Here is a 1,119,640-nt window from a genome sequence, read left to right as displayed (position 1 = left end):
TGTAGATTGAAATGTATTTTTAGCTCCCCAGAATAACCTTTTTAGTGCTGCCACAACAGCAAAATTATCTGGGAAACCAAGAATTAGTAAAAATACATAAATAAGTATATGCTAGTACAAGGTAAAATTAAAGCTAATATTACTTTTGTTTTAAAGAAACTTTATTTCTTTACCACTCCTACCGAGGCTGATAACTGGCTGACCAAGAGACGGAAGGTGAAGCGCTAGACTCTGGCAAAGATAACTACATCTTCTGTTTTTACTCAATTTTTTCAAACTAATTCTGAATGATTACTTGAATTCCAGTTTTCCCCAACCCATTTACTTTGACTAGGAAGGACAGACTTTACTCCCAAACTATTTAGGCAGGATATACAGTCCGTGCAGTAATGGCTTTGATGCAATTGTATAGATTCCTCTAATGTGTGTGCTACAAGCACGGGACCTTTGTTACTTGATGGCTCTGATTCATGAGTTTAGGTTCAATTTCTTTCTTTTACGGCTCCAGTTGAGCCTGACCTGTTTGATGTTGTATATGTCTTTTACATCGATGATTGATAAATACACAATATTTGAATTACGGTATTTTAAATTACTATAGTGACATTTTTTAACATAATGTTTATGGGCCATGTAGGTCCCTGGCCTGAAATCCCCACCTCCTTCAAAAGCAGACACATCGAGCTGAACTCCCTTCAGTTGTTTTATAATGGCTAAGATACGTTTCTTATCATGGAATGTAAGGGGCTTGGGAACAACCTGGAAAAGGGTTCAAATCTTGTCTTTCCTCTGTAAATATAACTCCTAAGTGGTGTGTCTTCAGGAGACCCACCTCATCCCAAGCACAAGTAGTCTCTTGCTGAAGCCCTGGGTATAGGGACCCCTACATTTGTACCACACATCATACTCTAGGGGAGTTTCATTGCTTGTGCATAAATCCTTCAGGTGGGAGGAAATATCTAAACGGTCTGAAACCGAAGGCTGCTATATATTCATTTATGCATAACTTGAAGGTTCACCCATTGAAATCCTAGCTATATACAATTCCCTTACGGCTAATCTGGAAGTCTTAAAAGAGGCTGCTATATTCGCAGCCACATATCCCTCTGCTCCAACATTCAGTTTATAGGACTTTAACTTGTTAACAAACCCTCAAAAAGATAAACTGTTAGGCAACATTATGCGAGATGGTGCTCAAGGGCCTTCGCATTTACAGGCTTTTGGGGGTGGGTTGATGTGGTTGGACCTCTAGAGGGTGCGAAACGGTCATTCTAGAATGTTCTCTTGTCATACCTTCCCTAGAAACACATTGTCTAGATTTGACTATGTCATTGGAAGTGAGGAGACATTTCAGTTGGTGTCCTACCTGGAATATCTACCTGAGGACATTTCAGATCATTCCCCAGACAATCCTTTTTTGAGCTTGACAATCAGACTGGGAGTCCGCAAGCCCATATAGCTAACTGTAATACTGCCTCTCCTCTGGTCCTTCGGGTTAGTGATCTTGGGGGGAGAGTGGTGTCCGATTCTTGTGAGATTCTGTCTCGGTTTTCTGACTTCTACTAGGATCTGTACTCAACTCGGGTCTCCTGGTCCAGATGGACTTCCTCTGGAAGTCTATCTAATATATTTAGACCAACTGGCAAAGTATATAATTCCTCACTGAAACTAGGCTTTCTACCAGAATCTTTTTAAGTTGCGAATATTGTGGTAATACTAAAACCAGATAAATATCAAAAGACTGACTGTCACTTCCAAACAGAAAAATAAATGTGAATAGGTGCAAGCTAAGAGAGCCACTTCCATATGTAACTAACAATTTAAAGCTGCACTCTGCAATGCTATAGTATGCAAACATGGAACGTATGAAATTGGAATTGCATTTCTGCTCTAGAAAAAAAGCCAAAATGAAGATATTTAGTGCAGAAATTGGCCAATTCATGTATGCCTAATAGCCATCGACAAGGCGACCTTCTCTGCTGGGAACCTAACCTAATATGATACTTCTCCTGGGCTGATAGCTTTCAATTATATGGGTAGGTAGGACCTAGATGTGATAAAAACTGCCATAGGCTGATGGGTGGAGTGCTCGGTCAGATAGCATGTGTATACAAATATCAAAAGACTGACCGTCACTTCCAAACAGAAAAATAAATGTGAACAGGTGCAAGCTAAGAGAGCCACTTCCATATGTAACTAACAAATTAAAGCTGAACTCTGTAACACTATAGTATGCAAACAGAATATATAAAATTGCAGTGCTGCTTTAGAAAAAAAGCCAAAATGAAGGTACTTGGCGCATAAATTGGCCAATTCATTTGTGCCCAACAGCCATCGTCAATGTAACCTTGATACTATTAGTATGCTAGTATGTAATCCAAATAGTAACTTAATTTGGAAAACAAGCAACATTTACAATCTTTTCAATGAAGATGTTGAATTTATTAAAAATAATTGTATCAGTAATTTGGAAAGAGATGTCAAACAAACTTTTATTTAAGAGCAATGGTTGAAAAGTCTCACTGATATGTATTGTGGTAGGTCAACTCATTAAGCTTCTTAAAGAGGAAGACACAGGAACCGTTTCTATTTAAAGTGTGGCTGGTTTATTGAAATCCTCATAAACTACGTCACCAGAAAACATAAATACAGCCTTTGTCCGGCAGAAGGTAAAACATAAAGTAACAAGTCCATACAATAGTGCTGGTTAGCCTACATGGCTTAGAGTCCAGCTTCCATGTCCTTTAGCAAAGGACATTCAATCCAGGAGACCCTCAATCTCCATATGTCCAGCATGTGTGAAACAAAGAGCTCCCAATTTACCCAGTGAATCCCACCCAGGGGTGGAGATATGGTGAGCAGTCATTCATCTGCTCCTAATCAGCCGGTCATAACCGATTAGCCCCAATATGCACTAATGCATTACTTCAAGCTTATCACCCAACTATTAGGTATCTAACAGCCACCTTATAGTACTCAGCAAATACGGTATTTGTACTATGCTACATGAATCGCATTATAAGCTACTTACGTAGTGATTTCTTACCCCTAGTAGGCTTTCTAAAACCTATACAAATTGCTCTCCTCTTTGTTAGAGGGAATGCGGTATGAAGGGAGATATTTTACACATTTTTTGGAGCTGTCTCAAGTTAACAGTCCTTTAGGACAATATTACTTCCCTAATAAATCTGATTATTCATTTAAAGGGAACATGTCATGTCCTTTTTAGCATGTAATCTATCTACAGTGTGTTAGTGATGCAAAGTGCATCACTAACATGTTTTTTTCATTAAATACGGCGGTCTAATCATGTGCAAAAAGCACTTTATATAGTTATATCGTAACATACTCGTTTAGTAATAGGGGTGTGCTTCATTTCATTCAGTCACGCTTGTCGCCACCCACACAATTTGAATGACGTTCCCGGGGTTGCTCCGTCACACAAATACGCTTTGAAAAATCCTGTGCTTGCGCAGTGGCGATCTGGGAGCAGCGCATGCTCCATGACGAGCGGCTATTTTTAAATAGGTGTCCTCGCTAATTAAAGCCTTCTACAGTGGCCACAAAACCTTTTTCACATTTGTACTGCTTCCTCTAGACAACCCCCATGCTGTTTTTCTACGTTTTCTGTGTACTTCTGGCTGAAGCCGCTCTCTTTGACTACAATATGAAGCTGAAGCATATCTAGTTTTGTACTATCTAATCCAGCTATTTTGTAGTCTGCTACTACTTCTCTTGTTTCGAATAAAGCCAGCTTTTTTTCTCAAGCACATCCGGCCCTGAGGTTACAGGAAATATGAAATTCTCAGATCTGGAGCAACATGTGACCATCATGGAGATCGTGGAGTCAACAGAACATATCAATAGTACCTTTATTACTAAACTTCGTTTTCCAGCATGGAAAAGGTAGGGCTTGATTTTTGCATAATAATCATAGGTTTTCTTTAAAAGGAATGTGTCACCCCCCTGGGCAATATCAGATCTCTACTATGGGCTGTAGGGGTTTGTACTCACTGAGCCGCGTTGGAGGTAGGCACAGGTTCACACAGTGATGCAGTCCGTGGGTTCAAACAAACTGGTGGTTTATTTAGTGTCCATACACCAGTGAGGAAACAAAAGTAACGGCCTTTACATGGCACAAAAAGGAATAACAGAACAAAGCTCAAAATAACAAGTCCATAGGAGGCTGGAGGATCTTCTTCTCCTGGTCCTGGGGGTCAAAGGAAGTTGTAGTGGACATCTCTGTATCTGTGAAGGACTTCTCTGGAGCTGGAGGGGAGATTTTCCTCACGCTGTGAAGTCTCATAGTCTGGCACAGCTGTGTTGCGGCCGTCGGGACTGTGAAGCTGTAGCTCCTTTTTTTGTCCAGAATTGGCCATTTTTAATCACAGAACCTCCTAAGAGGATTCGAATAAGTCCAAAGTGATTAAGGAAGGTCTTCAGTCGCTTTTTAGTTCATTAGGATCTTCTGAAAAGGCATTAATTACGATTTCCAGGCTTCAGCTCTGCAGAGCTCAGGGAAACACAACCATCTTGGTGTGCGTCCAAGCCATGCCCCCCAGCCTCCTATCAAACCACCGGCGGCTGTTACTAAGGAGGAAAATCCCCCTCGGCAACCGTTGATGATCCAGATAACAGGTCCCGACTCCGCAAGATCCGTCTCCCCCTCGACATCAGCGATGTCATCCAAAGTCCCCACAAATCCCCGGGATCCAAAGGGGAAGACCCCTCAACATCCTTCAAAACCACTACTAGCTGTCAGGAGGAAGGAGACCCAGCAGAAGGATATAGCAGAGCTGACCGCTACAGGAACAGGAGGGTCCGCAGTAAGTAAACTACCGCTACCTCAGCGCAACAACTGACGCGCCCCTGGGCCTGCTGTGTCGCGCAGCGTCTCGCGCACGGGGGCTTACCCGGAACCGGATCAGATGAGGGTTGTAGTCTCCGAGTGGCGGGGACCCGGTCCGTGCCCAGGGGGTCAGACTCAGTGTGTGGCAGTCTTGATAGATGTTATTTGAGTGTCGACTACGCCACCCGTTGACTTGCAGCTATGGAGCTGCCGCTGCAGGGCAGACCGCTGAGGCCGGTGTAGAATTGTGCAGCGTGATAGTATAACCCCCAACGGGAGGGGTATGGCCTCAGGGCAGCCGACGTGGAAGATGGGGGTAGCAGGAACCACTCAGAGACGGTGCGGTGTAATTCAGGGTCTTTACTGGTAACAACGATAGACCCTCCCGGAGTACTTGCTAGCGAACGGGGCCTGGTCAGTCCTTGAGCAGATGGGATCTCCCCTGGCCAGGCGGAGTTGTAGGCCTCCCAAACTGACTGTACTCTTCTGGCTACCTTGCTAGAAGCGGATATAAGTAGCCCACGTCCCTGAGTGTACCGTGTGGTGCTCACCCGTATGGCCGGTGACTCGGGGCCTTCTATTGGCTTCCGCTCCACGATGGCGGTGCTGGTCCCACACGTGTGACCGTGCCTTTGGGTTTCTGGGCCTGAGGACCTGAAATCCCCTGCCGGTCGGCTTCTGCTGCTGGGTAAGAGTTAGTCCCCACAGCCTCGGACGCCGGGTCCGGTAAGAAAGCTTCTCAGTCAGGGCGAGCTCTGCAGCTGCCAGCCCCTGACTCGTAGTAGTATTGCTCCCACTGAGCTCCAGCTGTTTCTTCCTATGACTGTCTCTTGTCTCTACTCTCCTAGACTCCTCACCCTGCTTCAGCCCCGGGTTTATATAGGGGAAGTTCTTCCCCTCCCAAGACTGGGCAGGAGGTGTGGCATGCACAGGATCCCTGACCAAAGGACCTCCCACCTGCTCTCAGACGTAATATCTCTATCACTGTGGCAACCAGACCCCTGGGGTGTCACATTCCCCCCTAGTGAAATTTAGTACTCCGGGACTAAACATATTTTTAGAAAAACATAACAAGGTATAACAATAACAATACAATAAGAAAAACACATAAGATGGTTACGGCGTGTCCGCAACCGGGTGCAGTCTTTGAAGAAAAGCAAGGTGTCCATTTCACCAAAACAGGGAGACGTAACCAGGTAGGGGGTCTGTCCTACCCCGAGTCCTTAACAGTCTTTAGTCCGTCCTGGGTTACGCTCCAACTATGTACACAGGATTCCCGGTAAATCCACCAAGGACTCCTACAAATAACTAGAAACACAAAATTATACACAAGCAACAATACACAGGTAAACATAAATAAAACAATTTATACACTTCAAATCCTCCACCATGCGGGTAACTGGCCTCTAGTGGCCCTAGTGGACCTACGGAGCTGACTGCCTAGCCCTGAACTACAGGGTGTAGGAGCTGTCAAGGATAAACTGGGCAGCTGTCTACCGGCTCTTTGGCTCACTAGGGATATGGCAGGCTCACTGCAAGCAGAGGGTTGATACTCCTGGTCTGCGGGTGTGGGGTCTTCTGCCTCCTGGACCGGCTGTTCTTCCAGCTCTACCTGTTGCTCCATAGGTGCTTGGGATGCTGGTTGGAGGAAGGTGAGTACGGGTACCACAACTGCACCATTGACTTGAGTCCAAGACCGAGGGAAGTCCCCGAGCACAGTACTAACCATATCTTCCCTTTCCTCTACGGGTCGATGGTCTTCTTGTTCCTCTTCAGGGTTCCTCAGTTGTTCGGGACACTTCTTCAGGTGGTCCCGGGATACAATAGCTGTGGTTTCCCCTCCGTCTTTACTGATGGTACAAACCTTCGGGTTCTCGTGGCTTGAGGGCAGTACGGTGTACGGGTCCTTTTCCCACTGGTCGTCCAACTTGTGGAGCCGTCTCTTCCTCTTCAAGACCTGCTCTCCGGGTACCAGGGGAACAGCGGGAGCATACTGGTTGTAAGTTTTCTCTTGTCTTTCCCTAGCCTGACAGAGACTTCGCTCCACGCTCTCCTGTACTCTCCGGTACTGCTGCTGCCTCTCCGTGTCCCAGTCTGTTTCTGGTGAAGTGTCCTCGGGTGTCAGGACTCCCATTTCCAGGTCAACAGGTAACTTACCAGGTCTTGCCCTCATTAGGTAAGCCGGGGTACAGTTGGTGGAACCTACCGGGATGTGGTTGTATAGGTCCACCAGATCGGGCAACTTCTCAGGCCACAGACTGCGTTCTTCCAGGGGCAACATTTTTAAAAGATCCATTACCACCTGGTTCATTTTCTCACAAAGTCCATTAGTTTGCGGATGGTAGGGTGTCGTCCTTATCTTCCGGCAGCCATACAGATTGCAGAATTCCTGGAAGACCTCCGCTTCAAAGGCAGGTCCCTGGTCCGTCAGCACTTGGTCCGGGTACCCGTGTGGACGGCAAAAGTGCTGCTGGAAGGCTCTAGCTGCTGTTTGAGCCGTTAAGTCCTTGACGGGGATGACAACCAAGAACCGGGAGTAATGATCCACGATGGTTAACGCGTAGACGTAGCCACTTCTGCTTGGGGTCAGTTTTACATGATCCAAGGCTACCAGTTCCAACGGTTGCCGGGTGACGATGGACTGCAGGGGAGTCTTCTGGCTGGCACGGTCCTTCCTTCTCAGGTTGCACGGGCCACAGTCTCTGCACCACTTCTCAATGGTTCCCCTCATGCCTACCCAGTGGAATCGCTCGCGCAGCAGGAACTCCAGCTTCTTCCACCCGAAGTGTCCAGCTCCATCGTGGTATGCCTCCATCACCATGGCTGCGTCTCTTCGTGGCACCACTACTTGCCAGAGTAGTTCATGCGTCCGGGAGTTAACCATTCTGCGGCACAACTTCCCCTTGTAAAGGAACAGTCGACTCTTCTCTGCCCATAGTTGTTTGGCTTCCTCCGGAGCGTCTGGTTCAAGGCAAGCCTCCGGGCGAGTCAGCATCTCCTTCACCAGTCGGACGGCAGGGTCGCTGTCTTGCGTTTCCGCCCAGTTGTAGTGAGGTAAGGGGTTCAACGTAGCAGCCTGCTTACTCCTTACCCGGTGGGAATACTGGATAGTCCCATGACGGTGGAACGCAGGGAGTTCAACTTCTTCCAGTCCCTCCGGATCTTCTCCTTCGTCCGGCAGGTTGGGCATCCTGGACAGGGCATCCGCGTTGGTATTGGAGCGTCCGGCCCGGTATTTGATTGTGAACTCGTAGTTGGACAGACGGGCCATCCACCTCTGCTCCAGGGCACCGAGTCTTGCCGTGTCCAGGTGTGTCAACGGGTTGTTATCCGTGTACACGGTGAACCGGGAAGAAGCGAGGTAATGCTTAAAGCGCTCGGTGACTGCCCATACTACGGCCAGGAACTCTAGCTTAAATGAGCTGTAATTCTCGGGGTTCCTTTCGGTGGGTCGCAGTTTTCGGCTGGCGTAGGCGATTACTCGTTCCTTCCCCTGCTGGATCTGGGACAGTACGGCTCCTAGCCCGATGTTACTGGCGTCGGTGTAGAGGATAAAGGGCTGGCTATAATCCGGGTACGCCAGGATTTCGTCCCCCGTGAGGGCCATCTTCAGCTGGCGGAAGGACTCTTCTTCCAACTCCTCCCATTTGAAGGGCGGCTTCTGGTTCTTGGCCTTCCGGGACTGGCCTATCAGGAGGTCCTGCATAGGTGCTGCCTTTTTGGTGAAACCGGGAATAAACCTTCGGTAGTAGCCTACCAACCCGAGGAACTGCCGCACTTCTTTTACGCTGGAGGGGCTTGGCCATTCCTTAATTGCGGTGATCTTATCAGGGTCGGGAGCCACTCCGTCAGCGCTCACCACGTGTCCCAGGTACTGCACCTTTGGTTTCAGGAGGTGACACTTGGAGGGTTTCACCTTTAGGCCGTAACTCGCCAGAGCTTCGAACACTTCCGCCAGGTGTTTCAGGTGGTCCTCATACGTCTTGGAATATACGATGACATCGTCCAGGTACAACAAGACCGTCTCGAAGTTTCTGTGGCCCAGACAACACTCCATTAGTCGTTGGAAGGTTCCTGGTGCGTTGCAGAGTCCGAACGGCATGCAGGTGAACTCGCTAAGTCCCATCGGGGTGGTGAATGCGGTCTTCTCCCGGTCCGCCTCTGCTACAGGAACCTGCCAGTACCCGCTAGTGAGATCCAAGGTAGAGAAGAAGTTAGCAGATCTTAAAGCAGCCAATGACTCCTCTATCCTTGGTAAGGGGTACGCATCCTTGTGTGTGATACGGTTGATTTTCCGGTAATCTACACACATCCTCATGGTGTTGTCTTTTTTTCTGACTAAGACTAGTGGAGCTGCCCAGGGGCTACAGCTATCCCTGATCACCCCAGTCTCCTTCATGTCTCTAAGCATCCCCTTGACGTGTTGGTAGTGGGCAGGGGGTACGGGTCGATACCTCTCTTTTATAGGAAGATGGTCTCCCGTGGGGATGTGGTGTTCTACCCCCTTGACTCGCCCGAAGTCTAACGGGTGTTTACTGAACACTCTCTCGTACTCCTGAACCACCCGATAGACTCCTTGTTTCTGGTGTGAGGGAGTGGAGTCAGTACCCAGATGTAGTTGCTGACACCAGTCCTCCATGTTTTTCTTAGAGCCGTTACCTTCCTCCGGGTGAGATGGAGGCAAGGGTTCCACAGATTGTATAGAATTTTGGTTAATGGTATATAATTTGGCTAGCGTGGCATACCGGGGCAGGTACACTTCCCTCTCCCCGATATTTATTATGCGAACGGGCACCCTCCCATGGCGTACATCAACCACCCCCCGTGCTGTCAAAATGGTGGGCCTACTGTCTGAGTAAACTGGTTCTACCATTGCCTGGTAATCCCTACCTCTCAGACCAATAGCTGCCCGGCACCAAATCATCATTTCACTTTTTGGGGGCATGGCAATAGGAAAAGGGTCACACATTCTTACGCTACCAATCTCACCGCCGGAGAGTTCCACCTGTTGCCGTCGCATCAGTGCCCGGATCTCTTTCTGGAGCACCCGCTGCTCGCCGGAGCTGGCGTTCTTGGCAACCTGCTGTAAAAGGAAAATCACCTCTGCAAGACAATTTTCAATTACATTAGTTCCTAGAGTTATTTTTGGGTGACTCTCATGTTTGTCAATATCTACAATGATCAGTCCCTGTGCTGCCAGTTCGACTCTACCGATTTTGATGGTCACCTCTTTAAATCCGATCTGTGGCACGGGCTGGCCATTGCTGGCGATGATACTCAAGTCGTCGTCAGGGTAGCGGGTAATATCCGAGTCATTCCAGTACTGCTTAAAGAGCACGTACGGGATGGTGGTGACCTGCGACCCGGTGTCCAGTAGGGCACTCATGGGAATGCCATCCAGTACCACCGGCAAGACTGGACGCCCTCCCACATATCTGTCGCGCCAGTTCGATGGGCCTGGTGATCTTTTTCCTGGGGGTTGGCCCTCTACCCCAGGTTGTGCCCGTTTAAAGAACAGTACCTTGCCATATGTCCGGGTTGATTGCAGCGGCGGCAGATGGGTCGTCCGTCCTCGCTGTATCGGTCACTGGGTCTTCCTCTGGCCGGTGGGGTCCTCCTTGGTCGACGCCACGGGATGTCCTCCGGTCCGGATGCCAGCTGGATCTTCCCTGGGGTGGAAACCTGTAAAGACTGCACAGTTCGGGTTAGCGCAGCAACGCTCTTAGCTAGCTCTTGGACCTGATGGTGTAGGTCTGGAGCCGGGTCATTGTCCAAAGCCTGCGCATCAGCTCCCACAGGCCCTGCCGACAAGGGCGCCGCCTCCTGGTGGTAAGTAATAGCTGGGCGCCTGTGGGTCATAACGCCACCCGGTGCCGGTTCTCGGAGCACCCGGATGGCTCTGTCCTTGAACTGTGCAAAGCCCAGATGGGGATCCTGTAAGGCCATCGCCCGCAACTGGGTTCGGTGGGCATTACAATACAGTCCCTCTATAAATTGTTCAGTCAACAGCCTGTCCTCGTTTCCCACTCCATCAGGGTCGGTCTGCTTAATGGCCCTCAGGGCCTCTTGTAGGTTTAGTGCATAGTCCCTTATACTCTCATGCGCTCGCTGCTTGCACCCGTAGAATCTAAGCTTAATCTCGGCTGAGGTGCGGGTATCAAAGGTATCCTTCAGCCGGGTTAGTATCCCTGCGACAGTCTTCCTCCCAGGTGGCCAGGATTTTACTTCCCTTTTAGCTGCCCCGGTTAGTTGGGCCACCAGGATGCTCACTTTTTGCTCTTCTGTGAGGGGGTACACCTGGAAGAGGCTATCCAGCTTTTCTCTAAAGTCATGCAGGGTATGTGACTCCCCTGAGTACTGGGGTAGCCAAGCTGCTCCCGGGATATAGGGCATGGTGAAGGGCATAACTGCAGCAGCGGTGGCGCTGGCGGGGGTTGAGGCAGTGAAGCTCTCCTCCGTATACGACATCTTCCTCCCCCCTAGTGGACCGTGGCCTACCTTGTGATGATCCTGTTCCGTAGGCCGCGGCTCCGCAGTAGATCGTCAGGGTTGAGGACCTTCCGTCGCGCTCCGGTGACGTCGGCGTCTGCTGGGCTCCTTCCAGGACCTTACGCAACGTCCGGACGTGAGGCGGGGCTTCAGTTCTCGCGCGCTTTCGAAGTCCACGCCCCTCTTCTTCCCGCGCGGCGTCCTCAAGATGGCGTCCAATGGCGGGAAAACTCCACGGATGGCGGGAAGAAGGCCGAAGATGGCGCCGGATGGCGGGAAAACTTCGCGGATGGCGGGAAGAAGGCAGAAGATGGCGCCGGATGGCGGGAAACGTAACCACTGGTAAGTTTGAACAGTCTTTGCTTTCCAGGCACGCAGTACCCGGTGGTTGCGGGCACGAAATCCTGCCGACTACGCCAAAGTTGACGCGCCCCTGGGTCTGCTGTGTCGCGCAGCGTCTCGCGCACGGGGGCTTACCCGGAACCGGATCAGATGAGGGTTGTAGTCTCCGAGTGGCGGGGACCCGGTCCGTGCCCAGGGGGTCAGACTCAGTGTGTGGCAGTCTTGATAGATGTTATTTGAGTGTCGACTACGCCACCCGTTGACTTGCAGCTATGGAGCTGCCGCTGCAGGGCAGACCGCTGAGGCCGGTGTAGAATTGTGCAGCGTGATAGTATAACCCCCAACGGGAGGGGTATGGCCTCAGGGCAGCCGACGTGGAAGATGGGGGTAGCAGGAACCACTCAGAGACGGTGCGGTGTAATTCAGGGTCTTTACTGGTAACAACGATAGACCCTCCCGGAGTACTTGCTAGCGAACGGGGCCTGGTCAGTCCTTGAGCAGATGGGATCTCCCCTGGCCAGGCGGAGTTGTAGGCCTCCCAAACTGACTGTACTCTTCTGGCTACCTTGCTAGAAGCGGATATAAGTAGCCCACGTCCCTGAGTGTACCGTGTGGTGCTCACCCGTATGGCCGGTGACTCGGGGCCTTCTATTGGCTTCCGCTCCACGATGGCGGTGCTGGTCCCACACGTGTGACCGTGCCTTTGGGTTTCTGGGCCTGAGGACCTGAAATCCCCTGCCGGTCGGCTTCTGCTGCTGGGTAAGAGTTAGTTCCCACAGCCTCGGACGCCGGGTCCGGTAAGAAAGCTTCTCAGTCAGGGCGAGCTCTGCAGCTGCCAGCCCCTGACTCGTAGTAGTATTGCTCCCACTGAGCTCCAGCTGTTTCTTCCTATGACTGTCTCTTGTCTCTACTCTCCTAGACTCCTCACCCTGCTTCAGCCCCGGGTTTATATAGGGGAAGTTCTTCCCCTCCCAAGACTGGGCAGGAGGTGTGGCATGCACAGGATCCCTGACCAAAGGACCTCCCACCTGCTCTCAGAAGTAATATCTCTATCACTGTGGCAACCAGACCCCTGGGGTGTCACACAACCCACGTCCCCACTCTGAGGTGAACTCTTGTGCGACCTTTAAAATTCCAGGCAAAGACCCCATACAGTCAGGGGACATCTCCCCTGGCCCTAAAGTTTCCTCCCAAACATGTACACTGTTAAGGGATATAGATGCCTGCGCATCCCAGATGTGCAACACATTAAACTCAGCTATGCCGGCAATTCCCATTGAACAGCTGCGCAATGCTCAAACAGCTGACTTTGCTGCTGCTTTTAAGGGGGATACCTCTCCTATATTAAAGGAACCTTCAAATATGGGGAAAACCTCTAAAGAGAAATCTTTTAACATAACTCAACCTTCTCCTGTACAAAATAAGGAGTTGTCAACCTCTTCGAAAGCTCACAAAGAGCTTTCATTTAAGGAGGAGTTAAAAAACAAGGCAACTGATGAGGGAATATCTCCCTTTATGGACCATAATTTATCCTATATGTCTGATAACAGAAGTACTGGTAATAAAAGGAAGGACTGGGCTGATAACAATAATAATAAATATGCTTCTCTTCATTTTACTGATGCTGAGGAGGAGTTGGAAGATTCATCCCCTAATATGACACCATATAAACAAAAACCCAGGTTGGATATTCAGACTCCACCTACTGCATCCCATGCAAACCCTCCTGCACAAGGTGCAACTATGGATTTTTCAAATATCCATACAGAGAAACCTCCAATTACTCTATCCCCATCTGAGTTATATATTTGCAACTTCTTCAAATCCACGATATCACAAATGGATGCCAAGTTAAACAAAAGATTTGATGCCCTACAAAATTCTATAACAGAAATAAATCATAAAGTGGAAATTGCAGAAAAAAAGGGTGGATGACATCTTTTCTAGGCAGACAAATCTAGAAGAAACAAACTCTCTTTTAAAGATGGAAATTAAAATATTAAAAACTAAGATCACCGACCAGGAGGATAGGAATAGGAGGAAAAACCTAAAATTCAGGGGTATTCCTGAACACATACCACCTGCTGACTTGTCTTCATATATTAAAAGCATTCTCCAAAAGGTTCTCCCTTCTATTCCTAATCTAGAATTAATGCTAGACAGAACTCATAGGATTCAAAAACCTAAATCTCTTCCCAAAGACATACCAAGGGACACTGTCACCAGGTTCCATTTCTACGAAACAAAGGAACATCTTCTTGGATATTTAAAGGTCCATAAATCCCTTCCAGCTCCATATGATTCACTAAAGATCTTCCCCGATTTCTCCAAAGAGACTTTGAACCTCAGAAAGTCGTTTGCAGTCATAACTACTATTCTAAGGTGGAATAACATTCCCTATAAATGGGGTTTCCCAGTAAAGTTACTTATTTTCTTCAATGGAACAACACATATAATCAGAGACCCCATGGAAGGCTGGGTCTTTCTGAAGGAAAATAATTTTGCTGGGGTTGAAGAGGTTCCCACCTAATTTTTTTCTCTCATACTTTTTTGGATCATTATAAGGAACGCCACTCTCATATTCATATATACTTATGGTATTATACTGATTTAATTTTTTTTCTTTTCTGATAGGTACTGTTATAAATATTCCTTGTAAAATTCCGGGTTTCCTTTGCAGATCTTTGCCGAACTTTTTTCCTCTCTTTTTAGGACAGGTTTTTGAGATATTTATTCCCATCCTTTCTTCTCAGTTTATCTGAGGATTATTATTGGCTGAGTATTTTTTTAGCATGTCCTTTTTCTCTACATGTTTGTACAATTTCTTGCATGTTTTTATTATGCAATGTTGTAACTTGGTTTTTCTTAAGTTCTCTGTAAGTATACAATTTATTAAGAAGCGCCTGACTACTGTTTTAATTGTCTTTATTTGTTACTATGGCTATAAAAATATTTTATATATAATATAATATATTTAAATGTCAAAGGTCTCAACAATCCCATTAAAAGGTTTTCTGCATGGAAAGAAGCTTAATTGTCCAATGCTGATATTATAGCATTCCAGGAAACAAAATTTGCAGATAAAAATCCTCCAAATTTTGCCCATAAGTCTTTCCCACACTCTTATAGATCATCCTCATCTGCTAAAAAAGCTGGAGTCCTTACCACCATTCGAGACTCAATATCTTTCCAACTTATCAATGAAATTATAGATACCAACGGACGTTTTCATATTTTAATTTGTGAACTAGAATCGGTGACATACACACTGGTTAATATACAGTACAGACCAAAAGTTTGGACACACCTTCTCATTTGAAGATTTTTCTGTATTTGCATGACTCTGAAAATTGTACATTCACACTGAAGGCATCAAAACTATGAATTAACACATGTGGAATTATATACTTAACAAAAAAGTGTGAAACAACTGAAAATATGTCTTATATTCTAGGTTCTTCAAAGTAGCCACCTTTTGCTTTGATGACTGCTTTGCACACTCTTGGCATTCTCTTGATGAGCTTCAAGAGGTAGTCACCGGAAATGGTTTTCACTTCACAGGTGTGCCCTGTCAGGTTTAATAAGTGGGATTTCTTGCCTTATAAATGGGGTTGGGACCATCAGTTGTGTTGTACAGAAGTCTGGTGGATACACAGCTGATAGTCCTACTGGATAGACTGTTAGAATTTGTATTATGGCAAGAAAAAAGCAGCTAAGTAAAGAAAATCGAGTGGCCATCATTACTTTAAGAAATGAAGGTCAGTCAGTACCGAAAAATAGGGCAACTTTGAAAGTCTCCCCAAGTGCAGTTGCAAAAACCATCAAGCGATACAAAGAAACTGGCTCACATGAGGACCGCCCCAGGAAAGGAAGACCAAGAGTCACCTCTGCTTCTGAGGATAAGTTTATCGGAGTCACCAGCCTCAGAAATCGCAGGTTAACAGCAGTTCAGATTAGAGACCAGGTCAATGCCACACTGAATTCTAGCAGCAGACACATCTCGTCAACAACTGTTAGGAGGAGACTTCGTGCAGCAGGCCTTCATGGTAAAATAGCTGCTAGGAAACCACTGCTAAGGACAGGCAACAAGCAGAAGAGACTTGTTTGAGCTAAAGAACACAAGGAATGGACATTAGACCAGTGGAAATCTGTGCTTTGGTCTGATGAGTCCAAATTTGAGATCTTTGGTTCCAACCACCGTGTCTTTGTGCGACGCAGAAAAGGTGAACGGATGGACTCTACATGCCTCGTTCCCACCGTGAAGCATGGAGGAGGAGGTGTGATGTTGTGGTGGTGCTTTGCTGGTGATACTGTTGGGGATTTATTCAAAATTGAAGGCATACTGAACCAGCATGGCTACGACAGCATCTTGCAGCGGAATGCTATTCCATCCGGTTTGTGTTTAGTTGGACCATCATTTATTTTTCAACAGGACAATAACCCCAAACACTCCTCCAGTCTGTGTAAGGGCTATTTGACCAAGAAGGAGAGTGATGGGGTGCTACGCCAGATGACCTGGCCTCCACAGTCACCAGACCTGAACCCAATCGAGATGGTTTGGGGTGAGTTGGACTGCAGAGTGGAGGCAAAAGGGCCAACAAGTGCTAAGCATCTCTGGGAACTCCTTCAAGATTGTTGGAAGACCATTTCCGGTGACTACCTCTTGAAGCTCATCAAGAGAATGCCAAGAGTGTGCAAAGCAGTCATCAAAGCAAAAGGTGGCTACTTTGAAGAACCTTGAATATAAGACATATTTTCAGTTGTTTAACACATTTTTTGTTAAGTATATAATTCCACATGTGTTAATTCATAGTTTTGATGCCTTCAGTGTGAATGTACAATTTTCATAGTCAAGAAAATACAGAAAAATCTTTAAATGAGAAGGTGTGTCTTAACTTTTGGTCTGTACTGTATATGCTCCCAACAAGGGGCAAATTTCTTTCCTTAATAGATTAATGAAAAAAGTGAATAAGTTTAAAAAGGTATATTAATCATGATGGGAGATTTTAATGCCATCTCTGACAGCAGTATTGACACTACAGCCTCTTCCAGAAGACCTAGGATCACATTAAAAAATTGGATATTTGGGGAACAGCTTTTCGATGTGTTTAGATGCTTAAATGCCTCATCAAGGGAATTCACCTTCTACTCTAATCTTCACAAAACATCTTCAAGAATAGATTTGATTCTCACAGATATTTCCTTTATTCATAAATTTTCAGAGGCCTTAATAGGTAATATAACCTGGTCAGATCATGCCCCAGTTTCCTGTAAAATAAAAACGTCAATTTCCAAAAACAGCTTCAGGGAATGGAAGGGCAACTCCTTTATTTTAAACTGTCCACTATACAGGAAAAAAATTGAAGAGGCCATTGAAATTTACTTTAAAGAAAATTCCCTACCTGACACCTCTCCTTTTTGTTTATGGAATGCTCACAAGGTTGTTTTTCGTGGTCTGCTTATACAATTTAATGCAATACACCAAAAGGAAAAAATTCTAGAAGTTTCTAGGAAAATCAATGATGAGGAAATAAGACAACTGTAGCGCCGGCGTCCCTGCCCTCTGCTAGGCAGGGACGCTGTTCCCCTCACCCCTCTGCTCCGAGCCCGGCGTCCTCCTCCCGCTCTGCTGGCAGCGCGCGCTCCTTCCCGGCCACTGTGCTTAGGGCGCTCTTAAAGGGGCCGCGCGCGCCGTCCTAAGGAGTCCCCGGCCAATGGCCGGAGGACTTCACCATATATAAGGCACCTCCTCCAAAATGGAGGTGCCTGAGCAATGTTGTTGCACTGTTCACTACTCTGCTTCAGCCCTCAGGTCCCGTTGCCAGTTACCTGCCAGAAACCTGCCAGTTTGCTGTCTGTTTCCTGCCTGACATTCCTCCTACCTGCTTGCTAGCCTGAGGTCCGACGGTCTGCCTTCCCACCCCTGTCAGTCTGTCTATGGACCAGCTTGCCCGCTCACCTGGGAGCGCTCATCTGCTACCTGTCTGTTAGCCTACCTGGAGGCTCCGCCGTCACATGCTGTGACCACCTGCTTATCCAGAGACTCTCGCCTGCTCACCTGGGAGCACTCATCTGCATCCGCCTGTTAGCCTACCTGGAGGCTCCGCCGTCACATGCTGTGACCACCTGCTTTTCCAGAGACTCTCGCCTGCTCACCTGGGAGCACTCATCTGTCATCCGCCTGCTAGCCTACCTGGAGGCTCAGCCGTCACAGGTCGTACCTACCCTATACCCAGAGACTGTCCCGGTCACTTGCTGTGACCTCCTGCCCATTCACCCAGAGACTGCCCCGGTCACTTGCTGTGACCTCCTGCCCGTTTACCCAGAGACTGTCCCGGTCACTTGCCGTGACCACCTGCCCATTTACCCAGAGACTGTCCCGGTCACCTGCTGTGACTACCTGCCCGTCTTCCCTGGTCACCCGCTTCCTTACAAGGACCGCCCCCTTGTATAGTAGCTCAGAGGTTCCGCCTCCCAGACCCGTTACAGTTTGCTCGGTCCATGGAACCCGGTGGTACCCAAGCTCCCTCGCTCTCGGACCTATGTCATGAACTGTCCCGTCAGAGGTCCCAACAGGAGTCCATCCTGGGTGACCTGCGGAATGTCAACTCACGCCTGGACACTCTGACTGCTCCACCAGCAACCACCGCTAGAGTCATGACTCGCAACCCGGCAGCGCCGCTGACCACCAATACCATGGTATCCTGCTCCGGACCCGGGCTTTCTGCACCTCCTCGCTTCGGAGGCGACTCCGCTCAGGCTCGGGGCTTCATAAACCAGTGCACCCTGCACTTTGAACTCCTGTCCCACCAGTTTAATTCCGACCGGGCCAAAGTAGCCTTCATCATGTCCCATCTCACGGGGGAGGCACTGGCTTGGCTGAATCCTCTATGGGAGAGAGGAGACCCCCTGGTGTCCGACTTGCCTACCTTTCTCACGGCTTTCCGGAAAGTCTTCGACGAACCTGGACGGAAGACCTCATCCACATCGTCTCTGCTACGCCTCCGTCAGGGAAGTCTCACCGTGGGCCAATATGCCATACGGTTCCGTACCCTTGCCTCGGAGCTGGCCTGGGATAACGACGCTCTGGTATCTGTCTTCTGGGAGGGTCTGTCCGGCCGTATTAAAGATGAACTCGCCGGTCGGGACATTCCTACCACTCTCGATCATTTAATAACTCTTGCCACCCGGATTGACCTACGGTTCCAGGAGCGTGCCAAAGAGGTCACCCGTGAGAGGAGGTTTCCACGTCTAGCTCCTTCCTTCCAGAAACCCGTCACTCCCTCCGTTTCTCCCCAGGTACACCCTCCTGAGCCTATGCAGGTCGACCAGACCAAGATGGTCAAAACCCGTCAGGACTTACGCCGTGCCGAGGGGAGCTGCTTCTACTGTGGCAGTAAGGAGCACCGGATCCGTACCTGCCCGGAGAGGTCGGGAAACGCCTGTGTCTAGGTTCGCTCAGAGAGGTCTACCTAGACAAGAATAAATCCTATCCATCTCTGCTGCTGTCAGTCTCAATCGTCTGCGGGGAGAACCGTTATTTCGAACTAGCCCAACTTGACTCTGGAGCAGCCGGGAATCTTATTTCACAGTCCCTGGTAGAGAAATACCGCATCCCCACCAAACCTCTGGCTGTACCCTTGTCTGTTGCTGCCGTGGATGGGGGCCTCTTACCACGTCCCATCCAACTCATCACCGAATCCATTACTCTACAGGTGGGAATGCTGCATTCTGAGAGTATCTCCTTTCATGTTCTGCCTGGACTCTCTCACGCCCTCTTGCTAGGCCTACCTTGGCTCCAGAGACATGCACCCGTGCTTGACTGGCAGACCGGAGAAGTCCTTCGCTGGGGACAGGACTGTCATAAGTCTTGTCTGGTTCCCGTCCATCCTGTCCGTCCTTCTCCTACCCCAGCTAATCTACCTGGACTTCCGATTCCTTATTGGTCATATGCTGATGTCTTTAATAAAAAGGAGGCAGAGACACTACCCCCTCATAGACCATACGACTGCCCTATCGACCTGTTACCCGGTACTACTCCTCCCCGTGGGCGTATTTACCCATTGTCCGCTGCTGAGACCCGGTCTATGTCCGAGTATATTGAGGAGAATCTGGCCCGGGGATTTATCCGGAAATCTACCTCCCCGGCGGGAGCAGGCTTCTTCTTTGTTAAAAAGAAGGACGGCTCTCTCCGTCCCTGGATAGACTATAGAGGCCTAAACCAGATCACGGTGAAGAATAAGTACCCCCTTCCGCTCATTCCGGAATTATTTGATCGTCTGAGGGGGGCTAGAATCTTCACCAAACTGGACCTTCGTGGGGCGTACAACCTGGTCCGTATCCGTCAGGGGGATGAATGGAAGACGGCATTCAACACCCGGGACGGCCACTACGAATATCTGGTAATGCCCTTCGGTCTCTGTAACGCTCCCGCCGTCTTTCAAGAGTTGGTCAATGACATCTTCCGGGACCTTCTCTACTCCTGCGTGGTGGTGTACCTGGACGACATCTTGGTCTTCTCTCCGGATCTCCAGACTCACCGGAGGGATGTTCGTCAGGTCCTGCTCAGGCTCAGGCAGAACCACCTCTTCGCTAAATATGAGAAGTGCCTCTTTGAGCAGACCTCGCTTCCGTTTTTGGGCTACATAATTTCTCAGACCGGCCTACGAATGGATCCTGAGAAACTGTCTGCCATCGAGAAGTGGCCTCGACCGGAGGGGTTGAAGGCCATTCAGCGGTTCCTGGGCTTCGCCAACTACTACCGCTTCTTCATACCGCACTTCTCTTCCCGGACTGCCCCAATTTCCCTGCTCACCCGTAAGGGCACTAATCCCAGAGAGTGGCCGCCCGAAGCAGAGGAGGCCTTTCTTTCCTTAAAACAGGCCTTCTTTTCCGCCCCGGTGCTGCATCGCCCTGATGGCAACAAGCAGTTCTTCCTGGAGGTTGACGCCTCCTCCTCTGGAGCCGGAGCGGTACTTACCCAAAAATCGTCTTCCGGGAGAATGGTAACTTGTGGCTTCTTCTCCAAACTCTTCTCCTCTTCTGAGCGCAACTATTCCATAGGAGATCGAGAGTTATTGGCCATCAAGCTGGCATTGGAGGAGTGGCGTTACCTGCTCGAAGGGGCTCTTCACCCGGTAATAATTTACACTGACCACAAGAACTTGGCTTACCTCCAGCATGCTCAGAGACTTAACCCGCGCCAAGCCCGGTGGTCCTTGTTTTTTGCTCGCTTTGATTTTGTTCTTCATTTTCGCCCGGCTGGCAAAAACATCAAGGCGGACGCCTTATCCCGATCCTTTATTGTATCTGATCTCGAGGAAGAACCGAAACACATCATCGATCCCGCCAGAGTAATGCAGGTGGCTCCCGTGAGTCTAAATCGTCTCCCTCCCGGTAAGACGTTCGTATCAGTACCTGATCGGGAGAAGATCCTACACTGGGGTCACTCGTCTAAACTAGCTGGCCACGCCGGTCAGAAAAAGACCCTCCAGCTTATTACCCGGCACTACTGGTGGCCTACCCTGCACAAGGACGTAATAGACTTTGTTTCTGCCTGTGTGTCCTGCGCCCGCAACAAGGTTCCGAGACATCTGCCAGCCGGTCGCCTCCTTCCGCTCCCAGTACCTGCTGCCCCCTGGCAGCATATAGCAATGGACTTTATAACTGATCTCCCCGTCTCTGCCGGTTGTACGGTCATTTGGGTGGTCGCTGACCGCTTTTCCAAGATGGCTCATTTCGTTCCCCTGCCAGGCCTCCCGTCTGCACCCGAGCTGGCTAAAGACTTTATCCGCCACATCTTCCGTCTTCATGGACTGCCCCTCCACATAGTGTCGGATCGTGGGGTACAGTTCACCTCACGCTTCTGGAGAGCCACTTGTAAACTGCTAGATGTCACCCTGGACTTCTCCTCCGCTTACCACCCACAGTCTAATGGTCAAGTGGAGCGGATCAATCAGAACCTGACCAGTTACCTCCGGCACTTCGTTAATGCCCACCATTCAGACTGGGTGGATCTCCTGCCATGGGCCGAATTTTCTTACAACAATCACGAGAGCGAATCTTCCTCCAAATCCCCGTTTTTTGTTGTCTTCGGTCAGCATCCTCGGATCCCATTTCCCGTCTCCACCTCGGTGGACAATCCGGCTGCGGAATCTCTTGTTAACAAATTTTCCTCCATATGGGAGAGCACCCGGTCCGCACTCCTTCTGTCATCCGAGCGTATGAAAAGACATGCTGACAAAAAACGTCTGGATCCTCCTCAATTCCGTCCAGGGGATAAGGTCTGGCTCTCGTCCAAGTATGTCCGGCTCAAGATTCCTTCCTATAAGTTAGGGCCTCGGTTCATCGGTCCTCTGGAGGTCATCAGTCAGATCAACCCGGTGGCCTATAAATTGAAACTCCCGGCCAACTTGCGGATCCCTAACTCCTTCCATGTATCTCTCCTCAAACCTGTGGTACTTAACTATTTTTCCAAGTCTACAGGTACGCCTCCTGCTCCGGTTTCCGCTGAAAACGAATTTGAGGTAGAGAACATTCTGGCCACCAAAAGGGTAAGAGGGAAGACCTTTTTTCTAGTAGATTGGAAGGGGTTTGGTCCTGAAGAGAGAACGTGGGAGCCCCGGGAGAACATCCATGCCCCTCTCATCCTAGCTAAATTTCTCTCTGGCCTAAAAAAGGGGGGCCTAAAGGGGGGGGTACTGTAGCGCCGGCGTCCCTGCCCTCTGCTAGGCAGGGACGCTGTTCCCCTCACCCCTCTGCTCCGAGCCCGGCGTCCTCCTCCCGCTCTGCTGGCAGCGCGCGCTCCTTCCTGGCCACTGTGCCTCCCTCTTAAAGGGGCCGCGCGCGCCGTCCTAAGGAGTCCCCGGCCAATGGCCGGAGGACTTCACCATATATAAGGCACCTCCTCCAAAATGGAGGTGCCCGAGCAATGTTGTTGCACTGTTCACTACTCTGCTTCAGCCCTCAGGTCCCGTTGCCAGTTACCTGCCAGAAACCTGCCAGTTTGCTGTCTGTTTCCTGCCTGACATTCCTCCTACCTGCTTGCTAGCCTGAGGTCCGACGGTCTGCCTTCCTACCCCTGTCAGTCTGTCTATGGACCAGCTTGCCCGCTCACCTGGGAGCGCTCATCTGCTACCTGTCTGTTAGCCTACCTGGAGGCTCCGCCGTCACATGCTGTGACCACCTGCTTATCCAGAGACTCTCGCCTGCTCACCTGGGAGCACTCATCTGCATCCGCCTGTTAGCCTACCTGGAGGCTCCGCCGTCACATGCTGTGACCACCTGCTTTTCCAGAGACTCTCGCCTGCTCACCTGGGAGCACTCATCTGTCATCCGCCTGCTAGCCTACCTGGAGGCTCAGCCGTCACAGGTCGTACCTACCCTATACCCAGAGACTGTCCCGGTCACTTGCTGTGACCTCCTGCCCGTTCACCCAGAGACTGCCCCGGTCAATTGCTGTGACCTCCTGCCCGTTTACCCCGAGACTTTCCCGGTCACTTGCCGTGACCACCTGCCCGTTTACCCAGAGACTGTCCCGGTCACCTGCTGTGACTACCTGCTCGTCTTCCCTGGTCACCACCCGCTTCCTTACAAGGACCGCCCCCTTGTATAGTAGCTCAGAGGTTCCGCCTCCCAGACCCGTTACAACAACAAAACAACCCGTCATGTTACACTCACTCTACTCTCTTGAAATTAAGAACAGAATTTAAAGCCCTTCTTATCAAGGATTATGATAAAATAATAAAAATCTCTAGAATGAATTACTATTATTCATTCAACAAAATGTCAAAGTTGATGGCGAATAGAGTGAGGGAGCACCGTATTAAATCTAGAGTGAAGGTTATTAGAACTACAGAGGCCACAGTTTATCATCCTCGGTGTATTGCAAATCAGTTTCAAAAATGTTATTCCACACTCTATAATCTGAAAGATGACCCATATACTCCACAACCCAACAATGATGACATCAATAAATTTCTCTCTTCCGTAAACTTACCTCATCTTGACCCTAAACCATCCAACTCTCTAAATTCACCATTTAATGAGGAGTAAATTGCTTTCACAATTTCTAAATTAAAAGATAATAAGGCCCCAGGTCCAGATGGATACCCAAATGAATACTACAACATTTTTAAACATCATTTAATATCACCACTGTTATCTTTCTTCAATTCTGCCGCTAACTCAAGTTCTTTTCCAAAGGAATCTTTGCATGCTAATATTATTGTTATCCCCAAACAAGATAGTAACCGTGAGCTAATACAAAATTACAGACCCATTTCCCTCCTAAACTGTGATGTCAAAATATACGCTAAATTAATCTCCGAAAGGCTAAAAGACATTATCCCTACATTAATACATTCTGACCAAGTCGGCTTTGTTAAAAAAAGAAAGACCTCAGATGGGACAAGGAGGATTATAAATATTTTGTCTATCATAGAAAATAAGAAAATCCCATCTATCCTTCTATCACTAGATGCGGAAAAAGCTTTCGATCGAATTAATTGGAACTTTATGATTGCTACTTTAAAAAAAATTGGATTTGAAGGTCATATTCTAAATTCCATATTAGCTTTATATTCTTCTCCCCCAGCAAAAGTCATTGTTAACAACCATTATTCTTCCCCTTTTACTTTATCTAATGGAACCCGTCAGGGCTGCCCCCTTTCCCCATTATTATTTATTTTACTAATGGAGCCCTTTGTTGAATCAATCCGGTCTAATCATTACATTAAAGGCATTCCATCAGGCATGAGGCAACACAAACTAGGACTCTTTGCAGATGACATCCTTATTTCCATTGCAGATCCTATAAACTCCCTTAGAGAGATTTCTGTGTTAATCAATAGGTTTTCTTTAGTTTCCCATTATAAAATGAAAAAAAGTCTAAAATTCTTAGCTTCTACTTGGATAAGGATTTACGGAATGATATAAAAGGTGAATTCCCTTACTCTTGGGAAGATTCTAACATCACTTTTTTGGGCATTAAAATCACAAACCCTTTAAGGAAGATTGTGGAAGTAAATTTTGAAGAAATCATTAAAGAAATTCAATCTATCCTTGATAAATATGATAAAGTAAATACTTCTTGGCTAGGTAGAATAACCATTTATAAAATGATGATCCTCCCAAAATTGCTATATGTGCTTAGATCCGTTCCTCTTTCTGCTCCTGCTACCTTGATTCAGAAATTCCATAAACAATTATCAAAATATATTTGGCAAAACAAACCTCCTAGAATCTCAAAAGCTCTTCTGTTCAAGAGTAGGAGCAATGGAGGCATAGCCCTTCCAAATATCCAAGCATATTATGAGGCAAACATCATCTTACAGAGTCGAAACTGGTTTCAAACCAATAATAAACCAAACTGGGTCTTTTTGGAAGAGGAATTATATGGAAACTCACCTTTATCATCCATTATTATGTTACACCTACTTGATCCTTCTCTTCCATTACCAGAACAGCCAACACTATTCTCAACAATTCTACATTGGAAAAAACTATATAAGTTGGTATCAGATAATTTGTCCGTATTTCCCCCTGAGAAAGTACCCATCACTGTTTTTCACACGATTTTTCCAAAGTTTCCATTTGGATAAAACTAGGGATTAGTAATTGTTCCTTCCTGCTATCGGGTCCCAATAAAGACTCCATCGTAAACTTCCAAGCTTTAAAAACTTCTTATGGTCTTCCAGATGAGGAACTTTTCAACCTACTGTATCTTAGAAAATATATAAAAAAAATTCTCACTACCTTTAGCTCTCCCAAGAGCTATTATTACATTGTTAGAAAACCCCTCATCTGACTTAATTTGGAACATGAAAAATCTTTACATGTTCTTTAACTCAGATCTCGAGTTTAAAAAACCTAAATCGATTATAAAATGGGAAACAGATCTAAATAAAACATTTTCTTCTTATAATTGGCAACAAGCTTTTAAACTCATGTACAAATTTAACGTTAATGCAAATATACATGAGAACTACTTTAAAATACTCTCTCATTGGCATCTCACTCCTGTCAGGCTTAAAGAAGCCTTCCCAGCCTTGTCTGATCTGTGTTGGAGAGATTGTGGGCAAACTGGTAGTATTATACATATTTTTTGGTCTTGTCCGAAAATAAGACCTTTATGGGAAGAGATCAATATTCTACTATATAAAATAGGGAAAAGGAAGATACTTATCTCTCCTTATCTTTGTCTTCTCTCCTTGAAACTGATTCCATTCCTAGGGAAATTAGATTTATTTCTCTCCATATTTTTGCAGTAGCTAAACTGCTCATTGGAACCAAATGGAAATCTCCTGTTATCCCTACCATTAATGATATAATTGATAGAGTGTCAACACATAACACTTTTGAACTAACCTTTGCCCTAAAAAACAATACTCTTCCAAAATATGAAGCCAGATGGTCTCTATGGAACCTACTCTTTCCTTTAAATGTAGATTACATTTCTTATGATAAATCCTGTTAAAACTGTTAGCCATTTGTTGTTTATGTTTTATATATATATATATATATATATATACATATATGTATGTGTGCATGTGTATGTATGTATATGTGTATGTAATAATATATATATATATTTATTTTTTTCTAAAACATGAAATGTGTTTTAGATTTACTATAATGTACATTGTTTTATTTGTGCTAAGCACTTCTCAGATAAGTACTTTGTTCTATCCCTCCTTTCATTCCTTCTCCCTTCCCAGTTTATTCTTTCCTCATTTAACCTCTACCCCTATTGTTTCTCCTCTTTTCCATCCCACTTTCCTTTTTCTATTTTCCTTCCCTTCCCTACCCTTTTTCCTCTCCCCTCCCTTCCTCTTTTTTCCTTCCTCTTCTCCTCTCCCTTTCGTTACCTTTCCATTAGTTTAGATAGGTTAAGGTATAGCTTGTTTTTCTCATTTCCTAGCTAATATTATTCCCTTGTTTGATTTTCTTCATTATTCTTATGTATTTTATCCCTTTTTGTTTTTATTCCCCATTATGTAAAATTTCCCTTAATAAAAATCATTGAAACAAAATAACAAGTCCATGCAGCACGACCTCAGCCGTTTAAACAAAGTGCTTTTCTCTGCCTCCTGCAGAGTCTAAGGCTATGTACCCACGATGCAGAAATGCTCCGGATTTTTCCTGAGCGTTTCTGCATCTCCCTGGCAGAAAAAACGCATGCGGATTTTACGTGCATTTTTTCCTGCCAGGGACAAGCGGAAGTGAAGCGTTTTTGCATGCATTTCCGCATGCAGGTTGACAAGCGATTTTAGCATCATTTGGAAAGTGCTTGACAACTTGGCCACACTATATAAATCCATGCAACCAGCATGGATTTATATAGTGTGACCGTAAAAGAATGGTAAAAAATAAATATTATACTTGCCTTCTGAAGGCGCCCAGTGTCCTTATCCGATCAATCTTGGCTTGTCGGCAGCTCGCAGTGGACTAAAAGGACCTGCCATGACATCATTTAGTCATGTGACGGGTCAAGCAACCGCCGACGTCAGCGGTCGCGTGACCCGTCACGTGACTAAATGACGTCATGGCAGGTCCTTTTTAGACCATCGCGAGCTGCCGGCAAGCCAGGACGCATCGCTATGGAGACGGGGGCCATCAGAAGGTGAGTATAATGTATATTTTTTATTTCATTATTTTTTTTACAGGTACTATGGTACCCGGGTCTGGAGGAGAGTCTCCTGTCCTCCACACCCGGGTACCATCCGCACATTGAACTGCAGATGCAGTGATGCGGCTGTCATGCGGTCTAATGCAAGTCAATGGCGGCGAAAACGCCGCGATTCTGCAAAATAATTGGTAGTGCTGCAGATTTTTCGGCAATGATAATCCGCAGCGGAAATTTCCGCAGCATGTGCACAGCACATGCGGATTATCATTGGGGAACATGGCAGACATTCTACCAAGCATTTTTTAAGCATTTCTGCAGCGGAATTGTGCTGGAGCCTGCTTCTCCGGGTCCTACATCACCGAAGCTTGGCACTTCGGAGACACATACAGTCATATGAAAAAGTTTGGGCACCCCTATTAATCTTAAGCTTAATGTTTTATAAAAATTGGTGTTTTTGCAACAGCTATTTCAGTTTGATATATGTAATAACTGTTGGACACAGTAATGTTTCTGCCGTGAAATGAGGTTTATTGTACTAACAGAAAATGTGCAATCTGCATTCAAACAAAATTTGACAGGTGCATAAGTATGGGCACCTCACCAGAAAAGTGACATTAATATTTAGTAGATCCTCCTTTTGCAAAAATAACAGCCTCTAGTCGCTTCCTGTAGCTTTTAATGAGTTCCTGGATCCTAGATGAAGGTATTTTTGACCACTCCTCTTTACAAAACAATTCCAGTTCAGTTAAGTTTGATGGTCGCTGAGCATGGACAGCCCTCTTCAAATGATCCTACAGATGTTCAATGATATTCAGGTCTGGGGACTGGGATGGCCATTCCAGAACATTGCAATTGTTCCTCTGCATAAATGCCTGAATAGATTTGGAGCGGTGTTTTGGATCATTGTCTTGCTGAAAGATCCATCCACTGCGTAACTTCAACTTTATCACTGATTCTTGAACACTATTGTCAAGAATCTGCTGATACTGAGTGGAATCCATGCGTCCCTCAACTTTAACAAGATTCCCAGTGCTAGCATTGACCACACAACCCCAAAGCATGATGGAACCTCCACCAAATTTTACTGTGGGTAGCAAGTGTTTTTCTTGGAGTGCTGTGTTTTTTTTGCCACCATGCATAACGCCTTTTTGTATGACCAAAAAACTCAGTCTTGGTTTCATCTGTCCACAGGACCTTCTTCCAAAAAGAAATTGGCTTCTCCAAATGTGCTTTTGCATACCTCAGCGGACTCTGTTTGTGGCATGCTTGCAGAAACGGCTTCTTTCGCATCACTCTCCCATACAGCTTCTCCTTGTGCAAAGTGCGTTGTATAGTTGACCGATGCACAGTGACACCATCTGCAGCAAGTTGATGCTGCAGCTCTCTGGAGGTGGTCTGAGGATTGTCCTTGACTGATCTCACCATTCTTCTTCTCTGCCTTTCTGATGTTTTTCTTGGCCTGCCACTTCTGGCCTTAACAAGAACTGTCACTGTGTTCTTCCATTTCCTTACTATGTTTCTCACAGTGGAAACTGACAGGTTAAATCTCTGAGCCAGCTTTTTGTATCCTTCCCCTGAACAACTATGTTGAATAATCTTTGTTTTCAGATCATTTGACAGTTTTTTTGAGGAGCCCATGATGCCACTCTACAGAGGAAATTCAAACAGGAGAACAACTTGCAAAGTGGCCACTTTAAGTAGCTTTTCTCATGATTGCATACACCTGGCTATGAAGTTCAAAGCTTAATGAGGTTACAAAACCAAAAAAAGTGCTTTAGCAAGTCAGTAAAAAGTAGGTAGGAGTATTTAAAACAAGAAAATGATAAGGGTGCCCATACTTATGCACCTGTCAAATTTTGTTTGAATGCAGATTGCACATTTTCTGATAGTACAATAAACCTCATTTCAAGGCAGAAACATTACTGTGTCCAACAGTTATTACATATATCAAACTGAAATAGCTGTTGCAAAAACACCAATTTTTATAAAACATTAAGCTTAAGATTAATAGGGGTGCCCAAACTTTTTCATATGACTGTACCTCCCGTCCACGACCTGTCCGGCAGCCACCTTACATATCCCCCCCCCTGCCCAAAGCCGGGGGGCTTGTCACCTTCTGTTACCATACAATAAACCCTTGACAAGGCATCAGCATTCCCATGTTGTTTCCCAGGCCTATACTCTACCCAGAAACTAAAATCTTGTAGAGCCTGGAACCACCTAGTCACTCTGGCATTGTTCCCCTTCTGTTCTCGCATCTACCTCAGTGGGGCATGGTATGACACTAACCTGAACCTTCTACCTAACAGGTAATACCTCAGAGTGTCTAATGCCCACTTAATGGCCAAACATTCTTTTTCTACAATGGAGTAGTTCTTCTCACAAATGGAGAGCTTCCGACTGAGGTATATAACAGGGTGTTCTTCTCCGTTAATCTCCTGGGACAAGACTGCTCCCAGCCCGACATCTGATGCATCGGTCTGGACCACAAACTCCTTGGAAAAGTTGGGCGCCACCAACACAGGCTCTTTACAGAGGAACAGTTTCAATTTTTGGAAGGCCGCTTCTGCTTCCGGGGACCACTTGGCCATAGCTGACTTCGTCCCTTTCAGAAGATTTGCTATCAGGGCAAAGTTAGGGACAAATCTTCGATAGTAGCCCACAATGCCTAGAAACGCCCTGACCTGTTTCTTCGAGAAGGGCTATGGCCAGTTCAAGATTGCCTCGACCTTATTTATTTGTGGTTTTATTTCCCCTCTACCAACACGTACCCTAGTGTAATGCACACGCCCGGGCTGAGCGGCGTGTGCGTGTGATTCCACTGGACCGTGCCGGAGAGTGAATGCCTGGAGGGGCGTAACTAGGTATTCACCCGATCCGACCAGGGTCGCACGACGGCATACGACGCCAGTGCACCAAGGAGGAACCGAGCAGAGGGACCAGGTGCTACTCCAGGACAGACCCCGGACACGGCTGTTGACCCACACAGGGGAATACAGGAACAGACAGGTTAGGCTGGCACACAGACTGGTGGGTATAGGCAGGCACGACTGGTAAGCAGGCAGGCGGGTATGCAGGCAGGGGGGTACAGGCAAGCATGGCTAGAGTGCAGACAGGAAGGCACTAGCAGGTAGGAACACAGGCGGGATAGGACCCAGTACACACTGGGACTCAGGAACAGAACCACAGATGTGGCGGACAAACACAGCAGAGTAAGGCCGCCCAGAGTGGTGAGCGAGAGCAGGGCAAGACGAGACCGCCTAGAGCGGTGAGCGAGAGTAGAGCAGGACGAGGCCGCCTGGAGCGGTGAGCAAGAGTAGAGCAGGACGAGGCCGCCTGGAGCGGTGAGCAAGAGTAGAGCAGGACGAGGCTGCCTGGAGCGGTAAGCAAGAGTAGAGCAGGACGAGGCCGCCTGGAGCGGTAAGCAAGAGTAGAGCAGGACGAGGCCGCCTCGAGCGGTGAGCAAGAGTAGAGCAGGACGAGGCCGCCTGGAGCGGTGAGCAAGAGTAGAGCAGGACGAGGCCGCCTGGAGCGGTGAGCAAGAGTAGAGCAGGACGAGGCCGCCTGGAGCGGTGAGCAAGAGTACAGCAGGACGAGGCCGCCTGGAGCGGTGAGCAAGAGTAGAGCAGGACGAGGCCGCCTGGAGCGGCGAGCAAAGGGTCAGAGCAGAGCGAGACTGCCGGAGCAGCGAGCAAAGGGTCAGAGCGGAGCGAGACTGCCGGAGCAGCGAGCAAAGGGTCAGAGCGGAGCGAGACTGCCGGAGCAGCGAGCAAAGGGTCAGAGCGGAGCGAGACTGCCGGAGCAGCGAGCAAAGGGTCAGAGCGGAGCGAGGCTGCCGGAGCAGCGAGCAAAGGGTCAGAGCGGAGCGAGGCTGCCGGAGCAGCGAGCAAAGGGTCAGAGCGGAGCGAGACTGCCGGAGCAGCGAGCAAAGGGTCAGAGCGGAGCGAGACTGCCGGAGCAGTGAGCAAAGGCAGAGCAGGCTAGAACCGCCGGAGCGGTGAGCAAGGCAGAGCAGGGGGGACAGGGCTCTGTACACACGGAACAGGCAGGAAGGGAAAGGCAGAACCAGATACCCACAGGGTACTTACAGTGAAGTAGCGAGTGGACCACAAACTCACAAACGGAAGTACAGAGACAACGAGCAGGAGTTAGGTACGAGTTCAGACTCTGCAGAAAAAGGAAAGGTACGGACATAGAGAAACTCAGGAAACAGGCTAGAAGAGTATTCAGACAAGAACAGACACAGTAGCAAGATACAGGAGCGGGTCTAGGTATGCAGCCCCTAGAAGGCGGGAGGAACAGGCTAGGAGCGTGTTCAGACAGGACAGACAAGATACAGGAGCGGGTCTAGATATGCAGCCCCTAGAAGGCAGGAGGAACAGGCAAGGAGCGTATTCAGACAGGACAGACAAGATACAGGAGCGGGTCTAGGTATGCAGCCCCTAGAAGGCGGGAGGAACAGGCTAGGAGCGTGTTCAGACAGGACAGACAAGATACGGGAGCGGGTCTAGGTATGCGGCCCCTAGAAGGCGGAACGAACAGGCAAGGAGCGTGTTCAGACAGGACTGGAAATACAGCCTACAAGAAAGGCAAGCAAGCAAACACAGAAAGGGACCTGGCACATTCAGACTGAAAGAGCACACTGAATGAAACACAATGCTCAGGCATGGGTTAATTGGAGCAGCTGGTTTAAATACCAGGTGACAGACAGCAATAGGCTGAGGATGCACAAGGGGTGGGCCTGCAGCAGGTACAAAAAGCAGGAAGTGATCGGGCGCCGCCCTTAAGCAGCAGAAGCAGAAGCAAACAGACAGCATGGAGGGAAGCCATAGAGACATTCTGGATTGGAGATCAAGTGTGCGCTCTTGCACAGTGGGAGATGGACCACTATGCAAGGACGCCGCCAGGTATGTTACACCTAGGTACTTGGCTTCCTCCATCCCCATGACACATTTCTTTGGGTTGATAGTAAAGCCCGCCTTCCTTAGGGCATCAAGTATGGCTTGAACTTTGTCCAGATGACTTTCCCAGTCCTGGCTGAATATGACGATGTCATCTAGGTGGGCCGCTGCATACTTTTTGTGGGGTGCTAAGATCCGGTCCATGGCTGTCTGGAAGGTGGCCTGAGCTCCCTGCAACCCAAACGGCATCCTGACATATTGGTAACATCCATCTGGCGTCGAGAAGGCTGTCTTCTCCTTATAGTCGTTGCAAAACCGCCATTCCCCATCTGGTTTCAGCACTAAGACTATAGGACTGGACCATCCACTTTTGGACTCTTCAATGACTCCCAGGTTAAGTGACTCGCCCCCTTGCCCGTGGGGTACTCGAAACCGGGCCTTCTGGTGTACGGTGCCGATGGGGGTAGTAGTGGCAACCCGGTCCCGTGGCTCAGGGTGGTCAGACCAATATGGTGGCAGTCTATTTATCAGTGTTTTGAATGTCCGACTACGCCACCCGTGGATTGCGGTCAGGGATAACCACCGCTGCTAGACAGACCTCTGAGGCTGGTGTTGGTGTGTAGCACAGGGGTAGGATAACTCCCCACGGGAAGAGTGTAGCCTCAGGGCAGTGTAGGTGGATGCTGGAGGTGATAGTGCAGGCCGCAATAGCAAGAATTCAGAGTCCACTTCAAACAGTCCAGGGTCTTTATTGTAGGAATTATTAATGACCCAACAGTAGTACCAGTTAGGAATGGGCCTGGGTGTCTGAGAGCATTTGGGCGAGCCCCACTGGTCAGGGTGAGTGTGTAGGCCTCTACCGTTCTCTCTATGCTCTTTCTGACTATCCCCCTCTTCGTGGTGAAATAGCCCAAGTCCCTGAGCTGGCCGTGCACTTCTCGCCTGTATGGCTTGCGACTCGGGCCTTGTGTACCTTTTGCTTTCTCTTTGCTGTACTGGTCCCTCTGTGTGGCGGAGCCTCCAGGCTTCTCAGGCCAAGGGACCAAGCAATGTGAACTGAGGTCTAAGATGGTAGACATGCAAGAAATAGGAGCATGTTCACACTAGCAAAAAGAAGCAAAACCTACAAAAGACAGAAAATATATCTCATACCCTACCATCATTATATATAAATGTAAAGCAAAGTTGCATAATAAATATAGGGTACTTAGTGAACTATTTTTGATCAAAAAAAGTATACAAGCCGTCCCACCAGCGGCAAGGTGACCCTAAATTGGGACGGTACCTATACTGTCTATATTAAAAACCTTACTGTATATCAAAGTTGAAGCAATGCATATAAAAGGGTAGACAAATAGGACCGGGTCCCAACTCCAGACCACCTAGGCCCGTGGTAAGCTACATATACACTAATCAGCTCAACAAAGGGGATGCCACACCCTTAAATTGCACAGAATGCAAACAAGACAAAAAACCAAGCAATGTGAACTGAGGTCTAAGATGGTAGACATGCAAGAAATAGGAGCATGTTCACACTAGCAAAAAGAAGCAAAACCTACAAAAGACAGAAAATATATCTCATACCCTACCATCATTATATATAAATGTAAAGCAAAGTTGCATAATAAATATAGGGTACTTAGTGAACTATTTTTGATCAAAAAAAGTATACAAGCCGTCCCACCAGCGGCAAGGTGACCCTAAATTGGGACGGTACCTATACTGTCTATATTAAAAACCTTACTGTATATCAAAGTTGAAGCAATGCATATAAAAGGGTAGACAAATAGGACCGGGTCCCAACTCCAGACCACCTAGGCCCGTGGTAAGCTACATATACACTAATCAGCTCAACAAAGGGGATGCCACACCCTTAAATTGCACAGAATGCAAACAAGACAAAAAACCAAGCAATGTGAACTGAGGTCTAAGATGGTAGACATGCAAGAAATAGGAGCATGTTCACACTAGCAAAAAGAAGCAAAACCTACAAAAGACAGAAAATATATCTCATACCCTACCATCATTATATATAAATGTAAAGCAAAGTTGCATAATAAATATAGGGTACTTAGTGAACTATTTTTGATCAAAAAAAGTATACAAGCCGTCCCACCAGCGGCAAGGTGACCCTAAATTGGGACGGTACCTATACTGTCTATATTAAAAACCTTACTGTATATCAAAGTTGAAGCAATGCATATAAAAGGGTAGACAAATAGGACCGGGTCCCAACTCCAGACCACCTAGGCCCGTGGTAAGCTACATATACACTAATCAGCTCAACAAAGGGGATGCCACACCCTTAAATTGCACAGAGTGCAAACAAGACAAAAAAACAAGCAATGTGAACTGAGGTCTAAGATGGTAGACATGCAAGAAATAGGAGCATGTTCACACTAGCAAAAAGAAGCAAAACCTACAAAAGACAGAAAATATATCTCATACCCTACCATCATTATATATAAATGTAAAGCAAAGTTGCATAATAAATATAGGGTACTTAGTGAACTATTTTTGATCAAAAAAAGTATACAAGCCGTCCCACCAGCGGCAAGGTGACCCTAAATTGGGACGGTACCTATACTGTCTATATTAAAAACCTTACTGTATATCAAAGTTGAAGCAATGCATATAAAAGGGTAGACAAATAGGACCGGGTCCCAACTCCAGACCACCTAGGCCCGTGGTAAGCTACATATACACTAATCAGCTCAACAAAGGGGATGCCACACCCTTAAATTGCACAGAATGCAAACAAGACAAAAAAACAAGCAATGTGAACTGAGGTCTAAGATGGTAGACATGCAAGAAATAGGAGCATGTTCACACTAGCAAAAAGAAGCAAAACCTACAAAAGACAGAAAATATATCTCATACCCTACCATCATTATATATAAATGTAAAGCAAAGTTGCATAATAAATATAGGGTACTTAGTGAACTATTTTTGATCAAAAAAAGTATACAAGCCGTCCCACCAGCGGCAAGGTGACCCTAAATTGGGACGGTACCTATACTGTCTATATTAAAAACCTTACTGTATATCAAAGTTGAAGCAATGCATATAAAAGGGTAGACAAATAGGACCGGGTCCCAACTCCAACTACTTTTGCATTCTGTGCAATTTAAGGGTGTGACAGTAAGGTTTTTAATATAGACAGTATAGGTACCGTCCCAATTTAGGGTCACCTTGCCGCTGGTGGGACGGCTTGTATACTTTTTTTGATCAAAAATAGTTCACTAAGTACCCTATATTTATTATGCAACTTTGCTTTACATTTATATATAATGATGGTAGGGTATGAGATATATTTTCTGTCTTTTGTAGGTTTTGCTTCTTTTTGCTAGTGTGAACATGCTCCTATTTCTTGCATGTCTACCATCTTAGACCTCAGTTCACATTGCTTGGTTTTTTGTCTTGTTTGCATTCTGTGCAATTTAAGGGTGTGGCATCCCCTTTGTTGAGCTGATTAGTGTATATGTAGCTTACCACGGGCCTAGGTGGTCTGGAGTTGGGACCCGGTCCTATTTGTCTACCCTTTTATATGCATTGCTTCAACTTTGATATACAGTAAGGTTTTTAATATAGACAGTATAGGTACCGTCCCAATTTAGGGTCACCTTGCCGCTGGTGGGACGGCTTGTATACTTTTTTTGATCAAAAATAGTTCACTAAGTACCCTATATTTATTATGCAACTTTGCTTTACATTTATATATAATGATGGTAGGGTATGAGATATATTTTCTGTCTTCTCAGGCCAAGGGACCTGAAATCCCTCGCGGGTTGGTTCTCTGCTGCTGGGCTTGATAACCCGGGCAGCCTTAGACCCCAATGTCCGGTTAGATTCGTTCTCTCAGCCAGGACCGGCTCTCGTCGCCTCTGTCCCTGGCTTGCAGTTTCTCCTCTGCCCCACGGATTCCTCAGCTGCTGCTGACCTGTCCCTTCCTCTGAGAACCCTTCTGGTCACTTCAGAAGTGGGTTCTGGTCTCTCTAACCCTGCCCCAGTTCCAGCTTTTATAGGGGCAGCCAGCTCCCCCTACTGGCCTGGGACAGGAGGTGCTGCATGCTAATGGTCCCTAACCAGGGAACCTCCCTCCTGCTCTCAGACACAGCCTTTAATATTTGTGGCATCCAGACCTAGGGTGACACATAAGCATCCGCCTCACTTCTTTTGAGATCACCTCTCTGTGGGCCTCGGGGATCCGGTATGGTTTTAGATTGACGCGAACATGAGGCTCTGTGAGAACCTCATGCTCTGTGACCTGAGTGAGTCCTGGCAACTCCGAAAACAGGTCTTTATTTCGCTGTAGCAACTCTTTGCACTGTTGCTTTTGGGCACGTGACAGTGACTCTGCCACCTTGACCTCTTTCACATCAGCCTCAGCCAGTAAACAGGGAGCTTCCACGGGCTCTCTATCTTGCCATGGCTTAATCAAGTTAACATGGTAAATTTGGTAGGGCTTCCTCTTCCCCGGTTGGTGGATTTTATAGTTGACTTCCCCCACTTTCTCTACCACCTCATAGGGGCCCTGCCACTTGGCCATGAACTTGCTCTCCACTGTGGGTACCAGCACAAGCACTCAATCTCCTGGGTTGAACGATCTCACCCTGGCCGACCTATTATACACCCTGGACTGTGCCTCTTATGCCTTGAGGAGGTGCTCCCTCACAATGGGCATCACGTGGGCAATCCTCTATTGCATCTGGGCAACGTGCTCCACCATGCTCCTATAGGGAGTGGTCTCAGCTTCCCAGGACTCTTTCGCCACATTCAGGAGTCCTCGAGGGTGTCGTCCATAGAGTAGTTCAAACGGGGAGAAACCTGTGGAAGCTTGGCGAACTTCCCTAATGGCAAACAACAGATAGGGAAGCAGACAGTCCCAGTCTCGGCCATCCTTTTCCACTGCTTTCCTCAACATTGCTTTCAAGGTTTTGTTAAACCTCTCGACCAGTCCGTCCGTCTGGGGATGGTACACGGAGGTTGTCTTGCACAATTCCCTCATGGCCTTCGACATAAATGGAGTTCCTTGGTCTGTTAGGATCTCCTTAGGCAAACCCGTTCTTGAAAACATGTGGACTAGCTCCCGGGCTATACACCTGGCGGAGGAGTTTCGTAGTGGTACGGCCTCCGGATACCGTGTAGCATAATCTAATAGCACCAGGATATACTGATGCCCTCGGGCGGACTTGACCAGAGGCCCCACTAGATCCATTGCTATGTATTCAAATGGAACCTCGATGACGGGTAGGGGCACTAGGGGACTGCGGAAGTGGGCCACTGGGGAGGTTATCTGTCATGTGGGGCAGGAACGACAATAACTCTTTATTTCTCTATAGCAACCTGGCCAGTAGAATCTCTGGAGAATCCATTCCTGAGTCTTGTCTGCACCCAGGTGACCACCCAACACATGAGAATGAGCCATGTCTAACACCCTGCATCTATAGGGCCCTGGCATCAGCAACTGTTCTATTACCTCACCCCTTGGCTTGGTCACTCTGTACAGCAAATCCCCATTCACAGCAAAATGAGGGAACCGAGTGTCAGCCCCCGGTTCCTGAGGCACCCCATTTAACACAGTAACATTTTCAAAGACCCCTTTCAGAGTTAAATCCCTGAGTTGGGCAGTTCCAAAGTTTCCCTCAGACACCTCCAGCTCAGGGATATTGGCCTCAGCGGATGTTGCCTCATCCTCATCGCCCACAAACACACGCATGGGAAACTCATCTACCATGTTCTGCAGGTAAGTTTCCTTAGGGGCGATCTGGCTGTCGTCCGAGCAACCCGGTGTCCCCGCTTTCCCCCACATTTCCCAGAATAATGCGAAGTCACGTCCAATTATTATGGGATGCAATAGGTCCTTAATGACTGCCACTTCATGAGATATGGTGCCACAGTCCGTGTTTACATCCACCTGGGCCACAGGATAGTTCTTAGTGTCCCCATGGATACACCGGAAACCCACCACCTTCCGAGGAACAAGTCGATGAGGGAGTGTGACCCTTATCAGGGTCACCAAACTTCCTGAGGCCAATAGTCCAGAGACTTGTACCCCGTTTACCGACACTGAGCATGCCTGAGGGCCCTTGCCATGTTGAGGAACTGCGCTGCAGGCGGGGTAGGCAAAATAGGAGCAACGCAGTCCATTGGCTCAGAGTTTATGGGACACCGGGTGGGAATATGGCCAGGGGTATGACATCTCCAGCACACTATATTATGGGGTGGGACCTTGGGCAGCAACTCAGACCCCTCCTGAACTCTGGGACGCCCCCCAGGTGTTGCTTTAGCTCCCTTCTTTTGGGTGTCCGCCACCTTTTGGGAACCCCATTATTGAGAGGCTATGACCCCTTGTTTTCCCAAAGGACTCTCAACCGCCTGGTATCTTTCCACCAAACCCACCAAGTCATCGGCATTATGGGGATCTCCCTGGGCAACCCAGGATTTCACCGACTTCGGGAGAGAGTGTATAAACCTGTCTATAACGACCTTCTCCACCATCTGTGCTGGGGAGGAAGATTCAGTTTGCAACCACTTTTGGACCAGGTGTAGGAGGTCGAACATCTGGGACAGGGGAGGTTTGTCACTGCAATAGGCCCAGTGGTGCACCCGTTGCGCCCTGACAGTCAGAGTCACTCCCAAGCCTGCCAAAATCTCAGTTTTCAACTTAGCATACTCTTTTGCGTCCTGTAAGGCCAAGTCATAATAGGCCTTCTGCGGCTCGCCTGTCAAATATGGCACCAGTACCTCCACTCACTGCTCTGCCACCCTCTCAAAGACTGTCAAAAATGCCTCAACGTCATCATCCGGGGTCATCTTTTGTAACGCTCTTCTTACCGTCTTCCTGACGTGTGAGTCATCACCTGGATCTGAGGATGTGGTGGTCGTCCTGCCACGGATCTGCTCTGCCAAGATTTCTATTTGTCTTTGCTGCTGTTGGATCTGCTGCATCAGAAGTTTATTTGTTTCCTGCTGCTGCATGCTCTGCTGGCTCTGCAGGTACTGCTGCTGGTGCTGCGCTTGTTGCGCCTGCTGTGCCTGCAACAGATGTTTAAGCAGGTCCTCCATTTTGTCCGGCGACACTTGCTGGCTTATGGCCGACTTCACCCAGGGCATATACGTCTTCTTGTAGCAGTCACACTGCCGCTTGGGATCTGTGCCCGTGCTTCTAGCACCAATTGTAGGGGTTTGTACTCACTGAGCCACGTTGGAGGTAGGCACAGGTTCACACAGTGATGCAGTCCACGGATTCAAACAAACTGGTGGTTTATTTAGTGTTCATACACCAGTGAGGAAACAAAAGTAACGGCCTTTTCCTGGCACAAAAAGGAATAACAGAACAAAGCTCAAAATAACAAGTCCATGCAGCACGACCTCATCCATTTAAACAAAGTTCTTTTCTCTGCCTCCTGCAGAGTCTAAGAAGCACATGCAAGGTGTGCTCACCTTGCCCAACACACACAGACAGACTGAGACAGGCGCAGCTGTCTTAAATCAGCCTTCCAAGACCTGGACTGGAGGTAAGTGAGCAGCTGTTCCTGCCAGCTCTTTCAGCTACTCGTAAAACCCGGCCCTGTAATCCAGGCCCATTAAATTCCTCTATGCACTATGTGTGCTGGAGCCTGCTTCTCCGGGTCCTACATAACCGAAGCTTGGCACTTCAGGGACACATACCTCCCATCCACGACCTGCCCGGCAGCCACCTTACAGGGCATACAAGTGATAGAAAAGTAAATCTATAGATACCTGTATGGCCCATAGCAGAGGTCTGATTGCAGAGAAATCTGGTTTTATAAAGTCTGTTTTCCAGAGGCTTGGCGTCCAGGGGACGCCAAGCAAACTCCTCCTATCTGCTTACTATTCCCCTAAATCGCCGCCTCTGTGCTAAATTACCATATTCCCTCCCTCCCCTGCATGTCACAGGGCCCTGTGACAGGCCCTGTGACTGCCCTGCTCTGCCTCCCCTCCAGCGCATGCGCAAAGCGCCGCTCCCATGGAGCGCGCTTTGTTTCCCTCTGGCCCCTTTTGGCTGTGTACTGCACTGCAGCCTTGTATTGTGCAAGCGACGATGAGTCACTGAGACTTCAGCTCCGCAGGCAGTACGCAGCCAAACGGGGCCAGAGAAAAAGAAAGTGCGCTCCATGGGAGCGGTGCTTTGCGCATGTGCGGGAGGGGGGGCAGAGCAGGGCACGTCACAGGGCCCTGTCACTTGCAGGGGAGGGGCATCTTGCAGTAATGTGCCCATCCTGGTCCCCATCTTGTAGTAATGTGCCCTTTCCTGGTCCCCATCTTGTAGTAGTGTGCCCATCCTGGTCCCCATCTTGTAGTAATGTGCCCATCCTGGTCCCCATCTTGTAGTAATGACACATCCTGGTCTCCATCTTGTAGTAAAGTGCCCATCCTGGTCCCCATCTTGTAGTAATGACTCATCCTGGTCCCTATCTTATAGTAATGTGCCCATCCTGGTCCCCATCTTGTAGTAATGTGCCCATCCTGATCCCCATCTTGGAATAATGACTCATCCTGGTACCCATCTTGTAGTAATGTGCCCATCCTGGTCACCATCTTGTAGTAATGTGTCAACCCTGGTCCTCATCTTGAAGTACTGTGCCCATACTAGTCCCCATCTTGTAGTAATGTGCCCATACGGGTCCCCATCTTGTAGTAATGTGCCCTTCCTGGTCCCCATCTTGTAGTAATGTGCCCTTCCTGGTATCCATCTTGTAGTAATGTGCCCATCCTGGTCCCCATCTTGTAGTAATGTGCCCATCCTGGTCCCCATCTTGTAGTAATGTGCCCATCCTGGTCCCCATCTTGTAGTAATGTGCCCATCCTGGTCCCTATCTTGTAGTAATGTGACCATCCTGGTCCCCATCTTGTACTAATGGCTCATCCTGGTCTCCATCTTGTAGTAATGTGCCCATCCTGGTCCCCATCTTGTAGTAGTGTGCCCATCCTGGACCCCATCTTTTAGTAATGTGTCCTTCCTGGTCCCCATCTTGTAGTAGTGGCTCATCCTGGTACCCATCTTGTAGTAATGTGCCCATCCTGCTCCCCATCTTGCAGTAATGTGCCCATCCCGGTCTCCATCTTGTAGTAATGTTCCCCATCCTGGTACTCATCTTGTAGTAATGTGCCCCATCTTGGTTCCCCATCTTGTAGTAATGTTCCCCATCCTGGTCTTTATCCTGTAGTCATGTGCCCCATCCTGGTCCCCATCTTGTAGTAGGGTGCCCATCCTGATCCCCATCTTGTAGTAATGTGCCCATCCTGGTCCCCATCTTGTAGTAATGTGCCCATCCTAGTCCCCATCTTGTAGTAGTGTGCCCATCCTGGTCATCTTGTAGTAATGTGCCCATCTTGGTCCCCTTCTTGTAGTAATGTGCCCATCCTGGTCCCCATCTTGTAGTAGTGTGCCCATCCTGGTCTCCATCTGGCAGTAATGTGCCCATCCTGGTCCCCATCTTGTAGTAGTGTGCCCATACTGGTCCCCATATTTTTGTAATGTGCCCATCCTGTTTCCCATCTTGTAGTAATGTGCCCATCCTGGTCCCCATTTTGTAGTAATGTGCCCATCCTGGTTCCCATCTTGTAGTAATGGCTCATCCTGGTCCCCACCTTGTAGTAATGTGCCCATCCTGTTCCCCATCTTGTAGTAGTGTGCCCATCCTGGTTCCCATCTTGTAGTAATGTGCCCTTCCTGGTCCCCATCTTGTAGTAATGTGCCCATCCTGGTCCCCATCTTGTAGTAATGGCTCATCCTTGTACCCATCTTGTAGTAATGTGCCCATCCTAGTCCCCATCTTGTAGTAATGTGCCCATCCTGGTCCCCATCTTGTAGTAATGGCTTATCCTGGTACTCATCTTGTAGTAATGTGTCCATCCTGGTCCCCATCTTGTAGTAATGTTCTCCATCTTGGTCCCCATCTTGTAGTAATGGCTCATCCTGGTCTCCATCTTGTAGTAATGTGCCCATCCTGGTCCCCATCTTGTAGTAGTGTGCCCATCCTGGACCCCATCTTTTAGTAATGTGCCCTTCCTGGTCCCCATCTTGTAGTAATGGCTCATCTTGGTACCCATCTTGTAGTAATGTGCCCATCCTGCTCCCCATCTTGTAGTAATGTGCCCATCCCGGTCCCCATCCTGTAGTAATGTTCCCCATCCTGGTCCTCATCTTGTAGTAATGTGCCCCATCCTGGTTCCCCATCTTGTAGTAGTGTGCCCATCCTGATCCCCATCTTGTAGTAATGTGCCCATCCTGGTCCCCATCTTGTAGTAATGTGCCCATCCTGGTCCCCATCTTGTAGTAATGTGCCCCATCCTGGTCCTCATCCTGTAGTCATGTGCCCCATCCTGGTCCCCATTTTGTAGTAGTGTGCCCATTCTGATCCCCATCTTGTAGTAATGTGCCCATCCTGGTCATCTTGTAGTAATATGCCCATCTTGGTCCCCATCTTGTAGTAATGTGCCCATCCTGGTCCCCATCTTGTAGTAGTGTGCCTATCCTGGTCCCCATCTTATAGTAATGTGCCCATCTTGGTCCCCATCTTGTAGTAATGTGACCATCCTGATCCCCATCTTGTAGTAGTGTGCCCATCCTGGTTCCCATCTTGTAATAATGTGCCCATCCTGGTCCCCATCTTGTAGTAATGTGCCCATCCTGGTCTCCATCTTGTAGTAATGGCTCATCCTTGTACCCATCTTGTAGTAGTGTGCCCATCCTGATCCCCATCTTGTAGTAATGGCTCATCCTGGTACCCATATTGTAGTAATGTGCCCATCCTGGTCCCCATTTTGTAGTAATGTGCCCATCCTGGTCCCCATCTTGTAGTAATGGCTCATCCTGGTCCCCACCTTGTAGTAATGTGACCATCCTGATCCCCATCTTGTAGTAGTGTGCCCATCCTGGTTCCCATCTTGTAATAATGTGCCCATCCTGGTCCACATCTTGTAGTAATGTGCCCATCCTGGTCCATCTTGTAGTAATGGCTCATCCTTGTACCCATCTTGTAGTAATGTGCCCATCCCGGTCCCCATCTTGTAGTAATGGCTTATCCTGGTACTCATCTTGTAGTAATGTGCCCATCCTAGTCCCCATCTTGTAGTAATGTGCCCATCCTTGTTCGTATATTGTAATAATGTCCTCCATCTTGGTCCGTATCTTGCAGTAATGTGCCCATCCTGGTCCCCATCTTGTAGTAATGTTCTCCATCTTGGTCCCCATCTTGTAGTAATGTGTCCATACTGGTCCCCATCTTGTAGTAATGTGCCCTTCCCAGTCCCCATCTTGTAGTAATGTGCCCATTCTGGTCCTCATCTTGTAGTAATGTGCCCATCCTGGTTCCCATCTTGTAGTAATTTGCTCATCCCGGTCCTCATCTTGTAGTAATGGCCCATCCTGATCCCCATCTTGTAGTAGTGTGCCCATCCTGGTTCCCATCTTGTAATAATGTGCCCATCCTGGTCCCCATCTTGTAGTAATGTGCCCATCCTGGTCTCCATCTTGTAGTAATGGCTCATCCTTGTACCCATCTTGTAGTAGTGTGCCCATCCTGATCCCCATCTTGTAGTAATGGCTCATCCTGGTACCCATATTGTAGTAATGTGCCCATCCTGGTCCCCATTTTGTAGTAATGTGCCCATCCTGGTCCCCATCTTGTAGTAATGGCTCATCCTGGTCCCCACCTTGTAGTAATGTGACCATCCTGATCCCCATCTTGTAGTAGTGTGCCCATCCTGGTTCCCATCTTGTAATAATGTGCCCATCCTGGTCCACATCTTGTAGTAATGTGCCCATCCTGGTCCATCTTGTAGTAATGGCTCATCCTTGTACCCATCTTGTAGTAATGTGCCCATCCCGGTCCCCATCTTGTAGTAATGGCTTATCCTGGTACTCATCTTGTAGTAATGTGCCCATCCTAGTCCCCATCTTGTAGTAATGTGCCCATCCTTGTTCGTATATTGTAATAATGTCCTCCATCTTGGTCCGTATCTTGCAGTAATGTGCCCATCCTGGTCCCCATCTTGTAGTAATGTTCTCCATCTTGGTCCCCATCTTGTAGTAATGTGTCCATACTGGTCCCCATCTTGTAGTAATGTGCCCTTCCCAGTCCCCATCTTGTAGTAATGTGCCCATTCTGGTCCTCATCTTGTAGTAATGTGCCCATCCTGGTTCCCATCTTGTAGTAATTTGCTCATCCCGGTCCTCATCTTGTAGTAATGGCCCATCCTGGTCCCCATCTTGTAGTAATGTGCCCATCCTGGTCCTCATCTTGTAGTAATGGCCTATCCTGGTCCCAATCTTGTAGTAATGGCCTATCCTGGTCCCAATCTTGTAGTAATGGCCCATCTTGGTCCCCATCTTGTAGTAATGTGTCTATCCTGGTCCCCATCTTGTAGTAATGTTCCCATCCTGGTTCCCATCTTGTAGTAATGTGCCCATGGTGGTCCCTAACTTGGAGAACATTCAACTAAAAAGAATCACTGACTTCTGCGGCCCTCAGGACCAGGCTGAAATCATTACGGGGGCTCCAGTGCCTGCGGATCGCATTAAGCAGCCTCAGGGGCTGCATGCGGCCCTCAGGCTGCGTGTTTGAGACCCCTGCTCTAGACAATCCCTTCAAATGGCTCTGACTGGGTTTATATAATGCAGGAAAGGACAGCTCCTTCAGAAAGAAAATGCTAATTTGACTTGTGCTCTCACTGCCTGTAATGTATTGGGATTATTTGTGTGTAAACAGTGTAATCTCCTGTTTCTTAAATGTAACTTTACAAATAATCAGCTATTGTTATAAATCTTATTGCAGGCGGTGAGGAGAAAATCCCACATGCACATCCCCTTCAGTCAGGGCCAATAGACTCCAGTATAATGACTCCATCATTTGTGGCTGGGTAGATGGATGTGTAAGTGTGTAGTAAGCATTAGTGTGTACTGAAGAGTAAAAAAGTTATAACTCTGTAAGGAAAACGTGGAGAAGAAACATCCTGCAAAACAGACATCATGCTCTTCCCTATATATTCTGCTTCTGAAGGATAATACCTATGTAATATAACATCTGGTGAAGCATTATATGATTGTGATTCCATATAAAATAATAAAAAAACATAGAAAAGCAGTGGGTGAACTCTGGGATACATAGTGGTGTCAACAAATACATATTTGTGAGGAATATAAATGAAGTAAATAAAACAAAACAGCAGCAGACACAGCGCATGGACAGACAAGACACCATTTCTGGGAAAATTATTTCTAATCCTAAACAACCTCTTTAATCCTTGTGAGTGTGACGTTATACACTTTGATCATTAAAGCACTCCTCCTCCTCCTCCCATCAAGTTTTTATCCTATTAATATATTGCAGTCATCATATTATTCAGCACTGTGTACTTACAATTGCTCATTTTGCCTTTCTACCCAATTCATTCTTCTCTTTTCTCTGCTCTATGTAGAAACAAGAAGTCTCTTGTCCCTCCATGACTCATCCCCTTCTTCAACTCCTAACCTAGCTGCTCTATCCTCCCCCTGCCAAGGACTTTTACTGTGACTCATGACTCATACAGGGAAAATTGACCTCCTGTTTATACATAGAGCGTAGAAGGATTCAGCTCGTCAGTTTTTAATCACGTGATGTCATAGACCTAATAAAAAACAGTAAAATGATCTGGGTTGAAGGGCAAAATGTGCAATTGTAAGTGTATAGTGCTATATAATATGATGACTGCAATATATTAGAAGGATAAAACTTTGATGGGAGGAGGAGGAGGAGGAGGAGGAGTGCTTCTTTAAATTATCATCACAAAAAAGGTTGTCTAATATTTTAGAAAACAATTTTCATAAGTATAAATATAGAGTTCAGGCCTAAAAATAGGAGTAGCAAAGTGACCCCCCAGAATTAAATTAATACAAGAGATTGTTTCATATTTTTTTTAGATTCTGTTAGAAATCCTTTTATTTGTTTGAAAAACTTTAGACAAGGAATTAATGTATTAAATGTAGTCTCTCTTGAGTTATTTGAGTAATTCGCTTTCCATCACAGATTCTGGTTGTTTTGTCTGTAAGAAATGCACAGTTTGCAGCTCTATTAGGAGAAGGAGGATATGGCTGATAGACACTCAAGGATTCTGAACAGCAGAGAGGCGACGGCTGGGCCAGAGAGGTAGATATGAGTGTCCTCCGCATATAGGTGATACTGGAAGCAATGGGACTTTATGAGTTGTCACAGGCCAAGAGTATAGATGGAGAAGAGTAGGGGTCCTAGGACAGAGCCTTGAGGGACTCCAACAGAGAGAGGGCAGGATGAGGAGGTAGTATAGGATTGGGAGTGTGAGGAGATCCAGGATAGGGCAAGGTCTTTGATGTCAAAGGAGGAGAGGATCTGTAGTAGGAGGCAGTGATCAAGTGTGTCGAAGGCAAAGGGCAGGTCTAGAAGGAGGAGTACAGAGAATTGTCTGTTAGCTTCAGCTGTAAGTCGTTAGCAATTTTGGTCAGGGGAGTTTCAGTGGAATGATAGGGACAGAAACCAGATTGTAGTTTGTCGAAGAGCAAGTTAGATGAGAGATGGGAGAAAAGTTCAGCATGGACATGCTGCTCAAGGAGATATGCACATATGCCCCCAACCTGACCTGCAAGAGCTTTTATTATACTCACCTTCGGGGCGGTCCGAGGGACATTGCTGGCCTTGGTCCACCGCCTCCCATCTTCTTTCGATGCCGTCCTCCTAATTGCTTCGTTTGGATGTCGCGTCCCTACATCATCCACACAGTCTCCATCCCAACGCACTCCTGCGCAGGCGTACTTCTCTACCCTGACGAAGGCAGAGCAAATTACTGCAGTGCGCAGGCGCCGGGAAAGGTCAAAGAGCCCCGGCACATCCGCACTGCAGGACTTTATTAAAAAAAATATATTGTAATTTTTTACATTTTAAAAATTACAAAAAGGAAAGTGGGCCAATCCAAAAGTTTAGGCACCCTGCATGGTTAGTACCTAGTAGCACCCCCTTTTGCACAGCTTGTAAACGCTTTTTGCAGTCAGACAAGAGTCTTTCAATTCTTGATTTTCATCCATTCTTCCTTGGAAATTTTTTCCAGTTCTGTGAGGTTCCTGGGTCATCTTGCATGCACTACTATTCTGAGGTCTGGCCACAGATTTTCAATGATGTTCAGATCAGGGGGCTGTGAGGACCATTGTAAAACCTTCAGCTTGCGCCTTTTGAGGTAGTCTATTGTGGATTTTGATTTGTGTTTAGGATCATTATCCATTGGTAGAAGGCTTCCTCTTTTCAACTTCAGCTTTTTTACAGATGGTGTGATGTTTGCAACAATAATTTTTGAAATTTCATTGAAACCATTCTTCCCTCTACCCATGCAATGTTCCTTGTCCCATCAAAGCAACACAACCCCAAAGCATGATTGTTCCTCCCCCATGATTAACGGTTGGTGAGATGTTCTTTTCCTGAAATTCTTTACCCTTTTCACTCCACACATACTTTTGATCATTTTGGCCAAAGAGTTATTATTATTATTTACTTTAAAAATGCCATTTATTCCATGGTGCTTTACATGTGAAAAGCGGGTATACATAGCAAAAACAATTACAATAATCTTGAACAATACAAGTCAGCGACTGGTAAAGAAGGAGAGAGGACCTTTCCCGCGAGGGCTCATAATCTACAAGGGATGGATGAATGTACAGTAGGTGAGGGTAGAGCTGGTCGTGCAGCGGTGTGGTGGAGCGGTGGTTACTGCAGGTTGTAGGCTTGTCGGAAAAGGTAGGTCTTCAGGTTCCTTTTGAATGTTTCCACGGTAGGCAAGAGTCTGATGTGTTGGGGTAGAGAGTTCCAGAGTAGGGGAGATGCACAGGAGAAATCTTGTATGCGATTGTGGGAAGAGTAGATAAGAGGGGAGTAGAGAAGGAGATCTTGTGATGATCGTAGGTTGCGTGTAGGTAAGTATTGGGAGACAAGGTCACAGATGTATGGGGAGACAGGTTGTGGGAGGCTTTGTATGCCAGGGTTAGGGTCTTGAACTTGAGCCTCTGGGCAATGGGGAGCCAATGAAGGGATTGACAGAGGGGAGGGGCCAGGGAATAGCAGGGGGACAGGTGGATTAGTCGGGCAGCAGAGTTTAGGATAGATTGGAGGGGCGCGAGAGTGTTAGAAGGGAGGTTGCAGTAGTCGAGGAGAGAGATGATGAGGGCATGCACTAGTGTTTTTTCAGAGTCTTTGCTGAGGAATGAGCGGATCTGGGAGATATTTTGGAGTTGGAGTCAGCAGGAAGTGGAGAGGGTTTGGATATGATGTTTTAAGGAGAGATCAGAGTTAAGGGTTACTCCGAGGGGCTGGGAAGAGTGGGCAGTCATTAACTTTGATAGATTGGTCAGATAGGGGGGTTGAGTGAGGTGGGGGAAAGATGATGAATTCAGTTTTATCCATGTTAAGTTTTAGAAATCTAGCTGAGAAGAAGGATGAAATAGTGGACAGACATTGTGGGATTCCGGTTAGTAGGGAGGAGATATTGGGTCCAGAGAGGTAGATCTGTGTGTCATCAGCATAGAGGTGATACTGAAAGAGTTCTATTTTAACCTCATCGATCCTCAGGACTTGTTTCCAAAATGCATCAAGCTTGTTTACATATTCTTTTTCATACTTCAGAAGCTGAAATTTATGATGAGGAAGCAGGAGAGGTTTTCTTCTGATTACTCTTTCATATTTTTGCCGGTGTCTCTGAACAGTATAACAATGTACCACAACTGTAGAGTCTGCTAAATCTTTCTGAAGGTCTTTTGCAGTCAAGTAGGGGTTCTGATTTGCCTCTCTAGGAATCCTATGAGCAGCTCTCACTGAAATTTAGCTTGGTCTTCCAGACCTTATCTTGACCTCCACTGTTCCTGTTAGCTGTCATTTCTTAATTACATTTCGAACTGAGGAAAGAACAACTTGAAAAGGATTTGCTGTCTTCTTATAGCCTTCCCATGCTTTGTGGGTGTTATGCACGCGAGTGGTGCACGTGGTTCCACTTACCCACTGTGCCACGGAGCCAGGTTTACCTAGGAGGAGTGTAGCTAAGCAACAACCAGGTGTTCACTGAAGCTCCTGATGGTGGAGTCAGGGTTGGCTGCAGGTAGCCACCAGGTACCACTCCTAGGCAGTTCCCGGTACTGCAGCTGCTGACCCCAAGAGTCAGGTTCACAGACACGGTTAAGGACTTGGACCCTGTTCAGACTACAAAGTTCTGGATCTTCTGGCAGAAAGGTTACTGACACAGAAATACAAGACTGATTCAGATACCGCTGGAGCGGCTTAAGGATACAGGTGCCACTGTTGCGGATTCAGTGTTTGGAGACTAGTTGTAGCAGTCCATAGACACAGAAATACACGTATAGGTACTGGCCACACTCTGACCAGGGAACGAGATTCAGGCACTGGCCGCACACAGACCAGGGACTTTGGGTTCAGGACTGGCTGCACTAGGACCAGGGACTTCGGATTCAGGATTCTGGCCTCTGGACCCTGGCCACATTGAGACCAGAGAACCTCACATCTTCACTGGTAGAACATCACACTACCTAATGACAGCATGTGTTGCTTGGTACCTCCCTATTGGGGAGAGTGCCTTTTAAACAAGATGCCTCCCAGCCATCTTGCAGGTGAACTATTACACTAAATGCATGCCAGCTATTGACTGGGAGCATTTAACAATATGTACACGCGCTGCCCTTTTAAGAGCAGGGGAGCGTGCCCTCGCGCGGACTTCAGCTGGAGACAGGGAGCACACCGGGGCCCAATTTCCATCACCTGGCCTTTCCTAATAATGATAGTGAACAAGCCATAACCCTAACAGGCTAATTAAGGTCTGAAATCTTGGTCAAAATAATCTGAGTACACAAATCTCCAAAAGTGCCCAAAGTTTTGCATCAGCCCATTTTCCATTTTGAAATTTTCAAAATGTAAAAAATTACAATATATATTTTTTTGCCTAAAATACAAAGTAAATATGTCATCTTCAACTTTATCCCTTTTAGAGGTCATTTCATCTTCAACTTGATTAACTGTTCACAATAACGGTAATTTTAACCAGGGGTGCCCAATCTTTTACATGCCACTGTACGGACTAAGCCCAATATAAAGTTTTTTACTTGTACCTATATGACTTTTCATCTCTATCTGCCCCTCTGTGCATCCAGCTTCACATGGCTGAATGGGTGGTACTCGTCTTATACTTCTGAAAGTACATTTTCCAGCAGCACCTGGCTTCTCTTCAGTGCTGCAGACCCCTCCATCTCCTTACCCGTCTCGCCCCACCACTCTGAGTTATAATTAAGCTAATCTAAGTGTAGAATTCACTTTATGTTTCTGTGCACTCTCTGCTACTGTACAGTACCCTGCCGGAATGATTTTCTGCCATTAATATCACCATAACTTACTGTGTGGTTTTACATCATTGTTAGCTGGTTTCTAACACAGCTCAAGTCGCCTGCAATCCTCCACAATGGAGCTTTTAATAACTAGGCAGTGCAGAGCTTCACATCAATATTACTTTGTCTGGGACTTTGATAAATCTGGCAAATTCCTCAGAATTTAGGGACCTTTCATAAAACTAAATAAGCAAGATCGTATAACACAATTACCAGATCATGTCCACTGAAATTTAGGTCCCTATTTCCTGTTTATTTTAACCATCTGATTTCTTTAGACTTATTAAGTTCTTAAAAGTTCAGTTTTATTATTATCTAATTTACATTCAGTAGTGTGGTAAATCGGGTTTTAGTTCGGAATAATAATATAATAATATTAATAATACAATATTACAATTAAAGGCACTGCAGCAGCCAGTCAATAGCCATAGCAGTGCCCAACACGTTACTAAACCAGATGCAACAGGAAGTGCAAAACCGGGTGAGGGATATGTAGACATGACAGGAGATTGGTTGCGTAACAATTATTTTTATTATTTTAGAACAGTCTCAGTTTTAGATTTATTTTTATGTAAGCAGGTGGTTTAAAATGTAAACTGCACACATTAAATAGATCTCAGTGATTTGCTGCAGCAGTGATACGCACTGTCAATGTGATGTCACCCCCGGAAGCATCAGCTGAGAGCCAGCACTGGCCCTGGGGAGTGGGAGGAACTGCCCTGTTAATTATTTTACGTACAATGGCTTGCAAAATATTCACCCCCTTGGCTTTTTACCTATTTTGCTACATTACAACCTGTGTACAAATATTTTTGTAATCCGATTTGTGTGTGATGCATCAGCGCTAAATAGTCTAAATTGGCGAAGTGAGAAAAATATAGGCATAAATTAAATTTATGTGATCTAATAACTAAAAATTGGCATGTGCATATGTATTCACCCTTATTGCGATGAAGCCCCTAAGAATTTCTGGTGCAAGCAATTACTTTCATAAGTCCCATGCTTAGTGACAGCAAATCCACCTGTGTACAATCTAAGTGTCACCTATCTGTCAGTAAATACGCTTTAGCTTTTCTGAAAGGCCACAGAGGCAGCAACACCGTTAACAAGAGGCACCACCAACCAAACAACACCAAGAAGAACAAGGAGATCTCCAAACAAGTCAGGGACAAAGTTGTTGAGAAGTCAGGGTTGGGTTATACAAAATTATCCCAATCTCTGATGATCCCTCAGAGCACAATCAAATCCATTATCATCCAATGGAAAAAGCATGGTACCACAACAAACCTGCCAAGAGAGGGCGCCCACCAAATTTAGGGCAAGGAGGGCATTAATCGGAGAGGCAGCACAGAGACCAAAGTTAACCCTGAAGGAGCTGCAGAGACTGGAGTATCTGTCCATACAACCACAATAAGCTGTACACTCCATAGAAGTGGCCTTTATGGAACAGAGGACAGAAAAAAGTCTTTACTTACGCACAATAATTTTAAGGCTCTTTTTGAGTTTGCCAAAAGACATGTGGGAGACTCCCCAAATGTATGAAGGAAGGTGCTGTGGCCAGAGTCCAAAATTTAACTTTTTGGCCATCCAGGTAAAAGCTATGTCTGGCGCCAAACCAATACAGCTCATCACCCCAAGAACACCATGCCCACAGTGAAACATGGTGGTGGTAGCATCATGCTGTGGGGATGTTTTTCAGCAGCAGGGACAGGGAAAATAGGCCGAGTTGAGGGGAAAATGGATGCTCCGAAATACAGGCATATTCTTGAGCAAAACCTGTTTCAGTCTGTCAGTGATTTGAAACTGGGACGGAGGTTCAAGACAGTGACCCAAAGCATACTGCTAAAGCAACACTCGAGTGGTTTAAGGGGAAACTTGTAAATGTTCTGGAGTGGTCTAGTCACGGCTCAGACCTTAATCCAGTTGAGAATCTGTGGTCAGAATTGATGATTGCTGTTCACTAGAGGAAACCATGTAACTTGAAGGAGTGGGAGCAGTTTTGTCTTGAGGTATGGGCAAAAATCCAAGTGGCAAGATGTGGAAAGCTCATAGAGACTTATCCAAAGTGACTTGTAGCTGTAATTGCCGCAAAGGGAGGCTCTACAAAGTACTGACTTTAGGGGGGTGAATAGTTATGTACACTGAAGTTTTCAGTTATTTTGTTCTATTTGTTGTTTGATTCACAATAAAAAGAAAATCAAATGTTCAGCTGTACAGCTGTAGGAATGTTCTTTACATGAACTGATGCAAACCCTCAAAAAAACAGTGAAATTCCAGGTTGTGAGGTAACAAAACACGAAAAATACCATGAGGGGTGTGAATACTTTCGCAAGCTACTGTATATATGAGCATTTGGGGTCTAATTTCCTTAAAGTTGAAAACCCCTTTAAGCTGATGTTAAAATGTGTAGGTTCAGGTTATCTGATCTAGAAAACCTCGTCCCTTGAGAATAAAGAGGCTTTACAGGATTTTAATATAAATGGCCTTTCATTTAGAACAATCAATCAGCATACAATCAGTGGGGTCTTTATCTGGGAACCCCGACAAAACAATTGTTTAATAAGATTGTTGAATACAGGACAGGAGAGCTCCTCTAGAAAGTAATTTTGATGTGACGGGGAGGGGGGGTCCTCACGGCCTGTAATGTACCGGGATACTTTGTGTGTAAAGTCTGTAATCTGTTAAGTGTTTCCTGTGTGTAACTTTAATAATAATCACCTAATCATTACCAGTCTAATTATATGAAAATCCCCTGTGTGCATTCCCTTTAGTCAGGGCCAATAGGCTCCAGTATAATCACTCCATCACTTGTTGCCAGGTAGATGGATGTGTAAATATGTAGCAAGAGATGTTTGGTGGAGTGTAAAAATGTATAACTCTGTAAAGAAAATGTAGAAAAGTAAGTAGCATCATTATGTGGAACAGACACCCGCCATATGGTGTCTTCATACAACTCTTTATTCTCCCCTAGTGCACTGCTCCTATGGAATAATAGCCAAGAAAAAAACAAAATGAGCATACAACCTGTAGTAAGTAAATGAATAAATAGTAATAGTACATGTAAATAACATAAGATACTTAGATAATGTTATTTTGATCAAAAAAGCATAAAAGCCATCCCACCACGACAAGGTGCACCCACTGGGACAGTCCTATCCTGTCTCTAGAATAGTACTATACAGCTTCCCATGAGCAGGTGCCTGAACAGTCGGGCCACGGCCTGGCTCTGCCCTTATCTACATTGAGGTCGGCTGACGCAAGGTGAGGTTTTAACACCAGAGATAGGATAGGACCATCCTGATTGTGTACACATTGTCACAGTGGGATGACTTTTATACTTTTTTGATCAAAATACTGTTAACTAAGTAACCTATGCTATTTATATGTACTATTACTATTTACTTACTACAAGGTATATGCTCATTCTGCTGTTTCTATTCAGCAAATCAACCCTGAATTGCTTCTCACACTGAACAATCTGTGCGCACTTTGTGCTGTTGGTGCAGCATAAATGTTCCTCAAGTCCTACTTGGCTTTATCACAAAAAAACAGGGACTGATTATCCATTAGGTCATTACATTGAACACAATTTTAGCAGACAACATTTTGTGACTACAAGTTTATTTTTAATATTTATTTACAGTAAGTTATATAGCACCAGCATATTCCACAGCGTTTTACAGAGGTTATCACCATTCACATCAATCATTGTCCCCAGTGGCTCTGGTGGGTGTTGGACCTGTTGGAGTAAACCACAGCTGCAGGCTTATGTTGGAAGGACTGTGTGGAACAGACAGCAGATGGCGCTGTTGCTAGATATTGTTCATACTGTACTGTGTAATCTCTGGTGGGTGTCAGTTGTGTTCCTGTAGGCCTCCATGTTGTGATGATGAAGATAATGGTTGTTTTATCTCCTAAGTGGTGTTAGAGTTCCTGCCCTCATCCTCTGTCTGAGCTCTGAATACACTGCTGAAAGCTGAAATCTGCAACATGATCTCCACTGATCAGAAATGGGTGCCTTACTTTAGTCCTGTATGATATTACTTCAGTCCATAAACACTTCCTCCAGCCATAACTCATCTCTGCATAATTTACAGTCCTATATCTCCGTTTGGATATGGCGTCAGTAAAGCATGTTCGCACACAGCGGCTCCATTCACTGTCTATGGGACTGCAGGAGATATCGGAGTGTTGTCCTATAAAGGGCTTTGACTTAACCGGCACTGCACATGCTCGACTGACACTCCATACAAACAGGCTATACAGGATAGGATATAAATGTCTGATCGGAGGGAGTGCAACTGCTTGGACTCCAATAGGTGGTAAGTAGGGTCTTTTGATTGATAGGGGTACTGATTATGTGAGAACTCTATTGCTTAAATATTTAATCTCATTTTGGGTCAAGTGTATACAAAAATTCAGAAGGGAGCACAAACTTTCTCGAAACATACTCAAAATGTTTAGTAGTTGATTTCCACTTGTAATCTTTCCTGACATTGCTCCACACTCTGTATTACTTGTGCCTCTACCTAGCAGTAAATTACGGCTGCGGAAGAAATATTCCCATTGGTTGTAGCCTCGTTATCTAGCTGGTAATGCAAATGCTGGATTTATTTCTGGAACTTGATACTTGTTTCTCCGCCAGGGACTTTCTGTCTCAAGAATCACCTTCCTGATAGAAAACCACAGCCAAACACTTTTAGCTTTCAGTTCTATATTACAGAGAAGCACAAACAGAAGTGGTGATTGTACTAATCACAGCGGCGTCTATGAAGATAACACGATATCACCGCTATTGTATAAGTTACAAGCTTATTAATAATCATAATCTTTATGTCTATAGTGCCAAAATATTCCGCAGCACTTTACAATTCATAGGCGAAAAGTACAGATAATATAAGACACTACATAGCAATATTCCACACATACCTAAGGAGATGTCACCCCTCTTTCAATACTAAAGGGAAGAGGGGTGACACAAACGGTAAAAAACTGCTTGTCCAGCCATCATTATAAATAGGGGGATTCAACTAAAGCTGCATGAAACGGTTATCCGCCATTATCTACAGTGCCTTGAAAAAATATTCATACTCCGTGAACTTTTCCTCATTTTTGCACATTACATCCACAAATTTACATGTACTTTATTGGGATTTTTGTGATATACAAAAATAAAGTAGCACATATTTGTGAAGTGTAAAGTAAATGATACACGGTCCTCTAATTAATTTTTTAAAACCATAAATATGAAAATTGTGACATACATTTGTATTCTGTCGCCTGTAGTCTGATGCCCCTAAATAAAATCCTGAGTGATCAATCACCTCCAGAAGTCACATAATTAGCACATTGTGTCCACCTCTGTGTAATTTATTCTCAGTATATCTGCAGCTATTTTGTGAAGGCCTCAGTGGTTTGTTTGAGAACATTAGGGATCAAACAGCATCATGAAAACCAAGGAGCCCACCAGACAGGTCAGGGATAAAGTTGTAGAGAAGAGTAAAGCAGGGTTAGGTTATAAAAAAAAAATAGCCCAAGCTCTGAACATCTCACAGAGCATTGGTAAATCCATCATCCAAAGGTGGAAAGAGTATGGTACAACTGCAAACCTATCAAGACATGGCCATCCACCTAACCTGACACCCCAAGCATGGAGAGTACTAATTAGAGAAGCAGCCAAGAAGCCCATGGTCACTGGAGGAGCTGCAGAGATCCACAGCTCAGGGAGATGAATCTGCCCACAGGACAACTATTAGTCGTATTCTGCACATATCTGGCCTTTATCACCCTAAATTACGATAGCAAATACTGCACTTCTGGGTATACTTCGGTGCACAAGTAGGACCCCAATCCTTTAGACAGTATGAGAAAGACTTGGCACTCGCTTCTTCAAACAAACTAGATTATTTTATTGTTCATAGAAATTCCAGATTTAATAAAGATGTTTCAGTCAGTCAGACCTTCATCAGTCATCTGGAAGGTGATTACACTGCAGCAGGCAGCGCTGTGTCTGCGGTACCCACCACTCAGATATGTGGCGCTCAGACATGTGTAATCATCTTCCAGATGACTGATGAAGGTCTGACTGACCGAAACGTCTTTATTTTATCACTCTGAAAACATCACGCCCACTGTCACACTTGGTGGTGGCAACATCCTTCTGTGGGGAGACTTTTCTTCAGCAGAGACAAAGAAGCTGGTCAGAGTTGATGGGAAGATGGATGGAGCTAAATACTGGAGGAAAACCTGCTAGAGGCTGCAAAAGAGTTGAAAACTGGGGCATAGGTTCACCTTCCAGCAGAACAATGACCCTAAACATCCTGCCAGCGCTACTACAATGAAGGGTATAGATCAGAGCATATTCATGTGTGAGAACGGCCCAGTCACAGGGAAGACATGAAAACTGCTGATCACAGACGTCGTCGTCCAATCTCACTGCGTGAGAGCGAGTGTGCAAAGGATAACGGGCAAAAACGTCACCTCTAAGCTGGTAGACACAGACCCCAAAACACTTGTAGCTTTAATTGCAGGGAAACGTGGTCCTACAAAGTATTGACTCAGGGGGCTGAATACAAATGCACCTCACAATTTTCAGATTTATATTTTTAAAGTAATTAGAAAACCTCGTATCATTTTCTTTACATTTCACAAATACTTGCTACTTTGTGTTGGCATCAGATAAAATCCCAATAAAATACATTTAAGTTTGTTGGTGCAACGTGAAAAAATGTGGAAACATTCACGGGGTACGAGAACTTTTTTAAGGCACTGTATTTTTATTTCAAGATCTATTGATTGAAATGTACTTTGATCTTAGGACAACCACTTTAAAGTCTAATGGAAACCGTAAAAAAATGGATGAAACAGAAGACAGAAGACAGACCGTGTACTTTAGGTTTGTATCCACGTTTCAACGGATAGAAAATATGCTCCAAAAGTTTATAACTTCTACTGTTATTATAAACGTATGTGAAAAGAAGGGTACAAAATGGAGGCAAAAACAGAAGACTCATAAGAGAAAAGAGGTTTGTCCTTTATGGATACAAAGATAGACACAGATGTGTGAGTGCAGCCTAATCAGTGGCAACAAAAAGACGTCCATTCACTATTGCGTTTGTGCTTTTTTGGAAGATAAAATGTTTGTTTTTCTTTTGTCTGCCATTATGATTGTGGTTTTGGTTATTAAAATGTTTTAGCCTAATTTATCATTTAAGACTTCAGTAACCCAGTGGAGTAGAAAATTTGTCTTTTTTTTTTTTTTTTTTTGCAGTTGAAGACTAATGTACGTCACTTAAAGCTTATTGAAAGGATTGTGTAACGTTTTATTCTATAAAGGTGCAAAAGAGGCAAAATATAAACATCTTTGAATTTGCTCCAATTCATAAAACATTGTGTACTATTAGGATCAACTTGTCACAAAATCTGTCATCGCAAGAAGAAATACAAAACAGAAAAATTCTTAAAACCTGCCAATTGTGAATTGGGGCCAAAATGTTTGAAAGCAAGGACTATTTGCTTTCTCCTTTTATTTATCAGGCTGTTTGCAGCTGGTTTGTGATAAGGGAGGGAAGATGGAAGTTCTCCAAATATCTCACCACTTTGTGCTGTATACATTTTAAGGTTATATTCACACACATTTTTTGTCAGCGTTAGATTATTTTTTCTAAAAAAAAAATTTTTTTTTTAATTAAGAAAAGCAACACTGTGTGTGGCCAAGAGACTTGGTGCACCCTGGGTGTGGCCAAGAGGCTCAATGCACCATCCCACCCACTGATTTTGCATGTCCCTCCTCCCCCACTGGTGATTGACAGCCGAAGCTTGCCTGAGCTTTCTCTGCAAACAGCGCTCACTCCAGACAAGCCAGTGCTGTCGATCATCAGTGAAGGAGGCGGGGACATTCAAAACCAGTGGTTGGAACAGTGCACTGAGCATCTTGGCCACACCCAGGGTCCACTGAGCTTCTTGGTCACACCCTGGGTGCACTGAGCTTCTTGGTCACACCCAGGGTCCACTGAGCTTCTTGGTCACACCCAGGGTCCACTGAGCTTCTTGGTCACACCCAGGGTCCACTGAGCTTCTTGGTCACACCCAGGGTCCACTTAGCTGTTTGATTAAGCTTCATTTTTTGCATAATTGAGGCAGCGATAAAAATGCAATTTTATGTCCTCTATAAGGCTGCGTGCTTAGCACTTTTACTGTCAGTTTGCGCTGACACACGCCTTTTGATGTGTAAAGATTTGGGTTTTTATTTGCTAAGAACATTGTCGAGTTACAAAACAGAACAGAAACCAGACAAGTCCTGAGTGCGGGAGGCGGATGCTCAAAATCCCAGGGGTTTTCACAGATCTTGTTACAACATAACAAGGAACATGAAAACCTCCAGCCAATCACAGCCCATAGATCCTCAGCGTCATCTGTTGCTGGAAGACGTTCTTTCCCTTCTGAACATATTGTGCAACAGTAATGTATCTGTGGCAGTAAGTGCACAGCGCCACCAACAGGTGAAGAGTAGAGCGGCACCAAAAAGGGCGTCCACAATACAAGTACCTATAGATGAATATTACTGTATAACTGGGTCAAGTTTTCTCCCAAAAGTCCCCAAGTTACAAAATCCAAGCTGCTGTTTTCAGAAGTCAGAAAACAAATCACACAGTGATTAATAACCACAACTGGTTTACTCTTCATTGTTTCCAGACTCATTGTGTTGTACTGCCACCTGGTGGTTGATAACCCTTATTACAGGGAGCTGCAAGGATATTTTTGAGAGTTTGATATTGATAACTGATCCCTATGACAGAACATATATGAAATTAATAGGGTTACAACTGTATTTAATCAGTTGATCCTGTGACTGTGGTGCCCCCTCATTCCTCATTTATTAACAGAGACAGCGCCGTACACTGTATAGTGGCTGTGCCCGGTACTGCAGCTTATTCTTATTTGACCTTGTATATAACCTAATTTTTCTTTTATAGTGAATGTGCAGTTTAGAAATAAGTGAATCCAGCTGGACACAATCTTCATTGGCCATGACGGTTTGCATTGCTCACATTATACTACAAGCGTCGTTTATTGCTTCCACGCTGCACAGTTTGTTCACACATCACCAGTCGTTGGCTTCACACCCGCCCAGGTTTCGTCTTTCACTGTCAGGCATTTTCTTCTTCAGCAATTTCCAGCATAACGCTAGAATATAACGAGACTTGCAGATCAGTGAGGGTCTGACCACCAAGACCCCCAACAAATGTGCGACCGGCCCAGTACCTGGCTCCTCCATGGATGGCGCAGATATGCTGACACCTGAACCATCCTACATCTGATTATGTCCTCACACAACATCAAACCAACCACATTATAATCACAATTCCATTTTATAGAAAAATACAAATATCAAGAAATGATCAAACATAACAATAAGTGATCATCAATGTATTAAAGCAGTGTAGAGGAGCAGAATAAATGGGGGCATAATGGAAACATGGGGGGTAGAATGGAGAGACATTGTGGAAGAATGGAGACATTGGGGTCAGGATGGAGACATTGGGGGCAAAATAGAGACATGGGGGGCAGAATGGAGACATGGGAGGCAGAATTCAAAGATGGGAGGCAGAATGGAGACATGGTGGGCAGAATGCAAACATGGGGGGCAGAATGCAAAAATGGAGGGCAGAATGCAAACATGGGTGGCAGAATGGAGACATGGTGGGCAGAATGCAAACATGGGGGGCAGAATGGCGACAATGGGGGGAGAATGGAGACAAATGTAGACATGGGGACAGGATGAAGGCAAATGGGGCAAGATGGAGAAAATGGGGCAGAATGGAAACAAATGGAGACAGTGGGGCAGAATGGAGACAAATGGTGACGATGGGGGCAGAATGGAGACAAATTGAGACAATGTGGGCAGAATGGATACATTGGCAGAAGAATGGAGATATTCGGGTCAGAATGGAGACATGGGGCAGAATGGAGACATTGGGGGCAGGATGGAGACATTGGGGTAGAATGGATACAGGAGGGGCAGAATTAAACATTGGGAGCAGAATGGGACATGGGGGCAGAATGGAGAAATGGGGACAGGATGGAGACATTGGGGGCAGCATGGAGACATTGGGGGCGGAATGGAGACATGGGGACAGAATGGATACGGGGGGGCAGAATTAAACATTGGGGGCAGAATGGACACATTGGGGCAGAATGGGACATGGGGGCAGAATGGAGAAATGGGGACAGGATGGAGACATTGGGTGCAGGATGGAGACATTGGGGGCAGGATGGAGACATTGGGGGCAGGATGGAGACATTGGGGGCAGGATGGAGACAAATGGAGACATGGGGCAGAATGGAGACAAATTGAGACATGGGGGCAGGATGGAGACAACGGGGGCAGAATGGATACATTAGGGGCAGGATGTGGGACATTATCACTGTAGGGGCTAATTGATGGACATTGAGGGGGTCCTGCTACTGTGCAGGGCGGCACTATGTCGCTTTTTTTGCTTCATCTGATGTAGTGTAGAAGTTGGGGAAAAATTGGGGAATGTGCTCTGTAAGCTGCTCTAGATAACTGTGTTATTTTCTGCAGAGACGAGTCCTGACTGGAAGCAGTGATGGCGGTCTGTGCTAGATGAACAAGAAAAGCGAAGATGAAGGACTTCATCTAGAGATGTCACCGGTGAGTCAGTGTGTTACCTGTACACTGACACTATACACTGTATACTATGTACAGAGCTCCTGTGTATAATGTCACTTATGGTAATATTAGTATTGTGTTTTTTTTATTAATGATCAGTATTGTATTATTCAGTCACTATGTGGTGGTAATATGCGGTCTGGTCATGGTGTGACGGTATTGGTTCCTTGTATGTGGTATTATTTGGTCACCATGTGGTGATATGTGGTCCAGTCATGGTTTAATGGTATTTGTTCCTTGTATGTGGTATTATTCAGTCACTGTGTGGTGGTAATATGTGATCTGGTCACGGTGTGATGTTATTTGTCCCTTGTATGTGGTATTATTTAGTCACTATGTGGTGGCAATATGTGGTCCAGCCAAGGTGTGGCGGTATTTGTTCCTTGTTTGTGGTATTATTCGGTCATTATGTGGTGGTAATATGTGGTCTGGTCATGCTGTGGTGGTATTTGTTCTTTGTATGTGGTATTATTCGGTCTCTATGTGGTGGTAATATGTGGTCTGGCCATGGTGTTGCAGTATTTGTCCCTTGTATGTGGTATTATTGGTCATTTTAAAAAATGTATGTGACGCATTCCCTTCAATGAAAATAAATCAAAATATACCTAAAAAGAGTATTGGGTATTATAAGAAATGTTTAATAGGTTAGAGTAGAGTCTCTTTGTCCTGGTGGCGGCTTAAAAAATCTTTTGGCCAAAACAAAAGCTGATGGCTATGTATGTGATATGGTGTTCGATGTGGACTGTTAATGTGTGCTTGATGAGGACGGGGTGCAGAAAATAGAGTTTTTCCAAGAGTGGGCGGTGGGACTGTAGAAGGTGCGAGGGATGGAAGCGGAGCTGGGGTGGAGGCGGAACTGAGGTGGAGCTTTACACATTCTTAAGGGAGCTCAAAAATGTTGCCAGTATGGGGCCCCAAAATTTCTGGTGGCAGCCCTGACGTCTACAAACAGGACAAGTGCAAGGAGCATTGTCTCTGCTGTCTCTAAGGCTGAGTTCACACAAGTGTATAACAAAATTGTCTGATTTTCCTCCAGATCTTTGTTGTCATCTGTCTTTATACATCAGTAGTTGTTAACGTTTACAAGACCAAGTACAGTTTCCTATGTTAATGAATTGCAATGTATCTACAAAAATCAGAATATATGTATGATCCATATGGGATCAGATTTTTTTTCGCACCCATAGACCTAAAATAGGCGAGTCTTATCCAACATATGAAGAATAGTACATGCTGCCATTTTTTTCATGCAGAAATTCCCTACACATTGGTAAAAGGCATGAGATGGACGTTAGATAACTTGTCCTTTTGTGCATTAAGAACAGATCAGTTAGAAGCGGATTGTTCAATTAAGGGCACAGTCAGACGGCCATATTACTCGTGCGAATATCGCATGGCAATCCTCAGACTGACTCGAGTGCGAGAGCTGCATAGAAATACATGCTGTCACACTCAGGTCAGGAGAGCCGATGGCCAGGCGGAGGATTGTGATGCGATATTGTGATTACTCCTTGCGTGAGTAATACGGCCAACTGACTGCGCCCTAAAACAGGTATAATTCTGCTTATTGCAGGAAAAAGCCTGAAAATAAAAAAAATCAAGATTAGAAAACCTTACAAATCATATTTATAGGGTAGATATAAAATGACTTAGTGAAAACTCCACTTCAAACCTAAAAATACAACTGCTGCACATTGGTACATGAGGTCTTATTTCTTGCGAGATGAACGGTAGTTTTTATTGGTACCATTTTGAGGTACTCAGTATTCAAGGAGAAGCAAAATTTTCTTTGTTGAATTGGAAATTCTGGTGGATTGAAATCTTTTTTTAAATTGTTAAAAAAAATTAAACTGATTCTTACATTTTTTTAGCCCCTGTAGGTGAAACTCTGTGGGAGGATGATGTTCCTATTATCATGATCAGTATATTAAAAGTAGAAAAGGCAGAAAGTTTATGATAGGTGCACAAGAGAGAATTGGTGCCTCCGTATATGATTCAGCAGGCAATATTTAAAAAGCCCCAGTTCTGCCTCCTCTGAAGAATATGGATTTAAAGGGAACCTGTCAGCAGGATTTTGTGAAGTAAACTACAGACATTGTCATGTTGGGGCTGTTGCACTGATTAATATGATACCTGAGGTGAAGAAATCCATCTTGTGGTTCTTGTGTAATCAGTGTTTGCAGTTTTGAGTTAACCCCTTAATAACATCTGACGTACTAATACGCGTCTGTGCCCTGGGACTTAAGACCCAGACCCGTATTAGTACGTCATGGCGATCGCGCGCGCACACAGGCTGTGCGGGCGCGATCGCCGCCGGGTGTCGGCTGATTGTCACAGCTGACACCCGGTACTATGTGCAGGGAGCGGTCCTGCACCGCTCCCAGCACATTAACCCCCGCTATGCTATGATCGAAGTCGATCGAAATCGATCGCGGCATTGTGGGGGCAAGGGGAGGTGATCGGCGATACTCACCTCCTCTTCCGGCTTCCAGCGCAGTCTGCAAAGGCTTCCCGGGTGTTGCCATGACGACCCGATGTCGTCATGACAACATCCGGGTCACCAGAGAGCAGGAAGATTGCTTGGACATGCGCAGTGCATCTCCAAGCAATCTTCACACTGTGCACTTCTGACAGCCTTCATGGCATAGGGATGGTGCTCCATTCCTGTGCCATGCAGGCGATCAGAAAAAAAAAAGTGAAAGTCCCAGAGTGGGACAAAGTAATAAAGTGTATAAACTGTGTGAAAGTGGAAAAAAAAAAAAAATGTGCAAAAATATTATAAAAAATAAAAAAAATAATACACCAAAAATAAAAATATAATGTACCCATCAATAAATATTATTATAAAAAAAATAAAAAAAAACCAATAAAAGTACACATATTTGGTATCGCCGCGTCCGGAACAACCTGACCTATAAAACTGTCCCGCTAGTTAACCCCTTCAGTGAACACGGTAAAAAAAAAAAAAAAACGAAGCAAAAAACAATGCTTTATCACCATACCGCCAAACAAAAAGTGGAATAACACGCGATCAAAAAGACATATATAAATAAAAATGATACCGCTGAAAACGTCATCTCGTCCCGCAAAAAACAAGCCGCCATACAGCCCCATCAGCCGAAAAATAAAAAAGTTATAGCTCTCAGAATAAAGCGATGCTAAAAAATATTTTTTTCTATAAAATAGCTTTTATTGTGTATAAGCGCCAAAACATAGAAAAATGATACAAATGTGGTACCGCTGTAAACGTACTGACCCGAAGAATAAAGCTACCTCATCAATTTTACCACACGCGGAACAGAATAAAATAAAAAAAAAAAAACAATTCCTGAATTGTTGGTTTTTGTTTATTCTGCCTCCCAAAAATCGGAATAGAAAGCGATCAAAAAATGTCACGTGCCTGAAAATGGCACCAATAACAACGTCAAGTCATCCCGCAAAAAACGAGCCGTCACATGACTGTCTGCCAAAATCTGGAAAAATTATAGCTCTCAAAATATGGCGATGCAAAAACTAGATTTTACAAAAAATGCGTCTTTTAGTGTGTGACAGCTGTCAGTCATAAAAACCCCATATGATTCTGGCATTGCTGTAATCACACCGACCCGAAGAATAAAGTCGTCTAATCACTTATACCGCACAAGGAACGGCGTCAAAAATAAACTCTTGGGTTAGGATTGGGCTAGGGTTAGGGCTGGGTTTGGGGCTAGGGTTGTGCTGGGGCTAGGGTTGTGCTGGGGCTAGGGTTGTGCTGGGGCTAGGGTTGTGCTAGGGCTAGGGTTGTGCTAGGGCTAGGGTTGTGCTAGGGCTAGGGTTGTGCTAGGGTTAGGGCTGGGTTTGGGATTTTTTTCAAAAGTAAGAAAAAAAGATGACGATATGGCGACTAGTGTTGAGAGCAAGTGCTCGCTACTTGAGTTTGCATCGGGTGCTCTGGTATGCATTGAGTATCGTGGGTATTTGAGTGACATGCTCGAGTCTCTGCCCCATATGCTTCGCGGCCAAAAAACTTTACGGGGATTGCCTGCCATGCACGAGCGATCCCCGCATGTTTTTTTTTGGGTGTCTAATAACCGTGAAACATGCGGAGCAGGGACTCGAGCATGTCACTCAAGCACACGCTGTACATGGTGCATACCTGAGTACCCGATGCAAACTCAAGTAGCGAGCACTTGCGCTCAAGAATAATGACAACTTATTCAATATGATGACCTAATGTAAACAAATTCTGTGCCGTACCTCTGGGTTCAAAATGTTCACTATACACCTTAATAAAATCCTTGAGGGGTATAGTTTCCAAAATGGGGACACTTGTGGGGGAGCTCCACTGTTTAGGCACATCACGGGCTCTCCAAACGCGACATGGTGTCCGCTAACAAATTGAATGGAAAATCGGCTCAAATTGTTAGCGGACGCCATGTTGCGTTTGGAGAGCCCCTGTGTGCCCAAACATTGGAGCTCCCCCACAAGTGACCCCATTTTGGAAACTAGACCCCCCAAGGCACCTATCTAGATGCATAGTGAGCACTTGGAACCCCCAGGTGCTTCACAAATTGATTCGTAAAAATGAAAAAGTGAAAAAAAAAACACTTTTTCATTTTTATGAATCAATTTGTGAAGCACCTGGGGTTCCAAGTGCTCACTATGAATCTAGATAGGTGCCTTGGGGGGTCTAGTTTCCAAAATGGGGTCACTTGTGGGGGAGCTCCAATGTTTTGGCACGCAGGGACTCTCTAAATGCAACATGGTATCCGCTAACAAATTGAATGGAAAATCGGCTCAAATTGTTAGCGGACACCACATTGCGTTTGGAGAGCCCCTCTGTGCCCAAACTTTGGAGCTCCCCCACAAGTGACCCCATTTTGGAAACTAGACCCCCCAAGGCACCTTTCTAGATGCATAGTGAGCACTTGGAACCCCCAGGTGCTTCACAAATTGATTCGTAATAATGAAAAAGTGAAAAAAAAAAACACTTTTTCATTTTTATGAATCAATTTGTGAAGCACCTGGGGGTTGCAACTGCTCACTATGCATCTATAAAGGTGCCTTGGGGGGTCTAGTTTCCAAAATGGGGTCACTTGTGGGGGAGCTCCAATGTTTGGGCACACAGGGGCTCTCTAAACGCAACATGGTGTCCGCTAATTATTCAAGCAAATTTTACAATCAAAAAGTCAAATGTCGCTCCTTCCCTTCCGAGCCCTACAGTGCGCCCAAACAGTGTTTTTTCCCCAAATATTGGGTATCTGCGTGCCCAGGGGAAATTGCACAACAAATTTTGCGGTCCATTTTTTCTTGTTACCCCTGTGAAAATAAAAAAAATTGGGTCTAAAGTAACATTTTTGTGAAAAAAGTTAAATGTTCATTTTTTTCTTCCACATTCAAAAAATTCCTGTGAAGCACCTGAAGGGTTAATAAAGTTCTTGAATGTGGTTTTGAGCACCTTGAGGGGTGCAGTTTTTAGAATGGTGTCACTTTTGGGTATTTTCTGTCATAAAGACCTCTCAAAGTGACTTCAAATGTGATATGGTCCCTAAAAAAATGGTTTTGTAAATTTTGTTGGAAAAATGAGAAATCGCTGGTCAACTTTTAACCCTTATAGCTCCCTAACAAAAAAAAATTTTGGTTCCAAAATTGTGCTGATGTAAAGTAGACATGTGGGAAATGTTATTTATTAACTCTTTTGTGTGACATATCGCTCTGATTTCAGGGCTTAAAAATTCAAATTTTGAAAATTGCAAAATTTTCAAAATTTTCGCCAAATTTCCATTTTTTTCACAAATAAACGCAAGTGATATCGAAGAAATTTTACTACAATCATGAAGTACAATATGTCACAAAAAACAGTCTCAGAATCAGGGGGATCCGTTGAAGCGTTCCAGAGTAATTACCTCATAAAGTGACAGTGGTCAGAATTGTAAAAATTGGCCCGGTCATTAACGTGCAAACCACCCGCGGGGCTTAAGGGGTTAATGATATGCCCATGCTCCGGGGCAGGTCTACAGGCTGGGTCTTATCCTGGTGCTCTAGGTGAGATCAGCAAGAAAAGACCCCTGTCTACAGGCTGCCCCGGAGCACAAGTATATTGTATACTCTATATATTGTATAAGTATATTCCTCATCATAGAGACAGCCACAGAGATAGACAGTCTCTCTCTTATACATTGACCACTCATACGTACACAGCCCCCTCCAGAGACCCTGCCACAGCAGCACAGAGTATGTCAGCGACCCATGTCTGAGACAGACAGACAAAGAGAGACAGACAGAAAGAAAGATACACAGAGTGAAACAGACAGATGATCTGGCCTAGAGCACCAAGGAAAGACCCGGCCTACAGTCCCGCCCCGGAGCACGGGCATATCATTAACTGAAAACAAGAACCACAGGACGGATTTCTTCACCTCAGGTATATTAATTGGTGTAACAGCCCCAACATGACACTGCCTGTAGTTTACTTAGTAAGATCCTGCTGACAGGTTTGGATTGTTCCCATCTTCATGGATCAGTAATGTTGGATAATGATTTAAAAATACAAGCACTTTTGTAGCTTGTGGACGTAAAACTTGCACAATGTTCGCAAATATGTTTCTATTGAGTTTGTAATCTTTATTTTGAAGATGGAGCATGATGTTACCTCCTAATCCCGGCCAGCTTCAGTGCAGTGCTGACAAGCTAGACATCAGCAGTGGTCGGTCTCCTAGGCAACAAGCTAGAAATAAAAGTATCAATATCTCAAGAAGTGCTGGAAATGTTAAAAGTCAGTAAATTGGAAATGTTCTTACGAGCTTAATCCGACAGTATTTATCTATGAATATGAGATTATCCCTTTAATGTTTTGATAGCTTTCTTGGATTAATAATACTGGCTAAGGGTAAGAAATATCTGATAATAATATCTGTTGTTATTAGCCTGGAATGAAGGAGGCCGCCTCTTCCCACCTTCTAGGTAGGATGTTATTCACATTTGTATTGATGTCACTTATAATAATAACCTTTTTATTTATATAGCACCAACATATTTCGCAGCGCTTTACAATTTACATACATTATCAGCACTGTCCCCATTGGGGCTCACAATCTAACTTGCCTATCAGTCTTTGGAGTGTGGGAGGAAACCCATGCAAACTCCTTGCAGATGTCGTCCTTGGTGGGATTTTAACCCAGGGCCTCAGTGCTGCAAGGCTGCAGTGCTAACCACTGAGCCACCGTTATTCACAATATTAATACTTGTATGTTGTTCTGTATGATATATTACATTTCACCACAATGTCGGCTTCTGAGTGTTCTTACAGAGGCATTTAGGTGACAGGGTCCATACAGACGTATCTTGATTCCGCACATACTGAGATGTGCAGCGGAGTCACCATATTTATGTGTCTCTGTGTGGCCACCCAGTGGTTCTGATGTGTATTGCAGTCTTGTGAAAGTTTTTCTACAATTTTGAGATATGTTTTGAATTTGTGTCGTGAGCGATTAAAGTCTTTAATCAAAAAAGTAAAGTTTGTGTGAATTTATTCATTCGCCACAACAGTGATCTTAGGCAGCTGCACAGGAGCAAGAGAACTGTCTCCTATCTGCCAGCATCTGTGGCTCCTCTTTGAATAGTCGACTTGGGGGGACATTCTATGCATAGGCAGATTATAATGAGGGCAATCTGGGCTACCGCCCGGTGCCCAAGGTTCAGGGGGGGGGGGGCCCATGAATTGCCCCCATTATAATTTGCAATCCTATGAGTTGTTTTGGTCACTGCTGCGGGCCTGCGGCCGCAGGCGCCTTCGATGATGCTGAGCCCACCCTGCCACATGACGTCAGGCAGAGCGGACCCAGCATACACAGCGCAGGCGGCCAGGCGCGTCTATTTAACAGTTAGGTGCCCACTCACTTCACGCAGCCGCTCCTAGCCGGCCGCTGCGGCCGCATGTTGTCACAATCGCGCGCAGATGCTGGACCTGCCCCGCCTCATGACGTCAGGCAGAGCGGGAATGGCCCCGGGTACCGTCTGGAGCACAGTGTCGGGGGTAAGGGAGCGAGGTGAGTATGTGTTGTGTTTATTTTTTTAATTAAATATATCCAGCTATGGGGCTCATACTGTATATATCCAGCTATGGGGGCTCACACTGTATATAACCAGCTATGGAGGGCTCATACTGTATATATCCAGCTATGGGGGGCTCATACTGTATATAACAAGCTATGGGGGGCTCATACTGTATATAACCAGCTATTGGGGGCTCATACTGTATATAACCAGCTATGGGGGACTCATACTGTACATATCCAGCTCTGGGGGCTCATACTGTATATAACCAGCTACAGGGGGCTCATACTGTATATATCCAGCTATGGGGGCTCATACTGTACATCACCAGCTATGAGGGGCTCATACTGTATATAACCAGCTATGGGGCCGCATACTGTATATAACCAGCTATGGGGGTGCATACTGTATATAACCAGCTATGGGGCCGCATACTGTATATAACCAGCTATGGGGGTGCATACTGTATATAACAAGCTGTAGGGGGCTCATACTGTATATATCCAGCTATGAGGGGCTCTTACTGTATGTAACAAGCTATAGGGCGCTCATACTGTATATGACCAGCTATGGGGGCTCATACTGTATATAACCAGCTATGGGGGACTCACACTGTATATAACCAGCTATGGGGGCTCATAATGTATATAACCAGCTATGTGGGCTCATACTGTTTATAACCAGCTATGGGGGCTCACAGTGTATACAACCAGCTATGGGGGGCTTATACTGTATATAAACAGCTATGTGGGCTAATTCTGTATATAACCAGCCATTGGGGGCTCATACTGTACACAACCAGCTATGGGGCTCATACTGTATATAATCAGCTATGGGGGGCTCATACTGTATATAACCAGCTATGGGGGCACATACTGCATATAACCAGCTATGGGGGGCTCATACTGTATATAACCAGCTATAGGGGGCTCATACTGTATATATCCAGCTATGGGGGGCTTATACTGTATATAAACAGCTATGTGGGCTAATTCTGTATATAACCAGCCATTGGGGGCTCATACTGTACACAACCAGCTATGGGGCTCATACTGTATATAATCAGCTATGGGGGGCTCATACTGTATATAACCAGCTATGGGGGCACATACTGCATATAACCAGCTATGGGGGGCTCATACTGTATATAACCAGCTATAGGGGGCTCATACTGTATATATCCAGCTATGGGGGGCTTATACTGTATATAAACAGCTATGTGGGCTAATTCTGTATATAACCAGCCATTGGGGGCTCATACTGTACACAACCAGCTATGGGGCTCATACTGTATATAATCAGCTATGGGGGGCTCATACTGTATATAACCAGCTATGGGGGCACATACTGCATATAACCAGCTATGGGGGGCTCATACTGTTTATAACCAGCTATGGGGGCTCACAGTGTATACAACCAGCTATGGGGGGCTTATACTGTATATAAACAGCTATGTGGGCTAATTCTGTATATAACCAGCCATTGGGGGCTCATACTGTACACAACCAGCTATGGGGCTCATACTGTATATAATCAGCTATGGGGGGCTCATACTGTATATAACCAGCTATGGGGGCACATACTGCATATAACCAGCTATGGGGGGCTCATACTGTATATAACCAGCTATAGGGGGCTCATACTGTATATATCCAGCTATGGGGGCTTACACTGTATATAACCAGCTATGGGGGCTCATAATGTATATATCCAGCTATGGGGGCTCACACTGTATATAACCAGCTATGGGGGGATCATACTGTATATATCCAGCTATGGGGGCTCATACTGTATATAACAAGCTATGGGGGGCTCATACTGTATATAACCAGCTATGGGGTCTCATACTGTATATAACCAGCTATGGGGGCTCATACTGTATATATACAGCTATAGGGGCTCATACTGTATATAATAATCTGTAGGCGGCTCATACTGTATATATCCAGCTATGAGGGGCTCATACTGTATTTAACCAGCTATAGGGGGCTCATACTGTATATGACCAGCTATGGGGGCTCATACTGTATATAACCAGCTATGGGGGGCTCATACTGTATATAACCAGCTATGGGGGCTCATAATGTATATAACCATCTATGTGGGCTCATACTGTTTATAACCAGCTATGGGGGCTAACAGTGTATATAACCAGCTATGGGGGGTTTATACTGTATATAGCCAGCTATGGGGGATAATTCTGTATATAACCAGCCATTGGGGGCTCATACTGTACATAACCAGCTATAGGGGCTCATACTGTATATAACCAGCTATGGGGGGGCTCATACTGTATATAACCAGCTATGGGGGCGCATACTGTATATAGCCAGCTATGGGGGCTCACACTGTATATAACCAGCTATGGATGCTCATACTGTATATAATCAGCTATGAGGGCTCACACTGTATATAAAAAGCTATGGGCTGCTCATACTGTATATAAACAGCTATAGGGGCTCATACTGTATATAACCAGCTATGAGGGCTCACAGTGTATATAATGAGCTATGGGGGGCGTATACTGTATATAACCAGCTATGGGGGCTCATACTATATATAACCAGCCATAGGGGGCTCATACTGTACATAACCAGCTATGGGGGCTCATACTGTATATAACCAGCTATGGGAGGCTCATACTGTATATAACCAGCTATGGGGGCGCATACTGTATATAACCAGCTATGGGGCTCACACTGTATATAATCAGCTATGGGGGTGCATACTGTATATAACCAGCTATGGGAGCTCATATTGTATATAACCAGCTATGGGGGTTCATACTGTATATAACCCACTAGGGGGGCTCATACTGTATATATCCATCTATGGGGGTTCATACTGTATATATCCAGCTATGGGGACTCATACTGTATATAACCAGCTATGGGGGGCTCATACTGTATATAACAAGCTATAGGGGCTCATACTGTATATAACCACCTATGGGGGGGGCTCCTACTGTATATAACCAGCTATAGGGGCCTCATACTGTATATAACAAGCTATGGGGGGCTCATACTGTATATAACCAGCTATGGGGGGCTCATACTGTATATAACAAGCTATAGGGGGCTCATACTGTATATAACCAGCTATGGGGGGCTCATACTGTATATAACCAGCTATAGGGGGCTCATACCGTACATAACAAACTATGGGGGGCTCATACTGTTTAAAACCAGTTATGGGGGGTTCATACTGTATATAACCAGCTATAGGGGGCTCATACTGTATATAACCAGCTATGGGGGCTCACACTGTATATAACCAGCTGGGGGCTCACACTGTATATAACCAGCTGGGGGCTCACACTGTATGTAACAAGCTATGGGGGCTCAAACTGTATATATTCAGCTATGGGGGGCTCATACTGTATATATCCAGCTATGGGGGGCTCATACTGTATATAACCAGCTATGGGGGACTCATACTATATATAACCAGCTATAGGGGGCTCATACTGTATATACAGTAACAAGCTATGGTTGGCTCATACTGTTTATAACCAGCTATGGGGGGCTCAAACTGTATATAACCAGCTATAGGGGCTCATACTGTATATAACCAGCTATGGGGGCTCACACTGTATATAACCAGCTATGGGGGCTCATACTGTATATATCCAGCTATGGGGGCTCATACTGTATATAACCAGCTATAGGGGCTCATACTGTACTTAACCAGCTATGGGGGGCTCATACTGTATATAACCAGCTATGGGGGCTCACACTGTATATAACCAGCTATTGGGGTTCATACTGTATATAACCAGCTATAGGGGCTCACATTGTATATAACAAGCTATGGGGGGCTCATACTGTATATAACGAGCTATGGGGGCTCACACTGTATATAACGAGCTATGGGGGTGCACACTGTACATAACCAGCTATGGCGGCTCACACTGTATGTAACCAGCAATGGGGGCTCATACTGTATGTAACCAGCCATGGGGGGCTCATACTGTATATAACCAGCTATAGGGGCTCACACTGTATATAACAAGGTATGGGGGGCTCATACTCTTTATAACCAGCTATGGGGGGCTCATACTGTATATAACCAGCTATGGGGACTCACACTGTATATAACCAGCTATGGGGGCTCACACTGTATGTAACCAGCTATGGGGCTCATACTGTATATATCCAGCTATGGGGGGATCATACTGTATATATCCAGCTATGGGGGCTCATACTGTATATAACCAGCCATGGTGGCTCACACTGTATATATCCAGCTATGGGGGGCTCATACTGTATATAACAAGCTATAGGGGGCTCATACTATACATAACCAGCTATGGGGGGCTCATACTGTATATAACAAGCTATAGGGGGCTCATACTATACATGACCAGCTATGGGGGGCTCATACTGTATATAACAAGCTATAGGGGGCTCATACTGTATATAACCAGCTATGGGGGGCTCATACTGTATATAACCAGGTATAGGGGACTCATACTGTATATAACAAGCTATGGGGGCTCATACTGTTTACAACCAGCTATGGGGGGTTCATACTGTATATAACCAGCTATAGTGGGCTCATACTGTATATAACCAGCTATAGGGGCTCATACTGTACTTAACCAGCTATGGGGGGCTCATACTGTATATAACCAGCTATGGGGGCTCACACTGTATATAACCAGCTATTGGGGTTCATACTGTATATAACCAGCTATAGGGGCTCACATTGTATATAACAAGCTATGGGGGGCTCATACTGTATATAACGAGCTATGGGGGCTCACACTGTATATAACGAGCTATGGGGGTGCACACTGTACATAACCAGCTATGGGGGCTCACACTGTATGTAACCAGCAATGGGGGCTCATACTGTATGTAACCAGCCATGGGGGGCTCATACTGTATATAACCAGCTATAGGGGCTCACACTGTATATAACAAGCTATGGGGGGCTCATACTCTTTATAACCAGCTATGGGGGGCTCATACTGTATATAACCAGCTATGGGGACTCACACTGTATATAACCAGCTATGGGGGCTCACACTGTATGTAACCAGCTATGGGGCTCATACTGTATATATCCAGCTATGGGGGGATCATACTGTATATATCCAGCTATGGGGGCTCATACTGTATATAACCAGCCATGGTGGCTCACACTGTATATATCCAGCTATGGGGGGCTCATACTGTATATAACAAGCTATAGGGGGCTCATACTATACATAACCAGCTATGGGGGGCTCATACTGTATATAACAAGCTATAGGGGGCTCATACTATACATGACCAGCTATGGGGGGCTCATACTGTATATAACAAGCTATAGGGGGCTCATACTGTATATAACCAGCTATGGGGGGCTCATACTGTATATAACCAGGTATAGGGGACTCATACTGTATATAACAAGCTATGGGGGCTCATACTGTTTACAACCAGCTATGGGGGGTTCATACTGTATATAACCAGCTATAGTGGGCTCATACTGTATATAACCAGCTATGGGGGCTCACACTGTATATAACCAGCTGAGGGCTCACACTGTATGTAACCAGCTATGGGGGCTCATACTGTATATATCCAGCTATGGGGGGCTCATACTGTATATATCCAGCTTTGGGGGCTCATACTGTATATAACCAGCCATGGTGGCTCATACTGTATATATCCAGCTATAGGGGGCTCATACTTTATATAACAAGCTATGGGGGGCTCATGCTGTATATAACCAGCTATGGGGGGCTCATACTGTATATAACAAGCTATAGGGGGCTCATACTGTATATAACCAGCTATGGGGGGCTCATACTGTCTATAACCAGGTATAGGGGACTCATACTGTATATAACAAGCTATGGGGGGCTCATACTGTTTACAACCAGCTATGGGGGGTTCATAATGTATTTAACCAGCTATAGTGGGCTCATACTGTATATAACCAGCTATGGGGGCTCACACTGTATATAACCAGCTGAGGGCTCACACTGTATGTAACCAGCTATGGGGGCTCATACTGTATATATCCAGCTATGGGGGGCTCATATTGTATATATCCAGCTTTGGGGGCTCATACTGTATATAACCAGCCATGGTGGCTCATACTGTATATAACCAGCTATGGGGGGCTCATACTGTATATAACAAGCTATAGGGGGCTCACACTGTATATAACCAGCTATGGGGGGCTCATACTGTATATAACAAGCTATAGGTGGCTCATACTATATATAACCAGCTATGGGGGGCTCATACTGTATATAACCAGCTATAGGGGGCTCATACTGTATATAACAAGCTATGGGGGGGCTCATACTATTTATAACCAGCTATGGGGGGCTCAAACTGTATATAACCAGCTATGGGGGCTCACACTGTATATGACCAGCTATGGGGACTCACACTGTATGTAACCAGCTATGGGGGCTCACACTGTATATAACCAGCTATTGGGGCTCATACTGTATATAACCAGCTATAGGGGATCACATTGTATATAACAAGCTATGGGGGGCTCACACTGTATATAACGAGTTATGGGGGCTCACACTGTACTTAACCAGCTATGGGGGTTCATACTGTGTGTAACCAGCAATGGGGGCTCATCTGTCTATATAATTGTCTTATCCCGTCTGTCTGTCTTTCTGTCTGTCTGTCCTGGAAATCCTGGGTCGCTGATTGGTCCGGCCGCGGCCAATCAGCGACGCGGCATTTCAGAAAAACATGGCGGCCGTTAGCGGCTCATGTGAGGCACGGAGGTCAGCGGCGATGCAGCCAGGAGATGCAGCCGGCTGCTCGCAGCATAAGTCCCCCGACCGCAGGCGCCGCTGACCTACATGCGGCTATCGTCGGGAGATCAGCGGCTACGGCCGCTTATCTCCCGAGGACAAGTGTGATGCCCCTCCCCTCCCCTCCTCTCCTCTCCCCTGTCCTCTCCTCCCGTCCCTCCCCCCGCTCGATCCGGCATCATACTTACCCCTCCCCTCCTCTCCCCTCTCCTCTCCTCCCGTCCCTCCCCCCGCTCGATCAGGACCCCGGCGTCATACTTACCCCTCCCCGTGCCTGCGCAGCAGCTCCTGTGTCTTCCGCTGCAGCTCTGTGACGTCTCAGGTCAGAGGGCGGGGTGACGTCTTTACACCGCGCTCTCTCCTGACCGATCACAGCGCACAGCGTGAAGATGCCGGTTACGCTGGAGTCCAGAGAAGCAGCTGAGAAAGGAGGTGAGTATTGGATTTTTTTTTTTTTGTATGGGGCCATAGGGGACATGCAAGGGGCACTATGGGGGGATGGGACATCCTGCATGGGGTATTATATGGGGGGAGAGGTGACATCCTACATGGGGCATTATATTGGGGCAGAGGTGACATCCTACATGGGGCATTATATGGGGGGAGAGGTGACATCCTGCATGGGGTATTATATAGGGGGATGTGACAGCCTGCATGGGGCATTATATGGGGGGAGAGGTGACATCCTACATGGGGCATTATATGGGGGGAGAGGTGACATCCTACATGGGCCATTATATGGGGGGAGAGGTGACATCCTGCATGGGGCATTATATGGGGGGAGAGGTGACATCCTACATGGGGCATTATATGGGGGGAGAGGTGACATCCTACATGGGGCATTATATGGGGGAGAGGTGACATCCTGCATGGGGCATTATATGGGGGGAGAGGTGACATCCTACATGGGGCATTATATGGCGGAGAGGCATTCTTCATGGCGCATTATATGGGGGAGAGGTGACATCCTACATGAGGTATTATATAGGGGGGATGTGACATCCTGCATGGGGGACTATAGTGGGTTGTGACTTCCTGCATGGGGCATCATATAGGGGGGATGTGACATCCTGCATGGGGTATTATATACGGGGGATGTGACATCCTGCATGGGGTATTATATACGGGGAATGTGACTTCCTGCATGGGGCATTATAAAGGAGGGTCGGGAGACATATGCTAGAATACCCGATGCTTTAGAATCGGGCCACCATCTAGTACTGTATATATCCAGCTCACACTGTATATAACAACTATGGGGGGCTCATACTGTTTACAACCAGGTATGGGGGGCTCATACTGTATATAACCAGCTATGGGGGCTCACACTGTATATAACCAGCTATGGGGGCTCATACTGTATATAACCCAGCTATGGGGCTCAAACTGTATATAACCAGCTATAGGGGCTCATACTGTATATAACCAGCTATGGGGACTCACACTGTATGTAACCAGCTATGGGGGCTGATACTGTATATATCCAGCTATGGGAGGTCATATTGTATATAACCAGCTATAGGGGCTCATACTGTATATAACCAGCTATGGGGGACTCATACTGTATATAACCAGCTATGGGGGCTCACACTGTATATAACCTGCTATTGGGGCTCATACAGTATATAACCAGCTATAGGGGCTCACATTGTATATAACAAGCTGGGGGGGGGGGCTCATACTGTATATAACGAGCTATGGGGGCTCACACTGTATATAATGAGCTATGGGGGCTCAAACTGTACATAACCAGCTATGGGGGCTCATACTGTATGTAACCAGCAATGGGGGCTCATACTGTATATATAGTAACATAGTAACATAGTTTGTAAAGCCGAATAAAGACTTGCGTCCATCAAGTTCGACCTTTTAGTTCTGTAATTGCTAAAGTTGATCCAGAGGAGGGCAAAAACCCCAAATGATTTGGCCAATCTTCACCTGAGGAAAAATTCCCTCCCAACTCTGAAACCAGCAGTCAGAATAAATCCCTGTATCAACTTACTATTTCATTCTATTTTTAAGTATATGCTGAAATCTGCCTGGTATCTAGAAATGCATCCAGTCCCCGCTTGAACTGGTTTAGTGAATCCGACATTACCGTCTCCTCACTCAGTGAATTCCATATTCTCACTGCTCTTACCGTAAAGAACCCCTTCCTATGCTGGTGCTGAAACCTTTTCTCTTCCAGTCTTAGTGAATGCCCTCTTGTTACCGTAATATCCCTCCTTTTGAACAAATCCCTGGCAAGGTCTCTATACTGTCCCCTAACATATTTGTACACATTTATTATGTCCCCCCTCAGCCTTCTCTTTTCCAGGCTGAATAGTCCTAGTTTTGCCAACCTCTCTGGGTATTGCAGTCCCTCCATTCCCTTTATTAATTTTGTTGCCCTCCTTTGTACCTTTTCAAGCTCATTTATATCCTTTCTATATATTGGGGCCCATAACTGAGCACAGTATTCCAAGTGTGGTCTGACCAGTGCTTTGTACAGTGGAAGAACAATGTTCTCATCCTTTGCAGCTATACCTCTTCTGATACATCCCATTACCCTGTTTGCCCTTACAGCAGCGGCCTGACTTTGGGCACTCCAATTTAGTTTGCTATCAATTAAGATGCCCAAGTCCTTCTCCATCTCTGAATGCCCCAATGATTTCCCATTCAGTGAGTACTGGTGACTTCCATTTTTCCTTCCCATATGTATGACCTTACATTTCTCCTCATTAAACCTCATTTGCCAGTTAATGCTCCACCTACCCAGCTTATCCAAATCCCTCTTTAGGTCTGCACTGTCCTCTTTTGTATTAATTGTTTTACATAACTTTGTGTCATCTGCAAATATTGATATTTTACTATTTAACCCGTTGACTATGTCATTGATAAAGATATTAAATAACATTGGGCCTAGTACAGACCCCTGTGGTACCCCACTAGTGACGCTTACCCAATCTGAGTATATTCCATTTATAACCACCCTCTGCCTTCTATCCTTTAGCCAGTTAGCTACCCACTTGCAGATATTTTCCCCCAGCCCCATCATTCTCATTTTGTATACCAACCTATTATGTGGCACGCTATCGAACGCTTTTGAGAAGTCGAGATACACGACATCCACTGGTTCCCCCTGATCTAATCGAGAGCTAACCTCCTCGTAGAAGTCAATCAGGTTAGTTTGGCAGGAGCGATTCCTCATGAATCCATGTTGGTTCGGGGTTAATAGATTATTAGCATCAAGATGCTCCATAATTGCCTCATTAATAAAGCCTTCAAAAATTTTGCCCACAACGGACGTCAGACTCACCGGACGATAGTTTCCGGCGTCACTTTTCGCTCCCTTTTTGAATATTGGCACTACATTCGCCTGTCGCCAATCAAGTGGTACAGACCCAGTCTCAACAGAGTCCTTAAATATAAGATATAACGGTCTGTCTATCACATGACTTAGTTCCCTTAGTACCCGTGGGTGTATGCCATCAGGTCCTGGTGATTTGTTTATTTTAATGTTACTGAGGCGTTTCTGTACCCCAGCTTGGGTTAGATTTGTCATACTTAGTGGAGGATTAAGCTTGTCACTTCTCATTTCGCCTGTTAGTTCTTTTTCCTTTGTGAAAGTTGACGAAAAAAATGTATTTAATAGATTAGCTTTATCCTCATCTTTCTCTATGATTTTGCCTTCATCAATTTTTATCGGTCCAATATTATCCGATTTGATCTTTTTACTATTTATATACGTAAAGAACAGTTTGGGATTTGATCTATTTTCCCTAGCAATACGTCTCTCTGTTTCCTCCTTCGCTATTTTTATTTGTTTTTTACAGGTTCTCGTTTTTTCCTTGTAACACATTAGTGCCTTCTTACTGTTTTCCTGTTTTAATCTCTTGAATGCCTCTTTTTTTGCTATTTAACGCCCCTTTTACGTTCTTATTCAACCATATTGGTTTCCTCTTATTTCTGGCCCTTTTATTCCCATACGGTATATACCTCTCGCACTGAGTATTCAGAATTCTTTTGAAGGTTTCCCATTTACTATTCGTATTTCCTTGATTAAGAACTTTGTCCCAGTCTATAAGTTGAAGGCTTTCTTTCAGCTGATCAAACTTCGCCCTCCTAAAGTTTAATGTTTTAGTTGTTCCCTTATTGATAACCCTACTGAAGGGCATTTTGAAATTGATAATATTATGATCGCTATTACCTAGGTGCCCCCCTATCTGTACCTCAGTTATTCTATCAGGCCTATTAGTCAATATTAAGTCCAACACGGCCTTCCCTCTCATTGGTTCCTGCACTAGTTGGGAGAGATAATTATCCTTGATATTTGTCAAGAACCTTTTTCCTTTCTGAGATCTACAGGTTTCTGTTTCCCAGTCAATATCCGGGTAGTTGAAATCCCCCATTACAATCACTTCATTATGTTTTGCTACTTTGTCTATTTGTCCTAATAGCAGTTTCTCATTCTCCTCTGTTATATTGGGTGGCTTATAGCAGACCCCCAGTAATATTTTATTATTATTTTTTGTTCCCTCTATCTCTACCCACATGGACTCGACCCCCTCTTCTCCCTCTCCTATATCTTCCCTTAGTCTGGGCTTTAGACATGACTTTACATATAAGCAGACTCCTCCGCCCTTCCCTTGTTTCCGGTCCCTTCTAAATAAACTATAATCTAATAAATTTACCGCCCAGTCGTAGCTATCGTCTAGCCAAGTGTTATACCTACGATGTCATACCTCTCCTCCGATATAAGCGCCCGCAGCTCATCCGCCTTATTGGTCAGGCTTCTTGCGTTGGTCAGCATGCAAGATACAATTTTGGGGTTATTTAGCATCCTACTCTTCTCTAATGATCTACCTGTGCTATCCCCTCCCCCCTCTCCACCCTCATTATATTCACTTCTCCCCTTCCCCCTTGCTTGCCTCACATCCCACCTATTTCCTTGGTTTCCCCCCCCCGTCTCTAGTTTAAATACTCCTCCAACCAATTAGCCATTTTCTTCCCCAGCACGGCTGCACCCTCCCCATTGAGGTGCAGCCCGTCCCTACGGTAGAGCCTGTAGCCGACCGCGAAGTCGGCCCAGTTCTCCATGAACCCAAACCCTTCTGCCTTACACCAACTCTTTAGCCACTTATTCACCTCCCTAACCTCCCGTTGGCGCTCCTGTGTGGCTCGCGGGATTGGTAGTATTTCTGAGAAAACTACCTTGGAGGTCCTTGCCCTAAGCTTCCTACCTAGATCCCTGAAATCAGTTTCAAGGACCCTCCATCTACCACTCACTTTGTCATTGGTGCCAATGTGGACCATGACCGCTGGGTCTTCGCCAGCCCCTCCCAGTAACCTGTCAACCCGATCCGCGATGTGCCGGACTCGAGCGCCAGGGAGGCAGCACAACGTTCGGCGATCCCGGTCTTTGTGACAGATTGCCCTGTCTGTCCCCCTAATAATAGAGTCACCCACTACCAGGACCTGTCTAGCCTGCCCTACACTTCCCCCCTCCCCCTCATTACTGGAGCATACACTCCCCCGGCGGTCAGAGGATCTGTCGTGCTCCAATAATGCCAGTTCTGAACCAGCCTTCCTATACTTCTTCCCTCTATCCCTTCTAACTGTTACCCAGCTCCCTGCCTGTTCAGCCTGCACTTCCCCACTATGCTCCACCCCCAGTGTTGACCCATTGAGTGTCTGCTCGGTGAGCAGCAAACTCCGTTCCATGTTGTCGATGCTCCTCAGTACCGCTATCTGAGCTCTTAGATCCAGGATTTGGGCTTCCAAGTGCACGATATGCTCACATCTCTCGCAGCAGTATGGATCCTTGAGCGGTAGCTCAGGGAATGCATACATTGCGCAAGATGTACACTACACGGCTCCGGCCAACATGGACGTCATTCTAAATATGGGGATACAGTCAGTATATATGTACAAGTACAAAACACAATTATTTATATATAGGTGTATGGACGGGGATCAATTAGGGATGTGCAAGTGTATCGATTAGATATCGGCGCGGGATCAGTTAAGTATGGACGGGGGATCAATTAAGTATCAAGTATGGACGGGGAAATCAGCTGAGTGGATTAATTAAGTATGGACGGTGTGTCAATTAACTATGGACTGGGATCAATAAGTATGGACTGGGGAAATAATTAATTGTGGTAATTAATTGTGGACTGGGGAATCAATCAATTAATTATGGACAGGGGTTAATTAAATATGGTGGGGGATAAGGCAAATAGATAGGTATGGACGGTGGGTCAATTAACTAAGGACTGGGGATCAATAAGTATCAATAATATCAATAAATATGGACTGGGGAAATAATAAATTGTGGACTGGGGAATCAATCAATTAATTATGGACAGGGGTTAAATATGGTGGGGGATAAGGCAAATAGATAGGGACTGGGGATGAGTAAAAGTGGACAAGGGGGATCAATCGATTATGGGCTGGGGGGGGTCAATCAGTTAAATGTGGTCAGGGGGATCACTTTAATATGGACTGGGGGTGGTCGGGGATCAATTAAATGAGGACGGGGGGGTAAATTTAATGTGGCCAGAGGGATCAGTTAAATATGGACGGGGGGTGTTCAGGGGAATCAATTTAAATATGGACGGGGGGTGATCAATTAAATATGGACGGGGGGTGATCAATTAAATATGGACTAGGGAATACAATACAATTACAATAAATATGGACTGGGGAATACAATACAATTACAATACAGATACAAATACAATACAGTACAGTACACACTTGGGTTCAGTAGGGCCGCTTATCGCGGCCTCCTGCCCCTCACTCACCTCCTCTAGGGACGCTGCACGCTATCACAGCGCGCTCATCCCTCCGGTCGCCTCTTACCGGTTCTCCTGATCATCTCCTGGTCACCACCACCTGGCACCCTCCGCCGGCCGGCACTGCACGCTGTCACAGCGCTCTCTTGCGCTCGTCCCTCCGGTCGCCTCCTACCGGTCCTCCCGGTCCGCTCGGTCACCTCCGCCTGGCTCTCCTCCCTTCCCAGGAGCTCTCTCCAAACACAGCACAACTCTTGCAGCACACGGCAGGCTCCGCCTCCACCACTTCCTGTCATATCCAATCATGGGGGGCTCAAACTGTATATAACCAGCTACAGGGGATCATACTGTATATAACCAGCTATGGGGGCTCATACTGTAAATAACCAGCTATAGGGGATCATACTGTATATAACCAGCTATGGAGGCTCCTACTGTATATAACCAGCTATAGGGGATCATACTGTATATAACCAGCTATGGAGGCTCCTACTGTATATAACCAGCTATAGGGGCTCAGACTGTATATAACCAGATATAGAGGCTCACACTGTATATAACCAACTATGAGGGGCTCATACTGTATATAACCAGCTCTAGGGGGCTCACACTGTATATAACTAGCTATGGGGGGCTCAAACTGTATATAACCAGCTATGGGGGCTCATACTGTATATAACCAGCTATAGGGGGGGATCATACTGTATATAACCAGCTATAGGGGATCATACTGTATGTAAACAGCTATGGAGGCTCATACTGTATATAACCAGCTATGAGGGGCTCATACTGTATATAACCAGCTATAGGGGGCTCATACTGTATATAACCAGCTATGGGGGCTCATACTGTATATAACCAGCTATGGGGGGCTCATACTGTATATAACCAGCTATTAGGGCTCATACTGTATATAACCAACTATAGGGGCTCACACTGTATATAACTAGCTATGGGGGCTCATACTGTATATAACCAGCTATGGGGGCTCATACTGTATATGACCAGCCATAGGGGGCTTATACTGTATATAACCAGCTATAAGGTCTCACACTGTATATAACCAGCTATGGGGGGCTCATACTGTATCTAACCAGCTATTGGGGCTCATACTGTATATAACCAGCTATAGGGGGCTTATACTGTATATAGCCATCTATAGGGGCTCACACTGTATATAACCAGCTATGGGGGCTCATACTGTATATAACCAGCTATGGGCGCTCATACTGTATATAACCAGCTATGGGGGCTCACACTATATATAAACAGCTATGAGGGCTCACACTGTATATAACCAGCTGTGGGGGCTCAAACTGTATATAACCAGCTGTGGGCACTCATACTGTATATAAACAGCTGTGGGGGCTCATATTGTATATAACCAGCTATGGGGGGCTCATTCTGTATATAACAATCTATATTGGGCTCACACTGTATATAACCCGCTATGGGGGCTCAGACTGTATATAATCAGCTATGGGGGCACACACTGTATATAATCAGCTATAGGGGGCTCATACTGTATATAACCAGCTATTGGGGCTCATACTGTATATAACCAGCTATGGGGGCTCATACTGTATATAACCCAGCTATGGGGGGCTTATACTGTATATAACCAGCTATGAGGGCTCATACTGTATTTAACCAGCTATGGGGGCTCATACTGTATATAACCCAGCTATGGGGGGCTCATACTGTATATAACCAGCTATGCGGGCTCATACTGTATTTAACCAGCTATGGGGGGCTCATACTGTATATAACCAGCTATGGGGGCTCACACTGTATATGACCAGCTATGGGGGCACACACTGTATATAATCAGGTATAGGGGGCTCATACTGTATATAACCAGCTATTGGGGCTCATACTGTATATAACCAGCTATGGGGGCTCATACTGTATATAACCCAACTATGGGGGGCTCATACTGTATATAACCTGCTATTGGGGCTCATACTGTATATAACCAGCTATGGGGGCTCATACTGTATATAACCCAGCTATGGGGGGCTCATACTGTATATAACCAGCTATGAGGGCTCATACTCTATATAACCCAGCTATGGGGGGCTCACACTATGTAACCAGCTATGGGAGCTCATACTGTATATAACTTTCTATGGGGGGTTCATACTGAATATAAGGGATGTCAGCATACTTAATTCTGCTCTATGTTTAGTCATACAATTAATGTAAACAAATAATTATAATTAATATATTAATATTAATATTGAGCAGAATTAATTTTAGCCTATTGATGCGGCCTCCACAACAGTCATGGTCTCTCATGTGGCTCCTTGGGAAAATTGATTTCCCACTCCTGCTCTATTTTGTATAACGCTATGTTATGTAAAATGCTGTATACAAGGGAAAAATTTGCGCTATCTAATTTTTTTCCCATCTACAGATATACCCCAAATCACCTGTCACATGACCTATCACATGATTTATCAAAAGGGATCATGTGACATGTCACGTGACACATCAGGTACCTGGGGGGGGGGGGCTGCCTTCTAGACTGCCTGGGGCCCTGACTACTCTTAATTCACCCCTGATTCTATGTGCATCATGTCATAAATATGATTTTGCGCCAGGCCAGCTAATTGAAAGAGGAGCTCCAGACGCCGGCATCTGTGCAAAGGTCATTGCACAGGAGGGGGAGGAGGTGAGTTGTGACATCACCTATTGTGAATGGTGGATCCTGTGTTATGTACTGTATATAATGGTGTTATCAGTCATTGTACCGGAGGAGGTGAGCTGTGACTTGGATCTTGTATTACCTATTGTATGTAGATGTGATTTCCCATGTAAATGGAGCAAATATATCAGCCTCAGTTACAAGGGAAAAAAGATGGAAATAAAAATATGTAAATATTGAAATGCTCTCCTTCCTCACCTGAAGGGTCTTTTATGAACTTATGGGGGCCACAATGTATGGAATAAATGAAAAATAAAATGAAAAAATAAAAAAATAAAAATTGTGTCAGATACATAAAGGTAAATGATACAGATTGGGGAACAAATTGTTAAATGTAATTTAGTGGTCCTTTGTGGTCATAAAAAATACAATAAGTGGAAAAACTGACAATTATTTCCCTTATTTAAAAATATGTAAAAAGTCCATATATCAAAAAAACAGGCAAAAATTATGTCACCAATCAAGAATATTTGTTTACAGCTCTTTAACCCCTTTAAAGCCCAGGATTTACTTATACGTATCTGCGCCCTGGGACATAAGAGCCAGGTACGTATTAGTACACCCTGTTGATTTCGCCTGCACACAGGCTGTGCGAGCGCGAATGCCGCCAGGTGTCAGCTGATTGTCACAGCTGACATCCAGTCTCGCACCGCTCCCGGCACATTAACTCACCTCTCCTGCCGGCGTCCAACGCGGTCTGCCGCGGCTTCCCGGATGTTACCATGACGACCCGATATCGTCATGATAACATCCGGTCACCAGACAGCAGGAAGATACTTTGGTCATGCACAGTGCATGATCAAAGTATCTTCTGCATCTGCAGCGCTGACAAAGTATAAAAGTAAAAAAAGTGTTAAAAAATGAAAAATAAATAAATAAAAAGCTAAGCAAAAAACAATGCTTTATCATCATGCCGCCGGACAAAAAATGGAATAACACACGATCGAAAAGACGAATATAAATAAAAGTGGTACCGCTGAAAACGTCATCTTGTCCCGCAAAAAACAAGCCGCCATACAGCTCCATCAGCCGAAAAATAAAAAAGTTACAGCTCTCAGAATAAAGCAATGCAAAAAAATTTTTTTTTCTATAAAATAGCTTTTATTGTGTAAAAGCGCCAAAACATAGAACGATATAAATGTGGTACCGCTGTAAACGTACTGACCCGAAGAATAAAACTGCTTTATCAATTTTACCACACGTGCAACAGCAAGAAAAAAACAAACAAAAAAAACAATTCCTAAATTGTTGGTTTTTGTTTATTCTGCCTCCCAAAAATCGGAATAGAAAGCGATCAAAAAATGTCACGTGTCTGAAAATGGTACCAATCAAAACGTCAACTTGTCCCGTAAAAACAAGTCCTTACATGACTCTGTCGGCCAAAATATGGAAAAATTATAGCTCTCAAAATATGGCGATGCAAAAACTAGATTTTACAAAAAAATGTGTCCTTTTAGTGTGTGACAGCTGTCAAGTCATAAAAACCCGATATGATTCTGGTATCGCTGTAATCGCACCGACCCGAAGAATAAAGTCGTCTAATCACTTATACCTCATGAGAAACGGCATAAAAAATAAAGTCTAGGGTTAGGGTTAGGGTTGTGCTAGGGTTAGGGTTGAGGTTAGGGTTAGGGTTGGGCTAGGGTTAGGGTTGGGCTAGGGTTAGGGTTGGGCTAGGGTTGAGGTTAGGGTTAGGGTTGGGCTACGGTTAGGGTTGGGGTTGGAGTTAGGGTTGGGGTTGGAGTTAGGGTTGGGCTAGGGTTAGGGTTGGGCTAGGGTTGGGGCTGGGGCTAGGGTTAGGGTTGGGGTTGTATTAGGGTTGGGATTTTTTTCAAAAGTAAAAAAAGAAAAGATGATGATATGGTGACTAGTGTCTCCGCCCCATATGCTCCGCAGCCAAAAAAAACTCACGGGGATTGCCTGCCATGCACGAGCGATCCACGCATGTTTTTTTTTGGGGTGTCTAATAACCGTGAAACATGCGGGTGGGGACTCGAGCATGTCACTCGAGCATGCGCGATACATGGTGCATACCTGAGTACCCGATGCAAACTCAAGTAGCGAGCACTTGCGCTCAAGACTAATGACAACTTATTCAATATGATGACCTAATGTTATCAAATTCTATGTCGTACCTCTGGCTTCAAAATGTTCACTATACCCCTTTATAAAATCCTTGAGGGGTGTAGTTTCCAAAATGGGGTCACTTGTGGGGGGTTTCCACTATTTAGGCACATCAGGGGCTCTCTAAATGCGACTATAGTCCGCTCTCAATTCCAGCCAATTTTGCATGCAAAAAGTCACACAGTGCTCCTTCCCTTCTGAACCCTGCCATGCGCCCAAACACTGTATTTTCCCACATATGGGGTATTGACGTACTCAGGAGAAATTGCACAAAAGTTTTTGGGGTCCATTTTCTCCTCTTACCCTTGTGAAAATAAAAAAATTAGAGCTAAAACATCATTTTTGTGGAAAAAGTTAGATTTTTTTATTTTCACGGCTCCATGTTATAAACTTCTGTAAAGCACTTGGCGGTTCATGGTGTTCACCACACATCTAGATAAGTTCCCTGAGGGGTCTAGTTTCCAAAGTGGTGTCACTTGTGAGGGGTTTCCACTGTTTAGGCACATCAGGGGCTCTCCAAACGCAACATGGCGTCCGCTAATTATTCAGGCAAATTTTACATTCAAAAAGTCAAATGGTGTTCCTTCCCTTCCGAGCCCTGCCGTGCGTCCAAAAAGTGGTTTTCCGCCACATATGGGGTATCTTCTTACTCAAGAGAAATTGCACAACAAATTGCATGGAGCAATTACTCCAGTCACCCTCATGAAAATGCAAAATTGGGAGGCTGAAAAACATTTTTGTTGCAAAAATGTGAAAATTTTATTTTACGGCTCAATGTTCTAAACTTCTGTGAAGCACCTAGGGGTTCAAGGTGCTCACCACACATCTAGATAAGTTCCCTGAGGGGTCTAGTTTCCAAAATGGTGTCACTTGTGGGGGGTTTCCACTGTTTAGGCACATCAGGGGCTCTACAAACGCAACATGGCGTCTGCTAATTATTCAAGCAAATTTTACAATCAAAAAGTCAAATGGCGCTCCTTCTCTTCCGAACCCTGCTGTTCGCCCAAACAGTGGTTTTCCCCCACATATGGGGTATCTGCTTACTCAAGAGAAATTGCACAACAAATTGCATGGTGCAATTTCTCCTGTTACCTGTAGCATCGGCGTCCCTGCCTTTGGCTAAGCAGGGACGCCGTCCCTCTCACCTCCGCACTCCTCACGTGGGTCCCTCCGGCGCTCCTGTCTCTGTCGGCGCAGCGGCGTCCCTGCCTCACGTCAGACAGGGACACCGTCTCTCTCGCCCCCCGGCTCCTGGCGCGGCTTCTCCCTGCGCTCCGTTCCCTGCTGTGGCCGGCGCGCGTTCCTCCTCCAGCAGAGTGGAGGTGCCCGAGCAACAGATGTCGCACTGTGTCTTTACCTCTGCTTCAGCCCTCAGGTCCCTTCGCTAGCCTGACTAGTCCAGCCTGTTTCCTGCCTGTCACCTGTCTGCTACCTGGAAGCACCTGCCAGCACTCGCTGAGTCTATCCTCCTGCTTACCTGGAAGCGCCTGTCAGCACCTGCTGTGTTTATCTACCAGCTTATCCGGAAGCGCCCGCCAGCACCTGCCGCGGCTATCCACCTGCTTACCCGGAAGCACCAGCCAGTACCTGCCGTGTCTATCTGCCCGCTGGGTTGAAGGCACCTGCCGATTACCCAGAGACTGTCCCCGTCACTTGCCGTGACCACCTGCCTGCTAACCCAGAGACTGTCCCCGTCACTTGCCGTGACCACCTGCCTGTCTACCCAGAGACTGTCCCCGTCACTTGCCGTGACCACCTGCCTGCTTTCCCAGAGACTGTCCCCGTCACTTGTTGTGACTACCTGCTTGCCTCCCCTGGGAGTCATCCGCTTCCTTACAAGGACTTCCCCTTTGTATTGCAGCTCAGAGGCTCCACCTCCCGGACCCGTTACAGTTTGCTCGGGCCATGGAACCTGGTGGCACCCAAGCTCCCTTGCTCTCGGACCTATGCCATGAACTATCCCATCAGAGGTCCCAACAGGAGTCCATCCTCAGCCACCTGCATAATGTTAACTCCCGCCTGGACAAGCTGACTGCCTCATCGGGACCTGCTTCCAGTCACACGACTCCTACCCCGGCAGCGTCGCTGCCCATCAATACCATGGCATCCCTTCCCGGTCCCCGCCTATCCGCCCCGCCTCGTTTTGGCGGAGACCCCGGCCAGGCACGAGGCTTCATTAACCAGTGCACCCTGCACTTCGAACTTTTGGCACACCAATTCACCTCCGACCGGGCCAAAGGGGCCTTCATCATGTCCCATCTCACTGGGGAGGCACTGTCTTAGCTAAATCCCCTATGGGAGAGAGGAGACCCCCTGGTGTCCAACCTGCCAGCCTTTCTCACGGCTTTCCGGAAAGTCTTTGACGAACCAGGACGAAAGACCTCATCTGCCTCCTCTCTGCTATGCCTCCGCCAAGGGAGTCTCTCTGTGGGCCAATATGCCATAAGGTTCCGTACCCTTGCTTCCGAGCTTGCCTGGGATAATGAGGGCCTGGTGTCCATCTTCTGGGAAGGCCTATCCGGCCGGATTAAAGATGAACTCTCCGGTCGGGACATTCCTACCTCCCTGGATGACTTAGTAACACTTGCCACCCGGATTGACATCCGGTTCCAGGAGCGTACCAAAGAGGTCACCCGTGAGAGGAGGTTTCCCCGCCTTGCTCCCACTTTCCAGAAACCCGTCTCTTCCTCTGTAACTCCCCGGGCGCACTCGCCAGAGCCCATGCAGGTCGACCAGACCAAGATGGTCAAAACCCGTCAAGAGTCACGCCGTGCCGAGGGGAGCTGTTTCTACTGTGGCAGCAAGGAGCACCGTATCCGTTCCTGCCCGGAGAGGCCGGGAAACGCCAGTGTCTAGGATCGCTCGGAGAGGTCGTTCTAGACAAAAGTAAACCCACTCCATCTCTGATGCTGTCGGTCTCTATCATCTGCGGGGAGAACCGCTACTTTGGACTAGCTCAACTTGATTCTGGAGCTGCCGGAAACCTCATTTCCCAGTCCCTGGTAGAGAAATACCGCATTCCCACTAAACCGTTGGCTGAACCCTTATCTGTCGCCTGCGTGGATGGAGAGCTCTTACCTCTAACCATCCAACTCATCACCGAACCCATAACTCTGCAGGTGGGAATGTTGCACTCTGAGAGGATCTTCTTCCATGTTTTACCTGGACTCTCTCACGCCCTTTTGTTAGGCCTTCCTTGGCTCCAGAGACATGCACCTGTGCTGAACTGGCAGACCGGAGAGGTCCTTCGCTGGGGGCAGGACTGTCATAAGACTTGTTTAGTGCCTGTTCGTCCTGCTCGTCCTTCTCCTACTCCAGCCAGCCAATCTACCTGGCCTACCGGTTCCTTATTGGTCTTATGCTGATGTTTTCAACAAGAAAGAAGCAGAGACATTACCTCCCCATAGACCACACAATTGCCCAATCGACCTGGTACCCGGCGCTACTCCACCCCGTGGGCGTAATTACCCGTTGTCCGCTGCCGAGACCCGGGCCATGTCTGAATATATCGAGGAAAATCTGGCCCGGGGATTTATCCGGAAATCTACCTCCCCGGCGGGAGCAGGCTTCTTCTTCGTTAAAAAGAAGGATGGCTCTCTCCGTCCCTGTATAGACTACAGAGGTCTTAACCAGATCACGGTGAAGAATAAATACTCCCTTCCGCTCATTCCTGAATTATTTGACCGTCTGAGGGGTGCCAGAATCTTCACCAAGCTAGATCTCCGTGGGGCGTATAACCTGGTCCGTATCCGTCCGGGGGATTAATGGAAGACGGCATTCAACACCCGGGATGGCCACTATGAATACCTCGTAATGCCCTTCGGCCTCTGTAATGCTCCCGCCGTCTTTCAGGAGTTGGTCAATGACATCTTCCGTGATCTTCTCTACTCCTGCGTGGTGGTGTACCTGGACGACATTTTGATCTTCTCTCCGGATCTTCCCACACACCGGAGGGACGTTCGTTAGGTCCTGCTCAGGCTCAGGTAGAACCACCTCTACGCAAAATTTGAGAAGTGTCTCTTTGAGCAGTCCTCACTTCCATTTCTGGGCTACGTCATCTCCCAGACCGGCCTACGAATGGATCCTGAGAAACTTTCTGCCATCCTGAAGTGGCCCCAACTGGAGGGGTTGAAGGCTATTCAGCGGTTCCTGGGCTTCGCCAATTACTACCACCTCTTCATTCCGCACTTCTCTTCCCGGACTGCCCCTATCTCCGCGCTCACCCGTAAGGGCGCTAATCCCAAAGAATGGCCGCCCGAGGCTGAAGAGGCCTTCCTTTCTTTGAAACAAGCTTTCTCCTCCGCCTCTGTGCTGCACCGTCTGGACTGCAACAAACAATTCTTCTTAGAAGTAGATGCTTCCTCCTCCGGAGCCGGAGCGGTGCTCACCCAAAAGTCGCCATCCGGGAGAATGGTAACCTGCGGCTTCTTCTCCAAACTCTTCTCCTCGTCTGAGCACAATTATTCTATAGGAGACCGAGAATTGTTAGTCGTTAAATTGGCACTGGAGGAGTGGGGTTACTTGCTCGAGGGGGCTCTTCACCCGGTAATAATTTATACGGACCACAAAAACTTGGCTTGCCTCCAGAGTGCCCAAAGACTTAACCCGCGCCAGGCCCGGTGGTCCTTGTTCTTCGGCCGCTTTGATTTCATTCTTCATTTCCGCCCGGCAGACAAAAATATCAAAGCCGATGCCTTGTCCCGATCCTTTCTGTTCTCCGATCTAAAGGAGGAGCCTAAGCACATCATCGACCCCGCCAAGGTAATGCAAGTGGCTCCCTTGGATCTGAATCGTCTTCCACCTGGTAAGACGTTCGTGACAGTACCTGATCGTGAGAAGGTTCTGCACTGGGGACATTCGTCTAAGCTAGCCGGCCATGCTGGCCAAAGGAAGACCCTCCAGCTTATCGCCCGGCATTACTGGTGGCCTACCCTGCGCAAGGAGGTAATAGACTTTGTCTCGGCCTGTGCGTCCTGCGCCCGCAACAAGGTTCCTAGACATCTGCCAGCCAGCCGCCTTCAACCTCTTCCCTTACCTACTGCCCCGTGGCAGCATTAGCCATGGACTTTATAACGGATCTCCCTGTCTCTGCTTGTTGTGCGGTCATTTGGGTGGTCGCTGATCGCTTCTCTAAAATGGCGCACTTCATTCCCCTGCCGGGTCTTCCGTCTGCATCTGAGTTGGCTAAGGACTTTATTCATCATATTTTGTAAATTTTGTTGGAAAAAATTAGAAATCGCTGGTCAACTTTTAACCCTTATAGCTCCCTAATAAAAAAAAAAATTGGTTTCAAAAATTATGTTGATGTAAAGTAGACATGTGGTAAATGTTATTTATTAACTCTTTTGTGTGACATATCTCTCTGATTTAAGGGCATAAAAATTCAAATTTTGAAAATTGCAAAAATTTTTAAATTTTCGCCTAATTTCCTTTTTTTTTCACAAATAAACACAAGTGTTATCGAAGAAATTTTACCACTATCATGAAGTACAATATGTCACGAAAAAACATTCTCAGAATCAGGGGGATCCGTTGAAGCGTTCCAGAGTTATTACCTCATAAAGTGACAGTGGTCAGAATTGTAAAAATTGGCCTGGTCATTAACGTGCAAACCACCCTCGGGGGTAAAGGGGTTAATCTGTATTCTTGAAAGAAAAATGAAAACGTGCCTCATCAGGAACGGGGGTGTAAATGGCTTGGTCTTATACTGATTAACAGAAAAGTACCAGAATTTTTTTAACCACCTGACATAATCAACATGTTTTTTTCACAGTGAATGTTCTTCAAGTATTGTTGTATATATTTATTATTGCTTTTCTCTTCATGTATTGTAGCACCTACAAGTATTTGTATTAGTTTCTAAGTTCAGTTTATATGTAGTAATCATTTTTTGGTGAATAAATTCACGTTCTCTTCACTATTACTGTCTATAGTGCTGCCTCAGCTCTTCTTTACTGGTAATAATCATTGATTTGTAAGCGATGGTGACAGTTATTGCCCTGAATAAATGCACAAATTCATCATCCATCATTTGTGGATGAGCTCGCCTACATAAAGAAAACATTGGTATCTATGACTGGTGTTACAACATGGCTGCTTGTATAGAATAATTCTGATTCTGGTAATAATTTAAATTAATCATAATTCTCATCTGCAGTTTAAAAAATTGTCATGTGTAACCAAACCCTCGGGCCGGGTACTGACAACCTCATACTCTATTTTCTCTCTGTGACAAGCTGTCCATATTGGTAGACACAGCATGGGTTTACTATGGATGCCACAACCTATCTCAGAACTATTTTGTCTAAAACAATCTATATCCCCCTGATGATGCTTTGTGATACGAGGTGTTCTTTATTTAAAGGGGTGGTCTTGTGTTCCTATGATCAGGAGCGCATCGCTCCTCTCCCCCCTGGCTTGCTGCTTTTGGGGGCGTAGTGCTCCTGATCATAAGTTTGGACCAGCATTGGTGGAGGAGAGGGACACTGGTATTATTTGTCTGTAAAGGTTAAACTGAACCGGAAGGTCTTGAGCGCTGATATAAATGTGTCCCTGGATGATATTGTAAGGGTGTGTCAGAGACTGTCGTGTTCTCTCTCCTGAAGGCAACAATGGTGTAATGCGAATACTGTCATGCGTTTTTACTGCGTTTTATTGTGACATGTGAAATGTGTAGCAATGCATAGTGTTTTTAGGTAATGGTGCCTCTGTGTCAGTACTGTAAAGGTAATGCCTAGTGTGAGTAATATACACTGCAGCACGAGAATAGGGTAAGCGTAGGATAGGACATAGTTTAGAGTTTAGGACATAGAGCAGATTAGACAGTGATATGCATTGTAAGGGTAATATGCTTAGTGCATACTCATAGAAGATAGTGACTGTAGTTAAGTAGGTGAAAGGTTAAGTTTGCCCAGCAACAGATTGCTGGAGCAGACAGAGTAAAGAGAGTGTTAATGATTGATCTAGCACACAGTGGGAGGGGTTAGGGACAATAAAAAGGGGAATCACTTCCTGGTTTAGTTACAGTGAGTGTGAGGTTTGTGTCAAGTCCTAGTTCAAGGTGCAGTGGGCGGGAAGCACAGTGAGAAAAAAACGTTCTGGCGGTATGAGGTCATAAAAAACTCCCAGCGGACATTCCTGCAACATCCGGAGCTCAAGGCTCAAGTCGGGGGCTATGGAGAGCACCGACAAACCTTCTGTACAGTGGCAGATGGACGTGGAACCGCAGGAGGGAAATAAAGTGGATCTCGGGAATACTGTGGTGCCAGATGGGGGATCCCTAGGGCTAATGTGGCACCCCAGACTACAACCCCCAGCATCTACAAGGCCCGACTCTGGGTATCCCCACGGCTCAGGGGGCGCGTCAACTTTGGCGTAGTCGGCAGGATAGCGTGCCCGCTACCACCGGGTACTGTGCGCCTTCACAGACTGTGTCGCATACCGTGGTGAAGATTTCCCGCCATTTGTCGCCGTTTTCCCGCCATTGTCGGCCATTTTCGAGTCGCCGTGCAGGAAGAAGAGGGGCGTGATCGCTGGAAACGCGCGAAGTCCAAAGCCCCACCCCACGCATGGACGCAGTGCCAGGTCCTGGAAGGAGCCACAGTGAACACTGACGACAGACGCGTGCGACGCCAGGTCCTCGACAGAGACCATCACCTGCGGAACTGCAGCCTACGGAAGAAAAGAGAAGGAAGGTAGGCCACGGTTCACTAGGGGGGAGGAAGACGCCCGATATGGAGGGAACTTCAACCACCGGCGCGGCCGCTGCCGCGGTAATGCCACTCTCCATGCCATATATACCAGGGGCGGCGTGGTTGACCCAGTACTCAGGAGAGTCGCACACCCTGAGTGACTTCAAGGAGAGACTAAGCAGTTTATTTAAAGTATACCCCCTGTCCGAGGAGCAGAAAGTGAGCATTCTCATAGGCCAGTTGATTGGTGCAGCCCAGGGAGAAGTAAAATCCTGGTCAGCCAGAGAAAAGGGGACTGTAAAAGAGATACTGGCCCGCCTAAAGGACACTTTTGACACCCTCACTACGGCAGAGATAAAGATGAAGTTTTATGGGTGCAAACAACGGGCACAGGACAGTGTACGGGACTATGCTTTAAACCTGCAGGAGGCGCTGAGGGCCATCAAACAGGTAGACCCTGACAGTGGGCCTGATGAAAACAGACTGTTAACCGAACAATTTATTGAGGGTTTACTGTCCAGCGCCCACTGAACCCAGCTGCGCATAATGGCTCAGCAAAACCCTGACTTGGACTTTGCTCAGTTTAAGGACAGGGCCATCCGGGTGCTATGAGAACCAGCACCAGGTGGCGCTACAGCTCACCGGCGCCCAGCTATCACCTACCACCAGGAGGTGGCACCCTTTTCCCCAGAGCCTGTAGGAGCTGATGCACAGACTCTGCGCAATGCTCCGTCTGCAGACCTGCACCATCAGGTCCAAGAGTTAACTAAAAGTGTAGCCGTGCTAACCAAAACTGTGCAGTCCTTGCTGGTGTATCCCAAAGGAAAGATCCAGCTGGCTTCCAGTCCGGAGGACGTCCTGTGGCGCCGACAGAAGATGATTCCACCATCCAGAGGGAGGAACAGCGACCGCTATGACCAGGACAGACAACCCATCTTACACCCCTGCCACCAGCCAGGACATTATGCAAGGTACTGTCATTTAAACGAGCAAAACCTGGGGCAGAGGGCCAACCCCCAGGCGTAAGACCACCAGGCCCATCAAGCCTGCGAGACAAATATGTGGGAGGACGACCAGTCCTGCGTATCGTGCTGGACGGCTTTCCAATGAGCGCGTTGCTGGACACTGGGTCCCAGGTGACCACCATCCCCTACATTCTTTTCAAACAGTACTGGACTGATTCGGACATTACCCGCCGTCCAGATGAACATTTAAGTATTTATGCTAGTAATGTTCAACCCGTACCTCAGGTGGGGTACAAAGAAGTGACCATAAAGGTGGGCAAAGTCGAACTGCCAGCACAAGGACTGATTATTGTCGACATTGATCGCCGAGAAAGTCATCCCATGATAACCTTAGGCACTAATGTCATTGAAAATTGTCTTGCAGAAATAATTGTCTTGTTACAGCAGGTTGTGGAAACCGCCAGTTCCAGCCAGCAGCGGGTTTTACAAAGAGAGATCAGAGCCCTGATGAAAAGACAACAGGTAGAACTGTCTGGTGGTGAAATTGGCAGTGTCAGGATAAGTGACCCATTCCCTATTGCCATGCCCCCAGGAAGTGAACTGTTGATATGGTGCCGGGCAGCAATCTGTCTCAGGGGTAGAGATTACCAGGCCCTGGTAGAGCCCGTCTACTCCGACAGTAGGCCCACCATTTTGACAGCCAGGGGGGTGGTTGATGTTGACCATGGGAGAGTGCCAGTCCGCGTCCTGAACATTGGGGAAAAAGAAGTCCATTTGCCCCAGTATGACACCCTGGCCAAACTATTCACCGTCAGCCACAATTCTATAAAGACAGTGGAACCCTTGCCTCCATCCAAACAGGCGGAGGATAATGGCTCCAAGGGACAGATGGAGGACTGGTGTCAGAAGCTGCATGTGGGCACTGACTCCACCCCTCAACACCAAAAACAAGGAGTATACCGGGTGGTCCAAGAGTATGAAAGGGTCTTCAGTAAATACCCACTCGACTTCGGGCAGGTAAAGGGGGTTCAACACCATATCCCCACGGGAGACCATCCACCCATTAAAGAGCGGTACCGGCCTGTACCCCCTGCACACTACCAAAATGCCAAAAGGATGTTACGAGAGATGAAGGAGGCTGGGGTGATAAGAGACAGTTGTAGCCCCTGGGCAGCTCCATTAGTTCTTGTAAAGAAAAAGGATGGCACAATGAGAATGTGTGTAGACTACAGGCAAATTAACTGCATAACACATAAAGATGCATACCCGCTACCCAGGATAGAGGAGTCACTAGCTGCGTTAAAATCTGCTAATTATTTCTCTACTTAGGATCTTACTAGTGGGTATTGGCAGGTTCCTGTAGCAGAGGCGGATAAGGAAAAGATCGCATTCACCACCCTGATGGGTCTCAGCGAGTTCAACTGCATGCCATTCGGGCTCTGCAACGCCCCAGGAACCTTCCAGCGGTTGATGGAGTGCTGTCTTGGGCATAAGAATTTCGAGACAGTCCTGCTGTACCTGGATGACGTCAGTATACTCCAAGACATATGAGGATCATCTGAAGCACCTGGCGGAAGTGTTTGAAGCCCTGGCTGACTTTGGCCTGAAGGTGAAGCCGTCTAAGTGCCACCTGCTGAAGCCCAAAGTACAGTACTTAGGACATGTGGTAAGCGCTGACAGTGTAGCACCAGACCCCGATAAGATCACCGTAATCAAGGACTGGCCGAGACCTTCCACCATCAAAGAAGTGCGGCAGTTCCTCGGGTTGGTAGGCTACTACCGAAGGTTTATACCAGGCTTCACCAAGATGGCGGCACCCAAACAGGACCTCCTGATAGGCCAGTCCAGGAAGGCCAAGAACGAGAAACCACCATTCAAATGGGACAAGCTGGAAGATGAGTCCTTCACCAGGTTGAAGATGGCCCTAACAGGAGATGAGGTCCTGGCCTACCCTGATTATGGCCAACCCTTCATCCTTCACACAGACGCAAGTAACGTGGGACTGGGAGCGGTGCTGTCCCAGATCCAGTAAGGCAGAGAAATGGTGATAGCCTACGCCAGCAGGAAGCTCCGGCCCACAGAAAGAAACCCAGAAAACTACAGCTCCTTCAAGTTGGAGTTCCTTGCCATCGTCTGGGCTGTGACGGAGCGCTTCAAACATTATCTCGCCTCTTCCAAATTCACTGTGTACACGGATAATAACCCGCTGACACACCTGGACACTGCAAAACTTGGTGCCCTGGAACAAAGATGGATAGCCCGACTGTCTAATTATGAATTCACCATCAAGTACCGGGCTGGGCACAAGAATGCAAACGCAGATGCGCTGTCCACAATGCCTAACTTGCCAGACGGGGGAGAAGACCCAGAGGAGCTGGAAGAGATAGAAATCCCCACGTTCCACCGCCATGGGATAAAGCAGTGCTCCCATTGTGTGAAGAACAGGTGCTCTGCCAACAGAGAAGCCACATTCAATCCATTGCCCCACCATGGATGGGCAGAAACACAAGACAGTGACCCGGCTGTTCGCCTAGTCAAAGAGTTGCTGACACAAGCTGACTCATACCCTGATTCAGATGCTCCAGAAGAGACCAAACAGCTGTGGAAAGAAAAGAGCAAGCTGTTCATCTATGAAGGGAAGCTGTGTCGAAGAACTGTCAACTCCTGGACACATGAGCAGGTCTGGCAGGTGGTAGTCCCGAGGCAAGACGCGTCTATGGTCCAGGAAGCGTACCACGATGGAGCGGGACATTTTGGATGGAAGAAGCTGGAAGTCCTGCTACGTGAACGGTTCTATTGGGTTGGCATGAGGAAAGCAGTCGAGAATTCGGACCATGCAACCTGAGAAGAAAAGACCGTGACAGCCAGGGGGCCCCCTGCAGCCCATCACAAAGCAGCCACTCGAACTGGTAGCCCTGGACCATGTGAAGCTATCCCCGAGCAGGTCAGGCTATGTCTACGCTCTCACCATCGTAGACCACTACTCCAGGTTCCTGGTAGTAGTGCCAGTCAAGGACCAAACGGCTCAGACAGCAGCCAGAGCTTTCCAACGGCACTTCTGCCGCCCGCATGGTTACCCAGAACGTGTGCCAACTGACCAAGGTCCGGCCTTTGAAGCAGAAGTATTCCAGGAATTCTGCAACCTGTACGGCTGCAAGAAGATCAGGACAACACCTTATCACCGCCAGACCAACGGGATGTGTGAAAAGATGAATCAGGTGGTGATAGACCTACTGAAGACGTGGACCCTGGAGGAATGCAGCCTGTGGCCAGAAAAGTTGCCAGACCTGGTGGATCTCTATAACCACATCCCAGTGAATTCCACCAACTGCATACCAGCTTACCTGATGCGAGCGAGACCTGGTAAGCTGCCCATCGATCTGGATATGGGAGTTCTGACACCAGAGGACGCCTCACCAGATGCGGATTGGGATACTGAGCGGCAACAGCAATACCTTAAGGTACAGGAGAGTGTTGAAAGAAGTCTGTCCCAAGCAAGAGAAAGGCAAGAGAGGACTTACAATCAACATGCACCTGCTGCCCCCTTGTCACCTGGAAAGCAAGTCCTAAAGAGAAAAAGGCGGCTCCATAAATTGGATGACCAGTGGGAAAAAGAGCAGTACACCATTCTACCATCAAGTCATGATAATACCAAGGTGTACCTCATAAGTAAGGATGGAGGAGAAACGACAGCAACAGTTTCCAGAGACCACCTGAAGAAATGTCCCGAGCAGCTACAGCACGCTGAAGAAGGCCAAGATATCCCTCAACCCGCAGAGGAAGTGGAAGAAATGGTCAGCACAGTACTCAGAGAATTTCCCCGGTCATGGACGCAAGTGAATAATGCCATTGTTGTACCAGTCCTTACATTTCTCCAACCAGCCCCTCAGGCAGCTGTAGAAGTCCCAGTAGAGTTGGAAGAACCATTGGCCCCGGAGACAGAAGATTCCTCATCAGCAGACCAGGAGAATCTACCCTCTGCTAGTAGCGAGCCTGTCGTACCCACGGTGAGCCAAAGGATCCGTAGGAAGCTGCCCAACCTACCAAAGACACCTCCAAACACCTGTAGTGAGGTGAACATTGAGCCCACCACACCAGGGGTAAATACAGGGGACCAAGGTAGAACACAGATAGACAGTGTGTTACGCAGATCTACCAGAAGCACCAGAGGTCAAATCCCTGCTCGCTGGAGAATTTAAATGTAACTATAACTGTAATGTTGAAATCTTTTATGTGTGCATTGAATTTGTTTTTCCAGTTACCCGACAGGTTTCAAAGACTTTCAGGTTATGGACAGTGAATAACCAAAAACTTTGCCTGTAAATAGTTGCACCAATAAAGTGCCCCTTTGTGCCAGACCACAGAACAAAAACCCGTGGAGGTGGCTGAAGATGTGGTCCAACTTCCGGATCATCAATGCCCTGTAGCCACCCCAGGGTCTCCGTGGAGGGTTTGGGACGGGTCCCTCAAGAAATGCACCTTGTTGGGTGAAATGAACACCTGGTTACGGATGATACCGTGACCTAAAAAAAGACAGTAATGCCTGTAAATATGTTCATGTATTGTATATTGTTATCTGTTACATTTTTGCAAAATATGCTCAGTCCCGGAGTACTGAAATTTACTAGGGGGGAATGTGGCACCCCAGAGGGTCTGGTTCCCACAGTGGTAGTAATAACATGTCTGGGAGCAAAACAGGAGTTTCCTGGTCAGGGAACACACTACATGCAACACCTCCTGCCCCAGGCCAGAAAGGGGAGGACCCTGCCCTATATAACTGGATCTGGAGGCGGGGTTAGTCAGTCTGAGTCTAGAAGTCAGTGTGAGGAGTCAAGGAGGACACAGGAGTAAGAAGCCAGGGACTGGAGCTGGGCATAGCTCGTCCTGGGCAGCATACAGAGGACCGGACACCGGAGTCCGAGGCTGTGAGGATTGCATACCCAGCAGCACATACCGCAAGGCAGGAGATTGCAGGTCTCCTGGCCTACAGAAGCCCAGAGGCTCAGCCACACGGAAGGACCCGTACCGCCACAGAGGAGCGAGGAATACTCAAGGTCCGAGTCGCCAGCCATACGGGTGAGCAGCACGTTACACTCAGGGACATGGGCTACAACACGACTATAAGCGGGATAGCCAAAGAGTACAGTCAGAACGGCAGGCCTACAACTCCACCTGGCCAGGGGGACTCTAGGATTGCTCCCAGACTGACCAGGCCCTCATCACTAGCCAGTACTCCCGTTGGGGCCCATATAATTGCCAACAGTAAAGACCCTGGGACTGCACTGCAAAGACTCCGTGTTGTCATTACTGATACCTTGCACTACTACCACCATCATCCCTACACGCTGCCCTGAAGCTACACTCTTCCTGTGGGGAGTTACATCACCTTGCTGCACATATCACCAGCTTCAGTGGACTGCTCCGCAGCGGCGGTTCCCAATAACTGCATTCCACAGGTGGCGTAGTCGGACTATACATAAACTACCCTGGTTTGACCTCCCTGGGTCACGGACCGAGTTGCCGCCACGGTGACTACAACCCCCAGCATCTACAAGGCCCGGCTCCGGGTATCCCCACGGCTCAGGGGGCGCGTCACTAACAGGACCTGTTACAGTAGGGACAGCTGAATGTAAGGAAATTATTGAAATGTATTGTGTTGATGGAACAGGAAGGGTGCTGTGCCCGATACTGCGTGTTTAACCCCTTAAGCCCCGCGGGTGGTTTGCACGTTAATGACCGGGCCAATTTTTACAATTCTGACCACTGTCACTTTATGAGGTAATTACTCTGGAACGCTTCAACGGATCCCCCTGATTCTGAGATTGTTTTTTCGTGACATATTGTACTTCATGATTGTGGAAAAATTTCTTCGATATCACTTGCGTTTATTTGTGAAAAAAACGGAAATTTGGCGAAAATTTTGAAAATTTAGCGATTTTCAAAATTTGAATTTTTAAGCCCTGAAATCAGAGCGATATGTCACACAAAAGAGTTAATAAATAACATTTCCCACATGTCTACTTTACATCAGCACAATTTTGGAACCAAAATTCTTTTTTGTTAGGGAGCTATAAGGGTTAAAAGTTGACCAGCGATTTCTCATTTTTCCAACAAAATTTATAAAACCATTTTTTTAGGGACCACATCACATTTGAAGTCACTTGGAGAGGTCTTTATGACAGAAAATACCCAAAAGTGACACCATTCTAAAAACTGCACCCCTCAAGGTGCTCAAAACCACATTCAAGAACTTTATTAACCCTTCAGGTGCTTCACAGGAATTTTTTGAATGTGGAAGAAAAAAATGAACATTTAACTTTTTTCACAAAAATGTTACTTTAGACCCAATTTTTTTTATTTTCACAGGGGTAACAAGAAAAATGGACCCCAAAATTTGTTGTGCAATTTCCCCTGGGCACGCAGATACCCAATATTTGGGGAAGAAACACTGTTTGGGCGCACGGCAGGGCTCAGAAGGGAAGGAGCGCCATTTGACTTTTTGATTGTAAAATTTGCTTGAATAATTAGCGGACGCCATGTTGTGTTTGGAGAGCCCCTGTGTGCCCAAACTTTGGAGCTCCCCCACAAGTGACCCCATTTTGGAAACTAGACCCCCCAAGGCACCTTTCTAGATGCATAGTGAGCACTTGGAACCCCCAGGTGCTTCACAAATTGATTCGTAAAAATGAAAAAGTGAAAAAAAAAACACTTTTTCATTTTTACGAATCAATTTGTGAAGCACCTAGGGGTTCCAAGTGCTCACTATGCATCTAGATAGGTGCCTTGGGGGGTCTAGTTTCCAAAATGGGGTCACTTGTGGGGGAGCTCCAATGTTTGGGCACACAGGGACTCTCTAAATGCAACATGGTATCCGCTAACAAATTGAATGGAAAATCGGCTCAAATTGTTAGCGGACACCACATTGCGTTTGGAGAGCCCCTCTGTGCCCAAACTTTGGAGCTCCGCCACAAGTGACCCCATTTTGGAAACTAGACCCCCCAAGGCACCTTTATAGATGCATAGTGAGCACTTGGAACCCCCAGGTGCTTCACAAATTGATTCGTAAAAATGAAAAAGTGAAAAAAAAAACACTTTTTCATTTTTACGAATCAATTTGTGAAGCACCTAGGGGTTCCAAGTGCTCACTATGCATCTAGATAGGTGCCTTGGGGGGTCTAGTTTCCAAAATGGGGTCACTTGTGGGGGAGCTCCAATGTTTGGACACACAGGGACTCTCTAAATGCAACATGGTATCCGCTAACAAATTGAATGGAAAATCGGCTCAAATTGTTAGCGGACACCACATTGCGTTTGGAGAGCCCCTCTGTGCCCAAACTTTGGAGCTCCCCCACAAGTGACCCCATTTTGGAAACTAAACCCCCCAAGGCACCTTTATAGATGCATAGTGAGCACTTGGAACCCCCAGGTGCTTCACAAATTGATTCGTAAAAATGAAAAAGTGAAAAAAAAAACACTTTTTCATTTTTACGAATCAATTTGTGAAACACCTGGGGGTTCTAAGTGCTCACTATGCATCTAGAAAGGTGCCTTGGGGGGTCTAGTTTCCAAAATGGGGTCACTTGTGGGGGAGCTCCAAAGTTTGGGCACAGAGGGGCTCTCCAAACCCAATGTGGTGTCCGCTAACAATTTGAGCCGATTTTCCATTCAATTTGTTAGCGGATACCATGTTGCATTTGGAGAGTCCCTGTGTGCAAAAACATTGGAGCTCCCCCACAAGTGACCCCATTTTGGAAACTAGACTCCCCCAAGGCACCTTTCTAGATGCATAGTGAGCACTTGGAACCCCCAGGTGCTTCACAAATTGATTCATAAAAATGAAAAAGTGTTTTTTTTTTCACTTTTTCATTTTTACGAATCAATTTGTGAAGCACCTGGGGGTTCCAAGTGCTTACTATGCATCTAGATAGGTGCCTTGGGGTTTCTAGTTTCCAAAATGGGGTCACTTGTGGGGTAGCTCCAATGTTTGGGCACACAGGGGCTCTCCAAACGCAACATGGCGTCCGCTAACAATTTGAGCCGATTTTCCATTCAATTTGTTAGCGGACACCATGTCGCGTTTGGAGAGCCCGTGATGTGCCTAAACAGTGGAGCTCCCCCACAAGTGTCCCCATTTTGGAAACTATACCCCTCAAGAATTTTATTAAGGTGTATAGTGAACATTTTGAACCCAGAGGTACGGCACAGAATTTGTTTACATTAGGTCATAATATTGAATAAGTTGTCATTATTTTTGAGCGCAAGTGCTCGCTACTTGAGTTTGCATCGGGTACTCACGTATGCACCATGTACAGCGTGTGCTTGAGTGACATGCTCGAGTCCCTGCTCCGCATGTTTCACGGTTATTAGACACCCAAAAAAAAACATGCGTGGATCGCTCGTGCATGGCAGGCAATCCCCGTAAAGTTTTTTGGCCGCGAAGCATATGGGGCAGAGACTCGAGCATGTCACTCAAATACCCACGATACTCAATGCATACCAGAGCACCCGATGCAAACTCAAGTAACGAGCACTTGCTCTCAACACTAGTCACCATATCGTCATCTTTTTTTCTTACTTTTGAAAAAAATCCCAACCCCAGCCCTAGCCCTAGCACAACCCTAGCCCTAGCACAACCCTAGCCCTAGCACAATCCTAGCCCTAGCACAACCCTAGCCCCAGCACAACCCTAGCCCCAGCACAACCCTAGCCCCAGCACAACCCTAGCCCCAGCACAACCCTAGCCCTAGCACAACCCTAGCCCCAAACCCAGCCCTAACCCTAGCCCAATCCTAACCCAACAGTTTATTTTTGACGCCGTTTATTGTGCGGTATAAGTGATTAGACGACTTTATTCTTCAGGTCGGTGTGATTACAGCAATGCCAGAATCATATGGGGTTTTTATGACTGACAGCTGTCACACACTAAAAGACGCATTTTTTGTAAAATCTAGTTTTTGCATCGCCATATTTTGAGAGCTATAATTTTTCCAGATTTTGGCAGACAGTCATGTGACGGCTCGTTTTTTGCGGGATGACTTGACGTTGTTATTGGTGCCATTTTCAGGCACGTGACATTTTTTCATCGCTTTCTATTCCGATTTTTGGGAGGCAGAATAAACAAAAACCAACAATTCAGGAATTGTTTTTTTTATTTTTTTTTTATTCTGTTCCGCGTGTGGTAAAATTGATGAGGTAGCTTTATTCTTCGGGTCAGTACGTTTACAGCGGTACCACATTTGTATCATTTTTGTATGTTTTGGCGCTTATACACAATAAAAGCTATTTTATAGAAAAAAATATTTTTTAGCATTGCTTTATTCTGAGAGCTATAACTTTTTTATTTTTCGGCTGATGGAGCTGTATGGCGGCTTGTTTTTTGCGGGACGAGATGACGTTTTCAGCGGTATCATTTTTATTTATATGCGTCTTTTTGATCGCGTGTTATTCCACTTTTTGTTTGGCGGTATGGTGATAAAGCATTGTTTTTTGCTTCGTTTTTTTTTTTTTTTTTTTTTTTTTACCATGTTCACTGAAGGGGTTAACTAGTGGGACAGTTTTATAGGTCAGGTTGTTCCGGACGCGGCGATACCAAATATGTGTACTTTTATTGTTTTTTTTTTATTTTTTTTATAATAATATTTATTGATGGGTACATTATATTTTTATTTTTGGTGTATTATTTTTTTAATTTTTTTATAATATTTTTGCACATTTTTTTTTTTTTTCCACTTTCAGACAGTTTGTACACTTTATTACTTTGTCCCACTCTGGGACTTTCACTTTTTTTTTTCTGATCGCCTGCATGGCACAGGAATGGAGCACCATCCCTATGCCATGAAGGCTGTCAGAAGTGCACAGTGTGAAGATTGCTTGGAGATGCACTGCGCATGTCCAAGCAATCTTCCTGCTCTCTGGTGACCCGGATGTTGTCATGACGACATCGGGTCGTCATGGCAACACCCGGGAACCCGCTGCAGACTGCGCTGGAAGCCGGAAGAGGAGGTGAGTATCGCCGATCACCTCCCCTTGCCCCCGCAATGCCGCGATCGATTTCGATCGACTTCGATCGCAGCATAGCGGGGGTTAATGTGCTGGGAGCGGTGCAGGACCGCTCCCTGCACATAGTACCGGGTGTCAGCTGTGACAATCAGCTGACACCCGGCGGCGATCGCGCCCGCACAGCCTGTGTGCGCGCGCGATCGCGATGACGTACTAATACGGGTCTGGGTCTTAAGTCCCAGGGCACAGACGCGTATTAGTACGTCAGATGTTGTTAAGGGGTTAAGACTGATGTACTTGAACTGTCCAGTAAAGTTGAACTTGCTAAAACGAACCAGTTGTCTCTTGATGTGTGCGGCTGTTCAAGGAACTATGGACGTGGTGACAACGAAGGCTTCCGGCCTGCAAGTGAGTACAATGCAATGTAGACAGCACAACACTCATGGCAGGGTTGGGGAACTTGAGGCCCGCGGGGACCTTTTATCTGGACCCTGGGCAGATTCCCAGGGACCACATGGCTTGCGCCGGCAGCTGTATTTTGCCGGCCACAGGCCCAATAATTTCTACTTGCTCTGTGAGCACGAGCATGCAGTGTTCACTACTGAACCCTGAGGCGCGTGCAATGAAAGATTACAAGGAAGTCTGCCGATCACTGACAGCACCACCCACTAGACTCATTTGCATACAGACACAAAGGATTTCAATTAATAAAATGCAAGTTTTACTGAAACTTTTCCCACATAAATGTCTATCACTCTGATAATCTCCTGTTGCTCTGCAACATCCCACCTGCAGATCAGACACCACGTTCAGAACGACAGGTTCCTTTTAAGATATCATTGTCATTAGTGTCCAATGCCGCAGATGTAAGAGTATTAGGAGGGTGCAGTCTCTTGCTATGAACAGATCATTTAGTTCTCGTGTGAGAATTGATCCAGTGCTGGACTGGAAAGGGTGATAAATGTAATCACCGGTATCTAGCTGGATAGTAATGTCTTTTTTTTTACTTTCCCCAGGAAGAGAAGGTGAGAGGCAGATCTGTAGCTGCTCACAGCATCTGGGTCTTAAAGGCTTGATGATGGCTTCTTCCAGTAGATCGGAGAAGATCCCACAGAGAACAGATAACTATAATCCTGATTTCCGGAAGCAGCAGGTCAGGACGCCCCAGCAGTGATGTAGAGCCGGGGTGCCGGGCGCATGTTGTTCTGTGGAGACACTGGAGGACGGTTCTGAGCTCTGCATCATCTTTCAGATCAAACTTCGACCATAGAGTTGAGGTTAGATTTGGCCATTGATGACATTTTTTTGTGTTTTTCTGTGGAATAATGGGTAAATCTTTCCGATCGTTGTGAAGACACATTATTAGGTTTTATAGTGCGTCTGGCCGATAATCATTAAGTAATCAATGATACAATCAAAACTAACGACCCGTAAATGAGAGCAGAGAAGCATTTACATTGAGGAGAATCGCGTAAGAAATCGCTGAATAGCCATCACTCAATCGTCACAACTAACGAGTTCATATTGACACTAGAATATCGCCTGTTGATTTCTTGCATTGTCGCTCCTCCTATTCTGATGTCAGATCAACAAACGAGCGAATAATCGCCATTTACAATTGCGCTGTCAATGAAGGATGAATGAGAATTTTTTCGTTACCCTAAACTAATTCATGCACAGAGAGGGAACGTCTTTGGACACATTGTTCAGTCACTATACCCATTCACATTATACAATTATTGCAAACGATGTGTTGTTAACGTTCCAATATTAACAATATAAAATATAATGTAAAAATATGGTCCTAGCACAGAACGCAATGCACGGACCGGCAGCCGGACTCCTGACCCAAATGTGACAGCCTCATCAGCAAATATGAGACTACCAAGCTCAGGTCAGGAGACCGGCAACCAAGCCAGGACAAACAGGGGCTCCATGTATTTTCGGTGATATATTTGTTGCACCAGGAAGCAAGGACATCAAAAGCAGAAAACACAGACCTGCTATATTGCGGCACTAGATAATTAGAGTCTGAAAAGGTGTCTGTTTAGGCCTTGAAACTGAGGTTGTAAGCGCTGAAAGTCGGCCACTTCTGATAGACTGCAGTGGTGGCCGGTAACCTAGACAACAAACCGTAAACTATACAATTAAAAATCCTCACATTATTGAGAACTGAGAAGATTTTTAATAAGAGGTAAAATGCCGAGTTTCTTTTTACAAACACTTTACAATTTTATTCATTTTAGAAGATCAAAATAACAATTTATCAGTGATTGTTTATCGGTTATTGAACTTCGGTGTCTGAGATGAGTACCTCCATGTAGAACGTCTTTGTCCCAACTTTTATCTCTGTAGATTTAATTCAAGGGTTGCAATGAACAGAATAAGGCCACAGCCCCACTATCAGTATTTGGTCAGTATTCGGTCAGTATTTTTTCTCAGGAGTGGGAGCCAAAACCAGGAGTGGGTGATAAATGCAGAATTGGTGACTTGTTTCTATTCTACCTTTTCTCTGATTGTTCCTCACCTGGTTTTGGCTCCAACTCCTGAGAAAACATACTGACCGAATACTGACCAAATACTGATAGTGGGGCCGGGGCCTAAATCTTACAATACGGCTTGGGAGAGGAAGCAGCTTCCATCACACTCCCCCGACCTCCTGACTATTGCCAAAGTTTGTATTAGATAAAATGCCAAGGAGAAGAATCTAAGACATTGCAGGTGCTCAGTTATTGAGCTCAGGGAATATATGTGTCCGGGGTGTTGTGGGACTGGATGGTCGTTCTGTGTATTTTATGGCACTGCTCAGATATTGTGCATATACTGAACATAGGGCCCCGATCACACAGCACTTGTCTAAAGGGGGTCCCGTGCCATACACTGCTCAGTGAGCGTGGACATAACCATTCACTGCTAGATAGAATAGTGAAGTATCCTAATAGAGGTACTATACAGAGGGGTACAGTAAAAAAAAAGTTACACTGTAGTATATGTCCACTTACATTAGGAGACTAAATATTAATATAAAATATCAAAGAATCGTTCATCATGGAAGTTCATAAAGTAAAAATGACTGAAGAAAGAGCAAAACTATTTGAATATTTGCTGTTCCCTGCCCGTCATGACAGAAAACTGCCACAAGAGGGCAGAGGAGGATAAATGTAAGGAGGGAACGGATCCTCGGGAAGGACTCCGACACTTCAGGCCCGATTTATCATTTGCGTTTTTTTTTAAGTCACTTTTATCTTGTGGTATTTGCTATTTTTTTGGGCCAAATTCATCAAAATGGCACACACAGTTCATGAATTTTGCACAAAATGTCAACAATGTTGTTTTTTTTCTGTCTAACCATCTTTGTGACTATTTAGAGCAATAAGTCGCATGTTTTTCAGAATGTCATAAAAATTGCTCAAAATTGTCTAGTGTACATGAAATCACGCAGGGGATGGGGGGACTGCAGAACATTTGGGACAAATTTTACAAAATAATCAGGAGAAAACAACATCTGGAAACCCTATAACCGGTCCGCAGTGGAGAACTGAATATAGAAACAGGTGAACTGATAAACTAGACTTCAAAAGAGACTCAAAAGAAAAGATGAATCGGTGCAAAGAGAAAAAAAAGCGAAACACTAAAAGCTCGACAAAAACAGGCACAAATGTAATAATGATTTGGCTCAAAATGTCGGGGTTTTTTATAGTATGGGGGGGATCCTTAAACAGGAGAATTGCTACTCTGGAGGAGCCGCACTTTGCAGTGTCGGGGGCTGCAGGACTTTACTCGCTCATCGTGCCTATGATCAAGGACACAGAATCAGTATCTACCACAGAGATGAGACCCGGGAGGGATATGATCACTTTATAAGAATGTTAGATGCAAAACAATAAGAAGAGTGACAGTGTGTATGGGGGATGGGTGACAGTGTGTATGGGGGATGGGTGACAGTGTGTATGGGGGATGGGTGACAGTGTGTATGGGGGATGGGTGACAGTGTGTATGGGGGATGGGTGACAGTGTGTATGGGGGATGGGTGACAGTGTGTATGGGGGATGGGTGACAGTGTGTTTGGGGGATGGGTGACAGTGTGTATGGGGGATGGGTGACAGTGTGTATGGGGAATGGGTGACAGTGTGTATGGGGATGGGTGACAGTGTGTTTGGGGGATGGGTGACAGTGTGTATGGGGGATGGGTGACAGTGTGTATGGGGGATGGGTGACAGTGTGTATGGGGGATGGGTGACAGTGTGTATGGGGAATGGGTGACAGTGTGTATGGGGGATGGGTGACAGTGTGTATGGGGGATGGGTGACAGTGTGTATGGGGAATGGGTGACAGTGTGTATGGGGAATGGGTGACAGTGTGTTTGGGGGATGGGTGACAGTGTGTATGGGGGATGGGTGACAGTGTGTATGGGGGATGGGTGACAGTGTGTATGGGGGATGGGTGACAGTGTGTATGGGGGATGGGTGACAGTGTGTATGGGGGATGGGTGACAGTGTGTATGGGGAATGGGTGACAGTGTGTTTGGGGGATGGGTGACAGTGTGTATGGGGGATGGGTGACAGTGTGTATGGGGGATGGGTGACAGTGTGTATGGGGAATGGGTGACAGTGTGTTTGGGGGATGGGTGACAGTGTGTATGGGGGATGGGTGACAGTGTGTATGGGGGATGGGTGACAGTGTGTATGGGGGATGGGTGACAGTGTGTATGGGGGATGGGTGACAGTGTGTATGGGGGATGGGTGACAGTGTGTATGGGGGATGGGTGACAGTGTGTATGGGGAATGGGTGACAGTGTGTATGGGGAATGGGTGACAGTGTGTATGGGGAATGGGTGACAGTGTGTTTGGGGGATGGGTGACAGTGTGTATGGGGGATGGGTGACAGTGTGTATGGGGGATGGGTGACAGTGTGTTTGGGGGATGGGTGACAGTGTGTATGGGGGATGGGTGACAGTGTGTATGGGGAATGGGTGACAGTGTGTATGGGGAATGGGTGACAGTGTGTATGGGGATGGGTGACAGTGTGTATGGGGGATGGGTGACAGTGTGTATGGGGGATGGGTGACAGTGTGTATGGGGAATGGGTGACAGTGTGTATGGGGGATGGGTGACAGTGTGTATGGGGGATGGGTGACAGTGTACATGGGGAGGGGTGACAGTGTTTATGGGGGAGGGGTGTCATTATCTTTGGGGGAGGGGTGACAGTGTACATGATGTCCCGGCACGTCTAACACTCACTTCTCTCTGACGTCTTCATCGCTCCGTAGCTCCTCCTCGTGGAGGGGGGGGGGGTGTATCTCTTCTCAGTGCTTAAATTAAATTATATTATTCACACTTCTCCTACTCAAACTCACCCCTCCATGTTCTCAGGCAGCAGCTTTACCACAGCCCATAATGACATAGATAGGACAATTTGGTAATCTTGAGATGTATTCCCGGCAGTGACCCCATAAGCAGATTATACATGTACATTGTATACAGCAGTGTATTTCTTTGTACTTATATACTGAGGTGAAGAAAAAGTCAGATTGTATAAAAATAATAAAAAGAAATTATAAAAATGTAAATTTCTCTATTTTGTGAGTCTCGTCAGGTCTCTAGCCCACAACCTCCAACATTACAGGCAGGAGCTAAAGCCACAGGCTCTGGTGATGTCACTGGGAGAATTTTGTATACTTGATCTGTATTGTAGGATCTGACTCGACAGGAAGATTACATAGAGATACATCTATTTAATCCTATATAGGGCTAACACAAGTCGTACATATTGGATTTAAAAATAAATCTATATAGGGCTAATGATAGCAGTACACCTATATACAGTCATATGAAAAAGTTTGGGCACCCCTATTAATCTTAAGCTTAATGTTTTATAAAAATTGGTGTTTTTGCAACAGCTATTTCAGTTTGATATATGTAATAACTGTTGGACACAGTAATGTTTCTGCCTTGAAATGAGGTTTATTGTGCTAACAGAAAATGTGCAATCTGCATTCAAACAAAATTTGACCGGTGCATAAGTATGGGCACCCTTATCATTTTCTTGTTTTAAATACTCCTGCCTACTTTTTACTGACTTACTAAAGCACTTTTTTTGGTTTTGTAACCTCATTGAGCTTTGAACTTTATAGCCAGGTGTATGCAATCATGAGAAAAGCTACTTAAAGTGGCCACTTGCAAGTTGTTCTCCTGTTTGAATCTCCTCTGAAGAGTGGCATCATGGGCTCCTCAAAACAACTGTCAAATGATCTGAAAACAAAGATTATTCAACATAGTTGTTCAGGGGAAGGATACAAAAAGCTGTCTCAGAGATTTAACCTGTCAGTTTCCACTGTGAGGAACATAGTAAGGAAATGGAAGAACATAGGGACAGTTCTTGTTAAGGCCAGAAGTGTCAGGACAAGAAAAACATCAGAAAGGCAGAGAAGAAGAATGGTGAGATCTGTCAAGGACAATCCTCAGACCACCTCCAGAGAGCTGCAGCATCAACTTGCTGCAGATGGTGTCACTGTGCATCGGTCAACTATACAACGCACTTTGCACAAGGAGAAGCTGTATGGGAGAGTGATGCGAAAGAAGCCGTTTCTGCAAGTACGCACAAACAGAGTCGGCTGAGGTATGCAAAAGCACATTTGAAGAAGCCTATTTCTTTTTGGAAGAAGGTCCTGTGGACTGATGAAACCAAGATTGAGTTGTTTGGTCATACAAAAAGGCGTTATGCATGGTGGCAAAAAAACACAGCATTCCAAGAAAAACACTTGCTACCCACAGTAAAATTTGGTGGAGGCTCCATCATGCTTTGGGGCTGTGTGGTCAATGCCGGCACTGGGAATCTTGTTAAAGTTGAGGGACGCATGGATTCCACTCAGTATCAGCAGATTCTTGGCAATGTTCAAGAATCAGTGATAAAGTTGAAGTTACGCAATGGATGGATCTTTCAGCAAGACAATGATCCAAAACACCGCTCCAAATCTACTCAGGCATTCATGCAGAGGAACAATTACAATGTTCTGGAATGGCCATCCCAGTCCCCAGACCTGAATATCATTGAACATCTGTGGGATCATTTGAAGAGGCTGTCCATGCTCGGCCACCATCAAACTTAACTGAACTGGAATTGTTTTGTAAAGAGGAATGGTCAAAAATACCTTCATCCAGGATCCAGGAACTCATTAAAAGCTACAGGAAGCGACTAGAGGCTGTTATTTTTGCAAAAGGAGGATCTACTAAATATTAATGTCACTTTTCTGGTGAGGTGCCCATACTTATGCACCTGTCAAATTTTCTTTGAATGCAGATTGCACATTTTCTGTTAGTACAATAAACCTCATTTCAAGGCAGAAACATTACTGTATCCAACAGTTATTACATATATCAAACTGAAATAGCTGTTGCAAAAACACCAATTTTTATTAAACATTAAGCTTAAGATTAATAGGGGTGCCCAAACTTTTTCATATGACTGTAGAAGAATCTCTACATAAATATAATGAATGTACTTAAACCATAGTAAGGATAGATGGGTTCAGCGCAAACAACATGGAGAGCATACAGAAAAATTGCACCAATGAACCAGGAAGTTGAAAAGTAATAAAGACAACCTTTATTAAATCGTTTGATAAAAAATACAAAGCATCAAAGACTAGGGTGATGAGATAAGAGTGGCCAATATATGACACCGTAAAAGGACAAGGGAACAGTTATATACACTGCTCAAAAAAATAAAGGGAACACTTAAACAACAGAATATAACTCCAAGTAAGTCAAACTTCTGTGAAATCAAACTGTCCACTTAGGAAGCAACACAGATTGACAATCAATTTCACATGCTGTTGTGCAAATGGAATAGACAATAGATGGGAATTATTGGCAATTATCAAGACACACTCAATAAAGGAGTGGTTCTGCAGTTGGGGACCACAGACCACATCTTAGTACCAATGCTTTCTGGCTGATGTTTTGGTCACTTTTGAATGTTGGTTGCGCTTTCACACTCGTGGTAGCATGAGACGGACTCTACAATCCACAGAAGTTGCTCAGGTAGTGCAGCTCATCCAGGATGGCACATCATTGCGAGCTGTGGCAAGAAGGTTTGCTGTGTGTGTCAGCTTAGTGTCCAGAGGCTGGAGGCGCTACCAGGAGACAGGCCAGTACACCAGGAGACGTGAAGGGGGCCGTAGGAGGGAAACAACCCAGCAGCAGGACCTCTACCTCCGCCATTGTGCAAGGAGGAACAGGAGGAGAACTACCAGAGCCCTGCAAAATAACCTCCAGCAGGCCACAAATGTGCATGTGTCTGCACAAACGGTTAGAAACCGACTCCATGAGGGTGGTATGAGGGCCCGACATCCACAGATGGGGGTTGTGCTCACAGCCCAACACCGTGCAGGACGCTTGGCATTTGGCACAGAACACCAGGATTGGCAAAGTCGCCACTGGCGCCCTGTGCTCTTCACAGATGAAAGCAGGTTCACACTGAGCACATGTGATAGACGTGACAGAGTCTGGAGACGCCGTGGAGAGCGATCTGCTGCCTGCAACATCCTTCAGCATGACCGGTTTGGCAGTGGGTCAGTAATGGTGTGGGGTGGCATTTCTTTGGAGGGCCGCACAGCCCTCCATGTGCTCGCCAGAGGTAGCCTGACTGCCATTAGGTACCGAGATGAGATCCTCAGACCCCTTGTGAGACAATATGGTGGTGCGGTTGGCCCTGGGTTCCTCCTAATGCAGGACAATGCCAGACCTCATGTGGCTGGAGTGTGTCAGCAGTTCCTGCAAGATGAAGGCATTGAAGCTGTGGACTGACCCACCTGTTCCCCAGACCTGAATCCAATTGAGCACATCTGGGACATCATGTCTTGCTCCATCCACCAACGTCACGTTGCACCACAAGCTGTCCAGGAGTTGGCGGATGCTTTAGTCCAGGTCTGGGAGGAGATCCCACAGGAGACCATCCGCAACCTCATCAGGAGCATGCCCAGGCGTTGTAGGGAGGTCATACAGGCACGTGGAGGCCACACACAATACTGAAACTCATCAGGAGCATGCCCAGGTGTTGTAGGGAGGTCATACAGGGACGTGAAGGCCACACACAATACTGAGCCTCGTCAGGAGCATGCCCAGGCGTTGTAGGGAGGTCATACAGGCATGTGGAGGCCACACACAATACTGAGACTCATCAGGAGCATGCCCAGGTGTTGTAGGGAGGTCATACAGGCACGTGGAGGCCACATACAATACTCAGCCTCATCAGGAGCATGCCCAGGCATTGTAGGGAGGTCATACAGGCACGTGGAGGCCACACACAATACTGAAACTCATCAGGAGCATGCCCAGGTGTTGTAGGGAGGTCATACAGGGACGTGAAGGCCACACACAATACTGAGCCTCGTCAGGAGCATGCCCAGGCGTTGTAGGGAGGTCATACAGGCATGTGGAGGCCACACACAATACTGAGACTCATCAGGAGCATGCCCAGGTGTTGTAGGGAGGTCATACAGGCACGTGGAGGCCACACAAAATACTCAGCCTCATCAGGAGCATGCCCAGGCATTGTAGGGAGGTCATACAGGAACGTGGAGGCCACACACAATACTCAGCCTCATTTTGACTTGTTTTAAGGACATTACATCAAAGTTGGATCAGCCTGTAGTGTGTTTTTCCACTTTAATTTTGGGGGTGACTCCAAATCCAGGCCTCCATTGGTTAATAAATTTGATTTCCATTGATGATTTTTGTGTGATTTTGTTGTCAGCACATTCAACTTTGTACAGAACAAAGTATTCAATGAGAATATTTCATTCATTCAGATCTACGATGTGTTAAATATTTGAGTGTCCCCTTTATTTTTTTGAGCAGTGTATATACAGTGTAGTATGCAGGAAAGATATATACTAATATAAATAAATCAGGGCATGGGCATGTGGCTACAAGAACAAATAAATCACACCGAAGTTGTATGTAGTTTTAGTCATATAACCTTAGAACGGCCACAAGCCAGTGTCCTGGTTGAAAAGTATAATCATAAAACACATAAATCCTGCAGAAACGTATATTGTATATGGGTTTAAAAAGAGGTTATCTAAGTCTAATACTGTGGTGGCATCATTTTTGGGCTCCTTTTGTCTTTTATTTTTTCATGTTTTTAATTATTTATTTCAGTCTATTTACAAAATGAGCCGCATCAAATGAGTTGATCAAACTGCCTACTTATGAGATATCTTCTTGCTGGTTCCCATGTATGAAGACTGAATTTTTGGAGTCTGAACCATTGACACCTTTTCCCTACAGGCTACTTATCCCTTACTATGTTCATTCCTGTGATTGATATACCCTTCATAACTCACTTTTGATCAATCCCTTCGAGCATATTTCTATATAATTAATCTATTATTCTTCCATCGTCTGTGCCCAGTAACATTAAATATGGTCGGATTGTATATTTTGGACCATCTGCCCTTTACCTGACCATGCTTATTACACTATATATAGTTTATCTATACTAGGAAACTTGGTGGCTGTATTTTTCTGAGTGTAACATCTGTTCCCACAAGTTTTACTAAGCCTTTCTTCACGATCTGTCCTTGGACTGTTCATTTACACTCACACTTCAGCACATTCGTTTTCTCAGTACTCACTATTACCATTAGTACTTTATCTTGGTTCTTTATGTACAGGCACATCTCCATGCAAAATAACACTTTAGTATCCATATCTCTGCAAATATACCTTTGTATAATTTTTTACAGTGTTCTTACGCAACCCTCTGAACCATTTGTGGTTCTGTTTATATATGTTGCATTTTTGCACTTTAATTACATTGATACCTGTTTACAAAGCATGACACTACTTCATCAGGAACACACTCATCATGATACCATCAATCTTCCTTTTTTTTTTTACACCTCCTCTCAACATGACACGTTGTGTGTATAAATATATATATTTACAGTACAGACCAAAAGTTTGGACACACCTTCTCCTTTAAAGATTTTTCTGTATTTTCATGACTATGAAAATTGTACATTCACACTGAAGGCATCAAAACTATGAATTAACACATGTGGAATTATATACTTAACAAAAAAGTGTGAAACAACTGAAAATATGTCTTATATTCTAGGTTCTTCAAAGTAGCCACCTTTTGCTTTGATGACTGCTTTGCACACTCTTGGCATTCTCTTGATGAGCTTCAAGAGGTAGTCACCGGAAATGGTCTTCCAACAATCTTGAAGGAGTTCCCAGAGATGCTTAGCACTTGTTGGCTCTTTTGCCTTCACTCTGCGGTCCAGCTCACCCCAAACCATCTCGATTGGGTTCAGGTCTGGTGACTGTGGAGGCCAGGTCATCTGGCGTAGCACCCCATCACTCTCCTTCTTGGTCAAATAACCCTTACACAGCCTGGAGGTGTGTTTGGGGTCATTGTCCTGTTGAAAAATAAATGATGGTCCAACTGAACACAAACCGGATGGAATAGCATGCCGCTGCAAGATGCTGTGGTAGCCATGCTGGTTCAGTATGCCTTCAATTTTGAATAAATCCCCAACAGTGTCACCAGCAAAGCACCCCCACACCATCACACCTCCTCCTCCATGCTTCACAGTGGGAACCAGGCATGTAGAGTCCATCCGTTCACCTTTTCTGCGTCACACAAAGACACGGTGGTTGGAACCAAAGATCTCAAATTTGGACTCATCAGACCAAAGCACAGATTTCCACTGGTCTAATGTCCATTCCTTGTGTTCTTTAGCCCAAACAAGTCTCTTCTGCTTGTTGCCTGTCCTTAGCAGTGGTTTCCTAGCAGCTATTTTACCATGAAGGCCTGCTGCACAAAGTCTCCTCTTAACTGTTGTTGAAGAGATGTGTCTGCTGCTAGAACTCTGTGTGGCATTGACCTGGTCTCTAATCTGAGCTGCTGTTAACCTGCGATTTCTGAGGCTGGTGACTCGGATAAACTTATCCTTAGAAGCAGAGGTGACTCTTGGTCTTCCTTTCCTGGGACGGTCCTCATGTGAGCCAGTTTCTTTGTAGCGCTCAATGGTTTTTCCAACTGCACTTGGGGACACTTTCAAAGTTTTCCCAATTTTTCACACTGACTGACCTTCATTTCTTAAAGTAATGATGGACACTCCTTTTTCTTTACTTAGCTGCTTTTTTCTTGCCATAATGCAAATTCTAACAGTCTATTCAGTAGGACTATCAGCTGTGTATCCACCAGACTTCTGCACAACACAATTGATGGTCCCAACCCCATTTATAAGGCAAGAAATCCCACTTATTAAACCTGACAGGGCACACCTGTGAAGTGAAAACCATTTCCGGTGACTACCTCTTGAAGCTCATGAAGAGAATGCCAAGAGTGTGCAAAGCAGTCATCAAAGCAAAAGGTGGCTACTTTGAAGAACCTAGAATATAAGACATATTTTCAGTTGTTTCACACTTTTTTGTTAAGTATATAATTCCACATGTGTAAATTCATAGTTTTGATGCCTTCAGTGTGAATGTACAATTTTCATAGTCATGAAAATACAGAAAAATCTTTAAATGAGGTGTGTCCAAACTTTTGGTCTGTACTGTATATATATATATATATATATATATATATATATATATATATATATATATATATATCCATGCAAAAATGGAGGCAGCACACAGAATAGAATGAAGTGACAAGGTTTAATAGCCCGTATGGCAACGTTTCGGTCCAAAACTGTGGACCTTTCTCAAGCTTGAGAAAGGTCCACAGTTTTGGACCGAAACGTTACCATATGGGCTATTAAACCTTGTCACTTCATTCTATTCTGTGTGCTGCCTCCATTTTTGCATGGATATCTAAAGGACTGGTATGTACCTGGGAGGCTTTTTCTGCACCAAAAACATTATTTTTGTGCTGTTTCCTGTTTTTTTTATTTATATATGTATTTATATATGATATTTAAGACGCATGGTATTATATTATTTCTATGTCTAAAACTGTGCAAACACTATTATTATAAATCTATTGTATTTGCATAATTCTTGATATGTAGAGAAGTCTGATATACCAGATATTTAATACTGTATTATTCTAATTTTGCACACTGTGTAACCATTTGATTGCACATTCACGTGTATGTTTGCCCTTTTAGTTTTTGTTATCTTTCTGTGTACCGGATAGATGTTTGGGATACAAATTCTCAATGGTGACAATCTCAGCTCATTACCCGTCTCCAGCCACTGGGTTGCTAGTGCACATGCACGCTGGGGCGCCGATGCTTGGCACCGCTGACGGCGTCTTACCTCGGTGATGGGGTGGTCACGTGACAGCGACCTCGCTCACGTTATCACATCGATGCTGCGATTTGCAGGCGTCACTCTCCTCCTGATGACGCCCTCGGTGATGCCGAATTCCAGCATGCGTCAGCGCTGCATGCTCCAAAAAAAGCACTAAAACTTTTTTTTTCAATCTTCTATGTGGAGCCTAAAAAAATGCATGTAAAAAACTACAGTTACTTTATTAAGTCCAGAATCAAAGTTTTTCTGTACTATAAAAAGCACAATAAAAACGAGACTTCACATCTGCACCAAAAACGCATCAAATAAGGGAGGAAAGTCAGAAAAAAATGCAGCACCAATCAGAGAAGATTGTTATTGTGGTGTTTGGTGCGGATCCTGCAGAAAACAAAAAACACAGTATTTCTGCAGCGTGTGAACACGGCCTTACAGACACAAAAAGTCGGATGTCGTATAGTGAAGCTACATGCAGATGAGAAAGTTCTGGCAGCTCCGACTGTGAATGAAGGAACAAAAAATAATCCACAACGAGATGAGCAGGACGCACAGATGACGTTGCACCAGCCCTGGCTAACCAAAAGCCGCATCAGGGACACCAGAAGGTAAGAGATTCCCAGCCTCCTGTCCAGTCACCCAGTAGCACTGATCTGCACACTGGATCACAGTCCCTGAATCCATCCGCTCATCTCTAGTGCCAACTGTCCCAGATACAGCGGACAGTCCTGGATTTGAGTCTGCACCAGGAACGGACTGGGACTGAAATTTAGCCCTGGCATTTGAAAGCACACAGGCCCATGCAGTCCCCGTCCCCAAGCACCAGATGAGGATATATTACTAATATTACCCTGCCTGGAGGAAATCAAGATGGTCCACCCAACAGCCCCTTATATACTATGATGGTTCAACCCGCAGCACCCTATATATTATGATGGTCCCCCACAGCCCCTCAAAAATAAAAAAAATCCTTATACTCACCTAATCTAGACTCCTCTTCCTCCTCAGCGTCTGTCTCCTCTTCTATCTATTCTCACATTGGACGCTGGTGATGCGATGTGATGTCACTGCACAGCCGACGTCCCCTGCTTGGTAATGACCTCCGGCAGGCCGCAAACAGAGAGGGAGCCCACGACCTGCCGGGTAAATGATGGAGACAGCGGCTTTGTGCACCATCACAACTGTTAATAGTATTGGCATCTCGAGGATGCCGATACTGTTAACTGCATAGCAGACAAGGCGGCTCACAACCAGACAGGCCCTTCTGGCATTTGCCAGAATTTCTGGATGGTCAGTCCGGCCCTGGTCTGCACTCTGCAGTCCTGGGCATCTGCTGAATTTTCCTCACTGCCACTGCCACTGTGACAACTCCTCCTGCCAGGGGAGAAATAAATGGTAAATGGGTATGGATTGGGGGAAGGCCAGGGGCATGGCCAAAATTTACCGCTGCAGGATCTGTTCCTCTTTCTCCTCTTCAAAAGTTAAGAGGTATAGAGTACATGGGGAGAGATGACAGTGTGTATGGGGGAGGTGTGGATGATGAGCCCCATTCATTGTATAAATCTATAAAGTCCCCTAATACATACTAGAAAACAGTTGGCCGCATCCTCCGCTACAAATGCAGCATTTACGCTTCATGTGAACACAGCCTAAATGTCTTAGCAAATGCGATTTCTTGAAAGCTCCTGCTCTCGGTGCTGCTATACTGTGGGCTTTTTTTTTATCTATAGGTTTCTACTTGGAGCCTGATAAAAACCCAAGGAAAAAAAATCGCTATTGCATTTTTAAGTGCAGAATCAAAGCTTTTCTCTAGTATAAAAAAAAGCTTTAAAACCGCGGCTTCACATCTGCACAAAAAAATGCATTGAGTATGGGTGAAAACGCATAAATCAAATGCAGCAAACATGAAATAATCAGAGAAGATTGGTATTTTGTTGTGTGGTGAGGAAACTTGCAGAAAACGTGCATAAAAAAACCCACAGAATTTACACTATGTGTGAACAAGGCGTCAGCATTACATTTTTGTTACATTTTTTTTCGGTTTAATGGAGAAAAAAATCATTCACGCCATTGTTTATGTCATTTACCAATCACCATAAATAACCTGATTGCTGTGTTGTGCGAGTTGTTACAATTACAGGGAAATATGTCTATGTTGTTTGCTAGTTTGTGATGTTTATTTATTTTTAAAAGCACATTAAAAATAACATTTTTGTAATTGTTTTCCATTACTTTTTAGTAATTTTATAGGAAGAAAACAATCTGAATTTTATTTTATCCCTAGAATACAGAGAAATAGAAATGTACTGCTATGTACAGATGTATCTCTTTGGGCTTATACCCATCATCATAAAAACAAAAAGGTCCGATATTGTTCCTAAAAAGTGGGACGAGTGTCATACAAGTGTTAACCGATTTTCATGCTGGTATAATGTGATGTTTCTCACCTAGCATCAGAATGACATCCGATTGACATGTGAATCGAATTTCAATGCGATAGATAGATAGATAATAGATATATAGATAGATGATAGCTAATAGATAGATAGACAGATAGATTGATAATAGATACATAGATAGAAATAGATAGATAGATAGATAGATAGAAATATGTGAGTGTGTAGCTTACTGTACATATAATTTAGCACAAAATATTTACATTTCTGAAAAAAAATGGCGTGGGATCCCCCTAAATTTTATTAACCAGCAGAGGGAAAGTGGACAGTTGGGGCTGATGTTTATAGTCTGGGAAGAGGGTAATACCTATGTCACTTCCTAGGCTATTAATATCAGCTCATAGCTGTATACCTAGCCTTCACTGGTTATTAAAATGGGGGACCCCAAAAAAAATGATGTGGGGCCCTCTATAATTCATAACCAGCAAAGGTTAGGCAGACATCTGTGTGGTGATATTAATAGGCTAGGAAGGGGCCATGGATATTGGCCACCTCCCAGACTAAAATCATCAGCTCTCAGCCACCGCAGAAAAAGTGCATCTATAAGATGTGCCAATTCTGGTGCTTAGCTTCAGCTAAAAAAAAAAAAAAAAAAGGTGAGCGGGGTTCATACCGAATGAACTCCGCTCACCTGAATGACGTCTGCGCAAGCGCCGTGGGAAAGTTCATTGGGTATGAATTCAGCTCAACTTTATCACGTCACCACGAGGCACTGAGCTGCACAAGCACCCGCAGCTCAGTGACTCTGCTGCCTGACATGCTGATCGCTCGCATCATGCCAGTGTTCAGCATGCCAGTAGATGTAGCAGAGCTAGACGCGTCTATGGACAAATGTGTTATTATCTTCACGTCGAGGACAGGTGAGGATTATGTTGCTTTATTATGTTATTTTTTTTAACAGGTGACATGGGCTTCAATGGATTGGTGAGTAAAAATGAGTATAAGGGTTTTTGGTAAATTTAGATTCAATAAAGGAGTCTGTGTCATTATTTAAAATAAAGGACTTTATTCTGCATTTTTCTTTTTTACAATTTGACTATGGGGTTAGTAATGGGGGAGTCTTATAGACACCTCTCCAGTATTAACCCCTGGGCTTAATGTCAGCTGACATTACAAAGCTGACTTCAACTGTAACTCTATTACCCCACTTACAACCAAAACAGTGCAAGTGGAAAGAGCGGAGGCTAAGTGCCAGAATAGGCCCCTTCCTAGCCTATTAATATCAGCCCGCAGATATCTGCCTAGCCTTTGCTGGTTATTAATTGTAGGGGGGCCACACGTCATTTTTTGGGGGGGTTCCCCATTTTAATAACCAGTAAAGGCTAAGTATACAACTGTGAGCTGATATTAATAGCCTGGGAAGCTCCATGAGTATTACCCATCAGCCCAAGCTGTCTGCTTTCCCTCTGCTGGTTATTAAAATTTTGGGGGATCCCATGCCATTTTTTTAAGAAAATAATTTTTTTTGTTCTAAAATACATATACAGTAAGCTACACATGCAAAGTGTGACGCTGAGTCACTTTTCACGGCCAGGCCGTGAGACGGGATAGTTAAGGAGTCCGAAGTCAAAGCCAAGAGGGTACGTCATAAACAGAGGGAAGAGGCAAAGGCGTAGTCAGGTAACGTTCCGTAGATCAAAATACCAGGAGGAAAGCAGATCAGAGCAGAAGGGGTTAAACAGACAGATGATCAGAACAAGGTCAGGCAACAGAAGATCAATAAACAGAACTCAAGGCACTGAGCACAAACTTCACACTAGCTGAATGTACGTCTGGCAGAGATCTGGGGGAAACAGCTCAATTAAGTAGCCAGGCATTCAACTGGGATAATGAACACCTGAAGATAGCCAGTGCCTCCCAGTCTCCGATTGGACAGCCGAGCTGTCAATCACTACACTGACAGCTATTGCATGCCCCTGTACCAGATTGGATGGTCGAGCTGTCAATCACAGTACTGACAGCTCCAGCACGCCCCTGTACAAGATTGGACGACTGAGCTGTCAGTAACTGCATCCCAGACACAGTGAGGGGTGGAACCGTGACAGTACCCCCTCTTCTAAGGGGGGCCATCGGACCGCCAGGCTTCCCAGGAAACTTTAGATGGAAGGCCTTGACTAACCGATCGGCCTTCACATCTCGAGCAGGGACCCATGATCTCTCCTCTGGTCCATATCCCCTCCAGTGGATGAGGTATTGGAGGGAATTTCGGACCCTATGAGAATCCACCACTCTCTGAACCTCATAATCTAAGCCACCGTCAACTGAAACTGGAGGAGGCAGGGATGAGGGAGACAATACTAAGGGAACAAACTCCTTTAATAAGAATTTATAAAAGACGTTAGGGATGCGAAGGGATGGAGGAAGCTTTAATCTGAATGCCACTGGATTGACTACCACAAGGATCTCATAATGACCAATAAACTTTGGACCCAACTTTGCTGACAGCACTAGTTTAATGTTCCTGGATGACAACGAAACCTTATCCCCAATCTTAAAAACAGAGCCAACCAAACGTCTTCTATTGGCCTTCAGTTTTTGGCGAGTCTGAGCAGTCCCAATATTCTTTTGAACCTCCTTCCAAACATCCCCAAGTCTGTGTACGGTGACCTCCACCCCAGGACATTCAGAACAATCCTAGAAATTTCACCAAAATGGGGATGAAACCCATAAATACAGAAAAACTGAGAGGTTCCAGTAGACTGATTAACTCGACTGTTAAAGGCAAACTCAGCGAGAGGTAAAAACGAAGACCAGTCCTCCTGCTGAGCTGCCACAAAACACCTTAAAATTTGTTCCCAAGATTGATTTGTCGTCTCAGTCTGACCGTTGGTCTCAGGGTAGTAGGCAGATGAAAATGACAAGTCTATCCCGGAGTTTACTACAAAAAGCTCTCCTATATCGAACACAATGTTAAGAGGGATACCATGTAACCTTACAATATGGGAAATAACCTGGAGAGTGTCTCTGCATTAGGTAATCCTGACAAGGGAACAAAATGAGCTTGTTTGCTGAATCGGTCCACTTCCACCCAGATAGCAGTTTTCCCATCAAACAGGCAAATCCGTGATGAAATCCATGGACAAATGAGTCCATAGTCTTTCTGGAATTGGCAATGAAGCCAATTCGCCGGCCGGCCGGCTATGACTGACTTTAGCGCGTGCACAGACTTCACAAGTAGATACAAAATCTTTGATATCATTAAGCATGGATGGCCACCAAAAGAGTCTGGCAATGGCTTTCCGTGTAGCAGTAACCCCAGGATGACCACTGACCACTCAAGACGGAATCATTAAATTCCTGTAACTCAAGCAATTTTAGGTACACAAGAACGAATAATTTAGACCCAGGAGTAGCGGGAGCAGCCAATGACTGGGCATTACGGATCTCTTCCTCCAATTTTGAGGTTACCATAGAAACTACAATACCCTGAGGAATAATGGAGGATGGAGGTTCTGGAGGAGAAACTGGATCGAGACTACGAGATAATGCGTCAGCTTTCACATTTTAGACCCTGGTCTGAATGTTATCGAAAAATTAAACTTTAAGAAAAACAAGGACCATCTGGCTTGTCTAGGAGTTAACCTTTTAGCTGACTCAATATAGGCTAGATTCTTGTGATCAGTGACCACAGTAACTGGATGAACCGCACCCTCCAAAAAATGCCTCCATTCCTCAAACGCTAATTTTACAGCAAGTAACTTGCAATTCCAAATAATTTCTTTCGCCGGCGAAAATTTCTTAGACAAAAAAGCACACGGACGCCAGTTAGTCTGAGTTTTGGGCCCGTGCGACAAAACCGCCCTTATTCCGACCTCCGAAGCATCCACCTCTACAATGAATGGTTCTTGGAGATCCGGTTGGATCAGAATGGGGGCAGACATGAAATACTCTTTTAATTTTTCGAAAGCCTTGATAGCACTTGGCGACCATATCTTGAGATTTGCCCACTTACGTGTAAGGTCAGTAAGAGGTTTAGCAATCTGAGAAAACCCCTTGATAAATTTCCTATAATAGTTAGTGAATCCCACCCAGAAAACGCTGTAAAGTCTTAAGATCACGAGGCTGAACCCAGTCAATTATGGCCTGTACCTTCCCAGGGTCCATCTTAAACCCTTCTGGAGACAAGATGAACCACAAGAACGAAATTTTCTGAACAGAAAAAAACACATATCTCCAATTTAGCAAAGAAAGAGATCTCTCTTAACCTTTGTAACACAACCCGGACATGTTCCTGGTGAGAGTCCAAATCTGGTGAGAAAATCATTCACATAAATTACAACATATCTTCCAATGCAATCAGAGAAAATATCATTCATAAAATTTTGAAACACAGCAGGTGCTTTGGATAACCCAAAAGGCATGACAAGGTTTTCAAACAGACCTTCAGATGTTAAAAACGCAGTTTTCCACTCATCACCCTCCCAGATGCGTATCAAATTGTTAGCCCCTCTAAGATCAAGTTTATAGAACACCCTGCCCCCAGAAGCTGATTATATAGGTGGGGGATGAGTGGAAGTGGGTATTTATTTTTAACCGTCATTTTGTTTAGTTCCCGGAAATTGAGGCAAGGACAGAGACCCCCATCTTTCTTTTTTACGAAGAAAAAAAACGGCAGCTACTGGAGAGGAGGAAGGACGGATATGACCCTTCCTTAAACTTTCAATAACATAGTCTTTCACGGCGGCCCATTCAGGCCCGGACAAATTGTAAAGGCGAACTTTAGGCAGTTTGGCACAAGGAATAAGCTCAATAGCACAGTCATAAGGACAATGGGGAGGTAGCATCTCCGCCTCTTTTTCGGAGAACAGATCGCCGAATTCCTTCAGGTACCCCGGCAGACTCTTCAGACTAGCGGAGCATATTTGTACAGTTTTTAGACATTTCTTGCAACAATTTTGGCCCCATTTAATAATCTCCCTCTGACACCAATCAATGACCAGGATTGTGAATCTGCAACTATGGAAGCCCCAGTAACAACAACCCAGCAAGTAAATTATCCAACATAAAACATGAGAAGGATTCAGAGTGGAGAGCTCCTACTTGAAGTGTGAAATCCACCGTAACCTTCTTGACCAAATTCCTGGATAATGGTGTTTTGTCAAGGGCAAAGACTTGCAAGGGTCTTTCTAAACTAACGGTCCCTAACCCTAACTTCAGAACCAGTCCGGAATCAATAAAGTTAGCAGCAGACCCACAGTTGATGAATGCCTATGTTGATAACACCTGGTTCACGAAGTTATCAGTACATTAGAGGAGGAAGAAAAAGGTACCCGGGAGTCTGGGTGACCTCCTCAGCCGTCACCCAGACTCAGACGTTCTCCTGATGATTTGGTAGCCTGAGGATGAGTAGGGCAATCCTTGAGAAAATGTCCAGAGAGACCACAGTACAGACAGAGTCCGGGATCTTGTCTGCGTCTTCTCTCCACAACGCCAAGACTGGCTACTCTGATCTCCAATGGTTCCACCTCCGATAAATGGCCTTGCTCCAGGGAAATATAACGGGCAGACTGTTGTTCATCATGTCTCTTATGGATTCTATGGTCCATTTGTATGGCTTGGTTCATGGCCTCTGCCAGAGAACAAGGAGCGTCATGGAGGACCAGGGCATCCTTAAGGGTTTCAGAAAGGCCTTTGCGGAACAGGCACCTGAGAGCTGCATTGTTCCACAGAACTGTAGTGGACCACTGCTGGAACTCAGTACAGTAGTCCTCAGCTGTGAGACCCCCTAGTGCCAGGTTTGTGATCTTAACCTCAGCGACCTGGATCATGTCAGGTTCGTCATATATCAGTCCTAAACTGTCAAAGAAGGTATCAACAGAAAACCGTTCTGGGGCAAGGGGGGATAAGGAATATGCCCAGGTCTGAGGACCCCCGCGCAGTAGGGACATGATTACTCCTACCCGCTGGAACTCCTTCCCTGATGACCGGGGGCGCAGGGTAAAGAATAACCTACAGCTCTCCCTGAAGACCCTATCTCTCTCCAGAAAATTTATCAGGGAGGTCTATTACAGGTTCTGGAGAGACCAACTGTACATCAGTGGGTACTGACGCCACAGCGACTGCCGGCAGTGAAGGGCTATCGGAGGTTTTCATTATATTAGTTATCTGACCCTGCAGCTGACATTGTGATGACTCCAGACTCTGGCATTCCTTAGCCAGATCCTGAGTCATCAGCTTCAAATTCGCCATCTGGTCAAAGAGCGTGTGAACAGTTTCCATACAGGCGAAAAAGAAAAACGTATGTGTCCTGTCCTGACAATAAAGCCAGGCTATTAAAATACATGTTTATGTTCATTACACATTCTTATGTATTGAACTTTGTTTGTTTGGTAACAGCACCATCTGCTGACCATTTAATGTAAACGTTTTAGTTTCAGTTTGCAATGTATTTTGGGAGTTTCTGAGGCATTCTGGGAATATTACAATGCATTGTGGACTTGATATTATGACACTGCAGAAATACCAGCAGCCATTTCCTGCATTCTCTTGAAGAGGTATCAGACCACTCATCTCCTGTCTTATGCTCCTCAAACAGCCTGTCCCAAGCATAGTTGGTAAGTTACTATCTATGTGCTAGTATGCAGTGCAAGAGGTACAATGCACATTAGAAGTATGTTGATGTATTAAATAGGTGTCATCAGTTTGTATTACCTCATGTTACACTGTATTGCAGATTACCTGTATCTGTGTATTGTACAGTATATGTTCTGAATACCTTGTTATTACATCCTATAGTTTCACCCTTTCCTGTCAAATCTACAATCAATAAAAGAAGGTTATAAGTTCACAGCCTCTCTTTTTCTTAAAGAAGACAGGGGGTTTAGCTATATATCTCACTGCACACTGTGCTATCATGTGAGGACAGAATAGTGAAACAACTGCTAAGAATAAGCTCAGATGATCTGACTATATGAAGCCCGCCATTATCCACGTGGAGCCCGCAACGGATATCGCAGCTGTCTACTAATGGTCACATCATGTCTGAAGGACGAGCATCCTCTACCAAGACGAGATCACGAGTTGGTTCCTCAAAGGCATCATCCGTCAGCAATGCAGCCGCCATCACCCGCGCAAAAGCAGAAGCAGCGAAAGCACGAGCCGCCTTTGCTGAGGAAGAGATCCAACTGAAACTACAGCGAGCATCCCTGGAGGCAGAAAGAGCACGCCAACAAGCTTCCCTGGAGGCAGAGCGAGCATCCCTGGATGCAGAAAGAGCACGCCAACAAGCTTCCCTGGAGGCAGAACGAGCATCCCTGGATGCAGAAAGAGCACGCCAACAAGCTTCCCTGGAGGCAGAACGAGCATTCCTGGATGCACAAAGAGCAATAGAAAAGGCACGGTTAGAAGCAACGTTAGAGAGGCTTGCTATCGAGAAAGAAACAGCAGCAGCCATAGCAGAAGCTGAAGCGTTAGAGGATGTTTTGACAGCGAACACAGTGGACGCAGCAGTGTATTAGGTCCACAGCAAGACCCTCACGATTCATTGCAGCGCACTTGAGAGTACGTCCAGCAACATTCCAAAGCAGATGGCCACACAGACCTAAAGCCGGAGGGAGTACATTTTGTCAACAAGACAAGCCAGCCCGATTATCCGGACCGCAAGAAAGCCAGCTATCAGTTGCCCTGCCATGGACAAGAGAGTATGACGCGCCCCCTGGGCCATATTCTTTAGGGGAATACCCGGAGCCGGATCAGATGGGGGTTGTAGTCTCCGAGTGGCTGTGACCCGGTCCGTGCCCAGGGTGTCAAGCTCAGAGTAAGTGGCAGTCCTACAGATGTTATAAAGTTCTTTATGTCGACTACGCCACCCGTTGTATTGCGGTCACTACGGCCGCCGCTGCAGCAAGGTCCGCTGAGGCTGATGGTGTTGGTGCAGCTTTTGATAGTATAACCCCCAACGGGTGGGGTATAGCCTCAGGGGGTCAGGTGCAGAGGATGGGGGTTGTGGTGGTGCAGCATAGATGGTAATTAAAGACAGAGTCGGGTTGTGCAGTTTAGGGTATTTACTTACTGCTGATGTTCCGGTCACTCCAGCTTCAAGTGACCACCCGAGCCGTGCTGCGTCCACCAGGTCCTGGATTCAGCCAACCCCCAAGCAAGTCCGGAGCGTGACCCTGAGCCCTCCTTCCTGTCCTGTCTTCTGGCCGTCCCCACCAGGGATCCACCTAGGTCCAGCTCCCTCGGGCCTTCTGTTGGGAAACCCTTGGCCTTGGGTTCCCTGACCCTACACGTGGTTTGCCTTCAGGGTGGATGTGGTGGGTGGCCGTGGCAGATCCTGCCCACGGCCTCCGGTCTCTGGCTGAGGTGTGCTTGAGCCCCCACCAGTTTGGGATCCGGTACCCTTTTGCCAACTCTTCACCCTAGGTTCGTATATGGGTTCTCAGAGTTCCTGCTTGTTTTCTCTGGGTCCTTCTGACTCTCCTCTCTCACTCTCTCTGGGCCTGGGGCTGCTCTGCTCCTCTTCCTCTGCAAAGACTGACTGACTGACCCTGATCTTTGATGGTGCCCACCTTAAATACTCCCTCTATGTGTGAGCTCAGGTGACCAGCACCCAATGAGCTCCTATCTTTACCCAGGCTGCTCCCCCTATCTGCCCCTACACTACTTGGGATGTACCACCCCCCTCCCACTCCAGCCAGGAACAGACTCGGTCGTACCTGCACATTTCTAAGTGGGAGTACCGTTGGTCTGCTCCTCGGAAATGGGATGTGTGTAGTGCATGCAGCCTACCGAGCTCAGGTCCACACTCCATCCTTACCCGGGAGTGGAATATCACACCTCTGGGTTGAGGTGCAATACCCCTGTAGCAGCCGAATCCTCAGGGTGCTACAAGTACATATAGGGGTAAGACTGAATACAATAATCTTTCTCCAGAGCAGAGGATCCAGAATCGGCCCCAACTTAGAGAGACTCCTTTTTCCTCAGAAAGGTACTACACCAGTTAGACTAAACCAGAGACGTCTAACAGGTATGACCGCACAGCACACATGCACTCTGACAACACACCAACTGGTATCAACGCCAACCGATCTACAATAGACTTTGCCAAGTTCCTTGCTCGACGTGAGTTGGTCACTAAGGGACTTGTAAAGTTCAGTGATCGCGCTGAAAATTACAGAGCGTGGCGAGCCTCCTTCCAAAACGCCATCAGAGACATAGGTCTATCAAGTAGCGAAGAAATGGATCTCCTGGTAAAATGGCTAGGAAGTGAGTCTGCCGAACACGCAAAGAGAATCAGAGACATTGACGTAAATTGTCCAGATGTCGGACTCAAAAGAATTTGGAATAGACTTGATGAATGCTACGGCTCCGTAGAGGTTATAGAAAGTGCCTTGTTTAAGAGAGTAGAAGACTTTCCTAAAATAGCTAGCAAGGACTATTCAAAGCTTAGAGAGTTAACTGACTTGCTAATGGAGTTGTATGTAGCAAAAAACACAAGGGGATCTTATGGGGTTGACATTTATTGACACTGCTAGAGGTATGAACCCCATAGTTCAAAAGCTCCCATACAACTTGCAAGACAAATGGCTTATGCATGGTTCTAGGTATTGTAATGCAGCAACTTGCTGGCATTACGGTAATGGTCTAGGATGTGTTTTACCTGACCATATACCTTCCCCCTCAGGTGACTGGTCACATGACTGTGACATCACACAGGTCCTGTATGCACAGTAAAGGTCTGTACACATGACTGGGACAGCACAGAGGACCTATACACACAGCTGAGCTGATCACATGACTGTGACATCAGCAAGCTCCTGTCACTATGTGTGTGTGTGCACGGGTTGCATATATAAACCCTGCTTGATGGGTGTCCAGTGTGTTCGGTGTGAGGCGTGAGGCCTGTGCTCCGTGTGTGTGGGACACCGTTTGTGAGAGGCCTAGTGAGGCCAAGAGTGAAGCCTGGCAGCCTGAAAGGCCGAGCCTGGATCCTGTGCGTGGATGTCAGTGGCCTTTGAGGGAGAGCCGGCTTGGTGAAGAACCCTGAAAGGCGCAGGCTGGATGTCAAGTGTGGAAGACATATCAGTAGCCTACGAGGGGACGACGGCTAGAGACCCCCACCTGGGAAAGCCGCAAAGCCACAGTGGTGGCGGAATAAACAGACTGTAGCAGCCAAAACCCGCTAAAGGTAAAAACGCTGCGTTATATGAACATTTATGTTGTTGCCTAGCCGAGGGCTATAACGGGAGCCAAGTGGACGTATCTGTCGCTGGAAAGGCTCCCGAATTGTGATGTGTGTAATATGCCGGTCTGCCACTTGAGAAGCTCCCGGAGATGATAGGTGTAAACATGCCGGGTGTATACTAAGATGGACTGTGTGATTAGCGGTTTATGACGAAATAAACTGCATTGTGAAATATCAGAAGGACATTGCTTATGTGCCTTAATTGACCCGGTGCAGCGAGTATCCCCCATTATGATGACTAGCGCTGCCTTACATATGGTGGAGAATGCGGGCAACGGCAGCCCGGTTGCTAGCGGCAACGACAACCCGGTTGCTAGGGGCAACGGCACAGGACGACGAGTGTGGATAAAGCATCTTGCTGCAACTCGGCGGGGTTGCGAAGATTGTCGTCGCACTCAAATCCGGTTGTTTGCTGCAACTCGGCGGGGTTGCGAAGATTGCCGTCGCACTCAAACCTGGTTTGCTGTGGCTCGGCGGGACTCACAAAATTAAAAGCATCTGGCTGCAACTCGGCGGGGTTGCGAAGATTATCGTCGCACTCAAACCTGGTTTGCGGTGGCTCTGCGGGGCCACGAATATTTTTTCCAGGAGAGCGGTGAAGTTCTAGTGTGAACAGCGTACCGCGATGGCTGTGAGTAAAGCAGCAGATCTGTCTGGAGCTATTGAGCGGTTGAAGGGCCGGTTGGGACCGGAGCAGGTATTTGGGCAACTTTTACTGGACATGGTGCAGGAACCACAGGAGCTGTGGGCACCATATGGAATGGCGGCAGTGGACCATTCTATGGACTCTCCGGGGGCGCCAGTGTTGTCCCAGAGTGCCCGGGGAGGTGGTAAGAGATGTTGTGAACTGAGTCCTAAGACTACTGCTGATTTTTTGTGTAAAAATTACCCTGCCGGTGTGGTTGTTAAAAAGGGGGGGGGGGAGTCTAAAAAAGGGGCGGATTTTCACAAGAGTGTGGACTGCAGAAAACTGGAAATTGTTACTGGTTGTGGGTTGGTACCTCCTAAAAATGACAAGGTGACCGTTGATAACGGGGTAACTCCAGTAGAAGGGGTTGACGTCAAAGTGGGAGGTGACCTGTTAGTCCACAACACCATGGGGAGTGACACAGACCCCGTAGCTGACTGTGACACTACGAAAGTAAAAAGTGAGTTCGGTCAGGAGGGGCTAGACGAGGGGAGAGAGTCCCCCTCTCGTCGTCGACGGCGCAAGGGCCACAAAAAGGTTGCTCCGGTAGTACTCCCTGAAAATGAAAATAAAGAGAATATAGTACTGTGTGCCTATGCTTCAAGTGTGGATCCTCCTTTAGAGGTAGAAGAGGAGATGACGTTGCCAGTAGCAACCTCCGGTACGGTACTGAGACTGACGGGTCAGGATCCGACAGCCCTGAAAGGGGAGGCGGCCAGTCATGACCAAGAGCTGGAGCCTATCAGGCCGCAGTGTCAGATTGACGTGCAGCAGTTATGTGAAAACCTGGGGAACGTGTCCTCAGACCAGCTGAACCTGGAGTCGGAGCAGCAGAAGATATACCAGGTTATGAGGAACTGGCAGCGAGACATGGAGGGAAGCAACGCGGAAATTAACCATTGGAAGGAAATGTTCTATGGAATTAAGGAGGACCGCCGCAAAATCAAGGAGGAGGTTTTTCAATTACAGATTGACAAAGCGGTGTGTGAAGATGAGTTATGCGAGGTGAAAGATCGCTTCTCCCTGGTACAGTTAGAGCTGTCTGCCCTCAAAGAGGCGCTGCAGCATGAAGTTGCTGGGCGTGAACAAAACCTAGAACGATTGCGCGAACAGTTCAACCAGGAGCTGTGTGACTCCAAGAAGGAGTGTGATGAATAGTTCGGTATGGAACTGCAACAACTTAAGAGAGATTATGAGGATCTCCTCAAGGTAAAAGAAAAACTAGAGGAGGATAAGGCGGGTGCAGAGCAAGTGCGCCAAGTGGGTGAGACCACTCTGCAAGAGACCCGTGAGGAGAATGATGATCTCCGTGGAAAGACCCTAAGTCTGGAAGCTCAGGTGAAGGAGCTACAGATGTCCTGTGAAACTCTCCAGAGGGCGGAGACGTGCCTTAAAGAAACAGTCAGCAAGATGGAAGCTGAGCGGAATAAGATGGAAGAGTCCATCGGAGAAGCCACAGACCAGGGCCAGGAGTTGGCCGCTGGTGAGGGGAGGTATGAAGCAGATACCTCCTCGAGTGATGCGAGCTTGGATGATTCGGTGGAAGTAAGAGCCGAGATCAGGGAGCTCAAGGAATTGCTTCAGGCCCATTTGAAGCAAGAGAGGTCTGAGAGAACTCTACTGTTAAAAGAGCAGTTGAAGCAGGAAGAGCTTCAGAGACAGGCCGCTGAGAGGCGAGTGACGGAACTAGAGGAAGAGGTTTCCGGGCTCAAAAGTCGCCTGACAAAGTATCACTCGGTGAACGAGGCCTTCTTGGAGAAGGAAAAGGGCAAACACGTTGTACTCACTCCCTTATACCATGAGAAGGTGGACCTGAGGAGAGCTAAGAGCATGGTAACAGAAGATAAATATGAAGTGGAAGTGGTCAAGACGAAAATTCGTGAATTTGTAGCTGTGAGTCAGCTCAGGGTAAGCATACAGGGGGAAGAAGCTGAAAGTCAGTTGTCCCTGAACCCTGAGCTGGTTGATCGTCTGGAAACTACTGGTGAGCCCGAAACGTCTTGGTACAAATGCCTCATAGATGTACCCAAGGATTTGAGGGAAGAATGCACCCGTGAGTCCGTGCATGAAGAGTTTAAGAAGGCTGTGGGAGCCTGTAAGGTGTACTTGACCTCCGAAGCTAAACAGCTGGTGGTTCTGTCCATGACCGATGTCACAGTGAAGAGGGTGGCGATCCTAAGTGATATGCATTGGCGATGTATTCGCACGAAGCGGTTTCTCCGGTTGAAGACGGAACAAGCCGTTAGACAACTGGAGCTGATGAGGAAAGCTCACAGTATGCGTGAAGAGGTCATCCGGGTGCCTCATGTTCTGGTGAGAAAGCTCATTGGGAGAAGCGGTCGAGCCATGCAGATGATGGTCAAGAAGTCTGGTGTGGTGAAAGTAAGCAGTCTACGTGATCATCAGGACTGGATACCAGACGAAGACGGCATGGTGTCCTTCTCCGCTGTAGGAACAGAAGAAAGCCTAGAATATATACGCATGCTGATTGAGTACCGAGTGACCTACCTGCAAGAGGTAGAACAATTAAATATCGCTAGACTGCGAGTAGATAGACAGCATCATCTGAGCAGCAGAAGATGGAAGCCGTCTGGAAATAGTGAGACCCGACAGAGAAAGGGCCCCCTAAATAACAGAACAGCTACAGCTGGAGTTAGGGACCTTTCAACATGTCCTGAGAGTAGAGGGCGTGGGTTTAGAGGTAGTGAGACCTCCAGTAACTCAGGTTTGACCAGCCCATACAAACGACCCCATAGAAGACCGGACAGTACGGAGTCGAACCGGACCTTAGATACCAGGGCATGTGAGTCACACCGCTGTATGACTGAGCGCTGGGAGCGGGGGAGACCTGACAAGGTTACGACCCGGAAAGGTGACCTGACGAAATCAGTGACAGTGACAAATGGTAGGTCCCTAAGGAATGGGCTAATGTCATTGACTAATATTCCAGGGGCTGAACAGCGCAATTGACAAGTACATGGTCTCGGTATGAGCTGTGGGATATGAGGTGATTGTGTATATTATGTGTTCAACCCCACAAGTTTGAACAGAGGGGGGGGATATGTAATGCAGCGACTTGCTGGCATTACGGTAATGGTCTAGGATGTGTTTTACCTGACCATATACCTTCCCCCTCAGGTGACTGGTCACATGACTGTGACATCACACAGGTCCTGTATGCACAGTAAAGGTCTGTACACATGACTGGGACAGCACACAGGACCTATACACACAGCTGACTGATCACATGACTGTGACATCAGCAAGGTCCTGTCACTATGTGTGTGTGTGCACGGGTTGCATATATAAACCCTGCTTGATGGGTGTTCGGTGTGAGGCGTGAGGCCTGTGCTCCGTGTGTGTGGGACACCGTTTGTGAGAGGCCTAGTGAGGCCGAGAGTGAAGCCTGGCAGCCTGAAAGGCCGAGCCTGGATCCTGTGCGTGGATGTCAGTGGCCTTTGAAGGAGAGCCAGCTTGGTGAAGAACCCTGAAAGGCGCAGGCTGGATGTCAAGTGTGGAAGACATACCAGTAGCCTACGAGGGGACGACGGCTAGAGACCCCCACCTGGGAAAGCCGCAAAGCCACAGTGGTGGCGGAATAAACGGACTGTAGCAGCCAAAACTCGCTAAAGGTAAAAACGTTGCGTTATATGGACATTTATGTTGTTGCCTAGCCGAGGGCTATAACGGGAGCCAAGTGGACGTATCTGTCGCTGGAAAGGCTCCCGAATTGTGATGTGTGTAATATGCCGGTCTGCCACTTGAGAAGCTCCCGGAGGTGATAGGTGTAAACATGCCGGGCGTATACTAAGATGTGTGATTAGCGGTTTATGACGAAATAATAAACTGCATTGTGAAATATCGGAAGGACATTGCTTATGTGCCTTAATTGACCCGGTGCAGCGAGTATCCCCCATTATGATGACTAGCGCAGCCTTACAGTATAAACAAATTAACAATGTACCATTTCCTCCATTCGATGTGTTTGTAGATTTTGTCTCTGAACAAGCAAGAATTAGGAATGATCCTAGCTTTGATTTCACGCTGTCATGTGCCGGTACCTCTGTAAGTAAACCTCGTAGAGCAACTATAGAGGTCCACAAAACTAACGTTTCCTCCACAGGTTCTGTTCACAAAGAGTTCAGTTCCCGTCAAGGAGAAGATAAATCCAAGGACCCAAGCAGACAGTGTCCCCTACACAAGAAGCCACATTCCTTACTTAAGTGCAGAGCTTTCAGAGAAAAGCCATTGGAAGAACGGAAGGCCTTCCTGAAGGAGAACCACATCTGCTACAAATGCTGTTCTTCAACATCCCACTTCGCCAGGGACTGTGAGGTTAGTGCAAAGTGTGTTGAATGTGACAGCACTGGACATAACACAGCTCTACACCCTGGACCACCAACGGGGACTCTGCCCCAAGTCCAAGAGCATAGCGGGGAGCTAAAGGAAACGAATACCGATGCTCCAGCAATTACTTCTAAGTGTACAGAAGTTTGCGGAAACCTTAAAGGAGGCAAGTCCTGCTCTAAAATTTCCTTAGTGAGAGTTTACCCAGCAAACAGAAAAGACAAAGCCGTCAAAGTATACGTGATTTTAGACGATCAGAGTAACAAGTCGTTAGCAAAGTCTGCCTTCTTTGATAGCTTTAACGTCAGAGGACCCAGTGCCCCCTACTCTCTGAAGACTTGTGCCGGTATTGTAGAGACAGCTGGTAGAAGAGCAACAGGTTACGTAGTCGAGTCTTTAGATGGCAAAATGTGTCTGCCCTTGCCAACCATACTGGAATGTAATCAGATTCCCGACAACAGGTCTGAAATACCTACGCCTCAAGTAGCATCGCATCATCCTCATCTGAAGCGTATAGAACGCCTAATCCCCAACCTTGATTCAGAGGCTCAGGTAGTCTTACTCCTTGGGAGAGATATCCTACAAATCCACGAGGTTAGACAGCAGATCAATGGCCCTCACAACGCTCCATATGCCCAGAGACTTGACCTAGGATGGGTCATCGTAGGAGAAGTCTGTTTAAGAGGTGCACACAAACCAACAAAGATCAACAGCATGGTTACTAGTACTCTTGAGAATGGACGTCCATCTCTCCTTCAACCGTGTGAAAATCACTTCTTCATAAAAGAACTACCGCAAGGCACTTCAGCACCTAGTATCCTAGCAAGTCGTGCCTATAATGATTGCATTTGGGATGGCGACCAAGATCACCTTGGGTGTACAGTCTTCTGCAAAACGAAAGAAGACAATCGTACAGCAATGTCGTTTGAAGATAGACTGTTCCTAGAGATGATGGAGCAAGGAATGGTGCAGGACGAAAATAAGTGCTGGATTGCACCCCTACCCTTCAAGCCTCGAAGACAACGCATGCCTAACAACAGAGAACAAGTTTATAAACGATTTATCTCCCTCAAGCACAGCTTCCGTAATAAACCAGAGATGAAGGACCATTTCTTTACTTTCATGGCAGAAGTCTCGGCCATCATAAATGCCAGACCATTAACTCCGATGTCCAATGATCCTGATGACCAAACTCTTCTTACCCCAGTCATGTTGCTTACCCAAAAGACCGAACCTAATTGCTCTCGACCCGGAGAATTTAATGTTAAAGACCGTTACAAGAGTCAATGGAGACAAGTACAGAATCTCTCCAACGCCTTTTGGAACAAGTGGAGGAAACAGTACCTTCCCACTCTGCCACCGAGGAGAAAGTGGCAAACCAGCAAGCCTAACCTCCAGCCCGGCGATGTAGTACTAATGAAGGACTGCCAGTCTCGAAGAAACGAATGGCCGTTAGGTCTCATTACCCAAACGTTCCCGAGTAAAGACGGAGTTGTACGTAAAGTTGAACTTAAAACAGGGAAACAAGGTGAGGCAAAATTGTTCCTCAGGCCAGTAGGTGAACTCGTCCTCTTGTTCTCGTCTGATAAACTCAATAGTGACGTCGGTTGACGTCAAGCGGGGAGTGTCCTATCCTGACAATAAAGCCAGGCTATTAAAATACATGTTTATGTTCATTACACATTCTTATGTATTGAACTTTGTTTGCTTGGTAACAGCACCATCTGCTGACCATTTAATGTAAACGTTTTAGTTTCAGTTTGCAATGTATTTTGGGAGTTTCTGAGGCATTCTGGGAATATTACAATGCATTGTGGACTTGATATTATGACACTGCAGAAATACCAGCAGCCATTTCCTGCATTCTCTTGAAGAGGTATCAGACCACTCATCTCCTGTCTTATGCTCCTCAAACAGCCTGTCCTAAGCATAGTTGGTAAGTTACTATCTAGGTGCTAGTATGCAGTGCAAGAGGTACAATGCACATTAGAAGTATCTTGATGTATTAAATAGGTGTCATCAGTTTGTATTACCTCATGTTACACTGTATTGCAGATTACCTGTATCTGTGTATTGTACAGTATATGTTCTGAATACCTTGTTATTACATCCTATAGTTTCACCCTTTCCTGTCAAATCTACAATCAATAAAAGAAGGTTACAAGTTCACAGCCTCTCTTTTTCTTAAAGAAGACAGGGGGTTTAGCTATATATCTCACTGCACACTGTGCTATCGTGTGAGGACAGAATAGTATGGGCCAGACGTAATGTGACGCTGAGTCACTTTTCACTGCCAGGCCATGAGATGGGATAGTCAGGGAGTCCGAAGTCAAAGCCAGGAGGGTGCGTCATAAGCAGAGGGAAGAGGCAAAGGCGTAGTCAGGTAACGTTCCGTAGATCAGAATACCAGGAGGAAAGCAGATCAGAGCAGAAGGGGTTAAACAGACGGATGGTTGGTCCAAGGTCAGGCAACAGAAGATCAATAAACAAAACTCAAGGCACAGAGAACAAACCACACACACTAGCTGTATGTACGTCTGGCAGAGATCTGGGGGAAACAACTCAGTTAAGTAGCCTGGCATTCAACTGGGATAATGAACACCTGAAGATAGCCAGTGCGTCCAGTCTCCAATTGGACAGCTGAGCTGTTAATCACCACGCTGACAGCTATTGCACGCCCCCGTACCAGATTGGACGGTCGAGCTGTCAATCTCAGCTGATTAACCCCTCATTCCTTTGTGTGCTGGAACATTATTCATGTTTAATTACTGGAGCTAACAATATCAGTGCTACATATCTCCCCTCCAGTACTTTGCCAGTGACTTTGTCACAATATATATATATATATATATATATATATATATATATATATATATATATATATATATATATATATATGTGATGAAGAATATTTCCTTGGAAAACTGTGTGTAAATGACAGAGAAGTCCTATATGTAAAAACTCATGTTAAAATTGCATTGAATCGAACGGCACACGCATGGTCTGAGTGCCGTCCGATTTTTTAATCGCACCCATTGACTTGCGTTGGCGAGTCTCGTCCGATATACGTGGCCACTTGCACCATGCAGCAATTTTTTTCTCAGTCCGATTTCAGCTGAGGAAAAAAAATCGCAGATGAGCTGTAACTCATAGAATAACATTGGTCAGAGTGCAATCTGATTTTTTTATCGGATTGCACTCGTCCATTTTTCTCACAGATGAGTATGAGCCCTTTGTACCAGTACATTGTGCCTGTAAAATAGAAGCATACATTGCACATTCAAGTGACAACTTTTTACACCTTTCTCCTTGTGGTAAACACATGAATGCTCAGACAAGTGGAGTGTGCATGTGTATGGGGTGTAAGGCAAGATAGTTGTCAGCCACAAGTGTCCATCCGGCCATTATACAGTAGTGTTCAACATAATAACAGAGTGTTCAAAAACACAACTTAAGCACAAAATCTTTCTACTCGTTTTTACTTCCATGCATTGGGAACATTGCACACTGTTTTCTAATTCCAGACATTAAGAGAAATATATATAATTTTTAACTACTTTACAGAAAATAACAAGAAATGAATATTGGGCTGTTCTAAATAATAGCAGTGCCTGCATTTGTCTTTACAAACTCACAATATGTTCTCTCTTTTTTTTGAGGATTTAGCATTCCTGTGAATCACTAACCTAACATTTAGTTATAACCACAGATTTTTAGAACTGATTCACATCTATGTTGCATAGAGTCAACCAACTTCTGGCACCTGTCACCTGTTATTCCAGCCCAGGATGCTTCGCTACATTTCATAATTTTTTGGAATTTGTTGGCTTTGCCTCAGAAACGGCATTTTTGATGTCACCCCACAAGTTTTCTATCGAATTAAGGTCTGTGGATTGGCATTGCCGCTCCATAACCTCAATTTTTTTGGACTGGAACCTAGATTTTGCTTGTTTACTGGTGTGTTTAGGGTCGTTGTCTTGTTGAAACACCCATTTCAAGGACATATCCTCTTCAGCGTAAGGCAACATGATCTCTTCAAGTATTTTAATATATGCAAACTGGTCCATGATCCCTGGTATGCGGTAAATAGGTCCAGCACCATAGTAAGAGAAACACTCCCATATCATGATGCTTGCACCACCATGCTTCACTGTCTTCAGAGTGTACTGTGGCTTGAATGCAGAGTTTGGAGGCCGTCTGACGAACTGTCTGTGGCCCTTGGACCCAAAAAGAACAATTTTACTTCCATCAGTCCACAAAATGTTTCTCCGTCTCTCTTTAGGCCAGTTGATGTGTTCTTTGGCAATTTGTTTCTGCTTCAGTACATGATTTTTTTTTAACAGTGGGACTTTGCGGGGACGTCTTGCTCAGAGGTTAGCTTCACACAGGCGTCTTCTAACTGTCACAGTACTCACAGGTAACTTGAGACTGTCTGTGATCATCCTGGAGCTGATCATTGGCTGAGCCTTTGCCATTCTGGCTATTCTTCAATCTATTTGAATGGTAGTCTTCCGTTTTCTTCCACGTCTCCCTGGTTTTGCTTTCCATTTTAAGCATTGGAGATAATTTAGCTGAACAGCCTATCATTGTCTGCACTTCTTTATAAGTTTTACCCTCTTTAACCCCTTAACAACATTTGACGTACTAATACGCGTCTGTGCCCTGGGACTTAAGAGCCAGACCCGTATTAGTACGTCATGGTGATCGTGCGCGCACACAGGCTGTGCGGGCGTGATCGCCGCCGGGTGTCAGCTGATTGTCACAGCTGACAACCGATACTATGTGCAGGGAGCGGTCCTGACCGCTCCCAGCACATTAACCCCCGCGATGCTGCGATCGAAGTCGATCGCAGCATTGCGGGGGCAAGGGGAGGTGATCGCAGATACTCACCTCCTCTTCCGGCTTCCAGCGCTGTCTGACGCGGCTTCCCGGGTGTTGCCATGACGACCCGATGTCGTCATGACAACATCCGGGTCACCAGACAGCAGGAAGATTGTTTGGACATGCGCAGTGCATCTCCAAACAATCCTCTCCCTGTCCAGCGCTGACAGCCTGCATGGCACAGGGATGGTGCTGCATTCCTGTGCCATGCAGGCGATCAGAGAAAAAAAAGTGAAAGTCCCATAGTGGGACAAAGTAATAAAGTATATAAACTTTCATAAAGTGAAAAAAAAAAAAAATTGTAAAACTATTAAAAAAAAAATAAAAAAATAATCCACCAAAAATAAAAATATAATGTACCCATCAATAAATATTATTATAAAAAAAAACAAAAAACAAACAATAAAAGTACACATATTTGGTATCGCCGCATCCGGAACAACCTGACCTATAAAACTGTCCTGCTAGTTAACCCCTTCAGTGAACACGGTAAAAAAAAAAAAAAAAAAAAACGAAGCAAAAAACAATGCTTTATCACCATACCGCCAAACAAAAAATGGAATAACACGCGATCAAATAGACGAATATAAATAAAATTGGTACCGCTGAAAACGTCATCTCGTCCCGCAAAAAACAAGCCGACATACAGCTCCATCAGCCGAAAAATAAAAAAGTTATAGCTCTCAGAATAAAGCTATGCTAAAAAATATTTTTTTCTATAAAATTGCTTTTATTATGCAAAAGTGCAAAACATAGAAAAGCGATATAAATGTGGTACCGCTGTAAACGTACTGACCCGAAGAATAAAGCTACCTTATCAATTTTACCACACGCGGAACAGAATAAAAAAAACCAATTCCTGAATTGTTGGTTTTTGTTTATTCTGCCTCCAAAAAATCGGAATAGAAAGCGATCAAAAAATGTCATGTGCCCGAAAATGGTACCAATAACAACGTCAACTCATCCCGCAAAAAACGAGCCGTCACATGGCTGTCTGCCAAAATCTGGAAAAATTATAGCTCTCAAAATACGGCGATGCAAAAACTAGATTTTACAAAAAATGCGTCTTTTAGTGTGTGAAGCTGTCAATCGTAAAAACCCCATATGATTCTGGCATCGCTGAAATCACACCGACCCGAAGAATAAAGTCGTCTAATCACTTATACCGCACGAGGAACGGCGTCAAAAATAAACTCTCGGGTTAGGGTTGGGCTAGGGTTAGGGCTGGGTTTGGGGTTAGGGTTGTGCTAGGGTTAGGTTTGTGCTAGGGTTAGGGTTGTGCTACGGTTAGGGCTGGGTTTGGGGTTAGGGTTGTGCTAGGGTTAGGGCTGGGGTTGGGATTTTTTTCAAAAGTAAGAAAAAAAGATGACGATATGGCGACTAGTGTTGAGCGCAAGTGCTCGCTACTTGAGTTTGCATCGGGTGCTCTGGTATGCATTGAGTATCGTGGGTATTTGAGTGACATGCTCGAGTCTCCACCCCATATGCTTCGCGGCCAAAAAAACTTTACGGGGATTGCCTGCCATGCACGAGCGATCCCCGCATGTTTTTTTTGGGGTGTCTAATAACCGTGAAACATGCGGAGCAGGGACTCGAGCATGTCACTCGAGCACACGCTGTACATGGTGCATACCTGAGTACCCGATGCAAACTCAAGTAGCGAGCACTTGCGCTCAAGACTAATGACAACTTATTCAATATGATGACCTAATGTAATCAAATTCTGTGTCGTACCTCTGGGTTCAAAATGTTCACTATACACCGTAATAAAATCCTTGAGGGTTATAGTTTCCAAAATGGGGTCACTTGTGGGGGAGCTCCACTGTTTAGGCACATCACGGGCTCTCCAAACGCGACATGGTGTCCGCTAACAAATTGAATGGAAAATCGTCTCAAATTGTTAGCGGACGCCATGTTGCGTTTGGAGAGCCCCTGCGTGCCCAAACATTGGAGCTCCCCCACAAGTGACCCCATTTTGGAAACTAGACCCCCAAGGCACCTATCTAGTTGCATAGTGAGCACTTGGAACCCCTAGGTGCTTCACAAATTGATTCGTAAAAATGAAAAAGTGAAAAAAAAAACACTTTTTCATTTTTACGAATCAATTTGTGAAGCACCTGGGGGTTCCAAGTGCTCACTATGCATCTAGATAGGTGCCTTTGGGGGTCTAGTTTCCAAAATGGGGTCACTTGTGGGGGAGCTCCAAAGTTTGGGCACACAGGGGCTCTCCAAAGGCAACATGGCGTCCGCTAATTATTCAAGCAAATTTAACAATCAAAAAGTCAAATGGCGCTCCTTCCCTTCCAAGCCCTGCCGTGCGCCCAAACAGTGTTTTTTCCCCACATATTGGGTATCTGCGTGCCCAGGGGAAATTGCACAACAAATTTTGGGGTCCATTTTTTCTTTTTACCCCTGTGAAAATAAAAAAAATTGGGTCTAAAGTAACATTTTTGTGAAAAAAGTTAAATGTTCATTTTTTTTCTTTCACATTCCAAAAATTCCTGTGAAGCACCTGAAGGGTTAATAAAGTTCTTGAATGTGGTTTTGAGCACCTTCAGGGGTGCAGTTTTTAGAATGGTGTCACTTTTGGGTATTTTCTGTCATAAAGACCTCTCAAAGTGACTTCAAATGTGATGTGGTCCCTAAAAAAATGGTTTTGTAAATTTTGTTGGAAAAATGAGAAATCGCTGGTCAACTTTTAACCCTTATAGCTCCCTAACAAAAAAAAATTTTGGTTCCAAAATTGTGCTGATGTAAAGTAGACATGTGGGAAATGTTATTTATTAACTCTTTTGTGTGACATATCTCTCTGATTTAAGGGCATAAAAATTCAAATTTTCAAAATTGCAAAATTTTCAAAATTTTTGCCAAATTTCTGTTTTTTTCACAAATAAATGCAAGTGATATCGAAGAAATTTTACCACAATCATGAAGTACAATATGTCACGAAAAAACAATGTCAGAATCAGGGGGATCCGTTGAAGCGTTCCAGAGTAATTACCTCATAAAGTGACAGTGGTCAGAATTGTAAAAATTGGCCTGGTCATTAACGTGCAAACCACCCTCGGGGGTTAAGGGGTTAATCACCTTTTTAATTAAAGTACGCTGTTCTTCTGAACAATGTCTCAAACGACCCATATTTCTCAGGCTTTCAAGGAGAAATGCAAGTACAACATGTGCTGGCTTCAACCTTAAATAAGGGCCCCTGATTCACACCTGTTTCTTTACAGAATCATTCACCTCACTAATTGACCTCCACACTGCTATTATTTTGAACACATGCCTTTTAAATTAATTATTCAACTACACAGACTCAAAAACCTGCAGATCATGAATGCGGAGTCTGGGGGTTTTCTCAGAATCTACTGCACCAACTGGTAAATTGTTTGACATGTAATATAATTTATGCCAAAAACAGTGAATAATCTGGTTAGTCATATTGGACTGTTAGTATTTTGAACACTACTGTACAAGTGTATGTAAACTTTTGTGTATATTTACATGGGTTTGGTTTGGGGCGCAATTTTCTTTGCCATGGCGAAAACTTTACATCGCTGTACGTAAATAGAGCAGGTTTTGGCACAACTATGATAACTGTAGCAGAGAGCCACCTCAAAAATGACTCAAAATCTTCCATAATAAATACCAATCCGGGTGTGGAGGTCATTGTGGGAAGTTGGCAGCGGGTCTCATTTTCAACTGTATGTGTGTCATTAGGATGCTGATACAGTTGATATAATGGTGGAGCAGCGAGCCGTCAGCCCCTGCTCCACCAGGTTCAGCACAGAAGGAGCACAGTTACAACGTTCCATCGCGACTGCTGCGCCAACCACACACAGCACAGAGCGGAGATCTCCCCCACTTTTTGTGGGAATAACGCTGATTTTTTTTTCTAGCGGGATGAAGTGGAAGGGAACCATACTGGGGGGAATAGGGGCACTCTGGGGACATCAGTGTGTGCAGGGGGCATCTTTATGGCGTCATACTGTGTGTAATGGGCAAGCCCAGACTGTGGGACTGAAATGCAAGATGTCCAGTCCGGCCCTGGTATTGGGGCAGTGTGGGGATGTCACACCATGTGGCGGCCATAAAAGGGTATCAAACCGTGTGGGAACACTAAAGGGCTCTACTACGGTCGCTATTTCAGTACGGGAACATAAAAATGACTAGACGAGCGTGGCTACCTGTAACAAAAAAAAACTGCTGGATTGCGCACAGAAATATGTGTCCGTCTTTCCATGTTGTGAGGTTTGTATAATAGTGCATAAATTCAATATAATATTACATACAGTAAAGCAACTGAAAGATTGTCACATACCCCGCACAACTCCCCACATACTATGACAGTGTAGACAGGACATCAGGGCATGCTGGGTGTTGTAGTTTCTCAAAATCTACAGACATAGGGTGTAGAAAACTACCTGACTGTCATTTAGCTGCTGCGCGACTATTAACCCCTTCTGAACATGGGATATGCATGTTCGTCTAATTCTGGGTGCTAGTGAATGGAGCTATAATAAACCCCCTCAGCTGTACGGAATAAAACATTAGAAAACTATATAAAGCTGCAAAATAAAGTCACCCTGTAATTTTTAATGCACAATGAATGTTAAAAAATTAACCCAAGTAACATTGGTGCAATTGAGTTTTTTTTTTTCCCATTCCACCCAACAAAGAGGTTTTTTCCTATGATTTTTAATACACTCAATGATAAATTAATAGTGTCATTGAAAACTACAACCCGTCCTGCAAAAAAACAAGCCTTCATATGCCTATGACGGTAAAATAAAATAAAATAAGAAAAAAACTAAAAAGAAAAAAAGTTCTTGGAAAACAGGGATGAAAAAAATGATAAAAAAAAATATGTCTGTGGCAGAATGGATTAATACAAACATCTGTAAGTTCACAGATGTCACGAGTGGAGAACGGAGTCATTTACAAAAAGTGTGGAAGTTTCTCAACATTGGAATGGAAAGTTTCTCACTGCATAAAATACAAGTGTTGACGATAGGTGTATTACCCCAAGTCACCACTAGAGGGCAGAACTGCCTTTCATTGTGCCTTTCTCCTACCTGCACTGCTGGGTAGGACAGAATAGCTGGGAAATAGAAAACAGGGACGTAGTATAACGGTTAATGACGGTAATGGTCAAGTGTAAAATGGTGAAGTGTAAAACTGTGGTGTGCGGCTTTTATTAAAATAGAATTTATTAATAATATTTCCTACACTGAAGTATAAACACCGGCGCTGATAAATCCGCCTCATTGGTAATAAAATCAAAAAAGATTACAGAGGAATCATAGCCGAGTCCAGCGCTCCCTCCACTCCACTGCTGAGCAATAATATACAGTGGGTACAGAAAGTATTCAGACCCCTTTACATTTTTCACTCTTTGTTTCATTGCAGCCATTTGGTAAATTCTAAAAAGTTCATTTTTTTTCTCATTAAAGTACACTCTGCACCCCATCTTGGCTGAAAAAAAACAGAAATGTAGAAATTTTTGCAAATTTATTAAAAAAGAAAAACTGAAATATCACATGGTAATAAGTATTCAGACCCTTTGCTCAGACACTCATATTTAAGTCACATGCTGTCCATTTCCTTGTGATCCTCCTTGAGATGGTTCTACTCCTTCATTGGAGTCCAGCTGTGTTTAATTAAACTGATAGGACTTGATTTGGAAAGGCACACACCTGTCTATATAAGACCTGACAGCTCACAGTGCATGTCAGACCAAATGAGAATCATGAGCTCAAAGGAACTGCCCAAGGAGCTCAGAGACAGAATTGTGGCAAGGAACAGATCTGGCCAAGGTTACAAAAGAATTTCTGCATTACTCAAGGCTCCTAAGAGCACAATGACCTTCATAATCCTTAAATGGAAGAAGTTTGGGACCACCAGACGTCTTCCTAGACCTGGCTGTCCAGCCAAATTGAGCAATCGTGGGAGAAGAGCCTTGATGAGAGAGGTAAAGAAGAACCCCAAGATCACTGTGGCTGAGCTCCAGAGATACAGTAGGGAGATGGGAGAAAGTTCCACAAAGTCAACTATCACTGCAGCCCTCCACCAGTCGGGCCTTTATGGCAGAGTGGCACAACGGAAGCCTCTCCTCAGTGCAAGACCTATGAAAGCCCGCATAGAGTTTGCTCAAAAACACATGAAGGACTCCCAGACTATGAGAAATAAGATACTCTGGTCTGATGAGATGAAGATAGAACTTTTTGGTGATAATTCTAAGCGGTATGTGTGGAAAAAAACAGGCACTGCTCATCACCTGCCCAATACAATCCCAACAGTGAAACATGGTGGTGGCAGCATCATGCTATGGGGGTGTTTTTCAGCTGCAGGGACAGGACGACTGGTTGCAATTAAAGGAAACATGAATGCAGCCAAGTACAGAGATATCCTGGATGAAAACCTCTTCCAGAGTGCTCTGGACCTCAGGCTTGGCTGAAGGTTCACCTTCCAACAAGACAATGACCCTAAGCACACAGCTAAAATAACAAAGGAGTGGCTTCAGCACAACTCTGTGACCATTCTTGACTGGTCCAGCCAGAGCCCTGACCTAAACCCAATTGAGCATCTCTGGAGAGACCTGAAAATGGCTGTCCACCAACGTTCACCATCCAACCTGACGGAACTGGAGAGGATCTGCAAGGAAGAATGGCAGAGGATCCCCAAATCCAGGTGTGAAAAACTTGTTGCATCATTCCCAAGAAGACTCATGGCTGTACTAGCTCAAAAGGGGGCTTGTACTCAATACTGAGCAAAGGGTCTGAATACTTATGACCATGTGATATTTCAGTTTTTCTTTAATAAATTTGCAAAAATTTCTACATTTCTGTTTTTTTTCCAGTCAAGATGGGGTGTAGAGTATACATTAATGAGAAAAAAATGAACTTTTTAGAATTTACCAAATGGCTGCAATGAAACAAAGAGTGAAAAATTTAAAGGGGTCTGAATACTTTCCGTATCCTCTGTATGTGCAGCAGCCTCTCAATCATTGCTATAAAAGGCAGAGAAAGTAAGAGGAGAGCAGTGAGGGGAAGAGAAAACGGAGCAATGATGGGAGGGAGAAGGCGGAGTAGTGAGGGAGGGAGAAGGCAGAGAAGTCAGCGGGAGAAAAGGCGGAGCAGTGAGGAGGTGGGAGATGGCGGAGCAGTGAGGAGGTGGGAGATGGCGGAGCAGTGAGGAGGTGGGAGATGGCGGAGCAGTGAGGGGGTGGGATAAGGCGGTGGAGCAGTGAGGGAGAAAGCAGAGGGGGTGGGAGAAGACGAATCAGTGAGGGGAGGGAGAAGATGGAGCAGTAAGGAGAAAACGGTATTGAGGGGTGGGAGAAAACGGCAGTGAGTAAAAAAAAATAGGGAGGAGCAGTGAGGGAGTGAGAAAGCTGAGCAGAGAGGGGGCGGAGCAGAGAGGAGGGAGTTGGAGCAGGCAAAGCAGTGAGGGAGGAAGTTGACCAGTGAGGGGAGAAGGTGGGGAATTCTGTGGGAAGTAGGACAGGGGTAGGTGGAGCAGTAAGGGACATGAGAAGGTGGGGAAGTGAGAGCCGAAGGCGGAGCAATGAAGGATGAAAGAAGTTTCATCAGTGAGATGAGAAAAGGCCAGGCAGTGAGGGGTGCGCCTGCTCTGCCAGAAGTATTACTTCTATTCCTACAAAACGGATACATACGGTATCAGCAGCACATCCTGTTTATATGGGTTGAAGTACTGCCGATAATCATTTTTATGGTGGCATAAATGATCCAATGAATTGGTATTTGTCTCGTTATTTAGCTGAACGGCTGCATTTCTGCATACTTACACCACGAACCATTGCTTGAGAACAAGTGTACTTATTTGCTTGTCATCTGGTGTAGAGGCCAGAAATTCTGCTCATCTTTAAGATTCAAGAGGTGTTGTACAAACTCAGGTTCTTGCTTCAAACATGAATTTGGATACATTTTTTACCTAGCAGTAAACTGAGGAAAAATACTGACCAAACACTGATAGTGGGGCCGTGGCCTTAGGCCAAGTTCCCACGATGTGAGCATTGAGTTTTTGATGTTGCAGATTTTCTGCACCTAGTAGGCTACACTCCCACGATGAGTTGTTGGTATTTTACGCTGCATATTTTAGAAAAAAAAAAAATGCAAGTGACCTATTTTATTTAAAAGGTGCAGAAAATCTTTAATATCAAAAAACATCAAACACATCTTAGGAACAGCCTTACGTTGAGTTCTGTGTATTTTTATCGCTGCAGTTTGTCTCCTTTTGCTATGTCATCTTTAAATTAAGCTGGTTTTTGATAATTCCTGGGATTTTTGCTTTGCCAAATCAAATAGGGCAAGCAAATCGCATGTATTAAAAGGGTTGTCTGAGACTTGACGGCCCATCCTTGGGAAGGTCACCAAAGTCTGATCGATAGGGGTGTAACACCCGGTACCCTCGCCAAACAGCTGTTCTTGTGCGGCTACTTAATGGCGGTTTTGGCCGTCAGCTCGCTCATCTATATAGTGGCCGCGTCCGACACATCATCTTCCTATTCAAATCAATATTGATTTCTTACATTTTTATCTACCGGCTTCAATGCTTTCAATACCCGAAACCTAAATCTTGCTATAATTTGACAATAGGTATAGTCAAGAAAATTGCCAGTTCTCACCCTCTATTACTATGCAAAGTTTTTTTTTTCTTAAGCTTCATTCATTATACTAGACTATTCACAAACAAATATTATGGTCTGTACTATTATCTACCTAAGGGCGCAGTCAGGCGGCCATGTAACTCGCGCTGGACTGGCCGTCTGCTCTCCGGACTTGATGTATTTCTACGCAGCTCTTGCGCTCCAGTCGGGAGAGCAGACGCTCAGTCTGAGGATTGCGATTCAATCCTTGTAGGAGTTATATGGCCGTCTGACTGCGCTCTAAATATATCTGTGCCAGGAGGTGTTATCCAAGTCATAACTTTAAATTTAAGATTTTTTTTTTTTTTTTTTTACAAGTGTACATATATTTACCTCATACTTATTCTTTTGTTTTAACATCTGAAGATCCAATTGCAAGACGGAAACACTTATTTTTGGATTGCGGATTAAGACAATGAACTGCAGATATTCTCTTCTTAGTGCAAAGTACTTTGTCAATGTTTATAAAGTGGGACCCTATATGAGCACCATCTCCATACGAGGGCCGGATATCTATAACCTACTAAAACTTTTCACACAGTCAAGTGCGGATTACAGGAGTTATGTCCATTTCTGCAGCATTGCGGATTACAGGAGTTATGTCCATTTCTGCAGTTTTTTTTTTTTTCCTGCAGATTTTTCACATCTAATGTGAGAAAAATCTGTGCATAAAACTCCACGTACCCACAAGAGAAATGGACACGTGGATTTCAAGCACACAACGCGTCAGTTTATATGGAGGAAAAAAAAAAATAATCAGTGACCATGAGATTTCTAGGAATCCCATTCCCTCTGCTGGAGCTGTAAGGCTCCACACATGTTCAGTGTTTGCAGCAGATTCTTATGCAACAAAAATGTTGGCAGGAAGTGTGTAAAATATGCACATTTTTTTGCTTCAGTTTATTTTCTCATTTATTAGAAGAGAAAAAAAAATATATGAAAAATCCTGTAAAAAGGGCAAAAATGCAGGTAAACGAGCCCCAAAGGCGCAGTATAAACGAGCATCAAACTCATCGCGGGAATGTAAACATTTTCCAGACACACTGACATACAGGGGATGTGTATATATACATATAGATTCAGTTATTTTGGTGCCAACCATGTCTAAATGGTTTTATATTAAGTTTATGGTGCCGATTAGGAATAGGACTTTGGTTTTGCCAGATCGCCTCTAGTTTGAGATGTATTTGTTAGTTACAGTAGAATTCGGGCTTCAAAAAGTCACTTACAGCATCGTAAGCCAACAAGTTGAAATATAAAATTATATGGGATATTACCCAAGACAGAGTTAAGACAGATCAAAAGCTATTGCATCTGTTATATACAAGTTGCATTGGGGGAAAGCATTATTCTCATGGCTGAATTAACGAGCGCATGATACAATGGAGTGAAGACGACGCTGTAATTGGAAGTATATTTTTTTTTCTTTATTTCCATGTTTCCAAACTAAAAGGGCTTGAACAGGTACAAGAGAGACAAATAGTAAAGACGTCATACAGAGCGACAAACAAAACAGTCAAAAAGGAAGAAAATAAAAAAAAAAAAAAACATTTGCTTCCAGGTAAAAAATAAAGTCACCCTTTACATTGAGAAACATGCCGCTTGTGCAACTTGTAATATATATATATTTAGATATATACAGAGCTTATAAAATCTTACATCTACACCGGCTCCTGTATCAACAGGAGCCCTCTGTAATTATTTTACATTATAAAACAAAAAAAAAAGAAAACTTCTTTCCTTCTTAAAATAAATACAAAAAGAGAAAAAAAAAAACAACACAAACAAGAAAGGCTATACAAGACTTCTGTAGGGGTCTGGAAACAAGTCGCCAATGTCCAGAGGCAGAACTCGCCATCACCTAATACGCTGCATGCATCGGAGGGCCGAGGGGACATTAGTAGAAAAATCTTATCCAGGTGCCTTAAGCATGTAAGACATTGTGAAGGCCGATGTTCAGGACCCTTGGCAGCCCCCTTTACTGAAACTCCTCAGACGCACATTAGTAATACTCCTTCCACTGAAGTAAACACTCTGGAGCCGCCTCGCTCTTATGCACCAAAACAAAAACTGAATACTAGAACAATCCGAATAACGCTGGGAAAAAACAAAGGCTACTAGAGGCGCTCTTAAAATTGTCCCCTCGCCAGGGTCCTCCGCCCTCCCTCCAGGCGTCTGTGCGTTCACTTGTAAACAGAATAAAATAAGGACACTCAGCAATTCTACCCCGTGCCAACCCTCAATAATGCTCTATGCCCACACAAGTCTGATACCAAGGGTGATGCCTCATGCTCCAGGATTCTTCCCAGCTGTGTTATGTGCATCACATGACATGGGAAAGAAAGGCAGGGAAGCCAACATCCAAAGGCCGCAGTTTGTTTATCACCCAAAAAGGGGGTCAAGTCTGGTTCACAAGGACTCTGTTCCTGCAGATCCTTCAGAAAACCATGTACAAAGCATAAACCCAGCCCTCCTGCCGCTGTGGGGGAAGGTGCAGTCACGTCCCAGCCCTCACCCGGAGTCAGAGTCACTGGTATCGGAGGAGCTGGAGGTGGAGCTGCTGCTACTGTCCGAGTCCGAGCTGGAGCTGGAAGCACTGAGGCGGGAGACTGACACCGGCTGCGCAGATTCCACCTTTTCATGGACTGTAGGAGGAGAAAAAAAAAAAATGTTTTAATGCGACATAACCTATGAGAACTGTACTCACAAAGCAGGAATAACCTACATACAGCCACATCCCAAACTCAAATCAGCCCCCGATCAGAGGCAGCGGGCACACACCTTTCTTGGGTGGCTTTTTGGTGGAGTTTAGTTGCCCGCTGACATCCTGTAGTCTTTTCTCCAGCTCCCTCTTCTTCTCCAGAGCGATCTCTTCTTTTGTTTTCCCCACTGGCTTTTTCAGTGCTGCAGAGAGCACAGAGTTAGGGGGAGCTGAGGAGAGCACAAACAAGGACAATCATTATAAAAAGAGAATGGATGTGGCCCTAAAAATACAACTGAGGAGGCACCGAGGCACTACCAGAAGATTATTAGAGTGCCCCCATTGCCTGGCCTCCTCAGAATACTAAAAGGCTTCCCAACCCCTCACACAGCAAGCCGAACACCGTACCATATGCCTAGGGAATGTTAAAATATGTAATCAGGGGACCACTACATCATAGCCCCCCTCATCCCCAGGACAGGTGGAGCGGACACTCACTGTACGGCTTTCTTGGCTTCTTTCTCAGACACGACATCACATATCTCTCGAGCTCCCGGAGCGTCGAAGGCTTTAACGTCTCAAAGTCTATTTCAATTTCCTCCGGGTTGGAGTCTCGCAGCGAGGGCTCCCGGGACTGGATGATGTGCACTACACGACCCAACTTCTCTCCAGGTAGTTTATTGATATCCAAACTAAGCTGCCGCTTCTCATCATAGGTCATGGGCTTGCTTTCCTCCTCTTCCTCAGAGTCGTACATGACTGGGGGAGGGGGAGGCAGTGATTTTGATGACTTTTTAGAGCTCCTGAAGAAATAAAAAAATTTTTTTTAGATGAATATACATGAGCACTATTAGAGGCGAAACTTTTAACTTGCATTATGACTCACTAACACTTACTTAGACAGTATGGGGGCTGCGCCACTTGAGCTCATGTTCCCGCCAGACGCAGATTTCTTAGACTTTTTATTCTGTGATGTTCGCGTCTTGCCACATCTCCATTCATCATCATCTTTCACTTTCTTCTTCTCAGATTTCTTCTTTTTCTTTTTTTCCTTCTTTTCTCTCTTCTTCTTCGGCTTAGAAATTGGGCCCTGTGAGAGCGCAGCCAGCTGCTCATGGACGGCACGGAGCTGAAAACGGGAGTCACAACATTGTTACAAGAGAACTATCCTGCACCTTCTTGTCTGGTTCTTTAACATGGAAAGCTTAGTTTTAAGTGCACCCCCCCCCCCCCAACACATTAACGTCAGCCGAACCTGACAATATCGACAGGCTTGGTTGTTAATACATAGGGAAATAAGAATCCAGTATGTCAGATTTTGGGCAGGCCATCCCTTTGTTCTCCCTGATAAGAGAAATCCGGAGAAGTCCGTGTTCTCCAAGCCGCTGCCAGGAGTGTTTGGCTGAAAGCTGTACAAGGTGTATGAAAAGGTGGGGCTATAGGAACCGGCGCATCACTTTTAAAAGTGGCGATACATAAAGCGAACTACAACATTGTAATGTTGACATAGACACAACTGAGGTGCAATACCAGGCACGACCACTAGAGAAACAATGGCGCTGCATCTGGTAAAATGATGAGGCGACACTCACCCAGAATAAATGCTCAGAGGACACCAACCAATTATTTAAGGCCTAAAGGAAGGGAATCTTATTTCTGTCAATGGCCATTTGGTTATTTATACCATCCTTCAGGGGCCGTACAAATTGCGCCCCAACTCTGCCCACAAAGTACGCCCTGACGCTGGCACTGGTGTCAGGACGTAATCTTCCATTGCCCGCGCCTCAGCATCCAGTAGTGCGCACTCACAGAGCAAGAAATTAATGTGCCAGCAGCCATCAAAATACATCTACTGGCTCAAGCACTGCGGCCCCCGGGGGCCGGATAAAAGGCCCACGGCCCTGAGGTTTCACACGCAATGATCGGCCATCGATTTTAAAGAATCAGTTGGCCCTTTCAATACACCCATTTGTCAGTAATGAAGAGATGCCCAGAATGTGCGCCTACTCCCGGCGTACCTGCTCCTGCAGTTCTGCCAGCCGGTTCGCCCTCTCTTCCTCCGAGTCGTCAGAGCTCTCGCTGTCATCGGAGCTGTCGCTGCTGCTCTCGCTGGAAGAATCCGATGAAGACTTGGAGTCGGAGGGGGGCAGCTGCGTGGACGCGGTGGGGGGAGTAACGACGATCGGCTCGTCCGGCATCTTAGCGTAACTGAATTCAAACACGTCCTGGAGGGGAGATTAAGCGGATGAGATGTGTGCACCCCCAGAAGACCCCACTAATAAGTTACATGACCGCTCTGCCATTCTGACCTGTAACTTCCTGGCCATGGCCACCACATCGTGGTCCGGGGGATTGTATTTGTAGCAGTTTGAGAACATGAGCCTGACATCCGCTGCAAACTCCTGAGCATCGTGAAATTCTCGGTTTTCCATTTTCTTCTGTTTAAAGAAAAACATTAGAAAAGACCATTATAACCACAACACGAGCAGCAAGTAGTATTTGTTCCATCAGAGTCATAGGACGGCCTGGAACAAGCATTTACTATCATGTCGGTCCCTCCACCCACCTTGATAGTGCTGAGGTCCATGGGATATTTAATGATTTCGTGGTAATCGTGCAGTCCCAGAGAGGAGGCATCCACGGGTTTGTAGAAGGGCCAGGCATAGGCGGCGTGCTTCTTGGAGAGCAGCTCTTTCAGGATGCCGTTGCAGTACTTCAGCTGCTCGGATAGCTTGCCTTTCTTAGACGTCTGATGCTGCTGGGAGTCCGGCAGGTCCTTCCGGGGCGGCTTGATGGGCCGGCCGCTCTCCCTTCGGGTAGGGATCTTAGCAGGTTTGTTATCCGATGGAGTTAGAGGGGAGGAATCTCCGCTGGTGGCAATGATAGCGGTGGTGGTGGGAGTTGTAGTGTCGGCTTTTCTCTTCACTCCTTTCTTCTAGGGAAAGAAAACATTAGCTACGGCACAGACACGCTCTGCAAAGATTATGGTGCCACTTTCTAGCCACAGTTTTACCTTAGACGTTTGTTGTGTGGACGCAGGAACGACTGGCAGCAACGTCTGAGCGGAGGACAAGGATTTCAGCAGAGGATTAGACAGGACTCCGGGATGTGGCAAGTTAATGATTGTGGTGGGCACTTCGGGAGAACTTGGGTACAATGTAGACTGAGACATGGAGGAGACTGCTGGCACTTGTTGTGCACTCGTGATTCCACCTGTAACAACTGATAGAATGTCAGTATTACATCACATGCGTCATGTGGGCGGGTCATCAAGAAATATAGGATGAAGGTGGCAATCATTTACCTGGTGGCTTGGTGCTGGGTGGCTTCACATGCTTGCTCTTAGTAGTGGTATTGGGAATCTCCTGCTCCTCTTGGGGCATCTGCGCCACTTTCTGCAGGAACATCTTCTCCAGGCTTTGGGCCATCAGTACAATATCGTCTGTGGGCTGCAAGTCATCATAGATTATAATCAGTAAGGAAATAACTATAATACACTACAGAGGCCATATAAAAGATGACCACCTTGTCATGTGCCTAAAAGACCATATGGAAATCATAAGTGGCATTTGGGTGTAGTGGAGTCCTTGCCCATTTGTGTCCCTTACCCACCAATAAGTCAGAACAAAGTCACTATATAGAAGTGGATCCGATTGAGACTCCACACGTCCTTGCATTACAGAGATGGCCAATCTAATGATCTGTCACCATGTAATACTATATTTGCCACGCTAAGAAATGACTAACTGGCTGTGGGTTCCCTTGGCAAAATCAGTTTACCGGAAGAATGGCCGGGGCTATCAGCCAACAGCCAGGGCTCATTTCTGACAACACAGCCCCTGTCAAGGCCACACATACCTTGTTGTAGATGTAGCAGTTGGTGAACATGGTGTTGAAGTCCTGCATACACTCCAGTGCGCTCCAGTAGTAGTTGTTCTCCAGGCGCCTCTTGATGGTACCCATGTCCATAGGCTGCTTGATGATTTTGTGATAGTCCTGTAAACATCAGCCAACAACAGACATAAATGGTAGCGAGTGCCGACATCAGATCCAACACAACAAGGCATAAAGTAAAACCCTAAACTAACTGTTTAAAGATTTCACAACACTGGCAATAGGCAGCTATACTGCAGCAATAAAAGAAAAGCCAAGTCCTAAACTGACGAACCCCCGAGGACGACGGCCCACTGCAGACAACACGCCTGGTGACAGCTCTGGGATATTTTGAGGACTGCACTTACAGGACTGTCACATACCAGTTACACGCAGTCTGTGTGACCTTCAGTACCGCTGCCATACAGTCACCGACACTCAGCGCTGAGATTTACCCAAATGGAGTAAACCAGGTGGCGGTATTCATCATAACGATGGCCGCACAAGCGTCAATGCTTATCTCAAACGCATCGATAAGGATTCGGGTAAGACACAATCTTGCCAAACATTGGAGAGTGGCAAGCTGGCGATGTGGTGCAGGGAGAATAGGACTAAAAGCTAAATAATAGGACACCTACCAGATTAATGTACCGTCATACTTCTAATCCAAGACATCTCAGTATGTGTGGCTTTTAATACTGTCACAGTTGGGGTCCTGTACAAATTCATGGATGGGCAGATCTGCAAAATGTATCAATTGGAAATTTGCATTTCACAAAGTAAAAAAAGTCAACCAAATCACAAAATATCGGGTTGTGGCGAGAGTCAAAACCTCCGTACCATTGTAGGGATGAACAGGAAGGAGCTGGAGTGCAGGGTGGGAGAAGATGGGAGTTATTGTTCCTGACAGATGTTCACCCTTACATGTAAGGGTCCCCGAGTCCCACCAGAGCTGTCACCAGGTCAAGTCCACAAATCATCTCATATTGCCAGGGACACAGTAATATAATGCCAGGATCCCATTATAAACAGAGGCTGACCTGACTGCACCCTCAAAAATCTGCCGCCCTGCGCAGGACAACCAAGGAAAAAAAAAAACGTACCGGTAATCCGAGCTTCACCGCGTCCACAGGCTGGCGGAAAGGCCATGAAAACTGGTGCTTCCACAGAGACTTCACGACGGCTCTGTGCAGGTACTGTAGCTGGTTGGTGGAGCGGCCCGGCTTCTTGGCGTTGCTGACTTCTGGAGGTGGTGGATTTACTTGCGGGCTGTGACTAAAGACTCCAGACGTCATGTTGGGGCCCTCAAAGTCCTCATACAGAAGGGATGGCTTGCGGATACGCTTTCCTGGTGTTCCCTCCGCTGACTGACCCATTATAGCATGATTTATATCGAGGGGAGGCCTGCGGACAGCAGAAAGGCTCCAGTAAGAAATCATTATTATGAGGCCGACCTACGGTCATTGAGAAAGCCAAAGTGAAAGCAAAGGAAAATAAAAAGCATCTGACTTTACACTGGGTCAATACGGTAATACTGCAGCTTCCTCTGGTATATAATAGACACTGCCCTGAAAAATATGACAAGACATGGCAGCCTTGGTGTGATTCTCCTTGGACTCACATTAGTCCCCAGGCAGTGAGGATTCTCTCATGATATAGTGATATTTGGTGCTTGACATGGGAATATTCCATCTCCAGGATCATATCCCAATATGTAGTAGGTGTAATAATATTAGCAAATATCTCAAATTAGAAACAAAGTTTAGTTTTTTTTATTTGCCATGTCTCTTTCCTCATGTGCAGCCATTGCAGGACCTTAGGTATCTACTGTTACGACCACTAGCAACTAGCCATCAGTCACTATATCAGTGGACGTAACTATGTATACCTAAGGTCCTGCAATGCCTGCACATATGGAAAGAGATATAGCAAATTGAAAAAATTAAACTACATTTCTAATTGGAGATATTTGCTAATATTATTATGCCTACTATATTATTGGGATAGGATCCTGGAGATGGGAATACCCCTTTAAAGATTAGACCCATGGTATGTTATGGGAAAGGCTACATTTGCCAGATAGTATTAATGAGAAGTACTGTTTGTTCTATGATGAAACTTTGTTATATTGTAGAATCTTCAATATAATAAGCTTTTTTATATATAAAAATAAATAATAGCTGAATTATTCACTACAGGAGGAAGGATTTCCCCCCTAGTTACATAACACCTCTCCTGCCACACACTGGTCAGTGGGGGGGCAGCACCATACAAAACTGTAAATAGAGGCCACAGTAGGAGCCCCCATGAGGAACAAACCGATGTGATCTGTTAACTCTAAAAAATGTTTAAAAAAAACAAAAACCAAATCAAACAAGTAGCCTCTCGCTCAACAGGTAAGTAACCCCTTTGTAAAGAGGAGGTACAGGCAGACACTAGCACAGGACTCTCCCCCCCCCCCCCTCGGCAGCACTTCCTGGGTGCACGTGTGATCCTCTGACCTCACCGCATACAAGTCATCACACAACAGAGCAGACATTGTGCCCGGAAACCCCGGGTGTAGCCACCCAGGAACCGCCCCAACACAAACCACGCCGGGTGTAAACATTAGGGGGTCACCTAAGGTGGGGGACCTGACAGTCCCAATCACATGAGCCCAGACACCGGTATAAGTAATGTACTAAATGTATACAAAGCAGGCACAAAACATAACAGCCAGAGCTGCACTACAGCCAGCAGCCGGGACCCGAGCCCAGGAGGTCACCGAGGAGTCCGCAGAAACCATGGAGACCCCCAGCAACATCGTATCCACAGCCGATCACCGCTGCGCCAGTCAGACCCGATAATCACCGCTGCCGGCATCACTCCCTGGGCCCGGGCAGCAGCCGCCGGGAGCCCCCGTTGTCGGGATCCGCCGCGTCCCCTCCCCTGGGACACAAAAGTCTAGGCAGCCGGAAGAAAATGGCGGCGCCGCAGAGTGAGGAGGGCGCAGGCGAGAAATCCTCCCGAAAACATCAGCACAAACCGTTCCGGACCAACAATACACAGCGAGAATCACTACGGAGATGCCGGCCGGGAGGCCACTGCAAAGACTGCGGAGACCGGAGGCAACGGACACGGCCGATGGCTCCGGATTGTGTCGGTGCGGATAGGAGACGCCATCTCTATGGAAGCAAGGCCCGGGGAGGGGGGCTACTGCAGGAACCCGGGGATTTCTAGGAAAATACGGTTTTAATGTAATAATATCGGTTATCTCTGGTACAACACAGCTCCATCCGGCACTTGTACCTTTTAAACGCTGGATTGAGGGCTGCCTCCATGCGGATGGATGGGGATTGTGAAGCCGCCCGCTCTCCGGCTGAGGGCGTAGCGATCTCTTTGGCTCAAACCACTTCAGGTTTTTCACCCTTCCAGCTCCAACTCTCCGCTTCAGCGAAATGGCGCCTCGAAGGCTGAGGCCGGTCTTATATAAATATAGAGGCAGTCCTTGATTGGTTGAATATGGACAGCCCCTTTGATACTTCCAACGCTTCCATTGGCCGGCCTGCCCATCTATTAACATGTTCCACGCCCACTGCGGTGTAATCATCTTCCTATTGGTTAGCAGGACTCACCGTAGCTTGGCTGCCCCTAGTGGTTGCCTTGAGCACGACTACTGCAGCAGCAAAAGAGGACGCGCCCTTCTCATCGTAGGACTCCAGGACGAGTGACTCAGCGCCGCTTCCACGTCACCCAAGAAAACCTCCTCTCTGATTGGCTGGAGCCAGGCAGAACTCAGCGGCTCGGCTTCACACGATTGGCTGTTACTAGGCAGCAGAGCTCAGACGGGGCGGGGCTCCCATATCACGCGACGTGGCCGTTGTTTTCTCCTTCTGGCAGCTTGAAGGAGACGCCGCCATCTTGTTGCGCAGTTGTAATGTTCTTCACCAGACAAAGGAGAAGCCGCCATTTTGTCGCACAATTCGCTCTCCGTACTGGTGCTATAAAGCCATTTCCATCGCGTCACGCATCATATTTCGCAGCTTCCTGACGAGAAGTTCGTACTGCGACTCTAAATCTGTGAAAGAACCAGCAGAACACACACAAGCTTACAAAAAGGCACCAAAAAGGCGAAAAATACACATTTTACCACAGGAAACAATAGAAATACTCTTACCCTAACTAGAAATGGGTCCATTTACGTCAAGTCTCCCTCAGGCTCCACACAACGAACTCGGCGGCTTTTCAGCACAACCAAAGGTTTTGGGCAAAAATAACCAAGATGTCCGGATAAAGCGACCTCCGCTTGTCAGAATGAGCCGGTCTCCGACACTTTCGTCCGCCGGAATCTCGCCCCCCGTCCCCGCAGGCACACGCCGCCCCCGCCTGCTTAGATCCGCCGCCATTTTGTTGTCAGGAGCTGAGGCAGCGACGCTGTGCCTGTCCGTCCTCCTCCTCGCGCTCTCCTCTCCCCCTGCAGCAGCAGCCGCTGCTCTCCCGCAGCTCCTGGGACGCCCCGGCCCCCGGATGCTGCATCCCTTCCGCCACCTACTGGCGGCGCTGCATTATTATTTCCTCCCCCTTCTCTCTCCTCCACACCTCCCTCTCCTCGTCTGATAATATTGTGCATAGTCATTGCTCTAAGATGGCGGCCGCTCGTTGTTCTAGTCAGCTTCCCAGACGGAAGACGGGAAAAAAAAAGAAGAAAAAAAGGCATATGGCGGGAAAGGGAGGATAAGATAACCCACCACATCCATAGCCCTCACACACTGCGTGGTGAGAACTGCTGGTAAACGTGTGGGGAATAGGAGCAGAGAGTCTGACAGGAAAAAGCCAGCCAATGTGGTGTGGGGGGTCTCCTCACACACCCCTCCTGCAGCTGGGACCGAGCACACAACATGTGGAGACCCTCAGTGACAAATGTGGGGTGTGGAGACCCCTCAGTGACTTGCAGCAGCCCCCCCCCCCCCTGGTCACCACATGATGCAATATACAGAAATTTCATGGTGTGAATTAGTGGATTTTCATCGTCTGCTCCCTCAGAGAGTTGCGTCTCGCTTGCCTCAGACGGCTGCTACGTCCTCTGGAGCGAGTCACCCTGCTCTCCACAGATCACCATGGCAGTGTACACAGCATAACGTGGGTTCACAGCCATACGCTCATGTGGAGACCCCTCAGTGACTTGTAGCAGCCCCCCCTGGTCACCACATGATGCAATATTCAGAAATTTCATGGTGTGAATTAGTGGATTTTCATCGTCTGCTCCCTCAGAGAGTTGCGTCATGCTTGCCTCAGACGGCTGCTAACGTCCTCTGGAGCGAGTCACCCTGCTCTCCACAGATCACCATCACAGTATATAACGTGGGTTCACAGCAACACTCTCACAGATTACGCTCCGTACACGATCGGTGGTCGTTTACGTAACATGTAAATTGCTCTTTGTCCGAAAACCCTTCACCTTACTGTCCCGGTGCGTTCTCTACTGGCGAGGAGTCAGCAGACGAAAAAGTCTCCGACTGCGCCCTGATCGTGTTCACATTGGTCAGCGATCGGGAACAATCGTTTGGGCGATGCCTAATTGCCAATACAAGTAATCAGAACGACAGCAGCACCTTTGGATTGGTATTTCGCGCCTCCTTTACAACTTATCGTATCTACTAATCGATACCGGATTGTTTTATTTTGTGTTATTTTTATGTCTGTGATTATGTGAAACAGGGACCTGATAGATTTTTTTGTGAAAGTGTTGTTTTTACATGTGAGAAATACCAGGCGGGTCTCCACAGAAGATGCTCCAGGGAGTGTTCTGCTGGTCAGAGGGGTAGCAAGTTGATTTGTGTTTTTATTTAGGCCGATTTATGAGTTTTACCACTTTTTTTGTTGATATTTTACATATTAGTAATCAGAACAATTACGACATATTTTGATATTACCCATGTGTCCCCGAAAATAAGACAAGGTCCTATATTATTTTTTGCTCCGAAAGATGGGTTAAGGCTTATTTTTAGGGGATGTTTTTTTTTTTCATCAACTACAATCCACATTTATTCTTGAGCAAAAAAAAATCAACATTTATTCAAATATAATCATGTCATCACACACCTGTGTGTATATATATATATATATATATATATACACACACGTACACTGCTCAAAAAATAAAGGGAACACTTAAACAACAGGGTGTAACAACAAGTCGATCACACTTCTGTGAAATCAGCCAGTCCAGTTATGAAGCAACACTGATTGTGAATCAATTTTTCCTGCTGTTGTGCAAATGGAACAGACAACAGGTAGACCTGATAGGCAATTAGCAAGATACCCCCTATATACACCGTGCAGGGCGATTAGCATTTACTAGACAACACTAAGATTGGCAGATTCGACATTGGTACCCTGTGCTCTTCACATGTTAGAGCAGGTTCACATTGAGCACGTGACATACTCTAGAGACGACATGGAGAACGTTCTGCTGCCTGCAACACCCTCCAGCATGACCAGTTTGGCAGTGGGTCAGTAATGATGTGGGGAGGCATTTCTTTGGAGGGCCGCACAGCCCTCCAAGTGCTAGCCAGAGGTACCCTGACAGCCATTAAGGTACCGGAATGAGATCCTCAGACCCATTGTGAGATCATATGCAGGTGCAGTGGGTCCTGGGTTCCTTCTGATGCATGACAATTCTAGGCCTCATGTGGCTGAAGTGTGTCAGCAGTTCCTGCATGATGAAAGTATTGATGCTATGGACTGGCCTGCCAGTCCCCCAGACCTGAATCCAATCGAGCGCATCTGGGACATTGTGTCTCTGTCACGCAAGGTGTGGGAAAGACTAAGTGCAACACGAAGGGAAGAGGGGGAGGAAGTCTAAACACTAGGGAGAGTGGAGACCCCCAGGCAGATCTAATATCACCCTGCCTACCCTACCATCCCTATATAGGTTCCACACCTATCGCCGAGCAGGACACTAAGTCCTGGATGTCCTTAGCGCTTGGCCCTAGCTAGGGAGGGGGACGGGTGAGCACTGGTAGGCCCCACTACAAACTAAAGGCAACAAGATAGACAAACAAAGGGGATAAACTTATCTTGAGCAGACACCAAAGGAATAACGCCAACTGTCCTCCAAGGGCACCAGAGAAGAAGCTAGCCGACAGGCTAGTTCTCCAGGCATGCAAAAAGATACATAGAAGTATCACCGGCGATTCCCTGGAGCAAACAGTGTTTTGAACTCCCAGGCAAGGGTGTGTGAATCAGCTGCAGGAGGGAGGTTGCCGCTGGGTCTTAAAGGAAGAAAGATTAAGAAGACATCTGTAATACCAAGCGCAGTGACCTTCTACAGCTAGATCCAAAGCGACTGTCTATTACACCTGACACACCCGTGACAGTCTTGTTCCATCCACCAACGCCACGTTGCACCACAGACTGTCCAGGAGTTGTCTGATGCTTTAATCCAGGTCTGGAAGGAGAACCCTCAGAAGAACATCCACAGCTTCATCAGGACCATGCCCAGGCATTGTGGGGAGGTCATACAGGCACGTGGAGGCTACACACAATACTCAGCCTCATCAGGAGCATGCCCAGGCATTGTGGGGAGGTCATACAGGCACGTGGAGGCTACACACACACTACTGAGCATCATTCCCTTGTTTTGAGGCATTTCCACTGAAGTTGGATCAGCCTGTAATTTGATTTTCCACTTTGATTTTGAGTATCATTCCAAATCCAGGCCTCCATGGGATATTAATTTTGATTTACATTGATCATTTTTATGTTTTATTCTTCTCAACACATTCCACTATGTAATGAATAAAGATTTGCAACTGGAATATTTCAGTGATATGTAGGATGTGGTATTTTAGTGTTCCTTTTATTTTTTTGAGCAGTGTATACACACACACTGCACATGCATACACATGTATATACAGTACATACACACTGTACATACCAGTATGTCTCCTTTTCAGTTCCTGTAGACTCCTGTGGTTAAAGGACCTCTGGTCCCATGCCTGCTTAGGTGGTTCGCTAAACCTAACACCTCATCTGGCCAAATAGCCTCTAATTATAAATTCATCCATGTCGCCCTAGACCAGGGGTCTCAAACACGCGGCCTGCGGGCCGCATGCGGCCCCTGAGGCTGCTTTATGCGGCCCGCAGGCACAGACCCCTTGACGATCCCGACCTGGTCCAGGAGGAGCCGGAGACAGCAGCGCTGCATTGCCGCACAGAGACTGTTTCCCAGCACTGCATTTCCAATGCCAGCCGCCGGCCAATCAGAGGCCAGCAGCTGATATCTGCGTGTCGGCGCAGCGAGTATGACGTCATTGCCATATGCAGATGTCAGCTGCTGGCCTCTGATTGGCCGGCGGCTGGCATTGGAAATGCTGTGCTGGGAGACTGTCTCTGTGCGGCAATGCAGCGCTGCTGTCGGCGGCTCCTCCTGGACCAGGTCGGGATCGTCAAGGGGTCTGACTCTGTGGTGCCTGCCACATCTGCAGGAAGGCCGCCGAGGGAACGGAGGACAGGTGAGAATCATCTTTTTTTTTTTTTTTTATGTGTGTGAAGAACAGCACAGGGGGCACATAGCCACAAGAGGGGACCTGGATGGGGCACATAGCCACAGGATGGGGACCTGGATGGGTCACATAGCCACAAGATGGGGACCTGGATGGGGCACATAGCCACAAGATGGGGACCTGGATGGGGCACATAGCCACAGGATGGGGACCTGGATGGGGCACATAGCCACAAGAGGGGACCTGGATGGGGCACATAGCCACAAGATGGGGACCTGGATGGGGCACATAGCCACAAGATGGGGACCTGGATGGGGCACATAGCCACAAGATGGGGACCTGGATGGGGCACATAGCCACAAGATGGGGACCTGGATGGGGCACATAGCCACAAGATGGGGACCGGGATGGGGCACATAGCCACAAGATGGGGACCGGGATGGGGCACATAGCCACAGGATGGGGACCTGGATGGGGCACATAGCCATAAGATGGGGATCTGGATGGGGCACATAGCCACAAGATGGGGACCGGGATGGGGCACATAGCCACAGGATGGGGACCTGGATGGGGCACATAGCCACAAGATGGGGACCTGGATGAGGCACACAGCCACAGGATGGGGACCTGGATGGGGCACATTAGTACAAGATGGGGACTTGGATGGGGAACATTACTACAAGATGTTTGCCATTATTACTATATGATGCTAATTGTAAGACAATATTACTGAATGTGGCCAATTGGGGTAAACAAAATTGTAAAAATCAAAAAAATAAAAATAAAGCATGAAAAAATATTGGGCACTAAAAATGCTGTTTTATATGTAAACTAAAGTAAACACAAAAAAGTGCACGTTTATTATCGCCACATCCATAACGACCCAAGCCATAAAAAAATAAACACGGAAAAAATGTTCAAAAGGTGTATACAAAAAAAAATGGTATCACTAAAAATGTCACATTGAACAAAGAATGCGGCCCCCCAAATTCAAATTTTTTCCATGTGCGGCCCATATACCCAGCCGAGTTTGAGACCCCTGCCCTAGACTATGAGAAATCTCAACTTTCACTAACAAAATGGCAGATCGATGATCCCGTCTTATCATACAGCACAATTTTGAAAGCCCTGGACCAAGCCCACAAATTTCTTCCTTTTCTTCCCACAACCCAGCAACACCGCGGGGACCCCAGCGGGGGGTCACGTGCTGCCTATGAGCGGTCACCGATAGCGCCGCTCACAAGCAGAAACAACACCAGGAGATAATTAGAAAGAAGCTTCTATTTATCATTATAACACATTGGCATATTTTTAAAACTACTGGACAATCCCTTTAAGCAGTCTTAACCTCAGAATCAAAATGTTGGTTGCCCCTAAGAGAGTGGGGACACTGGTCAATTGACCAGTGTGCCGCCCCCAAACGCCAGTCCTGACTGTACTAGGGCTTACATTTCAAGCATACGCCAAATAATAACTCAAATACTTTGACTCTTTTTTTTGTGATACATTTGACTTGAAAATAGGAAATACTTTTACAGGGGCAGGCTAGAAACAGAAATTCAGACTATTTTGTTTGTGCTTTTTTATTATATTTATTTTGTTCACTAACATATTAATAATTTTTTGGGGGCAGATTTTCCCTGTAATTGGTGCTGGTACATTAGCCCTAGTTACAGGAAAAATTTAGCCTCTAGCCTGTATAGCAGAGGTGACTGGGTCTCATAGGACCCAACAGCTCCTGTGCCTCTCACTACAGCCAGAGATCACATGATCACTGGGTCCGGAGGAGGAAGCACTGTCAGTGCTTCCTAATCTGTATATCCTAGTGCTGGTTCAGAAATGGTCATTTATATTTTTATTTCGTAAGTTAAAAGTACACATTAAAATAAGCAACTTTGTCTTTTTATTGAACTCTGCTTCTTTTTCCCCTGATCTTTCACACTCAATACATAGGTAAAATATGTCTTCAATGAATACAGATTTTACTGAGATAGGTGACGACAGTTGGTGCTTATAAGATTCTGTGGAAGGAGGCGGAGCTATAGACAGATATTGACATTCTGCAGTAAGTTCTCCTGAAATGACAGTAACACTTAAAAAACACCTGTGAATAAAACAAGCCACAAAAAAACACTGAAAACTAAGCATGAAGGAGATTTTGTTTACATACCCTGTGCTATGACTGTTGCAGCCAATCACTAGCCTCAGTAGTCGCATACAGTACTTACTGATATTAGCGACTGGCATGGAATTGCAGACTCTATATAGTATAATGCACCCCCATAGGCAGACTCTATATAGAATAATGCACCCCCATAGCCAGAATTTATATAGTATACTTCACCCCCCTATAGGCAGAGTCTATAGTATAATGCACCCCCATAGGCAGACTCTATATAGTATAATGCACCCTCATAGGCAGATTCTATATAGTATGATGCACCCCCATAGGCAGAGTATAGCAGGGGTCTCAAACACGCGGCCCCTCCGGCTGCTTCTTGCGGCCCGCAGGCACATAGACCCCATAACGATCGCGGCGCTCTCCAGCAGCCGCCGCCATCAGTGCCGTAGTGCAGTGTATTGCTGCGCAGAGACCGGCTCTCTGCACAGCTATACCAGTGTCAGCCGCCGGCCTATCAGAGGCCAGCAGCTGACCTCTTCGTCCCAGCGCAGCGGCGTATGAAGTCACTGCCATGCGCAGAGGTCAGCTGCTGGCCTCTGATAGGCTGGCGATTGACACTGGTATAGCTGTGCAGAGAGTCGGTCTCTGCGCAGCAATACACTGCACTACGGCACTGATGGCGGCGGCTGCTGGAGAGAGCCGCGATGGTTACGGGGTCTGTGCCTGCGGGCCACAGGTGCAGAAAGGACGCAGAGGACAGGTGAGAATAATCTTTTTTTTTTCTGTCATGTCTATGTGAAATACCTGCGGAGGGAACCTGTGCACAGTATATGGGGGGACCTGTGCACAGTATATGGGGGGGGGGAATCTGTGCACAGTATATGGGGGGGGAGGGAAACTGTGCACAGTATATGGGGGGGAGGGAACCTGTGCACAGTATATGGGGGGAGGGAACCTGTGCACAGTATATGGGGGGGAGGGAACCTGTGCACAGTATATGGGGGGGGGGGGAACCTGTGCACAGTATATGGGGGGGGGGGAACCTGTGCACAGTATATGGGGGGGAGGGAATCTGTGCACAGTATATGGTGGGGTGACCTGTGCACAGTATATGGGGGGGTGACCTGTGCACAGTATATGGTGGGGTGACCTGTGCACAGTATATGGGGGAGTGACCTGTGCACAGTATATGGGGGGTGACCTGTGCGCAGTATATGGGGGGGTGACCTGTGCGCAGTATATGGGGGGGTGACCTGTGCGCAGTATATGGGGGGGTGACCTGTGCGCAGTATATGGGGGGGTGACCTGTGCGCAGTATATGGGGGGGGTGACCTGTGCGCAGTATGGGGGGGGGACCTGGATGGGGGACGTGTCTGCAATATGGAGACCTGGATGCGGGACGTGTCTGCAATATGGGGACCTGGATGGGGGACATGTCTGCAATATGGGGACCTGTTCAAAAGGTGTATAGAAAAAAAAATGGTATCACTAAAAATGTCACTTTGTCCTGCAAATAATGCGGCCCCCCAAATTAAATGTTTTTCCATGTGCGGCCCATATACCCAGCTGAATTTGAGACCCCTGGTCTATAGTATGATGCACCCCCATAGGAAGAGTCTATAATATAATGCACCCCCATAGGCGGAGTCTATAGTATAATGCACCCCCATAGGCAGAGTCTATATAGTATGATGCACCCCCATAAGAAAAAAATACTAAATACAATACTCATCTGTCCTCCTCATTCCCTCGCGCTGCTCCGAGCACCCGCACACCTCAGAATAGTGGGAGCAAAGTGATGATGTCATTTCACCTGGTCAGTGTCTGGGTCAGTGCCGTCAGACGCAGAGGGGGACTGATAGGATTGATCTTGCGGTGACAGGTGGGGGGCCCAATGCTGGCACCGGAGGGCCCCCCTCAACCTTCTGCTCAAAGGCCCCATAGCGGCCACCTGGCAGTGCAGGGACACTGAACCTCCCTGCTCTGCCACAGAGTGTTACACTAGCTTAGCTCTGGTTGGGCCCCTGATAGCGCATCGCCCGGGGCCACCGCTCCCCTCTGCCCCCCCCTGTAGCTACGCTTCTACAAACCACGCTCCAAAAACTCTCAGTGGGATTGCTCAGCAATTTTTGAAATGCCCATACAAGTAAATGAAACGCTGAGTTACTGAAGAAAGAACTGAACCCAGTGCTCAATCGTTATGACACCTATATCGCTTTTCTATTCCTCTTCTAAGTGAAGTTTTTCTTCAAGTGTTGAAACCGTGATAATTCTAAAATAAAGGCATTACACCAGAGGTTTCTCTTTGGAAATCATATTACATAAAATGCCATTATTTATTGTAAAATCTGAACATGTTTTTCTGTGAACCAAATATGTCAAGACTGTACGAACTGATAAAATGATTTGAAATTCAAAGAAAAATTTTCCTTTTTGCAGTTCTTGGAAAATGTTATTATCTTTTTCTTGTTATGCAATAACACGCACCTCTGCAGACTCCCACAGGCTAAAATCTTCCATCCACCCAGGATATTTCACTTGTTGTCCATTTACTTTGAAATACAATTAAGCATATTACACTTACCACAAATCTCTCCTCATTAATGCACTGTCCTACTTCTCATCCCTCATCTGTGCCACCCTAATCATGCTCTCCATTTTGCCAAAGATCTAAAGCCGACCCTACACATTAGAATTATGTCAGCCAAACTTGCGGATATTGACGGTTTCGAACGGTGGTCTAATGTGTAGGGGGGTGCCAGCTAAATGATGGTCTGGAGTGATGTCAATCGCATTGTTCTCCCTGAAATAAGCCACCGGCCAACGTGTCAGCCAGTGGCTTTCTCATGGAGAACACAGGAGCGCTCAGCCAAACTACAAATATCATGCCTTCTGACCGAGCACTCCTCCCATCAGCCTAAGGCGGTTTTAAATAGAGCTTGATCCTACCTGCTCATATGATTGGAGGCCTTTAGCCTGGGAGAGGCATCATGTTAGGTTTAGGGTCCCAACAAAGAGGTTTGCCTTGTCGCTGGCTATTGGGCTCACATGAATTGGCCAATTTGTGCACTAAATACCTTCATTATTTAATGTGTTTTCTACAGCAGTAAAGTAGTACCAATTTCATATATTCAGTGTTTACATATTATATCACTTCAGAGTGCAGCTCTAATCTGTTAGTTATATAGAGTGGTTCTCTTATCTTGCACCTGTTCACACTTGTCTTTTTCTGTTTGGAAGTGCCGGTCAGTTTTTTGATATATGTCTAAATGTAGCATTAGTCTGATTTAAAACACATATCGCGTTTCCCTGAAAATAAGACAGAGTCTTACATTATTTTTTTGCTCCAAAAAATGGGTAAGGGCTTTATTCTCGGGGAATGTCTTATATTTTTTCCATGAACAACAATTCAAAGAGTGGGGGCCCTGAGAAAATTCCCAGTTTTCGCCTGTCTCCTCTTCAGTTCCTCTAGACCCCCCATCCCCCACAGTTAAAGGACCTTTGGTGACATCATGGTTACATACATGACCGGGATGTCACAAAAGGTCTTTAAGCAGTCTCAACATTGGAAGAAAATCGCTGGGGGCCCCTTAGAGAGTCCCGTCCCCCCCAGTTTTCCCTCTCTTTCCCCTTCCAATGATGGCCCTGACTGTTACTAGGGCTTATTTCTGGAGTAGGGCTTATATTTCATGCATACTCCAAAAATCCTGTAAAATTATGGTAGGGTTTATTTTTGGGGGAGGTCTCATTTTCGGGGAAGCACAGTAGTCATTCTAAGCTCCAATGCAGGTCTGGTGGATTACACGAGAGGACAAACATTTTCTGCAACAACAGACACATTTAATCGAAGATACCTTCACAGGAAATAATTATTTTGTGGATCCGTATTAGCCAGAAAAATCGTTCTAAGTACTTTTATCCACAAAAGAAGACTGGTAATAGATGAACAGAGACACAAGTGTCCTAAAAGAGAAGCCCCCTGGATTACAACAGAGGGGGGATATCAGGGTTCCTCTTGTGGTTACGTACAGCATTAGACTATCTGTATGTAACACCTACAGGTATCGTCTGGCACCCACAAGAGGTTCCTAAGGAACATTGCTGCTGATCTCTAATCCATATTTCACAGAGACAACAGACTAAAATAAATATTCACAAATATACCAATTCTCTCATCCAAACAACCACAAAACTTAAGTAATCTCCTCGCCAGAAGTACACTCTGGTCACCATCAGAGATGGGCACATTCCCCCGTAAAAATGCAGGACCTGTACCCACATATTACCAACAAACACTCTGCATATCAAACAAAAAAAAAAAGAATAGAACATTTTGGATGTCTTTTCATATACTGTACATCTTCCAAAGTGGTGTACATAATACAGTGCATGATGTGCCCTGAAGAAACATATTTCGGCGACTTAAAACAAAAACATAAAAAAGAATGAAACTACAGAGGAACACGATAAGTAATAAGCTGGACAAGCCTTTGGGAAAACACCAAAGGACCAGGACACAGTATGACAGATTTAAAAGTCTTATGGTCTGTTTACATGGACCAATCGGTGGTCTAGCCTGTTTACACCAGCAGACCAAAGTGAACAATGCACACTGAGCCTACTTTAATAGATCACTCAGTGAACATAGGCTGCCATGATTCTCGGCGGTGTAAGACCTATATACACGAGATGATGCGCTGCGCAAAAGATCATTTCACCTGATGAACGAGTCATTTGTTTATTTATCGGTGTTCAGCAACCTGTATACACTGAAAAACAATTGTAAAAAGAGCGTTTTTAAGAACACTCATTCAAGGTTATCTGTCAGTGCAAATGCAACGTTCATACTGAAAAGTCATTTTTAGAAGAAGAGAGAAAAATATGGGAATTAAAGCCAATAAAGATGTACCAGTACTTGACAAAAGGAGTCAATCTAACACCTGGATTTTTGACTCACTACATGGACACACTTCGCACTCTCACCAGCCTGACTGCAAATCACTCCTAAAGCCGGACATTGATGTCCGCCATTTGGTCAAAAGCCATCTCAGCCGACTCTCCCATACACAGGAGCTCCCATTTGGCCAAGAGCTGTTGTGTTCTCTATGAGAAAGCCACTGGCTGATAAGTTGGTCGGTGACTTATCTCCGGGAGAACGATGCTATCAGCAGTCCGAAATTAGACATGTGCGATTGACCATCAGTCGGCTAGAGCTCCCAATACACTTTAGACCATTGGCCTAGCCCATCGATATCAGTAGGTTCAGCCAACATTATTTTAATATCTTTCATATCTTCAAAAAAGCTTACAGCTTGCAATGACCCCGCTGTCACTTCACCAGCACCAAAGCTGCCACAACCCCCCCAACCTACTGTCTCCTTCCCCATCATCCTGTACACTGTAAGCCCACATGGGCAGGGCCCTCTCCCCTCTGTACTAGTCTGTCATATTTATTTTGTTCATTGTAAATTAATTTATATTTGTATTTTGTATGTAACCTCTTTCCTCACGTACAACACAATGGAATCTAAGGTGCTCTAAAAAGAAATAATAATGATGTGTATTGGGGCCTTTAGTCATTGCCGGTACTACCTCTCCATTTCTAGCAAAAAGCACAATTTTATTATGTTGGCTTTTCTTTAGGGAGCATCATCCCATTCACAAGTGACTTGTAACATATTGTTAATATTGTCTTGATTCAGACAATCATTTGTAAACTTTCCAAATAAAGGGGCCTCAGTGCTCCCAAAACTTGCAAATATAATTTTTATGGTTATCCAATAAAGGTATCTCTCCTAAAATAATATTGTCTTTGTTTTGCATAAAATTTTTTTACACTGAAGATACAAGATACAATTGATAAGAATGTGCATTGTTTATCTTGTAATCATTATCTGTTCACAAAAATAAAAAAGAGGGGAATATTCAGCTCACCTGATGAAAAAAATTTGAACTCTCAAGATGTACACAGACACCGGATCTGGAAGGATAATGCAACACATATGGAAAAGCAAAAATCTTGTCCAGCATTCAATCTCCAAATTTGCATATAAAAAAGAGCTTTAACATTAGAGCTTTAGCATTAGAAAGATAATGTACAAAAGACACACAAGTTTACAAACGGCATCCTAAGAAAAATCATACGTGTTTCGAACTTGAATATATATATATGGTTCTTAGTCGTGGCCATGGGTTGGTACTATTCATCTATCTTTTAGCCCTTATTTGAATGGGATTGTGGCTCTATAAACATGGTCTCTACTAAGTGGTCTATGTGGGCAGTTTAATGATTAGTAGAATGCTGTACATGACAAAAAACTATAGTCTAAGGGCACCTGTATGCTGATCATACGTACATATGCTGGCTGATTGTTGGCTGATTGTTGGCTGAATGTTGAACAGACGTCCATAGATAACTGCTCGCAGATGGTATATACTGTATATGACGTCACCTTTCCCTTTTATGCCACATAACATTGTTCAACCAAATCTGTTTTGTGCGTTTTCCTTATACAGCAGTATTTGATGAATGCACTGATGTTTGATCACCGCTCAATGTCATTGACCCCTGCGCGAATACGTGTTTGCCAGCTGTACTGTTAGATGCTGATAGGTTTGATGGACAGGCCAAGAAGTACTGTTTGACACTTAGATCATGTGTTGCATGAAGCATGTCAGAGATCACAGTACTCTTCTCTGGTTTTGAGATGCACTATTTTGTTTCCAAGAACACCCAATGTTATCCCTAGTTTGGGGGCTTAGTTTTGTATCACATCATCAGAAGGGAGATTTTAGAGGGTTAATCCTGAGAACCCTGATTGTATTGTGGGTGGATGTGGCCAGTAGCATAATAGTCTCATTGAAGTTGCGAGATTGTGTCTCATGAAATAATCTTCCAGATGAGCCGAATCTTAAGGTCTCTTTACACGAGCAGATAATTTGTTTCAATGATGAACAATGTAACTCACGATTAAGAAACATTGTCAGGGAAGTGTGTATAGGATGAGGATCGTGAATGCATGAATTCATAAAGTATTATACAAACATATCGATTGATACTGTACGAAGAAAATGTAATCAAATTATCGAAGCAAAACATTTTTCAATAAACACAACTGTGCACTCGTTCCAATGCTCCAACTGCTACTGAACTATTTATCTCCTTAGAACAGATCATTCCCATTTAGGACTTGAATTCCCACTCCTCGTTTTCGACGATCGAATGGTTGAATGAGCGAACGATCTCCATGTACATTACACATTTTTCGAAAGTTGAGCAAGATTTTTTCCGCTCGCCTAAACGATTTCATGCACAATGAACGAGAGTCTTTGGACACATCATTAAATCACTCAACCAATTCACATTACACTATTACCATGAAGGATGGGTCTTAGCCTTTACAATCTGCTGGATTTTCAGCCTGTGTATATACAGCTTTTGAAAAACACGTAGGAAAAAGCACTGTAATAGGTGCAAGTTAAGTAGTCTAGGTTTGTAGGTTTTTCTTTTTTTTTTAATTATGTCGGTAACCTTCTCTCATGCAAATTTTTTATTTATCCAACAATTTATATGGAATTTATATTGAATTAAAAATAACCAGGAATGTAATAAATATACCAAAGGGACAATGAGGAGATAGAAAGGAGAGGTAGGAAGAAACTATACCATGAGGCGGACAGGAGGCATTCATGTATGTGAGCCATGTGATATGAATGTATTCTTTATTTTTTTTTACTAATTTTAACACTGTATAGTAAAAGGTACTAAAACTGTATTTTCTAATTTGATTTCCTGATTACTTTTCTTATTTTAACAAGTTTATGGCAAACAGATAGACATTTCTAATTGGCTTATAGGGGAAAGAGATCAGTTGGGGTTTGGGAGTTGTCTACATCATCCATTGTAAGTAGTATAATCCTCCGTTATTTGCCTTCAGCTGTATATTAGAGGTGGCACTTCCATTCACATCTTATCTCCAATGTTAATAAGATGTCTGCTGAGAGTTTGTGTATTGTGGGGACTCAGTGACCAATTTGAAAACCGAAAGCAAATATAACAGCAGAGGATAAGACTGAAAAAGTGATAAACCCCCATTTTCATGAATGGAAATCCACTGACAATGGAAAAGCATCTACTTTCTCAGTTAGGTTTTGAATACAATTGATAGTAAGAATATTTTAGCTGATGTTTTACATGATCGGAAGACTAACTACAATGTTTTATTATAAGATGTTTATTCACTGTCTATATAAAATCAGGACTATAAAAAGGAAACAGATTAAATACTAGAATTGTACATAAACTTGGGTTATGTATATTTTTATGGTTTAAGAATCAATATTTCTTACCTTTACTGTAAATGTGAGTGAGAACTGTTTTATTGACGTTTTATAGGTGTTTAGAATTGTCAAGTGCGTAAAGTCTATCCCCATAGCTGTGTGAGGGCTTGTGAGAGTTGAACTTTTGAATGACACCATTAATTTTATCATATGATGTACTGGAAAGTCATGAAAAAAATTCCAAGTGTGGCAAAGTAACAAAAAAAAGCACAATTCAGCAATTGTTGTTTTTTTTTCAGCATTAATTTTACCTTAAAACTGATATGTCAGTATGATTCTCCATGTCAGTATGATTATGCAGATACCAAACATGCATAATTTTTGTTTTATTTAAGTGGTGAAAAATAAATTAGAAATTTGTAAAGAAATGTTTTTTTGCTTTTGGCGTCATTGTCCAAGAACCATAACATTTTAGTTTTTTGAGATGTGGAGCTTCATGAGGGCTTGTTTTTTGTGCTGAGCCAACGTTTTTATAGATATCATTTTGGGGTGGACATAATGTTTTGATCGCCTGTTATTACATTTTTTGTGTTGTTGCGACGGCATAAAAACCACAATTCTTGCGTTTTGATTTTTTTTCTCGTTACGCCGTTCACCTATCAGATTAATTTATTTTACATTTTGATAGATTGGACTTTTACGAATATAGCGATACCAAATATGTGTATTTTTTTTTATTTCTTAATTTTTAATGGGGAAATAGAGGGTTATTTAAATGTATATATATATATATATATATATATATATATATATATATTTTACTTATCACTGTATTTGTTAGTCCCCTTAGGGGACTTTCACATTCGATCATCTGATTGATTGTACTATAATCAGCAGTACTGTAGCACTACTGTGTATATCGAAAATCACGTTCACTTATGAACATCAGATAAATGCTGGCTTTCAAAGAGAACGGTCATGACAAGCATGGGGGTCTTCAGCAGACCCCCAGCTTACACGGCAACTCTTCAGAGTCCTGGGATTATGTTGCTGGAGCACCAAAGAGTTGTTAGAACAGCGCACCCCCCTACCGGCGCACTGTTAATGTCGCTGTCACATACTAACATCGGCTCTGCTCCACCCATGGCTGTTAGAAGCAGGTGATGGCTGAATATTACAGCCATCATCTGCCAAGAAAGATGAGGGCTTGGCTTGCCAACCCGCATCATAGGCAGGGAGGTGACATATGATGGACATAGTGCGTCATATGTTGTTAAGGGGTTAATCTATAGCTGCAATGCAAATAGTATTGTAACTCCAAGCAATCTCTTTGGATCGGGGAAGTGATCAGCCTTTTAGTCTTTTTAAGAATCCTTTTATTGGGAAATTAAATAGTGTCTCAAAATCTTGTGGCCATTGACCATCGCAGTGGGTGAAGTTTCAGCCTCATCGTATGATCTCGCCCTAAATTGCCCATAACGAGCTAATGTAATTACAATGTTATGTTGCAGCTATCATGAGGGTTTCATATGATTGATCGTTCATGCAATTTTTCTTGCAATCCTCTATCATTATTGCAGTCAGCACATCCCCTGTGTATATGAGGGGGGTTTACTACCCATCAGGGGCAGACCTACCGCCCGTGCAGCCCGTTCATTGAACTGGGGCCCCAAGTGAGAGGGGGCCCCTCCAGCCTCCAGCAGGGCCGCCATCAGGGCATGACTGTCCTGACCGCAGTATGGGCATATGCCGGAGCCCTGAGCAGGGGGGGCCCTCACTGTCAGGCACCCCGCGCGCTATGGGACCCGTGAGCGGAGGAGAGCGGTGTCAGCGCCCTTTCCCCCCGCTTGCTCAGGGCCCCGGCACCCGGCACAATACTTTCCTCTCCCCGTGCCTCCGCAGCAGCTCCTGCATCCTCCGCGGCTGCTGCACTGTGACGTCTCAAGTCAGAGGGTGCGGTGACTTCTTTACACCAGGCTCTCTCCTGAGCAGTCACAGCGCAGAGCGGGATGAGGCCGGCGACGCTGGAGTCCGGAGCTGAGCAGCAGGTGAGACGTGAGGTGAGTATTTGATTTTTTTTTTATTGTATGGAGGCCTGTGGCAGTATAAGGGAGAGGGGTGAGGTGGGGGTGTGTGACATCCTGCATGGGGCATTATATGGGGTGGTTGTGTGACATCCTGCATGGGGCATTATAAGGGAGGGCTGTGTGTGACATCCTGCATGGGGCATTATAAGGGAGGGGGGTGAGGTGGGGGTTTGTGACATCCTGCATGGGGCATTACAAGGGGGGGTGGTGACATCCTGCATGGGGCATTATAAGGGAGGGGGTGTATGACATCCTGCATGGGGCATTATAAGGGAGGGGGTGTGTGTGACATCCTGCATGGGGCATTATAAGGGAGGGGGATGTGTGACATCCTGCATGGGGCATTATAAGGGGGGGTTGACATCCTGCATGGGGCATTATAAGGGAGGCGGGTGTGTGACATCCTGCATGGGGCATTATAAGGGTGGGGGGGGTGTGTGACATCCTGCATGGGGCATTATAAGGGAGGGGGTGTGTGACATCCTGCATGGGGCATTATAAGGGAGGGGGTGTGTGACATCCTGCATGGGGCATTATAAGGAAGGGGGGGTCATCCTGCATGGGGCATTATAAGGGGGTCTGACATCCTATATGGGGGGAACAGCCTGCGTGGGGCATTATGTGGAGGGAACAGCCTGCATGGGGCATTATGTGTGGGGGACAGCCTGCATGGAGCATTATATGGGGGCCAATATTCTGTATGGAGCGTTATATGGGGGCCACTATCCTGTATAGAGCGTTATATGGGGGCCAGTATTCCGCATGGAGCGTTATATGGGGGCCAGTATCCTGTATGGAGTGTTATATGGGGGCCAGTATTCCGTATGGAGCGTTATATGGGGGCCAGTATTCTGTATGGAGCATTTTATGGGGGCCAATATCCTGTATGGAGTGTTATATGGGGGCCAGTATTCCGTATGGAGCGTTATATGGGGGCCAGTATTCTGTATGGAGCATTTTATGGGGGCCAATATCCTGTATGGAGCGTTATATGGGGACCAGTATCCTGTATGGAGCATTTTATGAGGGCCAGTATTCTGTATGGAGCATTTTATGGGGGCCAGTCTCCTGTATGGAGCATTTTATGGGGGCCAGTATACTGTGTGGAGCGATTCGCTGGTTTCTGAGCTATTGTGGAAATTACAATAGATATCACTCATGTAATGTAAGAAGTGAAATATTTGGCATTGTACTATATATATATATTTCTCTTCGGTATCTGTGCATCATGAATCGTGGTATGTGTTAAAGGGGCCCACTGAGACTCTTTCGCCCGGGGCCCACAAAAACCTAGAGCCGGCCCTGAGCCCCCGGCCCCATGCTGAGCGCTAAGCGCCGGGACATCTCAGCGCTGCTCTCCTCTGTGCAGCAGTGCTGCTCGGCAGCGCCTTCATGATTCCCCTGACTTCTGGTCATGTGACTGCACCATCACATGGCCGGAAGTCAGGAGAACCTGGTGGCAGCGACGTGGACGAGCGCCAGGATTCTGCAGGGATCGCATGGGGGTAAGTATAACAAGTTTAATTTTTTTTAAATACAATTAATTAACTAGGAGTGGGGGAATCAGAGATGCACGGGGGGGGGGGGTGAGAGATGCACGGGGGGGATGAGATGCACATGGGGGGGATGAGAGATGCACGGGGGGATGAGATGCACTGGGGGGATGAGATGCACAGGGGGGGAGAGATGCACGGGGGGGTGAGAGCTGCACGGGGGGGGTGAGAGCTGCACATGGGGGGGATGAGAGCTGCACATGGAGGGATGACATGGAGGGTTTACATAACTTTGTTGCCCTATGAAGGGGGAGGGGCAAAAAAAATTCTTGCACAGGGGCCCACTACAGTCTGTGTCCGCCCCTGCTACCCATGAATGATTTTTTACTACCCATAAATGATAATTTTTTATGTAAGCATAAAAAATGGGATCAACAACATGTGAGAGTTTTATAACTTGCCACTGATCGCTTTACAACCAATTTACAAACAATCCTTTTGGCAATCATTTCCTTGTCCAAAGGGCCTTTACAATCAGATGAGACACAAACAACAACTGGCTATTTCATTACTGTTCAGCAATTCTTTTTAAAGGGAAACTTGTACCTAATTTGCATTTCAAGAGATAAGGCTGAACCTTTTGTCATTTAGCATTGTCATAATATTTAGAGAAGAGCGAATAACAAACAGATGTGTTACAATAGCTGGATCTAAACCCATGAGCTTTCGCTGTAGGAAAAAAGACCTAACATCCAAATCTTATACACTAATCGTCAAAGCAACATTTACAAAATGAAACATGAGATCTCAAGCCAAAAGCTGCACTGAAACGCTGACGTTATGACTGTACGACTGAAATATTAATGATCCTGAGTGCGCTGATCTGAGCATGTGAGACATTTCAGATCTTCTGCTCAAAGATCATTCTTGAATCAGTTTCTTTGGCCGCATCACTGATTACATCCTACTGGCTTTCAGTTAACAAAAATAGTGATTATGTCATTAAACTGATTCAGTTACACCTCAGTCGTCTTCCAGTCACTGCAGCAGTATCTTTCCTGTAAAACATCACATCAATGCTCTCCCCACATATCTTGTCTGTATGTAGCCTCATGTCAACTGTTCTGTATTTACACATCTGAAATACATACTGTATATATGGCGATATCATCTGTATTTTTGCTGATCATTGGTTGGCTATTGATGGCTAAACATTGTGTATTCATTTGCAAGTGTACAAGGAACTTTGTCTCTTCCTCTGGAAAATTTGCAAATGAATGTGATGTTTAAGTTGTAAAGTAGAATGAAAAGCATCAACACTTTTGTCTTAGGTCCACGGTATCATGATGTACAGTACCACCCAGGTCAAGAAAGGAAATGTGACTATACCCCACCCCAAGGTTTACTCACTGTCCAAAACTCATCATCAGAGCGGTAAAAGCTGCAGCGCCCCCAGTTGACCACATATTCTACAAACAAGTGTTTTTGCTCTTTTGTTGGGGTGATTGCTGGCCCGTTTAGATGGCTTGAAAGTCTGGAATGAACATTCCTAAGAATGCTGATTCCCCAATTATCAGTTGGTCAAAAACCAATATTATTCGGAGGCTTAACTTGGTTGTCCCCAGTCTTAAAGCTCTGTAATAGGACCCCCACATAACATGTGCTAATTAACTATCAGGCCGGTCATACACATTTGGGGTTCCTGTCCCTCGCCTCCAGACAACATCACAGGTTACTATTTATGCTTTATTCATTATACGCAGCCATCTATATCTTGGCCATTAGATGGCGTTTAACCTTTTGTCGGTGATTGATTAATTTACTTTTTTTGGCACTTGCATACTTACCTTCTATATTTGCCATAGTGACTGAATCATTCATTCCCTGTGTCTAACATTGACATGTTTACTCATGGCACATACTGTACATTTGTCCCTATTGGCAGTGATGGATTCATTTACTTTTTTACACTTGCATACTTACCCATATACAGCGAGGAAAAGAAGTATTTGATACACTGCAGATTTTGTAAGTTTTCTCACCTGCAAAGAATGGAGAGGCATATAATTTTTATCGTAGGTACACTTCACCTGTGAGAGACAGAATGTAAAAAAAAATCAATAAAATCACATTGTATAATTTTTACATAATTAATTTGCATTTTATTGCATGAAATAAGTATTTCATACAATAGAAAAGCAGAATTTTATATTTGGTACAGAAACCTTTGTTTTGCAATTACAGAGGTCGGATGTTTCCTGTAGTTCTTGACCAGGTTTGCACACTCTGCAGCTGGGATTTTGGCCCCCTCCTCCATACAGATCTTCTCCAGATCTTTCAGGTTTCGGGGCTGTCACTGGGCAACATTGAGTTTCAGCTCCCTCCAAAGATTTTCTATTGGATTCAGGTCTGGAGACTGGCTAGGCCACTCCAGGAACTTGAAATGCTTCTTACGGAGCCACTCCTTAGTTGCCCTGGCTCTGTGTTTTAAGTCTTTGTCATGCTGGAAGACCCAGCCACGACCCATCTTCAATGCTATTAATGAGGGAAGGAGGTTGTTGGCCAAAATCTTGCAATATATGACCTCATCCATCCTCTCTTCAATACGGTGCAGTCATCCTGTCCCCTTTGCAGAAAAGCACCCCCAAAGTATGATGTTTCCCCCACCATGTTTCACAGTTGGGACAGTGTTCTTGGGGTTATACTCATCTTTCCAAACATGGCGAGTGAAGTTGATACCAAAAAGTTCTATTTTAGTCTTATCTGACCATATGACCTTCTCCCATGCCTCCTCTGGATCATCCAGATGGTCATTGGCAAACTTCACAGGGCCTGGACAAGTGCTGGCGTGAGCAGGGGGACCTTGCGTGCCCTGCATGATTTTAATCCATGATGGCGTATTGTGTTACTAAAGCTACGGCCCCAGTATCAGTATTTGGTCAGTATTTTTTCTCAGGAGTGGGAGCCAAAAACAGGAGTGGGTGATAAATGCAGAATTTGTGCACTTTTTTCTACTATACCTTTTCTCTGATTGTTCCTCACCTGGTTTTGGCTCCCACTCCTGAGAAAAAATACTGACCAAATACTGATAGTGGGGCCATGGCCTAACGGTAATGTCTGAGACTGTGGTCCCAGCTCTCTTCAGGTTATTGACCAGGTACTCCCGTGTAGTTCTGGGCTGATTACTGACCTTTCTCAGAATCATCCTTACCCCACGAGGCGAGATCTTGCATGGATCCTCAGACTGAGGAAGATTGACAGTCATCTTGTGTTTCTTCCATTTTCTAATAATTGTGCCAACAGTTGTTGCTTTCTCACCAAGCTGCTTGACTATTGTCCTGTAACCCATCCCAGCCTTGTGCAGGTGTACAATTTTGTCCCTGGTGTCCTTAGACAGCTCTTTGGTCTTGACCATGGTGTAGAGGTTGGAGTGTGATTGAGTGTGTGGACAGGTGTCTGTTATGCAGGTAATGAGTTCAAACAGGTGCAATTAATACAGGTAATGAGTGCAGAGCAGGAGGGTTTCTTAAAGAAAAGCTAACAGGTCTTTGAAAGCCAGAAATCTTGCTGGTTGGTAGGTGATCAAATATTTATTTCATACAATAAAATACCAATTAATTATGTAAAAATCATACAATGTGATTTTCTAGATTTTTTTTAGATTCTGTCTCTCACAGGTGAAGTGTACCCATGATAAAAATTACAGACCTCACATTCTTTGTAGGTAGGAAAACTTGCAAAATCGGCAGTGTATCAAATACTTATTTTCCCCACTGTATATGCCATAGTGACTGAATCATTCACTTCTCTTATCTTGTATTTACACACTTTTTCCTGGTATACACATTGGTCTTTATGAAATATTTCTTTTTGACCTCATTATTTACAGTCTATGCACTTGCACTTTATGATATCTGTGGACTAATATATTGTCTGACCAATGGATATACCGTATTTTTCGGACTATAACACGCACTTTTTTCCTCCAAAATTTTGGAGGAAAGTGAGGGGTGCTTCTTATAGTCCGAACATATGTTCGGCTGTGGGTAGTGGTGGGGCTGGGGGGGAGCGGCAGCGGGGTATGAGCGGGGCACAGGTGGCAGCAGCCGTCTGCTGCAGCCTACACTGTCCCCGCTGCTAAAGAGAATGAATATTCAGTGCTCCCCACGCCCATGGATGTGGGAACACTGAATATTCATGGGTTGTAGTGAATATCCATGGTCTTTAATAGCGGGCAAACTGACCTACAGTGTGCCAGCTATTGAAGAGAGTGAATGGTCACTGCTCCCCACACACACAGTCCCGGCGCGGGGAGCAGTGACTATTCTGGCACAGCACTTCACTGTGTGAGGGCACATGGCAGGAACGCCATGCGCGACTCACACAGTAAGAGTGTCGGCAGCAGAGCAGGACGTAGCGCTGGAGGACAGAGGAGGTGAGTATAATTGTTTATTTTTTGTGGGCCGCATGATGGGGCCATGCATACCAGGATGGGGGCTCAACGGGTGCCATGCATATCAGGATGGAGGGATGCCAAGCATACCAGGATGGGGGAATCAAGGGGTGACATGCATACCAGGATCAGGGGGAATTAAGGGGTGCCATGCATACCAGGATCAGGGGGTGCCAAGCATACTAGGATCAAGTGGTGCCAAGCATACCAGGATGGGAGAATCAAGGGGTGCCATGCATATCTGGATCAAGGGGTGCCATGCATACCACGATGGGGGAATCAAGGGGTGCCATGCATACCAGGATGGGGTAATCAAGGGGTGCCATGCATACCTGGATCAAGGGGTGCCATGCATACCAGGATGGGGGAATCAAGGGGTGCCATGCATACCAGGATGGGGTAATCAAGGAGTGCCATGCATACCAGGATCAAGGGGTGCCATGCATACCAGTATGGGGGAATCAAGGGGTACCATGCATACCAGGATCAAGGGGTGCCATGCATACCAGAATGGGGGAATCAAGGTGTGCCGTGCATACCAGGATCAAGGGGTGCCATGTATACCAGGATCAAGGGGTGCCATGCATACCAAGATGGGAGATCAAGGGGTGCCATGCATACCAGGATGGGAGATCAAGGGTTGAAATGCATACCAGGATGGGGGATTGGGGTCCCATGCACACCAGGATGTTGATGAGGGCCACGTACACCAGGAAGGAGGGGCCATGCATACCAGGATGGAGGATATTAACAGAATTGGGGGACATTACCTCAATACAGGTATCAGCAGCAGACCCCCTCCCCCATAACAGGGCATCATGACCACATTTTTTGCTTAAATTTTTTTTCTATTTTCCTCCTCTAAAACCTAGGTGCGTCTTATGGTCCGGTGCGTCTTATAGTCCAAAAAATACGGTACTTTATCGCTGTGAATTAGATCATTTTTCAGTCCTGTTTGGACTTGCATATGCACTTGCACTTTAAAAATAGATTTTTATATGCCCTATATATATATATTGATTATACCTGTACATGTTATGATGATGAGTTTTGTGTATCATATTTGGAGGGCAGGGAATCTCTGTTTTCTAGTCTCCCTTTTTTATTGGTTTTAACTAATTAAGAAAGTACGGTATATGTTATTTGAACTTTACGTGGGTATTTTGCTTCTAATTTATTTTGGATGTCTCGTAATTTTGGAAGCACCATTATCTGAGGGCCATATTTTGGTTTAGTCCATACACCTAAGATGACTGTCAGCCAAACAATATTTTGGCCGATTACTCATTCGACAGCCACTTCAGCAAAGCCGATGACTGACACGTTGGCAGGCGGCTTATCTCAGGGAGAACAATGCAATCGTCATCTCTCCTGATCGCCCCCATACACATTAGACTGTCAGGGGGTCTAAAGTGTCTTATGTAGAATGGTGGATGCGGACCTCCTACCCCAAGTCCATGAAGTTGGCGATATAGTAGACTTCTTACTTTTTCTAGACTTTTTACAGTTGCCAAGGAAAAAAAAGAAAGGAAAGGAAAAACATGATTAGCACAACTTTATAACCAGTTCTTAATCTTAAATTGCCATATATTTATTATAAACTGTATTTAAGATGAAACATATCATACATTTATTAGACATTAATATTAATAGATCTCGTGTCCCCTGACAGAAGATTAGTTAACGGTTGAGGGACAGTAACTCATTAACAAGGGATTGAATGGTAAGGGATGACACACTCCGGACTTTGCCAAATGTCTCTTCATTTAAAATGAAAAAAACATTTGAACGAATACGAGGTTAAAAGACATGTTAGCACAGTTAGAATGTAGATGGATGACGCTTCTGGGTACCATGGTACCAGCTGGCCTTAATGAACAATTAAGTTTTGTTCCTTTTTTGTAATCAATGTTGTCCCTGGATTTGGATTTTAATCTGTGTGTTTTCTGTTTTTTAGTTTGTTCTAAATTTTCTGATGACTCTTGACCGTTTACTGTGAATGTCCTTTCCACCAGTACGAGTGACCATCTATGAACTTGATCCTCTTCTAATATTGGATTCTCCATTCATCCCTGAAATGGCCCAAAAGGGTGACACTGGGGGTCACTATATAATTCTTGGTGCTTTATCTGTTAGAACCCTCCTGTTTGTTTTTTCCATCTTGTGTTTTGCGGTCACGTGACCATCTGCCTTTATATTCCAGCTCCGCCCTTTTGGCTGTGCTGGACTTCAGTGTTGTTTGACTGTTTTGCTAGCCAGGTGTTTCTGTGCCTTTCTCTGTCAGTTCGCTTGGTCCTTCTGGGACATCAAGTACCTTTTTGTCAGTTTATCTTTTTGTGTTCTGCAACAACTTCTCTGTTCAGGAGGTGCCCCATTTTTGTTCCAATCCTTAGTTCTTTTAGGGACCCCTCCCCTTTATGCTTTAGGTCTTCGTTCAGACTAGCCGAGGACTAAGGCGGTTCTGTTCGCAAGGAACAGGCAGCCGGCTACATCGTAGGGATTCAGTTTAGTCTTATTGTAGGGACAGCCTTCCCCTTTCTTTCCTTAGTACTTGTTGCAGATCATAACATTATCACTGCCATAGCATATTGATATTAGCTTGTATTCTATCACATGCTAATATTGTGATTTCATATACAGTACAGACCAAAAGTTTGGACACACCTTTTCATTTAAAGATTTTTCTGTATTTTCATAACTTTGAAAATTGTACATTCACACTGAAGGCATCAAAACTATGAATTAACACATGTGGAATTATATACTTAACAAAAAAGTGTGAAACAACTGAAAATATGTCTTATATTCTAGGTTCTTCAAAGCAGCCACCTTTTGCTTTGATGACTGCTTTGCACACTCTTTTCATTCTCTTGATGAGCTTCAAGAGGTTGTCACCAGAAATGGTTTTCACTTCACAGGTGTGCCCTGTCAGGTTTAATAAGTGGGATTTCTTGCCTTATAAATGGGGTTGGGACCATCAGTTGTGTTGTGCAGAAGTCTGGTGGATACACAGCTGATAGTCCTACTGAATAGACTGTTAGAATTTGTATTATGGCAAGAAAAAAGCAGCTAAGTAAAGAAAAACGAGTGGCCATCATTACTTTAAGAAATGAAGGTCAGTCACTCCGAAAAATTGGGAAAACTTTGAAAGTGTCCCCAAGTGCAGTTGCAAAAACCATCAAGCGCTACAAAGAAACTGGCTCACAAGAGGATCACCCCAGGAAAGGAAGACCAAGAGTCACCTCTGCTTCTGAGGATAAGTTTATCTGAGTCACCAGCCTCAGAAATCGCAGGTTAACAGCAGCTCAGATTAGAGACCAGGTCAATGCCACACAGAGTTCTAGCAGCAGACACATCTCTACAACAACTGTTAAGAGGAGACTTGACTTTGTGCAGCAGGCTTTCATGGTAAAATAGCTGCTAGGAAACCACTGCTAAGGACAGGCAAAAAGCAGAAGAGACAAGTTTGGGCTAAAGAACACAAGGAATGGACATTAGACCAGTGGAAATCTGTGCTTTGGTCTGATGAGTCCAAATTTGAGATCTTTGGTTCCAACCACCGTGTCTTTGTGCGACGCAGAAAAGGTGAACGGATGGACTCTACATGCCTGGTTCCCACCGTGAAGCATGGAGGAGGAGGTGTGATGGTGTGGGGGTGCTTTTCTGGTGACACTGTTGGGGATTTATTCAAAATTGAAGGCATACTGAACCAGCATGGCAACCACAGCATCTTGGCATGCTATTCCATCCGGTTTGCGTTTAGTTGGACCATCATTTATTTATCAACAGGACAATGACCCCAAACACACCTCCAGGCTGTGTAAGGGCTATTTGACCAAGGAGGAGAGTGATGGGGTGCTACGCCAGATGACTTGGCCTCCACAGTCACCAGACCTGAACCCAATCGAGATGGTTTGGGGTGAGCTGGACCGCAGAGTGAAGGCAAAAGGGCCAACAAGGGCTAAGCATCTCTGGGAACTCCTTCAAGATTGTTGGAAAACCATTTCCGGTGACTATCTCTTGAAGCTCATCAAGAGAACGCCAAGAGTGTGCAAAGCAGTCATCAAAGCCAAAGGTTGCTACTTTGAAGAACCTAGAATATAATACATATTTTCAGTTGTTTCACACTTTTTTGTTAAGTATATAATTCCACATGTGTTAATTCATAGTTTTGATGCCTTCAGTGTGAATGTACAATTTTCATAGTTATGAAAATACAGAAAAATCTTTAAATGAGAAGGTGTGTCCAAACTTTTGGTCTGTACTGTATATGTATATTGATACTGAAATATCTTCTGCTTTTTTCATTCAGTATGCTGGGTATGGGGGGAACCCAGCGTATAACGACATGAAAAGGGAAGGGTGCCCTGCAAGTAGGGAAAGGGGGAGTGGTGACTCCTAAATAGCTCAAACAACAAACCCTGACTCCCCTATGGACCATATATAGGTTCTGCACTAGTAATGAGTGAGCATGCTCGCTACTGCTCGGTGCTCGCCCGAGCATCTGACTGCTCGAGGTGCTCGGCGCTCGCCGAGTATTTCCGGGGTTGCTCGGGTCCCCTCCCTGCATGTTTGGCGCTCTTTACAGAGGCAATGAACATGCAGGGATTGTCTGCCACTCACTGTAATGACGCAGCCATGTTGGTTGTGGCATTACAGTGATTGGCTGGCCGCACAACGTCATCAGGTCTATATCAGACCTGGCGCCGCCATGCCCATCACAGTCACTCCGGAATCAGGCAGTGTAGGAAGAGGTGCTGCTGAGCTAGGGAGAGATTTGCTTGTTTCTAGTTAGTGTAGGTATAGCAAACTATATTAGAGACATATATCCATCTCAACTAACAGTCCTTCTGAGGACTAATCCATCTGCAGAGATATCAGGCATGCAGTGTATATAGGCAAGCAGGCTGTGTACATAACAGACTGCAGTGCATCTAGCACAAGAGGCTCCATTCCAGTTTTGTCTGCTGCTGCTGCTTTTAGATATTTCTAGAAATAGGCCCAGGTCTCAGGGGCCAGGAATAATTTTTTTGGGATCTTAATCCTCATTATTTGCTTAAAAAGCAATCCAGAGAACACAGTTTTTCTGCGCAATTTGCTTGTTGACACTGCAGAATACAGCCAGGTCCTTTCCATATTACAGCGCTAAAAATCCAGCTTTTTAAAACTGTGGTTTATCTGTCACACTGATCACATATAATTGCGCTGAAAATGCTGCCATTTCTGGCCTCCATTAAAAAAAATTTCAGTGTGTCAGTGAAGCTATTGACACCAGTTTTCTGTTCAAAATGGTTACCTACAGGCCAGGTATTTAAAACTGTGGTTTGTCCGTCACATGGATCACATATACGTTTTCAGAAACTACTGCCATTTCTGGCCTCCATTAATAATTTGTTTCAGTGTGTCAGTGAAGCTATTGACACCAGTTTGCTGTTCAAAATAGTTACCTACAGGCCAGGTATTTAAAACTGTGGTTTGTCCGTCACACGGATCACATATAAGTTCGCTCCAAATTCAGTCATTTGTAGTGAGCATAGAAGATATTGTCTTCCATTTAAAATGGGCAAGCATGTGGCAAGGGACGGGGAACTGGACGTGATGGTGACTGTGTATGCAGAGGCCGTGGGCAAGCTGAAATTGTGCCACAACAAACACCCACATCTTCTCGCTCAACCTTCCTGTCCCAATTAATAGGGGACCACAGAACACCACTATTGAACACAGAGCAGTGTGAAAACGTTATTGCTTGGATAACAGATAATGCGTCCAGTCACTTTGCCACCACCACGTCTTCCACACGGTCAAGTCTCAGTAGCAGTGAGACTGGACCCCATATTCCTCACCCTGAACCTCCTTCTTCCCACCATGCTGAGTGCCCAGAGACAACTGATCCCACACTTGGACACTCTGAAGAGCTGTTCACTTTTCCATTTATAGATTCGGGCCTCTCGCCCGGTCCACTTGAAGCGGGGCAAGAGGAGATCGCATGTAGCGATGCCCAAATATTTGAGCAGCCACGGTCACACGAAGGTGACGGTGGGAAAGTGTCACAAGAGGTGGACGATGATGAGACACAATTGCCAGAAAGTCAGGAGGAGGACCAGAGTGCGGAAGTGAAAGACGAGGTGGTGGATGATATAGTAAATGACCCAACCGAGCAGGAGGACATGCAGAGCAAGGAGAGCAGCATACAGGGCGAGAGAGGCAGAGCACCCCAACAGGCAGGAAGAAGCAGTGTGGTGACCGCAGACAGAAGGCAGGCAACCGCTCCCCGTAACACCAACACGAAGGAAGTTGCCAGTACAACTGTTAGGTCTTCCCGAGTCTGGTTGTTTTTTAAAGACTCTGCTGATAACCCCAAAAAGGCCATTTGCACCACCTGCCAGGCCAGCATCAGCAGGGGTGGCAAAACGACCAGCCTGACCACCATCAGCATGATCAGGCACATGGCAGCAAAGCACCCGAATTTGGGGGCCGAACCCCAGGGTCCAGGAACAGTGTCTGCGGGTGGCACCACTGCTTCTTCCGCTGTTTTGCATGCAAGCCAATTCCCTGTCCATGGTGCATCCGAAGATGCCTCCTGCCCTGCATCTGTCAATGCACACTCTCAAGTAGCAGCATCAGAAAGCATGTCCACGTCCCAGCGCAGCGTTCAATTGTCCATACCCCAGTCCTTGGAACGCAAGCGCAAATATGCAGCCAACGCACCACAGGCCACACTACTAAATTCCCACATTTCGCGACTGCTTGCGCTCGAAATGTTGCCTTTTAGGCTCGTGGAGACGGAAGCATTCCGCAACCTGATGGCGGCGGCCGTTCCTCGGTACTCGGTCCCCAGCCGCCACTATTTCTCCCAGTGTGCCGTCCCCACATTACACAAGCACGTGTCCCAAAACATTAGCCGTGCCCTCAACAACGTAGTTACCGGGAAAGTCCACCTAACCACGGACACATGGATGAGTGCTTGTGGGCAGGGATGGTACATCTTGCTGACGGCACACTGGGTTAACATAGTTGAAGCTGGGACCCAGTCGGACCTTGGGACGGAATACGTCCTCCCGACGCCAAGGATCGCAGGTCAATCAGGGTCCCCCCACAGTCTACAGCTCCTGCACCTCATCCGCCTCATCTCATCCCAACGTGGATTGGGTGACAATGAGGAGGAGGAGGAGGAAGAACAGGAGCTAGTTTCATGCGCTATAGACGGTACTACCTGCACAACAGTCATACCGTCTGTTCAGCGTGGATGGCCTGAGGACAAAGAGGAGGAGGAGGAGGAGAACATGGTCACTCGTCCTCTTGGTGAGGACACGGAAGTCTTGATTGTTATCAGTCTGGCACGCATGGCTGGGTTTATGTTATGCTACCATTCCCATGACCCTCGCATTCTCAAAATTTTGGGTGACAGTCATTACTGGTTGGTGACACTTGTAGACCCACACTACAAGGAAAACTTTATATCTCTTATTCCTGAGGCGAACAGGTCTGCAAAAATGGGGCAGTACTAGAAGGCCATTGGTGTGGAACTATTAAAAAAATTCCCATCTGAAAACGCTGGTGGCAGAGGTCACAGTTCGTTGGATAACCAAGGACAACAGACGAGAGAGACACAACTCCAATCCAGCAGAGGCAGGGGAACACTGTCAAAGTTCTGGGTGAATTTTCTCAGCCCCTCCCATCGCACAGGCCCTGCGGCGCGGGGTACTCTCACAAGGAGTGCAAAGTTTGGGAACATGCTGAGGGAGTACCTTGCCAACCGTACCAACGTCCTCCGTGATTCCTCTGTGCATTATAATTATTGGGTATCCAAGCTGGATACGTGGAATGAACTGGCTCTCTATGCCTTGGAGGTCCTGGGCTGCCCTGCCGCTAGCGTTTTATCAGAGCGGGTTTTTAGTGCCTCTGGTGGAATTATAACTGATAAGCTCATCCGCCTGTCAACTGAAAATGCTGACAGGCTGACTCTTCTAAAAATGAAAAAGGGCTGAATTGGGCCAGACTTCTCAACACCACTGAATGATAGCAGCGTAACATAAACTCAAATCCAATGTCTTTTTTTGGGAGTTGTATTCCAATGCACCGTTTCACACCCACACATGGGTATACGTTTCCTGATTTTGGCTATTTTCTCTTGTCCTCCTCCTCCTCCTCCTCCTCCTCCACCACCATATCACTAGGGTGACCGTGGTCCGTGATGCAACACCCACATAATTTTTTTAAAGGGTGTTTATGATGCCCGTAAAAAAAAAAATTTTTATACAGTATGTTCATGTATACCCCCCAGGGGTAAATGTTTGTCAGCCCATACACTTAGTGCATGGGCATTACCAGTATAGGAGACCCGCTCCTTTCTAATGTGAACATTTTTTTATGAGGCCCTCTGCGTCTCTTCCAAGGGGCATTGGAGTACCTCCCAATTTTTTTTCAACCCTTGCATTCACTGCATAGGCCAACACTATGGAAGACCCACTTCCTAATAATGGGAACATTTTTTCATGAGGCACTCTACGCCTCTTCCAAGGGGCATTGGAGTTCCTTTAAATTTTTGGCAGCGGTTGCTTCACTGCATAAGCAAACAGTATGGGAGACCCTCTCCTTTCTAATGGGAATTTGTCGTTACTGTGGCCCTGCTCTATGTGTCTTTAAATTGTTAGTGGGGTTTTTCCTACATTTTGTCAGACGTTGGACTCACTGCATATCATATAACTGTATAGCAGACCCTCTCCTTTCTAATGGGAACATGTCGTACTCGTTACTGAGGCCCTGCTCTGTGTCTTTAAATTCTTATTGGGGTTTTTCCTAAATTTTGTCAGCCGTTGGACTCACTGCATACCCTATAACTGTATAGTAGACCCTCTCCTTTCTAATGGGAACATGTCGTACTCGTTACTGTGGCCCTGCTCTATGTGTGTTAGAACCCTCCTGTTTGTTTTTTCCATCTTGTGTTTTGCCGTCACGTGACCACCTGCCTTTATATTCCTGCTCCGCCCTTTTGGCTGTGCTGGACTTCAGTGTTGTTTGACTGTGTTTCTAGCCAGGTGCTTCTGTGCCTATCTCTGTCAGTTCGCTTGGTCCTTCGGGGACCTCTAGTACCTTTTTCTCTGTTTTCTTTTTGTGTTCTGCAACAACTGCTCTGTTTAGGAGGTGTCCCATTTTTGTTCCAGTCCTTAGTTCTTTTAGAGACCCCTCCTCTTATGCTATAGGTCTTCGTTCAGCCTAGCCGAGGACTAAGGCGAGTCTGTTTGCTAGGAACAGGCAGCCCGCTACATCGTATTGATTCAGCTTAGTCTTACTGTAGGGACAGCTTTCCCCTATCTTTCCTTAGTACATGTTACAGATCACAACAATGTGTCTTTAAATTCTTAGTGGGGCTTTTCCTAAATTTTGCCAGCCGTTGGACTCACTGCATACCGTATAACTGTATAGCAGACCCTCTCCTTTCTAATGGGAACATGTCGTACTCGTTACTGTGGCCCTGCTCTATGTGTCTTTAAATTGTTAGTGGGTTTTTTCCTAAATTGTGTCAGCCATTGGACTCACTGCATAACCTATAACTGTATAGCACACCCGCTCCTTTGCAATGGAAACATGTCATTACTGTAGCCCTGCTCTATGTGTTTTTAAATTGTTAGTGGGGTTTTTCCTAAATTTTGTCAGCCCTTGCAGTCACAGCATGAGCATACCACTATAGGAGACCCGCTCTTTTATAATGTGAACATTTTTTTTTACAGAGACCCTCCTCTATGTCTCTTCAAAGGGGTACTGGGTTGCGGATGAATTTTTGGCAGCCCTTGCAGTCACTGCATACACAATAACAGTATAGGAGACTCATTCGTTAATAATGGGAACAACAAAGCATAGCCGGCTGATGGCTCTCTAACAATAGCAAGGGCCGACTGCTGGCCTTTTAAGAATAGTAAGGGCCGCCTGATGGCCATATAAAAATAGGCTTTGTGACTTTCAGAGTCCCTCCATCAAAAATGAAACAGGATGGGTCTAATGATGTGTAACACACCACATGGCCAGATAAGGTTGTAAAATGTTAAAATGACATTTCCCGGTGAATGCATTTGTCTTAAAAAATAACTTAAAAAAACAGTAGGATCTTTCTTTAGTATAAAAAACAAGAGCCGCCAATGTAACTTCAATGTAATCACATTGGTCAGCTCCTGCACCTCCTCCTCCATCTCCAAAATGACCACATCAGTCACAAACTGAAAGAACTGCAGCACTGCCTTGGCCAAGTGGCAACAGGCTGTGCTGAAGATAACATGCTTAATTCTTAGGTGACAAAGCGCCCAGCGCTGCAGAGTTGTTGAAAGCTGTAACACAGCAGTCTGATCTGTGGCTCTCACCGCTGAACATACAGCCAGGCATGGTCGTGTGTGACAATGGGCGGAACCTGGTGATGGAGAAATGACAGCCAGAGTAGATACGGTTTCCCTCTACGCCTATCCTTTCACCGAGCTAAAGAATATGGCTGTGGTGAAATACAACTCCCACTGAGAAGCAGTTTCAGATTGAAAAACATTGGTGCCATCAGAGGATTTGATTCTGAGGGCTCACCTTTCTCCCCTGCTCAAGAGACCCACAACAGCTGCAAAGTTAGCGCTATCATGACCTCTCCTGATGGAGAAGCCAGAGCACACCAGAGGATTCTCTGGTGGGACCGTCCAACCCTGCCGAGAAGCAGTCCTGGCTAAGAAAAGTGTGTGGGAAGGTTCCCGGACACTCTATGGCTGCTTTTTTACTGAGGTGTAAACCCACGCAAACACGGGGAGAACATACAAAATCCTTGCAGATGTTGTCCTTGGTGGGATTTGAACCCAGGATCCCAGCGCTGCAAGGCTTCAGTGCTAACCACTGATCCAACTTGCTGCCGTTCACCCTCTGATATCTAACAGGCTGGAGAAACTTGCACCTATTGCCACTCTATCTTCAGCTCCTTTGTGAGAAACTAATGTATTTGGGCAGCCACTTAGTCTACCAAATAAAATTCCTGAGAAGGAAATTGGGGATGGCTTCGCTACTGGTACTGAGGGCAGTGCTAATACAATGGCGTTGTACCATAGTTTACTGGAAATATTCCAGGCTGGTAGGAGGCAAGCCGATTCCCACAGAAAAGTACCAGCAGTATTGTTCAGGGACAAGCGTTTGTAGAAGGCGGAGACAATACTGGGAGAAATAGTGGCGGCTGGGGACCGAGTATGGACACCCGGCCGCCGCCATAAGGTTGTGGACAGCTTCCACCTCCACGAGCCTAAAAGGCCACATTTCAAGTGAAAGCAGCTGCCCAGAAATCTGTCCGTTTAGTTTTGCGGCCTGTGGGTGGGTGGGTGGTTGGCTGCATACTTGCGCTGGCATTCCAAGTAACAGAAAACTAAGCAGATGGTGGCCTCTATCATCATCAAGACCTCACCTCGGCACTATGAACTCTCCTGATGGAGAAGCCAGGGCCCGCCGGAGGAGTCTCCGGTTCTCTGGTGGACCTGTCCAACCCTGCCGAGAAGCAGCCCTGGCTAAGAAAAGTGTGTGGATAGGTTCCTGGACACTCTATGGCTGCTTTTTTAATGTGGATTGGACATGTTCAGGCTCGGACTGGCCCACCAGGGAAATCGGTGAATCCTCCGGTGGGCCCTGCCCCTGCTTCTGGTCAACACTGACAAGCATGGAAATCCCCTCCTATCCTAGCACATAATGCACTGTTTAGATAATCTGTGTCTACATCAGCAGACTGGCTCCTCCCCTTGCAGTGCTGGTGCTATGGATTAGAGTCAGACTGACTGCTTTGCAAAAGAAGTGACACCTCTCCTGCACAGATTTCAATAAACTCACCTCTTCTGCCACTGTAGAATCAGATTAGCTGAGCAGCTCATAGCTGTGCTAGGGACATTTCCCCTGCAGGGAGATCAAGCTGACCAGCTCCCATCAGTCGCCTGTGATGCTTTCACTGGAGCCGATGGGTCACCATTAAAGTTGAGCGAGTATGTTCTGTCCGAGTATGCTCGGGCCGAGCTCCGAGTATTTACAGCTGCTCGGTGATATGGTTAAATCGCTCCCGTGTGCATGATTTGCAACTGTTTGACAGCTTTATTACATGTGAGGAATGTGGAAGAAATAGACATTCCTCCCATGTAATAAAGCTGTCAAACAGCTATAAATACTCGGAGCTCGGCCCGAGCATACTCGGCTAAGTGGTTGATAGAACATACTCGCTCAACACTAGTCACCATAGCTGCCCCTCTGCTTGGCAGAGCATGCTGTGGCAGTCTGCACACCCTCACTCCTGGCTGGCACCTCAGAGTAGGAGCTTGTGCCGAGATGGTGCTGTGTCACTGTAACCATGCGACCGCTGCCCCGACCTTCTCCCTCTTCTACTGCTAATGGTGACATCTAGAAGACTTCTGTGAGCTGTTAAACTGGTAGGAAAAACAATGCTGCAACTTCAGCATCGTGTAGGAAAAGCAGTTTACATTTTTTTGTAGAATTGTGGAAATTCTATGTATAATAGAATAGTGGCTCTAGATACATCGATTGTGGGGAAGGTTGTTTATATGCTATGTGTTAGGGTATGTGCACACGATGCAGAAATGAAGCAGAAAATTTCTGCATCATTTCTGCATCTCCCTGGCAGAAAAAACGCATGCAGATTGTGCATGCGTTTTTCCTGCAGAATACATGCAGATCCACATGCAGATTCACATGCGTTTCCGCATGCAGATTGACAAGCGCTTTCCAGGCGATTTTAGCATCACCTGGAAAGTGCTTGACAACTAGGTCACACTGTATAAATCCATGCAAACAGCATGGATTTATATAGTGTGACCCGAGAGAGTGTATATACTTACCTCTGATGGCCCGCGCTGTCCTGCTTACACTCCGTTCTCCAGGCTGCCGGCAACTTTGAATTGAAAGACCTGCCGACGTCAGCGTCACGTGACCCATCACATGACTCTGACGTCACCGCAGGTCCTACAACTCACTGCAAGTGGCGGGAACAAAGCAGGAGCGCTGCGCGGGCCGACAGATGGTAAGTATATATATATTTTTTATTTTATTCTTGTTTTTACAGCTTTTTTAATGGTACCTGGGTGTGGATGAGACTCTCCTCTCATCTACACCCGGGTGCCATCCGCATATTAGAACGCGCCAATAACGCAAGTACAAATGCTGTCTTGCGGAATTGGCGCGTTCTAATGCAAGTCAATGGCGGCGAAAACGCCGCGTTTCCGCAAAATTAAATGACATGCTGCGGATTTTTGAGCGCAGCGTTTACGCTGCGGAAAAATCCGCATCATGGGCACAGCACATGCGGATTTCAATTGGGGAACATTGCTGACCTTCTACCATGCGTTTTTCATGCGTTTCCGCAACTGCAAAAACGCCGCGGAAACGCATGAAATACGCATCTTGTGAACTCAGCCTTAGAGAGGGTCATTTGGCTATACTTGCTACATTATGTGTGGGGAAAGGGGGGACTTGGCTGTGCATACTACACTGCTCAAAAAGATAAAGGGAACACTCAAATAACACAGACTAGATCTGAATGAATGAAATATTCTCATTGAATACTTTGTTCTGTACAAAGTTGAATGTGCTGACAACAAAATCACACAAAAATCATCAATGGAAATCACATTTATTAACCAATGGAGGCCTGGATTTGTAGTCACCCCCAAAATTAAAGTGGAAAAACACACTACAGGCTGATCCAACTTTGATATAATGTCCTTAAAACAAGTCAAAATGAGGCTCAGTATTGTATGTGGCCTCCACGTGCCTGTATGACCTCCCTACAACGCCTGGGCATGCTCCTAATGAGGCTGAGTATTGTGTGTGGCCTCCACGTGCCTGTATGACCTCCCTACAACGCCTGGGCATGCTCCTGATGAGGCTGAGTATTGTGTGTGGCCTCCACCTGCCTGTATGACCTCCCTACAACGCCTGGGCATGCTCCTGATGAGGTTGCGGATGGTCTCCTGTGGGATCTCCTCCCAGACCTGGACTAAAGCATCCGCCAACTCCTGGACAGTCTGTGGTGCAACGTGACATTGGTGGATCGAGCGAGACATGATGTCCCAGATGTGCTCAATCGGATTCATGTCTGGGGAACGGGCGGGCCAGTCCATAGCTTCAATGCCTTCATCTTGCAGGAACTGCTGACACACTCCAGCCACATGAGGTCTGGCATTGTCCTGCATTAGAAGAAACCCAGGGCAACCGCACCAGCATATGGTCTCACAAGGGGTCTGAGGATCTCATCTCGGTACCTAATGGCAGTCAGGCTACCTCTGGCGAGCACATGGAGGGCTGTGCGGCCCTCCAAAGAAATGCCACCCCACACCATCACTGACCCACTGCCAAACCGGTCATGCTGAAGGATGTTGCAGGCAGCAGATCACTCTCCACGGCGTCTCCAGACTCTGTCACGTCTGTCACATGTGCTCAGTGTGAACCTGCTTTTATCTGTGAAGAGCACAGTGCACCAGTGGCGACTTTACCAATCCTGGTGTTCTCTGGCAAATGCCAAGCGTCCTGCACTGTGTTGGGCTGTGATTACAACCCCCATCTGTGGACGTCGGGCCCTCATACCACCCTCATGGAGTCGGTTTCTAACCATTTGTGCAGACACATGCACATTTGTGGCCTGCTGGAGGTCATTTTGCAGGGCTCTGGCCGTGCTCCTCCTGTTCCTCCTTGCACAAAGGCGGAGGTAGCGGTCCTGCTGCTGGGTTGTGGCCCTCCTACGGCCCCCTCCATGTCTCTTGGTGTACTGGCCCGTCTCCTGGTAGCACCTCCAGCCTCTGGACACTACGCTGACAGACACAGCAAACCTTCTTGCCACAGTTCGCATTGATGTGCCATCCTGGATGAGCTGCACTACCTGAGCAACTTCTGTGGGTTGTAGAGTCCGTCTCATTCTACCACGAGTGTGAAAGCACAACCAACATTCAAAAGTGACGAAAACATCAGCCAGAAAGCATTGGTACTGAGATGTGGTCTGTGGTCCCCACCTGCAGAACCACTCCTTTATTAAGGGTGTCTTGATAATTGCTAATAATTTCCATCTAGTGTCTATTCCATTTGCACAACAGCTTGTGAAATTGATTGTCAATCAGTGTTGCTTCCTAAGTGGACAGTTTGATTTCACAGAAGTTTGATTTACTTGGAGTTATATTCTGTTGTTTAAGTGTTCCCTTTATTTTTTTGAGCAGTGTATGTGTGGGGAAGAGGGGACTTGGCTGTGCATACTATGTGTGGGGGAGGGGGACTTGGCTGTGCATACTATGTGTGGGGGAGGGGGGACTTGGCTGTGCATACTATGTGTGGGGGAGGGGGACTTGGCTATATGTGGTTCAGGGGTATCCTATATTGATTTTTTTGGGAGCAGCTTTATTGTAAATATATGCTACATGTACTGTATGCAATGTGTAGGGAGGAGGAATACTTTATAAACCATAAAAGTAAATATGTATGTTCAGGACGGGGCTTTGCTGTAATTGTTATGTATAGGGTGAGGGCTGCTCTTTTATTATATCATTTTTGTGGGGTAGAGGTCTCAGTTTGACATCTGTTATTTAAATCCATGTTCCATCCATGTTTTTTTTATGCACAGAATATGTACCCTACTTAGACTGTGGGGCCGTCCATATGTCCGTATATTTTTTTTTTGCATGAAGTAAAATCTCACACTCCGACCAAACAGTGATAAAAATCTGATCCAGCACTCTGATGCAAATCATTTTAATTTATTTATTTATTTTTTATATACCCGGAAAAAAACAGACGTCTACATGAAGCCAAGTGTGTTCAAATGTAGCAGAATTTCTGTGGAGAATTTAAATAGCAAATCAGCAAGAATCCAAAAGAAAATCCACAACAAAAAGTCTGCATTAAATTGCATGATTTTTGGTGAGGATCTTTCTGGTAACTCACTATGGAAGAGAGCCGTGTGTAAAATAAAGAACTTATATAATCTTCTCCCCTGGCACATTTGTGTCTCTTTGTAGTCTGAAAGTAAAAAGAAATTGTATACTTACATGACCCCTGTAGTTTCCCAGAACTGCTAACCATGTGTCCCACTGGTGTTCTCACTTCCTTGTATGGCCTGAAGGTCACCTGACCGCTGCAGTCAGTCAGTAGCCACATATGTGATAAAATCGTCACCACTGCGGCAACTGCACTTCCAGGCTGGGGCGGGGAGTAAGCCGGCATCCCAGCATGGAGGGAGAAGGGGACACCATGCAGGGGTGCCCGACATAGCGCTACACTTGTAGTGGTGGATGTAAGGTGAAAAATGTGCCACCTTCATTAAGAGGCACACTGTTTTAAATGTTGTATGCTGCGTATGTCTCAATGTACATGACATTTGGGTATAAACAGGTACAATTGATATGTAAATTAACAGTCAGGTGGGCCGTGTGGGATCAATTCCCCCTGTGGGCCCTAGGCACCCCAGTCCGACACTGGACGTGCTTATGCATGTTATTTCTCAAATTTGCAAATCAGGCCATTGCCCAACTCTGTAGTCTAGAAATTAAACGCGCAAAGAAAGATGTTTGTGTGTCGAAGCACCACCGACAAGTGCGAGCTGATGTTGGACGGGCTGCCATTGCTTCTGCAACAAGCTGCATTAGAGGACTTGCTGGGAGAAATGACACCCGGAGTAGATACGGTTTCCCTCTATGCAAGTCCTTTCACTGAGCTAAAGAATATGGCTTTGGTGAAATACAACTCTAACTGAGAAGCAGTGTCAGACTGAAAAACATTTGGCCCACCAGAGGATTTGATTCTGAGGGCCCACCTTTCACCCCCCGCTGAAGAGCCCCATAGCAGCTGCAAAGTTTGCTCCTATCATGAACTCTCCTGATGGAGAAGCCAGGGCCCACCAGAGGGTTCTCTGGTGGGCCTGTCCAACCCTGCTGAGAAGCAGTCCTGGCTAAGAAAAGTGTGTGGGAAGGTTCCCGGACACTCTATGGCTGCATTATTAAAGTGGACTGGCTCCGTACCATCCCTGACCACATTCACTTGACCACATGTTTGTGGTTAGGCGGTCCTTCCCAGTAAGTGCACTGGGGAGGGCATGGGTAATGTTGTGGGACCAGTGCTTGTAGAAGGCGGAGACGATACCGGGAGAAATAGTGGCGGCTGTGGACCAAGTATGGACACCCGGCCGCCGCCGGCATGAGGTTGTGAAAAGCTTCCACCTCCACGAGCCTAAAAGGCCACATTTCAAGGGAAAGCAGCTTTAGAGGACTTCCTGGGAGAAATGACAGCTGGGTAGATATGGTTTCCCAAGTCCTTTCACCAAGCTAAAGAATATGGCTGTGGTGAAATACAACTCTCAGCAAAAAAAGCTGTGGACTGGCTCCGTACCATCCCTGGCCACATTCACTTGACCATGTGTTTTGTGGTTAGGCGGTCCTTCCCAGTAAGTTCACTGGGGAGGGCACGGGTAATGTTGTAGGACCCGTGCTTGTGGAAGGCGGAGACGATACCTGGAGAAATAGTGGCGGCTGGGGACAGAGTATGGATACCCGGTCGCCGCCACCATAAGATTGTGCCAGCTTCCGCCTCCACGAGCCTAAAAGGCCACATTTCAAGTGCAAGCAGCTGTCAAAATTTTGGCAGTATAGTATTGCTGCCTGTGAGTGGGTGGGTGGCTGCCTGCATTGGGGTAGGGATAACTGCACGTTGCACTGGGACAAGAACGTGGATGGTGATTGTTGCAAGTCTGCAACGACAGGTGCATGGCGGGAGACATCTTCGCATACGCCAAGGATCACTTATGATTGGCACACTTTTAGGCAGTGACCTGGGAGTCAGAGATGCTTCCAGGGGTCTTCCCCGTGCTGTTCCCATGTCTTTTCAGTACTGAATGCATGTGTCACACAGCACATGGCCAGATAAAGTTGTAAAATGTTAAAATGACATTTCCTGGTGAATGCATTTGTCTTGGTTGAAAGCAATGCAAAAGTGCAAAAACGCATCAAAAACACTACGTGTGAACATAGCCCAAGGTGTGGAGGAGTATTTTTGGTTTTGGCTATTTATTTTGCCTTTTATACAAGTCATTACCCTGGAAAGGATGTTCCTTAACATATTTCCCAGGAAAATCCATTTTCGTTTCGTTTTTGTATGTTTTATTGTGAGTCTGTAAATGTGGCGTAACACTCTGACAACGTTGTTGACAGCAGTGACCTGGGAGTCATAAATGCTTCCAGGGGTCTTCCCCATGCTGTTCCCATGTCATTTGAGCACTGTTCCCATCAATTTGGACAATTTTTAGGCCCTCTGCAGACTGCCGGGGGGAGTCGCCTGAAAAATGCTCGAGTTTCCCTTAGACTTACATTGGGGTCGTTACTCGGGTCAAGCACCCGAGTATTCTAGTTTGCTCGAACCGAGCATCACCTATCGCCGAGCAGGAATCCTGGCCCTAGCTGATCCTAAAGCTAGGCCCTAGGTAGGGAGGGGGATGGGTGAGCACTAGTCAGCCCCACTGCAAACTAAAGTACGCACAAGGGAAACAAACAAGGGAATACACTTAGCTTCAAGATGACACTGGACAAAACACGGCGACAATCCACAAAGGAACTCCAAGAAAATTCTAGCCAACTACTAGAATTCCAGGCCCGAATAGATCAGAACATTTTATCACCAGCAACTCTCTGGAGAAACTGAGTGTATTTAAGGATACAGCAAGGGTGTGGTAATTAGCAGCAGAAGGGGAGGATCACCGCTGGGTCCTAAAGGTATAATCCCCAAGCAAGGTGAGGATCACCGCTGGGTCCTAGAGAGAGAGGGATCATGAAAGGATCAGGAAGATGTTTGCAAGACTAAATGCAGCTGGACCCCGTATGACTGTCTGTCAAACCTGACACATCCGTGACAACTATATAGTTATGAATTGATATATGCTTTTTTATACTTTTCTTTGCACTTGGCACTTTCACTTTATATGGCAGCATTAGATGTGGACGCAATGTGAGACACAATGTTGCACTGGTCACTTTAAAGTTTATATTTGCATTTTTGTCAGTAACGCATTAGCACATACACAATACTGTTCACTTTAGTGTTTAGATTTGTATTTTTGCCAGAAATGCATTAGCGTATACCCACTATATATTTTCCCTTCTCTCTGCCCACTTTCAAGATGGATTTTGGCTAGTGCACATGCTTGTGACGTAATATGCACTGGAACATTGCCGTCGGCGCCCTTATTGACGCAAGCGGGTCATTGACATCACAGGAGATTTCCTCGTGACCCGCTCATCGTTTGGATTGCCGGAAGTGATGTAATCCCTGGCATACACAGCACCACACATGTGCCACTAATTGTGCCAAAGAGACGTACACTCGTGGTAGTGATTACAAAAAGTCAGTCCTGACACACAGTACATTACAGGAAGCACACGCGAAACGCGCATCCGGGCTACAGGCACAGTGTCCCAAATGGGAGATATGGTTACGAGATGATTACCGGTATATCTTGTTGATGAGGTTAGCATTTGTAAATCTGCATGCAGTTTCATATGTATTACCTTCCTGATGATTTTTATATGGGACCATAACAGTGGCTGCCATAAATGGACTGGATACTTTATGATCTTTACTAAATGGTGGCCCGATTCTAACGCATCGGGTATTCTAGAATAGGTATGCAGCCGACCGGACGCAAGCAACAGAGCGGTGTTTACATTTGGCGCCAAAATCACTGATTTGGTCGAGGCCGGCAACCGCGACCAATCAGCGAAGCGGTGTTAAAATGTGGCGCCTATATCGCAGATTGGTCAAGGCCGGCGGTCGCGACTAATCAGCAGAGCGGGGTTTAAATTTGGCGCCAATAATGCTGATTGGTCGCGGCCAGCGAACGCGACCCATCAGCAGAGCGGGGTTTAAATTTGGCAGCAATAATGCTGATTGTTTGCGGCCGGCGGTCGCGACCAATCAGCAGAGCGGTATTTAAATTTGGCGCCAATAATGGTGATTGGTCACGGCCACGACCAATCAGCAGAGCGTTGTTTAAAATTGGCGCCAATCTCGCTGATTGGTCGCGGTCGGCTGTCATCCGCGACCAATCAGCAGAGCGTTGTTTAAATTTGGCGCCAATCTCGCTGATTGGTCGCGGACGCCAGACGCAACCAATCAGCACAGCAGTGTTTAAATGTGGCGGCAAGATCGGTGATTGGTCGCGGCCGCTATTTAAATGTGGCGCCCAAATCGGTGATTGGTCGCGGGCAGCGGCCACGACAAATCAGCAGAGCGGTGTTTAACTTTAGCGCCAAGATCACTGATTGGTCGCGGACGGAGATCGCGACCAATCAGCGAATCGTATTGGTGAGTACCGGGGAGCGAAATCGTATTGGTGAGGACCGGGGAGCGCCGCTGCCTGTGCGGATACTTCCGCTGCGAGAAGCCGGGACATGAGCGACTGCTCGCAGCAGAAGTATCCCGACCCGCAGCGCCGCTCCCCGGTCCTCCCTTGACACGCTAGTCGCTGATGTCCCCACAGTATCTGCATGGTGTTACAAAGGTCCGGGCATTTGTGTTAAAAATCGCTGATTGGTCGCTGGCGCTGCCCGCGACCAATCACCGATTTGGGCGCCAAATTTAAATATCGGCCGCGACCAATCACCGATTTTGGCGCCACATTTAAATAGCGTCCGCGACCAATCAGTACAGCGGTGTTTAAATGTGGAGCCAAGATCGGTGATTGGTCGCAGCCGATATTTAAATTTGGCGCCCAAATCGGTGATTGGTCGCGGGCAGCGTCCGCGACCAATCAGCACAGTAGTGTTTAACTTTTGCGGCAAGATCAGAGATTGGTCGCGGGCCAAGACTGCGACCAATCACCGATTTGGGCGCAACATTTAAATAGCGTCCGCGACCAATCAGCACAGCGGTGTTTAAATGTGGCGCCAAGATCGGTGATTGGTCCCGGCCGATATTTAAATGTGGCGGCCAAATCGGTGATTGGTCGCGGGCAGCGCCAGCGACCAATCAGCGATTTTTAACACAAATGTCCGGACCTTTGTAATACCATGCGGATACTGTGGGGACATCAGCGGCTAGGGTGTCAAGGGAGGATCGGGGAGCGGCGCTGCGGGTCAGGATACTTCTGCTGCGAGCGCCCGCTCATGTCCCGGGTTCTCGCAGCGGAAGTATCCGCACAGGCAGCGGCGCTGACATCCATGCGCCTATGGTGTGAAGGGAGGACCGGGGAGCGGCGCTGACATCCAATTAGTCGCGGCCGCTATTTAAATGTGCCACACAAATCGGTGATTGGTCGCGGTCTTGGCCCGCAACCAATCACTGATCTTGCCGCAAAAGTTAAACACTACTGTGCTGATTGGTCGCGGGCAGCGTCCGCGACCAATCACCGATTTGGGCGCCAAATTTAAATATGGGCCGCGACCAATCACCGATCTTGGCTCCACATTTAAACACCGCTGTGCTGATTGGTCGCGGACGCTATTTAAATGTGGCGCCAAAATCGGTGATTGGTCGCGCCCGGCGTCGACGACCAATCAGCACAGCGGTGTTTAAATGTGGAGCTAAGATCGGTGATTGGTCGCAGCCGATATTTAAATGTGGCGCCCAAATCGGTGATTGGTTGCGGGCAGCATCCGCGACCAATCAGCACAGCGATGTTTAACTTTTGCGGTAAGATCAGTGATTGGTTGGGTCTGAAGACCGCGACCAATCATCGAATCGTCTTGGTGAGGACCGGGGAGCGGCGCTGTCTGTACGGGTACTTCCGCTGCGAGAACCCGGGACATGAGCGGGCGCTCGCAGCAGAAGTATCCCGACCCGCAGCGCCGCTCCCCGGTCCTCCCTTCCGCATGGAGGTCAGCGACGCCGGCGGTCCTTCCGCTGCTACCGGTCGGGAGATGAGCGCCTCGCAACGCTCATCTCCCGGCTGCATCTCCGTCCCGCAGATGGGTTCGGCGGTCGAGGTCCTTCTGCTGGTACCGGCCGGGAGATGAGCTCCTCGCGCCGGTCATCTCCCGGCTGCATCGCCGCTGAGCTCCGTCCCGCAGATGAGCTGCTAACGGCCGCCATCTTTTTTCAGAAATCCCGCGGCGCTGATTGGCCGCTGCCGGACCAATGAGCGACGCGGGATTTCCAGGACAGACAGACAGACGGGATAAGACGATTATATATATATAGATTGTTTAGATCAGATAGATTATCTGCATGAACTTTATGCTATGACACTTTAATGTAAATTAAGCACTGGCACTTTATTCTATCTCACTACATGCAATTTGATCTACTCTTCTCTCCATATTATTTATGTGTGGACTACATACCATAAATACCTGAGCCTGATTTTTTATATGTAAAATTATATGCCATATTTTTGTAATTACTGATAAACTTGTGAAATATATATTGGTGGACTTTTGACCCCATTATTTTGTAGGAAATTCCATGTTGGGAGTGTCCATGTTGCTTATTTAAGTAGGCCTTTTTGAGGGATATTGCTTTTTTATACTTTATAAATATAATAAGTTTTCTGTTCAGATGATATTGTTTCTAAGATTAAAATACATCCTGGAATGCAAGATGGTTAGTTACAATATAGGCACCAAAAATCAAGTAGCAAATAAACTGAAGCATATTTTCTAACATGTGGTTGATGGATGGTTGGGACATTAGAAACTTTGACCATTGAGGAACATCGGTGTTATCGTTATCAGATGCGGGATGATATCTTGTACCTTATTCGGGGGAAAACTATTAATGATGTATTTATAAATTATAGATATAAAGAGCAGAGTTTGCAGATATTAAGAAGAACTGAGTGATTCGTATCTCATGTTGTTATAGAGATGGATGTACGTGATTGTGGTGTGATCTCAGAGAATTCGTTTTTAGGACGTCGGGATGAGGTTATCTAGGAGGACTATGGTGTAGATGCAGGGGGGTGGTCGTCTGACGGGGTTGCACAGCAGTGTTATCAGTTTGGTTGGTTGAGTACAAAGATATAGAGCAAATAATTTTTTTCATTCATTTTTGTGGCGTCCTGAAAAGTCAGGCGTCGCAAATGTCTGTGAACTCTGGTGTGAGGAGCCAGCTCTTCAGCCATTTTACACACACATGTAATTAGTGTAAGGGCTATTGTGAAGTCTGCTGGGTAGCAGCCCCTGCAGGAGAACTAGCGAGCTCCGGAGAAGCAACCCTGCGCTCCTGGGATTGAGCAGTGCTGGAGATCAGGGAGGCCAGCCCGTGCCTTTGCTGTGGTCGTTGTCGGGACTCCAGCAAAATCTGTGCAGCGCACGTGACATAGTGTCCTGCGCGGGTCAGGAAGATCCCAACTGCCAGATGACGTCAGTGAGGGATCAGACAAGGGATGTCTATGGAGGATCCTTAGTTGTCAGGGGTGGGAAGAGAGCTGAGGTGCTTTCCTGTAAGCCTGAGGAGCCATGGAGGCCAAGGTCCAGGCTGAGAGGAGAAGTTTTAGTGTACGAATAGTGCTATATGCAGCGGGAGTAAGGAGAGCCGCTACACATTGCCAGAGAAGAGTTGGGGTCATTATACCATGAGGGGCTGTTGGCTCAACGTAATGCAAAACTGTGGAGAGCTGTAATCATCATCATCACCAACTGCTCCAGTAAAAGCGAGTGTTTTCCTGTTGCACCTGAGGTCTGGACATTGCTTATTGAGACAGGCTGATCCTGCATCCCTTCCACAACTTTCCCCTCTTTATTATGCTGAGGACGGCCTGTCGGCCGGCGAGACCACTCTAACAGTTGGCCGCCATTACGCCCCGGCTCGGTGGGGGCCGACCCAGATATTTTTGTGTTGGGTTGCTATGGAGACAAATGTACGCAATGAGACTATGGAGGCTAGCAGTGGTCTAAAATAATGAAATCTAAGTCTCATGTAGAAGACATTTAGGCATGATGAAGTTTTATGATATTTGGTGGTGGGAAAACCAGATTTTTATTTGGGTAAAAGTTATGTCTGTACGGACTGGAAGTTTTTTTGTTAACCATATGGGTGATCCAGTACGTGCATATTGATAACCTATCCATTAGACAGGTAGGATAGGACGGACGCCCCCACCGACCACCTGATAGCAGCTTTGGCAATGTACGCCATACATTGTTTCGTGGCTGAGTCCTGGAAATGGAGTGTATCTCCCATTAAAATGAATAGGAGACATCAGCAGTACGTGGTGTCGGTCATTACACAAAGTACGGGGCTGCAGTCTTACGTCGCCACGTACTCTGCTTACATCGGTGGGGGGCCTGGTGTCGGACCCACTGATCTCATATTGATGACCTATCTCAAAAATGTGTCGGCCATATGTAAGTCCTGGACAACCCCTTTATTATTAGTCAGAATGTCTAATACTTGGTTGTAGGCTGGAGTAATGATTACTTGCATAGTGTATCTAAAACTTTCTTTGTAGGAAGTTAAAGTGACAATTTTTTGAGCAATATATGTGGAACGTCCTTCTTAGAGTAACTTGTATATATTGGGGTCATAATGTTATGGTAGTTGTATTGTGATTAATTAGGGTTACAAACAGCACCTCTCGCTCTGGAGGACCCGTCCTGTCATGCGGTGCACAGTCAGCCCACAGGCACTGTGTAATTCTTAGTTTCTCCTGTGGCGGTGCTGCAGTAATAATTAACACTTGCTGACCGGTTTTCACAGAGATTGCAGCTGCTCACTAGATTCTTATTCATATAACCAATCTGAAAATCATACAAATTTTCATCCTGAAAAAAAATTGTGCATTTTGGCATCAGTTTTGTACACATTTTTCATTCATATTCATGTCACTTTAAGTTCAGGCATCCTTATTATGTCTGTCGTATAAGATTCTTTTTTTATGGTTTGTTTTATATAAAAAAAAATACTCTATTGTCCTACCTAATTGATTATTTTAAAATGTGTTCTTCCAATTTTAATATTTTCCATTTGAATGGAGCGATTGACTATAATAAGTTCGGTTTCCAGTCTGATTGGAAGATTTTGCTTATACGGACTAAATACAGATGGGAAAATCGTTTGTGAGAATAAGTCCTAAGGGGGCACTTTGTGATTTGCTTAGTGGTAAAAGACTATTCTATCCAGTAGGGTTTGTTCCTAGCAGAGTTCCCCTTTAATATCTATAAATGACTTTAGATGCCTGTGTACAAAAATACTGATTTTTAAAATCACAATAAAAAATTTTTACCCAAATTTCCGCAATTATTTTCAAATGTAACTCTCCAGTATCAATGTATTGTGTGTTAGCGACATCACCAGCATCATATTATATTTCTTTGCTGCATTTGCCAAGTTTTCCAGGCAGCCAGTCGAGGGTTACATGTTTTTTTTTTTCATTCTAGGCTTAACCATAACTCAAGAGGGAGTAAATGTACTGGAATATTTTATTATTTCCCTCTAGATGCGCAGTCAGAGCTGTTTTCCAGGAGAGGGCAGCACTTCCAAAGGCCAGGAGAGGAGAGATGATCGAGTATATAGAAAGTGAGAACAAGGCAAAGCAAGAAATTTACATTTTTTTTTACTTGATGGTTCTTGTCTTATATTTACCATAGCAGAAAAACTGAAGTGCAACATCATCAGTCCATCATCACCCAAACATGATTGTGACCTTACGTAACTGGCAAAATCCTTGTATAGAACAATTAAAGACGGTAACTCAAGAGGTGGTTTTATAAAATAAAATTAAACAGTCCATCTAATTAGAGAATATGAGGACTGGACCCTGCAACGCCAGCTGTGATGAGAAGACCACCCGAAGCAACTCCATATAAAACTCTTATTCTCTTTGACGAAATTTAAAAAAAACATATAGCAATGCTGAACTCTGGAGAATGTATCCCACCCTGGATACTTAAAGGGCTTATCCTAGATTTTTTAATTTTATTTTACTATGTGCCTAAAAACTAACAGGGAGGTCGATGCCGACAGAGGCAACTACCTGCCTGTTGTACCCGTCGCCGGCTCGGAGACGTCACTGACCGCTGCTGCCTGCAATTCTGCTGCTTCATGTCAACAGAGCAGCTCTTCTCATTCCGACTGCTCTGTCGAAGGGATGTGACTGCTGGCATCATGCTGATTGACATCTGGCTCCCCGCAGTTAGTCTGTGGGGAGCCAGCTATCAATCAGTATTAAATCAGCAGGCACTCCCCATCAGCAGAGCGGAAAATAAGCCGCTGCTCTGTCCACGTGACATCAGCGGGAGCTGCTGAATCGCCAGCAGTTGTGATCTGTGACGGTCCGTGCTGGCAGGGATTGGCACTGGGCACAACTACTTGCCTGTTAGGCTGCGTGCACACGATGCGTTTTTCATGCGTTTATGCTGCGGAATTTCCGCCGCGGAAACGCATCAAAAACGCATGGTAATCCGCACCCCATAGTCCCCAATTGCATTCCGCAATGTCAATGCACATACTGCGGATTTTTCCGCAGCGTTTCTGCAGCGCTCATAAATCCGCAGCATGTCCATTAATTTTGCGGAAGCGCCGCCATTGACTTGCATTGAGACGCATAGAATCCGTGTCTGTACATTTGTACATGCGGATTATATGCATTTATGTGCGGATGGTACCCAGTTCTGGAGGAGAGAAGACTCTCATCCAGACCTGTGTACCATTGTACCTGTAAAAAAAGAATAAAATAAAAAATAAAGTTTATACTCACCTGTCCAACGGCTTCTCTCAGCATGCCGGCAGCGCTGAAGGACCTTCGGTGATGTCACAGTCATGTGACCGCAGGCCCTTCACCGCTGTGTCTCGCAATATGCCGGCAGCCGGGAACCAGACAGGAACGAGCGCGGCAGCCACGCCGGGGCATCGGGGGTGAGTATAGCTTTATTTTAAGCATTGTTTTACGGTCACACTATATAAATCCATGCTGTTTGCATGGATTTATACAGTGTGACCTAGTTGTCAAGCACTTTCCAAGTGATGCTAATCGCCTGGAAAGCGCTTGTCAATCTGCATGCGGAAACGCATGTGAATCCGCATGTATTCTGCAGGAAAAACGCATGCACAATCTGCATGTACAATCTGCATGCGTTTTTTCTTCCAGGGAGATGCAGAAATGCTGCAGAAATTTTCTGCTTCATTTCTGCATCGTGGGCACATAGCCTTAGTGCTTAGGCACATTGTAAAAAAAAAAAGTCCCGGATATCTCCTTTAACTGCTGCTATTTTTTTTTTTAAATATCTTCTTTGAGGAATGCTGCACCTCATAGGTGGCACTGGAGTTTCTGTCCCTTTCCTCTCTGAAAAAAGCTACTTACCTATCTATATGGCAGTGACTATTGAAAGGAATCTGTCAAGATTCCCCCCTGTTAGCACCACGCCGGATTCCCACTCTGACAGGCATGGTCTCTGGTGTGTCACTTCACTCACCCTCGCTGCGGCCAACATCCCCCCCCCCCCCCCGTGCTCTGCCTGCTTCCAGCCATGTCCTTAGGGCACGCGCGTGCGTGCTCATGCTCTCTTAAAGGGCCAGCGCGCACTTGCTATTACATCCCCAGCCAATGGCTGTGGGGCATTACATATATATTGCTTCCTTCCCACTGGGGAGGTGCCTGAGCAACCTTCCTGTTCTGCAGTCTATGTTGTTAAGGTTGCGTTACAGTCCTAGCTACCAACTCAGCCTGCTGCACTCTGGTGCAAACCCTGCCTGCTGCACTCCATTGCAAACCCTGCCTGCTGCACTCCATTGCAAACCCAGCCTGCTGCACCCTGGTGCAAACCCAACCTGCTGCACCTTGGTGCAAACCCAACCTGCTGCACTCCGGTGCAAACCCAGCCTGCTGCACTCCGGTGCAAACCCTGCCTGCTACACTCCGGTGCAAACCCTGCCTACTGAACTCCGGTGCAAACCCAGCCTGCTGCACTCTGGTGCAAACCCAGACTGCTGCACTCTAGTGCAAACCCAGACTGCTGCACTCTGGTGCAAACCCAGACTGCTGCACTCTGGTGCAAACCCAGACTGCTGCACTCTGGTGCAAACCCAGACTGCTGCACTCTGGTGCAAACCCAGACTGCTGCACTCCGGTGCAAACCCAGCCTGCTGCACTCTGGTGCAAACCCAGCCTGCTGCACTCCGGTGCAAACCCAGCCTGCTGCACTCCGGTGCAAACCCAGCCTGCTGCACTCCGGTGCAAACCCTGCCTGCTGCACTCCGGTGCAAACCCTGCCTGCTGCACTCCGGTGCAAACCCAGCCTGCTGCACTCCGGTGCAAACCCAGCCTGCTGCACTCCGGTGCAAACCCAGCCTGCTGCACTCCGGTGCAAACCCAGCCTGCTGCACTCCGGTGCAAACCCAGCCTGCTGCACTCCGGTGCAAACCCAGCCTGCTGCACTCCGGTGCAAACCCAGCCTGCTGCACTCCGGTGCAAACCCAGCCTGCTGCACTCCGGTGCAAACCCTGCCTGCTGCACTCCGGTGCAAACCCAGCCTGCTGCACTCCGGTGCAAACCCTGCCTGCTGCACTCCGGTGCAAACCCAGCCTGCTGCACTCCGGTGCAAACCCAGCCTGCTGCACTCTGGTGCAAACCCTGCCTGCTGCACTCTGGTGCAAACCCTGCCTGCTGCACTCTGGTGCAAACCCTGCCTGCTGCAATCTTGTGCAAACCCTGCCTGCTGCACTCTAGTGCAAACCCAGCCTGCTGCACTCTGGTGCAAACCCTGCCTGCTGCACTCCGGTGCAAACCCTGCCTGCTGCACTCTGGTGCAAACCCTGCCTGCTGCACTCTGGTGCAAACCCTGCCTGCTGCACTCCGGTGCAAACCCTGCCTGCTGCACTCCGGTGCAAACCCTGCCTGCTGCACTCCGGTGCAAACCCAGCCTGCTGCACTCCGGTGCAAACCCAGCCTGCTGCACTCCGGTGCAAACCCAGCCTGCTGCACTCCGGTGCAAACCCTGCCTGCTGCACTCCGGTGCAAACCCAGCCTGCTGCACTCCGGTGCAAACCCAGCCTGCTGCACTCCGGTGCAAACCCAGCCTGCTGCACTCCGGTGCAAACCCAGCCTGCTGCACTCCGGTGCAAACCCAGCCTGCTGCACTCTGGTGCAAACCCTGCCTTCTGCACTCTGGTGCAAACCCAGCCTGCTGCACTCTGGTGCAAACCCTGCCTGCTGCAATCTGGTGCAAACCCTGCCTTCTGCACTCTGGTGCAAACCCAGCCTGCTGCAGTCTTGTGCAAACTCTGCCTGCTGCACTCTGGTGCAAACCCAGCCTGCTGCACTCCGGTACAAACCCTGCCTGCTGCACCATCCAGTCTGTCCTACTGGGTCCAGCTGCTACGCGTCCATTGGTCTGTCCTGGAGTGGCACCTGGCGTTCATCGGGAGCCAAGTCTAACCTCACCATCAGAGGCTCTACTGAACAGACTGGTGCTCTCTTAGTTACGCCTCTCCAGGCTTTCCGCGGTCCGTGGCACAGTGGTTCCACAAAACACGTCCGTGACACCCCCCAAAACTGTTTACATGGCTAGGTAGCTCTCTGAAAGATACTGTCATCTCCATGTTTACTTGAACAATCAGACTGAAACATAACATCTGTTTTAATTCATATGCAAACAAGGCAGTGGGAGTGTCAGAGCACTTCCCAAGTCTCTGCCTACCCGGCTCTGTTCCCCGCTCAGCCCCACCTTCCCCTGATTGACTGGCAGCTCACTGGTTGGCAACAGATTGTATAAGTAAAGGTGTGGATGACGTTATCCTTCAGATGACAACGTGACCATATAAACATTTTTTTAGGTGTAGTCACAGATTCCCTTTAAGCTGCTCTTCCCCCGGTATATGGAAACCAAACCTCCTGGAATAACTCATGGAGGTAACGATTAAACTAAAGAAATGTATGTTCATGAGAACAAACAGGAAGAGGATTATTGTGACTTGGAAATCACCGAGCAAAAGTCCTGGGATTCCCCTAGAGGTGAATGTATGTGCGATACTATCCAGCTATTATTATTATTATGTATTACTATAGCACCATTTATTCCATAGCGCTTTACATGTGAAAAGGGGTCACCGACTGGTGACAGAGGACCCTGCCTGTGAGGGCTCACTGTCTATCTATCTATTATCTATCTATCTATCCCTCTATCTATTATCTATCTATTATCTATCTATCATCTATCTATATCTATTATCTATTATCTATCTATCATCTATCTATATCTATTATCTATCTATTTGTTATCTATCTATTTGTTATCTATCTATTATCTATCTATCTGTCATCTATCTATCTATCTATCCATCTATCATCTATCTATCTATCTATCTATCATCTATCTATTATCTATCTATTATCTATCTATCTATCTATCTATCTATCTATCTATCTATCTATCTATCTATCTATCTATCTATCTATCGTGCTGCAGTAATGGAGTCATAGTGAGTTTCTTGCTCACATTCCCCCCAGTATGGTCACTTTTGGTCACTTTGGTCACTTTTCCACACTGTGGTCGTGCAGAGATCGCCGTCATGTGTCTTCATTGCATACATTGTGGTGCAGTAGAAATGCCTTTTGTACAATACTTTCCACTAATTCTGAGTTACATTAGGCTCACAATGTACGGCTCTATGAGTCTCCTCTATAGCAGGGTTCCCCAACTCCAGTCCTCAAGGCCCACCAACAGGTCATGTTTTCAGGATTTCCTTAGTATTGCACAGGTGATGGAATTATTGCCTGTGCAGGTGATGCAATTATCACCTGTGAAATACTAAGGAAATCCTGAAAACATGACCTGTTGGTGGGCCTTGAGGACTGGAGTTGGGGAACCCTGGTCTATAGCGTCAGAGCACTTCCCAAGTCTCGGCCAGCCTGGCTCTATTCCCTCCTCTCCGGACCCTTTACCTCTGTGTGACCCTACACCTACACTCACACACACCCGTCATCTCCTTTCTCTTACGTAACGAGTAAGACAGGAAGCAATTAGTGTAGAAATATAACATAAAGATAAAAGAAGGTATAAATCCATAGATTTCCAGCAAATCACAATCAGTGATCACAGACAGGACGAGGCTGAGCGAGGAGTCTACCCGGCAACATGTGACGAGCCGCAGCGGAGCTCAGGCATTGGCCGTGTGTGACTGTGGAGGATGATGGGCGTGCTGAGTGCGGTGCAGGAGACGGGGACACTGTGAGCCGGAGGGGCTGCTAGTGATATAGATAGAGAAGTGCCGGACTCCATGCCCATCACAGACAGCGTCCTCCCGCGCAGCAGCACATGACGTAGAGGACGCCCGGCCGCCATCACATCTCTATTATTATTATTATTATTATTATTATTATTAGCTGCTCTGGATCTGTGCACAGGAATGGACGCTCTCCCGATTCTCACACGACTGGTTCTGGGCTGTGGAGTTACCTACGACGCAGCTGGTTAGACGCTGCACTGGTCATAGAGGAGCTCACTGACTAAGGCGCCTTATACCATCCTCACTCCGAACTAGCAGACTGGGCATGCCGCAGCTCCGGCCGTGCCGGGACAGTCTCCGCACCTTGGTGCTAGTGCTCCCCCTGCTGGCCACACTGGGGCTTTGTGGTAAGTGACAATGCTCCTTCCATGGATAGAATGAAAGTAGCAGGTGAATTATTGGAGATAAATTAATAACTCACCGTATACAGAAATGTATTTTTATATAAAATTTTGCGTCCGTTTTTCATCTGTAGGACGGTCACAATTACTGCAGGACGGCTAGAAACAAATAGATGAATTAGTTTTGTTCGCGACTGTGAACGATATTATTAACGTTGTATTCCCGTAGCCACAGGTGATGCCGTAAATGTCTGATAGATGCGGATCCCACTTCTCTCTCGCTCGCTTGGCAATACAAGTGAATGGAGAATTCCTTTTAGCTTCCTATTTTCGGCACTATGGAGGTATTCAGAGCAATTGATATATAATATTAATTAATATATAATGCAATCTGAGATACCTCTTCAGCCGAGGCCTGATGTCTCATCTACTTTTATGGGTGAAATTGCTAAATGCATGTAAAAACAAGCAACTTTGCCATTTATTTCTTATTAAAAAATCCTCTCCTCTCAAGAAATAAAAGGGATTTTTTTATTTCTACAGTGTGCCGCTCATTGCCAATGTTACTGGCCATCACTTCAGTCCATCAGTGGTGGTCAGTCTCGTAGACTCTTGGCTATGGAGCTTGTAAGTGCTGCTCTGAAGCTGGCTGGATATTTTAATCAAGTCATCTTCAGCTCCCCTTCTCTCCTTCAATGCTGCAGTGGAAAGCTGCATTTGCTTGCAGCATTGGAGGGGACACAGTTTGGTCCAGCAGCCTGCCGGTGGCTGCTGGACCAAACTGTCAATCATCAGGAGCGCTCCACCCACCCAGGAAGCCGGCAGGCAGAGGAGCCAAGTGCTAATGATGATAGAAGATGAGGATAACCCTTTAACTCCTGCTCAGAGTGCCGCTCAAAAGTCCGTGCCGCATCTTTTTCTGGTAGACAGCTGCCACAGCCATGACTACGTGATGCCTCTTCGCCGGTTTTTCCACGTTGTGCCGTAGTTATCATACAACACTTGTCTTTTCTTACTTATGAGCCTGTCATGGCTAAACTGTAAAATATTTGAATACAAGGATGCATGAACATTTTAGGAGCCACTTAGGCCCGGCCATTCATTTTATTGGCCAGATCATGGAAAACAATCGAAAAGGTTAGGTGCCAACAACTTATTTCTAGACATCTTGGGTGCTAAATCATTATTGTAATATTTATATATACAGCTCTGGCAAAAATTAAGAGACCACTGCACAGTTTTCTAAAAATCCCCATCTCTACCTGTCTGACAGCCATTCCTTTCCAGTGTCAGTTGAATTACAACCAAAGTCCACCTCATTCTACTTAATGTGCTTCTGATTAGGTGATCACCTGAACCAAATCTTATGTAAGGAGGGGAAGTATAAAAAACACTGCTGTGCTCTTCACAATCCTCTTGCAATAGGACAAGCTGGATGGCAAAACAAGTGCTAGGAATAGCCCAAAAGTAATTTGAATGAAAAAATAACTTTTAACCATGCCAAAGGAGTTGAAAAGAAAAGTCTTGAGTGAGGAAAAGAAGAGCTCAATTCTGGCTTTACTAGCAGAGGGATACAGTGAGTGTCATTTTGCCTCCATCCTTAAAATTTCGAAGACAGCAGTACATTACAACAAGGTCAAGCAGCAGACATAGGGGACAACAAAGCTACAGACCGACAGAGGGCTAAAGCGACTCTCCACTGACCGGGATGACCGTCATCTTATTCGAATGTCACTCAGCAACCGCAGGATGACATCAAGTGACCTACAAAAGGAATGGCAAATGGCAGCTGGGTGAAGTGCAAGAACAGTTGGTAACAGGCTCCTAGAGGCCTCAAGTCATGTAAAGCTAAAAAAAAGCCTTTCATCAATGAGAAGCAAAGGAGAGCCAGGCTGAAGTTTGCCAAAGACCATAAGGATTGGACCATAGAGGAATGGAGTAAGGTAATCTTCTCTGATGAGTCTAATTTTCAGCTTTGCCCAAAACCTGGTCGTCTAATGGTTAGACGGAGACCTGGAGAGGCATACAAGCCACAGTGTCTTGCACCCACTGTGAAATTTGGTGGAGGATCGGTGATGATCTGGGGATGCTTCAGCAAGGCTGGAATTGGGCAGGTTAATCTTTGTGAGGGACGTATGAATCAAGCCGCATACAAGGTTATCCTTGAAAAACACTTGCCTCCTTCTGCTCAGGCAATGTTCCCCAACTCTGAGGACTGGTTATTCCATCAGGACAATGCCCCATGCCACACAGCTAGGTCAAGCAATGTGTGGATGAAGGAGCACCACATCAAGACCCTGTCATGGCCGCCCAATCTCCAGACCTGAACCCCATTGAAAACCTCTGGAGTGTAATCAAGAGGAAGATGGATCGTCACAAGCCATCAAACAAAGAAGAACTGCTTACATTTTTGTGGCAGGAGTGGCATAAGGTCACCCAAAAGCAGTGTGAAAGACTGGTGGAAAGCAGCCAAGACACATGAAAGCGGTGATTAAAAGTCATGGTTATTGCACCAAATATTGATTTCTGAACTCTTCCTGAGTTAAAACCTGAGTATTGTTGTTTCTAAATGAATAAGAACTTGTTTTCTTTGCATTATTTGAGGTCTGAAAGCACGGTTTCTTTTTTATTATTTTGATGATTTCTCATTTGCTGCAAATAAATACAACATTTTTCGCTTTGAATTTCGGAGACATTGTCAGTAGCTTATAGAATAAAACAACAATGTACATTTTACTCAAAAATATACCTAGAAAGAGAAAAATCAGAGAAAATGAAATTTTTGCAGTGGTCTCTTCATTTTTTTGCCAGAGCTGTATATATTGTATGATAAATGTTCTGTTTGATGTGTTTTTTTGTACTTTATTTTAGTTCTCGCCATCTCTTTTCACTCCCATTTTTATATTGTCATTTTCAGATGATGATCATTATTTAAGCCAAGTGTTGTTCTGTCAGCCCAGCGAGCCATCGTTGGGTCTCCTGAAGATGTTTGATGGAGATCAGATGTTCAGTTACAACTTTGAGAATAACTCCATCTCTCCTTGGATCAAAGACTTTGACAAATGGCGTGACCAGGCTTTCCCCAACCCATCAAATATATCCTTCCATGCGAAGCTATGTGACCGATTTAGGCAAAACTTGACCGAGGCCCTTATAGACATCACTCCTGAAGCCAGAGGTTAGATATGAAAGGGGTCTTGCACATTTACAAACGCAGAACAATTGTTAAAGGAGACAGTTTACTGGGATCCATAGGGGGATTTCTTACATTTAAGGGACCACAATGTCTTCTGACATTCAACTGGAACTCAATTGTTTCATGATTTTCTTTGAAAATCTTAAATGTACCTTTGTTTGAAGTTTGTCTAAAATTCCTTTGACTTTTATGTAAAAAATAAGCAAATGAGTACTGTTTTTCTATCATTTTATATATAAAAGGTTATAGTTTGGGTTAGGCATAAAAAATGTAAAAAAAAACTGTACTCACCCCCCAGACCAGTGTCGATCCTCCTCACGGGCTTCTCGGTCCCCCATCGCTCTCCTAGCATAGACAACGTCACATGGCGGTTGCAGCCAGTCAGCGGCTTCTGATGGGTTGCAGCCTTCACAATTCTGCCCAATAGAACTGAGTAGAGAGTTTTTTATTTTTAAATCCTGACACTGGAGCCATTCACACTAAGTATTAAAGTAGAGAAAATTCCCAAATCATCGATAAGCTAGTCCCGATCCTGAGTTAACACCTGTATTATACTCCAGAGCAGCAATCACAGCAAACTTCAGGGAAGAGATCATCTGACATCCGCTACTTGTTCAGTGTCTGCAGGGTGTATTCTCTGCTAGAAAAAAAAAGCAGTCTCTGTATATAAAATAGAGAAGAAACTGAAGTTTAAGGGATTTGAGAAATGATTCAGCGTAAGGAAGTCTTTGTAACCAAAGGATTGTATGTGTTCTTCCATCTAGATTACACCATGTATTATCTATTCTCCTTCTTTTAGGTGGTACACTTGTGAACGTTTTTCCCGCACATCCTCTCCGATTTGGCAGGCAGAACACATTGATCTGTGCCATTGATGACGTCTATCCTCCGGCTCTCACCATTACCTGGAGGAAAAATTCTAAAAACCTAAAGACCACATCATTAAGCTCCAATAAATATTTTGTGATGAATGACCTGTCCTTTCAGGCGTTCTCCTACCTCAATGTCACTCCCTACCAGGGTGACATCTTCTCATGTGAAGTGCAAGTGTCAGGAGACAATGCTACTATTATAGCTTTCTGGGGTAAGTACCTTGATGTCACGCGGGAACGAATTCTAACCTGAAATGATTTTTTTTTATAGACAGAAGGATGCAGCCATGTTCTAGATTGACTTAGTTAATTGCCTGATAGATCGACAGTGTTCAAGTGACATTGAAGTGGTTGTCTGATTGAATATTTTTATGTCTCTGGGAAGCATAAAATACAAAGGAAGCAGTATTTATCCCCACTGATCCATTGCCACTTCAGTCCTGATGCTCTTTGGGTCACCCGCTGGTTTCTGCTTCCTGGTCACATCTCAACACCCATGAAACACCATCTAGCCATTCACTGGTCTAAGTAGTGACCTACCACAGACAGTGAATGAAGAAGCAGAGACCAGAGGGGGACCTGAGGTTGTAATCATTGATCACAGAGATGACCCACCTCAAGAGGTAGTTCACTGACCACAGAGATGACCCACCGCAGCCAGTGATTGAAGAAGCAGAGACCAGCACGGAGATGAGGAGGTAATAACTGGCCACCACGGTGACTCGCATTAGGAGGTAGTCACTGACCACAGAGATGACCCACCGCAGCCAGTGATTGAAGAAGCAAAGACCAGCAGGGAGATGAGGAGGTAATAACTGGCCACCATGGTGACTCGCATTAGGAGGTAGTCACTGACCACAGAGATGATCCGCCTCAGCCAGTGATTGAAGAAGCAGAGACCAGCAGGGAGATGAGGAGGTAATAACTAGCCACCATGGTGACTCGCATTAGGAGGTAGTCACTGACCACAGAGATGATCCACCTCAGCCAGTGATTAAAGAAGCTGAGACCAGAGGGGGACCTGAGGTTGTAATCATTGATCACAGAGATGACCCAGCTCAAGAGGTAGTCACTGACCACAGAGATGACCCACCGCAGCCAGTGATTGAAGAAGCAGAGACCAGCAGGGAGATGAGGAGGTAATAACTGGCCACCACGGTGACTCGCATTAGGAGGTAGTCACTGACCACAGAGATGATCCGCCTCAGCCAGTGATTGAAGAAGCTGAGACCAGCAGGGAGATGAGGAGGTAATAACTGGCCACCACGGTAACTCGCATTAGGAGGTAGTCACTGAACACAGAGATGATCCGCCTCAGCCAGTGATTGAAGAAGCTGAGAACAGCGGGGAGATGAGGAGGTAATATCTGGCCACCACAGTGACTCTCTTCACCAGTGATTGAGGAATCAGAGATTAGAGGGCAACCTAATTAGCTGATCACAGAGGTGACCCGCCTTATCCAGCGATTAAAATTTCAGGGACCAGCAGAGAACCCAATTAGTCGATCACTGGTCACAGTGGAGCCCCATTTCAGCCTATGATTGAAGAGGCCGAGTCCAGCAAGGGAGCCCAATGATCATCAGTAATTTAGCGCTACTAATGCCCCTGATAGGAGGTTTCTCCTGTAAGATGTCGGAGATATCCAGATATACTTAACAGTTGGTGGGGATTAGTGGCGCTAACTACCCTGCATGCTGATCAGCAGTATTTTTTACCCATTTATAGTACGGTACCCTTGAATGGGGTCTTGAAAATGTCATCCACACATAGGTAAAATTCAAGAGTCAAAATACTAGTAGGGTGTGGATTTTCAGATCCAGTCCAGGAAGCTTCGGTTGCAAAAATTTCGGGGAACGTCACTGCAGGTTTTGCCTCTTTTGAATATGAGTGACGTCTGCGCTGTGTGAGGAATGAAATCTTCTCCCAGTGAATAATATACCCTATACACAACAGAAAATGTGCCGAAAAACCTTCTCGACACTTTTTTTGTAATGATTTTCAGCAAAGAAAAATCTACTCAAATTGTGAAAATAATTATAATTGGGTTACTCTTGCAGTATACGGGGAGCGGGTGAGAATTCTGATCATTCTTTGTGGAATTGTCGTTTAGGCTATTCTCTAGTGTTTGTATGAAAACAAATTTCTTTTAACGCATCTTAACACAATTGATTAGCTCTGCTCTTGTTGGTAATCATCAGGCTGGATTCTCATGAATGTATTACTTGATATCTGTAACCTTCCATTATGCTTTGTCCTCATCCTTTCTTCACAGCTGTGATTTGCAATGAAGCAGTAAAACGCAGAGTATTCATATCACCCGAGACCAAGCAGCGTTGAATGATCAGTCGAGAAACGAATGTGATCGGAGGAAAATTAGTTATAACTTGTCCATACTGACAGTTACTACAGACTTAGGAAGATAATGGTTCTGCTGCATTAATAAAAAGCGGTGTAAATTTACCAAACGTCAGAAATATTCAGGATATAGTGTAAATCAGTGATAAAAAGATGTCACTTTATTGCCCTAGTGCATTGTGGTGATTAGGGTGGGATTAGGGTGGGATAAAACTGTCAGTCAATAGATTTGGCTTTAATATCGTAGTGATGGCTGCACTGTGGTGACTGAGTCGAGATAAGAATGTTCAGACGTGATGCACTACTTCACAGAATGGCCTCACCTTTCTTTTTCTAATTACTAATTAGAAGAAAGTTGTAACCTTGCAAGAAGAAGTGAAGAAAGCAAGTTAAGAGCGTATATTACTTAAAGAGGATCTGTCACTTCCTCAAACAAAAGAGTTAATGCCTTGCAAAAATCCCTGAGCTCCTCTGATTCTGCTGCTCTTTTCCATTTTTCACTGCGTTGCTTCATTCCATAGATATTCACAATTGTTGCTTCAGAGCGCAGCATGTGAAATCTCTGCTTGTAATTCAACTGGGCGTTTCTTCAGAGTTTTCTCTGGGAACATGCGCTTTCACCTCTCTCTAACAGATGATACCGATAATAGCCGATCTAGCAGTCTGTCAGATGCTGCCGAGCAATGATTGGCAGCTTCTGAGAGGCAGGGGTGACAGTGCACACTCCCAGAGAAGACTCTGAAATCTCACTTGTACTACAAGCAGAGATTTCACATGCTGCTCTCCAAAGCAACAAATGTGAAAATCTCTGCAATGGAGCGACGCAACGCGAAACGGAAAATAGCAGCAGAATCAGAGGAGTTCAGGGATTTTTACAAGGTCTTTTACTCAAACATTTGCAGCCAGTGACAGGTCCTCTTTAAATAGAAGAACAGTGACTGCTAGACACCTTTAGCACTGCTTTTCTCCCAGAAGAAAATGCATGATCAATATAACCAATAGTTTTCCCTTCTGTGAACTATTGAATCACCAATGTATCTAATTTTATAAAGGCACCATATACCAATAAATATCAAGAAAAAGTTTTATCTTTTTGGGGACCTTGATAATTTGATAAGTTCTGCTTTCTGTGTTTCTAGTTCCCCAACCTCAGGCTTCTTTCATATATTCACTACATAGATGTTAAAAATAAAATGTAAGGACACAGATGGCGACCACATGTCCGTCCTTCTTGTCTTTCAGTTCCTAAGTATCCAGTCCCTTCTGATCTGCTGGAGAATGTCCTGTGCGGTTTTGCTTTCGTCCTCGGCATCATCTTCCTCCTTGTGGGTTTCGTGTTCTTCTATTTAGCTAAGAAGTTGCACAACATTGGTAAGCTGGGGGCTTCTTGCTTTGTTAATTGCAGTCCGTAACTTTTACTTGTCCCCATGTGATGGTTGTAATCACTCGCATTTCTTCAAGGGTCATTTTACTGGTTTTTCATCAACAAACATTGTACTAAAGCAGGGATTGTGTGAATTTGGTGCCGATGCTGTAGTTTGGCGCATAGGCAGTAAGATTGCAAAAGTTGCAAAACATTAGAAATTAAATTAAAAAAAAACTGCATTCATCACATCTTAACTAGAATCATGGGTGCAGTTTTCATGGCAGTTTTTGGTGCAGTTTTAGTGTAATTTTTTTAAGCCTAAGCAAGAAAGAGATTTAAAAGAAATAGGAAATGTATAAGGAAGGACATGAAAGTCTCCTCTCTGGAACACTTCTGGCTTTCGTTACAAAAGAAAATTACACAGCTCAGATTGCATAGAAAACAGAATGCCTATTTCTTGCTTAAAGGGAATATGTCAGCAGATTTCTGCTATGTAATCCGAGAGCAGCATGATACAGGGGCTGAGACTCTGACCAGCTGTTTGTTGTTGTTGTTTCGATAAAATCAGTGTTTTATCAGCAGGAGATTATCACTTGAGGACTAGTTGTCTCATGCTATGTAGTCCTCCTGCTCTGTATGACCCTGCCCCCACCACTGATTGGCAGCTTTCTGCCTATGCACAGGGTACACAGTCAGCTGCCAATCAGTGATGTTGGCCTCACAGTGACTGACAGCAGTTCAGCATTAGGGCCGGCTGTCAGTCAGGGCCAGGGATCGCACTTACAGTCGCCGCTCTTTATACACAGAGCGGTGACTGAAACCGGGACACTGCCAGGGGGGGATAAAGTTCATTTCCTCCTGGCAGGGTGGGTCTAAGTGCCGGAGCCGGGCAGCTCCACAATGCTATTAACCTGCAGATTCATGGCGTTTTTCAGGTGACAGTTTCCCTTTAATCTCAGCTTTTTGACAAATTTTTATTGCTCCTATTTTCAGCGTTAATAAGTTGCAAACATTGTCACACTGTTTTTGATGAAGAAGTTCAGACTGATTTTGTTCCGTTCTTACCCCTTCTAAAAAATGAATGGGAAAGTGGCTCTGAAAATAGATGAAAGACAGATTTATGAATTGTGACTTTTTTCAAAAAGTTTCATTTTCTACTATTAGTAGGTACAGTAAAACTTGGAGAAACAGCTGAGACAGAAGTGTAATATCCAAGATGATTTGTCAAACGTCCTGCGATAATTTTATAAACTTTGCAGCAGAACCACAAGTAAAACTTGAAGTCAAAGATCCTTCATGATAAACTTCTCCTCTATGTTTCTGTGGTCAAACCTGAAGCCCCTGATCTTCCCGTCTTGTTTTACTCCACATCGTCTGCCCATCCTCATCACCTGCAGACAGTATCAGAGGGGGCTGCAGCATATAACTAGGGTTGAACAAATAAAATTACCAGAATTAGAAATGTAACGAGTTCACTCAGCTTAGATTTTGTGTTTCGGTCTTTATACGTATAACACTGTAGGTTTCCTTTGTTTTCTATGATTTTTTTTGTTCTCATGAAAAAACTATTGATCAGTTATAATTAAGTTTTTCTTGCTTTGTTCCCTTCAGACTGAATTTTTCATTACCTCGGAAGTTCCTAATCCTAACGAGACCGCAGTGCCTTGACTTCTCTGGACCAAACGTTCCTCATCACGTGCCTTGATCCCCAGACCTTATGTGATTATCTACCTTATCATTCTCTATGGCGGTGACGTTATTTAGCAAAATGTCACTGGAAGCCCTCATGAAAGTATCTGAGAAGTGATATATCCACATCTACCATTCATCATGTCAGATAATGGTGGAGCCGTTCATGTCATGGACAGAGGACTACTTCAGTTTTGATGGATTAATTATCCAAATCTGAATGGAAAACCAATTTTTTATGGGGCGGTTTCGAGAAAAAATCCCTCTTTATGCAGCTTCTTGACCCAAAGCCAAATCTAATTCCAGCAGAAAGTAGATGTCCAAATTTTATATTTCTTATTTCAGTATTTATACTTGGAAAAAACTGTAAGGATGAAAGTGTAAATATGACGCTCTTTAAGACTGGTTATTATGTATCAATGCTGATGTGGGATGATTGCTTTACATGCAGGGAATCTGAATGCAGTGATTCTTATGTGCACTTTTTAATAAATGTTCACGACTGCCTCTGACTGTTTTCTTTAGTCTCTGAAGTCAATACTATAAAGCTTATTGAATCCCACAATGACCAAGCGCCATAAATTTACGACACTCGATCCTAGGCTTTAACCCGCCCTCCATTGTAAATTTACAGTGTAGGGTTAAAGCTCCTATTTCTGCAATCCAGCAGGAGCCATCAGACACAGCAGGGGGATGTTCTCCTCTGTAACTGGGGCTATTATAGACTCCCCAGTTACATTGGACAAAAATGAGTGATGATAAAAAATTATGGTCCTAAGAGATATCCTGATAGATCATAAAATATCTCTTAGGACCATAATATATATACATATATATTATGTATTATATATATTATTATTATATATATATTATATATATACACAGTTGGAACCAGAAGTACAGGATGGGCCATTTATATGGATACACCTAAATTAAATGAGAATAGTTGGTGATATCAACTTCCTGTTTGTGGCACATTAGTACATGGGAGGGGGAAAACTTTTCCAGATGGGTGGTGACCATGGCGGCCATTTTGAAGTCGGCTATTTTGGATCCAACTTTATTTTTTTCAATGGGAAGAGGGTCATGTGACACATCAAACTGATTGAGAATTTCATAAGAAAAACAATGGTGTGCTTGGTTTTAACGTAACTGTATTCTTTCATGCGTTTTTTACAAGTTTATGACCGCTTATAAAATGTGTTCAAAATGCTGTCCATTGTATTGGATTGTCAATGCAACCCTCTTCTCCCACTCTTGACACACTGATAGCAACACCGCAGAAGAAATGCCAGCACAGGCTTCCAGTATCCGTTGTTTCAGATGCTGCACATCTCGTATCTTGATGGAATAGTGGAGCAGTGGCCATTGTAGCCAATGAGATGCCATCCTTATGTTCTCTGGTAGATGAAAAAGTCATGTGACAAGGCCCTTTAAAGAGTCAGACATTGACTTACGGTGTAGCTGCATCCAATAGGTGGCACTAGAGAGACAGCTTTCTTCTTCCTGGAGGATAACTAATTTGCATACTCTTTTCCAGAGAGCAATGCACTACCTATAAGTCTCCCTATAGTGATCGGTGGTCTCTTTAAGAAGAAGTGGGACCCCCTTCACTGAAAAAGATATACTAACACTTCAATAATAGACTTTTATGATCTAATGGTTATATTTCGTATAACAGGAATAAACAGCGAGCGACAATAAATTATAACATTTTTGTGTATGGTGTTTACTGCTCTTTGCCTACGATTCCGACCACCTCTGCAGTCTACCAGCAGTGGTCAGTCTCCTAGTTAGGGATTACAGTTTGTATACACACCTGTATCCAGCCAGATTCAGTGTCTTTGCGCTCGCCCCATGTGTCCATCCAGGTCCCCATGTGTCCAGCCTGCCCCCCCTCACCCCCATGTATCCATCCAGGTCCCCATGTGTCCAGCCTGCCCCCCTCAACCCCATGTGTCCATCCAGGTCCCCATGTGTCCAGCCTGACCCCCCTCAACCCCATGTGTCCATCCAGGTCCCCATGTGTCCAGCCTGCCCCCCCTCACCCCCATGTATCCATCCAGGTCCCCATGTGTCCAGCTTGACCCCCTCAACCCCATGTGTCCATCCAGGTCCCCATGTGTCCAGCCTGCCCCCCATATATGCATGATGGCCAATGCTGGGAACACTCACCCAGGAAAACTTGGATATTGCACTTGACTTGAAGCTGAAGCAGGGAGAGCTGTAGGCCTGCAGCCTTGTGTCCAGGGTGATGGTGAGAGATCAGAGTGCAGGTCACCACATACTCAGCCCAGGAGCCGGCGTTAAAAGGCCAAGAGAGCAGGAGAGAAGAGGGTGGTGGGCGGTGCCGGTGTGGTGTCACATACCCGGACGGGCGCCGGTGTTACAAGGGAGCAGGAGCCGGGACTGGAGAGCAGAGCGCGGCGTTGGCGTATCAGAAGCCAGCCGGGGAGCAGGGAGAGCAGAGCGCGACGTCGGCGTGTCACCTGACACCACACCACTGCCAGCCACCAGCAGGACAGCAGAGCACAGTGTGTGTCACCGCCCACCTAGAACACGTCCTCCTGTCATGTGAATATGCGCGTCACCCGCTGTCACTACTGAATAGTATGTGCGCCGAGCACGACGCTACTTTTGCTTCGGCTGCTCTTTTAATGGGCCCCCGCTACCAATTCTCTCACTCTCTCATCGGGGCCCACCGGGAATTTCTCCGCTATCCCGCCAGGCCAGTCCAGTCCGACCATGCCTGTAAGCACTGCACATGTTCTGCTGTCCAGCAGCGGTGGTCGTCTCCGAGGCAACGAGCTATAAACAAAAGAAAAGTGTTAATATCTCAAGAACGGCTGAAAATTTTAATATGCAGTAACTTGTAAAACTGCCTGGATTTATAACTACTACCCGACAATATCCATCTATGAAGATGGGGACTAACCTTTTAATTATGCCTATTTTCTGAAATCCCTAGCCAATAAGTAAATTCTTTATACTACTGAATCATTAGGAGGAAGTTGTAGACAAGGTCCAACAACACAGATGAAGTGGGTGGAAGCATGTTAATAACAAGTGAGCTAAACCCACATTCTTCTAAGTAAAGGGAAGTCTGCAAACTTTACGGGGATTTCCATTACAAACTGTCATAAAAATAGATCAATTGCAGACATGAACTTACTGAAAAATAAATAAATATAATTAGAACGATATAAGAATGCAAAATTTTTTTTTTTTTTTTATAATTATCAACCCTGCAATATTCCAATCTGAGGGGGAGTGACCCTGATTCACAGTGAAACATGACGCATAGGATGGCCGGCTCAAGTCTTTAAGTTGTGTTGTTACCCCTTGTCCCTTTTCCAGCACTGAGCGATGCCTCACTTCTCCCCTTCGGCCTGTTCTGTCTTTTCGCCTGCAGGACGGTTGCTTCGGGAACCTGATGCACATCTATGACGTCACCTATTTGGTTCATTTAAACCCCACTTAGGCTGCGGGTGATTTTTTTTTCTGTCTTCAGTTGAATCAATGAGCAAATTACGTACTGACAATGCTTTAAGAATTATGTGTATGTCCCATAATGAAAAAAAGTTGTTGGCAATGGACTTGCACTCTAAATAGTTCCAGGTTATTAGGGGTGTACCCCACGGGTCACCTTATATATAATTAGTATAGAAGATGGGATTATGTATACTTTTGCAAATAATCTGTCAAATGGAGTCAAACAAGTATTCATTTGCCATCCGTATTATAGATACGCCCGAGAGGGAATGTAATATTTTTTAGTCCTTTTTTTTCTTCCGATAGATGTAAACATATATATATATACCCTGCAGATATATAACATTGTTTGCCTACGTCTGCCATTTTTCTCTAACTTCCATTACAAAAAAATTATTTCCAGTTTTTCAGTACAATCAAAAAATTATCCAGACATAACCCCTTAATGTATACTGCCCCATAGGCAGAAAAAAATAGCAAAAAGAAATCTAGGAAAGACATAAAAAAAAAAAAAGAAGTCATATTTCATTTTTTTTTTCACACACGTCTTTTTTCTGCTTTGTGTTTTCTTTTCATACAGAAATTATAACAAAATGTATTGAAAAAAAAAAAAACACCAACTCTGAGAATGGTGACATGGAAATCTGTGCACGTAAGAGTGATCCGCTCTTCACTGGGGGTTTGAAAAAAAAAAATTTAGAATAAGTGTTAAAATATAGATAAAGATAAGAGATAAAAGAAAAAAAATGAATGCATTTAGATCAAAATGGATACGAGAGAAATCTGACCGGCTGCAAAAGGGTGCAGTACTTAAAGGAAACCTATCATATCCCCAAATACTATTAACCTGCAGATATGGAGATAATCTGCAAGTTAATAGAGTTCTAAAGCTGTGCAGTTTCTGCACTGAAAGCCCAGCTACCGGGAGGAAATTAACTTTATTCCTCCCGGCAGCCTCCGGCTTTCAGTCGTAGAGGCGCAGTCGGCATGACTTTAGTCACCACTCAGTACTTAGTGAGCGACTGTAACCGCGCCCGGCACTGACTGACAGCCAGCTCAACACTGATGCACTGCAGAGCCGGCTGTTAGTCAGTGGCAGGGTGTAATAACAGCCACCGCTCACTATGTACTCAGTGGTGCCTTAAGCTGCACCTTTATGACTGAAAGCTGGAGGTTTCCGGGATGAATAAAGTTCATTTCCTCCTGGTAGCCGGGCTTTCAGTGTGGCGGCCGCACATCTTTAGGCTACTTTCCCACAATGAGGTTTTGGTAAGTTTTTGATGTTGCAGATTTTCTGCATCATTTCTGCACCCATTAAGTAAAATAGATTACTTGCATTTTTTTCAAAAATACTCGCCAAAAACTCACTGTGGGTACAAAGCCTTAGGCCGGCGTCACACCAGCGTATCGCATCCGATGCGAGAGCTAATGACCCTCGGCTCCTGCTCTGCTGCGAGCGGTTAGCAGAGTGTCATGCTTCTGTGCTGCGATTCTCTCTCACCAAGAGGATCGCAGCACAGCTGCGGAGGGGATGGAGAAAGTAATTTCTCCATCTCCTCCATGACCTGACTCGCCGTATATCGGACTGCACTGAGCTGACATCCGAGTGCAGTCCGATGTTTCAGTCGCACCCATAGACTTGTATGGGTGCGATTGAATCGAGTCTCACTGCAAATCGCAGCATGCTGCCGAATCGGCATGAGAAAATAATCGCTGATCGGAGCAGCCCCATAGAATAACACTGGGCCGAGTTCTATGCGATGTTTTATCACATAGCACTCGGCCATCTTATACGGTAGTGTGACGCCGGCCTTAAAGTCAAAATTGTGGCTCACAGCCATGGGGCGGCTGCACATGCCTAAACCAAAGAATGTTGCACATCAGTAAAATATAAACAATCATTTAGTTTTTCAAGGACCATTTAGTCTCACAAGACTGAGTGACGTCTTATCTGTCAGTGACATCTTATCTAGAACACAGCATCTTGTAGAACAATCCCAGAATATCTTCAGGCCTCGCTTTGTTTTTTTTTTTTAGCTGAAATTAGCAAAACCTGGTTTTATAAAGCTGGTATATACTTGGCATATAACAGGTAATATAACATATTGGCTACTTGTAGATGATAATAGCTGTATTCATTATCTTCTTTATCAATGGTATGTTTGGAAAAAAAAGTAACGGACCCACAAAATGCACCAAAAGTTAAAAAGAAAGCCCCACAAAAAAGCATTGTATCCACTTCATATTTTCCTATTACATTACATACATCTAGCTGTTTATTTCTGCATAAAAAGATCACAGAACACGCCATAAAAATACACTCAACACACACATTGTTTGAGATTGTGGAAAAAAACATTGTGAATTTTATGCATTTTTAAAAAATATAATTTTTTTCCTGTAGAAAAGCGTATGAAAAAATGCTAAACCCATTGAATTTTGCCATTAAAAGCATCAAGGCTTTTTCTAACCCTGCGTCCTATCCCTGCATCACCTTTTGCAGGTCTGGGGACCCTCTCTATCCGGGTGAGTCTGGTGCAACATGATTTTTGGGAGTATACAACCCACCTGGGAGTGATTCCTAATTATTTCAACTACATGTCCCTCTCCCTGTCTTAATTTTAGCACCATGTCCTGACCCTCGGGGTGAACCTTCTGTTTAGACCTATTTATATGCAATATGAGGGATTATATGTCTGCTTGTCCTATCTATATGTCATTGTTACTAAAGTGATGTACTGTCTTTTAATATTTATACAATAAAGTTTTTCTATGCCATTCTACTCAGCTGTTCTCCCCATTTTCTATGTATTGTTTTGAGTAGGCTATGTGGTAACGGGGTCCAATCTTTTGTGGAGACCCCTTACCCACATGATTTATTATGCGGGTCGTAATCTGTTTATTAAAATGCACAATTGCAACAAAAATTGACACAAAAAAATGTATAAACAGCCAATAGAAATGTTACAAGTAGCAATATAAGTTTATGTAAATGTTATTCTTTCATCCCATTGTTTTCCACGTGTTTTGCGCCCGGTCAGACCTGAATAAATCGGGACGGTACTTCCTTATTGCCTGCGGTCGCAGATTCCTCCGCTTCTCACTTAGTTTCACTCTGACTTCTCGATCAGAAAGTACCGAGCGTCCAGGAATAAGCTGCTTCCCAGTTACAGCTGATGTCATCGCACTTCTCATTTTCTACTGGCCACAAACTACACAACAGACTTCTGTGCTACAGATTTTTACCTATTACTGGCAGATCCAACCAAGCTGCCGAGATGAAAGGGTCGTTAGCGGGGCTGCTGCTGGTATATAGCGCCATATCCCTCCCTGCAACAGGTATACGGCGCCGCGTGCTGCACAGATCCGCACTGTCGCTGCATTGTATCTCTTATATCTGCTTTCTTGATAACATACTATGTGACTTGCTTTGTTACATAGTTAAATGTTACAACTTTATTATCAATATTATTATAGGTACTGTAAATATTTATGCACCGCCTTCTGCACACCGGTGCCCCCTATAGGACACTGTAGCGTGAACATTAATGACAATTCTACAATTTTTAGTATTTGTGAAAATTTCCTTTCATTTATATTGTTACTATGAGATGGTTATATGGAGTTTTATGTTGATGTCTATTGTTTTTTTGCAGGTTACGTCATGCAGGAGATTTCACTCTGCAGCTGCGGAGATGATGAGAAAGGAAATGTTACATTTCAGTATGTTTTTGCATTCAATCACCAGTATATACTGGGATATGATAGCGATGCAAATATGTTTTTGCCTTATCAATCCATCGAGGAAATGAAGGCCGTGGTGAGAAAGTTTACTACAGAATTCAACACTAATCCTGACATGTTAAATTATGTGAAAAATGAGGAGAAAAGGTGCAAAAACGAAATAAAGACATTCTGGAGCGAAACAGTGGAAAGACGCGGTGAGTACAGACATCCACCAAGAATCCATACGAGAATATAACTACTATAATACTGCCCCCTATGTACAAGAATATAACTACTATAATACTGCTCCCTATGTACAAGAATATAACTACTATAATACTGCCCCCTATGTACAAGAATATAACTACTATAATACTGCCCCCTATGTACAAGAATATAACTACTATAATACTGCCTCCTATGTACAAGAATATAACTACTATAATACTGCTCCTATGTACAAGAATATAACTACTATAATACTGCCCCCTATGTACAAGAATATAACTACTATAATACTGCCCCCTATGTACAAGAATATAACTACTATAATACTGCCTCCTATGTACAAGAATATAACTACTATAATACTGCTCCTATGTACAAGAATATAACTACTATAATAATACTGCCCCCTATGTACAAGAATATAACTACTATAATACTGCCCCTATATACAAGAATATAACTACTATAATACTGCTCCCTATGTACAAGAATATAACTACTGTAATACTGTTCCTATGTACAAGAATATAACTACTATAATACTGCCCCCACATACAAGAATATAACTACTATAATACTGCCCCCTATGTACAAGAATATAACTACTATAATACTGCTCCAATGTACAAGAATATAACTACTATAATACTGACCCCTATGTACAAGAATATAACTACTATAATACTGCCCCTATGTACAAGAATATAACTACTATAATACTGCTCCCTATGTACAAGAATATAACTACTATAATACTGTTCCTATGTACAAGAATATAACTACTATAATACTGCCCCCACATACAAGAATATAACTACTATAATACTGCCCCCTATGTACAAGAATATAACTACTATAATACTGCTCCAATGTACAAGAATATAACTACTATAATACTGCCCCCTATGTACAAGAATATAACTACTATAATACTGCCCCTATGTACAAGAATATAACTACTATAATACTGCTCCCTATGTACAAGAATATAACTACTATAATACTGTTCCTATGTACAAGAATATAACTACTATAATACTGCCCCCACATACAAGAATATAACTACTATAATACTGCCCCCTATGTACAAGAATATAACTACTATAATACTGCTCCAATGTACAAGAATATAACTACTATAATACTGCTTCCTATGTATAAGAATATAACTACTATAATACTGCTCCTATGTACAAGAATATAACTACTATAATACTGCCCCCTATTTACAAGAATATAACTACTATAATACTGCCCCTATATACAAGAATATAACTACAATAATACTGCCCCTATGTACAACAATATAACTACTATAATACTGCTCCTATGTACAGGAATATAACTACTATAATACTGCCCCTATGTACAAGAATATTACTACTATAATACTGCTCCTATGTACAAGAATATAACTACTATAATACTGCCCCCTATATACAAGAATATAATTACTATAATACTGCTCATATGTACTAGAATATATCTACTATAATACCTCCCCCTATGTACAAGAATATAACTACTATAATACTGCTACTCTGATACTGCCCCCTATGTACAAGAATATAACTACTATAATGCTGCCCCCTATGTACAAGAATATAACTACTATAATGCTGCCCCTATGTTCAAGAATATAACTACTATAATTCTGCAACCTATATACAAGAATATAACTACTATAATACTGCCCGTATGTGCAAGAATGTAACTACTATAATACTGCCCCTATGTGCAAGAATATAACTACTATAATTCTGCCCCTATGTGCAAGAATATAACTACTATAATTCTGCATCCTATATACAAGAATATGACTACTATAATACTGCCCCTATGTACAATAATACAACTGTTAGAATCTGTGTCTTTTTGACCCTCCGCCATTTTGTTGTGGTTTTCTGGCTGCTGGTCTTTTTCCCCTAGTGTTTGGTGTGTCTTGGTCAGGTGATTGTATCACCCTTTATTATCCAGCACCTGCCTCCTAGTCCTTGCTGGACAACAGTGTTTATCTATCAGTGTTCTGGCCAGTGTTTTTGTGTTTAGTTTTGTGCAGTTCTGGGATCTTCTAGTTCTGCCTGCTGAGATTCCTTTTAGTCCTTTTCATTTCTGCAGCTTCCTCTTTTCCTGCTAGGAGGTCACCTGTTTGTTTTCCTATCCCTTAGATCTTTCAGGGTTTCCTTCCCCATTCCTTTAGGTCTTCTATTGAGTTTAGACTAGGAAACGTCGGTGGGTCTATTCACCAGGAATAGGTTGCCCACTCCATCGTAGGGCTACAGACTAGACCTAGTGCAGGGACAGCTTTCCTTTTCTTGTCCTAGTCCTTAGTTGCAGTATCGTGATAATAACTACTATAATACTGTGCCTATGTACAGGTATATAACTGCAATAATACTGCCCCCTATGTACAAGAATATAACTACTATAATACTGCCCCTATGTACAAGAATATAACTACTATAATACTGCTCCTATGTACAAGAATATAACTGCTATAATACTGCCCCTATGTACAAGAATATACCCACTATAATACTGCTCCTATGTACAAGAATATAACTACTGTAATACTGCTCCTATGTATAAGAATATAACTACTATAATGCTGCCCCTATGTACAAGAATATAACTACTATAATACTGCTCCCTATGTACAAGAATATAACTACTATAATACTGCTCCTATGTACAAGAATATAACTACTACAATACTGCACCCTATGTACAAGAATATAACTACTATAATACTGCCCCTATGTACAAGAATATAACTACTATAATACTGCTCCCTATGTACAAGAATATAACTACTATAATACTGTTCCTATGTACAAGAATATAACTACAATAATACTGCCCCCACATACAAGAATACAGTCATATGAAAAAGTTTGGGCACCCCTATTAATCTTAAGCTTAATGTTTTATAAAAATTGGTGTTTTTGCAACAGCTATTTCAGTTTGATATATGTAATAACTGTTGGACGCAGTAATGTTTCTGCCTTGAAATGAGGTTTATTGTGCTAACAGAAAATGTGCAATCTGCATTCAAACAAAATTTAACCGGTGCATAAGTATGGGCACCCTTATCATTTTCTTGTTTTAAATACTCCTGCCTACTTTTTACTGACTTACTAAAGCACTTTTTTTGGTTTTGTAACCTCATTGAGCTTTGAACTTTATAGCCAGGTGTATGCAATCATGAGAAAAGCTACTTAAAGTGGCCACTTGCAAGTTGTTCTCCTGTTTGAATCTCCTCTGAAGAGTGGCATCATGGGCTCCTCAAAACAACTGTCAAATGATCTGAAAACAAAGATTATTCAACATAGTTGTTCAGGGGAAGGATACAAAAAGCTGTCTCAGAGATTTAACCTGTCAGTTTCCACTGTGAGGAACATAGTAAGGAAATGGAAGAACATAGGGACAGTTCTTGTTAAGGCCAGAAGTGTCAGGACAGGAAAAACATCAGAAAGGCAGAGAAGAAGAATGGTGAGATCAGTCAAGGACAATCCTCAGACCACCTCCAGAGAGCTGCAGCATCAACTTGATGCAGATGGTGTCACTGTGCATCGGTCAACTATACAACGCACTTTGCACAAGGAGAAGCTGTATGGGAGAGTGATGCGAAAGAAGCCGTTTCTGCAAGTACGCACAAACAGAGTCGGCTGAGGTATGCAAAAGCACATTTGAAGAAGCCTATTTCTTTTTGGAAGAAGGTCCTGTGGACTGATGAAACCAAGATTGAGTTGTTTGGTCATACAAAAAGGCATTATGCATGGTGGCAAAAAAACACAGCATTCCAAGAAAAACACTTGCTACCCACAGTAAAATTTGGTGGAGGTTCCATCATGCTTTGGGGCTGTGTGGTCAATGCCGGCACTGGGAATTTTGTTAAAGTTGAGGGACGCATGGATTCCACTCAGTATCAGCAGATTCTTGGCAATAGTGTTCAAGAATCAGTGATAAAGTTGAAGTTACGCAGTGGATGGATCTTTCAGCAAGACAATGATCCAAAACACCGCTCCAAATCTACTCAGGCATTCATGCAGAGGAACAATTACAATGTTCTGGAATGGCCATCCCAGTCCCCAGACCTGAATATCATTGAACATCTGTGGGATCATTTGAAGAGGCTGTCCATGCTCGGCGACCATCAAACTTAACTGAACTGGAATTGTTTTGTAAAGAGGAATGGTCAAAAATACCTTCATCCAGGATCCAGGAACTCATTAAAAGCTACAGGAAGCGACTAGAGGCTGTTATTTTTGCAAAAGGAGGATCTACTAAATATTAATGTCACTTTTCTGGTGAGGTGCCCATACTTATGCACCTGTCAAATTTTGTTTGAATGCAGATTGCACATTTTCTGTTAGTACAATAAACCTCATTTCAAGGCAGAAACATTACTGTATCCAACAGTTATTACATATATCAAACTGAAATAGCTGTTGCAAAAACACCAATTTTTATAAAACATTAAGCTTAAGATTAATAGGGGTGCCCAAACTTTTTCATATGACTGTATAACTACTATAATACTGCCCCCTATGTACAAGAATATAACTACTATAATACTGCTCCAATGTACAAGAATATAACTACTATAATACTGCCCCCTATGTACAAGAATATAACTACTATAATACTGCCCCTATGTACAAGAATATAACTACTATAATACTGCTAGCTATGTACAAGAATATAACTACTATAATACTGTTCCTATGTACAAGAATATAACTACTATAATACTGCTCCAATGTACAAGAATATAACTACTATAATACTGCCCCCTATGTACAAGAATATAACTACTATAATACTGCCCCTATGTACAAGAATATAACTACTATAATACTGCTAGCTATGTACAAGAATATAACTACTATAATACTGTTCCTATGTACAAGAATATAACTACTATAATACTGCCCCCACATACAAGAATATAACTACTATAATACTGCCCCCTATGTACAAGAATATAACTACTATAATACTGCTCCAATGTACAAGAATATAACTACTATAATACTGCCCCCTATGTACAAGAATATAACTACTTTAATACTGCCCCTATGTACAAGAATATAACTACTATAATACTGCTCCCTATGTACAAGAATATAACTACTATAATACTGTTCCTATGTACAAGAATATAACTACTATAATACTGCCCCCACATACAAGAATATAACTACTAGAATACTGCCCCCTATGTACAAGAATATAACTACTATAATACTGCTCCAATGTACAAGAATATAACTACTATAATACTGCTTCCTATGTACAAGAATATAACTACTATAATACTGCTCCTATGTACAAGAATATAACTACTATAATACTGCCCCCTATTTACAAGAATATAACTACTATAATACTGCCCCTATATACAAGAATATAACTACAATAATACTGCCCCTATATACAAGAATTTAACTACAATAATACTGCCCCTATGTACAACAATATAACTACTATAATACTACTCCTATGTACAGGAATATAACTACTATAATACTGCCCCTATGTACAAGAATATTACTACTATAATACTGCTCCTATGTACAAGAATATAACTACTATAATACTGCCCCCTATATACAAGAATATAATTACTATAATACTGCTCATATGTACTAGAATATAACTACTATAATACCTCCCCCTATGTACAAGAATATAACTACTATAATACTGCTACTCTGATACTGCCCCCTATGTACAAGAATATAACTACTATAATGCTGCCCCTATGTTCAAGAATATAACTACTATAATTCTGCAACCTATATACAAGAATATAACTACTATAATACTGCCCGTATGTGCAAGAATGTAACTACTATAATACTGCCCCTATGTGCAAGAATATAACTACTATAATTCTGCCCCTATGTACAATAATACTGTTAGAACCTTGCTCTTAGGTTTTTTCTATTGCTGGTCACATGACCTTGTTGGCCTATTTAGTCCTGCTCCGCCCTTCTGGCTTTGCTGGACTTCATTGTATTACTACTCTTTAGCTAGCCTGTGCTCAGTATCTTACTCTGTTAGTTTGCTTGGTCTTCGGACCTCTGTGTTCTATATTATTTGTTTGTTCGTCTTTCTGCTACTATTTCTGTTAGGAGGTGTCCATTTTGCTTCCAGTCCCTAGTACTTGTAGGAATTCCTTCCCCACATCTATAGGTCTCCGTACAGACTAGCTGAGGACTTTAGCAGGTCTGATCGCAGGATCAGGTCCCCTGTTACATCGTAGGGATCAAGCTGAGTTCTATCGTAGGGACAGATCTCTCTTTCCTTAGCTCTGGTAGCAGAACATAACAGTAAGTCCAGCCCGCAAATTCTCTAAGGAAAGATTTTTCTGTTCCATCATGGTGTCGGTTCAGGATTTGGCTCAACGCCTGCTGGGACTCTCTCTGGAGGTGGCCGAGCTCCATCAGCACGTGAGTAACTGTTCTGGAGCGCATTTCTTGGAGCCGAAGGTACGTTTGCCTGATTTATATTTTGGTGAACACCAAGAATTTTTTTCATTTAAAAATGCTTGCTTATTGTATTTTCGTTTGAGACCCAGGTCCTCTGGGGATGAATCCCAGCGCATAGGGTTCATAATGTCACTTTTGCGCAAAGAACCTCAGGAGTGGGCCTTTTCTTTACAACCTAGTGATTCATGCTTTAGATCAGTGGATAGTTTTTTTCTGCTTTGGGGCTATTATATGATGATCCTGACCGTGTCTCATCAGCTGAGACTGAGTTGAGACGTTTGAGACAGGGATCAGGTAATGTGGAAAAATATTGTACTCATTTCCGTCGGTGGTCTACTCAAATAGGGTGGAACGATTCTGCTCTGAAGAGTCTGTTTCTTGCAGGGCTTAGTGAGAGGGTTAAAGATCTGCTAATTGCTTATCCCACACCTGAAGATTTGCAAAAGGCTATGCAATTAGCTATACGGGTGGATAGGAGACTACGTGCAAGGGTTAATGAGAGTAAATGCTCTGTAATGTCAGTTTCTGGTCATGAGAATGTGTGCACTAACAGTGAAGAGCCGATGGAGATTGGAGCGATGGCACCTCGCTCTCAAGAAAAAGACCGCAGATTTTCTGAAGGCTTGTGTTTCTATTGCGGAAATTCTGGTCATTTTATTAAGAGCTGTGTGCTTCGTATGAAGAAAGAAAAAAAAATGGTCAGTCATGCCCGTATTGCCTGTTTCAATTCTAAGGGAGTATTCCTATCTGCCACTACTGCTGCTCAGGATGAGTTAATTGAATTTCGGGTATTTGTGGATTGTGGATCTACTCTGAATGTGATTGATGGGGGATTCTTGGAAAAACTTAGATTAGAACCTAAAACTTTGTCATCCCCTATTGCTGTGGTTTCTGTCGATGGCTCTCCCTTGAAGAATGTTACTCTCAAGGTCTGTGAATTTCCCCTCACTATTAATGGTGTTCACCATGAGAATTTGGATTTGGTAGTTTTGAATAACTTGCCTTCTCCAGTAATATTGGGATTGCCCTGGTTAAAATTGCACAATCCTGTACTGGATTGGTCTACCAATGAAATTAAATCCTGGAGCCATAAATGTTATGACAAGTGTTGTAACGGGCGTATTGCAGCTGTGGATAGGGGGGAATTGCCTGTTCCTATTCAGGATTTTTGGAGAGTTTTTTCTGAGAAGGAATCGCAGGTTTTGCCTCCTCATAGAGACTATGATTGTACTATTGAATTTGTCCCTGGAGCGACTCTTCCTAAAAGTCGTTTATTTAACCTTACTATTCCTGAGAGAAAGGCTTTGGAGGAATACACACAGACAAGCTTGGCCGCCGGTCACATTAGGCCTTCTAAGTCTCCTGTGGCGGTTGGATTTTTTTTTGTAAAAAAAAAAGACGGCGGTTTACGTCCTTGTCTGGATTTTCGTGAGATTAACAAAATTACTGTACGCAATCCTTACCCACTGCCATTGATTCCTGATCTGTTTAACCAGTTAGTGGGGGCCAAGTGGTTCTCTAAAATTGACCTTCGGGGGGCATACAATTTGTTGCGCATGAAGGTTGTGACGAATGGAAGACTGCTTTTAACACTCCTGTGGGTCATTTTGAGAATCTGGTTATGCCTTTTGGTCTTACCAATGCTCCTGCATTTTTTCAGAATCTTATTAATGACATCCTTAGACCTTTAATCGGCAAAAATGTGGTTGTGTATTTGGATGACATTTTGATTTATTCGCCGGATCTGGAGTCTCATTGGCGGAGCGTGCGTGAGGTATTACAGTTATTAATTGACAATTCGCTTTTTGCTAAGCTGGAGAAATTTGAGTTCGCTGTACAGAGAATTAGTTTTTTGGGCTACATTATCTCCAGCGAAGGTTTTGAGATGGACCCGGTGAAAGTTCAAGCTGTGCAGGAATGGCCTAGGCCTATTGGTTTGAAATCGATACAGAGGTTTTTGGGTTTCGCCAATTATTATAGAAAATTCATTAAAAATTTTTCTATTATTGTCAAACCTCTGACCGATCTCACCAGGAAAGGTGCTGATGCGGTTCAGTGGACTACTGAGGCCATTGAAGCCTTTGTGTATCTCAAGGAGAGGTTCAGCTCTGCTCCCATCCTTATACAGCCTGATGTGTCTAAACCATTTTTGGTTGAAGTTGATGCTTCCTCTGTGGGGGTTGGCGCAGTATTGTCTCAGGATAACGGGGATGGAATACATCCCTGTGCCTTTTTTTCAAAAAAATTTTCGGAGACTGAACGGAATTACGATATTGGTAATCGGGAATTATTGGCTATTAAACTCGCATTTGAACACTGGCGCCACCTCTTGGAAGGTGCTGAATTTCCCATTCAGGTTTTTACAGATCATAAAAATCTGATATATCTTGATGCTGCCAAGCGCCTGAATGCCCGTCAGGCTAGGTGGGCACTGTTTTTCTCGCGGTTTAATTTTTCCGTTACTTACATCCCAGGTACTAAGAATGTTAAGGCGGATGCCTTGTCTCGCAGTTTTTCTCCCATAGTCGGTGCTGAGGAGGAGGAGAGCATTTTACAAGAAGGTGTTGTGATAGCTGCTTTGGACTCCGTTTTGGAAGATGAGATTCTTAAAGCACAGGAGAATGCCCCATCTAACACTCCCCATGGGAGGTTGTTTGTGCCTGGGACCTTTAGGAGAGATTTGTTTGTTGAGTGTCACGAATCTCGGTTGGCAGGTCATCCTGGAATCTCTGAGACCAAGAGACTGGTGGGTCGCAGTTTTTGGTGGCCTGGATGGCAGAAGGAAGTCATTAAGTGGGTGCGCCAATGTACTGTGTGTGCAAGATCCAAGTCTTCGCATGCTTCTTCTGCGGGGTTGCTTTGCCCTCTGGAGGTTCCCAGTGCTCCTTGGACACATTTGGCTATGGATTTTATAACTGACCTCCCCCCCTCTGAGGGTTTCACTGTCATCTGGGTGGTCGTGGACCGTTTTAGCAAGATGTGTCACTTGGTTCCCTTCGTCAAACTGCCCTGCGCTAAGACTCTCGCTAAGGCCTTTGTCAAGGAAATTGTCAGACTTCATGGCGTTCCTACTGACATTGTTTCTGATAGGGGACCTCAGTTCGTGGCTCGTTTTTGGCGTGCCTTTTGTGACAGGTTGGGAGTTCATTTGTCGTTCTCATCCGGATATCATCCTGAATCTAATGGCCAGACAGAAAGGAAAAACCAGGATGTTGAGCAGTTCTTGCGTTGTTTTGTGGCAGACAATCAAGAGGGGTGGTCTGAGTTTCTGCCACTTGCTGAATTTGCTCTGAACAATCATACATCTTCTTCTGCTGGTTGTTCGCCTTTTTTTTGTTGTTCTGGGAGACATCCGTCGTTTGGGTCATTCTCCAAGTTGGTATCTGCCGTGCCTGAGGAGGAGAATTTTTCCGGCGATTTAGAGAGAGTTTGGACGGATGTGCGTGGTAATCTTCTGGAGGCTAACAGAAAATCTAAAGACCACTTTGATAGGAAACGACAGGAGGTTTTGTTCGCTGTTGGTGATATGGTTTGGTTGTCCTCTAGGAATCTGCGGTTGAGGATTCCTTCTAAGAAATTGGGTCCCAAGTTTGTAGGGCCCTTTAAGGTGCTTCAGGTTGTCAACCAATCTGCTGTTAGGTTGGAGGTTCCTACCTCCTGGAGAATTAATCCGGTGTTTCATGTCTCTCTGTTAAAAAAAGCTGTTGTGTCGGATGGTGACGCCACTGTCTCTGTTCCTCCGGTGGTGGAGGACGGGGAATATGAAATTTCTCGCATCCTTAATTCTAGACGGTATAGAGGTAGTTTGCAGTATCTCGTGGCCTGGAAAGGTTTCGGACCCGAGGATAACTCATGGGTGAGGTCGGATGATGTTTCCGCGTCCAGACTTATCAGAGCGTTTCACAGGAGGTTTCCTGATAAGCCTGGGCCTAGGGGATCCGGAGGATCCTCTTAGAAGGGGGGGTACTGTTAGAACCTTGCTCTTAGTTTTTTTCTATTGCTGGTCACATGACCTTGTTGGCCTATTTAGTCCTGCTCCGCCCTTCTGGCTTTGCTGGACTTCATTGTATTACTACTCTTTAGCTAGCCTGTGCTCAGTATCTTACTCTGTTAGTTTGCTTGGTATTCGGACCTCTGTGTTCTATATTATTTGTTTGTTCGTCTTTCTGCTACTATTTCTGTTAGGAGGTGTCCATTTTGCTTCCAGTCCCTAGTACTTGTAGGGATTCCTTCCCCACATCTATAGGTCTCCGTACAGACTAGCTGAGGACTTTAGCAGGTCTGATCGCAGGATCAGGTTCCCTGTTACACCGTAGGGATCAAGCTGAGTTCTATCGTAGGGACAGATCTCCTCTCTTTCCTTAGCTCTGGTAGCAGAACATAACAAATACAACTGTTAGAATCTGTGTCTTTTTGACCCTCCGCCATTTTGTTGTGGTTTTCTGGCTGCTGGTCTTTTTCCCCTAGTGTTTGGTGTGTCTTGGTCAGGTGATTGTATCACCCTTTATTATCCAGCACCTGCCTCCTAGTCCTTGCTGGACAACAGTGTTTATCTATCAGTGTTCTGGCCAGTGTTTTTGTGTTTAGTTTTGTGCAGTTCTGGGATCTTCTAGTTCTGCCTGCTGAGATTCCTTTTAGTCCTTTTCGTTTCTGCAGCTTCCTCTTTTCCTGCTAGGAGGTCACCTGTTTGTTTTCCTATCCCTTAGATCTTTCAGGGTTTCCTTCCCCATTCCTTTAGGTCTTCTATTGAGTTTAGACTAGGAAACGTCGGTGGGTCTATTCACCAGGAATAGGTTGCCCACTCCATCGTAGGGCTACAGACTAGACCTAGTGCAGGGACAGCTTTCCCTTTCTTGTCCTAGTCCTTAGTTGCAGTATCGTGACAATAACTACTATAATACTGTGCCTATGTACAGGTATATAACTACAATAATACTGCCCCCTATGTACAAGAATATAACTACTATAATACTGCCCCTATGTACAAGAATATACCCACTATAATACTGCTCCTATGTACAAGAATATAACTACTGTAATACTGCTCCTATGTATAAGAATATAACTACTATAATGCTGCCCCTATGTACAAGAATATAACTACTATAATACTGCTCCTATGTACAAGAATATAACTACTATAATACTGCCCCCTATGTACAAGAATATAACTACTATAATACTGCCTCCTATGTACAAGAATATAACTACTATAATACTGCCCCCTATGTACAAGAATATAACTACTATAATACTGCTCCTATGTACAAGAATATAACTACTATAATACTGCCCCCTATGTACAAGAATATAACTACTATAATACTGCTCCTATGTACAAGAATGTAACTACTATAATACTGCCCCCTATGTACAAGAATATAACTACTATAATACTGCTATAATTGTCATATGTCACTGCAGGTCCTTCCTTCCTTCCAGCTTTTGTGTGATATCTCTGCCTTTATGTCTCTGCAGTGAGACCATCTATGGAGGTATTTGCTCCTGAAGGGAATGACGACAATCTCCCTCTACTAATCTGCTTTGTTTGGGGCTTTTACCCTGAAAACATTAATGTTTCCTGGATTAAAAATAATAAGACTGTGGTTAAGACTGAAAATCAGGCGGTGCAAACCGGGGAATGGACCTACCAGCTTGTATCCCAACTGGATCTGAGGGACTCTCTTCCTGAAGATAATTACACTTGTAAGGTGGAACATCAAAGCCTACGTGAGCCCATAAGGAAAACTTGGAGTAAGTATGAGACAAACATCTCGGCGCCACCGGGAGCTCAATGCTGCATCGTCCAGACCTTCTTCTAGTCTATTTTTGTGTTTTCATCCCATCTTCCTCATGTGGGAAACATGCAGGATCTACTGCTGGATTTTTCTGCATTAACATCTTACCTTAATATCCCATTTATAACATCTGATGGAAAACTTGAAGGTCCGAGCAATTTTCCAAGAGAAATAGAGAAGAAAAATGGGGGAAATTTACTAAGCAAAATTCCAGAATTGCACCAAAAAATGTCACATGTGCTCTAAATATGTATATTATTTCTATACTTTTTAGATTTGAGAAGTGTTTAGAAATGGGGACGAGGCTGAAGCCAGTCAATAAAATGTGCCCAGTTAAGGCGCCCCCTTATTTTGGTGCAAACTATTGGTGTAGAAATGGCAGGAAAAATGAGACGTAAGGAAGAGAAAGTGTCCGACAAGTCTAGAAAAATTAAGCGCAGTCATCACGTCTCACTGGGATAGATTTAGGCAGCTATTATTGTTTTTTCCTCTTCTTCTTAGTAGAGCCGTAGCTTTTTGATTTTTTAGTCTAGAAGCCGTATGAGGGCTTATTTTTTTGTGGGGCGAGTTGTAGTTTTGAATGACTCCATTCATTTTACCAGATAATGTCATGAACAATAAGGATAGAAATTCCATGTGGGGTGAAATGGTGAAATCCTCCACCCTCCCACCCGTAGTTCTGCCATTATTTGGGGGCTTTATTATGCGGTAACATGACTCTCTAACATGATCCTTGAGGTCAGTAGGATTGTGGCAATACCAAATTTTGTCTTTTCACTTATAGTATGTGTCGCAATACCATAATACTGTGGTATATAGTAAAAATCACAGTCTAGTATGAAGCTTCTGTGGCTTAGCTCCATAGGAGAACCAAGATGGCAGCAATGGGGACCTTCAGCAGGTACCAACTAGTGCCCAGCGATCACGTTGCGGTTGCGAGGTGCCATCGGGAGCCTCATGAGTTTTTTTTTCGCAGACCAGATCTGAGCGAGAATAATTGTAGTACTCCCTTTCCTTATGTCGGGTGATTCACCTATTGAAGTCTGTGGGTGCGCAAAAGAAATGTATCCCATACGGATTATCGGTGTAGCTTCTGTTTTTTAACAGATATACGACAATTTTTAACAGAGGTAACTGTACTTGTTCTGGTAAATGTTCATAACTGAGGATGTAAAAATTTGCTGTGATACAGATCACATACAGAACACCAGACGGGGGGATATTGTCAGGTTTTGTATTGATGAAAATCGGATAATTTTTTATACACTCGTGAAGGGGGGAGGCACAGGGCCGGTAACAACACGCTGTGGGCAGGAACTGAGTTCTCTTCGCCCTGTGTCCGCTCTTCTATAAAGGACTGAGAGTGGAGTGTGTAGTTTGACGATGGATTTTCTTTACTCACTGTTATATTGTCCATGGGACTGAAACCGGCTTCAAACAAGACAGGAGATCTTAGATCCGGATTAACAGACTCACTTTTACTGTGCAATTCGTCTACACATGGCTGCTGCATACAGATTAAGACAGTCTTTAGTTAGTGAAGTACCCTTGGTTATGTGCCCTTCCAGTGTTCATCCTGTCCTGAGACCCAACATCATCCACTTCTTCTGCAACCCAATGTAGAATCTCCTAATGAGGGATACAAAGGTCTGCTTCTCAGTACCTCTTGTAGGCTTTAAGCCCAGGACTGTGCGTCCAGATCGAGCATCAAATGTGTCCTCATTCTGTTTAGAAAACTTGCGCTGGTAAAACACTTTCTTCTCCACTGTATCTGCTTGCTGGAACCTGTCTCCCTGTCCGTTCTGCCTTCCTTCTCTACTCTACTCTCTCTTGTAAAGGACCTGCACCAGTCCTGTGTAAAAGGGTCAATGACCCAGAACTCGGGTGTCCGTGTCATGGACTCACACCCTGACTAACTGCCTGCAACCCGAATATTCTTTTCTATATAAACTACTCTAACCCTTCCCCATTAGTGAGCTCATCCAGAGTTAACTGTCTAATGTCTAAGCAATATAATGTAAACTACATCCCTTACCTATTGTATGGTTCCCCTAGTGGACAGACCTCCCGCATTCCCAGGGACGGCCTTAGGCAGAGCCTATAGGAGAACCGGCATACAATAACGGCCATAGGGATAAAACACAGCAAAACTTTATCACACAACTTATAGAGTACACAACGCACACATTCAACATATTATTTAACTCTGTCAGCCCAATTGTTGCCACGGCGTCTTCATCAGCCCGCCACCCTCCTTCACTTGTGTGAACCCGAACCCGGCTTTAAAGACAGATGGCAGCTGTGTAACACAGCCGTCACCCACAGAGTATGGAGTGGGCTCAGCTCCTGACCTCAAAGCACTATTTGCTCAGGGATTAAAATCGGGTTCCCAGCCAATGAAAATTATTCTTAAAAGGGCTCAGCCTGTAATATATGTGAGGACCCTGCGGGATCTTTTGTTCGGCCTCAGTTCTTTGCTCTATCTTGTATTTTTTTCTCTATTTTCTCTTATTTTATGGTAATAATATGTTAATCGTAGTGATGTTATATGAATGTGTACAGAATCCTGATCATTCTGTGGATCTTTACGTCTTCAGGATCTTGTAAGGCCTCATTCAGACGTCTGTGATTTTTCTCATACGCAAAAAATAATGGTCTGACTTTCATCAGAGTTTTTGCCATCAGTGTTTCCTCATTGTCCGTTCATCAGGCCTTTTCCTCTGTCTCTGGAGCAGATCGAGGCCTTTTCCTCTGTCTCTGGAGCAGATCGAGGCCTTTTCCTCTGTCTCTGGAGCAGATCGAGGCCTTTTCCTCTGTCTCTGGAGCAGATCGAGGCCTTTTCCTCTGTCTCTGGAGCAGATTGAGGCCTTTTCCTCTGTCTCTGGGGCAGATTGAGGCCTTTTCCTCTGTCTCTGGAGCAGATCGAGGCCTTTTCCTCTGTCTCTGGAGCAGATCGAGGCCTTTTCCTCTGTCTCTGGAGCAGATCGAGGCCTCTTCCTCTGTCTCTGGAGCAGATCGAGGCCTTTTCCTCTGTCTCTGGAGCAGATCGAGGCCTTTTCCTCTGTCTCTGGAGCAGATTGAGGCCTTTTCTTCCGTTTCTGGAGCAGATCGAGGCCTTTTCCTCTGTCTCTGGAGCAGATCGAGGCCTCTTCCTCTGTCTCTGGAGCAGAGCGAGGCCTTTTCCTCTGTTTCTGGAGCAGATCGAGGCCTTTTCCTCTGTTTCTGGAGCAGATCGAGGCCTTTTCCTCTGTCTCTGGAGCAGATTGAGGCCTTTTCCTCTGTCTCTGGAGCAGATCGAGGCCTTTTCCTCTGTCTCTGGAGGAGATCGAGGCCTCTTCCTCTGTCTCTGGAGCAGATCGAGGCCTCTTCCTCTGTCTCTGGAGCAGATCGAGGCCTTTTCCTCTGTCTCTGGGGCAGATCGAGGCCTTTTCCTCTGTCTCTGGAGCAGAGTGAGGCCTTTTCCTCTGTCTCTGGAGCAGAGTGAGGCCTTTTCCTCTGTCTCTGGAGCAGAGTGAGGCCTTTTCCTCTGTCTCTGGAGCAGAGTGAGGCCTTTTCCTCTGTCTCTGGAGCAGAGTGAGGCCTTTTCCTCTGTCTCTGGAGCAGAGTGAGGCCTTTTCCTCTGTCTCTGGAGCAGAGTGAGGCCTTTTCCTCTGTCTCTGGAGCAGATTGAGGCCTTTTCCTCTGTCTCTGGAGCAGATCGAGGCCTTTTCCTCTGTCTCTGGAGCAGATTGAGGCCTTTTCCTCTGTCTCTGGAGCAGATTGAGGCCTTTTCCTCTGTTTCTGGAGCAGATTGAGGCCTTTTCCTCTGTCTCTGGAGCAGATTGAGGCCTTTTCCTCTGTCTCTGGAGCAGATTGAGGCCTTTTCCTCTGTCTCTGGAGCAGATCGAGGCCTTTTCCTCAGTCTCTGGAGCAGATTGAGGCCTTTTCCTCTGTCTCTGGAGCAGATCGAGGCCTTTTCCTCTGTCTCTGGAGCAGATTGAGGCCTTTTCCTCTGTCTCTGGAGCAGATCGAGGCCTTTTCCTCTGTCTCTGGAGGAGATCGAGGCCTTTTCCTCTGTCTCTGGAGTACAGCGAGGCCTTTTCCTCTGTCTCTGGAGCAGATCGAGGCCTTTTCCTCTGTCTCTGGAGCAGATCGAGGCCTTTTCCTCTGTCTCTGGAGCAGATCGAGGCCTTTTCCTCTGTCTCTGGAGCAGATCGAGGCCTTTTCCTCTGTCTCTGGAGTACAGCGAGGCCTTTTCCTCTGTCTCTGAAGCAGATCGAGGCCTTTTCTCCCGCGTCTCTCACTCCTTGTTTCTTATCATACAGAAGCCGGTTTGACCTCCATTCAGATCATTAAGATCAGCGTTTCCTCTGTGATCTTTGCGCTGGGACTGATCGCCGTGATATCAGGATTTCTGTGGTGGAAGAACGCCAAGAGGAGCGGTAAGAGCATAAGAACACGGACAAGGAAATTATTAAAGCGGATTCCTGATTTCCCGACTGAAGTTTTCTGTAACTAAAACAGACTTGTCCTCTCTCACCCTCCCTGGGTCCACCACTGAGTCTCCGCCGCTGCTGCCAGGGTCTTTTACTGTCTGCAGCGCTAATGTCGCATCCACCGTGCAGCAGCCAATCAACGAGGTCGGCGGGTCTGAGCTGCTTATGCCGTCTACTTGGCCACAGAAGCTGAGCTCAGTGATTGTCTGCAGCGCTGTTCATGTGCATCCAAGTAAAGGAGAACAGGAGCAGCAGTGGAGATTCAGCACCGGACCTGGGGAGGGTGAGTAAGGCAAAGTTTGTTAATTTTACAACAACTTGAAAACAGAAAAGCCCTTTGGCTATTGTCTCATAAAGTGACTGTCCTCCGATTACATCGTCATTTGTGGGGTAAACAAGCGATTGGGTGTAAAAGTTGGACATTCATTCACTGTGACCCGTAAAGAAGCATCTGTACAAGTCTCTAAGGTATATAAAAAAATCACCGACACATGAAAAAAAAATGTTATCAGCCGGGGGATGATTTTACAATCTGCTCAAGAATTTCCATGAAGGAGAAGTTGATCCGGCTCACAGGACATCAAGGTAAGGAAAATGTGAAATTTATTCGGTCCAGAATTAAAATAATTTAATGTGGGTACAAATGTACATAGTATCCAACCATCCAGAGGTGGTGGGATGGGGGAACAGGGGATAAAGCGCTAGTTTACGAGACGCATTTCGAACAACACATGTTCTTGGACTTGGTATATAGATGTTCACTGGGAGAGAGGAAGAAGGCTTCCTATATACCCAGGTAATCAATGGCGTAGATGGCCGGTGTTCTGTTTGAAAAAGAGAACTCTAAGCAAAAGTGACGTACAGATCGCACCAAAACAACTGCAAACACGTGATTAGACATATGTAAGAGCAATATTTTTTTAAAAACAAAACTATAACAGATCAATTAAATTGAATTAATAGTGTAACATAATTTATTTTCTTAAATTGAGACCTGAGGGAACTCTGGGGTTTATAATAAATATCCAATATGCCTCTCTATTGCGAAGCTGGCAATCGAATATCCCCTAGATTATACAAATCACATGCTACTAATACTAAGAAAAACTGACCATCTGTAATTGACTATCTATGATATTCTAATTTAGTGAGATGCACCTGTATATACCAAGTCTAAGAACATGTGTTGTTCGAAACGCGTCTCGTAAACTAGCGCTTTATCCCCTGTTCCCCCTTCCCATCACCTCTGGATTGTTGCATACTATGTACTTTGTACCCACATGAAATGATTTTAATTCTGGACCGAATAAATTTCCCATTTTACTTGATGTCCAGTGAGCCGGATCAGCTTCTCCTTCATCGTTGTACTGAAGGGCCGGCAGAGCGCTGATCCCGAGCCCCTGGACTGCGGAGGGTGAGCTGGTTTCCTTTTTTCTATTACCAAGAATTTCTGTAGAGTTGTCAGCGCTGGACGCTGCCTGAGTATACTGAGGACGTGTTCACACGTGGCGTTATGGCATCGTATTTTTCTGCACCAAAAAATTGATTATTGGCAGGAAAGACTCTGCATACAATAAGGGCATTTTTAATTTTCGCTGAGTTTTTATTTGCTTTTTTCACATTCATTTGAATGTGTGAAAAACACCATAAAAGCGATAAAAGAATCAACACTGCAGATATGAAAAAATAAAAGCTTTAATGGTTAAAATACGCTGAAAGGAAAGCAGCGTGTGCAGGAGAGTTCAGAAAACTCATTCACTTTGCTGGTGCTTTAAAACGCTGCGTATTTTATGCAGCAAATACTCTGCAATTACTGCACATGTTTATACACAAACTGCAGGTAAAATATAATCACAGATCCAGTATTGAGAAAAACCATGGCGACACCTGCTGGAAATCTATAAGAATTACATCTTAGGGGTTTTTGGTTTTTTTTTCAACCAAATATTGTAATCTTACGGCACATGGTCACAACAGGTGAATGTCACAGCAGATCTCTGACAGCGGCAATTAAATAGCGTGATTTCCGGTGCGTGAAGACATAAGGGAATCAATGGGTTGTAATGGCAGCTAAGTTCCTGTTGAAGGCCCCCTCCTTGATTCTACTGATTCGCCTGTGGGTAGACTCCATAGCAGTACGTCATTTTCTTCATACATTGCAATATCTTGGTATATTGTAGTGTATAGTAAAAGCGATCAAACAATCGCAAGTTCAAGTCAGGGACTAAAAAATATATATTTTTAAAAATATAAAACAAATTTATTTCCCATTTAGAAATAAATAAAAAAAATAAAAAAAACTTATTTGGGTATCACGTCCAATCAATCAAGACATAAAATTATTTTAATCATATGTTAATCACCAAAAAAAAGCAAGAAAACAAAGATTGAACGCCAAAATGGTGTCTCAGAAAATATCGACAGTTTTTATTTTTACAAATTTTTGAATTTGTTTGACTCTTAAAAGCTCTGACTCACAGGACAGCAGGACTCCTAATCTCTGACACACAGGACAGCAGGACTCCTAATCTCTGACACACAGGACAGCAGGACTCCTAAGCTCTGACACACAGGACAGTAGGACTCCTAAGCTCTGACACACAGGACAGCAGGACTCCTAAGCTCTGACTCACAGGACAGCAGGACTCCTAAGCTCTGACACACAGGACAGCAGGACTCCTAAGCTCTGACACACAGGACAGCAGGACTCCTAAGCTCTGACACACAGGACAGCAGGACTCCTAAGCTCTGACACACAGGACAGCAGGACTCCTAAGCTCTGACTCACAGGACAGCAGGACTCCTAAGCTCTGACACACAGGACAGCAGGACTCCTAAGCTCTGACTCACAGGACAGCAGGACTCCTAAGCTCTGACACACAGGACAGCAGGACTCCTAAGCTCTGACACACAGGACAGCAGGACTCCTAAGCTCTGACACACAGGACAGCAGGACTCCTAAGCTCTGACTCACAGGACAGCAGGACTCCTAAGCTCTGACACACAGGACAGCAGGACTCCTAAGCTCTGACTCACAGGACAGCAGGACTCCTAAGCTCTGACACACAGGACAGCAGGACTCCTAAACTCTGACACACAGGACAGCAGGACTCCTAAGCTCTGACTCACAGGACAGCAGGACTCCTAAGCTCTGACACACAGGACAGAAGGACTCCTAAGCTCTGACACATAGGACAGCAGGACTCCTAAGCTCTGACAAACAGGACAGCAGGACTCCTAAGCTCTGACACACAGGACAGCAGGACTCCTAAGCTCTGACACACAGGACAGCAGGACTCCTAAGCTCTGACACACAGGACAGCAGGACTCCTAAGCTCTGACACACAGGACAGCAGGACTCCTAAGCTCTGACTCACAGGACAGCAGGACTCCTAGGCTCTGACACACAGGACAGCAGGACTCCTGAGCTCTGACTCACAGGACAGCAGGACTCCTAAGCTCTGACTCACAGGACAGCAGGACTCCTAAGCTCTGACACACAGGACAGCAGGACTCCTAAGCTCTGACTCACAGGACAGCAGGACTCCTAAGCTCTGACACACAGGACAGCAGGACTTCTAAACTCTGACAAACAGGACAGCAGGACTCCTAAGCTCTGACACACAGGACAGCAGGACTCCTAAGCTCTGACACACAGGACAGCAGGACTCCTAAGCTCTGACACACAGGACAGCAGGACTCCTAAGCTCTGACACACAGGACAGCAGGACTCCTAAGCTCTGACACACAGGACAGCAGGACTCCTAAGCTCTGACACACAGGACAGCAGGACTCCTAAGCTCTGACACACAGGACAGCAGGACTCCTAAGCTCTGACTCACAGGACAGCAGGACTCCTAAGCTCTGACACACAGGACAGCAGGACTCCTAAGCTCTGACACACAGGACAGCAGGACTCCTAAGCTCTGACTCACAGGACAGAAGGACTCCTAAGCTCTGACACATAGGACAGCAGGACTCCTAAGCTCTGACAAACAGGACAGCAGGACTCCTAAGCTCTGACACACAGGACAGCAGGACTCCTAAGCTCTGACACACAGGACAGCAGGACTCCTAAGCTCTGACACACAGGACAGCAGGACTCCTAAGCTCTGACACACAGGACAGCAGGACTCCTAAGCTCTGACTCACAGGACAGCAGGACTCCTAGGCTCTGACACACAGGACAGCAGGACTCCTGAGCTCTGACTCACAGGACAGCAGGACTCCTAAGCTCTGACTCACAGGACAGCAGGACTCCTAAGCTCTGACACACAGGACAGCAGGATTCCTAAGCTCTGACTCACAGGACAGCAGGACTCCTAAGCTCTGACACACAGGACAGCAGGACTCCTAAACTCTGACAAACAGGACAGCAGGACTCCTAAGCTCTGACACACAGGACAGCAGGACTCCTAAGCTCTGTCTCACAGGACAGCAGGACTCCTAAGCTCTGACAAACAGGACAGCAGGACTCCTAAGCTCTGACACACAGGACAGCAGGACTCCTAAGCTCTGACACACAGGACAGCACTACTCCTAAGCTCTAACTCACAGGACAGCAGGACTGTTAAGCTCTGACTCACAGGACAGCAGGACTCCTAAGCTCTGACAAACAGGACAGCAGGACTCCTAAGCTCTGACTCACAGGACAGCAGGACTCCTAAGCTCTGACACACAGGACAGCAGGACTCCTAAGCTCTGACACACAGGACAGCAGGACTCCTAAGCTCTGACTCACAGGACAGCAGGACTCCTAAGCTCTGACACACAGGACAGCAGGACTCCTAAACTCTGACAAATAGGACAGCAGGACTCCTAAGCTCTGACACACAGGACAGCAGGACTCCTAAGCTCTGTCTCACAGGACAGCAGGACTCCTAAGCTTTGACACACAGGACAGCAGGACTCCTAAGCTCTGTCTCACAGGACAGTAGGACTTCTAAGCTTTGACACACAGGACAGCAGGACTCCTAAGCTCTGACTCACAGGACAGCAGGACTCCTAAGCTCTGACACACAGGACAGCAGGACTCCTAAGCTCTGACACACAGGACAGCAGGACTCCTAAGCTCTGACACACAGGACAGCAGGACTCCTAAACTCTGACAAACAGGACAGCAGGACTCCTAAGCTCTGACACACAGGACAGCAGTACTCCTAAGCTCTGTCTCACAGGACAGCAGGACTCCTAAGCTTTGACACACAGGACAGCAGGACTCCTAAGCTCTGTCTCACAGGACAGCAGGACTCCTAAGCTTTGACACACAGGACAGCAGGACTCCTAAGCTCTGTCTCACAGGACAGCAGGACTCCTAAGCTCTGACACACAGGACAGCAGGACTCCTAAGCTCTGACACACAGGACAGCAGGACTCCTAAGCTCTGACACTGAGGACAGCAGGACTCCTAAGCTCTGACAAACAGGACAGCAGGACTCCTAAGCTCTGACTCACAGGACAGCAGGACTCCTAAGCTCTGACACACAGGACAGCAGGACTCCTAAACTCTGATAAACAGGACAGCAGGACTCCTAAGCTCTGACACACAGGACAGCAGGACTCCTAAGCTCTGTCTCACAGGACAGCAGGACTCCTAAGCTTTGACACACAGGACAGCAGGACTCCTAAGCTCTGTCTCACAGGACAGCAGGACTCCTAAGCTTTGACACACAGGACAGCAGGACTCCTAAGCTCTGACTCACAGGACAGCAGGACTCCTAAGCTCTGACACACAGGACAGCAGGACTCCTAAGCTCTGACACACAGGACAGCTGGACTCCTAAGCTCTGACTCACAGGACAGTAGGACTCCTAAGCTCTGACACACAGGACAGCAGGACTCCTAAGCTCTGACACACAGGACAACAGGACTCCTAAGCTCTGACACACAGGACAGCAGGACTCCTAAGCTCTGACTCACAGGACAGCAGGACTCCTAAGCTCTGACAAACAGGACAGCAGGACTCCTAAGCTCTGACACACAGGACAGCAGGACTCCTAAGCTCTGACACACAGGACAGCAGGACTCCTAAGCTCTGACACACAGGACAGCAGGACTCCTAAGCTCTGACTCACAGGACAGCAGGACTCCTAGGCTCTGACACACAGGACAGCAGGACTCCTAAGCTCTGACACACAGGACAGCAGGACTCCTAAGCTCTGTCTCACAGGACAGCAGGACTCCTAAGCTTTGACACACAGGACAGCAGGACTCCTAAGCTCTAACTCACAGGACAGCAGGACTCTTAAGCTCTGACTCACAGGACAGCAGGACTCCTAAGCTCTGACAAACAGGACAGCAGGACTCCTAAGCTCTGACTCACAGGACAGCAGGACTCCTAAGCTCTGACACACAGGACAGCAGGACTCCTAAACTCTGATAAACAGGACAGCAGGACTCCTAAGCTCTGACACACAGGACAGCAGGACTCCTAAGCTCTGTCTCACAGGACAGCAGGACTCCTAAGCTTTGACACACAGGACAGCAGGACTCCTAAGCTCTGTCTCACAGGACAGCAGGACTCCTAAGCTTTGACACACAGGACAGCAGGACTCCTAAGCTCTGACTCACAGGACAGCAGGACTCCTAAGCTCTGACACACAGGACAGCAGGACTCCTAAGCTCTGACACACAGGACAGCAGGACTCCTAAGCTCTGACACTGAGGACAGCAGGACTCCTAAGCTCTGACAAACAGGACAGCAGGACTCCTAAGCTCTGACTCACAGGACAGCAGGACTCCTAAGCTCTGACACACAGGACAGCAGGACTCCTAAACTCTGATAAACAGGACAGCAGGACTCCTAAGCTCTGACACACAGGACAGCAGGACTCCTAAGCTCTGTCTCACAGGACAGCAGGACTCCTAAGCTTTGACACACAGGACAGCAGGACTCCTAAGCTCTGTCTCACAGGACAGCAGGACTCCTAAGCTTTGACACACAGGACAGCAGGACTCCTAAGCTCTGACTCACAGGACAGCAGGACTCCTAAGCTCTGACACACAGGACAGCAGGACTCCTAAGCTCTGACACACAGGACAGCTGGACTCCTAAGCTCTGACTCACAGGACAGTAGGACTCCTAAGCTCTGACACACAGGACAGCAGGACTCCTAAGCTCTGACACACAGGACAACAGGACTCCTAAGCTCTGACACACAGGACAGCAGGACTCCTAAGCTCTGACTCACAGGACAGCAGGACTCCTAAGCTCTGACAAACAGGACAGCAGGACTCCTAAGCTCTGACACACAGGACAGCAGGACTCCTAAGCTCTGACACACAGGACAGCAGGACTCCTAAGCTCTGACACACAGGACAGCAGGACTCCTAAGCTCTGACTCACAGGACAGCAGGACTCCTAGGCTCTGACACACAGGACAGCAGGACTCCTAAGCTCTGACACACAGGACAGCAGGACTCCTAAGCTCTGTCTCACAGGACAGCAGGACTCCTAAGCTTTGACACACAGGACAGCAGGACTCCTAAGCTCTAACTCACAGGACAGCAGGACTCTTAAGCTCTGACTCACAGGACAGCAGGACTCCTAAGCTCTGACAAACAGGACAGCAGGACTCCTAAGCTCTGACTCACAGGACAGCAGGACTCCTAAGCTCTGACACACAGGACAGCAGGACTCCTAAACTCTGACAAACAGGACAGCAGGACTCCTAAGCTCTGACACACAGGACAGCAGGACTCCTAAGCTCTGTCTCACAGGACAGCAGGACTCCTAAGCTTTGACACACAGGACAGCAGGACTCCTAAGCTCTGTCTCACAGGACAGCAGGACTTCTAAGCTTTGACACACAGGACAGCAGGACTCCTAAGCTCTGACTCACAGGACAGCAGGACTCCTAAGCTCTGACACACAGGACAGCAGGACTCCTAAGCTCTGACACACAGGACAGCAGGACTCCTAAGCTCTGACACACAGGACAGCAGGACTCCTAAACTCTGACAAACAGGACAGCAGGACTCCTAAGCTCTGACACACAGGACAGCAGGACTCCTAAGCTCTGACACACAGGACAGCAGGACTCCTAAACTCTGACAAACAGGACAGCAGGACTCCTAAGCTCTGACACACAGGACAGCAGTACTCCTAAGCTCTGTCTCACAGGACAGCAGGACTCCTAAGCTTTGACACACAGGACAGCAGGACTCCTAAGCTCTGTCTCACAGGACAGCAGGACTCCTAAGCTTTGACACACATGACAGCAGGACTCCTAAGCTCTGACTCACAGGACAGCAGGACTCCTAAGCTCTGACACACAGGACAGCAGGACTCCTAAGCTCTGACACACAGGACAGCAGGACTCCTAAGCTCTGACACTCAGGACAGCAGGACTCCTAAGCTCTGACAAACAGGACAGCAGGACTCCTAAGCTCTGACTCACAGGACAGCAGGACTCCTAAGCTCTGACACACAGGACAGCAGGACTCCTAAACTCTGACAAACAGGACAGCAGGACTCCTAATCTCTGACAAACAGGACAGCAGGACTCCTAAGCTCTGTCTCACAGGACAGCAGGACTCCTAAGCTTTGACACACAGGACAGCAGGACTCCTAAACTCTGACAAACAGGACAGCAGGACTCCTAAACTCTGACAAACAGGACAGCAGGACTCCTAAGCTCTGACACACAGGACAGCAGGACTCCTAAGCTCTGTCTCACAGGACAGCAGGACTCCTAAGCTTTGACACACAGGACAGCAGGACTCCTAAGCTCTGTCTCACAGGACAGCAGGACTCCTAAGCTTTGACACACAGGACAGCAGGACTCCTAAGCTCTGACTCACAGGACAGCAGGACTCCTAAGCTCTGACACACAGGACAGCAGGACTCCTAAGCTCTGACTCACAGGACAGCAGGACTCCTAAGCTCTGACACACAGGACAGCAGAACTCCTAAGCTCTGACTCACAGGACAGCAGGACTCCTATGCACCTGGTATTGGCACCATATTTCGCTATCAGACATATTTGTTGTTGAAGTATCGTACTGTCATCTCCGCCAGCGCCATTTATTTTATCCCTGTCTCATTTGTATTGTCTGTACTAACCCCTCTTGTTGTAGTCCTCACAGTGGATGTTCTGTTCCTGTCTTGTAGATGACTGTCACTTCTTACCCACCATTGTCCGTACTTGGCGTCACATATTTGCACCATGTTTGCCTTTCTTATTAATTTCCTTAAGCAGAGAGGGGTCCATCACTAACGACAGCGCATCGTCATTACTGTCCTGTCAATCACAGTCACTCGTGGATGAAGAGCGGGATCTTGGAGAAGACAGTGAGACAGATTCTATGGATGGGCAACTTATAGTAGGGTCTGGGCTTCTGGCCCCCTTTCACCAGGGGTGTGCACTGAGTGATGTAACAAATCTGGATGATGATGATGATGGTGATATCCGCCGCTGCCCTGATTAACTTTGTAATGAAGCCCAAGATAATCCTCTCCTGTACATTGTCCGGAGAGCTTCATTATGCAGCGGACCTGTTATAGATGACTGCAGGGGGTTGTCTCATGGCGAGGCAGAGGGATATTTTCACTTTCATCTGTCAAATTATGCCATAGTTTAATCAAGTTAGATCAATAGGAGTCTGATTGCCGGACCCCTGTGATCTATAGAGCCAGGGTGTTTGTGATGGGCTTGTGCTAATATATATTAGTCAGTTTGAGAAAGCAAAGCTACAGTGTAAAGCATGGGAGCACCTAGCCTCAGGATAAACTTCAGTCTCTGTTAGCCACACTGACTGACAGGGGTCTAAGCTTAAAGGCTCATTCCCATCTTTATAAATGGCTATTGTTGGATGGTGCAGGTAAAAACAAGCAGTTTTGCAATTTACTGCTTATTAAAATTTTATAGCAATTAAATATATTTTATAGCTTATTAAATTAATAAGCAATTCTCAAGAATGGCTAAAATTTTTAACCATTCTTGAGATATTAACACTTTACTTTTGCTTTATTTGCAGCTCATTGCCATGAAAACCGACCGCCACTGCTAGACAGTAGAACATGCGCAGTGCTTACAAGCTCTTTTCTATTGAGTTATACAGTTATATCCACTGCTCTGAAACTGTCTTGGATCGCTGAAGCGCTGAAACCTCCTAATACCAAACATCTTTGGTGAAGTGCTTACAAGCTAGAAAACAGCGGTGGTCGGTCTCTTAGTCAACGAGCTGAAAAATAACAGAAAATTGTTCATATCTCAAGAACGACTACAAATTTTAATAAGCAGTAAACTGCAAAAGTGCTTCTCCTTACAAGTTCTGACCCTCTTGTGCTTGGTCTCCCCTCCATGTTCTACAGACGTCATTTTGTCACATCCATGTCACCTCATCAGTGTTTTGTCTCTTCTGTTTGCCTTTTCCTGTATTTCTCACAATGTCTATTTATCCACCGTCTATAAATATATCACATATTTCTGTGTCTTGTGTGTTTGTCGTCTTCATCCATCTTTTCATAACTGTTGAGGTTCTTCAGAACTTGTGCTGCTTCCTACGTAGAAGAGAAGGACCTCAGCTCTTTCACATAACGGATTCCGGGCCTCGTAGTCTGTACTCGGTCCGGGCCTCGTAGTCTGTACTCGGTCCGGGCCTCGTAGTCTGTACTCGGTTCGGGCCTCGTAGTCTGGACCCGGTCCGGGCCTCGTAGTCTGTACTCGGTTCGGGCCTCGTAGTCTGTACTCGGTTCGGGCCTCGTAATCTGTACTCGGTTCGGGCCTCGTAATCTGTACTCGGTCCGGACCTCAGATTCTGGACTCGGTCCGGGCCTCGTAGTCTGGACTCGGTTCGGGCCTCGTAGTCTGTACTCGGTCCGGGCCTCGTAGTCTGTACTCGTTTCGGGCCTCGTAGTCTGGACTCGGTCCGGACCTCAGATTCTGGACTCGGTCCGGGCCTCGTAGTCTGGACTTTGTCCGGGCTTCGTAGTCTGTACTCGGTTCGGGCCTCGTAGTCTGTACTCGGTCCGGACCTCAGATTCTGGACTTGGTCTGGGCCTCGTAGTCTGGACTCGGTCCGGGCCTCGTAGTCTGGACTCGGTCCGGGCCTCGTAGTCTGGACTCGGTCCGGGCCTCGTAGTCTGGACTCGGTCCGGGCTTCGTAGTCTGGACTCGGTCCGGGCCTCGTAGTCTGGACTCGGTCCGGGCCTCGTAGTCTGGACTCGGTCCGGGCTTCGTAGTCTGGACTCGGACCGGACCTCGTAGTCTTTACTCGGACCGGGACGCACGGATGTGACGGATCTGAGTGCGGCTTAAGATGCTGAGTGCACTAGTTAGAAAGAAGCCAAAAATGACAAAAAGTACATAAAGCTCAAGACGTCTTCTGTGTGAGCTTCAGCCCTGTAAGGTACAAAACAATCTAGATGTCACTGGCCATAGTGGTGGCCTCACCCAGGATGGTGGAGCGCCCGGCTGGTTTTTATGTCTTAGCTGGGCACTACTGAAGACAAAGATTTTCATTTTGGGCACCGGTCTGACATCTTTAGCTGGACAGAAGGATCCTGCATGCAACATTTCTTGTTCTGGCCCCAAACTAAATAACTGATACAATTGAAAATCATGGGATCAGTCAGGACATCAATTTCTCTTTAGTATTTTATTACCACAACGGAAGGAAAAAAATGGATGTCTGAATATATGAGAAAGAGGCCGAACCAACCAGTCAGTGTAAGGCCATGTTCACACGTTCAGTATTTGGTCAGTATTTTACATCAGTATTATCAGTATTTGTAAGCCAAAATCAGGAGTAGAACAATCAAACTAAGGCCGTTTCACACGTCCGTATACCGGTACCGGAGATATCCGTGTCCTGTGTGCCCGAGTGTGTCACACGTGTAGCAACCGTGTGCCGCATCAGGATCACACGGACCAGTGCCGGGAAATCAGCGCTACAGTTAACGCTGTTCCCAAGTGCCGGGTGCTGCCTTCATCATGGTTCCCTGGCAGTTCTGTGATCAGCATCAGCAGGGACATTGATGAGGGTAGTAGTAGTCTGCTCCCGGTGTCCACCTGTGTAAAAATAATAATAATAATTTATAATAATAATAATTTTTATTTATATAGCACCAACATATTCCGCAGCACTTTACAATTAAGCGGGGACATGTACAGACAATAAATTCAATACAAGTTTAGAAAGTTTAAACAGTTACATCAGGAGTGAGGACTGAATAATATTTAGGAGGGAACAGGGGAAAGTTAGTTTACTGAGTAGTAGAGGTGGTAGACTTGTTTAAAGAGATGGGTTTTTAAAGCACGCTTGAAGACATGGGGGCTAGGCATCAGTCGGGTCATCTGGGGTAGAGCATTCCAGAGAATTGGTGCAGCACGAGAGAAGTCTTGGAGACGGAGGTGCGAGGTTCGGATTATGGGGAATGTTAGTCTTAGGTCATTTGTAGAATGGAGGGCACGTGTAGGACAATAGACTGAGATGAGAGAGGAGATATAAGGTGGTGCAGAACTGTGGAGAGCTTTGTGGGTGAGAGCAATGAGTTTATATTGGACCCTGTAGCAAATGGGTAACCAGTGTAATGACTGGCACAAGATGGAGGCATCGATGAAGCGGCTGGACAGAAATACGACCCTCGCTGCCGCATTCAGGATGGATTGGAGAGGAGAAAGTTTGGTAAGAAGGAGTCCGATCAGAAGAGAGTTGCAGTAGTCCAGACGAGAGTGAATAAGAGCGATAGTAAGAGTTTTAGCACTTTCCAAGGTGAGAAAAAGTCGGATTCTGGAGATGTTTTTAAGATGCAGGTGACAAGAGTGGGTGAGTGATCGGATATAGGGAGTAAAGGAAAGGTTAGTGTTGAATATAATCTCAAAGCAGCGGGCGTGCTGCTGGGAGTTATGGTTGAACCCTCCAAGGTAATTTCGATGTTAGGTAGAGTTAGGTTAGTATAGGGGAGAAATACAAGAAGTTGAGTTTTGGAGAGATTCAGTTTAAGATAGAGGGTGGACATGATGTTAGAAACAGCAGACAAACAATCCTTGGTATTTTGTATTAGGGTAGGGGTGATGTCAGGGGAAGAGGTATATAATTGGATGTCATCAGCATAGAGATGATACTGGAACCCAAATCTGCTGATTGTTTGTCCAATAGGGGCAGTGTATAGAGAGAAGAGGAGGGGGCCTAGGACTGAGCTCTGCGGAACCCCGATAGTAAGGGGATGAGGAGGGGAAGAGGAGCCGGCAAAAGATACAGTGAAGGAGCGGTCAGAGAGGTAGGAGGAGAACCAGGAGAGAACGGTGTCCTTGAGGCCTATAGAGCGGAGCATAGTGCGGAGGATCTGGTGATCCACAGTTTCAAATGCGGCAGAGAGATCCAGGAGAATCAGCAGTGATCAGTGACCTTTGTATTTAGCTGTTAATAGATCATTAGAGACTTTAGTGAGGGCAGTTTCAGTGGAGTGTAAGGAGCGGAAACCAGATTGTAGAGGGTCGAGGAGAGAGTTATCTGACAGATAGCAGATTAGACGGGAGTGGACCAAGCGTTCCAGGAGTTTAGAGATGAATGGCAGATTAGAGAAGAATAAAATAATAAAATCAATATACTCACCTGTCCGGAGATGTCCCACGCTGTAACCATGCGACCGCTGAAGCCGAGGAGCCGGGAAGAATAAGCTGCCCTCAGTGAGTGACAGGACACCGCTCCTGAGCTGCTGCTCCGGTGCGGCTCATTCTCCCCGGCTCCTCAGCTTCAGCGGTCGCATGTATTACAGCGGGGGGCATCTCTGGACAGGTGAGTATATTAATTTTATTATTTTATTCTTATTTTTACACAGGTGGACACCGGGAGCAGACTACCACTACCCTCATCATTGTCCCTGCTGGTGCTGATCGCAGTGCCGGCAGGGAACCATGATGAGGGCAGCGTTCAGCATCCGGCGCTTGGGAACAGAGCTAACTGTACACTGATTCCCAGGCGCCGGTACATGTCATATGACTGGCATCTGTGTGCGGTACGTGTTTAATCGGACCCATAGACTTGAATGGGTCCGTGTGAACCGTGCTGTAATCCAAAAACGGACATGTCAGCATGTGGAGCACACGAACACGCAGTCCGTGAAAACACACTGACATGTGTGCAGATGAATGGGTCTGCGTGTGTCAGTGTCTCCGGTACGTGTGGAAACCGTCACCACTCGTACCGGAGATACTGACATGTGAAAGAGCCCTAAAAGTATAATAGAAACACGTCAAAACTTCTGTATTTATCAACCACTCCTGTTTTTTTCTTACAAATACTGATGTAAAATACTGACAAAATACTGAATGGGTGAATGTGGCCTTAGTAGATGGAAGTGTGTGACATGTCTAGACGGGAGCACCCAATTATCACATATGTGTCCCTGTGATAAATACGGCACGGCTTCTTCCGGCATTATGAGTCCCGGGACTCTCACAGATCCCTACAATCATGCGCTCTCGAGAAATCTGCTTACAATAATTGGGGCTGAGTAACATTACCTGCAGAGTCCGGTTGTGGTGGTGAAAATATAATAAGGGGCCGGTGTCCCTTTCCCTTTATCTTTAAGGTCACAGCAATAGAAAGTTATGGAGATCCCAGCAATATGTCAATTATTTTCTGAAAAAAAGAGCAAGAGAGCTTTAACTATTGGGCAAAGTTCACATCCAGTATTTTGAAAGCAGAAAAATCAGAAAAGTTTTTCCCAAGGAATGCACGTCACTAAGCGTGTGTTTTTTTTCATTGCTTTAGGGACATTTTTTTCCTGACACAGTTTCGAAGAGTTTTTTTCAGTGCTTTTTTAACATTTTTTTTACAGCCTTTTGACTTAACAATGTCATGTTTGGAGAGCATTACACGAGGAATATGTCAGAGAAGTGGCATGTAATTTCTTTTTTTCTGCAGCGAGTTTTTCAAAACCTTGTTAGATAAAAAAAGAGCCAAATCCTCAATGTATAAACAGCAAAGTGGATTTCATGTTGAATCATATAGTAAGAATATTCAAAGAGCATTTAAAGTTTTGTCTTACAAACACTTTGGAGCAGATCTGCTTCAAAATCCTCGTTCAAAAAACTGTTGGTGAACTTAGTGTTAGATAAATCCTCGACAATATCCATCATCAAACACGCAGCGCTGCGCTTACAGAGTATTGCTGGGTGCAAACTCCAATAGAAGACACGAGGAAGACATAGAGTAGAGTAGGGAATGGAAAAAAGTGTGAAAATAGTGTTGTCGCTGTAACATACCTTGTGGCGTTCTTGCATAGTGTACTATCCCCCACTATGCAAGATCGCAAACTTGATCATCAGTCCAGTCTGCTAGCCATGCCTCCATGCTGTCTGTTTGTCTCTGTTCTGGCTGCTTAGGGCGGAGCCCGATTACTTCCTGCTTCTTGTAGCTGCTGTGGGCACACCCCTGATGCGTCCTCAGCCTATTGCTGTCCATCTTTGGATATTTAAACCAGCTCCACTCTGGAGCTGATGCCTGAGCATCTCGTTCCTTCAAAGGGCTTCTGGCTGCTGAAGTGCCAGGTCCTGTGTGAATTATCTCCTAGCCTGTTGTCTGTCCGCCTTCCTGGAGGCTGTATTTCCAGGCCAGTCTGAACACGCTCCTAGCCTGTTCATTCCGCCTTCTAGGTGCCGCATACCTAGATCTGTTATCTGTGTTTTCTTGCCTGTCTGTCCGCCTTCCTGGAGGCTGTATTTCCAGGCCAGTCTGAACACGCTCCTAGCCTGTTCGTCCCGCTCCAGGCAGTCTCGCTCTGTTCTGCCTTTGCTCACCGCTCCAGGCGGTCTCGCTCTGCTCTGCCTTTGCTCACCGCTCCAGGCGGTCTCTCTCTGCTCTGCCTTGGCTCACCGCTCCAGGCGGTCTCGCTCTGCTCTGCCTTTGCTCACCCCTCCAGGCGGTCTCGCTCTGCTCTGCCTTTGCTCACTGCTCCAGGCGGTCTCGCTCTGCTCTGCCTTTGCTCACCGCTCCAGGCGGTCTTGCTCTGCTCTGCCTTTGCTCACCGCTCCAGGCGGTCTCGCTCTGCTCTGCCTTTGCTCACCGCTCCAGGAGGTCTCGCTCTGCCTTTGCTCACCGCTTCAGGCGGTCTCGCTCTGCTCTGCCTTTGCTCACCGCTCCAGGCGGTCTCGCTCTGCTCTGCCTTTGCTTACCGCTCCAGGTGGTCTCGCTCTGCTTTGCTCTCGCTCACCACTCCGGCGGTCTCGCCCTGCTCTGCTCTCGCTCACCGCTCCGGCGGCCTCGCTCTGCTCTGCTTGTCTACCGCATCTGCTGTTCTGTTCCTGAGTCCCAGTCTGTATTGGACCTTATCCCATCTGTGCTCCAACCTGCTAGTGCCTCCCTGTCTGCACTCCAGCCGTGCTTGCCAGTACCCCCTGCCTGCATACTAGTCGTGCTTACCAGTGCCCGCCTGCCTGCATACCAGTCATGCCTGCCTATACCCACCAGTCAGTGTGCCAGCCGAACCTGCCTGTTCCTGTATTGCCCGGTGTGGGTCAACAGCCGTGTCCGGGGTCTGACTTGGAGTAGCACCTGGCCCCTCTGCTCGGTTCCTCCCTGGTGCACAGGCGTCGTTAGCCGTCGTGCGACCTTGGTCAGATTGGGCGGATACTTAGTTACGCCCCTCCAGGCACTCTCCGGTTCATGGTCCAGTGGGATCACTAAACACGCACACGCCAGTCAGTCCGGGCGTGTGCATAACAGTCGCTTTGTTATCTTCAGGTGGAGACAAAGTAGAGGGGAAATTAGAAAATAGGAAGGGTGAGAAACTTTTTACAAGTAGAGAGAGCAATCCAGAAAAATGGGGCAGCTCAAGAGAAATCCTGTATACTGTATGTAAAAAGGTAGGGGAAAAAAGAAGCAGAGAGGAAGGTTAGGAGAATATCTGTGAATAGTGGTGGAGATGTAGATCAGGGAAGATTCAGGGAAGAGGAACTGAAGGTAAAACATTTGATTCATACTGTAAATGGATAAAAATTCAGTGGAGAGATGAGGAAAAGGGACAACTACTGGAGAGTAGTGGGGGGATAGTGAGTCCAGTGGCATTATCAACTAGGAGAATCTTTAACAATTCATTTTCATTGGATGAGCATTTTATTATTATTATTACATTTACATATTGTGTTGGGTGATACAATAGCCACTGACTGGTGATCTGGATAATCTATGTGATATTAATATGCTGTTTTCAGCGGGATCTTTTCTTGTTTCTCCTTCTGTAGGTTACACTCCAATCCCAGGATACAATGAAGCAAACTGAGGCTCCAGGAGGTAAATGAAAAACTCAATTATTTTATACATCTATTAGTATATTTAGAAGGGCCGTGATTCTGACTTTAGATAGAAACTTTGTGGCCTTGGCACAAACTAAGTTCCTATAGACAGTTTCTTTTGCATTATCGCTCATGGCGTCCTTCTCTCCTCGCCCTTATAACTAATCGCTAAAAGAGGAAATATAAATAATTATCTGACATAGTTTTCTGATACGATACATCCTTGCTGTTATTAAAAAAATATTGAGGAATAAGCTTCCCCAGTGATCGCCTTGTTCCTTCAGTTTCAGGTCTACAGGAATTTCAGCTATAACAGGTCTCCGTTGTACGGACCCGGGCGACTGGCAACACAGATCCCTACAAATCTATCTGGGATGGAAAGAAGATCCATCGGGTTCATTGAATCTGGACTTTTCTGTGACATCAGATGACTCACATGTGGAAATTGATTTTAAGCGTCAGCAGTTTGCCAGATATTTTCTCTTACATTTCATTTTCATCAAGTTTTTTTCACTGTTTTATTGTTTATGATAAAAGGAGACAGTTTGGATTATGGACGATCTCTGCACTGAACACTCCGCAGTCACAGAGCGATATTTCTATCCGATATTTTTATCGCTCTGGATAAGAAACTCTTAGGACCTGTCACCGGATGGTTTCGGAGACCCCTTTTGCACCATTAAAGGCACCGGTATCTTCGGGACAATTTTATGTTATTTTTATATTTTTCAGAATCAATAAAAAAAACGCACAGTGGACATAAATTTGTAATTTGTCTCTGTAATGTGTGTACTTTATGGCTGGTGTGATATTAAACAACATCTGTAATTCTATCCTTGAAGAAAATGCATTTTGGAAATTGGAGGCTGTTGAAATTGTCCCCAAGATGTCGCTCCAACTTGCATATAAAAACGCTCAGTGCATTGCGAGAGAAAAATCGCATCACACTCGCATCAATGTTATTCAATGAGTCAGGGCTCATCTGCGGGTTTTTTCTCAGCTCTAATAAGAATGAGGAAAAATTGCAGCATGGTGCATATGGCCACGTATATAGGATGGGACTTGCCAGTGCAAGGCTATGGGTGCGAGAAAAAAATCGGACGGCACATGGACCATGAGTGTGCCACCCTATTTTTACGCACACATCTCAAAGGAAATCCGAGATTTCATCAGCTAAGTACAATAAAATCACAGCCAGAACCATCAGAATAGATAGATACAGTACAGACCAAAAGTTTGGACACACCTTCTCATTTAAAGATTTTTCTGTATTTTCATGAGTAAGAAAATTGTACATTCACACTGAAGGCATCAAAACTATGAATTAACACATGTGGAATTATATACTTAACAAAAAAGTGTGAAACAACTGAAAATATGTCTTATATTCTAGGTTCTTCAAAGTAGCCACCTTTTGCTTTGATAAAAATATATCTCATACCCTACCATCATTATATATAAATGTAAAGCAAAGTTGCATATTAAATATAGGGTACTTAGTGAACTATTTTTGATCAAAAAAAGTATACAAGCCGTCCCACCAGCTAGTTAGTATATATGTAGCTTACCACGGGCCTAGGTGGTCTGAAGTTGGGACCCGGTCCTATTTGTCTACCCTTTTATATGCATTACTTCAACTTTGATATACAGTAAGATTTTTAATATAGACAGTGTAGGTACCGTCCCAATTTAGGTTCACCTTGCCGCTGGTGGGACTGCTTGTATAATTTTTTTGATCAAAAATAGTTCACTAAGTACCCTATATTTAATATGCAACTTTGCTTTACATTTATATATAATGATGGTAGGGTATGAGATATATTTTTGTCTTTTATAGGTTTTGCTTCTTTTTGCTAGTGTGAACATGCTCCTATTTCTTGCATGTGTACCATCTTAGACCTCAGTTCACATTGCTTGGTTTTTTACCTTTTGCTTTGATGACTGCTTTGCACACTCTTGACATTCTCTTGATGAGCTTCAAGAGGTAGTCACCGGAAATGGTCTTCCAACAATCTTGAAGGAGTTCCCAGAGATGCTTAGCACTTGTTGGCCCTTTTGCTTTCACTCTGGTGTCCAGCTCACCCCAAACCATCTCGATTGGGTTCAGGTCTGGTGACTGTGGAGGCCAGGTCATCTGGCGTAGCACCCCATCACTCTCCTTCTTGGTCAAATAGCCCTTACACAGCCTGGAGGTGTGTTTGGGGTCATTGTCCTGTTGAAAAATAAATGATGGTCCAACTAAACGCAAACCGGATGGAATAGCATGCCGCTGCAAGATGCTGTGGTAGCCATGCTGGTTCAGTATGCCTTCAATTTTGAATAAATCCCCAACAGTGTCACCAGCAAAGCAACCCCACACCATCACACCTCCTCCTCCATGCTTCACGGTGGGAACCAGGCATGTAGAGTCCATCTGTTCACCTTTTCTGCGTCGCACAAAAACACGGTGGTTGGAACCAAAGATCTCAAATTTGGACTCATCAGACCAAAGCACAGATTTCCACTGGTCTAATGTCCATTCCTTGTGTTCTTTAGCCCAAACAAGTCTCTTCTGCTTGTTGCCTGTCCTTAGCAGTGGTTTCCTAGCAGCTATTTTACCATGAAGGCCTGCTGCACAAAGTCTCCTCTTAACAGTTGTTGTAGAGATGTGTCTGCTGCTAGAACTCTGTGTGGCATTGACCTGGTCTCTAATCTGAGCTGCTGTTAACCTGCGATTTCTGAGGCTGGTGACTCGGATAAACTTATCCTCAGAAGCAGAGGTGACTCTTGGTCTTCCTTTCCTGGGGCAGTTCTCATGTGAGCCAGTTTCTTTGTAGCACTTGATGGTTTTTGCAACTGCACTAGGGGACGCTTTCAAAGTTTGCCCAATTTTTCGGACTGACTGACCTTCATTTCTTAAAGTAATGATGGCCACTCGTTTTTCTTTACTTAGCTGCTTTTTTCTTGCCATAATACAAATTCTAACAGTCTATTCAGTAGGACTATCAGCTGTGTATCCACCAGACTTCTGCACAACACAATTGATGGTCCCAACCCCATTTATAAGGCAAGAAATCCCACTTATTAAACCTGACAGGGCACACCTGTGAAGTGAAAACCATTTCCGGTGACTACCTCTTGAAGCTCATCAAGAGAATGCCAAGAGTGTGCAAAGCAGTCATCAAAGCAAAAGGTGGCTACTTTGAAGAACCTAGAATATAAGACATATTTTCAGTTGTTTCACACTTTTTTGTTAAGTATATAATTCCACATGTGTTAATTCAGAGTTTTGATGCCTTCAGTGTTAATGTACAATTTTCAAAGTCATGAAAATACAGAAAAATCTTTAAATGAGAAGGTGTGTCCAAACTTTTGGTCTGTACTGTATATAGAATAGATAGATAGATGTGCTGTAGCTATTTAATGTCACAAGTTCCCTACATGTAATAAACTAGCACCCTTTAGTGTGGCACTAAAGGGTGTTTAGCCTTGTTTAATCTAATAAATAAATCATTAAAAAAATGAAGTGGGGGTCCACCCTATTTTTGATATCCAGCCAAGGTAAAGTAGGCAGTTTCAGGCTTATATTATTAGGCTGGGAAGGTCCTTGGTTATTGGGCCTTTCCCAGCCTACAATTTGGCGCATCACACACTTTGCCCTGGTGCGGGGGCAATCGGGGAATTGGTATTTGGGGTTGATGGCAAAAATCCCAGCTGCCATCAACTCCTGGGTTTAGTAATTGAGAGGTGTCTATCAGACACCCCCAATACTAACCCGTTAATAAAAAATAAAAACACACACAGAAAAAAAAACACTTTATTTGAATAAAGACTCCCCCACACTATCCCTCGTTCATCACTTTATTGAAAAAAATAAAAAAAAAAACCTTGCCGGTCTTCAGTAATCCACCGAATTCTAAGTAGTCCAGAAAAGGAACCTGAAAGACATAAAAAAAACAGAAATAAAAACAAGAGACAGTCCCTTGTTTACCAGTTTATTGCCCTAAATGTTCCCACAAAGCTCCATCATAGTCCATGTTCCTCGATTCTGTCTTATCAATAAAGTGACGGCTATTCACAGGCGCTGGGTACTGACGTCAACGCTCATCATTATCTGGGAGTCAAAGATGCACCCAGGCATCTTCCCCATGCTGTTCCCATTCAATTTTAGCGGTTTTCCTGCACCTCCTCAGCCCTCCTGTTAGGGTCTTCCAGAAAATTGGTCAAGTTTTTCATTGACGTACATTATACTTGGCATTTGAGTCCGACCGTCCGACTAGCTCAATACGAGTACCGTGCACTCGAGCAGTTTAGTGCTCAATTGTCAGTAATAAACACCTCTCCATTACTAACACCAGGGCTTGATTCCAGATGTGATTTTTGACAAATCAAAGCTGATAACCCCAACTATCCTTAATCCTACTGCCACGGCACCAGGACAATTGGAAAGAGCCAGGCAAAGCACCAGAATTGGTGCATCTAATGTACTGCGTCACTTCTGGGGCGGCTGCAGGCTGGTATTTTTAGGCTAGGAAGCGCCCAATAACCAGGAACCTTCCCAGCCTGATAATATCAGCTCACAGCTATCTGCTTTACCTTTGCTGGTTATCAAAAATAAGGAGGGCCCCACGTCATTTTTAAAATTATTTATTAGGTTAAACAAGGCTATACACCCTTTAGTGCCACATGAATTGCATTAAAGGGCGCGAGTTTATTATATGTAGGAGGATTTTGGAATTATATATCTACAATATAGCTGTCTATTCTATTTATCTGTTCTGAGGGGTCTGGCTTTGAATATGCCGTACTTGGCTGATGAAATTTCCTGGTTCCTTTTGAGATGTGTGCGAGAAAAAAAAGGACGGCATATGCATGGTCCGTGTGCCATTCATTTTTTTTTTCTTGTACCCATTAACTTGCATCGGAGAGTCTTCTCCTATACACGCGGCCATACGCAGCATGCTGCAATTTTTTCCTCAGCCCAAATACAGTTGAGGAAGAACTTGCAGATGAGCACTGCCTCATTGAATAACGTTGGTGCGAGTGCAATGCGATTTTCTTTCTCGCATTTCACTCGTACAATTTATATGCAATTGGGAGCGAGGCCATGAGGGTCACTTTGATTTCCAGATGATAAAGTACCGAGCGTCCAGGAATAAGCTGCTTCCCAGTTACAGCTGATGTCATCGCACTTCTGATTTTCAACTGGCCACAAACTACACAACAAACTTCTGTTTTGGGGATTCTAAGCCAACACTGGCAGATCCAACCAAGCTGCCGAGATGAAAGGGTCGTTAGCGGGGCTGCTGCTGGTATATAGCGCCATATCCCTCCCTGCAACAGGTATACGGCGCCGCGTGCTGCACAGATCCGCACTGTCGCTGCATTGTATCTCTTATAGCTACTTTCTTGGTAACATAATATGTGACTTGCTTTGTTACATAGTTAAATGTTACGACTTTATTATCAATATTATTATAGATACTGTAAATATTGATGCATCGTCTTCTGCACACCGGTGCCCCCTATAGGACACTGTAGCGTGAACATTAATGATAATTCTACAATTTTTAGTATTTGTGAATATTTCCTTTCATTTAGATTGCTACTATGAGATGGTTATATGGAGTTTTATGTTGGTGTCTATTGTTTTTTGCAGGTTACGTCATGCAGGAGATTTCACTCTGCAGCTGCGGAGATGATGAGAAAGGAAATGTTACATTTCAATATGTTTTTGCATTCAATCACCAGTATATACTGGGATATAACAGCAGTGAAAATATGTTTTTGCCTTATCAATCCATTGAGGAAATGAAGGCGGTAGTGAGAAAGTTTACTACAGAATTCAACACTAATCCTGACATGTTAAATTATGTGAAAAATGAGGAGAAAAGGTGCAAAAACGAAATAAAGACATTCTGGAGCGAAACAGTGGAAAGACGCGGTGAGTACAGACATCCACCAAGAATCCATACAAGAATATAACTACTATAATACTGCCCCCTATGTACAAGAATATAACTACTATAATACTGCTCCTATAAACAAGAATATAACTACTATAATACTGCTCCTATGTACAAGACTATAACTACTATAATACTGCTCCTATGTACAAGACTATAACTACTATAATACTGCTCCCTATGTACAGGAATATAACTACTATAATACTGCCCCCTATGTGCAAGAATATAACTACTGTAATACTGCTCCTATGTACAAGACTATAACTACTATAATACTGCCCCCTATGTATAAGACTATAACTACTATAATACTGCTCCTATGTACAAGAATATAACTACTATAATACTGCATCCTATGTACAAGAATATAACTACTATAATACTGCCCCCTATGTACAAGAATATAACTACTATAATACTGCTCCTATGTTACAAGAATATAACTACTATAATACTGCCCCTATGTACAAGAATATAACTACTATAATACTGCTCCTTATGTACAAGAATATAACTACTATAATACTGCCCCCTATGTACAATAATATAACTATTATAATACTGCCCCCTATGTACAAGAATATAACTACTATAATACTGGCCCTATGTACAAGGATATAACTACTATAATACTGCCCCCTATGTACAAGAATATAACTACTATAATACTGCCCCTATATACAAGAATATAACTACTATAATACTGCCCCCTATGTACAAGAATATAACTACTATAATACTGCCCCCTATATACAAGAATATAACTACTATAATACTGCCCTCTATGTAGAAGCTTATAGCTACTATAATACTGCTCCTATGTACAAGAATATAACTGCTATAATACTGCTCCTCTGTACAGGAATATATCTACTATAATACTGCTCCTATGTACAAGAATATAACTACTATAATACTGCTCCTATGTACAAGAAATATAACTGCTATAATACTGCTCCTCTGTACAGGAACATATCTACTTTAATACTGCCCCCTATGTACAAGAATATAACTACTATAATACTGTCCCTATGTACAAGAATATAACTACTATAATACTGCTCCTATGTACAAGAATATAGCTACTATAATACTGCCCCTATGTACAAGAATATAACTGCTATAATACTGCTCCTCTGTACAAGAATATAACTACTATAATACTGCCACTATGTACAAGACTATAACTACTATAATACTGCTCCTATGTACAAGAAAATAACTACTATAATACTGCTCCCTATGTACAGGAATATAACTACTATAATACTGCCCCCTATGTGCAAGAATATAACTACTATAATACTGCTCCTATGTACAAGACTATAACTACTATAATACTGCTCCTATGTACAAGACTATAACTACTATAATACTGCCCCCTATGTACAAGAATATAACTATTATAATACTGCTCCTATGTACAAGAATATAACTACTATAATACTGCCTCCTATGTACAAGAATATAACTACTATAATACTGCCCCCTATGTACAAGAATATAACTACTATAATACTGCTCCTATGTTACAAGAATATAACTACTATAATACTGCCCCTATGTACAAGAATATAACTACTATAATACTGCTCCTTATGTACAAGAATATAACTACTATAATACTGCCCCCTATGTACAAGAATATAACTACTATAATACTGCTCCTATGTACAAGAATATAACTACTATAATACTGGCCCTATGTACAAGCTTATAGCTACTATAATACTGCTCCTATGTACAAGAATATAACTGCTATAATACTGCTCCTCTGTACAGGAATATATCTACTATAATACTGCTCCTATGTACAAGAATATAACTACTATAATACTGCTACTATGTACAAGAAATATAACTGCTATAATACTGCTCCTCTGTACAGGAACATATCTACTTTAATACTGCCCCCTATGTACAAGAATATAACTACTATAATACTGTCCCTATGTACAAGAATATAACTACTATAATACTGCTCCTATGTACAAGAATATAGCTACTATAATACTGCCCCTATGTACAAGAATATAACTGCTATAATACTGCTCCTCTGTACAAGAATTTAACTACTATAATACTGCCACTATGTACAAGAATATAACTACTCTAATACTGCTCCTATGTACAAGAACATATCTACTATAATACTGCTCCTATGTACAAGAATATATCTACTATAATACTGCTCCCTATGTACAAGAATATAACTACTATAATACTGCCCCTATGTACAAGAATATAACTACCATAATGCTGCAAGTATGTACAAGAATATAACTATTATAATACTGCCCCTATGTACAATAATTTAATTACTATAATACTGCCCTATGTACAAGAATATAACTGCTATAATACTGCTCCCTATATACAAGAATATAACTACTATAATACTGCCCTATGTACAAGAATATAACTACTATAATACTGCTCCCTATATACAAGAATATAACTACTATAATACTGCTCCTATGTACAAAGAATATAACTACTATAATACTGCTCCTATGTACAAGAATATAACTACTATAATACTGCTCCTATGTACAAGAATATAATTACTATAATACTGCCTCCTATGTACAAGAATATAACTACTATAATGCTGCCCCTATGTACAAGAATATAACTACTATAATACTGCCCTATGTACAAGAATATAACTGCTATAATACTGCTCCCTATATACAAGAATATAACTACTATAATACTGCTCCCTATGTACAAGAATATAACTACCATAATGCTGCCCGTATGTACAAGAATATAACTATTATAATACTGCCTCTATGTACAATAATATAATTACTATAATACTGCCATATGTACAAGAATATAACTACTGTAATACTGCTCCTATGTACAAGAATATAACTACTATAATACTGCCTCCTATGTAGAAGAATATGACTACTATAATGCAGCCCCCTATGTACAAGAATATAACTACTATAATACTGCCCTATGTACAAGAATATAACTACTATAATACTGCTCCCTATATACAAGAATATAACTACTATAATACTGCTCCTATGTACAAAGAATATAACTACTATAATACTGCTCCTATGTACAAGAATATAACTACTATAATACTGCTACTATGTACAAGAATATAACTACTATAATACTGCTCCCTATGTACAAGAATATAACTACTATAATACTGCCCCCTATGTACAAGAATATAACTACTATAATACTGCTACTATGTACAAGAATATAACTACTATAATACTGCTCCCTATGTACAAGAATATAACTACTATAATACTGCCCTCTATGTACAAGCTTATAGCTACTATAATACTGCTCCTATGTACAAGAATATAACTACTATAATACTGCTCCTATGTACAAGAATATAACTGCTATAATACTGCTCCTCTGTACAGGAATATATCTACTATAATACTGCTCCTATGTACAAGAATATAACAACTATAATACTGCCCCTATATACAAGAATATAACTACTATAATACTGCCCCCTATGTACAAGAATATAACTACTATAATACTGCCCCCTATATACAAGAATATAACTACTATAATACTGCCCTCTATGTACAAGCTTATAGCTACTATAATACTGCTCCTATGTACAAGAATATAACTGCTATAATACTGCTCCTCTGTACAGGAATATATCTACTATAATACTGCTCCTATGTACAAGAATATAACTACTATAATACTGCTCCTATGTACAAGAAATATAACTGCTATAATACTGCTCCTATGTACAAGAATATAACTACTGTAATACTGCTCCTATGTACAAGAATATAACTGCTATAATACTGCCTCCTATGTACAAGAATATAACTACTATAATGCTGCCCCCTATGTACAAGAATATAACTACTATAATACTGCCCTATGTACAAGAAAATAACTACTATCATACTGCTCCCTATGTACAGGAATATAACTACTATAATACTGCCCCCTATGTACAAAGAATATAACTACTATAATACTGCTCCTCTGTACAAGACTATAACTACTATAATACTGCTCCCTATGTACAAGAATATACCTACTATAATACTGCCTCCTATGTACAAGAATATAACTACTATAATACTGCCCCCTATGTACAAGAATATAACTACTATAATACTGCCCCCTATGTACAAGAATATATCTACTATAATACAGCCCCTATGTACATAAATATAACTACTGTAATACTTCTATGTACAAGAATATAACTACTATAATACTGCTCCTATAAACAAGAATATAACTACTTTAATACTGCCCCTATGTACAAGAATATAACTACTATAATACTGCTCCTATGTACAAGATTATAACTACTATAATACTGCCCCTATGTATAAGAATATAACTACTATAATACTGCTCCTATGTACAGGAATATAACTACTATAATACTGTCCCCTATGTACAAGAATATAACTACTATAATACTGCCCCCTATGTACAAGAATATAACTACTATAATGATCTTTTTATTTAAAACTGACAACCAAATATTACAGAATAATTACATTAAAATCACAAAATAATAAATATTAAAGAAAATAAATGCTGTGTTGTTACATCACCTACACAATAATATTAGATAACATTGATAAATCCCGCTACATGAATGTTCCTCCAGTTCACATTACCTGAGTTAATCTTTATATCTTTCTTATACACTGTCTTAAGACTTTCCAGGATCTTATACCTGACAGTATCACAGGACAGGACCTCCTTATTGATGAGCAGGCAGCAAAGTGCACACCACAGATGATAGATGGTCACCACATATATTACATACAGGGGGCTTCGGCTATACACCCTGAGCTCAGGCTGGAAGTCTCCGTGCAGCAGTTGACCATATGACTGTCCCACCAGGTGCGGTAACTTTAGGGACAAGGACACACACTCCCATACCTGCATACTAAAAGGACACTCTAGCAGCAGATGTTCCATGGTCTCCTGTGTATGGGGACACTCTTCCCTAGGACAGGATCTGTCTGATACATTCCTGCACTTTAGGTTATCTCTGACGTACATCTTACCATGGAGCACCAGCCACGCCACGTATCTCATATGAGGGGGAACTCTGGGATCTAGTACATTTTTTGCAGCCTGTTTTACATCTAGACTTGGGGCGCCCCTCAATTGAACATGGACACTAAAGTGAGATGACAGTACGTTCTTATACAACTCCTTCCTACAGAGCTGCCTGACGTCCTCATACAGGATCCTCCATCTAATAACCTTACTTATTACATGGACACCATACCAAGAAACATTATTCTTTAGTCGGCCTGAGATTCTCTTGATGGGGTCCCCTACCGACCACACGGACACAAACTGCTGGATCTGGCTCTTAAACAAACAAGACCATGGCGTCTTCTCTGAATTCTTACAAAAAGAGAAATTCTTCATAAGAAACATGAGATTAAAGAAGAGCTCAGGACAGGGCATGGAGAGACCACCCTTCTTATGGGGGGGATAGACAATGTTTCTCCTGACCACATTCACTCTATTACCACACAAGAAGTGAAAGAAGACATTGGTAAGTCTGGGGAGTAACACATCGGGCACCGGGAACACCACACTGATGTAGAGGAAGAGCGGGAGCAGGAAGGTCTTCAGCAGGCGGACCTTCTCCAGATACGTCAGCTTCCAGGGTCTCCAGCTCTGCACCTTCTGCTCACACACCACCAGCTTCTCCTCCCAGTTCACCTTCCCATCATCTACAGCTCCAAACACTACTCCCAAAATCTTTATCTGACCCTGAACTATTCTGAAGGGCACAGAGAAGACATCACTGTCACCCCCCAACCACAAAGCCTCGCTCTTCTCCATGTTCACAGAGGAGTTAGACACATTGGAGAAGGCTGTGATCTCCTGCTGTAGAGCCGCACAGTCATCTCTAAACGACACCACCACCGACACGTCATCCGCATAGGCGCAGAGAAGACATCACTGTCACCCCCCCAACCACAACGCCTCGCTCTTCTCCATGTTCACAGAGGAGTTAGACACATTGGAGAAGGCTGTGATCTCCTGCTGTAGAGCAGCACAGTCATCTCTAAACGACACCACCACCGACACGTCATCCGCATAGGCGCAGAACTTTACATCCTCCACTGTACTCTGCAGGCGACACCTCAGCCCTGTGAAACCTCTATGATCCTGCACTTCTCTGAGGAAAGGATCCAGACTAAAGACATACAACAATGGGCTGAGAGGACAGCCCTGCCTCACCCCTGACATGATCCTGAAGGGCTCGGCCAAGTGACTATTAATCAGCGGCAGGCTTACAGCCTCCTTATACAGAACCTGCAGCCACTGCACAAACCGCACCGGGAGGCCATAGTGTAACAACACCTGGTACAGGTAGTCATGATGGACTCTATCAAAGGCTTTACACTGGTCTAAGCCCACAATATACGCCCCCACATTGTGCTGCTTAATGTACGTCACAGCTTCCCTCACCAGCAGCAATGAGTCCTCTATCGTCCGACCCTTCACACCACACGTCTGGTTGGCGATGATCAGCTCACCCGCCACCTCACTCAGCTGATAATACAAGATCTTGGCCAGGATTTTATAGTCAGTGTTTAGCAAAGACAGTGGACGCCAGTTCTTTATATCTTTTAGATTTCCCTTCTTTGCTAAGAGAACCAGAACAGATCTATACTGGGACTGTAGGAGCAATCATTATAAACCTGCACCAGGTCTGGAGCCAACAAGTCCCTGAACTCTTTGTAAAACTCGCTGGTCAGGCCGTCCAGCCCTGGGCTCTTGTTGGCCTTTAAGGAGTCAATGCTCCTCTTCACCTCATCCTCAGTTATGGGATCGGCCATACTATCTGCTTGCACCAAGTCTAACGTTGGTAGGGACACCCACCTTCAGATAGGCTTTAATGGCATCCGTATCAATATGAGCCCCTTTATACAGATCTCTATAATAATCCCCAATGATCCTGTGGACTTTCTCCGGCTCTGACTGCTCCACCCCATTCTCATCTAACAAGCCAGTGATCAGCTTCTTACTAACCCTGTTCTTACAAGCAATAAAGGGATCTGGGTTATGGACGCCCCAACTATCAAACTGTCCCTCCGCCTTGAGAGACTTGAGGCGATCGTACTGCAGCTCCCTCATCCGCTGCTTTATATGGCTGACGCTCCGTCCGTCCACCTCCTCACCACCATTCATCCTGCTGTATAGCTGGCTGAGGTGCAGTCTCAGGGCTGTGTATCTCATATAATCCATATTACTACGTCTCCTGGCTGCTCGTATAATAAACTGCTTGATGTCACTCTTCATGATCTCCCACCACTCGGCTGTGTCATCACACATACATTGGGTGGTCCTACGTTCATTATAGAATGTGGTGAAGGCCTCTCTGAACCTTGGATCTTGGACTACAGAGCTGTTCACCTTCCAGTACTCCTTTCCACAGACCACAGCTTGGGCCAGATCCAGCGTCACACTCACCATACAATGGTCCGAATACTCCAGGGGGCTGATCCTGTACTGAGAGCATCTCACCTCCCTCTTTATATACACCCGGTCTATCCTACTGGCATTACCACCCTTATGGTAAGTGTACGTCTTACTGGTATGATGAGACCCATATGGGTCTACTAGGTGGGCCTGCTGGACTATATTATTAAGGAACGTCTCATCATATCTTAGTTGCTTATGACTGCTGGATCTGTCCACATTACAGGACACATTATTAAAGTCCCCACACAATATAAATACTTTAGATGTAAAGCAATATGGTTTCATGTGATCAAATAGTTCCCTCCGCTCTTTCCTGGTCTGCGGAGCATAAATGTTTATCGCTCTATAATGGATGGAGTCCAATGTAAAGTCCAGCATCAGACAGCGACCCGGAGAGATCTCCAGGACTCTGTCCACCTGGACATTCATTTTATTAAAGAGGACCCCCACATCGTCATTTCTCTCCAGACTGAAGGACCAGTATGACGGCCCAAGTCTCCAGTCTCTCTTGGCTGCATACACATGAGCATTACACTTCAGATACGTCTCCTGCAAGAAGAAGACGTCAGCTCTCTCGTCAGACAAACGCTGGTAAATCGCCTGCCGCCGGCTCGCAGTCCTCACACTGTTCACATTAATGGAGCTTATTCTCAGCCGCATCCTGATCACTTAGACTTTTTGGTCTTCTTCCTCCTTCCACTGCTGTCACCTGTAGTGCCCCATCTCTTTGTGGACACGGGAGGGTCAGGATCCCCCTCATCAGAGACTTTTTCAAGGACGCATGAAGGACTTTTCTCCATTTGTGACTCTTCATCTTGGTGTTCTCCCAGCACATTGTAACGTCCAGGACTTATCGCCAGCACTGGAGGCTCAGAGGTTTTCTGTACTGTTGTGACTTTTCTGGTGGGATCCACAGATGCATTTTTTCTTTTTACGGTCACAAAGGCTTCCCCATCCACACTGGACAGTGCAGGCAGACTAACTGCTTCCACAGATGTACTGGGCTGATGCTTGGCTGGTTTGGTGACAGGCTTTCTGGACACCTAAGGCCTCTCTTTAACAACTGGCATTTTAGGCCCTACTTTAGTGGCTGATCGAAGCTTGGGTCTTATTATATTGGCTGATGGCAGTTTAGGTCTTTCTTTAGTGGCTGGTGGGCCTTTAGGTGGTTCTTCAGTGGCTGGTGGTCCTAGTAGTGCAGAATCTGTTAATACATGAGACTCTGGAGCAGGTTCACTGATACTGTGATTTCTATCCTCATCCATACCGGCTTCTGGGACATCAGAACCTCTGGTGACATCTTCCTGAATAACTTCTGAGGAGGCCTGGCCATTATATTTATTGTGTTCTGCATGCCGGCAATCCCGGAACGTATGCCCTGGTTCTGAGCACAGATTACAGATGACGGGTCCTGTGCATTTGTCCTTTGTATGACCTGACTGTCCACATAATGAGCATGTGATACGAGAGCAGTTTATGGCGAGATGCCGGCCCCCACATCTATGGCACAGACGTGGCTGACCAGGGTAGTAGCATATCCCCCTCTCTGAGCCCAGGTGGAAGGACTGCGGCAGGTGTCTGGTCACACCGCTCTCTTGTATCAGCTGGATTTTCACTGTATATCCTCCATTCCATATCTGCTCCTCATCATAGATCTTGTCGGGATGACTTCTCACTATGCACTGCCAGTTCAGCCAGTGCTGCAGATCCGCCAGTGCCACCACCTCAGACTGGAACAGGACAGTGGCCGTTATCTCCTGCGGCTTAGACAGCTGGATACAATGCAGATGATCCCAGATCTTATCTTCTCTGGTGTCATTATAGATGTTCCAGAACAAATCCAGATCGCACTGGAGCTTAAAGCTGATGTCATAGATCCTGCTGGATGGGATACGGATCAGAGCGTAGACCTCAGACGCATTGAACTTCATGAACTCTTTCAGGAGAACTTTCCCAATGTAAATTCTGGATGGGATGTTCTCCTCTGGTCCTGTGTATTTTATCCTGACTGCGTTTCTTCTCTGAGGTGGGGGGTTCACTGGTCTGGTGACATTAGAGAACAGTCTCCTGAACTGATGGTCAGCAGATGGGACTGTGCCGGAGCTTTCACCAGCCGCAGGTGGATCAGTGCTGGAGCTTTCCCCAGCCACAAGTGGATCAGTGCTGGAGATCTCCACCGCTGCTGGAGGATCACTGCTGGAGATCTCCCTAGCTCCATGATTACTGACACCTGACTGTGCTGCAACAACATCCAGATCTACTACTGATTGTTGCACAGTAATGTCTCTATTCACTGACATGGAGTGTTGAGAGTCCATTACCCCTGCAGTGTGGTCTCCATCCACTGACATACATGACATAGAGTCCATCACCACTGATTGCTGCACAGTATTGTCTCCATTCACTGACATGGATGGCTCAGAGTCCATTATAATATTTGTATTATCTGCTGTAGACAGACATTCACTAGCACCAGTGAGCGGGGTCTCACTCACAGCGCTGAGGGGGGTCTCACTCACAGTATCAGTACAGGGGGCACTTTCTTTCTCACTCTCAGCAGCTGAGCTCACTTCATTGCTGCATAGAGAGGTCACTGCAGTTAACCCCTCGTTTGCTGGCACACTTTCCTCTGCAGCACTTTCTGGTGTCTCAGACCCCTCACATTGTGCCCCTGATATCAGTGCTGCACTTCTCACTGGGCTTCCCTGCTCCACAATGCTGTACACAGTTTTATATTTAATGTCTTTATTCCCTATGAAGCGTTTTCTGCTCACAGTCTGCGCTCTGGATTCTTTTTTTTTCTCTTTAGCCCAAGTCTCCTTTCTGGGCGCAGAGTTTAAGCCTTTCTCCAGCTTTTCTTTCCTGATCAGCAGCTCTCGGCTGCAATCATCCAGACACTCGCACTTCATCAGCTTTACCTTAGGATCAGTCTCTTTCTTAATTTCTTCTTTTAGTTTGCTGATTTGCAATTCCAGCTTAAATATACTTTGCCTTGTTACTTTAGCATTTAATCCTCCAACATAACAAGCAGGTTTAGAAGACTCACCAGCCACCATCTCCAGCTTTCCATTACCATCAGGTGCAGGCTGCAGGCCCGACTCCAGACCAGGGGCTTTCCCTGGATCATCAGCCCAGATCCCCTCCACCTGGGTCAGAAGCCATGCCTCCGCCCTGCTGAGAGCTCACAAGCACATGTCTATCCTCTCCTATGGACAAGAATAGAACTACTATAATACTGCCCCCTATATACAAGAATATAACTACTATAATACTGCCCCTATGTACAAGAATATAACTACTATAATACTGCTCCTATGTACAAGAATATAACTACTATAATACTGCTCCTATGTACAAGAATAGAACTACTATAATACTGCCCCTATGTACAAGAATATAACTACTATAATACTGCTCCTATGTACAAGAATATAACTACTATAATACTGCTCCTATGTACAAGAATAGAACTACTATAATACTGCTCCTATATACAAGAATATAACTACTATAATACTGCTCCTATGTACAAGAATATAACTACTATAATACTGCTATAATTGTCATATGTCACTGAAGGTCCTTCCTTCCTTCCAGCATTTGTGAGATATCTCTGCCTTTATGTCTCTGCAGTGAGACCATCTATGGAGGTATTTGCTCCTGAAGGGAATGAGGACAATCTCCCTCTACTAATCTGCTTTGTTTGGGGCTTTTACCCTGAAAACATTAATGTTTCCTGGATTAAAAATAATAAGACTGTGGTTAAGACTGAAAATCAGGCGGTGCAAACCGGGGAATGGACCTACCAGCTTGTATCCCAACTGGATCTGAGGGACTCTCTTCCTGAAGATAATTACACTTGTAAGGTGGAACATCAAAGCCTACGTGAGCCCATAAGGAAAACTTGGAGTAAGTATGAGACAAACATCTCGGCGCCACCGGGAGCTCAATGCTGCATCGTCCAGACCTTCTTCTAGTCTATTTTTGTGTTTTCATCCCATCTTCTTCATGTGGGAAACATGCAGGATCTACTGCTGGAATTTTTCTGCATTAACATCTTACCTTAATTTCCCATTTATAACATCTGATGGAAAACGTGAAGGTCCGAGCAATTTCCCCAGAGAAATGGAGGTGAAAAATTTACTAAGCAAAATGTCGGGATTGCACCAAAAAATGTCACATGTGCTCTAAATATATATATTATTTCTACACTTTTTAGATTTGAGAAGTGTTTAGAAATGGGGACGAGGCTGAGGCCTGTCAATAAAATGTGCCCAGTTAAGGCGCCCCCTTAGTTTAGTGCAAACTATTGTTGTAGAAATGGCAGGAAAAATGAGACGTAAGGAAGAGAAAGTGTCCGACAAGTCTAGAAAAATGAAGCAGCGCAGTCATCACGTCTCACTGGGATAGATTTTGGCAGCTGATTATTGTTCTTCTTCTTGTAGCTTTTTCATATATTCGTCAAGAAGCATTGAGGGCTTATTTTTGTGTGGGGCGAGTTGTAGTTTTGATTGACTCTATTCATTTTACCATATAATATCTTGAAAAACGGGGAAAGAAATTCCAAGTGTGGTGAAATGGTGAAACCCAATCCCCGCAGTTCTGCCATTATTTGGGGGGTTTATTATGCGTTAAAATTACCCGGTAACGTGATTCTCCAGTTCAGTAGGATTGTGGCAAAAACAAATTTAGTCTTTTTGCCTATAGTATTTGCTGCAATACCATAATATTGCGGTATATAGTAAAAATCACAGTTTATTATGAAGCTTCTCTGGCCGAGCTTCATGGGAGAACTAGAGGGCAGTGACGGGGACCTTCAGCAGGTACCAACCAGCGCCCAGCGATCACGTTGCGAGGAGCCATCGGGAGCCTCGTAAGACTTTTTTTTATCACAGACCAGATCTGAACGTGAATAATTCCTTATGTCGGATGATTCGACATATTGGAAGTCTGTGGGTGCGCAGAAAAAATGTATCTCATACGGATCATCGTAATAAAATAGGTTTTGTAACAGGTACAAGGCAATTTTTAACAGAGGAAACTGCACTTGTTCTGGTAAATGTTCATAACTGAGGATGCAAAACTATGCTGCCATACGGATTACTTATAGAACATCTTATGGAAGGAAATTGTCAGATTTTTTATTGATAAAAATCAGATCATTTTTTATACACTCATGTGAACCCGAACCCGGCCTTAAAGACAGATGGCGGCTGTATAACACAGCCGTCACCCACAGAGTATGGAGTGACCTCAAAGTACTATTTGCTCAGGGATTAAAGTGGGTTCCCAGCCAAGGAAAATTATTTTTAAAAGGGCTGTAATGTCTGTGAGGACCCTGCGGGATCTTTTGTTCGGCCTCGGTTCTTTGCTCTATCTTGTATTTTTTTCTCTATTTTCTCTTATTTTATGGTAATAATATGTTAATCGTAGTGATGTTATATGAATGTGTACAGAATCCTGATCATTCTGTGAATCTTTAAGTCTTCAGGATCTTGTAAGGCCTCATCCAGACTCCGTGATTTTTCTCATACGCAAAAAAAAAAACAGTTTGACTTTCATCAGAGTTTTTGCCATCGGTGTTTGATCGTCGTCCGTTCATCACAACTGTTTTTTTTTGCGTACAAGAAGTTTTCTGACCCTTCTCCTATCAATCATGAGAACCAGACGGCACATTGGAGGCTTCTGAGGGGAGTCGGATCTTTTTCACAGACCCATAAACTTGTATTGAGGAGTTTGATTTGTGACTTTGTGACTTGGTCCACAAGTAAACTCCGAATTATCGTTCACATAGACAGATGGAGCTTGTACCAGGAATACCGACGTGTGAATGAGCCCTTATGTTCCAGAACATTTTTCCGCGTCTCTCACTCATTATTTCTTATCATACAGAAGCCGGTTTGACCTCCATTCAGATCATTAAGATCAGCGTTTCCTCTGTGATCTTTGCGCTGGGACTGATCGCCGTGATATCAGGATTTCTGTGGTGGAAGAACGCCAAGAGGAGCGGTAAGAGCATGAGGACACGGACAAGAAAATCATTAAAGGGGTTTCCTGACTGCAATTTTTTTTAACTAAAGCAAACTATTCTCCCCTCACCCTCCCCAGGTCCAGCACTGAGTCTCTGCTGCTGCACCAGGTGTCTGTTACTGTCTGCAGCGCTGACGTCGCATCCACAGCACAGCAGCCAATCAACGAGGTCGGCGGGTCTGAGCTGATTATACTGTTTACTTGGCCACAGAAGCTGAGCTCAGTGATTGTCTGCAGCGCTGTTGATATGCATCCAAGTAAAGGAGAGCAGGAACATTGGTGGAGATTCAGCACTGGACCTGGGGAGGGTGAGTAAGGCAACATTTTTTTAATTTTTACAACATCTTGAAAACAGAAAAGCCCTTTGGCTATTGTCTCATAAAGTGACTGTTCTCCGATTACATCGTCATTTGTGGGGTAAACAAGCGGATCTCTGACAGCGGCAATTAAATAGCGTGATTTGCGGTGCGTGGAGACATAAGGGAATCAATGGGTTGTAATGGCAGCTAAGTTCCTGTTGTCGGTCTCCTCCTTGGTTCTCTTGTGAATCCCCGCCTGTGGGTAGACTCCATAGCAGTATATCATTTTCTTTATACCCTGCAATATCTTAGTATTGCAGTATATAGTAAAAGTGATCAAATAATCACAAGTTCAAGTCAGGGACTAAAAAATAAAAAATAGATATTTTTAAAAATATAAAACAAATTAAAAAATATAAAAGTTTAAATCCTCCCCCTTTTCCTATTTAGAAAGTAAATGAATAATAAAAAAAAAACTTATTTGGGTATCACGTCGAATCAATCAAGATATAAAATGATTTAAACAATATTTTAAACACCCAAAAAAGAGTAAATAGCAAGAAAAATAGATCAAGACATTGAACGCCAAAATGGTGTCTCAGAAAATAGCGACATAACCCTGTTTTTATTTTACAAATTTCTGAATTTTATTGACTATTAAAAGCTCTGACTTAGAGGACAGCAGGACTCCTAAGCTCTGACACACAGGACAGCAGGACTCCTAAGCTCTGACTCACAGGACAGCAGGACTCCTAAGCTCTGACACGCAGGACAGTAGGACTCCTAAGCTCTGACACACAGGAAAGCAGGACTCCTAAGCTCTGACTCACAGGACAGCAGGACTCCTAAGCTCTGACACACAGGACAGTAGGACTCCTAAGCTCTGACACACAGGAAAGCAGGACTCCTAAGCTCTGACACACAGGACAGCAGGACTCCTAAGCTCTGACACACAGAACAGCAGGACTCCTAATCTCTGACACACAGGACAGCAGGACTCCTAAGCTCTGACACACAGGACAGTAGGACTCCTAAGCTCTGACACACAGGACAGCAGGACTCCTAAGCTCTGACTCACAGGACAGCAGGACTCCTAAGCTCTGACACACAGGACAGTAGGACTCCTAAGCTCTGACACACAGGAAAGCAGGACTCCTAAGCTCTGACTCACAGGACAGCAGGACTCCTAAGCTCTGACACACAGGACAGTAGGACTCCTAAGCTCTGACACACAGGAAAGCAGGACTCCTAAGCTCTGACACACAGGACAGCAGGACTCCTAAGCTCTGACACACAGAACAGCAGGACTCCTAATCTCTGACACACAGGACAGCAGGACTCCTAAGCTCTGACACACAGGACAGTAGGACTCCTAAGCTCTGACACACAGGAAAGCAGGACTCCTAAGCTCTGACACACAGGACAGCAGGACTCCTAAGCTCTGACACACAGAACAGCAGGACTCCTAATCTCTGACACACAGGACAGCAGGACTCCTAAACTCTGACACACAGGACAGCAGGACTCCTAAGCTCTGACACACAGAACAGCAGGACTCCTAATCTCTGACACACAGGACAGCAGGACTCCTAAGCTCTGACACACAGGACAGTAGGACTCCTAAGCTCTGACACACAGGAAAGCAGGACTCCTAAGCTCTGACACACAGAACAGCAGGACTCCTAATCTCTGACACACAGGACAGCAGGACTCCTAAGCTCTGACACACAGGACAGCAGGACTCCTAAGCTCTGACACACAGGACAGCATGACTCCTAAGCTCTGACACACAGGACAGCAGGACTCCTAAGCTCTGACACACAGGACAGCAGGACTCCTAAGCTCTGACACACAGGACAGCAGGATTCCTAACCTCTGACACACAGGACAGCAGGACTCCTAAGCTCTGACTCACAGGACAGCAGGACTCCTAAGCTCTGACACACAGGACAGCAGGACTCCTAAGCTCTGACACACAGGACAGTAGGACTCCTAAGCTCTGACACACAGGACAGCAGGACTCCTAAGCTCTGACTTATAGGACAGCAGGACTCCTAATCTCTGACACACAGGACAGCAGGACTCCTAAGCTCTGACACACAGGACAGCAGGACTCCTAAGCTCTGACACACAGGACAGCAGGACTCCTAGTTGACATACAGAGCATGAATATTTTGCAGGATTACAGCAGGATAATGAAAGTGAGTTGAGACATAATAATTACATATTTGGACATGAGGATTATTACCACAGATGCACCAGGTATTAACACCATATTTCGCTATCAGACATATTTGTTGTTGAAGTATCGTATTGTCATCGCTGTCTCATCTGTATTGTCTGTACTATTAACCCCTCTTGTTGTAGTCCTTACAGTGGATGTTCTGTTCCTGTCTTGTAGATGACTGTCACTTCTTACCCACCATTGTCCGTCCTTGGCGTCACATATTTGCACCATGTTTGCCTTTCTTATTAATTTCCTTAAGCAGAGAGGGGTCCATCACTAACGACAGCGCATCGTCATTAATGTCCTGTCAATCACAGTCACTCGTGGATGAAGAGCGGGATCTTGGAGAAGACAGTGAGACAGACTCTATGGATGGGCAACTTATAGTAGGGTCTGGGCTACTGGCCCCCTTTCTCCAGGGGTGTGCACTGAGTGATGTAACAAATCTGGATGATGATGATGATGGTGATATCCGCCGCTGCCCTGATTAAATTTGTAATGAAGCCCAAGATAATCCTCTCCTGTACATCGTCCGGAGGGCTTCATTATGCAGCGGACCTGTTATAGATGGCTGCAGGGGGTTGTCTCATGGCGAGACAGCGGGATATTTTCACTTTCATCTGTTAAATTATGCCATAGTTTAATCAAGTTAGATCAATAGGAGTCTGATTGCCGGACCCCTGTGATCTATAGAGCCAGGGTGTTTGTGATGGGCTTGTGCTAATATATAGTAGTCAGTTTGAAAAAGCAAAGCTACAGTGTAAAGCATGGGAGCACCTAGCCACAGGCATAGCTAAATGTTATTCTCTGTTAGCCACACTGACTGGCAGGAGTCTAAGCTTAAAGGCTTATTCCCGTCTTTATAAATGGCTATTGTTGGATGGTGCAGGTAAATACAAGCAGTTTTGTAATTTACTGCTTATTAAATTTTTCAGTCATTCTTGAGATATTAACACATTACGTTTTATTTACAGCTTGTTGCCTTGGAGACCGACCACCACTGCTAGACAGCAGAACATGTGCAGTGCTTACAAGCTCTATTCTATTGCGTTATACAGTTATATCCACTGGTCTGGAGCTGTCTGGGATCTCTGAAGCGCTGATACCTCCTAATATCAGACATCTTTGGTGAAGTGCTTACAAGCTAGACAACAGCGGTGGTCGGTCTCCTAGGCAACAAGCTGAAAAATAACAGAAAATTGTTCATATCTCAAGAACGACTACAAATTTTAATAAGCAGTAAACTGAAAAAGTGCTTCTCCTTACAAGTTCTGTCTGACAATATCCATCTCTGAAGATGGGAGTAATCCTCTAAGTCACTGATGTAGTTTTACTGTAATACAACAGAGCGGAAAACAGCAAGAAAGCGTGAAATCTCAGATGTTATAGTGCACCAGACCTCTCTGTGTCTGTCACATACGCCATTTTGAACAATTAGTGGGAGAATGAGGGTGATAGTCCGTGCTGGCGATGTGGATGGCAAGAAACCAAGAAACAGCAATATGGATTAATGCGGTTTATTCTGTACATGTTTCGAGGTTGGACCAACTTCTTCCTCAAGAGAACCTCAGTATTGTGGTTGATACAACCCCTGGCAAAAATTATGGAATCACCGGGCTCGGAGGATGTTCATTCAGTTGTTTAATGCTGTTGAAAAAAAAACAAATCACAGACATGGCACAAAACTAAAGTCATTTCAAATGGCAACTTTAGGGCTTTAAGAAACACTAAAAGAAATCACGATAAAAAATGTGGTACTCAGTAAGGGTCATTTTTTTTCAGACCAAGCAGAGGGACAAAATTATGGAATCACTCAATTCTGAGGAAAAAATTATGGAATCATGAAAAACAAACACACAAAAGAACACTCCAATACATCACTAGTATTTTGTTGCACCACCTCTGGCTTTAATAACAGCTTGCAGTCTCTGAGGCATGGACTTAATGAGTGACAAACAGCACTCTTCATCTATCTGGCTCCAACTTTCACTGATTGCTGTTGCCAGATCAGCTTTGCAGGTTGGAGCCTTGTCATGGACCATTTTCTTCAACTTCCACCAAAGATTTTCAATTGGATTGAGATCCGGGCTATTTGCAGGCCATGACATTGACCTTATGTGTCTTCTTTCAAGGAATGTTTTCACAGTTTTTGCTCCATGGCAGGATGCATTATCATCTTGAAAAATGATGTCATCATCCCCAAACATCATTTCAATTGATGGGATAAGAAAACTGTTCAAAATATCAATGTAAACTTGGGCATTTATTGAAGATGTAATGACAGCCATCTCCCCAGTGCCTTTACCTGACATGCAGCCCCATATCATCAATGACTGTGGAAATTTGCATGTTCTCTTTATGCAGTCATCTTTATAAATCTCATTGGAACGGTACCAAACAAAAGTTCCAGCATCATCACCTTGCCCAATACAGATTCACGATTCATCACTGAATATGACTTTCATCCAGTCATCCACAGTCCACGATTACTTTTCCTTAGCCCATTGTCACCTTGTTTTTTTCTGTTTAGGTGTTAATGATGGCTTATGTTTAGCTTTTCTGTATGTAAATCCCATTTCCTTTAGGCGGTTTCTTACAGTTCGGTCACAGACATTGACTCCCGTTTCCTCCCATTTGTTTTGTTGTGCATTTCTTGCTTTGGAGACATATTGCTTTAAGTTTCCGGTCTTGACGCTTTCATGTCTTCCTTGGTCTTCCAGTATGTTTGCCTTTAACAACCTTCCCATGTTGTTTGTATTTGGTCCAGATTTTAGACACAGCTGACTGTGAGCAACCAACATCTTTTGCAACATTGCGTGATGATTTACCATCTTTTAAGAGTTTGATAATTCTCTCCTTTGTTTCAATTGGCATCTCTCGTGTTGGAGCCATGATTCATGTCAGTCCACTTGGTGCAACACCTCTCCCAGGTGTGATCACTCCTTTTTAGATGCAGACTAACGAGCAGATCTAATTTGATGCAGGTGTTAGTTTTGGAAATGAAAATTTACAGGATGATTCCATAATTTTTCCTCAGAATTGAGTGATTCCATAATTTTTTTCCCTCTGCTTGGTCTGAAAAAAATTACCCTTACTGAGTACCACATTTTTTATCTTGATTTCTTTTAGTGTTTCTTAAAGCCCTAAAGTTGCCTTTTGAAATGACTTTAGTTTTGTGCCATGTCTGTGATCTGCTTTTTTTAAACAACATTAAACAACTGAATGAACATCCTCCGAGCCCGGTGATTCCATAATTTTTGCCAGGGGTTGTATAACCCCGATAAATGAGAAGATCCCTATGTTTCACCTGACATATAATCCTTCCTCGGATCAGACCCTCTTGTGCTTGGTGTCCCCTCCATGTTCTACAGACGTCATTATGTCACATCCATGTCACCTCATCAGTGTTTTGTCTCTTCTGTTTGCCTTTTCCTGTATTTCTCACATTGTCTATTTATCCACCGTCTCTAAATATATCACATATTTCTGTGTCTTGTGTGTTTGTCGTCTTCATTCGTCTTTTCTTAACTGTTGAGGTTCTTCAGAACTTGTGCTGCTTCCTACATAGAAGAGAAGGAGCCTCGGCTATTTCACATAACGAAGTCGGCACACGTAGCCCCCAAACCTTCATCTGGGAGTCACTAATGTGGACCCCAACATTTGTCATGTAGTAATGTCAGCTGAGTACACAGATCGCTCTGTAGCTGAGAACGGACTCACCATTTACAAGTCACCTCATTTCATAAGAATACGGAGAAAAGGTTACAATTCTCAGCAGGAGAGAAGCCGCCTCTGCGCTCATGGGCCAGACTTGTACTTCAAGAAGAAAAAGCTAATGTCTTCATCAATGCAATAATTAAAGTTTACTATAAAAGAGAAGGAAACTTCCTTTAATTTTCTTGTTACACTCTGGCTCCATTCAGCACCTGTGTCCAGCAGGTGGCGATAGAGTTTAAGTCCTCTTCCTCTCTGAAGAGAAGAGCATGCATGGCCTATAAGTCTCCTCACTCTGACATGCCAGGCTTGGCTTATCACTCTCCACAAGGAGAAACATTACCCGTTAGACCGCAGTCACTTCAAAAGAGGAGGCTGCTGATTGAAGGTTCTGGAATCAGAGTGAATTAAAAAGCTTAGTATATGAGAATTTGTGGTCCGGCCCACGTAGTCTGTACTCGGTCCGGCCCGCGTAGTCTGTACTAGGTCCGGCCCGCGTAGTCTGTACTCGGTCCGGCCCGCGTAGTCTGTACTCGGTCCGGCCCGCGTAGTCTGTACTCGGTCCGGCCCGCGTAGTCTGTACTCGGTCCGGCCCGCGTAGTCTGTACTCGGTCCCGCCCGCGTAGTCTGTACTCGGTCCGGCCCGCGTAGTCTGTACTCGGTCCGGCCCCGTGTAGTCTGTACTCGGTCCGGCCCCGTGTAGTCTGTACTTGGTCTGGCCCGCGTAGTCTGTACTCGGTCCGGCCCGCGTAGTCTGTACTCGGTCCGGCCCGCATAGTCTGTACTCGGTCCGGCCCGCATAGTCTGTACTCGGTCCGGCCCGCATAGTCTGTACTCAGTCCGGGACGAACGAATGTGACAGATGTGTGTGTGGCTTAAGATGCTGAGTGCACTAGCAAGAAAGAAGCCAAAAATGACAAAATGTACATAAAGCTAAAGATGTCTTCTGTGTGAGATTCACCCCTGTAAGATACGAGCTACAAAACAATCTAGATGTCACTGGTCCAGGGCCGGTATTAGGCAAATTGGGGCCCTAGGCAAAAGTTTAATGTGGGGCCCTACCTGCTCACATATTGCCCTATTACACTCAAACATTTCGGTTGTATTTACATGCACTGAGTTCAGGCCTTTAATGAGCGTGATCGACAATATTAAAGTCGTTCGACCCTTGTTTCCCGGCCTCTTTACACTGGTTGAGGAAGAATGATGGGGACACTGCCGGGATTTATAAATGTGGATCTTGCACGCGCACACGCTGTGTGTCTGCACCCGACCATCTACATATACAAGTTAGAATAATGCAATAAAATCTATAAACATTCAGACATGTACAAGGCACACACATCACACACTTGTATACGGCCCAAACATGTTCATGGCACACACATGCTGCAGAACAAATGCTCAGCAGATACAAACATTACACACAGCACATCAGGGGTGGATTAAGAGTAGCAAGGGCCCCAGGCAGTTTAGAAGGTGCCCCCCCCCCCCCCCCCCACACCTGATGTATCATGTGACATGTCACATGATCCCCTGTGATAGATCATGTGATAGTTCACGTGAAATTAATTTGGCACAATATTAATATATTAATAATCATTTTTTTACATTAATTGTATGACTTAATGTTGAGCACAATTAAGCATGCTAACATCCCCTATATACAGTATGAGACCCTACACACAATATGAGCTGCCACAATCCTCCTATACACAGCGGGAGGCCGCACGTAGCCATCTATACACACCGGTAGGCCGCACGTAGCCATCTATACAAAACTGGAGGCCGCAGGTAGCCATCTATACACAGCAGGAGGCCGCACGTAGCCATCTATACACAGCAGGGGGGCGCACGTAGCCATCTATACACAGCAGGAGGCCGCACGTAACCATCTATACACAGCAGGAGGCAGCAAGGCGCCATCTATACACAGCAGGAGGCCGCACGGCGCCATCTATACATAGCAGGGGGCCGCACGTAGCCATCTATACACAGCAGGAGGCCGCACGTAGCCATCTATACACAGCAGGGGGCCGCACGTAGCCATCTATACACAGCAGGGGGCCGCACGTAGCCATCTATACACAGCAGGAGGCCGCACGTAGCCATCTATACACAGCAGGAGGCCGCACGTAGCCATCTATACACAGCAGGAGGCGGCACGGTACCATCTATACACAGCAGGAGGCGGAACGTAGCCATCTATACACAGCAGGGAGCTGCACATAGCCATCTATAGACAGCAGGAGGCAGCACGGCGCCATCTATAGACAGCAGGAGGCCGCACGGCACCATCTATACACAGCAGGGGGCCGCACGTAGCCATCTATACACAGCAGGAGGCCGCACGTAGCCATCTATACACAGCAGGAGGCCGTACGTAGCCATCTATACACAGCGGGAGGCCGCACGTAGCCATCTATACACAGCGGGAGGCGGCACGGTACCATCTATACACAGCAGGAGGCGGCACGTAGCCATCTATACACAGCAGGGAGCTGCACGGTGCCATCTATAGACAGCAGGAGGCCGCATGGTGCCATCTATATACAGCAGAGAGCCGCACGTAGCCATCTATACACAGCAGGAGGCCGCACGTAGCCATCTATGCACAGCAGGGGGCCGCACGTAGCCATCTATACACAGCAGGAGGCCACACGTAGCCATCTATACACAGCAGGAGGCCGCACGTAGCCATCTATACACAGCGGGATGCAGCACGGTGCCATCTATACACAACGGGAGGCCGCACGGTGCCATCTATACACAGCGGGAGGCTGCACGGTGCCATCTATACACAGCGGGAGGCCACACGTAGCCATCTATACACAGCGGGAGGCCGCACATAGCCATCTATACACAGCGGGAGGCCGCACGTAGCCATCTATACACAGCGGGAGGCCGCATGTAGCCATCTATACACAGCGGGAGGCCGCACGTAGTTATCTATACACAGCGGGAGGCCACACGTAGCCATCTATACACAGCGGGAGGCCGCACATAGCCATCTATACACAGCGGGAGGCAGCACGTAGCCATCTATACACGGCGGGAGGCCGTACGGTGCCATCTATACACGGCGGGAGGCCGTACGGTGCCATCTATACACGGCGGGAGGCCGCACGGTGCCATCTATACACGGCGGGAGGCCGCACGGTGACATCTATACATGGCGGGAGGCCGCACGGTGACATCTATACATGGCGGGAGGCCGCACGGTGCCATCTATATACTGCGGGAGGCCGAACATAGCCATCTATACACAGCGGGAGGCGGCACGTAGCCATCTATACACAGTGGGAGGCCACACGTAGCCATCTATACACAGCGGGAGGCCGCACGTAGCCATCTATACACAGCAGGGGGCCGCACGTAGCCATCTATACACGGCGGGAGGCCGCACGTAGCCATCTATACACGGCGGGAGGGCACACGTAGCCATCTATACACGGCGGGAGGGTGCACGTAGCCATTTATACACAGCAGGGAGGCCGCACGGCGCCATCTATGCACAGTGGGAGGCCGCATGGCGCCATCTATACACAGCAGGAGGCCGTACGTAGCCATCTATATACCAGGAGGCCGCACGGTGCCATCTATACACAGCGGGGGCCACACGTAGCCATCTATACACAGTGGGAGGCCAAACATAGCCATCTATACACAGCGGAAGGCCGCACGGAGCCCCCCTAGAGACTGCGGGAGGCCGCACGCAGTCACGCACACACACAAACATATACAGTACAGACCAAGAGTTTGGACACACCTTCTCACTTAAAGATTTTTCTGTCTTTTCATGACTTTGAAAATTGTACATTCACACTGAAGGCATCAAAACTATGAATTAACACATGTGGAATTATATACTTAACAAAAAAGTGTGAAACAACTGAAAATATGTCTAATATTCTAGGTTCTTCAAAGTAGCCACCTTTTGCTTTGATGACTGCTTTGCACACTCTTGGCATTCTCTTGATGAGCTTCAAGAGGTAGTCACCAGAAACGGTCTTCCAACAATCTTGAAGGAGTTCCCAGAGATGCTTAGCACTTGTTGGCTCTTTTGCCTTCACTCTGCAGTCCAGCTCACCCCAAACCATCTCGATTGGGTTCAGGTCTGGTGACTGTGGAGGCCAGGTCATCTGGCGCAGCACCCCATCACTCTCCTTCTTGGTCAAATAGCCTGGAGGTGTGTTTGGGGTCATTGTCCTGTTGAAAAATAAATGATGCTCCAACCAAACGCAAACTGGATGGAATAGCATGGCACTGCAAGATGCTTTGGTAGCCATGCTGGTTCAGTATTCCTTCAATTTTGAATAAATCCCCAACAGTGTCACCAGCAAAGCACCCCCACACCATCACACCTCCTCCTCCATGCTTCACGGTGGGAACCAGGCATGTAGAGTCCATGCGTTCACCTTTTCTGTGTCGCACAAAGACACGGTGGTTGGAACCAAAGATTTCAAATTTGGACTCATGAGACTAAAGCACAGATTTCCACTGGTCTAATGTCCATTCCTTGTGTTCTTTAGCCCAAACAAGTCTCTTCTGCTTGTTGCCTGTCCTTAGCAGTGGTTTCCTAGCAGCTATTTTACCATGAAGGCCTGCTGCACAAAGTCTCCTCTTAACAGTTGTTGTAGAGATGTGTCTGTTGCTAGAACTCTGTGTGGCATTGACCTGGCCTCTAATCTGAGCTGCTGTTAACCTGCGATTTCTGAGGCTGGTGACTCGGATAAACTTATCCTCAGAAGCAGAGGTGACTCTTGGTCTTCCTTTCCTGGGGCGGTCCTCATGTGAGCCAGTTTCTTTGTAGCGCTTGATGGATTTTACAACTGCACTTGGGGACATATTCAAAGTTTGCTCAATTTTTCGGACTGACTGACCTTCATTTCTTAAAGTAATGATGGCCACTCGTTTTTCTTTACTTAGCTGCTTTTTTCTTGCCATAATACAAATTCTAACAGTCTATTCAGTAGGACTATCAGCTTTGTATGTACCTGACTTCTGCACAACACAACTGATGGTCCCAACCCCATTTATAAGGCAAGAAATCCCACTTATTAAACCTGACAGGGCACACCTGTGAAGTGAAAAGCATTTCCGGTGACTACCTCTTGAAGCTCATCAAGAGAATGCCATGAGTGTGCAAAACAGTCATCAAAGCAAAATGTGGCTACTTTGAAGAACCTAGAATATTAGACATATTTTCAGTTGTTTTACTCTTTTTTGCTAAGTATCTAATTCCACATGTGTTAATTCATAGTTTTGATGCCTTCAGTGTGAATGTACAATTTTCAAAGTCATAAAAAGACAGAAAAATCTTTAAATGAGAAGGTGTGTCCAAACTTTTGGTCTGTACTGTACATGCAAGCATAAACACATTTGAAACACAAAGATACATATAAACACAATGATATCTGCCTGCACACACACACACACTCACTCACCATCCCCCGGCTCGGCTCCAGTCGTCCTGCTCCTCTTCGGTGGTAAGTTGTAGTGCAGGGCGCACACTGCGTGACGTCACACTAGCAGACACGGCCGCGCACAGGGCCGTGTCTCTTAGCTGTGATGCAGCTGGGCCAGCACAAAGGGAAGTTAACAGGTGCAGTGCTGGCCCGGCCGAAGAAGAAGCGGCGGCCGTGCGCTGCTGCTGGGGGGAGCGGTCCAGGGCCCCCCGCCTCATCCTGCCGCTATGTGCTGCATTGGCGCCACATACTACAATGAGGGCAATCTGGCCATAGGCCCCCTGGAGCCCCAGGCCCCGTGCGGTAGTCAAGATTGCCCTCATTATAATCCGCCAATGCAGCACATGTATGCAGGACAACAAACATTCATATAAACACATACAAATCTCTCACAGACAGCACACACTGCACAAACCTCACATACAGACGCTGCTTTATGCTGGGGGGAATGAAGATGTTCTACAATAGGAGCTGTATCTTCTCCTGCTCACAGCAGCACTGTCCCAGCAGACATCTCCCTACCTTCTTCTCTGCTGGGAGCTGGCAGGAGCAGGAGGAGGAGGCTGACAGGAGCAGGCGGAGGAGGCTGGCAGGAGCAGCACAGCACACAGGTGGACACAGGAGAACTTATCTGGCAGCTCAGCTTGGTAGGTGTCAGGTCTCTGGCTCCCCCTCAGGCTCTGTGCAGGAGGACAGGAGCACTGGCCAGGGAGGCTTCTATCCCTCTGATGAGTGAGTTTCAGTGTCCAGGTCCTGAAGCTCTTCAGACTGCAAGGCCTGCAGTGACATCATGGTCACATGATCGTGATGTCACTACAGGTCCTCAACCAGTCACTACATCGGAAGCTTCACTGATAATGCTGTTATCAGTGAAGCTCCTGCTGTAGCCGCTGGGGTCCCCAAAGTGCGTGGGGGCCCTAGGCAGATGCCTAGTCGCCCCCCCCCCCGTAACGCCGGCCCTGCACTGGTCATAGTGGTTATTTATGCCTGAGCAGCACACTAGTGAAGAAGTGTGTGACATTTCTAGACCAGAGCGCCCATTATCACATATGTGCCACTGTGATAAATTTCGGCATGGCTTCTTCCTGCATTATGAGTCCCGGGACTCTCACAGACCCCTACAATCACGCGCTCTGGAGAAATCTGCTTGCAATAATTGGGGCTGAGTAACATTACCTGCAGAGAACGGTTGTGCTGGTGAAAATATAATAAGGGGTCGGTGTCCCTTTCCCTTTATCTTTAAGGTCACAGCAATAGAAAGTTATGGAGATCCCAGCAATATGTCAAAGTTGTTTTGCTCTTTTTTTTTTTTTAGAAAACAATTAATTATTGGGCAAAGTTCACATCCAGTTTTTTGAAGGCAGAAAAATCAGAAGAGTTTTTTCAAGGAATGCAGAGAGGGGAAGTACTAAACTGCATGTTGGGATGATGGGATGATGGGCTGCAATGCTAGACTCGACCACTAGATGGCAGCATATTTTTCAAAATTATCAATTCTGGGAACGGGGCTCGGCTTGAATGGAGCGATGACCAGGCATGTGCTCCTCCGTTCAATTCAATCTCTATGGGATTACTGGAAACAGGGAAGTCCTGAACGCCACTATCACAGTCAGCCTCATAGAGCCGGGGTCCCCAACTCCAGTCCTCAAGGCCACCAACAAAAAATACACAAATACACATGCCCAGGAACATATTTCATCTACTTCTCATAGGAATATGGGTATAACTATTGTTCTGTATGGGGATTATGGGTGAAATATCACAAATACACATGCCCAGGAACATATTTCTTGTACTTCTGATAGGAATATTGGTATAATTCGTATTCTATATGGGGATTTTGAGTGACATATCAGGAATACATATGTGAACAATTTTCTAAAAGAATATGAGTTGTGGCAGGTTGTGGCCCTGTGGATGTTCAGATTCATTTTAGTATTTCCATTGAATTCCCTCTGATTTCTTTCTATATTACAGGTCAAGAGTTCAAAACTGCAGCTTCTTCTAATCCAGTATCAAGGCCAGAAGTCATTTCCTGGTCTGCATTGGAAAAATGTGCTGCCATCTAGTGGTTGAGTCTAGCATTGCAGCCCATCATCCCATCATCCCAATATGCAGTTTAGTAGGTCCCTGCAGAGAGTATTACACAAGGAATATGTCAGAGAGAAGTGACAGTAATTTATATTTTTCTGCAGCAAGTTTTTCAAAATCTTGTTAGACAAAAAAAGCCCAAAAACCTCAATGTCTGAACAGCAAAGTGGATGCTGTGTTGAATGAAAAAGTAAGAATATTCAAAGAGTATTTAATTTTTTTTTTTTTTTTTACAAAGACTTTGGAGCAGATCTGCTGCAAATCATCAAAAACCTCTTGGTGAACTTATTCTTAGATGAATCTTCAACATTAACCAACGTCATTTACATGGAAACACGCAGCGCTGCACTTACAGAGTATTGCTGGGTGCAAACTCCAATAGAAGACAAGCGGAAGACATAGGGTACAGGAGTCCAAAAATAAGGTTGACTCTTTGTTATCTTCAGTTGGAGACAAGGTAGAGGGGAAGTTAGGAAATAGGAGGGGTGAGATAAACCTTTTAATAGTAGAGAGAGCAATCCAGAGCAATGGGGCAGTTCAAGAGAAATCCTCTATATGTGAGAAGGGAAATGGATAAAATCAGTATAGAGGAAGGTTAGGAGAATATCTGTGAATAATGGTGGAGATGTAGATCGGGGAACATTCATGGAAGGGGAACTGAGGGTAAAACATGGTCATTTACATTTGATTCATACTGTAGATGGATGAAACGTCTGTGGAAAGACGAGGAAAAGGGACAACTACTGGAGAGTAGTGGGGGGATAGTGAATCCAGCGGCATTATCAACTAAGAGAGTCTTTAAATATTCACATTATTATTATCATTATTATTATTACAGTTACATATTGTGTTGGTTGTTGCAATACCCTTCTGACTGGTGACTGGATAATCTATGTGATATTAATATACTGTTTTCAGCGGGATCTTTTCTTGTTTCTCCTTCTGTAGGTTACACTCCAATCCTAGGATACAATGAAGCAAACTGAGGCTCCAGGAGGTAAATGATAAATCCGATTATTTTATACATCTATTAGTATATTTAGAAGGGCTGTGATTCTGGCTTTAGATAGAAACTTTGTGTCTTTGGCACAAACTAAGTCGTTCTAGACAATTTCTTTTGCATTATCGCTCATGGCGTCCTTCTCTCCTCACTGTTATACCTAATCACTAAAAGAGGAAATAAAAAATACATATCTGCCATAGTTTCCTTATACGATACATCTATGTGGTTATTAACCCCTTTCTAGTTCAACACGTACTAATACGTACCTGCGCCCTGGGACTTAAGAGCCTGATACATATTAGTACGCCTTGGCAATTTCACCCGCACACAGGCTGTGCGGGCGAGATCGCCACCGGGTGTCAGCGGATTGTCACAGCTGATGTTAAACGCACGCTGCCTAAGTTCAGATAAGGGCGAGACCAGTTATATGAATTCGTTGGAATCCTTGGCGAACCATTACTCAGGGCGACCATAGGCTGCAGCTTCTCTCAGGCACACCAGGGGCGGACACAGACTGTAGTGGGCCCCTGTGCAAGAAATTTTGGGGGGCCCCCCCTGCCCTTCATAAGGCAACAAAGTTATGTAAACATAACCCCCCATGTGCATCTCTCACCCCCCCATGTGCAGCTCTCATCCCACCCATGTGCAGCTCTCACCCCCCGTGCATCTCTCATCCCCCCATGTGCATCTCTCATCCCCCCCATGTGCATCTCTCATCCCCCCCATGTGCATCTCTCATCCCCCCATGTGCATCTCTCATCCCCCCCATGTGCATCTCTCACCCCCCATGTGCATCTCTCACCCCCCCATGTGCATCTCTCACCCCCCATGTGCATCTCTCACCCCCCCATGTGCATCTCTCACCCCCCCATGTGCATCTCTCACCCCCCCATGTGCATCTCTCACCCCCCCCATGTGCATCTCTCATCCCCCCGTGCATCTCTGATTCCCCCCACTCCTAGTTAATTAATTGTATTTAAAAAAAATAAAACTTGTTATACTTACCCCCATGCGATCCCTGCAGAATCCTGGCGCTCGTCCTCGTCGCTGCCACCAGGTTCTCCTGAAGTTCGGCCATGTGACGGCGCCACATACATAGCCATCAGCTTTTGTTTTGGCCAAAAGATTTTTAAAGCCGCCACCACGATAAGGTAGACTCTTCTGGGCGGGCCCTACTCTAACCTATTAAAATTTTCTTAAAATATCCAATACTCTTTTTAGATATATTTTTATTTAGTTTTCTTTAAGGGAATGTGTCATATACATTTTTTTTTTAAATGACCAATAATACCACATACAGGGAATACCGCCACACCATGACCAGACCACATATTACCACAACATAGTGACCGAATAATACCACACAGAAGGGAGAAAAACTGCCACACCATGACCAGACCACATATTACCACTACATTACTAATATTACCACCACATTACTAATATTACCATAAGTGTCATTATACACGGGAGCTCTATACATGGTATGTATAACGTAAGTGTCCAGGTAATCTAGTGATCACCAGTGAAATTATACACAGGAGCTCTGTATATAGTGTCAGTGTACAGGTAATACAGTGATCACCAGTGACATTATACACAGGAGCTCTGTATATAGTGTACAGGTAATACAGTGATCATCAGTGACATTATACACAGGAGCTCTGTATATAGTGTCAGTGTACAGGTAATACAGGGATCACCAGTGACATTATACACAGGAGCTCTGTATATAGTGTCAGTGTACAGGTAATACAGTGATCACCAGTGAAATTATACACAGGAGCTCTGTATATAGTGTCAGTGTACAGGTAATACAGTGATCACCAGTGACATTATACACAGGAGCTCTGTATATAGTGTCAGTGTACAGGTAATACAGTGATCACCAGTGACATTATACACAGTGTACATGTAATAGACTGACTCACCGGTGACGTCTCTAGGTGAAGTCCTTCATCTTCGCTTTTCTCCTTCATCCAGCACAGACCGCCATCACATCTTCCAGCCAGGACTCGTCTCTGCATAAAATAACACAGTTATCTAGAGCACATTCCCCAACTTCTACATTACGCAGCTGAATACAGACGTGCATCCACCATCAATATATGGTTAGTTATTATGCAACCTACCATTCCAAATATAAATTGTAATCCACCACTGTGCCCCCATTAACTGTAAATAGGCACTTAATATATAGTTTAATTAGAACCTCTACTCTTTCTGCCAATTTGTTACCAGTCACACTCCTGCATCCGCAACGCCCCCTACTCTATACTTCCTGCTCCCCGCATTCAATATTTACATGCACCCCCTGCCCCAATTCATTATATCATGTCCGTGCTCTCCCCACCCCATCATCATTTATCATTTACTCTCCCCCACCCCACATTCGTTATGTGCAGCTCATTATCCCCCTACTACCAATTCCCCCATGTGCAGCTCTCAAACCCCCCCATGTGCAGCTCTCATCCCCCCCATGTGCACATCTCTCACCCCCTCCCCCACATGTGCCCCTCTCGTCCCCCTCCCCCACATGTGCCCCTCTCTCATCCCCCTCCACCACATGTGCACCTCTCTCATCCCCCTCCACCACATGTGCACCTCTCTCATCCCCCCCCACACATGTGCATCTCCCATCTCCCCCCCACCACATGTGCATCTCCCATCCCCCCCCACACATGTGCATCTCCCATCTCCCCCCCCACACATGTGCATCTCCCATCTCCCCCCCCACACATGTGCATCTCCCATCTCCCCCCCCACACATGTGCATCTCCCATCTCCCTCCACACACACATGTGCATCTCCCATCTCCCCCCACACACACATGTGCATCTCCCATCTCCCCCCCACACACATGTGCATCTCCCATCTCCCCCCCCACACACATGTGCATCTCCCATCCCCCCCCCACACACACATGTGCATCTCCCATCTCCCCCCCCACACACATGTGCATCTCCCATCTCCCCCCCCACACACACACATGTGCATCTCCCATCTCCCCCCCACACACACACACACACACATGTGCATCTCCCATCTCCCCCCCCCACACACACACACACATGTGCATCTCCCATCTCTCCACTCCTAGTTAATTGTATTTAAAAAAAATTAAAACTTGTTATACTTACCCCCATGCGATCCCTGCAGAATCCTGGCGCTCGTCCAAATCGCTGACAGCAGGTTCTCCTGACTTCCGGCCATGTGACAGCACCGTCACATGACCGGAAGTCAGGGGAATCATGAAGGCGCTGCTGCAACAGCGCAGCTCAGCGCTGAAATGTCCCGGACCCGGCGCATAGCATGGGGCCGGGGGCCCCATGAGGAGAGAGACGCACAAGAGGGGGGCCCCCGAGGGGGCCCCTACCGGCCGGGCCCCATACTGGAGTCAGGGCAGTCATGCCCTGATGGCGGCCCTGCTGGAGGCTGGAGGGGCCCCCTCTCCCTCGGGGCCCCCGTTCAATGAACCGGCTGCACGGGCGGTAGTTCCGCCCCTGAGGCACACGATAGATTCAGTTGCTGACCAGACACCTGACAAGAGTCTTCATAAATGGTATAACAGTAACATTTAATGAGCCACAGCCAGTGATACACAAATGTCTCTTTGAGCAACAAGCTCCAGTAATAACAGTACAATCTCCTTCGCAGCACAGTAGTACACAGTCTATCCAGTAGCACAGTACAGCACAGTTTTAATGCATATACAACCACAGGCTTTTCCTTCACAAGGACTCAATAGTACACAGTATTCTTTATCCTGCATGGAGATGGGGGTGGGGGGTGATGAGGGAGATGATCCCTATGACAGGCTTCCTTCCAGTCCTTATTTTCCTGGCTGATAATACTTCACACTGTAAGCTCAGGGAGTCTAACTGATCTTTTAGCTTCCCTCCTGACCTGAATTCTGTTCCCTTGCCTTCTGTGAGATACAGATCATAAGGCACCTTTCTCTTCAGCTCCAGCCAGACAGTAAACAACTTCCCCACAATCCCCCTGGGGCTCTGCTAAAACACTCCCCTTCTTCTGTGACTGTGTTAACCCCTCTAGTTGCTGGATGCTTCTGGAGCACAACACTTCCTGTGCTTGTGTTACTTATAATAGTTGTTGAATGCTTTGAAATCAACAGCACTACTTCTGCATGTCACACTCTGCAACAGCGCTACTTCTTCATGTCACCCTCGACATTCTTCTAAATTGGTCAATCTGACCAATTCTGAGACACTGGTGAAAGTTGGATAACTTTATATACAAATTGGCATTGTGAAATTGGTATAATGTGCATAAACATTGATAACAACCTAATCTTACAACTTTTTTTCTTGTAGAATGCCTGTAAGAAATAAACAATTAACATAATTAAAACAATCAGCATCTCTTCAGCTGGAGCTTCTCGTACGTCTTCAACCAGCTCTCTCTCTCTCTATGCTTTAACAGTTCTTTGTTTCTACAAAGTCTTTTAAGGAAAATCAAAGCATGAAAACAAGTCTTCCCACCAGGCAGCATCTTCCATACTGCCTCTCGGTGGTGATTACCACTCAAGTGGGCTTACCTGGTCCACAGGTAGAGATACCTGTTTCCAGTCGACAGTCCTTGGCACTTGACTCAGTTCACCAAGTGTCTCATACGTCAGCATCACGGGCTTCCTCACTTCTCGAGTCGACATCCTCCTAGTGGGTTGTTCCTCAGAGACCACGGGTTCTTCGGTCTCAGAAGTTTCTTCTGCTGCACTCATTTCCCGTGCTTCCTCAGATGCTCTTGGAGCTGCCTCTGTAAGTTCCTGTACTTCTTCTGAGTCGCTTGTTTCCGCATGGTCTGGTAATTCCGTTCCTCCTGAGTGTCGATCGGTCTCTTCAGGGGCCGTTGTTCGATCATCAGATCTGAATTGGACTTCATCTGTACACCTTGGTACGAACTCTGGGGTCTCAGGACTTAGTTCACTCTCCTGAGGATGGTACATCCCTCTCTTTGCTGGTCCGAGAAATACAACGGTGTGTTCTTCTACATCGGAACTTTCAAGGTCACTATCCACCTCCGGAGCTTCAGTCTGTGGTGGTCCCTTAGTCGATCTTGGACGATGTCGGTCTACTTCTGGGAAGTCTTGTTGTGGTAGGAGATAATCACAGGGTAGTAGTAAATTCCGATGGACTATTCTGGTTTTCTTGTCTCCCGTTTCCAATCGGATTTCATACACTGGGCTGTCATCAGCTTTCCTCCTTACGACCACATACACCTTGTCTTCCCAGTACGAACAAAGTTTTCCTGGATCACCTTTCTCACGTACGTTCTTGACTAGCACCCGGCTTCCCAGTGCCAATTCTGCTCCATAACATTTTCAATCATAGTACTCCTTACTCTTGCTCTGTCCTTGCGTAACCAATTTGGACACTATGTTGTATGCCTCTGCCATCGGTTCCTTCCATTTCCGAACGTACTCCGGATACGTTCTGTAAGTCTCTGACACCAGAGTATCGAACATGATGTCGATTGGCAGTCTTGGCGATCGTCCATACAATAGGAAAAAGGGTGAGTAACCCGTTGCATCGCTCTTTGTACAGTTATAGGCATGTACCACTTTTGACAGAGAACTCTTCCAGTCTTACTTCTCGTCAGCTGTTAAAGTACGCAACATCGACAATAATGTCCGGTTAAAACGTTCCACTTGTCCATTACCCTCTGGGTGATAGGGCGTTGTGTGGGATCTCTGAATTCTACAGTACTTTCCTATCTTGGCAAAGAGCTGGTTCTCAAATTCTCTTCCTTGGTCGTGGTATAACCTCGTACGGAACCCAAACCTCAAAGCAAAATCATTAAAGATCTTCTCTGCCGCTGTTCGACCCGATTTATTGGTGGTGGCATATGCTTGACCAAATCAAGTGAAATGGTCCATCACCACCAAGATGTATTCGTAACCACCCTTGCACGTCTCGAGATATGGAGAGTCTATTCAGACCATCTCAAACGGATACATAGTTTGGATTTATCTTTCAGACACCCACACTCCCTGGTCATGTACCTCTCAATATCTCTCTGCATGTACGGCCATAAGAAACTTTCACGGATCAAATTTGTTGTCCTTTCCACTCCCAAGTGTCCCATGTTTTCATGGAGTCCTTTGAAGACCAACCTACGGAATACTCTGGGTAGTACCAACTGCCGGTTTTGTCGTCCTTTACGATACAGGATACCGTCTTCACTGAGGTAGAGCTTCGTCCATTCTTTAATTAAAACAGATACTGCTGGTGACTCATTGTCTCTCTCCCGTTTACTTGGAAACCGATTTTGGTCCACATAAAGTAGTATTCTACCAATTATCTGATCTTCCCGCTGTGCTCTATGGATTTTCCTTTTTGGAAGTGTTGAATAGACCGGGGGTGATGTTCTCTCGCTTTTATGGTGGTTTCCACCATCAACGTACACCATAATGGTGTGTCTTCCTCCTGATAAGCTTGTACTGCTTGGGTAGTGCTCTCAATTGCTTCCAGACTGACTTCCTCCGAGCATTGAACTCCTCAGGCTCTAGTGGCATTCTTGACAATCCGTCAGTATCCACATTGCATTTTCCTGGCCTGTACTTGATGCTGAAATTGAAGTCAGCTAGTTCAGCGACCCATCTCTGACCCATTGCATTCAGTTTGGCTGTAGTAAGGACATAGGTCAAAGGGTTGTTGTCAGTGTATACCTCAAACTCTTTGCTGTAGTAGAGATAATCTCTAAATCATTCCCAGATAGCCCATTTCAATGCCAGAAACTCCCAATTTTCCGGAATGTAGATGGGAATTCTTCTCGGCGTCTGTCAACGTTCTAGAACTGTAACCAATGACTCTCAATTTTCCGTCTTGATGCTGATACAGGGCAGCTTCCAGTCCAACTTGAGAAGCGTCACAGTAAAGAACAAATGGTAAGTTGAAATCAGGATATCCCAAGATGGGTGGTTTTACCAGGTAGTCTACTAGTTCTTCCAATACCTCCTGGTGGTCTGCTGTCCAGAGAATGGGCTGTTGGGACGAAATGGCATTGTTTCTTTTAAGCCTGGTACTACCCGCGTTCTTCTTTTTGTGGGTGTTGTTGTCTCTGTCGTCCCCCCCAAGAGGAGGTATAGTGGGGCGGCAATCCTGGAGAAGTTCCGAATGTAAGTTTGATAGTAGGAGAGGAATCCTAATATATGCCTCAACTACCCGACGGTAGAGGGCCGCTTGTCTTTTAAGGCCTGTACCGGAGTGATTTCTGCTGGGTCCATGATATATCCTTTTCCGGGCACAATTTTCCCTAGAAATCGGACTTGTATTTTGAACAGTTCACACTTCTTTGGAGTCAACTTAACTCGGTGTTGTTGATACCGTTGTAATACGGTCCTCACGTGTTCAACATGCTGCCGGAAGGTTTTGCTGTGTACCACATTGTCATCCAAGTACGGCTGGCAGATATTGTCCCTCAATCCTTCTAAACATGTCTCCATGCTCCTCTGGAGTTCTGCTGAAGCTGAACTGAGCCCAAACAGTATGTGGATCTGTCGGGGTAAAAGAGAATATATATTTTTGTAACTTTTATACTTTTGTAACTTTTATACGCTTTTTTGCTAATGTACTAACCACCATTTTGTGTCTTATAACAATAAGCTTTCCTTGCTACGTATTACTCAAATCGAAACTTAAACTAAGACAGTTCCAGTGTTGCCAAGACTTATTTCAGAGAAACGAAACAAGATTATAAGCTGACGGCTGCAATATCTGCCCAGAGACTGAGATAAGGAGATGTGGACCAATCAGGAGTGGCCAGACACTGGACTTTCATGGCTTACCCCGCCCCGGACAACCCCTTTCCCCTCCCCATTATGTAGTGTATTTAGGTTTGTGTATGTAGGAATAAACACAGAACATTGCTGAGAACGTTGTCTGTAGTAGTCTTTTGAGCGTGCTCTGAGTTTGAACCAGCTTGTTGTCTGACTCATTCTTTGAATGGTTGACCCATGCTCATAGCCTTAATTTGGAGTGACTGGAGGACGAGTGGAATGTCATCACGACCCCCACAAATGGCGCCCAACGTGGGGCGTGGCTAGCGGTACGCCGCCCTCCCGGACCCATATCGCTGATTTCCCTGGTGGTGACCGCGGTGGCTGAATTTGAGGCCTGATCAACCTCCATCGAACACGGTAAGTTGAGATGTATTTTATATGTCTCACTTGCCTGTGTGTCAGCCGCAGCGGTTCCTGTTGGGTTGTCAGGTTGGATCTGGGTGGGTGATCGGTCGAGTGGTGAGACCTCAGGCGTCCCGCACCACGTCCTGAACCAGCAAGTGTTAAAACGAGTGATGTCGCATGCCTGCGCGTGCTCGTGTGAACACCATCTCCTCCTCCTCCGGTCACTGAACTCTCTTTAGATAGCTGCCTCCCGTAACTGATAGTCGAGGTTTCAAAGCATTCCTGAATTGTAGTGTAAGGGAGAAAGAATCTGTGACGAATTGAGGAGTGCTCTTCGTCTAACACAGAGACTGCTGTAAAGTCAAGGTTAGGAAACAGTGTATTGAGGTGTCTCTACACTGTCGGGTGGTGCCGTGGTAGGAAAGGAGATAGATTGAGGTGTCTCTCTATCTCATCAGTGTATTGAGGTGTCTCTACACTGTCGGGTGGTGCCGTGGTAGGAAAGGAGATAGATTGAGGTGTCTCTCTATCTCATCAGTGTATTGAGGTGTCTCTACACTGTCGGGTGGTGCTGTGGTAGGAAAGGAGATAGATTGAGGTGTCTCTCTATCTCATCAGTGTATTGAGGTGTCTCTACACTGACGGGTGGTGACCTGTAGTCAGGGTGCCGTGGTGAGTCGCACTGTAAAGTCGCCATTCAAGGCTAGGAAAGGAGATAGATTGAGGTGTCTCTCTATCTCATCAGTGTATTGAGGTGTGCTCTACACTGAGGAGTGGCGACCTGTGGACTGCACCAGTGATCTGAGTCGCGACAGATCATTGCATTCTATAAGAAAATGTTGCGTATATTCAAATTTGAAAGATCTCGTAAGTTGCGGAATGCTGCTGTGGGAGTTAAGCCAATTAGTGGAGTTACGGGAAGGCAAGAAGACAAGAAGAATGTTAGGAATTTGTATAACATGATAAGCTTATCCAGTACAGGCAGGCTTTAGCTTTCAGTGTAGAAAGAATGTGTTACACAGAAATTGGGAAAGCTGGGTGAGGACTTCTGCACCAGGCTCAAGCACATCTTAGAGTAGCGAGTGATTTGAAGTCTGAAGGCTGGAAAGAAGTAGATAGTGTGGGGGGGACAGAGAATGCCGAGCCTTTGTTTGGATACATGAAAGCTGCAGATTGTGATTTGTTATGTGCCCCCAAAATGGCCGTTGCACCTTTGATGCCTGTCACTACACCGAGCCCTCAGCCACCGCCCTATAATGGTGCCAACAACAAATCACCGGAGGGGTGGACGTGTCGGGTGTGTGGAGAGCAAAACCCACCCTGGGCGGAGTTCTGCTGTGTCTGTGGGGCGGGCCGCCCATGGCACGATGCCCAGCCTGCCTCCAAGAACAATCCCACTCCACCTCCTCCCTCCAACGGCCATCTTACTACACCTTTTCCTGCCTCCAAGAACAATCCCACTTCCACTCTAACTCCTCCCTCCAACGGCCATCTTGCTACACCTCTTACTTGTTGTGGGAGGCCCGGAAAGCCCCAATCCGGCCTATATCCACTACTAGATCCGTCCGGTGCATATTACCAGCCACCAGCACAGGTGGAAAAGCCCGCAGTCCCAGAGCACCCATATGAAACTAATGTGATACCCTCTGCTCCAGTCCACGATGCTGAGGCGCTCCCTCTGTTCCCCATGGGGGTCGCCCATAACCCTGGGGATATCCTCCTCAACTCCCCAGAATTTCAGGCCAGACTGCTCTCCCTCCGCCAACATACTGTTATTCAAGACGATACGGAGCCAGATGAGGGATGGGCTCAAGATACTCCACCGCCCCTCCCTTTACCCCATACGTCTCCTATGGCATCCTCCACCCCACATTCATTACCCATACTCCGGCCCTTGCTCCAAGCAACTGCTGAAAGAGCACCACCCCCCAGCCCCTCAGAAGTCTGGGACCCCTGCCGCTCCTGGAAAACTAGTAGACCCATCAGGACGCCCCGTCACTCTGTCAATAGGCTATGGTGACATCCTTACACATTGGGTGGGGGCCATAGTCAACCCTGCAAACACCTGTATGAGCCATGTTGGAGGATTGGCTCGCAAAATTTCCCTTGCTGCTGGTTCTACTCTGGCTGCAGAATGCCAGGCTCACTTAGCCGAAAACGGAGAGCTTTCACAAGGCCAGACCTTAGTCACCCGTGCGGGTAGACTGCCCGCTGATGTCATCATACATGCAGTGGGTCCTATTTATGACTCCCGGAACCCTGAAGAGTCACGTTCCACTCTCGCATCTACCATCCGTTCAGTACTCCTTCATGCAGGAAAATTGAGTCATCAGGATATGCCCAGACGCACTTTAGCGATACCACTCATATCTTCTGGAATTTTCGGCTACCCACTCGGGCCGTGCATGGAGGAACACGTACTGGCCCTCAAGGAAGACATAGAGACCCTCCCTCATGGATTGGACTCGATACGCATTGTCTGTGTCCGTAGTCCAGCAGTTCATGTTGCTATGCCTTTGGCCCTTGAGCTACTAGTGGCAACCTTCCCCCCTTCACGACCCCCACAGATCCACTCATACAATCCCCACGGTGTGATGAATGCTGTCAAGGGTCTTCTGGACTCTTCGACAAACCCTTGGTGGTATGCCTTACCCTGATCGAGGACAGAGAACCAGGTGCTTCCTGATAGGATATCCCGCATTTCTTGGATCTTTAGCATCAGGTGTCGATCAGGTACTGACTTTTTCGGTTTAGTTCCCAGTAATCACAACAGAGTCTCAACGTATCATCCTTCTTCCTAACACAGACATAGGAGAGGAATAAGACGACTTCAACTTTTGGACCCAACCTTTGTTGATTAGGTCTTGTAAATATTCTTTCACTTCACGATGTAATGGTTTTGGCACAGACATGTAACTTCTGGTTACTGGGGTCGTGTCTATCAAATTGATTTTCAAATGCAACGACGGGATACAGCCTATAGTTACATAGTTAGTAAAGCCGAATAAAGACTTGCGTCCATCAAGTTCGACCTGTTAGTTCTGTAATTGCTAAAGTTGATCCAGAGGAGGGCAAAAACCCCAAATGATTTAGCCAATCTTCACCTGAGGAAAAATTCCCTCCCGACTCTGAAACCAGCAGTCAGAATAAATCCCTGTATCAACCTACTATTTTATTCTATTTTTAAGTATATGCAGAAATCTGCCTGGTATCTAGAAAAGCATCCAGTCCCCGCTTGAACTGGTTTAGTGAATCCGACATTACCGTCTCCTCACTCAGTGAATTCCATATTCTCACTGCTCTTACCGTAAAGAACCCCTTCCTATGCTGGTGCTGAAACCTTTTCTCTTCCAGTCTTAGTGAGTGCCCTCTTGTTACCGTAATATCCCTCCTTTTGAACAAATCCCGGGCAAGGTCTCTATACTGTCCCCTAACATATTTGTACACATTTATTATGTCCCCCCTCAACCTTCTCTTTTCCAGGCTGAATAGTCCTAGTTTTGCCAACCTCTCTGGGTATTGCAGTCCCTCCATTCCCCTTATTAATTTTGTTGCCCTCCTTTGTACCTTTTCAAGCTCATTTATATCCTTTCTATATATTGGGGCCCATAACTGAGCACAGTATTCCAAGTGTGGTCTGACCAGTGCTTTGTACAGTGGAAGAACAATGTTCTCATCCTTTGCAGCTATACCTCTTCTGATACATCCCATTACCCTGTTTGCCGTTACAGCAGCGGCCTGACTTTGGGCACTCCAATTTAGTTTGCTATCAATCAAGATGCCCAAGTCCTTCTCCATCTCTGAATTCCCCAATGGTTTCCCATTCAGTGAGTACTGGTGACTTCCATTTTTCCTTCCCATATGTATGACCTTACATTTCTCCTCGTTAAACCTCATTTGCCATTTAATGCTCCACCTACCCAGCTTATCCAAATCCCTCTGTAGGTCTTCACTATCCTCTTTTGTATTAATTGTTTTACATAACTTTGTGTCATCTGCAAATATTGATATTTTACTATTTATCCCGTTGACTATGTCGTTAATAAAGATATTAAATAACATTGGGCCTAGTACAGACCCCTGTGGTACCCCACTAGTGACGCTTACCCAATCTGAGTATATTCCATTTATAACCACCCTCTGCCTTCTATCCTTTAGCCAGTTAGCTACCCACTTGCAGACATTTTCCCCCAGCCCCATCATTCTCATTTTGTATACCAACCTATTATGTGGCACGCTATCAAACGCTTTTGAGAAGTCGAGATACACGACATCCACTGGTTCCCCCTGATCTACTCGAGAGCTAACCTCCTCGTAGAAGTCAATCAGGTTTGTTTGGCAGGAGCGATTCCTCATGAATCCATGTTGGTTCGGGGTTAATAGATTATTAGCATCAAGATGCTCCATGATTGCCTCATTAATAAAGCCTTCAAAAATTTTGCCCACAACGGACGTCAGACTCACCGGCCGATAGTTTCCGGTGTTACTTTTTGCTCCCTTTTTGAATATTGGCACTACATTCGCCTGTCGCCAATCAAGTGGTACAGACCCAGTCTCAATAGAGTCCTTAAATATAAGATATAACGGTCTGTCTATCACATTACTTAGTTCCCTTAGTACCCGTGGGTGTATGCCATCAGGTCCTGGTGATTTGTTTATTTTAATGTTACTGAGGCGTTTCTGTACCCCAGCTTGGGTTAGATTTGTCATACTTAGTGGAGGATTAAGTTTGTCACTTCTCATTTCGCCTGTTAGTTCTTTTTCCTTTGTGAAAGTTGACGAAAAAAATTTATTTAATAGATTAGCTTTATCCTCATCTTTCTCTATGATTTTGCCTTCATCACTTTTTATCGGTCCAATATTATTCGATTTAATCCTTTTACTATTTATATACGTAAAGAACAGTTTGGGATTTGATCTACTTTCCCTAGCAATACGTCTCTCTGTTTCCTCCTTTGCTATTTTTATTTGTTTTTTGCAGGTTCTCGTTTTTTCCTTGTAACACATTAGTGCCTCCTTGCTGTTTTCCTGTTTTAATCTCTTGAATGCCTCTTTTTTGCTATTTAACGCCCCTTTTACGTTCTTATTCAACCATATTGGTTTCCTCTTATTTCTGGCCCTTTTATTCCCATACGGTATATACCTCTCGCACTGAGTATTCAGAATTCTTTTGAAGGTTTCCCATTTACTATTCATATTTCCTTGATTAAGAACTTTGCCCCAGTCAATAAGTTGAAGGTTTTCTTTCAACTGATCAAACTTCGCCCTCCTAAAGTTTAATGTTTTTGTTGTTCCCTTATTGATAACCCTACTGAAGGGCATTTTGAAATTGATAATATTATGATCGCTATTACCTAGGTGCCCCCCTATCTGTACCTCAGTTATTCTATCAGGCCTATTAGTCAATATTAAGTCCAACACTGCCTTCCCTCTCGTTGGTTCCTGCACTAGTTGGGAGAGATAATTATCCTTGATATTTGTCAAGAACCTTTTTCCTTTCTGCGATCTACAGGTTTCTGTTTCCCAGTCAATATCCGGGTAGTTGAAGTCCCCCATTACAATCACCTCATTATGTTTTGCTACTTTGTCTATTTGTCCTAATAGCAGTTTCTCATTCTCCTCTGTTATATTAGGTGGCTTATAGCAGACCCCCAGTAATATTTTATTATTATTTTTTGCCCCCTCTATCTCTACCCACATGGACTCGACCCCCTCTTCTCCCTCTCCTATATCTTCCCTTAGTCTGGGCTTTAGACGTGACCTTACATATAAGCAGACTCCTCCGCCCTTCCCCTGTTTCCGGTCCCTTCTAAATAAACTATAATCTGTTAAATTTACCGCCCAGTCGTAGCTATCGTCTAGCCAAGTCTCTGTTATACCTACGATGTCATACCTCTCCTCCGATATAAGCGCCCGCAGCTCATCCGCCTTATTGGTCAGGCTTCTTGCGTTGGTCAGCATGCAAGATAAAACTTTGGGGTTATTTAGCATCCTATTCTTCTCTAACGATCTAACTGTACTATCCCCACCCCCCTCTCCACCCTCATTATATTCACTTCTCCCCTTCCCCCTTGCTTGCCTCACATCCCACCTATTTCCTTGGTTCCCCCCCCCCGTCTCTAGTTTAAAAACTCCTCCAACCTATTAGCCATCTTCTTCCCCAGCACCGCTGCACCCTCCCCATTGAGGTGCAGCCCGTCCCTACGGTAGAGCCTGTAGCCGACAGCGAAGTCGGCCCAGTTCTCCATGAACCCAAACCCTTCTGCCTTGCACCAACTCTTTAGCCACTTATTCACCTCCCTAACCTCCCGTTGGCGCTCCTGTGTGGCTCGCGGGATTGGTAGTATTTCTGAGAAAACTACCTTGGAGGTCCTTGCCCTAAGCTTCCTACTTAGATTCCTGAAATCATTTTTAAGGACCCTCCATCTACCACTCACTTTGTCATTGGTGCCAATGTGGACCATGACCGCTGGGTCTTCGCCAGCCCCACCCAGTAACCTGTCAACCCGATCCGCGATGTGCCGGACTCGAGCGCCAGGGAGGCAGCACACCGTTCGGCGATCCCGGTCTTTGTGACAGATTTCCCTGTCTGTCCCCCTAATAATAGAGTCACCCACTACCAGGACCTGTCTAGCCTGCCCTACACTTCCCCCCTCCCCCTCATTACTGGAGCATACACTCCCCCGGCGGTCAGAGGATTTGTCGTGCTCCAATAATGCCGGTTCTGAACCAGCCTTCCTATACTTCTTCCCTCTATCCCTTCTAACTGTTACCCAGCTCCCTGCCTGTTCAGCCTGCGCTTCCCCACTAAGCTCCACCCCCAGTGTTGACCCATTGAGTGTCTGCTCGGTGAGCAGCAAACTCCGTTCCATGTTGTCGATGCTCCTCAGTACCGCTATCTGAGCACTTAGATCCAGGATTTGGGCTTCCAAGTGCACGATATGCTCACATCTCTCGCAGCAGTATGGATCCCTGAGCGGTAGCTCAGGGAATGCATACATTGCGCAAGATGTACACTGCACGGCTCCGGCCAACATGGACGTCATTCTAAATATGGGGATACAGTCAGTATATATGTACAAGTACAAAACACAATTATTTATATATAGGTGTATGGACGGGGATCAATTAGGGATGTGCAAGTGTATCGATTAGATATCGGCACGGGATCAGTTAAGTATGGACGGGGGATCAATTAAGTATCAATTAAGTATGGACGGGGGATCAGCTGAGTGGGTCAGGTGGATTAATTAAGTATGGACGGTGTGTCAATTAACTATGGACTGGGATCAATAAGTATGGACTGGGGAAATAATTAATTGTGGACTAGGGAATCAATCAATTAATTATGGACAGGGGGTTTAATTAAATAGGATGGGGGGTAAAGCAAATAAATAGGTATGGACGGTGGGTCAATTAACTAAGGACTGGGGATCAATAAGTATCAATAATATCAATAAATATGGACTGGGGAAATAATTAATTGTGGTCTGGGGAATCAATCAATTAATTATGGACAGGGGTTAATTAAATATGGTGGGGGATAAGGCAAATAGATAGGGACTGGGGATGAGTAAAAGTGGACAAGGGGAATCTATTAAATAGGACAAGGGGGATCAATCAATTATGGGCTGGGGGGGTCAATCATTTAAATGTGGTCAGGGGGATCACTTTAATATGGACGGGGGGTGGTCGGGGATCAATTAAATGAGGACGGGGGGGTCAATTTAATGTGGTCAGAGGGATCAGTTAAATATGGACGGGGGTGTTCAGGGGAATCAATTTAAATATGGACGGGTGGAGTCATCTTTGGAGAACGCATGACACTCTTCTCTCAGCATCTGTTTTGCTACCGCTAGATCTTCAGCACACAAGTGTTCAAGGGGTACTGGGGGATCCCAGGACCCCGAGGTGGGTTGCGCAATTTCCTCCCCTGGGCAACTCCTGTTCCTTGGTGAATTCACTGTAAACCACTGGGCTGGTCTCACACTAGCTGGATATACCGTTTTAACGGTTTTGATGTGACCTAACACAGTCTTTGGATTCAGTCTAATTTCGTGTTTTGTAGTATTCATCACCGATACTGTCACTCGAGCAAACCCACCAGTAGGAATCGTAAGCACAGTCTCACCTTGAACTAGGCCTTCCGGAAGTTCTGAGGAGTCTTTTGGCACGAACAGTCTTTTCTGGACTTTTCTTCCCGGTTCTACCCAAACTCCACACCTCCCCCCCACCATTTGGTTTGCAGGGATGATGGTTGGGATCCAGCCTACCTTGACTTCTTTTAGGTCCATTGTATTCTGTGCTTTCTTTACTCTACTCTATGAATCACGTTTTCCGCCACGGCGTTGGGTATGGCGAACGATGTGGCGATTGCATCCACCACCAGCGCCCCTGCCTTATGTTTCGTGATGACCTCACTGATTACATTATAAACCAGGATAGGATCCTCTGCCACGTTCTGATCACTGGTCACGAGAAAAGGTACTAAAAGCTCGATGGTGTTGCTGTTCTTCGTGGCCCTGAGTTGGAAAGTCACTTCCCCCGAGCCTATAAAAGGGATTTCGGTCTGGTTGATGGCTTTGTCGTAGAGTTCCACTGGCCCAAGAGTTCTTTTAGTGACTGAAGGCAAGTGTGTGGCAGGTAGCGCCTTCTCCATTCTTCATTTAAAAGGCTCGCTTGGGCTCCTGTGTCCTACAGTGCTTTTACTAGGAGTCCATCTAGCTGGCACTGTATAAAGCACCTTTCACCAATTAGGCTGATGAGGCTATCTTTACCGACCGAGGAGTCCTCCTCCCAGGAGTACATCGTTTGACCTCCGCACTGGGCATTTAGTAACTGATGCCCCTGTCTCCCTTGCAGCTGTTGTAGACGGGAACACACTCGGGGATAGTACTGACGCAGCCGTTTTAACTCATGCGCCATTCTCGTGTTTGGTGAGATTTGGATTTTTCTTCTGGGGGGGGGCCTCCTCCATGTTGCAGTTACCAGTCTCCCTGCACTGGCAACCTCCTGTCTTTTAACCCAAACGACCTTGACCATTGGCATTCCTTGGCATAATGTCCTTCCTCACCACATCTTAGACAGTGGACACACACCATACTCTGATTTGATGAACGGCATGCTTCACAAGCTGGGTATCTTCTGTTTTGGATCCCACTCCTGGGTCTGAAGGATAATGGGTTCTGGCCTGGAATGAATCAACTTTTTCATTATCATAAAGGACGCATACTGGGTCTGAAACGCGTTGCTATGGCCACTAATTTTTATATGGAATTGCCATTACTTCAATAAACCTTTTTATCCACGATGGGAGCTGGAACTTTTTCTTAAATCTGCTTGCAAGCGGTCCCTTGAGATTCCGTGCTCCAGAACGCCGAGAGTTGCAGGTGAGCTGGCTTCTTTTTCTTCAGCCTTTCTGTAAGCCTGCATCGATCTGGTGCAACAAGTTCCTATAAGACAGTCTCTCTTTCTGTTCACACTCTCCAATCTGTCCCAGGATCTTGAATTCTTTCCTTATGGTGATTTGTGGTGTTAGTGAGGACTGTCTCCCTGATTTATCTAACCCGAGCAGGTTAAAGGTCCTGTCTGAGTCTATCACCCGTTCAAAGGTTTTGGTAGATTCCTGCAGGGCTGTTAGAGCTTTGAATTAGAATCATAGAATCATAGAATGGTAGAGTTGGAAGGGACCTCCTGGGTCATCTGTTCCAACCCCCTGCTCAAAGCAGGATTCACTAGATCATCTCAGACAGATGTCTGTCCAGCCTCTGTTTGAAGACGTCCATTGAAGGGGAACTCACCACCTCTCGTGGCAGCCTGTTCCACTCATTAATCACCCTAACTGTCAAAAAGTTTTTTCTAAAATCTAATCTGTGTCTCCTCCCATTTAGTTTCATCCCATTGCTTCTAGTCTTTCCTTGTGCAAATGAGAATAAAGATGAAAATTGTTCTTTCAATTCCTGTAGTTCAGTCTGGGGATGGGGATTCCTGCTTTTGATAATTGGCGCCGCCCCTCCATCCTCCAACTTCAACCTGGCTAGAAACTGTGTTAGTTCCTGGATTAATGTCCCTATGACGTCTTCAGCTTCTTTCTCCCCCAGCTCATCCATTTTTGCATTAATGGCAGCTAACAGTTGCCTGCGGTTCTGTGCTTTGGAAATCTGTTCTCCTGACATCTTTGTATGTTCTGCTACTGTTCTCAATTCTTCACAGGTTAACTGAAGCAGCTCACTAATTCTGTCCATTTGTATTTCCACATCCATTGCTGCTAGTGAGTTTTTCTTTAGGGCTGGTCCCCTTTAACTGGTGTAGCAGAGTTGAGTTGAGGTGCTGTGCTGCTGTGTTTTTCCAGACACTTTTCCTCTTCTCCCTCTACACGCTAATTCCCACTCAGGATTCCCCGTACGGGCCACCAATGTTACGCGCACTCCGCCTAAGTTCAGATAGGGGCGACACCGGTTACATGAATTCATTGGAATCCTGGGGGAACCATTACTTAGGGCAACCATAGGCTGCAGCTTCTCTCAGGCACACGATAGATTCAGTTGCTGACCAGACACATCTGACAAGAGTCTTCATTAGAACAGAATAAAGTGATGCAAAAACAATTCTTTTTTCGATAAAATAGTTATTATTGTTTATTGTATAAAAGCGCCAAAACATTAAAAAAATATATAAATGTGGTACCACTGTAAACGTACTGACCCGAAGAATAAAGCCGCCTTATCAATTTTACCACACACAGAACGGCATAAAAAAAAAAAATTCCTGAATTGTTGGTTTTTGTTTATTCTGCCTCCCAAAAATCGGAATAGAAAGCGATCAAAAAATGTCACGTGCCCGAAAATGGTACCAATGGAAACATCAACTTGTCCTGCAAAAAAAAAGCCATCACATGACTCTGTCAGCCGAAATATGGAAAAATTATAGCTCTCAAAGTATGGCGATGCAAAAACTAGTCTTTGCAAAAAAAAGGTTTTTTAGTGTGTGACAGCTGTCAGTCATAAAAACCCGATATGAATCTAGTATCGCTGTAATCACACCGGCCCGAAGAATAAAGTCGTCTAATCACTTATAACGCACAAGGAACGGCGTAAAAAATAAACTCTAGGGTTAGGGTTGTGCTAGGGCTAGGGCTGGGCAAGGGTTAGGGTTGGGGTTAGGGTTGTGTTGGGGTTGGGATTGTTTGAGAAGTTATGAAAAATAAATGACGACGATATGGCGACTAGTGTGGAGCGCGAGTGCTCGGGTATGCACAGAGTATCGCGGGTGCTCGAGTGACATGCTCGAGTCTCAGCCCCATATGTTTTGCAGCTGTTATACAGCAAAAAAAACCTCGCCAGGATTGCCTGCCATGCACGAGCAATCCCTGCATGTTTTTTTTTGGGTGTCTAATAACCGTGAAACATGCGAGCGGGGACTCGAGCATGTCACTTGAGCACCCACAATACTTGGTGCATACCCGAGTACCCGATGCAAACTCAAGTAGCGAGCACTTGCACTCAAGACTAATGACAGCTTATTCAATATGATGACCTAATGTTATCAAATTCTGTGTCGTACCACTGGGTTCAAAATGTTCACTATACTCCTTGATAAAATCCTTGAGGGGTGTAGTTTCCAAAATGGGGTCACTTGTGGGGTGTTTCCACTGTTTAGGCACATCAGGGACTCTCCAAACGCAACATGGCGTCCGCTAATTATTCAAGCAAATTTTACATTCACGAAGTCAAATGGCGCTCCTTCCCTTCCGAACCCTGCCGTGCGCCCAAACAGTGGTTTTCCCCCACATATGGGGTATCTGCATGCTCAGGAGGAATTGCACAACAAATTGCATGGTGCAATTTCTCCTGTTACCTTTATGAAAATGCAAAATTGGAGGCTGAAAAACATTTTTGTGGGAAAAATGTGAAAATTTTATTTTTACGGGTCAATGTTATAAACTTCTGTGAAGCACGGGGAGGTTCAGGGTGCTCACCACACATGTAGATAAGTTCCCTGAGGGGTCTAATTTCCAAAATGGTGTCACCTGTGAGGGGTTTCCACTGTTTAGGCACATCAGGGGCTCCCCAAACGATACATGGCATCTGCTAATAACATTCAAAATGTCAAATGGTGCTCCTTCCCTTCCCAACGCTGCCGTGTGCCCAAACAGTGGTTTTCCCCCACATATGGGGTATCAGCATGGAGGAATGGCACAACAAATTTTAGGGTTCATTTTTTAATGATACCCTTGCAAAAATAAAAAAAAAATTGGGGTCTAAAGTAACATTTTTGTGAAAAAAAATAAATGTTCATTTTTTTCTTCCACATTCCAAAAATTCCTGTGAAGCACCTGAAGGGTTAATAAACTTCTTGAATATGTTTTTGAGCACCTTGAGGGGTGCTGTTTTTAGAATGGTGTCACTTTTGGGTATTTTCTGTCATAAGGACCCCTCAAAGTCACTTCAAATGTGATGTGGTCCTTAAAAAAATGGTTTTGTAAATTTTGTTGTAAAAATGGGAAATCGCTGGTCAATTTTTAACCCTTATAGCTCCCTAACAAAAAAAAAAAAATTTGGTTCCAAAATTGTGCTGATGTAAAGTAGACATGTGGGAAATGTTATTTATTAACTATTTTGTGTGACATATCTCTCTGATTTAAGGTCATGGAAACTCAAAGTTTGAAAATTGCAAAATTTTCAAAATTTTCACCAAATTTCTGTTTTTTTCACAGATAAACGCAAGTGATATCGAAGAAATTTTACCACTATCATGAAGTAAAATATGTCACGAAAAAACAGTCTCAGAATTAGCGAGATCCGTTGAAACGTTCCAGAGTAATTACCTCATAAAGTGACAGTGGTCAGAATTGCCAAAAGGGAGAACCAGGTGACACCATTCTAAAAACTGCACCCCTCAAGGTGCTCAAAACCACATTCAAGAACTTTATTAACCCTTCAGGTGCTTCACAGGAGTTTTTGGAATGTGGAAGAAAAAAAATCAACATTTAACTTTTTTCACAAAAATGTTACTTTAGACCCAATTTTTTTTATTTTCACAGGGGTAACAAGAAAAAATGGACCCCCAAATTTGTTGTGCAATTTCCCCTGGGCACGCAGATACCCCATATGTGGGGAAAAAACACTGTTTGGGCGCACGGCAGGGCTCGGAAGGGAAGGAGTGCCATTTGACTTTTTGATTGTAAAATTTGCTTGAATAATTAGCGGACGCCATGTTGCGTTTGGAGAGCCCCTGTGTGCCCAAACATTGGAGCTCCCCCACAAGTGACCCCATTTTGGAAACTAGACCCCCCAAGGCACCTATCTAGATGCATAGTGAGCACTTGGAACCCCCAGGTGCTTCACAAATTGATTTGTAAAAATGAAAAAGTGTTTTTTTTTTTTCACTTTTTCATTTTTACGAATCAATTTGTGAAGCACCTAGGGGTTCCAAGTGCTCACTATGCATTTATATAGGTGCCTTGGGGGGTCTAGTTTCCAAAATGGGGTCACTTGTGGGGGAGCTCCAATGTTTGGGCACACAGGGACTCTCCAAATGCAACATGGTGTCCCCTAACAAATTGCCGGCTCAAATTGTTAGCGGACACCATGTTGCGTTTGGAGAGCCCCTGTGTGCCCAAACATTGGAGCTCCCCCACAAGTGACCCCATTTTGGAAACTATACCCCTCAAGGATTTTATTAAGGTGTATAGTGAACATTTTGAACCCAGAGGTACGACACAGAATTTGATAACATTAGGTCATCATATTGAATAAGTTGTCATTAGTCTTGAGCGCAAGTGCTCGCTACTTGAGTTTGCATCGGGTACTCAGGTATGCACCATGTACAGCGTGTGCTCGAGTGACATGCTCGAGTCCCTGCTCCGCATGTTTCACGGTTATTAGACACCCAAAAAAAAACATGCGGGGATCGTTCGTGCATGGCAGGCAATCCCCGCAAAGTTTGTTTGGCCGCGAAGCATATGGGGCGGAGACTCGAGCATGTCACTCAAATACCCACGATACTCAATGCATACTAGAGCACCCGATGCAAACTCAAGTAGTGATCCAACCCCATCACAACCCTAACCCCAAACCCAGCCCTAACCCTAGCCCTAACCGTAGCACAACCCTAACAGTAGCACTACCCTAACCCTAGCACAACCCTAACCCTAGCACAACCCTAACCCTAGCCCAACCCTAACCCGAGAGTTTATTTTTTACGCTGTTCCTCGTGCGGTATAAGTGATTAGACGACTTTATTCTTCGGGTCGGTGCAATTACAGCGATACCAGAATCATATGGGGTTTTTATGACTGACAGCTGTCACACACTAAAAGACGCATTTTTTGTAAAATCTAGTTTTTGCATCGCCATATTTTGAGAGCTATAATTTTTCCAGATTTTGGCAGATGGTCATGTGACAGCTCGTTTTTTGTGGGATGAGTTGACGTTGTTATTGGTGCCATTTTCAGGCACGTGACATTTTTTGATCGCTTTCTATTCCGATTTTTGGGAGGCAGAATAAACAAAAAACAACAATTCAGGAATTGTTTTTTTTTGTTTTTTTTATTCTGTTCCGCGTGTGGTAAAATTGATAAGGCAGCTTTATTCTTCGGGTCAGTACGTTTACAGCGGTACCACATTTATATCGTTTTTCTATGTTTTGCACTTTTACATAATAAAAGCAATTTTATAGAAAAAATTATTTTTTAGCATAGCTTTATTCTGAGAGCTATAACTTTTTTACTTTTCAGCTGATGGAGCTGTATGGCGGCTTTTTTTTGCGGGACGAGATGACGTTTTCAGCGGTACCATTTTTATTTATATTTGTCTTTTTGCTTCTTCTTTTTTTTTTTTTTTTTTTTACCGTGTTCACTGAAGGGGTTAACTGGTGGGACAGTTTTATAGGTCAGGTTGTTCCAGACGCGGTGATACCAAATATGTGTACTTTTATTGTTTTTTTTTTTAAATAATATTTATTGATGGGTACATTATATTTTTATTTTTGGTGGATTATTTTTATTTATTTATTTTTTTATATTTTTACAATTTTTTTTTTATTTATTTTTTTCACTTTCTGATAGTTTTTATACTTTATTACTTTGTCCCACTATGGGACTTTCACTTTTTTTTCTCTGATCGCCTGCATGGCACAGGAATGCAGCACCATCCCTGTGCCATGCAGGCTGTCAGCGCTGGACAGGGAGAAGATAGTTTGGAGATGCACTGCGCATGTCCAAAAAATCTTCCTGCTGTCTGGTGACCCGGATGTTGTCATGACGACATCGGGTCGTCATGGCAACATCCTGGAAGCCTTTGCAGACAGCGCTGGAGGCCGGAAGAGGAGGTGAGTATCTGTGATCACCTCCCCTTGCCACCGCAATGCCGCGATCGACTTCGATCGCAGCATCACGGGGGTTAATGTGCTGGGAGCAGTGCAGGACCGCTCCCTGCACATAGTACCGGGTGTCAGCTGTGACAATCAGCTGACACCCGGCGGCGATCACCCCGCACAGCCTGTGTGCGCGCACGATCGCCATGACGTACTAATACGGGTCTGGCTCTTAAGTCCCAGGGCACAGACACGTATTAGTACGTCTAATGTTGTTAAGGGGTTAAAGTACACTCTGCACCCCATCTTGACTGAAAAAAACAGAAATGTAGAAATTTTTGCAAATTTATTAAAAAAAGAAAAACTGACATATTGTACTTCATGATAGTGGTAAAATTTCTTCAATATCACTTGTGTTTATCTGTGAAAAAAAACGGAAATTTGGCGAAAATTTCGCAATTTTCAAACTTCGAGTTTCCCTGACCTTAAATCAGAGAGATATGTCACACAAAATAGTTAATAAATAACATTACAAATACTCCTATATTTATCGAAAAAAACAGAGATTCATAATAAAACAGAGATCCATAATAAAACTTATTTGTGATGATAATCAAACTTGTTCTAGTTTATCGTTCAGATCATCCGGAAATAAACATTGCAGTTTAAATATCCAAAATGATTCTTTAGCATTCAATGTCTTTTTTTTCTATTTAGTGATTCTATATTGATCTGTTCCAGTGGTGTAACATTGACCACATCAAAGTTTTTATTGTGCTTCATCACTATATGTCTAGAAACCATTTTTTACATTATGTCTGTGGCCATTCACATGTGATCTAAGAGTCTGGGTTGTATGACCCACGTATTGTAGACCACAGACACAGGTAACCACATAAATCACGTGATCGGAATTGCATGTTAGATTTTGTGAGATCTTATGTTTTTCTCCCGTACTGTTACAATTCATTGCTTTTGCTCCATGATTTATAATTCTGCAGCAGCATTTTCTTTAGAAAGCACGGCTTCACACATTTCTATTTTAGAAATAGGATTTACAATCGCCCACCCACAACTCACTTTGCTACTGACTACAAAAACATCACCCCTTTTCACACGAAACACAATAAAATATTATTTTGCCCCACTGGTCTCCCGCAAAAGAAAAGAAAGACCAGGGGGGAAGCGAGGAGGAAGAAAACATAGAAATAAAACAAAAACGAAAAGAAATACCAATTCTAATGAAATGAGAAGTGAGTACGAAAAATCAAATAAAACACAAACAGTTACGATTTTTAATCTCTCTAGCCATACTCTCACTGAGGGGGGAAACTCTTTATTAAGTAAGGGTCTAAAATTTTGTCATTGCGCAAAACAGCAATGATTTTCAACTCTTTCTTGATCTAAATAATTTTGTAAGGAAATTAACACTCAGCAGATATTTTGCCCTGATGAAAAACTCACATACTGAACCCAACATGTCAGCTGATGATTTCAGACATCAGGATGTGAGAACGAGCTCTAATTTTTACCCCCTTCACCACTGGGGACATTATTTTGATACATTTTACTCTTTAGTGGCCGAGGATTTAAAATAAAAGTGGTACTACACTAAAAAGAGACAATAATCTCACTAGTAAAGAAAAAGAAGCATTACAAAGTTTACAATCAAATGAAAAAATTGTGGTTAGACAGGCAGATAAAGGGGGGGGGGAGTCGTTCTACAAGATAAAGATGATTATGTTAGGGAGGCATATAAGATTTTGTCGGATAACAAATACTACACATTATTTGATACGGATCCATCACCCTAATTTGAATTAGAATATTTACAACTGATAAACAAAGCCTACAAAGAAAAAGTATTAAACAAAAAAGGAAAAACAATTTTTGACAAACTCTGCTCCAACTAGAGCAATATTCTACCATCTCCCAAAAATCCATAAGAGTTTAAAAGAACCCCCAGGACACCCCATTATTTCGGGCATAGGATCCCTAACTAGCTCCCTATCACACTATATAGATCTCTATCTACAGGAGTTCGTCATCCAACTCCCCTCTTATTTGAGAGATTCGGCACAATTGATCAAAGAGGCAAAAGAAGTCGTATGGGAGGAGAATTATTTATTTATAACACTGGATGTCACAGCGCTCTATTCCAATATCGGACACAAATTGGACTAGATTGTGTAGAATTTTACCTGAACACAGATCCTACCTTAAAAATGGAGCAAAAGCTTTTTTTGCTGGCAGGTCTGCATTTTATATTAGAGCACAACCTGTTTGAGGATAAACTATACCTGCATCGGCTTGGGACCGCAATTGGGACTCGGGTGGCCCCAAGTTTCGCAAATCTGTTCATGGGGCGATTCGAGTCTCTATCGTCAATTATGTGAGATGAATATAAAGCATACATCAAATACTACCGTAGATATATTGATGACCTGATTATTATATGGAGTGGTACGGAACAGGAGGCTATAAAATTTGTGAGAGGTCTCAATGGCAATGAATGGGGCCTCACATTCACAGCACATATAGCGAGTGACAAAATTATATATCTAGATCTGGAATTATTTCATGTGGATAAGACCATCATGAGCAAAACACACTTTAAAACAGTGGATGGAAATGGGTATTTTCAATAGTGCTCATTTCCTGAAATGGAAAAAGAATATCCCATCAAGTCAATTTCACCAAATCAGGAGAAATTGTACCTTAACGTCTGATTACATAAATCAATCAAAAATTCTTGAAAAAAAGTTCAAAGAAAAAAGATATCCCATGGGAATTGTGGAAACAGCTCTTCAAAAAAATTTCAATTTAACGCAATCGGATTGTCTCAATAAACAAAATGAGAAGGGAGAAGAAAGTAAGGAGGATAAAAACCTCTGGAGACATAATTTCATTACGGCATATAACCGGGGTAATCAGTATATCCGCAACACTTTAAAGAAATATTGGTACTTATTGCAAAAGGACCCTATATTAAAAACAATTACCAAAAGAACCACAAATCACTTTCAGAAGTGGCACAACGGTAAAAAACATGACAGCTCCAAGTAAATTGAAGAAAAAAAGACTCCAAAAAATCAATGTTGATCCATCGGTTTATAAAGAGGAGGGGGAGTCTCTAAATGCTTTATAAAAAAAATGCTGCTGCTGCAGAATTATAAATCATGGAGCTAAAGAAATGAATTGTAATAGTACGGGAGAAAAACATAAGATCTCACAAAATCTAACATGCAATTCTGATCACGTGATTTATGTGGTTACATGTGTCTGTGGTCTACAATACGTGGGTCGCACAACCCAGACTCTGAGATCACATATGAATGGCCACAGACATAATGTAAAAAATGGTTGAAATGAAGCACAATCTCTGTTTTATTATGAGTCTCTGTTTTTTCGATAAATATATGAGTATTTGTAATGTAAAGTCCTACATCTAATTAATAAAGTACCAATATATGTACAAACATTCCCCGTTAATGTATTTTTTCCCACTTCAATTTAAAATGTTTTGTTTTATATTTTTTTATTTTTATATTATTATATATTTTTTTACATTTTTATTTTTTTATTATATATATATATATATATATATATATATATATATATATATATAACCTGTATTTTTCGGACTATAAGACGCACTGGACCATAAGCCGCACCTAGGTTTTAGAGGAGGAAAATAAAAAAAAAATGTAAGCAAAAAATGTGGTCATGATGCACTTTTAAGGGGGAGGGGGTCTTCTACTGACACTGGTATAGGTGTAATGTCCCCCAATTCTGACAATATCCCCCATCCTGGTATATATGCCCCCCCCTCCTTTTTTATACATGGTGCCCATCCCCATCCTGGTATACCTGGCATCCCTCCATTCTGGTATGCATGGAACCCCTCCATCTTGGTATGCATGGCACCCCTCCATCCTGGTATGCATGGCACCCCTCATCCCTATCCTGGTATGCATGGCACCCCTCATCCCTATCCTGGTATGCATGGCACCCCTCATCCCTGTCCTGGTATGCATGGCACCCCTAATCCCTATCCTGGTATGCATGGCACCCCTAATCCCTATCCTGGTATGCATGGCACCCCTAATCGCTATCCTGGTATGCATGGCACCCCTCATCCCTGTCCTGGTATGCATGGCACCCTTCATCCATGTCCTGGTATGCATGGCACCCTTCATCCCTATCCGGGTATGCATGGCACCCCTCATCCCTATCCTGGTATGCATGGCACCCCTAATCCCTATCCTAGTATGCATGGTCCCCCTAATCCCCATCATGCTGCACATAAAAAAATAAATAAACACTCCTACTCACCTTTCTTCTCTTCTCCAGCGCTGCGTCCTGTCTGCCTGCACTGATCTCTCCATGTGAGCCGCGCATGACGTCACTGCCATGCACGGCTCACAAGGAAAGATCAGCTGCCGGAAGTCACTTCTCCCCACGCTGGGACTGTGTGCACGGGGAGCAGTGACTTCACTTTCCTTCATAGCCGGCACACAGCGGAGCCGCTCTGCGGCTCCTGCAGCTGCCGGGCTGGCTCGTGTGCCCGCTCATTAAAGGGCATGAATATTCACCCCTCTCCATGCCCATGGGCGTGGAGAGAGGTTGAATATTCATACCCTTTAACAGCGGGCACAGGCAATTCCGGCAGCAGCAGGAGCCGCGCTGCGGCTACACTGTGTGCTGCTATTAAGGAGCATGAATATTCAGTGCTCCCCACGCCCAATGGGCGTGGGGAGCAGTGAATATTAATTTTCTTTAGCAGCGGGGACAGTGTAGGCTGCAGCGGACGGCTACTGCCTCCTGTGCCCTGCTCCTCCACCGCTACCGCTCCCCCCACACCCCACATATATATACACCCCCTCCAACATTCGGACTATAAGACGCACCCCCCATTTTCCTCCAAAATGTCTTAAAGTTGTTGTTTTTTTATTTAATTTTGAATGCATTATTTATTTATTATTCAATATTTTTTAACACTAAAAGAACAGATGTGTATCTTTATGTTGAAGTGATACTTTTAGCTTTCTAGATAATGGGATGTTAATCAGATTGACATGTTATTTGTTATTTTAGATATAATATTTATGTTTTTATGTTTTTATATATATATATATATATATATATATATATATATGAAAAAAACTGAGAACAATGCAGGATGAAGCACTGCTCCTCATCTTCTTTTGTAACCCCTCCCTCTCTCACTCTGGCAAAGGGCTATAAAAGAAGGGTCAAATTCATTTTTTCCATACACCTGAAGAAGGCTGCAAACAGCAGAAACGCGTTGTGTATATAGTTTTTATTTGTTTTATATTAGTGTGAAAATTTTTTTTTTTTACTTACGAGAAACCTGAAGTTCCTGCACCTTGATCTCACTTGGTGGCAAAAACAGCGCCATCACTTGGTTCTCCCTTTTGGCATCCTCGTTGTGGGATACTCCTGTCTCAGGATTCAATCCCACCTCACCAGGTCGGCTGCAGTCTTTTGCAAATTCATCCATACTACAAGTGGGAGTTGTGCTTCTGTTTGCACAACCGCATCAGGTGGATAATTTCCTATAGTTACTCACCCTTTTATTTGATCAAATCTTACTACGCTTAGATAGCGCCACATTTTTTCTCCTTTAGGAAATCTATTATCGTTCAGTGGTCAGAATTGTAACAATTGGCCCGGTCATTAACATGTAAACTACCCTGGGGGGTAAAGTAAATATTGAAGAATAAGCTTCCCCACTGATCGCCTTGTTCCTTCAGTTTCAGGTCTACAGGAATTTCAGCTATAACAGGTCTCCGTTGTACGGACCCGGGCGACTGGCAACACAGATCCCTACAAATCTATCTGGGATGGAAAGAAGATCCATCGGGTTCATTGATTCTGGACTTTTCTGTGACATCAGATGACTCACATGTGGAAATTGATCTTAACAATCAGCAGTTTGCCGGATATTTTCTCTTTCATTTAATTTTCTTAATTTTTTTTTTCAATGTTTCATTTTTTATGTTTATGATAAATGGAGACAGTTTGGATTATGGACGATCTCTGCACAGAACACTCCGCAGTCACAGAGCGGTATTTCTATCTGGTATTTCTATCGCTCTGGATAAGAAACTCTTAGGACCTGTCACCGGATGATTTCGGAGACCCCTCTTGCACCATTAAAGGCACCGGAATCTTCGGGACAATTTTATGTTGTTTTTATATTTTTTTTTAGCAGAATCAATAAAGGAAACGCACAGTGGACATAGATTTGTATCTCGTCTTTGTAATGGGTGCAATTTATGACTGGTGTGAAGGGATGAGTAAACCCATGAAAGTTCGGTTTCTGGTACTCTACCCGAACTTTTTTTCCAAAGTTTGGTTCAGGTAGCAGAACTTTACCCGAAAATGAACCAGAACCTGAACCCCATTGAAAACAATGAGAACCCAAACTTTTGAGCTGGAAAACTTTCTCTCTTTCTTCTCCCGGACTTCCCCGAAACTCCGAACATTGCAATGAACTTCTGGGAGAAGTCCATGTTTGGCATTTAAGTCCGGGTTCACTCGTCTCTACTGCTGTGGTATTACACAACATCTGTGATTCTATCCTTGAAGGAAATGCATTTTGGATATTGGACGCCATTGGCATTGTCCCTAAGGTTGGATTCAGAGTCCATGGAAAATCATACATTTTTTATACCCGTATGTCATCTTCTTTTTTACGTCCATAATTTAAAAAATATACAAATTTCTATAATCTTTTCAATGGATCATTTAAAAACGGATGAATTACCGATGGTGTAAATACGGAATTCATTCTCATACACACTCATTCAGTTCTATGGACGAGTCTTATCCGGAAAATGTAAGAGACTAATCCATTCAGTCCATTCAGAAAAACACTCATCTTAACTAGCCCATTCACTTATATTGACCCACGTCTGTCTGTTTTGTACATGGACAATGATAACAATCGTCTGAACGAGGTCTGAGGCCAGAACTACACGGTCATTTTGCGTTTAACTTGTAGAGAAAAGAGTAGATGTTACAGAGATTATACAGTTTTTAACAGTAAAATTTATGCATCAGCATAAGCTGCAAAACAAAAAAAGAAAATGTTCTCACTTCCCTTATTCCAGGCCAGTCCACCGCAGATGCTCCAGTGGTCCTCTCAGTCTTTGTTTATAAGTCACCAACCCATGACCGCTGCAGACAATTGGGTCTGCTGAAGTTTCTGTGCTAAATCGGTACGGGATACAAAAGTTCTGTGTTTTTTTTTCAAACTTTGTGTAAAACATTACAGAATTGTAAATTAATTTAAAAAATTGTCCTGATTTTCACTGAATAAATTTAATTTCATGCATTAAAAAATGAATTTGAATGCAAAAGAAAAAAACAGATTTATTTTTAAAGGGAACCTGTCACCAGGTTTTTTCAATATAAAGTAGAGCAAGCACCTGTACACCCTTATATACAGCATTCTACAGTAGAATGCTGTATATATGTCCCAATGCGCTCTGCAGAACACAAAAAAGAGCTTTTATTATATTCACCTACACCGTGGTCCGGTCTGATTGGTGTCTCTGGTCTTGATCCGGCGCCTCCTCTCTTCCATCGGTCTCCGTCCTCCTTCTTGCTTCATGTGGATGACATGTCCTACGTCATCCATACAGTGTCCTCCAATGCACAGGCGTACTTGGCAAATTATTGTAGTGCGCATGTACCAGCATTTTTTTACCTTTCCCAGCGCATGCGCACTGCAGTGCTTTGCTATGCCCTGCACAGGAGTGCGTTGGTGGACACTGTGCTATAAGCCCGTAGGGGTAGGGCCCTCTCCTTTCTGTACCAATATGACAATATTAGTTTGTTCACTGTATTTTATATTTGCATCTTGTATATAACGCCTTCTCATGTACAGCACTGGAAATCAATGGTGCTCTAAAAATAAATAATAATAATCAGATAGACATGGAGGACATCAGTATGAGCATCCTCTTCTTACCTCAGCACCCCTGGTATCTCCAGTATTAGATCAGATAGACATGGTGGACAGCAGTGTGAGCAGCCTCTTCTTACCTCAGCACTCCTGATAGCTCCAGTATTAGATCAGATAGACAGGATGGACAGCAGTGTGAGCAGCCTCTTCTTACTTGAACACCTCAGATATCTCCAGTATTAGGTCAGATAGACAGGGTGGACAGCAGTGTGAGCAGCCTCTTCTTACTTGAGCACCTCAGATATCTCCAGTATTAGATCAGATAGACAGGGTGGACAGCAGTGTGAGCGGCCTCTTCTCACCTCAGCACTCCTGATAGCTCCAGTATTAGATCAGATAGGGTAGACAGCAGTGTGAACATTCTTTCATTACCTCAGCACTCCTGGTATCTCGAGTATTAGATTAGATAGACAGGATGGACAGCAGTGTGAGCAGCCTCTTCTTACTTGAGCACCTCAGATATCTCCAGTATTAGATCAGATAGACAGGGTGGACAGCAGTGTGAGCGGCCTCTTCTCACCTCAGCACTCCTGATAGCTCCAGTATTAGATCAGATAGGGTGGACAGCAGTGTGAACATTCTCTCATTACCTCAGCACTCCTGGTATCTCGAGCATTAGATCAGATAGGCAGGATGGACAGCAGTGTGAGCAGCCTCTTCTTACCTCAGCACTCCTGATAGCTCCAGTATTAGATCAGATAGGGTGGACAGCAGTTTGAACATTCTCTCATTACCTCAGCACTCCTGGTATCTCGAGTATTAGATCAGATAGACAGGATGGACAGCAGTGTGAGCAGCCTCTTCTTACTTGAGCACCTCAAATATCTCCAGTATTAGATCAGATAGACAGGGTAGACAGCAGTGTGAGCAGCCTCTTCTCACCTCAGCACTCCTGATAGCTCCAGTATTAGATCAGATAGCGTAGACAGCAGTATGAGCATCCTCTCCTTACCTCAGCGCTCCTGGTATCTCGAGTATTAGATTAGATAGACAGGGTGGACAGCAGTGTGAGCAGCATCTGGGGTACTGAAGTAAGAAGAGATCTCAAGTATTAGATCAGATACACAGAGTGGACAGCAGTGTGAGCAGCCTCTTCTTACCTCAGTACTCCTGGTATTTCCAGTATTAGATCAGATAGACAGGGGGACAGCAGTGTGAGCGTTCTCTTCTTACCTCAGCACTCCTAGTATCTCCACTATTAGATCAGATAGACAGAGTGGACAGCAGTGTGAGCAGCCTCTTCATACAACAAAAATGGATCTGATTTTTATCAGTGCGCAGTTATCCAGTTTTCATCCATTATTTTTGTCTATATTGATACTGACATCACTGTAGGATACGTTTTTTTTTGTATGCAACAAAAGTTTCCAAGCTTCTCTTACCAAGCAGACAGTGAAAAATGGACAACACTAGAATACAGCATGGATGATCTGCAAAATCAAAACTGCTGACGCGTGGAGAAAGAGCTGATTTTTCAGGGTGATGATGTGTCTGGCCGCTCATTTTCTTGCAGTATTGGGACCGCTTGGACCTCCCCGAGCTCTAATACACTGGTGGCCAAAAGTATTGGCACCCCTGCAATTCTGTCAGATAATACTCTTTGGTATTATTATCTTCATTTAATTTGTCTTCAATGAAAAAACACAAAAAGAATTGTCCTAAAGCCAAATTGGATATAATTCCACACCAAACCTAAAAAAGGGGGTGGACAAAAGTATTGGCACTGTTTGAAAAATCATGTGATGCTTCTCTAATTGATGTAATTAACAGCACCTGTAACTTACCTGTGGCACCTAACAGGTGTTGGCAATAACTAAATCACACTTGCAGCCAGTTAACATGGATTAAAGTTGACTCAACCTCTGTCCTGTGTCCTTGTGTGTGCCACATTGAGCATGGAGAAAAGAAAGAAGACCAAAGAACTGTCTGAGGACTTGAGAAACCAAATTGTGAGGAAGCATGAGCAATCTCAAGGCTACAAGTCCATCTCCAAAGACCTGAATGTTCCTGTGTCTTCCGTGCGCAGTGTCATCAAGAAGTGTAAAGCCCATGGCACTGTGGCTAACCTCCCTAGATGTGGACGGAAAAGAAAAATTGACGAGAGATTTCAACGCAAGATTGTGCGGATGGTGGATAAAGAACCTCGACTAACATCCAAACAAGTTCAAGCTGCCCTGCAGTCCGAGTGTACAACAGTGTCCACCCGTACTATCCGTCGGCGTCTGAATGAAAAGGGACTGTATAGTAGGATACCCAGGAAGACCCCACTTCTTGCCCCGAGACATAAAAAAGCCAGGCTGGAGTTTGCCAAAACTTACCTGAGAAAGCCTAAAACGTTTTGGGAGAATGTTCTCTGGTCAGATGAGACAAAAGTAGAGCTTTTTAGGAAAAAGCATCAATATAGAGTGTACAGGAAAAAAAGAGGCATTCAAAGAAAAGAACACGGTCCCTACAGTCAAACATGGCGGAGGTTCCCTGATGTTTTGGGGTTGCTTTGCTGCCTCTGGCACTGGACTGCTTGACCGTGTGCATGGCATTATGAAGTCTGAAGACTACCAACAAATTTTGCAGCATAATGTAGGGCCCAGTGTGAGAAAGCTGGGTCTCCCTCAGAGGTCATGGGTCTTCCAGCAGGACAATGACCCAAAACACACTTCCAAAAGCACTATAAAATGGTTTGAGAGTAAGCACTGGAGACTTCTAAGGTGGCCAGCAATGAGTCCAGACCTGAATCCCATAGAACACCTGTGGAGAGATCTCAAAATGGCAGTTTGGAGAAGGCACCCTTCAAATATCAGGGACCTGGAGCAGTTTGCCAAAGAAGAATGGTCTACAATTCCAGCAGAGCATTGTAAGAAACTCAATGATGGTTACCGGAAGCGGTTGTTCACAGTTATTTTGGCTAAAGGTTGTGCAACCAAGTATTAGGCTGAGGGTGCCAATACTTTTGTCTGGCCCATTTTTGGAGTTTTGTGTGAAATGATCAATGATTTGATTTTTGCTTCATTCTCTTTTGTGTTTTTTTCCTTGCAAGCAAATTAAATGAAGATAATAATACCAAAGAATTTGTGATTGCAATCATTTTCAGGAAGGAACTGAGTATTATCTGACAGAATTGCAGGGGTGCCAATACTTTTGGCCAGCACTGTAGGTGTCCTTGCATCTGTGTGAAAAGAAAAAAAAATCTTTTAATGCTGCAATCAGCTTGTGGGAGGAAACAGCTTAAAGGGCTGTTCTCGTCTGAACTAGTTACACACATAGATATAATAGTTGTTACCATTCTGGTAAAGTAAAAGAGTCTGGGATTGCTGGTGCTTGTAGTGGCGTCTAAGTCTCTAGTCCACTAGTGTAAAAATTCCAGTCAGCTGCAGATTGCAAAGTGCAAAGTAATATGGTGGATATAGTACCATTGCCTCCTGCTGAGCTGCTGAGCTCTGTATGGGGTTGTGTCCTTGGTCATAATATTAACCCCTTAACAACATCTGACGTACTAATACGCGTCTGTGCCCTGGGACTTAAGAGCCAGACCCGTATTAGTACGTCATGGCGATCGCGCGCGCACACAGGCTGTGCGGGCGCGATCGCCGCCGGGTGTCAGCTGATTGTCACAGCTGACACCCGGTACTATGTGCAGGGAGCGGTCCTGCACCGCTCCCAGCACATTAACCCCCGCGATGCTGCGATCGAAGTCGATCGAAGTCGATCGCGGCATTGCGGGGGCAAGGGGAGGTGATCGCCGATACTCACCTCCTCTTCCGGCTTCCAGCGCAGTCTGCAAAGGCATCCCGGGTGTTGCCATGACGACCCGATGTCGTCATGACAACATCCGGGTCACCAGACAGCAGGAAGATTGTTTGGACATGCGCAGTGCATCTCCAAACAATCTTCACACTGTGCACCGCTGATAGCCTGCATGGCATAGGGATGGTGCTGCATTCCTGTGCCATGCAGGCGATCAGAGAAAAAAAAGTGAAAGTCCCAGAGTGGGACAAAGTAATAAAGTGTATAAACTGTCTGAAAATGGAAAAAAGAAAAAAATTGCAAAAATATAAAAAAAAAATAAAAAAAATAATCCACCAAAAATAAAAATATAATGTACCCATCAATAAATATTATTATAAAAAAAACAAAAAAAAAACAATAAAAGTACACATATTTGGTATCGCCGCGTCCAGAACAACCTGACCTATAAAACTGTCCCACTAGTTAACCCCTTCAGTGAACACGGTAAAAAAAAAAAAAAAAAACGAAGCAAAAAACAATGCTTTATCACCATACCGCCAAACAAAAAGTGGAATAACACGCGATCAAAAAGACGCATATAAATAAAAATGGTACCGCTGAAAACGTTATTTCGTCCCGCAAAAAACAAGCTGCCATACAGCTCCATCAGCCGAAAAATAAAAAAGTTATAGCTCTCAGAATAAAGCGATGCTAAAAAATATTTTTTTCTATAAAATAGCTTTTATTGTGTATAAGCGCCAAAACATAGAAAAATGATACAAATGTGGTACCGCTGTAAACTTACTGACCCGAAGAATAAAGCTACCTCATCAATTTTACCACACGCGGAACAGAATAAAAAAAAAAAAAAAAACAATTCCTGAATTGTTGGTTTTTGTTTATTCTGCCTCCCAAAAATCGGAATAGAAAGCGATCAAAAAATGTCACGTGCCTGAAAATGGCACCAATAACAACGTCAAGTCATCCCGCAAAAAACGAGCCGTCACATGACTGTCTGCCAAAATCTGGAAAATTATAGCTCTCAAAATATGGCGATGCAAAAACTAGATTTTACAAAAAATGCGTCTTTTAGTGTGTGACAGCTGTCAGTCATAAAAACCCCATATGATTCTGGCATTGCTGTAATCACACCGACCTGAAGAATAAAGTCGTCTAATCACTTATACCGCACAATAAACGGCGTCAAAAATAAACTGTTGGGTTAGGATTGGGCTAGGGTTAGGGCTGGGTTTGGGGCTAGGGTTGTGCTAGGGCTAGGGTTGTGCTATGGTTAGGGTTGTGCTAGGGTTAGGGCTGGGGTTGGGATTTTTTTCAAAAGTAAGAAAAAAAGATGACGATATGGCGACTAGTGTTGAGCGCAAGTGCTCGCTACTTGAGTTTGCATCGGGTGCTCTGGTATGCATTGAGTATCGTGGGTATTTGAGTGACATGCTCGAGTCTCTGCCCCATATGCTTCGCGGCCAAAAAAACTTTACGGGGATTGCCTGCCATGCACGAGCGATCCCCGCATGTTTTTTTTTGGGTGTCTAATAACCGTGAAACATGCGGAGCAGGGACTCGAGCATGTCACTCGAGCACACGCTGTACATGGTGCATACCTGAGTACCCGATGCAAACTCAAGTAGCGAGCACTTGCGCTCAAGAATAATGACAACTTATTCAATATGATGACCTAATGTAAACAAATTCTGTGCCGTACCTCTGGGTTTAAAATGTTCACTATACACCTTAATAAAATCCTTGAGGGGTATAGTTTCCAAAATGGGGACACTTGTGGGGGAGCTCCACTGTTTAGGCACATCACGGGCTCTCCAAACGCGACATGGTGTCCGCTAACAAATTGAATGGAAAATCGGCTCAAATTGTTAGCGAACGCCATGTTGCGTTTGGAGAGCCCCTGTGTGCCCAAACTTTGGAGCTCCCCCACAAGTGACCCCATTTTGGAAACTAGACCCCCCAAGGCACCTATCTAGATGCATAGTGAGCACTTGGAACCCCAGGTGCTTCACAAATTGATTCATAAAAATGAAAAAGTGTTTTTTTTTTCACTTTTTCATTTTTACGAATCAATTTGTGAAGCACCTGGGGGTTCCAAGTGCTCACTATGCATCTAGATAGGTACCTTGGGGGGTCTAGTTTCCAAAATGGGGTCACTTGTGGGGGAGCTCCAATGTTTGGGCACACAGGGACTCTCCAAATGCAACATGATATCCGCTAACAAATTGTCGGCTCAAATTGTTAGCGGACACCATGTTGCGTTTGGAGAGCCCCTGTGTGCCCAAACTTTGTAGCTCCCCCACAAGTGACCCCATTTTGGAAACTAGACCCCCCAAGGCACCAATCTAGATTCATAGTGAGCACTTGGAACCCCAGGTGCTTCACAAATTGATTCATAAAAATGAAAAAGTGTTTTTTTTTTCACTTTTTCATATTTACTAATCAATTTGTGAAGCACCTGGGGGTTCCAAGTGCTCACTATGCATCTAGATAGGTGCCTTGGGTGGTCTAGTTTCCAAAATGGGGTCACTTGTGGGGGAGCTCTAAAGTTTGGGCACACAGGGGCTCTCCAAACGCAACATGGTGTCCGCTAACAATTTGAGCCAACATTTTGTTAGCGGATATCATGTTGCATTTGGAGAGACCCTGTGTGCCCAAACTTTGGAGTTCCCCCACAAGTGACCCCATTTTGGAAACTAGACCCCCCAAGGCACCTATCTAGATTCATAGTGAGCACTTGGAGCCCCAGGTACTTCACAAATTGATTCATAAAAATGAAAAAGTGTTTTTTTTTTCACTTTTTCATTTTTACGAATCAATTTGTGAAGCACCTGGGGGTTCCAAGTGCTCACTATGCATCTAGAAAGGTGCCTTGGGGGGTCTAGTTTCCAAAATGGGGTCACTTGTGGGGGAGCTCCAAAGTTTGGGCACAGAGGGGCTCTACAAACGCAACATGGCATCCGCTAATTATTCAAGCAAATTTTACAATCAAAAAGTCAAATGGCGCTCCTTCCCTTCCGAGCCCTGCCGTGCGCCCAAACAGTGTTTTTTCCCCAAATATTGGGTATCTGCGTGCCCAGGGGAAATTGCACAACAAATTTTGGGGTCCATTTTTTCTTGTTACCCCTGTGAAAATAAAAAAAATTGGGTCTAAAGTAACATTTTTGTGAAAAAAGTTAAATGTTCATTTTTTTCTTTCACATTCAAAAAATTCCTGTGAAGCACCTGAAGGGTTAATAAAGTTCTTGAATGTGGTTTTGAGCACCTTGAGGAGTGCAGTTTTTAGAATGGTGTCATTTTTGGGTATTTTCTGTCATAAAGACCTCTCAAAGTGACTTCAAATGTGATGTGGTCCCTAAAAAAATGGTTTTGTAAATTTTGTTGGAAAAATGAGAAATCGCTGGTCAACTTTTAACCCTTATAGCTCCCTAACAAAAAAAAATTTTGGTTCCAAAATTGTGCTGATGTAAAGTAGACATGTGGGAAATGTTATTTATTAACTCTTTTGTGTGACATATCTCTCTGATTTCAGGGCTTAAAAATTCAAATTTTGAAAATTGCAAGATTTTCAACATTTTCGCCAAATTTCCGTTTTTTTCACAAATAAACGCAAGTGATATCGAAGAAATTTTTCCACAGTCATGAAGTACAATATGTCACGAAAAAACAATCTCAGAATCTCAGAATCAGGGGGATCCGTTTAAGCGCTCCAGAGTAATTACCTCATAAAGTGACAGTGGTCAGAATTGTAAAAATTGGCCTGGTCATTAACGTGCAAACCACCCTCGGGGATTAAGGGGTTAAAGCACCATGAACTGTTATTGCTTAGTTTTGTTGGTAGAAAGCTAAAGGGAATGGTGCAAAGTCGGCAGAAAATCTGACCATTATAATACATGCCATAGACTCCAAAGATCAGCATCTTTTTTTTGCAATGGATTGTGATTTTACCCCATATTGTACTGCACATAGTGCTGCCATAGATGAGATTTACACATGTAATAAAGGTACTACACTATTTGCACCATTTTAATGAATCTTGCATTGGCAGCAAATAGATGAGTTGTACCAGCTGCAGGATTCTAAAAAAATACTCCACTTCAAGCAAAAAAAATGCTTTGGTTAATTAATCAACATAAAATACATCTGAAATGTATTAGATTAATGAAAATTAATGTCCCACCCCAATAAATGGATTAATAGGCCAGCACGGTGGTTCAGTGGTTAGCTCTGCAGCTTTGGGTCCTGGGTTCAAATCCCACCAAGGACAACATCTGCAAGGAGTTTATATGTTCTCCCCATGTTTGTGTGAGGTTTCTCAGGTTTCCTCCCACACTCCAAAGATAAACTGATAGGGAACTTAGATTGAGAGCCTCAATGGGGACAGTGCCCATAATGTCTGTAATGAGCTGTGGAATTAATGGTACTATATAAGTGAGTAAAATAAATTAATCAGGATTGAACTTTATTTTTTGTTCCTTGCATTGCAGGTGTGTTCATTTTTATCCAGTAGGTGGCGATGTTACTCCATCTGCTCAAGAGTGACAGCATTTACGGGAAATCAGCTAACTTCTCACAACAAAGCTATTCATGGTTTCACCAAAGAGGGCGCAATGTGCACAAAAAAAGGCGTGTTCATATTTCTAACAGTTTGTCATTGATGGTCTGGATGGCGATAAGACTTTAGGACTGCTCTTGGGCTATGTTCACACAGAGGGAAGTTTTTTGTTTTGAGCTTATTCTCACTTCCTCCTGAATTTTTTTTTTTCCAAAAACTCTTGGAAAACTCTCCCATTTCATTTTTATGGCACCTGCACTTTACTGTTCATATCAGGAATTTTTTTTTTAACTTTTTTTTTTTTTTCCTAAAGAGGTTTTTAAAAAGAAGAAGGTGAATGTGACATCTTTATGGTGGATCCTGAAGGAAACTTTCTGACTGTCTAATAAAGAGGCTGCAAAAAAAAAAAATTTTCAGGAAAAAAAAAAAAAAAATTCTCTTCCAGGATATTTCCAACACTGTTCCAGGAAATGCTTACCGAAAAGAAAAACTCCTCCAAAACAAGAGAGATTCTTGAAGCAGTTGGAGCAGTGTTTTTACCCAGAACATTTCTCTTCTTCATCTTCTAACTCTCTCTGGTGTCACGTCTGCCCGGTGACTGCTGATCATCGCGGTGACGTTTTTCTTACTGCTCGCTTTTTGCTTCCTGTTTACTCCTCCTTGTAGTTTCACATCTTATGACTTCTCCCCAACCTTCAGGTTTATCGTTAGAAGGAACATGTTTTTCTGTATTTTTCTCCTGTATCTGTGGAGGATAGTGGATTCTGGTGAGTATTTAGGAATTAATTGTAATAGGATAGTAATGATTGTCTATCGCTCCGTTATAGATGATGTATTTCTATATGTTCCTGTACTGTGCAAAGTTTTTTCTTAACCCCGTACTGACACTCGCTATATATGTTCGGCAAAATATGGAATGATTTATATAGAGCGAGGTGAGATCGTGGTTGATTTATACATCTGCCCACCACTGAGCTGGTTCCACAAATGGCAGTTTAACCCCCTGAGATGCCGCAGTCCTTTGTCACCACATCGGCCCCATCACAGCACGATCAGAGGTGGCTAATTAGTGACCCTGACAGCTGGGGGCCTAATGAAGGGACCCTATTCTGCCATATTTCATCACCTGTCAGCAGGATTGTGCTCAGTAAACTACATACACTGTCAGGTGGGTGACATTACACTGATTAATATGATACCTTGGTTGATGAAATCCGTCATGTGGTTCTTGTATAATCTTTCCTTTCTGTTTGGAGATAATGATATGCTCGTGCTCCAGGGAAGCCTGTGGGGGGCGCTCTATCTTGTGCTTTTCTCATATATTAATCTTTCTGTGTCCTGACAGGTCACTGATTCTTCACTGACCTGCCTCCTATTTGAAATACTGCATATTTAATTGTGTTTTAAATCCAGAAATTTACTTGCACCTATCGTTTTCCGATAGATGCTACTGCGCAAGCGCCGGCAACGTCGCCATTTTCCTGCAGCCAAATTTAGTTTTTTTCCCTACAGCAAAATGGCGCCCGCACGTGCGCAGTAGCATCTATTGGCAAGCGATAGATGACACTGCGCAGGCACCATTTTGCCGTAGGGAGAAAAAAAAAATAGCTGCAGCAATACACCGACGCCGCCGGCTGTGCTTGTATAATAGCATCTCTTGGAAAAAGATAGATGCTACTGCGCAGGCGGCGGTGCCATTTTGGTACATGTAAACACAATTGGATTTAAAACACAATTAAATATGCAGTATTTCAAATAGGAAACAGGTCAGTGAAGAATCAGTGACCTGTCAGAACACAGAAAGATTAATATATGAGCAAAGCACAAGATAGAGCGCCCTCCACAGGCCGGACGCGAAGCTTGGCAGAACTAATTTAATTAAAAGCTATTACAAAGCAATCAGACCACTAATATGGGCCATACAGGTAAGAATACATTCACATTTCTATCACCTGTATGCCCATATTACAGGTCTGATAGGTCCCAGGGGGAATGACAGATTCCCTTTAAAGAATCTTTAGTATTTGTTGAAACTACTTTTGGGCAGGACCACTCTGAAAAACCCCTGAAAAAGCAATAGCAAAATTCTATTTAAAAGTCCGGCTGGTTTATTTCACTCCACATAAACTGCTTCACTGGAAAACTTAAATACAGCCCTTGTCCGGCAAAGTAAAAAGTCCATTCAGAAGTAGTGCGGGTTCGCCCACTAGAGTTAGAAACCAGCTTCTTTGACATTTAGCACAGACACACTTCTGGAAATCTGCATGCCTCCACACACAGACCATGCGTGTGACAAACAGGTCCCATTTTGCAATGTGAACCACACCCAGGGGTGGAGATATGGTGAGCAGCCATCCCACCCAACTCTTTAGCTGGTCACATTAAACCCAACCCTGTCATGGCCGATTAATCCCTCTTAGCACTATGTGTACTAGACTCCAGGTTTACATCACAGAGGACATCCACCTCTGTGATACATATCTCTCATCCACTATGTGTCCGTCAGCCACCTTACAAGGTTTTTAAAGGGGTTGTCCATTACTAGAACAACCTCTTGTCAATCTGAGTTTGCCCCCGTTAAAATATAAACACATATTCACTTCCCGTGCTGGCGCCGTTCCAGCAGTGTCGGCACTCGCTCTCCCGGGGCCCATATGTAGTTGTCTATCTCACGTGAGCCAGGCGGCCATTCAGCACCAGCATCTCTCTCACCACCTACAGATGCTTAATTAATTGACGGGAAGTCAGAACTGCAGCTACCACTCAATTACTGTCAATTTCTTAAGCGTAGGAAGGTGGGGAGAGAGAAGCCGGCGCTGATTGGGGTACCCATGCCTTTTTGACATGATTTTCAGATCTGAAGCTTTTTGCCTTGACAATGTCATGTTTGGAGCGGAGTGAATTCCCCAAGGAAATCACATCAAATTAGTGACATATCATTTCCTCTCTTTTTGCAATTGTAAGCGCCGCCATTGTCCTGACCCTGGAGTCGGAGTTACGTCACGTTTCTTACTGATTTTTCCTGCCAAGCAACACAGGACGCTGCTTTGTTTGGCAATAAGCAATGGTGGAAGTTTGTTCAGTCTGATGTTGTAGCTAGCAGGGTGTGGCTTTTTGGGGATGATTAGGAGGTAATCAACACCTGATCATTAGATGGGCTATATAATCCTGCTACCTGCTCAGTTCCTTGCTGTTTATTGCAGTTCCCTATGTGCTTTGGAGGTGGGTGTACAGGCTTATGTTTTTGCTATTTTAGCAAGGTTTCTCTTTTGTTTCACTTCCTGGGTCCTTTCAGAGGTACTCACCTGGTCCTTGACCATGCACCAGCTGCGTCATAAGATGCCAGGTATCCGGCGATACTGGGCCTGGGAACGACTCTGCTAAAGTCCCCCTTCCATCTCTGGGAGCAGGGTGAAGAGTATTCCCAGCCCTCAAGGGCTCGCCTAGCTGGGCAGCTTGGGCCAAGTGTGTCTGTTACTGGTTTGGTGCCAGGCTTTGCTGGGTCCCTCTGTTTAGCGCAGCTCTCTCTGTATGAACAGTAGGTTACATTCCATTCCCACAATGAGCTTTTGGTGAGTTTTTAATGTTGCAGATTTTCTACACCTATTATGCAAATTATGTGTTTTTGTGTGTTTTCATTGCGTTTCATTGAGTTTTAATTGCATTTTTGACATTGTGTTTTTTGGTTTCTCATGATTGAAAACCAAGCTGTTTTGTTTTTGATACTTCCTGGTATTTGGCTTTGACAGAATTTTATTCATTCAGTCATGTGCCGATTACATGCATTTTTGATGCATTTCCAATGAGGAAACACAAAGATGCATGTGCGTTTTTAACTTTCAAATTTTCCCAATCTAATGCAAGTCTAAGAGGAAAATGTGCACATAAAACTCAGTGTATCTGCAAGAAAAATTGACATGTTCCAGATATGAAACACGCAACACAGCGGGCAGAGATTTCTATATATCCTATTCACTTTCCTGGAACTGTTAGACTATGTTCACACATTGTGTTTTTTCAGCTTTTTTTTTTTTTTTGCTGTTTTTTTTTACGCAAATTAAAACCTGCTCTTCTCAGTACCAGCAAAAGCGATGAGATTTCAGAAACCACACACTTATTTTTATTCCTGACTGAATTTGAGGACTCTCAGCATTTTTGCAGCATCATTCACCCATAAAAAGCAAAAAATGCAACAACCTTTCTCACTGCGTTTTCACATTGATAACTGGTGAAAAAAACTAACTTTATTAAACATGTACTCTAGACAAAGCACACACTTAATCTGCACCCAGAAAACACTAAACAAAGGGCGGTTTGAACGCAGCGTTTTCCCTGCCACAAGAGCAGGTTTTGGCTGCTGAAAAAAAAAAACGCAGCAAAAATGCTACATGTGAACATAGCTTAAGATGCTGCATTTTTAATGCAGTGAAAATTCACAGCTTCAAAAACTAATCGCGGGCACATAGTCTAATGTGGATTTCCCATTGAAATCAATAGAAAAAGTATTCCGAGTGTATTTGAAGCGATTAGAGGGTATCTACTTCAATATCTATGTAAAAAGAAACTCTGTGTGAAGAAGATACCTTAAGCCCCAGTCACACATAGCGAGATCGCTAGCGAGATTGCTGCTGTGTCACGGTTTTGGTGACGCAACAGCGACCTCACCAGCGATGTCGCTATGTGTGACACTTTGCAGGGATCAGGCCCCTGCTGTGAGGTCGCTGACCACTGCAGAATGTCCTGGACCTTTTTTTGGTCGTTGCCCTCCCGCTGGTCAGCACACATCGCTGTGTGTGACCAGCGGGACCAACGATCAGGCTGGTAACCATGATAAACATCGAGGTTACTAGGGGCACACGCGCACCTAGTAACCCGCTGTTTATCATGGTTACGAGCCTGCTAAAGTGAGCGGTAACCTCCCGCTCACTGTAGCAGAGTGGTAACCATGATAAACAGCGGGTTACTAAGTGCGCGTGTGCCCCTAGTAACCTGATGTTTACCATGGTTACCAGCCTGCTCCTGCTTCAGCAGGCTGGTAACCAGGAGCAGGACATCGTAGAAAGATTCTTTCCACGATGTCGCTGCTCCCCTGATCGTTGGTGAGCCTGCCTGTTTGACAGCTCACCAGCGACCACATAGCGACGCAGCAACGATCCCTGACAGGTCGTATCGTTGTTGGGATCGCTGCAGCGTCGCCAAGTGTGACGGGGCCTTTAGTGTCTGTACAATGTAATCCAAGGTGTTTAGTAAACATGGGGTTGGCTAGTTCCTGTGACTCCATGACATGACCATCACGAGTCCATCACATGACCGGGAAAACAAAATATTTTCTGTAAACATTGTAGATCCCTATTGACCAAAGCAGAGATCTTAAAAACACCCGGATGATACGGAAGGTTTACTAGAAAACTATAGAACTTTTTACTACACAAAGAATATTTTTTATTTGCCATGGTGGAATCCATTTTTAATGATGATCCATCAGCTCCTGACTTCTCTTGTTTTTGTCAATAATTATGTTCCCTGTGAAAGAACAATTCTCTATTCTCACATCTGTGTGTTGTTCCATTCCTCGGAGATTCCTTCTGAATATCTATGAATAATTTGAAAATTGAGCAGATCTCCCGACCCAAACTCAACAGCCTCATAGACATAGTGTGTATGAGGCTGTTCTGTTCAGGCTGGTAGACCGGAGGCAAGTCCATGCACAGACCTTGTAATACAGACGTCTGAATTTGGCCTTAAGCAGAAGTGTAATTATGTGGAATTGACCTAAAAATCTATATTCTAAATAATATCATATCTGCCAGTGATGTGTTTTCTCACACTCCATTTATCTTTCTCAGACAGTCACTCTCTGCGCTATTATTACACAGCGGTCTCGGGTCCAGGATACAGGATACCCGAGTTGTCCATAGCCGGATATGTGGATGATCAGCAGATTGATTTATACACTAGTGATATCGGGAGGAATATTCCCAAGGCATCATGGATGAAGAAGAAGGATGATGAGCACTGGAGCAGAGAGACAGAGATTGGAAAAAGGACAGAGGCTCTTTTCAGGCATGATGTCAAGACAGCAATGATGCGCTTCAACCAAACAGGAGGTGAGCTTATCTTTGTGTCATACAGAAGTAGAGCACAGATACAGTTGTGTTCAAAAGTTTACATACCCCGGCAGAATTTTTCCTTTCTTGGCCTTGTTTCAGGGAATATGAATGATAACAAAAAAACTTTTTCTCCACTCATGGTTATTGGTTGGGTGAAGCCATTTATTGTCAAACTACTGTGTTTTCTCTTTTTAAATCTTAATGACAACCAAAAACATCCAAATGACCCTGATCAAAAGTTCACATATCCTGGTGATTTTGGCCTGATAACAAGCACAGAATTTGACACAAATGGGTTTGAATGGCTACTAAAGGTAACATCCTCACCAGGGGCGGACACTGACTGCTCGGGGCCCCTGTGCAAGAAATGTGTCTGGGCCCCCCAACCTTTTATGGCAACAAAACTACAGATGTATATATAGCCACACACACATATATACCTCTTACATGGCCTCCTTTATTATGTATATTGCTGCCCCTTATTACTCAGTGCCCTCTCTTATTATGTACAGCACCGTCCCTTACATATCAGATAATTTATAGCGCCCTGTCTTTATTACATACCCTCCACTCTTGTTAGATATATAACGCAATGGCGGCTGATGGAGCAGGGAAAGCTTCTTTTCTAATGGAGGAGCTGAAGGACTGGTCTTCTGGTCACCGGCTGCTCCATCAGCCGTCCTTATATATCTAACAAGAGATGACTACAGTGGTGGTCAAAAGTATTGGCACCCCTGCAATTCTGTCAGATAATACTCAGTTTCTTCCTGAAAATGATTGCAATCACAAATTCTTTGGTCTTATTCTCTTCATTTAATTTGCTTGCAAGGAAAAAACACAAAAGAGAATGAAGCAAAAATCAAATCATTGATCATTTCACACAAAACTCCAAAAAAGGGCCGGACAAAAGTATTGGCACCCTCAGCCTAATACTTGGTTGCACAACCTTTAGCCAAAATAACTGCGAACAACCGCTTCCGGTAACCATCAATGAGTTTCTTACAATGCTCTGCTGGAATTGTAGACCATTCTTCTTTGGCAAACTGCTCCAGGTCCCTGATATTTGAAGGGTGCCTTCTCCAAACTGCCATTTTGAGATCTCTCCACAGGTGTTCTATGGGATTCAGGTCTGGACTCATTGCTGGCCACCTTAGAAGTCTCCAGTGCTTTCTCTCAAACCATTTTATAGTGCTTTTGGAAGTGTGTTTTTGGGTCATTGTCCTGCTGGAAGACCCATGACCTCTGAGGGAGACCCAGCTTTCTCACACTGGGTCCTACATCATGCTGCAAAATTTGTTGGTAGTCTTCAGACTTCATAATGCCATACACACGGTCAAGCAGTCCAGTGCCAGAGGCAGCAAAGCAACCCCAAAACATCAGGGAACCTCCGCCATGTTTGACTGTAGGGACCGTGTTCTTTTCTTTGAATGCCTCTTTTTTTTTTCTGTACACTCTATGTTGATGCTTTTTCCCAAAAAGCTCTACTTTTGTCTCATCTGACCAGAGAACATTCTTCCAAAACGTTTTAGGCTTTCTCAGGTAAGTTTTGGCAAACTCCAGCCTGGCTTTTTTATGTCTCGGGGTAAGAATTGGGGTCTTCCTGGGTATCCTACCATACAGTCCCTTTTCATTCAGACGCCGACTGATAGTACGGGTTGACACTGTTGTACCCTCGGACTGCAGGGCAGCTTGTACTTATTTGGATGTTAGTTGAGGTTCTTTATCCACCATCCGCACAATCTTGCGTTGAAATCTCTCGTCGATTTTTCTTTTCCGTCCACATCTAGGGAGGTTAGCCACAGTGCCATTGGCTTTAAACTTCTTGATGACACTGCGCACGGAAGACACAGGAACATTCAGGTCTTTGGAGATGGACTTGTAGCCTTGAGATTGCTCATGCTTCCTGACAATTTGGTTTCTCAAGTCCTCAGACAGTTCTTTGGTCTTCTTTCTTTTCTCCATGCTCAATGTGGTACACACAAGGACACAGGACAGAGGTTGAGTCAACTTTAATCCATGTTAACTGGCTGCAAGTGTGATTTAGTTATTGCCAACACCTGTTAGGTGCCACAGGTAAGTTACAGGTGCTGTTAATTACACAAATTAGAGAAGCATCACATGATTTTTCAAACAGTGCCAATACTTTTGTCCACCCCCTTTTTTAGGTTTGGTGTGGAATTATATCCAATTTGGCTTTAGGACAATTGTTTTTGTGTTTTTTCATTGAAGATAAATTAAATGAAGAGAATAATACCAAAGAATTTGTGATTGCAATCATTTTCAGGAAGAAACTGAGTAGTATCTGACAGAATTGCAGGGGTGCCAATACTTTTGGCCACCACTGTATGTAATAAAAGAGGGTGCTGTTACTGACAAAAATAACAAGAATACGCTATGTAAGGGACAGCATAACAGCCCAGGAAGCTATATAATAAGAGATGGCACCATATATAACTAGAGAGGATGGTGCGTAATAAAAGATGAAACTATGTAACTAAGGACGGCGCTATACATAATAAGTGAGTACACTATATACTAAGGGACTGTGCTATACATAATACGGCTACATTCCTGTATCCGTGTGCAGTGTCGGTGTGCTGCCCGCTTTTACAGACGCATTCAGCATGTCCTACTCTGATCCTCAAAATCGGATCAGAACAGGACATTCTCTGACCCTCTTAGATCTCATTCTCAGATCCGTGATTTTCATGGATGTGTGAATATGGATCTATAAAACTCTACGAGTCCGTGGACCATCCGATAAAAAAATCTGGCAGCACACGGACATTTCACACAAATGTGAGAATGCAGCCTAAGGGATTTTACAGACAACATTATCGCGCCTAGTCACACAGTGCAGATACAGAATAACATTTACATCCAGGCACTTACCGCTGACGTCTCATCTGATCAGAGTCGGTTTCTGCTGCTTCTTATCCGTCTGGTCAGACCTTCATGTCGACATCTCCCAGCCACGACTCGTCTTGTCACGATGATCTCCAACCTAGAAAATAACAAGTTCAAATATATTGTATACATACATGTGTCTCCCCAGCACTGCGCCCCTGACTAAAGATATGTACCCCCCCTTCATTAATATACTATTAGCCACTTAGTTATCAAAACATAGAGTGATAAGCAGCACTGTGCCCCCCCATTAACTATAATCTCCACCGGCCAATAATATAAATTATTCAGTCTCTGTGACTCTCCACAATTAACTGTAAGGCTATGTGCACACGGAAAATATACAAGGCTTCATAGTAAGAGCAAAGAGACCCCCATCATTGCTCTCCCCATCCTCATCATTGTTCTCCCCAGCCCCATCATTGCTCACCCCAGCCTCATCATTTCTCTCCCCATCCCCATCATTGCTCACCCCAGCCCCATCATTGCTCTCCCCGTCCCCATCATTGCTGACACCAGTCCCATCGTTGCTCTCCCATCCCCATGATTGCTCACCCCAGCCCTATCATAGCTCTCCCCAGTCCTATCATTGCTCACCCCATCCCCATCATTGCTCTCCCCATCCCCATCATTGCTCACCCCAGCCCCATCATTGCTCTTCCCATCCCAATCATTGCTCACCCCAGCCCCATCATTGCTCTCCCCATCAATACTCACCCCAGCACTATCATTGCTCTCCCCAGCCCTATCATTGCTCACCCCAGCCCCATCATTGCTCTCCCCATCATTGCTCACCCCAGTAATCAGTGTGTGTGCATAAAAGCTGAGTGAGTTTCTGAGATCCAGACAGACTCTTGCATCTTTCATTCAGCCACTGATGTTTCATGGGGAAAGCAAAAGAATTGACAACAGATCTACGGGAAAAGGTAGTTGAACTGTATAACACAGGAAAGGCATACAAAAAGATATCCAAGGAATTGATAATGCCAGTCAGCAGCGTTCAAACTGTGATTAACAAATGGTAAATCAGGGGCTCTGTAAAAACCAAACAACAGTCAGGTAGACCAACAAAAATTTCGGCCACAACTGCCAAGAAAATTATTTGGGAAGGAAAGAAAAACCCACAAATAAAATCAGCTGAAATTCAGGACTCTCTGAAAACTAGCGGTGTGGCAGCTTCAAGATACACAATAAGAAGGCACTTGAAGAAAAATGGGCTACATGGTCAAGTCGCCATAAGAAAGCCATTACTGCGCAAATGCCACAAAGTATCTCGCTTACAATATGCCAAACAGCACAGAGACTAGCCTCAAAACTTCTGCAACAAGGTAATTTGGAGTGATGAGACCAAAATTGAACTTTTTGGCCACAGCCATAAACGTTACTTTTGGAGAGAGGTCAACAAGGGCTATGATGAAAGGAACACTATTCCTACTGTAAAGCACGGAGGTGGATCGCTAATGTTTTGGGGATGTCTGAGCTACAAAGGCAGAGGAAACTTGGTGAAAGTTGAAGGAAAGATGAATGCAGCACGTTATCATCAAATACTGAAGGCAAATTTGCCCTCATCAGCTGCGCATTGAACATACTTGGACGTTCCAACATGACAACGATCCAAAACACAAGGCCAAGTCGACCTGTCATTGGCTACATCAGAACAAAGTGAAGGTTCTGGAGTGGCCATCTCAGTCTCCTGACCTCAATATCATTGAGCCACTCTGGGGAGATCTCAAGCTCGCAGTTCATGTTAGACAGCCCAGGAATTTACAGGAACTGGAGGCTTTTTTGCCAAGAAGAATGGGCAGCTTTACCATCTGAGAAAATAAAGAACCTCATCCACAACTACCACAAAAGACTTCTAGCTGTCATTGATGTTAGAGGGGGCAATACACGGTATTATGAACTGGGGTATGTGAACTTTTGATCAGGGTCATTTGATGTTTTTGGTTGTCATTAAGATTTAAAAAGAAAACACAGTAGTTTGACAATAAATGGCTTCACCCAACCAATAACCATGAGTGGAGAAAAATGTTTTTTGTTATTCATATTCTCTGAAACAAGGCCAAGAAAGGAAAAATTCTGCCGGGGTATGTAAACTTTTGAGCAAAACTGTATATACACAGACTCTGACTGGCCCACAGGAGAACATGAGCAGTAGCTGGCCAATACAATAATTTACTATGTACAGGCAGAAGCAGGATCTCATCATTCGTTTAACAAACTACCTAGTTTATTTTTATATAGAAGCAGAAGTGAATTTGTGAAAGAGGGTAATATAATATTTGCATGAAGCTGAATAATGGGCTCCCCAAGCCAATGTTACTGGTGGGCCCTTGCCACCCCAGTTCGACACCGTGTGTGTGTGTATATATATATATTGTGACAGAGTCACTGGTGTTATATGTGAGGGGAGGTATGTTTCAATATGGCTGCTAGCCTTAGTGAACTGAACCTACAACTTTTCTCCAGCATGTTATATGTTTGGGGTTAAATCACCATTGTGAAGGGAGTGGTTTTGGGTGAATGACATAGAGATGGGAGGGAAATCATTAACCATACCTCCCCCGCAGGATGTGGATGAGCAAGGTTAAATGCTCAGTCACTGCTTTTTTTCTGTTGTTGGGAGTTTGGAGAGACGAGTCTCCAGATTCTGGAGCTTCAGCTCAGGAGGAGACGAAGTTTGGGCAAAGTGGTGCAGGCGAATCCGCACACATATGGACTGTGTTATCCTTTGTTTTTTTGTTTTACTTTTATGCCAGCAAGGCTGAGTTTTATTTTGCTGAAGTCTGCAGTGCTTTATACTGATAAAATAAACCTGCTGCCGAAACCGTTTTTGTATCTACTTCCGACTGCACTACGAGAGACTCGTCTTGCCACAATATAGATAGATAGATAGATAGATAGATAGATACAGTCATGGCCGAAAGTGTTGGCACCCTTGAAATTGTTCCTGGAAACAAAGTATTTCTAACAGAAAATTATTGCAATTACACGTTTTGTTATACACATGTTTATTTCCTTTGTGTGTATTGGAACAGCGCAAAAACATGGGGAAAAAGGCAAATTGGACATCATTTCACACAAAACTCCAAAAATGGGCAGGAGAAAGTTATCTTGAAAATGTATTCATACCCCATGAACTTTTCTACATTTTTTCACATTACACTCACAAACTTAAATGTATTTTATTGGGATTTTATGTAATGCCAACACTAAGTAGCAAGTATTTGTGAAGTATAAAAAAAAATGATACAATGTTTTTTAAATATTTTAAAAATATAAATCTGAAAATTGTTCTGTGCATTTGTATTCAGCCCCCTGTAGTCTGATGCCCCTAAATAAAATCCTGAGTGACCAATTGTCTCCAGAAAACACATAATTAGTACATTGAGCCCCCCTGGGTGTAATTTCCTCTCAGTATAACTACAGTTATTCTGTGAAGGCCTCAGAGGTTTGCTTGAGAACATTAGAGATCAAACTATAGTGTGGGCATTACTCCCGTACAGGCTGCATGTAGCCAATGTTGCTGGTTTGCCAGGACCAGAGGTTTCACAGTTCAAACAGGGAGACCACCATTCAAAAATAAACCTGAGCGGGAATTTGTTAGGGAATATATACAAGGGATAGCATGTAAGGGTGTGGACTGAACTGTTGCGTTCCTGCCCCTGAAGACACTAATTGCGTAATGTGAATAGTGTCAAGCATCTTTTATACAGTGGGTACGGAAAGTATTCAGACCCCTTTGAATTTTTTACTCTTTGTTTCTTTGCAGCCATTTGGTAAATTCTAAAAAGTTCATTTTTTTTCACATTAAAGTACACTCTGCACCCCATCTTGGCTGAAAAAAACAGAAATGTAGAAATGTTTGCAAATTTATTAAAAAAGAAAAACTGAAATATCACATGGTCTTAAGTATTCAGGTCTGGGAAGACTTCTGGTGTTCCCAAACTTCTTCCATTTAAGGATTATGGAGGCCACTGTGCTCTTAGGAACCCTGAGTACTGTAGAAATTCTTTTATAACCTTGGCCAAATCTGTGCCTTGCCACAATTCTGACTCTGAGCTCCTTGGACAGTTCCTTTGAGCTCATGATTCTCATTTGGTCTGATATGCACTGTGAACTGTGAGGTCTTATATAGACAAGTTTGTGCCTTTTCAAATCAAGTCCTATCAGTTTAATGAAACACAGCTGGACTCCAATGAAGGAGTAGAACCATCTCAAGGAGGATCACAAGGAAATGGACAGCATGTGACTTAAATATGAGTGTCTGAGTAAAGGGTCTGAATACTTCTGACCATGTGATATTCTTCACTCTTTGTTTCATTGCAGCCATTTGGTAAATTCTAAAAAGGTTTTTTTTTCTTATTAAAGTACACTCTGCACCCCATCTTGACTGAAAAAAATCAGAAATGTAGAAATGTTTGCAAATTTATTAAAAAAGAAAAACTGAAATATCACATGGTCTTAAGTATTCAGACCGTTTGCTCAGTATTGAGTAGAAGCCCCCTTTTGAGCTAGTGCAGCCATGAGTCTTCTTGGGAATGATGCAACAAGTTTTTCACACCTGGATTTGGGGATCCTCTGCCATTCTTCCTTGCTGATCCTCGCCAGTTCAGTCAGGTTGGATGGTGAACATTGGTGGACAGCCATTTTCAGGTCTCTCCAGAGATGCTGAATTGGGTTTAGGTCAGGAATGTGGCTGGGCCAGTCAAGAATGGTCACAGAGTTGTTCTGAAGCCACTCCTTTGTTATTTTAGCTGTGTGCTTAGGGTCATTGTCTTGTTGGAAGGTGAACCTTCAGCCAAGTCTGAGGTCCAGAGCACTCTGGAAGATGTTTTCATCCAGGATATCTCTGTACTTGGCCGCATTCATGTTTCCTTCAATTGCAACCAATCGCCCTGTCTGTGCAGCTGAAAAAGACCTCCATAGCATGATGCTGCCACCACCATGTTTCACTGTTGGGATTGTATTGGGCAGGTGATGAGCAGTGCCTGGTTTTCTCCACACATACCACTTAGAATTATCACCAAAAAGTTCTATATTCGTCTCATCAGACCAGAGAATCTTATTTCTCATAGTCTGGGAGTCCTTCATGTGTTTTTGAGCAAACTCTATGCGGGCTTTCATAGGTCTTGCACTGAGGAGAGGCTTCAGTCGGGCCACTCTGCCATAAAGGCCCGACTGGTGGAGGGCTGCAGTGATTGTTGACTTTGTGGAACTTTCTCCCATCTCCCTACTGCATCTCTGGAGCTCAGCCACAGTGATCTTGGGGTTCTTCTTTACCTCTCTCACCAAGGCTCTTCTCCCACAATTGCTCAGTTTGGCTGGACAGCCAGGTCTGGGAAGACTTCTGGTGGTCCCAAACTTCTTCCATTTAAGGATTATGGAGGCCACTGTGCTCTTAGGAACCCTGAGTACTGTAGAAATTCTTTTATAACCTTGGCCAGATCTGTGCCTTGCCACAATTCTGACTCTGAGCTCCTTGGGCTGTTCCTTTGAGCTCATGATTCTCATTTGGTCTGATATGCACTGTGAACTGTGAGGTCTTATATAGACAAGTTTGTGCCTTTTCAAATCAAGTCCTATCAGTTTAATGAAACACAGCTGGACTATAATGAAGGGGTAGAACCATCTCAAGGAGGATCACAAGGAAATGGACAGCATGTGACTTAAATATGAGTGTCTGAGCAAAGGGTCTGAATACTTCTGACCATGTGATATTCTTCACTCTTTGTTTCATTGCAGCCATTTGGTAAATTCTAAAAAGGTTTTTTTTTCTTATTAAAGTACACTCTGCACCCCATCTTGACTGAAAAAAATCAGAAATGTAGAAATGTTTGCAAATTTATTAAAAAAGAAAAACTGAAATATCACATGGTCATAAGTATTCAGACCCTTTGCTCAGTATTGAGTAGAAGCCCCCTTTTGAGCTAGTACAGCCACGAGTCTTCTTGGGAATGATGCAACAAGTTTTTCACACCTGGATTTGGGGATCCTCTGCCATTCTTCCTTGCTGATCCTTGCCAGTTCCGTCAGGTTGGATGGTGAACATTGGTGGACAGCCATTTTCAGGTCTCTCCAGAGATGCTCAATTGGGTTTAGGTCAGGGATGTGGCTGGGCCAGTCAAGAATGGTCACAGAGTTGTTCTGAAGCCACTCCTTTGTTATTCTAGCTGTGTACTTAGGGTCATTGTCTTGTTGGAAGGTGAACCTTCAGTCAAGTCTGAGGTCCAGAGCACTCTGGAAGAGGTTTTCATCCAGGATATCTCTGTACATGGCCGCATTCATGTTTCCTTCAATTGCAACCAATCGCCCTGTCCGTGCAGCTGAAAAAGACCTCCATAGCATGATGCTGCTGCCACCACCATGTTTCACTGTTGGGATTGTATTGGGCAGGTGATGAGCAGTGCCTGGTTTTCTCCACACATACCACTTAGAATTATCACCAAAAAGTTCTATATTCGTCTCATCAGACCAGAGAATCTTATTTCTCATAGTCTGGGAGTCCTTGATGTGTTTTTGAGCAAACTCTATGCGGGCTTTCATAGGTCTTGCACTGAGGAGAGGCTTCAGTCGGGCCACTCTGCCATAAAGGCCCGACTGGTGGAGGGCTGCAGTGATAGTTGACTTTGTGGAACTTTCTCCCATCTCCCTACTGCATCTCTGGAGCTCAGCCACAGTGATCTTGGGGTTCTTCTTTACCTCTCTCACCAAGGCTCTTCTCCCACAATTGCTCAGTTTGGCTGGACAGCCAGGTCTGGGAAGACTTCTGGTGGTCCCAAACTTCTTCCATTTAAGGATTATGGAGGCCACTGTGCTCTTAGGAATCCTGAGTACTGTAGAAATTCTTTTATAACCTTGGCCAGATCTGTGCCTTGCCACAATTCTGACTCTGAGCTCCTTGGGCAGTTCCTTTGAGCTCATGATTCTCATTTGGTCTGATATGCACTGTGAACTGTGAGGTCTTATATAAACAAGATTGTGCCTTTTCAAATCAAGTCCTATCAGTTTAATGAAACACAGCTGGACTATAATGAAGGAGTAGAACCATCTCAAGGAGGATCACAAGGAAATGGACAGCATGTGACTTAAATATGAGTGTCTGAGCAAAGGGTCTGAATACTTCTGACCATGTGATATTTCATTTTCTTTTTTAATAAATTTGCATAAATTTCTGTTTTTTTTTCAGTGAAGATGGGGTGCAGAGTGTACTTTAATAAGAAAAAAATGAACTTTTTAGAATTTACCAAATGGCTGCAATAAAACAGAGTGAAAAATTTAAAGGAGTCTGAATACTTTCCGTACCCACTGTATATTGTGTCATGTGAAGTGTAAACTATGTCCTGCGGTTTTAGAATATATTGTGACATAGACTGTGTTATGCTAATTTGCATAGTATATGAGAAATGTGTAATGTTAGTAGTGCAGCATAAGTTTAGGCTATGACATAGGTTAGAGATTAGAATATAATATAGTGACTGTAGTTAAATAAGGTAAGAAACTGTTAATCTTTGGGACTAACCCATAGTGGGAGGTCAAAATGCCAGTAAAAGGACACTGCTTCCTGTTTGAAGGGAGTTATTAGCTAGTGATAAGGTCAAGTTCAAGGTGCAGTGGGTTGATAGTGCAAGTGAGTATATTTTGTTCTGGGCGGTATGAGTCCTTACAAAAATTCCCTGAGGACATTACTGCAACATCCGGAACTGAAGATGGACATGAAACTGGTTGTGGGAAAGGTAACAGATCTCAGGTGTAATGTGGAACTGGACTGGGAATCCCTGGGGCTGACAGATTCAGTGGAAGTAAGAAAGTAAGGATAGTCCAGGTACAAAGGAAAGAAATGCTGGAAATGTACTGTACTATAGAAACAAGAAATGGAGAGTGTTGTGCCTGACACTGCGTGTTACAGTCTGATGCACTTGAACTGTCGAGTAAACTTCTGTGTGTTGAAATGAACTGAGTGTCCCATAATTTATGTGCGGTGGCTCCTGAAGTTAAAGACCTGGAGACACCTGAGGCCTGCGCCCTACAATCGAGTGTAACGCACCCTATACGCAAAAGCACATTTGAACTGGGACACAATTTTTCTGTAAAGGGCAAGGGCGATATGGAGCAGCAGCTCACCCACGAGTACCACCCTCTGGCACCTTACAAGCAGTTACACAGTCTTATTAACGATTCTTTTACAACTCAAAGCATTTTCCACACAGTTTCCTTCGTTCTTTTCTCTATTTTTCTCTATGTCCACTATTTCTTACTACTTCACCACAACTCAGCTTTAACTTTACAGTCCTTCTTAACAAGAGTCCTTTACTTGCTTCGCGGTTCCGCATCCTCTTTCCCTTTAGGGTGCCAGTATGGCTGGACTTAGATTCAAGCCCCCTGGTGATCTGGGACTCCCACGACTAACCCGGAAAAGCCTTTTCTATAGAACTCCTGTAACCTCTGCCAACTAGCTAATCCCAGTGTATTAACTGTATGATTCACTGTGCAGTGCAAACTGTATCTGTCTTAAAAATATTAAGAAAATGTTAAGAATTTTTCCAAACCCCTCATTCCCCCTCCCCTATACTACAGTTATATGAAAAAGTTTGGGCACCCCTATTAATCTTAAGCTTAATGTTTTATAAAAATTGGTGTTTTTGCAACAGCTATTTCAGTTTGATATATGTAATAACTGTTGGACACAGTAATGTTTCTGCCTTGAAATGAGGTTTATTGTACTAACAGAAAATGTGCAATCTGCATTCAAACAAAATTTGACAGGTGCATAAGTATGGGCACCTCACCAGAAAAGTGACATTAATATTTAGTAGATCCTCCTTTTGCAAAAATAACAGCCTCTAGTCACTTCCTATAGTTTTAATGAGTTCATGGATCCTGGATGAAGGTATTTTTGACCATTCCTCTTTACAAAACAATTCCAGTTCAGTTAAGTTTGATGGTCGCCGAGCATGGACAGCCCTCTTCAAATGATCCCACAGATGTTCAATGATATTCAGGTCTGGGGACTGGGATGGCCATTCCAGAACATTGTAATTGTTCCTCTGCATGAATGCCTGAGTAGATTTGGAGCGGTGTTTTGGATCATTGTCTTGCTGAAAGATCCATCCCCTGCGTAACTTCAACTTTATCACTGATTCTTGAACATTATTGTCAAGAATCTGCTGATACTGAGTGGAATCCATGCGTCCCTCAACTTTAACAAGATTCCCGGTGCCAGCATTGGCCACAAAGCCCCAAAGCATGATGGAACCTCCACCAAATTTTACTGTGGGTAGCAAGTGTTTTTCTTGGAATGTTGTGTTTTTTTTGCCCCATGCATAACGCCTTTTTGTATGACCAAACAACTCAATCTTGGTTTCATCAGTCCAAAGGACCTTTTTTCCAAAAAGAAATTGGCTTCTCCAAATGTGCTTTTGCATACCTCAGCCGACTCTGTTTGTGGCGTGCTTGCAGAAACGGCTTCTTTCGCATCACTCACCCATACAGCTTCTCCTTGTGCAAAGTGCGCTGTATAGTTGACCGATGTACAGTGACACCATCTGCAGCAAGTCGATGCTGCAGCTCTCTGGAGGTGGTCTGAGGATTGTCCTTGACTGATCTCACCATTCTTCTTCTCTGCCTTTCTGATGTTTTTCTTGGCCTGCCACTTCTGGCCTTAACAAGAACTGTCACTGTGTTCTTCCATTTCCTTACTATGTTCCTCACAGTGGAAACTGACAGGTTAAAACTCTGAGACAGCTTTTTGTATCCTTCCCCTGAACAACTATGTTGAATAATCTTTGTTTTCAGATCATTTGACAGTTGTTTTGAGGAGCCCATGATGCCACTCTTCAGTGGAGATTCAAACAGGAGAACAACTTGCAAGAAGCCACTTTAAGTAGCTTTTCTCATGATTGCATACATCTGGCTATGAAGTTCAAAGCTCAATGAGGTTACAAAACCAAAAAAAGTGCTTTAGTAAAAAGTAAGTAGGAATATTTAAAACAAGAAAATGATAAGGGTGCCCATACTTATGCACCTGTCAAATTTTGTTGGAATGCAGATTGCACATTTTCTATTAGTACAATAAACCTCATTTCAAGGCAGAAACATTACTGTGTCCAACAGTTATTACATATATCAAACTGAAATAGCTGTTGCAAAAACACCAATTTTTATAAAACATTAAGCTTAAGATTAATAGGGGTGCCCGAACTTTTTCATATAACTGTATTTGCCAGAGTAGAAGAGCAGACAATCTACGGAGCTGTCTGTATGCAAATTAGCACACACAGGATAAGTGGTTAGTAGACAAATGCTAGGGAGCTACTAACCCAATTAACATATGAGTGTAATTTCCAGCGGCACAGGCCTGCGATAAATATACACCTAGGTGAGAAGGACGAAGTCCCTGGCTTCAAAAGAATTCTCTCACACCCCCAGGGAATCCTCCTTTTGCTCTACTGAAATCTACAGTCTGGCCAGCATGACACAAAATATGGAATATCTTAAGTTCTATAATTCCGATAATAATGGGACATGTATTTTTAGAGGCAGGATCAGCTAAGGAACAGTATACATAATTTTCCAGAGCTGAATACCCCACCAGTAGCGGTAATGCAAAAGTACAAAATAACAGACCGTGGCTATGTCATGTGTGGTCTCTAAATAAAGGTAAATTCATAATGGAAAATATGGTATCACTTTCAGGCCTTTGCGATCAACCAGCGAGAAGTTATCGCTGAAGCCCGATATTTTAATAAAACCATAAAGGGCGGAGACCACCCACGTGAGATCATCGCAGGGGAGTATGTAAGCAGGTCCCCCCCTTCGGCATAAAAGACCCAGCTGAAGAGGGGTCCATATTCAGTGCCGGGGGTATAGATTCTATAAGCAAGGGGTCCCGTTAGATAACAGTCAAATCAATTGGAGCGCCTCGCCTCCAGCTAGACTGACTCGTCTCTGCGATCTGTCGAGTGAGTTATTCATTAATCCTTTTTATTTTGTGTAAGTACATACAGTCATGGCCAAAAGTATTGAGAATGAGACAAATAGTAATTTTTCCAAAGTTTACTGCTTCATTTTTTGTAATGGCAATTTGCATATACTCCTGAATGTCAAAGAGTGATCAGCTTAACAGCAATTACTGTACTTGCAAAGTCAATATTTGCCCAGAAAATGAACTTTAACCCCCAAAACACATTTCAACATCATTGCAGTCCTGCCTTAAAAGGAGCAGCTAACATCGTTTTAGTGATTGATCCATTAACACAGGTGTGGGTGTTGATAAGGACAGGGCTGGCGATCAATCAGTCATGATTAAGTAAGAATGACATCACTGGACACTTTAAAAGGACGCTGGTTCTTGGTATCATTGTTTCTCTTCAGTTAACCATGGTTATCTCTAAAGAAACATGTGCAGCCATCATTGCACTGCACAAAAATGGCCTAACAGGGAAGAGTATCGCAGCTACAAAGATTGCACCTCAGTCAACAATCTATCGCATCATCAAGAACTTCAAGGAGAGAGCTTCCATTGTTGTCAAGGAGGCTCCAGGGCGCCCAAGAAAGACCAGCAAGCGCCAGGACCGTATCTTAAAACTGTTTCAGCTGCGGGATCGGACTACTAGCAGTGCCGAGCTTGCTCAGGAATGGCAGCAGGCTGGTGTGAGTGCTTCTGCATGCACTGTGAGGCGGAGACTCTTTGAGCAAGGGCTGGTTTCAAGGAGGGCAGCAAAGAAGCCACTTCTCTCCAGAAAAAAACATCAGGGACCGACTTATATTCTGCAAAAGGTACAGGGAGTGGACTGCTGAGGACTGGGGCAAAGTCATTTTCTCTGATGAATCCCCTTTTCGATTGTTTGGGACATCTGGAAAACAGCTTATTCGGAGAAGAAGAGGTGAGCGCTACCACCAGTCTTGTCTCATGCCAACTGTAAAGCATCCTGAAACCATTCATGTGTGGGGTTGCTTCTCAGCCAAGGGAATCGGCTCACTCACAGTCTTGCCTAAAAACACAGCCATGAATAAAGAATGGTACCAGAATGTCCTCCAAGAGCAACTTCACCCAACCGTCCAAGAGCAGTTTGGCGCCCAAAAATGCCTTTTCCAGCATGATGGAGCACCTTGCCATAAAGCAAAGGTGATAACAAAATGGCTCATGGAACAAAACATAGAGATTTTGGGTCCATGGCCTGGAAACTCCCCAGATCTTAATCCCATTGAGAACTTGTGGTCAATCATCAAGAGACGGGTGGACAAACAAAAACCAACAAATTCTGGCAAAATGCAAGCATTGATTATGCAAGAATGGACTGCTATCAGTCAGGATTTGGTCCAAAAGTTGATTGAGAGCATGCCAGGGAGAATTACAGAGGTCTTGAAGAAGAAGGGGCAACACTGCAAATATTGACTTGCTGCATTAACTCATTCTAACTGTCAATATAACCTATTGGTACTCATAATATGATTGCAATTATATTTCTGTATGTGATATAAACATCAGACAAACACTAATAAAAACCAGAGGCCAGCAGATCATGGGAAAATATAATTTTGGTGTCATTCTCAAAACTTTTGGCCATGACTGTATGTACTGTTTTGTCCCTCTGTGTAAAATCTTTGTATATTTTTTATAAACACTGCCTCCCTTTTGGATTAAATATAAAATTTAATAGTTCTGTTTCTTGTGCTCTGTAATCGTTCCCTCCCCCGAAGCCATATACGATACCAGAAAGTAGGCGTCCGGTCCGGCCTGTATTATATTTCAAATCAGGTCGATGGTGGCAGCTAATAATTGTAATTGGGCTATCGTGAAGCTGGCAGTGACCATACTGAGGCATATACACATATTCCATGCGTTGGAATCCGGAGGTCTGTACGCCATACGCTTTCTGCTCGCTTGCCGATAGCTACGTAGTAAGTAATCGGCGTTGTGTGAGCATGAATCCCTGACAAATCCTGACAAAGTGACGGCAGCGGTGGGATATTGTGTGATCTCCCCAGTGACAGTATCCCTAAGGTGGTAATGGTTCCCCTACTGCAGTGTTCCCCAACTTCAGTCCTCAAGGCCTACCAACAGGCCATGTTTTCAGGATTTCCTTAGTATTGACCAGGTGATAATTGCATCACCTGCACAGGTAATAATTTCATCACCTGTGTAATTGTAAGGAAATCCTGTAAACATGACCTGTTGGTGGGCCTTGAGGACTGGAGTTGGGGAACACTGCCCTAGTGGATAGACCTCCCAATTTTCCAGGGATGGTCTAAAGCCTAGAGGAGAACAGAGACCCAAAAACCAACCATAGGGATAAAATACAACATTTTTATCACACATAAATAATCATGCATCAATATTAATATATTAAACTGCAAACAGACTCATGTCAACCCCCTTGTTGCCACGACATCTTTATCATCTGTTCCACCCCTCTACACCGGGACAATCTATTTGTCTCTCGTACTCGGTCATGTCCAGGCCCCTTACCTTGAGAGCTGTAAACTCCAGGCCTTTGTGCTAGGCGTCCTCTTCCAGGAACCATCTCCAAGGGTCACTCTGTCTCATAGTCACTTCTGCTTCGGATCTCGCTATTTATTTTCTTTTCCACTTGCAATGCACTCCAGGTCCTATCTGACTTCACTACCAGGAAGTCCTTTAAATTTTCTACATAGCCCCTCTCTTTGTGGGCTAGTCCCAACTCTTAACTCTCACTCCTGTCAGTTAGCTATTGCTAGGTAGAATACTGCTTCATCACTAACAATGCAAAACATTAAACAGGCAAACATTAACTCTATCTTGCCCTACTGTCTGGCACAACATAGTCTATCACTAACAGCACATATTACAATTCACTTTGCACATCAATAACACTTATTACATTATACATGACATTTCACATTACCCCACACAACATGTTTTAACAATAAAACTTGTTTCTTCAAGAGGGAAATGTGGGCAGCATGTCCATATCCTTACAAAACAGCATCATGAAAACAAGAAATACATCAGACAAGTCAGGGATAAAGTTGAAGAGTAAAGCAGGGTTAGGTTATAAAAAAATAGCCCAAGCTCTGAACATCTCATGGAGCACTGTTCAATCCATCATCCAAAAATGGAAAAAGTATGGCACAACTGCAAACCTACTAAGATATGGCCGTCCACCTAAGTTGATTTCCAAAGTAAGGAAAGCACTAATTACAGAATCAGCCAAGAGGCTCATGGTCACTCGAAAGAGCTGCAGAGATCCACAGTTCAGGGGGGGAATATCTGTCCACAGGACAACCATTAGTTGTATACTCCACAAATCTGGCCTTTATGGAAGAATGGCAAGAAGAAAGCAATTTTCGAAAACAAGAAGTTTTGTTTGCAGTTTTAAAAATCCATGTAGGCCACATAGCAAGCATGTGGAAGAAGGGGCTCTGATCAGATGAGACCAAAGGAGAACTTTTGGGGCTAAATGCAAAATACTATGAGAGGCAGAAAACTAGCACTGTACAGCATCCTGAAATCACTGTCTGCAGCCTTTAGACCCAATAAGAAAAATCTTGCTCTCATCTGTCCATAGAATGTTGCACCACTTCTCTTTAGGCTAGTCAAGTGTTATTTGGCAAACCATAACCTTTTGAACACACGTCTTTTTTTTTAGCAATGGTACTTTATGAGAGTTTCTTGCAAATAGTTTGGCTTCACGTACGCATCTTTTGATAGTTGCTGGACTCACAGGTAACGGAAGATCTTCTTTGATCTACCTGGAGATTATCGTTGGATGCTTCTTTGTCATTCTTGTGATTCTATGATCTATGCAGATAGTAGTATTTCTTTTCCTACCTTGTGTTTCGGGTTTTGTTTGCCATTTTAAAGCATTGGAAATCTTTTTAGCTGAGCATCCAATTATTTTCTGCACTTCTTTATATGTTTTTGCTTGTCCAATCAACTTCTTGATCAAAGTTCTTTCTCCTTCGGTACAATGTCTGGAACAACCCATTTTATTCACTAAGCAAGGGCTAAAACTAGCCAGTACAACATTTGCTGCCTCCTTCTTTAAATAAGGGCCATAATTAACATCTGTTTCTTCACTGAATGAGTGACTTCATTAACTGAACCCTGCGCTGCTATTAATTAGGACACCCCTTTTCTTTAAATGAGTCAATTACCCCCAGTTAGCAGCATGCTGTCATGACTGTTGATTCTGTTGGTTGCCCATTACTCGCCTAAACCTAGTCAAGATTTTTTTCCCATGTTGTATTATCTTTTCTGCCAAAAACAATAAACACATTAGTCATGTTAGGCTGCTATTATTTTGCACATAACTGTATATACAAATGGTCTACAGAGAAGTTGTCATTGTAACGCATAACAACCAATCAGCTTCCAGCTTTTATTTTTTCCAATTCAGATCTGAAAATTAAAATGTAATTTTTTTCATATGCAAAATTACCAAATAAACAAAATTATAAGTACAAGTACTACAGTAGCAAAGATGTGGTATATGTAACATGTTCCTGGGTTGTTTGCAGGTTTCCATATCTATCAGGTCATGTACGGCTGTGAGCGGAGAAATGACGGCTCCATTACAGGGTATGAGCAGCACGGATATGACGGGAGAGAGCTCATGGCTCTGGACACACAGACATGGACATATGTCCCCACCATGGAGCAGGCGCAGATCACCACACAGAGAGTCAACCATCCGGATGTACAAGCGGGAATGATGAGCAAAGATTATCTAGAGTATGAATGTATCAGCGCCCTGATGGAATACGTCGAGTATGGGAGAGAAGATCTGGAGAGGAGAGGTACCGTCATACTACGTATCATTACACCGCTATCATACTCTGTATGTTATGTTAAATTTATGTTCAAAGAGAAGAGAACATCTTCTGTAAGGTCCAGAACTCGCTAGGAGAGATGGTGAAGGCAGTCCTGGCAGGAATAGTCTAGGGCCCAGGCTAATGCTGCATATGAAAAGTTGTCATCTGTCTTTAATCTCCGAGGAAATAAAACACTTCCCCTGGTTCACGATTTTATTTAAATAAAAAAAATTCCCACACAGGTCCGACATAGTCCAGGGAATACGACGTAGTCCAGGGAATCCGACATAGCCCACAAATGGAAACCTAAAAAATATAAAAAGATAGGAATAGAAACAAGACACTGTCCCTCGTTCATCAATTTATTATAGATTAAATATATATAATTAACTTTGTCTACACTTAATGAATCTCTGAAAGAGCAAATTGAGGTTATAAAAAAATTCTCCTCAGAGCCAGAATTTGTGCAGAAGGAATTGAGCTTACAAAACACTATCGAGCGATTCCAGTTCCACCTTAAGGAATGAAAACATAAATTCTTCAGTAAGGATTTGGCGGAATTTAAGGACAATAAGACCTATACATTCCCGGTTATTAGAAACACCAGGACCTGTGACATTGACCCTTCCTCCTCAGAAACTGAGGCATCAGAAACTGAAGGAAAGAGTAAGAACCATAAAGCTAAAGGTAGAGGGTTTAATCAAGGGAGGAGTTCTAATAAGAGATCACCACAGAGGAGTAATTTTTTAGACCTACAATATCCTCTCAGAAGCAGGTTCAACAACCCCAATTAGAATCACAGATCATTAATTTATCTAAGAGACATTTGTCAGAGGACGAAATGTGCGTTCTTAGCAAGGGTCTATGTTTTGTCCCCACTACGGACTTTGATGCTTTTGAAACAGTCAAAGATTTACATCTGTTTATTCGCAATTTGAAATGGAAAATACATTTCATAAAAGAAAGCAAAAAAAGCAGTAGGGACCTAGGTATTGCAGATTATTTGTTGGAGGATGTCAGACTTCTGTACCACTTAGGTGATGTTAACCCCAATATTGAGGGAAGAAGTCCTATTACGGTTTTAAAAAACAGGAGTCAAAAGATGCCACCTTCGTCTGGTGATGTTTGTTCTATTGAGGTATTTTTGAATTTGGTGTCGAAAAATTTGATTGACCTTGAACATAGTGGAAATGATTACAGCCACAATTTATCTAAGCTAGAGATGGGTTGTTTGTTGAAGTTGGAAAAAGATAAAAGTATCGTGATAAAACCGTCTGATAAAGGCGGAAATCTAGTGGTTTTGGATACGGACGACTATCGTACAATGTGTTTGGGATTACTTGAACAGGGGAATGGTTATCAGAGACTATCGTACAATCCATCAAAGTGCCTACATCAAAAGTTGAGGGATTTAGTACAGGAAGGTTTTGTCAATAAAGTGATGACATAAATGAAAGGGACTACTTGGTTCCACTCTATCCAACGACAGCTACTTTTTACAGCCTCCCTAAAATCCACAAAGGTCTTACACCTTTAAAAGCAAGACACGTTGTGGCTGGTATTAATAGTCTCACCCATAAGGCAGGTATCTATGTGGACAAAATTTTGAGACCATTTGTGGTGGCTTTGAATTCCTATGTGCGTGACACAGCGAACCTCCTAAGTAAACTTGAAGGTGTTGTGCTTGAGCAGGGCATGATTTTGTGTAGCGTGGATGTAGAGGCCTTATACTCCTCGAACCCCTATGAATGTGGTTTAAGAGCCGTTGATTATTACCTTAGATCTAGGGGCAGAGAATATACCTTACATAATGAATTTGTTTTGAAACTCTTGGAATTTTGCCTTAACAATAATGTCTTCACCTTCAATGTAGAGTACTTCCACCAGCTCAGGGGCACAGCAATGGGGAGCCCATGTGCTCATTCTTATGCAAATTTTCTCCTGGGCTGGTGGGAAGAAACTGTGGTCTTCAGTGATTTTGACTCGGTTAACAAAGTCGTCATGTGGTTAAGATATATTGACGACATTTTTGTCATTTGGAATGGTATTCCGGAGAGCTTTCGTGAATTTGTCACAGGACTTAATAACAATCCCATTGGGCTGTTCTTTACGTCTGAGGTTAATGAGACAGAACTAGCGTTCTTAGATGTACTCATTCGTAAAGAGGCCAATGGGGAATTGAATACTGAAACCTACAGAAAGCCTACGGCTACCAACTCTCTCTTGAGGTGGGAAAGTAATCATCCGGTCCCCCTCAAGAGAGGTATCCCAAAGGGCCAATTCCTGAGGCTCAGGAGAAATTGTTCGGATATCAATGACTATAGAAGGCAAACGCTGTATTTGAGAAATAGATTCCTTGTTAGAGGATATCCTAAAAAAGTTCTTAATCGCGCCTATAGAGAATCTTTGGCTAAAGAGAGATGTGATCTTTTGGTCCCCAAACCTAAACAAAAAGAAGAATCATCGATCAGATTTATAACACTGTTCTGTAATAGATCTCACCAGGTGAAACAGATCTTTCAGAAACATTGGGGGATCCTTCTTATGGATGAGGATATTGAAGATAAATTGGCCCCACAACCACTAATCACTTACCGTAAAGGTAGGTCCCTTAAGGACCGTCTTGTTCATAGTCATTTTCATACTCCCACATGGCTGGATCGAGGAGTATCTGGTTGTTATCGATGTAATAACTGTAAGGCATGTAATGCCATTACCCAAGGAACCAAGTTCAGAAGTTTTGTGAAAGAAAGGGATTTTAACATCAGACAACTGATTAATTGCCGTTCTAAGGGAGTGATATACAAGGCCACTTGTATATGTAATCTCGAGTATGTAGGAAAGACACGGAGAGAACTGAAGAAGAGAATATTAGAACATCTACGAGATATTAAAAATAAAAAAGATACTCCAATTGCCAACCACATAAATACGATGCACCAAGGTGATGCTAATGCGATTAAGTTTATGGGCATAGAGAAGGTTACACCACCAATAAGAGGAGGTAATTGGGATTTACACATACTACAAAAAGAAACTCGATGGATCTTTACCCTGGGTACGACTATTCCTTATGGTTTGAATGAGGTTCTATCCTTTGCCCCATTCCTTCCAGAATAGGGACTTAATAGGGCTATTTAGTCAGGGACAGCCACCGTAGATTGGAGGCGCCACTTGCGCAGGTTTTATAGGGTGCCAACCCCCACGTAGATAGGGTCAGTGGACTAGTTTCATCACAGTTGTTTATTAGGGATCCCATTTTCTACCTTTTTGTTTCATTCTGGAGGTCTGCTGTTAGGCAACTCTACCGCATAATAAGTCTATAAACAATTTTTCCCTACTCTTGGTAATCCATCTACATTTACACATATACATTGTGCATATCCAATGGTTTCGTTATCTAGATGAGAAGCCTTATTTTTCCTGGCATTCCTGAGGTCTGATTTTGGGATATATACTGTACTTTGAGAAGGCTGGATATGTCTGTTTAGGCAATTAGGCATTTTGGTGTTTATTACCTATTTAGCCTTTATATGCCATAATTATGGGGAATTCTTTATATAGATTTCCTTTTTTGAATATAGGAGGTATGGAAAAAAAAACGTTTTTTGTCCCCCTCATCCGCATCTCCTAAACCCATTTATTATGGCTGCTGGTCCGTATGAAGGGAGGGGCTTTTGCGCTCCAGCACAACTAAAGTTGGATGTTTCACCGCGTGACCGGAAGTGACGCATGCGGTCCAACATGGTTTGCGTTCCGTGGTCATAGGAACGCGTGACGTATGCTTCCGGTTACCGGGCATTCTGGGACCGGAAGTGCGTCACGGCGTGCACACAATTTTGAATGAGTGCAGTTTGTGCACATGTATAAAGCACCGTAACATGTACACCCTCTTTAGGCATTAGTATGGAACTAAAGGACTAATGTGGGATCTGCACCATTTTGGAACTACATACCCCTGATGAAGGATTGAAACGTTGGGATGTTCCGTGGATCAGCTTATCACCTTTAATATAGGGGGAATATATAGAAAGACCCCGGGTGAGATTATTCCAGTATTCACATGAGGTTATAATGCCTGGATGGTAATAGAAGGCTCCTCATATGTCTGGTTAGATTTACTTATACATACTGTACCTGCTGTTTAGAGAATTGCTCGTTATGTTATTAATAGTGGTTAGTGGTTACATGCGTATTTAGGTATGATCACCAAAATCTACTGTGATACTTATTAGTGGATATTACTGCTGATATTCACTTTGGCTAATATTGCCGTTAAGGGCTTTGGGATTTTATAGCCAAGCACCTTTTGGGATTTATACCTCTGTTTGACCTAATAAGGTTGTATTTTTTGAGCCTTGGTCATGATAGATGTTTATATTATGCTTTATTATTAGGTCTGGCATAATTTAGGTTCTACTTTTTGTACCTTTATACCGTCTATTTTATATTCACGGTGTGAATTTTTTACCATATTGGCACTTAGCATTACACTTTTTAATTATTATTAATAAAGGTTATATTTTATATGTACCTATTTGCTGTATCTATGGGAGACTTGTTTAACATACTTTTGGCCTAGGCTGATTTATAGTTAAAGTCCTGACCTTAATCCGATTGAGATGATGTGGTATGACCTTAAAAAGGCGGCTCATGCTTGGAAACCCTCCAATGTGGCTGATTTACAACAATTTTGCAAAGATGAGTGGCCAAAATTCCTTCAGAGCGTTGTAAAAGACTCATTGCCAGTTATCGCAAACGCTTGATTGCAGTTGTTGCTGCTAAGGGGTGGCCCAACCAGTTATTAGGTTTAGGGGGCAATCACTTTTTCACACAGGGCCATGTAGGTTTGGCTTTCTTTTTCCCTCATTAACAAAGACCTTCATTTAAAAACGGCATTTTGTGTTTACTTATCTTGGTCTAATATTTAAATTTGTTTTATGATCTGAAACATTTAAGTGTGAAACACATGCAAAAGAATAAGAAATCAGGAAGGAGGCATATACTTTTTCACACCACTTTATGTCTATCTATAGCTATTATCTATCTCTATGTATTATCTACAAGTGCTTCTCACTAAATTAGAATATCATCAAAAAGTTAATTTATTTCAGTTGTTCAACACAAAAAGTGAAACTCATATATTATATAGAGTCAATGGAAACAGAGTGATCTATTTCACGTGTTTATTTCTGCTAATGTTGACGATTATGGATTACAGCCAATGAAAACACAAAAGTCATTAGCTCAGTAAATTAGAATAATTAACAAAAACACCTGCAAAGGCTTCCTAAGCATTTAAAAAGGTCCCTTAGTCTGTTTCAGTAGGCTCCACAATCATGGGGAAGACTGCTGACTTGACAGATGTCCAGAAGGCAGTCATTGACACACTCCACAAGGAGTGTAAACCACAAAAGGTCATTGCTAAAGAAGCTGGCTGTTCACAGAGTGCTGTATCCAAGCATATTAATAGAAAATTGAGTGGAAGGAAAAAAGTGTGGTAGAAAAAGGTGCACAAGCAACCGGGATAGCCGCAGCCTTGAAAGGATTATTAAGAAAAGGCCATTCAAAAATTTGGGGGAGATTCACAGGGAGTGGACTGCTGCTGGAGTCATTGCTTCAAGAGCCATCACACACAGACGTATCCAGGACATGGGCTACAAGTGTCACATTCCTTGTGTCAAGCCACTCATGACCAATAGACAACGCCAGAAGCGCCTGGGCCAAGGAGAAAAACACCTGGACTGTTCTCAGTGGTCCAAGGTGTTGTTTTCCGATGAAAGTAAATTTTGCATTTAATTTGGAAATCAAGGTCCCAGAGTCTGGAGGAAGAGTGGAGAGGCCACAATCCAAGCTGCTGGAGGTCTAGTGTGAGGTTTCCACAATCAGTGATGGTTTGGGGGCCATGTCATCTGCTGGTGTAGGTCCACTGTGTTTTATCAAGACCAAAGTCAGCACAGCCGTCTACCAGGACATTTTACAGCACTTCATGCTTCCCTCTGCCGACAAGCTTTTTGGAGATGGAAATGTGGGGAGCAGTGCATACTCATTTTGGATTTGCATATGCTCGACTAGCAGGTGCATAGCGGTGAATTCTCCAGTACTCTACAGCAAGATAACCGGAGAAGCTACAGCGATAAAAGCTACATATTCTGAAATGGCTGTTCAGGCCCTACTTCAGGATGCCATGAGTATCGTACTAAAAATTCACCTGACAGATTCCCTTTAAGTGCTTGTCATTCAATCTGCAGGCTCAGCCTTCTCCCTTAATTTGCAGTTTGTTTAGTAATGACGGATGCAGAGAGAACGACCTTCACATACAGGGAGTGACTGACAGGAAATAGAGCACCGCATTCTTGGTCTTGAGCCATTTTTGACCTTGGCGCCCTCTGTTGGCCAATAGTGGGATATATGGAATGATGACACTTCTTTGTAGCAGATAATGATGCAAAACACTCCAAACTAAGAACTGTCCAATGAGAAGACTGTAAAAACCAAGTCCGGAAAAAACTCTTCAAAATTGTTTCAGAAAATGAAAAACTCCAAAGAAGGAGCATTTCCTGAAGCGGCTTTCATTAGAAAACGTGATGTTTTTGACTGCCTCAAAAAACCACTGTGTGCACATAACCTTATAGCCCAGGACGGTTTGAACATTAATTGTATATTTAGAATTAATCAGCCTGGTATTATACATTACAGGTGACTCGATATTTAGCCCATCCAGTTTGTTTGTTCAGCTGTTTATGTTCATCACGTAAAAATTAAAATGATAATTACTGTTTAAATGATGAGTACACATGAAAGTAAGAAATTTTGTAATATATATTATCAGATAAATTTATTTTTTCTTTTCCTGGACTGTTCTTTTACTCTCAAATCATGACTAAAATCTGTGCTCAGTGAATACGGACTTTCCCATTAATGAAGTAGCAGATGACAGTTGGTGCTTATGAAGTTCTATGAAGAGGGGAGTGGGGAGGAGCAGGCAGACACAGACATAGAGGGTGAGGAGCTAAAGACAGGCAGAAAAAGAGGCAACAGTAGAGGTGGAGGTAGACACAGATATAAAGGGGGAGAAGTCAAATGCAGACAGAGGGGGAGGAGCTAGAGACAGACTGACATAGAGGGGAGGAGCTAGAGGCAGACAGAGGGGGAGGAGCTAGACAGACTGACAGGGGAGTAGCTGGAGGCAGACAGAGGGGGAGGAACTACAGACAAACTGACAGAGGGGAGGAGCTAGATTCAAATCATAGAGGGGAGGAGCTAGAGGCAGACAGAGAGGAGGAGCTAGATGCAGATCATAGAGGGGAGGAGGTAGAGGCAGACTGACAGAGGGGAGGAGCTAGAGGCAGACAATGGGGAGGCGCTAGAGACAGGCAGACAGAGGGGAGGCGCTAGAGACAGATATAGAGGGGAGAAGCTAGAGGCAGACAGACATTGTCACTTTACATCAAATTTATGCAAAAATTTGCAAAATTTCCCCTGTTGTGGTTAAGCTGAAAACAAACTTTTAGACTCATTCAAAGCACTGGTTCAAAAAGATGCAGCGGTGGAGACTCAGTGCTGGACCGGGGACAGTTAGTAAAGCCATTGACGAAGGTTTTCTGAAAAGGAACATCTCCTTTAAGTCTGAGGTTGGTTCCATAAAATGACAAAAAACGTGACATCTCATGTAGTATTATTGTTCCACATTTCTGATTATTTTCATATTTTGAGAGGGTAATGATGAGAGGGAACTTGGGGAGAATTGCATACTTCTTAATACATCTGGAATTTTCGGCATAAATCCCTGTTTTTCTTCTCTATCAGGAACTGGACTTGTTGCACTATTTTGAACCTGATGTTTGAATGTGTCTAAAAGCTAGTTAACAGCTTCCCCATGTCTGGAAAAATGTTACAAATTTGTACACAGTACAGGGGTCTCTGCTAATTGTACAGACCCCCAGATAAGAGGACAGGTCAGATCTGTGCTGCATGGACTCCATGTTTCTCTTCTTCTTCCCTCTCAGTTCGGCCCCAGGTGAAGGTGTCCGGTCAGGAGAAAGGAGACACCATGAAGCTTCACTGCCAGGTGTACGGATTTCACCCCCGAGCTGTGGATGTGAAGTGGATGAAGAATGGAGGGGACAAGGTTTACTCCTATGAGACCACACCCGTCCTCCCCAATCCTGACGGCACCTATCAGATCAGGGTCAGCGCAAAAGTGACCCCCAAAGAGGGCGACAGCTACTCCTGTTATGTGGATCACATCACCCTGGAGGAGGCGCTACTTGTACAATGGGGTGAGTAGTGTCCGTAGCGGGTGGATAACTCATCAACGTAGGGTGAATTGGAGATCGTTTGATGACACTACACATACATCATCACTACAGAGGAGACTAATGTGAGTAATACATGACGCTCCCAGTATAATCCGCAGATCAATTTGTCTTTCTGTTTTCAAACCAGAACCAGAACCAGAATCAGAGAAGTCCAGCGTCCTCTGGATCATAGTTGGGGCCAGCAATGGGGTCATTGTTGCTCTTTTTTCCATTTGTAGTTTTCTCCTATATAAAAGTAAGTATCAGTAATTCAGAGTGTCTTCTCTTCTATACTAAGTATATCGGCTTTGAAGTACAGAAATATACTGGATATCAATTTGTAAATGAATTTTGCACTCTGCTGATCCTAAAAAATACCATGCATATCAAGTTCTCTAGTTCTGATATTAACCCAAAATAACCAGGAAAATTCTTAAAATACATACTGCGAAAAATAGTGCATTTATTCACAGCTTACTACACTACAGTTAATGCAAAATATATACATGGGAGGGCTTCTTTAAGAACTGAATGGCAAAGGAACTTCAGTTCACCAGACAAGCAATATACATTAGTGCATGGACTTTACTGACCCAAAAGCAACACGTATCTACCTCTGCTTGAGATCCAAGATAAAAGCCTGATGAAGACCTCAAGCCGAGTTAGAAACGCGTTGCTGTTTTCTCATTGTTGCTCCTCTGGAGGGAGTTCCGGTCCTGGGATTTCCAGCGGAATTCCTTTGTTTCTGCAGCACAACTGTCACGCCAGGTGTAGGAAAGACTTAGTGCAACACAGAGGGAAGAGGGAAAGGGACCCTAGACACTAGGGAAAGGGGGGAGTGGAGACCTCCTAGTGTGGTATAGTGTCACACTTTCTCAACTATCGTCCCTATATTGCCTCTTCAGCAATTGCCGCACGCGTGCCTCGCCCTGTCTTTCCCTGGCGTATGGCTAAGGCTAGGGATGGGAGGGGAGGAGCATGAGTTGATCTCCACTAAACTCTATAGACAACAAGGGTAGACAAACAGGGGGAGAATGCTTAGCTTTAGACGACTCCAGACAAATGGGAACTCGGCCTCAAGCTCCAGAGAGTACGAAGTACTGCTCCTGCTAAGCCTTCACAAGTAGAAATGAATATAGCGGACACCTCCCTTTCAGACACACCAGGTATATATACACACAGGCCAGGGAGCTAATTACCAGAGGGAGGTAGCCGCTAGGTCCTAGAGACAGCCTCTCATCTAAGAAGATGTCTGTAATGCCAAACGTAGAGATCTCCTGCAACCCACTGCAGGGCGACTGTCTGTCACCTCTGACACACCCGTGATAACAACTGCCTGAGCTGAGCAGTAAACTGGACCTCTACTTCTTCATTATTTCTGCTCCAGAGAGCGCTGTTTGTTTTTTTCTATTGCATGTTCATCATTATAGGAAGAGCTAGGAAAGCAGCTGTCACACACGTACCTGACCCTCGATTTACTGAGCGATATTTGTATGTCCCCATATATGCTAAATTGTGACCAGATGTATCCCTCCAAATTCTGTAAAATGTTCCGGCATTTATGGGATGTCTGGGGCCGTGGATAATACAAGTCCCTTTAACTGGTGGCGCCGTCCATGTTTCTGTTGTTTTCCGCAGCTGCAATGATAATGGAGGGAAGACGGACTGGATGACAAGTAGGATGTGGGGATTTGTCCTAATTTAATTTTTTTTATTATAGAAAAGAAGCTCGTCTACAAGGCGTCCAGTGGTGAGTATTGTGTGTCTGTGCCGAGATGTCGAATGCCCTGTGATAGTGAGGGATCAATAGAGATGACAGTATGGTTGGCTGATGTGTATATAGTGCAATCTCCGGACTCGGTGTAGGACATCACTGATCATCCATGATCAGCTCCTGCTTCATCCATGCAGTGAACATGATTCGGAGCCTTGGACGCGGAGCAGGAATCGAAACAGAATGCGTGGCATTTCAGAAACAATTCTGGTGACGCCTTTTGGCACATACAGTACAGACCAAAAGTTTGGACACACCTTCTCATTTAAAGATTTTTCTGTATTTTCATGACTTTGAAAATTGTACATTCACACTGAAGGCATCAAAACTATGAATTAACACATGTGGAATTATATACTTAACAAAAAAGTGTGAAACAACTGAAAATATGTCTTATATTCTAGGTTCTTCAAAGTAGCCACCTTTTGCTTTGATGACTGCTTTGCACACTCTTGGCATTCTCTTGATGAGCTTCAAGAGGTAGTCACCGGAAATGGTCTTCCAACAATCTTGAAGGAGTTCCCAGAGATGCTTAGCACTTGTTGGCCCTTTTGCCTTCACTCTGCGGTCCAGCTCACCCCAAACCATCTCGATTGGGTTCAGATCTGGTGACTGTGGAGGCCAGGTCATCTGGCGTAGCACCCCATCACTCTCCTTCTTAGTCAAATAGCCCTTACACAGCCTGGAGGTGTGTTTGGGGTCATTGTCCTGTTGAAAAATAAATGATGGTCCAACTAAACGCAAACCGGATGGAATAGCATGCCGCTGCAAGATGCTGTGGTAGCCATGCTGGTTCAGTATGCCTTCAATTTTGAATAAATCCCCAACAGTGTCACCAGCAAAGCACCCCCACACCATCACACCTCCTCCTCCATGCTTCACGGTGGGAACCAGGCATGTAGAGTCCATCCGTTCACCTTTTCTGCGTCGCACAAAGACACGGTGGTTGGAACCAAAGATCATCAGACCAAAGCACAGATTTCCACTGGTCTAATGTCCATTCCTTGTGTTCTTTAGCCCAAACTTGTCTCTTCTGCTTGTTTCCTGTCCTTAGCAGTGGTTTCCTAGCAGCTATTTTACCATGAAGGCCTGCTGCACAAAGTCTCCTCTAAACAGTTGTTGTAGAGATGTATCTGCTACTAGAACTCTGTGTGGCATTGACCTGGTCTCTAATCTGAGCTGCTGTTAACCTGCGATTTCTGAGGCTGGTGACTCGGATAAACTTATCCTCAGAAGCAGAGGTGACCTTGGGAACACTTTCAAAGTTTGCCCTATTTTTTGGACTGACTGACCTTCATTTCTTAAAGTAATGATGACCACTCGTTTTTCTTTACTTAGCTGCTTTTTTCTTGCCATAATACAAATTCTAACAGTCTATTCAGTAGGACTGTCAGCTGTGTATCCACCTGCCTTCTGCACAACACAGCTGATGGTCCCAACCCCATTTATAAGGCAAGAAATCCCACTTATTAAACCTGACAGGGCACACCTGTGAAGTGAAAACCATTTCCGGTGACTACCTCTTGAAGCTCATCAAGAGAATGCCAAGAGTGTGCAAAGCAGTCATCAAAGCAAAAGGTGGCTACTTTGAAGAACCTAGAATATAAGACATATTTTCAGTTGTTTCACACTTTTTTGTTAAGTATATAATTCCACATGTGTTAATTCATAGTTTTGATGCCTTCAGTGTGAATGTACAATTTTCAAAGTCATGAAAATACAGAAAAATCTTTAAATGAGAAGGTGTGTCCAAACTTTTGGTCTGTACTGTAAGTCATGCAGCAGTGCGTGTGATTACACCATGGACTGCATGACTATTTCCAGGAATGGCCCCGCCCAGATGACTATTTGGGTAAATCGGTTGATGGATGCACACTATGACCAGTATTAAGTCTCACCTGCATGTCAGTGTTTATGTGCTATAGGAATGTTTTACCTAAACATCTCTATATAGAGTAGATAACACAGGATCCTCCATTCACAATAGGTGATGTCACAGCTCACCTCCTCCTCCTCCTGTACAATGACTGATAACACCTCTATATACAGTAGATAACACAGGATCCACCATTCACAATAGGTGATGTCACAGCTCACCTCCTCCTGTACAATGACTGATAACACCTCTATATACAGTCGATAACACAGGATCCACCATTCACAATAGGTGATGTCACAGCTCACCTCCTCCTCCTGTACAATGACTGTTAACACCTCTATATACAGTAGATAACACAGGATCCACCATTCACAATAGGTGATGTCACAGTTCACCTCCTCTTCCTGTCCAATGACTGATAACTCCTCTATATACAGTAGATAACACAGGATCCACCATTCACAATAGGTGATGTTACAGCTCACCTCCTTTCCCTCCTGTACAATGACATAACACCTCTATATATAGTAGATAACACAGGATCCACCATTCACAATAGGTGATGTCACAGCTCACCTCCTCCTCCTCCTGTACAATGACTGATAACACCTCTATATACAGTAGATAACACAGGATCCACCATTCACAATAGGTGATGTCACAGCTCACCTCCTCCTGTACAATGACTGATAACACCTCTATATACAGTCGATAACACAGGATCCACCATTCACAATAGGTGATGTCACAGCTCACCTCCTCCTCCTGTACAATGACTGTTAACACCTCTATATACAGTAGATAACACAGGATCCACCATTCACAATAGGTGATGTCACAGTTCACCTCCTCCTCTTCCTGTACAATGACTGATAACTCCTCTATATAAAGTAGATAACACAGGATCCACCATTCACAGTAGATGATGTTACAGCTGACCTCCTCCCCCTCCTGTACAATGACATAACACCTCTATATACAGTAGATAACACAGGATCCACCATTCACAATAGGTGATGTCACAGCTCACCCTCTCCTCCTGCTGTACAATGACTGATAACATCTCTATATAGAGTAGATAACATAGGATCCACCATTCACAATAGGTGATGTCACAGCTCACCTCCTCCTTCTCCTGTACAATGACTGATAACACCTCTATATACAGTAGATAACACAAGATCCACCATTCACAATAGGTGATGTTACAGCTCACCTCCTCCTCCTGTACAATGACTGATAACACCTCTATACACAGTAGATAACACAGGATCCACCATTCACAATAGGTGATGTTACAGCTCACCTCCTCCTCCTCCCATTACAATGACCATTTCAACAGTCTTTTGATGCTTCAATATTGAAGATAGGGAGTGAGTCAATCTTTTGCTACTAATTTGCACTTGAATTTCCTGAAAGAGAAGGAACTATAGGGCCGATTCATCAGTATTGGCATAGCACACAATCGCGTTGCGCCAGTCTTGCTGAAATAGAAGCTGCCAAATTAATAAATTCAGCACCTCTAGTAAATGGTGTGCGCCTCTGTGCCCTGCGCCAGACAGAAATGCTACTCCAGTTGGGGCCCCGGCTCTACCCATTTCGGCGGGGCAAACTCATACTGTCGATAAAAATGGCAAAAGTCGCAACATTTTTGTACAAATAATTGATCAAAAAAATGGGACTTTTCAAAGCTTTTACAACAGGTTTCTGGCGTAAAAACTTTGATGAATTGGCTCCTATGAGACTACAATATAACTATGTTTGGTGTAAAAAATGCAAGATTTAATGTTTTTTTTTAACTACTGATTGTGATATAAAAACAATTATAAAAAAAAAGTGTTACAGGCATGTAAAATAAGGAAATAAGATGGTACTTGTCCTCCCAGGGTCCAGGTCCGACTCTCCACCACTGGGCCGGTCTCTATGTTTTATCGGCAAAGATGACATTTATATTATTGTGCCATATAGTTAGGAGAAACCTACAGGAATGAAGCAGATAATGGGAGAAAAGGGAGGTGGTTCTAATGAAAATAACAAGGTAGTTTATATTAATTATTCACAATGTGATGAACACTTTAACCCCTTCAGGACTGGCAATTTTTGATTTTTCTCATTAGTTTTTTTCCTCCCCTTCTTACGAAAACCTTACCTTTTTTTATTTTTCTGTCCACAGTCGTATGAGTCTTGTTTTTTTTTGCAGGACAAATTGTACTTTTGAATGGCACGATTAATTTTACAATATAATTCCAAGTGTTGTGAAATTATTCAAGACATGGAACTCCAACATTGTTTTTTTGGGATTTGTTTCTATGGCGCTCATTATGCAGTAAAAATAATCTCATTCTACAGATCAGTCCAGTTAAGGCAATACCAAAATGCATACATATATTTTTTCATTTAAATGGTGAAAAAAATGTCATTTCATCTCCATCAATGGAGATTGGTGAGGGCTTGTATTTTTACATGGTGAACTGATGTTTTAATTGAAACAATTATGGGGTAGTTATGATGTTTTAATCTCTTTTTATTGTATTTTTTTAGAGTGTTGTGGTGACCGGAAATCACAATTCTGTCATTTTTATTATGACGGCAATTACTGATTGGGTTAATTCATTTTATATTTTGATAGATTGCACTTTTATGGATGTGGAGATACAACATAGGTTAATTTTTTAAAAATTTCTTTACTTTTAATGGGGGTAAAAGGTGGGTGATTCAAATGTTCATATATTTTTGTATTTTTTTTAATATATATTTTTTTGTATTATTTATATATATTTATATATATATGGCGTGTAGCCGCCGTCAGCCACATATGAAGGGGGCTCAGCTCCTGCGCCCTTCCACATGTGGTCATTCCAGCGTAGATGTACTGTTACGCCGATATGTGCACAAAGGTTAAAGAAAGGTAACACAAACATTTTTTTTTAGATTTGTTTTAGTTTTTATGCAAATATCCATATATAAAAAGTGTTGAGTTTTATTACAAGGACCACTAGCGCACACACAAAAAAGATTACAATTTCTGTTGTATGCAGCTCACTCTGCAGCTTTGCTGTATAGGCCAAGACAGAGACAGCAGAGCGCTAGGATGTAATGACCGCTCCATTGTGTTGTTGGAGGCTCAATACAGCAGAATTATAACTTTATACACATAGATAACTCTCTACATTGAAGAGTTTGTTTGGTGAAAACAAGTTGTCACCTATCCTCTACATACGTGATGTCATTGATCAGTGGGGGTCTGACTGCTGGGACCTGCGCCGATTGGCAGAACAGTGCACATTAATCTCTGATAGATTGGAGCAGCAGTGTACATGTTGGCCCGCCACACCATTCATTCCCTATGGGGCTGCTGAGCACTGTGTTTAGCTTTTATTGGCAGCCCCACAGAGAATGAATGGAGCGGCGGTCCAGCATTTGACCGGCTGCTTCACCCTGTAACTGGCATAAAAGTTCCCTGTAAGAGATAAAAATTCCCTGTTCTCCTAATTGGTACGGGTCTTATACAACCCCTGGCAAAAATTATGGAATCACCGGGCTCGGAATTGAGTGATTCCATAATTTTTTCCCTCTGCTTGGTCTGAAAAAAATTACCCTTACTGAGTACCACATTTTTTATCATGATTTCTTTTAGTGTTTCTTAAAGCCATAAAGTTGCCATTTGAAATGACTTTAGTTTTGTGCCATATCTGTGATCTGCTTTTTTTCAACAACATTAAACAACTGAATGAACATCCTCCGAGCCCGGTGATTCCATAATTTTTGCCAGGGGTTGTAGTTCGGACCCCACTGATCAATATATAATCACAATTCCTATGGATAGATGATAAATTGTTTTCAGCAGAGAACCCCTTTACGGTCCCCTTGCACCCTCCGGTCTCAGGGTAAAGAAATCATTCTCCATTTTTCCCTGGACTTTATTAGTTTATTGGGATGAAATAGATAGTCAGGGAGATGTGAGGGGGTTTTGGTAAAAATATAAAGGTAATTTATAAAATGTTTGTGACTAATATTAAATATAATTTTAAATGTGATGAGCAATTGTGAAGGGTTAAAGCTGGACCTTATATATTCATGTATTTTAATATTTCAGATTGCTTCACAGAAGATTCGTTCATCAAAATGTAGAAGAAAGCACGCTTGGTGGCATTGTGAAAAAAAAGTTTTTCTATTTTGTTGCTGCATCTAAGAAGCTCTATATCACTATCATATTCCTCAGTGCCAGACATCATCATCATCACTGTCCCCATGGGGGCTCACAATCTAGATTCCTTGACAGTATGTCTTTGGAGTGTGGGAGGAAACTGGATACCCCAGGGGAAACCCAGCAAACACAGAGAGAACATACAAACTCCTTGCAGATGTTGTCCTTGGTCAGATTTGAACCCAGGACCCCAACACTGAAAAGCAACAGTGCTAACCACTGAGCCACCGTACAGTGCTAACCACTGAGCCCCTGTGCTGGTGGATGGCTTTGCAGGAAAGTAGTGTGGTTTAATATGCTCATGCATAATAAAATAAAAAAACAACATTTTGATGCAAATTTCTGGCGCAAAGTAAGTCAACTAATAGGTGGTAAAAAAATTAAACTACACCATTTCAATTTATCTTAACAGTATGGACTAGTCTAAGTTTAAATTGTGTAAAAATTTGATACCTTTAGTAAATCTGTGCAGTGTGTGCTCCATACATGTGATATTTTTCAGTTTGCTGGTGGTATAATTTGTGGTAAGTCAGCGCTAATACTACAACAGAAACCCACTCAGTGTGAACATATCCTTACCGAGTTGGTCTATATCAGAAAATCCCTATCCAAAATTCTTATAAGGCTTTATTCACACATCAGTATTTTCGATCAGCATTTCATCAGTATTTCTATGCCAAAACCGGGAGAGTCTCCAGAACACAGAACAGGTGTCAGTTTTTCAATTATAGTTTTTCTCTGTAAGTTCCACTCCTGGTTCTGGCAAACAAACACTGATAAAATACTGACATGTGAATAAGCCCTAAAGTCGTATGGATACCACCCAAACTCTGCGTCGTCTGATCCTGCAGTCATCCTCTCCTCTACTACTGACTGTGCAACTAACTATACTTTAATACGAGGTAGATGACTAGTGGAAGAAGTTTTGAGACTGTGAGGTTACACTGTGGAGGAAGGTTGTGCCATTGACATTTTTACTTAAGACCTATTGTAAAGTTGCATCATTTTAATATTTTTTTGAACACAGTACAGGAGATGAACCTGTGATACATATATAATAATAAGTGTACACAAAGTTTTGGCCAAAACACACCTGTTAAAATTAAGTGGCTAAACCCCTTTAAAAGTTTGCACACATGCGCATATCCTGTAAGCATTGCACTCATTTTATTTTCTTATATTTTAGAAATGTTTTATATATTTTTTATATATTAAAGAAAGTCTCCGATGGCATATAAAAATAAAATATATATTTCTATTCCTGAATTTCTGCATTCATTTACTTGTTGTCATTCAGTGGAAGCCTTCGTTGTTCTGTTCATGTCAGGATAAATGCAAATTATACAAAAATAAAACAAAGCATATTTATCAAACCTGTCTAAAAGTAAAAACTGACTTTGTTGCCCATGAAAACTTTTATTTCACCAGAGCTGATAAAAACAAAAGCTGCTTTGTGATTGGTTGCTGTGAGCAACACAGACAGTCCTTTAGATAAAGGAGGCCCAATGGTGTTACACCACCAAAGCCAACACTTAATGGGGGAGAGGGGGAGAAATAACAATCCAAAAATAGGATACAGTAGGGCAGAGATCCCCAACCTTTCTGACCTTGAAAGCCAAATTCAGCTACGAAAGAGGGTCGAGAACCACATCCAGCTCCTGCCCCACTCACAATAATGACACCCAGAGCCCCCATTACCGGTATAATGACAGCCAAAACTTTTCCACTGGGTTTCATATCTTACAACCATTCAGACCTGCTCTTCTGTGCACCGTACATACAAAGGTCACCATCTAGAGATATATTCTGATTGCTACACCTGATGCTAATGCACCAAGCTGGCAGACAGCCGCAAGTCACACATCATGGTCCCACGAGCCACATGTGGCTCTCGAGCTACAGGTTGGGGCCCCCTGCAGAAGGGAATAGGGTTGTCCTTGTTATCTTTAGGTTTAGACAAGGTAAAGCGGAAATTAGGTGAATAGGAGAGGTGACCTAAACATTTTAAAAGCAGAAAGAGCATTCCAGAGAACTGGGTCAGTCCAAGAAAAATCTTGTAGACGTAAGAAGGGAGTGGTAAATCATAGAAATGAGAAAATCACGAAAGAGGATGGTTAGGACTCTGAGAATATCTGTTTACATGGGTGGAGATGGAGGTTTGGGAGCATTCTGGGAAGGAGAACTGAGGGTAAAACATGCTCATTTACATTTACATTTGATTCATACAGTAGGTCAGGGGTGGGGAACCTCAATGACCTTTTATCTGGCCCCAGGCAGATTCCCAGGGACCACAGTGCTTGGGCCGGTGGCCGTCAAAATACAGCTGCCGGCCCAAGGACATTAATTTCTTCTTGCTCTGTGAGCATGTGCACATGACTCGCCCCCTGGGCCGTGGGGCACTCGGATCCGGGCAATAGGGAGCGATGGGAGTAGTAGTGGCAACCCGGTTCCGTGGCTCAGGGTGGTCAGGCCAGTGGTAGTCCGTTATATTGATTATGTCCGACTACGCCACCCGTGGATTGCGGTTATTAGGATGCATGCAGACCGCTGGGGCTGATGAGGTGTGCAGCTATGGTCGTGTGACTCCCCACGGGAAGAGTGCGGCCCCAGGGCAGTATAGTGGATGGTGGGAGTGATGGTAGTGCTGGAGGAGCAAGGAGCACACAGACAACAGGTTGCAGTCCAGGGTCTTTACTAAACAGGTAAACTGACCCACAAACAGTCCCAGCTAGGAGGGGACCTGGATGTCTGAGAGCAACGGGGAAATTGGCCCTGGTCAGGGTGAGGGTGTAGGCCTACCGTGCTTTCTGCGCTCCTTCTGACTATCTCCTCCTGATAGGATAACAGCCCACGTTTCCGAGCTTCCGTGCTTTCTCGCCTGTATGGCCTGCGACGTGGGTTCCTTTCTGCTCCCAGCCTTGTACGGTTTTACTGGTCCCTTCAGTTGTGGCAGGGCCTCCAGGCTTCTTAGGCCAAGGAATGTACAGTCCCTTGCGGGCTGGTTCTCTGCTGGGGGATGTGGAATCCTTCCAGCCTCAGACACCAAAGTCTGGTAAAGTTAAGTCTTTTCTCTGCCAAGACAGGCTCACTGCGCCTCTTGTCTCTGGCTTGTGGCTCTCTTCCTGCCACACTTCCTCTTAGGTTACAATGCAACTTTCTGTCCCTGCTCCACTCTGGGACACGTCTCAAAGCTGAGACAGGCAATCCAGTTCTCTCTAACCCTGCCCTCAGTACCAGCTTTTATAGGGGCAGCCAGCTCCCCCTACTGGCCTGAGACAGGAGGCATTGCATGCTACTGTTCCCCTGGCCAGAGAACCTCCCCCTTTCTCTCAGACACAGCTTTAATTACACTTGTGGCATCCAGGTAGGGTGACACATTCCCCCCTAGTGAAATTTAGTACTCCGGGACTAAACAGTAAACAAAGACAATATGCATAACAATAAAACATTAATAGACAGACGACGCACAAATTGAGTTCTTTAGGTCACAGTGTGGTCTGTGACCGGGTGTCCATATCACCAAGACAAAGGGGAGCCTTAACCAGGTGGGGGTCTGTCCTACCCCAAGTCCTTCACAGTCTTAGTTCATTCCTGGGTTAGGCTCAGAATGCAGTCCACACAAGGTCCCGGTTATAAAAAGTCCATAACCTGTGAGTCCTTACGGTAGCTGCAAGAAACTGAAACACACTATTAATAAACATGCAGGTAACTTTAGCAAACATTTCAACATTTGGCAACAAGGTTATTTACAATTTAGTACACTCTATATTCTCCAGCGAGCGGGTATCTGTCCCTTTGTGCTCCTGGTTGACCTCCTTAACCCACTGTCTGGTGGAGGACCAACCTGTCTTTCCCCACTAGCGTTAGGGGTACATCTACCAGCTGAATGTACAGGTAGGGCAGGCAGCTGTCTGCGGGTTCTTTGGCTTACCGCAGGCATGGCAGGCTCACTGTCAGCAGAGGGTTGACTCTCCTGGGCTGCTGGAACAGGCTCTTCTGCCTCTGGAACCGCTTGCTCCTCTTCACCTTCCGGCTCTGGTGTTGGTTGTTGCTGGGCCGGTTGCAGGAAATGCAGGACAGGTACCACTATGGCATCATTTATGCGAGTCCAGGACTGAGGGAACTCTCCGAGAACGGTGCTGATCATTTCTTCCTTGTCCTCTGCGGGTTCAAGGTCACTCTGATCCTCTTCTGCACTGCGGAGTTGCTCGGGGCACCTTTTGAGGTGGTCTCTGGAGACGACACTAGTGGTTTCTCCTCCGTCCTTGGTGATCACGCACACCTTTGGGTTGTCGTGGTCAGACTGCAGTACGGTGTAGGGTTCCCTTTCCCACTGGTCGTCCAACTTATGTAGCCTTCTTTTTCGCTTTAGGACTTGCTCACCAGGTTCTAGGGGACTAGCAGGGGCGTGTTGATTGAAGAGTCTTTCTTGCTTCTCTCTCACCTGGGCCAGGCTCTTCTCCACACTCTCCTGTACCTTCTTGTACTGCAATTGCCTTTCCGTATCCCAGTCCGCATCCGGGGAGGTGTCCTCAGGTATTAGGACTCCCATCTCCAGGTCTACGGGCAGCTTACCTGGTCTAGCTCGCATCAGGTAAGCCGGGGTGCAGTTTGTAGCATTCACCGGGATATTGTTGTACATGTCTACCAGGTCCGGCAACTTTTCTGGCCACAGGCTGCGTTCCTCCAGGGGCAACGTCTTCAGGAGATCAATGACTATATTGTTCATCTTCTCACACATCCCGTTGGTTTGGGGGTGGTAAGGCGTTGTCCGAATCTTCTTACAGCCATAGAGGTTGCAGAACTCCTGGAAGATTTCAGCTTCAAACGCTGGACCCTGGTCTGTCAAGACCTGTTCCGGATACCCGTGTGGACGGCAGAAGTATTGCTGGAAGGCTCGGGCCGCTGTTTGGGCTGTCAAGTCCTTTACTGGGACCACCACTAGAAAACGGGAATAGTGGTCCACGATTGTCAGGGCGTAGATGTATCCGGACCGGCTTGGAGCCAATTTGACGTGGTCCAGAGCTACCAGCTCAAGAGGCTGCGTGGTGACGATGGGCCTCAAGGGTGTCTTCTGGCTGGTGCAGTCCTTCCTCCTCAGGTGACAAGGGCCACAGTCTCTGCACCACTTTTCTACTGCTCCTCTCATGCCGACCCAAAAGAACCTTCCTCTTAGTAGGAACTCCAGTTTCTTCCAACCGAAGTGTCCCGCTCTGTCATGGTAAGCTCCCAGGACCATAGCTGCATCTCGCCTTGGGACCACGACTTGCCAGGTCAGCTCGTGCGTCCGGTGGTTGACAATCCTTCTGCACAACTTGCCTTCGTAGAGGAACAGCTTGCTCTTCTCCTTCCATAGCTGCTTGGCTTCCTCTGGGGCATCTGGATCTAGGCGGGCGTCTTCCCGGGTCAGCAGATCTTTCACCAGGCGGACTGCAGGGTCACTATCTTGGGTCTCGGCCCAGCTTTGGTGAGGTAGGGGATTCATCATCACCGTTGTTAGATCCTCCTCCTTCACGCGGTGAGAGTGTTGAGTGGCTCCATACCGGTGAAACGCGGGGAGTTCTACCTCTTCCAGCTCTTCTGGGTCTTCGTCACCTTCAGGTAAGTGAGGCATTCTTGATAGGGCGTCCGCGTTGGCGTTGGTTTTGCCTGCCCGGTACTTGATCACGAAGTCATAGTTGGAGAGACGGGCCATCCACCGCTGTTCCAGGGCACCCAGTCTTGCATTGTCCAGGTGTGTCAACGGGTTGTTGTCCGTGTACACGGTGAACTTTGCAGAGGCCAGGTAATGCTTGAAGCGTTCCGTCACGGCCCACACCACCGCCAAGAATTCTAGCTTGAAGGAGCTGTAATTCTCCGGGTTCCTCTCGGTGGGCCTCAGCTTCCGGCTGGCGTATGCGATCACCCGTTCTCTGCCCTGTTGGTTTTGGGACAGTACGGCTCCCAGTCCCACATTACTGGCATCTGTGTGGAGAATGAAAGGCTGGCCATAATCAGGGTAGGCCAGGATCTCATCCCCAGTGAGGGCCAACTTTAGCTGGCGGAAGGACTCCTCTTCCGGTTTATCCCACTTGAAGGGTGGCTTTTGACTTCTGGACTTGGACTGTCCGATCAGGAGGTCCTGCATAGGAGCTGCCATCTTAGTGAACCCGGGGATGAACCTTCGGTAGTAGCCTACCAACCCGAGAAACTGTCTCACCTCTTTGATGTTCGAGGGGCTTGGCCAGCTCTTGATTGCCGTGACCTTGTCAGGGTCGGGGGCCACTCCTTCCGCGCTTACCACGTGCCCTAGGTACTGGACCTTTGGTTTCAGCAGGTGACACTTCGATGGTTTTACCTTCAGGCCATAGCCTGCCAGGGCTTCGAACACCTCGGCCAGGTGCTTTAGGTGGTCCTCGTAGGTCTTCGAATAGACGATCACGTCGTCCAGGTAAAGGAGGACCGTCTCGAAGTTTCGGTGCCCTAGACAGCATTCCATCAGCCGCTGGAAGGTCCCTGGTGCGTTGCAGAGCCCGAAAGGCATGCAGTTGAATTCGCTCAGTCCCATCGGGGTGGTGAAGGCGGTCTTCTCCTTGTCAGCCTCTGCCACAGGAACCTGCCAGTACCCGCTAGTAAGGTCCAAAGTAGAAAAGAAGTTAGCAGATCTTAGTGCGGCTAAAGACTCTTCTATTCTAGGCAGCGGATATGCGTCTTTGTGAGTGATACGGTTGATTTGTCTATAGTCCACGCACATTCTCATGGTGCCGTCTTTCTTTTTGACCAGAACCAAAGGGGCTGCCCAGGGGCTACAGCTGTCTCTAATAACCCCAGCTTCTTTCATCTCTCTTAGCATGCCCTTTGCGTTCTGATAATGTGCAGGGGGTACAGGTCTGTGCCTCTCTTTTATTGTTGGGTGGCTCCCTGTGGGGATGTGGTGTTCTATCCCTTTTACTCTGCCGAAGTCTAGCGGGTGCTTACTAAAGACTCTCTCGTACTCCTGTACCACCCGGTAGACTCCTTGTTTTTGGTGCACACATAATGGCGTCCGCTCTGCCAGGGCGGGAAAGACGGATGAAGATGGCGGGAAACGACTCCACAGGTAAGTTACAAAAGTCTTTTTCAGGCACGCAGTACCCGGTGGTTGCGGGCACGAAATCCTGCCGACTACGCCAAAGCTGACTCGCCCCCTGGGCCGTGGGGCACTCGGATCCGGGCAATAGGGAGCGATGGGAGTAGTAGTGGCAACCCGGTTCCGTGGCTCAGGGTGGTCAGGCCAGTGGTAGTCCGTTATATTGATTATGTCCGACTACGCCACCCGTGGATTGCGGTTATTAGGATGCATGCAGACCGCTGGGGCTGATGAGGTGTGCAGCTATGGTCGTGTGACTCCCCACGGGAAGAGTGCGGCCCCAGGGCAGTATAGTGGATGGTGGGAGTGATGGTAGTGCTGGAGGAGCAAGGAGCACACAGACAACAGGTTGCAGTCCAGGGTCTTTACTAAACAGGTAAACTGACCCACAAACAGTCCCAGCTAGGAGGGGACCTGGATGTCTGAGAGCAACGGGGAAATTGGCCCTGGTCAGGGTGAGGGTGTAGGCCTACCGTGCTTTCTGCGCTCCTTCTGACTATCTCCTCCTGATAGGATAACAGCCCACGTTTCCGAGCTTCCGTGCTTTCTCGCCTGTATGGCCTGCGACGTGGGTTCCTTTCTGCTCCCAGCCTTGTACGGCTTTACTGGTCCCTTCGGTTGTGGCAGGGCCTCCAGGCTTCTTAGGCCAAGGAATGTACAGTCCCTTGCGGGCTGGTTCTCTGCTGGGGGATGTGGAATCCTTCCAGCCTCAGACACCAAAGTCTGGTAAAGTTAAGTCTTTTCTCTGCCAAGACAGGCTCTCTTCGCCTCTTGTCTCTGGCTTGTGGCTCTCTCCTACTGCCACACTTCCTCTTAGGTTACAATGCAACTTTCTGTCCCTGCTCCACTCTGGGACACGTCTCAAAGCTGAGACAGGCAATCCAGTTCTCTCTAACCCTGCCCTCAGTACCAGCTTTTATAGGGGCAGCCAGCTCCCCCTACTGGCCTGAGACAGGAGGCATTGCATGCTAATGTTCCCCTGGCCAGAGAACCTCCCCCTTGCTCTCAGACACAGCTTTAATTACACTTGTGGCATCCAGGTAGGGTGACACACACACATTATTCACTACTGAACCCTGAGCCGCGTGCAATGAAAGATTACGCCCTGAAACCAGTGCCAGGGTCAGGACGTACTTGTGTACGGAGTTAGCACATAATTTTTATGGCCCTCGAAGGATGGTTTAAATATCCAAATGGCCCTTGGTAGAAAAAAAGATTCCCCACCCCTGCTGTAGCTGGATGAAGTATGTGGAGAGTCAAGGAAAAAAAAAGGAAAAAGGACAACCACTGGAGAATGGTGGAGGGTTATGTGAGTCTAGCATCAATATTAACGAGAAGTGTTTTACTATTGATTTTCACTGGATGTGCATTATTGTATTATTTATTTTTTATTATTACATTGACATGTTGTGTTGGGTGTAATAACCACCTGACTGGCACAAACTAGGCCACAATTTGAAGACAATTTCTTTTGCATCTTTCTGTGCTTGCCCCCATTCCTAAACAGTAATAGAGGTAATAAAACATACAAGCCCCCTCACCCCCGATCACATCACTAATCAACAATCCTAAACAACTCTGACACTTTTCACTACCTCTTTAGTTTTAAAGTGCAGTTCCCGATCACCAACCTCAGTGCTGACGATTTGATTACTTATTTGAAAGAAACAGTAACAATATCCAACAGGAATTTTCACTCAATCCCCTAATAGCATGGCTCCCCTTCCCTCCTGTACTTCAACAAGATTCATTTCCGTCATTGAACTGTTCACGAAAGAAGTAGTTACCTGATTCCTCGCTTTGTCTTCCCCTACTACCTTCACCAGTGACCCAATCCCTCTTGCGTACTCCAGTCTCTCTCCCCACCTGTCACTAACTACCTAACTAAAATAGGTATCTTTACCTAATCTTTCAGAATTTGCTATCTGCTAAATGTCACCCCCCCCCCCGAAATAATTGTTATTCAGCTGTTATTTTTGCATATATTAGGAAGTGAGTTCTGAATTTGTTATCTGCTAAATGTATTATCGCTGCGTCATCATCTGCCGGCCAGTATTTGTTCAGCGTTGACTCTTGTTCGTTCCAATTAAGTTGGTTCAAACTGGGCGTGGCTTTGCATGGCAGTTGGTGGGTCACTTGCTGTTGGCAGCCATTTTATAGACAGAGCTGCTGAGAAACAGAAAACAACTTACTGGGCTAATGAAGTCATCAATTTCTGACCAGGAGCAACCGACGTCAGCGGCTTCAGAGAAAGAGACAGGATTGTTCCATCAAGGATTATTTCTGTATCTGGTTTTCAATAAACCAAGTCTTGAATTGCACCTTGCTACGGACGCTGAGTCTGCGCTGCTCCTGTCTGCTCCCTATTTTGGATACGGAGGTAAAAGAAAACAAATCTCACAGCATCTTACCTATCAGTTACACCTCTAATCGCCTTATGTGGAGACAGAACAGTCAGAAATTGGCTTGAGAGTCCAGTCATTATGTCTGCATTATGCCTGCACACCAGAGCACAGCTACATCTCACACAGGAATCTCCCTAGCAACAGGCAAGTAGTCAGAAGAGGCGCAGCGCGTCTGCATTAATCTACAAATGTCACCAAGGCGTTTTCACATTTAAATTAACCCTTTGCTTACACAATTAAAGAACAAATTATATTGTGTGCAGTTTCACTTCAGATTACACCTTTTAAAGAGACTTTCTGTGTATTTTACCTCAGACTTTAGAACAATTTTTCACATAGCGATGGACACCCGGACTGTAAACCCCCGCAATTTACTCAAAATATTTAGGGAATCTTATTGGAGTAACCCATAGGAGCTGTGATGTAATTTTCGCACCCAAAAAAAATCAAAATGGCCGAAAAACGTCCTGCACAATCACCCGGCACTGAAATACAGCAAGTGCAACCTAATTCTGAACATTATGAAGAGCAGGAAGCAGAGCCCACACTTGCAGCAGACAAAATCGCACGACCAATGCACTCTCTCAAGTCGACGATAAAAGTCATTGAAAATTACCAAGCCACAAAACATAAGCTCTGCGATAACCTGGATGGTCTATGGCAGAGGTCCCCAACCTTTTTTGCACCAGGGACCGGCTTTAAGCAAGACCAGTTTTCCATGGCCCGGTGGGGGTGGGGGCGGGGCTTTGGTCATATGGGGGTGGGGTTATGGAGGGGTGGAGCTGTATGGGGAGGATGCTGGCGGGACCTCGGTGTACAGCGCTGCTAAGTAGCAGCATTGTACATTGAGCGTCAGTGTATACAGCGCTGCTGCTTAGCAGCGCTACACACTGAACACTGGTACCGGGAGCCGCGTCACTGAAGCCAGTCTGCTGCCCCAGCACGCCCCACATAACATGTTCTGCCGGGGGCGTGTCAGTGAGGAGAGCCTGCCGCCCCACCCCGTCAGGAACACACCATGCTGTGCAGGAGGGCCGCGTCACTAAGACCCGCCCCGTGACGTACAACAGGTACCATGCTGTGCTGTGGAGCGCTGCGTCACTAAGACCCGCCCGACGCCCCACCCCGTCCTGCATAATGTTCTCTGCCGGGAGCTGCGAGCTGTCACGGCTATGGCAGAAAACATTATAAATCCACACAGAGCGAGCTCTGACCAGGCGCAGGGCCGCGGAGCTAGCTGTCAGCGGCAGGGCCGTCTCCAGGTTTTTCTGGGCCCCGGGCGAAAGAGTCTCAGTGGGCCCCTTTAACACATACCACGATTCATGATGCAGAGATACGGCGGAGAAATATATATATATATATATATAGTACAATGCAAAGATTTCACTTCATGAGTGATATCTATTGTAAATTCTACAATAGCTCAGAAACCGGTGAATCGCTCCACACAGAATAGTGGCCCCCATATAAGGCTCCATACGGAATACTGGCCCCCATATAACGCTTCATACGGAATACTGGCCCCCATATAAGGCCCCATACGGAATACTTGCCCCCATATAAGGCCCCATACGGAATACTTGCCCCCATATAAGGCCCCATACGGAATACTTGCCCCCATATAAGGCCCCATACGGAATACTTGCCCCCATATAAGGCCCCATACGGAATACTTGCCCCCATATAAGGCCCCATACGGAATACTTGCCCCCATATAAGGCCCCATACGGAATACTGGCCCCCATATAAGACCCCATACGGAATACTGGCCCCCATATAAGGCTCCATACAGAATACTGGCCCCCATATAACGCTCCATACAGGATACTGGCCCCCATATAACGCTCCATACAGGATACCGGTCCCCATATAATGCTGCATGCAGGCTGTTACCCCCCACATAATGCCCCATACAGGCTGTCCCCCCCTTATAATGCTCCATGCAGGCTGTTACCCCCCACATAATGCCCCATACAGGCCCCTCCCTTTTAATGCTCCATGCAGGCTGTTCCCCCCCACATAATGCCCCATACAGGCCCCCCCCTTTTAATGCTCCATGCAGGCTGTTCCCCCCCACATAATGCCCCATACAGGCCCCCCCCTTTTAATGCTCCATGCAGGCTGTTACCCCCCACATAATGCCCCATACAGGCTGCCCCCCCTCTTTATAATGCCCCATGCAGGCTGTCACCCCTCCTCTTTATACTGCCCCATGCAGGCTGTCACCCCTCCTCTTTATACTGCCCCATGCAGGCTGTCACCCCCCCTCTTTATAATGCCCCATGCAGGCTGTCACCCCTCCTCTTTATACTGCCCCATGCAGGCTGTCACCCCTCCTCTTTATACTGCCCCATGCAGGCTGTCACCCCTCCTCTTTATACTGCCCCATGCAGGCTGTCACCCCTCCTCTTTATACTGCCCCATGCAGGCTGTCACCCCTCCTCTTTATACTGCCCCATGCAGGCTGTCACCCCTCCTCTTTATAATGCCCCATGCAGGATGTCCCCCCCTCTCTTTATAATGCCCCGTGCAGGCTGTTCCCCACCTTATAATGCCCCATGCAGGCTGGTCCCCACCTTATAATGCCCCATGCAGGCTGTCACCCCTCCTCATTATAATGCCCCAAGCAGGAATCCCCCCCTCTTTATAATGCCCCATGCAGGCTGTTCCCCACCTTATAATGCCCCATGCAGGCTGTCACCCCTCCTCTTTATAATGCCCCAAGCAGGATGCCCCCCCTCCCCTCTTTATACTGCCCCATGCCTCCGTACATTAAAAAAAAAAATCAAATACTCACCTCCCTTCTCCTCACCTGCTACCTGCTGCCCGCTGCCTGCTGCCCGCCGCTCGCTGCTCGCTGCTCGGCTCCGAACTCCAGCGTTGTCGTTTCTTCCCGCTCAGCGCTCCCTGTGACGGCTCAGGGGAGGGCGCGGTGTAAAGACGTCACCGCGCCCTCTGACCTGAGACGTCACAGGGAGCGCAGAGCAGGAAGACAGCTGATCTGCGGAGGCACGGGGAGAGGTAAGTATCGGGCTGCCGGGGCCCTGAGCAAGCGGCGGAGAAGGGCGGGCGCTGACACCGCTCTCCTCCGCCCATAGCCCAGCGGGGTGCGCGACCGCCAGTGGGCCCCTCTGCCTGCTCAGAGCCCCGGCATTTGCCCGGGTGCTGACGCCGGCCCTGGTCAGCGGCGCCGCGGACCGGCTGAAAAACCCCAACGGCCCGGTCCTGGTCCGCGGACCGGCGGTTGGGGACCTCTGGTCTATGGGAATGAGTCATCTCCCTTATGTCGGGTTTTTAACACTACAAAAGTGAAGCAGGAAATTTACAAGACGCTATTAGACGGTTGAACACAGCTCACGAAAGATAAGAGACTGTCTGAAAGGTATGCTACTGACGCGCCCCCTGGGCCATGTTGTGTAGTGTTGCGCACGCGGGGAATACCCGGAGCCGGATCTGTTGGGGGTAGTAGTCCTCGTGGCGGTGACCCGGTCCGTGCCCAGGGTGTCAAACTAAGTGGCGATGTTTTTAGTGGCAGATGTTTATATTGTTCGACTACGCCACCCGTTGAATGCGGTTATGAAACCGCCGCTGCAGGGCAGACCGCTGAGGCCGGTGGTACGGTTGTGCAGCGTGGATGGTATAACCCCCAACGGGAGGGGTATGGCCTCAGGGCAGCGGACGTGGATGATGGGGATAGCAGGATTGCACGCAGGCACCAGGAACCACTCAGAGACGTTGCGGTGTAGTTCAGGGTCTTTACTGGTGGCAAAGGCAGACCCTCCCGGGAGTACTGGCTAGCGATCGGGGTCTGGTCAGTCCGTGAGCAGATAGGATCTCCCCTGGCCAGGCGGAGTTGTAGGCCTCCCCAACTAATTGTACTCTTCCTGGCTACCTTGCTAGAAGCGGGTAAAAGTAGCCCACGTCCCTGAGTGTACCGTGTGGTGCTCACCCGTATGGCCGGTGACTCGGGGCCTTCTGGTAGCCTCCGCTCCACGACGGCGGTGCTGGTCCCTTGCGTGTGACCGTGCCTTCGGGTTTCTTGGCCAGAGGACCTGAAATCCCCTGCCGGTCGGTTTCTGCTGCTGGGTATGGAACAGTCCCCACAGCCTCGGACTCCGTGTCCGGTGAGATCTCCTCAGTCAGGACGAACTCTACAGCTTCCAGTCTCTGACTCCTTTTATCACTGCTCCCACAGAGCTCCTGATCTTGCTTTTCCTGCAACTGCTCCACTCCAGACCAGACTGTGTCTCTGTCTGGGACTCCTCTTCTTCTCCTTCTCCTTCTTTTCTAACCCCACCTCAGCCCCAGTTTATAAAGGGGAAGTTCTTCCCCTCCCAGGACTGGGCAGGAGGTGTGGCATGCTTAGGGTTCCTGACCAGGAGACCTCCCACCTGCTCTCAGACGTAATATTGCTATTACTGTGGAAACCAGACCCCTGGGGTGCCACACTACCTTTCCAAAAAACTCTAATATCAGTGAAGCCTTGCCTGAGCTAAGCAAAGCAGAATTAATAGAGAAAGAGACTCCATGGTGCAGAGTGTTAAGGATAAAGCAGAACTCCGTATTACACATTTGCAAGAAACCAGATCAAATAGATCAAATTCATCTAAACATTCTGCTGTCATACAGGTCGTCTTGCTCAAGTTCAGTCTTGAGTGATAGAATACTAGAAGCCAGCATAAACGCAGAGGAATCCAAAATAAGATGTTTCTTCACAAAAAAGGAAGCAGAAGCTGAAGCCAAGAAAGCAGAGGCAGACGCAGAAGCTAATAGAGCAGAAGCTGAAGCCAATAAAGTAGACACAGAAGCTGAAGCCAAGAAAGCAGAGGCAGACGCAGAGGCTCAGGCAAAAAGAGAGAGAGCAGTAGCAGAGGCTCGGATAAAGATTATTCAGCCAGAGATGGAAGAAGAAATCGCACTAGCCTGGGTAAAAGTAGTTGAATAAGCATTAAGTCACAGTCTTAATCCAGTTTGCCTACCAACATGGCAGAAGAACAGTATCCAGTTGATCATACCAGTGACTATGTGCTGAAACAATCATCTACAGCACCCCCAATTTTTAGCACTGTTCATATATATATATTATTCCTATCAGGATTTGAACTCTAACACTGTAGTTTCAGAGGCTGATGCCTTACCATTAAGCTATCCAGTCAAGTGATACTACCTGATAGCTTTTCTTGTCTTATGACATCAACCATGAAAACACTCAGGGTGACTAAAAGTCATTGTGATTCTGATTCTGATGTTTGAAGAAAGTCACACATCAGACTCACACATCAAAATCAAACATCATTTGAATTTGGCTTGCTTGCAGTCTGTGCATAAGTCCCAATGAGTTTTAGACAAGTTTGCACTGAAAATCATATATCCAAATAGAAATCCTAGGTTTTAACAACTGAGTTTATAGCTTAGTGGTTAGTGCACTGGCTTTGGGACACAGAATTTTGGGTTCAAGTCCCATCAGCGAACATTTACTTTTTTATTATTATTATTATAGTTGTAAAAGTCACTCGTCAAAGTCACTCGTCAGAATCACTTAATAAAATCACTTATCAAAATCAGTTCTCAGACAGGGTATTTAGCCTCAAACTGACATCATTCTGATGTTTGATTTTGATATCTGCTCATGTCCTAAAATGGACACTGTACTCCTAGTCTGGTGTCTAGTGTCTCCCTGTCTCAACTACCATCCCTATATTGTCTCTTCACCAATTGCCGCACGCGTGCCTCGCCCTGACTTTCCCTTGCATATGACTAAGGCTAGGGAAGGGAGGAGATGAGCACTAGTTGATCTTCACTAAACTCTATAGACAACACGGGTAGACAAACAGGGGGAATTGCTTATCTTTAGACGACTCCAGACAAATCCGCACATGGCCTTAAGCTCCAGAGTGGCCGAAGTACTGCTCTTGCTAAAGTCTCACAAGTAGTAATGAATATCACTGGCACCTCCCTCTCAGACACACCAGGTATTTACACACCCAGGTCAGGGAGTTAATTAGCCAGAGGGAGGTAGCCTCTGAGTCCTAGAGACAGCCAGCCTCTAAGATGTCTGTAATGCCAAATGTAGAGATCTCCTGCAGCCAACTGCAGGGCGACTGTCAGTCACCTCTGACACACCCGTGACATCAATTTACAAGAACTTCAAGATGAGAACACCCCTTCTCAACCTTCTACTAGCCTAGCTCAATCTTTTGCAGTTCGTAACCCTCTTTTTTTATCCTGTGCAGTCAAGGACAGAGGCAATGGACAAATTCCAGGATATGATTCGGCGTGAATTAAAATCTCTGCACCAACAAGTGGGAAATGACAGCCCAATAAGTAATTTGAACAAAAAACAACATAGAGCATTACAGGAACTTCAAAAAATGGAGGATATTGTGATTAAGATGTCCGACAAAGGTGACCTTGTAGTTGTTATAGACGTCAAAATGTATCTCAGCCAAATGTTGGAATTATTATCGGATGTGACTACATATAAAAAAATTCCTTCTAATCCAGCAGCAATTTACAAAACATCTACTCACTCTATCATACAAGAAGGTTTTGCGCTTGGCATTATGACTGAAAAACAAAGAGAATTTCTAATCATTGACCATCCTATGTTGCCATGCTTATATGGATTACCTAAGACCCACAAAGGTATTAACCATCCACCTATGAGGCCAATTATTTCCAGCATTAATTCTGTCACGGAACATCTTGGAAATTGGCTGGACACTCTACTACAACCCTTGGTACAAAGGTCCGCCGGTTTAATCAAAGATTCACGAGATGTATTAAATCAATTATCTCATATTACATGGAGAGAGGATTTTGTCTGGCTAAGCTGCGATGTGGTATCATTATATACCAGCATTCCTTATGAAGTGGCTTTACGAGCCCTTAATTTCCATCTTGTGAAGTGCAACAATTTTACTTCTGAGTTGATTGAATATATGTTATCCATCACACAATATCTGATGACTAACAATTGTTTTGTATATGAACAGGAATTTTATGTTGAATGCAGAGGAGTATCAATGGGAGCCAGGTATTCTCCATCTCTTGCTAATATGGCAATGTCCCATTGGGAACATGATATGCTCTATACCTCTGCTATTCCATGGTTCCGAGATATTTTCTGGTATGGCAGATACATCGACGATCTGATCTTTTTCTGGAGGGACGATGTATCTGCCATACCAGAATTTGTGAGCTATTTAAAAAGCAATGCATTCAATCTGTCTTTCACCCATTTTTTTCATTGCACCTGTATATCATTTCTGGACCTCAAACTTGAAATCCTTGAAGGTTCCATTGTCACCTCTACATTCTCTAAGCCTATGTCAGGCAATACTATTCTGCATGCTGAGAGTGAACATCCCCAGCCTACTATAAAAGCTATACCAGTCGGCGAATTCACCAGAATTAAGCGCAATTGCAGTAGCGCAGACAGATTGAATGATGAGCTGGCAAAATGTAAAACTAGATCGAAAACGAGGGATACCCCACTTGGGCACTTTATAGGGCTGAAAAAATAGTGTAAATTAAAAATAGATCTGATCTGATTAAGATGTCAGGTGAGGACATGAGCGAAAATCCAAATTTAAATAGAAATAAAAAAAGTATACTTCCAAAAAAAACAGTAATTTCCTTACAATATAATGCTTCCACCAAATCAAACATGTCATCTTGAAATATCTCCCCATTTTACATGAGGATATCACATTATCTAAAATTCTAGATCCTGTAGTTTTGGTGGTTGCCAAAAGAGCTCAAACACTAGGAAGCTTATTATCCCCAAGTTTTCCTAATCCTGTCTAAAAATGCCATACCTGGCTCACCTGCAAAGGTTTTTATAGGTGCGGTTTCAATCGGTGCGGCATATGCCACTATGTCAAAGTTACAAAAAAGTTTACCAATGCTGATGAATCCCAGGAATAGGACATACAAAGTTACATTAATTGCAATCACGTAGTTTATATAATAAAATGTACGTCCTGTAATGTATTTCATGTAGGATACACTATAAGAAAAATGAAGAGATGTATAGCGGAACATTTAAGTGATATTTACAATGTTACTAATCATAACATTTCCTGTGCTTCTAGGCATTTTATTGATTTCCATAATAGAGAAACATCCTCCTTTCAGGCGTATTTGATAGAAAAATTGACAGCAAAACCAAGGGGTGGTGATATGAGAAGGAGTTTGCTAGATCGAGAAGCATTTTGGATGTACTATCTGAACACATGCTCTCCAAGTGGTCTCAAACTGCGGCGAGGACTACTATTTCATTATACTTAGTAAATAACACGTAGTATTTGTATGTTTGTTCAGCCTAATGATTTTATGATGTATCTTTCTATTTATATCTTTTCTTTTTTTATTTTTTGGTAATTTTATTTTCATTATTTGTATACATGTATAACATGATACCTTTCATGCAATTCTATTGATGGACACATATACATAGTATGTGGACTCCATTTGAGAGCTAGTCTTGATAAAGAACGCAAGCCCCGCATTCAAAACGCGTTGCTCTAGCTATGGCATATGACTGCAGAATCTATTTTTAATTGCAATTTTCAATAAATAATTTTTTGACCAATATATGAAGCTGGAATCCTTCGTTCTCAATTCTTAGACATTTTACGAGTGGTTCCTCGTCTCCCTGCTTCTAAGCGCCTGAGCCCAGATGAGCTGGTGAACTTTCTTATATCAAGCGCTTTCACTATAACAGAGTAATTTTGGATGAATTTCTGGTAAAAACTAGTAAAGCCCAGAAAACGTTGTAGAGCCTTCAGGTTCTCAGGACATGCCCCCGATGAGTCTCAAAATCAGGTGAGTAAACCAAAATATCGTCTAGATAGACCACCACAAACCTCCACGGCAAATGATGGAAAATGTCATTTATGAAATGCGGGAATACCATTGGTGCATTGGTCAAACCAAAAGGCATAACCAGACTCTCGAAATGCCCTTCCGGGGTATTGAACACTGTTTTCCATTCTCTGATTCTAACTAGGTTGTAGGCGCATCTTAAATCCAACTTGGAGAATACCTGAGCTCCCACAACTTGACTGAACAAATCAGGAATTAGAGGAAGAGGGTATGGATCATGAATGGTAATTTGATTTAATTCCCGGAAATCTAAACAGGGACGCAGACTGCCATCGTTTTTCTTCACAAGAAAGAACCCTGCAGACACGGGCGAAGATGAGGGTCTGATATGTCCCTTCTCCAGACTTTCCGCAATGAAATCCTTCATTGCTTGTCTCTCAGGGCCAGAAAGATTATACAATTTGGACTTCGGTAGTTTAGCTCCGGGGGTCAGGTTAATAGAACAGTCATAAGCATGATGAGGAGGCAAATCCTGACACTCCCACTCAGAAAAAAATATCCTCAAAACCAGACAGAAAAGCAGGTAATATTTCCATAGAGACAGTAGAAAGGGAAATATTTAAACAGTTCACATGGCAGTAATCTCCCCATTCAATAATCTCCCCGGTTTGCCAATCTACCAAAGGATTATGCAGGACATAAGATTGTCAAGGACATAGCAAGGGATTATTTCACAATGAACTGCACCCACCCTCAGTTTCAAATTATGTACAATCTGAGTAAATGCTTTCTGTGCAAGTGGCGCCGAGTCGATGGCGAAAATGGAAATAGGTTTATCTAAAGTACAGCAAGAAAGGCCATGAGTTTTCACAAACTCAGCATCAACCATGCTGACTCCGGCTACACTGTCAACAAACACAGAAATTTTCTCGGTTTTGCTCTCTAGCACCACCTCTGCTGTCAGGATAAAGTGGGAACTGCAGTTTGGCCAAAAATGCACCCCTTGATTATCCAACTCCAGACTAACAAGAGTTAATAGAGTTTCTTTTTGTTTATGAATTGGAGCACAGGGCCATCAAAATGTCCCTTTTTCCCACAAAAAAAAATACGCCTTTTTTCTTGCGATTCTCCAGGGACATGTATGATGCAGAAACACCCCCCAACTACATGAGTTCCTCCACCTCCCCCAGTACTGGTTCACCCACAGACCGCTCCCCTAGCAGAGGTACAAAATCCTGACAAGAAGACCCGGAGAAGGTGGTCTCATCTGGCTATCCCGAAGGCATCTATCAAGACGTATGGCCAAAGACATGTCAGCCTCCAAGGACTGAGGGGTTTCATATACTGCCAAGACATCTTTTAACCTTTCAGTAAGCCCCTCACAAAATTGACTTCTAAGAGGGGAGTCATTCCATTTGGAATCTGTTGCCCATCTACGGAAGCAGGAGGATCGAGAGGCAGTCAGCACCCATACTGCTCAGGAACCAGTACCAGGCTCTCACACAGGAGAACCATGAAGAAATACAGCAAGATAAGACTTTGCCAGCAATGAATAACCTTGTAAGCCCTCAGAATCCTCCTGGATGGAGAAAGAAGAATGTTGTGAAGAAAAAACGGAGAGTGGTGGTCATGGGGGATTCCCTGTTAAGAGGAACAGAGGCCGCTATCTGCAGACCAGACATAACCTCAAGAGAAATGTGCTGTCTTCCAGGAGCAAAAATTAAAGATGTGTCTGACAGGATATCAAGACTTTTCAGACCTACAGATCACTACCCATTCCTGCTAATACATGTGGGGACAAATGACACCGCAAGAAAGGACCTGGAAACCATCTGCAGTGACTTTGAAGACTTAGGCAAGAAAGTGAAAGAATTGGGAGCGCAGGTGGTCTTCTCATCCATCCTCCCAGTGGATGGCCATGGAACAATGAGGTGGAATAAGATTCTACAGGTGAACAACTGGCTACGTCGATGGTGCCGTCAACAAGGATTTGGATTTCTGGATCACGGAATGAATTACCTATACGATGGACTACTTGCTAGAGATGGGGTGCACCTTACGAAGACTGGAAAACATGTATTTGGAAGTCGCCTTGCTACACTCATCAGAAGAGCTTTAAACTAGAACAATGTGGGAAGGGAAGCAAAAGGCCAGAAAAAGCCATACAGCTGACAAATACTATTGAGATCTCTGCTACTGGAAGTGGAAAAGAAGAACAAAGACAAAAAAATCTAAATAATAAAAATATGGGAGGAAGAGAAACCAATCACAAACTAAAATGTTTTTATACAAATGCACAAAGCATGGGCAACAAACAAGGAGAATTGAAACTACTAATGCAGGAAAAGGAATATGATGTCATTGGAATCACTGAAACTTGGTGGGACGATACACATGATTGGAATAAAAGGCTAAAAGGATACAACTTATTTGCAAGAAACAGACTTGATAAACGAGGAGGAGGTGTTGCATTGTATATTAGAAAAGCGTATATCTGCACAGAGATTGAAGCTTCAGAGACTGGGAGTTCTGTGGAAACTGTTTGGGTAAGAATACAAGGAGAGAACAACGGAAAGGACACCATTGTAGGCATTTACTACAGGCCACCTGGGCAAGCTGAAGATATGGATGAACTCTTTATGTATCAAATGACCAAGTTCTCCAAAAAATATGACGTAGTGGTCATGGGAGATTTCAACTATCCAGACATTTGTTGGGAATCTCTCTCAAGTAAAACTAACAGGTCAAGCAAATTCTTATCCTCTCTTGCTGACAACTTTATCTTCCAAAAGGTAGGGGAGAAAACAAGGGGATCTGCTACTTTGGATCTAATTCTTATAAACAGGGAGGAAATGGTTGAGGAGGTAAAGGTGGCTGGGACCCTAGGAGGCAGCGATCATGCTATTATAGAATTTTGGATAACAAGAGGAGGAAGACATGTGAAGACTCAAACTTCAAGGTTAGATTTTAGAAAGGCAGATTTTAAGAGACTCAGAAAGAGAATAGGAGGGATCCAATGGCTGGATGTCCTTAAGGACAAAAATGTCCAGGAAGGATGGGAAATTTTTAAAAATGAGATTCTCAAAGCACAATCGTTAACAATCCCGAAAAGTAGGAAGAATGGGAAGCATTTAAGGAAACCAGGATGGATGAACACAGAACTTAAACACATGCTAAAAAGAAAGAAAGAAATGTTTATTAAATGGAAAGAGGGAGGCATATCTAAAGAAGATTATAATGCAGTCTGCAGATCCTGCAGGGCACGTATCAGGTTAGCTAAAGCTGACAATGAATTAAGGCTTGCAAGAGATGTCAAAAGCAATAAAAAAGGATTTTGGGGGTATGTCAAAAGTAAAAGAAAAGTCAAAGATGCTATAGGATTTTTACAGGATGAAAATGGAGAAATGGTAAGAGAGGATGTTAAGAAGGCCGAACTTTTTAATTCCTATTTTGCATCTGTTTTCTCTCAGAAAGAAAATGTAACATCAACTGATCTTCACTGTCCTTTTAAAGGAATAGAGGAATCCAAGTTATCAGTAAACAGAAAGATTGTGAGGGAATATTTAGCTAACATAAATGAGTTCAAGTCTCCAGGTCCAGATGAATTACACCCCAGAGTACTGAAGGAGATTGTAGAAGAAATTTTAGAACCACTCTCCATAATCTTTGAAAATTCTTGGAGAACAGGAGAAGTCCCAGAAGACTGGAGAAGAGCAAATGTTGTTCCTATCTTCAAAAAGGGGAAGAAGGTGGACCCAGGGAACTATAGGCCGGTGAGTCTGACTTCTATACCAGGAAAGATCTTTGAGCAAATTATTAAACAACATGTATGTAAGTACATGGATAAGAATGAAGTGATTAACCAGAGTCAGCATGGGTTTGTAACTAACAAGTCATGTCAGACTAACTTAATTTCCTTCTATGACAGAATCACTGACTGGGTGGATCAGGGAAATGCTGTAGATATAGTATATCTTGACTTCAGCAAAGCATTTGACAAAGTATCTCACATCATCCTTATTGAAAAAATGACCAAGTATGCAATGGACCAGGCAACTGTTAGGTGGATGCATAACTGGCTTAGTGATCGGACTCAAAGGGTGGTTGTAAATGGCTTCACATCCAGCTGGATGAATGTCTCAAGTGGGGTACCACAGGGCTCCGTCCTGGGACCTGTATTGTTCAACATCTTTATCAATGATTTAGATGAAGGAATTGAGGGTAAACTGATTAAATTTGCTGATGACACAAAGCTAGGAGGGATAGCTAATACTAGAGAAGAGAGAGAGAGGATTCAAAAAGACCTAAATAAACTGGAGCAGTGGGCAGCAACCAACAGAATGGTTTTTAACAGGGAAAAATGCAAAGTACTACATCTGGGCAATAAAAATGAAAAAAGCATATACAGAATGGGAGGAATAGAGCTAAGCAACAGTACATGTGAAAAAGACTTAGGTATACTAATAGATCATAGACTGAACATGAGTCAACAGTGTGATGCAGCAGCAAAAAAGGCAAATACAATTCTGGGATGTATTAACAGAAGCATACAGTCTAGATCACGTGAAGTCATTATCGGTCTTTACTCCTCTTTGGTCAGACCTCATCTGGAATACTGTGTACAGTTTTGGGCACCACATTTTAAAAAAGACATAGACAAACTGGAGCAAGTTCAGAGAAGAGCGACCAGAATGGTGACTGGTCTGCAAACCATGTTCTATGAGGAACGGTTGCAGGATTTGGGAATGTTTAGCTTGCAAAAAAGAAGACTGAGAGGAGACTTAATAGCTGTCTACAAATATGTCAAGGGCTGTCACATTGTAGAAGGATCATCTTTATTCTCATTTGCACAAGGAAAGACTAGAAGCAATGGGATGAAACTAAATGGGAGGAGACACAGATTAGATATTAGAAAAAACTTTTTGACAGTTAGGGTGATTAATGAGTGGAACAGGCTGCCACGAGAGGTGGTGAGTTCCCCTTCAATGGACGTCTTCAAACAGAGGCTGGACAGACATCTGTCTGAGATGATCTAGTGAATCCTGCTTTGAGCAGGGGGTTGGACCAGATGACCCAGGAGGTCCCTTCCAACTCTACCATTCTATGATTCTATGATTCTATGATTCTATGAATTCTGAACTGTATGTCTCCACTGACCGATTCCCCTGCTGAAGGCGACGTAGCCTAGACTCAGCCAAGGCGACTGGGTCAGGGTCATCATAGATAAGGGCAAGAGCCCTGAAAAACCCCTCCACAGACTGGAGACAAACAGAGTTCTGCGTTAAAGAAAACGCCCAGGATTGAGGATCGTCCTGCAGTAGAGAGATCACAATACCAACCCGTTGCTCCTCATTACCGGAGGAGTAAGGACGAAGTTTGAAATACAATTTGCATGCCTCCTTAAATACAAAAAAAATGTCCCTACGTCCTGAGAATCTGTCCAGGAGGGCAACCTTGGGTTCAGGCTGGACAGGCCTACCTGCAGAGACCCCCACTTTGGCAACCTGTAACCGCTGATGCTGCTGCTGAACCTCACAGCGGAAGTCTTTCACCTCCAGAGACAGAAGGCGGAGCTGCTCTGCGAGCTCTGCAAATGAACCCATACCAAGGGAGAAAGGAAAAAAAAGGAGCACGCCCAAAAACACACAGAGAAAAAAAAAATCCAAAGTTGTTTTTTTTCCTTTTCAAAATGTGCTCGGCTGGCGATAATGTCACACAAGGTGTGGGAAAGACTTAGTGCAACACAAAGGGAAGAGGGAAAGGGAGCCCAGACCCTAGGGAAAGGGGGAGTGGAGACCTCCTAGTCTGGTCTAGTGTCACCCTGTCTCAACTACCGTCCCTATATTGTCTCTTCACCAATCGCCGCACGTGTGCCTCGCCCTGACTCTCCCTGGTGTATGGCTAAGGCTAGGGAAGGGAGGAGATGAGCACTAGTCTATCTCCACTAAACTCTATAGACAACAAGGGTAGACAAACAGGGGGGAATTGCTTAGCTTTATAAGACTCCAGACAAATGTACACACGGCCTCAAGCTCCAGAGCGGCTGAAGTACTGCTCTTGCTAAAGCCTCACAAGTGGAAATGAATATCTCCAGCACCTCCCTCTCAGACACACCAGGTATTTATACACCCAGGCCAGGGAGCTAATTAGCCAGAGGGAGGTAGCCACTGGGTCCTAGAGACAGCCAGCCTCTAAGAATATGTCTGTAATGCCAAACGTAGAGAGCTCCTGCAACCAACTGCAGGGCGACTGTCTGTCACCTCTGACTCATAGGTACGCAAGGTGCGTCAACAGTGTAATGGTCCTGACTACGCCCCATACGCTCAGAGACTGGACTTGAGGTGGGTAGTCATAGGAAATGCATGCTTGGATCAACCAGGAGTTGACTCTTAAGACTTGCGTGCTCGGGGTCGGATGTCATAAAGCTGTGTCAGCGCCCTCACAGATTCACAAGCCTGAGACCATCCGGATCATCACCAGCAACCTGATCCAGGACCTAATCGTGCCCTCCGAGGACCCCTCTAGCCTGTCCCCGATCATGACCAACCAGGACTTCCGTTGCATAAAGGATCGGGCGTGAGTCCTGACCAAGGTGGAGCGAGAAAAGGCAATAAAGGCTAGGAAAAGATATAAAATGAGACAATATGTTTAAGTGTTTATTGTTGCATGCTAACATGCCTTTATGATTCCAGGTTTTCGAATTATATTCAAAGGAAATAAGTGCAATAGCAAAATCCCTAATGGAATTTCAGGCGGGGAGTGTGCTGTTCCCCCAGAAATAATTGCTATTCAGCTGTTATTTTTGCATATATTAGGAAGTGAGTTCTGAATTTGTTATCTGCTAATTATATTATCGCTGCGTCATCATCTGCCGGCCAGTATTTGTTCAGCGCTGACTCTCGTTCATTCCAATTAAGTTGGTTCAAACTGGGCGTGGCTTTGCATGGCAGTTGGTGGGTCACTTGCTCTTGGCAGCCATTTTATAGCCAGAGCTGCTGTGATACAGGAACCACTTATTGGGCTAACAAAGTCATCAATTTCTGACCAGCAGCAACCGACATCAGCGGCTTCAGAGAAAGAGACAGGATTGTTCCATCAAATATTACTTCTGTATCCGGTTTTCAATAAACCAAGTCTTGAATTGCACCTCGCTGTGGTTTTACATTCAAGTCTACGGATGCTGAGTCTGCGCTGGTCCTGTCTGCCCCACATATTGGATACGGAGGTAAAGAAAACAAATCTCACAGCATTTTACATATCAGCTACACCTCCAATAGCCTTATGTGGAGACAGAACAGGTAACAACTCTGGAGTTTCAAAATATCCCGGGGATTCTGAGAACGTTTTTTTCGTGACACATTGTACTTTATGTTTATAGTAAATTTAGATCCATATGTTTTGCATTTTCTTTTATAAAAATATCTGAAATTTGCAGAAAATTTAGAAACATTAGCAATTTTTCAAACTTTGAGTGCTTATTAGTAATGGGCGAGCACTAAAATTGCTCAGGCGTTCGATGCTCGGGTCGAGCAAATTTTAATGCTCAGGGGCTCGACCCGAGCGATGAGCCCAATGTAAGTCTATGGGAAACTCGAGCATTTTTCAGGCGGCTCCCCCCGGCGGTCTGCAGAGGGCCTACAAATGGCCCAAATCGATGGGAACAGTGCTCAAATGACATAGGAACAGTATGGGGAAAACCAATGGAACCATTTCTGACTCCCAGGTCACTGCTGTCAACAACGTTGTCAGAGGTATTACAACAATTTTACGGACTCACAATAAAACACACAAAAACGAATCCAAAATGAATTTTCCTGGGAAATATGTTAAGGAACATCCTTTACAGGGTAATGACTTGCATATAAGGCAAAATAAATAACCAAAACCAAAAGTACTCCTCCACACCTTGGGCTATATTCACACGTAGCATTTTTGATGCGTTTTTGCACTTTTGCATTGCTTTCAACCAAGACAAATGCATTCACTGGGAAATGTCATTTTAACATTTTACAACCTTATCTGGCCATGTGGTGTGTGACACATCATCAGACACATGCATACAGTGCTGAAAAGACATGGGAACAGCATGGGGAAGACCCCTGGAAGCATCTCTGACTCCCAGGTCACTGCCTAATAGTGTGCCCATCATAAGTGATCCTTGGAGCATGCGAAGATGCCTCCTGCCATGCACCTGTCATTGCAGACTTGCAACAATCACCGTCCAAGTCCTTGTCCCAGTGCAGCGTTCAGTTGTCCCTACCGCATTCCTTGGAATGCAAGCGCAAGTATGCAGCCAGCCACCCACCCACTCACCCACAGGCTGCAATACTATACTGCTACATTTAAGACAGCTGTTTGCACTTGAAATGTGGCCTTTTAGGCTCGTGGAGGCGGAAGCTGTCCACAATCTTATGGCGGCGGCGACAGAGTATCAATACTCGGTCCCTAGCCGCCACTATTTGTCCTGGTGTGGTCTCTGCCTTCCACAAGCACGGGTCCCACAACATTACCCGTGCCCTCCCCAGTGAACTTACTGGGAAGGACCGCCTACCCACAAACACGTGGTCAAGTGAATGTGGCCAGGGATGGTACAGAGCCAGTCCACAGCTTTTTTTGCTGAGAGTTGTATTTCACCACAGTCATATTGTTTAGCTTGGTGAAAGGACTTGGGAAACCATATCTACTCCAGCTGTCATTTCTCCCAGGAAGTCCTCTAAAGCTGCTTTCACTTGAAATGTGGCCTTTTAGGCTCGTGGAGGCGGAAGCTTTTCACAACCTCATGACGGCGGTGCCCGGGTGTCCATACTCGGTCCCCAGCCGCCACTATTTCTCCCGGTATTGTCTCCGCCTTCTACAAGCGCGGGTCCCTGAACATTACTGCTGATACTTTTCAGTGGGAATCTGCTTTCCTCCTACCAATCTGGAATATTTCCAGTAAACTATGATACGATTCCATGGTATTAGCACTGCCCCCAGTACCAGTAGCAAAGCCAACCCCAATTTCCTTCTCAGGAATTTTATTTGGTAGACTGAGTGGCTGCCCAAATACATTAGTTTCTCACAAAGGAGCTGAAGATAGAGTGGCAGTAGGTGCAAGTTTCTCCAACCTGTTAGATATCAGAGGGTGAAAGGCAGCTGTTAGAACTCTCCTGTTAGGTTTTTTCTATCTTGCTGGTCACATGACCTTTTTTGCCTATTTAATCCTGCTCCGCCCTCCTGGCCATGCTGGACTTCATTGTATTTTCTACTCTTAAGCTAGCCAGGTGCTTTGTAACCTTTCTCAGTCAGTTTAGCTAGGTCTTCGGACCTCTATGTTCTATGTTGTTTGTTTGTCTTTTTACTGCTACAATTTCTGCTAGGAGGTGTCCATCTTTCTCCCAGTCCCTAGTTCTTGTAGGGATCCCTCCCTCACATCTATAGGTCTTCGTTCAGACTAGCCGAGGTCTTTAGCGGGTCTGATCGCAGGATCAGGTTCCCCGTTACATCGTAGGGATCCAGCTTAGTTCTATTGTAGGGACAGATCTCCTGTCTTTCCTTAGTGCTTGTAGCAGATCATAACAGTAAGTCCAGCCAGAAAATTTCTCTAAGGAAAGACTTCCAGTTTCCATCATGGTGTCGGTTCAGGATTTGGCTCAATGCCTGCAGGGACTCTCTCTGGAGGTGGCCGAGCTCCAACAACACGTGAGTAGCTGTTCTGGAGCGCATTTTGTGGAGCCAAAGGTACGTCAGCCTGATTTATTTTTTGGTGAACATCAAGATTTTTTTTCCTTTAAAAATGCTTGTTTGTTGTATTTTCATTTGAGACCCAGATCCTCTGGTGATGAATCACAGCGCATAGGGTTCATAATGTCACTTTTGCGCAAAGAACCTCAGGGATGGGCCTTTTCTCTCCAACCTAGTGATCCGTGCTTTAGATCAGTGGATAGTTTTTTTTCTGCTTTGGGGTTGTTGTATGATGATCCTGATCATGTCTCATCAGCTGAGACTGAACTGAGAAGTTTGAGGCAGGGATCAGGTAATGTAGAAAAATATTGTACTCACTTCCGTCGGTGGTCTGCTCAGGTGGGGTGGAACGATTCAGCTTTGAAAAGTTTGTTTCTTGCTGGGCTAGGTGAAAGGGTTAAGGATCTGCTGATTGCTTATCCTACACCTGGAAACTTGCAGGAGGCAATGCAATTAGCTATACGGGTGGACAGGAGACTGCGTGCAAGGGTTAATGAGAGTAAATCCTCTGCCATGTCAGCTCCGAGTCTTGAGAGGGTCTGTACTGACATTGGAGAGCTGATGGAGATTGGGGCGATGTCACCTCGCTCTCAGGAAAAAGACCGCAGGTTTTCTGAAGGTTTGTGCTTTTATTGCGGTAAATCTGACCATTTCATTAAGAACTGTGTGCTTCGTATGAACAAAGAAAAAAAAAGGTCAGTTACGCCCGTATAGCCTGTTTAAACACTAAGGGTGTATTTCTTTCTGCTACTACTGCAGCTCAGGAAGAATTAATTGAATTTCGGGTATTTGTGGATTGTGGTTCTACTCTGAATGTGATTGATGGGGGATTCTTGGAAAAACTTAAACTAAAACCCAAACCTTTGTCATCCCCTATTGCTGTGGTTTCTGTCGATGGCTCTCCCTTGAAATGTGTTACTCACAAGGTTTATGAATTTCCCCTCACTATTAATGGTATTCACCAAGAGAGTTTGGATTTGGTGGTATTAAATAATTTGCCTTCTCAAGTAGTTTTGGGGTTACCCTCGTTAAAATTGCACAATCCTGTACTGGATTGGTCTACCAATGAAATTAAGTCTTGGAGCCCTAAGTGTTATGACAAGTGTTGTAACGGGCACATTGCTGCTGTGGAAAAAGGGGAATTACCTGTACCTATTCAGGATTTTTGGAAAGTTTTTTCTGAGGAGGAGTCGCAAATTTTGCCTCCCCATAGAGACTATGATTGTACCATTGAATTTGTCCCTGGAGCGACTCTTCCTAAAAGTCGTTTATTTAATCTTACTATTCTTGAGAGGAAGGCTTTGGAGGAATACATACAGACGAGCTTGGCCGCCGGTCACATTAGGCCTTCCAAGTCTCCTGTGGCTGTTGGATTTTTTTTTGTTAAAAAAAAGGACGGCGGTTTACGTCCTTGTCTGGAGTTTGGCGAGATTAATAAAATTACTGTACGCAATCCCTACCCACTGCCATTGATTCCTGATTTGTTTAACCAGTTAGTGGGGGCCAAGTGGTTCTCTAAAATTGATCTCTGGGGGGCATACAATTTGTTGCGCATGAAGGAGGGAGATGAATGGAAGACTGCTTTTAACACTCCTGTGGGTCATTTTGAGAATCTGGTTATGCCTTTTGGTCTTACCAATGCACCAGCATTTTTTCAGAATCTTATTAATGACATCCTTAGACCTTTGATCGGCAAAAATGTGGTTGTGTATTTGGATGACATTTTGATTTATTCGCCGGATCTGGAGTTTCATTGGCGGAGTGTACGTGAGGTATTACAGTTATTGATTGACAATTCGCTTTTTGCTAAGCTGGAGAAATGTGAGTTCGCTGTACAGAGAATTAGTTTTTTGGGCTACATTATCTCCAGCGAGGGCTTTGAGATGGACCCGGTGAAAGTTCAAGCTGTGCAGGAATGGCCTAGGCCTATTGGTTTGAAATCGATACAGAGGTTTTTGGGTTTCGCCAATTATTACAGAAAATTCATTAAAAAATTTTCTATTATTGTTAAACCACTGACCGATCTCACCAGGAAAGGTGTTAATACGGTTCAGTGGACTACTGAGGCCATTGAAGCTTTTGTGTTTCTAAAGGAGAGGTTCAGCTCTGCCCCCACTCTTATGCAGCCTGATGTGACTAAGCCGTTTTTGGTTGAAGTTGATGCTTCTTCTGTGGGGGTCGGTGCAGTGTTGTCTCAGGAAAACAAGGATGGAGTACATCCTTGTGCCTTTTTTTCAAAAAAATTTTCTGAGACTGAACTTAATTACGATGTTGGTAATCGGGAATTGCTGGCTATTAAACTAGCATTTGAACACTGGCGTCATCTCTTGGAAGGTGCTGAATTTCCCATTCAGGTTTTCACTGATCATAAAAATCTGATCTATCTTGATGCTGCCAAGCGCTTGAATGCCCGTCAAGCTAGGTGGGCACTTTTTTTCTCGCGGTTTAAATTTTCCGTTACTTACATCCCGGGTACCAAGAATGTTAAAGCTGATGCTTTGTCTCGCAGCTTTTCTCCCATGGTCGGTGCTGAGGAGGAGGAGAGCATTTTACAAGAAGGTGTTGTGATTGCTGCATTGGACTCCGCTTTGGAAGATGAGATTCTTAAAGCACAGGAGAATGCCCCATCTAAGACTCCCCATGGGAGGTTGTTTGTGCCTAGGACCTTTAGGAGAGATTTGTTTGTTGAGTGTCATGAGTCTCAGTTGGCAGGTCATCCAGGAATTTCTGAGACCAAGAGACTTGTGGGTCGCAGTTTTTGGTGGCCTGGATGGCAGAAGGAAGTCATTAAGTGGGTGCGTCAATGTACTGTGTGTGCTAGATCTAAGTCTTCACATACTCCTGCTGCGGGGTTGCTTTGCCCTCTGGAGGTTCCTAGTGCACCTTGGACACATCTGGCTATGGACTTTATTACTGACCTTCCCCCCTCTGAGGGTTTCACGGTCATCTGGGTGGTCGTGGACCATTTTAGCAAGATGTGTCACTTGGTTCCCTTCATCAAATTGCCCTGCGCTAAGACACTCGCTAAGGCCTTTGTCAAGGAAATTGTCAGACTCCATGGCGTTCCTACTGACATTGTTTCTGATAGGGGACCTCAGTTCGTGGCTCGTTTTTGGCGTGCCTTTTGTGACAGGTTGGGAGTTCATTTGTCATTTTCATCTGGATATCATCCTGAGTCTAATGGCCAGACAGAAAGGTAGAACCAGGATGTGGAGCAGTACTTGCGTTGTTTTGTGGCAGACAATCAAGAGGGGTGGTCTGAGTTTCTTCCACTTGATGAATTTGCTCTTAACAACCATACATTCTCTTCTGCTGGGTGTTCGCCTTTTTTTGCTGTTCTGGGAGACATCCGTCTTTTGGGTCATTCTCCAAATTGGTATCGGCTGTACCTGAGGAGGAGAGTTTTTCCGGTGATTTGGAGAGAGTTTGGATGGATGTGCGTGGCAATCTTCAGGAGGCTAACAAAAAATCTAAGAGGTACTTTGATAGGAAACGGCAAGAGGTTTTGTTTGCTATTGGGGACATGGTTTGGTTGTCCTCTAAGAATCTGCGGTTGAGGATTCCTTCTAAAAAATTGGGTCACAAGTTTGTAGGGCCCTTTAAGGTGCTTCAGGTAGTTAACCAATCTGCTGTTAGGTTGGAGGTTCCCACCTCCTGGAAGATTAATCCGGTGTTTCATGTTTCTCTATTGAAAAAAGCTGATGTATCAAATAGAGACGCCACTGCCACTGTTCCTCCGGTGGTGGAGGACGAGGAATATGAAATTTCCAGCATCTTAAATTCTAGACGGTATAGAGGGAGTTTGCAGTATCTCGTCGCTTGGAAGGGTTTCGGTCCCGAGGATAACTCATGGGTGAGGGAGGATGATGTTTCTGCTTCCAGACTTGTCAGAGCGTGTCACAGGAGGTTTCCTGATAGGCCTGGGCCTAGGGGATCCGGAGGATCCTCATAGAAGAGGGGGTACTGTTAGAACTCTCCTGTTAGGTTTTTTCTATCTTGCTGGTCACATGACCTTTTATGCCTATTTAATCCTGCTCCGCCCTCCTGGCCATGCTGGACTTCATTGTATTTTCTATTCTTAAGCTAGCCAGGTGCTTTGTAACCTTTCTCAGTCAGTTTAGCTAGGTCTTCGGACCTCTATGTTCTATGTTGTTTGTTTGTCTTTTTACTGCTACAATTTCTGCTAGGAGGTGTCCATCTTTCTCCCAGTCCCTAGTTCTTGTAGGGATCCCTCCCTCACATCTATAGGTCTTTGTTCAGACTAGCCGAGGTCTTTAGCGGGTCTGATCGCAGGATCAGGTTCCCCGTTACATCGCAGGGATCCAGCTTAGTTCTATTGTAGGGACAGATCTCCTGTCTTTCCTTAGTGCTTGTAGCAGATCATAACAGTAAGTCCAGCCAGAAAATTTCTCTAAGGAAAGACTTCCAGTTTCCATCATGGTGTCGGTCCAGGATTTGGCTCAACGCCTGCAATGACTCTCTCTGGAGGTGGCCGAGCTCCAACAACACGTGAGTAGCTGTTCTGGAGCGCATTTTGTGGAGCCAAAGGTACGTCAGCCTGATTTATTTTTTGGTGAACATCAAGATTTTTTTTCCTTTAAAAATGCTTGTTTGTTGTATTTTCATTTGAGACCCAGATCCTCTGGTGATGAATCACAGCGCATAGGGTTCATAATGTCACTTTTGCGCAAAGAACCTCAGGGATGGGCCTTTTCTCTCCAACCTAGTGATCCGTGCTTTAGATCAGTGGAGTTTTTTTTCTGCTTTGGGGTTGTTGTATGATGATCCTGATCATGTCTCATCAGCTGAGACTGAACTGAGAAGTTTGAGGCAGGGATCAGGTAATGTGGAAAAATATTGTACTCACTTCCGTCGGTGGTCTGCTCAGGTGGGGTGGAACGGTTCAGCTTTGAAAAGTTTGTTTCTTGCTGGGCTAGGTGAAAGGGTTAAGGATCTGCTGATTGCTTATCCTACACCTGGAAACTTGCAGGAGGCAATGCAATTAGCTATACGGGTGGACAGGAGACTGCGTGCAAGGGTTAATGAGAGTAAATCCTCTGCCATGTCAGCTCCGAGTCTTGAGAGGGTCTGTACTGACATTGGAGAGCCGATGGAGATTGGGGCGATGTCACCTCGCTCTCAGGAAAAAGACCGCAGGTTTTCTGAAGGTTTGTGCTTTTATTGCGGTAAATCTGACCATTTCATTAAGAACTGTGTGCTTCGTATGAACAAAGAAAAAAAAAGGTCAGTTACGCCCATATAGCCTGTTTAAACACTAAGGGTGTATTTCTTTCTGCTACTATTGCAGCTCAGGAAGAATTAATTGAATTTCGGGTATTTGTGGATTGTGGTTCTACTCTGAATTTGATTGATGGGGGATTCTTGGAAAAACTTAAACTAAAACCCAAACCTTTGTCATCCCCTATTGCTGTGGTTTCTGTCGATGGCTCTCCCTTGAAATGTGTTACTCACAAGGTTTATGAATTTCCCCTCACTATTAATGGTATTCACCAAGAGAGTTTGGATTTGGTGGTATTAAATAATTTGCCTTCTCCAGTAGTTTTGGGGTTACCCTCATTAAAATTGCACAATCCTGTACTGGATTGGTCTACCAATGAAATTGAGTCCTGGAGCCCTAAGTGTTATGACAAGTGTTGTAACGGGCACATTGCTGCTGTGGAAAAAGGGGAATTACCTGTACCTATTCAGGATTTTTGGAAAGTTTTTTCTGAGGAGGAGTCGCAAATTTTGCCTCCCCATAGAGACTATGATTGTACCATTGAATTTGTCCCTGGAGCGACTCTTCCTAAAAGTCGTTTATTTAATCTTACTATTCCTGAGAGAAAGGGTTTGGAGGAATACATACAGACGAGCTTGGCCGCCGGTCACATTAGGCCTTCCAAGTCTCCTGTGGCTGTTGGATTTTTTTTTGTTAATAAAAAGGACGGCGGTTTACGTCCTTGTCTGGAGTTTCGCGAGATTAATAAAATTACTGTACGCAATCCCTACCCACTGCCATTGATTCCTGATTTGTTTAACCTGTTAGTGGGGGCCAAGTGGTTCTCTAAAATTGATCTCCGGGGGGCATACAATTTGTTGCGCATGAAGGAGGGAGATGAATGGAAGACTGCTTTTAACACTCCTGTGGGTCATTTTGAGAATCTGGTGATGCTTCTTGGTCTTACCAATGCACCAGCATTTTTTCAGAATCTTATTAATGACATCCTTAGACCTTTGATCGGCAAAAATGTAGTTGTGTATTTGGATGACATTTTGATTTATTCGCCGGATCTGGAGTTTCATTGGCGGAGTGTACGTGAGGTATTACAGTTATTGATTGACAATTCGCTTTTTGCTAAGCTGGAGAAATGTGAGTTCGCTGTACAGAGAATTAGTTTTTTGAGCTACATTATCTCCAGCGAGGGCTTTGAGATGGACCCGGTGAAAGTTCAAGCTGTGCAGGAATGGCCTAGGCCTATTGGTTTGAAATCGATACAGAGGTTTTTGGGTTTCGCCAATTATTACAGAAAATTCATTAAAAAATTTTCTATTATTGTTAAACCACTGACCGATCTCACCAGGAAAGGTGTTAATACGGTTCAGTGGACTACTGAGGCCATTGAAGCTTTTGTGTTTCTAAAGAAGAGGTTCAACTCTGCCCCCACCCTTATGCAGCCTGATGTGACTAAGCCGTTTTTGATTGAAGTTGATGCTTCTTCTGTGGGGGTCGGTGCAGTGTTGTCTCAGGAAAACAAGGATGGAGTACATCCTTGTGCCTTTTTTTTTAAAAAAAAATTTCTGAGACTGAACTTAATTACGATGTTGGTAATCGGGAATTGCTGGCTATTAAACTCGCATTTGAACGCTGGCGTCATCTCTTGGAAGGTGCTGAATTTCCCATTCAGGTTTTCACTGATCATAAAAATCTGATCTATCTTAATGCTGCCAAGCGCTTGAATGCCCGTCAGACTAGGTGGGCACTTTTTTTCTCGTGGTTTAATTTTTCCGTTACTTACATCCCGGGTACCAAGAATGTTAAAGCTGATGCTTTGTCTCGCAGCTTTTCTCCCATGGTCGGTGCTGAGGAGGAGGAGAGCATTTTACAAGAAGGTGTTGTGATTGCTACATTGGACTCCGCTTTGGAAGATGAGATTCTTAAAGCACAGGAGAATGCCCCATCTAATACTCCCCATGGGAGGTTGTTTGTGCCTAGGACCTTTAGGAGAGATTTGTTTGTTGAGTGTCATGAGTCTCGGTTGGCAGGTCATCCAGGAATTTCTGAGACCAAGAGACTTGTGGGTCGCAGTTTTTGGTGGCCTGGATGGCAGAAGGAAGTCATTAAGTGGGTGCGTCAATGTACTGTGTGTGCTAGATCTAAGTCTTCACATACTCCTGCTGCGGGGTTGCTTTGCCCTCTGGAGGTTCCTAGTGCACCTTGGACACATCTGGCTATGGACTTTATTACTGACCTTCCCCCCTCTGAGGGTTTCACGGTCATCTGGGTGGTCGTGGACCATTTTAGCAAGATGTGTCACTTGGTTCCCTTCATCAAATTGCCCTGCGCTAAGACACTCGCTAAGGCCTTTGTCAAGGAAATTGTCAGACTCCATGGCGTTCCTACTGACATTGTTTCTGATAGGGGACCTCAGTTCGTGGCTCGTTTTTGGCGTGCCTTTTGTCACAGGTTAGGAGTTCATTTGTCATTTTCATCTGGATATCATCCTGAGTCTAATGGCCAGACAGAAAGGAAGAACCAGGATGTGGAGCAGTTCTTGCATTGTTTTGTGGCAGACAATCAAGAGGGGTGGTCTGAGTTTCTTCCACTTGATGAATTTGCTCTTAACAACCATACATTCTCTTCTGCTGGGTGTTCGCCTTTTTTTGCTGTTCTGGGAGACATCCGTCTTTTGGGTCATTCTCCAAATTGGTATCGGCTGTACCTGAGGAGGAGAGTTTTTCCGGTGATTTGGAGAGAGTTTGGATGGATGTGCGTGGCAATCTTCAGGAGGCTAACAAAAAATCTAAGAGGTACTTTGATAGGAAACGGCAAGAGGTTTTGTTTGCTATTGGGGACATGGTTTGGTTGTCCTCTAAGAATCTGCGGTTGAGGATTCCTTCTAAAAAATTGGGTCACAAGTTTGTAGGGCCCTTTAAGGTGCTTCAGGTAGTTAACCAATCTGCTGTTAGGTTGGAGGTTCCCACCTCCTGGAAGATTAATCCGGTGTTTCATGTTTCTCTATTGAAAAAAGCTGATGTATCAAATAGAGACGCCACTGCCACTGTTCCTCCGGTGGTGGAGGACGAGGAATATGAAATTTCCAGCATCTTAAATTCTAGACGGTATAGAGGGAGTTTGCAGTATCTCGTCGCTTGGAAGGGTTTCGGTCCCGAGGATAACTCATGGGTGAGGGAGGATGATGTTTCTGCTTCCAGACTTGTCAGAGCGTGTCACAGGAGGTTTCCTGATAGGCCTGGGCCTAGGGGATCCGGAGGATCCTCATAGAAGAGGGGGTACTGTTAGAACTCTCCTGTTAGGTTTTTTCTATCTTGCTGGTCACATGACCTTTTATGCCTATTTAATCCTGCTCCGCCCTCCTGGCCATGCTGGACTTCATTGTATTTTCTATTCTTAAGCTAGCCAGGTGCTTTGTAACCTTTCTCAGTCAGTTTAGCTAGGTCTTCGGACCTCTATGTTCTATGTTGTTTGTTTGTCTTTTTACTGCTACAATTTCTGCTAGGAGGTGTCCATCTTTCTCCCAGTCCCTAGTTCTTGTAGGGATCCCTCCCTCACATCTATAGGTCTTTGTTCAGACTAGCCGAGGTCTTTAGCGGGTCTGATCGCAGGATCAGGTTCCCCGTTACATCGCAGGGATCCAGCTTAGTTCTATTGTAGGGACAGATCTCCTGTCTTTCCTTAGTGCTTGTAGCAGATCATAACAGTAAGTCCAGCCAGAAAATTTCTCTAAGGAAAGACTTCCAGTTTCCATCATGGTGTCGGTCCAGGATTTGGCTCAACGCCTGCAATGACTCTCTCTGGAGGTGGCCGAGCTCCAACAACACGTGAGTAGCTGTTCTGGAGCGCATTTTGTGGAGCCAAAGGTACGTCAGCCTGATTTATTTTTTGGTGAACATCAAGATTTTTTTTCCTTTAAAAATGCTTGTTTGTTGTATTTTCATTTGAGACCCAGATCCTCTGGTGATGAATCACAGCGCATAGGGTTCATAATGTCACTTTTGCGCAAAGAACCTCAGGGATGGGCCTTTTCTCTCCAACCTAGTGATCCGTGCTTTAGATCAGTGGAGTTTTTTTTCTGCTTTGGGGTTGTTGTATGATGATCCTGATCATGTCTCATCAGCTGAGACTGAACTGAGAAGTTTGAGGCAGGGATCAGGTAATGTGGAAAAATATTGTACTCACTTCCGTCGGTGGTCTGCTCAGGTGGGGTGGAACGGTTCAGCTTTGAAAAGTTTGTTTCTTGCTGGGCTAGGTGAAAGGGTTAAGGATCTGCTGATTGCTTATCCTACACCTGGAAACTTGCAGGAGGCAATGCAATTAGCTATACGGGTGGACAGGAGACTGCGTGCAAGGGTTAATGAGAGTAAATCCTCTGCCATGTCAGCTCCGAGTCTTGAGAGGGTCTGTACTGACATTGGAGAGCCGATGGAGATTGGGGCGATGTCACCTCGCTCTCAGGAAAAAGACCGCAGGTTTTCTGAAGGTTTGTGCTTTTATTGCGGTAAATCTGACCATTTCATTAAGAACTGTGTGCTTCGTATGAACAAAGAAAAAAAAAGGTCAGTTACGCCCATATAGCCTGTTTAAACACTAAGGGTGTATTTCTTTCTGCTACTATTGCAGCTCAGGAAGAATTAATTGAATTTCGGGTATTTGTGGATTGTGGTTCTACTCTGAATTTGATTGATGGGGGATTCTTGGAAAAACTTAAACTAAAACCCAAACCTTTGTCATCCCCTATTGCTGTGGTTTCTGTCGATGGCTCTCCCTTGAAATGTGTTACTCACAAGGTTTATGAATTTCCCCTCACTATTAATGGTATTCACCAAGAGAGTTTGGATTTGGTGGTATTAAATAATTTGCCTTCTCCAGTAGTTTTGGGGTTACCCTCATTAAAATTGCACAATCCTGTACTGGATTGGTCTACCAATGAAATTGAGTCCTGGAGCCCTAAGTGTTATGACAAGTGTTGTAACGGGCACATTGCTGCTGTGGAAAAAGGGGAATTACCTGTACCTATTCAGGATTTTTGGAAAGTTTTTTCTGAGGAGGAGTCGCAAATTTTGCCTCCCCATAGAGACTATGATTGTACCATTGAATTTGTCCCTGGAGCGACTCTTCCTAAAAGTCGTTTATTTAATCTTACTATTCCTGAGAGAAAGGGTTTGGAGGAATACATACAGACGAGCTTGGCCGCCGGTCACATTAGGCCTTCCAAGTCTCCTGTGGCTGTTGGATTTTTTTTTGTTAATAAAAAGGACGGCGGTTTACGTCCTTGTCTGGAGTTTCGCGAGATTAATAAAATTACTGTACGCAATCCCTACCCACTGCCATTGATTCCTGATTTGTTTAACCTGTTAGTGGGGGCCAAGTGGTTCTCTAAAATTGATCTCCGGGGGGCATACAATTTGTTGCGCATGAAGGAGGGAGATGAATGGAAGACTGCTTTTAACACTCCTGTGGGTCATTTTGAGAATCTGGTTATGCCTTTTGGTCTTACCAATGCACCAGCATTTTTTCAGAATCTTATTAATGACATCCTTAGACCTTTGATCGGCAAAAATGTAGTTGTGTATTTGGATGACATTTTGATTTATTCGCCGGATCTGGAGTTTCATTGGCGGAGTGTACGTGAGGTATTACAGTTATTGATTGACAATTCGCTTTTTGCTAAGCTGGAGAAATGTGAGTTCGCTGTACAGAGAATTAGTTTTTTGAGCTACATTATCTCCAGCGAGGGCTTTGAGATGGACCCGGTGAAAGTTCAAGCTGTGCAGGAATGGCCTAGGCCTATTGGTTTGAAATCGATACAGAGGTTTTTGGGTTTCGCCAATTATTACAGAAAATTCATTAAAAATTTTTCTATTATTGTTAAACCACTGACCGATCTCACCAGGAAAGGTGTTAATACGGTTCAGTGGACTACTGAGGCCATTGAAGCTTTTGTGTTTCTAAAGAAGAGGTTCAACTCTGCCCCCACCCTTATGCAGCCTGATGTGACTAAGCCGTTTTTGGTTGAAGTTGATGCTTCTTCTGTGGGGGTCGGTGCAGTGTTGTCTCAGGAAAACAAGGATGGAGTACATCCTTGTGCCTTTTTTTTAAAAAAAAATTTCTGAGACTGAACTTAATTACGATGTTGGTAATCAGGAATTGCTGGCTATTAAACTCGCATTTGAACGCTGGCGTCATCTCTTGGAAGGTGCTGAATTTCCCATTCAGGTTTTCACTGATCATAAAAATCTGATCTATCTTAATGCTGCCAAGCGCTTGAATGCCCGTCAGACTAGGTGGGCACTTTTCTTCTCGTGGTTTAATTTTTCCGTTACTTACATCCCGGGTACCAAGAATGTTAAAGCTGATGCTTTGTCTCGCAGCTTTTCTCCCATGGTCGGTGCTGAGGAGGAGGAGAGCATTTTACAAGAAGGTGTTGTGATTGCTACATTGGACTCCGCTTTGGAAGATGAGATTCTTAAAGCACAGGAGAATGCCCCATCTAATACTCCCCATGGGAGGTTGTTTGTGCCTAGGACCTTTAGGAGAGATTTGTTTGTTGAGTGTCATGAGTCTCGGTTGGCAGGTCATCCAGGAATTTCTGAGACCAAGAGACTTGTGGGTCGCAGTTTTTGGTGGCCTGGATGGCAGAAGGAAGTCATTAAGTGGGTGCGTCAATGTACTGTGTGTGCTAGATCTAAGTCTTCACATACTCCTGCTGCGGGGTTGCTTTGCCCTCTGGAGGTTCCTAGTGCACCTTGGACACATCTGGCTATGGACTTTATTACTGACCTTCCCCCCTCTGAGGGTTTCACGGTCATCTGGGTGGTCGTGGACCATTTTAGCAAGATGTGTCACTTGGTTCCCTTCATCAAATTGCCCTGCGCTAAGACACTCGCTAAGGCCTTTGTCAAGGAAATTGTCAGACTCCATGGCGTTCCTACTGACATTGTTTCTGATAGGGGACCTCAGTTCGTGGCTCGTTTTTGGCGTGCCTTTTGTCACAGGTTGGGAGTTCATTTGTCATTTTCATCTGGATATCATCCTGAGTCTAATGGCCAGACAGAAAGGAAGAACCAGGATGTGGAGCAGTTCTTGCATTGTTTTGTGGCAGACAATCAAGAGGGGTGGTCTGAGTTTCTGCCACTTGATGAATTTGCTCTTAACAACCATACATTCTCTTCTGCTGGGTGTTCGCCTTTTTTTGTTGTTCTGGGAGACATCCGTCTTTTGGGTCATTCTCCAAATTGGTATTGGCTGTGCCTGAGGAGGAGAGTTTTTCCGGTGATTTGGAGAGAGTTTGGACGGATGTGCGTGGCAATCTTCAGGAGGCTAACAAAAAATCTAAGAGGTACTTTGATAGGAAACGGCAAGAGGTTTTGTTTGCTATTGGGGACATGGTTTGGTTGTCCTCTAAGAATCTGCGGTTGAGGATTCCTTCTAAAAAATTGGGTCACAAGTTTGTAGGGCCCTTTAAGGTGCTTCAGGTAGTTAACCAATCTGCTGTTAGGTTGGAGGTTCCCACCTCCTGGAAGATTAATCCGGTGTTTCATGTTTCTCTATTGAAAAAAGCTGATGTATCAAATAGAGACGCCACTGCCACTGTTCCTCCGGTGGTGGAGGACGAGGAATATGAAATTTCCAGCATCTTAAATTCTAGACGGTATAGAGGGAGTTCGCAGTATCTCGTCGCTTGGAATGGTTTCGGTCCCGAGGATAACTCATGGGTGAGGGAGGATGATGTTTCTGCTTCCAGACTTGTCAGAGCGTGTCACAGGAGGTTTCCTGATAGGCCTGGGCCTAGGGGATCCGGAGGATCCTCATAGAAGAGGGGGTACTGTTAGAACTCTCCTGTTAGGTTTTTTCTATCTTGCTGGTCACATGACCTTTTTTGCCTATTTAATCCTGCTCCGCCCTCCTGGCCATGCTGGACTTCATTGTATTTTCTACTCTTAAGCTAGCCAGGTGCTTTGTAACCTTTCTCAGTCAGTTTAGCTAGGTCTTCGGACCTCTATGTTCTATGTTGTTTGTTTGTCTTTTTACTGCTACAATTTCTGCTAGGAGGTGTCCATCTTTCTCCCAGTCCCTAGTTCTTGTAGGGATCCCTCCCTCACATCTATAGGTCTTCGTTCAGAGTAGCCGAGGTCTTTAGCGGGTCTGATCGCAGGATCAGGTTCCCCGTTACATCGTAGGGATCCAGCTTAGTTCTATTGTAGGGACAGATCTCCTGTCTTTCCTTAGTGCTTGTAGCAGATCATAACAGCAGCACATTGGATCAGTGGTTAGCACTGAAGCCTTGCAGCGCTGGCATCCTGGGTTCAAATCCCAGCAAGGACAACATCTGCAAGGATTTTGTATGTTCTCCCCGTGTTTGCGTGGGTTTCCACCTTTAAAAAAGCAGCCATAGAGTGTCCGGGAACCTTCTTAGCCAGGGCTGCATCTCGGCATGGTTGGATGGTCCCACCAGAGAATCCTCTGGTGTGTCCTGGCTTCTACATCAGAAGAGTTCATGATAGCGCTAACTTTGCAGCTGCTATGGGGCTCTTGAGCGGGGGAGAAAGGTGAGCCCTCAGAATCAAATCCTCTGGTGGGCCCAATGTTTTTCAATCTAAAACTGCTTCTCAGTGGGAGTTGTATTTCACCACAGCCATATTCTTTAGCTCGGTGAAAGGACTGGCATAGATGGAAACCGTATCTACTCCGGCTGCCATTTCTCCGTCACCAGGTTCCGCCCATTGTCACACACGACCATGCCTGGCTGCATGTTCAGCGGTGAGACCCACAGATCAGGCTGCTGTGTTACGGCTTTTAATAACTCTGCAGCGCTGGGCGGTTTGTCACTTAAGCATTAAGCATGTTATCTTCAGCACAGCCTGTTGCCACTTGGCCAAGGCAGTGCTGCAGTGCTTTCAGCTTGTGACTGATGTGGTCATTTCGGACATGGAGGAGGAGGTTCAGGAGCTGAACAATGTGATTACATTGAGGTTACATTAGCTACTGTTTTTTATACTACACTGTGTTCCAAATTATTATGCAAATAATATTTTCTCAGATTTTCCCAAATTACTTATATGAATTGCAGTCATTGTAATTTTCCAGTCAAATAACTATTAGAGTACAATTGAAAGGTTTTTGTACAAACTGCCTATGATAACAGTATATGTTTAAAAAAATAAAAAACTCAAACTGCACTCAAAATGCATGTTCCAAATTATTATGCACAGCAGAGTTTTCAACCTTTTCATTTTAATGAAGAACAAAAAAATTGACATTTTTGAAATTATAGGTATTAGCAGGTTATTACAAACTGAAATCAAACAGTTTTCAACTAAAACTTTATTCTAGGTGATATTACATTTGCACATAGGACCGCTTGTTCGAAAGGAGCTTATGAACTCTCTCGTCCATTGAAATTGTCAGGTTTTGGATGGTTTCTGCTTCAATTGTTTTGCATGAGGACAGAATACCCTCCCAGAGCTGTTGCTTAGATGTGAACTGCCTCCCGCCATCATAGACACTCCTTTTGATGATGCTCCAGAGGTTCTCAATGGGGTTGAGGTCAGGGGAGCATGGGTGCCACACCATAAGTTTGTCCCCTTTTATGCCCATAGCAGACAGAGATGCAGATGTGTTATGTGCAACATGAGACGGGGCATTATCATGCATGAAAATGATCTTGCTGCGGAATGCACGGTTCTTCTTCTTGAACCATGGAAGGAAGTGCTGTTTGAGAAACTCAACATACATTAAGGAGTTCATCTTTACCCCTTCAGGGATCCTAAAAGGGACGACAATCTCTCTCCCCATGATTCCAGCCCAAAACATTACTCCACCTCCTCCTTGTTAGCGCCGTAGCCGTGTTTGCATGGGGTGTCCATCAACCAGCCATCGTCCACTCCATCCATCTGGACCGTCAAGATCATTTCATGCATGATAATGCCCCGTCTCATGCTGCACATAACACATCTGCATCTCTGGCTGCTATGGGCATAAAAGGGGACAAACTTATGGTGTGGCACCCATGCTCCCCTGACCTCAACCCCATTGAGAACCTCTGGAGCATCATCAAAAGGAGTGTCTATGATGGCGGGAGGCAGTTCACATCTAAGCAACAGCTCTGGGAGGGTATTCTGTCCTCATGCAAAACAATTAAAGCAGAAACCATCCAAAACCTGACAAATTCAATGGACGAGAGAGTTCAGAAGCTCCTTTCGAACAAGGGGTCCTATGTGCAAATGTAACATCACCTAGAATAAAGTTTTGAGTTGAAAACTGTTTGATTTCAGTTTGTAATAACCTGCTAATGCTTATAATTTCAAAAATGACCATTTTTTTGTTCTTTATTAAAATGAAAAGGTTGAAAACTCTGCTGTGCATAATAATTTGGAGCATGCATTTTGAGTTTGTTTTTTTTTTTTTAAATATCCTGTTATCATAGGCAGTTTGTACAAAAACCTTTCAATTGTACTCCAATAGTTATTTGACTGGAAAATTACAATGACTGCAATTCATATAGGTAATTTGGGAAAATTTGAGAAAATATTATTTGCATAATAATTTGGAACACAGTGTAAAGAAAGATCCTACTGTTTTGTTTTTTTAATGTTATTTTTTAAGACAAATGCATTCACAGGGAAATGTCATTTTAATATTTTACAACCTTATCTGGCAATATGGTGTGTGACACATAATCAAACACATCCTGTTTTATTTATGATGGAGGGATTCTGAAAGTCACAAAGCCTATTTTTATAGGGCCATCAGGCGGCTCTTACTATTCTTAAAAGGCCAGCAGTCGGCCCTCGCTATTGTTAGAGAGCCATCAGCCGGCTATGCTTTGTTGATCCCATTATTAACGAGTGGGTCTCCTATACTGTTATTGCGTATGCAGTGACTGCAAGGGCTGCCAAAAATTTGGACGCAACCCAATACCTCTTTGAAGAGACATAGAGGAGGGTCTCAGTAAAAAAAAAGTTCCCATTATAAAGGAGTGGGTCTCCTACAGTGGTAATGCCCATGCTGTGACGGCAAGGGCTGCCAAAATTTGGGAAAAACCCCACTAAGAATTTAAAGACACATAGAGCAGGGCCACAGTAATGACATGTTTCCATTACAAAGGAGCAGGTGTGCTATACAGTTATAGGGTATGCAGTGAGTCAAATGGCTGACCAAATTTAGGAAAAACCCCACTAAGAATTTAAAGACACATAGAGCAGGGCTACAGTAACGAGTACGACACGTTACCATTAGAAAGGAGAGGGTCTGCTATACAGTTATAGGGTATGCTGTGAGTCCAATGGCTGACCAAATTTAGGAAAAACCCCACTAAGAATTTAAAGACACATAGAGCAGGGCCACAATAACGACAAATTCCCATTAGAAAGGAGAGGGTCTCCCACAGTGTTGGCCTATGCAGTGAATGCAAGGGCTGCCAAAAATTGGGAGGGACTCCAATTCCCATTGGAAGAGACATAGAGGGCCTCATGAAAAAATGTTCCTATTATTAGGAAGTGGGTTTCCCATAGTGTTGGCCTATGCAGTGAATGCAAGGGATGCCAAAAATTGGGAGGGACTCCAATTCCCTTGGAAGAGACATAGAGGGCCTCATGAAAAAATGTTCCCATTATTAGGAAGTGGGTTTCCTATAGTGTTGGCCTATTCAGTGAATGCAAGGGCTGCCAAAAATTGGGAGGCACTCCAATTCCCCTTGGGCGAGACTTAGAGGGCCTCATGCCTGTCAGCATTTTCAGTTGACAGGCGGATGCGCTTATCAGTTATAATTCCACCAGTGGCACTAAAAACCCATTCTGATAAAACGCTAGCGGCAGGGCAGGCCAGGACCTCCAAGGCGAAGAAAGACAGTTCATTCCACATATCCAGCTTGGATACCCAATAATTATAAGGCATGGAGGAATCACGGAGGATGTTGGTACGGTGGGCAAGGACTCCCTCAGCATCTTCCCAAACTTTGCACTCCTTGTGAGAGTACCCTGCGCCTCAGGGCCTGTGCGATGGGAGGGGCTGAGAAAATTCTCCCAGAACTTTGACAGTGTTCCCCTGCCTCTGCTGGATTGGAGTTGTGTCTCTCTCGTCTGTAGTCCTTGGTTGTCCAACGAACTGTGACCTCTGCCGCCAGCATTTTCAGATGGGAAATTTTTTTAATAGTTCCGCAACAAGGGCCTTCTGGTACTGTCCCATTTTTGTAGACCTGTCCGCTTCAGGAATAAGAGATATAAAGTTCTCATTGTAGCGTGGGTCTAGAAGTGTCACCAACCAGTAATGACTGTCACCCAAAATTTTGAGAACGCGAGGGTCATGGGAAAGGCAGCATAACAAACTCAGCCATGCATGCCAGGCTGCTAACAGGCAAGACTTCTGTGTCCTCATCAAGAGGACAAGTGACCATGCTCTCCTCCTCCTCTCTGTCCCCAGGCCATCCACGCTGAACAGTCGGTATAACAGTTGTGCAGTTAGTACCGTCTATAGCGCATGAAACTAGCTCGTGTTCTTCCTCCTCCTCTTCCTCATTGTCACCCAATCGACGTTGGGATGAGATGATGCTGGGCTGTGTGTAATCACCCTGTATGGTTCCTTGCTCCATCTCATCCTGCTCCTCCTGCAATTCATCCTCTTTGATTGTGAGCAGAGAGCGTTTCAGAAGACAGAGAAGCGGGATGGTGATTCTAATTATGGCATCATCGCTGCTCACCATCTTGGTGGAGTCCTCAAAGTTTTGGAGGACGGTACATATGTCTGACATCCATGTCTACTCCTGAGGTCTTATGTGTGGAGTCTGAACTGAGTACAGACGGCCTTGTTGATGCTGGTACTCAACAACTGCCCTCTTCTGCTCACAAATCCTTCCCAACATCTGCAGTGTAGAGTTCCAACACATGGGGACATCACACACCAGTCTGTGAGCCGGAAGCTGCAAACGCTGCTGAAACACAGCAAGGGCGGCGGAAGCTGTAGGTGACTTTCTAAAATGAGCACACAGGCGGCGTACTTTAACAAGCAGATCCAGGAGCTCCAGGTAGGATTTGAGAAATCGTTGAACCACGAGGTTAAGCACATGGGCCAGGCATGGTATGTGTGTGAGCTCGCCTCGCCTCAGAGCCGCCACCAGGTTCCGGCCATAGTCACACACAACCATGCCTGGCTGTAGGTTCAGCAGTGTGAGCCACAGATCTGCCTGCTCTTTCAGAGCTGTCCACAACTCTTCAGCATTGTGCAGTTTGTCACCTAAGCATATTAGCTTCAACACAGCCTGTTGCCGCTTGGCTGAGGCAGTGCAGCAGTGCTTCCAGCTTGTGACTGGTGTGGTCATTTCAGAGATAGAGGCTGAAGAGGAGTAGGAGGCTGAGGAGAATGAGGTGCAGGAGCTGTAGACTGTGGGGGCAACCCTGATTGACCTAGGACCTGCGATCCTTGGTGTCGGGAGGACGTGTTCCGTCCCAAGGTCCGACTGGGTCCCGGCTTCCACTGTTAACCCAGTGTGCCGTCAGCGAGATGTACCGAACGAGCATACAAGCACTTGTCCACGTGTCCGGTTAGGTGGACTTTCCCGGTAACTGCATTGTTGAGGGCACGGCTAATGTTTTGGGACACGTGCTTGTGTAATGAAGGGACGACACACCGGGAGAAATAGTGGTGGCTGGGGACCGAGTACTGAGGAATGGCTGCCGCCATCAGGTTGCGGAATGCTTCCATCTCCACAAGCAGTCGCGAAATGTGAGAATTTAGTAGTGTGGCCTGTGGGGCGTTGGCTGCATATTTGCGTTTGCGTTCCAAGGACTGGGGTATGGACAACTGAACGCTGTGATGGGACAAGGATGTGCTTCCTGATGCTGCTACTTGAGAGTGTGCAATGACAGGTGCAGGGCAGGAGGCATCTTCGCATGCACCATGGAAAGGGGATTGGTTTGCATGCAAAACAGCGGAAGAAGCAGTGGTGCCACCCGCAGACACTTTTCCTGGACCCTGGGGTTCAGCCCACAAAGTCGGGTGCTTTGCTGCCATGTTCCTGATCATGCTGGTGGTGGTCAGGCTGGTCGTTTTGCCACCCCTGCTGATGCTGGTCTGGCAGGTGGTGCAAATGGCCTTTTTGGGGTTATTGGCAAAGTCTTTAAAAAACAACCAGACTCGGGGAGACCTAACAGTTGTACTGGCAACTTCCTTCGTGTTGGTGTTACTGGGAACGGTTGCCTGCCTTCTTTCTGTGGCCACCACACTGCTTCTTCCTGCCTGTTGGGGTGCTCTGCCTCCCTCCCCCTATCTGCTGCTCTCCTCGCTCTGCATGTCCTCCTGCCAGGTTGGGTCAATTACTATATCATCCACCACCTCGCATTCCACTTCCGCACTCTGGTCCTCCTCCTGACTTTCTGGCAATTGTGTCTCATCATCGTCCACCTCGTGACACTTTCCCACCGTCGCCTTCGTGTGACCGTGGCTGCTCAAATATTTGGTCATCGCTACATGCGATCTCCTCTTGCCCCGCTTCAAGTGGACCAAGCGAGAGGCCCGAATCTATAAATGGAAAAATGAACAGCTCTTCGGAGTGTCCAAGTGTGGGATCAGTTGTCTCTGGGCACTCGGCATGGTGGGGGGAAGGAGGTTCAGGGTGAGGAATATGCGGACCAGACTCACAGCTACTGAGACTTGACCATGTGGAAGACAAGGTGGAGGTGGTGGCTAAGTGACTGGAAGCATTATCTGCTATCCAACAAATAACCTTTTCACGCTGCTTTGTGTTCAATAGTGGTGTTCTGCGGTCCCCTATTAATTGGGACAGGAAGGTCGAGAGAGAAGATGTGGGTGTTTCTTGTGGCACAATTTCAGCTTGCTCACGGCCTCAGCCTCTGCATGCACCATCACCATCACGTCCAGTTCCCCGTCCCTTGTCCATTTTAAATGGAGGACAATATCTTACACGCTCACTACAAATTACTGAATTTGGAGCGAACATATGTGATCTGTGTGACAGACAAACAACAGTTTTAAATACCTGGCCTGTAGGTAACTATTTTGAACAGCAAACTGGTGTCAATTGCTTCACTGACACACTGAAACAAATTTTTAATGGAGGCCACAAATGGCAGTATTTTCAGCGCAATTATATGTGATCCGTGTGACGGACAAACCACAGTTTTAAATAGCTGGATTTTTAGCGCTGTAATATGGAAAGGACCTGGCTCTATTCTGCAATGCCAACAAGCAAATGGAGCAGAAAAATGGTGTTCTCTGGATTGCTTTTTAAGGAAATAATGAGGATTAAGATCCAAAAAATAATTATTCCTGGCTCCTGAGACCTGGGCCTATTTCTAGAAATATCTAACAGCAGCAGTAGACAAAACTGGAATGGAGCCTCTTGTGCTATATGCACTGCAGTTTGCTATATACCCTGCCTGCCTGCCTATATACATTGCCTGCCTGATATCTCTGCAGATGGATTAGTCCTCAGAAGGACTGTTTGTTGAGATGGATATGTGTCTCTAATATAGTCTGGTACACCTACACTAACTAGAAACAAGCAAATCTCTCCCTAGCTCAGCAACACCTCTCCCTACACTGTCTGATTCCGGAGTGACTGTGACGAGCACAGAGGCGCCAGGTCTGATATCAGAAAACCGCCAGAAGTGATAATATTTTAAAAACTGCACCCCTCAAATTATTCTAAACTGCTGTTAACAAATGTGTTAACCCTTCAAGTGCTACATAGGAATAAAGGCAAAGTAGAATGAAAAATTGCATTTTTTTCCACTAAAATATTTATTTAGCTGCAATTTTTTCATTTTCACAAAATATAATAGGAGAAAATGGACCATACAATTTATTATGCAATGTCTTCTGAATTTGGCAACATCCCACATGAGGTATCCCACATGTACTGTTTGGGCGTACGGCCGGGCTTGGAAAGGAAGAAGCATTATATGGTGCTTGGAACATAAATTTGTCTGCAATAGACTGTGAACGCCATGTCGCATTTGCAGAGCCCCTGAGGTACTAAAACAGCAGAAACCCCCACAAGTGGCCACATTTTAGAAACTAGACTCCTCAAGTAATTCATTTAGGGGTGTGGTGAACATCTTGAACCCACAGCTGTTTCACAGAAGAAACTTTTGGATGTGAAAATTAAGACTTCTTTTTTTCCAGTAAAATACTGTTTTAGCCCTAAATTTGTAATTTTACACAAGGGACTAATATGAAAAAATGGATTTCATAATGCACTGATACCCCGTATGCTGTCAAAAACTAATTTTTGGGCACATAGCAGGACTTGGAAAGCAAACAGGGCTATTTGATTTTGGATGCCATGTTACATTTGCAGCACCCCTGATGTACCAAAAAAAAACCACACCTGATGCCATATGGGAAACGAAACTCCACAAGGAATTCATCTAGGGGTGTGGTCAGCATTTTTAACTCACAAAGTACATCACAGAATTTTATAAGATTGGGCCATGAAAATTTCTCCTGAATGCAGCGATACTGCTTATGTGGTCAGAAACTATTGTCAGCCACACGGCAGGGATTACAGGGAAGGAACGCTATTTGAGTTTGGGAGTGCAGATTGTGACATAATAGTTTGTGGGTCACATTTTCAGAGGATCTATGGTGCCAGAACAGCAGAAAACTCCCAAAAGTGAGCCCAATTTAGAAATGACACCCCTCAATAAATCCATCTTAGGCACAGAGGGGCTCAGCAGGGAGGCATTTGGGTTTGGGAGCGCAGATTCTGCTGGATTGGTTTTTGGGTTTTTCCATTGACAGGTGACAGACCTGAGTGGGGACTTGTTTTTTTGGGTTGATTTGAAGTTTTTGGAGGTACACAGAATCGGTTCATGTTCCTATGCGCTACACTGAGCAGTCCAAATCCCCTAAAAATGTGATTTAAATGGACAGCCCCACCGACTGAACCATTCTCCGACACTGTTGGATTGCCATGAAGGCTGAGGATCTGCTTAAGACCCCTGTGCCTGTCATGATGGTCCTCCTATGAAAGCCACCTGTGGCTTGTGTTCATAGGAGACCAAAATGTTTTTTATATTCAGCAGTACTGTGGTATTGCACATAGCGCAGGCGATCGGATAATCAAGTGACTACAAAATACAGTAAAAAGTAAAACAAAAAAAATTCAAATCACCCCTCTCTTCACACTTAAAAAAATAAATAAAAAATTAAGAAATTACACATTTGGTATCCCCTCTTCCATAAAAGTACAATCTATGAAAATATGAAATTGATTAACTCGATCAGTAAATGCTTTAATGACAAAAAAAAATCTAAAATGTTTTTTGGCCACCGCAACACAGCAAAAAAATGGAATAGGAGGCGATCAAAACATCATATCTATCCCAAAATGGTATCAATAAAAACGTTAGCTCAACACACAAGCCCTCATACAGATCCACTGACCAAAAACGGAAAACGTTATGTCTCTTGGCAAATGGTGACACAAGCAAAAAAAATATATATATTTAAGAATTTCCAATTTTTTTTCACCATTTAAATAGAAATAAAATGTTTATACTCACCTGAAGAATCATATTGCCAAGTCATTTTTACTGTATGATGAACACTATAACAACAAACAAAACCCCCCAAAATTCCGGGTTTCTTTTTTTTTTTGCTGCACTTGAAATTTTTTTCCCACTTTCCGGTACATCACATGAAAAAATGGATTGAGTCATTCAAAACTACAATTCATCCCACAAAAAAACAATCCCTCATACGGCTATATCACAAAAAAAATTAGACTGTCATGTAGATGGTTTCTTGGAGAATGAGAGTGATGATCAATGCTTGCTGAATAAATTCCAATCGGATCCAACAGACGAAAGGCGGATTGAATTAAAAAGTGGTTTATTCTCAATGAATTTCAAAGTTCAAATCCACCACTCGTCTGTTAGATCCTATTGGAATTTATTCAGCAAGCGCAGATCATCACTCCCATCCTCCAAGCAATTATCTACACAACAGTCTTCTCTGTTCCTGGGGTCATGCAGCAGCATTTTCTTGCTTTGATACCTCAGTTGTGGGTTTATCACAACCCCAAAAGGTGAGCAGCTTCTTGGTATCTCACCTTCATTGTCAACTGGATAAGACCCTGTTTGTGCTTGTTGTTTCCCTAATGACAAAAAATAAGATTTAGAGGTCTTGGAAAAAGAAGAAGAAAAAACAAAAGCGCAAATACAGAAAATCGCCAAGTCGGGACGGAATTAATGGTGATTGTGACAACAGCTCTGCTCAGGATTTGTTTCACTATTTTCAATAAGTTTTTCAAATAAAAATTAAGATTTCTCCACATTCTGATACTGTATCTGGTCTGTAACAAGAAAGTATAGACTGATGACCTGGAGAGACGTCGGGGAGAAATGACTATATACAAGTGATCATGTAATAAACCAGAATCATGTGTGTAAATGATGTGTGTCATTCGTTATCTTCCCTACGTCATCCTGTAAGGCCTCATGCACACACCTGGATCACATCTCTCTTGTGCTGAACGATAGTAGAAAAAAATCAGAAGTTTGTAAAAGCAACCTTTTTTTAGTTTGTTTTGCCGTTTTCTGAGACCCTTAATGTTTTTAGATTTCTGTCAATGGAGAGGGGTGAGGGCTGGATTTTTGTGTGACAAATTGATACCAGTTTGGGGTACATGCGACATTTTGATTACATTTAATTTATTTTTGAACCGAAAACATCTAATTCTAGCGCTTTTTTGAAGGGTAAAACTAAATATAATGTAACCCTATAGTTTCTCTCTTACTGTGTATATGTATATATGTTACAGAAAACGTCCTGAAAACAGTTCCTAAGACCCCCGACCTCCCTGGATAACAAGAGTAGAGATGAGCGTTGTTCTACTCGAACTGTTCGCCAATCTCAAATTCGAGCTGTTTTGGGAGGTGTTCGAGCCGTTCGGCGAACACGAACGATTTGAGAAAAATTCGGCTGTTCGAGGTTATGTTCGATAACTGTTCATGCACCAAAATCATAACTGGATTTTTTCTCAGTAATGATGAAAATTAATGTTAATACGCAGTTTGAGTGTACAGCGGGGCGGGGGGAGGGGCAGGGGATGGATCTCTGCAGGAACAATGAAGATCTCCATTTTTTTTTCTCTTTCCCGCATTTGCAGTGGGGAGGTGCAGTCTGTCAGCCTATCAGCAGCGCACACACGGAGAGAAGTGCTTTTTTTCACACAAGCAAGGGCATGTGTCATTGGCAGTGTATGTCACATGTCCTTGCCCTATAAGACCAAGCCATTTTCCCCGTCGCCACCATTTTCTCACTGCTGCAGCTGCGTGTTAGACGGCACCGCTGTTGCTGTGTGCGCTATACCTTGTTAATTTCAAGCCAATTTTCGCACAAATCTACAGATAGCTTGGGAGTAGGGAATAGTTGTGATTGCAGTCCTTTTAAGGACTAGGTTACAGCATTTCCTACGACTTTTATCAGGGAGGTCTGTGCTCTTAAATAGATAGATTGTGGGAGTAAAGACTAATTGTAATTGCAGTCCTTTTCAGGACTAGGTTACATCAGTTCCTATCAGTTTTTGCCAGGCAGGTCTGTGCCAGTGCTGTGCAAGTTTTTTTCACAGCATTTGGCTGAATCTAGCAAAGCTAATCCTTTTTGGCCTATTGCAGAGTGTGTTAGTCAGTGGAGTAGCCTATCTGTGTTGCAAGATACACCACCTGTGTATAGAATACCAATTTTTTTACTGCACCTAGTGAAGTAAAATCTTTTGGGCATAGCATCATTCTATTAGTCCATCTATGCTGACCTCCATCAGGTTGCATATTGAATATAATTTTTTTCTGCATCTAGCTCTGAAAAAATATTGGGCTTCTAGCTGTGTGTGGGACTTGTTCTATTAATCCATCTATACAGACCTCCATCAGGTTGCAAACTGAATATATTTTTTTTCTGCATCTACCTCTGAAAAAATATTGGGCTTCTAGCTGTGTGTGGGACTTGTTCTATTAATCCATTTATACAGACCTCCATCAGGTTGCAAACTGAATATAATTTTTTTCTGCATCTAGCTCTGAAAAAATAGTTGGCCTTCTAGCAGTGTGTGGGACTTTCTCTATTAGTCCATCTATACTGACCTCCATCAGGTTGCAAATTAAAAATAATTTTTATCTGCATCTAGCTCTGAAAAAATATTTGGCCTTCTAGCAGTGTGTGGGACTTTCTCTATTAGTCCATCTATACTGACCTCCATCAGGTTTCAAATTAAAAATAATTTTTATCTGCATCTAGCTCTGAAAAAATATTTGGCCTTCTAGCAGTGTGTGGGACTTTCTCTATTAGTCCATCTATACTGACCTCCATCAGGTTGCAAATTAAAAATAATTTTTATCTGCATCTACCTCTGAAAAAATATTTGGGCTTCTAGCTGTGTGTGGGACTTGTTCTATTAGTCCATCTATACTGACCTCCATCAGGTTGCAAACTGAATATAATTTTTTTCTGCATCTAGCTCTGAAAAAATATTTGGCCTTCAGCAGTGTGTGGGACTTTCTCTATTAGTCCATCTATACTGACCTCCATCAGGTTGCAAACTGAATATATTTTTTTTCTGCATCTACCTCTGAAAAAATATTGGGCTTCTAGCTGTGTGTGGGACTTGTTCTATTATTCCATCTATACAGACCTCCATCAGGTTGCAAACTGAACATATTTTTTTTCTGCATCTACCTCTGAAAAAATATTGAGCTTCTAGCTGTGTGTGGGACTTGTTCTATTAATCCATCTATACAGACCTCCATCAGGTTGCAAACTGAATATAATTTTTTTCTGCATCTAGCTCTGAAAAAATAGTTGGCCTTCTAGCAGTGTGTGGGACTTTCTCTATTAGTCCATCTATACTGACCTCCATCAGGTTGCAAATTAAAAATTATTTTTATCTGCATCTAGCTCTGAAAAAATATTTGGCCTTCTAGCAGTGTGTGGGACTTTCTCTATTAGTCCATCTATACTGATCTCCATCAGGTTGCAAATTAAAAATAATTTTTATCTGCATCTACCTCTGAAAAAATATTTGGGCTTCTAGCTGTGTGTGGGACTTGTTCTATTAGTCCATCTATACTGACCTCCATCAGGTTGCAAACTGAATATAATTTTTTTCTGCATCTAGCTCTGAAAAAATATTTGGCCTTCTAGTAGTGTGTGGGACTTTCTCTATTAGTCCATCTATACTGACCTCCATCAGGTTGCAAATTAAAAATAATTTTTATCTGCATCTAGCTCTGAAAAAATATTTGGCCTTCTAGCAGTGTGTGGGACTTTCTCTATTAGTCCATCTATACTGACCTCCATCAGGTTGCAAATTAAAAATAATTTTTATCTGCATCTACCTCTGAAAAAATATTTGGGCTTCTAGCTGTGTGTGGGACTTGTTCTATTAGTCCATCTATACTGACCTCCATCAGGTTGCAAACTGAATATAATTTTTTTCTGCATCTAGCACTGAAAAAATATTTGGCCTTCTAGCAGTGTGTGGGACTTTCTCTACTAGTCCATCTATACTGACCTCCATCAGGTTGCAAATTAAAAATAATTTTTATCTGCATCTAGCTCTGAAAAAATATTTGGCCTTCTAGCAGTGTGTGGGACTTTCTCTATTAGTCCATCTATACTGACCTCCATCAGGTTGCAAATTAAAAATAATTTTTATCTGCATCTAGCTCTGAAAAAATATTTGGCCTTCTAGCAGTGTGTGGGACTTTCTCTATTAGTCCATCTATACTGACCTCCATCAGGTTGCAAATTAAAAATAATTTTTATCTGCATCTACCTCTGAAAAAATATTTGGGCTTCTAGCTGTGTGTGGGACTTGTTCTATTAATCCATCTATACAGACCTCCATCAGGTTGCAAACTGAATATAATTTTTTTCTGCATCTACCTCTGAAAAAATATTTGGGCCTCTAGCTGTGTGTGGGACTTGTTCTATTAGTCCATCTATACTGACCTCCATCAGGTTGCAAACTGAATATAATTTTTTTCTGCATCTAGCTCTGAAAAAATATTTGGCCTTCTAGCAGTGTGTGGGACTTGTCCTATTAGTCCACCAATACTGACCTCCATCAGGTTGCAAATTCAAAATAATTTTTTGTCTGCATCTAGCTCTGAAAAAATATTTGGCCTTCTAGCAGTGTGTGGGACTTTCTCTATTAGTCCATCTATACTGACCTCCATCAGGTTGCAAATCGAATATAATTTTTTTCTCCATCTAACCCAGCCAATAGTTTTGGCCTAATACCACAGTTTGGCCACTCAGCTCTGCTCGGTTCCCATCCATTGTTTTTTTGTGCAAACAACTCCAGAGTTGTGAATTAGTTAAACACCAAAATGAGTGGAAAAAGGCCTGCTGCTGGTGGAAAGGGGAATAGGCGTGTTGGGAAGGGGAAAAAAGGTTGTGTCCGTGGGGTAGGTGTTAAAGCAACAGTAACATCTGCAGAAGAAAGACCATCTTCCAGCCAAACTAAAATGTCTACTTCTTTTAGCGGACAATGTGATAAGATCCCTTTCTTACGGCCACGCCAATCGCTACAAATTCCAGATGAGGCACAAAAACAGCAGGTGCTTCAACGGATATCAAGTGCTCCTTTAAGTGGGCTCTCCTCCACATCAACTTCAACATCACAAATACTCCAGTCCTCAAAGGTGTCACCCCAATCGCACTTGCTTCCTCACAGCTCCCAAATCTCCAGCTGCCCGTCTGAGTATGAGGTAGAACAGATGGTTGAGTCTGCAGAGCTGTTTACTCATACTATAGCCTGGGAATCAGAGGTCGACTCCAGCGCTTCTGTGAATCCAGACGAGGAAATGATCTGCACTGATGCCCAGAATCTTTATGAGTCGGATCCAGGACCAGAAGCAGAAGGTTCTGACCATAATGTAGACCCTCATTCCCAAACTGTAACTCCTGTTGGTGGAGACAATGAGGAAGACGATGATGAGACTCAAATACCTGATTGGAGCGACAACTTTAGTTTTTTGTCAGGGCAGGAACAGGTTGGCTCTGAGGACGACGGGTGTGATAACGCACAGGGTGATGATGATGAGGTTGGAGATCCCACTTACTGTCAACCCACAGTCAGCCAAGAGATGAGGTCAGCAAAGGAGGTGGAGGAAGATGCTAGTGACGACGAGGTCAGGTTGCGCCTTCCTGGACAGAGACGTAGTACTGGAAGCACGTCAACAACTGCATCCTCAAACACAACTCTGCCTCTCACCACAAGTCGTGGTGGCTCTTCAGGTCGCATGGGTGCTAAGCCTTGCATAGCCTGGGCATTTTTTCAGATCGATAAAGATGACCCAACTCGTGTTATCTGTAACATTTGTCAGCAAAAGCTAAGTAGAGGCCAAAAAATACATAGTTTGAGTACTTCATGCATGAACCGGCACATGGACATGAAGCATAAGTTGCAGTGGGAAGCTCAGTGTGCTACAATGAGGCCTAGCCGGCCGGGCCAACCACCGTCTGCCATATCTTGTGCATCCGCGGCCTCTTCATCCTCTGTGACTGGGGGGACAGCAGTCACACCTGTTTTGGGGCGCAGACCTGCCACCTTTTTACCCGCAACAGCCAGCGTGATTGGCAGGTCATCATTTTCTTTGGAGGTGGTAACACCAGCTGGTGTTGAGCGCTGTCCGACATCGATAGCACCACCTTTGGATCAAGGCAACCTAACATGTCCGCCTGCATCTTCCTCACAGACCGGCAGTTTGCCGGGGACACCCTTATCAACCCCGTCTAAGCACAATAGCCAGCCCTCGGTCCCTCAGATGTGGACAAGTAAAAGACCATTTCCTCCTAGCCATGAGAAAGCTAAGAGGTTGAATTTCACCATCTGCAAGCTCTTGGCTACAGAAATGCTGCCTTTCCGCCTGGTGGACACAGAGGATTTTCGAGACCTTATGTCCGTCGCAGTGCCCCAGTACCAGATGCCCAGTCGGCACTACTTCTCAAAGAAAGGTGTGCCTGCGCTCCACCAGCATGTCGCACACAACATCACCGCTTCTTTGAGAAACTCTGTGTGTGACAGGGTGCATTTCACCACAGACACTTGGACGAGTAGGCATGGACAGGGGCGTTACAAGTCGCTGACTGGGCACTGGGTAACTATGGTGACAGCAGGACAAGGGGCTGCTGTCCAAGTCTTGCCGTCCCCACGAGTTGTGCATCAATCCTTTTTATGTCAAAGTTCCTCCACTGCTTCTGCCTCCTCAACCTCCTCACGGTCCTCCACCTGCACCCAAAGCCTGTCTGGTCATGCCACAAGCTTTCTAACTGCGCAGAAGGGATCCTGCACACCTCCTTACTATGCTGGCAGTAGGGCTCAACGTCATCAGGCGGTTTTTACTTTGAAATGTCTGGAAAATGTGAGTCACACAGCTGAGAAGTTGTGGTCAGCTCTGGAGAACCAATTTCATGAATGGTTGTCTCCACTGGACCTGAAACCAGGGAAGGCCGTGTGCGACAATGCTGCAAACCTGGGTGCGGCCCTTCGCCGGGGCAATGTCACACACGTGCCTTGTATGGCTCACGTGTTGAACCTGGTTGTCCAGCAATTTTTAGCCCACTATCCCAGACTAGATGGCCTTCTGCAGAGGGCACGGTCGCTGTGTGCTCACTTCCGCCGTTCGCATCCCACAGCTCAGCGACTTACATCTCTACAGAAGTCGTTGGGCCTGCCACCTCACCGGCTAAAATGCGATGTGCCTACCCGGTGGAATTCAACTCTGCACATGTTGCAGCGACTGTGGCAGCACCGACAAGCCCTGGTGCAATATGTTCTGACGTATAGCCTGGGCCAACGAGATCCAGAGGTGGGGCAAATCACGCTGGAGGAGTGGCCTCAGATCAGGGACCTATGCACCCTTCTGCACAGTTTTGAAATGGCGACGAAGATGTTTAGTGCTGACGATGCCATTATCAGCATGACTATTCCGGTGATTTACATGCTGGAGCACATGTTAAACAGAATTCGGAGTCAGGTGGTGGCACAAGAGGAGGTGGAGGAAGTAGAGGAGGAGGAGTTGTATGCGGAAGGGCTAACATCTGCAAGGTCCAGACGGTCGGCAGCACCAAGGCGGCAGGCATGTGAGGGTGGGGGAGATGGTTTTACCAGGGCGCATGGTAGCAGCCAAACTAGTGAGGAAGGTGCAGGAGCCCAGGAAGAAGTGGAGGACGAACTGATGGAAGACTCATCAGATGAGGGAGACCTTGATCACATTTCTGTTGTGCGAGGTTGGGGGGAGAGGACAGAGGAAGGAAGCATGATTGTTACCTCGCCACCAACACAACAGGGACTTGGTGCTCCTGGATGCGCAACACACATGAGTGCCTTCTTGCTGCACTACCTGCAACATGACCCTCGAATTGTGAGAATTAGAAATAATCCTGACTACTGGGTTGCCACACTGTTAGATCCCCGGTACAAAAGTAAATTTGCCGAAATTATTCCTGCCATAGAAAGGGATGCACGCATGCAGGAGTATCAGCAGAGACTGTTGCAGAATCTTACATGTGCTTTTCCACAAAACACCAGTGTTGCACGTAGTGAATCTCACAGTTCCAACTTGCCAACCGTGGGACCGTCAAGTGTTCAGCACTCAAACCGTAACAGAACCACAGTATCTGCTGGTAACATCAATTTTGCGGAATCATTTCACCACTTTTTTAGCCCATCCTTTGCAAGGCCACAGGAGACAAGAAGTCTGACACATAGTCAACGCCTAGAGACGATGGTACAGGAGTATCTCCAAGTAAACATTGAAGCCATGACTGTGTCACTGGACCCTTGCTCTTTTTGGGCTTCCAATCTGGATAAATGGCCGGAGCTAGCCACTTACGCCTTGGAGATCTTGTCATGCCCCGCAGCCAGCGTTCTGTCTGAACGTGTGTTCAGCGCTGCTGGTGGTGTGCTGACAGATAAGCGCACGCGGCTCTCCACTGATAATGTAGAGAGACTCACGTTCATAAAGATGGACAAATCATGGATCCGAAACGACTTTTCTACCCCTGTGTCATCCTGGGGAGAGTAAAAGCTTGATGATTGGTTAAAATCACCCTACCAACCGTTTTAAGCTTTCAAATTACTAATCATGTTTATCTGTATCTTGGCTGGAAAATAATTTGGGCTTTGTAGCAGTGTGCAGCACTGATTCTATTAGGCCATCTATAATAAGCTCCACCAGATTTAAAATTACTAATCATGTTTATCTGTATCTTGGCTGGAAAATAATTTGGGCTTTGTAGCAGTGTGCAGCACTGATCCTATTAGGCCATCTATACTAAGCTCCACCAGATTTAAAATTAATAATAATTTTTAGCTGCATCTAGCCCGGAAAATAATTTTGGGGCTCCGAGATGCGCAAGACACATAAGTGCCTTCTTGCTGCACTACCTGCAACATGACCCTCATATTGTCAGAATTCGAAGTAATCATGACTACTGGGTTGCCACACTCTTAGATCCCCCAAACTTTTCGATCAACCTTTTCATTTTAATAAAGACCAAAAAAATGGTCATTTTTGAAATTATAAGCATTAGCAGGTTATTAGAAACTGAAATCAAACAGTTTTCAACTCAAAACTTTATTCTAGGTGATGTTACATTTTCACATAGGACCCCTTGTTCGAAAGGAGCTTCTGAACTCTCTCGTCCATTGAATTTGTCAGGTTTTGGATGGTTTCTGCTTCAATTGTTTTGCATGTGGACAGAATACCCTCCCAGAGCTGTTGCTTAGATGTGAACTGCCTCCCGCCATCATAGACACTCCTTTTGATGATGCTCCAGAGGTTCTGAATGGGGTAGAGGTCAGGGGAGCATGGGGGTCACACCATAAGTTTGTCCCCTTTTATGCCCATATCAGCCAGAGATGCAGATGTTTTATGTGCAGCATGAGATGGTGAATTATCATGCAAAAAAATGATCTTGCTGTGAAATACACGGTTCTTCTTCTTGAACCATGGCAGGAAGTGCTGTTTGAGAAAATCCACATACATTATGGAGTTCATCTTTAGCGCCTTCAAGGATCCTAAAGGGGCCGACAATCTCTCTCCCCATGATTCCAGCCCAAAACATTACTCCACCTCCTCCTTGTTGGCGCTGTAGCCGTGTTTGCGTGGGGTGTCCATCAACCAGCCATCCTCCACTCCATCCATCTGGACCATCGAGCGCTGCACGGCACTCATCCGTGAACAAAACAGTTTTGAAATCAGTCTTCATGTAATCTTTGGCCCACTGGAGCCGTTTCTGCTTGTGTGAAGTGGATAGAGGAGGTCGACAGAATGGCGTATGCACAGCTGCAAACCTCTGAAGGACCCTGCATCTTGTTGTTCGGGGGACGTTGGAGGCACCAGCAGCTTCAAAAACTTGTCTGCTGCTATGACAAGGCTTTTTTGCCGCTGCTCTTTTAACCTGACGTAATTGCCTGTAGGAAAGAGTCCTCAATTTGCCCTTATCAGCACGCACACATTTGTACTGTGAATCAGCTACATACTTCTTCATTGCCAAGACACTTCATCCTGATCATCTCACAATGTTGATTGTAGTCATGCCTTGACCTAAACACTCCACAATTTGTTGCTTCTCAGCAGCCGACACATCCTTTTTCTTTCCCATTTTGGCAGAAAATGTAGGCTGCTTAATAATGTGAGACAGCCTTCTTAAGTAGTCTTGCCTTTCATTGGACACACCTGCCAAACTAATTAGCACAGGTGTCTGCAATTGCTTACAGTGATATAAAGAGCCCTGACACACATCACCATCAATGAGTTTAACTGACAAACAAACAAATTCTTCCCTTATCACTCCTAAACACTTTTTGCATAATAATTTGGAACACAGTGTACATGTGCTTTTCCACAAAACACCAGTGGTTCACGTAGTGAATCTTACAGTTCTAACTTGCCAACCGTGGTCTGTATGGAGTTGTTCAATAAAGGGCCCAAAATTAAGATAACATAGATGGGAGAGGTCTCTATGAATAGGAATTCCTAAGTATTTGATACCCTGTGAGGGCCAGGCAAAGGGAAAGTTGGACTGGATGGAATCCTATATGGATTTGGGGAGGGAGGCATCGAGGGCCTCAGACTTCGCTGCATTGATTTTAAAATTTGACCATGTAACAAAGTGATCTATTTCAGCCATAACAGCATGGATGGATATATGTGATTGAGTGATATATACTAGGACATCATCAGCAAATAGAGAGCACTTGTACTCGGTGCTTCCCACCTCAATCCACCTAATATTGGGGTTATGGCGAATTGATGAGAGCAGGTGCTCCGTCACTAGGATGTATAAGAGAGGGGACAGAGGACATCCCTGCCTTGTCCCATTGGTGATTGTGAAAGGTGATGAAAATGTTCTGATGCACCCCCTGGGCCTTGGGACACCCGGAGCCGGACCCTTTTTGGTGGATGCTGGTGGTTGTAGTCTTCGTGGCGGCGACCCGGTTCTGTGGCTCAGGGTGGTCAAACCAGTGGCGGAACTATTTATGTGGTTTTGATGTTTAAATGTCCGACTACGCCACCCGTGGATTGCGGTCAGAGTGAACCGCCGCTGCAGGGCAGACCGCTGAGGCTGGTGTTGTGGGTGCAGCAGAGCGTAGCATAACTCCCCACGGGAGGAGTATAGCCTCAGGGCAGTGTATGCGGAGGATGGGGGTGATGGTGCAGGGCAGCAGCAGTAACGACAAGGAGTCAGTGATGCAGTCCAGGGCCTTTACTCACAGTTCTTATTATCCAGACCACGTCTGCAGTTAACGGCTGCCCACGTCGTACTGTGCTCACCAGGTGAGGGGCTCAGACAACTCCCAGATAACTTTGGAGCGCTTCACAGGACCCCCTTTGTGTGTTCTTTGTCTGGCCTTTCTTACCAACCCTTCTGTCCGGCTGCCTCGGGCCTCCTCTTGGTAAACTTGGCGCCAGTTTCCCTGACCCTATGTGGTGCCTTCCTAGAGGGTGTAGCGAGGGGCTGCGCCACATAAAATGTCACAGCCTCCTGTTTCTAGCTGAGGATCGTTTCCTGCCTCCACTAGTTTCAGGGACCGGTCTCCCCCTTTGGCCTGACCCCTCCACGCAGGTGGATTCGGGCGTGCGGTGGCGACTCGCCCGTCCGCACCCCTGGGATCCCTTCATTCCTCATTCCTGGAGCCTTCTCCGCTCCTCTTCCTTCCTTCTCCCTCTTCCAGGCCTGGGCCTCTGTTACTAGGCCCGCCTCCGGAGCAGAGCTCATGCAGAGCCCCTGCTCCCTGCCACTTCTGCTCAGACTTCTCTGCACTGAACTAAGATGGTGCCCACCTTTTATACTCCCTTCTCAATGCACCCAGGAACTGCTTCCTCCCTGCTCCTGCACTACAGGGTTCCCCTTCCTCAGTGTTCCCTCCCCCCACTCCAGCCAGGGACAGGGACTGTCGTGCCCATCTCAGAGGCATATTGGTCGCCCTGCCCCACGGCAATGTGGTGTAATGCATGCAGGTGTCGGGTCCTGATCCACACTCCATCCTTACCTGAGAGTGAGATATCACACCTCTGGGTGAGGTGCAATACCTCTGTAGCAACCGAGCCCTCAGTGTGCTACAGTTCCATATATCTTCAGCCTAGGTGACGTATTGTGATACAGGGCCGTGATTTTGGCTATAAAAGGGTCCCCTAGACCCCTACCCCAAGCTTTTTAAGAGAATCATATATGGCGTGCCAGGAGACTCTATGGAATGCTTTCTCAGCATCCAATGAGAGTATCTAATTACAAATTTTTAACTGCATCTAGCCCAGGAAATACTTTGTGCCTAGTAGCAGTGTCTGCTAGTCAGCGGATTATCCCGGCTGTTAAGCAAGCTACACCACCTGTAGTTTGGACACTTAATTTTTTCAAAGGAAATGCTTCGGGAGCACGGGATACTCAGTGAAGAGCATCAGGAGGCACCCCAAGGCATAGGGGCTCGGACTGGCAGTAGGATGCCTTGCGGTGGACAGCCGAGCTCGATCCTTATAAAAGCTTTTTAACTGCAGCAGCTTTAGTGGACGCTACTGGAGCTGGAATTACGCGGCTGCTGGCATGAGACTTGCCCTCCAATAGATCCTTGTAAATGGATTTAAAGTGTATTCATTCAAATTAGAGAGACAATTTAAATTAAAAAGCTTAGACCTGCCTCCACCACAGGGGGGCTCGCTCGACCCACCAGCGGACAGGCCCCAGTATTGGGAGAGGGGGGCTGGCCGTCAGGGTTCACCGCGGCTCTGGCACAAACCCGGCGACACGGAGGTGGCACGGGCAGGAGCGGACTGGCCGTGTCGGCTTCTCACTTTTTGGATTTTAGAAGGGCATGACATGCCTATATCTGTGTCTCCCCCTCCTTTTACTCTTCCACCTCTTTTCTTTTCGCATGACTATATGTACTTGTCACTTTTCCATGTGTTAGTTATGTCTTCTGAGCAGTTTGTCAGCTTTTGGACACCTTTGAAGGTGTTTTCTATGTGTTTCTATGTGTTTTTGTTTGCCTGCCATTGGTTTTAATGGTGTTCGAAGGTGTTCGACGAACAGTTCGGCGAACACACGGGTGTTCGACGAACCGAACCGAACTCGAACACTACGGGGGTGGCTCAACACTAAACAAGAGCTGTATGAGAACCAGGGATTAGTCCATAAAGCACTGGATGGTGCATCAGACGACTCCTCCGTGCCAGGAAGAAATATAATGAGAAGAAATATAAGAATAGTTCTGGATCTACAGAAAGGAAGATTTATCAATAGTCTTGTACCACACAGATCTGTACATTGTCTCCTACTTCTCTCCTCATACATATAACAGGACAATATGGAGGAGATTTATTTAAACAATATAAGAATATCAGATTCCTGCTCTCGTCTTTAATAGATTCTCTGCAACATAAAAGCATCAGCTGGAATCGCTGCTCCAGGAAACTGCGACACTTTCCCCCTCACTCGTTCTGATCTTCCCAACTGTAACAATAGTAAACCAGAAATCCATTGTCACTTCTTCCTGTCCAGCAGGTGGCAGTATAACGTTGCATTCTCTATCATGAGAAAGCCTATTCTTGTAAACTAGCTCCTGTCTCATACAGAACAGTACAAAAGTGAAAAATGGCAGGAATCTATAAGCACAACCTTATCATGTGCTTATATAATCCTATAACCACCACAAAACTAAATGATTAAAGTACAAAACAAAATATATCAAAATGGATCAAACCTTTTATACTGTCCTCACAGGATAGCCTGATGTGCAGTGAGACATGTAGCTAAACCAGCTGTCTTCTTTAAGAAAAAGAGGCTGTGAACTTGTAACTTCTTTTATTGCTTGCAGATTATGGCAGGAAAGGGTGAAATTATAGGGTGTAATAACAGAGGTATTTTAGAACATATACAGTGGGGGAAATAATTATTTGATCCTTTGCTGTTTTTGTAAGTTTGCCCACTGACAAAGACATGAACAGTAGTGATAAGCAAGCATGCTCGCCACTGCTTGGTACTCGCCCGAGCATCTCAGTATTCGAGATGCTCGGAGCTCGTCGAGCACTTTCTAGATGCTCGGGTGGGAGCATCCTCAGTGTCTGGCTGTGACGGCATCCAGATGAGCCGAGTTCATGTCCAATTAACTCAGCTCACCTCATGCAAGTCACTGACAGCGTGGGAGAATTCTCCTGCGCATGCGGTGAGCGTGAGAGAGTCCTCTCACGCTCACCGCATGCGTAGGAGAATTCTCCCACACTGTCAGTGAAGTGAATGAAGTGAGCTGAGTTAATTGGACATGAACTCGGCTCATCTGGATGCCATCACAGCCAGACACTGAGGAGCGCAAGCATGCCTGTGCTTCTCAGTGTCTGCGGCATGACAAGCTGGATGGCAGCTTTCTGCTGCGATCCAGCCTGTCATGTGAATGTATCAGAGCTGGAGCCATCCTGGGAACCATGGAAAGGTAAGGATGAGGTTGGTTTATTATTTTATTTTTATTGCAGGAGATCGTTGGCTTCAGCTGGAATGGGCGTGACGGTAAGTATGGTTTAATTTAGAACATTAAAGAATTGTGTGTTTATTTCAATTAAAGGACTTTATTCTGGGTGTTTGTGTTTTTTTTTAACTTTGACTATGGGGTTAGTAATGGGGGTGTCTTATAAACGCCTCTCCATTACTAACCTGGGCTTGATGTCAGCTGGCATTATAAGCTGACATCAACCCCAGCCCTATTACCCCACTGCCACCGCTACAGGGCAGTGGGAAGAGAGAGGCTAAGTGCCAGAATTGGCGCATCCTATGGATGAGCCATTTCTGGGGCGGCTGACGGCTGGTGTTTCTAGCCTGGGAGGGGGCCAATATTCATGGCACCCTTCCTGGGCTATTAATATCAGCCCCCAGCTGTCTGCCTAGCCTTTGCTAGCTATTAAAATAGGGGGGGGACCCCACGTCGTTTTTTTGGGGGGTCCCCCATTTTAATAGCTAGTAAAGGCTAGGTATTCAGCTGGGGGCTGATATTAGTAGCCTGGGAAGCTCCATGGGTATTACCCCCTTCCCAGGCTTCAAACATCTGCCCCAGCCGTCTGCTTAACCTCTGCTAGAGACTAAAATTAAGGGGAACCCCACGCCAATTTTTTTTTAATAAATCCTTTATTTTAACACTAAATGACAAGTACATTAATCAACACTATCACTGTACTTATTATATATGTGACTGACATGTTTCCATCTCTCTAATCTATGTGTGATGCTATTCTTTCTGTTCTAAATTGTCTGGTACCGGTGTATGCTGCTGATGAATTGCCGGCCGGCTTTTTTAAAGAGACGAGTGCATGAAAATCGGAGGGCACTAGTGTGTTCCAAGTGCCCTGCTATGTTTTTCATGCACCCTCCTATATACCCTGCCTGCCTATATATTCTGCCTGACGTTTAATTGAGCACCGTTCCCATCGATTTGGGCAATTTTTGACCTTCTGCAGACCGCCGGGAGGGACCACCAGAAAAATGCTTGAGTTTCCCATAGACTTACATTGGGCTCGTTGCTCGGGTCGAGCACCCGAGTATTCCAATGTGCTCGCTCATCACTAATGAACAGTCTATAATTTTAAGGGTAGGTTAATTTTAACATTGAGAGATAGAATATCCCCAAAAAAAAAAATCAAGAAAATCACATAAATTATAGAAATGTATTTGCATTTTGCAGCGAGAAATAAGTATTTGATCCCTCTGGCAAAAACACACTTAATACTTGGTGGCAAAACCCTTGTTGGCAACCACAGCAGTCAGACGTTTTTTGTAGTTGATGATGAGGTTTGCGCACATGTCAGGAGGAGTTTTGGTCCACTCCTCTTTGCAGATCATCTCTAAATCATTCAGATTTTGAGGCTCTCGCTTGGCAACTCGGAGCTTCTACTCCCTCTATAAGCTTTCTATGGGATTAAGGTCTGGAGACTGGCTAGGCCACTCCATGACTTTAATGTGCTTCTTTTTGAACCACTCCTTTATTGCCTTGGCTGTATGTTTTGGGTCATTGTCTTGCTGGAAGACCCAGCCACAACCCATTTTTAATGTCCTGGCGGAGGGAAGGAGGTTGTCACTCACGATTTTATGGTACATGGCTCCATCCATTCTCCCATTGATATGTGGTGAAGTAGTCCTGTGCCCTTAGCAGAGAAACACATGCTTGACAGTGGGGACCATGTTCTTTGGGTCATAGGCAGCATTTCTCTTCCTCCAAACACGGCGAGTTGAGTTAATGCCAAAGAGCTCAATTTTTGTCTCATCTGACCACAGCACCTTCTCCCAATAACTCACAGAATCATCCAGGTGTTCATTGGCAAACTTCAGACGGGCCTGCATATGTGCCTTCTTGAGCAGGTGGACCTTGAAGGCACTGCAGGATTTTAAACCTTTAAGGCGTAATGTGGTACCAATGTTTTTCTTGGTGACTGCCTTGAGATCATTAACAAGTTCTCCCATGTAGTTTTAGGCCTATCTCTCACCTTCCTCATGATCAAGGATACCCCACGAGGTGAGATTTTGCATATTGCCCCAGATCGATGTCGATTGACAGTCATTTTATATTTCTTCCATTTTCTTACTATTGCACCAACAGTTGTCTCCTTCTCATCCAGCATCTTACTTATGGTTTTATAGCCCATTCCAGCTTTGTGCAGATCTATGATCTTGTCCCTGACATCCTTAGAAAGTTCTTTGGTCTTGCCCATGTTGTAGAGGTTAAGAGTCTGACTGATTAATTGAGTCTGTGGACAGGAGTCTTTTATACAGGTGACTGTCTGTATAAAAGACTCCTTTGGGAGTCTTTAATGTAGGTAAGTACTTGATTAGGAGCATCTAACTGGTCTGTAGGAGCCAGACCTCATAATGGTTTGTACGGGATGAAATATTTCTCATTGCAAAATGCAAATAAATTTATACAATGTGATTTTCTTGATTTTTTTTTTATATTCTATCTCTCAATGTTAAAATTATTCTACCCTTAAAATTATTAGACTGTTCATGTCTTTGTCAGTGGGCAAACTTACAAAAACAGCAAGGGATCAAATACTTATTTCCCCCACTGTAACTGTACAACACATAGATACAGATGAGGTATTGTACAAGAGGATGATTACCTAACTGATACATGAACATACTAGTATCAACACTGCACTAAAACACATAGATGATGCCTTACCAACTATGCTAGAACATGCTGTATGAAAAGAACAAGACAGAGCAACACATGGGATGGTTTCTCTTCAGAAGAATGTAGGAAAATGGCCACTGAATCCTCCTCAGTGCAACAACAAGCCCAGAATGCATCAGGAAAGTCCCATAATACATTGCAAACTGAACCAGAATATATACATGAAATCACCAGCAGATGGTGCTGTTACCAAACAACAAACAGAGTTCAATACACAGAAACTTTGTAATGTACACAAATATGACTTTACTTTCCGGACAGCAGATTTAGTGTGTCAGGACAGAACACTCCTCGCTTGACATCAACTGACGTCACTATTGTGTTTATTGGACGAGTACAGCAGAACGAGCTCCCCTACTGGTCTGAGAAACAATTTGGTCTCACCCTGTTTCACTATTCTGACTTTTACTTAATGTACAATTCCGTCCTTACTCGGGAACGTCTTTGTAATGAGACCTAATGGCCATTCGTTTCTTCGAGACTGACAGTCTTTCATTAGTATTACATTGCCAGGCTGGAGGTTAGGCTTGCTGGTTTGCCACTTTCTCCTTTGTTGCAGGGTAGGAAGGTATTATTTCTTCCACTTGTCCCAAAAGACTCTGTATTTGTGTCCAACGACTCCTGTAAAGGTCTTTAACATTAAATTCTCCAGGTGGAGAGCAATTAGATTCAGTCTTCTGAGTAAGCAACATGGCTGGGGTGAGAACAGTTGGGTCATCAGAATCACTGGAAACCAGAGTTAGTGGTCTGGCACTTATGATGGCCGACACTTCTGCCATGAAAGTTGTTAAGCTTTTGTGCGTTAGTCTTGTAGATCCCTCTTGTAAGAAGATTGAGTCAAGAATTCTTCTTGCGACACCTATCATTCTCTCGCATACAACTCCCATGTGTCAAGAATGCGGTGGGTTGAAAGTCCAAGTACACCCTTGTATGCTTAGGTATTTTCCCACGTCATTCACATCCAACTTGGAAGAGAGTTGCAGTTCTCATGCTGCTCCACCAAAGTTCGTGCCTCGGTCAGAACGAATATGTTTGACAGGTCCTCTGAAAGCAATGAAATGCCGGAGAGTGTTTATGAAGCATGAAGTATCCATAGATTCGATTACCTCTATGTGGACGGCTCTAATAGATAGACAAGTGAACATAATTGCCAATCGTTTCCCGCTGGTGTGGCTTCCTCTGGTTTGTCGGACAACCACAGACCAAGGACCAAACACATCTAGATCGACATTGGTGAAAGGTGGATCTGTGCCAAGTTGATTGTATGGAAGATTCACCACCATCTAAATCTGTGATATCTTGGGTTTAATGCGTAATCTGTGCCTGAGGGAGACAAATCGTTTATAAACTTGGTCTCTGTTGTTAGGCAAGCATTGTCTTTGAGGCTTGAAGGGTAGAGGTGCAATGCAGCTCTTAGTTTATCCTGCACCATTCCTTGCTCCTTCCTCTCTAGGAACAGTCTATCTTCAAATGACATTGCTGTACGATGGTCTTCTTTTGTCTAACAGAAGACTGTGCATTTGAGGTGATCTTGTTCGCCATCCCAGATGCAATCATCATAGGCAGGACTCACTAGATACTTGATGCTGAAGTGCTGTGTGGCAGTTCCTTTACAAGGTAGTGATTTTCACATGGTTAAAGGAGAGAAGGGCGTCCATTCTCAAGCATACTGGTAAGCATGCTGTTGACCGTTGTTGGTTTGTGTGCACCTCCTAAACGGACCTATCCTACAATGACCCATCCTAGGTCGAGCTTCTGGGCAAATGGAGCGTTGTGAGAGCCGTTGATCTGCTGTCTAATCTTGTGAACTCGCATGATATCTCTCCCAAGGAGCAAGACTATCTTAGCCTCTGGATCAAGATTGGGAATCAGGCATTCTATATGTTTCAGATGAGGATGATGTGATGCTACTTGAGGTGCAAGTATCTCTGACCTATTGTTGGGAATCTGATTACATTCCAGTATGGTTGGTAAGGGTAGACACATTTTTCCATCTATAGACTCGACTACGTAGCCTGTTGCTCTTCTGCCAGCTATCCCTATGATACAGGCACAAGTTCTTAGAGAGTAGGGGCCACTGGGTCCTTTGACGTTAAAGCTATCAAACAAGGCAGACTTTGCTAATGACTTGTTACTCTGATCGTCTAAAATCACGTATACTTTGATGGCTTTGTCATGTTTGCTGGGTAAACTCTCACTAGGGAAATTTTAGAGCAGGACTTGCCTCTTATGAGGTTTCCACAAACTTCTGTACACTTAGAAGTAATTGCTGGAGCGTCAGTATTTGTTTCCTTTTGCTGCTCGCGATGCTCTTGGACTTGAGGCAGAGTCCCCATTGGTGGTCCAGGGTGTAGAGAGGTGCTATGTTCAGCGCTGTTACATTCGGCACACTTTGCACTAACCTCACAGTCCCTGGTGATGTGGGATGTTGAAGAGCAGCATTTGTAGCAAATGTGGTTCTCCTTAAGGAAGGCCTTCCTGTCTTCCAATGACTTCTCTTTGAAAGCTCTGCACTTAAGTAAGGAATGTGGCTTCTTGTGTAAGGGACACTGTCTGCTTGGATCCTTGGATTTGTCTTCTCCTTGATGGGAACTGAACTCTTTGTGAACTGAACCTGTGGTGGAGGAAACGTTAGTTTTGTGGATCTCTACAGATGCTCTACGAGGTTTAGTAACAGAAGTATTGGCACATGACAGAGTGAAATCAAAGCTAGGATAATTTCTAATTCTTGCTTGTTCAGATACAAAATCTACAAACACATCGAATGGCAGAAATGGTACATTGTAAGTCTGTTTATACCTAGAACCATATATAAGCCACTTGTCTTGAAGGTAGAATAGGAGCTTTTGAACTATGGGGTTCACACCTCTAGCAGTGTCAAGAAATGTCAAGATCCCCTTCAGCTTTTGCTACAGACAACTCCATTAACAAGTCAGTTAATTCTCTAAGCTTTGAATAGTCCTTATTTGCTATTTTAGGAAAGTCATGTATTCTCTTAAACAAGGCACTTTCTATAACCTCTACTGAGCCGTAGCATTCATTCATCAAGTCGATTCCAAATTCTTTTGAGACTGACATCTGAACAATTTACAATAATGTCTCTGATTCTCTTTGTGTACTCAGAAGACTCATTTCCAAGCCATTTTACCAGGAGATCCACTTCTTCACTACATGATAGACCTATGTCACTGATGGCATTTTGGAAAGAGACTCGCCATGCTCTGTAGTTTTCAGCACGATCACTGAATTTTACAAGTCCCTTAGTGACAAACTCACGTCGAGCAAGGAACTTGGCAAAGTCTATTGTAGCTTGATTGACGCTGATGCCAGCTGATGGTGTGTTGTCAGAGTACATGTGTGCTGTGCGGTCATACCTGTCAGATGTCTCTCGTTTAGTCCAACTGGTGTAGTACCTTTCTGAAGCGAAGGGAGTCTCTCTAAGATGGGGGTGGATTCCAGATCTTCAGTTCAGGAGAAAGGTTATTGTAGTCAGTCTTACCCCAATGTGTGCTCTCCTGTTCACGGCAGGGCAACTGATAGCTGGCTTTCTGGAGGTCCGAATAATCTGGTTGGCTCGACTTGTCGACAAAATGTTCTGTCTTCGGCTGTAGGTCTGGGTAGTCATCTGATTTGGAAAGTTGATGGACGTACTCTGAAGTGCGCTGCTGTGAGTCGTGAGGCGCTTGCTGTAGGCCTAGTACACTGCTGCGTCTGCTGTGTTCACCGTCAGAAGGTATGGCAGCCTCTAACGCATTGGCTTGTGCTACGGCTGCTGCTGTTTCTTTTTCGATAGCAAGCTTCTCTAATGTCGCTTCTAAACGTGCCTTTTCCATTGCGCTTTGTATATCCAGGGACGCTTGTTGGCGTGCTGTAGTTTCAGTTGGATCTCTTGCTCAGCAAAGGCGGCTCATGCTTTCACTGCTTCTGCTTTTGCGCAGACTATGGCGGTGGCATTGCTGACGGATGATGCCTTGGAGGAACCAACTTGTGATCTTGTCTTAATGGAGGATGCTCGTGCTTCAGACATGATGCAACAGTTAGGAGACCGCTGCAATATCTGTTTGTGGGCTCTGCATGGATAATGGCGGGCTCTGTATGGTACGACAATCCGGTGCGACCGTTAGGAGGCTGCTGCGATATCCGTATGCGGCTCCATGTGGGTAATGGGGGCTTTGTATAGTCAGATCTCTGAGCTTGTTCTTAGCAGTTGTTTCACTATACTGTCCTCACAGGATAGCACAATGTGTATTGAGACATGTAGCTAAACCAGCTGTCTTCTTTAAGAAAAAGAGTCTGTGTACTTGTAAGTTGTAACTTCTTTTATTGCTTGCAGATTATGACAGGAAAGGGGGAAACTATAAGGTGTATTAACGGGTATTTTAGAACATATAACTGTACATAGATACAGATATTCTGCAATACAGAGTATAACATGAGGTAATGTACAAGCTGATGATTACCTAGCTGATACATACACATAATTGTATCAACCACTGCCCTAAAACACAGCTGATGACTTACCAACTATGCTAGAACATGCTGTATGCAAAGAACAAGACAGAGCAACACATGAGATGGTTTCTCTTCAGAAGAAAGTAGGAAAATGGCCACTGAATCCTCCTCAGTGCAACAACAAGCCCAGAATGCATCAGGAAAGTCCCATAATACATTGCAAACTGAACTAGAATATATACATAAAATCACCAGCAGATGGTGCAGTTACCAAAAAACAAACAGTTCAATACACAGGAACTTTGTAATGAACACAAATATGACTTTACTTTCCGGACGGCAGATTTAGTGTCAGGACAGAACACCTTTATTACAAACAATATACACAAAAGGAAAAAAAAAACACTAAAAACCTCCCATAAAAGGAAAAATTGGGCAGGGTGGACAAAATATTAAATAGCATAATTAAATTTCCATATATCAAGAAAATGGGGCCATAGGAAAATATGTAATGATCACAACGCTGAGACTTGGTAGTATACACCCATATATAAACTATTAATATGACAAGTGTCTTAACATACAAAGTGCTAGAACTACAAGTAACCAATCATATTATTAATAAGACCAGTGTGACACTATAACCCCCTACAGTAGCGATCAATCAATAGAGCAAAAACCTTAGGGTTAATAAGGCAGACCACACTGCCCTGTACGCCATCACATGTATATTAGTAGGATGCACTTTATATCCACATTATATCTCATCTCACCTACAAATCAGGTAGAAATAAATCAATAATTGCACACTATCCTGCTGACAATTTATATAAAGGATCCATCTGAGATTTATACAACAGAGGAGATACAAGCAGCTGATGTGGCAGAGATATTACCCAGCATCTATAGCTGTCCTCCATAGCAGGGGCAGGAGCCTGCGCTAGTCTTCCATTTTTTTTATAAACACAGTTGTCTCTATATCTCCCCAGCTTTCTGATTCACTGAAAACACTTCTTTCATTTTTCTTAATAAGGAGTATATACTTTGCTGGCCGAGCTGCAGGCGGTATGTACTGTTCTGACCGAACTACAGGCAGTATGCACTATTCTGGCAGAGCTGCAGGCAGTATGCACTGCTCTGGCTGAGCTGCAGGCAGTATGCACTGTTCTGGCCGAGCTGCAGGCAGTATGTACTGTGTTGACTGGGCTGAAGACAATATGTACTTTGCTGGCTGAACTGCAAGAAGTATGTACTGTTCTGGCCGAACTGCAAGCAGTATGTACTGTTCTGGCCGAACTGCAGGCAGTATCTACTGTGCTGGCTGAGCTGCAGGCAGTATGTACTGTGCTGGCCGGGCTTAAGACAATATGAAGCTGACGCACCCCTGGGTCTGTGTCGCGCAGCGTTGCGCACGCGGGAGCTTACCCGGAGCCGGATCTCTTGAGGGTAGTAGTATCGTGGCGGTGACCCGGTCCGTGCCCAGGGGGTCAGACTAAGTGGCGCTGTTTTAGCGGTGATGTTGGACGACTACGCCACCCGTTGAGTGCAGCCAGAGAGCTGCTGCTGCAGGGCAGACCGCTGAGGCCGGTGGTAGGATTGTGCAGCGTGATAGTATAACCCCCAACGGGAGGGGTATGGCCTCAGGGCAGCCGACGTGGATGATGGGGGTAGCAGGAACCACTCGGAGACGGTACTGTGTAGTTCAGGGTCTTTACTGGTGACAAAGATAGACCCTCCCGGAGTACTGGCTAGCGATTGGGGCCTGGTCAGTCCTTGAGCAGATGGGATCTCCCCTGGCCAGGCGGAGTTGTAGGCCTCCCAAACTAACGATACTCTTCTGGCTACCTTGCTAGAGGCGGGTATAAGTAGCCCACGTCCCTGAGTGTACCGTGTGGTGCTCACCCGTATGGCCGGTGACTCGGGGCCTTCTAGTAGCTTCCGCTCCACGACGGCGGTGCTGGTCCCACGCGTGTGACCGTGCCTTTGGGTTTCTTGGCCAGAGGACCTGGAATCCCCTGCCTGACGGATTCTGCTGCTGGGTAGGAGTTAGTCCCCACAGCCTCGGACTCCGGGTCCGGTAAGAAATCTTCTCAGTCAGGGCGAGCTCTGCAGCTGCCAGCCCCTGACTCCTTGTAACACTGCTCCCACAGAGCTCCTGATGTTCTGTTCCTATATTTGCTTCTTTTCTCTGTCTCTACTTCTTCTCTACTCACTAACCCTGCCTCAGCCCTAGGTTTATATAGGGGAAGTTCTTCCCCTCCCAGGACTGGGCAGGAGGTGTGGCATGCATAGGATCCCTGACCAAGAGACCTCCCACCTGCTCTCAGACGTAATATCTCTATCACTGTGGCAACCAGACCCCTGGGGTGTCACATTCCCCCCTAGTGAAATTTAGTACTCCGGGACTAAACATATTTTTGGAAAAACATAACAAGGTATAACAATAACAATACAATAAAGAAACACATAAAGGTGGTCACGGCATGTCCGTAACCAGGTGCAGTCTTTGAAGAAAGCAAGGTGTCCATTTCACCAAAACAGGGAGACGTAACCAGGTAGGGGTCTGTCCTGCCCTGAGTCCTTAACAGTCTTTAGTCCGTCCTGGGTTACGCTCCAACTATGTACACAGGATTCCCGGTAAATCCACCAAAGACTTCTATAAACAACTAGAAACACATAATTATACACAAGCAACAAGAAAAACAGGTAACCACAAATAAAACAATTTATACATTTCAAATCCTCCAACGTGAGGGTAACTGGCCTCTAGTGGCCCTAGTGGACCTACGGAGCTGACTGTCTAGCCCTGAACTACAGGGTGTAGGAGCTGTCAAGGGTAAACTGGGCAGCTGTCTACCGGCTCTTTGGCTCACTAGGGGTACGGCAGGCTCACTATAAGCAGAGGGTTGATCCTCCTGTTCTGCTTGTGTGGAGTCTTCTGCCTCCTGGACCGGCTGCTCTTCCAGCTCTACCTGTCGCTCCGTAGGTGCTTGGGATGCTGGTTGGAGGAAGGTGAGTACGGGTACCACAACTGCGCCATTGACTTGAGTCCAAGACCGAGGGAAGTCTCCGAGCACAGTACTAACCATGTCTTCCCTTTCCTCTACGGGTCGAGGGTCTTCTTGTTCCTCTTCAGGGTTCCGTAGCTGTTCGGGACACTTCTTCAGGTGATCCCGGGATACAATGGTTGTGGTTTCCCCTCCGTCTTTACTGATGGTACAGACCTTTGGGTTGTCGTGGCTTGAGGGCAGTACGGTGTACGGGTCCTTCTCCCACTGGTCGTCCAACTTGTGGAGCCGTCTTTTTCTCTTCAAGACCTGCTCTCCGGGTACCAGGGGAACAGCGGGAGCATACTGGTTGTAAGTTTTCTCTTGTCTTTCCCTAGCCTGACAGAGACTTCGCTCCACGCTCTCCTGTACTCTCCGGTACTGCTGCTGCCTCTCTGTGTCCCAGTCTGCTTCTGGTGAAGTGTCCTCGGGTGTCAGGACTCCCATTTCCAGGTCAACAGGTAACTTACCAGGTCTCGCCCTCATTAGGTAAGCCGGGGTACAGTTGGTGGAACCTACCGGGATGTGGTTGTATAGGTCCACCAGATCGGGCAGCTTCTCAGGCCACAGACCGCGTTCTTCCAGGGGCAACGTTTTCAGAAGATCAATTACCACCTGGTTCATTTTCTCACAAAGTCCATTAGTTTGCGGATGATAGGGTGTCGTCCTTATCTTCCGGCAGCCATACAGAGTGCAGAATTCTTGGAAGACCTCCGCTTCAAAGGCAGGTCCCTGGTCTGTCAACACTTGGTCCGGGTACCCGTGTGGACGGCAGAAATGCTGCTGGAAGGCTCTAGCTGCTGTTCGAGCTGTTAAGTCCTTGACGGGGACGACAACCAAGAACCGGGAGTAGTGATCCACGATGGTTAGTGCGTAGACGTAGCCACTTCTGCTTGGGGTCAGTTTTACATGATCCAAGGCTACCAGTTCCAACGGCTGCCGGGTGATGATGGACTGCAGGGGAGTCTTCTGGCTGGCACGGTCCTTCCTTCTTAGGTTGCACGGGCCACAGTCTCTGCACCACCTCTCGATGGTTCCCCTCATGCCTACCCAGTGGAACCGCTCGCGCAGCAGGAACTCCAGCTTCTTCCATCCGAAGTGTCCAGCCCCGTCGTGGTATGCCTCCATCACCATGGCTGCGTCTCTTCGTGGCACCACTACTTGCCAGATTAGTTCATGCGTCCGGGAGTTAACCATTCTGCGGCACAACTTCCCCTTGTAAAGGAACAGTCTACTCTTTTCTGCCCACAGTTGCTTGGCTTCCTCCGGGGCGTCTGGGTCAAGGCGAGCCTCTGGCCGAGTCAGCATCTCCTTCACCAGCCGGACAGCAGGGTCTCTGTCCTGCGTTTCCGCCCAGTTGTAGTGAGGTAAGGGGTTAAGCATAGCGCCTTGCTTACTCCTTACCCGATGGGAATACTGGATAGTCCCATGACGGTGAAACGCGGGGAGTTCGACTTCTTCCAGTCCCTCTGGATCTTCTCCTACGTCCGGTAGGTTTGGCATCCTGGACAGGGCGTCCGCGTTGGTATTGGAGCGTCCTGCCCGGTATTTGATGGTGAACTCGTAGTTGGACAGGCGGGCCATCCATCTCTGCTCTAGGGCACCGAGTCTTGCCGTGTCCAGGTGTGTCAACGGGTTGTTATCCGTGTACACGACGAACCGGGAAGAAGCGAGGTAGTGCTTAAAGCGTTCGGTGACTGCCCACACCACTGCCAGGAACTCTAGCTTAAATGAGCTGTAATTCTCAGGGTTTCTTTCGGTGGGTCGCAGTTTTCGGCTGGCGTAAGCGATTACTCGCTCTTTCCCCTGCTGGATCTGGGACAGCACGGCTCCTAGCCCGATGTTACTTGCGTCGGTGTAGAGGATAAAGGGCTGGCTGTAATCCGGGTACGCCAGGATTTCATCCCCCGTGAGGGCCATCTTCAGCTGGCGGAAGGACTCTTCTTCCAACTTCTCCCATCTGAAGGGCGGCTTCTGGTTCTTGGCCTTCCGGGACTGGCCTATCAGGAGGTCTTGCATAGGAGCTGCCTTTTTGGTGAAACCGGGGATGAACCTGCGGTAGTAGCCTACCAACCCGAGGAACTGCTGCACTTCCTTTACACTGGAGGGACTTGGCCATTCCTTAATTGCGGTGATCTTATCAGGGTCGGGAGCCACTCCGTCAGCGCTCACCACGTGTCCCAGGTACTGCACCTTTGGTTTCAGGAGGTGACACTTGGAGGGTTTCACCTTTAGGCCGTAGCTTGCCAGAGCTTCGAACACTTCCGCCAGGTGTTTCAGGTGGTCCTCATAAGTCTTAGAATATACGATGACATCGTCCAGGTACAACAGGACCGTCTCGAAGTTTCTGTGGCCCAGACAGCACTCCATTAATCGTTGGAAGGTTCCTGGTGCGTTGCAGAGTTCGAACGGCATACAGGTAAATTCGCTAAGTCCCATCGGGGTGGTGAATGCGGTCTTCTCCCGGTCCGCCTCTGCTACAGGAACCTGCCAGTACCCACTAGTGAGATCCAAGGTAGAGAAGAAGTTAGCAGATCTTAAAGCAGCCAAAGACTCCTCTATCCTTGGTAAGGGGTACGCATCCTTGTGTGTGATACGGTTGATTTTCCGGTAATCTACACACATCCTCATGGTGTTGTCTTTCTTTTTGACTAAGACTAGTGGAGCTGCCCAGGGGCTACAGCTATCCCTGATCACCCCAGCCTCCTTCATGTCTCTAAGCATCCCCTTGGCGTGTTGGTAGTGTGCAGGGGGTACGGGTCGATACCTCTCTTTTATGGGAGGATGGTCTCCCGTGGGGATGTGGTGTTCTACCCCCTTGACTCGCCCGAAGTCTAACGGGTGTTTACTAAACACTCTCTCGTACTCTTGAACCACCCGATAGACTCCCTGTTTCTGGTGTGAGGGAGTGGAGTCAGTACCCAAATGTAGTTGCTGACACCAGTCCTCCATTGTTTTCTTAGAGCCGTTACCTTCCTCCGGGTGAGATGGAGGCAAGGGTTCCACAGATTGTATAGCATTTTGGTTAATGGTATATAATTTGGCTAGCGTGGCATACCGGGGCAGGTACACTTCCCTCTTCCCGATATTGATTATGCGAACGGGCACCCTCCCATGGCGTACATTAACCACCCCCCGTGCTGTCAAGATGGTGGGCCTACTGTCTGAGTAAACTGGTTCTACCATTGCCTGGTAATCTCTACCTCTCAGACCAATAGCTGCCCGGCACCAAATCATCATTTCACTTTTTGGGGGCATGGCAATAGGGAAAGGGTCACACATTCTCACGCTACTAATCTCACCGCCGGAGAGTTCCACCTGTTGCCGTCGCATCAGTGCCCGGATCTCTTTTTGGAGCACTCGCTGCTCGCCGGAGCTGGCGTTCTTGGCAACCTGCTGTAAAAGGAAAATCACCTCTGCAAGACAATTTTCAATTACATTAGTTCCTAGAGTTATCTTTGGGTGACTCTCGTGTTTGTCAATGTCTACAATGATCAGTCCCTGTGCTGCCAGTTCAACTCTACCAATTTTAATGGTCACCTCTTTAATAAATCCGATCTGTGGCACGGCTGACCATTGCTGGCGATGATACTCAAGTCGTCGTCAGGGTAGCGGGTAATATCCGAGTCATTCCAGTACTGCTTGAAGAGCACGTACGGGATGGTGGTGACCTGTGACCCGGTGTCCAGTAGGGCACTCATAGGAATGCCATCCAGTACCACTGGTAAGACTGGACGTCCTCCCACATATTTGTCGCGCCAGTTCGATGGGCCTGATGATCTTTTTCCTAGGGGTTGGCCCTCTACCCTAGGTTGTGCCAGTTTAAAGGACAGTACCTTGCCATATGTCCGGGTTGATTACAGCGGCGGCAGATGGGTCGTCCGTCCTCGTTGTATCGGTCGCTGGGTCTTCCTCTGGCCGGTGGGGTCCTCCTTGGTCGACGCCACGGGATGTCCTCCGGTCCGGATGCCAGCTGGATCTTCCCTGGAGTAGAAACCTGTAAAGACTGCACAGTTCGGGTTAGCGCAGCAACGCTTTTAGCTAGCTCTTGGACCTGATGGTGCAGGTCTGGAGCCGGGTCATTGCTCAAAGCCTGCGCATCAGCTCCCACAGGCCCTGCCGACAAGGGCGCCGCCTCCTGGTGGTAAGTGGTAGTGGGGCGTCTGTGGGTCACAACGCCACCTGGTGCCGGTTCTCGGAGCACCCGGATGGCTCTGTCCTTGAACTGTGCAAATCCCAGATGAGGGTCCTGTAAGGCCATTGCCCGCAACTGGGTTCGGTGGGCATTGCAATATAAACCCTCTATAAATTGTTCAGTTAACAGCCTGTCCTCGTCTCCCACGCCGTCAGGGTCGGTCTGCTTAATGGCTCTCAGGGCCTCTTGTAGGTTCAGGGCATAGTCCCTTATACTCTCATGTGCCCGCTGTTTGCACCCGTAGAATCTAAGCTTGATCTCGGCTGAGGTGCGGGTATCAAAGGTGTCCCTCAGCCGGGTTAGTATCCCTGCGACAGTCCTCCCCCCAGGTGGCCAGGACTTTACCTCCCTTTGGGCTGCCCCGGTTAATTGGGCCACCAGGATGCTTACTTTTTGCTCTTCTGTGAGGGGGTCCACCTGGAAGAGGCTATCCAGTTTTTCTCTAAAGTCCTGCAGGGTATGTGACTCCCCTGAGTACTGGGGTAGCCAGGCTGCCCCCGGGATATAGGGCATGGTGAAAGGCATGACCGCAACAGCGGTGGCGCTGGCGGGGGTTGGAGCGGTGAAGCTCTCCTCCGTATCCGACATCCTTCTCCCCCCTAGTGGACCGTGGCCTACCTTGCGATGATCCTCCTCCGTAGGCCGCGGCTCCGCAGTGGATCGTCAGGGTTGAGGACCTTCCGTCGCGCTCCTGTGACGTCGGCGTGTGCTGGGCTCCTTCCAGGACCTTACGCAACGTCCGGACGTGAGGCGGGGCTTCAGTTCTCGCGCGTTTTCGGAGTCCACGCCCCTCTTCTTCCCGCGCGGCGTCCTCAAGATGGCGTCCAATGGCGGGAAAACTCCACGGATGGCGGAAAGAAGGCCGAAGATGGCGCCGGATGGCGGGAAAACTCCACCGATGGCGGGAAGAAAGCGGAAGATGGCGCCGGATGGCGGGAATCTTCACCACGGGTAAGTTTTCACAGTCTTTTTCAGGCACGCAGTACCCGGTGGTTGCGGGCACGATATCCTGCCGACTACGCCAAAAGTTGACGCACCCCTGGGTCTGTGTCGCGCAGTGTTGCGCACGCGGGAGCTTACCCGGAGCCGGATCTCTTGAGGGTAGTAGTATCGTGGCGGTGACCCGGTCCGTGCCCAGGGGGTCAGACTAAGTGGCGCTGTTTTAGCGGTGATGTTGGACGACTACGCCACCCGTTGAGTGCAGCCAGGGAGCTGCTGCTGCAGGGCAGACCGCTGAGGCCGGTGGTAGGATTGTGCAGCGTGATAGTATAACCCCCAACGGGAGGGGTATGGCCTCAGGGCAGCCGACGTGGATGATGGGGGTAGCAGGAACCACTCGGAGACGGTACTGTGTAGTTCAGGGTCTTTACTGGTGACAAAGATAGACCCTCCCGGAGTACTGGCTAGCGATTGGGGCCTGGTCAGTCCTTGAGCAGATGGGATCTCCCCTGGCCAGGCGGAGTTGTAGGCCTCCCAAACTAACGATACTCTTCTGGCTACCTTGCTAGAGGCGGGTATAAGTAGCCCACGTCCCTGAGTGTACCGTGTGGTGCTCACCCGTATGGCCGGTGACTCGGGGCCTTCTAGTAGCTTCCGCTCCACGACGGCGGTGCTGGTCCCACGCGTGTGACCGTGCCTTCGGGTTTCTTGGCCAGAGGACCTGGAATCCCCTGCCTGATGGATTCTGCTGCTGGGTAGGAGTTAGTCCCCACAGCCTTGGACTCCGGGTCCGGTAAGAAATCTTCTCAGTCAGGGCGAGCTCTGCAGCTGCCAGCCCCTGACTCCTTGTAACACTGCTCCCACAGAGCTCCTGATGTTCTGTTCCTATATTTGCTTCTTTTCTCTGTCTCTACTTCTTCTCTACTCACTAACCCTGCCTCAGCCCTAGGTTTATATAGGGGAAGTTCTTCCCCTCCCAGGACTGGGCAGGAGGTGTGGCATGCATAGGATCCCTGACCAAGAGACCTCCCACCTGCTCTCAGACGTAATATCTCTATCACTGTGGCAACCAGACCCCTGGGGTGTCACATACTGTGCTGGTTGAGCTGCAGGTGTGCCGCCCCGGCTTCTGCGGTCACGGTACTGGTGCACGGCAGTCCGAGTTCTGGTATGGTCGGACCGGGTGCACGCGCCAGTCTTTATCAATTGTAGGGGTTAAGAATAAAATGATAAAAAGGTTTGTGACGCCAGTTGGGATGTTTGGCCGGGCACTGATGAGTGGCCCTGGGAGTTGGGTGGTGATGAGCAGTGCCAGGTGTTTAACCCTTCACAACCAGGGCTGGCTCCCAGGGGAGAGGGAGCAGGAATGGCACAGCAGAAAATAATTAGCTTCAGACAGGGTGATAACCAGTTTTTACTTTTTACTGCAATCCAGCACAAAGCATTAACAGCTTCTGTACAGTTCACATATAGGGGTTTGGACAGTCCTGCATGGTGAGGGTTCAGTTTCTCTGCTGTGAGGTTATGTAGCCTCCCTGCTGCTAATTTTACCTTTGTCAGGCTGCGTGCCCACGTTGCGTATTACAATCGTATATGCTGCGGAATTTCCGCAGCGTAAACGCTTGTAAAACGCATGTATATCCGCACCCCATGGTCCCCAATGGCATTCCGCAATGTCAATGCCCATGCTGCGGATTTTTCCGCAGCGTATATGCTGCGGTGAAAAATAAGCAGCATGTTCATTAATTTTGCGGAAGCGCAGCGGAATCAATGTGCGGATGGTACCCAAGTCTGGATGAGAGGAGACTCTCATCCAGACCTGGGTACCAAAGAACCTGTAAAAAAAAGAAAAAATAAAGTTTATACTTATCTTCTGATGTCTTCCCGGTGTTTTCCCGCCGTCGCGCTGTTGTGTGAAGGACCTGCCACGTCATTGAGTCATGTGACCCATCACATGACTCAATGACGTCACCGCAGATCCTGCACACAACAGCGTGAGCCACTCAAGACTCCGGACAGGGCAGAGAATGCATCGGAAAGTGAGTATAAACTTTATTTTTTTCTTTTTTACCATTCTGATTCTTTTTTTTTAACTATTACTTGGTCACACTATATAAATCCATGCCGGTTGCATGGATTTATATAGTGTGAACAAGTTGTCAAGCACTTTTCCAAGTGATGCTTAAATCACTTGGAGAAGTGCTTGATAACCCGCATGCGGAAATGCATGCAAAGACGCTGCAAAGACGCCTCACATACGCTTCTACCTGGCGGGAAAACCGCATGTAAAATCCGCATGCGATTTTCCCGCCAGGGAGAAGCGTAAAAAATATGCTTCAGTTCCGCAACGTGGGCACATAGCCTTAGATGATTCCTTGGATCCCCAGGGGTCCAAGGTGAACAGTTACTGGATCTGTGATCCCTTCCAGCTAGCAGGCAATATGAATCCTGGCAGAACACTCCCTTTCTCTTGCAGCAGTGTCTTTGTGACTCCATGAGGTTGCTGAGCTCCCTTGGAAAACACTTCACTGCTCTTTATGTGAAGACAGAGCAGGCTCACAGTTTAGCACCGACTCTGGAAGTTCTGTGCTCTAGGGACTGGAGGACCCTGCCTTGAACTGCTTGTCCTTGCAGAGAGAGCATGTCTCAGTGTCCAGGACCTCCATGATGCTACTTGTTTCTCTCACTCACTACAACTCACACTGAAGCACCTCCTCCCCTCTCTAAGGGATTGTGCACAATATTTTTGTGGCGCTATAGACATGGGCGCCACATTCCCCCCTAGTGAAGAGTGGAACGTCCTCGGGCTACTTAGCCGGTAGGCAGTCCATAATAAAACAAAATAACATTAACCGGAATATATATAAACAGTCATATTAACCTAATTGTGGATTACAGCCAAAACCACTCCTGATCGTCCCGGAGTGCAGCTGCGGGGCACACAGACCATAATATAGAATTCACTGCACTGGCTGTCTTGAATGGCTCCTTGACAAAGGTACGATGTACTGGCTCCTTTCAGTTCATAAGTCCTTACAAGAGTTCATGTAGTAAAAGAAAGCGTAATGGTTACTGAAATCTCACATTAGTCCATGTGGGCACATCTTCTTCAACATTTTTGATAACGTTACATAAAGCATAGTTCAACATAAATACAAATCGAATCTACTTATTGGTTTCCTTGCACTATGAATCATTCCTATAGTGAGATGGGGTCTGTCCCTGTGTTCTACGCTGTGATTTGTGCAAAATAAGAAGGGTAAGGATAGGCAACTTTCTACCACTCTTTGAACTTTACACAGGTACGGCAGGCTGACAGCCTGCAGGGGGCAAGTTTTGAACTCTTTGAGCATGCAAAGCGTCAGGGGCTGGTGTCAGCTGCTCCTCTCCTTCAGCAGGGTTTGGTCTTTCTGGTAAGGACCGTTGTGGAAACCACATCACTTGGGACTACTACTGCATTGTCAACTTGCAGCCAAGAATGGGGAAATTCACCTAGGATGGTGCGAATCTTTGTGTCAGTCTCTTCTATCTGCAGAGGAACTTCCTTAGTTTCAATTCTTTCACGCAATTGGGCTGGACATACTTTCAGATTGTCTCGGGATACAGTAGGACACGTTTTTCCACCGTCTTTCGAGATGGTACACACTTTGCTGTTGTCCTGATTAGATGGTAGAATAGTGTAAGGCTGGGCCTCCCATTGGTCATCCAACTTGTGGTTTCTTCTCTTTTTCTTCAACACTTGATCACCTGGTGATAGGGGGGTTGCCAGCGCGTGTTTATTAAAGTCTCTCTCCTGTCTTTGTCTAGCTTGGGCAAGACTCTGTTCTACACATTGCTGAACCTTTTTATACTGCAGTTGTCTTTCTGTGTTCTAATCAGTGTCTAGTTGGCTGGATATAGTTTCAGGAGTTAGGATTCCCATTTCTAGGTCAATGGGGAGTTTACCTGGCCGTGCACGCATCAGGTAGGCTGGGGCATATCCTGTTGAGCTGGTTGGGATATGATTATACATTTCTATCAAATCAGGCAATTTCTCAGGCCATTGGTTCCTTTTTTCCAACGGTAGGATTTGTAATAAATTGATGACCAGATGATTTAATTTTTCGCAAAGACCGTTGCCTTGTGGGTGATATGGCGTGGTTCTGATCTTTTTACACCCGTATATGGAGCAAAATTCCTGGAAGACTTCTGCCTCAAAGGCTGGACCTCTGTCTTTCAGCACTTGATCTGGGTAACCATGAGGTCTACAGAAATACTCTTGGAATGCCTTTGCAGCGGTTCTTGCCGTTTGGTCTTTCACTGGAACAACCACTAGGAAGCGATAATAATGGTCGATTATTGTTAGAACATAGTTATACCCTGATCGGCTTGGGGATAGTTGCACATGGTCTAGGGCCACTAGCTCCAGAGGTTGCTTAGTGATGATGGGCTGCAAGGGAGCCTTTTGACTGGTGAGATTCTTCCTTCTAAGATTACATGGGTCGCACTCCCTGCACCACTCTTCAATGGACTGTCTCATGCCAATCCAGAAGAAGCGGTCGCGGATGAGGACTTCTAGCTGTTTCCACCCAAAGTGTCCAGCTTGATTGTGATAAGCTTCTAGGACCATGGGCACATCTCTTCTTGGGACCACAATCTGCCATACCAGGTCATGCGTACGTGGATTAATGGCTCTTCGGACCAATTTGCCTTAATAAGTGAACAGTTTCTTTCTCTCTTTCCACAACTGTTGGGCGTTGGGGAGCTGGAGATGAATTTGTGGCACCAAGAAGTTCTTTGACAATGCATATAGCCGGGTCACTGCTCTGTGTCTCTTCCCAACCATGGTGGGGTAGCGGATTAAGGGACACTTTTTGATGGCTAGATTCCTCCCTGTTACGCGGTTGGAGCCCTGCAAGACATCACAGATGTGGAATGCCGGTATATCTATCTCCTCCAGGCCTGCCAGATCATCTTCTGAGTCAGGAGGATTCGGCATGCGGGACAAGGCATCTTCGTTTGCATTTTTGATACCAGCTCTGTATTTAATGACAAACTCGTAGTTGGATAACTGAGCCATCCATTTTTGTTCCACGGCGCCGAGCCTGGCGGTATCCAGATGTGTTAAGGGATTGTTGTCCGTGTAGAGAGTAAATTTGCAGGAGGCCAAAAAGTGTTTAAACCTCTCGGTCACTGCCCAAACGATCGTCAAGAATTCTTGTTTGAAGATGCTATAATTAGCAGAGTTCCTCTCAGTAGGACGAAGCTTCCGACTTGCATAGGCAATGACTTTCTCTTTACCATGCTGTTCTTAAGATAGGACAGCTCCTAGACCAGTGTTGCTTGCATCGGTGTGGAGGATAAATGGCTGATCATAGTCTGGATAAGCCAAAATTTCTGATCCGGTGAGTGCTTGCTTTAGTCTCTTGAATGATTCATCCAATCTAGCATCCCACTCTACCGGGGGACTCTTATTCCTGGTCTCTTTGGACTGGCACACCAGGAGGTCTTGTAGAGGGGCTGCCAATTTAGTAAAGTCCTTTATAAAGCGTCTATTGTAGCCCACTAGCCCCAAGAATTGTCGGACCTCTCTAATGGTGGTGGGTACCTGCCAGTCTCTGATAACAGTCACTTTATGTGGGTCTGGTGCGACTCCCTCTGCGCAAACGACATGACCTAAATACTGTACTTTGGGCTTCAGTAGATGGCATTTAGATGGTTTTACCTTTAAACCGAAGTAGGATAACACCTCAAAGACCTCTGCCAGGTGTTGCAGGTGTTCTTCATATGTCCTGGAATATACAATGACATGACTTCATCCAAGTACAGTAGCACAGTCTCAAAGTTCTTATGTCCAAGGCAACACTCCATAAGTCTCTGGAATGTCCCGGGTGCATTACACAATCCAAGCGGCATACAGTTAAATTCACATAGCCCCATAGGAGTAGTGAAAGCAGTTTTTACTTTGTCAGCCTCAGCCATGGGAACCTGTCAGTATCCGCTAGTTAGGTCTAGAGTGCAGAAGTACCTAGCTAATTTTAAAGCTGCGAGAGACTCCTCTATGCGCGGTAGGGGGTAAGCGTCTTTGAGGGTGATTTTGTTAACCTTTCTGCAATCTATGCACATGAACATTGTACCATCTTTTTTTCTAACTAACAACAGGGGAGCTGCCCAAGGACTACAACTGTCCCTGATTACCCCTGCTTGTTTCATTTCTTTTAGCATACTTTTTGCACACTGATAATGAGCGAGAGGTAAGGGTATCTGTCTTTGATAGGTGGATGATCTGCTGTGGGGATATTATGTTGGATGCCCTTTACCTGCCCAAAATACAAGGGGTGCTTACTGAAAACCCGCTTGTACTCCTGGACTACTTAATACACCCCATCTTTCAGATGTGAAGGAGTGGAGTCAATGCCAACATGCATCTTTTGAATCCAGTCCTCCATCGGATTAAGGAGCCGTTGCCCTCCATCAACTCAGACGGAGCCAAGGGTCCTGCAGCCTGAATATCATTGTTGCTGACTGTGAACAGTTTGGCTACAGTTGCATAACGGGGTAAGCATGCTTCCTCTTCCCCACAGTTCAGGACATGTACTGGAACCTGCCCTTTTTAACATCAGCAATCTCCCTTGCTGTCATAACAGTAGGTCGGCTGTCCAAATAGTCTGGTTCTAATAGAGCCTGGTAATCCTGGCCCCTGATACCTATGGCTGTTCTGCGCCAGATGAGAGTCTCTCTCCTAGGGGGAAGCATAATGGAGTTGGGATCGCTCACCCTTACGCTACCAATCTCTCCACCAGCTATCTCCACCTGCTGTTGTTGCACAAGAGCCTTAATTTCTTTATTGAGGACATACTTCTCTTTGGAAGGGGCTTAATCTGCTATGTCTTGCAAAATGGCGATGACCTCACTTAAACAATTTTCTATCACATTTGTGCCCAGGGTTATGGTAGGAGTTCACTCCCCTCTTTCCACATTTACTACCACAAGGCCTTGAGACTTAAGCTTCACCCTCTCCACTTTAGTGACAACCTCTTTGTACCCCACCTGTGTCAATGGCTGACCATTACTTGCTATTAATGACAAGTCTCCATCAGGGTGTCGGATGAAATCAGCATCAGCCCAATTTTTTGGTACAGTGTGTGGGGCATTATGGTTACCTGCAAACCAGTGTCCAGAAGGGCAGTGAAGGGGATACTGTCAATTACAACCGGTATGAATGTCCGCTGACATGCTTGCTTCTCCAGTTCGTTGGACCAGACTGTCTTACTCCCAGGGGTTGGTCAGCTCCCCCAGGGGTCACCTGTTTAAAGGACACTTTCTCTCGATATGACCAACCTTGTTGCATCGTCTGCAGATGGGTCATCCTGTGGGGTCAAATTGATCAGTAGATCTCCTGCCAATCCGGGTCAGCCGTCGCTGCCGTGGTGGGATCCACCTCTGCTGTCGCCATTGAAGATCATCTGGGCTGGAGGCTAATTGGATCCTCTCTGTGTGAGAACAAGTCTGGAGAGTCTACACAGTTTTACATAAAGCAGCCACACTCTTAGTCAGGTCCTGTACTTGTAGCTGTAAATCTGTAGAAGGATCATCAACTTGGGCCTGGGTATACTGTACCGCAGGCACTTGGAAGGAGGACACAGCCCCCTGGTGGTACATAACTGCTGGGTGTTTAACTGGCTCACTGCAGACATAAGTGGATTCTCGTAATATACGGATTGATCTGTCCTTAAAGTTCATATTGGGGTTTTGCAGCGACATCATGTGCTCTGGGCCTTACTGGAATTAGACAAAAGGTCCTCAATGAACTGCTCTTTCAGCATTTTGCTTTCATCTTGTACACTGTCATGGTCAATACGCCTGATGGCCTGCAACTCTTCCTGTAAATTAAGTTCATAGTCTCTAACAGTGTCTTGAGCTTTCTGTCTGCAACTGAAAAATCGCATCTTTATTTCTGAGGCAGTACGGGTGTCAAAAGTATCTCTGAGTTTAACAAAAATGTCTTTTACAGTCTTTTTATCAGTAGATGGCCAAAATTTGACTTCTCTTTGGGTGGCACCATTGAGCGGACTCGTAAGTATGGTAACTTTCTGCTCTTCTGACATGGGGTAAAGTTCAAACAGGCTGCCCAGCTTCTCTTTGAGGTCGCTTAAGGTGTGTGATTCGCCTGTGTACTGTGGCAGCCATGCTGCACCCAGTATATAAGGCATAGTTAGCGGCAATATGGGAGCCGCAGCTGCTGCCCCACTAGGGTTGCTGGGATTAGACATTTCCCCACTTCTTAACCCCTGCAAGGGTGCGACTCACTGCTCCTGTTGCTGCAGGTCTTTACTCCGTTGATGCGCTTTCCAGTGGAATCCCAGGTAGTTGGACCTCGAGCAGTGTGAGCTTGCAGTGCTCCACCCACCGCGAGTCCCGCGTCTGCATGCACAGCCGATCACCAGAACCTGCTCAGGGATGTGAAACAAAACAATGGTTCCTTAGAAGAGTTGGGTCCTTAGGCACACAGGATCCTGTTCGTGATGCCAGGAAAGAGGCTGTGCCGCCCCGGCCGGGCCGCTGCGGTCACGGTACTGGTGCACGGCGGTCCGAGTTCTGGTACGGTCCGATCGGGGGCACGCGCCAGTCTTTATCAATTGTAGTGATTAAGAATAAAATAATAAAAAGGTTTGTGACGCCAGTTGGGATGTTCGGCCGGGTACTGATGAGGGCCTCTGGGAGTTAGGTGGTGATGAGCAGTGCCAGGTGGTTAACCCTTCACAACCAGGGCTGGCTCCCAGGAGAGAGGGAGCAGGAATGGCGCAGCAGAAAATAATTAGCTTCAGACAGGGTGATAACCAGATTGTACCTTTTACTGGAATCCAGCACACAGCTCCAACAGCTTCTGTACAGTTCACATACAGGGGTTTGCACAGCCCTGCATGGTGAGGGTTCAGTTTCTCTGCTGTGAGGTTATGTAGCCTCCCTGCTTCTAATTTTACCTTTGTTAGATTATTCCTTGGATTCCCAGTGGTCCAAGGTGAACAGTTACTGGATCTGTGATCCCTTCCAGCTAGCAGGCAGCATGAATCCTGGCAGAACACTCCCTTTCTCTTGCAGCAGTGTCTTTGTGACTCCACTGCTCCACTTCACTGCTCCTTATGTGAAGACCGAGCAGACTCACAGTTTATCACAGACCAGGGGCGGACACAGACTGTAGTGGGCCCCTGTGCAAGAAATTTTTTGGGCCCCCCCCCCCTGCGCTTCATAAGGCAACAAAGTTATCTAAACATAACCCCCCCCCATGTGCAGCTCTCATCCCCCCCATGTGCAGCTCTCATCCCCCCCATGTGCAGCTCTCATCCCCCCCATGTGCAGCTCTCATCCCCCCCCATGTGCAGCTCTCATCCCCCCCGTGCATCTCCCATCCCCCCCATGTGCATCTCTCATCCCCCCCATGTGCATCTCTCAACCCCCCCCATGTGCATCTCTCATCCCCCCCCATGTGCATCTCTCATCCCCCCCACTCCTAGTTAACTACTTGTATTTAAAACAAATAAAACTTGTTATACTTACCCCCATGCGATCCCTGCAGAATCCTGGCGCTCGTCCACGTCGCTGCCACCAGACGGTGCCACATGCATAGCCATCAGCTTTTGTTTTGGCCAAAAGATTTTTAAAGCCGCCACCACGATAAGGTAGACTCTTCTGGCAGGGCCCTACTCTAACCTATTAAAATTTTCTTAAAATATCCAATACTCTTTTTAGATATATTTTTATTTAGTTTTCTTTAAGGGAATGTGTCATATACATTTTTTTTTAAAAATGACCAATAATACCACATACAGGGAATACTGCCACACCATGACCAGACCACATATTACCACAACATAGTGACCGAATAATACCACACAGAAGGGGGAAAAACTGCCACACCATGACCAGACCACATATTACCACCACATTACTAATATTACCACCACATTACTAATATTACCATAAGTGTCATTATGCACGGGAGCTCTATACATGGTATGTATAATGTAAGTGTCCAGGTAATCTAGTGATCACCAGTGACATTATACACAGGAGCTCTGTATATAGTGTCAGTGTACAGGTAATACAGTGATCACCAGTGACATTATACACAGGAGCCCGGTACATAGTATATAGTGTAAGTGTACATGTAATACACTGACTCACTGGTGACGTCTCTAGGTGAAGTCCTTCAGCTACGCTTTTCTCCTTCATCCAGCACAGACCGCCATTACGTCTTCCAGCCAGGACTCGTCTCTGCATAAAATAACACAGTTATCTAGAGCACATTCCCCAACTTCTACATTACGCAGCTGAATACAGACGTGTATCCACCATCAATATATGGTTAGTTATTATACAACCTACCATTCCAAATATAAATTGTAATCCACCACGGTGCCCCCATTAACTGTAAATAGGCACTTAATATATAATTTAATTAGAACCTCTACTCTTTCCGCCAATTTGTTACCAGTTACACTCCTGCATCCGCAACGCCCCCTACTCTATACTTCCTGCTCCCCGCATTCATTATTTACATGCACCCCCTGCCCCAATTCATTATATCATGTCCTGCTCTCCCCACCCCATCATCATTTATCATTTACTGTCCCCCACCCCACATTCATTATGTGCAGCTCATTATCCCCCTACTCCCAATTCCCCCATGTGCAGCTCATTTTCTCCCAATTCCCCCATGTGCAGCTCTCACCCCCCCATGTGCACATCTCTCATCCCCCTCCCCCACATGTGCCCCTCTCTCATCCCCCTCCCCCACATGTGCACCTCTCTCATCCCCCTCCCCCACATGTGCACCTCTCTCATCCCCCTCCCCCACATGTGCACCTCTCTCATCCCCCTCCCCCACATGTGCACCTCTCATCCCCCTCCCCCACATGTGCACCTCTCTCATTCCCCCTCCCCCACATGTGCACCTCTCTCATCCCCCTCCCCCACATGTGCACCTCTCTCATCCCCCTCCCCCACATGTGCACCTCTCTCATCCCCCTCCCCCACATGTGCACCTCTCTCATCCCCCTCCCCCACATGTGCACCTCTCTCATTCCCCTCCCCCACATGTGCACCTCTCTCATTCCCCTCCCCATGTGCACCTCTCTCATCCCCCTCCCCCACATGTGCACCTCTCTCATCCCCCTCCCCCACATGTGCACCTCTCTCATTCCCCTCCCCCACATGTGCCCCTCTCTCATCCCCCCCATGTGCACATCTCTCATCCCCCTCCCCCACATGTGCACCTCTCTCATCCCCCTCCCCCACATGTGCACCTCTCTCATCCCCCTCCCCCACATGTGCACACCTCTCATCCCCCTCCCCCACATGTGCACCTCTCTCATCCCCCTCCCCCACATGTGCACCTCCCATTCCCCCCACTCCTAGTAAATTGTATTTAAAAAAAAAAAAAAACTTGTTATACTTACCCCCATGCGATCCCTGCAGAATCCTGGCGCTCGTCCAAATCGATGACACCAGGTTCTCCTGACTTCCGGTCATGTGACGGTGCCGTCACATGACCGGAAGTCAGGGGAATCATGAAAGCGCTGCCGCAGCAGCGCAGCGCTGAGATGTTCCGGCCCCGGCGCTTAGCATGGGGCCGGGGGCCCCATGAGGAGAGAGACGCACAAGAGGGGGGCCCCTACCGGCTGGGCCCCATACTGGAGTCAGGGCAGTCATGCCCTGATGGCGGCCCTGCTGGAGGCTGAAGGGGCCCCCTCTCCCTCGGGGCCCCCGTTCAATGAACCGGCTGCACGGGCGGTAGTTCCGCCCCTGTCACAGACTCTGGAAGTCTCTGTGCTCTAGGGACTGGAGGATCCTTGGACAATTTGTCCTTGCAGAGAGAGCATGTCTCAGCATCCAGGACCTCCATGATGCTACTTGTTTGTCACACACTACAACTCACACTGAAGCGCCTCCTCCACTCTCTAAGGGATTGTGCACAACTTCCTGATTTAGTCAAAAGTGTACAGTCCTTCAGTAAGCAGTAAGCAGAGAACTTATCCCTCACCATTGCTGGCAATACATATGAATTATATTACACATGCAGGCATATTTTTTTGGCATTATAGACACGGGCGCCACACAGACACTATGTACTGTGCTGGCCAAACTGCTAGTGGTATGTACTGTGCTGGTCGAACTGCAAGCATTATCTACTGTGCTGGCTGAGCTGCAAGCAGTATCTACTGTGCTGGCCGAGCTGCAAGCAATATGTCCTGTGCTGGCTGAGCTGCAGGCAGTATGTACTGTGCTGGCTGAACTGCAGGCAGTATATACTGTGCTGACAGAGCTGCAGGCAGTATGTATTGCAGTGGCTGAGCTGCAATCAATATGCACTGTTCTGGCCGAGATGCAGGCAGTATGTACTCTTGACTTACAGTTATATGAAAAAGTTTGGGCACCCCTATTAATCTTAAGCTTAATGTTTTATAAAAATTGGTGTTTTTGCAACAGCTATTTCAGTTTGATATATGTAATAACTGTTGGACACAGTAATGTTTCTGTCTTGAAATGAGGTTCATTGTACTAACAGAAAATGTGAAATCTGCATTCAAACAAAATTTGACAGGTGCATAAGTATGGGCACCTCACCAGAAAAGTGACATTAATATTTAGTAGATCCTCCTTTTGCAAAAATAACAGCCTCTAGTCGCTTCCTGTAGCTTTTAATGAGTTCCTGGATCCTGGATGAAGGTATTTTTGACCATTCCTCTTTACAAAACAATTCCAGTTCAGTAAAGTTTGATGGTCGCCGAGCATGGACAGCCCTCTTCAAATGATCCCACAGATGTTCAATGATATTCAGGTCTGGGGACTGGGATGGCCATTCCAGAACATTGTAATTGTTCCTCTGCATGAATGCCTGAGTAGATTTGGAGCGGTGTTTTGGATCATTGTCTTGCTGAAAGATCCATCCCCTGTGTAACTTCAACTTTATCACTGATTCTTGAACATTATTGTCAAGAATCTGCTGATACTGAGAGGAATCCATGCATCCCTCAACTTTAACAAGATTCCCGGTGCCGGCATGGGCCACACAGCCCCAAAGCATGATGGAACTTCCACCAAATTTTACTGTGGGTAGCAAGTGTTTTTCTTGGAATGCTGTGTTTTTTTGCCGCCATGCATAACGCCTTTTTGTATGACCAAACAACTCAATCTTGGTTTCATCAGTCCACAGGACCTTCTTCCAAAAAGAAATTGGCTTCTCCAAATGTGCTTTTGCATACCTCAGCAGACTCTGTTTGTGGCGTGCTTGCAGAAACGGCTTCTTTTGCATCACTCTCCCATACAGCTTCTCCTTGTGCAAAGTGCGTTGTATAGTTGACCGATGCACAGTGACACCATCTGCAGCAAGTTGATGCTGCAGCTCTCTGGAGGTGGTCTGAGGATTGTCCTTGACTGATCTCACCATTCTTCTTCTCTGCCTTTCTGATGTTTTTCTTGGCCTGCCACTTCTGGCCTTAACAAGAACTGTCCCTGTGTTCTTCCATTTCCTTACTATGTTCCTCACAGTGGAAACTGACAGGTTAAATCTCTGGGACAGCTTTTTGTATCCTTCCCCTGAACAACTATGTTGAATAATCTTTGTTTTCAGATCATTTGACAGTTGTTTTGAGGAGCCCATGATGCCACTCTTCAGAGGAGATTCAAACAGGAGAACAACTTGCAAGTGGCCACTTTAAGTAGCTTTTCTCATGATTGCATACACCTGGCTATGAAGTTCAAAGCTCAATGAGGTTACAAAACCCAAAAAAGTGCTTTAGCAAGTCAGTAAAAAGTAGGTAGGAGTATTTAAAACAAGAAAATGATAAGGGTGCCCATACTTATGCACCTGTCAAATTTTGTTTGAATTCAGATTGCACATTTTCTGTTAGTACAATAAACCTCATTTCAAGGCAGAAACATTACTGTGTCCAACAGTTATTACATATATCAAACTGAAATAGCTGTTGCAAAAACACCAATTTTTATAAAACATTAAGCTTAAGATTAATAGGGGTGCCCAAACTTTTTCATATAACTGTATTTGTCCTTACTTCCTACAATACATTACATTATATTAATGTAATGCAAAGCAGTGGGAAAGCTGGGTTGCAGTGGATTTTCAGAGAGAGCAGAGCCGTAACCCAGCTTTCTCCAATGGCTTATAGTTAAGGTAATAGTAATTTGTCAGAACTACAGAGAAGGGGATCCTCTGGTTTCAGATGTCTCCATGTTCTGGTTCTGTAATTATATTATGAGCTTGGTTCTGGCTTCATATCTCTACATTTAGCTCGGTTCTGGCTTCATATCTCTACATTTAGCTCAGTTCTGGCTCCTTATCTCTACATTTAGCTCGGTTCTGGCTTCATATCTCTACATTTAGCTCGGTTCTGGCTTCATATCTCTACATTTAGCTCGGTTCTGGCTCCGTATCTCTACATTTAGCTCGGCTGGCTCCATATCTCTACATTTAGCTCGGTTCTGGCTCCGTATCTCTACATTTAGCTCGGTTCTGGCTTCGTATCTCTACATTTAGCTCGGTTCTGGCTCCGTATCTCTACATTTAGCTCGGTTCTGGCTCCGTATCTCTACATGTATCTCAGTTCTGGCTCCGTATCTCTACATTTAGCTCGGTTCTGCCTCTGTATCTCTACATTTAGCTCGATTCTGGCTTCGTATCTCTACTTTTAGCTCGGTTCTGGCTCTGTATCTCTACATTTAGCTCGATTCTGGCTCCGTATCTCTACATTTAGCTCGGTTCTGGCTTTGTATCTCTACATTTAGCTCGGTTCTGGCTCCGTATCTCTACATTTAGCTCGGTTCTGGCTCCGTATCTCTACATTTAGCTCGGTTCTGGCTCCGTATCTCTACATTTAGCTCGGTTCTGGCTCCTTATCTCTACATTTAGCTCGGTTCTGGCTCCGTATCTCTACATTTAGCTCGGTTCTGCCTCTGTATCTCTACATTTAGCTCGGTTCTGGCTTCGTATCTCTACTTTTAGCTCGGTTCTGGCTCTGTATCTCTACATTTAGCTCGATTCTGGCTCCGTATCTCTACATTTAGCTCGGTTCTGGCTTTGTATCTCTACATTTAGCTCGGTTCTGGCTTCGCATCTCTACATTTAGCTCGGTTCTGGCTCCGTATCTCTACATTTAGCTCGGTTCTGGCTTCGCATCTCTACATTTAGCTCGGTTCTGGCTCCGTTTCTCTACATTTAGCTTCGTTCTGGCTTTGCATTTCTACATTTAGCTCGGTTCTGGTTCCATGTCTCTACATTTAGCTCGGTTCTGGCTTCGTATCTCTACATTTAGCTCAGTTCTGGCTCCTTATCTCTACATTTAGCTCGGTTCTGGCTTCATATCTCTACATTTAGCTTGGTTCTGGCTTCGCATCTCTACATTTAGCTCAGTTCTGGTTCCATGTCTCTACATTTAGCTCGGTTCTGGCTTCGTATCTCTACATTTAGCTCAGTTCTGGCTCCTTATCTCTACATTTAGCTCGGTTCTGGCTTCATATCTCTACATTTAGCTTGGTTCTGGCACTGTATCTCTACATTTAGCTCGGTTCTGGCTTCGCATCTCTACATTTAGCTTGATTCTGGCTCCGCATCTCTACATTTAGCTTGGTTCTGGCTCTGTATCTCTACATTTAGCTCAGTTCTGGCTCCGTATCTTTACATTTAGCTCGGTTCTGGCTCCATATCTCTACATCTAGCTCGGTTCTGGCTCCGTATGTCTATATTTAGTTAGGTTCTGGCTCCGTATGTCTATATTTAGTTTGGTTCTGGCTCCATATCTTTACATTTAGCTCGGTTCTGGCTTTGTATCTCTGCATTTAGCTCGGTTCTGGCTCAGTATCTTTACATTTAGTTCGGTTCTGGCTCCATAACTCTACATTTAGCTCAGTTCTGGCTCCATATCTCTACATTTAGCTTGGTTGTGGCTCCATATCTCTACATTTAGCTTGGTTCTGGCTCTAAATCTCTACATTTACCTTGGTTCTGGTTCCTTATTTTTACATTTAGCTAGTTTCTGGCTTTCTATCTCTATATTTAGCTCGGTTCTGGATCCTTATCTCTACATTTAGTTTAATTTTGGCTCCGTATCTCTACATTTATCTCGGTTCTGGCTCAGTGTCTTTACATTTAGCTCGGTTCTGGCTCAGTGTCTTTACATTTAGCTCGGTTCTGGCTCCTTAACTCTATATTTATATTGGTTTTGGCTCCGTATCGCTACATTTAGCTCGGTTCTGGCTTCGTATCTCTACATTTAGCTCGGTTCTGGCTTCGTATCTCTACATTTAGCTCGGTTCTGGCTCCGTATCTCTACATTTAGCTCGGTTCTGGCTCCGTATCTCCACATTAGGCTAGATTCTGGCTCAGCATCTCTACATTTAGCTTGGTTCTGGCTCTGTATCTCTACATTTAGCTCAGTTCTGGCTCCGTATCTTTACATTTAGCTCGGTTCTGGCTCCATATCTCTACATCTAGCTCGGTTCTGGCTCCGTATGTCTATATTTAGTTAGGTTCTGGCTCCGTATGTCTATATTTAGCTTGGTTCTGGCTCCATATCTTTACATTTAGCTCGGTTCTGGCTTTGTATCTCTGCATTTAGCTCGGTTCTGGCTCAGTATCTTTACATTTAGTTCGGTTCTGGCTCCATAACTCTACATGTAGCTCGGTTCTGGCTCCATATCTCTACATTTAGCTTGGTTGTGGCTCCATATCTCTACATTTAGCTTGGTTCTGGCTCTAAATCTCTACATTTACCTTGGTTCTGGTTCCATATTTTTACATTTAGCTAGTTTCTGGCTTTCTATCTCTATATTTAGCTCGGTTCTGGATCCTTATCTCTACATTTAGTTTAATTTTGGCTCCGTATCTCTACATTTATCTCGGTTCTGGCTCCATATCTTTACACTTAGCTCGGTTCTGGCTTTGTATCTCTGCATTTATGTCGGTTCTGGTTCCTTATCTCTGAATTTAGCTCGGTTCTGGCTCCGTATCTTTACATTTAGCTCAGTTGTGGCTCCGTATCTCTACATTTAGCTTGGTTCTGGCTCTAAATCTCTACATATACCTTTGTTCTGGCTCCGTATTTTTACATTTAGCTCGGTTCTGGCTCAGTGTCTTTACACTTAGCTCGGTTCTGGCTCCTTAACTCTATATTTATATTGGTTTTGTCTCCGTATCGCTACATTTAGCTCGGTTCTGGCTTTGTATCTCTACATTTAGCTCGGTTGTGGCTCCATATCTCTACATTTAGGTTGTTTCTGGCTCTAAATCTCTACATTTACCTTGGTTCTGGTTCCATATTTTTACATTTAGCTCGTTTCTGGCTTTCTATCTCTATATTTAGCTCGGTTCTGGATCCTTATCTCTACATTTAGTTTAATTTTGGCTCCGTATCTCTACATTTATCTCAGTTCTGGCTCCGTATCTCTACATTTAGCTCGGTTCTGGCTCCGTATCTTTAGACTTAGCTCGGTTCTGGCTTCGTATCTCTACGTTTAGCTCGGTTCTGGCTTTGTATCTCTGCATTTATGTCGGTTCTAGCTCCGTATCTCTAAATTTAGCTCGGTTCTGGCTCTGTATCTTTACATTTAGCTCAGTTGTGGCTCCGTATCTCTACATTTAGCTTGGTTCTGGCTCTAAATCTCTACATTTACCTTTGTTTTGGCTCCGTATTTTTACATTTAGCTTGGTTCTGGCTCAGTGTCTTTACATTTAGCTCGGTTCTGGCTCCTTAACTCTATATTTATATTGGTTTTGGCTCCGTATCGCTACATTTAGCTCGGTTCTGGCTTCGTATCTCTACATTTAGCTCGGTTCTGGCTTCGTATCTCTACATTTAGCTCGGTTCTGGCTCCGTATCTCTACATTTAGCTCGGTTCTGGCTCCGTATCTCCACATTAGGCTAGATTCTGGCTCAGCATCTCTACATTTAGCTCAGTTCTGGCTTCGTATCTCTATATTTAGTTCGGTTCTGGATCCATATCGCTACACTTAGCTTGGTTGTGGCTCAGTATCACTACACTTAACTTGGTTCAGACTGTTGTGGTAGATCGACTTACTCGACTTCTTAAAGAGGCAGACACAGAAACCATGTCTATTTAAAGTATGGCTGATTTATTGCAGTCCTCATAAATCACGTCACCAGAAAACATAAATACAGCCTTTGTCCAGCAGAAGGTAAAACATAAAATAACAAGTCCATACAATAGTACTGGTTAGCCCACCTGGCTTAGAATCCAGCTTCTACAGTTAGGTCCATATATATTTGGACAGAGACAATGATTTTCTAATTTTGGTTCTAGACATTACCACAATGAATTTTAAACAAAACAATTCAGATGCAGTTGAAGTTCAGACTTTCAGCTTTCATTTGAGGGTATCCACATTAAAATTGGATGAAGGGTTTAGGAGTTTCAGCTCCTTAACCACTTCGCGCCAGAGCCTGTTTTTGCCTTCGTGACCGGGCCAATTTTTTCAATTCTGACCACTGTCACTTTATGAACTAATTACTCTGGAACGCTTCAACGGATCCCCCTGATTCTGAGATTGTTTTTTTTCGTGACATATTGTACTTCATGATAGTGGTAAAATTTCTTCGATTTCACTTAACATGTGCCACCCTGTTTTTAAAGGGACCAAAAGTAATTGGACAATTGACTCCAAGGCTATTTCATGGACAGGTGTGAGCAATCCCTTCGTTATGTCATTCTCAATTAAGAAGATAAAAGGGCTGGAGTTGATTTGAGGTGTGGTGCTTGCATTTGGAAGGTTTTGCTGTGAAGTAAACATGCGGTCAAAGGAGAAATTTTGTTTAAAATTCATTGTGGTAATGTCTAGAACCAAAATTAGAAAAATGTTGTCTCTGTCCAAATATATATGGACCTAACTGTATATCCTTTATCAAAGGGATTCACACCAGGAGACCTGCAATCTCCATACATCCAGCATGTGTGTAACGGGTCTGGGAGGCGGAACCTCTGAGCTACTATACAAGGGAGCGGTCCTTGTAAGGGAGCGAGTGGCGACCAGGGAAGACGGGCAGGCAGTCACAGCAGGTGACCGGGACAGTCTCTGGGTGAACGGGCTGGAGGTCACGGCAAGTGACCGGGGTAGTCTCTGGATGAACGGGCAGGAGGTCACGGCAAGTGACCGGGGCAGTCTCTGGATGAACGGGCAGGAGGTCACGGCAAGTGACCGGGGCAGTCTCTGGATGAACGGGCAGGAGGTCACGGCAAGTGACCGGGGCAGTCTCTGGATGAACGAGCAGGAGGTCACGGCAAGTGACCGGGGCAGTCTCTGGGTAAAGGGTAGGTATGACCTGTGATGGCTGAGCCTCCAGATAGGCTAGCAGGCAGATGGTAGATGTGTGCTCCCAGGTGAGCAAGCGAGAGTCTCTGGATAAACGGGTGGTCACAGCATGTGACGGTGGAGCCTCCAGGTAGGCCAACAGACAGGCAGCAGATGAGCGCTCCCAGGTGAGCGGGCAGGAGTCTCTGGAATGGCAGGTGGTCACAGCACGTGACGGCGGAGCCTCCAGGTAGGCCAACAGACAGGCAGCAGATGAGCGCTCCCAGGTGAGCGGGCAGGAGTCTCTGGAATGGCAGGTGGTCACAGCACGTGACGGCGGAGCCTCCAGGTAGGCTAGCAGGCAGGTAGCAGATGTGCGCTCCCAGGTGAGCGGGCAAGCTGGTCCATAGACAGACTGACAGGAGTAGGAAGGCAGACCGTCGGACCTCAGGCTAGCAAGCAGGTAGGAGGAATGTCAGGCAGGAAACAGACAGCAAACTGGCAGGTTTCTGGCAGGTAACTGGCAGGTAACTGGCAACGGGACCTGAGGGCTGAAGCAGAGTAGTGAACAGTGCAACAACATTGCTCGGGCACCTCCATTTTGGAGGAGGTGCCTTATATATGGTGAAGTCCTCCGGCCACTGGCCGGGGACTCCTTAGGACGGCGCGCGCGGCCCCTTTAAGAGGGAGGGAGCGCGCGCGCGCGTGCCCTAAGCACAGTGGCCGGGAAGGAGCGCGTGCTGCCAGCAGAGCGGGAGGAGGACGCCGGGCTTGGAGCAGAGGGGTGAGGGGAACAGCGTCCCTGCCTAGCAGAGGGCAGGGACGCCGGCACTACAATGTGTGATACAAACAGCTCAGAGCTTTCACCTCCTGGCCACCCCCACACCAAATGCACTGAAAGGCTGTAAAGTTTATCCTCTGAGTTCCTCCCTTTTTACAGGTGTTCAATCATCCCAGCACCAAGATGGCTGCTTAATCCACTCGTGTGCTGGAACCTTTTTCCTATGCACAATCACTGCAGCTATCAATCTCAGCGCTACATATCTCTCCTCTAGTACTTTGCCAGTGACTTTGTCACATATCTCTCCCGTCTGCCCAAGGCCATAGGTATTGGCACCTTCAGTCACCAAACAGGGGAGTCTAAACTGGCATCTGTGTTACTATGCAGCTTCCCAGGCCTGTGTTCACATGAAAGATGAAGTCCTATAGCCCACGTATTTTCCCTTCGTTTTCCCGATGGTACACTTCTTTGGGTTTAAGGTAAACCCCACTTTCCTCAGAGTATCCAGCACGGCCTGGACCTTCTGCAGATGACTTCCCCAATCCGGGCTGAATATCACAATATCATTGAGGTAAGTTGTGGCATACTTTTTGTGAGGGGCTAAGATCCAGTCTATGGCCCTCTGGAAGGTAGCTGGGTCTCTTTGCAGGCCCAATGGGCTTCTGGTATACTTGGAGCAGCCATCAGGTGAAAAGAGGTTGTCTTCTTCTTGGCACTTTGAGAGAAGTGGATTTACCAGCAACCCTTCGTCAGGTCCAGGGAGGTGATGTATTTGGCTGACCCTAGCTTCGATATGAGTTCACCGTCGCTGTTAGAACCCTCCTGTTTGTTTTTTCCATCTTGTGTTTTGCGGTCACGTGACCATCTGCCTTTATATTCCAGCTCAACCTTTTTGGCTGTGCTGGACTTCAGTGTTGTTTGACTGTTTTGCTAGCCAGGTGCTTCAGTGCCTATCTCTGTCAGTTCGCTTGGTACCTCTAGTACCTTTTTGTCAGTTAATCTTTTTGTGTTCTGCAACAACTCTCTCTGTTCAGGAGGTGTCCCATTTTTGTTCCAATCCTTAGTTCTTTTAGGGACCCCTCCCCTTTATTCTATAGGTCTTCGTTCAGACTAGTCTAGGACTAAGGCGGGTCTGTTCACAAGGAACAGGCAGCCCGCTACATCGTAGGGATTCAGCTTAGTCTTACTGTAGGGAAAGCTTTCCCGTTCTTTCCTTAGTACTTGCTGCAGATCATAACAGTAAGTCCAGCCTAAAAAACTAAAAGAAATATGGGGATCAGTACGGCTTCTATCCAGGATTTGGCTCGACGCTTGCAGGGGATGACTTTGGAGGTGGCCGAGCTCCAGCAACATGTGAGTAGCTGTTCTGGAGCGCATTTTGTGGAACCCAAGGTAGGACTGCCTGATGTGTTTTTATGGTAAACAGCAAGATTTTTTTTCCTTTAAAAATGCTTGTTTGTTATATTTTCGATTGAGACCAAGGTCCTCTGGTAATGAATCACAGCGCATTGGTTTTATTATGTCACTTTTGTGCAATGAACCACAAGGGTGGGCCTTTTCTCTTCAACCTAATGATCCATGCTTAAGGTCAGTAGAAGAATTTTTTTCTGCTATGGGTCTATTATATGACGATCCTGATCGAATCTCATCTGCTGAGGCCGAACTCAGGCGTTTGAATCAGGGGTAAGATGATGTTGAGAATTATTGCACACACTTTAGAGGTGGGCTTCTGAAGTCAGATAGAATGATCCTGCTCTGAAATGTCTATTTCTTGCTGGTCTGAGTGAAAGGGTTAAGGATTTGCTAATTGCATTCCCTGCACCTGAGACTCTGCAGGATGCCATGCAATTAGCCGTTCGTGTGGATAGGAGGCCGAGATCTAGGCAGAATGAGGTAAAGACTCCTGTAATGCCAGGTCCTAGTCCCCAGAAAATCTGCTCAGATGGCGGAGAACCGATGGAGGTTGGGGCGATGTCGCTCCGCTCACATGAAAGAGACGGGAGGTTCGCCGAGGGATTGCGTCTTTATTGTGGTAAAGCTGACCACTTGATTAAGCATTGTGAGCTTCATTTAAGTAAATAAAAAAAAAGGTCAGGTACGCCCGTATAGCTTGTTTACGCTCTGCAGGAGTATTTCTTTCTGGGAGTACTACTTTGCAGGAAAATTTGATTGAATTTTAGGTATTTGTGGATTGTGGTTCAACACTTAATGTGATTGATAAAGGGTTTTGGAAAACCTTAAATTGAAATCCAAACCTTTGTCTTCACCTATTTCTGTGATTACAATTGATAACACTCCCTTGAAATGTATTTCTCACAAGGTTGATGCATTTCTCCTCACTATCAATGAACTTCACCAAGAAATTTTGGACTTGGTTGTATTAGATAATTTACCCTCTCCAGTTGTTCTAGGATTGCCTTGGTTAAAACTGCACAATCCTTTGCTGGACTGGTCTACTAATATGATAAAATCTTGGAGTCCGAAGTGCTATGATAAATTTTGTAATGGTCTCATTGCGGCTGTGGGAAAAGGGGAATTACCTGTATCTATTCAAGATTTTTGGAGGTTTTTTTTCGGAGGAGGAGTCGCAAGTTTTACCTCCTCATAGGGATTATGATTGCGCCATTGAGTTTATTCCGGAAGCTACTCTTCCCAAGAGTCGCTTGTTTAATCTAGCTATCCCTGAAAGAAAGGCCTTGGAGGAGTACATTCAGACTAGCTTGGCTGCTGGTCACATTAGACCTTCTAAGTCGCCCGTGGCAGCGAGGGCTTTGAGATGGACCCAGTGAAGGTTCAGGCTGTGCAGGAATGGACTAGGCCTATTGGTTTGAAATCTATACAGAGATTTTTGGGTTTTGCCAATTATTACAGGAAATTCATTAAGAATTTTTCTGTAATTGTAAAGCCTCTAACCGATCTCACCAGGAAAGGTGCGAATACGGTCCAATGGACTACTGAGGCCATTGAAGCGTTTAAGTATCTCAAAGAGAGGTTCAGTTCTGCCCCTATCCTTATGCAGCCTGATGAGACCAAGCCTTGTTTGGTCGAGGTCGATGCTTCATCGGTGGGGGTCAGAGCAGTTTTGTCTCAGGAGAACAAGGGTGGAGTACATCCTTGTGCCTTCTTTTCGAAAAAAAATTCGGAAACCGAATTGAATTATGATGTTGGAAATCGGGAGCTGCTGGCTATTAAACTTGCATTTTAACATTGGCGTCATTTTTGAAAGGCGCTAGATTTCCTATTCAGGTTTTAACAGATCATAAGAATTTGATCTATCTGGATGCTGCTAAGCGCTTGAATGCTCGTCCAGCTAGGTGGGCACTTTTTTTTGCTCGGTTTCATTTTTCTGTTACCTGTATCCCTGGTACTAAGAATGTTAAAGCCAATGCTTTATCTCTCAGCTTCTCTCCTGCGGTCGGTGCCGAGGAGGAGGAGAGCATTTTACAGAAAGGAGTTGTGGTGGCGGCATTGGACTCCGTTTTGGAGAATGGGATTCTAAAAGCTCAAGATGATGCTCCATCTAACACTCCCCATGGGAGGTTGTTCGTGCCTAGAACCTTAAGGCTATGTGCCCACGATGCAGAAATGAAGCAGAAAATTTCTGCAGCATTTCTGCATCTCCCTGGCAGAAAAAACGCATGCAGATTGTGCATGCGTTTTTCCTGCAGAATACATGCGGATCCACATGCGGATTCACATGCGTTTCCGCATGCAGATTGACAAGCACTTTCCAGGCGATAGCATCACTTGGAAAGTGCTTGACAACTAGGTCACACTGTATAAATCCATGCAAACAGCATGGATTTATACAGTGTGAACCGTAAAAATTAAAACAAATAAAGCTATACTCACCCCCGAGGCCCCGGCGTGTGCTGCAGCGCTCGTTCCTGTCTGGTTCCCGGCTGCCGGCATATCGCGAGACAGAGCGGTGAAGGGCCTGCGGTCACATGACTGTGACGTCACCGCAGGTCCTCAAGCGCTGCCGGGATTCAGAGAGAGCCTTCGGAAAGGTGAGTATAAACTTTATTTATTTATTCTTTTTTTACAGGTACAATGGTACCCAGGTCTGGATGAGAGTCTTCTCTCCTCCAGAACTGGGTACCATCCGCACATAGAGACGCATAGAAGCCGCTTGTACAAATGTACAGTCGCGGTTTCTATGCGTCTCAATGCAAGTCAATGGCGGGAGTTCCGCTGCGCTTCCGCAAAATTAAATGACATGCTGCGGATTTTTGTACGCAGCATAAACGCTGCGGAAAAATCTGCAGCATGTGCATAGAACATGCGGAATCCCCTTGGGGACCATGGGGTGCGGATTACCTAGCGTTTTACAAGCGTTTATGCTGCGGAATTCCGCAGCATAAACGCTTGAAAAACGCTACGTGGGCACCCAGCCTTAGGAGAGACTTGTTTGTGGAGTGTCATGAGTCTCGATTGGCAGGTCATCCAGGAATTTCGGAGACTAAGAGACTTATCAGTTGCAGTTTTTGGTGGCATGGATGGCAGAAAAAAGTCATCAAGTGGGTGCGTCAATGTACGGTGTGTGCTAGCTCAAAGGCTTCACATACTCCTGCTGCGGGTTGCTTTGCACTCTGGAGGTTCCTAGTGCGCCTTGGACGCATCTCACAATGGATTTTATTACTGATCTGCCCGTGTCCGAGGGTTTTACTGTCATCTGGGTGGTAGTGGACCGTTTTAGTAATATGTGTCATTTGGTTCCATTTATTAAGTTGCCCTGCACCAAGACACTCGCTAAGGCGTTTGTTAAGGAGATTGTCAGGCTTCATGGCGTTCCCACGGATATTGTTTCTGATAGAGCATCTCAGTTTGTGGCTCGCTTTTGGCGTGTTTTTTGTGACAGGTTGGGAGTCCATTTGTCATTTTCGTCTGGGTATAAACCTGAGTCTAATGGACAGACTGAAAGAAAGAAGAAGGATGTAGAACAGTTTTTGCGATGTTTTGTGGCGGACAATCAAGAGGTGTGGTCTGAGTTTCTGCCTCTCGCAGAATTTGCTCTTAACAATCATACATCCTCCTCAGCTGGGTGTTCTCCTTTTTTTGTTGTACTGGGAGACATCCGTCTTTTGGTTCGTTCTCCAAATTGGGGTCGGCAGTGCCGGAGGAGGAGAATTTTTCCAGTGATTTGGAGAGAGTTTGGACTAATGTACGTTGCAACCTTCAAGAGGCTAACAAGAAGTCCAAGAAGTATTTTGACAGGAAACATAAGGAGGTTGTGTTTACTGTGGGTGACATGGTTTGGTTGTCCTCAAGGAACCTGCGGTTGAGGATTCCCTCTAAAAAACTGGTTCCTAAGTTTGTGGGTCCTCCTGTGGTGGATGACGGCGAATATGAAATTTCACGTATCTTGAATTCTAGATGGCATAGAGGGAGATTTCTGACTCCTTATCTCTATATTTAGTTTGGTTCTGGCTCAGTATCACTACATTTACCTTGGTTCTGACTCCGTATCTTTATATTTAGCTCGGTTGTGACTCCGTATCTCTACATTTAGCCCTGTTCTGGCTGGCTCTATAGCTCTACTTTTAGCTCGCTTCTGGCTCCTTATCTCTACATTTACTCAGGTCTGGCTTCGTATCTCTACAGTTAGCTCAGTTCTGGCTCCTTATCTCTATATTTAGTTTGGCTCTGGCTCCACATCTTTACACTTAGCTTGGTTCTGGCTCAGTATCACTACATTTAGCTTGGTTCTGACTCCATATCTATACATTTAGCTTGGATCTATCTCCATATCTCTACATTTAGCTCGGTTCTGGCTCTATATTGCTACATTATTCTCGGTTCTGGCTCCATATCTTAACATTTAGCACAGTTCTGCCTCTGTATCTTTACATTTAGTTTGATTCTGGCTCCGTACCTCTACATGTATCTCGGTTCTGGCTCCGTACCTCTACATTTAGCTCGGTTCTGGCTTCGTATCTCTACATTTAGGTTGGTTCTGGCTCAATATCTCTACATTTAGCTCGGTTCTTGCTCCGCATCTCTACATTTAGCTCAGTTCTGGCTCCGTATCTCTACATTTAGCTCGGTTCTGGCTACGTATCTCTACATTTAGCTTGGTTCTGGCTCCGTATCTCTACATGTATCTCGGTTCTGGCTCCGTATCTCTACATGTAGCTCGGTTCTGGCTTCGTATCTCTACATTTAGCTTGGTTCTGGCTCATGTATGACCTCATTACCAGGAGAATTGTTATATGACGGGTCACTTCCCGGCCGGTGTCTTCTCCCCCATATTCACGATGACACGTCTTCCCTGATATCTGATAGAACTTTTCTATAAATCTTCATTATTTCTAGAAATTCTCCAGCTCTCACTTTCACTTTCTCGGCGTCTAACCTCTCCAGCCTCCCTCTGCCCGGTAACTGCTGATCATCTGGAGTATAATTTTCCTATTGGAGGAAGCTGTAACTCCTGTCCAATCAGAGCTGAGCTCCGCCCTCCAGTGCACAGTGCTTGTGATACTGTTACAGTTGTGTTTCGGGTCTCAGGTGAAACTTGCGTCTTGTTCTCGGGGTCCCGTCATATATCAGAGGCAGGATGAGGAGGATGTACCCCCTCATTGTGCTGCTCCTCTATGTGTCTGCCGTGTATTCTGGTGTGTATAGAGGCGACCAGTGATTGTACCTTATATTAGTTATTACGTCTTATTTATGTTGTGTGTCGTCCTTGTAGTTTATGTATCAGTGTGTTGTAGTCTGTCACGATTCAGTCGCCCACTCATCACATGTGACTCGGAGGTGACTATATTGGGGGCTCCACTTCTCACACTCACTCGTCCACTCACCTATCGCCATAGGCTGATAATGACTCCGCGTCCCCCACAGCCGGTCATACATCTGCACCGCACTTATTGCTGCCACCACTCACCGCTTTGTTAGTTCAGCAGACGCCGGCCCGGGGTAACACACTAGTAACACACCACCCAGCTTTCCCAGGCACCTGACAGGCACACTTCTTGCACTCTGGCATACACATGGTGACACAGTCAGGCGATACTTTCCCTCTTCTAGGTTGTGGGTACGTTTAGAGCAGCAAGCTAAGTACATTTTAGATGTAATATACAGAAGGTGCACTGCTTATAAAATACAAAGGGAAAACAGCACAAAACCCAAGGGATAAATACAGAAACCTCTTACTGATTGGACGTTGAGAGATTCTGCACAGGAGAGGCGCTGACATTTGTACAGATCTACAATCAATCCTCATTGTTTTTCTTGGTCTGACACTGGGGGTCTCTGGATGAGATATTTTAAAGGGTCCCAGTCATACCCCTCACCCCTCCTCCTGGTCAGGTGGGAGCTAATAATATGCAAGGAAAGACTTACTATACATAATTCTAAGTTATGTCATATTTCACTATAGGAACCTCCTACTAGAATAATATGACTGCTGTGTTCCCGAGGATATTTTTACTACCCTAGACGCAGCACGTGTATGTAATATGTATCAATAATTCGGAATGATTTTATATTTCTGTGGTTTCCTAAGGCTGAAAATCCTGACACTTGAAACCTCAGAAGTAATTATGTTCCTAGAGCTCAGATCATAGGCGGATTATAATGAGGGCAATATGGGCTAATGCCCGGGGCTCCAGGGGGCCCGTGGCTCCATGGCCAGATTGCCCTTATTATAATATGTGCGGCGCCGCGGCACATACCGGCAGTCAGAGGCGGAGGGCCCCCCGGACCGCTCCCCCAGCAGCGGCGCATGGTCGCTACTTCTTCTTTGGCCGGGCCAGCACTGCACCTGTTAACTTCCCTGTGTGCTGGCCCGGCCGCGTCACAGCTAGGAGACACGGCCCTGTGAGCCGAGCCGGGGGATGGTGTGTGTGTGTGTGAGAGTGTGTGTGTGTGTGTGTGTATGCAGGCAGATATCATTGTGTGATGTCTGTTTCCATGTATTTTTGTGTTTCAAATGTGTTTATGCGTGTATGTATATATCTGTATATGTTTGTGTGTGTGCGTGACTGCGTGCGGCCTCCTGCTGTGTATAGATGGCACCGTGCGGCCTCCCGCTGTGCATAGATGGCGCCATGCGGCCTCCCACTGTGTATAGATGGCGCCGTGCGGCCTCCTGCTGTGTATAGATAACTACGTGTGGCCTCCTGCTGTGTATTGATGGCACTGTGCGGCCTCCCGCTGTGTATAGATGGCGCCATGCGGCCTCCCACTGTGTATAGATGGTGCCGTGCGGCCTCCTGCTGTGTATAGATAACTACGTGTGGCCTCCTGCTGTGTATAGATGGCACCGTGCGGCCTTCCGCTGTGTATAGATTGCGCCATGCGGCCTCCTGCTGTGTATAGATGGCTACGTGCGGCCTCCTGCTGTGTATAGATAACTACGTGCGGCTTCCTGCTGTGTACAGATGGCTACGTGCAGCCTTCCGCTGTGTATAGATGGCGCCGTGCGACCTCATGCTGTGTATAGATGGCTACGTGCGGCCTCCTGCTGTGTATAGATGGCGCCGTGCGGCCTCCTGCTGTGCATAGATGGCTACTTGCGGCCTCCTGCTGTGTATAGATGGCTACGTGTGCTCAATATTAAGCCATACAATTAATGTAAGGCTATGTGCCCACGATGCAGAAATGCTCCGGATTTTTTTTGAGCGTTTCTGCATCTCCCTGGCAGAAAAAACGAATGCGAATTGTACATGCGGATTGTACATGCGTTTTTCCTGCCAGGGACAAGCGGATGTGAAGCGTTCTTCACTTGCATTTCCGCATGCGGGTTGACAAGCGATTTTAGCATCACTTGGAAAGTGCTTGACAACTTGGTCACACTATATAAATCCATGCAACCGGCATGGATTTATATAGTGTGACCGTAATAGAATGGTAAAAAATAAAAAATAAATATATACTTACCTTCTGATGGCATGCCGACATCAGCGGTCGCGTGACCAGTCACATGACTAAATGACGTCACCACAGGTCCTTTAGTCTACCGCGAGCTGCCGGCAAGCCAGGACGCATCGGATAAAGACACCGGGGGCCATCAGAAGGTAAGTATAATATTTCTTTTTTATTTTATTCTTTTTTTTACAGTTTCTATGGTACCCGGGTCCGGAGGAGAGTATCTTCTTCTCCAAACCCGGGTACCATCCGCACATTGAAACGCATGGATTCTGCATGTACAGATGCAGTGATATGGATTCCATGTGTTCCAATGCAAGTCAATGACGGCGAAAACGCTGCGTGTCCGCAAAATAATTGGTAGTGCTGCGTATTTTTCCGCAATGATAATCCGCAGCGGAAACTTCCGCAGCATGTGCACAGCACATGCGGATTATCATTGGGGAACATGGCAGACCTTCTACCATGCGTTTTTTAAGCGTTTCCGCAGCGGAATTGCCGCTGCGGAATTGCCGCTGCGGAAACGCTTAAAAAACGCATAGTGGGCACACAGCCTAAAAAAAAATTATTATTATTATCACATGATCTATCACAGGGGATCATGTGACATGTGATACATCAGGTGTGTGTGTGTGTGTGTGTGTGTGTGTGTGTGTGTGGGGGGGGGGGGTGGAGCCCACGCCTTCTAAACTGCCCGGGGCCCTTGCTACTCTTAATCCACCCCTGGCTCAGATATATTCATAGATTGTTTTAAAATTAGATTATCGTAGTGATGGCATAGAAATAATACATTTCCCTTTGTCCCGACCAGATGTCCCTGGTGTGGGCTGGAGACCACCCATCTACTGAGGGGCAATTATCTTCACCTGTCTGTTAGCACTTGTTGATAATCAGGAGGTACACAGAGAACGTTTAAGCTACGTGCCCACGATGCAGAAATGACGCTTCATTTCTGCATGTCCTTGTCAGTAAAAACGCGTGAGGATTTTAAAAAAGCTTCAAAAACGCGTGTTGACATGCGGATTTGCTATGCATTTTTCTAATGCATTGAGTAGGCAATTCCGCATGCGTAAACGCATAAATAATTGACATGCTGCGGATTTTTCCACAGATAAAATCTGCTGCAGAAAATTCCGCAGCATGGGTACAGAACATGCGGATTGTCATTGGGGACCATGGGGCACGTATTACCAAGCGTTTTCCAAGCATTTCCGCAGCAGAAGTTCCGCAGCAAAAACGCTTGAAAAACGCATCGTGGGCACGCAGCCTCAGCCTCTGATTCATCCTTGTCTTTGCGCCTGTTTTTTCTCTAGTTTTGCACATTTTTTTATTGCACCCAATTCATTATTCTATTTGCTCCTTTTTTGAACTGTTTTATATTCTCTTGCCGGTTTCTTTTTCTTTTCTGCTTTATGGGCAGACTTTAACAATTCCAGATGTTTTCGTCTGATTCTTTAGTTGCCACTTTTTAAAAAAAGTCCCCAAATTTGGCTCAATTTCACTCCAGTCCCCCCTGGTGTATTTTTGAATATGCAAAAATTTGATGAATTTTTTACGCAATGTGCAACTTTTGACAACAAAGAGTCACAAAAACAGTATAAGTCAGAAAAAAAGACCATCTTTGACTTTGTGCCAAATTCATGAATCGCGTGCGCCATTTTTAATAATTTGTAGCCAAAAGTTGCATCTAATGCCACAAGACAAAAAAGGAGAGTGATTTAAAAAAAAAAACAAAGCAAAAAAAAAAAAAATGCAAATGATGAATCTGAGCCTTGGTTTACTGCAGACTGCCAGTCAATGTGATTATCTCCACACAGATGATGAAGCCTCCGGTTGTGCAGAGACATCAGACTTTTATTCACTTAATCCATAACATTGTGTATAAAATGCAGGAATCCATGAGAGAAGCTGCTCGTGTCATCTGTCATAGTGAGGAGGAAACGTCACTATCTCTGGGGTTTCTGCTCCGGCGATCACTAGAGATTGGTGCGATCACCATGTGACGGTATAAGGTATAACCCTACTGTATGGAGTAATGTGGGAAATATTGGGGGGATTTACTGATAGTGACGAGCCTGAAAAATGGAGAACGTGACGAGCGGCAAATTTATTATGTGTTTGATGTAAAGAAAAAAGGGACGAGGGCAAAAAAAACCATGAATTGTGCTAAATTGTATATAACGCACGTCAGTTTCTATATATTTCTACTGGCATCAGCGCTCCAGTCTGCAAGTGTTTTGCGCGTTTGTGGAGTCATGTTCAGACGGGCAGATAATCAGGGACGAGAGTTCACATGAAGCTTCTTCACCGTTTATCTATTTGTGTAAATTCACCTTTAGTCCTGATAGGACTAGTATAGGACAGTATATCGGTTCTCAGGCCGATGATCTGAGATATAGATATTCACTAGAAAAAAAGAGTTGTTCCAGATCCAGAGTAAAATTCAAAAATACTTGATTTGATAACTGCTATAACAGCATGGCACTAGGCTTGTAGCAACAAGAAGAGAAAAAGCCAAATGATGCAAAATTTTATGGAAATCCAATTGCAAAAATGATTTTTTTTATAGCCAAAAATACATACATTTAATGGGAACCTGTCATGTCATTTCCAGCATCTAAACTGTCCCCAGTGCGTTTTTAGTGACGCAATGTGCATCACTAACATGTTTTTTTCATTAAAAACAGCGCTGTAATCATGTCCAAAACGCACTTTATATAGTTAGATCGTACCTGCTCATTTAGTTTTAGGGGTGTGCTTCATTTTTGTTCAGTTACGGGCGTCGCCGCCTACTCGATTTGACTGATTTTTCTGGTTGCACCGACGTCACTTGAATCCCACGCTTGCGAAGTGCCGAGCGGGCAGCCGCAGTTGTGCAGTGTGTAGCATGGAGCCGTGCTTGCGCAGTGTAGATTGGGGAGCTGCGCATGTGCTGTGACGAGCGGCTCCCCGGGCTTTTGCCATGACGTGCGGCTACACACTCAGCAAGCGACATCGGAGCAACTAGGAAAATCAATCAAATACAGTAGGCAGTGACGCCCGTGACTGAACGAAAATTAAGCACACCCCTATGACTAAATGAGCAGGTATGATCTAACTATATAAAGTGCATTTTGGACATGATTACAGCGCTGTTTTTAATGAGAGAAAACATGTTAGTGATGCACATTGCGTCACTAACAATACACTGGGGACTGTTTAGATGCTGGAAATTACATGACAGGTTCCCTTTAAGTAAAAAAATAAAACAAATGTCCACAAAACTGGACGACCCCTGTTGCAGAAGGCTACATCCATGGTGTCTTATTTTTTCTGAAGTGAAAATGAAGGATGAGGTGACAGGTGGGAGAGCGAGAAGTGGACATGAGGATATTTGTATCACTGGGCCATAAACATCTCAGATGATAATTCCCCTTTATGTTTTATTGTCGCCCTTTGAATTGGTTGATCCCATAATGTCACCCTCGGACCAAAAAAGTTTGTTTTACCCTGAGTTAGACGCAGATATAAACATGAAAAGTTACAGAAAGTACAACTCGCCTTGTGAAAAGCAAAGCCTCATACCGCTACTCCGAGCAAAGAAATAAAAAAGTTATGACAGCCATAATGCGAATAAAAAAAATTAGTTCTCATCTTCGAGGCCGTAGACCGGTCCTCAAGGGGTTAATACAAGAGCGACCTGAACGTTCTTGTCTGTTATAAAAATGCCGGAGCCGAGGTCTGAATGTAATAATCACTGCGGCAGCAATTCCCAGTTGATCTGCAAGCAGAGATTTCACATACTGAGCTGCTGTGGAGCGACGCAGCACAAAACGCAAAACAGCCGCAGAATCAGGGGGCGCAGGGAGTTTTGCAAAGTATTTAACTGACTTTTTGAGCAAATCTGTCGGGAATATCCACAGCATGTGCCATATATACTGGATAGATACCGTGTGTGACCTGCTCAGTGCTTTCTGTAACTCCCATAGACCTCATTGGAGAAAGCAGCCGTCTGAATCAGTGATTGGAGGTTACAGGCCCCAAATCCTGAAGGTTAATGTGGCCAAAGATTGACCTTCCGTACTAGGAAACTGCTCCCCTTTTCCCTCTCACTAGTTCTGATCTCCCCCATTAGAACAATGGTAAATCAGAATCCCACGGTCACTTCTCCTCTCCACCCAGCAGGGGGCAGTATAACACTAGTCTATTGTGTGACTGCCGTCTCCTATATATCAGCTCCTGTCTCCTCTGATCTCGTCATTCCTGTCTGTGTCCTGCAGGGGGAGCAGAGACGTCTGATAATTCACAATTAGTGATGAGCAAACATGTTCGGATAAGTGGTTACCAGAGCACGCTCGGGTGTTATCCGAGTATCTTCAGCGTGCTCGTATATTATGTTCGAGTCCTTGCGTCTGCATGATTTGCAGCTGTTAGGGAATGCTTACATGTGTTGAGAATGCCTAACAAACAGGCAATCGCTGCATGTGTTAGATGCAAATTATGCAGATGCAAGAACTCGAACATAATATACGAGCACGTCAAAGATACTCGGTTAAGATTCGAGCGTGTTCAGTTAACCCCTTATCCGAGCACGCTCGCTCATCACTATTCACAATATATCCTCAGATTTGTCTTCACAATGGTATAAAAGTGTCACGTGCTTCTATCAGTAATCTGCACTTTATAGCCACATTATATCTCATCCATCGACAAATCAGACAAAACATTAGGATAAAAACAAAATTAGCAAATACCCTGTCTATACAGCCGACAACAAAAAGGTGCAAAATAGTCAGGTCCGGTCCTGCTCTGCCGCTGTCTATACTGAGACCTGGGGACACATAGCGAGGTGAGGTACAAGAGCTGGGGTCAGTCCTGATTGGGTCACCTTGTCGCGGTGAGATGGATTTCATGATCTTTTGATCAAAATAGTCTCAACCACGTCACCTATGTTATTTACCTGCACTATTACTATTACCCTACAGTAAGTAAATAAATAGTATTTGCTTATAGTTTTTATCATATTTTTATCGTCTATTAATGGCCACAGTGTGAACGTGCACCTACACATTGCACTAATACCAACAGCTGTGCCGGACCATTTCTTTGGTTTTGCTCCATCTACAAATCAGGCAGAAAGGAATCAATGTAGTAATTGAACAATATCCCGGGAGCTAAAGAGCTGACAATTTATATAAAGGATCCATCTCAGGTCTGGTTGTTGTATCCCCCGCTGATCAGTCACAATGGAGAAGATACAAGGGTCTGATGTGGGAGACATGAGATATTACCGGCATCTATCCATATTAATGAGCAGCCATCCTCCATAGCGGGGCAGGAGCTAGTGCTATTCTGCCACTAGTTGATCCTCCCGGTTGTCCCTTTGCCTCCCCAAGTCTCTGACTCACTGGAAACACTTCTATTACGCCCTGTCCCAGATCCGGGCTTTGCTTCCCTCACCCTGGTCCACTGGACATTGTTGTGCTCCACTTCGGGCTTTGCAGGTGGCCGGGCGTACTCCCATGTGAGTGTCTGCCTGGGCCTATATTAGGGGAACTAAGACACACACCTTGGTCTTAGTATTAAGACTTTGTCTTCCTGAGTCCTGTCTGCCTTCGACGTCCAATACCTCTGCCTCCCGCTTCCCGTCTACCTCACCTGCCTGCTACACAGATACCCATAGCCGGCGTGCCCAACCGGACCTTGAATTTTGAGGATCCACTCCACCAGGGGAGCCTAACAAATTATTTCATTTCTTTGAAGAGCAGGGAGCATGTACTGTGCTGGCCGAGCTACAGGCAGTATGTACTGTGCTAGCTGAGCTGCAGGCGGTATGTACTGTGTTGGCTGAGCTGCAGGCAGTATGTACTGTGCTGGCCGAGCTGCAGGCAGTATGTACTGCGCTGGCCGAGCTGCAGGTAGTATGTACTGTGCTGGCCGAGCTGCGGGCGGTATGTACTGTGCTGGCCGAGCTGCGGGCGGTATGTACTGTGCTGGCCGAGCTGCGGGCGGTATGTACTGTGCTGGCCGAGCTGCGGGCGGTATGTACTGTGCTGGCCGAGCTGCGGGCGGTATGTACTGTGCTGGCCGAGCTGCGGGCGGTATGTACTGTGCTGGCCGAGCTGCGGGCGGTATGTACTGTGCTGGCCGAGCTGCGGGCGGTATGTACGCCTCACTTCTTTGTCCTTACTTCACACAATGCACTGCATTATATTAAAACGCACCTGTCAGCAGGACTGTGCTCCGTAAGCTACATACACTGTCAAGTGGGTGACATTACACTGATTAAAATTATACCTTGGTTGATGAAATCCGTCCTGTGGTTCTTGTGTAATCTTTACTTTCAGTTTGTAGATAATGATATGCCCGTGCTCCGAGGTGGCCTGTGGGGGGCGCTCTATCTGGTGCTCTGCTTACATATTTATCTGTATGCTCTTATGACAGCTCACTGTGCCGTCACTGACCTGCCTGATATTTTACCTAGCCCCGCACTGCTAGATGCATTATGTATTGGAGGCAGGTGAAGGCACAGTGAGCTGTCATAACAGCATACAGATCCTGCTGACAGGTGCGCTTTAATGTAATGCAGAACAGTGGGAAAGCTGGGTTACAGTGTCTGTTTCAGAAAGGCTCTGTATCTCTTTATAAGGTCACGGCCCCACTATCAGTATTTGGTCAGTATTTTTTCTCAGGAGTGGGAGCGAAAACCAGGTGAGGAACAATCAGAGAAAAGGTATAATAGAAACAAATCACCAATTCTGCATTTATCACCCACTCCTGGTTTTGGTTCCCACTCCTGAGAAAAAAATACTGAATGAATACTGATAGTGGGGCCGTGGCGTTTAGCTCAGTTCTGGCTCCGTATCTCTAGATTTATCTCGGTTCTGGCTCATGTAGGACCTCATCACCAGGAGGATTGTTATACGAGGCAGCACTTCCTGGCCGGTGCCTTTCCCCCCCCCATATTCACTATGTGACGCCTTATCGGAGATCTCACAAATTTTCTATGAATCTTCATTATTTCTAAGGAGTAACGTTTCTCCTTGCGGAGAGTGACATGTTAAGCATGTCAAGGTGAGGAGACTTTTTAACCCCTTTAAAGCCCAAGATGTACTAATACTTGTCTGCGCCCTGGGCTTTAAGAGCCAGACACGTATTAGTACGTCATGGCGATCACGCCCGCACACAGGCTGTGCGGGTGCGATCGCCGCCGGGTGTCAGCTGATTGTCACAGCTGACACCCGGTGCAGGGAGCAGTTCCTCACCGCTACTGGCACATTAACCTCTGCAATGCTGCGATCGAAGTCGATCGCAGCATTGCGGGGGCAAGGGGAGGTGATCGGGAAACTCGCCTTCTGTCCCGGCCTCCAGCCTGTCTGCTGCAGCTTCCTGGATGTTGCCATGACGACCCGATGTCGTCATGACAACATCCGGGTCACCAGACAGTAGGAAGATATTTTGGTCATGCGCATTGCATTACCAAAGTATCTTCTGCATCTGCAGCGCTGACAGCCTGCATAGCACAGGGATGGTGCTCCATCCCTATGCTATGCAGGCTATCAGAATTAAAAAAAGTGAAAGTCCCATAGTGGTACAAAGCATAAAAGTAAAAAAAGTGTCAGAAAGTGAAAAAAAAATAAAATACAAAAAAATTTGTAAAAATATATATATATATATAAAAAATCCACCAAAAATAAAAATATAATGTACCCATCAATAAATATTATGAAAAAAAAACAAAAACAATAAAAGTACACATATTTGGTATCGCCGCGTCCAGAACAACCTGACCTATAAAATTGTCCCACTAGTTAACCCCTTCAGTGAACACGGTAAAAAATAAAAATAAACGAAGCAAAAAACAATGCTTACCATACCAAACAAAAAATGTAATAACACGCGATCAAAAAGACGAATATAAATAAAAATGGTATCGCTGAAAACGTCATCTCGTCCCGCAAAAAACAAGCCACCATACCGCTCCATCAGCTGAAAAATAAAAAAGTTCTAGCTCTCAGAATAAAGCGATGCAAAAAAATAATTGTTTCCATAAAATGGCTTTTATTGTGTAAAAGCATCAAAACATAGAAAAACTATATAAATGTACCACTGTAAACGTACTGATCCGAAGAATAAAGCTACCTTATCAATTTTACCACATGCGGAACAGCATACAAAAATAAAAAAAAAAACAATTCCTGAATTGTTGGTTTTTGTTTATTCTGCCTCCCAAAAATCGGAATAGAAAGCGATCAAAAAATGTCACATGCCTGAAAATGGCACCAATAAAAACGTCAAGTCATCCCGCAAAAAACAAGCCGTCACATGACTCTGTTGGCCAAAATATGGAAAAATTATTGCTGTCAAAATATGGCGATGCAAAAACTAAATTTTACAAAAAAATGTGTCTTTTAGTGTGTGACAGCTGTCAGTCATAAAAACCCCATATTATTTTGGTATCACTGTAATCGCACCGACCCGAAGAATAAGGTCGTCTAATCACTTATACTGCACGAGGAACGGCGTAAAAAGACGGATTTTGGTAAGAACTTACCTGTAAAATCCTTTTCAGCGAAGGAAGGAAGGGAGACACAGATCCATTACTAGTGGATAGGCGGAGCCCCACAGGATAGTTCACCTCAGATTTATAAAAAGTGACGACCGGCCCCTCCAGCTTAGGCTCCTCCTACTCCCATGTTCCTCAGTCCGTACACAAGCTAAGGAAGAGCAGATAACACCAGCGGAACAACACAACCCCTTCTGAAAGAATCAGAAATGCGAGAGAACAGGTTATGCATATGACGCGCCCCCTGGGACATATTCCTTTTTGAGGGGAATACCCGGCACCGGATCAGATGGGGGGTTGTAGTCTCCGAGCGGCTGTGACCCGGCCCCGTGCCCAGGGCGTCAAGCTCAGTGTTATGTGGCAGTCCTACAGATGTTATTAAGAGTTCTTTTGTGTCGACTACGCCACCCGTTGTGATGCGGTCACTGTGGCCGCCGCTGCAGCAGGGTCCGCTGAGGCTGATGGTGGGTGCGCAGCTTGGTGGGATAACCCCCAACGGGAGGGGTATAGCCTCAGAGGGGACAGGCGCAGAGGATGGGGGTTGTGGTGGTGTAGTGCAGACGGCAGTGAAGACAGAGTCGGGTTGTGCAGTTAAGGGTGTTTACTTACTGCAGATGTTGTACTGGTCACTCCAGCTGCTAGTGACCACCCGAGCCGTGCTGCGTCCACCAGGTCTTGGATCCAGCCAACCCCCAAACAAGTCCGGAGCGTGGCCCTGAGCTCTCTTTCTGTCCCGTTCTCTGGCCGTCCCCACCAGTAATCCACCTAGGTCCAGCTCCCTCGGGCCTTCTGTTGGGACACCCTTGGCCCTGGGTTCCCTGACCCTTCATGCGGTGTGCCTTCGGGGTGGATGTGATGGGTGACCGTGGCAGACGCTGCCCACGATCTCCGGTCTCTGGCTGGGGAATGTTTTTACCCCCACCAGCTTGGGTTCCGGTACCCTGATGCCGACTCTTCACCCGGTGCTTTTAGTTGGGATCTCAGAGTCCTTCTCTTCTGTGCTCTGGGTCTCTCTCTTTTCTCCTCTCTCACTCTGGGTCTTGGTCTTTCTTCTCCCTTGCTGCAGGCTGACTTCCTCTCTCTGCTTGCTGTCTGCTCCTCTGCATCTGACCCTGATCTTAGTTGGTGCCCACCTTATATACACCCTCTATGTGTGAGCTCAGGTGACCAGCACCCAATGAGCTCCTATCTTTACCCAGGCTGCTCCCCCTATCTGCCCCTACACTACATGGGATGTACCACCCCCCCTCCCACTCCAGCCAGGAACAGACTCGGTCGTACCTGCACATTTCTAAGTGGGAGTACCGTCGGCCTGTTCCCCGGAAATGGGATGTGTGTAGTGCATGCAGCCTACCAAGCTCAGATCCACACTCCATCCTTACCCGGGAGTGGAATATCACACCTCTGGGTTGAGGTGCAATACCCCTGTAGCAGCCGAATCCTCAGGGTGCTACATTCCCCCCTGGTAAACCACAGCACGTCCTCGGGCTGTAAGAACAAAAACACCAAAACATACAAAATTTTCATATAAACATAATAAAACATATAAAACATTATATATATAACATATCTTAGCAGATAAAACTTTCTCATCGTCTCTTGTTTCAGGTTCCTCCTCCGGACACTGTGCAACGTGTGTCCGGGAAAAGTGCGACAGTCTCTTAGAAAAAACTGGTTTTCTATAAAACCGGTAGGGGGCGCTTTAGGACGCGCAACTATATACAGGGGATATGGCCGCTCTCAGTCCTCGGCCAGGTAAGGAGGGAAGGGAATGGCTGCTCACAGTCCTCAGCCTGTGGGATTAAGGGGTTAACGGGTAAACAGTTCACTCAGCTGGTCCCAACGGGGACTATATTAGCAACAACAGTTTCAGTTTCTTTATACCCCGATTGGGTAACTTATTTACAGCACTTCTCTGCCGCACTCAACGGCGTCTTCCTCCTGCTCTTTGCTTTTTGCTGGTGGTAACTTCAGACCCGTCCGGGTCCTCTTGCTCCTCCTCCTCGCACCGCAACTCCTCCTCCGTCAGGCGGTGTACGTGGAGGGCGTAAGGTCCTTTGGCACACTTGTGCCGGGTGAAGGTGACCTCGTCTCCGATGTAGAGGTCACGACCTCTGTGCCCCTCCGGCAGATGGGACTCCACGTCTCTGCGCGTGACAAAGACGTCGCCGGGGGTGTTGTTGTCTCTAATGAAGCCCCACCCGTGCTGCTGGTTGAACTTTATCACTGTCCCGATGGTGCGGGGACAATGCGCTGCACGGGGGTCCCTCCTGGTCCGGCTCTTCTGCTCCGCGCTCCTCACTTGAGCTTGCTGTTCCCGGACCCGCCTCTCTCTCCGCTCCCTCGCAAACTCCTCGAGCTGTTGGCGGCAGCACTCAGCACGCTCCGCTGCAGCCGCCCTGGTTTCCTGAGTGAACCCCATTAGATCTTCTCCGGTGGGGTCCCACTCAAACTGCGCTTCCGCTAGCGGGGGCGAGATCCTTATTACGGGCTTCGGAGCCGGAATCAGGGGTGCACACATGGCCCCAACCCTCCTCTGGTGCTCCAGTTCGTAATACTTCTGGGGCCAGATGAAAGGCTGCCCGTCCGGCCACGTGTGCTGGGCAAACAAGTCCTCTCCCAGACGCGGCACCCTTGGTTTCACGGGTGCGGGCGCGGTGGTGGTGGCGCCCGGGTTGCCCAGGCCTTGCGGCCAGGCCTGGGGCACCTGGAAGGTGAAGGGCACCGTTAATACGGCGGCGCCCTGGGCTACCTGGCCTTGCGACCAGGCCGGAGGCTCCGCGGAGGTAGGGGGCGCTGTTGGTATTGCGGCGCCCGGGAATTCTAGGCCCTGCGACCAGGCTGGTGGTACTTCCTGCTTGGTCACGCTCGGGGTCGAGGCGTGTGACGTCACAGGGGTCGCGGCGGCGGCTTCCGGTTGGGGCCTAGTCTGCGTCGGTGACATGGCGTTTTCGGGCACAGCAGGGGGACTTTCGGGCTCTGCGACGGGGAGCTGGGGCAGGTAAGCGGTGTCTCGGCTTGGGGTATAGGCGTCCCCTTTACCTGCCTCTATGCGTTCGGCTCCCTCCTCGGCGCCGTCTCCGGCCTTGGGTCCTCCCGCGCCATCCTCAGAGGCGGTCTCCTTCCTCATCTCGGCTGGCGTGCTCCGGGTCTTGGTTTCAGCTTGCTGGGCCATCTCCCGGCTCCATTCCGCCAATATCTCGCGCTGTACCCGGGCCATCCTCCTTGCGAGGCCCTCCAGAGCGGTCTGTGCACACTCCCGGTCTCGGGGGAGCTGTGCTAGGACCTCCACTAGTCCTAGTGGGGTCGTTGTTTCCAGCAGGCTCCTGACCAACGGGTCGGTGCTGCTCTGCTCTCCTACAGTCGTCTCCAGCAGGCTCCTGGCCAGCGGGCCGGTGCTGCTCTGCTCTCCCTCCTCTGTTTCTAGCAGGCTCCTGGCCAACGGGCCGGTGCTGCTCTGCTTTCTCGCCATCTCCGGGTAAGCTCCTCCGATACTCTTCTCCAGGCTTCTTGCCTCCGGGTGCGCTCGCTCCAGACTGCTCCAGGCGGCACCCATCTTCGTTCTTTTCTCTCGTCTCCTCCCACTTCGAGGGCGGTCCCGGGGCAACTCGGTGACTGTCAGCTCCAGGGGTAGTTCTTTCACGCTGACAGACACCTCTAGCATCACAGTCTCTGTTGGTGGGGGCGGTTTCCACTTTTGGCGCCATTTTCTGTCCTGGCCCACGATGGGAGGTGGCCTCTTGCCCTCCTTTGGCACGCCCATAATGGCGTCCGCTGCTCTTCCAAGGCGGGAAATCTGCGGTTTTGGCGGGAAGCGTCGCCCAGTGGCGGGAAACTCTGCAGATGGCGGGAACAAGTTGGAAATGGCGGACAATCGGCGGGAAACGACTGGTGATGGAGTCCGATGGCGTGGACCCTCCGGAACCGGCGGGAGACTTCTTTCTGAGGTAAACTTGCACTTTTCTTCAGGCACGCAGTACCCGGGTGTTGCGGGCACGTAATCCTGCCGACTACGCCAAAGTTGACGCGCCCCCTGGGACATATTCCTTTTTGAGGGGAATACCCGGCACCGGATCAGATGGGGGGTTGTAGTCTCCGAGCGGCTGTGACCCGGCCCCGTGCCCAGGGCGTCAAGCTCAGTGTTATGTGGCAGTCCTACAGATGTTATTAAGAGTTCTTTTGTGTCGACTACGCCACCCGTTGTGATGCGGTCACTGTGGCCGCCGCTGCAGCAGGGTCCGCTGAGGCTGATGGTGGGTGCGCAGCTTGGTGGGATAACCCCCAACGGGAGGGGTATAGCCTCAGAGGGGACAGGCGCAGAGGATGGGGGTTGTGGTGGTGTAGTGCAGACGGCAGTGAAGACAGAGTCGGGTTGTGCAGTTAAAGGTGTTTACTTACTGCAGATGTTGTACTGGTCACTCCAGCTGCTAGTGACCACCCGAGCCGTGCTGCGTCCACCAGGTCCTGGATCCAGCCAACCCCCAAACAAGTCCGGAGCGTGGCCCTGAGCTCTCTTTCTGTCCCGTTCTCTGGCCGTCCCCACCAGTAATCCACCTAGGTCCAGCTCCCTCGGGCCTTCTGTTGGGACACCCTTGGCCCTGGGTTCCCTGACCCTTCATGCGGTGTGCCTTCGGGGTGGATGTGATGGGTGACCGTGGCAGACGCTGCCCACGATCTCCGGTCTCTGGCTGGGGAATGTTTTTACCCCCACCAGCTTGGGTTCCGGTACCCTGATGCCGACTCTTCACCCGGTGCTTTTAGTTGGGATCTCAGAGTCCTTCTCTTCTGTGCTCTGGGTCTCTCTCTTTTCTCCTCTCTCACTCTGGGTCTTGGTCTTTCTTCTCCCTTGCTGCAGGCTGACTTCCTCTCTCTGCTTGCTGTCTGCTCCTCTGCATCTGACCCTGATCTTAGTTGGTGCCCACCTTATATACACCCTCTATGTGTGAGCTCAGGTGACCAGCACCCAATGAGCTCCTATCTTTACCCAGGCTGCTCCCCCTATCTGCCCCTACACTACATGGGATGTACCACCCCCCCTCCCACTCCAGCCAGGAACAGACTCGGTCGTACCTGCACATTTCTAAGTGGGAGTACCGTCGGCCTGTTCCCCGGAAATGGGATGTGTGTAGTGCATGCAGCCTACCGAGCTCAGATCCACACTCCATCCTTACCCGGGAGTGGAATATCACACCTCTGGGTTGAGGTGCAATACCCCTGTAGCAGCCGAATCCTCAGGGTGCTACACATATAACTGAAAAACCACACAGTCCCAGGCACTACTCACTGGACCTGACAACTGCGATGAGCTGGCAATGCTGGAAGAGAGCCCTAGCGCGCCGACCCCCGCCCAGATGACCGCCATCAGAGAGGAGTCGCGCCGCATCTGGAAAACAATTGTAGCACCCCGAGGGCTCGGCTGCTACAGGGGTATTGCACCTCAGACCAGAGGTGTGGTATTCCTCTCCCGGGTAAGGATGGAGTGTGGACCAAGGCTCGGTAGGCTGCATGCACCACACACACCCCATTTCCGAGGGACAGCTCAACGGTGCTCCCACTAGACAGAAGTGCAGGCACGACAGCTTCTGTCCCTGGCTGGAGTGGGGAGGGGAAAGTACACCCAGTGGTGTAGGAGCAGATAGGGGTGGGTCTCTGGGCATAGGTAGGAGCCCATTGGTTGCTAGTCACCTGGGCTCGGGTGTTAGAAGGAGGTATATAAGGTGGGCACCATCTTAGATCAGTGTGCAGTCTGAGGAGAAGACAGGAAGCAGAGCCTCTGCATGGACTCTGCTCCGCAGGCAGGACTTGTCAGGAGGCTGGAGCCTGAGAGAGAGAAAGGAGAAGAACAGAAAGGAAAGTAAGAAAGGCAGCAAGGAACAGGAACACAGAGAAAGGCCCAGAGACACGAGTGAAGAAGGAACCCTAAGAACCCACGAGATAACGGGTGAAGGGTTGGCAGAGCAGGGTACCGGAACCCAAATTGGTGGAGGCGACTAATCCTCAGCCAAAACCGGAGGTTGTGACCACATCTTGGTGCGACCCCTCACTACATCCACCAGGAAAGTATACCACATAGGGTCAGGGAAATCGGAGAGAGGTTTCGCCAACAGAAGGCCCGAGGAAGCTGGACAAAGGTGGGTCACTGGTGGGGACGGCCAGAGAAGGGAAGAGAAGGGAGCCCTGTGCCACACTCTGGAATTGCCTGGGAGTTGACCGAGTCCCTCACCTGGTGGACGCAGCACGGCTTGGGCAGTCATCGCCTGCAGCATTGACACGAATAACAACTGTGAGTAAAGCATTGGAAACTGCAATTACAAGTCTCTGTGTTTCATCGCCACACCAGCACCATTAGTATTGGGACACTCACACCATCACTTCCATCATCCACACCAGCTGCCCTGAGGCAATACTCCTCCCGTGGGGAGTTATCCCATTCTTGGCTGCGCATACAACATCAGCCTCAGCGGTCTGCAGCGCAGCGGCGGTCCCCACTGACCGCAATCCACGGGTGGCGTAGTCGGACAATTACAATACCAATAGACTGCCACTGGTTTGACCACCCTGAGCCACGGACCGGGTCACCGCCACACGGAGACTACAACCCCCAGCATCCTACAAAAGGCCCGGTTCCGGGTTCCCCTCGCGGCCCAGGGGGTGAGTCAATTTTGGCGTAGTCGGCGGGATCTTTACCGGCCCGCCACAGGCGGGTATTGCTTGCCTGAAGAAGATTGTACATGTACCTTGAAAAGAAGTCTCCCTCCATTTCTGGAAGTCTCCCGCCATTTCCAGAAGTTTCCCGCCGTCCGGAGTCGTTTCCCGCCGTCCGGAGCCGATTCCCGCCATCAGACGCCATCTTGGATCGTTTCCCGCCAGCCGCTTCCCGCCGTTGGGCGCCGTCTTCGGGGCGCCGCGCGGGAGGAGGAGGGGCGTGGATGCCAAAGGCTCGCGGGATCCGGGGCTCCGCCCCGCGCGCTGACGCTGCGTAGTGTCCTGGGGGGGAGGGGGAGCGACGCTGACGTCGCAGGAGCGCGACGCAGGGTACTCAACCCCGACGATCGACTGCGGAGTTGCGGCCTACGGAGGAAGATCATCGCAAGGTAGGCCACGGTCCACCAAGGGGGAGGAGGACACCAGGAACGGAAAGCAAGATGGCGGACCGGCAGCAGACCAAGCTGCCCAGCATCGGCAGTGCCCCAGCTGTCGCGGGCCCTGACCAGCGCCAGGAGAAGACGCGTGATGCAGGAGCGGTCGTGGGAGCAGGTAAGAGGAGTCTCCCTGTCCCGGACGCTGCCAGCGTCAGCCTGCTCCCTGGCCCCCTGGTGGAGCCGCCGATCCCGGGCGCTGCAAACACCGACCTGCTCCAGACCTCGCAACAAGCCCTGCTGCCGAGCCCTCCAGCCCTGGTCGCTGCCACCACCAGCCCGCGCCCAGGCCCAAAGTCGCACCCTCTGATCCCGGGCGTCATCAACGGCGGCCCTCCCCAGGCCCGGTCGCAAGGCCTGAACTCCCCAGGAGCAAAAGGACTGTATGCCCTCCATGTCCACCGTCTAACAGAGGAGGAGCTGTGGTACCGCCCAGACATGGACTACCCTGAGGACCCGGACGGGTCTGAAGATTACGAGGAAGGAGCATCAGGAGGACACCGTTATTGAATAAACGGCAAATGGAACTGTATATAGTTACCCGTACGGGTATAAGAACTGTTGCTGATTGGAGTGTGGTCCCCGTTGGGACTAGTGTGGAACTGTTAAAGGACTGTTACCTGTGTGCCCCTAATTCCTAACCAGGCTGAGGACTGTGAGCAGCCATTCCCCTATCCCCACTGGCCGAGGACTGAGAGCGGCCAATTCCTTGTATATAGTTGCGCTTCTTAAAGCGCCCCCTACTGGTTTTATAAAAAGACTGCAACGTCTACCTCAGAATTAAATGGACTGCTGCACCTTTACCTGGTTGCAAGTTGCACCGCGGCCAGGATTCAAGAATGTGCTTTGAGAATATTTTCCTTGCGAGTGTTTTATATTGAAAAGTTTTATATGCTGCTAGAATAATAATGAAAATGTTTCATGTGATGTTTTATATGCTAAAAAAGTTCCGGTAGTTTTGACCATAGCTAGTGACAGAAGAATGTTAAAGAAAAGAAAAAGAGTACCAGTAACGTTAAAAAGAAAAGAGTACCTCCCATAAAGGGATGAGTTGTGGTTAATGTCTTATATGCGAGTGCACTTTAAAAAATTGTATGTTTTTAAATTGTTTTATTCTCTTCCAGCCCGAGGACGTGCTGTGATTTACCAGGGGGGAATGTAGCACCCCGAGGGCTCGGCTGCTACAGGGGTATTGCACCTCAGACCAGAGGTGTGATATTCCACTCCCGGGTAAGGATGGAGTGTGGACCAAGGCTCGGTAGGCTGCATGCACCACACACACCCCATTTCCGAGGGACAGCTCAACGATGCTCCCACTAGACAGAAGTGCAGGCACGACAGCATCTGTCCCTGGCAGGAGTGGGGAGGGGAAAGTACACCCAGTGGTGTAGGAGCAGATAGGGGTGGGTCTCTGGGCATAGGTCATAGGTAGGAGCCCATTGGTTGCTAGTCACCTGGGCTCGGGTGTTAGAAGGAGGTATATAAGGTGGGCACCATCTTAGATCAGTGTGCAGTCTGAGGAGAAGACAGGAAGCAGAGCCTCTGCATGGGCTCTGCTCCGCAGGCAGGCCTTGTCAGGAGGCTGGAGCCTGAGAGAGAAAGGAGAAGGAACAGAAAGGAAAGTAAGAAAGGAAGCAAGGAACAGGAACACAGAGAAAGGCCCAGAGACACGAGTGAAGAAGGAACCCTAAGAACCCACGAGATAACGGGTGAAGGGTTGGCAGAGCAGGGTACTGGAACCCAAATTGGTGGAGGCGACTAATCCTCAGCCAAAACCGGAGGTTGTGACAACATCTTGGTGCGACCCCTCACTACATCCACCAGGAAAGCATACCACATAGGGTCAGGGAAACCGGAGAGAGGTTTCGCCAACAGAAGGCCCGAGGAAGCTGGACAAAGGTGGGTCACTGGTGGGGACGGCCAGAGAAGGGAAGAGAAGGGAGCCCTGTGCCACACTCTGGAATTGCCTGGGAGTTGACCGAGTCCTTCACCTGGTGGACGCAGCACGGCTTGGGCAGTCATCGCCTGCAGCATTGACACGAATAACAACTGTGAGTAAAGCATTGGAAACTGCAATTACAAGTCTCTGTGTTTCATCGCCACACCAGCACCATTAGTATTGGGACACTCACACCATCACTCCCATCATCCACACCAGCTGCCCTGAGGCAATACTCCTCCCGTGGGGAGTTATCCCATTCTTGGCTGCGCATACAACATCAGCCTCAGCGGTTTGCAGCGCAGCGGCGGTCCCCACTTACCGCAATCCACGGGTGGCGTAGTCGGACAATTACAATACCAATAGACTGCCACTGGTTTGACCACCCTGAGCCACGGACCGGGTCACCGCCACACGGAGACTACAACCCCCAGCATCCTACAAAAGGCCCGGTTCCAGGTTCCCCTCGCTGCCCAGGGGGCGAGTCACAATAAAGCACTTCTGCCCTGGGAGGGTGCTGTGTCTCCCTTCCTTCCTTCGCTGAAAAGGATTTTACAGGTAAGGTCTTACCAAAATCCGTCTTTCAGCAGCAGAAGGGAAGGAAGGGAGACACAGATTCATTACTAGTGGGACGTCCCAAAGCAGTCCAGAACTCAAGGGTGGGAAACAGTGGCAGAATTGCCAATACACCAACAACTTAGTCAAGCACGCAACAAGCGCCGAAACTAGATAAAGAGATAACCTAAACCACCGCCGCCTGCAGGACCCTGCGTCCCAAGGCCGCATCGGCGGAAGCACTCACGTCCACTTTATAAAATTTTGTAAAAGTGTGAACGAAGCGCCAGGTAGCCGCCCGGCAGAGCTGCGCTGCCGAGGCCCCCTGATGAAAAGCCCACGACGAACCAACAGCTCTCGTGGAATGAGCTTGAACCTTAACCGGACAAGGCTCGCCCCCGAGCCGGTACGCCTCCAGGATAGCCGAACGTATCCACCGAGCTATAGTGTCCTTGGAGGCCCGCTGACCATGCCGACGACCAGCAGGAATCACAAAAAGAGTCCGACTTCCGAAACCCTTGCGTGATTGACAGATAGAACTTCAAAGCCCGCACCAAATCCAACGAGTGCAAGGCTCGCTCCTTTGAACTTTTCGGATTCGGACAGAGGGAGGGCAACATGATGTCCTGATTAACGTGGAAACGCGACACCACTTTAGGCAAAAAATCGCCACGGGTGCGAAGCACCACGCGATCCGGGTGGAACTCCAGAAAAGGGGGCGAGCCAGACATTGCCGCTAACTCAGAAACCCTTCTCAAGGAGGTGACCGCCACCAGGAAGGCCACCTTCCAAGAAAGTAAGTAAGGCGTAGTTGAATCCATAGGCTCAAACGACCCATGCTGAAGAGCCTCAAAGACTAGATTGAGCCGCCAAGGAGCCACAAACGCCCTCCGAGGCAGAAACTGACGTGTAACCCCGCGAAAAAACGAGCGCACATCCCTGCGCGAGGCAATAGCCTTCCGAAAAAGCACAGATAGCGCAGATACCTGACCCCACTAGGTACCAATCGCCAGACCCTTGGCTAAACCGCATTGCAGAAAAGCCAAGAAGTTGGGAATGGAAAAAACCCTCGGGTTCATTGACGATCCAGAACACCATGAATAGAAGGCCTCCCAAGTTCTGTGATAAATCCTGGTCGTAGCTGGACCTCTGGCCGCCCGCAAGGTGGCAATGACCTCGGCCGAAAACCCACGACGGGTCAAGATCTCGGTCTCAAGTGCCACGCCGTCAAACAAAGTGACTTCAGGTCCGGATGACGAATGGGCCCTTGGGATAACAGGTCCGGGCGAAGAGGCAGTGGTAACGGAGGCGCCGCCAGAAGAGACACCAGCGTTGAATCCCAAGCCCTCCGCGGCCAATCCGGCGCCACCAAAATTGCCGGAATCCGTTCGAGTTTGATCCGCCGGATGACCAGAGGAAGCAAGGACACCGGCGGAAACACGTAGATCAGCTCGAACTGGTCCCACGGGGCCACCAGAGCATCTACCGCCACAGCCTCCGGGTCCCTGTACCTGGACATAAACGTCGGAATCCTGGCATTCAGCCTGGATGCCATCAAGTCCACCTGGGGAGTCTCCCAACGGGAGCACAGCAGTGTAAAAACTTCCGGATGAAGACTCCATTCTCCGGGATCTACCTGCTTGCGACTGAGGAAGTCCGCCGTGATATTCAGCACTCCTGGGATGTGAATCGAGGATATGGCTGGGACCCTGGACTCGGCCCATACCAGGATCCGAGAGACCTCCATCATGAGTCTGGAACTCCTCGTCCCGCCCTGATGGTTGATATACGCAACCGCTGTTGCATTGTCCGTTTGAATCCGGACCGGCAGACCGCTCAAGGGGATCGTCCAATGTCGGAGGCAAAGAAAAATCGCCCTCAACTCCAGGATGTTGATCGGCAGAGACGACTCCTCTGACGACCAGACCCCCTGGACCCAGAGATCGTTCCAAACCCCCCCCCAGCCAGTCAGGCTGGCATCGGTGGTAATGACAGACCACCGTGGGAGGAGGAAGGATTTCCCCAGGGATAAGGCCTCCGGACGTAACCACCATCCAAGAGACTCTCGCATCCTGCTGGAGATACCGACACAGCGATCTAGCGAAGCCGGCGATCGGTCCCAACGGGTCAGAATAAGATTTTGGAGACCTCGGGAATTAAATTGTGCAAAAGGTACCGCTTCCATTGCTGCCACCATCAGACCCAAAAGGCGCATACACTTCCGAAGGGGCATTGCCATCGCCGATCTCATAACCTGTACGTGGTGACGAAGGTTCGCTTGTTTGTCCGGAGGCAGGGACACCACCGCTCGAACCGTGTCGAAATGCATCCCCAAGAACAGGATTGACTGCGATGGCTCCAAAGACGACTTCTTCCAATTGACCAGCCACCCGAAGTCCTCCAGGTGCTTAAGGGAGAGATCGCGAGCCGTTACCGCCTACTCCGCTGTGGATGACACAATCAACAGGTCGTCCAGGTAGGGGAGAATCGTGACTCCTTGCTTTCGAAGGAGCGCCATGAGAGGCGCCAGAATCTTTGTAAAAACCCTGGGCGCCGAGGCCAACCCGAATGGTAGGGCCACAAACTGGTAATGGGCCTGACCTATGGTGAACCGCAGGAAGCGCAGGTGAGCCCTGCCGATAGGGACATGTAAATAGGCGTCGCGGATGTCGATCGACACCAAAAAATCGTGCTGCGACAGGGCCGCCACGACGGAGCGAAGAGACTCCATACGGAATTTTCGGGTCCGGACATGCAAATTCAAATCTTTGAGGTCCAGAATAGGGCGAAACTTGTCCTCCTTTTTGGAACCACAAAAAGGTTGGAGTAAAACCCCCTTCCCTGGTCCTCCGGCCGAATCGGATTCACCACACCCTGCTGCAGAAGAGAGTCGACCTCCCGCAGCAGTGCGGCCGCTAGCCTGGGCTCGGACGGGATGCGTGACTGACGAAACCTGTCCGGGGGTCGAGACTGAAACTCTATGAAATAACCTTCCGACATAACCCGCGTCACCCAGGCGTCCGATACGTGTGACGCCCAAATAGACCCGAATTGTAGAAGACGACCTCCCACCTGAGAGCCCTCGAGAGGGTTCCTGGCGTCAGTCCGCCTTAGCGGGCTTTTTGTCAACCTCCCGCTTGTCCTGACGGAAATGTTGTTTCCAGGGAGTGCGGGATTTCTGGGAGGACTTTTTTCCGGAAGGCGAGGGACGATCCGATCTCCAAGAAGGCTGACCGAACCGACCCCTGGGCCGAAAGGACCGCCGACCACTACCGGCACTTGACCTGCCGGACGTAGTAACCGCTGCCTTTCGCTGTGGCAAGGCCGTATCTTTTGCCTTGGCTTTAGCAATCAGCTCCGTGAGGTCCGAACCAAACAGCTGGCCGCCCTTGTACGCCAGACTCAGCAAACCCTGTTTGGATACTGCGTCACCGGTCCACTGTTTAAGCCATAGTGCTCTCCTGACAGCCGAGGATTGAGCCCTGGACATCACCGCAGTAGTATCCAGCACTGCGTCCCTGCCATATCGGGCCGCTTCTTCCAAGAGCTGGAAGAGCCTTTCCACTTCAGACAGCGAAGTTCCATCTTGCCATGCCATCCGCAGCTGATCCAACCACCGCAGTGAAGCCTCACCAGCCCACATGGCCCCCAAGGCCGCTCGGAATCCGTGACCCGCGGCCTCGTAGATGGACTTTGCCGCTGACTCCGTCCTTCTGTCCAGCGGGTCCTGGAGACTCGCCTTCCCTTTAACAGGAAGCAAAGAGGATTTGCTTAGTTGAGACAATGGCACATCCACATCCACGCGGCCCAAAAGCGAGGCAGAGCGACCCCGCCGATTCTCTTCATCAGAATCGGAGCTCTCACCAGAAGAGTCTGATGGCGATTCTGAAGCCTCCGACTCACTGCGCGGAGGAGACGGCGCCGCCACAGGCCTATGACGCTTCTTGCTTCTAGACGTCGGTTGGGACTTAGCAGAGACCCAATGACCCAGGAGATCAGACAGACTGTCAATGGAGCGAGTGAGCGCCTCCACCTTAACATCACTGAAACCCCCAACTAGCGTCGAACCTGACGCCGTTGAAGACCCCGGCGTATCAGATATGTGTGACCGATCCTGAAGCGGACCGGGAGAGAGGTCCGCGCCCCCTGGTCCTTGATCCAACATTCCCCCACACAGTTGTGAGCGTCGCGGATAAGGCGGTATTAACCTTATAAAGGGTGCAGTAACCAAGGATGTGTGAACCACTGTCACAGCCTATTCTTGCACAAAAAAATCACCCGACACTGAAGGGTTAAAGCTCCTCCAAGAAGGAGAAAAGCTACCCCAGTGGCCTGCAGAGCAAAAGTTAACCTGACAGACTAGAGAGAAACACCGTCTGATCCCAGAAGGGGGCACCTCCAGAGAGGGTTAACAGCCTGATGGGCCAGACCCCGTTCAGAAGGGGTTAATGCTACTGATCCACACTACCCTTTTTGTGAGGTGTGTGTCAGAGCCATCTCAGCATGGGAAGAAGCAGCGCCGTATACAGCACACCCTGTCAGCTAGGACATAGGGAAAGTGCTCTGCGCTGTAGAAGGAACTTTCTGCCTAAAAGGCAGGATACACTCACCAGCTGGCGTAGAGACTGCTCTTCTCGGTGTGTTGAGAGCAGGGAGCAGGGAGTAGGAGACGCAGCACGATGATGGACGCTGGGCGGAAGAAGAAGGGGCTGAGAAATCTCCAGCGCGCGCTTTCCCGGCACTTCCTGTCACGATGCTAAGGAGACCGACAGCAGAGAGACGCTAAGCCACGCCCCCCGCAGGGCTATGAACGGAGCGCGCGAATCCTCCGTCCCTGCTCCCCTGCCCGCCGAGGATCAAACGCTGCATGCAGAGGAGAAATCCCTGCAAGCAGAAAAAAACAGCAGTCACCACAAGCACATATACAGTGACAGCGGCTGCCGCAGCAACCGCTGGAAGCACTCCTTAAGAGCACTTACCCAGCTGAGCTCCACAGGGACCCCCAGGGATGTGTGGCGCCGTGGCCCTTGCTCCCCCTCACGGCGGAGCGCGCAGGGACCCCACCAGAGCGGTGTGCGTCTCCGCCAGGGAGCGCCCTGTATCCCCCGGGGCCAGCAGGGTTCTGCGGGGACCTCCTTAGGGGGTACGCAGATCCGCCAGGGGAGGGTCAGGGGTCCCAGCAGCGCTGAGACCCCCTGAGACCTCTAGACCACGGGGGGTCCAGGTCTCCGGATAAAAATAATAAACTCTTCTGAGGAGCTGCAAAGGCAGCGACTATCCTCTGCGACCTCAAATTTAAAACTGAGGAACATGGGAGTAGGAGGAGCCTAAGCTGGAGGGGCCGGTCATCACTTTTTATAAATCTGAGGTGATCTATCCTGAGGGGCTCCGCCTACCCACTAGTAATGGATCTGTGTCTCCCTTCTTTCCCTTCTGCTGCTGAAGATAAACTCTCGGGTTAGGGTTGTGCTAGGGTTAGGGTTGGGGTTAGGGTTGAGGTTGGGGTTAGGGTTGGTTTAGGGTTGGGCTAGGGTTAGGGTTATGGTTGGGCTAGGGTTAGAGTCTCCGCCCCATATGATTCGTGGCCAAAAAAACCTTGCGGGGATTGCCTGCCATACATGAGCGATCCCCGCATGTTCTTTTTTGGGTGTCTAATAACCGTGAAACATGTGAGCGGGGACTCGAGCATGTCACTCGAGTACCCGATGCAAACTCAAGTAGCGAGCTCTTGCGCTCAAGACTAATGACAATTTATTCAATATGATGACCTAATGTTATCAAATTCTGTGTCGTACCTCTGGGTTCAAAATGTTCACTATACCCCTTGATAAAGTCCTTGAGGGGTGTAGTTTCCAAAATGGGGTCACTTGTGGGGAGTTTCCACTATTTAGGCACATCAGGGGCTCTCCAAACATGACATGGTGTCCGCTCTCGATTCCAGCCAATTTTGCGTTCAAAAAGTCACACAGTGCTCCTTCCCTTCTGAACTCTGCCGTGCGCCCAAACACTGTATTTTCCCCACATATGTGGTATTGATGTACTCAGGAGACATTGCACAAAAGTTTTTGGGGTCCATTTTCTCCTCTTACCTTTGTGAAAATAAAAAAATTGGGGCTAAAACATAATTTTTGTGGAAAAAGTTAGATTTTTTTTATTTTCACGGCTCCATGTTATAAACTTCTGTAAAGGACTTGGGGGTTCAGGGTGCTCACCGCACATCTAGATAAGTTCCCTGAGGGGTCTAGTTTCCAAAATGGTGTCACTTGTGGGGGGTTTCCACTGTTTAGGCACATCCGCTAATTATTCAAGCAAATTTTACAATCAAAAAGTCAAATGGCGCTCCTTCCCTTCCGAACCCTGCCGTGAGCCCAAACAGGGGTTTTCCCCCACATATGGGGTATCTGCTTACTCAGGAGAAATTGCACAACAAACTGCATGGTTCAATTTCTCCTGTTACCCTTATGAAAATGCAAAAGTGGGGGCTGAAAAACATTTTTGTGGGAAAAATGTGAAAATGTTATTTTTACGGCTCAATGTTATAAACTTCTGTGAAGCACCTGGGGGTTCAAGGTGCTCACCACACATCTAGATAAGTTCCCTGAGGGGTCTAGTTTCCAAGATGGTGTCACTTGTGGGGGGTTTCCACTGTTTAGGCACATCAGGGGCTCCCCAAACGCGCCATGGTGTCCGATAATTATTCAAGCAAATTTTACATTCAAAAAGTCAAATGGCGCTCCTTCCCTTCCGAACCCTGCCGTGCGCCCAAACAGTGGTTTGCCTCCACATATGGGGTATCTGCATGCTCAAGGGAAATTGCACAACAAATTTTGGGGTTTATTTTTTCCTGTTACCTCTACGAAAATAAAAAAAAATTGGTCTAAAATAACGTTTTTGTGAAAAAAAGTTAAATGTTCATTTTTTTCTTCCACATTCCAAAAATTCCTGTGAAGCACCTGAAGAATTAATAAAGTTATTGAACGTGGTTTTGAGCACCTTGAGGGGTGCACTTCTTAGAATGGTGTCACTTTTGGGTATTTTCTGTCATAAAGACCCCTCAAAGTGACTTCAAATGTGATGTGGTCCCTAAAAAAAAATGGTTTTGTAAATTTTGTTGGAAAAATAAGAAATCGCTGGTCAACTTTTAACCCTTATATCTTCCTAATAAAAAAAAATTTTGGTTTCAAAATTGTGCTGATGTAAAGTAGACATGTGGGAAATGTTATTTATTAAGTATTTTGTGTGACATATCTCTCTGATTTAAGGGCATCACAATTCAAATTTTGAAAATTGCAAAATTTTCAAAATTTTCGCCTATTTCCGTTTTTTTCACAAATAAACACAAGTGATATTGAAGAAATTTCACCACTATCATGAAGTACAATATGTCACGAAAAAACAATCTCAGAATCAGGGGAATCCGTTGAAGCGTTCCAGAGTAATTACCTCATAAAGTGACAGTGGTCAGAATTGTAAAAATTGGCCCGGTCATTAACGTGCAAACCACTTTGGGTTGTAAAGGGGTTAAGCCGCAATGCTCCTCTGGGAAATATGCAAATTGTCTCTTCAGAGAGGAAGAGAACTAGAACTCTGATGAGGGGCAGCACCCGAAACACAGTGTCTGCAAATTGAGTTTCTGGTTCTGGCTTTTATCCTAAGTCATGTGACAAGGCTCCTTAAAGGGTCAATATTGACTTTTAGGATTGCTACTTCCTGTAGGTGGCGCTAGAGTTCTTGTTCTCTTCCTCTCTGAAGAGACAATCCTCATTATTTCTGGTAAATCTCGAGCTCTCACTTTCGCTTTCTCGGCGTCTAACCTCTCCAGCCTCCCTCTGCCCGGTAACTGCTGATCATCTGGAGTATAATTTTCCTATTGGAGGAAGCTGTAACTCCCGTCCAATCAGAGCTGAGCTCCGCCCTCCAGTGCACAGTGCCTGTGATACTGTTACAGTCGTGTTTCGGGTCTCAGGTGAAACTTACGTCTTGTTCTCGGGGTCCCGTCATATATCAGAGGCAGGATGAGGAAGATGTACCCCCTCATTGTGCTGCTCCTCTATGTATCTGCGGTGTATTCTGGTGTGTATAGAGGCGACCAGTGATTGTACCTTATATTAGTTATTACGTCTTATTTATGTTGTGTGTCGTCCTTGTAGTTTATGTATCAGTGTGTTGTAGTCTCTCACGATTCAGTCGCCCACTCATCATGTAGCACCCTGAGGGTTCGGCTGCTACAGGGGTATTGCACCTCAGCCAGAGGTGTGATATTCCACTCCCGGGTAAGGATGGAGTGTGGAACTGAGCTCAGATAGACTGCATGCACTACATACATCCCATTTCCGGGGAGCAGGCCGACGGCACTCCCACTTAGAAATGTGCAGGTGCGACCGAGCCTGTTCCTGGCTGGAGTGGGAGGGGGGAGGAACATCCCATGTAGTGTAGGGGCAGATAGGGGGAGCAGTCTGGGTAGTGATAGGAGCTCATTGGGTGCTGGTCACCTGAGCTCACACATAGAGGGATATATAAGGAGGGCACCAACTAGGATCAGGGTCAGACGCAGAGGAGCCTGTCAGACGCAGAGAGTCAGTCAGTGCAGAGGACAAGTCAGCAGGAGAGGAGGAGCGGAAGCTGGCAGAGGAGCAGCTGAAAGAAAGAGAGGCCCTGAAGAGAGAGAGTGGAGTGAAGAAAGACCCAGAGGGAGACAAAGAAGGGACCCAAGAACCCAAATTAGAGCACCGGGTGAGGAGTCAGCAAGAGGGTACCGGAACCCAAGCTGGTGGGGGTAAAGACATTCCCCAGCCAGAGACCGGAGACCGTGGGCAGTGTCTGTCACGGTCACCCACTACATTCACCCTGAAGGCACACCACAGGAAGGGTCAGGGAACCTAAGGCCAAAGGTTGCCCAACAGAAGGCCCGAGGGAGCTGGACTTAGGTGAATCACTGGTGGGGACGGCTGAAGAAAGGACAGAGGGGGAGCTCAGGGCCACGCTCCGGACTTGTTTGGGGGTTGGCCGGATCCAGGACCTGGTGGACGCAGCACGGCTCGGGTGGTCACTTGGAGCTAGAGTGACCAGGAACATCAGCAGTGAGTAAAACCCTTAACTGCACAACCCGACTCTGTCTTCCTTTATCATCTATGCTGCACCACCACAACCCCCATCCTCTGCGCCTGTCCCCTCTGAGGCTATACCCCTCCCGTTGGGGGTTATCCCACCAAGCTGCACATCCACCATCAGCCTCAGCGGACCCTGCTGCAGCGGCGGCCACAGTGACCGCATTACAACGGGTGGCGTAGTCGACACAAAAAGAACTCTAATAACATCAGTAAGGACTGCCACATAACACATAGCTTGACGCCCTGGGCACGGGACCGGGTCACAGCCACTCGGAAGACTACAACCCCCATCTGATCCGGCTCCGGATATTCCCCCTAAAAGAATATGGCCCAGGGGGCGCGTCAACTTTGGCGTAGTCGGCAGGATTACGTGCCCGCAACACCCGGGTACTGCGTGCCTGAAGAAAAGTGCAAGTTTACCTCAGAAAGAAGTCTCCCGCCGGTTCCGGAGGGTCCACGCCATCGGACTCCATCACCAGTCGTTTCCCGCCGATTGTCCGCCATTTCCAGCTTGTTCCCGCCATCTGCAGAGTTTCCCGCCACTGGGCGACGCTTCCCGCCAAAACCGCAGATTTCCCGCCTTGGAAGAGCAGCGGACGCCATTATGGGCGTGCCAAAGGAGGGCAAGAGGCCACATCCCATCGTGGGCCGGGACAGAAAATGGCGCCAAAAGTGGAAACCGCCCCCACCAACAGAGACTGTGATGCTGGAGGTGTCTGTCAGCGTGAAAGAACTCCCCCTGGAGCTGACAGTCACCGAGTTGCCCCGGGACCGCCCTCGAAGTGGGAGGAGACGAAAGAGAAGAGCAAAGATGGGTGTCGCTTGGAGCAGTCTAGAACGAGCGCACCCGGAGGCAAGGTGTCCAGAGCGAGAGCACCCGGAGTCGAGGAGAGAAAGAGTAGACCCGGGAATGGAGCGGCAGCAGTGCAGCACCGGCCCGCTGGCCAGGAGCCTGCAAAAGGAAGAAAGAGGAGAGCAGAGCAGCACCGGCCCGCTGGCCAGGAGCCTGCCGGAAGAAGAGCAGAGCAGCACCGACCCGATGGTCAGGAGCCTGCTAGAGTCAACAACCCCGCTAGGCTTAGCGGAGATCCTGGCGCAGCTTCCCCGAGATCGGGAGTGCGCGCGGAGTGCCCTGGAGGGCCTCGCGGGAAGGATGGCCCGAGTGCAGAGGGAGATCCTGGCGGAGTGGGGCCGGGAGATGGCCCAGCAAGCTGGAACCCGTCCACGGAACCCGCTCCCTTGGAAGAAGACACCGACTACCTCTGCGGATGACGCGGGAGGACCCAAGGCCGGAGACGGCGCAGAAGAGGGAGCGAGACGCATGGCAGCAGGTAAGGGGGATGCCTATACCCCATACCGGAAGACCACTTACCTGCCCCAGCTCCCCGTCGCAGAGCCCGAAAGTCCCCCTGCCGTACCCGAGACCGCCATGACACCGCCACCGACTAGGCCCCGACCGGAAGCCGCCGTCGCGACCCCAGTGACGTCACGCGTCGTGACCCGGAGCGTGGCGAAGGAAGGGAAGCCTCCGGCCTGGTCGCAAGGCCTAGCGTTTCCGGGCGCCACATCCCCAGCAGAGCCATCTACCTCCGCGGAGCCTCCGGCCTGGTCGCAAGGCCAGGTGGCCCAGGGTGCCGCCGTGTTAACAGTTCCATTTACCTTCCAGATGCCCCAGGCCTGGCCGCAAGGCCTGGGCAACCTGGGCGCCCCCACCATCGCGCCCGCACCCGTAACATCAAGGGTGCCAAATCTGGGAGAGGACCCCTTCAGCCAGCTAGCGTGGCCGGACGGGCGGCCCTTCATCTGGCCCGAAGAATTCTTGGAACTGGAGCGACAAAAGAAGTTAGGTCCCCTGTGTGAGCCCCTGATCCCGGCTCCAAAGCCCGTGACTCGGGTCTCGCCTCCACTAGAAGAAGCCCAATTCGTGTGGGACCCCACGGGAGAAGATTTGATGGGGTTCGCCGGAGAGACTCGGGCAGCTGCAGCTGAACGCACAGAGTGTTGCCGTCAACAGCTGGCCGAGTTTAAGAGAGAACGGGAGGAGAGGCGGGTCAGAGAGCAATGGGCCCGGACCCGCAGCGCGGAGCAAAAGAGTCGGACCAGAAGGGACCCCTATGCAGCAGATCGTCCCCGTACCATCGGGACGGTAATAAAGTTTAATGCGCAGCATGGGTGGGGCTTCATAAAGGACCGGAACACCATGGGTGACGTCTTCGTTACCCGACGGGATGTCGAGTCCCACCTGCCAGAGGGTCACAAAGGCCGTGACCTCTACGTCGGTGACGAGGTAACGTTCACCCGGCACAAGTGTGCCAAGGGACCTTACGCCCTCCACGTGCATCGCCTGACAGAGGAGGAGTTGCGGTGTAGGGAGGAGGAGCCAGAAGACCCGGACGGGTTCAAGGCTAGAAGGTACTATGACTGAGATAGTACAAAGGACTGTATATAGTTACCTGTCGGGGTACCCAAGTAACCGTGGCTGCTTTAAAGTTTAGTCCCCGTAGGGACCAGTGAACAGTTTAACCCGTGTGTCCCCTACCCAAACCAGGCTGAGGACTGTGAGCAGCCATCCCTTTACTTGGCCGGGGACTGAGAACGGCCAAACTCCCCTGTACATAGTTGCGCTTTCTAAGGCGCCCCCTACTGGTTTTATGAGAAACTGCTTTTCGGTCGCACTTTACCTGGTCACGAGTTGCACGGTGACCAGAGGAGGAAGAAAGAAAGAGACGACGAGAATGTTATTTATATAAATATATCTACTGTTTTATATAATGTTTTATATGTTTTATATGTTTACATGAAAAAAAAAATTTTTGTATGTTTTGGTGTTTTGTCTTACAGCCCGAGGACGTGCTGTGATTTACCAGGGGGGAATGTAGCACCCTGAGGGTTCGGCTGCTACAGGGGTATTGCACCTCAGCCAGAGGTGTGATATTCCACTCCCGGGTAAGGATGGAGTGTGGAACTGAGCTCAGATAGACTGCATGCACTACATACATCCCATTTCCGGGGAGCAGGCCGACGGCACTCCCACTTAGAAATGTGCAGGTGCGACCGAGCCTGTTCCTGGCTGGAGTGGGAGGGGGGAGGAACATCCCATGTAGTGTAGGGGCAGATAGGGGGAGCAGTCTGGGTAGTGATAGGAGCTCATTGGGTGCTGGTCACCTGAGCTCACACATAGAGGGATATATAAGGAGGGCACCAACTAGGATCAGGGTCAGACGCAGAGGAGCCTGTCAGACGCAGAGAGTCAGTCAGTGCAGAGGACAAGTCAGCAGGAGAGGAGGAGCGGAAGCTGGCAGAGGAGCAGCTGAAAGAAAGAGAGGCCCTGAAGAGAGAGAGTGGAGTGAAGAAAGACCCAGAGGGAGACAAAGAAGGGACCCAAGAACCCAAATTAGAGCACCGGGTGAGGAGTCAGCAAGAGGGTACCGGAACCCAAGCTGGTGGGGGTAAAGACATTCCCCAGCCAGAGACCGGAGACCGTGGGCAGTGTCTGTCACGGTCACCCACTACATTCACCCTGAAGGCACACCACAGGAAGGGTCAGGGAACCTAAGGCCAAAGGTTGCCCAACAGAAGGCCCGAGGGAGCTGGACTTAGGTGAATCACTGGTGGGGACGGCTGAAGAAAGGACAGAGGGGGAGCTCAGGGCCACGCTCCGGACTTGTTTGGGGGTTGGCCGGATCCAGGACCTGGTGGACGCAGCACGGCTCGGGTGGTCACTTGGAGCTAGAGTGACCAGGAACATCAGCAGTGAGTAAAACCCTTAACTGCACAACCCGACTCTGTCTTCCTTTATCATCTATGCTGCACCACCACAACCCCCATCCTCTGCGCCTGTCCCCTCTGAGGCTATACCCCTCCCGTTGGGGGTTATCCCACCAAGCTGCACATCCACCATCAGCCTCAGCGGACCCTGCTGCAGCGGCGGCCACAGTGACCGCATTACAACGGGTGGCGTAGTCGACACAAAAAGAACTCTAATAACATCAGTAAGGACTGCCACATAACACATAGCTTGACGCCCTGGGCACGGGACCGGGTCACAGCCACTCGGAAGACTACAACCCCCATCTGATCCGGCTCCGGATATTCCCCCTAAAAGAATATGGCCCAGGGGGCGCGTCAATCACATGTGACTCGGAGGTGACTATATAGGGGGCTCCACTTCTCACACTCACTCGTTCACTCACTTATCGCGATAGGCTGATAGTGACTCAGCGCCCCTCACACTAGTAACATGTACACCCAGCTTTCCCAAGCACCTGACAGGCACACTTCTTGCACTCTGGCATACACATGGTAACACAGCCAGGTGATACTTTCCCTCTTCTAGGTTGTGGATACGTTTAGAGCAGCAAGGAACAAACGTATTAAGTTTGACATTTAATATACAAAAGGTGCAGTGCTTATAAAATACAAAAAGATGAAAGTAAAAGGACATAAAGGGAGAACAGCATAAAACAAAAGGGATAAAGAAACCTCTTACTGACTGGATCAATGAGAGATTCTGTACAGAACCGCTGAAATTAGGGCAGATCTACAATGCTGGTTGTATCTCCTGGGTCTGATGCTGGGGGTCTCTGGATGAGATATTTTAAAGGGTCCCAATCAGACCCCTCACCCCTCCTCTTGGTCAGGTGAGAGGAGGAAGGCTGATTATTCTACATTATGTCATATTTTACCATAGGACCCTTCTAGTAGAATAATATGACCGCCATGTTTCTGAACAGACTTTTATCATCCTAGACACACTAAACATGACTATGATAGACATAATTTATAGACATCTATGGTTTGATTTCATTGCCTGTGTGGATTGGATGAGTTGTTACCGACATCTGGTGATAATTTCATGGCAATAGCACCTTTAGAAATATATTTACTTAGAAAATTGGTGACGTGTTCAATACTTATTTCAAAAGTGAAACTCATATTATATAGAGTCATTACACACAGAGGGATCTATTATATAGAGTCATTACAGACAGAGTGATCTATTTCAAGTGTTTATTTCTGTTAATGTTGATGATTATGGCTTACAGCCAATGAAAACACAAAAGTCATTATGTCAGCAAATTAAAATAATTAACAAAAAACACCCGCAAAGGCTTTCTAAGCGTTTAAAAAGGTTCCTTAGTCTGTTTCAGTAGGATCCACAATCATGGGGAAGACTGCTGACTTGAAAGATGTCCAGAAGGCAGTCATTGACAGACTCCACAAGGTCCCAGAGTCTGGAGGAAGAGTGGAGAGGCCACAATCCAAGCTGCTGGAGGTCTAGTGTGAAGTTTCCACAATCAGTGATGGTTTGGGGAGCCATGTCATCTGCTGGTGTAGGTCCACTGTGTTTTATCAAGACCAAAGTCAGCGCAGCCGTCTACCAGGACATTTTAGAGCACTTCATGCTTCCCTCTGCTGACAAGCTTTTTGGAGATGGAAATGTCATTCTCCAGCAGGACTTGGCCCCTGTCCACACTGCCAAAAGTACCAATACCTGGTTTACACACAACAGTATCACTGTGCTTGATTGGCAGCAAACTCGCCTGACCTTAACCCCATAGAGAATCTATTATAGAGAATCTATGGGGTATTGTCAGGAGGAAGATGAGAGACCCCAGACCCCACAATGCAGACGAGCTGAAGGCTGCTATCAAAGCCACCTGGGCTTCCATAACCCCTCAGCAGGGCCACAGGCTGATCCCTCCATGCCACATTGCCGCATTGATGCAGTAATTGATGCAAAAGGAGCCCGACCAAGTATTGAGGGCATTTACTGAACATACATTTCAGTAGGACAGCATTTCGGATTTTAAAATAATTTTTCAAGCTGTTGTTATAAAGTATTCTAATTTACTGAGATAATGACTTTGCGTTTTTATTGGCTGTAAGCCATAATCATCAACATTAACAGAAATAAACACTTGAAATAGATCCCTCTGTGTAATGACTCTATATAATAGATCCCTCTGTGTGTAATGACTCTATATAATAGATCCCTCTGTGTGTAATGACTCTATATTATAGATCCCTCTGTGTGTAATGACTCTATATAATATATCCCTCTGTGTGTAATGACTCTATATAATAGATCCCTCTGTGTGTAATGACTATATAATAGATCCCTCTGTGTGTAATGACTCTATATAATAGATCCCTCTGTGTGTAATGACTCTATATAATAGATCCCTCTGTGTGTAATGACTCTATATAATAGATCCCTCTGTGTGTAATGACTCTATATAATAGATCCCTCTGTGTGTAATGACTCTATATAATAGATGAGTTTCACTTTTTGTATTGAAGAACTGAGAAATTAACTTTCTGATGATATTCTAATTCAGTGAGATGCACCTGTAGATTCGTGGATTGTTTTACAATCAGATTATCGTAGTGATGGCGTAGAAATATTGTATTTTCCTTGTGACCTCCTGCTGTCCCTGGTGCGGGGGCAATGATCTTCACCTGTTTGATAATGAGGAGATACACAGAGAACATTTGATCTTCCTGAGACTGGCGACTGCTAGTTAATGTGATTGTCTCCACCCGGACAATGAAGCCTCCAGGTGTGTGAGAATATCGGATTTGTATTCACCTGAGCCATAACATAATGTAAAAAAATGCAGGAATCCATGAGAGAAGCGGCTCGTGTCATGTGTCATAGTGAGGAGGAAACGTCACTATTTCTGGGGTCTCCGCTCCAGCGATCACTAGAGATCGGTGCGATGGAGAAAATGACGAGCGGCAAATTTAGATGTTTAATGTTAAGAAATAAGAGACGAGGCCGAGACAAGAGAAACTGGGCTCAACTGTGTATAAAGTGCTTCAGTACAATAGCGCAGGAGCGACGTCAGATATCCCCCCATGCGCCATATTCTCTGCCTTATAACTTCATATAACTGATGAGACTGATGATAAATCTCCATGGATTTAGACATTCCTCACATGTATTAAAGCTGTCAAACAGTCGCAAATCCTGCACACGGGAGTGATTCATTCATAACACCGAGTAGCTGTAAATACTCAGAGCTCGCCCGAGCATACTCGGCGAAAGGGTTAACAAAACATACTCCCTCATCAGTACTGATCACAACATTCAAAAGGACAGACTGAGGGGACCACTGAGACTGAAGACCCCCAGGGCTGTCGGCCCATATTCCGCTATGTTAGGTCACACTTATGGTGCATGTAGAGGCGCTGATTTACAGTCAGTCAGTTCTCCTTAACGAGCACCGATCAACTAAATATAAGACAATGACTGACGAACAAAAATGGGGACATAACAATTGCTGATATGATGGTCGTGTCCCACACAGTATCCTGGTATCGCCCCCCCGTCCCCTGTTTACACCGGCCGATGAGCTGCCGCTATTTCTGCTGACATAAATGATCTGATCTGCGAGTGTTTTGCTCATTTTTCGGGGTCACGCTGAATGTTTACACGGGCAGATAATCAGGAACGAGCGTTCATGTGGAGCTTTTTCACCAACTAACTGCTTATGTAAATGCACCATTAGTCCTGAGAACAGCCCGATCCATATATCAGATCACAGACTAATGAACTGAAATATAGATTATTACCTGTATGTTAGAATTAAAGGGGTCTTGTCACTTGCTCAAAGAATTGCATTAAATACTTTACAATTTTATTAAAAATGTCTGCTGCTCTTTTCTGTTTTGCTCCGAGTTGCTTCACTGCAGAGATATTCACATTTGTTTCTTTAGTAGAGTAATATGTGAAATCTCTGCCCACAGACCAACTGGCCTTTAATCAGTCTTTCTCTGGGAGCGTGGTCTTCCACCCCTTCAGGGTCGGACTGGCCTACCGGAGGACCGGCGTTTTCTCCAATGGGCCCAGGTACTGGCACCTGCAGGCACAGAGAAGATAACTAATGAGTACACCGCTCTCATTATAGTTTTGTTTGTGTCCTCTTCTCCCCGGCTGTGATTCATAAAGTGCGCGCTCTCCTCCCCCGCACCATTGCAGGCGCAGTGTAAGGAGCTGAGGGAGATATTCAGCCACTGGTACAATGCCAATGTATATCAGCATTATGCATCACCACCACTAACTGAGGGTCCCTGCCAACCTAACAGTGAGTGTAAATTGGGTGGGGGGGGGGTTATTCAGGGTGAAAAAGAGGAGGGGGCTAAGTCTCTAGGGATGAACAAGGACCCCATTCCCTCATTTCTCCTTTCACCTCGGACTGACTGATCCCCACCCACCACCCTACATCACCCCTGACTGATGGGCACCTTCCCATGAGTGCACAGAGCAGAGCGCGCGTGACACCCTGTAGACACGGGGGGAGCGCGCGTGACACCCTGTAGACACGGGGGGAGCGCGCGTGACACCCTGTAGACACGGGGGGGACCGCGCGTAACACCCTGTAGACACGGGGGGAGCGCGCGTGACACCCTGTAGACACGGGGGGAGCGCGCGTGACACCCTGTAGACACGGGGAGAGCGCGCGTGACACCCTGTAGATACGGGGGAGCGCGCGTGACACCCTGTAGACACGGGGGGAGCGCGCGTGACACCCTGTACAGAGCAGTCTTCCTCTTGCGTCCTTTATGTTGTATGTAGACAGTTACACTGAGATGAGAACAATATGAAATGTAGATGGAGAAACCTCATTACAATCCGCGGCTCCTCACACAGGACGGGAGCGCTCGCTGGACTTCATCAGGACCTGGAGAATTTCACTGAAAATCATCTAGAATTTCTTAAAAATGAAGATTTCTTTCCTTTTTATTCCACGTTCACACGTCCGGTAATCGTCCGTTACAGCGGATCCAACAGACAGAACTTTTTTTTGTCCGGCTGAAAAAACCTGATTTTAACTGGATCTGTTTTTTGTTTTTTTTACATTGAAGTCTATGGAGAACGGATCCGTTCATCAGCCGTCAGGTTTTCTTACATTTGAAAACGATCCGTTCTCATCTTACTGGAATATTTTCAAATGTAAGAAAACCTGACGGCTGATGAACGGATCCGATCTTCATAGACTTCAATGTAAAACAAACTGATCCAGTTAAAATCAGGTTTTTTTAGCCGGACAAAAAAAAAGGTTGTGTCTGCTGGATCCGCTGTAATGCATTAAACTCTACATGTGAACGAGGCCTTAGAAGGAACCTGTCACCAGATTCATACAACCCAAACTGCGGGGGGCAGAGAGTCAGAGCCCGGCTGTAGGATCGCAGTCAGTCCGGGGACCTCACACTGTATGGAGATATAAAGCCGCCAGGCGTCGGGAGACGATCTGCAGCAGCTGACGATCTGCAGCAGCCAGGAGTGGATTAAGAGTAGCAAGGGCCCCGGGCAGTTTAGAAGGCGCAGGCCCCCCCCACCTGATTTATCATGTGACCTGTGATAGATCATGTGATAGTTCACGGGAAATTAATTTGGCACAATATTAATTGTGCTGCCTCATCTGAGAGCAGCACAATATTGGGGCAGATACCCTGATTACAGCGATGTGTCACTTTTTCAGCTGCTTGTTGTCATTTTGAGAAAATCACCGTTTTATCTGCTGCAGATCTAGCAGCTCTCTGAATGCTGCGCTCTGTATAGCCCCACCCACACCACTGATTGGCAGCTTTCTGCCCATGCTCAGTGTACACAAATCTACTGATCAGTGATGGGGGTGGGGTCCTACAGAACTTACTAGTCATCTAGTGATAATTACCTTCTGACAAATCAATAATTTTATCAAAACAACACTAAGCAACCCAGTAAGTGACACATTACTGGAATCAGTGCCTCTAACCCTACATTATGCTGCTCTCAGATTAGGTGGCAAAAACCTGATGACAGATTCCCTTTAAAGGAGCTGTAAAGACAAAAAAAGTTTGTATTAAAGAAAATACAAGCCATTTGTGAAATTAACTTTTTTTCATTGTTAATTGACATTAGACTGTATCTTCAACACTTTTGTCAGCAGGTCTTATTACAGACTCTGAATAGGGCAGCTCTCTCCCTCTCCCTCAGCAGAAAGTCACAGCATGGTTAAAAAACGGGATCTTTTATGATTTTCTCATAATAAATAAAAAAGGACATGCAAGTCCTCCAAACTATTTTCCGTTTCTCTATAGGGGAGGTCCAAAATCTTTCTTGTTCTTTAGTTGATCACATGTCAAAAAGGCAAAGCATTTACTATGAACTCGCTTAAAAAAATATATATAGAAAAAGTAAAATCCGGTGCCACAAGCGATAAATCCTTTATTCCAAAAATTAAAAATCACATGTCTCTAGGAGGGGAACAACTGGACGCGTTTCGAGGACACAGCCCCTTAATCGTCAGTATACAACTGAATTAAAAAACAACACATTTATAATAAAAACTGTGACCACCCCTAAGCATGTGTGATAGATTAGTATACACATTAGGATATTAATTCCTACTTAGACAAGATTTGCGTGCAACAAATTCTCATAGAATATACAGACATAGACTTTGGGAAAAAAAAACACCCAGCGTATTTTTGGATAATAAAATACAAAGTCCCACCTGGCTGAAATATGTCGGCATGTATAAATGTGGTGAGAATAGATGCTGTATGTGCAAATATGTCGCTATGGGTCCAAGTTTCTCTGATTTACACACGGGTAGAAAATATGACATAGAGTCTTATATAAATTGTAACACCTCCCATGTTGTCTATATGGTAACTTGTGTCAGCTGTTCAGAATATTCTATAGGCCGTACTACCAGAGCCCTTAAGGCAAGAATATCAGAACATATTACAGGAGCAAATCCTGCCTCAAAATCCATCAGGTTATCAGGTCTCTCCAAACATTTCAGAGAGGTACATGCGGGCAATATAAGTACATTAAATATTAGAGGCATAGAGAGAGTACCACGTCCCCATCGTGGCGGTAATTGGGAGAAAATGCTCCATAACAAAGAAAAATTGTGGATATTGAAATTAAATGCACGGATACCGCAAGGTATGAATTATAGATCAGATTTAATGTTTTTTTCATTGAATTATATATATATACTTGCATTTATAATATTATATGCATGTTCTGTTCTGTGCATCTATATGGCAAATTATTTACAAAAAAGTTTTTTTTTTTCTTGTTTTTTTTTTCCAAAGTCTATGTCTGTATATTCTATGAGAATTTGTTGCACGCAAATCTTGTCTAAGTAGGAGTTAATATCCTAATGTGTATACTAATCTATCACACATGCTTAGGGGTGGTCACAGTTTTTATTATAAATGTGTTGTTTTTTAATTCAGTTGTATACTGACGATTAAGGGGCTGTGTCCTCGAAACGCGTTCAGTTGTTCCCCTCCTAGGGACATGTGATTTTTAATTTTTGGAATAAAGGATTTATCGCTTGTGGCACCGGATTTTACTTTTTCTATATATCCTTACAAGTTTATGCTGGACACTAATCCGTGAGCCTGGGATTCCTGTGAGTATCAGGTGATATGAGCTAATTATCTTTTTTTTTCAGTCTAAAAAAATATACACTTGGAGAGTAATATCATCATCTGCATGTAAATATTCCTTGACTCTAAGGGCTCGCTCACACTGTCGTATAACCCGGCCGAATGCTATGTGATGTTTTATCGGATAGGACTCGGCCCTATGTTATACTCTGGGACAGTGCGATTATTGGGATGAGAAAATAATCTCATTCAATATTCGGACCATGTGCACCCATACAAGTCTATGGGTGCACGTAAAACATTGGACTGCAATCAGATGTCATCCAAGTGCAGTCCGATGAACACTCACAGAGACTATGGAGAAGATGGAGAAATTAAGTTCTCCATCTTCTCCATATCTGTGCTGCGAGAGAATCGGATCACACTCAGTTGAAGCTCTGACAGAGTTTGAGCCCAGTGTCATTAGCATAATTGACCCTATTCTCTTGCATGAGAGAATATATGGCTTAGTGAGTGGACCCTAAAACTGAATAGTAGTGACGGATAGGTACCTCACAAGCGGGATCCATGTAGCTCTCAGATGTCATGTAGGTAGGGCTTCATTCCATGGGGTAGGGCTTAATTTCAAGGTATATAAAAAAATGGACTTCAAATAAAAATTAAATGAACACAAAAAGCACTAATTGAATTATTTTTTTCGTATTTATGTTTGCAGCCCCTTTAAAAACCCTTTGAGGACCAAGGCACATATATGTCCCATAGTTTTAAACTGGAAAAAAATTTGATTGAATAAAATTTAAGGTCCTCAAAGGTTTCAGTAGGTCATAAATTCATATGAATACTTGCTCATACAATTGCACATGCCAAAAGATTAAGAAGAACAGAATCAAAAATATGACATTAAGTGGAACACTTACAGGTATTCAAGGTGAAAGAGACCAGCAAAGGCATCGTCTCGAATGACAGTAAATGAGTTAGAATTCAGCAAGCTGAAAATGAAGACAGCAGGTTAGAAGCGAACCAGACTTTATGGTGCTCAGAATTAGTCAAGCAGAATTTATTGACTGCTCTTGCAAAGCACTGAGACTCCCGCTGTGTATAGATGGTGCCGTGCGGCCTCCCGCTGTGTATAGATGGCGCCGTATAGATGGCTACGCGCGGCCTCCTGCTGAGTATACGTGTATAGATGGCTACGTGCGGCCTCCTGCTGAGTATAGATGCCGCACAGCGCCCCCCCCAGAGACAGCAGGAGGCCGCACAGCGCCATCTATACTCAGCGGGAAACCGCACGTAGCCATCTATACTCAGCGGGAGGCCGCACGTAGCCATCTATACACAGCGGGAGGCCGCACGGCGCTCCCCCCAGAGGCAGCAAGAGGCCGCACAGCGCCATCTATACTCAGCGGGAGACCGCACGTAGCCATCTATACACAGCAGGAGGCCGCACGGCGACATCTATACTCAGCGGGGGGCCGCACGTAGCCATCTATACACAGCGGGGGCGCACGTAGCCATCTATACACAGCGCTGGGCCGCACGGCGCCGTCTATACACAGCGGGGGGCCGCACGTAGTCATCTATACACAGCGGGGTGCCGCACGTACCGATCTATACACAGCGGGAGGCCGCACGGCGCCCCCCCAGAGACATCAGGAGGCCGCACGGCGCCAACTATACTCAGCAGGAGGCCGCATGCAGTCATACACACACACAAACATATACAGACACGCATAAACACATTTGAAACACAAAAATACATACAAACAGACATCACACAATGACATCTGCCCACACACACACACACACACACACAAACAGACAGACATCACACACACACACACCTGCCCACACACACACACACCTGCGTGTGTGTATGTATAGTGTGTGTGTGTGTGTGTGTGTGTATGTGTGTATGTATAGTGTGTGTGTATGTATAGTGTGTGTGTATAATTTGTGTGTGTGTATTTTTTTTTAAGTTAAAAACAAGTAAAATGCATGTGGCATCATTATCAAGACTCCAGATATAAGGGCCTATTCACACTGAATTTTGCAATGCATTCATCTCCTCTTTCCAGGCTTCTATCTAAATCCCTGAAAAATGGCATTCAGATGGGCCTTGACATAGCCATTGATTTGAACAAAGGCAAACCGAGGCTAAAGTCTGAATCTTTAGGCTCCATTTGCTCTGCTTTCAGATGTCTCATTTCAGACAGCACAATCCTGAATTTCAGGGATTCAGTTGTAAGCCTTGTGTAAAGACCTGAATGCAGCGCTGAATGTAGTGTGAATAGGTCCTTACTAGAGATGAGCGTTGTTCGACTCGAACTGTTCGCCAATCTCAAATTCGAGCTGTTTTGGGCGGTGTTCGAGCCGTTCGGCGAACACGAACGATTTGAAAAAAATTCGGCTGTTCGAGGTTATGTTCGATAACTGTTCGTGCACCAAAATCATAACTGGATTTTTTCTCAGTAATGATGAAAATTAATGTTAATACGCAGTTTGAGTGTACAGCGGGGCGGGGGGAGGGGCAGGGGATGGATCTCTGCAGGAACAATGAAGATCTCCATTTTTTTTTCTCTTTCCCGCATTTACAGTGGGTAGGTGCAATCTGTCAGCCTATCAGCAGCGCACACACGGAGCGAAGTGCTTTTTTTCACACAAGCAAGGGCATGTGTCATTGGCAGTGTATGTCACATGTCCTTGCCCTATAAGACCCAGCCATTTTCCCCGTCGCCACCATTTTCTCACTGCTGCCGCTGCGTGTTAGACGGCACCGCTGTTGCTGTGTGCGCTATACCTTGTTAATTTCAAGCCAATTTTTGCACAAATCTACAGATAGCTTGGGAGTAGGGAATAGTTGTGATTGCAGTCCTTTTAAGGACTAGGTTACAGCATTTCCTATGACTTTTATCAGGCAGGTCTGTGCTCTTAAATAGATAGGTTGTGGGAGTAAAGACTAATTGTAATTGCAGTCCTTTCAGGACTAAGGTACATCAGTTCCTATCAGTTTTTGCCAGGCAGGTCTGTGCCAGTGCTGTGCAAGTTTTTTTTCACAGCATTTGGCTAAATCTAGCAAAGCAAATCCTTTTTGGCCTATTGCAGAGTGTGTTTGTGGCACCCCAGGGGTCTGGTTTTCCACAGTAATGTAATGTTATGTCTGAGAGCAGGTGGGAGGTCCTTTGGTCAGGGATCCTGTGCATGCCACACCTCCTGCCCAGTCTTGGGAGGGGAAGGACTTCCCCTGTATAAACCCTGGGCTGAGGCAGGGTTAGTCAGTCAAGGAGAGTAGAGACAAGAAACAGCAGAAGCAATACTACTACGAGTCAGGGGCTGGCAGCTGCAGAGCTCGCCCTGACTGAGAAGCTTTCTTACCGGACCCGGCGTCCGAGGCTGTGGGGACTAACTCTTACCCAGCAGCAGAAGCCGACCGGCAGGGGATTTCAGGTCCTCAGGCCCAGAAACCCGAAGGCACGGTCACACGCGTGGGACCAGCACCGCCATCGTGGAGCGGAAGCCATTAGAAGGCCCCGAGTCACCGGCCATACGGGTGAGCACCACACGGTACACTCAGGGACGTGGGCTACTTATATCCGCTTCTAGCAAGGTAGCCAGAAGAGTACAGTCAGTTTGGGAGGCCTACAACTCCGCCTGGCCAGGGGAGATCCCATCTGCTCAAGGACTGACCAGGCCCCGTTCACTAGCAAGTACTCCGGGAGGGTCTATCGTTGTTACCAGTAAAGACCCTGAATTACACCGCACCGTCTCTGAGTGGTTCCTGCTACCCCCATCATCCACACCTGCTGCCCTGAGGCCATACCCCTCCCGTTGGGGGTTATACCATCTACGCTGCACCATCCATCCACCGGCCTCAGCGGACTGTCCTGCAGCGGCAGCTCCATAGCTGCATTCAGCGGGTGGCGTAGTCGTCCTACATCTACCGCTGTTACATCGCCGCTCAATTTGACTCCCTGGGCACGGACCGGGTCACCGCCACGAGACTACAACCCTCAAGAGATCCGGCTCCGGGTAAGCTCCCGCGTGCGCAACGCAGCGCGACACAGGCCCAGGGGCGCGTCATGTTAGTCAGTGGAGTAGCCTATCTGTGTTGAAGCTACACCACCTGTGTATAGAATACCAATTTTTTTACTGCACCTAGTGAAGTAAAACCTTTTGGGCATAGCATCATTCTATTAGTCCATCTATACTGACCTCCATCAGTTTGCAAATTGAATATAATTTTTTTCTGCATCTAGCTCTGAAAAAATATTTGGGCTTCTAGCAGTGTGTGGGACTTGTTCTATTAGTCCATCTATACTGACCTCCATCAGGTTGCAAATTGAATATAATTTTTTTCTGCATCTAGCTCTGAAAAAATATTTGGGCTTCTAGCAGTGTGTGGGACTTGTTCTATTAGTCCATCTATACTGACCTCCATCAGGTTGCAAATTAAAAATATTTTTTTGTCTGCATCTCGCTCTGAAAAAATATTTGCCCTTCTAGCAGTGTGTGGGACTTGTTCTATTAGTCCATCTATACTGACCTCCATCAGGTTGCAAATTAAAAATAATTTTTTGTCTGCATCTAGCTCTGAAAAAATATTTGGGCTTCTAGCAGTGTGTGGGACTTGTTCTATTAGTCCATCTATACTGACCTCCATCAGGTTGCAAATTAAAAATAATTTTTTATCTGCATCTAGCTCTGAAAAAATATTTGGGCTTCTAGCAGTGTGTGGGACTTGTTCTATTAGTCCATCTATACTGACCTCCATCAGGTTGCAAATTAAAAATAATTTTTTTCTGCATCTAGCTCTGAAAAAATATTTGGGCTTCTAGCAGTGTGTGGGACTTGTTCTATTAGTCCATCTATACTGACCGCCAGCCGCGACCAATCAGCGAGATTGGCGCCAAATTTAAACACCGCTCTGCTGATTGGTCGCGGCCGCCATCCGCGACCAATCAGCGAGATTGGCGCCAAATTTAAACAACGCTCTGCTGATTGGTCGCAGCCACCGGCCGTGACCAATCAGCCATATTGGTGCCAAATTTAAACACCGCTTCGCTGATTGGTCGCGGTGGCCGGCCGCGACCAAGCAGCGAAATTGGCGCCAAATTTAAACACCGCTCTGCTGATTGGTCGCGGTTACCGGTCTCGAATAATCAGCATTATTAGTGCCAAATTTAAACACCACTCTGCTAATTGGTCGCGGCCGTGACCAATCACCATAATTGGCGCCAAATTTAAATACCGCTCTGCTCATTGGTCACGTTCACTGGCCGCAACCAATCAGAATTATTGGCGCCAAATTTAAATCCCGCTCTGCTGATTAGTCACGGCCGCCCGCCGCGACCAATCTGCGATATAGGCGCCAAATTTTAACACCGCTTTGCTGATTGGTCACGGTTGCCGGCCTCGAACAATTAGCGATTTTGGCGCAAAATTTAAACACAGCTCTGCTGACTGCGCCCGGTCGGCCGCATACCTATTCTAGAATACCCGATGCATTAGAATCTAGTTTATACATACCGACATATTTCAGCCAGGTGGGACTTTGTACTTTATTATCCAAAAATACGCTGGGTGACAACATATTGCGTAGATCCTGACCTTTCCTTGAAACCACCCTGCAGCCTGCTTCCAATATATTAGACAATTTGTCATCCTGATATAATATGGGTAAGTTCTTGAGAAAGATTTGTTTAATATTGTAAAAATGATCACTATATGGCGTAGAGAAAGTTAATGAAGATTTAGTCTTATTGGAACTATGTTTTACTGATTGTGTCAACAAACCTTCTCTGTCTTTAGATGTAGCTATAGATACAGCCCTATCGATCATCCATTTTTTATATCCCCTAGATTTCAGTCTCGCTGACATGGTTTTAGTTTCCTCCTCAAAACCCTCTTGTTCACTACAATTACGTCTAGCTCTAATGAACTCACCCACTGGTACATTTTTTATAACATGTTTTGGGTGACTACTTTCAGCTCTCAAGAGAGAATTACCGCTGAGGGGCTTGCGGTAAAGTTTAGAGGTAATTTTCCCTGTACTCACACAACCAGTCAGTACGACATCCAAAAACGGAGTGGACTCCTTGTGAATCTCCATAGTGAATTTCAAATTGTAGTTGTTATCCTCCAGATAATTTAGAAATTCTGTAACAGGTGGTGCGGGAGACCCCGATGACAGACCCCATATGAGGATCATGTCATCAATGAATCTCCCGCACCACCGAATATTGTTCCTGTATGGACAACATTCACTGAAAATATATTCTTCCTCCCATCTTTTCATATAAACATTGGCCAGTGAAGGGGAAAACTTAGAGCCCATCGGACAACCGCAAAGCTGTAAGTAAAATTTATCATTGAAGATGAAAAAATTACTCTTCAAAAGAAATTCCAAACTCAAAAGCAAAAATTCCTTGACACCATCAGTAAAAACGTCAGTTAGATTCAAAAAATATTACACAACCCTCAATGCCTTATCGTGAGGTATTGAGGAATATAACTGGACAACATCACATGTTATCCAATTACAGTCCCCATACTTTCAAGCCGCAATGGAAAGGGATGTAAATAATCTTTTGGATGATGGAAAATTGAAAGTATCAAATAATCTTTCCAAAAGGGAAAGGGAAGCAATAATTTCCATAAAGGATGGTGGTTTCAAGGAAAGGTCAGGATCTACGCAATATGTTGTCACCCAGCGTATTTTTGGATAATAAAGTACAAAGTCCCACCTGGCTGAAATATGTCGGCATGTATAAATGTGGTGAGAATAGATGCTGTATGTGCAAATATGTCGCTATGGGTCCAAGTTTCTCTGATTTACATACGGGCAGAAAATATGACATAGAGTCTTATATAAATTGTAACACCTCCCATGTTGTCTATATGGTAACTTGTGGCAGCTGTTCAGAATATTCTATAGGCCGCACTACCAGAGCCCTTAAGGCAAGAATATCAGAACATATTACAGGAGCAAATCCTGCCTCAAAATCCATCAGGTTATCAGGTCTCTCCAAACATTTCAGAGAGGTACATGCGGGCAATATAAGTACATTAAATATTAGAGGCATAGAGAGAGTACCACGTCCCCATCGTGGCGGTAATTGGGAGAAAATGCTCCATAACAAAGAAAAATTATGGATATTGAAATTAAATGCATTGATACCGCAAGGTATGAATTATAGATCAGATTTAATGTTTTTTTATTGAATTATATATATATATATATACTTGCATTTATAATATTATATGCATGTTCTGTTCTGTGCATCTATATGGCAAATTATTTACAAAAAAGTTTTTTTTTTTCTTGTTTTTTTTTTCCAAAGTCTATGTCTGTATATTCTATGAGAATTTGTTGCACGCAAATCTTGTCTAAGTAGGAGTTAATATCCTAATGTGTATACTAATCTATCACACATGCTTAGGGGTGGTCACAGTTTTTATTATAAATGTGTTGTTTTTTAATTCAGTTGTATACTGACGATTAAGGGGCTGTGTCCTCGAAACGCGTCCAGTTGTTCCCCTCCTAGGGACATGTGATTTTTAATTTTTGGAATAAAGGATTTATCGCTTGTGGCACCGGATTTTACTTTTTCTATATATCCTTACAAGTTTATGCTGGACACTAATCCGTGAGCCTGGGATTCCTGTGAGTATCAGGTGATATGAGCTAATTATCTTTTTTTTTCAGTCTAAAAAAATATACACTTGGAGAGTAATATCATCATCTGCATGTAAATATTCCTTGACTCTAAGGGCTCGCTCACACTGTCGTATAACCCGGCCGAATGCTATGTGATGTTTTATCGGATAGGACTCGGCCCTATGTTATACTCTGGGACAGTGCGATTATTGGGATGAGAAAATAATCTCATTCAATATTCGGACCATGTGCACCCATACAAGTCTATGGGTGCACGTAAAACATTGGACTGCAATCAGATGTCATCCAAGTGCAGTCCGATGAACACTCACAGAGACTATGGAGAAGATGGAGAAATTAAGTTCTCCATCTTCTCCATATCTGTGCTGCGAGAGAATCGGATCACACTCAGTTGAAGCTCTGACAGAGTTTGAGCCCAGTGTCATTAGCATAATTGACCCTATTCTCTTGCATGAGAGAATATATGGCTTAGTGAGTGGACCCTAAAACTGAATAGTAGTGACGGATAGGTACCTCACAAGCGGGATCCATGTAGCTCTCAGATGTCATGTAGGTAGGGCTTCATTCCATGGGGTAGGGCTTAATTTCAAGGTATATAAAAAAATGGACTTCAAATAAAAATTAAATGAACACAAAAAGCACTAATTGAATTATTTTTTTCGTATTTATGTTTGCAGTCCCTTTAAAAACCCTTTGAGGACCAAGGCACATATATGTCCCATAGTTTTAAACTGGAAAAAAATTTGATTGAATAAAATTTAAGGTCCTCAAAGGTTTAAGTAGGTCATAAATTCATATGAATACTTGCTCATACAATTGCACATGCCAAAAGATTAAGAAGAGCAGAATCAAAAATATGACATTAAGTGGAGCACTTACAGGTATTTAAGGTGAAAGAGACCAGCAAAGGCATCGTCTCGAATGACAGTAAATGAGTTAGAATTCAGCAAGCTGAAAATGAAGACAGCAGGTTAGAAGCGAACCAGACTTTATGGTGCTCAGAATTAGTCAAGCAGAAATTATTGACTGCTCTTGCAAAGCACTGAGACTCCCGCTGTGTATAGATGGCGCCGTGCGACCTCCCGCTGTGTATAGATGGCGCCGTGTGGCCTCCCGCTGTGTATAGATGGCGCCGTATAGATGGCTACGCGCGGCCTCCTGCTGAGTATACGTGTATAGATGGCTACGTGCGGCCTCCTGCTGAGTATAGATGCCGCACGGCGCTCCCCCCAGAGGCAGCAAGAGGCCGCACAGCGCCATCTATACTCAGCGGGAGACCGCACGTAGCCATCTATACACAGCAGGAGGCCGCACGGTGACATCTATACTCAGCGGGGGGGCGCACGTAGCCATCTATACTCAGCGGGAGGCCGCACGTAGCCATCTATACACAGCGGGGGCGCACGTAGCCATCTATACCCAGCGCTGGGCCGCACGGCGCCGTCTATACACAGCGGGGGGCCGCACGTAGCCATCTATACACAGCGGGGTGCCGCACGTAGCGATCTATACACAGCGGGAGGCCGCACGGCACCCCCCCAGAGACATCAGGAGGCCACACGGCGCCAACTATACTCAGCAGGAGGCCGCATGCAGTCATACACACACACAAACATATACAGACACGCATAAACACATTTGAAACACAAAAATACATACAAACAGACATCACACAATGACATCTGCCCACACACACACACACACACACACAAAAACAGACAGACATCACACACACACACACCTGCCCACACACACACACACACACCTGGCCACACACACACACACCTGCGTGTGTGTATGTATAGTGTGTGTGTGTGTGTGTGTATGTGTGTATGTATAGTGTGTGTGTATGTATAGTGTGTGTGTATAATTTGTGTGTGTGTATTTTTTTTTTAAGTTCAAAACAAGTAAAATGCATGTGGCATCACTATCAAGACTCCAGATATAAGGGCCTATTCACACTGAATTTTGCAATGCATTCATCTCCTCTTTCCAGGCTTCTATCTAAATCCCTGAAAAATGGCATTCAGATGGGCCTTGACATAGCCATTGATTTGAACAAAGGCAAACCGAGGCTAAAGTCTGAATCTTTAGGCTCCATTTGCTCTGCTTTCAGATGTCTCATTTCAGACAGCACAATCCTGAATTTCAGGGATTCAGTTGTAAGTCTTGTGTAAAGACCTGAATGCAGCGCTGAATGTAGTGTGAATAGGTCCTTACTAGAGATGAGCGTTGTTCGAATCGAACTGTTCGCCAATCTCAAATTCGAGCTGTTTTGGGCGGTGTTCGAGCAGTTCGGCGAACACGAACGATTTGAAAAAAATTCGGCTGTTCGAGGTTATGTTCGATAACTGTTCATGCACCAAAATCATAACTGGATTTTTTCTCAGTAATGCTGAAAATTAATGTTAATACCCAGTTTGAGCGTACAGCGGGGCGGGGGGAGGGGCAGGGGATGGATCTCTGCAGGAATAATGAAGATCTCCATTTTTGTTTTCTCTTTCCCGCATTTACAGTGGGGAGGTGCAGTCTGTCAGCCTATCAGCAGCGCACACACGGAGCAAAGTGCTTTTTTTCACACAAGCAAGGGCATGTGTCATTGGCAGTGTATGTCACATGTCCTTGCCCTATAAGACCCAGCCATTTTCCCCATCGCCACCATTTTCTCACTGCTGCAGCTGCGTGTTAGACGGCACCGCTGTTGCTGTGTGCGCTATACCTTGTTAATTTCAAGCCAATTTTTGCACAAATCTACAGATAGCTTGGGAGTAGGGAATAGTTGTGATTGCAGTCCTTTTAAGGACTAGGTTACAGCATTTCCTATGACCTTTATCAGGCAGGTCTGTGCTCTTAAATAGATAGGTTGTGGGAGTAAAGACTAATTGTAATTGCAGTCCTTTCAGGACTAAGTTACATCAGTTCCTATCAGTTTTTGCCAGGCAGGTCTGTGCCAGTGCTGTGCAAGTTTTTTTTCACAGCATTTGGCTAAATCTAGCAAAGCAAATCCTTTTTGGCCTATTGCAGAGTGTGTTAGTCAGTGCAGTAGCCTATCTGTGTTGAAGCTACACCACCTGTGTATAGAATACCAATTTTTTTACTGCACCTAGTGAAGTAAAACCTTTTGGGCATAGCATCATTCTATTAGTCCATCTATACTGACCTCCATCAGTTTGCAAATTGAATATAATTTTTTTCTGCATCTAGCTCTGAAAAAATATTTGGGCTTCTAGCAGTATGTGGGACTTGTTCTATTAGTCCATCTATACTGACCTCCATCAGGTTGCAAATTGAATATAATTTTTTTCTGCATCTAGCTCTGAAAAAATATTTGGGCTTCTAGCAGTGTGTGAGATTGGTCTATTAGTCCATCTATACTGACCTCCATCAGGTTGCAAATTAAAAATAATTTTTATCTGCATCTAGCTCAGAAAAAATATTTGGGCTTCTAGCAGTGTGTGGGACTTGTTCTATTAGTCCATCTATACTGACCTCCATCAGGTTGCAAATTAAAAATATTTTTTTGTCTGCATCTCGCTCTGAAAAAATATTTGCCCTTCTAGCAGTGTGTGGGACTTGTTCTATTAGTCCATCTATACTGACCTCCATCAGGTTGCAAATTAAAAATAATTTTTTGTCTGCATCTAGCTCTGAAAAAATATTTGGGCTTCTAGCAGTGTGTGGGACTTGTTCTATTAGTCCATCTATACTGACCTCCATCAGGTTGCAAATTAAAAATAATTTTTTATCTGCATCTAGCTCTGAAAAAATATTTGGGCTTCTAGCAGTGTGTGGGACTTGTTCTATTAGTCCATCTATACTGACCTCCATCAGGTTGCAAATTGAATATAATTTTTTTCTGCATCTAGCTCTGAAAAAATATTTGGGCTTCTAGCAGTGTGTGGGACTTGGTCTATTAGTCCATCTATACTGACCTCCATCAGGTTGCAAATTAAAAATTATTTTTATCTGCATCTAGCTCTGAAAAAATATTTGGGCTTCTAGCAGTGTGTGGGACTTGTTCTATTAGTCCATCTATACTGACCTCCATAAGGTTGCAAATTAAAAATAATTTTTTGTCTGCATCTCGCTCTGAAAAAATATTTGCCCTTCTAGCAGTGTGTGGGACTTGTTCTATTAGTCCATCTATACTGACCTCCATCAGGTTGCAAATTAAAAATAATTTTTTGTCTGCATCTAGCTCTGAAAAAATATTTGGGCTTCTAGCAGTGTGTGGGACTTGTTCTATTAGTCCATCTATACTGACCGCCAGCCGCGACCAATCAGCGAGATTGGCGCCAAATTTAAACACCGCTCTGCTGATTGGTCGCGGCCGCCATCCGCGACCAATCAGCGAGATTGGCGCCAAATTTAAACAACGCTCTGCTGATTGGTCGCAGCCACCGGCCGTGACCAATCAGCCATATTGGTGCCAAATTTAAACACCGCTTCGCTGATTGGTCGCGGTGGCCGGCCGCGACCAAGCAGCGAAATTGGCGCCAAATTTAAACACCGCTCTGCTGATTGGTCGCGGTTACCGGTCTCGAATAATCAGCATTATTAGTGCCAAATTTAAACACCGCTCTGCTAATTGGTCGCGGCCGTGACCAATCACCATAATTGGCGCCAAATTTAAATACCGCTCTGCTCATTGGTCACGTTCACTGGCCGCAACCAATCAGAATTATTGGCGCCAAATTTAAATCCCGCTCTGCTGATTAGTCACAGCCGCCCGCCGCGACCAATCTGCGATATAGGCACCAAATTTTAACACCGCTTTGCTGATTGGTCACGGTTGCCGGCCTCGAACAATTAGCGATTTTGGCGCAAAATTTAAACACAGCTCTGCTGACTGCGCCCGGTCGGCCGCATACCTATTCTAGAATACCCGATGCATTAGAATCGGGCCACCATCTAGTTTATACATACCGACATATTTCAGGGAGGTGGGACTTTGTACTTTATTATCCAAAAATACGCTGGGTGACAACATATTGCGTAGATCCTGACCTTTCCTTGAAACCACCCTGCAGCCTGCTTCCAATATATTAGACAATTTGTCATCCTGATATAATATGGGTAAGTTCTTGAGAAAGATTTGTTTAATATTGTAAAAATGATCACTATATGGCGTAGAGAAAGTTAATGGAGATTTAGTCTTATTGGAACTATGTTTTACTGATTGTGTCAACAAACCTTCTCTGTCTTTAGATGTAGCTATAGATACAGCCCTATCGATCATCCATTTTTTATATCCCCTAGATTTCAGTCTCGCTGACATGGTTTTAGTTTCCTCCTCAAAACCCTCTTGTTCACTACAATTACGTCTAGCTCTAATGAACTCACCCACTGGTACATTTTTTATAACATGTTTTGGGTGACTACTTTCAGCTCTCAAGAGAGAATTACCGCTGAGGGGCTCGCGGTAAAGTTTAGAGGTAATTTTCCCTGTACTCGCACAACCAGTCAATACGACATCCAAAAACGGAGTGGACTCCTTGTGAATCTCCATAGTGAATTTCAAATTGTAGTTGTTATCCTCCAGATAATTTAGAAATTCTGTAACAGGTGGTGCGGGAGACCCCGATGACAGACCCCATATGAGGATCATGTCATCAATGAATCTCCCGCACCACCGAATATTGTTCCTGTATGGACAACATTCACTGAAAATATATTCTTCCTCCCATCTTTTCATATAAACATTGGCCAGTGAAGGGGAAAACTTAGAGCCCATCGGACAACCGCAAAGCTGTAAGTAAAATTTATCATTGAAGATGAAAAAATTACTCTTCAAAAGAAATTCCAAACTCAAAAGCAAAAATTCCTTGACACCATCAGTAAAAACGTCAGTTAGATTCAAAAAATATTACACAACCCTCAATGCCTTATCGTGAGGTATTGAGGAATATAACTGGACAACATCACATGTTATCCAATTACAGTCCCCATACTTTCAAGCCGCAATGGAAAGGGATGTAAATAATCTTTTGGATGATGGAAAATTGAAAGTATCAAATAATCTTTCCAAAAGGGAAAGGGAAGCAATAATTTCCATAAAGGATGGTGGTTTCAAGGAAAGGTCAGGATCTACGCAATATGTTGTCACCCAGCGTATTTTTGGATAATAAAGTACAAAGTCCCACCTGGCTGAAATATGTCGGCATGTATAAATGTGGTGAGAATAGATGCTGTATGTGCAAATATGTCGCTATGGGTCCAAGTTTCTCTGATTTACATACGGGCAGAAAATATGACATAGAGTCTTATATAAATTGTAACACCTCCCATGTTGTCTATATGGTAACTTGTGGCAGCTGTTCAGAATATTCTATAGGCCGCACTACCAGAGCCCTTAAGGCAAGAATATCAGAACATATTACAGGAGCAAATCCTGCCTCAAAATCCATCAGGTTATCAGGTCTCTCCAAACATTTCAGAGAGGTACATGCGGGCAATATAAGTACATTAAATATTAGAGGCATAGAGAGAGTACCACGTCCCCATCGTGGCGGTAATTGGGAGAAAATGCTCCATAACAAAGAAAAATTATGGATATTGAAATTAAATGCACGGATACCGCAAGGTATGAATTATAGATCAGATTTAATGTTTTTTTATTGAATTATATATATATATATACTTGCATTTATAATATTATATGCATGTTCTGTTCTGTGCATCTATATGGCAAATTATTTACAAAAAAGTTTTTTTTTTTCTTGTTTTTTTTTTCCAAAGTCTATGTCTGTATATTCTATGAGAATTTGTTGCACGCAAATCTTGTCTAAGTAGGAGTTAATATCCTAATGTGTATACTAATCTATCACACATGCTTAGGGGTGGTCACAGTTTTTATTATAAATGTGTTGTTTTTTAATTCAGTTGTATACTGACGATTAAGGGGCTGTGTCCTCGAAACGCGTCCAGTTGTTCCCCTCCTAGGGACATGTGATTTTTAATTTTTGGAATAAAGGATTTATCGCTTGTGGCACCGGATTTTACTTTTTCTATATATCCTTACAAGTTTATGCTGGACACTAATCCGTGAGCCTGGGATTCCTGTGAGTATCAGGTGATATGAGCTAATTATCTTTTTTTTTCAGTCTAAAAAAATATACACTTGGAGAGTAATATCATCATCTGCATGTAAATATTCCTTGACTCTAAGGGCTCGCTCACACTGTCGTATAACCCGGCCGAATGCTATGTGATGTTTTATCGGATAGGACTCGGCCCTATGTTATACTCTGGGACAGTGCGATTATTGGGATGAGAAAATAATCTCATTCAATATTCGGACCATGTGCACCCATACAAGTCTATGGGTGCACGTAAAACATTGGACTGCAATCAGATGTCATCCAAGTGCAGTCCGATGAACACTCACAGAGACTATGGAGAAGATGGAGAAATTAAGTTCTCCATCTTCTCCATATCTGTGCTGCGAGAGAATCGGATCACACTCAGTTGAAGCTCTGACAGAGTTTGAGCCGAGTGTCATTAGCATAATTGGCCCTATTCTCTTGCATGAGAGGATATATGGCTTAGTGAGTGGACCCTAAAACTGAATAGTAGTGACGGACAGGCACCTCACAAGCGGGATCCATGTAGCTCTCAGATGTCATGTAGGTAGGGCTTCATTCCATGGGGTAGGGCTTAATTTCAAGGTATATAAAAAAATGGACTTCAAATAAAAATTAAATGAACACAAAAAGCACTAATTGAATTATTTTTTTCGTATTTATGTTTGCAGCCCCTTTAAAAACCCTTTGAGGACCAAGGCACATATATGTCCCATAGTTTTAAACTGGAAAAAAATTTGATTGAATAAAATTTAAGGTCCTCAAAGGTTTAAGTAGATCATAAATTCATATGAATACTTGCTCATACAATTGCACATGCCAAAAGGTGAAGAAGAACAGAATCAAAAATATGACATTAAGTGGAGCACTTACAGGTATTCAAGGTGAAAGAGACCAGCAAAGGCATCGTCTCGAATGACAGTAAATGAGTTAGAATTCAGCAAGGTGAAAATGAAGACAGCAGGTTAGAAGCGAACCAGACTTTATGGTGCTCAGAATTAGTCAAGCAGAATTTATTGACTGCTCTTGCAAAGCACTGAGACTCCCGCTGTGTATAGATGGCGCCGTGCAGCCTCCCGCTGTGTATAGATGGCGCCGTGCGGCCTCCCGCTGTGTATAGATGGCGCCGTGCGGCCTCCCGCTGTGTATAGATGGCACCGTATAGATGGCTACGCGCGGCCTCCTGCTGAGTATACGTGTATAGATGGCTACGTGCGGCCTCCTGCTGAGTATATATGCCGCACAACGCTCCCCCCAGAGACAGCAAGAGGCCGCACAGCGCCATCTATACTCAGCGGGAGACCGCACGTAGCCATCTATACACAGCAGGAGGCCGCACGGCGACATCTATACTCAGCGGGGGGCCGCACATAGCCATCTATACACAGCGGGGGCGCACGTAGCCATCTATACACAGCGGGGGCCGCATGGCGACATCTATACTCAGCGGGGGGCCGCACGTAGCCATCTATACACAGCAGGGGCGTACGTAGCCATCTATACACAGCGGGGGGCCGCACGGCGCCGTCTATACACAGCGGGGGGCCGCACGTAGCCATCTATACACAGCGGGAGGCCGAACGGCGCCCCCCCAGAGACATCAGGAGGCCGCACGGCGCCAACTATACTCAGCAGGAGGCCGCATGCAGTCATACACACACACAAACATATACAGACACGCATAAACACATTTGAAACACAAAAATACATACAAACAGACATCACACAATGACGTCTGCCCACACACACACACACACAAACAGACAGACATCACACACACACACACCTGCCCACACACACACACACACCTGTGTGTGTGTATGTATAGTGTGTGTGTGTGTGTGTGTGTGTGTATGTATAGTGTGTGTGTATAATTTGTGTGTGTGTATTTTTTTTTTAAGTTAAAAATAAGTCAAATGCATGTGGCATCAATATCAAGACTCCAGATATAAGGGCCTATTCACACTGAATTTTGCAATGCATTCATCTCCTCTTTCCAGGCTTCTATCTAAATCCCTGAAAAATGGCATTCAGATGGGCCTTGACATAGCCATTGATTTGAACAAAGGCAAACCGAGGCTAAAGTCTGAATCTTTAGGCTCCATTTGCTCTGCTTTCAGATGTCTCATTTCAGACAGCACAATCCTGAATTTCAGGGATTCAGTTGTAAGCCTTGTGTAAAGACCTGAATGCAGCGCTGAATGTAGTGTGAATAGGTCCTTACTAGAGATGAGCGTTGTTCGACTCGAACTGTTCGCCAATCTCAAATTCGAGCTGTTTTGGGCGGTGTTCGAGCCGTTCGGCGAACACGAACGATTTGAAAAAAATTCGGCTGTTCGAGGTTATGTTCGATAACTGTTCGTGCACCAAAATCATAACTGGATTTTTTCTCAGTAATGCTGATAATCAATGTTAATAAGCAGTTTGAGTGTACAGTGGGGCGGGGGGAGGGGCAGGGGATGGATCTCTGCAGGAATAATGAAGATCTCCATTTTTTTTTCTCTTTCCCGCATTTACAGTGGGAAGGTGCAATCTGTCAGCCTATCAGCAGCGCACACACGGAGCGAAGTGCTTTTTTTCACACAAGCAAGGGCATGTGTCATTGGCAGTGTATGTCACATGTCCTTGCCCTATAAGACCCAGCCATTTTCCCCGTCGCCACCATTTTCTCACTGCTGCCGCTGCGTGTTAGACGGCACCGCTGTTGCTGTGTGCGCTATACCTTGTTAATTTCAAGCCAATTTTTGCACAAATCTACAGATAGCTTGGGAGTAGGGAATAGTTGTGATTGCAGTCCTTTTAAGGACTTGGTTACATCTGTTCCTATCAGTTTTTGCCAGGCAGGTCTGTGCCAGTGCTGTGCAAGTTTTTTTCACAGCATTTGGCTAAATCTAGCAAAGCTAATCCTTTTTGGCCTACAACTTTTATCAGGCAGGTCTGTGCTGTTAAAGAGATAGGTTGGGAGTAAAGACTAATTGTAATTGCAGTCCTTTTCAGGACTAAGTTACATCAGTTCCTATCAGTTTTTGCCAGGCAGGTCTGTGCCAGTGCTGTGCAAGTTTTTTTTCACAGCATTTGGCTAAATCTAGCAAAGCTAATCCTTTTTGGCCTATTGCAGAGTGTGTTAGTCAGTGGAGAAGCCTTTCTGTGTTGCAAGATATACCACCTGTGTATAGAATACCAATTTTTTTACTGCACCTAGTGAAGTAAAACCTTCTGGGCATAGCATCATTCTATTAGTCCATCTATACTGACCTCCATCAGTTTGCAAATTGAATATATTTTTTTTCTGCATCTAGCTCTGAAAAAATATTTGGGCTTCTAGCAGTGTGTGGGACTTGTTCTATTAGTCCATCTATACTGACCTCCATCAGGTTGCAAATTGAATATAATTTTTTTCTGCATCTAGCTCTGAAAAAATATTTGGGCTTCTAGCAGTGTGTGGGACTTGGTCTATTAGTCCATCTATACTGACCTCCATAAGGTTGAAAATTGAATATATTTTTTTTCTGCATCTAACCCAGACGATAGTTTTGGCCTAATACTACAGTTTGGCCACTCAGCTCTTCTCGGTTCCCATCCATTGTTTTTTTGTGCAAATAACTCCAGAGTTGTGAATTAGTTAACCACCAAAATGAGTGGAAAAAGGCCTGCTGCTGGTGGAAAGGGGAATAGGTGTGTTGGGAAGGGGAAAAAAGGTTGTGTCCGTGGGGTAGGTGTTAAAGCGACAGTAACATCTGCAGACGAAAGACCATCTTCCAGCCAAACTAAAATGTCTACTTCTTTTAGCGGACAATGTGATAAGATCCCTTTCTTACGGCCACGCCAATCGCTACAAATTCCAGATGAGGCACAAAAACAGCAGGTGCTTCAACGGATATCAAGTGCTGCTTTAAGTGGGCTCTCCTCCACCTCAACTTCAACATCACAAATACTCCAGTCCTCAGAGATGTCACCCCAATCGCATTTGCTTCCTCACAGCTCCCAAATCTCCAGCTGCCCGTCTGAGTATGAGGTAGAACAGATGATTGAGTCTGCAGAGCTGTTTACTCATACTATAGCCTGGGAATCAGAGGTCGGCTCCAGCGCTTCTGTGAATCCAGACGAGGAAATGATCTGCACTGATGCCCAGAATCTTTATGAGTCGGATCCAGGACCAGACGCAGAAGGTTCTGACCATAATGTAGACCCTCATTCCCAAACTGTAACTCCTGTTGGTGGAGACAATGAGGAAGACGATGATGAGACTCAAATACCTGATTGGAGCGACAACTTTAGTTTTTTGTCAGGGCAGGAACAGGTTGGCTCTGAGGACGACGGGTGTGATAACACACAGGGTGATGATGATGAGGTTGGAGATCCCACTTACTGTCAACCCACAGTCAGCCAAGAGATGAGGTCAGCAGAGGAGGTGGAGGAGGATGCTAGTGACGACGAGGTCAGGTTGCGCCTTCCTGGACAGAGACATAGTACTGGAAGCACGTCAACAACTGCATCCTCAAACACAACTCTGCCTCTGACCACAAGTCGTGGTGGCTCTTCAGGTCGCATGGATGCTAAGCCTTGCATAGCCTGGGCATTTTTTCAGATCGATAAAGATGACCCAACTCGTGTTATCTGTAACATTTGTCAGCAAAAGCTAAGTAGAGGCCAAAAAATACATAGTTTGAGTACTTCATGCATGAACCGGCACATGGACATGAAGCATAAGTTGCAGTGGGAAGCTCACTGTGCTACAATGCGGCCTAGCCGGCCGGGCCAACCACCATCTGCCCCATCTTGTGGTGTTGAGCGCTGTCCGACATCGATAGCACCACCTTTGGATCAAGGCAACCTAACATGTCCGCCTGCATCTTCCTCACAGACCGGCAGTTTGCCAGGGACACCCTTATCAACCCCGTCTAAGCACAACAGCCAGCCCTCGGTCCCTCAGATGTGGACAAGTAAAAGACCATTTCCTCCTAGCCATGAGAAAGCTAAGAGGTTGAATTTCACCATCTGCAAGCTCTTGGCTACAGAAATGCTGCCTTTCCGCCTGGTGGACACAGAGGATTTTCAAGACCTTATGGCCGTCGCCGTGCCCCAGTACCAGATGCCCAGTCGGCACTACTTCTCAAAGAAAGGTGTGCCTGCGCTCCACCAGCATGTCGCACACAACATCACCACTTGTTTGAGAAACTCTGTGTGTGATAGGGTGCATTTCACCACAGACACTTGGACGAGTAGGCATGGACAGGGGCGTTACATGTCGCTGACTGGGCACTGGGTAACTATGGTGACAGCAGGACAAGGGGCTGCTGTCCAAGTCTTGCCGTCCCCACGAGTTGTGTGTCAATCCTCTTTATGTCAAAGTTCCTCCACTGCTTCTGCCTCCTCAACCTCCTCACGGTCCTCCACCTGCACCCAAAGCCTGTCTGGTCATGCCACAAGCTTTCTAACTGCGCAGAAGGGATCCTGCACACCTCCTTACCATGCTGGCAGTAGGGCTCAACGTCATCAGGCGGTTTTCACTTTGAAATGTCTGGGAAATGTGAGTCACACAGCTGAGGAGTTGTGGTCAGCTCTGGAGAACCAATTTCATGAATGGTTGTCTCCACTGGACCTGAAACCAGGGAAGGCCGTGTGCAACAATGCTGCAAACCTGGGTGCGGCCCTTCGCCGGGGCAATGTCACACACATGCCTTGTATGGCTCACGTGTTGAACCTGGTTGTCCAGCAATTTTTAGCCCACTATCCCGGACTAGATGGCCTTCTGCAGAGGGCACGGTCGCTGTGTGCTCACTTCCGCCGTTCGCATCCCGCAGCTCAGCGACTTACATCTCTACAGAAGTCGTTGGGCCTGCCACTTCACCGGCTAAAATGCGATGTGCCTACCCGGTGGAATTCAACTCTACACATGTTGCAGCGACTGTGGCAGCACCGACAAGCCCTGGTGCAATACGTTCTGACGTATAGCCTGGGCCAATGAGATCCAGAGGTGGGGCAAATGACGCTGGAGGAGTGGTCTCAGATCAGGGACCTATGCACCCTTCTGCACAGTTTTGAAATGGCGACGAAGATGTTTAGTGCTGACTATGCCATTATCAGCATGACTATTCCAGTGATTTACATGCTGGAGCACATGTTAAACAGAATTCGGAGTCAGGTGGTGGCACAAGAGGAGGTGGAGGAAGTAGAGGAGGAGGAGTTGTATGCGGAAGGGCTAACATCTGCAAGGTCCAGACGGTCGGCAGCACCAAGGCGGCAGGCATGAGAGGGTGGGGGAGATGGTTTTACCAGGGCGCATGGTAGCAGCCAAACTAGTGAGGAAGGTGCAGGAGCCCAGGAAGAAGTGGAGGACGAACTGATGGAAGACTCATCAGATGAGGGAGACCTTGATCACATTTCTGTTGTGCGAGGTTGGGGGGAGAGGACAGAGGAAGGAAGCATGATTGTTACCTCGCCACCAACACAACAGGGACTTGGTGCTCCTGGATGCGCAAGACACATGAGTGCCTTCTTGCTGCACTACCTGCAACATGACCCTCGAATTGTGAGAATTAGAATAATCCTGACTACTGGGTTGCCAGACTGTTAGATCCCCGGTACAAAAGTAAATTTGCAGAAATTATTCCTGCCATAGAAAGGGATGCACACATGCAGGAGTATCAGCAGAGACTGTTGCAGAATCTTACATGTGCTTTTCCACAAAACACCAGTGGTGCACGTAGTGAATCTCACAGTTCCAACTTGCCAACCGTGGGACTGTCGAGTGTTCAGCACTCAAACCGTAACAGAAACACAGTATCTGCTGGTAACATCAATTTTGCAGAATCATTTCACCACTTTTTTAGCCCATCCTTTGCAAGGCCACAGGAGACAAGAAGTCTGACACATAGTCAACACCTAGAGACGATGGTACAGGAGTATCTCCAAGTAAACATTGAAGCCATGACTGTGTCACTGGACCCTTGCTCTTTTTGGGCTTCCAATCTGGATAAATGGCCGGAGCTAGCCACTTACGCCTTGGAGATCTTGTCATGCCCCGCAGCCAGCGTTCTGTCTGAACGTGTGTTCAGCGCTGCTGGTGGTGTGCTGACAGATAAGCGCACGCGGCTCTCCACTGATAATGTAGACAGACTCATGTTCATAAAGATGAACAAATCATGGATCCGAAAAGACTTTTCTACCCCTGTGTCATCCTGGGGAGAGTAAAAGATGGATGATTGGTTAAAATCACCCTACCAACCGTTTTAAGCTTTCAAATTACTAATCATGTTTATCTGTATCTTGGCTGGAAAATAATTTGGGCTTTGTAGCAGTGTGCAATACTGATTCTATTAGGCCATCTATACTAAGCTCCACCAGATTTAAAATTAATAATAATTTTTAGCTGCATCTAGCCTGGAAAATAATTTTGGGGCTCCGAGATGCGCAAGACACATAAGTGCCTTCTTGCTGCACTACCTGCAACATGACCCTCAGATTGTCAAAATTCGAAGTAATCCTGACTACTGGGTTGCCACACTCTTAGATCCCCCACACTCTTCGATCAACCTTTTAATTTTAATAAAGACCAAAAACATGGTCATTGTTGAAATTATAAGCATTAGCAGGTTATTAGAAACTGAAATCAAACAGTTTTCAACTCAAAACTTTATTCTAGGTTATGTTACATTTGCACATAGGACCCCTTGTTCGAAAGGAGCTTCTGAACTCTCTCATCCATTGAATTTGTCAGGTTTTGGATGGTTTCTGCTTCAATTGTTTTGCATGAGGACAGAATACCCTCCCAGAGCTGTTGCTTAGATGTGAACTGCCTCCCGCCATCATAGACACTCCTTTTGATGATGCTCCAGAGGTTCTGAATGGGGTAGAGGTCAGGGGAGCATGGGGGTCACACCATAAGTTTGTCCCCTTTTATGCCCATATCAGCCAGAGATGCAGATGTGTTATGTGCAGCATGAGACGGTGCATTATCATGCATGAAAATGATGTTGCTGTGGAATACACGGTTCTTCTTCTTGAACCATGGCAGGAAGTGCTGTTTGAGAAACTCCACATACATTATGGAGTTCATCTTTACCCCTTCAGGGATCCTAAAGGGGCCGACAATCTCTCTCCCCATGATTCCAGCCCAAAACATTACTCCACCTCCTCCTTGTTGGCGCTGTAGCCGTGTTTGCGTGGGGTGTCCATCAACCAGCCATCCTCCACTCCATCCATCTGGACCATCGAGTGTTGCACGGCACTCATCCGTGAACAAAATAGTTTTGAAGTCAGTCTTCATGAATTGTTTGGCCCACTGGAGCTGTTTCTGCTTGTGTGCAGTGGATAGAGGAAGTCGACAGGATGGCGTACGCACAGCTGCAAACCTCTGAAGGACCCTGCATCTTGTTGTTCGGGGGACGTTAGAGGCACCAGCAGCTTCAAAAACTTGTCTGCTGCTATGACAAGGCTTTTTTGACGCTGCTCTTTTAACCTGACGTAATTGCCTGTAGGAAAGAGTCCTCAATTTGCCCTTATCAGCACGCACACGTGTGTACTGTGAATCAGCTACATACTTCTTGATTGCCAAGACACTTCATCCTGATCATCGCACAATGTTGATTGTAGTCATGCCTTGACCTAAACACTCCACAATTTGTTGCTTCTCAGCAGCCGACACATCCTTTTTCTTTCCCATTTTGGCAGAAAATGTAGGTTGCTTAATAATATGGGACAGCCTTCTTAAGTAGTCTTGCCGTTCATTGGACACACCTGCCCAACTAATTAGCACAGGTGTCTGCAATTGCTTACAGTGATATAAAGAGCCCTGACACATATCACCATCAATGAGTTTAACTGACAAACAAACAAATTCTCCTAAACACTTTTTGCATAATAATTTGGAACACAGTGTACATGTGCTTTTCCACAAAACACCAGTGGTTCACGTAGTGAATCTTACAGTTCTAACTTGCCAACCGTGGTCTGTATGGAGTTGTTCAATAAAGGGCCCAAAATTAAGATAACATAGATGGGAGAGGTCTCTATGAATAGGAATTCCTAAGAATTTGATACCCTGTGAGGGCCAGGCAAAGGGAAAGTTGGACTGGATGGAATCCTGTATGGATTTGGGGAGGGAGACATCGAGGGCCTCAGACTTCACTGTATTGATTTTAAAATTTGACCATGTAACAAAGTGATCTATTTCAGCCATAACAGCAGGGATGGATATATGTGATTGAGTGATATATACTAGGACATCATCAGCAAATAGAGAGCACTTGTACTCGGTTCCTCCCACCTCAATCCACCTAATATTGGAGTTATGGCGAATTGATGAGAGCAGGTACTCCGTCACTAGGATGTATAAGAGAGGGGACCGAGGACATCCCTGCCTTGTCCCATTGGTGATTATGAAAGGTGATGAAAATGTTCTGACGCGCCCCCTGGGCCTTGGGACATCCGGAGCCGGACCCTTTTTGGTGGGTCAGTAGTGGGGCGGGGTCAGTGCGGCCCCTGCACAGCTCCTCTCACTTATCCCTGACCCACTGGTACACAGCGCCCCCTGCTGCCGGCTCAGATGAGTACAGGCCTGCGCTCTCCTCACACCGGCCCCGCTGTGCACTGAGCCCTCATCAGATTCCCGCCGCTCCCCCGTGTGGTGTTTCCATCACTCGCTCGGCTCCAGTACACACTGTACATGACTGAGCCGTCACCTCCGCGCTGTGATCTCATGTCTCCTGTATGTGATATGTGACGCTCTCTCACTCTCTCTCCCCCACAGACAGTCACACTCTGCGGTATTATGAGACGGGGGTCTCCGCTCCGGGGTCCGGGCTGCCGGAGTTCTCATTCGTTGGATATGTGGATGATCGGGAGATTGTGAATTATAACTCAGAAAGCGGCAGATGCCGATCCAAGGTCCAGTGGATGAAGAAAGTGGACAATGGATACTGGGAGAGAGAGACACAGATCGGAAAACAATGGGAGGCTGTATCCAAACATGATGTGAGGACAGTGATGAGCCGCTTCAACCAGAGCGGAGGTGAGAGACAAATATACTGTATACAAGATACTCACTATATACACAATACACACCGCACTGTATACACACACCACACTCTATACACACTATATACACAATACACACCACACTGTATACACACTATATACACACACTGCACTGTATACACACTATATACACACTGCACTGTATACACACGTGTGAGAGAAAAGAATCCATTTTGAGTATGTGGTATCCATCTTTTCTTGTAACTTCTGTGTAATGGTGATCAAGTAACACTGATGGGCAGGGAGGTTTCACATTTCTATTCACTCCCCTAAGGTTACTATTGGTTCATAGGTCAGAGAGAACTATTCCTTTGTCTCTGACCCTATTTAAAGTGCCACATGTGTTAATAAAGCAGAAGTCTTTTCTAGTACACCATATAAGGCTGTGCTGTACTGATTTCCTCGAGATCTCGAAAATATAATTTTAATATTTGGAGTTCGGAAGGCATAGAAGAGAGCGTATTTCGCTCGCAGAATTTGGTGCCGAAAAGTCCCGGGACTAGACGCGCATTATACCATGCAGAACTAGAGTGAGGAGGACCCTCCAGTAAAAGTGAATTCAAACGCTGCAGCATAAGGTAAGAAGCTTATTCTTACAATTGTATTTCACTTTTACTGTGAGCTGGTCACCTCCAATCCGGGTGAGTTATTTTTGCAATTAATAGTCTAGTCCAAGAACTGGGAAGAGTTACCTATGCCTTTTTGAACTGTGTGCATGTGATCTGATCAGTGTATGAGTGTGATATAGTGGTACTTATACTTAGAGGATTGTTGTGTTGCTGAATCTTGTTTGGCTGATGAGACTGATCATCTCACCAGAGGGGTATCTTATGGACCATTTACGGGCTGTATTTTAGTATTTGTGGCTTTGTGACGGACTACTATACAGAATAATAGGATCTGTGGCTGTGTGCCTGCCTATTGGACCCTTGGCTTTGTGCCTATTGTTGATATTGTGCTAGCACTGATTTTGAGGCAAGTATGGGAAACTTGAGAGTAAATGGAGACAGAAACCCAATGGAAAGACAGCAAAAAGTAGAATGTGCAGATAATGTGAAGGCAAGGATGCCATAACGGATAGTAAAAGAGTGTTGAAATGACTGAAATTCCCCACAGGGGGGTCTGGTCTGTATGTGTTCAGGGAGAAGGCTGAGCAGGTAAAGAATGTTGGCTCTGGAAGTAATTAGTGCAGACAGTGTGAGAAAAGCACTATAAATAAAAGTATTGTGTGAGTGCTTTTGACAGTGGACTGAACGGACTTAATGAGACAGAATCATCAGTACCTCCTCCTTATAATGGACCAGGACAGTGGACATGTACAGTATTTGGGATGGAAAAATAACTGTTCAAATTGCAAGATAACTAAATCTAAATTAAATTCCCCAAATGCTCCCAGTTATAACAAAGACTCATGTGGTAGATGATAGTACACCACCTCCTCCAGAGCTAATTACATGGGATGGGGAGGGGGAAGAGAGCAGTGAGAAGGGGGGGACTGATAGAGGATACTCTCACATAGCAACGACCAGTACTCCACACACGAGGCATGGCCCCCCTGCACAAGGTGATGAAACAACTTCCCTGATGAGAAGCCTGCTCCTTTTGCTAGACAAATTCAGCAGATACAGGGTATATAGAACTAAACATGGCAGGATTTAGAATTGTTAGTAGACGCAAAAGGAGGAGATGTGACTGCTCATATTATAAAGCAAGAGACAGGACCGTCAAAAGACTATCTGATTGACAGACCTGGAACAGAATATTTACAGACATTAGAGTCAGGGGAAGACTATTGTAAGAAGTTGCAGCATTGGGGATTGACAAACCAGAGAGGACAATCTATATCTTTAAATGACGTAACTCAGGAAAAAGATGAAACTGTAGAAAAATATTTTGCCCGTTTACAGATGACTTGGACAGATATGGAATATTTACCAGGGGACACTCTTAATATACATATATTGGGAGATGCTTTTGTGAATGGGTTAAAGAAATCAATTAGAGAGGGACTTGTAAAAGCCCGCCCAGAGTGGAGGGGGAAGGACCCAAAGGATTTGTTGCAAGTAGCCAAAGGGGTGGAGTAAGAGTTGATGCAAACTTGCAGAACAAAGAGAGTAAGTTGTTTTTTATAACCATAGAAAAAGGTGGGGGGAGACAGGAGTGCAGCAGCCCCCACTCACATAGCAGATAGCTGGGAATGACTTTTTCCCTTCATCCTAATTATTGAAAGTCACTAGATAAAAACTATAATGACAGAAATTCAAATTTTAGAGGTTCTATTTCAATGATTAAAATGAACTCCAGGCACATTTTTACATTTTTATTTTTTCCTTAATAGATACTGGACAGCCGGGTCTGTATGCAATTAGTGTTTTTCTTTGAGAAATCATCAAAGCATTTTATGGTGATTTACTTAGACAATGCGTTCTTTTCCGCGCCTCTGCACCCAGACTGCTGGGATTTAGTTGTTTTTATTTATTTATTTTTCCTTGGTCATAAACAATTTACATGGATGACAGTGCTATCACAAGGTGCTCAGAATTCACCGATAATGTCTACTTTTGCAATGTTTTCTCATTTTGAAAATTTGTTGACTCCTCCATATTTGGAGGTTGTGATGTTTTAGTTTAGAGTATGTAGTACGATTGATTACTTTGTCCTGATCAAGTCTCATGTCAGGAGTCTATCTCACTTTTGTGACAGACCTCTAAAAATAAACCACAGGTTTATCACCAGAAGGTAGTCTTCTTAGGACATGACATGTCACAATACACCAGACATTTCACAGAGGAAAGAAAGGTCACAATACAGTAGGTTGCATTACCCAAAAACAGACAACTACAGAGACCAGCGGCCTACTACTCACCTCGGCTGGATCCTGTTGCCAGGGGGGCACCCTCTTGTGTTACAGCCATTTCTGCGGTTCAAGCCATGATTGAAAAGGCCACAGAAATAGTTCTTGATTACAAGGTCACACTTTACACTCAACATGACATTACATGGTGGCCTTAGTCAGGTAAATCCTAGGCACATTTCAATGACCCAGCAACTTCGTCTTCAATGTGCCCTCCTCATTTCCTCAAATGTAGAACGTACAGTTTTGAATCCAGTTACGCTTCTGCCATTGGATTCAAAAAGGGGGGAAAGATGGGGAAAATGAACTATTGCTAATGCAGATTTTGAGTTTTTTTGTAGATGGATCCAAATGCCAAGATGCTGGTCGGTTCTACACTGGATATGCTGTGGTCACACAACATGAGGTAACAAAAGCTGAACCACTCCCTCCTCACCTATCGGCACAGGAGGCAGAGCTGAGGGCACTCACTGAGGCGTGTAGAGCGGCAAAGGGTAAGATGGCCAAATGTGTGTGTAGATAGTAGACCTTGCCTAAAGTCACATGAAAAAACCTATAAACCACAGAGAGCGTATGGGCCCTGATGAAGGCTCTCCTGTTACCAACTAAGCTTGGCATAGTAAGAATAAAAGCTCACACCCGAGCTGACACCAATGAAGCCAGAGGAAATGCTCGTGCGGATGCCGCCGCCAAGGAAGCAGCAAAGAGGCCTAGAGTTGAGAGTCTAGCAGCGGTACAGACCGTGACCTCAGTGGCACCTGTCACTCCTGATATTCTTAAATCCCTGCAGAAACAGGCGGTTCAACAGGAAAAGAAGGAGTGGAGACGCAGGGAGCCCAGCTGACTGAGGAAGGTTTGTGGAAAAAGGGCAGTAAGCTCTGCCTGCCGCGAGCTCTTTACTCAGTGACGGCCCAGGTAATCCATGGACTAACACATTTGTCAAAAACAGCTATGTGTGCTTTAGTAGACAAGGTATGAGTGGCGCCAGACACACACAGTCTTGTATGACATGTGCCCGACACAACGTAGGGAGAGCTGTGAAGACCCCGCAGAAACACACCCCTCGTCTGCTCTACCCGTTCCAGAGATTGCAGATTGACTATATACAACTACCACGAGTAGGGGTATATGAGTTCGTGTTTGTGTGTTGATCTCTTTTCAGGCTGGCCTGAGGTATATCCGGTGCTGAAAGCTACAGCAAAGGTTACTGCTCAAAAACTCATGAAGGAGGTGGTATGTAGATATGGGGTTCCTGAAGTGATTGAAAGTGATAGAGGTACACATTTCACTGGAGAGATCATGAGATCATCTTAAAGTCTTTGGGAATTGAGCAGGGTTTACACATCTTACCATCCACAGAGTAGTGGGAAGGTAGAAAGACTGAATGGGACATTAAAGTTAAAGATTCAGAAGGCAAAAGAGGAAACCAGCAAACCATGGACCGAATGCTCGCCTCTAGCTCTTTTCTCAATAAGGTACACTCCAAGTAGAAGAACAGGTCTCTCTCCATATGAAATACTGTTTGGTTCAGTACCTAGAACAGGGTTATATTTCCCACAGTCACTTCAGATGCAGAATGACAGCCTGACTAGCTATGTGCAAGCCTTGCATAATTGCCTAAACAGTGTGATAAACAGGTGTATCCTTCCATTCCAGACCCTGAATCAGTGTCTGGAACACATGATCTCAAGCCTGGAGACTGGGTGGTCCTAAAAAGACACGTCAAAAAAAAAGTATTGTTCCAAGATTTGATGGGCCATTCCAAGTTCTTCTGACCACAGCAACATCGGTGAAGCTTGAGGGAGAATCCACTTGGATACACGCCAGCCACTGTAAAAGAGTCACTCCACCAGCAGAATGATGACCTTTTGCCAGTTCTAATGTGGATAGTGGTGGCATTGCCTCTAGCAAAGACATTAAATGAAGTTCTGAATGGTGACTGGGATAATAAATTCATTAGACATCACCAAGTACTTTTAAAAGACATGGACACGAGTACATTACCAAAAGACTGTTGGATTTGCATTCAGTCCTGTGAGCTCTAATACTATGCCTTATTTAGCCATTCCAGTGACTTTGAAAGAAATGTTCTATTTGAGTAACTGCACTTTTCCCACTAAGCTAGATAACAACAGGAAAGAGAGAGCTGTAGGTTCGCCTGTAGCTGCATGGGTGACTGAGCCGTGGTTGTTGTTCAGCAGGAGTGGTCCGCCTCTAAGACAGACAGGAATGCCTTGGGCTTCTAGTCCTGTTGACCTCTCCTGTTATCCGGACTTCACCTCTTGCAGCTGCATCCAGATAAGATCCAGAGACATCTCTTTCTCTACAGTATTCTGAGTGTAACGGGACTGTACCGACATCACACAGTGTGTAGCGGTCGATGCCATGCTCAATCCTGAGCTTCACTGTGTAAATGTCACCTTGAAAAGTCTGATATCAGGTATTATGTCAAATGACACTCATTATCAGGAAGAGATGATAGACATATTAAGCTCCACCTTGTTGTCTAAATGGATTGCTAGTCTATTCAATAACACGGTTATGGGAGCACCGGAGAGTTTGTACATTGTATGTGGACATCAGGCCTACAAGTGGTTACCTAATAACTTCACAGGGGTCTGCACACCGGCCCTCCTGACTCCATCAACCTTTATAGTGCCTCACATCAGAGTAAATGTTACAGCAATCCCGCTACACACATTATACAGACGAGCTGCAGACAACAATCCCAGACCCAATGGTAAATCTCATCATGTAGAAAAGGGGGTTGCAAATAAGATTGTGAGCAGCGTATTAATTTACCCGTCCATAACGCATATGTGGGATAAGCTGGTAGAGGCGACTGATTATGTAGATGACCAGATCTTCCAGGTGCTTGATGTCCTTAATGCATCTAATATAATACAGAAGCAGCTGATTGTAGCCACTAACCAACACACCATAGTGCTGGACTACTTGACCGCTATTGAGGGATGTGTCAGATCATCGGTCCCGCATGTCGTCATTACATGGACGTTATGGGAAATCTCCAGGTTAGGACTGATATACAGAAGATAACCAAGATAAGGGATAAGTGGTTACAGGAACATGGACTCCTGGTGGGAGAAACATTTCCTTTCCTGAATCCCACTAATTGGTTCAAGGGTCTAGGTGGGGGGCTCTCAGGGATTATACTGTACATGTATGCAATTATTATTATTCTGCTTGTTCATATATATAGCCGTAAAAGCCCTGATCTATGTTACACCTAAGTTACTCAGGTTTATATGTAAGGAAAACCATGTCACAGAACCCCTGATTGTATACTATGGACCCCAGACAAGAAAAGATCCATTGTTGTGATACAATTATAGGTGTTTAGGTCGGGAACTGAGGTGAAGCAGGTAGGAAAGTCCCGAGGACGCGACTAGCGCGCTCCTATATACCTACTGAGGTGCTATAATTGGTCACAAAAGGGGGGAAATGTGAGAGAAAAAAATCCATTTTGAGTATGTGGTATCCATCTTGTCTTGTAACTTCTGTGTAATGGTCATCAGGTAACACTGATGGGCAGTGAGGTTTCACATTACTGTTCACTCCCCTAAGGTTACTATTGGTTCATAGGTCAGAGGGAACTATTCCTTTGTCTCTGACCCTATTTAAAGTGCCACATGTGTTAATAAAGCAGAAGTCTTTCCTAGTACACCATTCCTGGCTGTGCTGTACTGATTTCCTCGAGATCTTGAAAATATAATTTTAATATTTGGAGTTCGGAAGGCATAGAAGAGAGCGTATTTCGCTCACACACTATATACACACACCGCACTGTATACACACTATATACACACACCGCACTGTATACACACTGTATACACCGCACTGTATACACACTATACCCACACCGCACTGTATACACACCGCACTGTATACACACTATATACACCACACTGTATACACACTATATACACACACCGCACTGTATACACACTATATACACACACCGCACTGTATACACACTATATACACACTGTATACACCGCACTGTATACACACTATACCCACACCACACTATATACACACCGCACTGTATACACACTATATACACCGCACTGTATACACACTATATACACACACCGCACTGTATACACACTATATACACCGCACTGTATACACACTATATACACCGCACTGTATACACACACCACACTATATACACACCGCACTGTATACACACTATATACACACACCGCACTGTATACACACACCACACTATATACACACCGCACTGTATACACACTATATACACACACCGCACTGTATACACCCACCGCACTGTATACACCGCACTGTATACACACTATATACACACACTGCACTGTATACACACTATATACACACACCGCACTGTATACACACTATATACACCGCACTGTATACAAACTATACACACACCGCACTGTATACGCACTATATACACACACCACACTGTATACACACTGTATACACCGCACTGTATACACACTATACCCACACCGCACTGTATGCACACTATATACACACACCGCACTGTATACACACTATATACACCACACTGTATACACACTATACACACATCGCACTGTATACACACTATATACACCCCAGAGTACTGAAGGAGATCGTAGAAGAAATTTTAGAACCACTCTCCATAATCTTTGAAAATTCTTGGAGAACAGGAGAAGTCCCAGAAGACTGGAGAAGAGCAAATGTTGTTCCTATCTTCAAAAAGGGGAAGAATGTGGACCCAGGGAACTATAGGCCGGTGAGTCTGACTTCTATACCAGGAAAGATCTTTGAACAAATTATTAAACAACATGTATGTAAGTACATGGATAAGAATGAAGTGATTAACCAGAGTCAGCATGGGTTTGTAACTAACAAGTCATGTCAGACTAACTTAATTTCCTTCTATGACAGAATCACTGACTGGGTGGATCAGGGAAATGCTGTAGATATAGTATATCTTGACTTCAGCAAAGCATTTGACAAAGTATCTCACACCATCCTTATTGAAAAAATGACCAAGTATGCAATGGACCAGGCAACTGTTAGGTGGATTCATAACTGGCTTAGTGATCGGACTCAAAGGGTGGTTGTAAATGGCTTCACATCCAGCTGGATGAATGTCTCAAGTGGGGTACAGGGCTCCGTCCTGGGACCTGTATTGTTCAACATCTTTATCAATGATTTAGATGAAGGAATTGAGGGTAAACTGATTAAATTTGCTGATGACACAAAGCTAGGAGGGATAGCTAATACTAGAGAAGAGAGAGAGAGGATTCAAAAAGACCTAAATAAACTGGAGCAGTGGGCAGCAACCAACAGAATGGTTTTTAACAGGGAAAAATGCAAAGTACTACATCTGGGCAATAAAAATGAAAAAAGCATATACAGAATGGGAGGAATAGAGCTAAGCAACAGTACATGTGAAAAAGACTTAGGTATACTAATAGATCATAGACTGAACATGAGTCAACAGTGTGATGCAGCAGCAAAAAAGGCAAATACAATTCTGGGATGTATTAACAGAAGCATACAGTCTAGATCACGTGAAGTCATTATCGGTCTCTACTCCTCTTTGGTCAGACCGCATCTGGAATACTGTGTACAGTTTTGGGCACCACATTTTAAAAAAGACATAGACAAACTGGAGCAAGTTCAGAGAAGAGCGACCAGAATGGTGACTGGTCTGCAAACCATGTCCTATGAGGAACGGTTGCAGGATTTGGGAATGTTTAGCTTGCAAAAAAGAAGACTGAGAGGAGACTTAATAACTGTCTACAAATATGTCAAGGGCTGTCACATTGTAGAAGGATCATCTTTATTCTCATTTGCACAAGGAAAGACTAGAAGCAATGGGATGAAACTAAATGGGAGGAGACACAGATTAGATATTAGAAAAAACTTTTTGACAGTTAGGGTGATCAATGAGTGGAACAGGCTGCCACGAGAGGTGGTGAGTTCCCCTTCAATGGACGTCTTCAAACAGAGGCTGGACAGACATCTGTCTGAGATGATCTAGTGAATCCTGCTTTGAGCAGGGGGTTGGACCAGATGACCCAGGAGGTCCCTTCCAACTCTACCATTCTATGATTCTATGATATACACACACTACACTGTATACACACTATATACACACCGCACTGTATATACACACACTATACACACCGCACTGTATACACACTATATACACACACCGCACTGTATACACACTATATACACACCGCACTGTATACACACTATATACACACCGCACTGTATACACACTATATACACACCGCACTGTATACACACAGCACTGTATACACACTATATACACCGCACTGTATACACACTATACACACCGCACTGTATACACACAATATACATACACCGCACTGTATACACACAATATACATACACCACACTGTATACACACTATACACCGCACTGTATACACACTATATACACACCGCACTGTATACACACTATATACACACCGCACTGTATACACACACCGCACTGCTGTATACACACTATACACACCGCACTGTATACACACTATATACACACCTCACTGTATACACACAATATACACACCGCACTGTATACACACTATATACACACCGCACTGTATACACACAGCACTGTATACACACAATATACACACCGCACTGTATACACACTATATACACACCGCACTGTATACACACCGCACTGTATACACACAATATATACACCGCACTCTATACACACTATATACACACCTCACTGTATACACACTATATACACACACTATATACACACCGCACTGTATACACACTATATACACACCGCACTGTATACACACTATACACACACACCGCACTATATACACACTATATACACACACCTCACTGTATACACACTATATACACACTATATACACACACCGCACTGTATACACACTATATACACACCACACTGTATACACACAATACACACACCTCACTGTATACACACTATATACACACCATACTGTATACACACACAGCACTGTATACACACTGTACACACCACACTGTATACACGCTATATACACAACACACTGTATACACACTATATACACACCTCACTGTATACACACTATATACACACTATATACACACTGCACTGTATACACACTATATACACACCTCACTGTATACACACTATATACACACACCGCACTGTATACACACTATATACACACCTCACTGTATACACACTATATACACACTATATACACACCGCACTGTATACACACTATACACACACCGCACTGTATACACACTATATACACACCACACTGTATACACACTATATACACACCACACCGTATACACACTATATACACACGGCACTGTATACACACTATATACACACCGCACTTTATACACACTATACACACCACACTGTATACACACTATATACACACTGCACTGTATACACACTATATACACACCGCACTGTATACACACCGCACCGTATACACACTATATACACACCGCACTTTATACACACTATACACACACCGCACTGTATACACACTATACACACCACACTGTATACAACTATATACACACTATATACACACCACACTGTATACCCACTATATACACACCGCACTGTATACACAATACACACACCGCACTGTATACACACTATATACACACTGTACTGTATACACACTACAGTCATGGCCAAAAGTTTTGAGAATGACACCAAAATTATATTTTCACATGATCTGCTGGCCTCTGGTTTTTATTAGTGTTTGTCTGATGTTTATATCACATACAGAAATATAATTGCAATCATATTATGAGTACCAATAGGTTATATTGACAGTTAGAATGAGTTAATGCAGCAAGTCAATATTTGCAGTGTTGCCCCTTCTTCTTCAAGACCTCTGTAATTCTCCCTGGCATGCTCTCAATCAACATTTGGACCAAATCCTGACTGATAGCAGTCCATTCTTGCATAATCAATGCTTGCATTTTGCCAGAATTTGTTGGTTTTTGTTTCTCCACCCGTCTTTTGATGATTGACCACAAGTTCTCAATGGGATTAAGATCTGGGGAGTTTCCAGGCCATGGACCCAAAATCTCTATGTTTTGTTCCATGAGCCATTTAGTTATCACCTTTGCTTTATGGCAAGGTGCTCCATCATGCTGGAAAAGGCATTGTTGGGCGCCAAACTGCTCTTGGACGGTTGGGAGAAGTTGCTCTTGGAGGACATTCTGGTACCATTCTTTATTCATGGCTGTGTTTTTAGGTAAGACTGTGAGTGAGCCGATTCCCTTGGCTGAGAAGCAACCCCACACATGAATGGTTTCAGGATGCTTTACAGTTGGCATGAGACAAGACTGGTGGTAGCGCTCACCTCTTCTTCTCCGAATAAGCTGTTTTCCAGATGTCCCAAACAATCGAAAAGGGGATTCATCAGAGAAAATGACTTTGCCCCAGTCCTCAGCAGTCCACTCCCTGTACCTTTTGCAGAATATCAGTCGGTCCCTGATGTTTTTTCCGGAGAGAAGTGGCTTCTTTGTTGCCCTCCTTGAAACCAGCCCTTGCTCAAAGAGTCTCCGCCTCACAGTGCGTGCAGAAGCACTCACACCAGCCTGCTGCCATTCCTGAGCAAGCTCGGCACTGCTGGTACTCCGATCCCGCAGCTGAAACAGTTTTAAGATACGGTCCTGGCGCTTGCTGGTCTTTCTTGGGCGCCCTGGAGCCTTTTTGACAACAATGGAAGCTCTCTCCTTGAAGTTCTTGATGATGCGATAGATTGTTGACTGAGGTGCAATCTTTGTAGCTGCGATACTCTTCCCTGTTAGGCCATTTTTGTGCAGTGCAATGATGGCTGCACGTGTTTCTTTAGAGATAACCATGGTTAACTGAAGAGAAACAATGATACCAAGAACCAGCCTCCTTTTAAAGTGTCCAGTGATGTCATTCTTACTTAATCTTGACTGATTGATCGCCAGCCCTGTCCTCATCAACACCCACACCTGTGTTAATGGATCAATCACTAAAACGATGTTAGCTGCTCCTTTTAAGGCAGGACTGCAATGATGTTGAAATGTGTTTTGGGGGTTAAAGTTCATTATCTGGGCAAATGTTGACTTTGCAAGTATAGTAATTGCTGTTAAGCTGATCACTCTTTGACATTCAGGAGTATATGCAAATTGCCATTACAAAAAATGAAGCAGTAAACTTTGGAAAAATTACTATTTGTCTCATTCTCAATACACACAATATACACACTCCGCACTGTATGCACACTATACACACACCGCACTGTATACACACTATATACACACCTCACTGTATACACACTGTATACACACCGCACTGTATACACACTATATACACACCGCACTGTATACACACTATATACACACCGCACTGTATACACACTATATACACATCACACTGTATACACACTATATACACACACCGCACTGTATACACGCCGCACTGTATACACACCACACTGTATACACACTGCACTGTATACACACTGCACTGTATACACACTATACACACACCACACTATATACACACCACACTGTATACACACCACACTGTATATACACTATATACACAACACACTGTATACACACTGCACTGTATACACACTATATACACACAGCACTGTATACATACTATACACACATTACACTGTATACACACACCACACTGTATACACACTATACACACCACACTATACACACTATATACACCGCACTGTATACACACAATATACACTGCACTGTATTCACACAATATACACACACCGAACTGTATACACACTATATACACTACACATATATGTACTGTATACATACAATATACAAGGGGAGCAAAAAACGAAAATGCAAAAACGGAAAATGCTCCGGGGATAAAGGGGTTAAATGAGTAATTTAAAAAAAAAAAAAAACGCTGTGCGGTCCTTCCCCATTTTTAAAACCAGCCGAGGGAAAGCGCACAGCTTTGGGCTGGTATTTTTAGCATGTGAAGGGCCAATATCCATGGAGCTTTCCAGCCTATTAATATCAGCTTGCAGCTGTGTGATTTTCCTTAGTTGGTTATTAAAAATGGAGGGGACCCTAAAAAAATGGCGTGGAGTCCCTGCTATTTTTAATAACCAGCTAAGGCTAAGTGCCCACGATGTAGAAATGCTGCATATTTTTTCCGCTTCTCCCTGGCAGGAAAAACGCATACGGATTTTACATGCGTTTTTCCTGCCAGGTAGAAGCTTTTGTCAAGCGTTTTTGCATGCATTTCTGCATGCAGGTTATCAAGCACTTTTCCAAGCGATTTTAGCATCACTTGGAAAAGTGCTTGCAACCGGCATGGATTTATATAGTGTGACCAATTACATAGTTAAAAAAAAGACTAAGAATGGTAAAAAAAATGGAATTTGTCTTACCGGTAATGATGTTTCCAGGAGTCCACATGACAGCACCATAGGAGGAGTAATCCCATATCCTGTGTAGGGACAGGAACCACAAGAGGTTAAAAGCCCTCCCACCCCCAACCTCCTCAGTGATTTTCCAAGAACCACATTGGCTGGGTACAACAAAATTTTATTTTAGACTGCTTAGACATATGTTAGAGTCACATACAGTAGCAATATAGGGAGGGAAATAAGGGTGCTGTCATGTGGACTCCTGGAAACATCATTACCGGTAAGACTAATTTCGGTTTTCCAGTACGTCCCCATGACAGCACCATAGGAGTATACCCAAGAACTCATAGCTTAGGGTGGGATAACTGCCTGAAGTACCTTCATACCAAACGCAGATCTCTGCTGTGAGAGAACATCTAGCTTGTAGTGTTTGCAGAAAGTAGTATGTCCTGACCATGTGGCTGCGGTACATATTTGTTCACTGGTAGCCCCTGCTCTAGTTGCCCATGAGGTGGAAATTGCTCTGGTGGAATGAGCTTTGGATGTGACCCATCTAGCTAAGGATGGTTTTGAAGCCTTCCTGCCTCTATTTTTTTCCCCCAAACTGTATAAAAAGGTTAGAGTCTAATCTCTAGTTCCGAGTGGCTTACAAATAGGCCAACACTGCTCTGCGGACATCGAGATGGTGGAACTCTTCCTCCCCCTGATTCCTAGGGTTTTCGCAGAATGATGGAAGAACCACTTCTTAGTTTAAGGTCATCGATGACACCACCTTCGGGGAGAAACTTGGATCCAGCTTCAGAATGATGCAATCATCCCGAATCTGCATACAAGGCTCGAAGACAGATAGAGCCTGGATTTCACCCAACTGTTTAGCCGTGGTGATTGCCACCAAGAAGACTGTTTTCAGAGTCAAGTTCTTTATTCCCAAATCATTAACTGGGCCCAAGGCAGGTTTGCAAAGGACTCTCAGGGCATGATTCAAATCCCACGGAGAGGAAGAAATTCTCTGTGTAGGCCTAAGTCTCTGGATTGCCTTGACAAACCTGATTATCCAGGGATGCGAGGACAATGATGTTTCGAAGAAAGCACCTAGTGCCGCAATCTGCACCTTCAAAGTACTTGGTCTAAGACCTGCGTCAAATCCTGCCTGCAAGAAATCAAGGATCGCAGGGATGTCTGGCTGAGAGGTGTCTACCGTCCTGTGGAAATGATAAAAGGTCCTCCAGACTTTTTTATATATGGCCTGGGTTACAGGTTTTCTACTAGCCTGCATAGTCTGGATCACTCTGACAGATAAGCCCTTGTTCTTCAGGATCTCCCCTTCAGAAGCCAAGCTGAGAGCTCGAGCTGTTGAAGATTCTGATGCAACAATGGACCCTGCGTCAGAAGATCTTCCTGAAATGGTAAAATGATTGGGTCTTCCAACACTAGAAGACGTAGACGGGAGAACCAACTTCTCCTTGGCCAGAACGGGACAATTGCTATGACTGTCGCCCGATCTTCCTGAATTTTCCGCAGCATTCTCGGAATTAGAGGAGCAGGTGGGAAGGCATATGTTAGGCCCCCTCCCCAATATTGTGAGAGTGCGTCCACTGCCAGAGGATGATCTACTGGGTCGAGAGAGAAGAAAGATGTCGTCTTTGCATTTGTTCTGGATGCAAAAAGGTCTAGGTGCGGCTGACCCCATCTGCGGGTTAATTGCTGGAACACCTCTTAATTCAGTTCCCATTTTGAAGCCTTCATCTGACACCTGCTGAGGTAATCTGCCTCCTGATTGTCGGATCCCCGAAGGTGGACTGCTGAAATGGAGCTCACTATCTTCTCTATACCTAAGAATATCCTGTTGGCCAGGGACTGGAGAAGTGGATGTCTTGATCTGCCCTGATGTCTGATGAAAGAGACTGCCGTGATGTTGTCTGACAAAATTTTTACATGTCTGTCTTTTAAGACCGCCCGGCTTCTCTGTAGGTCTTCCCAGATTGCCTGCAGTTCCTGAAAATTCGATGATCGGGTCTGAATCTCTGTGGACCATGTTCCTTGGAGATAAGAATCTCCCACTCGAGCTCCCCATCCTGAGAGACTTGCGTCCGTGGTCACTAAAAGACAAGGTTCCAGAATCCACTGCACTCCCTTTCTGCAGATTCTTCTGGTCGAGCCACCAGTGTAGAGAGTCCTGGGCCTCTGGACAAAGACATCTTCCTGTCTAGGTAATTCTGATGTCCGTCTGTCACTTCCAGGATGCATTTCTGTAAAGGCCTGGAATTGAACTGGCTCCATCTGACACAGGAGATGCATGACGTCATGATTCCCAAAATACTCATTGCCTTCTGGCTTGAAGGTTTCTTCTCTCTTGCAAAAGAACAAATTCTTTGTGGAATTGAGATCATCTTGTCTTCTGGGAGACAAGACATTCGTATTCGGGAGTCGAGATGGACTCCCAGGAAAAGTAATGTATTTGGGACAAGATTGGATTTTTCTTTGTTCACAATCAAACCCAGGCTGGTTAATGTCCGTAGGACAAATTCCAGATGTTGCGTCATATCTAGAGGAGATCCTGCTACCAACATGACCGTGTACGGCCAACCCGGGTTCCATAGTTCCGTAATACCCCTCCCCATCTTACCGACCTCAAGTAGCTTAACAAATAAAAACACTGCACCTGTAATTTCTTTGGATAAATTTGGCCACAGCGGCCATTTTATTAACAAACAACATTAACATATAAACATTATTATTCAAATAAATAAATAAGAAGGGAGGGTTCTTGGAGTTAAAAATTAGATCTGGCATAACTAAACCGAAATCGAACCACCGTATTACCCTCAGCCGTCCATCACCAGCTCGAGGGCACCAAAAGCTCCCAGGGTAAAACCCCGTCCAGAGCCCCAAAAACCAAATGCCAGATCACCCCGCTTAATCAAGCCACTGCCTGTAAATTTCCAATAACTTTCCCACCGACACTTCTGTGCCAACTCCAAGAACCCCACCCCCCGCCAAGCCACTGCGACATACCTTCTTACACAACATTACATAACACTTTTAATATAACCCATTATAATGCATAACATCAAATGCCCCTTTAATTCTTTCACGATAAACAACCACCCTTTTACCATTAATCACAAAATATACCAAAGGAAAACAAAAAAGAGAGGGTGGGTGGGTGGGAACTTCTCTCAATGGCTTCTTCCCTGGACTGCCCGTTTTCCCGCACTTTTCCCTATTATACCTCTTCCCCCCTTTACCCCACCCCCATCCAAATGCCAGCCCCTCCAAACCTATACCCAATCCCGACCATTGGGATTTAAAAATTGCACCCTCCTGGCCAATCCCGGTCATGTGGGGCTTCCTTCTAGGTTCCCATGCCTCCAGCCCCCTTCTTGACCGTGTACGGCCAACCCGGGTTCCATAGTTCCGTAATACCCCTCCCCATCTTACCGACCTCAAGTAGCTTAACAAATAAAAACACTGCACCTGTAATTTCTTTGGATAAATTTGGCCACAGCGGCCATTTTATTAACAAACAACATTAACATATAAACATTATTATTCAAATAAATAAATAAGAAGGGAGGGTTCTTGGAGTTAAAAATTAGATCTGGCATAACTAAACCGAAATCGAACCACCGTATTACCCTCAGCCGTCCATCACCAGCTCGAGGGCACCAAAAGCTCCCAGGGTAAAACCCCGTCCAGAGCCCCAAAAACCAAATGCCAGATCACCCCGCTTAATCAAGCCACTGCCTGTAAATTTCCAATAACTTTCCCACCGACACTTCTGTGCCAACTCCAAGAACCCCACCCCCCGCCACAAACGAACAGCCCTGACCACCTCAGGCTCGTGAGCGCCCCAACACTGCCAAAGCCCTCTCAATCCCCTCCTGTATAGATAATGCCCATAAATCAATCCCAATATCGTTCAGGTGCACCCCATCCTTTGCCCAAAAATCACCAACCCCTGCCTCAAGATGAAGATGCCGAACACTTACACCCCCATTTCTACCAACAAAAGCTGCTATGGCTCTATTCAACTTTACTCTTGCCCTATTAATGCCCTTCACTGATCTGGCCTCCCTCCAATTTTTTCTCGGCACAATGTCAGACCAAACCGTCAACACCCCAGGAAAAGATGTCCATAACCTTAAAAAATCAATTCGAATATCCCTCATCAATTCCCTAACTGGCCGAACCCCCAAATCATTCCCCCCCATATGCACCACCAAAATGTCCGGCGCCCGGTCCAAACGAGCCGCCTTATGGAATTCAGGAAGCACCCTTCTCCATACCATCCCTCTAAAACCCAGCCACCGGACCACCACTTGCTCTCTGCTAAAACCCAATTGCCTACCGTTTGGCCTCACATCCGCCCGCAGCGCCCCCCAATGAACGAAAGAGTGTCCAAGAATCCAGACTAATAACGGGACGTCACCTGCAATAAGACAACCAAAGAATTGTATTCACTTCTGACCAGATAAAACATAAGCCTGCACACCTAATGCCGTACATAGGACAGATAACGATCTGAACTCCACCTCCCGATGCGTTTTATCACATCCTTTCCTAAACCCAAACCGTCCGCTTCTGACGCCGCACCGATTCTGAAAGAATGCGACCCGTACACCTCAGGACTAAGGCCCAACTCCCGGATCCCTTTTTTAAATACTGCAATAAATTGAAAACGTGACAGAAACTCTCCGTTTTTATGACACAATAATGGGCCCTTACGTCCCGACCAAACCTGCCAGTAAGCCATTAAACATCTCCTAGGACACATAAACGATGCATCAACTTCCCCCAATACCACTAGCTTGCCTCTGCCCAATTGATCCGTCTTCGCCCTCCTAATCCAAAATTCGATGCCCCCTTTCCGACCGTTCACATCCTCGGCAAACAAACCCCCAACCTTATTCCTACTTGGTGCCACCAACTCACCTAATCTTAGTGCGCCAAAGAACGCCAATGAAAAAGCCAACCTAAACAGTGTGGCTTCAAAAACTGAACAACAAATCTTATCCAACGCTAAACCCAACCGCTCTAAAATACTAAAAGTCACCGGTCTTCGTTTATCTAACACCTTACCGCCTCTCCTAAAGCCCCTAAGTGCTTGCTTCACTAAAAACGATTTTGTAACGTCTTTTAACCCCTGCAATTTAAAAGCGAATGCCAATCCTGCTACAAATTTACTAACTTTTGACACAGACCATCCAATCTCTGCTGCCCTTCCCACAAGAAACAGCACCGCCATCTCTCTATCTCCTTCACTTTCCACCACACCCCACTCCAGAATCCAACTTCGCCATACTCGCCACGATGCCTCGTATGATGCCCAGGTCTGCCTCGTAATGGACTCCCTTATTAGCCGTCCGGCTCCTCCATAACCAGTTGCCACAAATGCGAAGGGCATTCTTGACCCACGTCCTCGGCCTCTGGTGCTAGCGCCCGAAAACGGTCCCACTGAAAACGAGATAAGGCATCTGCTATAGAATTTTGTACACCTGGAACATGGACCGCTGTAATCCAAGCGTTCAGCTTAAGACAACAAAGTACTAGTTCCCTCAGTAGCCTAATCACAGGCGGGGATGAGGCCGACAAGCTGTTGATGACAGACACCACTCCCATGTTATCGCAATGAAACCGAATTCTCCTGTTGGCAAAACACTCCCCCCAAATAGTAACCGCAACAACAATAGGGAACAATTCCAAAAACGCCAGGTTCCTCGTAAGTCCCCTCTCCGTCCACCCAATTGGCCATGCCCCAACACTCCACCGCCCTTTCCAGTAGGCCCCGTATCCAGCACCTCCCGCAGCATCTGTAAAAATCTCACAATCAAAACTGCTTACAAACTCCTGCTGGATTAATGACCTGCCATTATAGCTTTCCAAAAACAACTTCCAAACCCTCAGATCCTCCTTGTGTTCCTTATTTAGGCGGATAAAATGATGAGCCGCACGCACTCCTGCTGTGGCGCCTGACAACCTGCGACAAAATATTCTGCCCATTGGCATAATCCTGCATGCAAAATTTAAGCGCCCCAACAGCGATTGTAGCTCCCTCAGGGTCACCTTGCGCAACCTCCTGACTCTATCGACCTCCTGCTTGAGCAGACACAATTTATCTTCAGGTAACCGGCACTCCATCCTTTCTGTATCAATTACAATGCCCAAAAAACTTAGGATTGTGCAAGGGCCTTCTGTCTTTTCTTTTGCCAATGGTACACCAAAATGCTCCGCTACCCACACCATAGTACCTAACAAATTCCTACACAATAACGATTGCGGAGGGCCTATAAACAAAAAATCATCCAAATAATGAATGACTGAATTAACTGATGCCAGGTCCATCACCACCCATTCCAAAAAGGTACTAAATGTTTCAAACAAAGAACACGAAATTGCACAACCCATTGGCAAACACCTATCCATGTAATATGCCCCATTCCAAAAACAACCTAACAACGGGATGCTATCCGGGTGAACTGGCAGCAACCGAAAAGCCGACTCGATATCCGTCTTGGCTAGCAACGATCCTGACCCATAACGCTGTACCCATCGCACCGCCGCATCAAATGATGTATATTCAACTGAACATAATTCCTGTGCAATGCCATCATTCACCGAGAGCCCCTTCGGGTACGACAAATGCTGAATCAAACGAAACTTATTCAGCTCTTTTTTGGGCACAACCCCCAGTGGCGAGATAATCACCCTGCTGCTAGGTAATACCCGAAACGGTCCCGCCATCCTGCCCAATTCCACCTCCTTAGCCAACTTCACGCTAACCACATCCGGATGAAGGGAAGCCGACGTCAAATTTTTTAGAGAAAAGGGGACCTCGTGCTCAGGAGGAGGGATTCTAAAACCTTCCAAAAACCCATCCGAAATGACCTTAGCCTTCGACTGATCAGGATACCTACTTAGAAAGGGGGCCATCGCGTGAACCCTCACCGGAGTCACCCCTTTGACCGGTACCCACTGTCGGCTTTCCCTTACCCTTCTTAAAGCATTTTGATGCTCCGTGTGAGTTTCCATTACAATGGGAGCACACGTGTTTGAATTTACAGGAGGTCCCGTACTTGCATTGGCCGTCATTAAATTGCCAGCAAGTTCCCACTTCCTTCTTAGTGCTTTGTGCCCCTTGGTTACCTCCCCCTTGTCCTGCTGGTTGGTTACCACTACTGCTGCTCCCGTGAAAGGACTGCCCATACCTCACTGGGGCCATAACCTTCAGCCACAACCCAATGTCCTTTTGATCCCATCTGATCTCAGGGCGGACTGCCTTCCTCTGACGAAATTGCTCGTCATAACGTAACCATGTCTGACCCCCGTAAGTCCTATGAGCCTCCCCAATAGCATCCAGGTAGCAAAACAAACCCGAACAATTATCAGGAGCTTTTTCTCCAATAACGCTAGCCATTATTGCAAAAGCTTGCAACCAATTGACAAACGTCTGTGGAATCAACCTCCACCTACGCTTCTCTTCTTCCTCTTTTTTACTGTCTTCCTTTTTTCCCTTATCCAGGTTAAACTTTTCCAACGGAAGAAGGGAAAAAATTTCGACATACTCGTCCCGCCAAATTTTTTCTTTAACCTCTTTTTTTAAATGCGCCCCCAATGGCCCCTCAAAGCACACGTATACCTCCCCTTTCGCCCTATCATCCAGTTTTATACTATCCGCATTATCCTTTTCTGTCTGCACACACACCGACACCCCAGAAGGTGTCCCAGCTGTACACCCCGCCGACCTGGCCGACTCGCTCCCCACCTGCAACAACGCCGGTTGACTAGGTAGCCAAGCCCCAGCCGGTGACAACCCCCTTTGAATGGCTCCCCCGCCGTCTATTCTCGCCAAAATGCGCGACATGCTAACCAACAAATCCCTAAACCCACTTACATCTGACCCACTACCTCCCCTAACATTTTCCCCGCTGGGCCCAGACACCTGCCTATCGCCTACCCCATCCGCTACAGACCCCGCGGGCGACAAACCATACATAGACGCATACTCACGAAGCTGCGCAGGTGCTGTGTCCCCGCCAGCCGTACTCGCCGAGTCCTGATGAGTCCTTGGTTCGTCTTGTTCTTCTCCATAATCCAGTCCGACCGACCCCTGCTGCTCAAGGCCCGCGCCCCTGGCCTCCTCGTCACCAGGGGGGACCCGAGCCCGTGCCGACCTCCCCGCCGTTCGTCCTCCACTCCTCACCGCCGACCGTGCACATCCGCGATTTTTAGACCCGGACTCACCAGCCCGATCCGTGTTGGTCCGTGGATAACTGCCAGGCAAATCCGTGCTGCTGCCCGCCGCTCCATCCCTCTGCCTGGAGAAACTTGAGCCAGGCAGCAGGTCCTGGAATTGGTGCTGCCTGCCCGTGTAGCTCCGCTGCTGTCTGCGCCCTCTGGTCTGTCTGGCAGGCACCCCGACAGGAACGTCGCCAGGTGTGCCTGCCGCGCTGGTGTTCCCTCCGTTCCCCGCTGCAGGATTGCCGCCCTTTTTTCTTTTAAATAACCGGCGTCTTGAATCGCCGCTGGATCTTGGAGCGGGGGGCGTGTCCCTGCGCCCGCCGCTCATTGGCTGTGCGTCCCTCTCGTCTGTCTCCGGGGCCGGAAGTGACGTAGTCCCCATTTCCGGTGAGGCCCCGCCCCCCGGATGATGCGTCTGCGGCCCGGGCCTTGCTTCCGGCGTGGCCTGGGCTCTAGTACTGCGGCGCGCCGACGGGGGAGGCTGCACCACGACGGACCGGGGAACTTCAGTCGCGGACCGCGACCCGATGCAGGGGGAGCCCGCAGACCGGCTGGGCGGATTCCTGCCGCGGCGGGCACGCCGGCAGGGGATTCCGCCGGCATGCTCCCCGGACACAGGGTCCCCTGAGGGGCTCCGCAGCCTGCGCCTGCTGCCCGTACCAACCATCTCCAGGGAAAGCCTCTCGGGGGGCCGCGTCCTCCTGGCACTTCTTCCGAAACCCGACGGGGATTCTTCCACCCCGGCATTCCCCAGAAGTCCGGCCAGCTGGGCCTCAAGCCACCCTCCTTGCCTGGATCTGGCAGTCTCCCTCAGCCTGGCGATAAGGGACTCCACAGACTCCATAATAGCGAGAAGAGTGTCCCAGCAATTAAAAGGTAAAATAATTTTTTTTTTATTTTTTTTTTATCGGTGCTCCAGAACTTCTCTCAATGGCTTCTTCCCTGGACTGCCCGTTTTCCCGCACTTTTCCCTATTATACCTCTTCCCCCCTTTACCCCACCCCCATCCAAATGCCAGCCCCTCCAAACCTATACCCAATCCCGACCATTGGGATTTAAAAATTGCACCCTCCTGGCCAATCCCGGTCATGTGGGGCTTCCTTCTAGGTTCCCATGCCTCCAGCCCCCTTCTGGAAGTCGTCCAAGTACGGAATGATTGTAATATCCCTGAGTCGGATATAGGCCACCACCTCTGCCATGATCTTTTGTAAAGATTCTGGGAGCAGATGACAGGCCAAAGGGAAGACATCGAAACTGGTAGTGTAGAATCTGACTGCCTGATGGTAGTGCAAACCTCAGATATTGCTGACTTGAGGAATGTATTAGCAGGTGGTAGTATGCATCCATGAGGTCCAGGGTGCACATTACCACATCCCTGTCTATTAGAGGGATGGCTGATCTTACTGATTCCATGCGGAATTTCTTGTAGCGGACCCACCGGTTTAGGGGTTTCAGGTTGATAATCATACGGAACTCCCCTGACTGTTTCTTTATTGAAAACAGAGAAGAGTAATGGCCCTGATGTTGTTCGTGTTCTGGAACTGGTACAATAACCCTCTGATGCAGCAGCTTCTCTATGTCTGCCTGCAGACGGGAAAGAGAGGTAGGGGAACCTCTCGTCAGGCGGAATTTTTGAGGGGGATTTTGAGAAAATTCTATCCTGTAACCCTGCACTATAGTTGTTAGTATCCAGGGATTTTGAGTGACCCGATGCCAACTGTTTCTGAAAAACTTTAATCGCCCACCTACTCTGACATAGTCATTGTCGTTTTGGACGGGAACTAGTACTGGGCTGGTATCTTTTATCTTTGTTCCCCTTATTAAAACTCCAGCTTGTGGACCCCCCTTTTTTCTGTGCGTTATATTTACGGGAGGGGAACGGTTTACGAAAGGGCTGCTCCTTCTTTTTCTCCTCAGGGAAGCCCTTCTTTTTATCGGACACTTTTTCTAGAATGTCATCTAGTACAGGTCCGAATACTCTGAGCCCTGAAAATGGAATGGAGCACAGCTTGTTCTTAGAAGCTGTATCTCCAGACCATGTTTTTAACCAAACAGCTCTACGGGCTGAGTTGGAAAGCGCATTATTTCCGGCTGCAAATCTGACCAATTCCGCTGAAGCGTCGGCCAAAAAATTTGTTGCCATTTTTAATAGGAGCAATGATTGAAGGAGAGATTCCCTCGGGGTGCCATCTCGTAGGTGACTCTCTAGCTCTTCAAGCCAGACTCTCATGGATCTGGCAATAGATGTAGCAGCGACATTAGATTTAATAATTGCCACTGAAGCTTCCCAGGCTTTTTTCAAAAGTCCATCCGCCTTCCTATCCATAGGATCTTTAAGTCCTGACGAGTCTTCAAAGGGGATAGAGGATTTCTTGACCACCTTAGCCACCGGGACGTCAATTTTAGGAATCGTGTCGCACACATTGGTGTCTTCTGGGTCAAAAGATAGTCGGGCGCGGAAGTCTCGTGGTATAGAGAGTCTCTTCTCCGCATCCTCCCATTCCTCTATTATCATGTCCTTCAAATGGGCATTAACAGGAAAACCATGGATCTCTGGGTTCTAAGACCACCAAACATCTCATCCTGAATGTTCCTGCTCTTCTCCGTTTCCTCTACCTGCATCGTGTTTCGGACTGCTCGTAGAAGAATATCCATACCATCTGAGTGGAACATGTATCTTTTCCGTTCCCCGCCCTGAGGTAGTCTAATGGTCTCATTGTCAGAGTCGCCAGATGGGTCGATTTCACCCTCAGAAGATGATGCTATATCTTCTCTGGGTCTTTTGGGTCCCTGGACATCCTGGACTCCTGAACCTGGAGGCTGCAGAGACCTAATAGAAACCTGAACCTCTTGATTATATTACGCATCTCGTTTAATAAAGCCCCGTGATCCTCCTTTAGCATGGAGGCTCTACATTCAGCACATAGACGTTTTGTATATGAGTCGGGAAGTCTGATGTTACAATCCAGGCACCTCTTGGATTTTACTGTGGCCTTTTTCCCTGTATCCTTCTTTTTCTCAGAAGGAGGTGGTAACTGCCCAGATAGATCCTGTAAAAAATATGGAGGGCCTAGTAAGAGTAAGCTCCATTAACCATATCAAGGAGGTAATGGTACACTTACATGACTGCGGGGCGATCCAGGGAGGGTATCAGGGTGGGCCATCTCTGCCATTTTGCTGTCAGGGGTGCCCAAGCTGTAAGCCTGCCTTTGTGCTCCCCAGTCTCCCTTCTTATACCTTACCTGGTCGTCCTGTCATTCTTTTCCCTGCTCCCTGGCGTCTGGTCTAACCGCGGTTTGAATTTCCTGCGCGACCGCCACCGGAAGTCGTCATCCCGAACTTCCAGTTTCGATGCCGGGCGGTCCTGGAGCCAGGAGAAGCCAGACCCGCCCAGAGCAGGACGCCGAGAGCCCCGGCGATGGGGAAGCGGCACCCGGAGGCTCCAGCACACCGGAGTGCTGAGGGACTCCCGACAGGGAGTGTCGGCCCAGGACCCGCTTGGCGACAGGAAGGAGAGAGCCGCGGCCCCCCCGATTTCCCCGGGGTCCCCTGAGGTATTCCATCTTCGCACCAGTGCTCCTGCACCAGCGCTCCTCCTGTACTCCCTGTCCTGTGTAGGGACAGGAAAAACACTGAGGAGGTTGGGGGTGGGAGGGCTTTTAACCTCTTGTGCTTCCTGTCCCTACACAGGATATGGGATTACTCCTCCTATGGTGCTGTCATGGGGACGTACTGGAAATAAAGATTATACTTACCTTCTGATGGCCCCCAGTCTCCATAGCAATGCGTCCGGTGTGTTGGGCGGCTCGCGGTGGTGTGAAAGGACCTTTCATGACGTCATTTAGTCATGTGACAGGTCACGCGACCACTGACGTCAGCAGTCGCGTGACCTGTCACATGACTAAATGACGTCATGGAAGGTCCTTTTAGACTATCGCGAGCCGCCCAACACACCGGACGCATTGCTATGGAGACCAGGGGCCATCGGAAGGCGATTATAATCTTTATTTTTTATTTTAAATTATTTTTTTTAACAGGTACCATGGCACAGCACATGCAGATTATCATTGGGGACCATGGGGCACGTATTACCAGGCGTTTTTAAAGCGTTTTCGCGGCGGAAATTCCGCGGCAAAAATGCTTGAAAAACGCATAGTGGGCACGCAGCCTAAGGCAAAGCAGGCTGATATTAATAGGCTGGGAAGGGCCATGGATATTGTCCCCTTTCCAGCCTTAAAAAAAGCTCTTCCCGATTGCCCTGGTCTTGTGGCAGTCAGAGTAATAGTTTATTGGATTGATAGCAGCTTTGTAATGTCAGCTGACATCAAGCCGATAGGTTAGTAATGGAGAAGTGTCTATCAGACACCCCCATTGTTGTTGTGGGGTCTTTTGTGACCTCTTAGATGAGTCGTCATTGCGCTCTTGGGGTAATTTTGGTCGGTGTGACAAAGATGCAAAAGAATAAAAAATCAGGAAGGGGACAAACACTTTTTCACACCACTGTATTTCCCTATCCACATTTGTCTGCAGGGTTATTGTCCTGCTCTTACCCACATTTTGCTTCCTTTTGCAGCCCCCTTGTCCTAACTACGAACATTTTATAACCCTGAAGTTCGGGTCCCCATTGACTTATATGAGGTTCGGGGAAATAGTCCAGCCGAACATCCACCGGTCTGCTCGTCTCTATTCATGAACAGACGCCTGCCACTTAATGAATTTGGTGCCTTTAGTAAGTTGCGAGTGCCTCTGCCGGAGACTGGAGGAGCATTTCTGCCATAGAAACCACTGGCAGATTTGATGGCAGACAGAGCCTCGCTCCCGCCCTCACCATCTCCGCCCATTTCAGCGGCGGTGTACCAAAGTGGCCTGAAAATACCCAAGGTCACACAGTTTTTTGAGGTGTCCATAAACGTTGGTGAAGTGCAGAGAAATAAAAGAAAAAGGGAAGACGCATATGATGAAAAATGATATGTGGAGAAAGAGAACGGTGAGAAGGAAGAAGAGCTGAGGAGGAGAAGAAGGAAAGTGAAGGGAAAAAAGAATGAGATCAAAACAATAGAAAATAATAACATAACGGTGAACTGAGGATCTTTAAGCCCTTAAGGACTAAACCACTTTGTAGGTTAATGACCAGGCCTCATTCTTTATATCTGAACAGCGTCACTTTGAGGTAATAACTCTGGAACGCTTCAATTGATCTCATTGGTTCTGAGTGTTTTTTGTGACATATTGTATTTCATGATAGTGGTAACATTTCTTTGATAAGACTTATGTTTATTTGTGGAAAAACAAAAGAAATTTGGTGAATATTTAGCAATTTTCAAACTTTTAATTCTTATGCCCTTAAATCAGAGTCATGTCACACAAAATAGTTAATAAATAATATTTCCCGCATGTCTACTTTACATCAGCACAATTTTTTTTTTGTTAGGAAGTTATAAGGTTTAGAAGTTGATCAGCGATTTCTCATTATTCCAACAAAATTTACAAAAACATTTTCAGGGTCAACATCACAGTTGATGTCACACATCGTACATATCACTGTACATACATTATATATGTGCCCTATGTAACATGTCACACATCGTACATATCACTGTACATACATTATATATGTGTCCTATGTAACATGTCACACATCGTACATATCACTGTACATACATTATATATGTTCTCTATGTAACATGTCACACATCGTACATATCACTGTACATACATTATATATGTGCTCTATGTAACATGTCACACATCGTACATATCACTGTGCATACATTATATATGTGCTCTATGTAACATGTCACACATCGTACATATCACTGTACATACATTATATATGTGCCCTATGTAACATGTCACACCGTACATATCACTGTACATACATTATATATGTGCTCTATGTAACATGTCACACATCATACATATCACTGTACATCCATTATATATGTGCTCTATGTAACACATCACACATTGTACATATCACTGTACATACATTATATATGTCTCTATGTAACATGTCACACATCGTACATATCACTGTACATACATTATATATGTGCCCTATGTAACATGTCACACATCATACATATCACTGTACATACATTATATATGTGCTCTATGTAACATGTCACGCATCGTACATATCACTGTACATACGTTATATATGTGCTCTATGTAACACGTCACACATCGTACATATCACTGTGCATACATTATATATATCTCTGTAACATGTCACACATCATACATATCACTGTACATACATTATATATGTGCTCTATGTAACATGTCACACATCGTACATATCACTGTACATACATTATATATGTGCTCTATGTAACATGTCACGCATCGTACATATCACTGTACATACGTTATATATGTGCTCTATGTAACACGTCACACATCGTACATATCACTGTGCATACATTATATATATCTCTGTAACATGTCACACATCATACATATCACTGTACATACATTATATATGTGCTCTATGTAACATGTCACACATCGTACATATCACTGTACATACATTATATATGTGCTCTATGTAACATGTCACACATTGTACATATCACTGTACATACATTATATATGTGCCCTATGTAACATGTCACACATCATACATATCACTGTACATACATTATATATGTGCTCTATGTAACATGTCACGCATCGTACATATCACTGTACATACGTTATATATGTGCTCTATGTAACACGTCACACATCGTACATATCACTGTGCATACATTATATATATCTCTGTAACATGTCACACATCATACATATCACTGTACATACATTATATATGTGCCCTATGTAACATGTCACACATCATACATATCACTGTAGATACATTATATATGTGCTCTATGTAACATGTCACACATCGTACATATCACTGTACATACATTATATCTGTGCCCTATGTCACACATCGTACATATCACTGTACATACATTATACATGTGCCCTATGTAACATCACACACATCGTACATATCACTGTACATACATTATATATGTGCTCTATGTAACATGTCACACATCGTACATATCACTGTGCATACATTATATATATCTCTGTAACATGTCACACATCGTACATATCACTGTACATACATTATGTATGTGCTCTATGTAACATGTTACACATCGTACATATCACTGTACATACATTATATATGTCTCTATGTAACATGTCACACATCATACATATCACTGTACATACATTATATATGTGCTCTATGTAACATGTCACACATCGTACATATCACTGTACATACATTATATATGTGCCCTATGTAACATGTCACACATCATACATATCACTGTACATACATTATATATGTGCTCTATATAACATCTCACACGTCGTACATATCACTGTACATACATTATATATGTGCTCTATGTAACACGTCACACATCGTACATATCACTGTACATATATTATATATGTCTCTATGTAACATGTCACACATCGTACATATCACTGTACATACGTTATATATGTGCTCTATGTAACATCACACACATCGTACATATCACTGTACATACATTATATATGTGATCTATGTAACATGTCACACATCATACATATCACTGCACATACATTATATATGTGCTCTATGTAACACGTCACACATGGTACATATCACTGTACATACATTATATATGTGCTCTATGTAACATGTCACACATCGTACATATCACTGTAGATACATTATATATGTGCTCTATGTAACATGTCACACATCGTACATATCACTGTACATACATTATATATGTGCGCTATGTAACATGTCACACATCGTACATATCACTGTACATACATTATACATGTGCCCTATGTAACATCACACACATCGTACATATCACTGTACATACATTATATATGTGCTCTATGTAACACGTCACACATCGTACATATCACTGTGCATACATTATATATATCTCTGTAACATGTCACACATCATACATATCACTGTACATACATTATATATGTGCTCTATGTAACATGTTACACATCGTACATATCACTGTACATACATTAAATATGTGCTCTATGTAACATGTCACACATCGTACATATCACTGTACATACATTATATATGTGCTCTATATAACATGTCACACATCGTACATATCACTGTACATACATTATATATGTGCCCTATGTAACATGTCACACATCGTACATATCACTGTACATACATTATATATGTGCTCTATGTAACATGTCACACATCGTACATATCACTGTACATACATTATATATGTGCTCTATGTAACACGTCACACATCGTACATATCACTGTACATACATTATATATGTGCCCTATGTAACATCACACACATCGTACATATCACTGTACATACATTATATATGTGCTCTATGTAACACGTCACACATCGTACATATCACTGTGCATACATTATATATATCTCTGTAACATGTCACACATCGTACATATCACTGTACATACATTATATATGTGCGCTATGTAACATGTCACACATCGTACATATCACTGTACATACATTTTATATGTGCCCTATGTAACATGTCACACATCGTACATATCACTGTAGATACATTATGTATGTGCTCTATGTAACATGTCACACATCGTACATATCACTGTACATACATTATATATGTGCGCTATGTAACATGTCACACATCGTACATATCACTGTACATACATTATATATGTGCCCTATGTAACATGTCACACATCGTACATATCACTGTACATACATTATATATGTCTCTATGTAACATGTCACACATCGTACATATCACTGTAGATACATTATATATGTGCCCTATGTAACATGTCACACATCGTACATATCACTGTACATACATTATATATGTGCGCTATGTAACATGTCACACATCGTACATATCACTGTACATACATTATATATGTGCCCTATGTAACATGTCACACATCGTACATATCACTGTAGATACATTATATATGTGCCCTATGTAACATGTCACACATCGTACATATCACTGTACATACATTATATAGGTGCTCTATGTAACATGTCACACATCGTACATATCACTGTACATACATTATATATGTGCTCTATGTAACATGTCACAGATCGTACATATCACTGTACATACATTATATATGTGCGCTATGTAACATGTCACACATCGTACATATCACTGTACATACATTATATATGTGCTCTATGTAACATCACACACATCGTACATATCACTGTACATACATTATATATGTGCTCTATGTAACACGTCACACATCGTACATATCACTGTGCATACATTATATATATCTCTGTAACATGTGACACATCATACATATCACTGTACATACATTATATATGTGCTCTATGTAACATGTTACACATCGTACATATCACTGTACATACATTAAATATGTGCTCTATGTAACATGTCACACATCGTACATATCACTGTACATACATTATATATGTGCCCTATGTAACATGTCACACATCATACATATCACTGTACATACATTATATATGTGCTCTATATAACATCTCACGCATCGTACATATCACTGTGCATACATTATATATGTGCTCTATGTAACACGTCACACATCGTACATATCACTGTACATACATTATATATGTGCCCTATGTAACATGTCACACATCATACATATCACTATACATACATTATATCTGTGCCCTATGTCACACATCGTACATATCACTGTACATACATTATATATGTGCTCTATGTAACACGTCACACATCGTACATATCACTGTGCATACATTATATATATCTCTGTAACATGTCACACATCATACATATCACTGTACATACATTATATATGTGCTCTATGTAACATGTTACACATCGTACATATCACTGTACATACATTATATATGTGCCCTATGTAACATGTCACACATCGTACATATCACTGTACATACATTATATATGTGCCCTATGTAACATGTCACACATCATACATATCACTGTACATACATTATATATGTGCTCTATATAACATCTCACACATCGTACATATCACTGTACATACATTATATATGTGCTCTATGTAACACGTCACACATCGTACATATCACTGTACATATATTATATATGTCTCTATGTAACATGTCACACATCATACATATCACTGTACATACATTATATATGTGCTCTATGTAACATGTCACACATCGTAAATATCACTGTACATACATTATATATGTCTCTATGTAATATGTCACACATCGTACATATCACTGTACATACATTATATATGTGCTCTATGTAACATGTCACACATCGTACATATCACTGTACATACATTATATATGTGCTCTATGTAACATGTCACACATCGTACATATCACTGTACATACGTTATATATGTGCTCTATGTAACATGTCACACATCGTACATATCACTGTACATACATTATATATATCTCTGTAACATGTCACACATCAAAGATATCACTGTACATACATTATATATGTGCTCTATGTAACATGTCACACATCGTACATATCACTGTACATACATTATATATGTGCTCTATGTAACATGTCACACATCGTACATATCACTGTACATACATTATATATGTGCTCTATGTAACATGTGACACATCGTACATATCACTGTACATAAATTATATATGTGCTCTATGTAACATGTTACACATCGTACATATCACTGTACATACTTTATATATGTGCTCTATGTAACATGTTACACATCGTACATATCACTGTACATACATTATATATATCTCTGTAACATGTCACACATCATACATATCACTGTACATACATTATATATGTGCTCTATGTAACATGTCACACATCGTACATATCACTGTACATACATTATATATATCTCTGTAACATGTCACACATCATACATATCACTGTACATATATTATATATGTGCTCTATGTAACATGTTACACATCGTACATATCACTGTACATACATTATATATATCTCTGTAACATGTCACACATCATACATATCACTGTACATACATTATATATGTGCTCTATGTAACATGTCACACATCGTACATATCACTGTACATACATTATATATGTCCTCTATGTAACATGTCACACATCGTACATATCACTGTACATACATTATATATGTGCCCTATGTAACATGTCACACATCATACATATCACTGTACATACATTATATATGTGCTCTATATAACATGTCACACATCGTACATATCACTGTACATACATTATATATGTGCCCTATGTAACATGTCACACATCATACATATCACTGTACATACATTATATATGTCTCTATGTAACATGTCACACATCGTGCATATCACTGTACATACATTATATATGTGCCCTATGTAACATGTCACACATCATACATATCACTGTACATACATTATATATGTGCCCTATATAACATCTCACACATCGTACATATCACTGTACATACATTATATTTGTGCTCTATATAACATCTCACACATCGTACATATCACTGTACATACATTATATATGTGCTCTATGTAACATGTCACACATCATACATATCACTGTACATACATTATATATGTCTCTATGTAACATGTCACACATCGTACATATCACTGTACATACATTATATATGTGCCCTATGTAACATGTCACACATCATACATATCACTGTACATACATTATATATGTGCTCTATATAACATCTCACACATCGTACATATCACTGTACATACATTATATATGTGCTCTATGTAACACGTCACACATCGTACATATCACTGTACATACATTATATATGTCTATGTAACATGTCACATATCATACATATCACTGTACATACATTATATATGTGCTCTATGTAACACGTCACACATCGTACATATCACTGTACATACATTATATATGTGCCCTATGTAACATGTCACACATCATACATATCACTGTACATACATTATATATGTGCTCTATATAACATCTCACACATCGTACATATCACTGTACATACATTATATATGTGCTCTATGTAACACGTCACACATCGTACATATCACTGTACATACATTATATATGTCTATGTAACATGTCACATATCATACATATCACTGTACATATATTATATATGTCTCTATGTAACATGTCACACATCATACATATCACTGTACATACATTATATATGTGCTCTATGTAACATGTCACACATCGTAAATATCACTGTACATACATTATATATGTCTCTATGTAACATGTCACACATCGTACATATCACTGTACATACATTATATATGTGCTCTATGTAACATGTCACACATCGTACATATCACTGTACATACGTTATATATGTGCTCTATGTAACATCACACACATCGTACATATCACTGTACATACATTATATATGTGATCTATGTAACATGTCACACATCATACATATCACTGTACATACATTATATATGCGCTCTAGGTAACATGTCACACATCGTACATATCACTGTACATACATTATATATGTGCTCTATGTAACATGTCACACATCGTACATATCACTGTACATACGTTATATATGTGCTCTATGTAACATCACACACATCGTACATATCACTGTACATACATTATATATGTGATCTATGTAACATGTCACACATCATACATATCACTGTACATACATTATATATGTGCTCTATGTAACATGTCACACATCGTACATATCACTGTACATACATTATATATGTGCTCTATGTAACATGTCACACATCGTACATATCACTGTACATACATTATATATGTGCTCTAGGTAACATGTCACACATCATACATATCACTGTACATGCATTATATATGTGCCCTATGTAACATGTCACACATCGTACATATCACTGTACATACATTATATATGTGCTCTATGTAACATGTCACACATCGTACATATCACTGTACATACGTTATATATGTGCTCTATGTAACATCACACACATCGTACATATCACTGTACATACATTATATATGTGATCTATGTAACATGTCACACATCATACATATCACTGTACATACATTATATATGCGCTCTATGTAACACGTCACACATGGTACATATCACTGTACATACATTATATATGTGCTCTATGTAACATGTCACACATCGTACATATCACTGTACATACATTATATATATCTCTGTAACATGTCACACATCGTACATATCACTGTACATCCATTATATATGTGCTCTATGTAACATGTTACACATCGTACATATCACTGTACATACATTATATATATCTCTGTAACATGTCACACATCATACATATCACTGTACATACATTATATATGTGCTCTATGTAACATGTCACACATCGTACATATCACTGTACATACATTATATATATCTCTGTAACATGTCACACATCATACATATCACTGTACATACATTATATATGTGCTCTATGTAACATGTTACACATCGTACATATCACTGTACATACATTATATATATCTCTGTAACATGTCACACATCATACATATCACTGTACATACATTATATATGTGCTCTATGTAACATGTCACACATCGTACATATCACTGTACATACATTATATATGTGCCCTATGTAACATGTCACACATCGTACATATCACTGTACATACATTATATATGTGCTCTATGTAACATGTCACACATCGTACATATCACTGTACATACATTATATATGTGCCCTATGTAACATGTCACACATCATACATATCACTGTACATACATTATATATGTGCCCTATGTAACATGTCACACATCGTGCATATCACTGTACATACATTATATATGTGCTCTATGTAACATGTCACACATCGTACATATCACTGTACATATATTATATATGTCTCTATGTAACATGTCACACATCGTACATATCACTGTACATACATTATATATGTCTCTATGTAACATGTCACACATCGTACATATCACTGTACATACATTATATATGTGCCCTATGTAACATGTCACACATCGTACATATCACTGTACATACATTATATATGTGCTCTATGCAAAATGTCACACATCGTACATATCACTGTACATACGTTATATATGTGCTCTATGTAACATCACACACATCGTACATATCACTGTACATACATTATATATGTGCTCTATGTAACACGTCACACATCGTACATATGACTGTGCATACATTATATATATCTCTGTAACATGTCACACATCGTACATATCACTGTGCATACATTATATATGTGCTCTATGTAACATGTCACACATCGTACATATCACTGTACATACATTATATATGTGCTCTATGTAACATGTCACACATCGAACATATCACTGTACATACATTATACATGTGCCGTATGTAACATCACACACATCGTACATATCACTGTACATACATTATATATGTGCTCTATGTAACATGTTACACATCGTACATATCACTGTACATACATTATATATGTGCTCTATGTAACATGTCACACATTGTACATATCACTGTACGTACATTATATATGTCTCTATGTAACATGTCACACATCGTACATATCACTGTACGTACATTATTTATGTGCTCTATGTAACATGTCACACATCATACATATCACTGTACATACATTATATATGTCTCTATGTAACATGTCACACATCGTACATATCACTGTACATACATTATATATGTGCCCTATGTAACATGTCACACATCGTACATATCACTGTACATACATTATATATGTCTCTATGTAACATGTCACACATCGTCCATATCACTGTACATACATTATATATGTGCTCTATGTAACATGTCACACATCGTACATATCACTGTACATACATTATATATGTCTCTATGTAACATGTCACACATCGTACATATCACTGTACATACATTATATATGTGCCCTATGTAACATGTCACACATCGTACATATCACTGTACATACATTATATATGTCTCTATGTAACATGTCACACATCGTACATATCCCTGTACATACATTATATATGTGCTCTATGTAACATCACACACATCGTACATATCACTGTACATACATTATATATGTGCTCTATGTAACATGTCACAGATCATACATATCACTGTACATACATTATATACGTTCTCTATGTAACATGTCACACATCATACATATCACTGTACATACATTATATATGTGCCTTATGTAAAATGTCACACATTGTACATATCACTGTACATACATTATATATGTGCTCTATGTAACATGTCACACATCGTACACATCACTGTACATACATTATATATGTGCTCTATGTAACATGTAACAGATCGTACATATCACTGTACATACATTATATATGTGCTCTATGTAACATGTCACACATCGTACATATCACTGTACATACATTATATATGTGCGCTATGTAACATGTCACACATCGTACATATCACTGTACATACATTATATATGTGCTCTATGTAACATGTCACACATCGTACATATCACTGTACATACATTATATATGTGCGCTATGTAACATGTCACACATCGTACATATCACTGTACATACATTATATATGTGCGCTATGTAACATGTCACACATCGTACATATCACTGTACATACATTATATATGTGCTCTATGTAACATGTCACACATCGTACACATCACTGTACATACATTATATATGTCTCTATGTAACATGTCACACATCATACATATCATTGTGCATACAGAACATTATATATGTCTTTGTAATGTGTCACACATCGTACATATCACTTTACATACACTATATATGTGCTCTATGTAACATGTCACACATCGTACATATAACTGTACATACATTATATATGTGCCCTATGTAACATGTCACACATCGTACATGTCACTGTACATACATTATATGTGCCCTATGTAATATGTCACATCGTACATATCACTTTAATACATTATATATGTCTCTATGTAACATGTCACACACATCGTATATATCACTGTACATACATTATATATGTGCCCTATGTAACATGTCACACACATCGTGTATATCACTGTACACACATTATATATGTGCCCTATGTAACATGTCACACATCGTACACATCACTGTACATATATTATATATATCTCTATGTAACATGTCACACATCGTACATATCACTGTACATACATTATATATGTCTATGTAACATGTCACACACATCGTATATATCACTGTACATACATTATATATGTGCTCTATGTAACATCACACACATCGTACATATCACTGTACATACATTATATATGTGCCCTATGTAACATGTCACACATAGTACATATCACTGTACATAAATAATATATGTGCCCTATGTAACATGTCACACATAGTACATATCACTGTACATACATTATATATGTGCTCTATGTAACATGTTACATCGTACATATCACTGTACATACATTTTATATGTCTCTATGTAACATGTCACACATCGTACATATCACTGTACATAAATTATATATGTCTCTATGCAACATGTCAAACATCGTACATATCACTGTACATACATTATATATGTGCTCTATGTAACATGTCACACATCGTACATATCACTGTACATACATTATATATGTGCCCTATGTAACATGTCACACATCGTACATATCACTGTACATACATTATATACGTGCTCTAGGTAACATGTCACAGATCGTACATATCACTGTACATACATTATATATGTGCTCTATGTAACATGTCACAGATCGTACATATCATTGTACATACATTATATATGTGCGCTATGTAACAAGTCACACATCGTACATATCACTGTACATACATTATATATGTGCTCTATGTAACATGTCACACACCGTACATATCACTGTACATACATTATATATGTGCTCTATGTAACATGTCACACATCGTACATATCACTGTACATAAATTATATATGTCTCTATGCAACATGTCAAACATCGTACATATCACTGTACATACATTATATATGTGCCCTATGTAACATGTCACACACATCGTACATATCACTGTACATACATTATATATGTCTATGTAACATGTCACACACATCGTATATATCACTGTACATACATTATATATGTGCTCTATGTAACATCACACACATCGTACATATCACTGTACATACATTATATATGTGCTCTATGTAACACGTCACACATCGTACTTATCACTGTACATACATTATATATGTGCCCTATGTAACATGTCACACACATCGTACATATCACTGTACATACATTATATATGTCTATGTAACATGTCACACACATCGTATATATCACTGTACATACATTATATATGTGCTCTATGTAACATCACACACATCGTACATATCACTGTACATACATTATATATGTGCTCTATGTAACATGTCACACATCGTACATATCACTGTACATACATTATATATCTGCTCTATGTAACGTGTCACACATCGTACATATCACTGTACATACATTATATATGTGCTCTATGTAACATGTCACACATCGTACATATCACTGTACATACATTATATATGTGCTCTATGTAACACGTCACACATCGTACTTATCACTGTACATACATTATATATGTGCCCTATGTAACATGTCACACATCGTACATATCAATGTACATACATTATATAGGTGCTCTATGTAACACGTCACACATCGTACTTATCACTGTACATACATTATATATGTGCTCTATGTAACATGTCACACATCGTACATATCCCTGTACATACATTATATATGTGCCCTATGTAACATGTCACACATCGTACTTATCACTGTACATACATTATATATGTGCCCTATGTAACATGTCACACATTGTACATATCACTGTACATACATTATATATGTGCTCTATGTAACGTGTCACACATCGTACATATCACTGTACATACATTATATATGTGCTCTATGTAACATGTCACACATTGTACATATCACTGTACATACATTATATATGTGCTCTATGTAACATGTCACACATCGTACATATCCCTGTACATACATTATATATGTGCCCTATGTAACATGTCACACATCGTACATATCACTGTACATACATTATATATGTGCTCTATATAACATCACACACATCGTACATATCACTGTACATACATTATATATGTCTCTATGTAACATGTCACACATCGTACATATCACTGTACATACATTATATATGTGCTCTATGTAACATGTCACACATCATACATATCACTGTACATACATAATATATGTGCTCTATGTAACATCACACACATCGTACATATCACTGTACATACCTTATATACAGTTATATGAAAAAGTTTGGGCACCCCTATTAATCTTAAGCTTAATGTTTTATAAAAATTGGTGTTTTTGCAACAGCTATTTCAGTTTGATATATGTAATAACTGTTGGACACAGTAATGTTTCTGCCTTGAAATGAGGTTTATTGTACTAACAGAAAATGTGCAATCTGCATTCAAACAAAATTTGACAGGTGCATAAGTATGGGCACCCTTATCATTTTCTTGCTTTAAATACTCCTACCTATTTTTTACTGACTTACTAAAGCACTTTTTTTGGTTTTGTAACCTCATTGAGCTTTGAACTTCATAGCCAGGTGTATGCAATCATGAGAAAAGCTACTTAAAGTGGCCACTTGCAAGTTGTTCTCCTGTTTGAATCTCCTCTGAAGAGTGGCATCATGGGCTCCTCAAAACAACTGTCAAATGATCTGAAAACAAAGATTATTCAACATAGTTGTTCAGGGGAAGGATGCTAAAAGCTGTTTCAGAGATTTAACCTGTCAGTTTCCACTGTGAGGAACATAGAAAGGAAATGGAAGAACACAGGGACAGTTCTTGTTAAGGCCAGAAGTGGCAGGCCAAGAAAAACATCAGAAAGGCAGAGAAGAAGAATGGTGAGATCAGTCAAGGACAATCCTCAGACCACCTCCAGAGAGCTGCAGCATCAACTTGCTGCAGATGGTGTCACTGTGCATCGGTCAACTATACAACGCACTTTGCACAAGGAGAAGCTGTATGGGAGAGTGATGCGAAAGAAGCCGTTTCTGCAAGCACGCCACAAACAGAGTCGGATGAGGTATGCAAAAGCACATTTGGAGAAGCCAATTTATTTTTGGAAGAAGGTCCTGTGGACTGATGAAACCAAGATTGAGTTGTTTTGTCATACAAAAAGGCGTTATGCATGGCGACAAAAAAACACAGCATTCCAAGAAAAACACTTGCTACCCACAGTAAAATTTGGTGGAGGTTCCATCATGCTTTGGGGCTGTGTGGCCAATGCCGGCACCGGGAATCTTGTTAAAGTTGAGGGACGCATGGATTCCACTCAGTATCAGCAGATTCTTGACAATAATGTTCAAGAATCAGTGATAAAGTTGAAGTTACACAGGGGATGGATCTTTCAGCAAGACAATGATCCAAAACAGCGCTCCAAATCTACTCAGGCATTCATGCAGAGGAACAATTACAATGTTCTGGAATGGCCATCCCAGTCCCCAGACCTGAATATCATTGAACATCTGTGGGATCATTTGAAGAGGGCTGTCCAAGCTCGGCGACCATCAAACTTAACTGAACTGGAATTGTTTTGTAAAGAGGAATGGTCAAAGATACCTTCATCCAGGATCCAGTAACTCATTAAAAGCTACAGGAAGCGACTAGAGGCTGTTATTTTTGCAAAAGGAGGATCTACTAAATATTAATGTCACTTTTCTGGTGAGGTGCCCATACTTATGCACATGTCAAATTTTCTTTGAATGCAGATTGCATATTTTCTGTTAGTACAATAAACCTCATTTCAAGGCAGAAACATTATTGTGTCCAACAGTTATTACATATATTAAACTGAAATAGCTGTTGCAAAAACACCAATTTTTATAAAACAATAAGCTTAAGATTAATAGGGGTGCCCAAACTTTTTCATATAACTGTATGTGCTCTATGTAATGTGTCACACATCATACATATCACTGTACATACATTATATATGTGCCCTATGTAACATGTCACACACATCGTACATATCCCTGTACATACATTATATATGTGCTCTATGTAACATGTCACACACATTATACATATCACTGTACATACATTATATATGTGCTCTATGTAACATGTCACACATCATACATATCACTGTACATACATTATATATGTGCCCTATGTAACATGTCACACATCATACATATCACTGTACATACATTATATATGTGCCTTATGTAACATGTTACACATCGTACATATCACTGTACATACATTATATACGTGCTCTATGTAACGTGTCACACATCGTACATATCACTGTACATACATTATATACGTGCTCTAGGTAACATGTCACACATCCTACATATCACTGTACATACATTATGTGCTCTATGTAACATGTCACAGATCGTACATATCACTGTACATACATTATATATGTCTGTATGTAACACATCACACATCATACTTATCACTGTACATGCATTATTTATGTGCTCTATGAAACATGTCACACATCGTACATATCACTGTACATACATTATATATGTCTCTATGTAACATGTCACACATCGTACATATCACTGTACATACATTATATATGTCTGTATGTAACATGTCTCACACATCGTACATATCACTGTACATACATTATATATGTGCTCTATGTAACATGTCACACATCGTACATATCACTGTACATACATTATATATGTGCCCTATGTAACATGTCACACATCGTACATATCACTCTACATACATTATATATGTGCTCTATGTAACATGTCACACATCGTACATATCACTGTACATACATTATATATGTGCTCTATGTAACATGTCACACATCGTACATATCACTGTACATACATTATATATGTGCTCTATGTAACATGTCACACATCGTACATATCACTGTACATACATTATATATCTGTTCTATGTAACATGTCACACATCGTACATATCACTGTACATACATTATATATGTGCTCTATGTAACATGTCACACATCGTACATATCACTGTACATACATTATATATGTGCTCTATGTAAAATATCACACATCGTACATATCACTGTACATACATTATATATGTGCCCTATGTAACATGTCACACATCATACATATCACTGTACATACATTATATATGTGCTCTATGTAACATGTCACACATCGTACATATCACTGTACATACATTATATATGTGCTCTATGTAACATGTCACACATCGTACATATCACTGTACATACATTATATATGTGCTCTATGTAATGTCACACATCGTACATATCACTGTACATACATTATATATGTGCTCTATGTAACGTGTCACACATCGTACATATCACTGTACATACATTATATATGTGCTCTATGTAACATGTCACACATCGTACATATCACTGTACATACATTATATATGTGCTCTATGTAATGTCACACATCGTACATATCACTGTACATACATTATATATGTGCTCTATGTAACGTGTCACACATCGTACATATCACTGTACATACATTATATATGTGCTCTATGTAACATGTCACACATCGTACATATCACTGTACATACCTTATATATGTGCTCTATGTAACATGTCACACATCGTACTTATCACTGTACATACATTATATATGTGCTCTATGTAACACATCACACATCATACTTATCACTGTACATGCATTATTTATGTGCTCTATGAAACATGTCACACATCGTACATATCACTGTACATACATTATATATGTCTCTATGTAACATGTCACACATCGTACATATCACTGTACATACATTATATATGTCTGTATGTAACATGTCTCACACATCGTACATATCACTGTACATACATTATATATGTGCTCTATGTAACATGTCACACATCGTACATATCACTGTACATACATTATATATGTGCCCTATGTAACATGTCACACATCGTACATATCACTCTACATACATTATATATGTGCTCTATGTAACATGTCACACATCGTACATATCACTGTACATACATTATATATGTGCTCTATGTAACATGTCACACATCGTACATATCACTGTACATACATTATATATGTGCTCTATGTAACATGTCACACATCGTACATATCACTGTACATACATTATATATCTGTTCTATGTAACATGTCACACATCGTACATATCACTGTACATACATTATATATGTGCTCTATGTAACATGTCACACATCGTACATATCACTGTACATACATTATATATGTGCCCTATGTAACATGTCACACATCGTACATATCACTGTACATACATTATATATGTGCTCTATGTAACATGTCACACATCGTACATATCACTGTACATACATTATATATGTGCCCTATGTAACATGTCACACATCGTACATATCACTGTACATACATTATATATGTGCTCTATGTAACATATCACACATCGTACATATCACTGTACATACATTATATATGTGCCCTATGTAACATGTCACACATCATACATATCACTGTACATACATTATATATGTGCTCTATGTAACATGTCACACATCGTACATATCACTGTACATACATTATATATCTGTTCTATGTAACATGTCACACATCGTACATATCACTGTACATACATTATATATGTGCTCTATGTAACATGTCACACATCATACATATCACTGTACATACATTATATATGTGCTCTATGTAATGTCACACATCGTACATATCACTGTACATACATTATATATGTGCTCTATGTAACGTGTCACACATCGTACATATCACTGTACATACATTATATATGTGCTCTATGTAACATGTCACACATCGTACATATCACTGTACATACATTATATATGTGCTCTATGTAATGTCACACATCGTACATATCACTGTACATACAATATATATGTGCTCTATGTAACGTGTCACACATCGTACATATCACTGTACATACATTATATATGTGCTCTATGTAACATGTCACACATCGTACATATCACTGTACATACTTTATATATGTGCTCTATGTAACATGTAACAGATCGTACATATCACTGTACATACATTATATATGTGCGCTATGTAACATGTCACACATCGTACATATCACTGTACATACATTATATATGTCTCTATGTAACATGTCACACATCATACATATCATTGTGCATACAGAACATTATATATGTCTTTGTAATGTGTCACACATCGTACATATCACTGTACATACATTATATATGTGCTCTATGTAACATGTCACACATCGTACATATCACTGTACATACATTATATATGTGCTCTATGTAATGTCACACATCGTACATATCACTGTACATACAATATATATGTGCTCTATGTAACGTGTCACACATCGTACATATCACTGTACATACCTTATATATGTGCTCTATGTAACATGTCACACATCGTACATATCACTGTACATACATTATATATGTGCTCTATGTAACATGTAACAGATCGTACATATCACTGTACATACATTATATATGTGCGCTATGTAACATGTCACACATCGTACATATCACTGTACATACATTATATATGTCTCTATGTAACATGTCACACATCGTACATATCACTGTACATACATTATATATGTCTCTATGTAACATGTCACACACATTGTATATATCACTGTACATACATTATATATGTGCCCTATGTAACATGTCACACACATCGTGTATATCACTGTACACACATTATATATGTGCCCTATGTAACATGTCACACATCGTACACATCACTGTACATATATTATATATATCTCTATGTAACATGTCACACATCGTACATATCACTGTACATACATTATATATGTGCTCTATGTAACATGTCACACATCCTACATATCACTGTACATACATTATATATGTGCTCTATGTAACATGTCACATCGTACATATCACTGTACATACATTATATATGTGCTCTATGTAACATCACACACATCGTACATATCACTGTACATACATTATATATGTGCTCTATGTAACATGTCACACATAGTACATATCACTGTACATAAATAATATATGTGCCCTATGTAACATGTGACACATAGTACATATCACTGTACATACATTATATATGTGCTCTATGTAACATGTTACATCGTACATATCACTGTACATACATTTTATATGTCTCTATGTAACATGTCACACATCGTACATATCACTGTGCATACATTATATATGTGCTCTATGTAACATGTCACACATCGTACATATCACTGTACATACATTATATATGTGCTCTATGTAACGTGTCACACATCGTGCATATCACTGTACATACATTATATATGTGCTCTATGTAACGTGTCACACATCGTGCATATCACTGTACATACATTATATTTGTGCTCTATGTAACGTGTCACACATCGTACATATCACTGTACATACATTATATATGTCTCTATGTAACATGTCACACATCGTACATATCACTGTACATACATTATATATGTGCTCTATGTAACACGTCACACATCGTATATATCACTGTACATACATTATATTTGTGCTCTATGTAACATGTCACACATCGTACATATCATTGTACATACATTATATATGTGCTCTATGTAACACGTCACACATCGTACATATCACTGTACATACATTATATATGTCTCTATGTAACATGTCACACATCGTACATATCACTGTACATACATTATATATGTGCTCTATGTAACATGTCACACATCGTACATATCACTGTACATACATTATATATGTGCTCTATGTAACATGTCACACATCGTACATATCACTGTACATAAATTATATATGTGCCCTATGTAACATGTCACACATCGTACATATCACTGTACATAAATTATATATGTGCCCTATGTAACATGTCACACATCGTACATATCACTGTACATACATTATATACGTGCTCTAGGTAACATGTCACACATCGTACATATCACTGTACATACATTATATATGTGCTCTATGTAACACGTCACACATCGTACATATCACTGTACATACATTATATATGTCTCTATGTAACATGTCACACATCGTACATATCACTGTACATACATTATATATGTGCTCTATGTAACATGTCACACATCGTACATATCACTGTACATACATTATATATGTGCTCTATGTAACATGTCACACATCCTAGATATCACTGTACATAAATTATATATGTGCTCTATGTAACATGTCACAGATCGTACATATCACTGTACATACATTATATATGTGCTCTAGGTAACACGTCACACATCGTACATATCACTGTACATACATTATATATGTGCTCTATGTAACATGTCACACATCGTACATATCACTGTACATACATTATATATGTCTATGTAACATGTCACACACATCGTATATATCAATGTACATACATTATATATGTGCCTTATGTAACATGTCACACATTGTACATATCACTGTACATACATTATATATGTGCCCTATGTAACATGTCACACATCGTACATATCACTGTACATACATTATATATGTGCTCTATGTAACATGTCACACATCGTACATATCACTGTACATACATTATATATGTCTGTATGTAACATGTCACACACATCGTACATATCACTGTACATACATTATATATGTCTATGTAACATGTCACACACATCGTATATATCAATGTACATACATTATATATGTGCCTTATGTAACATGTCACACATTGTACATATCACTGTACATACATGATATATGTGCTCTATGTAACATGTCACACATCGTACATATCACTGTACATACATTATATATGTCTGTATGTAACATGTCACACACATCGTACATATCACTGTGCATACATTATATATGTGCTCTATGTAACATGTCACACATCGTACATATCACTGTACATACATTATATATGTGCTCTATGTAACATGTCACACATCGTACATATCACTGTACATACATTATATATGTGCTCTATGTAACATGTCACACATCGTACATATCACTGTACATATATTATATATGTGCTCTATGTAACATGTCACACATCGTACATATCACTGTACATACATTATATATGTGCTCTATGTAACGTGTCACACATCGTACATATCACTGTACATACATTATATATGTGCTCTATGTAACATGTAACAGATCGTACATATCACTGTACATACATTATATATGTGCTCTATGTAACATGTCACACATCGTACATATCACTGTACATACATTATATATGTCTCTATGTAACATGTCACACATCATACATATAACTGTACATACATTATATATGTGCCCTATGTAACATGTCACACATCGTACATGTCACTGTACATACATTATATGTGCCCTATGTAATATGTCACATCGTACATATCACTGTAATACATTATATATGTGCTCTATGTAACATATCACACACATCGTATATATCACTGTACACACATTATATATGTGCCCTATGTAACATGTCACACATCGTACACATCACTGTACATATATTATATATATCTCTATGTAACATGTCACACATCGTACATATCACTGTACATACATTATATATGTCTATGTAACATGTCACACACATCGTATATATCACTGTACATACATTATATATGTGCTCTATGTAACATCACACACATCGTACATATCACTGTACATACATTATATATGTGCGCTATGTAACATGTCAAACATTGTACATATAAATGTACATACATTATATATGTGCTCTATGTAACATGTCACACACATCGTATATATCACTGTACACACATTATATATGTGCCCTATGTAACATGTCACACATCGTACACATCACTGTACATATATTATATATATCTCTATGTAACATGTCACACATCGTACATATCACTGTACATACATTATATATGTCTATGTAACATGTCACACACATCGTATATATCACTGTACATACATTATATATGTGCTCTATGTAACATCACACACATCGTACATATCACTGTACATACATTATATATGTGTCCTATGTAACATGTCACACATCGTACATATCACTGTACATACATTATATATGTGCTCTATGTAACGTGTCACACATCGTACATATCACTGTACATACATTATATATGTGCTCTATGTAACATGTCACACATCGTACATATCACTGTACATACATTATATATGTGCTCTATGTAACAAGTTACATCGTACATATCACTGTACATACATTTTATATGTCTCTATGTAACATGTCACACATCGTACATATCACTGTACATACATTATATATGTGCTCTATGAAACATGTCACACATCGTACATATCGCTGTACATACATTATATATGTCTCTATGTAACATGTCACACATCGTACATATCACTGTGCATACATTATATATGTGCTCTATGTAACATGTCACACATCGTACATATCACTGTACATACATTATATATGTGCTCTATGTAACGTGTCACACATCGTACATATCACTGTACATACATTATATATGTGCTCTATGTAACATGTAACAGATCGTACATATCACTGTACATACATTATATATGTGCGCTATGTAACATGTCACACATCGTACATATCACTGTACATACATTATATATGTCTCTATGTAACATGTCACACATCATACATATAACTGTACATACATTATATATGTGCCCTATGTAACATGTCACACATCGTACATGTCACTGTACATACATTATATGTGCCCTATGTAATATGTCACATCGTACATATCACTGTAATACATTATATATGTGCTCTATGTAACATGTCACACACATCGTATATATCACTGTACATACATTATATATGTGCTCTATGTAACATGTCACACACATCGTATATATCACTGTACACACATTATATATGTGCCCTATGTAACACGTCACACATCGTACATATCACTGCACATAAATTATATATGTCTCTATGCAACATGTCAAACATCGTACATATCACTGTACATACATTATATATGTGCTCTATGTAACATGTTACATCGTACATATCACTGTACATACATTTTATATGTCTCTATGTAACATGTCACAGATCGTACATATCACTGTACATACATTATATATGTGCTCTATGTAACACATCACACATCATACTTATCACTGTACATGCATTATTTATGTGCTCTATGAAACATGTCACACATCGTACATATCACTGTACATACATTATATATGTCTCTATGTAACATGTCACACATCGTACATATCACTGTACATACATTATATATGTCTGTATGTAACATGTCTCACACATCGTACATATCACTGTACATACATTATATATGTGCTCTATGTAACATGTCACACATCGTACATATCACTGTACATACATTATATATGTGCCCTATGTAACATGTCACACATCGTACATATCACTCTACATACATTATATATGTCTCTATGTAACATGTCACACATCGTACATATCACTGTACATACATTATATATGTCTGTATGTAACATGTCTCACACATCGTACATATCACTGTACATACATTATATATGTGCCCTATGTAACATGTCACACATCGTACATATCACTCTACATACATTATATATGTGCTCTATGTAACATGTCACACATCGTACATATCACTGTACATACATTATATATGTGCTCTATGTAACATGTCACACATCGTACATATCACTGTACATACATTATATATGTGCTCTATGTAACATGTCACACATCGTACATATCACTGTACATACATTATATATCTGTTCTATGTAACATGTCACACATCGTACATATCACTGTACATACATTATATATGTGCTCTATGTAACATGTCACACATCGTACATATCACTGTACATACATTATATATGTGCCCTATGTAACATGTCACACATCGTACATATCACTGTACATACATTATATATGTGCTCTATGTAACATGTCACACATCGTACATATCACTGTACATACATTATATATGTGCTCTATGTAACATGTCACACATCGTACATATCACTGTACATACATTATATATGTGCCCTATGTAACATGTCACACATCGTACATATCACTGTACATACATTATATATGTGCTCTATGTAACATATCACACATCGTACATATCACTGTACATACATTATATATGTGCCCTATGTAACATGTCACACATCATACATATCACTGTACATACATTATATATGTGCTCTATGTAACATGTCACACATCGTACATATCACTGTACATACATTATATATGTGCTCTATGTAACATGTCACACATCATACATATCACTGTACATACATTATATATGTGCTCTATGTAATGTCACACATCGTACATATCACTGTACATACATTATATATGTGCTCTATGTAACGTGTCACACATCGTACATATCACTGTACATACATTATATATGTGCTCTATGTAACATGTCACACATCGTACATATCACTGTACATACATTATATATGTGCTCTATGTAATGTCACACATCGTACATATCACTGTACATACAATATATATGTGCTCTATGTAACGTGTCACACATCGTACATATCACTGTACATACATTATATATGTGCTCTATGTAACATGTCACACATCGTACATATCACTGTACATACATTATATATGTGCGCTATGTAACATGTCACACATCGTACATATCACTGTACATACATTATATATGTCTCTATGTAACATGTCACACATCATACATATCATTGTGCATACAGAACATTATATATGTCTTTGTAATGTGTCACACATCGTACATATCACTGTACATACATTATATATGTGCTCTATGTAACATGTCACACATCGTACATATCACTGTACATACATTATATATGTGCTCTATGTAATGTCACACATCGTACATATCACTGTACATACAATATATATGTGCTCTATGTAACGTGTCACACATCGTACATATCACTGTACATACCTTATATATGTGCTCTATGTAACATGTCACACATCGTACATATCACTGTACATACATTATATATGTGCTCTATGTAACATGTAACAGATCGTACATATCACTGTACATACATTATATATGTGCGCTATGTAACATGTCACACATCGTACATATCACTGTACATACATTATATATGTCTCTATGTAACATGTCACACATCATACATATCATTGTGCATACAGAACATTATATATGTCTTTGTAATGTGTCACACATCGTACATATCACTGTACATACACTATATATGTGCTCTATGTAACATGTCACACATCGTACATATAACTGTACATACATTATATATGTCTCTATGTAACATGTCACACACATTGTATATATCACTGTACATACATTATATATGTGCCCTATGTAACATGTCACACACATCGTGTATATCACTGTACACACATTATATATGTGCCCTATGTAACATGTCACACATCGTACACATCACTGTACATATATTATATATATCTCTATGTAACATGTCACACATCGTACATATCACTGTACATACATTATATATGTCTATGTAACATGTCACACACATCGTATATATCACTGTACATACATTATATATGTACCCTATGTAACATGTCACACATCGTACATATCACTGTACATACATTATATATGTGCTCTATGTAACATGTCACACATCCTACATATCACTGTACATACATTATATATGTGCTCTATGTAACATGTCACATCGTACATATCACTGTACATACATTATATATGTGCTCTATGTAACATCACACACATCGTACATATCACTGTACATACATTATATATGTGCTCTATGTAACATGTCACACATAGTACATATCACTGTACATAAATAATATATGTGCCCTATGTAACATGTGACACATAGTACATATCACTGTACATACATTATATATGTGCTCTATGTAACATGTTACATCGTACATATCACTGTACATACATTTTATATGTCTCTATGTAACATGTCACACATCGTACATATCACTGTGCATACATTATATATGTGCTCTATGTAACATGTCACACACATTATACATATCACTGTACATACATTATATATGTGCTCTATGTAACGTGTCACACATCGTGCATATCACTGTACATACATTATATATGTGCTCTATGTAACGTGTCACACATCGTGCATATCACTGTACATACATTATATTTGTGCTCTATGTAACGTGTCACACATCGTACATATCACTGTGCATACATTATATATGTGCTCTATGTAACATGTCACACATCGTACATATCACTGTACATACATTATATATGTGCTCTATGTAACGTGTCACACATCGTGCATATCACTGTACATACATTATATATGTGCTCTATGTAACGTGTCACACATCGTGCATATCACTGTACATACATTATATTTGTGCTCTATGTAACGTGTCACACATCGTACATATCACTGTACATACATTATATATGTCTCTATGTAACATGTCACAGATCGTACATATCACTGTACATACATTATATATGTGCTCTATGTAACACGTCACACATCGTATATATCACTGTACATACATTATATTTGTGCTCTATGTAACATGTCACACATCGTACATATCATTGTACATACATTATATATGTGCTCTATGTAACACGTCACACATCGTACATATCACTGTACATACATTATATATGTCTCTATGTAACATGTCACACATCGTACATATCACTGTACATACATTATATATGTGCTCTATGTAACATGTCACACATCGTACATATCACTGTACATACATTATATATGTGCTCTATGTAACATGTCACACATCGTACATATCACTGTACATAAATTATATATGTGCCCTATGTAACATGTCACACATCGTACATATCACTGTACATACATTATATACGTGCTCTAGGTAACATGTCACACATCGTACATATCACTGTACATACATTATATATGTGCTCTATGTAACATGTCACACATCCTAGATATCACTGTACATAAATTATATATGTGCTCTATGTAACATGTCACAGATCGTACATATCACTGTACATACATTATATATGTGCTCTAGGTAACACGTCACACATCGTACATATCACTGTACATACATTATATATGTGCTCTATGTAACATGTCACACATCGTACATATCACTGTACATACATTATATATGTCTATGTAACATGTCACACACATCGTATATATCAATGTACATACATTATATATGTGCCTTATGTAACATGTCACACATTGTACATATCACTGTACATACATTATATATGTGCCCTATGTAACATGTCACACATCGTACATATCACTGTACATACATTATATATGTGCTCTATGTAACATGTCACACATCGTACATATCACTGTACATACATTATATATGTGCTCTATATAACATGTCACACATCGTACATATCACTGTACATACATGATATATGTGCTCTATGTAACATGTCACACATCGTACATATCACTGTACATACATTATATATGTGCTCTATGTAACATGTCACACATCGTACATATCACTGTAGATATATTATATATGTGCTCTATGTAACATGTCACACATCGTACATATCACTGTACATACATTATATATGTGCTCTATGTAACGTGTCACACATCGTACATATCACTGTACATACATTATATATGTGCTCTATGTAACATGTAACAGATCGTACATATCACTGTACATACATTATATATGTGCTCTATGTAACATGTAACAGATCGTACATATCACTGTACATACATTATATATGTGCTCTATGTAACATGTCACACATCGTACATATCACTGTACATACATTATATATGTCTCTATGTAACATGTCACACATCATACATATAACTGTACATACATTATATATGTGCCCTATGTAACATGTCACACATCGTACATGTCACTGTACATACATTATATGTGCCCTATGTAATATGTCACATCGTACATATCACTGTAATACATTATATATGTGCTCTATGTAACATGTCACACACATCGTATATATCACTGTACATACATTATATATGTGCTCTATGTAACATGTCACACATCGTATATATCACTGTACACACATTATATATGTGCCCTATGTAACATGTCACACATCGTACACATCACTGTACATATATTATATATATCTCTATGTAACATGTCACACATCGTACATATCACTGTACATACATTATATATGTCTATGTAACATGTCACACACATCGTATATATCACTGTACATACATTATATATGTGCTCTATGTAACATCACACACATCGTACATATCACTGTACATACATTATATATGTGCGCTATGTAACATGTCAAACATTGTACATATAACTGTACATACATTATATATGTGCTCTATGTAACATGTCACACACATCGTATATATCACTGTACACACATTATATATGTGCCCTATGTAACATGTCACACATCGTACACATCACTGTACATATATTATATATATCTCTATGTAACATGTCACACATCGTACATATCACTGTACATACATTATATATGTCTATGTAACATGTCACACACATCGTATATATCACTGTACATACATTATATATGTGCTCTATGTAACGTCACACACATCGTACATATCACTGTACATACATTATATATGTGTCCTATGTAACATGTCACACATCGTACATATCACTGTACATACATTATATATGTGCTCTATGTAACGTGTCACACATCGTACATATCACTGTACATACATTATATATGTGCTCTATGTAACATGTCACACATCGTACATATCACTGTACATACATTATATATGTGCTCTATGTAACATGTTACATCGTACATATCACTGTACATACATTTTATATGTCTCTATGTAACATGTCACACATCGTACATATCACTGTACATACATTATATATGTGCTCTATGAAACATGTCACACATCGTACATATCACTGTACATACATTATATATGTCTCTATGTAACATGTCACACATCGTACATATCACTGTACATACATTATATATGTCTCTGTAACATGTCACACATCGTACATATCACTGTGCATACATTATATATGTGCTCTATGTAACATGTCACACATCGTACATATCACTGTGCATACATTATATATGTGCTCTATGTAACATGTCACACATCGTACATATCACTGTACATACATTATATATGTCTCTATGTAACATGTCACACATCGTACATATCACTGTACATACATTATATATGTGCTCTATGAAACATGTCACACATCGTACATATCACTGTACATACATTATATATGTCTCTGTAACATGTCACACATCGTACATATCACTGTACATACATTATATATGTCTCTATGTAACATGTCACACATCGTACATATCACTGTGCATACATTATATTTGTGCTCTATGTAACATGTCACACATCGTACATATCACTGTACATACATTATATATGTGCTCTATGTAACATGTCACACATCGTACATATCACTGTACATACATTATATATGTGCTCTATGTAACATGTCACACATCGTACATATCACTGTACATACATTATATATGTGCTCTATGTAACGTGTCACACATCGTACATATCACTGTACATACATTATATATGTGCTCTATGTAACATGTAACAGATCGTACATATCACTGTACATACATTATATATGTGCGCTATGTAACATGTCACACATCGTACATATCACTGTACATACATTATATATGTGCTCTATGTAACATGTCACACATCGTACATATCACTGTACATCCATTATATATGTCTCTATGTAACATGTCACACATCATACATATAACTGTACATACATTATATATGTGCCCTATGTAACATGTCACACATCGTACATGTCACTGTACATACATTATATGTGCCCTATGTAATATGTCACATCGTACATATCACTGTAATACATTATATATGTGCTCTATGTAACATGTCACACACATCGTATATATCACTGTACATACATTATATATGTGCCCTATGTAACATGTCACACATCGTACACATCACTGTACATATATTATATATATCTCTATGTAACATGTCACACATCGTACATATCACTGTACATACATTATATATGTCTATGTAACATGTCACACACATCGTATATATCACTGTACATACATTATATATGTGCTCTATGTAACATCACACACATCGTACATATCACTGTACATACATTATATATGTGCTCTATGTAACATGTCAAACATTGTACATATAACTGTACATACATTATATATGTGCTCTATGTAACATGTCACACACATCGTATATATCACTGTACACACATTATATATGTGCCCTATGTAACATGTCACACATCGTACACATCACTGTACATATATTATATATATCTCTATGTAACATGTCACACATCGTACATATCACTGTACATACATTATATATGTCTATGTAACATGTCACACACATCGTATATATCACTGTACATACATTATATATGTGCTCTATGTAACATTACACACATCGTACATATCACTGTACATACATTATATATATCTCTGTAACATGTCACACATCATACATATCACTGTACATACATTATATATGTGCTCTATGTAACATGTCACACATCGTACATATCACTGTACATACATTATATATGTGCTCTATGTAACATGTTACATCGTACATATCACTGTACATACATTATATATGTGCTCTATGAAACATGTCACACATCGTACATATCACTGTACATACATTATATATGTCTCTATGTAACATGTCACACATCGTACATATCACTGTACATACATTATATATGTGCTCTATGAAACATGTCACACATCGTACATATCACTGTACATACATTATATATGTGCTCTATGTAACATGTCACACATCGTACATATCACTGTGCATACATTATATATGTGCTCTATGTAACATGTCACACATCGTACATATCACTGTACATACATTATATATGTGCTCTATGTAACATGTCACACATCGTACATATCACTGCACATAAATTATATATGTCTCTATGCAACATGTCAAACATCGTACATATCACTGTGCATACATTATATATGTGCTCTATGTAACGTGTCACACATCGTGCATATCACTGTACATACATTATATATGTGCTCTATGTAACGTGTCACACATCGTACATATCACTGTACATACATTTTATTTGTCTCTATGTAACATGCTACATCGTACATATCACTGTACATACATTATATATGTGCCCTATGTAACATGTCACACATCGTACATATCACTGTACATACATTATATATGTGCCCTATGTAACATGTCACACATCATACATATCACTGTACATACATTATATATGTGCCCTATGTAACATGTCACACATCGTACATATCACTGTACATACATTATATATGTGCCCTATGTAACATGTCGCACATCGTACATATCACTGTACATACATTATATATGTGCACTATGTAACATGTCACACATCGTACATATCACTGTACATACATTATATATGTGCTCTATATAACATCACACACATCGTACATATCACTGTACATACATTATATATGTCTCTATGTAACATGTCACACATCGTACATATCACTGTACATACATTATATATGTGCCCTATGTAACATGTCACACATCGTACATATCACTGTACATACATTATATATGTGCCCTATGTAACATGTCATACATCATACATATCACTGTACATACATAATATATGTGCTCTATGTAACATGTCACACATCGTACATATCACTGTACATACATTATATATGTGCCCTATGTAACATTTCACACATCGTACATATCACTGTACATACATTATATATGTGCCCTATGTAACATGTCACACATCATACATATCACTGTACATACATTATATATGTGCTCTATGTAACATGTCACACATCGTATATATCACTGTACATACATTATATATGTGCCCTATGTAACATGTCACACATCATACATATCACTGTACATACATAATATATGTGCTCTATGTAACATCACACACATCGTACATATCACTGTACATACATTATATATGTGCTCTATGTAACATCACACACATCGTACATATCACTGTACATACATTATATATGTGCTCTATGTAACATCACACACATCGTACATATCACTGTACATACATTATATATGTGCCCTATGTAACATGTCACACATCGTACATATCACTGTACATACATTATATATGTGCCCTATGTAACATGTCACACATCATACATATCACTGTACATACATTATATATGTGCTCTATGTAACATCACACACATCGTACATATCACTGTACATACATTATATATGTGCTCTATGTAACATGTCACACATCGTACATATCACTGTACATACATTATATATGTGCCCTATGTAACATGTCACACATCATACATATCACTGTATATACATTATATATGTGCCTTATGTAACATGTTACACATCGTACATATCACTGTACATACATTATATACGTGCTCTATGTAACATGTCACACATCGTACATATCACTGTACATACATTATATATGTGCTCTATGTAACATGTCACACATCGTACATATCACTGTACATTCATTATATATGTGCTCTATGTAACACATCACACATCATACTTATCACTGTACATACATTATATATGTGCCCTATGTAACATGTCACACATCGTACATATCACTGTACATACATTATATATGTGCTCTATGTAACATCACACACATCGTACATATCACTGTACATACATTATATATGTGCTCTATGTAACATCACACACATCGTACATATCACTGTACATACATTATATATGTGCCCTATGTAACATCACACACATCGTACATATCACTGTACATACATTATATATGTGCCCTATGTAACATCACACACATCGTACATATCACTGTACATACATTATATATGTGCTCTATGTAACATCACACACATCGTACATATCACTGTACATACATTATATATGTGCTCTATGTAACATCACACACATCGTACATATCACTGTACATACATTATATATGTGCCCTATGTAACATGTCACACATCGTACATATCACTGTACATACATTATATATGTGCCCTATGTAACATGTCACACATCATACATATCACTGTACATACATTATATATGTGCTCTATGTAACATCACACACATCGTACATATCACTGTACATACATTATATATGTGCTCTATGTAACATGTCACACATCGTACATATCACTGTACATACATTATATATGTGCCCTATGTAACATGTCACACATCATACATATCACTGTATATACATTATATATGTGCCTTATGTAACATGTTACACATCGTACATATCACTGTACATACATTATATACGTGCTCTATGTAACATGTCACACATCGTACATATCACTGTACATACATTATGTATGTGCGCTATGTAACATGTCACAGATCGTACATATCACTGTACATACATTATATATGTGCGCTATGTAACATGTCAAACATTGTACATATAACTGTACATACATTATATATGTGCTCTATGTAACATGTCACACACATCGTATATATCACTGTACACACATTATATATGTGCCCTATGTAACATGTCACACATCGTACACATCACTGTACATATATTATATATATCTCTATGTAACATGTCACACATCGTACATATCACTGTACATACATTATATATGTCTATGTAACATGTCACACACATCGTATATATCACTGTACATACATTATATATGTGCTCTATGTAACATTACACACATCGTACATATCACTGTACATACATTATATATATCTCTGTAACATGTCACACATCATACATATCACTGTACATACATTATATATGTGCTCTATGTAACATGTCACACATCGTACATATCACTGTACATACATTATATATGTGCTCTATGTAACATGTTACATCGTACATATCACTGTACATACATTATATATGTGCTCTATGAAACATGTCACACATCGTACATATCACTGTACATACATTATATATGTCTCTATGTAACATGTCACACATCGTACATATCACTGTACATACATTATATATGTGCTCTATGTAACATGTGACACATCGTACATATGACTGTACATACATTATATATGTCTCTATGTAACATGTCACACATCGTACATATCACTGTACATACATTATATATGTCTCTATGTAACATGTCACACATCGTACATATCACTGTACATACATTATATATGTGCTCTATGTAACATGTGACACATCGTACATATCACTGTACATACATTATATATGTGCTCTATGAAACATGTCACACATCGTACATATCACTGTACATACATTATATATGTGCTCTATGTAACATGTCACACATCGTACATATCACTGTGCATACATTATATATGTGCTCTATGTAACATGTCACACATCGTACATATCACTGTACATACATTATATATGTGCTCTATGTAACATGTCACACATCGTACATATCACTGCACATAAATTATATATGTCTCTATGCAACATGTCAAACATCGTACATATCACTGTGCATACATTATATATGTGCTCTATGTAACGTGTCACACATCGTGCATATCACTGTACATACATTATATATGTGCTCTATGTAACGTGTCACACATCGTACATATCACTGTACATACATTTTATTTGTCTCTATGTAACATGCTACATCGTACATATCACTGTACATACATTATATATGTGCCCTATGTAACATGTCACACATCGTACATATCACTGTACATACATTATATATGTGCCCTATGTAACATGTCACACATCATACATATCACTGTACATACATTATATATGTGCCCTATGTAACATGTCACACATCGTACATATCACTGTACATACATTATATATGTGCCCTATGTAACATGTCGCACATCGTACATATCACTGTACATACATTATATATGTGCACTATGTAACATGTCACACATCGTACATATCACTGTACATACATTATATATGTGCTCTATATAACATCACACACATCGTACATATCACTGTACATACATTATATATGTCTCTATGTAACATGTCACACATCGTACATATCACTGTACATACATTATATATGTGCTCTATATAACATCACACACATCGTACATATCACTGTACATACATTATATATGTCTCTATGTAACATGTCACACATCGTACATATCACTGTACATACATTATATATGTGCCCTATGTAACATGTCACACATCGTACATATCACTGTACATACATTATATATGTGCCCTATGTAACATGTCATACATCATACATATCACTGTACATACATAATATATGTGCTCTATGTAACATGTCACACATCGTACATATCACTGTACATACATTATATATGTGCCCTATGTAACATGTCACACATCGTACATATCACTGTACATACATTATATATGTGCCCTATGTAACATGTCACACATCATACATATCACTGTACATACATTATATATGTGCTCTATGTAACATGTCACACATCGTATATATCACTGTACATACATTATATATGTGCCCTATGTAACATGTCACACATCATACATATCACTGTACATACATAATATATGTGCTCTATGTAACATCACACACATCGTACATATCACTGTACATACATTATATATGTGCTCTATGTAACATCACACACATCGTACATATCACTGTACATACATTATATATGTGCTCTATGTAACATCACACACATCGTACATATCACTGTACATACATTATATATGTGCCCTATGTAACATGTCACACATCGTACATATCACTGTACATACATTATATATGTGCCCTATGTAACATGTCACACATCATACATATCACTGTACATACATTATATATGTGCTCTATGTAACATCACACACATCGTACATATCACTGTACATACATTATATATGTGCTCTATGTAACATGTCACACATCGTACATATCACTGTACATACATTATATATGTGCCCTATGTAACATGTCACACATCATACATATCACTGTATATACATTATATATGTGCCTTATGTAACATGTTACACATCGTACATATCACTGTACATACATTATATACGTGCTCTATGTAACATGTCACACATCGTACATATCACTGTACATACATTATATATGTGCTCTATGTAACATGTCACACATCGTACATATCACTGTACATTCATTATATATGTGCTCTATGTAACACATCACACATCATACTTATCACTGTACATACATTATATATGTGCCCTATGTAACATGTCACACATCGTACATATCACTGTACATACATTATATATGTGCTCTATGTAACATCACACACATCGTACATATCACTGTACATACATTATATATGTGCTCTATGTAACATCACACACATCGTACATATCACTGTACATACATTATATATGTGCCCTATGTAACATCACACACATCGTACATATCACTGTACATACATTATATATGTGCCCTATGTAACATCACACACATCGTACATATCACTGTACATACATTATATATGTGCTCTATGTAACATCACACACATCGTACATATCACTGTACATACATTATATATGTGCTCTATGTAACATCACACACATCGTACATATCACTGTACATACATTATATATGTGCTCTATGTAACATGTCACACATCGTACATATCACTGTACATACATTATATATGTGCCCTATGTAACATGTCACACATCGTACATATCACTGTACATACATTATATATGTGCCCTATGTAACATGTCACACATCATACATATCACTGTACATACATTATATATGTGCTCTATGTAACATCACACACATCGTACATATCACTGTACATACATTATATATGTGCTCTATGTAACATGTCACACATCGTACATATCACTGTACATACATTATATATGTGCCCTATGTAACATGTCACACATCATACATATCACTGTATATACATTATATATGTGCCTTATGTAACATGTTACACATCGTACATATCACTGTACATACATTATATATGTGCTCTATGTAACATGTCACACATCATACATATCACTGTACATACATTATATATGTGCTCTATGTAACATGTCACACATCGTACATATCACTGTACATACATTATGTATGTGCGCTATGTAACATGTCACAGATCGTACATATCACTGTACATACATTATATATGTGCGCTATGTAACATGTCAAACATTGTACATATAACTGTACATACATTATATATGTGCTCTATGTAACATGTCACACACATCGTATATATCACTGTACACACATTATATATGTGCCCTATGTAACATGTCACACATCGTACACATCACTGTACATATATTATATATATCTCTATGTAACATGTCACACATCGTACATATCACTGTACATACATTATATATGTCTATGTAACATGTCACACACATCGTATATATCACTGTACATACATTATATATGTGCTCTATGTAACATTACACACATCGTACATATCACTGTACATACATTATATATATCTCTGTAACATGTCACACATCATACATATCACTGTACATACATTATATATGTGCTCTATGTAACATGTCACACATCGTACATATCACTGTACATACATTATATATGTGCTCTATGTAACATGTTACATCGTACATATCACTGTACATACATTATATATGTGCTCTATGAAACATGTCACACATCGTACATATCACTGTACATACATTATATATGTCTCTATGTAACATGTCACACATCGTACATATCACTGTACATACATTATATATGTGCTCTATGAAACATGTCACACATCGTACATATCACTGTACATACATTATATATGTGCTCTATGTAACATGTCACACATCGTACATATCACTGTGCATACATTATATATGTGCTCTATGTAACATGTCACACATCGTACATATCACTGTACATACATTATATATGTGCTCTATGTAACATGTCACACATCGTACATATCACTGCACATAAATTATATATGTCTCTATGCAACATGTCAAACATCGTACATATCACTGTGCATACATTATATATGTGCTCTATGTAACGTGTCACACATCGTGCATATCACTGTACATACATTATATATGTGCTCTATGTAACGTGTCACACATCGTACATATCACTGTACATACATTTTATTTGTCTCTATGTAACATGCTACATCGTACATATCACTGTACATACATTATATATGTGCCCTATGTAACATGTCACACATCGTACATATCACTGTACATACATTATATATGTGCCCTATGTAACATGTCACACATCATACATATCACTGTACATACATTATATATGTGCCCTATGTAACATGTCACACATCGTACATATCACTGTACATACATTATATATGTGCCCTATGTAACATGTCGCACATCGTACATATCACTGTACATACATTATATATGTGCACTATGTAACATGTCACACATCGTACATATCACTGTACATACATTATATATGTGCTCTATATAACATCACACACATCGTACATATCACTGTACATACATTATATATGTCTCTATGTAACATGTCACACATCGTACATATCACTGTACATACATTATATATGTGCCCTATGTAACATGTCACACATCGTACATATCACTGTACATACATTATATATGTGCCCTATGTAACATGTCATACATCATACATATCACTGTACATACATAATATATGTGCTCTATGTAACATGTCACACATCGTACATATCACTGTACATACATTATATATGTGCCCTATGTAACATGTCACACATCGTACATATCACTGTACATACATTATATATGTGCCCTATGTAACATGTCACACATCATACATATCACTGTACATACATTATATATGTGCTCTATGTAACATGTCACACATCGTATATATCACTGTACATACATTATATATGTGCCCTATGTAACATGTCACACATCATACATATCACTGTACATACATAATATATGTGCTCTATGTAACATCACACACATCGTACATATCACTGTACATACATTATATATGTGCTCTATGTAACATCACACACATCGTACATATCACTGTACATACATTATATATGTGCTCTATGTAACATCACACACATCGTACATATCACTGTACATACATTATATATGTGCCCTATGTAACATGTCACACATCGTACATATCACTGTACATACATTATATATGTGCCCTATGTAACATGTCACACATCATACATATCACTGTACATACATTATATATGTGCTCTATGTAACATCACACACATCGTACATATCACTGTACATACATTATATATGTGCCCTATGTAACATGTCACACATCATACATATCACTGTACATACATTATATATGTGCTCTATGTAACATGTCACACATCGTATATATCACTGTACATACATTATATATGTGCCCTATGTAACATGTCACACATCATACATATCACTGTACATACATAATATATGTGCTCTATGTAACATCACACACATCGTACATATCACTGTACATACATTATATATGTGCTCTATGTAACATCACACACATCGTACATATCACTGTACATACATTATATATGTGCTCTATGTAACATCACACACATCGTACATATCACTGTACATACATTATATATGTGCCCTATGTAACATGTCACACATCGTACATATCACTGTACATACATTATATATGTGCCCTATGTAACATGTCACACATCATACATATCACTGTACATACATTATATATGTGCTCTATGTAACATCACACACATCGTACATATCACTGTACATACATTATATATGTGCCCTATGTAACATGTCACACATCATACATATCACTGTATATACATTATATATGTGCCTTATGTAACATGTTACACATCGTACATATCACTGTACATACATTATATACGTGCTCTATGTAACATGTCACACATCGTACATATCACTGTACATACATTATATATGTGCTCTATGTAACATGTCACACATCGTACATATCACTGTACATTCATTATATATGTGCTCTATGTAACACATCACACATCATACTTATCACTGTACATACATTATATATGTGCCCTATGTAACATGTCACACATCGTCCATATCGCTGTGCATACATTATATATGTCTGTATGTAACACGTCACACATCGTACATATCACTGTACATATATTATATATGTGTTCTATGTAACATGTCACACATCGTACATATCACTGTACATACATTATATATGTGCTCTAAGTAACGTGTCACACATCGTACATATCACTGTACATACATTATATATGTCTCTATGTAACATGTCACACATCGTACATATCACTGTACATACATTATATATGTGCTCTATGTAACATGTCACACACATCGTATATATCACTGTACATACATTATATATGTCTCTATGTAACATGTCACACATCATACATATCATTGTGCATGCAGAACATTATATATGTCTATGTAATATGTCACACATCGTACATATCACTGTACATACATTATATATGTGCCCTATGTAACATATCACACATCGTACATATCACTGTACATACATTATATATGTCTCTATGTAACATGTCACAGATCGTACATATCACTGTACATACATTATATATGTCTCTATGTAACATGTCAAACATCGTACATATCACTGTACATACATTATATATGTGCTCTATGTAACATGTCACACATCGTACATATCACTGTACATACATTATATATGTGCTCTATGTAACATGTCACACATCGTACATATCACTGTACATACATTATATATGTGCCCTATGTAACATGTCACACATCGTACATATCACTGTAGATACATTATAGATGTGCTCTATGTAGCATGTCACACATCGTACATATCACTGTACATACATTATATATGTGCGCTATGTAACATGTCAAACATCGTACATATAACTGTACATACATTATATATGTGCCCTATGTAACATGTCACACATCGTACATATCACTGTACATACATTTTATATGTCTCTATGTAACATGCTACATCGTACATATCACTGTACATACATTTTATATGTCTCTATGTAACATGCTACATCGTACATATCACTGTACATGCATTATTTATGTGCTCTATGTAACATGTCACACATCGTACATATCACTGTACATACATTATATATGTGCTCTATGTAACGTGTCACAGATCGTACATATCACTGTACATACATTATATATGTGCGCTATGTAACATGTCACACTTCGTACATATCAGTGTACATACATTATATATGTGCTCTATATAACATGTCACACATCGTACATATCACTGTACATACATTATATATGTGCGCTATGTAACATGTCACACATCGTACATATCACTGTACATACATTATATATGTGCCCTATTTAACATGTCACACATCGTACATATCACTGTACATACATTATATATGTCTCTATGTAACATGTCACACATCGTACATATCCCTGTACATACATTATATATGTGCCCTATGTAACATGTCACACATCATACATATCACTATACATACATTATATATGTGCCCTATGTAACATGTCACACATCGTACATATCACTGTACATACATTATATGTGCCCTATGTAATATGTCACATCGTACATACCATTGTAATACATTATATATGTCTCTATGTAACATGTCACACATCATACATATCATTGTGCATACAGAACATTATATATGTCTATGTAATATGTCACACATCGTACATATCACTGTACATACATTATATATGTCTATGTAACATGTCACACACATCATATATATCACTGTACATACATTATATATGTGCCCTATGTAACACGTCACACATCGTACATATCACTGTACATACATTATATATGTGCTCTATGTAACACGTCACACATCGTACATATCACTGTACATACATTATATATGTGCTCTATGTAACATCACACACATCGTACATATCACTGTACATACATTATATATGTGCTCTATGTAACATGTCACACACATCGTATATATCACTGTACATACATTATCTATCTTCCCTATGTAACATGTCACACATCGTATATATCACTGTACATACATTATATATGTTCCCTATGTAACATGTCACACACATCGTATATATCACTGTACATACATTATATATGTGCCCTATGTAACATGTCACACACATCGTATATATCACTGTACATACATTATATATGTTCCCTATGTAACATGTCACACATCGTACATATCACTGTACATACATTATATATGTGCCCTATGTAACATCACACACAATGTACATATCACTGTACATATATTATATATGTGCTCTATGTAACGTCACACATCGTACATATCACGGTACATACATTATAGATGTGCCCTATGTAACATGTCACACATCGTACATATCACTGCACATACATTATATATGTGCCCTATGTAACATGTCACACATCGTACATATCACTGTACATAAATTATATATGTCTCTATGTAACATGTCACACATCGTACATATCACTGTACATACATTATATATGTGCTCTATGTAACATGTCACACATCGTACATATCACTGTACATACATTATATATCTGCTCTATGTAACATGTCACAGATCGTACATATCACTGTACATACATTATATATGTGCCCTATGTAACATGTCACACATCGTACATATCACTGTACATACATTATATATGTGCTCTATGTAACATGTCACACATCGTACATATCACTGTACATACTGTAATGCAGCAGCTTGCTAGCATTACTATATGGTCCAGTATGTGTTTACATGACCATGTACCTCCCCCTTTAACTGACTGGTCACATGACCGTGACATCACACAGGTCCTGTATGCACAGTAAAGGCCTGTACACAGGACTGGGACAGCACACAGGACGTATACACATAGCTGACAGATCACATGACTGTGACATCAGCAAGTTCCTGTGAGTATATGTGTGTGTGTACAGCATATATAAATGCTGCTTGATGGGAGACCGGTGTGAGGTGTGAGGCCTGTGCTCCATGTGTGTGGGACACCGTTTGTGAGAGGCCTAGTGAGGCCAAGTGAAGCCTGGCAGCCTGAAAGGTCGAGCCCGTTTCCTGTGCGTGGATGCCAGTGGCCTTTGAGGGAGAGCCGGCTTGTTGAGGAACCCTGAAAGGCGCAGGCTGGATGTCAAGTGTGGAAGACATACCAGTAGCCTACGAGGGGACGACGGCTGGAGACCCCTACCTGGGAAGCCACAAAGCCACAGTGGTGGCAAGCGTAATGGACTGCCACAGCTAAACCCGGCAAAGGTAATACCCTGTGCTATATGGACATTGTGATATGAACATTGCTATTTTATTACCTTGCTGTAACCTGGAGCAAGTGGGCCTGTGTGCCACTTGGCTCATGAACATTGTGTTTATGTGTGTCGGCGTGCCACGGAGTTGGACCCGGTGAACTGTGGCTTATGAAGTAATAAACTGCAGCATTGTGAGAAAAACGTAAAGACGTTGCACGTGTGCATTGATTGACGCAGCGAAGCGAGTAACCCCCATTATGATGACTAGCGCTGCCTTACATATGGTGGAGAATGCGGGCAACTGCAGCCTGGTTGCTAGCGGCAACGACAACCCGGTTGCTAGGGGCAACGGCACAGGACGACGAGTGTGGATACAGGCATCTTGCTGCAACTCGGCGGGGTTGCGAAGATTGGCGTCGCACTCAAATCCTTTTTTTGCTGCAACTCGGCGGGGTTGCGAAGATTCTCATCGCACTCAATTCCGGTTTTGTGGTGGCTCGGTGGGGCCACAAAATTTTTTATGGGAGAGCGGTGAAGTGCTAGTGTGAACAGCGTACCGCGATGGCTGTGAGCAAAGCAGCAGATCTGTCTGGAGCTATTGAGCGGTTGAAGGGCCGGTTGGGACCGGAGCAGGTATTTGGGAAACTTTTACTGGACATGGTGCAGGAACCGCAGGAGCTATGGGCACCATACGGAATGGCGGCAGTGGACCATTCTATGGACTCTCCGGGGGCGCCAGTGTTGTCCCAGAGTGCCCGGGGAGGTGGTAAGAGATGTTGTGAACTGAGTCCTAAGACTACTGCTGATTTTTTGTGTAAAAATTACCCTACCGGTGTGGTTGTTAAAAAGGGGGCGGAGTCTAAAAAAGGGGCGGCTTTTCACAAGAGTGTGGACTGCAGAAAACTGGAAATTGTTACTGGTTGTGGGTTGGTACCTCCTAAAAATGACAATGTGACCGTTGATAACGGGGTAACTCCAGTAGAAGGGGGTGACGTCAAAGTGGGAGGTGACCTGTTAGTCCACATCACCATGGGGAGTGACCCTGTAGCTGACTGACACTATGAAAGTAAAACGTGAGTTCGGTCAGGAGGGGCTAGAGGGGAGAGAGTCCCCCTCTCGTCGTCGACGGCGCAAGGGCCACAAAAAGGTTGTTCCGGTAGTACTCCCTGAAAATGACAATAAAGAGAATATAGTACTGTGTGCCTATGCTTCAAGTGTGGGTCCTCCTTTAGAGGTAGAAGAGGAGATGACGTTGCCAGTAGCAACCTCCGGTATGGTACTGAGATTGACTGGTCAGGATCCGACAGCCCTGAAAGAGGAGGCGGCCAGTCATGACCAAGAGCTGGAGCCTATCAGGCCGCAGTGTCAGATTGACGTGCAGCAGTTATGTGAAAATCTGGGGAACGTGTCCTCAGACCAGCTGAACCTGGAGTCTGAACAGCAGAAAATATGCCAGGTTATGAGGAACTGGCAGCGAGACATGGAGGGAAGCAACGCGGAAATTAACCATTGGAAGGAAATGTTCTACGGAATTAAGGAGGACCGCCGCAAAATCAAGGAGGAGGTTTTTCAATTACAGATTGACAAAGCGGTGTGTGAAGATGAGTTATGCGAGGTGAAAGATCGCTTCTCCCTGGTACAGTTAGAGCTGTCTGCCCTCAAAGAGTCGCTGCAGCATGAAGTTGCTGGGCGTGAACAAAACCTAGAACGATTGCGCGAACAGTTCAACCAGGAGCTGTGTGACTCCAAGAAGGAGTGTGATGAAAAGTTCGGTATGGAACTGCAACAACTTAAGAGAGATTATGAGGATCTCCTCAAGGTAAAAGAAAAACTAGAGGAGGATAAGGCGGGTGCGGAGCAAGTGCAAGACACCTGTGAGGGAATGAGGGTCTCCGGGGAAAGACCCTAGATCTGGAAGCTCAGGTGAAGGAGCTACAGATGTCCTGTGAAACTCTCCAGAGGGCGGAGACGTGCCTTAAAGAAACAGTCAGCAAGATGGAAGCTGAGCGGAAAAAGATGGAGGAGTCCATCGGAGAAGCCACAGACCAGGGCCAGGAGTTGGCCGCTGGTGAGGGGAGGTATGAAGCAGATACCTCCTCGAGTGATGCGAGCTTGGATGATTCAGTGGAAGTAAGAGCCGAGATCAGGGAGCTCAAGGAATTGCTTCAGGCCCATTTGAAGCAAGAGAGGTCTGAGAGAACTCTACTGTTAAAAGAGGAGTTGAAGCAGGAAGAGCTTCAGAGACGGGCCGCTGAGAGGCGAGTGAAGGAACTAGAGGAAGAGGTTCCGGGCTCAAAAGTCGCCTGACAAAGTATCACTCGGTGAGCGAGGCCTCCTTGGAGAAGGAAAAGGGCAAACACGTTGTACTCACTCCCTTATACCATGAGAAGGTGGACCTGAGGAGAGCTAAGAGCAGAGTAACAGAAGATAAATATGAAGTGGAAGTGGTCAAGACGAAAATTCGTGAATTTGTAGCTGTGAGTCAGCTCAGGGTAAGCATACAGGGGGAAGAAGCTGAAAGTCAGTTGTCCCTGAACCCTGAGCTGGTTGATCGTCTGGAAACTACTGGTGAGTCCGAAACGTCTTGGTACAAATGCCTCATAGATGTACCGGAGGATTTGAGGGAAGAATGCACCCGTGAGTCCGTGCATGAAGAGTTTAAGAAGGCTGTGGGAGCCTGTAAGGTGTACTTGACCGCCGAAGCTAAACAGCTGGTGGTTCTGTCCATGACCGAAGTCACAGTGAAGAGGGTGGCGCTCCTAAGTGATATGCATTGGCGATGTATTCGCACGAAGTGGTTTCTCCGGTTGAAGACGGAACAAGCCGTTAGACAACTGGAGCTGATAAGGAAAGCTCACAGTATGCGTGAAGAGGTCATCCGGGTGCCTCATGTTCTGGTGAGAAAGCTCATTGGGAGAAGCGGTCGAGCCATGCAGATGATGGTCAAGAAGTCTGGTGTGGTGAAAGTAAGCAGTCCACGTGATCATCAGGACTGGATACCAGATGAAGACTGCATGGTGTCCTTCTCCGCTATAGGGACAGAAGAAAGCCTAGAATATATACGCATGCTGTTTGAGTAGTGATTGACCTACCTGCAGGAGGTAGAACAATTGAATCTCGCTAGACTGCGAGTAGATAGACAGCATCATTTGAGCAGCAGAAGATGGAAGCCGTCAAGAAATAGTGAGACCCGACAGAGAAAGGGCCCCCTAAATAACAGAACAGCTACAGCTGGAGTTAGGGACCTTTCAAGATGTCCTGAGAGTAGTGGGCGTGGGTTTAGAGGTAGTGAGACCTCCAGTAACTCAGGTTTGAGCAGCCCATACAAACGACCCCATAGAGGACGGGACAGTACGGAGTCGAACCGGACCTTAGATACCAGGGCATGTGAGTTACACCGCTGTATGACTGACCGCTGGGAGCGGGGGAGGTCTGACAAGATTATGACTGACCACTGGGAGCGGGGGAGACCTGACAAGGTTACAACTGACCGCTGGGAGCGGGGGAGCTCTGACAAGGTTAGGACCCGGAAAGGTGACCTGATGAAGTCAGTGACAGTCACAAATGGTAGGTCCCTAAGGAATGGGCTAATGTCATTGACTAAGGTTCCATGGGATGAGTAGCACAGTTGTAAAGTACATGGTCTCTATGTGAGCTGGGGGTTATAATGTTATTGTGTATATTATGTGTTCAACCCCACAAGTTTGAACAGAGGGGGGGGATATGTAATGCAGCAGCTTGCTAGCATTACTATATGGTCCAGGATGTGTTTACCTGACCATGTACCTTCCCCTTTAACTGACTGATCACATGACCGTGACATCACACAGGTCCTGTATGCACAGTAAAGGCCTGTACACATGACTGGGACAGCACACAGGACGTATACACAGAGCTGACAGATCACATGACTGTGACATCAGCAAGGTCCTGTGAGTATATGTGTGTGTGTGTGTGTACAGCATATATAAACGCTGCTTGATGGGAGACCGGTGTGTTCGGGGTGAGGTGTGAGGCCTGTGCTCCATGTGTGTGGGACACCGTTTGTGAGAGGCCTAGTGAGGCCGAGTGAAGCCTGGCAGCCTGAAAGGTCGAGCCCGGATCCTGTGCGTGGATGCCAGTGGCCTTTGAGGGAGAGCCGGCTTGTTGAGGAACCCTGAAAGGCGCAGGCTGGATGTCAAGTGTGGAAGACATACCAGTAGCCTACGAGGGGACGACGGCTGGAGACCCCTACCTGGGAAGCCACAAAGCCACAGTGGTGGCAAGCGTAATGGACTGCCACAGCTAAACCCGGCAAAGGTAATACCCTGTGCTATATGGACATTGTGATATGAACATTGCTATTTTATTACCTTGTCGTAAGCTGTAACCTGGAGCAAGTGGGCCTGTGTGCCACTTGGCTCATGAACATTGTGTTTATGTGTGTCGGCGTGCCACGGAGTAGGACCCGGTGAACTGTGGCTTATGAAGTAATAAACTGCAGTATTGTGAGAAAAACGTAAAGACGTTGCACGTGTGCATTGATTGACGCAGCGAAGCGAGTAACCCCCATTATGATGACTAGCGCTGCCTTACAATACATTATATATGTGCCCTATGTAACATGCCACACACATAGTACATATCACTGTACATACATTATATATGTGCCCTATGTAACATGTCACACATCGTACATATCACTGTACATACATTATATATGTGCCCTATGTAACATGTCACACATCGTACATATCACTGTACATACATTATATATGTGCCCTATGTAACATGTCACACATCGTACATATCACTGTACATACATTATATATGTGCTCTATGTAACATGTCACACACATCGTACATATCACTGTACATACATTATATATGTGCTCTATGTAACATGTCACACATCGTACATATCACTGTACATACATTATACATGAGCTATATGTAACGTGTCACACATCGTATATATCACTGTACATACATTATATATGTCTCTATGTAACATGTCACACACATCGTACATATCACTGTACATACATTATATATGTGCTCTATGTAACATGTCACACATCGTACATATCACTATACATACATTATATATGTGCTCTATGTAACATGTCACACATCGTACATATCACTGTACATACATTATATATGTGCTCTATATAACATCACACACATCGTACATATCACTGTACATACATTATATATGTGCCCTAAGTAACATGTCACGCACATCGTACATATCACTGTACATACATTATATATGTGCCCTATGTAACATGTCACACATCGTACATATCACTGTACATACATTATATATGTGCTCTATGTAACATGTCACACATCGTACATATCACTGTACATACATTATATATGTGCTCTATGTAACATGTCACACATCGTACATATCACTGTACATACATTATATATGTGCTCTATGTAACATGTCACACATCGTACATATCACTGTACATACATTATACAGTACGGACCAAAAGTTTGGAGACACCTTCTCATTTAAAGATTTTTCTGTATTTTCATGACTATGAAAATTGTACATTCACACTGAAGGCATCAAAACTATGAATTAACACATGTGGAATTATATACTTAACAAAAAAGTGTGAAACAACTGAAAATATGTCTTATATTCTAGGTTCTTCAAAGTAGCCACCTTTTGCTTTGATGACTGCTTTGCACACTCTTGGCATTCTCTTGATGAGCTTCCAGAGGTAGTCACCGGAAATGGTTTTCACTTCACAGGTGTGCCCTGTCAGGTTTAATAAGTATGATTTCTTGCCTTATAAATGGGGTTGGGACCATCAGTTGTGTTGTGCAGAAGTCAGGTGGATACACAGCTGATAGTCCTACTGAATAGACTGTTAGAATTTGTATTATGGCAAGAAAAAAGCAGCTAAGTAAAGAAAAACGAGTGGCCATCATTACTTTAAGAAATGAAGGTCAATCAGTGTGAAAAATTGGGAAAACTTTGAAAATGTCCCCAAGTGCAGTTGCAAAAACCATCAAGCGCTACGAAGAAACTGACTCACATGAGGACCGCCCCAGGAAAGGAAGACCAAGAGTCACCTCTGCTTCTGAGGATAAGTTTATCCAAGTCACCAGCCTCAGAAATCGCAGGTTAACAGCAGCTCAGATTAGAGACAAGGTCAATGCCACACAGAGTTCTAGCAGCAGACACATCTCTTCAACAACTATTAAGAGGAGACTTTGTGCAGCAGGCCTTCATGTAAAATAGTTGCTAGGAAACCACTGCTAAGGACAGGCAACACGCAGAAGAGACTTGTTTGGGCTAAAGAACACAAGGAATGGACATTAGACCAGTGGAAATCTGTGCTTTGGTCTGATGAGTCTAAATTTGAGATCTTTGGTTCCAACCACCGAGTCTTTGTACGACACAGAAAAGGTGAACGGATGGACTCTACATGCCTGGTTCCCACCATGAAGCATGGAGGAGGAGGTGTGATGGTGTAGGGGTGCTTTGCTGGTGACACTGTTGGGGATTTATTCAAAATTGAAGGCATACTGAACTAGCATGGCTACCACAGCATCTTGCAGTGGCATGCTATTCCATCCGGTTTGCATTTAGTTAGACTATAATTTTTTTTTCAACAGGACAATGACCCCAAACACACCTCCAGGCTGTGTAAGGGCTATTTGACCAAGAAGGAGACCTGGCCTCCACAGTCACCAGACCTGAATCTAATCGAGATGGTTTGGGGTGAGCTGGACACCAGAGTGAAGGCAAAAGGGCCAACAAGTGCTAAGCATCTCTGGGAACTCCTTCAAGATTGTTGGAAGACCATTTCCGGTGACTACCTCTTGAAGCTCATCAAGAGAATGCCAAGAGTGTGCAAAGCAGTCATGAAAGCAAAAGGTGGCTACTTTGAAGAACCTAGAATATAAGACATATTTTCAGTTGTTTCACACTTTTTTGTTAAGTCTATAATTCCACATGTGTTAATTCATGGCTTTGTTGCCTTTAGTGTGAATGTACAATTTTCATAGTCGTGAAAATACAGAATAATTTTCAAATGAGAAGGTGTGTCCAAACTTTTGGTCTGTACTGTATATGTGCGCTATGAAACATGTCACACATCGTACATATCACTGTACATACATTATATATGTCTCTATGTAACATGTCACATCGTACATATCACTGTATATACATTATATATGTGCCCTATGTAACATGTCACACATCGTACATACATTATATATGTGCTCTATGTAACATGTCACACTCATCGTACATATCACTGTACATACATTATATATGTGCTCTATGTAACATGTCACACATCGTACATATCACTGTACATACTGTGGCAAGACGACTCGCTCGGCTCTCCTGGAGGCAGACTCAGGACACACGTTCCCAGGTTTCCTTTCTGCTGGTTTATTATCAGCCATGAACTCATGCAGGTTTCGCAGGAAAAAGAAACATGACCCCTCTGGGTTAAATGGAAAAAAAACGAAACAAAGTATAACTCAGTCCATAGATGAGCGGGTTCCGCTCGCTCTCGGTAGCATAAACTGCACTGCTAAAGTCCTTGTGAAAAGCTCTGCAGCTTCCACAATACTGTCTGGAGACTTCCCTCTCCAGAACACACTCCACAGGAAAAAAAACAGGACTGAGCTTTACTCATTGCTCAGCCACACCCTGAGGGGAGGTAGGGGGAATGGCGTCCCGCCCTCTTTGCCATTCCCATAAAACCGCACACCCTTTAACAGAGTAAATCTACCAGCATATAACACGCTGGCAGAAAAATAAAGTAGGTCTTAGTTCACACAGGAGAGCATCCTGAGTGACACATACCTCCCCTCACATATAAAACCAGTGACACTGTCACATATTCCCCCCCTCTGCCCAAAGCCAGGGGTTTGGGCACCTTCTGACACCAGGCAGGGAATCCTAGAGAGGGCATCTGCATTCCCATGTAACTTCCCGGGCCTATGCTCCACGTGAAAATTAAACTCTTGAAGCCCTAGGAACCATCTAGTTACCCTGGCATTTTTACCCCTCTTCTCCCTCAACCATCTCAACGGGGCATGGTCTGATACTAATTTAAACTTCCGGCCTAGTAAGTAATATTTCAGTGTATCCACGGCCCATTTTATGGCTAAACACTCTTTCTCTACTATGGCGTAGTTCTTCTCGCAGGAGGACAGCTTTCGGCTTAGATAGAGAATGGGATGTTCTTCCCCATTTATCTCTTGGGAGAGTACAGCCCCTAGACCAACCTCTGAAGCGTCCGTCTGGACCACAAATTATTTCTTGAAGTCTGGCGCGACCAGGACGGGCTGCTTGCACAGTGTTGGCTTCAACTGTTGAAACGCTGTCTCTGTTTCTTCCGTCCATTTCACCATGGTTGATTTGGTGCCTTTTAGAAGATCCGTTAGTGGCGCGGCAATCATGGTGAAATTCGGGATAAACCACCGGTAGTATCTCACCCATTCCTAGGAATGCTCTCACCTGCTTCTTCGAGAGTGGTTGCGGCCAGGTTTGAATTGCCTCCACTTTCTTGATTTGCGGCTTTATTTCGCCTCTCCCAACAACATAGCCCAGGTACTTGGCCTCCTCCTTCCCGATGGCACACTTTTTCGGATCTACGGTAAATCCTGCCTTCCTTAGCGCGTCCAGAACGGCCTGTAGTTTAGGTAGGTGACTAGCCCAGTCTGGGCTAAAGACCACAATGTCGTCGAGGTAGGCTGCGGCATACTTCTTATGTGGGGCTAGGATCCGATCCATAGCCCTCTGGAAAGTATCTGGGGCCCCCTGTAGTCCGAACGGCATCCGCGTGTATTGAAAACACCCATGAGGTGTTGAGAAAGCCGTCTTCTCCTTAGCCATCTGGGACATGGGGATCTGCCAGTAGCCCTTCGTCAGGTCGAGAGTGGTGATGTACCTCGCCGGTCCAAGCCTCTCTATTAGTTCGTCGACGCGGGGCATCGGGTACGCGTCACACTTGGATACCTCATTCAGCCGGCGGTAATCATTACAAAACCTCCACTCTCCATTGGGTTTCGGCCCGAGGACGATTGGGCTCGACCACCCACTCTTTGACTCCTCTATTACTCCGAGGTCTAACATCCTCTTCACCTAGGCCGAGATCACCTCCCGGCGTGCTTCCGGAATCCGATACGGCTTCAGATTCACTCGTACGTGCGGCTCTGTCAGCACATCATGCTCTACCACTTGAGTATGGCCCGGCAACTCTGAGAACAGCTCCCAATTCCGCTGTAGTAATTCTCGACACTGTTGCTTCTGGGCCGGTGATAGAGTATCTGCAATAGTGACCTCCTCCACCTTGCCTTCTGGTGCGGCTCCCAGGCAAGGAGTTTCCACAGGTTCACGGTCCCGCCATGGCTTGAGCAAATTTATATGATATATTTGATGCGGCTTTCTTCGGCCAGGCTGGTGGACTTTATAATTAACCTCGCTGACTTTCTCCACCACCTCGTATGGACCTTGCCATTTGGTGAGGAACTTGCTCTCGATAGTAGAGATCAGCACCAAAACACGGTCCCCGGGCTGGAACTGTCTTAGTCTCGCCGACCGGTTATAGACCCTCGCCTGGGCTTCCTGCGCCTGGAGGAGATGTTCCCTCACGATGGGCATCACCTTTGACTTTCTCTCCTGTAACTGGGCGACATGTTCAATGATACTCCGGTGTGGCGTGACTTCAGCTTCCCAAGTTTCCTTGGCGATGTCTAGGAGACCTCTTGGATGCCGCCCATATAGGAGCTCAAATGGAGAGAAGCCAGTGGAGGCTTGAGGAACTTCTCTGACCGAGAAAAGCAGAAATGGGAGCAGGTAGTCCCAGTCTCGCCCATCCTTTTCAACGACCTTCTTGAGCATCGTCTTTAAGGTCTTGTTGAAGCGTTCCACTAGGCCGTCCGTCTGTGGATGATAAACCGAGGTCCGAAGCTGAGTTATCTGAAGGACTCTGCAAAGCTCTTTCATCACCTTGCTCATGAAGGGGGTTCCTTGGTCTGTCAGAATCTCTTTTGGTAGACCTGTCCGAGCAAAAATATGGACCAGCTCTCGGGCTATACTTTTACTGGACATGTTCCTTAGGGGAACCGCTTCCGGATACCGAGTCGCATAGTCCATGACGACCAGGATATATTGGAGGCCCCGAGCTGATTTAACTAAGGGGCCCACGAGGTCCATGGCAATCCTCTCAAAGGGAACCTCTATCACAGGTAGTGGGACTAAGGGGCTACGGAAGTGGGAGGAGGGAGCAGTTATTTGGCAGGTGGGGCAGGACCTACAATAGTATTGAACTTCTCGATAACACCCTGGCCAATAAAACCTTCTCAATATCCTCTCCTGAGTTTTCTCGACCCCTAGGTGTCCCCCCAGAACATGTGAATGGGCCATAACTAGCACCCGCCGTCTGTATGGCCCCGGCACTAACAGCTGTTCCACTATCTCACCGCCCCTCAGTTTGGCCACCCGATATAGCAACTCCCCCTGCTCTGCAAAGTGGGGGAATCTGGTGTCGGCCCCCGGCTCTTGGGCAACCCCATTACATACAGTAACCTGGTTGAATGCCCCTTTTATAAGGTCAGGTCTCGAACTTGAGCAGTCCCAAAGTTCTCTCTGGACATATCTAACACAGGGAGGTCGGCCTCCTCGGTCACCGTCTCACCCTCATCACCGACAAGGACGCACAGTGGGAACTCCTCCATCTGAGACTTCGTCGGGGGTTCTTCTTCAAGGACCTGGCTTTTCCCCATGCTACTTAGTCCAGTTCCCTTCCCCCACAAGTCCCAGAATAAGGAAAAATCACGGCCCAATATGACGGGATGTATCAGGTCCTTTAATACCCCGACTTCATGGGACTGGGCACCACAGTCTGTCCCCACTGTTACTGTGGCCACGGGATAGTCCTTGGCGTCACCATGGATGCATCGAACGCCCAGGGTTTTGGAAGGGATCAACTGGTGGGGAAGGGATGCTCTGATCAAGGTCAAAAGACTCCCGGAGTCCAACAGCCCAAGCACTTTTATTCCATTAATGGACACTGCACACGCCTGCGGCCCCTCGCCGGGTCGACAGTCCACGCTACAGGCTGGATAGGCATAATAGGAGACCAGTCTGCCTAGGCTGCAGTCTATGGGCTCAGGGGACATTTGACACCTGGCGGCTACATGTCCAGGGTTGTGACACCGCTAGCAAACTATATCTTTACCAACTGTTCTAAAGGCACCTTCAGTAGGAGTGGGATGTCCCCCAGTGGTGGCTCTAGACCCCTTCCGTGGTGAACCCGCCCCCTTTTGGGTATCCCAGTAGGGAGAAGTGACTGCATCCGGTTTCCCAAGAGATCTCTCGACTACCTGGTACCTCTCTACCAGGCCGGTGAAGTCATCTGCGTTCTGGGGATCACCCTGGGCAACCCAGGTCTGTACTGGCTTGGGAAGGTAATGCATGAACCTGTCAATCACCACCCGCTCAACCATCTGGGCCCGAGTGGAGGACTCCGGTTGTAGCCACTTCTGAACAAGATGCAGGAGGTCAAACATCTGCGAACGAGGGGGTTTGTTGCTAGCATACGCCCAGTGATGAACTCGCTGGGCTCTCACTGCCATATTTACTCCCAGACGTGCTAAGATCTCTTTCTTTAGTTTGGAGTACTCCTTAGCATCTTGCAGCGCCAAGTCAAAATACGCCTTCTGGGGTTCACCCGATAAATATGGCGCCAGAACCTCTGCCCATTGTGCTGGTGGAAGTCTCTTCCAATCAGCCACCCTCTCAAAAACAGTCAGAAATGCTTCTACATCATCCCCAGGGGTCATCTTCTGCATGGCCCGCCTTACCGCCTTCCTGATGTAAGAATCATCAGTCGTCCCTGAGGGTGGGGCGGCCGCCCTGCTCTGGATGGCGTCCGCCAAAAGCTTTATCTGCTGTTGCGCCTCCTGCTGGTGCTGCTGTTGCGACTTTTGCTGCAACTGGATCTGCTGAAGCAACAGTTTGGTCGTCTTCTGGTGCTGCTGCTGCATACTCTGCTGGGCCTGCTGCATACTCTGCTGGGCCTGTAGGTGTTGCTGCTGCATGCTCTGCTGGGCCTGGACCAGGTGCTTAACGAGCTCCTCCATGCTGCTGGACTTCTCTGGTTGGCTGGCAGCCTTCACCCAGGACATCCACCGGTCTTTGTGGCAGGTACACGTGTTCCTGGAATCCTGCACGCACTCTCACACCAACTGTGGCAAGACTACTCGCTCGGCTCTCCTGGAGGCAGACTCAGGACACACGTTCCCAGGTTTCCTTTCTGCTGGTTTATTATCAGCCATAAACTCATGCAGGTTTCGCAGGAAAAACAAACATGACCCCTCTGGGTTAAACAGAAAAAAGCACAAAAACAAAACAAAGTATAACTCAGTCCATAGATGAGCAAAGCAGTCATCAAAGCAAAAGGTGGCTACTTTGGAGAACCTAGAATATAAGACATATTTTCAGTTGTTTCACACTTTTTTGTTAAGTATATAATTACACATGTGTTAATTCATAGTTTTGATGCCTTCAGTGTGAATGTACAATTTTCATAGTCATAAAAATACTGAAAAATCTTTAAATGAGAAGGTGTGTCCAAACTTTTGGTCTGTACTGTATGTCTCTATGTAACATGTCACACATCGTACATATCACTGTACATACATTATATATGTGCTCTATGTAACATGTCACACATCGTACATATCACTGTACATACATTATATATGTGCCCTATGTAACATGTCCCTGTGTTGTCTGCAGGTTTCCATATTGTGCAGGTGATGTTTGGCTGTGAGCTGGGAGATGACGGCTCCATCACTGGATATGAGCAGCACGGATATGACGGGAGAGAGTTTTTGGCTCTGGACACACAGACATGGACATATGTCCCCACCATGGCGCAGGCGCAGATCACCACACAGAGATGGAACAGTCTGGAGGAACAAGAGGGGGAAAGAAGCAAGAATTATCTGGAGAATGAATGTATCCAGTGGCTGCAGAAATATGTGGAGAACGGGAGAGAAGATCTGGAGAGGAGAGGTGAGCGCTCAGCACCGCAGCCCCGCCGTCTGCTGCCGGGACAGGTCCGCTCTGGGGGGGCGGCACCTATAGAGGGCAGAACTGGGGGAGGAGAGGCGACACCTATAGAGGGCAGCACTGGGGGGAGGGGCGGCATGTATAGAGGGCAGCACTGGGGGGGGGGTGCGGCACCTATAGAGGGCGCTGCCTCATACCAGAGGGGAGATGGGGGGGTTTAGAGGCGGCCGTGCAGTAGGAGATCTTTGGCCAGACATGTGAGGCGAGAGCGGCAGGGCGGGGCCTGCTGTGTGATGAGACCTCACGGTCCGGCCGTCAGTCTCCTCCAGCGCAGTGTGAGGTCTCTGGTGTCGCTATCACCGGATCTGTAGCTGCAAAGTCCTAGGGAAAGAGATAAACAATAATCTGTCTCCTCCATCAGTGATCGCAGTTATCACCATGGCCGCTCTGTGTCCTGGTAATTCCCACATAGTGACAGCCAGCGGCGTCGCTAGAGCGAAAGATCGGGGGCTGCGGCCAGACTGCAGAGGGGTCGACAGCGAGTCAGGAGAAAGTTACTCCGTACACTGCCCTGATCCCTGCCTGCGATTACCTCACTGTGGCCTGGGGGAGAGGAGGAGGAGTGCGCCGGACAGTGCAGCGTCTAGTGTCGGCTCAGGAGGGTGCGACCTGCCCAACGTCACAGCTCGGATATAGGGCAGATATAGGAGGTGAGTGTATAGATTAGTCTGCTTTTCTGTGTATATGAGTGTGTGTATATGTATAATATGTGTGTGTATCTGAGTGTGTACGTGTGTGTGTGTGTGTGTGTGTGTGTATATATATATATCTACTATATAATTGTCTTATCCCGTCTGTCTGTCTATCTGTCTGTCTGTCTGTCTGTCCTGGAAATCCCACGTCGCTCATTGGTCCGGCAGCGGCCAATCAGCGCCGTGGTATTTCTGAAAAAATATGGCGGCCGTTAGCGGCTCATCTGGCGAACGGAGGTCAGCGGCGATGCAGCGGGGAGATGAGCGGCGCTAGCAGCACAACTACCCCGACCGGCGCCGCTGACCTCCATGCGGCTAACGTCGGAAGATCAGCGGCTTGGCCTGCTGATCTCCCGACAGCAAGTGTGAACGGAGGACCGGGGAGCGGCGCCGCCGGTCGGGATGCTTCTGCTGCGAGCAGCCGCTCATCTCCCGGCTCCTCGCAGCAGAAGGAGCGGCACAGGCAGCGCCGCTCCCCGGTCCTCGCTAATACGGAGCCGCACAAGCAGCGCCGCTCCCCGGTCCTCGCTAATACGGAGCCGCACAGGCAGCGCCGCTCCCCGGTCCTCGCTAATACGGAGCCGCACAAGCAGCGCCGCTCCCGGGCCCACACTAATACGACGCTGATTGGTCGCGGTGGCCGGCCGCGACCAATCAGCGAGATGGGCGGCAAATTTAAACGCCGCTGTGCTGATTGGTCACGGCCGGCCGCCCATCTCGCTCATTGGTCGCGGTCGGCCACCGCGACCAATCAGCACAGCGGCGTTTAAATTTGCCGCCCATCTCGCTGATTGCAACAAAGAAAATGACGGCACTTCCACTACAAAAAATAGGTGTGAACAGGTGCTTACTAGGAGCAGCTACCTCCATATATAATGAACAAATAAAGTAGCACACTGTAACACTGAGTATATAGACATGAAATATGAATAGCATGACTGCTGTAGAAAATAGAAATAAATGAAAACATTTTTGAAAATTTTTTTAGCGCATGTAAATATGAAGTATGGAAAATGAATAGAATTACTGCTGTAAATAAATGAGAAATCTTAGCGCATAAATTGGCCAATTCATGTGTACCTGACAGCCGCGGTAAGGCGTTTCTCGATGTCAGGACCTACCAATGTGAATACCTTACTAAGAGACCTCCGTCTGCTTATGTGTGGGAAAGACAGATCCTGATGCATTTAAAACCACCTGCGGCATGGGGGTGGGGTGCTCAGTCAACGCTAAATCTAGTAACAAAGAAAATGACGGCACTTCCACTACAAAAAATAGGTGTGAACAGGTGCTTACTAGGAGCAGCTACCTCCATATATAATGAACAAATAAAGTAGCACACTGTAACACTGAGTATATAGACATGAAATATGAATAGCATGACTGCTGTAGAAAATAGAAATAAATGAAAACATTTTTGAAAAAATTTTTTTAGCGCATGTAAATATGAAGACGGAGGTCTCTTAGAGAGGTATTCACATTGGTAGGTCCTGACATCGAGAAACGCCTTACCGCGGCTGTCAGGTACACATGAATTGGCCAATTTATGCGCTAAGATTTCTCATTTATTTACAGCAGTAATGCTATTCATTTTCCATACTTCATATTTACATGCGCTAAAAAAAAAAATTTCTAAAAATTTTTCATTTATTTCTATTTTCTACAGCAGTCATGCTATTCATATTTCATGTCTATATACTCAGTGTTACAGTGCGCTACTTTATTTGTTCATCTCGCTGATTGGTCAAGGCCGGCCACCGCGACCAATCAGCGAGATGGGCGGCAAATTTAAATGCCGCTCTGCTGATTGGTCGCGGTGGCCGGCCGCGACCAATCAGCGACTTTGGCGCCAAATTTAAACACCGCTCTGCTCATTGGTCCCGGCCGCGACCAATCAGCGATATTGCCGCCAAATTTAAACAACGCTCTGCTGATTGGTCGATTTTATCGCCAAATTTAAACAAGCTCTCTGGTCCTCACTAACACAGTTCGCTGATTGGTCGCGGCCGCCACCCGTGACCAATCACCGATATTGCCGCCAAATTTAAACATCGTTTTGCTGATTAGTCGCGGTTGCCGGCCGCGACCAATCACCGATTTTGGCGCCAAATTTAAACAACGTTCTGCTGATTGCGCCCGGTTGGCTGCATACATATTCTAGAATACCCGATGCATTAGAATCGGGCCACCATCTAGTATATATATATGTGTATATATAATATATATATATATATATAATGTGCATCTCAGTAAATTAGAATATCATCAAAAAGTTAATTTATTTCAATTCTTCAATACAAAAAGTGAAACTCAGATTATATAGAGTCATTACACACAGTGATCTATTTCAAGTGTTTATTTCTGTTAATGTTGATGATTATGGCTTACAGCCAATGAAAACACAAAAGTCATTATCTCAGGAAATTACAATAATTAACAAAAAGCACCTGCAAAGGCTAAGCGTTTAAAAAGGTTCTTCAGTCTGTTTCAGTAGGCTCTACAATCATGGGGAAGATTGCTGACTTGACAGATGTCCAGAAGGCAGTCATTGACACACTCCACAAAGTCCCAGAGTCTGGAGGAAGAGTGGAGAGGCCACAATCCAAGCTGCTGGAGGTCTAGTGTGAAGTCTCCACAATCAGTGATGGTTTGGGGAGCCATGTCATCTGCTGGTGTAGGTCCACTGTGTTTTATCAAGACCAAAGTCAGCGCAGCCGTCTACCAGGACATTTTAGAGCACTTCATGCTTCCCTCTGCCGACAAGCTTTTTGGAGATGGAAATGTCATTCTCCAGCAGGACTTGGCCCCTGTCCACACTGCCAAAAGTACCAATACCTGGTTTTCACACAACAGTATCACTGTGCTTGATTGGCAGCAAACTCGCCTGACCTTAACCCCATAGAGAATCTATTATAGAGAATCTATGGGGTATTGTCAAGAGGAAGATGAGAGACCCCAAACGCCACAATGCAGACGAGCTGAAGGCTGCTATCAAAGCAACCTGGGCTTCCATAACACCTCAGCAGAGCCACAGGCTGATCGCCTCCATGCCACATTGCCGCATTGATGCAGTAATTGATGCAAAGGAGCCCGACCAAGTATTGAGGCATTTACTGAACATACATTTCAGTAGGACAACATTTTGGATTTTAAAAACATTTTTCAAGCTGTTGTTATAAAGTATTCTAATTTACTGAGATAATGACTTTTGTGTTTTCATTGGCTGTAAGCCATAATCATCAACATTAACAGAAATAAACACTTGTCATTACAGAGTGATCTATTTCTATATAATATAGGAGTTTCACTTTTTGTATTGAAGAACTGAAATAAATTAACTTTTTGATGGTATTCTAATTTTGTGAGATGCACCTGTACATGAATGCTGCAGGGTTGGAGGGCATGGGTGACCTGACCCTTTAATGCCCTGTGCAAGTACCCTAGAAAACAATGCCCAAATTTTGCCCCCTAGAAAGTAATAATGTCCCCTGTGTGCCACTTTCACAGTCACAATACCCTAAGGGCCCCTATAACAATAAGTGTCCACTTAACATCAAGAATGTCCCATGAGGCTTCTCCTGTACAGCGCCCCTCTACACAATGTCAACACAACTCCCTTGTACACAGTATGATGTCCCCACAGCTCCTCTATAGACAGTATAATGCCCCAAAACCTATATGATACCTTCACAATAGCCTCCACACTGTATAATGGCCCCTTAGTAGCCCTCACACTATTTGTTGGCCCCCACACTGTAAAATGTCCTCATTGTGGCCCCACACTGTATGATGGCCCTCTCACTGTATGATAGCCCCCACAGTAGTCCCTAAACTGTATGATGGCCTCCACAGTAGTCCACACAGTATATTGGCCCCCTTAATGGCCATCACTCTGTAGGTGGGCTCCCTTAGAAGCCCCAACACTGTATCATTGCATCTTTAGTAGCCCCCATGATGTATAATGGTCTGCAATAGTAGCCTCCAAGCTGTATGATGGTCCTCCTCATCAGCCCCCATACTATTATGACCCCCATTAGTAGCACCCATACTATTATGACCTCATTAGTAGCCCCCATAAACAATTTTAAAATAATACAATGAACATAATTTGCTTACCTAAATTCGGCGAATCCAGCAGACAGCAGCAGGTCCCGGTCAGTCCGACGCGTTGACGCCATCGTGCCGGAACTCTGACATCCTGTTCGCAGCGCGATGACGTCGTCGCCTCGCTCCACCCTGAACCTACTGTTCTGTAGGCTGCAGCCCTAATGTAACTGCGACTTTCTACAGAACAGACAGCGGCAGCACAAGGAGACCATTTCTCTCTGCCGCAGAGTTTGACTGTATCGGCGTGCTGTGGTATTATCTGTATTACACACAGTGATGAGAGAGAGATCTGCAGACGTGAGGTGAAAGGTCAGAAACCTCCGCACAGCAGCGCGTCATTCTGTATAAGGGTCACCATTATATGAATAGATATTACCTTGTCCCATCCTTAGATGATATAAGATGACGACTGGAAACACGAGGATGGAGATGATATCAAGGTTCATGGCTTATTGTATCTCCATAATTATTCCTCACATGGGGGTAAAGTAACAAGACTAGAATTAGTATAATTCGATCCCTGGGAAGTTACACCAGAGTCACATTAGTGTCGTTCTATCATAAATAATAATCCTTGATTACATCTCATTATTCCCATATCAATAGAATATGTACCATAGATTTACTTAAAGAGGTTGTCCAGAAGTGTTAGTTCTTCGGCACAAAGTAAAAAATAATAACCGGCAGGTCTTTGCTTACTACCTTCCTGTTCTGCTCGGCGCAGATCTCTGCAGACACAGAGAGGTCACTGACCGCTCCTGCTGGTGATTCTTTGGCTTCCGCTGATGTCATGTAGGCAGAGCAGCTGCTTCTCTTCTGTTCTGTTGAAGGGGTGTAATTGCCGGCATCATGCTGATTGACAGCCGCTTCCCTGAAAATAGCATGACATTGACAGGACAGCCTGGCAGAGGAAGAGCTGCTCTGTTGACACGAAGCCGCAGAATTGCCGGCAGGAGCGGTCTGTGATGGCTCTAATTCACACTAGGTAGTTAGCAACCACCTATCTGTTAGTTCTTAAGCACATGGTTAGAAAATAAAAATTGTCCGGGATAACCCTTTCATTTTTGTTACCTTTACATGGAAAGCCCCATAGTATCCGATTTATACAAATGTTCAAAGAAAGCAACTAAAGCTGAGATTCTCCTCCAGCCCAGAGAGATGAACGGACCTCATCCTACAGATCCGCTCACTTTCTCCACTCGGCCTCCTATTCTGCCCTTTGTAATTAGACGTCCGGCTCATCCCCTCAGATCTTTCTAGCACAAGTCACGTTTCATCTAAAAACATTTGACAATCTGAGGTGGAGGGAAAAATAAAAGATGCAAATCCGGAGGGGGATGAAGGAAGAGGGAAGGAGCGTCCGCTCACCGGATGAATATAGCATAGAAGCCCAGTATATCCTCACAGGGAGCCCCCGGGATCGGGTGCAGCAGTGGAGTCAAGGACAAGGAATCTGCAGCGAAGGATCCCGCCAGGTAAGTATAAAACAACAATGTTTATTCATTATCCTAAAATCAGGTACATGCGGTATCTCAGGTGTCCCCTGAGGACATATAGAAAAGGTCTCTTATATATATGGATATTAGTACACGAGTGACTACAGACAGGATTCCCTCGGAGGAAATGGAGACGACACGTTGTATATAATGTAAGAGACATAAGGCTGAGATCTGATCATATAAGGAGAAAAATAATGAGAGGGAAAAAGATAATATATAATATTCAGGAATAGTCAGGTTACATCCGGTCAGTACAGAAGTCAGAGAGGAAAACCAAAACCATGTTCTGTCCTTAACTTCTTTTATCAGCTTCAGGCTCAGAAAACCGGGAAAAGGCTAAAAGAAGCCACCGACCCGTTCTTCTAGCCGCTCGTTATTTCATGTATAGAATTTAAATGGGATCAAAAAGACTCCAGCATCAAAGCCGCCGAAAAAAGACACCAATAAAGGCGCTTCAGCAATTAGCGGTGTCTTCTGGTAAAACTCGGCGGGTCTATCAGCATCTACAAGACGCCGTGTGCACATACAATAAGGGTAGATAGTGTTCAGGTTAATGGGGTTCTCGGCTACTGTACATCCCCAGATAAATCACTTCATGACCATAATTAAAATAAAAACAGAGGACGCTCCCCTCCCGCTGTGGCGCCATTCCCATAATGTCGGTGCTGCTGATCCCAGAGAATGACGGCTGCACTGTGGCTGCGGCTCATCAGTATCCGTCAGGACAGACGTCCGCTATAGTGAAATGGTGAAGATTGCAGCTGATGGGCGGCCGCTGATTGACTTCAGCCGGCACGTGACACAACAAGTCCTGTCATTCTCTGGGAGCCGCCGCTGTGGGACGGGGGTATACACTGCTTTTATTATAATTAGGGTCCTGAGGGGATGACGCTGGGGTTGGCCAGTAGTTCAAAACCTCATTAAATATCCAAATATCCAGCACATCTCCCTTTTTTTGAGGCAGGAACCAATTGGCGCAGGATATCGGGATCCTGTAGTGCAGTGACCTTATAGTGTTAGAAACCCCCATTGTGACTACAGCAGCGCGGCCCGAGACACTGAGTCTAGTGAAACCCTATCTGGTGTTTGACCTCTGTTTGCTGATGCGTTTACGTGAAGTTTGGAGAGTGTGGCCTCCGCTCAGAAGCCGATCACTACTTTACACTACAAGTAAAAGAAAACAGACTATGTAATTAGAAAAAACGGCCTATAAAAGCCGATCACTGCCAATAACTAGAAGATCCAAAAAGAAAAGGAAGCGAAGGCCGCACTGTATTCAGATGATATAACTTTATTTAATCAATTAAAATTCACATACTAAAAGAAAGGGGTAGAAGTGACAAAAAGACCCCACACATCCAGGTTGCAGAAGTAGGTATAACCCAGTATATATACACTATAGCCATCTTATAAGTTCATGCATAAATAGATAATGACATATAGCTCCTATATTGTAATAGTCTAGTAGGTACCGTAATTATTTTCCTATGTGGGATATTCAAGACCTAATACAAAATTGATAAAGGCTACAAATAACATTCACAATTTATGCCTATGATGGTGGCATGTATCTTAAATAGCCAATTCAGTGATCAAAAGAATATATTTGACCTTATTACTTAAGAAGGAAAGACTATTTCTAAGGAGGAAAGAGAAAACTCTTTCTGAGGTCAGCATTAGTGATGAGCGAGCATGCTCGTTACTCGAGATTTCCGAGCATGATTTGCGATTGTTTGACAGCTTTAATACATGTGAGGAATACCTATTTCTTAGGCATTCCTCACATGTATTAAAGCTGTCAAACAGTCGCAAATCATGAGCACCGAGTGAGGAAAACATAACACCGAGCACGCTGAAGATATTTGGAAAACTCCCGAGCATGCTCGCTGAAAGGGTTAACAGAAGATACTCGTTCATCACTAGTCAGCATACAAGTGAGGCTGCCAGAGTATACAGTATCTGAGTAAATAAGGTCCACACAAAACCTATAAAAGTAGACAATACTCATCAGCACAACCTGGGTGCGTTGGGGGCAGCCGCCCTACCCAGACATCAGCAGCCAAAACCATCGCAGAAAACAACCAACAAGACGCAAAAGACAAAAAATCATTGGTGTTTCCTGAAACGTTTTCTGCTTGAACAACTCGGTGGGTTCTCACACATCTAAACAATATGTGCATAGACCCTAAGTGCTTAAATAGTATTGGCTTTACAGCCACCATTCCCTCATCCACCAGTGTTGTCCTTTGATTATTTTCCAGTCGGCAGCGCTCAAACCGCAGTGCCATATCTGCAGTCATGGAGGTTCATATATGTGAGGAACACAGGGGTCTTCTGTGTGTCATATAAAGTATAGGAGGCTCTGCTGATTGTACAGACCCCCAGACAGGAGGACGGGTCAGATCTGTGCTGCATGGACTCCATGTTTCTCTTCTCCCCTCTCAGTTCGGCCCCAGGTGAAGGTGTCCGGTCAGGAGAAAGGAGACACCATGAAGCTTCACTGCCAGGTGTACGGATTTCACCCCCGAGCTGTGGATGTGAAGTGGATGAAGAACGGAGAGGACGAGGTTCACTTATATGAGACCACACCCGTCCTCCCCAATCCTGACGGCACCTATCAGATCAGGGTCAGCGCAGAAGTTACTCCCAAAGAGGGCGACAGCTACTCCTGTAATGTGGATCACAGCAGCCTGGAGCAGGAGCTGAACATCGTGTGGGGTGAGTAGTGTCCGTATCTGGCGGATAATGGGAGTAAGACTGGAGTATGTCATGACTGGTGATCATTATTGTGACATGTCATTGTATCGTCACCGGACTTTGAAAGCCTCGAAATGGTTACAAGAAGTGAGCAGTCCATTCTTCTGGCGGCTTCCGCTTGGATAGTATTATATATATTTATTAACACAGCAAAAAAGGACAATATTTACCTGCCCAGGTCTCAGAACTAATGCACAGGATGCAGCGGCCCCTTTACAAAGATGGTGGCAACACAGGTGCAAAATACTGATGAGTAGTGTTGAGCCACCCCCGTAGTGTTCGAGTTCGGTTCGGTTCGTCGAACACCCGTGTGTTCGTCGAACTGTTCGTCGAACACCTTCGAACACCGTTAAAACCAATGGCAGGCAAACAAAAACACATAGAAACACATAGAAAACACCTTCAAAGGTGTCTAAAAGCTGACAAACTGCTCAGAAGACATAACTAACACATGGAAAAGTGACAAGTACATATAGTCATGCGAAAATAAAAGAGGTGGAGGAGTAAAAGGAGGGGGAGACACAGATATAGGCATGTCATGCCCTTCTAAAATCCAAAAAGTGAGAAGCCGACACGGCCAGTCCGCTCCTGCCCGTGCCACCTCCGTGTCGCCGGGTTTGTGCCAGAGCCGCGGTGAACCCTGATGGCCAGCCCCCCTCTCCCAATACTGGTGCCTGTCCGCTGGTGGGTCGAGCGAGCCCCCCTGTGGTGGAGGCAGCTCTAAGCTTTTTAATTTAAATTGTCTCTCTAATTTGAATGAATACACTTTAAATCCATTTACAAGGATCTATTGGAGGGCAAGTCTCATGCCAGCAGCCGCGTAATTCCAGCTCCAGTAGCGTCCACTAAAGCTGCTGCAGTTAAAAAGCTTTTATAAGGATCGAGCTCGGCTGTCCACCGCAAGGCATCCTACTGCCAGTCCCAGCCCCTATGCCTTGGGGTGCCTCCTGATGCTCTTCACTGAGTATCCCGTGGTCCCGAAGCATTTCCTTTGAAAAAATGAAGTGTCCAAACTACAGGTGGTGTAGCTTGCTTAACAGCCGGGATAATCCGCTGACTAGCAGACCCTGCTACTAGGCACAAAGTATTTCCTGGGCTAGATGCAGTTAAAAATTTGTAATTAGATACTCTCGTTGGATGCTGAGAAAGCATTCCATAGAGTCTCCTGGCACGCCATATATGATTCTCTTAAAAAGCTTGGGGTAGGGGTCTAGGGGACCCTTTTATAGCCAAAATCACGGCCCTGTATCGCAATACGTCACCTAGGCTGAAGATAAATGGAACTGTAGCACCCTGAGGGCTCGGTTGCTACAGAGGTATTGCACCTCACCCAGAGGTGTGATATCTCACTCTCAGGTAAGGATGTAGTGTGGATCAGGACCCGACACCTGCATGCATTACACCACATTGCCGTGGGGCAGGGCGACCAATATGCCCCTGAGATGGGCACGACAGTCCCTGTCCCTGGCTGGAGTGGGGGGAGGGAACACTGAGGAAGGGGAACCCTGTAGTGCAGGAGCAGGGAGGAAGCAGTTCCTGGGTGCATTGAGAAGGGAGTATAAAAGGTGGGCACCATCTTAGTTCAGTGCAGAGAAGTCTGAGCAGAAGTGGCAGGGAGCAGGGGCTCTGCATGAGCTCTGCTCCGGAGGCGGGCCTAGTAACAGAGGCCCAGGCCTGGAAGAGGGAGAAGGAAGGAAGAGGAGCGGAGAAGGCTCCAGGAACGAGGAATGAAGGGATCTCAGGGGTGCGGACGGGCGAGTCGCCACCGCACGCCAGAATCCACCTGCGTGGAGGGGTCAGGCCAAAGGGGGAGACCGGTCCCCGAAACTAGTGGAGGCAGGAAACGACCCTCAGCTAGAAACAGGAGGCTGTGACATTTTATGTGGTGCAGCCCCTCGCTACACCCGCTAGGAAGGCACCACATAGGGTCAGGGAAACTGGCGCCAAGTTTACCAAGAGGAGGCCCGAGGCAGCCGGACAGAAGGGTTGGTAAGAAAGGCCAGACAAAGGACACACAAAGGGGGTCCTGTGAAGCGCTCCAAAGTTATCTGGGAGTTGTCTGAGCCCCTCACCTGGTGAGCACAGTACGACGTGGGCAGCCGTTACCTGCAGACGTGGTCTGGATAATAAGAACTGTGAGTAAAGGCCCTGGACTGCATCACTGACTCCGTGTCATTACTGCTGCTGCCCTGCACCATCACCCCCATCCTCCGCATACACTGCCCTGAGGCTATACTCCTCCCGTGGGGAGTTATGCTACGCTCTGCTGCACCCACAACACCAGCCTCAGCGGTCTGCCCTGGAGCGGCGGTTCACTCTGACCGCAATCCACGGGTGGCGTAGTCGGACATTTAAACATCAAAACCACATAAATAGTTCCGCCACTGGTTTGACCGCCCTGAGCCACGGAACCGGGTTGCCGCCACGGAGACTACAACCACCAGCATCCACCAAAAAGGGTCCGGCTCCAGGTGTCCCAAGGCCCAGGGGGCGCGTCAGAACATTTTCATCACCTTTCACAATCACCAATGGGACAAGGCAGGGATGTTCTCTGTCCCCTCTCTTATACATCCTAGTGACGGAGCACCTGCTCTCATCAATTCGCCATAACCCCAATATTAGGTGGATTGAGGTGGGAGGCACCGAGTACAAGTGCTCTCTATTTGCTGATGATGTCCTAGTATGTATCACTCAATCACATATATCCATCCATGCTGTTATGGCTGAAATAGATCACTTTGTTACATGGTCAAATTTTAAAATCAATGCAGCGAAGTCTGAGGCCCTCGATGTCTCCCTCCCCAAATCCATATAGGATTCCATCCAGTCCAACTTTCCCTTTGCCTGGCCCTCACAGGGTATCAAATACTTAGGAATTCCTATTCATAGAGACCTCTCCCATCTATGTTATCTTAATTTTGGGCCCTTTATTGAACAACTCCATACAGACCACGGTTGGCAAGTTAGAACTGTAAGATTCACTACGTGAACCACTGGTGTTTTGTGGAAAAGCACATGTACACTGTGTTCCAAATTATTATGCAAAAAGTGTTTAGGAGTGATAAGGGAAGAATTTGTTTGTTTGTCAGTTAAACTCATTGATGGTGATGTGTGTCAGGGCTCTTTATATCACTGTAAGCAATTGCAGACACCAGTGCTAATTAGTTTGTCAGGTGTGTCCAATGAAAGGCAAGACTACTTAAGAAGGCTCTCTCACATTATTCAGCAGCCTACATTTTCTGCCAAAATGGGAAAGAAAAAGGATGTGTCGGCTGCTGAGAAGCAACAAATTGTGGAGTGTTTAGGTCAAGGCATGACTACAATCAACATTGTGCGATGATCAGGATGAAGTGTCTTGGCAATCAAGAAGTATGTAGCTGATTCACAGTACACACGTGTGCGTGCTGATAAGGGCAAATTGAGGACTCTTTCCTACAGGCAATTACGTCAGGTTGAAAGAGCAGCGGCAAAAAAGCCTTGTCATAGCAGCAGACAAATTTTTGAAGCTGCTTGTGCCTCCAACGTCCCCCGAACAACAAGATGCAGGGTCCTTCAGAGGTTTGCAGCTGTGCATACGCCATCCTGTCGACCTCCTCTATCCACTTCACACAAGCAGAAACGGCTCCAGTGGGCCAAAGATTACATGAAGACTGATTTCAAAACTGTTTTGTTCACGGATGAGTGCCGTGCAGCGCTCGATGGTCCAGATGGATGGAGTGGAGGATGGCTGGTTGATGGACACCCCACGCAAACACGGCTACAGCGCCAACAAGGAGGAGGTGGAGTAATGTTTTGGGCTGGAATCATGGGGAAAGAGATTGTCGGCCCCTTTAGGATCCCTGAAGGCGCTAAAGATGAACTCCATAATGTATGTGGATTTTCTCAAACAGCACTTCCTGCCATGGTTCAAGAAGAAGAACCGTGTATTTCACAGCAAGATCATTTTTCTGCATGATAATGCACCATCTCATGCTGCACATAAAACATCTGCATCTCTGGCTGATATGGGCATAAAAGGGGACAAACTTATGGTGTGACCCCCATGCTCCCCTGACCTCTACCCCATTCAGAACCTTTGGAGCATCATTAAAAGGAGTGTCTATGATGGCGGGAGGCAGTTCACATCTAAGCAACAGCTCTGGGAGGGTATTCTGTCCTCATGCAAAACAATTGAAGCAGAAACCATCCAAAACCTGACAAATTCAATGGACGAGAGAGTTCAGAAGCTCCTTTCGAACAAGGGGTCCTATGTGAAAATGTAACATCACCTAGAATAAAGTTTTGAGTTGAAAACTGTTTGATTTCAGTTTCTAACAACCTGCTAATGCTTATAATTTCAAAAATGACCATTTTTTTGGTCTTTATTAAAATGAAAAGGTTGATCGAAAAGTTTGGGGGATCTAAGAGTGTGGCAACCCAGTAGTCATGATTACTTCGAATTCTGACAATATGAGGGTCATGCTGCAGGTAGTGCAGCAAGAAGGCACTTATGTGTCTTGCGCATCTCGGAGCCCCAAAATTATTTTCCGGGCTAGATGCAGCTAAAAATTATTTTTAATTTTAAATCTGGTGGAGCTTATTATAGATGGCCTAATAGGATCAGTGCTGCACACTGCTACAAAGCCCAAATTATTTTCCAGTCAAGAGACAGATAAACATGATTAGTAATTTGAAAGCTTAAAACGGTTGGTAGGGTGATTTTAAACAATCATCAAGCTTTTACTCTCCCCAGGATGACACAGGGGTAGAAAAGTCGTTTCGGATCCATGATTTGTTCATCTTTATGAACGTGAGTCTGTCTACATTATCAGTGGAGAGCCGCGTGCGCTTATCTGTCAGCACACCACCAGCAGCGCTGAACACACGTTCAGACAGAACGCTGGCTGCGGGGCATGACAGGATCTCCAAGGCGTAAGTGGCTAGCTCCGGCCATTTATCCAGATTGGAAGCCCAAAAAGAGCAAGGGTCCAGTGACACAGTCATGGCTTCAATGTTTACTTGGAGATACCATCGTCTCTAGGCGTTGACTATGTGTCAGACTTCTTGTCTCCTGTGGCCTTGCAAAGGATGGGCTAAAAAAGTGGTGAAATGATTCCGCAAAATTGATGTTACCACCAGATACTGTGGTTCTGTTACGGTTTGAGTGCTGAACACTTGACGGTCCCACAGTTGGCAAGTTGGAACTGTGAGATTCACTACGTGCACCACTGGTATTTTGTGGAAAAGCACATGTAAGATTCTGCAACAGTCTCTGCTGATACTCCTGCATGCGTGCATCCCTTTCTATGGCAGGAATAATTTCTGCAAATTTACTTTTGTACCGGGGATCTAACAGTGTGGCAACCCAGTAGTCAGGATTATTTCTAATTCTCACAATTCGAGGGTCATGTTGCAGGTAGTGCAGCAAGAAGGCACTCATGTGTGTTGCGCATCCAGGAGCACCAAGTCCCTGTTGTGTTGGTGGCGAGGTAACAATCATGCTTCCTTCCTCTGTCCTCTCCCCCCAACCCCGCACAACAGAAATGTGATCAAGGTCTCCCTCATCTGATGAGTCTTCCATCAGTTCGTCCTCCACTTCTTCCTGGGCTCCTGCACCTTCCTCACTAGTTTGGCTGCTACCATGCGCCCTGATAAAACCATCTCCCCCACCCTCACATGCCTGCCGCCTTGGTGCTGCCGACCGTCTGGACCTTGCAGATGTTAGCCCTTCCGCATACAACTCCTCCTCCTCTACTTCCTCCACCTCCTCTTGTGCCACCACCTGACTCCGAATTCTGTTTAACATGTGCTCCAGCATGTAAATCACCGGAATAGTCATGCTGATAATGGCATCGTCAGCACTAAACATCTTCGTCGCCATTTCAAAACTGTGCAGAAGGGTGCATAGGTCCCTGATCTGAGACCACTCCTCCAGCGTGATTTGCCCCACCTCTGAATCTCGTTGGCCCAGGCTATACGTCAGAACGTATTGCACCAGGGCTTGTCGGTGCTGCCACAGTCGCAGCAACATGTGCAGAGTTGAATTCCACCGGGTAGGCACATCGCATTTTAGCCGGTGAAGTGGCAGGCCCAACGACTTCTGTAGAGATGTAAGTCACTGAGCTGCGGGATGCGAACGGCGGAAGTGAGCACACAGCGACCGTGCCCTCTGCAGAAGGCCATCTAGTCTGGGATAGTGGGCTAAAAATTGCTGGACAACCAGGTTCAACACGTGAGCCATACAAGGCATGTGTGTGACATTGCCCCGGCGAAGGGCCACACCTAGGTTTGCAGCATTGTCGCACACGGCCTTCCCTGGTTTCAGGTCCAGTGGAGACAACCATTCATGAAATTGGTTCTCCAGAGCTGACCACAACTCCTCAGCTGTGTGACTCACATTTCCCAGACATTTCAATGTAAAAACCGCCTGATGACGTTGAGCCCTACTGCCAGCATAGTAAGGAGGTGTGCAGGATCCCTTCTGCGCAGTTAGAAAGCTTGTGGCATGACCAGACAGGCTTTGGGTGCAGGTGGAAGACCGAGAGGAGGTTGAGGAGGCAGAAGCAGTGGAGGAACTTTGACATAAAGAGGATTGACGCACAACTCGTGGGGACGGCAAGACTTGGACAGCAGCCCCTTGTCCTGCTGTCACCATAGTTACCCAGTGCCCAGTCAGCGACATGTAACGCCCCTGTCCATGCCTACTCGTCCAAGTGTCTGTGGTGAAATGCACCCTGTCACACACAGAGTTTCTCAAAGAAGCGGTGATGTTGTGTGCGACATGCTGGTGGAGCGCAGGCACACCTTTCTTTGAGAAGTAGTGCCGACTGGGCATCTGGTACTGGGGCACTGCGACGGACATAAGGTCTCGAAAATCCTCTGTGTCCACCAGGCGGAAAGGCAGCATTTCTGTAGCCAAGAGCTTGCAGATGGTGAAATTCAACCTCTTAGCTTTCTCATGGCTAGGAGGAAATGGTCTTTTACTTGTCCACATCTGAGGGACCGAGGGCTGGCTATTGTGCTTAGACGGGGTTGATAAGGGTGTCCCCGGCAAACTGCCGGTCTGTGAGGAAGATGCAGGCGGACATGTTAGGTTGCCTTGATCCAAAGGTGGTGCTATCGATGTCGGACAGCGCTCAACACCAGCTGCTGTTACCACCTCCAAAGAAAATGATGACCTGCCAATCACGCTGGCTGTTGCGGGTAAAGAGGTGGCAGGTCTGCGCCCCAAAACAGGTGTGACTGCTGTCCCCCCAGTCACAGAGGATGAAGAGGCCGCGGATGCACAAGATATGGCAGACGGTGGTTGGCCCGGCCGGCTAGGCCGCATTGTAGCACACTGAGCTTCCCACTGCAACTTATGCTTCATGTCCATGTGCCGGTTCATGCATGAAGTACTCAAACTATGTATTTTTTGGCCTCTACTTAGCTTTTGCTGACAAATGTTACAGATAACACGAGTTGGGTCATCTTTATCGATCTGAAAAAATGCCCAGGCTATGCAAGGCTTAGCACCCATGCGACCTGAAGAGCCACCACGACTTGTGGTGAGAGGCAGAGTTGTGTTTGAGGATGCAGTTGTTGACGTGCTTCCAGTACTACGTCTCTGTCCAGGAAGGCGCAACCTGACCTCGTCGTCACTAGCATCTTCCTCCACCTCCTCTGCTGACCTCATCTCTTGGCTGACTGTGGGTTGACAGTAAGTGGGATCTCCGACCTCATCATCATCACCCTGTGTGTTATCACACCCGTCGTCCTCAGAGCCAACCTGTTCCTGCCCTGACAAAAAACTAAAGTTGTCGCTCCAATCAGGTATTTGAGTCTTATCATCGTCTTCCTCATTGTCTCCACCAACAGGAGTTACAGTTTGGGAATGAGGGTCTACATTATGGTCAGAACCTTCTGCGTCTGGTCCTGGATCCGACTCATAAAGATTCTGGGCATCAGTGCAGATCATTTCCTCGTCTGGATTCACAGAAGCGCTGGAGTCGACCTCTGATTCCCAGGCTATAGTATGAGTAAACAGCTCTGCAGACTCAACCATCTGTTCTACCTCATACTCAGACGGGCAGCTGGAGATTTGGGAGCTGTGAGGAAGCAAGTGCGATTTGGGTGACACCTTTGAGGACTGGAGTATTTGTGATGTTGAAGTTGATGTGGAGGAGAGCCCACTTAAAGGAGCACTTGATATCCGTTGAAGCACCTGCTGTTTTTGTGCCTCATCTGGAATTTGTAGCGATTGGCGTGGCCGTAAGAAAGGGATCTTATCACATTGTCCGCTAAAAGAAGTAGACATTTTAGTTTGGCTGGAAGATGGTCTTTCTTCTGCAGATGTTACTGTTGCTTTAACACCTACCCCACGGACACAACCTTTTTTCCCCTTCCCAACACGCCTATTCCCCTTTCCACCAGCAGCAGGCCTTTTTCCACTCATTTTGGTGGTTAACTAATTCACAACTCTGGAGTTGTTTGCACAAAAAAACAATGGATGGTAACCGAGCAGAGCTGAGTGGCCAAACTGTGGTATTAGGCCAAAACTATTGGCTGGGTTAGATGCAGAAAAAAATATATTCAGTTTGCAACCTGATGGAGGTCAGTATAGATGGACTAATAGAGAAAGTCCGACACACTGCTACAAGGCCAAATATTTTTTCAGAGGTAGATGCAGAAAAAAATTATATTCAGTTTGCAACCTGATGGAGGTCAGTATAGATGGACTAATACAACAAGTCCCACACACAGCTAGAAGCCCAAATATTTTTTCAGAGGTACTGTAGATGCAGATACAAATTATTTTTAATTTGCAACCTGATGGAGGTCAGTATAGATGGACTAATACAACAAGTCCCACACACAGCTAGAAGCCCAAATATTTTTTCAGAGGTACTGTAGATGCAGATACAAATTATTTTTAATTTGCAACCTGATGGAGGTCAGTATAGATGGACTAATACAACAAGTCCCACACACAGCTAGAAGCCCAAATATTTTTTCAGAGGTAGATGCAGAAAAAAATATATTCAGTTTGCAACCTGATGGAGGTCAGTATAGATGGACTAATACAACAAGTCCCACACACAGCTAGAAGCCCAAATATTTTTTCAGAGGTACTGTAGATGCAGATACAAATTATTTTTAATTTGCAACCTGATGGAGGTCAGTATAGATGGACTAATACAACAAGTCCCACACACAGCTAGAAGCCCAAATATTTTTTCAGAGGTAGATGCAGAAAAAAATATATTCAGTTTGCAACCTGATGGAGGTCAGTATAGATGGACTAATACAACAAGTCCCACACACAGCTAGAAGCCCAAATATTTTTTCAGAGGTAGATGCAGAAAAAAATATATTCAGTTTGCAACCTGATGGAGGTCAGTATAGATGGACTAATACAACAAGTCCCACACACAGCTAGAAGCCCAAATATTTTTTCAGAGGTACTGTAGATGCAGATACAAATTATTTTTAATTTGCAACCTGATGGAGGTCAGTATAGATGGACTAATACAACAAGTCCCACACACAGCTAGAAGCCCAAATATTTTTTCAGAGGTACTGTAGATGCAGATACAAATTATTTTTAATTTGCAACCTGATGGAGGTCAGTATAGATGGACTAATACAACAAGTCCCACACACAGCTAGAAGCCCAAATATTTTTTCAGAGGTAGATGCAGAAAAAAATATATTCAGTTTGCAACCTGATGGAGGTCAGTATAGATGGACTAATACAACAAGTCCCACACACAGCTAGAAGCCCAAATATTTTTTCAGAGGTACTGTAGATGCAGATACAAATTATTTTTAATTTGCAACCTGATGGAGGTCAGTATAGATGGACTAATACAACAAGTCCCACACACAGCTAGAAGCCCAAATATTTTTTCAGAGGTAGATGCAGAAAAAAATATATTCAGTTTGCAACCTGATGGAGGTCAGTATAGATGGACTAATACAACAAGTCCCACACACAGCTAGAAGCCCAAATATTTTTTCAGAGGTAGATGCAGAAAAAAATATATTCAGTTTGCAACCTGATGGAGGTCAGTATAGATGGACTAATACAACAAGTCCCACACACAGCTAGAAGCCCAAATATTTTTTCAGAGGTACTGTAGATGCAGATACAAATTATTTTTAATTTGCAACCTGATGGAGGTCAGTATAGATGGACTAATACAACAAGTCCCACACACAGCTAGAAGCCCAAATATTTTTTCAGAGGTAGATGCAGAAAAAAATATATTCAGTTTGCAACCTGATGGAGGTCAGTATAGATGGACTAATACAACAAGTCCCACACACAGCTAGAAGCCCAAATATTTTTTCAGAGGTAGATGCAGAAAAAAATATATTCAGTTTGCAACCTGATGGAGGTCAGTATAGATGGACTAATACAACAAGTCCCACACACAGCTAGAAGCCCAAATATTTTTTCAGAGGTACTGTAGATGCAGATACAAATTATTTTTAATTTGCAACCTGATGGAGGTCAGTATAGATGGACTAATACAACAAGTCCCACACACAGCTAGAAGCCCAAATATTTTTTCAGAGGTACTGTAGATGCAGATACAAATTATTTTTAATTTGCAACCTGATGGAGGTCAGTATAGATGGACTAATACAACAAGTCCCACACACAGCTAGAAGCCCAAATATTTTTTCAGAGGTAGATGCAGAAAAAAATATATTCAGTTTGCAACCTGATGGAGGTCAGTATAGATGGACTAATACAACAAGTCCCACACACAGCTAGAAGCCCAAATATTTTTTCAGAGGTACTGTAGATGCAGATACAAATTATTTTTAATTTGCAACCTGATGGAGGTCAGTATAGATGGACTAATACAACAAGTCCCACACACAGCTAGAAGCCCAAATATTTTTTCAGAGGTAGATGCAGAAAAAAATATATTCAGTTTGCAACCTGATGGAGGTCAGTATAGATGGACTAATACAACAAGTCCCACACACAGCTAGAAGCCCAAATATTTTTTCAGAGGTACTGTAGATGCAGATACAAATTATTTTTAATTTGCAACCTGATGGAGGTCAGTATAGATGGACTAATACAACAAGTCCCACACACAGCTAGAAGCCCAAATATTTTTTCAGAGGTAGATGCAGAAAAAAATATATTCAGTTTGCAACCTGATGGAGGTCTGTATAGATGGACTAATAGAGAAAGTCCGACACACTGCTAGAAGGCCAAATATTTTTTCAGAGGTAGATGCAGAAAAAAATTATATTCAGTTTGCAACCTGATGGAGGTCAGTATAGATGGATTAATAGAACAAGACCCACACACAGCTAGAAGCCCAATATTTTTTCAGAGGTAGATGCAGAAAAAAATATATTCAGTTTGCAACCTGATGGAGGTCAGTATAGATGGACTAATACAACAAGTCCCACACACAGCTAGAAGCCCAAATATTTTTTCAGAGGTACTGTAGATGCAGATAAAAATTAGTTTTAATTTGCAACCTGATGGAGGTCAGTATAGATGGACTAATAGAATGATGCTATGCCCAAAAGATTTTACTTCACTAGGTGCAGTAAAAAAATTGGTATTCTATACACAGGTGGTATATCTTGCAGCACAGATAGGCTACTCCACTGACTAACACACTCTGCAATAGGCCAAAAAGGATTAGCTTTGCTAGATTCAGCCAAATGCTGTGAAAAAAAACTTGCACAGCACTGGCACAGACCTGCCTGGCAAAAACTGATAGGAACTGATGTAACCTAGTCCTGAAAAGGACTCCAATTACAATTAGTCTTTACTCCCACAACCTATCTATTTAAGAGCACAGACCTCCCTGATAAAAGTCGTAGGAAATGCTGTAACCTAGTCCTTAAAAGGACTGCAATCACAACTATTCCCTACTCCCAAGCTATCTGTAGATTTGTGCGAAAATTGGCTTGAAATTAACAAGGTATAGCGCACACAGCAACAGCGGTGCCGTCTAACACGCAGCTGCAGCAGTGAGAAAATGGTGGCGACGGGGAAAATGGCTTGGTCTTATAGGGCAAGGACATGTGACATACACTGCCAATGACACATGCCCTTGCTTGTGTGAAAAAAAGCACTTCCCTCCGTGTGTGCGCTGCTGATAGGCTGACAGATTGCACCTCCCCACTGCAAATGCGGGAAAGAGAAAAAAAAATGGAGATCTTTATTATTCTTGCAGAGATCCATCCCCTGCCCCTCCCCCCACCCCGCTGTACACTCAAACTGCGTATTAACATTAATTTTCATCATTACTGAGAAAAAATCCAGTTATGATTTTGGTGCACGAACAGTTATCGAACATAACCTCGAACAGCCGAATTTTTCTCAAATTGTTCGTGTTCGCCGAACGGCTCGAACACCGCCCAAAACAGCTCGAATTTGAGATTGGCGAACAGTTCGAGTAGAACAACGCTCATCTCTACTGATGAGACAATCGCTCACAACCTACCAATTCATGGAGGGGTGATTGCTTAGTATGAAAATTGCACACAAAAAATGGTTTGTATAGGGCGCTGGTCACACACAGGTAGTGCACAGTGTCCGGCTTACAGCCTTAGTGGCGCTCATACTATTAGATTAAGCGGGCTACCCAACACTATATAAGTGCACCCCATGAGGACAGACACCCTTGGGCAGCCTGCCTAATCTAATAGTATGGGTGTCACTAAGGCTGTAAGCCGGACACTGTGCAATACCTGTGTGTGACCAGCGCCTTATGTCTCATCAGTATTTTGCACCTGTGTTGCCGCCATCTTTATTATATGGGTTTGCTGCATTAGTTTCTGGGCAGGTAAGTATTGTTGCCCTTTTTTGTTGTGTTAATTCTTGAATTTTGGGGGGAATTTTAATTCCTCTTTTTGTGGCTTTCCTTTTAATTTTATTACATTATATATACACACACAAAATAAAAAAATTGCCGTCAGCGAGGCTACTGCAAAAGACATTAAAGAAGATGCTTCAGATAAAAACACTGCCGGCGTTTTCCTGAAGCATCATGTCTACCACTAGCAAAAATGATGCGAATACGCCGATGTCTAAAAGATGTAGTGTGCTAATACCCTGAGAGGGAGATTTATAAGAATGTTTAAAAAATCTGTCTGCAACAACCAATCACAGCACGGCTTTCACCTCATGTTCTGTTCTTGAAAAATGAAAGCTGTGCTGTAATTGGCTGTTGTAGGCAAGAACTTTCTCCTTTACACAATTTTCATACCGTAAATACAAAGAGGACCATAAGTGTTTCAAAAAAAACCTAAACAGAACGTAATTAGAATACTATATGTTTACTAAAATAAATTACTTTATTTAAATATTTAAAAAGACACATATAGTGCAAATAGCATATGTGAACAGACATAACATGGGCGAATGAGGCAACAGAGGGTAGATAGAGACACAGTTGGTATCACAATTTACATTGGACCTATAGTAGGTCGCATAGTCCAACCCATACAATCCATTATTCGCACCAGGGGGTGTGCAGAAAAAGTTATAGTAACATAATTCATATGGCCTGCATCAGGTCCTCGATATAAATAGTACAAACAGTCATCACAAAAATCCTGCCACACACAGAAAATGCAAGTATTACATGGATAGGGTTAAATAAGACATACTTAGCAGCAATGAAAAGATAACCAACAGTGTCAGGGAAGGCCCCGACACGTGTTTCCGTACTTCCTCAGGGGGCAGTGTCAGTGGGGGCATACCGTAAATCTGCCCTTAAAGACACAATCAGGAGCTGCAGATTTCACGTATGAATCTTATCTTCTCCAAATCTGCAGTTTCTGAAGATACTGTAAGAGGGCGCTGCATGAAGAGATAGAGATGTAGATGTATGTAATACTATACACTACACATACGTCATCACCACAGAGGAGACTAATGTGAGTGATACATGATATACATCATTATTAGCACTCTTGAACATAATGTGGAATATGTCTTGAAAAAAAATGAATCCAGTGAAACAGTTTTTTTTGCATGGAGACTCGTGTTAAATACAAAAGAGCAAATGATAAACAATAATTAAAAAAAAAACAATGGGAGGGAAAAAGAGAAAAGCCTAAAGCTTGCTGTGTCACTGGTATTGGCACTCTTTACATTAATTTAGCATAGAAACACATTTTTGATTCTACTGTGGTAAATCACAAGAGATTCACCTGTGATTAATTGTCGATGCCCATATGACATGGAATTAGCCAATGAATTATGACTTCACTGTTCTAAAAAGCTACATGGTCGGTCCTGTTCTTTTGTCACAATGGTGAAGACAAAGGAGCTGTCTGAGGATATCAGAACTGCTACTATTAGCAAACACAAGACTTCTAAAGGGTATAAGGCCATCTCCAAAGACCTTGGTATGCCAGTTTCAACAGTGTGCAAGAATTAAGAAGTTAATTAAGAAGTTTGCCAAACATGGAACCGTCAAGAACCTCCCTGGACGTAGGGGAAAGAGGAAAATTGACAGATGTCTTTGAAGGTTAGTGCGAATAAACATCCAAAGACCTGAAGGCCAATCTGGAACAGTCTGGGGTCATGGTTTCAACAAGTACCATATGCCGCACTCTAAACCAAGCAGAGTTTTAAGGGTGAAGGCCAAGGAAGAAACCATTGCTGAAGAAAAGACCTAAAAATGAATGACTGATCTTTGCCAAAGTGTACCTTGACAAACCATAATACTTCTATGAAAATGTTCTGTGGACAGATGAAACAAAAATAGGGCTTTTTGGCAATGCAGAGAAACAGTTTGTTTACAGATGGCGCAATGAATCTTATAAGGAAAATAACAGCTTACCAACAGTTAAGCATGATGGAGGATCCATCATGCTTTGGGGTTGATTTGCTGCGTTTGGTACTGGAGGCCTTGACCATTTCACAGGAATCATGAAATCAGAGAATTGTCAAGAGATTTCAGAGCAAAATGTCCTACCCAGTGTAAGAAAGCTTGATTTGAGTCGAAGATCATGGGTCCTCCAGCAAAACAATGACCCAAAGCACACACCCAAAAGTACACAGGAATGATTGAAAAATAAAAAATGGACTGTTTTAAAATGGCCAGCAATGAGTCCTGACCTCAAACGCATGTATGTAATACTATACACTACACATACGTTATCACCACAGAGGAGACTGATGTAATACATGAGATAGAGATGTAGATGTACAGTACAGACCAAAAGTTTGGACACACCTTCTCATTTAAAGATTTTTCTGTATTTTCATGACTATGAAAATTGTACATTCACACTGAAGGCATCAAAACTATGAATTAACACATGTGGAATTATATACTTAACAAAAAAGTGTGAAACAACTGAAAATATGTCTTATATTCTAGGTTCTTCAAAGTAGACACCTTTTGCTTTGATGACTGCTTTGCACACTCTTGGCATTCTCTTGATGAGCTTCAAGAGGTAGTCACCGAAAATGGTCTTCCAACAATCTTGAAGGAGTTCCCAGAGATACTTAGCACTTGTTGGCCCTTTTGCCTTCACTCTGCGGTCCAGCTGACCCCAAACCATCTCGATTGGGTTCAGATCTGGTGACTGTGGAGGCCAGGTCATCTGGCGTAGCACCCCATCACTCTCCTTCTTGGTCAAATAGCCCTTACACAGCCTGAAGGTGTGTTTGGACGCAAACTGGATGGAATAGCATGCCGCTGCAAAATGCTGTGGTAGCCATGCTGGTTCAGTATGCCTTCAATTTTGAATAAATGCCCAACAGTGTCACAGCTCACCCCAAACCATCTCGATTGGGTTCAGGTCTGGTGACTGTGGAGGCCAGGTCATCTGGTGTAGCACTGGGTCAAAGAGCCCTTACACAGCCTGGAGGTGTGTTTGGGGTCATTGTCCTTTTGAAAAATAAATCATGGTAGAACTAAACGCAAACCGGATGGAATAGCATGCCGCTGCAAGATGCTGTGGTAGCCATGCTGGTTCAGTATGCCTTCAATTTTGAATAAATCCCCAACAGTGTCACCAGCAAAGCACCCCCACACCATCACACCTCCTCCTCCATGCCTCACGGTGGGAACCAGGCATGTAGAGTCCATCCGTTCACCTTTTCTGCGTTGCACAAAAACACGGTGGTTTGAACCAAAGATCTCAAATTTGGACTCATCAGACCAAAGCACAGATTTCCACTTGACTAATGTCCATTCCTTGTGTTCTTTAGCCCAAACAAGTCTCTTCTGCTTGTTGCCTGTCCTTAGCAGTGGTTTCCTAGCAGCTATTTTACCATGAAGGCCTGCTGCACAAAGTCTCCTCTTAACAGTTGTTGAAGAGATGTGTCTGCTGCTAGAACTCTGTGTGGCATTGACCTGGTCTCTAATCTAAGCTGCTGTTAACCTGCGATTTCTGAGGCTGGTGACTCGGATAAGCTTATCCTCAGAAGCAGAGGTGACTCTTGGTCTTCCTTTCCTGGGGCGCTCCTCATGTGAGACAGTTTCTTTGTAGCGCTTGATGGTTTTTGCAACTGCACTTGGGGACACTTTCAAAGTTTGCCCAATTTTTCGCACTGACTGACCTTCATTTCTTAAAGTAATGATGGCCACTCATTTTTCTTTACTTAGCTGCTTTTTTTCTTGCCATAATACAAATTCTAACAGTCTATTCAGTAGGACTATCAGCTATGTATCCACCTGACTTCTGCACAACACAACTGCTGGTCCCAACCCCATATATAAGGCAAGAAGTCCCACTTATTGAACCTGACAGGGCACACCTGTGAAGTGAAAATCATTTCCGGTGACTACCTCTTGAAGCTCATCAAGAGAATGCCAAGAGTGTACAAAGCAGCCATCAAAGCAAAGGGTGGCTACTTTGAAGAACCGAGAATATAATACATTTTTCAGTTTTTTCACTCTTTTTTGTTAAGTATATAATTCCACATGTGTTATTTCATTGTTTTGATGCCTTCAGTGTGAATGTACAATTTTCATAGTCATGAAAACACAGAAAAATCTTTAAATGAGAAGGTGTGTCCAAACTTTTGGTCTGTACTGTACATGTATGTAATACCATACTCTACATATGTCATCGCTACAGAGGAGACTAATGTGAGTGATACATGAGAGATGTAGATGTACATGTATGTAAAACTATACACTACACATACGTCATCACCACAGAGGAGACTGATGTCAGTGATACATGACGCTCTCAGTATAATCCGCTGATCATATTTTCCTTTATATTTTCTAACCAGAACCAAAATCGTCCCGTGTGTCGCTCACAGCTGTGGTCATCGCTGTGGTCATCGTTGTGGCGTTCGTCACTCTCCTTGCTGTTGTCATTGGAGTTTTTGTGTATAAAAGTAAGTAATCAGTAATGTCGTGTTTCTTCTCTTGCAAATGTGGTTTTGTGCATGCATACATAACATATAGAACACACAAAGTACTGTGCAAAACTTTTAGGCAGGTGTATAGGAGAAATGCTGCAGAGTAAGAAGCTATCGGTAATAGAGGCAATTTTTAGCAATTAACAAAATACAAAGTGAATGAACAAAAGAGAAATGTGAATCTTATCAATATTTGGTGACCGCCCTTTATCTTAATCTCTTCTTGGTCATTTATACACAATTTTTGAAGGAATTCGGATGAGGTTGTTCCAAACATCTTGGAGAACTGACCCCAGATCTTCTGTGTTTGAGGCTTGTGCGGATCCTTCTGTATCTTCATGTGATCCCAGACAGACTGGATGCATCTACAGTTCTCAGTGTTGCCCATTTCTTGGTGCTTCTAGAAAAGATCTTGAACAGCACATCTTGAAACTCCCGTCTGCTTTGGAATCTTTCTCTAGGAGAGATCTTGCTGCTGCAGTACAACTACCTTCTGTCTTTATGTCTGTCCTGTGGCATGACAGAAGAACAAGGAGTCCTGGAAGTGATGAAACTGCCCCACAGAGCCCTGACCTCACACCATCAAGTCTGTGTAGAATTACATGTAGAGACAGAAGGATTTCCTCAAGCCGACATCCTGCTGACGTCCTTCAAAAACTGTGTGCAAGTGTGTCTGGAAACATGGGAAAGGCTGGACACACTAAATATGGATTTACTTTACATTTCTCTTTTAATCTTTTACTTTCCTTTTTGTAAATTTACAGAAATAAACTATTAACACTTCTATTTTTGAAAGACTTTTCAGCATTTTCTCCACTCCTGCTTAAAGCTTTTCTACAGTCCTGTATAGTATAAATTAGTTACCAACTTTAATGGGTTGTCAGCAATGTAATGTTAGTGGTGAGCCCTCATTTTCCATGTCTTGACTCCGCCATGCCCCCTCCACTACACCCCAGAGTTATTGGCCATCACTGTGGTCTCCTGCTTTCTCCGGGAGCCTCCCGGACGTCCCGTGAGAGATGACTAGTATGACATATGAACTTACACTTACAGACAATTGTTCTTTATAACACAACGGTTACAAATTGGCCTCTGATTTCAATTCAAAGCCATAGTGCTGGATTTCTCCTCACATGAGTCACACACAGTATCTGCACAGCAGTGCCACCTTACCTCTGCACAGCAGTGCCACCTTACCTCTGCACAGCAGTGCCACCTTACCTCTGCACAGCAGTGCCACCTTACCTCTGCACAGCAGTGCCACCTTACCTCTGCACAGCAGTGCCACCTTACCTCTGCACAGCAGTGCCACCTTACCTCTCTCTGCACAGCAGTGCCACCATACCTCTGCACAGCAGTGCCACCTTACCTCTGCGCAGCAGTGCCACCTTACCACTGCACAGCAGTGCTACCTTACCTCTGCGCAGCAGTGCCACCTTACCTCTGCGCAGGCCAGAATAGTGATAAATGCCACATGGCATTGCTCTGTGATTGTTATCACTACAGACAATTGGATCTGTGCCCTCACTTTAGTTGTGATCATGAGCTGATCATGTAGCAGTGCCCACAGCGTGGTTATTACAGCAGTGCCCATATACATGTGCCAGTCACAGTGCCCTGGTAACGCCGCACGTTTCCTCGGTGTGGTCCTGCGCTGTTCTCTATTACTGGGACTGGACATTAAATCTGCAGCCACTTCTGTGTCAGTACTGGAGACGTCCGTCCGTCAGTCAGGAGCGATCCATGATCTGTCTCTTCTATCAGGACAGATGTGTGACGCTCTGGGATGACGCTGGGAATTGACGACTGTCTCTCTGAATCCAGAACAATTTTTGTTATCATGTTTTGCCATACACCATTTTTTTTATTTTTTATTTTACCCTTTTTGCCATTGTTGAAAATGAGGACAAGTCTGGTGCGGCCGCTTCCATCAGAAAATGGCGTAAATTATAATACAAATCTAAACCAGGTGTCGACTTCAAAGTCTGCTGCACGGACAGAAAAAGATGCGCCATGTTTATTATGGGGCTCGCACCACCTAATTTGGCGCATTTAACTCCTCACACCCCTGATCCTTATTGTCACCACTGACAGCCGGGCTCATGTCGGTGTCCTCTCCGCCCATCTATCCCCCATTATACCTATTATTTATATGGTGTCAGTGATGGATCCTCAGGTTCTTAATTCCATCTTCTCTTATTACAGAAAAGCAACGTGATTACAAGCCGGCCGGCAGTGAGTATTGTGTATATTGTCTGTGCTAAGATGTCGCTGGTTGTGACGGCAACTAATTGAGACTGCAGCATGTGACTGTATGTAGAGGTGGCAGCGTGTGACTGTATGTAGAGGTGGCAGCGTGTGACTGTATGTAGAGGTGGCGGCCTGTGACTATGTAGAGGCGGCGGCCTGTGACTATGTAGAGGCGGCGGCCTGTGACTATGTAGAGGCGGCGGCCTGTGACTGTATGTAGAGGCGGCGGCGTGTGACTGTATGTAGAGGCGGCGGCGGCGTGTGACTGTATGTAGAGGCGGTGGCCTGTGACTGTATGTAGAGGCGGCAGCCTGTGACTGTATATTGTGTAAAATTACATCATAATCCACAGTTTGAGCAGATTTTCTGGGTTTGGCCTCAGCATCAAGGACAGACATGAATGTCTTGTGTCCAGTAGACGGACGGCGGCTCCTACACAGTAACGCTCTGTTCTGGCTCATAGGTGGACGCCTTAATTGGAGGACCCCAATCTACAAATTCATTATATCCTAATTGCACTGTGTTATAGAAACATGGCAGCGCACGTGTCCACAGGTTGTATATGGGGGAGAGCTTGGCCCCATTTACTACAATAACACTAACACCAGACACAACCTGTGGACCGCGAGGTGCTGAGGTAGGAAGAAGCCGCCATGCTTCCCTAATACTGCATGGTCCCTTTACGTTTCTGTATAAGTTGTACATTATCTTCCTTCCTTATAATGGCAGAATGGAGATAATCAGTCAGATGGAACAAAACCAGGAGAATTTTCTAGCGAGTTCTGAAAACTACAAGACCTGAACGAATAAAGCATAAAAAAAACTACAAACCCATCCAATAACAGTAAAGCAAAGTTTTCCCAAACTTCCTGAACTTTGTATCCGGTTTCATCTGTGGAATTTTATTACAATGTGAAATGTCACTTTCCATCATTTCTTATTTTTGCAGCTTCGGACACATCTTCTGACTCGTCCAGTTCTCCAGCCAAAGCCTAATGGTGAGTGGTGACGTCTTCTGTAAATGTGCCGCCATCTATGCGATAAGAAACCGGGGTCAGGAATCAGGGGAAACTTATTGGGGTTAGAGAAAAAGTGGGCAGAGGTTTAGTAAAGTTACTTTTTCTTTTTTCTCATTTTATGTCATATATTGGAATATAGGGACTATTTATAATGTGATCAGCATTTGTATAAATGTTATATATCCCCAGCACATGGACTGTGAGGAGCGGCCTCATTACGGCTGCTTACAGGCCAAAAAAGAAAAGAAGTTAATAAATCGTAAAAATAATCAGTCTTATCGGGCAGACGACCGTTTTTATTTCTGTGAACCATGAGGGAAAGACGACAACTTGCAAAAAGAGGGTCTTTACCGCCTGGATGAGACCATCAGGCGCAGCCAATAATCTTTATCTCTCCCCAGGGCTGTGGAGTCGGTGCCCATTTTGGTGGAGTCGGTATAAAATGGAGCGATCCCGACTCCTAAAATATATAATAAATTGGGTACAGTAATTCAATGCAGTTTGTGGGGAATATTTCGGGGAATATATTACCAAACAGCTCAAGTTTGGTTTCATCTGTCCATAAAATGTTTTTAAAAGACTGTGGTTTGTCTATGTAACTTTTGACAAGTTCCCTCACTCTTTTCTATGCCTTTCTTTAAGCGGTGGTGTCCTCTTTGGCCTTTGCCCATAGAGCTCTGCTTTGCTCAGCTTGTGGCATATGGTACAGGTGGAAACTTTCACTGCAGATGTCTCCAGCTCAGCCTGAAGTTGCGGCTTTTTGCCACTTCTACAATCAACTTCCACAGGGTTCTCTAATCCATTTCCTCTTTCCACCACATACTGGAAGGTTCTTCACTGCTCCATGATTAGAAAACCTCTTGAATCCAAAATGTTAAGGTCTTTTAAAGATAGTCTTATACTCGTTAGACTGCTTGTGCTTGGTGATAATAGTATTTCTGGTCTGCTTAGATAGTTCTCTAAACTGACCTGAAAGCATCAAAGTCATATGATCACTGACAACATGGAGACAAGTCTGATTTCTAGATAAGTCTCATTTTATCCTTTGTTGTAAACTGAACAGCTGGTGCCATTAATCCTGTCCTATATGGTTTTCCATTTTGTGTCCATTTGTCACTTTCCATCATTTCTTATTTTCGCAGCTTCCGACGCATCTTCTGACTCGTCCAATTCTCCAGCCAAAGCCTAATGGTGAGTGGTGACGTCTTCTGTAAATGTGCCGCCATCTATGCGATAAGAAACCGGGGTCAGGAATCAGGGGAAACTTATTGGGGTTAGAGAAAAAGTGGGAAGAGGTTTAGTAAAATTACTTTTTCTTTTTTCTCATTTTATGTCATATATTGGAATATACGGATTATTTATAATGTGATCAGCATTTGTATAAATGTTATATATCCCCGGTACATGGACTGTGAGGAGCGGCCTCATTACTGCTGTTTACAGGCCAAAAAAGAAAAGAAGTTAATAAATCGTAAAAATAATCAGTCTTATCGGGCAGACGACCGTTTTTATTTCTGTGAACCATGAGGGAAAGACGACAACTTGCAAAAAGAGGGTCTTTACCGCCTGGATGAGACCATCAGGCGCAGCCAATAATCTTTATCTCTCCCCAGGGCTGTGGAGTCGGTGCCCATTTTGGTGGAGTCGATATAAAATGGAGCGATCCCGACTCCTAAAATATATAATAAATTGGGTACAGTAATTCAATGCAGTTTGTGGGGAATATTTTTTCATAAGAATTTGGGAAAGTTATGAAATGTCCTATAAATGTCAGTCCTATTCCTGATCTAAGGGTCTGGACTTTTAGCTGAGATGAATCTGTGCTACAGTAAATTTATCACTTACACATGAGCCGTGTATGAGGGAGTCGGAGTCATGGAAATGTCGGAGTCGGAGGTTTGGTTTACCGACTCCACGGCCCTGGCTCTCCCTTCTCCACACATATGATGCGATCTCCATAATTTATGATGGATTATTTTATTATTAATGTAAGAAATGATTGATATGATGTTACACATTCTGTATGTCATTGCTATGTGTTCTGGGAGAAGTGACCATTTTTGTGGAGTTTCTTTTTGCTTTGTGAATTTCATTATGAATTTTATGTGTTTTTTACAATCATCTCCAACTAACATACAGAATTTAGATAAAGAAACGCCAACTAACTTCTGGAGGAAACTGATGATTGGGCTGATAGTGTCTGACCTGGAGAGGAATAAAGGCTCCTTCCCTGAGCCTCCGGACGTGTTTAGTAGCCATCAGTGGCTCTTCGCATCGCTCTGCTGGGAGTTTCTTCCACTACATTTCTCTCCATCTCCCGAGTGTTCGCAGGTTCCTTTTCTAATAGTGGATTTCTTCTCTCTCCAGAAGTTTTACATTTGTTTGAGATCAGGACTCATTGCTGGCCGGTGTAAAACACTCCATTATTTCTTCTTCTTCATCTTGTGTACTTCTGGATGTGGCTTTGGGTAGTTTTCCTGCTGTACGAGACATTTTGTAGTTTTCTTACACCTGGGAGAACATTTTGTCTAAACTGCCCTGATAATTGTCTGATTTCATTGTTCCTGTGACTCATTCATCTCCTCCAGAGACAGCAAAGCAGCCCCCCAATATTATGGATCCTCTGCCATGTGTCTCTTTATGTTAGGGGCACTTTTCATTGTAGGCTTCATTTAGTCTACAGACATAATGCTGATATATATTGCCAAACAGCTCAAGTTTGGTTTCATCTGTCCATAAAATGTTTTTAAAAGACTGTGGTTTGTCTATGTAACTTTTGACAAGTTCCCTCACTCTTTTCTATGCCTTTCTTTAAGCGGTGGTGTCCTCCTTGGCCTTTGCCCATAGAGCTCTGCTTTGCTCAGCTTGTGGCATACGGTACAGGTGGAAACTTTCACTGCAGATGTCTCCAGCTCAGCCTGAAGTTGCGGCTTTTTGCCACTTCTACAATCAACTTCCACAGGGTTCTCTAATCCATTTCCTCTTTCCACCACATACTGGAAGGTTCTTCACTGCTCCATGATTAGAAAACCTCTTGAATCCAAAATGTTAAGGTCTTTTAAAGATAGTCTTATACTCGTTAGACTGCTTGTGCTTGGTGATAATAGTATTTCTGGTCTGCTTAGATAGTTCTCTAAACTGACCTGAAAGCATCAAAGTCATATGATCACTGACAACATGGAGACAAGTCTGATTTCTAGATAAGTCTCATTTTATTCTTTGTTGTAAACTGAACAGCTGGTGCCATTAATCCTGTCCTATATGGTTTTCCATTTTGTGTCCATTTTTCCAAGCAGTTTCACTAAACACTTTATTCCAGGTGATATTTTACAGGGTGTACTTAATATTTAGGGGTGCCATAATGTTGACCACAATGTTTTATGTATTAATGTTACTTTCCTCGGTTATAGAAGGTTATTGAGCATTTTATGATAATATTAGACCAGTGTAGTCACCTGTAATGTGATTATTTTGTTATTTTTGTCATTACAGAACCTGACGAAAGACGTCTTCTGCTTATAACATGGCCGCTCAGACAGTTTCATCACAGAAAAATCTTACGAAGCTGAAGGACACTGAGGTCCCTCAATACTTCCATTACCGAACTCTACCGAGGCTTCTGTACTATTGAAATTTGTACGGGTCACAGAGATTGTCCAGATGAGATTATGACGTGTGATAGAGTCATGTCTGATGGGATTATTAATCTGACCTTAGAATAATAAAGATAAACTTGGATGTCTGTGAAACATGGTCCACCCCATACCTGGATCTCAGCCATTTTGGTCAGACGATCTATAGCTTGATGCTGTATGTAGAGTTGACTATACAGCCTTTGTCCTCTCGCTATATGAGGGTATATGGAGGAAACATAGGTGGCCCTTTACTGGAGATCCATCATTTAAGATGGAGAAGAACTGGAAGGTGCAGACAATGTGCGGCCTCCTGCGACCTTCGAGCTCTAGCGGCCGATCACCCGTTTCCGCAGTCAGGGGCACCTCCGGGCTGTATATAAGTAGTTTTTTCTTTTAATGAGTTTGATGTATTTAGGGGAGATCTCGCCCCCCCACTCCTCACATCAATGATGGACAGGCTGCCGAGTATCTGACAGATCAACTTCTAGAAGATCCGAGAAATAATGAATACCCAACATTGGTGATGAATGTTATATGGCAGGTTCCTTCATGTGTATGGTCAGACGTCTCACATACGTGTGATTTTCCTTTACTTTTAGAAGGTAATTACAATAAGGTTTTGTCTTAACACTTTTCATTTTCTTACAGTTATTTGCAATCAAAGTGCTTTATAGTGAAGGCCAGATCGACTTATATAACATTATATCATTTTATTCCATGATTTACATTTGCTTCATGTCTTTCAAGGTTTTAAGTTTTTATTTTTTCCATCGTTCAAGTTTTGTTCTAATTTTGGTGATTTATTTTCTAATTGTACGATTGATATCAGTGTAGGAGACATCACAGCCGGATGTTGTATTATATTGGAGGCGTCATTATCCGTTCTTACATATCACACAGGGAAATGTCTGGTGGAAAAATAATAAAGACTCGTTCTTCATCCTCGGCTCATGAATCTGGAGATGCAGCGCTCCTCATTATCAGATCTGAGTCCTATACATTTATAGTGCGGTGTAATAACGCTATACGCCTCATCTGATCCCAGCGTGAAGAGGAACATTGGGGTCAGGTCACTGAATAACACCGATAACGATGGGAGGAGCGGATACAGCGACCGATAATGATAGGAGGAGAGGATACAATGACCGATAATGATGGGAGGAGCGGATACAGTGACTGATAATGATGGGAGGAGAGGATACAGCGACCGATAATGATGGGAGGAAAGGATACAGCGACCGATAATGATGGGAGGAGAGGATACAGCGACCGATAATGATGGGAGGAGCGGATACAGCGACCGATAATGATGGGAGGAGAGGATATAGCGACCGATAATGATGGGAGGAGAGGATACAGCGACCGATGATGATGGGAGGAGTGGATACAGCGACCGATGATGATGGGAGGAGAGGATACAGCGACCGATGATAATGAGAAGAGAGGATACAGCGACCGATAATGATGGGAGGAGCGGATACAGCGACCGATAATGATGGGAGGAGAGGATACAGCGACCGATAATGATGGGAGGAGCGGATACAGCGACCGATGATGATGGGAGGAGAGGATACAGCGACCGATAATGATGGGAGGAGAGGATACAGCGACCGATAATGATGGGAGGAGCGGATACAGCGACCGATGATGATGGGAGGAGAGGATACAGCGACTGATGATGATGAGAAGAGAGGATACAGCGACTGATGATGATGAGAAGAGAGGATACAGCGACCGATAATGATGGGAGGAGCGAATACAGCGACCGATAATGATGGGAGGATAGGATACAGCGGACCGATAATGATGGGAGGAGAGGATACAGCGACTGATAATGATGGGAGGAGAGGATACAGCGACCGATAATGATGGGAGGAGAGGATACAGCGACCGATAATGATGGGAGGAGCAGATACAGCAACCGATAATGATGGGAGGAGAGGATACAGCGACCGATAATGATGGGAGGAGTGGATCCAGCAACCGATAATGATGGGAGGAGAGGATTCAGCGACCGATAATGATGGGAGGAGAGGATACAGCGACCGATAATGATGGGAGGAGAGGATACAGTGACCGATAATGATGGGAGGAGAGGATACAGCGACCGATAATGATGGGAGGAGTGGATCCAGCAACCGATAATGATGGGAGGAGAGGATTCAGCGACCGATAATGATGGGAGGAGAGGATACAGCGACCGATAATGATGGGAGGAGAGGATACAGCGACCGATAATGATGGGAGGAGAGGATACAGCGACCGATAATGATGGGAGGAGCGGATACAGCGACCGATAATGATGGGAGGAACGGATACAGCGGCTGATAATGATGGGAGGAGCGGATACAGCGACTGTAAAGGGATTCAGGAAAATTATACTGGTTAATCAGAGATAATTTGATGCTAATGACGGAGGTCTGAATGTGAGATCACAGAACACCACTAAAGATTCCCAGTCACAGAATAAAATAATTCAAATTATAAGGAAACTTATTATCTCGTAGTTTATTTTTTTGTTTTGTATAAATGGGAATAATTATCACTGTATGAGGAGATAAAAGCAGATGTAATGTAAGCGCCTCTATTGTGTGGATCTTACAGAAATGGATCTTACAGTATTTCCCGTTTATTGAGCTTCTTATGATATAATTTATCAATGAAGTACAATTACTCCGATATCACAAGTGTCTTTTCTTTGTGTTACTTTTATTGTTGTAATTCTAATAATAAAATGTTTTCCACATAAAGTTGGGATAAGAAAGATCTTGTAATGTTAGAAAAGTACAATCCCTCCACTAGGGATACAGAAAGTAGATGGGAAGTTTGTAAAAGTTATCTCCAGCTGCCTATAACGTCTACAGCTAGAAGCTTATAGGTGACCGTGAGAGAACAGGGGGTCCGGATGCTTATCCAACTGTTCGGATATATCATTTATACATATAGAATCGTCACTTTTACACTAATCTGTATCGTAACCGGAAATACCTTGCAAAAAAATATTGCTTTGAAGCTATGTGTGGCCACCCGATATTGATCATCTATTCTTATGATAGGTTATCTATATCGAATGGGTGGGGGTCTGACACCCAGCACCAGAACCTATCGGCGGTGGCAGGATGTAAACACATTAAACATCTGCACAGAGAAGCTCCATTCAGAGTGCAGCGGCCGCTGCCAGGTCCTGCAGATCAGCTCTTATAGTATTGAATAGCAGCCGTTCTGCAATACTTGGCAGTGGTCACTACAGATTGAATGGATGTCATCAATATTTGGTGACTGGACAGCCGATTTAATTGTTTACTGACTGCATAATGATCTTAATAGGAAAAATAAAAGTAAAAGCACAGAAAAGAGGATAACAGAAAAATAAATTGGGCAAATTTTTATGAATATATAATGCCATAAAACAATATATATTGTAATAAAGATGGTATGTACTGTAAGCATATAGTAATTCTGGGACCAATAAAAGGCCGACCACAAACATGCTCGGTTCTGAAGACACAGATGCCGGGAGTAGGGGACAATGACTCACATTGCCAGAGGTTGCTTCCCCCGTATCCTGGCGCACTAATAGCTTTTTGGGCCGCACTCAACACTATTTTTTTTGCTCATATGTGGATGTGGCACAGCAGTTGAACTTTTCTCAAATTTGTTATTGGCATATACTATTTTTTTTACACAGAATAATGTGTAATAATAAGCCAAGTAAGAGTTGGCCTAAAGTGTCTAATTTACATCAAGATGGACCAAATCCCAGACCCTGCACCACTGTGATAAATTGGCCTCATCTTATTATTGCCTGAACCACATTTTGGCTTTTTATTAGACAGTAGTAAATGTGGTCAGTGTGAGTAAAGAATGGGTTTATGGACAGAAAACAAGGAGTCACAGTAATTGGTGTACAGTGATAAAGGGTTAATATCTTCTGCAGAGCACGACCAGGATCGGCAAGAGATAGCAGAAACAAGGTGGGATCGGTGAGAGGAGAGAAGCAGTCTCCTGGTCATGGTACAATGGACGTGAGAGCAGTGGGGGGATTGTTTCACCTTCCAGGTCACTTCAGATAAGACAAGAGCCAGAGACCGTAAGGAACAGACAGTTCTAGAAAGAGCAATGGTACCGAAGACTTGTTCTCACAGAGGAATAATGTTACCAGCCGGAGGGACCTGGTCTACCAACCATACAGCTGACCATACATGAGCACAGACTGTGGTGCCAGTAATGGGTTAGACACAATTATGTCCTGTCTAGTGTTGAGCATTCCGATACTGAAATATCGGGTATCGGCCGATATTTGCGGTATCGGAATTCCGATACTTTTGCAATATCGTATACCGGAATCGGAAGTTCCCATAATGCTATGAGCCAGTTTCATTTTATTCAGCCAATGAGGATCCTAAGAAGTGTGGGCACATCCTGTTAGGCATGTAGGCATCTTAACTAATGGCATGGCTGTGATTGGCTGCTGAAATTATGTCATGATGCACTATAAAAGCCGCCGCCGCCATTTTGAGCTCACTCTGCTGTGAATTCAGTTAGGGATAGGACGCTGTTGTTCTGAGGGACAGTTTTAGCTACCTATTTGGTCTATTCTGCTTTACCCAAGCTACTTTATAAATCGCTGTGCCTTGCAGCGCTAGTGCACAGTTCTCTGTGCTGTTCACCGCTGTCTGCAAGGTCTGTGTGTGTGAGTGCAGCTCACCCTGTAGTGTGTGCTTCAGCCACGTCTGGTTGTAGTGCACTCAGTGTGTGTCACTGCCTCATACATTGTCCTTTATTGCCAATTCATAATTTTTCCTGATTTCTCCTATTAGTGTGGTGGTTCCATCCGTATTCAGCTAAATTGGTTCCAAACACACTATATAGGAGTAGTTAGAGGAGCCTTTCTGCAGCATTGGGCCCTGCAGCCCCAGCCAGATTAGTATTAGCCTATTTTTTGTAGCCTCATCTATTGCATTGTAGGTTACCTTCCTACATTGTAATAGCTACAAAAAGTTTGTGATACTATCGGTATTACATCTTTGGGCACATCCAGTGTCTTTTTGTGACAAAAAAAACCTAAATAAAGTTCACCAAACACTCCACTTTACAGTTGTGTAGGCCACATTAGCTCATATTAAAGTCTAGTCCACACTTAATAAAATTAGTGTTTCTTATACCTGTTAGCAGCTGTTCAGGAATAAGCACACTAAGCCCTTAGTACTTTTCTGCCTATCTTTATCAGTCTACCAAGATGAAGAAGGCAGGGAGTAAGGCATGTGGTCGTGGTCGTGGAGTTTCTGCAGGGAGAGGACGTGAGGATTCTGTGCCTGCAGGGAGAGGACGTGGGGATTCTGTGCCTGCTGCGGGCACCAGTGACTCAGCATCCCCCAGTTTTACCAGGGAACAGTCCTTTATGCGCAGCTTTGTAGCAGCTAGCCGTACCCCACTGCTGCGGGAGGACCAAATTGAAGCCGTTGTCGGATGGATGGCAGCTAACGCATCGACTTATAATAATAATAATAATAATAGTTTATTTTTATAGCGCCAACATATTCCGCAGCACTTTACAAATTTTAGGGGGGACTTATACAGACAATACAGAATAAGCATATCTCATATCGAACGGAGTGAGGGCCCTGCTCGCGAGCTTACAGTCTATGAGGAAGTGGGGGAGACACAAAAGGTAAAAAGTACATATATTGTATAATGCAGCCTTGATATACTGAATAGGATGAATAATAATACATGGACTGGTCGCCAGCCAGTATGTGTGCAGTCCTGACAGAGGCTTTTATGTGCATGGTTGGTTTGAACCCGAAGTTGAAGAAGATTTTAATATGGGGGAAAGCTGGGATGGACAGAGTGTGTTTAGGTGATACGCCAGTCTAAAGAAATGTGTTTTTAGGGTTCGCTTGAAACTGTGGGTATTGGGAATTAATCGAACTGTCCTGGGTAGTGCATTCCAGAGAATTGGAGCAGCACGCGAGAAATCTTGGAGACGGGAGTGGGAAGTTCGGATTATGGAGGATTTTAGTTTCAAGTCATTTGCAGAACGGAGGGCACGTGTAGGGTGGTAGACTGAGACAAGGGAGGAGATATAGGGGGGTACTGAAGCATGGAGCGCTTTGTGGGTAAGCGTGATAAGTTTAAAACGAACTCTATATTGGATGGGCAACCAATGCAATGACTGGCACAGGGAAGAGGCATCTGAGTAGCGGTTGGCGAGGAATATGATCCTGGCTGCTGCGTTCAGGACGGATTGGAGAGGGGAGAGTTTAGTAAGAGGGAGACCGATTAGTAGAGCGTTGCAATAGTCAAGACGAGAATGAATAAGAGCGACAGTAAGAGTTTTTGCCGAGTCAAAGGTGAGAAAAGTCCTGATTCTTGAGATGTTTTTGAGGTGTAGATGACATGAACGAGCGAGTGATTTGATGTGAGGAGTGAAAGAAAGATCTGAATCAAAAATGACCCCAAGACAGCGGGCTTGTAGCTGGGGAGTAATGGTTGAGCCACAAACGGAGATGGCAATATCGGGCACAGGTAGATTAATGGAGGGAGGAAAGACGAGTAGTTCAGTTTTTGACAGATTCAGTTTTAGGTAGAGGGAGGACATAATGTTAGACACAGCAGAAAGACAATCACTGGTCTTTTGTAGTAATGCAGGGGTGATGTCCGGAGCAGAGGTGTATAATTGGGTGTCATCAGCATAGAGATGGTACTGAAAACCGAATCTACTGATTGTTTGTCCAATAGGAGCGGTGTATAAGGAGAAAAGAAGGGGGCCTAGGACTGATCCTTGAGGAACCCCGACAGTAAGAGGAAGTAGGGAGGAGGAGGAGCCGGCAAAAGACACAGAGAAGGAGCGGTCAGAGAGATAAGAGGAGAACCAGGAGAGAACCGTGTCCTTGAGGCCAATAGTGCGGAGCATAGTGAGGAGGAGCTGGTGATCCACAGTGTCAAATGCTGCAGAGAGATCCAGGAGAATCAGCAGGGAGTAGTGACCATTAGATTTAGCTGTTAGTAGATCATTAGAGACTTTAGTGAGGGCAGTTTCAGTAGAATGTAAAGAGCGGAAACCAGATTGTAAAGGGTCAAGAAGAGAGTTGTCTGAGAGATAGCGGATTAGACGGGAGTGGACCAGGCGTTCCAGGAGTTTAGAGATAAAGGGAAGATTGGAAACAGGTCTGTAGTTGGCCGTGCAGTTCTGGTCAAGGGATGGTTTTTTAAGTAATGGTTGTATGCTGGCGTGTTTAAAAGAAGAGGGAAAGATACCAGATGAGAGGGAAAGGTTGAAAATTTTAGTTAGGTGAGAGGTGACAGCTGGAGCAAGGGACTGAAGGAGATGTGAGGGAATAGGGTCGCTGGTGCAGGTGGTAGGGCGAGAAGATGCAAGGAGCCTGATCACTTCATCTTCCGTGACTGGTTCGAAGTCAGAAAATGAGCAAGATACAATGTGGCGGGGGGGAGCATGCATAACATTTGGGGATTGGGAGAAAATTTCCTGTCGGATATGGTCAATTTTTTCTTTGAAATAGTTAGCCAGATCGTCAGCGCTGAGGTCGGTGGTCGGGGCCTGTGCTGTTTGATTGAGGAGAGAATGAAACGTGTCAAAGAGTCGTTTAGGATTATTGGAAAGTGAGATGATGAGGTTGTTAAAGTAGGTTTGTTTGGAGAGGTGAAGGGCAGAGTTATATGTTTTCAGCATAAATTTATAGTGGAGGAAATCTTCGGGCAGATTTGATTTTCTCCACAGCCGTTCAGCGCACCTGGAGTACCTCTGGAGAAGACGTGTTTGAGGCGTGTGCCAGGGTTGTCGCCGTCTATGCCGAATTGTTCTTTGTGTAGGAGGTGCGGCTTCATCCAGGGCGCATAGCATTATTTTGTTATAATGCTTCAATGCAGATTCGGGACATGAGAGGGAGGAGATTGGGGCCAATGATGATTGCAACCTTTTTATAAATTTCTGGGTGTTAATGGCGCGTAAATTTCTATAAGTGTGGACGGTGGGAGTGTCTTGAGTAGAGTCACAGTTCTTGACAGAGAATGAAAGAAGATTATGGTCAGAGAGTGGAAGGGGAGAGTTAGTAAAGTCATGTACTGAGCAAAGCCGGGAGAAGATCAGGTCCAATGTGTTCCCGTCCTCATGTGTAGGAGAATTAGCAAGCTGTGAAAGGCCGAAGGAGGAGGTTAATGATAAAAGATGCGTGGCAGATGGGGAAAGAGGATCGCCAATTGGGATGTTAAAGTCTCCCATGATTATCGTGGGGATGTCGCAGGATAGAAAATTTGTAAGCCAGGCAGCAAAGTGATCCAGGAATTGACGGGGGGGACCTGGGGGGCGATAGACAACCGCCACTCGCAGGGAGAAGGGCCGGTAGAGTCTGACTGTGTGGGCCTCAAAAGACGGGAAGATAAGGGAGGGTACAGGGGGGATAACCTGAAAAGTACATTTTGTTGAAAGAAGCAGACCAACACCTCCACCTGATCTGTTGTCAGGTCGCGGGGTATGAGAGACTTCAATTAGTTCCAGATCCTCTCAGGTCCTGAGCACTGAATAGCACCCATCTGTCTCTTCACCACCTGCCAAATTGCCCAGGCAGTCAGAGAGCCCTGGACAGGAGCCATCTCTACTTTTGTTCTCTGAATCTCTTGGCTTGGAAAGAGGGGGCCAGCCAAGCAGAATTCAAGAATTTGAAGAAGAGGTAGTATGCAGTGATGCGCAACCGTTTTGTCTCTCTGAATCTGAAGAGGCGGTTAGGCCAGTGCCTATGGTCAGCAGCATACCTCAGTACGCATCTGATGATGAGACTCAGGTGCCACTTTCTGGTGCGTACTATGCTGTCGAGACTACCCAGGAGAAGCAGTTGTTTGAAGAGGGTGGTGTAGATGATGAGGTCCTTGACCCATCATGGCGTGAGGGACAGGAAAGTGGTGGGAGCAGCTCTGAGGAAGAGATTCCCCGAACAGCCCAAAAAGGAGGGAGAGGGAGGGGGCAGACTTGGTTGCCTGTTGCCTCCACTTTGGCACCCATTAGGAGCATAGCTCTTCCAAAATCCAAAGCGGGCGCTCCCAAGACTTGGAGTGCCTGGTCCTTTTTTGACACAGTTGCTGATGACATTTGCTTTGTCAAATGCAAGCTGTGTAATCAGAAGGTGAAAAGAGGGAAAAGTGTCAGCAACCTCAATACCACAAATATGTGGAAACATGTGCGGACCAAGCACGTGGTGGAGTTACAAAAACACACTGAAGACCTAGGCCAAACTACAGCGCCACCTACCACCTCTTCAGCTCGTGTTGTAGCCTCTTCCTCCAGCTCACACACAGCTGGTTCGGCTTCCTCACAGGATCGCCATGGAAGGATCTCTGGCACTGTTGTACAGAGACACAGTGTAATTCCACCCACAGCACCACTTTCCCTGTCATCCTCACACTCCCAGGCCAGTCTACCGCCATGGTTAGCACAGGCATGGGAGAAAAGGCGCCCATACTCGGCAAACCACCCCCGAGCACAGGCTCTGAATGCTGGCATTGCAAAACTACTGGCCCTTGAAATGCTATCATTCAGGCTGGTGGAGACTGACACATTCCGTAACTTTATGGCATTGGCAGTCCCACAATACAACGTGCCCAGCCGCTTTTATTTCAGCAGGCAAGCCGTCCCTGCCCTGCAACATCATGTGGAGGGAAAAATTAAACAAGCGCTACAAAACGCCGTCAGTAGCAAGGTCCACCTGACCACCGATGCGTGGACCAGTAAGCATGGACAGGGACGATACCTTTCCCTCACTGCCCATTGGGTAAATGTTGTAGAGCCGGGTACAGATCTTGATAGTGGCGTTGTACGTGTTCTGCCAACTCCAAGGATTGGAGAAATCCAGTCTCTACACATTGACTCCTCCTCATACTCCAGTTCCTCTGAATCAGCGCTGCATGAGCCGTCACGGTCTACCTCCACATCGACCCGTGAACGGTTACCTGTTATGATGACCGATATGAGCACAGCCATGGCCAAACGTCAACAGGCCGTATTAAAATTAATTTCTTTGGGCAATCGAAGCCACACAGCGCAGGAGCTCTGGAATGCCATCAAGCAGCAGAGCGATGTGTGGTTTGTGCCAGCGAATCTCCAGCCAGACATGGTAGTGTGTGACAATGGCCGAAATCTGGTGGCAGCTCTGGGCCTAGGCAACCTCACTCGCATCCCATGTCTGGCACATGTGCTCAACTTGGTCGTGCAGAGTTTTTTGGGGGACTATCCGGATCTTGATGCACTGCTTCACAAGGTCCGCATAGAGTGCGCTCACTTGCGGCGTTCCAGCAACGCAAGAGCACGCATTGCAGCTCTGCAGCGCCGATTACGTCTTCCGGAACATCGCATCATATGTGACCTACCCACCAGGTGGAATTCAACATTACATATGTTGGAGAGGTTGTGTGAGCAGCAGGCAGCAGTAATGGAGTACCAGCTGCAGCAGGCGCTAACAAGTCGCAGTGCGCGCCGTTCACACTTCACCACCACTGAGTGGGCCTCTATGAAGGACATTTGCCACGTTTTGCGTGCCTTCGATTATTCCACGCGGAGGGCGAGTGCAGATGATGCACTAGTCAGCATGACTATCCCCCTTATCTGCCTGCTTGAAAAAACACTGCAAGCACTAAGGTTTTGGAAGAGGTGGAGGATGAGGAGTCACAAATGCCATCTGCTTCTCTACAGTCTGCGCAACGTGGTTCCTCACAAAGGCCTAGGCAGGGGACACTTTGTGAGGAGGATGAGGAGGAGTCAATGGATGAGGAAGACATCTGTCCAGAGGAGGGAGGTACACAATGCTCTAGTAGTCAGTATCTAGAGCGAGGGTGGGGTGATGCAGAGCAGGCAGAGATCACGCCTCAAGCAGGGGACAGCGTTTCTTGGCCAGTTGGCAGTCTGCAGCACATGGTTGATTTCATGCTGCAGTGCCTGAGAAACGACCGCCGCATCGCCCACATTCTCAACACGGCTGATTATTGGGTGTCCACCCTCCTAGATCCTCGCTACCGGGACAACTTACAAAGCCTCATAACACCGTTGAACCGGGAGCGTAAAATGCAGGAGTACCAAGACGCACTGGTGCATTCCATCATGTTCTCCATTCCAACCGAGAGCAGTGCTGCTAGTGCTTTACAAAGCAGCTCAGTGCGTCGAGGAAGTGGAGGAAGCTCTGCACAAAGAGGGAGCAGAAGCAGCGCCTCAGCACAAGGCAAGACCAGTATGGCCGGAATGTGGCAAAGTTTTGTGTCCCCGCCACCACAAATGTCTACACCATCACAGACGGCTCCAGTCAGCAGGAGGCAACGTTTCCGTCAGATGGTGACAGACTACATGTCTTGCCCTCTTAGTGTACTACCAGACGGCTCTTCTCCCTTCAAGTTTTGGGTCTGTAAGCTGGATACATGGCCAGAGCTTAGTCAGTATGCATTGGAGGTGCTAGCTTGCCCTGCTGCTAGTGTATTATCGGAACGCATCTTTAGTGCCGCAGGTGGTGTACTAACAGACAGTCGCATGCGCCTATCCTCCGATAACGTTGACCGGCTTACTTTTCTCAAAATGAACAAGGCCTGGATCTCGCATGAATTTGCCAGTCCTCTTCCAGAATAAATAATTGGTTGGCAACAGTATCCAGGTCTCCTGTTGTGTTCATGTTTCTACCACCTGAACTGTAATCCCTGAGCTCCAACACCGCCAGTTGGCGCTCGGAAGTGCCGTCTGCACAGTCAACACTTGCTGCAGTGTTATTGGGGTTCAGTAACGTCAGCTGTTCCCCTGCTGTGCGGACGGCAATTTCTCCTGCTCTGTCCACATTCTCACTACTACAGATTTTAAAGTTGCTCCAATTACACCTCTGGCTCCTCTGTTTTCAGTATTGTCCCTGAGCTCCAACACCGCCAGTTGGCGCTCGGAAGTGCCGTCTGCACAGTCAACACTTGCTGCCGTGTTATTGGGGTTCAGTAACGTCAGCTGTTCCCCTGCTGTGCGGACGGCAATTTCTCCTGCTCTGTCCACATTCTCACTACTACAGATTTTAAAGTTGCTCCAATTACACCTCTGGCTCCTCTGTTTTCAGTATTATCCCTGAGCTCCAACACCACCAGTTGGCGCTCGGAAGTGCCGTCTGCACAGTCAACACTTGCTGCCGTGTTATTGGGGTTCAGTAACGTCAGCTGTTCCCCTGCTGTGCGGACGGCAATTTCTCCTGCTCTGTCCACATTCTCACTGCTACAGATTTTAAAGTTGCTCCAATTACACCTCTGGCTCCTCTGTTTTCAGTATTATCCCTGAGCTCCAACACCGCCAGTTGGCGCTCGGAAGTGCCGTCTGCACAGTCAACACTTGCTGCCGTGTTATTGGGGTTCAGTAACGTCAGCTGTGCCCCTGCTGTGCGGACAGCAATTTCTCCTGCTCTGTCCACATTCTCACTACTACAGATTTTAAAGTTGCTCCAATTACACCTCTGGCTCCTCTGTTTTTAGTATTTACCCTGGGCTCCAATACCGCTAATTGCTGCTCAGAAGTGCCGTCTGCACAGTCAACGCTTGCTCCAGTGTTATTGGGGTTCAGTAACGTCTGCTGTTCCCCAGCTGTGTGTCCGGCAAATTCTCCTGCTTTGTCCACATCCACTGTACTACTGATTTAAAACTTGCTCCAATTACACCTCTGGCTCCTCTGTTTTCAGTATTTACCCTGGGCTCCAATACCGCTAGTTGCTGCTCAGAAGTGCCGTCTGCACAGTCAACACTTGCTCCAGTGTTATTGGGGTTCAGTAACGTCAGCTGTTCCCCAGCTGTGTGTCCGGCAAATTCTCCTGCTTTGTCCACATCCACTGTACTACTGATTTAAAACTTGCTCCAATTACACCTCTGGCTCCTCTGTTTTCAGTATTTATCCTGGGCTCCAATACCGCTAGTTGCTGCTCAGAAGTGCCGTTTGCACAGTCAACGCTTGCTCCAGTGTTATTGGGGTTCAGTAACGTCAGCTGTTCCCCAGCTGTGTGTCCGGCAAATTCTCCTGCTTTGTCCACATCCACTGTACTACTGATTTAAAACTTGCTCCAATTACACCTCTGGCTCCTCTGTTTTTAGTATTTACCCTGGGCTCCAATACCGCTAGTTGCTGCTCAGAAGTGCCGTCTGCACAGTCAACGCTTGCTCCAGTGCTATTGGGGTTCAGTAACGTCAGCTGTTCCCCAGCTGTGTGTCCGGAAAATTCTCCTGCTTTGTCCACATCCACTGTACTACTGATTTAAAACTTGCTCCAATTACACCTCTGGGTCCTCTGTTCTTAGTATTTACCCTGGGCTCCAATACCGCTAGTTGCTGCTCAGAAGTGCCGTCTGCACAGTCAACGCTTGCTCCAGTGTTATTGTGGTTCAGTAACGTCAGCTGTTCCCCAGCTGTGTGTCCGGCAAATTCTCCTGCTTTGTCCACATTCACACTACTACAGATTTTAAAGTTGCTCCAATTACGCCTCTGGCTCCACTCTGTTTTTAGTATTTACCCTGGGTTCCAGCACCGCCAGCTGTTTCCCAGCAGTGTCTTTGGCACGAGTACTCCCTCCTGCCCAGCCTGGTTCCAGCACACCAGCTGTTTCCAGGTAGTGTCAACGTCACTTTGCCTCCAATGCGTTGTCCTGTCGTGTTGCGGTCGGGTTAGCCGACTCTATGGTGCCTGCAGTTTAGGTGACTCCTATGTGGGCTGCGGGATCTGGCAATGAAGGCTGGTTCCATAGTGCCAATAGGACAAGCACCCCCTGTAGGACTGTGGGTTTTGGTAACTGCGGCCGGCTCGCGGCCTTGAAACTTTTTTTTACATGGGTACCTTCTGCTACCCATCCGGGTTCCAGTACCGTCAGCTGGTTGTCGGCAGTGCCTTTGGATTAGGTGCCTCCTTCTCGGTATCCAAGTTCTACCAACGTCTGCTGGTCCTTGGCAGTGCTTTCTGGCACAGGTACCTCCTGCTTAGTAACCGAGTTCCAGTACCGTCAGCTGGTCTTCGGTAGTTCCATTGGCTCTTGTACCTTCTGCTACCCATCCGGGTTCCAGTACCGTCAGCTGGTCCTCGGTAGTTCCTCAGCCTTCTTGTACCTTCTGCTACATTTCCAAGTTCAAGCTTTTTGAAATGGTTCTTGGTAATCACTCTGGATCTCCCTGACGAGGACCCTGAAGACGAGGACCCTGAAGATCAACCCGAAGAAGACGAGGACCCCGAAGACGACGACCCTGAAGACGAGGACCCTGAAGACCACCCCGAAGAAGACGAGGACCCCGAAGACGACGACCCTGAAGACGAGGACCCCGAAGACGACGACCCTGAAGACCACCCCGAAGAAGACCAAGAAGATGACCCTGAAGAAGTTGACCAAGAGGACAAAGAAGAGAAGACAACCACCAAGATACAGAAGAACAAGAGACAGAAAACCAAGAAGCAGAAGTACAAGAAGCTGCAGAACAAAAAACGGAAGAACATTAAGCATAAGACTAAAAATCAGAGCAAAAGATAATATCTAAATTATAAGCAAAAGATGACTAAGCAGTGTATGGGGGTGAGTCCGTTCCTCCTCGTGGTGCCCCTGGAAAAGACCTACTGCTGCAGGCCAAACTGAACGCGGACAAATCCTGTTGTAAATCTTTTGTGACGGGCAGAACGAAAGGTGTAATGTTCAAACTTTTATAGATAGCAACTACAGGAATGCCTGTCACAAATAAGAATATGATGAAGAAGAAGAATATGAAGAAGATGAAGAAGTAGAATATGAAGAAGAATAATAGTTGAATAAGAAGAATATGAAGAATGTAAAAAAAAAGAATAATACGAAGAAGGTGAAGAAGAAGAAGATGAAGAAGGTGAAGAAGAAGTTGATGAAAAAGATGCTGATGCTGAGGATGATGAAGGAGAAAGTGTGGGAGAAGTAAAAAAGAAGGTGAAGAGCATGGAAGTAGTGAAACATAAATATCTGACAAAACATAAAAATACTTAACATAGTCAATATTTCCGTAACTCAGAACGTCTTAAAAAAAATATTAATTCCTGCTATTCCATTTGATTGGGCTAAACCTCTATGCCTTTATTGTCTCCCCCACCTCCCCCAATACATTCTACATTATTCTTAGTTGTTTTCCTTCATGTATAATTAACCTACAAGGAAAGAAAGGGTTTATTTTCATTCCGATATTTCTGTCCCATTGACTTGCATTGGTTTCCGGTATCGGAATCGGCGATATCCGATACTTTTTGGGTATCGGTCCGATCCAATCCGATCCGATATTTCCCGATATCGGAAGGTATCGCTCAACACTAGTCCTGTCTTTTTTATAAGAAAATAATAATCATCTTCAATCCATCTAACAGTGTCACTAAGTATAATGGTTGGGCACTAACTGTTCAGTGAGGGTGCTACAGTGGTAGTGGAAATCCACCCAAATGTAGAAGAAAATAACTGCGCAGCTCCAAGAGATGCAATCAGAAAATCAAGTTTGTCTTTAGTTTAGTTTTGGCTTAAAGCTCCAATATGTATAATACCCAACGTCTGGGTCATCGTTGGACCTTGGTTCTGGTCATAAACCAACAAAATACACATGTCACAGTATAATATATATGGGTTATGGATTAATGATACAAGATAGACATCATTAAACGTGCAATCATCCATGTAAAGCAAATGTGGTTCCTCTGCCTCTGGCTTTGCCATCTCCCTCTTCTTCTACCCTCCTGGTTATGTGGGTTCTGTAGAGGCCCTCGCTGGTCCATGCGCTTTCTGGCCTGCAGTGGCTCTGCACTCACGCCCCTTCCGTGTGTCCACCCCAACCTGTGGCTTTATCACTGCCTGATTTATACTTATCTATTCTTACAAGAATCAAGTGTTAGGTGAGTATGTGGACATCCGGGAGATGATATTGTGTTGGGACATGGAACAAAATAAAGTCACTCAATTTATTTTCACCTTTTGAATTGGACTGTTTTCATTTTCCGCTTTCAGGTGCTTTATGTGCAGAAATGTAGAGAATTGATCAGATATTCTGGTAATAGAAGGAGCAGAGGGTGTGAGACGCATGATGAGGAGCCGCTTATTGGCTGCTAGAGAGAAGGTCTGATTCCAGCGAGAGGCGTCCAGGTCGACCGTGCACAGAATCTGCTGCCACATGAAGAACGACCCGGACAAAGGGGTTTATGTTGTAGGAATTAATACCAGCTATCAGGTCAATGGTCTCCAGTTTTTGCTCTTATTTTATTTGTCCTGTTCCCAGAAATATTCAGTTTTTGTTTTTTTCCTAAATCCGCCATGAAGTTCCAGAGAAATTTGCCTTATTTAGTTCTAATTTTTATGGTCTTTACCAAGGGGGCGTTGCTCACAGGATAATTAAACAGAGCAGCCTAAAGACTCCTTAGAAAATCTTATGAGCCACACCCCTTTGGTAAAGACCATAAAAATGAGCATATTGGGGGAACTAAATAATAAGATCCATATCTCTGGAGCCATATGGCAAGTAACAAAGCAAAAATACTCAGGGGCGCAGAAGGAATAAAATAAACTGAACACTTTTGGACAATTTTTCAGTCCATTATATGTAAAATTAAATGGTGGCGTTCAAAACTACAACTCAGCCCACAAAGAAAATAAAGTCCTCATATGACCACGTCATTGGGAAAAAGAAAGTTATGGCTCCCAGAAAACTGGAACAAAAATTCAGAAGGATTTATTATTTATCTAGATACATTATTCTGGTGGCCCGTCCGGCCAAGGATCTGACAGCTTTACTTTGAAATCCAGTTACCGGACAGTGTTCCCTGTGTCGGCATGTGAACAATGCTTTGCATGAAGGGGGCTGGCTGACTGCTCATTCAGAGACTCTAACTTTTTTTCCCTTAACGTATAAAGCTACGGCATATAGTTAAGATATTCCATCACTTTATGAGCAGCGGTGGTTCAAAATCTGGGACTGTCGCAGATCCTGAGATGTAGTGGACGCATTATACACCAGCTTCAGCTTTGTACTTTTTCACCTGCACAGCGGAGCAGCAGCTATTTGGCTGCAGATCATCCAGGAGCCGCTGTGCAGGGAAGAATTAGAAGGGGAAATAGCAGGAATGTAAAGCTGCATCTCTCACTCCTAGAATCAGTGATGATCGATCACAGATTAATGATGAGATCTCCTAGCAATACGCCGATCACTTAATATAATGGGCCAGGAGCTGTGGTATGATCAGACCATGTTCCTGTACGGTCAGACACAGCCATTACACAGTACACAGCAGGGGCACATTTATAAGATTATCTCAGCACAGGAACATTTTATTTAAATACATTGAATTGTGGAAGTTATTATTCCAAAATGTATTCATTAAAATATACTTTGTTTGTGGGGCATCCCCTTAACATTTACTCGATCTAGGCACAGTTTTCTGATTTTAGGCTTTTTTTATCTTTATTTGTCAAATTTTTAAAAGTAATAAAATCACAAGGCATGAAATGGGCCGGAGTATAGCAACAATAACAAAAAGAAGGATAGCAGCAATAAAAACTGTCAGAGAGAGCAAAAAGTATTGTCTTAACATTGAAAACACAAAGTCGATCCATAACAATAGAACCAAATGTAAAGGACAGAATATAAAATTCCATAATAACACAAAATAAATAAAATATCATATGCAAATAAAACAAGAAAAAGAGATAAGGAGAAGAAACTCAAGAGAAAGAAAGAGGGAGGAGTGAGGGACGGAAGATGGAGGGAAGGTGATCGGGGAAGGAATCCTATAACTACGGACTCAGCTTTCCCCAATAAGGGCCAGAGATTCAGCAGAAGATCTAAATTCCATCCAATAAAACCAAGGTTTTCAATACTGTTCTGTGAAGTTACTGAGAATAGAGACAAGTTCTCCCATCAACATCACTTCATTCATTTTAGAGGGCGACTGTCGGAGTGGAGTCTTTTTTCCATAGTGGAGGGACGCGCGCTCGAGCAGTCACAATTAAGGGCCTTAATAAAGAATAACTAGATATTTTTAAAGGAACGTCGCAGTGATGGAGACGGATGAGAGCCGGGTATTAGTCAGATGTAAGATCTGGGATCTAACGTGTCACTAGTTGCACTTTTTTCCGGAAAGGAGTGAGAAGCCAACAGGACAAAAGAATTTGTATCACATCCCCTCCCTCTTCTCCACATCTCCAGCACATGGGATCGGCTTCTGGGAAGACGGAGTGTAAGCGAGTTGGGACCTGATACCCCCGAGCCAGTCATTTATATCCGGCCTCATGAAAACGAGAGCAAATGGATGATTTGTGTGTTAAGGTGAAGATACATAACATTTTCTCCAGCTCCAAAGGGTTAAAATAATGCTCTTTATTGATATAACGAAAATTTCATAATCCAAGTGGAAACATAAAAAGAAACAACTGGTTTCCGATGCAAACAAGCATCATTAATCATGAGAGGTGTCTGGATGTTCACACTGGATACAATTTATCCAAAAGGCAAAACGCTGTGAACTCAGGAAGAGAACCGATGTTTCATTATTACGTATCACTGTTATTTCATGACGTTTCACTACAAATAATGTGGTTTCTTTGTTTCTGATAAAAAAAAAATATTTTAAATAGCTTCGGAGTATTGATAGGGTTAAGTTCACACCTGTTTTTCGTCCTCATAAATGTTAACCCATATATAATCCCCCTGTTTTTACTCACTTTATGCCATGATTAAGGACGTATGTTTACATCTAAAATTTGTTGTTTTTTTCTACCATTTTTCCACTTGGATTATGAAGTTTTAATTACATCAGTAAAGAGCATTATTTTAACCCTTTGTAGCTGGAACAATTTCTATGGATTAACATTGTCCAGTTGAGGAGCCGTCCGTGCACCAAGGGTTATTGCAGCTGCTGCAGGAGGGGAGCTGTCGTCTCTTTTCTTTTTGTTATGGTGAAGATTCGCCTCCACTGTTCCTTCGATAGAGAGATCCAAGTTGACATCTTATTGGGTTTAATAATGGGTGTCAGGTTGGTGGGGGGATCAATCAGTAAGGAGAAGGATGGAGAATGTCTTAGAAGTCCTGTACCAGAAAACACAACTTCGAAAGTCGTCTTGTCATTATTATAGGGCGTCTGGGAGGAAAGGATTGAAAAACATGGGAAAGCTGAGAACTCTCCAGACTCCCAGGGCAGATGGAGAAGAGACACCGAGAAGATGTTGCTTTGAAGGACAATTTTGTCCAGCTCCAAAATCAGATAATCTGAAGTAGCCCCTGTGTAAACAGGTACGAAAAACATCGTCATCCAAACCCAGGGAAAAAGCAGATCACTCAAAATGTTGTACAGTGGGGAAAATGAGTATTTGATACACACCTATAGACAGAATAGACCCCTAAAAATTAATTTTTATTATATTAACCCCTTTACGACCAAGTCAGTAATAGTACGTAGCTGCGCCCTGGGCCTTATGGACCAGCTACGTACTATTACACGTGCTGCGATCGCGCCCCCACACAAGCAGTGTGTCAGCTGACAGGCTGCATAGTATAGGGAGCTGCTTCTGCTCTCTATGCTATACAGCCAACCAACCTGTAAAAATAGAAAGTCCCATACAGAGTGTAAAAGTTAAAAAAAAGTATCAGAAAGTGAAAAATAAAATACATTGTAAAAATATAAAAAAAAAAATGAAAAAGATAATCCCAAAAAAAGAAAAATATACTGTACCCATAATATTTATTTAGAATGAAAAATATATAATAATATTATTTATATAATATAATAAAAGTACACATATTTGATATTGCCGCGTCGGGAACGACCTGACCTATAAAACTGTCCAACTAGTTAACCTCTTTAGTGAACACGGTAGAAAAAAATAAATAAAAAACGAAGCAAAAAACAATGCTTCATCATTATACAGCCAAACAAAAAATGGAATAACACGCAATGAAAAAGACGAATGTAAATAAAAATGGTACCGCTTTTGTCCCTCAAAGAACAAGCCACCATACAGCTACATCAGCCGAAAAATAAAAAAAAGTTATAGCTCTCAGAATAAAGCGATACAAAAAAATTATTTTTTCTATAAAATAGTTTTTATTGTGTAAAAGCTCCAAAGCATAAAAAAGATATAAATGTGGTACCGCTGTAAACATACTGACCCGAAGAATAACGCTGCCTTATCAATTTTGCCACACGCAGAACGGCATAAAAAAAAATTCCTGAATTGTTGGTTTTTGTTTATTCTGCCTCCCAAAAATTGTAATAGAAAGCGATCAGAAAATGTCACGTGCCCGAAAATGGTACCAATAAAAACGTCAACTTGTCCCACAAGAAACAAGTCATCACATGTCTCTGTCGGACGAATTATGGAAAAATTATAGCTTTCAAAATATGGCGATTCAAAAACTAGTCTTTGCAAAAAAAAGCGTCTTTTAGTGTGTGACAGCTGTCAATCATAAAAACCCGATATGTATCTGGTATCGCTGTAATCACACCGACCCGAAGAATAAAGTCATCTAATCACTTATACCACACGAGGAAAGGCGTAAAAAATAAACGCTAGAGTTAGGATTGAGCTAGGGTTAGGGTTGTGCTAGGGTTAGGGCTGTGCTAGGGTTAGGGCTGTGCTCGGGTTAGGGCTGTGCTAGGGTTAGGGTTGTGCTAGGGTTAGGGTTGTGCTAGGGTAAGGGCTGTGATAGGGTTATGTTTGTGCTAGGGTTAGGGTTGTGCTATGTTTAGGGTTGTGCTAGGGTTAGGGTTGTGCTAAGGTTAGGATTGTGCTAAGGTTAGGTTTAGGGTTGTGCTAGGGTTAGGGTTGTGCTATGGTTGGGTTGTGCTAGGGTTGGGATTTTTTCAACAGTAAAGAAAAAAAAAATGATGAAGATATGGCGACCAGGGTTGAGCACAAGTGCTCGCTACTTGAGTTTTCATTGGGTGCTCGAGTATGCACCGGGTATCGCGGGTGCTCGAATGGCATGCTCAAGTCTCCGCCCCATATGCTTCACGGCCCAAAAAAATGTTGCTTGGATTGGCAGCCATGCACGAGTGATCCCCGCTTATTTTTTTTGGGTGCCTAACAACCGTGAAACATGCGGGGCGGGGACTCGAGCAGATCACACGAGCACCCGTGATACATGGTGCATACCCGAGTACCCGATGTAAACTCAAGTAGCGAGCACTTGCGCTCAAGACTAATGACAACTTATTCAATATGATGACCTAATGTTATCAAATTCTGTCGTACCTCTGGGTTCAAAACGTACACTATACTCCTTGATAAAATCTTTAAGGGGTCTAGTTTCCAAAATGGAGTCAATTGTGGGCGGTTTCCACTTTTTAGGCACATCAGGGGCTCCCGAAACGTGACATGGCGTCCGCTCTTGATTCCAGCCAATTTTGAGTTCAAAAAGTCACACAGTGCTCCTTCCCTTCTGAACCCTCCCATGCGCCCAAACACTGTATTTTCCCCACATATGGGGTATCGGTGTACTCAGGAGAAATTGCAAAACAGTTTTTAGGTTCCATTTTCTTCTCTTACCCTTGTGAAAATAAAAAATGTGGAGCTAAAAGATAATTTTTGTGGAATAAGTTTGATTTATTTATTTTCACGGCTCCATGTTATAAAGTTTTGTGAAGCACCTGGGGATTCAAGGTGCTCACCACATATCTAGATAAGTTCCCTGAAGGGTCTAGTTTCCAAAATAGTGTAAATTGTGGGGGATTTCCACTGTTTAGGCACATCAGGGGCTCCCCAAATGCAACATGGCGTCCGCTAATTATTCAAGCAAATTTTACATTCAAAAAGTCAAATGGCGCTCCTTCCCTTCCGAACCCTGCCGTGCGCCCAAGCAGAGGTTTTCTCCCACATATGGGGTATCGGCTTACTCAGAGAAAATTGCACAACAAATTTTGGGGTCCATTTTTTGCTTTTACCCCTGCAAAAATATAAAAATTTGGGTCTAAAGTAACAATTTTGTGAAAAAAGTTAAATGTTCATTTTTTTTCTTTATTCTTTCCCCATTCCAAAAATTCCTGTGAAGCACCTGAAGGGTTAATAAACTTTTTGAATGTGGTTTTGAGCACCTTGAGGGGTGCAGTTTTTAGAATGGTGTCACTTTTGGGTACTTTCTGTCATATAGACCCCTCAAAAGTGACATCAAATGTGATGTGGTCCCTAAAAAATTGGTTTTGTAAATTTTGTTGGATAAATGAGAAATCGCTGGTCAACTTTTAACCCTTATAGCTCCTTAATAAAAAAAAAATTGTTTCCAAAATTGTGCTGATGTAAAGTAGACATGTGGGAAATGTTATTTATTAACTATTTTGTGTGACATATCTCTCTGATTTAAGGCATGCAAATTAAAATTTTAAAAATTGCAAAATGTTCAAAATTTTCGCAAAATTTATGATTTTTTCACAAATAAACGCAAGTGATATCGAAGAAATTTTACCACTACCGTGAAGTACAATATGCCATGAAAAAACAATTTCAGAATCAGAGGGATCCGTTGAAGTGGTCCAGAGTTCTTACCTCATAAAATGACAGTGGTCAGATTTGTAAAAATTGTCCTGGTCATTAATGTGCAAACCACCCTCGGGGGTAAAGGGGTTAAAAAGCATAAAGTGTGTGTGATATAGATATAGCTTCAGGGTTAAGAATATGATAATATACAGTACAGACCAAAAGTTTGGACACACCTTCTCATTTAAAGATTTTTCTGTATTTTCATGACTATTAAAATTGTACATTCATACTGAATGCATCAAAACTATGAATTAACACGTGGAATTATATACTTAACAAAAAAGTGTGAAACAACTGAAAATATGTCTTATATTCTAGGTTCTTCAAAGTAGCCACCTTTTACTTTGATGACTGCTTTGCATACTCTTGGCATTCTCTTGATGAGCTTCAAGAGGTAGTCACCGGAAATGGTTTTCACTTCACAGGTGTGCCCTGTCAGGTTTAATAAGTGGGATTTCTGGCCTTATAAATGGGGTTGGGACCATCAGTTGTGTTGTGCAGAAGTCTGGTGGATACACAGCTGAAACTGGCTCACATGAGGACCGCCCCAGGAAAGGAAGACCAAGAGTCACCTCTGCTTCTGAGGAGAAGTTTATCCGAGTCACCAGCCTCAGAAATCACAGGTTAACAGCAGCTCAGATTAGAGACCAGGTCAATGCCACACAGAGTTCTAGCAGCAGACACATCTCTACAACAACTGTTAAGAGGAGATTTTGTGCAGCAGGCCTTCATGGTAAAAGAGCTGCTAGGAAACCACTGCTAAGGACAGGCAATAAGCAGAAGAGACTTGTTTGGGCTAAAGAACACAAGGAACGGACATTAGACCAGTGGAAATCTGTGCTTTGTTCTGAGGAGTCCAAATTTGAGATCTTTGGTTCCAACCACCGTGTCTTTGTGCGACGCAGAAAAGGTGAATGGATGGACTCTACATGCCTGGTTCTCACCGTGAAGCATGGAGGAGGAGGTGTGATGGTGTGGGGGTGCTTTGCTGGTGACACTGTTGAGGATTTATTCAAAGTTGAAGGCATACTGAATCAGCATGGCTACCACAGCATCTTGCAGCGGCATGCTATTCCATCCGGTTTGCGTTTAGTTGGACCATCATTTATTTTTCAACAGGACAATGACCCCAGCAAGTGCTAAGCATCTCTGGGAACTCCTTCAAGGTTGTTGGAAGACCATTTCCGGTGACTACCTCTTGAAGCTCATCAAGAGAATAGCAAGAGTGTGCAAAGCAGTCATCAACGCAAAAGGGTGGCTACTTTGAAGAACCTAGAATATAAGACATATTTTCAGTTGTTTCACACTTTTTTGTTAAGTATATAATTCCACATGTGTTAATTCATAGTTTTGATGCCTTCAGTGTGAATGTATAATTTTCATAGTCATGAAAATACAGAAAATCTTTAAATGAGAAGGCGTGTCCAAACTTTTGGTCTGTACTGTATGTCTGTGACTGCAATGCACTCCAACGGGTTTAATAGGTCTCTGTACACATTCTGGGGGAGATATAACGTTCCTCATATACAATCCCAGTCACTGCCTCACAATATGTATTTTCATAATACTCTGCTTATCAAATACAGAATCTAGCAAACATATGAAAGGTCTAGGCCATAATAATGGTCAATATAAAAGGGCTGGACACCTTACTGGTCCCTTAATATAGACCAAACCAATGACCATAACCCACAGAGACAATAATAATGAGTAACGTTATCTACCCCATAGTTTCAGAGCAGAAAACATACTACCCCTAACTAAGAACTGTTATGGATCCCAACATAGACCAAAGTACTTGAGTGGAAAGTATCAATAAATCGCCATTAATTTATTATTATTATTTATTTATAACACGCGCGGGGAGCCGAGGGAGCAAAATTCAAATACGTGCGCGACGCCAGCCCTGACTGAATACCAGGATCATACCCCTATGAATAAAACAAGTAGGTACAATATAAGTGTATAAAATGTTATACACTCATTATATTACCACCAATTTTAATGAAAAAAGCACATTGCATCACTAACAACGCTATGGAGGGAATGTAGATAGTAGATAGGACATGACAGGTTCCCTTTAACAATTCCAGCCAGCATCTCCATCATGTTTCTTGTTGGAGCATTTTCAAGAATATTATCTCCATATTATATATTATGAAACGATTAATAGAATCCACCACATGAGGGAGCTCCTGCTCACTTATTTCTTTATGTGAAAACATTAATACAATCCACCACAAGAGGGAGCTCCTGCTCATTGATTTCTATATTGTGAAAACATTCACAGAATCCACCACAAGAGGAAGCTCCTGCTCATTGATTTCTACATTAAGAAAACATTAATACAATCCACCAAAAAGGGGAGCTCTTGTTCAATGATTTCAATATGTGAAAACATTAATAGAATCCTCCACAAGAGGAAGCACTTCCGTATTATGAAAACATTAATATGATCCACCCCAGGATGAAGATCCTGCTCTTTGATTTTTATATATGTAAACAATAATACAATCCACCACAAGAGGGAGCTCCTGCTCATTGACCTCTATATTATGAAAACATTCATACAATCCACCACAAGAAGGAGCTCCTGCTCATTGATTTCAATATTGTGAAAACATTCATAGAATCCACCACAAGAGAGAGTGCGCGCTTATTAATTTCTATATTGAGAAAACATTTATACAATCCACCACAAGACGGAGCTCCTGCTCATTGATTTTTATATTGTGAAAACATTCACAAAATCCACCACAAGAGGGAGCTCCTGCTCATTGATTTTTATATATGAAAACATTAATACAGTCAACCACAAGAGGGAGCTCCTGCTCACTGATTTCTATATTGTGAAAACATTGATACAATATACCACAAGAGGGAGCTCCTGCTCATTGATTTCTATAGTGTGAAAACATTAATACAATTCACCACAAGAGGGAGCTCCTGCTCATTGAATTTTATATTGTGAAAACATTCATAGAATCCACCACAAGAGGGAGCTCCTGATCATTGATTTCTATATTGTGAAGACATTCATGGAATCCACAAAAGGGAGCTCCTGCTCATTAATTTCTATATATGAAATCATTAATACAATCCACCAGAAGAGGGAGCTCCTGTTCAATGATTTCTATATGTGAAAACATTAATAGAATCCTCTACAAGAGGGAGCTCCTGCTCATTGATTTCTTTATGTAAAAAACATTCATGCAATCCAACACAAGAGGGAGCTCTTGTTCATTGTTTTCTGCATTATGAAAACATTTAATACAATCCACCACAAGAGGGAGCTCCTGCTCAAAGATTTCTATGCTAAGAAAACATTACTACAATCCACCACAAGGTGGAGCACCTGTTCAATGATTTCTATATGTGAAAACATTAATAGAATCCTCTACAAGAGGGGGCTCCTGCTCATTGATTTCTTTATGTAAAAACATTCATGCAATCCAACACAAGAGGGAGCTCTTGTTCATTGTTTTCTGCATTATGAAAACATTTAATACAATCCACCACAAGAGGGAGCTCCTGTTCATTGATTTCTATATGTGAAAACATTCATACATTCCACCACAAGAGGGAGCTCCTGCTCATTGATTTCTTTATGTGAAAACATTAATATAATCCACCACAAGAGGGAGCTCCTGCTCATTGATTTTTATATATGAAAACAATAATACAATCCATCGAAAGAGGGAGCTCCTGCTCATTGATTTCTATATTATGAAATCATTAATCCAATCCACCACAAGAGGGAGCTCCTGCTCATTGATTTCTACATTAAGAAAACATTAACACAATCCATCAAAAGGGGGAGCTCTTTGTGACGGATCAACCCCGTACTCCAAGATTTTGCCACATGGGGGTTGTTGTAGCGCCTATGCAGCTAACGGGACATAATGTTATAAAGTGGGGTGAATATTATTGTTGGACATTCTAAGATGTGACCGAAGCACTCCTGGCCCCCACCTTCCTGTGCTCACTTAGCAGGGGCAAACAGACAATGTGCTGATTAATGGGTTGTTGCATAACTGCTGTCTGGAAGCCTACTGTGGGTATTATTCGGTGAGAACAATGGGTGCTAAAAATAGCTTGTGTGATTCTCTATAAAACCTGCTTGTGAGAATAAAAGTTTAGTCAATCTTGGAGACACTGTGCGATAGTCATATTTTATATATCCCAGTGTAAGAAAAGCTTTTCCATGTCAGGGGCCTGCAGAAGAAGATTGGCCATCTGCGGATGGGGTAACTAGCTCCCGTCACACTGGTGGCAGCGGTGGGACTCGGTCCATCTTCTTCAGGAACCAAGGACTGAATGGAAGACATCTACCGGAAGCCAAAGAGGAATACATTGAAGGACCTTGTGGAAGCTCGAGGGTTAACCGCCAGCAACAAAACAAAAGCGGATTTGATAGCAGCCATTATGGAGCTCGACAACGCAACAACCTCCAACGGGAACGTGGAAGAGACTGAATTCCAGAGGGCGATGAAGAGCAGACTGGCACTTTATGCTCCCAACCCGGCAGTACAGATCATAGATAAGGTGATGGCTGATGTGCGTACTGATCTGGATAAAAAGATGGAGATGGAGAGGGCAGAGCGGATGGAGCTAGCCAGGATGGAGATGGCAGAGCGGACCCAGATAGAGCTAGCCAAGATGGAGATGGCGGAGCGGAGAGAGGAGATACAGCGAGCAGGGGGAGCCCTGGCTTCCTCCCCGGTACCAGCAGGGGTAAGCCACAAAAAGATCCAATACTATGCCTTCCGACAGTTGGGGGAGACAGAGGAAGACATTGATGGCTTTCTGCAGGACTTTGAGCGGCAGTGTACCCTTCATAAAGTGGAGCCGGAGAATTGGGTCCAGATTATGGCCAGCAAGCTGACATGCCGGGCAGCGAATGCCTATCGCACTGTATCGGATAAGGACTGTATGGACTATAAGCGAGTCAAAGAAGTGATCTTGTACGGTATGCACTAACACCAGAGGCATACAGTCAAAAGTTCCGCAAAACGGGAAATGGATACCCACGCTGAATGGGCCTGTAAACTATGGCGGTCACTGCTACAGTGGGTACAAGGTAGCAAAGCAGACACGAAGGAGGACGTCCTACAGCTCATCACGTTAGAACGATTCTTTACTGGGTTAACTCCCGAGACGCAAGAATGGCTTCGGGACCGACGACCGACGACTCTTGAGGAGGCCGCAAGACTAACCGATGAACATTATGATGCCAGGAGGGCCCAATTGTCAGGGTCCAAAACTGTCTCAAGGGGCCCTCCCATGGGACTGGAGGCCCCTAAACCACAGAAGCTTGGCGGGGGACCCACCATTCCCCGGGCCTACCAGAGTCCTCCTGGGGTGCGATGCCACACCTGCCATCAGCTGGGTCACCTGCAGAGACACTGTCCCAACCGGACCCAGCGCACCCAGTGGCCAAAACCGGAAATGGCTACCTTCAACCGGACCACTGTACACTGCTACCAAGGCGAAGCCGACCCGGCATCGGTGGCTATGGCTGAAACATAGCCTGTGACTACCCTGAGACAACATCGAGCTGCGGAGGCGGAATCACACTCGGAGGAGGCCCAGGTAAGACACTACAGCCCTTCTCATATTCCCATAGCCAGACACATTTCATGGGACACCCCAGCAGAATTTAGGAGGGAGGTACTAGAGGATCCCTCATTGCAGGGGTATCGCAGGAAGGCACAGGAGGGGAGAGGGGTACTGGAAGGTGAACAGTTTATATGGCATCAGGAACTCCTCTACAGGGTTACAGAGCAAACTCAGGGACGAGCCCCACTGTAAAACGACAGCTGGTAGTTCCCAAAAAGTATAGGCAGGAGTTGCTGCGAATCTCTCATGACATACCCTTGGCGGGGCACCTCGGAGTCAGCCACACCAGGCATCGTCTGACACAAAACTTCTTTTGGCCAGGGTTATCCCATGATGTTCGTCAGTACTGCCAGACCTGTGACAGTTGCCAGCGCATTGGCAAGAGAGGAGATCGCTGCAAGGCCAAATTACACCCCCTTCCCATTGTGGAGGAGCCATTTAGCCGAGTAGCGGTCGATCTGATAGGGCCGTTAGCCAAATCCAGTCCGTCAGGGAAAAGGTATATATTGACAGTGATAGATTACGCCACACGGTATCCAGAGGCGGTTGCCTTACCTAACATACTGGCAGAGACGGTGGCGGCTGCCCTGCTCCAGGTTTTCTCACGGGTTGGATTTCCCCGGAGATTATTTTGGATCAGGGCACCCAATTTACGGCAGAGGTGACCTGCCAACTGTGGAGACTGTGTGGTCTAAAGTCCATTAGAAGCGCCCCATACCACCCGCAAACCAATGGGTTGTGTGAGCGCTTTAACGGAACGTTAAAACAACTCATTGGGACGTTCACCCGGACCTACAGGGACTGGGAGAAATTCTTGCGGCACCTCCTGTTCGCCTATTGGGAGGTGCCCCAAGAATCTACGGAGTTCTCCCCATTTGAACTGTTATATGGGAAGCGGGTTAGGGGGCCCCTAGACTTAGTGCGAGAACTCTGGGAAGGGGAGGAAGCCATGGCAGGAACCCCTATCGTGCCCTTCGTGCTGGAACTCCGGGACCGCCTGCAGGAGTTGACCCAGGCTGTGCGTGTGAACATGCAGGCGGCCCAACGGTGCCAGCGCGTATGGTACGATCAGAGGGCTAGAGAACGCACCTTCAAGATAGGACAGAAGGTCCTGGTACTAGAACCGGTTAGGCAGAACAAATTCCAGGCCGCATGGCAGGGGCCTTACCGGGTAGTGGGGAAAATAGCCGACACCACCTACAATGTCGCCGATTGTGACGACCCCATGGTTATCCGCATGTTCCACATGAATATGCTGAAGCCCTACCGGGAGCGCCCTGAAGAGGTCGCTACCATCTGCGCACCTGAAGCAGAGGATTTAGCCGAACTCCCCTTGCCTGATGTCTTAGGTGAGAGGACTCGAAAACCTGGGACCAGGTACACTTAGGAGAAAACCTAGGGGCCCGGGAGAGAGAGCAGGCCGAGGCATTGCTGAGGCAGTGGCAGAGGATGTTCTCAGAGAGACCGGGATTCACCCGACTTGCACAACACAAGGTTGAGACACAAGATCAGATCCCCCTGAGACAACCCCCCTTCTGCGTCCCGGAGTCTGTATGAGAAGGAATGCGACAAGAGATACAAGAGATGTTGCGTTTAGGGGTCATTGAGGAGTCAGATAGTCCCTGGGTGTCCCCTGTAGTGTTAGTGCCTAAGAAAGATGGGACTACCCTGTTTTGTGTAGACTATCGCAAGCTAAATGAGAAAACTGTCACGGATGCGTATCCCATGCCGCGTGTGGACGAGTTGTTAGACCGGCTGGCTGGGGCAAAGTATTTGACCACCATCGATCTATGCAAAGGCTATTGGCAGATCCCCCTAAGTCCTGATGCTATTCCCAAGTCTGCATTTGTCACCCCGTTTGGCTTATTCCAGTTTCGGGTTATGCCATTTGGGATGAAGAATGCCCCCGCGACCTTCCAGAGGCTGGCTAACCGGCTTCTGGATGGTCTCCATGACTATGCTTGTGCCTACCTGGATGACATCGCCGTCTACAGCGCGACATGGGATGAGCATCTAAATCACCTAGAGACTGTATTGGATAGGATCCACAAAGCCAGAATCACCCTGAACCCCAACAAGTGTCACGTAGGCAAAGCAGAGGTGCAGCATTTAGGACATTGGGTGGGGGGTGGAAAACAACGACCGGAACCCGCCAAGATTGAGACCGTAGCCAAGTGGCCCACCCCACGTACTAAAACCCAAGTTATGGCCTTTCTAGGGACAGTGGGGTATTATAGGAAATTTGTCCCTAATTACAGCATCATTGCCAAGCCCCTCCCTGATGTGACACGTAAGAACCTCCCCCGCCAGGTAACCTGGACCCCCGAGTGTGAGGAAGCCTTCCGCCAGCAAAAGGACGCTCTCACAAATACCCTGATATTGGCCGCCCCCGATCCAACTAAACGTTTCCTTGTTCAAACAGACGCATCTATGTTTGGGTTGGGGGCAGTACTGAGCTAAGTCGGGCTAGACGGCCAAGAACACTCAATAGCTTATCTGAGTCGTAAATTACTGCCTCGAGAAGTCAGCTATGCGGCTGTCAAAAAGGAATTCCTGGCAGTAGTATGGGCTGCCAAGAAGCTCCAACCATATTTGTATGGAAGACAGTTTTCACTCATAATGGACCATAACCCCCTGATATGGCTTAATCGGGTCTCCGTGGACAATGCCAGACTACTATGGTGGAGTTTGGCGCTACAACCGTTAGACTTCACCATCCACTATAGACACGGCAAGCAAAATGGTAATGCTGATGGACTAAGCCGACAAACTGACCTGCTACCAACCTCATAAATCGTGGACCTCCTCCAGCTGATCCGTCGGGGAGCAGACTGGGTAGGCCGATCCTGTCTGGAAGGTGGAGCATTGTAATGGATCAACCCCGTACTCCAAGATTTTTACACATGGGGGTTGTCGTAGCGCCTATGCAGCTAATGGGACATAATGTTATAAAGTGGGGTGAATATTGTGGATCGCATATTGTTGGACATTCTGTGATGTGACCGAAGCACTCCTGGCCCCCACCTTCCTGTGCTCACTTAGCAGGGGAAAGCAGACAATGTGCTGATTAATGGGTTGTTGCATAACTGCTGTCTGGGAGCCTACTGTGGGTATTATTTGGTGAGAAGAATGGGTGTTAAAAATAGCCTGTGTGATTCTCTGTAAAACCTGCTTGTGAGAATAATGTTTAGTTCATCTTGGAGACACTGTGCGATAGTCATATTTTATATATCCCAGTGTAAGAAAAGCCTTTCCATGTCAGGGGCCTGCAGAAGAAGATAGGACATCTGCGGATGGGGTAACTAGCTCTCGTCACATCCTTGTTCAATGATTTCTATATATGAACACATTAATAGAATCCTCCACAAGAGGGAGCTCCTGTTCATTGTTTTTTATATGTGAAAACATTCATAGTATCCACCACAAGAGGGAGCTCCTGCTCATTGATTTCTATTTTATGAAATCATTAATACAATCAACCACAAGAGGGAGCTCCTGCTCATTGATTTTTTATGTGAAAACATTCATACAATCCACCACAAGAGGGAGCTCCTGCTCATTGATTTCTTCATATGAAAACATTAATACAATCTACCATAAGAGGGAGCTCCTGATCATTGTTTTTAATGCATGAAAACAATAATACATTCCACCACAAAAAGGAGCTCCTGTTCATTGATTTCTATTTTATGAAATCATTAATATAATCAACCACAAGAGGGAGCTATTGCTCAATGATTTTTTTTATGTGAAAACATTTAAATAATTCAACACAAGAGGGAGCTCCTGCTCATTTCTTTCTACATATGAAAACATTAATACAATCCATCACAAGAGGGAGCTCCTGCTCAATGATTATTTATGTGAAAACATTCATACAATCCACAACAAGAGGCAGTTCCTGTTCATTGATTTCTATATTATGAAAACATTAATACAATCCATAACAAGAGGGAGCTCCTGCTCAATGATTTCTATATTTTGAAAACATTAGAACAATCCACCACAAGGGGGAGCTCCTGCTCATTGATTTCTATATTTTGAAAACATTAGTACAATCCACCACTAGAGGGAGCTCCTGTTCATTGATTTCCATATTGTGAAAACATCAATACAATCCACCACAATTCAATGATTTCTATATGTGAAAATATTAATATAATCCTCCACAAGAGGGCGCTCCTACTCATTGATTTCTTTATGCGAAAACATTCATACAATCCACCACAAGAAGTAGCTCCTGCTCATTGATTTCTAAATTATGAAAACATTAAAACAATTCACCACAAGGGGGAGCTCCTGCTCATTGATTTCTACATATGAAAACATTAATACAATATACCACAAGAGGGAGCTCCTGCTCATTGATTTCTTTATGCAAAAACATTCATACAATCCACCACAAGGGGGGGCTCCTGCTCATTGATTTCTACATATGAAAACATTTATACAATCCACCCCAAGAGGGAGCTCCTGCTCATTGATTTCTTTATGCAAAAACATTCATACAATCCAACACAAGAGGGAGCTCCTGCTCATAGATTTTTATATATGAAAACAATAATACAATCCACCACAAGAGGGAGCTCCTGTTCATTGATTTCTATATGTGGAAACATTCATACAATCCACCACAAGAGGGAGCTCCTGCTCATTGATTTCTTTATGCAAAAACATTCATACAATCCAACACAAGAGGGAGCTCCTGCTCATAGATTTTTATATATGAAAACAATAATACAATCCACCACAAGAGGGAGCTCCTGTTCATTGATTTCTATGTGTGGAAACATTCATACAATCCACCACAAGAGGAAGCTTCTGCTCATTGATTTCTATGTCATGAAAACATTATTATAATCCACCACAAGATGTAGCTCCGGCTCATTAATTTCTACATATGAAAGCATTAATACAGTCCACCACAAAAGGGAGCTCCTACTCATTGATTTCTATATGTGAAAACATTCATACAATCCACCACAAGAGGGAGCTCCTGCTCATTGATTTCTACATATGAAAATATTAATACAATCCACCACAAGAGGGAGCTCCTGATCATTGTTTTCTATATTGTGAAAACATTAATACAATATACCATAAGAGGGAGCTCCTGCTCAATGATTTCTACATATGAAAACATTAATAGAATCCTCTACAAGAGGGAGCTCCTGCTCATTGATTTTTTCATTTATGAAAACAATAATACATTCCGCCACAAGAGGGAGCTCCTGGTCATTGATTTCTACATATGAAAACATTAATACAATCTACAACAAGAGGGAGCTCCTGCTCATTGATTTTTATTCATGAAAACATTACTACAATCCAACACAAGAGGGAGCTCCTGCTCATTGTTTATATATGAAAACAATAATACAATCCACCACACGAGGGAGCTCCTGCTCAATGATTTTTTTATGTGAAAACAATCATACAATCCACCACACAAGGGAGCTCCTGTTCATTGATTTCTATATTATGAAAACATTAATACAATCCACCACAAGAGGGGGCTCCTGTTCATTGATTTCTCTATTGTGAAAACATTAATACAATCCACCACAAGAGGGAGCTCCTGCTCATTGATTTCTTTATGTGAAAACATTCATACAACTCACCTTAAGAGGGAGCTCCTGCTCATTGATTTTTATTTATGAAAACATTAACCCCTTTACGACATAGGGCGTACTACCTAGGACATCACCCCCAGTTCACTGAGGGCTCCGGCGCTGAGCCCGCACTGAACGGAGCACATGTCAGCTGATTCTTACAGCTGACATGTGCCCGCAACAGCCGCGGGTGGAATCGCGATCCACCCGCGGCTGTTAACATGTTAAATGCCACTGTCAATCTCCAACAGCGGCATTTAACTCGCGCTTCCGGGAATCGCGTCACTTACCCCACCCATCGGTGACCCCGTCACGTGATCGTGGGTCACCGATGGGTGGGCATAACAACCCTGGGTCTGCAGCAGACACCAGTGGTTGTCATGAGCGCCACCTAGTGGTCGGCACTCATAGCACAGGACCATTTCTGCTGCATACAGGGGATCTGCTCATCCCCTGTATGTAGCAGAGGCGATCGGATAGTTGCTGCTTCTAGTCTCCTATGGAAGCAAGCAAAAATTGAAAAAAAAAATGTTTTAGAAAATATTGAATAAAAATAAAAAAATATAAAAGTTTAAATCACCCCCCTTTCGCCCCATTTAAAATAAAAAAAAAAAAAAAAAACCACATACACATATTTGGCATTGCCGCGTTCAGAATCGCCCAATCTATCAATATAAAAAAAGAATGAATCCGATCGGTAAACAATAAAAAAAATTCTAAACGCCAGAATTACGTTTTTTGGTCGCCGCAAAATTGCAATAAAATACAATAACGTGCGATCAAAACATCGGATCTACCCCAAAATAGCATCAATAAAAACTTCAGCTCGGTGCGCAAAAAATAAGCCCTCGCCCGGCTTCAGATCCCAAAAAATGGAGACGCTACGGGTCGCGGAAAATTGCAGCATTTTTTTTTAACAAACTTTGGAATTTTTTTTCACCGCTTAAATAAAAAAGAACCTGTACATGTTTGGTGTCTACGTACTCGTAATGACCTGGAGAATGGCCGATCAGTTTTAACATTCAGTGAACGTGGTAAAAAAAAATATAAAAAAAACATCTGTGGTATTGCTCTTTTTTTGCAATTTCACGGCGCTTAGAATTTTTTTCCCGTTTTCCCGTACACGATATGGTAAAACTAGTAATGGCATTGAAAAGCACAACTTGTCCCGCAAAAAATAAGCCCTCACATAGCCATATTGACCAAAAAATAAAAACACTATGGCTCTGGGAACAAGGGGAGCAAAAAACGAAAACACAAAAACGGAAAATGCTCCGGTCCTTAAGGGGTTAATAAAATCCACCACACGAGGGAGCTCCTGTTCATTGATTTCTATATTATGAAAATATTAATACAATCTAATACAAGAGGGAGCTCCTGCTCATTGATTTCTACATATGAAAACATTAATACAATCCACCACAAGAGGGAGCTCCTGTTCATTGATTTCTATATTATGAAAATATTAATGCAATTTACCACAAGAGGGAGCTCCTGCTCAATGATTTCTACATATGAAAACATTAATACAATTCACCACAAGAGGGAGCTCCTGCTCATTGATTTCTATATTATGAAAACAATAATACAATTCACCACAAGAGGGGGCTCATGCTCATTGATTTCTATATTATGAAAACAATAATACAATTCACCACAAGAGGGGGCTCATGCTCATTGATTTCTATACTATGAAAACAATAATACAAATCACCACAAGAGGGAGCTACTGCTCATTAATTTCCTTATGTGAAAACATTAACACAATCCACAACAAGAGGGAACTCCTGCTCATTGATTATTACATATGAAAACATTAATACATTCCACCCCAAGAGGGAGCTCCTGCTCATTGATTTTTATATTAAGCAAACATTTGTGCATACTACCACAAGAGGGAGCTCCTGTTCATTGATTTTTATACATGAAAACAATAATACAATCCACCACAAGAGGGAGCTCCTGCTCATTAATTTCCTTATGTGAAAACATTAACACAATCCACCACAAGAGGGAGCTCCTGCTCATTGATTTCTATGTTATGAAATCATTAATATAATCAACCACAAGAGGGAGCACCTGCTCATTGATTTCTATTTGTGAAAACATTAATACAATCCACCACAAGAGGGAGCTCCTGTTCATTGAATTCTATATGTGAAAACATTAATACAATCCACCACAAGAGGGAGCTCCTGCTCATTGATTTCTATATTATAAAAACATTAGTACAATCCACCACAAGAGGGAGCTCCTGCTCATTGATTTCTACATATGAAAACATTAATACAATCCACCACAAGAGGGAGCTCCTGCTCATTTTTTATTAAATATGAAAACATTAATACGATCCACCCCAACAGGAAGCTCCTGCTCATTGTTTTCTAAATAAAGCAAACATTCATACATTCCACCACAAGAGGGAGCTCCTTCTCATTGATTTCTTTATGTGAAAACATTCATACAATACACCACAAGAGGGAGCTCCTGCTCATTGATTTCTATTTGTGAAAACATTAATACAATATACCACAAGAGGGAGCTCCTGCTCATTGATTTTTATATATGAAAACAATAATACAATCCATCACAAGAGGGAGCTCCTGTTCATTGATTTCTACATGTGGAAACATTAATACAACCCACCACAAGAGGGAGCTCCTGCTCATTGATTTCTATTTGTGAAAACATTAATACAATATACCACAAGAGGGAGCACCTGCTCATTTTTTATTACATATGAAAACATTCATACATTCCACCACGAGAGGGAGCTCCTGCTCATTGATTTCTTTATGTGAAAACATTCATACAATCCACCACAAGAGGGAGCTCTTGTTCATTGGTTTCTATATGTGAAAACATTAATACAATCCACCACAAGAGGGAGCTCCTGCTCATTGATTTCTACATATGAAAACATTAATACAACCCACCACAAGAGGGAGCTCCTGCTCATTATTTTCTATATAAAGCAAACATTCATCCAATCCACCACAGGAGGCAGCTCTTGTTCATTGATTTCTATATGTGAAAACAATAATACGATCCACCACAAGAGGGAGCTCCTGTTCATTGATTTCTATATGTGAAAACATTAATACAATCCACCAAAAGAGAGAGCTCCTGCTCATTGATTTCTATATTGTGAAAACATTACTACAATCCACCACAAGAGGGAGCTCCTGTTCATTGATTTCTATATATGAAAACAATAATACAATCCACCACAAGAGGGAGCTCCTGTTCATTGCATTTTATATTATGAAAATACTAATACAATCCACCACAAGAGGGAGCTCCCACTCATTGATTTCTATATTATGAAAACATTAATACAATCCATCACATGAGGGAGCTCCTGTTCATTGAGTTCTATATTATGAAATCATTAATACAATCTACCACAAGAGGGAGCTCCTGCTCATTTATTTCTATATTATGAAATCATTAATATAATCAACCACAAGAGGGAGCTCCTGCTCATTGATTTCTATATTATGAAAACATTAATACAATCTGCCACATGAGGGAGCTCCTGCTCATTGATTTCTACATATGAAAACATTAATAAAATCCACCACAAGAGGGAGCTCCTGTTCATTGAATTCTATATAATGAAAATATTAATACAATCTACCACAAGAGGGAGCTCCTGCTCATTGATTTCTACATATGAAAACATTAATACAATTCACCACAAGAGGGAGCTCCTGCTCATTGATTTCTATATCAAGCAAACATTCATACATTCCACCACAAGAGGGAGCTCCTGCTCATTGATTTCTTTATTGTGAAAACATTACTACAATCCACCACAAGGGGGAGCTCCTGTTCAATGATTTCTATATGTGAAAATATTAATAGAATCCTCCCCAAGAGGGAGCTCCTGCTCATTGATTTTTATATATGAAAACAATAATGCAATCCACCACAAGAGGGAGCTCTTGCTTATTGATTTATATTTTAAAAAAACATTAATACAATCCACCACAAGAGGGAGCTCCTGTTCATTGATTTCTATATGTGAAAACATTAGTACGATCCACCACAAGAGGGAGCTCCTGCTCATTTTTTATTACATATGAAAACATTCATACATTCAACCACTAGACGGAGCTCCTGCTCATTGATTTCTTTATGTGAAAACATTAATACAATACACCACAAGAGGGAGATCCTGCTCATTGATTTCTATTTGTGAAAACATTCATTCAATCCACCACAAGAGGGAGCTCCTGCTCATTCATTTCTATTTGTGAAAACATTAATACAATCCACCACAAGAGGTAGCTCCTGCTCATTGACTTCTATTTTATGAAAACAATAATACAATCCACCACAAGAGGGAGCTCTTGCTTATTGATATATATTTTAAGAAAACATTAATACAATCCACCACAAGAGGGAGATAATGCTCATTGATTTCTATATTATGAAATCATTAATATAATCAACCACAAGGGGGAGCTCCTGCTCATTGATTTCTATATTATGAAAACATTTGTACAATCCATCACAAGAGGGAGCTCCTGCTCATTGATTTCTATATTATAAAATTATTAATATAATCAACCACAAGATGGAGCTCCTGCTCATTGATTTCTATACTATGAAAATATTAACACAATCCACCAAACGAGGGAGCTCCTGCTCATTGATTTCTACGTATGAAAACATTAATACAATCCACCACAAGAGGGAGTTCCTGCTCATTGATTTCTACGTATGAAAACATTAATACAATCCACCACAAGAGGGAGCTCCTGTTCATTGATTTCTATGTTATGAAATCATTAATATAATCAACCACAAGAGGGAGCTCCTGCTCATTGATTTCTATATGTGAAAACATTCATACAATCCACCACAAGAGGGAGCTCCTGCTCATTGTTTTTAATGCATGAAAACAATAATGCATTCCACCACAAGAAGGAGCTCCTGTTCATTGATTTCTATTTTATGAAATCATTAATATAATCAACCACAATAGGGAGCTATTGCTCAATGATTTTTTTTTATGTGAAAACATTTAAATAATTCAACACAAGAGGGAGCTCCTGCTCAATGATTTCTATATTTTGAAAACATTAATACAATCCACCACAAGAGGGCGCTCCTGCTCATTTCTTTCTACATATGAAAACATTTATACAATCCACCCCAAGAGGGAGCTCCTGCTCATTGATTTCTTTATGCAAAAACATTCATACAATCCAACACATGAGGGAGCTCCTGCTCATAGATTTTTATATATGAAAACAATAATACAATCCACCACAAGAGGGAGCTCCTGTTCATTGATTTCTATATGTGGAAACATTCATACAATCCACCACAAGAGGGAGCTCCTGCTCATTGATTTCTATGTCATGAAAACATTATTATAATCCACCACAAGATGTAGCTCCGGCTCATTAATTTCTACATATGAAAGCATTAATACAGTCCACCACAAAAGGGAGCTCCTACTCATTGATTTCTATATGTGAAAACATTCATACAATCCACCACAAGAGGGAGTTCCTGCTCATTGATTTCTACATATGAAAATATTAATACAATCCACCACAAGAGGGAGCTCCTGTTCATTGATTTCAACATATGAAAATATTAATACAATCCACCACAAGAGGGAGCTCATGATCATTGTTTTCTATATTGTGAAAACATTAATACAATATACCATAAGAGGGAGCTCCTGTTCATTGCATTCTATATTATGAAAATACTAATACAATCCACCACAAGAGGGAGCTCCCACTCATTGATTTCTATATTATGAAAACATTAATATAATCAACCACAAGAGGGAGCTCCTGCTCATTGATTTCTATATTATGAAAACATTAACACAGTCTGCCACATGAGGGAGCTCCTGCTCATTGATTTCTATATAAAGCAAACATTCATACATTCCACCACAAGAGGGAGCTCCTGCTCATTGATTTCTTTATTGTGAAAACATTACTACAATCCACCACAAGGGGGAGCTCCTGTTCAATGATTTCTATATGTGAAAATATTAATAGAATCCTCCCCAAGAGGGAACTCCTGCTCATTGATTTTTATATATGAAAACAATAATGCAATCCACCACAGGAGGGAGCTCCTGTTCATTGATTTCTATATGTGAAAACATTAGTACAATCCACCACAAGAGGGAGCTCCTACTCATTTTTTATTACATATGAAAACATTCATACATTCAACCACTAGACGGAGCTCCTGCTCATTGATTTCTATTTGTGAAAACATTCATACAATCCACCACAAGAGGGAGCTCCTGCTCATTATTTTCTATATAAAGCAAACATTCATACATTCAACCACTAGAGGGAGCTCCTGCTCATTAATTTCTTTATGTGAAAACATTCATACAATACACCACAAGAGGGAGCTCCTGCTCATCGATTTCTATATTGTGAAAACATTACTACAATCCACCACAAGGGGGAGCTCCTGCTCATTAATTTCTTTATGTGAAAACATTCATACAATACACCACAAGAGGGAGCTCCTGCTCATCGATTTCTATTTTATGAAAACAATAATACAATCCACCACAAGAGGGAGCTCTTGCTTATTGATATATATTTTAAGAAAACAATAATACAATCCATCACAAGAGGGAGCTCCTGTTCATTGATTTCTATATTATGAAAACAATAATACAATCCACCACAAGAGGGAGCTCCTGTTCATTGATTTCTATATGATGAAAACAATAATACAATCCACCACAAGAGGGAGATAATGCTCATTGATTTCAATATTATGAAATCATTAATATAATCAACCACAAGGGGGAGCTCATGTTCAATGATTTCTATATGTGAAAATATTAATAGAATCCTCCGCAAGAGGGGGCTCCTGCTCATTGATTTCTATATTATGAAAACATTTGTACAATCCATCACAAGAGGGCGCTCCTGCTCATTGATTTCTATATTATAAAATCATTAATATAATCAACCACAAGATGGAGCCCCTGCTCATTGATTTCTATACTATGAAAATATTAACACAATCCACCACAAGAGGGAGCTCCCGTTAATTGATTTCTATATTATGAAAACATTACTACAATCCACCACACGAGGGAGCTCCTGTTCATTGATTTCTGTATTATGAAAATATTAATGAAATCTACCACTAGAGGGAGCTCCTGCTCAATAATCTTTACATATGAAAACATTAATACAATTCTCCACAAGAGGGAGCTCCTGCTCATTGATTTCTATGCTATGAAAACAATAATACAATCCACCACAAGAGGGAACTCCTGCTCATTAATTTCCTTATGTGAAAACATTAACACAATCCACCACAAGAGGGAGCTCCTGCTCATTGATTTCTATGTTATGAAATCATTAATATAATCAACCACAAGAGGGAGCTCCTGCTCATTGATTTCTATATGTGAAAACATTAATACAATCCACCACAAGAGGGAGCTCCTGCTCATTGATTATTACATATGAAAACATTAATACGATCCACCACAAGAGGGAGCTCCTGCTCATTGATTTCTACATATGAAAACATTAATACAATACACCACAAGAGGGAGCTCCTGCTCATTGATTTCTATATTCTGAAAATATTAGTACAATCTACCACAAGAGGGAGCTCCTGCTCATTGATTTCTATATTGTGAAAACTTTACTACAATCCACTATAAGGGGGAGCTCCTGTTCAATGATTTCTATATGTGAAAATATTAATAGAATCCTCCCCAAGAGGGCGCTCCTGTTCATTGATTTCTATATGTGAAAACAATAATGCAATCCACCACAAGAGGGAGCTCCTGCTCATTAATTTCCTTATGTGAAAACATTAGTACGATCCACCACAAGAGGGAGCTCCTGCTCATCGATTTCTATATTGTGAAAACATTACTACAATCCACCACAAGAGGGAGCTCCTGCTCATTGACTTCTTTATTATGAAAACATTAGTACAATCCACCACAAGAGGGAGCTCCTGCTCATTGATTTTTATTTATGAAAACAATAATACAATCCACCACAAGAGGGAGCTCCTGCTCATTGATTTCTATATTATGAAAACATTAATATAATCAAGCACAAGAGGGAGCTCCCGTTCATTGATTTCTATATTATGAAAACATTAACACAATCCACCACACGAGGGAGCGCCTGCTCATTGATTTCTATATTATGAAAATATTAATACAATCTTCCACAAGAGGGAGCTCCTGTTCATTGATTTCTATATCATGAAAATATTAATACAATCTACCACAAGAGGGAGCTCTTGCTCATTGATTTCTACATATGAAAACATTAATACAATTCTCCACAAGAATGAGCTCCTGTTAATTGATTTCTATATTATGAAAATATTAATGCAATCTACCACAAGAGGGAGCTCCTGCTCATTAATTTCCTTATGTGAAAACATTAACACAATCCACCACAAGAGGGAGCTCCTGCTCATTGATTTCTATGTTATGAAATCATTAATATAATCAACCACAAGAGGGAGCTTCTGTTCACTGATTTCTATATGTGAAAACATTAATACAATCCACCACAAGAGGGAGCTCCTGTTCATTGATTTCTACATATGAAAACATTAATACAGTACACCACAAGAGGGAGCTCCTGTTCATTGATTTCTATATTATGAAAATGTTAGTGCAATCTACCACAAGAGGGAGCTCCTGCTCAATGATTTCTACACATGAAAACATTAATACAGTACACCACAAGAGGGAGCTCCTGCTCATTGATTTCTATGTTATGAAATCATTAATATAATCAACCACAAGAGGGAGCTCCTGCTCATTGATTTCTATATGTGAAAACATTAATACAATCCACCACAAGAGGGAGCTCCTGCTCATTGATTATTACATATGAAAACATTAATACGATCCACCACAAGAGGGAGCTCCTGCTCATTGATTTCTACATATGAAAACATTAATACAATACACCACAAGAGGGAGCTCCTGTTCATTGATTTCTATATTATGAAAATATTAGTACAATCTACCACAAGAGGGAGCTCCTGCTCATTGATTTCTATATTGTGAAAACTTTACTACAATCCACCATAAGGGGGAGCTCCTGTTCAATGATTTCTATATGTGAAAATATTAATAGAATCCTCCCCAAGAGGGCGCTCCTGTTCATTGATTTCTATATGTGAAAACAATAATGCAATCCACCACAAGAGGGAGCTCCTGCTCATTAATTTCCTTATGTGAAAACATTAGTACGATCCACCACAAGAGGGAGCTCCTGCTCATCGATTTCTATATTGTGAAAACATTACTACAATCCACCACAAGGGGGAGATCATGTTCAATGATTTCTATATGTGAAAATATTAATAGAATCTCCCCCCCAGAGGGAGCTCCTGTTCATTGATTTTTATATATGAAAACAATAATACAATCCACCACAAGAGGGAGCTCCTGCTCATTGACTTCTTTATTATGAAAACATTAGTACAATCCACCACAAGAGGGAGCTCCTGCTCATTGATTTTTATTTATGAAAACAATAATACAATCCACCACAAGAGGGAGCTCCTGCTCATTGATTTCTATATTATGAAAACATTAATACAATCCACCACAAGAGGGAGCTCCTGCTCATTGATTTCTATATTATGAAAATATTAATACAATCCACCACAAGAGGGAGCTCCTGCTCATTGATTTCTATATTATGAAAACATTAACACAATCCACCACACGAGGGAGCGCCTGCTCATTGATTTCTATATTATGAAAACATTAATATAATCAACCACAAGAGGGAGCTCCCGTTCATTGATTTCTATATTATGAAAACATTAACACAATCCACCACACGAGGGAGCGCCTGCTCATTGATTTCTATATTATGAAAATATTAATACAATCTTCCACAAGAGGGAGCTCCTGTTCATTGATTTCTACGTATGAAAACATTAATACAATCTACCACAAGAGGGAGCTCCTGTTAATTGATTTCTATATTATGAAAATATTAATACAATCTACCACAAGAGGGAGCTCCTGTTCATTGATTTCTATATCATGAAAATATTAATACAATCTACCACAAGAGGGAGCTCCTGTTCATTGATTTCTATATCATGAAAATATTAATACAATCTACCACAAGAGGGAGCTCCTGCTCATTGATTTCTACATATGAAAACATTAATACAATTCTCCACAAGAATGAGCTCCTGTTAATTGATTTCTATATTATGAAAATATTAATGCAATCTACCACAAGAGGGAGCTCCTGCTCATTAATTTCCTTATGTAAAAACATTAACACAATCCACCACAAGAGGGAGCTCCTGCTCATTGATTTCTATGTTATGAAATCATTAATATAATCAACCACAAGAGGGAGCGTCTGTTCACTGATTTCTATATGTGAAAACATTAATACAATCCACCACAAGAGGGAGCTCCTGTTCATTGATTTCTACATATGAAAACATTAATACAGTACACCACAAGAGGGAGCTCCTGTTCATTGATTTCTATATTATGAAAATATTAATACAATCTACCACAAGAGGGAGCTCCTTGCTCAATGATTTCTACATATGAAAATATTAATATAATCCACCACAAGAGGGAGCTCCTGCTAATTTTTTAATACATATGAAAACATTAGTACGATCCACGCCAAGAGGGAGCTCCTGCTCATTGTTTTCTTTATAAAGCAAACATTCATACATTCCAACACAAGAGGGATCTCCTGCTCATTGATTTCTTTATGTGAAAACATTCATACAATACACCACAAGAGGGAGCTCCTGCTCATTGATGTCTATATTGTGAAAACATTACTACAATCCACCACAAGGGGGAGCTCCTGTTCAATGATTTCTATATGTGAAAATATTAATAGAATCCTCCCCAAGAGGGGGCTCCTGTTCATTGATTTCTACATATGAAAACATTAATACAATCTACCACAAGAGGGAGCTCCTATTCATTGATTTCTATATTAAGAAAACATTACTACAATCAAACACAAGGGGTAGTTCCTGTTCATTGATTTCTATATGTGAAAACATTAATACAATCCACCACAAGAGGGAGCTCCTGCTCATTGATTTCTATATTAAGAAAACATTACTAGAATCAAACACAAGGGGGAGCTCCTGCTCATTGATTTCTACATATGAAAACGTTAATACAATCTACCACAAGAGGGAGCTCCTGTTAGAACCCTCCTGTTTGTTTGTTTTTCCTTCCTGTGTTTTGCGGTCATGTGACCATTTGCCTTTAAATTCCAGCTCCGCCCTTTTGGCTGTGCTGGACTTCAGTTTTTGACTGCTTCTCTAGCCAGGTTCTTCTGTGCCTTTCTCTGTCAGTTCGCTTGGCCCTTCTGGGACCTTTAGTACCTTTTTGTCAGTTTGTATTTTCGTGTTCTACAACAACTTCTCTGTTTAGGAGGTGTCCCATTTTTGTCCCAGTCCTTAGTTCTTTTAGGGACCCCTTACCTAATGCTATAGGTCTCCATTCAGACTAGCCGAGGACAAAGGCAGGTCTGTTCGCTAGGAACAGGCAGCCCGCTACATCGTAGGGATTCAGCTTAGTCTTATTGTAGGGACAGCCTTCCCCTATCTTTCCTTAGTTCATGTTGCAGATCATAACAGTAAGTCCAGCCCAAAAAACTAAAAGGAAAGAAATCCGAGGATCAGTATGGTTACCGTCCAGGTTTTGGCTCAATGCAGGGATTGTCTCTGGAGGTGGCCGAGCTCCAGCAACACGTGAGTAGCTGTCCTGGAGCGCATTTTGTCGAACCCAAGGTAGGACTGCCTGATGTTTTTTATGGTAAACAACAAGATTTTTTTTCCTTTAAAAATGCTTATTTGTTATATTTTCGTTTGAGACCAAGGTCCTCTGGGAATGAATCACAGCGCATTGGTTTTATTATGTCACTTTTGCGCAAGGAACCACAGGGGTGGGCCTTTTCTCTCCAACCTAATGATCCGTGTTTTAGGTCGGTAGAAGAATTTTTTTCTGCTATGGGGCTATTATATGACGATCCTGATCGAATCTCATCTGCTGAGACAGTACTCAGGCGTTTGAATCAGGGGTCAGGTGATGTTGAAAATTAATGCACACACTTCAGAAAGTGGGCCTCAGAAGTTAAATGGAATGATGCGGCGCTTAAATGTTTATTTCTTGCTGGTCTAAGTGAAAGGGTTAAGGATCTGCTAATTGCATTCCCTGCACCTGAGACCTTGCAGGATGCCATGCAATTAGCTATACGTGTGGACAGGAGACTGAGGTCCAGGGTGAAGGATGTAAAAACTCCTGTAACGTCAGGTCCTAGTCCCCAGAAAATGTGCTCGGACGGCGGAGAACCGATGGAGGTTGGGGCGATGTCACTCTGCTCTCAGGAAAGAGACCGGAGGTTCGCCGAGGGTTTGTGTCTTTATTGTGGTAAAGCTGACCATTTGATTAAGAACTGTGAGCTTCGTTTAAGTAAAGAAAAAAATAAGGTCAGTTACGCCCGTATAGCTTGTTTACGCTCTGCAGGAGTGTTTCTTTCAGGGAGCACTACTCTGCAGGAAGATTTGATTGAATTTCAGGTATTTGTGGATTGTGGTTCAACACTTAATGTGATTGATAAGGGGTTTTTGGAAAACCTTAAATTGAAATCCAAACCTTTGACATCACCTATTTCTGTGATTTCAATTGATAACACTCCTTTGAAATGTATTACTCACAAGGTTGCTGCATTTCCCGTCACTATCAATAGAATTCACCAAGAAATTTTGGACTTGGTTGTATTAGATAATTTACCCTCTCGGGTCGTTTTAGGTTTGCCTTGGTTAAAACTGCACAATCCTTTACTGGACTGGTCTACTAATATGATTAAATCTTGGAGTCCGAAGTGCTATGATAAATGTTGTAATGGTCGCATTGCGGCTGTGGGAATTACCTGTACCTATTAGGATTTTTGGAAGTTTTTTTCAGAGGAGGAGTCGCAAGTTTTACCTCCTCATAGGGACTATGATTGCGCCATTGAGTTTGTTCCTGGAGCTACTCTTCCCAAGAGTCGCTTATTTAATCTGACTATCCCTGAAAGAAAGGCCTTGGTGGAATACATACAGACGAGCTTGGCAGCTGGTCACATTAGACCTTCTAAGTCGCCTGTGGCAGTTGGATTTTTCTTTGTTAAATAAAAGGATGGGGGTTTGCGTACATGTCTGGATTTTCGTGAAATTAATTAGATTACCGTACGCAATTCCTACCCATTGCAGTTAATTCCTGACTTGTTTAACCAGTTAGTGGGGGCCAAGTGGTTCTCTAAAATTGATCTCCGGGGGGGGCAAATAATTTGTTACGAGTGAAGGAGGGTGATGAATGGAAAACTGCTTTTAACACTCCGGTAGGTCATTTTGAGAATCTGGTGATGCCTTATGGTCTCACCAATGCACCAGCGTTTTTTCAGAACCTTATTAATGACATCCTGAGACCTTTGATTGGTAAGAATGTGGTTGTGTATTTGCGGCACCCCAGGGGTCTAGTTGCCGCAGTAATAGAGATATTATGTCTGAGAGCAAGTGGGAGGTTTCTCTGGTCAGGGGCCCTAAACATGCAACACGGCCCACCCAGACCTGGGAGGGGAGGAATCTGCCCTTATAAACTGGGTCTGGGGCGGGATTGGAGAGTGAAGCTGCAGACAGAGACAGAGCATGCAGAACAAGCAGAGTGGACAGTGAAGTTCCAGACACAGGGAAAGTGAGATCAGGAGCTCTGTAGGAGCAGGAGCTAAAAACCAGGGGCTGGAGCTGAGCAAAGCTCGCCCTGGACGAAGACACTAAAACCGGACACAGGAGTCCGAGGCTGTGGGGACTGATATACACCCAGCAGCAGAAACCAGCCGGCAGGGGATTCCAGGTCCTCTGGCCATAGAAGCCCGGAGGCTCAGTCACAAAGAAGGGACCAGCGCCGCCATCCAGGAGCGGAGGCTAACAGAAGGCCCCAAGTCACCAGCCATACGGGTGAGCACCACACGGTATACTCAGGGACGTGGGCTACTTGTAACCGCTGACAGCAAGGTAGCCAGGAAGAGTGCAGATTAACGGGGAGGCCTACAACTCCACCTGGCCAGGGGAACTCCTGCTTGCTCACAGACTGACCAGGCCCCTTATACTAGCCAGTACTCCCGGGAGGGTCTACCTTGTACCATCAGTAAAGGCCCTGAACTGCACCACACGTTTCTGTGATTCCTTGCCGCACCAGCACCATTAGTACTGGGACGCTCACACCATCACTCCCATCATTATCCACACTAGCTGCCCTGAGGCAATACTCCTCCCGTGGGGAGTTATCCCATACTCGGCTGCGCAACCAACATCAGCCTCAGCGGTCGGCAGCGCAGCGGCGGTCCCCACTGACCGCAATCCACGGGTGGCGTAGTCGGACACTTATTACAACATTTAGACTGCCACTGGTTTGACCGCCCTGGGCACGGACCGGGTCACCGCCACGGAGAACTACAACCCCCAGCGATCCGGCTCCGGGTACTCCCCCTGCACAGCAGCACAGCACAGGCCCAGGGGGCGCGTCAACTTTGGCGTAGTCGGCAGGATTTCGTGCCCGCAACCGCCGGGTACTGAGTGCCTGAAAAAGACTTTTGAACTTACCTGTGGTGAAGTTTCCCGCCGTCCGGAGTCGTTTCCCGCCATCCGGAGCCGATTCCCGCCATCAGACGCCATCTGGGACCGTTTCCCGCCGTCTTCTGTCTTCTTCCCGCCATCCGCAGCTGCTTCCCGCCATCGGACGCCATCTTCGGGACGCCGAGCAGGAAGAAGAGGGGCGTGGACGCCGAAAGCGCGCGGGATCCGAAGCTCCGCCCCACACAGTGACGCTGCGCAAGGTCCTGGAAGGGAGGAAGAGCGACGCTGACGTCATCGGAGCGCGACGCCAGGTCCTCAACCCCGACGATCGACTGCGGCGCCGCGGCCTACGGAAGAAGAGCAACGCAAGGTAGGCCATGGTCCACTAGGGGGGAGGAGGATGCAGGACACCGAGGGGAGCTCCACTGCCACAGCCACCGCCAGCGCAACCGCTGCAACAGTCATGCCATTCACCATGCCCTATATCCCGGGGGCAACCTGGCTACCCCAGTACTCAGGGGAGTCACATACTCTAAATGACTTTAGAGAAAGACTGGATAGCCTCTTCCAGGTGTACCCCCTCACAGAAGAGCAAAAAGTGAGCATCCTGGTGGCCCAATTAATCGGGGCAGCCCAAAAGGAGGTAAAGTCCTGGCCACCTGGGAGGAAGAGGACTGTCAGAGAGATACTAGCCCGGCTGAAAGACACGTTTGACACCCGCACCTCAGCCGAAATAAAACTAAGATTTTATAGGTGCAAACAACGGGCACATGAGAGTATAAGAGACTATGCGCTAAACCTACAAGAGGCCCTGAGAGCCATTAAGCAGGCAGACCCTGACAGCGTGGGAAATGAAGATAAGCTGTTGACTGAACAATTTATTGAGGGTCTACTGTGCAATGCCCACCGAACCCAGTTGCGGGCAATGGCCTTACAGGACCCTGACCTGGACTTTGCACAGTTCAAGGACAGAGCCATCCGGGTGCTCCGAGAACCGGCACCAGGTGGCGCTGTGACCCACAGGCGCCCTGCTATCACTTATCACCAGGAGACGGCGCCCTTGTCTGCAGGGCCAGTGGGAGCTGATGCGCAGGCTTTGAACAATGACCCGGCAACAGACCTGCACCATCAGGTCCAAGAGCTGACTAAAAGCGTTGCCGCGCTAACCAGAACTGTGCAGTCTTTACAGGTCTCTTCTCCAGGAAAGATCCAGCTGGCATCCGGACCGGAGGACGTCCCGTGGCGCCGACTGAGGAGGACCCCACCGGCCAGAGGAAGACCCAGCGACAGATACAACAAAGACGGACGACCCATCTGCCGCCGCTGCAATCAACCCGGACATGTGGCAAGGTACTGTCATTTAAACGGGCACAACCTGGGGTAGAGGGCCAACCCCCAGACACAAGACCATCAGGCCCATCAAACTGGCGTGATAAATACGTAGGGGGACGTCCAATCTTGCCTGTGGTACTGGATGGCATTCCTATGAGTGCCCTACTAGACACTGGGTCACAGGTGACCACCATTCCGTACGTGCTCTTTAAGCAGTACTGGAATGACTCGGACATAACCCCCTACCCAGATGACGACCTGAGTATCATCGCCAGCAATGGTCAGCCCGTGCCGCAGGTGGGATTCAAAGAGGTGACCATTAAGATCAGTAAAGTCTAACTGGCGGCACAAGGACAGATTATAGTGGACATAGACCGTCATGAGAGTCACCCTAGAATAACCTTGGGAACTAATGTGATTGAAAATTGTCTTGCAGAGGTGATTCTCATTTTACAGCAGGTTGCCAAGAACGCCAGTTCCGGCCAGCAGCGTGTGCTCCAAAAAGAGATCCGGGCACTGATGAAGCGGCAACAGGTGGAACTATCTGGTGGTGAGATAGGTAGCGTGAGAATGTGTGACCCGTTCCCTATTGCCATGCCCCCAAAAAGTGAGATGATGATTTGGTGCCGGGCAGCTATTGGTCTAAGAGGTAGAGATTACCAAGCAATGGTAGAACCCGTCTACTCAGACAGTAGGCCCACCATTTTGACAGCACGGGGGGTGGTCGATGTACGCCATGGGAGGGTGCCCGTTCGCATAATAAATATCGGGGAGAGAGAAGTACACCTGCCCCGGTATGCCACGCTAGCCAAATTGTTCACTATAAACCAGAATTCTGTACAGGCCGTGGAACCCTTGCCTCCATCTCAACCAGAGGAAGGTAACGGTTCTAAGAAACCAATGGAGGACTGGTGTCAGCAACTGCATTTGGGTACTGACTCCACTCCCTCACACCAAAAACAGGGAGTCTACCGGGTGGTTCAAGAGTACGAGAGAGTGTTTAGCAAACACCCGCCTGACTTCGGGCGAGTAAAGGGGGTAGAACATCACATCCCAACGGGAGACCATCCTCCCATAAAGGAGAGATACCGACCCGTACCCCCTGCACACTACCAACACGCCAAGGGGATGCTTAGAGACATGAAGGAGGCTGGGGTAATCAGGGACAGCTGTAGCCCCTGGGCAGCTCCATTAGTCTTAGTGAAAAAGAAAGACAACACCATGAGAATGTGTGTAGACTACAGGAAGGTCAACCGTATCACACACAAAGATGCGTACCCGTTACCAAGGATAGAAGAGTCCTTAGCTGCATTAAAATCTGCTAACTTCTTCTCTACTTTGGATCTCACTAGCGGGTACTGGCAGGTCCCTGTAGCAGAGGCGGACCGGGAGAAGACCGCATTCACCACCCCGATGGGTCTCAGCGAATTTAACTGTATGCCGTTCGGGCTCTGCAACGCACCAGGAACCTTCCAACGGTTGATGGAATGCTATCTGGGACACAGGAACTTCGAGACGGTCCTGTTGTACCTGGACGATGTCATCGTCTATTCCAAGACCTACGAGGACCACCTGAAACACCTGGTGGAAGTGTTTGAAGCTCTGGCAAACTACGGCCTAAAAGTGAAACCCTCCAAGTGTCACCTCCTGAAACCAAAGGTGCAGTATCTGGGACACGTGGTGAGTGCTGACGGAGTGGCTCCCGACCCTGATAAGATCACCGTGATTAAGGACTGGCCAAGACCCTCCAGCATAAAGTTCCTCGGGTTGGTAGGCTACTACCGAAGATTCATTCCCGGTTTCACCAAAATGGCAGCCCCTATGCAGGACCTCCTGATAGGCCAATCTCGGAAAGCCAAAAACCAGAAGCCGCCCTTCAGGTGGAAAAAGCTGGAAGAGGAGTCCTTCTGCCAGCTGAAGATGGCCTTCATGGGGGATGAAATCCTGGCATATCCAGACTACAGCCAGCCCTTTATCCTCCACACGGACGCAAGCAACATCAAGCTAGGAGCTGTACTGTCCCAGATCCAGCAATGGAAAGAACGGGTAATCGCTTACGCCAGCCGAAAGCTACGGCCCACGGAGAGGAACCCTGAGAATTATAGCTCATTCAAGCTGGAGTTCCTGGCAGTAGTGTGGGCAGTGACCGAGCGTTTCAAGCATTACCTTGCCTCCTCCAAATTTACCGTGTACACGGATAACAACCCGTTGACACACCTGGACACTGCAAGGCTCGGTGCCCTGGAACAGAGATGGATGGCCTGCCTGTCCAACTTTGAATTCACCATCAAATACCGGGCAGGACTCTCAAATGCCAACGCGGATGCCCTGTCTAGAATGCCAAACTTACCGGATGTAGGGGAAGATCCAGAAGATCTGGAAGAAGTTGAGCTCCCTGCATTCCACCGTCATGGGATTACCCTGTATTCCCACCGTGTGAAGGACAGGCGCTCCGTGAAGTTCAATCCCTTGCCCCACTACAACTGGGCGGAGACGCAAGACAGTGATCCCGCAGTCCATTTGGTGAAGGAAATGCTGACCCAAGCCGATGCCTGTCTTGACCCAGACGCTCCGGAGGAGACCAAGCAACTGTGGAAGGAGAAAAGTAAGCTGTTCCTCTACAGGGAGAAGCTGTGCCGGAGAATGGTTAACTCTCGAACACATGAGTTGACCTGGCAGGTAGTGGTCCCAAGACGAGACGCGGCTATGGTTCTGGAGGCATACCACAACGGAGCAGGACACTTCGGATGGAAGAAGCTGGAGTTCTTGTTGCGTGAACGGTTCTACTGGGTAGGCATGAGAGGAGCCATCGAGAGGTGGTGCAGAGACTGTGGCCCGTGCCACCTGAGAAGAAAAGACCGTGCCAGCCAGAAGACTCCCCTGCAGCCCATCATCACCAGACAGCCACTGGAACTGGTAGCCCTGGACCATGTGAAACTGGCTCCAAGCAGATCTGGGTATGTCTACGCCCTCACAATCGTAGATCATTACTCCCGGTTCCTGGTGGTGGTCCCGGTCAAGGACTTAACGGCTCAAACAGCAGCTAGAGCCTTCCAGCAGCACTTCTGCCGTCCACACGGGTACCCGGACCAAGTGCTGACAGACCAAGGACCGGCCTTTGAAGCGGAGGTCTTCCAGGAGTTCTGCAACCTGTATGGCTGCAAGAAGATAAGAACAACGCCCTATCACCCTCAAACCAATGGACTCTGCGAGAAGATGAACCAGGTAGTGATAAATCTGCTAAAAACACTGCCCCTGGAAGAACGCAGTCTGTGGCCTGAGAAACTGCCCGATCTGGTGGACCTGTATAACCACATCCCTGTAGGTTCCACCAACTGTACCCCGGCTTACCTAATGAGAGCAAGACCTGGTAAGCTGCCTATCGACCTGGATATGGGAGTCCTGACACCTGAGGACACCTCGCCAGAGGCAGACTGGGATACAGAACGGCAGCAGCAGTATCGGAAAGTACAGGAGAGTGTCGAGCGAAGTCTGTCTCAAGCTAGAGAAAGGCAAAAGAAGGCTTATAACCAGTATGCTCCCACTGTTCCCCTGGTACCTGGAGAGCAGGTCTTGAAGAGGAAGAGGCGGCTCCACAAGTTGGACGACCAGTGGGAGAAGGACCCGTACACCGTACTGCCATCAAGCCATGAGAACCCAAAAATCTGCGTAATCAGTAAGGATGGAGGAGAAACCACAGCCATTGTCTACAGAGACTACCTGAAGAAGTGTCCCGAGCAGCTGCAAAACCCTGAATAAGATCAAGAAAACCCTCAACCCGCAGAGGAAAGGGAAGAAATGATCAGTACCGTACTCGGAGACTTCCCCCGGTCTTGGACACAAGTAAACGGCGCTGTCGTAGTACCCGTCCTCACCTTTCTCCAGCCAGCCCCGCAAGTGCCTACAGAGGAACCGGTAGAGCGGGAAGAGCAGCCGGCCCAAGAGGCAGAAGAGTCCACACCAGCAGTACAGGAAGATCAACCCTCTGCTATTAGTGAGCCTGCCGTGCCCCTAGTGAGCCAAAGAGTGCGCAGACAGCTGCCCAGCTTGCCCATAACACCTCCTACACCCTGTAGTGCAGAACCAGTTAGTGAGCTCCGTAGGTCCACTAGAGTCACTAGAGGTCAGATGCCCGCTCGCTGGAAAATCTAAACTAATGCACTGTGAATTTATATGTTAACTGTTTATGTTTTTTTGTTGTTGCCTGTTACTAATTATGTTTCTCAGTTACCCTGCAGATTTCTTTGGACTAACTGGTTATAGACACTGGATAACCGGAACAATTCTTGTAGATAGTTGCACCTTGGTGCCTCTTGCGAAGATGGTCGCAGAAGAGAAAACCTGTCTGGCGTGGCCTACTTGCGGCCCAAAGTAGCTAGCTCTACCCTTGCAGCCACGCCCAAGGACAACGCAAGGGGTTTGCTTTGGACAGGTCCCCTATTCTGTGCCAAGACTTCGCCTTGTTGGGTGACATGGACACCCCCTTTGTTTCATAAACTTCACCTTGGGTGATATGGACACCCGATCACGGAAACGCCGTGACCTCTACAGACTAAAGCTTCTTGTAAATATGTTGTCTTGTTATTGTTATACCTTGTATTTATGTTTCTTTAAAAATGTGTTTAGCCCCGGAGTACTAAAATTTACTAGGGGGGAATGCGGCACCCCAGGGGTCTAGTTGCCGCAGTAATAGAGATATTATGTCTGAGAGCAAGTGGGAGGTTTCTCTGGTCAGGGGCCCTAAACATGCAACACGGCCCACCCAGACCTGGGAGGGGAGGAATCTGCCCTTATAAACTGGGTCTGGGGCGGGATTGGAGAGTGAAGCTGCAGACAGAGACAGAGCCTGCAGAACAGGCAGAGTGGACAGTGAAGTTCCAGACACAGGGAAAGTGAGATCAGGAGCTCTGTAGGAGCAGGAGCTGAAAACCAGGGGCTGGAGCTGAGCAAAGCTCGCCCTGGACGAAGACACTAAAACCGGACACAGGAGTCTGAGGCTGTGGGGACTGATATACACCCAGCAGCAGAAACCAGCCGGCAGGGGATTCCAGGTCCTCTGGCCATAGAAGCCCGGAGGCTCAGTCACAAAGAAGGGACCAGCGCCGCCATCCAGGAGCGGAGGCTAACAGAAGGCCCCAAGTCACCAGCCATACGGGTGAGCACCACACGGTATACTCAGGGACGTGGGCTACTTGTAACCGCTGACAGCAAGGTAGCCAGGAAGAGTGCAGATTAACGGGGAGGCCTACAACTCCACCTGGCCAGGGGAACTCCTGCTTGCTCACAGACTGACCAGGCCCCTTATACTAGCCAGTACTCCCGGGAGGGTCTACCTTGTACCATCAGTAAAGGCCCTGAACTGCACCACACGTTTCTGTGATTCCTTGCCGCACCAGCACCATTAGTACTGGGACGCTCACACCATCACTCCCATCATTATCCACACTAGCTGCCCTGAGGCAATACTCCTCCCGTGGGGAGTTATCCCATACTCGGCTGCGCAACCAACATCAGCCTCAGCGGTCGGCAGCGCAGCGGCGGTCCCCACTGACCGCAATCCACGGGTGGCGTAGTCGGACACTTATTACAACATTTAGACTGCCACTGGTTTGACCGCCCTGGGCACGGACCGGGTCACCGCCATGGAGAACTACAACCCCCAGCGATCCGGCTCCGGGTACTCCCCCTGCACAGCAGCACAGCACAGGCCCAGGGGGCGCGTCATATTTGGATGACATTTTGATTTATTCACCAGATCTAGAGTCCCATTGGCAGAGTGTACGTGAAGTTTTGCAGTTATTGAGTGATAATTCACTCTTTGCTAAGCTGGAGAAATGTGAGTTCGCTGTGCAGAGAATTTGTTTTTTGGGCTACATTGTCTCCAGCGAGGGCTTTGAGATGGACCCGGTGAAGGTTCAGGCTGTGCAGGAATGGCCTAGGCCTATTGGTTTGAAATCTATACAGATATTTTTGGGTTTTGACAATTATTACAGGAAATTCATTAAGAATTTTTCTATAATTGTTAAGACTCTGACCGATCTCACCAGGAAAGGTGCGAATACGGTCCAGTGGACTACTGAGGCCATTGAAGCATTTGTGTATCTCAAGGAGAGGTTCAGTTCTGCCCCTATCCTTATGCAGCCTGATGAGACCAAGCCTTTTTTTTTGGGTCGAGGTGGATGCTTCATCGGTGGGGGTCGGTGCAGTTTTGTCTCAGGAGAACAGGGATGGAGTACATCCTTGTGCTTTTTTTTGAAAAATTTTTCGGAAACCGAACTGAATTATGATGTTGGAAATCGGGAGTTGCTGGCTATTAAACCCGCGTTTGAACATTGCCGTCAATTTTTGGAAGGTGCTAGATTTCCTATTCAGGTTTTCACAGATCATAAGAATTTGATCTATCTGGATGCTGCCAAGCGCTTGAAAGCCCGTCAAGCTAGGTGGGCACTTTTTTTTTCTCGGTTTCATTTTTCTGTTACTTATATCCCTGGTACTAAGAATGTTAAAGCCAATGCTTTATCTCGCAGCTTTTCTCCTATGGTTGGTGTCGAGGAGGAGGAGAGCATTTTACAGAAAGGAGTTGTGGTGGCGGCATTGGACTCCGTTTTGGAAGTTGGGATTCTGAAAGCTCAAGATGATGCTCCATCTAACACTCCCCATGGGAGGTTGTTCGTGCCTAGAGCCTTTAGGAGAGATTTGTTTGTGGAGTGTCATGAGTCTCGATTGGCAGGTCATCCAGGAATTTCTGAGACTAAGAGACTTATCAGTAGCAGTTTTTGGTGGCCTGGATGGCAGAAGGAAGTCATCAAGTGGGTGCGTCAATGTATGGTGTGTGCTAGGTCAAAGGCTTCACATACCCCTGCTGCGGGGTAGCTATGCCCTCTGGAGGTTCCTAGTGCGCCTTGGACGCATCTCACAATGGATTTTATTACTGATCTTCCTGTGTCCGAGGGTTTCACTGTCATCTGGGTGGTCGCGGACCGTTTTAGTAAGATGTGTCATTTGGTTCCATTCATTAAGTTGCCCTGCGCCAAGACACTAGCTAAGGCGTTTGTTAAGGAGATTGTCAAGCTCCATAGCGTTCCCACGGATATTGTTTCTGATAGAGGACCTCAGTTTGTGGCTCGCTTTTGGCGTGCTTTTTGTGACAGGTTGGGAGTCCATTTGTCATTTTCGTCTGGGTATCATCCTGAGTCTAATGGACAGACTGAAAGAAAGAACCAGGATGTTGAACAGTTTTTGCGATGTTTTGTGGCAGACAATCAAGAGGTGTGGTCTGAGTTTCTGACTCTCGCAGAATTTGCTCTTAACAACCATACATTCTCCTCTGCTGGGGGTTCTCCTTTTTTTTGTTGTACTGGGAGACATCCGTCTTTTGGTTCGTTCTCCAAATTGGGGTCGGCGGTGCCTTTCTGGTGATTTGGAGAGAGTTTGGACTAATGTACGTTGCAACCTTCAAGAGGCTAACAAGAAGTCCAAAAAGTATTTTGACAGAAAACGTAAGGAGGTTTTGTTTACTGTGGGTGACATGGTTTGGTTGTCCTCAAAGAACCTGCGGTTGAGGATTCCCTCTAAAAAATTGGGTCCTAAGTTTGTGGGTCCATTTAAAGTGCTTCAGGTTGTTAACCCGTCTGCTGTTAGGTTGGATGTCCCTACTTCCTGGAACATTAATCCTGTGTTTCTTGTTTCCTTGCTGAAAAAGGCTGATGTATCAGAGAGGGATGCCACTGTCACAGTTCCTCCTGTGGTGGAAGACGGCAAATATTAAATTTCTCGTATCCTGAATTCTAGATGGCATAGAGGGAGATTGCAGTATCTCGTCGCATGGAAGGGGTTTGGTCCCGAGGATAACTCCTGGGTAAGGGCGGATGATGTCTCTGCCCCTAGACTTGTCAGAGCTTTCCACAGGAGGTTTCCGGATAGGCCTGGGCCTGGATAATCCGGAGGATCCTCATAAAAGAGGGGGTACTGTTAGAACCCTCCTGTTTGTTTTGTTTTTTCTTCCTGTGTTTTGCGGTCATGTGACCATTTGCAGCTCCGCCCTTTTGGCGGTGCTGGACTTCAGGTTTTGACTGCTTCTCTAGCCAGGTGCTTCTGTGTCTATCTGGCAGCTCGCTTAGTCCTTCTGGACCTTTAGTACCTTTTTGTCAGTTTGTATTTTTGTGTTCTGCAACTACTTCTCTGTTTAGGAGGTGTCCCATTTTTGTCCCAGTCCTTTTAGAGACCCCTTCCCTAATGCTATAGGTCTCCGTTCAGACTAGCCGAGGACTAAGGCGGATCTGTTTGCTAGGAACAGGCAGCCCGCTACATTGTAGGGATTCAGCTTAGTCTTATTGTAGGGACAGCCTTCCCCTATCTTTCCTTAGTTCATATTGCGGATCATAACATTATGGGCCCAGGCACCGAGGACCCCAGACACCCAGGACACCGTAACTCTCAGCAAGACCCTGGTGAATGCAGAAAAATTCTTCAGTACAATTCTCTCCAAACAAGTAAGACAAGTTAAAGATGACAAGTAGCACAGAGCTAAAACTCACAGTAGCTAAGCTGAATAATGAGAATTATCAGTTATGGAAGTTCAAAGTAGAAATGTTATTGTCTAAAGATGATTTATGGGAAGTAATCACTACAGATAGACCTGATGAGGATAATCAGACATGGGATAAGAAAAATAGACAAGCAAGAGCTACCATCAGCCTATTAGTGGATGATGCTCAATTAATCCACATAAGGAATAAGGATACAGCAAAGGGAATGTGGGAAGCACTAAGAAAGCTGCATGAAAGACCCAGCTTAAATCAAAGTTATTTCTGCTAAGTAAGCTTTACAGTATGAGACTAAGTGCAGACAATGACATGCAGAAGGATATATTCTCTATTATGGAAGTGATATCACAGCTGAGATCAATTGGTGAAGATATTAAGGAAAGCCATGTAGCAGCAATATTCTTGTGCACTTTACCGGGTTCATATACTGCTTTGATAAATGCACTAGAGACAAGACCTGAAACAGACATTACATTAGAGTTTGTGAAGACCAGACTCATTGATAAATATCAAAAAAGGAAAGAACAAACAAATAATTATTCTACTGAAAGAGATAATAGAAATGCTCTTAAAGCTACAGAATCAAAAAGACCCTATAATAAAGAGACAAGAGAATGTTTCAGATGTAAGAAAAAAGGACATTTAAAGAAAGACTGTACTATATGGAAAGCAGAACAACAGAAATTACATCATAAAGAGAATACACAGAAGGTGAAAAACACAATTTCTGATTGATGTGAAAATAATTGGAATGGCACATTTAAAGTGACTGATAAGAAATCATCGTTGGGTTGGTTTATTGCCTCAGGAGCAACAAGTCACATGACAAGTAATAAAAATTTCTTTACTGAACTTAATTTAAATAAGAAGGAGGCCATTTATCTTGCAGATGGAAGAAAAATAACTACAGAAGGTGTTGGATAAAGAATGCTAAACTGTTCTAACAAGTTTGGGCATGATTCAAAAATACTTGTACAGGATGTGTTATATGTTCCAGGATTAGACGGAGGATTGTTATCTGTAAAACGTCTAACAGCTAAAGGACTTACTGTAAAATTCAAAGATGATGAGTGTACAATCCTAGCAGGAAACAAGGTAATAACCAATGTCAAGGCAGATGAACAATTATATCATCTAGACACATTAAAGGAACAGATGAAGCTGTGTACACATGATCACAAGAATTGTACTCACATGTGGCATAGACGTCTAGGACACAGACATCCTGAAAGAATAATGGAGCTAGAAAGGAAAGAATCGGCAAAGGATCTATTGATATCTGATTGCTCAATTACTGTAAGATGTGAATGTTGTATAAAATCAAAAGCCACAAGGATATCTATTCCTAAAGAAAGTGAAACGAAAAGCACAAGACCACTTGATTTGGTGCATACTGACGTATATGGACCCATGAAAGTGACTACATCAGGAGGCAATAGATATATGTTGACTTTTATAGATGACTACTCAAGATACATAGTCACACACTTGATCAAGAACAAAAGCAAAGTTTTCAATAAACTAGTAGACTACGTGACAAAGTCGAATAAAAAATTTCAGAGGAAGCCAATTGTCATTAGAAGTGATAATGGAGGTGAATTCACAGGATACCAAAGAGAAAACTACTTAAGAAAAAATGGTATAGAGCATCAAAAGACTGTTCCTTACACACCTGAACAAAATAGAGTAGTAGAAAGGAAAAACAGAACTCTGACTGAAATGATAAGGTGTATGCTGACAGATTCCAAACTATCAGAGAAATATTGGGGTGAAGCAGGAATGACAGCTACATATCTACAGAACCGACTTTTTTCTAGAAAACTGAAAAAAAAATCATATGAACTATGGCAAGATATGAAACCAAGTGTAAATCATTTAAGAGTTTTTGGTTGTAAAGTTTTTGTATTCATTCCAACAGAAAAACGTTCCAAACTTCAAAACAGATCCATGGAAGGAATATTCGTTGGATATAGTGAAAATTGCAAAGGATATAGAATCATAGATCCCAAAACAGACAGAGTTACGGTGAGTAACAGTGTGACATTCATTGAGGATCTAAATGAAGACACTATGATTTCACTGGAAACAAAAAATGAGAAAAACAGCAATGATATAGCTGAAGGAATATCTGATAAAAAAAGAAGTTGAAATTAATAAAAAGCAGAATACTGAAAGTGAAGAGAACCAACTACAAACAGACACAGAACCAAGACGTTCAATGAGAGAAAACAAAGGAAAACCACCAATACGCCTTTCATGCAAGGCAAGTACAAGTAAAATTTATGATCCTACCTCTTGGAAAGACATATCTCGACTTCCTGAAGAAGAAGCCAATAAATGGATAGAGGCAACAGAAATAGAAATAAAATCCATGCATGACTCAAAAACATGGACACTAAAAGAATTACCAGAAGGAAGAAAAGCTATAGGATGTAAATGGGATTTTAAAGTAAAGTACCCAACAGATGGCACAGCTGAACGATACCGAGCAAGACTCGTAGCTAAAGGTTATTCTCAAAAATATGGAGAAGACTGTCATGAAACATTTGCTCCAGTTGTCAAACATACTGCAATAAGAACTTTGTTTGCAGTTGCAGCAATGAAACAAATGGAACTGAAACATCTGGATGTAAAGACAGCATTTTTGAATGGAAGCTTAACAGAAGATATTTACATGGAACAACCTACTGGATTCAAAGATGAAAGTAACCCAAACATGGTTTGCAAATTACAGAAAAGTATATACGGTTTAAAACAAGCTGCTAAAGCGTGGAATCATAAAATCACGGATTTGCTCACAAATGAAAAATTTAAAAGAAGCAAAGCTGATCCTTGCCTGTACACATAAAGACTAATGGACAGATGGATCTATGTACTCATATATGTTGATGACATTTTAGTTTGTTTTGAAAAAGAAAGGGATAAAGAGGACATACTAAAAATCCTGAATCAACATTTCGAGATCAAAGACTTGGGAAATGTGAAAGAGTACTTAGGAAAACAAATAGAAAGAGAAGAAGATGAAGTTTCCTACTTAATCAAAATCACATGATTCAAGACATAACCGAAACATTTGGATTGAAGGATGCAAAGCCAGCAAAGTCTTCAATGGAAACTAATTGTCTTAAAGAGATGAGTAGTGAGAAAAATGTGTTACCAAATAATGAAGAGTACAGAATGGCGATAGGATAATTACTGCATCTAGCGACTGTTACAAGGCCAGACGTTGCAGCAGCAGTAGGAATTCTGAGTAGAAAAGTGTCCAAGCCAAATAAAGCGGATTGGAATGCTGTGAAGAGAGTAATACGTTATTTGAAAGGAACCAGCACTGTTAAACTGAAACTGCCTACAAGTGATAAATGCATTTTAACTGGATACGTTAATACAGATTGGGCTGGAGATCCAACTGACAGAAAATCTACCAGTGGCTTTTCTTTCTCTCAGGTGGACCAATTAGTTGGACTAGTAAACAGCAATCAATAGTTACGCTGTTGTCAACAGAAGCAGAATATGTTGCAGCAGCACATGAGAGTCAAGAAGTTCTATAGTTAAGACAATTGCTAACAGACCTAGGACAAGCACAGTTGGAACCAACAAAAATAAATGAGGACAATCAGGGATGTCTTGTTCTTGCTCAGATGGAAAGAGTTAACCCAAGAACCAAGCACATTGATGTGAAGTATCATTTCTTGAGGGACCATCAGGAACAAGGAATCCTGAAATTAGAATATTGTACAACTGAAAATATGACAGCAGACATTTTCACAAAGGCATTAAATGCTGAAAAACATCAGAGGCTAATGAAGAAATTGGGTTAGACTGAATAAGTCCTTACTGTTGAGAAAGGGTGTTGGTATATGCAACAGTTGTGGACTTCTTTGTTTGTGTGAAGGAGGACTTTATGCTGATCTGACAATAGATGGCGATGTTGTGTAAAGTTTCCTTGTTTACTGTATTGTAAAAAGAAAAAAGTCTCTCTTGTATATTCTGTTTTGTTCTTACTTCCTGGTGCAGTGCTGTGTGACTGTGCATTTTTTCCTTTACCTAATGTTCTGAGGAGTAAAAGCTTGTTATCCCATGTAATCTGCTCTGTGAAGTTTCTACTGCAACTATGGGTATCCAGAAGCTGTGCAACAATATTTGGGGTCCTTTATAGTCCTTTCATCAATGTTTATTCAATGTAACCATTAGAAAACGTAGGTCTCTGACCTGTGGATATGTTATGGAATAAGGCTGGATTGACAGATCCATGTGTCGCGGTGCGAGTGTTAGGCTGTTGAGTTCGGCTCAGGAGACCTACAGCCGGTCCATGCCTCATAGTCTATACTCGGTCTGGGCCTCATAGTCTGTACTTGGTCCGGGCCTCATAGTCTGTACTCGGTCCGGGCCTCATAGTCTGTACTCGGTCCGGGCCTCATAGTCTGTACTTCTGCACCAGTCTGGCATCTATACCCGGACAGAAGGATCCTGCATGCAACACTTTTTGTTCTTGCCCCAAGCAAAATAACTGATACAATACAAAATCATGGGATCAGTCAGGGCATTAATTTCTCTTTAGCATTTTATTACCAGGCTGGAAGGAAAAAAAATTGATGTCTGAATATAAGACAAAGAAGCCAAACCAACTAGTCAGTGTAATGCCACATTCACATGTTGAGTATTTGGTCAGTATTTAACACCAGTATTTGTAAGCCAAAATCAGGAGAGAAACAATCAGACTTAAACGTATAATAGAAGCACGTCACCACTTTTGTATTTATTGCCCACTCCTGGATTTGGCTTACAAATACTGATATAAACTACTGCCCATATACTGAACGTATGAACGTGGCTTTAGTAAGATGGAAGTGTGTGACATTTCTAGACAGGAGTGTCCAATTATCACACATGTGCCACTGTGATAAATACGGCACAGCTTCTTCCTGCATTATGAGCCCCGAGACTCGCACAGATCCCTACAGTCATGCGTTCTTGAGTAATCTGCTTGCAGTAAATGGGGCTGAGTAGCATTACCTGCAGAATTTAGCTGTGCTGGGGAAAATAAAGGGAAAGGGACACCAGCCACTTATTTTATCTCCAAGGTCATGACGCGCTCCCAGGGCAATGGGGTACTTGGCAGCCGGGCCTCTCGATACTTGGGGGATGAGATGCGTGTGTCACGGCGGCTGCGGCCCGGTCCATGGCCCAGGGCGGTCAACTAAAAAGGGGGGGTATTTATATGGGGTTTTGTGAATTGTTCGTGATGCCACCTGTGGTGTCTGGTAATTTGCTACCAGCGCTGCGGCAGACCACTGAGGCAGATGTTTGGGCATCTGGGATGGAACGGCTCCCCACAGGTGGAGCGGGCCTCAGGGCAGCATGTAGAGTCTATAGTAGGTGTTGTTGCTGGGCTTTGTGGTGCAGGTGAGACAGCGCGGAGGAAATAACGGTCAGAGGCGGTGAGTGCAGTTGTGGCACCCCTGAGGGTTCAGTCGCCACAGGGGTACTGAACCTCACATAGAGGTGTGGTATCTCCTCTCTCAGGTAAGGATGGAGTACCACCCAGGACCCCAACACCACACTCAACACTACACCACTCCAGGTCAGCTGGAAGGGCAATGTGCACACAGGGTGCTGCCCCGGCCCTTGCTGGAGATTGGGGAGAACCAAAGATAGGGGGAACCATGTAGTGGGTGAGGGTGGAGGAAGTAGTTATGGAAGCACTTTATTAAAATATATACAGTACAGACCAAAAGTTTGGACACACCTTCTGATTTAAAGATTTTTCTGTATTTTCATGACTATGAAAATTGTACATTCACACTCAAGGCATCAAAACTATGAATTAACACATGTGGAATTATATACTTAACAAAAAAGTGTGAAACAACTGAAAATATGTCTTATATTCTAGGTTCTTCAAAGTAGCCACCTTTTGCTTTGATGACTGCTTTGCACACTCTTGGCATTCTCTTGATGAGCTTCAAGAGGTAGTCACCGGAAATGGTCTTCCAACAATCTTGAAGGAGTTCCCAGAGATACTTAGCACTTGTTGGCCCTTTTGCCTTCACTCTGCAGTCCAGCTGACCCCAAACCATCTCGATTGGGTTCAGGTCTGGTGACTGTGGAGGCCAGGTCATCTGGCGTAGCACCCCATCACTCTCCTTCTTGGTCAAATAGCCCTTACACAGCCTGGAGGTGTGTTTGGACGCAAACCGGATGGGATAGCATGCCGCTGCAAAATGCTGTGGTAGCCATGCTGGTTCAGTATGCCTTCAATTTTGAATAAATCTCCAACAGTGTCACCAGCAAAGCACCCCCACACCATCACACCTCCTCCTCCATGCTTCACGGTGGGAACCAGGCATGTAGAGTCCATGCGTTCACCTTTTCTGCGTCGCACAAAGACACGGTGGTTGGAACCAAAGATCTCAAATTTGGACTCATCAGACCAAAGCACAGATTCCCACTGGTCTAATGTCCATTCCTTGTGTTCTTTAGCCCAAACAAGTCTCTTCTGCTTGTTGCCTGTCCTTAGCAGTGGTTTCCTATCAGCTATTTTACCATGAAGGCCTGCTGCACAAAGTCTCCTCTTAACAGTTGTTGTAGAGATTTGTCTGCTGCTAGAACTCTGAGGCTGGTGACTCGGATAAACTTATCCTCAGAAGCAGAGGTGACTCTTGGTCTTCCTTTCCTGGGGCGGTCCTCATGTGAGCCAGTTTCTTTGTAGTACTTGATGGTTTTTGCGACTGCACTTGGGGACACATTCAAAGTTTGCCCAATTTTTCAGACTGACTGACCTTCATTTCTTAAAGTAATGATAGCCACTCGTTTTTCTTTACTTAGCTGCTTTTTTCTTGCCATAATACAAATTCTAACAGACTATTCAGTAGGACTATCAGCTGTGTATCCACCAGACTTCTGCACAACACAACTGATGGTCCCAACCCCATTTATAAGGCAAGAAATACCACTTATTAAACCTGACAGGGAACACCTGTGAAGTGAAAACCATTTCTGGTGACTACCTCTTGAAGCTCATCAAGAGAATGCCAAGAGTGTGCAAAGCAGTCATCAAAGCAAAAGGTGGCTACTTTGAAGAACTTAGAATATAAGACATATTTTCAGTTGTTTCATACTTTTTTGTTAAGTATATAATTCCACATGTGTTAATTCATAGTTTTGATGCCTTCAGTGTGAATGTACAATTTCCATAGTCAAGAAAATACAGAAAAATATTTAAATGAGAAGGTGTGTCCAAACTTTTGGTCTGTACTGTGTAACTGGAGGCCATCTTGATAAGAAGGTCTTTGGTCGGTTGTTAGTTCAAGGCTACAGTCGTCTAGGGTCCACGGTCCTCGGTCTCAGGCCTTAAGACGAGGAGCGGGGCAGAGTCTCAGATGGGCTGTGCGCTGGCCAGGGGCCTAGGAAGGAAGGCCCAGGAGGGGAGCAGAGGAGTCAGGCTTCAGTAGGAAAAGGATCCCCGGGGTACGGATGGAGCGGAGTCGCCACCTGTACACCCGAATCTGCGTACAGTCAGAGGGACCAGGCCGCAAGAGGGGAAACCGGTCCCCGGTCTGACAGTGTACTTTAAGTCTCCGTCAGAATACCGGAGGCGGCTGCACTTCCAGGGTGCAGTCGCCACATCCCATGAGAAGTCACCAGGAGGGCACCCAGACGGTCCGGGAACTTTAAGTTGCCCTGAGGGACACTGCAGTACCCGCCCGGGACTTAGTTGGGAAGCGCAGGGCAGAAGGGCGAAGACCCAGCGTGAGAAGTTGGTCTAGAGAGGAACACACGAAAGTGGGGTCCTGTCAAGTGCTCCAGAACAATCTGAGAAAGTACTGAACCCCTTCCTGGCGGCCGCAGTGTGCCGTGTGACAACAGAGAGGAGCTCTGAGCTAAAAATGAGTAAAGACTCGGATGACTTCAGCCATCTCCTCCGTCTGTTATTTCCTCCACGCCACTTCACCCGCACCACAGAGCCCAGCAACACAATCCATCTACATTCTTATACTGCCCTGAGGCCCGCTCCACCTGTGGGGAGCAGTTCCATCACAAGCTGCCCTAACATCCACCTCAGAGGACTGTCGCAGTGCTGGTAGCTAGTTACCAGACACCACAGGTGGCGTCCCGGACATTTTACAAACCTTTAATCCCAATTTCAACAACCCCCCTTTTATTTTTGGACTGACCGCCCCAGAAGAACGGGCGCCATTATGTGCGTGGTAAACGACAACAAAGTGAAACCTCTCATCGTGGGCCGGGTTTCAGAATGGCGCCAAAAGCACAGCCCACCCCTTGCAATAGTGACTGTCCGCATAGTTGCGTCCGTCAAGACGGATGGGACGTCCCAAGGAGTGACCGACAGCAAGCTGCCATTGAACTGCCCTCGAAAGAGGAGGGGAGAAGGAGAGAAACGATGGAGACAAGGTGTGGTCTGGGCAAGTCTAGACAGACCGCACCCAGCAGCCAGTATGGAAGGAGGCCAGGATCCACCCTCCGCCCCTGGCCTGCAACAGGCGACCTCCTCTGCTATGGAGGGAGCCAACATCCAACTGACCCCGGAGGATATGGAGTTCCTCCAAGGCGAGACCCAAGAGCTGAGTCGTTGAGTGGAAGAGGCCCAGCGGACGGCGGTCGCCAAATGGAGAAGAGCTGCTGGAAAAGCTTGCGGCTCGGCAACAGGAGATGTCGCGTCCCATTTGCGACGCCCCAGCCCAGGCGGAGATGGACGAGCACCAGGAGGCCACGTGCAGCCCAGGAGCAGATAGGAAGAATTCCCCTGTCCCGAGCGCTGAGTGCGCCGACCTGCTCCTGGGCCTCCTACCCTCCCCTCCGTCCCTGGGTACCACCGTTTGGGAGCAGCTTCTGGGCCCGGAGCCTCAGGCCCCAGCCGCAACATCCGGAGGCCTGCTACTTGACCCATTCCCGGAACCACCAGCTCCTGTGCTCGCCTTGGTGTACGGACACCCCACCACCGACTGGTCCGCCAAAATGGAAGACCAGCAGCGACGACGCCGATACCAGCACCCCTGGTTGCCTGCCCAGTAGGAGAGGAGTTTAGATGGGACAACCAGGGGGGTACTTAATGGGATTTCCCCGGGAGCCCCAGGCTGAAGCCCGGCACAGGGAGGAGTTCTGTAAGCGGGAGCTCCTCCAGCTGGAGAAGGAAAGACGCGCCCGGCAGATACGCTGTGAAAAAGTAGAGGTCCGGTCCAAGGCTGCGAAGGCCCACGCCCGGCAGGAGGCCGCCCACCCCAGTCCCCGGGAAGAAGGACTGATCATCAAGTTCAACCTGGCAGCAGGGTGGGGATTCATACGCAGCCCCCAGTTTACCCGTGACATCTTTGTCAATCGGCGGAACGTTGAGCCCCATCTGGAGCAGGGCCACCCCGACCGTAACTTATACCCTGGAGACTATGTCTCATACACCTGGCACCACGGAGAACGTGGGTGGTATGCCCTGGAGGTGCACAGGGTATTTAAAGAGGACGTTTCCCTGCAGTCTACCCCAGATGACCCGGCTGGGCCTGTTGGTAAAAATTAACAGTATCCCCGGTGGGGATACCATTACTAAGGACAGTAATGGGGACAGGACTCTTTTCCTTGTTTTTCTTTTGCTAGTTTAATCAGTTACCTGTAAGGGTACAAAGACATTTTTGCCTGCGGACAGTGAGCAGTTAAAAACTGTATTTGTAAATAGTTTGCACCTACTAAGGTGCCCCTATTGGTTTTATATGCACAACCAAAAGACCTCAGAAGAAAAACCTGTCTGCGTGGCAGAACTGGTGGTTCAACGCCGGATCACCTAAGCCCTGCAGCCACGCCCAGGGCCTACGTTGAGGGTTTACAGGCAGGTCCCTCATGCTGCTGAACTTGCACCTTTACAAATGTTTATATTTAAAAGTATAATGTTTTCTAATGTTTATCAAATATAACCTGTAACGTTCAAGAGAAGTGCCTCCCATAAAGGGAAGAAATGTTATAGTTGTTGAAAAGCATTTAAAATTTTTGCAAGTCTTAATCTACTGTGTTTTTTGCTCTGTTGCAGCCTGCGGACGTGCTCTGTTTCACCAGGGGGGAATGTGGCACCCCTGAGGGTTCAGTCGCCACAGGGGCACTGCACCTCACATAGAGGTGTGGTATCTCCTCTCTCAGGTAAGGATGGAGTACCACCCAGGACCCCAACCCCACACTCAACACTACACCACTCCAGGTCAGCTGGAAGGGCAATGTGCACCCAGGGTGCTGCCCCGGCCCTGGCTGGAGATTGGGGGGAACCAAAGATAGGGGAACCATGTAGTGGGTGAGGGTGGAGGAAGTAGTTATGGAAGCACTTTATTAAAATATATATAACTGGAGGCCATCTTGATAAGAAGGTCTTTGGTCAGTTGTTAGTTCAAGGCTACAGTCGTCTAGAGTCCACGGTCCTCGGTCTCAGGCATTGAGATGAGGAGCAGGGCAGAGTCTGAGATGGGCTCTGCTCCAGCCAGGGGCCTAGGAAGGAAAGCCCAGGAGGGGAACGGAGGAGTCAGGCTCCAGTTGGAAAAGGATCCCAGGGGTACGGATGGAGCGGAGTCGCCACCTGTACACCCGAATCTGCGTATAGTCAGAGGGACCAGACCGCAAGAGGAGAAAGCGGTCCCCGGTCTGACAGTGTACTTCAAGCCTCCGTCAGCACTTTCTCAGACAGATCTGTAGCACTTGACAGGACCCCTCTTTCCGTGAGTTCCTAACTGGACCGACTTCTCGCGCTGGGTCTTCTCCCACCTGCCCTGCGCCTCCCAACTAAGTCCCGAACGGGTACTGCTGTGTCCTGACTGGGCAACGTGGAGTTCCCGGGCCGCCTGGGTGCCCTCTTCGGTGACTTGACATGGGATAACGGCGACTGCACCCTGGAAGTGCAGAAGCCTCCGGTTTTCTGAATGAGACCTGAAGTACTCTGCCAGGCCGAGGACCGGTTCCCCTCTTGCGGCCCGATCCCTCTGACTGGTAGCAGATTCCGGTGTACGGGTGGCGTTCCGCTCCTTCCGTACCCCTGGGATCCTCTTGCCTACTGGAGCCTCACTCCTCTGCTCCCCTCCTGGGCCTTTCCTCCTAGGCCCCACTCCGGAGCAGAGCCCATCCAGAGACTCTGCCCCCATTCTACTCCTCTCGTCATATCACTGAGACCACGACTCTCTCTCCTCTGATTGAACTCCGAAGACCAAAGACCCTCTCATCAAGATGACCTCCCTTTTTATATATTTTACTAAAGTGCTTCCATGAACTGCATCCTCCACCCACACCCACTACATGGTTCCCCCTAACTTTGGTTCACCCCTTTCTCCAGCCAGGGACGGGGCAGCACACACAGTGCATGTCGCCCTTCCAGCCGGCCTGGAGTGGTGTAGTGTTGAGTGCAGGTGTTGGGGTCCTGGGCAATACTCCATCTTTATCTGAGAGAAGGAGATACCACACCTCTGGGTGAAGTGCAGTACCCCTGTGGCGACTGAACCCCCAGGGGCGCCACAGTCACAGCAATAAAAAGTTGTGGAGCACCACAGCAATATGTCAATGTTTTCCAAAAAAAAGAGCAAGAGAACCTTAACTATTGTTCAACGTTCACATCCAGATATTTGAAGGTAGAAAAATCAGATGAGTATTTCTCAAGAATTACGTCAGAATTACGTCATACAATGCGTCAGCTTTCACATTCTTAGACCCCGGTGTGAATGTAATCGAAAAATTAAACCTTGAGAAAAACAAGGACCATCTGGCTTGTCTAGGAGTTAGGCTGTGTGCCCACTATGCGTTTTTTAAGCATTTCCGCGGAGGCAATTCCGATGCAGAAACGCTTAAAAAATGCTTGGTAAAAGGTCTGCCATGTTCCGCAATAATAATCCGCATGTGCTGTGCACATGCTGCGGAAATTTCCGCTGCGGAAAAATACGCAGCACTACTAATTATTTTGCGGAAGCGCTGTGTTTTCACCGTCATTGACTTGCATTGGAACGCATGGAATCCGCATCACTGCATCTGTACAGTACATGCGAAATCCATGTGTTTCAATGTGCGGATGGTACCCGGGTTTGGAGAAGAGGAGACTCTCCTCCGGACACAGTTACCATAGAACCTGTAAAAAAAAGAATAAAATAAAAAATATTATACTTACATTCGGATGGCCCCCGGTGTCTTTATCCGAGGCGTCTTGACTTGCCGGCAGCTCGCGATGGTCTTAAGGACCTATGCTGACGTCATTTAGTCATGTGGCGGGTCACGCGACTGCTGACGTCGGCAGGTCCTTAAATCTACCGCAAGCTGCCGGCAAACCAGGACGCATCGGATAAAGACACCAGGGGCCATCAGAAGGTAAGTATAATATTTATTTTTTATTTTTTACCATTCTTTCGATCACACTATATAAATCCATGCTGTTTGCATGTGTGATCAAGTTGTCAAGCACTTTCCAAGTGATGCTAAAATCTCTAGGAAAGCGCTTGATAACCCGCATCCGGAAATGCATCTGAAGAACGCTTTACTTCCGCTTGTCCCTGGCAGGAGAAACGCATGTACAATCCGCATGTACAATCCACATGTGTTTTTTCTGCCAGGGAGATGCAGAAACGCTCAGGAAAAAATCCGGAGCATTTCTGCATCGTGGGCACATAGCCTTAACCTTTTAGCTGACTCAATATAGGCTAGATTCTTGTGATCAGTGACTACAGTAACTGGATGAACCTGCACCCTTCAAAAAATGCCTCAATTCCTCAAAGGCTAATTTTACAGCAAGTAACTCACGATTCCCAACATCATAATTTCTTTCCGCCGGCGAAAATGTATTTGACAAAAAAGCACATGGGTGCTGGAGTTATAAGTAGTGATAATTGGGATGTCAATGGTCAATTCATCTGAGTTTAGGGTATTAGTTTCTCTCGTGTCCAGAAGTTTTGATTAGGGAATCCTTTTGATCTGAGTTTTGGCATTGTCTAGGAGGATTGGGTCATAGCCTTTATTTAGAAAAATTTTTGTCAGGAGATTTGCTTCATTTTGAAAGTCACTGGGTTTTGAGCAGTTCCTGTGTAATCTCATATATTGGCTATTAGGGACATTTAGGAGCCAGCTTGGAAGGTGACAGCTGTCCATATGTATAAAACTATTAGTATCTGTAGGTTTAAAAAAAGTGCGAGTGCAGATATGACCTTCATTAATGATGATGTTTAAATCCAGAAAGTTCACCTGGTCAGTACTTATTGTACCTGGTCAGTCACTCCCAGCCTGACAAACTCATGACTCTATCATATATGTGTTTTTAGACAAAGTATAATTTTAGCATTTTAACCACTGAATAAATGATCTTATTCTTAACGTCACCCTCTCATAGCCTTCTTTATCAGTACCTTAAACCGTACCAAAACCAGCGCAGATACCCCATATACCTACTATTTAAACCCTTGCAGTCTTTTTGGTTTACTGCCCGTATACGCAGCAGGTCTTGGTCGTAAATTTAACAGCGCTCCCTCTACATCAATTTACATTTTATTTAGTTCCCGGAAATCGAGGCAAGGACAGAGACCCCCATCTTTCTTTTTTACAAAGAGAAAAACGGCAACTACCGGCAAGGAGGAAGGACGGATATGACCCTTCCTTAAACTTTCAATAACATATTCTTTCATGGCGGCCCGTTCAGGCCCAGACAAATTGTAAAGGCTTGCTTTAGGCAGTTTGGCACAAGGAATAAGCTCAATAGCACAGTCATTAGGACGATGAGGAGGTAGTATCTCCACCTCTTTTTCCGAGAACACATCTCCGAAGTCCTTTATGTACCCCGGCAGACTAGCGGAGCATATTTGTACAGTTTTTAGACATTTCTTGCAACAATTAGGGCCCCATTTAACAATCTCCCTCTGATACCAATCAGTGACAGGATTGTGCATCTGCAACCATGGAAGCCCCATTACCTACCCAGCAGGTAAATTATCCAACGCAATACATGAGAAGGATTCAGAGTGGAGAGCTCCTACTTGAATCGTGAAATCCACCGTAACCTTCTTGACCAAATTCCTGGATAATGGTGTTTTGTCAAGGGCGAAGACTTGCAAGGGTTTTTCTAAACTAACTGTCCCTAACCCTAACTTCATAACCAGTTCTGAATCAATAAAGTTAGGAGCAGACCCACAGTCGATGAACGCCAATGTTGATAACACCTGGTTCTCGAAGGATAACACAGTATTTATCAGTACCCTAGAAGTGGAAGAAAAAGGTACCTGGGAGTCTAGGTGACCTCCTCGGCCGTCACCCAGACTCAGACATTCTCCTGATGGTTTGGTAGCCTGAGGATGAGTTGGGCAATCCTTGAGAAAATGTCCAGAGAGACCACAGTACAGACAGAGTCCGAGATCTTGTCTGCGTCTTTTCTCCACAACACCAAGACTGTCAACTCTGATCTCCAATGGTTCCACCTCCGGTAAATGGCCTTGCTCCAGGGAAATGTAACGGGCAGCCTGCCGTTCATCACGTCTCTCACGGATTCTATGGTCCACTTGTATGGCCTGAGTCATGGCCTCTGCCAGAGAACAAGGAGCGTCATGGAGGACCAGGGCATCCTTAAGGGTTTCAGAAAGGCCTTTGTGGAACAGGCACCTGAGAGCTGCATCGTTCCACAGAACTGTAGTGGACCACTGCCGGAATTCAGTACAGTAGTCCTCAGCTGTGCGACACCCTTGTGCCAGGTTCGTAATCTTAGCCTCAGCGACCTGGATCCTGTCGGGTTCGTCATATATCAGTCCTAAACTGTCAAAGAAGGTGTCAACACAAAACCGTTCTGGGGCCTGTGGGGAAAATGCCCAGGTCTGAGGGCCCCCTCGCAGTAGGGCCATGATTATTCCCACCCCCTGGAACTCCTTCCCTGACGATCAGGGTAAAGAATAGCCTAAAGCTCTCCCTGAAGACCCTAAACTGGTCTCTCTCTCCAAAAAAATTATCAGGGAGGTCTATTACAGGTTCTGGAGAGACCAACTGTACATCAGTGGGTACTGACATCACAGTGACTGCCGACAGTGAAGGGCTATCTGAGGTTTTAATTATATTAGTTATCTGACCCTGTGGCTGACATTGTGATGACTCCAGACTCTGGCATTCCTTAGCCAGATCCTGAGTCATCAGCTTCAAATTCGCCATCTGGTCACAGAGCGTGTGAACAGTCTCCATACAGGCGAAAAATAAAATGTATGAGTCAGACGTAATATGACGCTGAGTCACTTTTCATGGCCATGCTGTGAGACGGGATAGTCAAGGAGTCTGAAGTCAAAGCCAGGAGGGTACGTCATAAACAGAGGGAAGAGGCAAAGGCGTAGTCAGGTAACGTTCCGTAGATCAGAATATCAGGAGGAAAGCAGATCAGAGCAGAAGGGGTTAAACAGACGGATGGTCAGAACAAGGTCCAAGGTCAGGCAACAGAAGATCAATAAACAGAACTCCGGGCACAGAGAACAAACCTCTCACTAGCTGAATGTACGTCTGGCAGAGATCTGGGGCAAACAGCTCAGTTAAGTAGCCAGGCTTTCAATTGGAATAATGAACACCTGAAGATAGCCAGTGCTTCCCAGTCTCAGGTTGGACAGCCGAGCTGTCAATCACCGCGTTGACAGCTATTGCACGCCCCTGTACCAGATTGGATGGTCGAGCTGTCAATCACAGTACTGACAGCTCCAGCACGCCCCTATACAAGATTGGACGGCTGAGCTGTCAGTAACTGCATCCCAGACACAGTGAGGGGTGGAACCGTGACAGTACCCCCTCTTCTAAGGTGGGCCACCGGACCCCCAGGCTTCCCAGGAAACTTTATGGAAGGCCCTGACTAACCGATCGGCCTTCACATCTCGAGCAGGGACCAATGATCTCTCCTCTGGTCTGTATCCCCTCCAGTAGATGAGGTATTGGAGGGAATTATGGACCCTACAAGAATCCACCACTCTCTGAACCTCATACTCTAAGCTACCCTCGACGGAAATTGGAGGAGGCGGGGATGAGGGAGACAATACCGTGGGAACAAACTCCTTTAATAAGGATTTATGGAAGACATTAGGGATGCGAAGGGAAGGAGGAAGCTTTAATCTTAATGCCACTGGATTGACCACCTCAAGGATCTCATAACGATCAATAAACTTTTGACCCAACTTTGCCGATGGCACTTTAAGTTTAATGTTCCTGAATGACAACCAAACTTTATCCCCAATCTTAAAAACAGGACCCACCGAACGTCTTCTATCGGCCTTCAGATTTTGGAGAGTCTGAGCAGTCCCAGTATTCTTTTGAACCTCCTTCCAAACATCCCCAAGTCTTTGTACGGTGACCTCCACCCCAGGACATTCAGAACTAATTCTAGAAAATTCACCAAAATGGGGATGAAACCCATAAATACAGAAAAACTGAGAGGTTCCAGTAGACTGATTCACTCGACTATGAAAGGCAAACTCAGCGAGAGGTAAAAACGAAGACCAGTCCTCCTGCTGAGCCGCCACAAAGCACCTTAAAATTAGTTCCAAAGATTGATTTGTCCTCTCAGTCTGACCGTTGGTCTCAGGATGGTACGCAGATTAAAATGACAAGTCAATCCCGAGTTTAATACAAAAAGCTCTCAAGAATTTAGAGACATAATGTACTCCCCTATTGGACACAATGTTAAGAGGGATACTGTGATGCTTGGTATCACAGATCCTGGAAGAGTGCATTGACGGATTCCTCCACAAGAGGCCCCCATAAACATTCACACATCTACACCTTCCACCTCAGACCAGCAGAGGGAGCCCGTTAGGGGTATAAATAGGGAAGGTGGAGCCAGGCAGTTCAGTTCCTCTGGAGAGTTCAGCAAGTACACATCTGAATACAGAGTCGAGCTCAGTCAGTCTGTTGAGAGAGTGCCAGCAGTAGAGAAGCCTGAGAGAGGTCAGTCTGCAGTGGAACACAGTCCAGACTCAGTTGTAGCTCAGAATAGTGAGCTTAAGGTGTGCTGGCGCCATAAGATCGGTAAAGCGCGGCAAGCTGCCGTTAGTGTGAGTAGCCTAGTGAGGGCCCGAGTAGGCCGAAGGCGAGTGGAGAGTTAGTACATAGGGGGCAGAGAAACTTAACCAGCTCACTCCGAAGCATTTACCGGACACCGGGTCCGAAGCTTACCGGGATCTCTATGACCCAGTAAGGCATAACCGGAATCCCTGGAGAACTACAGGTCCCAGGAACGCTAAAGCACTGATATGTAACAGAGCCGGGAGACACATAGGCCCCGCAAGCTGAGGAGCGTGTACTCCAAGAAAAGGCCCGACCACAAGGTCAGCCAGCGCAGGACAGAGACAAAGTTAGGCCTAGCTCCAGGCAGGTCAGAAACTTACTACGCAGAGGCAAGAAACAGGAGGCCCTATACCCGCTCATTGGGGAGGATCCTGACATGCACCCTTCACCCTACAGTGCTCCGGGATGTGCCTGAATTTCCATCAGTAAAAGGTACTGAAGTGACTATCGTGTCTGTCACTGTTCTTGCTCTGACCCAGCTGGGTCTCGCCTGTCCTGCATCCCCCCTGCATGCGCTGCCCTGAGGCCTAGCTCCACCTGTGGGGAGCTATACCATCGAGCTGCCTTTTCACCGGCCTCAGTGGACTGCTGCAGCGCTGGTGCTTCTCACCAGATACCACAGGTGGCGTCACGAACTCTTATGAAATTAACAAATATCCACCCTTTTAAAGAGTGACCCCAGGGTACGGGCCAGGGAGCCGACCACCGCGACTTCCCCAAGGCCAGGCAAAGGCCCGGGTACCGAGTCATCCGCATCCCCTGGGCCAGTCAATACCATGTAACCTTACAATATGGGAAATAAACAACCTGGAGAGTGTCTCTGCATTAGGTAATCCTGACAAGGGAACAAAATGAGCTTGTTTGCTGAATCGGTCCACTACCACCCAGATAGCAGTTTCCCATCAGACAGAGGCAAATCTGTGATGAAATCCATGGACAAATGAGTCCATGGTCTTTCTGGAATTGGCAATGGAGCCAATTTCCCGGCCGGCCGGCTATGACTGACTTTAGCATGTGCGCAGACTTCACAAGCAGATACAAAATCTTTGATATCATTAAGCAAGGATGGCCACCAAAAAAGTCTGGCAATGGCTTTCCCTGTATCAGTAACCCCAGGATGACCACTCAAGACGGGGATCATGAAATTCCTGTAACATCCGCAATCTTAGGTACACAGGAACAAATAATTTAGACCCTGGAGTGGCGGGAGAAGCCAATGACTGGGCATTACGGATCTCCTCCTCCAATTTTGAGGTTACCATAGAAACCACAATACCCTGAGAAATAATGGAGGATGGAAGTTCTGGAGGAGAAACTGGATTGAGACTACGAGACAATGCGTCAGCTTTCACATTCTTAGACCCTGGTGTGAATGTAATCGAAAAATTAAACCTTGAGAAAACAAGGACCATCTGGCTTGTCTAGGAGTTAGGCTGTGTGCCCACTATGCGTTTTTTAAGCATTTCCGTGGAGGCAATTCCGATGCAGAAACGCTTAAAAAATGCTTGGTAAAAGGTCTGCCATGTTCCCCAATAATAATCCGCATGTGCTGTGCACATGCTGCGGAAATTTCCGCTGCGGAAAAATACGCAGCACTACTAATTATTTTGCGGAAGCGCTGTGTTTTCGCCGTCATTGACTTGCATTGTAACGCATGGAATCCGCATCACTGCATCTGTACAGTACATGCGAAATCCATGTGTTTCAATGTGCGGATGGTACCCGGGTTTGGAGAAGAGGAGACTCTCCTCCGGACACAGTTACCATAGAACCTGTAAAAAAAAGAATAAAATAAAAAATATTATACTTACATTCGGATGGCCCCCGGTGTCTTTATCCGAGGCGTCTTGACTTGCCGGCAGCTCGCGATGGTCTTAAGGACCTATGCTGACGTCATTTAGTCATGTGGCGGGTCACGCGACTGCTGACGTCGGCAGGTCCTTAAATCTACCGCAAGCTGCCGGCAAACCAGGACGCATCGGATAAAGACACCAGGGGCCATCAGAAGGTAAGTATAATATTTATTTTTTATTTTTTACCATTCTTTCGATCACACTATATAAATCCATGCTGTTTGCATGTGTGATCAAGTTGTCAAGCACTTTCCAAGTGATGCTAAAATCTCTAGGAAAGCGCTTGATAACCCGCATCCGGAAATGCATCTGAAGAACGCTTTACTTCCGCTTGTCCCTGGCAGGAAAAACGCATGTACAATCCGCATGTACAATCCACATGTGTTTTTTCTGCCAGGGAGATGCAGAAACGCTCAGGAAAAAATCCAGAGCATTTCTGCATCGTGGGCACATAGCCTTAACCTTTTAGCTGACTCAATATAGGCTAGATTCTTGTGATCAGTGACTACAGTAACTGGATGAACCTGCACCCTTCAAAAAATGCCTCAATTCCTCAAAGGCTAATTTTACAGCAAGTAACTCACGATTCCCAACATCATAATTTCTTTCCGCCGGCGAAAATGTATTTGACAAAAAAGCACATGGGTGCTGGAGTTAGAAGTAGTGATAATTGGGATGTCAATGGTCAATTCATCTGAGTTTAGGGTATTAGTTTCTCTCGTGTCCAGAAGTTTTGATTAGGGAATCCTTTTGATCTGAGTTTTGGCATTGTCTAGGAGGATTGGGTCATAGCCTTTATTTAGAAAAATTTTTGTCAGGAGATTTGCTTCATTTTGAAAGTCACTGGGTTTTGAGCAGTTCCTGTGTAATCTCATATATTGGCTATTAGGGACATTTAGGAGCCAGCTTGGAAGGTGACAGCTGTCCATATGTATAAAACTATTAGTATCTGTAGGTTTAAAAAAAGTGCGAGTGCAGATTTGACCTTCATTAATGATGATGTTTAAATCCAGAAAGTTCACCTGGTCAGTACTTATTGTACCTGGTCAGTCACTCCCAGCCTGACAAACTCATGACTCTATCATATATGTGTTTTTAGACAAAGTATAATTTTAGCATTTTAACCACTGAATAAATGATCTTATTCTTAACGTCACCCTCTCATAGCCTTCTTTATCAGTACCTTAAACCGTACCAAAACCAGCGCAGATACCCCATATACCTACTATTTAAACCCTTGCAGTCTTTTTGGTTTACTGCCCGTATACGCAGCAGGTCTTGGTCGTAAATTTAACAGCGCTCCCTCTACATCAATTTACATTTTATTTAGTTCCCGGAAATCGAGGCAAGGACGGAGACCCCCATCTTTCTTTTTTACAAAGAGAAAAACGGCAACTACCGGCAAGGAGGAAGGACGGATATGACCCTTCCTTAAACTTTCAATAACATATTCTTTCATGGCGGCCCGTTCAGGCCCAGACAAATTGTAAAGGCTTGCTTTAGGCAGTTTGGCACAAGGAATAAGCTCAATAGCACAGTCATTAGGACGATGAGGAGGTAGTATCTCCACCTCTTTTTCCGAGAACACATCTCCGAAGTCCTTTATGTACCCCGGCAGACTAGCGGAGCATATTTGTACAGTTTTTAGACATTTCTTGCAACAATTAGGGCCCCATTTAACAATCTCCCTCTGATACCAATCAGTGACAGGATTGTGCATCTGCAACCATGGAAGCCCCATTACCTACCCAGCAGGTAAATTATCCAACGCAATACATGAGAAGGATTCAGAGTGGAGAGCTCCTACTTGAATCGTGAAATCCACCGTAACCTTCTTGACCAAATTCCTGGATAATGGTGTTTTGTCAAGGGCGAAGACTTGCAAGGGTTTTTCTAAACTAACTGTCCCTAACCCTAACTTCATAACCAGTTCTGAATCAATAAAGTTAGCAGCAGACCCACAGTCGATGAACACCAATGTTGATAACACCTGGTTCTCGAAGGATAACACAGTATTTATCAGTACCCTGGAAGTGGAAGAAAAAGGTACCTGGGAGTCTGGGTGACCTCCTCGGCCGTCACCCAGACTCAGACATTCTCCTGATGGTTTGGTAGCCTGAGGATGAGTTGGGCAATCCTTGAGAAAATGTCCAGAGAGACCACAGTACAGACAGAGTCCGAGATCTTGTCTGCGTCTTTTCTCCACAACACCAAGACTGTCAACTCTGATCTCCAATGGTTCCACCTCCGGTAAATGGCCTTGCTCCAGGGAAATGTAACGGGCAGCCTGCCGTTCATCACGTCTCTCACGGATTCTATGGTCCACTTGTATGGCCTGAGTCATGGCCTCTGCCAGAGAACAAGGAGCGTCATGGAGGACCTGGGCATCCTTAAGGGTTTCAGAAAGGCCTTTGTGGAACAGGCACCTGAGAGCTGCATCGTTCCACAGAACTGTAGTGGACCACTGCCGGAATTCAGTACAGTAGTCCTCAGCTGTGCGACACCCTTGTGCCAGGTTCGTGATCTTAGCCTCAGCGACCTGGATCCTGTCGGGTTCGTCATATATCAGTCCTAAACTGTCAAAGAAGGTGTCAACAGAAAACCATTCTGAGGCCTGTGGGGAAAATGCCCAGGTCTGAGGGCCCCCTCGCAGTAGGGCCATGATTATTCCCACCCGCTGGAACTCCTTCCCTGACGATCAGGGTAAAGAATAGTCTAAAGCTCTCCCTGAAGACCCTAAACTGGTCTCTCTCTCCAAAAAAATTATCAGGGAGGTCTATTACAGGTTCTGGAGAGACCAACTGTACATCAGTGGGTACTGACATCACAGTGACTGCCGACAGTGAAGGGCTATCTGAGGTTTTAATTATATTAGTTATCTGACCCTGTGGCTGACATTGTGATGACTCCAGACTCTGGCATTCCTTAGCCAGATCCTGAGTCATCAGCTTCAAATTCGCCATCTGGTCACAGAGCGTGTGAACAGTCTCCATACAGGCGAAAAATAAAATGTATGAGTCAGACGTAATATGACGCTGAGTCACTTTTCATGGCCATGCTGTGAGACGGGATAGTCAAGGAGTCTGAAGTCAAAGCCAGGAGGGTACGTCATAAACAGAGGGAAGAGGCAAAGGCGTAGTCAGGTAACGTTCCGTAGATCAGAATATCAGGAGGAAAGCAGATCAGAGTGTGGGGGTCGTGATGACATTCCACTCGTCCTCCAGTCACTCCAAATTCAAACTATGAGCATGGGTCAACCATTCAAAGAATGAGTCAGACAACAAGCTGGTTCAAGCTCAGAGCATGCTCAGAAGACTACTACAGTCAACGTCCTCAGCAATGTTCTGCGTTTATTTTTACATACACAAATCTAAATACACTACATAATGGGAGGGAAAAGAGGTTGTCCGGGGCGGGGTAAACCATGAAAGTCCAGTGTCTGGCCACTCCTGATTGGTCCACATCTCCTTATCTCAGTCCCTGGGCAGATATTGCAGCCGTCAGCTTATAATCTTGTTTCGTTTCTCTGAAATAAGTCTTGGCAACACTGGAAATGTCTTAGTTTAAGTTTCGATTTGAGTATTACGTAGCAAGGAAAGCTTATTGTTATATGACACAAAATGGTGGTTAGTACATTAGCAAAAAAGCGTATAAAAGTTACAAGAATATAAAAGTTACAAATATATATATTCTTTTTTTCCCCGACATTCCCCCCTAAACACTAAGCTTTCCTTTGCTTCGGGGCCTTTGAGACTGTCCATGTGTGGGGAGAGGGGAGGTGGATTTCTTCACCCAATCATCTTAGAAGCTGCCCCCTTATGGGACGCCCCCAAACAATTGAGTCCTACCCTAAATGACACATGGAGTTCTCCCAACTGATCCTAAACTAGATCTTTCAATTGGACTCTATCATGGGGGGTCTGGTTAGACTTGTTCAAAGGAGTGTATTTCTCCATATCTTCCTTACTGGTATCATCATGTAACAGAGATGTGGTTTCTTGATTCAGAAAGGTCCCGGAGGTTGGGACAGCATTGGTTATAGCTTTCCTGTATAAGGGGACTATGCAGCACAGGACCACCAGGCCCAATACTAGTAGACCTCCCATTACTAGACAAACTTGTTGGAAGAATCCCTTGAGCCCTCCCAACCAACCTGAGAAGAAGGAGGTATCTACCCCTGCGTGGTAGCTGTCCACCCTGGGACAGACAGTAAGCATATGGAAAGGATATAGAAGAAGGTAGTCATCTTTTATAGACTCGTTCTGTCTCTCGTGCAGTGGGAGGCGTGAATCCAGGTGCTCCTGCCCTCAAGCTTCAGAGCCGTCGGGGTGGTGAGAAGCACAGTGTACGCTCCCTCGAACCGCGGCTGGAGGCAGTCTTTCCGGACAAACTTCTTCACATACACTAGATCGCCTGGGATGAAATCATGTACTGCATCACCTGTAGATTCTGGGAGAGAAGCAGATACTGGAGAGCGGGTGTTAGTCAATTCTTTAGACAAAACAATTACAAATTTTACCACTCTATCATGTGTTTCAGACAACTCTTGGGGCCTAATCTCTCCTATCTTGGGTGGGGTCCTAAACAAAATTTTATAGGGAGTCAGCCCATGTTTGGCCTGAGGAGTGTGTCTGATATGATACAATACTATGGGGAGTAGGTCGGGCCAGGGGAGGGGATGATCTTAGGTCATTTTCAAGAGCTGGGTCTTGAGTGTGGAATTCATCCTTTCCACTTTGCCTGAACTGGCAGGATGGTATGGAGTGTGGAGGCCCAAATCTGTTCCCAACATGTTCCAGAGTTCTTCGTAGATATTTGTTGTGAAAGCTGGTCCTTGATCCGATTCTATGATTTGGGGAACTCCAAATCTGCAGGCAATTTCGGTGATCAGTTTCTTGGCTGTGACTTTAGCAGTCATGTTGACAACCGGGTAGGCCTCGGGCCAGGCTGAGAACATATCCACGGCTACCAAAACGTACTGCTATTTTCTTGCTTTAGACATTTGGATATGGTCGACTTGTATTCTCTGCCAAGGGTAGTCTGGTTTAGCCAGATGTTGGAGAGGGACCCGTGCCGTACACGTTGGGTTGCAGGTAGCGCAGACAGAGCAGGATTTTGAGTATGCAGTCACAGTGGAAGAGATTCCAGGTGCAAAGTACAGTTTCTTGATACATGCCAAGGCTTGATTCTTTCCTCTGTGTGTAGGCCCGTGAGCCCATGCTGCCGCAGCTGAGTACATGCGTCTAGGCAAGCAAGGCTTCCCATCCACTTGGTAAAGAGTCGAGTTGACCTTTGAATCTTTGCGACCTGCCAGCACGGCTCCTGCCGCTTTCCATTGCTTGACTTCTTCAGTGGGGGTCTCCCTTTGTTCCTCACACAATTTTTCTTCAGGCATCCTGACCCCCCTGGATTCCACTCGTGTCTCCGCTGGACTTGTATGGTCTTCCGCCGGCTGTTCCTTGGCTCTTGCTCTAGTGAGCGCCACAGCTACGGTTTGCAGAGTCTCTCCCATCTCTTCTTCCTTTTCCTGCCACTTTGATGACACATTCTCCACTGCCGCAGTCTTGGCTGCTTGGTCAGCTAGGTGGTTGCCCCTGGCTTCTCTGGATTCTAGTCTTCCATGAGCCTTGACCTTCATAACAGCAACCTGAATGGGTAGTTCCAGGGCCTTCATTAGGGCCTTAATCCATGAGACATGTTTCACTGGTGTACCTGCAGCTGTGATGAATCCTCTAGACTTCCACAAGAGTCCAGAATCATTGCAAATTCCATATCCATACCTGGAATCGGTATATATATATATTCGCCTTTGTTCCTGCTGCCAGGTGGCAGGCCTCTGTGAGAGCCACAAGTTCAGCTTCTTGTGCAGACATGTATGGTGGTAGAGCTTCAGCCTTCAGAACTGTTAGGTCTGTTGTGACAGCATATCCCGTGTGGAACTTCCCTTGAGGGTCTGCGAAACGGGATCCATCAGTCCATAGGTGCAAGGCAGGGTCTGCGAGCGGATGTGCCACCATATTCTCTGGAGCAGAAGTCTCTTCCTGCAAAATTTTTATACAATCATGAGGTTCCACCAATGGACCTTCACCCTCTTCACCTTCCCCCCTAGAAGGTGGAAACAAAGTGGCAGGATTGATAGTCAGACATCTGGTAAATGTTATATTGGAGGGCAACAATAGGGAACACTGCAGCCGCAGGTGTCTTTGGTTGGTTAGATGTTTCGGAGATGTTTGTTGCAGAACAGCTGAGAGATCATGGCCGGCCTGTATAACTAGATCATGTCCAAGGACGATATCAGCTGACTTGTCAAAAAGGATGTGAGCAGCGTGGACCGCCTTAAGGCACGTGGGGGCAGTTCGGGCGACAGGGTCCAGGCGGGCTGAGTAGTAGCCCAAAGGCTGATAATTATGATCATAGCGTTGTGCTAGAATTCCAGAGGCATGACCTTCCGATTCCGAGACAAAAAGGTGAAATGGCTGAGTATAGTCCGGTAAGCCCAAGGCCGGGGCAGAGACAACAGCCTGTTTAAGGCGGTCAAAACATAGTCTGTGTTGATGAGAAACACGTGGATCTTCAGCATGAAACCAAACTGAGCCTTCATTCTTGAGACAGTCGTACAGAGGTTGCATGAGCTTTGAGGCATCAGGGATCCATTGCCTGCAGTAAGTGATGAGGCCAAGGAAAGTCTGCATAGCGGAGTAGGTGGTTGGGAAAGTGATATCCATGATGGCTTGTTTTCTTTCTTCAGTCAGATGTCTAGCACCTTGTGATATACAATGTCCGAGGAAAATGACCTTGGGCAGACACCATTGGACTTCGCCTTTCGAGACTTTACAGTTAGCTGAGTGAAGAAACCAGAGAAGGGATACTGACATCTCTGGCAAATTTTCTTCAGTGCCACAGAGTAAAAGATCATCCACATACTGTAGAAGGGTGACCTGAGGGTTCTCTTGAACCCATGGCTCCAGAATAGACTTCATAGAATGAGTGAATTGGTTAGGAGAGTTCTGGGCTCTGCGGAGTCCTGGTCCATGTAAACTGTGCTCCTTGAAAGGTGAAGGCAAAAAAAAACCACGAATCTTCGTGTAAGGGTATACTGAAGAAGGCGTTGGCCAGATCTAACACCGTAAACAAGGTGGCCGTTGGAGGCAGCTGAGACAAGAGGGTGTTTGGGTTAGGTACCACTGGAGTTTCTAAAATGGTAGCTGCATTGACGGCTCTGAGATTCTGAACCAACCGGTATCTTGGAGACTCTCCCGGAGCGGTTTTCTTTTTTACAGGAAAGAGGGGTGTATTGCATGGAGATACACATCTGACAAGGACTCCTGATTCCAGGAGGGAAGCGATTTGGGTACCCAAGCTTTGTTCTTGTGCAGCCTTGAGGGGGTATTGTGGTAACCGTGGGTACCTGTGTCCAGGCTTGAGGTGTACTCGGACCGGGGGAACCTGCAGGAGGCCGACGTCCTCTGGCCCACTGGACCACAGAGAGTTAGGTTGTATGGTCATCATCATGAGAGGGAAGGCTTTAAGAACACAGCGGTCTTCAGTCCCTTGTTCGGAATGAGGGTCCCGCAAAAGAAGCTCCATACCATAGTTTCCGAAGGTAATTATTGCCTTCATCCGCTCTAAGAGATTGGTTCCCAACAGATTGACAGGACAAGTTTCAGAGACCAAGAATCTTGTGAGTACTCCGGTGAACGGTCCTGCAGACACAGGGACTGTGAGTGGAGAGGAAATATGTTGGCCTTCCACCCCAACACAGGTGAGGGTATCCGGTGATAGGGATACAGAAGGAGGGAGCTGTGCAGAGGAAATGACAGATGTGGCCGCCCCAGTGTCCACCAGAAACTCCAGTGGTTGATGGTCCACCTGTAAAGTGACAGTCTCTGAGGATGTGGTCAAGGCTACCACACTCCCAACATAACATTCATCCTTCAGAATCACGAGGTTGTCTTCTATATGTGGGAGGAGTATCATCACCTGTGCCTTTAACCATTACCCACTTGATTCCATGTTGGTTGCCAGGGGGTGGGTAGCTTTCTTGAGCTTGATATAGCATGGCAGGAGCGGTTTTCTTCTTTGGCTTAGTATCCTTTTCCATTTTTAGCATTGATTTTTGGAAAGCTTTAACGATATCCACCGCGTCGTTGAAAGAAGAAGAACGAATCTCGGGCCGTACTCTCAGGACTTCATCTCTGAGAGCGTCTTGTAGGCCATCTATTAGGGCCTGAACCAACAGGGCGGCCTGCGTCTTGACGTGAGGACTGTATCCAAGATGCTCAAAATGCATGCTGAGTCTTGCAGCAGATCTTTCCACAGATTCATCAGGGTCTTGTTGAACATCTTGTACAGACCCAGCTTGATCTGACAAGCGATTCTGAGCCCAGGCTTTTAACTGTTTCATGTATTCTAGGCCGGATTCATACGTACTAAGGGGTCCTGCTTTTGTGGAATCCATAGCCTTTTGAAAGCTCTCCGTTTTCGGCTAAGTGAGCCTGGCATTCTGCAGCCAGAGTAGAACCAGCAGCAAGGGCAATTTTACGAACCAATCCTCCAGCATGGCTCATACAGGTGTTTGCAGGGTTGACTATGGCCCCCACCCGATGTGTAAGGATGTCAACATAGCCTATTGACAGAGTGACAGGGCGTCCTGATGGGTCTACTAGGTTCCGGGAGCGGCAGGGGTCCTAGACTTCTGAGGGGCTGGAGGGGGGGTGGTGCTCTTTCAGCAGTTGCTTGGAGCAAGGGCCGGAGTATGGGCAATGAATGTGGGGCGGAGGATGCCATAGGAAACGTATGGGGTAAAGGGGGGGGGGCTGGAGTATCTTGAGCCCATCCCTCATCTGGCTCCGTATCGTCTTGAGTAACAGTATGTTGGCGGAGGGAGAGCAGTCTGGCCTGAAATTCTGGGGGGGTTGAGGAGGATATCCCCAGGGTTGTGGGTGACTCCCATAGGAAACAGGGGAAGCGTCTCAGCATCGTGGACTGGAGCAGAGGGTATCACATTAGTTTCAGATGGGTACTCTGGGACTACGGGCTTTTCCACCTGTGCTGGTGGCTGGTAATATGCACCGGACGGATCTAGTAGTGGATATAGGCTGGATTGGGGCTTTCCGGGCCTCCCACAACAAGTAAGAGGTGTAGCAAGATGGCCGTGGGAGGGAGGAGTTAAAATGGAAGTGGGATTATTCTTGGAGGCAGGAAAAGGTGTAGTAAGATGGCCGTTGGAGGGAGGAGGTGGGAGTGGGGGTGGGATTGTTCTTGGGGGCAGGGAAAGGTGTAGTAACAGGCATCAACGGGGTTACGGCCAATTTGAGGGCACATAACAAATCACAATCTGCAGCTTTCATGTATCCGAACAAAGGCTCGGCATTCTCTGTCCCCCCCCTGCACCATCTACTCTAAGATGTGCTTGCAGAAATCCTCACCCAACTTTCCCAACTTCTGTGTAACACATTCATAAGCTTATCATGTTCTACAAATTCCTAACATTCTTCTTGCCTTCTTGCCTTCTTGCCTTCCCGTAACTCCACTAATTGGCTTAACTCCCACAGCAGCATTCCACAACTTACGAAATCTTTCAAATTTGAATATACACAACATTTTCTTATAGAATGCAATGATCTGTCGCGACTCAGATCACTGGTGCAGCCGACAGGTCGCCACTCCTCAGTGTAGAGGCACCTCTCAATACACCGATAAGACAGAGAGTAACCTCTCAATCTGTCCCTTCCCTAACCTTGAATGGCGACTTTACAGTACGACTCACCACGGCACCCTGACAGCAGAACCCCTCCTTATGAGGTTTCTCTGTATAAGACGAAGAGCACCTCTCAATTCGTCTTCTTTCCTACTACGGCACCACCCGTCAGTGTAGAGTACACCTCTCAATACACTGACAAGACAGAGAGTAACCTCTCAATCTGTCTCCTTTCCTAACACGGCATCACCCGTCAGTGTAGAGTCACCTCTCAATACACTGTTTCCTAACCTTGACTTTACAGCAGTCTCTGTATTAGACGAAGAATACTCCTCAATTCGTCACAGATTCTGACAGCACAACACCTTACACTACAATTCAGGAATGCTTTGAAACTTCGACTATCAGTTACGGGAGGCAGCTATCTAAGAAAAGTACAGTGACCGGGGGAGGAGGAGGTGGTGTGCACACGAGCACGCGCAGGCATGCGACGTCACTCGGTTTAACACTTGCTGGTTCAGGACGTGGTGCAGGACGCCCAAGGTCTCACCACTCGACCGGTCACCCACCCAGATCCAACCTGACAATCCCACAGAAACCGCTGCGGCTGACACACAGGCAAGTGAGACATATAAAATACATCTCAACTTACCGTGTTCGATGGAGGTTGATCAGGCCTCAAATTCAGCCACCGCGGTCACCACCAGGGAAATCAGCAATATGGGTCCGGGAGGGCGGCGTACCGCTAGCCACGCCGCACGTTGAGCGCCATTTGTGGGGGTCGTGATGACATTCCACTCGTCCTCCAGTCACTCCAAATTCAAACTATGAGCATGGGTCAACCATTCAAAGAATGAGTCAGACAACAAGCTGGTTCAAGCTCAGAGCATGCTCAGAAGACTACTACAGTCAACGTCCTCAGCAATGTTCTGCGTTTATTTTTACATACACAAATCTAAATACACTACATAATGGGAGGGAAAAGAGGTTGTCCGGGGCGGGGTAAACCATGAAAGTCCAGTGTCTGGCCACTCCTGATTGGTCCACATCTCCTTATCTCAGTCCCTGGGCAGATATTGCAGCCGTCAGCTTATAATCTTGTTTCGTTTCTCTGAAATAAGTCTTGGCAACACTGGAAATGTCTTAGTTTAAGTTTCGATTTGAGTATTACGTAGCAAGGAAAGCTTATTGTTATATGACACAAAATGGTGGTTAGTACATTAGCAAAAAAGCGTATAAAAGTTACAAGAATATAAAAGTTACAAATATATATATTCTTTTTTTCCCCGACAAGAGCAGAAGGGGTTAAACAGACGGATGGTCAGAACAAGGTCCAAGGTCAGGCAACAGAAGATCAATAAACAGAACTCCGGGCACAGAGAACAAACCTCTCACTAGCTGAATGTACGTCTGGCAGAGATCTGGGGCAAACAGCTCAGTTAAGTAGCCAGGCTTTCAATTGGAATAATGAACACCTGAAGATAGCCAGTGCTTCCCAGTCTCAGGTTGGACAGCCGAGCTGTCAATCACCACGTTGACAGCTATTGCACGCCCCTGTACCAGATTGGATGGTCGAGCTGTCAATCACAGTACTGACAGCTCCAGCACGCCCCTATACAAGATTGGACGGCTGAGCTGTCAGTAACTGCATCCCAGACACAGTCAGGGGTGGAACCGCGACAGTTCCCCATAATCCCCCTGGGGCTCTGCTAAACACTCCCTGTGTCCTGTGACTGTGTTAACCCCTCTAGTTGCTGGATGCTTCTGGAGCACAACACTTCCTGTCTCCTGTGCTTGTGTTATTTGTAACAGTTGCTGAATGCTTTTGAAGCAACAGCGCTACTTCTGCATGTCACAGATGGATGAAAAGTCTGGAGACGAGGAAAAGGGGCTAAATAGTGGAGAGTAATGTGGGATGATAGTGAGTCCAAAATTATCAACTAGGAGAGTATTTAACAATTCATATTCTTCTTCTTATTATTATTATTACATTTGCATATTGTGTTGGGTGATACAATAGCCACTGACTGGTGATCTGGATAATCTGTGATATTAATATACTGTTTTCAGCGGGATCTTTTCTTGTTTCTCCTTCTGTAGGTTACACTCCAATCCCAGGATACAATGAAGCAAACTGAGGCTCCAGGAGGTAAATGAAAAACTAGATTATTTTATACATCTATTAGTATATTTAGAAGGGCTGTGATTCTGGCTTCAGACAGAAACTTTGTGTCTTTGGCACAAACTAAGTCGTTCTAGACAATTTCTTTTGCATTATCGCTCATGGCGTCCTTCTCTCCTCACTGTTATACCTAATCACTAAAAGAGGAAATAAAAAATACATATCTGCCATAGTTTCCTTATACGATACATCTCTGTGGTTATTAAAAAATATTAACAAATGAGATTCCCCAGTGATCGCCTTGTTCCTTCAGTTTCAGGTCTACAGGAATTTCAGCTATAACAGGTCTCCGTTGTACGGACCCGGGCGACTGGCAACACAGATCCCTACAAATCTATCTGGGATGGAAAGAAGATCCATCGGGTTCATTGATTCTGGACTTTTCTGTGACAGCAGATGACTCATACGTGGAAATTGATTTTAAGCGTCAGCAGTTTGCCAGATATTTTCTCTTTCATTTCATTTTCTTAATTTTTTTTTTCAAAGTTTCATTTTTTTATGTTTATGATAAAAGGAGACAGTTTGGATTATGGACGATCTCGGCTCAGAACACCCCGCAGTCACAGAGCGGTATTTCTATTCGATATTTCTATTGCTCTGGATAAGAAACTCTTAGGACCTGTCACCGGATGATTTCGGAGACCCCTCTTGCACCATTAAAGGCACCGGTATCTTCGGGACAATTTTATGTTATTTTTATATTTTTCTTTAGCTGAATCAATAAAAGAAACGCACAGTGGACATAGATTTGTATCTCGTCCCTGTTATGGGTGTAATTTATGACTGGTGTGAAGGGATGAGTAAACCCATGAAAGTTCGGGTTCGGGTACTCTACCTGAACTTTTTTCCAAAGTTTGGTTCGGGTAGCAGAACTTTACCCGAAATTGAACCAGAACTCAAACCCCATTGAAAACAATGAGGACCCGAACTTTTGAGCTGGAAAATTTTCTCTCTTTCTCCTCCCGGACTTCGCAGAAACTCCGAACATTGCAATGGACTTCTGAGAGAAGTCCATGTTTGGCATTTAAGTCCGGGTTCACTCATCTCTACTGCTGTGGTATTACATAACATCTGTCATTCAATCCTTGAAGGAAATGCATTTTGCATATTGGACGCCGTTGGAATTGTCCCTAAGATTGGGTTCAATGTCCATGGAAAATCATACATTTTTTATACCCGTATGTCATCTGCTTTTTACATCCATAACTTAAAAAATATACAAATTCTTATAATTTTTTCAATGGATCATTTAAAAACAGATGAATTATCGATGGTGTAAATACGGCATTCATTCTCATACACACTCATTCAGTTCTATGGACGAGTCTTATCCTGACACATTCAGTCCATTTAGAAAAGCGCTGATTTTAACTAGCCCATTCACTTACATTCACCTATGTGCACACGGACTGTAATGACAGTTGTCTGAACGAAGTATGAGGCCAGAACTACACGGTCATTTCTCGTTTAAGTTGTAAAGAAAAAAGTAGATGTTACAAGGATTATACAGTTTCTAAAAGTAAAATTTATGCATCAGCATAAGCTGCAAAACAAAAAAAGAAAATGTTCTCACTTCCCGTATTCTGCCTCAGTCCACCGCCGACGCTCCAGTGGTCCTCTCAGTATTTGTTTAAGGGCTCGCTCACATTAAGGTATAAAAAATAGCTCTGATGTTGCTTCTGATTAGTTGGACGAGTGGAATACGTATGAATCAACTTATGTCATGAAAGTAAAGTTCAGAGACCAGCACTACGCATACAGCTCCTACCAATGCCTTTTTTACATTATCTTTTACAAACTGGAATTACTGTATCTATGTAATTTAAAGCTAGTTTACAAAACTAATAAAGCAAATAGATTAATAGATAGATAGATAATAGATAGAATAGATGAGATAGATGTCGTGTAGATATTTAATGTCACAAGCCCCCTACATATAATAAACTTGCACCCTTTAGTGTCTTTCATGTGGCATCAAAGGGTGTTTTTAGCCTTATTTAACCTATTAAATAAAGAAATATTTAGAAAAAAATGACAACGGGGTCCCCCCTATGTTTGATAACCAGCCAAGGTAAAGCAGACAGCTGCGGGCTTTTATTACCAGGCTGGAAAGGTCCCTGGTTATTGGGCCCTTCCCAGCCTAAAAAAACAAGCTCGCAAGCTCACATGAGATGCACCAATTCTGGTGCTTAGCCTCCTCTCTTCTCACTTGCCCTGGTGAGGTGGCAATCGGGGTAATGGTAGTTGGGGTTGATGTCAGCTTTGTAATGTCCGCTGACATCAAGCCCAGGGGTTAGTAATGGAGAGGCGTCTATCAAACACCCCCATTACTAACCCAGTAAATTAAAAGAAAAAAAACACAAAAATTTTATTTTAAAAAAACACTGCTCTACACCTTGTTCACCAATTTATAGAAAAAAACAAAACATGAAGATCCGACATAGTCCACCGAATCCGAAGTAGTCCATAAATGGGAACCTAAAAGACATAAAAAGAGAGTTAAAGAAATATATATATATATATATATATATATATATATATATACTATATACAGAGCTCCTGTGTATAATGTCACTGGTGATCCTTGTATTACCTGTACACTGACACTATATACCGAGCTCCTGTGGATAATGTCACTGGTTATCACTATATTACCTGTACACTTACATTATACACTATATACAATGTAGAGAGCTTCCATGTATAATGGCACTTATGGTAATATTGTGGTTTTTTATTAATGATCAGTATTGTAGTATTCAATCACTATGTGGTGGTATTATGTGGGCTGGTCATGGTGTGGTGGTATTTGTTCCTTGCATGTGGCATTATTCGATGACAATGTGGTGGTAATATCTGGTCTAGTCATGGTGTGGCAGTTTTTGTCCCTTGTATGTGGTATTATTCGGTCACTATGTGGTGGTAATATGTGGTCTGGTCATGGTGTGATGGTATTTGATCCTTGTATGTGGTATTGTTCGGTCACTATGTGGTGGTAATATGCGGTGTGGTCATGGTGTGGTGGTATTTGTCCCTTGTATGTGGTATTATTGGTAATTTTAAAAAATGTATATGACACATTCCCTTAAAGAAAAATAAATAAAAATATACCTAAAAAGAGTATTGGATATTTTAAGAAATGTTTAATAGGTTAGAGTAGAGTAGGGCCCGGCCAGAAGAGTCTCCTTGTTGTGGTGGCAGCTTTAAAAAATCTTTTGGCCAAAGCAAAAGCTGATGGCTATGTATGTGATCTGGTGTTCACTGGGAACTGGTAATGTGTGATTGGTGAGGACGTGGTGCAGAAGTGGAGTTTTTCCAAGAGTGGACGGTGGGATTGTAGAAAGTTCGAGGGATGGAGGCGGAGCTGGGGTGGACCCTGGGCGGAGTCTCAAGGGGGCCCGAAAATTTTGCCAGTATGTGACCCTGAAATTCCCGGTGGCAGCCCTGGGTGTACAACAAAAATGGATCAGATGTTTGTCAGTGTGCAATTATCCAGTTTTCATCCCTTATTTTTGTCTATGTTGATTTTGAAATCACTGTAGGATCTATCGCAACAAAAGTTTCCAAGCTTCTCTTCTCAAGCAGACAGTGAAAATGGACAACACTAGGATACAGCATGGATGATTTGCAAAATCAAAACTGCTGACCCCTGGACAAAAAGCAGATTTTTCAGGGTGATGATGCATCTGACTGCTCATTTTCTTGCAGTATTAGGGCGGCTTGAATCTTACCGAGCTCTAATACAGATGCATCTCACTGAACTAGAATATCATCAAAAAGTTAATTTATTTCAGTTCTTCAATACAAAAAGTGAAACTCCTATATTGTATAGAGACATTACACACAGAGGGATCTATTATATAGAGTCATTACACGCAGAGGGATCTATTATATAGAGTCATTACACACAGAGGGATCTATTATATAGAGTCATTACACACAGAGGGATCTATTATATAGAGTCATTACACACAGAGGGATCTATTATATAGAGTCATTACACGCAGAGGGATCTATTATATAGAGTCATTACACACAGAGGGATCTATTATATAGAGTCATTACACACAGAGTGATCTATTTCACGTGTTTATTTCTGTGAATGTTGATGATTATGGCTTACAGCCAATGACAACACAAAAGTCATTATCTCAGTAAATTAGAATACTTTACAACAACAGCTTGGAAAATGTTTTTAAAATCCGAACTGTTGTCCTAGTGAAATGTATGTTCAGTAAATGCCCTCAATACTTGGTCGCGGCTCCTTTTGCATCAATTACTGCATCAATGCGGCAATGTGCCATGGAGGCGATCAGTCTGTGGCACTGCTGAGGTGTTATGGAAGCCCAGATTATAGGTGTCCTTGCATCAACTTAAAGGATTGTTCTTAACTGAAACAGTTACACACATAGATAATAAAATTGTTACTCTTCCGGTAAAGTAAGATATTTTGGGATTGCTGGTGCTTGTAGTGATGCTTATGTCTGTAGAGCACTAGTCTAAAACTGCAAAAGAACAGCAAAGTGCAAAGAAATATGGTGGATGTAGTGGCACAGCCACTTGCTGAGCTGCTGAGCTCTGTATGGGGTTGTGTCCTGGGTCATAATATCAAAACACCATGAACTGTCATTGCTTATAATACATGCACATGTGTATAACTCCAAAGATCGGTATCTTTTTATTCCAATGGAATGTGATTTTACCCCATAAACTGTTCTGCACAATGTACCCCCATAGATGAGATTTACAGATGTAGTAAAGGTGCTACACTATTTGCACCATTTTAATGAACCTTGCATTCGAAGCAAATAGATGAGCTGTACCAGCTGCAGGATTCTAAAAAAAATTACTCCACTATAAGAAAAAAATAATTAATAAACATAAAATACATCTGACATGTATTCGATTAATGAAAATTAATGTCCCACCCCAATAAATGGATCAATCAGGCTTCAACTTTATTTTTTGTCCCCTGCATTTCAGGTGTGTTCATTTATGGCCAGTAGGTGGAGATGTTACTCCATCTGCTCAATTTGGCTGCATGACAGCATTTACGGGAAATCAGCTTTATTCTCACAACAAAGTTATTCATGGTTTCGCCAAAGAGGGCGCAATGTGCACAAAAAAGGCGTGTTCATATTTGTAACAGTTCGTCATTAATGTTCTGGATGGTAATAACGATTTAGGACAGCTTTTGGGCTATGTTCACACAAAGGCTTTTTGGAGGAGAAGGTTTTTTTTGAGCTTATCCTCTCCTAAATCTTCCTGAAAAACTGTTCCATAGAGTCTTGGAAAACACTTCCAATTTGTTTCTATGGCACGTGCACTTTTCTCTTCATATCAGGATTTTTTAAAATTATTTTTTTCTCTGAAGAGGTTTTGAAAAAGAAAAAAGTGGATGTTACATCTTTAAAAATCAGAAGCTTCTTTATACCAGACTCAGTCTAATAAAAAGGCTGCAAAAAGAAACTTTTCAAGAAAAAAAAAACATCTTCCAAGACTTTTTCAAAACAGCTCCAGGAAGCGGTTACTGAAAAGAAAAACTCCTCCAAAATAGGAGAGATTCTTGAAGCAGTTTCTGCTTGAAAACTTGTAGTTTTTGAACGCATGAAAAAAAACCTCAATGTGAATGCAGCCTTAAGGCTACGATTCCATGATGTTGCATAATTTCTGCACCTATTATTTAAATTAGGTTACTTGTGTCGTTTCATTGCGTTTTCATGTGCATTTTTTTTTATTCTTTTTGGTGTGTAATGCTTTAAATAAAGCTGCTTTATTTTTGATACTTCCTGCTTTTTTGCTTTGACAAAACTTTTTTTGCTATACTTAGGTCCAGATTACAGGTGTTTTTGATATGTTTCCGCCGCGGAAAAGCACTAAAAACGTGCACAGAAAACTCAGCGTACCCACAAGAGCAATTAACATGCTGCGGATTTGAAACACGTACCGCAGTTCAGTTTAAGCAGCGTTAATAAGAAGCACAGAGGGAGGAGATCTCTTTAAATCCCATGCACTCTGCTGGAACTGTAAGACGATGCGCTTTTGGCGCAGGGAAAATACGCAGCATGAAAAATGCCTAAGGCTATGTTCCCACATTGAGTTTTTGATGAGTTTTTTACGCTGCGTATTTTAGAAAAAATGCAAATAACCTACATTACTTAAAGGGGTTTTTCCATGAATGAAAGTTCATTTTAATCAATAGATCTTGGAATAATAATAAGTTCCACAATTGGATGTGTTTAAATAAAATGTTCCTGTGCTGAGATAATCTTTTAAATGTGCCCCTGCTGTGTACTGTGTAATGGCTGTGTCTGACCGTGCAGGGACATGGTCTGATCATACCATATCTCCTGGGCAGGGGAGGAAGCAAAAGAGTATACAGACATTACAGCAGGGGGTCACAGCTGATTCTTTTGTGAGGTAAAACATTTCCCTGCCTGTTTTTAAACAATTTTTTACTTCAAAGTCAGACACAGCCATTACACAGTACACAGCAGGGGCACATTTATAAGATTATCTCAGCACAGGAACATTTTTTTTAAATACATTAAATTGTGGAACTTATTATTATTCCAAGATCTATTGATTAAATTGAACTTTTGTTTGTGGGAAAATCCCTTTAGGTTAAGTGCACACTGTGCAGTTTTTTTTTTCGCGCTGAAAAAATGCAGCGAAAATGCATCAAAAATGCTATGTAATCTGTCTGCCAGCTAATGCAATGAAAACACATGATGCGGAATTTTCCGCTTAGGATTGTCATTGTGTTTAAATACACAGCATGTCCATTCTATGTAGCGTTTCTGCAGCGTTTCCTGCCCATTGACTTTAATTGAACGGCAGCAAACCCGCAGGTAGAAATATATTTGCGGATTTGCTGCGGTTGTTTGCTGTGTGTTTGACTAGTCAATGGGTTAAATACGCTGCAAAAATGCACATTGGTTGGTTCCCGGGTCGACTGGAAAAGACTACAGTCATGGCCAAAAGTTTTGAGAATGACACCAAAATTATATTTTCACATGATCTGCTGGCCTCTGGTTTTTATTAGTGTTTGTCTGATGTTTATATCACATACAGAAATATAATTGCAATCATATTATGAGTACCAATAGGTTATATTGACAGAATGAGCTAATGCAGCAAGTCAATATTTGCAGTGTTGCCCCTTCTTCTTCAAGACCTCTGTAATTCTCCCCGGCTGCTCTCAATCAACTTTTGGACCAAATCCTGACTGATAGCAGTCCATTCTTGCATAATCAATGCTTGCATTTTGCCAGAATTTGTTGGGTTTTTGTTTGTCCACCCGTCTCTTGATGATTGACCACAAGTTCTCAATGGGATTAAGATCTGGGGAGTTTCCAGGCCATGGACCCAAAATCTCTATGTTTTGTTCCATGAGCCATTTAGTTATCAACTTTGCTTTATGGCAAGGTGCTCCATCATGCTGGAAAAGGCATTGTTGGGCGCCAAACTGCTCTTGGACGGTTGGGAGAAGTTGCTCTTGGAGGACATTCTGGTACCATTCTTTATTCATGGCTGTGTTTTTAGGCAAGACTGTGAGTGAGCCGATTCCCTTGGCTGAGAAGCAACCCCACACATGAATGGTTTCAGGATGCTTTACAGTTGGCATGAGACAAGACTGGTGGTAGCGCTCACCTCTTCTTCTCCGAATAAGCTGTTTTCCAGATGTCCCAAACAATCGAAAAGGGGATTCATCAGAGAAAATGACTTTGCCCCAGTCCTCAGCAGTCCACTCCCTGTACCTTTTGCAGAATATCAGTCGGTCCCTGATGTTTTTTCTGGAGAGAAGTGGCTTCTTTGCTGCCCTCCTTGAAATCAGCCCTTGCTCAAAGAGTCTCCACCTCACAGTGCGTGCAGAAGCACTCACACCAGCCTGCTGCCATTCCTGAGCAAGCTCGGCACTGCTGGTAGTCCGATCCCGCAGCTGAAACAGTTTTGAGATACGATCCTGGCGCTTGCTGGTCTTTCTTGGGCGCCCTGGAGCCTTTTTGACAACAATGGAAGCTCTCTCCTTGAAGTTCTTGATGATGCGATAGATTGTTGACTGAGGTGCAATCTTTGTAGCTGCGATACTCTTCCCTGTTAGGCCATTTTTGTGCAGTGCAATGATGGCTGCACGTGTTTCTTTAGAGATAACCATGGTTAACTGAAGAGAAACAATGATACCAAGAACCAGCCTCCTTTTAAAGTGTCCAGTGATGTCATTCTTACTTAATCATGACTGATTGATCGCCAGCCCTGTTCTCATCAACACCCACACCTGTGTTAATGGATCAATCTCTAAAACGATGTTAGCTGCTCCTTTTAAAGCAGGACTGCAATGATGTTGAAATGTGTTTTGGGGGTTAAAGTTCATTTTCTGGGCAAATATTGACTTTGCAAGTACAGTAATTGCTGCTAAGCTGATCACTCTTTGACATTCAGGAGTATATGCAAATTGCCATTACAAAAATGAAGCAGTAAACTTTGGAAAAATTACTATTTGTCTCATTCTCAATACTTTTGTCCATGACTGTACTCCTCCCATCATCTGACCGCTGCTCCAACTTATAACATCGAGAGTAGCATGGATGAGGGGAGCAGCAGTCTCCTCAGCCGAGCCAGCGTGTGTGCGGTGAGTGTAAAAAAAACAAACAAACAAACAAAAAGTAAAAAAACAAACAAAAAAACACCTATTCTCACCAGTCCGGCGTCCCCCGGTGTCCTCGTGATGTCCACCGGCATCCGGATCCCTCAGCGGCCGGCGGTACACGGATGGGAGCGTGCTAGTGGGAGTGAGGTCACGCGAGTTCGCAGCTAGAGATCAGCTGATGAGCTTGGGACCTCACTTTATGGCACCGATGCTGCGTAGGAACATTTGTGATGCTGATGTCACCGTGGCTGATCAGCTGATCTTCAGCTGATGAACCCAAGTGACCTCACTTGTGCAGCATAGCCATGTACACTGACAGGAGTTATTACTCCTGTCAGTGTACATTGCTGACTTTTACAGCAGTGACATCAGTGATTGATGTGGCTGCTGTAGAAGTGACACGGATCGCCGAGGAACAATCTGGATTACGTCATGATGGCGGACAGGTGAGGGATATATATGGTTGTTTTTTACTTTTGCTTTTTTTTTACAGAAAATTGAGGGATTCGGGGACTGGGCGTGTAATAAAAAAATTATTAAAACCGTGTGTAATTTCTTTTCAATAAAATACTTTATTCTGGTGGTATATTTACTGAAAAAGTGTCAAAAACGTTACTATGCAGTTAGTAATGGGGCGTCTTAATGATGCCCTACATTACTAACCTGGGCTTCCTGTCAGCCATCAACACAAGGCTCACATGAACCCCAACCCCATTACCCCACTCGCCACCGCTACAGGGCAGTGGGAAGAGTGGAAGATAAGCGCCTGATTTGGTGCATCTTATGGATGCGCCATTTCTGGGCCTGCTGAGGGGTAATATTATTAGCCGCGGGGGGCTTGTATCCATGACCCCTTCCCTGGCTATTAATAACAGCCCACAGCTGTCTGTTTAGCCTTTTTATGGTTAGATTTTATTGGGGGATCGAACGTCAATTTTTTTCTGGGGTCCCCCTGTCATTTAGCCAGTAAAGGCTAAATAAACAGCTGTGGGCTGATATTAACAGCCAAGGAACATTTTTGGCTAGTGGCCCCTTCCCCAGCTACTAATATCAGCCCCCAGCAATCGACGTTCCCTCTGCTGGTTATAAAAATGACGCGGGAACCCACGCCATTTTTTAAAAAAATATTTAGACTATGTGCCCACGATCCAGACGTAGCAGCACTTTGAACACAGCATATTTTTGCTGCGTCCAAAACGCTGCATTCTATTGAAAGCAGGTAAATCCACATGTGTTTACTGAACCTTACTTTCTTGTGGTCAAATTTCTGTTGCGGAGACTAGCGACTCCACAAGAGAATTTGACATGCTGCGGTCCTGAAAGACGCACCGCATGTCAGTGTTCGTGGTGGATCTACAGCCTCAAATGCACTTATAGAGGACATGGGATTTCTAGAAATACCATCCACTATACTGTAACATCTGGACGCTGCGGGTTTGATGCTGAAAAAATACACAGCTTCAAACCTGCAGCAGCTCCTGATGATGGGCACGTACCCAAACTGACCCGCAGCATGCAATTTCTGTAGCGGACACGCTAGTCTCCGCTGCAGATTTTGACCGATTGAAGTGTCATTATATGCGGTGGATCCGCATGTATTGACAACAAAAGTGCGGCATTAGAACACAGCGTTTTGGACACATAAAAAAAATAAAACGTAAAATAGCAGTTCTCAGCTGCTCCAGAAATTACATGAATGGAAATGCTAATGAAGGTTGAGTTTATGGGATTCGCTGACCTTTTATGTGATGATGAAAAGGTGTCAATCAGACAATTTCATTACTACACCTATTTAAAGTAAAGTAAAGAGTTAAATAAACACACAGACACAGAGTAAACACTTTATTTGAAATAGAACAGACAAATTCTTTAATCATTTAAATTAGCAAATATGCTCACTCTAGGTTTGACAGTAATCCAAGGGTTAAAACAATGTACCACATTTCTTTTTTCAAATAACTTTATTTAGCTCCAAAAATATTCATTGATGTACAAAAACGCATTAAAAAACGCATTAAAAAAAGCATCAAGAAAGCATCAAAAAAGCGTCAAAATTGCGACAAAACGCGCGTTTTTCTTGCCAAGAGATGCATAAACGCTGAAGAAATTTCTGCTTCACATCCTGAACGTGCGCACATAGCCACATTAAATTGTGGAACTTATAATTATTCCAAGATCTATTGATTAAAATTAAATTTTGTTTGTGGCAAAACCCCGTTAATGGGGGCTGAAAATCTTGAACATCAAAAACTAACCGATGTGTAATTGTGAGTCAGTGTTTTTCCCCAGAACATTTCTCTTCTCTTCATCCTCTAACCCAGGGTTCCCCAACTCCAGGACTCAAGGCCCACCAACAGGACTTGTTTTCAGGATTTCCTTAGTATTGCACAGATGATAATTCCATCACCTGCACATGCAATAATTCCATCACGTGTGCAATACTAAGGAAATCCTGAAAATATGACCTCTTGGTGGGCCCTGGAGACTGGAGTTGGGGAACCCTGCTCTAACATTCTGGTATCACTTTCTGCCTGGTAACTGCTGATTATTTCTGTGTCACTTTTCTTACTGGTTCTTTGGTTTCTGTTTACTCATCCATGTAATTTCAGTTTCTGAGTTATGACTCTACCGCCCTTCAGGTCTATAACAAGGAACATGGCAGCAGGCTGTGCTCTGCTTCTCCTGTATCTGTTGATGACAGTGGATTCTGGTGAGTATTTAGGAATTAATTGTAATAAGATAGTAATGATCATCTATCGCTCCATTATAGATGTCGTATTTCTATAGGTTCCTGTACTGTGCAACGTTTTTTCTTAACCCCGTACTGACATCCGCTATATATGTTCGGCAAAATATGAAAGGATTTATATAGAGGTGAGATCGTGGCTGATTTATACATCTGACATCTGCCCACCACTGAGCTGGTTCCACAAATGGCAGTTTAACCCCCTGAGATGCCGCAGTCCTCTGTCACCACATTGGCCCCATCACAGCACAATCAGAGGTGGCTAATTAGTGACCCTGACAGCTGGGGGCCTAATGAAGGGACCCTATTCTGCCATATTTCATCACTAAAAAACAACTAAAAGCAATATATACCATATACATATATTACATATATATTTATATAACATTTTTCTGTTTATCAAAACAATGGTTATTTGAATGTTTCTATAAAGATACAGTGTATATATATATATATATATATATATATATATATATATATATGTGTGTATATACATTTATTTGTAAAACTATATAGAAATATTCAAATAACCATTGTTTTGTAAATAAATGTATGTTGTATTGTTTTATCCATAAAGCTCTCACTATTCAGATATCACATTAGTTAATGATCACTGTAAAAAAAAAAAAGATATTTAAAATGCCAGAATTGATGTTTTTTTCACTTTGTCTTCCAAAAAAATGTAATGAAAAGTGATCCGAACTCCATAATGGTATTAAATTACAACTCGCAGAAGTTTTTCAGCTTTATTTAAATAAACCTTATTCATTGTATGACACAAGTGTCTGCAACTTACTGATACATTTCTGCATCAGTTTTACACCATTTTTCTATCTCTGCTGTCAGTGGATGGAAACATCTTTGTTTTCACCCACCGTGAACCCGTCCAGACCTCGCCCTGATAACAGCCGGGAGGAGGCTCTAATCGTAGCCGCTGCCAGCAATCCTCCATGACACAACGATATACTTGCATCTATTCCTTGTGTTACAGTTTCACATTACAAAGTTTTGGAGTTTCACTTGACTATAGAAATCTAAAATTTGACATAAGCTTCAGGCTAAATCAGCAGCATAAAATATGAGGCAATGGGTGACATGTGAAAGCCCATGTAGTCATTATTGCAGCCAACGGACGCCATCTCTTATTTTTCATTTTCGAAAATTATTGCAATGGTCTGATTGGCTGCCATGCACAAATGCATCCCCTCCACTGTGCTAAAGCCTTTTCAAGTGGACCCATAACACCGGTCTGCAAGGGTAAAATTGTTTGAAAAGTAAGAGGTGATTCTTATATACTTTCAATCACTGAAATCAGTAAAAATATATAGAAAAAATTCCATCACATAGTTTTTTTTTCCCAAACGCGGGCTCCATAGGCTTTTTCTTGCAGCATACTCTGACCCATTTTTACATGACTTTTGGTGGATAATTTTGGTGTCTTTAGGTTGGTTAGAAATTAATGGACGCTGTGCTGCGATTGGCTGCTGTGAGTGTGGCGGTGTCCATAGCATCTAATCATAGCATATCTGTCATTTTACCTCAGCAGTATAAGAATTGAAAGCTGCTCTGTGATTGGTTGTTATAGACAGTAAAGACAGATAATTTTTTTAGTCACAGTTCATAACAGTGTGGTGTTGTCCATAGCAACCAATCAGAGCACAGCTTTCATTTTACCTCAGCAGTATAAGCAGAGGCTGGCTGGCAAATAGGGGCTAGCACAAAGCAGTGGCCCATGATTAGCAGCCTATACTTATTGCCTCTGATTCATTAACCCCTTACCGGCCCATGGCGTATTAGTACGCCTTGGGCCATCACCCCCGGTTCAGTGAGGGCTCCGGCGCTGAGCCCGCACTGAACCGAGCACATGTCAGCTGATTCTTACAGCTGACATGTGCTCGCAACAGCTGCAGGTGGAATCACGATCCACCCGCGGCTGTTAACATGTTAAATGCCGCTGTCAATCTCTGACAGCAGCATTTAGCAGCGCCGCGCAGGAAGTGCGGCATTGGCCCCACCCATCGGTGACCCCCGTCACGTGATCGCGGGTTACCAATGAGTGGGCATGACAACCCTGGGTCTGCAGCAGACACCAGTGGTTGTCATGAGCTGGTCGCTATGAGCGCCACCTAGTGGTCGGCGCTCATAGCACAGGACCATTTCTGCTGCATACAGGGGATCTGCTCATCCCCTGTATGTAGCAGAGGCGATCAGACAGTTGCTGCTTCTAGTTTCCTATGGAGACTATAGAAGCAAGCAAAAAGTGAAAAAAAAAAATATATATGTATAAAAGTTTAAATCACCCCCCTTTCGCCCCATTGAAAATAAAATAATAATAATAAAAAACCCACATACACATATTTGGTATCGCCACGTTCAGAATCGCCAGATCTATTAATATAAAAAAACGAATTAATCCGTTCGGCAAACGTCGTAACAAGAAAAAAATTCTAAACATCAGAATTACGTATTTTTGGTCGCCACAAAATTGCAATAAAATGCAATAACGGGCGATCAAAACATCGGATCTACCCAAAAATGGTATCAATAAAAACTTCAGCTCGGTGCGCAAAAAATAAGCCCTCTCCTGGCCCCAGATCCCGAAAAATGGAGACACTACGGGACTCGAAAAATGGCACCATTTTTTTTTTATTTTTTTTTACCAAACTTTGGAATTTTTTTTCACCACTTAAATAAAAAAGAATCTATACATGTTTGGTGTCTATGAACTCGTAATGACCTGGAGAATAATAATGGCAGGTCAGTTTTAGCATTCAGTGAACGTGGTAAAAAAAAAAAAATCTATGGTATTGCACTTTTTTGCAATTTCACCGCACTTGGAATTTTTTCCCGTACATGATATGGTAAAACTAGTTATGGCGTTGAAAAGTACAACTCGTCCCGCAAAAAATAAGCCCTCACACGGCCATATTGACCAAAAAATAAAAACGTTATGGCTCTGGGAACAAGGGGAGCAAAAAACGAAATCGCAAAAACGGTAAATGGCCCGGGGGTAAAGGGGTTAAAGGGGTGGTCTGAAATGAAATTTTATTTTACTCCTAAATCTGTCTATCTAATGTCACAACTTGATCTTTTTTCCCTAATATACCTTAATTAAACATTCCCTATCCTTTCCACACTACGCTAACTCCTTTATTTTTTTCACTTCCTCTTTGATGATTCTTCATTTGAGAATCCACAACGGTGGGTTGCTTACATGAGTTGTCATCAGAGGGGCCGAGGCTGCGGTCACTGGCACAGCCTCTGCCCCCACCCTGAAATGAAGTGTCATCAGTGACCCCCATTTCAGGGGCTGGCCAAGTCCTCTGCTCAGCAGATTCCTGTCTGTGTTCTGTTCTTCTCAGTGCATAGTGACAATGCGCTCTCTTGCTAGCTCTTATCAGAAGTGATGAGTCGGCAACAGAGCGCACTGTGAGTGCACATTGTAAGCAAAGAATGAACGAGTGACATCAGGTAAGAGATTTTGCAGACCTCCTGTCTAGCCGCCAGGTACCACTGACCTGAACGCTGGACTGGACTCCCACAAATCAATCCGCTCATCTCTAGTTATATCCTTTCTTTGTAGTAGGCCTGAATACATTTAAAAATGTGGTGCAAATCGTGTTTAAGGCTATGTGCACATATTGCATTTTTGATGTGTATTTTACCGCACAAATTTGGCACGGAAAATACGCAGCGTTTTGCTGTCCCAGCAAGTATATGCACACGTCATTTATTTTCTCCTAGCAGAGTTACAGAAGATACAAATCTGCAGCATGTCAATTCTTGTAGCAGCTTTCACATACTTATCAGTGGGGAAAAATATGTAAAAAAAAAAATGCATTTCAAAAGTGAGGCAAAACCACGTGTGATTTACGTAACGTTTTCCCTGTCAACTCATTAGGATTTGCAGCAGAATTTTCTGCTGCAAATCCTGAATGAGTGTACATAACCTTAGGTTATATGCACACGTTAAGCATTTTCTGCAGATATTTTAGCACCTTATGTCTTTTGACAGGTAAAACGCTGAAAAAAATACACATTTTTGATGCAGTTTTTTATGCATGTTTTCCCCACTCATTGGACTGGGTGAAAAACACTGAAAGAATGGACATTCTACAGATTTGAAACTACTGGTACTTCAAATCTGCAATTAAAAAATAAGCAGTGTGTGCAGGAGATTTCCGATATTTCATTCACTTTGCTGGTACTATAAAATGCTGTGTTTTTTTGCAGCAAAAATATAGGGAAAACGCAGCACAAACGCAACATGTGCACATACCTTAAGGTGGTTGTCCTTGTTAAAATCTATGCATCAGGTAAATGAGTACACATTTAAAAAAAAAGGAATTGAGAGATAGCAGTGGTATACCTAGGCTTATGTATGACTAGCTTTAGGCCTCTTTCATGAGTCCTGATATTTCCAGTACTGGAAAAACCAGTACCAGAGATATGTGTCTGTGTGTCCTAGTGTGGCATACGTGTGGCAACTATATCAGAATCACACGTGCTGGCGCCTGGGAATCAGCGGTACAGTTAGCACTGCTCCCAAGCACCCTTGTCCTGCAGGCATCTGTCATCATTGTCCCTTGCTTGCACTGAGATCAGCTCAAGCAAGTGACAATGTTGAGCATTGTATTCAGCCCCTGCTGTGTCCAACAAGTGTAAAAAATAATAATAAAATAAAAAAAACATTACATTATACTCACCTTTAGGCCACGACCCCACTATCAGTATTTGGTCAGTATTGGTGCACTTGTTTCTATTATACCTTTTCTCTGATTGCTCCTCATCTGGTTTTGTCTCCCACTCCTGAGAAGAAATACTGACCGAATACTGACCTAATGCTGATAGTGGGGCCGTGGCCTTATACCTAATTCCCCGAAGACATTGTCCCCTGTAAACAAACCAAAAATAAAAAGAACAATATCCTTCACCTGTCCGAACTTGAAACAATCCAGTGTCCCATGCCATAATCCATCTGAGTGACAGGACACCGCTCAGTGAGTTCATCACAGGTTAGGGGCCTGCTCGCTGCAGCGAGTCATTCGCCTCTGCTCCTCAGCGTGTGCGATCGCCTCAAGCCACTGCAGACGCTGATGAAGATACAGTGGGTACGGAAAGTATTCAGACCCCTTTAAATTTTTCACTCTTTGTTTCATTGCAGCCATTTGGTAAATTCTAAAACGTTCATATTTTTTTCTCATTAAAGTACACTCCCCAAAAAAATTCTGAAAGCTGTTCTACTGCTCAATGGCAGCAAGTAGACTTCTGTTCCTGTAGGGCATTTTGTACGCTTGAAGGAAAGCTATGAGACTTTATTCTCAAGAAACTTAACTATGAGGATCAAGGATGGTCAATATGTGGTGATCTGAAAGTTCTTTTTACTCCTTGGTCAGCAAGGAGAATACACGAAGTACCCATGCTTTTTGTGTGAATGGGAGCGCCAGGATAGGACTCCTCACTGGAGCCAAAAAAGTTGTCTAACAAGAACATCTTTGCAACCTGGACTCAAAAACATAGTTGTGGAAAGTTTAGTTTATCCAACTAAAGTTCTTCAGCCACCACTCCACTTTAAGCCTGGACTGATGATGCAGTTTGTGAAAGTTCTGCTGAAAGAAGGAGAGACTTTTAAGTACCTGTGTAACCACAAGTTTCAGGGACTGTTTGAAGCAAAACTGAAGGAAGGCATTTTTGTGGGTCCGGATATTCGGAAACTCACATGCTCGAAATAAAAATGAAAGCTGTTGAGAAAACTGTTTGGGATTCTTTTAAAGACGTCGAAAATAAATTTCTAGGTAACAACAAAGATCCAAAATTTAAATCCGTTGTGGAGAACATGCTGAAATAGTAATGAGCGAGCACCCACATCATGTCGACCTAACTTCCTGTCCCACTTTCTACGGGGCCTTGGAATACCACTCTTGAAGCCAGACCAGTGTGAAAAGGTTATTGGTTGGATAGCAGATAAATAAATAATGCTTCCAGTCAGTTTGCAACCACCACCACCCTGTCTTCTATAAGATCCAGTCTCAGTAGCCGTGAGTCTGGACCACATTATTATTATTATTTATTATTAGAGTGCCTTACATGTGAAAAAAGGCTATACATAGCAAAAACAATTACAATAATCTTGAACAAAAATGTGACGGCGACTGGTACAGGGGGAGAGAGGACCCATCCCGCGAGGGCTCACAGTCTACAATGGATGGGTGAGGAATAGGATACAGTAGGTGAGGGTAGAGCTGGTCGTGCCGCGATATGGTGGAGCGAGGGTTACTGCAGGTTGTACGCTTGCCGGAAGAGGTGGGTCTTCAGGTTCCTTTTGAAGGTTTCAACAGTAGGCAACAGTCTAATATGTTGGGGCAGAGTTCCAGATTTGGGGATGCACGGGAGAAATCTTGTATGCGATTGTTGGAAGAAGTGATAAGAGAGGAGTAGAGAAGAAGATCTTGTGAGGATCGGAGGTTGCGTGCAGGTAAGTACCGGGAGACTAGGTCACAGATGTATGGAGGAGACAGGTTGTGGATGGCTTTTCATGCCAAGGTTACAGTTTTGAACTGGTGTTTCTGGGCAATAGGGAGCCAGTGAAAGGATTAACAGAGAGGAGAGGCCGGGGAATAGCGGGGGGACAAGTGGATTAGTTTGGCAGCAGAGTTTAGGATAGATTGGAAGTGTGAGAAAGTGTTAGAAAGGAGGACACAGAGCAGGAGGTTGCAGTAGTCGAGGCGGGAGATGATGAGGGCATGCACTAGTGTTTTTGCAGATTCTTGTTTGAGGAATGTGTGGATCCAGGAGATTTTTTTTTACTTGGAGTCGGCATACTCCTCACCCTGATCCTCCTTCCTCCCACCATGCTGAGTGTCCGGAGACAACTGATCCCACACTTGGACACTCCGAACAGCTGTTCTGTTCATCTTTCCATTTATAGATTCTGGCCTCTGGCTCGGTCCACTTCAAGCGGGGCAACAGAAGATCTCATGTATCGATGGCCAAATATTTGAGCAGCCATGGTCACCCAAAGGTGACGGTGGGAAAGTGCAATAACTGAAGCAAGAGGTGGATAATGATGAGACACAATAGACAGAAAGTCAAGAGGAGAACCAGGGTGCAGAAGTGCAAGACGAGGTGATGGACGATGAAATTTATGGGCCGAAGGCTAGGGTCCAGAAACAGTGTTTGCGGGTGACACCACTGCCTCTTCCCCCGTTGTACGTGCACGCCAAGCCTCCATCCATGATGCAAGTAAAGATGCCTCCCACCCTGCACCTGTTGTTGCACACTTGCAACCATCACCATCAGCAGTCACGTCCACGTCATTTGTTCCTACCCCAGTCCTTGGAACGCAAGCGCAAATACGCAGCCACCCACCCACAGGCCACAATACTAAACTGCCACATTTCTCAACTGCTTGCACTAGAAATCTTGACTTTTAGGCTCGTGGAGGCGGAAGCTTTCCGCAACCTCATGGCGGCTGCTGTCCCTCGGTACTCGATCCTCAGCCGCCACTATTTCTCCCGGTGGCGTCCTCACCTTACACAAGCACGGGTCCCAGAACATTACCCATACCCTCACCAGCTTAGTTACTGGGAAGGACCGCTTAACCACAGACAAGTGCACAAGTGCTTGTGACCATGGACGGTACATCTCACTGACGGCACACTGGATGAATATTGTGGAAGCCGGGACCCAGTCGGACCCTGGAATGGAACACGTCTTCCCAACTCATAGGATTGCGGGCCCTGGGTCAATCAAGCTTCAACACAATGTTCACAAGGTAGACAGCAAGGTAGACAGCAGCAGTGGTCGGTTTCCTAGACAATGAGCAAATTATTATCATGATGATAGAGGCCACCATCTCCTTAGCTTGCTGCTGGTACTTTTCTGTGGGAATGAGCTATTCTCCAACCAGCCTGGAATATTTCCAGTAAATTATGGCACGCCATGGTTTGGTATTAGTACCCAGTACCAGAAGCGAAGCCATCCACAATTTCCTTCTTAGGAATTTTATTTGATAGACTGAGTGGCTGCCCAAACTTTAGTGTCTCACAAAGGAGCTAAAGACACTGAGTGGCAGTAGGTGCAGGTTTCTCCAGCATGACGTGTTTGCTAGATATCAGAGGGAGAACATAATTTGGCTTTGCCAAGGTGCTAGATTGGATCTTTTAAAGTTTTATAGATTGCTGGAGCCAGTCCGCAGTAAAAAAAAGCAGCCATAGAGTGTCCGGGAACCTTCACACAGACTTTTCTTAGCCAGGGCTGCTTCTTGGTGAGAGTTGTATTTCACCACAGCCATATTCTTTTGGTCGGATGAAATGACTGGCATAGAAGGAAACCGTATCTACTCCGGCTGTCATTTCTCGGCCACCACGTTCCGACCATTGTCACACACGACCATGCCTGGCTGTATGTTCAGTGGTGAGAGCCACAGATCTGCCTTCTGTGTTACAGCTTTCAACAACTCTGCAGTGGTGTGCGGTTTTTCACCTAAGCATAAGCATATTATCTTCAGCACAGCCTGTTGCCGCTTGGCCAAGGCAGTGCTGCAGTGCTTCCAGCTCGCGACTGATGTGATCATTTCGGAGATGGAGGCCGAAGAGGAGGAGGAGGTATAGGAGCTGTACAATGTGATTTCATTGAGGTTACATTGGCGAGTCTGGTTTTTATACTAAAGATCCCTTTTGGAAGTGCATTGAGGTGAAGGGTGCACTGCTGGAAAAGGAAAAAAAAAAAAAAAAAAAAAAAAACTCTTTAAATCTCTTAGTTTGCGAGTGTGAACGAGCTGCGTGTGTCCGGAGCGTAAGTGCGAACGAAAGTAAGTTTGTGACTTGTTTTTCAGTGAAGAGGTATTGGGAATCCTGCAGAAAATACCTGTGTGAATTGCGGTGAGTGCTGCATTGTGACCTGCTGAGTGCTTTTCTACCTGTTTAGATTTATTTGGCTTTTTAAAACCTATTTTCTCACTACAGTTTTAGTTTCTTAGTTTACTACCTGTGTATTTAAGGGTTAACTACATTGCACTAAAATCCTGAGGTGTAGCTTTACTCACAAGGGGTTAATTAAGGGGAAGGGGTCATAATTAAGGGTTAATAAGGGGCAGCTGGTTGGGCATTCAGTCCTTTGGAAGTGCATTGAGGTGAAGGGTGCATTGCTGGAAAAGGAAAAAAAAAAAAAAAAAAACTCTTTAAATCTCTTAGTTTGCGAGTGTGAACGAGCTGCGTGTGTCCGGAGCGTAAGTGCGAACGAAAGTAAGTGTGTGACTTGTTTTTCAGTGAAGAGGTATTGGGAATCCTGCAGAAAATACCTGTGTGAATTGCGGTGAGTGCTGCATTGTGACCTGCTGAGTGCTTTTCTACCTGTTTAGATTTATTTGGCTTTTTAAAACCTATTTTCTCACTACAGTTTTAGTTTCTTAGTTTACTACCTGTGTATTTAAGGGTTAACTACATTGCACTAAAATCCTGAGGTGTAGCTTTACTCACAAGGGGTTAATTAAGGGGAAGGGGTCATAATTAAGGGTTAATAAGGGGCAGCTGGTTGGGCATTCAGTCCTTTGGAAGTGCATTGAGGTGAAGGGTGCATTGCTGGAAAAGGAAAAAAAAAAAAAAAAACCTCTTTAAATCTCTTAGTTTGCGAGTGTGAACGAGCTGCGTGTGTCCGGAGCGTAAGTGCGAACGAAAGTAAGTTTGTGACTTGTTTTTCAGTGAAGAGGTATTGGGAATCCTGCAGAAAATACCTGTGTGAATTGCGGTGAGTGCTGCATTGTGACCTGCTGAGTGCTTTTCTACCTGTTTAGATTTATTTGGCTTTTTAAAACCTATTTTCTCACTACAGTTTTAGTTTCTTAGTTTACTACCTGTGTATTTAAGGGTTAACTACATTGCACTAAAATCCTGAGGTGTAGCCTTACTCACAAGGGGTTAATTAAGGGGAAGGGGTCATAATTAAGGGTTAATAAGGGGCAGCTGGTTGGGCATTCAGTCCTTTGGAAGTGCATTGAGGTGAAGGGTGCATTGCTGGAAAAGGAAAAAAAAAAAAAAAAACCTCTTTAAATCTCTTAGTTTGCGAGTGTGAACGAGCTGCGTGTGTCCGGAGCGTAAGTGCGAACGAAAGTAAGTGTGTGACTTGTTTTTCAGTGAAGAGGTATTGGGAATCCTGCAGAAAATACCTGTGTGAATTGCGGTGAGTGCTGCATTGTGACCTGCTGAGTGCTTTTCTACCTGTTTAGATTTATTTGGCTTTTTAAAACCTATTTTCTCACTACAGTTTTAGTTTCTTAGTTTACTACCTGTGTATTTAAGGGTTAACTACATTGCACTAAAATCCTGAGGTGTAGCTTTACTCACAAGGGGTTAATTAAGGGGAAGGGGCCATAATTAAGGGTTAATAAGGGGCAGCTGGTTGGGCATTCAGTCCTTTGGAAGTGCATTGAGGTGAAGGGTGCATTGCTGGAAAAAAAAAAAAAAAAAAAACTCTTTAAATCTCTTAGTTTGCGAGTGTGAACGAGCTGCATGTGTCCGGAGCGTAAGTGCGAACGAAAGTAAGTGTGTGACTTGTTTTTCAGTGACTTTGGATTCAGGGAGTTTGGAAGGGAGGACTTAGGACTGAATTGCTGACTCTATTTCATTAATTCTTTACTTTACTTTTTACTTAACATTTCTGTCTAGTGCAATCCCCATTAGGAAATGAGCTCCATTATTGACAATGCGATCCAGTGTACATCTTGCCACATGTATGTATTCCTTGAACAGCCGGTCGTGGGTGCATACTGCTGTGTGAGATGTGTGCACGTTGTGCGTTTGGAAGCCCAGATACTGGATCTAAATGAGCAGCTGGCAACACTGAGATCCATTGACAACATGGAAAGGAGTCTGCTGCTCACTGAGCAGCAGCTCACTGGGGTAGATGTGGGGGAGGGTGGTAGTCGGGAGCTGCAGGACAGTGAGGTCGCTAGTTGGGTGACAGTTAGAAGGGGGGGGGGTAGAGGGAAGAGTGCCAGGGAGGCTAGTCCTGATCTGGCACACCCCAATAAGTTTGCAAAGTTGGCAGATGAGGGGAGTGATGGTACAGGGGTAGCACTACTGCAGCAAGGCAAGTCCCCTGAAAGCCAGAGGAATGTCAGCTCCAGTAAAGAGGGAAATAGGAGAGCAGGGCAGGCCAGGCAGGTGCTGGTAGTGGGGGACTCAATTATTAGAGGAACAGATAGGGCAATCTGTCACAAAGACAGGGATCGTCGAACAGTGTGCTGCCTACCTGGCGCTTGAGTCCGGCACATCGCTGATCGGGTTGACAGATTACTGGGAGGGGCTGGTGATGACCCAGCGGTCATGGTGCACATTGGCACAAATGACAAAGTTAGACGTAGGTGGAAGGTCCTTACAGATGATTTCAGGGATTTAGGCTGCAAGCTGAAAGCAAGGACCTCCAAGGTGGTATTCTCTGAAATACTACCGGTACCACGTGCCACGCCAGAGAGGCAACGGGAGATTAGGGAGATAAATAAGTGGCTCAAGAACTGGTGTAGGAAGGAGGGATTTGGGTTCCTGGAGAACTGGGCCGACTTTTCAGTTGGCTACAGACTCTACGCTAGGGACAGGCTGCACCTTAATGGGGAGGGTGCAGCTGTGCTGGGGGAGAAAATGGCTAGAAGGTTGGAGGAGTGTTTAAACTAGGGATTGGGGGGGAGGGTATTCATTTTATAGGTGGGGAAGATAGTGCAGATAGTGACCTGGGCACAAATAAAGAAATTGGGGGTGGGGTTAGAACAGTCAATAAAGTAAGAAGGAATAGAGGTACAGAGAGATACATAAAATGCATGTACACTAATGCCAGAAGCCTCACCAACAAAATGGAGGAATTAGAATTAATTTTGTTGAAAAATAATTATGACATGGTAGGGATATCTGAGACGTGGCTGGACGAGAGACATGACTGGGAAGTTAATTTACAGGGCTATAGTCTGTTCAGAAATGACCGTACAAACAAGCGAGAGGGGGGTGTGTGTTTATATGTAAAATCATCCTTAAAACCTGTCTTGCGGGAGGATATATGTGAATCTAATGAAAATGTAGAGTCCCTGTGGGTAGAGATAAGGGGAGGGGGAAAAAATAATAAATTACTGATAGGAGTTTGTTATAAGTCTCCAAAAATAATGGAGGTAGCGGAGAATATCCTCGTAAAGCAAATAGATGAAGCAGCGACTCAAGGAGAAGTCATTATTATGGGAGACTTCAACTACCCTGAAATACATTGGGGGACAGAAACATGTAGTTCAAGCAAAGGAAATAGGTTTTTGACTACTATGAAAGACAATTACCTTTCACAACTGGTACAGGACCCAACAAGAAGGGGGGCACTGCTAGACCTAATATTAACCAATAGGCCAGACCGCATATCAAATATACGAGTTGGGGGTCACTTGGGTAATAGTGATCACAAAATAATACGTTTTCATGTAACCTTTAATAAGATGTGTAGTAGAGGGGTTACAAGGACACTAAACTTCAGGAAGGCAAATTTCCAACGGTTAAGAGATGATCTTAGTGCAATAAACTGGGACGATATCCTGAGACATAAAACTACACAAAGCAAATGGGAGACATTTATTAACATCCTGAATAGGACCTGTGTACAATATATACCCTATGGGAATAAACATGCTAGAAATAGGAGGAAACCACTATGGCTAAATAGAGCTGTAAGGGGCGCAATACGTGACAAAAAGAAAGCATTTAGAGAACTAAAGCAAGTAGGTAGTGATGAGGCATTAAATAATTATAGAAAATTAAATAAATTATGTAAAAACCAAATCAAGGCAGCAAAGATTGAGGCAGAGAGAATCATTGCCAGAGAAAGTAAAAATAACCCCAAAATATTCTTTAACTACATAAATAGTAAAAAACTAAAAAATGATAGTGTTGGCCCCCTTAAAAATAGTCTGGGTGAAATGGTGGATGAGGATGAGGAAAAGGCCAATATGCTAAATGATTTTTTTTCAACCGTATTTACACAAGAAAATCGCATGACAGAAAACATGATTAGTGATAACAAAAATTCTCCAATAAATGTCACTTGCTTAACCCAGCAGGAAGTACGGCGGCGTCTAAAAATCACTAAAGTTGACAAATCCCCGGGCCCGGATGGGATACACCCGCGAGTACTGCAGGAATTAAGTAATGTCATAGATAGACCATTATTTTTAATCTTTAAAGACTCCATAATAACAGGGTCTGTACCACAGGACTGGCGTATAGCAAATGTGGTGCCAATATTCAAAAAGGGGACTAAAACTGAACTTGGAAATTATAGGCCGGTAAGCTTAACCTCTACTGTGGGTAAAATCCTGGAGGGTTTCCTAAGAGATGCTATACTAGAGTATCTGAAGAAGAATAACCTCATGACCCAATATCAACATGGGTTTACGAGGGACCGTTCCTGTCAAACTAATCTGATCAGTCTTTATGAGGAGGCAAGTTCTGGACTGGACCAAGGAAATGCAGTGGATGTTGTGTATATGGACTTTTCAAAAGCTTTTGATACGGTTCCACACAAAAGGTTGATACATAAAATGAGAACAATGGGGATAGGGGAAAATATATGTATGTGGGTTAAGAATTGGCTCAGTGATAGGAAACAAAGGGTGGTTATTAATGGAAAACACTCAGACTGGGTCTCAGTTAACAGTGGGGTACCACAGGGGTCAGTATTGGGCCCCCTTCTTTTTAACATATTTATTAATGACCTTGTAGGGGGCATACAGAGTAATATTTCAATATTTGCAGATGACACTAAACTCTGCAGGGTAATCAATACAGAGGAGGACAATTTTATATTACAGGAGGATCTATGTAAACTAGAAGCTTGGGCTGATAAATGGCAAATGAGCTTTAATGGGGATAAATGTAAGGTAATGCACTTGGGCAGAGGAAATAAAATGTATATTTATATGCTTAATTGTAAAACACTGGGCAAAACTTTAACTGAAAAAGACCTGGGTGTATTGGTGGACGACAAGCTCACGTTTAGTGGCCAATGTCAGGCTGCTGCTGCAAAGGCAAATAAAATAATGGGATGCATTAAAAGAGGCATAGATGCTCATGAGGAGAACATAATTTTACCTCTATACAAGTCATTAGTGCGACCACACTTAGAATACTGTGTACAGTTCTGGTCTCCGGTGTATAAGAAAGACATAGCTGAACTAGAGCGGGTGCAAAGAAGAGCGACCAAGGTTATTAGAGGACTGGGGGGTCTGCAGTACCAAGACAGGTTATTACACTTGGGGTTATTTACATATCGAAAAAAGAAGGCTTAGGGGTGTTCTTATTACTATGTACAAGTATATGAGGGGACAGTACAAAGACCTTTCTACTGATCTTTTTACTCTGAGGCCTGAGACGGGGACAAGGGGGCATCTTCTACGTCTGGAGGAAAGAAGGTTTAATCATAATCACAGACGGGGATTCTTTACTGTAAGAGCAGTGAGACTATGGAACTCTCTGCCGCATGATGTTGTAATGAGTGATTCACTGTTAAAATTTAAGAAGGGCATGGATGCCTTTCTTGAAAAGTATAATATTACAGGATATAAATACTAGATTCCTTGATAGGGCGTTGATCCAGGGAACTAGTCTGATTGTCGTATGGAGTCGGGAAGGAATTTTTTTCCCCAATGTGGAACTTAGTGTTTGCCACATGGTTTTTTTTGCCTTCCTCTGGATCAACAAGTTAGGCTATGGGTTGAACTAGATGGACTTAGTCTTCCTTCAACCTTAAAAACTATGTTACTATGTTACTGTGTTTTTATATTTTAGATATATTTTTTTTTATGTCTCTTCAAATATGTATTGGAGTGCGTCCTAATTTTTGCCAGCCCTTGAAATTGCTGCATATACGCAATAACAGTATAGGAGACCCACTCTTTAATAATGGGAAAAACAATTCAAATAGATTCTATATTCTAGAATATTACTTGTTTTATCTGAAATTCGTTTACGGGTGAGGTATCGCAGTATGGATAGCGTATTACACCGATCCAGCCAGGTATTATTGCCTTATACTGCGTGCTGCTAATGCTGCCCAAAAAAATTACAAATTTATTCTATTCCCTATCGATAATGCTGTTACATGCATTTACAATATTGACAAGTGCTGCTAGGTGGTATCGTCAGTTCAAGATGAGTGTTCATTCTGGTCGCATAAATGTCTTCCACAGTCCATACCTTTTTTTTTTTATTATTAATTTGGCCTTGTATACAAGTCATTACCCTGGAAAGAAGTTTCTTAACCATTTTAGCTTGGTTTTTGTATGTATTATTGTCAGTCCGTAAAAGTCGCGTAATACTCTGACAACATTGTTCACAGGTATGCTGTTTGTCAGCAACCAACTGTGAGTAGGTTTGAACACACAACTGCCATACTTTAAATGGAGTATAATATTTGATACTCTCCCAAAAATTTCTGTATTATGGCAGCAATATGGGATCATGTCTGATGGCCACGGTTTAAGTCAGTCGCCTAATAGTATGGTATTTGTCAGCAACCAAGTGTCAATAGGTTCAACAAAACACAGCTGGCTGACTTTAAATTGAGAGTAATATTTGGCACACTCCACAAAATCTCTGTATTATTACCGCAGTAATATGGGATCACGTCTGATGATGGAAAAGTTTCTCTGCTACCACAATACAGTAATGCGAATATAATAAAAAAAAATCTGGCTGTATTCTGCTAACAAGCAAATGAAGCAATAAAATGATGTACTGTATTGCTTTTTAAGCAAGTAATGAGGATGAAGCGCAAAAAAAAATTAGCCCTGATATCTAGTCCAATGGATATCTGTAACAGGCAGCAGACAGAACGTGCAATGGACCCTACTGTGCTGAATACACTGTCCACAAAGCCTGCCTGCCTTATTCCTGCTATCACCAGTAATATATGAAGCTGGATTAGTCCTCAGAAGGACTGTTAGTTCAGATGGATATATATGTAATGCCCCAGAGCTGGGTATTACATTAGTGTTTTATCAGAATGATGAATATTGTATATGTGCCTTTAACATAGCTCCCAACGGTCCCGTATTCCCCGGGACTGTCCCGATTTGAGGGCTCAGTCCCGGGTCCGTCACGGCTCAGCTGTTCTCCCTGCAGGGGCGTAGCTAGGCACCGGGCTTTTTTTTTTTGCAGACACACAATGGCTTTTGGTGCTGCTGTGTGATGCCTTGTAGCTCCTCCTCCCGATCCCTGCTCCTCCTCGGCATCAGTAAAGGTACCGTCACACTTAGCGACGCTACAGCGATCCCGACAATGATACGACCTGGCAGGGATCGTTGCTGCGTCGCTATGTGGTCGCTGGTGAGATGTCAATGACGCGCCCCCTGGGCCATGTTGTGTGATAGCGTTGCGCACGCGGGGAATACCCGGAGCCGGATCTGATGGGGGTAGTAGTCCTCGTGGCGGTGACCCGGTCCGTGCCCAGGGTGTCAAACTAAGTGGCGGAATTTGGTAGATGTTATAGTGTTCGACTACGCCACCCGTTGAATGCGGCCATGAAGCCGCCGCTGCAGGGCAGACCGCTGAGGCCGGTGGTACGGTTGTGCAGCGTGGATAGTATAACCCTCAACGGGAGGGGTATGGCCCCAGGGCAGCAGGTTGAGAGGAGATGATGGTAGTGATGTTACAGTAGTCCCCGTACTAATAGTGCTGGTGCGACAAGGAATCACTGAGACGTGCAGTTGCAGTTTTCAATGCTTTACTCACAGTTCTTTATCAGGTCACTTGTGCGCAGTTAGGACCACCCGAGTCATGCTGCGTCCACCAGGTGAGGGACTCGGCCAACTTCCAGGCAATTCCAGAGCGTGGTCCAGACCTCCCCTCTCTTCCTTCCTACTGGCCGTCCCCACCAGGGACCCACCTTTGTCCGGCTCCCTCGGGCCTTCTGGTGGCGAAACCTTTCCCGGTTTCCCTGACCCTATACGGTATGCCTTCCTGGTGGATATGGTGAGGGGTCGCGCCAAAACTTGACCACGACCTCCGGTTCCTGGCTAAGGATAATTGGCCTCCACCAGTTTGGGATCCGGTACCCTGTTCTGCCAACCCTTCACCCGATATTTTGTGGGATCTTAGGGTTCCTTCTTTTCTTGTGTCTCTGGGCCTTTCCCTGTGTTTCTGTTCTTTCCTCTTCTTCCTTCTCTCTCTCTCTGCTTCAGGCCTCCACTTCAGGCCGGGCTCTGGAACTGGGCCCGGACTGAGCCACAGCTCCCTGTCAGCCCTCTCTGGCTGAACTCTCTCAGACTGCACTGCACACTGCACACTGTTCTCTCATGGTGCCCACCTTATATACTCCCTCTGACACCCGAGCCCAGGTGACCAGCACCCAATGGGCTCCTACCTATGCCCAGAGTCCCTCCCCTCTCTGCTCCTACACCACTGGGATATCCCCCCCCCCCCACTCCAGCCAGGGACAGACGCTGTCGTACCTGCATATCTATCTGGTGGGAGTACCGTTGATCTGTCCCCCGGAAATGGGGTGAGTGTAGTGTATGCAGCCTACTGAGCTCCGTTCCACACTCCATCCTTACCCGGGAGTGGAATATCACACCTCTGGTTCGAGGTGCAATACCCCTGTAGCAGCCGAGTCCTCGGGGTGCTACATTCCCCCCTGGTAAATCACAGCACGTCCTCGGGCTGGAAAAGAGCAAAACAATTTAGAAACATACAAACATTTTTAAAGTGCACTCGCATATAGGACATTAACTATAAACTCATCCCTTTATGGGAGGTACTCTTTTCTTAGAACGTTACTGGTATAAAACATTTTTATAAAACATTCTACTAATGCCACCGGAACTCTTTTGTAAAACACTATATAAAACTTTTGGCATTATTATTTTAGCAGCATATTAAACTTTCCATTATAAGACATTTTCACATAAACATTTTCAAAACATATCCTTGAGCTCTGGCCGCTGTGCAACTTGCGACCAGGTAAGGTGCAACAGTCACTAACTCCAAGGTAGAAAGGCAGTTCTTATAAAACCAGTAGGGGGCGCTTTAAGACGCGCAACTATTTACAAGGGTATGGCCGCTCTCAGTCCTCGGCCAGTGGGAATAGGGGAATGGCTGCTCACAGTCCTCAGCCTGTGGGGATGAGGGGCACACAAGTAACAGTTCACACAATCACCAATTTCACGACAGTTCTTGTACCCCGACGGGTAACTATATACAGTTCCACTTTACCATTCTCTAATAATGGTGTCCTCCTTGTTCTTCCGGGTAGTCCTCAGGTCCGTCCGGACCCTCGGTGTACTCTCTTTCTGGGCGGTACTGTAGTTCCTCCTCCGTGAGCCTGTGAACGTGGAGGGCGTATGGTCCCTTGGCACCCTTGTGCCGGGTGAAGGTGACCACATCACCCGGGTAGAGATCACGTCCGCGGTGTCCCTCCGGCAGGTGGCTCTCGACATCCCTGCGGGTGACAAAGACGTCGCCGGGGGTTTGATGGTCTCGGATAAAGCCCCAGCCATGCTCTAGCTGGAACTTTATTACGGTCCCGTCGGTGCGGGGACCGTGGGCTGTTCGGGGGTCTTGTCGGGCCCTGCGCTTCTGTTCCGCGCTCCGGGCCTGCAGCTGTTCCTCGCGGATCCGCCTCTCTCGCCGTTCTCGTCCAAAGACCTCCAGCTGTTGACGGCAGCACTCCTCACGCCGGGCTGCGTCCGCCCGGGTCTCCTGGGTGAACCCCATGAGGTTCTCACTGGTCGGATCCCATTCAAATTGGGCGTCCTCTAACGGGATCGGAGCAATTTTGGCGGGCGCTGGAGCCGGGATCAGAGGCTCACACAGGGGCCGTTCCCTCCGGAGTCGGGGGTTGACATACTCCGGTGGCCACACGAAGGGCAGCCCGTCCGGGCTGGTATGCTGCGCGAAGAGATCCGCGCCCAGGGGTGGCACTGTGGAGGTAGAGGGCGCTGTAGGGGCAGCGGCGCCCGGGGGTACTCGGCCTTGCGACCAGGCCGGGGGAATTCTATTTGGGTCAAAGGACGGCACCGTTGAGGAAGAGGGCGCTGGAGGGGCAGCGGCGCCCGGGTTCACCAGGCCTTGCGACCAGGCCGGGGGCGCTTTGGAGGTAGAGGGCGCTGTAGGGGCAGCGGCGCCCTGGTTCACCAGGCCTTGCGACCAGGCCGGTGGCACTTCCTGTTTCGCCGCGCTCAGGGTCAAGGGGCGTGGCGCGGAAGGGGGCGTGACCGCGGCTCCTGCCGCTTGAGGCCTAGTTGGGAGCAGTGGCGGTGCTGCAACGGGCGTGGTGAGTAGGACTTCGGGCTCTGCGACGGGGAGCTGGGGCAGGCTTACGGCTACTGGGTTCGGGGTAATGACGTCCCCATTACCTGCTTCCATCCTTGCTGCTCCCTCCGCGGCGTCGTCTCCGGCCTTCGTCCCTCCTGCACCATCCTCAGAGGCAGACATGCTCCGCGTTGCGGGTGGCGCCTCCTGCTGGCGGGTTCCAGCTTGCCGGGCCATCTCCCTTCTCCACTCGGCCAGCGCATCTTGCTGTGCCCGGGCCATCCTCCGGTCCAAGTCCTCCAGCGCAACCTGCGCACGCTCCGGGTCTCTGGGGAGCTGTGCCAGGATCTTCACTAGGCTGTCTGGCGTTGCGGCCTGCAGCTGGCTCCGGACCGAGGTGCTGGCATTGCTGGGCGCTTCCTCCATTCCCGGGTGCGATCTCTCCAGACTCCTCCAGGCCGCACCCATCCTCTCAGTTTTGTTCCCTATCCGCCCCCATTGGGGGTGGTCCCGGGGCAACTTAGTGACAGTCAGTTTCAGGGGCAGCCCCCCCACTCTGATGGACATCTCCATTGCTGTAGTCTCGGCTGGTGGGGGCGGTCTCTTCCTTTGGCGCCACTCTGGGACCATGCCCACGATGGGAGGTGGTCTCTTGCCACCCTCTGGCACGTCCACAATGGCGTCCGCTCTGCCAGGGCGGGAAACAGTCCAAGATGGCGGGAATTGTCCCCTGATGGCGGGAAGCTCCGCTGATGGCGGGTAAAAGCTGCAGATGGCGGGCAAACGGCGGGAAACGACTCCGGACGGCGTCCGATGGCGGGAATCCTCTGGAATTGGCGGGAGACTTCTTTTTGAGGTACATGTGAACTTTTCTTCAGGCACGCAGTACCCGGTGGTTGCGGGCACGAAATCCTGCCGACTACGCCAAAGTTGACGCGCCCCCTGGGCCATGTTGTGTGATAGCGTTGCGCACGCGGGGAATACCCGGAGCCGGATCTGATGGGGGTAGTAGTCCTCGTGGCGGTGACCCGGTCCGTGCCCAGGGTGTCAAACTAAGTGGCGGAATTTGGTAGATGTTATAGTGTTCGACTACGCCACCCGTTGAATGCGGCCATGAAGCCGCCGCTGCAGGGCAGACCGCTGAGGCCGGTGGTACGGTTGTGCAGCGTGGATAGTATAACCCCCAACGGGAGGGGTATGGCCCCAGGGCAGCAGGTTGAGAGGAGATGATGGTAGTGATGTTACAGTAGTCCCCGTACTAATAGTGCTGGTGCGACAAGGAATCACTGAGACGTGCAGTTGCAGTTTTCAATGCTTTACTCACAGTTCTTTATCAGGTCACTTGTGCGCAGTTAGGACCACCCGAGTCATGCTGCGTCCACCAGGTGAGGGACTCGGCCAACTTCCAGGCAATTCCAGAGCGTGGTCCAGACCTCCCCTCTCTTCCTTCCTACTGGCCATCCCCACCAGGGACCCACCTTTGTCCGGCTCCCTCGGGCCTTCTGGTGGCGAAACCTTTCCCGGTTTCCCTGACCCTATACGGTATGCCTTCCTGGTGGATATGGTGAGGGGTCGCGCCAAAACTTGACAACGACCTCCGGTTCCTGGCTAAGGATAATTGGCCTCCACCAGTTTGGGATCCGGTACCCTGTTCTGCCAACCCTTCACCCGATATTTCGTGGGATCTTAGGGTTCCTTCTTTTCTTGTGTCTCTGGGCCTTTCCCTGTGTTTCTGTTCTTTCCTCTTCTTCCTTCTCTCTCTCTCTGCTTCAGGCCTCCACTTCAGGCCGGGCTCTGGAACTGGGCCCGGACTGAGCCACAGCTCCCTGTCAGCCCTCTCTGGCTGAACTCTCTCAGACTGCACTGCACACTGCACACTGTTCTCTCATGGTGCCCACCTTATATACTCCCTCTGACACCCGAGCCCAGGTGACCAGCACCCAATGGGCTCCTACCTATGCCCAGAGTCCCTCCCCTCTCTGCTCCTACACCACTGGGATATTCCTCCCCCCCCCCACTCCAGCCAGGGACAGACGCTGTCGTACCTGCACATCTATCTGGTGGGAGTACCATTGATCTGTCCCCCGGAAATGGGGTGAGTGTAGTGTATGCAGCCTACTGAGCTCCGTTCCACACTCCATCCTTACCCGGGAGTGGAATATCACACCTCTGGTTCGAGGTGCAATACCCCTGTAGCAGCCGAGTCCTCGGGGTGCTACATCAAACAGTCAGATCTTCCCAACGACGCAGCAATGATGCGGCGACCCGTAGCGACCTGTATAACGATGCACGCCTATGTGTCTCTGTGTCTGAGTCGCCAACGAGGTCATTGGTAAAGGTGTCAAACACACCGATGCATGCTACCCAGCGGGACCTCAACGATCAAAAAAAGGTCCAGGCCATTCCGACACGACCAGCGATCTCACAGCAGGGGCCTGGTCGCTGCAATGTGTCAAACGTAGTGAGATCGCTACTGAAGTCGCTGTTGCGTCACAAAACTTGTGACTCAGCAGCGATCTCGCTAGCAATGTCGCTTAGTGTGACGGGGGCTTTACAGTAAAGGAAACTCCCACTGTGCACAGCGATCGCACAGCATGAGGAGGTGAGGGGACAGAGGGCGGGGCCAGGCCTGTGGAGGACTGCAAGCTGCGGCCCTGAGGAGAGGGGAGACATGCAGCCTCTCCATCTGTGGCTGCTGTTATTGCAGGAGGGGGGAGGGAGCTCCTGCAATGCCACAAGCAGCTCCGCAGTCAGGACTAGGGGGGATGGGAAGGGGACTTCACAGGGACAGTGCAGGGCTGACTGGTATCCTATGTATAGCCCATCCTCTGCTGCTGATTGCCAACACCAGGCCTCCACCACTGCCACTGGATACAGGATGGAGAAGAAGTGAGTATATACATATCATGTGTATGAATAATGTGTAAGTACATGTATAATTTGTACATGTGCAGATCCCATGTCTGTGTGCCCAGTGTGTATGATGTCCATGTGATGGCATGCCTGGTGTGTGTATGATGTCTGTGTGATGGCATGCCCGGTGTGTGTGTATGATGTCCGTGTGATGGCATGCCTGGTGTTTGTATTATGTCCATGTGATGGCATACCTGGGGTGTGTGTATGATGTCCATGTGATGACATGCCCGGTGTGTGTGTATGATGTCCATGTGATGGCTTACCTGGTGTGTGTATGATGTCCATGTGATAGCTTGCCTGGTGTGTGTGTATGATGTCCATGATCGCGTGCACGGTATGTGAGTATGTCTGTGTGATGATGTGCCCGGTGTGTGTATGATGGCGTGCCCGGTATGTGTATGATGTCCATGTGATGGCGTCCCTGGTGTGTGTATGATGTCTGTGTGATGACGTGCCTGGTGTGTGTGTATGATGTCCATGATCGCGTGCACGGTATGTGAGTATGTCTGTGTGATGATGTGCCCGGTGTGTGTATGATGGCGTGCCCGGTATGTGTATGATGTCCATGTGATGGCGTCCCTGGTGTGTGTATGATGTCTGTGTGATGACGTGCCTGGTGTGTGTGTATGATGTCCATGATCGCGTGCACGGTATGTGAGTATGTCTGTGTGATGATGTGCCCGGTGTGTGTATGATGGCGTGCCCGGTATGTGTATGATGTCCATGTGATGGCGTCCCTGGTGTGTGTATGATGTCTGTGTGATGACGTGCCTGGTGTGTGTGTATGATGTCTGTGTGATGACGTGCCCGGTGTGTGTATGATGTCCGTGTGATGGTGTGCCCGGTGTGTGTATGATGTCCGTGTGATGACGTGCCCAGTGTGTGTATGATGTCCATGTGATGTATAACATAGCGCTATATAAAATAGAACAGGGGTGGGAGATTAATTTTCCCAAGGGGCCTCATGAGAGACCGTGACTGTTGTGGAGACCAAACCAAAAGGTTCAGATTAATTCTGCTCAATATTAATATTAACATATTATAATTTTTTTAGTATATTTATATTATCACTTAATATTGAGCAGAATTAAGATGCTGATATCCTCCTATATACAGTATGAGCCGCCACATAATCCCTCTATATACAATTAGCATATACCACCCCTACCTACAGTATGAGCCACCACATAGCACCTAGATACAATATAAACCCTCACATAGCCCCCTAGATACAGTATGAGCCCCCAATATACAGTATGAGCCCCCACAAAAAAAGCCAGATGTCATATAATGAAGCTACATAAAGATGAGAAAGTTCTGGTGGCTCCGACTGTGAATGAAGGAACAAAAAAATAATACTCAGGTCCCAAAGAGAGATGAGCAGGATGCACAGATGACGTCGCGAACTGGCTGCAAACTCCCAATTTACTTTTGCTATGTAATTATTATTATATATCACTTTCACTACCTAAATAATCAGATGATGAACCTATAGTTTAATGGTAAGGCATCTGTGTCACATAGTTTTGGTTTGAAAGGATAATAATAATAGTAGTAATAATAGTAATAATAATTAATAATAAAAATAAATTAACCATGATAATACTCAGGGTGTCTAAAATTAATTGTGATTCTTATTCTGATGTGTGAGAAAAGTCAGATATCAAAGCCAAGCATCACTGAAGCCAGCATCTAAAAAACAGAGTTTATTTTTCTGCACCAGGGATTTGAACGCAGAACGTCCACTCTGTTAGGCCGGAGTGTTACCATGCTGCCATCAGCTCAAATGATGCTGCCAGATGTTTTTTCTGTTTTTTTTTTTTTTTAAATCACATAAATATTTATTAACGAAATTCAAACAAAGAAACAGAGTCCAGACGTTACAATGTCCAACAAGGTCACATATTTTCAATTACAGCATATCCCCTCCCTACCCTCCCTTATAAAACATCAACAACAAATATTCAGAAGTACATCCTCCTTTCGGGATCATCGTCTTTCCACCCATGGTGTCCACAATGTATTGAACGCTTTTTCCCTTTTTCTTTTGGCATAAATACCTTTTTCCATATTTACAATAAAGTCTGATTGTCTAAAAAATTCATGTATCGTCGGCGGTTCTTCATTTATCCAATGCCTGGCTATTAATTTACGTGCAATGTACAACAACCTAGCAATCGCCAATTTGAACTGATTTTGAATCTGGATCTCCTCCACATAACCTAAAATACAAACCACAGGTTTCCTCTCGATTCTACAGTCATATACTCCCTCTACAGTGTTAATAACCGCTGTCCAGTATGAGTCCAGTCTGGAGCACTGCCACAACATATGTAAGATCCCAGCCCCATCAGCCTGACAACGAGGGCATTCAGAAGTCTGTCTCAGTCCTGCCCTATTGAGTCTTTCAGGTGTCCTGTATACTTAATGGAGCACATATATTTGTGAGAGTCTACCTGGCTCACTCAGTGACAATTGGGGTATGTATTCCATAATCGCCTCCCGCTTATCCTCGTCTATTAGTCCCAATTCGTCTTCCCACTTTCCTTTAGCCTTAATCGGGTAATTGAGTAAAAAGGAGTGAATTAATGAATGTCATATACCTGACATAATTCCTTTTGTCCCCCCCCCACCCATCACTACACACATAGTCCACCAATATGTCTTTTTGGACCCTCATAGAAACCATTTTACTCTGCACTATGTAAGCTTGACAGAACTGTCTATACTGGATTCTACAGATCTCAGGTAACTCATATTCCTCTTGTAATTTCTCAAAAGTCACTAGTCCTCGCGAGTCCTGTAATTGGGCCATGTATTGAATTCCTTTCCTTGTCCAGTTTTTAAATTCCCCCATTTTGTCAAACTCCGGCAGTTTTTCATTTTGCCATATATGGGAATAATTAGTCAGGGCCTCCACTCTCCTAATCCTTTTAACTTCCTCCCATACCTTGTATATCAGAGCCAGAGTGGGCCATGACAGTTCCAGTTTCCTAAAACTACCTGCCTCCAGTCCATGAACCAATGGACCTCTCCCCAGTACCCAAGTCAATATCTGCCACACTGAACCCGTGCCCTCTGTCTCTCTCCATCCCCTCAGCTGTTGACCCTGAGCTGCTAGATAGTAAATCCACGGGCTCGGGAGTGCCAGCCCCCCCTCATCTTTGGGCCTCTAATATTTCCAATCTAATCCTCGGTTGTTTTTTTCCCCCATACAAGATCCCTAAATATAGAATTGATTGTACGGAATCACTGTTTAGGTAACCATATGGGGGTATTGTGCAGCTCGTACAGCACCTGGGGCATCAGCACCATTTTAATCAGATTTGTCCTTCCCACCACTGATAGATGTAATCTACACCACGCCCCCACTTTGCTTCTGAGTTTACCCAGTAGTGGGATCAGATACAGGTCTATATAGCTTGAGAGCAGGAGCGATACCTCGATGCCCAAGTACTTGAACTGCCACACAACCGCCAACCTACTACCATCCCCCTCTATCCTAAGGTCTTCACCACTACCGTACACAGCTAGAATATTGGATTTCTCCCAATTGATTTCCAGGCCCTACATAGCCCCAAATCTTCCAAGAATGCTCATCACACCCCGCAAAGACTCATCAGGGTGTTCCAGGAAAAGCAGCACATCATCTGCAGATAAAGCTATTTTTTCCTTGATAGATCCATATTTATACCTCTTGACCAAGGCTGCCTTTCTAATTGTCTGCACCAAGGGCTCCACTGCCAACGCAAAGAGCAACGGAGACAGCGGATACCCCAGTCTGGTCCCCCTACGAAGAGCGAATTATCTGGATGTCTGCTCATTAACCCTGACCCTAGCAGTTGGGGATCTGTACAACAGCCGTATCCACAATATGAATGTTGGTACAAATCCCAAGCACTCCAACACCTTTCAAAGATAGCTCCATTCGACACTGTTGAATGCTTTACGTGCATCCAATGACACTACCACTCTACGACCCCCGTTAACCAACGGCAGCTGCAAATTAAGGAAGAGTCTATGTATGTTTATTGCTGTAAACCTATCTGGCATAAATCCGGATTGATCAGGGTGGATAAGATCTTGCACCACACTCACCAGTCGGTTTGCCAGAATTTTGGCCAGAATTTTAACATCCACCGTCAGCAACAAAATGGGCCTGTAGGACTCTGCCAACTTAGGGTCTCTACCTTCCTTAGGGGAACCACTACCACAGCCTCCCTCATGGACAACCGCAGTGCACCACATTCCAAAGCCTCCTCAAAGACCACCTTTAGTCTAGTTGCTACCATCTTAACCAACTGTTTATAGATCTCACCCGGGAGTCCATCCCCCATGGGGCCCTATTATTTGTCATAGACATTATAGCTGTTTCAACCTCCTCCTGTGTTACAGGCTCTTACAGTCTCCTCCTGTCACTCTCTGCAATCCTAAGGAGTCCCGCTGCCCCAAGAAACCCTTCCATCTATGCTGATGAGGCTCCTGATTCAGAAGAATATAGCTGCTCATAAAACCGTCTAAAATTTTCCAGTATATCCTCCGTATCCACCACATCCGTCCCCTCTTCCGTCTTCAGCTTGTATACAAATGAGGATTCCCTCTGTTCTGCCGCCACTACTGATAGCAAATGCCCCACCCTTTCACTTTTATCGTACAATTGTGTCTTCTGGAAAGCTCTTTTCCTCTCTACTCTCTTTATATATAGTTTGTTGACTCCCTTCTGAGCTTCCTTGAGCCTGTTCTGACTCTCCACTGATGGGTTCACCATCAGTTTCCTTTCCGCCCTTTCTAAAGCCTCCATCACTGCCCTGTCTTCTGATCTAGTTTTAGACTTACATCTAGAAATTTCTCGAAACAGAAGACCCCTTAAATATGCCTTCATGGCATCCCACACCACTCGCCTATCAGCACTACCTTCATTGATCTGCCAATATTCATCTAACTCCCCCTTCATTGCTTCCATATTAATATGTTCCAGCCATAGTGGATGAAGCCTCCACCCGCACCCCTGTCTAGAGCCCCCCCCCCATCTTTTTAATAAGCAGCTCCAGAGGTTTATGGTCCGAGAACACTCTCGGGAGATATTCCATGCCACAAATCAATTGTGTCAGCAATTCATTATCCAGCGCCAAATCGCGAGAGAGATCCATGAGTAGCAGAGTAGCAGGAGTAACACACCACATCCTCATTCCTTACCCTCCACAGGTGTACCATTCCAAGCTCTTTCACATAGTTCCCAAATTATGTCAATTTCCGGACACCTTTTACTATTCCCTGTTTATGCCTATCCCATCCCTCATCCATCACATTATTAAAATCGCCAATAATTAATAGCGGTAGTCCCATATCCCTTTTGTACAACTCTATCACCTCCTGGATCTTCTTCCGGAGGTGTTATGTACATGGCCACTATACATAATTGTTCATAAATTTTACAGGTTACAAAAATGTATTGGCCTTCACTGTCGATATGGCTTTCAATTTCCTCAAAGGGTGCTGACGCTCCCACTAGCAACGAGACCCCCCTGGCATATGAGGAGTACGTGGGGTGATATGCCCTCCCGATCCATCTTCTCTTCAACACCTCCACTTTTTCCTTAATCAAATGTGTCTCTTGAAGGCATATCACATCCAGTCCCTCCTTCCTAATATAGTCCATAATCGCCGCTCTTCGTGTTCCATCAGACAATCCCCTCACATTCCAATTAAGAATTTTAATGTTATCACCCACCATATTTCCCTATACGTATCCATTCCCAATCCCGTAGAGGACAATACTTCTCCCAAGAACCCCTAGAATCAGCCCATAGCCTGAAGGGGCCACAACCCTGAGCTTAGCAGGATACAAAGTAGAGTATGCCATTTCCATATCTCTCAACCTTTTCTTAACCCCACCATATCGCATTCTTTGCTTCTGAACCTCAGCCGAGTAGTCAGGGTATATGGATACTGTTTAGCCATTAATACTCATATCCTTAGCCATTCTTGCCTACCGTAGAATAATGTCTCTATCCCTATAGTTAAGAATCCTGGCCAGGATGGTACGGGGGAGGAACCCAGAGGGCAGGGCCTCATGGGAACGCGGTGTTCTCTCTCCACTGCAAACAGTTTGGTCAGACTTTTAGCGCCAATTTTATTGCGGAGCCAGTCCTCAACAAATGCTGTAGTGTGAAGCCCAGCTGTGCTTGGCATCACAGACCCAGAAGGGTGTATTGAAGGATTCCTCCACAAGAGGCCCCCATAACCATTCACACGTCTCCACCTTCCACCTCAGACCACCAGAGGGAGCTCCTTAGGGAGATATATAAGGGAAGGTGGAGCCAGGCAGCCGTTAGTCTAGACTGGAGACAACAGAAAGCAAACCTGTTGTGAGAGTTCCTGCAGTGCAAAAGCCTGAGAGAGGTTAGTCTGCAGTGGAGCACAGTCGAGACTCAGTTGTAGCTCTGAATAGTGAGCTTTAGGTGTGCCGGCGCCATAAGATCGGTGAAACGCGGCACGCTGCCATTAGTATGAGTAGCCTATTGAGGGTCTGAGTAGGCCGAAGGCGACGAGTAGAGAGTTAGCTCATAGGGGGCAGAGGAGCTTAACTAGCTCACCCCGAAGAAGAATCAGTTACCAGACACCGGGTCCGAAGCTTGCCGGGATCTCCACGACCCAGTAAGATAAACCGGAATCCCTGGAGAACTACAGGTCCCAGGATCGCTAAAGTGATGATACGTACTAGAGCCAGGAGACACATAGGCCCCGTAGGTCGGGAGCGTGCACTCCAAGAGAAGGCCCTACCACAAAGTCAGCCAGCGCAGGACAGAGACAAAGTTAGGCCTAGCTCCAGGCAGGTCAGAAACTTACTACGCAGAAGCCAGAACCAGGAGGCCCAAAACCCGCTCATTGGGGAGGATCCGGACATACATCCTTCACCCTACAGTGCTCCGGGGAGTGCCTGAAATTCCACCAGTAAAAGGTACTGAAGTGACTATTGTGTCCATCCCTGTTCTTGTTCTGGCCCGGCGGGGTCTCTTTGTCCTGCATCCCCGTTCCTATACTGCCCTGAGGCCCAGCTCTACCTGTGGAGAGCAATACCATCCAGCTGCCCTATCATCAGCCTCAGTGGACTGCGCAGCGCTGGTGATCCTCACCAGAAGCCACAGGTGGCGTCACGAACTCTTTCTTTTATAAACATTACAAACACCAACCCCTTTTTAAAGGAGAGGCCCAGGGTACGGGCCCGGGAGCCGACCACCGCGACATCCCTATAGGCCAGGCTAAAGGCCCGGGTACCGAGTCATCCCCAGTCCCCTGGGCTAGACAGTAGGATCAGTCCCTTCTGCCTTTTCAGGGATACCCAACAGCCGCACATTGTTCTGCCTGGAGCGGTTTTCCAAATCGTCATTTTTATCAGCCAGAATGGCATACCGCTGCAGGCATTGAGTATGGGACTTCTGCAGCTTAGAGACCTGGTCCTCCAGTGTGCTCACTCTTTCTTCCACCACCCCCACTCTAGTATCAGCCTTATTAATGGCTGCCTTCATATTGATCACGTTCTCCTTTATACCGTCCACTCTCTTTGTAAGGGTAGTTAATGCAGTTTTGCAAAACTTAACTAGATCATATATGTCCCTCATTGTGGGCTCCCCTACAACAGGCTCCTCAGGAGTCTCCTGCATCATGCTTTCCTGCTCCTGTTGTCTCTCCTCTCCTTCTGGCCCTTCCTGTACTGCATAGTCCTCCAGATCTTCTCCATCCAGTTTCTCTCCGTTCTCCTCCTCATCCCCTTCGGCCACCTCCTGTGCTACTCCGTCCACCCACGCAAATCTTTCAAGTTTAGCAGCAATTTCAAGCTGCTTTGTTTATGCTGCATTAGCTGCACCGGATTTCTCCACTGCCTCCTCACTGTCGGCGCCATATTGGGCCTGGCTCCCTGCTCCTGCTCCCGCGTCCCTCTGCCTTCTTCTCACCATTGCCGCAGTCCTCAGTTACACCGCACGTCAGGGCTGGTTCCTGCAATCTTCTGCCACCGGTATAGGGCAGTATTGGTACTCTGGAGGTACTTTTAACCAGATAAAATCAGCGGAGGAGTCCTGAAAGCAGTCTGCTCACATGGAGTGCTAGGCCACACCCCCGGTTTATGAGATTTACCATGCAAATACGCATGGTGTCTGGAAGTCCTTCTGATCTTGATTCTGATGTATGAAGAAAGTCAGGTATCAAACTCATTCATCAAGCTCATACATCATTTGAATTTGGTTTGGACAATGTGTGAAAGTCCTGATTGCACTAGAAATAACATAACCAAGTAGAACGCCTATGTTTCTTTAATGAGTGTATAGCTCAATGGTATGTGTGCTGATTGTGAAACATATGCTTTTTGAGTTCAAGTCCCAGTAGGGACACTCAACTTTTTATTATTAATTATTATTACTAATAATGTACTATTATTATTATTATTATTATTACTATTATTATCCTTTCAAACCAAAATTATGTGACACAGATGCCTTACCATTAAACTGTAGGTTCATTATTTGATTATTTAGGTAGTGACTAGTGTTGAGCATTCCGATACTGAAATATCGGGTATCGACCGATATTCGCGGTATCGGAGTTCCGATACTGAGTTCCGATACTTTTAGAATATCGAATAACGGAATCGGAAGTTCCCATAATGCACGCGCTCTGCAGTGTCTCTGAAGGATGACAAGCTGGATGGCAGCGATCCAGCCTGTCATCAGAATGCCATCCCAGCGTGAGAATTCTGATTGTTTAAAAGCCGGCGGGCGGTAAAAAGCCGCCGACTTTAAAATGATCACACAGCCCCATACTGCTTCCCCGCAGCCTCCATCCCGATCCTCCGCTCCCCCCGCCACCTCCCATCCCGATCCTAAGTTAGGACCGGGCGGGGAGTGCAGCACCAAGGAGTGGGGAGCGAAGGACCCGGCGGGGAAGCCAGCAGTGAAAAGACTTCACAGCCAGCTTTCCCGTTCTGTGCTGCGCTCCCCGCTCCCTGATGTACGCTCCCCGCTCCCTGGTGCTTCACTCACCGCCCGGTCCTAACTTAGGATCGGGATGGGAGGCGGCGGGGGAGCGCACATCAGGGAGCGGGCAGCGCAGCACCGAGCTGGAAAGCCGGCGGTGAGGTCTTTTCACTGCCGGCTTTCCCGCCAGTTATTTCAAATGAACAGCTGAGGTATCAGCTGATGCTGATCAGCTGTTCATTTGAAGTAGCCGCGGTGCCCTTAGAGGGTTCATGCAGTCAAGCTTGAACTCACATGAACTTTCCCACAGCCGCACAGGTCAGCCACACCTCTGGTAGAGAATCTCTACCAGAGATGTAGCTGAGCTAAAGAAGAAGACTAGATTGGACTACCTGGGTCTGAAGATAATTTTTTTTTATAAAGATGGAGTCTCTAAGTGTTTTTTTGTTTTATTTCTAATAAAATATTTTTTTCTATGTGTTGTGTTTATTTTAAATGCTTTACTAGAAATTCATGGCGGTCATCCCAGACCATCCCATCAATCCAGGAAGACGAGAATTCCATACCATTCCCGTCTTCCTGGATCATGGCTGAGCACCTGGGGTGGTACAAGAGAATGGAGCTGAATGTCCCGGTCATAATTGGTGTGTCTGCAGGTGTCTGAGTGCAGGCTGACATAGGCCGATGTGACAGTACTACTCCCATCGGCCTATGTCTGTCCCCTGTCCACTCGTGCCAGCAGGATCAGCTTGATGGGAGCAGTAGTTCCCATCAGCCTGATCCTGCTATTTAAATTGCCCTACTGTGTCCTTTAAACTGCCCCATATGTTATTTTGGCCCCATGGGTTTATATTTTTGCCCCTATACATGTTTTATTTTTTTAGGCCCCCATATTTTTTTGTTTTTGTTTTTGGTCCCCAATAAATTTTAAATACATTTCATTGTTGGCCAGTGGTTACCTAAAATAAATTAGTTTATACATTACCTGTCCCCGCCAATCGCCACCTAAAATAAAGTAAAAAATAAAAAAATACACCTATACTCACCTAGACACCTAATTCCCCGAAGCAATCGATCTCCTGTAATAAAATATAAAATAATAAACCACAATTTTATCCTTACCCCTCCGTAGTAGTCCAAATTGAGTGTCCCACGATGATCTCCAGTTTAGAGCAGCCACATAAAATGTGACCGCTCTAAACCTCTGCCGTCGCTACAATGACGGGGCCGTAAAGCAGCCCCGTCATTGCATAAGCGGGTTCGCCGGAGTTCAGGCAGCGCTGCTCCGGTGAGCTCCATTACCCCACTTCCCACGGTACAGCAGGGCCGTAAAGGAGGTCACTGGAGCTGCGCTGACTGAATGCTCTCCGGTGACCTCAGTCAGGGGCTCTCGCTGCCGGGAGCGGAAGTGTTCCCGGCAGTGTGAGCTTACAGCAGCAATGACAGCTGTCACATCTCCAGATGTGACAGCTGTGCATGGGAGATCAGCGCAGGAACGTGGACAGGTAACTATTTTTTTTTTTTAGTAAACTAAGAATTAAATAAAATGGTGTGTTTTATTTTACAAATAAATTATTTTTTTCTGGGTGTAGTGTGTGTTTTTTCTTTTTAACACTTTGTAGGTTAGTAATGAGGGTGTCTTATAGATGCCCATCATTACTAACCTGGGCTTCATGGCAGCTGACTCTGATAAGAACCCCACCACTATTACCCCCTGCCACCGCACCAGGGCAGCGTGGAAGAGCGAGGCTAAGCACCAGATTTGGCACAAATAGGATGTGCCAAATCTGGGGCGGCTGAGGGCTGACATTATAGCCTGGGAGGGGGCCTATAACCATGGCCCCTTTCTAGGCTATTAATATCAGGTTGCAGCTGTCCGCCTAGCCTTTGCTGGCTCCAATTTATAGGGGGACCCTATTTTTTTTTTTGGGGGGGGGGGTCCCACCTGTAGAATGGGCTGTAAAGGCTAAGCTAACTGCTGCTTACTGATATTAATAGCGAGGGAAGGGGCCATGATCCTTGGCTACTTCCCAGACTATTAAATCAGCCCTCAGCTTTCCCTCTTTCCCTTAAAAATGCGCGTGAGCCCACCCTTTTTTTTTTTTTATACATTGAATAGGGGTTGGCACATAAATCGGTCGAAGCCCCACGTATTTTTTTTTTCAATTATTTCATGAAATAGAATAAAAAAAAGGGCTTCCCTATATTGTTGTGTCCGTCCAGGTACAAATAGGCAGCTGGGGGTTGGGGGCAGCCCATTCCTGGATGCTGTACTTGGCTGGCATACAAAAATATGGCGAAGCCCACGTCAAAATTTTGCGGAAAAATTAATTAAAAAATAAATAATAATTTAGGGACTGCATCTTTATTAACCCCTCAAGTGTCATTTAGTGTTAAAATAAAGGATTATTAAAAAAAAAAATTGGCGTGGGATCCCCCATAATTTTAGTCTCTAGCGGAGGTTAAGCAGATGTTTAAAGCCTGGGAAGCCCACGGAGCTTCCCAGGCTACTAATATCATCCCCCAGCTGAATACCTAGCCTTTACTAGCTATTAAAATAAGGGGACCCCAAAAAAATGACGTGGGGTCCCCTTATTTTAATAGCTAGCAAAGGCTAGGCAGACAGCTGGGGGCTCATATTAATAGCCCAGGAAGGGTGCCATGAATATTGGCCCCATCCCAGCCAACATTAGGCTATGTGCCTACGATGCAAAAATGAAGCAGAAATTTTCCTGACCATTTCCGCATCTCCTTGCCAGAAAAATGCATGCGGATTCTATGTGCGTTTTTGACGCGTTTTTCATGCGTTTTTGAAGACAAATAAAGTTAGTGAAGAAAAAAAAAAAGGCCAATTTGATGTCATTTCCTAGTCCAACCCTTATTCAATGTATAAAAAAAAAAAAAGGATGGGCTTATGCGTATTTTTAAGGAAAAGAGGGAAAGCTGAGGGCTGATTTAATAGTCTGGGAAGTAGCCAAGGATCATGGCCCCTTCCCTTGCTATTAATATCAGTCCGCAGCAGTTAGCTTAGCCTTTACAGCCCATTCTACAGGTGGGACCCCCCCCCCAAAAAAAAAATAGGGTCCCCCTATAAATTGGAGCCAGCAAAGGATAGGCGGACAGCTGCGACCTGATATTAATAGCCTAGAAAGGGGCCATGGTTATTGGCCCCCTCCCAGGCATTAATATCAGCCCTCAGCCGCCCCAGATTTGGCACATCTTATTTGTGCCCAATCTGGCGCTTAGCCTCGCTCTTCCACGCTGCCCTGGTGCGGTGGCAGGGGGTAATAGTGAAGCCCAGGTTAGTAATGATGGGCGTCTATAAGACACCCCCATTACTAACTTACAAAGTGTTAAAAAGAAAAAACACACACTACACCCAGAAAAATATAATTTATTTGAAATAAAGCACATAATTTTATTTAATTCTTAGTTTACTAAAAAAAAAAATAGTTACCTGTCCACGTTCCTGCGCTGATCTCCCATGCACAGCTGTCACATCTGGAGATGTGACAGCTGTCATTGCTGCTGTAAGCTCACACTGCCGGGAACACGTCCGCTCCCGGCAGCGTGAGCCCCTGACTGAGGTCACCGGAGTGCATTCAGTCAGCTCAGCTCCAGTGACCTCCTTTACGGCCCTGCTGTACTGTGGGAATTTCTCACGGTCAGCGGGGCCGTAAAGGAGCTCACCGGAGCAGCGCTGCCTGAACTCCGGCGAACCCACTTATGCAATGACGGGGCTGCTTTACGGCCCTGTCATTGTATGGGCGGCAGCGGTTTAGAGCGGTCACATTTTATGTGGCCGCTCTAAACTGGAGATCATCGTGGGACACTCGATTTGGACTACTACGGAGGGGTAAGGATAAAATTGTGGTTTATTATTTTATATTTTATTACTGGAGATCGATGGCTCAGGGGAATTAGGTGTCTAGGTGAGTATAGGTGTATTTTTTTATTTTTTACTTTATTTTAGGTGGCGATTGGCGGGGACAGGTAATGTATAAACTAATTTATTTTAGATACTAATTCAGAAAAGGGAGGCCTATCAGATGCAATACTTCATATGCAACAAAATCCAAACAAAAAGAAGTATATATGCAAATAAAAATAATAATTTTATTCAATTATTTAAAAGCAGGTGGTCCAGATAGAAATACATAAAGGAGAAGAAAAGACGAAGGAACTCACAGTGACAATCAAAGTATAATAAATAAATAAATAAATAGATATAAGGACATCAAAAAGCCATAATTCATATATAGCTCATAAGTTACACTCAAAAAAAGTGATTAGTGCTTGATATATATAAATAAGAATAATATATTACACAATAATATCTGTTTAAGCCTAGTGGATAATATATTAAATCTGAAGCATAAATGAGTTAACATATGGCAAGGCAACAAATTAAAGAAGAGGCTGTGATGAGTCCATAAATATGCTCCACATAGTCCCAAGTCCAAAAATATTAGATGATAGTTCTCAGTGGCCAATCCTAACAATGGCAATAGGCAAATAGAGACAAGTGTCAATAGCATAAGGAATAAAGTGCCAGAGAGATAAGCACAGAGCTAATAAGTGAATCAGGGACAAAGGACAGAGGACAAAGAGGAGGCGATACAACCTTGTCACTGGAGGAGAGAAGACCCCAACGCACGTTTCGCGTTCCGCTTCTTCGGGGGGAGGTGTATAAAACATGTATAGGGGCCTGGTCCTAACTTAGGATCGGGATGGGAGGTGGCGGGGGGAGCGGAGGATCGGGATGGGAGGCTGGGGGTAAGCACTATAGGGCTGTGTGATTGTTTAAAAGCCAGCGGCTTTTTACCGCCTGCCGGCTTTTAAACAATCAGGAGAATTTTCTCACTCTGGGATTTCATTCCGATATTTGTGTCCCATTGACTTGCATTGGTTTCCGGTATCGGAATCGGCAATATCCGATATTTTTTGGGTATCGGTCCGATCCAGTCCGATATTTCCCGATATCGGAAGGTATCGCTCAACACTAGTAGTGACATATAATAATAATTACATAGCAAAAGTAAATTGGGAGTTTGCAGCCAGTTCTTGGGTGGATTGAAAGAAAAATTTGCAATAAAGAAATTTTATCATTAGACCCCTTTAAGAAATTATGCAAATGTACAGTCACTTGGAAATAGATATGTAGTAAATTAGTGCCTCCCAATTTACTTTGGCTATGTAATTTACCATGCAAATAAACAGCGTGTCTGAAACTCTTAACACGTCAGGATGACAATCAGAATGTCAGATATTAGAAGTAAAACATAACTGTAGTTTGAGTGCTAAATAGGCATAATTAAAAAAAATATATTTCTAGTAAGATTTGAACACCAACACTGTAGTTTCAGAGGCTGATGCCTTACCATTGAGCTATTCTGTCAAGTGATAGTAACTGGCAGCTTTTCTTGTCTTATAAGATCAACCATGAAAATACTCAGGGTGACTAAAAGTCATTGTGATTCTGATTCTTATGTTTGAAGAAATTCACACATAAGACTCACATCAAAATCAAACATCATTTGAATTTGGCTTGCTTGCAGTCTGTGCATAAGTTCCAATGAGTTTCAGACAGGTTTGCACTGAAAATCATATAACCAACTGAGTTTACTGTATAGCTCAGTGGTTAGTGCACTGATCACTTGCCAGACAGGGTATTTAGCCTCAAACTGACATCATTCTGATGTTTTACTTTGATATCTGATCATCTATATATATAATCGTCTTATCCCGTCTGTCTGTCTGTCTGTCCAGGAAATCCCGCGTCACTGATTGGTCCGGCCGCGGCCAATCAGCGACGCGAAGTTTCAGAAAAAGATGGCGGCCGTTAGCGGCTCATCTGCCGGACGGAGGTCAGCGGCGATGCAGCAGGGAGATGACCGGCGCTAGCCGCTCATCTCCCCGCTGCTGGCAGCACAAGTACCCTGACAGGCGGCGCCGCTGACTTCCATGCGGCTAACGTCGGGAGATCAGCGGCTTGGCCCGCTGATTTCCCAACAGCAAATGTGAACGGAGGACCGGGGAGCGGCGCCGCCGGTCGGGATACTTCTGCTGCGAGCAGCCGCTCATCTCCCAGCTTCTCGCAGCGGAAGTAGCCGCACAAGCAGCGCCGCTCCCCGGTCCTCACTAATACGACGCTGATTGTTCGCGGCCTCCTGCCGCGACCAATCAGCGAGATTGGCACCAAATTTAAACACCGCTCTGCTGATTGGTCGTGGCCGCCATCCGCGACCTAATCAGCGAGATTGGCGCCAAATGTAAACAACGCTCTCCTGATTGGTCTCGGTCGCCGGCCGCGACCAATCAGCGATATTGGCACCAAATTTAAACACCCCTCTGCTGATTGGTCGCGACCGCCGGCCTCGACCAATCAGCATTATTGGCGCCAAATTTAAACACCGCTCTGCTGATTGGTCGCGGTCGCCGGCCGCAACCAATCAGCATTATTGGCGCCAAATTTAAATCCCGCACTGCTGATTGCTCGCGGTCGCGACTAATCAGCGATTTTAGGGCCAAATTTAAACAAGCTCTCCGGTCCTCACTAACACAGTTCGCTGATTGGTTGCGGCCGCCACCCGCGACCAATCACCGATATTGCCGCCAAATTTAAACACCGTTTTGCTGATTGGTCGCGGTTGCCGGCCGCGATCAATCAGCGATTTTGGCGCCAAATTTAAACAACGCTCTGCTGATTGTTCCCGGTCGGCCGCATACATATTCTAGAATACCCGATGCGTTAGAATCGGGCCACCATCTAGTGTCCTATAATGGACACTGTATCACAGAGAAACACCACAGCACCCAGCCAGCATGTGAGGGAATTTATTCCCCTGTTCCTACCGGACTGCTTTGGGAGCGACTAACCTGAGAACACATCACGAGGGACACAAGTCATGACTACCACCCTGCGCACCTTACACATAAGCTCTCCTGACTTGTCTGTTTTTGTTAATAATTATGTTCCCGGTGAAAGAACTATTCTCTATTTTCACATCTGTGTTGTTCTATTCCTCCGAAATTTCTTCTGAATATCTTTGAATAATTTGACAACTGAGCAGATCTCCCATCCCAAACTCAACAGCCTCATAGACATAGTGTGTATGAGGCTGTTCAGTTCAGGCTTGTAGAACTGAGGCAAGTCCATAAACAGACCTTGTATCACAGACATCTGAATTCGGCCTTAAAGGGGTTTTCCCACAAACAAAGTACATTTTAATTAATAGCTCTTGGAATAATAATAATTTCCACAATTGGATGTGTTAAAAAAATGTTCCTGTGCTGAGGTATAAATGTGCCCCTGATATGTACTGTGTAATGGCTGTGTCTGACCGTACAGGAGGTGTCACACCACATCTCCTGGCAGGGCCGGCGTCAGCACCCGGCGCACCCGGGCAAATTCCGGGGCCCTGAGCAGGCAGAGGGGCCCACTGGCGGTCGCGCACCCCGCTGGGCTATGGGCGGAGGAGAGCGGTGTCAGCGCCCGCCCTTCTCCGCCGCTTGCTCAGGGCCCCGGCAGCTGGATACTTACCTCTCCCCGTGCCTCCGCAGATCAGCTGTCTTCCTGCTCTGCGCTCCCTGTGACGTCTCAGGTCAGAGGGTGCGGTGACGCCTTTACACCGCGCCCTCCCCTGAGCCGTCACAGGGAGCGCTGAGCGGGAAGACACCGACAACGCTGGAGTTCGGACCCGAGCAGCGGGCAGCGGGCAGCAGGTAGCAGGTGAGGAGAAGGGAGGTGAGTATTTGATTTTTTTTTTAATGTATGGAGGCATGGGGCATTATAAAGAGGGGAGGGGGTGGCATCCTGCATGGGGCATTATAAAGAGGAGGGGTGACAGCCTGCATGGGGCATTATAAAGAGGGGGGGGGATTCCTGCATGGGGCATTATAAAGAGGAGGGGTGACAGCCTGCATGGGGCATTATAAGGTGGGGAACAGCCTGCATGGGGCATTATAAAGAGGGGGGGGATTCCTGCATGGGGCATTATAATGAGGAGGGGTGACAGCCTGCATGGGGCATTATAAGGTGGGGACCAGCCTGCATGGGGCATTATAAGGTGGGGAACAGCCTGCATGGGGCATTATAAAGAGAGGGGGGGACATCCTGCATGGGGCATTATAAAGAGGAGGGGTGACAGCCTGCATGGGGCACTATAAAGAGGGGGGGGGGCATCCTGCATGGAGCATTATAAAGAGGGGTGACAGCCTGCATGGGGCATTATAAAGGGGGGGCAGCCTGTATGGGGCATTATGTGGGGGGTAACAGCCTGCATGGAGCATTAAAAGGGGGGGCCTGTATGGGGCATTATGTGGGGCGGAACAGCCTGCATGGAGCATTATAAGGGGGGGGGGCAGCCTGTATGGGGCATTATGTGGGGGGTAACAGCCTGCATGGAGCATTAAAAGGGGGGGCCTGTATGGGGCATTATGTGGGGGGGAACAGCCTGCATGGAGCATTATAAGGGGGGGGGGCCTGTATGGGGCATTATGTGGGGGGTAACAGCCTGCATGGAGCATTAAAAGGGGGGGCCTGTATGGGGCATTATGTGGGGGGGAACAGCCTGCATGGAGCATTATAAGGGGGGGGCAGCCTGTATGGGGCATTATGTGGGGGGTAACAGCCTGCATGGAGCATTAAAAGGGGGGGGGCTGTATGGGGCATTATGTGGGGGGTAACAGCCTGCATGGAGCATTATAAGGGGGGGGCAGCCTGTATGGGGCATTATGTGGGGGGTAACAGCCTGCATGGAGCATTAAAAGGGGGGGGCCTGTATGGGGCATTATGTGGGGGGTAACAGCCTGCATGCAGCATTATATGGGGGCCAGTATCCTGTATGGAGCGTTATAAGGGGACCGGTATCCTGTATGGAGCGTTATATGGGGGCCAGTATCCTGTATGGAGTTTTATAAGGGGACCAGTATCCTGTATGGAGCGTTATATGGGGGCCAGTATCCTGTATGGAGCTTTATAAGGGGACCAGTATCCTGTATGGAGCGTTATATGGGGGCCAGTATTCTGTATGGAGCCTTATATGGGGGCCAGTATTCCGTATGGAGCCTTATATGGAAGCCAGTATTCCGTATGGAGCCTTATATGGGGGCCTGTATTCCATATGGGGGCCAGTATTCCGTATGGAGCCTTATATGGGGGCCAGTATTCCGTATGGAGCCTTATATGGGGGCCAGTATTCCGTATGGAGCCTTATATGGGGGCCAGTATTCCTTATGGAGCCTTATATGGGGGCCAGTATTCTGTATGGAGCCTTATATGGGGGCCAGTATTCCATATGGGGCCTTATATGGGGGCCAGTATTCCGTATGGAGCCTTATATGGGGGCCAGTATTCCGTATGGAACCTTATATGGGGGCCAGTATTCCGCATGGAGCCTTATATGAGGGTCAGTATTCCGCATGGAGCCTTATATGGGGGCCAGTATTCCGCATGGAGCCTTATATGGGGGTCAGTATTCCGCATGGAGCCTTATATGGGGGTCAGTATTCCGCATGGAGCCTTATATGGGGGCCAGTATTCCGCATGGAGCCTTATATGGGGGTCAGTATTCCGCATGGAGCCTTATATGGGGGTCAGTATTCCGCATGGAGCCTTATATGGGGGTCAGTATTCCGTATGGGGCCTTATATGGGGGCCAGTATTCCTTATGGGGCCTTATATGGGGGCCAGTATTCCGTATGGGGTCTATTATGGGGTCAGTATTCCGTATGGGGCCTTATATGGGGGCCAGTATTCCGTATGGGGCCTTATATGGGGGCCAGTATTCCGTATGAAGCGTTATATGGGGGCCAGTATTCCGTATGGGCGTTATATGGGGGCCACTATTCTGTGTGGAGCGATTCACCGGTTTCTGAGCTATTGTGGAATTTACAATAGATATCACTCATGTAATGTAAGAAGTGAAATCTTTGCATTGTAATATATATATATATATATATATATATATATTTTTTTTTTTTTTTTCCGCCGTATCTCTGCATCATGAATCGTGGTATGTGTTAAAGGGGCCCACTGAGACTCTTTCGCCCGGGGCCCAGAAAAACCTGGAGCCGGCCCTGTCTCCTGGGCAGGGGAGGACGCAAAATACTATACAGACATAACTGCAGGGGATTACAGCTGATTCTTTTTGTGAGGTAAAACATTTCCCTGCCTGTTTTAAAGCAATGTTTTACCTGAAAGAAGGAATCAGCTACAATCCTGTGCTGTATTATGTGTATACTTTTTTTATTTTCTCACCTGCCCAGGAGATGTTGTATGATCAGACCATGTTCCCGCATGGTCAGACACAGCCATTACACAGTAGGTGGTACATTTATAAGATTATCTCAGCACAGGAACATTTTTTTAACACATCTTGTTGTGGAAATTATTATTATTCCAAGATCTATTGATTAAAATGAACTTTTTTCGTCTGAAAACCTCTTTATACAGAAGTCGAATTTTGCAGAAGATAATGTGGAATTGACCTAAAAATCTATATTCTAAATAATATAACTGACAGTGATGTGTTTTCTCACACTCCATTTATCTTTTTCAGACAGTCACTCTCTGAGGTATTATTACACTGGGGTCTCAAGTAATGGATACTGGATACCCGAGTTCTCCATAGTTGGATATGTGGATGATCGGCAGATCGATTTATACAGTAGTGATATTGGGAGGAATATTCCCAAGGCATCATGGATGAAGAAGAAGGATGATGAGCACTGGAGCAGAGAGACGGAGATTGCAAAAAGGACAGAGGCTCTTTTCAGGCATGATGTCAAGACAGCAATGATGCGCTTCAACCAAACAGGAGGTGAGCTTATCTTTGTGTCATACAGAAGTAGAGAACATATATACAGTACAGACCAAAAGTTTGGACACACCTTCTCATTTAAAGATTTTTCTGTATTTTCATGACTTTGAAAATTGTACATTCACACTGGAGGCATCAAAACTATGAATTACCACATGTGGAATTATATACTTAACAAAAAAGTGTGAAACAACTGAAAATATGTCTTATATTCTAGATTCTTCAAAGTAGCCACCTTTTGCTTTGATGACTGCTCTGCACACTCTTGGCATTCTCTTGATGAGCTTCAAGAGGTAGTCACCGGAAATGGTTTTCACTTCACAGGTGTGCCCTGTCAGGTTTAATAAGTGGGATTTCTGGCCTTATAAATGGGGTTGGGACCATCAGTTGTATTGTGCCGAAGTCATGTGGATACACAGCTGATAGTCCTACTGAATAGACTGTTAGAATTTGTATTCTGGCAAGAAAAAAGCAGCTAAGTAAACAAAAACGAGTGGCCATCATTACTTCAAGAAATGAAGGTCAGTCAGTCTGAAAAATTGGGCAAACTTTGAAAGTGTCCCCAAGTGCAGTTGCAAAAACCATCAAGCGCTACAAAGAAACTGGCTCACATGAGGACCGCCCCAGGAAAGGAAGACCAAGAGTCACCTCTGCTTCTGAGGATAAGTTTATCCGAGTCACCAGCCTCAGAAATCGCAGGTTAACAGCAGCTCATATTAGAGACCAGGTCAATGCCACGCAGAGTTCTAGCAGCAGACACATCTCTTCAACAACTGTTAAGAGGAGACTTTGTGCAGCAGGCCTTCATGGTAAAATAGCTTCTAGGAAACCACTGCTAAGGACAGGCAACAAGCAGAAGAGACTTGCTTGGGCTAAAGAACACAAGGAATGGACATTAGACCAGTGGAAATCTGTGCTTTGGTCTGATGAGTCCAAATTTGAGATCTTTGGTTCCAACCACCGTGTCTTTGTGCGACGCAGAAAAGGTGAACCGATGGACCCTACATGCCTGGTTCCCACCGTGAAGCATGGAGGAGGAGGTGTGATGGTGTGGGGGTGCTTTGCTAGTGACACTGTTGGGGATTTATTCAAAATTGAAGGCATACTGAACCAGCATGGCTACCACAGCATCTTGCATGCTATTCCATCCGGTTTGCGTTTAGTTGGACCATCATTTATTAAGAGGACAATGACCCCAAACACACCTCCAGGCTGTGTAAGGGCTATTTGACCAAGAAGGAGAGTGATGGGGGGCTACGCCAGATGACCTGGCCTCCACAGTCACCAGACCTGAACCCAATCGAGATGGTTTGGGGTGAGCTGGACCACAGAGTGAAGGCAAAAGGGCCAACAAGTGCTAAGCATCTCTGGGAACTCCTTCAAGATTGTTGGAAGACCATTTCCGGTGACTACCTCTTGAAGCTCATCAAGAGAATGCCAAGAGTGTGCAAAGCAGTCATCAAAGCAAAAGGTGGCTACTTTGAAGAACCTAGAATATAGGACATATTTTCAGTTGTTTCACACTTTTTTGTTAAGTATATAATTCCACATGTGTTAATTCATAGTTTTGATGCCTTCAGTGTGAATGTACAATTTTCAAAGTCATGAAAATACAGAAAAATCTTTAAATGAGAAGGTGTGTCCAAACTTTTGGTCTGTACTGTATATATGTTCTCTACTTCTGTATGACACAAAGATAAGCTCACCTCCTGTTTGGTTATACTGTATATACGAGGGTCAGTCAATAAGTAATTCCTCCTATTTTTTTTCTCCTTTTAATTGGCAAGAAATTCAAATGCAATTACATAGGTTAAAAACCACAACATTAACGATTAATTTGTCACTTTTCAATATAATCTCCATCCATTTCCAGTCTTGGTCCACCGTTTAACAAGGGCATGTCTTCCAGCATGGTAAAAAGCATGGTCTTGCTTCCTAAGCCATTGACGCACAGACTTTTTCACGGCCTCCTCATCCTCAAAGTGAATCCCATGATGAGCTTCTTTTAGCGGCCCGAACAGATGGAAGGTCACCACCAATGATGTCATTGACTCGCTGAATGTTGCTTGGAGTCACTGCGGTTACTGGCCTGCCACGCCGCATTTTGTCAGCCAACGGTGATGGCCCTTCAGCTGTGTTACAGCGACGAACCCATCGTCTAACAGTACTGACATCCGCTGTTGCATCACCGTACATATTTTTCAGTCTCTCATGAATTCGAATGGGCGTTTCACCTTCTGCATGCAAGAATTCAGTCACAGAACGTTGTCTAATACGAACATCGGTGTCAGCCATTTTGCAAATGGATACAGTCCTGCCATCTGTTGGTGCAGGAAGTTGCAATTGCTGTGGGTTGGAGAAGAAGGTTTGAGGAATTGTGCCAAATTCGAATATTTAACATAACTACCTTATTTAAGGAGAAAAAAAATAGGAGGCATTACTTATTGACTGACCCTCGTGTATATATATATATATATATATATATATATATATATATATATATATATTTAGTACAGTGCCTTGACAAAGTATTCATACCCTGTGAACTTTTCCATATCTTTCCACGTTACACCTACAAACGTAAATGTATTTTATTGGCATTTTATGTGATATACCAACACAAAGTAGCAAGTATTTGTGATGTGTAAAGGAAATGATACATGTTTTTTTAAATATTTTAAAAATATAAATCTGAAAATTGTGAAGTGCATTTGTATTCAGCCCCCCCCCCCCAGTAGGCTGATACCCCTAAATAAAATCCTGAACGACCAATCGCCTCCAGAAGCCACATAATTAGTACAGTGAGTCCACCTGTGTTTAGTTTCTTCTCAGTATAACTACAGCTGTTCTGTGAAGGCCTCATAGGTTTGAGAACATTAGGGATCAAACAGCATCATGAAAACCAAGGAACACACCAGACAGGTGGAGAAGAGTAAAGCAGGGTTAGGTTATAAAAAATAGCCCAAGTTCTGAACATCTGAGCACTGTTCAATCCATTATCCAAAAATGGAAGGAGTATGGCAAAACTGCAAACCTACCAACATATGGCCGTCCACCTAAACTGACATCCTAAGCAACAACAACACTAATTAGAGAAGCAGCCAAGAGGCCCACAGTCACTCCGGAGTTTCTGCTGAGATCCACAGCTCAGGTGGGAGAATCTGTCCACAAGACAACAATTAGGTCGTGGTCACATTATTGTATAGCATCCGATGAGGGAGCATCAGATACAATATGCTAATGACACTTGGCTCAAACTCTGCTGCGAGCGTGAGCCTGTAAGGGGGTGACAGAGGCTGTCATGTGTCTCTCCCTCTCTAAACAGTGTTTATACCAAGTGTACGGTTTTATTACATTTTGGTGACTATATTAATTTATGAATCTGCATTGTTTTCATAGGCACTAATGTACACAGTTAATGTATTGTGATTAGTGTATAATGTTATTGATATATGGTGTATAGGGAAAGCATAGGACCCTGGCTGGGGTATAGTTAGTGATAGAGCCATTGGGGCTGAGGCAGTGGTGGCCTATTACTATATAGAGGATGAGGCAGAGTGTAGAGAATAGGACGTGCAGTGCACGCTATTACTGGGTGAATACCGCAGCTCATTGCTGAAGGGAGAAGTTTGCCCAGCGACCGGCGGAGACGGTTGCTGATTGGTCCAGTTAAAAAAAGGAGGAGGAGTCTGGGCCAGAGGGGAGCAACGGTTATTCCTGTCAGGAATCAGTCCTGTCAGAGCAGCAGTTGCTGTTGGTAACGTTTAAGTCAGTGCTGGAGGAAGACTGAGGAGAAGCTCAGGGCCTGGAGGGCTGAAGGTCAGCAGCGTTACAGGGAGAGGAAGGAGAGCGTTAGGCAGCTTGGAGAATGATAAGCAGTAAACTCTGAGGAAAATTCCCTAAAACGTCTGAGGCCTGTAGAAGGACTGATGGAGCAGCCTTCACTACTCCCAAAGAGGGGAGAACGGACAGGGACATAGCTGAGGAGAGTGGGACCGTGTTCTGGAAAGCTGCGGTACCGGGGAAACTAACTCTGAGGGTAGGGACAGCAGAAAGGAAGAAAACTGTAACGGAGATGCTTAAAGAAACTGTATCTGTGACCAAAACTGATCCAAGGAAGTCAAGTAAAGTTATTTTTTATAAAATAGAGACTGTGTGTGACAGTGATTGCTCGCCTTCAATTACCGGACTCCTAAAGAAGACAGAGGGACAACAAGGAATTGTGAGTGTTGTGCATGTAGTGCAAATCATAATACAACATGGACATTATCTTTTATTTCTGGGCGGTCAGTATGAGAATATACCACCACAGCAGTCCCTCGTCACTACTACCACCCTGCACTCCTCACAAGCCGAATGTCAGTGCGTTGTGCACTGATCCTCTCTCATGAGAGAATCGCAGCACAGGTGCGGAGGAGACAGAGAAAGTAATTTCTCCATCTCTTCCATTGCCATCATCTGCAGCAATCACAAAGCACTCGGATGACAATGAAGTGCAGTCCAATGTTTCACACACACCCATAGACTTGTATGGGTGAGTGCGATCCGATTCTCTGATGCAATTGGCATGAGAAATCAGCATGAGAACATAATCGCCGATCTGAGCTGTTCCATAGAATAACACTGGTCCAAGTGCTATGCGTTGTTTTATCGCATAGCACTCGGCCGTGTTATACACTCGTGTGACTCTGGCCTTAGTCATATAGTCCACAAATCTAGCCTTTATGGAAGAGTGGCAAGAAGAAAGTCATTTTTGAAAACAAACCATAAGAAGTTCCATTTGCAAAAAGCCATGTGGGGACACTGAGCACGAGGAAGAAGGTGTTCTGGTCAGATGAGACCAAAGTGGAACTTTTTGGGCTAAATTCTTCTCTTCCACACATAGAGCTTTGTAACAGTGCATATCACCCTAAAAACACCATTCCCACAGTCACACATGGAGGTAATAGCATCATGCTGTGGGGAGACTTTTCTTCATCAGGGACAGTGAAGCTGGTCACAGTTGATGGGTAGATGGATGGAGCTAAATACAGGACAATCTTGGAGGAAAACCTGTCAGAGGCTTCAAAAGACTTGAGACTGGGGCATAGGTTCACCTTTCGGCAGGACATTGACGCTAAACATACTGCCAGAGCTACACTGGAATGGTTTTGATCAGGGACGCACAACATTTTTTGATCGAATGGCCACATAATCATACTGAACCAATCTGGAGGACCACAAAAATTTAAAGGGGTACTTTCATCACGATAACCACCATCAGTACATTAATATATCATCAGAACCAAGTTTTGAATATTTGAGAAGGATTTGGAGAGTTTTTGCTCAGTTTATGCTCAAAAAAATCAGTGTGAGCACACCCATTTTTACATGGAGTTTTTTGGAGCATAAACTCAACCAAATCCTCCTCATAATCTCAAAACTAAGTTTTGAGGATTTTTCAGTTTTAACATGCAGCACATTATGGATTGCTACATGATAAGAACCACTGTCAGTACATGTATGCAGTGCAAGAACTACTGTCAGTACATAAATGCAATGCCAGAACCACCATCAGAGCATTAATAAAGCGCTAGAACCACTATCAGTACATGAATATATCACTAGGACCACCATCTGAACATGAATACATCACCAAGCTTAGTACAGTGATCAATTGCAGTTTCAGGTCAGCCACATATACACTTGTATCACGTCAACCTGCAACTCCCAGTATGTCATTAACAGTGGTAAGAAGATACTGGGAGTTGTTGTTACTAGTCATCATCAGACTGTGGACCATACATGTGTCGGGGAAAAAGAGAATATATATATTTCCACTTTTATATTCTTGTAAGTTTCTATACGCTTTTTTGCTAATGTACTAACCACCATTTTGTGTCCTATAACAATAAGCTTTCCTTGCTACGTAATACTCAAATCGAAACTTAAACTAAGACAGTTCCAGTGTTGCCAAGACTTATTTCAGAGAAACGAAACAAGATTATAAGCTGACGGCTGCAATATCTGCCCAGAGACTGAGATAAGGAGATGTGGACCAATCAGGAGTGGCCAGACATTGGACTTTCATGGCTTACCCCGCCCCGGACAACCCCTTTCCCCTCCCATTATGTAGTGTATTTAGATTTGTGCATGTAAAAAATAAATTCAGAACATTGCTGAAAACGTTGTCTGTAGTAGTCTTCTGAGCGTGCTCTGAGTTTGAACCAGCTTGTTGCCTGACTCATTCTTTGAATGGTTGACCCATGCTCATAGTTTGAATTTGGAGTGACTGGAGAACGAGTGATTTGTCGTCACGACCCTCACAAATGGCGCCCAACGTGGGGCGTGGCTAGCGGTACGCCGCCCTCCCGGACCCATATTGCTGACTTCCCTGGTGGTGACCGCGGTGGCTGAATTTGAGGCCTGATCAACCTCCATCGAACACGGTAAGTTGAGATGTATTTTATATGTCTCACTTGCCTGTGTGTCAGCCGCAGCGGTTCCTGTGGGATTGTCAGGATGGATCTGGGTGGGTGACCGGTCGAGTGGTGAGACCTTGGGCGTCCCGCACCACGTCCTGAACCAGCAAGTGTTAAACCGAGTGACGTCGCATGCCTGCGCGTGCTCGTGTGCACACCACCTCCTCCTCCCCCGGTCACTGTACTTTCTTTAGATAGCTGCCTCCCGTAACTGATAGTCGAAGTTTCAAAGCATTCCTGAATTGTAGTGTAAGGGAGAAAGGATCTGTGACGAATTGAGAGGTGCTCTTCGTCTAACACAGAGACTGCTGTAAAGTCAAGGTTAGGAAAGGAGATAGATTGAGAGGTGTACTCTCTATCTCATCAGTGTATTGAGAGGTACTCTACACTGACGGGTGGTGCCGTGGTAGGAAACAAGACGGATTGAGAGGTGCTCTTCGTCTTATACAGAGAAACCTCATAAGGAGGGGTTCTGCTGTCAGTCAGGGTGCCGTGGTGAGTCGTACTGTAAAGTCGCCATTCAAGGTTAGGGAAGGGATAGATTGAGAGGTGACTCTCTATCTCATCAGTGTATGGAGAGGTACTCTACACTGACGAGTGGCGACCTGTCGGCTGCACCAGTGATCTGAGTCACGACAGATCATTGCATTCTATAAGAAAATGTTGTGTATATTCAAATTTGAAAGATCTCGTAAGTTGCGGAATGCTGCTGTAGGAGTTAAGCCAATTAGTGGAGTTACGGGAAGGCAAGAAGGCAAGAAGAATGTTAGGAATTTGTAGAACATGATAAGCTTATCCAGTACAGGCAGGCTTTAGTCTTCAGTTTGGAAACAATGTGTTACACAGAAGTTGGGAAAGTTGGGTGAGGATTTCTACACCAGGCTCATGCACATCTTAGAGTAGATGGTGCAGGGGGGGGCCGCCCATGGCACAATGCCCAGCCTGCTTCCAAGAACATTCCCACTTCCACTCTAACTCCTCCCTCCCACGGCCATCTTGCTACACCTCTTACTTGTTGTGGGAGGCCCGGAAAGCCCCAATCCGGCCTATATCCACTACTAGATCCGTCCGGTGCATATTACCAGCCACCAGCACAGGTGGAAAAGCCCGCAGTCCCAGAGCACCCATCTGAAACTAATGTGACACCCTCTGCTCCAGTCCACGATGCTGAGACGCTTCCCCTGTTTCCTATGGGAGTCACCCACAACCCTGGGGATATCCTCCTCAACCCCCCCAGAATTTCAGGCCAGACTGCTCTCCCTCCGCCAACATACTGTTACTCAAGACGATACGGAGCCAGATGAGGGATGGGCTCAAGATACTCCAGCCCCCCCCCCCCCTCCTTTACCCCATACGTCTCCTATGGCATCCTCCACCCCATATCCATTACCCGTACTCCGGCCCTTGCTCCAAGCAACTGCTGAAAGAGCACCACCCCCCAGCCCCTCAGAAGTCTGGGACCCCTGCCGCTCCCGGAATCTAGTAGACCCATCAGGATGCCCTGTCACTCTGTCAATAGGCTATGGTGACATCCTTACATATTGGGTGGGGGCCATAGTCAACCCTGCAAACACCTGTATGAGCCATGCTGGAGGATTGGCTCGCAAAATTTCCCTTGCTGCTGGTTCTACTCTGGCTGCAGAATGCCAGGCTCATTTAGCCGAAAACGGAGAGCTTTCAAAAGGCCATGGATTCCACAAAAGCAGGATCCCTTAGTACGTATGAATCCGGCCTAGAATACATGAAACAGTTAAAAGCCTGGGCTCAGAATCGTTTGTCAGATCAAGCTGGGTCTGTACAAGATGTTCAACAAGACCCTGTTAAATCTGTGGAAAGATATGCTGCAAGACTCAGCATGCATTTTGAGGATCTCGGATACAGTCCTCACGTCAAGACGCAGGCCGCCCTGTTGGTTCAGGCCCTAGTAGATGGCCTACAAGACGCTCTCAGAGATGAAGTCCTGAGAGTACGGCCCGAGATTCGTTCTTCTTCCTTCAACGACGCGGTGGACATCGTTAAAGCTTTCCAAAAATCAATGCTAAAAATGGAAAAGGATACTAAGCCAAGGAAGAAAGCTGCTCCTGCCATGGTATATCAAGCTCATGAAAGCTACCCACCCCCTGGCAACCAACATGGAATCAAGTGGGTAATGGTTAAAGGCACAGGTGATGATACTCCTCCCACATATAGAAGACAAGACAGAAGAGATGACAGGGGACCATCCAGAAACAAAAGACCATCTCGTGATCCTGAAGGACGAATGTTGTGTTGGGAGTGTGGTAGCCTTAACCACATCCTCAGAGACTGTCCAACTCGCAGACAGTACCATGACCGGTCGTTCCGTGACGGTCCACACAACCATGGACCTTCCCGTGAACCATCTCATCCATGCCAATGACGGCTCGGTCAACCAGTGTCCACTTTCCCGGCTACGCATCTCACGGCCGCCTGTGGGACTGTCACTTTACAGGTGGACTATCAACCACTGGAGTTCCTGGTGGACACTGGAGCGGCCACATCTGTCATTTCCTCTGCACAGCTCCCTCCTTCTGTATCCCTATCACCGGATACCCTCACCTGTGTTGGGGTGGAAGGCCAACATATTTCCTCTCCACTCACAGTCCCTGTGTCTGCAGGACCGTTCACCGGAGTACTCACAAGATTCTTGGTCTCTGAAACTTACTCTGTCAATCTGTTGGGAGCCGATCTCTTAGAGCGGATGAAGGCAACAATTACCTTCGGAAACCATGGTATGGAGCTTCTTTTGCGGGACCCTCATTCAGAACAAGGGACTGAAGACCGCTGTGTTCTTAAAGCCTTCCCTCTCATGATGATGACCATACAACCTCACAGTTCCCTCACTCTCTGTGGTCCAGTGGGCCAGAGGACGTCGGTCTCCTGCAAGTTCCCCCGGTCCGAGTATACCTCAAGCCTGGACACAGGTACCCACGGTTGCCACAATACCCCCTCAAGGCTGCACAAGAACAAAGCTTGGGTACCCAAGTCGCTTCCCTCCTGGAATCAGGAGTCCTTGTCAGATGTGTATCTCCATGCAATACACCCCTCTTTTCTGTTAAAAAGAAAACCGCTCCGGGAGAGCCTCCAAGATACCGGTTGGTTCAGGATCTCAGAGCCGTCAATGCAGCTACCATTTTAGAAACTCCAGAGGTACCTAACCCAAACACCCTTTTGACTCAGGTGCCTCCAACGGCCACCTTGTTTACGGTGTTAGATCTGGCCAACGCCTTCTTCAGTATACCCTTACACGAAGATTCGTGGTTTCTTTCTGCCTTCACCTTTCAAGGAGCCCAGAACTCTCCTAACCAATTCACTCATTCTATGAAGTCTATACTGGAGCCATGGGTTCAAGAGAACCCTCAGGTCACCTTTCTACAGTATGTGAATGATCCTTTACTCTGTGGCACTGAAGAAAATTTGCCAGAGATGTCAGCATCCCTTCTCTAGTTTCTTCACTCAGCTAACTGTAAAGTCTCAAAAGGCAAAGTCCAATGGTGTCTGCCCAAGGTCATTTTCCTCGGACATTGTATATCACAAGGTACTAGACATCTGACTGAAGAAAGAAAACAAGCCATAATGGATATCACCTTCCCAACTACCTATTCCACTATGCAGACTTTCCTTGGTCTCATCACTTACTGCAGGCAATGGATCCCTGATGTCTCAAAGCTCATGCAACCTCTGTACGACTGTCTCAAAAATGAAGGCTCGGTTTGGCTTCATGCTGAAGATCCACGTGTTTCTCATCAACACAGATTATGTTTTGACCGCTTTAAACAGGCTGTTGTCTCTGCCCCGGCCTTGGGCTTACCAGACTATACTCAGCCATTTCACCTTTTTGTCTCGGAATCGGAAGGTCATGCCTCTGGAGTTCTAGCACAACGTTATGATCATAAGTATCGGCCTTTGGGCTACTACTCAGCCCGCCTGGACCCTGTCGCCCGAAATACCCCCACGTGCCTTAAGGCGGTCCACGCTGCTCACATTCTCCTTGACAAGTCAGCTGATATCGTCCTTGGCCATGATCTCTCAGCCGTTCTGCAACAAACATCTCCGAAACATCTAACCAACCAAAGACACCTGCGGCTGCAGTGTTCCCTATTGTTGCCCTCCAATATAACATTTACCAGATGTCTGACTATCAATCCTGCCACTTTGTTTCCACCTTCTAGGGGGGAAGGTGAAGAGGGTGAAGGTCCATTGGTGGAACCTCATGATTGTATAAAAATTTTGCAGGAAGAGACTTCTGCTCCAGAGAATATGGTGGCATATCCGCTCGCACACCCTGCCATGCACCTATGGACTGATGGATCCCGTCTCGCAGACCCTCAAGGGAAGTTCCACACGGGATATGCTGTCACAACAGACCTAACAGTCCTCAAGGCTGAAGCTTTACCACCATACATGTCTGCACAAGAAGCTGAACTTGTGGCTCTCACAGAGGCCTGCCACCTGGCAGCAGGAACAAAGGCGAATATATATATATACCGATTCCAGGTATGGACATGGAATTTGCAATGATTCTGGACTCTTGTGAAAGTCTAGAGGATTCATCACAGCTGCAGGTACACCAGTGAAACATGCCTCATGGATTAAGGCCCTAATGAAGGCCCTGGAACTACCCATTCAGGTTGCTGTTATGAAGGTCAAGGCTCATGGAAAACTAGAATCCAGAGAAGCCAGGGGCAACCACCTAGCTGACCAAGCAGCCAAGACTGCAGCAGTGGAGAATGTGTCATCAAAGTGGCAGGAAAAGGAAGAAGAGATGGGAGAAACCCTGCAAACCGTAGCTGTGGCGCTCACAAGAGCAAGGGCCAAAGAACAGCCGGCGGAAGACCATACAAGTCCAGCGGAGACACGAGTGGAATCCAGGGGGGTCAGGATGCCTGAAGAAAAATTGTGTGAGGAACAAAGGAAGACCCCCCACTGAAGAAGTCAAGCAATGGAAAGCGGCAGGAGCCGTGCTGGCAGGTCGCAAAGATTCAAAGGTCAACTCGACTCTTTACCAAGTGGATGGGAAGCCTTGCTTGCCTAGACGCATGTACTCAGCTGTGGCAGCATGGGCTCACGGGCCTACACACAGAGGAAAGAATCAAGCTTTGGCATGTATCAAGAAACTGTACTTTGCACCCGGAATCTCTTCCACTGTGACTGTGTACTCAAAATCCTGCTCTGTCTGCGCTACCTGCAACCCAACGTGTACGGCACGGGTCCTTCTTCAACATCTGGCTAAACCAGACTACCCTTGGCAGAGAATACAAGTCGACCATATCTAAATGCCTAAAGCAGGAAAATAGGAGTACGTTTTGGTAGCCGTGGATATGTTCTCAGCCTGGCCCGAGGCCTACCCGGTTGTCAACATGACTGCTAAAGTCACAGCCAAGAAACTGATCACCGAAATTGCCTGCAGATTTGGAGTTCCCCAAGTCATAGAATCGGATCAAGGACCAGCTTTCACAGCAAATATCTACGAAGAACTCTGGAACATGTTGGGAACAGATTTGGGCCTCCACACTCCATACCATCCTGCCAGTTCAGGCAAAGTGGAGAGAATGAATTCCACACTCAAGACCCAGCTCTTGAAAATGACCCAAGATCATCCCCTCCCCTGGCCCGACCTACTCCCTATAGTATTGTATCATATCACACACACTCCTCAGGCCAAACATGGGCTGACTCCCTTTAAAATTTTGTTTGGGACCCCCACCCAAGATAGGAGAGATTAGGCCCCAAGAGTTGTCTGAAACACATGATAGAGTGGTAAAATTTGTGATTGTTTTGTCTAGAGAATTGACTAACACCCGCTCTCCAGTATCTGCTTCTCTCCCAGAATCTACAGGTGATGCAGTACATGATTTCATCCCAGGCGATCTAGTGTATGTGAAGAAGTTTGTCCGGAAAGACTGCCTCCAGCCGCGGTTCGAGGGACCGTACACTGTGCTTCTCACCACCCTGACGGCTCTGAAGCTTGAGGGCAAGAGCACCTGGATTCACGCCTCCCACTGCAAGAGAGACAGAACGAGTCTATAAAAGATGACTACCTTCTTCTATATCCTTTCCATATGCTTACTGTCTGTCCCAGGGTGGACAGCTACCACACAGGGGTAGATACCTCCTTTTTCTCAAGTTGGTTGGGAGGGCTCAAGGGATTCCTCCAACAAGTTTGTCTAGTAATGGGAGGTCTATTAGTATTGGGCCTGGTGGTCCTGTGCTGCATAGTCCCCTTATACAGGAAAAATATAACCAATGCTGTCCCAACCTCCGGGACCTTTCTGAATCAAGAGAAGATATGGAGAAATACACTTCTTTGAACAAGTCTGACCAGACCCCCCCCATAACAAAGTTCAATTGAAAGATTCAGTTTAGGATCAGTTGGGAGAACTCCATGTGTCACCCAGGATAGGGCTCGATTGTCTGGGGGCGTCCCATAAGGGGGCAGCTTCTAAGATGATTGGGTGAAAAAATCCACCTCCCCTCTCCCCACACATGGACAGTCTCAAAGGCCCCGAAGCAAGGGAAAGCTTAGTGTTTAGGGGGGAATGTCGGGGAAAAAGAGAATATATATATTTCCACTTTTATATTCTTGTAAGTTTCTATACGCTTTTTTGCTAATGTACTAACCACCATTTTGTGTCCTATAACAATAAGCTTTCCTTGCTACGTAATACTCAAATCGAAACTTAAACTAAGACAGTTCCAGTGTTGCCAAGACTTATTTCAGAGAAACGAAACAAGATTATAAGCTGACGGCTGCAATATCTGCCCAGAGACTGAGATAAGGAGATGTGGACCAATCAGGAGTGGCCAGACATTGGACTTTCATGGCTTACCCCGCCCCGGACAACCCCTTTCCCCTCCCATTATGTAGTGTATTTAGATTTGTGCATGTAAAAAATAAATTCAGAACATTGCTGAAAACGTTGTCTGTAGTAGTCTTCTGAGCGTGCTCTGAGTTTGAACCAGCTTGTTGCCTGACTCATTCTTTGAATGGTTGACCCATGCTCATAGTTTGAATTTGGAGTGACTGGAGAACGAGTGATTTGTCGTCACGACCCTCACACATGAACCGCAGCACTAATGAGACGTAGTCAGTATCTCAAATATTTGCATCCTGATACCTTATAGATGACATCTGATTGAAGTCCTTCCCATCTCTTCTGTCTCCAACGCTTTTGTCATAGTATAGACGCCATGATGATATACCACTCCCAGAACTAATCTCTCCAGATGTCTCTCTTCTCCAGCATTCAGCAGCACATCCAAAGTGTCCTTAAAAATAAAAGTATCATTAGGCTATGTGTCCACGATGCAGAAATGCTGCATATTTTTTACACTTCTCCCTGGCAGGAAAAACGCATGCGGATTTTACATGCGGTTTTCCCGCCAGGTAGAAGCGTTTGTGACGCGTCTTTGCATGTATTTCTACATGCGGGTTATCAAGCGCTTTTCCAAGCGATTTTAGCATCACTTGGAAAAGTGCTTGACAACTTGTTCACACTATATAAATCCATGCAACCGGCATGGATTTATAGTAGTGTGACCAAGTTAGTTAGAAAAAAAGAATAAGAATGGTAAAAAATAAAAAAATAAAGTTTATACTTACCTTCCAATGTCCTCCCGGTGTTATCTCTGCCGCGTCCGGTCTCTTGGGTGGCTCGCGCAGGTTGTGAAGGACCTGCGGTGACGTCATTGAGTCATGTGATGGGTCACATGACTCAATGACGTCATGCCAGGTCCTTCACAACAGCGCGAGCATTGCAAGAGACCGGACGAAGGGGAGAAAACATCGGAAGGTAAGTATAAACTTTATTTTTTATTTTAAATTCTTTTTTTTACAGTTTCTATCGTACCTGGGTGTGGAGGAGAGTCTCATCTTCTCGGGTACCATCCGCACATTAGAACGCGCCAATTACGCAAGTACAGATGCAGTCTTGCGGAATTGGCGCGTTCTAATGCAAGTCAATGGCGGCAAAAACGCAGCGCTTCCGCAAAATTAATGGACATGCTGTGGATTTTTGAGCGCAGCATAAATGCTGTGGAAAAATCCGCAGCATGGGCATTGACAGTGCAGCTTGTCATTGGGGACCATGGGGGGCAGATTACCAAGCGTTTTTGAAGCGTTTATGCTGCGGAAATTCCGCAGCATAAACGCTTGAAAAGCGCATAGTGGGCATACAGCCTTATACTGCCTCATAAATAAAAATATCTCTCATGCTGTGCCCCTGAATTAATAATTGCCCCTCACTGTGCTTCCTGCACAAAATATCCCCCACACTGCCCCTGTCGATAATATTCCCCCACAATACCTCTCTCTGTAATGTCCTCCCGAACACTGCCTCTGTCCGTAATGTCCACCCCATACTGCCTCTCTCCATAATTTACCCCCCAAAACTGCCTATCTTCATAATGTACCCCCAAACACCCTCTCTCCATAATGTCCCCCCTCCCCCACACTGCCCCTCTCTAAAATATTCTTCTACACTGCCTTTTTCTACGTAATGCCCATCTTCATAATGTCCCCTACACACTGTCTCTGTGCATAATGTCCCTACACACACTGCCTCTTTCCTTAATGTCCCCTGCACGCTGTCTTTCTCCATAGTGGTCCCTGCACGCTGCCTCTCTCCGTAATGTCCCCCACACACTGCACCTCGCCGTAATGTCCTCTCACGCTGCCCCTCTCCGTAACATCCCCCCATGCTGGCCCATTCCATAATGTCCCCCACACATTGCCCCTTAGCACAACATGCCCCGTTCACAATTCCCCCTCATTGCTCCATGAGGTTCCCTCGTAATAACACTAACACCAATCACTCCTATAATAGGATATTTAATATTCGTCTCCTCCTGGAGCACTGACTTACCCCTGACAAGTTTCTCTCCACCTCTGCGCTGTGGTGCTGGAATACTGTGATGAGGTCACAGCGTGATAACCTCACTATACTGCTGCACTTTGGGGCGGATATGGGAAAGTGAGAACCAGAGTCTCCTGGTTGTCTGTGGGCAGCACAAAATCCTTCGGTGGGCCACATGCGGCGTGCAGGCCATATATTCTGCAGGCCTGGTTTAGATCAAAGCATGTTGTTGTGTGTGAATGGCCCAGTCACAGCCCGGACCGAAATCACATTGAGAATCTGTGGCAAGATTTGAAAATACATTTTGTGTAACATGAAAATATGTGGATAAGTTCACTGGGTATGAATACTTTTTCAAGGCACTGTACACTGTGTGCACAATTATTAGGTAACTAGATGGTGGCCCGATTCTAACGCATCGGGTATTCTAGAATATGTATGCGTCCGACCGGGCGCGACTAATCAGCGAAGCAGTGTTTAAATGGGTTGTGCACTACTTTAAATTAACCCCCCAATGTATCCCCCCGGGGCCCCTAATGAATTTTGGAGGACCGGGGAGCGAGGCCGCCGGTCGGGGTACTTCTGCTGCGAGCAGCCGGGAGATGACCGGCTAGCACAGGGTGAGCGTGTGAGGGAGATGACCAGCTAGCACAGGGTGAGCGTGTGAGGGAGATGACCAGCTAGCACAGTGTGAGGGTGAGCGTGGGAGCGTGTGAGGGTGAGCGTGGGAGCGGGTGACCATGGGAGGGTGAGAATGTGAGGGTGAAAGTGGGAGCGGGTGAGCGTGGGAGTGGGTGTGAGGGTGACCGTGGGAGCGTGTGAGGGTGAGCGTGGGAGCGTGTGAGGGTGAGCGTGTGAGGGTGAGCGTGGGAGCGTGAGAATGTGAGCGTCTGAGGGTGAGCATCTGAGGGTGAGCGTCAAAGCGTGAGCGTCAGAGCCTGAGCATGAGCGTCAGAGCGTGAGCGTCCGAGCGTGAGCGAGAGCGTGAGTGTCCGAGCGTCAGTGTGATCGTCAGAGCGTGAGCGTTAGAGCGTGAGCGTCAGTGCGTGAACGTGAGCGTCAGAGTGTGCGCGTCAGAGTGTGCGCGTCAGAGTGTGCGCGTCAGAGTGTGCGCGTCAGAGTGTGAGCGTCAGAGTGTGAGCGTGAGCATCCGAGCGTGAGCGTCAGAGCGTGAGCGTCTGAGGGTGAGTGTCAGAGCGGGAGCGTCTGAGCGTGAGCGTCCGAGCGTGAGCGTCAGAACGGGAGCGTCAGAACGGGAGCGTCAGAACGGGAGCGTGAGCGTCCGAGCGTGAGCGTCCGAGCGTGAGCGAATGAGCGTGAGCGTCAGAGTGTGAGCGAGTGAGCGTCCGAGCGTGAGCGTCCGAGCGTGAGTGTGAGTGTCAGAGCTTGAGCGTCCGAGCATGAGCATGTAAGCGTCAGAGCGAGAGGGTGAGCGTGAGCGTCAGTGCGTGAGCGTGTGAGCGTGAGCGTCAGTGCGTGAGCGTGAGCGTCCGAGCGTGAGCGTGAGCATCAGAGCGTGAGTGTCAGAGTGTAAGCGTCCGAGCGTGAGCATCATAGCGTGAGCGTCAGAGCGTGACCGTGAGTGTGAGAGCGTGAGCGTCAGTGCGTGAGCGTGAGCGTCCGAGCGTGAGCGTCCGAGCGTGAGCGTGAGCGTCTGAGGGTGAGTGTCTGAGCGTGAGCGTGAGTGTCCAAGTGTGAGCGTCAGAGCGTGAGCGTCCGAGCGTGAGCGTCAGAGCGTGAGCTTCAGAGCGTGAGTGTCAGTGCATGAGCGTGAGCGTCCGAGCGTGAGCGTCAGAGCATGAGCGTCAGTGCGTGAGCGTGAGCGTCAGAGCGTGAGCGTCTGAGGGTGAACGTCAGAGCGTGAGCGTCCGAGCGTGAGAATCCGAGCGTGAGCGTCAGTGCGTGAGCGCCCGAGCGTGAGCGTCCGAGGGTGAGCGTCAGGGCGTGAGCGTCCGAGCGCGAGCGTCCGAGCGCGAGCGTCAGAGCGTGAGCGTCAGAGCATGAGCGTCAGAGCTTGAGCGTCAGAGCGTGAGCGTCAGAGCGTGAGCGTCAGGGCGTGAGCGTCAGGGCGTGAGCGTCCGAGCGCGAGCGTGTGAGCGTCAGAGCGTGAGCGTGAGCATCAGAGCATGAGCGTCAGTGCTTGAGCGTCAGAGCGTCAGAGTGTGAGCGTCAGAGCGTGAGCGTCTGAGGGTGAGTGTCTGAGCGTGAGTGTCTGAGCGTGAGCGTCCGAGCGTGAGCGTCCGAGCGTGAGAGCGTGAGCGTCAGTGCGTGAGCGTCCGTGCGTGAGCGTCAGAGCGTGAGCGTCTGAGGGTGAACGTCAGAGCGTGAGCGTCCGAGCGTGAGAATCCGAGCGTGAGCGTCAGTGCGTGAGCGCCCGAGCGTGAGCGTCAGAGCGTGAGCATGAGCGTCAGAGTGTGAGCATCAGAGCGTGAGCGTCCAAGCGTGAGCGTCTGAGGGTGATCGTCTGAGCGTGAGCGTCCGAGAGTGAGCGTCTGAGGGTGTGAGGGTGAGCGTGTGAGGGTGAGCGTGTGCGGGTGAGCGTGTGAGGGTGAGCCGCTAACGGCCGCCATCTTTTTCTGAAATCCCGCGTCGCTGATTGGCCGCGGCCTGACCAATCAGCGACGTGGGATTTCCTGGACAGACAGACAGACAGGATAAGACAATTATATATATTAGATTTTATTTTTGATTATTCATTGCACATCTCCAATGCTGTTGTCAGTCCAAAAGGTTAATAAACCTGAATATTTAACGGGAACCTGCCACAAGAGAAAACGCTATTAACCTGCAGATTTGGGGTTAATCTGGAGGTTAATAGCGTTATTAACCTGCCCGGTACATGTGCACTTAGCCAAACGCTGCGAGGAGAAAATGAACTTCAGCGGTGACTGAACCAGCGGCGCCCCCATGACTGAAACCCAATGCTTCTGGGGAGAATAAAGTCAATTTTCTCCCCCCAGCGTTTGACTGCGTGCTGGTACTGAGCAGGCTATTAATGCTGTTAACCAAATATCTTCAGGTTAATAGCGTTTTTTCTGGTGACAGGTTCCCTTTAAGAAAGTAAAAGTGCGTTTTTGTCTTAGGAGAATATCTCTGTGTGCAGAATTATTATGTAACTAAATGACAAATATAAATTTCCCATCTCATTTGTTTATTTTTATCTTTCACAGTGAGAATAAAACCAAACAACTCAAAATGTACAGAAATACATTTCTGACATTTCAAGAACAATATCAGTAACCAATTTAGTAATATGGCCACCCTTCTTTTCAATAACAATCATAAGGTCCATCCATCTGGAGTCTGTCAGTTTCTTCATGTCTGTTGACAGCACCAACCAGAGCCCCAGACACTGATCAGAGAGGCGAATGTTCTTTAGCAAAAATCGCCTGTGTAAGAATTTCCACAAATTCTCAATGGGGTTTAGATTCAATGAGGACGGGTCCAAGTCATTATTCCTCATCTTTAAGGCTTTTAGTGGCAGCTGAGCAGTGGAGACTTTGATGCAAGATGTGTATATATAGGTCAGTAAAAAGAAATACCAGCTCACCCTCCAAGTAGTCCCATCGATATGGAAGCCCGTGATCAGGGCCGGACTGGGTCAAAAAAGAAGCCCTGGCACACAAACCCCACCAGCCCACATACTATAAGGGTATGTGCACACGGTCGGTATTGGCAGCGCTTTGAACGCTGTATATTTTATGCTGCGTCCAAAGCGCTGCACGCAGGTGAATCCGCATGTGTTCATTGAACCATGCGGATTCACCGCATCCTATACATTACAGTGATCTAATTTCTCTTGTGGAGACTAGCATCTGCGCAAGAGAAATTGACATGCTGCGGTCTGGAAAGACGCGCCAGATATCCGTATCTGCCGGTGATCCACAGGAGCACTGAGACGCATAGTGAACATGGGATTTCTACAAATCCCATCCACTATGCTGTAACATCTGGTCGCTGCGGATTTCATGCAGCACAAGTGCACTGCATCTAATCCGCAGCGATTACTGATCGTGTGCACGTACCCTAACACTCATTACCCCCGATCAGTGAATTTTGCTTTATTTTGTCGTGCCCCACACTCTCCTAAAAGGAGTTATTTGAAGAGCCGCATGTGAATGGCGCCACAGTGCGTATGATCAACCACAGCTTTACATGGGGCTCTACAGTGCTCCGATTCTCAGGATCATGGGGGTCCCAACAGTCGGATCTCCAGTGATTGGACAGTTATCCCCTATCCAGAGGAGAGCGGATTACTTGGGATAATCAGTTGAAACAGGTTTTCCAATATTTATTTTTATTTGGCCATAGTAATATTGAAAATACTAAACCAATATTGACACCTCTCTTCAGAGAAGTGGTACTGTGCAGTGTATATATACAGGACAGGAGGAGTGGTACTGTGCAGTGTATATACAGGACAGGAGGAGTGGTACTGTGCAGTGTATATACAGGACAGGAGTAATGGTACTGTGCAGTGTATATACAGGACAGGAGGAATGGTACTGTGCAGTGTATTTATACAGGACAGGAGGAGTGGTACTGTGCAGTGTATATATACAGGACAGGAGAAGTGGTACTGTGCAGTGTATATACAGGACAGGTGGAGTGGGAATGTGCAGTGTATATATACAGGACGGGAGGAATGGTACTGTGCAGTGTATATATACAGGAGGAGTGGTACTATACAGGACTGGAGGAGTGGTACTGTGCAGTGTATATATACAGGACGGGAGGAATGGTACTGTGCAGTGTATATATATACAGGACAGGAGGGATGGTACTGTACAGTGTGTATATATACAGGAGGAGTGGTACTATACAGGACAGGAGGAGTGGTACCATGCAGTATATATATACAGGACAGGAGGAGTGGTACCGTACAGTGCATATATACAGGACGGGAGGAGTGGTACCGTGCAGTGCATATATACAGGACAGGAGGAGTTGTACTGTGCAGTCTATATATACAGGACGGGAGGAGTGGTACTGTGCAGTGTATATATACAGGAGGAGTGGTACTGTGCAGTGCATATATACAGGACAGGAGGAGTGGTACTGTGCAGTGTATATATACAGGACAGGAAAAGTGGGACTGAGCAATGTATATATACAGGACAGGAGGAGTGTTACTGTGTGATGTATATGTAGCGCCCCGAGGGTTTGGCCGCTACAGGGGTATTGCACCTCAAACCAGAGGTGTGATATTCCACTCCCGGGTAAGGATGGAGTATGGACCAGGGCTCAGTTAGCTACATACAGCACACTCACCCCATTTCCGAGGGACAATTCAACGGTGCTCCCATTAGACATAAATGCAGGCACGACAGAACATGTCCCTGGCTGGAGTGGGGAGGGGGGAGGAATACCCAGTGATGTAGGAGCAGAAGGGGACGGTTTCTAGAGCATAGGTAGGAGCTCATTGGTTGCTGGTCACCTGAGCTCACACACTTTGGGGAGGTATATAAGGTGGGCACCATCTTAGTTTAGGGAGAAGAAAGAGAGAAGTTCAGCCAGAGAGGGCTGACAGGGAGCTGTGGCTCAGCCTCGGCCCAGCTCCACAAGGCAGGCCTAGGGTGAAGGCCGGAGCCAGGAGAAAGGAACAGAAATAGAAAGGAACAGAAACAGAAAGGAACAGAAACAGAAAGGAACAGCAAAGAAAAGAGAAGTACCCAAAGTGTAGAAGGGCTCAGAAACAAGAAGGCAGAATGGACCCTAAGAACCCATGAGAATACCGGGTGAAGGGTCAGGCAGATTAAGGGTACCGGATCCCAAGTTGGTGGAGGAGAAACAACCCTCAGTCAAAGACCGGAGGTCGTGATCATTTATTGGTGCGACACCTCATTAAACCTGCTAGGAAGGCACCATATAGGACAGCGGGGAACGGGGCCCACGTTTACCCGCACGGATCCGCGGCAGCTGGACAAAAGCGGGTCACTGGTGAGGCAGGCCAGAGAAAGGAAAGAAGGGGGTCCTGTGCCATATTCCTGAACTGCCTGGGGTTTGACCGAGCCCCTCACCTGGTGGACGCAGCACGGCTCGGGCGGTCATTGCTGACAGAAGTGACTGGGAATATACGAACTGTGAGTAAAAGACCCTGGACTGCAACACGTTGTCTGTGTGTTCCTTGCTCCTCCAGCACTATCGGTACTGGGACTCCCTGCACCATCACCCCCACCATCCACTACACTGCCCTGGGGCTGCACTCCTCCTGTGGGGAATTACACTACCTCAGCTGCATACGCCATCAGCCCCAGCGGTCTGCTTTGCAGCTGCGGTTCATAATAGCCGCTATCCACGGGTGGCGTAGTCGGACATTACCTAAAGCACATAGTAGACTGCCACTGGTCTGACCACGTTGAGCCACGGGACCAGGCCGCCACTACTACTCCCAGCGTCTCCCTATTGCCCGGTTCCGAGTGCCCCAAGGCCCAGGGGGCGAGTCAGCTTTGGCGTAGTCGGCAGGATCGTTACCAACCCGCCACAAGCGGGTATTGCGCGCCTGAAAAGAGACTGCTTCATTGTACTAAAGATGGCGCCTGCCCCAGAAGAATGAGCGCCATAATGTGCGCGCCAAAAGACAACAGGAAGCCACCTCCCATCGTGGGCCAGGTCCCAGAATGGCGCCAAAGAAGGAGTCCACCCCCAACAGCCATGAGTGCGGCTGTGGAGATGTCCGTCAACGTGGGGGGGCTGCCCCTGAGAGTGATTGTCAGCAGAATGCCCCAGGACCACCCCCCATGGGGGCAGAAAGAGAAGAAAACTGCGGGGCAGGGGGTGGTCTGGATCAGTCTGGCCAGACCACACCCGGAGATGGAGAGAGGAGCCAGCTCCAACACCTTGGCGAGGGGCCTGCTGCAGGCCGAACCACCATGCAGCTTCACGGAGCTGGTAGCACACCTCCCCAAGGAAGAACCCGAGTATGTGCGCGCTGCGCTGGAGGAGCTGGACCGGAGGTTGGTCCGGGTGCAGCGGGACATGATTGCCGGGTGGAAGGAGGAGATGGCCCGGCGGGCCGTAATCCCGCAGCAGGAGGCACCGCCGGCACCCAGCAGCACACCTGTCTCCGAGGGCAGTGAAAACAGAGCGGAGGCCGAGGACGACGCCGCGGAGGAGGCCGCGACAGCGGAGGCAGGTAACGGAGACGCCCTTACTCCGAGCCCTAGGGCCACCGACCTGCCCCTGCGCCCTGTTGCGGAGCCCGACATACCTGAAACCGCCGCAGACACCGTGTCTCTACCGCTACCAACCGGTTCCCAGGCCGTCGACGCCGCCAGCGAGCCCCGCCCCACGCCGTTCCCTCTGACCCCGGGCGTGATCAAGAGACCACCATCGCAGGCCTGGTCGCAAGGCCTAGCGCCCCCGGGCCCCGCTGCCCCGCCAGAGCCCCCTGCTTCCGCTGTGCCACCCCAGGGTGCAACCAGGAAACGACCACCTCTGGGCGCAGATCTGTTCGCCCAACATACCGGTCCGGATGGGCTCCCTTTCATCTGGCCTCCCGAGTACGTTAACCCCCGCCTGCAGAGAAGCCCGTCCGCGGAGGTTGGAGTGTCATCTGAGCCCCTCATACCTGCTCCGGAGCCTCTGGAAATCTCCCAGCCCCCGTTGGAGGACGCTCAATACGAGTGGGATCCGACCGGAGAAGACCTGATGGGGTTCACGCAGGAAACACGGGTGGCCGCAGCCAGCCGACGGGAGTCCTGCCGCCAACAGCTAGAGATGTTCGAGAGGGAGGAGCGAGAGCGGCGCGTGAAACAAGAGAAGTTGCAAGCCCGAAGTGCGGAGCAGAAAATGAAGGCCCGGCAAGATCCCCGAACTGCCCGCGGTCCCCGAGTCACCGGGACTGTCGTAAAATTTCAAATGGAGCATGGGTGGGGCTTCATTAAAGATCCTGGTACCATCAGTGATGTATTCGTGACCCGGAGGGATGTAGAGAGCCACCTGCCAGAAGGTCATCGAGGGAGGGATCTATATCCAGGGGACGTGGTGTCCTACACCCGACACCAAGGCGTGAAGGGATGGTACGCCCTCCACGTCCACAGAGTGGTAGAAGAGGAGGAGCAGTACCACTCGGACCCCGAGTACCGAGAGGGCCCGGATGGGCCTGAAGATTATGAGGAGCAAGGAGCGGCTGGAGGGTATCACTACCAGTGAACAGTAGCATACCAGTGTACATAGTTACCCGTCTGGGTACAGAGAGTTGTTTTGGGACTGTTTCCAGATTAAGGAGTGGTCCCCGTTGGGACTGATGTGGGACTGTTAGAAGTTGCCCCTTTCCTAGGTTACCTGGCTGAGGACTGAGAGCAGCCATCCCTTTTCCCTAAACTGGCTGGGGACTGAGAACAGCCATCCCCTTCCCTACCTGGCCGAGGACTGAGAGTGGCCGCCCCTGTAAATAGTTGCGCTTCCTAAAGCGCCCCCTACTGGTATTATAACAAGACTGCAACGTCTACCTCGCGACAGAGAGCCCCTCACGTTTAAAGAGTTTGCTGAAGTTTTTGCACTTAAAAGAAGAATGAACACCTGGTCGCAAGTTGCACCACGGCCAGGATCCAAGAATGTGTCTTATTTAAAAAAATTTTATATGGAGAAGTTTTATATGCTGCTAGGTGATAATGCAAATGTTTTATATGATGTTTTATATGACAAAAGAGTTCCGGTAGTATTAACTATGACAAAGAAAAGTGTTTCCCATAAAGGGAGTTGAACAATGTCGTCCGTTTTCTAAATGTAAAAGGTTATTGAAAAAGTATTGTATGTCTAGTAAACCAAATGTCTTTACTCTTTTCCAGCCCGAGGATGTGCTGTGGTTTACCAGGGGGGAATGTAGCGCCCCGAGGGTTCGGCCGCTACAGGGGTATTGCACCTCAAACCAGAGGTGTGATATTCCACTCCCGGGTAAGGATGGAGTATGGACCAGGGCTTAGTTAGCTGCATACAGCACACTCACCCCATTTCCGAGGGACAGTTCAACGGTGCTCCCATTAGACATAAATGCAGGCACGACAGACCATGTCCCTGGCTGGAGTGGGGAGGGGGGAGGAATACCCAGTGATGTAGGAGCAGAAGGGGATGGTTTCTAGAGCATAGGTAGGAGCTCATTGGTTGCTGGTCACCTGAGCTCACACACTTTGGGGAGGTATATAAGGTGGGCACCATCTTAGTTTAGGGAGAAGAAAGAGAGAAGTTCAGCCAGAGAGGGCTGACAGGGAGCTGTGGCTCAGCCTCGGCCCAGCTCCACGAGGCAGGGCTAGTGTGAAGGTCAGAGCCAGGAGAAAGGAACAGAAACAGAAAGGAACAGCAAAGAAAAGAGAAGTACCCAAAGTGTAGAAGGGCTCAGAAACAAGAAGGCAGAAGGGACCCTAAGAACCCATGAGAATACCGGGTGAAGGGTCAGGCAGATTAAGGGTACCGGATCCCAAGTTGGTGGAGAAACAACCCTCAGCCAAAGACCGGAGGTCGTGATCATTTATTGGTGCGACACCTCATTAAACCTGCTAGGAAGGCACCATATAGGACAGCGGGGAACGGGGCCCACGTTTACCCGCGCGGATCCGCGGCAGCTGGACAAAAGCGGGTCACTGGTGAGGCAGGCCAGAGAAAGGAAAGAAGGGGGTCCTGTGCCATATTCCTGAACTGCCTGGGGTTTGACCGAGCCCCTCACCTGGTGGACGCAGCACGGCTCGGGCGGTCATTGCTGACAGAAGTGACTGGGAATATACGAACTGTGAGTAAAAGACCCTGGACTGCAACACGTTGTCTGTGTGTTCCTTGCTCCTCCAGCACTATCGGTAGTGGGATTCCCTGCACCATCACCCCCACCATCCACTACACTGCCCTGGGGCTGCACTCCTCCCGTGGGGAGTTACACTACCTCAGTTGCATACACCATCAGCCCCAGCGGTCTGCTTTGCAGCTGCGGTTCATAATAGCCGCAATCCACGGGTGGCGTAGTCGGACATTACCTAAAGCACATAGTAGACTGCCACTGGTCTGACCACCCTGAGCCACGGGACCGGGCCGACACTACTACTCCCAGCGTCTCCCTATTGCCCGGTTCCGAGTGCCCCAAGGCCCAGGGGGCGAGTCATATATATACAGGACAGGAGGAGTGGTGCTGTGCAGTGAATATATACAAGACAGGAGGAGTGGTGCTGTGCAGTGTATATACACAGGACAGGAGAAGTGGTACTGTGCAGTGCATTTATACAGGACAGGAGAAGTGATACTGTGCAGTGTATATATACAGGACAGGAGACGTGGTACTGTGCAGTGTATATATACAGGACAGGAGACGTGGTACTGTGCAGTGTATATATACAGGGCAGGAGGAGTGGTACTGTGCAGTGTATATATACAGGACAGGAGGAGTGGTGCTGTGCAGTGTATATATACAGGGCAGGATAAGTGATACTGTGCAGTGTATATATACAGGACAGGGGAACTCTACAGAGAAAACTCTGCAGTTAGAGGCATTAGAAGCTAATAATTAGTGCAGAATATACAAGATTAGCTTTTCAAAGTCAAATCTGTGTCTGGATTGCCCATCCTAAACTCATAGAACTCAGAGTTGTTCAGTCATTTGTTTATTTACCTACCATAAAGATAAGTAGATAAGCAGATAACCTCAGACTGACTCCACACAGAATGCATGACTTACTGATACACAATTGTACACTGACAACAGTAGCGAGGCCGCCCATTTTATGACCTAACAGGCCAGCCCACTGGGCATCTGCCCGATAAGGCAGATTAGCAGTCCAGACCTGCCCATGATCCACGCTACTGCACAACTTTGAGTAGAGGTAATGGGGGAAAGTGAGGAGTATGATATTATGGTAATGTCATACTTCCTTACGTCCCCTCTTACCTCTATTGCTGGAGGTTGCCTCTCCAATATGTGGACTTTCATTTGCTGTCATATTTTAGCTGATGAAATAAAATCTTAGGGTATGTGCAGACTATCCGGAGCCGACTGCGGAGGAGCTGCCTCCGACTTCCACTCATTATGCTAATGAGCGGTGGCCTTTTTTTTTTTTCTCTCCTGCGGACTTTCCCCATACAGATTAGGTCTATAGGGAAAGCCCGCGTGCAGACCCGCAGGGGACATTAACATGCTGCGATCTGGAAAGACGCGCTGCATGTCAGTTTCCGCAGGTGAGCCGCAGGAGAACAGATATCCTTTGTGGGCATGGGGTTTCTATAAATCCCATCCACTAAGCTGTAACATCTGGCCACTGCGGATTGCACGATCGTGTGCACATACCCTTACAATTTTAATTCGCTTTTGGATTGGAAGCTGGATCAACCTTCTTTCTCCTATATATAGGTCAGACATGGTACAGACCATGTGCTTGTTTTAGAAAAGTCATTTTTTCGAAATTTTTATAGTTTCCTATATCTCAGCTTCCTGCACCTGTCTGACATGTATGATGGGGCATAATTGGTGCCACATGCCGGGGCCCAAATCTCTGCTCGGCAGTTATGTCCTTTGTAGTTTCTCTTACACCGGACAGCAGTAGAAACAATACACAACACCGCTGTGTACTTGCATCATGTGTGACACAGAAAGTTGGGGCCCCTTTGGCACTCTGAAAGTGTGTCTGGGAGCCTCTATAGTTGATTATTCCTTAGCGATTTATTTCCACCTTCTCATTGTTGGAGCCTATATTCAGGAGCTGTTGAATGGGAGGCAGAAACATTAAGGGCTCTTTCACACGTGGGTGTTTCCAGTACGTGTGGTGGCCGTTTTCACGCGTACTGGAGACACTGACACATGTAGACCCATTTAAATGAATGGATCTGCGCACATGTCAGTGTGTTTCCATGGACCGTGTTTCTGTGGACAAAACATTCTGACATGTCCATTTTTTTCTGACAGCACGGGCCGCAAAACGTCCCGCACAAGTGGACACTGAAACCCGGGTGACATCTGTGTGTGATCAGTATCACACATACCAGCACCTGGGAATCAGTGGTACAGTTAGGTGCTGAACGCTGCCCTCATCATTGTCCCCTGCTTGCACTGCGATCAGTGCGAGCAAGGGACAATGTTGAGAGTAGTATTCTGCTCCCACTGTGTCCTGGTGTAAAAATAAGAATAAAATAAAAAAATCCATATACTCCCCTGTCCGAAGATGTCCCATGCTGTAATTCACCTGACCGCTCATGCCGAGATGCCGGGGAGAATGACTCGCTGCAACGAGTGGGCCCCTGCACTGTGCTAAGCTCAGCGAGTGACAGGACACCACTCAGTGAGCTCTGCACAGGGCAGGGGCCTGCCCGCTGTAGAAAGTCATTTTCCCCGGATCCTCGGCGTGAGTGGTCAGATAGATTACAGCGGGGGACATCTCTGGTCAGGTGAGTATAAGGATTTTTTGATTTTATTCTTATTTGTACACGAAGACACTACAGGAAACGAATACTACCCTCAAGATTGTCCCTTGCTTGTGTTGATCACAGCGCCGGCAGGGGACAATGATGAGGGTAGAGTTCAGCATCAGGCACTTGGGACCAGCGCTAACTGTGCCGCTTACTCCCAAGCGCCGGTACGTGTGATACTGATGCGGCAAACGGTTGCCACACACATCACAGACACGATATCTCCGGTACTGATTTTCCAGTACCGGAATATCCGAACGTGTGAAAGAGGCCTAATAGTGAACCACAAGCTACATTGTTTTTCTTGGAGAGGTTTTTCCTTCCCTCCGTCACAGGCATGATGCACTGGTATATACAGATGATCTTCAGGTAGACAAGCTTTAGTTGTGACTCATAACAACCAATCAGCTTCAAGCTTTTCCTTTTTTCCCATTCAGATCTGAAAACTAAAATGTCATTTTATTCATGCGCAAAATTACCAATAAACTTTACACATAAAGTTATGAGTACAAGTCATAGAGTAGCAGTGACGTAATATGAGACGTGTAACATGTCCCTGTGTTGTCTGCAGGTTTCCATATCTATCAGGTGATGTACGGCTGTGAGCGGAGAGATGACGGCTCCATTACAGGGTATGAGCAGCACGGATATGACGGGAGAGAGCTTATGGCTCTGGACACACAGACCGGCACATATGTCCCCACCATGGTGCAGGCGCAGAGAATCAACCGTCCGGAGGAACAAGCGGGAATGATGAGCAAACAATATCTAGAGAATGATTGTATCAGCGCCCTGATGGAATACATCGAGTACGGGAGAGAAGATCTGGAGAGGAGAGGTACCGTCATACCATGTAGCATTACACTCCATTGTTTTATCTTGTAAGGTCCAGAACTCGCTAGGAAAGACCATGAAGGTAGTTCTGGCAGGAATAAGGCTCGGGCTAATGCTGCACATGAAAGGTTGTCATCTGGCTTTAATCTTCTAGGAAATAAAGTCAGAACTCTGGAAGTAGTCAGGACTAAGCCCTTATGGGAGATAACTGAAGTGTCATCCTGACTGGCAGTGTGCAAAAAGCAAACACCGAAATAGGAAGGGCAGAAGTGCTTGAGTTTTCATCAGGTGCAAGTGGAGCGGTGGATGGATCCATAGACTTTCTACTGAGCCCCTTATACCCGTCTGCTCGCACACAAGGATAATCTGCCCTCTTGTGCTCTTTCCTTTGAGCAATCGGGGAGGAGGTGTTAAGATTTAAACCTTTACCCATCAAAATGGTAGATACAAGATATTAAAAAGTTTTTTTAAGTTTTGTTACCCTTTAATCATTTTATAACCAATGGGAGAACATTGTTGCTGTTGGATAGAAAGAGCTCTGTAGTTAAACCTGTCAGCAGGAAATCACACCACTGTATCATACCACTTAGTATGGTGATCACCAGTAATATCAGTACTTTATTACTACTGTAATTACAACAATATATACAGTATATATAAGTTATTTAGGTCAGGGATTAATTGTGTAGAAAAGGGAAAAAAGTTAGGAATGATGTTTTGTTAGTACCATATTTGGTGGCAGTATGGGGGGAGGGGAGTGTAAGGGGTGACAGTGAGTGGGAGAAATGTAAGAGAGCAAATAATTTGAGGAGACAGTATGGGGAGAAATGTATGAGGGGACAGTATGGGGGAGAAATGTATGAGGGGACAGTATGGGGGAGAAATGTATGAGGGGACAGTATGGGGGAGAAATGTATGAGGGGACAGTATGGAGGAGAAATGTATGAGGGGACAGTATGGGGAGAAATGTATGAGGGGACAGTATGGGTAGAAATGTATGACGGGACAGTATGGGGGAGTACAAAAAGTCCAACTTTTCCCACAAAAATAAGGCCTTAAAGAGATTGATCACCACTTTAATATTGATGACCTGTCATTAGGATTGGTGGGAGATGTTGGGAGTCCAACACATGGCTCCCCCACCGAGCAGTTGTTATGAGCTCTGGTAGCAGTGAAAGCTCAGCACCGTACACTAGTGGCCACTCATGGGGTCTGCAGATTAGCTCCTATTCACTTGTCCCATGTGTTCAACCCCCTCAAATATGATATTGATGACCTATCTTGATGAAAGGTCAACATATAGGTAATAGACAATCCCTTTAAATTTCTCAGTCACAAATAAATAAAAGAAAAAACCTGAGAGTCTGATCTGAAACGTAAATTGATGTGCATGCAAAATGTAAATGCATGTTCACACAAGGCCACTAGCCAGAAAAAAAAACAAAAACAAGCAAAATACCTAAATAACTGAAAGTAAATGGATAAATCGCACAGTGCAAAAACATGATAAATAATGAAGGGTATTTAGTTAACATAATTTTGATCAAAATAATGTAAAAGCTATCCCGCAACGTCAAGGCAACCCAAATGGGACAGTCCTAGCTGTAATATTAAAACCTTACCCTTTGTCAAGTGATATACATATGGACAAGGGCAGAGAGACTGAACCCTTAGTAGAAGCATAGACCTGAGGCAGAATGAACCTTCCAGCTCAGACAAAGGGCGGCCACACCCTTATATGCACTGTGCGATTTATCCATTGACTTTCAGTTATTTGGGTATTTTGCTTGTTTTTGTTTTTTTACAAATAAATAAAAGACAGATTTTCTGGGATGTCAAAAATGGCCGGGTCCATAAAAGATTGTTTACATAATTGAATGAAGCCGGTTTTTGTGCTTATTATTAACTGATAGCAAATTCACATATCTGCATGCTCCGACTTCTGCATTTACTTACAATATGTTTTGTAATGACGGATGCAGTGAGTGAACAGCCTACACATACAGGGAGTGGATGACAGGAAAAGGATGACAGGAAGTAGAGTACCGCGTTCTTGGTCTTGAGCCATTTTAGTCCCTGGCTCCCTCTGCTGGGCAGTTGTGGGATATATAAAATGATGACATTGTGAACCCTGCCTCATTATACCATTTTTTTTTATAAAAGGGGTTATATGTATATTTTATTTTTAGTATATGCATAGAACTTTTATAGTTTAATTTGACAAAAAGAGGTAAATTTGTGACTGTACATTAATTTTATGTCATATACTCCACAAGCTGTAAAGAAGCGTGTGTATTCTGTCACCATCTGCACAGTCTTCTATGTCATATCATGATACCACCCCATAAAGGAGAAGCATAGAGCACAATTGTGTGATATTCTTCCCATATTGCTACTTCCCCCATGGAAACGAGATATGTTAAGCATATGGGCACTGAAAAGAATCATATAAAACACTTTGCTGTTCATACGTTCAGTCTTTTGAACATTTTTTCAACTTTAAGTATTGAATAACTCCTGGTGGGAAAAAAAGAAAGAGCGTGACACTTCTGTGTGGCAGTTTTTGATGGACAATGCTCCAAACTAGGCACTGTTTGATCAAACGTCTGCAAAAGAAAATGGCTTTTGTAGAAAAAAAAAAAAAAAACTCTTCCAAAATGATTGAAAAACTCTTCCAAAGTTCTTCAAGATTGTGTTAATAATAATAATTGTTTTTCTGTTATGTTCATGTACATAACCCGGTACAAAACACGTCCATCACTTGACTTTATATCCATTCTATATGGCTGATTTTTCTAGCCCAGACACTGTCACAGTAGCTTCTTTTAATGTGAAGGGATTAAACTCTCCATCTAAACGGAGCCAAATTCTGACTCTATTGAAGAAGTAAAAAACAAAAAATTGCGTTTCTTCAAGAAATGCATTTTAAAAAAGGACGCACCCCAGACTTATCACACTCGGCCTTTCCCACATGGTTCAACAGTAACAGATCTTCATCTACTAAAGGAGTTAGTATTGCCTTAGTAAAAGGCTTACCCTTTTCATGGAAAAACACCCTATCAGACCCAGAAGGGAGCTTTATTATGGTTAAGGGACATATAGCAAATGTGCTAGTTACTCTTTGCAACCTATATGCACCAAATCAAAAACAAGATTTATGGCTCTTTAAAACTCTAGAAACATGGTCACTGTTTCAAGAAGGCTTGTTGATTGTAGGAGGAGACTTGAACTCCCCCTTAGACACTTCCACAGGTAGCACAACAGTATGGCAAAAAGCAATTAGGAAGATTCATTTATCTCTTGGGTCACTAAGGCTATGTGCCCACGATGCAGATTTGAAGCAGAAATTTCCTGAGCATTTCTGCATCTCCTTGGCAGAAAAAACGCACGCGGATTTTACATGCATTTTTTCAGCGTTTTTGAAGCGTTTTTACATGCATTTTCGCATGCGTTTTTTTCAAGCGGTTTTCCAAGCGATTTTGAGCATCACTTAGAAAAGAGCTTGATAAGTTGGTCACACAATATGAATCCATGCAACTGGCATGGATTTATATTGTGTGACCAACTTATGAGGAGATTTCTGCTTCAAATCATGCATCTAGTATAAATAGAAAAGAATTAAAAAGTAAAAAGAAAAAAAAAAACCTTATACTCACCTCTCTGGCGGCCCCCGGTCTCCTCCTGGCAGGGATCCTCTCTCCTCGGCGGCCTGTGGTGTACTGGCAGGACCTGCAGTGACGTCATTTAGTAAGCTGATGGTCAAGCGATTTTGGCATCAATCAGCGATTTTGGCGCCAAATTTAAACACGCTCTCCAGTCCTCACTAACACTGTTCGCTCCGCGACCAATCAGCGAGATTGGCGCCAAGTTTAAACACCGCTCTGCACAGAGGTCAGCAGCGATGCAGCCGGGAGATGAGCGGCCGTTCATCTCCCGGCTGCTCGCAGCATAAGTACCCCGACCTGCGGCGCCGCTGACCTCCATGCGGCTACCGTCGGGAGATCAGCAGCTTGGGCCGCTGATCTCCCGACGGCAAGTGTGAAGGGAGCGACTGCTGCTCGCAGCCGGTTGGGACACTTCGACTGCGAGCAGCCGCCCATCTCCCGGCTGCTCTCAGCGGAAGTACCCGCACAGGCAGCGCCGCTGCCCGGTCCTCACTAATGCGGTTCGCTGATTGGTCGCAGCCGCTGGCCGCGACCAATCAGCGGTATTGGCGCCAAATTTAAACAATGCTCTGCTGATTGGACGCGGCCACCGGCCGGCCGCAACCAATCAGCGATATTGGCACCAAATTTAAACACCGCTCTGCTGATTGGTCACGGCCGGGGGCCACGACCAATCAGCGATTTTGGTGCCAAATGTAAACACCGCTCTGTTGATTGCGCCTAGTCGGCCGCATACATGTTCTAGAATACCCGATGCATTAGAATCGGGCCACCATCTAGTTTGCAGATAATCTATTACTTCTCTTGACTAACCAAAGGACAGCTGTCCCAAAACGTATTGAACTCCTTAAACAATTTGGGGAGATCTCAAATTTCAAAATAAATTGAGAAAAATCAGAAGCACTCAATATTAATGCCTCCCTAAAAGACATTACAACACTTTAAAAATTCTACTCCTTTCAATTGGTCTCCAAACTATATCAAATATTTAGATATACTAATTACTAAAAATCCAGCGGACTTGTATGATAGAAACTTTGCACATTTAATAAACACAATATCAGCCTTCCTGAAATCATATGATCTACCATGTCTTTAATGGATAGGGAGAATAATATAGTAAAGTCATATATACTTCCAAAACTATTATACACAATGAATATGATACCCATAGACCTACCTAAATTATTTTTCACTACTATCAGAAAGCTTATATCACAATATACAGTACAGACCAAAAGTTTGGACACACCTTCTCATTTAAAGATTTTTCTGTATTTTCATGACTGAAAATTGTACATTCACACTGAAGGCATCAAAACGATGAATTAACACATGTGGAATTATATACTTAACAAAAAAGTGTGAAACAACTGAAAATATGTCTTATATTCTAGGTTCTTCAAAGTAGCCACCTTTTGCTTTGATGACTGCTTTGCACACTCTTGGCATTCTCTTGATGAGCTTCTAGAGGTAGTCACCGGAAATGGTTTTCACTTCACAGGTGTGCCCTGTCAGGTTTAATAAGTGGGATTTCTTGCCTTATAAATGGGGTTGGGACCATCAGTTGTGTTGTGCAGAAGTCTGGTGGAAACACAGCTGATAGTCCTACTGAATAGACTGTTAGAATTTGTATAATGGCAAGAAAAAAACAGCGAAGTAAAGAAAAACGAGTGGCCATCATTATTTTAAGAAATGAAGGTCAGTCAGTCTGAAAAATTGGGCAAACTTTGAAAGTGTCCCCAAGTGCAGTTGCAAAAACCATCAAGCGCTACAAAGAAACTGGCTCACATGAGGACCGCCCCAGGAAAGGAAAACCAAGAGTCACCTCTGCTTCTGAGGATAAGTTTATCCGAGTCACCAGCCTCAGAAAATCGCAGGTTAACAGCAGCTGAGATTAGAGACCAGGTCAATGCCACACAGAGTTCTAGCAGCAGACACATCTCTACAGCAACTGTTAAGAAGAGACTTTGTGCAGCAGGCCTTCATGGTAAAATAGCTGCTAGGAAACCACTGCTGAGGACAGGCAACAAGCAGAAGAGACTTGTTTGGGCTAAAGAACACAAGGAATGGACATTAGACCAGTGGAAATCTGTGCTTTGGTCTGACGAGTCCAAATTTGAGATCTTTGGTTCCAACCATGTGTCTTTGTGCGACGCAGAAAAGGTGAACGGATGGACTCTACATGCCTGGTTCCCACCGTGAAGCATGGAGGAGGTGTGATGGTGTGGGGGTGCTTTGCTGGTGACACTGTTGGGGATTTATTCAAAACTGAAGGCATACTGAACCAGCATGGCTACCACAGCATCTTGCAGCGGCATGCTATTCCATCCGGTTTGCGTTTAGTTGGACCATCATTTATTTTTCAACAGGACAATGACCCCAAACACACCTCCAGGCTGTGTAAGGGCTATTTGACCAAAAAAGAGAGTGATGGGGTGCTACGCCAGATGACCTGGCCTCCACAGTCACCAGACCTGAACCCAATCGAGATGGTTTGGGGTGAGCTGGACCGCAGAGTGAAGGCAAAAGGGCCAACAAGTGCTAAGCATCTCTGGGAACTCCTTCAAGATTGTTGGAAGACCATTTCCAGTGACTACCTCTGGAAGCTCATCAAGAGAATGCCAAGAGTGTGCAAAGCAGTCATCAAAGCAAAAGTGGCTACTTTGAAGAACCTAGAATATAAGACATATTTTCAGTTGTTTCACACTTTTTTGTTAAGTATATAATTCCACATGTGTTAATTAATAGTTTTGATGCCTTCAGTGTGAATGTACAATTTTCAAAGTCATGAAAATACAGAAAAATCTTTAAATGAGAAGGTGTGTCCAAACTTTTGGTCTGTACTGTATATGGAAGTATAAAAAATCCAGTTTATCATATAATCTCCTTACTTATCCTAAGTCGTTGGGTGGGCTGAATCTACCAGATAAACACATATCATAAAGCGATACACCTAAGCAGATGGCTCAAGCTAGTTAATGCTCAAAAACAATCAAACACTGACAATATTGAACTGATTCTCCTAGGGAAATATCTGAGTCATTATATCTGGAATGATTTGTTCCCTCCATTAAACAGTAATTTAGATATCATTACTAGGACAACACTTAAAGTTACAAAAGAAATAAGTAAGTCTGCATCTCACATGCCCCCAGCACTGGCACCCATCAGCATCATACCCTATCTTCTTGACCCCAACTACGAAGATATCTATGATCTGTTGCATCACTTACCACCATTAACTATATCCCAATTAATAACAAAATACCTATGATTAACTTCTGGCCAAAAGAAGCTAATAAACATCCAAAAAAGTTTCTACAGCACTTGCATGTTGTGAGCATTTTTAATCAATTCAAAACAAAATTCCCATCTACTAGAGAATGGTCTTGGATTGATTTGCTGTCCAAATTTCCTTAACGCCCCCCCACCACCACCCATTCCAAGGTACTATCAAAAATTTATAAATATATATCTCCCTGCCCCCCCCTCCCTCCCCCCAAAGACATTTAAACCCGCCTATCTGCTTTCTTGGGAAAAAGAACTGAGTATCTCCCTAAGTGAAAGAGAGGTTTAAAAAATACTAGCGAACTCTCACAGATATTCGAGATATACGCTTCTTCAAGAGACTGCATACAAATTTTATCTAGGTGGTACAGAACACCAGAATTTTTACACCACCTAGTTCTCTCTGAGACAAAGTTGTGTTGGAGATGTGGCACTAATGTAGGAAGCATGACACATATATTCTGGTCATGTCCATTAATACAGGAATTCTGGAAAGGAGTAAATTCTTACTTATTTTTGTACCACTTGTTGTTCTATGTTTATATATATGTTATTATACTTTATAATCTTAGTTGAAGTATTCTACATATTGTTACAAAAATTTTAATAAATAAAGAATTTTAAAAAAAGTTCTTCAAGAAATGAAAAACTTCTTTAAAAAGTCCTAAAGGAGCATTCCCAGAAGTGGTTTCCAATTTAAAATCTTGTTTTTAACCACTTCAAAAAACTCTGTGTGGACACAGTCTGATATACCAGGACAGCTGCAAAGACCTCCGTTTGAATATCAGTTGTACAGTTATATGAAAAAGTTTGGGCACCCCTATTAATCTTAAGCTTAATGTTTTATAAAAATTGGTGTTTTTGCAACAGCTATTTCAGTTTGATATATGTAATAACTGTTGGACACAGTAATGTTTCTGCCTTGAAATGAGGTTTATTGTACTAACAGAAAATGTGCAATCTGCATTCAAACAAAATTTGACAGGTGCATAAGTATGGGCACCCTTATCATTTTCTTGTTTTAAATACGCCTACCTACTTTTTACTGACTTACTAAAGCACTTTTTTTGGTTTTGTCACCTCATTGAGCTTTGAACTTCAGAGCCAGGTGTATGCAATCATGAGAAAAGCTACTTAAAGTGGCCACTTGCAAGTTGTTCTCCTGTTTGAATTTCCTCTAAAGAGTGGCATCATGGGCTCCTCAAAACAACTGTCAAATGACCTGAAAACAAAGATTATTCAACATAGTTGTTCAGGGGAAGGATACAAAAAGCTGTCTCAGAGATTTAACCTGTCAGTTTCCACTGTGAGGAACATAGTAAGGAAATGGAAGAACACAGGGACAGTTCTTGTTAAGGCCAGAAGTGGCAGGCCAAGAAAAACATCAGAAAGGCAGAGAAGAAGAATGGTGAGATCAATCAAGGACAATCCTCAGACCACCCCCAGAGAGCTGCAGCATCAACTTGCTGCAGATGGTGTCACTGTGCATCGGTCAACTATACAACGCACTTTGCACAAGGAGAAGCTGTATGGGAGAGTGATGCGAAAGAAGCCGTTTCTGCAAGCACGCCAAAAACAGAGTCGGCTGAGGTATGCAAAAGCACATTTGGAGAAGCCAATTTCTTTTTGGAAGAAGGTCCTGTGGACTGATGAAACCAAGATTGAGTTGTTTGGTCATACAAAAAGGCGTTATGCATGGCGGCAAAAAAACACAGCATTCCAAGAAAAACACTTGCTACCCACAGTAAAATTTGGTGGAGGTTCCATCATGCTTTGGGGCTGTGTGGCCAATGCCGGCACCGGGAATCTTGTTAAAGTTGAGGGACGCATGGATTCCACTCAGTATCAGCAGATTCTTGACAATAATGTTGAAGAATCAGTGACAAAGTTGAAGTTACGCAGGGGATGGATCTTTCAGCAAGACAATGATCCAAAAGACCGCTCCAAATCTACTCAGGCATTCATGCAGAGGAACAATTACAATGTTCTGGAATGGCCATCCCAGTCCCCAGACCTGAATATCATTGACCATCTGTGGGATCATTTGAAGAGGGCTGTCCATGCTCGGCGACCATCAAACTTAACTGAACTGGAATTGTTTTGTAAAGAGGAATGGTCAAAAATACCTTCAGCCAGGATCCAGGAACTCATTAAAAGCTACAGGAAGCGACTAGAGGCTGTTATTTTTGCAATAGGAGGATCTACTAAATATTAATGTCACTTTTCTGGTGAGGTGCCCATACTTATGCACCTGTCAAATTTTGTTTGAATGCAGATTGCACATTTTCTGTTAGTACAATAAACCTCATTTCAAGGCAGAAACATTACTGTGTCCAACAGTTATTACATAGATCAAACTGAAATAGCTGTTGCAAAAACACCAATTTTTATAAAACATTAAGCTTAAGATTAAAAGGGGTGCCCAAACTTTTTCATATAGCTGTATATTTAGAAGCCACCAACTGGTAATATACATGATAGGTGACAAATGAAAAAAGACGTGACCACCTACAGTCTTATTGACCCACTTTATTTTCTTATTTTGAGGGTGTAGTGGTGAGAGGGGACTTGGTGAGAATTACACATTTCTTAATAAATCTGGTTCATCTGGAATTACCTGTGTAAATCACTTTTTTCCTTCTTTGTGAGCAAGTGGACATTAGCACTTTTTTGAACTTGCATTTTGAATTAATTTAAAAGTGTTTTGACAGCTTTACCAAACCAGGATAAATTTTGCACATTTTTACACAAATTTGATGTAATTTTTGATTAGTCTTTTTAACCTGTACTATTTCTGCCAAAATGAACCAACCTGAGTAATAAATGTGAGCCAATGTGAACATATGGTTGCAGGTTAGTGCGATCGGTGAATGGAAGAAACTTTAATTCATATTATACATGAAAAGCACAAGGGTCTCCTGAGTATTGTACACAGTACAGGGGTCTCTACTGATTGTACAGATCCCCAGACAGGAGGACAGGTCAGATCTGTACTGCACAGACTTCATTTCTCTCTTCTTCTTCCCTCTCAGTTCGGCCCCAGGTGAAGGTGTCCGGTCAGGAGAAAGGAGACACCATGAAGCTTCACTGTCAGGTGTACGGATTTCACCCCCGAGCTGTGGATGTGAAGTGGATGAAGAACGGAGAGGACGAGGTTCACTCATATGAGACCACAGACGTCCTCCCCAATCCTGACGGCACCTATCAGATCAGGGTCAGCGCAGAAGTGACCCCCAAAAAGGGCGACAGCTACTCCTGTTATGTGGATCACATCACCCTGGAGGATGCGCTACTTGTACAATGGGGTGAGTAGTGTCCGTACCGGGCGGATAACTCATCAACGTAGGCTGACTTTTACAATTTTAGGAGAATCAGCTGATGACACAACACATACGTCATCACTACAGTGGAGGAGACTAATGTGAGTGATACATGTAGATACATTAATCTAACATTATACACTGCACATACAGCAGGTGAAATAACTATTGAACACATCACCAATTTTCTACGTAAATCATAGAATCATAGAATCATAGAATGGTAGAGTTGGAAGGGACCTCCTGGGTCATCTGGTCCAACCCCCTGCTCAAAGCAGGATTCACTAGATCATCTCAGACAGATGTCTGTCCAGCCTCTGTTTGAAGACGTCCATTGAAGGGGAACTCACCACCTCTCGTGGCAGCCTGTTCCACTCATTAATCACCCTAACTGTCAAAAAGTTTTTTCTAATATCTAATCTGTGTCTCCTCCCATTTAGTTTCATCCCATTGCTTCTAGTCTTTCCTTGTGCAAATGAGAATAAAGATGATCCTTCTACAATGTGACAGCCCTTGACATATTTGTAGACAGCTATTAAGTCTCCTCTCAGTCTTCTTTTTTGCAAGCTAAACATTCCCAAATCCTGCAACCGTTCCTCATAGGACATGGTTTGCAGACCAGTCACCGTTCTGGTCGCTCTTCTCTGAACTTGCTCCAGTTTGTCTATGTCTTTTTTAAAATGTGGTGCCCAAAACTGTACACAGTATTCCAGATGAGGTCTGACCAAAGAGGAGTAAAGACCGATAATGACTTCGCGTGATCTAGACTGTATGCTTCTGTTAATACATCCCAGAATTGTATTTGCCTTTTTTGCTGCTGCATCACACTGTTGACTCATGTTCAGTCTATGATCTATTAGTATACCTAAGTCTTTTTAGAAATATATTTCTAAAGATGCTATTGACATGAAGTTCTCACTAGATGTCGATAACAACCCACCCAATCCACACAGGGAAGAAATCAAATCATAAATGTCCATAAATTAAGCTAGGTGTAATAATGAGAAATGTTAAAAGAAAAAAAAGGTTTTATTCCGTGTTAGCCATACTTGTTGAAAAAACCGTGTTGAAAAAATAAAATAATAATCTTGTAGTTATAATATCTTTTATTTTTTTTAGCTAACAAAAATAAAATAAATGATGTTACAAAGCAAGCTTTCGACTTAGGTCTCTTCATCAGGCGTGGTTAAACAAAGTATCTGAAGAAACACAAATATATACACAAAAAACAGAGGCAAGGCATAATAAATGGACACTTAAATAAACAAATTGAGCTTAGAAAGTTAATCCTTAATTAGATTAAATTAGTTGTGTGAAAGTTTTATATCAATGTACCATGTTTTATATCCATGTACCCATTATCCATGTAAGATCAGAGACCTGGTGCCCTCATTGTCTCTGGAGCAGATTCCTCAGATTTTGTAGTGAGTCATAAATCCTCATAACAGATTTAATCCTGTGTGGAGGGAATCAAAGACTCTAATAAGTTTGTATTCCCAAACCCTTCAATGTTTTTGTTATTTGAAGTTGTCTTTTAATATGACAACTTTCATATTGTTGATGTTGTGTCCTGGAGCACAGAAATGTTTGACCACAGATAAATGTGTTTTTTTTTTTACTGTAATCGTGTGGCGATGAGGTGTCATCCTTGCTCTCAGTTTCTGTCCTCTTTCTCCAACATAGAGGACCATAATAGGACTTATAGTGCACAGAATTAAGTACACCACAGTGGAAGAGGAACATGTGAATGTTCAGAGAATCTTATAATCCTGCTGTGTGTTGGGAATCTGTATCCTGTCTTTGGTCACTACATGAGTGCAGGTTTTATAAAGTCAATATCATCTGAAACACACATCATGTATACAATTGTATATTATAGCTCAATGCCCAAATTCCGGGCTGTAGTGGATCATCCACATGGATACTACACAATGAATGAATCCTCTAATAACCATAGAGTCACAGTCCATAAATATAAAATATATCAACGTTTATTAAATGATTACAAACAACAGAAAACAGACAAAAAATATATATTATTAAAAACCAAGTCAATCAGACACAAGCTCAGGTGTTTTGGCTGCAAACCCATAAATAGTGTTCTCAGCAATCACAATTAGTCTCTAACACAAAGGATTGGTCAAAATATAAAGTCAGTGGTATAAATATCATGTGTAGGCAATACAGGTCACACAGTCACTTGACTTATAGCAAATCCAATGATAAAGTGTATGTGCATAAGGTTAAATGAGATACTCAATATGAGAGAGCCAGTGATACCATATAGATGGCATATAAGACCACCGATTACATGGATTCACATGTGTGAAAGTACCATGTGTACCATGCAGGAGTCCCAACGAGCTTTTCTCGTGGGTTTCCTCGGGGGGGCTGTGAGTGCAAGTTTTGCAGCTCTTCACATTGCACGAATAAGTTCCTTTTGGGTTAACTGAGGCCATTGAATTTCGGATCATGATGTTTATTAAATTGGCTGGTTGCCTGTAGCACAGCAAGGGAGGGTCTTTTAATATTGTTTTTAGCCGGTCACCCTTGTATAGGATATGATGAAGTTTTTTAGCAGTTTTTCTCAGTAGCTCAAGCTGTGGGCTGTAGGTCACAACCCGAGGTACACAATTATTTTCTACACGAAACACATTATAATGTCAATCGTCTACAGCCTGGCTCTTAGATATAATTGTATCTGTTCCAGCCCAACGGACAGGGATGAACACTTTACCCATCTTAAAAAGACATTTTTAAACCAAGGCTACCACCCCACCTCCATTGATGATCAGATCATTAGAGCCATAAGGATCCCTAGAAGTCCATTGCTTCAATACGGAGAAAAAGAGGAAAATAACCGGGTACCTTTGCTGGTGACCTACAACCCACAGCTTGAGGTACTGAGAAAAACTGCTCCAGAGATAGTGAGGGCACCAGTTATCTGATCTTACATGGATATTGGTATATGGATATAAAACTTTCACACCTTTAATCTAATTAAGGTTTGACTTTCTAAGCACAATTTGTTTATTTAAATGTCCATTTATTATGACATGCCCCTGTTTTTTTTTGTGTATATATTTGTGTTTCTTCAGATACTTCGTTTAACCACGCCTGATGAAGAGACTTAAGTCGAAAGCTTGCTTTGTAACATAATTTATTTTATTTTTGCTAGCTATTAAAAGGTATCATAGCTACAAGATTATTATTTTGGTTTTCCCACTTAGGGCGATGATGAGAAATGACACAGGGAAAAACTGTTGAACATGATTACTGAAATTCAATTAATACTTCATACAAAAGCCTTGGTTGGTGATGACAGCTTAAAGACACCTTCTGTGTAGAGAAACTAGTCGCATGCATTGATCAGGTGTGATTTTGGCCCATTTTTCCACTTCAAATCCTGAAGATCTCATGGGCTCCTTCTATGATCTCTGAGCTGTAGTCTCTTTCATACATTTTCTATTGGATTCAGGTCCGCTGATTGGGTTGGCCATTCTGAAACCAATTACATTTCCTTGGCTGTGTGTTTGGGATCATTGTCTTGCGGAAATGTCCACCCTCGTTTCATTGTCATCATCCTGGTAGATGGAATCAGATTTTTATCAAGAATGTCTCGGTACATTTGTCCATTCATCCTTCCTTCAATTATATGAAGTTTGCCAGCCCACACTATGATGTTCCCACCTTCAAACTTCACTGTTGCTATGGTGTTTTTGGGGTGATGTGCATTGCCTTTTGGCCCCCAAATATGGTGTGTATTATGGCATCCAAAGAGTTCAATTTTGATTTCATCTAACCAGACTATATTCTCCCAGTATTTCACAGTCTATGTGTTGTTGAGCAAACGTTAGACGTACTTGAACATGTTTATTGTTCAGCAATGGAGTTTTGGATGTTGAGCGTGCAAACTGGCCATGGGAGGTGAGTGCATTACTTATTGTTTTCTTTGAAACAATAGTACCTGCTGATTCCAGGTCTTCTGTAGCTCTCCACAGGTGGTCCTTGGCTCTTGGAAAACTTTTCTGATAATTCTTTTCACTCCTCTGTCTGAAATCTTACGAGAGGTACCTGGTCATTTTCAGTTAATGGTGAAATTATGTTCTTTCCACATCTGGATTTTAGCTCCAACTGTGCTCACTGGAACCTTCAGTAGTTTAGAAATTTTTCTCTAACCAATGCCATCAGTATGTTTTGCAACAATAAGGTTGCGAAGTTTTTGAGACAGCTCACTGGTTTTATCCATAATGAGATGTTTTTTGTGTGGCACCTTGGTAATGAGACACCCTTTTATAGGCCAAAAGTTGAACCCTCTGATATTATTTTTCACTAAGTGGTAGGATTGCTTTCTTTTTTTAAATCAAATGTTTTTATTGTTTCTTATAAGTATTTACACAAAGGAAAAAAAAAAAAGGAAAAAGCAACAACAACCAGACAAACATTGGAGAAACACAGTTCTCCACCCCCCCAACCTTAAGAAGCATTAAACATGAGTTATTTATCCATATTGGCTCTGCAAAACCAGCATAAATAGATGAGCAAATATTTTAACATAATAACAATAGTCAATCCAATTACATATAACTTGTGGAAGTACTAATAACATTTTTATTAATTTTCAAAGAAGTTTAATTTGAGGCGTCATATAAACGTAACTCAAAGCAAGCCGAGGCAAAATCTTCTCAGTTCCCTAGATGTCAGACCAGAACCATCAATCCATAAACCCCATATCTTGTCAAATTTAGAGATAGCATCTCTTTTTAGGTATTCTTTTAGGTTTATGCCTTTTTAGCCAGTTAACTTTATCAATAAATTCTGATATCATAGGTTCCTGATCTGCTATCCATTTTTGGGCTATCAATTTTCTTGCCATATATAACATACGTGCCACCGCAATTTTACCGTACTCATCAATAGTCAGATCTTCAACATATCCCAGTACACATATTGAGGCTGCGTGCCCATGTTGCGTATTACAAGCGTATATGCTGCGGAATTTCCGCAGCGTAAACGCTTGTAAAACGCATGTATATCCGCACCCCATGGTCCCCAATGGCATTCCGCAATGTCAATGCCCATGCCCATGCTGCTTATTTTTCCGCAGCGTATATGCTGCGGTCAAAAATCCGCAGCATGTTCATTAATTTTGCGGAAGCGCAGCGGAATCAATGTGCGGATGGTACCCAAGTCTGGATGAGAGGAGACTCTCATCCAGACCTGGGTACCAAAGAACCTGTAAAAAAAAAAAGAAAAAATAAAGTTTATACTTATCTTCTGATGTTTTCCCCGTGTTTTCCCGCCGTCGCGCTGTTGTGTGAAGGACCTGCCACGTCATTGAGTCATGTGACCCATCACATGACTCAATGACGTCACCGCAGGTCCTTCACACAACAGCGTGAGCCGCTCAAGACTCCGGACGGGGCAGAGAATGCATCGGAAAGTGAGTATAAACTTTATTTTTTTATTTTTTACCATTCTGATTCTTTTTTTTTAACTATTACTTGGTCACACTATATAAATCCATGCCGGTTGCATGGATTTATATAGTGTGAACAAGTTGTCAAGCACTTTTCCAAGAGATGCTTAAATCACTTGGAGAAGTGCTTGATAACCCGCATGCGGAAATGCATGCAAAGACGCTGCAAAGACGCCTCACAAACGCTTCTACCTGGCGGGAAAACCGCATGTAAAATCCGCATGCGATTTTCCCGCCAGGGAGAAGCGTAAAAAATATGCTTCAGTTCCGCAACGTGGGCACTTAGCCTAATTGTGAAAGCTCTACGTCAATTGAATAAACCCTGTTAATCATTGCTACAACACTCTTTCAAAAGGACACCAAGTTAGTTCCACATATGAAGCATATCTGCTATGTTAGTTTTGCATTTAGGACAGTGGGGACTTGAACGAAATCCTATGTTAAATAAGAATTGAGGTGTCCTGTATACCTGGTGTATCACATATATATGGGACAGTCTATAGGATTCACTTAAAGACAGCTGTGGAACTCTTTCCAGTATATCTGACCAGTGATTTTCCTCTATGGGTCCCATTACACTCTCCCATTTCTCTTTTGATCACATTGGCTGGTTTGTCAATATAATGTCTAAGAGAATGTTATAAAGTAATGAGATCAGTCCACAAGAACTGTGTAGATTAGCTATCCCCGGTATTATTCAGTTTCGGGATACCCCTCCTTCCAGAACAATGCCTTCCACCCGATATGCGTGCCTAAATTGTAAATATTTGTAGAATTCAGAGTGAGGTAACCCATATACGTTTTGCAGCTGTGAGAATTCCTTAATCACATCACCTATCAGCACTTGATTAAGTCTGTTTAAACCCTTGGAGCTCCAGGAGTTAAATCCCACCAGTTGGTATAGACTTGGAAGCCATGGAGTGTTCCATAATGAAGTAAATTGTGAAACACCTTCTATTCCTTGTAATTTTTTCACCGTCGCCCAAAGTTTGTGACATAACAGAATAGTCGGTATTTTGCCTCTAAGTTTCCCAAACTTATGCGCCTCCTGTTAGAACCCTCCTGTTAGTTTTTTTCTATTTTGTTGGTCACATGACTTTCTGACTATATAATCCAGCTCCGCCCTTCTGGCCTTGCTGGACTTCAGTGTTACATTTACTCTTAAGCTAGCCAGGTGCTTTGTACCTAACTCTGTAGTTTGCTTGGTCCTTGTGTGGCGCCCCTGAGGGTTCGACCGCCACAGGAATGCTGCACTTCTTTAATGGAGTGTGGTATTCCTCCTCTGAGGTAAGGCCGGTGTGATGGTAGTGATCTAGCCTTTTGCATCCAACACCACATTTCATAGAATCATAGAATCATAGAATCATAGAATGGTAGAGTTGGAAAGGACCTCCTGGGTCATCTGGTCCAACCCCCTGCTCAAAGCAGGATTCACTAGATCATCTCAGACAGATGTCTGTCCAGCCTCTGTTTGAAGACGTCCATTGAAGGGGAACTCACCACCTCTCGTGGCAGCCTGTTCCACTCATTAATCACCCTAACTGTCAAAAAGTTTTTTCTAATATCTAATCTGTGTCTCCTCCCATTTAGTTTCATCCCATTGCTTCTAGTCTTTCCTTGTGCAAATGAGAATAAAGATGATCCTTCTACAATGTGACAGCCCTTGACATATTTGTAGACAGCTATTAAGTCTCCTCTCAGTCTTCTTTTTTGCAAGCTAAACATTCCCAAATCCTGCAACCGTTCCTCATAGGACATGGTTTGCAGACCAGTCACCATTCTGGTCGCTCTTCTCTGAACTTGCTCCAGTTTGTCTATGTCTTTTTTAAAATGTGGTGCCCAAAACTGTACACAGTATTCCAGATGAGGTCTGACCAAAGAGGAGTAAAGACCGATAATGACTTCACGTGATCTAGACTGTATGCTTCTGTTAATACATCCCAGAATTGTATTTGCCTTTTTTGCTGCTGCATCACACTGTTGACTCATGTTCAGTCTATGATCTATTAGTATACCTAAGTCTTTTTCACATGTACTGTTGCTTAGCTCTATTCCTCCCATTCTGTATATGCTTTTTTCATTTTTATTGCCCAGATGTAGTACTTTGCATTTTTCCCTGTTAAAAACCATTCTGTTGGTTGCTGCCCACTGCTCCAGTTTATTTAGGTCTTTTTGAATCCTCTCTCTCTCTTCTCTAGTATTAGCTATCCCTCCTAGCTTTGTGTCATCAGCAAATTTAATCAGTTTACCCTCAATTCCTTCATCTAAATCATTGATAAAGATGTTGAACAATACAGGTCCCAGGACGGAGCCCTGTGGTACCCCACTTGAGACATTCATCCAGCTGGATGTGAAGCCATTTACAACCACCCTTTGAGTCCGATCACTAAGCCAGTTATGAATCCACCTAACAGTTGCCTGGTCCATTGCATACTTGGTCATTTTTTCAATAAGGATGGTGTGAGATACTTTGTCAAATGCTTTGCTGAAGTCAAGATATACTATATCTACAGCATTTCCCTGATCCACCCAGTCAGTGATTCTGTCATAGAAGGAAATTAAGTTAGTCTGACATGACTTGTTAGTTACAAACCCATGCTGACTCTGGTTAATCACTTCATTCTTATCCATGTACTTACATACATGTTGTTTAATAATTTGTTCAAAGATCTTTCCTGGTATAGAAGTCAGACTCACCGGCCTATAGTTCCCTGGGTCCATCTTCTTCCCCTTTTTGAAGATAGGAACAACATTTGCTCTTCTCCAGTCTTCTGGGACTTCTCCTGTTCTCCAAGAATTTTCAAAGATTATGGAGAGTGGCTCTAAAATTTCTTCTACGATCTCCTTCAGTACTCTGGGGTGTAATTCATCTGGACCTGGAGACTTGAACTCATTTATGTTAGCTAAATATTCCCTCACAATCTTTCTGTTTACAGATAACTTGGATTCCTCTATTCCTTTAAAAGGACAGTGAAGATCAGTTGATGTTACATTTTCTTTCTGAGAGAAAACAGATGCAAAATAGGAATTAAAAAGTTCGGCCTTCTCAACATCCTCTCTTACCATTTCTCCATTTTCATCCTGTAAAAATCCTATAGCATCTTTGACTTTTCTTTTACTTTTGACATACCCCCAAAATCCTTTTTTATTGCTTTTGACATCTCTTGCAAGCCTTAATTCATTGTCAGCTTTAGCTAACCTGATACGTGCCCTGCAGGATCTGCAGACTGCATTATAATCTTCTTTAGATATGCCTCCCTCTTTCCATTTAATAAACATTTCTTTCTTTCTTTTTAGCATGTGTTTAAGTTCTGTGTTCATCCATCCTGGTTTCCTTAAATGCTTCCCATTCTTCCTACTTTTCGGGATTGTTAACGATTGTGCTTTGAGAATCTCATTTTTAAAAATTTCCCATCCTTCCTGGACATTTTTGTCCTTAAGGACATCCAGCCATTGGATCCCTCCTATTCTCTTTCTGAGTCTCTTAAAATCTGCCTTTCTAAAATCTAACCTTGAAGTTTGAGTCTTCACATGTCTTCCTCCTCTAGTTATCCAAAATTCTATAATAGCATGATCGCTGCCTCCTAGGGTCCCAGCCACCTTTACCTCCTCAACCATTTCCTCCCTGTTTATAAGGATTAGATCCAAAGTAGCAGATCCCCTTGTTTTCTCCCCTACCTTTTGGAAGATAAAGTTGTCAGCAAGAGAGGATAAGAATTTGCTTGACCTGTTAGTTTTACTTGAGAGAGATTCCCAACAAATGTCTGGATAGTTGAAATCTCCCATGACCACTACGTCATATTTTTTGGAGAACTTGGTCATTTGATACATAAAGAGTTCATCCATATCTTCAGCTTGCCCAGGTGGCCTGTAGTAAATGCCTACAATGGTGTCCTTTCCGTTGTTCTCTCCTTGTATTCTTACCCAAACAGTTTCCACAGAACTCCCAGTCTCTGCTTCAATCTCTGTGCAGATATACGCTTTTCTAACATACAATGCAACACCTCCTCCTCGTTTATCAAGTCTGTTTCTTGCAAATAAGTTGTATCCTTTTAGCCTTTTATTCCAATCATGTGTATCGTCCCACCAAGTTTCAGTGATTCCAATGACATCATATTCCTTTTCCTGCATTAGTAGTTCCAATTCTCCTTGTTTGTTGCCCATGCTTTGTGCATTTGTATAAAAACATTTTAGTTTGTGATTGGTTTCTCTTCCTCCCATATTTTTATTATTTAAATTGTTTTGTCTTTGTTCTTCTTTTCCACTTCCAGTAGCAGAGATCTCAATAGTATTTGTCAGCTGTCTGGCTTTTTCTGGCCTTTTGCTTCCCTTCCCACATTGTTCTAGTTTAAAGCTCTCCTGATGAGTGTAGCAAGGCGACTTCCAAATACATGTTTTCCAGTCTTCGTAAGGTGCACCCCATCTCTAGCAAGTAGTCCATCGTATAGGTAATTCATTCCGTGATCCAGAAATCCAAATCCTTGTTGACGGCACCATCGACGTAGCCAGTTGTTCACCTGTAGAATCTTATTCCACCTCATTGTTCCATGGCCATCCACTGGGACGATGGATGAGAAGACCACCTGCGCTCCCAATTCTTTCACTTTCTTGCCTAAGTCTTCAAAGTCACTGCAGATGGTTTCCAGGTCCTTTCTTGCGGTGTCATTTGTCCCCACATGTATTAGCAGGAATGGGTAGTGATCTGTAGGTCTGAAGAGTCTTGATATCCTGTCAGACACATCTTTAATTTTTGCTCCTGGAAGACAGCACATTTCTCTTGAGGTTATGTCTGGTCTGCAGATAGCGGCCTCTGTTCCTCTTAACAGGGAATCCCCCATGACCACCACTCTCCGTTTTTTCTTCACAACATTCTTCTTTCTCCATCCAGGAGGATTCTGAGGGCTTACAAGGTTATTCATTGCTGGCAAAGTCTTATTTTGCTGTATTTCTTCATGGTTCTCCTGCGTGAGAGCCTGGTACTGGTTCCTGAGCAGTATGGGTGCTGACTGCCTCTCGATCCTCCTGCTTCTGTGGGTCACATGCTTCCATTCCTCTGTTTCGTCAGGTGCAGTTCGAATTTCTTCTCTTTCTGAATCATGAAAAGATAATTCTGCTCTGTCTAAGAACTCTTCACCTTCCTTAATGATTTTCAAGGTAGTTAACCTCTCTTCTAGATTTCGCAACTTTTCCTCCAACAGGGACACAAGCTTGCATTTCTGGCATGTGAAGTTTGGCTTTTCCACTGGCAAGTCTGTGAACATGTAGCAGGATATGCAGCTCACCAAATGGCTCCTGGACTCTTCCATGTTCTTATTGTTAATGTTCTGAAAACAGTGAAAAAAGCTTAAAAAAAAAGCTTCAAAATGCGCGCGCCTACCGGCGCGCGGTTTACCGATGTCCTCTTTTCAGCTCCAACAGCCAAAATCCAGTGTTCTTTGAGCTCGCGGAGACTCTTCACTTACCCCAAAATACAGTGGGAATATGCAAATTATCTCCTCAGGACTCCTCACCTGGTTTACCGATGTCCTCTTTTCAGCTCCAACAGCCAAAATCCAGTGTTCTTTGAGCTCGCGGAGACTCTTCACTTACCCCAAAATGCAGTGGGAATATGCAAATTATCTCCTCAGGACTCCTCACCTGGTTTACCGATGTCCTCTTTTCAGCTCCAACAGCCGAAATCCAGTGTTCTTTGAGCTCGCGGAGACTCTTCACTTACCCCAAAATGCAGTGGGAATATGCAAATTATCTCCTCAGGACTCCTCCCCTGGTTTACCGATGTCCTCTTTTCAGCTCCAACAGCCAAAATCCAGTGTTCTTTGAGCTCGCGGAGACTCTTCACTTACCCCAAAATGCAGTGGGAATATGCAAATTATCTCCTCAGGACTCCTCCTCTGGTTCCCGTCTGTGCGTGTGTAGATAGGCCGGGTCTCCCTCTGAGCTCCTCTCAGGTGTAGGGCTCGGGTGGCAATTCCTCTCCATCCGTAGCCCGGCGGGATCCTCAGGGCCTAACCGGGCTTTCCCATCCTGGTCGTAAAGTACCAGGACGGGTGTCGGGGGCCGGTACCCCTCTTGCAGCCGGAATCCCTCTGAATAGATCAGGTAGGCGAGGACAGGTGGCGTGCTCCGCTCCGTCTGCATCCTCCCCGGGACCCATTTGCTAGGGAGCCACACTCTAAAGCTCCCGGGCCTTCTTGATCCTGGTCCTTGGCCGGGTTGAGACATTCCTAAGTCTGCAACCTTCCTCTCGTCCCAAGAACAGGGTACGAGGGCTGTGTCCCATGCCGGTGCAGGCCCACACAGGATCTGCGCTCCCGGAGGGAAGGCACATAACACACAGTAGATGACAGCACAGTATGACCACTTGACAGACAGACTGCCAGAGACCACACAGGTCAGATGGACCGAAAGAACCGAAAAGGAACGAAGGACCAAGATCAAAGATGGCATTCTATTAAATATGAAATTAGAAGTGTCACAAACTAACTGTTCCTCCACCCACACCCACTAACTGGTTCCTACCACTTTGTGTTCCCCAGTCTCTCTGTAACCAGGGGAGCAGCACCTAGTGCATACTAGCTCCCTCTGGTGGAAATGTGGCGTTGGATGCAAAAGGCTAGATCACTACCATCGCACCGGGCTTACCTCAGAGGAGGAACACCACACTCCATTAAAGAAGTGCAGCATTCCTGTGGCGGTCGAACCCTCAGGGGCGCCACAAAAGGACCACTAGTACTTTTTGTTTGTTTGTCTTTTCTCTGCTACAATTTCTGCTAGGAGGTGTCCAACTAAATCCCAGTCCTTAGTTCTTGTAGGGACCCCTCCCTTATATCTATAGGTCTGCGTTCAAACTAGCCGAGGACTTAGGCGGGTCTGTTCACAAGGAACAGGTCCCCCGCTGCATCGTAGGGAATCAGCTTAGTCCTATTGTAGGGACAGTTTTCCTATCTTTCCTTAGTTCTTGTAGCAGTTCCTAACACCTCCAATACCTCATAGAGTTTATCTGATTGGAAATAATGCTGTAGCAACATACGCTGAGCTCCCCTCTCACAGGGTCGTCCCATCCCTGAATATGTTGAAGCTGAGATGTCACATAATATACCCATGGGTTAGGAACCGCAAGCCATTGTTTTGTTCTTTGCAATGTTTCCAGTTTAATTCTCAGAGTCTGTTTGCCCCTTATTAATTTTCTAAACTCCTGACTGATTTTAAAGAAAAACCTCTGATTTATCCATATTGGGGAGTTATGTGGAACATTCAGCATTTGTGGCATCCAGATCATTTTGACCAGGTTCGCACGGCCCACAACCGACAACAGTAACTTAGACCAGGCGCCTAGTTTACCTCTAAATTTAATTAAGACTGGATCAAGATTCAACTTCTCATAAGCATTTATTTTTGCCGATATATTGATGCCTAAATATTTAAACTCTGATACCACTTGTAAACCCGAGTTAATATAGTGGGAAGCATTCTCATCTGTATTATCCAATGGAAGTATGACTGATTTGCTCCAGTTTATCTTCAGACCAGAGTATTTTCCAAATGTTTCTATCGTTTCCATTGCTATAGGAAGGGACTCAGAAGTTTTAGCCAGAAATAATAAAGTGTCGTCAGTGTATAAAGCGACCTTCTCTTTGCTATTCCCTCTACGAAACCCAACTATTCCTGGATGCTCCTGATAACCGATGCTAGGGGTTCAATGGCCAGTGCAAAGAGCAGGGGGGACAACGGGCACCCCTGCCTCATACCTCTACTCAGTCCAAAAGCCGGGGAGAGGTGTCCATTTACCCGTATTCTAGCCATCGGCCTACCATACAGTAGTTTAACCCATGAAATAAAACTGGGTCCTATACCAAACTTTTCCAACACCGCCCATAAATATTCCCACTCAACAGAATCTAATGCCTTAGCGGTTTCCAGAGAACATACTGCTCTGTCCCCATCACCATCCACCGGCAATTGGAGATAAAGAAACAATCTCCGGATATTAGCAGCTGTGGATCTAGCCGGTATGAAGCCTGACTAGTCAGTATGGATAACTGTAGAAATTACTGTATTCAATCTAGACGCCAGAACCTTCGCAATAATTTTAACATCAGTTGACAATAAAGATATGGGCCTATATGAGTCAAGGATTAAAGGGTCTTTACCTGGCTTAGGTATGACTACTATCACCGCCTCTTGCATTGAATGGGGTAGGGTTCCCCACCTCACCGCCTCCTCGAAGGTAGCTAGTAAGTGGGAAAGTAGAATATTTACAAATTTCTTATATATTTCTGTGGGAAGCCCGTCTAGTCCTGGCGATTTTGTTATTAGCCATAGAGGCTACTGCCATTTGTAACTCCTTCAGTAGTAGTGGTCTGTACAAATTTTGTTTGAATGCAGATTGCACATTTTCTGTTAGTACAATAAACCTCATTTCTAGGCAGAAACATTACTGTGTCCAACAGTTATTACATATATCAAACTGAAATAGCTGTTGCCAAAACACCAATTTTTATAAAACATTAAGCTTAAGATTAATAGGGGTGCCCAAACTTTTTCATATAACTGTACATGTCGCTTTCTGAGTTCTATATCAGTTACGAATGATTTATTAACCCTGACATTTCTGCTGTGTGCTCCTCCGCTGCTCTCTACTATCAGCACCGGACATTGGAGTCGCAGACCCGCAGAGATCAGCGCTGGAGACGTCCATCAGCAATGTATGGCTCTGCTATAAGGGCATATGTATGTGACCTCCCTGGATTTGGTATATAGTCAGGGCAGGAGTGTATAGCCTCCCTGAAATATAGTAAAATACTGGATATAAACCTGCAAATATATTCAGCATGCAGCTGATCCTATAAAATCCTTGAATATATATTGTGGATATCAAGATATTTCATTTTTCGTATTCATCTTTTTCTATATTTCCTCCATCATGCTATAGAGTTTTGAGCTATTTTTTATATTGACTTCAAATAACCTTTCAAATGTGATAAATGGTGCCTGTACTTTCCCAACATGACACACATGTATGGCCTTGCCTATTACTGGTGCACGCCGTCCATTGTGTTTGGTATTTTCAATGGCAGCAGTGATAATGGAGGGAAGACTGACTGGATGACAAATAGGATGTGGGGATTTGTCCTAATTTCATCTTTTCTTGTTATTATAGAAAGGAAAGGACGCTACAAGGCGCCCAGTGGTGAGTATTGTGTGTCTGTGCCGAGATGTTGAATGCCCTGTGATAGTGAGGGGTGAATAGAGATGACAGTATGGTTGGCTGATGTGTATATAGTGCAATCTGCGGACTCGGTGTAGGACATCACTGATGTTCATTAACATTTCACAACATTACACAGTATAAGGGGACGTGCACATGAACAATATCCACTGCAAACCTCCTGCTGCGAAAAATGCAGTGGAATCCACAGTGGTGAATAGCTCTGCAAATTTCTTTATGGAAATTGTGCATTTAAGCTGCATATTTCACCCTTTGCGCTGCCCATTGGAAATACTTTGTGAACATATCCTCAAAGGGAACCTGTCACTTGATTTACGCTAGAACTCTAGATGTTTCGGCTCTTTAGCAGCTTTACAGGCATGCCCACAGTGGCGTGACTGACATTAATGATGCCATAGTGTCCGATATCTCCAGAATTGCTCATGAAATTCTGCACTTGCTTGATTGAGTCCATGCGCAGTAATGCCGGGTGTCCTGGCTCCAGCTTCATCCATGCACTGCACATGGGAACCTGGGAGACGGAGCGCAAATTCACCAGGGAGCAGGACTCAGTGGGACATACGTGGGATCTCATAAGAAATTCTACTGACCCTTGTTGGCACAACTGGTGCAACAGTGCATGTGATTAACAGTATGGACTGCGTGACTATTTACAATAATGGTCCCGCCCAGATGACTACTCAGGGATAAATCAGTCCATGGATGCACACTATCAGCATAAACTTGCCTCAACCCTCACTTATGTGTTGGTGTTTATGAGCAATAGAAATGTTTTGCCTAAAAAGTTTAAGAAAACAGAGGACAAAGTCCTGAAATGTCAGCAGTTTGTGGTGTTAACATAAAATACAAACACAAAATACATACAGCAGGAGGCATTGTGCCGAAACGCACGTCGGGGTGGGGCACCACATCTTGCAGTCGGTAATGGTACTATTATATCTATGTAGATATGTGCTGTTTACTGATTAAAAAGGTTGTCCAGAACTTTTAAAAATATGCCAATTTGTTTTAATGATAAATAGAAGCTTCTTTCTAATTACCGCCTGGTGCTGTTTCTGCCTGTGAGCGGCACTATCGGTAGCCGTTCACAGGCAGCACGTGACCCCCTGCTGATGTCACGTCAAGTGAGGCGTGACTCAGCGCTGGGGTCCCCGCGGTGGCTGCTGGGTTGTGGGCGGGGTTATTCCCCAGCATCACACCCAGCGTCCACCGCGCGCTTTCCCAATGAATGGGGATAGGGAGAGCGCGGGGTGGATGACAGGTGTGATGCGCGGGGTAACACCGCCTACAACCCAGCAGCCACCGGTGGAACGCGGTAGAGGGACCCTCGACTGCAGCCTGGACTTGTCGTGATGTCAGCGCTGGCTGCAGCCCGGGGTCACATGCTGCCTGTGAGTGGCCAATGATAGCGCCGCTCACAGGCAGAAACAGAACCAGGAGGTAATTAGACAGAAGCTTCTATTTATCATTAAAACACATTGGCATATTTTTAAAAGTACTGGAGAACCCCTTTAACTCTTGATTGTAATCTATAGGTGGGTGACACTACAAGTTACACAGTGCTATGCTGTTGATATGACCTTATATGCATGGTCTATTTGACTTATCTGATATGTATTACTTATTTTTGCAGTATGTATTGTGCTGACTCTGTTTCCCTTTTGCACATTGTTTCACCCACCTTCTTTTCATAGTAAAATATACTTATACTTATCTCTTTATCTCTGAGACTTCTACATTCCCCTCCTGCTATATGTATTTTTGTGCATTGTGGTACCACCTGCTGGTTTCCCAAATTTTGAAATTATGAATTATTTTTTTATATAATTTAATTAATTGTCTTCAATGAAGCTTTACTTTCTATTATATTCTGGTTCTTTGTGTTCAATTTTTTCTTATTGGCTTCTATTACTGTACTGAACCTTTTGTATCTGTTCCATGCATATACAGTATTTCAGCACAAATTCTTCTCTTTAACACTGCTTATATTTATTACTCTATATTTTTGTGTTGTGACTTGTTACTCCTTTTGTCTCCATATTGATGAATTGTGACTACTCAGATAATCAGCATAAAAGATGTCAGGTGTTTGGTTCTGAGTTCTGACTATTAATTACAATATTCCTTCTTAAAACGTAAAGCTGGTAAAGAACGGAATAATGTGGTGGTTTAGTGTTAATAAATCAAGTGACAGGGTCCCTCATTTGCTTTAAAAGGAAAGTATAATCACCAGTAAACTTATTGTTTACATTAGTTTTTGTATTAAATGTTTTATTGTTTGTTTGTTTTTTAATTGGCACAATTTTAATATCACAATCTGTATTAAAAAATGTAGAAATCCATCAGTTTTCACAATGGCTGACTAAGACTCAGTCAGCAGAGGGCTGAGGTGTAATGACAGCTCTGTTTTCTGTTGGAGGTCTTGATAGAGCAGAATAGTAAGGATTCATTTACACAAACTGACCGGCCACCGATTTGATAAATATTTACCTTTTGGTGTTACTTTAATAACCTGTTTACACAGGCAGAACACGGCAGACGATGTGCACGGAGCGACCTGTAATAGATCAGGCCACAGATGATGCACCATCTAGAACAATGATCTTTTGCTCTGCAAAAGCGTTATGCTCGTTTGTGTGATCAGAGCAGCATTATGTAGGGGCAGAGACCCTGATTCCTGTGATGTCACTTATTTTACTGGTTGCTCCAGTTGTGATAAAATCCTTGTTTCCTCTGCTGCAGATCTAGCAGAGCTGTGAATGCTGAGCTCCGTATAACCCCTCCACCACCTCTAATAGCCTATGAACAGTGGACACAGAAAGCTGCCAATCAGTGGTGAGGGTGTGGTCGGATTACCTGGTTTACTAGTCCTCTAGTGATGCTATCACTATTTAATCAGCAGGAGATTATCAAAACTACAGCAAGCAGCCCAGTAAGTGATATATCACTGGAATCAAGGTCTCTGCCCCTACATCATGCTGCTCTCAGATTAAATTCCCCTGACAGTCCTTGGTTAAGGCAGCCATGCTCCCATTTTCCCTGGACTTTATCAGTTTATTGAGATGAAATAGATAACCGGTGAGATGTGAGGGGATTTGGTGACAGTATACAGGTAATTTATAACATTTTTGTTACTAATGTTAAATATAACTTACAGTCTGATGAACACTTGTGAAGGGCTAAAGCTGCACGTTATGTATTGTTATTGTATTTTAATATTTTAGGTTACACTGTAGAAGATTCACCCATCGGAAGAAGACAAATAAAAAAGCTTGTGCTTATATGAAAAAAAAAAAATATATATATATATTGCTCCACATCTCAGCGCTTTACAGATATCTCACAATCTACATCATCAGTAGGTCTTTGGAGTGTGGGAGGAAACTGTTGCAAACACGGGGAGAACATACAAACTTCTTGCAGATGTTGTTCTCGGTAGGATTTGAACACAGGACCCCAAGACTGCAAAGCAACAGTGCTAACCACTGAGCCACCGTACAGTGCTAACCACTGAGCCAGCGTGCTGTTATCTGGGCTAATGCTATGTATTTTTCACATTGCTCTTGCCAATCTTGGCCTCTCACTTCTGCTTATCTGAGTTGATTTTATGTGGAGGTATTTTTTGGCTATTAAATAAAGAGGAATATTTTGATGCTTATATGGTTTTGTGTTTTTGTCATTTATCATGTGGACGTCAGGTGTTTGTATATGATACTCTGCATCGTCTGATGTGAGATTACACCACACACGAACGGTTTACCACGGAATCTCTTGCCGTTCTTAATTTTTAAGACCTATTGTTAGGCTATGTGCCCACGTAGCAGATTTGATGCAGAGCGTTTTGCCTCTCTCTGGAAGAAAAAAAAGTATGCAGATTTACATGCGTTTTTTCTGCCAGAGAGAAGCGTTTTCGCATGTGTTTTTTCAAGCACTTTTCCAAGCGATTTTGAGCATCACTTGGAAAGTGCTTGACAAGCTGGTCACACAATATAAATCCATGCAACCGACATGGATTTATAATGTGTGACCAACTTAGATGCTTTAAATGCAGCATCTATAGTAAAAAAAAAAAAAAGAATTAAAAAGTTAATTATAAAAAAAACCTGTATACTCACCTCTCCGGTCTCCTCCCGGCGGCGATCCTCTCTCCTCGGCAGCCCGCGGTGTACTGGCAGGACCTGCAGTGATGTCATTTAGTCAGCTGATGGTCACGCGACCATCACCTGACCGCTGACGTCAGCGGTCGCGTGACCATCAGCTGACTAAATGACTTCACCGCAGGTCCTGCTAGTACACCGCGGGACACCGAGGAGAGAGGACGCGGCCGGGAGGAGACTGAAGAGGTGAGTATACAGGTTTTTTTATTTTTAACTTTTTTATTTCTTTTTTTCACCGCGTGGTAGCCGGGATGAAGATGAGTTGTAGTCTCCTCTTCATCCCGGGTACCACATGCACCGCGATTACGCCGCAAATTCGTGGGCATTCAATTTAATTGAAATGCAGCAAATCCACATATACCTGCGGGTTTGCTGCGTTTCAATGTTCCTCAATGGCCGCGAATTTGCAGCGTAATCGCAGTAGAAATGGTCATGCTGCGTTTTGCAGCGCAATGCGGATTTGGCGTGCTAATTAGCGCATCTTTTGCACAGCACATCCGAATTCACATTGCTTTGCATGGCAGAAGGTTTTACAAGCGTTTTCACGGCCGTAAAAACGCCGCAAAAGCGCTACAAGAACGCTACGTGGGCACATAGCCTAATGTTGCATCATTTTGATCTTTTATAACACTATAAAATTGATTGCAAAAATAGATATAACTTGTGTGTGTGTGGGGGGGGGGGGTTAACCCCTTAGCGACTGAGCCAATTTTGACCTAAATGACCCAGCCACATTTTTAGAATCTGACAAGCGTCAACTTTGTATGGAAATAACTCTGAAATGCTTCATTAAAGACATGCAGACCTTTAAACTGTAGGCCAACATCAAAACAGAACAGGGATTCTGAGATTTTTTTGTTTGTGACACATTGTATGTCACAAATATCACCTGCTACACACGTGACTCGGATGCAACTGTAAAGGAGGACTCCGCTTCTCACAATCAGGTGAGTAGACACTATGTGTCCACTCACCTTTTGCCATAGGCTGATAATGTGTGGATAGATCTACCCCTTCCTTCATGCTGCCGCCACTCACCATTTTGTTAGTTCAGCGGTACACCTGCCTGGGGTAACTCACTAGTACACACATACCCAGCTTTCCCAAGCACCTGACAGGCACACTTCTTGCACTCTGGCATACACAGGGTAACACAGCCAGACTATACTTTCCCTCTTCTACAGTCATGGCCAAAAGTATTGAGAATGACACCAAAATTATATTTTCACATGATCTGCTGGCCTGTTTTTTATTATTGTTTGTCTGATGTTTATATCACATACAGAAATATAATTGCAATCATATTATGAGTACCAATAGGTTATATTGACAGTTAGAATGAGTTAATGCAGCAAGTCAATATTTGCAGTGTTGCCCCTTCTTCTTCAAGACCTCTGTAATTCTCCCTGGCATGCTCTCAATCAACTTTTGGACCAAATCCTGACTGATAGCAGTCCATTCTTGCATAATCAATGCTTGCATTTTGCCAGAATTTGTTGGTTTTTGTTTGTCCACCCGTCTCTTGATGATTGACCACAAGTTCTCAATGGGATTAAGATCTGGGGAGTTTCCAGGCCATGGACCCAAAATCTCTATGTTTTGTTCCATGAGCCATTTAGTTATCACCTTTTGCTTTATGGCAAGGTGCTCCATCATGCTGGAAAAGGCATTGTTGGGCGCCAAATTGCTCTCGGACGGTTGGGAGAAGTTGCTCTTGGAGGACATTCTGGTACCATTCTTTATTCATGGCTGTGTTTTTAGGCAAGACTGTGAGTGAGCCGATTCCCTTGGCTGAGAAGCAACCCCACACATGAATGGTTTCAGGATGCTTTACAGTTGGCATGAGACAAGACTGGTGGTAGCGCTCACCTCTTCTTCTCCGAATAAGCTGTTTTCCAGATGTCCCAAACAATCGAAAAGGGGATTCATCAGAGAAAATGACTTTGCCCCAGTCCTCAGCAGTCCACTCCCTGTACCTTTTGCAGAATATCAGTCGGTCCCTGATGTTTTTTCTGGAGAGAAGTGGCTTCTTTGCTGCCCTCCTTGAATCCAGCCCTGGCTCAAAGAGTCTCCGCCTCACAGTGCGTGCAGAAGCACTCACACCAGACTGCTGCCATTCCTGAGCAAGCTCGGCACTGCTGGTAGTTCGATCCCACAGCTGAAACAGTTTTAAGATACGGTCCTGGCGCTTGCTGGTCTTTCTTGGGCGCCCTGGAGCCTTTTTGACAACAATGGAAGCTCTCTCCTTGAAGTTCTTGATGATGTGATAGATTGTTGACTGAGGTGCAATCTTTGTAACTGCGATACTCTTCCCTGTTAGGCCATTTTTGTGCAGTGCAATGACGGCTGCACTTGTTTCTTTAGAGATAACCATGGTTAACTGAAGAGAAACAATGATACCAAGAACCAGCCTCCTTTTAAAGTGTCCAGTGATGTCATTCTTACTAAATCATGACTGATTGATCGCCAGCCCTGTCCTCATCAACACCCACACCTGTGTTAATGGATCAATCACTAAAACGATGTTAGCTGCTCATTTTAAGGCAGGACTGCAATGATGTTGAAATGTGTTTTGGGGGTTAAAGTTCATTTTCTGGGCAAATATTGACTTTGCAAGTACAGTAATTGCTGTTAAGCTGATCACTCTTTGACATTCAGGAGTATATGCAAATTGCCATTACAAAAAATGAAGCCGTAAACTTTGGAAAAATTACTATTTGTCTCATTCTCAATACTTTTGGCCATGACTGTAGGTTGTGGGTACAGTTAAAGCAGCAACCGCTTATTAAATTTTAGATTTAATATATAAAAAAGGGTACAATGCTTAAAGTATAAGATGAAATAACAAAATGACGTACATAAAAGGCTAAAACTGTAGAAAAGATAAAGAGATAATTAAAGACTCTTCTTATGGTTCTTATGATTAGATTGGGCAGCAATTCTTTGCAGAGGAGGTCACCGCAGAAAATGGGACACATCTACAATTCATGTTGTATCTCCTGAGTCTGACCATTAGATTTTCTGGATGAGATATTATATAGGGTCTCATTCACACTCCTCCTCATGGGCAGGTGGGTGGAGGATGAGTAATTGTATGCAAGATAACATGGGCGCAAAGGCATAATGACAAATTTTTGTCATATTTCCCATACAACCCTCTTAGTGGAATAATATGACCGCTATATTTCAGAGCATACTTTCACCATCCTAGACACACCAAACATGACTATAATATATCCATATCTTGGGGTCATACTATATTTCTGTGGTTTCCCAAGGCCGAAAATCCTGGCAGCTGAACCCACAGAAGCGATTATGTTCCCCTATCACAGATATATCTGTGGATGGTGTTGATATCAGAGTATGATAGGTATGGCATAGAAATATTGCATTGTCATGTGGTGTCCCAGGTGGGCTAGAGACGTACTGTCTGCCTTAGTTGGATTATTTTCTCCCGTATATTTTAGCACCCCTTTGCTGGTGAGAACATGCTTGTTCCTCCTGTCACTGTCGTATCCTCAATAATTTATATACTCACAGGAGATATTGCTGGGTGTAAAGTAATAACAGACTTATTTTCCTAATCCATAACACTTCACCATTTTGGAGATGGCATGGAAGACTGATTTCCAGATTCTCTCCCAAGCTCACCTCACTAGTTTCTCCCTGGCTGGCTATCCCATGTATATTCCCACGATCACTTTCCTTCTTATGCTGGATAGTAAACTCATACTGCTGTAGAGCCAGGCTTCACCGCAGCAGTTTGCTTTTTAGAACATTATAAAATTGATTGCAAAGACGGGCATATATTGCCTTTTGTGGGGGTAGGCGGAGGTTAGACCCTTAGTGATGCAGTAAATTTTGCTAATAACGTCACGTATAAACATATGCACCCGGGAGACGGGGCGGTCATGCAGATCCACCTGCTGTTATCTTTTTGTAAGGGCAACTCCGCTGCCTCCAATCGTCAGGACAATTACGCAATTGTCTGATGAGTGATGATGCTTCCACTACTAGGCCGGTTATTGGGGAACTAACAGTGAGCGTATGGTATATACATCTCCGAGTTTAACCATCTCAAGGAGGATCACAAGGAAATGGACAGCATGTGACTTGCATATGAGTGTCTGAGCAAAGGGTCTGAATACTTATGACCATGTGATATTTCAGTTTTTCTTTTTTAATAAATCTGCAAAAATTTCTACATTTCTGTTTTTTTTCAGTTGAGATGGGGTGCAGAGTGTACTTTAATGAGAAAAAAATGAACTTTTTAGAATTTATCAAATGGCTACAATGAAACAAAGAGTGAAAAATTTAACCCCTTTCCGACCAGAAAATACTTATCTGTGCCCTGGGACTTATGGGCCTGATACGTATTAGTACGACCTGGCGATTTCGCCCGCACACAGGCTGTGCGGGCGTGATCGCCGCCGGGTGTCCGCTGATTGTCACAGCGGACACCCAGGGCTATGTGCAGGGAGCAGTCACGCACCGCTCCCAGCACATTAACCCCCGCGATGCTGCGATCGAAGTCGATCGCAGCATTGCGGAGGCAAGGGGAGGTGATCGCCGATACTCACCTCCTCCTCCGGCTTCCAGCGATGTCTGCCGGGGCTTCCAGGATGTTGCCATGACGACCCGATGTCGTCATGACAACATCCGGGTCACCAGGCAGCAGAAAGATTTTTTGGACATGCACAGTGCATCTCCAAACAATCTTCTCCCTGGCCAGCACTGACAGCCTGCATAGCACAGGGATGGTGCTGCATTCCTGTGCCATGCAGGCGATCAGAGGAAAAAAAAGTGAAAGTCCCAGAGTGGGACAAAGTAAAAAGTATAAATTGTAAAAATATATAAAAAAAAATAATCCACCAAAAAGAAAAATATAATGTACCCATCAATAAATATTATTATAAAAAAAACAAAAAAAAAACAATAAAAGTACACATATTTGGTATCGCCGCATCCGGAACAACCTGACCTATAAATCTGTCCCACTAGTTAACCCCTTCAGTGAACTCGGTAAAAAAATAAATAAAAAACGAAGCAAAAAACAATGCTTTATCATCATAACGCCAAACAAAAAATGGAATAACACGCGATCAAAAAGACAAATATAAATAAAAATGGTACCGCTGAAAACGTCATCTCGTCCCGCAAAAAACAAGCCACCATACAGCTCCATCAGCCAAAAAATAAAAAAGTTATAGCTCTCAGAATAAAGCTATGATAAAAAATAATTTTTTCTATAAAATTGCTTTTATTATGTAAAATTGCAAAACATAGAAAAACTATATAAATGTGGTAGCGCTGTAAACGTACTGACCCGAAGAATAAAGCTACCTTATCAATTTTACCACATGCAGAACAAAATAAAAAAAAAAAAAACAATTCCTGAATTGTTGGTTTTTGTTTATTCTGCCTCCCAAAAATCGGAATAGAAAGCGATCAAAAAATGTCACGTGCCTGAAAATGGCACCAATAACAACGTCAACTCATCCCGCAAAAAACAAGCTGTCACATGACTGTCTGCCAAAATCTGGAAAAATTATAGCTCTCAAAATATGGCGATGCAAAACTAGATTTTACAAAAAATGCGCCTTTTAGTGTGTGACAGCTGTCAGTTATAAAAACCCCATATGATTCTGGTATCGCTGTAATCGCACCGACCCGAACAATAAAGTCATCTAATCACTGATACCGCACGAGGAACGGCGTCAAAAATAAACTCTCAGGTTAGGGTTGTGCTAGGGTTAGGGTTGTGCTACGGTTATGGTTGTGTTAGGGTTAGGGCTGGGGTTGGGGTTAGGGTTAGGGTTGGGGTTAGGGTTGTGATGGGGTTGGGATTTTTTTCAAAAGTAAGAAAAAAAGATGACGATATGGCGACTAGTGTTGAGCGCAAGTGCTCGCTACTTGAGTTTGCATCGGGTGCTCTGGTATGCATTGAGTATCGTGGGTATTTGAGTGACATGCTCGAGTCTCCGCCCCATATGCTTCACGGCCCAAAAAACTTTGCGGGGATTGCCTGCCATGCACGAGCGATCCCCGCATGTTTTTTTTTGGGTGTCTAATAACCGTGAAACATCCGGGCGGGGACTCGAGCATGTCACTCGAGCACACGCAGTACATGGTGCATACCTGAGTACCCGATGCAAACTCAAGTAGCGAGCACTTGCGCTCAAGACTAATGACAACATTAGGTCATCATATTGAATAAGTTATCAAATTCTGTGTCGTACCTCTGGGTTCAAAAAGTTCACTATACACCTTAATAAAATCCTTGAGGGGTATAGTTTCCAAAATGGGGTCACTTGTGGGGGAGCTCCACTGTTTAGGCACATCAGGGGCTCTCCAAATGCGACATGGTGTCCGCTAACAAATTGAATGGAAAATCGGCTCAAATTGTTAGCGGACGCCATGTTGCGTTTGGAGAGCCCCTGCGTGCCTAAACTTTGGAGCTTCCCCACAAGTGACCCCATTTTGGAAACTAGACCACCCAAGGCACCTATCTAGATGCATAATGAGCACTTGGAACCCCCAGGTGCTTCACAAATTGATTCGGAAAAATGAAAAAGTGGAAAAAAAAATACTTTTTAATTTTTACGAATCAATTTGTGAAGCACCTGGGGGTTCCAAGTGCTCACTATGCATCTAGATAGGTGCCTTGGGGGGTCTAGTTTCCAAAATGCGGTCACTTGTGGGGGAGCTCCAATGTTTGGGCACACAGGGACTCTCCAAACGCAACATGGTGTCCGCTAACAATTTGAGCCGACAATTTGTTAGCGGATACCATGTTGCATTTGGAGAGTCCCTGTGTGCCCAAACATTGGAGCTCCCCCACAAGTGACCCCATTTTGGAAACTAGACCCCCCAAGGCACCTATCTAGATGCATAGTGAGCACTTGGAACCCCCAGGTGCTTCACAAATTGATTCATAAAAATGAAAAAGTGTTTTTTTTTTCACTTTTTCATTTTTACGAATCAATTTGTGAAGCACCTGCAGAAATAGATAGAAAATACACAAACTTCTTGATAATAAAGCGTGCGAAAAATGTCACACAGAATGGTTTGTCTTTTGACCTAAAGGCTAGGATGTTATTCAGAGAAAAATTCATTTTGGCTAAATAAAAGCCCCAAATGGAATAAAAAGGGGCAGAGATAATAAGCCCACAATAAGAAATATGATCACATAAAACCTGTGTCAGACGTCAGGAAGGACTAGGAATCAGACCCCACACATATCACCACACCATGTGTAGCTTCCTCAGGGTAAATTATGCAAGTAACACTAGTCTGTAAACTTTATATAGTATCATGAATAATAAAGAAATCATTACCAGGTGGCAACGGAGAAGTACCAGGCGTCTGGAGGTTCTGCGTCCATTATGGAGTCATGCGCAGTATAGCGCTCTGCTCACTTAATGTGACGATGATCACGTGGGTAGTGAGGCCCAATGGGAATGCAACAGAAGGTGATGAAAGCAGGAGGACTGATCAGAAATAATGGCGGCTATGTGTGCGGCAGAAGTCACACCGCACCACACTACTCATGCGCGAGCGGCGCACACAACGGCATTCACAGTGAGATTCACAAAGACAAGCGCTGATCATAGTGCCAAAATAAAGGAATATGTCCAAATAAGAGCTTAGATGAGCACAAGGTACGTGAATCATGTAATAATCATTGGAAAGCAGGACTTACAGAAAGACAATTTTTATTTAACACACACAAAGTGCCAGAACATAACAATGTGTAAAAATACAGATAAATAAAGAACAAAAGAAGAGAAAAAAGCAAGACAGACAAAAATATCCTCATGTATGAAATAACTCAATATTTATTAAGTCATTTCAAAGTCAAATCTGTTTATAGAAACCAGTATATAAGAGCTCCTCATTGAGCCCCAATGGCGCCAGTGTCGGTAGATTAAAAATCCACTTTAATTCTCTTTGAAGTAACTCACTAGTGACTTTGCCTACTGTGAAGAATATTCTAGAATAATCACATGTGCCCTGGTTGTCAGGTTTCCAGGCACCGCATAACCTGACTCCCAGCTGTAAGGGAGAAGGGAAGGGGGCTTCAATGCGAGTGTCCCTCTGCAGCTGTGAGATGAGCTGACAGGCAGGCCCCCTGCAGTGATCCTTTCCTTTGTTCAATAACATGTGCTGATTTGTTAAGGTACTATATTTCAATACAGAGTTGTGGGAGAATTATATGTCCCAGCTCTTCCCAAAATGGATTTTCTAGCTCAGGGGGAGATAGCGAATGCCAGACTGCAGCCTAGCCCAATCTAGCGTGTAGGGACAAGGAGATACACGTTCCAGCCTTTTGGAACCTCCTAAAACCAGTGTGTTTGGTTTCCACATGTAGCAGGGGACCGGCCGGGTCCATTTCCCACCCCCTGAACCGGTTTCCTGGGACCTTCCAGTATGGAGGTATGGGCCACTTTAGTTCTTGTAGTCTCTTAGCTAGGAAGCAGCAGGGGTGGAGACTTGGGGTTGAGCCGGGGGGCGGGAGTGGGAGTTCCCCGACAGTTTGAAAGTCTCTGTAGCCAAAAGCCTATTGTCTTTTCCTGGGGAAGCTGGTGACATCAAGACATGTGGGAGAAGTCCAGCAACCAAGCAGGGCCCACATTCCTTCCCCATGTGGCTGCCCATCCCCCGAGCCATGCTTTCCATCTACTGGTAACTGACTTTAAGATCTGTTATGCTTGATGTACCATGCTTTTGTATTTGTAACTCTGACCACTGTATATGTATAACCTTGTGCATATAGTAGATTGTTTAGTGAGCCCTTATGGCAATTAAATATATAATTTAATCATGGGCTGTTCTTGTATCTCGATCCACGAACCCTACGTCTGTTGTTTGGTCCAACGAACGCGCTACCGGGCTGGTTTCTTGCCCGATATAAGTCTGTTATATCAAATAGAAATTGGTGGCAGCTCTATCCAGGCTGACAAGACTCTGCTTCACTGGCAGGGCCGGCGTCAGCACCCGGTGCACCCGGTCAAGTACCGGGGCCCTGAGCAGGCAGGGGGGGCCCACTCACCATCGGGCACCCCACCGCGCTATAGGACCCGTGAGTAGAGGAGAGCGGTGTCAGCGCCCGCTCCCCCATGCCTGCTCAGGGCCCCGGCAGCCGGTGAAACAATACTTACCCCTCCCCGTGCCTCCGCAGCAGCTCCGGTCTCTTCCGCGTCCTCTGTCTGTGACGTCTCAGGTCAGAGGACGCGATGACGTCTTTCCACCGCACTCTCTCCTGAGCCATCACAGAGCAGAACGGGAAGATGCTGGCGACGCTGGAGTCCGGAGCAGCGGCAGCAGGTGAGAAGTGAGGTGAGTATTTGATTTTTTTTTAATGTATGGAGGCATGGGGCATTATAAGGGAGGGGGGTGACATCCTGCATGGGGCATTATAAGGGAGGGGGGGTGTGTGACATCTTTTATGGGCATTATAAGCGGGATGACATGCTGCATGGGGCATTAAAAGGGGGGGAAGTGACATCTTGCATGGGTCATTATAAGGGAGGGGGGGTGACATCATGCATGGGTCATTATAAGGGAGGGGGGTGACATTCTGCATGGGGCATTATAAGGGGGGGTGACATCCTGCATGGGGCATTAAAAGGGGGGGGTGACATCCTGCATTGGGCATTAAAAGGGGGGGGAGTGACATCCTGCATGGAGCATTATAAGGGAGGGGTTGTGTGTGTGTGTGACATCCTCCATGGGGCATTAAAAGGGGTGGTGTGACATCCTGCATGGGGCATTAAAAGTGAGGGGTGACATCCTGCATGGGGCATTAAAAGGGGGGGGTGACATCCTGCATGGGGCATTATAAGGGAGGGGGAGTGACATCCTGCATGGGGCATTATAAGGGAGGGGGTGTGTGTGTGACAACTTTTATGGGGCATTATAATGGGGGTGACATCCTGCATGGGGCATTAAAAGGGGGGAAGTGACATCTTGCATGGGGCATTATAAGGGAGGGTGTGTGTGTGACATCCTGCATGGGGCATTAAAAGGGGGTATGTGACATCCTGCATGGGGCATTATAAGGGAGGGGGTGTGACATCCTGCATGGGGCATTATAAGGGAGGGGGGTGTGACATCCTGCATGGTGCATTATAAGGGAGGGGTGGGTGACATCCTGCATGGGTCATTATAAGGGAGGGGGGGTGACATCCTGCATGGGGCATTATAAGGGAGGGGGGGTGACATCCTGCATGGGGCATTATAAGGGAGGGGGTGACATCCTGCATGGGGCATTAAAAGGGGGGGTGACATCCTGCATTGGGCATTAAAAGGTGGGGAAGTGACATCCTGCATGGGGCATTATAAGGGAGGGTGTGTGTGTGTGTGTGACATCCTGCATGGGACATTATAAGGGAGGGAGGGATGTGACATCCTGCATGGGGCATTATAAGTGAGGGGGGGTGACATCCTGCATGCGGCATAATAAGGGAGGGGGGTGACATCCTGCATGGGGCATTAAAAGGGAGGGGTGACATCCTGCATGGGGCATTAAAAGGGGGGGGTGACATCCTGCATGGGGCATCAAAAGGGAGGGGTGACATCCTGCATGGGGCATTAAAAGGGGGGGTGACATACTGCATGGGGCATTATAAGGGAGGGGTGTGTGACATCCTGCATGGGGCATTAAAAGGGGGGGCAGTGACATACTGCATGGGGTATTAAAAGGGAGGGGTGACATCCTGTATGGGGCATTAAAAGGGGGGGGGGTGACATCCTGCATGGGGCATTAAAAGGGAGGGGTGACATCCTGCATGGGGCATTAAAAGGGGGGGCAGTGACATACTGCATGGGGTATTAAAAGGGGGGGAGTGACATCCTGCATGGGGCATTATATGGGGGGAGAGGTGACTTCCTGCATGGGGCATAATAAGGAGGGTGACATCCTGCATGAGGCATTATAAGGGGGGGTGACATAATGCATGGGGCATTATAAGGGGGGATGACATCCTGTATGGGGCATTATAAGGGGGGGTTGTCATCTTGCATAGGGCATTACATGGGTGGAACAGCCTGCATGGGGCATTATAAGGGGGGAAAAGCCTGCATGGAGCGTTATATGGGGGCCAGTATCCTGTATGGAGCATTATATGGGGGTCAGTATCCTGTATGGAGTGTTATATGGGGGCCAGTATCCTGTATGGAGCATTTTATGGGGGCCAGTATCCTGTATGGAGCGTTATATGGGGGCCAGTATCCTGTATGGAGCATTTTATGGGGGCCAGTATTCTGTATGGAGCGATTTGCCGGTTTCTGAGCTATTGTGGAATTTACAATAGATATCGCTCATGTAATTTAAGAAGTGAAATCTTTGGCATTGTAATATATATATATATATATATATATATATATATATATATATATATATACACATACAGTACAGACCAAAAGTTTGGACACACCTTCTCATGTAAAGATTTTAAGGTATTTTCATGACTTTGCAAATTGTACATTCACACTGAAGGCATCAAAACTATGAATTAACACATGTGGAATTATATACTTAACAAAAAAGTGTGAAACAACTGAAAATATGTCTTATATTCTAGGTTCTTCAAAGTAGCCACCTTTTGCTTTGATGACTGCTTTGCACACTTTTGGCATTCTCTTGATGAGCTTCAAGAGGTAGTCACCGGAAATGGTCTTCCAACAATCTTGAAGGAGTTCCCAGAGATGCTTAGCACTTGTTGGCCCTTTTGCCTTCACTCTGCGGTCCAGCTCACCCCAAACCATCTCGATTGTGTTCAGGTCTGGTGACTGTGGAGGCCAGGTCATCTGGCGTAGCACCCCATCACTCTCCTTCTTGGTCAAATAGCCCTTACGCAGCTTGGAGGTGTGTTTGGGGTCATTGTCCTGTTGAAAAATAAATGATGGTCCAACTAAACGCAAACCGGATGGAATAGCATGCCGCTGCAAGATGCTGTGGTAGCCATGCTGGTTCAGTATGCCTTCAATTTTGAATAAATCCCCAACAGTGTCACCAGCAAAGTAATCGCCGCGTTTACGCAAAATTAATTGACATGCTGCGGATTTTTGACATGAAAAATCCGCATCATGGGCACAGCACATGCGGATTTCCATTGGGGAACATTGCTGCCCTTCTACCATGCGTTTTTCATGCGTTTCCGCGGCGTTTACGCAACTGCAAAAACGCCGCGGAAACGCATGAAATACGCATCGTGTGAACTCAGCCTAAATATTCTAGCCATTAGGATTCTCCTTAATTACCTGTTTCCAAAGGAGGGGGTCAGCTGCATAGAGGGTCACGTGAAGGTAACTTATTAGATTGCAAGCTCTTTCTCTGGAGACGTATGTAAGGATTTTCATTTTTTCTCTATGACAATGACCCAGCCCTAATTTTTGATTTTGCCCTATGTCACCTCATGTGGTAATAAATCTGGAATGTTTCCCCATATCCCACTGATTCTGAGATTGTTTTTTCATGATACACTGTACTTCATGTTGGCGCTAAATTTAGGTTGCTATGTTTTGTGTTGTTTGTTTTTTTGTTTTGTTTTGTTTTTTATATGAGATTTGATGAAAATTTAGAAAAAAATAGCAATTTTCAAACTGCGAATGCTTATATCCTTAAACTAGAGTTATGTCGCACAAAGTAGTTAATAAATGTTATTTACCATATGTCTACTTTATAATTTTGCTAGGATGTTAAAATTTGTAATTTAGATTTTTTTTAAAGGACAGTTAAAAATCCTATTTTTTTACAGACCTATTCTATACGGTTTTGAAGTTACTTTGAGGGGCCTACACATTGGAAAAAAAAACAAAAGTGATATTATTTGAAAAACTGCACCCTCAAATTATTCTACACTGCTATCAGTTGTTGCACAAGTGGAAAGAAAATAAATGAAAAATTTCATTTTTTCCACAAAAATAATGCTTTAGCCACAAATGTTTCTTTTTCACAAAGGGTAATAGGAGAAAACGGACCCCTCAATTTATTATGCAACGTCTTGCGAATGTGGCAATACTCCTGTTTGGACACACGGCATGGCTCAGAAGGGAAGATGTGCTATTTGGCTAGAATAGATTGCAGACACCATGTTGCGTTTGGAGAGCCCCTGAGGTACCAAAACAGCAGAAACCCCCCAAAGTCACCCCATTTTGGAAACTAGACCCCTCAATGACCTCATTTAGGGGCATGGTGAGCATGTTGAACCCACAGGTGTTTCATAGAACTTTATAACATTCGGACATGATAATGAAAAGTTGTTGGGAACATCACATGGCTCATAAAAGATAACTATTTCATTTTTGGAGTGCAGATTCGGAAGCCGTGTTGCATTTGCAGAGCCCCTGAGGTGCCAAAAATGCCGAAACCCCCACAAATGACCCCATTTGGGAAACTGAACCCTACAAGGAATTCATCTAGTACATCACAGTATTTTATAAGATTGGACCGTGAAAAATTCTCCCAAATGCAGCAATATTCCATATGGGGTCAGAAACTATTGTTGGCCACAAGTGAAAGATTACAGGGAAGAAGTGCTATTTGACTTTGGGAGCACAGATTTTGCTGGAATAGGTTGTGGGTGATATTTCCAGAGGATCTAAGGTGCCAGAACAGCAGAAAAACCCCAAATGTTCACTAAATGCTAAAACTGACCTGCCATTATTATTATCCAGGTCATTACGAGTTCGTAGATACCAAACATGTATAGGTTCTTTTTTATTTAAATGGTGGAAAAAAATCCAAAGTTTGCAAAAAAAAAAGTTGGGATTTTCTGAGACCCGTAGCGTCTCCATTTTTCGGGATCTCGGGCCGGGTGAGGGCTTATTTTTTGTGCGCCGAGCTGACTATTTTTTTATACCATTTTGGGGTATATACAATGTTTGATCTTTTTTATTGCAATGTGCCGCAACAAAAAGAAACGTAATTCAGGGGTTTTGATATTTTTTCTCATTACGTCATTTACTAATCGGATTAAGTCTTTTTTTATACATTGATAGATCGGGCGATTCTGAATGCGGCGAAACCAAATGTGTATATGTGATTTTATTTATTGTTTTATTTTGAACGGGGCAAAAGGGGGGTGATTTGAACTTTTATATATATATTTTTTTTATATATATATATTTTTAAAAACATTTTTTGTTTTACTTTTCACATGCTTCAATAGTCTCCATGGGAGACTTGATGCTGCGATCAACCGATCGCCTGTGTTACACACAGCCCTGCTGTGTGTAGCAAAAATGCTCACTTTCTATGAGTGCCGACCGCTGGGTGGTGCACATAGCATGCCGGGAATGACATGCCAACCCATCGGCGACCAGCGGTCATGTCACATGGGCGCCGATGGGCGAGATTAGTGACACACTTCCGACGTGACCATGTTAAATGCCGCTGTCAGAGTTTGACAGCTGCATTTACAGCTGCGAGTGGATCGTGCTTCCATTTGCGGCTGTTAGAGTCTCATGTCAGCTGGTCAGATCACCTGTCTTGTGCCTGAAAAGGTGCGGGCTCAGCGCCGGAGCCCGCATTGAGTGCAGGGATACGACCTTGGATGTACTCATACGTCCAAGATCGTAAAGGGGTTAAAGGGCATCTGTCACCATTTGATATCTCCTCTTCCATAAAAGTCTGATCTATCAAAATATGAAATTAATTAACCCGATCAGTAAACGCTTTAATGACAAAAAAACCCTAAATGTCAGAATTGGTTTTTTTTGGACACCGCAACACAGCAAAAAAATGGAATAAGAGGTGATCAAAACATCATATCTATCCCAAAATGGTATCAATAAAAACATCAGCTCAGGGAGCAAAAAATAAGCCACAACACAGATCCACTGACCAAAAATGTAAAACGTTATGTGTCTTGGCAAATGGTGACACGAGCATAATTCTTTTTTTTTTTTTTTAATAATTTTCAATTTTTTTTTACCATTTAAATAAAAATAAAGAAGAAGAATCATATTGCCTAGTCATTTTTACTGTATAATGAACACTATAACAACAAAGAAAGCCCAAAAAAACAATGCAGTGCAGGTTTTTTTTCACAAGTTTGCTGCAGTATTTTATTCCCGCTTTCTGGTACATCACATGACAAAACTACAATTCATTTCACACAAAAAAATCCCTCATACGGCTATGTCAACAAAAAAAATAAAGTCTTGGAAGAAGAAAAGGAAAAAAAAAAAGCGCAAAACGGAAAATCAAGTCAGAAAGGAATTAATGGTGATTGCAACAATAGCTCTGCTCCGTCCTAAGCTTAAAAATAAGTTTTTCAACTAGAAATTACGATTTCTACACATTCTGATACTGTATCTGGACTGTAACAAGAAGGTATAGACTGATCTGTATCCGGAGAGACGCCGGGGGAGAAATGACTATATACAAGTGATCATATAATAAAACAAGGATACAGAATCTTTGTAAATGACATGTGTCATTCTTTATCTTCTCCATGTTATCCTGCAAGGCCTCATGCACACACCTGGATCACATCTTTCTTGTGCTGATCCATAGTTGAAAAGAATCAGAAGTTTGTAAAAGCAACTTTTTTTTAGTTCGTTTCTCCATTTTCTGAGACTCTTAATGTTTTTATATTTCTGTCAGTGGAGCGGTATGAGGCTTGAGTACACGCGACATTTTGATTGCATTTAATTTATTTTTGTAGGGAGGTGAAGCAACCGAAAACATGTAAGGCTGAGTTCACACGATGCGTTTTTCATGCGTTTCCGCGGCGTTTTTGCAGTTGCGTAAACGCCGCGGAAAAGCATGAAAAACGCATGGTAGAAGGGCAGCAATGTTCCCCAATTGAAATCCGCATGTGCTGTGCCCATGATGCGGATTTTTCCGCAGCGTAAACGCTGCGGTCAAAAATCCGCAGCATGTCAATTAATTTTGCGGAAACGCTGCTCTTTTGCCGCCAATGACTTGCATTAGACCGCATGGAATCCGCATCACTGTATATGTTGATGCGCTTTTCATGCGGTCTAATGTGCGGATGGTACCTGGGTGTGGATGAGAGGACTCTCATCCAGACCCAGGTACCATTAAAAAAAAAAGAATAAAATAAAAAATATATATATTCTCACCTTTTGACGGCCCGCGCAGCGCTCCTGCCGGCTTCCCGCGCACTTCGCGGTTGAATGAAGGACCTTCGCTGACGTCAGAGTCATGTGACGGGTCACGTGACGCTGACGTCGGAAGGTCCTCCAGTCTTCACTGCCGGCAGCCGGGACCGAGCGAAGCAGGACACCGGGGGCCATCAGAGGGTAAAGTATATATTTATTTTTTATTTTTTGACATTCACACACTATATAAATCCATGCCGGTTGCATGGATTTATATAGTGTGAAGTTGACAAGCACTTTCCAAGTGATGCTAAAATCGCTTGGGAAGCGCTTGTCAACCCGCATGCGGAAATGAAAGTGAAGACCGCTTCATTTCCGCATGTCCCTGGCAGGAAACCGCATGTACAATCCGCATGCGTTTTTTCCTGCCAGAGAGATGCAGAAACGCTCAGGAAAAAATCCTGAGCATTTCTGCATCGTGTGCACATACCCTTATTCTAGCTTTTTGATTTTTGAAGGGTAAAAATAAATATAATGTGACACTCTAGTTTCTCTCTTACTGTGGACAGTGGTATTCAAAATAATAGCAGTGTGTTCAAAAACATGAGTTAAGCAGAAAATCTTTCTCCTAGTTGTTATTTCCAGCATTGGGAACATTGCACACTGTTTTCTAATTCAAAACATGAAGAGAGATGTATATAATTTTTAACTACTTTACAGAAAATAACAATGCAGTGTCTGCATTTGTCTTTATAAACTCACAATATGTCTCTTTTTTAGGATTTAGCATTCCTGGGAATCACTAACCTAATATTTAGTTGTATACCCACAGTTTTTTAGAACTGCTTCACATCTATGTTGCATAGAGTCAACCAACTTCTGGATCCTGTCAACTGTTATTCCAGCCCAGGATGCTTCGCTACATCCCACAATTTTTTGGCATCTGTTGGCTTTGCCTCAGAAATGGCATTTTTGATGTCATCCCACAAGTGTTCTATTGGATTAAGGTCCGGGGATTGGGCCGGCCACTCCATAACCTCAATGTTGTTGGACTGGAACCAAGATTTTGCTCGTTTACTGATATTGAAACACCCATTTCAAAGGCATATCCTCTTCAGAGTAAGGCAACATGACCTCTTCAAGTATTTTACTATATGCAAACTAGCATCATAGTAAGAGAAACATGCCCATATCATGATGCTTGCACCACCATGCTTCACTGTCTTCAGAGTGTACTGTGTCTTGAATGCAGAGTTTGGGGGTCGTCTGATGAACTGTCTGCGGCCTTTGGACCCAAAAAGAACAATTTTACTTTCATCAGTCCACAAAATGTTTCTCCATTTCTCTTTAGGCCAGTTGATGTGTTCTTTGGCAAATTGTATCCGCTTCAGTACATGTCTTTTTGTTTTTTTAACAGTGGGACTTTGCGGGGACGTCTTGCTCAGAGGTTAGCTTCACACAGGCATCTTCTAACTGTCACAGTCCTCACAGGTAACTTGAGACTGTCTGTGATCATCCTGGAGCTGATCATTGGCTGAGCCTTTGCCTTTCTGGCTATTCTATGATTCATTTGAATGGTAGTCTTCCGTTTTCTTCCACATCTCTTTGGTTTTGCTTTCCATTTTAAAGCATTGGAGATCATTTTAGCTGAACAGCCTATCATTGTCTGCAATTCTTTATAAGTTTTACCCTCTCCAATAAACTTTTTAATCAAAGTACGCTGCTCTTCTGAACAATGTCTCAAACGACCCATATTTCTCATGCTTTCAAGGAGAAATGCTAGTACAACATGTGCTGGCTTCACCCTTAAATAAGGGCCACCTGATTTGTCAGGGTAAAATAGAATATATATTTTCTTCTTTTTATACTTTTATACTTTTATACGCTTTACTTATGTACTAACCACCATTTTGTGTCTCATAACAATAAGCTTTCCTTGCTACGTGTTACTTAGATCGAAATTTATCCTAAGATGGTGCCAGTATCAGCCAAGCACCTGTTTCAGAGAAATGAAACCAAAACATCAACTGACTGTTGTCTGCCCAGAGACTGAGTTAAGGAGACGTGGACCAATCAGGAGTGGCCGGATACTAGACATATATGGCTTACCCCGCCCCGAACACTCCATTTATGGCTTACCCCGCCCCGAACACTCCCTTTCCCCTCCCCATTACGTAGTGTATTTAAGTTTGTGCATGTGGAAATAAAGGCAGAACATTGCTGAGATCGTGGCTTGCCAGTAGCCTTCTGAGCATGCTCTGAGTTTGAACCAGCTTGTTGTCTGACTCATTCTTTGAATGGTTGACCCATGCTCATAGCCTTAATTTGGAGTGACTGGAGGACGAGTGGAATGTCGCTACGACCCCGACAAATGGCGCCCAACGTGGGGCGTGGCTAGCGGTACGCCGCCCTCTCGGACCCATATTGCTGACTTCCCTGGTGGTGACTGCGGTGGCTGAATTTGAGGCCTGATCAACCTCCATTGAACACGGTAAGTTGAGATATATTTTATATGTTTCACTTGCCTGTGTGTCAGCCGCAGCGGTTCCTGTGGGATTGTCAGTTTGGATCTGGGTGGGTGACCGGTCGAGTGGTGAGACCTCAAGCGTCCCGCGCCACGTCCTGAACCAGCAACTGTGAGACCGAGTGACGTCGCATGCCTGCGCGTTCTCGTGTGCACACCACCTCCTCCTCCCCCGGTCACTGTACTTTTCTTAGATAGCTGCCTCCCGTGACTGATAGTCGATTCCAAGCCATCCCTGAATTGAAGTGTAAGGGAGAAAGAATCTGTGACGAATTGAGGAGTGCTCTTCGTCTATCACAGAGACTGCTGAAAAGTCAAGGTTAGGAAAGGAGATAGATTGAGGTGTCTCTCTATCTCATCAGTGTATTGAGGTGTGCTCTACACTGACGGGTGGCGACCTGTGGACTGCATCAGTGATCTGAGTCGCAACAGATCATTGCATTCTATAAGAAAATGTTGCGTATGTTCAAATCTGAAAGACTTCACAAGTTGCCGGATGGTGCAGTGGGAGTCATCCAATTAGTAGAATCACGGGAAGGCAAGAAGGCTGTTAAGAATGTTAGGAATCTGTATAAAAGCCACCCCCCTATAATGGTGCCGACGCCAAATCATCGGAAGGATGGACGTGTCGTATGTGCGGAGAACAGAACCCGCCCTGGGCGAAGTTCTGCTGTGTCTGTGGGGCGGGCCGCCCATGGCACGATGCCCAGCCTGCCTCCAAGAACAATCCCACTCCCACTCCAACTCCTCCCTCCAACGGCCATCTTACTACACCTTTTCCTGCCTCCAAGAACAATCCCACTCCCACTCCAACTTCTCCCTCCAACGGCCATCTTACTACACCTTTTACTTGTTGTGGGAGGCCCGGAAAGCCCCAATCCGGCCTATATGCACTACTAGATCCGTCCGGTGCTTATTACCAGCCGCCAGCACGGGTGGAAAAGCCCGCAGTCCCAGAGCACCCATCTGAAACTAATGCGATACCCTCTGCTCCAGTCCACGATGCTGAGGCGCTCCCTCTGTTCCCCATAGGGGTTGCCCATAATTCTGGGGATATCCTCCTCAACTCCCCAGAATTTCAGGCCAGACTGCTCTCCCTCCGCCAACATACTGTTACTCAAGACGATACGGAGCCAGATGAGGGATGGGCTCAAGATACTCCAGCCCCCCCCCTTTACCCCATACGTCTCCTATGGCATCCTCCACCCCACATTCATTGCCCATACTCCGGCCCTTGCTCCAAGCAACTGCTGAAAGAACACCACCCCCCAGCCCCTCAGAAGTCTGGGACCCCTGCCGCTCCCGGAATCTAGTAGACCCATCAGGACGCCCTGTCACTCTGTCAATAGGCTATGGTTACATCCTTACACATCGGGTGGGGGCCATAGTCAACCCTGCAAACACCCGTATGAGCCATGTTGGAGGATTGGCTCGTAAAATTGCCCTTGCTGCTGGTTCCACTCTGGCTGCAGAATGCCAGGCTCACTTAGCCGAAAACGGAGAGCTTTCAAAAGGCCAGACCTTAGTCACCCGTGCGGGTAGACTGCCCGCTGATGTCATCATACATGCAGTGGGTCCTATTTATGACCCCCAGAACCCCGAAGAGTCACGTTCCACTCTCACATCTACCATCCGTTCAGTACTCCTTCATGCAGGAAAATTGAGTCATCAGGATATGCCCAGACGCACTTTAGCGATACCACTTATATCTTCTGGAATTTTCAGCTACCCACTCGGGCCGTGCATGGAGGAACACGTACTAGCCCTCAAGGAAGGCATGGAGACCCTCCCCCATGGATTGGACTCAATACGCATTGTATGTGTCCGTAGTCCAGCAGTTCATGCTGCTATGCCTTTGGCCTTTAAGCTACTAGTGGCAACCTCCTCCCCGACACCGATACCTAATGCGGTTCTGTTGCCTGAAGAATCCTCCCTAGCGGCCACCCCAAACACCACCAAGGAACATGCGACGCTGCCCGGTCCTCAACAAGTTCCTGGACCTTTAGGGATGATCAAATATCAACCCTTTACCCCAGTACAAGTAGACACTCTGGTCTCAAAGCTTCCTGATCCCGATAAATTTCCCATGCAGTATGCTAGACGCTTGGACACAACCAGAGCCATTTATGGTGCAACCTGGGCCGATTTGGCAGGTATCACATCTGTGAAGGCCAAGGAATATTTCTTGCCTACTATCGAAAAGGCCATAGATTCCACAAAAGCAGGATCCCTTAGTACGTATGAATCCGGCCTAGAATACATGAAACAGTTAAAAGCCTGGGCTCAGGATCGCTTGTCAGATCAAGCTGGGTCTGTACAAGATGTTCAACAAGACCCTGATGAATCTGTGGAAAGATATGCTGCAAGACTCAGCATGCATTTTGAGGATCTCGGATACAGTCCTCACGTCAAGACGCAGGCCGCCCTGTTGGTTCAGGCCCTAGTAGATGGCCTACAAGACGCCCTCAGAGATGAGGTTCTGAGGGTACGCCCCGAGATCCGTTCTTCTTCTTTTAACGACGCGGTGGACATTGTCAAAGCTTTCCAAAAAGCCATGCTAAAAATGGAAAAGGATACTAAGCCAAAGAAGAAAGCCGCTCCTGCCATGGTATATCAAGCTCAAGAAAGCTACCCACCCCCTGGCAACCAACATGGAATCAAGTGGGTAATGGTTAAAGGCACAGGTGATGATACTCCTCCCACATATAGAAAACAAGACAGAAGAAATGACAGGGGGCCACCTAGAGACAAGAGACAATCTCGTGATTCTGAAGGACGCATACTGTGTTGGGAATGTGGTAGCCCTAATCACATTTTCAGAGACTGTCCAACCCGCAGACAGTACCATGACCGCTCGTTTCATGACAGTCCACGCAATCATGGACCTTCCCGTGAACCATCTCACCCACGCCAATGACGGCCCGGTCAACCAGTGTCCACTTTCCCGGCTACGCACCCCACGGCCGCCTGTGGGACTGTCACTTTACAGGTGGACCATCAACCATTGAAGTTTCTGGTGGACACTGGGGCGGCCACATCTGTCATTTCTTCCACACAGCTCCCTCCCTCGGTATCCCTATCACCGGATACCCTCACCTGTGTTGGGGTGGAAGGCCAACATATTTCCTCTCCACTCACAGTCCCTGTGTCTGCGGGACCATTCACTGGAGTACTCACAAGATTCTTGGTCTCAGAAACTTGCCCCGTTAATTTGTTGGGAGACGATCTCTTAGAGCGGATGAAGGCAACTATTACCTTCGGAAACCGTGGTATGGAGCTTCTTCTGCGAGACCCTCATTCCGAACAAGGGACTGAAGACCGCTGTGTTCTCAAAGCCTTCCCTCTCATGATGATGACCATACAATCTCACACTCTTCTTGATACCTCACAGTTCCCTCACTCTCTGTGGTCCAGTGGGCCAGAGGACGTTGGCCTCCTGCAGGTTCCCCCGGTCCAAGTACCCCTCAAGCCTGGACACTGGTACCCACGGTTGCCACAATACCCCCTCAAGGCGGCACAAGAACAAAGCTTGGGTACCCAAATCGCTTCCCTCCTGGAGTCAGGAGTCCTTGTCAGATGTGTATCTCCATGCAATACACCCCTCTTTCCTGTAAAAAAGAAAACCGCTCCGGGAGAGCCTCCAAGATACCGGTTGGTTCAGGATCTCAGAGCCGTCAATGCAGCTACCATTTTAGAAACTCCAGTGGTACCCAACCCAAACACCCTCTTGTCTCAGGTGCCTCCAACGGCCACCTTGTTTACGGTGTTAGATCTGGCCAACGCCTTCTTCAGTATACCCTTGCATGAAGATTCGTGGTTTCTTTTTGCCTTTACCTTTCAAGGAGCACAGCTTACATGGACCAGGACTCCACAAGGAGCCCAGAACTCTCCTAACCAATTCATTCATTCTATGAAGTCTATTCTGGAGCCATGGGTTCAAGAGAACCCTCAGGTCACTCTTCTACAATATGTGGGATGATAGGGGAAGAATGTTGCACATACATTCCCCAGAACTCTGGAGTGAATGGGAAAACCGTGATAGCTCTTCAAAGGATAACAAGTCTGGCAGAGGAAGTGAAGGCGAATGCGGGGGTAGATACCTCTTTCTTCTCAGGTTGGTTGGGAGGGCTCAAGGGATTCCTCCAACAAGCTTGTCTAGTAATGGGAGGTCTACTAGTATTGGGCCTGGTGGTCCTATGCTGCATAGTCCCCTTATACAGGAAAGCTATAAACAATGCTGTTCCAACCTCCGGGACCTTTTTGAATCAAGAAACCATATTTCTGTTACATGATGATACCAGTAAGGAAGATATGGATAAATACACTCCTTTAAACAAGCCTGACCAGACCCCCCATGACAGAGTTCAATTGAGAGATTTAGTTTAGGGTCAGTTGGGAGAACTCTATGTGTTATTTAGGGTAGGGCTCAATTGTTTGGGAGCGTCCCATAAGGGGGCAGTCTCTAAGATGATTGGGTGAAGAAATCCACCTCCCCTCTCCCCACACATGGACAGTCTCAAAGGCCCCGAAGCAAGGGAAAGCTTAGTGTTTAGGGGGGAATGTCAGGGTAAAAAAGAATATATATTTTCTTCTTTTTAAACTTTTATACTTTTATACGCTTTGCTTATGTACTAACCACCATTTTGTGTCTCATAACAATAAGCTTTCCTTGCTACGTGTTACTTAGATCGAATCTTATGCTAAGATGGTGCCAGTATCAGCCAAGCACCTGTTTCAGAGAAATGAAACCAAAACATCAACTGACGGTTGTCTGCCCAGAGACTGAGTTAAGGAGACGTGGACCAATCAGGAGTGGCCGAATACTAGACATATATGGCTTACCCCGCCCCGAACACTCCATTTATGGCTTACCCCGCCCTGAACACTCCCTTTCCCCTCCCCATTACGTAGTGTATTTAAGTTTGTGCATGCGGAAATAAAAGGGGAACATTGCTGAGATCGTGGCTTGCCAGTAGCCTTCTGAGCATGCTCTGAGTTTGAACCAGCTTGTTGTCTGACTCATTCTTTGAATGGTTGACCCATGCTCATAGCCTTAATTTGGAGTGACTGGAGGACGAGTGGAATGTCGCTACGACCCCGACAGATTCACACCTGTTTCTTCACAGAATGATTGACCTCACTAATTGAACTCCACACTGTTATTATTCTGAACACACCCCTTACAATTAATTATTCAGATACATAGACTCAGAAACCTGCAGATCATGAATGCGGAGTCTGGTGGTTTTCTTAGAATCTACTGCACCAACTGGGAAATTGTTTGACATGTGGTAATATAATTTATACCAGAAACCGTGATTAATCTGGTTAGTCATATTGGACTGCTATTATTTTGAACACTACTGTATATGTACATATGTTAAATATGTGTGTATATATCCAGACTGTACTGTTCTGACTGAGGAGGAGGCTGGTGGAGGTGCTCAGCACACACAGGGTCACCGTGTGCTCATGGGAAATGTACAGTAGTTTTTACTACATCACAAGCTCTTTGAAACAATATCCATAGAAGAGACTGCATAATAATACCACCATGTGGATACGGCCCAAAGTCTATCAGTATCCGGGCCAATAATATTATAACTTATGGACACTCCCAAACATGAGCAACCAATCAGAAAAACTGGAGTAATATGTCCATAAAAAAATCTCAATTTTATTAGATTAACGACAATACAATAACAACAATTACATGTTTTCGATTGCATTTAATTTATTTTTGTAGGGAGGTGAAGCAATCAAAATGTGAAGTGTACCCCAAATTGGTATCAATTTGCCACATAAAAATCAAGCCCTCAGCCCTCTCCTTTGCCAGAAATATAAAAACATTAAGAGTCTCAGAAAATGGCAAAAGAAACTCAAAAAAAGTTGCTTTTACAAACTTCTGATTCTTTTCAACTATGGATCAGCACAAGACAGAAGTGATCCAGCTGTGTGCATGAGGCCTTACAGGATAAAGAATGACACACGTCATTTACACATGATTCTGTACCCTTGGCTTATTATATGATCATTTGTATAGTTATTTCTCCCCCGGCGTCTCTCCGGGTACAGATCAGTCTATACTTTCTTGTTACAAACCAGGTACAGTATCGTAATGTGTAGAAATCTTAATTTCTATTTGAAATCCTCATAGGTCACAACCGTCTTAAGAAAAGCACAGGTTCTTACCCACAATTAAAAAGTCTGGGCTGTCACCGCAGCAGCCCCAACACGCGTTTCACGTTGGCTTCCTCGGGAGGCGAAACGCGCGTTGGGGCTGCTGCCATGACACCCCACACTGATTTCTTATGGGTAAGAGCCTGTGCTTTCATTAAGACTGTTGTGACCTATGAGGATTAGGGTTGTTGATATTTTCTGGTTAAAATGCATTATACCGGTTATAGACACAGCAGTCACCGTGAGTGAATATTTTGGGCACCAGCACTTTAAATATAATACATTATGACATATGCTTTCCCATCCCAGTTTAAAATAAATAGTGTGTGTCACACTTTTTAACACGCCTGATCCGTCTACTAATCATGTGTAACTATGTAGTATATATGTATTTGCCTATCACATGCTCTTTGCTACAGAAGGAGCAAAACTGGGAGCAGAGGAGACTTCGGGGCTCAGTGAGAGCAGATCTCCTGCCACCAACAATACAGAGCGATTATAAAAGATTCATCTGGTTTTGCATTAATATTACTGCAAAGATATCAATTTCACCCGTCTGAGATGTGACCTTTCGATACGTTATTATTACGAACTTTGTAACTCGCATGTGCGGACTCGCTTCTAACTCGCCAGAACCTTTTTTTCACTGAAAAGACTGTGATGGGTACATGGTGCCTCGATATGTTACGGTTATAGTTGTTTCCGCAACTGACAATTGATTCCAGAAACTTCATTTTCGAACAAGAAGGAGCTCCACCCCACTGGCATTCAGAGGTGCGTCGCTATCTCAATGAGGACCTCCCAAACTGGTGGATTGGGCGCTGTACACATGACTTGGCACTCTTCAGATGACCCCCCAGGTCTCCCGATATAACAGTGTGTGATTTCTTCCTTTGGAGGTACGTCAAAGGCATTGCTTATGTGCCGCCTTTGCAAGCAACACTGGATGAGCTCCGGGACTGCATTACCACCTCTCTAATGACCATTGACGGGGACATGCTGCAATATGTTTGGGTTGAACCAGATTACCGCATAGATGTGTGTCGTGTCACAAAAGGAGGACACAGAAGATTTGTAAGCATCATGTGCTAAACTTGGAGAATTTATTATCTTATGTGATTCACTATTGTGCATGCAATACATTTTGAAATATACCTCTTTGAAACCAGATGAATCTATTCGAACCACCCTGTATAATGAGGTTTATTGGTGTTTTGCATTAAGTAATATCCCTTTATAACAAAAACAAGTGCAGTGAGCTGATGTCCCGGGGAAGAAGCTGAGAGCTCCTACATTACAGTGTCCGTACATAAAAATTACTCTACGCAAGTCAGAGATACGGATCATGTAGATGGATGGGAAAATATACAGTGAGATCAATACTGGTGGCGGGAAATGATAGAAGCAGCTGATAAATCTCTTACAGCCAATAATCCGTGGAAAAGAAGATAAAAGAGTGAAGTAAAAAGCTGCATCAGGTACAGACCCCGATCCTGCACTACACGGCACACACCGGCGATAGATGGGGGATGGGGTAATGGAAATCACAAAGAACGACAGACACACAAAGGGGACGAGACGGGGATCAGCCCTCTTCTACATCAGTGTCCATGATGGAATAGTCTGGGCCCAGGCCGTGTATCACCCGCTGCAGTCCTGGATGGATGTCTCCTCATAGATCATAACCAGACGCTTCCTGACAAGTCACAAAATGTTCTGAAAACAGATCATAAGAATAAGACCCCGACCACCCTGGGTAACCAGAACCATACGATAACCAGGGGTTAGTCCATAAAGCACTGGATGGTGCATCAGAGGGCTCCTCCGTGCCGGGAAGAAATATAAGAAAAGTTCTGGATCTACGGAAACTGCTGCACTTTCCCTCTCGCTAGTTCTAATCTTCCTTATTGTAACAATAGTAAATTAAAAATTCATCGTCACTTCTCCTCCCTGCCCAGCAGGTGGCAGTATAACACTGCACTCTATCGCGTGACTACCGTTTCCTGTAAATCAGCTCCTGTCTGATTTAATCAGGTCGTTACAAAAGTGAAAAATGGCAGAAATCTATCATCACAACCTTATCACGTGTTTATATTAGTTGGACATGCTTTATATCCATATTATATCTCATTCCACCTACAAATCAGGTAAAAAAAAATCAATAATTGCACACTATCCTGCTGACCGAAGAGCTGACAATTTATATAAAGGATAGATCTGAGATTTATACAACAGAGGAGATACAAGTAGCTGATGTGGTATTCTTCCAGTTTTTTTACCCTCCCTGTTGTTCCTATGGCTCCCCAGTACTCTGGGGCTTTGCTGGCTGGAGGACTACAAGTGCAGACCTATCTTAGTGAGGCCACTGAGCGTGCCGAGGCTGCATAAGTACAAAGGAGGCAGATAAGTATATAGTTAAACGCAATATCATAGTTTGTCACAAGAGCATATGTGGCGCCCCTAAGGGTTCGGTCGCCACAGAGGTATTGCATCTCATCCAGAGGTGTAGTACCTCACTCTCAGGTAAGGAAGGAGTGTGGCTTAGGACCCTAACACTACATCCACTACACCACATTTCCGGGGGACAGGGCAAGATTGCTCCTACGGGAGAGCACAACTGTCCCTGACCCCTGGCTGGAGTGGGGAGGAACCACCTAGAGAGGGGGAACTAGGTAGTGGATGGGTGGAGGACATAGATCCTGGGAGCACATGTGTAGGAGGTATAAAAGGAAGGAACATCTTGGTTCAGTAGTAGAGAGGTGGAGTTCCAGTCAGACAGACTGAGGAGATGTCAGGGAGCAGAGGCTCTGTATGAGCTCTGCTCCACAGGCAGGCCTAGTCAGGAGGCCTGAGCCTGGGAGAGAGAGAAGAGGGAGCAGGACGGCTCCAGGAACAAGGAGAGAAAGGACCCTAGGGGTACGGGCCGTGCAGAAGGCCACCCGTACGCCCGCTGCCACCAGGAGGTAGAGGGGTCAGGACAGAACAGGGAACCGGGTCCCTCAACTAGTGGAGAAACAGCAAATGCTCAACTAGGAACCGGAGGCAGCAGGGTTTCAAGTGCTGTAGCCATAAGTCCACACCAGTCGCACTAAGAAGGTAGCCACATAGGACCCAGGGGACGGAACATACGTCGCCCGCCAAGGCCCAAGGGTACTGGATAGAAGTGGCGCTGGGTGTGAGGTACAGGAAGAGGCCAGAGGAAGGTACACAGAACGGGGTCTTGATAAGTGCTCTAGAGATACCTGAGGGTGGACTGAGCCCCTCACTGAGTACGCACAGCACAACGTGGGAAGTTGCTTGGACATCTGTAACTTGGAAGTTGATAACCTTGAGTAAAGATCCTGGGACTGCACTATCTTGTCTCTGTGTTCCTTGCGGCGCCAGCACTCACAGCACTAGAACGCCCTGCACAATCACCACCATCATCCAGTCACGCTGCCCTGAAGCTACACTCCACCTGTGGGGAGTCACATCACCTTGCTGCACATACCACCAGCTTCAGCGGACGGCTCCGCAGCGACGGTCACCAATAACCGCATTCCACAGGTGGCGTAGTCGGACATTAACATTTGTACACATAGACTACCCCCTTGGTTTGACCGCCCTGGGTCACGGACCGGGTCGCCGCCACGGTGACTACAACCCCCAGCATCTACAAGGCCCGACTCCGGGTAACCCCACGGCCCAGGGGGCGCGTCAACTTTGGCATAGTCGGCAGGATTTCGTGCCCGTTGCCACTGGGTACTTTGCGCCTTCACGAACTGTGTCCCATACTGTGGTGAAGTTTTCCCGCCATTGCTGCTGGTTTCCCGCCACTGTCCGCCATTTTCGGGTCGCCACGCGGGAAGAAGAGGGGCGTAACCGCTGGAAGCGTGCGAAGCCCAAGCCCCGCCTCACGCACTGACGCAGCGCCAGGTCCTGGAAGGAGCCCCAGCGAACGCTGATGTCAGACGCGTGCGACGCCAGGTCCTGAAAGGAGATCATCACCTGCGGAACTGCGGCCTACGGAAGAAAAGTGAAAGAAGGTAGGCCACAGTTCACTAGGGGGGGAGGAAGACGCCCGATATGGAGGGAACTTCAGCCGCAAGCTCGACCGGTGCCACGGTAATGCCATTCCCCATGCCATACATACCGGGGGCGGCGCTGCAAGTGATCGGCGGCGCCCAAGCCCTGGCGGAGCTGCTCATGGATCGGGAGGTGATAGGCCTAGCTGAAGCGGTCGCGGGAGCAGGTAGGAGTGATGTCCCTGTCCCGGACGCAGCTGGCGCAGCACTGTTCCTGGTCCCCCTGCCGGAACCGCTTATCCCAGGCCCTCACACCCCAGACCTGTACCCTGGTGATCAGGTCATCTACACCAGGCACAGAGGTGAGAGGGGCTGGTATGCCCTGAATGTCCACAGGGTGGAGACAACGTTCTACCGTGCTGATAACCCGGCTGGGTCAGCCTGCGTTGGACCAGAGTTTCCCCGGAGGGAGCACCCTTACTGAGTATAGTAAGAGGAACTGAACTTGAAATGTAAATAAGTTACCCGTCGGGGTGCAGCAGAATGGACACTGCAAGTTAAAGTTTGTGCGAACATTTAACCTGTTTACCTAGTTACCCGTAATGGGTCCAAAGACTGATCGGCTGAGGACTGGGAGCAGCCACTTCTTGTAAATAGTTTCACTTCTTAAAGTGCCCCCTACTGGTTTTATAAGAACTACAACGAGTAACCTCAGAACAAAAACCCGAGGGAGGTGGCCGAGGACGAGGTCCAGCATCTGGATCACCTACGCCCTGCAGCCACCCCAGGGCCTCCGTTGAGGGTTTGGGACGGGTCCCTCATGTTCGCGTTTGCAAGTTGCACCTTATTGAAAAATGGACACCTGGTTGCAGACATCGCTGTGACTGGTTGGCCAAGAGTTTTACCTGAAAATGTGTTGATATGAAGAATGTCTATATTAAAAATGTCTTATATATGTGAAGAAAGTTTAGTTTCATATTGTTTTATTTGAAAAGGAACAATAAATTCTGTGACAATTACCCCACGCAGGGGGAGTATAATACTATTCATGTCCATTTGTCCCTTCGCTTTTTACATTTTTACATTAATACATCAAACAAATACAAATAAGACTCCAGACTCAACATGGGAAGGGGAGGGAATGGATATCCAGAGGTTACCATGTCAATCACATTTCCTAAATCTCATTGTCCACCTTTAATTTGTTACAGATGGATAGGCAAACTCAAAGTGACCCTAATGACTCATAATATGATGTCCTTTAGTTAAGCCTACCAAGCTAATATGATCCAATCATGCCCATCTTTATATACAAACTCCATATCAAGGGGAAATACGCAGGGCTGCGGCTAGCTGTGGGTCCGTGTGAAAATCTATCCAGGGGGTCCAGGTGTCGAAGTATGTTATCAGGCTGTCAGTTCTTGTGGCTTCTATTCTTTTGTGTAACATTATTGTATTAATTCTGTTTTTTACTTCCATAAGGGATAATGTTATTGTTTTCCATTTGGATGCTATATGGATCCTCGTCGCCATGGTGATATAATTAAGGAGTTTAAAAGAAGTGTTAGAGATTCCAGAAGGTTTATCTCCTAGTAGCAAAACTGTCGAAGATATCTGGACAGATGTCCCAAGCAGTCTCGTGATCAAATCTCCAATATATTTCCACAAGGCTTGCACCTTGAAACACTTCCACCAGATATGTTTCATATTGTAGAACGCCCTGCACAATCACCACCATCATCCAGTCACGCTGCCCTGAAGCTACACTCCTCCTGTGGGGAGTCATATCATCTTCCTGCGCATATCACCAGCTTCAGCGGACTGCTCCGCAGCAGCGGTTCTCAATAATCGCATTCCACAGGTGGCGTAGTCGGACTAGATACACAGACTACTCTGGTTTGACCGCCCTGGGTCACCGGGTGACTACAACCCCCAGCATTTACAAGACCCGGCTCCGGGTATCCCCACGGCCCAGGGGGCGCGTCACATAGTTTGGTGTTTTTCTGCTTTTACCTGTATTGTTTATCCCCATTTAATATGTGCTCCATGGACAATGCTACCAAGTGTGCATCTTGTGAGATGTCTGCAGGCCTTGAACAGCCGTTTGAGGGTGAATATGTCTGCCCTCGATGTCAGCGAGTTACATGTTTGGAAGCCCAGGTACTGGATCTAAATGTGCAGCTAGCAACACTCAGGAGCATTGCAAACCTGGAGAGGAGTTTAGAGCTCACTGAGCGTGCACTGGCTGGGGCCAGTGATATGGAGGAGGGTGGAGGTGGGGAAGATCAGGACCCAGAAGTAGGTAGCTGGGTAACAGAAGAAGGGGTAGGGTGAAAAGTGCCAGGGAGCCCAGTCCTGATCTGGCACAACCTAGTAAATATGCCTGTTTGGCTGATATTAGGAATGCTAGCCCAGGGCTGGGATCACTGCAGCAGGACATTGCTCCTAGCAACCAGGAAGATGACTGGTGTAGGAAGGAGGGAAATAGGAGTGCAGCAAAGGCCAGACAGATGATGGTGGTAGGGGACTCTATAATTAGGCGGACAGACAGGGTCATCTGCCACACAGACCGTGAATGCCGAACAGTGTGTTGTGTGCTGGGTGCTCGGGTTCGGCATATTGCGGATCGGATAGACAGATTGTTGGGTGGGGCTGGGGAAAACCCAGCAGTCATGGTACACATCGGTACCAATGACAAAGTTAGAGGGAGGTGGAAGGTCCTTAAAAATGATTACAGGGAACTAGAAGAGAAGCTGAAGGCCAGGACCCCCAAGGTAGTGTTTTCAGAAATACTGCCGGTGCCACGAGCGTCACTAGAAAGACAGTGGGAGATTAGGGAGATAAATAAGTGGCTTAGAAATTGGTGTAGGAAGGGAGGGTTTTGGCTCATGGAGAACTGGGACGACTTCGCTGTCGGCTACAGGCTCTACAGTAGGGACGGGCTGCATCTCAATGGGGAGGGTGCAGCTGTGCTGGGGGAAAAAATGGTCAGACTTATGGAGAAGCTTTTAAACTAGGATCTGGGAGGAGGGTATTCGTGATAATAAGGGGATAGATAGAGTAGACAGAGAGAGTGGGACAGCAGAGGTTATTGAGGATGTAGGGGGGCTGGGATACGCAAGGAAAGTAGGGAGCTGAGTAAGAGTAACAAATGTGCTAATAGTAATAAATGTCTGCTGGCAAATGCAAGAAGTCTGGCAAACAAAATGGCTGAACTGGAGATTCTTATGTCGGTCACGGAATATGATGTGGTGGGTATTACAGAAACCTGGCTGGATGAAAGCTATGACTGGGTGACAAACGTGAAAGGACATACTACATTTAGAAAAGACAGGAAAGGCATAAAAGGTGGATGGGTGTGTATTTTCATAAGATCCAACTTAAAACCTGTGCTCAGTGACAACATTGGGGGGAGCTGCGACAATGTAGAGTCAGTCTGGGTTAATGTACATAGGGATGGCCATAATGGAAAGCTTTTAATTGGAGCTTGTTACAAGCCTCCTAACATAGCTGAACATGTAGAGGACAAAATGCTGGAACAAATGCAGCAAATAATAATAGGGTCCTTATTATGGGGGATTTTAACTATCCAGATATTCAATGGGACATAGAATCATCCAGCTGTGCTAAAAGCTACAAGTTCTTACCCACAGTTCAGGACAATTACCTCTCTCAGCTGGTAGATGAACAACCAGGGGAGGTAATCTGCTGGATCTGGTGCTGTCAAATAGACCAGATACAATTTTAGATATACAGGTCCGGGAAAATTTGGGAAACAGTGACCATAATACTGTAAGTTTCAATGTAATATTCAATAAAACATTTCAAAAAGGAAATGCAAAAACATGGAACTTTAGGAAAGCTGATTTCAACAAATTAAGGGAAGAACTTAATCATGTAGACTGGGACCATGTCATGGTAACTGGGGATACTGAACGTAAATGGGGCATGTTTAAGGAAATACTACTAGAATCCTGTAGAAAACATATACCCTCTGGTAATAAAATGTCCAGGAATAAAAAGAAACCATTATGGATAAATAAGACAGTACAAAGTTTAATAAGACAAAAACAAAGATCATTCAAAATCTTGAAGGCCGAGAATACGGAAAAAGCATTTCAGGAGTATAAAGATCTAAATAAGAAATGTAAAAAAGAAATCAAGCTAGCAAAATTATCTACAGAGCAACAAATCGCCAAGGACATTAAAATAAATACCAAAATTTTTTATAAATACATCAATGCCAAAAAGAAAGAATAGATGGTATCGGCCCCTTAAAAGACGATAATAACAAGATAATTATAGAGGACAAACAAAAGGCTAAGATAGTAAACAGGCAATTTTCATCGATGTTCATCAACAAACCGTCTGTTCCAGGGATCTTTCAACAGGGCAAATATCAAAGTTCACCACCTGATATAACTAGTTCAACACAAAAAGGAGTACGCCTGCGTCTGAGCAAATGAAACATTGACAAATCCCCGGGCTCCGTGTCTCTACATTTAGCTTGGTTCTGCCTCTGTATCTCTACATTTAGCCCGGTTCTGTCTCCATATCTCTACATTTAGCTCAGTTCTGGCTCCGTATCTCTACATTTAGCTTGGTTCTGGCTCCATATCTCTACATTTAGCTCAGTTCTGGCTCCGTATCTCTACATTTAGCTCGGTTCTGGCTCCTTATCTCTACATTTAGCTTGGTTCTGGCTCCGTATCTCTACATTTAGCACGGTTCTGGCTCCATATCTCTACATTTAGCTCAGTTCTGCCTCTGTATCTCTACATTTAGCTCGGTTCTGGCTTCATATCTCTACATTTAGCTCGGTTCTGTCTTCGTATCTCTACATTTAGCTCAGTTCTGGCTCCGTATCTCTACATTTAGCTTGGTTCTGGCTCCATAGCTCTACATTAGCTCGGTTCTGGCTCAGTATCTCTACATTTAGTTCAGTTCTGGCTCGTATCTCTACGTTTAGCTTGGTTCTGGCTCCGTATCTCTACATTTAGCTCAGTTCTGGCTCCATATCTCTACATTAGCTCGGTTCTGGCTCCATATCTCTACATTAGCTCGGTTCTGGCTCCATATCTCTACATTTAGCTCGGTTCTGGCTCTGTATCTCTACATTTAGCTCAGTTCTGGCTCTGTATCTCTACATTTATCTCAGTTCTGGCTCCGTATCTCTACATTTAGCTCGGTTCTGGCTCCGTATCTCTACATTTAGGTCAGTTCTGGCTCCGTATCTCTACATTTAGCTCGGTTCTGGCTTCGTATCTCTACATTTAGCTCGGTTCTGGCTCCGTATCTCTACATTTAGGTCAGTTCTGGCTCCGTATCTCTACATTTAGCTCGGTTCTGGCTCCGTATCTCTACATTTAGCTCGGTTCTGGCTTCGTATCTCTACATTTAGCTTGGTTCTGGCTTCGTATCTCTACATTTAGCTTGGTTATGGATCACATATGCCCTCATCGCCAGGAGGATTGTTATATGACGGGTTACTTCCCGGCCGGTGTCTTCTCCCCCCACATTCACTATGTGACGCATCTTATCTGATATCTCACAAGTTTTCTATAAATCTTCATTATTTCTAGAAATTCTCCAGCTCTCACTTTCACTTTCTCGGCATCTAACCTCTCCAGCCTCCCTCTGCCCGGTAACTGCTGACCATCTGGAGTATAATTTTCCTATTGGAGGAAGTTGTAACTCCTGTCCAATCAGAGCTGAGCTCTGCCCTCCAGTGCACAGTGCCTGTGATACTGTTACAGTCGTGTTTCGGGTCTCAGGTGAAACCTGCGTCTTGTTCTCGGGGTCCCGTCATATATCAGAGGCAGGATGAGGAAGATGTTCCCCCTCATTGTGCTGCTCTTCTATGTGTCTGCGGTGTATTCTGGTGAGTATGGAGGCGACCAGTGATTGTACCTTATATTAGATGTTATTACGTCTTATTTATGTCCTATGTTGTGTGTTCTCCTTATAGTTTATGTATCAGTGTGTTGTAGTCACAATTTAGACGATTCAGTCGCCCACTAATCACATGTGACTCGGAGGTGACTATATAGGGGGCTCCACTTCTCCCACTCACTCGTCCACTCACCTATCAGCCAAGGCGACTCGTCAGGGTCATCACAGAGTCCCAAAAAAAAACTCCATAGACTGGAGACAAATCAAATCCTGCGGTAAAGAAAACGCCCAGGATTGAGAATCTTCCTGCAGCTGTGAGATCACAATTCCCACTCGTTGCTCCTCACTTCTGGAGGAGTAAGAACGAAGTTTAAAGTAGAGCTTGCTGCCTCCTTGAACACAAAAAAACTTGTCCCTACCTCCTGAAAACCTGTCCAGGAGGGCAACCTTGGGTTCAGGCTGGATGGGCCTACCTGCTGAGACCCCCACATTAGCGACCTGTAGTCGCTGATGCTGTTGCTGAATCTCACAGCAGAGGTCAGTCACCTCCAGAGACAGACAGCGCAGCTGCTCCGTGAGCTCTGCCACTGAAACCATACCAAAAGAAAAAAAAAAGCACGCCTGAAAAAAACAACACACAAATAAACCCAAGTGTCAGGTTTTTTTTGTTTGTTTTTTCTTATATGTGCACGGCCGGCGATAATGTCACTCAAGGTGTAGGAAAGACTAAGTGCAACAGGAAGGGAAGAGGGGAAGGGAGCCCAGACACTAGGGAAAGGGGGAGTGGAGACCTCCTAGGCTGATCTGATATCACCCTGTCTCCCCTAACATCCATACATTAGTTCCTCACCAATCGCCGCACGGGAACCTAAACCCTGTATTTCCCTAGAGCTTGGCCCTGGTGTTACACAAGGTGTAGGAAAGACTAAGTGACACAAAGGGAAGGGGGGAAGGGGGCCCAGACTCTAGGGAAAGGGGGGCATGGAGACCTCCTAGGCTGACCTGATATCTCCCTGAATCCCCTAAACAGGTTCCGCACCAATCGAAACACAAGAACCTAGCCCTGTCTTTCCCTGGCATTTGGACCTGGCGAGGGAAGAGCCCTAGTCGATCCCCGCTAGCAACTAAGGACAACAAGGGAGAACAAACAAGGGAAAACAGCTTAGCTTTAGTCGACTTCAGAGAGATACGCACATGTCCCCTAAGCACCACAGAGGAAGAAGTACTGCTCTTGCTCAAGCCTTCACAAAGGGTCATGTGAATATCGCCGCCACCTCCCTCTAGCAAACAGCAGATATTTAAACACCCAAGCCTGGTAGTCAATTAGCAGGAGGAAGGTAGCCACTGGGTCCTAGCAAGAGACAGATCTGGCTAGATGTCTGCAATGCCAAACGAAGAGATCTCCTGCAACAAACTGGAGGGCGACTGTCTGTCACATCTGACACACCCATGACACCTGGATAGGGAGGGGGGGTGAGCACTAGTCAGTCCCCACAAACAACTAAAAACAACAAGGGAGACAAACACAGTGGACAGTAACTTAGCTTGAGCCGACTTCAGAGGGATTACACCAAACGTCCTCCTAGGCACCAGATAGGAAGTAAGCAGACTGCAATAGCTCCAAGCCTTCACAAGGGAACATGTGAATATCACCGACACCTCCCTGTAGCAAACAGAAAGTATTTAAACACCGATGCCTGGATGTCAATTAGCAGGAGGGAGGTAGCCACTGGGTCCTAGAGTGAGACAGGTCTAAGAAGGTGTCTGTAATGCCAAACGAAGAGATCTTCTGCAACCAACTGCAGGGCAACTGTCTGTCACATCTGACACACCCGTTAGACTACTACACTACTTACACTATGTGTGGCGGATTGGGGATGTTACACTGTTCTGTTATGGCCTGGGGAATACTACACTGTGTGTGGGGGATGTGACACTGTACTGTTATTCCCTGGGGAATACTACACTGCATGTTTGGGGGATATGACACTGTACTGTTATGTCTTGGGGAATACTACACTGTATGTGTGGTGGATAGGGGATGTGACACTGTACTGTTATGGCCTGGGGAATACTACACTGTATGTGTGGGGGATGGGGCATGTGACACTGCACTGTTATGGCCTGGGGAATACTACACTGTATGTGTGGGGGATGGGGGATGTGACACTGCACTGTTATGGCCTGGGGAATACTACACTGTATGTGTGGGGGATGGGGGATGTGACACTGTATTGTTATGTCCTGGGGAATACTACACTGTATGTGTGGGGGATAGGGGATGTGACACTGTACTGTTATGGCCTGGGGAATACTACACTGTATGTGTGGGGGATAGGGGATGTGACACTGTACTGTTATGGCCTGGGGAATACTACACTGTATGTGTGGGGGATAGGGGATGTGACACTGTATTGTTATGGCCTGGGGAATACTACACTGTATGTGTGGGGGATGGGGGATGTGACACTGTACTGTTATGTCCTGGAGAATACTACACTGTATGTGTGGGGGATAGGGGATGTGACACTGTATTGTTATGGCCTGGGGAATACTACACTGTATGTGTGGGGGATGGGGGATGTGACACTATACTGTTATGTCCTGGGGAATACTACACTGCATGTTTGGGGGATGGGGGATATGACACTGTACTGTTATGGCTTGGGGTATACTACACTGTATGTGTGGGGGATAGGGGATGTGACACTGTACTGTTATGGCTTGGGGAATACTACACTGCATGTTTGGGGGATGGGGGTTGTGACTCTATAGTGTTATGGCCTGGGAAATACTGCACTGCATGTGGGGGAGGGGGATGTGACACTGTACTGTTATGGCCTGGTGCGATCCTTCACTGTACTGTGTGTTGCACTGTATATTTTGTGATGCTGATGCTGTTATACTGTGAGGGACATGGAGATTAATTTAATGTTGTATTCTCAGTGGCTGTGGTGTGATGGGCTGGGGGTATTAGGCTGCGTGCCCACGATCAGGAAGAGCAGCGTTTTGGCCCCATTGCATCTGTGCTGCATTCAAAATGCTGTGTTCTACATTACAAGCACAGTGGATGGAATTTATAGAAATCCTATGCCCACTGTGCTTGTATTTAACGCTGCTTAAACTCACCAGTGGCATGGGTTTATGAGCCGCAGCATGTGAGATGCTAGTCTTCGCTGCGGAAATCCTAACCATAGAATGTTATTATATTATTATATGCAGTGTATCCACATGTAACTAAAACACAAGTGCGGTAATTAGATTGCAGCATTTTGGACGCAGCAAAAATATGCTGCGTCCAAAACGGGGATGTAGCCTTAGGCTAAGTGCCCACGATGCAGAAATGCTCCGGATTTTTCCTGAGCGTTTCTGCATCTCCCTGGCAGAAAAAACGCATGCGGATTGTACATGCGGATTGTACATGCGGATTGTACATGCGTTTTTCCTGCCAGGGACAAGCGGAAGTGAAGCTTTTTTCACATGCATTTCAGCATGCGGGTTGTGAAGCACTTTCCAAGCGATTTTAGCATCACTTGGAAAGTGCTTGACAACTTGGTCACACTATATAAATCTATGCCACTCGCGTGACCCGTCACATGACTAAATGACGTCATGGCAGGTCCTTTTAGACCATCGCGAGCTGCCAGGAAGCCAGGACGCATCGGATAAGGAGACCGGGGGCCATCAGAAGGTAAGTATAATGTATAGTTTTTATTTTATTCTTTTTTTTTCAGGCACCATGGTACCCGGGTTTGGATGAGAGTCTCCTCTTCTCCAAACCCGGGTACCATCTGCACATTGAACCGCATGATATCCACATGTGCACATGTAGTGATGCGGATATTATGCGATTCAATGCAAGTCAATGGCGGCGAAAACGCCGCGATTCCGCAAAATAATTGGTAGTGCTGCGGATTTTTCCGCAATGACAATCCGCAGCGGAAATTTCCGCAGCATGTGCACAGCACATGCAGATTATCATTGGGGAACATGCCAGACCTTCTACCAGGCGTTTTTTAAGTGTTTCTGCAGCGGAATTGCCGCTGCGGAAACGCTAAAAAAACGCATAGTGGGCACACAGCCTTAGAGTGCATACTGTGTGAGGAGCTTTGTGGATTTTCACTGAGCAAATGAGAAGTTTGTGGATCTGGATGACGGCATTCAGAGGCTAAAGGGGTGGTCAGCAACAACATTTCACCCTAAATGTCTATTTAAAGGGGTTGTCTCACCTTAGGCTACATGTCTGCAGTCACCAAATGTGACTGCAGACTTGTGAATCCTCCCATCACGCGCACTGCATGCTGTGAGGATTCTCTGGTGCCGGGAGCGGTGGGCATATGACTGAAAGTATATGATTTGCATACATGCGGTCACATGCTGACTAGATGGGAGCAGCCTCACTTGATGCCAGTGTATTGAGCGAGATCAGAAACAGTCTAGTCGGAATGTAGACGGAAGTGTGTAAATCACATACTTGCAGTCATGTGCCCACCGCTCCCGGCACCAGAGAATCCTAGCAGCTTGCATTGCACCAAATGTGAGGTTTCACAAGTCTGCAGTCATGTAGAGTGACTGCAGACTTGTAGTCTAAGACCGGACAACCCCTTTAATTTATTAATTAGAATCATTTTTCTAATATACATGAATTAAAAATTCCCTAGTGACCGCAGCCAAGCCCCCTGATAACATCCCGTTTTGAGTATCCCAGCATGCAAAATAAACGTCTTTGGAATGGAAGTAAAAAAAAAAAAATGAAGAAAAGTAGGAGTTACAGTAGAGAGGGAGCAGTAGGACATTTTTATTGAAAGTATTTTTTTAGAAAAGTGACTCAATTATTACATTAAAGAGATATACATTTAGGATGAAATTCAGCCTTGGTTTCAGAGCCCCCTTTTACCCCTTCACGCCATGGACATTTTCCGTTTTCATTTTTTTCTCCCCTTCTTCCAAGTGCCATATTTTTTTATTTTTCCGTCCCCATAGCCGTATGAGGGCTTGTTTTTTGTGGGATGAGTTGTACTTTTGATTGGCACCATTTATTCTACGACATAGTGTACTGCAAAATGGGGAAAAAATTCCAAGTGCAGTGAAATTACAAAAAAAATGCAGTTCCACGATTTTTAGTTTTTTTTATTTACCATGTTTTCTATATGGTAAAACTAACCTGTCAATATGATTCCCCAGGTCAGTATGATTACGCCAGTACCAATCATGTATAGTCAGGGGTGGATTAAGAGTAACCAGGGCTCCAGACAGTTTATAAGGTGTGCCCCCCCCCACCTCCCCCTGGTACCTGATGTTTTAGGAGACGTCACATGATCCCCTTTGATAAATCATGTGATAGGTCATGTGAGCAACACACGGGTGTTTTGGTGGACATCTGTAGACGGAAAAAAACAGAGATAGCGGTGCGCGTACCGCGTCCGCACAAATTTTTCCCTTGTGTACAGCACTATACATAACATAGCGCTATACATCATACAGCAGGAGTGGGAGATCAATTTTCCCAAGGGCCAACATGAGAGACCGTGACTGTTGTGGAGGCCGCACCCATAGGCTGAATTTAATTCTGCACAATATTAATATTAACATATTAATTATAATTATTTGTTTACATTAATTGTATGACTTAATATTGAGCACAATTAAGTATGCTGACATCCCCTATATCCAGTATGAGCCTCATATAGCTCCCTACATACAAAATGAGCTCCCATATAACCCCTACATACAGTTTGAGTCCCACATAGCCCTCTACATACAGTATGAGCCCCCACATAATCCCCCTATATACAGCACGAGTCCCCATTTAGCTCCTTACAGTATAAGCCCCACATAGCTCCCTATATACAGTATGAGCCCCCATATAGCTTCCTAGATACAGTATGAGCCCCCATATAGATCCCTAGATACAGTGTGAGGCCGCACATATCCATCTATATACAGTATGATGCCGCACGTAGCTCCCTAGATCCAGTATGAGCCGGCACGTTGCTCCTTATGTACAGTATGAGGCCGCACATAGCTCCCTAGGTACACTATGAGGCCGCACGTAGCTCCCTATGTACATTATGAAGCCGCACGTAGCTCCCTAGGTACAGTATGAGGTCCCACGTAGCTCCCTAGGTACAGCATGAGGCCGCACGCAGCTCCCTAGGTACAGCATGAGGCCGCACGCAGCTCCCTAGGTACAGCATGAGGCCACACGTAGCTCACCAGGTACAGTATGATGCCGCACGTAGCTCCTTAGGTACAGCATGAAGCAGCACGTAGCTCACTAGGTACAGTATGAGGCTGCATTTAGCTCCCTAGGTACGGTAAGAGGCTGCATGTAGCTCCGTGGGTACAGTATGAGGCCGCATGTAGCTCCCTAGGTACAGTATGAGGCCGCATATAGCTCCCTGGGTACGGTATGAGGCCATGTGTAGCTCCCTGGGTATAGTATGAGGCTGCACGTAGCTCCCTGGGTATAGTATGAAGCTGCACGTAGCTCCCTAGGTATAGTATGAGGCGGCACGTAGCTCCCTGGGTATAGTATGAGGCTGTACATAGCTCCCTGGGTATAGTATGAGTCTGCACGTAGCTCCCTGGGTATATTATGAGGCTGCATGTAGCTCCCTGGGTATAGTATGAGGCTGTACATAGCTCCCTGGGTATAGTATGAGGCTGTACGTAGCTCCCTGGGTATAGGATGAGGATGCACGTAGCTCCCTGGGTATAGTATGAGGCTGTACGTAGCTCCCTGGGTATAGTATGAGGCTGCACATAGCTCCCTGAGTATAGTATAAGGCTGCACATAGCTCCCTGGGTATAGTATGAGGCTGCACATAGCTCCCTGAGTATAGTATGAGGCTGCACGTAGCTCCCTAGGTATAGTATGAGGCTAACATAGCTCCCTGGGTATAGTATGAGGCTGCACATAGCTCCCTGGGTTTAGTATGAGGCTGCACGTAGCTCCCTGGGTATAGTATGAGGCTGCACATAGCTTCCTGGGTATAGTATGAGGCTTCATGTAGCTCCCTGGGTATAGTATGAGGCTGCACGTAGCTCCCTGGGTATAGTATGAGGCTGCACGTAGTTCCCTGGGTATAGTATGAGGCTGCATATAGCTCCCTGGGTATAGTATGAGGCTGCACGTAGCTCCCTGGGTATAGTATGAGGCTGCACGTAGCTCCCTGGGTATAGTATGAGGCTGCATATAGCTCCCTGGGTATAGTATGAGGCTGCACGTAGCTCCCTGGGTATAGTATGAGGCTGCACATAGCTCCCTGGGTATAGTATGAGGCTGCATGTAGCTCCCTGGGTATAGTATGAGGCTGCACGTAGCTCCCTGGGTATAGTATGAGGCTGCACATAGCTCCCTGGGTATAGTATGAGGCTGCACGTAGCTCCCTGGGTATAGTATGAGACTGCACGTAGCTCCCTGGGTATAGTATCAGACTGCATGTAGCTCCCTGGGTATATTATGAGGCTGCATGTAGCTCCCTGGGTATAGTATGAGGCTGTACATAGCTCCCTGGGTATAGTATGAGGCTGTACGTAGCTCCCTGGGTATAGGATGAGGATGCACGTAGCTCCCTGGGTATAGTATGAGGCTGTACGTAGCTCCCTGGGTATAGTATGAGGCTGCACATAGCTCCCTGAGTATAGTATAAGGCTGCACATAGCTCCCTGGGTATAGTATGAGGCTGCACATAGCTCCCTGAGTATAGTATGAGGCTGCACGTAGCTCCCTAGGTATAGTATGAGGCTGCACGTAGCTCCCTGGGTATAGTATGAGGCTAACATAGCTCCCTGGGTATAGTATGAGGCTGCACATAGCTCCCTGGGTTTAGTATGAGGCTGCACGTAGCTCCCCTGGGTATAGTATGAGGCTGCACATAGCTTCCTGGGTATAGTATGAGGCTTCATGTAGCTCCCTGGGTATAGTATGAGGCTGCACGTAGCTCCCTGGGTATAGTATGAGGCTGCACGTAGTTCCCTGGGTATAGTATGAGGCTGTACATAGCTCCCTGGGTATAGTATGAGGCTGCATATAGCTCCCTGGGTATAGTGTGAGGCTGCACGTAGCTCCCTGGGTATAGTATGAGGCTGCACATAGCTCCCTGGGTATAGTATGAGGCTGCATGTAGCTCCCTGGGTATAGTATGAGGCTGCACGTAGCTCCCTGGGTATAGTATGAGGCTGCACATAGCTCCCTGGGTATAGTATGAGGCTGCACGTAGCTCCCTGGGTATAGTATGAGACTGCACGTAGCTCCCTGGGTATAGTATCAGACTGCATGTAGCTCCCTGGGTATAGTATGAGGCTGCACATAGCTCCCTGGGTATAGTATGAGGCTGCACAAAGCTCCCTGGGTATAGTATGAGGCTGCGCGTAGCTCCCTGGGTATAGTATGAGGCTGCACATAGCTCCCTGGGTATAGTATGAGGCTGCACGTAGCTCCCTGGGTATAGTATGAGGCTGCATGTAGCTCCCTGGGTATAGTATGAGACTGCACGTAGCTCCCTGGGTATAGTATGAGGCTGCACGTAGCTCCCTGGGTATAGTATGAGGCTAACATAGCTCCCTGAGTATAGTATAAGGCTGCACATAGCTCCCTGGGTATAGTATGAGGCTGCACATAGCTCCCTGAGTATAGTATCAGACTGCATGTAGCTCCCTGGGTATATTATGAGGCTGCATGTAGCTCCCTGGGTATAGTATGAGGCTGTACATAGCTCCCTGGGTATAGTATGAGGCTGTACGTAGCTCCCTGGGTATAGGATGAGGATGCACGTAGCTCCCTGGGTATAGTATGAGGCTGTACGTAGCTCCCTGGGTATAGTATGAGGCTGCACATAGCTCCCTGAGTATAGTATAAGGCTGCACATAGCTCCCTGGGTATAGTATGAGGCTGCACATAGCTCCCTGAGTATAGTATGAGGCTGCACGTAGCTCCCTAGGTATAGTATGAGGCTGCACGTAGCTCCCTGGGTATAGTATGAGGCTAACATAGCTCCCTGGGTATAGTATGAGGCTGCACATAGCTCCCTGGGTTTAGTATGAGGCTGCACGTAGCTCCCCTGGGTATAGTATGAGGCTGCACATAGCTTCCTGGGTATAGTATGAGGCTTCATGTAGCTCCCTGGGTATAGTATGAGGCTGCACGTAGCTCCCTGGGTATAGTATGAGGCTGCACGTAGTTCCCTGGGTATAGTATGAGGCTGTACATAGCTCCCTGGGTATAGTATGAGGCTGCATATAGCTCCCTGGGTATAGTGTGAGGCTGCACGTAGCTCCCTGGGTATAGTATGAGGCTGCACATAGCTCCCTGGGTATAGTATGAGGCTGCATGTAGCTCCCTGGGTATAGTATGAGGCTGCACGTAGCTCCCTGGGTATAGTATGAGGCTGCACATAGCTCCCTGGGTATAGTATGAGGCTGCACGTAGCTCCCTGGGTATAGTATGAGACTGCACGTAGCTCCCTGGGTATAGTATCAGACTGCATGTAGCTCCCTGGGTATAGTATGAGGCTGCACATAGCTCCCTGGGTATAGTATGAGGCTGCACAAAGCTCCCTGGGTATAGTATGAGGCTGCGCGTAGCTCCCTGGGTATAGTATGAGGCTGCACATAGCTCCCTGGGTATAGTATGAGGCTGCACGTAGCTCCCTGGGTATAGTATGAGGCTGCATGTAGCTCCCTGGGTATAGTATGAGACTGCACGTAGCTCCCTGGGTATAGTATGAGGCTGCACGTAGCTCCCTGGGTATAGTATGAGGCTAACATAGCTCCCTGAGTATAGTATAAGGCTGCACATAGCTCCCTGGGTATAGTATGAGGCTGCACATAGCTCCCTGAGTATAGTATGAGGCTGCACGTAGCTCCCTAGGTATAGTATGAGGCTGCACGTAGCTCCCTGGGTATAGTATGAGGCTAACATAGCTCCCTGGGTATAGTATGAGGCTGCACATAGCTCCCTGGGTTTAGTATGAGGCTGCACGTAGCTCCCCTGGGTATAGTATGAGGCTGCACATAGCTTCCTGGGTATAGTATGAGGCTTCATGTAGCTCCCTGGGTATAGTATGAGGCTGCACGTAGCTCCCTGGGTATAGTATGAGGCTGCACGTAGTTCCCTGGGTATAGTATGAGGCTGTACATAGCTCCCTGGGTATAGTATGAGGCTGCATATAGCTCCCTGGGTATAGTGTGAGGCTGCACGTAGCTCCCTGGGTATAGTATGAGGCTGCACATAGCTCCCTGGGTATAGTATGAGGCTGCACGTAGCTCCCTGGGTATAGTATGAGACTGCACGTAGCTCCCTGGGTATAGTATCAGACTGCATGTAGCTCCCTGGGTATAGTATGAGGCTGCACATAGCTCCCTGGGTATAGTATGAGGCTGCACAAAGCTCCCTGGGTATAGTATGAGGCTGCACAAAGCTCCCTGGGTATAGTATGAGGCTGCGCGTAGCTCCCTGGGTATAGTATGAGGCTGCACATAGCTCCCTGGGTATAGTATGAGGCTGCACGTAGCTCCCTGGGTATAGTATGAGGCTGCATGTAGCTCCCTGGGTATAGTATGAGACTGCACGTAGCTCCCTGGGTATAGTATGAAGCTGCACGTAGCTCCCTGGGTATAGTATGAAGCTGCACGTAGCTCCCTAGGTATAGTATGAGACTGCACGTAGCTCCCTGGGTATAGTATGAGACTGCACGTAGCTCCCTGGGTATAGTATCAGACTGCATGTAGCTCCCTGGGTATATTATGAGGCTGCATGTAGCTCCCTGGGTATAGTATGAGGCTGTACATAGCTCCCTGGGTATAGTATGAGGCTGTACGTAGCTCCCTGGGTATAGGATGAGGATGCACGTAGCTCCCTGGGTATAGTATGAGGCTGTACGTAGCTCCTTGGGTATAGTATGAGGCTGCACATAGCTCCCTAGGTATAGTATAAGGCTGCACATAGCTCCCTGGGTATAGTATGAGGCTGCACATAGCTCCCTGAGTATAGTATGAGGCTGCACGTAGCTCCCTAGGTATAGTATGAGGCTGCACGTAGCTCCCTGGGTATAGTATGAGGCTAACATAGCTCCCTGGGTATAGTATGAGGCTGCACATAGCTCCCTGGGTTTAGTATGAGGCTGCACGTAGCTCCCCTGGGTATAGTATGAGGCTGCACATAGCTTCCTGGGTATAGTATGAGGCTTCATGTAGCTCCCTGGGTATAGTATGAGGCTGCACGTAGCTCCCTGGGTATAGTATGAGGCTGCACGTAGTTCCCTGGGTATAGTATGAGGCTGTACATAGCTCCCTGGGTATAGTATGAGGCTGCATATAGCTCCCTGGGTATAGTATGAGGCTGCACGTAGCTCCCTGGGTATAGTATGAGGCTGCACATAGCTCCCTGGGTATAGTATGAGGCTGCATGTAGCTCCCTGGGTATAGTATGAGGCTGCACGTAGCTCCCTGGGTATAGTATGAGGCTGCACATAGCTCCCTGGGTATAGTATGAGGCTGCACGTAGCTCCCTGGGTATAGTATGAGACTGCACGTAGCTCCCTGGGTATAGTATGAGACTAACATAGCTCCCTGGGTATAGTATGAGGCTGCACAAAGCTCCCTGGGTATAGTATGAGGCTGCGCGTAGCTCCCTGGGTATAGTATGAGGCTGCACATAGCTCCCTGGGTATAGTATGAGGCTGCACGTAGCTCCCTGGGTATAGTATGAGGCTGCACGTAGCTCCCTGGGTATAGTATGAGGCTGCATGTAGCTCCCTGGGTATAGTATGAGGCTGCACATAGCTCCCTGGGTATAGTATGAGGCTGCACATAGCTCCCTGGGTATAGTATGAGGCTGCACGTAGCTCCCTGGGTATAGTATGAGGCTGCACATAGATCCCTGGGTATAGTATGAGGCTGCACGTAGCTCCCTGGGTATAGTATGAGGCTGCACGTAGCTCACTAGGTTCAGTACATACATGCAGTCAGACACCAGCAGGCACGCACACACAAAATCATGCACATGCAGTCGCACACGCAGTCATGTATATACATGCAGACTTGCACATATACGGGTCGCAGAAATGTGCACACAGACACATATACTGACATATAGAAAGACGCAGACAGGCCTAAACATATTTGAAGACATGCAGAAAAATACATATAAACAGACATATCACACATACATAGATAAACACAATCATACATGCACACAGACACACAGGGGGTACGTTGGGAAGCAGTCACTCACCATCCACCCGGCTTGTCTCCGGTCCTTATCCCCCGGCTTGTCTCCGGTCCAGCTCCTCTCCAGTGGTAAGCAGCAGTGCAGGCCGGGCGCACACTGCGTGACGTCACTTCAGCAGACATGGCTGCTCACAGGGCCGTGTCTGCTATCTGTGCACAGCTGCTGGGGGAGCGGCCCGGGCCCCCCCCCGGCTCAGCCCGCCTGTGCTTGTCAGGATATGTGCGCCGCATCGACGGCACGACGCACAGAACATTATAATGAGGGCAATCTGGCCATGGGCTCCCCCAGTGGGTACAGGCCCCGCGTGGTAGCCCAGATTGCCCTCATTATAATCCACCTATGTGTATAGTTTATTTTTTATTTAAGTGGTGAAAAAAAATGTGAAATTTGTATGAAAACTTTTTTGGCCGTTTAGCTATCTGATTAATTTACTTTATATTTTGAAAGATCAGAGATTTCTGAACGCAGCAATAACAATATGTGTATTTTTAGTAATTGTTTTATTTTCAATGGGGAAAAGGGGGTGATTTGAACTTGTTGTTTTTTCATATTTTTAAACTTTTTTTTTTTCCCTCAATTTTTTACTGTACGTAATAGTCCCCTTAGCAGAAATTACCATTTCCTATGAACACTGGTGTTCACAGGAGTATCATAATGACAGGCACAGGGGTCATCAGCAGACCCCGGGCTGTCATGAAACTCATGGGTGGGATTTGTGACACAATTTCAGCTGGCGTGTGTTAAATCCTGCTGTCAGATATTTAACTGGATAACAACCGCGGATGGAGCTCCGATCCACCCGCAGTTGTTAAAGACACATGACAGCAGATTAAATCAGCTGTCATGTGCAGGGAGAGATGCGGGCTCAGCGCCAGAGCCCGCATCAAAGTTGGAGACGCGACATATGATGTAAATAAATGCCATATATCGTGAAGGGGTTAATCTGAGAGGCCCAACGTCAATCTCCTACTCTGAAGCAATGGTCACCCCTACAAGAGGTATTGTGCCAAGTTTGTAGGTTATTTCCTATCCATCAGATATGGGATAGCTTCTCTATTGCTGGGAACCCACCAATCCCAAGGTTGGTGCTGTGAAGAGTCCCATCCAAATGGAGCCGAGGTTGAGCATGCGCACCTCCAAGGTCGAGCATGCGCACCTCCAAGGTCGAGCATGCGCACCTCCAAGGTCGAGCATGCACACCTCCAAGGTCGAGCATGCACACCTCCGCCCTATTCATTCTCAATTTTAAAAAAATGTCTTTGTGTCTTGATAAGTGACTAAGTAAAACAAAAATGTTTTTGTACCGCGCTTTGTAAAAGGGCTCGCTCACACTGGTGTATAACACGGCCGAGTGCTATGTGATGTTTTAACGGACAGGACTCAGCCCAGTGTTATTCTATGGGGCAGTGCAGATCAGCAATTATTTTCTCATGCTGATTCGGTATGAGATAACAATCTCACCATGCTGCAAGTGCATCCGAGAATCGGTCTACAAGTCTATGGGTGCGTGTAAAAATCTGACTGCACTCAGATGCAGTCCGATATACGCCAAGATAGGCAATGGAGGAATTACTTTCTCCTTCCCCTCCATACCTGTGCTGCGATTCTCTCATGCGGGAGGAAGGGAACACGGAGCACGGACACTCGGCTCACGCTCGCAGCAGAGTTGTCATTTGCATAATCGTCCCCGATTCTCTCACACGAGAGAACATGCGCTCCTGTGACCCCAGGGTGATATTATATGTGGACTGTTGTGAGTTTGTGTGCTAGAGGTGGTGTACTCCAACCTTGGATTGTATAAATGTGTTTGTAGCTGTCCTGAATGAGACCAAGGCCTAAGTTTTTATTCCCACTAGAAAAACATACAAGTTTCATCATTGATTTTCATCAGTCATCAGTTTTCCCCACCTTCTCCTATCAGTCAGTGAAATCAGGCAGCACATGGATGGTATCCGAGTGCTGTCCGATTTTTATTTTTTTTCGCTGACCCACAGATTTGTATTGCCAATTTTAATCCAACACCCGGATCAATATCGGACATGTCTTCGTGATTTTTGCACAGACTGCTCGATCCACAAGAAATCACTGACATGTGAACAGCCCCATAGACTATCACAGGGACGAGTGCTATTCGTGAAAAAGAATGATAGCACTCGTGTGTGAAAAACGGACGTCTGAGTGAGCTCTTACTGACACAAATACAAGCAGAGGGGTCCAACGATTTGCACATCAGTTGCACCCGTCTCTTCCTAAAATAGATGAGAAGATCAGACATTATGGTCTGGCTTTGGCCGGGCGTGATCATCTGAAAAATTACAAGTGAAGCAATCAGAGGCGCGATGAGCCATGGACTGTGATGGTCACACTTACTACACCGTGCTTATGTCTGACCATAATAACGCCAGGTATACGTTTATTTTTAAAAGTATAGTAAAGTAAAACAGACTGTACTGCTAAAAACCCATATACCTGGCAAATATGATAGTTTGGCCATAAGCATTATTGTTGTGATTGAGTCAATCTGCAGAGCGCGACCTTTGAATACTTTTTTGTGTATTTTTCTAAATGCATTCACTTGGCTGATGCTACGATTGTAGGGATTCCCTTATTCTAGATTCGTACCACGTTTTTAAACGTATCCAAGTTCCTTACAAACAAGGATCTGCACTCTATATAAACCATGGGATGTATCAGATGACTGTTTTTGTTATGTTTTACAATGGTGCTGGATATATTTTTCTCTTGATTGTGCAATGTTGGCTCTGAAATTGGTTGTGTGAGACATTTATTAGATGTGACACTGATTCTAAGGGGTCCTGCACACCAACGCATGTTCTGTCCGAGTACTGTTCGTTAGAAAACGGATCACACTCGGACCAATGTTATTCAATGGGGCAGTGCAGATGAATGATTTTTTTTCACTAACAGAATCTGCATATGAAAAAAATCGCAGCGTGCACTAGTTTCGTATATCGGATGAGACTCACCCATTCAAGTCTATGGTTGCAAAAAAAAATAATCTGATTTTTAGGGATACATTGCAATCCTGTAACATCGGAGACCAAGTGAGAAAAAATCGTCCCACTTTTCTGGATGAAACTTTTTGTACACTTGTGTGAACCTGCCCTTACATGCAGAATTTTAACAGTTTGTAATATATTATTAATGTGCCATTTTGTTCACTATCTGTCTGCTCGTCACATGTCTTTATTCAGTGTCCATACAGCTGATCACGAGCAATCGTTGTGGTAACAGATGAGAGAAATTTAAGTAAAGAGGTCGGCTCATACCTGTGTATGCATCACGTATGGAGCGGTCACATGACAAGTGCAGTGAGAAAATATGCAGTTTGCATGTGGCAAAAACTATGAGGATAAAATGCAAATTCCAAGCCTCAAATTTATGTTTCTGATCACCAATTCTGTTCTTGTATCTCTGTAGTAATATCTGTTATGATCAATAATATATAGTAAGCATGGGTGTGTTCCCATATGTCTGTGTGTCACCCCAGGCCTGGATGCCACAAATATTAAAGGCTGTGTCTGAGAGCAGGAAGGAGGGACAATTAGCATACAGCACCTCCTGTCCCAGGCCAGTAGGGGGAGCTGGCTGCCCCTATAAAAGCTGGTACTGGGGGCAGGGTTAGAGAGAACTGGACGACCTAGCTCAGGACTGAGACTAGTCCCAGAGAAGGAGGGACAGTTCAGCAGCAGCTAAGGAGTCCGTGAGGCAGAGGAGAGAGTGCGAGCCAGGGACAGAGGCGACGAGAGCAGGTCCTGGCTGAGAGAATCACCACCGGACATTGGGGTCCGAGGCTGTAAGGGTTGCAAGCCCAGCAGCGGAGAACCTACCCGTGAGGGATTTCAGGTCCCTTGGCCCAAGAAGCCTGGAGGCTCCGCCACATAGAGGGACCAGTACAGCACGGAGAAGCAAAAGGTACTTAAGGCCCAAGTCGCAAGTCATACAGGCGAAGTACACGGCCAGCTCAGGGACGTGGGCTATTACACCACGAAAAGGGGAATAGTCAGCAAGGGCAGAGAGAGAACGGTAGGCCTTCACACTCACCCTGACCAGTGGGGCTCGCCCAATGCTCTCAGACACCCAGGCCCATTCCTAACCGGTACTCCTGTTGGGTCAGTAGTAATACCTACAATAAAGACCCTGGACTGTTTGAAGCGGACTCTGAACTCTTATTACTGCGGCCTGCACTATCACCCCCAGCATTCACCTACACTGCCCTGAGGCTACACTCTTCCCGTGGGGAGTTATCCTACCCCTGTGCTGCACATCAACATTAGCCTCAGCGGTCTGTCTAGCAGCGGCGGTTATCCCTGACCGCAATCCATGGGTGGCGTAGTCGGACATTCAAAACACTTATAAATAGACTGCCACAGCATTTGGTCTGACCACCCTGAGCCACGGGATCGGGTTGCCACTACTACCCCCAGCATCGCACAGAAGCCCGGTTCCAGGTACCCCACGGCCCAGGGGGCGAGTCAGCCTTTGGCGTAGTCGGCAGGATTGTGACCAACCCGCCACAAAAGGGTATTGCGTGCCTGAAAAAGACTTCATACTTACCTGATAAAGAGGTTTCCCGCCATTCGGAGCCGTTTCCCGCCATCTTCAGCCGTTTCCCGCCATCCTCACCCGCTTTCCCGCCATCGGGTGCCATCTTCGGGACGCCGCGTGAGAAGAAGAGGGGCGTGGACGTCCAAACCACGCGAGACCTGAAGCCCCGCCCTACGCACCGACGCTGCGCAAGGTCCTGGAAGGAGTGAGAGCGACGTTGACGTCACCAGGACGCGACGCAAGGTCCTCGCCCGGAGCAGCACCAGCGGAGCCGCGGCCTACGGAAGAGGATCAACGGAAGGTAGGCCACACTTAACTAGGAGGGAGGAAGATGACGGACATGGAGGGACCTTCTACCACCAGCGTGGCTGCAGCAGCGGTGATGCCGTTCTCCATGCCCTACATCCCCGGAAGCGGCCTGGCTGCCCCAATTCTCAGGGGAATCCCATACCTTAACTGACTTTAAAGAAAGACTGCACAGTTTATTTAAAGTTTATCCCCTGACAGAAGAACAGAAAGTGAGCATTCTGACGGGGCAGCTAACCGGTGCAGCCCAGCGGGAAGTGAAATCATGGTCAGATGAGGAGAAAAGGACTGTAAAGGACATTCTGACCCGGCTGCGGGATACCTTTGACACCCGCACCTCAGCAGAGATCAAAATGCGGTTCTATGGCTGTAAGCAGCGAGCCCAAGATAGTATCAGAGACTATGCCTTGAACCTGCAAGAAGCTCTGGGAGCAATAAAGCAAGCTGACCCTGGCAGCGTGCAGGACACTGATAAACTGTTGCCTGACCAGTTCATAGAAGGTCTGCTGTCCAGCGCCCATAGAACACAGCTGCGCCTTATGGCCCTACAGAACCCCGATCTGACTTTTGCGCAGTTCAAGGATAGGGCCATCCGGGTGCTTCGAGAACCCGCACCAGGTGGCGCTGTAGCTTCCTGGCGCCCTGCCATCACCTACCGCCAGGAGGCGGCGCCCTCTTCTATGGACTCTGTGGTGGCCGATGCGCAGGCCCTGAACCAAACCCCGTCGAAAGATCTGCACCACCAAGTCCAGGAGCTGACCAGGAGCGTCACGGCGTTGACCAGGACCGTCCAGGCGTTACAAGTGGACCGGTCAAGACCCATCGAGTTGGCTTCAAGTCCGGAGGATGTCCCGTGGCGTCGACAGAGGAGGATCCCGTCATTCAGAGGGAGGCCCACAGACCGCTACGCAGAGGATGGACAGCCCATTTGCCGTCGATGCAGCCAGCCCGGACACATTTCCAGGTACTGTAATTTAAATGGGTCCGACCTGGGGCAGAGGGCCAACCCCCAGGCATAAGGTCACCAGGCCCATCTAGTTGGCGTGATAAGTACGTAGGAGGATGCCCGGTTTTGCCCGTAGTGCTGGACGGTATCCCCATGAGTGCACTGCTGGACACCGGGTCCCAAGTGACTACCATCCTCTATGTACTTTTCAAGCGGTACTGGAGTGACACTGATATAACTCGTTACCCAGACGATGGCTTGAGCATCATCGCCTTCAATGGTCAACCCGTGCCGCAGGTGGGGTTCAGAGAGATGACCATCAAGATTGGTAAGGTGGAACTGCCGGCACAGGGAGTGATCATTGTGGACATTGACCGTCGAGAAAGTCACCCTAAAATAACCTTGGGTACTAACGTGATTGAAAATTGTCTTTCAGAAGTGATTGTAATTTTGCAGCAGGTGGCGATGAATGCGAGCTCCAGCCAACAGAGGGTCCTCCAGAAAGAGATAAGGGCTCTGATGAGACGGCAACAGGTAGAACTGTCTGGTGGTGAGATCGGTAGCGTGAGGATGAGCGACCCGTTCCCCATTGCCATGCCTCCCAAAAGTGAAATGATGATCTGGTGTCGGACTGCAATCGGGTTGAGAGGCAGAGACTACCAAGCCATGGTAGAACCCGTGTACTCAGACAGCAGGCCCACCATTTTGACAGCCCAGGGGGTGGTTGATGTCCGTCATGGGAGGGTGCCCGTCCGCATTCTCAACATTGGGGAGAGGGAGGTACACTTACCCAGGTACGCTACACTTGCCAAACTGTTTGCTGTTGAACACAAGGCTATCAGGGCCGTGGAACCTTTGCCTCCATCTCCACAGGCGGAGGGTAATGGCTCCCAGAAACAAAAGGAGGACTGGTGCCAGAAACTCCACGTGGGTGCTGACTCCACTCCACCGCACCAAAAACAAGGAGTCTACCGGGTGGTTCAGGAGTACGAGAGAATTTTTAGTAAGCACCCGCTAGACTTCGGCCGAGTAAAGGGAGTGGAATACCACATCCCCACGGGGAGCCACCCACCAATAAAAGAGAGACACAGACCTGTACCCCCTGCACATTATCAGAACGCAAAGGGCATGCTGAGAGAAATGAAGGAAGCTGGGGTCATTAGAGATAGCTGTAGCCCCTGGGCAGCCCCCTTGGTTCTGGTAAAAAAGAAAGACGGTACCATGAGAATGTGCGTGGACTATAGACAAATCAATCGTATCACCCATAAAGACGCGTACCCGTTACCTAGGATAGGGGAGTCTTTAGCAGCCCTAAAATCAGCTAACTTCTTCTCTACTTTGGATCTTACTAGCGGGTACTGGCAGGTTCCTGTGGCAGAGGCTGACGAGGAAAAGACTGCCTTCACCACCCCGATGGGATTGAGCGAATTCAACTGTATGCCCTTCGGGCTCTGCAACGCACCAGGGACCTTCCAGAGGCTGATGGAATGCTGTCTAGGGCACCGAAACTTCGAGACGGTCCTACTTTACCTGGACGATGTGATCGTCTATTCGAAGACCTACGAGGACCATCTAAAACACCTGGCAGAGGTGTTCTAAGCCCTGGCAGGCTATGGCCTGAAGGTGAAACCATCAAATTGTCACCTGTTGAAACCGAAGGTCCAGTACCTAGGGCACGTGGTTAGTGCAGAAGGAGTAGCCCCCGACCCCGACAAGGTCACAGTAATCAAGAGCTGGCCAAGCCCCTCAAACATCAAAGAAGTGAGGCAGTTCCTCGGGTTGGTAGGCTACTACTGAAGGTTCATCCCCGGGTTCAATAAGGTGGCAACTCCAATGCAGGACCTCCTGATAGGTTAATCCAAATCCAGAAGTCAAAAGCCACCCTTCAAGTGGGACAAGCCGGAAGAGGAGTCCTTCCGCCAGTTGAAGATGGCCCTCACGGGGGATGAGATCCTGGCCTACCCCGATTATGGCCAGCCTTTTATCCTCCACACAGATGCCAGTAATGTGGGGCTAGGAGCCGTACTGTCCCAAAACCAACAGGGCAGAGAAAAGGTGATCGCGTACGCCAGCCGGAAGCTGAGGCCCACTGAAAGAAACCTGGAGAATTACAGCTCCTTCAAGCTAGAATTCTTGGCAGTGGTGTGGGCCGTCACAGAACGGTTTAAGCATTACCTGGCCTCCGCAAAGTTCACTGTGTACACGGACAACAACCCGCTGACACACCTGGACAATGCAAGACTAGGTGCCCTAGAACAGCGGTGGATAGCCCGGCTATCAAAGTATGACTTCACCATCAAATACCGGGCAGGCAGAACCAACGCCAACGCAGACGCCCTATCAAGAATGCCCCACCTACCCGAAGGAGAAGAAGACTCAGAAGAGCTGGAGGAAGTGGAGCTCCCGGCGTTCCACCGGTGTGGGGCCACTCAGTATTTTCATCGGGTAAGAGACAAAGACCTAACCACCATCATGTTCAACCCCATACCCCACCACGGCTAGGCTGAAACGCAAGATAGTGACCCTGCAGTTCGCCTGGTGAAAGACCTGTTTACCCAGGCTGACGCTAGCCCTGGCCCGGACGCTCCAGAGGAAGCCAAGCAGTTATGGAAGGAGAAAAGCAGGCTATTCCTCTACGAGGGCAAGCTGTGCAGAAGGCTTGTCAACCACCGGACGCATGAGCTGACCTGGCAGATAGTGGTCCCAAGGCGAGATGCAGCAATGGTCCTGGAGGCCTACCATGACAGAGCGGGACACTTCGGGTGGAAGAAACTGGAGTTCCTGCTGAGAGAGCAGTTCTACTGGATCGGTATGAGAGGGGCCATAGAGAAGTGGAGCAGGGACTGTGGCCCATGCCACCTCAGAAGGAGGGACCGTACCAGCCAGAAGACACCCTTGATGCCCATCGTCACCAGGCAGCCTCTTGAGCTGGTAGCTCTGGACCATGTGAAACTGGCTCCAAGCCAGTCGGGCTACGTCTATGCCCTGACAATAGTGGACCATTACTCCCGGTTCCTGGTGGTGGTTCCTGTTAAAGACCTGACAGCCCAAACAGCGGCCAGAGCCTTCCAGCAACACTTCTGCCGTCCACACGGGTATCCGGAACAGGTCTTGACAGATCAAGGTCCAGCGTTTGAGGCGGAAGTCTTCCAGGAGTTCTGCAACCTCTACGGCTGTAGGAAGATTCGGACAACACCTTACCACCCGCAAACCAACGGGCTGAGTGAGAAAATGAATAATATCGTCATTGATCTCCTCAAGACGTTGCCCCTGGAGGAACGCAGCCTGTGGCCGGAGAAGCTGCCAGACCTGATAGACTTGTACAACCATATACCGGTGAATGCCACCAACTGCACTCCGGCTTACTTGATGCGAGCAAGACCAGGTAAGCTGCCGATAGACCTGGAGATGGGAGTCCTGACACCCGAGGACACCTCCCCAGATGCGGACTGGGATACGGAACGACGGCTACAGTACAAGAAGGTACAGGAGAGTGTGGAGAGGAGTCTGGCTCAAGCGAGAGAAAAGCAAGAGAGGCTCTTCAACCAACACGCCCCTGCTGGTACCCTAGAACCTGGTGAGCAGGTCCTGAAGCGGAAGAGAAAGCTTCACAAGCTGGATGACCAGTGGGAGAGAGACCCGTACACAGTACTGCCGTCCAACCATGACAACGCGAAGGTATGTGTAATTACCCAGGATGGAGGAGAAACCACTAGCACTGTCTCCAGAGACCACCTAAAACGGTGCCCCGAGCAACTGCAGAATCCAAGTGAAGATCAAGATGACCTTGAGCCCGCAGTGGACAAGGAAGAAATGGTCAGCACCGTTCTCGGAGAGTTCCCCCGGTCCTGGACTCGGATAAACGACGCTATAGTGGTACCCTGTCCTACACTTCCTTCAACCTACCCAGCAGGAGCCTACGGGAGAGCAGGAAGAACAAGCAGCTCCGGAGGTGGAAGAACCCATGCCAGCAGCCCAGGAGAGTCAACCCTCTGCTGACAGAGAGCCTGCCATGCCTGCGGTAAGCCAAAGGACCCGCAGACAGCTGCCTGCCCTGCCTGTAAAACCAGCTAGTAGCTGTACCCTTAATACTAGTGGGGAAAGCCAGGTAAGACCACCACTAGACAGTGGGTTACCTAGGTCAACCCGGAGCACTAGGGGTCAAATACCAGCTCGCTGGAAGATCTAAATGCACAGTGTATATATTTAATGTTTTATGTTTGTACCCTGGTTATTAATAATGTTTTTCCAGTTTCCCTAGATACAATGGACTGGCAGGTTATGGACGGTGAATAACCGGAACTACCATGTAGATAGTTGCACTTGGTGCCCTCTTGTGAAGAAAAACCTGTCCGGCGTGGCTCCCTTGTGGCCCAAAGTAGTTAGCTCGGCCTTGCCGCCACGCCCAAGGCCAGGAACTTGGGGTTTATAGGGACAGGTCCCTACATTGTGGAAAACTTCACCTAGTTGGGTGATATGGACACCCGGTCACGGAAGCGCCGTAACCTTAAGGACAAAATGTACTTGTATATATGTTATGTTATTGTTTATACCCTGTATTTGTGTTTCCTGTTTAGTCCCGGAGTACTAAATTTTACTAGGGGGGAATGTGTCACCCCAGGCCTGGATGCCACAAATATTAAAGGCTGTGTCTGAGAGCAGGAAGGAGGTTCCCTGGTCAGGGACAATTAGCATACAGCACCTCCTGTCCCAGGCCAGTAGGGGGAGCTGGCTGCCCCTATAAAAGCTGGTACTGGGGGCAGGGTTAGAGAGAACTGGACGACCTAGCTCAGGACTGAGACTAGTCCCAGAGAAGGAGGGACAGTTCAGCTGTAGCCAAGGAGTCCGTGAGGCAGAGGAGAAACTGCAAGCCAGGGACACAGGCGACGAGAGCCGGTCCTGGCTGAGAGAATCACCACCGGACATTGGGGTCCGAGGCTGTAAGGGTTGCAAGCCCAGCAACAGAGAACCTACCCGCGAGGGATTTCAGGTCCCTTGGCCCAAGAAGCCTGGAGGCTCCGCCACATAGAGGGACCAGTACAGCACGGAGAAGCAAAAGGTACTTAAGGCCCAAGTCGCAAGTCATACAGGCGAAGTACACGGCCAGCTCAGGGACGTGGGCTATTACACCACGAAAAGGGGAATAGTCAGCAAGGACCGAGAGAGAACGGTAGGCCTACACACTCACCCTGACCAGTGGGGCTCGTGCGAATGCTCTCAGACACCCAGGCCCATTCCTGCCCGGTACTCCTGTTGGGTCAGTAGTAATACCTACAATAAAGACCCTGGACTGTTTGAAGCGGACTCTGAACTCTTATTACTGCGGCCTGCACTATCACCCCCAGCATTCACCTACACTGCCCTGAGGCTGCACTCTTCCCGTGGGGAGTTATCCTACCCCTATCCTACCAACACCAGCCTCAGCGGTCTACCTAGCAGCGGCGGTTATCCCTGATCGCAATCCACAGGTGGCGTAGTCGGACATTCAAAACACTGATAAATAGACTGCCACAGCATTTGGTCTGACCACCCTGAGCCACGGGATCGGGTTGCCACTACTACCCCCAGCATCGCACAGAAGCCCGGTTCCAGGTACCCCACGGCCCAGGGGGCGAGTCATATGTACTTAACTGTGTTGTGTTACGGTGTTTATATATACTGTACTTAGCTTAGGAGTGTTCCCATATTTATGTATTAAGTTGGCTTCTGTTCCCATATTTATGTAGTAAGCTCAATTCTGTTCCCATACTGTAGTAAGCTTGGTTCTGTTCCCATACTGTAGAAAGCTCGATTCTGTTCCCATACTGTAGTAAGCTCAATTCTGTTCCCATACTGTAGTAAGCTTGGTTCTGTTCCTATACTGTAGAAAGCTCGATTCTGTTCCCATACTGTAGTAAGCTCAATTCTGTTCCCATACTGTAGTAAGCTTGGTTCTGTTCCCATACTGTAGAAAGCTCGATTCTGTTCCCATACTGTAGTATGCACGGTTCTGTTCCCATACTGTAGTATGCACAGTTCTGTTCCCATACTGTAGTATGCACAGTTCTGTTCCCATACTGTAGTATGCACAGTTCTGTTCCCATACTGTAGAAAGCTCAATTCTGTTCCCATACTGTAGTATGCACAGTTCTGTTCCCATACTGTAGAAAGCTCAATTCTGTTCCCATACTGTAGTATGCACGGTTTTGTTCCCATACTGTAGTATGCACAGTTTTGTTCCCATACTGTAGTATGCACAGTTCTGTTCCCATACTGTAGAAAGCTCAATTCTGTTCCCATACTGTAGTATGCACAGTTCTGTTCCCATACTGTAGAAAGCTCAATTCTGTTCCCATACTGTAGAAAGCTCAATTCTGTTCCCATACTGTAGTATGCACAGTTCTGTTCCCATACTGTAGAAAGCTCAATTCTGTTCCCATACTGTAGTATGCACGGTTTTGTTCCCATACTGTAGTATGCACAGTTTTGTTCCCATACTGTAGTATGCACAGTTCTGTTCCCATACTGTAGTATGCACGGTTTTGTTCCCATACTGTAGTATGCACAGTTCTGTTCCCATACTGTAGTATGCACAGTTTTGTTCCCATACTGTAGTATGCACAGTTCTGTTCCCATACTGTAGTATGCACAGTTTTGTTCCCATACTGTAGTATGCACAGTTGTGTTCCCATACTGTAGTATGCACAGTTTTGTTCCCATACTGTAGTATGCACAGTTTTGTTCCCATACTGTAGTATGCACAGTTTTGTTCCCATACTGTAGTATGCACGGTTCTGTTCCCATACTGTAGTATGCACAGTTCTGTTCCCATACTGTAGTATGCACAGTTTTGTTCCCATACTGTAGTATGCACAGTTCTGTTCCCATACTGTAGTATGCACAGTTCTGTTCCCATACTGTAGTATGCACAGTTTTGTTCCCATACTGTAGTATGCACAGTTCTGTTCCCATACTGTAGTATGCACGGTTCTGTTCCCATAAAGTTATCTGTAATAGGATGAAGTTGGTGCCGGGAAAAAAATGCGCTCTCCCGTGGTGAGGAAATCTGCCGAGAGATTGTGTATAATTAACAATCTTGTAGTTTATTACTAAAAGCTACGATTACTATGCGATTGGTGGACGTCCTGTCCACTCCCTCAGGTACATGCGATCAGTGATCAGCTATGGACGTCCACGAAACGCGTAGTAATCGTAGCTTTTAGTAATAAACTACAAGATTGTTAATTATACACAATCTCTCGGCAGATTTCTTCACCATGGAAGAGCGCATTTTTTTCCCGGCACCTATTACAGATAACCTTATAAGATCCCTAGGGATTCTGTGCTGGCTGCAGCCCTTCGCTACAAATTCTTACATGAGTTGTGCATTACACAACTCATAAAGGTGAGCATATTTTCTTTTACCTACTTGGTTGTTGTTGGATAACAGCGCTATTGCGCCCCTATCTCTCTACTTACTTCCCCTACTGTTTAGCTCGGCTGGCTCCGTATCTCTACATTTAGCTCAGTTCTGGCTCCGTATCTCTACATTTAGCTCAGTTCTTGCTCCGTATCTCTACATTTAGCTCAGTTCTGGCTCCGTATCTCTACATTTAGCTCAGTTCTGGCTCCGTATCTCTACATTTAGCTCAGTTCTGGCTCTGCATCTCTACATTTAGCTCGGTTCTGGCTCCGTATGTCTACATTTAGCTCAGTTCTGACTCCGTATCTCTACATTTAGCTCGGTTCTGGCTTCGTATCTCTACATTTAGCTCAGTTTTGGCTCCGTATCTCTACATTTAGCTCAGTTCTGGCTCCGTATGTCTACATTTAGCTCAGTTCTGACTCCGTATCTCTACATTTAGCTCGGTTCTGGCTCCGTATGTCTACATTTAGCTCAGTTCTGACTCCGTATCTCTACATTTAGCTCGGTTCTGGCTTCGTATCTCTACATTTAGCTCAGTTCTGGCTCCGTATCTCTACATTTAGCTCAGTTCTTGCTCCGTATCTCTACATTTAGCTCAGTTTTGGCTCCGTATCTCTACATTTAGCTCAGTTCTGGCTCCGTATCTCTTCATTTAGCTCAGTTCTGGCTCCGTATCTCTACATTTAGCTCAGTTCTGGCTCTTCATCTCTACATTTAGCTCAGTTCTGGCTCCGTATCTCTACATTTAGCTCAGTTCTGGCTCCGTATCTCTACATTTAGCTCGGTTCTGGCTCTTCATCTCTACATTTAGCTCAGTTCTGGCTCCGTATCTCTACATTTAGCTCAGTTCTGGCTCCGTATCTCTACATTTAGCTCAGTTCTGGCTCTTCATCTCTACATTTAGCTCAGTTCAGGCTCCGTATCTCTACATTTAGCTCAGTTCTGGCTCCGTATCTCTACATTTAGCTCGGTTCTGGCTCCGTATCTCTACATTTAGCTCGGTTCTGGCTCCATATCTCTACATTTAGCTCGGTTCTGGCTCCGTATCTCTACATTTAGCTCGGTTCTGGCTCCGTATCTCTACATTTAGCTCGGTTCTGGCTCCATATCTCTACATTTAGCTCAGTTCTGGCTTCGTATCTCTACATTTAGCTCGGCTGGCTCCGTATCTCTACATTTAGCTCGGTTCTGGCTCTGTATCTCTCCATTTAGCTTGGTTCTGGCTCCGTAACTCTACATTTAGCTCAGTTCTGGCTCCGTATCTCTACATTTAGCTCAATTCTTGCTCCGTATCTCTACATTTAGCTCAGTTCTGGCTCCGTATCTCTACATTTAGCTTGGTTCTGGCTTCGTATCTCTACATTTAGCTCGGCTGGCTCCGTATCTCTACATTTAGCTCGGCTGGCTCCGTATCTCTACATTTAGCTCGGTTCTGGCTCTGTATCTCTACATTTAGCTTGGTTCTGGCTCCGTATCTCTACATTTAGCTCAGTTCTGGCTCTGTATCTCTACATTTAGCTCAGTTCTTGCTCCGTATCTCTACATTTAGCTCAGTTCTGGCTCCGTATCTCTACATTTAGCTCAGTTCTGGCTCCGTATCTCTACATTTAGCTCAGTTCTGGCTCCGTATCTCTACATTTAGCTCAGTTCTAGCTCTGCATCTCTACATTTAGCTCGGTTCTGGCTCCGTATCTCTACATTTAGCTCAGTTCTGGCTCCGTATCTCTACATTTAGCTCAGTTCTTGCTCCGTATCTCTACATTTAGCTCAGTTCTGGCTCCGTATCTCTACATTTAGCTCAGTTCTGGCTCCGTATCTCTACATTTAGCTCAGTTCTGGCTCCGTATCTCTACATTTAGCTCAGTTCTGGCTCTGCATCTCTACATTTAGCTCAGTTCTGGCTCCGTATCTCTACATTTAGCTCAGTTCTGGCTCCGCATCTCTACATTTAGCTCAGTTCTGGCTCCGTATCTCTACATTTAGCTCAGTTCTGGCTCCGTATCTCTACATTTAGCTCGGTTCTGGCTCTGCATCTCTACATTTAGCTCGGTTCTGGCTCCGTATCTCTACATTCATCTCGGTTCTGGCTCCGTATCTCTACATTAGCTCGGTTCTGGCTCTGTATCTTTACATGTAGCTCAGTTCTAGCTCTGTATCTCTACATTTAGCTTGGTTCTGGCTCATGTATGACCTCATCGCCAGGAGGATTGTTATATGAGGCAGCACTTCCTGGTGTCTTCTCCCACCATATTCACTGTGTGATGCGTCTTCTCTGATATCTCACAAGTTTTCTATGAATCCTCATTATTTCTGGTAAATCTCGAGCTCTCACTTTCGCTTTCTCGGCGTCTAACCTCTCCAGCCTCCGTCTGCCCAGTAACTGCTGATCATCTGGAGTATAATTTTCCTATTGGAGGAAGCTGTGACTCCCATCCAATCAGAGCTGAGCACCGCCCATCCTCTCCTCCAGACTTGGGTACCATCCGCACACTGATTCCGCAGCGCTTCCGCAAAATTAATGAACATGCTGCGGATTTTTGACCGCAGGATATTCGCTGCGGAAAAATCCGCACCATGGGCATTGACATTGCGAAATGCCATTGGGGACCATGGGGTGCGGATATACATGCGTTTTACAAGCGTTTACGCTGCGTAAATTCCGCAGCATATACGCTTGAAAAACGCTACGTGGGCACACAGCCTTACAGTCGTGTTTCGAGTCTCAGGTGAAACTTGCGTCTTGTTCTCGGGGTCCCGTCATATATCAGAGGCAGGATGAGGAGGATATGCCCCCTCATTGTGCTGCTCCTCTACGTGTCTGCGGTGTATTCTGGTGAGTATGGAGGCGACCAGTGATTGTACCTTATATTAGTTATTACGTCTTATTTATGTTGTGTGTCGTCCTTGTACTTTATGTATCAGTGTGTTGTAGTCTGTCGCGATTCAGTCGCCCACTCATCACATGTGACTCGGAGGTGACTATATTGGGGGCTCCGCTTCTCACACTCACTCGTCCACTCACCTATCGCCATAGGCTGATAATGACTCCGCGTCCCCCACAGCCGGTCATACATCTGCACCGCACTTATTGCTGCCACCATTCACTGTTTTGTTAGTCCAGCGAGACGCCGGCCCGGGGTAACACACTAGTAACACACCACCCAGCTTTCCCAGGCACCTGACAGGCACACTTCTTGCACTCTGGCATACACATGGTGACACAGTCAGGCGATACTTTCCCTCTTCTAGGTTGTGGGTACGTTTAGAGCAGCAAGCTAAGTACATTTTAGATGTAATATACAGAAGGTGGACTGCTTATAAAATACAAAGGGAAAACTGCACAAAACCAAAGGGATAAATACAGAAACCTCTTACTGATTGGACGTTGAGAGATTCTGCGCAGGAGAAGCGCTGACATTTGTATAGATCTACAATCCTGGTTGTATCTCCTGGGTCTGACACTGGGGGTTTCTGGATGAGATATTTTAAAGGGTCCCAATCAGACCCCTCACTCCTCCTGGTCAGGTGAGAGCTAATAATATACAAGGAAAGACAGTTACCGCACATGCAGTTGAAACCAGAAGTTTACATACACTATACAAAACGACACATATGCATGTCTTTCTCAATTAAATAAACGGAGAAGAAAGCAGCAAAATTGGTGAAAACAAATAACATCTTATTGAAAGATATCACAGCACATAGTAGCATATGGACAGGTAAGAGGAAATTCACCAAATGATGTATAGGTATACAAAATTGATGGTAAGGAAACAAAGTAGCATATCCAGGTACCGTACATAGGTAGCTGCTTAATGTATATATATTGTGACATGCAGAAGTAGCGCTGTTGCTTCAAAAGCATCCAACAACTATAAGAGTTAAACAGTCACAAGAGACAGGAAGTGTTGTGCTTCAGAAGCATCCAGCAACTAGAGGGGTTAACACAGTCACAGGAGACAGGGAGTGTTTAGCAGAGCCCCAGGTGGATTGTGGGGAACTTGTTTATTAGTCTGGCTGGAGCCTAAGAGAAAGGTGGTGTGTGATCTGAACAGAATTCAGGTCAGGAGGGAAGCTAATCAGGGGACAGATAGACTCCCTGAACTAACAGTGCAGAGTATTATCAGGCAGAAAGATAAGGACTGGAAGGAATCGTGTCACAGGGATCATCTCCCTCACCAAACCCTACCCCCTCCATCTCCATGCAGGATAAAGAATATTGTGTACTATTGTGTCCTTGTGAAGGAAAAACCTGTGGTTGTGTATGCATAGAAGTGTGCACCAAAGAGATCTAATCTTTGCTGAATTATGCTACTGAAGAGAATGACGTTACTGTACTTGCTTTAATAGACTGTACTGTCTATTGTAATGTGCCTGTCTTTAATAGACTGTACTGGCATTTGGCAAATATTAAAAATTATGGTAAACCTAATTGACCAAAAACGGGAAAGGTTTATTCTGATTTCATGTCATATATTGAGAAAAACATGCAGATGTGTCTTATTATATAGGGGATGTAAACTTCTGGTTTCAACTGTATGTTCCCCGAGCTCAGATATATTCATAGATTGTTTTTAAAATCAGATTATCGTAGTGATGGCATAGAAATATTACATTTCCCTTTGTCCCGACCTGCTGTCCCTGGTGTGGGCTGGAGACCACCCATCTACTTAGGGGCTATTATCTCCACTTGTCTGTTAGCACTTGTTGATAATCAGGACGTACACTGAGAACATTTAGGCCCCAATTCATCCTTGTCTTTGCGCCTGTTTTTTCTCTAGTTTTGCACCTTTTTTTTTTGCACCCAATTCATTATTCTTTTTGCTCCTTTTTTGAACTGTTTTATATTCTCTTGCCTGTTTCTTTTTCTTTTCTGCTTTATGGGCAGACTTTAACAATTCCAGATGTTTTCGTTTGATTTTTTAGTTGACACTTTTTAAAAAAAAGTCCCTAAATTTGGCTCAATTTCACTCCAGTCCCCCCTGGTGTATTTTTGAAATATGCAAAAATTTGATGAATTTTTTTACGCAATGTGCAACTTTTGACAACAAAGCATCACAAAAACAGTATAAGTCAGAAAAAAAAGTAATTTTTGACTTTGTGCCAAATTCAAGAATCGCGTGCGCCATTTTTAAGAATTTGTAGCCAAAAATTGCAACTAATGCCACAAGAAAAAAATGGAGAGTGATTTTAAAAAAATGCAAATGATGAAGCGGAGCCTTGGTTTTCCTGCAGACTGCCAGTCAATGTGATTATCTCCACACGGATGATGAAGCCTCCGGTTGTGCAGAGACATCAGACTTTTATTCACTTAATCCATAACATTGTGTATAAAATGCAGGAATCCATGAGAGAAGCTGCTCGTGTCATCTGTCATAGTGAGGAGGAAACGTCACTATCTCTGGGGTTTCTGCTCCGGCGATCACTAGAGATTGGTGCGATCACCATGTGACGGTATAAGGTATGACCCCACTGTATGGAGTAATGTGGGAAATATTGGGGGGATTTACTGATAGTGACGAGCCTGAAAAATGGAGAACGTGACGAGCGGCAAATTTATTATGTGTTTGATGTAAAGAAAAAAGGGACGAGGGCAAAAAGAAACATGAATTGTGCTAAATTGTAAATAACGCACGTCAGTTTCTATATATTTATACTGGCATCAGCGCTCCAGTCTGCAAATGTTTTGCGCGTTTGTGGAGTCATGTTCAGACGGGCAGATAATCAGGGACGAGAGTTCACATGAAGCTTCTTCACCGTTTATCTACTTGTGTAAATTCACCATTAGTCCTGCTAGGACTAGTATAGGACAGTATATCGGTTCTCAGGCCGATGATCTGAGATATAGATATTCACAAGAAAAAAAGAGTTGTTCCAGATCCAGAGTAAAATTCAAAAATACTTGATTTGATAACTGCTATAACAGCACGGCACTAGGCTTGTAGCAACAAGAAGAGAAAAAGCCAAATGATGCAAAATTAAATGGAAACCCAATTGCAAAAATGATTTTTTTTATAGCCAAAATACATACATTTAATGGGAGCCTGTCATGTCATTTCTAGCATCTAAACTGTCCCCAGTACGTTGTTGGTGACGCAATGTGCTTCACTAACATGTTTTTTTCGTTAAAAACAGCGCTGTAATCATGTCCAAAACGCACTTTAGATCGTACTTGCTCATTTACTTTTAGGGGTGTGCTTCATTTTTGTTCAGTCTCGGGCGTCGCCGCCTACTCGATTTGATTGATTTTTTCTGGTTGCACCAACATCACTTGAATCCCGCGCTTGCGCAGCTTCGAGCAGGCAGCCGCAGTTGCGCAGTGTGTAGCATGGAGCCGAGCTTGCGCAGTGTCGAGCGGGGATCCGCGGTTGTGTAGTATCGAATGGGGAGCCACACGTGCGCAGTGTCGAGCAGGCAGCCGCGGTTGCGCAGTGTGTAGCATGGAGCCGCGGTTGCGCAGTGTCGAGCGGGGAGCCGCGGTTGCACAGTGTGTAGCATGGAGCCGCACTTGCGCAGTGTAGAGCGGGCAGCCGGGGTTGCACAGTATCGAACCGGGAGCCACGCTTGCGCAGTGTCGATTGGGGAGCTGCGCATGTGCCATGTCGAGCGTCTCCCCGCGCTTTTGCCGTGACGTGCGGCTGCACACTGAGCAAGCGACGTCGGCGCAACTCGGAAAATCAATCAAATACAGTGGGTGGTGACGCCCGTGACTAAACGAAAATTAAGCACACCCCTACGACTAAATGAGCAGGTACGATCTAACTATATAAAGTGCATTTTGGACATGATTACACTGTTTTTAATGAAAAAAAACATGTTAGTGATGCACATTGCGTCACTAACAACGCACTGGGGACAGTTTAGATGCTGGAAATGACATGACAGGTTCCCTTTAAGTAAAAAAAGAAAAAAAATGTCCACAAAACTGGACGACCCCTGTTGCAGAAGGCTACATCCATGGTGTCTATTTTTTCTGAAGTGAAAATGAAGGATGAGGTGACAGGTGGGAGAGCGAGAAGTGGACATAAGGATATTTGTATCGCTGGGCCATAAACATCTCAGATGATGATTCCCCTTTATGTTTTATTGTCGCCCTTTGAATTGGTTGATCCCATAATGTCACCCTCGGACCAAAAAAGTTTGTTCTCCCCTGAGTTAGACTCTGATATAAACATGAAAAGTTACATAAAGTACAACTCGCCTTGTGAAAAGCAAAGCCTCATACCGCGACTCCGAGCAAAGAAATAAAAAAGTTATGACAGCCATAATGCGAATAAAAAAAATTAGTTCTCATCTTCGAGGCCGTAGACCGGTCCTCAAGGGGTTAATACGAGAGCGACCTGAACGTTTCTTGTTTGTTATAAAAATGCCGGAGCCGAGGCCTGAATGTAATAATCACTGCGGCAGAAATTCCCAGTTGATCTGCAAGCAGAGATTTCACATACTGAGCTGCAATGGAGCGACGCAGCACAAAACGCAAAAGAGCTGCAGAATCAGGGGGCGCAGGGAGTTTTGCAAAGTATTTAACTGACTTTTTGAGCAAGTCTGTCTGGTATATCCACAGCGTGTGCCATATATACTGGATAGATACCGTGTGTCACCTGCTCAGCTCTTTCTGTAACTCCCATAGACCTCATTGGAGAAAGCAGCCATCTGAATTAGTGATTGGAGGTTACAGGCCCCAAATCCTGAAGGTTAATGTGGCCAAAGATTGACTTTTCGTACTAGGAAACTGCTCCCCTTTTCCCTCTCACTAGTTCTGATCTCCCCCATTAGAACAATGGTAAATCAGAATCTCATGGTCAGTTCTCCTCTCCACCCAGCAGGGGGCAGTATAACACTGTAGTCTATTGTGTGACTGCTGTCTCCTGTATATCAGCTCCTGTCTCCTCTGATCTCGTCATTCCTGTCTGTGTCCTGCAGGGGGAGCAGAGACGTCTGACAATTCACAATTAGTGATGAGCGAACGTGTTCGGATAAGGGGTTACCAGGGCACGCTCGGGTGTTATCCGAGTATCTTCAGCGTGCTCGTATATTATGTTCGAGTCCTTGCGTCTGCATGATTTGCAGCTGCTAGACATCCTCAACACATGTAAGGATTCCCTAACAAACAGGCAATCGCTGCATATGTTAGACGCAAATTATGCAGACGCAAGAACTCGAACATAATATACGAGCACGCCGAAGATACTCGGTTAAGATTCAAGCGTGTTCAGTTAACCCCTTATCCGAGCACGCTCGCTCATCACTATTCACAAAAATCCTCAGATTTGTCGTCAGAATGGTAGAAAATAGGGTTGAGCGAGTATGTTCTGTCCGAGTATTTACAGCTGCTCGGTGATATGGTTGAATCGCTCCCGTGTGCATGATTTGCAACTGTTTGACAGTTTTATTACATGTGAGGAATGTGTAAGAAATAGACATATCACCGAGCAGCTATAAATATTTGGAGCTTGGCCCGAGCATACTCACCGAAAGGGTTAATAGAACATACTCGCTCAACACTAGTAGAAAAGTGTCACGTGCTTCTATCAGTAATCTGCAATTTTTAGCCACATTATATCTCATCCACCGACAAATCAGACAAAACATTAGGATAAAAACAAAATGAGCAAATACCCTGTCTATACAGCCGACAACAAAAAGGTGCAAAATAGTCAGGTCCGGTCCTGCTCTGCCGCTGTCTATACTGAGACCTGGGGACACATAGCGAGGTGAGGTATAAGAGCTGGGGTCAGTCCTGGTTGGGTCACCATGTCGCGGTGAGATGGATTTTATGCTCTTTTGATCAAAATAGTCTCAATCACATCACCTGTTTTATTTACCTGCACTATTACTATTACCCTGCAGTAAGTAAATAAATAGTATTTGCTTATAGTTTTTATCGTATTTTTATCGTCTATTAATGGCCACAGTGTGAACGTGCACCTACACATTGCACTAATACCAACAGCTGTGCCGGACCATTTCTTTGGTTTTGCTCCATCTACAAATCAGGTAGAAAGGAATCGATGTAGTAATTGAACAATATCCCGGGAGCTAAAGAGCTGACAATTTATATAAAGGATCCATCTCAGGTCTAGTTGTTGTATCCCCGGCTGATCAGTCACAATGGAGAAGATACAAGGGTCTGATGTGGGAGACATGAGTTATTCCCCGGCATCTATCCATATTAATGAGCAGTCGTCCTCCATAGCGGGGCAGGAGCTAGTGCTATTCTGCCACTTTTTGATCCTTCCGGTTGTCCCTTTGCCTCCCCAAGTCTCTGACTCACTGGAAACACTTCAATTACAGCCCTGTCCCAGATCCAGGCTTTGCTTCCCTCACCCTGGTCCGCTGGACATTGTTGTCCTCCACTTCGGGCTTTGCAGGTGGCCGGGCGTACTCCCATGTGAGTGTCTGCCTGGGCCGATATAAGGGGCACTTTGTCTTCCTGAGTCCTTTGGCGTCCAATACCTCTGCCTCCCGCTTCCTGCCTACTTCACCTGCCTGCTACACTGATACCCGTAGCCGGTGTGCCCAACCGGACTTTGAATTTTGAGGATCCACCCCACCAGGGCAACCTAACAAATTCTTTAATTTCTTTGAAGAGCAGGGAGCATGTACTGTGCTGGCCGAGCTGCAGGCGGTATGTGCTGTGCTGGCTGAGCTGCAGGCGGTATGTACTGTGCTGACTGAGCTGCAGGCAGTATGTACTGTGCTGGCCGAGCTGCAGGCGGTATGTGCTGTGCTGGCTGAGCTGCAGGCGATATGTACTGTGCTGGCCGAGCTGCGGGCGGTATGTACTGTGCTGGCTGAGGTGCGGGCGGTATGTACTGTGCTGGCCAAGCTGCAGGCGGTATGTGCTGTGCTGGCTGAGCTGCAGGTAGTATGTATTGTGCTGGCCGAGCTGCAGGCGTTATGTATTGTGCTGGCCGAGCTGCAGGCGTTATGTACTGTGCTGGCCGAGCTGCAGGCGGTATGTACTATGCTGGTCGAGCTGCAGGCGGTATGTACTATGCTGGCCGAGCTGCAGGCAGTATGTGCTGTGCTGGCTGAGCTGCAGGCGGTATATACTGTGCTGGCTGAGCTGCAGGCGGTATGTACTGTGCTGGCCGAGCTGCAGGCGGTATGTACTATGCTGGCCGAGCTGCAGGCAGTATGTGCTGTGCTGGCAGAGCTGCAGGCAGTATGTGCTGTGCTGGCCAAGCTGCAGGCGGTATGTAGTGTGCTGGCCGAGCTGCGGGCGGTATGTAGTGTGCTGGCCGAGCTGCGGGCGGTATGTACTGTGCTGGCCGAGCTGCGGGCGGTATGTGCTGTGCTGGCTGAGCTGCAGGCGATATGTACTGTGCTGGCCGAGCTGCGGGCGGTATGTACTGTGCTGGCTGAGGTGCGGGCGGTATGTACTGTACTGGCCGAGCTGCAGGCGGTATGTGCTGTGCTGGCTGAGCTGCAGGTAGTATGTATTGTGCTGGCCGAGCTGCAGGCGTTATGTACTGTGCTGGCCGAGCTGCAGGCGGTATGTACTATGCTGGTCGAGCTGCAGGCGGTATGTACTATGCTGGCCGAGCTGCAGGCAGTATTTGCTGTGCTGGCTGAGCTGCAGGCGGTATGTACTGTGCTGGCTGAGCTGCAGGCGGTATGTACTGTGCTGGCCGAGCTGCAGGCGGTATGTACTATGCTGGCCGAGCTGCAGGCAGTATGTGCTGTGCTGGCCGAGCTGCAGGCAGTATGTGCTGTGCTGGCCAAGCTGCAGGCGGTATGTAGTGTGCTGGCCGAGCTGCGGGCGGTATGTACTGTGCTGGCCGAGCTGTGGGCGGTATGTACTGTGCTGGCCGAGCTGCAGGCAGTATGTGCTGTGCTGGCCAAGCTGCAGGCGGTATGTAGTGTGCTGGCCAAGCTGCAGGCGGTATGTAGTGTGCTGGCCGTGCTGCGGGCGGTATGTAGTGTGCTGGCCGAGCTGCGGGCGGTATGTACTGTGCTGGCCGAGCTGCGGGCGGTATGTGCTGTGCTGGCCGAGCTGCGGGCGGTATGTGCTGTGCTGGCCGAGCTGCAGGCGGTATGTGCTGTGCTGGCCGAGCTGCGGGCGGTATGTGCTGTGCTGGCCGAGCTTCGGGCGGTATGTACTGTGCTGGCCGAGCTGCAGGCAGTATGTACTGTGGTGACTGAGCTGCAGGCAGTATGTACTGTGCTGGCCGAGCTGCAGGCGGTATGTACTCCTGACTTCTTTGCCCTTACTTCCCACAATGCACTGCATTATATTAAAGCGCACCTGTCAGCAGGACTGTGCTCCGTAAACTACATGCACTGTCAGGTGGGCGACATTACACTGATTAAAATTATTCCTTGGTTGATGAAATATGTCCTGTGCTTCTTGTGTAATCTTTACTTTCAGTTTGTAGATAATGATATGCCCGTGCTCCTGGGTGGCCTGTGGGGGGCGCTCTATCTGGTGTTCTGCTTACATATTCATCTGTATGCTCTTATGACAGCTCACTGTGCCGTCACTGACCTGCCTGGAAGAGAAAGGGAGAAAAAGCGCGCTATGTGATGGACCTGATAGATAGATGTGACAGAAACCGCCAAAAGGCCACGCACCTGTTGGAGTTGTGCACCCCTGCACAACTCTGGTGTTAGTGTGAAAATGGAAGGAGCAGGCACGTCTCACCGCAAGGTACAGGTAGCTTGGCACACCACGTGCCGTGTGCTGTAGACTGCCGCTCGTGCTCACCGCTTCCACGTTCCAAAATTGCAGGCCACGTGTCCGCCCACAGATCACGTGACTCAGGATCAGATGTGCATCACCACAGGTCCTGAAAGTTAGGAGAGTGCAGCCCCCAACCGCAGGTCCTGAGTTGAGCAGCCAAAGGAGAATTTTATAGTGGGGGGATTTAAGAATGATTAACTAGAAGCTGCTCCTAGCGCTAACCCCCAAAGAGGGATTGAAAGTGATCCAAATTAAATAAAAAAGCAGTCTATAGGGCGCTAAACGAATGAACACTAGAGGTGAAAATTTTTTTAGGGCTAAAAAATAAATTTAATGAGCCCTTTACACAACGCGTTTCGATAGTGAACTATCTTCCTCAGGTGGTACAAGGGTATGAGCACAAATATAAAATATATATAGACAAAGATTCACCGTGATTGGTTGATACTAATTAGTTAACCTGGGTCCAAACAAAGGAAACCCTTCATGTGCTGGTGCGAAGTGTCCACATTGGTTTCACATAAGCCACCTTCACATGAATACAAAGTATCAAAAACACATTGGATAAGGTATAGGATATGGAAATGCATGTTAATAAACAGTTATACAAAAATACATCTGTAGTGCCTACATCAATTTCATAGACATCACCTACACATAAATACAAAAAATCAAAACATATTAAGTGAGATATAGAATAAAGTAATACATGTTAAAAAACAGTTATTCAAAACTGCATCATAAAAAAGAGAAAAAAAAACACATTTAACACATAGCAATAATAATTCCATTAGAAAGGAGAAGGAAATGACCTTAAGAGCTGGTTACATTTTCAAGGGCCAAATTCAGACCCTCAGGGGCCAACGTGCCCAACTTGAAGATCCAAAAACTATCTTTATTAATCAAACTCACTAATCGGTCGGGGACAGTATCAAGTATGTTGTCTATAATAGTAAGCCTCATATTTCCTGGATCTTTTTGATGAACAATACTAAAATGTTTGGATACGCTGTGTAATAGATAACCTATCCGAATGTTATGTCTATGTTTATTTAGACGGGCGTGCATAGTTTCTATCGTGCGACCCACGTACTGGAGGTTGCAAGTGCACTCAAGTAAATAGATCACATGTGTCGACTGATAATTCACATTGTGTTTGATAGAGAATTTTTTTTCCTGTGGTACATGATGAAAAATTCTTTTGATTACCATTTTGAATGACTCTACAACATAAACATTTAGGCATATTACATGGAAGACACCCCGAACAGACGCCCTCTTGTGAGGGTTGTATTCTAGATTTCAGGGATGTATTACTTGGTGCTATTAAGTTTCGCAAATTTCTGTTCTTCCTATAAATAATGCTCGGCTTGTTAGGTATAAAGGGTCCTAAAATGGGGTCACCCTTCAAGATAAACCAGAATTTATCCAAAATGTTATGGATGGTAACCCTAGATTGACTAAATGTGGTGACCATGCTCCATCTAGTCAAATCTGAGGCTAATTTATTTCTACTCTTATTTTTATCGGTGAATGACTCAATCCTATCAAGACACATATCCGGTGTAAGGGTTTTAGTTCTGGAGAAAGCATCCATCAATAACTTCTTGGGGTAGCCTTTCTGTAGAAATCGTTTTTTCAATATTTTAGAGTCCACTAAAAATTCAGAATCTCTGGTGCAGTTTTTTCGGACCCTCCAATATTGCCCATAAGGGACATTGGTGATCCATTTCGGGAGATGTCCACTATCGGACCTTAAATAACTGTTAACATCCACAGGTTTTAAAAAAAGTTGATGCGAACAATCTTCCTGTTAGATCAAACTGCACCATAAGATCCAAAAACTGTAAGGCGGTTTCAGGAAAGGTTGCTGTAAATGATAAACCCCATGGATTGGCGTTGAGATCCTCAACGAATTTCAATGCACTCTCGCTAGTTCCCCTCCACAGGAAAAATAAGTCGTCTATGAAGCGGCGATAAAACACACCATGGTTGGCCGCCAAGGGGGACTGTGCGATGAAGACAGACTCAAAACCCCCCCATAAACAAATTTGCATAACTGGGGGTGAACCTCGTCCCCATTATCTGACGGTAAACCACCCCTTCAAATGTGAATACATTATTATTTAATATAAACATAATAGTGTCAGGGTCGTAGCGACATTCCACTCGTCCTCCAGTCACTCCAAATTAAGGCTATGAGCATGGGTCAACCATTCAAAGAATGAGTCAGACAACAAGCTGGTTCAAACTCAGAGCATGCTCAGAAGGCTACTGGCAAGCCACGATCTCAGCAATGTTCCGCTTTATTTCCGCATGCACAAACTTAAATACACTACATAATGGGGAGGGGAAAGGGGTTGTTCAGGGCGGGGTAAGCCATAAATGGATTGTTCGGGGCGGGGTAAGCCATAAATGTCTAGTATCCGGCCACTCCTGATTGGTCCACGACTCCTTAATTCAGTCTCTGGGCAGACAACAGTCAGTTGATGTTTTGGTTTCATTTCTCTGAAACAGGTGCTTGGCTGATACTGGCGCCATCTTAGCATAAGATTCGATCTAAGTAACACGTAGCAAGGAAAGCTTATTGTTATAAGACACAAAATGGTGGTTAGTACATAAGCAAAGCGTATAAAAGTATAAAAGTGGAAAAATATATATTCTTTCTTACCCTGACATTCCCCCCTAAACACTAAGCTTTCCCTTGCTTCGGGGCCTTTGAGACTGTCCATGTGTGGGGAGAGGGGAGGTGGATTTTTTCACCCAATCATCTTAGAGACTGCCCCCTTATGGGACGCCCCCAAACAATTGAGCCCTACCCTAAATGACACATGGAGTTCTCCCAACTGACCCTAAACTAAATCTCTCAATTGGACTCTGTCATGGGGGGTCTGGTCAGGCTTGTTTAAAGGAGTGTATTTCTCCATGTCTTCCTTACTGGTATCATCATGTAACAGAGATGTGGTTTCTTCATTCAAAAAGGTCCCGGAGGTTGGAACAGCATTGTTTATAGCTTTCCTGTATAAGGGGACTATGCAGCATAGGACCACCAGGCCCAATACTAATAGACCTCCTATCACTAGACAAGCTTGCTGGAGGAATCCCTTGAGCCCTCCCAACCAACCTGAGAAGAAGGAGGTATCTACCCCTGCGTTCGCCTTCACTTCCTCTGCCAGACTTGTTATCCTTCGAAGAGCTTCCACGGTTTTCCCATTCACTCCAGAGTTCTGGGGAATGTATGTGCAACATTCTTCCCCTATCATCCCACATACTCCACCTTTCTCAGCAAGAATCATATCTATTGACAATCTATTTTGAAGAGTCATCCTTGTATTGGGCCCTAGTTCCTCAACTATGCCCTGGAAGGCATCTCTGCTGTAATTTATAAATCTCTGTTCAGTGTAATAGACATAGTTTATCCAATCTACATTCCTATTGATCTGTATAGCCGGGATGAGAGAGAGAAATCCAGCAACTACTTGATTCTGGGCCTTGTACTCATCTGGGACCCCCCTAGGGACTCCTATAGAGTCTATATAGACCTTCGGGTCTTCTGCATAGCTCATATGCAGCTGTTCCAGACTTCTCTTTTTTCTGGTCAGTTCAGGAGTTGTTTCCGGGTTCCAGGGCAGGATTCTGAATTGCATGGCTAATTTTACTAGGGTGCACTGTCCGGTCCAGGTGGTGGGAAGCCTGGGTCTGAGTCGTCCATCCCCACAAAGCCAATAACTATCATATATATATATCTAGAATGATTGCTTAGTAGATCAGTGTCCACAGTCTCGTTAGTCTGACAGAAACCGTTTTTGAAAATTCCTAAAGAACGACCGGTAGAGTTGTCAGGGGAATAGCATGTATAATTATCTTTGGTTATTGTTACTTCACCTGGGGTCCGAATTTTTGCCTTGGAGCCAAGGGGGGAATGTATTCAGGACAAGAGCTATCGTCTACTTTATTTTTCAGCAACTTTAATAAGCAGAGGGTACTATTATGGTCAGCTGGGAAAGCATGGGTGTACAGATGAGTATTGGCGGCTGCACAGGCCACGCAACTTACGGATATGTTCTGGGCTCTAACATTGTACCGTACCCATTCTAACCATAGATTTTTACGGGGATTTACCTGGGTTTCTATGGAGAAAACTTCTTCCCACCCCCTGGGATGGGAATGACCTCGTTTAAAATTTTTTGCAGCATAACACCTTCGCTAGATTGACTTGTGTTCAAAGGGGCTGGTGTAGGTTTTGTTTGTATATCTTTTAGCTCTATTATTCCTTGACCAGGGTTTATAGCACCATTGTAGCTACTCAAAACATATTTCCCCAAATCTCCTGTTTGAGGGTTCTCCAGATTCAGATATAAAGGGAAGCAGTCTTTTTCCCATGAACATTTTGATCTACGTGGCCACTGTACCTTATCTATAAATCCAGTGCTCAGGGTCATTCGGGTTAATAGAGATCTCCCTTCTCGGTCCTTCCTGTTTACAGCTTCCTTTGGTTTGTATTCCCAGTCAGTATCTCCCGTATTCCACCCCACATCTGACCAATAATAGCAATTTTCGTTTCCTGGACGGGTTACACAGAGATAAAACGTTCCTCGGGCACAAGCATTATACCAGTACCATGTCATTCCTGCACAATCCACTATGTCACAGTAATCAAATCGATACGTCTGGATTTTTGCGTGAGTATCTACCCAAAATGTGGTAGCTGTCCACCCTGGGACAGACAGTAAGCATATGGAAAGGATATAGAAGAAGGTAGTCATCTTTTATAGGCTCGCTTTGTCTCTCTTGCAGTGGGAGGCGTGAATCCAGGTGCTCTTGCCCTCAAGCTTCAGAGCTGTAGGAGTAGTCAGGATCACAGTGTAGGGGCCCTCAAATCTGGGTTGGAGACAGTCTCTCCGGACAAACTTCTTTACGTACACCAGGTTGCCTGGGGTGAAATCATGTACCGCATCACCTGTGGATTCTGGGAGAGAAGCAGACACTGCAGAGCGGGTGTTAGTCAATTCTTTAGACAGAGCAATCACAAATTTTACTACTCTATCATGTGTTTCAGACAACTCTTGGGGCCTAATTTCTCCTATTTTAGGTGGGGTCCCAAACAAAATTTCATAGGAAGTTAGCCCATGTTTAGCTTGTGGGGTGTGTCTGATATGATACAATACTATAGGGAGTAGGTCGGGCCAGGGGAGGGGATGATCTTGGGTCATTTTCAAGAGCTGGGTCTTGAGTGTGGAATTCATCCTTTCCACTTTGCCTGAACTGGCAGGATGGTATGGAGTGTGGAGGCCCAAATCTGTTCCCAACATGTTCCAAAGTTCTTTGTAGATATTTGCTGTGAAAGCTGGTCCTTGATCCGATTCTATGACTTGGGGAACTCCAAATCTGCAGGCAACTTCAGTGATCAGTTTCTTGGCTGTGACTTTAGGAGTCATGTTGACAACCGGGTAGGCCTCGGGCCAGGCTGAGAACATATCCACGGCTACCAAAACGTACTCATATTTTCCTGCTTTAGGCATTTGGATATGGTCGACTTGTATTCTCTGCCAAGGGTAGTCTGGTTTAGCCAGGTGTTGGAGAGGGACCCGTGCCGCACACGTTGGGTTGCAGGTAGCGCAGACAGAGCAGGATTTTGAGTATGCAGTCACAGTGGAAGAGATTCCGGGTGCAAAGTACAGTTTCTTGATACATGCCAAGGCTTGATTCTTTCCTCTGTGTGTAGGCCCGTGAGCCCATGCTGCCACGGCTGAGTACATGCGCCTGGGCAAGCAAGGTTTTCCGTCCACTTGATAAAGAGCTGAGTCGATCTTTAAATCTTTGCGACCTGCCAGCACGGCTCCTGCCGCTTTCCATTGCTTGACTTCTTCAGTGGGGGTCTTCCTTTGTTCCTCACACAATTTTTCTTCAGGCATCCTGACCCCCCTGGATTCCACTCGTGTCTCCGCTGGACTTGTATGGTCTTCCGCCGGCTGTTCTTTGGCTCTTGCTCTAGTGAGCGCCACAGCTACGGTTTGCAGGGTCTCCCCCATCTCTTCTTCCTTTTCCTGCCACTTTGATGACACATTCTCCACTGCTGCAGTCTTGGCTGCTTGGTCAGCTAGGTGGTTGCCCCTGGCTTCCCTGGAATCTAGTCTTCCATGAGCCTTGACCTTGATAACAGCAACCTGAATGGGTAGTTCCAGGGCCTTCATTAGGGCCTTAATCCATGAGGCATGTTTCACTGGTGTACCTGCAGCTGTGATGAATCCTCTAGACTTCCACAAGAGTCCAAAATCATTGCAAATTCCATGTCCATACCTAGAATCGGTATATATGTTTGCCGTTGTTCCAGCTGCCAGGTGGCAGGCTTCTGTGAGAGCTACAAGTTCAGCTTCTTGTGCAGACATGTATGGTGGTAGAGCTTCAGCCTTGAGGACTGTTAGGTCTGTTGTGACAGCATATCCCGTGTGGAACTTCCCTTGAGGGTCTGCGAAACGGGATCCATCAGTCCATAGATGCAAGGCAGGGTGTGCGAGCGGATGTGCCACCATATTCTCTGGAGCAGAAGTCTCTTCCTGCAAAATTTTTATACAATCATGAGGTTCCACCAATGGACCTTCACCCTGTTCATCTTCCCCCCTAGAAGGTGGAAGCAAAGTGGCAGGGTTGATAGTCAGACATCTGGTAAATGTTATATTGGAGGGCAACAATAGGGAACACTGCAGCCGCAGGTGTCTTTGGTTGGTTAGATGTTTCGGAGATGTTTGTTGCAGAACAGCCGAGAGATCATGGCCAGTCTGTATAACTAGATCATGTCCAAGGACGATATCAGCTGACTTGTCAAGGAGGATGTGAGCAGCGCGGACCGCCTTAAGGCACGTGGGGGCAGTTCGAGCGACAGGGTCCAGGCGGGCTGAGTAGTAGCCTAAAGGCCGATACTTATGATCATAGCGTTGTGCTAGAACTCCAGAGGCATGACCTTCCGATTCAGAGACAAAGAGGTGAAATGGCTGAGTATAGTCTGGTAAGCCCAAGGCCGGGGCAGAGACAACAGCCTGTTTAAGGCGGTCAAAACATAGTCTGCGTTGGTGAGAGACACGTGGATCTTCAGCATGAAGCCAGACGGAGCCTTCGTCCTTAAGACAGTCATACAGGGGTTGCATAAGCTTTGAGGCATCCGGGATCCATTGCCTGCAGTAAGTGATGAGGCCAAGGAAAGTCTGCATAGCGGAGTAGGTGGTTGGGAAGGTGATATCCATGATGGCTTGTTTTCTTTCTTCAGTCAGATGTCTAGCACCTTGTGATATACAATGTCCGAGAAAAATGACCTTGGGCAGACACCATTGGACTTTGCCTTTCGAGACCTTACAGTTAGCTGAGTGAAGAAACCAGAGAAGGGATGCTGACATCTCTGGCAAATTTTCTTCAGTGCCGCAGAGTAAAAGATCATCCACATATTGTAGAAGAGTGACCTGAGGGTTATCTTGAACCCATGGCTCCAGAATAGACTTCATAGAATGAATGAATTGGTTAGGAGAGTTCTGGGCTCCTTGTGGAGTCCTGGTCCATGTAAGCTGTGCTCCTTGAAAGGTAATGCAAAAAGAAACCACGAATCTTCATGCAAGGGTATACTGAAGAAGGCGTTGGCCAGATCTAACACCGTAAACAAGGTGGCCGTTGGAGGCACCTGAGACAAGAGGGTGTTTGGGTTGGGTACCACCGGAGTTTCTAAAATGGTAGCTGCATTGACGGCTCGGAGATCCTGAACCAACCGGTATCTTGGAGGCTCTCCCGGAGCGGTTTTCTTTTTTTTTTTACAGGAAAGAGGGGTGTATTGCATGGAGATACACATCTGACAAGGACTCCTGACTCCAGGAGGGAAGCGATTTGGGTACCCAAGCTTTGTTCTTGTGCCGCCTTGAGGGGGTATTGTGGCAACCGTGGGTACCTGTGTCCAGGCTTGAGGTGTACTTGGACCGGGGGAACCTGCAGGAGGCCAACGTCCTCTGGCCCGCTGGACCACAGAGAGTGAGGGAACTGTGAGGAAGAAATGACAGATGTGGCCGCCCCAGTGTCCACTAGGAACTTCAATGGTTGATGGTCCACCTGTAAAGTGACGGTCCCACAGGCGGCCGTGGGGTGCGTAGCCGGGAAAGTGGACACTGGTTGACCGGGCCGTCATTGGCGTGGGTGAGATGGTTCACGGGAAGGTCCATGATTGCGTGGACCGTCATGAAACGAGCGGTCATGGTATTGTCTGCGGGTTGGACAGTCTCTTAGAATGTGATTAGGGCTACCACATTCCCAACACAGTATGCGTCCTTCAGAATCACGAGATTATCTCTTGTCTCTAGGTGGCCCCCCGTCATTTCTTCTGTCTTGTTTTCTATATGTGGGAGGAGTATCATCACCTGTGCCTTTAACCATTACCCACTTGATTCCATGTTGGTTGCCAGGGGGTGGGTAGCTTTCTTGAGCTTGATATACCATGGCAGGAGCGGCTTTCTTCTTTGGCTTAGCATCCTTTTCCATTTTTTAGCATGGCTTTTTGGAAAGCTTTGACAATGTCCACCGCGTCGTTAAAAGAAGAAGAGCGGATCTCGGGGCGTACCCTCAGAACCTCATCTCTGAGGGCGTCTTGTAGGCCATCTACTAGGGCCTGAACCAACAGGGCGGCCTGCGTCTTGACGTGAGGACTGTATCCGAGATCCTCAAAATGCATGCTGAGTCTTGCAGCATATCTTTCCACAGATTCATCAGGGTCTTGTTGAACATCTTGTACAGATCCAGCTTGATCTGACAAGCGATCCTGAGCCCAGGCTTTTAACTGTTTCATGTATTCTAGGCCGGATTCATACGTACTAAGGGATCCTGCTTTTGTGGAATCCATGGCCTTTTCGATAGTAGGCAAGAAATATTCCTTGGCCTTCACAGATGTGATACCTGCCAAATCAGCCCAGGTTGCACCATAAATGGCTCTGGTTGTGTCCAAGCGTCTAGCATACTGCATGGGAGATTTATCGGGATCAGGAAGCTTTGAGACCAGAGTGTCTACTTGTACTGGGGTAAAGGGTTGATATTTGATCATCCCTAAAGGTCCAGGAACTTGTTGAGGACCGGGCAGCGTCGCATGTTCCTTGGTGGTGTTTGGGGTGGCAGTTAGGGAGGATTCTTCAGGCAACAGAACCGCATTAGGTATCGGTGTTGGGGAGGAGGTTGCCACTAGTAGCTTAAGGGCCAAAGGCATAGCAGCGTGAACTGCTGGACTACGGACACATACAATGCGTATTGAGTCCAATCCATGGGGGAGAGTCTCCATGCCTTCCTTGAGGGCTAGTACGTGTTCCTCCATGCACGGCCCGAGTGGGTAGCCGAAAATTCCAGAAGATATAAGTGGTATCGCTAAAGTGCGTCTGGGCATATCCTGATGACTCAATTTTCCTGCATGAAGGAGTACTGAACGGATGGTAGATGTGAGAGTGGAACGTGACTCTTCGGGGTTCTGGGGGTCATAAATAGGACCCACTGCATGTATGATAACATCAGCGGGCAGTCTACCCGCACTGGTGACTAAGGTCTGGCCTTTTGAAAGCTCTCCGTTTTCGGCTAAGTGAGCCTGGCATTCTGCAGCCAGAGTGGAACCAGCAGCAAGGGCAATTTTACGAGCCAATCCTCCAACATGGCTCATACGGGTGTTTGCAGGGTTGACTATGGCCCCCACCCGATGTGTAAGGATGTCACCATAGCCTATTGACAGAGTAACAGGGCGTCCTGATGGGTCTACTAGATTCCGGGAGCGGCAGGGGTCCCAGACTTCTGAGGGGCTGGGGGGTGGTGTTCTTTCAGCAGTTGCTTGGAGCAAGGGCCGGAGTATGGGTAATGGATGTGGGGTGGAGGATGCCATAGGAGACGTATGGGATAAAGGGGGGGGGGCTGGAGTATCTTGAGCCCATCCCTCATCTGGCTCCGTATCGTCTTGAGTAACAGTATGTTGGCGGAGGGAGAGCAGTCTGGCCTGAAATTCTGAGGAGTTGAGGAGGATATCCCCAGGATTATGGGCGACCCCTATGGGGAACAGAGGGAGCGCCTCAGCATCGTGGACTGGAGCAGAGGGTATCACATTAGTTTCAGATGGGTGCTCTGGGACTGCGGGCTTTTCCACCCGTGCTGGCGGCTGGTAATAAGCACCGGACAGATCTAGTAGTGGATATAGGCCGGATTGGGGCTTTCCGGGCCTCCCACAACAAGTAAAAGGTGTAGTAAGATGGCCGTTGGAGGGAGGAGTTGGAGTAGGAGTGGGATTGTTCTTGGGGGCAGGAAAAGGTGTCGTAAAATGGCCGTTGGAGGGAGGAGTTGGAGTGGGAGTGGGATTGTTCTTGGAGGCAGGCTGGGCATCGTGCCATGGGCAGCCCGCCCCACAGACACAGCAGAACTTCGCCCAGGGCGGGTTCTGCTGTCAGCACATACGACACGTCCATCCTTCCGATGATTTGGCGTCGGCGCCATTATAGGGTGGTGGCTGAGGGCTCGGTGTAGTGACAGGCATCAACGGGGTTACGGCCAATTTAGGGTCACATAACAAATCACATTCTGCAGCTTTCATGTATCCGAACAAAGGCTCGGCATTCTCTGTCCCCCCCCCCCCCCGCACCATCTACTTCTGGTGCAGGAATCCTTCATCACTCAACTTCCCTTTTTTTTTTTTTTTTTTTTTTGTTACGCATTCCTTCTACACTGAAGGCTGAAGTCTGCCCGTACTGGGTAAACTTATCATTTTATACAAATTCCTAACATTCTTAACAGCCTCCTTGCTTTCCCGTGACTCTACTAATTGGATGACTCCCACTGCACCATCCGGCATCTTGCCAGGTCTTTCAGATTTGAACATACGCAACATTTTCTTATAGAATGCAATGATCTGTCGCGACTCAGATCACTGGTGCAGTCCACAGGTCGCCACCCCTCAGTGTAGAGCACACCTCAATACACTGATGAGATAGAGAGACACCTCAATCTATCTTCTTTCCTAACCTTCAGTGTAGAGCACACCTCAATACACTGATGAGATAGAGAGACACCTCAATCTATCTCCTTTCCTAACTTTCAATGGCGACTTTACAGTGCGACTCACCACGGCACCCTGATTACAGGTCACCACCCGTCAGTGTAGAGCACACCTCAATACACTGATGAGATAGAGAGACACCTCAATCTATCTCCTTTCCTAACCTTGACTTTACAGCAGTCTCTGTGGTAGACGAAGAGCACTCCTCAATTCGTCACAGATTCTTTCTCCCTTACACTTCAATTCAAGGATGGCTTGGAATCGACTATCAGTCAGGGAGGCAACTATCTAAGAAAAGTACAGTGACCGGGGGAGGAGGAGGTGGTGTGCACACGAGAACGCGCAGGCATGCGACGTCACTCGGTCTCACAGTTGCTGGTACGGGACGTGGCGCGGGACGCCCAAGGTCTCACCACTCGACCGGTCACCCACCCAGATCCAAACTGATAATCCCACAGGAACCGCTGCGGCTGACACACAGGCAAGTGAGACATATAAAATACATCTCGACTTACCGTGTTCGATGGAGGTTGATCAGGCCTCAAATTCAGCCGCCGCGGTCACCACCAGGGAAGTCAGCAATATGGGTCCGAGAGGGCGGCGTACTGCTAGCCACGCCCCACGTTGGGCGCCATTTGTCGGGGTCGTAGCGACATTCCACTCGTCCTCCAGTCACTCCAAATTAAGGCTATGAGCATGGGTCAACCATTCAAAGAATGAGTCAGACAACAAGCTGGTTCAAACTCAGAGCATGCTCAGAAGGCTACTGGCAAGCCACGATCTCAGCAATGTTCCGCTTTATTTCCGCATGCACAAACTTAAATACACTACATAATGGGGAGGGGAAAGGGGTTGTTCGGGGCGGGGTAAGCCATAAATGGATTGTTCGGGGCGGGGTAAGCCATAAATGTCTAGTATCCGGCCACTCCTGATTGGTCCACGACTCCTTAACTCAGTCTCTGGGCAGACAACAGTCAGTTGATGTTTTGGTTTCATTTCTCTGAAACAGGTGCTTGGCTGATACCGGCGCCATCTTAGCATAAGTTTCGATCTAAGTAACACGTAGCAAGGAAAGCTTATTGTTATAAGACACAAAATGGTGGTTAGTACATAAGCAAAGCGTATAAAAGTATAAAAGTGGAAAAATATATATTCTTTCTTACCCTGACAATAGATGTTTTAAGGAAATTCCTTTGCTCAACTGGAATATTAGTGTCTATCGACAAGAATTGATCGATTGCTTGCAACCCCAAGTCGTGGGATATATTGCTATAAAGAGCACTAACGTCAAGGGTCAAGATGAGGCAATCATTCATAGGGGGGAGGTTTCTCAAAAGTTTAATTAGTTGGGAGGAGTCTCTCAGGTAGGAATCAAGCTTTAGAACATATTTTTGAAGAAAAAGGTCGACATAATGGGAAAGGTTACTAGTGATGGAACCAATTCCCGAAATGATTGGGTGGCCCGGGGGATTGATGGGGTTTTTGTGTATCTTGGGGAGGAAATAGAAAAAAGAAACCCTGAATGTAGTTATATCCAAAAAATTTTTCTCTTTTTTGTTTAGAAGACCCTTTGCATGTGCTGTCCTAATATGCTCCTTATATTCTAAAAATATAGAGACCGACGGGTCCTGAGATAGCATTTCGTAGTAGTCATGATCATCCAGAATTCTCTTTCCCTCCCCAATATACCTTATCCAATGTGTTTTTGATACTTTGTATTCATGTGAAGGTGGCTTATGTGAAACCAATGTGGACACTTCGCACCAGCACATGAAGGGTTTCCTTTGTTTGGACCCAGGTTAACTAATTAGTATCAACCAATCATTGTGAATCTTTGTCTATACAGTCATATGAAAAAGTTTGGGCACCCCTATTAATCTTAAGCTTAATGTTCTATAAAAATTGGTGTTTTTGCAACAGCTATTTCAGTTTGATATATGTAATAACTGTTGGATACAGTAATGTTTCTGCCTTGAAATGAGGTTCATTGTACTAACAGAAAATGTGCAATCTGCATTCAAACAAAATTTGACAGGTGCATAAGTATGGGCACCTCACCAGAAAAGTGACATTAATAGTTAGTAGATCCTCCTTTTGTAAAAATAACAGCCTCTAGTCGCTTCCTGTAGCTTTTAATGAGTTCCTGGATCCTGGATGAAGGTATTTTTGACCATTCCTCTTTACAAAACAATTCCAGTTCAGTTAAGTTTGATGGTCGCCGAGCATGGACAGCCCTCTTCAAATGATCCCACAGATGTTCAATGATATTCAGGTCTGGGGACTGGGATGGCCATTCCAGAACATTGTAGTTGTTCCTCTGCATGAATGCCTGAGTAGATTTGGAGCGGTGTTTTGGATCATTGTCTTGCTGAAAGATCCATCCACTTTGTAACTTCATATTTATCACTGATTCTTGAACACTATTGTCAAGAATCTGCTGATACTGAGTGGAATCCATGCGTCCCTCAACTTTAACAAGATTCCCAGTGCCAGCATTGACCACACAGCCCCAAAGCATGATGGAACCTCCACCAAATTTTACTGTGGGTAGCAAGTGTTTTTCTTGGAATGCTGTGTTTTTTTGCCACCATGCATAACGCCTTTTTGTATGACCAAATAACTCAATCTTGATTTCATCAGTCCACAGGACCTTCTTCCAAAAAGAAATTGGCTTCTCCAAATGTGCTTTTGCATACCTCAGCCAACTCTGTTTGTGGCGTGCTTGCAGAAACGGCTTCTTTCGCATCACTCTCCCATACAGCTTCTCCTTGTGCAAAGTGCCTTGTATAGTTGACCGATGCACAGTGACACCATCTGCAGCAAGTTGATGCTGCAGCTCTCTGGAGGTGGTCTGAGGATTGTCCTTGACTGATCTCACCATTCTTCTTCTCTGCCTTTCTGATGTTTTTCTTGGCCTGCCACTTCTGGCCTTAACAAGAACTGTCCCTGTGTTCTTCCATTTCCTTACTATGTTCCTCACAGTGGAAACTGACAGGTTAAATCTCTGAGACAGCTTTTTGTATGCTTCCCCTGAACAACTATGTTGAATAATCTTTGTTTTCAGATCATTTGACAGTTGTTTTGAGGAGCACATGATGCCACTCTTCAGAGGAGATTCAAACAGGAGAACAACTTGCAAGTGGCCACTTTAAGTAGCTTTTCTCATGATTGCATACACCTGGCTATAAAGTTCAAAGCTCCATGAGGTTACAAAACCAAAAAAAGTGCTTTAGTAAGTCAGTAAAAAGTAGGTAGGAGTATTTAAAACAAGAAAATGATAAGGGTGCCCATACTTATGCACCTTTCAAATTTTGTTTGAATGCAGATTGCACATTTTCTGTTAGTACAATAAACCTCATTTCAAGGCAGAAACATTACTGTGTCCAACAGTTATTACATATATCAAACTGAAATAGCTGTTGCAAAAACACCAATTTTTATAAAACATTAAGCTTAAGATTAATAGGGGTGCCCAAACTTTTTCATATGACTGTATATATTTTATGTTTGTACTCATACCCTTGTACCACCTGAGGAAGATAGTTTACTATCGAAACGCGTTGTGGAAAGGGCTCATTAAATTTATTTTTTAGCCCTAAAATTTTTTTCACCTCTAGTGTTCATTCGTTTAGTGCCCTATAGACCGCTTTTATATTTAATTTGGATCACTTTCACTGACCTGCCTGATATTTTACTTAGCCCCGTACTACTAGATGCATTATGTATTGGAGGCAGGTGAAGGCACAGTGAGCTGTTATAACAGCATACAGATCCTGCTGACAGGTGCGCTTTAATGTAATGCAGAACAGTGGGAAAGCTGGGTTACAGTGTCTGTTTCAGAAAGGCTCTGTATCTCTTTATAAGGCCACGGCCCCACTATCAGTATTCGGTCAGTATTTGGTCAGTATTTTTTCTCAGGAGTGGGAGCGAAAACCAGGTGAGGAACAATCAGAGAAAAGGTATAATAGAAACAAGCCACCAATTCTGCACTTATCACCCACTCCTGGTTTTGGCTCCCACTTCTGAGAAAAAATACTGACTGAATACTGATAGTGGGGCCGTGGCGTTTAGCTCAGTTCTGGCTCATGTATGCCCTCATCACCAGGAGGATTGTTATACGAGGCTGCACTTCCCGGCCGGTGCCTTTTCCCCCCATATTCACTATGTGACGTCTTATCTGATATCTCACGAATTTTCTATGAATCTTCATTACTTCTAAGGAGTAACATTTCTCCTTGCGGAGAGTGACATGTTAAGCATGTGAAGGTGGGGAGACTTTTTAAGCCGCAATGCTCCTCTGGGAAATATGCAAATTGTCTCTTCAGAGAGGAAGAGAACTACAACTCTGAAGAGGGGCAGCACCCGAAACACAGTGTCTGCAAATTGAGTTTCTGGTTCTGGCTTTTATCCTAAGTCATGTGACAAGGCTCGTTAAATTATTATTATTATTATTATTATTATTATTAATAATAATTTATATAGCGCCATTGATTCTATGTTCTTTACATAAGGAGGGGTTACATACCAAATACAGATACCACTTACAGTAAACAAACTAACAATGATAGAACAGTACGGAGGGAAGAGGACCCTGGCCTTGCGGGCTTACATTCTACAGGAAAGGGGCGGAGACAGTAGGTTGAGGGGTTGCAGTAGTTCCGCTGTTGGTTGAGGAGGCAGCGGGGTCATGGCAGGCTGTAAGCTTGTTTGAAGAGATGGGTTTTCAGGTTCCGTCTGAAGGATCCAGGTGTGGCGGATAATCGGACGTGTTGAGGCACAGAATTCCATAGGATGGGGGATATTCGGGAGAAGTCTTGGAGGCGATTGCGTGAGGGTCAATATTGACTTTTAGGATTGCTACTTCCTGTAGGTGGCGCTAGAGTTCTTGTTCTCTTCCTCTCTGAAGAGACAATCCTCATTATTTCTGGTAAATCTCGAGCTCTCACTTTCGCTTTCTCGGCGTCTAACCTCTCCAGCCTCCCTCTGCCCGGTAACTGCTGATCATCTGGAGTTTAATTTTCCTATTGGAGGAAGCTGTGACTCCCGTCCAATCAGAGCTGAGCTCCGCCTTCCAGTGCACAGTGCCTGTGATACTGTTACAGTCGTGTTTCGGGTCTCAGGTGAAACTTACGTCTTGTTCTCGGGGTCCCGTCATATATCAGAAGCAGGATGAGGAAGATGTACCCCCTCATTGTGCTGCTCCTCTATGTGTCTGTGGTGTATTCTGGTGAGTATGGAGGCGACCAGTGATTGTACCTTATATTAGTTATTACGTCTTATTTATGTTGTGTGTCGTCCTTGTAGTTTATGTATCAGTGTGTTGTAGTCTCTCACGATTCAGTCGCCCACTCATCACATGTGACTCGGAGGTGACTATATAGGGGGCTCCGCTTCTCACACTCACTCGTTCACTCACTTATCGCGATAGGCTGATAGTGACTCAGCGCCCCTCACACTAGTAACATGTACACCCAGCTTTCCCAGGCACCTGACAGGCACACTTCTTGCACTCTGGCATACACATGGTAACACAGCCAGGCGATACTTTCCCTCTTCTAGGTTGTGGATACGTTTAGAGCAGCAAGGAACAAACGTATTAAGTTTGACATTTAATATACAAAAGGTGCAGTGCTTACAAAATACAAAAAGATGAAAGTAAAAGGACATAAAGGGAAAACATCATAAAACAAAAGGGATAAAGAAACCTCTTACTGACTGGATCAATGAGAGATTCTGTACAGAACCGCTGAAATTAGGGCAGATCTACAATGCTGGTTGTATCTCCTGGGTCTGATGCTGGGGGTCTCTAGATGAGATATTTTAAAGGGTCCCATCCAGACCCCTCACCCCTCCTCTTGGTCAGGTGAGAGGAGGAAGGCTGATTATTCTACATTATGTCATATTTTCCCAGAGGACCCTTCTAGTAGAATATGACCGCCATGTTTCTGAACAGACTTTTAGCATCCTAGACACACTAAACATGACTATGATAGACATCATTTATAGACATCTAATGTTTGATTTCATTGCCTGTGTGGATTGGATGAGTTGTCACCGACATCTGGTGGTAATTTCATGGCAATAGCACCTTTAGAAATAGATTTACTTAGAAAATTGGAGACGTGTTCAATACTTATTTCACCTTCTGTATATAACACCTCAGCAGTGCCACAGGCTGATCCCTCCATGCCACATTGCCGCATTGATGCAGTAATTGATGCAAAAGGAGCCCGACCAAGTACTGAGGGCATTTACTGAACATACATTTCAGTAGGATAACATTTTGGATTTTAAAAATATTTTTCAAGCTGTTGTTATAAAATATTCTAATTTACTGAGATAATGACTTTTGTGTTTTCATTGGTTGTAAGCCATAATCATCAACATTAACAGAAATAAACACTTGAAATAGATCCCTCTGTGTGTAATGACTATATAATAGATCCCTCTGTGTGTAATGACTCTATATAATAGATCGCTCTGTGTGTAATGACTCTATATAATAGATCACTCTGTGTGTAATGACTCTATATAATAGATCCCTCTGTGTGTACTCTATATAATAGATCACTCTGTGTGTAATGACTCTATATAATAGATCACTCTGTGTGTAATGACTCTATATAATAGATCCCTCTGTGTGTAATGACTCTATATAATAGATCCCTCTGTGTGTAATGACTCTATATAATAGATCCCTCTGTGTGTAATGACTCTATATAATAGATCACTCTGTGTGTAATGACTCTATATAATAGATCCCTCTGTGTGTAATGACTCTATATAATAGATCCCTCTGTGTGTAATGACTCTATATAATAGATCCCTCTGTGTGTAATGGCTCTATATAATAGATCCCTCTGTGTGTAATGACTCTATATAATAGATCCCTCTGTGTGTAATGTCTCTATATAATAGATCCCTCTGTGTGTAATGACTCTATATAATAGATCCCTCTGTGTGTAATGACTCTATATAATATATGAGTTTCACTTTTTGTATTGAAGAACTGAAATAAATTAACTTTTTGATGATATTCTAATTCAGTGAGATACACCTGTATATTCGTGGATTGTTTTAAAATCAGATTATTGTAGTGATGGCGTAGAAATATTGTATTTTCCTTGTGACCTCCTGCTGTCCCTGGTGCGGGTGGAGACCCCCAGTCTGCATTGGGGCAATGATCTTTACCTGTTTGTTAGCACTTGTTTGATAATGAGCAGATACACAGAGAACATTTGGTCTTCCTGAGACTGGCGCCTGCTAGTTAATGTGATTGTCTCCGCCCGGACAATGAAGCCTCCAGGTGTGTGAGAATATAATGTAAAAAAATGCAGGAATCCATGAGAGAAGCGGCTCGTGTCATGTGTCATAGTGAGGAGGAAACGTCACTATTTCTGGGGTCTCGGCTCCGGTGATCACTATAGATCGGTGTGATCACTGTGTGACGGTTTAAGGTATAACATGCTGTATGGGGTAATGTGGGAAATACTGGGGGATTTACTGATAGTAATGAGCCTGAAAAATGGAGAACATGACAAGCGGCAAATTTAGATGTTTAATGTTAAGAAATAAGAGACGAGGCCGAGAGAAGACAAGCTGGGCTCAACTGTATATAAAGTGCTTCAATATAATATCGCAGGAGCGAAGTCAGATATCCCCCATGCGCCCATATTCTCTGCCTTATAACTTCATATAACTGATGAGACTGGTGATAAATCTCCATGGATTTAGACATTCCTCACATGTATTAAAGCTGTCAAACAGTGGCAAATCATGCACACGGGAGTGATTCATTCATAACACCGAGCAGCTGTAAATACTCGGTGCTCGTCCGAGCATACTCGCTGAAAGGGTTAACAAAACATACTCGCTCATCGGTACTGATCACAACATTCAAAAGGACAGACTGAGGGGACAACTGAAGACCCCCAGGGCGGCCGGCCCATATTCCGCTATGTTAGGTCACACTTATGGTGCATGTAGACGCGCTGATTTTCAGTCAGTTAGTTCACCTTAACGAGCACCGATCAACTAAGTATAAGACCATAACTGACGAACAAAAATGGGGACAGAACAATTGCTGATATGATGGTCGTGTCCCACACAGTATCCTGGTATCGTCCGCCCGTCTCCTGTTTACACCGGCCGATGAGCCGCCGCTATTTCTGCTGACATAAATGATCTGATCTCCGAGTGTTTTGCTCATTTTTTGGGGTCACGCTGAATGTTTACACGGGCAGATAATCAGGAATGAGCGTTCATGTGGAGCTTGTTCACCAACTAACTGCTTATGTAAATGCACCATTAGTCCTGAGAACAGCCCGATCCATATATCAGATCACAGACTAATGAACTGAAATATAGATTATTACCTGTATGTTAGAATTAAAGGGGTCTTGTCACTTGCTCAAAGAATTCCATTAAATACTTTACAATTTTATTAAAAATGTCTGCTGCTCTTTTCTGTTTTGCTCTGAGTTGCTTCACTGCAGAGATATTCACATTTGTTGCTTTAGTAGAGTAATATGTGAAATCTCTGCCCACAGACCAACTGGCCTTTAACCCCTTTCCGACCCAAGGCGTACTAATACGTATCTGTGCCCTGGGACTTATGGACCAGATACGTATTAGTACGCCCTATCTTTAAAGCGGCACCGCGACCGAAGTCGCGGTGATAAAATTAAAATTTCGGTGCCATCTTACCTCAGGGTAGATGGCGCCTCCATCTCGGGGGTTGGCGCCGCCCCCCCGCACCCACGATCGCTGTGATTGGCTGTTCAATTCTGAACAGCCAATCACAGCATTTCTCACTGTTTCCAGCAATTAGATTGCCGGAAACAGTGCTGTGCAGCCTAGGATCGGTGCTCCTAAGAGCACCGATCCAAGGCTGTTGCCTAGTAACCCCAGCCCTCTCCCCAAACTGATAGGATCATTTTTACGGATTAATTTGTGAAGCACTTGGGGGTTCCAAGTGCTCACTATGCATCTAGATAGGTGCCTTGGGGGGTCTAGTTTCCAAAATGGGGTCACTTGTGTGGAAGCTCCAATGTTTAGGCTCACAGGGGCTCTCCAAACGCGACATAGTGTCCGCTAACAAATTGAATGGAAAATCGGCTCAAATTGTTAGCGGACACCATGTCGCATTTGGAGAGCCCCTGTGTGCCTAAACATTGGAGCTCCCCCACAAGTGACCCCATTTTGGAAACTAGACCCCCCCAAGGCACCTATCTAGATGCATAGTGAGCACTTGGAACCCCCAGGTGCTTCACAAATTGATTCATAAAAATTAAAAAGTGTTTTTTTTCTACTTTTTCATTTTTACGGATTAATTTGTGAAGCACCTGGAGGTTCCAAGTGCTCACTATGCATCAAGATAGGTGCCTTGGGGGGTCAAGTTTCCAAAATGGGGTCACTTGTGGGGAAGCTCCAATGTTTAGGCACACAGGTGCTCTCCAAACGCAACATGGCGTCCGCTAATTACTCAAGCAAATTTTGCAATCAAAAAGTCAAATAGCGCTCCTTCCCTTCCGAGCCCTGCCGTGCGCCCAAACAGTGGGTTTTCCCCACATATGGGGTATCTGCATGCCCAGGGGAAATTGCACAACAAATTTTGGGGTCCATTTTTTCCTGTTACCCCTGCGAAAATAAAAAAAATTGGGTCTAAAGTAACATTTTTGTGAAAAAAGTTAAATGTTCAGGACTGGCCTAACGGAGGACCGGCGGTTTCTCCGGTGGGCCCAGGTACTGGCACCTGCAGGCACAGTGAAGATAAGTAATGAGTACACCGCTCTCATTATAGTTTTGTTTGTGTCCTCTTCTCCCCAGCTGTGAGTCATAAAGCGTGCGCTCCCCTCCCCCGCACCATCACAGGCGCAGTGTAAGGAGCTGAGGGAGATATTCGGCTCCTGGTACAACGCCAATGTATATCAGCATTATGCATCACCACTAGTGTTGAGCATTCCGATACTGAAATATCGGGTATCGACCGATATTCGCTGTATCGGAGTTCCAATACTGAGGTCCGATACTTTTAGAATATCTAATACCGGAATCGAAAGTTCCCATAATGCCTGCACTCTGCAGTGTCTCTGAAGGATAACAAGCTGGATGGCAGCGCTCAGCTGCGATCCAGCCTGTCATCAGAATGCCATCCCAGCGTGAGAGAATTCTCCTGCTCAAGCGCTGACATTACATTATCTCCCTTACATTACAATCAAATGGAATAGCAGGAATTAATATTTTTTTTAACACATTAATGCCACAGCCATGGTGTTTGTGGCATTACAGTGGTTGCCCAAATCGATGGGAACAGTGCTCACAGTGAAACATGAAAAGCCGACAATTAATCAGCGGCATACACCGGTACCCGACAATTTAGAACAGAAAGAATAGAGCCTCACACATAGATTAGATAGATAGAAACATGTCAGTCACATATATAAGAAGTACAGTGACAGTGTTGCTTACTGTAATTATCATTTAGTGTTAAAATAAAGGATTTATTAAAAAAAAAAATTGGCGTGGGGTTCCCCTTAATTTTAGTCTCTAGCGAAGGTTAAGCAGACGACTGGGGCAGATGTTTGAAGCCTGGGAAGGGGGTAATACCCACGGAGCTTCCCAGGCTACTAATATCAGCCCCCAGCTGAATACCTAGCCTTTACTAGCTATTAAAATGGGGGACCCCCCAAAAAATGACGTGTTGTCCCCCCTATTTTAATAGCTAGCAAAGGCTAGGCAGACAGCTGGGGGCTGATATTAATAGCCCAGGAAGGGTGCCATGAATATTGGCCCCATCCCAGGCTAGAAACACCAGCCGTCAGCCGCCCCAGAAATGGCGCATCCACAGGATGAGCCAATTCTGGCACTTAGCCTCGCTCTTCACACTGCCCTGTAGCGGTGGCAGTGGGGTAATAGGGCTGGGGTTGATGTCAGCTTATAATGCCAGCTGACATCAAGCCCAGGTTAGTAATGGAGAGGCGTCTATAAGACACCCCCATTACTAACCCCATAGTCAAAGTTAAAAAAAACACAAACACCCAGAATAAAGTCCTTTAATTGAAATAAACACACAATTCTTTATTGTTCTAAATTAAACCATACTTACCGTCACGCCCATTCCAGCTGAAGCCAACGATCTCCTGCAATAAAAGTAAAATAATGAACCAACATCATCCTTACCTTTCCATGGTTCCCAGGACTGCTCCAGCTCTGCTACATTCACATGACAGGCTGGATCGCAGCAGAACGCTGCCATCCAGCTTGTCATGCCGCAGACACTGAGAAGTGCAGGCATGCTTGCGCTCCTCAGTGTCTGGTTGTGAGGCTCTATTCTTCTGTTCTAAATTGTCGGGTACCGGTATATGCCGCTGATGAATTGCCGGCTTTTCATGTTTCACTGTGAGCACTGTTCCCATCGATTTAGGCAATCACTGTAATGCCACAACCACCATGGCTGTGGCATTAACGTCTCTACATTATTCTTAGTTGTTTTCCTTCATGTAGAATTAACCTACAAGGAAAGAAAGGGTTTATTTTCATTCCGATATTTGTGTCCCATTGACTTGCATTGGTTTCCGGTATCGGAATCGGCGATATCCGATAGTTTTTGGGTATCGGCCCGATGCAATCCGATCCGATATTTCCCGATATCGGAAGGTATCGCTCAACACTAATCACCACCACTAACTGAGGGTCCCTGCCAACCTAACAGTGAGTGTAAGTTGGGGGGAGTGTTTATTCAGGGTGATAAAGAGGAGGGGGCTAAGTCTCTAGGGATGAACAAGGACCCCATTCCCTCATTTCTCCTTTCACCTCGGACTGACTGATCCCCACCCACCACCCTACATCACCCCTGACTGATGGGCACCTTCCCATGAGTGCACAGAGCAGAGCGTGCGTTACGCCCTGTAGACACAGGGAAGCGTACGTGACACCCTGTAGACACGGGGGGGAGCGCGCGTGACACCCTGTAGACACGGGGGGGAGCGCGCGTGACACCCTGTAGACACGGGGGGGAGCGCGCGTGACACCCTGTAGACACGGGGGGGAGCGCGCGTGACACCCTGTAGACACGGGGGGGAGCGCGCGTAACACCCTGTAGACACGGGGGGGAGCGCGCGTGAAACCCTGTAGACACGGGGGGGAGCGCACGTGTCACCCTGTAGACACGGGGGGGAGCGCACGTGTCACCCTGTAGACATGGGGGAGCGCGCTTGTCACCCTGTAGACACGGGGGAGCGCGCGTGACACCCTGTAGACACGGGGGGGAGCGCGCGTGACACCCTGTAGACACGGGGGGGAGCGCGCGTGACACCCTGTAGACACGGGGGGGAGCTCGCGTGACACCCTGTAGACACGGGGGGGAGCGCGCGTGACACCCTGTAGACACGGGGGGGAGCGCGCGTGACACCCTGTAGACACGGGGGGGAGCGCGCGTGACACCCTGTAGACACGGGGGGGAGCGCGCGTGACACCCTGTAGACACGGGGGGGAGCGTGCGTGAAACCCTGTAGACACGGGGGGGAGCGCACGTGTCACCCTGTAGACACGGGGGGGAGCGCACGTGTCACCCTGTAGACATGGGGGAGCGCGCTTGTCACCCTGTAGACACGGGGGGAGCGCGCGTGACACCCTGTAGACACGGGGGAGAGCGCGCGTGACACCCTGTAGACACGGGGGGAGCGCGCGTGACACCCTGTAGACACGGGGGGGGAGCGCGCGTGACACCCTGTAGACACGGGGGGGAGCGCGCGTGAAACCCTGTAGACACGGGGGGGAGCGCACGTGTCACCCTGTAGACACGGGGGGGAGCGCACGTGTCACCCTGTAGACATGGGGGAGCGCGCTTGTCACCCTGTAGACACGGGGGGAGCGCGCGTGACACCCTGTAGACACGGGGGAGAGCGCGCGTGACACCCTGTAGACACGGGGGGAGCGCGCGTGACACCCTGTAGACACGGGGGGGGGAGCGCGCGTGACACCCTGTAGACACGGGGGGGAGCGCGCGTGACACCCTGTAGACACGGGGGGGAGCGCGCGTGACACCCTGTAGACACGGGGGGGAGCGCGCATGTCACCCTGTAGACACGGGGGGGAGCGCGCGTGTCACCGTGTAGACACGGGGGGAGTGCACGTGACACCCTGTAGACACGGGGGGAGTGCACGTGACACCCTGTAGACACGGGGGGAGCGCGCTTGTCACCCTGTAGACACGGGGGAGCGCGCGTGACACCCTGTAGACACGGGGGAGCGCGCGTGACACCCTGTAGACACGGGGGAGCGCGCGTGACACCCTGTAGACACGGGGGAGCGCGCGTGACACCCTGTAGACACGGGGGTGCGCGCTTGTCACCCTGTAGACACGGGGGAGCGCGCGCGACACCCTGTAGATACGGGGGAGCGCGCGTGACACCCTGTACACATGGGGGAGCGAGCGTGACACCCTGTACAGAGCAGTCTTCCTCTTTCGTCCTTTATGTTGTATGTAGACAGTTACACTGAGATGAGAACAATATGAAATGTAGATGGAGAAACCTCATTACAATCCGCGGCTCCTCACACAGGACGGGAGCGCTCGCTGGACTTCATCAGGACCTGGAGAATTTCACTGAAAATCATCTAGAATTTCTTAAAAATGAAGATTTCCTGTTTTATTCCACGTTCACACGTCCGGTAATCGTCCGTTACAGCGGATCCAGCAGACAGAACTTTTTTTTGTTCGGCTGAAAAAAAATGGGACGTACTAAACTGCATATTGGGATGATGGGATGATGGGCTGCAATGCTAGACTCAACCACTAGATGGCAGCACATTTTTCAAATGCAGACCAGGAAATGACTTCTGACCTTGATACTGGATTAGAAGAAGCTGCAGTTTTGAACTCTTGACCTGTAATATAGAAAGAAATCAGAGGGAATTCAATGGAAATAATAAAATGAATGAGAACATCCACAGGGCTGGATTAAAGTTTAATAATAGAACCAGGGAAAAAAGATTGTAACTATATGGGATTATGTGTAGAATATCGGGGCGGAGTCAGTAGTGGGGTGGGGTCAGTAGTGGGGCGGGGTCAGTGTGGCCCCTGCACAGCTCCTCTCCTCACTTATCCCTGATCCACTGGGTACACAGCGCCCCCTGCTGCCGGCTCAGATGAGTACAGGCCTCCGCTCTCCCACCGGTTCCCGCTGTGCACTGAGCCCTCATCAGATTCCCGCCGCTCCCCCGTGTGGTGTTTCCATCACTCGCTCGGCTCCAGTACACACTGTACATGACTGAGCCGTCACCTCCGCGCTGTGATCTCATGTCTCCTGTATGTGATATGTGACGCTCTCTCACTCTCTCTCCCCCACAGACAGTCACTCTCTGCGGTATTATGACACAGGGGTCTCTGCTCCGGGGTCCGGGCTGCCGGAGTTCTCATTCGTTGGATATGTGGATGATCGGGAGATTGTGAATTATAACTCAGACAGCGGCAGATGCCGATCCAAGGTCCAGTGGATGAAGAAAGTGGACGAAGGATACTGGGAGGGAAATACACAGAACGGAAAACAAGGGGAGGCTGTATCCAAACATAATGTGAGGACAGTGATGAGCCGCTTCAACCAGAGCGGAGGTGAGAGAAAGATATACTGTATACAATATACTCACTATATACACCACACTGTATACACACTATATACACACCACACTGTATACACACTATATACACACCACACTGTATACACACTATATACACACCGCACTGTATACACATAATATACACACCACACTGTATACACACTATACCCACACCGCACTGTATAGACACTATATACACAGCACTGTATACACACTATATACACACACCGCACTGTATACACACTATATACCCACACCGCACTGTATAGACACTATATACACAGCACTGTATACACACTATATACACACACCGCACTGTATACACACTATATACACACACCGCACTGTATACACACTATATACACACACCGCACTGTATACACACTATATACACACACCGCACTGTATACACACTATATACACACCGCACTGTATACACACTATATACACACCACACTATATACACACACCGCACTGTATACACACACTATATACACACACCGCACTGTATACACACTATATACACCGCACTGTATACACTGTACTGTATACACACTATATACACCACACTGTATACGCACCACACTGTATACACACTATATACACACACCGCACTGTATACACACTATATACACACACCGCACTGTATACACACTATATACACACCGCACTGTATACACACTATATACACACACCGCACTGTATACACACACCGCACTGTATACACACTATATACACACACCGCACTGTATACACACTATATACACACCGCACTGTATACACACTATATACACACACCGCACTGTATACACACTATATACACACACCGCACTGTATACACACTATATACACACCGCACTGTATACACACTATATACACACACCGCACTGTATACACACACCGCACTGTATACACACTATATACACACACCGCACTGTATACACACTATATACACACCGCACTGTATACACACTATATACACACACCGCACTGTATACACACTATATACACACACCGCACTGTATACACACTATATACACACCGCACTGTATACACACTATATACACACACCGCACTGTATACACACACCGCACTGTATACACACTATATACACACACCGCACTGTATACACACTATATACACACCGCACTGTATACACACTATATACACACACCGCACTGTATACACACTATATACTCACCGCACTGTATACACACTATATACACACACCGCACTGTATACACACACCGCACTGTATACACACTATATACACAGCACTGTATACACACTATATACACACCGCACTGTATACACACTATATACACACACACCGCACTGTATAGACACTATATACACAGCACTGTCTACACACTATATACACACACCGCACTGTATACACACACCGCACTGTATACACACTATATACACACACCGCACTGTATACACACACCGCACTGTATACACACTATATACACACACCGCACTGTATACACACTATATACACACACCGCACTGTATACACACTATATATACACACCGCACTGTATACACACTATATACACACCGCACTGTATACACACACCGCACTGTATACACACTATATACACACACCGCACTGTATACACACTATATACACACACCGCACTGTATACACACACCGAACTGTATACACACTATATACACACACCGCACTGTATACACACTATATACACACCGCACTGTATACACACTATATACACACACCGCACTGTATACACACACCGCACTGTATACACACTATATACACACACCGCACTGTATACACACTATATACACACACCGCACTGTATACACACTATATACACACCGCACTGTATACACACTATATACACACCGCACTGTATACACACTATATACACACACCGCACTATATACACACTATATACACACACCGCACTGTATACACACTATATACACACCGCACTGTATACACACTATATACACACCGCACTGTATACACACTATATACACACACACCGCACTGTATACACACTATATACACACACCGCACTGTATACACACTATATATACACACCGCACTGTATACACACTATATACACACCGCACTGTATACACACTATATACACACCGCACTGTATACACACTATATACACACCGCACTGTATACACACTATATACACACACACCGCACTGTATACACACTATATACACACACCGCACTGTATACACACACCGCACTGTATACACACTATATACACACCGCACTGTATACACACTATATACACACCGCACTGTATACACACTATATACACACCGCACTGTATACACACTATATACACACCGCACTGTATACACACTATATACACACACCGCACTATATACACACTATATACACACACCGCACTGTATACACACTATATACACACCGCACTGTATACACACTATATACACACCGCACTGTATACACACTATATACACACACACCGCACTGTATACACACTATATACACACACCGCACTGTATACACACTATATATACACACCGCACTGTATACACACTATATACACACCGCACTGTATACACACTATATACACACCGCACTGTATACACACTATATACACACCGCACTGTATACACACTATATACACACACACCGCACTGTATACACACTATATACACACACCGCACTGTATACACACACCGCACTGTATACACACTATATACACACCGCACTGTATACACACTATATACACACCGCACTGTATACACACTATATACACACACCGCACTGTATACACACAGCACTGTATACACACTATATACACACCGCACTGTATACACACTATATATACACACCACACTGTATACACACTATATATACACACCACACTGTATACACACCACATACACACCACACTGTATACACACTATATACACACACACCACACTGTATACACAAACCGCACTGTATACACACTATACACACACACCCACCGCACTGTATACACACTATACACACACACCCACCGCACTGTATACACACTATACACACACACCCACCACACTGTATACACACTATACACACACACCGCACTGTATACACACTATATACACACACCGCACTGTATACACACTATATACACACCGCACTGTATACACACTATATACACACCGCACTGTATACACACTATATACACACACACCACACTGTATACACACACCGCACTGTATACACACTATATACACACACCGCACTGTATACACACTATACACACACACCCACCGCACTGTATACACACTATACACACACACCCACCGCACTGTATACACACTATACACACACACACACCGCACTGTATACACACTATATACACACCGCACTGTATACACACTATATACACACACACCACACTGTATACACACACCGCACTGTATACACACTATATACACACACCGCACTGTATGCACACTATATACACCGCACTGTATACACACTATACACACACACCCACCGCACTGTATACACACTATATACACACACACACCGCACTGTATACACACACACCGCACTGTATACACACACCGCACTGTATACACACTATATACACACCACACTGTATACACACTATATACACACACACCGCACTGTATACACACTATATACACACACCGCACTGTATACACACACACCGCACTGTATACACACACACCGCACTGTATACACACTATATACACACCACACTGTATACACACACACCGCACTGTATACACACTATATACACACACCGCACTGTATACACACTATACACACACACCGCACTGTATACACACTATACACACACACCCACCGCACTGTATACACACTATATACACACACCCACCGCACTGTATACACACTATATACACCGCACTGTATACACACTATATGCACACCGCACTGTATACACACACACCGCACTGTATACACACTATATACACCGCACTGTATACACACTATACACACACACCCACCGCACTGTATACACACTATATACACACACACACCGCACTGTATACACACTATATACACACACACCGCACTGTATACACACACCGCACTGTATACACACTATATACACACCACACTGTATACACACTATATACACACACCGCACTGTATACACACCGCACTGTATACACACTATATACACACACCGCACTGTATACACACACACCGCACTGTATACACACTATATACACACCACACTGTATACACACACACCGCACTGTATACACACTATATACACACACCGCACTGTATACACACTATATACACACACCGCACTGTATACACACTATACACACACACCGCACTGTATACACACTATACACACACACCCACCGCACTGTATACACACTATATACACACACCCACCGCACTGTATACACACTATATACACCGCACTGTATACACACTATATGCACACCGCACTGTATACACACACACCGCACTGTATACACACTATACACACACCGCACTGTATACACACTATACACACACACCCACCGCACTGTATACCCACTATATACACACCGCACTGTATACACACTATACACACACCGCACTGTATACACACTATACACACACCGCACTGTATACACACTATACACACACACCGCACTGTATACACACTATACACACACACCGCACTGTATACACACTGTATACACCGCACTGTATACACACTATACACACACCCACCGCACTGTATACACACTATATACACACACACCGCACTGTATACACACTATACACACACACCCACCGCACTGTATACACACTATATACACACCGCACTGTATACACACACCGCACTGTATACACACTATATACACACCGCACTGTATACACACTATATACACACACACACCGCACTGTATACACACTATACACACACCGCACTGTATACACACTATACACACACACCGCACTGTATACACACACTATACACACACACCGCACTGTATACACACACTATACACACACACCGCACTGTATACACACACACCGCACTGTATACACACTATATACACACCGCACTGTATACACACACCGCACTGTATACACACTATACACACACCCACCGCACTGTATACACACTATATACACACCGCACTGTATACACACACCGCACTGTATACACACTATATACACACCGCACTGTATACACACTATATACACACACACCGCACTGTATACACACACCGCACTGTATACACACTATATACACACACCGCACTGTATACACACTATACACACACACCCACCGCACTGTATACACACTATATACACACCGCACTGTATACACACTATATACACACCGCACTGTATACACACTATATACACACCGCACTGTATACAGACACACCGCACTGTATACACACTATACACACACTGCACTGAATACACACTATACACACACTGCACTGTACACACACTATACACACACACCGCACTGTATACACACACCGCACTGTATACACACTATATACACACCACACTGTATACACACTATATACACACACCGCACTGTATACACACACCGCACTGTATACACACACCGCACTGTATACACACTATATACACACCACACTGTATACACACTATATACACACACACCGCACTGTATACACACACCGCACTGTATACACACTATACACACACCGCACTGTATACACACTATATACACACACACCGCACTGTATACACACTATATACACACACCGCACTGTATACACACTATACACACCGCACTGTATACACACTATATACACACCGCACTGTATACACACTATACACACACACCCACCGCACTGTATACACACTATACACACACACCCACCGCACTGTATACACACTATATACACCCACCCACCGCACTGTATACACACTATACACCCACACACACCGCACTGTATACACACACCGCACTGTATACACACTATATACACCCACCCACCGCACTGTATACACACTATATACACCGCACTGTATACACACCGCACTGTATACACACTACACACACCGCACTGTATACACACACACCGCACTGTATACACACTATACACACACCGCACTGTATACACACTATATACACACCGCACTGTATACACACTATACACACACACCGCACTGTATACACACTGTATACACCGCACTGTATACACACTATACACCCACCCACCGCACTGTATACACACTATACACACACACCCACCGCACTGTATACACACTATATACACACCGCACTGTATACACACTATATACACACACACCGCACTGTATACACACACTATACACACACACCGCACTGTATACACACACTATACACACACACCGCACTGTATACACACACTATACACACACACACCGCACTGTATACACACACTATACACACACACCGCACTGTATACACACACTATACACACACACCGCACTGTATACACACTATACACACACACACCGCACTGTATACACACTATACACCCACCCACCGCACTGTATACACACTATATACACACCGCACTGTATACACACACCGCACTGTATACACACTATACACATACACACTATACACACACCGCACTGTATACACACTATATACACACCGCACTGTATACACACTATATACACACACACCGCACTGTATACACACACCGCACTGTATACACACTATATACACACACCGCACTGTATACACACTATACACACACACCCACCGCACTGTATACACACTATATACACACCGCACTGTATACACACTATATACACACCGCACTGTATACACACTATATACACACACACCGCACTGTATACACACACCGCACTGTATACACACTATATACACACCACACTGTATACACACTATATACACACCACACTGTATACACACTATATACACACACACCGCACTGTATACACACACCGCACTGTATACACACACTATACACACACACCCACCGCACTGTATACACACTATATACACACACACCGCACTGTATACACACTGTATACACACTATATACACACACACCGCACTGTATACACACACCCACCGCACTGTATACACACACCCACCGCACTGTATACACACACCCACCGCACTGTATACACACTATATACACCGCACTGTATACACACACACCGCACTGTATACACACTATACACACACACCGCACTGTATACACACTATACACACACACCGCACTGTATACACACTATACACACACACCGCACTGTATACACACTATACACACACACACCGCACTGTATACACACTATACACACACACACCGCACTGTATACACACTATACACACCCACCGCACTGTATAAACACTATACACACCCACCGCACTGTATACACACTATACACACCCACCGCACTGTATACACACTATACACACCCACCGCACTGTATACACACTATATACACACCGCACTGTATACACACTATATACACACCGCACTGTATACACACACCGCACTGTATACACACTATATACACACACACCGCACTGTATACACACACCGCACTGTATACACACACACCGCACTGTATACACACTATATACACACCGCACTGTATACACACCCACCGCACTGTATACACACTATATACACACCGCACTGTATACACACACCGCACTGTATACACACTATATACACACACACCGCACTGTATACACACACCGCACTGTATACACACCCACCGCACTGTATACACACTATACACACACACCCACCGCACTGTATACACACCCACCGCACTATATATATACACACACACACACCGCACTGTATACACACACTATATACACACACACACACCGCACTGTATACACACACACACACACACCGCACTGTATACACACACTATATACACACACACACACCGCACTGTATACACACACTATATACACACACACACCGCACTGTATACACACACTATATACACACACACACCGCACTGTATACACACACTATATACACACACACACACCGCACTGTATACACACACTATATACACACACACACACCGCACTGTATACACACACTATATACACACACACACCGCACTGTATACACACACTATATACACACACACACCGCACTGTATACACACACTATATACACACACACACCGCACTGTATACACACACTATATACACACACACACCGCACTGTATACACACACTTTATACACACACACACACACACCGCACTGTATACACACACTATATACACACACACACACCGCACTGTATACACACACTATACACACACACACACACCGCACTGTATACACACACTATATACACACACACACACCGCACTGTATACACACACTATATACACACACACACACCGCACTGTATACACACACTATATACACACACACACACCGCACTGTATACACACACTATATACACACACACACACACCGCACTGTATACACACACTATATACACACACACACACCGCACTGTATACACACACTATATACACACACACACCGCACTGTATACACACACTATATACACACACACACCGCACTGTATACACACACTATATACACACACACACACCGCACTGTATACACACACTATATACACACACACACACCGCACTGTATACACACACTATATACACACACACACACCGCACTGTATACACACACTATACACACACACCGCACTGTATACACACACTATATACACACACACACCGCACTGTATACACACACTATATACACACACACACCGCACTGTATACACACACTATATACACACACACACACCGCACTGTATACACACACTATATACACACACACACACCGCACTGTATACACACACTATATACACACACACACACCGCACTGTATACACACACTATACACACACACACACACCGCACTGTATACACACACTATATACACACACACACACCGCACTGTATACACACACTATATACACACACACACACCGCACTGTATACACACACTATATACACACACACACCGCACTGTATACACACACTATATACACACACACACACCGCACTGTATACACACACTATATACACACACACCGCACTGTATACACACACTATACACACACACACACCGCACTGTATACACACACTATATACACACACACACACCGCACTGTATACACACACTATATACACACACACACACACACCGCACTGTATACACACACTATATACACACACACACACCGCACTGTATACACACACTATATACACACACACACCGCACTGTATACACACACTATATACACACATACACACCGCACTGTATACACACACTATATACACACACACACCGCACTGTATACACACACTATATACACACACACACACCGCACTGTATACACACACTATATACACACACACACACCGCACTGTATACACACACTATATACACACACACACACCGCACTGTATACACACACTATATACACACACCGCACTGTATACACACACTATATACACACACACACACCGCACTGTATACACACACTATATACACACACACACACCGCACTGTATACACACACTATATACACACACACACACCGCACTGTATACACACACTATATACACACACACACACCGCACTGTATACACACACTATATACACACACACACACCGCACTGTATACACACACTATATACACACACACCGCACTGTATACACACACTATATACACACACACACCGCACTGTATACACACACTATATACACACACACACCGCACTGTATACACACACTATATACACACACACACCGCACTGTATACACACACTATACACACACACACCGCACTGTATACACACACTATACACACACACACCGCACTGTATACACACACTATACACACACACCGCACTGTATACACACACTATACACACACACACCGCACTGTATACACACACTATACACACACACACCGCACTGTATACACACACACCGCACTGTATACACACACTATACACACACACCGCACTGTATACACACACTATACACACACCGCACTGTATACACACCGCACTGTATACACACACTACACACACACCGCACTGTATACACACACTATACACACACACCGCACTGTATACACACACTATACACACACACCGCACTGTATACACACACTATACACACACACCGCACTGTATACACACACTATACACACACACCGCACTGTATACACACACTATACACACACACCGCACTGTATACACACACTATACACACACACCGCACTGTATACACACACTATACACACACACCGCACTGTATACACACACTATACACACACACCGCACTGTATACACACACTATACACACACCGCACTGTATACACACACTATACACACACACCGCACTGTATACACACACACCGCACTGTATACACACACTATACACACACACCACACTGTATACACACACTATACACACACACCGCACTGTATACACACACACCGCACTGTATACACACACTATACACACACACCGCACTGTATACACACACTATACACACACACCGCACTGTATACACACACTATACACACACCGCACTGTATACACACACCGCACTGTATACACACACTATACACACACCGCACTGTATACACACACCGCACTGTATACACACTATATACACACACCGCACTGTATACACACTATACACACACCGCACTGTATACACAGTATATGCACACACCGCACTGTATACACACTATATACACACACCGCACTATATACACACCGCACTGTATACACACTATATACACACCGCACTGTATACACACTATATACACACCGCACTGTATACACACTATATACACACCGCACTGTATACACACTATATACACACCGCACTGTATACACACCGCACTGTATACACACTATATACACACACCGCACTGTATACACACACTATACACACACACACCGCACTGTATACACACTATATACACACACACACCGCACTGTATACACACTATATACACACACACCGCACTGTATACACACACCGCACTGTATACACACTATATACACACCACACTGTATACACACTATATACACACACCGCACTGTATACACACCGCACTGTATACACACTATATACACACACCGCACTGTATACACACACACCGCACTGTATACACACACACCGCACTGTATACACACTATATACACACCACACTGTATACACACACACCGCACTGTATACACACTATATACACACACCGCACTGTATACACACTATATACACACACCGCACTGTATACACACTATACACACACACCGCACTGTATACACACTATACACACACACCCACCGCACTGTATACACACTATATACACACACCCACCGCACTGTATACACCGCACTGTATACACACTATATGCACACCGCACTGTATACACACACACCGCACTGTATACACACTATACACACACCGCACTGTATACACACTATACACACACACCCACCGCACTGTATACCCACTATATACACACCGCACTGTATACACACTATACACACACCGCACTGTATACACACTATACACACACTGCACTGTATACACACTATACACACACACCGCACTGTATACACACTATACACACACACCGCACTGTATACACACTGTATACACCGCACTGTATACACACTATACACACACCCACCGCACTGTATACACACTATATACACACACACCGCACTGTATACACACTATACACACACACCCACCGCACTGTATACACACTATATACACACCGCACTGTATACACACACCGCACTGTATACACACTATATACACACCGCACTGTATACACACTATATACACACACACACCGCACTGTATACACACTATACACACACCGCACTGTATACACACTATACACACACACCGCACTGTATACACACACTATACACACACACCGCACTGTATACACACACTATACACACACACCGCACTGTATACACACACACCGCACTGTATACACACTATATACACACCGCACTGTATACACACACCGCACTGTATACACACTATACACACACCCACCGCACTGTATACACACTATATACACACCGCACTGTATACACACACCGCACTGTATACACACTATATACACACCGCACTGTATACACACTATATACACACACACCGCACTGTATACACACACCGCACTGTATACACACTATATACACACACCGCACTGTATACACACTATACACACACACCCACCGCACTGTATACACACTATATACACACCGCACTGTATACACACTATATACACACCGCACTGTATACACACTATATACACACCGCACTGTATACAGACACACCGCACTGTATACACACTATACACACACTGCACTGAATACACACTATACACACACTGCACTGTACACACACTATACACACACACCGCACTGTATACACACACCGCACTGTATACACACTATATACACACCACACTGTATACACACTATATACACACACCGCACTGTATACACACACCGCACTGTATACACACACCGCACTGTATACACACTATATACACACCACACTGTATACACACTATATACACACACACCGCACTGTATACACACACCGCACTGTATACACACTATACACACACCGCACTGTATACACACTATATACACACACACCGCACTGTATACACACTATATACACACACCGCACTGTATACACACTATACACACCGCACTGTATACACACTATATACACACCGCACTGTATACACACTATACACACACACCCACCGCACTGTATACACACTATACACACACACCCACCGCACTGTATACACACTATACACCCACACCCACCGCACTGTATACACACTATATACACCCACCCACCGCACTGTATACACACTATACACCCACACACACCGCACTGTATACACACACCGCACTGTATACACACTATATACACCCACCCACCGCACTGTATACACACTATATACACCGCACTGTATACACACCGCACTGTATACACACTACACACACCGCACTGTATACACACACACCGCACTGTATACACACTATACACACACCGCACTGTATACACACTATATACACACCGCACTGTATACACACTATACACACACACCGCACTGTATACACACTGTATACACCGCACTGTATACACACTATACACCCACCCACCGCACTGTATACACACTATACACACACACCCACCGCACTGTATACACACTATATACACACCGCACTGTATACACACTATATACACACACACCGCACTGTATACACACACTATACACACACACCGCACTGTATACACACACTATACACACACACCGCACTGTATACACACACTATACACACACACCGCACTGTATACACACACTATACACACACACCGCACTGTATACACACACTATACACACACACCGCACTGTATACACACTATACACACACACACCGCACTGTATACACACTATACACCCACCCACCGCACTGTATACACACTATATACACACCGCACTGTATACACACACCGCACTGTATACACACTATACACATACACACTATACACACACCGCACTGTATACACACTATATACACACCGCACTGTATACACACTATATACACACACACCGCACTGTATACACACACCGCACTGTATACACACTATATACACACACCGCACTGTATACACACTATACACACACACCCACCGCACTGTATACACACTATATACACACCGCACTGTATACACACTATATACACACCGCACTGTATACACACTATATACACACACACCGCACTGTATACACACACCGCACTGTATACACACTATATACACACCACACTGTATACACACTATATACACACCACACTGTATACACACTATATACACACACACCGCACTGTATACACACACCGCACTGTATACACACACTATACACACACACCCACCGCACTGTATACACACTATATACACACACACCGCACTGTATACACACTGTATACACACTATATACACACACACCGCACTGTATACACACACCCACCGCACTGTATACACCCACCCACCGCACTGTATACACACACCCACCGCACTGTATACACACTATATACACCGCACTGTATACACACACACCGCACTGTATACACACTATACACACACACCGCACTGTATACACACTATACACACACACCGCACTGTATACACACTATACACACACACCGCACTGTATACACACTATACACACACACACCGCACTGTATACACACTATACACACACACACCGCACTGTATACACACTATACACACCCACCGCACTGTATAAACACTATACACACCCACCGCACTGTATACACACTATACACACCCACCGCACTGTATACACACTATACACACCCACCGCACTGTATACACACTATATACACACCGCACTGTATACACACTATATACACACCGCACTGTATACACACACCGCACTGTATACACACTATATACACACACACCGCACTGTATACACACACCGCACTGTATACACACACACCGCACTGTATACACACTATATACACACCGCACTGTATACACACCCACCGCACTGTATACACACTATATACACACCGCACTGTATACACACACCGCACTGTATACACACTATATACACACACACCGCACTGTATATACACACCGCACTGTATACACACCCACCGCACTGTATACACACTATACACACACACCCACCGCACTGTATACACACCCACCGCACTATATATATACACACACACACACCGCACTGTATACACACACTATATACACACACACACACCGCACTGTATACACACACACACACACACCGCACTGTATACACACACTATATACACACACACACCGCACTGTATACACACACTATATACACACACACACCGCACTGTATACACACACTATATACACACACACACACCGCACTGTATACACACACTATATACACACACACACACCGCACTGTATACACACACTATATACACACACACACACCGCACTGTATACACACACTATATACACACACACACCGCACTGTATACACACACTATATACACACACACACCGCACTGTATACACACACTATATACACACACACACCGCACTGTATACACACACTATATACACACACACACCGCACTGTATACACACACTTTATACACACACACACACACACCGCACTGTATACACACACTATATACACACACACACACCGCACTGTATACACACACTATATACACACACACACACCGCACTGTATACACACACTATATACACACACACACACCGCACTGTATACACACACTATATACACACACACACCGCACTGTATACACACACTATATACACACACACACACCGCACTGTATACACACACTATATACACACACACACACACCGCACTGTATACACACACTATATACACACACACACACCGCACTGTATACACACACTATATACACACACACACCGCACTGTATACACACACTATATACACACACACACCGCACTGTATACACACACTATATACACACACACACACCGCACTGTATACACACACTATATACACACACACACACCGCACTGTATACACACACTATATACACACACACACACCGCACTGTATACACACACTATACACACACACCGCACTGTATACACACACTATATACACACACACACCGCACTGTATACACACACTATATACACACACACACCGCACTGTATACACACACTATATACACACACACACACCGCACTGTATACACACACTATATACACACACACACACCGCACTGTATACACACACTATATACACACACACACCGCACTGTATACACACACTATACACACACACACACACCGCACTGTATACACACACTATATACACACACACACACCGCACTGTATACACACACTATATACACACACACACACCGCACTGTATACACACACTATATACACACACACACCGCACTGTATACACACACTATATACACACACACACACCGCACTGTATACACACACTATATACACACACACCGCACTGTATACACACACTATACACACACACACACCGCACTGTATACACACACTATATACACACACACACACCGCACTGTATACACACACTATATACACACACACACACACACCGCACTGTATACACACACTATATACACACACACACACCGCACTGTATACACACACTATATACACACACACACCGCACTGTATACACACACTATATACACACATACACACCGCACTGTATACACACACTATATACACACACACACCGCACTGTATACACACACTATATACACACACACACACCGCACTGTATACACACACTATATACACACACACACACCGCACTGTATACACACACTATATACACACACACACACCGCACTGTATACACACACTATATACACACACCGCACTGTATACACACACTATATACACACACACACACCGCACTGTATACACACACTATATACACACACACACACCGCACTGTATACACACACTATATACACACACACACACCGCACTGTATACACACACTATATACACACACACACACCGCACTGTATACACACACTATATACACACACACACACCGCACTGTATACACACACTATATACACACACACCGCACTGTATACACACACTATATACACACACACACCGCACTGTATACACACACTATATACACACACACACCGCACTGTATACACACACTATATACACACACACACCGCACTGTATACACACACTATACACACACACACCGCACTGTATACACACACTATACACACACACACCGCACTGTATACACACACTATACACACACACCGCACTGTATACACACACTATACACACACACACCGCACTGTATACACACACTATACACACACACACCGCACTGTATACACACACACCGCACTGTATACACACACTATACACACACACCGCACTGTATACACACACTATACACACACCGCACTGTATACACACCGCACTGTATACACACACTACACACACACCGCACTGTATACACACACTATACACACACACCGCACTGTATACACACACTATACACACACACCGCACTGTATACACACACTATACACACACACCGCACTGTATACACACACTATACACACACACCGCACTGTATACACACACTATACACACACACCGCACTGTATACACACACTATACACACACACCGCACTGTATACACACACTATACACACACACCGCACTGTATACACACACTATACACACACCGCACTGTATACACACACTATACACACACACCGCACTGTATACACACACACCGCACTGTATACACACACTATACACACACACCACACTGTATACACACACTATACACACACACCGCACTGTATACACACACACCGCACTGTATACACACACTATACACACACACCGCACTGTATACACACACTATACACACACACCGCACTGTATACACACACTATACACACACCGCACTGTATACACACACCGCACTGTATACACACACTATACACACACCGCACTGTATACACACACCGCACTGTATACACACTATATACACACACCGCACTGTATACACACTATACACACACCGCACTGTATACACAGTATATGCACACACCGCACTATATACACACCGCACTGTATACACACTATATACACACCGCACTGTATACACACTATATACACACCGCACTGTATACACACTATATACACACCGCACTGTATACACACTATATACACACCGCACTGTATACACACCGCACTGTATACACACTATATACACACACCGCACTGTATACACACACTATACACACACACACCGCACTGTATACACACACTATATACACACACACCGCACTGTATACACACACTATACACACACACACCGCACTGTATACACACACTATACACACACACACCGCACTGTATACACACTATATACACACTGCACTGTATACACACTATATACACACACACCGCACTGTATGCAGACAATATACACACCGCACTGTATACACACTATATATACACTGTGCGTATACGGTCTCCCGAGATCTCAATATGCGCATGCTTCGGTGGCCATTTTGCCTCAGTGCAGCGCAGGGCTATGTACGGGATAGGGAACCTCGCCTCCGCTCACCGCCGACGTCTGAGGACGAGGCCGCAGCACCGCCACCACCACCACCACCACCACCACCGCCTTGAATCAGCGACACTTCTTCTGAGGACGGGGCCCACAGCATCGCCCCGCTACCACCGCCACCACCACCGCCTTGAATCAGCAACACTTCTTCTGAGGACGGGGCCCACAGCATCGCCCCGCAGCCGCCACCAACCTCTTTTATCTGGGACCCCGATCCGACGCCGCCGCCCTAGGTAAAATACCGTAAGTTTGGATTATAAGACGCACCCCCCCCTTTTTCCTCCCAAATTTTTTGGGGAAAAAAGTGCGTCTTATAATCCAAAAAATACGATACATAATTGGTATTGCCATGTCCAGAACGACCCAATCTATAAAACTGTCACATTATTTATTCCATAGAGGGAACACATTAAACATTTTAAACAAAAGCACCAAAATGTAGTTTTTTCGTCACTGACACAAAAAAATGTAACCCCTTCACCCAAGCGTGTTTTCTCCATCATGACCCGGCCAAATATTACAATTCTGACCAGTGTGACTTTATGTGGTAATAACTCTGGAGCCTTCAATGGATCCCACCGACATACTGTACTTCATGATAATGGTAACATTTGCTCTATGTGACTTGCATTTATTTGTGAAAATATCAGAAATTTGATGAAAATTTTGCAATTTTCTAATTTTTATACCGTTAGACCAGAGTTATGTTACACAAAATAATTAATAACATTTCCCACATGTCTACTTTACATCTGCATCAGTTTTTTAAATATCATTTTTTATTAGGGAGTTATAAGGGTTAAAATTTGACCAGCGATTTCTCATTTTTCCAACAAAATTTACAAAACCATTTTTTTAGGGACCACATCACATGTAAATTGACTTTGAGGGGCCTTTATGACAGAAAATACCCAAATGGGACACCATTCTAAAAACTGCACCCCTCAAGGTGCTCAAAACCACGTTCAAGAAGGTTTTTTTTAACCCTTTATGTGCTTCACAGAAAAATATTTTACTTTTTTTTCCACAAAAATGTTACTTTAGCCCCAAGTTATTAATTTTCACCAGGGTAAAAGGAAAAATGGACCATACAATTTGTTGTGCAGTTTCTCCTGAGCACGCTGATATCTCATATGTGGTGGAAAACTACTGTTTGGGCGCACGGCAGGGCTCGGAAGGGAAGGAGCGCCATTTGACTTTCTGAATGCAAAATTGTCTGGAATCGATAGCGGAATTTATCTGGATGCATGGTGAACACCTTGAACCCACAGGTGCTTCACAGAATTTTATACCATTGGGCGGTGAAGAAAGAATAATTACATTTTTACCACTAAAATTTTGTTTTAGCCCTAAGTTTTTAATTTTTATAAGGGCTAATGGGAAAAAATGGACTTCACACTTTGTTGTGCAATTTATCCTGAGTTCCCCAAAACCCTACATGTAATCGGGAAATATTTTTCAGGCACAGTGGAAAGCTCAGAAGGAAAGAGCACCATATTATAGTGCAGATTTTACTGTTAAGGTTTGAGTGTGCCATGTCACATTGGCAGAGTCCCTGAAGTGCCAGAACATCAAAGCCCCCTATAAGTGACCCCATTTTATCAACAACACCTCTCAATAAATTAGTCTAGGGGTGCAGTGATCATATTGCCACCACAGGTGGGTCACTGAATTTTATGCTATTGGGCAGTGAAGAAAATGTAATTACATTTTTACCACAAAAAAAAATAGTTTTACCCCCAGATTTTACATTTTCACACTGGGGAATGTGTAAAAATGGCACCAAAATTTGTCACAAAACTTCTGCTGAACGTGGCAATACCCCATATGTGGCTGCACAGTACTGCTTAGCCACTTGGCGAGTCTCGGGAGGGACAGAGCACGATTTGACTCTTAGAGAACAAATTATCGTAGCATAGTTTACAGACTCCATATACAGAACCCCTAAGTGCCAGAAGTGCAGAATCCCCCCTCAAATTACTGCATTTTGGAAATTACACCTCTCTGGGAATTTATCTTCAGGTGTAGTGACGATTTTGACTACATGGGTGTTTTCCAGAAACAAGCAGCAGCGGATGTTGCCGAGTAAAAATTGCAAATCTGCCGTTGTAGTGCCCGGTACATTGTAGTGCCCGGTACGTTATGCCCAGCTTATGCTTCTGGAGACACGCACCTGTAAATTAGGCGGGCTCTCATCGCTATAGAAATTCCAAACGTGGATGCTAAATGTGGTTTAGGCACACTGTGGGGCTCAGAAGGGAGGGGGGCATTTGGATTTAAGAGCTCAGAATTCTCTGGATTTCTTTTGGGGGGCGAGGAGCCCTAGCGCTTTTCCAGAGCCTTATACTACCAGTAACGTGGAAGCCCCTATATTTCCATTGACAGATGACGGACCTGAGTGGGGGTTTTTTTGTGGATAGATTTGAAGCTTTTTTTGGGAACATTTTACATAACATTTCAGAGTGCAGGATAAATGTGAGCCGACCCATACTGTGATCTTTGGGAGGCAGAATGAACAAATCAGCAGCAGGTGATAAATTGGTTTTATTTATTGTTTATGCCGTTCCTCGTGCCTTATAAGGGATTAGATGACTTTATTCTTCAGGTCGGTGCGATTACAGCGATACCAGATTTATATCGGGTTTTTAAGTTTGGCTGCTGTCACACACTAAAGACGCTTTTTTGCAACATAAAGATTTTCCATCTCCATATTTTGGGAGCTATAATTTTCCTACATTTTTGCCGACAGTCATGTGAGGGCTTGTTTTTTGCGGGACAATGTGACTATTTAACTGGTACCATTTTCGGGCACATAACATTTTTAAATTTCTTGCTATTCTGATTTTTGGGAGTCAGAATGAACAATCACCTGCAATTCAGGAATTTTTTTTTATGCCGTTCACCGTGTGGTAAAATTGGTAAGGCAGCTTTATTCTTCGGGTCAGTACGATTACAGTGATACCACAGTTATATAATTTTTTATGTTTTGCCGCTTTTACACAATAAAAAGTAGTTGAAAGAAAAAAAAATTATATTGCTGTGTGCCCACGATGCGGTTTTTATGAGTTTCTGCGGCGGTATTTGACTTGTATTAAAATCGCACCCATTGACTTGCACTGAACCGCAGGAAACCCGCATGTATAATATCTATACATGCCAATTTGCCGCGGTTCAATGCGTGGATGGTACCCGGGTCGGGAGAGCAGACTGCTACTCCTCTCATCCGACCACTGCTCTGGCTGATAACAGTGAGAGCAGCGTGGATGGGAGAAGCAGCGCTAGTTAAAAAAAAGAATTAAAAAGTATAAAATAAAATTAAAAAAATCTTCATACTCACCTCTCCGGCGGCTCCCGGGGTCCTCCTGGGCGATGCAGTCCCGTCGGAGTCAAGCATACACTGCGGCTCGCGCCCCGCAGTGTGCTTACGGGACCTGCGGTAACGTCACTGATCACTTGATGATTGCGTGACTGTCAGGTGATCAGTGCCGCAGCAAACAGCTGATGGTCACGTGACCAGCAACTGATTGCTGAAGCCGGCAATTCTGAGCGTGGGAAAATTTACAAGAATCAGTTCATCAGCTGATGAACCCCAGTGACCCCCCCCTGCAGCACTGTATACTGATAGAGATGATTTTACACCGTATCAGTATACAGTGCTGTATTCTACAGCTGCGACATCAGTGATGGCTGATGTCACAGCTTTAGAAATGATCCGAATCCTCGTGGGACATTCGCCGCTGATGGAATATGTTTGCCTAATGGCACCTTCCCAGGCTAAAAAAACATCTCCCAGCAGTCGCATAAATTACGTGAATAGAAATGCTAATAAAGACTGGGTGAATGGGACCAGCTGACACCCAGCTCTTTTGTTTGGTGATGTCAAGGTGTCAATCGGATCTTTTCATGACCAAACAAAGTAAAGAAACACACAGACACAGTGTAAACACTTTATTTGAAATACAAAAGACACATTCTTTATTCATTTAAATGAAATAATATACTCAGGCCAGCTCTAGGGTAATCCAAGGGCTAAAGCAATGTCCCACCAACTTTATTTAGCTCCGAAAATCATTCATAGGATGCTCAGAAACGCGTCAAAAACGCATGTAAATCTGCATGTGTTTTTTCTGCCAGGGAGAGCTAAAAACGCTCAGGAAATTTCTGCTTCAAATCTGCATCGTGGGCACATAGCCTTATTCTGAGAGCTATAACTTTTTTATTTCTCCACTGACTGAGCTGTAAGGCGCCTTGTTTTTTTGCAGGACAAGATGACATTTTCAGCAATACCATTTTTATTTACATTCAATTTTTTTATCGTGTTTTATTCTACTTTTTTGGTGGTATGATGAAAAAGCATTTTTTTGCCACGTTTTTTATTTTTTTACGGAGTTCACCGAAGGCGGTTAAATATTGTGACAGTTCTAGAGGTCAGGTTGTCCTGGATGCGGCAATATCAAATGTGTATTTTTCTATTTTATTTTTTACATAAATTTACTTATTTATTGGTTTAATATTTTTTTGTTTATTTTATGATTTTTTTTAAAGATTTTCACAATTTATTTTTACTTAGTCCCTCTATGGGACTTTAACTTTATTCAATTTGATTGCTGGTAAAATGCATTATAACTGTCAGTTCTTCCCTGACACATGCCCCTTACACCATGTACTGAGCACAGTCTCAGGGGCTTGCCGTAACCTGGTGATGTCGTGATGACGACCCTGGGTTGCCATTGCAGTGATTGGGCCCTCGTGATGATGTCGCGGGGGCACCTTTTGGATGGGAGAGGGAGCTCCTCCCGCACCATACAGGCTGCTGCCTCCAGAAGCACAGGCTGGGCGCAATGTTCGGGCAGAAGCTGCGGATTTGCAATTCTCCTGAAAATAAACATCGATGTTACAAAGTGAAAACTCCTGAGGCCAAAATAGTCACAGGAGCTGTAGATGAATTCACTGAGAGGTGCAGCTTATAAAATATTATCACTTCTGGGGGTCTTCCGATATATCGGCCCCTCAAGTTCCTTCAAAACTGAATGTCTGTAAAAAATCGGATTTGTAAATTTCCTTGAAAAAAATTAAAAATTGCTGCTAAATTTTAACCCTTCTAACACCGTAATGAAATAAAAAGAAGTTTGAAGTGTTATTAACTCTTTGGTGTGGTGTCACTATCCGGTCTAAGGGTATAAGCATTTAGAGTTTGAAAATCACAAATTTCTCTACATTTTCATAAAATTTCAGATATTTTCACAAAAAAACTAAAAACTTATCGACCTTTATTTACCGCTAACATAAAATACAATGTGTCACGAAAAAACAATCAGAATCACCGGGATCTATAGGCGCTCCAGAGTTATTAGCACTGGTCAGATTGAGAAATGGGGCTCAGTCATTAAATGGACTCAGCCAGCAGAAAATGACTGTTCAGACCAAGCACAGGCGCTCAGGGCTCCATGGCAGAGTCACATTTATACACACCTTCCCACCTACTTGTTTTCCATCTATCTCCGCCCTTCTCTGCTCTATGAAGCCGGAGCTGTCAATCAAATAGGGGGCGGTTGGAAATAGACGGAAAGCAATAGATGGGAAGATGTACCTGTATATAAATGATGGGCCGCCATGAAGCACCGAGCGGCGGGGTTTAGGGCGCAGACAAACGGCTGAATAACACAGACGACGATCGCATCACAGTGCTCAGACTGGCCGGCAGGTCTCCTGACCCGAGCATGACAGCTTGTATGTCTCTGCCGCCGGCCAGTCCGAGCGTTGCGATGCGATCGATGTCAGTGTTATACGGCCGTCTGTCTGCGCCCTTATAGTTTGGACAGTCATTCTGTGCTGACAGAGGCTCCGTCATTAAGGGGTTAAACCAGTTTTCAATGATTCTGGAGTCACGTTTTTCCCATCACCCGGCTCCAGTGTTCAGCTCGTCCATCGTAAAACTTCCACTCCTGATTATCATCCACTCAGGGGAAACGCACAACATGATCTCCTGAGTTGTCGGTGACGCTGCAGGGCTGCGTCTGTCACTAGACATAACAATAATATTGATGACCTCTCATCAGTCCTTATTCACACAGATACTTTCCCTCTGTTTAGTGCTGATGCTGCTGAGCCGGCTGTCAGTCAGTGCTGGGCGCGGTTACAGCCGCTCACCATGTACTGAGCGGTGACTGAAGCCGTGCCGGCCGCTCCTCTATGACTGACAGCCCGAGCCGCCAGGAGTAAGACAGTTAATGTCCTCCCAGTAGCCCGGCCTCCAGTGTGGTGGCCGCACAGCTTTAGAAAACTATTAACCCAGAGATCAACCCCATATGTGCAGGTTAATAGGGATTTTTGACATGACAGCTTCCCCTACACACCCATTACATTACTGGGTAAACCTGTGTAATATCAGTGTCTGTAGTGCAGGTGAATTCACACTCACCGATCACCTTCTGCCCCAGTCTCCAGCATCGCTCCGTCCTCCTCAGAGTCCTGTGATGGTGACACTGCGGCGTGTGTGAGCCGGGAGTCGCTATCAGGCTGGAATCACACCAGCGGATGGCATCTGATGCGAGAGCAGCCTGCTCTGCCGCCATCGTGTCAGTGCACTGTGCTGTGATTCTCTCGCTCACAGATGCGGAGGAGATGGAGAAAGTAATTTGAGTGTATTTCGGACTGCACTGGGCAGACATCCGAGTGCAGCCCGATGTGTCACACGCATCCATAGACTTGTATGGGTGCGAGTGAATTGAGTCTCGCTGCAAATCGCAGCATGCTGCCAAATCGGCATGAGAAAATAATCTCTCATCTGAGCTGCCCCATAGAATAACACTCGGCTGTGTTATACGGTAGTGTGACGCCGGCCTTACAGTGTAAGTCTATGGAGCCTGGTGACCTGCGCTTGATGCTGGACATCCCTCTGACATCGGTGCTGTGAGATCAGGGGCCCAAAGTCATTTAACCCTTTCAGTATCGCACTTTGGTGCTCCCGTTGTAGCAGATTTTTGTGCCACTTTTATCATTTCTGCAGCTGCTTTTAGGTGTATTCATGTCCGGCCCCGCACCACATTGTGTTATTGTGATTATTTCTGCTTGTTATTAAACTTGTAAAAAATTAGAAAAGAAAATTTTGCAAATAAGAAACCACCTTCACCATGGTGCCATATTTAGTGTTGCTTCCGCCCTCGGTGTCGTTGCTTCTGCCTCCTGTCAGTAGTGAGGACGGCGCTGACCGCACACATCACATGTATCAGGACATCAGCGATTCCTTTATGGCTTTATTCACATTTGTCACAAAATCACAGTGATTTTCCAGTAAAATCCCCAGCCGTCTGTATAGATGGACTTTGCAGGAAACAAACCACTGGGGATTTCTCTGGTGACTGTGAACCTGCAGTGAAATCCACACCTGATACTTGCGGGTTTAAAGGGAACCTGTCACCTTAGGGAAAAAAAGCACTGAAAACTCGTGTTGTGAATCCAACCCTGGGAGGACCCAGATGGATAACAGCGATGTGAGTGTCTCACACTACATTGATGGTGGTGATGGAGGATGGGAGTGGTAGTATCTCAGACGTGCTGTCTCCTGGTCCATGTGCGGCTGTGAATGCACTGTGCTCTGATTGGTGGAGCAGCAGTAACAGTGACGGCACCTCCACCAATCAGAGCAGCGCTCATATCATACGCCCTGCAGGAGGCTCCTCTCTCTGGTTCCTGCAGCAGGCTGCCGCTCTCTCTGTGCACCCACCTCCCCTGCAGTAACGCTGGAACAATGGAAGACAGGGAGGAGGATGGAGAACTACTTCTACCATCTGGTGCCGCCCCTTGCATCCCGCCGCCCTGGGCACTGGACCGATAGCACCTAGAGACCAATAAAGGCCTGGCTGTGACAACTCCATATCTGTAAAGGACATGAAAGTGGTGATAGATAGGGAGAGGATGAAGAGTTGTCAGGGCTGAGATAACAGAGGAGAGGTAGAAATGTGATGAGGAGGAGCTGAGGATGGGATGTAATGGAGGAGGTGATAGAGGAGGTCGGATCAGACGTCTGTACTAGTGGGTTGTGTATCTGGTGCCGTCACTTCTGTTCTTAGTGATACAAGTGTCCGGGTCTCTAGTGGAGATACAGGAGGCCGAGGATGAAGTGTGGATTATATGTCCTGAGTAATGGATGGGGATTACAGAGGAGATGTAAGAGAAGGAGGAGGCTCAGTGGAGGACCTGCCTGAGGTGATACAGTCCTGCTCATCGTTATTGGCACCCATGAAGTGTAAGTACATAATGTGGAATATCTCCTGAAGAAAATGAATCAAGTGAAACAGTTTTTTGTATAGAGACTCGTGTTAAATACAAAAGAGCAAATGATAAACAATAATTTAAAACAATGGGAGGGAAAAATAGAAAAACCTAAAGCTTGCTGTGTCACTGGTATTTGCACCCTTGACATTAATTCATTATGGAAACACATTTTGACTCGCCTGTGGAAAATCACAAAAGAGATTCTCCTGTGATAAATTTTCGGTGCCCATGTGACATGAATTAGCTAAAGAATGATAACTTCAGTGTTTTAAAAAGCCGGATGGTAGGCCCTGTTCCTTTGTCACAATGGTGAAGACAAAGGAGCTGTCTGAAAACATCAGAACTGCTATTATTAGCAAACACAAGACTTCCAGGGGGTATAAGGCCATCCCCAAAGACCTTTCTATCCCAGTTTAAACAGTGCGCAATGTTGTTAAGAAGTTTGCCAAACATGGAACCATCAAGAACCTCCCTGGACTTGGGAGAAAGAGGGAAATTGACAAGAGATGTCTTCAAAGGTTGGTGCGAATGGTGGAAAAAACACCACGTCAAACATCCAAAGACCTGAAGGCCAACCTGGAACAGTGTGAGGTCATGGTTTCAACAAGTACCATATGCTGCATGCACACTAAAGCAAGCAGAGCTTTATAGGCGAAGGCCAAGGAAGAAACCATTGCTGAAGAAAAGACATAAAAAGGAACTACTGATCTTTGCCAAAGAGTACCCATACAAACCACAATCATTCTGGGAAAATGGTCTGTGAACACATGAAACAAAGAGAGCTTTTTGGCAAAGCAACAGATTGTTTACAGACAGTGCAAAGAAGCTTATGAAGAAAAGAACACCTTACCAACAGTTAAGCATGGTGGAGAATCCATAATGCTGTGGGGTTGCTTTGCTGCGTCTGGTACTGGAGGCCTTGACCGTATCACAGGAATCATGAAATCAGCGAATTATCAAGAGATTTTGGAGCAAAATGTCCTACCCACTGTAAGAAAACTTTGGTTTGAGTTGAAGATCATGGGTCCTCCAGCAAGAGAATGACCCAAAGTACACATCCAAAAGTACACAGAAATGATTGAAAAAGAAAAAAATGGACTCAGTCCCATTGGAAATCTTTGGGGTGAGCTGAAATCTGCCATTGCGAAAAGAACCCTGCAAACATTCAAGAGCTTGAACAAACTGCAAAGGAAAAGTGGGAGAAAATTCCAGCTGAGAAGTGCAAGAAGCTTATAGATGGCTACAAGAAACGTCTGGAGGCCGTCAGCAATGCCAAAGGATCTGCAACCAAGTATTAATTAGGGGGGCCTTTATTGCTGCACATGCTGTTTATTCTGTTTCTTCTTTGTTTTTTAACTTCCGTGTTGCAATTTCAATGTTTTATTGTTGTATTACTTTGGACCACTAATTAAAAAATCCTGAGGATGTAACTTGTAACAAAAATGTTGGGGGTCACAGAAGAGCAGATATCACAACTTTCCAGCCTTTACATAGTAATTTTCCTCCTGCTGAAGTATTACATTCCTCTTTCATTGTCCCCATAAAGTATGATGCCAACAAAAGTGCCCCCCAAACACAGTATGCTACCCCCATGGTGAATTACTCCACATTAGCCTCTACATGCACAGTATAATGACCCTACTGTACCCCACCTCGACTTCCGACGCAAAGTATAGTGACCCCAACACAGTATGATTCCCCAACTGAGATCCCCACACAGCCCTCCATGCAGTAAAATGAGCCTACATACAGTATAATGGACCCACACATTATAATGGCCTCACACAGCCTTCCATATAGTCTAATGCGCCCGCACAATCCTCCATATAGTATAATGCACTCCCCATGGTCCTCCATAGAATATAATGCACCCCCCATGGTCTTCCATAGAATATAATGCACCCCCCATGGTCTTCCATAGAATATAATGCACCCCCATGGTCCTCCATACAATATAATGCTCTCCCCATGGTCCTCCATACAGTATAATGCACCCCCATGGTCCTCCGTACAGCATAATGCACCCCCATGGTCCTCCATACAGCATAATGCACCCCCCATGGTCTTCCATAGAATATAATGCATCCCCCATTGTCCTCCATATAGTAAAATGCACCCCCATGGTCCTTCATACAGTGTAATGCACTCCCCATGGGCCTCCATACAGTATAATGCACCCCCATGGTTCTCTATACAGCATAATACACTCCCCATGGTCCTCCTCACAACCCCCCCGCCACGGTCCTCCACACAATATAAGGCACCACCATAGTCCTCCACCCAATATAATGCACCCCCATGGTCCTCCACACAATATAATGCATCCCCCCATGGTCCTCCACATAATATAATGCATCCCCCCATGGTCTTCCACATAATATAATGCATCCCCCCATGGTCTTCCACATAATATAATGCATCCCCCCATGGTCCTCCACATAATATAATGCACCCCCCCCATGGCCCTCCACGCAATATAATGCACCCCCACATGGTCCTCCACACAATATAATGCACCCCCACATGGTCCTCTACACAATATAATGCACTCCCCATGGTCCTCCATACTGCATAATTTACTCCTCATGGTCCTCCACACAATATAATGCACCCTGTCCCCCATGGCTCCCATATGTAGATTTGTTTTGAACCATCCACATGTAATCTACGGCAGATTATCTTGGAATCTGCACTGAAATCTCCTGATTTGTGATTTCCCGCTTTGGACGGTTTCACGTTCAGTGCTTTTCAGAAGAAAAAAAAACAACTTTGTGCAGTTGAATGTTTTATGTTACATAAAGGCTATGTGCCCACGATGCAGAAATTAAGCAGAAAATTTCTGCAGCATTTCTGCATCTCCCTGGCAGAAAAAACGCATGCAGATTGTACATGCAGATTGTGCATGCGTTTTTCCTGCAGAATACATGCGGATCCACATGCGGATTCACATGCGTTTCCGCATGCAGATTGACAAGCGCTTTCCAGGCGATAGCATCACTTGGAAAGTGCTTGACAACTAGGTCACACTGTATAAATCCATGCAAACAGCATGGATTTATATAGTGTGACCGTAAAAATTAAAACAAATAAAGCTATACTCACCCCCGATGCCCCGGTGTGGCTGCAGCGCTCGTTCCTGCCTGGTTCCTGGATGCCGGCATATCGCGAGACAGAGCGGTGAAGGGCCTGCGGTCACATGACTGTGACGTCACCGCAGGTCCTCAAGCGATGCCAGCATTTAGAGAGAAGCCTTCGGAAAGGTGAGTATAAACTTTATTTGTTATTTTATTCTTTTTTTTGCAGGTACAATGGTACCCAGGTCTGGATAAGAGTCTCCTCTCCTCCAGAACTGGGTACCATCCGCACATAGAGACACATAGAAGCCGCTTGTACAAATGTACAGTCGCGGTTTCTATGCGTCTCAATGCAAGTCAATGGCGGGAGTTCCGCTGCGCTTACGCAAAATTAAATGACATACTGCGGATTTTTGTACGCAGCATAAACGCTACGGAAAAATCCGCAGCATGTGCATAGAACATGCGGAATCCCCTTGGGGACCATGGGGTGCGGATTACCTAGCGTTTCACAAGCGTTTCCGCTGCGGAAATTTCACAACATAAACGCTTGAAAAACGCTACGTGGGCACCGAGCCAAAGTCTATAACATGTAACGCTCTGCATCCGCCACAAAATACAAGGCAGATTGCATCACTGCCATTGTCTTTAGGACACTTTGGATATTTTTTCCACATTTTTTATTATATACTGTATTTCCCCGAAAATAAGACAGGGTCCTATATTTTTTGGTCCAAAAAATGCGCTAGGGCTTATTTTCAGGGGATGTCTTATATTTTTCCATGAACGACAGTCCACATTTATTCTTGAAGAAAATATCAACATTTATTCAGATCTAATCGTGGTCACATTGTGGAGCGTCATCAGGTATACGGAGCATGTAAAAGAGTTACACCGATCTGCGGTGTTCACAAATGAGGTAAAGCCATGAATACATTATATAGTACGCTTCTTGTTTTTACCCTTTTGTGATATTTAATACAAGTAATAAAGATATCCTTTTATAATTTATTCATGGCCATGCATCAGTTGATGAATTCTCCACTCAGGGTTATTACTATTATTTGTTATATGTGGTGCCATCTACTGGCTAAATATATACAGTATTTATAGTTTAACTTCCATTTTTAAATGTATTATTCTCTATCTACTGTTTACCCCTTAAAGAAAGCAGACACCCCCAAAAGAATCGCACTTACCAGACCCTAAACAATAGTTGGCAAGTGAATGGGCTCTCACATACAAATCTGCGTCGCTGTCAGGTCTCCCTGCATTCCAGTGGTTGGCTCCCCCTGCTGGCCGAAAGCAGTATCACTCACGTGGAGTTAGTGAGAGCGGAGTGTGTGCGCACAATGCAGCAGGAACTGCGAAGGACCTAACAGCGACGCAGATCTCTGTGCGGGAGCCCATCCACCGTCGGCACTTGCCAGCTGTAATTGTTTAGGGTCTGGTGAGTGCGATTTTATTATTTTTGTTTTATGTCGGGGGTGTGTGTCTGCTTTCTTTTGTCGGTGTCTGTTTTCTTTAGTTAAGGGTCCTGTTGTATTCTGTAACTTTTTTAGCTACCTGGACACTTTCTCCTTGAACCACTATTAGGGTTTATTTTCAGAGTAGGGCTTATATTTCAAGCCTACTCCTAATGGACAAAAATTCCTGCTAGGGCTTATTTTCGGGGAAACACGGTAGGACTCAAACTATAAGACAATAAAAATTGCCACAAAGCTTACTTGTAAAATGCGCTATATAACACTTCTGACATTCATGACATTAACAAGTGTAGAAAATCCTGTAAAAAAAAAAATGTGTGAAGGAGGCGAAACGGTGAGCGCAGCGATACGTCCCAGAGGTGAACCACGAACACCATAAAGATGTAATCAATGGTAGAAATTACAAAACTTTGGGGCCGATTCGTCAAAGCTATTACACCACAAAAGTGGCGTAAAAGCTTTGAAAAGTCACAAAATTTTATGACTTTTGGCACTTTCACCCCACTTTGAATCAGCTCCGCCAAAATGGTCGTGCAACGCCTGTCTGGGCAGAGTACATAGCAAGAAATTCATGAATAGGGATGAGCAAACCAGAATTGTAAGGTTTGGGGTTCGTACCGGACTTCTAGTGACCAGTACCGGACACCAAGCACAGACTACTTACTGTACATCTGGTTTCCTGTTCAGGTTCGGAAGGCTAATAAAGCTTGTTGTAAGGCTGCAGCTCAGCCAATCAACAAGTTTTAAGACTGTGGGCCCTTCCAGCTCCATCACAGCCATGTCAAGTAGTGGTGTGACTGTGATTGGCCGGCGCACCACGTGACCCAGCCTGACAGTTTAACGCCTTAGCGACGTGGTACGTATTAGTACACCCCATGTTGGTACCCCCGGTTCAGCACGGGCTCCGGCACTGAGCCCTCACTGAACCGGGCACGTGTCAGGTGATTAATACAGCTGACGTGCCCGCAACAGCCGCGGGTGGAATCGAAATCCACCCGCGGCTGTTAACCAGTTAAATGCCGCTGTCAATCTCTGACAGCGGCATTTAACAGCGCCGCGCCGGAAGTGCAGCATTGGCCCCGCCCATCGGTGACCCCATCACATGATCGCGGCTCACCGATGGGTTGGCATGACAACCCGGGGTCTGCAGGAGACCCCTGTGGTTGTCATGTAAAGATTGCTATGAGCGCTACCTAGAGGTCGGCGCTCATAGCACAGGACCATTTCTGCTGCATAGAGACGATCTTCTCATCACCTGTATGCAGCAGAGCCGATCAGGCAAGTGTTGCGTCTAGTCTCCCATGGAGACTATTGAAGTAAGCAAAAAGTAAAAAAAAATGTTTTTAAAAATAAAAAGTATATAAAAGTTTAAAATCACTCTCCTTTCTCCCCATTCAAAAAAATAAAAATAAAAAAACCCCACATACAGATATTTGGTATCGCCGCGTTCAGAATCGCCCGATCTATTAATAAAAAAAATAATCTGATTGGTAAACGGCGAAAGAAGAAAAAAATTCTAAACACCAGAATTACGTTTTTTTGGTCGCCGCAACATTGCAATAAAATGCAAATTTTCTAAATGCAAATTAGAACCAAAATGGTGTCAATAAAAACGTCAGCTCGGCACACAAAAAATAAGCCCCCACCCGGCCCCAGATCCCGAGAAATGGAGACGCTACAAGTCTCGGAAAATGGAGATTTTATTTTTTTTTATAGTTAATTTGGATTTTTTTCACCACTTAAATAAAAAAGCACCTATACATATTTGGTGTCTACAAACTCATAATGACCTGGAGAATAAGAATGGCAGGTCAGTTTTTACATGGTAAAAAAGACAAAAAAAACCAACAACTTTTTTTGCAATTTCACCGCACTTGAATTTTTTTTCACGTTTTTCAGTTCACGATATGGTAAAACCAGTGATGCTGTTCAAAAGTACAACTAGTCCCGCAAAAAATAAGCCCTCACATGACCACCAAAAAATAAAAAAGCTATGGCTCTGAGAACCAAGGGAGCAAAAAACGAAAATGCAAAAACAGAAAAAGCTCCAGGGATAAAGGGGTTAAATAAGTAATTTAAAAAAAAAAAAAAACGCCCTGCGGTCCTCCCCCATTTTTAAAACCAGCCGAGGGAAAGCGCACAGCTTTGGGCTGGTATTTTTAGCCTGGGAAGGGCCAATATCCATGGAGCTTTCCAGCCTATTAATATCAGCCTGCAGCTGTCTGATTTTCCTTAGGTGGTTATTAAAAATGGAGGAGACCCTAACAAAAATGGTGTGGAGTCCCCGCTATTTTTAATAACCAGCTAAGGCAAAGCAGACTGCTGCAGGCTGATATTAATAGGCTGGGAAGGGCCATGGATATTGTCCCCTTTTCAGCCTAAAAAAAAGCTCTTCCCGATTGCCCTGGTCTGGTGGCAGTCAGAGTAATAGTTTATTGGGTTGATAGCAGCTTTGTAATGTCAGCTGACATCAAGCCCATAGGTTAGTAATGGAGAGGTGTCTATCAGGCACCCCCATTGTTGTTGTGGAGTCCCTTGTGACCTCTTAGATGAGTCATCATTGCGCTCTTGGGGTAATTTTGGTCGGTGTGACAAAGATGCAAAAGAATAAAAAAATCAGGAAGGGGGCAAACACTTTTTCACACCACTGTATTTCCCTATCCACATTTGTCTGCAGGGTTATTGTCCTGCTCTTACCCACATTTTGCTTCCTTTTGCAGCCCTCTTGTCCTAACTACGACCATTTTATAACCCTGAAGTTCGGGTCCCCATTGACTTATATGGGGTTCAGGGAAATAGTCCAGCCAAACATCCACGGGTCTGCTCATCTCTATTCATGAACAGACGCCTGCCACTTAATGAATTCGGTGCCTTTAGTAAGTTGCGAGCGCCTCTGCCAGGGACTGGAGCAGCATTTCTGCCATAGAAACCACTGGCAGATTTGATGGCAGACAGAGCCTCGCTCCCGCCCTCCCCATCTCCGCCCATTTCAGTGGCGGTGTACCAAAGTGGCCTGAAAATACCCAAGGTCGCACAGTTTTTTGTGAGGTGTCCATAAACGTTGGTGAAGTGCAGAGAAATAAAAGAAAAAGGGAAGACGCATATGATGAAAAATGATATGTGGAGAAAGAGAACGGTGAGAAGGAAGAAGAGCAGAGGGGGAGAAGAAGGAAAGTGAAGGGAAAAAGAATGAGATCAAAACAATAGAAAATATAACATAACGGTGAACTGAGGGTCTTTAACCCCTTAAGGACTAAACCACTTTGTAGGTTAATGACCAGGCCTCATTCTTTATATCTGAACAGCGTCACTTTGAGGTAATAACTCTGGAACGCTTCAATTGATCTCATTGGTTCTGAGTGTTTTTTGTGACATATTGTATTTCATGATAGTGGTAACATTTCTTTGATAAGACTTTTGTTTATTTGTGAAACAAAAAAAGAAATTTGGTGAATATTTAGCAATTTTCAAACTTTTAATTCTTATTCCCTTAAATCAGAGTCATGTCACACAAAATAGTTAAATAATATTTCCCGCATGTCTACTTTACATCAGCACAATTTTTTTTCTGTTAGGAAGTTATAAGGTTTAGAAGATGATCAGCGATTTCTCATTATTCCAACAAAATTTACAAAAACATTTTTAGGGTCAACATCACAGTTGATGTCACACATCGTACATATCACTGTACATACATTATATATGTCTCTATGTAACATGTCACACATCGTACATATCACTGTACATACATTATATATGTGCTCTATGTAACATGTCACACATCGTACATATCACTGTACATACATTATATATGTGCTCTATGTAACATGTCACACATCGTACATATCACTGTACATACATTATATATGTCTCTATGTAACATGTCACACATCGTACATATCACTGTACATACATTATATATGTGCCCTATGTAACATGTCACACATCGTACATATCACTGTACATACATTATATATGTGCTCTATGTAACATGTCACACATCGTACATATCACTGTACATACATTATATATGTGCTCTATGTAACATGTCACACATCGTACATATCACTGTACATACATTATATATGTGCCCTATGTAACATGTCACACATCATACATATCACTGTACATACATTATATATGTGCCCTATGTAACATGTCACACATCGTACATATCACTGTACATACATTATATATGTCTCTATGTAACGTGTCACACATCGTACATATCACTGTACATACATTATATATGTCTCTATGTAACATGTCACACATCGTACATATCACTGTACATACATTATATATGTGCCCTATGTAACATGTCACACATCGTACATATCACTGTACATACATTATATATGTGCTCTATGTAACATGTCACACATCGTACATATCACTGTACATACATTATATATGTGTCCTATGTAACATGTGACACATCGTACATATCACTGTACATACATTATATATGTCTCTAGGTAACATGTCACACATAGTACATATCACTGTACATACATTATATATGTGCCCTATGTAACATGTCACACATCGTACATATCACTGTACATACATTATATATGTGCTCTATGTAACATGTCACACATCGTACATATCACTGTACATACATTATATATGTCTCTATGTAACATGTCACACATCGTACATATCACTGTACATACATTATATATGTCTCTATGTAACATGTCACACATCGTACATATCACTGTACATACCTTATATATGTGCCCTATGTAACATGTCACACATCGTACATATCACTGTACATACATTATATATGTCTCTATGTAACATGTCACACATCGTACATATCACTGTACATACATTATATATGTGCTCTATGTAACATGTCACACATCGTGCATATCACTGTACATACATTATATATGTCTCTATGTAACATGTCACACATCGTACATATCACTGTACATACATTATATATGTGCTGTATGTAACATGTCACACATCGTACATATCACTGTACATACATTATATATGTGCTCTATGTAACATGTCACACATCGTACATATCACTGTACATACATTATATATGTCTCTATGTAACATGTCACACATCGTACATATCACTGTACATACATTATATATGTGCTCTATGTAACATGTCACACATCGTACATATCACTGTACATACATTATATATGTGCTCTATGTAACATGTCACACATCGTACATATCACTGTACATACATTATATATGTGCCCTATGTAACATGTCACACATCGTACATATCACTGTACATACATTATATATGTGCTCTATGTAACATGTCACACATCGTACATATCACTGTACATACATTATATATGTGCTCAATGTAACATGTCACACATCCTACATATCACTGTACATACATTATATATGTGCTCTATGTAACATGTCACACATCCTACATATCACTGTACATACATTATATATGTGCTCTATGTATCATGTCACATCGTACATATCACTGTACATACATTATATATGTGCTCTATGTAACATGTCACATCGTACATATCACTGTACATACATTATATATGTGCCCTATGTAACATGTCACACATCGTACATATTACTGTAGATACATTATATATGTGCCCTATGTAACATGTCACACATCGTACATATCACTGTACATACATTATATATGTGCTCTATGTAACATGTCACACATCGTACATATCACTGTACATACCTTATATATGTGCGCTATGTAACATATCACACATCGTACATATCACTGTACATACATTATATATGTCTATGTAACATGTCACACATCGTACATATCACTGTACATACATTATATATGTGCTCTATGTAACATATCACACATCGTACATATCACTGTACATACATTATATATGTGCGCTATGTAACATATCACACATCGTACATATCACTGTACATACATTATAAATGAGCTCTATGTAACATATCACACATCGTACATATCACTGTACATACATTATATATGTGCTCTATGTAACATGTCACACATCGTACATATCACTGTACATACATTATATATCTGCTCTATGTAACATATCACACATCGTACATATCACTGTACATACATTATATATGTGCTCTATGTAACATATCACACATCGTACATATCACTGTACATACATTATATATGTGCTCTATGTAACATATCACACATCGTACATATCACTGTACATACATTATATATGTGCTCTATGTAACATGTCACACATCATACATATCACTGTACAAACATATATGTGCCCTATGTAACATATCACACATCGTACATATCACTGTACATACATTATATATGTCTCTATGTAACATGTCACACATCGTACATATCACTGTACATACATTATATATGTGCTCTATGTAACGTGTCACACATCATACATATCACTGTACATACATTATATATGTGCTCTATGTAACATCACACATCCTACATATCACTGTACATACTTAATATATGTGCCCTATGTAACATGTCACACATCACACATATCACTGTACATACATTATATATGTGCTCTATGTAACATGTCACACATCGTACATATCACTGTACATACATTATATATGTCTCTATGTAACGTGTCACACATCGTACATATCACTGTACATACATTATATATGTGCTCTATGTAACGTGTCACACATCGTACATATCACTGTACATACATTATATATGTGCTCTATGTAACGTGTCACACATCGTACATATCACTGTACATACATTATATATGTGCTCTATGTAACGTGTCACACATCATACATATCACTGTACATACATTATATATGTGCTCTATGTAACATGTCACACATCGTACATATCACTGTACATACATTATATATGTGCCCTATGTAACATGTCACACATCACACATATCACTGTACATACATTATATATGTGCTCTATGTAACATGTCACACATCGTACATATCACTGTACATACATTATATATGTGCTCTATGTAACATATCACACATCGTACATATTACTGTACATACTTTATATATGTGCCCTATGTAACATGTCACACATCGTACATATCACTGCACATACATTATATATGTGCCCTATGTAACATATCACACATCATACATATCACTGTATATACATTATATATGTCTCTATGTAACATGTCACACATCGTACATATCACTGTACATACATTATATATGTGCCCTATGTAACATGTCACACATCGTACATGTCACTGTACATACATTATATATGTGCTCTATGTAACATGTCACACATCGTACATATCACTGTACATACATTATATATGTCTCTATGTAACATGTCACACATCGTACATATCACTGTACATACATTATATATGTGCTCTATGTAACATGTCACACATCGTACATATCACTGTACATACATTATATATGTGCTCTATGTAACATGTCACACATCGTACATATCACTGTACATACTTTATATATGTGCCCTATGTAACATGTCACACACATCGTACATATCACTGTATATACATTATATATGTGCTCTATGTAACATGTCACACATCGTACATATCACTGTACATACATTATATATGTGCCCTATGTAACATGTCACACATCGTACATATCACTGTACATACATTATATATGTGCTCTATGTAACATGTCACACATCGTACATATCACTGTACATACATTATATATGTGCTCTATGTAACATGTCACACATCGTACATATCACTGTACATACATTATATATGTGTTCTATGTAACATGTCAAACATCGTACATATCACTGTATATACATTATATATGTGCCCTATGTAACATGTGACACTTCGTACATATGACTGTACATACATTATATATGTCTCTGTAACATGTCACACATCGTTCATATCATTGTACATACATTATATATGTCTCTATGTAACATGTCACACATCGTACATATCACTGTACATACATTATATATGTGCTCTATGTAACATGTCACACATCGTACATATCACTGTACATACATTATATATGTGCTCTATGTAACATGTCACACATCGTACATATCACTGTACATACTTTATATATGTGCCCTATGTAACATGTCACACACATCGTACATATCACTGTATATACATTATATATGTGCTCTATGTAACATGTCACACATCGTACATATCACTGTACATACATTATATATGTGCTCTATGTAACATGTCACACATCGTACATATCACTGTACATACATTATATATGTCTCTATGTAACATGTCAAACATCGTACATATCACTGTATATACATTATATATGTGCCCTATGTAACATGTGACACTTCGTACATATGACTGTACATACATTATATATGTCTCTGTAACATGTCACACATCGTACATATCACTGTACATACTTTATATATGTGCTCTATGTAACATGTCACACATCGTACATATCACTGTACATACATTATATATGTGCTCTATGTAACATGTCAAACATCGTACATATCACTGTACATACATTATATATGTCTCTATGTTACATGTCACACATCGTACATATCACTGTACATACATTATATATGTGCTCTATGTAACATGTCACACATCGTACATATCACTGTACATACATTATATATGTCTCTGTAACATGTCACACATCGTACATATCACTGTACATACATTATATATGTGCTCTATGTAACATGTCAAACATCGTACATATCACTGTACATACATTATATATGTGCTCTATGTAACATGTCAAACATCGTACATATCACTGTACATACTTTATATATGTGCTCTATGTAACATGTCACACATCGTGCATATCACTGTACATACATTATATATGTCTCTGTAACATGTCACACATCGTACATATCACTGTACATACATTATATATGTGCTCTATGTAACATGTCAAACATCGTACATATCACTGTATATACATTATATATGTGCCCTATGTAACATGTCACATATTGTACATATCACTGTACATACATTATATATGTGCTCTATGTAACATGTCAAACATCGTACATATCACTGTACATACATTATATATGTCTCTGTTACATGTCACACATCGTACATATCACTGTACATACATTATATATGTGCTCTATGTAACATGTCACACATCATACATATCACTGTACATACATTATATATGTGCTCTATGTAACATGTCACACATCGTACATATCACTGTACATACATTATATATGTGCTCTATGTAACATGTCACACATCGTACATATCAGTGTACATACATTATATATGTGCCCTATGTAACATGTCACACATCGTACATGTCACTGTACATACATTATATATGTGCTCTATGTAACATGTCACACATCGTACATATCACTGTACATACATTATATATGTGCCCTATGTAACATGTGACACATCGTACATATGACTGTACATACATTATATATGTCTCTGTAACATGTCACACATCGTACATATCACTGTACATACATTATATATGTGCTCTATGTAACATGTCACACATCGTACATATCACTGTACATACATTATATATGTGCCCTATGTAACATGTGACACATCGTACATATCACTGTACATACATTATATATGTCTCTGTAACATGTCACACATCGTACATATCACTGTACATACATTATATATGTGCCCTATGTAACATATCACACATCGTACATATCACTGTACATACATTATATATGTGCTCTATGTAACACGTCACACATCGTACATATCACTGTACATACATTAAATATGTGCTCTATGTAACATGTCACACATCGTACATATCACTGTACATACATTATATATGTGCTCTATGTAACATATCACACATCGTACATATCACTGTACATACATTATATATGTGCCTTATGTAACATGTCACACATCGTACATATCACTGTACATACATTATATATGTGCCCTATGTAACATGTGACACATCGTACATATGACTGTACATACATTATATATGTCTCTGTAACATGTCACACATCGTACATGTCACTGTACATACATTATATATGTCTCTGTAACATGTCACACATCGTACATATCACTGTACATACATTATATATGTGCTCTATGTAACATGTCACACATCGTACATATCACTGTACATACATTATATATGTGCTCTATGTAACATGTCACACATCGTACATATCACTGTACATACATTATATATGTGCTCTATGTAACATGTCACACATCGTACATATCACTGTACATACATTATATATGTGCCCTATGTAACATGTCACACATCGTACATATCACTGTACATACATTATATATGTGCCCTATGTAACATGTCACACATCGTACATATCACTGTACATACATTATATATGAGCGCTATGTAACATATCACACATCGTACATATCACTGTACATACATTATATATGTGCTCTATGTAACATATCACACATCGTACATATCACTGTACATACATTATATATGTGCTCTATGTAACATGTCACACATCGTACATATCACTGTACATACATTATATATGTGCTCTATGTAACATGTCACACATCGTACATATCACTGTACATACATTATATATGTGCCCTATGTAACATGTCACACATCGTACATATCACTGTACATACATTATATATGTGCCCTATGTAACATGTCACACATCGTACATATCACTGTACATACATTATATATGAGCGCTATGTAACATATCACACATCGTACATATCACTGTACATACATTATATATGTGCTCTATGTAACATATCACACATCGTACATATCACTGTACATACATTATATATGTGCTCTATGTAACATGTCACACATCGTACATATCACTGTACATACATTATATATCTGCTCTATGTAACATGTCACACATCATACATATCACTGTACAAACATTATATATGTGCTCTATGTAACATGTCACACATCGTACATATCACTGTACATACATTATATATGTCTCTATGTAACATGTCACACATCACACATATCACTGTACATACATTATATATGTGCTCTATGTAACATGTCACTCATCGTACATATCACTGTACATACATTATATATGTCTCTATGTAACGTGTCACACATCGTACATATCACTGTACATACATTATATATGTGCTCTATGTAACGTGTCACACATCGTACATATCACTGTACATACATTATATATGTGCTCTATGTAACATGTCACACATCGTACATATCACTGTACATACATTATATATGTCTCTATGTAACGTGTCACACATCGTACATATCACTGTACATACATTATATATGTGCCCTATGTAACATGTCACACATCACACATATCACTGTACATACATTATATATGTGCTCTATGTAACATGTCACACATCGTACATATCACTGTACATACATTATATATGTGCTCTATGTAACATGTCACACATCGTACATATCACTGTACATACTTTATATATGTGCCCTATGTAACATGTCACACATCGTACATATCACTGTACATACATTATATATGTGCTCTATGTAACATGTCACACATCGTACATATCACTGTACATACATTATATATGTCTCTATGTAACATGTCACACATCGTACATATCACTGTACATACATTATATATGTGCTCTATGTAACATGTCACACATCGTACATATCACTGTACATACATTATATATGTGCCCTATGTAACATGTCACACATCCTACATATCACTGTACATACATTATATATGTGCTCTATGTAACATGTCACACATCCTACATATCACTGTACATACATTATATATGTTTATACATGTCACACATCGTACATATCACTGTACATACATTATATATGTGCCCTATGTAACATGTCACACATCACGCATCGTACATATCACTGTACATACATTATATATGTGCTCTATGTAACATGTCACACATCGTACATATCACTGTACATACATTATATATGTCTATACATGTCACACATCGTACATATCACTGTACATACATTATATATGTGCCCTATGTAACATGTCACACATCACGCATCGTACATATCACTGTACATACATTATATATGTGCCCTATGTAACTTGTCACACATCGTACATATCACTGTACATACATTATATATGTGCTCTATGTAACATGTCACACATCGTACATATCACTGTACATACATTATATATGTGCTCTATGTAACATGTCACACATCGTACATATCACTGTACATACATTATATATGTGCTCTATGTAACATGTCACACATCGTACATATCACTGTACATACTTTATATATGTGCCCTATGTAACATGTCACACATCGTACATATCACTGTACATACATTATATATGTGCTCTATGTAACGTGTCACACATCATACATATCACTGTACATACATTATATATGTGCTCTATGTAACATGTCACACATCGTACATATCACTGTACATACATTATATATGTGCCCTATGTAACATGTCACACATCACACATATCACTGTACATACATTATATATGTGCTCTATGTAACATGTCACACATCGTACATATCACTGTACATACATTATATATGTGCTCTATGTAACATGTCACACATCGTACATATCACTGTACATACTTTATATATGTGCCCTATGTAACATGTCACACATCGTACATATCACTGTACATACATTATATATGTGCTCTATGTAACATGTCACACATCGTACATATCACTGTACATACATTATATATGTCTCTATGTTACATGTCACACATCGTACATATCACTGTACATACATTATATATGTGCTCTATGTAACATGTCACACATCGTACATATCACTGTACATACATTATATATGTCTCTGTAACATGTCACACATCGTACATATCACTGTACATACATTATATATGTGCTCTATGTAACATGTCAAACATCGTACATATCACTGTATATACATTATATATGTGCCCTATGTAACATGTGACACTTCGTACATATGACTGTACATACATTATATATGTCTCTGTAACATGTCACACATCGTACATATCACTGTACATACTTTATATATGTGCTCTATGTAACATGTCACACATCGTACATATCACTGTACATACATTATATATGTGCTCTATGTAACATGTCAAACATCGTACATATCACTGTACATACATTATATATGTCTCTATGTTACATGTCACACATCGTACATATCACTGTACATACATTATATATGTGCTCTATGTAACATGTCACACATCGTACATATCACTGTACATACATTATATATGTCTCTGTAACATGTCACACATCGTACATATCACTGTACATACATTATATATGTGCTCTATGTAACATGTCAAACATCGTACATATCACTGTACATACATTATATATGTGCTCTATGTAACATGTCAAACATCGTACATATCACTGTACATACTTTATATATGTGCTCTATGTAACATGTCACACATCGTGCATATCACTGTACATACATTATATATGTCTCTGTAACATGTCACACATCGTACATATCACTGTACATACATTATATATGTGCTCTATGTAACATGTCAAACATCGTACATATCACTGTATATACATTATATATGTGCCCTATGTAACATGTCACATATTGTACATATCACTGTACATACATTATATATGTGCTCTATGTAACATGTCAAACATCGTACATATCACTGTACATACATTATATATGTCTCTGTTACATGTCACACATCGTACATATCACTGTACATACATTATATATGTGCTCTATGTAACATGTCACACATCATACATATCACTGTACATACATTATATATGTGCTCTATGTAACATGTCACACATCGTACATATCACTGTACATACATTATATATGTGCTCTATGTAACATGTCACACATCGTACATATCAGTGTACATACATTATATATGTGCCCTATGTAACATGTCACACATCGTACATGTCACTGTACATACATTATATATGTGCTCTATGTAACATGTCACACATCGTACATATCACTGTACATACATTATATATGTGCCCTATGTAACATGTGACACATCGTACATATGACTGTACATACATTATATATGTCTCTGTAACATGTCACACATCGTACATATCACTGTACATACATTATATATGTGCTCTATGTAACATGTCACACATCGTACATATCACTGTACATACATTATATATGTGCCCTATGTAACATGTGACACATCGTACATATCACTGTACATACATTATATATGTCTCTGTAACATGTCACACATCGTACATATCACTGTACATACATTATATATGTGCCCTATGTAACATATCACACATCGTACATATCACTGTACATACATTATATATGTGCTCTATGTAACACGTCACACATCGTACATATCACTGTACATACATTAAATATGTGCTCTATGTAACATGTCACACATCGTACATATCACTGTACATACATTATATATGTGCTCTATGTAACATATCACACATCGTACATATCACTGTACATACATTATATATGTGCCTTATGTAACATGTCACACATCGTACATATCACTGTACATACATTATATATGTGCCCTATGTAACATGTGACACATCGTACATATGACTGTACATACATTATATATGTCTCTGTAACATGTCACACATCGTACATGTCACTGTACATACATTATATATGTCTCTGTAACATGTCACACATCGTACATATCACTGTACATACATTATATATGTGCTCTATGTAACATGTCACACATCGTACATATCACTGTACATACATTATATATGTGCTCTATGTAACATGTCACACATCGTACATATCACTGTACATACATTATATATGTGCTCTATGTAACATGTCACACATCGTACATATCACTGTACATACATTATATATGTGCCCTATGTAACATGTCACACATCGTACATATCACTGTACATACATTATATATGTGCCCTATGTAACATGTCACACATCGTACATATCACTGTACATACATTATATATGAGCGCTATGTAACATATCACACATCGTACATATCACTGTACATACATTATATATGTGCTCTATGTAACATATCACACATCGTACATATCACTGTACATACATTATATATGTGCTCTATGTAACATGTCACACATCGTACATATCACTGTACATACATTATATATGTGCTCTATGTAACATGTCACACATCGTACATATCACTGTACATACATTATATATGTGCCCTATGTAACATGTCACACATCGTACATATCACTGTACATACATTATATATGTGCCCTATGTAACATGTCACACATCGTACATATCACTGTACATACATTATATATGAGCGCTATGTAACATATCACACATCGTACATATCACTGTACATACATTATATATGTGCTCTATGTAACATATCACACATCGTACATATCACTGTACATACATTATATATGTGCTCTATGTAACATGTCACACATCGTACATATCACTGTACATACATTATATATCTGCTCTATGTAACATGTCACACATCATACATATCACTGTACAAACATTATATATGTGCTCTATGTAACATGTCACACATCGTACATATCACTGTACATACATTATATATGTCTCTATGTAACATGTCACACATCACACATATCACTGTACATACATTATATATGTGCTCTATGTAACATGTCACTCATCGTACATATCACTGTACATACATTATATATGTCTCTATGTAACGTGTCACACATCGTACATATCACTGTACATACATTATATATGTGCTCTATGTAACGTGTCACACATCGTACATATCACTGTACATACATTATATATGTGCTCTATGTAACATGTCACACATCGTACATATCACTGTACATACATTATATATGTCTCTATGTAACGTGTCACACATCGTACATATCACTGTACATACATTATATATGTGCCCTATGTAACATGTCACACATCACACATATCACTGTACATACATTATATATGTGCTCTATGTAACATGTCACACATCGTACATATCACTGTACATACATTATATATGTGCTCTATGTAACATGTCACACATCGTACATATCACTGTACATACTTTATATATGTGCCCTATGTAACATGTCACACATCGTACATATCACTGTACATACATTATATATGTGCTCTATGTAACATGTCACACATCGTACATATCACTGTACATACATTATATATGTCTCTATGTAACATGTCACACATCGTACATATCACTGTACATACATTATATATGTGCTCTATGTAACATGTCACACATCGTACATATCACTGTACATACATTATATATGTGCCCTATGTAACATGTCACACATCCTACATATCACTGTACATACATTATATATGTGCTCTATGTAACATGTCACACATCCTACATATCACTGTACATACATTATATATGTTTATACATGTCACACATCGTACATATCACTGTACATACATTATATATGTGCCCTATGTAACATGTCACACATCACGCATCGTACATATCACTGTACATACATTATATATGTGCTCTATGTAACATGTCACACATCGTACATATCACTGTACATACATTATATATGTCTATACATGTCACACATCGTACATATCACTGTACATACATTATATATGTGCCCTATGTAACATGTCACACATCACGCATCGTACATATCACTGTACATACATTATATATGTGCCCTATGTAACTTGTCACACATCGTACATATCACTGTACATACATTATATATGTGCTCTATGTAACATGTCACACATCGTACATATCACTGTACATACATTATATATGTGCTCTATGTAACATGTCACACATCGTACATATCACTGTACATACATTATATATGTGCTCTATGTAACATGTCACACATCGTACATATCACTGTACATACTTTATATATGTGCCCTATGTAACATGTCACACATCGTACATATCACTGTACATACATTATATATGTGCTCTATGTAACGTGTCACACATCATACATATCACTGTACATACATTATATATGTGCTCTATGTAACATGTCACACATCGTACATATCACTGTACATACATTATATATGTGCCCTATGTAACATGTCACACATCACACATATCACTGTACATACATTATATATGTGCTCTATGTAACATGTCACACATCGTACATATCACTGTACATACATTATATATGTGCTCTATGTAACATGTCACACATCGTACATATCACTGTACATACTTTATATATGTGCCCTATGTAACATGTCACACATCGTACATATCACTGTACATACATTATATATGTGCTCTATGTAACATGTCACACATCGTACATATCACTGTACATACATTATATATGTGCTCTATGTAACATGTCACACATCGTACATATCACTGTACATACATTATATATGTGCTCTATGTAACATGTCAAACATCGTACATATCACTGTACATACATTATATATGTCTCTGTTACATGTCACACATCGTACATATCACTGTATATACATTATATATGTGCTCTATGTAACATGTCACACATCGTACATATCACTGTACATACATTATATATGTCTCTATGTAACATGTCACACATCGTACATATCACTGTACATACATTATATATGTGCTCTATGTAACATGTCACACATCGTACATATCACTGTACATACATTATATATGTGCCCTATGTAACATGTCACACATCCTACATATCACTGTACATACATTATATATGTGCTCTATGTAACATGTCACACATCCTACATATCACTGTACATACATTATATATGTTTATACATGTCACACATCGTACATATCACTGTACATACATTATATATGTGCCCTATGTAACATGTCACACATCACGCATCGTACATATCACTGTACATACATTATATATGTGCTCTATGTAACATGTCACACATCGTACATATCACTGTACATACATTATATATGTCTATACATGTCACACATCGTACATATCACTGTACATACATTATATATGTGCCCTATGTAACATGTCACACATCACGCATCGTACATATCACTGTACATACATTATATATGTGCCCTATGTAACTTGTCACACATCGTACATATCACTGTACATACATTATATATGTGCTCTATGTAACATGTCACACATCGTACATATCACTGTACATACATTATATATGTGCTCTATGTAACATGTCACACATCGTACATATCACTGTACATACATTATATATGTGCTCTATGTAACATGTCACACATCGTACATATCACTGTACATACATTATATATGTGCCCTATGTAACATGTCACACATCGTACATATCACTGTATATACATTATATATGTGCCCTATGTAACATGTGACACATCGTACATATGACTGTACATACATTATATATGTCTCTGTAACATGTCACACATCGTACATATCATTGTACATACATTATATATGTCTCTATGTTACATGTCACACATCGTACATATCACTGTACATACATTATATATGTGCTCTATGTAACATGTCAAACATCGTACATATCACTGTACATACATTATATATGTCTCTGTTACATGTCACACATCGTACATATCACTGTACATACTTTATATATGTGCCCTATGTAACATGTCACACATCGTACATATCACTGTACATACATTATATATGTGCCCTATGTAACGTGACACATCGTACATATCACTGTACATACATTATATATGTCTCTGTAACATGTCACACATCGTACATATCACTGTACATACATTATATATGTGCCCTATGTAACATGTCACACATCGTACATATCACTGTACATACATTATATATGTGCCCTATGTAACGTGACACATCGTACATATCACTGTACATACATTATATATGTCTCTGTAACATGTCACACATCGTACATATCACTGTACATACATTATATATGTGCTCTATGTAACATGTCAATCATCGTACATATCACTGTACATACATTATATATGTGCCCTATGTAACGTGACACATCGTACATATCACTGTACATACATTATATATGTCTCTGTAACATGTCACACATCGTACATATCACTGTACATACATTATATATGTGCTCTATGTAACATGTCACACATCGTAAATATCACTGTACATACATTATATATGTGCTCTATGTAACATGTCAAACATCGTACATATCACTGTACATACATTATATATGTCTATGTTACATGTCACACATCGTACATATCACTGTACATACTTTATATATGTGCTCTATGTAACATGTCACACATCGTACATATCACTGTACATACATTATATATGTGCCCTATGTAACGTGACACATCGTACATATCACTGTACATACATTATATATGTCTCTGTAACATGTCACACATCGTACATATCACTGTACATACATTATATATGTGCTCTATGTAACATGTCAAACATCGTACATATCACTGTACATACATTATATATGTCTCTGTAACATGTCACACATCGTACATATCACTGTACATACATTATATATGTGCTCTATGTAACATGTCAAACATCGTACATATCACTGTACATACATTATATATGTCTCTGTTACATGTCACACATCGTACATATCACTGTATATACATTATATATGTCTCTATGTAACATGTCACACATCATACATATCACTGTACATACATTATATATGTGCTCTATGTAACATGTCACACATCGTACATATCACTGTACATACATTATATATGTGCTCTATGTAACATGTCACACATCGTACATATCAGTGTACATACATTATATATGTGCCCTATGTAACATGTCACACATCGTACATATCACTGTACATACATTATATATGTGTCCTATGTAACATGTGACACATCGTACATATGACTGTACATACATTATATATGTCTCTGTAACATGTCACACATCGTACATATCACTGTACATACATTATATATGTGCTCTATGTAACATGTGACACATCGTACATATGACTGTACATACATTATATATGTCTCTGTAACATGTCACACATCGTACATATCACTGTACATACATTATATATGTGCCCTATGTAACATATCACACATCGTACATATCACTGTACATACATTATATATGTGCTCTATGTAACACGTCACACATCGTACATATCACTGTACATACATTATATATGTGCTCTATGTAACATGTCAAACATCGTACATATCACTGTACATACATTATATATGTCTCTGTAACATGTCACACATCGTACATATCACTGTACATACATTATATATGTGCTCTATGTAACATGTCAAACATCGTACATATCACTGTACATACATTATATATGTCTCTGTTACATGTCACACATCGTACATATCACTGTATATACATTATATATGTCTCTATGTAACATGTCACACATCATACATATCACTGTACATACATTATATATGTGCTCTATGTAACATGTCACACATCGTACATATCACTGTACATACATTATATATGTGCTCTATGTAACATGTCACACATCGTACATATCAGTGTACATACATTATATATGTGCCCTATGTAACATGTCACACATCGTACATATCACTGTACATACATTATATATGTGCTCTATGTAACATGTCACACATCGTACATATCACTGTACATACATTATATATGTGTCCTATGTAACATGTGACACATCGTACATATGACTGTACATACATTATATATGTCTCTGTAACATGTCACACATCGTACATATCACTGTACATACATTATATATGTGCCCTATGTAACATATCACACATCGTACATATCACTGTACATACATTATATATCTGCTCTATGTAACACGTCACACATCGTACATATCACTGTACATACATTATATATGTGCTCTATGTAACATGTCACACATCGTACATATCACTGTACATACATTATATATGTGCTCTATGTAACATGTCATACATCGTACATATCACTGTACATACATTATATATGTGCTCTATGTAACATGTCATACACATTATACATATCACTGTACATACATTATATATGTGCTCTATGTAACACGTCACACATCGTACATATCACTGTACATACATTATATATGTGCGCTATGTAACATATCACACATCGTACATATCACTGTACATACATTATATATGTGCTCTATGTAACATATCACACATCGTACATATCACTGTACATACATTATATATGTGCTCTATGTAACATGTCACACATCGTACATATCACTGTACATACATTATATATGTCTCTATGTAACATATCACACATCGTACATATCACTGTACATACATTATATATGTGCTCTATGTAACATATCACACATCGTACATATCACTGTACATACATTATATATGTGCTCTATGTAACATGTCACACATCGTACATATCACTGTACATACATTATATATCTGCTCTATGTAACATGTCACACATCGTACATATCACTGTACATACATTATATATGTGCTCTATGTAACATGTCACACATCACACATATCACTGTACATACATTATATATGTGCTGTATGTAACATGTCACACATCGTACATATCACTGTACATACATTATATATGTGCTCTATGTAACATGTCACACATCATGCATATCACTGTACATACATTATATATGTCTCTGTAACATGTCACACATCGTACATATCACTGTACATACATTATATATGTGCTCTATGTAACATGTCAAACATCGTACATATCACTGTATATACATTATATATGTGCCCTATGTAACATGTCACATATTGTACATATCACTGTACATACATTATATATGTCTCTGTAACATGTCACACATTGTACATATCACTGTACATACATTATATATGTGCTCTATGTAACATGTCACACATCATACATATCACTGTACATACATTATATATGTGCTCTATGTAACATGTCACACATCGTACATATCACTGTACATACATTATATATGTGCTCTATGTAACATGTCACACATCGTACATATCAGTGTACATACATTATATATGTGCCCTATGTAACATGTCACACATCGTACATGTCACTGTACATACATTATATATGTGCTCTATGTAACATTTCACACATCGTACATATCACTGTACATACATTATATATGTGCCCTATGTAACATGTGACACATCGTACATATGACTGTACATACATTATATATGTCTCTGTAACATGTCACACATCGTACATATCACTGTACATACATTATATATGTGCTCTATGTAACATGTCACACATCGTACATATCACTGTATATACATTATATATGTGCCCTATGTAACATGTGACACATCGTACATATCACTGTACATACATTATATATGTCTCTGTAACATGTCACACATCGTACATATCACTGTACATACATTATATATGTGCCCTATGTAACATATCACACATCGTACATATCACTGTACATACATTATATATGTGCTCTATGTAACATGTCACACATCGTACATATCACTGTACATACATTATATATGTGCCCTATGTAACATGTGACACATCGTACATATGACTGTACATACATTATATATGTCTCTGTAACATGTCACACATCGTACATGTCACTGTACATACATTATATATGTGCTCTATGTAACATGTCACACATCGTACATATCACTGTACATACATTATATATGTGCTCTATGTAACATGTCACACATCGTACATATCACTGTATATACATTATATATGTGCCCTATGTAACATGTGACACATCGTACATATCACTGTACATACATTATATATGTCTCTGTAACATGTCACACATCGTACATATCACTGTACATACATTATATATGTGCGCTATGTAACATATCACACATCGTACATATCACTGTACATACATTATATATGTGCTCTATGTAACATATCACACATCGTACATATCACTGTACATACATTATATATGTGCTCTATGTAACATGTCACACATCGTACATATCACTGTACATACATTATATATCTGCTCTATGTAACATGTCACACATCATACATATCACTGTACAAACATTATATATGTGCTCTATGTAACATGTCACACATCGTACATATCACTGTACATACATTATATATGTCTCTATGTAACATGTCACACATATCACTGTACATACATTATATATGTGCTCTATGTAACATGTCACTCATCGTACATATCACTGTACATACATTATATATGTCTCTATGTAACGTGTCACACATCGTACATATCACTGTACATACATTATATATGTGCTCTATGTAACATGTCACACATCGTACATATCACTGTACATACATTATATATGTGCTCTATGTAACGTGTCACATCATACATATCACTGTACATACATTATATATGTGCTCTATGTAACATGTCACACATCGTACATATCACTGTACATACATTATATATGTGCCCTATGTAACATGTCACACATCACACATATCACTGTACATACATTATATATGTGCTCTATGTAACATGTCACACATCGTACATATCACTGTACATACATTATATATGTGCTCTATGTAACATGTCACACATCGTACATATCACTGTACATACTTTATATTTGTGCCCTATGTAACATGTCACACATCGTACATATCACTGTACATACATTATATATGTGCTCTATGTAACATGTCATACACATTATACATATCACTGTACATACATTATATATGTGCTCTATGTAACACGTCACACATCGTACATATCACTGTACATACATTATATATGTGCTCTATGTAACATGTCACACATCGTACATATCACTGTACATACATTATATATGTGCGCTATGTAACATATCACACATCGTACATATCACTGTACATACATTATATATGTGCTCTATGTAACATATCACACATCGTACATATCACTGTACATACATTATATATGTGCTCTATGTAACATGTCACACATCGTACATATCACTGTACATACATTATATATCTGCTCTATGTAACATGTCACACATCGTACATATCACTGTACATACATTATATATGTGCTCTATGTAACATGTCACACATCACACATATCACTGTACATACATTATATATGTGCTCTATGTAACATGTCACACATCGTACATATCACTGTACATACATTATATATGTGCTCTATGTAACATGTCACACATCGTGCATATCACTGTACATACATTATATATGTCTCTGTAACATGTCACACATCGTACATATCACTGTACATACATTATATATGTGCTCTATGTAACATGTCACACATCGTACATATCACTGTATATACATTATATATGTGCCCTATGTAACATGTGACACATCGTACATATCACTGTACATACATTATATATGTCTCTGTAACATGTCACACATCGTACATATCACTGTACATACATTATATATGTGCCCTATGTAACATATCACACATCGTACATATCACTGTACATACATTATATATGTGCTCTATGTAACATGTCACACATCGTACATATCACTGTACATACATTATATATGTGCCCTATGTAACATGTGACACATCGTACATATGACTGTACATACATTATATATGTCTCTGTAACATGTCACACATCGTACATGTCACTGTACATACATTATATATGTGCTCTATGTAACATGTCACACATCGTACATATCACTGTACATACATTATATATGTGCTCTATGTAACATGTCACACATCGTACATATCACTGTATATACATTATATATGTGCCCTATGTAACATGTGACACATCGTACATATCACTGTACATACATTATATATGTCTCTGTAACATGTCACACATCGTACATATCACTGTACATACATTATATATGTGCGCTATGTAACATATCACACATCGTACATATCACTGTACATACATTATATATGTGCTCTATGTAACATATCACACATCGTACATATCACTGTACATACATTATATATGTGCTCTATGTAACATGTCACACATCGTACATATCACTGTACATACATTATATATCTGCTCTATGTAACATGTCACACATCATACATATCACTGTACAAACATTATATATGTGCTCTATGTAACATGTCACACATCGTACATATCACTGTACATACATTATATATGTCTCTATGTAACATGTCACACATATCACTGTACATACATTATATATGTGCTCTATGTAACATGTCACTCATCGTACATATCACTGTACATACATTATATATGTCTCTATGTAACGTGTCACACATCGTACATATCACTGTACATACATTATATATGTGCTCTATGTAACATGTCACACATCGTACATATCACTGTACATACATTATATATGTGCTCTATGTAACGTGTCACATCATACATATCACTGTACATACATTATATATGTGCTCTATGTAACATGTCACACATCGTACATATCACTGTACATACATTATATATGTGCCCTATGTAACATGTCACACATCACACATATCACTGTACATACATTATATATGTGCTCTATGTAACATGTCACACATCGTACATATCACTGTACATACATTATATATGTGCTCTATGTAACATGTCACACATCGTACATATCACTGTACATACTTTATATTTGTGCCCTATGTAACATGTCACACATCGTACATATCACTGTACATACATTATATATGTGCTCTATGTAACATGTCATACACATTATACATATCACTGTACATACATTATATATGTGCTCTATGTAACACGTCACACATCGTACATATCACTGTACATACATTATATATGTGCTCTATGTAACATGTCACACATCGTACATATCACTGTACATACATTATATATGTGCGCTATGTAACATATCACACATCGTACATATCACTGTACATACATTATATATGTGCTCTATGTAACATGTCACACATCGTACATATCACTGTACATACATTATATATCTGCTCTATGTAACATGTCACACATCGTACATATCACTGTACATACATTATATATGTGCTCTATGTAACATGTCACACATCACACATATCACTGTACATACATTATATATGTGCTCTATGTAACATGTCACACATCGTACATATCACTGTACATACATTATATATGTGCTCTATGTAACATGTCACACATCGTGCATATCACTGTACATACATTATATATGTCTCTGTAACATGTCACACATCGTACATATCACTGTACATACATTATATATGTGCTCTATGTAACATGTCAAACATCGTACATATCACTGTATATACATTATATATGTGCCCTATGTAACATGTCACATATTGTACATATCACTGTACATACATTATATATGTCTCTGTAACATGTCACACATTGTACATATCACTGTACATACATTATATATGTGCTCTATGTAACATGTCAAACATCGTACATATCACTGTACATACATTATATATGTGCCCTATGTAACATGTCACACATCATACATATCACTGTACATACATTATATATGTGCTCTATGTAACATGTCACACATCGTACATATCAGTGTACATACATTATATATGTGCCCTATGTAACATGTCACACATCGTACATGTCACTGTACATACATTATATATGTGCTCTATGTAACATGTCACACATCGTACATATCACTGTACATACATTATATATGTGCTCTATGTAACATGTCACACATCGTACATATCACTGTACATACATTATATATGTGCCCTATGTAACATGTGACACATCGTACATATGACTGTACATACATTATATATGTCTCTGTAACATGTCACACATCGTACATATCACTGTACATACATTATATATGTGCTCTATGTAACATGTCACACATCGTACATATCACTGTATATACATTATATATGTGCCCTATGTAACATGTGACACATCGTACATATCACTGTACATACATTATATATGTCTCTGTAACATGTCACACATCGTACATATCACTGTACATACATTATATATGTGCCCTATGTAACATATCACACATCGTACATATCACTGTACATACATTATATATGTGCTCTATGTAACACGTCACACATCGTACATATCACTGTACATACATTATATATGTGCTCTATGTAACATATCACACATCGTACATATCACTGTACATACATTATATATGTGCCTTATGTAACATGTCACACATCGTACATATCACTGTACATACATTATATATGTGCCCTATGTAACATGTGACACATCGTACATATGACTGTACATACATTATATATGTCTCTGTAACATGTCACACATCGTACATGTCACTGTACATACATTATATATGTGCTCTATGTAACATGTCACACATCGTACATATCACTGTACATACATTATATATGTGCTCTATGTAACATGTCACACATCGTACATATCACTGTACATACATTATATATGTGCGCTATGTAACATATCACACATCGTACATATCACTGTACATACATTATATATGTGCTCTATGTAACATATCACACATCGTACATATCACTGTACATACATTATATATGTGCTCTATGTAACATGTCACACATCGTACATATCACTGTACATACATTATATATGTCTATGTTACATGTCACACATCGTACATATCACTGTACATACATTATATATGTGCGCTATGTAACATATCACACATCGTACATATCACTGTACATACATTATATATGTGCTCTATGTAACATATCACACATCGTACATATCACTGTACATACATTATATATGTGCTCTATGTAACATGTCACACATCGTACATATCACTGTACATACATTATATATGTGCGCTATGTAACATATCACACATCGTACATATCACTGTACATACATTATATATGTGCTCTATGTAACATATCACACATCGTACATATCACTGTACATACATTATATATGTGCTCTATGTAACATGTCACACATCGTACATATCACTGTACATACATTATATATGTCTATGTAACATGTCACACATCGTACATATCACTGTACATACATTATATATGTGCTCTATGTAACATGTCACACATCATACATATCACTGTACAAACATTATATATGTGCTCTATGTAACATGTCACACATCGTACATATCACTGTACATACATTATATATGTCTCTATGTAACATGTCACACATCACACATATCACTGTACATACATTATATATGTGCTCTATGTAACATGTCACTCATCGTACATATCACTGTACATACATTATATATGTCTCTATGTAACGTGTCACACATCGTACATATCACTGTACATACATTATATATGTGCTCTATGTAACGTGTCACACATCGTACATATCACTGTACATACATTATATATGTGCTCTATGTAACATGTCACACATCGTACATATCACTGTACATACATTATATATGTGCTCTATGTAACGTGTCACACATCATACATATCACTGTACATACATTATATATGTGCTCTATGTAACATGTCACACATCGTACATATCACTGTACATACATTATATATGTGCCCTATGTAACATGTCACACATCACACATATCACTGTACATACATTATATATGTGCTCTATGTAACATGTCACACATCGTACATATCACTGTACATACATTATATATGTGCTCTATGTAACATGTCACACATCGTGCATATCACTGTACATACTTTATATATGTGCCCTATGTAACATGTCACACATCGTACATATCACTGTACATACATTATATATGTGCTCTATGTAACATGTCACACATCGTACATATCACTGTACATACATTATATATGTGCTCTATGTAACATGTCACACATCGTACATATCACTGTACATACATTATATATGTCTCTATGTAACATGTCACACATCGTACATATCACTGTACATACATTATATATGTGCTCTATGTAACATGTCACACATCCTACATATCACTGTACATACATTATATATGTTTATACATGTCACACATCGTACATATCACTGTACATACATTATATATGTGCCCTATGTAACATGTCACACATCACGCATCGTACATATCACTGTACATACATTATATATGTGCTCTATGTAACATGTCACACATCGTACATATCACTGTACATACATTATATATGTGCCCTATGTAACATGTCACACATCACGCATCGTACATATCACTGTGCATACATTATATATGTGCCCTATGTAACTTGTCACACATCGTACATATCACTGTACATACATTATATATGTGCCCTATGTAACATGTCACACATCACGCATCGTACATATCACTGTGCATACATTATATATGTGCCCTATGTAACTTGTCACACATCGTACATATCACTGTACATACATTATATATGTGCTCTATGTAACATGTCACACATCGTACATATCACTGTACATACATTATATATGTGCTCTATGTAACATGTCACACATCGTACATATCACTGTACATACATTATATATGTGCTCTATGTAACATGTCACACATCGTACATATCACTGTACATACATTATATATGTGCCCTATGTAACATGTCACACATCGTACATATCACTGTATATACATTATATATGTGCCCTATGTAACATGTGACACATCGTACATATGACTGTACATACATTATATATGTCTCTGTAACATGTCACACATCGTACATATCATTGTACATACATTATATATGTCTCTATGTTACATGTCACACATCGTACATATCACTGTACATACATTATATATGTGCTCTATGTAACATGTCAAACATCGTACATATCACTGTACATACATTATATATGTCTCTATGTTACATGTCACACATCGTACATATCACTGTACATACTTTATATATGTGCCCTATGTAACATGTCACACATCGTACATATCACTGTACATACATTATATATGTGCCCTATGTAACGTGACACATCGTACATATCACTGTACATACATTATATATCTCTCTGTAACATGTCACACATCGTACATATCACTGTACATACATTATATATGTGCCCTATGTAACATGTCACACATCGTACATATCACTGTACATACATTATATATGTGCCCTATGTAACGTGACACATCGTACATATCACTGTACATACATTATATATGTCTCTGTAACATGTCACACATCGTACAGATCACTGTACATACATTATATATGTGCTCTATGTAACATGTCAAACATCGTACATATCACTGTACATACATTATATATGTGCCCTATGTAACGTGACATATCGTACATATCACTGTACATACATTATATATGTCTCTGTAACATGTCACACATCGTACATATCACTGTACATACATTATATATGTCTCTATGTTACATGTCAAACATCGTACATATCACTGTACATACATTATATATGTGCCCTATGTAACGTGACATATCGTACATATCACTGTACATACATTATATATGTCTCTATGTTACATGTCACACATCGTACATATCACTGTACATACATTATATATGTCTCTGTAACATGTCACACATCGTACATATCACTGTACATACATTATATATGTGCTCTATGTAACATGTCAAACATCGTACATATCACTGTACATACATTATATATGTGCCCTATGTAACGTGACATATCGTACATATCACTGTACATACATTATATATGTCTCTGTAACATGTCACACATCGTACATATCATTGTACATACATTATATATGTCTCTATGTTACATGTCACACATCGTACATATCACTGTACATACATTATATATGTGCTCTATGTAACATGTCAAACATCGTACATATCACTGTACATACATTATATATGTCTCTATGTTACATGTCACACATCGTACATATCACTGTACATACTTTATATATGTGCCCTATGTAACATGTCACACATCGTACATATCACTGTACATACATTATATATGTGCCCTATGTAACGTGACACATCGTACATATCACTGTACATACATTATATATCTCTCTGTAACATGTCACACATCGTACATATCACTGTACATACATTATATATGTGCCCTATGTAACATGTCACACATCGTACATATCACTGTACATACATTATATATGTGCCCTATGTAACGTGACACATCGTACATATCACTGTACATACATTATATATGTCTCTGTAACATGTCACACATCGTACAGATCACTGTACATACATTATATATGTGCTCTATGTAACATGTCAAACATCGTACATATCACTGTACATACATTATATATGTGCCCTATGTAACGTGACATATCGTACATATCACTGTACATACATTATATATGTCTCTGTAACATGTCACACATCGTACATATCACTGTACATACATTATATATGTGCTCTATGTAACATGTCACACATCGTACATATCACTGTACATACATTATATATGTGCTCTATGTAACATGTCAAACATCGTACATATCACTGTACATACATTATATATGTCTATGTTACATGTCACACATCGTACATATCACTGTACATACTTTATATATGTGCTCTATGTAACATGTCACACATCGTACATATCACTGTACATACATTATATATGTGCCCTATGTAACGTGACACATCGTACATATCACTGTACATACATTATATATGTCTCTGTAACATGTCACACATCGTACATATCACTGTACATACATTATATATGTGCTCTATGTAACATGTCAAACATCGTACATATCACTGTACATACATTATATATGTCTATACATGTCACACATCGTACATATCACTGTACATACATTATATATGTGCCCTATGTAACATGTCACACATCACGCATCGTAAATATCACTGTACATACATTATATATGTGCCCTATGTAACTTGTCACACATCGTACATATCACTGTACATACATTATATATGTGCTCTATGTAACATGTCACACATCGTACATATCACTGTACATACATTATATATGTCTCTATGTAACATGTCACACATCGTACATATCACTGTATATACATTATATATGTGCCCTATGTAACATGTGACACATCGTACATATGACTGTACATACATTATATATGTCTCTGTAACATGTCACACATCGTACATATCATTGTACATACATTATATATGTCTCTATGTTACATGTCACACATCGTACATATCACTGTACATACATTATATATGTGCTCTATGTAACATGTCAAACATCGTACATATCACTGTACATACATTATATATGTGCCCTATGTAACATGTCAAACATCGTACATATCACTGTACATACATTATATATGTGCCCTATGTAACATGTCAAACATCGTACATATCACTGTACATACATTATATATGTCTCTATGTTACATGTCACACATCGTACATATCACTGTACATACTTTATATATGTGCCCTATGTAACATGTCACACATCGTACATATCACTGTACATACATTATATATGTGCCCTATGTAACGTGACACATCGTACATATCACTGTACATACATTATATATGTCTCTGTAACATGTCACACATCGTACATATCACTGTACATACATTATATATGTGCCCTATGTAACATGTCACACATCGTACATATCACTGTACATACATTATATATGTGCCCTATGTAACGTGACACATCGTACATATCACTGTACATACATTATATATGTCTCTGTAACATGTCACACATCGTACAGATCACTGTACATACATTATATATGTGCTCTATGTAACATGTCAAACATCGTACATATCACTGTACATACATTATATATGTGCCCTATGTAACGTGACACATCGTACATATCACTGTACATACATTATATATGTCTCTGTAACATGTCACACATCGTACATATCACTGTACATACATTATATATGTGCTCTATGTAACATGTCACACATCGTACATATCACTGTACATACATTATATATGTGCTCTATGTAACATGTCAAACATCGTACATATCACTGTACATACATTATATATGTCTATGTTACATGTCACACATCGTACATATCACTGTACATACTTTATATATGTGCTCTATGTAACATGTCACACATCGTACATATCACTGTACATACATTATATATGTGCTCTATGTAACATGTCACACATCGTACATATCACTGTACATACATTATATATGTGCTCTATGTAACATGTCAAACATCGTACATATCACTGTACATACATTATATATGTCTATGTTACATGTCACACATCGTACATATCACTGTACATACTTTATATATGTGCTCTATGTAACATGTCAAACATCGTACATATCACTGTACATACATTATATATGTGCCCTATGTAACGTGACACATCGTACATATCACTGTACATACATTATATATGTCTCTGTAACATGTCACACATCGTACATATCACTGTACATACATTATATATGTGCTCTATGTAACATGTCAAACATCGTACATATCACTGTACATACATTATATATGTGCTCTATGTAACATGTCACACATCGTACATATCACTGTACATACTTTATATATGTGCCCTATGTAACATGTCACACATCGTACATATCACTGTACATACATTATATATGTGCTCTATGTAACATGTCACACATCGTACATATCACTGTACATACATTATATATGTCTCTATGTAACATGTCACACATCGTACATATCACTGTACATACATTATATATGTGCTCTATGTAACATGTCACACATCGTACATATCACTGTACATACATTATATATGTGCCCTATGTAACATGTCACACATCGTACATATCACTGTACATACATTATATATGTGCTCTATGTAACATGTCACACATCCTACATATCACTGTACATACATTATATATGTTTATACATGTCACACATCGTACATATCACTGTACATACATTATATATTTGCCCTATGTAACATGTCACACATCACGCATCGTACATATCACTGTACATACATTATATATGTGCTCTATGTAACATGTCACACATCGTACATATCACTGTACATACATTATATATGTCTATACATGTCACACATCGTACATATCACTGTACATACATTATATATGTGCCCTATGTAACTTGTCACACATCGTACATATCACTGTACATACATTATATATGTGCTCTATGTAACATGTCACACATCGTACATATCACTGTACATACATTATATATGTGCTCTATGTAACATGTCACACATCGTACATATCACTGTACATACATTATATATGTGCTCTATGTAACATGTCACACATCGTACATATCACTGTACATACATTATATATGTGCCCTATGTAACATGTCACACATCGTACATATCACTGTATATACATTATATATGTGCCCTATGTAACATGTGACACATCGTACATATGACTGTACATACATTATATATGTCTCTGTAACATGTCACACATCGTACATATCACTGTACATACTTTATGTGCTCTATGTAACATGTCACACATCGTACATATCACTGTACATACATTATATATGTGCTCTATGTAACATGTCAAACATCGTACATATCACTGTACATACATTATATATGTCTCTATGTTACATGTCACACATCGTACATATCACTGTACATACTTTATATATGTGCCCTATGTAACATGTCACACATCGTACATATCACTGTACATACATTATATATGTGCCCTATGTAACGTGACACATCGTACATATCACTGTACATACATTATATATGTCTCTGTAACATGTCACACATCGTACATATCACTGTACATACATTATATATGTGCCCTATGTAACATGTCACACATCGTACATATCACTGTACATACATTATACATGTCTCTGTAACATGTCACACATCGTACAGATCACTGTACATACATTATATATGTGCTCTATGTAACATGTCAAACATCGTACATATCACTGTACATACATTATATATGTGCCCTATGTAACGTGACATATCGTACATATCACTGTACATACATTATATATGTCTCTGTAACATGTCACACATCGTACATATCACTGTACATACATTATATATGTGCTCTATGTAACATGTCACACATCGTACATATCACTGTACATACATTATATATGTGCTCTATGTAACATGTCACACATCGTACATATCACTGTACATACATTATATATGTGCCCTATGTAACGTGACACATCGTACATATCACTGTACATACATTATATATGTCTCTGTAACATGTCACACATCGTACATATCACTGTACATACATTATATATGTGCTCTATGTAACATGTCAAACATCGTACATATCACTGTACATACATTATATATGTGCTCTATGTAACATGTCACACATCGTACATATCACTGTACATACATTATATATGTGCCCTATGTAACATGTCACACATCACGCATCGTACATATCACTGTACATACATTATATATGTGCCCTATGTAACTTGTCACACATCGTACATATCACTGTACATACATTATATATGTGCTCTATGTAACATGTCACACATCGTACATATCACTGTACATACATTATATATGTGCCCTATGTAACATGTCACACATCGTACATATCACTGTATATACATTATATATGTGCCCTATGTAACATGTGACACATCGTACATATGACTGTACATACATTATATATGTCTCTGTAACATGTCACACATCGTACATATCATTGTACATACATTATATATGTCTCTATGTTACATGTCACACATCGTACATATCACTGTACATACATTATATATGTGCTCTATGTAACATGTCAAACATCGTACATATCACTGTACATACATTATATATGTCTCTATGTTACATGTCACACATCGTACATATCACTGTACATACTTTATATATGTGCCCTATGTAACATGTCACACATCGTACATATCACTGTACATACATTATATATGTGCCCTATGTAACGTGACACATCGTACATATCACTGTACATACATTATATATGTCTCTGTAACATGTCACACATCGTACATATCACTGTACATACATTATATATGTGCCCTATGTAACATGTCACACATCGTACATATCACTGTACATACATTATATATGTGCCCTATGTAACGTGACACATCGTACATATCACTGTACATACATTATATATGTCTCTGTAACATGTCACACATCGTACAGATCACTGTACATACATTATATATGTGCTCTATGTAACATGTCAAACATCGTACATATCACTGTACATACATTATATATGTGCCCTATGTAACGTGACACATCGTACATATCACTGTACATACATTATATATGTCTCTGTAACATGTCACACATCGTACATATCACTGTACATACATTATATATGTGCTCTATGTAACATGTCACACATCGTACATATCACTGTACATACATTATATATGTGCTCTATGTAACATGTCAAACATCGTACATATCACTGTACATACATTATATATGTCTATGTTACATGTCACACATCGTACATATCACTGTACATACTTTATATATGTGCTCTATGTAACATGTCACACATCGTACATATCACTGTACATACATTATATATGTGCCCTATGTAACGTGACACATCGTACATATCACTGTACATACATTATATATGTCTCTGTAACATGTCACACATCGTACATATCACTGTACATACATTATATATGTGCTCTATGTAACATGTCAAACATCGTACATATCACTGTACATACATTATATATGTGCTCTATGTAACATGTCACACATCGTACATATCACTGTACATACTTTATATATGTGCCCTATGTAACATGTCACACATCGTACATATCACTGTACATACATTATATATGTGCTCTATGTAACATGTCAGACATCGTACATATCACTGTACATACATTATATATGTCTCTATGTAACATGTCACACATCGTACATATCACTGTACATACATTATATATGTGCTCTATGTAACATGTCACACATCGTACATATCACTGTACATACATTATATATGTGCCCTATGTAACATGTCACACATCACGCATCGTACATATCACTGTACATACATTATATATGTGCTCTATGTAACATGTCACACATCGTACATATCACTGTACATACATTATATATGTCTATACATGTCACACATCGTACATATCACTGTACATACATTATATATGTGCCCTATGTAACATGTCACACATCACGCATCGTACATATCACTGTACATACATTATATATGTGCCCTATGTAACTTGTCACACATCGTACATATCACTGTACATACATTATATATGTGCTCTATGTAACATGTCACACATCGTACATATCACTGTACATACATTATATATGTGCTCTATGTAACATGTCACACATCGTACATATCACTGTACATACATTATATATGTGCTCTATGTAACATGTCACACATCGTACATATCACTGTACATACATTATATATGTGCCCTATGTAACATGTCACACATCGTACATATCACTGTATATACATTATATATGTGCCCTATGTAACATGTGACACATCGTACATATGACTGTACATACATTATATATGTCTCTGTAACATGTCACACATCGTACATATCATTGTACATACATTATATATGTCTCTATGTTACATGTCACACATCGTACATATCACTGTACATACTTTATGTGCTCTATGTAACATGTCACACATCGTACATATCACTGTACATACATTATATATGTGCTCTATGTAACATGTCAAACATCGTACATATCACTGTACATACATTATATATGTCTCTATGTTACATGTCACACATCGTACATATCACTGTACATACTTTATATATGTGCCCTATGTAACATGTCACACATCGTACATATCACTGTACCTACATTATATATGTGCCCTATGTAACGTGACACATCGTACATATCACTGTACATACATTATATATGTCTCTGTAACATGTCACACATCGTACATATCACTGTACATACATTATATATGTGCCCTATGTAACATGTCACTCATCGTACATATCACTGTACATGCATTATATATGTGCCCTATGTAACGTGACACATCGTACATATCACTGTACATACATTATATATGTCTATGTAACATGTCAAACATCGTACATATCACTGTACATACATTATATATGTGCCCTATGTAACGTGACACATCGTACATATCACTGTACATACATTATATATGTCTCTGTAACATGTCACACATCGTACATATCACTGTACATACATTATATATGTGCTCTATGTAACATGTCACACATCGTACATATCACTGTACATACATTATATATGTGCTCTATGTAACATGTCAAACATCGTACATATCACTGTACATACATTATATATGTCTATGTTACATGTCACACATCGTACATATCACTGTACATACTTTATATATGTGCTCTATGTAACATGTCACACATCGTACATATCACTGTACATACATTATATATGTGCCCTATGTAACGTGACACATCGTACATATCACTGTACATACATTATATATGTCTCTGTAACATGTCACACATCGTACATATCACTGTACATACATTATATATGTGCTCTATGTAACATGTCAAACATCGTACATATCACTGTACATACATTATATATGTCTCTGTAACATGTCACACATCGTACATATCACTGTACATACATTATATATGTGCTCTATGTAACATGTCAAACATCGTACATATCACTGTACATACATTATATATGTCTCTGTTACATGTCACACATCGTACATATCACTGTACATACATTATATATGTCTCTATGTAACATGTCACACATCATACATATCACTGTACATACATTATATATGTGCTCTATGTAACATGTCACACATCGTACATATCACTGTACATACATTATATATGTGCTCTATGTAACATGTCACACATCGTACATATCAGTGTACATACATTATATATGTGCCCTATGTAACATGTCACACATCGTACATATCACTGTACATACATTATATATGTGCTCTATGTAACATGTCACACATCGTACATATCACTGTACATACATTATATATGTGCCCTATGTAACATGTGACACATCGTACATATGACTGTACATACATTATATATGTCTCTGTAACATGTCACACATCGTACATATCACTGTACATACATTATATATGTGCTCTATGTAACATGTCACACATCGTACATATCACTGTATATACATTATATATGTGCCCTATGTAACATGTGACACATCGTACATATCACTGTACATAAATTATATATGTCTCTGTAACATGTCACACATCGTACATATCACTGTACATACATTATATATGTGCCCTATGTAACATGTGACACATCGTACATATGACTGTACATACATTATATATGTGCCCTATGTAACATGTCACACATCGTACATATGACTGTACATACATTATATATGTGCTCTATGTAACATGTCACACATCGTACATATCACTGTACATACATTATATATGTGCTCTATGTAACATGTCACACATCGTACATATCACTGTACATACATTATATATGTGCGCTATGTAACATATCACACATCGTACATATCACTGTACATACATTATATATGTGCTCTATGTAACATATCACACATCGTACATATCACTGTACATACATTATATATGTGCTCTATGTAACATGTCACACATCGTACATATCACTGTACATACATTATATATCTGCTCTATGTAACATGTCACACATCATACATATCACTGTACAAACATTATATATGTGCTCTATGTAACATGTCACACATCGTACATATCACTGTACATACATTATATATGTCTCTATGTAACATGTCACACATCACACATATCACTGTACATACATTATATATGTGCTCTATGTAACATGTCACTCATCGTACATATCACTGTACATACATTATATATGTCTCTATGTAACGTGTCACACATCGTACATATCACTGTACATACATTATATATGTGCTCTATGTAACGTGTCACACATCGTACATATCACTGTACATACATTATATATGTGCTCTATGTAACATGTCACACATCGTACATATCACTGTACATACATTATATATGTGCTCTATGTAACGTGTCACACATCATACATATCACTGTACATACATTATATATGTGCTCTATGTAACATGTCACACATCGTACATATCACTGTACATACATTATATATGTGCCCTATGTAACATGTCACACATCACACATATCACTGTACATACATTATATATGTGCTCTATGTAACATGTCACACATCGTACATATCACTGTACATACATTATATATGTGCTCTATGTAACATGTCACACATCGTACATATCACTGTACATACTTTATATATGTGCCCTATGTAACATGTCACACATCGTACATATCACTGTACATACATTATATATGTGCTCTATGTAACATGTCACACATCGTACATATCACTGTACATACATTATATATGTCTCTATGTAACATGTCACACATCGTACATATCACTGTACATACATTATATATGTGCTCTATGTAACATGTCACACATCGTACATATCACTGTACATACATTATATATGTGCCCTATGTAACATGTCACACATCGTACATATCACTGTACATACATTATATATGTGCTCTATGTAACATGTCACACATCCTACATATCACTGTACATACATTATATATGTTTATACATGTCACACATCGTACATATCACTGTACATACATTATATATGTGCTCTATGTAACATGTCACACATCACGCATCGTACATATCACTGTACATACATTATATATGTGCTCTATGTAACATGTCACACATCGTACATATCACTGTACATACATTATATATGTCTATACATGTCACACATCGTACATATCACTGTACATACATTATATATGTGCCCGATTTAACATGTCACACATCACGCATCGTACATATCACTGTACATACATTATATATGTGCCCTATGTAACTTGTCACACATCGTACATATCACTGTACATACATTATATATGTGCTCTATGTAACATGTCACACATCGTACATATCACTGTACATACATTATATATGTGCTCTATGTAACATGTCACACATCGTACATATCACTGTACATACATTATATATGTGCTCTATGTAACATGTCACACATCGTACATATCACTGTACATACATTATATATGTGCCCTATGTAACATGTCACACATCGTACATATCACTGTATATACATTATATATGTGCCCTATGTAACATGTGACACATCGTACATATGACTGTACATACATTATATATGTCTCTGTAACATGTCACACATCGTACATATCATTGTACATACATTATATATGTCTCTATGTTACATGTCACACATCGTACATATCACTGTACATACATTATATATGTCTCTGTAACATGTCACACATCGTACATATCACTGTACATACATTATATATGTGCTCTATGTAACATGTCAAACATCGTACATATCACTGTACATACATTATATATGTCTCTATGTTACATGTCACACATCGTACATATCACTGTACATACTTTATATATGTGCCCTATGTAACATGTCACACATCGTACATATCACTGTACATACATTATATATGTGCCCTATGTAACGTGACACATCGTACATATCACTGTACATACATTATATATGTCTCTGTAACATGTCACACATCGTACATATCACTGTACATACATTATATATGTGCCCTATGTAATATGTCACACATCGTACATATCACTGTACATACATTATATATGTGCCCTATGTAACGTGACACATCGTACATATCACTGTACATACATTATATATGTCTCTGTAACATGTCACACATCGTACAGATCACTGTACATACATTATATATGTGCTCTATGTAACATGTCAAACATCGTACATATCACTGTACATACATTATATATGTGCCCTATGTAACGTGACACATCGTACATATCACTGTACATACATTATATATGTCTCTGTAACATGTCACACATCGTACATATCACTGTACATACATTATATATGTGCTCTATGTAACATGTCACACATCGTACATATCACTGTACATACATTATATATGTGCTCTATGTAACATGTCAAACATCGTACATATCACTGTACATACATTATATATGTCTATGTTACATGTCACACATCGTACATATCACTGTACATACTTTATATATGTGCTCTATGTAACATGTCACACATCGTACATATCACTGTACATACATTATATATGTGCCCTATGTAACGTGACACATCGTACATATCACTGTACATACATTATATACGTCTCTGTAACATGTCACACATCGTACATATCACTGTACATACATTATATATGTGCTCTATGTAACATGTCAAACATCGTACATATCACTGTACATACATTATATATGTGCTCTATGTAACATGTCACACATCGTACATATCACTGTACATACTTTATATATGTGCCCTATGTAACATGTCACACATCGTACATATCACTGTACATACATTATATATGTGCTCTATGTAACATGTCACACATCGTACATATCACTGTACATACATTATATATGTGCTCTATGTAACATGTCACACATCGTACATATCACTGTACATACATTATATATGTGCTCTATGTAACATGTCACACATCGTACATATCACTGTACATACATTATATATGTGCCCTATGTAACATGTCACACATCGTACATATCACTGTACATACATTATATATGTGCTCCATGTAACATGTCACACATCCTACATATCACTGTACATACATTATATATGTTTATACATGTCACACATCGTACATATCACTGTACATACATTATATATGTGCCCTATGTAACATGTCACACATCACGCATCGTACATATCACTGTACATACATTATATATGTGCTCTATGTAACATGTCACACATCGTACATATCACTGTACATACATTATATATGTCTATACATGTCACACATCGTACATATCACTGTACATACATTATATATGTGCCCTATGTAACATGTCACACATCACGCATCGTACATATCACTGTACATACATTATATATGTGCCCTATGTAACTTGTCACACATCGTACATATCACTGTACATACATTATATATGTGCTCTATGTAACATGTCACACATCGTACATATCACTGTACATACATTATATATGTGCTCTATGTAACATGTCACACATCGTACATATCAGTGTACATACATTATATATGTGCCCTATGTAACATGTCACACATCGTACATATCACTGTACATACATTATATATGTGCTCTATGTAACATGTCACACATCGTACATATCACTGTACATACATTATATATGTGCCCTATGTAACATGTGACACATCGTACATATGACTGTACATACATTATATATGTCTCTGTAACATGTCACACATCGTACATATCACTGTACATACATTATATATGTGCTCTATGTAACATGTCACACATCGTACATATCACTGTATATACATTATATATGTGCCCTATGTAACATGTGACACATCGTACATATCACTGTACATAAATTATATATGTCTCTGTAACATGTCACACATCGTACATATCACTGTACATACATTATATATGTGCCCTATGTAACATGTGACACATCGTACATATGACTGTACATACATTATATATGTCTCTGTAACATGTCACACATCGTACATGTCACTGTACATACATTATATATGTGCTCTATGTAACATGTCACACATCGTACATATCACTGTACATACATTATATATGTGCGCTATGTAACATATCACACATCGTACATATCACTGTACATACATTATATATGTGCTCTATGTAACATATCACACATCGTACATATCACTGTACATACATTATATATGTGCTCTATGTAACATGTCACACATCGTACATATCACTGTACATACATTATATATCTGCTCTATGTAACATGTCACACATCATACATATCACTGTACATACATTATATATCTGCTCTATGTAACATGTCACACATCATACATATCACTGTACAAACATTATATATGTGCTCTATGTAACATGTCACACATCGTACATATCACTGTACATACATTATATATGTCTCTATGTAACATGTCACACATCACACATATCACTGTACATACATTATATATGTGCTCTATGTAACATGTCACTCATCGTACATATCACTGTACATACATTATATATGTCTCTATGTAACGTGTCACACATCGTACATATCACTGTACATACATTATATATGTGCTCTATGTAACGTGTCACACATCGTACATATCACTGTACATACATTATATATGTGCCTTATGTAACATGTCACACATCGTACATATCACTGTACATACATTATATATGTGCTCTATGTAACATGTCACACATCGTACATATCACTGTACATACATTATATATGTGCTCTATGTAACGTGTCACACATCATACATATCACTGTACATACATTATATATGTGCTCTATGTAACATGTCACACATCGTACATATCACTGTACATACATTATATATGTGCCCTATGTAACATGTCACACATCACACATATCACTGTACATACATTATATATGTGCTCTATGTAACATGTCACACATCGTACATATCACTGTACATACATTATATATGTGCTCTATGTAACATGTCACACATCGTACATATCACTGTACATACTTTATATATGTGCCCTATGTAACATGTCACACATCGTACATATCACTGTACATACATTATATATGTGCTCTATGTAACATGTCACACATCGTACATATCACTGTACATACATTATATATGTCTCTATGTAACATGTCACACATCGTACATATCACTGTACATACATTATATATGTGCTCTATGTAACATGTCACACATCGTACATATCACTGTACATACATTATATATGTGCCCTATGTAACATGTCACACATCGTACATATCACTGTACATACATTATATATGTGCTCTATGTAACATGTCACACATCCTACATATCACTGTACATACATTATATATGTTTATACATGTCACACATCGTACATATCACTGTACATACATTATATATGTGCTCTATGTAACATGTCACACATCACGCATCGTACATATCACTGTACATACATTATATATGTGCTCTATGTAACATGTCACACATCGTACATATCACTGTACATACATTATATATGTGCTCTATGTAACATGTCACACATCGTACATATCACTGTACATACATTATATATGTGCCCTATGTAACATGTGACACATCGTACATATGACTGTACATACATTATATATGTCTCTGTAACATGTCACACATCGTACATATCACTGTACATACATTATATATGTGCTCTATGTAACATGTCACACATCGTACATATCACTGTATATACATTATATATGTGCCCTATGTAACATGTGACACATCGTACATATCACTGTACATAAATTATATATGTCTCTGTAACATGTCACACATCGTACATATCACTGTACATACATTATATATGTGCCCTATGTAACATGTGACACATCGTACATATGACTGTACATACATTATATATGTCTCTGTAACATGTCACACATCGTACATGTCACTGTACATACATTATATATGTGCTCTATGTAACATGTCACACATCGTACATATCACTGTACATACATTATATATGTGCGCTATGTAACATATCACACATCGTACATATCACTGTACATACATTATATATGTGCTCTATGTAACATATCACACATCGTACATATCACTGTACATACATTATATATGTGCTCTATGTAACATGTCACACATCGTACATATCACTGTACATACATTATATATCTGCTCTATGTAACATGTCACACATCATACATATCACTGTACATACATTATATATCTGCTCTATGTAACATGTCACACATCATACATATCACTGTACAAACATTATATATGTGCTCTATGTAACATGTCACACATCGTACATATCACTGTACATACATTATATATGTCTCTATGTAACATGTCACACATCACACATATCACTGTACATACATTATATATGTGCTCTATGTAACATGTCACTCATCGTACATATCACTGTACATACATTATATATGTCTCTATGTAACGTGTCACACATCGTACATATCACTGTACATACATTATATATGTGCTCTATGTAACATGTCAAACATCGTACATATCACTGTACATACATTATATATGTCTATGTTACATGTCACACATCGTACATATCACTGTACATACTTTATATATGTGCTCTATGTAACATGTCACACATCGTACATATCACTGTACATACATTATATATGTGCCCTATGTAACGTGACACATCGTACATATCACTGTACATACATTATATATGTCTCTGTAACATGTCACACATCGTACATATCACTGTACATACATTATATATGTGCTCTATGTAACATGTCAAACATCGTACATATCACTGTACATACATTATATATGTCTCTGTAACATGTCACACATCGTACATATCACTGTACATACATTATATATGTGCTCTATGTAACATGTCAAACATCGTACATATCACTGTACATACATTATATATGTCTCTGTTACATGTCACACATCGTACATATCACTGTACATACATTATATATGTCTCTATGTAACATGTCACACATCATACATATCACTGTACATACATTATATATGTGCTCTATGTAACATGTCACACATCGTACATATCACTGTACATACATTATATATGTGCTCTATGTAACATGTCACACATCGTACATATCAGTGTACATACATTATATATGTGCCCTATGTAACATGTCACACATCGTACATATCACTGTACATACACTATATATGTGCTCTATGTAACATGTCACACATCGTACATATCACTGTACATACATTATATATGTGCTCTATGTAACATGTCACACATCGTACATATCACTGTACATACATTATATATGTGCCCTATGTAACATGTGACACATCGTACATATGACTGTACATACATTATATATGTCTCTGTAACATGTCACACATCGTACATATCACTGTACATACATTATATATGTGCTCTATGTAACATGTCACACATCGTACATATCACTGTATATACATTATATATGTGCCCTATGTAACATGTGACACATCGTACATATCACTGTACATAAATTATATATGTCTCTGTAACATGTCACACATCGTACATATCACTGTACATACATTATATATGTGCCCTATGTAACATGTGACACATCGTACATATGACTGTACATACATTATATATGTGCCCTATGTAACATGTCACACATCGTACATATGACTGTACATACATTATATATGTGCTCTATGTAACATGTCACACATCGTACATATCACTGTACATACATTATATATGTGCTCTATGTAACATGTCACACATCGTACATATCACTGTACATACATTATATATGTGCGCTATGTAACATATCACACATCGTACATATCACTGTACATACATTATATATGTGCTCTATGTAACATATCACACATCGTACATATCACTGTACATACATTATATATATGCTCTATGTAACATGTCACACATCGTACATATCACTGTACATACATTATATATCTGCTCTATGTAACATGTCACACATCATACATATCACTGTACAAACATTATATATGTGCTCTATGTAACATGTCACACATCGTACATATCACTGTACATACATTATATATGTCTCTATGTAACATGTCACACATCACACATATCACTGTACATACATTATATATGTGCTCTATGTAACATGTCACTCATCGTACATATCACTGTACATACATTATATATGTCTCTATGTAACGTGTCACACATCGTACATATCACTGTACATACATTATATATGTGCTCTATGTAACGTGTCACACATCGTACATATCACTGTACATACATTATATATGTGCTCTATGTAACATGTCACACATCGTACATATCACTGTACATACATTATATATGTGCTCTATGTAACGTGTCACACATCATACATATCACTGTACATACATTATATATGTGCTCTATGTAACATGTCACACATCGTACATATCACTGTACATACATTATATATGTGCCCTATGTAACATGTCACACATCACACATATCACTGTACATACATTATATATGTGCTCTATGTAACATGTCACACATCGTACATATCACTGTACATACATTATATATGTGCTCTATGTAACATGTCACACATCGTACATATCACTGTACATACTTTATATATGTGCCCTATGTAACATGTCACACATCGTACATATCACTGTACATACATTATATATGTGCTCTATGTAACATGTCACACATCGTACATATCACTGTACATACATTATATATGTCTCTATGTAACATGTCACACATCGTACATATCACTGTACATACATTATATATGTGCTCTATGTAACATGTCACACATCGTACATATCACTGTACATACATTATATATGTGCCCTATGTAACATGTCACACATCGTACATATCACTGTACATACATTATATATGTGCTCTATGTAACATGTCACACATCCTACATATCACTGTACATACATTATATATGTTTATACATGTCACACATCGTACATATCACTGTACATACATTATATATGTGCTCTATGTAACATGTCACACATCACGCATCGTACATATCACTGTACATACATTATATATGTGCTCTATGTAACATGTCACACATCGTACATATCACTGTACATACATTATATATGTCTATACATGTCACACATCGTACATATCACTGTACATACATTATATATGTGCCCTATTTAACATGTCACACATCACGCATCGTACATATCACTGTACATACATTATATATGTGCCCTATGTAACTTGTCACACATCGTACATATCACTGTACATACATTATATATGTGCTCTATGTAACATGTCACACATCGTACATATCACTGTACATACATTATATATGTGCTCTATGTAACATGTCACACATCGTACATATCACTGTACATACATTATATATGTGCTCTATGTAACATGTCACACATCGTACATATCACTGTACATACATTATATATGTGCCCTATGTAACATGTCACACATCGTACATATCACTGTATATACATTATATATGTGCCCTATGTAACATGTGACACATCGTACATATGACTGTACATACATTATATATGTCTCTGTAACATGTCACACATCGTACATATCATTGTACATACATTATATATGTCTCTATGTTACATGTCACACATCGTACATATCACTGTACATACTTTATGTGCTCTATGTAACATGTCACACATCGTACATATCACTGTACATACATTATATATGTGCTCTATGTAACATGTCACACATCGTACATATCACTGTACATACATTATATATGTGCTCTATGTAACATGTCACACATCGTACATATCACTGTACATACATTATATATGTCTCTATGTTACATGTCACACATCGTACATATCACTGTACATACTTTATATATGTGCCCTATGTAACATGTCACACATCGTACATATCACTGTACATACATTATATATGTGCCCTATGTAACGTGACACATCGTACATATCACTGTACATACATTATATATGTCTCTGTAACATGTCACACATCGTACATATCACTGTACATACATTATATATGTGCCCTATGTAATATGTCACACATCGTACATATCACTGTACATACATTATATATGTGCCCTATGTAACGTGACACATCGTACATATCACTGTACATACATTATATATGTCTCTGTAACATGTCACACATCGTACAGATCACTGTACATACATTATATATGTGCTCTATGTAACATGTCAAACATCGTACATATCACTGTACATACATTATATATGTGCCCTATGTAACGTGACACATCGTACATATCACTGTACATACATTATATATGTCTCTGTAACATGTCACACATCGTACATATCACTGTACATACATTATATATGTGCTCTATGTAACATGTCACACATCGTACATATCACTGTACATACATTATATATGTGCTCTATGTAACATGTCAAACATCGTACATATCACTGTACATACATTATATATGTCTATGTTACATGTCACACATCGTACATATCACTGTACATACTTTATATATGTGCTCTATGTAACATGTCACACATCGTACATATCACTGTACATACATTATATATGTGCCCTATGTAACGTGACACATCGTACATATCACTGTACATACATTATATACGTCTCTGTAACATGTCACACATCGTACATATCACTGTACATACATTATATATGTGCTCTATGTAACATGTCAAACATCGTACATATCACTGTACATACATTATATATGTGCTCTATGTAACATGTCACACATCGTACATATCACTGTACATACTTTATATATGTGCCCTATGTAACATGTCACACATCGTACATATCACTGTACATACATTATATATGTGCTCTATGTAACATGTCACACATCGTACATATCACTGTACATACATTATATATGTGCTCTATGTAACATGTCACACATCGTACATATCACTGTACATACATTATATATGTGCTCTATGTAACATGTCACACATCGTACATATCACTGTACATACATTATATATGTGCCCTATGTAACATGTCACACATCGTACATATCACTGTACATACATTATATATGTGCTCCATGTAACATGTCACACATCGTACATATCACTGTACATACATTATATATGTTTATACATGTCACACATCGTACATATCACTGTACATACATTATATATGTGCCCTATGTAACATGTCACACATCACGCATCGTACATATCACTGTACATACATTATATATGTGCTCTATGTAACATGTCACACATCGTACATATCACTGTACATACATTATATATGTCTATACATGTCACACATCGTACATATCACTGTACATACATTATATATGTTTATACATGTCACACATCGTACATATCACTGTACATACATTATATATGTGCCCTATGTAACATGTCACACATCACGCATCGTACATATCACTGTACATACATTATATATGTGCTCTATGTAACATGTCACACATCGTACATATCACTGTACATACATTATATATGTCTATACATGTCACACATCGTACATATCACTGTACATACATTATATATGTGCCCTATGTAACATGTCACACATCACGCATCGTACATATCACTGTACATACATTATATATGTGCCCTATGTAACTTGTCACACATCGTACATATCACTGTACATACATTATATATGTGCTCTATGTAACATGTCACACATCGTACATATCACTGTACATACATTATATATGTGCTCTATGTAACATGTCACACATCGTACATATCAGTGTACATACATTATATATGTGCCCTATGTAACATGTCACACATCGTACATATCACTGTACATACATTATATATGTGCTCTATGTAACATGTCACACATCGTACATATCACTGTACATACATTATATATGTGCCCTATGTAACATGTGACACATCGTACATATGACTGTACATACATTATATATGTCTCTGTAACATGTCACACATCGTACATATCACTGTACATACATTATATATGTGCTCTATGTAACATGTCACACATCGTACATATCACTGTATATACATTATATATGTGCCCTATGTAACATGTGACACATCGTACATATCACTGTACATAAATTATATATGTCTCTGTAACATGTCACACATCGTACATATCACTGTACATACATTATATATGTGCCCTATGTAACATGTGACACATCGTACATATGACTGTACATACATTATATATGTCTCTGTAACATGTCACACATCGTACATGTCACTGTACATACATTATATATGTGCTCTATGTAACATGTCACACATCGTACATATCACTGTACATACATTATATATGTGCGCTATGTAACATATCACACATCGTACATATCACTGTACATACATTATATATGTGCTCTATGTAACATATCACACATCGTACATATCACTGTACATACATTATATATGTGCTCTATGTAACATGTCACACATCGTACATATCACTGTACATACATTATATATCTGCTCTATGTAACATGTCACACATCATACATATCACTGTACATACATTATATATCTGCTCTATGTAACATGTCACACATCATACATATCACTGTACAAACATTATATATGTGCTCTATGTAACATGTCACACATCGTACATATCACTGTACATACATTATATATGTCTCTATGTAACATGTCACACATCACACATATCACTGTACATACATTATATATGTGCTCTATGTAACATGTCACTCATCGTACATATCACTGTACATACATTATATATGTCTCTATGTAACGTGTCACACATCGTACATATCACTGTACATACATTATATATGTGCTCTATGTAACGTGTCACACATCGTACATATCACTGTACATACATTATATATGTGCTCTATGTAACATGTCACACATCGTACATATCACTGTACATACATTATATATGTGCTCTATGTAACGTGTCACACATCATACATATCACTGTACATACATTATATATGTGCTCTATGTAACATGTCACACATCGTACATATCACTGTACATACATTATATATGTGCCCTATGTAACATGTCACACATCACACATATCACTGTACATACATTATATATGTGCTCTATGTAACATGTCACACATCGTACATATCACTGTACATACATTATATATGTGCTCTATGTAACATGTCACACATCGTACATATCACTGTACATACTTTATATATGTGCCCTATGTAACATGTCACACATCGTACATATCACTGTACATACATTATATATGTGCTCTATGTAACATGTCACACATCGTACATATCACTGTACATACATTATATATGTCTCTATGTAACATGTCACACATCGTACATATCACTGTACATACATTATATATGTGCTCTATGTAACATGTCACACATCGTACATATCACTGTACATACATTATATATGTGCCCTATGTAACATGTCACACATCGTACATATCACTGTACATACATTATATATGTGCTCTATGTAACATGTCACACATCCTACATATCACTGTACATACATTATATATGTTTATACATGTCACACATCGTACATATCACTGTACATACATTATATATGTGCTCTATGTAACATGTCACACATCACGCATCGTACATATCACTGTACATACATTATATATGTGCTCTATGTAACATGTCACACATCGTACATATCACTGTACATACATTATATATGTGCTCTATGTAACATGTCACACATCGTACATATCACTGTACATACATTATATATGTGCCCTATGTAACATGTGACACATCGTACATATGACTGTACATACATTATATATGTCTCTGTAACATGTCACACATCGTACATATCACTGTATATACATTATATATGTGCCCTATGTAACATGTGACACATCGTACATATCACTGTACATAAATTATATATGTCTCTGTAACATGTCACACATCGTACATATCACTGTACATACATTATATATGTGCCCTATGTAACATGTGACACATCGTACATATGACTGTACATACATTATATATGTCTCTGTAACATGTCACACATCGTACATGTCACTGTACATACATTATATATGTGCTCTATGTAACATGTCACACATCGTACATATCACTGTACATACATTATATATGTGCGCTATGTAACATATCACACATCGTACATATCACTGTACATACATTATATATGTGCTCTATGTAACATATCACACATCGTACATATCACTGTACATACATTATATATGTGCTCTATGTAACATGTCACACATCGTACATATCACTGTACATACATTATATATCTGCTCTATGTAACATGTCACACATCATACATATCACTGTACATACATTATATATCTGCTCTATGTAACATGTCACACATCATACATATCACTGTACAAACATTATATATGTGCTCTATGTAACATGTCACACATCGTACATATCACTGTACATACATTATATATGTCTCTATGTAACATGTCACACATCACACATATCACTGTACATACATTATATATGTGCTCTATGTAACATGTCACTCATCGTACATATCACTGTACATACATTATATATGTCTCTATGTAACGTGTCACACATCGTACATATCACTGTACATACATTATATATGTGCTCTATGTAACGTGTCACACATCGTACATATCACTGTACATACATTATATATGTGCTCTATGTAACATGTCACACATCGTACATATCACTGTACATACATTATATATGTGCTCTATGTAACGTGTCACACATCATACATATCACTGTACATACATTATATATGTGCTCTATGTAACATGTCACACATCGTACATATCACTGTACATACATTATATATGTGCCCTATGTAACATGTCACACATCACACATATCACTGTACATACATTATATATGTGCTCTATGTAACATGTCACACATCGTACATATCACTGTACATACATTATATATGTGCTCTATGTAACATGTCACACATCGTACATATCACTGTACATACTTTATATATGTGCCCTATGTAACATGTCACACATCGTACATATCACTGTACATACATTATATATGTGCTCTATGTAACATGTCACACATCGTACATATCACTGTACATACATTATATATGTCTCTATGTAACATGTCACACATCGTACATATCACTGTACATACATTATATATGTGCTCTATGTAACATGTCACACATCGTACATATCACTGTACATACATTATATATGTGCCCTATGTAACATGTCACACATCGTACATATCACTGTACATACATTATATATGTGCTCTATGTAACATGTCACACATCCTACATATCACTGTACATACATTATATATGTTTATACATGTCACACATCGTACATATCACTGTACATACATTATATATGTGCTCTATGTAACATGTCACACATCACGCATCGTACATATCACTGTACATACATTATATATGTGCTCTATGTAACATGTCACACATCGTACATATCACTGTACATACATTATATATGTCTATACATGTCACACATCGTACATATCACTGTACATACATTATATATGTGCCCTATTTAACATGTCACACATCACGCATCGTACATATCACTGTACATACATTATATATGTGCCCTATGTAACTTGTCACACATCGTACATATCACTGTACATACATTATATATGTGCTCTATGTAACATGTCACACATCGTACATATCACTGTACATACATTATATATGTGCTCTATGTAACATGTCACACATCGTACATATCACTGTACATACATTATATATGTGCTCTATGTAACATGTCACACATCGTACATATCACTGTACATACATTATATATGTGCCCTATGTAACATGTCACACATCGTACATATCACTGTATATACATTATATATGTGCCCTATGTAACATGTGACACATCGTACATATGACTGTACATACATTATATATGTCTCTGTAACATGTCACACATCGTACATATCACTGTACATACTTTATGTGCTCTATGTAACATGTCACACATCGTACATATCACTGTACATACATTATATATGTGCTCTATGTAACATGTCAAACATCGTACATATCACTGTACATACATTATATATGTCTCTATGTTACATGTCACACATCGTACATATCACTGTACATACTTTATATATGTGCCCTATGTAACATGTCACACATCGTACATATCACTGTACATACATTATATATGTGCCCTATGTAACGTGACACATCGTACATATCACTGTACATACATTATATATGTCTCTGTAACATGTCACACATCGTACATATCACTGTACATACATTATATATGTGCCCTATGTAATATGTCACACATCGTACATATCACTGTACATACATTATATATGTGCCCTATGTAACGTGACACATCGTACATATCACTGTACATACATTATATATGTCTCTGTAACATGTCACACATCGTACAGATCACTGTACATACATTATATATGTGCTCTATGTAACATGTCAAACATCGTACATATCACTGTACATACATTATATATGTGCCCTATGTAACGTGACACATCGTACATATCACTGTACATACATTATATATGTCTCTGTAACATGTCACACATCGTACATATCACTGTACATACATTATATATGTGCTCTATGTAACATGTCACACATCGTACATATCACTGTACATACATTATATATGTGCTCTATGTAACATGTCAAACATCGTACATATCACTGTACATACATTATATATGTCTATGTTACATGTCACACATCGTACATATCACTGTACATACTTTATATATGTGCTCTATGTAACATGTCACACATCGTACATATCACTGTACATACATTATATATGTGCCCTATGTAACGTGACACATCGTACATATCACTGTACATACATTATATATGTCTCTGTAACATGTCACACATCGTACATATCACTGTACATACATTATATATGTGCTCTATGTAACATGTCAAACATCGTACATATCACTGTACATACATTATATATGTCTCTGTAACATGTCACACATCGTACATATCACTGTACATACATTATATATGTGCTCTATGTAACATGTCAAACATCGTACATATCACTGTACATACATTATATGTCTCTGTTACATGTCACACATCGTACATATCACTGTACATACATTATATATGTCTCTATGTAACATGTCACACATCATACATATCACTGTACATACATTATATATGTGCTCTATGTAACATGTCACACATCGTACATATCACTGTACATACATTATATATGTGCTCTATGTAACATGTCACACATCGTACATATCAGTGTACATACATTATATATGTGCCCTATGTAACATGTCACACATCGTACATATCACTGTACATACATTATATATGTGCTCTATGTAACATGTCACACATCGTACATATCACTGTACATACATTATATATGTGCCCTATGTAACATGTGACACATCGTACATATGACTGTACATACATTATATATGTCTCTGTAACATGTCACACATCGTACATATCACTGTACATACATTATATATGTGCTCTATGTAACATGTCACACATCGTACATATCACTGTATATACATTATATATGTGCCCTATGTAACATGTGACACATCGTACATATCACTGTACATAAATTATATATGTCTCTGTAACATGTCACACATCGTACATATCACTGTACATACATTATATATGTGCCCTATGTAACATATCACACATCGTACATATCACTGTACATACATTATATATGTGCTCTATGTAACACGTCACACATCGTACATATCACTGTACATACATTATATATGTGCTCTATGTAACATGTCACACATCGTACATATCACTGTACATACATTATATATGTGCTCTATGTAACATGTCATACATCGTACATATCACTGTACATACATTATATATGTGCTCTATGTAACATGTCATACACATTATACATATCACTGTACATACATTATATATGTGATCTATGTAACACGTCACACATCGTACATATCACTGTACATACATTATATATGTGCTCTATGTAACATGTCACACATCGTACATATCACTGTACATACATTATATATGTGCGCTATGTAACATATCACACATCGTACATATCACTGTACATACATTATATATGTGCTCTATGTAACATATCACACATCGTACATATCACTGTACATACATTATATATGTGCTCTATGTAACATGTCACACATCGTACATATCACTGTACATACATTATATATCTGCTCTATGTAACATGTCACACATCGTACATATCACTGTACATACATTATATATGTGCTCTATGTAACATGTCACACATCGTACATATCACTGTACATACATTATATATGTCTCTATGTAACATGTCACACATCGTACATATCACTGTACATACATTATATATGTGCTCTATGTAACGTGTCACACATCGTACATATCACTGTACATACATTATATATGTGCTCTATGTAACATGTCACACATCGTACATATCACTGTACATACATTATATATGTGCTCTATGTAACATGTCACACATCGTACATATCACTGTACATACTTTATATATGTGCCCTATGTAACATGTCACACATCGTACATATCACTGCACATACATTATATATGTGCCCTATGTAACATATCACACATCATACATATCACTGTATATACATTATATATGTCTCTATGTAACATGTCACACATCGTACATATCACTGTACATACATTATATATGTGCCCTATGTAACATGTCACACACATCGTACATATCACTGTGCATACATTATATATGTGCTCTATGTAACATGTCACACATCGTACATATCACTGTACATACATTATATATGTTCTCTATGTAACATGTCACACATCGTACATATCACTGTACATACATTATATATGTCTCTATGTAACATGTCACACATCGTACATATCACTGTACATACATTATATATGTGCTCTATGTAACGTGTCACACATCGTACATATCACTGTACATACATTATATATGTGCTCTATGTAACATGTCACATCGTACATATCACTGTACATACATTATATATGTGCTCTATGTAACATGTCACACATAGTACATATCACTGTACATACATTATATATGTGCTCTATGTAACATGTCACACATCGTACATATCACTGTACATACATTATATATGTCCTCTATGTAACATGTCACACATCGTACATATCACTGTACATACATTATATATGTGCTCTATGTAACATGTCACACATCGTACATATCACTGTACATACATTATATATGTGCTCTATGTAACATGTCACACATCCTACATATCACTGTACATTATATATGTGCCCTAAGTAACATGTCACACATCGTACATATCACTGTACATACATTATATATGTGCCCTATGTAACATGTCACACACATCGTACATATTATTGTACATACATTATATATGTCTCTATGTAACATGTCACACATCGTACATATCACTGTACATACATTATATATGTGCTCTATGTAACATGTCACACATCCTACATATCACTGTACATACATTATATATGTGCTCTATCTAACATGTCACACATCTTACATATCACTGTACATACATTATATATGTGCCCTATGTAACATGTCACACATCGTACATATCACTATACATACATTATATATGTCTCTATGTAACATGTCACACATCGTACATATCACTGTCCATACATTATATATGTGCCCTATGTAACATGTCACACATCGTACATTATATATGTGTCCTATGTAACATGTCACACATCGTACATATCACTGTACATACATTATATATGTCTCTATGTAACATGTCACACATCGTACATATCACTGTACATCCATTATATATGTCTCTATGTAACATGTCACACATCGTATCTATCACTGTACATACATTATATATGTCTCTATGTAACATGTCACACACATCGTACATATCACTGTACATACATTATATATGTGCTCTATGTAACATGTCACACATCGTACATATCACTGTACATACATTATATATGTGCCCTATGTAACATGTCACACATCGTACAAATCACTGTACATACATTATATATGTGCTCTATGTAACATGTCACACATCATACATATCACTGTACATACATTATATATGTGCCCTATGTAACATGTCACACATCGTACATATCACTGTACATACATTATATATGTCTCTATGTAACATGTCACACATCGTACATATCACTGTACATACATTATATATGTGCCCTATGTAACGTGTCACACATCATACATATCACTGTACATACATTATATATGTGCTCTATGTAACATGTCACACATCGTACATATCACTGTACATACATTATATATGTGCCCTATGTAACATGTCACACATCACACATATCACTGTACATACATTATATATGTGCTCTATGTAACATGTCACACATCGTACATATCACTGTACATACATTATATATGTGCTCTATGTAACATGTCACACATCGTACATATCACTGTACATACTTTATATATGTGCCCTATGTAACATGTCACACATCGTACATATCACTGCACATACATTATATATGTGCCCTATGTAACATATCACACATCATACATATCACTGTATATACATTATATATGTCTCTATGTAACATGTCACACATCGTACATATCACTGTACATACATTATATATGTGCCCTATGTAACATGTCACACACATCGTACATATCACTGTGCATACATTATATATGTGCCCTATGTAACATGTCACACATCGTACATATCACTGTACATACATTATATATGTTCTCTATGTAACATGTCACACATCGTACATATCACTGTACATACATTATATATGTCTCTATGTAACATGTCACACATCGTACATATCACTGTACATACATTATATATGTGCCCTATGTAACATGTCACACACATCGTACATATCACTGTGCATACATTATATATGTGCCCTATGTAACATGTCACACATCGTACATATCACTGTACATACATTATATATGTTCTCTATGTAACATGTCACACATCGTACATATCACTGTACATACATTATATATGTCTCTATGTAACATGTCACACATCGTACATATCACTGTACATACATTATATATGTGCTCTATGTAACGTGTCACACATCGTACATATCACTGTACATACATTATATATGTGCTCTATGTAACATGTCACATCGTACATATCACTGTACATACATTATATATGTGCTCTATGTAACATGTCACACATAGTACATATCACTGTACATACATTATATATGTGCTCTATGTAACATGTCACACATCGTACATATCACTGTACATACATTATATATGTCCTCTATGTAACATGTCACACATCGTACATATTACTGTACATACATTATATATGTGCTCTATGTAACGTGTCACACATCGTACATATCACTGTACATACATTATATATGTGCTCTATGTAACGTGTCACACATCGTACATATCACTGTACATACATTATATATGTGCTCTATGTAACATGTCACATCGTACATATCACTGTACATACATTATATATGTGCTCTATGTAACATGTCACACATAGTACATATCACTGTACATACATTATATATGTGCTCTATGTAACATGTCACACATCGTACATATCACTGTACATACATTATATATGTGCTCTATGTAACATGTCACACATCGTACATATCACTGTACATACATTATATATGTGCTCTATGTAACATGTCACACATCGTACATATCACTGTACATACATTATATATGTGCCCTATGTAACATGTCACACACATCGTACATATCACTGTGCATACATTATATATGTGCTCTATGTAACATGTCACACATCGTACATATCACTGTACATACATTATATATGTGCTCTATGTAACATGTCACACATCGTACATATCACTGTACATACATTATATATGTTCTCTATGTAACATGTCACACATCGTACATATCACTGTACATACATTATATATGTCTCTATGTAACATGTCACACATCGTACATATCACTGTACATACATTATATATGTGCTCTATGTAACGTGTCACACATCGTACATATCACTGTACATACATTATATATGTGCTCTATGTAACATGTCACATCGTACATATCACTGTACATACATTATATATGTGCTCTATGTAACATGTCACACATAGTACATATCACTGTACATACATTATATATGTGCTCTATGTAACATGTCACACATCGTACATATCACTGTACATACATTATATATGTCCTCTATGTAACATGTCACACATCGTACATATCACTGTACATACATTATATATGTGCCCTATGTAACATGTCACACATCGTACATATCACTGTACATACATTATATATGTGCTCTATGTAACATGTCACACATCCTACATATCACTGTACATACATTATATATGTGCTCTATGTAACATGTCACACATCGTACATATCACTGTACATACATTATATATGTGCCCTATGTAACATGTCACACATCGTACATATCACTGTACATACATTATATATGTGCCCTATGTAACATGTCACACATCGTACATTATATATGTGTCCTACGTAACATGTCACACATCGTACATATCACTGTACATACATTATATATGTCTCTATGTAACATGTCACACATCGTACATATCACTGTACATCCATTATATATGTCTCTATGTAACATGTCACACATCGTATCTATCACTGTACATACATTATATATGTCTCTATGTAACATGTCACACACATCGTACATATCACTGTACATACATTATATATGTGCTCTATGTAACATGTCACACATCGTACATATCACTGTACATACATTATATATGTGCCCTATGTAACATGTCACACATCGTACATATCATTGTATATACATTATATATGTGCTCTATGTAACATGTCACACATCGTACATATCACTGTACATACATTATATATGTGCCCTATGTAACATGTCACACATCGTACAAATCACTGTACATACATTATATATGTGCTCTATGTAACATGTCACACATCGTACATATCACTGTACATACTTTATATATGTGCCCTATGTAACATGTCACACATCGTACATATCACTGCACATACATTATATATGTGCCCTATGTAACATATCACACATCATACATATCACTGTATATACATTATATATGTCTCTATGTAACATGTCACACATCGTACATATCACTGTACATACATTATATATGTGCCCTATGTAACATGTCACACACATCGTACATATCACTGTGCATACATTATATATGTGCCCTATGTAACATGTCACACATCGTACATATCACTGTACATACATTATATATGTTCTCTATGTAACATGTCACACATCGTACATATCACTGTACATACATTATATATGTCTCTATGTAACATGTCACACATCGTACATATCACTGTACATACATTATATATGTGCCCTATGTAACATGTCACACACATCGTACATATCACTGTGCATACATTATATATGTGCCCTATGTAACATGTCACACATCGTACATATCACTGTACATACATTATATATGTTCTCTATGTAACATGTCACACATCGTACATATCACTGTACATACATTATATATGTCTCTATGTAACATGTCACACATCGTACATATCACTGTACATACATTATATATGTGCTCTATGTAACGTGTCACACATCGTACATATCACTGTACATACATTATATATGTGCTCTATGTAACATGTCACATCGTACATATCACTGTACATACATTATATATGTGCTCTATGTAACATGTCACACATAGTACATATCACTGTACATACATTATATATGTGCTCTATGTAACATGTCACACATCGTACATATCACTGTACATACATTATATATGTCCTCTATGTAACATGTCACACATCGTACATATTACTGTACATACATTATATATGTGCTCTATGTAACGTGTCACACATCGTACATATCACTGTACATACATTATATATGTGCTCTATGTAACGTGTCACACATCGTACATATCACTGTACATACATTATATATGTGCTCTATGTAACATGTCACATCGTACATATCACTGTACATACATTATATATGTGCTCTATGTAACATGTCACACATAGTACATATCACTGTACATACATTATATATGTGCTCTATGTAACATGTCACACATCGTACATATCACTGTACATACATTATATATGTGCTCTATGTAACATGTCACACATCGTACATATCACTGTACATACATTATATATGTGCTCTATGTAACATGTCACACATCGTACATATCACTGTACATACATTATATATGTGCCCTATGTAACATGTCACACACATCGTACATATCACTGTGCATACATTATATATGTGCTCTATGTAACATGTCACACATCGTACATATCACTGTACATACATTATATATGTGCTCTATGTAACATGTCACACATCGTACATATCACTGTACATACATTATATATGTTCTCTATGTAACATGTCACACATCGTACATATCACTGTACATACATTATATATGTCTCTATGTAACATGTCACACATCGTACATATCACTGTACATACATTATATATGTGCTCTATGTAACGTGTCACACATCGTACATATCACTGTACATACATTATATATGTGCTCTATGTAACATGTCACATCGTACATATCACTGTACATACATTATATATGTGCTCTATGTAACATGTCACACATAGTACATATCACTGTACATACATTATATATGTGCTCTATGTAACATGTCACACATCGTACATATCACTGTACATACATTATATATGTCCTCTATGTAACATGTCACACATCGTACATATCACTGTACATACATTATATATGTGCTCTATGTAACATGTCACACATCGTACATATCACTGTACATACATTATATATGTGCTCTATGTAACATGTCACACATCCTACATATCACTGTACATTATATATGTGCCCTAAGTAACATGTCACACATCGTACATATCACTGTACATACATTATATATGTGCCCTATGTAACATGTCACACATCGTACATATCACTGTACATACATTATATATGTGCTCTATGTAACATGTCACACATCCTACATATCACTGTACATACATTATATATGTGCTCTATGTAACATGTCACACATCGTACATATCACTGTACATACATTATATATGTGCCCTATGTAACATGTCACACATCGTACATATCACTGTACATACATTATATATGTGCCCTATGTAACATGTCACACATCGTACATTATATATGTGTCCTACGTAACATGTCACACATCGTACATATCACTGTACATACATTATATATGTCTCTATGTAACATGTCACACATCGTACATATCACTGTACATCCATTATATATGTCTCTATGTAACATGTCACACATCGTATCTATCACTGTACATACATTATATATGTCTCTATGTAACATGTCACACACATCGTACATATCACTGTACATACATTATATATGTGCTCTATGTAACATGTCACACATCGTACATATCACTGTACATACATTATATATGTGCCCTATGTAACATGTCACACATCGTACATATCATTGTATATACATTATATATGTGCTCTATGTAACATGTCACACATCGTACATATCACTGTACATACATTATATATGTGCCCTATGTAACATGTCACACATCGTACAAATCACTGTACATACATTATATATGTGCTCTATGTAACATGTCACACATCGTACATATCACTGTACATACATTATATATGTGCTTTATGTAACATGTCACACATCATACATATCACTGTACATACATTATATATGTGCCCTATGTAACATGTCACACATCGTACATATCACTGTACATACATTATATATGTCTCTATGTAACATGTCACACATCTTACATATCACTGTACATACATTATATATGTGCTGTATGTAACATGTCACATCGTACATATCACTGTACATACATTATATATGTGCTCTATGTAACATGTCACACATCGTACATATCACTGTACATACATTATATATGTCTCTATGTAACATGTCACACATCATACATATCACTGCACATACATTATATATGTACTCTATGTAACATGTCACACATCGTATATATCACTGTACATACATTATATATGTGCTCTATGTAACACGTCACACATCATACATATCACTGTACATACATTATATATGTCTCTATGTAACATGTCACACACATCGTACATATCACTGTACATACATTATATATGTGCTCTATGTAACATGTCACACATCGTACATGTCACTGTACATACATTATATATGTCTCTATGTAACATGTCACACATCGTACATATCACTGTACATACATTATATATGTGCCCTATGTAACATGTCACACATCGTACGTATCACTGTACATACATTATATATGTGCTCTATGTAACATGTCACACATCGTACATATCTCTGTACATACATTATATATGTGTCCTATGTAACATGTCACACATCGTACATATCACTGTACATACATTATATATGTCTCTATGTAACATGTCACACATCGTACATATCACTGTACATCCATTATATATGTCTCTATGTAACATGTCACACACATCGTACATATCACTGTACATACATTATATATGTGCTCTATGTAACATGTCACACATCGTACATATCACTGTACATACATTATATATGTGCCCTATGTAACATGTCACACATCGTACATATCATTGTATATACATTATATATGTGCTCTATGTAACATGTCACACTTCGCATATATCACTGTACATACATTATATATGTGCCCTATGTAACATGTCACACATCGTACATATCACTGTACATACATTATATATGTCTCTATGTAACATGTCACACATCGTACATATCACTGTACATACATTATATATGTGCTCTATGTAACATGTCACACTTCGTATATATCACTGTACATACATTATATATGTGCCCTATGTAACATGTCACACATCGTACATATCACTGTACATACATTATATATGTGCTCTATGTAACATGTCACACATCGTACATATCACTGTACATACATTATATATGTGCCCTATGTAACATGTCACACATCGTACATATCACTGTACATACATTATATATGTGCCCTATGTAACATGTCACACATCGTACATATCACTGTACATACATTATATATGTCTCTATGTAACATGTCACACATCGTACATATCACTGTACATACATTATATATGTGCCCTATGTAACATGTCACACATCGTACATATCACTGTACATACATTATATATGTGCCCTATGTAACATGTCACGCATCGTACATATCACTGTACATACATTATATATGTTATATGTAACATGTCACACATCGTACATATCACTGTACATACATTATATATGTCTCTATGTAACATGTCACACATCGTACATATCACTGTGCATACATTATATATGTGCTCTATGTAACATGTTACACATCGTACATATCACTGTACATACATTATATATGTGCGCTATGTAACATGTCACACATCGTACATATCAATGAACATACATTATATGTGCTCTATGTAACATGTCACACATCGTACATATCACTGTACATACATTATATATGTGCCCTATGTAACATGTCACACATCGTACATATCACTGTACATACATTATATATGTGTCCTATGTAACATGTCACACATCGTAAATATCACTGTACATACATTATATATGTGTCCTATGTAACATGTCACACATCGTACATATCACTGAACATACATTATATGTGCTCTATGTAACATGTCACACATCGTACATATCACTGAACATACATTATATGTGCTCTATGTAACATGTCACACATCGTACATATCACTGAACATACATTATATGTGATCTATGTAACATGTCACACATCGTACATATCATTGTATATACATTATATATGTGCCCTATGTAACATGTCACACATCATACATATCATTGTATATACATTATATATCTGCCCTATGTAACATGTCACACATCGTACATATCACTGTACATACATTATATATGTGCTCTATGTAACATGTCACACATCGTACATATCACTGTACATACATTATATATGTGCTCTATGTAACATGCCACACATCGTACATATCACTGTACATACATTATATATGTGCTCTATGTAACATGTCACACATCGTACATATCACTGTACATACATTATATATGTCTGTATGTAACATGTCACACATCGTACATATCACTGTACATACATTATATATGTCCTCTATGTAACATGTCACACATCGTACATATCACTGTACATACATTATATATGTGCTCTATGTAACATGTCACACATCGTACATATCACTGTACATACATTATATATGTGCTCTATGTAACATGTCACACATCCTACATATCACTGTACATTATATATGTGCCCTAAGTAACATGTCACACATCGTACATATCACTGTACATACATTATATATGTGCCCTATGTAACATGTCACACACATCGTACATATTATTGTACATACATTATATATGTCTCTATGTAACATGTCACACATCGTACATATCACTGTACATACATTATATATGTGCTCTATGTAACATGTCACACATCCTACATATCACTGTACATACATTATATATGTGCTCTATCTAACATGTCACACATCTTACATATCACTGTACATACATTATATATGTGCCCTATGTAACATGTCACACATCGTACATATCACTATACATACATTATATATGTCTCTATGTAACATGTCACACATCGTACATATCACTGTCCATACATTATATATGTGCCCTATGTAACATGTCACACATCGTACATTATATATGTGTCCTATGTAACATGTCACACATCGTACATATCACTGTACATACATTATATATGTCTCTATGTAACATGTCACACATCGTACATATCACTGTACATCCATTATATATGTCTCTATGTAACATGTCACACATCGTATCTATCACTGTACATACATTATATATGTCTCTATGTAACATGTCACACACATCGTACATATCACTGTACATACATTATATATGTGCTCTATGTAACATGTCACACATCGTACATATCACTGTACATACATTATATATGTGCCCTATGTAACATGTCACACATCGTACAAATCACTGTACATACATTATATATGTGCTCTATGTAACATGTCACACATCGTACATATCACTGTACATACATTATATATGTGCTCTATGTAACATGTCACACATCATACATATCACTGTACATACATTATATATGTGCCCTATGTAACATGTCACACATCGTACATATCACTGTACATACATTATATATGTCTCTATGTAACATGTCACACATCGTACATATCACTGTACATACATTATATATGTGCCCTATGTAACGTGTCACACATCATACATATCACTGTACATACATTATATATGTGCTCTATGTAACATGTCACACATCGTACATATCACTGTACATACATTATATATGTGCCCTATGTAACATGTCACACATCACACATATCACTGTACATACATTATATATGTGCTCTATGTAACATGTCACACATCGTACATATCACTGTACATACATTATATATGTGCTCTATGTAACATGTCACACATCGTACATATCACTGTACATACTTTATATATGTGCCCTATGTAACATGTCACACATCGTACATATCACTGCACATACATTATATATGTGCCCTATGTAACATATCACACATCATACATATCACTGTATATACATTATATATGTCTCTATGTAACATGTCACACATCGTACATATCACTGTACATACATTATATATGTGCCCTATGTAACATGTCACACACATCGTACATATCACTGTGCATACATTATATATGTGCCCTATGTAACATGTCACACATCGTACATATCACTGTACATACATTATATATGTTCTCTATGTAACATGTCACACATCGTACATATCACTGTACATACATTATATATGTCTCTATGTAACATGTCACACATCGTACATATCACTGTACATACATTATATATGTGCCCTATGTAACATGTCACACACATCGTACATATCACTGTGCATACATTATATATGTGCCCTATGTAACATGTCACACATCGTACATATCACTGTACATACATTATATATGTTCTCTATGTAACATGTCACACATCGTACATGTCACTGTACATACATTATATATGTGCTCTATGTAACATGTCACACATAGTACATATCACTGTACATACATTATATATGTGCTCTATGTAACATGTCACACATCGTACATATCACTGTACATACATTATATATGTCCTCTATGTAACATGTCACACATCGTACATATCACTGTACATACATTATATATGTGCTCTATGTAACATGTCACACATCGTACATATCACTGTACATACATTATATATGTGCTCTATGTAACATGTCACACATCATACATATCACTGTACATACATTATATATGTGCTCTATGTAACATGTCACACATCGTACATATCACTGTACATACATTATATATGTGCTCTATGTAACATGTCACACATCGTACATATCACTGTACATACATTATATATGTGCTCTATGTAACATGTCACACATCATACATATCACTGTACATACATTATATTTGTGCTCTATGTAACATGTCACACATCGTACATATCACTGTACATACATTATATATGTGCTCTATGTAACATGTCACACATCGTACATATCACTGTACATACATTATATATGTGCCCTATGTAACATGTCACACACATCGTACATATCACTGTGCATACATTATATATGTGCCCTATGTAACATGTCACACATCGTACATATCACTGTACATACATTATATATGTTCTCTATGTAACATGTCACACATCGTACATATCACTGTACATACATTATATATGTCTCTATGTAACATGTCACACATCGTACATATCACTGTACATACATTATATATGTGCTCTATGTAACGTGTCACACATCGTACATATCACTGTACATACATTATATATGTGCTCTATGTAACATGTCACATCGTACATATCACTGTACATACATTATATATGTGCTCTATGTAACATGTCACACATAGTACATATCACTGTACATACATTATATATGTGCTCTATGTAACATGTCACACATCGTACATATCACTGTACATACATTATATATGTCCTCTATGTAACATGTCACACATCGTACATATCACTGTACATACATTATATATGTGCTCTATGTAACATGTCACACATCGTACATATCACTGTACATACATTATATATGTGCTCTATGTAACATGTCACACATCCTACATATCACTGTACATTATATATGTGGCCTAAGTAACATGTCACACATCGTACATATCACTGTACATACATTATATATGTGCCCTATGTAACATGTCACACACATCGTACATATTATTGTACATACATTATATATGTCTCTATGTAACATGTCACACATCGTACATATCACTGTACATACATTATATATGTGCTCTATGTAACATGTCACACATCCTACATATCACTGTACATACATTATATATGTGCTCTATCTAACATGTCACACATCTTACATATCACTGTACATACATTATATATGTGCCCTATGTAACATGTCACACATCGTACATATCACTATACATACATTATATATGTCTCTATGTAACATGTCACACATCGTACATATCACTGTACATACATTATATATGTGCTCTATGTAACATGTCACACATCGTACATATCACTGTACATACATTATATATGTGCCCTATGTAACATGTCACACATCGTACATATCACTGTACATACATTATATATGTGCCCTATGTAACATGTCACACATCGTACATTATATATGTGTCCTACGTAACATGTCACACATCGTACATATCACTGTACATACATTATATATGTCTCTATGTAACATGTCACACATCGTACATATCACTGTACATCCATTATATATGTCTCTATGTAACATGTCACACATCGTATCTATCACTGTACATACATTATATATGTCTCTATGTAACATGTCACACACATCGTACATATCACTGTACATACATTATATATGTGCTCTATGTAACATGTCACACATCGTACATATCACTGTACATACATTATATATGTGCCCTATGTAACATGTCACACATCGTACATATCATTGTATATACATTATATATGTGCTCTATGTAACATGTCACACATCGTACATATCACTGTACATACATTATATATGTGCCCTATGTAACATGTCACACATCGTACAAATCACTGTACATACATTATATATGTGCTCTATGTAACATGTCACACATCGTACATATCACTGTACATACATTATATATGTCTCTATGTAACATGTCACACATCATACATATCACTGTACATACATTATATATGTGCCCTATGTAACATGTCACACATCGTACATATCACTGTACATACATTATATATGTCTCTATGTAACATGTCACACATCTTACATATCACTGTACATACATTATATATGTGCTGTATGTAACATGTCACATCGTACATATCACTGTACATACATTATATATGTGCTCTATGTAACATGTCACACATCGTACATATCACTGTACATACATTATATATGTCTCTATGTAACATGTCACACATACATATCACTGCACATACATTATATATGTACTCTATGTAACATGTCACACATCGTATATATCACTGTACATACATTATATATGTGCCCTATGTAACATGTCACACATCGTACATATCACTGTACATACATTATATATGTGCCCTATGTAACATGTCACACATCGTACATATCACTGTACATACATTATATATGTGCCCTATGTAACATGTCACACATCGTACATATCACTGTACATACATTATATATGTGCCCTATGTAACATGTCACACATCGTACATTATATATGTGTCCTACGTAACATGTCACACATCGTACATATCACTGTACATACATTATATATGTCTCTATGTAACATGTCACACATCGTACATATCACTGTACATCCATTATATATGTCTCTATGTAACATGTCACACATCGTATCTATCACTGTACATACATTATATATGTCTCTATGTAACATGTCACACACATCGTACATATCACTGTACATACATTATATATGTGCTCTATGTAACATGTCACACATCGTACATATCACTGTACATACATTATATATGTGCCCTATGTAACATGTCACACATCGTACATATCATTGTATATACATTATATATGTGCTCTATGTAACATGTCACACATCGTACATATCACTGTACATACATTATATATGTGCCCTATGTAACATGTCACACATCGTACAAATCACTGTACATACATTATATATGTGCTCTATGTAACATGTCACACATCGTACATATCACTGTACATACATTATATATGTCTCTATGTAACATGTCACACATCATACATATCACTGTACATACATTATATATGTGCCCTATGTAACATGTCACACATCGTACATATCACTGTACATACATTATATATGTCTCTATGTAACATGTCACACATCTTACATATCACTGTACATACATTATATATGTGCTGTATGTAACATGTCACATCGTACATATCACTGTACATACATTATATATGTGCTCTATGTAACATGTCACACATCGTACATATCACTGTACATACATTATATATGTCTCTATGTAACATGTCACACATCATACATATCACTGCACATACATTATATATGTACTCTATGTAACATGTCACACATCGTATATATCACTGTACATACATTATATATGTGCTCTATGTAACACGTCACACATCATACATATCACTGTACATACATTATATATGTCTCTATGTAACATGTCACACACATCGTACATATCACTGTACATACATTATATATGTGCTCTATGTAACATGTCACACATCGTACATGTCACTGTACATACATTATATATGTCTCTATGTAACATGTCACACATCGTACATATCACTGTACATACATTATATATGTGCCCTATGTAACATGTCACACATCGTACATATCATTGTATATACATTATATATGTGCTCTATGTAACATGTCACACATCGTACATATCACTGTACATACATTATATATGTGCCCTATGTAACATGTCACACATCGTACAAATCACTGTACATACATTATATATGTGCTCTATGTAACATGTCACACATCGTACATATCACTGTACATACATTATATATGTCTCTATGTAACATGTCACACATCATACATATCACTGTACATACATTATATATGTGCCCTATGTAACATGTCACACATCGTACATATCACTGTACATACATTATATATGTCTCTATGTAACATGTCACACATCTTACATATCACTGTACATACATTATATATGTGCTGTATGTAACATGTCACATCGTACATATCACTGTACATACATTATATATGTGCTCTATGTAACATGTCACACATCGTACATATCACTGTACATACATTATATATGTCTCTATGTAACATGTCACACATCATACATATCACTGCACATACATTATATATGTACTCTATGTAACATGTCACACATCGTATATATCACTGTACATACATTATATATGTGCTCTATGTAACACGTCACACATCATACATATCACTGTACATACATTATATATGTCTCTATGTAACATGTCACACACATCGTACATATCACTGTACATACATTATATATGTGCTCTATGTAACATGTCACACATCGTACATGTCACTGTACATACATTATATATGTCTCTATGTAACATGTCACACATCGTACATATCACTGTACATACATTATATATGTGCCCTATGTAACATGTCACACATCGTACGTATCACTGTACATACATTATATATGTGCTCTATGTAACATGTCACACATCGTACATATCTCTGTACATACATTATATATGTGTCCTATGTAACATGTCACACATCGTACATATCACTGTACATACATTATATATGTCTCTATGTAACATGTCACACATCGTACATATCACTGTACATCCATTATATATGTCTCTATGTAACATGTCACACACATCGTACATATCACTGTACATACATTATATATGTGCTCTATGTAACATGTCACACATCGTACATATCACTGTACATACATTATATATGTGCCCTATGTAACATGTCACACATCGTACATATCATTGTATATACATTATATATGTGCTCTATGTAACATGTCACACATCGTACATATCACTGTACATACATTATATATGTGCCCTATGTAACATGTCACACTTCGCATATATCACTGTACATACATTATATATGTGCCCTATGTAACATGTCACACATTGTACATATCACTGTACATACATTATATATCTGCCCTATGTAACATGTCACACATCGTACATATCACTGTACATACATTATATATGTGCTCTATGTAACATGTCACACTTCGTATATATCACTGTACATACATTATATATGTGCCCTATGTAACATGTCACACATCGTACATATCACTGTACATACATTATATATGTGCTCTATGTAACATGTCACACATCGTACATATCACTGTACATACATTATATATGTGCCCTATGTAACATGTCACACATCGTACATATCACTGTACATACATTATATATGTGCCCTATGTAACATGTCACACATCGTACATATCACTGTACATACATTATATATGTCTCTATGTAACATGTCACACATCGTACATATCACTGTACATACATTATATATGTGCCCTATGTAACATGTCACACATCGTACATATCACTGTACATACATTATATATGTGCCCTATGTAACATGTCACGCATCGTACATATCACTGTACATACATTATATATGTTATATGTAACATGTCACACATCGTACATATCACTGTACATACATTATATATGTCTCTATGTAACATGTCACACATCGTACATATCACTGTGCATACATTATATATGTGCTCTATGTAACATGTTACACATCGTACATATCACTGTACATACATTATATATGTGCGCTATGTAACATGTCACACATCGTACATATCAATGAACATACATTATATGTGCTCTATGTAACATGTCACACATCGTACATATCACTGTACATACATTATATATGTGCCCTATGTAACATGTCACACATCGTACATATCACTGTACATACATTATATATGTGCCCTATGTAACATGTCACACATCGTACATATCACTGTACATACATTATATATGTGTCCTATGTAACATGTCACACATCGTAAATATCACTGTACATACATTATATATGTGTCCTATGTAACATGTCACACATCGTACATATCACTGAACATACATTATATATGTCTCTATGTAACATGTCACACATCGTACATATCACTGTACATACATTATATATGTGCCCTATGTAACATGTCACACATCGTACGTATCACTGTACATACATTATATATGTGCTCTATGTAACATGTCACACATCGTACATATCTCTGTACATACATTATATATGTGTCCTATGTAACATGTCACACATCGTACATATCACTGTACATACATTATATATGTCTCTATGTAACATGTCACACATCGTACATATCACTGTACATCCATTATATATGTCTCTATGTAACATGTCACACACATCGTACATATCACTGTACATACATTATATATGTGCTCTATGTAACATGTCACACATCGTACATATCACTGTACATACATTATATATGTGCCCTATGTAACATGTCACACATCGTACATATCATTGTATATACATTATATATGTGCTCTATGTAACATGTCACACATCGTACATATCACTGTACATACATTATATATGTGCCCTATGTAACATGTCACACTTCGCATATATCACTGTACATACATTATATATGTGCCCTATGTAACATGTCACACATTGTACATATCACTGTACATACATTATATATCTGCCCTATGTAACATGTCACACATCGTACATATCACTGTACATACATTATATATGTGCTCTATGTAACATGTCACACTTCGTATATATCACTGTACATACATTATATATGTGCCCTATGTAACATGTCACACATCGTACATATCACTGTACATACATTATATATGTGCTCTATGTAACATGTCACACATCGTACATATCACTGTACATACATTATATATGTGCCCTATGTAACATGTCACACATCGTACATATCACTGTACATACATTATATATGTGCCCTATGTAACATGTCACACATCGTACATATCACTGTACATACATTATATATGTCTCTATGTAACATGTCACACATCGTACATATCACTGTACATACATTATATATGTGCCCTATGTAACATGTCACACATCGTACATATCACTGTACATACATTATATATGTGCCCTATGTAACATGTCACGCATCGTACATATCACTGTACATACATTATATATGTTATATGTAACATGTCACACATCGTACATATCACTGTACATACATTATATATGTCTCTATGTAACATGTCACACATCGTACATATCACTGTGCATACATTATATATGTGCTCTATGTAACATGTTACACATCGTACATATCACTGTACATACATTATATATGTGCGCTATGTAACATGTCACACATCGTACATATCAATGAACATACATTATATGTGCTCTATGTAACATGTCACACATCGTACATATCACTGTACATACATTATATATGTGCCCTATGTAACATGTCACACATCGTACATATCACTGTACATACATTATATATGTGCCCTATGTAACATGTCACACATCGTACATATCACTGTACATACATTATATATGTGTCCTATGTAACATGTCACACATCGTAAATATCACTGTACATACATTATATATGTGTCCTATGTAACATGTCACACATCGTACATATCACTGAACATACATTATATGTGCTCTATGTAACATGTCACACATCGTACATATCACTGAACATACATTATATGTGCTCTATGTAACATGTCACACATCGTACATATCACTGAACATACATTATATGTGATCTATGTAACATGTCACACATCGTACATATCATTGTATATACATTATATATGTGCCCTATGTAACATGTCACACATCATACATATCATTGTATATACATTATATATCTGCCCTATGTAACATGTCACACATCGTACATATCACTGTACATACATTATATATGTGCTCTATGTAACATGTCACACATCGTACATATCACTGTACATACATTATATATGTGCTCTATGTAACATGCCACACATCGTACATATCACTGTACATACATTATATATGTGCTCTATGTAACATGTCACACATCGTACATATCACTGTACATACATTATATATGTCTGTATGTAACATGTCACACATCGTACATATCACTGTACATACATTATATATGTCTCTATGTAACATGTCACACATCGTACATATCACTGTACATACATTATATATGTGCCCTATGTAACATGTCACACATCGTACATATCACTGTACATACATTATATATGTGCCCTATGTAACATGTCACACATCGTACATATCACTGTACATACATTATATATGTGCTCTATGTAACATGTCACACATCGTACATATCACTGTACATACATTATATATGTGCTCTATGTAACATGTCACACATCGTACATATCTCTGTACATACATTATATATGTGCCCTATGTAACATGTCACACATCGTACATATCACTGTACATACATTATATATGTGCTCTATGTAACATGTCACACATCGTACATATCTCTGTACATACATTATATATGTGCCCTATGTAACATGCCACACATCGTACATATCACTGTACATACATTATATATGTGCTCTATGTAACATGTCACACATCGTACATATCACTGTACATACATTATATATGTCTCTATGTAACATGTCACACATCGTACATATCACTGTACATACATTATATATGTGCCCTATGTAACATGTCACACATCGTACATATCCCTGTACATACATTATATATGTGCCCTATGTAACATGTCACACATCGTACATATCACTGTACATACATTATATATGTGCCCTATGTAACATGTCACACATCGTACATATCCCTGTACATACATTATATATGTGCCCTATGTAACATGTCACACATCGTACATATCACTGTACATACATTATATATGTGCTCTATGTAACATGTCACACATCGTACATATCCCTGTACATACATTATATATGTGCCCTATGTAACATGTCACACATCGTACATATCACTGTACATACATTATATATGTGCCCTATGTAACATGTCACACATCGTACATATCACTGTACATACATTATATATGTGCCCTATGTAACATGTCAAACATCGTACATATCACTGTACATACATTATATATGTGCCCTATGTAACATGTCACACATCGTACATATCACTGTACATACATTATATATGTGCCCTATGTAACATGTCACACATCGTACATATCACTGTACATACATTATATATGTGCCCTATGTAACATGTCACATCGTACATATCCCTGTATATACATTATATATGTGCCCTATGTAACATGTCACACATCGTACATATCACTGTACATATATTATATATGTGCCCTATGTAACATGTCACACATCGTACATATCACTGTACATACATTATATATGTCTCTATGTAACATGTCACACATCGTACATATCACTGTACATACATTATATATGTGCCCTATGTAACATGTCACACATCGTACATATCACTGTACATACATTATATATGTGCCCTATGTAACATGTCACACATCGTACATATCACTGTACATACATTATATATGTGCCCTATGTAACATGTCAAACATCGTACATATCACTGTACATACATTATATATGTGCCCTATGTAACATGTCACATCGTACATATCCCTGTATATACATTATATATGTGCCCTATGTAACATGTCACACATCGTACATATCACTGTACATACATTATATATGTGCCCTATGTAACATGTCACACATCGTACATATCACTGTACATACATTATATATGTGCCCTATGTAACATGTCACACATCGTACATATCCCTGTATATACATTATATATGTGCCCTATGTAACATGTCACACATCGTACATATCACTGTACATACATTATATATGTGCCCTATGTAACATGTCACATCGTACATATCCCTGTACATACATTATATATGTGCCCTATGTAACATGTCACACATCGTACATATCACTGTACATACATTATATATGTGCTCTATGTAACATGTCACACATCGTACATATCACTGTACATACATTATATATGTGCTCTATGTAACATGTCACACACATCGTACATATCACTGTACATACATTATATATGTGCCCTATGTAACATGTCACATCGTACATATCCCTGTATATACATTATATATGTGCCCTATGTAACATGTCACACATCGTACATATCACTGTACATACATTATATATGTGCCCTATGTAACATGTCACATCGTACATATCCCTGTACATACATTATATATGTGCCCTATGTAACATGTCACACATCGTACATATCACTGTACATACATTATATATGTGCTCTATGTAACATGTCACACATCGTACATATCACTGTACATACATTATATATGTGCTCTATGTAACATGTCACACACATCGTACATATCACTGTACATACATTATATATGTGCTCTATGTAACGTGTCACACATCGTACATATCACTGTACATACATTATATATGTGCTCTATGTAACATGTCACACACATCGTACATATCACTGTACATACATTATATATGTGCCCTATGTAACACGTCACACATCGTACATATCACTGTACATACATTATATGTCTCTATGTAACATGTCACACATCGTACATATCACTGTACATACATTATATATGTCTCTATGTAACATGTCACACATCGTACATATCACTGTACATACATTATATATGTGCCCTATGTAACATGTCACACATCGTCCATATCACTGTACATACATTATATATGTGCTCTATGTAACATGTCACACATCGTACATATCACTGTACATACATTATATATGTCTCTATGTAACATGTCACACATTGTACATATCACTGTACATACATTATATATGTGCTCTATGTAACATGTCACACACATCGTACATATCACTGTACATACATTATATATGTGCCCTATGTAACATGTCACACATCGTCCATATCACTGTACATACATTATATATGTGCTCTATGTAACATGTCACACATCGTACATATCACTGTACATACATTATATATGTCTCTATGTAACATGTCACACATTGTACATATCACTGTACATACATTATATATGTGCTCTATGTAACATGTCACACACATCGTACATATCACTGTACATACATGATATATGTGCCCTATGTAACATGTCACACATCGTCCATATCACTGTACATACATTATATATGTGCCCTATGTAACACGTCACACATCGTACATATCACTGTACATACATTATATATGTGCTCTATGTAACATGTCACACATCGTACATATCACTGTACATACATTATATATGTGCTCTATGTAACATGTCACACATCGTACATATCACTGTACATACATTATATATGTGCCCTATGTAACATGTCACACATCGTCCATATCACTGTACATACATTATATATGTGCTCTATGTAACATGTCACACATCGTACATATCACTGTACATACATTATATATGTCTCTATGTAACATGTCACACATCGTACATATCACTGTACATACATTATATATGTGCTCTATGTAACATGGCACACATCGTACATATCACTGTACATACATTATATATGTGCTCTATGTAACATGTCACACATCGTACATATCACTGTACATACATTATATATGTGCCCTATGTAACATGTCACACATCGTCCATATCACTGTACATACATTATATATGTGCTCTATGTAACATGTCACACATCGTACATATCACTGTACATACATTATATATGTCTCTATGTAACATGTCACACATCGTACATATCACTGTACATACATTATATATGTGCTCTATGTAACATGTCACACATCGTACATATCACTGTACATACATTATATATGTGTTCTATGTAACATGTCACACATCGTACATATCACTGTACATACATTATATATGAGCTCTATGTAACATGTCACACATCGTACATATCACTGTACATACATTATATATGTGCTCTATGTAACATGTCACACATCGTACATATCACTGTACATACATTATATATGTGCTCTATGTAACATGTCACACATCGTACATATCACTGTACATACATTATATATGTGCTCTATGTAACACGTCACACATCGTACATATCACTGTACATACATTATATATGTGCCCTATGTAACATGTCACACATCGTACATATCACTGTACATACATTATATATGTGCCCTATGTAACATGTCACACATCGTACATATCACTGTACATACATTATATATGTCTCTATGTAACATGTCACACATCGTACATATCACTGTACATACATTATATATGTGCTCTATGTAACATGTCACACATCGTACATATCACTGTACATACATTATATATGTGCTCTATGTAACACGTCACACATCGTACATATCACTGTACATACATTATATATGTGCTCTATGTAACATGTCACACATCGTACATATCACTGTACATACATTATATATGTGCTCTATGTAACACGTCACACATCGTACATATCACTGTACATACATTATATATGTGCCCTATGTAACATGTCACACATCGTACATATCACTGTACATACATTATATATGTGCCCTATGTAACATGTCACACACATCGTACATATCACTGTATATACATTATATATGTCTCTATGTAACATGTCACACATCGTACATATCACTGTACATACATTATATATGTGCCCTATGTAACATGTCACACATCGTCCATATCACTGTACATACATTATATATGTGCTCTATGTAACATGTCACACATCGTACATATCACTGTACATACATTATATATGTCTCTATGTAACATGTCACACATCGTACATATCACTGTACATACATTATATATGTGCTCTATGTAACATGGCACACATCGTACATATCACTGTACATACATTATATATGTGCTCTATGTAACATGTCACACATCGTACATATCACTGTACATACATTATATATGTGCCCTATGTAACATGTCACACATCGTCCATATCACTGTACATACATTATATATGTGCTCTATGTAACATGTCACACATCGTACATATCACTGTACATACATTATATATGTCTCTATGTAACATGTCACACATCGTACATATCACTGTACATACATTATATATGTGCTCTATGTAACATGTCACACATCGTACATATCACTGTACATACATTATATATGTGTTCTATGTAACATGTCACACATCGTACATATCACTGTACATACATTATATATGAGCTCTATGTAACATATCACACATCGTACATATCACTGTACATACATTATATATGTGCTCTATGTAACATGTCACACATCGTACATATCACTGTACATACATTATATATGTGCTCTATGTAACACGTCACACATCGTACATATCACTGTACATACATTATATATGTGCTCTATGTAACATGTCACACATCGTACATATCACTGTACATACATTATATATGTGCTCTATGTAACACGTCACACATCGTACATATCACTGTACATACATTATATATGTGCCCTATGTAACATGTCACACATCGTACATATCACTGTACATACATTATATATGTCTCTATGTAACATGTCACACATCGTACATATCACTGTACATACATTATATATGTGCTCTATGTAACATGTCACACATCGTACATATCACTGTACATACATTATATATGTGCTCTATGTAACACGTCACACATCGTACATATCACTGTACATACATTATATATGTGCTCTATGTAACATGTCACACATCGTACATATCACTGTACATACATTATATATGTGCTCTATGTAACACGTCACACATCGTACATATCACTGTACATACATTATATATGTGCCCTATGTAACATGTCACACATCGTACATATCACTGTACATACATTATATATGTGCCCTATGTAACATGTCACACACATCGTACATATCACTGTATATACATTATATATGTCTCTATGTAACATGTCACACATCGTACATATCACTGTACATACATTATATATGTGCCCTATGTAACATGTCACACATCGTACATATCACTGTACATACATTATATATGTGCCCTATGTAACATGTCACACATCGTACATATCACTGTACATACATTATATATGTGCTCTATGTAACATGTCACACATCGTACATATCACTGTACATACATTATATATGTGCTCTATGTAACACGTCACACATCGTACATATCACTGTACATACATTATATATGTGCCCTATGTAACATGTCACACATCGTACATATCACTGTACATACATTATATATGTGCCCTATGTAACATGTCACACATCGTACATATCACTGTACATACATTATATATGTGCTCTATGTAACATGTCACACATCGTACATATCACTGTACATACATTATATATGTGCTCTATGTAACATGTCACACATCGTACATATCACTGTACATACATTATATATGTGCTCTATGTAACATGTCACACATCGTACATATCACTGTACATACATTATATATGTGCTCTATGTAACATGTCACACACATCGTACATATCACTGTACATACATTATATATGTGCTCTATGTAACATGTCACACATCGTACATATCACTGTACATACATTATATATGTGCTCTATGTAACATGTCACACATCGTACATATCACTGTACATACATTATATATGTGCTCTATGTAACATGTCACACATTGTACATATCACTGTACATACATTATATATGTGCTCTATGTAACATGTCACACATCACGCATCGTACATATCACTGTACATACATTATATATGTGCACTATGTAACATGTCACACATCGTACATATCACTGTACATACATTATATATGTGCTCTATGTAACATGTCACACATCGTACATATCACTGTACATACATTATATATGTGCTCTATGTAACATGTCACACATTGTACATATCACTGTACATACATTATATATGTGCTCTATGTAACATGTCACACATCACGCATCGTACATATCACTGTACATACATTATATATGTGCACTATGTAACATGTCACACATCGTACATATCACTGTACATACATTATATATGTGCCCTATGTAACATGTCACACATCGTACATATCACTGTACATACATTATATATGTGCCCTATGTAACTTGTCCCTGTGTTGTCTGCAGGTTTCCATATTGTGCAGGTGATGTACGGCTGTGAGCGGAGAGATGACGGCTCCATCACTGGATATGAGCAGCACGGATATGACGGGAGAGAGTTTATGGCTCTGGACACACAGACATGGACATATGTCCCCACCATGGCGCAGGCGCAGATCACCACACAGAGATGGAACAGTCCGGAGGAACAAGTGGGGGAGAGAAACAAGAATTATCTGGAGAATATCTGTATCGAGTGGCTGCAGAAATATGTGGAGAACGGGAAGGAAGATCTGGAGAGGAGAGGTGAGCGCTCAGCACCGCAGCCCCGCCGTCTGCTGCCGGGACAGGTCCGCTCTGGGGGGCGGCACCTATAGAGGGCGACACTAGAGGGGAGGGGCGGTACCTATACAGGGGGGGAGGCACGTATAGAGGGCAGCACTTGGATGAGGGGCGGCACCTATAGAGGGCGCTGCCTCATACCGGAGGGGACAAGGGGGGGGAGAGGTTTAGAGGTGGCCTTGCAGTAGGAGATATCTGGCCAATCAGCACTTCCCCATCAGACTGATCTGAGCTCTCATTGGTCAGACATGTGAGGAGAGAGCGGCAGGGCGGGGCCTGCTGTGTGATGAGACCTCACGGTCCGGCCGTCAGTCTCCTCCAGCGCAGTGTGAGGTCTCTGGTGTCGCTATCACCGGATCTGTAGCTGCAAAGTCCTAGGGAAAGAGATAAACAATAATCTGTGTCCTCCCTCAGTGATCGCAGTTATCACCATGGCCGCTCTGTGTCCTGGTAATTCCCACATAGTGACAGCCAGCGGCGTCGCTAGAGTGAAAGATCGGGGGCTGCGGCCAGACTGCAGAGGGGGCGACAGCGAGTCAGGAGAAAGTTACTCCGTACACTGCCCTGATCCCTGCCTGCGATTACCTCGCTGTGGCCTGGGGGAGAGGAGGAGGAGTGCGCCGGACAGTGCAGCGTCTAGTGTCAGCTCAGGAGGGAGTGACCTGCCCAACGTCACAGCTCGGATATAGGGCAGATATAGGAGGAGAGTGTATAGATTAGTCTGCTTTTCTGTGTATATGAGTGTGTGTATATGTATATAATATATTATATTATATATTATATGTGTGCAGCTCAGTAAAATAGAATATCATCAAAAAGTTTATTTCAATTCTTCAATACAATAAGTGAAACATATGTTATATAGTCATTACAGATAGGAAGCCTTTGCAGGTGCTTTTTGTTAATTATTGTTATTTCCTGAGATAATGACTTTTGTGTTTTCATTGGCTGTAATCCATAATCATCAACATTAACAGAAATAAACACGTGAAATAGATCACTCTGTGTGTAATGACTCTATATAATAGATCCCTCTGTGTGTAATGACTCTATATAATAGATCCCTTTGTGTGTAATGACTCTATATAATAGATCCCTCTGTGTGTAATGACTCTATATAATAGATCACTCTGTGTGTAATGACTCTATATAATAGATCCCTCTGTGTGTAATGACTCTATATAATAGATCCCTCTGTGTGTAATGACTCTATATAATAGATCCCTCTGTGTGTAATGACTCTATATAATAGATCCCTCTGTGTGTAGTGACTCTATATAATAGATCACTCTGTGTGTAATGACTCTATATAATAGATCCCGCTGTGTGTAATGACTATATAATAGATCCCTCTGTGTGTAATGACTCTATATAATAGATCCCTCTGTGTCTAATGACTCTATATAATAGATCCCTCTGTGTGTAATGACTCTATATAATAGATCCCTCTGTGTGTAATGACTCTATATAATAGATCGCTCTGTGTGTAATGACTATAATAGATCCCTCTGTGTGTAATGACTATATATAATAGACCCCTCTGTGTGTAGTGACTCTATATAATAGATCCTTCTGTGTGTAGTGACTCTATCTAATAGATCCCTCTGTGTGTAGTGACTGTATATAATAGATCCTTCTGTGTGTAGTGACTCTATATAATAGATCCCTCTGTGTGTAGTGACTCTATATAATAGATCCCTCTGTGTGTAGTGACTATATAATAGATCCCTCTGTGTGTAGTGACTCTATATAATAGATCCCTCTGTGTGTAATGACTCTATATAATAGATCCCTCTGTGTGTAATGACTCTATATAATAGATCCCTCTGTGTGTAATGACTCTATATAATAGATCCCTCTGTGTGTGTAATGACTCTATATAATAGATCGCTCTGTGTGTAATGACTCTATATAATAGATCCCTCTGTGTGTAATGACTCTATATAATAGATCCCTCTGTGTGTAATGACTCTATATAATAGATCCCTCTGTGTGTAATGACTCTATATAATAGATCGCTCTGTGTGTAATGACTCTATATAATAGATCCCTCTGTGTGTAGTGACTCTATATAATAGATCCTTCTGTGTGTAGTGACTCTATATAATAGATCCCTCTGTGTGTAGTGACTCTATATAATAGATCCCTCTGTGTGTAATGACTCTATATAATAGATCCCTCTGTGTGTAATGACTATATAATAGATCCCTCTGTGTGTAATGACTATGTAATAGATCCCTCTGTGTGTAATGACTCTATATAATAGATCCCTCTGTGTGTAATGACTCTATATAATAGATCCCTCTGTGTGTAGTGACTCTATATAATAGATCCCTCTGTGTGTAATGACTCTATATAATAGATCCCTCTGTGTGTAATGACTATATAATAGATCCCTCTGTGTGTAATGACTATGTAATAGATCCCTCTGTGTGTAATGACTCTATATAATAGATCCCTCTGCGTGTAATGACTCTATATAATAGATCACTCTGTGTGTAATGACTCTATATAATAGATCCCTCTGTGTGTAGTGACTCTATATAATAGATCCCTCTGTGTGTAATGACTCTATATAATAGATCACTCTGTGTGTAATGACTATATAATAGATCCCTCTGTGTGTAATGACTCTATATAATAGATCCCTCTGTGTGTAATGACTCTATATAATAGATCCCTCTGTGTGTAATGACTCTATATAATAGATCCCTCTGTGTGTAGTGACTCTATATAATAGATCACTCTGTGTGTAATGACTCTACAGTCATGGCCAAAAGTATTGAGAATGAGACAAATAGTAATTTTTCCAAAGTTTACTGCTTCATTTTTTGTAATGGCAATTTGCATATACTTCTGAATGTCAAAGAGTGATCAGCTTAACAGCAATTACTGTACTTGCAAAGTCAATATTTGCCCAGAAAATGAACTTTAACCCCCAAAACACATTTCAACATCATTGCAGTCCTGCCTTAAAAGGAGCAGCTAACATCGTTTTAGTGATTGATCCATTAACACAGGTGTGGGTGTTGATGAGGACAGGGCTGGCGATCAGTCAGTCATGATTAAGTAAGAATGACATCACTGGACACTTTAAAAGGAGGCTGGTTCTTGGTATCATTGTTTCTCTTCAGTTAACCATGGTTATCTCTAAAGAAACACGTGCAGCCATCATTGCACTGCACAAAAATGGCCTAACAGGGAAGAGTATCGCCGCTACAAAGATTGCACCTCAGTCAACAATCTATCGCATCATCAAGAACTTCAAGGAGAGAGCTTCCATTGTTGTCAAAAAGGCTCCAGGGCGCCCAAGAAAGACCAGCAAGCGCCAGGACCGTATCTTAAAACTGTTTCAGCTGCGGGATCGGAGTACCAGCAGTGCCGAGCTTGCTCAGGAATGGCAGCAGGCTGGTGTGAGTGCTTCTGCACGCACTGTGAGGCGGAGACTCTTTGAGCAAGGGCTGGTTTCAAGGAGGGCAGCAAAGAAGCCACTTCTCTCCAGAAAAAACATCAGGGACCGACTGATATTCTGCAAAAGGTACAGGGAGTGGACTGCTGAGGACTGAGGCAAAGTCATTTTCTCTGATGAATCCCCTTTTCGATTGTTTGGGACATCTGGAAAACAGCTTATTCGGAGAAGAAGAGGTGAGCGCTACCACCAGTCTTGTCTCATGCCAACTGTAAAGCATCCTGAAACCATTCATGTGTGGGGTTGCTTCTCAGCCAAGGGAATCGGCTCACTCACAGTCTTGCCTAAAAACACAGCCATGAATAAAGAATGGTACCAGAATGTCCTCCAAGAGCAACTTCTCCCAACCGTCCAAGAGCAGTTTGGCACCCAACAATGCCTTTTCCAGCATGATGGAGCACCTTGCCATAAAGCAAAGGTGATAACAAAATGGCTCATGGAACAAAACATAGAGATTTTGGGTCCATGGCCTGGAAACTCCCCAGATCTTAATCCCATTGAGAACTTGTGGTCAATCATCAAGAGACGGGTGGACAAACAAAAACCAACAAATTCTGGCAAAATGCAAGCATTGATTATGCAAGAATGGACTGCTATCAGTCAGGATTTGGTCCAAAAGTTGATTGAGAGCATGCCAGGGAGAATTACAGGGGTCTTGAAGAAGAAGGGGCAACACTGCAAATATTGACTTGCTGCATTAACTCATTCTAACTGTCAATATAACCTATTGGTACTCATAATATGATTGCAATTATATTTCTGTATGTGATATAAACATCAGACAAATACTAACAAAAACCAGAGGCCAGCAGATCATGTGAAAATATAATTTTGGTGTCATTCTCAAAACTTTTGGCCATGACTGTATATAATAGATCCCGCTGTGTGTAATGACTATATAATAGATCCCTCTGTGTGTAATGACTCTATATAATAGATCCCTCTGTGTCTAATGACTCTATATAATAGATCCCTCTGTGTGTAATGACTCTATATAATAGATCCCTCTGTGTGTAATGACTCTATATAATAGATCGCTCTGTGTGTAATGACTCTATAATAGATCCCTCTGTGTGTAATGACTATATATAATAGACCCCTCTGTGTGTAGTGACTCTATATAATAGATCCTTCTGTGTGTAGTGACTCTATCTAATAGATCCCTCTGTGTGTAGTGACTCTATATAATAGATCCTTCTGTGTGTAGTGACTCTATATAATAGATCCCTCTGTGTGTAGTGACTCTATATAATAGATCCCTCTGTGTGTAGTGACTATATAATAGATCCCTCTGTGTGTAGTGACTCTATATAATAGATCCCTCTGTGTGTAATGACTCTATATAATAGATCCCTCTGTGTGTAATGACTCTATATAATAGATCCCTCTGTGTGTAATGACTCTATATAATAGATCCCTCTGTGTGTAATGACTCTATATAATAGATCCCTCTGTGTGTGTAATGACTCTATATAATAGATCGCTCTGTGTGTAATGACTCTATATAATAGATCCCTCTGTGTGTAATGACTCTATATAATAGATCCCTCTGTGTGTAATGACTCTATATAATAGATCCCTCTGTGTGTAATGACTCTATATAATAGATCCCTCTGTGTGTAATGACTCTATATAATAGATCGCTCTGTGTGTAATGACTCTATATAATAGATCCCTCTGTGTGTAGTGACTCTATATAATAGATCCTTCTGTGTGTAGTGACTCTATATAATAGATCCCTCTGTGTGTAGTGACTCTATATAATAGATCCCTCTGTGTGTAATGACTCTATATAATAGATCCCTCTGTGTGTAATGACTATATAATAGATCCCTCTGTGTGTAATGACTATGTAATAGATCCCTCTGTGTGTAATGACTCTATATAATAGATCCCTCTGTGTGTAATGACTCTATATAATAGATCCCTCTGTGTGTAATGACTCTATATAATAGATCCCTCTGTGTGTAATGACTATATAATAGATCCCTCTGTGTGTAATGACTCTATATAATAGATCCCTCTGTGTGTAATGACTCTATATAATAGATCCCTCTGTGTGTGTAATGACTCTATATAATAGATCGCTCTGTGTGTAATGACTCTATATAATAGATCCCTCTGTGTGTAATGACTCTATATAATAGATCCCTCTGTGTGTAATGACTCTATATAATAGATCCCTCTGTGTGTAGTGACTCTATAATAGATCCCTCTGTGTGTAGTGACTATATAATAGATCCCTCTGTGTGTAGTGACTATATAATAGATCCCTCTGTGTGTAGTGACTATATAATAGATCCCTCTGTGTGTAGTGACTATATAATAGATCCCTCTGTGTGTAGTGACTCTATATAATAGATCCCTCTGTGTGTAGTGACTCTATATAATAGATCCCTCTGTGTGTAATGACTCTATATAATAGATCCCTCTGTGTGTAATGACTCTATATAATAGAGCCCTCTGTGTGTAGTGACTCTATAATAGATCCCTCTGTGTAGTGACTCTATATAATAGATCCCTCTGTGTGTAGTGACTCTATATAATAGATCCCTCTGTGTGTAGTGACTCTATATAATAGATCCCTCTGTGTGTAGTGACTCTATATAATAGATCCCTCTGTGTGTAGTGACTCTATATAATATATCCCTCTGTGTGTAGTGACTCTATATAATAGATCCCTCTGTGTGTAATGACTCTATATAATAGATCCCTCTGTGTGTAATGACTCTATATAATAGATCCCTCTGTGTGTAATGACTCTATATAATAGATCCCTCTGTGTGTAATGACTCTATATAATAGATCCCTCTGTGTGTAAGGACTCTATATAATAGATCCCTCTGTGTGTAAGGACTCTATATAATAGATCCCTCTGTGTGTAAGGACTCTATATAATAGATCCCTCTGTGTGTAAGGACTCTATATAATAGATTCCTCTGTGTGTAAGGACTCTATATAATAGATCCCTCTGTGTGTAAGGACTCTATATAATAGATCCCTCTGTGTGTAAGGACTCTATATAATAGATCCCTCTGTGTGTAATGACTCTATATAATAGATCCCTCTGTGTGTAATGACTATATAATAGATCCCTCTGTGTGTAATGAAACTATATAATAGATCCCTCTGTGTGTAAGGACTCTATATAATAGATCCCTCTGTGTGTAATGACTCTATATAATATAGGAGTTTCACTTTTTGTATTGAAGAACTGAAATAAAGTAACTTTTTGATGATATTATAATTTAGTGAGATGCACCTGTACATGAATACTGCAGGGTTGGAGGGCATGGGTGACCTGACCCTTTAACCCCTTAACAACATTTGACGTACTAATACGCGTCTGTGCCCTGGGACTTAAGAGCCAGACCCGTATTAGTACGTCATGGCGATCGCGCGCGCACACAGGCTGTGCGGGCGTGATCGCCGCCGGTTGTCAGCTGTTTGTCACAGCTGACACCCGATACTATGTGCAGGGAGCGATCCTGCACTGCTCCCAGCACATTAACCCCCGCGATGCTGCGATCAAAGTCGATCGCAGCATTGCGGTGGCAAGGGGAGGTGATCGCAGATACTCACCTCCTCTTCCGGCTTCCAGAGCTGTCTGCAAAGGCTTCCCGGGTGTTGCCATGACGACCTGATGTCGTCATGACAACATCCGGGTCACCAGACAGCAGGAAGATTGTTTGGACATGCGCAGTGCATCTCCAAACAGTCTTCTCCTTGTCCAGCGATGACAGCCTGCATGACACAGGGATGGTGCTCCATTCCTGTGCCATGCAGGCGATCAGAAAAAAAAAGTGAAAGTCCCAGAGTGGGACAAAGTACTAAAGTATAAAAACTTTCAGAAAGTGGGAAAAAAAAAAAAAATATTGCAAAAATATTTAAAAAAAAAATAAAAAAAAGAATCCACCAAAAATAAAAATATAATGTACCCATCAATAAATATTATTATAAAAAAAAAACAATAAAAGTACACATTTGGTATCGCCGCGTCCGGAACAACCTGACCTATAAAACTGTCCCACTAGTTAACCCCTTCAGTGAACACGGTAAAAAAAAAAAAAAAAGCAAAAAACAATGCTTTATCACCATACCGCCAAACAAAAAATGGAATAACACGCGATCAAAAAGACAAATATAAATAAAAATGGTACCGCTGAAAACGTCATCTTGTCCCGCAAAAAACAAGCTGCCATACAGCTCCATCAGCCGAAAAATAAAAAAGTTATAGCTCTCAAAATAAAGCTATGCTAAAAAATATTTTTTTCTATAAAATTGCTTTTATTATGTAAAAGTGCAAAACATAGAAAAACGATATAAATGTGGTACCGCTGTAAACGTACTGACCCGAAGAATAAAGCTACCTTATCAATTTTACCACACGCGGAACAGAATAAGAAAAAAAAAAAAAAAAACAATTCCTGAATTGTTGGTTTTTGTTTATTCTGCCTCCCAAAAATCGACATAGAAAGCGATCAAAAAATGTCATGTGCCTGAAAATGGCACCAATAACAACGTCAACTCATCCCGCAAAAAACGAGCCGTCACATGACTGTCTGCCAAAATCTGGAAAAATTATAGCTCTCAAAATATGGCGATGCAAAAACTAGATTTTACAAAAAATGCGTCTTTTAGTGTGTGACAGCTGTCAGTCATAAAAACCCCATATGATTCTGGTATTGCTGTAATCACACCGACTCGAAGAATAAAGTCGTCTAATCACTTATACCGCACGAGGAACGGCGTCAAAAATAAACTCTTGGGTTAGGATTGGGCTAGGGTTAGGGCTGGGTTTGGGGTTAGGGCTGGGTTTGGGGTTAGGGTTGTGCTAGGGTTAGGGTTGTGCTAGGGTTAGGGTTGTGCTAGGGTTAGGGTTGTGCTAGGGTTAGGGCTGGGGTTGGGGTTAGGGTTGTGATGGGGTTGGGATTTTTTTCAAAAGTAAGAAAAAAAGATGACGATATGGCGACTAGTGTTGAGCGCAAGTGCTCGTTACTTGAGTTTGCATCAGGTGCTCTGGTATGCATTGAGTATCGTGGGTATTTGAGTGACATGCTCGAGTCTCTGCCCATATGCTTCGCGGCCAAAAAAACTTTACAGGGATTGCCTGCCATGCACGAGCGATCCCCGCATGTTTTTTTTGGGGTGTCTAATTACCATGAAACATGCGGAGCAGGGACTCGAGCATGTCCCTCGAGCACACGCTGTACATGGTGCATACCTGAGTACCCAATGCTAACTCAAGTAGCGAGCACTTGCGCTCAAGACTAATGACAACTTATTCAATATGATGACCTAATGTAAACAAATTCTGTGTCGTACCTCTGGGTTCAAAATGTTCACTATACACCTTAATAAAACCCTTGAGGGGTATAGTTTCCAAAATGGGGTCATTTAGGCACATCACGGGCTCTCCAAACGCGACATGGTGTCCGCTAACAAATTGATTGGAAAATTGGCTCAAATTGTTAGCGGACGCCATGTTGCATTTGGAGAGCCCCTGCGTGCCCAAACATTGGAGCTCCCCCACAAGTGACCCCATTTTGGAAACTAGACCCCCCAAGGCACCTATCTAGATGCATAGTGAGCACTTGGAACCCCCAGGTGCTTCACAAATTGATTCATAAAAATGAAAAAGTGGTGTTTTTTTTTCACTTTTTCATTTTTACGAATCAATTTGTGAAGCACCTGGGAGTTCCAAGTGCTCACTATGCATCTAGATAGGTGCCTTGGGGGGTCTAGTTTCCAAAATGGGGTCACTTGTGGGGGAGCTCCACTGTTTAGGCACATCAGGGGCTCTCCAAACGCAACATGGTGTCCGCTAACAATTTGAGCCGACAATTTGTTAGCGGATACCATGTTGCATTTGGAGAGCCCCTGCGTGCCCAAACATTGGAGCTCCCCCACAAGTGACCCCATTTTGGAAACTAGACCCCCCAAGGCACCTATCTAGATGCATAGTGAGCACTTGGAACCCCCAGGTGCTTCACAAATTGATTCATAAAAATGAAAAAGTGGTGTTTTTTTCACTTTTTCATTTTTACGAATCAATTTGTGAAGCACCTGGGAGTTCCAAGTGCTCACTATGCATCTAGATAGGTGCCTTGGGGGGTCTAGTTTCCAAAATGGGGTCACTTGTGGGGGAGCTCCACTGTTTAGGCACATCAGGGGCTCTCCAAACGCAACATGGTGTCCGCTAACAATTTGAGCCGACAATTTGTTAGCGGATACCATGTTGCATTTGGAGAGTCCCTGTGTGCCCAAACATTGGAGCTCCCCCACAAGTGACCCCATTTTGGAAACTAGACCCCCCAAGGCACCTATCTAGATGCATAGTGAGCACTTGGAACCCCCAGGTGCTTCACAAATTGATTCATAAAAATGAAAAAGTGTTTTTTTTTTCACTTTTTCATTTTTACGAATCAATTTGTGAAGCACCTGGGGGTTCCATGTGCTCACTATGCATCTAGATAGGTGCCTTGGGGGGTCTAGTTTCCAAAATGGGGTCACTTGTGGGGGAGCTCCACTGTGTAGGCACATCAGTGGCTCTCCAAACACAACATGGCGTCCGGTAATTATTCAAGCAAATTTTACAATCAAAAAGTCAAATGGCGCTCCTTCCCTTCCGAGCCCTGCCGTGCGCCCAAACAGTGTTTTTTCCCCACATATTGGGTATCTGCGTGCCCAGGGGAAATTGCACAACAAATTTTGGGGTCCATTTTTTCTTGTTACCCCTGTGAAAATAAAAAAAATTGGGTCTAAAGTAACATTTTTGTGAAAAAAGTTAAATGTTCATTTTTTTCTTCCACATTCCAAAAATTCCTGTGAAGCACCTGAAGGGTTAATAAAGTTCTTGAATGTGGTTTTGAGCACCTTGAGGGGTGCAGTTTTTAGAATGGTGTCACTTCTGGGTATTTTCTGTCATAAAGACCCCTCAAAGTGACTTCAAATGTGATGTGGTCCCTAAAAAAATGGTTTTGTAAATTTTGTTGGAAAAATGAGAAATCGCTGGTCAACTTTTAACCCTTATAGCTCCCTAACAAAAAAAAAAATTTTGTTCCAAAATTGTGCTGATGTAAAGTAGACATGTGGGAAATGTTATTTATTAACTCTTTTGTGTGACATATCTCTCTGATTTAAGGGCATAAAAATTCAAATTTTGAAAATTGCAAAATTTTCAAAATTTTCGCCAAATTTACATTTTTTTCACAAATAAACACAAGTGATATCGAAGAAATTTTAACACAATCATGAAGTACAATATGTCACGAAAAAACAGTCTCAGAATCAGTGGGATCCGTTGAAGCGTTCCAGAGTAATTACCTCATAAAGTGACAGTGGTCAGAATTGTAAAAATTGGCCTGGTCATTAACGTGCAAACCACCCTCGGAGCTTAAGTGGTTAATGCCCTGTGCAAGTACCCTAGAAAATAGTGCCCAGATTTTGCCCCCTAGAAAGTAATAATGTCCCCTGTGTGCCACTTTGACAGTCACAATACCCTAACTGCCCCTATAACAATAGGTGTCCACTTAACATTAAGAATGTCCCATGAGGCTTCTCCTGTACAGCGCCCCTCTACACAATGTCAACACAACTCCCTTGTACACAGTATGATGTCCCCACAGCTCCCCTATAGACAGTATAATGTCCCAAAAACTATGATACCTTCACAATAGACTCCACACTGTATAATCCCTGACAGAAGTTATTTCGCTTATCCATGTTATGTAAATAAAAGCTTATAACTAGTGTTGAGCGAGCACTAAAATGCTCGGGTGCTCGAAGCTCGGGCCGAGCTCGCCGTGATACTCGGGTGCTCGACCCGAGCAACGAGCCCAATGTTAGTCTATGGTAGACTCGAGCATTTTTGCAGCGGCTCCCCCGGCAGTCTTTTAAAAGCCTAACAAGTGGCCAAAACGATAGTGACAGTGCTCAAATGACATGGGGACAGCATGGGGATCGCCCCAGGAAGCATTTCTGACCCCCAGGTCACTGCTGTCAACAACGTGGTCAGAGGTATTAAGCCACTTTTACAGGCTCACAATAAAACGTTCAAAAACAAAAGTGAAAGTGCTTTCCTGTGAAATATGTTAAGGATAGTGTTGAGCGATACCTTCCGATATCAGGAAATATCGTATCGGATTGGATCGGACCGATACCCAAAAAGTATCGGATATCGCTGATTCCGATACAGGAAACCAATGCAAGTCAATGGGACACAAATATCGGAATGAAAATAAACCCTTTCTATCCTTGTAGGTTAATTCTACATGAAGGAAAACAACTAAGAATAATGTAGAATGTATTACGCGAAAAGCCGGCAATTCAGCAGCGGCATACACCGGTACCCGACAATTTACAACAGAAAGAATAGAGCATCATACATAGATTAGATAGATAGAAACATGTCAGTCACATATATATGAAGTACAGTGATAGTGTTGCTTACTGTACTTGTCATTTAGTGTAAAGGATTTATTTAAAAATATAATAGTGTTTTCATGCACCGTCTCTTTAAAAAAGCCGGCCGGCAATTCAGCATCTGTACCCGACAATTTAGAATAGAAGGAATAGAGAATCATACATAGATTAGATAGATAGAAACATGTCAGTCACATATATATGAAGTACAGTGACAGTGTTGATTACTGTACTTGTCATTTAGTGTTAAAATAAAGGATTTATTTTAAAAAAAATTGGCGTGGGGTTCCCCTAAATTTTAGTCTCTAGCGGAGGTTAATCAGACGGCTGGGGCAGATGTTTGAAGCCTGGGAAGGGGGTAATACCCACGGAGCTTCCCAGGCTACTAATATGAGCCCCCAGCTGAATACCTAGCCTTTACTAGCTATTAAAATGGGGGGACCCCCTCAAAAAAATGACGTGGGGTCCCCCCTAATTTAATAGCTAGCAAAGGCTAGGCAGACAGCTGGGGGCTGATATTAATAGCCCAGGAAGGGTGCCATGAATATTGGCCCCCTCCCAGACTAGAAACACCAGCTGTCAGCCGCCCCAGAAATGGACCATCCATAGGATGCGCCAATTCTGGCACTTAGCCTCGCTCTTCCCACTGCCCTGGTGCGGTGGCAGTGGGGTAATAGGGCTGGGGTTGATGTCAGCTTATAATGCCAGCTGACATCAAGCCCAGGTTAGTAATGGAGAGGCGTCTATAAGACACCCCCATTACTAACCCCATTGTCAAAGTTAAAAAAAAAACACAAACACCCAGAATAAAGTCCTTTAATTGAAATAAACACACAATTCTTTATTGTTCTAAATTAAACTCTACTTACCATCACGCCCATTCCAGCTGAAGCCAACGATCTCCTGCAATAAAAGAAAAATAATAAAGCAACCTCATCCTTACCTTTCCATGGTTCCCACGACAGCTTCAGCTCTGCTACATCGAGATGACAGGCTGGACCGCAGCAGAACGCTGCCATCCAGCCTGTCATCCCGCAGACACTGAGAAGCGCAGGCTTGCTTGCGCTCCTCAGTGTCTCTCTGTGACGGCATCCAGATGAGCCGAGTTCATGTCCAATGAACTCAGCTCACCTCATGCACGTCACTGACAGCGTGGGAAAATTTTCCTGCACTCAGCGCTTCAGCGTGAGAATTTTCCCATGCTGTCAGTGACGTGCATGAGGTGAGCTGAGTTCATTGGACATGACCTGACCTCATTCACGTCACTAACAGCGTGGGAAAATTCTCACGCTGAAGCGCTGAGTGCAGGAGAATTTTCCCACGCTGTCAGTGACGTGCATGAGGTGAGCTGAGTTCATTGGACATGACCTCGGCTCATCTTTATGCCGTCACAGAGAGACACTGAGGAGCGCAAGCATGCCTGCGCTTCTCAGTGTCTGCGGGATGACGGGCTGGATGGCAGCCGGACACAACAATATAGGGAAGCCCTTTTTTTCTTTATTATTTCATGAATTTCATGAAATAATGGAAAAAAAAAATACGTGGGGCTTCTCCCTATTTGTGTGTCCAGCCAGGTACCACTAGGCAGCTGGGGGATGGAATCTGCAGCTCAGGGAGGCCCAAGCTTTCTGCCCCACCCCCCCGGTGCAAATTGCAGTCCGCAGCCACCCCGGAAAATGGCGCGTTCATAGAAGCTGGATGCTGTACCTGGCTGGCATACAAAAATATGGCAAAGCCCACGTCAAAATTTTTGGGAAAAATTAATTAAAAAATAAATAATAATTTAGGGACTGCATCTTTATTAACTCCTCAAATGTCATTTAGTGTTAAAATAAAGGATTTATTTAAAAAAAAATTGGCGTGGGATCCCCCATAATTTTAGGCTCTAGCGGAGGTTAAGCAGACGGCTGGGGCAGATGTTTGAAGCCTGGGAAGTGGGTAATACCCACGGAGCTTCCCAGACTACTAATATCAGCCCCCAGCTGAATACCTAGCCTTTACTAGCTATTAAAATGGGGGACCCCCCCAAAAAAATGACGTGGGGTACCCCCTATTTAATAGCTAGCAAAGGCTAGGCAGACAGCTGGGGGCTAATATTAATAGCCCAGGAAGGGTGCCATGAATATTGGCCCCCTCCCAAGCTAGAAACACCAGCCGTCAGCCGCCCCAGAAATGGCGCATCCATAGGATGCGCCAACTCTGGCACTTAGCCTCGCTCTTCCACGCTGCCCTGGTGCGGTGGCAGGGGGTATTAGTGGTGGGGTTCATGTCAGCGCCAGCTGCCATGAAGCCCAGGTTAGTAATGATGGGCGTCTATAAGACACCCCCATTACTAACCTACAAAGTGTTAAAAAGAAAAAACACACACTACACCCAGAAAAAAATAATTTATTTGAAATAAAACACACCATTTTATTTAATTCTTAGTTTACTAAAAAAAATAGTTACCTGTCCACGTTCCTGCGCTGATCTCCCATGCACAGCTGTCACATCTGGAGATGGTGACAGCTGTGCATGGCTGCTGTAAGCTCACGCTGCCGGGAACACGTCCGCTCCCGGCAGCGGGAGCCACTGACTGAGGTCACCGGAGTGCATTCAGTCAGCACAGCTCCGGAGACCTCCTTTACGGCACTGCTGTACTGTGGGAATTTCTCACGATACAGCAGGGCCGTAAAGGAGCTGACCGGAGCAGCGCTGCCTGAACTCCGGCGAACCCGCTTATGCAATGACGGGGCTGCTTTACGGCCCCGGCATTCTAGCGGCGGCAGCGGTTCAGAGCGGTCACATTCTATGTGGCTGCTCTAAACTGGAGATCATCGTGGGACACTCGTGGACTACTACGGAGGGGTAAGGATAAGGTTGTGGTTTATTATTTTATATTTTATTACAGGAGATCGATGGCTTCGGGGAATTAGGTGTCTAGGTGAGTATAGGTGTAGTTTTTTATTTTTTACTTTATTTTAGGTGGCGATCGGCAGGGACAGGTAATGTATAAACTAATTTATTTTAGGCAACCACTGGCCACCAATGACATGTATTTAAAATTTATTGGGGACACAGTAGGGCAATTTATATAGCAGGATCAGGCTGATGGGAACTACTGCTCCCATCGAGCTGATACTGCTGGCACGAGTGGACCGGGGACAGACATAGGCCGATGGGAGTAGTAGTGTCACATCGGCCTATGTCTGCCTGCACGCACACACCCGCAGACATCGCACAGACACCGCACACACTCGCAGACATCGCACAGACACCGCACACATCGCACAGACACCGCGCACACCCGCACACATCGCACAGACACCGCAGACATCGCACACACTCGCAGACACACGCACAGACACCCACACACACCAATCATGACGGGCTGATCGTCTGGGAGGTGACGCTGTGCGGCCAGCCAATCACTGTAATGCCCACAAACAACATGGCTGCGGCATTACAGTGACTGGCTGGCAATCCCTGCATGTTCATTGGCTCTGTAAAGAGTGCCAAACATGCAGGGCGGAGACCCGAACTCTCGCCCGAGTAACCTGGAAATGATCGGTGCTCGCCGAACATCCTGAGTAGCGTGATGCTCGGGCGAGTACCGAGCAGTGTTGAGCATGCTCGCTCAACACTACTTATAACCTGACGTTAAATTCATCCATTGGTTTTATAAATTACTCTTTTGAAAGCTGAAACCCTCCCAAATTTGGATGAGGTTAAGAAAATAAATTGGCATCAATGCTGAAATATTGATCATTTAATGAACACAGAATGGTCAGATTTTCTGTCAGGGAGTGTATAATGGCCCTTACATTGTATAATGGCCCCTTAGTAGCCCTCACACTGTTTGTTGGCCCCCACACTGTACAATGTCCTCATTGTAGCCCCCACACTGTATGATGGCCCTCTCACTGTATGATGGCCCCCACGGTAGTCCACACAGTATATTGACCCCCTTAATGGCCACTACTCTGTAGGTGGGCTCCCTTAGAAGCCCCAACACTGTATCATGGCATCTTTAGTAGCCCCCATGATGTATAATGGTCTGTGATAGTAGCCTCCAAGCTGTATGATGGTCCTCCTTATCAGCCCCCATACTATTATGACCCCATTAGCAGCACCCATACTATTATGACCCATTAGTAGCCCCGTACACAATCTTAAAATAATACAATGAACATAATTTACTAACCTAAATTCGGCGAATCCAGCAGACAGCAGCAGGTCCCGGTCAGTCCGACGCGTTGACGCCATCGTTCCGGAACTCTGACATCCTGTTCGCAGCGCGATGACGTCGTCGCCTCGCTCCACCCTGAACCTACTGTTCTGTAGGCTGCAGCCCTAATGCGACTGCGACTGTCTACAGAACAGACAGCGGCAGCACAAGGAGACCATTTCTCTCTGCCGCAGAGTTTGACTGTATCGGCGTGCTGTGGTATTATCTGTATTACACACAGTGATGAGAGAGAGATCTGCAGACGTGAGATGAAAGGTCAGAAACCTCCGCACAGCAGCGCGTCATTCTGTATAAGGGTCACCATTATATGAATAGATATTACCTTGTCCAATCCTTAGATGATATAAGATGACGACTGGAAACACGAGGATGGAGATGATATCCAGGTTCATGGCTTATTGTATCTCCATAATTATTCCTCACATGGGGGTAAAGTAACAAGACTAGAATTAGTATAATTCGATAGCTGGGATGTTACACCAGAGTCATATTAGTGTCGTTCTATCATAAATAATAATCCTTGATTACATCTCATTATTCCCATATCAATAGAATACATACCACAGATTTACTTAAAGGGGTTGTCCAGGAGTGTAAAGCCCCCGTCTCACATAGCGAGATCGCTGCTGAGTCAAGGTTTTGGTGACTCACCAGCGACCTCACCAGCGATGTCGCTATGTCTGACACTTTGCAACGATCAGGCCCCTGCTGTGAGGTCGCTGATTGCTGCAAAGTGTCCTGGACCATTTTTTGGTCTTTGCTCTCCCGCTGGTCAGCACACATCGCTGTGTGTGACCAGCGGGAGCAGCGATCAGGCTGGTAACTATGGTAAATATCGGGTTACTAGGGGCACACGCGCACCTAGTAACCCGCTGTTTATCATGGTTACGAGCCTGCTAAAGTGAGCGGTAACCTCCCGCTCACTGTAGCAGAGTGGTAACCATGATAAACAACGGGTTACTAGGAGCGCATGTGCCCCTAGTAAGCCGATGTTTACCATAGTTACCAGCCTGCTCCTACTTCAGCAGGCTGGTAACCGGAGCAGGACATCGTGGAAAGATACTTTCCACGATGTCGCTGCTTCCCTGATCGTTGGTGAGCCTGCCTGTTTGACATCTCACCAGCGACCACATAGCGACGCAGCAACGATCCCTGACAGGTCGTATCGTTGTCGGGATCGTTGCAGCGTCGCTAAGTGTGACGGGGCCTTAAGTTCTTCGGCAGAAAGTAAAAAAAAAAATAGCAGGCAGGTCGTTGCTTACTACCTTCCTGTTCTGCTCGGCGCAGATCTCTGCAGACACAGAGAGGTCACTGACCGCTCCTGCCGGTGATTCTTTGGCTTCTGCTGATGTCATGTAGGCAGAGTGGCTGCTTCTCTTCTGTTCTGTTGAAGGGGTGTAATTGTCGACATCATGCTGATTGACAGCCGGCTCCCTGAAAATAGCATGACATTGGCAGTCACGCCCCATTAGCAGGACAGCCCGGCAGAGGAAGAGCTGCTCTGTTGACACGAAGCAGTAGAATTGCCGGCAGGAGCGGTCCGTGATGGCTCTAATTCACACTAGGTAGAACAGGCAGGTAGTTAGCTACCACCTGTCTGTTCGTTCTTAAGCACATGGTTAGAAAATAAAAATTGTCCTAGATAACCCCTTTCATTTTTGTTACCTTTACATGGAAATCCCCATAGTATCCGATTTATACAAATGTTCAAAGAAAGCAAATAAAACGGAGGTTCTCCTCCAGCCCAGAGAGGTGAACGGACCTCATCCTACAGATCCGCTCACTTTCTCCACTCGGCCTCCTCTTCTGCCCTTTGTAATTAGACGTCCGCCTCATCCCCTCACATCTTTCTAGCACAAGTCACGTTTCATCTCACAACGTTTGACAATCTGAGGTGGAGGGAAAAATAAAAGATGCAAATCCGGAGGGGGATGAAGGAAGAGGGAAGGAGCGTCCGCTCACCGGATGAATATAGCATAGAAGCCCAGTATATCCTCACACGGATCCCCCGGGATTGGGTGCAGCAGTGAATTCAAGGACAAGGAATCTGCAGCGAAGGATCCCGCCAGGTAAGTATAAAACAACAATGTTTACTCATTATCGTAAAATCAGGTACATGCGGTATCTCAGGTGTCCCCTGAGGACATATAGAAAAGGTCTCTTATATATATGGATATTAGTACACGAGTGACTACAGACAGGATTCCCTCGGAGGAAATGGAGACGACACGTTGTATATAATGTAAGAGACATAAGGCTGAGATCTGATCATATAAGGAGAAAAATAATGAGAGGGAAAAAGATAATATATAATATTCAGGAATAGTCAGGTTACATCCGGTCAGTACAGAAGTGAGGGAGGAAAACCAAAACCATGTTCTGTCTTTAAATTCTTTTATCAGCTTCAGGCTCTGAAAACCGGGAAAAGGCTGAAAGAAGCCACCGACCCGTTCTAGCCGCTCGTTATTTCATGTTTAGAATTTAAATGGGATCAAAAAGACTCCAGCATCAAAGCCGCCGAAAAAAGACACCAATAAAGGCGCTACAGGAATAAGCGGTGTCTTCTGGTAAAACTCGGCGGGTCGATCAGCATCTACAAGACGCCGTGTGCACATACAATAAGGGTAGATAGTGTTCAGGTTAATGGGGTTCTCCACTACTGTACATCCCCAGATAAATCACTTCATGACCATGCTCGCCAAAAGGATTAACAGAAGATACTCGCTCATCACTAGTCAGCATACAAGTGAGGCTGCCAGAGTATATCTGAGCAAATAAGGTCCACACAAAACATATAAAAGTAGACAATACTCATTAGCACAACCTGGGTACGTTGGGGGCAGCCGCCCCACCCAGACATCAGAAGCCAAAACCATCGCAGAAAACAACCAAAAAGACGCAAAAGACAAAAAATCATTGGTGTTTCCTGAAGCGTTTTCTGCTTGAACAACTCGGTGGGTTCTCACACATCTAAACAATATGTGCATGGACCCTAAGTGGTTAAATCGTATTGGGTTTACAGCCACCATTCCCTCGCCCACCAGTGTTGTCCTTTGATTATTTTCCAGTCGGCAGCGCTCAAACCGCAGTGCCATATCTGCAGTCATGGAGGTTCATATATGTGAGGAACACAGGGGTCTTCTGAGTGTCATATAAAGCATAGGGGGCTCTGCTGATTGTACAGACCCCCAGACAGGAGGACAGATCTGTGCTGCATGGACTCCATGTTTCTCTTCTTCTTCCCTCAGTTCGGCCCCAGGTGAAGGTGTCCGGTCAGGAGAAAGGAGACACCATGAAGCTTCACTGCCAGGTGTACGGATTTCACCCCCGAGCTGTGGATGTGAAGTGGATGAAGAACGGAGAGGACGAGGTTCACTTATATGAGACCTCACCCGTCCTCCCCAATCCTGACGGCACCTATCAGATCAGGGTCAGCGCAGAAGTGACCCCCAAAGAGGGCGACAGCTACTCCTGTAATGTGGATCACAGCAGCCTGGAGCAGGAGCTGAACATCGTGTGGGGTGAGTAGTGTCTGTATCTGGCGGATAATGGGAGTAAGACTGTGGAGTATGTCATGACTGGTGATCACTATTGTGACATGTCATTGTATCGTCACCGAACTTTGAAAGCCTCGAAATGGTTATGAGAAGTGAGCGGTCCATTCTTCTGGTGGCTTCCGCTTGGATAGTATTATATATATTTATTAACACAGCAAAAAAGGACAATATTTACCTGCCCAGGTCTCAGAACTAATGCACAGGATGCAGCAGCCCCTTTACAAAGATGGTGGCAACACAGGTGCAAAATACTGATGAGACAACCACTCATAACCTACCAATTCATGGAGGAGTGATTGCTTAGTATGAAAATTGCACACAAAAAAAAGGTTTGTATAGGGCGCTGATCACACACAGGTATTGCACAGTGTTTGGCTTACAGCCTTAGTGGCGCTCATACTGTTAGATTAGGCGGGCCGTCCGGTACTATATAAGTGCACCCCATGAGGACAGACCCTAGGGCAGCCCATCTAATCTAATAGTATGGGTGTCACTAAGGCTGTAAGCCGGACACTGTGCACTACCTGTGTGTGACCAGCGCCTTATGTCTCATCAGTATTTTGCACCTGTGTTGCTGCCATCTTTATTATATGGGTTTGCTGCATTAGTTTCTGGGCTGGTAAATACTGCTGCCCTTTTTTGTTGTGTTAATTCTTGAATTTTTGGGGGAATATTAATTCCTCTTTTTGTGGCTTTCCTTTTAATTTTATTACATATACAGTACAGACCAAAAGTTTGGACACACCTTCTCATTTAAAGAATTTTCTGTATTTTCATGACTATGAAAATTGTAAATTCACAAACTATGAATTAACACATGTGGAATTATATACTTAACAAAAAAGTGTGAAACAACTGAAAATATGTCTTATATTCTAGGTTCTTCAAAGTAGCCACCTTTTGCTTTGATGACTGCTTTGCACACTCTTGGCATTCTCTTGATGAGCTTCAAGAGGTAGTCACCGGAAATGGTCTTCCAACAATCTTGAAGGAGTTCCCAGAGATGCTTAGCACTTGCTGGCCCTTTTGCCTTCACTCTGCGGTCCAGCTCACCCCAAACCATCTCGATTGGGTTCAGGTCTGGTGACTGTGGAGGCCAGGTCATCTGGCGTAGCACCTCATCACTCTCCGTCTTGGTCAGCCTGGAGGTGTGTTTGGGGTCATTGTCCTGTTGAATAATAAATGATGGTCCAACTAAACACAAACCGGATGGAATAGCATGCCGCTGCAAGATGCTGTGGTAGCCATGCTGGTTCAGTATGCCTTCAATTTTGAATAAATCCCCAACAGTGTCACCAGCAAAGCACCCCCACACCATCACACCTCCTCCTCCATGCTTCACGATGGGAACCATACATGTAGAGTCCATCCGTTCACCTTTTCTGCGTCGCACAAAGACACGGTGGTTGGAACCAAAGATCTCAAATTTGGACTCATCAGACCAAAGCACAGATTTCCACTGGTCTAATGTCCATTCCTTGTATTCTTTATCCCAAACAAGTCTCTTCTGCTTGTTGCCTGTCCTTAGCAGTGGTTTCCTAGCAGCTATTTTACCATGAAGGCCTGCTGCACAAAGTCTCCTCTAAACAGTTGTTGAAGAGATGTGTCTGCTGCTAGAACTCTGTGTGGCATTGACCTGGTCTCTAATCTGAGCTGCTGTTAACCTGCAATTTCTGAGGCTGGTGACTCAGATAAACTTATCCTCAGAAGCAGAGGTGACTCTTGGTCTTCCTTTCCTGGGGCGGTCCTCATGTGAGCCAGTTTCTTTGTAGCGCTTGATGGTTTTTGCAACTGCACTTGGGGACACTTTCAAAGTTTTCCCAATTTTTCGGACTGACTGACCTTCATTTCTTAAAGTAATGATGGCCACTCGTTTTTCTTTACTTAGCTGCTTTTTTCTTGCCATAATGCAAATTCTAACAGTCTATTCAGTGGGACTATCAGCTGTGTATCCACCAGACTTCTGCACAACACAACTGATGGTCCCAACCCCATTTATAAGGCAAGAAATCCCACTTATTAAACCTGACAGGGCACACCTGTGAAGTGAAAACCATTTCCGGTGACTACCTCTTGAAGCTCATCAAGAGAATGCCAAGAGTGTGCAAAGCAGTCATCAAAGCAAAAGGTGGCTACTGTGAAGAACCTAGAATATAAGACATATTTTCAGTTGTTTCACACTTTTTTGTTAAGTATATAATTCCACATGTGTTAATTCATAGTTTTGATGCCTTCAGTGTGAATGTACAATTTTCATAGTCATGAAAATACAGAAAAATCTTTAAATGAGAAGGTGTCTCCAAACTTTTGGTCCGTACTGTATGTGTATATATATCAAAGAAGATGCTTCAGATAAAAACACTGCCGGCGTTTTCCTGGAGCATCATGTCTACCACTAGCAAAAATTATGCGGATACGCCGGTGTCTAAAAGATATAATGTGCAAATACGCTGAGAAGGAGATTCATAAAAATGTTTAAAAAAATCTGTCTGCAACAACCAATCACAGCACGGCTTTCACCTCATACTCTGTTCTTGAAAAATGAAAGCTGTGCTGTGATTGGCTGTTGTAGGCGAGAACTTTCTCCTTTACACAATTTTCATACCGTAAATCTGCCCCTAAAGACACAATCAGGAGCCACAGATTTCACATATGAATCTTATCTGCTCCAAATCTGCAGCTTCTGAAGATATTGTAAGAGGGCGCTGCATGAAGAGATAGAGATGTAGATGTATGTAATACTATACACTACACATACGTCATCACCACAGAGGAGACTAATGTGAGTGATACATGATATCCAGTCCTGCTCATCATTATTAGCACTCTTGAACATAATGTGGAATATCTCCTAAAAAAAAATGAATCCAGTGAAACAGTTTTTTGTATAGAGACTCCTGTTAAATACAAAAGAGCAAATGATAAACAATAATTAAAAAAAAAACAATGGGAGGGAAAAAGAGAAAAGCCTAAAGCTTGCTGTGTCACTGGTATTGGCACTCTTTACATTAATTTAGCATAGAAACACATTTTTGATTCTCCTGTGGTAAATCACAAAAGAGATTCACCTGTGATTAATTGTCGATGCCCATATGACATGGAATTAGCCAATGAATTATTACTTCACTGTTCTAAAAAGCTACATGGTCGGTCCTGTTCTTTTGTCACAATTGTGAAGACAAAGGAGCTGTCTGAGGACATCAGAACTGCTATTATTAGCAAACACAAGACTTCTAAAGGGTATAAGACCATCTCCAAAGACCTTGGTATGCCAGTTTCAACAGTGTGCAATGTTATTAAGAAGTTTGCCAAACATGGAACCGTCAAGAACCTCCCTGGACGTGGGGGAAAGAGGAAAATTGACAGATGTCTTTGAAGGTTAGTGCGAATAAACATTCAAAGACCTGAAGGCCAACCTGGAACAGTCTGGGGTCATGGTTTCAACAAGTGCCATATGCCGCACTCTAAACCAAGCAGAGTATTATGGGTGAAGGCCAAGGAAGAAACCATTGCTGAAGAAAAGACCTAAAAAGGAATGACTGATCTTTGCCAAAGTGTACCTTGACAAACCATAATACTTCTATGAAAATGTTCTGTGGATCAATGAAACAAAAATAGAGCTTTTTGGCAATGCAGAGAAACAGTTTGTTTACAGATGGCGCAATGAAGCTTAGAAGGAAAATAACAGGTTAACAGCTGTACAATATCTTAAGAAATAAATGGAAATGTACCATACGTCATCACCACAGAGGAGACTGATGTGAGTGATATGAGTGATACATGAGAGATGTACATGTATGTTATACTATACACTACACATACGTCATCACCAGAGGAGACTGATGTCAGTGATACATGACGCTCTCAGTATAATCCGCTGATCATATTTTCCTTTATATTTTCTAACCAGAACCAAAATCGTCCCGTGTGTCTCCCACAGCTGTGGTCATCGCTGTGGTCATTGCTGTGGCGGTCGTCACTCTCCTTGCTGTTGTCATTGGAGTTTTTGTGTATAAAAGTAAGTAATCAGTAATGTCGTGTTTCTTCTCTTGCAAATGTGGTTTTGTGCATGTATACATAACATATAGAACACACAAAGTACTGTGCAAAACTTTTAGGCAGGTGTATAGGAGAAATGCTGCAGATTAAGAAGCTATCGGTAATAGAAATGTTAATAGTTTATTTTTAGCAATTAACAAAATACAAAGTGAATGAACAAAAGAGAAATGTGAATCTCATCAATATTTGGTGACCACCATTTATCTTAATCTCTTCTTGGTCACTTATACACAATTTTTGAAGGAATTCGGATGAGGTTGTTCCAAACATCTTGGAGAACTGACCCCAGATCTTCTGTGTATGAGGCTTGTGCGGATCCTTCTGTATCTTCATGTGATCCCAGACAGACTGGATGCTTCTACAGTTCGCAATGTTGCCCATTTCTTGGTGCTTCTAGAAAAGATCTTGAACAGCACATCTTGAAACTCCCGTCTGCTTTGGAATCTTTCTCTAGGAGAGATCTTGCTGATGCAATACAACTACCTTCTGTCTTTATGTCTGTCCTGTGGCATGACAGAAGAACAAGGAGTCCTGGAAGTGATGAAACTGCCCCACAGAGCCCTGACCTCACACCATCAAGTCTGTGTAGAATTACATGTAGAGACAGAAGGATTTCCTCAAGCCGACATCCTGCTGACGTCCTTCAAAAACTGTGTGCAAGTGTGTCTGGAAACATGGGAAAGGGTGGACACACTAAATATGGATTTACTTTACATTTCTATTTCACTCTTTCACTTTTTTCCTTTTTGTAAATTTATAAAAATAAACTATTTACACTTCTATTTTTGAAAGACTTTTCAGCATTTTCTCCACTCCTGCTTAAAGCTTTTCTACAGTCCTGTATAGTATAAATTAGTTACCAACTTTAATGGGTTGTCAGCAATGTAATGTTAGTGGTGAGCCCTCATTTTCCATGTCTTGACTCCGCCATGCGCCCTCCAGAGTTGTTGGCCATCACTGTGGTCTCCTGTGACAGATGACTAGTATGACATATGAACACATACACGTACAGACCATTCTTCTTTATAACACAACGGTTACAAATTGGCCTCTGATTTATTTTTTCAATTCAAAGCCATACTGCTGGATTTCGCCTCACATGAGTCACACAGTTTCTGCACAGCAGTGCCACCTTACCTCTGCACAGCAGTGCCACCTTACCTCTGCACAGCAGTGCCACCTTACCTCTGCACAGCAGTGCCACCTTACCTCTGCGCAGCAGTGCCACCTTACCTCTGCGCAGCAGTGCCACCTTACCTCTGCGCAGCAGTGCCACCTTACCTCTGCGCAGCAGTGCCACCTTACCTCTGCGCAGGCCAGAATAGTGATAAATGCCACATGGCATTGCTCTGTGAATGTTATCACTACAGACAATTGGATCTGTGCCCTCACTTTAGTTGTGATCATGAGCTGATCATGTAGCAGTGCCCACAGCGTGGTTATTACAGCAGTGCCCATGTAAGTGTGCCAGTCACAGTGCCCTGGTAACGCCGCACGTTTCCTCGGTGTGGTCCTGCGCTGTTCTCTATTACTGGGACTGGACATTAAATCTGCAGTCACTTCTGTGTCAGTACAGGAGACGTCCGTCCGTCAGTCAGGAGCGATCCATGATCTGTCTCTTCTATCAGGACAGATGTGTGACGCTCTGGGATGACGCTGGGAATTGACGACTGTCTCTCTGAATCCAGAACAATTTTTGTTATCATGTTTTGCCATACACCATTTTTTTTATTTTTTATTTTACCCTTTTTGCCATTGTTGAAAATGAGGACAAGTCTGGTGCGGCCGCTTCCATCAGAAAATGGCGTAAATTATAATACAAATCTAAACCAGGTGTCAACTTCAAAGTCTGCTGCACGGACAGAAAAAGATGCGCCATGTTTATTTTGGGGCTTGCACCGCATTTTACTCCTCACACCCCTGATCCTTATTGTCACCACTGACAGCCGGGCTCATGTCGGTGTCCTCTCCGCCCATCTATCCCCCATTATACCTATTATTTATATGGTGTTAGTGATGGATCCTCAGGTTCTTAATTCCATCTTCTTTTATTACAGAAAAGCAACGTGATTACAAGCCGGCCGGCAGTGAGTATTGTGTATATTGTCTGTGCTAAGATGTCGCTGGTTGTGACGGCGACTAATAGAGGCGGCAGCATGTGACTGTATATAGAGGCAGCAGCGTGTGACTGTATATAGAGGCGGCAGTGTGTGACTGTATATAGAGGCGGCAGCGTGTGACTGTATATAGAGGCAGCAGCATGTGACTGTATATAGAGGCAGCAGCGTGTGACTGTATATAGAGGCGGCAGCATGTGACTGTATATAGAGGCGGCAGCGTGTGACTGTATATAGAGGCGGCAGCATGTGACTGTATATAGAGGCGGCAGCGTGTGACTGTATATAGAGGCGGCAGCATGTGACTGTATATAGAGGCAGCAGCATGTGACTGTATATAGAGGCGGCAGCATGTGACTGTATATAGAGGCGGCAGCGTGTGACTGTATATAGAGGCGGCAGCGTGTGACTGTATATAGAGGCGGCAGCATGTGACTGTATATAGAGGCGGCAGCGTGTGACTGTATATAGAGGCGGCAGCATGTGACTGTATATAGAGGCAGCAGCATGTGACTGTATATAGAGGCGGCAGCATGTGACTGTGTATAGAGGCGGCAGCATGTGACTGTATATAGAGGCTGCTGGACGATTATGTATATTGTGTAAAATTACATCATAATCCATAGTTTGAGCAGGTTTTCTGGGTTTGGCCTCAGCATCAAGGATAGACATGAATGTCTTGTGTCCAGTAGACGGACGGCGGCTCCTACACAGTAACTCTCTGTTCTGGCTCATAGGTGGGCGCCTTAATTGTAGGACCCCAATCTACAAATTCATTATATCCTAATTGCACTGTGTTATAGAAACATGGCAGCGCACGTGTCCACAGGTTGTATATGGGGGGGAGCTCGGCCCCATTTACTACAATAACACTGTAACACCAGACACAACCTGTGGACCGCGAGGTGCTGAGGTAGGAAGAAGCCGCCATGCTTCCCTAATACTGCATGGTCCCTTTACGTTTCTGTATAAGTTGTACATTATCTTCCTTCCTTACACCTGAGTGATGGCAGAAGGGATCACTCTCTGGATGAAACACAACCAGGAGAATTTTATAGCGAGTTCTGAAAACTACAAGACCTGAACGAATATAACTTAAAAAACTACAAACCCGTCCAATAACAGTAAAACAAAGTTTTCCTGAACTTTGTATCCGGTTTCTTCTGTGGAATTTTATTACAATGTGAAATTCACTTTCCATCATTTCTTATTTTCGCAGCTTCCGACGCATCTTCTAACTCGTCTAATTATCCCGCCAAAGCCTAATGGTGAGTGGTGACGTCTTCTGTAATTGTGCCGCCATCTATGCGATAAGAAACCGGGGGCAGGAATAAGAGGAAACTTACTGGGGTTAGAGAAAAAGTGGGAAGAGGTTTAGTAAAGTTACTTTTTCTTTTTCTCATTTTATGTCATATATTGGAATATAGGGACTATTTATAATGTGATCAGCATTTGTATAAATGTTATATATCCCCAGTACATGGACTGTGAGGAGCGGCCTCATTACTGCTGTTTACAGGCCAAAAAAGAAAAGAAGTTTAATAAGTTGTAAAAACAGGCAGTCCTTTTGGGCAGACGACCGTTGTTATTTCTGTGAACCATGAGGGAAAGACGACAACTTGCAAAACGAGGGTCTTTACCGCCTGGATGAGACCATCAGGCGCAGCCAATAATCTTTATCTCTCCCCAGGGCTGTGGAGTCGGTGCCCATTTTGGTGGAGTCGGTATAAAATGGAGCGATTCCGACTCCTAAAATATATAATAAATTGGGTACAGTAACTCAATGCAGTTTGTGGGGAATATTTTTTCATAAGAATTTGGGAAAGTTCTGAAATGTCCTATAACTGTCTGTCCTATTCCTGATCTGAGGGTCTGGACTTTTAGCTGAGATGAATCTGTGCTACAGTAAATTTATCACTTACACATGAGCCGTGTATGAGGGAGTCGGAGTCCTGGAAATGTCGGAGTCGGAGGTTTGGCTTACCGACTCCACGGCCCTGGCTCTCCCTTCTCCACACATATGATGCGATCTCCATAATTTATGATGGTTTATTTTATTATTAATGTAATAAATGATTGATATTATGTTACACATTCTGTATGTCATTGCTATGTGTTCTGGGAGAAGTGACCATTTTTGTGGAGTTTCTTTTTGCCTTGTGAATTTCATTATGAATTTTATGTGTTTTTTACAATCATCTCCAACTAACATACAGAATTTAGATAAAGAAACGCCAACTAACATCTGGAGGAAACTGATGATTGGGCTGATAGTGTCTGACCTGGAGAGGAATAAAGGCTCCTTCCCTGAGCCTCCGGACGTGTTTAGTAGCCATCAGTGGCTCTTCGCATCGCTCTGCTGGGAGTTTCTTCCACTACATTTCTCTCCATCTCCCGAGTGTTCACAGGTTTCCTTTCCTAATAGCGGATTTCTTCTCTCTCCAGAAGTTTTACATTTGTTTGAGGTCAGGACTCATTGCTGGCCGGTGTAAAACACTCCATTTTTTCTTCTTCTTCATCTTGTGTACTTCTGGATGTGGCTTTGGGTAGTTTTCCTGCTGTACGAGACATTTTGTAGTTTTCTTACACCTGGGAGAACATTTTGTCTAAACTGCCCTGATAATTGTCTGATTTCATTGTTCCTGTGACGCATTCAGCTCCTCCAGAGACAGCAAAGCAGCCCCCCAATATTATGGATCCTCTGCCATGTGTCTCTTTATGTTAGGGGCACTTTTCATTGTAGGCTTCATTTCATCTATAGACATAATGCTGATATATATTGCCAAAGAGCTCAAGTTTGGTTTCATCTGTCCATAAAATGTTTTTAAAAGACTGTGGTTTATCTATGTAACTATTCACAAGTTCCCTCACTCTTTTCTATGCCTTTCTTTTAGCGGTGGTGTCCTCCTTGGCCTTTGCCCATAGAGCTCTGCTTTGTTCCGCTTGTGGCATACGGTACAGGTGGAAACTTTCACTGCAGATGTCTCCAGCTCAGCCTGAAGTTATGGCTTTTTGCCACTTTTACAATCAACTTCCACAGGGTTCTCTAATAAATTTCCTCTTTTCACAACATACTAGAAGGTTCTTCACTGTTCTATGATTAGAAAACCTCTTGAGTCCAAAATGATAAGGTCTTTTGAAGATAGTCTTGTACTGCTTGTGCTTGGTGATATTAGTACAACCCCTGGCAAAAATTATGGAATCACCGGGCTCGGAGGATGTTCATTCAGTTGTTTTAATGTTGTTGAAAAAAAGCAGATCACAGACCTGGCACAAAACTAAAGTCATTTGAAATGGCAACTTTATGGCTTTAAGAAACACTAAAAGAAATCAAGATTAAAAATGTGGTACTCAGTAAGAGTAATTGTTTTCAGACCAAGCAAAGGAAAAAAAATTATGGAATCACTCAATTCTGAGAAAAAAATAATGGAATCACCCTGTAAATTTTCATTTCCAAAACTAACACCTGCATCAAATTACATCTGCTCGTTAGTCTGCATCTAAAAAGGAGTGATCACACCTTGGAGAGCTGTTGCACCAAGTGGACTGACATGAATCATGGCTCCAACACGAGAGATGTCAATTGAAACAAAGGAGAGGATTATCAAACTCTTAAAAGAAGGTAAATCATCACGCAATGTTGCAAAAGATGTTGGTTGTTCACAGTCAGCTGTGTCTAAAATCTGGACCAAATACAAACAACATGGGAAGGTTGTTAAAGGCAAACATACTGGTAGACCAAGGAAAACATCAAAGCGTCAAGACCGGAAACTTAAAGCAATATGTCTCCAAAACAGGAAATGCACAACAAAACAAATGAGGAATGAATGGGAGGAAACTGGAGTCAATGTCTGTGACCGAACTGTAAGAAACCGCCTAAAGGAAATGGGATTTACATACAGAAAAGCTAAACATAAGCCATCATTAACACCTAAACAGAAAAAACAAGGTTACAATGGGCTAAGGAAAAGCAATCGAGGACTGTGGATGAGTGGGTGAAAGTCATATTCAGTGATGAATCGCGAATCTGCATTGGGCAAGGTGATGATGCTGGAACTTTTGTTTGGTGCCTTTCCAATGAGATTTATAAAGATGACTGCATGAAGAGAACATGCAAATTTCCACAGTCATTGATGATATGGGGCTGCATGTCAGGTAAAGGCACTGGGGAGATGGCTGTCATTACATCTTCAATAAATGCCCAAGTTTACATTGATATTTTGGACAGTTTTCTTATCCCATCAATTGAAAGGATGTTTGGGGATGATGACATCATTTTTCAAGATGATAATGCATCCTGCCATAGAGCAAAAACTGTGAAAACATTCCTTGAAAGAAGACACATAAGGTCAATGTAATGGCCTGCAAATAGTCCGGATGTCAATACAATTGAAAATCTTTGGTGGAAGTTGAAGAAAATGGTCCATGACAAGGCTCCAACCTGCAAAGCTGATCTGGCAACAGCAATCAGTGAAAGTTGGAGCCAGATTGATGAAGAATACTGTTTGTCACTCATTAAGTCCATGCCTCAGAGACTGCAAGCTGTTATTAAAGCCAGAGGTGGTGCAACAAAATACTAGTGATATATTGGAGTGTTCTTTTGTGGGTTTGTTTTTCATGATTCCATAATTTTTTCCTCAGAATTGAGTGATTCCATAATTTTTTTCCCTCTGCTTGGTCTGAAAAAACTTACTCTTACTGAGTATCACATTTTTTATCGTGATTTCTTTTAGTGTTTCTTAAAGCCCTAAAGTTGCCATTTGAAATGACTTTAGTTTTGTGCCATGTCTGTGATCTGCTTTTTTTTCAACAACATTAAACAACTGAATGAGCATCCTCCGAGCCCGGTGATTCCATAATTTTTGCCAGGGGTTGTATTTCTGGTCTGCTCAGATAGTTCTCTTGTCTTTTCCGTCATTGTGAACATGGAATAAAACTGACCTGAAAGCGTCAAAGCCACCAGTTTAAAACTAAATAAAGTCATATGATCACTGACAACATGGAGACGAGTCTGATTTCTAGATAAGTGTCATTTTATCCTTTGTTGTAAACTGAACAGCTGGTTCCATTAATCCTGTCCTATATGGTTTTCCATTTTGTGTCCATTTTTCCAAGCAGTTTCACTAAACGATTTATCCCATGTGATGGTTTACAGGGTGTACTTAATATTCAGGGGTGCCATAATGTTGACCACAATGTTTTATGTATCAATGTTACTTTCCTCGGTTATAGAAGGTTATTGAGCATTTTATGATAATAATAGACCAGTGTAATCACCTGTAATGTGATTATTTTGTTCTTTTTGTCATTACAGAACCAGACGAGAGACGTCTTCTGCTTCCATTTATCCAGACTATGAAGAATCTCACCTTTCATCTGTCACAATGACTTTATTTCATTTTGTGTAATTGAAAAGGAACCTGCCGTATACAATAATGTAATTAACATTTGTCCTAATCCCGGGATAACATGGCCGCTCAGACAATATTACCACAGAAACATCTCACAAAGCTGGAAAAAGTTGAAGGCCCTAAATTCTTCCATTACTGAACTCTACAGACGCTTCTGTATTATTGAGATCTGTACGGGTCACAGAGATTGTCCACATGAGAGTATGACGTGTGATCTGACACCCCATACCTGGATCTCAGCCATTTTGGTCAGACAATCTATCTCTAGATGTATTTTCTGTGTGTGGAGTTGACTATACAGCCTTTGTCCGCTCGCTATATGAGGGTATATGGAGGAAACCTAGGTGGCCCTTTACTGGAGAGCCATCATTTAACATGGAGAAGAACTGGAAGGTGCAGACAATGTGCGGCCTCCTGCGACCTTCGAGCTCTAGCGGCCGATTGCCCGTTTCCACAGTCAGGGGCACTTCCGGGCTGTATATAAGTAGTTTTTTCTTGTTATGAGTTTGATGTATTTAGGGGAGATCTCGCCCCCACTCCTCACATCAATGATGGACAGGCTGCCGAGTATCTGACAGATCAACTTCTAGAAGATCCAAGAAATGATGAATACCCAGCATTGTTGATGAATGTTATATGGCAGGTTCCTTCATGTGTATGATTAGACGTCTCACGTACTAGGGATTTTCCTTTACTTTTAGTAGGTAATTACAATAAGGTTTTGGGGTTTTGTCTTAACACTTTTTATTATCTTACAGTTCTTTGCAATCAAAGTGCTTTATAGTGAAGGCCGGATCGACTTATATAACATTATATAGTTTTATTCCATGATTTACATTTGCTTCATGTTTTCAATAAGGTTTTAAGTTTTATTTTTTTTCCTTCTTTCAAGTTTTTCTCTAATTTTGGTGATTTATTTTACATTTGTACGATTGATATCAGTGTAGGAGACATCACAGCCGGATGTTGTATTATATTGGAGGCGTCATTATCCGTTCTTACATATCACACAGGGAAAATAATAAAGACTCGTTCTTCATCCTCGGCTCATGAATCTGGAGATGCAGCGCTCCTCATTATCAGATCTGAGTCCTATCACATTTACAGTGCGGTGTAATAACGCTATACGCCTCATCTGATCCCAGTGTGAAGAGGAAGATTGGGGTCGGGTCACTGAATAACACCGATAATGATGGGAGGAGAGGATACAGCGACTGATAATGATAGGAGGAGAGGATACAGCGACCGATAATGATGGGAGGAGAGGATACAGCGACCGATAATGATGGGAGGAGCGGATACAGCGACCGATAGTGATGGGAGGAGAGGATACAGGGACCGATAATGATGGGAGGAGCGGATACAGTGACCGATAGTGATGGGAGGAGAGGATACAGTGACCGATAATGATGGGAGGAGAGGATACAGCGACCGATAATGATGGGATGAGCGGATACAGCAACTGATAATGATGAGAGGAGCGGATACAGCGACTGATAATGATGAGAGGAGCGGATACAGCGACTGAGAGTGATGGGAGGAGCGGATACAGCAACTGATAGTGATGGGAGGAGCGGATACAGCGACCGATAGTGATGGGAGGAGCGGATACAGCGACCGATAATGATGAGAGGAGCGGATACAGCGACTGATAGTGATGGGAGGAGCGGATACAGCAACTGATAGTGATGGGAGGAGCGGATACAGCGACAGATAGTGATGGGAGGAGAGGATACAGCGACTGTAAAGGGATTCAGGGAAATCATACTGGTTAATCAGAGATAATTTGATGCTAATGACTGAGGTCTGAATGTGAGATCACAGAACACCACTAAAGATTCCCAGTCACAGAATAAAATAATTCAAATTATAAGGAAACTTATTATCTCGTAGTTTGTTTTTTTTATTTTGTTCGAAATAGGAATAATTATCAATGTATGAGGAGATAAAAGCAGATGAGAATGTAAGCGCCTCTATTGTATGGATCTTACAGTATTTCCCGTTTATTGAGCTTCTTACGATGTAATTTATCAATAAAGTACAATTAGACTGATATCACAAGTTTCTTTTTTTGTGTTACTTTTGTGGGGGTCGTGATGACATTCCACTCGTCCTCCAGTCACTCCAAATTCAAACTATGAGCATGGGTCAACCATTCAAAGAATGAGTCAGGCAACAAGCTGGTTCAAGCTCAGAGCATGCTCAGAAGACTACTACAGACAACGTCCTCAGCAATGTTCTGCCTTTATTTTTTACATGCACAAATCTAAATACACTACATAATGGGGAGGGGATAGGGGTTGTCCGGGGCGGGGTAAGCCATGAAAGTCCAGTGTCTGGCCACTCCTGATTGGTCCACATCTCCTTATCTCAGTCTCTGGGCAGATATTGCAGCCGTCAGCTTATAATCTTGTTTCGTTTCTCTGAAATAAGTCTTGACAACACTGGAACTGTCTTAGTTTAAGTTTCGATTTGAGTAATTACGTAGCAAGGAAAGCTTATTGTTATATGACACAAAATGGTGGTTAGTACATTAGCAAAAAAAGCGTATAAAAGTTACAAGAATATAAAAGTTACAAATATATATATTCTCTTTTACCCCGACATTCCCCCCTAAACACTAAGCTTTCTCTTGCTTCGGGGCCTTTGAGACTGTCCATGTGTGGGGAGAGGGGAGGTGGATTTCTTCACCCAATCATCTTAGAAGCTGCCCCCTTATGGGACGCCCCCAGACAATCGAGCCCTATCCTGGGTGACACATGGAGTTCTCCCAACTGATCCTA

At 44.1% G+C, this 1,119,640-nt stretch overlaps 8 protein-coding genes across 20 annotated transcripts; 7 read left to right on the top strand and 1 right to left on the bottom strand.

Annotated features, from left to right (window-relative positions):
* Nucleotides 1–152,287: 152,287 nt before the first annotated feature.
* On the bottom strand, nt 152,288–161,061 carry BRD2 (bromodomain containing 2). 5 transcript variants are annotated; one of them, XM_073641943.1, is made up of 12 exons: nt 160,745–161,061; nt 158,560–158,860; nt 157,442–157,579; nt 156,888–157,032; nt 156,597–156,805; nt 156,150–156,518; nt 155,893–156,021; nt 155,602–155,808; nt 154,480–154,712; nt 154,082–154,386; nt 153,664–153,786; nt 152,288–153,527 (listed from the first exon to the last, which is right to left on the bottom strand). In XM_073641943.1, the coding sequence occupies exons 1-12, from the start codon at nt 160,774–160,776 to the stop codon at nt 153,394–153,396; spliced, it is 2,325 nt and encodes a 774-aa protein (XP_073498044.1). In that variant the 5' UTR covers nt 160,777–161,061; the 3' UTR covers nt 152,288–153,393. The 5 variants fall into 5 exon arrangements, with proteins under 5 accessions (XP_073498044.1, XP_073498043.1, XP_073498041.1 ...); XM_073641942.1 differs by having other exon boundaries at nt 153,664–153,813; nt 156,597–156,796; XM_073641940.1 differs by having other exon boundaries at nt 153,664–153,813; nt 160,745–161,060.
* Nucleotides 161,062–215,451: 54,390 nt separating this feature from the next.
* On the top strand, nt 215,452–225,907 carry LOC141155201 (class II histocompatibility antigen, M alpha chain). The gene is made up of 5 exons (XM_073641938.1): nt 215,452–215,921; nt 218,833–219,093; nt 219,911–220,195; nt 223,581–223,709; nt 225,316–225,907. The coding sequence occupies exons 1-5, from the start codon at nt 215,840–215,842 to the stop codon at nt 225,318–225,320; spliced, it is 762 nt and encodes a 253-aa protein (XP_073498039.1). The 5' UTR covers nt 215,452–215,839; the 3' UTR covers nt 225,321–225,907.
* A 6,091-nt stretch (nt 225,908–231,998) lies between these two features.
* Nucleotides 231,999–267,685, top strand: LOC141153318 (HLA class II histocompatibility antigen, DM beta chain-like). Of its 2 annotated transcripts, XM_073638036.1 has the most exons (6): nt 232,008–232,224; nt 232,542–232,826; nt 244,815–245,090; nt 249,439–249,555; nt 266,802–266,850; nt 267,137–267,685. In XM_073638036.1, exons 1-5 carry the CDS (start codon nt 232,062–232,064, stop codon nt 266,837–266,839), a joined length of 879 nt encoding a protein of 292 aa, XP_073494137.1. In that variant the 5' UTR covers nt 232,008–232,061; the 3' UTR covers nt 266,840–266,850; nt 267,137–267,685. The 2 variants fall into 2 exon arrangements, with proteins under 2 accessions (XP_073494136.1, XP_073494137.1); XM_073638035.1 differs by lacking the exons at nt 266,802–266,850; nt 267,137–267,685 and adding an exon at nt 258,722–259,422 and having other exon boundaries at nt 231,999–232,224.
* Nucleotides 267,686–271,979: 4,294 nt separating this feature from the next.
* Nucleotides 271,980–760,725, top strand: LOC141155198 (HLA class II histocompatibility antigen, DM beta chain-like). 4 transcript variants are annotated; one of them, XR_012247521.1, is made up of 7 exons: nt 271,985–272,174; nt 272,491–272,775; nt 283,928–284,203; nt 286,187–286,303; nt 301,072–301,120; nt 321,988–322,030; nt 330,365–330,851. XR_012247521.1 is itself a non-coding variant. In XM_073641935.1 (6 exons), the coding sequence occupies exons 1-5, from the start codon at nt 272,114–272,116 to the stop codon at nt 760,221–760,223; spliced, it is 777 nt and encodes a 258-aa protein (XP_073498036.1). In that variant the 5' UTR covers nt 271,985–272,113; the 3' UTR covers nt 760,224–760,234; nt 760,521–760,725. The 4 variants fall into 4 exon arrangements, 3 of the variants coding, with proteins under 3 accessions (XP_073498034.1, XP_073498036.1, XP_073498035.1); XM_073641935.1 differs by lacking the exons at nt 301,072–301,120; nt 321,988–322,030; nt 330,365–330,851 and adding exons at nt 760,186–760,234; nt 760,521–760,725; XM_073641934.1 differs by lacking the exon at nt 321,988–322,030 and having other exon boundaries at nt 271,986–272,174.
* Nucleotides 340,971–383,100, top strand: LOC141155195 (class I histocompatibility antigen, F10 alpha chain-like). Of its 2 annotated transcripts, XM_073641928.1 has the most exons (7): nt 340,971–341,646; nt 346,726–346,986; nt 365,398–365,676; nt 373,701–373,973; nt 374,140–374,247; nt 375,712–375,741; nt 381,741–383,100. In XM_073641928.1, the coding sequence occupies exons 1-7, from the start codon at nt 341,598–341,600 to the stop codon at nt 381,773–381,775; spliced, it is 1,035 nt and encodes a 344-aa protein (XP_073498029.1). In that variant the 5' UTR covers nt 340,971–341,597; the 3' UTR covers nt 381,776–383,100. The 2 variants fall into 2 exon arrangements, with proteins under 2 accessions (XP_073498029.1, XP_073498030.1); XM_073641929.1 differs by lacking the exons at nt 375,712–375,741; nt 381,741–383,100 and adding an exon at nt 375,630–375,679.
* Nucleotides 517,500–560,473, top strand: LOC141155199 (RT1 class I histocompatibility antigen, AA alpha chain-like). The gene is made up of 3 exons (XM_073641936.1): nt 517,500–517,690; nt 554,633–554,893; nt 559,430–560,473. Exons 1-3 carry the CDS (start codon nt 517,633–517,635, stop codon nt 559,546–559,548), a joined length of 438 nt encoding a protein of 145 aa, XP_073498037.1. The 5' UTR covers nt 517,500–517,632; the 3' UTR covers nt 559,549–560,473.
* Nucleotides 760,726–771,476: 10,751 nt separating the features above from the next.
* LOC141155197 (class I histocompatibility antigen, F10 alpha chain-like) lies at nt 771,477–870,836 on the top strand. Its single transcript, XM_073641932.1, has 6 exons — nt 771,477–771,627; nt 813,385–813,645; nt 841,932–842,198; nt 852,183–852,455; nt 867,110–867,139; nt 870,403–870,836. Exons 1-6 carry the CDS (start codon nt 771,537–771,539, stop codon nt 870,462–870,464), a joined length of 984 nt encoding a protein of 327 aa, XP_073498033.1. The 5' UTR covers nt 771,477–771,536; the 3' UTR covers nt 870,465–870,836.
* A 34,986-nt stretch (nt 870,837–905,822) lies between these two features.
* Nucleotides 905,823–1,118,912, top strand: LOC141155194 (class I histocompatibility antigen, F10 alpha chain-like). Of its 4 annotated transcripts, none has more exons than XM_073641925.1 (8): nt 905,823–905,998; nt 968,557–968,817; nt 1,085,278–1,085,556; nt 1,104,962–1,105,234; nt 1,109,181–1,109,288; nt 1,111,387–1,111,416; nt 1,112,666–1,112,714; nt 1,116,761–1,118,912. In XM_073641925.1, exons 1-7 carry the CDS (start codon nt 905,941–905,943, stop codon nt 1,112,710–1,112,712), a joined length of 1,056 nt encoding a protein of 351 aa, XP_073498026.1. In that variant the 5' UTR covers nt 905,823–905,940; the 3' UTR covers nt 1,112,713–1,112,714; nt 1,116,761–1,118,912. The 4 variants fall into 4 exon arrangements, with proteins under 4 accessions (XP_073498026.1, XP_073498027.1, XP_073498025.1 ...); XM_073641926.1 differs by lacking the exon at nt 905,823–905,998 and adding an exon at nt 934,159–934,303; XM_073641924.1 differs by lacking the exon at nt 905,823–905,998 and adding an exon at nt 959,253–959,430.
* Nucleotides 1,118,913–1,119,640: the final 728 nt, after the last annotated feature.

This window comes from Phyllobates terribilis, unplaced genomic scaffold (genome assembly GCF_046119375.1).
Source record: "Phyllobates terribilis strain yellow unplaced genomic scaffold, ASM4611937v1 Scaffold_7__3_contigs__length_470593459, whole genome shotgun sequence".
NCBI lineage: Eukaryota > Metazoa > Chordata > Amphibia > Anura > Dendrobatidae > Phyllobates > Phyllobates terribilis.
This window is presented reverse-complemented; position numbering and strand designations above follow the sequence as displayed.

What these genes read in the sequence shown, in the direction of transcription:
- BRD2 (XM_073641940.1), bottom strand. Translation starts at nt 160,776, where the DNA reads ATGGAGGCAGCCCTCAATCCAGCGTTTAAAAG. An exon ending in CCACACAACAAACGTCTAAG is followed by an intron (nt 156,519 to 156,596) that starts GTAAAACTGTGG and finishes TTCTTTCCCTAG; the next exon opens with AAGAAAGGAGTGAAGAGAAA. An exon ending in TGGACCTCAGCACTATCAAG is followed by an intron (nt 156,022 to 156,149) that starts GTGGGTGGAGGG and finishes TTCTTTAAACAG; the next exon opens with AAGAAAATGGAAAACCGAGA.
- LOC141155197 (XM_073641932.1), top strand. Translation starts at nt 771,537, where the DNA reads ATGACTCTACCGCCCTTCAGGTCTATAACAAGGAACATGGCAGCAGGC. An exon ending in GTTGATGACAGTGGATTCTG is followed by an intron (nt 771,628 to 813,384) that starts GTGAGTATTTAG and finishes TATCTTTTTCAG; the next exon opens with ACAGTCACTCTCTGAGGTAT. An exon ending in TGCGCTACTTGTACAATGGG is followed by an intron (nt 852,456 to 867,109) that starts GTGAGTAGTGTC and finishes TTGTTATTATAG; the next exon opens with AAAGGAAAGGACGCTACAAG.
- LOC141155198 (XM_073641933.1), top strand. Translation starts at nt 272,114, where the DNA reads ATGAAAGGGTCGTTAGCGGGGCTGCTGCTGGTATATAGCGCCATATCC. An exon ending in CGAAACAGTGGAAAGACGCG is followed by an intron (nt 272,776 to 283,927) that starts GTGAGTACAGAC and finishes ATGTCTCTGCAG; the next exon opens with TGAGACCATCTATGGAGGTA. An exon ending in GAAGAACGCCAAGAGGAGCG is followed by an intron (nt 286,304 to 286,402) that starts GTAAGAGCATGA and finishes CACCCTCCCCAG; the next exon opens with GTCCAGCACTGAGTCTCTGC.
- LOC141155199 (XM_073641936.1), top strand. Translation starts at nt 517,633, where the DNA reads ATGAGGAAGATGTACCCCCTCATTGTGCTGCTCCTCTATGTATCTGCG. An exon ending in TGTATCTGCGGTGTATTCTG is followed by an intron (nt 517,691 to 554,632) that starts GTGTGTATAGAG and finishes TCTCCCCCACAG; the next exon opens with ACAGTCACACTCTGCGGTAT. An exon ending in CCGCTTCAACCAGAGCGGAG is followed by an intron (nt 554,894 to 559,429) that starts GTGAGAGACAAA and finishes CTTCCATTCCAG; the next exon opens with ACCCTGAATCAGTGTCTGGA.
- LOC141155201 (XM_073641938.1), top strand. Translation starts at nt 215,840, where the DNA reads ATGCCGCAGCTCCGGCCGTGCCGGGACAGTCTCCGCACCTTGGTGCTA. An exon ending in GGCCACACTGGGGCTTTGTG is followed by an intron (nt 215,922 to 218,832) that starts GTAAGTGACAAT and finishes TGTCATTTTCAG; the next exon opens with ATGATGATCATTATTTAAGC. An exon ending in TACTATTATAGCTTTCTGGG is followed by an intron (nt 220,196 to 223,580) that starts GTAAGTACCTTG and finishes CTTGTCTTTCAG; the next exon opens with TTCCTAAGTATCCAGTCCCT.
- LOC141153318 (XM_073638035.1), top strand. Translation starts at nt 232,062, where the DNA reads ATGTCATCGCACTTCTCATTTTCTACTGGCCACAAACTACACAACAGA. An exon ending in CGAAACAGTGGAAAGACGCG is followed by an intron (nt 232,827 to 244,814) that starts GTGAGTACAGAC and finishes ATGTCTCTGCAG; the next exon opens with TGAGACCATCTATGGAGGTA. An exon ending in GAAGAACGCCAAGAGGAGCG is followed by an intron (nt 249,556 to 258,721) that starts GTAAGAGCATAA and finishes CCTGTCTTGTAG; the next exon opens with ATGACTGTCACTTCTTACCC.
- LOC141155195 (XM_073641928.1), top strand. Translation starts at nt 341,598, where the DNA reads ATGTTTTTCTGTATTTTTCTCCTGTATCTGTGGAGGATAGTGGATTCT. An exon ending in AGAAGATCTGGAGAGGAGAG is followed by an intron (nt 365,677 to 373,700) that starts GTACCGTCATAC and finishes CTTCCCTCTCAG; the next exon opens with TTCGGCCCCAGGTGAAGGTG. An exon ending in TAGTTTTCTCCTATATAAAA is followed by an intron (nt 374,248 to 375,711) that starts GTAAGTATCAGT and finishes TTTTTATTATAG; the next exon opens with AAAAGAAGCTCGTCTACAAG.
- LOC141155194 (XM_073641925.1), top strand. Translation starts at nt 905,941, where the DNA reads ATGAGGAAGATGTTCCCCCTCATTGTGCTGCTCTTCTATGTGTCTGCG. An exon ending in GGAGCTGAACATCGTGTGGG is followed by an intron (nt 1,105,235 to 1,109,180) that starts GTGAGTAGTGTC and finishes TTTTCTAACCAG; the next exon opens with AACCAAAATCGTCCCGTGTG. An exon ending in TGGAGTTTTTGTGTATAAAA is followed by an intron (nt 1,109,289 to 1,111,386) that starts GTAAGTAATCAG and finishes CTTTTATTACAG; the next exon opens with AAAAGCAACGTGATTACAAG.